This window comes from Euwallacea fornicatus, chromosome 9 (assembly GCF_040115645.1).
Source record: "Euwallacea fornicatus isolate EFF26 chromosome 9, ASM4011564v1, whole genome shotgun sequence".
NCBI lineage: Eukaryota > Metazoa > Arthropoda > Insecta > Coleoptera > Curculionidae > Euwallacea > Euwallacea fornicatus.
In genome coordinates this window covers 4,573,505-5,489,778 of record NC_089549.1, presented here as the reverse complement: position 1 = coordinate 5,489,778, position 916,274 = coordinate 4,573,505, and the positions used below count along the sequence as shown (strand labels likewise).

Here is a 916,274-nt window from a genome sequence, read left to right as displayed (position 1 = left end):
TTCATCTTCAAAATCTCGTCGAGCTGATTAATTTGATACTTTGTTTAAGAAATTTGATCCACATTTGCCGAAGTTATCGAGCTTCAAAGTTTGAAAAGTCACAAAAGTTGTGTGTTTGAGCACAGAAAGTACTAGTTTTCTTGGAAGTTCAACAAGATGCAATCATGATTTATGAGTCATCTTCAAAATCTCGTCGAGCTGATTAATTTGATACTTTGTTTAAGAAATTTGATCCACATTTGCCGAAGTTATCGAGCTTCAAAGTTTGAAAAGTCACAAAAGTTGTGTGTTTGAGCACAGAAAGTACTAGTTTTCTTGGAAGTTCAACAAGATGCAATCATGATTTATTGTGTCATCTTCAAAATCTCGTCGAGCTGATTAATTTGATACTTTGTTTAAGAAATTTGATCCACATTTGCCGAAGTTATCGAGCTTCAAAGTTTGAAAAGTCACAAAAGTTGTGTGTTTGAGCACAGAAAGTACTAGTTTTCTTGGAAGTTCAACAAGATGCAATCATGATTTATTGTGTCATCTTCAAAATCTCGTCGAGCTGATTAATTTGATACTTTGTTTAAGAAATTTGATCCACATTTGCCGAAGTTATCGAGCTTCAAAGTTTGAAAAGTCACAAAAGTTGTGTGTTTGAGCACAGAAAGTACTAGTTTTCTTGGAAGTTCAACAAGATGCAATCATGATTTATTGTGTCATCTTCAAAATCTCGTCGAGCTGATTAATTTGATACTTTGTTTAAGAAATTTGATCCACATTTGCCGAAGTTATCGAGCTTCAAAGTTTGAAAAGTCACAAAAGTTGTGTGTTTGAGCACAGAAAGTACTAGTTTTCTTGGAAGTTCAACAAGATGCAATCATGATTTATTGTGTCATCTTCAAAATCTCGTCGAGCTGATTAATTTGATACTTTGTTTAAGAAATTTGATCCACATTTGCCGAAGTTATCGAGCTTCAAAGTTTGAAAAGTCACAAAAGTTGTGTGTTTGAGCACAGAAAGTACTAGTTTTCTTGGAAGTTCAACAAGATGCAATCATGATTTATTGTGTCATCTTCAAAATCTCGTCGAGCTGATTAATTTGATACTTTGTTTAAGAAATTTGGTCCACATTTGCCGAAGTTATCGAGCTTCAAAGTTTGAAAAGTCACAAAAGTTGTGTGTTTGAGCACAGAAAGTACTAGTTTTCTTGGAAGTTCAACAAGATGCAATCATGATTTATTGTGTCATCTTCAAAATCTCGTCGAGCTGATTAATTTGATACTTTGTTTAAGAAATTTGAGTCCACATTTGCCGAAGTTATCGAGCTTCAAAGTTTGAAAAGTCACAAAAGTTGTGTGTTTGAGCACAGAAAGTACTAGTTTTCTTGGAAGTTCAACAAGATGCAATCATGATTTATTGTGTCATCTTCAAAATCTCGTCGAGCTGATTAATTTGATACTTTGTTTAAGAAATTTGATCCACATTTGCCGGAAGTTATCGAGCTTCAAAGTTTGAAAAGTCACAAAAGTTGTGTGTTTGAGCACAGAAAGTACTAGTTTTCTTGGAAGTTCAACAAGATGCAATCATGATTTATTGTGTCATCTTCAAAATCTCCGTCGAGCTGATTAATTTGATACTTTGTTTAAGAAATTTGATCCACATTTGCCGAAGTTATCGAGCTTCAAAGTTTGTAAAGTCACAAAAGTTGTGTGTTTGAGCACAGAAAGTACTAGTTTTCTTGGAAGTTCAACAAGATGCAATCATGATTTATTGTGTCATCTTCAAAATCTCGTCGAGCTGATTAATTTGATACTTTGTTTAAGAAATTTGGTCCACATTTGCCGAAGTTATCGAGCTTCAAAGTTTGAAAAGTCACAAAAGTTGTGTGTTTGAGCACAGAAAGTACTAGTTTTCTTGGAAGTTCAACAAGATGCAATCATGATTTATTGTGTCATCTTCAAAATCTCGTCGAGCTGATTAATTTGATACTTTGTTTAAGAAATTTGATCCACATTTGCCGAAGTTATCGAGCTTCAAAGTTTGAAAAGTCACAAAAGTTGTGTGTTTGAGCACAGAAAGTACTAGTTTTCTTGGAAGTTCAACAAGATGCAATCATGATTTATTGTGTCATCTTCAAAATCTCGTCGAGCTGATTAATTTGATACTTTGTTTAAGAAATTTGATCCACATTTGCCGAAGTTATCGAGCTTCAAAGTTTGAAAAGTCACAAAAGTTGTGTGTTTGAGCACAGAAAGTACTAGTTTTCTTGGAAGTTCAACAAGATGCAATCATGATTTATTGTGTCATCTTCAAAATCTCGTCGAGCTGATTAATTTGATACTTTGTTTAAGAAATTTGATCCACATTTGCCGGAAGTTATCGAGCTTCAAAGTTTGAAAAGTCACAAAAGTTGTGTGTTTGAGCACAGAAAGTACTAGTTTTCTTGGAAGTTCAACAAGATGCAATCATGATTTATTGTGTCATCTTCAAAATCTCGTCGAGCTGATTAATTTGATACTTTGTTTAAGAAATTTGATCCACATTTGCCGAAGTTATCGAGCTTCAAAGTTTGTAAAGTCACAAAAGTTGTGTGTTTGAGCACAGAAAGTACTAGTTTTCTTGGAAGTTCAACAAGATGCAATCATGATTTATTGTGTCATCTTCAAAATCTCGTCGAGCTGATTAATTTGATACTTTGTTTAAGAAATTTGATCCACATTTGCCGAAGTTATCGAGCTTCAAAGTTTGAAAAGTCACAAAAGTTGTGTGTTTGAGCACAGAAAGTACTAGTTTTCTTGGAAGTTCAACAAGATGCAATCATGATTTATTGTGTCATCTTCAAAATCTCGTCGAGCTGATTAATTTGATACTTTGTTTAAGAAATTTGATCCACATTTGCCGAAGTTATCGAGCTTCAAAGTTTGAAAAGTCACAAAAGTTGTGTGTTTGAGCACAGAAAGTACTAGTTTTCTTGGAAGTTCAACAAGATGCAATCATGATTTATTGTGTCATCTTCAAAATCTCGTCGAGCTGATTAATTTGATACTTTGTTTAAGAAATTTGATCCACATTTGCCGAAGTTATCGAGCTTCAAAGTTTGTAAAGTCACAAAAGTTGTGTGTTTGAGCACAGAAAGTACTAGTTTTCTTGGAAGTTCAACAAGATGCAATCATGATTTATTGTGTCATCTTCAAAATCTCGTCGAGCTGATTAATTTGATACTTTGTTTAAGAAATTTGATCCACATTTGCCGAAGTTATCGAGCTTCAAAGTTTGAAAAGTCACAAAAGTTGTGTGTTTGAGCACAGAAAGTACTAGTTTTCTTGGAAGTTCAACAAGATGCAATCATGATTTATTGTGACGTCCTACACATCTCGTCGAAACAACTCTCGTTGGAAACAAGACATTTGCGGACATATGTTTATTAGACATTTTTGACTCAAAATCAATCGAGGATTACGCCTTTAAATTTTTTTCACGTAGTTAGGAAACATCCTGTATATAATACATTATGTTCAAATTTTCTGTACGTTTTTGCCAATAATATTTAATGTAATATTACATGGATTATTATACTCACAAATCATTCAGCATGTTGTTCGCTGAGACCTTGATTTTAATCAAACATCTTTGAGCTTTTACAAGCTTCACATACAGGATGTTCCAAATCCGATGAACTATCGTTACTATTTATTAAATGGTAAGAATTAAAGGGCCGGTCAAATTGGCAAAAATGTGCCAAATTTCATACTCTTCTAAGAACTGTAAACAATGTTGCCAAATGATTTTTAATTTGTGAGTTATTATGAAAAAAATAAAATTCGATCAAATTTAATTTCCTAAATAAATCGCAAACTAAAAGTTTTTCTGCAAAACATTTGATACAAAAACTTTATTATTTTCTTATATCTACAAACCAGTAAATTTCAAAATTTTAAATATTGCTTAGTTTTAGAGATAATGACAACAACTTGAGTTGTTTGAACACGGATCTGTACATTATTTGGCCATTTTTAAAAGTTCTTAGTAACCCCTGTACAATGATGTACTACAATATAAACATTTTTATTTTTTTTTATTAAAAAAAAAAAATATTTTTATCTCAATAGGCTAGGCCAATCCTGGAGTTTTAAATACCCTAAACCTTTGTCATTCAGTTCAATATAAAGCTATTGAAGTATTCAACCCACACGACTTTGTGACTTCTTAAAATTAAAAGGTTTGGTTCTTGTCGGGTATAGTCAAAGAACCTCGAAAGGGTCTTCGTTAAATCTTAAAAAAGGGCTGCCGTTGAGGGTGCAAAGCCAAATGGTGAATAATTGAATGAAAAACTTTAATTTGCATTATGGCGGCAAAGAAATTCCTTTTTTTACGACACTACGAAGAAAATATCTTTGGATTTTCAGGTTACATGATAAGTCTATTAATGAGGCTCTACAGTTTGCTATGCAATTTTTTTTTTTTGTGGTGACTTAAGTATGTTTTCATACGTACGTATGTAGTAATGGTCAAACCTAGATAGGCAAATATAATTTTTCAATTAAATCATACATAAAGTATGACCCACATAAGAGCGGGACACCCCTGTAAAATTTTTATTTGTGGTCCGATTTTGATTATTTTTTTTATATGTTGTAAAGTATCAAAAACTCTAGTTTGTGAGAAGTTCTTGTTGTGCTCTCTTAAAATCCGAGGACCACTTTACTTTCTTTTCATGCCGAAAGTTCGAGAAAAGACGTTAAAGATTTTTTTATTTTAAACTTAACTATAATACCTTTAGAATATTCCAAAATGGTTGTATTTCAAATTTCGTTGAAAAATATTGATTAATAAAAAAATTATTGAACGATTAAATTTGATCCACTTTAGAGCAGGAGACCCCTGTAAAATATTCAATCATTTAATGTGGAAAAAATTATAACAAAAAGATATTTACTTGATTTTAAAAAGGGTTTGCTTCGATTAAGCCACCGTTCAACTGGACACATTTCTCGCATCTTCTTCTAGTATTCCGCATTACTTTCCTAAGAGATGGGGGAGTTATCTATTCACAGGAGTGTCTCACCCTCATGCAAGTTATATCACAACTATTTGCTTAATTATGAAATAATGAGAAACTGCGTAGTGTTTACTACCATCTAGAACTTGCGATTAGAAAAACGTATTACCCTTAATTGCGACTTAATATTAAGTTCAAAATGTTCTGGAAGCCTTATGCATGGTAAGCATATATTTTAATATAAATAGGTAAAAACGTAGATTTAGGGATCATTATTATTGTAACCGTTATTGTTAATTACGTTTGTGTTGTTTCCTGTAAAATTAAAAATAATTTTAAAAAAATAGTTTGCCTGAACCTCAAACTTAACTTGCACAGTTCTTCTCTATTTCTGGGGCGGTTTTTATATACTTTTTGCCCAAGAGTACCCCACAAAAAAAAATCTAATGGAGTCAGATCGGGCGAACTGGGTGGCTATTGTATTAATGGACTGTTCCGTCCGATCCATTGGTTAGGAAAATTTGTATTTAACCATTCCCGAACAATTCTCGCGTTATGAATAGGACTTCCATCAAGTTGAAAATACATGTTATGTGCGTGTAATATTGGAAGATCATCAATCGCATCGGTTAATTCATTTTTTAATAGTTCTAAAAAACTTGTAGAAATCATATTGCCTTTAAGAAAAAATGGACCGATAATTTTGTCGTGGATTATTCCGCACCAAATATTTCCTTTTTGGAAATATTGACTTTCACAATTAATAATCCAGCGTGGATTTTCGCGAGACCAAAATCTACAATTCTGTAAGAAAACTATCCCGTTAGTAGTAAATGTAGCTTCGTCACTAAAAAGAATACGTTTTAGGAAATTGGTATCTTGATACTCCCCTTGCGTCCACAAACTAAATTCCAACCTTCTGTTCTGGTCTCCTTCTTTTAAAGTATGCAGAAATTTTGGTTTATATGGCTTAATTTTATTCTTTTTAAGGCATCTTCGAATATTTTTCCTGGGTATATTTAAATCCAAACTTGCTGTTCTTAATGTAGCATATGGGTTGTCAGTAAAATTATTTAAAATTGCGATTTCTGTTTCATTTTGATTTCTATTTTCCGGCCGTTTAGTTTTTAGTACATATCTGTCAACGGCTCCAGTTTCATTAAATGTACGATTTATTCGATTCACTGTACTTTTAGTAATAGAACGTCGATTAGGATATTTTATGATGAATATTCTAGTTACTTTCCGCATACTTCGGTCATTATCACTAGAAAGACGCACTAATTAAATTTTTTTCCTTAAAGTTAATTGATTGTTCATATTTGAACTATTTTTCCAATCAAAAAGAGGGGAGATTTCTCAGCCAACTTTACCAAAAATCTTTATTAATAAAGATGTGAACGATTCAGTAAATTTAAAATTTTATTGTTCAATAACTTTTTTATTAATCAATATTTTTCAACGAAATTTGAGATACAACCATTTTGAAATATTTTAAAGATATTATTATAGTTAAGTGTAATGTACCCTTACGCTACGCCTATGAATTTCCACTACCTTAGTGGTATGTCCAGGATGGCCATATGTCGGGAACCCATTATCTTCCAATAAGGGTTACCCTTTATAAAAACTTTCACTCCTCTTCCTCGTCAAGACAAAAGTCTAAAGTATTCACATTTTGCTAAAATCAGACTACAGCTGCAACACTCTCGTAAATTATCCTTTCTTACCATTGTGTTGACTTTACGGGTTAAGAATTTGGAAAGTTACCATCTGTGGGTTATCTTGCTTATTGCCTAAAACCGGAGCACGCCTATGGGTACTGACCCCCATTTTTTTTAGTACTTATGATACCCCGAAGCTTGTAACAAGCCCCATTTTTTAATTATGACGATACGAATGATATAACTCGACGCTCCCGGAATCTTGTAAAATCCCACATTCTTAGCTCTTGACTCTCTCCATTGAAGTGCCAGTTAAAGCCCAAGATCTTTAGTTTTGAAACGATTCAGGGTTGTGTGTGTCATAACGAGTGGAATAAAATCTATTAAAGTGTTCCAGAGATTTGTTTCGCGAGTTCCATTACATAAGTTTAAAATAAAAAAATCCCTAATGTTTTTTCTTGAATTTTCGGCATGAAAAAGAAGCAAAGTAGGATTTGGATTTTAAGTTAGCACAACAAAAACTTCTCATAAACTAGAGTTTTTGATGCTTCACAACATATAAAAGAATAATCAAAATCGGACCACAAATAAAAATTTTACTGGATGCATGTTCGTAGAAACTAAGACCAAACTGGAACAGACACCAGCGTATAGAGATTGGCAGTATATTAGCAAACATGGTCACATGATTAACAACGCCAGAGGAGGTGCTGCAGTCTTGTTAAAACCGATAGTAAAGCTCGGCAAGGCGAACCCCCCCTCCCTAAATAACCCCCTAAATGACTGCATTCACTTTACCATCCCATACCTGGACGTCAAAATACACGTTTTCCTGGTATACATACACCAATTTTCGGACATTGAACAAAACATACTAACTAGGGCGTGCCTCTACAAATACGCCATCATTATTAGCGACCTAAACCTCAACAGGCCCAAAACAAAACAATTAAATACATTCTTGGAAAACTCGGACTTTATAAGACAACCCACCCCACCGACATTCCTAATGACAGAAAACCAAGACACAACACCGGACGTATTACTGCACACTACAAACCTAACTGCTAGCATAACCAATGTTGGGCTGACCAATGAACTGGGATCTGACCACCTGGCAATTACCTTTGACCTTAACCCAGGACAAACACAACAGCTCTCTAACAAAAACAACCAAGAGAAATTAAACCTGGAAAAAACTGACACGGACAAAGTAAGACAGTACGTTCACAATTACATTCACACCCGGTCACAATCCACTTCTATAGAAGCACTACAACAAAAAATATCATCAGCTGTCGAATTATTCACACCTCGACTTAAAAACTCATTCTTCCAACACACTCTACCAAAATTTATTTTAAGGCTGATTAAACGAAAGCGAGAACTATACAGACAATACTCACAAACACAAAACAGCGAATTAAAAAGAACACTTAATAACCTCAACCGAAACGTAAAGACATTAATATACGAATACCGACAGGACAAATGGCTAGAGGCATGCCAAGAAATCGAAAAGGACAGCGGGAAATCGTATTGGAAAAAAATTGAAAAACTAACTCGTTACAAAAAAAACAACGATATTGGTACGATTTGCGAAAACGGAACGGAACATTACACAGACAAAGACAAAGCAGACGCATTTGCCAGACACTTTCAAAGAGCCTTCAGCGCATCGACCAACCCAAATTTTGACAACAACAACTGGAATGACGTAAACCACTGGTACGACAACTACTTTAGCGACCCCTCAAACCATACGTTCGAACCGATCACGGTCACGGAATACGACGAAGCCCTTACAAGTTTAAAAAACACAGCACCGGGAAAAGACAAAATTAAATGCAAAATTTTGAAAAATTTAACCCCCGAAACACACGAACACATACGCAACCAACTAAATAATTGCATAACTCACAACACCATACCTACGACATGGAAAAATGGAATAATAATTCCCATTGCAAAAAACGGACTAGACAACTCACAAACTAAAAACTATCGACCAATCACATTACTACCGGTGTTGTGTAAATTATTCGAACACATAATTAAGAGCAGACTTGAAAAACTTATTGGGAACAACATACCGAATTACCAGTTTGGCTTTAAATCCAAACATTCGACCATTCACCCACTTTTTGTCCTGACAAACAACACACCTAAACGGCAGGAAAACCGCAAGTCTGTTTATGGACATCAACAAGGCTTTCGACAGTGTCTGGCACAACGGGCTTCTTTACAAACTGTACAAACTTCACACACCAAAATACCTACTAAACATTCTTAGAAACCTACTGGAGAACAGACGACTGGAAGTACGAATCGACAACACCCTTTCTTTTTCCTTCTCCCCGGAGCAAGGACTTCCCCAGGGTTCGCCACTTTCCCCTTTTCTATACAATGTGTACTGCCATGACATATACAACCACAACTTGCAAGACAAACACGCAATAAACGAAACAGCTTACATATTACAATACGCCGACGACACGGCACTCATTGCACATGACAAAACAACAAAAAAAGCCGTGGAGAGACTACAGATTCTAATGGACAACACAATGACATGGTTCTACAAATGGAGACTGACACCTAACGCTGCGAAGAACCAACTGCTACTCTCTAACCATAAAATTAAACTCAACTCCCCAACATTACAGGCAGATAGACACACAGTAGAACCAACTGACGAAATTAAATACTTAGGGGTTACAATAGACAAAAAACTGAAATTCACCAAACACCTACAAAACATGAGGACAGAAATCACTCGACGAACAAAACATTTTCGAACACTGACATACAAATACAGAGCCATAAGTACCAAAACGGCAACAAAAATATACAAAGCGATATGCAGACCTCTATTAGACTACGGTCACGTACTGATGGCGAATGCAACAGACAAAACAAAAAAATACATACAAACAACTGAACAAATTGCCTTAAGACTGATCACAAAAATAAGACATGCCGACAACCCCTTACATAACCCACCCACCCAAATGCTATACGAACGCACAAATATGACGAAAATAACGGAAAGACTACTGCAACTTCGGAAAAAATGGAAAGACAACCCTCATAACTGGACAATACTCAACCTCCTCTGCTTGACACGGCAAACTAGACATTCCCGATTCCTTTATCCCTCCGAAACCCTCCTCGAACACTACCAACAACCATGAACGGACCGCGGACGGACGACAATAGCGAACAGTCACTCCTCTCTAATCCTCATCACACTTATGGTTGCCTCGTGGTTTTTTTTTTTTTTCTCGTTTTGTAGATTATACATGTCAATTGGGCAGAAAGGCCAAGGGGCCGATAGCCCATTCACCGGGTGAATGAAGATGGTTATTATTATTTAAAAATTTTACAGGGGTGTCCCGCTCTTATGTGGGTCATACTGTATTTTAATTAATTTGTTTCCTATGCATGTATGTTATTTGTCGCAAAACACATTATACAAATTTGTAAACAAATGTTGATAAAGTTACTTTACGGTCAATAAAAAAATAAGTTTTTTGGAATTTACCTGACACAAAAATAGACAGACAATTAAAAATGGAAATAAGGACATAACAAATTCCTTCAAATAATTTTAAAAATCAATTGACATCTTTGCCAAAGCACTAATATTTGATAATGTAATCATTATTATCAATAACTGCCTGACATCGACGCAGCATTGAATAAATTAATAATTTTTTTTCAATAAATAAATTAATTTTTTTTAATGTTGCTGGATTAATATTTTGCAATTTTTTTTTGTATTTCAATAAACAATTTATCGTAATGTGAATAATTTTTATCTCTCAATTCTTAATAAACAATTTGCCACAGATTTTCTATGGAATTCAGATTGGGCGACTGGGAAGACCACATTAAAATCAGCACTTTTCCTTCTTCAAAAAATCGTTTAACTCACTTTTATGAATGTTTAAAATCGTTCTCATGTTGAAAATGGAATTTTAACGATAAATTGTCTTCAACATAAGATAACATAACATTCTGAACTATATCCTTGTCCACAAATCTCTTCATGTTTCTATTTATTCTATTTAGTGGGCCAATACCAAAACCGCTGAAACATTCCTATATCATTACGGATCCTCCTCCATGCTTAACCATGAATCTGGCGTATTTAGAAGTTAATCACTGACTAGTGGGACGTCTAACGCATTGATTGACATAGAAATTGAATTAATTAAATTTTGATTCATCGTTACCCCCGCCCCAACCCCAATTGAAGGAGTTGGGAAGTGATGGTTAGTGTTATATCGTGGATCCATTCGAGACAAAATACTTTCATTTGAAACTTTTTTCAATCTGATGCGTAATTTTCGAGATATCCCGATTTGTCAAGTTAAATGGACCACCTGGTATAACAATAAACTTAACACGGGCCTTCAGATTTTTCTTACTGAGAAGTGTTTTTTTGCTGGCCTACGTGCAAATAACTTCTCTTCAACCAATATTCGTCTTACAAACCTTGAAGACATAGAAACTCCGATAATTTCTAGCACGAATCGGATTTTTCCAAACGACGTCAATGGATTTTTCCAACTAATAGTCGTAATCTTCCGGACATCTTTTTTGTTTAACTTGCTTGGTTGTCCACTTTTTAGTTTCGGGTTAATTGATCCAATTCGTTGATATCTTTTTGCTATTGCCCAAATAGCGCCCTTTTCGACATGTATTTTTTTATAGACCATAAAGTAACTTTATTAACATTTGCTTATTATTTCGTATAATGTGTTTTGCGACAAATAACGTACATGCATAGGAAACAGATCAATTAACATATGCATGATTTAATTGAAAATGTCAGTTTGTCTATCTACTTTTAGCTACTACTGTATGTTTCAAAAATTAAGACGTAAGATTAAAATATAAATAACATGTTCGAATTGTGACCAAAAAACGACTTTTTTTCTTTATTTTCTGAACTTTATGTAAAATAACGTTTCTTAATAATTTATCATCCTATAGCTTAGAAATTAAGAGTATATTAATAATTAATATAATAGTAATTAAAATCTAGTTATTTAAATGATAAAATCAAACTTCACCCTTCTCGCCGCCTCTTAATTCTTGATAGATCATGCAGTTTCTTAAAAATATGATTGGACGAGTTTTTATTGTGATATTATATACAAAACTGTTATTTATAATATAGATAAATGCTTTTCACTGTATAAATAATCCATTACTTATTCTTATCGTATTCTCCATTTCCGCAACTGGTCCCAAAAACATTTCATTTTTAATAGAATTCTTTTACATAATATCAGTTGTCCATCTTGAAGGTAAATTTTGAGAATATTTTCAAACCTCATTGGTTACCCACAAATTTGTTGTGATAAAACCCATTAAAATAAATACCTTGAACAAACCCAAAATCGCCATTAGAGTATTAGTCGTAGTACTTATTTCAGTGTTGAATCGTCCTTTACTGCGTGCGTACTTCTGTTGAAAATCTTTGTGGAAGTGTAAATATTTTTGCTTCGTGTGCGAAGGTAACTCCAGCATGCATCAAGAGCACGATAAATTTGAAAACCCAATTGTGGTCTCAGAGATACTCACTAATCTCATGAGCTCAAATGAGTCTTTCTCGTCATTTGAGTTTTACGGCAATTATAAAGGTTGCAACGTTATATTTACAGAGAAGTTGTGTTTCCAGTTAAAGTACAACAAGATCTTTGTATTTCGCATTATAATCAGAGTATGATGATAAGTATGATATAAAATTAGCAAACAGTATACAACACATCTATTCGTACACTTTAATTTAAATACACCAATAAACAATAGTTTTCATTTGAATAAATAAATTAATATTTTGTGGAATAGCCATTCGCTTTAATTGCCGCTTGACACTGATTTTCATTAACGATGCTAATTTTTTACATATATTTGGACTTATTCTTTCCCATCCTTGAAGAATAATTTGTCTCAGTTCTGATTTTGAGGAAATTTGATTTTTTCTAATGTTTCTTTTGAAAATGGCCCATAAATGCTCAATGGGATTTAAGTCTGCCGATTGTGGAGGTGTTTGAAGCAATTTTGGAACGTTCCAAATTAACCATTCTTTATTGAACAGAGCCGTGTGTTTCGGGTCGTTGTCGTGTTGGAATCTATAGACCTTGGACATACCTAATTTTTCGGCACTTTGCTTGACGTTTCTTTTCAAAATTTTCTTTGTAACCGTGTTTGTCCATAGTATTTTCAATAAAGTCAACAGATCCAATTCCTCTTGATGACATACACCCCCAAATCATTAAAGATCCACCACCATATTTAATAGTTGGAAGCGTATTGCGTGGATTATTGTCTTCATTGGCATTTCTCCATACTCTATGAATTCCATCGAACCCAAAAAGATTGATTTTGGTTCCATCGGACCAAATGACACTATCCCAAAACCCTTCGTCTTTTTCTACATGCTCTTTAGCGAATAGAAGGTGTTTACTGCGGTTTACCTTATTGACATAGGATCTTTTCCTGGGTACTCTACCATAATATCCGTTTTTCCACAGTACTCGACGAATTGTTTGAAGACATACAAGCTTTCTTGTTATATCTTGAAGGATCAGACGAATTGTTGGTGTGGCGACCGGTGTGTGAATCATCTCAGGACAAAGGCGAGCGGTGGGAAGGAGATAAGAGCGTTCAGGGTCAAACAGTAAACTAGTATAGGAAGGATTGAGAGGATATAGTTTCTAAGTAGTTAATGATTAAGGATTAAGGGATATTTAGTAGAATATAGGGGATAAATCAAAATAAATGTGTTTGGGGGAAGTTAGAGGTGTTTGAATACCGAGAAGGGTACTACAATTGGCGACGAGATAAAACAAATAAATTCTTTTATTAAAAGGAGGAATGAAAAAGGGGACGTACATTCAATTGTGCATTGGGTCGTCAAGTGGAAATATTAAACAGGAAACTGAACTTAATTTATTGCAACGATGGAATTCAATAACATTAGACCATTTTTATGCGATACTCTGGATAAAGCCATCTTTAGGAAAGAATGGGGGAAGTGGCGGCGATCGGTGATATTATATCTAGACGCAGAAGAAATTGAGAGTCCATTGAAACGCAGGAATAAGTTACTGTGCCTAGGAGGAACCCAACTTCAAGAGGTAGCCTGTAATCTTCACGATGCTATCGAGGAGTACGATCCGCAGGAAAAGAATGACGTGTTTGCAATATTAATCGAGAAGCTTGATGAGTACTTTTCTCCGGAACAAAATTCAACATTTGAACGTCACCTATTTAGGCAGGTTGAACAGGTTCCCGATGAAACATTCAACAAATTCCTAATCCGTGTGTGAGAACAATCAAATAAATGCTAATTTGGGACTAATGCCGAAGAAACAATGGAAATAAATATAAAGGATAAACTCATTGATTGCTGGGCTTCTAGTGACCTCAAAAAGAAGCTATTGGCGAAAGAACATTCGTTAGAAGAAATAATCAGTATGTGCCGCGTGCAGGAACAAATAGACAGTCAGTCCGCCGCTATGACAGCTAGTGGAAGGCATATTGCTGACCCCAAACCATCGACTGCCGATATTATGAAAATTTCTTTATTCGGTAAGACGAATGAATGTCTGCGGTGCGGTAAGCGTGGGCATTACGCAAACGATCTCAGTTGCCCTGGTCGGATGGTCACTTGTAACAAATGTGGTCTTTTGGGACATTTTGCAATTAAGTGTCGAACAAAGAGGAAATTAAACAAATCAGATAACACACTGTCCAATGCTTCAAAGCGTCGAAAAGTAGCTGTCAATTATCTAGAAACCATGGATTCTCAATCGAACGGAACTCAAAATGGAAGCCAGATAACGGAGTTTGACTGTTTGAGAATGTTAATTTAAACACCAGTCGATCCGAAAAGAGTTTATTATATTTTAAGTTCTCGTTAAATGAAGCAGTAAAAATGGACTAACTAACGCTAACATCTTATGATTAAAAGAGCAATCGGCGATACTGACTCTGACTATTATTCGTCGTCTAAGAGAATCGACTCTAAGCAGAATCAGCGTGGAATAAATCACGCCAAATAGCGATTAGATATGAGTTTAATAAATAAAGGCTCAAATATTTTCCTAATCTAATTCCATTTTAACAGAGAATATACCAAGCACAAGGTAAAAACCAGGAAAATGATGAGTTGATTAGATGTGTCATTGGGGGCGTTGGGGTTCTTATACTTATCGATTCAGGATCAAAAGTTAATGTGATAATTGGAACAGTATGGAAATTTCTTCAAGAAAAGAAAGCGGTTATGTGGAATATAGAGGTGGATCCGGAAAACAAATTGAAGCCGTATGCTACAAGTAGCATCACAGTAGAACGGATATTTGAATCAACTATTAAGGTCGACCAGCGGCCAGAAACAATAGCAACCTTCTATATGGTTAAAAATGGGGATATTTCTATTATTGGCAGAGAGTTGGCAAAAAAAATAGGAATTTTAAAATTGGGACTAAGCATCATGAGGGTGAACATCAGTGCTTTTCCTAAAGTAAAAGGCGTTAAAGTTAAGTTATCTATAAACTACTCAGTCAAACCAAGTTAGCAACCTCTACGACGAATCCCGGTATCTATGGAGTCCAAAGTAGAACAAAAACTGGAAGAAGAGTTGGAAAAGGATATAATCGAACGGGTTCAGGGTCCTAGTGAATGGGTATCCCCAATGGTAATCATTTTCAAATCAGAGGGGGACATCAGGATCTGCATTGACATGCGAAGAGCGAATGAAGCTATCCTTCGTGAAAATTATATATCCCATACCGACATTCGAATCGTTCATGACAGAGCTTTGAAACTCGATATTTTTCACGGCTAGACCTCAAAAATGCATATTATCAGTTTGAACTGGACGTGGATAGCAGGCCTATAACGACAGTTATTACCCACAAAAGCTTGTTTAGGTATAAGCGTTTACTGTTCAAGGTAAATTCGGCACCAGAAATATTCCAACGGATATTTGAAAGTATTTTGGCCCCATGTTTAAATTGCTTAAACTATTTAGATGATATTATTGTGTTCGGGGAAACTCTGGAACTTCACAACGCTAACCTGGAGAAAGTAATGTCAACGCTAAAATACTATGATATTTTGTTAAATCAAGATAAATGTATATTTGGCGTTCAGGAGTTAAAATTCTTTGGGCATCGCTTATCTTCTCTCTCGGTATTGATGCCAATGAAGAAAAAGTTAAAACAATAGCTAATTTCCGAGCTCCAATATCCAAGGAAGAGGTCAGGAGTTTCTTAGGCCTCGTGACATATGTGGAGAAATTTATTTCGGATCTTGGTACCTTAAAACAACTACTCAGGGAACTAATAAAACACGACGTACCCTTTTCCTGGACCACTGCTCACGAAGACAGTTTTAATCGATTGAAGAAGAGATTAGCCAAACTTCCCACATTGTCCTATTTTGACCCCCAGAAGAGTACACGCCTGATTGCTGATGCAAGTCCTGTGGCTTTGGGAGCTGTTTTAGTGCAGTTTGACAACCAGAATAGTGCATCAATAATTTCTTTTGCTAACAAAAGCTTATCGGCAGTAGAACAACGGTATTCACAAACAGAGAAAGAGAGCCTGGCTTTGGTTTGGGCGGTAGAAAGATTTAATTACTATCTAGCTGGGATGGAGTTTGAATTGGAAACAGATCATAAACCACTCGAGGCCATTTTCAAGCCAAGTTCAAAACCTCCGGCAAGAATCCAACGATGGGTTCTTAGACTGCAATCATTTCGCTACAAAGTAGTCTATCAACCGGGGAAATCAAACATCGCCGACTCTTTGTCTAGGCTGTGTAAACTGGAATCATGTGAATCATTCGACCGGGACGAAGAGCTCCATGTTAGAAGCCTTATTGAACATGTTACTCCTAAAGCGATATCAACTTCAGAAATATTTCAAGAGAGTCGTAATGATACAACGTTACAACAATTAATAAACAAAATAAGAAAGGAATCGTGGAATCCTAAAGACGTAAGTGAATATTTTCCTTTTAGACTGGAACTATCAACGCTAGGACCCGTGATTCTGCGAGGAAATCGAATCGTCATTCCGACCTCGTTAAGAAATCAGGTGTTGAAGTTAGCTCACGAAGGCCACCCGGGGAAGACGGTGATGAAGCGGCGACTTCGGGCCAAGGTTTGGTGGCCAAAAATTGACCGAGAAGCAAAGCGATTTATAAAACATTGTCAGCAATGTATATTGGTATCACATCCGAATCCCACAACACCTATGGTGAGACATCCTTTTCCCGACGGGCCGTGGCAATGTATTTCGTTAGACCTTATGAAAGCAGGCCCGATTTCTGGAGAAATATTAGCAGTTATTGATTATTTCTCTAGATATCAAGAAAAAAAATTTTTAAAAAGGGCAACATCTGTCGATATTATCCATGTCTTGGAAGAAATGTTTTCTAGACTTGGTATTCCTAAGTCTTTGCGGAGTGATAATGGCAGGCAGTTCACGAATACAGAGTTTAAGAAATATTGCGAACATAATAATATCAGGTTAATCCATACAACCCCATATTGGCCCCAGGCAAACGGGGAAATAGAAAATTTAAATAAATCAATCTTAAAACGATTACAAATAGCATATTCGATTAATCGGAATTACGAGACTGAATTGCGGGAATTTACGATGATGTATAATTCCACTCCTCACGGAACAACTGGAACATCGCCATCTGAACTTCTGTATGGTCGGAATATAAGAGATAAACTGCCCTCGCTTATAGACATTGTGAATTATCCAATTGGCGGAGAAGCTCGAGATACTGACTTAATCAACAAGGAAAAAGGGAAGAGAAGAGAAGATGCGGTTCGGAATAGCAGGCAAGACGACATTGGAACAGGAGACACAGTCTATGTCAAGAATGTGGTGTTCCCTCACAAATTAACCACAACATATAGCAACACCCCATATCAAGTGATTCATCGAGATGGAAATGAAGTTGTATTAGAGTCAGGGGGGAAAATCATTAGGCGTCAAGCCAGTCATCTGAAAAAGGTTCCAACAAACCTTGAGGGGGATTCACAACGAAAAATTATCACGAATGAGCCTTCGACTTCGCGACCAGATGTTCATGTAAGGAGTCAGCCCGAAGCCATAGGGAAATCAATCAAAGACACTAGGAACGACCCCGCTGAGGAACCGAGATGTAATCAGGGAGCGGTGGTAGAGCCAATCAAGCTCCGAAGAAGAGGAGGGATGTGGCGATCAGTGTGTGAATCATCTCAAGACAAAGGCGAGCGGTGGGAAGGAGATAAGAACGTTCAGGGTCCAGCAGTAGACTAGTATAGGGAGGATTGAGAGGATATAGTTTCTAAATAGGTAATGATTAAGGATTAAGGGATATTTGGTAGAATATAGTGGATAAATCAAAATAAATGTGTTTGGGAGAAGTTAGAGGTGTTTGAATACCGAGAAGGGTACTATAGTTGGTACACTAATTTTAGGATTTTTCTTAATTTCTTTAATAATTATCCTTTCTTCTCTTTCGCTTAATTTCTTTTGTTTCGGTTTTTTGGGTAAATTTTTAATGGATCGTTGAGTTTTAAATTTATTAACAATATATTGAATTGTTGAGTGCGATTTGTTGGTCATTTTACCAATTTTTTTCAAACTATAGCCTCTTAAAGCTATATTTATGATAGAATTTTTTAAATCTGTACTTAACTGCACTCGATTCAACATTTTCCAAATGACTAATAAAAGAAACATCAAATATGTAAGTGCATTTTTATTCATCGTGAATATATCCAAAGGAAGTCTCAAAAAAAACTGTTTACTAACATTTAGCTCCTTTTCTAATCAACTATACTAACAGAAGTGTTGCACGTAGTAAATACATTTTTGTAAATTTAATTAATTATCTATGGTAGATTAGAAGATAAAAATTTATGAACATTATATAATTGTTCACAACATATTTATTGATCACAATAATGAAATAAATATTGCTAAAAATAAATTTTAAAGCATTTAGAATCTTTTACATTAAAAATGCAGGTGTACGAATAGAATTGTTGTATACTGTATATGAGCATGTACTCAGTAGACGCTCCATGTTATTACATTCGTCTGCAAGATAACGGACTTGAAATTTACTTAACTTAAATTTCCTATATTAAATTGTTAATGAATTGATATATTAAATTATTAAAAATTGCTTTAACTTTGCAATAAACTTTAATGTACATAATTATCGTCTTAAGATCTATTTTCGAAATTATGAGTAATTACCTTCTGATAGATTTACTCTGCAAATAGCCAAACGACAACTGTTAGTATGCCTTTATCCCTTAAAAACTACGGCTTAGAAAAGCTGTATAAACTAGTTAACACAATGATTTAAAACAAAATAATCTCATTAGACCCTAAATTTTGGGAATACAGGTGGTTCAGTTTTCCGAGCAGCTATGTCTCACCTACTTATCATTAGGCTTGCTGACGAAAGCTCTTTACTTTTCTTTTGTGATTTATTCGTAAATGTTCATTTTGAAATTTCAATTTGTGTTCCAGAGAAATAATGACCTCAATTGAAATCCATCGATTTCTTCCTACTCATCCGAAGACAAGTGGTATCAAAGTGTTTTAAATCAGTTCGTAGATATAACCCCAGTAAATGGTTGCCCGAACGAAGCAGCACAGAAAAATAAAATTCAAACAACAGTAGTAAAACGATCAAGAACCCAATACATGTCCTTTCAATTAATGGCTCTGGAGAAAAAGTTGCAGATGGAAAAGTACCTATGCAGAGCCAAAAGGATCCAGTTGTCTCAAGAGTTAAACTTAACAAAAACAAATTAAGCTTTGGTTTCAAAATCATAGAATGAAGTTTAAGGACAGCAAGATCAAAACGCCTCAAGGATCGAATTTGTATCAGCTAACTTCCTCGAAAAACGTGACTCAGAATCGGAGTTTAGACGTTGCGACGAAATTGTCTAATATTTCTCTGATTCAGAAAGATCTTTCGATTCTATTCCAAAAGTTGGCAAATAACTCCTTGCTCATCCAAAATTTTCATTCACTTAAATTCCCGACAACCTCGGGATCAACATTTCATGCTCCCCATAAGCAATGGGATGTTCCATCAGTTGCTACCACACCCCAAAGGTATCATCGTCAGTTTGGTATGTACGGTAACAATTATAACCAGGTGTGCCTATCGATTTCGTATTCTCTCCCTGTAAAGTCTAAATTAGTCCAACCATATGAACAATGGCGGGATTCAGGCCAACTTTCATTACGACACGCTGAATAAGTACAACCTTTATGCGAGAGATAATAACACTAATCATACCTCAACATACGGGATGTTATCGCAAAACTTACAATGCGTTATTTGGAACGCGAATGAATATCGATCTGATTGCTCAGCAGACCAGAGCACTGGATTAACAGAGGTGTAGATAGAGTAATTGATATTGCTCTAGCCTTGGTGTGTATGTGTACAATATTTGATGAGCAAACATTTTATTTCTACTCTTTAGAGACAATTAGAAGTATTTTTATTCTACTGCTTCAAATAAACATGCATTTTCCAAATACATACAGTTGCGTGCAAAAGTTTCGGGCCAAAAATGATTTTATAAATAAATAACATACAGGGTGTCTGTAAAAGGTCTTTACAACGCTCTACCACAGATTCTTCAGATCAAAACAAGACGATTTAGCCATATTTAGTCTAGTCCAAAAGTTGATAATAACAGCGCTAGAGGGCGTCAAAGTTGAAAATTAAAAATCAATTTTTTAACATATTTTCCATACTGTACAACATAAAAACGTGAAAGTTGGTGTAGGGGAGTTTTTCAAGACGCCGAATTCATATCTGCTAATAAATTGCACTTACCTTGTAGAGGGCGCCACTTACGGCCCACCGCATGTATTAAATTGATTGAAACTTTTTTGCCTCCTGGTATAAATGATTTTCGAATACAGTAGTGTATTTGGTCATCGTTTATAAATAAAAAAGGTATACCTTGTTGATGTTGCTACGAGGAGCCGTTTACGAGATAAATGCATTTTAGTAATTCAGGTGTAAGATTTTAGATTAAACAACTTATTTACTACAAAAAGGTACTCTTGATAAGACCTTTAATAATTCGCAGTAGTTTTACAAGAAAACTTAATTACCAAATCATGAATACAAAGAAATAAGAATATCACAAAAACTGTTCAAAGAGTCCACCATTTGCACGTATACAAAGGTTTATACGCCGAAGAAAATTAAAATGTACTCTTTGCATAACTTCTTCGTCGTTTCTAATATTATTTATTGCATCTTGAATACGTTGTCACAGTTGTTCTTCGTTATCGACAGTTGTCATGTAAACCATGGACTTAAGGTGTCCCCATAAAAAATAATCCATTGGATTTAAGTCCGGAGAACGTGGTGGCCATTTTACAGGGGCGTCATTACCTCTGCCTATCCATTTATTTGGGTACTGTTGATTTAAATGATTTATAACATTTAGTGCAAAATGTGGTGGAGCTCCGTCACGCATAAACCACATATCTCTCCGAAGTTGTAAAGGTAAATCCTCTAACAAATTTGGCAACGAATTTTGTAGATGTTGCAAATTTTCTTCGGCGTATAAACCTTTGTATACGTGCAAATGGTGGACTCTTTGAACAGTTTTTGTGATATTCTTATTTCTTTGTATTCATGATTTGGTAATTAAGTTTTCTTGTAAAACTACTGCGAATTATTAAAGGTCTTATCAAGAGTACCTTTTTGTAGTAAATAAGTTGTTTAATCTAAAATCTTACACCTGAATTACTAAAATGCATTTATCTCGTAAACGGCTCCTCGTAGCAACATCAACAAGGTATACCTTTTTTATTTATAAACGATGACCAAATACACTACTGTATTCGAAAATCATTTATACCAGGAGGCAAAAAAGTTTCAATCAATTTAATACATGCGGTGGGCCGTAAGTGGCGCCCTCTACAAGGTAAGTGCAATTTATTAGCAGATATGAATTCGGCGTCTTGAAAAACTCCCCTACACCAACTTTCACGTTTTTATGTTGTACAGTATGGAAAATATGTTAAAAAATTGATTTTTAATTTTCAACTTTGACGCCCTCTAGCGCTGTTATTATCAACTTTTGGACTAGACTAAATATGGCTAAATCGTCTTGTTTTGATCTGAAGAATCTGTGGTGGAGCGTTGTAAAGACCTTTTACAGACACCCTGTATAACACGAAAATCAGAAAAATGATATGTAGTAACATGAAGCCCATTAAATGTACTTCCAAAATAAACAGCTTGGAAATTTATTAAAAATAATCACAACAAATTATAACAAAAATAAATATTTTGTCCTATTCAAAGGTATCGGGCTACATTCTTAGAATAATTTTATTTTTATTTTTGAGAAAATATTGAAGCAAATATTAATAGTTCAGTGGCTGGTAAGTAGTGGAGTGTATTCTATTTTGTTAAAATGACGAAACATACTCAATTAGAAACACGTTAATGTTTCATAAAGTTACACGAAGAAGGAAAAAATTGACGTGATATTGCTGCATTGCTATCGATCGGAAGGACAACTGTTAACAATATTATTAAAAAATGGAAAACTACAAATAGTAAAAGACAAGCTTGCTCCAGGAAGACCGAGAAAAACTACCAGTCGTGTAGATCAGCTGATAAAAAGAAAAGCAATCGTGGATCCGAAAAAGAATGCTGCGGTAATGGTTCGAGAATCACAGGATGAAAATCTTGCAAAGATCAGTCTCAGTACTGTTTCTCGTTGATTAAAGGAAGTGGGACTTGTTGGACGAATGGGTACTAGAAAACCGCTGATTAGTGCAAAAAATAGGAAGGCAAGATTTGAGTTTGCAAAAGAACATCAGCACTGGGAAATAGAGGATAAGAAAAAAATACTTTGGTCCGATGAAACAAAAATAGATTTATTCGGAAATGATGGAAGACGTTATGTACGACGAACAAAAGGTGCTAGATATGATTCTAAATATCAAATACCGAGTGTTAAACACGGCGGCGGTAATAGTAAGCTTTGGGGTGCGTTTTCGTGACAAGGTGTCGGTCCTATTGTTAAAATGGATGGCAATATGAACGCTGCCATGTACAAAAATATTTTAACAACACACATGCTTCCTTTTGCCCGTCAAAATATGTAACGAGGATGGAATTTTCAGCAGGATAACGATCCTAAACATCGGTCTGGGCTAGTATAAAACTGGTTTAATACTAAGAAACTGCGTGTGTTACAATGGCCCAGTCAGAGTCCCGACTTAAACCCAATTGAACATTTGTGGCGTGAACTAAAAATGAATGTAGGAACTGCAAATTGCTCTAGCAAGAACGATCTTTGGGAAGAAGTTCAAAAAGCATGGCACAACATTAAAGAAGAAAGAATACAAAAGTTAGTTGAGTCTATGCCACATCGGTGTGCCGCAATAATTACAATAGTTCAAAGGGAATGGCTGCAAAGTACTGAATAAATAAGACATTTGCAGATTGTTAAATTCGTTATATTAGGTGTATACCTATGACTCCGCGTTTTTTTACGCATTTTCAACTGCTTGAAACTGTATAAATTTAGTAACAATGTTTATTAAAAATAATTTCTATCGTTAATGACAACATTTTCCCAGAGATTAGGCAGTTTATGGATTCCATCGTAAAAAAAATTCGTCGGTTTTGAAGCGATCCATTCATCAAGCCATTCTTGGACTTCTTGGCGATTCTGGAAGCGCTGCTCTGCCAAACCATGAGCCATTGAACGGAAAAGGTGATAATCCGACGGGGCCATATCTGGCGAGTATGGCGGGTGCGATAAGACTTCCCATTTGAAATCCTTCAAGGTGTTCTTGACTGGTTGAGCGACATGAGGCCTTGCGTTGTCATGAAGCAGTATGACTTTGTCGTGTTGATCCGCCCATTCTGACCTCTTTACTGCGAGTTGATTACGCAACTGCACTAGTTGTTGGACGTAACGATTGACAGTGACTGTTTCGCCAGGTTGGAGAAGCTCGTAATACAGTATGCTGCGCTGGTCCCACCAAATGCAGAGCAATACCTTCTTCCCGTGGATATTTGGCTTTGCGGTTGAAGTTGTTGGCTCACCCGAGCTCACCCATAATTTTTTCCTCTTTGGATTGTCGAAGTAAAGCCATTTTTCATCTCCGGTCACGATACGATGTAGAAAAGACTTTCTTTGAAAACGTTCAAGCAAGATCTCACACGTCGTTTTTCGTTGCTCTTTGTTCCTTTCCGTCAATTCATAAGGCATCAATTTTCCTTCCTCTTGAATTTTTCCCATAGCGTGAAGACGAACCGAAAGCGTTTTCTACGTGACGTCAAGGGAAGATGCGAGCTGTTCTTGCGTTTGCGCAGCGTCTTCGTCCAACAAAGCCTGCAGTTCTTCGTCTTCAAATTTCTTCGATGGCTTACCATGCTCCTTGTTGTTGAGGTCGAAATCACCTAATTTGAAGCGCTGAAACCATTGTTAGCAAGTTCTTATAGATGCAGCATCATTGCCATAAGCCTCAACGATCATTTGATAAGCGGCAGTGGCGTTTTTCTTAAGATGAAAAAGGAAGAGCAAAGCTTCCCGCAAATGATGTTTATTCGGCACAAAATTGGACATATTTAAACCTTAATTGAAAAGTTTTAAAAGGTCATATAGCAATTATCATATATACAGTCGCTCAAAAAAGTATTCGTACAGCGGGAAAAAAATTCTGTGACCCATAATTTTCGACTGATTTTGTTCAAAATTTGTATAATGAAAAATCAATCCTAAACTCAGTTTAGGTGTTCGAGCAAGTTTTGAAAATTTAATTTTTAGAGTGCTTTTCATGGTCTTAAAAAAAATTCCATTTCGAAAACTTCTTGGGCGGTGGAAATTTTTCAGTAGGATTTTAATGATCCTGTAGAGGGGATTTTTCTACGTATATCCTGAAAATTTGATCAAAGTCAGACCACAACTAAGGGAGTTGCAGCTTTTTAAATTCGCCAAAAAGTGACGATTCTCACGCAAAATAATAAAATTTAAACATTTTTGGCGAATTTAAAAAGCTGCAACTCCCTTAGTTGTGGTCTGACTTTGATCAAATTTTCAAGATATACGTAGAAAAATCCCCTCTACAGGATCATTAAAATCCTATTGAAAAATTTCCACCGCACAAGAAGTTTTCGAAATGGAGTTTTTTTTAAGACCATGAAAAGCACTCTAAAAATTTAATTTTCAAAACTTGCTCGAACACCTAAACTGAGTTTAGGATTGATTTTTCATTATACGAATTTTGAACAAAATCAGTCGAAAATTATGGGTCACAGAATTTTTTTCCCCCTGTACGAATACTTTTTTGAGCGACTGTAAATAGAAAGCTGGTAATACGGAGCAAAAAATGAAATAAAATTCCTTAAATAAAAAAATATTTTTTCAGAGAAAATAGAACTAGAAATAAAAACGCGGAGTCATAGGTATACACCTAATAGTAACATCGAGGCATTTTTAATTTTTCAGCTGAACGATGCAAATTATTTTTAAAATTTCCAGGTATCTCTCCTTTTTCATAATGCCGTCGATGAATTCCAAAGTCCCAGTTCCTTCAGTTCCCATACAACCCCACAATAGTACACTACCACCTCCGTGTTTTACAGTAGGAACAGTGTGCTCTGTTTTGAAGGCAGTATTTGGCTTTCTCCAAACAATTTGATGACCATCAGAGCCAAATAAATTGATTTTGGTCTCATCGGAAAATATTACATTGTTCTAAAACGATACATCACAATTAACATATTTTTTGGATAATTCCAATCTTTTAAGACGATATCGTTTGGAAATTAAGGGTTTCTTAAGTGCAATTCTACCATGAAAATTATTGTTCCGAAGTACTCTTCGTATTGTTTCATTGGATGTCGTCCGATGTATTCTTTCCTCGACCTCCTGACGTAGTTGCGCAACACTCCTTTTAGGATTTCCTTTAATTTTTCGCAATATAAAACGCTCATCTTGAGAACTCAGGATCCTTTTCCTTCCTCTTCCAGGTTTATTTTCGATTGTTCCTTCATATCTGTACCAATTAATAATCTTCTGTATTGTGGAATAGTTTTTGTCAATCAATTTTCCTATTTCACGAAACGATTTTCCTTGGCAATACCACTTTACAATTTGCTTTCTCATATCAATTGATATTGCGCTTCGAACACGTGCCATTTTTGTTTAAGATGATTTACTAATGCAAGTAACTACAGAAAACAACTGACATATAAAACCAAGAATTCCTAAGTGCGTAAACAACTTTTTCTTCTAAATTCCGTAGATATTTTATAGATTATTTGTAGGCGTATCTTCAATTTTGTATCATCGTAATTCGCTTTGATTTCTTAAAATATTCAAAATCCGTTGTAAAAGTACTTGTTTGAAATTTCTTTTTTTAATATAATTGTAGGCTTTTTTCCTTCTTTGTTGTCTAGGTGTAATGTACCCTTAGGCTACGCCTATGGATTTCCACTGCCTTAGTGGTATGTCCAGGATGGCCATATGTCGGGAACCCATTATCTTCCAATAAGGATTACCCTTCATAAAAACTTTCACTCCTCTTCCTCGTCAAGACAAAAGACTAAAGTATCCTCATTCTTGCCAAAATCAGATTTCAGCTGCAACACCCTTGTAAATTATCCTTTCTTACCATTGTCTTGACTTTACAGGTTAAGAATTTGGAAAGTTACCATCTGTGGGTTATGTTGCCTATTGTCTAAAACCGGAGTACGCCTATGGGTACTGACCCCCATGTTTAGTACTTAAGATACCCCGAACCTTGTACTACTCTCTATTCTATACTATTCTATTTTCCTAATAAGAACGATACGACTGATATAACTCGACGCTCCCGAAATCTTGAAAATCCTGCATCCTTAACTCTTGACTCTCTCCATTTTAAATGCCAATTAAAGCCTAAGATCTTTAGTTTTGTAACGATTCAGTGTTGTGTGTGTCATAACGAGTGGAATAAAATCTATTAAAGTGTTCCCGAGTCTTGTTTCGCGAGTTCCATTACATAGGGAAATTTTGGGGTTCTTGAATGAGAATCACGTTAACTTAGCGATACGTGTATTGACTAATTAGATATCCTAGAGTTTATTAGTAGAGGAAACACGGGCGCACCTTTTAGTCTTGGGTCACCGGCCGAAAGCCAAAAAGAGAGAGAGTTTTCCTTCTTCCAACCCTTAAGTAGACCCATCCATGGCTGTAAACCATGGGGGTACACCGGCTAGTGCTCAAAAAGAGGCCTGTAAGCCGCCCTCCCTGGCGGACCGTTACGCTCACATCTGGCCAGAACCCAGGGTAATGGCCAACAACAGCCATGGATGTGTCATCACCGTGAATCGCCTAAGGATACTTTCTACTTCTTAACTTACAATCTATACTATACAGGGATGCGATATTCAAATCACATCTCGGCCTGGACCCCAAATCCCACATAATGTTGTTGACATTGGAAGTGTCAGGGCCAAAGGTAATTGCTCATAAGTCTACATATTGGTGGACTTGGCCAATTTCCACCTGTTCTATGTTATATGTGTGGGTTATCAACTTTTATCTAGTTTATGAGACTTGAGGGCTGTATGGACGCCACCGCGAAGGCCTGTAGGCAGATTTCGCACATGGCCCGGGGCGTGAGAAATCTTTGCAACATTGGCCAGGCCTCACGAAAATCACTAATTCTGGATGATGATTGCAAAAACCTTTTAAGGTTTTGTATTTCCATCATTTTGTATAAAACAGATACACCGGACCGTGGGAATCGGTCTAAGACAGTTTTGATTGGCGAGTAAGTAGGCGGAGGGAGGCTGAAAATTATGAACTTGGTCGCCACCACCGCCGAAACCAAAAGCCTCAAGAATTTTTACCATCAGTTTTTTCCGAATTCTCTTTGTCAACCATACGCAGATAACCTCACTCCATTTTTCCGTTATATTCTTCAGTTTTTATAAGCCAGTGCGGTTCTAAGCAATATCCAGCTAACAAAATAAAGTGTATATATTATCGAATTACTAGGCCTTTGTTTTGTGAACCTTTGCTTCAGGGTATAAACGGGTAGTTGTATTCTGGGGCAAAACAGTAAGACTTATTTAGATGCAGAATTAGCATTCAAAAAATCGGTTAAAATTTGAAAATTAGAACCATATTTGATAAATTCAGAGGTGTATACTCAATTATGTGAGTAACTGTATGTCTGTAAAAGTATGTACAAAATTATATGTAACCTGTGAGGAGTGTTATATAGAGCTGCCACAGACGGACTTTCTCTGCTGTATGTTTCAAAACGTTATCGTATCGAAAATGATAACGACCCTCAAAAGGCAATCTTTCCGCCCTAGTTGTTAAGTTTTGTTTTAAAATATTGAGATAGACGTGTTTGTCCATAATTTTCTCTATGAAAACTAAATTTCCCGCTCCATTTGTTGCCATACACTGCCATATTATTACAAGACGTCCATCGTACTTGACAGTGAGCCTTAGATTTTCTTTATTTAACGCTGTTCCTAGTTTCCGTCACATTAGTTTCCTTCCATCGGAACCCCAAACGCTCTATTTACTTTTACCAGACAAAATAACGTTTTTCCAGAAATCTTAAGGCTTATTAATATATTAATTTGCAAACTGGAGTCTTTTCTTTCTATTTACTTTATCAATGTAAGACTTTCTTCTGACTCTGTGAGCCGTGAATCCTGCTTTTTTCAAGGGAATTTCTAACGATTTTTGGTATAACACTCTTTCCAGATCTATCTTCCAAGGCCGACGCTATGTTAGATGAACGTTCAAATGGATTTCTTCTCAACAATTTCAGAGACCTTACATTTTTTACGATATATTGAATTGTAGCATGACTTTCCTACAACCTGACCAATCTTCCTTAATAAATTACCTTTTCTAAAAAACCTTATCACTAGCTCTTTCTCTTCAATTCTTGTTTCAATACGTTTTGAACTCATTTTATACAAAGCAATACCAAACAACCACAAATTTCTGAACATACGATTCAAATACTTGCATAAACTTGTTTAAAAAATTATTATGTCATTTCTAATGTTCGGTTGTTCGGCGCTTTCCGTAATTTAAACTCGTATAAATACAGTGAATCCCAAAAATATTCGGACGCGCCCTTTTTACAGATTTCACGAGTCCTAATTAAACATATTAGTTATTTTTTCTTTTTTTTTACATTAGAAATGTCTTTATCAACCATCTATTTCGGGGTCTGCATAAAAAAGGAATGCGAAATCATAATAGTTTATATTGAAAGTTCAAAAAATAATCTAGAGAACCTTTAAACGGGTCACAAAAATATTCGGACGGTAATAACTAACATATAACTACTATATCTAAATAATTGATTTAAAGATATATAATTAACCTAATTAATTAATTTAGTATTTTGTATGGCCAACTTTCGCTTCAACTACACTTTTCAAACGTTTAGGCATAGAAGATACAATTTTTCTTAAATAATTTAAATTAATTTTATTCCATTCTTCTCGCAACCTGGTTTTTAATATTGTTTTTGATGTAATTTCATGTTTTCTAAGTTGTTTTTCTAAATAATGCCATACATTTTTTATCGGATTTAAGTCTGGAGATTGGGGAGGGGTTTTAAGGACTTTAGAACAATTGTACAACAGCCATTCACGAACAATATGAGCGGTATGTTTTGGATCATCGTCTTGGTATAGCTTGAACGAATTTAATATGCCCATGTTTTCCGTACTTTTCCGTAAATTTTGTCTGAGAATATTTAAATGTGCATTTTTGTCCATAATACCATCAATGAAAACTAATTCACCAACTCCTAGTGATGATATACACCCCCAAACCAAAACTGAACCTCCTTCATGTTTTACTGTAGGACAAAGATGTTGTCTCTGTAGTTCTGCATTTGCTTTCCTCCATACCATTTGACGTCCGTCTGAGCCAAAAATATTAAATTTTGATTCATCACAAAAAATTACTTCATTCCAATAAGTGACTGGTTTGGAAATGAATTCTTTAGCAAAATTGATTCGTACATTTTACATTTTTACTGCTAAGCCATGGTTTTTTTCTGCATACCCTTCCATGTTATCCATGGCTTCTGATAGACCGACGAATGGTTTCAGTACTAACTATTTTATTGGAACGATTTTCCAATAGGGTCTTCAATTTTGGAGCACTAACTTTAGGGTTTTTCTTAATGGTTCTCATTATGAAGCGGTTGTCCCTATCATTTAACAATTTTGGTCGACCCGTTTGTTTTTTTGGAAGCATTCTATCTTCATTTTTATAACGTTTTACAATGTCTCCAACTGTGCTCTTACTTAATTGGAGCGTTTCCCCAATATTTTTATAGGAATTACCTTTTTCGTAATGAAATATTACTAATTGCCTTTTATCAAAACTAACATTACTTTTGTTTGGTACCCGACCCATGATGGATATTATTTCTAATTTTACTCTGCGATATCTGTATTTAGCAAGCAACAAATGCATGCAAATGCGTAAGAATTCTTTTTTTGCTATGAATCATTTTGTTGTGTGTGTCGTCCGAATATTTTTGTGACCCGTTTGATGGTTCTCTAGATTATTTCTTGAAATTTCAATATAAACTATTATGATTTCGCATTCTTTTTTATGCAGACCGCTACATAAATGGTTGATAAAGACATTTCTAACGTAAAAAAAAATAAAAAAATAACTAATATGTTTAATTAGGGCTCGTGAAATCTGTAAAAAGAACGCGTCCGAATATTTTTGGGATTCACTGTACTTTTTTCCCTACAGTGAGTAACTTTAATATTCGAACACCACGATATTGCATATTAAACCGTTCCTAAATTTAATTAGATAAGAAATAAAACAATATTATTAACTTTAGTTTATTGAAATATGGCTCCTTTTTATAATCCAGTCAATGTTAACTCAAAAAATGAAACATACAACAACTGCGAGTAAATACTAAATTAAGATTATTAAATTTCACGTTAGTTTAATATTCAGACACCATATCTACAATAAACAAGAAATAAATTTTATTAACAAAATACTAAACTTTTTTAACTTTTAATATTTGGTTGGATAGCCTTTGCTATTTATAACCGCCTGTAAACGTTTGGGCATATTAGTTATAATTTTTTTTAATATTCTTCATTAATTTGCTCCCATTCTTCCTTTAACCGCTGTTTTAATGTTACTTTTGATAATATCTCTATTTTTCTTATTCTTCGATTCAACTCGTCCCACAGGTGTTCAATGGGATTGAGGTTCGGCGATTTGGAAGGGGGATGTAACACCTTAGAGCAATTATACAGAAGATATTCTTGTACTGTCCGCGATGTATGTTTTGGATCATTATCCTGGTAAAATTTAAATGTTCCCAATATGCACATTTTTCAGCACTTTGGCATAAATGATCTTTTTAAATAATTAAATATAATGTTTTATTCATTATACTCTCTATAAAGACGAGTTCACCTACGCCACATGACGAAATACAGCCCCATACTAAAACGCTTCCATTTCCGTGTTTGACGGTCGGTTTAATATTTTTTATATTATGTTCTTCGTTTTTCTTTCTCTACACCATTCTTCGACCATCAGATCTAAAAACATTGCATTTTACTCTCATCACAAAAGAGAACATCATTCCAGCAACAATAAGGTTTTAAAACAAATTCTTTTGCAAAGTTTATTCTCCGTCTTCAGTTAACTTCACTAACATACGGTTTTTTCCTGGCAACCCTTCCATTAAATCCTTCTTCTCTCAGTGCTCGCCGAACGGTTTGGGAATGAAGCTGCTTTCCTGTTTCCCGATATAGTTCTTCAGTTAATTTTGGAGCGCTTAAGGCCGGATTTCTCTTGATTTTTCTAATAATGGTTCTCTTTTCACGTTCTTCCAATTTCTTTGGTCACCCTTTTCGAGGTATAGAGTCAATCCGATCTTCTTGTTTAAACCTTCGAATGATGTCTGCTGCTGTACTTTTGCTAATCTTACACAATTTCGTAATTTCTCTATAAGATTTTCCTTTGGCATTATGGAAAATTACAAGCTGTCTGATATCGAAACTAGTATTTTTGCTTCGAGGCATTATAGCATTTATTGCGACTAACAGAAACGAAATGAAATGAAGCAAATAATTTTTCATCATCCGCTGAGTCATCATGTGAGAATGCATGAACGTCCAACGAAATTCCAAAAAAAAAAAATTTTATTGTTAGATAGTGTCCGAATATTAAAGTAACGTAAAATTATCACCTAAATTTTATTTATTATTTACTATTTGTTAACATATCAATATTTTCGAGTTACAATTTCTTGAATTGAAAATGGATCCTGCATTACAGTAAACGATATTTAGTCATTTGATTTTAATTGTCATCTAATTAACATTAGGAATATTTTAGCATTTTATTTCATGGTGTCCGAATATTAAAGTTACCCACTGTATATTATTTGAACATTTTTCGAAATATGTAATATTTCTTTTGTTAAGTGATAACATAAATGCAGGTTTTGCTAGTATTAAGGAGCTTATATAATCTACTGAGTATAGATTAATAAAAATATATACAGTTAGTCACAAAAGTCTACAACAGCGCCATAATTGGTTATAACTAATAAATGATTAAGTATAACTTCTTTGTTTAATTATGGACGAAAAGTACTTTACAACAATGTATTATCATAACAAAAAAAAGTATTGTTCCAACATTCCAATTCGAGATAATAATTAAATTAAAGAATGTTTACTCCACTAAAGTCTACATACGCTTGAAATTATTGTTTGTTTTCCCCTTTCTTATGCACCTTTATCAGTTAGCCGGAACTAAAATAAACATAAAGTGGGCATTTTGTGTCAGAAATAAATCCAAATAAAGCCATATTGTATTGAACGTGCCAACATCTTAACACTAAAATCATGGGGAGACGAGAAATTTCAGCATCCATCCGAAGTTTAGTGGTTAAATTGCGAAATGGAAAAAAATCCTTCGGAGAAATAGCTACTGTCGTAAGTTTACCTCGAAGTACTGTCCAAACCATAGTTAAGAACTATGAAAATCGGGGAACTATTCTTAATAAAGCAAGATCAGGACGCCCAAAGAAACTAAGTAAAAGAGATATTCGAGTGCTCATACGAAAAAGTAGTTCAGAACCCCAACCAAGTGCCTCAAAGCTCGCAGCAGCTATCGAAAGTACCAACGGGAAAATCGTGCATAGTGAAACGGTGAGACGAGTATTACATTCACATGGCTATCATGGAAGAATTCCGAGAAAAAACCATTCATATCCGAGGCAAATAGGAAGAAAAGACTGGAGTTCGCCAATGAACATTTAAACAAAGATTTAGACTTTTAGGAAACAGTTTTATTTACGGATGAGAGTAAGTTCAATATTTTCAGATGTGATAGTAAGGGCAAAGTGTGGCGAAAAGTGAGTCAAGAACTGAACCCTAAAAATTTGGTGCCAACGATAAAACATCGAGGGGGCAGCGTAATGGTTTGAGGCTCAATGGCGGCTGCAGGGGTAGGAACATTGATTTTTATTGAAGGCACAATGAACAACAGACATTATCTGAATATACTTCAAGGCAATTTGATTCCGTCAGTAAGACAACTGGGGCTTGGCGATCGATGGATTTTCCAACAGGATAATGATCCCAAGTATACAGCTATAGTTGTGCGAGAATGGATTTTATATAATGTCCCAAAACAACTGAATTCACCACCTCAATCGCCAGACTTGAACCCTATCGAGCATCTGTGGGATGAGTTGGAGAGAAGAATAAGAAAATTCAATATTAGCAATAGAGAATCGTTAAAGACAGCGTTAGAAACATCCTGGTCAGAAATACCGCCAGAAGTAACGCAAAACCTGGTCTTTTGAATGCCAAGACGTCTTAAAGCAGTCCTTGATGTTAATGGTAGACCCACGAAATATTAGCCAAAAAATATTAATTATTATTGATAATAAATACAAATGTATGTAGACTTTTGTGGAGTATATATTTTTAGTTTTTAATTATATTTCGAACAATGAGGGTTGTATATTTATTTAATTGTTATAATATTGTATTGAGAATTAAATGCTATAAGTACATAATTAAACGAAGAATATAAACTTTTTCATTTACGAGTTATAGTAAAATTTATAGGTGTATGTAGACTTTTGTGACTGACTGTATATGCAAGATGTTCTTTTATAAACTGTATTATAAAGTAATTTTCTATAATGTATGAATAGTTGTTTTCGCGACTGTACCTACAGTAGCCAGCAAAAGATTCATATACCTGTAACGCTGTTAAAGAAATTTACATGGCAATATGACCAGAATATTCTAACATTATCTAATTATTTTTGTTCTAAACGGCAACATGTATGCAACTAATCTATAATATATTTTTTTACTGAATTATACAGGGTGTTTCCTAACTACGCGTAAAAAATTTAAAGGCGTAATCATCGTCTGATTTTGAGTCAAAAATGTCTAATAAACATATGTCCGCAAATGCATTGTTTCCAAGATACAGGGTGTTGAAATGTGACAAGAAAAAGAGATTTTATTTCCAAAATGACTCAATTTGGGTGTTTGAATTTTAGAAAAGACAATTTTTTGGGGGAATGCTTTAATGATTAATTATAAGAATTGCTGAAAATGATCACCATTACTCATAATGGACGCTTCCATCCTTCTTGTTAATGATTGTCTCACTGTCTCGAAAACTCCTGGTGTGTTGCGTATCGTTTCACATCCGGTAATTATACGTTCCTGAAGTTGATCTAGAGTGTATATTGGGACAGCATAGACAAATCTCTTCAGATCACCCCAAAAGTAGAAGTCCAGAGGATTACAAACCGGGGACCTTGCTGGCCACGACTGATTAGGCTCTGGGACACTTCTGCCTATCCATTTATTTGGAAAAGTTGCATTTAAGTGCTCGCGCACCGTCATGCATAAACCACATTTGAAGCCTCTGTGCAATAGGTACTTCTTCCAGTAAAACTGATAAAGTATTTTTCAAAAAATTTAAATATGTTTCTCCATTAAGATGATGCGGCAAAACGTAGGGTCCAATTAAATAATCTCCAACTATACCGGCCCACACATTTAGAGAAAATTGATGTTGGAACTGCTCGTCCACAATTGAATGAAGATTTTCTTCAGCCCAAATGTGATTATTGTGGAAGTTGATAATTGCACTTCTGGAAAACGTCGCTTCATCTGTGAACAATACACGAGAAAGGAATTGTGGATCTAATGCAACTTTTTGTAGGATCAATTGACTAAACTGAATACGTGGAGGATAATCTTGAAGTAACAAGGCTTGCACTCTTTGTATGTGGTACGGGTAAAGTTGTTGCTCTTTTAAAACAATCCACACTACTTTGTGACTAATATTTACAACGGCAGCTATTTTACGAGTACTTGTTCCGGGGTTTTCTTCAATACGTCTTAAGATTTCTTCCTCCACTTCTGGTGTTCGACATGTTATTGGCTTTCCTCCTCCTGGAGTTTTAATAAGAGATCCTGTATCACAAAGATGTTGAAAGTGGTTTTTAAAGGTTTGTTGTTTGTTTGCTTGGTGGTTTGGAAACCTTTCCATGTAAATGCGCCTCTCTGCCAAACACTTTCCATCAGCAAGGCCGTAAACAAAAACCATATTGGCCATTTCTTGATTAGTGTAATTAGGCATTTGAAAAATTTTCAAAATTGAGGTATAATCTGATTTTTGGGACACAGAACTAAATTCTTTCACTTTAGAGAGTAAAACACCAAAATAACACTGACTATCTTGTTTATAGTAGTGGAAGTAGCAAAAAAAACTAACAATAAACAAGTTAGTAAATACCACCAAACCTTTAGAAACCTTTAAAACCTTTTTCAACGTCTTTCACTCAACACCCTGTATCTTGGAAACGAGGCATTTGCGGACATATGTTTATTAGACATTTTTGACTCAAAATCAGTCGAGGATTACGCCTTTAAATTTTTTACACGTAGTTAGGAAACACCCTGTATATATATATAGGGTTATTCACGCTATACGGCACGGAATATTGTGGCTAAAATACGAGGCTTTCAAAAGGTTTCACTTTTGGGCTATATGGGGATCTATTATGGCTATTTTTTAAAATTATTTTTATATTATACAGGGTGTCCGAAAAGCTCTAAAAGTATCAAAATTGTGTTTTTTAAACGGAACCCTCTGTATATTATTGCATTTTTGGATTCTCCGATAAAAATAAATGTGTGTTTTAATAAGGTTTACTATACCTAAAACTTAAGGTTTTTTAAATAATTTGAATTTTATCAAAATTTGACCTAATTTTCATGTTTTAAACACTTAAGAAGTATTTAAGTTATGCAAGTGTAATTTACAGTGCAGTGTAACAATAGATCATATTTTATATCCCAATCATGATAAACTTGCCATTTTATACAGGGTGTGCAAAAATTAAAACTAATGAAATAAGAACTTTAAGTGACTATAACTTGATTAATTTGATTACAATGCTATATTTTTTAACTTACCAGAGTATGTAATTTTTAATTACCTATTGAATGGTATTAGGGTGTTCATCACTAAGTCTTCGCGTTTTTACAGAATACGCTAAATCATTGTTCTTTGCGCCATTTGGTGTTATTTAGTTAAAAATTCCAATTCTTCCAAACTTTCATTACTATTCTGATTTGAATCATCATGAATACAGAGTCATGAGAAATCAGAATAGATGGTCCGTTAATGTGTGGGGTGGAATACTGGGCCCATATTTAATTGGACCGTATTTTTTTGAAGGACCTTTAAATGGGATGATGTTTCTAAATTTCCTTTTACACCAATTTCCAGTATTATTAGAAAAAGTCCCTTTATCTATTAGAACCACTATGTGGTTTCAATTGGATGGAGCTCCGCCTCATTATCATCGCGAGGTTCGACAATTTTTAAATGCCAACTTTAGAAAAAGGTGGATTGGAATAAATGGATATCAAAATTGGCCCCCCAGATCACCGGACTTAACTCCACTAGATTTCTTTTTGTGGGAATACATAAAAGGAATTGTCTACAATACGCCTCCGACAACTTCACAGGATATGAAAACAGGTATAACAGATGCGTTTGAAACTGTTACTCCGCCAATGCTTTCCAGAGTTAGTAGTTTTAAAAACAGAATTTTTAAATGCCTAGAAATGGACGGTAGACATTTCGAACATTTATTATGAATATTTTTTTTCTGTTTTATGTTATAGTTGATATGTGATTTAGAACTTTGAACTAAATAACACCAAATGGCGCAAAGAACAATGATTTAGCGTATTCTGTAAAAACGCGAAGACTTAGTGATGAACACCCTAATACCATTCAATAGGTAATTAAAAATTACATACTCTGGTAAGTTAAAAAATATAGCATTGTAATCAAATTAATCAAGTTATAGTCACTTAAAGTTCTTATTTCATTAGTTTTAATTTTTGCACACCCTGTATAAAATGGCAAATTTATCATGATTGGGATATAAAATATGATCTATTGTTACACTGCACTGTAAATTACACTTGCATAACTTAAATACTTCTTAAGTGTTTAAAACATGAAAATTAGGTCAAATTTTGATAAAATTCAAATTATTTAAAAAACCTTAAGTTTTAGGTATAGTAAACCTTATTAAAATAGACATTTATTTTTATCGGAGAATCCAAAAATGCAATAATATACAGAGGGTTCCGTTTAAAAAAACACAACTTTGATACTTTTAGAGCTTTTCGGACACCCTGTATAATATTAAAATAATTTAAAAAAATAGCCATAATAGATCCCCATATAGCCCAAAAGTGAAACCTTTTGAAAGCCTCGTATTTTAGCCACAATATTTCGTGCCGTATAGCGTGAATAACCCTGTATATATATTATTTCTAATTAATTGCATTCTATATGAATATATTTGCGGCCTAATTTTATGATATATTGACAAACATTTTGCAGTAGTTTTTGGAGAAATTCCAACATAAAAACTTCGCTCTCACGCAATGCCCTAATATCTGGGCAATAAATAGAAATGGAAAGACACCAAAACTTAAACCTCAATCTACCATTAGGTGCCCAACCATGGTACCGTGTTAAGTATCACTTATCTGATTTACTTCCCTCCTGATTTATGAACTAGGAATCGTAAAACAGATAAAGGGCCGCAGTAAATTAAGATGGGATGTCTCTTACGAACCCGCGCAAGTGACCCAAGATCCAGAGGATGTTAGCGATAAGGCAACGGCGTCGAAGCAGCAAGATGGTGATTTTTCCACGAAATCGTGGAAAACAACCAGACACTGGGACCTGCATTTTTCGGGAAAGAGCACCACCCCTCTTAGAGCAAAATCAGAACTGTTTCTTATCTCGTCGCGTAAAACAGCAACTTCTCTCCTCTCCCGATTTTACGGTTAGAATAAATTATTTTACCAACTTCTAACGCATCTCGTCGCAATAGAAATCTGTACACGAGCGTTATAATTAATAGTTTAATCCCCAATCAATCCTGTATTTCAACTAGTCTGTGATAAAATTTAGTGTCGTACGTGTAACAGAGTTTCTGTACCCTCTTGAACCTTCGGATCCCTATTATCTCATGACAATAGCCCGTCTGATCCTTCGATCAAATAAGAAACCCTGCTAGCGTATTTGGATTTCTCCATGGGTGCCAAGTGAGGCATTCACTACTGTTAGGCAGGAACTCAGGAAGCCCTGTCATGACAGTATCACTTATAAACAATATTATTTAGTATAAAAAATTATTATTACTTGATACTTATTGCCGTTTATACCAAAATTAATTAGATAAAGTTACAATATACTGAGCATAATGTTCTTTCATTTTGTTTAACAACTTTTAAGGTGTATCAATACTTTTGCTAGCTATTGCATGTATACTGCGTAACACTCCATAAAAACGGATGTATTTAAATAATTTTTGATATGTATGTTGCTTACGCTAAAACGAATACTTCATTAAAAAATTGAACAAATTTAATTGTTAAAAATAAAACAGAAATGGATCATTTCTCCACCGCCGTGTCTTATACACTCCAATACACGTCTATGTATGACTTTAATGAAGTGACTGACATCCTCTAGGGGAAGTTCATTCCCAGCTAACTAGACAGCATGACATAGCGCCGCTAGGGTTTGTGAGAGATGAACTGAATTATACAATATTCTATCTACAATATCTCATATATCTTCAATCGGTGAGAGATCTAGAGATCGAGGTGACCAAGGTAGCAAATTGATTGTATTTTGTTAAAAGAAATCCATTGTCACTCTAACCACACGTGGTCGTGCATTGTTTTGCTGGAAAACTAGATTAACAAGAGTTTCTAGATAAGACACGAAATGAAGTTCCAGAACTTCTTGGATGTGTAGTGTGACAGGGTGGAAACTAAACGCGAATTCAGTAAAACACCTTTATTTAACAAACTCGAAGGTACAAGATTACGAACACAGATTGTAAATTTCTGTTAGCACGAACAAAGTCGATTTTCGTTTCTTAGTTGCTTCTTTCTTAACTGCTTTTCTCGAATTCTTTTTTGAACTCTTGCGTTTGGGTTCTTATATATTATTTCGTATCTCTAGATATCGTTAAGGGTCCCCCCCGCGGTGTCTCCACCTTGTCGTGGTGGGGGGGCTTCACGTCTCCTTCTCCTCGGTCTCCTCGGCAAGATTCTTGCTGGGGGGACGGGGGAGGGGGAGACCGACTAAGAGAGACACAAAAATGAGGTACAATGAGTGTGTTGAAAAACAAAGTACCCCAGGCGGGTGATAGTCCCGCCGCCGGTTCCGACCGGGTGCAAGCCCCGGTGGCCGGCGCAGGCCCCATGGATTCTGGGGGGGGGCAGACCCACTTAACGTGTTTAGAGGAAGGAATGGGGGAGAGGAGGCACTCCATCGATCTGGTCTGGGATGAGACAGAGGGAAAATCGGTGAGAGCGAAAAGAGGGAGGTTAGAAACTGTAGTGGATAGGGTTAAAAGAAGGATACAGGAAGGAAGTAGGAGAACCAGGAGTGAGGATGATAGGAAAAGGAAAAGGGAGGAGGAAGAAGGTAGGGACACGCTGTATAAAAGGAGGGAAAGCCCCGAAGTTTTTATTCTGACGGAGGCCATTAGAGCGATTACAGGAATGGTTGGAAATTTGAGAAAACACATAGAAAACAACACAAAAAAGGAAATTAAGGAATTAACCGGTAAACTAGAAAGACAAGTAAGTAACATAAATCAAAATATCATTAAGGAATTTCTAAATGAAAACAGATTTGAAAAAGTAGAAAAAATATTCATTGACACAGAAACACAAACGGACAAACAAAAAAGTAAAGGAAAAGAAATAGCTATTCAAACAGGGGAAATAAGAATGGAAAGGGCTAAAAACTTTGAGGAGTACTTGGAACTGGTAGACAAAAAATGGAGCGAGGAAAGTTATGAAAAGACATGTTTTAAAGTAGGGAATCCGGTGGTCTCAGAGGAGGAAGGGACGAAGATAGTGATAGTGGGGCCTAAAGATATTAAAATGGATGGTGGAATTCAAGGGGAGTATTGTGGACGATTTCCGGTATTGAGTAAGATAAAAGAAAAGTTTGGGGTGGTTGAACAGACACAAAAAATCAAAACAAAAGATGAGGTGAAGCCAGAAAATAATCAGAAAATAATAAAATTACAATTTGACGGAAGAGAGGAAGATCTATTTGACAGAATGGTGGAACTACGAGCGGAGACTGAAAAAGAGAAGGACAAAAAGTTTATATTGCATGAAGTGGAAGGAATGGAGATAAGAAGATTTAGAATAATGGTTGAGGGAATTTTTTATGGGACAGAAACAGAAATTAAAATATACACAAGAAAAATGGTTAATATGGGGACTCAAAAGAAAAGAAGGGAGACATATGCACTGATAGTGGAGAAAGATGAAGGTGGGAAAGTAATAGATATGGTGAAGGGGGTCAAGAAGATGTTGGATGACTGCGAGGAATGTGGTGATATACAAGGTTTACGGACGACTAAAGACGGAGATCTATTAATGATGATGGGACAGGCGAAGGAGAGTGCAAAAATTCTCAAGTTGACGATGCAGGGGAGGACAAGTGCCAGAGTGAGACTGGTAGGACCAGGTACAGGGAGAATGGTGTTGCATGTGAGGGGTATGGATGCGGCGACAACAAGAGAAGAGGTGATGGAGGCGATAAATGACAGGATACCTGAGGCAAGTGAGGGAGAAATAACGGTGGGAAATATGAGGAAAAACTGGGGAGACACACAGGCGGTAACGGTTACGCTGGGAGAAGATTTGGGAAAAAAACTGTTGGAAGAGCCATATATCAGGATTGGAGTTTGTAGGTGTAGGATGGAAAAGAGGATAGAGATAGGAAGGTGCTTTAGGTGTTGGGGACTGGACCATTTGGCAAGAGACTGCACGGGAGTGGACAGGACGAAGTGTTGCTTCGCGTGCGGGGAGGAGGGACATGGAAGCCGTAATTGTAAGGCGGAGGAGAGGTGTATAAATTGTGGGAAGAAGGGACATAGAACAGGGTCAGGAAGGTGTGATGTGTTCAGGAGGGCCCTTTGGAAAGTCAAGGAGGAGGAAAGGAGGAGGAATTTGGCTGCCCCGCCTCTTGGAGGAGTGGGGTAGCTAATTGAAATACCCCCCCCCCTGAAGTAATGCCTAGCGGCGGTTCCGGGGGGGACCCAGGGTGAAGAGAGGAGGGTTTTAGTGGGTAGGCACCTCCCCTTGCGGGGGGTGAATCCCACATAACCCGGTCGACAGTCCAACAGACCGGGTACCTATGAAGGTTTCCCTCTATAAAAAAAAAAAAAAAAGATATCGTTAAGGGTAGATTTAGACCTTTAACCTATTTAATTACAGTGAAATGGATTTAGACCTTTGGCCTCGTTAATTATGAATTTGTTGTACTAACATAGTGACGTCCTAATTGTTCTGTAATTATGTCTGGTTGTTTCCATTCGATATGAGTGGGTACATTACAGATGAATCGTTGGGTTGTCATATTGCCTCTAATGAAAAGTAATGGTGACCTGCTACTATATGCAATAGCACCCCAAATTATTACCCCAATAGTCTAATGGACATGTTTCTGTATTGTAAACTGAGTATCGCTTCTGCTTCTTGTTTTTATCTGATCATCATGTATGCTCAAACAGAATATGGATTCGTTACTAAACACGATATTATCTCATTCCAGAATCTAGTGTATCCATTCTCTGTACCAACGTAATTAATTTTGACAATTATTTAAGGTAAGGGATAACATAAGATGGGGATGGTACGAAATCAATCCAAAACTTTTTAACCGACAATAAATGGTTCGAAACCCAATGATCCTTCCATACTCACCAAACCATTCATCCAGCAGCATCCTCGACAAGACAAACCTATCTCTTAGGGGCACAATTCGAAGGCGGCGATTTGGACGTTTTGTAGTTATTCGGGATCATCCAGTACCTTTTCTTCTGACTGTTTGCTCTTCTTGGAACCATGCCTGACTACATCTCACCATAGTGTTTACACTACAGTTCAATCTAGTGACGATTTCCCCAAATGACTGACCAGCCTTATGTACATCAACTATTCGACCTTTCTCAAACTCGCTCAGTTGTTGATAATTTCGTTGCATTCTGCGTCTAGACATATTTGATTAATCTAAAAGCACTTTTTATGCACGGTATACACCAATAAATGATATTTTGCAGTCATATTGTCGATTTTTTATTGAATTTTATATAGTAAAAGAGTAAAATTCCTGATAACTTATAAATACATTGATAAATATAGCTGAAAATTTAATCATTTTTTGTGTTCCCATATACAAATATGCATAGCAAAAATGATTTAAATAAAACCATTTTTACGGGGTGTTTTCTATATCACGTGGTATATTTTTTTAACGATTTGACTTCAGCACACGGCTTCACATTAAAACAAAAAATCACAGCCAATAGGAACGGTTGTCACGCTGCCTTCATTTTCTCCATTTTCCAAATCAAAGACCATAACCCTCGATAGTGATTATAGCACATCGCGGGATACGACACCAGAATAACAAAATTTCTTTACACAGCACAGGATCTGTAACTTTGAAACGTATTTCACAGACACCACACAGGATTTCAAACTACCCACTAGGGCACTGCCCGTAGGATCACTAGGTTATCCCGAATAACTGAACTAATTACATGTGAGTCACATTAGGCTGATTAACTTAGAGTATCACACAGTTGTCTTCAAAATTTGAAATTTTGTTTTACAGGTGGGAAATTTTATGTTTTTTTTTACGAAAGGTAACTTATGCACTTCTTTAATTTCCGTTGGTATTGAAAACATTAAATAATAATAATAAAGCATCTATTGAAGGTAAGTGGCAAAATCTCTGGAATCTATCCAACACGAAACCGTCACGAATTGAACCATCTCTGCTCCCCGTTAAACAACTTCAACTAAACAGAAAGTACACTGTGGCCATAAGAAGACTAAGGATAGGACATACAAGACTAACTCATGGTAATCTAATGGAAAGGACATCTCCGCCAAAATGTGATAGGTGCAATGTCTTGCTGACAGTCGACCATATCGTCACAAAGTGTCCAGTGTATAGTGCCAATAGGACCTCCTTCCAAATTAAAGATGCACTGCACAAGAACTTGCACTCCACAGTGGATCGGAGAACAACCATAGAATTTCTGAAGTCAATCGATCTTTTTAACTCCATCTAAATGTAATCTTTATGTTTACTTGAAATGTACTTGTACTAAAAACGTTTTGTAAATCGTATGTTGAGTGCCAATAACCTAAGTAGTTGAGGCACTATAATCTTAATTAAAAAAAATTATAATAAAATGGATTATTGATGCATACTTGAATAAATTCCTTCAAATAGTCATAAATAGCTGTGCAAACATCAGGAATAAGTTCCCAATATTGTTGATTTCTCAAGTCTAAACCAACCCTGGAGACACCGTAAGCTACTCCAATTTGCAAGAAAATACAACACATATTGCAGATTCGTCTTGGCTGTAATCGCGTCTTGAAGGTGAGTGTTTTTGTGTTGGATTTGATATTTTGTTTTATTCAACAAATAATTAAAAGAAATTTCCGACATTCTAAGTGCAATAAAGTATTCTGACGATACTTTTATATTTTTTTTAGTAAAAGTATTTCATTTATCATCTTCTCTTCAATTTTTTTCATATTAAAACCGATGTCCGATTTGTTAATTTTAACAAATTGTTTTTCGAAATGTTCGGCAACTGTTTTTTTTAATGTGTCGACCACACTTATCGACAGTCATCTTGAGAATATAATGTAGCATCGGGTGTTTTTGATACTACTTTAGATATATAATGTTGGTGATATCTTTGTAATGAAATCACAGGTCAGAGAGAAGGTATACAAGCTTACGTTTATTAATACGGAATATACAGAGAGTGTTGGAGTGACTAATGAATTTAATGAGCGCGGACACGACGACTGCGTTACAATGACCGACCGTATCCCAAAAACAAGGGTGAGAAAAAGAGCCCTCCTTTTATTTATTTATTTTTTATTTTCTTTTTTTTTTAGGGGCGCGACCCTGGGGCAAAAAATCTTGTTGGTAAGACGTTACTGGTACCCGTGTACCAGCCTGTATGGGGTTTTCACCCATTAAAAAATCCCCGTGTTTTTAGAGGTTTTCGAGCTCGTGCCCGAACAACCTCGATCGCGATTTTGGGTCGCTTGGTTTTTGTCCTGTTTTTAAAGAGAGACAAGCGGGACCGTCGCTTCTTACTCTGTCATCTCTTTAGGATCTTTTTTCCTCTTTTGAGAGGGGATGGTTTATGTCCCCCCCCCCCCCCCCCCCCCCGATCTTTAGCTAGAATTTTCCCGCCGACGGGGGATTTTCTTGCCTTTTTATTTAATTTTTTTGTGGTCCGTTTTTTGATTGTCGGCTCTTTTTTCCTTTGGTCTTATTTCACAAACGATGATGTCAAAGTACCCGAATTGCTTTCGGTCCTAGTTCATACATCGTTGTGGATGCCTTTTTTAAAAGTCCTGAAAAAATAATTTTTATTAGTGTCCTGTTAGTTGGCTCCCTATTGTCATCCATTGTCCAGAACTTGGTGTCGTGGCCTATTGTGTGGGATGGCATCCTCCAGATGATAGTCCGTTGCCCTCCTGATCAGTTCGTTGGTATAGTCTTCCGTGGTTTGGAACGTCTTGGTGGCATGGCTTCTAATGACTTCAGTCATCGACATGTAGTTGAGGTCCCTTCTGATTGTCTCGTTGCTGAGGTACCAAGGCGCGTTTAGAATCGTCCTCAGTGCAATGTTTTCCACTGCCTGCAGGCGTTTCAGGTGCGACTTGGCTGCATACCCCCATGCTGTTGATGCGTACGTCAGTTGTGGTTGGATTACTGTCTTGACTAACGTGATCTTCTTCCTGAGCGGTAGTTTGGACTTGCTGCTGATCATGGGGTAGAGCTTCGCCCTCGTCATCTTTGCCCTTAGTCTGGTCTTCTCGATGTGTTGCTTCCACGTGAGCTTCTCGTCCATGTGAACTCTAAGGTAGGTAACGTTGTTGCTCCATTGCACTGGCTTGTGTTAGATGATCACTTTGTCCTCCGTCTTGAGCTTCTTCCTTCGGGTGAAAACTATGGCCTGGGTTTTCTCGGCGTTGGCGTTAATCTTCCACTTGGCGAACCATTTTTCCAGCGCTGTGACTTCTTGTTGCAGGTACTTGACTAGCTGTTTTCCGTTGCCAGATCGTGCTAGTATTGCCGTGTCATCCGCGTATAGTGCCAGTTCCGTCCTTTCCGTCCTGGGGGGATCCGACACGTAGACGTTGTATAGGAACGGCGACAGTACCGCTCCCTGGGGTGCTCCTGCTTCTATGGTCCTGTGGGTTGAGTAGCATCCGTCCAGCTTGACGCGGAATTCCCTGTCAGCGAGGAAGGATCGCACTAGCTTAACCAGTGGTACCGGGAGTCCTGAATCCAACAGTCTCACTAGTAGTCCTCTGTGCCATACGCTGTCAAAGGCCTTCGCGACATCCAGCAGTATTGCACCCGTGGCTTGTCTTTTGTTGAAGCTCTCGGTCACGTGCTCCACCATTCACAGCACTTGCAGTTCGGTCGAGTGCTGCTTCCTGAATCCAAATTGTTCGGCCGGGATGATTTTGAGTTCTTCCTCGCAGTCTGTCAGTCTCTTCAGTATCACCCTCTCCACGACTTTCCCCATTAGCGGTAGCAGAGAGCCCTCTATGCCTTGGCCATCCTTAAGTACCAACACCCATGGTGATAAACCATGGGCGTACCTTGACCAGGGTGCCATCTGCACCATTTGCCGCATCAAACCGTGGCGTCTTAACCGAGAATTGGAACTGCAGCTGTAGGACCGACAAGGTCTATTGCGGGCAATTCCAGCGCCGACAAAACTCACTATATGCAGCTTCAATGCCGACCGGGTTTATTGCGGGGATTTCCAACATCGACAGCGCATGGCATGGGAAATTCTCATGCTCTAGCCAATGCCTACCAATGCCGTGCCTCAAGGGGTATTTCTATCTTAAAAGTAATTCCTACTGTCTAACCCTTATCGAACTTAAACTTAACGCATATTTACAAAATGACTAGATACGAAACTAAAACGCAGGGTTAGTTACGTACCCCTACATCCATATCATCCACAAAGTGTGCATGCACTGGTCCCTGATGATTACCCGAAGCGAATTAGTTTTTGCCATTGGTACATTCGGCGCATTGCAAAAAATCAAAATTTTGCCAAATTGATACTATTTAGCGATGAAGCGCAATTTACTAAGGACAGATATTTCAACATCTACAATAGCCACGTTTGGAACAAAGAAAATCATCATTTGACGCACCACCAGCACCGCTTTTCAGTCAATATTTGGGCTGGAATAATAGGTAACCATTTACTAGGTCCTATTGTACTACCACATCATTTGAATTCAAACATATATTTGCAAATATTATGTGATAACTTTTGGAAGCATATGTCACTAGTAATACGTAGCAAAATGTGGTATCAGCATGATGGTGCTCCAGTTCATTCTTCCAGAGCAGTAAGAGATCATCTTAATGAAGTTTATGGAAGACGCTGGATAGGTAGGTTTGGTCCAATGGCATGGCCTCCTCGTTCCCCTGATTTGACCCCCTGGAATATTTTCTTTCGGGTAATGTGAAGGGTTTAGTATACACGAAACCAGTAATAAATGTTGAAGAATTAAGTGAAAAAATTTTCAATGCTTTTGATGTGATTCGAAATACCCCAGGAATTTTCCAAAGGGTACAACAAAACTTGTTACGACGATGCAATTCATGTGTTGACCAACGTAGTCATTACTTTGAACATTTATTATAATATTAATGTTTATTTCATTGTAATTAGATAGTATTAAAAGAAATTATAGAAAAACCTCAGACTTTTTTTTTTTACGCTTAAAGTTGATATGACAATAATTGTCATTTTTCTGGACAACAATATTAACTATATAATAAAATGCTCTAACTTGAGGCGGAACTTTCGAAGATTTACGACCCATTTTTGGAACTAACTTGCTTTCTATTCACAAGAATACTACTTAAATATCAGAAATACAATGTTCAGTTTATCTACAGAGTGAGTCGGGAGGATCGTGCCAAACTTCAGGAGCGTGTTGTACATGAAAAATAAATGTAAAAAAACTCAAATGTTGTTATCCGATTTTCGTTTGTTTATAAGTTATAGCGTAAATAAAATTAAAACCTAAAATTTAAAAAAGTTATAAATTTCATAAGAAATTCCATAAATTAACGTTTGGATATCATAGTAAATGTTCAAAAATATTGCCATATTGCCAACATTTTCGGCTTCGTCTATGAAGAGCATTCGTTGGGCTCCTGATTGTTTCATATCTTTCTTTAATAGCAGCTGCAGCATTTCTCATGCGTTGAATTAGTGCATCTTGAGTGTTCACTTTTAAATGTTTAGAAGTTAATGACAATATTTTTGAACATTTACTATGATATCCAAACGTTAATTTATGGAATTTCTTATGAAATTTATAATTTTTTAAAATTTTATGTTTTAATTTTATTTACGCTATAACTTGTAAACAAACGAAAATCGGATAACAACATTTGAGTTTTTTTACATTTATTTTTCATGTACAATACGCTCCTGAAGTTTGGCACGATCCTCCCGACTCACCCTGTATAAGGCATTTACAAAAAAAAAAATAAACAACAAATATTTTGGGTTTGATTTTATGTAGATGAATAATTTCGCTCCGCATTAAAAATATTTTAGGTATTATTATTGTCCAAGAAATTTTAATAAATATTAATATTTACTGTTAATTAGCTAATAACATAATAATTCAATAGAAGATAGATTTAATTTATTTAAACGTAGCATTTGGCTTTGTTATCTTCAATTCTTTTAAAATTACCTAGTGGACGAATAATTAATCTCGCAACTGTATGTCTTAATTATTATGATCATTTCATTTACATCCATTCAACCATAAAGATAATTCGATAAATTGCTATCAAGTAAGATATTTAATTAGCTTAACATAGGTTGATTTTCTGCACGTAATCCTACTGTTTGTAGCTGACTTAAAAGTATTTTGAAAATTTGTTTCAATAGGAAATGGATTTTTGTAATTTTGAACCTCAGGACAAATTTGATGCTGCGCTTCCATCTTTTCTTGCCAGTTGTTTGCAGCTATCTCTTGATGAAAACTCAGGAATGAGAGCTCAGAACATCCTACAAGTTTTTACTTTAATGTATTTGGGCTTTACTATGAGGATCAAGGTTTTCTTGCGATTTTTGCAGGAAAACTATATTATTAACCATAGGTCGAATGGCTCGCCAACCATTTAATCCTTCGACAATGTTTTTCTCACAAGGGGATCATCATACTTGGGACAAAGGGATTTTTGTCTAATTAATAAGGGATTACTAGGTTTATAAAGTGAATAGCTGTAACGAAAGGGTGGAGGCGCCAGACACCGATATAGGCAGACTCAAATACATGTGATATAATTAATCAGTCATCAAGTTGGTCACCTTGCCGACTGTTTTCTCCAGATGGCAACACTGTTTTCAATTACGCGAGCGAATTAAATAGTTATTTGACAATATTTTTATTTTATTACTATGATAGATGTTTAGGTTGATTTATTCAAGGACGGTCAGGAGATAAATATACCTCTTCGCACTTCTGTATTCCTAATACAAAATATTAAATATCGAATGTGAACTCAATAAATTGATAAAGGACCGTCAGGAGTTAAATGTACCTTCTCACACTCCTGTGTTCCTAATACCAAATGTTAAATTTCGTATACGAATGCAGCAAATTGATCAAGAATCATCAGGAGCCAAATATACCTCCTCGGACTTCTATGTTCCTGATACCAAATCCCTTCCAAGGAAATTCATTAAACGACAAGTGCTGGAATCCGTTGTAGAAGAAAACTGCGGGGATAATAAATAAGTTTATCGATATTGAAGTCCCAGAAATGGCGGATATAACAGGAGCCATCACAGACAAGTCTCGAAGTGACGATGATGATTTATTCCAGCTAGAAACTGAAGAAAGTATCTAAAACTAAGCTCGCACTCCGGGTGGCTAGTGCTTACAGGACGGTACCGACCGATGCGGTGTTGGCATTGGCCAAAATACCTCCGGTGAGAATTAGGGTGACAGAGAGAAGTATGATGTAGGAAGGGAGAAGTGGGGTGAAGGAATGGGTAGTGAACGAGTGGGAGCAGGACTGGAAGAAGTATGAAGGTTGGGCAAAGACCTTCATACCCCGGATCCGTGAGTTGTATGAGTGCGAATAGACGAAAAGTGGGTATATGTTGGCTCAGGTGTTCACCGGACACGACATGTTTGGAAAATACCTGAAGCGGATACGAGTGAAAAGGAGTGCGGAATGCTGATTTTGTGGCGAAAGAGAGGACACACCGGAGCACAGGCTGTGGATGTGTCCAGAATGGGAGGACTATCGTGCGGTGGCAAGGGGGAGGGGACTCGACCTGAACCGAAGCGCGATAAGGAATGAGCTAGTGGATAGAAAGAGGAAATGGATGACATTCGAGGGCCTGATAGAGAAGATCTTGAGGGCCAAAATTGCAAGAGAAAATGAGAGAAAGAAGAATGGGGTGCGAGATAGTGTCCGTACCTAGTCACGAGGAAAAGGAGTCCTGAAGTAATACCGCGAGGTAGTCCCGGGGCAGAAGAGGGGAGGTGGGTTTAGTGGGTAGGCGGCCGACGTAATGGTCGGTCGAATCCCACACTACCCGGCTGACGACCAGGCCGGGTGTCTTAAGAAGATTCCCCCTCCTCGGAAAAAAAAAGCTAGAAACTGAAGAAAGTATCTAAAACTTGTTTATTTATAAAACTTTCCAACAACGAATTGAGCGATGCATCAAACGAATCTACTTCCTATTTGATAAAGCGGTTTTTGATCAAGGTTCCAAACAAACCTTCAATAAGGACACTCTGACTTACTTGAAAGCCAAACGAATAGTGAGACATAAGATGACGGAAGATCCAGGCCCCAAGAAATCTAAAGTAGAAGATTAAGCTTATTAATTTACTTTATTTTTTATGTTTATTTGAATCACAGACTGTGGTAAATAATTTTGGATATATTATTGTTAAAGGAACTACCGCCTATATTGCATTGTTACCGGTGACTGTTCTATTAAATCATTAATGTCTGGATGAAAGTGAATATTGAGTTTGATCGAGTATTACATAATAAATAACTTCCCATCATAGAAATGAAATGAAAATGTTGTCAAAGAACTATTCAATTCACCTGTGTATTTGAAAACAGTGTGGCCCCCTAGAGAAAATAGTCGGAGGGTCGCCAACATGATGACGCAGTCAATTGTATCACATGTATTTAAAGTTGCCTACATCGGCGTCTCACGCCACCCTTTCGTCACAGATATCCACTTTATGAACATAATAGTACTTTAACTAATATCATGGTAATAAAGGTGAAATGTAAGTGGGGGTCGGTTTTTTTTTTAATTCTATTTGCACTAATGATTTACACTGAACCACAGCTATTCTGTGAAACTCACAAATTGTCGAGTATGTAAAATGTCTAAAACAATTTTACACACGTTTTTCTTGTCATCTAAAAGTCATCTGGTCAAATCGTTGCACATCTTAATAAGAGGGGGTTAACTGTATAAAATAAGGGGGGGTTGAGTACAAAAATGACTCACCTCACACTTTTACTACGTTGAATTATGATTATAAAACAACACCGAACATTTGGTATTAAACATGTCAAATTGATGGTGATGCCAATATCGATTAAAAAGAAGCAAAACACTGTTTAAATAATAAGTAACAACGAGGTCGTGTCAAAAGTGTTAAAACATAAAAATTTAAAAATTATTTTTTTTATAAGTAAAATTTTAGATTGGGCCACTGTTGCGCTCAATGCCTTATACATATATTAATTACACAAAAATCCCTTTGTAACAACACTGATAGTCCCCTTGTCAGATATCAAAGCTTAAACGCCCTAAGCAACATAATGAGTTTCCTGTCGTATAAAGTTATTATGTGAAAGCAACTTTTCGCTGTGAGCTCTCATCACCCTAAATTAGGATTTCTGGGTAAATAACTGATACACTAAAAAATAAAATTCCAAGCACATTATATTGCTGATTAGATTATATAATTTGAATATATCCCTTAAATCGTTTAACGACACCATAAATCAATGATTTGTTCAATGGTGTCATTAAGGGTAATAAGAGCTCTAAGGTATCTTATCAAGTTCCGATGAAATGGCAACGCAGTGATCTTTTTTTGTTTCTTAATATTGTAGTTGTCAGATTTTGAAGGATTAATAATTTTCTCGGCCCAGGTTGTCACTAAAGTCGACATCATATGGATCAACGACCGTTTGCATGAGATGAATGATTACCATAGAATTGGTGCTGATGAAAATCAAGTCCCTATTACGAATATCACTATAACCACAGCAAGGACTGTGATTCCAACCCTAACTACCACAACTATCTTAGTACCCGGTACTACCACCACAGTCACAACTGCCACCCCAACCACTATTACCTCCCCCATCTCAATTCCACCTTGTGATATCCTCGAAGGAGACTACACTACCATTCAACTTCCGACTACTTCAGGTGGTGCTATTCTTTGGTGACGATAGTCCACTCTGTCTTCCCCATTTCTAATGATATCATAAATGACGCAATTTTGTGTAACTGGGAATTAACAATGGTAAATAAAGAAACATTTATATCAGATAATATTTTCATTCATCTGGCAACCTCGCCTCCATCTTTTGTCTTAGTAATAACTAGCGTTTGCATATAGCATGATGTTCCTTCTGCCAACCTTGTAGTTGGTGCAATGTTGCCACACCGAATTTTCCATCATATGTCTTAGGGAATAGTGAAATCTGCGGATAATTAAAATATTTCTCATTTCAAATATATTTATACCTATAGATGTCTCATAAAGATGAATCAATATGTCAAAATCTTAACGTCAATGATTAGTAGGGTAATTAACTTGTTCCAAATAGCGGAGGAACAATAAAATGATTAGATAAATTTGCTTACACATTATAATAAGTACCGCAAGAATTTGTAACTGGTACTATTTGTTGAATAAAGTTTGTTGGCGATATAGTGAAAGAAAAGTAAGTATTACCCTGTGGTTATATGTACACCACTGTTGTTGATTAGTAAAAGTACATTTTTATTCGAATCTTTTGAAAGTTGATCTTTAGAAAGTTACTTACACAAAATTTGCTTGGTGCAGATCAATTTGAGCCGCTGGAGGGTTTTTGAATTTTTCAAGTGAGATCTTTCTAATTATTGTATGGATTCTAGGAAGCCGCTGTTTCTTAATTAATGAAGCTGTCAATTTTTGTGTATAGACTTTACATCTAGAGAATAGCTTATACTGAAATTCATTGGTGTAGAATGTTTATTTAAATTACTAGAACTTTCTAAAAATTGTCCCATTTTCGTATTAAGTGCGATGTTGCCTCTAATTACACGGAATTTGGTACATTACAGTCTGTAGATCATTTTGTGATTATGTAATACTCAATACATAGGAGACTATTACCCTTGAATTACATTAGCGTTTACTTTTTTAGTGTGCGCTACTCAGTGACAGAATGCCTCTCTACTACGCCTCTGTTTCTATATTAATTCAATTTCAACATTTTCCATGTATACCTGATACTTTAAAAAGAATTTTCTCAGAAATTAATTGACCGAAATTTTCTTCTTTGGTCATTAGAATTTCTCAAGTCTTCGTCTGTGTGGCTTTGTATCGTCACCGAACCCCTCTCCACTACTTTTCCGTTTCTTTACCAAACAAATTACGAATTTTACCATTCGCGAATAATATTTAAAAAAGTATTTTTTCATAAATTCATCGACGTGGAAAGTCGGATTGGTTTAAATATTCACTCTACGCCACTGTTTTTCAACCGTCTAATTTGTAGATGTTAGCATTTACATAGAGGATAATACTCCTAGAAATTCGTCAGTACAGTATGTCAAATTACGTATTTTTTCTTGAATTATTCTTTCATGTAAGGACTGATAGATATGGGTCTGAAATGGTATCAAATGAGGCTCTACCACGCCACTGATTATTTACTAATTAAATTGATTGAAAATTTTATTATTGCATATGGCATTTAGAGAAGTATTTCCTTGAACACTTATCAATGTAAAACGTTTATATCCATATTCAAAAATTTGAAATATTCTCTCTCTGCCTAGTTTTGTTATGCGAAAAAGTGAGTCTCCTCTGCGTCACTGTATTTCTATTAATTAATTTGTAGATTTTTCATCTACTGACAACATTTAAAGGTGAATTTTCTCAGAAATTTATCTGATCAGAATGCCTGATTGCGCTCTTTAATTTATTTCTATTAGGCCTTCACATAAGGACTGGTAGGTGTGGGTCTGTGGTCGCATTAAATGAAGTTCCACTATGCCACTGCCAATTCATTAATCAAATTCAAATTTTTATTATTTGCACATAGTACTAAGAGGAGAATTTTCTCAAAAATTCATTAGCGTGGGCTTGCATCGGTAGTAGAATTTTTTAAAATTTTTTCTTAACATGTAGGATTTGTGATGTGACAAAGTTAGCCTTTTCTACAGTTTTTTTTTAATCAATTAATTCGCCAATTTTGCCATTTGCGGGCAACATTTAGAGGGAAACTTTCATCAAATGAGGCTCCACTGCACCATCGATATTTTTACGAATTAAATCAAAAATGTTATTATTTACCCATAGAATTTAGAAGATAATTTTTTCAACGAAAATCATTGACATAGAAGGTATGTGTCTGTAAATATAACTTTTCAAAGCTCTCTTCTCTTGTCGACGGGAGAGTAAGTATGCTTTGCTGTGCTATCAAATGCATCTCCACTGCGCTACTGTTTTGTGCCAATGCCACTGCAAATTTTACCACTTACCGACATTACCTGGAGGATTATCATACCAGAAATTCATAGGCGTACAACAACTATTTTGTTCAGTTCATCTTTAAACCTTTTCAACTGCCTTATGTTTTTATAGGCAACGTTCCTCTGCAGATTTCATAATCTCAGTTAACAAATTCTGAAACTAAGATATAATTAAAATCCTAATATCACACCAGAAATCTTACAGTTTGGTTGTAGTGATACCCCCAATTTGATCGTGTTTGATTAGCACAATCTGAATTTAAAAATTATAATTGCATTACCTACAATACTTTGTCTATGCAGCCATGCTATTATATATAGAAGGTTATCACCAGATTTGCATTATACCACTGCAAACTCATTAATGAGGCAAAAAATACTTTTAGTAGTAATGTGGCATATCTTAGATAAAGTTAAAGTTATGTTAACAACAGCCGAATACTGCTGTAAATTTATGTAAATACTAACTACTTAGTTCGAGGCAATTTTTGCTTAAGTTTGTCAAGAAAACGAGTGATTATTTGATTTTCTGTGAAGTTGAGATAACTTTATAAGTGGTAGATTAGCGAGACACCAACAACATTCTTTTTAATCCTCCGTTATTACAAGGGTTTTAAAGGGATTACGATTTTTACATAAAGTCAATTATCAATGGATGATACGGTTGATTTAGCCATCCAGGGAAAATGTCGGAATAGGTGAGTTACACACTTCAATAAGTCATAACGTTATATTCGAAAATAACCAATCCTGCTACAACAACCATAATGGAAAGGCATCTAGCTCAAGACCGCAATGTGATCTATTAACATATCAATCACACTAATTAATATTTACAATATTCAGAGTATTTTGTGATATTCTGTCGAAAATTTAGGAGATGAATTCGTGGTAGATTTTCAGAAGGAAAGTACATATAAATATGAGATCGTTCTCGCTTCTTGTTTGAAATACAGGATGATGATTTTTTGACTTTTTTTCTTGTAAATTCGTTCCAGCATTAAATATTTTTATAAAAATTCGGGGGCGCAAACTAAGTGTAGGGACATATGTTTTAAGGGGATTTTTTTAAATTTCACCAGTGGAGTCCTCATTGATGAAATAATAGAAGATTTAAACTGAAAATGTGGGGCGCCACTGGTTTTTTTATGAAAAGAATTTTCTGAATACTCCACGTAATTCATTCGTCTGACACAGAAAAATACACCTAGGGATCTTCAAGGGCTGCGCGATTATATGTGAAATAGGGTCGAGGCAGGCATCCTTGTAAGTGGAGGGCATTTTCAACACCTTATTTAATTGTGCTTTTATAAGTCACGTGATGGCCCTAATTTAAGCTTACTGTTTTTATATTAGTTGAAAAATAAAGGGTTCTTTTTAATAGTTTTTCTCATGAAAACGGTTAACATCATCAAAAATATCTAAAAGACCTTTTTTTTACAAAAGTGTGGAACGTTCAGAAACTCAGTTACATATATACACTGACTTACAAAAAAACCGCAACACCAAGAAGAACACATCGTACACGTTTGAAATTCTGGCATTACGTTGGGTCGGGTAATAGATAAAAACGATCAAAATATCAAAAGAAAATTATTGTGAATGAGTGAAAAAATTTAATAATAATTTAATAATGGGTGGTATCTCCTCTTAAATTAATACATTCCCGTAAGCGACGTGGCATGCTTAAAATTAAATTGTCACTATCTTCCTGTGGTATTGTATCCCAGGCAATCTGCACCTGCTCGCGGAGTTGATCTATGGTCTTTGGAGGGCGAGCTAAACGTTGAAGTCTCCGACCCCTTATATCCCATACATGCTCTATTGGGGACAAATCTGGAGACCGAGCTGGCCAAGGCAAAGTATCCAAATTTTCAGCTTCCAAATACCTCAAAGTATCGTTGGCTACATGTGGTCTCTCATTATCCTGTTGAAATGTGCTTCCAGGATGGTCATGCATGTATGGTACAAGAATCGGTTCTAAGACACTATTAATGTATCTCTGAGCATTTAATCTATCATAAATGAAAATAAGAGGAGACCGACTACCATACTGGATGGTACCCCAAACCATGACACCTGGTGTTAAACCAGAATGACGCCTTTCCAAAAAGTCCAAATTTAATCGCTCTCCTCTGCGCCTTCCAACTCGTAACCGTCCATCAGATCGCCATAAACAAAATCGGCTCTCATCACTGAACATGATTCTTCTCCACTCATCCACCCATTGTACTCTCAGACGACACCACTCCAGTCGGGCCACCCTGTGGTTTCGTGATAATGGAAGCCGACGCATAGGACGATATGAATTTAGTCCAAAACTTCGTATTCTGCGATACATCGTACTAAGGGAAGCCCTTCGATTTAGGGTGGCTACCCAGTTAGCACCAAGAGACGGAATTGTTTCAAACGGGGCGCCTGTCGCTGAATGACGAAGTCGCGGGTCTTCGCGTTGGTTCGTCATTCTTGGACGGCCACTACCACGATGACGATTTACTGACCCTTCGTTAGACCAATCTCTCCAAGCTCTTAGCACTGTTGATGCGTTTCGATCCAATATACGTGCAATTTCGGGGAAAGGTAAACCTGCCTCATGTATACCAACAATTCTTCCCCTTTCAAAGGGAGTTAACTGCCGATAAACTGCATTTTGGCGTACACGAGACATTTTGCACTACCACACATTTAATGTGGTACTAACAATGGTACCTTTATCGCTATCCGCCTGTAAAAAAAATTGCAAAAAGAACGATCGTCACAGATAAAAAAGTAAAGAAAAACTTCATATCGCATTAAAATACGAACTTGAAATTTTTATCATTTTTTTCTCTTTACAAGTCTAAAATCATACCAAAATTTCACATACATACAATGCGTTCTTCTTGGTGTTGCGGTTTTTTTAAAAGTCAGTGTATTTTTTAAACCAGCGACGTATCATATTTCTCGTTTAAAATTATCGAGGTCACATGAACGGGGTTGCAATTGGTGAAATTGAAAACTTTTCCTTTAAAGTTTTGCCTTTGCCCCCATTTTACGTCCCCCACTTTTCATCAAAATATTTAATACCAGAATGAACTTATTAGAAAATAAAAATTTACCACCTAGTAGTTCACACAAAAAGTGAAAACATACCTATAATCAAATGAACTTTTCTACTTAAAATCATTCTCAGATTCGCCTCCTGAATGTTTAAAAAACGATCATGAGACACCCTCTATACATATTTCCAAGTATTAATGAAACCTGTTGTTAATGTACACATATACAGGGTCTTGCAATGGTGCGTCAGGGTATCTTAACTTTTATACCAATAAAGTTAACAATTTTTTCCCACAGGATTATACAGCACATCAAAGCATATTTTCAGAAACTATTTTTTAATATACAGGGTCATTCAAACTCAATGCCCCACTAATTTTTTTATTCATTTCAAAGAATTTTTTCACCCTATTTAAATGAGAGGATGTAAGATGAAATGTTAAAAATATTAAAATATGGAAAGTCACTTTGTTTTTTTTTTCCAACAAAGATAATTTTTTTGAAAAATGTTGTTCATATTTCAGTATAATCGAAATAAATTTTGTATAAAAAGTTCATTGAAATTTCTATTCATTTAAAAGCTAGAGGCGAAATCTACAGTCATTAATAATAATATTAACACAAGATTATCTAATATGGTAATATTTGTTTTTAGCGTCGATTTCCATATTTTAATATTTTTAGTATTTATTTTAGCTTATGTTTTCTAATTAAATGTGGTGAAAAAAAATTGTTTTGCTAAGTCCATCTGTTTTTGTATAAAATGGATGGGGCGCCAGGTAGAATGGCCCTATACGGGGTTACTCAGTAAAGTGTGACAATACACAACTGCGCTATTTTAAACGGTACTCCCCAATTTTTTTGGTTATTTTCACATTTCTCGTTAAATTTTAAGATCAGTTATATAAGATGGATATTTACCGTTTCCCCGTTATTCGAAATAAATCGAAAATGACGTTCTTTTCACATTCTCTGTACTGATCTCTCACTTATTTCAACTTCTTCTGCTACCCGTGCCTGATTAATATTTGGATGTTCAGTCACATTCAATGACACCGCTAAGATCTTCATGTCACATGTGGCAATTTTTGTTCTTTTCTGTGTTTCATAGGTGACACATTGAATTTGCAAAAATCGTTCAAGTAATCTACTAAAGATGATGGTTTCTGGGTGGCGTCTCTCAGGAAACCAAGCAGTATAAATTCCACTGGCCAGAAAACAATATTCATTACTCTCAACCAACTCTTCTTTCAAATAATTCATTATTTTGAATAAGAATATCCACAATTTTTCAAAGCAAATATGAATAAAAGTCTAAAACCTCAGAAACTATTATTGTCCCGTATCCGTAAACTGCAAATTGTGAAGAGTGTGCTTCATCAGTTAGAGAAGCTAGAAGCCGTGAAAAATGTCATTTTAACATTTTTAGATGTTTTGACATATTTAATTAATTTGGTTTCTAAATGTTTTGATAGTCATGAAAAATGTCATTTTGACACTTTTCATGACTACCAATACATTTCGAAACCGAATAGGGGCAATTGTTCATTTTCGGGGACTCAAAAATGGCAGGATTTAGGAATAGGGTAATGTTAACAAAACTTGGAGATTTTTCAATTCTGAACACAATTCGAGAAAATTGGGGCGCTCCATTTGAAATAAACAATTTGTTGAGATTTAAATTCGTGCAAGTTCGAAGGATTATTTCAGCGGTTGTGGAGGATTTTTCTATATTTAAAACACTTTAAAATGTGGCTTATTTGGTCTTTTTGAGTCCCAGAAGACTGATTTCTAAATCTACAACGGTTAACGCACTATTCCGTGGAACCGTCCAGCTGTCACATTTTTCCGAATTACTCGGAAACGGTAAATTTTAAAAATAGGGCGCTTTACATGAACTAACCTTCAAACTAACGAGAAATCCGGAAAAAAAAATTGGGGTTTCATTTGAAATAACGAAATTGCAAATGGTCACACTTTTTGGAGTCACCCTGTACATTAGAAAATAATTTATGGAAAACGCCTTTATACCCTGTGTAAACTCGCGGGAGAAAAAAATTGTTAACTTTATTGGTATAGAAGCTAAGGAAGTCTGCCGCGCTATTGCAGAATCCTGTAGAAACCCGCTTTAATCTGTGGTACTATCAGTAATCATCTAACCATTACCATTTTAGAATGGGAAGAACTACAGTAATATTCATCCTCCTGCTGCATCTTCTCGGCTCCACTTTCTGCTACAGATTGCCCACCATCTACAGTCCCAGTAACTACGTTGTGCATCTGCAGATCCCTTCTGAAGTCTTCACTACTGCCAACGCAACCAACTACAATGGGACTGTCTCCATTACCTTTACCACTTCTGAAAACGTTTCAGAAGTAGTTTTACATGCCAATCCAGAGTTTATCAATGTGACAACCACAAGTTTGACTTCAGAAAATGGTACTGAGTACATAATTACTAATACCACCGTTAACAGTACTACAGAAATCTTTAATGTGGTTTTGGAAAGTACTCTGAATGCGAATGAAACTTATATCCTTAAATTTATATTTGGTAAGTTCATTTAAGTGTTTTTCTATAGTTTTTCATTAGTTCTTGCTTGATTTTCTTATTAGATGGTACCTTGAGTACCGCAAATATGTACGGGTTTTACAAGAGCAGCTATGAGGACAGCACCACCAATCGTACAGTTTACTTGGTAACAACACAAATGGAGCCTACCTATGCCAGAAGTGCCTTTCCTTGTTTTGATGAGCCCAAATACAAAGCTACGTTCAATATATCTTTGAGTTATCCGAATGGACTAGGGTTGAAGGCATTGGGGAACATGGCTTCGCTTAACGAAACTACTAAGTAAGTGTTTCTAAACTATTTTTTTAATTATTAAATTACATTAAATTAAATTTGTTTTTACAAAACTAAATTACATACCCTCTGGAACATCGTGAGAAACTAGTAGTGTCCCGAAAACTGAAAGAGATATTTCCCGGTTTATAGAGGCTTATAGTGCTCATCGAGAATATAAATTTGAGCTATTTCTTAACGGAATTGCTTGGGGGGGTTCCTGAGATATAGCCGGTCAACATTTTTGTGGCAAAAATTACGTGTCTCATTCTTAGAAATTTTTCACCTCTAGAAAGTTTCACTATTTTTGAATTGCTGTACTTAAGTGAGGTCTTCTAGACGTGAAAAACTAGTCTGTGGCGTCTATTTTAAATCACTTTTAAACTTTGAAAATATAGGCATCATAGGGACTCAATATCTCAGAAGTTAACTAGCTTGAAAGTTAGAAAAGATGCGATAACCAGGTTGGCATAGGTTAATGAGACTCATTGTATTGGGCTATTTTTTGGAGGAAATGCCTCCACTGGTTCCCGAGATAATGACACTCAAACATTTAAAAGAGGCAACATCCTCTGAAATCCCTTCATATCGGTTCCACTAGTTGTTCGAATTACACGAGTATGCCCTATTCTCCTCACCACTGGCATTAAGCGTACCTAAATCCTATGTCTAAACTTTGACGAAATGGCGAATGCACTCAATTCTAAAATTTTAAAATCGAAATAAACTGGGCCGGGGTTGTCATGCAATTTTCAGTTGTCCATAGATGACGTCACCAGAAAATATTTTAGCCTTAAAGGACCCTGTAGACTTTAATTCCTTATGACTGCGACTGCATTTCTTGGTAAAATTTGCAATTAGATTGTGACTGAAAATAAAAATTTTGAATAAATCTATTTTAGTACGTTCGCCGTTCTAACGCGTTTGACTATAAAGGTCGAAAGTTGGGTCAAACGCTTTCGCTGTTTTGTCACAGTTTAGGTTGTGATTGTATGAATTGAGGAACAATAATTTCCAGTTCGAACGATGTAATCACCCAAGAATTTGAGCAATCACCGGTGATGTCGACCTATTTAGTGGCCTTTATTATCTCCAAGTTCACTTCCTCAGAAGGCGAGCTTATCGAGGGAACTTTGAAGAATTTAGTAAGATTACTACTATGGTAATTCCCTATCTGAAGACCTGAAAATATTGCAAACATATAGGTATGGTCTCAAGAGGACACAAATGGAACTAGACAATTGGCCCTTGAGGTAGCTCATCGATCGATCGAGGTCCTTAATGCCTATTTAGGGCTTAATTACAGCACAAAAATGACCAAACTGGATCAAGTGGCCATTCCGGACTTCTCTGCTGGAGCTATGGAGAACTGGGGGCTCGTCACTTATAGGCAAGAAAGTAGCATTTTCTCCTGTTATACCTCCAAATCAGTGCAATTCTAATAATACAGAGAAAGAGCTTTGCTTTACGATGAAAACGAGACTTCAAACGCATACTGGGCCTATATCATCAAGGTGGTCACCCACGAATTGACCCATCAATGGTTCGGCGACTTGGTAACTTGTAGCTGGTGGTCTGAGATTTTCCTCAACGAAGGATTCGCGACCTTTTTCGAATATATAGCAACACACGAGGTAAAGTGCCTCTTAATCCGTTATGATTCAATTTGTAGAAAAACGTCTTTCCTTATTAGGGTTATCCAGAACTGGAACTGGATAAGCAGTTCGTCACTAAGACAGTACACTACGCACTGGATGCTGATACAGACACAACAGAAGCTCTGCACACGAATGCCAACACTCAAAGCGAGATTTCCGCAAGATTCGGCACTGTCTCGTATGACAAAGGGGGCAGTGTATTGAGGATGGTAGAGCATATTTTGGGAGAGGATATCTGGAAAGCGGCTCTGAATGTTTACCTCACTGAATAGTATGTCCAGACTAATGTGCAAATTTGTTTACCATATTAAAAAATTTAGTGCCGACTCCTCCACTGAACCTAACGATCTTTGGGAAGTCTTGGGCAGGAACGCCACTAATCTTCCAGGAACCTTAATAGACGTCATGAATAGCTGGACCAACTCTCCAGGATTTCCAGTAGTGAACGTCTCCCTCCAGAACTTGCAACTGACTTTTTCCCAAGTATTCTGAAAGGTTGACTAATCAATTCTCCGCTCTAAACTTCTCTCAATTCCAGCAACGTTTTGTCTTAAGTAACTCTACAGCCACCAACATCACCTGGTACATTCCCATCACCTATACCACTGACGGGAACATTACCCTCTTTCAGAACACTTCCCCCTTAGGGTGGATCACTCCAACCTCCTCATTCCAGCTTAATTTAACCAGCGACATTTCCTGGATTGTGGTCAATAACTTTGAGACTGGTAAATATAGTTTTATAATTGAAAGTTGAAGCTCCAGTTAAATCTTTTCAGGCTACTACAGAGTGAACTATGATACCAACCTTTGGACTAAACTAGCAGTGGCGTTGCAGCAGACCAACTTCTCTAATATTCCTGATATCAATAGAGCTCAAATTACCAATGATGCCTTTACATTAGCCAGAGGCGGATACATCAGCTACAGCCAACTATTTTCCATTATAGAGTTTTTAAGCCGGGAAGTTTCGTATCATGTGTGGTACTCCGCCCTTAATGGGTTCGACTATCTGCTAAGTAGAATTGGACACAGCACTTCTTTAGGCCTGGCTATAGGGGTATTAAGTTTAACTTACCACAACCCCTCTTTAGTGATCTTTTTCACAGGAACACGTACTGAATTTGACTGCAACAGTCCTTTCCAGCGTTCCCATCAACACGACGAATTCCTCTCACCACATTTACACTCTAAATCAAGTGCTGCTGCAAACTTGGTCTTGCAGACTCAACAATTCTGAGTGCACTTCTGAGGCTGTGCGCCTCTTTGCACAGTACAAAAACACCTCAGTCAAGTATAATTTCAAAATTCTACAAAGATCTTGAGGTTACTTCATCTTCATATCTTCTCTAGACCCGATAAGAACCTGCGCTCCATCGTATATTGCTACGGTTTGAAGCACAGTAGCAGCATTGAGTCCGATTTCAACTTCCTCTGGAGCGCTTTTCTCAGCACCAAACTTTCCACTGAACAAGTGACCATTTTATCTGCTTTGGGGTGTCCCAACGATGAAGCTGTTTTAACTTCGTAAGTCACAGTTATCTCTTAGACAACGCTAAAACTGCCCTATTTTTCTACGTAGAAGTTTAAGGGAGCCTATAAGAGAGCTTTGATACATTTCATTTAGAGATGGAAGGTTAATGGTCTCCTAAATATTGTGCTCATGCGATATCGATTCTCCTCGAAGTAGGCAACCAAGCGTGCGACTTCTATTATTGCGTGTGCATCCTTACGTATATATTGGGTTGCAATCGCAACTCAATATAAGGCAATGTATTCGTAGCGATTGGTTGCATCAATAAGAACCTTCATTTCGACATTTAAATAAGTGAGGTGAATATGTGAAATATGATGCAAATATATTCGTTGACTGTTTTGCCAAAAATCGCATGGTCTGGTGTCGAAGAAATTGTTGAGTCAGTTTTCAACGTCCTCTTCGCAGTCCAAGATAATGTCCCTCATTTAATTGGACGGGGAACGAAAAGATAGTAATCGATTGGCACTAGATCCGGAGAGTGCAGCAGATATTGAAAAACCTCCCAATAGCGGTCTTGGAGGGCGGCTCTATCGACTTGTGTAACGTAGGGCCTTACAATGTCCTGAAGCAGCAAGACTCGGCCAGATCGGGTCTCTTCAGCCGAATTGACTAATTCATGCAATGAAGCCGAGCAATGCAGAATGCATTATTGACCATATTTTTCTCCTCTTAGCCCTTGAGCCCCCCCCGAAAACCATTGTCTTCCATAGGCGGAGGTCTTTATCTTTACTCTCGGCTTCGGCGTATCTCTACTCAGTCCTATCTTTGCTTGATATTGACATATAGCCACTAATTCTTATTTCCCGCGAGAGCTCGAGAGAGAAAGCGTTATTTGTGTCCATATATTGCTCTGGAATGAAAAATCTCCTGAAGACGTCCAGTGTAGTAATCTGTCGACCAGATAATGTATGGGCTTCGTCTGGGCGTTAAAAACCCGTTAAAAACCTCGAGTTTTTTTCTACACCTTGCATGAACCGGAAACGTCGCTGGAGAATAAATCGTCAGCCTCGAGGATCTCAAGGGTCCTCGAGGGCCAATTGCTTTGGACTTCTTTCGTGAATGAAGAAGTTGGAGCTGGTCATCCACTTCTTCCTCGCACCTGAGTAGTCATCTCAAGACCCGGGGTTATCGCCCCTCTTGCATGGCACATTCCAGGAGATCATTTTTCTTACCGATCATAAGAAGGGCATTGTTACAGTGATTCCACTTCGTCTTGCGGTCCACCATTCTGTTGACGAGGGATGTTGGAGGTGGTTGTGCACGCATTGGCAAATGCAGTGTCCTCCAGTATCGACGACCGTGTAGTGACCCCAGTCCATGCCCACTTTCCTTCTTCTGTAGTGGCAGCTCTTGCAGGTGCTGCGTTCACTGAGCACCTAAGGTAGATAGAAGTTTAGACGCCCATTTTTGGGCGACGTCCATAAGTCTAAGTCAGGCATCCGTCGTTTGGTCGACTGCCCCTGGTCCGCGAGTCATTTATCTCGTTTTTCCACTTCTGGATGGCGTCACCTTCTCCGTACATGTCGCAAACATCCCGATTAGGTGCAGGAGTTTTTTGACTTCGACAAAAAACTATGAAAACGTGTCTGAAGAAAAAAATCTCTGCTTTAAAGTGGTATTTTACTCCATGCAACAACGCTGCGGATTTAAACAAAAACATTTTACTCGAAATTTAACATTCAGCTCTCAAAAAAGCGCAAAACGCCACGTTGCCATTTTCCCGCAATACCAAATATCCCTGTCCAATTTAACATTTTCATGGTATCCAAAGATATTTGAGCAAAACCTTGAGCGATACCAGCGGAGTGAGGGCTCAGGACTACGCAGCAGTGTTCTCGGCTGTGTACTCGAGCAGCAGTATTGGTGTGGACGTGGCACTAGACTTCTTCATAGCTAATTATTCTAGCATAGCGGCCAGGTGCGTATTAAAATTTTTTACGGCATCGTTAGCGATGATTATTGTGACCCAGATACACCAGCTTGAATTCAGTGCGTACGATCCTGAAGGGAATCGCTGCCAAAATCACGACAGATGCTCAGCTAGTGAAAGTGAGTTTCGTGCTCGTTTATTGAGCCTTTGATCATTAAATAGAATTTCAGCTTGAACATTTGGTAAGCAGTGGCGTGCTTAATGCCACCATCGAGGAAGCAGCCAATGAAGCCTTGAACGCTGTGCGTAGCAACTTCGAGTGGGTCAGCACTCACAAAAGCAGTTTGTCTAAATACTACAACATCACGGAGGGAACCACCACTGAGGGTCCAAATGTTACCACCCCTGCCGTTACTCCAGACTCCAACGTGACTTCGCCCGGGACGGGATCATCATCAGAGGGCACCAGCACTACCCCTAAAGATTCCGGATCCGCCCGCTTTGGTTTATCACTGGTGGAGTTGCTGATGGGGCTGTTTCTGTTGATGGTTTAAGTGAATATGATGTGACGAAATTTTACTTGAACCAATGTGATGTTTGTGCTTAATTAAGTTTGTTTTAGTTAACTTTGTACTTAAGTTCATCCCTGTTTGTCATTGCGTTATATTGTACCGTTATTAATTCGTAATAAATTATCTTTGTTTTATTAATGCTGATTTTATATTACACAAATCATTTCAGAGTTTAATCATTACTTAATAGGAGGATTTTGGAATATTGTCGGTGTAAAAACCAATTAATCAATTTCCCCATCATTTATTACGTCGCTTAAACGCTTATAAATAACTAATATTGTGTTGCTATACTTTGAATTCCTTGTTGTTTATTTGAGACAAATTCATGATTTTTATTAAGGAATTTTTCAGCATAATTTTAGATCGATCACATGTAAAATAGAAAACATTTTGGATAACTGATTGCAATTTAAAATTTTTAGCATATATATAGATTTCTTGCAGTTTCTGAGATTCCCATTACGTTTTACATCGATATTATGAGCCTGTTTATGTAGATCTAAGTCAGGTTAGTTTAGGTTAATTCGGGTTTTTGAAAGACAACCAGGGAGTTCCCAACCTGCATAGATACACAAATAATAACAACAATGAATTGCGTAACCAAGTATTCCCACATAGAAAAGTAAATATAAATAGTAATTCAAGGGATAAATATACATATAACAAATATAAGTAAATAAAACTAAGAAATAGCGATAACGTAAGTAATACAAATAATGGCAACAGGGAGTGTCCCAAGTAAGAAATTTTCAACATTTATAAAAACGAAAACACAAACAATTGTAATATGGGATTCCCTAACCAGGAACATCTTAATCCACATAGATATACAATTATAAATCAAAACGCAACAACAATAATAATAATAATAATAGATTAAAACAGTATCAATAAAGGGGAAACATTTATGCGCATAACTAAGAATGAAATAAATAATTAATAAAAATAACAACACTAATACAAATATCAAAGAATGCCCCAACCAAGAAATTTTCTTCTTATTTTTAGACTCCCAAACAACAAAAACTAGAAACCCCCCAACTAGAGAATCCCCAGTCTGCGTGAAAAAAAAAAACAATTAAAATCATGGCATAATCAAAGAGAATAAAACTTTGAACAATGGGTATTATTCATATAATGATGCTATTAATATTAGAAAAATATGATAACAACAGAAATAATATCAGAACACACAATAATCCAGGGACTCCTGATGCCAACGGAAATAGAGAGAACTGGTACAAGGGTTCTGAAAAAAAAGGGGGGGAAGACAGAATAAGAAAAAAAAATTAAGGGAAAGAGAAAATAAAGGGAAAAGGGAAAAAATATATACAAAATAGAAACATAAGACATCTCAAATGTCAGTACTTCATCTGAAGTAGAGAGTAAATAAAAGAAAATAGAGAGAGGAAAGAGGGTTTATTCGGTCAGTGATTCTCTAACGGGAACGCCATCCTCGCCTAAAGAGGGCAACGATGAACGCTATATGTCATATCTTTAAAGTCTGGAAAAAGGTTCTCCTCAACGTCTATAAAAAAAAAATCTGGAGAAACTCAGACACAAACGGAATGAAGCAATCCTGAACAAAGCAAACTGATCACTGATGATCAAAATGACGTATGAGTACTGGACAGCGGTAGGAGATGCGGTACTGATGCTGGCTAAGATTTCACTAATTAGTGTAAGGGTGGAATACAGGAGGCAAACATGAGAAAACGAACTGAGAGGGAGGAGAGAGGCTAGGGAGAGAATGATGTGTGAATAGGAAAAGATATGGAAAAAATACGATGGATCGACAAAAATTTTCATCCCGAAACTAAGGGAATGGCATGATGTAGGGTGAAGACGAACCAATTACTAAATAACACAGATGCTCACAGCACATGAAGTTTTCGAAATATATCTAAATAGGATAAGAGCTGAGGAAGACCTCTGCTGTCTCTGTTACCAAGGGAGTGAGGAAACATCACAACACACCGTGTAGAAGCGTTCAAAGTGGGAGGTGGAGACACTGAAAGCGAAGAGGGAGGAACTAAAATTGGAGCGGAACACAATTAGAATGATGCTAACTTATAGTGCGAAATAGTGCCGAGATTTGTGGAGGAGATCATGAAAAGGAAGGCTATGAAAGAAAAAGAGAAAGAAATAGAGAGAGGGAGAGAGTGGGAGAGAGAGGAAGAGAATGGGAGAGAAGGGAAGAGAGGGGAGAGAGTGAGAGAGAGGGAGGGAGAGAGAGGAGGACCTAATCCACACTGACAAAAATAAATAAAAGAAAAAGGAGGGGAGTCATGGGAATAGAAGAAGATAGAGTGAAGTCGAAGAGTCCATGTATGTGGCACATGAGGGCAGGATAAACAATGGAAGATGGTATATACCATAACCCTCCCCCCACTCCAGTAATGTCTTGTGTCGATTGCGTGGGAGTCCAGAATGAAGTGAAGAGGTTTTTATTGGGCAGGTGTCCCCTTCAGGGACGAATCCCACATAACAATATGAATGAATACTAAAAAACACACTTAAGTGGTATTTTGAAACGAAAAGTTTAGAAAAATTGTGGCGTCATCAATAATTTTTCTACGTCAATAAATTTATGAAAAAATTCACAAATTATTATCTTGAATCGTTAAAAAAAACAGAGACGTAAGGAGGGAGCATCTACTAAAAGGGTAAAGCATATCTCAGCAGCTTCATAAAAAAAGGGATATTTTAAGAAATTGTGGTATACCAAACAGACTTTCCACACATAATTCTTTGGGAGAATAACATCTTAAATATGATTTATCGAGAAAATTACTGCAACTTTTAACATCTTAAAAGACAGTGAAACCACATTTGAAAGCACGGCAAAATACTTAAAAATATTTGAGTGTAATAAGTTTGTAAAAATCTACGCCACTGAATCCACGTTGATGGTAAGACCAATGCCGGAGTAAAAATCACAAAAACCCTAATTAATCTTCGCTAACCAAAAATATGTCTAACTCAAAGTTTCCAAAAAAATAAAAAATATCTGGAAAAAACTTGTTATTGTTCCTCCACGGGGTGTTTTAATCTGCGCGGTCCTCATCACTAATTAATTGAGGAGATGAGACAGATTTGAGGCGTCTAAAACTAAAGGATTTCACCGAAGATTAACGAATAGTAAAAGTTTAATGTGATACTTCGATAAATTAATTAATTGGTTTAATTTAGATTAGATAGATATGAAAACACTTCTTCTATAAGATCAAAAGAACCCTACCGATACGGTATTGCAGTGGTTGCTTTGGTTGAGGTGAGTATAGCGTGATCTTCACTATAGTGCTTTCATATCCGAACATGCCATGTGTACCGTTCCATTCCTCGATTTTTGTCACTGTCACCAGGTCATTTATATGGAATAAAATCATATTAAACCGAAGAAACGCGTAATGTAGTGATTCGAATCATAATCTTCATCATCGATCATTATTTACCAGTTTCCCTAAACCAACAAATATTTTAATTTCCATATACATTTGAAAAAAGAGACTTCTGCAACTTCGATCGAAGATGTGAATGTTAGGAACTGAATCTTGGACACCCTGTATAAAATTTACTAAGCTATATAAATAGCAAAATTAAATGTAAACTTGAGGCTATGTATTGACATTTTGAAAATATGAAGATTAGGTCTTTAATAACTGCGGAGATATGCAATTTTAGGATTGGTCACTATGGGGGCACGTCTTTAATGCGAGGTCAAATATCTCAAAAACGGTAAGGGTTAAGGATAGGAGATTATACTAAAAATGTGTCTCAGATATTACGCAGCATCTAAAATTAAAATAATATACTGGAGGTCTCATTTGAATTAAGCAAGTTGACAGCTATTTCCGGTTAAACTGGATGTGATGGAAAGTTTAAAAAATATATTTTTTTATGTTTCAAGCTGAAGTTAACTCCAAATTTTCAAGTTCACATCACTTCTAAGTAAATAGTAAACTTTTAATGAACGAGTCAGGTGAATAACTCTGTATAGCCTCAAGTTCAAGCCGAGATTTTTTTGTTCTTGCAGAAAGACTGCTTAGCCATGCAAACCCTAGTGGCCCTAATCTTAGGGCTCTTTTGCGGAGCTCTAGCCCAAGATGACCCATATCGGCTTCCCCCTAATTACATCTTAGATCACTATGATTTAAACATAGTCTTTCCCGCTGAAGCTTTAAGCGGAGAATCCACTAAATATTCTGGATATGTCGAAATTACCTTCCAGGTAAGGGACATTCTGTGTGTGTTTTTGGGGACTATATGCGATTTTAGATGACGGTGAAAACTTCTGAAGTGAAACTTCACGCATCAGCCAGCTACATTGACCTTTTGGTGATACAATTGAATAATGAGGACGCTTTGAGTAATGAGGATTTCTCAGTGAATTCTACTACCAATATTTTAACTCTTCAATTCGCTCAGGATCTTGAAGTGGGAGTGGATTATGTCTTGAAAATCACGTTTGATGCCAGGCTGATGACCAATTCTCGAAGTGCGCCCTTGACCGTTTTTTAAAGATGATTTTGCCAAATTTACCTTTTTTCAGATGGGATTTTCAGAGCTTCGTACATCGAGGATGAAACCACTCAGTACTTAATTGCGACCCAATTCGAAAGTACCTACGCAAGATTCGGTTTTCCGTGCTTCGATGAGCCCACTTATAAGGCCACTTTTGCTTACAATTTGACCTACCCTCCTGAGTTTCTTGCTCTTACCAACACTCCTGAGGTCGCTTCTACAATAAATGAGTAACTGATGTTTTCAGGTTTTAAAAATTGAAGGATAAATTGTTTTTTATAGAATAACGAAGTTGAAGACCTCGGTGTTTGATACCAGCCCTAAAATGTCCTCTTATCTGGTGGCTTTCACTATTGCCAATTACACTTGCAGCGAAGGTCCTCTTGAAGGTAATAAAGTCCCTTAAATAAGCGAAAAATGCTTTTGCCCTTTCCAGACACTAAATTTTACCCATTTAAATTTTCTCGATATATGGTGTTCCATAAGAGTGCAACAAAAATTCGGGTGGTGAATCTGTGGACTATTTTAACAAAAGGGGTGATATGAACATGGGGCCGTTCTCGCTTCCCGACTGAAATAAAGGGTGATAATTTTTTTTTAATGGTTTTTTCCTAATAAGTCCGTACTGACACCAAATATTTTTATGAAAATTAAGAATCGTGAAATAGGTATAGTGACACTCCTCTTTAGGAGAAAAAAATGTTTTTAATTTCACCAGTGGCGTCCCCATTCATGTGACTGCTCGAACATGACCGTTAAAAACATAAAATCTAATACACCCCTGTTTTTTAAATAAAAATAATTTCCTGAGTGCTCCATATATCTGTGGAAAAAAGATCTCTTGAATATTTTTCATGACGTTAACCTTTTTCATGAAAAAAAACATTATTTTTTAACTAATGTTAAAACTAGAAGAGTAAATTAGGTGCATTGCGTTACTTATAACAGAACAATGACATAAGTTGTAGACAATGCCCTTCACCTGCAAACATGCCTTCCTCGGCCCTTTTTCGCTTCTTATCTCGCAGTCCTTGACAAACCTCTGGTGCATATTTATTGTATTAAACGAATGAACTACGCGAATTTTCAATTGCAGATTGTTGTGTTTTATATTTTTCCATAAAAACGAATAACCTTCTGCAAAATATTTAAAAGACCTTTTTTTCGCAGAAATATGGATCATTCAAAAAATAATTATAATATTTTTTTCCAGTGGTGTATCAAATTTATCGTTTAAAATAATCAGAGTCACATCAATAGGCACGCCACTGCAGGAAATTAAAAACAATTTTTCCATTAAAGAAATGTTTCACTATACCTATTTTACGGTCCCTAATTTTTATAAACATATTTAATGCCGGAACAGAGTTATTAGGAAAAAAAATTTAAATTTTTTCATCGCACAGTGTTTCAGGCAGGAAATGAGAACGATCCCATGTTTATACATACTTTTTTCTTAAAATCATCCACGTATCTACTCTGAATTTTTGAGATGTCATTATACAGGGTGTCCTCGAATTACGTGGCCAAAATAATACCGCAGATTGTTTGAGTGAAAATAAGTCGATTTAACTAAACTTCCTTCAGTCGAAAAGTTGATAATTATGGAGCTACAGGGTGTTAAAGTTGAAAAAAAAAATCACATTTTCTTTAATATCTTTCGATTTCTTTGAGTTAATTTCACGAAATTTCATATTTGAGGGTGTTTTAGGATACGAAATTCAAATTTATTAACGATTTAGTTATTTCTTCTAGGGGGCGCCACAAGCGACCATTAGGACACATTTAAATCTCTGTAACTTTTTCGTGCCACGGTGTATATTATTTTGGTATTTAAAAACCTTTTTCCCTACCTTTTATACTTAGAAAAGGTATACTTTATTGACGTCGCTAGAAGCAACGGTTTTGGAGAAAAATGCATCTAAGCCTGACGATGCATGCAAATTACCTTAAAATTATTTTCCGTTAAAAAAAATTAAGTTTTTCAAAAATAATTATAAGTAAAGGTATAACAATAAGTTTTCAAAATCAGATATTATTAAATAGAAAACAAAAATAATAATTAACAAAGAAACAACAGCAAGCGAGAATAACACTTACTAATTAATTAAATTAACTTATGTAAATTGTTGGTTTAATTTTTTTTCATTTAATCTGCTATCATAACAAATGTTCAAAGTGTTTACCATTTTCCTGTATGCATAAGTTCATCCTTTTTAAGAAATTACATTGTACTCTAAAAAATATTTCAGGGGTATTCTTCGATAATTCCACTTCATGAATTATTCTTGCCTCCAATTCTTGTCGCGTATGAACTGGAGATGCATAAACTTTTGATTTCAAGGCACCCCATAAAAAAAATCACAGGGTGTCAAGTCTGGTGATCGAGCCGGCCAATTCACAGGTGCATCACCTCCTCTTCCAATCCAACGTTGTGGGTATTCCTCATTTAAATGTTGCCTTACATTTAAAGTAAAATGAGGAGGTGCGCCATCATGCATAAACCAAAGATCACGACGAAGGAGTAAAGGCAAATCTTCTAATAAGATAGGTAGAGTTTGTACTAAAAAGTTCAAGTAGTTATCACCATTCAGCGTATCTGGCATTACAAAGGGACCAACAATAAAATGATCTACTATTCCAGCCCAGACATTTATTTTAAATCGATGCTGATAATGAGTCACTGTTGTCTCGTGAGGATTTTCATAAGCATAAACATGTTCATTATGCATATTAAAAATACCGTATCTAGTAAAAACAGCTTCATCTGCGAACAAAATTTTCTTACTAAAATTTGGATTTTCGATTCTTTTATGGATTATAAACCGACAAAAATTTAAACGTTGAGCAGAATCCACGGGCAATTGTAGGTCTTGAACTTTTTGAATATGATAGGGGTGCAACAATTGTTCTTGAAAAACTTTATGAACTAGTGATTTCGAAACTCCCAACTGCAGTCCTACACTTCGTGTACTGGCCTTTGGATTTCTTTGAACAGCATCCAAAACCTCTTCTTCCATTTCTACTGTACTTATTGTTCGTCCGCGTCCAGAATCTGCATGTCCAGGTTCAAACTTGCCATTTTCGCGGAGACGCCTTTCAATATTAACAAAAGTTTTCCGATTTGGAATTCTACGGAAAGGATATTTTTCCTTGTAAACTCGTACACTTTTTTGACTATTACAACGGCAAAGTCCATAAACTAACAGCATATCCACCATTTCAGAATAAGTGAATTTATTGGCCATACTTCTGGATATTTACAGGAACAAGAAGCGAAACTGACAAGAAAAACTGAGGGCTAAATAAAAAAACTGACATTTGAGAAACAAATTCAAGTGTTAAAATGTCAATTAAAAACATAGCCAACTGAGTTATTTACTTAAAAGCGCCAACGCAAATATGCAGCGCATTAGAATTATGCGTTTTTCTCCAAAACCGTTGCTTCTAGCGACGTCAATAAAGTATACCTTTTCTAAGTATAAAAGGTAGGGAAAAAGGTTTTTAAATACCAAAATAATATACACCGTGCACGAAAAAGTTACAGAGATTTTGCGGTATTATTTTGGCCACGTAATTCGAGGACACCCTGTATAATGCCTCTATAGGGGGTGAATTCTAAGTATGGAATTTATTTTTAAAACGGCATAGACCTTGAAGATTAAGCAAACATTTTAAATAATATGTTTTCGAAATCGCAAATATAACCGAAATATGGCCGTGTGAAAGTTTTAATAAATAACAAAACCTTTATTTATTATTTGCTTCCACACTGGCTACGAAAGATGTTCGAAAGTTTCGCCATTGGTTTCATTTAGACAAATTGTCGCTTGTATGGCCAGAGAGAAGGGGGGGGGGTGAAGAGAGAGAGAGAGAGAGAGAAATAATATATAAATATATTTTAATATACATATTATCTCTCTTCTTAATTCTGTGGTGTTTCCTATTTCGTCACGCTTTTCATATAACCTGACATATCAAAATCACATGTATTCAAGTCAGGTATTCTCACAGGCCATTTCACTGGTCCATTGCAACCTATCCAAAAGTTGTTGAAAAAGTTCAGAACTTCTTTGCAAACGGACTTATTTCGGTTTTTTTAATATTCCGAAAAAATTTTACATACAAATTTTAGTTTTTTGAGGCCTATGTCGTATTCAATGAAAACCCCATACTTAAGATTCGCCCTGCAGAATTTACTCTATTAGACACGCTTGGTTTGGTACTTTCGTTAACTCTTTCCTAATCTCAACAATTTGCTACATAGAATCTGACGACTACATCCATCGAGTCTGCTCCAGACGAGATAAAGAGCACCTAAGAGACTACGCGATGATGGTCACTCCTCTTATAATCGACAACTTAAACTCATATACTGGATGGAACTACACTGAAAGCTTGTCAAAACTGGACCAAGTGGCTGTATCTGAAAAATCCGGTGCCATGGAAAATTGGGGTTTGGTCTTATACAGTGAATCAGGGTTATTGTTTGACCATACTGTACAAACCAATGCCAACAAACAAAGCATTTTAGCGGTGATCACTCATGAACTATCCCATCAATGGTTCGGAAACTTGGTCACCTGCAAATGGTGGTCCGAAATCTTCCTCAACGAGGGTTTTGCCACTTTATTTGAATATTACATCTCAGATATTGTACGTAAAATATCTTCTATAGACTTGAACTCTTCATCCTATCTTGTCCCGGTCAAATTAGGGTTGTTTTGCTCGGTGTTGGGTTCGTTGTTTAAATCTTATTGTCTGTATCAATCACCAACAACTCAGTTGAAGTTGAGATTTTCAGACTCAACCAACATTTGAAATGGAGAAAATGCTGTTGGTAAAGATTATCCAGTACATCATGACGCTCCAGGCCACCCTCGCAGCCCCAGCTTTAAGGACCAATGCGTCAACCCCCACTCAAATTTCCAGTACTTTTGGGGCTTACTCCTACTACAAGGGGGCAGCAGTTCTGAGGATGGCTGAGCATATTGTGGGGAGAGAAATGTTTAAGAAAGGAATCAACAAATATTTAACCGACAAGTGCGTGGTTTTCCCATACTTCAAATCCCAATTTGAAAGGGTTTTTCAGTGCCTACAAGTCAGTGGAGCCCCAGGACCTATGGAACGCCCTTGAAGCTGTAAGTCAGGAACAACCTCCCCCCTACCCTTCCGGGGCTACCCTCTCCGATGTAATGCATGAATGGATTGAGGCTGGAGGTTTTCCAGTGGTGACGGTCTCTTTGAATGGTTCCAGTATCGTCATGACACAGGCAAATGGCCAGTTCCGATAAGTTTTCTTTCTCATATTTATGCAAATTTCCAGGCAAGATTCCTTAGCACTGAAACCGATGATGACAGCATCAAGTGGTATATCCCAATAAGCTACTCGACTGCTAATGAGGATAGTTCCAACGAAGTGACCGCGCCCAAGGGCTGGATCACTCCTACTGAAGGCTTTGTCATTGAAGAGTTTCCCGAGGCCGGTGCCTGGATCGTGGTGAACAATCAGCAGACTGGCAAGTACATTTTTTCCCAAAGGGACTTCTTAAATTAGGAATAACTGTGTTTGCATCTAAACGGTAAGACTCTCGTGAGCCTCATCTGAAAGATACATTTTGGGACCTATTACTATGAAAGTGACATTGTGTGGGGGGCTGGAGTAGTGGCGTATGAAATCACCCAATAAAATTCTCTATAGTCAATGCCTGATCTTCAGAAGTTCAGTCTTGAAGTTGTTGAATTGGATGATTTTTTCTCTTAAATCTCCTAGATCGTTGCCCGTAATTTAAATGGACGTACCCTTATAGGATTTTACCGGGTAAACTACGATACTACTCTATGGAACAACCTCGCAGACGCCCTCCTCCAGGACAACTTTTCCGGCATCCATGTCCTGAACAGGGCCCAAGTAGTGCAAGATTCGGACTTCTTAGCCAGGGCCGGGCTTATAACTTTTGGCCAGGCATTGAGAAACACGGAATTCCTCGAAAATGACGAGTCGTACTTCTCATGGTATCCGGGCATCACTTTGTTCGACAATTTGCTGAGCAAAACCGGAAGTACATCTCTATTGGGAAAAGTACTCACAGTGAGTAAAAAATCACATATTAGTGAACTTTTTGGGGAAAAAAGTTATAAATCTTAGACTCATGTAGGAATAGAGGGGTAGTACATTAAAAACCAAATTTTGAATGTGAATTGAGACGTGTTTACCAGAGAGACTCCTTGAATACCACTTTTTTTTCACGTTCCCCAATGGCGTAGAATTTGTGTTATAAAAAATTTTTCAAAAAATGTTCTAAGCGCGAAAATATCAATGTATGGGTGGCTTTACCAGGAAGATTATGCGCATAGTTACCAAAACTCTTAGGTTCCAAGTTATCCTCCAGATAAACTTGCCAGGAACTTCTTCTCCCGAGTCTAACAACCAAGTGTATTTTACAGAACCATTTCAATCGTCTTCTGGATACTGCTGCCAGATCAGTATCCCTCACCAAAGTAGACGAGGACGCCCATGTCTTCACCATCAACCAAGTTTTAATCAACGAGTATGCTTGCAAATACGGCAACGAATTTTGCATTGCTGGAGCGAAAGAGCTGTTTGCGACCTACAAAAGCACTCATGAACGGTCGGGTTTCGATTGTAGGAAATCAAATGGTTTGTTATGGTTGCAATGGTTTTAGACCCAACATCAACACCCGCTCATTGGTATACTGCAACGCGATTCGATATAGCGAAGATCCTCTTGAAGATTGGGAGTTCTTGTTCGAGCAATACAGCAACGCATCAGTGTCTCAGGACTCTTCCAGCATATGGTCAGCCTTGGGGTGCTCCACCAATATCACCGTACTAAGAGCGTACGAAGTTTTTATATGAGAATTATATCAAAGACTAAACGGTTTTCTTAAAGTTTCTTGGGTAAGATCTTCACCACTGACAGCATACTAACCTCCTCCCTGTACAACTCCATTTTCTCGACGATCTACCTCGGAAACGAAGCGGGAGTTGACCTGGTCCTGGACTATTTCATCGAGAACTACCAGGCCATTATTGACGCGTAAGTCTGCACTAAAACTCTTGAACTATGATCTTTTCGTAGTTCTTACAGAAATTTTAGTTTCATTCGTGAAAACAAAATGATTTCAGCTACAACGCAGCTGGACTGACCGACGTCGAAAATATCATTACAGGTCTTGGCTCAGTTCTCACTAGGGAGGATCAAATTCTGAAGGTCTCTAAACAGCCTTCAATATGTGTTTTTTTTTTGGAGAAAATTAATTTCAGCTGAAAAATTTCGTTGCTGAAACCCCAGATTTGCCTACAACGATAGCGACAGCGGCCACTAGTGCTGAGAACACGTACAGAAGCAATCAACAGCTGATTGATGATCACAAGACATCAATTCTCGCCTATTTTGGTTTGAAGGAGGACGATTCTGCTGATGACCCCTACAGATTACCTACTAATTACTACATTGTGCATCAGGATGTTGACCTTGTGGTGTCTTCTGAAGCCTTTACGGCGAATTATAACAATTATTCCGGTACTGTAGCTATTCAATTCCAGGTGAATATTATGGAATTATACCCGATATGGTAGGAATATTGTGCATTTAAGGTTACCGTGGAAACCAATGTAGTGAAACTCCATTCGAGTTACAAGTACATAGAGATTTTGTCCCTTCATCTCGACCATCAAAAGCCATTATCCAGAGCCCTTTACTGGGGGAACAGCACTACTGATTTACTAACTATAACTTTTCCTGAAAATCTTTTGGTTAATCAGAAATATACGTTGACAATAACCTTCAATGCTCAGCTTTTAGGAGGCGGTAAGAAGTTCAAAAGTTGAGAAAACGAGGTTTTACAGAGATTTTCAGGTGGTTTTTATAAGGTGTCTTACGTAGACCACAATGGAGAGACCCAATATGCCGCTACCACCCAATTTCAGGCCACCAATGCCAGGAATGCATTCCCCTGCTTTGATGAGCCCTCTTTCAAGTCCACTTTCGCCTTCACCTTAACATATCCAGGGGAACTCAGTGCCTGGACCAACACCCCTTCGGTTGCCAATTATACTATTGAGTAAGCTTGCCTTTATATTTAAGTAATACTAACTGGCCATAAATCTATCCCGATTAAACCTAAATCCAGCATCGCTTGTTTGAAAATGGCAACGTCATTCTGTTGTTTTGCGAATCCAAAATAGCAGCTCCATTTAACAATCAGATGAGTGCAATAAAGACGAAGATATTTTGGTGTCGTCCACGAATGCCACCAGTGATGCGAAGTTATCAAATAAAAAATATAATCTTTTCAGAGGAACTGATTTGGTGAAAACGGTCTTTGACATCTCCCCTCGCATGTCTTCCTACTTGGTGGCGTTCACCATTTCCAGGTACACGTGCACTGAAGGAGACCTCGGGGGAACGGACGGTAAGGCCCACATACGTCCTAAAATGCTCATTATAAAGAAACAAGTTTAACCTGCAGAAATTTCTGGAATTAAGCATCGCGTATGCTCAAGAATGGATGAAGAGAAAAATAGAGCGCTAGCGATGAATGTCACGCCCACAATAATAGAGCATCTCAGTGACTATACTGGAGTGAACTATAGCTATTCCTTGTCTAAGCTGGATCAGATGGCTGTGCCTGGAAAGTCTGGAGCTATGGAGAATTGGGGATTGGTTATCTATGGGTAATTTTTGCAATTTATCAAAATTACCCATTTATTAATGATTTTATGGGTAAATAGAGAAACTGCTCTCCTGTTCAACGCTGACATCCAAACTAGTCTGACAAAACAAAGCATCACTGCGATTATTTCTCATGAACTCTCCCATCAATGGTTCGGCAATTTGCTAACATGCAATTGGTGGTCTGAAACGTACCTCAACGAGGGCTTCGCCACTATTTTCCAATACTACACAACTCACTATGTAACACCAAAAAACCTTCTACCATTAATTTCCATTAATGCTAAAACTCGTGTTCCAGGTCTACCCTCAAATGGAGATGGAAAAGCAATTTGTAATAAAAATCTTGCAGCCAATTTTGGTCACTGAGGGTAACTTAAATGTGCCAGCGTTAACCTCTAATGCTTCAACCTCCAGTGAGGCCAGCGCTAAATTCGACAGTTACTCCTACCGTAAGGGAGGAAGTGTTTTGAGAATGATAGAGCACATTATAGGCCGCGAAACGTTCAAACTAGGAATACAGAAATACGTGCGAGACAAGTTAGTTATTTTACGTCATAAATTTATTTATTTACTTGTTTTATAATTTAATAATTGCAGTCAATACAAAGCAGTGGTGTCCCAAGACTTGTGGGATGCCTTGGAGGCTGTCTTGGAGAATGAAATATCTCATTTGCCCTTGGGAATTACTTTGAGTGAAGTAGTAGAAAATTGGATCAATAAAGGCGGATACCCAGTGGTGAATGTCACGTTGTCAGAGAGTGATTTGGTGATTTCACAGGTAAACCTTTGAATAAGTCCACAATATGTCTGTCAAAAAATGTTTTATCTTTCGCCATTTTGCCAAGAATTACCAAGACATTATCTTTTATTGCAATTTTTTTCACTTAATCAAAATTAAATCGCTTTAACACGAAACAATTGTCATTTGACCTGAATTAAGCTCATATTGCACCCCACGTCAGACAGCTTTTATGTAATTCCAGCAACGCTTTTTGTACAATGAAACGGACACCGAAGACTCCTCCTGGTATATTCCAATAAGCTACACCATATCTAGCTCCAATGACTTCAATGAGGACACATTCCCTAAGAACTGGGTCACTCCCACCCAACCTCTCATAATTCCCGACTTCGCTAATACCAACGATTGGATTGTGGTCAACAACCAAGAGACTGGTAAGTGAACACTTGGGAACAAAATCAGAGGAAAATATCCCCGGGAATTCTTCTAAGGTTTCTACCGAGTGTTCTACGACCAAATCCTCACCGAAAGGCTGTCAAATGCTCTCAGACAATCCAACTTTTCGGGTATTCACGTGGTTAACCGAGCTCAAATAATCGATGACTACTACATGTTTGCCAGGGCCGGATTTGTGACCTTCGGGAATGTTTTGAAAGTTGTAGAGTTCTTAGCAAATGACTTGGACTATATTAGTTGGTATCCTGCTACAAACCTCTTTTGGTATTTGCTGCAAAGGACTGGAAGCACCACCACTTTAGGAAAAGCGTTGACTGTATGTTTCTGGTACCATCAGATGTGATTTTTGACTTGTTTGATTTTAGAACCACTTTTTACGCCTCATGGCGAATGCGGGGAGCGAAGTCCCTCTTCAAGTGATAGATCCAGATAATCACCTGTATACTCTCCAGCAAAATTTAATAGGCACTTATTCATGTAAGTTCGGCAATAACACGTGCGTTGCGGCTGCCAAGCAGCACTTTGAGATCTACAAAACCACCTACACTAGGTAATATTCTATTCTATCGGTATTCTAATTTCAACGTACCCCATGTGTGTTTCAGGCCGAATATCAATATACGGTCGATTGTTTACTGCAATTCCATGAGGTACAGTGATGACCCATTGACCGACTGGAATTTCCTCTACCAGCAGTACCAGAACGAGTCTGTTTCCACGGACACCACCATTATTTGGACCGCCCTGGGCTGCGCTACAAATACCACAGTTCTACGGTCGTAAGTGCACTGAAACTGGGTGATTAGGGTGTTTTTTTACCACGAATTTACTAGGTTTTTGTCCAAAATTATCACTCCTGACGGAGTGATTCCAGCCTCATCTTACTTGAGTATTTTCTCGGCTATTTATGTGGCAACTGAAGTTGGAGTGGATACAGCCCTGGATTTTTTCATTGAAAATTACCAGGCAATCCTGGACACGTAATTATTGTGTGTTAACGTTCATTTACAAACTTACATTTAACAATGTTACAGCTTTGAAACCAACAACTTAAACGCCAGCTTGATCTTCACAGGTTTAGCCCCATATATCACTAAAACAGCACAAATTAAACAGGTAATATACATAATTAGTCCTTAACCAGAATGTTAACTTATCCTCCAATTATCTTAGCTGGAAGATTTCTTAACTGCCGATGGTCTCAACCAGACTCTAATCAATGCCATTCAATCGGCTCTGACTATCGCGAAAACCAACCAAGAAATTATTGCAAACCATGCGAAGTCGCTGTATGAATATCTGGGTATTGAAGAGGACACTACGATAGCCACAACCACAACGCCAAACGCAGTTATTACCACTAAAACCACCACTTCAACCTTACCACCCACCACCACAGAGCCGAAAGATGATGGCGCTGCCAGCATCGGAGGGGTGGGCATGTTAGGGGTGGTTTTGATTGCTTTGTTGAGTAGTTGGCATGAATATTTATCAATTTTTTAAATAAATTTTAATGGAATTGTGATATAATAAAAACGCCAAATCAATTTTGTTTCATTGCAAAATGATGAGAACGGGCGGTATCAAGATGATCTTCGTATCCCAGAAAGTAGAAAAGATGTTTCAATGCAATTTGTGTGATAACCTTATGTAGCTGATCCAGACCATTATTTTAAGGTGTCCTTCGAGGCAATTTGAACCTAAAATTCAGAGATGTCGAGGGTCAAAATTCGGGGAAAACAGCAATTAGATGGACATCTCAACGTCCCATTTGCGTCACAGCGGCCACCTTACGCTGCTCCCTTATGACCACCCCATTTAATAAGTTGATTAGCGCGTCACACAATAATACGACAATTATTCCTGGATGGTACCAATGACAGTAAAAAAGGGCCCTTGGCTTGCTCCAGTTGAGGTTCTGCAAAACAGTTTGAGATATCTTTTATTTTAAATATAATTTTAAAACCAAACAAATCATTAGAAAAGTGACGTTGTATCTCAGAAACTAAAAAAGATTTCCCGAGCTAAGTTGCTCAGGTAGATGGAGAAGGGCAGAATAATTTTTGGAAATTTGCCGACTCAACTCCACCGATTTACGTTCTAGATCAGTTTCTTAAATTTAAATTTAAACTTAATGTTGAATTCAAAGGTGGTACCAAAAGTGAAATTTCTATCGCAGCTGTTGAAAACAATTGACACGTTGTATATGTCGACAACGAAAAAATTTCACCAACTATGTTCTAGAATCCCTTTTTTGGTAATTCCTTGTAGGAGATGCTAGTTACCTTTCATTCCAACCCTACTCCCACCCCAAGCGTCTTTCTGCTCGTTTAATTTCAGAATTATTCCAGACTGCAAAAATCGATTCAAAATCTCAACATTACATATCAAGTGAAAATATTAACTAATTCGGGATGTCTGTTCTTCATGATAAACCTGCATCAAAATTAAATCACTTCAGAACCGAAAATCATAGGTTTCAAATTGATTAGATAAACGAGATCACATGCAATTTGACTATAAAATTCTTAACATTCTGTAAGACTATCGATTCTGTGACCGTTGCCAATGCTAAAATGCTAGGAATTCTAGTGATTCTGAGCCTATTAGGCATTGTAGCAACACAAGAGGACCCCTATCGTTTACCCCCAAATTACAATGTCATACATCAAGATATTGATTTGGTAGTGCCAGCAGAATCTTTCACCGAGAATTCTAGTGATTATTCTGGATCTGTGGCTATTCAATTCCAGGTATAGTAACAAAAATAGTTTTGAGGATTTTATGACGATTTCTTCTATTAGCTCACAGTAGAAACCAACGAAGTGAAGCTGCACGCTAGCAGCAACATTGAGCTGTTGACGATTCAGTTGGACGATAATGATGAGTTACCAAAAGAGCAGTACTTCGTGAACACCACCACAGATATTTTGACTTTGACCTTCTTTGATAATTTACTGGTAGAGGAAAACTACACCCTGCATATAACCTTTAATGCGCAGCTTCTGGAGGGTGGTAAGTGATGAATTTGGTTTAAGAATAATGAATAATCCTGTTGTTCTGAATCACAAATCATAAATCTTATCATCGACTCGACTTTGGGATAAATCCTTATTAAGCTGCAAAATTAAATATATCCAGCAAATCCCCAATCACATGTCGGTTTCGTAATAGAAAATATTTTAGGTGGTTTCTACAAGGTTTCCTATAAAGACCATAATGGAGAAACCCAGTATATAGCTACCACCCAATTCCAGTCCACTAATGCCAGAAACGCGTTTCCATGCTTCGATGAACCTACCTATAAATCGACATTCGCTTACAGATTAACCTATCCAGAAGGTTTAAATGCCTGGACCAACACTCCTTCTACTTTAAATTCCACTCTCGAGAAGTGAGAACCTTAATTTAGAACCTCGACTCCACACTAACCACAAAACCCTTTTAGCGGGCTTGTGAGGACTGAATTCGATGTTACCCCCAGAATGTCGGCTTACCTGGTCGCATTCACCATTTCCACATACACCTGCACTGAGGGGGATCTAGAAGGGTCCTCTGAGTATAAACTTCGAGTGTGCTCTAGAGTGGACGCAGAAGAGAAGAGGCGTTGGGCATTGAGCCTCACTGCTGATGTGGTCAACTTCCACAACCAATATACTGGAATCAACTACACTCAGTCGCTCTCCAAGCTGGATCAGATGGCTGTTCCTGGAAAATCTGGAGCGATGGAGAATTGGGGGTTGGTGATCTATGGGTGAGGATGTAGCTGATTAATTTGAAGGAGGATTTTATATGTGTAAGGGGCGATTTAGTGAGTCGGTTCTGCTCTATGACAACGCAGTGCAAACTGTAGCTCAGAAACAAAGCATTGCCGAAATTATTGCCCATGAGCTAACCCATCAATGGTTTGGAAATTTGATCACTTGCAAATGGTGGTCCGAGACTTTTTTGAATGAAGGATTTGCTAGGTTGTTCCAGTATTACATTGTGGATGATGTAAGTTCAGGAGACATATTTTTTCAATTCAGTTGTGTTACACCACTGCTTATTGTATGAGAGTTTAAGCTCAGGTTCGTTAAGGTCAGTACTTCCATCATGGAAATTGGGTTCTTATTTTTGAGAATTATTTTGCTGAAGCAGTCATTTGAAATCCAGAGGAGTATTAGCCAAGTTTTTTTCTTTTAGATTCTCCCCAGCTATGAAATGGAGATGCAATTCGTAGTGAAAATTGTGCAAACCATGCTGGTAACCGATGGATACTTGAACGTGCCAGCATTGAGAACCAACGCCTCAACTCAATCAGAGGCCAGTGATACTTTTGGTAGTTACTCCTACAGCAAGGGCGCAAGCGTACTGAGGATGATCGAGCATATAGTGGGCAGAGATACTTTCAAGCTGGGAATTCGGAAATATATAGCTAATAAGTGGGTCATATAAGACTAATTCTAACATGTTCATTCTAACATGCTTTCACAGCTCTTATGAGCCAGTAGAGCCTCAGGATTTATGGGATGCCTTGGAGGCTGTTTTGGAAAACGAGGATCTATCCCTACCTAAAAATGTAACTTTGAGTGAAGTTGTTGATAGCTGGATTAACAAGGGAGGATACCCAGTGTTGAATGTCTCATTAACTAATGGTGATCTGATTATTTCCCAGGTTGTTGCATGCTTTTCTCTGAGTTCTTAAAGTTCATATGCTGTTTTGCAGCAAAGGTTTTTGTACGAAGGAGCTGAAACTGAAGAAACCAAATGGTACGTTCCAGTCAGCTACACCATATCCAGCTCCAATGACAACAACCAGGACACCACTCCCAGAGGTTGGGTAACCCCCATTAAGGACCTAGTTATATCAAATTTTACTGAGGATAATGACTGGATTGTGGTTAATAACCAACAGACTGGTAAGTAACTGAATTATAAACCGTACAACTGCAATCAGTGGACTACCAAATAAGGCTTCTACCACGTCAACTATGACCAAACTTTATGGCAAAACCTGGCATCTGCCTTGAAACAGTCCAACTTTTCTGGAATTCACGAGGTCAACAGAGCTCAAATGGTCGATGACGCGCATATGCTGGCCAGAGCTGGATTACTTACCTTTGGAGAGGTCTTGCAGATCGTAGAATTCCTAGAACACGATGTCAGTTACATTAGCTGGTACCCTGCGGTCACCCTCTTCAACTATTTACTCCAAAAAACTGGGAGCACTACAACCCTTGGAGCAGCCCTCGCAGTAAGCTCAATAAAAAAAAATACTTCAAAGGTTCAGTTCAGAGTTTTAGAGCCATTTTCTGAGATTGATAAAAGCGGTAGCCGCCTCAGTGCCTTTGGACGAGATAGATGAGGACAATCACGTGTATACCCTAAAGCAAGTCCTCATTGATAACTATGCGTGTAAATATGGAAATGAGGCCTGTATCTCACAAGCCAAAGATGCATTTGCTGCATATAAAACTACGTTTAAAAGGTACAGTAAACCATGAGGCGTAAAGTTGTCCTGAAACTGGTTGTTTTAGGCCCAACCTCAACGTGCGGTCGATAGTTTACTGCAACGCCCTCAGATACAGTGATGATGCCCTCACTGATTGGGAATTTCTCTACTCTCAATACCAGAATCTGTCTGTTTCTAGTGATTCTTCGTATATTTGGAGTGCATTGGGGTGCACTAAGGATGCAGAGATTTTGAGGCTGTAAGAGAAGGCTCTAGTGAGGTTCTAGTTTTACGTTTATTTCTTGAATTCACAGATTTCTGGGGAAGATCTTGGAGTCTGATGATGTGCTTCTACCCGAGAGTTTCATATCGATTTTCTCGACGATTTTTTCAGGAAACGAAGAGGGAGTTAATACCGCCCTGGATTATTTCCTGGAGAACTATGAAGCAATTCTGAAAATGTGAGTGAAAATCATCTAGTAATTTCGGCAATAAAACAACTTAAATTGAAGATTTTCGGAGAATGGCCTAGATGCTGGCAACATCTTCTCAGAAGTGGCTTCATATCTCACTCAAGGATCTCAACTCGAGAAAGTGGAGGCCTTTCTGGCAACTGAAGGTCTCAATGAGAAGCTCGTAACTTCAATTAAGAGCGCTTTAGAAACCGCTAACGCCAATCAGGAACTTGTAAACCTGTACAAAGAGTCAATACTGGAATATTTGGGCGTTCATGAGGATGAGGATAATAGCAGTGTTCCTCAAGGGCATGGAGCGTCCACGATAGGAGCTGTTGTCACGAGTCTAATAATGGTTTTATTACATATTTGTTAAGGTTGTTGCAAGTTTTAATTAATGCTGCGTCACGTTGCTTTGAAAGACCATGGAAGCCCAATTTATAGCAGCATGATTCTGGCAAGTCACGTTTCCTCTTTCTAATCCTCTTTATCTCGTATTTAGGCGTCTAGATTCACATATAAATAAATTCATAAATTATTACGAAAGTATCTATACCTGGCGAGTTTTATTACCGCATTAATATGTAAGATTTGATTGATGAAGCTGATAAATTCATATGAGTTTTATTGGGGAATTAAATCATTGTATTTTCCGCCTGGTTCTAGAATTTTCAACAGATAATTGGTACGAGGGAAATGTGGAATCTATGAGGCAAAATTCTAGTAATAATAAGCATCAATTCACTTACAAGTGAGTTAAAAATGTAGGCCAATAATTTACAGATTATGAATCTAAACGTTAATTCTAACATAATCCTATTCATTGCAGATTTACGTATTCTTTTAGAGCTTAAAGAGTAAGGTTTATATTAAAGATTTAAAGAAAAACGTAAATTAAAGAACTCTGACAGTGTTTACTAAATATATGGAGACTATTAAAAAACACACCCGCCAGCGCTAAAGTTTTAGAGGCATAGTTTAAATAAATTCATCAATTGTTATTTAATTGCCATATGTTTCACGGTAAATGCAAATGGCTTAATCGACACCCTATATTTACGGTTCTCCCCCTACCGAGAAGGTTTTCTTGATGTAGAGCTAGCGCCATCTGGTAAAGGGTTGTACAAAGCAATTTAGTTTCTTGACAATTTGGAGAGGAAGATTTTTTATAAGAAATTATGTATTCATTACGTAGAATCCGATAGTCAGTATATCTTTATTGACTACATATATATTAAGGTTATAAAACCGAAGTAAAAAACTAAAAAATCAATCAAGTTTCAAATCTTATTGCATGAAATTTCAGATTGAAAATAAATCATATACTCGCATTACATAAGTACAAACATGTTTATTTAGGTCCCAAATAACCAAGAAGTCCAGTGCAATTTCAACTGTGTTACTCAATAACTTATACGCTTTTAGCTGACACACACGATGTCACACTTCTGCTATCTGACAAGGGGCTGTACGAACTAAATCAATTTCTTGATAATGTGGCGTAGATCAACTAGGCATAAGTCATTAAGTATTAAATGCGTGAAATTTGAGAATGCATACATTTCTACTGGCTACATATCAGGATTATAAACCTGAAATAAAAGAGTCTCTCGCAAATCTCATTGCTAGAAATTTCAGCTGTAAAATAATAAATCAGATATATGCCTTATGGATAAGTAAAAAGACTTATATACTTCCTAAATATCTAGGAATTTCCGAGTAATCTCAATCCAATAACTTATACCCTATAATGCATTGCTTTAACCTCTGAGAACCACTCTAAAATTAGGCAATATGCTTATAAAAGACCTTTATGATGCCTTATTTGCGCCATTACGCTAATCTTATCAAAATTTAAACTTAAAACTGAAGGCCCTTATTACAATCATTGCAGAAGAATTACGCGGAATTAAATAAGAGAGATTTTTATGGTATCATGTCCAGATAAGATAAATATAGACCAAGTTATAAATTAATTCGCTAACTGTATGCTTACATCTTATATTGAGTGGTACCTACCTACCATTATAAACATGGGGGTATCTCGGCACTTGCTGCTGATTTTTATTAGTGTCTCTTTAGCATATTCCCAAGATTATAGACTACCAAAGACAGTTTCACCCTCTAGATATGTGGTGAATTTGTTCATCCCTCATGAGGTATTCACGGGGGACAACACCACATTTGAAGGTAATCATTTAAAGACTTAACGAAAAGTTATCAAGATTTGTTAATTTATTTCAAGGGGAGGTTACTATGACCTTTACAGTGACTGAGACCACTTCGCAGATCAAACTGCATCACAGGGTCAACGTCACTAACTACACTTTAGTCGGTGAAGATGGAGATATACCAGTCACTGGCGATTACAATTTAGTTACAGAATTTTTTACGCTAAACACATCCACCAATTTAACCCCTGGATTCTCCTATAATTTAAACATCATGTTAGTAGTTCTAAAGGTTGATGAGAGATACATCTTAACAACCGTTTAATATAGCTATCACGCCACTTTTGAGTCTACAGCCATGAGGGGCTTCTACACCAGTACCTACAAGCGAAAAAATGGTACCACCGCTTATTTAGTGACCACCCAATTTCAGCCCACCTCGGCCAGGCATGCGTTTCCATGTCTGGACGAACCGCAGTATAAAGCCATTTTCGTCATCAGCCTCACCTACCCTGAGGGATTAACAGCTTTAAGCAACACTAACACTAAATCTATGATTACAGTTGACGGGTATGCAATTTTTTTCAAAACTATAGAGGATAACAATAGGGCGGTTTTAGGGGCTACATTAAGTCTACCTATAAAGAAACCACTACTATGTCCACATACCTTATAGCTTTTATTATATCAGAGTTTACCTGTACTGAAGGGGATAGCATTGCGAGTGGGGTGCCTCACAGAGTATGCTCGAGGGTTGAAGAGGTGGAAGAGAGGAAATTTGCAGTGGAAATCGGGCCTCCGTTGCTGCGCAGCTTGGAGAGTATGACCGGAATTAAGTTTGGTAATACAAATATTTCATGCTTCGTGTTACCTTCTTGAACTAAACTTGGTGCAGGGGAATATATGCCTAAAATGGACCAGGTAGCAATTCCTGACTTCTCAGCTGGTGCTATGGAGAATTGGGGATTGGTCACATATAGGGAAAGAGGCATCCTCTACAATGAAGAAGACACATCAGCAATCTATAAGAAAAACTTGGCTTTGGTGGTGGCCCATGAGTTCACCCATATGTGGTTCGGGAATTTGGTCACCTGCAAATGGTGGGATTATACATTTTTAAACGAGGGCTTCGCGCGATTTTACCAGTACTTTGCTTCTGCTGTGACGCAACAATTCGTTGACTGGCAGCTGGAGAAACACTTCGTAGTAGAACAAGTTCACACAGCTTTGCTCGCTGACTCTACTGCGAACGCTCAACAATTAACTTCAAAGTGTGCAAATTCAACGGAAGTTTCTGCTAAATTTGGCACCATCAGCTATAACAAGGGAGCCTCCATTTTTAGGATGATTGAGACCAACATTATGGGCTCTAGCAACTTCGTCTATGGCCTCAGAGATTATTTGTCCCTCAAGTAAATTACAAGATACAAATCTTCGGATTACATATATTAATACCCCTTAAAATAGCCAACTGACAGGAACTGAACCCCAAGATCTCTGGACCTCCTTAGCAAAATTTGTCCCTATTTCCAACCTACCAGCCGCAACCACTTTGGAAACAGTTCTAGAGAACTGGGTGGAATATAACGGACATCCAGTAGTTAAAGTTAGCGTTGATAGGAATGACATAGTCTTAACTCAGGTGTTTAATGGCGCAAATGCCTTTATCTGGTATTAATAGACAGTTTCAGGAGAGATTCCTATTTTCATCTGAACAAAATTCAGAGAGGACATACTACGTCCCTATAACCTACACTTTATCCAACGATACCAGCAAGTTCTCCAATACCACAGTTAAAACGTGGTTAACCCCCAAGGAAGAAAGTGTGATATTAAAGGAAGGTTTAAACAACAGCAGTTGGATTATTTTAAATAACAGACAGTCAGGTATAAAAAAAGAACATTTTAAGACCCATCAAACCTCCTTGAAAGGTTATTACAGGGTGGACTATGACGATACCCTCAGGAACAACATCATCTCTCAATTGCATTCCAACCACCTCGTCATAGATGTCCTCAATAGAGCCCAAATTATCAGTGACGCTTATAATTTTGCTAAGGCTGGACGCACTGGAGGGTACGCTCCTGAGAAATGGAATTTCCGGAAGGTTTTCAAAGTCTTGACCTATCTCCATCACGAGGTGGATTATTTTCCTTGGTATGCTACAATTATTGGGAACAATGATCTGTTGACGCATATTGGGTAAATCATTCTTGCATTACCAATAGATAATAAGCATCTATGAAATTTATCATATACATAGATATGACTCTGATGAGGGGAAATTATTCACATCGTTCATGCTAAATTTAATGAAAGAAGTGTATAGTACTGTGCCCTTTGAGACTTTAGACCCCAACAACCAAGTTTATAGCATGAAACAAGCTTTGATTCTCTCAAAAGTTTGCCAATATGGCGAGAAAACTTGTATCAACAATGCCAAGAAGATTTTTGCAGAATATCGTGAAAAAGGCACCAAGTAAGAAATATAACACTCCTTCACCCTACAAAATTGCATTAAATTTGTTCCGCAGAGTCCCGAAAGATTTGAAAACCACAGTATACTGCAACGCCCTGCGCTATAGTGACGATATAAATGGAGATTATCAGTTTTTGTGGAAAAAATACACTGAAACTGACCTGTCAACTGAAATACTCACCATTTATCTGGGTTTAGGGTGCACTCAGGATATTACCCTGCTAAAGCAGTTGCTGGGACAGACTATTGATGAAGCTGCAGGAATAAGAGTTCAGGACTTCACCACTGTTTGGTCGTATGTTTATACCAGCAGTAAGAACGGTACTAATGCAGCGTTGGAGTATATTACTGAGAATTATGCCAAGCTCAATGATACGTAAGCTATTGGTACTATCTGAGACTTTGGTTGCACCAAAGGTTTTTTTTTAGGTATGCCAGTGTTGGATCTTTGATCTCAACTATTGCCAGCTACATATACGATGAGGATCAGCTCGAGAAGGTATTTTTTCTATACTTGCAACTTTATCCACACTGCTGATTTTCTTATTGTAGTTGGATGACTTGGCCAACATCGAAATAATATCAGACGCTCATAAGACTATAGTAGAGGACGCTAAAAATTCAGCTATTACTAACATTAAAAAAGCGAAAACTCTGAAGGAGGATGTGAGAACATTTTTAGAAGAGTATGAACGCGAAAATGGAGGCACAAAAATTTCCAAATCGTCCTTTGCCATTGTTGCAGCATTTTTGCTTGTGCAAAAATGGTTATTTTAGTTCAATGTTGATAATGTAAATAGATTTTGCTGTTTGTTATGAAAGTTTGTTAGAATTTTTATGGTTTACACTCACATATACTGGCAATTGAAACTTCAATACGTTTTGTTAGGCAAATTACATAAAAAAAACTGATTTTCAAATTGCGCGACTCTGTGCTAAATGGCGTTCGCTCAAACATAATGATGGTAGCTAGCTAAATTTGTGAAAAAGTTCGTAAACCATTTTCAATGTTTCTTCGTTTGAGGGAATTTTGAATTGTTTTAATAGTTAATTATTAAGACAAAAGGATATAATGCTGAAAAATAAAAAAAAAACCATAAATAAAGCTATCGAACAGACTTTTAAATGGATAAATCTTAATTAGATTAATATTTAGGTTTATAATCTATCAATAATTACAGCAAATAAAGTTTAATGCATTCTTCCCATTCAATTATATTTGCTATTTTTGCTAATATAAAAAGTTAAATAAAAACGAAAATTCTAAAAAAACAGGTACAATGTATATAGATTTTCTTTAATAGTACTACTGGTCTAGAAACACATAATTATTATGATACCATTTTGTAAACAAGGACGCTACTGACGAATAGAAAAATTCTGGCCAATTTGGTGAAAGAAACAATGTTGATTTGCGCTTTCCTGCTCAGATCACTTTTATTTAAAATTCAAACTGAAAGCGTCATATAAAACCAATATAGAAAATAATTAATTAATCATTGCAAACAAATTTTCTACGTATTTTCCACACTTTTTATTTTTACTGATCAACTTCAGATTTGCTCTTATTTTTGACGGCGGATTTCCTCTATCCAAATTTTTGGTCTTCGGACTCCCACATTATTGATATTAGTATTGAAATGAGTCATAAAACGTCCCGTCCCCCGCTGGCACGTTAATTGAATTGTATCTCCCGGTCTGGACCCTATCTAGTGCGCCAAATCTGCGAGATCAGCCCCACCGGCCTTCAGGGGGCGGTTTTGCGAGGGTGGAAAACTTGTGGCGGGGATTTGGAGTCGCGTCTCTCTCTACACGGCGCGCGTCACAAGAACGTTTCAGTTTATAGAATCTGTGATATAGACACGAAACATTCAATCAAACGTAACTTGCGGTTTCGTATCTAAGGCCTTTATAGGCTTTTTTTATCGATGAACGGCTTCTGTGCGATTGATCGAAGTGCCTGGTTGGATTACGTAGGTATTAATTCGGAGTTTTTAACCTTGTCGCTTTCTAACTCAACAAACGCCTGCACTTTTATCCCACACAGAGGAAAACAAACCTCAACGTAGGAATATATGTATACAAACTACGCACATTTGCAGGAATACCCCATAAAATACGAACACTTAAATGCTGATTGTGCCAGTTCGCGACTGGAATGGTGTCAGTGATGTTTCAGAAAAAGAGGAGTAGAAGGAGGAATTTTGCAGGAAGAGACTTGAGATGATCCGACCCTTGTTCGTAGCATTGATCATATACATGCACCATACCTTTGCAGGATATATTGGTGAGTATTGTGACCGCCTAATAGCTTGTAATGTCTTCCTGCTGATGTTGCCAAGAAGTTTAAATATAGGCCGCATCTATCAAGTTAAGAAAACAGTAAAAATGTGGACCACAAATGTTTCTTTTATCTGGCAAAGTGTCTTATAAATCACTTGGCAGTATGGCTGTATATTTAGACTATCAGTGAGAACCAAGATCTTAGCTGTAATAAATTTTGTTCAATAAGACCATTTGGGTAAACAATAATATGTCACTAGATAAAAATAATGGGGTTTTATCTGCGGGCAATTGCATTGTAAGAATACAACAGTTTTATAATTCCCCATTGATCTACTTCCTCTGATATCAATAGGCCAGGAAGTAGTTGCCTGGGGCTTCACTAATTCCTTTACAACCAAGAAAGTTCCCTTCGAATTATTTCTCCCATTGTCAGGGAATTTGTATTGTTAACCCAACCCCGACATTATGTTTGTTTTAAGAATAACCTCACGTCTTTACCTCTCTCTATAGAAAAGGTGATAGTGAGAGGCTGTGAGTCTTGTCAATTGATGCTGACCTGTCGCGAATTGGACTCCGTTATCGCCATCCTGGATGTGGATTTTCAGGCTAAAAGCTCAGTATACGACACTGGGCTTATGAGAAATCGAACGATGAGGCCTTTCCCCCCTGATCATCCCCGAGACTCTCTGAACAAGAGGTAATGTGAGAAGCTTAGTTGAAGCCCAATAAGAAAAGTGTTTCTTTTCTGTATTGATTAGATTGAAGGCGAAAAACACTTCGCAGCTTTAACCCTGTTTTATCTTCAAAAGAACCACAGCCACATGGCCTTTTAATTACAACTAGGAGCAGACGCTTGTTTTTCTATTTATTCATTCTTATCTGGGCTCAAATCTGAAGCCTGAAAACACCCACCAAAAAAGGTGCATTTTAATTAGCTTGGGCAGTTTTGTATTAAGTTGCACCCCTCGCTATAACCCAACAAACAAAAAAGCCAATTCATCTTTGTACAATTCCCAACTTGGTATCCGAAACTTTTCAATGAAATGTGTATAGAAGCTGGAATTCCCAAATCGTGTCAATGTGCTAACTGAGTGACAACAATAGGTCAGGGTGAAAGAGCTTGCGGGGGTGACGCTTAATCTGCATTTTCGGGGTAGAAAGTGCACGCGTAGGCCCACAAAAGAGGGTGACACATTTTCCTTTCGGGATCCCTTGCGGATATAATCAGGGATTTTATGGGCCATTTCACAATTTTGGGATATAGATTTTCTGTCAAATTTGTTAAAATGCTTTATACATAGCTTCCTCCACCATAAAAACTTTAGTTCTAATCATTAGCCAGAAAGAAGCATCTTTCAAACGGTCGAAAACATAAATTTCAAGATCGGAAAAGCGCACTTTCACCTGACTTCTTCTATCTCACTTCAAAATCATATCAACAAAACAACAAAGCCATTTAAAGTATACACGTAGGACCATTTTGTAATACTCTGCTGAAATTTCTATCTCTCTAATACTCCGGTACTCTAAAAGTACTTGAGTTACAAGGCAACACATCTGGACTAACAGTTTTCCAGGTTTTTCCGAATTTTCTCGATGTATATGAAATATGATTCGGATTTCTTCACATCAAAATCTGGATCTGTAGAAATATCCTACATTTCACTAAATTACATATGCATTACAAAAATTTGCGTTTAGAAGCAGCAGCTGGAAAAACCAACATTTCGATATTTTTTAAAGAAAAGTCGATTTTTCTCGGAAAAATTATTAGATTATACAAAATCCAGATAAATCTAGATATTTCCATCGAAATATTCTAGATTATACATTTTTTTTTTAATTTCATTAAAATGCATTAAAAAACGGAATCACACCCTCTACATGCTTCATTTAGGGCTGAAAACCCTCCCAATTTTTTTCAATTTTCCGATATTTTCCTGATGCTACTTCACTTAAATTTGAATAACTCATAAATATTAGTAATTACAGATTTCAGCATAAAATTAACTGAAAGAGAAAAAATAACACTTTTCCATATACCTAATTTATTATCTTCGAATTAACAAGTTTCTGTTACTTCTTTCCTGCAGATGTTCCGGCCTAAGTCACTGCAGTTTTATTTTAACTGAGGACAGTCCTGGAAGCGAAGCATTTGGACCTGGAAATGTCACTATAAAATACGCCTGTGCAACCGGTAAATACCTAAAAAGAGGCGTAATAGACTCCTCAACGAGTTCACCTTCTGAAAGGACTAATTGCGTAGAGCCTCTTGTTTCACCTGAAACAATGATGTTGTTTGGGTGGTGTAATATTAATATAATAATTTTTAGAGGATAAAGTCCACCCTTATTGTAACACCGATATACACCTGAACAACTCCTCGTCCTCTGGATTTATTCACAATCCAGGTTATCCGCGACTATACGCCGGGCAGAAAAAATGCGTCTGGAAAATCACAGCTCCGCCTTACCAGAAAATCAGATTGAGAATCTTGGATGTTGCTCTTTTCGGTGGGTTTCAAGCCTCTACTAAGACTTATTTAAGTTATACGAGAATATTATTACAGACACTAAAGTGCTAGCTCAAGAGGAATGTAGAGATTTCTTGGAGGTTGTTGACAGCGACCAAGCAATTTATTCTACTTGCACTCAGGAGCATCCTCCAATTGAAGTGGTGTCTGCTAGTGAAGTTGTGAAGGTCCGAAGGATATTTTGAACTATTCCAGAGCGATTCTAAATTTTGTTTGCAGTTAGTACTTTCATCTAGACAATTGATTAATCCCAGAAGAGGAGTTCTTATTTATTATTCGACTGAAGGGTGTTCCTTGGTGTCTCCCCCCAAAAACGCCTACTTGGTGTCTTACAATGATACAATAGCTACATACTCCTGCAGGAGGGGCTATGTGTTTCCAGACACTCAGACCGAAGCACGGTCAATTAGTTGCTTTGCTGCTTCATGGAATGTATCTACTCCTTTGCGGGATTGTGAATGTATGTATTTATAATTAGCTCTTAGGATACTAAAACTGAACTTAAAAAGTCTTTTTTGTAGTATTTGTTCTATGTAGTTTAGATATTGCATCTACGATGTTCTCTTGAGATGACCAGATTTAAAGATGTATTGGAAAGTTAGTTCCACCTAATATAAAGATAATAATTCGAAGTTATTGATAATATGGTGAATGCAAATTAATGTAAATTCTAATGGTAACTTATAAAAGTCAGAATTATATTTTTGCTAATCTTTGTGGGCTACAAGGAAATATTACTGGTTCAATATTATAAGAAGAGTATTACGGGACTCATTTACAAAAACAGTATGTTGAAATTAAATTCCATCCAAATAAATGGTTATTGAATGAAAAATATGGACACTATGGTGAATGAAATTATTTTGTAAGTTTGTCTAATGACTCTCAGATAGGAATTAGTTGCTAAAGTACATTATTCGTAAATCTATGTTACGCTACAAGAGATATGACATATTGACCTTCGTGATTAATTACAAACTGCAAGAACCAGATTTAATTAAATCAGAAGCATATAAGAATAGGTAATTTAAATAAACGCTATTCATATGCAAGACCAAGGTCGAATTCACATCTGCCCAGATATTGTTCAATTGTCTATCACTTGTGTGTGAGCACAAAAGTGCTTAGATAGCAGTAGATCAACTACGTCATCAGTATTTACGTAAGTTATCGATCATTTTGAAACCCTACTTAAATGCGACCCTGTCTAAAACATCGGAAACGCCCTTAATAAGTAATCATAGGTACCAGCAACCATACATTGTTGCGATATCCTACATTTATGACAGGAATTCTTCAAGTTAAGTTTGTTGACCCTCGGCCAAATTCAATTCGGTCAATAAAATCATTTGAAAAGCAATTTGTTACGCTCTCTTAGTCATACTTTCGTACCCGGTGCTTGCCACACATTGTATTATTGAAAACACGCTAATTTACTGATATAAAGAGATATTTCATGCACTAAGCAGAAAATATTGATTATCTAGGTCCTCATCAGAAAACCCATAGGGTAAGTTTAGATCTGACACTATTTTATCACTTCTTCTACGTGGAACACGCGATGTAAAAATTTGATACAATCAGAGCCGAGAACTTAAAATAGCTCAAATACGAGAACATCTTCCAGTTAACTTTAATGGCATTTAAATATAAATAACTGTCGGCAATTGAACTGTGGCTTTGTTCGACCCACAACCAATTATAATCACTTATTTTTCGATAAGAGTTGAAGGAGAGAGCACTGTATATCTGCGCCATTCCTTATCAATTCTTAACTATAAAGGAAGTTGTGATTTAGCCAAATATAACTTAAAAAGCATAACATAGTGCGCCGATGTTTACGTAGGTGTGTAGTGTAAAATTAACTAAATCAGCATTTTTTTACGCAAAGTATGAAATGTGGATGCCTCTCTTATCTTAATTGTTGTTGTTTTTTCCATTAAGAAAGTAATGTTCAATATTTAATTAGTTTGTCGATTATTTCAAAAAACGCTGCAAAAGAACCATCACGTACTTGTGTAGTTTTCAGTGTTCGCATTTATTTTCAGGGCCCGGAAAAGTGTCTGAGGCTGTGATAAATCTCCAAAGCATAGTGCGAATATCGGAATCAATGGCTTCAGGTAAAAAACAATTTTCTTATTTCAAGATTATAACTTTTCAAATTTTCAGAATTAGTAGCTCCCATCCTTCTCATGTTGATCCTCTTCGCCCTAAACGGTGTTGTGGTTTTCTACATTTACAGAGCCAGAAAGAAGTAAGTATACCCATTTCAGCCCTAAAAAAATCATATTTTCATGCACAGTAAAGTATCAAGAATTATACACAAGATTGTACCTTCAAGGCTTTCCCATCTTATTTAGACGAAATTCTATTCGTAATAATCTGGTGGTTTTAATCCTTTAATGACAGTATTGTAGCACAGCTTATTCCCCAATGAGCATGCTTTAACGGAATTTTTGTTTTTCAGTTCGTTTAGGCATCAGAGACCTTCAAATTTTGGTAATCGTGAGTGGCAACAGGGTCGTCTTTATTACGGTTCCATGGAAACCCATAATAACTGTTCCTTGAGAGGTGCCCACTACAAAATGCAAATTGCTATCACCTCATAAATCCAGTTTTGGCAAAGATAATCAATTAAATTTAAATTGTTGCTGGTTATCTTTGTAAAGGCTGCTTAATTTAATTCATTAATTGCACCAACTAATTGCGATTAATTACACGTTTAGTGCATGTGAAGGGGCAAAACTATGATTAATAAATAATTGAAATATTAAAATTTTATTAACGATGTTTCCTTTGTTTCCAGGCAAGTCGTGGAAGTTGCAGACGAGGAACTGGGAACGTTCACTGGAAGTCAGCAATGAAGAATGGCCTTAATGTAAATTATTACTAAGTGTTTGAACGTTCTATTCTTATATTAAGAGAGTTTAAAAACATATACAAAAGTGTATTTTACTTACTTGTTAGGTTAAAGCTAAAGAGGAGTATCGTATTGAAGAAAGACAATAGTTTAATTTTATTAAAAATGGTACTGCTCGTAACGCAAATGACTGCTATGTGGAAAATATGTTTTTATTTATTGCAACTGACAGTTAATATATTTGAAGTGTAATAAACAATTATGTAGTTTGGTTGTTTCCAGACAATATTAGTCTCATTAAAAATAAAGAATCTCAGTACCAATATAAATAGAACCGTTAAACAATGTGAATGGAATATAGATACCCTGACACAGAAAACTTCCTACGACAAATATAGTGCAATTTAAACGAAATACTATAATTTTGAGCATCTTTAAAGCAGTAAATATTCAAGAGTGTTATTAGATTATGAATATTTAATTACAAGGCCCTGGAGGTTAAAAAATAAAACTCAATTTATTGATAATTTAAATATGTAGTTTACGCACCATAAACTTTACATAAAATTTGAATTAACGAGTTTTACGTTATTGTAGATTAGTGCCTACACATATGTCAAAGAAAAAAACTTTAACATAATCGTAAAACATATATTATGTAAAACTGCCACTAAATCTTTTTGAAGTCTAAATGGTTAAATTAAAACAAACATCCTTAAAAAAGTCATATTATTTCTGCTCAACTTCTCAGCTTGCAATAGTGTCCTCACACATTTTCTCGGCCCCTGAGTCACACTCCATCTTATCAGCCCCTAGTTCAGACTCGGATGGGGCGCCAGGTCCATCTGTCAACAATGGGGATTTGGCTATCTCCATCGAGTCTTTATCGGACAACGTTGAAACTGCATCAGTACCTATTTCTTCTACTACTTCCATAGCTATGTTATTTTCAGTTTTTAAGGGTTCTTCAGCGACTAAAAGTGCTTCGTCAATGTTTAATGATGTATGTTCTTCGTTTTTACAAGGCGCAGCCTCTTCATTTATTAATGCTTGCGATTCCTCAATATTCTCGTTAGTTATTAATGATTTGTTGTCTTTTTCATGGTCTGAAGTTGCAGCCAATTCTTCTTCAGTGGCCCTCAAAGTGGGTGTTTCCTCCTGTTCTTCATCGTTTTTGGGGACATCCTCATTTTCAGTATCCGCAAATGCAGTTTCAGGGCTTTTGATAGATTTCTCATTGGCCTCATCAACTTTTATATCCTCAGTTTCGTTACCCACAGCCACCTCAATTGGTTTCGTGTCCTCATCAATAAGCTCAATCACATCCTCACTTTTTTCCACATCTTTGAACTTTTTGGCCGCACTTTCCGGTTCTTGATCCTCTATGGGTAGCTTTTTGGATTTTTTGTCGCCCTCTTCGTGCTTGCGAACCAAACCGAGTACGTCCAACATGCTGTGGGTGACTGAAGCGTTTTTTGCCTCCTGTAAGGAGGAGTAAGCCGACTTTTTTTCGCACGTGGCCAAGTGTCTTGCCATTTGATTACCTGAAAATCCACCTAAAAATTTCGTCTTTATGAGAGCAACTTTACTTACCATCTTGACTGCTAAAGCCGCAAATGCAGAACATCTCATAAGGTAATTTCTCCTCTGGCAAAGTTAATGAAGCATTTTTGCTACATTTTGCGTTATGCTCTTGCATTGCACTCGAGCAGCATGTAGAGTACTGACAATTAGGATTCTGGCAGCTCTCAAATGATCTACAAAACGTTTTTAAGCTTTGAGCAATAAGTTGAGGTTTTCTCTTTACGGGAAATGCTTGGGATTGTCCATTAAACCATCACACTCCTTGCACTTAAGCCCTTTTCCCACGTTGTAGAACAAAGTGGCGAAATTGATGCCCTCTGCATCACACGGGTATTTATCCATCTTGGATTTGGGCACCATCACTCCGTTACGGGGCGCGACCCACGGTACCAACCCGGTTTTGCCACGTTGAGACGTATGCATCTTGATCAAATGATCCTTTAGCAGGTCCTTTTGGATAAACCAAGAATTGCATTTTCCGCATCTGTGCGGAAATTAAAATAGTATAAAACTAGCGACATGGCTATATAATCCTAACATTGAAATGTCCAACCTAGATTTTTTTTTACCTCTTGGCCAACTGTTTTCTCTGATGTTTCTGCAAATGTTGAATGAAAAAGTGCATGTTTTGCGCAATATTCCTCGACGACGAGAACACTGTGGTCGACTTGAGACAGAAAGGGCACTGAATTGTTGGGCCGTTGTTATGCTGCTTGTAAAAATGATCAATGGCTTGTTTGTGGTTCGAACACCTATAAAATTTTTACACTAAAACTACCCTAAAACCCGTGGAAAACTCATATACCTGTAGCCGCACGTGCCGCACTGATAAGGCAGCTCTGAAGGGCAGTGCTCCTTGGACATGTGCTTGCCCAAAACGAAGGGATTCATGTACTGAGCTTCGCAGATCAGGCAAATAAAGCCGTTCTCGTGTTTGGTCTCTGAAGGATGCGCTGAAGCTTAATAAGTCACTCAAATGAGTACAAAACCATTAATCAAGTCTTTAACTTATTACCAATGTGCTTCAAAAGGTCATTTGCAGTAGCTACGCTAGTCAGGCAATATTTGCACATTTGCAAATCCTTAGACACATTATGCGCATGCTTGAACAGGTGTCCCATTAAGACGATATTGTTGTTATAAATCTCTTTACATATTGGGCACTTTAAGTTGAGTTTTACGTTGGTTTTTGGAGGGTAATGATCTATGGTGCCGTAGTAGTAGCTTTCCAACGGCACCATCTGTTCGGGCACATCTGGAGATGTGGATTTAGGTGGTCTATTCATCTCTTGTTGAGATGGGGAGGTGATTTTGGTCGGGGCCTCATTTTCCTTCCTATTTATTATATTATCATTCTATTATGAAATAAACTCACACATACACACAGACCGTTTCCTTTTTTTTCCGTAAGTCTCCAGGGTTTTACTCTGTTGATTGATAGTCAATGAGACTCCGTTAGGAGGCGCAGGAGTACCTCCAGACGGAGTAATGGCCCAGTTTTTGAAGGGATTTAATGCCACCTTGTTCAAACGCACCACCAAATTCTGAGCCGATTCATGACGCGTTTGTTCGGCAAGATGCGAAATCAAATTATCGAACGCCTCCATTGATGTCGTGCCGAACCATTCACGCCACACTAATTCATCAAGAAATTGCTGGATAATTTGTCTAAAATGGAGATGGTTTTCATTAAACAAGAAATGAAGCATGAAAAAAACAGGAAGTATTTTATTTCCTATGCAATACAATCAAAACCTAGTCAGAAAAGAAGTTGTATATGGCGTTATAGCGAGTGCTCACAGCAGGTACCTGAACGAAAATAAAACTCAGGCTAGCCACATTTATTCTTAATGTAAAGTCCTAAATCTTGCGTAATGATGTTAAATGAAAATAATTTTTATTTTATTTTATTTTTTCGATTAAATCGGAAATCTGATTTGCTCTTCCTCCCTATAAATGGATATCAAAATTCTAAATTTACCTTGACAACAATGACAGCGTATTCTGGAACATTCTAGGTACAATTCTCCTTAAATATTCCATAATGGTGCGATTAGAATTGTTCACATCCACTGATGTTGTCTGAATAACATTGGCGAAACCCATTTGCATTAACGTAGCTTTATCCACCGTCAAATCTGTCACGATAGTACTGTCGGAGTGCACCCACCCTTCCAGAGGCTCCAGAATTTTTGAGAATCGTTTTTTATAGTTTCTTTCGCCCTCTGTTTGCGGTTCGATAGCCCTCAACCTGACCAGTTTCGAAGTCGTCTCCAACACGCCCAAAACTTCCACTTTAACTTGCCGGGAATTTCCGTCCTGTGACGTAGTTCCTAGAGAAATTACCCCCACCTCTACTTTAGTCTGTGGTCCTCCTAATTGCCGCAAATGCGTCTGCAGCGCCACGCTGCAGATCGACCGCAACCACGTATACATGCCCTTTACGTACAAATTGTCCACTTTCACCTTTAAACACAATTTTAAAACAAACTTAAGAATTAACATGTTTGTTTACCCATTGCGTGACGTTCTGAATGTTTGTCTGGCAAATCCAGTGGTAGAGCAGCTTGAGGATGACCAGAGGCTGATGTGGGGAGCCCTCAAAAAGAGAGCCACTAAACACAGACACGAATCTTTGGGGACAACACTCGGAAATCCAGACGTAGCCCCCGGAATAAGGGAATTTCGTGACGTCACTATACATACCCAGTTTCAGCTGATTGGAAAAGTGAACTGAACATTTTTGCTCGGATTTCACCAAGCCCTGCTGAATTAACCTGGAAAAGCATTAAATAATAGCAATTTATAGTACCAATCTTCACAATATGGGGTACATACCATTCAGTAAACTTCGTCGGTGGGTACATCAACACCCCCTTGACTTTGCTGTCCAGTTTCGTCCGGTCAGCATTAACGTTCACAACGCGCAAGTGCGGCCTGGCCACAACCACTAAAGAAGGAAATGTTTTTCCTTGTAATTTATTGAAGGAAACTTCGCGACTGTCTGGTAAAGGTCGGCCATCGTCCGAAGTTAAATCCACTATTGCTTTTGGTTTTAGGGTGGTTCCGGCCGATAAACCTCCTTCTACGTTGTTTTCAGTAGGACGAGCATTAGGAGATCCAGTGGCCTTAAAAATATAATTTTGTCAGAATTAAGAGGAGAACTCCTTAAATAGTAGAAATATGTATTTATAATTTACAGTTAGGATCTTTGCATGTGTATAGAATTAGATAGCACGCACGAATCTAGGGTGTATAGAGGAAGCGTAATATTCAAATAACAAAGACAGATATAATATTTTCTATAAACTGAACTAAAAGGTAACATTTGATAGTAAGAACGGATACGGGTTGAATCAAGATGGTGGTAAAACGTATGCCTTTAAATTGGTTATTACTTACAATTTTAACACGATCAAAAGTATGATAATATATGTTAATGGTTTCATTGTGTTCCATATAACTATAACCAGTTTTCGTGATTATGATTTTATTTTTCTGGTGTTTAGTTCATAAATTAATAATTCTTCATCTCTTCATACTTTGTCTACCTTTGATATACCACCTTTTTTTATTTCAATGCAAAAACATACATTTTTTAAGGCGCCACTCTGCGTCATATTTTATATTTACCTTCAATTAATTTGACATATACAATTCGTATATATGACGATCCAAACTACAAACTATATCTCACAACCACAAATTTATACACATGTATGTATAGAGCGCATTAAGAAAATTAACTTAACCTATGTTTTAATAGAATTGCTGGATTGATTCCCAAAATATCATCCCTTAAAGTTAGGAAAATTTCTTTATTTCTAAAATGCTGTTTTCCGTCTCAGATCTATGACAAAATACCAACGAAAGAAAAACTGGAAATTAAATAAATGAACAAAAATCTTAGATTAAAAATTATGATTCTTGACATTCTTGACAATATCAATTGAAACTAAGAAAAAAATCTTAACTCATAACCGAGATAAATTTATCTTACGTTTCCTCTTGATCGAGTTGCAGGAGGTCCTGTAATAACAGGCAAGGGTACTGCCCTCTTTAACACCTGTTTCGCCCCTTGACTAGCCAGAATTGATCTGGTAACCACAGGAGTGGTTGTAGGGGTCGCCGGTGGCGCCACCACAGTGAGTTTCTTCAATTTAGGTGGTCGGCCTCTGCCGGCAGGTGTAGGACTGCAGGCAGGACTGCTCTGAGCCTGTAAATTCGTCGCCACCTTTAAACAAACTTTTCAGCACTCCCAATCAAATTTAAGCTGATTTTTACCTGAATTTTCGGTTGTTTGCTAGCAGTTCCCAGCTGCCTGCAATCTACTACTAAATGATAGGCCGGAGTGGCAACACTGCTGTTTAACACTATTGGGGGCTGGTTTTGCGAGGCTTGAACGGCTGAAAAGCCATTTACTTACCCAGTTTACTGAATGAAATTCCTACTTTACCTTGAATCGTTTTTTGCACATGCTCTTCTACCTCAATAACAGTAGTCAAATCGCCTTTAAAAACAACCTCCCCCTTACACTCTTTTAGCAGTTCATCAAGTTTATCTTGCACAGCTTTTTGCTCATCCTGCAATCTCTGATTCCTCTCTTTCTGACATGGTTCCAACTCCTCTATCCAACACTCTAGCTCCAGATTATTCTCCACATTATGGTTGGTGATATTGGGGGTGGGAATTGTTTTTAAAACCAAAACTTCTCGATCTATATATGCAGTTGAAAACACTTCTTAAATCATAAATAGTTTTTCACATATATGAAGGGCACATTACTAAGGAAATTAACATAGACAGTATATAATAAATAGACAATGCAATTAGAAAAAAGTTTCATTAGCAATTTACCCTTCAGCCACCTACCATTACCATCAGCAGATTTGCGATGAGTCAATTTGTATTTCTTTTTAGGGGCGGGCGCCACTGCCTGTGCAAGCGGCTCATCCTCCTAAAGAACAAATTACTCTTAAATTCTACCGTAAACATAAAATATGGGAAATATTACCTCTTTAACATCCCCAGCATAGACATACTACAACACATATAAACAAAGATAACAAAATACTGCATAGTATACTTAAAAAACTAACTTACATCATCATCATCAGGTACCTCAGCAACATCATCATCATCTTCAAGCAACATTTGCATCTGTTTCAAGGCTTCTTTGCTGGCAGCCCTCCGAGCATGATGTCGGGGTTTAACATCAATTTTTTCCTTTTTCGGAACAATATTCGGCTGCAATTTAAAGATAAGCAACACAGCTTGACACTTCAAGCACAATTCTTACTGCAAAGACTGAAGGAATCACATCAGGGGACAAGATCACTTTCCCATTCTTATAAAGCAAATCTCCATCCTCAAAATGGTCACTACACAGTCTTGGAGTGGGCAATGCAGCATCCACAGTAAATTGAGCTAATTTATGCGGTTTTTAAGCTAAAGCTAAAGCTGTTAATATAAACTTACGATAAGCACATTCAATAGCTCTAAGCCATCGTCTCCTCATTTTCTCCTTTGAGGGGAGTTTGTGATAAGTGACATTGGGGCCTGCAGTCTTTTCCGAGGAATTGGGGCATTGTGGTATAGCACAGGAAGCCCTTTTAGTCATATTTGAGACTGTTTCTAAGCAGCTATGCCTTGGCTCTATTAAAAAGTATCTTCTAAAGGCTAAAATGGATTTCCCATGATGTTTAAGTGGTCAAAGACTGAAGTAGTATTTCGTCTGTTAGACGAAGCAAGTTCCTTTCAGTAATTATTGGTTTTAATCGCTAAAAAAATTATTAAAATGTAAATTAACTTAGCTTTTGGGCAGTTTAGGAATCTAATGAATCCATTTTGGATCTTTTGTTTTGACTTTGACAGTGACAGTAGTGACTAATTCAAATACTACAGAGTGATCAATTAAATTAATGCCTCGTAGCAGGTGGTGAAACGCGGACCGTTACAAGTTTGTAGGACAATTTACTATTTTACATCTAAAAGTAACAAAATAATTGACCCCAAAGCACATGCTTAAGGGTTTTTTTCAATGACCATAGTTTTATTTATAGTATAAACTAGTGAAAAATGTGACAATATCGAGAAGAGTAATTCTCTGCTGTTTTCATCTTAATTAAGATTTAGGTTTGATTTGACACTATGGATGTTAGATACTTAAGCAGGTATTTTTTTTTTTATCTAAGTACTAAGTACAAAATATAAAACAATGCAAACCCCAAATTTTAAAAAATATAAACAATGCGCTGTTGCCGTTCATTGTATGCAAAATAAGAGGTGATCATTAAAATAAATCTCTGTTTTACGGTGGTGACTCATAAAATTAGAGGCTAATTAAGCTATTTACTGTCAACCATATGACTCACAACTATTGCGAATCAGATCCAAGACGTACCTCCGATATTTCAATGCTTCCTTCAGGTTTAAGTAACATCCCTCCCATTATCCGTGTATTTTCTTATCGTCAATAAGTGCCCCGAGCAAACCCTAAACTACCCAGTCCCATAAAGACCAGGCTGGATGCTTCTGAACGATTTTGTGTAGGGAGAGATGGTACTAGTTTTCCCTTTGGGTCAGGATTTTCTTCCCGAGTACTAATAGCCAATCCCTGTATAAAAGTTTTCAGTTCATAAAATGTCACTACCTCCCTTGCGCAAGTCGTCAGCGATGTAACATCACATATTAAAGTTCAGTCTTATAGCTTGGCGGAAATATCAAAAATCCCATTTTTGGATATCCAGGCATGTTTTCTTAAATTTTACATTAAACTCAAAATGTTCATTCTTCTTATCTTGATCCTTAAACTTGTGATCTTCATTCGCCACTTCGTAGTGCCCCATAAATAATAATGTATTCGGAAAAAGCATTAGTGTGGGGGCCAACGTATGTATGCCTCCACTGTCTGAAATGGAACTAAAGTGGCAACATATGTATGTAGATGTTTTTCAAGATTACACACTGTCAAGATACGTCTCTACACATTTAATTATTTTGACATTTTTGCGATATGTGCCTCTGAAATATTTCCGTCATATCGCAGGCCTTTCGACCATCCAAAAAAATGTTCTGCAAACAATATTATAATATGTAGTACGCATTTGATTCATCATGGTCTTTTAAAAGTTTCCAATTTACCGCTCTATTAGTTTTTTTTTGTTGTACTCTCTCAAAATAGCGGGTGTATTCGACAAAAAGTGATAAATCACTTAAATTTCTGAAGAAATGCCACCAAGAGCAACTTACTAATACGTGGTCAAAACTCACTCACGACAAATTTAATTTTAAATATTAGTGTCAGTATCACAATGCTTTATATCACATATATCGCTCATTCTGCCAATATTGAAGTTGACGGTCCAGATAAAAAATATCCAGACCAATTATTTGACTTACCATAATTGACGGTCAATTATCATCCTACGCTACAATTTCCACTATTATCACAATCATAACATGTAGGAATTTAATCTCGTTTCAATGCGAGTATGCCTAAAATTCACATATCAGAAATTTAAATTAAAAGCTTTCTGAGTATAAAAATGTGTTGAAGTTTATTACACCAGGGTAAAACAAGGATAGGCTCTTTAGGAAAAACAAGGATAGGTTTTTCCATTAAGCAACTTTAAAGGCAACACCAAAACGTCCTTTTCTCATACGACACATAGTAATCAAACATATTATTAAATAACTTAAAAACTATGAGAACTAATCATAAGTAACGACAACTAAGCCCTTACATAACTTAAAAGCCTTGGCAGATTGAAGTATCTGCTGGAAACATGCTTCAAAAGGATACCTAGATGGTTACCAAAAATTGAATCCATCTGTACCCATGTCTAATTGGGAGAAATTTTAGTTTTTTTAAAAAAGTAAAGTAAAAAAAATGAAGAAAAGAAATTTATTTTCGAGATTTTTTGGATTTCTGTTTATCGCCGCTATCGCTGCGGCTCCTTTTCTTGCTTGAAGAGGATGAATGTCTGTCTTTGTCCCTCGAAGATGAAGAATTATGGGAACGTTTATCTTTTGAATGCCCTGATGACGAGGACTTATGTTTGGACCCCGACGCCGAATGCCGCACCTTGTCTCTACTCCGGTCTTCGTCAAGAAAACATTTCTAAGATTGCATTTTTATCCCTGATAAATCTTACCTTTATCTCGGCTGCTTCCACTGCTGTTGTGCTTGCTACTAGAACCGCTCTTGTGGTTGCTAGAACTGTGCTTAGAGCTGGAATGCTTACTGGAAGATTTATTCTTGTCCTTGGAGAAATTGTTCTTTCTGCCGCCTTTTCGATCTTCGAAGTCGTCGTAGACTCTCTCGCGATCTTCCTCTGCAGCTTCTCGCTCCAAATCAGACCAATCTTTTCCGGATTCTTCATCAGAACCCAATTCATCATCTCCAGATGCGCTGTCACTCTCTTCAGTGTCGCCTTCAGAGTATTCAGAATCCTCTTCACTCTCTTCAGAGAAAGTTTCAACATCTGAGGGTTGATACGTATCATCCTCTTCCTCACTTTCTTCTTCTACCTGTTATTTATCAATTTATATTCAACTTAAACATAATAGTAATTCCTACTAACCACTTGCTCATCATCTGACTCTGGATCCAAGAATGTCCATCCGCCGCTTTCAAAGAACCCTTCAGGATCATCCGTAATAGTCTTCATGATTTTCGCCCAATTCAACGACTGCACACCCTCAGAATACCTGCAGACAATCAAAGCTCAAATCAATTCAACAACTAAATCAAAACTAACCGAATATCACAAGAATTTAGCCACTCTTTCACATGATCCAGCATGTTCATAGGAATTGCAGTCACCATGGCGGTTTTCCTCTGGTAGTCCTTGAAAACAAAGACCATATCGAAGTTCTTTAGATGAAACTGGATGCGCTCAAAGTGCACTAATTCCACATCTTCTAACGTTATTACGAAAGGTGGCCATTCAGTTAAATGGACCAGACATCCAGAGGTTGGCTGCAGTAGTACAGTGGAACGAAAGGGGACTCCAGGGAAGCCTAATTCTCGGAATGGAGTGTCAAACTCTATTTCTTGTTTAGTCATTGTTTCCACCTAAAGTACATAAAATATTAATAACAAATTTTGATTAAATAATTCATAAAACAGACCTTTTCGCAAAAGCTTTTAAAGGCAGTTTTTAGTTTATGCCTTAGCTCTCTTTCAGCTTGTTCGGCAGCTAAATCGTCCCTATCATGCATATGTTGGTGTTTTCCCAAATCAGTGGTAATTTCTCCAACTTCAGTATAAAACTGCACGTCCACATGTTTCTTTTTGCCAAACATAATGGCGTGCTTCAAGTGGAAGTGCAACAAAATGATCATCTCGCCATCACATGGTTGGAAAAAGGCGTTTTTGATGTTATTGTACAGAATATCCACCTTATCTCCTCTAACTGAGGTATAGCGAAATCCGTTGGTGTGAGCCTCTAAAGTACCCGTCATCCTTTTGGAAACAATGTTGGGACGTATGAAGAGATCTTTCAGTTTGGGATTGCCTTTGTTTTGAGACAACACCAGGGTATCTTGTTTGACCAGATCCTCCTTTTCCTTCTCTTCGGCCTCGCGGGTTCTGAATTTCCTTTGTACTTCTTTGATGAGTCGAAAAGCGGTGTTTAAATTCGACGATGGAGGTGAGATTTCGCCCGGTTCCTTTGTGTTTGTACTGCGGTATGTTACTTCTTTAACAAAAGTAGCTTCTGGTTGTTGGAAGTTTCCTGTTGAGAAATTTATTGTGAATATTTGACCCATGAGATTTTCCCATAAATCAAGGATAAAGTAAATTATAGGGCAATTTCAATATTAAAAGAGATAATATTATCCCTTGATTAGCTTGCAAAAAAAAATATTTTTTATACTGATATGATTGTAAAAGCACTAAAACCTGTTGTTGTTAATTGTAAATTGCAATAAATGGTAAATATTAGTACCAAACACTTTTGAAGACAATGCCAACCTATGATCACTGACACACATGTGCAAATTAACTTACCATCTTTTCCTAAGCTAGAGCCTGGATGGAAGAAATTAATACGCAAATAGGTATAATCTCCTTCAACAGACTGGGAAATGTTTTTTATAGTAGAAATGTGGAAAGGAACTGGTATCCCGTAAACTGGTAAAATTACAGTTTCATATTTCTGATCAACAAAAATCTTCATCTGTTTGACTTCGGGTACTCGAGGCATTTGATTAATATTTTTATAAGACACGGTACTCTTCCGCACTTTCTCTGTACCTTTAGCCCCCCCTTGCTTTGCTAGTCTTTCCTTAGCTTTCTCATTAAGCTGCTGAGCCAATTCTCTTTGATGCTCTTTCCGTTTTTCCTCTGAAGTGTGCTCAGTACGTAACTTTGATTCTAATACAGCAGTCCTCCTTGCCCTACCTCCTAACACCTCCGGCTTTGGGGCATTTTCTTTCTCTTCATCATCCTCTTCTTCTTCTTCCGATTCTCCTTTCAGGAATATTCCTATGTTTTTGATTTTCTTTTTACTATTTGTCATAACTGACGCAGCCTGGCCTTCATTTACCATTACAGTATCTCCGATGAACAATGCATAAATTTTTCCTTCCTTATCTGAAGCTTCTTTATTGGTCAAATTGCTCAACCCTAAATTAAGATTAAAAATCATTCCCTTTTTCAAAACTGCAGTGCTTTTGGGGCTGATTATTAATGAGCTCTCTTTAAATTCTACTCCCATGGCAAAGCCAAAATTCTTTGTTAAATTATCAACTAAATTAGGCTTCTCTTTCTTTACATAACTGAGGCCAGCTTCATAAACCTCAGATAGCTTTACTCCAGCTTGTAATTTCTTTAACAGCTCCTCTTCAAATTGTAATAAGAAATTATAATTAGCCTGCATTTCATCTGTAGGGTTGACCAATAGGGTACGAACAATGTTGGAACAATAAAGCTTGTACCTGACTCCAAAGGAGCAAATTATTGACCCAAAGTGAAGGTTATTTTTATCACTTACTGCACTGAATTTAAGGCTGTAATTACCCCCTGACTGAACTATTGCTGGATAGCACAAATCTACATGATTAACATCAACACCAGACACATACTTCTTGTCTTGGATAGCTGACTCAACACCTTCTGCTAACTTGCTATGCTTAACTTTTTTATCTGAATCGATAATTTCCATTATTTGGTCCTTTAAAAACTTGGTAAAAACATCTACTGTGACTAGAGAGGCCTTTTTCATAGTGGTGATCTCAGAGTCCTCTTTTGGAGCCATGAGATAGGCGATAGGAGCATTAGCATCAACCAACTCAAAAGCTTCATTTTTTAGAGCTTCTCGCCAACTATCCATATAAAGGCCTTGATAGTTGTCCTTGGGGAAATGTCCTACGACTTTTCCATTCCGACTCTCTTTGATTGCTGTTATGAGAGTCTTAAAATTCTGTTTATCGTTGTCTTTATCCCTTACAAGCAAATTCAATTGAGTTTGAGTGTCATCTTTAGGTTCGCCTTGCTTGAGAAACTCAATCTTTTTTTTGCTGGCTAGGAAGTGGATCTTGTTCTCTGTTATCACTATTATAGTGTCCGTTAGCTCATAGCCCAAAAGCCAGGTTTGTAAGGCGCCGGATTTGCTATAGACGATATCGTCGTCTTTTCCCACGGCGGATACCAAAGCATCCATTTTGGAGAAGCTATTGTCGCCTGAAGAATCCTTCCAGGCGGTATATAAGCGCTTCAGACGCCTATGAAAGGTTTCTTTGTCTAAGTTTATACTTGCCATTGTGCACTAATTCACGGGGAACTCATTAAATTAAATGTTTTTTTGAATCGGTACGATCGGCATGCGAATTATTGGGGATACCTCGGCAGAAAGGCGCCATATAACAACCGTCAACCGTCAAATCACTTGTCTCAATTATTTTCAAGCCTTTGAAAAATCAATGTTTTTTTAAGGCGTCATATGGTATGCACGAATTTTTTTTTATTTTTAATTTTGTATTTAAATAATTTTAATTTGCATTTCCATAATTTTTAAAATGAAAGGAATATAAATTACATTTCTCGATACACCAAAATCTTATGTTTTAAAGAGCTAGAAAAAAATAGTTTTAACAATGAAAAATAATTTATTTCTTGATAATAGCCCATGAAAAATTGTTATATTTTTACACATTATATGTTTTAAGCCAAATATCTAAAAGTATAGTTAAAAATAAAATTTTATTGCTAATAGTATAGAAAACTTCGTAAATTTAGAACTAAACAAAAATTATTATTACATAGACGATAGGATAATTAATTTAGCTACATTTGTAAATTATATATATTTACTAATATTCAAGAATTGTTAATTGTTTAAAATTATATATAAATAAAAGTCTATATGCAAAAACAAATTCATAATAAATACGTTAAATCTGTGCTACGTCACTATGTAATTCCCCCATCTATCAAACATCAATAAAATTCAGTAATCGTTGAAAGTAATTGTAAGGTTATAGTATTTGTTTTCAAAACCATTTTACATTAAAATTACTCTACAGATTAATGGCATTTTGCATTATTAGAAGCTCATAGACCGCACATCCTATTAGTTTAGCGATCGGCTAAATCTTAATTAATTAAAAAATATTTTGAACTATGGCTCTTAATCATATAGGGCGATTTTGGTTATGGTAATCTATTTCAAATAAATTGCCCAATATTGTATGAATCATCTTATTGCAGCACAATAAAGTCGCCTTTCCCCCAAAATTCCTTTAACACATACAGAAAAAGTGTCAGACACTTTAGGAAAGGTCGCAATGACGTGCGAACTCAAGAAGCCTTCAAACTCACCTCAGGAAGTTTGGAGACTCCGTTCAGCAATGCACACATGGATTCTGCTAACTTGAGCGTAGGAAGGTTGTGGAAGCCATTTATTTTCACTATAGGAGTCAGTACAATTGAACATAGCCGTTGCTGATAGTTTCAATAAGCATTAATTTAGTTTTCAGGAGCAACATTTCTAAGTTGTTCTCTATGGGAATATGAAAATATGCGTTCTCATGTGGTGAAAATGTTAAAGAAACCTGTAAAATTTTTCAACAAACAGTCGGAATTTGGGGTTGATAAAACTGTAAGTTATGCTTCATTATATTCATTGGAGTTATTGATATTCTTGCCATTCAGAACAATCTCACAAAGGAAGTTAAGAAATGGTGGAATTCTCTCACTGCTGGGCAAAAAGTGTTTGTGCCCATTTGCATTTTAAATGTGCTGGTTTTTGCTACCTGGAGGATACCTCGATTGAATAAATTTATGTTGAATTTTTTTGCTTCAAATCCTGCTAGTCCACATCAATGTTTGCCCATGATTTTCTCCACTTTCAGTCATTATTCAGGGCTCCATTTGCTTGCCAATATGTATGTTTTACACAGCTTTAGCACAGGTAAATGGTATATGTTTTTAAGGAATAATTAATATTGAACATCTTTGGTATTTAGGTGCTGTGCACAGTTTAGGAAAAGAGCAGTTTATGACCCTATATTTGAGTGCAGGAGTGATTTCTAGTTTTACCAGCTATTTATACAAAATTCTCAGGAAACAACCAGGATTGTCATTAGGAGCAGTGAGTGTCATGCCAGTAGGCCATGTAACATAATAGGCAAACAATGTCAGTGTCATATCTTCTACTCTACTTCACTTAAAAGCCAATTTCTAAAGGCTTTGGAAATGCTACTGTATGTCTGGGATTAGACGTAGTCCAATTATTAAGCATTTGTTGAGCTGAGAAGTTTTCAAATTTCACCTTTTTCTTTATAGTCAGGATCAATAATGGCTATATTGGGATATGTGTGTATGCAGTTTCCTGAAACTCAGCTGGGGATTATCCTTGTACCACTTTTCACCTTTTCAGCAGGAACTGTATGTTAACCTTATTAAACTAATTTACAAAATTATATTTCTTTTTTACAAAAAGGCAATCAAGTTTATTGTGGGATTGGACACAGCAGGAGTCTTAATGGGCTGGAAGTTCTTTGACCATGCTGCCCATTTAGGTGGTGCCGCCACTGGAGTGTATGTATACATGTATCTGCTCACTTTAAACTTTTAAAATTGGCATTGTTGTAGTATTTGGGCGTTATGGGGTAACCAATACATTTGGCCTCAGAGGGAACCAATTCTGAGGTACTGGCACCAGCTGCGAGGATCAATTAAATGACCTTAGCATAATTTTCTTTATTTAACACTGTAAATTATCCATATGACATTATAAAACTGTTGGTTGTATTGAATAAAAATAACTAAGCCTTCAGGTATTCACAGTGATATTCAATATGCTCCCCAATAAATGAAGCAATGTAGAAATAGCTATGATTGTATCCCTCCCTTTTTTTTAGTATTGCTAACACCCCAGAAGCTTTGCAGGCCTCCACTAGATTATCAGGGTTTAATTGTGATAAGAACTGGTCTGCTGATCCCTAAAATCCAGATAAAATGAATCTGTGTAATTTTAAATTTCTTGACAATGATAAAAAAAAACTTTGTTTTTGAATCATAGTTTATGCTTGGTTCACCTAAACACGATTCTCGTAAATTTTGATGCAGATAAGAAATACATTCCTGTCATAATAACAGCAATCTGACAAACAAATTCCTGATGTATATTTATATATACAATATATAGGTTTACGAGAACCGAGATTAAGCTATGAGTAACGAACTCAACTTAAGATATAAATTTAAATATTCACTATTATCGCAAAATTTTCCTTCGCCATTGTCAAGAAGGACGAATAACCGAACTAAAAAAAAGGAGATATGAAATGTATTTGTTATTGGTTTAAAAAAACTCATTAGCAAGGATAATTTCTAGTATATTGAATTCTACACAGTAAAATAAAAATATTCTCGACAATGGCGAATGCGTCTCGTCCACCATTATAAAATCAAAAATTATTTCACTAACTTGGTCAATTAACAACTCTAAAGGGGGCCCATTGTATTTCTTAACAAGCTCAGTGGCATCCCACTGCTCCCAGTCCCCATTTTCCTGAGGCCCCAGATACCCAGTGAAAGCCTTGATTCCCCAAGGACATTGAATTGGATTGCAAATTGGAGCAAATGCAGAAGCTGACTTAAACAATCCTGGGTTCCTTAAGGTCAGTATGAACGCCCCATGACCCCCCATGCTGCAATTCACACTAATGGTTTTCACATTCCCATTAGTCTAATGAGTACTAACCTATGTCCCATTATTGACTGTTGACCAGCAACAACATCAAAGTTGCTATTAACAAGACTAATAAGTTCCTTGACGATATAGTCATGCATTCTATAATTCTTTTTCCATGGTTCTTGGGTGGCATTTAAATAGAAGCCAGCACCTACTCCAAAATCCCAGGACTCTGAATCCCCAGTTATGTTAAGGCCTCTTGGTGAAGTGTCCGGATTCACTATGATAACTCCATGTTTAGATGCATACCTTTAACATGAAGCTTAAGATATTTTTGGACACAAGAGCCTAGAATTTCCTACTTTTGTGCCCCTGCTTTTTCAATGAAATTAGCCTCAGAGCAAGTAAGCCCTGATAGCCAATAAATCACTGGGAGCTTCTCTTTTTCAGCTTGAGGAGGTAAGTAAACTCCAAATTTCATGGTGCAACCCAATTCTTTGGAGTCATGGCTGAAAACTTTTTGCCAGCCTCCAAAACTCTTGTTTGCTGAAAGCTCGGTTAAAACCATTTGGGAAGTTAAGCACACTAAAACGTTTCCTGTGTATTGAGTAAAATTATCATAATCTAAATAATTTAATAAAGGGTTAATGTAATTTTCAACTATCTTGTTGGTAATTTCAAAAAGTTGATATATAGAAAGGAGACTCACCTTAAAGAGAGTTTTGTAAAAAGGATATTGAAATTGATTATGCTAAATTAAGACTTTGAAACTACTAAAATTAAATTATAAACAACAATTAATCTTTTATTTATTAAACAATAGTGGATTCTAACCTATAATCTGTGTTTAATACTTGGTGCACGTCAGTGGTCACGTGATGAAAATTAGGGAATCTTCCTACTCACCTCGGTCAACTTCTGCTTTCCTGATATTTGGTTTCTGAAATTTTCCTCGAGAGAACTCCTCTGCTTGTGTTTTGGCAACGTAGACGTTGAAGCGTAGCACTGGCGACATCTCTGAGTCAGTATTTGAAGACGTATTTAGAATAAAAATTCGTAAAATAACGTATTAAGTAGGTTACTAGACACCAAAGTATTAAAAAATCTTGTAAAATTACTGGTTATTTTCAAAATCATAATTTGCTTATAACTATAAGAAATCTCAAAAAATCTTATTTTCCAATTCATGTTTAACAAAGAATACATTTCATGTTGAAAAAAATCAAACTGCCAATTGTTCCAATTCCTTGAGCAACTCAGCCTCTCCTTGGATTTTGGTCAACTGATTGGCTTCGAGCATCTTTCCACTTGCTTGCTCCACCTTCAGTTTCTCTATAGCGTCCAATTTCTATAATAAAAATACAATTATTAACTAAAACTTCAACACAACACCATTTAAAAACCTTCTTGATATTCTTCAACTTCTTATCAATTTCGGGATCTCCAGTCAAAGTAACTTGCACGTTGCTAACAATTGGAGATGAGACTTGTTTGTTCTCACTGTCCTCATTCAACTTCAATGCCTTTTTCGCTTCTCTTTTCTTCTTCTTTTTAAGTGCCGCCTTGGACGGAGTATTATTGGCACCTACATAAAAGTATTAAAATGACCTTCTTAAACTTTATAATGGCATAAAAGCATATTACCAACGTTATGGGGCTCTTCTTCGTTTTTATGCAACTGGAAACTGACAGCAGGTCGATTGCGAGCTGAAGGAGGCCTGTAAACATGTTTAGAGGCTTGGGGCTCACTGGGGACAATTCCTTCTACCTTCTTAGAGGAGATTTGAGGCTCTTTAAAGGTCAATTTTGGGTAAGGCTATATAAACAAAAATACAAATTTCCTCTGCTTTAATTCAAAGCTATTAGTTACTTACCTTCCAAGTAACTTCATACAATTCCTCTCCCTGTGGAAAGCAGTTTTCATACAACAAAGAGAAAGAATAGTGCCAAATTTTGAAACCATTGCCAGTCCTGAGTCTTGGAGCTGTGGTGGCTGTGAGAAAATGCTCACCGTCAGGGGCCCATTGGAGAAATGTAGTGTCCCTAGCCTCTCCACTACTTATCTTCTTTTTATTAATAGCATCCCATACTTCCACTTGCCCTGGGAGATTTCCAAATCCCCCCAAAAGTAAAATATTCCCTTGAGGGTTATAGTAAACAGCATTTCTTGCCCCAGTGCCCAGTTCAAAGCAAGGCTCACACTTTAAATTAAAAATCGTAGCCTTGGCAGGGGTGAAGCCATATACCACGCAAAATTCCTGGTTTTTAGGAGACCACTGTACACTGTAGATTGGCCCTTCCTTACCTAAATCAATCATTTATTTGCAACCTCCTTTAAAAAATACAAAAAAGCCCTCACTCATAGTCACCATAGAGGTTTGTCCATTTAAACCCATAAAATGCAACCCTTGTTTGCCATAGTAAGAACCACCTGTTTTATCCACTTCAGTAGATGTCAACAGCAAAGCATTGTTTCCTTTGGAGTTCCAAATAAAATCAACTTTGTCAGCTTGAAAAAAGCTTTTATTGGCAATTACCTGTTGATTGTCAAAATTTGGATACTTAAACAACCTAAAACCATGAAAATAAAACCAAAACTCTATTTCATTGCCACATATTACCTCCCAAAACTTGGTTGCCCTGGAGACCCTATTGTGTGGCACAAAACAAAATAACTTCCAATATTTGGAGACAATTCATATGATACTACTTTATGTCCATTAATTCTCTCTACAATTTTCTCAAAATTTAAATCCTTGTAAAACACAACATCAGTGTTTACAAGCCTTGAAAAGAGCTTCTCATCAAGACTCCAATGAGGCTCCCTACAAATTAACAATAAACTCAAATATCTAATTAGAATTACTTAATAGTACCAATTCATTTGCTTCTTTTGTGTGAAGCTGTTGACAAGCTCTCCACCTTCAGTTTTATAAATTTTCAAATTTGGACTTCCTTGAGGATTGGCATTGCTAACAGTGAAAGGCTCCCAACTCAATAGAAACGTACTTTTAGGTGAAAAAGCCAAATGATATACTTTTGTATTCTCAATAAATGCCACTTTTTTCCAAGTTTCAGTATTAAGAACTGTAATTCTAAACCAAAAAAATTCTACAAAATGAGAATTTATGTAAAATTAGGTAACTTACGTTGGCCAGTTAACATACGCCAGATACAACCCTTCAGGGCTGAACAGTATAGTGCGGCAAGATTTGCTTTCAATTGGGGGAAACTGATCATAGGGCTTCACGCTAGGAGGGCCCAGAATAGCCGTTATACCCGTGGAACTTCGAGCTTAACGAGTTAATAAAACTTGGTTAATTTTACGTGAATTAAATGGAGGAATACTTACTAAAAATGGGGATTTGTGCACTCATGGCACCTTCAAAATTTTCACCAATTTCTCTATATATAAAAGAATGATATTCAGACGTTTTAGTTTCTCAAGAGAGAAGTCACTCTTTACTACCACTTGTAAATGCAAATAGGCTCAAAATCCATGTTTTTAGAAGGGAAATTGGGGTTGATTAATAGGAAGTTCATTTTTCTTCCTTTTTATCCTGCATGTAAAAAATGTGAGGTTACGTTGATGATTAAGACATGAAATGAAAGTGACGCAAAAAGTGTCAATTATGAAAGAACCAAAGGGTGATTATTAGGTAAAAGTAATTAAGAAAGAAAACAATAGAGTGGGAATCGTTTTTAATGACTTAAAACATTTAACTTATTTCCTGATAATTCAGTTTTTCAGCATAATAAATGGGAAATCTACATTTCTACATCCATGATAACATACAAAGGAATTGCACCAGTATCGTGTTTGATCGTTCAAACGGAAATGTTAAAACTTCAAACGAAATAACGCTGCAGCACACTAAGAAGATATGAAAAAAAATCACCTCGGCAAAGGGCAAGACCACTTATGCGGACACAGTAAATCGAATCATAACGTTTGTGGCAACAAAATTTCCAATCATAAAATAATTTTGTAAATATTAAAAGAGCATTGGGAGTCACTCCATTGATTCCGGATTTTGATTCCTAACTTTTACCTGTCATTCTTGCCTTGTCACTCGTGGAAAAAAAAATGGCCGAAACTGTTGTTGTCAAACAATATTTATTTTCCCTTTAAATAATTAATATTTCTCTTGTTTCTCACTTATTTACCGCTTTAAAATGTGCCACAAAACAAATGTTCTAAACCCACCACATCATATTCAACCACTAGTGCCTGGCTTAAGTTAATTTTTTCACCAGGGGTGTAGTTTTCAGTTATATATTCATCTTCACTATTGATGCTTATACCAGGCAAAATGGACCACACTTTTCTAAATTGTTTATTATTGGTGCTATGCCTCGTTACGAGTAATATTTTGGGGCAGGATTATGTCTGTTCAAAGAAGTGCACCTGTAAACTCAATTCGCAAAGAGACGGGGGAAACTACTTGAAAATGACTTGTGGGGAAACTGAGAAGGTTTCCCATTTGGATGAATTGGAGTTGCTCAATATTGCTGCTGATTTAGTTCAGTTGTAAGTAATTAAACTGTTACATAGAGTGTTTTCTAAATATAGCAAAGACATTCATCCACAACCAAATTTTAGACTTGTATAGCCAAGTAACAAAAAAAATTCTATTTTGTATCATTACCCAGTGCTTATATTAAAGTTTTGTTTAAATATTTCATATAGAATTTGCATTATTTTTCTTTCCAGGAATTTGTCAAATAATAACTTAAAATCATTCACTCCCAAGGTAGAACTAATTGTATTGCAAAAGCTGTAAGTAGTTTATATTTTTTAAGTTTTTCCTGCTTTTATTTGTCATCCTTGGATACATTTTAGAAACTTGAGTGTAAATCAAATCACAGATTTAGAGCCATATCAATTTAAAGAGACTCCCAAATTGAAAAGACTTGATTTGTCTGCAAATGGTCTCAAACATATAGATTTAAAAGCATTTGAAGGGTTGGGAGATTTAGAAAGGCTGAAACTAAATCATAATGAGCTTTTAACTGTGACTTTTGGAACATTTGATTCTCTAGTGAGTCTCAGGCAACTGTAAGTAAATCCAACACAACACTTTAATCTTTCAATAAAACTAAACTTTTTCAGTGATATATCATATAATCCTCTGCATTGTGACTGCAGTCTTCTCTGGATTTTAGACTATTCAGTGAAACAATCAGTAAAACTAATGTCAAATCCAAAATGTAGCAGCATATTCAAGGGCACCCCTATGCGTAAACTTAAAGTAGGGGTCGATATTCATTGCAAATCTGCATCTCATGACAATCTTTTGCCTTTGTTGGACTTGAAACCTGAAAACAATCAGGTGGTTTTTGAGGGGGATTCCTTGAAGTTGCAGTGCAAAGCACCTGCCATTAATGATGCCACTAATGATTCAAAGTATGTTGTTTTTAAGTGTGCAAATTTAAAATAGTTTTGAATGGATTTTTAGATTGGAATGGTTGTGGCTTGATTCCCACCCCAATTTTCCCGATGTTTCAATGGTTAATGATTTTCTTCCCAATCCCGGAATAATTGTGAGTGTTCTCTATATTAAGAGGTTGACCAGATCTCACACAGGAATTTGGACATGCTTGTACACATCAGTACAGGGAAACCATTCAAAGAGCACTACAATTTTAGTTATTTCTGAGGACACAAGGTTCATTCCAAATAAATAATATTTTTCATTAACTGTAATAATTCTTATTAAGGTACTGCCCTATCATCACCACAAAAGACAACAAGGGCACTTATGTTTGGCCCAAAACTGTGGTAAATCACACAGTAACTCTGCCTTGCAACTTTAAAAATGACTATTACAATACCACCTATCAAACTGCCTCTTATTACTGCTCAGAAAACACTACCTGGCAACTTCTGGACACCTCACATTGTTCCTACATCTCAGACACCACCCGCATCTTGGAAGGCTTTTCCAAAGTCAATTCTAGTGTACTAGAAAGCGCACGCCATCTCAAAGAATTTACCTCAAACTACAGCATTTATCAAGATGTAATGGATTTAGTTTACACAGTAGAGGCAGTGGAGAATTACAGCATATTGCAGCCCAGTGAATTGTTAGGCAATATTTTAATTGACGTTCTTAACAATCTAATGCTACTGCCTTGGACATATTTGATGATGAGTGATGCGCGATTCGGAAGTTGTAGAAAGATGGTGGGATTATTGGAGAGTATCGCTGTTACTCATCCGGGTACCTCATTTCAGAGGGTAAGTTTACCAGTGTATGTTATAGTCATTTAAATGTTCGTTTTACATCACATTCCAAAAGCTTAAACATAACTTACAACCAATGTAACTTGCACTTATGTAATTTTTAACAATATGTAGATAGATGAGAACTTTTATTCAAAGAAAATAATTATAAGTAACTGTTACGTTGACACGCATCAAGAAGAGTAATATTTAAGCATTTTGAACATTTTGTAAATATTTATTGAAATTATACGGCTCTGAGATTTTTTTTAGAGAATATATATATAAGTAACCAAAAATTGCTCTAAAGAGGGACAATATATTTTCTCCTATTTTAGGAAAATTTTGTCGTCGAAGCTTTTCCGAGCGTCAAAGAGAGTTTCCCTGGCATAAAGTGTACTTGGTTCCGCAACGATTTGAATCCTCTGGATTCACTTTTCTCTTGCAGCACTAACAACAATATGCCGGATTCAACGGTTTTGCAAGACAAAAATGTTGAAACTTCAGTTATTCTGCCCGACAGCGTCTTTGTACAGACGAAAAATGAGGTAAAATGGCAACATAAATCAAGAACGGTGCTTACTGAGTGCGCTTTTGTTAATTTTTGTAGGTGGCTGGGGATATTAAAAGTTCATATAACGTCGTAGTCTCAATGTATTCATCAAGCAAATTTTTCCCTATCGATCAAGAGAAAGTGGGCAAGGAAGGGGTTACTTCTGCAATTGTGGGAGTGAAAATTGGTACCAAAAACCTCTTTAAAACTTTATCAATTTTAATTAATTTTTCCACTCAGTTGGACCTGCTCATGCAGAGCCTTCGCACCCTATTATAGTGACAATACGTGCTCCTCATTCCACCTCATATGAAGTAACCCCGTTTACCCCGGTGTATTGGGACCAAGTTTCGATGCGGTGGTCCAATCAAGGCTGTCATTTTGGTCAACATTGGCAGGATCACGTGGTGTTTTCGTGCAATAAATTGGGCTATTACGGGCTGATGCAGGACGTCACGTATTCGAACATTACTGTAAGAACTTTTTTACTACATGTTATGTCAATTTCACTATTTCTTTTAGGGCACATATCGAGGTCTCTTCAGATTCTCGCATCCGGCAATTTATGTAGGTAACGTGATTTTATTCACTTCCTTGTTCGTTGCCATTTTAACCTACATTCTGGGATTCGTGGCGATTCAAATGCCCAAAAAAGCGAAGCACTGTCTGGTTAACACGTGGACTTCTATAGCCCTCTTGAGTTTCATTTACACATTCGGTATTTACCAAACTGAGGACCAGAGATTGTGTCAAGTTGTAGGATTAATTTTACATTATTTAACCTTGTGCGTTTTACTTTGGATCTGCGTTGCCCTCAATTCGATGTATAAGCGATTGAGCAAGAATTCCGACTCAATCCTGCAGGTAATCATTTTTGGATAAATCATATTTGATGATGTTTCATTTGAGTGTTTTTAGGACGATGATTTACCCAGCGAGCAACCAATAAAAAAACCCTTAATGGGACTCTATTTGGTGGGGTGGGGGGTGGGTTTGATAGTTTGCGGTTTATCTGCGGCGATAAATGTGCGCGAGTATGGCTCTTATTCTCATTGTTTCCTGCGTACAGGGCCCGCATTGAGCGCTGTCTACGTCCCCTTCGCCATCCTCTTCATTTTCATGGTTGTGCTTTTTTTATTGGTCCGATGTTCCATTAGTAGTTTGGACTTATCACATGGAGGCCATTTGAGTGAAGGTGAGACATTTTTGCATTGAAGCCCAGTCGTATACCTTCGTTTTATAACCCATGAAATTGGACGTTTCTAACGTCTCAATCCATTGTACAAAATTAGGGTATACAACCCAGCTCGCTTTACTTTTTTTTTACTGCATCGCTTTAATCCAAATTTTAACCGTTACACCCCTAAGACTCGATTTTAGGCACTCAGGCCACTGAACACGTGGACCTCGATTTACTTGAGCCAAGTTTCCCACAGCAGGACGGCCAGAGCGTGCGCAGTTATTCGTCGAAAACGGCTTCTAGTGAAACTGAGGATATTGAGAGGTCGCCGTTGGCCCAATTGAAAGCGCACGTCATATTCCTGTTTTTGTTTTTATTCACATGGTTGAGTTGCGCTTTTGCCACGGTACCGCCTCTCGGATTAGTGTCGTACGAGGCGGATTTGTTTAGCGGGGCCTACATTATTTGCGCCACCACTTTGAGCGCGTTTACGTTGTTCTTTTACTGCGTGGCCAGGAACGATGTGAGAACTTTGTGGATGTCCATGTTTCGGTAAGTTTTCGTCTAGGTATAAAGTAACCCGAATTGAAATAAATTATTAGGTGGATGCGTCGCAAACGACTTCTGCGTCCGCGCACAGTCTCGGATACTCCCCCGAGAGTGCAAATACAACCCTTACCACTACCTCCTATCTCTAATAGTGATGCCCAGGCCATGTCTCGGTCCTCCAGCAGGAGTTCCGGGCCTGCCAAGACTAATTCCCTAAAAGGTGCAGCTGCAGTCGATTTAAATGGGTCTTTAAGTGACCGACCGTCCGCGGAGGGCGGAGCAAAGATTAATAATGTAAATTTGGTGAGTTATGTAATTATTATTGCTTGTTAATAACAAATTTAGTAAATTTCATTAGAGACCGGTATAGAGCGTGTTTAAAAGTAACAGTCTAACATGGGTTTAGATTGCGCTGCATCGAGCTCATTATCGCTCCAACGTGGTCCCCCATATAATCGAAAATCCAACCAATGCAGCGGAGGTATTCTATAACCCACATCAAAGCACTGTCGCGCGGAAATTTTTCCGAAGGCAGAGGAGAGACATGATGAAGAGGAATAACTTGCAGACTAAACCTCCCAGGGATGTGAATAGCGACGCCACGTCGGTATTTTCCGAACCCAGACCGGTGAAAAATAAAAATGCTGAACAAAATATGTTTGGCACCAATTCGAAGGTGAGAATGGAGGTTTCACGTGTTGCCATCCGTTGTTAAACTTAATTTTTTTGTCCTTGTTTCAGGTTAACAACACCAATATTCACGTAGAGCACATTCGAAAATCACAAAGAAAAAACCCAAACATTTTTTCAGATAGTGGTGACGAGTTCGAGCATCTTAGCGACGTCCGTATGGAAAAAATAGTGATTAACGCTGAACGATTGAGGAAAAAAGGTAAAAATCGTGTTCTTTGAATAAGATCCTAATTTTCAAAGCGTGAATTTCACAGAAATTTCCCGGAATAAAACTAGGAAAAAGTCAAATTTAGCAGAGGAAAGTGGACCTGCTGCTCAAATGCGGACAGTCTCGCAGCAGTGCACTCTGGAATACAGTTCGGAAAACCCTCTTTCCGACTCTATTTTAGATAAGAGCGACCTGCTGTCGCCTCTATCTCCCATTAAGCCACTTCCTGCAGCGTTAATGCACATGCAGAAAGTGCTGGGAGCAGAGAATCGTAGCACTCCCATGGAGACTTCTGGTACTACCGACAATACTGCCCATTTAAGCACCAGGTGAATTGTTTTTTTTTTCATATTTTTTTAGTGAATTTGAAAAGTGAATTTAATGCCATTAGAAGGGAAAATAGCCCCGTGGAGGAGGCTCATCATTATGCGGAAATTGAGGAGTTACGAAGTAGTGAGTCGACGATTAGAGGTGGCAGATTCGGTTTGGGAGAGAAGAACAGTCCGTTGGCTCGGTAAAAATTCGTTTTGAAATTTTTTATTTTTAAAGTTTAAAATTTGTTAGCCTTCACTGACCTTATATATTTTTCCTTTCAGGTTGCGTTCCCCTTCAAATTTCTCCCGCACCAGCAGCGCCTCCGCCACTGACATAGACGAGCTTTATCAACAAATACGTCGCGGGCCCTTACCCCTTAAAATACGACAGGGTTGCCACTTCAATTCCGAGCTTTCGCAGCCACAACGGGCCTATTCCAGTCCCTTTTTGTCTGACTCGGAGATTATGGGCTTCGCTGATGGGGGTGACAGACCGCAGACGTATTTTGAGGAAGACGTAAGTTCTGTCGACGTTGAAACAACCGTGTAATAGATATCAGATGTAGTGAGGATGCAATTCTCATTAGAAATACATGCTTCAACGTTGCAATGACATTAGAACTCTTCGAGTTCTTTATATAGTGGCCATCTTGTTAAGAACAATTGAATAACGCAACGTTGAAGCTAGAACGCACTCTCAAGGTTGTTAGGACAATTTGAAGTTTAAGATTTTATTTTCTTATTACGGTATAATCGCAGCGGTGTTGTGACGCTTCAGTGGCGTGTCGAAGCGGCTGTTGTTGCTCTCTATAAGACCGTAAACGTGTTAAAACTTGTTTGACAATGCTCAACCGTATTTTTTTGTTTTGTGATTTAGTTTTTAGTAATTTGACCATTTTTCAGAAAAAAAAACAACGCTCTGATGGTTTCTATTTCAGTTGCAAAGTACTTAAGCCGCGTTATAGTATATTTTAAGAATTATTCTTTGATATTTTCGATTTTAAACTTAAGTATTTATACGAGAATCTGTGATATGAACGATACTATTAGGGATAATTTTTTCACCGGGTGCAAGTTCCGATGAAATGAAGTTAATATATTAAATGATCTCTTCCGATAGGATATTTGACCCGTATTACTCGAGCAGTTTTGTCTAAACTACATGATTCGACACTTATACGATATAGTCCTGTAGGTGCAATATTTAGCGATAAAAGAAAAATTATTTCAAATCCTCCCAGTATAGGTGTACCCTCCTGCATCTTGCTAGAAGTTCGTTGATCATTCGGCATTTGTTACGTCTTATTGTATTTCTTTTTAATCTATCACCCTAAATTAATACTCTTAAATAGAGCTCGAGTAAATGCATCTAAGCATCCTTTTTTTGTTCATTCTCCATCTCCATAATAATTTCTCTCTTCTGTAAGGATTAATTAAGTTGAAATTTTTCGTCTTTTCATTCAAATTTGGACATTTAGCCACTTCGTGAACACTATGATGATGGACTCTGAAACCGAATTTGAACCATGGAACAGAAAATATTTTGATATTATGGCCCACCAAGCGCACAGCAGTGAAAGCGAATCTCTTACGAAAAATTCTCATTCCATTTTCTCTTCGTTTAATCGTATTCATTGAAGAAATTCAAATTCGTTGTTTGGAGTGCGATGATCGTTGGCGTTCGTTCGCCCACTGACGAAGTCAGAATACGGACCCGAAGAAGGTGCCAGTTCTAAAATGTTTGGTCAGGGAGAGCAACGTCTACGAGAGGACATGTTCATTTCGACGTACGAATCAGTCGCCGAATGGGGAGCCGGAACTTTTGAGGAAAAAGTGAAAAAGGATGGATAAAGACTTTGTTGAACAGAATACGCCTCGGCCAAATTGCACATTTTGATGGATTCTTAAACCAACAACAGGGCATAAATTATTTTAAAATATGGAAGTTTTCGACTTAATGAAAATTCAAATTTAATTATTTTTTAAATTAATCGGTGCAAAGAGCCATTACCCTGATTCAGGTTAGTCTCTATAGTAAAAATAACTCCAGCGATCCATCCACTAATCAAACGAACGTATTGCCTTCATTGTTAGTGGATCGTCAATAGCATACTCATATACGTCGTTTTTACTGGCGTCATTTAGATAAGTACTTTTATATATTATTTTATATAATGCACAATATCATAGTTTTGTCGGGAGATCGCTAGGAATTAGTGAGACTAGCAGGTATATTCATATAGGATATCTCCTTTAACGTTTTTAGTTTTATTCATTCACATTCTATCATTTTGTACCGTCGCGGCAAAATTACGGAGGCAAAGTTTCTGGGAGGATTTGGAATTGTTTTTTTTTCATCTGAAATGTCACACAGTTCCATCAAACAAGACAAAGATCTAAGTATGCAATACAAGGACAAAACCGCGAATTATGTTTCAAAGGGTCAGTTAAGTTTAATGGAAAGTCCCCATATAAACGCACTAGGTAGAATCTCTCAATTCGGATTCAAAGTTTCATGTAAATCGAATAGTTCTAAGTGACGTGAGACCACCTTGAATACTCCAATCAGATTTGACTGTAGGCGACAAACTAACCTGAGTTTGCGCTTTAGGAATCAAAACGGCGGCCCCTTTAAATAATGTATCGATGTGCCAAATAGATTTCATCGGTATTTGCCTTATTTATTAATGCATAAGCAATGGACTTAATTGCGTATACCACATTTTGATACCGTTGTTTTATTAGGATAATTTGAAGCTTTGCCTTAAATGTAAACGTGTCTATTGGCGAAAAAATAAGACTTATCCGCATGAGTGTTCATAGTAGCAAAACCTCTATATAGAAGTTTTATGCAGCCCTACATTATTGTATATCCCCTAATGTACAACTCGATGTAAAGACTGTTGAATTAAGAGTATTACCGATCTATTTAATATGGAATTTATTTGTGAAAATATATAAGAATAAATACACGAAGTGTGTCTGTAGTTTGAGTCAGTTTATCATTAATGTTTATAAATGTTTCGACCTTTGAAAACAAACATTATGCACTTGTATTACACTTAAAATATGCAGATTTTATCATGCGGAAATACCATTCACAGTGTTAACGATAATATCAAGAGACTGGTTCAGTTCTTGCTCGGATATGATCAGTGGCGGCGCAAATCTGATTATGTCATCGTGCGTTTGTTTGGCTAGAAGCCCGTTTTCTTTCAGCTTCAAACAAATGTCCCATGCATTGGCATAATCTGTAATAAATTTCTCTTGAAAACAAGCTCGAAAGTTCTCTCACAAGACATTTACTGCTATTAATAACGATGGCGTTTAATAGGCCTTTCCCCCTAATTTCACTGACGATTTTCCTGTTAATCCGGCTATCCAGTTCCTTTCTGAACAGCACTCCTCGTTTATATGCGTTTTCGGATACGTTTTCACTTTCGAACACATCCAGTGCCGCAATGGCTACTTTAGATCCTAAAGGATTGCCTCCGAAGGTTGAACCGTGCGTCCCTTAAATTATTTAACTGCAACTAGTTAAATTACAAGCTCTATTATTTACCTGGCTCTATGACTAGCATTACTGGGTCATTGGCAAGGGCCGCTGACACTGGGTAAACCCCCCCACCAAGGGCTTTGCCTAATACCAATATATCTGGCATGACATTTTCGTAGTCTATCGCCAGTCTTTTACCGGTACGACCCAACCCTAACAATGCAATAATTACAACCCCTCATGGTAATTCCTCACAACACTCTTAAACCTGTTTGAATTTCATCAGCAATCCAAAGAACGTTATACTTGGTACAAAGCTCCCGAACTCCCTTGAGGTATCCCTCATCAGGTACTTTAATGCCCGCTTCTCCTTGAATGGGTTCCACCATAAACCCACACACTAAAGGGTCTGAAAGGGCTTTCTGTAGAGCGAAGGTAAAGATTAGAATTAGAGATTTCAGGTTTGCAAAATGCGAACTTCAAGGGCCTTTAAGTCGTTGTAGGGCACGCAAGAAAACCCGGGCATGAAAGGGCCGTAATCCTCGAAGCTGGTTGGGTCTGTGGAAGCAGACACTGCAGCCAATGAGCGGCCCCAAAAGTTGTCGCTGCAGAATATCAGTTTGGCCTCATTCTTAGGGATGCCCTTCTTGCGGTAGCCCCATTTTCGAGCTAATTTGCAGGCGGTGTCGTCCGCTTCAACGCCTAGAGACTCACTTAACATCAATATGTATTTTAACTTTTAAAGCTCTAGGGGGTCTCAAATTTTAATTTACAAATTAAGAAAATTGGGAGTAGTTTATATGAGCAATTCACCGTAAAATGCTCTTTTTTAACCACTTCTGAAATCCTGATCGTAAATCTGGGAAATGTTGTATATCCGTATTATACATATAAAGTGTGAGATAGCGTCATGGAGATATTTCAAGGAGCGATAGTACTCTGCAAAATAATTTAAAAAATGCTAATGGACATATGATCAAAAGCACATAATGTTTGATATTCGAGGAGGCAAAGATTCACATTTTTCTCAAATTTTTCGTTTTTCTTGCGTATATTTAGGCAACATTTTTCAAATTTCTTTATTTTCAATTTTTTTTATGATTACAATAAAATGTCATAATCATCAGGAACTAAAATATATACAATGTTTTTTAGATCATTTACTATTTTATGCATTTTATCTTTTTTTGAAACACCCTCTATCAATTCTGATACCAAATTTGAGGTCCTTATTCAGTTCTTTAGCTTTTTGATCTTTTGCAGCATTTTCGTAAAATTTGTAAAATTTTCTATCGATGGAAGTTAAGAAAATTCATTCTACATACGTATTCTGGTTTGTAGTCCAGGATGCCATAACTAAGTTTCGACCATTTTATAATATAATGTTGTTTTCGTTAACTATATTTTTATTTCTATAAATGATCCAAAAAAAGATAACTCCCTGTAATGACTACCGATGATTTTGACCTTTTATTTTAGAGAGATTTAAGGAAAATAAGTGTACGAAATTTCAAAAATTTAACTCAACAAATAAACGCAAAATGTGAGAATCAATGTGAAACTCGGTCATACTGTATATCGAAAATGTCGTATCTTCGATCGTAGCTCTATTACCACTTTTTTAAATTATTTTACAGAGAATCTCCATGATGATGTTATACCCTGAATACAAACATTTTTTTAAAATCCTTTACCTGTATTCATGGGTAGTACTTTATCATACCCGAAGAGTTTGGTCACTTTTTCGGCATACTCCCCAAAGACGTCGTTGAAAAAGGCCCTGGAAGTGTGATGGAGGATCCCGCATTGGGTCCTTAGGGCTTCTATTATCTTGGGGTGGCAATGTCCGAAGTTATTGGCGGAGTAACCGCTGAGATAGTCAAAGTACTGTTTGCCCTCGACGTCCCACACAAACACCCCTAGATAAGTACAAAGAAGTTGTAAGAGATGCAGGTTTTTTGAGGGAAGCAGGAGCTTTTTGTAAAGGAAGAGAGATAAAAGTTTTTTGCTTCTACTCTTTGACCTTTTTCACCTTAAGTGTTGAGTGTTTGAAATCATAAACATCAAGAGGTTGTTTACGCCATCTAAAATTAGGCATATATGTCTCAATCAGTAGATTAGTTTACTTTTCGCTTGTGTGTGGAAATAAATATTATCTAAGGAGGTAGATAAGGGATATAAATTCAATGTAACCAAGAGGAAGATTATTGCTTATCAAACATCTACTTCATACGTTAATGTTTGTATATCTATTACGCAACGATCGTTTCATGTATTTGTGGAGGTCTGACGTAGTATATTACAATAAATTGTACATTACCTTTCCCTTTACATAGAACTGCCGGTAGGGGATGGTAGTTATGAGCGGCGTATTTCTCCTCCCTGTCAATCACTTGTCTACTGCCAATTAACCTCCGGGATTCCCTCTGCAATTGCCTAGCTACCAACGTAGCTGTATTGTATTTTGAAAACATCGTCATTCAACGTTCCTGCAGACCAGAACCACTTGGTAAGAACATGGAAAAAAGTCATTCGTGCGGCAAGATTTGCTCAATTATTATTTTCGCGCGACGGGGGTTATCAGGTGGCAATAAACGCAGCACTAATAAACGCGCAATTTCGTTTTTGTTGTATCTGCGAGGTTCAACATTCTCACTTACCTTGAATCGCATTACGAGTTTAGTTGTTAAAAGTATTAATAATCAACAAGCGTTACATAGGTCCATATCTAAATCTGAGTTTAAACAAAAACAAGGTGCAAATCCTGCGAATACCTGAAATGCACTAACGAAATTATTGAAATTATCACTGACTAAATGTGACTGGTTCTACGGAATTGTTAATGATTTTATAAATAGCTTCCATTGTTGTTATTTTTCTGAATATGTGCTAATACCCATTGGTAAACGTCTGGTAGAAAGGTCAGCTGGACTGTTATCACATTATATTTACACTTATGACGAAAGCTGCAGTGAAGATATGAATAGCTTCATTAATTACCTTGCCTATTACTGCTGGTTAATTTCCAATATTTACTATTTTTTATTATTACCCTTGGGGAACCATAAAAATGCCAAAATGTGGACACAGCCACCATTTAGCACACCAACCTCTGTTTAAGGGATTAGTTTAAGCTTTTAAAATACACGGCAGAACAAACAATAAGAACAACACATCACAAGGAACATCCGAATCTGCCCTAACAACATACCACGATTATCGCCTACATTTTACATGCATAACATAGACGCACGGAAATAGAAGCGAACACTACCAGGAGAAACTTAAAGATTTCTCCCTGCTACCATCCACCGTTGTAAGGCTCCTGCAAGACGACGTGGAAGAAATGCTCTTTAGAAGACAACACACCCACTGGTGATTCGAACCTATACATTCGGCAAATGTGCATGGGGGGTAAACCACATCCTGCTTATGATTTCATGCTTATGAAGGACCTCAGAGTGGAAGTCGACATATAAACCATAAATTCGGAACGTTTGGATCAGATTTTCATGAAAGCTTTAAGATTCGTGGATTCGGCCGGTAAGCAGGCGTTCGATGGTAAAATAGTAAATGCCTTTATCAGCGCTCTATAATCATCCGTTACTATGAAGTGAAGAACCACTAGAGGACAAAAACAAAAACAAGAAGACAAAGTAGAAGCTGTTTAGAATAATATTGCAAGAAAGATCTATCGGTTCTAACCAAATTAGAAAATACAGTTATAATTGATAAGACTGTTTCGACATTGGGAGCAGATATAAAGGCAGCTCTAGAAACCGATATAGAGAAAATAAGGAAGCCAACGATGGTAGACTGAAAAGCGATAATCCTGTTTGATTCTGTTATCTGAGGCCATTGTTTCAACCGAGGATATTGATGCGGGCAATTCAGCTCGATCAAGCAAATTTATTCGGTTATAAAAACTCCATTAAAAGTAATCTTTCTGATATGTCCAAGAAAATTGACCGCTACACTATACCATATGTGGAAACCTACTAATGGAACTAAACATGGATTTAAAGCGACATGGAAACGCTGTAAATTAAAATCTCGTGACTGGTCAACCTGATAGTCGCTTCAATTGACCAACATCTAGTAATATAAACCACATATTGATACAGTTTTTTTTCTGTTTAACTTGTGTCAGACTGTGTTAGAAGAGACTATAATTTAATAATCAAGTGGATACAACTCCACATGTCAAAATGGCTGTTTTTTCAGTTAATTGTAAGTTTAAATATTAAATTGTTTACTAAATTAAATCCAAAATTTACGGCTTATTTTAAGTTTAATGGTCAATGAAATATATCTCCGTAATGGTATAGATTTTAATGGTATTTTATTGAGGTTTTAGTGCGTGTCATTCAATTGAAAATGGAAAAAAATTCTGGTTAGCGGAGGTTCACAATCAACTTGTGCTTATACCTAGAAAAAAATTATGTTTTTGATATAACAAAGAAGATCTCCCATCACTAAAGCGGATAATTATCATCAAAAAAATTATTATTTATTGTTTTATTCCAATTTGCTATTTTAAAGAAAATAAAGGACAAAAATCACCTGCTTCAATTCTCTATCTTTGTCTAATGCTCTGCAGAATACCACAAAAAAAACACAGGGATATATATAAAAAGGGGGCCATTTTTGTTCCTTGTCTTTTGACACGTGAGAGCAAATTTTTCACTCGGAAGAAACAATTTGAATGTCCCGCCGCAAATGGAGGCTTCTGATTGCTGCAACGGTTGACGCATTTGTTGATCACTGCTAGCTTGTTGCTCAATGCTCACTCTTGATTACCATATGATATCTCCTGAATTTCTGTCATTTTTTTATTTAATTTGAATTTCGAATTTCTTTTTCTTCGTTCGATCGTTAGCTTTTAAATAGTAGTGATGGTATTATTTTAATATTTAAGAAACCCTAAAATGGTTTTCCGCGGCTTTACTATAATCTGAATCGTTAAGTGGGACCAGAAAGCACAGCAGTAAGTCAATAGAACTTACCACCTGAATTACTTAAACTACCGAAAAATATAAATTAAATTATATCGATCCTAATGAAATACTCATTTGCCGAGAAAAGTAGCAATAAATTAAATTGAAATATTGTGTTTATAGTTAGAAATCAATAAATCTAATGTTACAAAAAAAATAATTCCTTGACAATTTGGTGAATCACGAAGTACAGCAAAATACATTTTTATCAATTAAGGCCGCTTAGAATTTTATGGTGCTGCAATAATTTCCTTGTATAACTACTCTTCCTACCTCTCTATCATTTTCAGTACTGGCACTCGATAAATACAATTATTGCTGGTATAATTACCTACTGAACTCAACTGTATTCGGATGCCGGCTGCTGTAAAGTGTTTCACACTGATTACAAACATGTATTCAGGATTTTATCGTGTCCAATCCAGCTAGTGTATTTTTCTGCTTTATCTCGCCACAGCGGTCAGGGACGTACTTATTATTTATCGATAGATCTCTACATCGTTTTATTTATGCATTAACAGAGTTTAAACTACCCGACGTATGTTTTTGCCGCAAACTGTGTATTTAAACTCATTCATGTTGGGGTTTTTAGTATAATGGTAAGTCAGCTTTATCTTGAAATCCCTGTCCATATAGGAGCCCTCCTCGGAGCCGTTTATAACCACAAACTTCATATCTGGATATTGTCTTTGCAAGTCCGCGTGCAGCTGCTCATGGACTTTGTCCAGCGACTCGGCTTCTAACATGGTGTTTGCAAGAGACTTTAAAGTGGCCTCGAGCATTTCTCCACCTGTAGATTCCTGCGGTTCCACATCAACAAGGATCTGAAATTCCAAGAATAAACTATAGCAAAGGTAAGTATTGATAATGTGTTATACATACAAAATGTTCAGGATGCACCGTGCTCTTGGACTTGATCAATTTCCCCTCCTTATCAAAAGCCAAATAGCTGCTAAAAGACGCATTAAAACCACCAGTTTTCTTTATGAAGTCCTTAATAGCCTCTTCAATCGTATTTACCGTTATTGCAGTTTGATTTACCACTGTGAAATTTTGCTCAGTTATGGCCTAAAAAATAATTTTCCTTAAAATATGTGTTGAATATTGAAGATGTACGGGCTCACAATTAAATTTCCAGTTATATAAATTTGACTTAAAACCCTGTCAGCGTCAATCAGTCTCTGGGATACCATATCTAGCTCTCCTATACCCAAAGCTGAGACCATTTGAATGTACTGTTGCTGATCAAATGCGTCTTGAACTGCCTGGCTAAATGAGGCTGAATGTTCATTTCTCAGGTGCGTGAAATTCTGAGGGAGGAAGAGCTCAAGTGTCCTCACCTCCTTGAGATCACCGTTCTCACTGTAAACATTCTCAGAGCCCACTAGAGTAAAATTGCTACCGAAGCTTCGAATTTCCTCGATAAAGTTCAAAATCCCTTCGAATTTATCATCCAAATATTGTCCTTTAATCTGAAGATTTTTAGGTATTTCCTGAGATTTTGTAATAAATGTGAACTCTTACCATTTCCTTCAGGTCCAGCACAATTCTTTTGAATTGGTCAAGCTCGAAACTATCTTCTTCATTTGATGAAGTTTTGTTCACTTGATTATTCACATCTGAGTCTGCTACTGCAATTGCCAGTAGGGCTATAAGTCCCGTTACTAAAGGATTTTTAGTATAAAGCTTCATCATATGGCAAAAGTTTGCAATGAACTATGCACTTCCTAATGCAATTCTCTTATCCCAAGATTTCATAGGTCGATGTGATAAAGTCACAATTTATTCATTTGGAGCTAATAGTTTGTTGCTTAGGAGATCGATTAGTTTTTGAGAGAGTTTTACATGTCGTAAAAAAACGTAATACAAACCATTTAATAATACGTAAACAATGAATAAACTTGTTTGTCCATAGAAAATTATTTTGTTGTCGATTTTGTGCTCACAAACAGTTTTTGTTTATTTTTCTTTCATTTTTTTAACCAAAGACTGCTTGGAAGCACAGAAAATTGATAGATTTTGGTTCCCCATTACAACACTGAATGTAGTTTTGAAAGACCTTGAATTTGAGGTGTTACATGACCCCTCGTGCCATTTAAAATTTTGCAAAGGGTTGTTGTTTTGCGCGCAAAGGTAAAATTTAGGGGTTCGTTTTTATATGAAAATTCGTCCCCTTGAAAAACTGTTTTAAGGCACATTGTCAAAAATAGAAGCTAAAAAAACTATATCGTTGACGATGAATCATTCCTCCTTTGATGAAGGAAGTAACATCAATAGTTTTCAGCACAAAAATATTCTGCAATATGGTGGCTTTTTAGGCAGATTCGTGCCTTAACTACTATGCGAAGTTAAGCACCCTATAACAATAGTAATAGCCTGCTCATATTAGGTTATTATGGAACTTATTGGATTCGAAAAATTGAGGGTTTGAAATATATATTCTTCACCGTTGTCAAGAATTTTCTGATTACTTTCTTGACAATGGTGAAGAACATATATGCCGCGAATTAAAATAAACCAGTACAATAATTCAAACTTTTATTAAATTATGTATTATGGGACTGTAATAAACTTCTCTTAAACATATTATAAAAAACATTACGTTTATCTGCTATAATAAAATCATTAAGTAAGTAGTTAACAATAACCTCGCTGGAATCAGTGAAAACCTCAACATCTTACCTTCAAATTTTCAATCCACCTTTGCTGGTTTTGGGACGCATATCAGTCACAGAGGTAAGATAATAAGTGCTTTATATTTTTGCTGCTAATATCTAGCAAGCAAAAGCTCTATTCAACTGTATAAGACTTATCAAGAGGCAATGCTGAACTATAATCAAACAATTTGCGCTAAAGTAACTAAGAAGCAGACGTAATTAAGTTTTCCAATGAATAAATTAAGTAGTTTTTGCTTTACTGTAACATGCAGAACTGTTTGGATTCGTTTAGTAAAGACAAATTTTGAGTATTTAAACGAATTAAATAATCCGAAGTCTTGACATACGACCCTTTCTATAGGAACAAAAGGCATGGAGGCGAAAATGTCCTTAAAACGAACATGTTGTCGTTTCCAATAATTTCCCTAGACACGAAACGTGGTAATAAAATTATCGCATCGGCTATCTTTTGCTGGTTTTGCAGTATGTACAAATAGAGTCTATTTCTATTCATGTGGCCAGCATCTTTTTCTTTTGACGAGCTGCCACAGCTGCCACTAGAGCGGCTCCCCTTCCTGATCCGTCTTCGGACAACATCAGGTCAAACTGTAAAAATGAAAATATGAAAAATATATTGTAAATAAAGAAGGGGAAGTGGCATCTTTCTATTTCCCCATTAGATGTGCTTTTGATTTGGTTTTAGCGCCCATTAACAAAGTTAAAATGAGCATTGAAGTGTATTATTTGAAGAGAAAAAGATGTTTTTAACTTTATTATTCCCTACTTGGTAGGTCTTTGAAGATTATTTTCAAAGATAAGAAAAACTAAAAAAAAACACGTATCACAATAGCGTTTTTCGTATCATAGGACATTCACCATTTTATCAGCATTTCCAAAAATGAAATTCATAAAATACATTGCGACATTTTTTAGTTTCCTGCTCTAGTGCAATCTAAGATAAAATGGTCAAATTTTATTAAATTCAATTAATCAATGCATAATATTAGGGGTACAAATAAGTTTCCGCCGTTTTCTATAAAAAAAATGGAATTAATTGTGAAAGAACGGGATATTACGTTTTATTCAAAGTATTGCCCATCAACGGCCACTACTTTTTCCCATCTTTCTGGCAGCATTCGGATACCACGGCGAAAAAACTCTTCATCTTTTGAAGCTATCCATGAATCGACCCAATTTTTGGTATCTTCATATGATGTAAAGCGCTGCTCAGACAGACCGTGTGCCATTGATCGAAACAAGTGGTAGTCGGATGGGGTAAGGTCTGGTGAATATGGCGGGTGGGGTAGGACTTCCCAATTAAGTGTTTCCAAATAGGTTTTAACCGGTGCCGCAACATGCGGACGAGCATTATCATGTAGGAGAATAATCTTGTCATGTCTAGAGTAGTAATGAGCGCGTTTTTCCTTGAGTGCTCGGCTCAATCTCATTAATTGTGTTCGGTAGAGAGTTCCAGTAATAGTTTCGTTCGATTTGAGCAACTCATAATATACAACACCAAGTTGATCCCACCAAATACACAACATGAGTTTTTTTCCATGAATATTTGATTTGACTACTGATGTTGAAACATGGCCAGGTGGACCCCATGATTTCTTCTTCTTTGGGTTATCATAATGGATCCATTTTTCATCCCCAGTGACTACACGATGCAAAAAACCCTTTGTTTTATGCCTGGCAAGCAGCATTTCACTCATGCAAAATCGGCGTTCGACGTCTCTGGGTTTCAGTTCATAAGGAACCCAATTCCCTTGTTTTTGAATCATTCCCAACATTTTTAAACGATGTGAAATTGCTTGTTGCGTCACTTCTAATGTAAGTGCAAGTTCTTTTTGTGTTTGAGACGAATCTTCCTCCAATAACACTTCCAATTCCGTATCTTCGTACGTTTTCGGCCTTCCACTGCGTCCTTTGTCTTCCACGTTAAACTCACCGTTTTTAAACTTGTGAAACCACTCACGACAACTTCTCTCACTCAAAGCAGCCTCACCATATGCTTCTACAAGCAATCGATGCGCCTCAGCTGCAGATTTCTTCAAATTAAAGAAGTAAATCAAAAGTTCCCGCAAATGACGCTTATTCGGCACAAAACTTGACATTTTTGCAAGAAAAAAAAATGTGATGCTGATACGAAACCACTAATACTTCTAGGTTATGTTGTTACTAGTTGATCAAACTTGCGATAGTAAGATTTACATCTAGCAATTTCAGCATAACCTTCTGGTGGGACCATGCTTTGTTAAACGGCGGAAACTTATTTGTACCCCTAATAATTAATCTCTTCTGTACCTTCACAACGAATACATTCACCATTTTATGACAAACACTTTGAATTTACCTCAATGCTGGGATCGCACAATTCTTTAATTTTCTCCATCATCAAATTGCGGAAATGCGGATGGTAGCGGTATACCGACCCGTCCACGCCCACTGTCACTCGTTTCTCGTTCATTTTGTGCAACAGTGTTGTAATAGTCGCCGATGCTAAATGGGCCGCTCGCCTGCTTATACACTCGCAAATAAATCTCACATTGACATAATCTTGTTCAGTGGCGTGTTTCAATCCTACAAGAGAAATGCCGAAATTGGCTTGAAGTGAATGGATTGTCAGTGTGTTGTAAATAGTACCTAATTCCTCTAAAATCTCCTTTTGATTGGTGAACATTCCAGGCTCATCGCTCTCAATTTCAGAAACGTACTTAGTGTAAAAACGGCCCCGTTCGAAGAGTAAATCCGAGCCTTTTCCACCGAAAAGCAAGCCCTCTTTGGTAAATCTCTCTAAAGCTAATCTGACTAGTTCCCCCATGTACATGCCAGATATCATTTTTTCCAACCTAAATTGAATTCAACAATTGCCTGAAGAGGCCTAAAAACCAAATTTTACATACAATTGACTGCCGGGGTTGATGGAGTGCCTGTCGACCTCATTATCGTATTCCGAGCGTACGAAATCTATGCAACCATCGTCGCCAAAAGCCCCCATTTCAAGGTTAATGATAACTTTTCCGGAGCCGGCGTCGGCGTCGTCAAAGAGTTCTGCGTTTTCTTGCTTTTCCACATAGCACCCGTTGTTTCCGGTACCTAATTGAACAAATTTTCCTTAGAAAATTAAATAAAAAATGGTTCTCAAAACGTGCAAGCAAGTGTTAAATTTTACTACTAAAGGATCAAACTAATTCGATCCTCAACTAGGTTAATAAAGAGAATCACACAAGTACTACTTTTACTATAAACTAACCACCTACCAATGATTAGGCCGATTCTACAGTCGCGGTTTTTCCATGCACAAGACATCAGCGTTCCCGTGGTATCGTTCAAGATGGCGCACACCTCGATCTTAACATCCTAGAATCAAGAACGAGGCCATGCAATAAAGCTTTATGTATAAAACGTGCCAGCCATAGGAAAAGCTCGAAATTAAAATGAAAACAGGGTGAAGATGAGAGACGATGCAATGTTCCGGCTTACAAGCGAATATTGATTCTTATAAAGCCAAAAAATTTTTATGATTTCCTGATAATGTGACGAAGGAAATCTTTAAAATCGATCCACAAAAATCTTATTCCTTCATAGTTAGTAAACTTAATAGGTTCAGTTGTATGCTTCCCATTCACGTTTATAGTGGTTTTTCTTATTTTTTAAAATTATAACTTCCTTACAATCGATCCATTCAATTCCACCCTGCATAGAGTTAGTAAGAAAAAAACTGAAAACCACAATTCCCCCTAATGTATATACTATATCAGACAACCTCTACATTTCTAATGTCATGCGAACTGTTTACCGTATATAGAGTATCTAAGACAAATACAGCGATGTACGAGAATCTCAGAAACTATAAGAGATGTTATTTCAATAAATAAGGAAAAACTTGAGCAATAAGGATATGCACCTTCTACTAAAGTAAGATTTCTCTTATTTCTTAAAAATAATCTGCTGTCAGTTCGTTGTAAAATGGTTTTTATTCCGGAAAACCTGGTTTTGTCAACATCTTCTAAACATATCGCTCTGTAGTAAAATCACTGGTACTCCCAATCGAATCGTGCTACTTGGTGTCTTGATGAAGTGATTCGTCCGTGAGAGCTTTTACGCAAGAGCGGTTGACACTTTTACATTGACAATTATTAACAGTTTCTTTTGGATGCTATATGGTATCTCTTATCGTTTCCGAGATCCAAGCCGAGATCCTCGACATCACCATCCATATCTTGGACACGCTGTAGATTTTAATAAATCTCATGCATATAATGTGACATGCGCTAATGCCTCGAATATAATTCCTCCCTCCCCTTTTTTTTGTTAGGGAACTCACCCACAATGATGCCAACTCTGCAATTTTTGTTTAACCAAGCGCATGACATTAGCGTACCCGTGGAATCGTTTAATACCGCCATGACGTCAATGTGTACGTCCTGGAACAATGACAAGTTGCCCACATGATGTAGATCCGCAATTCCATAACATTGAGAATAGTAATTCATTTAACAGTTGCTAAAACCCTTTTGAATAAACTGACAAACAAGTCAACTTCCTCAAGCAACTTTGATTCCTAAGTGGCACTTCTTTGCCGAAATATCAAATTGACAGTATTTAGTTTAACAATTAAAACCCTTGAATGAATTGGCATGCACCGCAAAAGGTGATTTTTTCTGACTGGTGATTTTCTGACTCACCCACGATTAAACTAATTCTGGTATTAGGATATCGCCAGGCACATGACATTAAGGTACCAATGCTGTCATTTAAAATTGCTGTTAAATTAATTTTAAAGTCCTAGAAAATCGATCGAGAAAACTTGGAACATATCTAGAATAACTGATTTTTTTTTAAATAATAAAAAAACGTCTTACCCCTCTCCTATCAATAGCTTCATTCAGCATTTGCACCACATCGTTGCCCACCACGTTGGAACAATTGAAGCCTTTGGTCCAGCGCTCCAAAATGCCCACTGTGAGTCCTTTTTGAGCTAACGGAAAACTGAAGGTGAAGCCTAGAGGTAGGGTTTCGTGCTGGACCTAAATACGTCGTAATTAGAAGAATATCGTGGAATTGCATCAATTCTTCGGACCTGTTCTTCTTTAACGAAAATGGCCAAACACTCGGCAATGTGATCGAAGAGTTGTTCACCTGAGCCGAGCATGATGTGTTGCGGAATGGCAAAGATTTTCGACTTCATCTCGAAGTGCTCGCCACTAAGTTCGATGAGCAGGACGCGGAAATTTGTGCCGCCCAAGTCGAGGGCCAGAAATTTTCCGGTTTCTACGAAAGAAAATTTAGATTTAAATACCCATAAAAAGAGTAGTTAAACACTTGAAAACATTCGAAATCCGCAAAGAAACACACAGATTTTTGAGTCACTGATCACCGACATGCGCAAATTTTATGGAGATATGGCAAACTTGTCGGAATATGGCACCGCTATATGATGTATAACAATAACCTGGACAATATGGCGAATGACAAAATAGTTGGAATAATGTTACGATTTCAAGTAAAAATGCTAATGTTTCAATTAAATGTATCTGCAACCTAATACGCGATTGTTACGTATACACATTAATAAACAACAATAGATGAATTTCCGGCAACAACAAAGCTTTATATTTTCACCAAAAATTACTAAACAATTTAAAAAACTGAAGGTCAGACAATAGCATTATGTAATGCTAGTTATCTGAAGATTTCTGATTTTTCACATATTAAACATACCAGTGCCATCGGGTAAGTCCTGCACATAGGTAGGAAAGCACTTGACCGTTGCTTTTTTGTGAGTGCCTTTGGCCAACCCCCTCTGGATGTTATCTAGGAAAATTTCCTGGATTTTCTTTAGCGTGTCATTGTCATAAACCAACTCTCTGCATTTTTCTCTGATCTGTAATAGAAATCTAGTCAAAATCATTTTCTTTTAGCAAAACATAACTGATACTCGACAATTCCTTACACAAATACAGACGATATATTGAACCCAACTTGTGGTACTTTCGCCATTATTTAGTACGTTTATTGACACATTGTTAATCATTATATTGTGTTGTATGTAAATGAATATGTGTTAGATGCAGTGGATGTTGTGGGCAGTGTTGGTCCACTTCACGAGTATTCTTTAGGGCGAGGAAATATGCACAAGTTTCTGAACCTTTATGCAATGCAACAAAAATTCAACTATTATAACACGCGTTTATCCAATAGAGAGCCAAAAAAATTGAAGCTGTTACGTCAAAATATGACCTCTGAATAAACTTTGTAAAACTGGTTCCTTGCTAAGTATTTTGCCAAATAGTGAAATTTGCATATAAGCATGACTACATAATGGGAAAGTTATGGATCGCGTGATGATCTTGTGTATGGGTTAGTCCGGCTAGACCGTGAACGGATCTACCAGAAATATAGGAAATAACCCCAAGTGGTGATTATAAAATAATAATTATTAAATCATAATGAGAATTATTGTCGTTTATGCCGGTTGCCTTGGGTGTTACTTCTCGCTGGCCTTTGTGCCAATGACTGGATTGAAAGTGAAAGAAATTAATAAAAACACGAAAGAATGTTCAAGGCATTATGAATATGCTTTTAAAAGTTGCCAATTTTGAGTTCGATGTATTAACTAGCGTCTTGATGATTTTCATCGCAATATAGCGGAATTAGAATGCGCTGCTGTACAGTTACAGCTACATACATTGAAGTTGTTCTTTATTTACTTTAACCGCCAAGACATTAGGTATTTCATTTCTAACTTATCGCAAAATCATACTAATGACGAATTGATTTATAACGGTTAAGAGACGTGTGGAATCCAGCATTAATTGCAATTTGTCTTGTTGCACTCTTGGTAAATGCCAATTTCATTTGCTCATGGATGAAAAAAATATATAAAGACGCCTTTCCTTGTTGATGCGATTTGAAATGCTTTAAAAACAGTATTTCTATGCTAACTGCTGATATTACATGAAATTGTTTTTAACGCGTTTTCAAAAGCATCTCAACTGATTTTTCCTCGATTACCATTTTAATCGAAGACAAGCGACATATTGAGTTAACATTTCTCATCTATTTGGTTGTTTTTTGCTTCACACTCATGTCGTAGATGAGTTTTGAAAACGATTTAAAAAGCTCACAATGAACCGTAAACGTAGAGCGGTGATTGAGCCGTTTTACCATCAAAGATCTGACTGATAACAGATAAATTTATCCAGGACATGCCTTAGACATTTTAACGCCTAGTTGAGGTTTTTTTAATGATCATCCTTCATTTCAACGCGTAGTAGCAAAAAAACAACTTTAAGATGTGATATAAGACAGAAACAGATATTAATATCCAACTTGTGTGCGACCGAGTATTCTTCTGATGATAAATTAATAAATCTCTGGCTTGGCATAAATTAGGAATTTATGCAAAAATTACGGTTTGGTTTAGTTTATATACAATTCGGATTTGTAATGCTCTGGGGTTGTTTTTTTATGATATTGTACGGATCGACTATATCGCACAATAGAAAAAATGGATGGGTTTATGTACTTGGACATTTAAAAAAATAAATTAGATCCATATTTATGCTATATAATGTCTTTAAAACACAAGTTTCAACATGATAACGACCCAAAACATACGTCAAAATTATTGCAAAAATATTTACCTGAAGAAAAAATTGATGTTTTGAAGTTGCCGTCACAGAGTTCCGATCTCAATCGCACCGAGAACTTATGGAACATACTTGATAGGAAAGTGAGATCAACCCAAATTAAAAACCAGCAAGAACTTTTTTAAAAAATAATTCAGTCTATGCCAAAGCGATGTCGCGATGTGATCCGAGCAATGAAGCGCCACACTAAATATTAATTAAAAAAAAAAAAAATATTTTTAGTTTTTGTAATTTATTAAATAAAAAAGTTCCAACCATTTCGTCCAGCCTTAAAACAAGATTTGTCTGTAGAGTTATCTGTTTACATATTTCAAAGCCAATGATATTCGGAATATATTACCAATTGTATACTGATTATAATGTAGTAATCTATATTTCGCCTATTAAGTATTAACAAAATATTTTAAATTAAAAAAAAGCTCCAACCTTTTTGTTACAATACTGTATATATATAGTCCACAATAGTCCTTGAGAGTCCGTATTTTGCTGCAAAAACATTAACATTAAATCCACCAGTGTCGTACTGACAGACACCACTTGGGATATTTTTTAAGAAAAAAATGGTACGCCAATAATACAATAATACGCTATGAAATAACGAAGTGTGATTATAAATTTTTTCATTGTTTACGTACTATTTAGCTGAGTTTGTATTACATTTTTTACCAAATTTATATCTATTTTTCTCAAGAACTAATTGAAAGATTTTGAATCGCAATACGCCATTTTATGTAGTTTTGAAACCCTGAACTTTAATTGTCAGTACATGACCCTTGTTACAATTTTTTTTAAATTTCATTATATTTTAGCGGTGACGTGAGCAACATTTAAAAAATATGAACAAACGTTAAAAGATAGTTTTTTCTACTTAATGCTGCTTTTGCATTTTTTTTTAATAATGATTTGTTACAAAGTTACAAAAAAGGGGGAGGCGACACAATTTAGATCCGCACGATATAATGCAAATTTGCCTAAGAAAACTGCTTATATATTTCTTTTTTACATAGCTACTTACAAAAGGCACATTTGCTGTTCAAGGAGTAAAACATTCAGTTGACATTCACTGTGTTTCCTAGATCTATATTAGCGTGTCAGAGATGTAGAGGGACAAAAGAACATTATAAAGACCTTTAAGTATTTTTTGTATGTAAAATAACACCAAAACTATAATATCAAATAGCGAAAAATCTTAATAAAATGCCGTACAAACATTTTGAATTTCCAACATAGCGAAATTTCACAAATGTCAAAAATGGCAAACATTGGCTAGTGAACAAATGCGTCACCTATTCCGCTAATCAGAAATTTTAATTTCCAACGGGACCATAAATGGCCGATCTTTTTATCCGTCCTTGTTTGCTTGTATCATTGCGCAATGTGTCTGACAAAGACAAAGGTCTGTAGGAGATCATTTTCATGCCTTCGTCAATTTAAAATCGAAAAATACTGTGATTGTTTAGTACGAATTTATTTCAGATGCAGAAGCATTTCTCTTTTAAAAATATTATCGTCGCGTATACACGCTGTGCCGAGATAATTCTCAAAGTGGCGAATACTAAAGATGTCTGCTACGTGTCTGCTTAATCATTGATACTCGTACTCATTAATAAATAATGTGCATAGGAATTGATCTGCTGATAACAAACATATTTTGCTGATTATATTCATATGTTTCTCCACAATTTGTAACAACTTAAAACGTTTTGAAAAGTTGATATTGAATAACCGAATTTACGGAATTCTAGGATCTAAGATCCAAACCCGTTCCAAAGAATTGTTCCCGAGAAATGCATATCGAAATACGCTTTCAAATTAATTAAAAAAATGCCTGTCACTCTTTTAACAGAGCGACCTTTACCTTTAAATTTTCCTCTCAAGGGCAAGTCGACTATTACCGGTCGCGATGTTTTGTACATACAAACAAGTTAATTATTCGAGAATATTTCCAACTAGTCCTGATTAATGCTGAATACTTCGTACAGAAGAGTACAGAAGTGTGATTATTTCTAAACAATTGGAGTAGCTATGGAAATAAAGATAAAAAACGCTTAAGGTGCCGGAGGCGCGTCATTTGGATATTGCGTCAATCTCGCGAGGTCAAATACTATAGGTATATCGCAAATAGATGGGTAATGTTTTCACAAATTTCATTTTTTCGCCACGCTTCAGGCAATTATCCTAAAGGGGACAGGTAAATGCAAAAAACCAACTGCTCTGCGATTTTTATTAATCTACGAATAGAGTGCGAAATACAACTAAAGAAGTAGAGAACTGAAATTAGCGGGTAATACACGTTCACTTTAATACATTAAAAGTTATTCACAAAGCGCGCTTTTGAAACTCAACGATGTAGCTACGAAGTGCCTCATGCACGGAGGTGTCGTAAATTTCACTTTTCGGTGGGTTGTATTCAGATATTACACCCCCGGTGTGAGTGCACGCAAAAAAAATTTGCATATACTAAAACGCCATCATTTCTAAGTGGCCCGATACTGCGATTCCGGCCGGAGTGCCCCTAGTATTGCGCGGTATAATGTAATTTTTTCAACATAAATAATTATTAATTTGAACGTATCTTAATAACATTGAACATTTTTTTCGAAGAAAAGAACCATGTATTTGTGCTGACATATTCCTTTTAAGTGTTGATTTTATAATAGCTGAAATATTGCGGAAAATTTCATCATTCTCATTTAGAACGAGGACGTGGTGGTACTGTAGACGCTTAACACTATAAGTCACACACAAGAATCGATTATTTTGCCGGTATTTTCCCAACAACCGCACTATAAAATAGATCAACAAAATTCTAAACATACCAGGGGATGTGCCTGAATATCTCGCCTGTAACCCATGATAGTCGACGTAAAATCACAATTTAAAATCGAGTAACCAGGATAAAGCCTACACTGATAAGTAGGTACCTACTAACCGAACCGTTCATTCAAAAACACACAGTACAAGTCAACTTGACTACTGACTGAAACTTGAAACAGTGAAACCCAAACACCAATTCGCTGAACCTGACTGCTTCAGGCGCGACGTTGCCAGCTGATTGTAACGGAAATACTGTCAGGCATTTTTTCTTCATAGTATCATCCGTGCTATATTTAAGTATTTAGTTCCGCGTCATAGTTCTGACGATTACACGTGACTTAGAAAATGTGTATTAAACAACGAATTTCGCAAATGCTCTACGCTTTCATTAAATAAACGGCAACATCGCGTTAAAGTGAAAACCATTCAATATTAGCAGTAGGTGCGGGGTAGGGGCAGAGCACCGGGCCCCTACGTCCCGCAATGTCATTGGTCCACGAAAGAGGTGTGGCGCGTTTGCCCCTGGACCTTCAAGAATTTTCCAGGCCGTCGTGCCCGCAGGGTACGTGCAAAGGTCACGCAATTGTTATCTTTAATTTTCTTTACAATGCGTGACCGAAGATGTGGCGGCCAATTTCGGTATAGTCTATACTTGAAAAAACCGTAAATAAATAAACAAAACATTTTTTTGCATCTCAACAGATGGCGCTAGCTGACCCACATTTTCTTTATAATTATTGTCTACGACTAGGTTTACCTTGGAGATGGTTTACCGTCAGGCAAAAATCTAAATAGACTTACCAAGGGGAATATCAAAGCTACCATAGTTAGCACTTGTTTTGAGGTACTGATATTTGAAGTCAAGTATATCAGTGCGGTCTAGAATGATTCAAGAGCGCGTCACTAACTAAATTGGAAAATTCAGTGATATAGGTTTTTTTTAAACCACTGAAGCACCACTTATATGATGGGACTTCCCATAACAAGTAATCATGTGAACAAATATTTATTTGCAAGTATTGTGGAATACTATAGGGATTATTGCGTACTATAAATTGGATTGGTGTGCTGATTGATCGTGCTGGTATAGCACGGGGTGGTTAGAATGAAACAAATTGCCAAAAAGGGAAGAGACTAAGAGTGAGAAACAAACGAATAAAAACTAACCACCCTGTAGATTTTATTTGGATGCAAATGACATTTTGTCGAGTTCCGGCTGATAAATCTGAACCATAAATCAATAAAGATCTGACTATTGGCAAATACATTTCTTATTGTGATTGTCACTTGCTGACACTTAAAGTTTCAGTCTTATCAGCAGAAAAATCTCATTTTCGATCACCGTTGACACATTCAATGGACTTATTCTAAATTCCAACTTTATAGAATTTTTTGCAACTTATTCTGGATATTTTTTTTATTCAAGCATTTTTTAATTATTTTGTTTTTGGCTATTGTAAATAGAACCATAAGCGTTGATACAATAACTGCAAATTATATGAGACATGTACAAAATTGATTGAAATTACAAAAAAATTTTGAGGTGAAATTTTTTCATTAAAAGTGCTAGAAATTCATGCTTGTTGGATGCAGCTGCAGAACGTGATAATCGGCATGTCTTCGGTGTTCATACCCGTAAGCTTATATAACACGAAAAGGCCGGAGCAAACTCATTCATTGCATTCGATTTAGACTCGTTGTGCAATGTTAGAATATTTCAAAGAATTGCACCACACCTACGTGTGGAATTCGCTGGTGTCATTTAGAATTTAACACACGCCAACTCTTCCTTCAATGTATAGGGTGATTGGGAATAATGTGCACATCTTTTAGGAGGGCATTCCTAAGATCGAAATAACAAAAAAGTTTCTTTTAACATTTCCCCACAAATAAATTCCAAGAGAACCAGATCTTTTTGAAGATGCTTTTGATAAAGGTCATTTCTAAATATCTTGACTGCCATTGAGGTTAGACGGATGAAAGATAAGAAAAGTTTTAAACCTCTGATAAATTGTGATACAAAAATCACATATCTCATCCACGCCGATTTTGCTTTCTAAAAAAATCGGTACAAGGTGCAGATTTCCTTGACATAAAATTGTGATTTTTTTGCAAACGGGGCATTAGTGTTTTCAGCATGAGAATAGTTTCTACGCAAAAATATCCAAAGAATCGTTTTGGCCTGTCAAAACGTACAGTGCTCTTAAAAATAGAAATAAATCGAACACGTTTAACAGAGCAGCCCCAGATTCTACGCCGCTGACGACGATTGGAATTCTCTAATACCGACAAAGGACTTGTAATAAAAAATAATCCCCTGGAGTAACATGTAGGTGTCGGAAAAAATTTCAAAGGACTTTAGCTACCTTTGACCTCATTTCTAGATTCATGTTCATTAGACTATTTGATCTTATTTTCACTTAAGGAATCGTCTTCTAAAAGATATCCCTGCTTTTTCCGGACACTCCATACAAGTTTCGGGTTTATTTGAATAAATAATTTTATTCAATTTTGATATTATGTTGGTAGTAAATAAGAAGATCGACAAAAAATTAAGATATATCAGATATATCTAAACCTTATAAAATTACATGTAGAAAACTTCACCAAAGTCAAATAAACCGTTCTATGGGTAAACCTTTAAATTTCTCACGATCTCGCAAAAGCCGCTCACAGCCATATTCAACCAGGACAATTAATTGGGGCATTATGGACGAAATTTAGCTTTTTCCAGTTTATATTATCTATCTATTACTTAATTATTCGTTGAATTGTTAAGTGTTTATGTTAAAAATTAAAGGAGTTCAAAAGGTGACGTTCCAATTAAAACAGTGTTAATGTTGGCGATATGTCGCAAATACCCTTGAGCAGCACTATTGTGCTTAGAACTGTAACACACATAAGGGATTGAATAGTAATCGTATATGACTTAAGATTTTCTAGTCAATATTCAACATGCTTCACAAATCTGCAGGGAATCTCATAATGTAAATGTGTATAGGTATTTTAATTTGTTTTACAACGCAGCGTGACAATTCTTTATCGAACCACAATGTTATTATTAACTTCTAATTGCCCTAAATAATTCTTTTTTTTCGTGATTATAGTACGTCATTAAGGACCTTCAAACTAACATTTTCCATTTTAAGGAATAAAACTGGGCCTGCGTATTATTTAACGCGGAGCAACGATAACATTTTATCCAGTGGTCACCTAGGAAAATTTAATTCACTGATACCACTGACCGCATGTCATACATTTCTCAGAATCAAATATAGAAAATTCATTTTTTTTACAACAATATGTTAAAAATTGAATAAACGTTGGTTACATTACCCCCAATCGTTCCTCTCGTGAATAAACAGTGGTATTAATACTATCAAAATCGTAACAATGTGCTCGTCATATCTACGTCAAAGCCAGATCATCACATTTAATAATGTTTGTCACGTAAGAAACTGATATTTACTTAACAATACTCAGAAATTAACTTTATTAATGTTGTATTGAATGATTAAAAACAATTTCAATAGCATTTCAGCAAAACTTTTTTAATCGTCCCCAATGATCAGAACAAGTGCTTGTGGCATTGTTTTTTACAGTATTGTCGGGCCATTTTGCCAAATTCTACTAATCCATGAAGGCGAAATCGGAAGAAGTGACATCACTATAATAGCTTACGTTGAGCGCCGACGCATGACGCATCTCTGACAAACAAATGACGTCATAAGGGTACTAACAAGTAGCAATCTTCCTCATCTAGCAGATGTCTAGTCCTTCTAGATCATGCCCCAAATCTACTACAGTATAAGTAGTTACTTACTTCTGGGGTAACGAAGGAGCTTAAATCCACCTTTTTGCACTTCATTTCGACCGAGATTTTGGTTAACGTAACGACTAATAAATCATTATCGTTTCGCTAGCAGTATTTATCAGTCGCAAATTCTAGGCTGTATGCCGATTTGCACGCCGGCTTGTGCAATAATCCACGCCTATCGAGTAATTAAAAAAATTAAATAAATACTACAATCAGCTGTTTCAACTAATTATCCCGAAACAATTGAGTTGGTAATTGCCGCGGTATGCTCGATTAGACACGGGTGTAAGCAGTGCAATATCTGTCGGAGGTCACCTTCACTTGTTTATTACTCCAGAATTTTCTTCAAAATCCAGACATCGGGCAATTCCGCTTTTCCACCAATCCCGAAAGGGAAAACCGGCGCCTGACTCGGGTCTAGATTATTAGGAACGGTCGATATACGATTCGGCAGAACTGGACTCTTTGGTATTTTTGTCGCATAGAGGCAGAGCAAGTCCAGTATACACGAATGAGTACGGGCCTGTGAATCAGCATGTAGATTACAAAGGGCCACACCTCCATTTTCCTGAATATTCGATGGGAAATCCCTGGATAAGGTAATGACGTCATTGGGGGGGCGTGGATGACTTTCCTCAATGTCACGATCACGTGGCGGGGGGACACACACGTTGGCAATGTAACTTAACCAGATTTTAAATAACTTGAAGTTTAATTCTGTGTTTACGTAAATTTACCCATATTTCCTCGCATTTTATCGGGAAATTGCACTCATCCTTAGAATCGTTAGCTTTTCAGCCAACAATATCAATTCACTACTGAATGAGTATTCTTGGCGTCGATAAAAATGTTTTTTAACGCGATCTAACATTAAATTTTTACCAGTGGACATTAATATGACCAAGTTCGATTGTTTTTCAACTTCAGTTTTAACTTGACAATCTCTTAATTGTAGTATAAATATTAAGCATTTTCTCTAAAAAAAAACATTCTAGTATCGAATTAATGGTGAATATGGCAAGACAATGAAAACGTACACATTTTCTGGCTTATTATACTGGCAAAAAGCTTCCGACCACACAGTGGTACCTTTTAGCAGATTTAAGGAATTATGCCTATGTCGAAAGAACGACAACATTTATCTAACGCACAATAACTTGAACTCGTGTTTGATGTGATAACTTTTGTTTCTATGCTAACTTAATCATTAGTTCCTTAAGTAAAAGCACTCAACACAAATAATTTTCTTGTTTTGTTGACGTACCATGTTTTATTTTTAATTAACGACGATTTCATAATCATAGAGAAAATTTATTTAATAAAGCTTGTTAGTTAGGGTGGCCCAACGGAAACTTTGCACCTCAATTTTCAGGAGTTAAAATGAAAATGGATAAAAATGCTTGAGTTCCTCGGTTTTTTATTCCAGGGATATAATTTTACTGAACTTTACTGAATTAACCTCTAAAGAAGGGCTAACAGCTATCCTCAAAATTTTTAATGAGAAGGGGTGCCAAGTAGTTTTACCCTGGTTGTATTTTCAAAGTTTCAAGTAACAGGCATTATCCTCATTGATATGATAATTTGTGAATATCTATGAGAAATTTATTACAATAAGAGCTGCTAACTTCAAAATGAAGGTAGGAAAACCTTAAAAAGTCAAACAATAGTGAATCATTTTAACGGAGGCGAGGTTTCATAAAAGCTAGCAAATTACACTCTAAATGTTACGTAACGTAAAATAATGCTTCGAACAAAATGTATTGTATTGTAGAGAGGTAAATGGTAAGCAGTTTCAATATTTAGTAAATTGATTAGAAAGGTAATGCGAACACATTTTTTTCATTTAACTACTTTTTTCGGAAAAAGACTACAAATCAAAAAACGTGCCCTTTTTAGATTTGAGGAATAAAATACACCCCCGTCAAAATGATTCAGTAATATCTTACTTTCAAAGACCTTTCTGCTCTCATTTTGAAATGTTGCGGCTCTTGTGATAAATTTCCTACAGATTTTGACAAGCTGTTGCATCAACGAGGATAATGGCAGTGACTTCAAACTTGAAGATTATAATCTGGATACAATTACTTTTAAAATGAAGTATCAATCGCCACCCTTTTCCATTAAATATTTTGGTACTAACTGTGACCCGTGTTCACGGATTGAAAATGAAGGGTTGAACATACGATGAAAAATTGTCCCCCTCTTATGAACCTTTTTGAGATATTTCCATTTTAAATTCTGAAATTCGAGGTGCAATGTTGGGCAACACTGTATTACATGCCATAATACTAAATACAACGCTTATTTCAATGTAGATTCCTTAAGAGTAACGACTTTAAAAGGTTTATTCTCACTTACTCATACCTCAATCCCCAAGTCTCTAGTAATTTTCTGGTCAATGGACCGGGAATTCAGTAATTTCATTCTTGAACCGAAACAAACCGCACTTATAACCGAAAATTTCACATATTCTGAACAGGATCATTAAAAATTTCAAACTACGACCGCCATATTGACAAAAGAAAATCATAAACGATAACTAACGTCAGTTGTTTGACATTTAGATGTCAAGCTATTAAAAAAAAGGCTACACAATGATGCGTCACCAGATGTAGGCATGTTTTGGCATAAGTCAGTTATTATTAATGAACGATATCGTGGGTGTTCAATTAATAGAAAAAATTATGTCTAGTGCCGCTACACTTCTCCTCAAGTGGAATAATAGTTAATCAAAATAAAAAGTGTGCTGTTTAATAATAGCTCCCCCAGACGAATTATTTTGGTAGCACGATGGCGTCACGTATTCTTGGATTTATTTCTACAGATTTAGTCTTGCCCTTGAATTCCTTATTCACACTCAAATATTTCTAACTAAAATTACGCAAGAAACCTACCTCATTCGATACGTGATTTCTCACAGAATGCTCGTATTCCTCCTCGTGTTGATGGCCGTGGTCGCGCTCCACCCTCCCCAAATCATTAAGAATGCTGATCACCCTTTTAACGCGCATTTTATCACTTTTTAAAGGCCGAAAAAAAATCACTATGGGAGCGTGTTCCGCACTCGCCTGATCTCAATTTATTGATGGGTATTTACTACGCAATTGGTAATTGGTCGTTTAATTGAGCGCTATTAAACCGTTAACGAGAAGAATACATTTGAGAAGTGGTGTCTTAATTACACTTTGCCTGGGTTTAGTGTCAGAGAGACAATGAAGTCGAGAGGGCCTACTTATATATGTGTAATAAGTAAAATTTTAAATGTTCACACGCTATTTCTACTATCCTCAGAAATTTAATAGCTCCTATTTCCCATCGATGTAAGACATATGGCTTTGAGATAACACCCTGCAGGCCCTTATTGCCCGCTTTTCGGAAATAATGGGTTTTTTGATAGGGATAATCAAACTGTGTTAGGTTATAGCGGCCGTGTTATTATAGCAACATCTGTCGAATTTGTCATAAATTGATTAGTAATCCTTTATAAGTCTCCATGGACGGTTGTAGCGTTGAACAACGCGTACGAATCATAAAACTTAATTTTCAAAATCAGCACTCGATTCGACAAACTTTACGTGCTGTACGGGATCTTTATCCTCAGCACAATGGGCGAGTCGACTATTCGACGTTTAGTGGTCAAATTCGGGTCAATCGGCTCGATAAACGATCAGTTTACACCGATACGGTACCGAAACGCAAGATCTGTTGAAAACATCGCTGCTGTGCGTGAGAGTCCAAGGGAAATCCGAAGCAGTCAATTTTTTGTCATTTACAAAAAGTTGACCGTTCGGCCACTTCAATTTGGCGAATGTACAGTTACTCATAAAATAGACCATATATAGAGTGATTTCCAAAAATATTCGGACACTAACACTTACAATTTTCTTTTGGCGTATAGTAATAATAAAAATAAGCAATTAGAAAATGGGACCTTGGTATATGTTTGGTATTAGTTTTTGTTTACTAACAATGCAAAAATATATTTAACATTAACTAACAATATCAAAAAATCAAAAAAAGTATGAAAAACAACATCATGTATCCAAATAATTTGTCGACCAGTGGATCCAAATATGTTGAATTTTGGATCATGGGCAAAAATTACGTGCCTCCAATGGTTTTCTGGTTTTAAATTAATCTCTGATGCAAAATATTTTATGAAGTTATTATTTTTTATATTAAGCGCGGGCTTTTTCCTGGGTACCCGATCGTTGAAACCATTTGCTCTTATGCATCTTCGTATAGTTTTTTGAGATACTTTTTCACTAATTTAATTTTCCAGAGGTACTTTCAGTTTAAGGGCACTAATTCTGGAATTTTCCTTAATAGTTTTTATGATGTATCGCTCTTTTCGAACTTTATTAATTTGGGACGGCCAGTTTGTTTGATGGAAATAATTCTGCCTTCAACTTTGTACCGGTGAATAATATCTGCAAGTCATTTCAAAACATTACTGCGGAAATGGTTTCTAATATCAGAAGATCTTTTTTTCTTAAGAGTTGCAGCATGTTAGGAAAATGACGGAAAACATTTTGAATAACTGTTGCCCCAATTATACCTAAGATATTTTACACTAATGCTTGGGTTTTCTACTACTGATAATGACGTCCAGTTAATTTTTTCTTCTAAGACTCTCTTCTTTCGACTTTTCTTTTCATAATTAACATTTCCTGTCCGTTCAAAACGCTCCTTTAGACTTTCTAGGCTCCCTATATCAGGATGTCTTCTATAAGGAAATCGTTGCGCGTAAACCCGAGATGCTAATAGACAATTTTCATTATATGAACCAATTACATAAATCATACTAATAAGTTCTTGTTGAGTATACTTCATTTTGATTGCCAGTTTTAAAAGAAACAGATTTCAAAGAAATAAGACACCCAAACTATGGTAGCGCATGCTAAACACTCAGGCACTTAGCCATGAATGCGAGTTTTCCTGGAATAATTAATAATTTCCTTAACCCTTCAGATAAATATGACATTATTTTATACCAAAGTGAAGGAAATTGAATGTTGTTTCGTCCTACGTTATAAAAAAACATACCATCCCATTTGATTAAATCAAGAAAATTGAAGTTGAAAAAATGAAAATTAAAGTTGTTATTGTGGACACCCTGTATGCATTTTTTACTAAATGAGTATTAGTGGCTGCTAAGGGGATCTTACGTGAGAATTCATCCTGAAATTATCTAAATCTAACTTAAGCTAATTGTGATTTTCATTTTCTTATGAGGCACTGCAATTGCAAAAAAAAAATCTAGAAACTAACACAGTTTCAAGAGAGAATTCTATCGTGTGAATAAAATGTGGGTGATCCCATTTAAAAAAAATGATACTTTATGACGTCACGTTTTTTTGAGACACCTTGTAAGGTTGTCACTAATTTTAAAATGTACCTTCATTAGCCTTATATACATCCCTATAATTGAATTTTTTACGAAAGCACACATAAAGTCACAGGAGTCCGAGGAGTTGTTAAATGAACATCCTGTATTATCGTCTGTAAAAGAAAAAAGCTTAGAAATATTGGCTTATGACCATTTTATTCATTTTTGCCCTATGTACGGTCAATTTGGCGTATAACTGTAGTTTCGATCTGGGTCTATACCTGTATAAAGTCCAACTGACTCAGGAACTTACGGTAAACGATCAAACTCAATGCCGAACGTTCGCTGATTGAGCTCTCAAACTATTGAAAATTCATCCAAAATTCCCCAAAAAGTTATCTTTAGCGACGAAACCCATATTTGAATAAATAGATTTGTGAATACAGAGTGAGTCGGGAGGATCGTGCCAAACTTCAGGAGCGTGTTGTACATGAAAAATAAATGTAAAAAAACTTAAATGTTGTTATCCGATTTTCGTTTGTTTACAAGTTATAGCGTAAATATAATTAAAACATAAAATTAAAAAAAATTATAAATTTCATAAGAAATTCCATAAATTAACGTTTGGATATCATAGTAAATGTTCAAAAATATTGCCATTATCTTCTAAACATTTTCGGTTTCGTCTATGAAGAGCATTCGTTGCGCTCCTGATTGTTTCATGTCTTTCTTTAATAGCAGCTGCAGCATTTCTAATGCGTTGAATTAGTGCATCTTGAGTGTCCACTGTTACTGTTGTACACTTCAGTTTTAAACCAACCCCACCAACAATAGTCTAGTGGTGTGAGGTCTGGAGACCTTGAGAGGCCAACTAATAGGGCCACCACGACCAATCCAACGTCCAGGAAAGGTATGTTTATGGTAAATAGAATCCTAGTTAAAAAAAATTATTTACGCTATAACTTGTAAACAAACGAAAATCGGATAACAACATTTGAGTTTTTTTACATTTATTTTTCATGTACAACACGCTCCTGAAGTTTGGCACGATTCTCCCGACTCACCCTGTATATAAACTTCCAGATTTGGTTTGATATTAATCCACACGAGGTTCACCAGCATCAAATGCCTCTTAAAGTCACCCCTTGGATCGGATTTTGATCTGACAAAATTAACAGTCCGTACTTTTTCCAAAATGAAATTGGAATTGTCATAACTGTCAATAGCGAGGGTTACAGATCAACGATTAGAATCTTCTCGTGGTGTAAACTGAATGATATGGACACAGGCAACACGTGGTTCCAACAGGATTGTGCTGTGTGCCACCCAGCGTAGGCCATGATGAACGCTCTGCACGAGAGATTCCAACGCCTTTAGACTACTTCTTTTCGGGCTATCGTAAGTTACAGGTCTATACGAATAAATCGCAAATAATTAATGTCTTTAAAGTCAACATCAGAAACGTCATTCAGCAAATTCGACCAGATTTATGTGATAGTCATTGAAAATCGGACTTCCTGAAGACGTCCCACCAAGCAAAGCCGTGGCGGACATTTGAGTAACGTTATCTGCCATACTTAGTACCATAAAACGTTTTTTCAAATAAAAATAAGATATTGACTAAATATATCACCCACAACTTGTTTTATTTACATTTAAAAATCGCTCGTTCCTATTGAAAAACCCTATATATTCCTACCCTTGGGCGTTCTTAGTGATCCATTACTTTAACATTTAGTTCACGTTAAATCCTGTCCATTTATGATACTATTAATCAGGAAAGCACCTCTTAATACTGGTTCTTTTTAATTACATCCTGGCTGAAAATGTGTTTTCATCTGTTCAAACACTAATGCCGGAATTACATGCTTATCAATATAAGTATTATCTTAATTTATTACCGACTAAAATTTCCGAATTATGTTCAACCTTGTGTTGAGATAACGTATAATAACTATAAGTAATTGAAACGTCTCATACGGATTGTAACAACGGATTAAACACGAATTAAAGGTAAATTTTTAATTACCTACACAAAATTATAAATGATAATTTGTTTCGACATGCAACATTAAAACATTCAGTGTCTCAGCAGACAATAGTCTGTTTAATATTTAATTCTTAAAGCCACTGATATTTTGCTATGTATGTATATCTGGCATAAAGGACCCAATTGTAAGTGTAAAACTCGTTGTGATGTCTGTCGTGGCTTAATCAACTACTTATGTCGCCTTGTACCTGGGTTGGGCGAAAATGATTGAACTATTCTTATGGTGTCTGCCACGTCCCCGTATTTTACTAACTTTATTTCTGTCATCTACATGAGAGAACTAGATCAGATATTCCACTGAAAAAGTCAAAGAAATCTCAACTATGAGGATTTCAGGATCATAAACTTGACTCTGCCATTGCTAATTCAACCTATCGTGTACGGTTGCAAAATGTGGTTGATCTGAAATTCTACCATAGTATACAGCAGATATCGGTGCTTGTAAGTCATTTGTTAAGCGATCTCTTGATAGAACTGTCAATATAGTGTCTGCCACTAAATGTGACAATAATGAGCTAACAATACGTTGAAGTCGAAACAGAACCAGGATAAAATTCTTTGCGTCTATGAAAACTACCGTAATGTTAAATTCAATCGTAAATGCTTGAGGTAGTATAGCAATGCTATTTAATAGCTGATTAAAATTTCCGGAAAAGTAATAAGAATTGCAAAGTAAAGGTTATTAATACAGCGTCAAAGAGAAGAAAACATATTTGTGGACAATATGGCGAATACAAAATATACCTACTTAAATTCTCTTTTATGGCAATCAACGAATAATAAATTTACCAATGATAGTTACAAATTGTCATTGAAATTCGCATATTGTGTATCTAAAAAACCTACTGGAACAGTTGCACTAAAAACTAAAGTGGTTTGAACTACCCACAGATGAACTTAATTTCTTGAATTATTAGAATCCGTACGTGCATAACTTTTAACGACTATGGCGATAATTACGCATGTATTTATAATTTAACAATTTTGGCCTCACACTAATATACTCATGTTTTATGCACATCAATTCATTCGTTATAATTTATTAAGTAGGAGAAATAGGGGAAACAAGGATAAAATCAGATAAAACACAAAGTTGCTATTAATATTGATTTACACATACAGAAGTCTCACTTACATTGGGTTCGGTTTTGCCTGCCATGGTATCCTAATGCACTAACAATTATCACAGAACAATCCGCAACACACGAAAATCGCGTTTATGTAAGCAATCACAACCGAACCAATGTCCGCTCGACACAAAAATCACTCTCAGCCGCTTATATTTATAGTTTTCGGGTCAAGATTTCACCTTTAGCCTATAGAATCGCGGACTTATCATCAAAAATACTCTTAACATGTCACAATAACTGGGAGATTTATATGAAAATAATTCCATAAAGGATTGGTTTACAATCGCGTTTGTAAAATCATATCCATCTTGGTTATCAACTGATAGTAATAAACCTATAAACCTGCATTACTTCTCTGTATTAGCGGCTAAAATAATACCGTTATCATTATCTGAAGGTGTGCAATTTAAAGGTTTATCTCTTAACACCTTGGAAAAACCATAATAGTATTTGTTTTGCATAGTCAAATGTATAAACTTTCTATCCAGGAATAGATTTTTAAACCCTGGAAAGATCAAGGCAACCAGTCATACAATAAATTTAAACCTTTTCTAAATAAAGGAGGGAAAAACTTACCAGTGGGTAGTGGGTTTTTAGTTAGTACTCTTCTCAAGAAAAACCTCTTTTGAGGTTTTCAATGGCCTTGAACAACTTAACAAGGAGAAAATATCATTTAATTTCAACATACATTATTCATAAAAAGATGAATAGAATACAAAACTTACAGTTAAAATGCACAGGCAGGTTAAGTGTTAATGAAATTACTGCAGGAAAAGAATGCTAAAGGCCATCCCTAGACAGGCTAGTCCTATCCATGGAGACTTTCTTTCGCCTATTCTGGCGCATTTCCAGCAGGTTTTTAGTATGCTGAAAGACAAGTTATAAGTTGAACACCACAAATCAAGTCATGTAACCAATATGAGTTAATGCGAGAGGTGGGTTTGGGAAGATTCAAAACCTTACCCCGTGCGGCTTTTATCCAAAATCTTGGGGAAAAAGGACTTTAAGTAGGCACAAGTGCAAATAAACAGCAGGACCACAGTCAGCAAGCTTTGGAGATTGAAAACTGCCGTCTATAAATTGTGATAGACACATTAACATGGAGATTAGAAGCTTAAAATTTCTTTAATACGAACCATTACGTATCGATCTTGTGTTTCCGTACTTTAGTACATTTATTTAAAGGGTTTATGGAATTAAAAATGTAATTTTTTAAAGAAACAACAAGAAAAACAAAGGTGACGTTAACAAACCAAGAATATGAGGTTAGGAGTCAGAAATCTATCTCATAGAATGTCTGAAATTTATAGTCTCGCATACGACTCTGGATCAACAGTCTATCTCACTTTCACTTGTACCTAAGCGAAATAAAAGGCAATTCGGTGTATTTAATTTAATTCTACAATTTTTTCATAAGCATGAGTCAAATTTAAATTATGTTTTTTAATTAGGTTACTGTCCAAAAGACAACAATCCAATTTTCTTCAAATTAAATAACTATTTATTAGACATTAATATAAAACATTATCAATACAATATTGATAATTTTAGTTAATACACAATGTTCATAACGAGAATTTTATTCAAGAAAGTTAAAGCTAAGTAAGAGTAAACAGCCAAGCAAGAGACATAATTCAATTTTCTGCATTTGCAGGGACATAATGGTCCAAATGGAAAGCCTTGTAAGTGGTCATACTTTCAACATCATTAGACCAAGGCTGGCAGATAAGCTGGAACTCATTCGATTTGATCCCTACAGTAAGTGTACCCAATAGATTCTAAACTTATTTATTTGTATTTTTTAATAATTACCAATTGCCCTATTTAGAGCAGTATTCATAGTCCACACATACATATAAACTTTATTAACTATGTGAACTTTAGCCAAAAATGTGTTGAATCAAAACCAAATTTATTGTTTTCAATAAATATCTAATTCAATAATCAATTCCATACTCCGCGAAAACCTAGTATTTGTACTGTTTAATTTTCAGTACAGAAAGAGAGCGTCTACAAGGAAAAAAAGAAAATTCGCAGCATGTAAATTAGCATAAAAGTCTGTCAGTTGTAGTTAGGATTGTAAATAAATTCTCTGTAATAACATAATTTAGTCATTTTTATTATATCCACAAGACCAGCATATGCATCTGTCCTTTCAAAAGGATTATTTAAAAAACCCAAGTAAACAAAATTTAGATCTTATTTTAGGGTTGATCATCCACTATGACTGGTCCAACTACCCTTTGAGATGTCACTACTATTATCATCATTTTCTATGTATCATAGGACCTTCCTATGATACTCGGGCGTAACGTTGCAATAGTCTTGAAGACTAAACAGCTGAGCCGTATTTTTTATCAAATATTTAAGGAAATCCTGGATATTCTGCAGCAGGATTTGCACGCTGCGTTCGTCCAATGGAGTGTAGGCTAGCATTGATCCTAACCTGTATAATAATAATTAATAAAATAGAAATTGTTTGTGTTTCAAATAATTACCGCACAAAGAGCCTCAACAGGTGGATGGCACCATAGATTTCCGACATTGTTTTACCATTATGTTCCTGCAATATTTCTGCGTACTGGGGACGTTCAAATTTGTACAGCAATTGTGTGCCCAAAGTGACGTTAAAATACTCTTTTATACCTGTTTCAATTTTGTTTTAATTTACTTTTCAGCATCAAGACAGTCATCAATAAGTGTACCTCTGACAGTTTCCATGCTAGCACTCTCCTTGCTACTATTATTGGACTTAATCGACTTTTTGTAGTTTAAATAATTATCTAAGATCTGATCCACAGTGATTTTTGCAGGGAGATTCACCAACTTTCTCTGCCGATTAATCAGATCCCAGTCATCAACCAACCAGGGTTTAAGCTCATCTGGCAATTTTATTCGAATTTCAACTTTGCTCTGAAACTGCTCCTCAGACTCTATAGATGGGTCAAGTTTGGCTGAAATAAACCCTCAAGTCCTATACTTTTAGACAAAGACTTCTCCAATTATAACTGATTTGTGTTGAAAAACATAACTAAGCTAAGAACCCTTATCAAAATAAAGAGAAAGAGACTGTAAACAGCTCTGAACAGAGGCCTTTTGATACCTTGTATTTTGACACATATTTCTTGCTTACTAATTTTATTTATTCACTATTTTTACTGATGATTACCTATTAAATAGTATTTTGAGTAAATTATTTAAGTATCCATGACAAACACTATGAAACGGCCATTTTATATGATACAAAAATATGACTATTAAAGTATCTGATTACTAATAGTTTGATTGTGTGTGATAGTGATCATAAAAGCAAAACTTTAATTACCTCGTTTTTTACGTGGGGCGTCAGAACTGGACTCTTGCCCACTGGAAAGGGCAGCAGTTTCTTTTTCCCTTTTAATTCCTTTTCCTCCTTTTGCAATATCTGATATAGGAGTACTGGCTCTTGAATCAGAATCTTTTACTGACTCAGTTTTAGTGGTGGTGGCTGCCTTTTTGGTGGTCCTCTTTTGTTTGCTTTGTGCAGAATGGTTTTTTTGTACCTCTTTTTGACGGGCTACATTCGCCTCATTATACTTTAATACTCTGCTTTCAGGGACCCATTCATCCCAGCTATGAGATAAGTATAACAAATCTTTATAAACCATGTTTTTGCTTTACTTTTGTTAAAAATATCTTGTTACATTTTCCAGTATATTTAGCCATAAAAAAGTGCCATACTTACTTCTTATTCCAACCCGCATAATGAATGAAATATTTAACCTGTTTTTCCTTTGTAAGAGTGCACTTAAGGCATTTAGCTTCATAGATTAGAGGTCCATGAAAACATAGAACTTTTTCACCTGCAACATCAATAGAGCACTATTTTGGGGCTGAAGGGAGTAGCAATTATGCAGAGACAGTTTAGCCCTCTTAAGGAAATAGGTAGAAGTATCTTTACATACCTTCATGGAACTTAAACTTGGGAGGCATCCTACAGTCTGTAGGAGCAAAAACGCAATTTTTACCTCCTAGAAAAACCTTTTCTGAAAAAGTTCACTCCTCAATTATTGAGACAAACTTTGGAGACGGATACTGACAACGCAAACAAGTTGGAAATTCAGTTCGAATAATCCTCTTATTTACTATTTAACAACTAAATTAAATAATAAATTTACAAATGAAAATTTAAATAAATTTTGTTTGTTTAGAAGTTCATTCAGAAGTCAAATTGACAAGCGACTGTCAAAAACATCAAATAAAGACAGCTGCAAAGCCAAACCCTACACCAAGTTCTCCGACAATAGTGCCGCTGCGAGCTTACTATACAGGGTGTGCCAGATTTTATATGACAGTAATTACTGGAGGCCTCGTAGAGATGGAAAACGCTTTAAATACCAAAGGTATGAGATCAAAGCAAGGGTATGGGTGGACGGGACCTTAATCATACGGAGTGGCTTAAGAAAGGAGATGATAATTCCATTTTTTTATTTTAAACGAAACCCAAGGGCTCCTTTTCTCATTTTTGGGTTTGTTTTTTAAATTCTAATAGCGTTTCAACTGTTGTCCAAATAATAACCTTTTGCATCTTTCAAACGATTTTGGTTATGGGAAAATTATTTTTACATTTCTATTTCAATTTTTCAAAGCAAATCGAAATTCCAATATTGACATTTTATGACTGTAAAATTTTGCTATAACTCAAATAAAAATCTGAGACACCCAATATAGAGTGGCCCAAAAAAACGCTTATAACGGGTACCAGTTCGAATTTTTAGAAAAGTATAATTATTTCTCAATTTTTCATTCTCTTAAGATTGTTTTTAAAAAATCGTTTATCTTAAATAATTAAGGATTTTAAATCAATTTTTCGTCATCGCAGTACCTTCCCTGAATAAGCTTACTTACTGAATCATGCATGAACTAAAAAAGCACAGTATAAAACGATCGTCCACCCGAGCTTATTACAATATGGTCGCTGGCGTCTAATTTTGGACGTCAGACGCCGAAATAACATTAACGGGGCGTCGCGAGCAAAACATACACACTTTATAGTTACTACACACTTCGATTAAATTCGCTTCCAGTTCCAGTGGGAGAAAACGGTTCGCGGGCGGGATAGATCGTTTGTGGGCGCGGTACTTTCTTTTCCAGGGATCGAAATGTTGTGAGTTCTCGAGGATCTCTCGAGGAATCAGAGCTTATTTCTAAGCAAACGGAATTTCAGTTATCAAATTACAAAGGTAAAACACCATTCTTATTTTTTATTAGAATTTTTTTCAAAAGTTTTATAAATATAAATAAGAAAAACGCAGGGATCCCTGGATCATTATTCTGTTTGGCCCTTATTGCAAAGTCGAATTACAGCAGCTAAAAATAATAATTCAGGTCTTCTGGAAAAATCGCGCCAAATGCCCGGACCTAGACAGATTTAGTTAAAAGATGCATCTTTTTCTTTTTTTTTGAATAAATCGTGGCGGACGGAGCCAAAAGTTTCGTAATAAGTCTTGATATAAACAGGACGCTTTGTGTATACATGTGAATCAAAGTTTAAGTGTATTTATATGTCTGAAACTTATTAGAAAATAAATATATCCTGATGATGAATCTGAAACGTATGAATCGCACCGAATTTATTTGCATAGCTTTAGTACGTATATGGTGCGTTTTTTGCATACAAATAATATTTATTACCTCCCGATTGATCTTATATGAGGATACAAAGGTCTGATGATCATACAGGATGTCTAAATTTACACTTATGCATTTTCGCGTATAACAATGTTATTTATTATTACATGACGTTAAGGACATTTTTCATTCAAATTCGTTGCAGTCCCCTAAAACGGCTATGTATTTAATATGCTACAATGTTGGATATCAATACGCTTTATCCCTGGAACCAGTTGGTTCGATAACATTATTAAAGCATAAACAAAAGTGCACGTTTCACTCATAAAAGTTAATATTAGAATCAGCAAAAGTGACAATTCATAACAAATTATCTGCCAAATGTTCAGTTTTTTGTGCTTAAACTCATCTCACGGATTCGGTTTATAATAAAGAGTGCGTTTCTCTTTCGTTTATTGCAAAACAATTTATATTTATTCAAAACGGGACTATCAATAAATTTTAACCGACTTCGTTTGGGTCGCCTTGTATAGTGCGGTATACGTTCGCTTTTCCTAAATGCTTTCAGGTCAGACGAAAATGGATCAATTCTGAAGCAGTCACCTTGGTGGACGTGGCACCAAATCGTCAGCATTCCAGAATTTAATAACTCAACACTTAAAACACTAGAAACGACCTTAAACTTGGGAATTCTGTATTTTTTTTCCTGAAACTTATAACACTATCTAATAATAAAGAAAAAGGGGATGTAGTATTGTTTTCCACGTTTTTATTCGTTGTTTCTTCAAATGTGACGTCACCATGACATCTTATGCGGCGATTGCGTCGGTTATGACGCATTTCTACCGACACAATGACGTCATAACGGTTCCGTTGAAATAGTAGAACCATTTTCGGTGAAATACTGCCAAAGGTTTGCACCACCAAGTCATTCCTAATTGTTGTTATTTTCAAACCACGTTGAAAATCAAATGTACTGTCCAGAGACTAATGGTGGCTTTCGTGGACATATTAGAGTATTGACATTCTTATTTAATTGATAGTGAGACAGAGATATGACTAGTCGAGTATTCGTTTGAATACTAAGCTAGTCATAGTAACTTTTTCGAGACAGCACCTACTGGCTACAGAAAGACATAATGTATTATGTAATCAAACGTTGGCATGTAGGCCACGTTATTGCAATAAAACTAACAATTATTTTATGCATTGAATTTCTTCAAAGGTGGTATTTCTCCAAAATAAAAAAATAACAGTTTGACTCGACTGTATATATGTAGATAACATGAGAAAAAGCTTTTAACTAGTTTTCAGATATCAGATATGACATCAGACCATTAGGGGCGATGGAAATTTGGAATTCAGCATATCCCTGTTTATCTTATTTACGTACAAAACGATTTTAGATTCTAACAGTGCATTCATTTTATTACATCTGCGAATAGCAATGAGGTAGGAAAAAGCTTTGCAATAATGCTTTCTTTTGCAGACTCTCTCGAGATGATTAAAGTGGATGAAAACGATCCTGTGGGAGGTAAGTCTTAGCAGTAATTCCTTACTATTACAAATCTGATATAATATGTGTATTGCAATCACTAAAATTGTGTATCTGCGAGCCACTTATTAATAGCCAAAATATCAAACCAATGTGCCATTAATATTTGCTGAGCTATGATAACGTGTTGCTTGTTGATAGATTTACTGTTTACAGGCGATTTTCGGGTGAATTAATTACTGGCAACATTAATTAATACGACCTCAGCAGCCGTTCATCATAGATGGGTACGAACGCAATGAATACTAATAAGGGAGAATGTGCTTTTGATTGGGATAAATCTGAATGCGACTTCACTGCTGTAAACAAAATAATTACTTAACTTTTTCTACTCTCGATAAGTACAGAGCATATCAATGATTGTGATAAAAACTTCTCGACACTCGAATTTATTTCGAGAATCTCCACGTCGTAACACGAAAATATCTCCGTTCACCCTTGCATTCCTTAGACGCTCAAGGAAACACGAGAGAGCAAATAATAAATTCCTCCAAACCAAGCGAAAAAAATCCCAATTAAGTCTAAAGGCAATTGAAATAATTAATTTGGCCGGAATAGTTGGGCGAGGGGCCAAAAATGCCCGGGAATCCGAAATTGCACAATGTTTTGGCTTCTGCATTTAAATTGTCTGTACTACACAGGTTTCTGGGTTAAGTGTGAGTGAGTGAGGATTACGTGTATCTAGAACCCGTGTTTATGTGGTAAAAACTACCTAGAAAATATTACACATGAAGGAAATTAATGATTAAGAGAACTCTCTTAATAGAAAAATTAGTTCGCGAAAAAATAAAAAAAAATTTTTTGCTGATGACTTAATTGCTTTACTAACTAATTCCATTGCCATGATTCACTATTGTTATCTTCCAAACCCTTAATTACTATTCGGAAACGTTGCCAAATGTCATTTGGTTTGCGAATTATTGAGGAAAAATCAAAATTCGTCAAAACGGATTTTCCTCTAGAAAAAAAGGTGAGGCGTACACACTCACATTAATAAATCTGTTTTCATTTTCAATGTGTAATTTCTGAGATACTGGCTCTGTCGTTAATTGTTTTTTAATGCGAACTTGAATATTTTTAACCGCATTTTGGAAATACCTCTTCTCCCCAATTTAATGACGTGTCACACGATTACATGTTCTCACGTTTCGTTTGAAAAAAAAAAAAAAACAGATTGTTTAATGAAAATTTTAATCCGAATAAGCACAACATTTCTCTTTTTCGTTTTTACTTACGTTAGTTCGAGCACATTATATTATTCAAAAAAATAATACGTCAAACTTAAATTTGAAAGGTAGGAATAAAGAAAAACATCAAAAACTTACAATTCTTTACTACTCCTTATTGACTATGTTAAGTATTAGGTCTACACAATATGTAGCAACTTTAGTCTCATTTAATCGACTCTCCGATTCTAACGGTTTAGCATACAGCAATAGTGGACTATAGCAATTGAACCACCCTGTATAAGTATACTTAGATAGTTCGCAATTTAATTATCTATACGGGGTGTTTTATAAACATCTCGACAAACTTTTAGGGGATGCACAGCTCATAAAAATAAGTATTTAAAATGAATAAAGTTAGGACCGAAATCGCTTCGTTTTTAAAATACATACAGACCAATTCGTGATCGAGGAAAACTTCTTGCAACAGTAATGTCAACGTTTGCATACATAGAAACTATTCCTGGAATCTTCCATAGGGTGCGTGAATCCATAAATCGATGGTGTAACGCTTGCATTGAAGGAAATAGCCGAAATTTTGAAAATTTGTTATAAAAAATTAATCACATGTTTCCTATCTATTTTACATTAATTTATGTACATTTAAATAAAACTTTAGATTATAGTACGTTTTGTTATTAAATGAGTCTTTTATTTCTTCTAGTCAAAATCTTTAATTTGCGTATAATTTATTAGACAAAAAATGTTTGTTCTGATGTCCTCCATCTCTGCTGAAATAAAATAAAATAAATTTCTCCTAAATAATTAAAAAAAAAATCGCACTTGGAAACCTATACCGGTTTTTTGGTAGGCACATGAATGAGAAACAGTTTTTTTTTATCTCTACGGTTACTTAAGCAACAAAACCCTAAGCAGCCTTTTTTATTAAGAATTAATGGAATATTGTGAACTTTATCAAAAACATCCCATTGAATGGCCGTACATACGCTACTTGTGTGAATGTAAATATTAGGCCTATCCCGGAACGTGAACATATATCGCGCCATAGAGAGTTCCGAATTTTATATCCGTATCCTAAACCGTTTTTGAAATATTGAAAAAGAAATAATAAAAATAATGAAAAATTAAATATCTTGAAATTTGGAAACGAAGCGATTTTGAACGTTACTTTATTCATTCTAAATATTTGTTTTTATGAGCTCTACGTCCCCTGAAAGTTTGTCGGTATGTTTATGGAAGACCCTGTGTAGTAAGTACGAAATGACACATCAAAATTTCAACACAGACTCCCTCCTCATGTAAATAAATCGTATTCACCCACGCAGATCCGAAGTTCATTAATAAAAATCTGCAATCACTGGACTTTATTTTTCAATCAGGCGGTCACAAGTGACGCGAATGAATTTTTCAATTTTTACGTCATTAGTTACTCCGTAAACAATCTTTTGTTTGGCTTGAAACTCAGTGATGATAAAAATAGACTGTTTATTTTTTTTGCGACTCTGTTTTTCGGACTAAAATTCTTTCTGGACAAAGCTCTTGTAAGTAGGCCAAAGCACAAATGATCCACACCCTCCACCCTTCCTTAGGAGAAGACATACACCTCGTCTGTTCAACTCACATATTTGCCAGATCTTTTTATTTATTATGAGTTGTTATTTACGATGTTCGTTGAAAAATAAGAGTTTTGGCACTGAGAAAATTGATACTGCAGCCAAATTCTTTATGTGTTGTTTATCTATTTGTTTAACACAATTTCTATTTCTAGAAATCGAACTTAGTTTCCCGTACAGAGACGTACAAATCCGAAGAGAAATAGATCCCAAAGAAGAATACGCGTTAGAGGAAGAAATCGGAAGGTAAAGCTTCAATAGTAACGAATATTTCCATAACTCCAATTAAATTTTTTCCAGGGGAAAATTCGGAATCGTCTACAAATGCACGGAAAAATCTTCAGGTCTCGCTTTGGCAGCGAAATATGTTTCATGTCCAAAAAAGGAGGACAGACGCAATGTGGAAAGAGAAATAGACATAATGAGAATGCTGCAACATCCCAGACTGATTCAAATATACGACGCCTTTGAAAATGGAAAAGTCATGTGTGTTATATTGGAACTGTGAGTACAAATCAGGATCATATCCGCGAAAAAATCTATCTGTCTACATAGCATTCAAGGAGGAGAATTATTTGAAAGAGTCATAGACGACGACTTTATCCTCACAGAGAAAGCCTGCACGGTCTTCATGAGGCAAATATGCGAAGGCATAGACTTCATCCATAAGCAAAGGATATTGCACCTGGATATGAAGGTATAAATAATAATTTTGATCGAATTCGACTAAACCTGGGGATTTTAGCCTGAAAACATCCTCTGTCTGACCAAAACCGGAAACCGGATAAAAATAATAGATTTTGGTCTTGCTAGGAAGTTCGATCCAGACAAGAAACTCCAAGTCTTATTTGGAACCCCAGAATTTGTCGCCCCTGAAGTTGTAAACTTCGACGCCATTGGATTTGGCACTGATATGTGGTCAATAGGGGTGATTTGCTATGTTTTGTAAGTTAATTTAAATGACGATTCATATATTGACCAACGTGTCAGTATCATTGTCATTCATGTCACGATTTCCAATTAGGTTAAACTTTGTAATATTCATTTTGTATTGTTTATCCGCATTAGCGCGTACGTTCAAAAAATACAATACAATATTTGATCTGATGATGAGCTGACCGAGAATATCAATCGTTTTTAAGTCCAAATTAAGTCACATTCAATCAATTATTCACGATTAGGTTGTCTGGATTGTCTCCTTTTATGGGCAGCACGGACGTGGAAACCATGGCCAATGTCACCATATCAAAGTACGACTTCGACGATGAAGCCTTCCAGAATATTTCGGAGAACGCCAAACACTTTATTAGGAGACTTTTAATTAAAGACATGAGGTAAGATCATCATACATGGGATTTAAGTGAATCTCATTACATATTACACTTTATCATTCGACTTATGAATCATCGTAAAAATGCAAGACAAAGACCCAAATTAGTGCATTTCATGAATATACACAGACTAACATATTTTATATAGACATCCCTCGAAAGTACTAGTTCGTAACATGCCCATTTAATCTGGATTTAAAGAAGCCATTCTCTGCAATGGCTCAAATCTAACTAAGCAGATTAGATTCGAGTCACATGTATTTGTAAGGGACAATAGCTTTTAGTTCCGACAAGTTTACCAAGAGAATAATATCTATGGACACTTCAAAATTGCTTTTCCATTGGCTTAGTGGCTCTAAAAGGATTAGTAAAGTAAAATCCCAGACCCTTTCTTTGATTAATTGCAAACAAGCACGCCTTTAAATGGTATACTACCAAACATATGTAAGTTCGAATGGTAGGCTCGTGGATGGCAGTTACCAATTGGTTGAAAGCATATGAAACACAAGACAACAATGCGCTGAGAAGTAGTTGGGAACAACTAAGCTGCTGTAACTTTAAATAATTTCAAAAAATAATTTAAATTTGAACAGAAGTTCCGAGTGTCAGTCCATCTCACTTTTACTCGTTGTAGATGATAGCGAAAAATGAAACACGTTTATTTATGCCGCATACACCAAGACAAAATTCCCTTCACCATTGTCAAGAAAATTTACAGATACTCAGAATTTTATCCTTAAAAAAAAATTTTTTTTTTGCCTCTAAAAAATCTCCAGGTCAAATTGAGTGCTTTCCAAAGATCACCTCCCTGTTTTATAGAATCCCCAATGACATGTGCTAATTTGGGTTGCTTTCGCGCATGTATTGCCCATTTTAACAAGACTAACAATGGGTCTTTGTCTTTCGCCAGCCAAAGAATGACCGCTGAGGAGTGCTTGCAGCACGAGTGGCTGAAAAAGTTGCGCCAACCTGTCCAGAGGCTAAATTCCATGGATGTGACCAAGGACAATTTGCGACAGTTCGTGGAGAGGTGGAACGAACACCCAAACTCGCCTTATGTCTTCGAAGTCACCCCCCATAGTTTCGATTTGAGCTTCAGCTCATCGAGCTCCGGTTCTTTGGTGTGCGAGTCACCTTCGCCTTGTGAAAGCTTGGCTTCAAGCCCTGAGGCCGACAGTGTTTTTTCTAGTAACAACAACATTGACAGCAGCAATAATCAATTATTCATGCCCCCAAAGAATTTGTTGGTGCCCTCGGATCACTTACGAAGGTCCTCTGACTCGTCGTGTTTCGTCAAGAACCAGGACATTACTGAACGTATAAATTTAGCTCAGGAGATCAGGCAACTTTCAGATAAGCTCTTCAGACTCTCAAATATCGATACAGGGTTTACCACCAGTGAATCAGAGACACATTCTAAGACTGAACCTTTGCCCATAGATCACCCTCAAAACCCTGCTTGCAGTATACCTTGGCGCAGGAGCTCAAAGAATAAGGTCAACATTAACACTAGCAGAGATGTGCCTATGAGCTGTCGGAGCATTTACAAAAAAAGTGATGATGAATTCTTGCAATACTGTGATCGACGGAAGTCCTCGGAGGCCAATGGAACCAAAGATCTTTTGTTACAGCTCTTGCAGAACTGGGACGAGACTAAAACTAGGAATTTTAGCAGACCCTCCACGAGACACGGGTCTGTTTCTGAGTGGACTGAAGATGATTCTTTGGGGCAGAGAACTATTAGTTCATTGAATAATTTCTTTCAAAGCAGGGCTGCAAACAAAAAAATCACCCCTTTTCACTTCAACAAATCTTAGCGATGTTGCTGAAAGGCCCGGAACTTTTCATGACGCTGATACTATCAGCACGTGATTGCTCACAAGTCAGAATCAGTTTTGCTTATCGGCTAAACAGAATGTCAACCGGGTGTGTTGTAGGTTGTCAATCGCGATTATGCTCTAAAACTTGATGAGTCTAGTTATTGTCTTTCTTGTGTCGTATGTAAAGTTCTCTATTATAATAGGTACTAATTTATTTTTGTTACTTACTTTGTCCTCGTATACCTATAGACCAACAATAAGAGGGACCATACGCATTTTTCAATCACAGTAGTGTGTTTAAACCAATAAACTCTCAAAAAAACCCTTTAGTTTCGTTTCATTTCTCATTCGTCAATGATTTCAAATTCTTTCAATTTTTCCGAATTTTCCAGCACTCGCATGACCTCAAAGGAAGCCTTGGCGCACCCTTGGTTGAAGCCCTCAGCAGTGTTTTCAGATTTGGCCCTCAGTACCTCAAAACTTAAGAGATACGTCATCAAGAGGCGATGGATCAAGGCTGTTAACACCATCATCGCGTTGAAACGCATGGGAGCCAAAATCGATGCAGAAATGATTCATATGGGTATTGTGTAGTAAATATTTGAGTTACATAATATACCTCCAAAAATTCTTATGGCTTTACATGAAGCTTTGAGAGGGCTGTTGTACAATATTTGTACTTCTTTCCTAATATTAGTTCTATAACTGATAATATAAGTAACTCATTCTAGTCACAGTATTTCCTTTGTTTGTTACTAACTTTAGAGACATTTGGTAAGTATACAAAGTGAGTTTTCTGCATAAACGTATAATAAGACAGCCACTCTATATTAATATAACTTATAGTCTGTTAGTTCTCACGTATATATATTTTTCTAAAATAAACTTGACAGTTATTAAGAACACAGTGTTTATTTATTCTGGATATACGGGGTGGTTCCTAAATATATGCCGTAAATTTAAAAAGACATTCCTTCGGACAAAACTAGAAAAAAATTATTCTAATTATTTGAAAAAATGACTTAATTAGAATTTTCGCCATTTAATAATAATATGCTATATCAGAGCTCATCCAGGAATTTTTTTTGCAGGCAGATCCAGACTCTACTCTTGTATTTATATAACCTTTTCTTCTTATACCGATTCACGAAATATGCCCTTAAATCTGCGTTGTACCTTAAGAAATCACCTTGTATAGATCAGAGTGAGTCATCGCATACTCTCCGCTGTAAAAAATTTATTTAAAACCACAAGTCTTAAAGGCAAAATTGACAACATCGAGGTAACTTTAGCAGAAACCTAAATTTTGATCTTCTTTTACTTACACTCAACAAATAAGAAACTAACGGTTCACCTTTATCACCCCTAACTATGAGAATTTCAACAGGGGTTGAAAACAATACCGCGACCGTTTCAGTCTTGAATGCTCAAAATCACAGCCAATGAACGCGGCTTCTTCATATCAATGGGCCCCCCTACCACAGCATTATGGGATGGATGGGTGGGAATTGTACCTCGGTTCTATACCGGAGTCGTTGATGAGCTGCTTTAATCATTACTCTGGTGGAATAATCGAATATTTTTTTAGAAGTGTGATTATTTGATATTATTTTAGTTCTTAGTTATAATTTTTTTTTGCATATGCCAGTGTGATTTGTGTGACTATAAGGACTATAAAATCGAAGGTGAGTCAAGATTATTACGCTAAAATTTTTAATATGCGCATCCACCATTTTGAGTAGACAATGTTGTCAATTCCACTTTTATATAAAAACTACTTCTCTGACACAGGGTTTTTAGTACAAAACAGACCCGAAAGTTCCCACCGTACACACAGTTGGTTAAATATAAGTGTTTTCAGTGTAAAAACGAGTAATGGTCAATTGTACGATAAGAGTGTTGTTAATGATAATTACTGACACTAATTATACTCTTCATCATGCAACCTTTAAGCTCAGTTGAGCAATCGTCAAATTAAGTATGGTTTTAAGATGTCTGGATGTTAAAAATGCGGTGAAATATGACGAATTTCATATTACGACTGTATCTAAAAGCAAAAAAAAGAATCAGAATAGTGCCCATTGAATGAATAGTCTTAACTCACCAGATCTAATTGAAGACAAATTCATTTTAACGTGTTTTATAAGACCAAAAATGAAACACTACAAAAGGTTTATTATGAAAACCATTTGGCTTGAACAGGAAAATCTACTTGAAAGGTTACAGCACTTGATTTGCATTTAAAGTGTGATATCAAAATAAGGCCGCTTGAATGGTTTTTAAATCTCAAATAGCATCTTAAAATACATCAAGAAAGGCTATTTTCATAACACTTATTTAAGTGGAGAGAAATATGATCTAAAGAGATGAATACTGTACAGGATTTTGATCTTAGGAAAGTAGTTTTTTCAGCCACTAGTCACATGTGAGAAAATTTACAGATTTTTTTAAAAACAAAACAACAGAAATTTTCTACCTTTCCGCTAATAAAAAACAAATATTTTCGCTTCCACTAAAACCTTCAACTGAGCCTTTTTGTTGTATGTAAAGGGCTGCTGTAGAAGCTTTTTTGGACTCATAGAATCCATTGGCGTCAGTTTTTTCAATCAAAATATACAGAATTCTTTGAATTCACAAAAATTAGAAAACATTCTAAGCTGAAACTTTTAATAAAAGTAATTTGCATCTCCGGTATGAGACCTTTTTTGAGCATGTACATCTAGAGCTGCAATAGTCGCTCTATTCATACTCAACAAATCCAGTGCTATCCTTATTGTTAATAACAAATTTTCGAATGTTTTGGGGTTCAGAAAAATGCGGAGTCTAGAAAATAACATATTTTTATGTCAATTGGCTTTAACAAAAATAATTTGCTCCGCCACTGAAACTGTTAATTGGCAGTTTTCCTGCTCCATGGAATCGAGTTTTTAAATTCTATTTTACTAAGGACACTTTTCTTAATTTAGTTTCCCTGTACACATTAATAGCTTGAAAAGCGATAGAGACTGATATAGGTCATTAAATTGAAAATATTTTTCTTAAGAATAATTGAATCTGAGGATAAAATTTGAAAAAATTCTAGCTTTCGGTATCAGAATATTTATAAAACAAACCCATAAAATTCCCATATTTTGCAACCACATTGTAACAAAACAATTCGGTAGAACCGAAATGCATATGGGACATCTTTAACAGCTGCGATTCACTCATTCTGCTTCAGCAAATACGGGTGCATATGGGTGAAAATAGGGGTGTCCCCCATTGGCGTGCAAATAGCCTTTCGTTCCCATAGTGGGGTAATCCAAAAATATTAATTTCGGTAGCCACCCACGCCACTGGAGATCCGTTAGGGTTGGTAGAATAGTCGATTGTAGGGACGTGTGCCAAGCACGTGCACACCTGGTGGTCGGTAAATCCTTAACAACCATAAACCAGAACCAACGTCCATCTGTACATAAACACCATTGAAGAGGCAAAATATTACAAAGCCAAGCGTATTATTTGCCCATTAAACTGAAACTTTACTGAAAAGCAAATCATAAAAAGATTTCTAGAAATAATTACAAATAATCTTATTATGATCAGCCGTAATTGCATCACTTCCTACAATAAAATAGTAGAAAAATTATGACTAAACAATGTCTGAATGAGTACTGTAGTAGTACTACTATTATCAACATATTTGCATGGTTAGTCTTTGAAACTGGTTTTAAGCTTATTCACGGCGCTTTTGCTTTTAATCGAAATTCCCAGCAAGTAAGTCATTACCAATGCCAGGTGGTAGTCATTGTTATTCGTCAGAAAGTCTGTGTCATCAAATTGAGAAAGAATGGTATTAGTGATAGAAGAAACAGGAAGAGTACCAAATCATGGGAAAAAACATGTAACATGATAAGATGCGAGCCATCAAAACAAGCCACTTTATCTTGAGTATGAAGATCTCCGTTAATGCAATTTGCAAGCTTGATGTTCCCATTGAATCAGCATTTCCTTATAATAAAAGTGGCCATAATGGGAAGTCTGTTGCTTTAACAAGATGCTTAAAAGTACATAAGTAGCAGCAAATTTTCCCAGACCATAAAATATTATATTATTATTATTAGATACCTGCTGGGTCTAATGATTAAAAGTAATCGATAACATTATATGTATTTATATTTATAATTTTTTTAAGTATTAAAAAGTTTTTGTGAAGATTATTGATAAGGTTGTTCATGAGTAATATATAAGTTTTAATTATTTATATATCCTAAAACCATGTACCCTTATCAAGCTTAGTCAATACTATAATAATTGAACAAGAAATTGCTTTTTAAAGAATTTATATAATTGGGCTTTCCTTGGTCTCATTTTAACCAATTTTTACCCATTTTTGCTTAAAAACCAGAATAAAAAAGATAAGGAATACCTAAAGCTCACATAAAACGCAGATAATCGACATTAAATAGTTCATGAAATCCACACTTTTAATAAATAAAATCATATAAAAGTGAGCTAAAAATTCTGTGCATAAGACAGGCTATTTTACATCTACAAAATGAAATAGTTTGGCTAATGGTACTGAGAATGGATGTCCCATAATTGAATCATTAAGTAGGTATGCATAGAACAACCAATTCAAAAAATGGTAATCATGGGTACCTATACCTGCCTAGTTAGGTGCGCCCTATCAGTTGTCATAATACCTTTTCAAGTACCTATTTAATATCTTAGATAATCTCAAACGTAATTTACAGTCAACAATCAAATAAAAGAGCTTAAAGGAATGTCATGGTATAGTGACTTTAGATCACATTTGCAGCCTAAATCTTTCAACTTTTATCTACTTTTACATGCATTCAGGTAAACACTATTTGTTCCACATGAATAGGACTTATCTAATTCTCAATGAAACGTGATGACTTTAATTAACGATTAAATGAGTTTTCAGTACTAAAATGCATGAAGTTGTTACTATCCTGAAGCAGGCAGGCGACTTATTTTAAGTTGCTAATACGCGATAATGTAAATCCGTAAAAATTAAGTACCAATATAGAATTTCTTTACTTATTAATCCGCATTACCGACCAAAAAAGTTAGGCGTTTTATCTGAAGTTGATTGAGATTAAAGTAGCACTTACATGGGCGATCCCGTGAATGTTTCTAGGGGTCAACTTTAAAACAACTTTTCTGGATTATAAACCTCCAAATGGATACTTCTTCAATAATTTGCTAATGAATAGTGACCTGGATTTTGATAAACACGCATTTAAAATGCGGAAATATGTATTAAAGCAGAAATTTTCCGGGTTTCTTCCCGAAATAACACTACTTTTAAAACATACCGGTCATTTTACCCTTAACAGGATAACAAAGAAATGACAATTGACAAATAAAATCGCATATTTTATTGGCGAGGCAGACCAGCGAAGAGAATATAGCCATTCTATTTCTTGTCTATATGATAAAGAATGATAGACATACATAAGTGTTCAGAAGATTTGAGCGGTGCTTGAAGGTATTTAAAAAAAGGCGGGGATTAATTCAAATTAATGCGTGCGTCTCCTGGAATATATTTTAATTACAGTTTTAATTATTACGTTCTAATTAATATGAGTTTTAACGTTCTAATTCATCTATTAACTAAATATTTGGTAGACGTGAAAGTCTAATTAATAAACAATTAAATTCTTCTAAACCTACAGGTTTTGTCAAAGCTTAATAGAATAATTGTTAGAATAAAAGAAAACACTTGAGACGAAAATAAGACCTTGGCAATACGGGATAAACCCCATACTTAACCAGCACTGTAGCGAAATAAGGCAAGATAAGGTTTCTGCTATATTATTAACGATTTCCTGTAAGACGACACGAAATAACGAACGTTCTTTAGAAGCTCTACGAGGGACTCAAAACGATATGGTTCGTTTAGAGTTTGTAACGACAAAGTTTGTGCTTTATGATTATGATCATTATCTCCCCCTTTGTAAACTCCGTGGAGCACGCGTTTGTATGATTTTACCGTTAACCAAAAGCAAGTCAATATTTATAACTTCATATCGTCAAAATATAAAAATTTGATGCATTTTCGTTGATTCATCAGGTTCATGCACTTTTACCTAGGAATCTAACGCACTTTTTGTCCTCTTTTCGGAGTTTTACACTTGCATAGCAAATTATAAAAGGTGATCGTTAACAAAACTTAAGTAAGAAAGAGCCAAAATATCAGAGGCAGGCTTTAGATACCTTCATGTGTTAATCTATAAGCAGTGAGATGTACGATCAAATATAGCAATTGGTGTGATCATCAACTTACGCGTACAGTTCACCGCTTACTGTAAGTTTTACGTTCTTAATTTACATTGATAAATATTTTTGCGAAAACGGTGGGAGATATGAAAATACTGGAAGAGATAAAAAAAGCTAAAAAATCAAAGAAGAAATAAAAAATTTGTACCAGAGTTCATACAGGCTGTTCCAAAAAATATATATATATACAGTATATACAGGGTGTCCAAGCGAACATTGAATATAGGAGATTAACACGGGAAATTGGTTTTTATTTTTTTGCGCCTGTACGGATTATCCAATTGAAAAATTTTTATATGGAGGTCATAGTATGCAAGACCGGCTATCTTTCAGTATTTTTTTCAGTCTTCTAGTTACAGCTGTTTTGGCTCAAAACGCCTCCAAAATTCAAAAATTTGAATGTCCCGCGTAACCGTTCGGCGCCATGATTGGTCAGAATTAATGTCAAAACACAATGTCGCCAACAACGTAAGCGTAAACACCCCATTTCAAATTAATTTTCCCTTTTTGCTGATTTCTAACTTATTTAAGAATTAATTCAGGGAAAAATCAATGGAAAACCTGAGGATAATTATTATGTGGTCTGCTTTGATGTCCCTACGGTAAATACGCAAGTTTCTTATTACCCCATAATGATAACACAAAGAAATAACCTAACCTTTTATCTCACTTACTAGACAGAATCTTCGCGGGCAATTTTAAATTTAATTCAAAACAAAACTTGCGTATTTACCGTAGGGACATCAAAGCAGACCACATAATAATTATCCTCAGGTTTTCCATTGATTTTTCCCTGAATTAATTCTTAAATAAGTTAGAAATCAGCAAAAAGGGAAAATTAATTTGAAATGGGGTGTTTACGCTTACGTTGTTGGCGACATTGTGTTTTGACATTAATTCTGACCAATCATGGCGCCGAACGGTTACGCGGGACATTCAAATTTTTGAATTTTGGAGGCGTTTTGAGCCAAAACGGCTGTAACTAGAAGACTGAAAAAAATACTGAAAGATAGCCGGTCTTGCATACTATGACCTCCATATAAAAATTTTTCAATTGGATAATCCGTACAGGCGCAAAAAAATAAAAACCAATTTCCCATGTTAATCTCCTATATTCAATGTTCGCTTGGACACCCTGTATATACAGGGTTATTCACGCTATACGGCGCGGAATATTGTGGCTAAAATACGAGGCTTTCAAAAGGTTTCACTTTTGGGCTATATGGGGATCTATTATGGCTACTTTTTAAAATTATTTTCATATTATACAGGGTGTCCTTAAAGCCCTAAAAGTATCAAAGTTGTGTTTTTTTAAATGAAACCCCCTGTATATTATTGCATTTTTGGATTCTCCGATCAAAATAAGCGTCTGTTTTAATAAGGTTTACTGTACCTAAAACTTAAGGTTTTTTAAATAATTTGAATTTTATCAAAATTTGACGTAATTTTCACGTTTTAAACATTTAAGAAGTATTTAAGTTATGCAAGTGTAATTTACAGTGCAGTGTTACAATAGATCATATTTTATATCCCAATCATATATATATATAATATAGCGTGAATAACCCTGTATATATATATATATATATATATATATATATAACATTGACACATTGATCCAATAAAACATTATTACCCTGCATATAATTAATGACGATTTTGGTATTTTGATTTAGAGGGTCTTAAAGAAAATAGTAGGTGTACGAAATTAAAAAAAATTAACTCAAAGCATAAATGCGAAAAATTTAAAGAATAAAGAAAAGTATGAAACTTTGTCTCCTTGTGTGTCGAAAATGGTGCGTTTTTGACCATGATTGTATTAACATTTTTTTATTATTTTGCAGAGTATTATCCGTTCCAGTTCCCTTAAATATCTCCATGATGATATGTTACACCCGGTATATCTCTTTGTACTTTGTTAGATTGTTTTGACCAACCTATCACAAAATGAACTAAAAATGTGGAAAACGACGATTTTGCTCTGAAGTAATAAAATCGGCGCGAAGTATCCATGAATCGCTTCGCGTTCATGCGTCGAAGATTTATCAAAAGTCATGTAGAGTGCAAATTTCAATTAATTCGGCCAACTCTCACAGGGAGCTTTGTATAAATAGCTTTTAATAACCATAAACTATGAAAAACATGCAGGCAGAACCGGCCTTATGGGGAGCAAGGTTGGGCGACGGCCCAGCGCGGCTCCTCAGGAAGAGCGATGGATTTTCTTGCCGATAAGGAGACGTGAATTAAAGATTTCGTCCAGGGTGCCAAACTCGCCAAGGCCGGCCCTGCATGCAGAACATCATATGCCCCCACAACGTTACTCAAATGAGAAAATGTGCGGAAAATAACTTTTTCCAAATTAGCCGCTTCAATTCAGTGCAAACCTCGTTTGACTACCTCTTCACGGCTTAAAATTAGAATAAAAATTAGCGTTGTGCCGTTAATTTGGCGAGCAGTTTAGAATTATTAATGACAAAAAAAACAAATGAACGTTGTTAAACCGCATAGAACGGTGTTAAAATCATCCATCAAATTGCGCTTACCATTAAGTTAAACCTTGTTCAGTTTGACCACTCTTTGGAACGTCTCCATTCATAATGGAGCGTTTTAGCAATAGCCACGGAAGCTCCATTAACTCGGAGCTCGGAAATATAACTACAAAACATCTTTAAACAATTTTAAGTGTTGCCCACGCCACTAATGATCGCCAGTAGCTAAATTAACACCGGTGAATATGGGTTGTACCAGCACCGCAGATACCATCGTGGTATTGCCTGAAATTCATATACAACCATAAACCACGGCAGTTAAATTAAATAGTGAAATGTACGGGAATACTAAATAATATTCGGGCCAATGTATTTTAATTTATCTATAACTCAGTTCAATAAGGAATTTAACGACCCATTGAAGTATAGAGGGTATGTATCAGTAACAAATTAGTGGTATCAGACCGTAAAAAACGCGATGTTCTGGGCATGAATCACAAGATCTGCCATAAACGTTGTAAACACTTCACTAACAATAACAATTATAATTAAACAATTTTTGCGGTTAATTACTCACTGCCGGAGAAGTTGTTTGTTGTATTGTCCTAATGAATCATAACAACAGGAGCATTGTTTGACTAATCTTAATGCTCATGCCATTTCTATTTCGCCATATCAACTGCATTAAATGTGCTTGAATCTATCGATTTCTATGTAAACGTGTCGTGCATGAAATTGCCACTTTAAACCCCTATATTGCCTTAAAACTACTGACGCGCTATAGAGAGTGTAACACATTATCATAGAGATATTTCAGAGGGCGATAGTACTCTGCAAAATAATTAAAAAGTGCTAATAGGCCCATGGCCAAAAAGGCACCATTTTCGATATATAGGGAGTTCCAAAAAAATATAAAGCATGAAATAGTACATGACTCAGTACATGAAAAAAAAACATAGCACGATGTACATATATGTCTATCGACGAATCAAACATTTTGTTGCAGAAACTCTTAAAGAAAATATATGCAAAAAATTTAATTCAAGGCATAACTGAGAAAAATGTGAAATATGGAAAAAAGTGAAATTTTTTCACGCGTACTTTTATTAGCATTTTTAAAATTATTTTGAAGAGTACTATCGCCCCCTGAAATATCTCTACGAATATATGCTACACCGTGTATAAGCAATTTTCACGCGAGAATATGAAACTGAATCTTTTAAATGTGACACTCGACATGTTATTATATCCATTTCTGAGACTTTTATGAGGTAAATACAGAATTTCTGTTCCATAAAAACCATGTGCTACCTCATAAGTTTGTCGGAACTACGGCACTGATGACGCAGCTCTGGCCAATTATCATGCTCTATAAGATTTATAAAAGCGAATTATCTATTATGGCATCATAAGATATTTAATATGATGATCCTTGGGCATATATCTACAAGCTGCATCCATTTTATTTGCTATTAAATAGGATATGCTCGAATGTGCCCCACCCTCCCTTACTTTCACAAAAATGGCAAAATCTTGAAAACGGTAAGAGGTGCTGACGTGGATTTTGAATTAATCGAGAGGCCATCAAATTGTACATCTTTTCACTCTGTTTAGAATGTCTCACTGATACGAAAAATGCAATATTTTCGAAATTTTAATCACCTGTTACTTAACTCTTTATCGCCCAAAACAAACATAGTATCAACACCAGGTTACTCACCCATAATTGCCACATAGGAGGTCTAGTGTAAACATTGTGCAGAATAAGTAAAACAAGTCACATATGTTTAGTAAATATTTCCAACGATAAATGAGACTTGTTAGAAAAATTTAATTAAGGCTTAAGGTGGATTCCGAGCCGCTGTATGTGTTGCTGCTAGTTTTGTATATTTTTAAATGCCCCCTAAAACCCCGCATTGAACTTCTAATGCATTAACCTGATTTTCTCCAATTGCAGGAAGCTCTAAAAATGAGTTTCAAACGCAGTCCTAGTAAGGTGTGGTGGGGTAGTGAAACTTTGGAGTTTAGGGAGGTGTCTTCTAGCCCTGGGAGCCAGGATTCTGGGTTTTCCGATACGGAAGGAAGCCCCCGGAATTCCAAAAAGGATAACCTTCCTGAGGTGAACAACAATCACGACACACCAAAGGGCATTGCACCAACCAGCAGGACTCAAATTGCCAAAAATATTTATAAAGGTAAATTCAGCGAGAGTGAGGAGGTTAATAGAGTTTCAACGAGGATTTTTACAGATACTTCAAATGCATTCACAAACGAGAATTTGTCCTGCAATTACAAGGAAAAATCAACTCCAGTGAAGCAAAATATTGAGCAGAGGTTGGTAAAAACTGAGAGGAGAGGCTCTCCGCACTTCCTCAAAAAGTTCGAAAGTCTCACTGAGCCTGCCAAAAGGCAGAGATACGTGAAGCATTCGCCGAAAGTGAGCAGGAATCTCTTTACAAGCAAATACACCAAAGAATGCGCCCCTAATCAGTATTCAAAGCTCACACTCAAGACAACCGAAGAACCAAACGAAGAAGACGAAGAAAACAGTCACGATTACAGCACAAGCAGTGAGATATCGGGAACCAAATCTCTGCCATTGACTAAAAATAGCCCTAGGGCGGCGCCCCGATTAGGTTTATCAGCGCCGGACGTTCTTCAGACCTCGATTGCTTCAAAACATGAGTTAAATTCGTCTAGTGAAAGTGAGTTGGAGCATATATTTGAAGATTTGGATGGGGAGCATACTTCCACTCCTAAATGCTTGGATTTGGAAATGAGGCACAGGAGGAGAAATAGAGGGAGGCTACAGCACAGGTATCGAGAAATTCCAAGGTTAGCTAAAAAGACCTTAAATCACTATAAAATTTAAAGCAATGTATTGGATAAATCAGAAACTGCAATTGTAACAGTTTTTATCAAGAATTGTTAAACACCTTCTGGGTGACTGGGCTCTTTGCCTTAAGATCTGTTTATATAGGGCTATATTTCGTGTTTATAAAGCTGCAAAACATGAGAACAAAATTACACATGAAAGAAAGTTTTATTCGCCACTTGTCAAGAACATTTTCTTAAATTCTTGACAACTGGCAAATGTAATTTTTACCTTATGAACGCTTATCAACATGATGATTTTAGAGTGCCTCCAATTCCCACTGACGGTACTAATATAAATAATAGCGCTGTTCTTCGTTGGTTAGAAGAGGCTAGAGAATCTTTGGAGCAGGAATGTACCACCACTCTTCAGTGCAAGTCCATCGCTGCTGAGTTGGCTCAGAAAGTCAGCCATTTGGCAGCATGTTCTACCACCATATTGCGAGGACTTTTGTCCCACTGCAGATGTATTGAAATGGACTATAAACATTTAAATAGGTAAATTATTTTTATAATAAACCACAAATTCAAATTTAATGTTTGTTTTTCTTATAGTGAAACAAACCAAAGACAATTTCTGATCCAAAGCCTGGCGGGCAGTATAATGGACTTCCTGAGAATTCATTGTTCAGAAGTAAATTCGAAATCTTTGAAACTCTACGACCGAATCAAAGATGCTAAAGCAGCAGAGGCTCGCAATCCTTTAACAGAGCTTTTTAATGAATGGCAGGTACTTCAAAATCAAGTTCTTGTTGATGAAATTAAGAAGCTTGTGGGCAAACTCGAAGATCCAATATCAGATTTGGATCTCAGAGCTACGCTCACGGGGATCACTTCTGTTTCTTTGAGAAATGTGGATTTGATTGCCTACTTTGTCAAGGCTGAGATCATTCCAATTTTGTTGATACTTTGTGAGCGGTGTGAGGGATCTTCCCTGAGAACTTTAATCTTGAGAGCTTTGAGTACTATGTGCACCAACGCGTCGGCTATAAGGAGCTTTGAAAAATTCTCGGGAATTCAAATTATCTCCGATACCCTTGAAGAGGAATCCAAGCCAGAACCTGAAAGAAGTGAGGCTGTAGGTCTCTTGGCCCAAGTAACTGCTCCTTGGATCGACGATAATCATTCAGTAAAGCGCTCAATACTTCCATAAAACAGTAAAAATGTAGTATTAATTTCATTTTTAGATTAACAGCCTCCAAGAGTACTCAAAACGTCTGATATCCTCACTAACCAAATTCTCTGCATCTACCAAATGCTGCCAGAACCTTCTGCTGTGCGCAGCTGCTCTTGCCAATTTAAGCTCTTTAGACAACAAATGCATAAAACTTTTAGTGGAATCTGGATCAGCCCCTATTCTCCTGGCTTCAATTAAATCCAGAGGCCCCTTTGTAAGTGTTTACTTATTGGAACAAGTAGCAACTTTGATGGCAAACATGGCTGTATTGGATATTGCAAGGAAGCAATTAATTTTGTGCGAAGTAAGATTCTGAATTTTCTCCCTTAAAAGTTTTAATGATGTGTTTCTAGGCTCCAAATGCTCTGATTCACTTCCTTCGTTCCCCCAAACGGCTACAGCACGAAGATGCGGAACGCAGATTACTGCAAAAGAGTGTAATTGCTCTATCTCGACTTTGTTCTGTAACAGAGGCTTCCAGGCAAGTAGTGGATTGTGGAGGCTTGAGGAGACTGGTGGAGCTTTGTAGAGAAAAGCACAAGAGGTTCAGTAGCGACGCTGTTTTGGTTGCAGCTTTGGTGAGGACAAAAGCCAGTTTTAATACAGATCTGTAGCACGTATTTTACAGGCTACTTTAAGGAAAATAGTGGAAGCCTGTGGAAAAGATGTTTTGGATGTTCAGGACTGCCAAGAATTGGTGGAGCCCAAGCTCCTGGATTCGTTTCTGGCGTACTCCACGCAAAACGAGAGCTATGTGTAAGAACATTGTGCTATATTACATTTTGTTACCTTTCTTATCCTTAGTGAATACTCATGTGTTTAAGTTATTGTTATAATATGAATATATGTAGTTTAAATCATCATTTATACAGCAAGAAACTGAGTTAAATCAGTTTTTTTAGCATTCCAATGCCCATATTATTTCTTTTATTACTTTATTTACTTGTGTTTGTTGTCATTGTTTTGTTTTTAGATACTTTATTATAAAACCTATAAAAGTAAACTTACAGATTTTGTTTGTCTCATTCAAACTCCAAATTTACTTATAAAGACTCATGTTTATTTAATATAAGCTTCCAAACAACATGACAAGCAATTCATAGCAGTCTCCCAAAGAAATAGCTTCTTTAGGAGACTGCTACAATCAGAAAAGCAATACCATTAACGGTATGATTTTTGGAAGCGAGCACGCGCACCTGGTCCACCAAATTTCTTGGGCTCACAGCGTCGAGGATCGGCAACCAACAAGGTACGGTCATACTGAATTAGGATGTCTTTCAGCTCCTTTTTGGAAGCTTCATCCACATCTGCATAATAAATATTGAGCAAACAAATTGAGAAAATAAAACAAAAAAACTCACATTTTTGGTAATAGGCTACCAATGCTTTGGAAATAGCCTGTCGTATGGCATATATTTGAGACACATGACCACCACCATTTACTCTTACTCTCATATCCACAGCAGAAAATTTGTCCTGGAAGGTTAAAACTAAGTATAAAGTCACAATACAAGTTAAAATTCTGGCAATTTGGCCATGATTACTGACTCAGATTTAATAGTTATTTCATTGAAATAATCATATTCGGGATAAAAACAATCATCACTGAAGATTTTCTAATTTAAACCCGACTTCAAACAAAGATATAATGAAGAGTTACCTTTCCAAGCAACAAGATCGGCTCCTGTAGCTTGTCTTGGAGCATCTTAGGCTCCACCTGGCTCAAAGGACGACCATTTACCCTTAATACTCCCTTCCCCCTTTTACAGTAGGCGACAGCAGTGGCAGATTTCTGCAAATTAGAAGAAAATAAATAAATGCTAGCCCTCTAAAAGCAAACCACATGTCCACATCGACTTTATTTGGAGGTTAACTTGTTCTAACTCACTTTTCGGCCAAAAACTTGGACTGCGTGGATGGGCTCTCTTTTAGGCTGTAAATAAGGGTTGCTAATTGTTAATAAGAATGAAAAATGTAATTTAAATGTTTTTTTATTAACAAAATTGAAGAAATTTACCTTTGGGGTAGACATTTTCTCAGAATTTTTCATCGAAAAGAACAAGACATCAAATGGCGATCAAACAAGTGACATTTGAATTAGACATGGATGGCATTGAAGAAAGGTTGTTTTCAGAATTATCGGAGTGCAATTAGAACCATTATGGTCATTTGAAAATTTAGTTATTGAGGATTAGGGGTTGGGAAGAAGTGAATTCTTTTTCTTTTATTTCTTTTTGCAGATGAAGTTTAAAATAGTAAGGGGTAGAATTATACCAAAATAGGAATATAAAAAGCACAAATCCATGTTTCATCCTGTATATTTTGGAGTGATTATTGAATGGTCTAAAACTATTAAACTTATCCCCTACTCTGAATGATATGATGTGATGTAATTCAGTCAGAAGTTGCCCGAAAAAAAGTAAACAAAACGTAAAACGTCAAACGGTTGTCAAAATAAAGTAGAAAGGGAAAACTGGGGAATAGTTCGATTTTTCCTTACTTTTCATTTAAAAACCGCTACAAAGCCCCAAAATTGGGTCACGGCTTGTTTCCCCACCAATAATGAGTTCAATAAACAGCCCAGTACTTTTCAGTTTCTGTTCAGTGTTCATTTCAATTTCTCCCCTATTGTTTCATTCTAGGGCACACTGAAAAGCAGAAATTGCGGAGCTAAATGCCGCCGAGGGGGCGGCATTCTCAAGAGGGTTAGTTCCTAAAAGGGTAACCCCACACGCTATGCTTATTTGATGCTAAAATTACAGACCCGTGCCATGCTCAATTTGAATCAAGAAGTTGGGTCGTGGGATACAGTATTACTGGATCCTCTTACCGAAGATAGCTTCATAACAAACCTGCAACATCGTTTCAAACGGGATCACATTTACACTTACATTGGAAATGTTTTAGTCTCAGTAAATCCATATAAAAAACTCGCTTTGTATTCTGCTGATTTGGTTGAAACTTATCTGAAAAGACCTCCATTTCAATTGCCTCCACACATGTAAGTATTAACTTAAAAAATCACTTTTCCCTCTAACTTCTAATGTACTTATTCCTATTAGCTATGGAGTTGCCGAATCAGCCTATAGATGGCTGAATGATAAAAGTGAAAATCAGTGCATAATTGTAACAGGTATTTGATCACTGAGATTTTGAAAATCTCCTTCATTAAAGGATATTATAATTCAGGTGAAAGTGGGTCTGGCAAGACTGAATCTGCCAGGGTGGTCTTACAGTTTTTGGTCTTAGTTTCGGGAAATACTGAGGAAGTACAGATAATTAAAGACCGTTTAGTGCAGGCCAACACACTGCTTGAGGCCTTTGGCAATGCAAAAACCATGAGAAATGATAATGCATCCCGATTTGTAAGTCTAGAAAATTTTGTTTTGGAATTTTTATAGATGGTTTTCTTTAGGGCAAATTCTTAGATATTGAATTTGACTTTAAAGGGGATCCCATTGGAGGACATTTAACCAATTGTAAGTGAGTTTTATAGTAATTTTGCATATTAATATTTGGTTTGTGTTTATTTTAAATGCTCTCAGATTTTTTGGACAAGGTAAATTAAAGCCAAGTTGAGGAATAGATTGCTGATAGAATTTTAATAGCCCCAAAACCTGTTCAAAATAAAGCGAACATACTTTGAAATATTTATCTCAGAAATACTTTGAGGCTGCATTTCAAAGTAAATCAGAAATGTTCCCTTTGTATTGATATCTGAAAATAATCTAATTACTTTCCCCTCTAATTAAATGTTTACTTTATCTTAGGCCCGAGTCACAAAATTAGGATCACATGACAGGAATTTTCACATATTTTATCAACTGTTATCGGGAGCCGACATCCACCTTCTTAGTAAGTCCATTAATAATTATTTAAATTTTAGTAATAAATTTTTCCGAAGAGTCTTTGAAACTTCAACGTAATGTTGAGCAATATGCAGTGCTCCAAACAGACTCCCGGCACCCTACAGCCACTGAAGAAGATGACAAGAAGCTGTTTGTATACACTAAAGGAGCTCTCGAAGTGCTAAATTTTTCTCCCGGCGATATTGTAGATATTTTTAGAGTTTTAGCTGTTATTTTGAAACTAGGTTTGACTTCCCAAAATCACTCAGTGTAGTACTCATGCAACTTTTGCAGGTAACATACAATTTGTGCCTTGCAGTAACATAGATGGTACAGATGGATGTTCTATTAGTAATGATTATGGTAGATTTCTGGTTTTGTCCTTATTTGGAGGTTTAAATGTTTAGTTTTAGAGTTGTTTGAGGTATGTGAGTTGTTGTGTGTAGATCACAGACGGATTCAAAGGATTTTGACCAGTAAGCAAGTGGAGGAAGGAGCTTTGACAGATTTGAATGCCTTGGAGGCTACTAAAATACGAGATATTTTATGCAGGACCCTGTATAGTAGGCTTTTTACCTGGTTAATAAGCAGAATAAATGATTCTATAAAAGTAACTGCTTATTTAAGTTGAATGAGGGAGTTTAGATTATTTCAGTCAAATTTTTAGGCAAAAACATTAGGGAAGAGGAAGGTCTTAGGGGTACTAGATCTCTATGGCTTTGAATGCTTCAGTCATAACTCCTTTGAGCAATTAATCATTAATTACTGCAATGAAAAATTGCATCAATTTATGACTAACATTTGCCTTAAAGAGGAGCAAGAGGAGATTGTTAAGGAAGGCTTAGAATGGACCAAAATAGATTTTTTTAATAACATGTAAGATTTATTTATTTTTTAACAGTTGAGGCTGCATCATCGGCATATTTCAGAGCTATATGTCAATTGTTAGAGCATGAAAATCATGGCATTTTGACTCTATTGGAAGAACCGCATATTCACTCTGATGATGCGTATTTGGGTCGCCTAGAACAGTGTTGTTCTGGACATACGCATTGTTTGATTGATGTTCCCAATAGCTTCCAGTAAGTTGATAATTCATTTTCTATTATATTTTGAAATGGTTGTTTAAGAATTAGGCACTTCGCCGGACCTGTGAGCTACAAAATTGCCAGCTTTATCGAGAAAAACCGGGACAATCTTCCCAAGGAACATTCGAAGGCAATGTTTAAGTGCGAATTGAATATTATGCAGGAGTTGTTTCCTGAGGGCAACCCCAAAAGGTTTTGTTTAAAGTTAAAGTGGATATACTTTAAAAGTTTTAAATTAAGCTAAATTTTAGGTGTAGTTTGAAAAGACGAGTTAGTATTGCAACACAGATTCAGGTCTCCCTTAACGCCTTATTGAACAATTTAGAGAATAGACAGAGTCATTATATTAGGTACGACTCGTTCTTTGAAGAAACTTAAATCTGAGGCGTTTTTTGCAGGTGTGTCAAGCCGAACGATTTAAAGCAGCCCAGAATATTTGAGGTTGGCTTAGTTCAACATCAAGTAAGTTTAATCACCTAGGTAAATTCAAGAATATTAAGAATTAAAATAATTTGAAACATCACAAAACGTTAAACATTAAAGCACTTTAAGCGCCGTTTGATTCTATAACATCATTTTTATGGGAACCACGAAACAGAAAGTACGTGTTGATTGATTGAATAAATCCAGCGAAATCACAGGTGATCATTTTCAGTAATAAAAGAAAAGAGATAAAACCGGAGATCGCTCTTTCTGATATCGTATTTGATTATTATCGGACGGTAAATTACGTGGGAGTCTTCTTGGAATATGTTGTGGCTTGAACTAAACTCGGGTGAAATCAGGAAGGCTACGTGTGCATCATGGCCTACCTGCAGTTTTGCAAAAGATGTAAAAAGACCTTCGGCTGTCCCTGGGGTATCAGCCAAATTCGGATTTTGTACTCAAGTGATGGACTATCGTGTGGTGGCTTAGTGTGGAAAGAAGGTACCATACACATGTGCTGCTCGTTGCTGAATAATGTTCAGAGGTTCGCGTTTTATGGAGTAACTGGGGTCATTAAAACGGCTCGTACTAGAGGACTTGAACCTAGTAGTTAAGTTAAGGACAGAAAAAGATAAAATCAACTTACACGTCAATAGTAGGATGGTCATATTATTTACAGGTATCCCAAGTTCAAGTGGAAATATAGGAATTGTATAAGTAGAAAAAGGACCGCACAAGTTTTAATATGCCCCTGATGAAGACCAACAAAGTGCCGTAAAGGGAGCGAAATCGATACCAATCTAAATATTGAAGTGAACAAACTGGCCCATTTTGTTGTTGGTCTTTATCTGAGGCATATTAAACTTTGAGTGATCCTTTTTCCACTTGCACAACGCCTGTATCCACTTGAATTCGAAATCCCTGTATAAAATTTCAATTGACTACATTTTTACCATTTATTTAAATTCTTAGATCAGATATATGTGCCTCCTGTCAACAGTTCAAATATGGAGGGCTGGTTTTTGCCAGAAGATGCCTTTTATCCAATTTTTATACCGATACAAAATGATCTGTGGTCATACCTGGCCCAAATGGCGCGGATCCCCTGTAGAAGGAGTTTCAATGCTTGTGCGAAGCTTACCTATACCGGCGGCGGAATTCACTTTTGGTATTTAATCAAACTTTCAATTTGAATTTAAATTTCATTTTTAATTTTACATTTTTTTAAATTTATAATTGAACTTAAATTACCTAACATATGAAAGTTTCTGCTGTTTCAGGAAGGTCCAAGGTGTTCATTAGGAGTCCCAGAACAGTGTTTGAATTGGAGGATTTTAGGAGAAATCGATTACAAGATTTGGCGTTATTAATTCAGAAAATGTGGCGCGGATATAGTCGCAGAAAAAAGTATCGGAAAATGAGGCAGAGCCAGATGATCATTGCCTCTGCATGGAGGAGTTGGAGGGTAAGTACTCCAATACTTGATTTTCTAGTTATATATCTTTTAATCACAGGAATTAAAATACGGAATTCCCTTCCATGGGCGCAGACACTTGTGGTGTTTGTACAACGTGGTATGACATGTCATTTTAAGCTTTATAATGTAGATTTTTCGAGCTAGAAAGCTGCAATTCAGCCACTATATAATTTCCTGTAATATTTCCTTTTCAGGCTAGAGAAGAGTATCGAATACTGAAGCATAGAAAACAGGTGGAATGGGCTGCCAGAGTCATACAACGGCACTATATTCAATGGAAAGTGAGGGCATTGCAGCTTTTAATTTAACGTAGTTTTAAATTATAATTTGCAGCGAAGACAATATTTTTTAACTTTAATACGAAAACTGCCAGATGACAGTGATTCTCCATTGTGTCAAGACTGGCCCTGTTGCATGCCTAGATTGATGGAAACTGGTAATTTATTGAAAAAGATACATCATAAATGGCGTTGCCACAAATACAGGCAAGTAGAGACTTGGCGAAAGAATATTTCTGAAGTATGATTTTCTCTCAACTAGATTTAGGTAAGAAATAATTGTTTACAGATCATCCTTCGACCAGACAGCGAGAAATCGGATGAGGGAAAAGGTTACTGCCAGTTTCATCTTTAAAGACAGAAAGTGTTCATATCCCCGAAGGTAAAATTGATGGGTATTTCTCTAAATTTCGTTATACATACAGATCTTGTATAAGTTTTATTCCTGTCTTGCATTCTTTGAATGCAGTAAAATTAACTTTTTTCAGCGTTTCTCACCCGTTTTTGGGTGACTACGTTCGGCTAAGACAGAACGTGCAATGGAAGAAAATGAGCCTGGAAAATAACGACCAATACGTAGTTTTCGCTGATATTATTAATAAGATTACTAGATCCAGCGGAAAAGTAAGTTTTCTACCTTTCCCAACACTGAAATCATTTTTTTTCCTAGTAAATTCATAATTTTTTTCTGCTTAATTGCAGTTCGTCCCCATTCTATTAGTGATATCGACGAGGTCGATGCTTATTCTGGACCAAAGAACGTTGCAAATTAAGTACCGCGTACCCGCAACGGACATATATCGAATTTCCCTGTCTCCTTTTTTGGATGACGTTGCAGTAGTTCACGTGAAAGCTGTGAGTTCTTAGAACATACGAGTTTTTTCCGGCTTAATTTAGCTGGGCCTAGAGGCTAGAGTAGGCTTAGCTAACTTAGCCCTTTTGCTAGTCTTCGGTAGTGAACCCGGAAACCTCGAGCGTGGCCTCTGATACACCCGGCTGCCTTTTTCAGAGCGACTTGAGCAAGAAAAAGGGCGATTTCGTCTTTCAAACGGGCCACGTTATTGAAATCGTTACTAAATTGTTTTTGGTGGTGCAAAATGCCACTGGAAAGCCACCGGAAGTTAATATCACCACTGAGTAAGTGCCACCAACCCATATGGTTTATTTATGATCAATTGAGTAGGTATTACTCAAAACAATTTTTATGTTTCACATAAAGGTTTGAAGCAAATTTTGGTTCTCAAACCGTGACTTTCACGTTCAAATGCGGCCTGCCGGAAGTGCAGCCTGGCCAAATAAGAGTGTTTCGCAAGGGGGCCAAAATGGAGGTCCTCGTTTGACGAAAAGTGTCCAAGAAACATATCGCAGGAACCAGCAACTTAGTGATCACTGCCATTTGGATGTTCGGGGGGTCTGGCGTTGCACAAGACTTGGTTTGGCTAATAAAGCGTTGTAGCCTTAGAGTTGGGACTACCTTTTAGGGGTGAAGAAACATTTCATAATCTGATACTTAATCGTAAATAAGATATTTCTTTGAAATCTCTTCAAGAGCAACCTCGTTACTTTCTAATACTGTTAAGTATAAATAGTATTTACAGTTCACTATTTCAGTAAGGCACGTATTACGTACCCAATAAAGAAATTTAGTTGACAAGTATCTACAGGGTGATTCATAACTGTAGGATCAAACTTTTAAAGATTATTCAGTGCAACACTAAACGATATTTGAGTATAAGAACCTGTGCCCAGAAATGTTTTTCTAAGGCGTTACAGTCTTATGATGCTTAAGCGTAAAATGCATTTTATTTGGTTATTTTATTCACTTTCAAGTCAGAATATCTTGAAAACGCTCTATTAATGTTTCAAAAGCAAATGTGGTTACAACATTATGATGCGCCTGCACATTTTTCTAATCGAACTCGTCAATATTTGAATGGGTAGAGGTTCCGTAGCCCCCTGAGTTACCCAATGTAATACTTTTAGATTTGTTTCTGTGGAAACACGCAAAATTTTCGGTTTATGGAACGACAATGAAAACAAACCTAAACCTGATTGCACGAATTACTCCGACATTTAAAGTTGTTTAAAACGATTATCAAAAAATTTTAACCAAGTCCTGAGAAACCATGGACGTCGTTTAAACAGGTGCATTCAAGTTTAAGGGCGACATTTTGAACAATTACTGTAGTGTTATGCTGTACAAATATCATTAAAATAAACCGAAATAAAACTTGATAAAATACATTTTCGCACATAGTTGAGTTAAATTACCATAGAGCCGTGATATTTTAAGAACATATTTTCAGATATGGGTTTTAATACTCAAATGTATGCTATCGTTACACTGAATAGTCCCTAGAAGTTTGATCCTATAGTGCTGAAACGACCTGTATAATAGCAATATGTTTCCGCAAGTAATAAAGGTAATGTTATGTTTTTTAATAGTGATTTTTACTCACTTCTTCATTCCTTATTAAATCCTTGCATGTGCCTCACTATCGACAACCAACATCGCACAAAAAACATTCTCAATAAGCACTATTTTTGTATATCTGGGTCTCTAAAAATAAATTTGGAAGCGAAGTAACTGCTCTGGAAATAGACTTATTTCTCTTACGTTTCAAAACGCGAACGTGATTTCCACAAAGTTTTAGATCGCAGTTTGTTGTTTGTTTCTAAAACAAAATATGGCAGAGGTAAGTAGCCCTAAAAACATATTTAAGTATAATAATGGTTTATATACATGTGCAGGCAAGCGAGCCATTACCATCCACCCCACAGGAGTTTTCCAAAGCTCTAAAGGTGGGTTAAATTTAAACAAAACTGCAGAGCTTTTAAAGTGAAATTAATTATAGTTAAAGGACCTCGAAATTGAAAACTTGAAAGGGAAAATGGCACTAATGGAAATGGAGTTGGCTGAAGCTCAAAAACTAAAGACGCAGAAAAATAAGCAAGCGGAGGAAGTGCAGGTGCTCAAAACTCAATCTGAAAACATCCTCACAAAGGCCAAAGCTATGATATTTGAAAACACTAAAATTATTAAAAACCAGGAGCTGCAAATTGAGGCATTGGGGCAGCAAAATGAGAGCCTGAGGGATGTGGTTAGGATCACGAAAGACTTACTTGAGATCAGAAATATGGAAGTAAAGCAATTGGAGGAGAAAATCGATGTCATGGACAAAAAGGTGATGGCTGAGAAGGAGAGGCAGGATTTGCTGCATAAGAAACTGGAGACTATGATCAGGCATAATGGGGAATTGAAAAGGGAATATGAGACTCAACTGTGCCTCTTCAGCTCTTTGAGGGAAAAGTACAATCAGAAGAATTTGGCTGAAGGAATTGTAACTGATTTGCGTCAGGAGGTTCTAACTGCTAGAGCTGAGCAAGAAAAAACGTTGGAGGAGACTGCTTCAAGCCAAGAAGATCCTCCTAAAACTGATGAAAATTCAGGCGAAAAGGAGTAGGAAGATTAAAGAGCAAACAATTCAACCAAATAAACTAATGCAAATACGAATAATTATTAAAGAAGACTTCGTTATAAAATTATTAAATATCTGAATTTATTTAGGTTTTTTTTGCACTCCTTAGTTAAATTATATTTCGCGTTTGTATATAAAAACATTTTTATTTAATTTATAAGTTGGTTAAGTAAATAGTAAGACTTTATTGACATTATCCACGCTTTGTATTATATGAATTGTTGAGTTTGGTTAGGCATTACTATGTACACTGTGATGTGGAAAATAAATATATGTACAAATAACTTTGGAATATAAGATCGCTTAATTATTTCTTAACTTTAATGAGCATAACAGTGTTATTTACGGAGAAAAGCGGACATCGTTTTTTTTCATTATTTATCGAAATATTCAGAAACAAGGGTTCTTGTATTTGTGTCATTCACAAATAACTCTATAATATCTAAACGTAAATTAGTAATATAAGGAGTTGATAATGTTCACCATTTTGTCAAAAAATAATTATCCTTGTTAATAACTGATGATTTCCCGTGAACTAAAATACCAATTGCAAGCTGCTATTGATACGAAATATTCTTTTTAGAATTCGCTTAAGTGTTTTCTTTTATCAAGGTGTATTATAGCATACGGTTGAAATTAAATTTCATAATGTAAAATAGAAATTTCAAAAATATTAAATGTTTTTTTTATCTTGAATTCGAAATTGTGCTCACTGTACCGGACAAATTTCCTTCCATTCTATTGGCTCGGCAGTGACAGTTGTAACCATAACCATAATTTAATCATTTAAAATGTTCGAAAGTGATGTTATTACTAAAAAACTTTGCAAATTGGAAATTTACTCAAGTGCGACGCTTGAAAACCTCAGTAGTAATGGCGAAAAGTAAATTTGAGTATGTGAGGACATTCGAAACTGAAGAATACCTGCTCCCTAATTGCTGGATCGTGGTTAGAATCGATGGGAAATCCTTCCATAAGTTTTCTAGCAAGCACAATTTCCACAAGCCAAATGATCTTAGAGCGCTCAATTTGATGAACCGGGCAGCCGCTGCAGTTCTAGGGGAATATAAAGACATCCTAATTGCCTATGGGCAGAGTGATGAGTATTCTTTTATATTCAGGAAAGACAGCACCTTATACAATCGAAGGAAATCAAAAATCATGACCTATGTGAACAGTTTATTTTCATCATCCTATGTATACTTCTGGAAGGACTATTTCAAAGATGCAAAGCTGAAATACCCCCCTTCATTTGACTCCCGTGTGATCTTGTATCCAACTGATGAAAATTTAAGGGATTATTTAAGTTGGCGCCAGGCAGATTGTCATATAAATAACCTCTATAACACTACCTTTTGGGCGCTTGTGCAAAGAGGAGGTCTTAGTAATTCTGAAGCTGAGCAAAGGCTAAGTGGCACTTTGTCATGTGACAAAAATGAGATTTTATTCAGCGAGTTTAATACCAATTACAATAATGAACCCATGATGTATAGGAAAGGTACTATTTTATTGAGGAAGAAAGTTAAACATCCAGTGACAGGGAAGAACAATATTGTAGTGCTACCATTGCATCAGGATTTAATTCGAGATGAATTTTGGACTAGTAATTGTGAAGTATTAGAAATTAAGTCGTGCGGAGTGTATGAATTTGATGGTAAGGTAAACATTCCAGAATTAGTTCTTAGGCAGATACATTTACATGATAAGCAAGAATTGGGTGATGAATCAAGTTAATAAGGAATTTATGTGGTTCAATAAAGTCAAATATTCAATATAATTTATTAACTTATATGGAATTTATACTTAACCTGAAATGAGATTAAAACAGGTACACTATCATCTAAAATAAAAGGGTATTTTTTCACCATGAATGTTTCTTAAATAATAAATTCAAAAAACAAGAACCTGCTCCATGGTATCTCAACATTTATTTACAGTACTCTGCGCTATTGATAGGAGAAACCAGGAGGGGGTTGATTTTGTCCCAGTTGTGAAGGATCTTCCATTGGAGGCAGTTGTGGCTGAAATTGCTCAGCACTAAGCCTGGTAAATAGAATTCCTACGCCTTCAATTAAAGCCAAAAGCACGCCTCCTATACAAGAGAAAAAATATTTTTACAGATTAGACAATAGAATAGATGATTTATTTTCTACATAAACTTATGTAAGCTTGGAATTTTCTTCATTTTTATGTGAGCAGGTATAATGAATACACAATTCATGTTCATTCAACCTACTTCTATGTAAATAGAAAAAATTACCAGCTTATTTTAAACAAGCCTTCAAACTAACCAATAAAAGCACTTCCAGCCATGGCTGGCAATCCATTTCTAGCAGCTAAAATGCCCCCAGTGGCTGCTCCACTGATAATCGAGTTCCAGGGGTCCTCTTTCTTACGTATATGAATCAAGGTACAATCTATAGTTGAAAACATACCACCCCAAACTGCAAAGTTCCCTGCAATTATTGGAGACCTTTGTTTTATAGCTGTGAGTGACCCAATCTAAAATAGAATTATTTGTTTTCACATATACATTATTTTTTTAAGCAAATTTACCAATCGCCTGTTAATGCCTGAAGGGGCGTTTCTGAAGCCTTTTATACTCTGAAAAACACCGCCACCAATAAGTCCCATAGTGAAGGCACCCCCACAATCATCAACAATTCTCCAGGGGCAGGGCTCTCTTGTATATTCTTCCATGGCTTTTCACTATGTTACAATGTCTCTCAAATATCCAAATTAATCAGAATTAGGGCTAATAGTTCCTGAATTTTGGAGATAAGTTGCGAAATTCTCTTGATGGTAGAAAATAAAGGATGACACTGGCATCAACAGAAACGCCACGCGGGGAGTACCATTGTCTTGTACACAGTTTAATAATTGGTTCTTACACTAAATTATTAAAATTTTCCTTATATAAAGCAGAATATTTTCAACTTTTCACCCCCGGTTCACAGGACATTATGACATTGACAATTGGGCAGCACATTTTAGGGGTTTTTAAGGTTAGGAAGCAATGTTGCATTTTTAATTGTCCATAATCAAATATAATAAAATAATTAATAGCAAAAAAGAACCGAAAATTTCCAAGAATTTGAAAAGTGGTTCTTTTTTGATCGCCAGGTTGTTGAGACATGGAAATATGTTAATAATTATTAGTAATACCGTTAATATTGAATAATACGCGTATTTAATCGCACTACTATTTGACGTTTGCTACTAATACATAGTTGCCAGTTTTGATTTAATATTTTTCACAATTTTGTTATGGTTATGTTAATTTATAATTTCCTTGCCTTTTCAAAACGTTTTACAAATTACAAAAATTCATCATTAGTAAAGTTAGTAACAATCAACATTTTACATTTTATTTCCCATTAGTTCCTATCCGTCAACCAGTATAAGAAAAATGTTTGTTATATAACGAAAACTTCAAGAAATTGCTCTAAAAGGATCTCTCGGATTACTCATGGCGAGTTTTTTTAATAGAAAGTTCGTCCGATTTGGCCTCCCTTTTTTGACGCTAATGGTTGGAGGCTCTTTCGGCTTAAAAGAGTTTACTCAACTTCGGTAAGAAATATTTATCTTACTAATTACAGCAATATGACTTTATTCCTTGTAGTTACCAGTTCAGAACTGTGTCCCCAGTAACTCCAGAGTATGCAAAAAAATTTGGTATTGAAATGAAGAAGCCAGGAGAAGTTACACTTGAGAAAGAATATGAAAAGATAAAAAAACTAGATATAGATAATTGGGAGCAAGTGAGAGGACCCAGACCTTGGGAAGAAAAAGTTCAGTCTTAGAGATACAGGAGCATAGAAGACAGAGAAGAGAGAAGCTGTGAGAGGACCTTGGAAGATGTGATATTGCTGAATGAATAATTCAGTTTAAATATGAATTTATTTGTTAAAATTATGATGAAAATAAAAAATTTTGAATTTGTTATCAAATAATTTTTTTGTCATTGGCAAGAAAACATGCTTACCAATGGATATGGAAAATCATCAAATAAAAGATCTCTGAAGGATAATTTTTATTACAATTAATAAGTACATAAAAATGAATAATAAAAAAACCAAAATATACAGCTGCAGGCCCCTATTTACACACTTTAAATCTATATAAAAATACTTAAATTATTATTACAATATCTATACAGCCCCTTGGCACTTTACATTCTAATGGCAGTTCTATGTGCTAGACCTTGTGTGCAATTTAAATATACATAACACTAAATATGCATAACTATTTTTCCATAATTATCATGGCTTAAAAAAACAATTCAACTGATGACATCAAATTTCAAATCTGTACAAGTAAATTATGCTTTACTTGAATTTGAATGGGAGTATTTAAGGTTGTTTGATTCAATGAGTATTGAAGCATCGCTCATCATCCTTGCGTTACTTCTGACTAGGAAAAGTAAATGACACTCCTCATATACAGTGAGTTGTACTCTGGTGCATACCAATCCATGTAACACTGTTGCACGTTGAAGATCTAACCACCTGAAAGTAAAAAAATTACATAACATAGCTTTTGCATTATTATAATAGCTCACCTTTGCAATGTAAGTTCTCGCTCTCTCACTGAGCTTCCCAGAGAGACATCATTAGGACCCCAAAGGCTAAATTCAAGCACAGCTTTGACTTGTGTGAGAGACACTGATCTCTCGTTGTTCAAAAGTGACTGAATCAATGTAGTAGTTTTTGAGTTGGGTTGCAGGAGAGATATGGCTTTGGCCGCACACATGCAGAGGCTGCCATATTTTTCTTCAGGGGCAGTAAATATGGTCAGCTCCGACGGAACGGAACCTTGAATAATGCTTAGCCGATGATAAGAGTCTCTATCCATTTCCTTTGAAATAGCGAAACTGTTGAGACTCAATGGTAACTCTTCAATACCCTGTGCTTGCAGCATCTTGAGTGCATTCACCAGCTGAAGCATTACGAAGAAACCATCTTTCCAAGAATCTTCTTGAGTCGATTTGCTTTTCAGGAATTCGCTATATGATTGGACGCTGTGGATTTGCAGCCAAGGTAATACGGATATTGTTGCTGAAATAAATTATTAAGACTCTCACGTTTGGAAACAATTAAATACATACCTTGAATTTGTTTCTTGTTGCTGGAATAATACTCGCCAGGGACCAAATCACTAAAATCTGTTACAGAGTTGAAGTTAAAAGGACCCAAGTTTAATGTCCTTGAGGTGCTGATGTCAGCATTGAACATTAATGTGACGTGTTGAGCTCCCCATAAGGCTTGATGGAACGTCTTGGAACCTATGGTAACAGGGGGCGTGCCGGTCTTCAAGGAAAAGTCTATTAGCCGCAAGTTCGAGCACATCTTCAAGCCACGTAAAGCAGGTTGGATGTATATTGTTTGCTGAATCTGTATAAAATCTGATTATTAACAACTCAAGAATTTAGTAAGAGGCGAGGAAATGTCTTACATTTTCTAACACTTGAGCCAACGCTTCATGGTTGGCTACTATAACAGCCCCATAATTGTCTTCGAGGTTTTTGTGGACGATGCTTCTTCCCTTTCTAGAACGCAATTTATGTGTACGCCCATTTTGTATCCAATCGTGGTCATCTTCAGTCACCTACAAGTTAATAATTTCAAGTTTTCTTATTATAAAAGAGAGTGCGAATGAAATACCTCAGTCTCGCTTCCATAAAAACTGTAAGGAGCATAAATTTCTGACTCAGTCTCACTTCCACAGTACGTAAGAGACATGCTTCTAGGGATATTACCGTATTTGAAATATTCGCCGGATACGTCGATGGAGCTTTCAGATCTAAAACGAAATCGATGTTGTGTAGATATTTCCCAGGACGCAGGATTAAAAAGTTTCTTCATAACATTTTCTTTCGTCATTGTCAAGATCATTACCATTCACCATTGTCAAGAAAGTAACCTTAATAATGAAAATAAGTACTACATTTTGGTCTTATTTTCGGCCAATTAGGAAACCGCATGATCTCCCTTAATTTACTCTAATTTTCCCAGTTACCCAAAACGTCCTAAATTTTTTTAAGCTTCCCTTAGACAATGCCAGCAGTTGAAATATAATTCACTTCAACCCTAGCAACTTTATTTACCCCTAAAAATTCTTGACAATGAAGAATATTAATTTCATAAAATTTTACCTTTTGTTCAGCCTTGCATTCTTCGACTTCGGACTATTTTTACCACTTGAATCGCTGCTGGGACTACTTGACCTATTGCCCGACCCATTAATGTAATCGTAAACATTCTCTGAGGTTTTTCTTCCATTACCAATGGGCTCATAATGGTTCTTCTTGGTCTGCTGCATTTTTTGCTGCTGGGCTTCTCTTTCCCGCATACTCGCCGTGCGTACAGGCTTATTGGGAACTATAGAAGACCTAAAAAAAACAGAATTATACTTAAAAAACTCACTTTTAGTTATTTCTTTTAACTGACCTCACTTCTCCAATATTGGCATAAACAGTTTCCGGCTTCGCTTTGCTATTGCTGGAATTGGAACTGCTCCTCGATAAGGCTTTTTGTTTGTTCAGGACTTCTGTGCTCTTGGGAGGAGGAGCTGAGCTGAGAGGAGGTTTCCAGTTGTCATAGTTGCGTGGCGGAGGAGGAGGCTTGTTGGCTTTGATACTAGGTCTAATATAAGATTAATAAAATAAAAAATCTGGGGCTAAAATTGGCACGTTACAACCAATTTTATTATTTAATTCGTACTCGTGACGAACGTAAAAAATGCCAAACGTGAGATTAATGATGCAGATGCATTACGTGATTTTTCATAAAAGATTTTTACCGTTCAGCGACACTGTCTGTTTGATCAGATTTGGCAACAACCTCCACTTTGGAACCATTTAATTCACTGGGGTGTACAATAACCAACCGGGGCTTGAGTTTGGGGGTGTCTTGCGGTTCCTCAAATATGCCAGAATCGTTAGAGAGGCGTGGTAAATCTTTGCTGGACCCCATTCTCAGGAACTTACGCAACGAAAAACGTCCTTTAGGCTTACGTTTCTCGTCTGTGTGTACCTGCACAGAGGCATTTTATTTATTAATAAAAAAAAATGGTAAATAAAAGGTTATTTACCAAGTTGTCACTGGATATCGACAAACATTTCCTGGGGGTTGGCGCCGGCACGGAATAGTCACTTTCATTCTTCTCTTGTCCGTTAACAACGTACATTTTGGGTGTGCAAGAACTGGCTCTCTCGCTTCTATCACGTTTCTCTTTTTCACGAACTACTGGAGAATCTCCATTAGTCGTGATCACGTGGTTCCTGGTAAATAGAGGCGGACTTGGGTTCTTGCTCTCAACGGGAGGAGTCGTTTCTTCAGGCGGCTGAGGCGCTCTCCTTTTCCCGGCTCTATAAATTAACAAATAATACACATTCATGGCCAAAATTCCTGAAAGCACCTACTTAGCATCAGCATCACTATTAGAATCATGGGAGTCTCTATTAGTGAAAGTGGTCATGGGTTGGTTGCTACTATTTGGGAGGTTAATGATATTCTGAACTAGAATAGGTTTTCGAATTAGCACTGTAGCGGGCTTTGACGGAATCTTGGGCTTCTCATAGAGGGGTGGATGATAGTTGGGAGTCGTCACAATTGGATGAAGGAACGATGTCTGATTTTCCATGGATGGGGGAGGGGTGAGGGGCAAAGCAGGCAATTCCAGGGCTGCTTTAGGATCTTCACGACCATCGGGCTTCCCTGCTTGCTCCCGGCTTTGATTTAAAATTTCCGAGGGATTCTCGCAACTCTGCCTCTCGTTTTTGATGAAATTTGACGAAGACATGATATTTTTCGCCAATTTTTGATCACTCTCAGATAAACTCATCTCATTATTATTGTTCTTATCATTAGATTTGTCGCTTGTTGCCCCGTTCTTCTTAATGTTTTTCGAATTGAGCAGTTCAATTCTGGCTGTGGAAGTCTGGTGATAAAGTGCGGGTTTCTCAGCCTTCAAAGCTGGAGTCCTAGTTAAACTAACTTTACGGTCCCCTTTACTGTTAGATAATTCCAGGTCTTTCTTGTCACTATTGTTTACATTTTCCTTGTTGCTGCCATTGAGGTTACTGAGTTCCGTTTCTCTTAACGGAGTTTTTCTTCGGCCTAGAATGGAATTATTGCTTTTCTCCAAAGTTTCTGATATTTCATCCAGCAAAGATTTCTCGGTGGTATCGTCATCATTTACGGCTGTACCTGTCTTGGCACTTCCTCTCTTATTGGAGTAGGTAGTGTTGAATTTTCTGGGAGTGCTATCTTCCCCAAACGGAGTTACTGTGACCAAAAGAGTTTGTTTCTTTCCCTCGGAGTTAACAACCGGCTTGCCCAACATCAAATGGGCGTAGCTCTTCTTTTCTTCAATCACATCTCCGAGTGAAACAGTGTTAAAATTCGTGTTTTCTTTAGTCAACTTCTGGATTTCCTTTATTTGCTCCTCATCATCGGTATCAGTCAACAAGTCGTCACTGCTGATATCTCCAGGTTCATTTGCCACGTCCTCATAATTTTCCTCGTCGGACAGCCAGTCTTCACCTCCATAACCTTTTATACATAATTATAAGGAAGATTATGTCTTGAAACAGAGGCGGGATACTTACCTATGCATTGTGTTAACTGCTGAGTGAATTCAACGTTTAACTTGGGCTTTAATTTCTTGGGATCTCGGATAATGCCGGTTATAGTACTGCAAGAGACTAACGCAACAGTCTTGGGTTTTGCAGGGGCAGAATGTTCATCTTTGGACTTGAAGCAGTTGGAGCAAAGTTCTTTTTTCCAGGCGTTCTGAACGAAATTGTGGCAAATAGCTGATGAGGACATGATGAAGGAAATCAGGAAACTGAAACCGAAAATTGCGGCATCATGGCTTTGTTCAGGGTGCTGTGTTGGAGCGGGGAGTGCGGCGGAGCAACCAGTTCAATAGCTCAAATTTTCATCATTATCTCGTTTTCATTTTTTTAAACTATAGGCAACGATGCTGTGCTATTTTGTTAATTTATAACGAACTGCGAAGCTGAGACTTTTCCTAATTACAAACAGCTTTCGTCTTCCCCCTTTAAACATTTTTGACAATGGTGATCGAGCAATAAAAAATGGTGAACTTTTCGATCCCTCAAAAAGTTCATTTTTCAGAAAATTACATTCACCACCCGTTTGAAGGCTGAAATTCAGACATTCCAATGTTGACCCTACCCGGCCGAAATTTAGGAAAAACGGGGAGTGAAACTCCCTTCAATGAAGTAATTTAAAGGGCTCAAAACACCAGTATCAACACAGGCAAATGTGCATCGGCCCTCTGGGCATTTAGTTAGGGGCATGTGGCGTCGAAGTAATACCGAACAACAAAGTATTAATTCGTTTGTTTCTATTCAATGTGAAATTTCTTAAAACGTTTCAAATTTGGAGCACAACGGAAATGTACATTTCAACCAAATAACCTTCAGGATTTCTATACATTCAGATGGGAGAGCGGTGACATGGAAATATGGGTTTGTACGCGTGTTAACACAATCGGGGAGAATGATACTTATGCCGAGTCCCATGCATTTGGTCCGAGGAACGATCCCAGAAATAATGAAGATGATGAAGACGAGTGGAAACGGCCCAAACGACATTAAAAAAAAAAATTATAATATATGCCTATCATACTTTCGGGAGAGAAAGTTGTGAATTTAATTATATCAGAACCACTTGAGATGGGTAATTTCCGGAGAGAAACTAAATTAAAACCTCTTTTCTAAACACATAAATGGAAACATGCAGCTATGCCATAACATCACCAAGATTCACCATGTCGATGGCCTTTGCCTGCTTTAACGTTACAATGCGGCCAATCTGAAGATTTCCCTGTCAATTAGATCCCATAAACATGCAGGCAAGAATCGAACCCTCGAAGAGCATAACACGAAGCCGCAAATAATCTGCCATATGTGGGAACCCACCGCGTTGGGTCTGGGAACTGGTAAAAGGTACCTTGCGGGCAATGTGTCAGTGGTGTTAAAAGAGAAACGGTAAAACTTGTATATCTCCTCTTCATGGAATGAAGGCTCGTAATCGTGCTCGTCCACGCCAAAGAGACCGGCTTAAGCCATGATTTGTAGCGCCATTTAAAAGGACTTAACGCAACTTTTAGTTAGTTGTGTGGTTTTCGTTTATCATCCAACTGCTCCAGACAGGAGAGATCATTTGCGTTATTCAGAATTTGGGGATTGTCAAAGTTAGGACGGCATAGGCAGGGCCGGCCTTAGCCAATCTTGCGCTCTGGGCGAAATTTTCAATCACTGCCCCCCTGTCCCCCATGGAAAACCGCCGACCGTGAAAGACGGCCGCCCTTCCTGGACTGCCGTCCCGGGTAGCCGCCCACCCATATCTTCGTTGTTGGGTGTAGGCAACACCCAATGCACAGACATTTAACTTATATCTAATGCGGACGATTGCCGGGACAATCGGTTGTAGTGGTGTTCGCTGCGTTTTTATGGGGTATTCACGTCGATCTGAATTCAATGAATGAAGCTTTTACGGCTTTATTGCTGTATGCGGTAAAAGTAGAATGAAAACGAAGAAAGCGGATTCCATGGCGTGAAATGGAAACAACATAATAATAATTATAATAAAGCGTTCTCATCATTAATTAGCACAGTATAGGGTGATCGTTGGAAAAAAACCAAGTCACCAAAAGCCATGGCGGGGATCGAAGCACCTGTTGGACAAATCTTTGATGGTAAATCGCGAATTGTTTGATCAACGCCCTGTGTTTACCGATCACCCCCTGCCGTTGGTCTTTTTTCGCTGATCACCTGTTATGGTCATTGTCACTATGAGATCAATTCGCAATCCGTCATTGAAACTTTTACTTTCGCATGCTTCGAACAATAGTTTGATTCAATGTCGATTGGTATTCTGAGCTTGCTTTGAGAGAATTTCAAAGAATACATGTGAGCGAAGTGCGGACTTACAGGCGTAAAAAATTTTAAACAAGCGCTCGGGAAAGCAGGGAATTTTCGCGAAATATACTCGTGAAATAAAATTAAAATTAAAGAGACCAAAGAAAATAATAAATGTTAACATCCATGCAATTTATTCATGTCCTTGCGCAAAAATTCATTAATATTAAGTTATTAATTACAAACACTTTTATGTTTAGGTTCATCTACGAACCACGCTTCTCGCGCTCAACAGGAAAACTTCTACAGAAAATCCTCTTTTCTATAGCTAAGTACGTTCTTAAAATGAGAGAAGGCCCTTTCGACGCCCATCCTGGCCATTTGAGTATACAGGGTGTTTCAGAGAAGTGCCGCCAAACTCCAAGGAGTTATAGAGGGCATTGTGGTAGAAAATGTTTGCTTATAAACCCTCAGTAGAGCCGTTTTGGCTCTAGAGCAATTTTTATCAAAAAATGTAATGTTTTCTCCTTGACACTAACAGTCATCGATATTTAGGTAATTTCCATTAAAAACAACGCAAAAATAATAATTGTTGAAAATGCCGACCCTTCACTTTGTCACATAAATTTGTCCGTCGAATCGTGGAATCGTGCACCCTTTGCAGCATGGGCGGATGTTGCTGTACGAAAAGACACTGTCCCCAACAGTTCGTTGTGGGTGGCTACAGGAGTTTTGCAGACCACGAACTTGATAAAACCCTAGAGGAAAAAATCCAACGAAGTTAAATCGGGACTTCGGGCAGGACAATTGACAGATCTTCATCTTCCGATCTCTTACACAATAAATCGTAGGTTTGGTGATCTTCGACATGTGGAGCTAAATGTGCTTGTGCACCGTCATGTTGGAACCATAGGCATCTCCATAGGAACGTTTCAATAAATGTCTTTAATGAAAATTATTTAAACATTGATGTCTTTTAGCGTCAACGAGAAGACGTCACATTTTTAGACAAAAATCGTTCCTGAGCTAAAACGTCTTATTTTCAAATAGGGGTTTACATGCAAGAATTTTTTGACACAATGTCGTCTATCAACTCATCAAGTTCGACACGAATTTTTTACTTTTCCCTGTATTTAAACGTAGAAATATGAAAGTCGCATCTTGAGGGGGACTCTGAACGGCCGGAATTCCTTTGACTACGTCTGATATTTGATGATGGTTTGAATTCTGTAAATTTGTTCAAAAATTCAGTGAGTTTAATAAGCATCATTTGTCCCGGAGGGCCGTCCAATTTTGTAACAGTCTTTTTTAATTTGGGAGATTTTTCTCGTTAAGTTGGGTGGCAGCCATCGTAAATATATCACGATATCTACCCTCGAGTATTGTTGTACCCCCAGTTTCGTCCACACCGAACCAAATACAATTATTCCCCAATTTTCCTTTCTCAGTAGGTTCGACTTGATCGGAACACCTCTTTAGGTATATTTTTTAGGAAACAAACCAGACTACTGCTATTTTTGTTTTGTAAGTGGAATATTGCGAGATTGTTACATTACACATTGGTTTAAAGTAAATTATGATTACAAAATCAAATCCCTTTTGTTCAATTTGTGTATGTGAGCCAGTTATTGATTCGCACAAAGTTCATTGTTCGTCTGTTTCGCTCTTTTAATTGTCTTAAGAAACTCGTGCAAAAAGACAAAACTTATGATGGTTGCCGAAAATCGAAACGTCGGATTTCAAATGTATCATCGCCACGTTGTAGAAGCAATTTCGATGATGACGTGCCGGTAATTTTGAATTACCTCGTCAAATAAGCCGAGGAAAAAATACAGAAATTTCAGTTTTTCCTCATGTCTCGGAGAGTTATCGGAATGTTCCAAATTTTAAACTTCATATTTTTTTACTGCAATTAGCGCAACTCTACCCCAATTCAACCAACCTTGTATCTCTTAGGACTACCAACATCTCCGAGGTTGAATTCCAGGAACGAACACTCTGTATATCGGCGCTTTACTTATAAGTACATCGATCTTGGTGAAATAAGCATTCGTAAAAACTCCCCTATGCACACACGCACACAATAATTAAGTGGCCACGCAATCATCGAACTACCCTTATATCGACAGGAGGGCTAATTATGATTAACTGCAACAGGATAAGAGCGAACGGGGGGTGATTCATAGATTCCCTCAACTTTTTATGGGCAAAAAAATGAGAGGAGCGAAGGTATGTATGGTACACATCGCCCCTTGACCTGTACCGAAAGCCACAGATGTTCGGATTCAAAGTACCATCATACACCTCGATAAAGTTCAAACATCTCGGGTTCAGGGTACGGTAACCCTCAGTTAAGGCCGGTTCCGAGAAATACATTCAACGTCCGCTGGGTCATTACGACCGTCTGGTTGCTTAGTTTAGTAGATGCTGCATGGTCTGAAAAATGTTCAGTCACCTTTCCTTATTCAGAAGAAAGTGGAAATCAGCCTTATCAAACCCGAACTAACCCAAAATTCCTGATCAAGTTAGCTAGCTAACCTGACTCATTAATATTCTCTCACACTAATTATACGAAAAATTAAGGTCTAATAAAAAAATATCAGAAGTTACTGACCTTAACCGCAGATGTAATCCATTATTTAGGCACTTCGTGTATTACTCTGAGGCCCAACCACTTCCAATAATTAATCAACCAACACTTTAAACAGCCGGTGTTATCATGGTTTAATATTTGCTAAGATATTGAGACTTCAATGCCCGGAATCGACCATAAATGGCAGTTACTTGCTTCAAATAAAAGTGATTAAGTATTGTAGAGATTTGAAATATAACGTGGAAAGTGCAAATCGAGGATTTATGACCGGGTTTAACCGAGGAATGTGCGTCTGATTAAGTTCGGGTCGGAGATTATGGATTTAATTGGGATTCTGCGAAAATACTTTTTCGACTTGTTGAAATAAAATTTAACTCCCGAAGTCATCTAAAAAAGAGACAAATCGGGTTATTTTCGCGGGACGGACTGAGAGTGGGGTAAACGCGGTCAACATAAAGGTAAGCAAATCGAAGTCCATTTTAGAATAAATTTATAACAACTCATGACAAATATATGGTTCTTTGCTTGCTCAGCAGAAACAGTTATTCCGAGAAAACCGGTAGAATCATCCAATATCACTTCCTATTGCATAAAATTGATATTTTTAATGCCAAGTTTTGATAAGACGAAATACCTTCCCATTTGCATGGCTGTTAAAATTGACTAACGCGAAACGTTGACCATTTTCCAGTTCTTGTTACAAATCAGTTTCTGGTCTGATGACGACAAAATCAAAATTACTCCGAAGGTACACCCAGCGAGCCATCGATTTAATGCCTCTCACAACCTACCTATTACTGCTTTTGACCAACTAAACAGAGATCAGTTCTCAATAAAGTCTTAGAATCAGTGCAAGACGCTGACTTTGATAGGTTTTTAACATACAAAATTAGAGCCTGAAAACGCAGAACTTCTAACCAGCTCCCACCAAAGTGCAGTGCCGTACTGAAAGTCTTAAAAAGTCGAAAAAACTGCCGGAATGGACGGACGACGTTCTCTTAGCAAGTTTTTCATATTTCAATTTGGAATTTCAAAATAGAGAATTTAAAGTTAATATTTTCGTTATAACAGTGAGGCACAGAATGATTTCGAAAGGGGTAAAACAGAGGCTGCCTTGCAACGACTAAAAAGCCGATTTCCTTGCTGCTCTCGTTGAAAATAAGTTTCTGGTATGATCACGATAAAATCAAAGTGATTCTAACATACCCGGTGAAGCATTGATTTAGTATCTACCATAACTCACCTATTATTACTTTTAGATAATCTTTAGTTTTGGGTCATGGTTGAGATAATCTGGAACAAGAAAAATTACTTAATTAGTAGTGATATAACAAAAACTCCGCCAAAATGTACAATAATATCGGTCATTACGTAACTTATGGATTTTATAAACAGAGCAGAAGAAGAGTACCTCAACCGATAAATTAAAATTTCACATAACGCATAGAATTATTTTTTTAAATAATTATGTATGTTAAATTGCTATTCGACGAGCAATATTATTGTATACAGGATGTTTCATAAGAGTCTGTCAAATATTCTGGCGGTAAACCTGTTGACGACTTTGAGAAAAATATCATCGTCATATGAACATGGCTCCGTTATCTCTTTCTATCTACAATACAGGGTGATATATATGTATATATATAGGGTTGTCCTATTGAAAGCTGTGATTAAAGATTACTCAAAAACGGCACGTTGTATGAAAAAAGTTTCAAATAAAAGTTGTGCGGTGGAGAGGGGGACATGTCATGAAGATAGTGACTTTTAGTCAAAACGTCACTTTAAGGTCATTTTAAGGAGATTTTTTTTTCTCAAATAGTAACCGGGTATTTTTTGCAGATCTTTGTAGACCTTCAAAGATGCATATCTTTTATTTGAACAAAATTTTTATTAAACGTTTTGCTGCAGAGTATTTTTGATTATTGCCAAATTTTTTAAATAATAGAAATTACAACAATTTTGTTTCTAAATTTTTTAAAATCTATATATATATACAGGGTGATTCATTGGGAATGGGACATGGCGACACCCGAGATAGGGGACACCAAAATATGACGATTGAACGCAACATGCCTTATATCGATGTTGCGCGTTTCAGAGTTACAGGGTGTTAAAAGTTAAAATTTTATTTTAAAATTCCTTAATAACTTTTTGTGTTTTCATAGCATCAACACCAAAATCGGTGTACTTAGGTTTTGTAAGATGTCAAATAAGGATTTTGATCTAATTTTTACTAAATTTCTAGAGGGCGCTAGTTACAACCCACCGCTTAGATATATTTGGTCATATTTTTTTATGAGTGCAACTAAGGCCAAATTTTATTCAATGCATTGAAGAAGCGTCTATTTTTACGCAAAAAAGGTATTCTTGTTCAATCCCGATATCTCTCTTCGTTTACGGGATTTTTACCTATATATAAATATAAATAATAAATATAAAATTTCATATTATGGGAAAACGGTAAAAGATAGATATAGAACGCTGTAGTATCAATTGAAAGGGAATTAATTAGTGATTCTAAGTAACACATAAAAATGTATATATTCCATTTGAAATAAGAAAGTTATGCTAAATTATAAAAGAGTAAAATTTGACCACTCTTTTTGCTTACCCTGTATATCAGTTTAGTAAATAATTCATTCTAGTTTGAAGATTAGTTTGTACTTAAGAAATAATAGTAAAAAAATAATAGCCAAGTAACTCATTTCACCTAACAAAAGAAATTTTTCTCAACTCTTGCATTTTTATATTTTCTAAAATTTCTCGAGAAGCAATTGTTTTAGACCCAATGTGTTTTATAATAATTGGCACTATTTTCTTCTTATAATTCCAAATATGTAATAAAATATAGGGTGTCCCATTAAAAAAAAACATATGTTTGAGATGTATCTTTTTTTATATACACCCTGTATAAATGAAAATATTTTTAAAATGTACCTTGTGAGGTCCTACATACACTTCTAAAAAAAATTTTCAATAAAATTATTAATAAGGACGTAATACCCCGAGGCGCTCTTGGTGCCCCACCCTGTATATACACATGTCCAAAATGATTGCATATCGATGAAAAGACTATTTCTGGTTTTTTGAAATTAAATATGTGGTAGGTATGTATTGTTTACATCTTTTGCACCAACTTTAACAAAAAATTAAGCAAGATAAGAAATGTTTATTTATATTTTATCAGAATTTATAAATTCTTGCCCTCCGGATTAGTGTTATTTGAGGTGTTCTACCATTCTGACCACGCTAATATCGTATAGAAATGCCAAGAAGTGTCATTTCGTACTTTAACAGATGTCGAATAGTAACTTTGTTACAACAGGGTCTATCACAAAATGAAGTGAAAAAAAAAAAACAGAAATATCTTTTCCATGTGGTCGAAAGTAAGTCCTGATTAACTTTAGAAATAAATATTACTTGGAAAGTCTTTTGATTTTACCAAACATTCATATGCAATAATTTTGGACATACAGTGCGCGACAATAAAATAGCACACAGTGAAATTTATGTCAAAAGTCATTTGTAATGCATTTTATTTAATAATTTTTTGTTAACTTATGTAATACATAACAAAGGAGAATGATTGCTTTACAATTTTTATGGAAAAGAGGTGTTAATAAATAATACAATCAAAATCGTGAAAAGTTGACGCGACAAAATAATAGCACATTTTGGTTTGATTTATCTCTGCGGTGATTCAGCGAATAGTAATTTGAAGTATTTATGCTTAATCTTTTTTTATGAAGGATGAAACCCATACGCAATATAAATAAACACAAATACCATTCAATTTTCGAAGTCATGGGGCGAGGTACAAAGTTAAATGAGAGTGAAATCGCTAAGATTCTATGCCTATGGAAAGAAAAATATTCCATATTAAGAATTGCCAAAATTGTGGGTAGAAGCCGCAAAGTAATATATAATTTAATTAAAAATCCCAGTAATTATGGCAAAAAAAAAGGTAAGGGCAGACCACCAGCTTTAACAGACCGTGAGAAACGTGCTATTTTGAGAGCAGCATCAAACTCTTTTGCTACGGCCAGAGAAATAGCTGATTCAGTGGGCATAAATACTAATATCAGAAACGTACAACGTGTACTTCAACATTCCTCAATCATACAACATCAAAAACTGAAAAAGAAGCCACCCCTATCTTCAAGGCACAAAGAGGCTCGTTTGCAGTTTGCGACAAAACAACTGAAATCTATAAAAAAATTAAAATAAGTTATATTTAGTGATGAAAGAAAGTTTAATCTTGATGGACTAGATGGGTGGAATCATTACTATCATGATTTGAGAAAGGAGGAAGTTTATTTAAGTCGTCGGCAAATGGGTGGAGGCAGCCTTATGATTTGGGCTGGTATCGGGTATAGAGGAAAGACTGAATTGAATTTTATTAAAGGACGGTTAAATAGTCGTGAGTACATAAAATTAATTGATACACAACTTAAAAAGTACGCTACACAAATATCAGGAGAAAATTTTATTTTCCAACAAGACAGCGCAGCTGTACACACCGCAAAGTGCGTTAAAGAGTATTTTGAAACGAATAATATTACTATTTTGGAATGGCCAGCAAGATCACCCAATTTGAGTATAATCGAAAATTGTTGGGGTAAACTTGCAAGAGCTGTGTACAAAAATGGCAGACAATTTAATAATGCAGAAGATTTAAAAAATTGTATTATTTATGAATGGAATAAGATTCCTAGAAAATATATTAAAAAATTATTCAAATCAATACCAGATCGTCTTATAGAGATGATAAAAAATAAAGGTGGTAGTACAAAGTACTAGCTTAAAAATGTATTAAGTTTTGTTAATTAAATAATTGTAATATTAGTTATTTTTGAAGAATGTGCTATTATTTTGTCGCGTCAACTTTTCACGATTTTGATTGTATTATTTATTAACACCTCTTTTCCATAAAAATTGTAAAGCAATCATTCTCCTTTGTTATGTATTACATAAGTTAACAAAAAATTATTAAATAAAATGCATTACAAATGACTTTTGACATAAATTTCACTGTGTGCTATTTTATTGTCGCGCACTGTATGTGTATGTATAGAATGTGTGTGTATTTTTTTGAGTAAGTCCGATCCGATATTAAATGTTTTATTCAAAATTGGGAAGGGTAAAATAGATGTAGAGACACATCTTGTAAAGGAAAAACAATGTTTTTAATTTGACCAGTGGCGCTTCCGTTGATGTGACCCTGAATATATTAAACGGAAAATACAACACCCCACAGATTAAAAAACAAAAATAATTTTCTAAAAGCTCCATATATTTCGTTTTATAAAAAGCGTAATTTTTTAACTCGTATTAAAACTACAATACTTAAATTAAGTATATTACGTCACTCATAAAAATACGATTAAGTACGGTGTTCAGAACACCCTTGCAATAACGCATGCCCCGCTTTTTCTCATATTATCTCCCACTCTGAAAAATCACCGGTGAACTTTTTTTATTGTGTTAAACAAATGTATTATGCGATTTCTTAGCAGCAGATTGCTAATTTTTATTTTTGTCCACGAAAACGGCAAACGTTACGAAAAATATTTAAGAAATTGTTTTTTCACAGATCTACACAGCATTCAGAAAATTATTTTTATTGAAGCAATCAGTGAAGTGTCACACTTTTCGTTTAATTGTTCACGGTCACATTAATGGGGACGCTACTGGCGAAATGAAAAACGTCGACTTTCCTTAAAAAGCTGTGCTTCTACACCTATTTTGTACTCCCCAATTTTTATAAAAATATTCAATGCCAGAATGATCTTATTAGGGAAAAACTTAAAAAAAAATCCCATCCTGTATTTCACACAGGAAGCGCAAACAGACCTATGTTCAAATGAACTTTTCTTCTTAAACCATTCACAGTTTAATGTCCTAAATATTTTTAATGCTATCATGAGGCACCCTGTATACAGGGTTCGCCATTACTCCGGCCTTGGTTCCTGGTGTCCTTGTATAAATATCAATTTGAAATGTTTAGTACAGTACTCATTTTTATTGGAAAGCTGCTTGATTTAATAATATTTTTGTTTATACAGAGTGTTCCGTTTTCGCTGGGCAGCATAAAGTTATAATTTTTTAAATAGCAACCCATAATTTTTTTTATGCCGTTTGATGAAACCTTAATTTAGAAGGAAAATACATTAAACATTTTTTAAACTGGTTGCGGCGTTGCCATATTAAAAGGTAGTGACAGGTAATATGACAACTAAATGAAATAAGTAATTTGTGCTTTTGTTAAATAGAAGCAAAGCCTACTAGAATAAATCTGTTGGATTATAATAATGCCTGTTGCAATTTGATTGAAATTTTGTAAATATCTCCATAACTGTAAATGTTAGATGAAAAGATGTTATTGCAAATTAATCGAGAATTAAAAACTACATTAGGACTTGAAAAAAATCATGGGTACCATTAATAAAAACGAGTTTCAGCAATTTGTTTAATTTGCAAATTAGCGCTCTTATATAAAAAAGTATGGTGCATTAAAAAAATGTTTTAAAGTTTTTAAGTACCTCTGACTTTCATTTACAACTTTACAAAAATAAATTTCAAAATTTCAAAAAACACTAGTTTTGTGATAATTGTTTTCTGATGCTGCATTTTTAAAGAAATTTCTTTAATATGGCAACGCCGCAACCAATTTAAAAAATGTTTAATGTATTTTCCTTCTAATAAATGAGCACTGTACTAAACATTTCATATTGATATTTATAAAAAGACACCAGGAACCGAGGCCGGAGTAATGGCGAACCCTGTATACAGGTTTATTCACGCTATACGGCGCGGAATATTGTGGCTAAAATACGAGGCTTTCAAAAGGTTTCACTTTTGGGCTATATGGGGATCTATTATGGCTATTTTTTTAAATTATTTTTATATTATTCAGGGTGTCCGAAAAGCTCTAAAAGTATCAAAGTTGTGTTTTTTTAAATGGAACCCTCTGTATATTATTGCATTTTTGGATTCTCCGATCAAAATAAATGTCTGTTTTAATAAGGTTTACTATACCTAAACCTTAAGGTTTTTTAAATAATTTTAATTTTATTAAAATTTGACGTAATTTTCACGTTTTAAACACTTAAGAAGTATTTAAGTTATGCAAGTGTAATTTACAGTGCAGTGTAACAATAGATCATATTTTATATCCCAATCATGATAAACTTGCCATTTTATACAGGGTGTGCAAAAATTAAAACTAATAAAATAAGAACTTTAAGTGACTATAACTTGATTAATTTGAATACAATGCTATATTTTTTAACTTACCAGAGTATGTAATTTTTAATTACCTATTGAATGGTATTAGGGTGTTCATCACTAAGTCTTCGCGTTTTTACAGAATACGCTAAATCATTGTTCTTTGCGCCATTTGGTGTTATTTAGTTAAAAATTCCAATTCTTCCAAACTTTCATTACTATTCTGATTGGAATCATCATGAATACAGAGTCATGAGAAATCAGAATAGATGGTCCGTTAATGTGTGGGGTGGAATACTGGGCCCATATTTAATTGGACCGTATTTTTTTGAAGGACCTTTAAATGGTATGATGTTTCTAAATTTCCTTTTACACCAATTTCCAGTATTATTAGAAAAAGTCCCTTTATCTATTAGGACCACTATGTGGTTTCAATTGGATGGAGCTCCGCCTCATTATCATCGCGAGGTTCGACAATTTTTAAATGCCAACTTTAAAAAAAGGTGGATTGGAATAAATGAATATCAAAATTGGCCCTCCAGATCGCCGGACTTAACTCCACTAGATTTCTTTTTGTGGGGATACATAAAAGGAATTGTCTACAATACGCCTCCGACAACTTCACAGGATATGAAAACAGGTATAACAGATGCGTTTGAAACTGTTACTCCGCCAATGCTTTCCAGAGTTAGTAGTTTTAAAAACAGAATTTGTAAATGCGTAGAAATGGACGGTAGACATTTCGAACATCTATTATGAATATTTTTTTTCTGTTTTATGTTATAGTTGATATGTGATTTAGAACTTTGAACTAAATAACACCAAATGGCGCAAAGAACAATGATTTAGCGTATTCTGTAAAAACGCGAAGACTTAGTGATGAACACCCTAATACCATTCAATAGGTAATTAAAAATTACATACTCTGGTAAGTTAAAAAATATAGCATTGTATTCAAATTAATCAAGTTATAGTCACTTAAAGTTCTTATTTCATTAGTTTTAATTTTTGCACACCCTGTATAAAATGGCAAGTTTATCATGATTGGGATATAAAATATGATCTATTGTTACACTGCACTGTAAATTACACTTGCATAACTTAAATACTTCTTAAGTGTTTAAAACATGAAAATTAGGTCAAATTTTGATAAAATTCAAATTATTTAAAAAACCTTAAGTTTTAGGTATAGTAAACCTTATTAAAACACACATTTATTTTTATCGGAGAATCCAAAAATGCAATAATATACAGAGGGTTCCGTTTAAAAAAACACAACTTTGATACTTTTAGAGCTTTTCGGACACCCTGTATAATATAAAAATAATTTAAAAAAATAGCCATAATAGATCCCCATATAGCTCAAAAGTGAAACCTTTTGAAAGCCTCGTATTTTAGCCACAATATTCCGTGCCGTATAGCGTGAATAACCCTGTATATTTTTTTTAATAATAGAAAAAGCTTCTTTTTTTTTATTTCGTGATCGTTGTATAATGCACTAATTATTGTGACTCAATCGCGCTCATGATTCCTGAGAAAAGTAGGAAATTGCCGGAATCAGGAATGCGTTCTTTGCAGGAAGCCGTCCGTGCAATATGTGTTAATAAACACATTGCAGATTTCGACACGTCAAAACGAACATGAATCTCGATTTCCTTTTAGACGATCGATTAATAATATCCTTCCTTTTACACGGATTTCACAGACCGGTTAGACGAAAATAAAGCGAGAAAGTAGAAAGAAAATGGCGAAACTCGTTTTGGTCAGGTGAATTTAAGTAGCACCAGTTGCCCCTCTGGCACCAACTTTCAAACCAAATAAACAATAATATATGTACTTATATCCTTGACCTCAGTTTTTTATAGCATATACTTAAGTATGGCTAAACGGGGTGATTATTATTATCTATATTTTTATTAGTTTTGCATCTGTTGTCTTTGACAGGCAAACCAGAAGGTGCGTCGCCACATTTATGGTGTTCTGGTGGAATCAACAGTAATTTCGAATAATGCGATATGCGATTGGCTTTATAGTTGATGGATCGTGAAGAAAACAGACTCGAAATGTTGTTTTAAGAATACACTTTGATTAAAATGCTTCTACTGGTTACATTAGAATTCTGCTCTGACGAGCACGAAACTGTAAAATTTCGTCCTGTTTGACTGCTTTACATGTGTATGTATACAGGGTGGTCAAAAAAGACGCGGAAATATTTAAGGGAGTGATTACTCACGTCATTTTATGGGAAAAAATTCCGATAAACATAGGTCCGGAAATGTATTGTTTCCAGGACACAGGGTGGTCAATTCTTTTTTAGTAGCGGTTTTTGAAAATGGCTGAATTGGCTCGAACCAGATAAAAATTATTAAGTCCAACGGCGTCAGGGGGGGGGGGCTTAAAGTGGATTTATTGACAAACTAATTCATTTAAAAATATTTTTTTATTTATAATAAATGGACATCCAATAAAATGGTTTTTATATATTTTTTTGGTGAACGAAGCAAGATACGACGAAAATTTAAGAAACAAAAAAATTGGCTTTTTGGTTGGCTCACCTAAAAAAATATCGAAACTTAATTCAAGTCAGTTGCGTACATTCTTTTGTCAATAAATTTGGTTAAGGTGTCCTCCCCTGACGCCACCGGACTTAATAATTTTAATCTAGTTGGAGTCAAATCAGCCCATCATCACTGCAAAGAACACTACCAAACTTAAAAATAATCGGTCAAAAGATATTTGAATTATTTTTCAAAAACCGTTATTAATAAAATAAATTAACACCCTGTGTCTTGGAAGCAATACAGCTACGGACCTACGTTTATAGCAACTTTTGTCATAAAATGACCTGAGGAATCACCTCTGTAAATACTGCCGCGTCTTTTTTAAACACCCTGTACACCGAGTGAATTCTTAAAAACTTGCCTTCTACCAAATTTCTAGAAATACAAACTAAAAATAAAATGCTGAGACGTGACTTTAGAATGGATGGGAAAAGGGAAAAATGAAAAAAGCTCTCACCTCCGATCGACAATATCGCAGGGGTGGCCACCCCCTCGTTTTTTTTTTAATAAGGAAAATTAGTCGAGCGACACATCATTTTAAAGATCTTTAAATGTCATAACCAACTGTGCTAACATTTTGTTTTGTTTATTCAAATTTAGTCGAAAAAATTCATCATACCGTAAAATTATCAAAAGAAGAACGAATAAGAATGGACATCAATGTTACATGGAGATTTATTACATTTCCAACAAGATGGTGCTTCTCCATATTAAGCTTTACCGGTTCGACAGTTTCTTGACAATAATTTTCCTGATAGATGGATTGGCAGAAGATGTACGTACCATCGAGTGGCTAAGTCTTCGGATCTTGCACCTCTCGACTTCTTCCTTCGGGGATACCTTAAAAGCGTGGTTTGCGTGACTCTTGTACAGGATCTTCAAGTACTACATTGAAGATTTGTAGAAGCTTGTCGAAACATTCCGCAACAGATGGTTGAAGAACTGCGACGAGAGCTTGAAGATCGTTTACATTATTGGATGAAGATCAACGGAATGTATTACGAACATCTCTTGAAAAATTAAGATTTACGGAAAAACGTGAATAAAAAAAAACAAAATTTCGGCACGGTTATTTAGAGAATTTGAAGGCTTTTAAATTGATGTGTCACTTGACCTATGTTCTCTATTAAAGAAAAGCACAGAGGTTGCCTCTCTTGCGATACTGTCCATCGGGGGTAATAACTCTTTTCACTCTCCCACTTCCCCCTTCATTTTAGATCATATTTTAATTTATTTTATTTATTTGTATTTAAGGCCAACGCGTATCAGCATTTTTATCTTTAGTTTGCACTACTAGAATCTTGAAAGTTGCAAGTTTTTAAAAATACACCTGGCATGTATGAAATTCTATTATTTTCCATGCATGGTACCCTCTCGCTCATATTTGAATAGGTAACCACGTTCTATGTATATGGTTTATGGTGTCAACCAACCATCAGTTAACCACCAGTACGCTGTGCACCAGGCACTGATGGTTGAATCACCTAAAGCATTCGCGTTCCGGCCTAGTTCAAATGAACCAAACCGATCACCGCTTATAAACTAAATGACAAATTTATCAACCATGTGTCTGACAGGTTCTCAATCCTATTTCTACTAAAACTTTTGTTAATAAACTACAATGTTTCGAAATAATTGTTAATAAAGCTCTCGATAAGGCAGTTGGTTCGTTATTAAGGCAATACGGCTCTCTTAGGTGGGGGCAGGCTTTTTCACCACAATAACAATTTACAGCAAAATAATAAACGTTTTCCACGCATATACATTATAATAAACATTATTGTGTCATTACGATTTCTTCCATTGCTTGCCATATTTGGGTTACACGAATACCATTTGAGTCATGCAATTGATGAGTAGACCGGAGTCTTGCATAAATTTAATTAATCACCAAGAATGTTTAAAGATCTATATACAGGGTGTTCCTGAATAGATGATAAAACATTTTTATGGGTGAATTTTAAGCCAAATTTGAGACGAACTGTTCATATGAACACATGTTCAAAAATACTTTGACTTCAATCTACAGGGTGTTAAAAAATATTTTTGTGTTTTTACCGACGCTGCCAAAAAAACAATGGTTTTTTGGCAGTTTCAGGAAACTGCAGTTGTCAAACTTGACAGCAAACAAATGCAAAAAAAAATTCATGGCCAACTTCGCTGAGTGATACTTTATCGTTTAAATTGATCGAAGTGAATACGAAATGAAAATTTTGCAAGAGACTGGAAAGTGAGAAAACTCAATGCGAATTTCAGAAATTTGTCTAAAAAATTCAACATATTAACAGAAAAAAATGCGATAAATGAGAGCTTAAGATCCATCAATCCGCATCATTCCGTATATGGCATCTAAGTCCAAAAATTTCTGTTTGAGGAAAACACTCGGCGTATGATATGTACAAATTTTCAACAAGTTTCGATAAAAAATATACCAGCAATAAAAAAAAAACGAAAAGGAGTGTTTTTTAACACCCTGTAGATAGAAGCCAAAGCATTTCTAAACAGGTCTTTATATGAACTTTTCGTCTCAAATTTGGCTTAGGATTTGTCCGTTCAATTTTCTACCACCTATTCGGCAACACCCCGTACAGAGTGTTCGGATTTGGAGTGTTTTGACAGGAAAACCCCATTTCCCGGCTAGATAGGGAAAACCTAACATAAATGTCAAGAGCTGGATTATTGAGAGAACATTAATGGCGAAAACCGTATTTCAATATATTTACAGTCCACGGCGTTAGAGGGCGTTTTTCAAATTTCGACCATTTTCAAAATTTTTCAAAACTTTACTGTTTGGGACAATATTGAAGTAAAGGAAAAACATTCTTCAGGCACTTGTTCGATTTGATCGCAGGGTCGTGCTTAGTTTTTTGCTGCAGCGTACCGATTTGGCTAAAAGTCACTATGTTCATGACATGTCGCCCTCTTTACCCGACAACCTTTATTTGAAACTTTTCTTCATACAACGTACCGATTTTGAGTAATCTTCCATCACAGATTTAAATGGCACACTCTGTATATTTAGGTATTTATGTGTCGTTTACAGTAACTTTAAGTATGGCTTATGAATAAACTTTACGAGCGGGCAAATGCTGCGGGGTGTAAATTGCTTTTCCACTAATCATCAACTCTTGGAAACTTATGATTGCCATCGAATTTACAGCGTAACTGCGTAATGAAATTATTTGCATGGTATTGACACAGTTTTGACCAGAATAAATTTGGTCGGACCAAGAACATGCTGCGGTCATTTCAGTCGATTGGTTGCGTGTTGTTGCCCAACCTGTTATTTGCATGGTCTCTATCACCTGTATAGAAATTGTTGCGACTGCGGCAGTTAAATATTTTCTTGCCTTATAAACATCTATCTAGGAACAATAATGTGTCACCACGTCGATGAATTTCTCACTGAAATCACGATTTCTATTTTACTTTATAGATGGTAAGCAGTGGCGATGGCTCACACGAGAGAGAAGAAAACAAGTCATTAAATTTTTTTTTCATTCACAATGAGGCTTTGAAAGCTGAAAATTTTAGGCCAAAGCCAGAGTCGCGCTGGGCAAATTTCTATTAGGGTTGAAACCAATTACCTGACTTAGGTAAGGTTTTAATATTTTAAATCTATCAAGCGACTGCAATAGCAGTCGCTTGATAGAAAATGATTATATTCTCAGCATCGACGGACGAGACTGACCCTATCTGGTTCTCAGAATCCAAAATCAGCCTCTGAACGCGAGTCATTTCGGGTCCATTTTGTCAAAAAACAGTGTCATTCTCAGCGAATTTTTGTCATAGGCAAAAACCAATAGATCGACTTCAAATTATCGTAAACGCCCGCAGAATCGATGTACGGTTCAGATCGCGGTCCGCTTGTTAAATCCAAAAATGAATCTCTAAAAATGAAAATTTTTAAATTTATTTTATATTTAATCATTTTATTCTCAAAATCGAGACGTCACTGACCTTAATCAGGGTCTAATATCCAAATTTATCCATGAAGCAACTCAAAAGTATTTTATGGTCATGATGATATCGAAAAAGGCAAGGTCACAGTCTTGCAGCGAACAACAGTATAATGGCACACAATGTGTACCACTTCTGCCTATCTAGATGGAATAGATTGAGAAGTAACTGTTAGCGAATTCCATCACAAAAAGCTGTTTATGTATTCTTGGAGAGTAAACATAACCAGGTAACTTAAGTATAACGCACATGCAGTCGCCTTTTTGTCAGCGATTTAGTAATTAATGTGTCTTCTCAAACCCTCAATTTACGTGCTCTAAAATATCCCACAACATGGGGTTGTAAATCCCTGGTACAGACTCGCAAATTTCTTGTTACACAATCCTATCATCGTGAAAAAAACATTATAAGAGGTATTTATCAGTGTTAAGCAATTAATTTTTTACAGGGAATATAAGCATTATTGTTAGAGTTAAATTGGATGGAACCGTGCTGGAGGACGTTGCTTTATTGTTGAATGAGAGATTTATTTCCTGTGATAAAGAGTTTAAGTTTGAAATTTTTACTGTTTATGCAGAAGTAGGTCTGATAGATATGAAGCCAAAACCGACGCTGCCGAAGCAGTTCCTTCCACCCAGCAAAAATTCATGGGAGGCTTCGAAGGTGTAGTCATTGAAGTCGTCAGCACTCCTCATTTTTCTCATTACCATGCACAAAAGCACGAATTAAATCTTTATTTTTCTAGTGTAAAATCACTTATTAGAAAATCTTACTGTGAATTTTACTGAATGCTGAGTGACGAATTTTAAAAGTTCATTATAGATGTTAGTTCTAGAAATTTTTCTCAATTTCAGTGTCGACATACAGAATGTCTCAGAAAGAAAGTCAATAAAAAATAGGAGGCCCAAAAGCGTAAGCGGTAGCAAATTAGATTCTTATTTCCAACGTGTTAAAGTTGAATTTAAATTATTTCTCTCTTAATAGTAACTACAGTTTTTGAGATATAAATTGATATTTGTAAAATGTATAGACTTCTTAATTTTCCTCTTAAATCTACAGGGTGATATTTCTTTCTCATATTAGACCTTCTTTTTCCATACCAAACTTCTTTCGTATTAGATCATTGGCCATTTATTTGTCAATGTTTGCATCTACTGAAAAATATAAGTGAAAGGAAATTTTAACATCCCGTATACCTTTAAGCTTAGACAAAAAACAGTCCATATTGATATTTTTTTACGCTCAAAGATTAAGTAGTTAGCAGATTAGCCCTTGTTTTTCGCGACATCCTGTATATGTCCACCACTGAGCCACCCTGCATGATTTCGTACATTATGCTCAATATCAACATTAATAATTACAACGAAACATTTTTTAGTATGCGAAGTAGTTAAGGATCAATATAAATTGGGTCTATAACGGTTGTAACACTTTTGAGCAAGCAAAACATGTGATATTCGAAGACGAATATTTAAGTTATATGTATACAGGATGCCCCAGATGTTATATGACAAGAATTATCTCAAAACCTCGTAGAAATAGGAGAACGGTTTATATCAAAAGTTATAAGATAGAGGTAGCGGTGTAGGGTGGATATAATTTGAAAAATACGGGGTGTCTCACAAATCTGCATCGGGATTTAAATTTTAATTTGAACGGGACTCCAGGTATGCCTCCACACTTTCGGATTTGGCTTTAAACCCTAATAATACGTCATACAACATCATACTTTATTCTAGAAATATGGGTATGATGACGAAATATCGAATATATTCCGAAACTTTATTGAAAATATGGACATTTTAAATATGGAAATTTTTGCTCCTTCGTAGGTTGGAACTTTCGAACGGCTTGAGTTACAGCATGATCATCTTTATGTTCCCATATTTTCATATTTTTTCAAAGGGAATGGAATTGCCTGTTTTCAATATACAGAGTGTTTCATTAAGAAAACGCACTTTAGGCCAGTTTAGTGTCTGCCTAACAATAAAAGTCTTAATTTTGACCCACTCCATCTTTTTCTACATAGGACAAATTCGTGGACCTTCCAGAAACACTTTCCAAAATTTCTGCAAATTCTGAATTTGAATAGGGTTTAAACGAAAATTTTATATATTTTTTAAATTTTATATAGGGCCTTTGTTTTTATAAAAATATATGAATATTAATTAATATTTTGAAAGTCACTAGAGATAAGAACAGGAATTATTACGAAAAAAATGCCAAAAAGAAATGCGAACCTAAAAAGAAGGAATGCGCAGGGTATCCCATTTAATATATCGGAGCTGTTACCACTTACTTTCTTATTCACAGTTACATTGCTGAAAATATTTCACGTAGCTAGAACAAGACCGATGCCCATGTTTGCAAGGTTTCAGAAAAATCATGTGTTCCATACTTCGTAAACATCTATTCTAATGTCGACCGTGAATCACCCAGTATAGGCTTGCAAAGTACCTATTTATGAGTAAAAGGAAAAAATGCCAAACTTAAACTATTTCCTACAAAAAAATAATATTTTATTTAATTAACGTGTGTGTGATACTTTAGTTATTTTCGATGCTGGTTGGAGTATTTGCCGTACAAAGAAGTGAGTGCACTGATCTAAAGACAAACTCGTCTCTATAAGGGGCCATGTCTTATATAAACCCTTTTTATGTACCATATGATGTAAATTAAGTGGATTATTGGAATTTACAATAACTGTTACGCAATCATCAATTAAAAAAAACTGGCCTAATCAATTTAAATTCACTTGTCTCTCAACTTCGCAACCTTGACGGTTATTACCATTCTTTTCCTCGTACATTATACATATAAAGGTCAAAATACAACATTTGTGCATATATTAAGCATTTTTAGACTTGCTGAAACATGTCGAAGTTGCGTAACAAAATTGCCACAAATATTTTAGCTTAATCTGGTCGCTTTATAAACAGGATTACATGCTTGTTTTTGTCAGCATTAAGTATACAAGATCGAACAGGATTTCTAGGATTTGTAATCAGATACTGAAGATAAAAAGGGTACATAATGCATTCACATCCTGGAGCAACGTTAAACAATTTTTTATGGTTTCTTGGAATCGGGTTGATTCCCACCCCTGAAAAGATAATAAATCCTCCAATTTGTCTCGGAGGGTTTAAGGCTAAGAAACGCTGGTTGATTAGTTAAGGACAGCGATTTTCTTTAAATTAGTCCTGACATTGACTCCTTTAATTATTGCATCAAAAAAACACTTTCCTCGCAAATTTAAAGCTCATTATTATCGGTCGTAAATTAACCGTTCCGCCTAGATTAACATTGCAATTAACGCTTGCTTTCAATATTAATAACTCTAAATCAACAAAATGGGAAGTTATTGCCTATTACCGAAACGTGGCCTGCTTTTTAAACTTAAAGTTTTAATTAATTAAAAAAAACATTGCCCTAGATATATGTTAAACCTGGTGCAATTAAGAATTTCTCTTCTTCATAGCAAGCAAACCCAGGAATTTCATTCGTTAAAACCTATTACACAGGTGGAACATATCATCATGGAGATACTTCAGGGTACGACAGTACTTCGCAGAACAAAAAAGAATGCTGATGGATGTATAGTCAAAAACGCACCATTTTCGATATACAAGGTGGCAAAGTTTCACATTTTTTCTTATATTTTCCGTTTTTCGCTCGTGTGCCCTGAGTTAAATTTTTGAAAATGCAAAATTTCAAAAATTCAAACAAAAGTATTAAAATTGAAAGCCGATCCGAGATTAGACAATGGGATATCTACGTCGGACTTTTTTAATTTGCATCGATAGATAGTTTTAAAAAATCTACGAAAACTGCGAAAGATACGAAAATACTGCGAAAGACCAAACAGTCAAAGGATCGAAGAAGGAATTTACATTTCGTGTCAGAATTTATACAGGGTATTCCAAATAAAGATACAAAACATAAAATAGTACATGACCCACAAAAAATTAACACCCTGTATTTGGCTACCCACGAATTTAACTTTTTGTTATAGAGGGTCTTAATGAAAATATTTAAATTAATGAAATTTGACAAGTTTAACTCAAGGCATACAGGGTGTCCGGTGAGGTACTGTTATAAGTTCTAGGAGTTATAGAGAAGGCTTAAATAACGACAATTTTTCATATAAAAAGAAATCCTACCGGCCTTCGTTACCAAGTTATTCGCTCTCAAATTAAGAAGTTAAAAAAATATATTTTTGCTGTAACTTTTAAACAGTTATCATGGCGACAATGAAAGTTAGGTGGTACCAATAACTCATAGTCGTGTTTATTTTCATATGTAGATAGATGTTTTATATGACTTCCTTATACAGGGGAAGTCGAAACTTCTCGTCTAAACTCAATCATTTTTTTAATGAATGAGTTTTCACGTCCACATTCATTATAATCAACACGAGTTATTTTAATAATATTTTGGAGTTTAGCAACGAGAAGTATCCAGATATGCATCGAATGTTTGGACTTGCGGAAGATAATGCTGTCGAAGCTGCAAAAATGTTTTTTTTAACTTCTTACTGTGAAAGCGAATAACTTGGTAACGAAGATAACTAGAAATTTTACTTATATGAAGTACTAGCATTCTATTAGCTCTCTCTATAACCTTTAGAATTGATGACATGGCCTTTCCGGACACCCTGTATATAAAAAATAACAGAATGCGAGAAAAAAATGTGTATCAAAAATGGCGCGTTTTTGACCACGAGTCTATAAACGTTTTTTTAAATATTTTGCAGTGTATTATCGCTCCCTGAAACATTTCCATGACGATATGTTACACCCTGTACATTTATCATATTAATGGATAAATATGCCATCAGGGGCAGCATTAACATACATTATACATTAATCACCATTCAGGATCCATACAACATTGTGTTGAATCCCACATTGGCGCCTCACAACCAGCTAATCCCACGTGAACAGGATCAGGAAAGAAAAGAATCAATGAACATGAATGAGTAATGGCTATATGTATGTGGCTATATCCATCAAGGAATTTTTCTTCAGTCTTGAAGATAGTCGAACTTTTTTTATTCCCAGCCTTATTGCTGGTTAAGCCAATTTTTCCCGAGTATTAATTCTAAAATAAACAGGCAATAAACTGGGTATTTCAATGGACCTTATGGGTGAACGAACCACTACAAAGCAACTTGACCAGTGGTGGAGAAACACAATACTCTTACCTACATATATGAAGTCGCCTTAATTTATTTGCCAACTTGTTCCATATAGTGCTGTGCTTAATAAAGGAAGAATTTCTTAAGATGCTGAATAATGAGAATTCCTATGTTAGATTGAAAACACGTACATTCCCCGCCTATGCACCTTACAGTGCTATTTGCATTTAGCCGTGATATTTTGAGAACTACTATCGACTGCCTGAGCCTGATGGCTGTCTGCATGGTCTCTTAAGTTTAAAATTAGGCACAGGAAGTGACTTTTCTTTCTTTCCCACTTTAAAATTCGTCTTGAATCATTAGATTTAGTAGATCTTATTTTTAAACTGAAACGGGAGGAATTATATGCAAAGGAACGCCTAGAAGTCAGCACGTTCCGTAACGTTTCCTATCTCACTGTGACTGAAAATATGCATCCCCTAAAATCTTATAAGAAGAACATGAAAACACGTAAAAAAAGCGTTAAAACTGTAACCAAAATGGCCTCCTAATTAATCAAATGAATATTCATTTAATAATTTATCGTCTTAAGTTTTCGCACGGGAAATTTGAACTGGCGCTCACACAACTGTTGAGTTTGAGTTCCTACTCTTCCACCTTGCAGTGAAGTACTGTTGGAAGAGTAGGTGCAATTAGCTAGGTACAGTTTTTAGCCATCTCGTAGTGAAAACTAACGTCTACTTGCTGAGCTCTGAAGCCATATGAAGTTGCACAGATATATGATATACAGGGTGTCCGGCAAGTCGATACAATAATTTTAGGGGGTGATAGATTACGTGATTCTGAATCGATTTAACCAAACATACCTATATACCGAGTGTTACAGTTTTCCTGATAATTCAGTTTTTAATATTTTTTAATTTAACCGTGCTCTTTCATAATTGTTGGAGGGTAGAAGAACACCAAGCCTTTTAATCACAAAAATGTACTAAACTTTTTTATTGTCTATAGATAATTGTTTAAATTATTTAAAGGGTAAAATCTAAAATGGCTTCGTTACCTACTTAGAACTACATAAACATGATCTTCCGAGCTTGTAATAAAGCGAAGAGTCAAATTCAAACATGGATTTAATTTAAACGTTTAGGTGTAGGTTTATTCGAATTTCTTAAAAACTCCCTTAGGCAATAGTCTTTCAGTCATGCTGAAAAGATTCTTAAGAAACATTTTAAAATTGAGAGAAATTAACTTTTTATGTACCCGAGCAGCGCATTCACCAAAACGTTATCTACTAAAAATGATATTAAAAATGAAGATATTTGTCAAAAACGCAAATGTGCTGGATAGCCATCATTTTGGAAGAATTTGTATTTGATGACATCATCAAGTATTCAGGTAAAACAATTCACACCGAGTAAAAGAACATCAGAATTCGAAATATATCTAGAAAAACTCAAGAGCAAGGTGAACGAAAACAAAAAGAAAGTGGTAGTTGCGGGAGACTTCAATGCTAAAAATTTAATGTGGAACTCAGTTAAAACAGGGGAAAGAGGGAGAATGATGGAAGAATTTATGGAGGAGACGGATATGGTAGTATGCAACTAAGGAAACAAACCGACATTTGAAACAGCTAGAGCAAGATCAATAATAAATATAACTATGCAACCAAATAGTGGAAAATGTAAAGTGAAAAACTGAAGGGTGGGGAAGGATGAAAATCTGATCGACCACAATAATATACAGGGTGTCCGGCAAGTCGATACAATAATTTTGGGGGATGATAAAAACAATTGTTTTACCCGAATACTTGATGATGTCATCAAATACAAATTCTTCCAAAATGATGGCTATCCAGCACATTTGCGTTTTTGACAAATATCTTCATTTTTAATATCATTTTTAGTAGATAACGTTTTGGTGAATGCGCTGCTGGGGTACATAAAAAGTTAATTTCTCTCAATTTTAAAATGTTTCTTAAGAATCTTTTCAGCATGACTGAAAGACTATTGCCTAAGGGAGTTTTTAAGAAATTCGAATAAACCTACACCTAAACGTTTAAATTAAATCCATGTTTGAATTTGACTCTTCGCCTTATTACAAGCTCGGAAGATCATGTTTATGTAGTTCTAAGTAGGTAACGAAGCCATTTTAGATTTTACCCTTTAAATAATTTAAACAATTATCTATAGGCAATAAAAAAGATTAGTACATTTTTATGATCAAAAGGCTTGGTGTTCTTCTACCCTCCAACAATTATGAAAGAGCACGGTTAAATTAAAAAATATTAAAAACTGAATTATCAGGAAATCTGTAACACTCGGTATATAGGTATGTTTGGTTAAATCGATTCAGAATCACGTAATCTATCACCCCCTAAAATTATTGTATCGACTTGCCGGACACCTTGTATATCAACAAATTACTACTTACCCCAGACTCATACCAAAACAAATTGAATTTCGTTTTAAATTAATCAAGAAATTTCTATTGATTTCTTAATCTCCAGTTCATTGCTGAAGCTCTTTTTACCGCACACATCGGTGGGAGATTTTGTTGTTACTGCTTGTCAAGAAGACTTTAGAAACAAAACAATAACGATTCGGTTGTCAGTATAAATGACGTCTCCGAGTTTCCGCTCGTTTCGCTCGCGAAAAATATCAAATTTAATGTGAAAATTTGAAAAAATTTGTGCAGAGTTGAGGGTTAATTTCATAGAAATCCAATGAGTGTTCGTAGGAGATTGGGCCCAGCTGAAAACAGGTAAAAATCATTCTTTTAAAATTCGATTTGGTTTGATAATATCGGAGGGAATATCGCATCGTTTTCTTTCGGATCTCCGAAGTCGTTCGATGACCGAGCAGCAAACCTAAATGGAGCTCAAAGCGAATTTAAGTTAAACATTCTGTTATAATGCCGCAGAAGATACTAAGGGGTGTCAATGTTAATGTCGGTTGATTCAGGTTAGTTCAGGTTTTTCATTTTTCATTCAGATTGATTTAGATTAATCCAAATTCGTATAATGACTAAGGATCCAGATTTATGGCTAAAGGGTTATTAAATTTCTAGGCAAATTGGTAAAACTCAGATATTTGCTACTAACGAAAATACCGAAACATTAATCAACAGGTTTGTTTGGATTATAGAGCATTACTAAGTTGATAAAATACACGTTAACGTGACAATTTGGGCAAAAGGGAGCTTACAAGTTTCGCTAAGTTCTTAAGTACTACTAAAATCAAGGGCTAACACATAGGCGCACTACGGCTAAGGGACAATTGTCAGCTAATTTACTATCGATATCTTTAATGCGTAAAATTAACACGAACAACACGATTCATCTTTTAAGAAAATGCTGTGAAATTTCATCGCTATCACAACAACCCGGTATTATAATAGTGTTAACGTATAGGGTGTTTCAGTTTTAACCCGTATAACTTTAATAGCATATCAAAAATTAAGAAATAATGTCAGTTTGCTTTATAAATCAACGTTCAATTAGTTTTCCTTTAGCAGATACGGGGAGTTCAAAATTAATTTAAAGAGTGGAAAATATTAAACTTTTTCGAAAAGGGATAGGGATTCGTTAACAAAACTTTGGAGGTTTTGACAATTATGAACGACGCATACGTTTTATTGGAAAATTTTTGTTTAGCCTCTCCAGTAGCATGCCTACCTCCAAGTTAGGGGATATTTTTTTCAGAAAGTGGTACGCTACTGGCTTTTCTGAAAATAAAAAATATTCTTGATTCCCTCTCACTTCTTGAGAAATCATTTCTCTTCAGATTTTTTCGTCCGACTTATCATTTCGAAGTTAAAAATTTAAAATAATTTTAATGCCTAACTTAAGAATTAGCACGTAATGATCCAAACACTAATGGAAATTTTTAAAGAAAAGGTAAACGAATTAAAACATTTTTTTATGGTAAAGATAAATTTTGAATATTTTTACGTCAAAAATTATTATATAAGTATGTATCAATTTACGTAGGTGACAAATTAATATTAATATATAACATGTAAGCAAACTGAGCATGTATTAAATTTATATCATTTCTTTTACTTGAAAATGGTTTGCCGAAAGAAAAAATTTTAAGAGAGACTATTTCTCTATTATTGAACTTGGATTTGAAGAATAATTTTTATTTTCACAAATTTTTTTTTCACAGTTTTGTTCTGAAAAAATATGCCCTAACGTGGAGGTAGATATGTCACTGGAAAAACTAAAAGAAAACTTCCCAGTAAAACATCGTCATTTATAATCGTTAAGAGCTCCAAATTGTTAAACAATCTCTAGCCCTCTTTGAATAAATTTAATATTTTCCATTTTTTAAATTAAATTTGAACTCCCTATATCTATTAAAGGAAACCACATTGGACATTGGTTTATATAGTAAACTGACATTATTTTTGGATGTTCAATACGTTGTTAAAGTTATCTGGGCTAAAATCGAAACACCTTGTATAGTGTTAGAGGGCTATTCCCAAAAAAAAGGACTTGGCAATCAGTCTCAGACGTACAGAACACATTTAATCTTCACTGGTAGCTTTAAAGCAAGTTGTTCTAATACTTTTTATTGCTTGTCTATCGTCGCACTTGAAACAACATACACAAACAAGGTGTAACATTTCACGGATATTATACGTGCTTCCATAGAATAAACATTACATTCTCACGCTTATATTAAGGGAAATAACTTCAAATATTTCGAGAACAATTTGCTGTTTTAGATTTTGAAGAAAACATTATTTATTCAAAATAATAGTTCTTGCTATTGCTATTATGAATAAAAGAACAATCAAAGGCACTTTAGCTGCTTTATCTTCCCTAAAAGGCTTTCATTATGCAACAACTTTCTTATAAACGATCTCTGTACTGATTTCGGGTTCACTTACATTGCCCAGCCCATGTAATTAATTGGGTAATTTCTGTATGTAAACGGAAGTTTTAAATCGTCTTTGTCAATATATAGTCGTTATCGGCCTTAGAAGAACGATTGAGGTGGGTTGAAATTATCTCTGGTATGGGATCTTTTATTGCATCAAGGCTTTAAGAACCTGATGGGTAAATCGGTGAGTAAGGTGTGGGCAAAAGATATGTCCCTTTTGTTTATTCATTTCCCATAATAATTAAGCTATCAAGAAGCTATCTCTACTTTTGTGAGCTTCTATAGGGATAATTATGGCATATACACGAAATTTTATCTCTGGCAAAAGCAGTAAAAAAGGCTATAAAAATTAGGCATCCAATAAAATTCTTATATGTTGCTCCATACGGGTAACTCTTGACGTGTCATGGGAGCACCATTAAGTGAAAAAGGGTCACAAAAACTATCGATAGTTCCTTTAAATTAATGAAATATTTCATATAGACGCAAAAGAGGAAAGCATGAAATTAATCACTTCCTAATAGTGATTTTTATTGCTGTAACTTAAGAAAAATATTTTGGTCAACCACGCCTTGTTTATGTTAATTAACCTTTACACCTGAACATTTCTAATTAACAACGTCAGTAGCTTTATCATTATTATTCATGAGCTATCCTCCTTTCATTATGATCAGATTTGATCAAAAACTATCAGTATGCAAGAAAGCAGGATTTTCTCACTCAGATGAATTGCATTAACAATCATCTTGTAGATATTACCAACACCTTGTTACCACAATACTGATTACATTTAACTAGTTATCATATTTGTTAATAACCATCAGTTATAGCACCGGCATAATTTTGATTACAAAACGGAGGTTGCATGCAAAGGAAGCACCATATTTCCTTACATCCGAGAGATTTCTATAGTGCGAAATAATGTAGAATTACTAGAGGGGTGTTGTTTCTATAAAACAGTGTATATATATATCTCTTACGCAACCCCTTTAAAAGTTTCCTTTGTCGCAAATAATTTTATTGTTACCAATAACTGACTTATTTATTATTGAAAGAAAAACCTAGCAACGCTTACATAACGACCTACAAATACGCTATTTGTGTCATTATTTAAATGACTATAAATTTCCGATAAGAATGTCTTTAGCGCGGTGATATACAGGGTGATTTTTGAAAAAGTAGTAAAGAAATTAATAGTATAATGCCCGAGGTCTTCATTTAAATTGGTTAAAGTGGTGCTCTAGAGAGCAAGTAAGTAAAAGTTATAGTTTGCAATAAATAAAGTGTTATAGTATACATAATATTGAGCTTAAATGGAAACGGTATGTGGTTTTGCAGCGCAGCATATTTGTGCTGCTAAATGTGGTACCATGGTGGCCTTGCTTTCTCGTTTTGTTGTTAATAAAGGTATTCGCGTTTCAGTTTAATCTATTCCCTTATAAATCAATTATTTTATTGTTGTTTTTATAAGCGTAATTCCGAACTATAAATCAGGAATATTTATGAATTATAAGAAATATATGTAGGTGCCAGAAAGATTCAAAAAAGGTCGTATTCTAGTTTAACTCGGTTATGGGAGTTCCGAAAAAAATTTACAATTTTTTTTTAAGTTTCTGAAGAGTATCTGACTTTTAATTAAAAGTACTACCTACAGAAAATATATTATAGGTAAACACTTTAAGAAGATTGGCATCCCAAATTCACTACCATGTATCACGAATTAAACTTCGACTTAACTTTCCAATTTACACACAACTTCATAGAACTCTCGTCTATGCCCTATCTCATAGAGCGGAAAAATTTAAAACCTTTTTACTTGATTGAATAGCACTTACCTCTTGTTTCTTCTGATTTATTTGATGTACTATTAACTTCAAATTAATCCCAAAACCACTTTCTTGCTTCCGATTTAATGCAACTCGACCACGAGAAAACGACACAATCTGTATCTCTGCAACCGTATACCGAGCGAAGTTTATTTCGTCTGCACGAATATGACCGTCGAAAATGCCTGCGGCCTTTTCCTACCTAAATCGGCCCTCCTCCTTCCACTCGAAAGCTACATGTCACAGTCTTTTTTTCTCTCGTTGGCGGTACCGTACCCCTTTGTTGGGTGAGCGGTACCACGCCGTATGGCCATCGATTGAGCGGAAAACCGAGGACAAAGGGCGAAGGAATAAAGATACTTATGAGAACCGTTGAGGTGTGACAAAGACAAATACCAAAACTCATTTATCATAAACAATGACTATATTAATATTAATAATTAGTTTCTTCTTTCGTGCCTGCCTCTCTATGCTGTTTCCGCAATAGTTGGAGCTTAAAAAAACTCTGATAATCATGCTTTTGAAGGGCTGAAGCAGCTAAATAATGTCCCCCTGGATGTCTCACTACCTTTGGATTTTCAAAACATTGAGACAAGGCCTCACTCATTTCTGAACAAAAATAAAAAAATAATTTAAAGTGATGTAAATATTGCTCAAAATCACCTGTAGGAATGACTTTATCAGTTTCCCCAAATATGTGCAAACTTGGCAAATCAATCTCATCCATGTAATACTTCAAATGGGGGAAACTTTGGGATTTAAAACCTCCAGCCATTATTGCAAAATTGAAGTTTATATGTTGAGTTACTAGAGAAATTGACAAAATTAGTTCAAATTAGTAAATTACATCATTTTCACTGTAAAGTTTGCATACATCCTCTTTGCTGCAAATCACACAAAAGCCCTAGGAAGCACGCACCCTGAGAAAATGCCAAAACACCATCAAAAGGACCTTCTTTTTCAAAAATTTGTTCTATAAACTGCACAGATTCTTCAAATCCAATTGCAGGGCCTCCCTGCCTGATACCTCTATATGTTCTATCATCTCGATTAAAAAACCATCCATATTGTTCTATAAAGAAAATCCAAAGAGTGAGAAAACTGAAATTTTTCAATTTCAGTGCATAAATGCTTAACTATTATCTATCAAGATGTAGCTGAGAAGTTGCTTTTAGTAAAAAAAAGTAGTAATAGATTGAGACCAGACAGTAAACCAGAAGGAGGAGAGTATTAACAGTAATTAAAATTCAAAACTTAATGTATACCCTCATCTTTGGATTGTCCAATATTAGGGTCTTCAAGTGCATGGATGTCATCTACTAGAACTACCTTGTGAGGGGCTGTCACATAGTTAAATTTCGCCCATTTGTGTACAATTTTGCGAAACGAACCAGTTTTTTCCTTGAACACTTCGGCATTTTGCCTGTACCCGTGCAAACACAAAATATTCAATTTTTCCATTCAAAAAACTCAAAAATTCGTGAAAGTGCAACAAACTTTTTTAGATTTTTAGGACTTTTCTTGATTCATATTATGTGAGAGTTGTCGCTAAGGGGAAGTGTTTATTGGGGATGTGGGGGCAGTAAGGTAAAACAGTTTTAAAAAGGGAAATAGTAGGTAATTAAAAAAATAATAATAAAAAAACTTTGACTTTTGGGAATATTTGGTTATATGGGAATTGATTCCGTACGGCGGGAGGCTAAATTTTACGATTTTGGCAATTCTAATATTTATTGTTCCGCCGCAGAAGTACGTCATCCCCTTTGATTGGTTGAAAAATAATTTTATCACGCAACGAAATTTGTTTATGTCAATCTCTGTCAATGTAATGATGATGTGTCCTTTGCCCTAACCATACTTTTCTTGCGAAGAAAAGGAAAATGTCTCAAGTCTGAAAACTTTTCGTCCAAAATACGCTTTTTAACTTCCTATTTCTTACTGAAAATGGTTAAATTGTTATTAAAATTCGGCCTTCTCTGTCTCTTCGTTAGTGTCAATTCACAGAGAGGAGCTCCTCCAGGGGTTAATCCTCAACATTATCAACCACAGGCACAGCCACAGGTAACAACTAATTCTAGCATATGTTAAGGCCTATTCTTGCATATTCATTTTATTATGAATGAAACTCCATTTTAAATATATTTTCGATTTAATATCAGATGTGCCTTAAAACATATCTCCTCAATATATAGGATATCTCTGAAATTACTGTTCAACACTTGATTTAAAATTTCTTAACCAAAAATATGGCGTTCTAAGAAAACTTACCTACAGTACCCATAGTAAGGGCCAAAATATTTGGACGATTTTCGAACAATTACAAAACATGATATTTCAGGCTTAAGAGTGTTATATTGATGTATAAAATCAATTAAGATAAAAGTGTACATTTGATATTTAAAAGTAAATGAAATGGCAGAAAAATTCCTTAAATAATAAATAAAATGGTTACAATATAAGAAGCCAGAAATTATCAGAGAGTCTTATTATTATATTTTTATTTATGAATAAAATTGTATGAACATTTTATTGTTGCCTTGAGCAACTGCTTTTAACTCTCATTTCCTGTTACAATATAAATTAAGCTCTTGTTTAGTATGCGCAACAGCCCCAATATCAACAGCAATTGCCCCAGCAGCAACAGTACCAACAACAAAATGTACCTCCACAACAGGCTCCTGTTCAAAGACAAGCTCCAGCTCAACCTCAGTATCAACAGCAACAGGTTAGGAAAATATATTTTGTACTGTTAAATCTATTTCTGGCCATTTTTATGTTTAAAAATGGAAAATATTTGCTATTACTGGAAACCTCCTTTTGGTTTCATGTTAGGTTCTAGCACAACAGTACCAACATGTAAATGCTCCACAACAGCAAGTTCCTGTAGCTGCACAACAAGCCCATCACCAAGTAAATCAATTTTCTTAATTTCAAATGCATCATGTTGCATGTTTATATTTTGAGTTTAGTTGTGTATTTATAAATTTCTTCACTTCACTCTGCAGAAAAATCAATTTTTGCATAATGTTGGGAGGGGAAACTTAAGGACTATATGCTCTTGATTATTATTAAAAGCATATAGTCTTCAAAGATTCATGGCTGCCAAATATAATTATAATTTAGGTAAAAATATAGCATAATCATTAAAAAAAAAACCAGTAAGCATTGAAGTATGAGATGTATATATTTGATAAATTTATCTGTTAACTTGTTATCAGTCAGTGTTTAATGGCAAATAACAAATTACTTAATCAATTTTTAATGTTTACCACCTATTGCCAAATTTTAATTTACTGCCTTCTGTAAAATATTTTTTTAATGTTCACTCGTATCATACTCAATGTTTGTTGTAGCCATCAGGACATGACCATGGGCATGGTCAGCGTCAGATTTTTAACTCAGGAAATATTGCACATGAAAAAGAGTAAGTAGTAAATTCGTGGTCTTTTCAGTTATTATAAACAATATCCTACTTTAAAGACACATTCAAGAGCACATGGAAGTACCAATAGATACCAGCAAAATGACTGAGCAAGAGCTACAATTCCACTACTTTAAAATGCATGATGCAGATAATAACAACAAACTGGATGGATGTGAGTTAATCAAGTCTTTGATTCATTGGCATGGTAAGTTAATATACACCTCAACTCTCTAAACAAACATCACTTACACCTCACATACATATTTTCTTACACTTGCAGCCATGCGCTTTAATTATGTATTGTCTTTCGCTTTGTGTGTTTGTGGTGTTTTTCCAAATAGAGCAGGGCAGCAAAGAGAAGCAGGGACAAATCGAGGAGAAAATCTTCAAGGATGAAGAATTGATCAACCTGATTGACCCGATTTTGAATGTGGATGATGGAAACAAAGATGGATATATTGATTATCCTGAATTTATAAGAGCGCAGCAGAAAGCGGCGGCTGCAGGGCAAAAGCAATCTCAACCTTAATTAGGTAATATTGTGATTAGGGGGGGGTTTTGACAAGTAATTTTGTAGGAGGCTTCTGGGTTATTTTGGGCTAATTTCACTGAAATTTTTCATCGATTATTAATATCTATTATGTGTGTTTTTGTGGAGACATTTTTTTGGGCTAAACGCTACATTGAAAATTACACAAGGAAATACCTTTTAGAACTCATAAAAGTGGGATATTTTAACCTATTTTAGCTGAGCAAGAAAAAAAAGATGTTGTAAAAATATGGTTAGACGAAGATCTTCTGGCCACTATTGATAGTCTTTTACTTTTCTATGATAAAAATACTGACGGTCAAATTACATGGGTGGAATATGCCAGGCAGAACAAAGTTCAGAGAGAGTAATGAATCCGCAAATCTTGGGGAATTATGTTAATCATTACCCTCGAAAAAATAGTTTTTAAGCGATTTAGCTCACAGTTTGAACCGGTTTTGGACGTTTTATGGTTATTAATTCTTAATTCTTATAGTACGTTTTCCTGTCATTAAACATTCCATGATTTATGGCTGGGACAATTTCAAGAAAACTGGTTAGAAAGCAAACTCATTTATAGTCGTATTAATTACAGTTAAGTTATGTATGTATGAAGGGTTGTGAACTACCGTCTAAGCAGATATTGGCTTTGTAAATAAACAATTTTTAGTTTGTTTACTGCAAGTTTGTTTTATTGCATATTACCCTGCTTAATTATGTAATTTTTTGGTAATGTTTGCACACGTGCTTTCAAATTTTGCTTTCTAATAGTCATTCATGTTTATCATTTTTTGATTGTACGAAATATTCATTGACTCTTGTTAAAAATAATTTTTGAATATCCGAGTTTTGTGTAAGATTTAAATGGAAAATTTATAAGAAATTTGGACTTTAAAGAACGTGAAGAATCGTTCCCTAGGACCATCAGATTTGAATAATTTAATAAAGGATATATCGAATACAGAACACTAAAGCAATAGTTTTTCTAATCAGTCGTGAGGCTCCCGTTTTTTAGGCAAATAAACGGATATGTAAACTAAAAATATGTTTATTTTAATTCCGTTTTAGTGGAAGATCCCAAAACTGATAGGGAAAAGGTAGTGGGCACAATATATGAAGACCAAGGCCTTGCAGATCTAGTGGACGAGTTTCTCAAAACTACAGATGCTAACAATGATGGATTAGTTGAGTGGTTTGAATACTCTTCTACAATCTAAGGTAATGTTGATCCTTTTTTTATAGTCAAATGAAACATTTAATTTCTTAAAAATATACAAACTTTTATATAATAAGTTTAACAATTCTTTTTTACTTAAACCTATCTAATACATTATAAGCACTCTTCTTTTTTTGTTTAACTTTCACTTCACTCATTCTTTTGGATTTAATGAATTTCTGCAATTTTATATAAATAATAATTACATATTAACATAAAAGTAATAAGTACCTTTTTAGCTTCTTCCTGCAGAACCTTCTTGGTAATTATAGCAGCCTTACCTCCTCTCCCTTTTGCCTTGTTTCTTGGTTCATATTTAATTTTTGGCGGTTTCAAATGCTTAACAAATTTTTAATTTGCAAAAAATGATAACTTGTGTAATACTCTTACCAGCAGCTTCTTTTTGGCTTCTACTTTATCCCTTAGCGTCGGCACATCCACCTTAGATATCACAGTGGGATCCAACGAAATGAGATCTGGTTGAATCTAAAGAGAAATTTATTTATGGATAACTGTAGGTTAGAAGCATTGTATTAACCTTTTCTAAAAGAGCCTTAACTTCGGATTCTTGTCTCTGCTTCTTTGACTGGAATGGATTAGCTTCATATGTGTCGAAGTGGGGTTCCCCTGATCCTGGCACTAAGATACTAGTGAAACCTCGAGCTGTAGAGACTCCCAGTACATCTTCATATGGGCAAAAGTTAAAATTCCCTTGAAGTGATAAAAAGGCGAAAAATTACAAGAAATATTAATATTGTAAGAAGGTTTTACCTATTGAATTATTAAATCTGTGCCTCAAATAAGGCCTTTTTATGCACTGAGTACAACAATCCCTGGAAATCAACAATTTAAATACATGATTTTAATTATTACAACTTCCTTACTTATAAACTTCCACTATATTGCCAGACCCTACAGCAAGCATTTTCTTCTGCGAAAACGCTAAATTCGTAGCAGCATTAATCAATTTATACTCCTGCAAAGGCCCCTCCAATTTCCTAATATCCCATATTTTTAATTCTCTATTTGTGGCTGCTGTTGCCATATACCTATAGGGAAATTAGTCACCTCCATTAAAATTATAATTACTTATCTAATTAAAAAAAATATATGCAGGATTTACAAGATCCATCGAGTTTCAATATTTGTTGCAATTCACCTAACTGATTCCACATCATTGCACCTTGATGTATTGCAACATTAATTTAAAACTTACATGCCACTGGGATCTACATGAACAGATGAAATTGGGGCTTTATGACAAAGCATTTTAGCCAATGGCTCCCTATGATTAGGACTCCACATAGATACAACTCCTTTGGCATGGCCCAAACACAAACATGCATTCCATGGGTTTTGTGTCAACATGGTCAATCTGCCTAAATTTGTATTAAATTGGGACACCAATTGGCCTATTGAAACATCTAGCCAACTTAAGTAGCCCTCATCACTCTGAAATCATTATAGATCTAATCAAATATTCCACAAAAACAATTTTGTTAACATACACAACTTGCCAGCAAGAAATGATACGGTAGAAATTCAAGTCGAGTGACTTTATTCAGTCTCTTCACACAATGAATCTCAATCCCTTGATTGTCATAAATGTAAACCCAGTTCTTTTGGGCAACAGCAAACATTGTTTCAAGATGCAAAAAGCTTACATCATGAACACTTTCCATCACATTAATTTCACAGTGCAACTTCTTTGTGAGCCAGTCAAATGCAGCTACATGGCCTTTTCTTCCTCCTATAACTAGATGACGGCCATTTTTCGTATACCTTGCTCTAAATGTAAAATTATGAGGAAATGAAAATGGCAAATTGAAGAATGAGATTATACCTGTAGGGGCCAAATTCTAGATTCAATTCAAAGGATTTTGCTGCTGCTGTTATATCTACATTGTCAGCAATGTGTTTTTGTGTAAATTGGGTTGTGGTTTCTCCACGATCTGCCTCCAAAAAGCCAGCATCTTCAATCAATAGTACTTCAGTTGCTGCTGCAGATTCTGTAGCAAATTGAATATCCTTCTTTTTCTCTTCAATTTTTTTCAAAAGACTCTTTCGTGAAGAGAAAGCCAGCTTCATTTTTTCTAATTGATAACCCATGAGGGTACGGCGGAGCTGGTAGCGGAGCAACTGTCACCTGTCAGGCTTGACAATGTGACGTACCGTGAGTGAAGGTGATCCTTCGGTTCCCTAAGTACTCCAGAACCTGGTGAAAAAATCTTCCCCTAGCACTTCCGGTAGGTCATTCTAGAACAACTGCCGGAAGAAAAAAAAAGGGCCTGGGTTAACTTGCACCTGCGCGGCCCCCTTTTTTTCTGGGTTTTTATAGCAGGGGATCTGGGAAGACTATAAAAAGGCAACGTTGTAATTCTCAAGGACAAACACGGCGAGATAGGTTTTAAGTATCGTGCGAGATTTATTGTCTTCTTTCTTTACAATCATATTTGCGAGCTAATTTGAACAATATTTACATATTTACACAAGTGCTTAGTCTATTCCTACAACCTCCGTAAACGCAAGTCGGGTAGTGAAAGTGCCTAACTAGCAAACCTCCGACAAGGGAGACAGCTGGGAAATAAAAAAGTATCGAGGAAAATAGAATAACACTGAGAAAACTTCTTGTGAGCGGGTCACTTCGATCCAGTAACTGCCACCGATATGTACTGAGGTATGCGAATGATTGAGGTGAGAGTACAATACGCGGTGGAAAGTGAAATAAAGTTTTACTAGCTGTACAAATTACGTATGGTTTAAAACGAATAATCCGTAAGCATTTTACTTAAGTCCGAAAGTTGACGAGTCTCTTAACTCTCATTTCTTAAGGATTAAACATGATTCACTTTATAAGTCTTTATCCTTAGTCTCGTGTATAAACCGACCATTTGAGATTATAACAGCATGGATATAAATATAAATTTATATTTCCGCAACAGTCAACACTAACAACCGATCAAACTCGTACTATTCGCGATGAAATTCTCAATGCATCTTGTAGCCTTCAATGTCGCCAGTGTTGCCATTTTGTGAAAATAGCGGTAATAAGCACGGAAATTATATACTTATGACTCTTTTTATTTTTAAATGAACAGTTTTTATTATAATACTAAGAAAAGCATCTGGAGTTGTAAGTCAAAATTACCAAAAAAATATAAATATTCAATAACGAGACAATAAACCGTAAACTATTAACCTGACGAGAATAAAATTCCAATTTAACCAATATTTTCAAGTTTAATTCAATAATTATTTGCTATGTGTACGCTAATGATAAACTAAGATGAAAAATTTCATAGCTTTTTATTAGCGCATCAAACTTTAATATTTTAGCCTAAATTTTATTCTGTCATGTTTGCAGTGTTGTACATTTCTTGCTGGGTAATTTGTGAAGTATAAATTTGTACATATATAGCGAACTCAATTATTTTCAAGGCTGATGTCTCCAACTGCTATAATTGGATTCGTGTTCAGTTTTCTGTAACACTACTTTATTTTTTAGAGATTTACAGTTTATTATCACAAACGTTATTATAAAAATTTGAATGGCTTGAAAATAGACATTGCTTACGCATGCGTATTGTAACTATTAGGAATTGTTATGCAGACGGCTTCACAAAGATTACAATCCTTTGAAACGGCATGGTTTACGCATGCGCATTAAAATTTTCACGAATTTTCAAGAACTGACCGCAAATTGTTTACGAACAAACCACCAATACGTGATAAACCTCATTTCGATGTAATTAAACTGTGTATATTATTTTTATTTGTTATTATTTACATTGTATTAAACTTTAAAAATCATGTTTGAGATGTGATATTTGTGTGCAAATTAATGTGTTGATTGTCTGTTAAAAGTAATTCACCACCAACAATTTTGGTTAGAAATGAATTTGCTTAAGAATATAATCTAGACCTCAATTTTCAGCACAGTTGAAATATGGCATCAAAAACCACTAGTTCCTTAACAGCGCTTTTATTAAGAGCTTGGAGAGAACGTTGGACAGACTTGCAGTGGGGTATTAATGTCAAGACAGTTTTGCCCCGAGGAGTTAGTGGAGATGTTTATAATTTAGCAGATTGTATTATTGATCAGGTTGTTGTTGGTGCGGGTGCAAATCAATTAGCCTTAAGTTATTTGAGGCACTCCCTTAGTGCCCAGCTAATATCTCATGCAGCTGTACTCCGAAGGCTGAGCAAATATGAACAGTACAATAATACACATTGCTTTGCCTCTCTACTGGAATTTTTAGAAGGTAAGACAAAGCTATAGATATTACTCTGTTACTATTAGTTAAATAGATAACCTCTATATTCTTTATAGATTCACATATAAAGCATTATTTAATAATTCTATCTTAAACAAGCAAAGCTCAATTTAAGCCATGTAAGTTGGTTTGTAGCCTTACAGGGATTTTAAGAGTTCATCAATGGTCCTGGAAGGCCTCATTTAATTTGTGCAATTGTTATTAGATTTTAAGATTTATGTCCTTCTAAATGGTAATAAGTACCTTTTAAAGGAAATCATTTTATTTTTAGATATGCTACCAGGAGTGACATGCTTTGGAAAATCAGAAGAAATAGAACTAGCAAGAAGCATTGTCGTGATAACTACATGGTTACTAAATATCCTGTATCACTGTAGAGATGTTAAGACATTAACCCAGAAGATAAATCAACTCCTAAAAAGAATATTGTCAGATGACTTCTATGTATCAATGATGTGCTTAGCCAAACATAGTGAAGATTCAATTAGAAAATCAGGTGAAGCATTTAAATGAAGGAATGAATGAATAATTGATGCCTTGTCCCCCAGAAATAAGTACAGGATAATAACCTCTTTATCTCAAACTAATATTTGCATTGAGTGTTTTGAGTTAAGAAATGCTTTAAATAATTATCACTTTATTATAGAGATCGATAAGTCTGATGCTTCCCAGCTGTCAGAATTTCAAAAAATGCAACGAATATGCACAGAAGTAATTTCGGTTCTGTCTGAAAATGACACTAGCATTCACCATATTGTCAAGTTGGAAAATATCGACATGCATATGTTGTCTCTTTCCGTACATAGCGAAAGGTTGCCTGGGTTTCTAATACAAAGTTGGCTTCAGGTTCAACTTGTTGGTCACCCAGGTGCTGACACTTCTGCTATAATCTATAAGCTGCATATCCTTCAGAGACTAAAAGGTAGATATTTTTTTATTTTGTGTCAATTATTAATTATGCCACATTAATGACAAATCTTGAGTTATTGTCATAAGTATTGGTACACTCTGTTTTATTTTCAAATTCTTTATCTACTTTCTTCCTGCCTCAGATTATTTTTTCTTAATTTTTAGGATTTTCTGATTCCAGACTATTTGCTGAATTAATAAGAGGTAGTTTAATTTCGTTATTCGATGTGTCTGAAACGCGATGTCCCCATGCTAGTCATATAGGGGCCTTTATATTTATGAATATACCTCATATATTTCAAGAATTTTCGGAAAAATCCGACACGTCAAGTGTAACTGAAGCCCTCGACTTGCTATTGCAGGTATGAAATAACAGAAGTATTGTTTTTTCTTGCACTTACAATATTTAACGAAAGATATATCGCATATGTTTATATGAAACAATGAAAATATTGATCTTGTATGTTGCTCTTGACATCGGGCGAATGCATTATTTTTCCGGATTATCGTCAATATTAATTTTAGCACAGTCAGTTGTTAGACGCTATTGATGTAAACGGATCATGTTCTATATTGACCAACATATTGGAGGAATTGGCGAAAGTAAGATTGATTAATGAAGAACAAGCCAAACGTTTTTTGGAGAAAAGAAACTTACCGCCGTCTGTTAAATCGGACAAACCACCTCCTCCTAGCAGCATGCAGAGTATAATTAGGTGCGCTCAATCATCTTTATCTGGAATTCTGAAAACTTTGTCATCAGATTATCATAAAATATTGGTAGGTACAAGGGGTTATCAAGTTGGACTACCCTTTAGAGTTCTAGAATCTTACCATTACTAACTTGACATTTTTCAATAATTAAGTACTGTTGCACTAAAATAAGTTGGAAAATTTATGTTTGTTGTTTATTTAGTTATATTCATATTTAATGCCTATTTTTATTGCAGGATGTGACTTTAGGTATGCTACATAAAGTATTCATGGGAATAAGTTTTGAGGTGATTTTGGCCGTGGCGTGCAGTTCAGGTCAACTAAAAGCCCTCGTGAGCCGGTTGATTCCATTTAGTGAGTGCTATAATAATCGAGATAGCCTAGGTCAAGATGACTCCAGAATGCAGCTTTTTGATTTGATTTTCGTAATGCTGATTGCGATTGTACAAAATTACGGTAAGTTAAGGTGCTGTTTCTGGACTTTTCAGGCATGTCTGCCCGCCTTTTTTGCATTTTTTATGCCATATATGTATTTGCTAGCACTGGGCCATATGCGAAATTAAAAAAAAAGTATTTTACTGTTGGACGAATCGTACCGTCTTGACGTATATAAAGCATTTCGCAATTTTCTTCTATCTTAATAATAAATTACAATGATCGATATTTTTTTAGGAGCCTCGACAGTTTTAGAGCTCGATGGCGATTCTCTTATTGAGCAGTGGATTAGTTCGTGTCTAGTTGACAGCTACAACCCAAAGTCACCAACGCAACTGTTGGCCATGAGCAACCCGGCTATAGTAGAGGCATTAATTCAGCAGTTTAATTCTGGCGACAGTGACTTTAAACCTAATATGCAACTGCGGGATATTATTTTTAATATGCCCGCTGTAATGCATGAAGTCTTGGTCGCTTGGGAGCAAGGTGAACGAACTTATTCGATTAATTAAAGTGATACAAAGTGATCCAACCATACTTTATCATTGCTAGCTCATGAATCGTTAGAGATAAAAGGTCAGTTAAGGGCCAAATTATTAGCGTATTCTTAACTTTAAACGCAAGACAGTTTCCCTAGAAATTTAGAAATTTAATTTTAGCTCGGTATTACACTGACAATTTACAGTTAAATGTTTTAGGTGCTTTAATTGCTTCCGATGTGAAGCGTATTTTGGACGCAGTGAAGGAGAAAACCTGTTGTTTGCCCATAGCTGGCGCTACGTACTTGTGTTCGTATTTGAGAAGTGCTTCTCCCGATTCGGTTCTCAAACCAATGAACATGATTCAACAGCTTTTAGCATGCCCTGCTGCTCTCGAGGAAGAAAACGAGGAAGACCAAGAAGAAGACGAAGGAGATGAGTCACAAATTGCACAGAAAAATGTGCGAAAGAAAAGTTTAAGGTGATCCTTTTTTTTCCATATTATTTACTTCAAGCAAAAGGCGATTATTAAAAAAAATGAGAGTTCCTTCCCGTTATTATTTTAAGCTTTTGAATTACTTCTAGGCAGATGGTTTTTCAGCATGGGTAGCGTTTCTTAGATGTTTATAATAATATTAATAATAAAATTATTAGACAATGGTCTAATGTTCTTGTCTCTATTTTAACGCAAAAGATGACATGATGAGTTCTTGAAAATTAGGTGACAATGTATAATATATTTAGTAGACATCAGATATTAATTCAGGTTGTCACTAGGTGCTATGTACGACGTTATAGTCTTTGTTTACCTCTTAGACTACATCTATTTATAGAGGTCGCTGGCAACTGACGTGTGATATAATACGGAAGATGCAAAAGGACATTCAAGCCCCTAGTACGAAAAGTTGTGAAAATCTCGTGTCACGGTCTCCAGCAACAGAGTGGTTTCACAACGCATGGGGTCGTGCTATTAGTAGAGGTTGGTTGGACTATAATTCAACCAAAATTTTGCACTGCCTTTTAAGTACAGCCGGGCCTAGATGGCTCGTGAACGCAACTATACAAGAACTATTAAAGTTGAGGCGAGTACTGTTCAAGACAATTTTAAATTTATAAGAAAAACTATTGTAAGGTGCCGAAATATGAATCGCGGGTGACGAACTGATGCGTGATGGACTCGATAGATTAATTTTAATCTAGTTTATCATTGACAGAACAATTTTTTACAGGTTCAGAGATCAGTTGCAAAGAGGTGTAGATTTGGCATTAGCTATATTGCACGTGAACATTGTAGCGTGCACGACCGAATTGTTGTCCCATATATTGCCGCAGCTGTTATACGTAGATGTGCAATCGTATACTCTTATGGAGCCACAGTTATCATCGTTAGCTTATTTAACAACATATTGTTTATATACATCTTGGGACATGTTGTCCGAGGTAAGCAATTAGTTTTTATAGATCGTTATTTTTAGTGTTATTATATAAATTGATATATTATCGGCGCCAATTTGATTAAATCAATATAGTGGAGATATGCAGGATATCTCTGAAATGACTGTACAACGTTTGAGTAAAAATTCCGGAACCAATAATAAGGCGTTCTAAGCAAACTTACTTATATTTAATATTGCCTCATTTTGCCTCTATAGGGTGTCAAGATTTTCAAATTATATAGAATAATATATAAAGAAAGATTTTGCACGTGTTTTACATGATACGCATGGAGTAACTTCTCTAGTAAAGTATTATTAATGGTATTTTCGAAAACCGCCAATTCAAACCCCAAGTATTTACAGCTGGGGATCTTGATTCGGGATCATCTTCAGTTCTATTTACAACTGCCTATTCGAACTCTACAGTTCTAATTGTAAATTGGCGTCTTCATTTAACATTATTTGGATTAAAACTACCCGTTTCCCTAAGTCACCTTTCAATATACACGAAAGTTTAATGGTTCAGAATTCTGCTATTTGGATATTTAGTAAGATACACTTTGACACATATGTATATTTCCCGCATAAAATCTACATGCTAAAAACATGTCAACGATTTTAGCGATAGAACGATGTTTTATTCTAAAGGACCAAAAAAGGTTCAACTTACCATAAATTCATTTTGAATCAACAAAAACACGGTAAACTCCGAATTACGGACCAGGAGTCATTTTTAATATTTTGATGCATTAAAAAAGATCCCGTTCACGTCAAAACACACCAATTTATGTAGTAACATTTATTTCCAAAATTAGTAAACATCGATAACACTGTTTTGCAATGATTTCGAAAAAACGATATTGGTTTGAGAACTTTAGCGCCCTATAGCGACAAAAATAATATTAGACGTAGATAAGTTTGCCCAGAACGCCTTATTTTGGGTTCAGGAATTTTTGGTGAAGCGTTGCACAATCATTTCAGGGACACTCTGTATTTAGTTACTCATTCAGTCTTTTAGTTGGTTACAATTTGTAATTAAAAGTTCCTTTTCAGGAAAAAGACGACGAACCTCCCATGAAGAGACCTAGGTTTGATAATTCAGAACCACAGGATTCTGAAACGCCATCCAGGAAATTAATAGATTCTTTACTTCAGCTCCTCGCCATGTATGAAAAAATGCAAGAAGGCGGTGTTACGCCTCAGACACACTTCATTTTTGAGCTGATTAAAACGTTAGTTGAAGTTAAAATACCGTCTGCTAACGGGATCTTGTCACATATTCCTGCCTCATTAATATCGGATTTATTGAAAACTGTACCAGAAATATTTAGTTATCGCATGTTGTTGCATTTTCATGACGTACAAATAGCAGCTGGCAGAACCAATATGGGGAAAGATTTGTGTATTTTGAGGAATTACCATTTAAGAAATGCCTGTATTGCGGGTTCTGGAACCAAAGCCAAAGTAATCGAATAATGCATTGGGGAATTTAATGTATTGATTATTGACAAAGTAACATTTAAAATTTTTCCATTAATAAATTCCTGAAAGTTATTATAATAAAATCTAGGTACATACGAACGTTGTTTTAATAATAATTTTTCGACCCTTAGTACCTAGTACCGCGAATAGTGTTTGTAATAACACGAGGAAGTCAAATATTGCGATTAGACCTTAAGCTCTTTTTCACAAACGAGGGACCAGAGGCTTGAACCATTCGTTCCACTGAAGGTCTTGTTGAAAAAGGGTACTTAAAGTAAGACAGTTATTAAAAAAAAAAAGTTTAATTTTTTAGAATAATTTGTGGAAAAATTGAAATGAATATATTAATTTCTAAAAGTTACTTTAATTAATACAATTATAGTTGTGAAGTCAATTGTAGATGCGAAATCTTGATTTTTCGGTGAATGATCATTAAACGTTATCGTTACGCAGTATCGGAAAAAAAATATTTTTAGGGAAAAATTCAAGGACAAAAATTTAAAAAAATTGGTAAGTGAATTTTGGTGGCACACCGAACAAAAATCTTGAAGCAGTAAACGAGGCCTCCGAGTACCTTTCCAAAAGATCTCTAAAAATATCATGTTTTTTGCAATGTTGCATCATTTAGGGAAATTCTTACCGCTTTCTGAAAGGATACGGATTAAAATTAATTACAGTGATTATAAGATGATAAATTACTTGAAGCTTAAAACTTTGGATAGGGGGTGCAAATCGCACACATCTCATGTTTGAAACTCATTAGGAAATGCTATTTTATATAACTCGTGCCATATTGGTGATCTCGTTTCGCTCGACCCGGACCCCCGTAGCAAGATAACCGCACGCTATATACAAATTCTTGTCAAATATTTCTTTCTCATAGGCCTAGGACTTCAGGTGAAAGTTTAATATGGTCTATTTCATCCGTGGGCCTTCGTACTATGACTTAATATTTTCTAAATGAAAAATGTTCCGTGAGAAATTATCTAAACAACTTCGCAGCAATAGGACTGGGGGGATATTATTACGGCTTACGACTCACTGATTTCTTGTAATTACGCCATTTAAAAATATTCAGGTTCTATATTGCTCTTATTAAAAAACAGCTTTATACTCGCTTTAGGTTTAATGCGGGGACCATCTCTGCATGGGACCTCTCAGAGCATTAAAATTCACAATATTGTCATTAACCAGGTAGGCAGACATTTCTTCATTTGCAGCAAGACCATCTCCTTTTCCGCGCCGAAGAATTTTTCTTTCGTGGTATATACCGGGTGATCCATTAACAATGGGACAGCTGAAAGCTGGAGATATTACACGGCAAATGGTAACGGTTGGAGAAACTATGCTTTATCTGAAAGTTGGTAGTTTCAGATATATACAGGGCGTTAAACTTAAAATTTTAATTCATTGTTTTTTTCAGTTTTCTAAAAATCTCTAGATTAAACGTTTGGAAGTTTGTAAACATATATTTTTAATATCTTCTAGAAAATAAAAACAGGTAATTAATTAAAAAAATGATTGCTATTTCAGATTTTGAATGAAATTTCATGTTAGACATATAGAATATAAAGTTATGAATTGTAATTCTGTAAAATTGACCACAAGTGACGCTCTCTATCAGCAACGCGCAAATTGCAAAACATTTCTTATTTTTCGCCTAAAAAAATATTATTTTCAAATTTTAAAGCGTCTAACCTACATATTTTCAGAATAATGCCAAAAAAAGAAATAAAATTTTAACTTTCAATACCTAGTATATCCGAAACTATGAACTTCCGGATAAGGCATATTTTCTCCCATCGTTACCATTTGAAGTCTAGCATCTTCCATCGCCCGTTATTCTATTGTTAATGTATCACCCTGTATATATACATGGTGTGTTTATTGTTGAAGCTCAACCAAGGAGATCTTTCGAAGGTATTGGGAAAAAACTGATTTTTTGAAATGTCATTTTAATTTTTTCCTCGGCTATTCGGTGAGCTAATTCAACGTGAATAATACTTCGTTATTGCAACTCTTCCTCTTCCACAGCGTGAGGCTATCATATTCGAAATCCCACGTTTCTATTTTCGACAACCATCATCAGTATTGCTTTTTTCATACCGCCGCCATTTTGGATTTTCAGATTTTTTAATTCACCTTTTACTTTTGATTGTGATGGTTCATTGCATGTTAAGGTCAGTTAAATCAGACCCTTCATAGTTCCCCATCAATAATCTAACGGATATAGATTTGGCGAAGAAGCGAACTAATATGTTAGAAATTATAAAATCCACTAGGTTTAGTTAAATTTTTATGAAGGAATAGAAATTAAGTTTGAGCTGGTCATATGGCCTTTCTAGATGTCCTGCCAGAAGATGAACTCAAAAATGTGAACATTTCAGGTAGAGTTCAAGGAAAAGTAAGGTTGATGATGGTTGTCGAAAAACGAAACGTCGAAGTTCAAATATGCCATTGCGACGTTGTAGAAAAGGAAAATCTGCAATGACGAAGTGTCAATAATTTTGAATCACCTTGTCAAATAAGCTTAAAAAACTTGTGAGAAATTATCTCAACAACTTCGCAGCAATAGGCCTGTGGGGATATTGTTAGCGCTTGCGACTCACTGATTTCTCACAATTACGCCATTAAAAAAAAAAAAAAAACAAAAGTTTTTCTTACATTGCTCTTATTGAAGAGCAGCTTGATGCTGACTTTTGGTTCAATGCAGGGAACATCTCTGCCTCGTTCCTCTCGGAGCATTAAAATTCACAATATTGTCATTAACCAGGTAGGCAGGCATTTCTTCATTTGCAGCAAGACAATCTCCTTCGCCGTGCCGAAGAATTCTTCTTTCTTGGTAACTGCGCCGGATCTGTGGGTTCTTTCTTCAGTCGTCACCGTGCGCCGGTACCAGCCGTACTCGTATTGCTGAAGGCGTCTTTTGCTTCCAAGGTCAACGCAACCTGGTGCCCTCACAATCTTGGTTCTACGGCTCGATTTTGTTGAATTACGTCGTGTTCGTGTACATTTTAACGAAATATCGGTGCTATTACTCAGGATATTTTGCGACAGTTCTTTGTTCAGTGTTTCTGTGAACATTTGGATGATTCGATTTGGTCGCAGATTATGAAACTATGGTCATGTGAAGTGACATATTCTTTGTCTCGTTCAGCACCGGTACTGTTTGTCTTTCGGTTTCAAGCAGGTATTTCGTTGCTCCCATTGTTGCTCTCAAGGATAATATGTTCGACAATGTACGAAAATTTTGAAATGCTTAAAGGTAATTTTTTTTAATAGGTTTTTGATGTGGGTGGATAGGTGCCTCAAAGTTGTTTTTTTCAATTTCCCTATGGGGCTGTTTCGAGTTCATGCGCCTCTTTAACGAACCATTAGCGGAGACCGAAAGGCAATTTTAAAAGAAGTTTCTCTGAAACGGCTCAAATTACTTTTTTAAAGCGAAGCAAATTCAGTTACTTAATGTCCATCCTTTGGACTACCTGCCTTTCAAGGATAGTCGAAGTCCAATATATTGCATAAGGAAATTGAAATTACCGCGGGGCGGACAAAAACACCGTGTTTTTGGTCGAAATTCCTTCAATGCGTCATTCCAAGGAAATGCTACCGAATCACTCGACTTGGGACGATTTTTCATGTCATCCCGGTCCGGGACGGGGTGTTCCATTTAAAATAAGAAAGTTGACATTTACCTCCGATGTATGGCCCTCATCGGCTTTCATGCAGTGTGTCCCAATTTCATTGAGATTTCAGTTATTAGCGAAGGAGAAAGATGATTGTGGGGTTTTGGAGAATCTTGCGTGCACCTAAAATAACCTTTCAAAAATTGAATTGTCCAATTTGGGAGATCGATTGGAAATCGTCAAATAGGTTAAAAAGCGCACACCAAATTGTTGAAATTAGGCTTCGCACAAGTTAAAGCAGTGCCATAACACTTATCGTTTTTCGCGTCCGCCCTCCACTTTCTGTACTAGAGCTCATGCCCGTTCTTAAGTTCTGGATCGATTAAAGGCGTCCTTTCATTTTGGTCCTTAAAGCTGCGACGATCCTCCTTCGCAGCTCATTAATATCAGTGGGTACAGATTTGTAAATGCCGTCTTGCATACTTCCCCATAAATAATAATCTGATGGGGCTAGGTCTGGCGAACGTGTCTGCCAACGTATTAGAAATTAGGAAATGCACGGAACTCAGCCGAATTTCGATGAACTAATGGATCGCTTTAGAAAAGGAAAAGTTGCAATGACGAAGTATCAATCAATTCGACTTACCTCGCCAACTGCGCTGAGGAAAAATGAGCGGCAAAAAAATTTTTGTTTTTTTTAATAATTATTTAACTGAATTTTAATCGAGTTTAAAAATATTGGAACGGATTATTCTTGAAATGCAAATTGCACAACTCCGCCTCAATTTAACCGATCTTCCATCTTTCACGGTTAACGAAATCCATACGCTGGAGCCCTAGAAACGGCCACCCTGTGTAATCGTGATTTGATTCTTTGTTCTCGATAATCGACCCCTTTCCATTTTGTCACAAAAATTCGTACGATTCTAGTTTATACCTCTGATAGATTACGAATACAAACCGCGGTTTAGGTAATACATGCAAACTTCGTAAGGCCATATAAGGAACGGCATCATTGGATTGAAAATGCGAGATAAGGCCAAACTAACTATTTAATAAGTAGGTACCTACATACACTAACGCTTATGGTATTTTATTGTTATGAACTTAATCATTCATTAAATAGGAATTAGATTGCTATTTTTAAGTCCCACTGACCAGTGGTCCCTGCCTACGTGTTATCGACAATAGAACGAAATGGGAAGGCAACACGAAAAAGTAATTATTTAGGTATTTAGCTTAGGAGAAACTTGCCCGTATTAATTTTTTTCCCATGACACGAGATTGCATTGTACCTACATGTAAAATTTTGTGAACTGGTCGAATGTACCGAATGTTAAAAAAATAATTTAACTTTAATGTGCCGTGCTCACATTTTGTTCATGCAGGTAGTTGTCTGTTACCTCTCATTGTGGCCGCACATAACGACCAAACATTCATTTATTAGCGAGCACCGCAATAAAAAAAGCATTTCGACGTAAAGGTTCCCGGGTAATTTTATTTTTTAATTACGCTCCATGCAATTCATGGAAACTATATAGGTACTAAGTAACGGGTACGGAAATTTAAAAAAAAAAGCGAAGCTCTAGAGTGCCTCGGAACTCGTTTAATGTATTTTGAGTAAACACAAGCTTTTGTTTCAACAGCACTGTGTGGAAATCGTTTTCTTTTAACGCATGCTAAAGTCAGATTAATGCACACGCGAATCGCGAACGCTTCTCCTATTGGTCGGTTGCGAATGAAATTATCAACTTAATTAGTTCAGGTTAGGACGATGTTAATTTCAATTAAATTGTGTCGCTTTGCACATATCCGATGTTAAAAACGATAAATGGTACCGGTAGAGATGGGTGTCAAAAACACTTTTTAAAGTTTTACGACCAATCGTAAAACAGGTACCTGGATAAGGCAGGTGCTCAATTCGTGACGTCACGAAGAAGTGAAAACAAAAAAAAAACTGACAACTGGGTACTTTTTTATTTTTCTCTTGTAGGCAGATAGTCTTGCAGTGTGTGACCTTACCGCCACCTAAAAGAAACAATGGGCCATAAAGATTGGGTGACGATTTTTAATGGAAAGGTCGGTTAAAATTTCGTTCCATTGCCACATCGCGATTTACGGGGATCTCCAACGGTTCGACAGGCTTTAACCAATTGATTTGAATAAAAATCAAAATCAATGCTGTTACGCGGACGTTGAGTGCAACCCTGAAGAAGTTCGCAGAATCAAGAAAGAATTTTCAATCCACGACGTATCGGGAATAAACTGAAAATCGACGGATGAATTACATATTTCAATGTTCGAAACCATCGAGCGAAGATGACAACACACGGCCAGTGTTTTCTAGCAGTTATTGTCGTTACGCGTGTGCGAGGCCCGCTTGCACTGCAGATTTAGCATGTGTGATTTCGGCTTTCTAAAGTCGCATGACGCTCCGCAAGTGTGTGGTTTCGCTGAAGGTGAAAAAGAAGGTTCAGCATTGTCTCTCCCTGCTGGGCAATTCACCAGAATCAGAAAATTTTTATTTTTAATTAGCGCTAATAAATTAATCATGTGAAAAAGAATAATTTACCAAACGATCTATGATTTTTTTAAATAAGTTTTAATACCAATGCTCACCTCGCTGACCGAAGTTCTTTAGGTGGAACGAGCAATTTCTTAATTTATTAAAATAAATACCTAGAAAGTGATCAGGCCAATGCACAACAATTAGGATGGTCACGGTGATTGGTTTTTTTACTTTATACCCGAAAGATCGTTCACCTTATGTTACTATAATTACGATACATTTCATATTAAAATGTTATCGGTGGGTACACAGTGGCGGCGTCGATGGGAGGTTTCGCAGTGGACCAACAACAGCGGCGGACTGTGCGAAAGTTTCGCCAGGGCAGGTCGCTGCAGAGGCCGAAAGCCCCATTAGGCGCGCCACAGGGTGTTTGACGAATCTGCCCGTATTCCGATTTTAAATGAACCACCCTGTATGCGGACACAACAGACGGCGATCCTGCAAACATAAAAGAAAAAATCAAGGACAAATTTAATTTGTATTTTTGACCGCTTTTTCCATTTGACCACGTTCGTTCTACCTCCGATGACACCAAAAATCGCTACAGCGTGGGCACAAGAAAAATGATTTCAATTACAATGAGCCCTACCGGGATGACAAATTATCGTCTTTGTCTCATGAGACTGAGCCAAGCACTTACTTTTAACATTAAATATCTTCTTAATTACAAGATGCCTAGAACCCGAGCTAGAATCCATTGTTTTACATCTGCCGTCCTAGTTAAGAGCAGCACAATTTCCTTATTTGTCTCGATGTTACAATATCCTTTTGGCTTTCGAAGGCCCAGATAATGCGAAACAATAAAATTGGCATTTATTGAATAATCGCCATCAATTGCAGGAGTTATGGTTTTTCGGACACCGGAAACTGAATTTTAATTCCCTCAAATCAGCTGGTGAACCTCGCTATTTTAGACCTATTAACAAAACATCTGCTCCCAGTGGATGATAATCTCTGAGAGCTTGGAAAAATGTTTGCACAATTTCAATAGGTCCTTAAGTGGTTAATAACGGTAAGGCTTCTTGCTTTAGGAGCGCGCATATTGTTACTGTATTGCGAGGTATACATTACTGCTAATTATGGTGTATGTTAGAAGAAGGAAAGGCTTGCCAGGTTTTTATTTGTTTAACATTTCATATTCATATCGCTTTTTCTTATCATTAAGAGTGCAGTGCTCGTGGCATAGACCGGTATGTCCCGCAAAAGTCACTAGGGAGAAAAAATTATTGGACGGCAGACGCTCGATAACGTAAACAGGCGATAATGGGAATATTGCGTTGACGTAAACACAAAATTCGCACTTTTTTTTTAAATCGAGACCCGCCCGTCTCAATTCCAAATCGAATTTTCTCCGCAATTTAAGACCGAACTTCGTTCCCTGCTCATTTAGTGTTCAACCTGCTCAGTTTCCTAATTATTCCTGGTCAGTGTTCTCCATCTTTGAGCGAATATTTTTTTATCGAACTTTCCAATTTGCCCCCGCAAAACACGTTAGAAATACCACCGATGCTCGGTAACGTAAACACGCGATGGTGGAAATATTGCGTTAATGTGAACACAAAATTCGCACTTTTTTTTTTTATTTCTAATGGAAACCCCACGCGTCTCAGTTCCAAGTTAAAATTTTTCCACGATTCGAAGCCAAATTTCGTTTTCTGCTTCATTGACTGTCTAATCCGCCCAATTTCGTCGCTATTCATGGTCAATGTTCTCTACTTTTATGTGGTTGTTTTTTTTCTCGATCTTTTTAATTTGCTTCCGCTGAACACGTTGGAAATACGGCAGATGCTAAACACGCGATAATGAAAATATTGCGTTAATGTAAACTCAAAATTCATGCCATAGAACCAAGCGGAACGCGCGATAACGTGAGGAATGTGTACGTTCGATGATGTAAACAGTCGTTGGCGATACACAAAATAAGGCGAATGATAATAGAAAAAGGAAAAAGTCCCCGCTCATTTAAGAATTTTATTATCCCTGTTGGTTACGACCGTCGATGAAGTTATACAAGTTCTTAAGCGACCCTTAGATCGACCTGAAAGAAAAAAAGCGTCATACGCCGCATATTTTAGTTCTTCGTAAATTACGGGCGCGGGCATTGAGAGAATGGTAAATGCCCATTTACGCACACTAAAATTGCGAATCATTTGGTACTTGTTGATTTTGTCATATACAGGGTGTCCCAGAACATGTGGGCAAACTCTCGAATCCAAATAGTACACGTAAAAATAAGTAAACCAGTTCATGTACACTTTCTTGGAAAAGTCGACATTGAAAAAGTTACAGAGTGCCCAACTTCCATTTCAAAATTCGCTTTTTTTTTAAGTATGTCGAAAAGTAATCGATGGATTTCATAGAAATTCTTTACATCTCGATAATTCAAATCTCGTGTAAATTCAACGCTCCTTTAACGAATCGCTTGTTATTTAAATCGCGTTTGCTAATGTAAACATATCGATAATCCGCACCACACTTGGTCCGAATTAGTTTACACGATCGTGCGGTTGCCGTGTTCACATACGTCACGAGTTTGTCGTTTACGCACGGGCCGAACCTGAGGTGGCAGTTGAAAAAGTCGGTAATGTCATCATTACACGTACCTGATAATGGAAAAGGGATCTGCTGCTTTCGAACTTAAAAAAATTCGAAATATTCGCCACCGAAATTACCGCTCGACGTTTGCTTAATTCGTCCTGTTGCCATGGATACTGAGATGAAGCCGCAGGAAATAAGCTCATTCCTTCATCGCTACGCACGCAACCCGTAGAAAATGAAAGTATTATACAAAGGTCCTCGTCCATGTAATTTTTTAAATCGGTGACCGGCAACAAAAATTGTTATTTACCGAACGAGTGCGGAAAAGTGTACTTTATGGTGATTGTAGTTGACCGAACGACAAGAGGCGGAGTTAAATCAGTAACCGAGTGCAACAGCGTATAAATGAACTTTGTTGTTCATTTTTCCTATTCGGTTAAATATTAGCGCGAGATAGAAAGTGTACAGCACGCGTGCCGTAAAAGATTTATCTGCCCAGTAATGCAGCTTCGCCGCTCGATTTTAGGAAGAATTAATTTTCTATTCAGGACATTGCTCTAAGTAGAGTGACCATAAAGTATCCGTTATCGGCTAATATAGCGTAATTTCCAGCGCTACAAGAGATGAATATTAAATACTAATTGTAATAAACGATATACCTAACAATCTCCGATTTATATGGTCGTCACGGTTACATAATTAACCAATAAGATTAAACTGCTGTTTGCTTCACGATCAAACCTATTGCTTTTCTACTAATTATTCGTAAGCGTTGTGGGATGACGTCATATTGCCCAATTTTGTGGGCGAGCTTGTACTGGGACTGGGATTTGATTCGAATTATTCGAATATTCGATCAAACCATGCCCTAAAATTCGATTTTCTATTTGCATGGCCTCATATTTCGTATCATATTTCGTGCTATCGGAATGGTTGGCCCGTTCGACTATTCTTCAAGGAATTTTCTATTCCGTAACTTAAACGTGTAGTTTGACGAATAACTCATGTTTTTCCGTATTTTCTCTAATGCTTTTAGGGTCCATGATAGATAAAACCACGTTCGTAGTGGATTCTTAAGAAACATTATATCACGCAATTTTCTCCTGATGTGAGCGAGTTTGTATAACCGTCATCTTGCGGGAATGTCTGGGGTGGGTTTTACAAGGTGGGCATTGTTATAACGATCACCGTGTAAACCGGCAATTGCAAATACTACTTCGCCTTACCTATAAACATAAATATTGCGACTTTTGCGAAATTTTCATAAAATATGGAAAATTATATTTTTAATTTACACAATCGTGCGAATACGAAGAATGCAAATGTAACTGTTGCGCATTACACTCTTTATATTTAATTTCGCATGGCATTGATTTATTTTTCAATGTAAATCAGTTTACGTTACTGATCCTACAAGCAAATCAACTGGCTCTCAGACACAATTTACTCTGTTTAATTGTGGCCCTCCCAAATTAAACACAAAAGCCAGAAAATTTTTGAAAATGCCCTATACATCATTGAAGATTTCCATCGCGTCAAACATTTAACGGCCGAAGAATCCATGATGGGTTGCGTACTTTTTGCCATAGCCCCCTTTCTTCCCCACCACTTCGATATCAATGGTTCCGTTCCTATTGAAACTGTACACTAATCAATGTTGTTGCAGGTTAAAGGGCGACCATGCGAAAAAGCAAATGGCCCTTTTAAGCATTACGCGCTTCGAGGAGGTTCTTCATACCATCGTCCTCTATAAATTCGTTTCGGAATTATGTCATCTGGGTCTGCACCGAATTTGGATCAGACTAGCAGCCAACAAAGTTATTCAGCAGTGTTTCTGAGCCCGCTCTCCAGAAGGACAGTATCGTCTACTAACGGGGATAGAGATGCCAATTCGTCGCCTCCAGAACCTCCAGTTAGAGATTCATCAAGTCTCAAGGTAATGCCTCAGAAATGTAAAATGTATATCTAAAAATGATAAATGGCCATGTTGCCAATGGGGCGACCAGACGGCTGTTGACCGAAATTCCAGCTAATTTCAGCAATTCAAAGCCACTTACCGGTGCGCGAAAACTTGGAGCTCTTCGTTAAAAGACTTGAGGCCATTGCCGGCGGCCAGCCGATACCGCGCTACATGCTTACTTCCGCCATGAAATTGGGTTAATAAGTAAAGTATTTTAACACGAATTAAAAAATATGAACAGAGATGTTCCATTTATTTAGTAACAAAAAGAAATAGCGTTGCCTGCTTAATTTTTCAAATATTTTTGGGGGATCCACCATTGCTTAGTTTCGGAAAAAGCAACCGGTTGTTTCTGGTATGGATATTTGGTCACAACAGAAGCTTGGAGCGTAACGGAGCCGCCGATTTTCTTGTTGAAAAGGCGTGGGCGATCGCCTTTACTTGACCAGACACAGTGTCCGGAGGTCCAAAAAGCTTACGGTACATTTACGGTAAACTGAACTACTATATGGCAATTGGCATTCACCACTGTGTTCGTTGAAGACGCATTCCGGTAGATGGCGCTGTCGTCCCATCTGCCACTCCATAGGTGGAGCCATAAACGAATTTTCATGAAACCGAATTTTTATATTACAATTGGCATTCACCATTGTCAAGAATTTCTTTTCCAACGTTACGTTAAAAATGTTTTTAAACCATTTTATATCGGTCTATTGTTTCAGTACATCAAGTACGGACCCGGACACGAGAAGTTCCCCTCCTGGCCTGTACCTGCAGCTAGTGAGACCTCCCCGCGCCCCACCACCGGAGGATATTCCACCAGATCCAAATCTTGGACAGATAATACCAGTTACCCGAAGGAAAAGGTGGTTACATACACTCGACCGTATATGAAAAGGCAACACTCACAATATACTCAACAGGTAAACAAAACAAACATTTTTCGAGAGAAAGAACCCACAAAGGGACCAAACGTCAGATTCAAAGTCGTTCGAGACCTACTAAATCTTTTTGAGATCTTCTAAAGATCTCTGATATCTTCAATTTACTCATGGCCCCCTTTCAGATAATTTACAATTTTGACAAGTTTTTTCTCATTATTCGTGTTCTGAAAAATCGAACTAACATCTTAACGGTCGCTTTGCTTCTAGAAACTAAAAACTGTGATGGAACGCTGTGAAAAAATCCCCGCAGAGACATTTGAGGCACATCACAACGAAAATATTCCCAATCGCCTCTACATTGCGAATGTTGAACATGATGCTCAATTAACAGGAAGCATTGACTACAACTTACCATCACCGCCTGAAAGAGACTATTCGAAGCGCTCGCCTGCCCATAAAGAGATGGAAGATTACACAAACGCTTATCATGAGGATTTGCGGTTTCGATTTGAACATTCTGCAAACAGATTAACGGAAAAGGGACTAGAAGAGCTTATGGAGTATAACAAAACTCAGGAAGAATCGGCATACAGTTCAATGTATGATAACAATGAAGACGGAATGATCACGCATATTCACCATCAAAAGCAAGTTTCGTATGCTCAAAGCGAGGGATATCACAGTTATGTTTCAAGCACTGACTCGACTTCAACGCCATTTCTGGATAGACTGAGGCGTGATAGTCATGCTTTAGTTTCTCAACAACCTTCCTCTGCAACGTGGGGGGAAGAATCGTCTTCCAGGCGGGAGGGCCGGGACAGTGTCGTAACTACGAGTTCTGGAAGTGCATCTTCGAGCGACACCCTTAAATGGCACGGTAAGTCTTACTTGAAGCGTGTCCGTAAAAGTTATGAAAACGCTCAACGAAATAATAATACAGAACTAAAAGAAAATTAAAACAAAATAAAAATAAATAATAATAAAACAAAAATAAAAATTAAGCAATAAAAAAATTTAGGTTATTGAGTTAATCAAATCGGAGATGAAAATATTTTTGGGCTTTCAGGTTCGATGAGTGACGTGTCAGTTGCAAATAGTTCCTGCACATATCTTGCTGATCAATCAAATGCGTCATCCCAGCAATTGATTGTCCATAGTGCCCGGGTTCAGACTCCGCAGAGGCATCGTTCGGAAAGTGTCCTGTACATGAGCGGCTTTGTCCAGAACTCACACGAGGACAAAAAGGCCAAACATAGAAAGGAAGGCCCCAGGAGTTCTGTGAACAAATTGAAATTGTTCCCTGTGGAAACGTCTCTGGACCAAGATGCTGTAGGAGAGCATGAATCTAATATTAGCAATAATAGAATAAATAATAGTTCGAAAAATAGGTGAGTAGACTTTCGTTCATTAAAGCTCAGTTAAATATCTTAGTATTAAGCTCTACCTAAAGTTGTATATCATGAATATTATATAGGGAGATTTGTGAACCCACCATAAAACTGTCACAGATGAAAGATAAGTTTCGGTGGAGAAATTTTTTTAAATTCAAATGAGTGCGGTAAAACTTTACCACACGTGTGGAAGTAAAGAATTTACCGTACCCTAATATTTAATCAAACTTACATTCCATAGTTTAGCGAACTTCATAGTGGAGATCACTACGGTTAAATTTGAAAAGCAGTCTCCCTGTAAACCTATCCTAATAAGAATTTCTTCTAATCACTATGCAAAATTGTCTTTTTTCAGATTGTCGCTCTCGTTGCAAACTCCGATTTCCGTGGCAAGTCGGGCGATCGAGTTTGAAAAACAAAAATACTCATATTTAGATCCTCACAAGAAGCACCGAGTTCCTGACCCTACGCTTAAGGCAATACAAAAGAAGGCCCTTTTATCGTTTTATGAAAGGCACCAGCAGAACGGCGATTATAGTAAAGTACAGTATGGCTCGGAACCGCAGCTTCCGAGCCAGCAGACTAGCTCAAAGGGGGCTCCTCTCAAGATTAAAGTGGCGCACTCTTTAAGAAGAGCTTCATCTATCAACAGCTATTCTGCAAGAAACTCTAGGAGGAACAGTTTGGTCTCATCCGCTGATTTACACATTGCTGAGTATAAAGGTGCGTATCAATGTGAAAAACTTAAATCTCTCCGTATACATCCAATAGACTTATGCAGGGTGAGTCTTAATTATTGGCATACAGAGGAATTTGACCTCTAGCTCCAACAGTTTTTGAGATAGTTTCTCATGTATTTATTTATTTATTTTTTCTTAATTTTTTGTCCTGCACATTGATTATCGATCGGCTTTTCTTCATCCAGAAAACGGAAGATCCTCGCTGGGGTACCAGCACAGTAGTAACTCTTGCAGCAGCCTCAAGTCAGCGGACTTACTTGGCCCAGTTATCATCGGATCATCAATATCAATCGATGACTACGCCTCGAGGAAACCTCCCGACCGTCCACCCAAAAATCCGAATTTAAGGACCGTATTTCCTGATTTGTTCAATGATCAGAGAGTGCCTAGTCCAGATCTGCCTCCCCCGTCGCCTCCTGCTGTGCTGGAGGATGAGGTATTCGATAATGACGATCCATTGCCACCACCTCCACCGGAATGTGGCTCCGGGTTCCAAGGAGATATTACAGAAAGGTGAGTTGTATTGGAGTGGTGCTTGGAAGCGGTAATCATTAATAAATTAAGCCGAATAGTAACAGTGTAATGAGCATTAACAGCATGGGATTCTGGAAGAATGTAGGGATGTACGAAGTCGATTAAATTACAGAAAATTTGCGCAATTTGACGCTAAACAATGAGTGATTTAATGATATATTGCATAATAAGGGAAGAAAGTAGCTCTTAATGCACGAGCGTGAAATGTTGCGCACGAGGGCGCCAATCACGCGCGTGTATTAAGAGACTTTTTAGTGAGTTGTGTACAGTATTTTTCCCACGACCAATGAAAAAAAAAACAAAAACAATTGTTCAGATGTTAAAGGAATTTGGTGACGTCACATCGGAAGCCCAACGCTTAAGCAATCAAGCAATGAATCAATCAAAACCTTTACTGAGATGTTAACGCTACAAAACGAGTGCCATATCGTCATATTCCTAAAGCGGCGGTTGGAAATCACCATCGAGCAAACGGTGCGGTGGGCCGAGTACGACTCTGTACTAAGCATTAAACTTAATTTGAGATTGATCCCCGGCAAAGCTAGATCTGCGAGGATCATTTCTCTGAAAGCATCAGATGTAAGATCGATATTTGGAGTGATCCGTTCAGGTTGAGTGTAGTCCTACCAATCCTGAATTCTGATATGAAGGTTGACCGATAATACGCCCCTCAGGAAGCGATTCTGGAAAATCTGGGTCATGCCCGACTTTAGTGCAGCGTCTGCCAGAGACCGTTGAACGACAGATCAAAGCAAAAGAAGTTTGCTGCTGGAGAAAAATTTGATTTGTTAGAGGGTGTAATTTCTGCTGAGAGGGTTCGCTTCGGCACATGCCGGTTGTGGGAGGTAAAAGGTATACGTTGGCTTAGTAACACCCTGTAATTCAGAAAAAAATGCAGGTGACTGCAAGGGGCACATTAGGGATGATGGCCAATTTGTAAGTTACGCCAGCGTGCTTTGCCATATCGAAAGCCTCCGTCAAGTCAAGGAATAACAGTGACGTTTTCGTCCTGTGTTTAGGTCTAAATCCAAATTGTTCATCGAGTGCAATAGAAACTTATTTGGTAGTTTTACGCAGACTGGAAACACAAGGACCTTCAACAACTCCAAATGGAGTATCCAATAAGTTTGGGGGGGGGGGGGGGAGGGGGGATTGCGAGGAACCCAAAGTTGACCCCTTTTTCGAACGCACTGAGGATTGTAAAAAATATATGATCGCTGTTATTTTGGCGGTGTCCTCGACTGTTCTCCAAAGGTGAAGTTGTTCTTGCTCACAGCTCCAAAGCCAGCGCCAGTCTGTTCTTCGTCGGGGATGGGTACCTCAACATTAAAGTAAAAGTGAATAATCAATTGCTGACATTAATCACCTGTTGGAATTGCCAATTTCAATACGCACTTAATTCTACAAACAACTCAGTCGTTCGAGCTTCTGCTAACTACTGAGTGGAAGCTTGGTCGTGATGATGTACTGGATGTTATAGAGCCGACATCCGATTCTAGTCGCTCTGCTTTAGATCACATTTGTACGTTAGAGAGCTCATTAGCTCAGATTCTTGTTTGTGCATTGGAGCTCATGCTCGTTTCTCACTGTCGTAATTGTTGACTTGGTAATGCTGGTAGGGAGACATTTTGCCTAATTGAGAAAAACATGTCAGCGGATATTATGGATATTTTCGCAGCTGGTCGTGGGAAGAAACAATTAGCTATTTATAATGACCTCAATTTAGGCCTTCTTAAATGAAGTCCACTGAAACCTGCATCAAATGCAATGAGTTTCAAATGTCTATCATTCCAGTCGCCAACACTTCGCGTTTTGTGTGAAATGGACGATTAAACTTTCTGATGGCAGTCCCATGGGAAAAAGTCCAGCGAAGTCAGATCTGGGGATCAGGCAGGCCAACGTGTATCACTATAAGTCCCAATACATTTATCTCAATACTTGTGATCCATAAAGCTCTTGAACATACAGTAATATGCGCTTTTCCGCTTACCTTAGTTCATCGACTATTTAATCATTTTTGTTTCAGTAATCAAAAAGACTCGATTATTTCAACAAGGAAGCAAATACCAGAACCTCAAGTCCAAAAGTCATCTAATTCATTTAAAAATGTTATTCTTAATCAAAATATTGGTATTCCCGAGAGGTCAATTCCTTACTCATTAATTAAAACGAAACCATCAGAACATATTATACAGCAAGTCAGAATTAAGCCAAATCCGCTACTATTGCAAGAAATGCAAAGGAAGAAAAGCCAATCGCTGGGTATTCCTAGAGAATATAGTGGATTCTCGTCTAATATAGGGTAAGAAACCGAAACAAATCTATAGCTGTCGGAAATATAATTAAAAAAAGGGTTGATGTACAGGGTGACCCACATCCGACTTCTAGCATGCAGTGCTTTCTTATGCATTTTCCACGAGCTTTCTTGTAGAGTTGGAGAACAATTTCATTTAATAAATTGAATTTTCATATGTATCACCACCAAAGTGGTCCGGATTTTGAGGTAATAATAATCTTAGACGTCGATTTTTTGTTCCAGATTAGTTCAGGTTAACCAGATTAGTTCAGGTTAATCAGGTTAATTCAGGTTGGCTCAGGCTCTTGCAAAAGCGGCATGTACAAGTTCTTGCTGTAAGAAAATCGCCATGGCGTCTTCAATCATCAGACATACTGCGTGACATAAAAAAGAAAACATTCCGTGAAAATGGTTTTACTTAAATGATTTTTGGTATGCATGTTTGTTTATGGGAACGCAAAGAAAAATGAAATTTTCAGTCATATTTATTAATTATTAAAATATAAACAAAATGACTGCAAAATATAAATTATTGTTGTACAGTGACTTCCTAAAATATTCGGACGCTAACACTTACAATCTTCTTTTGTGTATAGTAATAAAAAAATAAACAATCAGAAAACCGGACTTTGATATATGTTTGGTATTAGTTTTTGCTTACTGACACAGCACGACCACATGTGGCTAGAGTGATTATGGATTTGTTTCAACGAAATGCAATAAATTTGCTTGCTTGGCCACCTCGTCCTCCAGACTTGTCACCGATTGAACGTGTGTAGGACATTGTGGTTAGAAGGGTGCATAATTTACCCCATCCCCCACAAACCTTAGAAGCGCAACGTCATGCTGTCCAGATAGCCTGCAATGAGATCCCCCAAGAAGACCTTAACCACCTCATTAGATCCATGCCTAGACGTGTACAAGAACGTATGAGACACCGCGGAGGACTGACAAATTATTTAGTTTTTTTTTTGGTTTTTAACAATTAAATTTGTTAAATTTTGTAATAAAGTATTCGTTTTAGCGTAATCAATATACATACCAAAAATCATTTAAATAAAAACACTTTTACGGCGTGTTGTCTTTTCTGTGTCACGCAGTGTATTTATGGTAAATTTGCTTTTTCTTTAATATTTTTGAGAGCACGAATGCAAATCGAATGCCGGATTTGGGACATTCAGTACGAGACCCTCAAGCAGAGAGATGAATTTTAGGAAACGCAAGAAATTCCTAAATTTCTCGAATTAAAATAAATAATATTTAATGGATATTTGAGCGAATATATCTACACGTTGCGTCTCACACACATTCTGCATATAGCGAGTCGATTTAACGCGTGTTTGTGTATGTTACGCTCTGTTCTTGTTCAATAGAATGAAGGTGTTATCCGGCAAAACTTCAAAAGATGATTTGCCTCCGCCACTGCAACCGAGGCAGCTCCGTATCTATCGAAGTATGAGGGGAGAGATGACCCATGAGCACCGCACTAGATTATCGCCTCCAAAGGAGGTTGTGGGAGAGGGCCGTCTTCCCTTACAGTGAGTAATCAGAGATTTAGTCATTAAGTACCGAGGTAGAAACATTCTTTGACCATTAAATTTTAAGTCCGATTTCGGCGTCCAAATGTTTTAATTCATTAAAATTTTAGATGCTTTTACTGGACCGGCTGTCCAAAAGGAGCAAAAAAATTTTTTTTGGGTGAGGGGGGTGAAAAGAAAATTGGCATTTGCAGCCTTTATCCTCTGGAAATTGATAACTTTTACTTTTAATCTATTTCACCAATAGATATTTCCTATATACAGAGTGTTTTCTGTAGAAAATTTAATGACGCAATCCTGGATGCATTTCAAGTAAAAAATGTTTAGTAAATAAATAACCGCAAATGCCTTGTTTTCAAAAAAAAACAGGGTGCATAGAAAAAAAACGTTTTGTTTCAATATTTCCAGTAAAAACTCAAATTGGGCTTTTGAATTTTAACACGCGGAGAGGTAGTGAAAGGCCCCTTATTTGCATATATTCAGATTTCCGATACAACAGTGGCGTACACTTGGGATATCTCCATTATTTTATTTACACGTGAAGTGTACGACGTTTCCCAATGTTTATGATGACCGATTTTTATAGTTTTTGTTCCAAAGAGAACCGAAACAAATTACACAAACGCTTTATTAATATTTGATCAGTGCAAGGTTTATTTACTTCAAATCAATTCAAAATCAAGAAAAAAAACTTAATTGAGTATTTTAAGAGCTGTTGAAATTGAATTTGAATTTGAAAAGAGAGAAAACAAATCTTGCACTGACTACAAATTAACTGCCACATTAAAAATCACTAAAAAATGAAATTTGTTCATAGAAAATTGATCTGTTTACGATTTTGTGCTTACAAACTGTCTTTGCTTGAAAAAATGAAAAATAATAAAAAATAATACATAAATAAATGAAAATAACCAAATATTGCAGGCCCAAAATCGAAAACAAATCAAAACGCTATTAACAGGCAAGTTTTGCATATTGTTTAGGTACTAATTAACTGAGTTTGTATTAACTTTTAATGAAATTTTTAGCTACTTTTTTCAAAAACTAATTCATGGATTTTGAGTCGCATTGCACCACTGAATATGTATTTGAATTTGAATTTGAGTTGTCACATGCCCCTCGTGTCACTAAAATGTTTTGAAAGGATCGCTGTAACGCGCATAAGGGCGAAGTTCGGGGGTTGAATTTTACATAATAATTCGTCCCTCCTCTCAAAAACTGTTCACAAAAGTCATTATTTTTCGAGATTAAGAGTGTCAAGTTTTCGTTGGACGACTCTGTATATATTGACAGTCGTGGCGTACGCACGCGACCAACGCGCCCCAAATGGGCTATTTTGGTCTTTTAGAACTGCCCACCATTCAATAATTATTTTTTAAATACGTTTTCAACCATTTTTCTAAAACAGGTAAATATCAGGTTGGGAGGGGGTATCGTTACAGGTCATTACTTATCTGGTGACGTAGTAGAGAATTTGGTCACGTGGTCACCACCTCCGTTGTGGTTTTATTCATGGTTGTCCCAAACGCAAATGGAACGTCACCGTTGACGTCATCATTCAAGACGCGCTTTTTTTTTATGTTTCGGATTTAATTTTCGTTCAATTTAGGCAAGTTTATTGCAACTTTACGTTTATTGCATCCGCAGAATCTGCGTTAAATTGCGTCAAAGCTGCGCAATTTGGGGCTTTCAAGTGTGTTTTTTCAAAATCAAAACGCGCTCTTCCAATTTCCAATAATCAAATATCTCAAAAACTTGAACAGCTGGAAAAAAAGCCAAAAAGAAAAATCAGGAAACTTTGACACTCTGCATTAAAAAAAAAAATGTGTTTTTTCAAATATTTCGAAATTATCGGAAATTTTTTACTGTCCCTTTGAAAGGACGCCGTTCGGACCGAAACATCCTGTATAAATTTGTTATAGTTGCCTTATATTTGCGTTTGTCGTTCGATGGAAAGTGTGAACACAAGATGCTGTGTACGAAACAAGTGATCCATTTGGCTGTGATGAGATTCCAATATGAAATATCAAGATCATCGTTCAGTTTTACACGTAATTCAACTATGAATAGTCGCACTATAGTCGCGGATTTGGCGGAGTCTTATAAATAACTTGTAGACACATGAAAGTTTATGTCGGTTTATTATAGGTGTGCGAGTATTTGAATATTTCTCATGATTCAGTCTGCCCCAAAATATCGGTACGCTGGTTATAACCAGAGAGTGTCGTTATACGTTAGTCATGCATAGGAACAATAATTCAAACAGTCATATTGAAATTTTTTGTCTCAAGTTCAAAATTAAGTAAGTGCTAATTACTAAGTGCAATGAGCAATAAATGCAACAAGTAACAAGTGCAATAAATAAGTGCGCTCTTGCCGGAAATACAGGGTGTAGTTTTTACTGCAAGGAAAACAATCAAAAAATAAAAATTCGTTTGTTAGAACTATTCATTATTCATAGGCTTCGATGGAGAAGAAAATTATATTTAATGATAATAATGAGATTTTTTCTGTCTTCTTCTAGATGCTGTTTGATCTGGTTCGCATTTAACTTCTCGTATCTAAACCTTAAATCAATTTTTTTCGCAAGCGAATTGAGATATCAAGACGACACGATATTTCAAGTTTTGAATCAAATTTTACGTTAGAACTATTGATAAGAAAGTCATTAGTAACGGTAGATGGCGGTAAGTCGGTCACACATGGCGCCCTCTATGTACAACCGGAAATTGCAGCTTTTCCGAAGCAATCTGCAAGAATGTTTTGAACTCTCGATATTTTCAAAATAATGGAAAAAGAGCCTTCATTTCCATCCGTAATTCCGTACTCCATTCAATACTTTGGATATCTGAAATTATTAATATCCGGATAATGCACGATCGCGCCAGCGGTCACCAATTGACATGAGGTATCTTCGGTGGTCACATTTGCCATTGTTAACGAATCACCCTGTACGAAAATGTGTGTTAATATGGCAAACGGTCAAAGTCGGTATTTTTTACTGCTTTCAAGATCCCTACGCACGTCACTTTTACTTGGGACATCATGTATGCAACGTCACCTCTTATTCTTGCTAGTATCCAGGCGTCATTTAATGGAAAAATAACGTTGCAAAAAGAGTCGTAAAATTATGTGATATTAACGTCATTTTTTCGTCATACGTGGGAGCTCGTACGTCGGAAATAGAGTCGGTTTTCGAAAAGTCAAATGTGACATCATGTTTACGTGCTGAAGACTTGAGACAATCAGTCTGTCATGTTCCGACGAACCTAATTTTCACGTTATTTCTGCTTAAAAATGACAAAAAAGTGACGTAATTTGCACGATTACGACCGCTCGTGCTCTATAGTCTGGACAAAAAGCATGGATCAGGACGTGACTCACTATTTCCCCCCTCACGTCCCTTTAATTAAATGATATTTCTCTGGCGGGTTTTATTTAATGTTTTTATTTATTTCAGAAATCGTTCGAAAGGCTCGTATTTGACGACTAGAACTGAAAAGGACGGAATCTCTTCCGAAACAGGAACTTACAAACGTGCACTCTCTCCCAGCGACCACTTCGATCCCTCTCAAGTATTGAACGATGGTGGGAACGCTAAGAGTAGAGAGACGATATGGCCCCAAAGGCGCCAAATTAAAGATGGGTGGAAAATGAATAATAATGCAGTTTTAAACAACAGTTCGAAGAGAACCTCTCCTAAGGACCTCGTAAATTGTAATGATAGCAACTGTGATAGTGATGTTGTAAATAATTGGGTGTTGCGCCCTACGGTGCTTCCTGACGTGTTACCCGCTAATGCGAAGATGAAGCCGAGGTCTTCATTAAGTCCGCACGAGCTCCCTGTGAAATTAAAACTTTCGTCTTTCGAGGAGAATAAATTCAATTCTAAATTTAAGTCACCTCCGCCCCCCCTAAAAATTAATTCATCTCAGTCTTCCTTAAAAAGTGCAATCCAAAGATCGAGTCCTGCGCGCACGATGGACTTATCTTTGACTACGTCCCTGCAGAGCTCTATTAGTACTACCTCCTCTCTTGCCAGTCTGAGGAATACTTCGTCGATTTCAGAATCTCAGAATAAGGCTTTTAATGGTCAGCAATGTCGTAGTGTTAATACTGTAACTTCCATGAAGTCTCCCGTAATGGAAACGAATCCGTCTCCAATCAAAGAGTCCACTCATAAATTTACCTCGACAACGTTGTGTTCGTCTCCATTAACCAAAAGTTATCTATCGTCGCCTGCTAATCAAATCTCTACTCCAGTTCCTTTAGAAAGTGATAATGATATTTCAGGATCAGTATCTTCTTCTGGGTCAAAAATGGCTGTTAACGGTTCCTCAGATATCGAAGGACTTTTAGTCCAAAAAACTGAAGTAGTTTTAAGGATTAATTCTGCTACTAACGATGCGTCCTCTCAAACGGAGAAGGATGAACTTCCGACAGCTCCTTCGCCTTCAAGGAAGGATGTTGATGAGGAGGTTGACTACGAAAAGCTTTCTCAGGATTTCGTTAGCCAATTACCTACAACCAGTATACTGAAAACACTTTTAGGTGAGTCGATTCGGTTGATACAATTAACTACATTTTCCTTAGGGCAAGGTTCTCAATGTCCTGCTAAACTTTATGTCAAGTAACCCTCGGTCCAGCCTGACAAAGAGTGTCTGTCAATTACTGAGGTGTTTCGTATATCTGTGTTTCAACTGATTAACTTTAACCCTTGATTAACTAACCGGTGAAAGAGCCGTAGGAAACTTATAAAGTAAATTTTAGTCAGTGGCGGAACTACAGATCGCTGTCGCGCACTAACCCCTTGATCGACCGCCGATTTCATTATCTTTCCGGACACGATAAGACCTTAATTAATTTTAAATGATTGTGGTGTCTCTTTTCGTTTCAGTTCCTAAACCTGACCACAAGAAACCTCGTGAATATGTCCAGGATTTATTCAAAGTAGACGCCTCCCTAAGGCCGCGAGCAATATTTTCAACCTCCGATAACACACCCAAAAAGGATGATGGTGGATCCTCCGCTACTGGACCTTCAGCGGACGTAGATATATTGGACAACAAATTAAGGTACATGTCACGATGAGAGGACCATTTTCAGTTCTCTCTAAAGATAGTGATGTTTGTATGTGTGCTTGGCAGTTCGATGCTCCGTCCCAAGGTTCATTTATTCAAAGATCCGCCACTGGTTTTCTAAGTCGGGACAGTTCGCAATTTTATTCGAGCCAATATTGAACATTTTTGCATAAAAAATCGTCAAATTGCAGGTACCACCCGGTAGTGAGCGAGCAAGCTACGCGAATCACTGTGTATAATGATTTGTCAATAATGCTAATAAAGATAATTGTTTCTAGTTTACCACCGACCACATCTGCCCATGACGCAGGCAATCCGTTACCATGCTCGTCAATGTATTTTACCACGTCGGAACCGAAAGCCAAATTCCTGACAATGTTCAATCAGGATATGAATCAAACCAATGGAGTTAAAGATACCAAAGATTTGCATCGGCAGAAGGTAAGGAAAAAATGGACAGAAGTAGGAAAAAAGAACCGAAAAAACTATATTGGACCTAAAAAATGTGGTGGTAGGAAATTAAAAAAAAAACGAACATTCTTGAAAATTAAAACCTGTGTAATGGAGGGTCCATTTCGAAGTCCCTTATAGGCTTTTGCGATCCTTTATAACTCAAATGCATCGAAAAGTACCTACCAGAAACGTTCACTTTGTGTCACAGTCTCCATTAGCTATGACTTGATTACAGCTTTTATCTTATTAAATTTTCTCTTCCAGGAGGAATTGGTAAAGCGTCTGGGCCGAAAGCTTGATGTGCTTCGAGGCGAAGCCCTGATCGTTTCAGAAGAGTGTAAAGTTAATGATGAATTAGGAGTGACCGTAGGAAACTCCATCAATCAGGTGGCCAGTCCACAAGAAGTGTACAAATTTCGGCTGCACGTTGAAGAAGTCGGCAAAATTACTAGTCTACTACTGGGATTGAGCGGGAGACTCGCTAGAGCTGAAAATGCCCTTATGAATATAGAAGATGACCATCCAGAAAAGGTAAAGCACGAATATTTAACAATAGTCAACGAAGATAGCGGTTAGAAATGACGTTGCTTCCCGTTTGAAGTAGCAAATTTCTAACAGTTGCACAACTGTTGATTATGGCTTATGAATTAAAACATAACCCAAGTAGAAAGCTCAAAGGACGTTACTCGTCACAAACGGTGCAATCGGTGAGGATTACATCACACGTCCCACCTTCACCTCCATCCTTCACAGGATTCACACCCTTTAAAGTCTTCCGCCAGTTGAATCTTACTTTTTTCCATCCGTCCTGATTAATACTATCAAGATCTCCTTGTTTGGACTGGTGCGTTAAGGCCGCCACGAACGCCACCTGGGTGCATCACTTCGTCCTTCCGATGACCAATTCTTTCTCACGTGACTAATGTGACCGACTTTGCCACATGCGCATTCACTTTCAAGGCTATCTGTTTCTTCCTATATGTAGGGGGTTCGCGAGCATTCACCAGTCGGCGTATAAGCATGTGGCGAACTGAGCGCCGGTGCTGGCGTCGTTTTTTAACGAATACTTCTTAGTGCTGGGAGTACATACATCTGATAATAAACTTTTTTTTTCAGAGCATCCTAGAATCTAAGTGGAACAAACTTCAGGATCAGCTCGAAGAAGCAAAGAACCTGAAGGAATCCATTGACAAACGCAGCGTTAATGTATCAAATATACTATATAAGTATCTTTCCACGGAGGAATACGCAGATTACGATCACTTCATTAATATGAAAGCAAAACTCATAATGGATTCAAAAGAGATTCAGGACAAGATTAAACTCGGAGAGGAACAGCTGGCAGCTCTACGAGACACTTTGATAGTAACTGATTGATCTTCGTGTGAGGATACTTTATCTTCGTTACTCGCATTCAAGGAGCCATTTTTACGTTATATCCGAAGGCCCTTCTGGATGTACTGGCTTGTCAACTTTGACATTTTACATGGAACAGACTATACCTATGTTATAAACCCTTATATATATACATATGACTCGTTTTTTAAACATATCACAATGATAGAAAATTTGGCTAAAAGTTGAGACCCATTGGTGGCCATCGTAACCAAGGAAAAAATCACCACAACAAGCAGGTCGCCACCTCAATCGGATAAATGCTCGCTGAGCATTGCCTCAGGCCAAAATTTTTACACAAAATTGAAAAGTGGCAAGTCCAGCGCTCTTCCTGTAAGAAAAAAAGTTCGCAGAGAGACAAAACTATTCAATAATGGACATAGGAACTCTGAGGCCTGCTTACGCTCCTCCGTATCGCTATAACTTGGTGCTAGGTGGATACTACTCATGGGTGAAAGCGATTAATTGAAAAAAAAAACGATTTTTTCAACTTTAAACACTCTACATCTCAGAAACGAAACCTTTACGGACCTACTTTCATATACATAAATCCCTCAAAAGTCTCTTTGATGGTACTTACTCATATACAACCTACAGATGTATAGGATGTTCCATACGAAATAAGTAAGTTGAAGATCAATCGCCGGTACAAGGTGCTCCGTTTTTTCTTGGAATTCGATCTTCGACTTTTCTATTTTAAGAAGTCGAAGATCAATCTTCAGTACCATCAGTGCCGCGGAAGTGCGCAATCGCAAGTGCGCCTAACTTATTTGAAAATATTCTAGATGAATTACCCTTATCGACTTTAGTATGAATTTAAAAACAGTTTTGCCGCGTCAAACATGAATTAAATTTTAGATGAACGAATTTACATTATTTCTGAAGTATGAGCTTCCTGATGAGTCATACACGCCCAAAACACGGAATAACCTCATACTGTTTTTGTCAAACGGATATGACGGTGTCAATTTAAAAGTAATACTGATTGGGGTTGCTTCGACCACCCTCTCGTAATCCTGTTCGATTTTCTTTTCACTGGGGAAGAAATTATTCAGGATTTCGGAACGTGTTCGCTATCCTGGATATTCAGGGATTTTTGACAACACCACCGTCAGTAAAAGTCGAAGTCAGAAACTTTGTTCTTACATAGCTCTGACAAGACTCCCCAATCCCGACAACGGAGGATAACAAACACGTCATAGGCGTGCATTCGTGGCTGGTCCCTATGGGCGCACTTGTGATAACGTAACTGTCATGTCAACTGAAAGTTTTCCATTGATTTGGAAAACATTGTAATTGTCAAATTTACGTTTTCTGTTAATGGAGCTCGTCACGTTTGTCATTTATACCATGCTCCCATGACGACCCACTAACGGTCATTTCTCTGTTTTTGACTGTCAATCATTTGAAGTCGTTGTCACTGTGGTCCATCTCGAGACTAAGACAAGTTAGATGCAATAAATCACGAACTCATAAAATCATCTACAGATTCGTTATTGCAGTTGTTGGAGTTGCAATAGGGTGCAACGCATAATATATTTTGAGATTATAATGGAAACTTCTTTTGTAATTAATTGTTGCTAAGGAAAACGCTACTAAGGTGCTACATGTTCATGAAAGCTATTTCTAAGGTTCTCTATTGTGATTTTTTTAATATAAGTAGCTATTTGACCTACATACGTGCATATAGCTTTTACCTATTTTTTATTTATAATAAATTATGATAATTATTATTACATATTTTAACTGTGTCATTTTTTAAATATTTGCAAATATAATAAAATGCTTTTTTTAATACGAATTACTGGACTATTACTGGCTAGTACGTGTACAAATTAAAATTGAACACCCTGTATCTCCACACTTTTGACCTTACATGAGACGGTCGAGGATCGAACGTGAGCGTTGTTAAGTGTTGTCAATAATTGTAAAAACCATGATTGAAGCCTCTTACATCTTTATCTATTACATCACTGTCTAAATATTTTGCGATCACTCGAAAGCATTCAAAATTAGATTTCCGAGCAGTTTTTCTTGATAATTAAAAACAGCGCAACTTGAACTGCGAGAGATTGAGCTTTTAAAGGTATCAGGCAATACAAGATTGCTCAATGGCAGTCGAAAACTACATATTCACGTGTCAAGATCGACGTCGGATTAAAGACAAATACAGGGGAAAAATTACAAAAAAAAAAATGATGAATTTTTTAATATAAATGTTTAATATAAATTATTTTACTACATCTGCACAATTTGAGTAATGGAAAGATGATAATTATAAAACGAATATAGCGCGTTTAATAAAAAACGAATTATCTGGATTGGAAGTAAATGCACCGGCGAATTGTCACTTCGGCAGAACGTGGAACAACCTCCTGCCTTAATGATAAGTTATTCGCAGAACTCTCGTATTATCACATAACAAAAAAAATGTGTCCCAAAGCAACATTTCTTTAGACTTGAGCCAGTATAGACCACGGGTCAATGCTAAAGCGATCTCGTTCCCGGTCTCTTGCATACATGCGCACTGGACAAAATTGAACTTGATTTAACAAGTTTTCAAAAGTAGACATAAACGTGCGTGTATAGTTTGTTAATATTTATTCGGCACAGGGTCGCCATCTATCGAGCATATGGAAATTCACCAAACACTGTTGTGAAAAATTCGGTTTAATTTGGACACACATTTGTAATTCCTCATTTTGTCCTTATTTAAAACGGTTGTACGGAGTGTTATAAAAAATGATCTAATTGACTCACCATAAATTATAAGGGAATTTCTTGTTTTGAAGTCTCGCGTATTATACAGGGTGCAATAGGTCATCACGGAGATATTTCAGGGAATGATAGTACTCCGCAAAATAATTTAAAAAATGTTTATACACCTGTGGCCAAAAAATCACCATTTTCAATATACAAAGTTTCACATTAAAATTTTTTTTAATTGTATTAAATTATATTTTTATTAAGAAATTTGATTAAAGGTTACAAATTATTTCAGATAGTTCATAACTGAGCCGCATGATTGTTTTTTACATTATTTCCTTTACATTCTTAATTTGCATCGGTAGGTATTATTGTAAATGCTACACAAACGGTGAAAGGTACAAAAATAAAGCAAGATACCAAAAAGCTAAAGAATTGAAGAAATAATTTAGATTTCCTTTTCGAAGTTATACAGGGCATTCCAAAAAAACCCAAAAATTCTAGTTGTAGAGGGTCTTAGAAAAAAATATATATGAAATTGCAAAAATTTACATCATAATAGATATAAGAAAAACGCAAAATATGAGGAAAAATGTGCTCCCCTGCACCCTGTGTCTTGTTTTTGACCACGGCGCTATTGACATTCTTTTATTATTAGGCATAGTACTATCACTCACTGAAATATCTCCATGATCATAGATCAAACCCTGCATACAGAATGTCAAAGTTCTATGTTCCAAAGTAGTTTTTATTGCGTCATTAATTTTTTTTCTCTGTAACTGCAAAACATAAGGTCTTTAGTTTCGTAAGGTATTTGTTTGATTTCTTCGCTATCACATAGCTACAACTGTGAAAGATGCGGCAACCAGGACAAAAGAAGAAGGGCACGTGGGAAGATTTTGTGGGTTTTCAAAAAAACTTATAAAAAAATAGGTCCGCTACTGGAAACTTCCAATTTTGACGCCCTGTATATCGAAGGAAGGGCTTTATTGTTTAAGGGATCTAAGGACAAAATAACGTCCCTATTTTTGTAGCGCCCTACATATTTCCTATGAAATAACCTAGAAATTTAATTTTCAAAAATTGCAAGAAAACTTCTCAGATTTAATAATTCATTCTAACCCTCTATTCTTCGTTAGACGAGGTAATTTCCTTTCATATTTAGTGAAAAAATGACAATATGAACCGCACGTTTAAACTTTAATAAAAGAATATTTTTTTTATTTACTACGCCAACTGCTTTTGCTCGATTTTAATCGATTTTTGTCTGTTCCTTAGCAGCAACCAGGAGTATGTTTTAATGTAATTAATTTAAAAATAATTATTCCAATAGCTCCTCAGAGGTTTCTCTGGCACTGATTAATATTTATCATAATAAAAAGATAATAAAATAAAGATATTTATCATAAAACGTCAATATCACCTCCTAAAATTAAAATCATCGCTAAACCCTGTATGCGAACCTATGAAGAACGTATTGCAACTTTCTCTTTTTCTGAGACACTGGAAAGCGTTACACGCGAAAATCTCCATAAAATGCTGAAATCACACGTAAGGGGTAGTATTTAAAAATAATTCTCCTCTTTCAAGAAAGCAATCAGCGTGGCAGGCAAACACAACTCTTCAATATCATTAACGTTAATATGTTGCCTAATAACGAATCTAGAGAGATTTTGCAAAGATCTAACTTCGTCATATCGAGATATTGGTTTCAGCAATCTAACTGGATAATTAGGTTCTAGGCCTAAGCTCCTGGTATAGCAGAATATCGACTCCTTTGCAGAGATCTTGATAGCTTCATCTATTAAATCTTTAACAGTTTCAAAACCTTTGTGGTCAAATACCTTGTACCCACTCTCTGTGGATTCTATTCGCGTGTGGAGTGTTTTTCCAACACTTCTAAAGCTAATGCTGAATATGTGTCTGAAACAGAATGAATGAAATTGTACTTCTAAGCACAACATACAATCAAATATGGTTTATGCTATCTTTACTAGAGATTGTCAACATTTGGAATAAACGTCTCTACCTGTCAGAAGCGGAATCTCTAACTAAAAATGATCCGTCCGGGGCTCCTTCAAGTTTAGCTTCTACCAGCTGTTTTGAAACTGGGCCCCAATACCATACTTGATGTGCAAGGCTGGATATCTCGTTTTTTGGGGCATTTTCTGATAAATGAGAATTAGTTGGTGAAATATGCTGGTCATCAGGATCTACAGCTAATCTTGAGGAACTTGGAGTGAGGGATATGTTGACAGTATCCATACAGTTATGTTGCTCTGAGGTTGGCACCTGAAATGAGAATATGATATGTATGCACAGAGGTCAAATTCTTTATTGATCTGTATTGTCTTCCATTAATTCGGTTTCTTGTGTCCTAAATACACACCCACAAGCCCCAAATTTTAAGAGTGTTACTGTTACTCACCATCTGTGTACTGATGGTTTGTCCTAATTCTGAATTAATATTTGTAGTGCCTTTAGGTCCCAAACAATGTTTCCTCTTTGAAAAACAATTTTTCATCCGCTTGTGCCACTTCCTAATGCTCCTTCTGATAGTTGTCTCACTTTTCAAATCTGATATTTCACTAGTTAAATTTGGAGACATACTATGATGAAACTCGATATGTTCACAATGATGTCCATAATCTATAATGTTGGTATTTTGGACAATGGGGGACTGCTTAGCAAAATTACTATTGGTGCTCTTGAACACTTTTAGATATCTGATGCGATGGAACCAACACTTTGTTCTATCAGAATGGGAATTCATATCACAAAACTTTGGATTTACCAGTTTCAACTAGGCAAACTGTCCAGTGTCTAGTCTGATAATGACCATTGCAATGTTGCACAGGAAAATTGTTTATTGCATTTTGGGTACTGTGTTTTTGAAAATGAGTAATCTGCTAATCTACCGCAACACTCAGTTAATTAATTGCTAATTAGTCATATACTCTGACACTGTCCAACACTAATTCACTACGCAACAATCTATAACACAATTATTTTTTTGTTGTCTTAACATTAAAATACAAATTAAATTTTTAAAAATAAATAATAAACAGCTGATAAAATTATCAAAATTGTCACTTGGACTGTGACAGAACCTGTTTATACAAGTTACGAGTCAAATATATATGGCAATAGCGTACTGATCTATAAGATCGATGTATATAAATCCTCTACTTCCACTGAAAATGGATAATTTTAAAAATTATAGTTATTTTTTTAATGAATTTTTTAAGTAGTTAATTCTTAGAGTGTTTTGTTCGCGGGCATTGCAGAATTACTTAGATTGTATCTAAAGAATTTATTCATAGGCTATACCTGTTTGTGTTTTTTTTTTTCGCATGACATTTGTATGCACAGAGGTCTACCGTTTGGTATTCCGGATATTTAACGTATTCGACTACTCCATTTCCCTGAAATAATGCCTGGCGGCGATTGCGGGGGGAATCCAGGGTGAAGGAGGAAGGGTTTTAGTGGGTAGGCGTCCCACTCAGGGATGAATCCCACATAACCCGGTCGCTACATCAGACAGGGTACCTTTCGAAGGAAACCTTTCTCTATAAAAAAAAAAAGAAAGGTATACGTAGTGAACGGGAAGCTAATTGAATATATTTCCACAGTAGACTTATTCTCAATTTTTCTTTCAGTTAATGATGTAATGTGGCTTCTTAGTGCTCTCGACATTGCCACATTTCCAATTTGTTGTTAATCAAAAAATAATTAGAGAATTCAAACAACAGATGTCACCGTCATTTTGTCAAATCATGTTATGCTAAGAAAATATGAATTTGAATATTTTATTATAAAAAAAGGGATGAATTTGGGCAAAACTACGAAAGTAGCAATTGGTTGGTAAGTATGAATGAAGCACATGAATAATTCACCCACGTAATGTACCATAAAAGCTATGCCTCCCCCACCCACTGACTTCATAATGCACTCACATGGTTTTACCTAACCTCAATTCTTCTCATTTTAGGGTCCTCTGCACTGTTGGTGGAATCTACTCTTTCTATTTGGCAAAAAGAAGTATCGAACAGCAGCGCTATGAGAATATGAAAGCGAGGCAGCGTATGAAGGCATCTAACGTAGGCCAGTACGAACCAAGTTCACGGAAGTTCACATCTCAGTACGAGCCCTCACAATAGAATCTTGAACGTGTCTTAAAATCGCAAAGATGACTCAGAAAGAGCAACAAAACATGCAGTTAATCCAGGAATTAGAGATTGAAATGATGGCAGATATGTATAATCGAATGACTGCAGCATGTCATAAAAAGTGCATTCCACCAGTTTATCATGATTCTGAGATAGCAAAAGGCGAGGCAGTTTGTATCGACAGATGTGTTGCTAAGTTTTTGGATATTCATGAAAGAATCGGCAAAAAACTGGGACAGTTATCAATGCAAGATGAATCATTACTTAAAAAGTGATAGTTAATCAGGTTTCATATAGTGTATGGTAGTAAAAAGGTTAATTTAAGTAGGTGACCTGTTTGTGTTCCTTTTATGATAATGTTACAATATAAATTCAGAGACAGTAAGTATGAGGTTAATATCAAGATTAATTATGTAGAATTTGACCATCATTACAAATTTGGCTAATGTTGTTATAAAAGTCATTATAGCCATGCTGTTACTGAATTATGTTTGAAATTTTAAGGAGGCCTGAAACACAACCTCTTATAACCTGATGATAGCTTATTGAAACTATGAAAAGTAGTTTTTGGCATTATGAAATTATCTGGAGGATATGTTGACCATACTAGGCAAGCTACATATTGTTACAGTGTCACAAAGAAATTCAGTTTAACCAGCCATTTTTTGAAATTTACTGCGAGTATATGGTAGAATAATCAACAAAAAAATACGTATAATCAAGAATAATCTATATGTTCCTAACATTTTGGTGAATGAATTATTTATCCCTAGATTTTTATACTCTATCAGAAAACTAAATTTTCTAAAGACCCTCATGTTTGTTAACATGCTTCATCTTTAGAATGTAAATAATAGCCAGGGTGACAAGGAAACAAGAAGACCTGGGAATAAACAACAGCTGGACATTGTACTATTTCAGTGCTCTGATAAGAAGGTATCTTAATGAAACAATATTTTTTTCAACTAATATCCCTTAAATAGGGTATTTATATATTTTATCTTTTGCATTTGGTTAAAAGGTGACTAAGACTATAACAGACAGACTAGTTTAGATTATATTTCACAGCTCATTTAACTGTCTCACACATAAACCTATGTAACAATGTGTGTTACTGAGAATAATCAGGTCGGAAATAAATAAATTGAACAACACGAATAAATATAAACAGCGATTGCGGCTTTATGAAATTTTATTTAATATTATCAGCAGGGCAAAAACTGGGATATTGAGGGTAGTGCAAGAAGTATAAGCCGTAGATCGAATTTTATTATGTAACCACTGTACTTGCATATATATTCTTTTTTCTTGCTACCCTGTAGGCTGTTAAGATTCTGCTGGATTCTAGTATTCTTGCGAAAGTAGAGAAATTACTGTGTCAGAAGCTTCAGTGAGGCAAGGTCTACTCAATTCACTTAGTTTGTTACCTATTAAGATAAAACTTTTCGATCTAAAATATCGCAGATTTGCATAACACTAAGTAAGTAGGAATACTTACATAATTACAGTAGTTGCGTAATTCAACATAAACTTGCCAACATGACAAATACCACAGGAAAGCAGCTACATACACAAATCATTATATATGTATATATAAAGCTTGATAAATCCTAGAAGCAACTAATGCTATGTCACAATATAAATTTATAATATTGTAAAGCCGGACCACTCTTACTTATATACACTTAAAAGTTCAAACCATCTTGAACTTCACCCATCAGAGACGCCGATTTCAGCAACGCCTCATTCTCGTGTGGGCTTAAACTCTGCTTTACAATGTAAGATATTCCGTTTTCGCCCAGCACAGCAGGGACCGAAAGAAATACGTCTTGCTCCACACTATGGAGGCCCTGAAAGTAAAAAAAAAATGTACAGAAAAGTCGATTAATAAATGGGTAATTACCTACCATTTTTTTATATTCAATATGGACAAAATAAACGTTAATGTGTGTTACCAATATGAAGAGCCGTTGTATCAAAAGTATTAAAACTGCGCTTTCATTTTCTGATTCGATATACATATATTCAAAATGTCCTGTATTTTTATAGTTTTTGGGATTAGTATTCCAGTTGTTTAAAGCCAGATATTACTTCTTGCGATTTTCAACGTTCTAGTAGTAAAATTCGGGTTTGCGACAAACCCTGCAGAAAATATACACTTCATATTCCGCTTTGATATGGTAAAAATTTGGGAAATGTCGGAATAAATAAAATCTCATGGGCGTTTCGTTATTTAATAAGTAATATATTGAGTTTCAAAAACTTATCTAATCTCTATCTCTTTTTTAAATAAATATACTGACACAGATTTACATGAAAATAAATAAATGCATTTTAATTAAGATGTATGAGTAAGCAAATCTTAAATCCCTAGATTGGAGTTAAAAGTAGATATGTACTGATAAAGGCATAGAAAGTGGTAGCGAGGTAGAAAAGGAATTTTTTTTAAAACTTTAAGCTTTTTTGCACGTCCTCCATTAATTTAGCCGAGCCCTGAAGGTGCAAGCGTTCATCCTTGCTTAGATTTTGAGTTACTGCATGCGAAACTCCGTTTGCGCCTAATACTGCTGGCACTGAGAGAAATACTCCGTTATCGATGTCGTGGAGGCCCTAAAGACGAAAACTCCGGCTTTATTCAGGCGGGAAAATTTTCCTGATTCACACCTTTATTGTATAGTAAATTTCATACTTAACGAATTTCATTCCTGGCACTGTGTCAGCACTTTAACATGGTCGACAGAAATACCACCACTTTATTCTTTAGGACCGCGATATATAATCGTGTCGTAAACATCATGAATGTATCTACACAGTTCATTTATATTGGATTCATTCATCAATTTACACCGATCGTTCTACCATTTTTCGAGTGAAAGGTATGTAATTTAAGAACATAGCTTTAACTTTTTTCTGACAAAATGGCGAACTCCCACTTCTGTTTTCTGTCATTCTGCTTTGTTCCTCGTAGCTGATCGACGCAGGCAGGAAGAATTCACAGAGGTTACGCTTATAGTACATAAATATACATACACAAACCAAAACCCATTCGTATACCTAAACGCAAAGGCAATCTTAATACACAAGTGCAACGTAATAAATAACGTTAACGTTAGAATAATTATTTTTCCTCTTGGGCGGTATCAACAGAGAATTAACTCTTCGCTCGTTTTATGAAGCCAATAATTTATATCCCGGTAATGATTAACTCGATAGATAATTCAGATATGTTAAACAGTTACCCAGTCGTTGACCAGCAGGCACCACTCTATTTCCCTTCTTTCTTATAAATAGTTTTTAAAATGCACTTAATCGATGAGAATATTAATACCCAATAATGTATTGATTGTCACGCCGTGTGATATTAATTTTATCTGTAATATGAAGCTACGAATAGAACCCATGCGTTAAACGATCAAACAGCATAGCGAATAAACCCCAAAAAGGATTACGTTAAATATGTATGTAATACATATTATACGCTAACACTCTGTCAATATATACAGGGTGTTTGAAGTTAGAGACAAAACCCTCTTTTTTAAATGCCTCTGAATTTATGTAAAAACGTTCAAAATAATCATATTGTTGGATGTTAAGCGCAAACTTGAACGTTAAAATATTCTCAGACCGCTGTCTATATGTCACTAAGATAAAATAGGCCTTTTCTGCGAAAAGATATCGTTAATTCTTTTTTGCGGTGTCATATAGGCACAAGCAGCCAAATTGAGAATTGTGCGACAAAATGAAAACGTCTATATGTAGTTGTGAATAGTCTTTCGACTTGTCAGAATGATATGGGTCCTCTATTGATCGTGATGACCCCAACTGATATCTTGGAACCTTCGAAAAGAATTTTTGGAGTTCCTTCACATTTTACAACAGCACTTTCAAAATCGCAGAAATAGGTATTAACTTTACACCGAAACCAAAAGAGATATTACAACACTGCTTGTGTAGGATTAGAGTTATTTTTATTTTTTTATTAACTAATCTATTCCTCATCTGCAAGAAGATTATGAAAATTAGAAATGAATGTCGTTTTACTGAAATCAGGTATTTTGGCAAAGAACAAATGTTTTATAAGAATTAAAAAGATACATTCTTGACTGAAGGAGAACAAAATTTTCAACTTTTAGTAATAAAGGAGATGCCAAAGATATTGATGCTCCATAATCCTTATGGCCCATCCTACATTTTTAAATCGACATTAAAGAAATCCGCTTAATAAAAAAACAATATACAATGCGTTCATTTAGGAAACACGTAAATTTTGCATCATAATTTTCTTTTTTGAGAAAGAATTAGTGTTTTAACGCTACATGTAAATTGTACATCTAAAAATATAACAAATGATTATTTTATATTTTTTAAATGAAAATATAGAGGCTTTTACAAAAGATGGTGCTGCATCTACCTTGTAACACCACGTATTTGTTAGTTAGCAAAACAATACCCTGTCTTGAGATGGTAAAAATAGGCACTGAAAAAACTTTCATATAAGAGCTTTGTGGTTATAGACATGCTGATTCTTGCTGCTACTTTGAATTATACAGACTAACTTAAATTAAGGCAACCCAGTCCAAAATTTTTGAGATCATGCACATTATAATGCAAAGCAAGATATGGAATTGACTTAAAAAGTAAAAAATTAGTTCGTTTAAAGCCACAGAATTTTTATATTAAATTTTTTTCTCAGTGTCTGCTTACTCATGATCTGAAGGGCGGCTGGCGTTTCGCTAATTAACCGCGTATAAAAAGCAACCACACAGCAAAACCGAGTTATATTGTAATAGTGATCACAGTGCACAGGAATGGTATGTTTGAAATTAAATTCATGGCAATTGAAACAATAGAAACCCCAAGCAATGTGTTATAAGATGGAAACTTTTGTGATGGCTACAACTTGAACCGAACTAATATTGCGTTGATTGACTATTTAAACATGTTATACAGGGTGTTTCGCTAAAAACTATAAGTGGTAAAAATTCGATGTATCTAAAGTACATACGCAGTGTTGTATATACATATGTGGTAATATTTAACCATTTTGAAGTATCAACTAACTAAAGATATGTAAACTGAGCATTGTTACCATCACAAAATATCCACAAAATATGTACATTGTTCGTCCCAAAAATAAATAGGAAATATGTTTAAGGGAAAACCGATATTTTTCGCTTGTAGAGGTGCAAATAACCCTCAGCATTTGAACGAGGTGAACAAATTCTTCAATTTAATTTGGGGACGGACAAAACAGTTAAACACCTCATTCACAAGACCAAATTATACAAAGAAATGTATTCATCTTACCTTAACGTAGGTGGAAACAGCATGAACGTTGTTAGAATTCCTGAGAATACTGGAAGCTAGCGAAGCTACACTTAAACCGATTGCCCAGGAAGTGTAACCCTTTAATTTGATAACATCATATGCAGACATGATCACTTGCCGATGAATATCTTTCCAGTTTTCAGGGTCATTATCAGTTCCAATAGATGGATTGATTTCTCGCAGACGAACGCCCGCTACATTTACTCCTGACCAGATGGCGACTGAAACGTTTTATCATAAAATATAACTCGATAAGGGTGAGCCGACATATTGTGATAAATATTGCCAAATTGATGTTTTTTCAGAACAGCAGTGTTAAAAGTATATTTGAATTACCACTGGAGTCTCCGTGTTCGCCAATAATCCAACCGTGAACGCTGCTGGGCGCAACTCCCAATTTTTGAGAAATCAAGAACCTAAATCTGGACGTATCCAGATTCGTTCCGGATCCGATAACTCGATGTTTAGGCAAACCACTTAGTTTCCAGGCGACGTATGTCAAGATATCTACGGGATTGCTGACGACCAAAATAATTGTATCTGGTGAGTATTGGACCAGCTTAGGGACGATGTGTTTCAATACGTCTGTATTGCGTTGTACCAGATCCAAACGAGATTCGCCCTCTTTTTGCCTCACGCCTAAAATTACTCAGATATTGAGTTACATGGTAAAGATGAATTATAAGGAATATCACCAGCAGTAATGATGCAGAGTTTTGAACCAGCAGTGACAGCGTAGTCAGTATCAGCAATAATTTTTGCATTTTTCAAGAACAGAGCCCCGTGTTGTAAATCCAGCATCTCTCCTTTTAGCTTATCAGCCATAACGTCAACCAATACAACTTCGCTAGAAACTCCCTGAAAATCAAGAATCGAATATAAGGAAATAGGAAAAGAGGGAAACAGATGACTATTTTTGGTGTTGTTCGTCAATGTGAGAATTCAATAACTAATATACATTGAATTCAATAGTATTTTCTTTTATTCGACTCGAATTCAAGTTACGCCGGGTCAACTCGAATATATAGAATTAATTCAGATAGGGTGAATATTCGGCTCAAAATTGGTTAAGCTACTGAGAAAAAAATCCTAATTCAAGTTAACTCCGTTATGTAACCAACCTGAATATGGCTTGTGTTAAATCAACTCGAATTCAACAGATTAAATATTGTTCCTTTTTACAGTTTTAAGGGACGAAATTTATGATATTTGATTTGGCAGTAGTTTACTACTATCAAGACCAGAGGGGTATTAAAAGAAAGTTCGTCTGGATACGTGCGATATGCACAACAGTGCGAAAAAACTCCCATTTTATTCTGAAACTAGAGATGATTACCTGCGATAATATGCTAAATGCGCAGGCCATCCCAACTTGTCCAACTCCGACAACTGTTACTTTGTTGCCGGATTCTTCTGCTTGATGAGAGATCATGGAAAGGAGGGTTTCTTTTGTACTTGCCATGGCGACTTCTATATTTTATACCTGGAAAAAAGTATTAGTAGGTAATAGTTAACGATGTTAATTTTAATCAATTATTTATCAATTATTGGAAAAACAAATAACATTTATTTAGCCAGACTTCTGTCCATCTCGGATATTTCTGGAAAATCCAGCGTCGGGTTTAAGGCGTTTAAAAGCCGCGCGGGCTTTCCAGTTTGAACATGAACGATGCTGACTATCTACCCTTTGGAAGCAGATTTTGTGTGGTGAAACCGCGTGCAACAATTCTATAGTAGAACTTCTTTTGCTTACTGATTTCCACTTAAGGAAAGTTGTCACTTTTCCATACTGTGCAAGAACGTCTAAAAATTTTCATTTTTAATTATGGATGCACATCATGCATTGATCATTCGAGGTCGAATAGAGGACGGCGCATTGCCGAATTCAAGGCAGATAAATTGGGATCACCTCATCGCCTCAAAGATGTTATATAGCTTTTTTATTTTATAAATCGTCCAGCGCCAGCGGTCGAATAAAGGTCAACACATTGTTCAATAAAATGATACTATAACAGTATGGGACACGACAATGATGGCATGTAAGAAAATTTATGGGGTACGGGCGCCTACCATATAAAACCCAATGTACGATGGTTGGTATATTTATTATTTCATACATGTGTATAATATATAGTTATATTACTAATTAGATGGTACTTACTATTATTAGTACATCAAAAGATAGACTGTTACTTCCAAGGCTCACAGCCCATTATCAGGCCATGGACCTCAACATTACAAACTCTTGATGCATTAGCAACAGTGGCTCTAACCTATTAGTACCTCCATGAGAATTTTAATTTATATTACTGAAATGTTTTAGATAGGTACTACACTTAGCAATCTACCATTTCCACATGGAATACCTAGGTAGGCCCGTATGTATTTCGTATGTATTCACTCAGTTAGGTATTTATAAATGTTGCCGAAATGCACAACCATTACAAAATAGGGGGAATGGATATCGCAGGTAGGCAGGTGGGTAAGTAAGGACACCTTCTAAAGTTGGGTAGGTAAGTATTTGATTTTTTTTTTTTTAGATAGGAAATATCTGGTGAGATAAATGTAAAAACTTTCAGTTAACGTTAGAACTTATTTGAATGCTGGGACATATTTGGAAGCAATGGGATACCCTGGGGTCGGGAATACCCCTAACGACTTTAAGAACGTCGAAATTAAGCAGATTCGTCGGTTGTTCCAGACTTACTTTTTGTATGACTGACACTCAATTAGTAATGGTGAAAAACGCCGACTTTTCACACCTTCGACGTACCGGCAAACACGACAATAAACACAATTTTCGACACCCGGCACCTGGCCGAACCCCAACGATAACAAAACACTAACTGAACCAAGGTGACCTTAGCCAGCTAATATGACACAGAAGTGGTGAAAAGGCGCATGCTTCAGCTTTCATTAATTCATAGGTTGAAATCGCTGGATATTACGGGAATTCACGTATTTCGTCATTTTACAAGAAGTTACCGCATGTTTTGGGATTAACGCATTCGACATTTGAGGAGCATTTCGCACGGTTTCGTTATTGTATTTGCGGATTGTACGTTTGCTGTACGTATTAACATTTGCCCATTTGAAGTATGCCGATTTTTGCGTGCAAAGCGGTCGGTGGGCCAGTCGCACCATGGACATTCCGTTTTTTTTCTCTGCGTTTAAATGTTGAGGCGAAATTTTCATGATATTCGTGATGAAAAAGAATAATATAAAAAAAACCGCACATACAAAAAAAGGAAAGCTGGAAAAAAGATTTTTCCAGAAAAAAAAAGTTTTGTGTGGGCTTCGCACATCGGATAATTTTTGCATTTTTGCTAAAGATGGCTCTGAATAACCGTCATGGCTGAAAAGAATTCAATCGTTCAAGCAATCGTGAATCTTCGTTTGCAGTCGTGTCGAAGGTCTTTGGGCCACGCTAAAAACCATCGAACGGCAATTTCTGAATTGAACATAAAAAGTGCATTCGCTCGAAATTGCGCCGACAGCTCAGGAATGCGATATTCAACATTGTTGTGCAAAAATTTACTTTTTTCCTTTTATTTTATTTGAGAATAAAACTGCCCTCACAAGTAAGTGTGAAAAACTAACCGAGAATGACGTTCATTCTTCTCTAAAAGCACAAACGAGCGCCAATTAAAATGAACACCCCGTACACGATGTTTTTTTCGCCACTAAATTGCATAAAATCGCAATATATTTACCAAAATGAAGTACAAATTATATTTGGAAAAGTCTTGAATCATAACATCAACACTGACGCTTCGTTTGACGTTATTTGCCATAGAAACCATAACAAAACAACAATAGGGATGATGATATCGTGACCGATTAGCGGTATTTACAGGGTGCAACATATGGTCGTGGAGATATTTGACGAAATCATAAGACCCCCCATGGTCGAAAACGCATCCTTTCTTGATATACAGGATAGTACAGTTTTGCATTTTTCGTCTTCCTCACGTATGCTTCAGTTTTTAAAATTTAAAATAACACATTTTCTTTAAGACCCTCTACAACAAAATGTCAAACTCGTCGGTAGCCATATACGGAGTATTATGTTTGTTTTTTGCCACACACTATTGTGTGTTTTGCATTTGTTTGGAACGCCCTGTATAAATTCTTATACATAATTTAATGTGCCTCCTCGATTTTTTAGCGTTTATTTATAGTATACTATTGCTATAAATCAAAATCATAGCCGGCTTTCCAAAAAATATTTTAATGGATATAACTTATAGCGTTTCCGAGAAAATACCACATGTGGTACAGGGCCGAAAGACGAATTTAATGACGATTTTAAAAATACAAATATTCGATGCTGCGTCTATATGAAAATCAAAAGTTTAACAATTCATCTCCGAAAGTAAGGACTTAACGAGACAACCGGCAACACTGCTACAAAGTTCTCAAAAAAGGGTTTTAATAAAGTAAAACTTTCATAACTCTAACTGTAACGTTATAAGAGTTATTTGCAAAATACGAAAACCAATATCGTTTTTTTCCGAATATCTTCGGAATCATTCGGAACTTGATCGACATAAAAACAGATTAGTAATTTGCTTTAAGTTGTGCAACATTTTTCTAATTTAAGCAATTTTGTATCTACTACCCTTTCCGGGATCCCCGTGCTGTTCATTCTTTCCTGGTACAGACTATATTTGGGGCCCCCAATAATGGGACGTTTTAAAACCACAAGTGGAAAAAAATTGTTTTATTTATATGAATTGGAAGATACGAATTATATAAAGTACTCATTTCTTAATGACGCAATATTACGATATCGATAGTTAGTTTTGTGCAATACCACTCGAAGGTGAATATTCCGCGGTGACTAATGGGTAAATTATGAGTATACAGTATGAGTTGGAGATGTAGTATATTGAACTGGGTTATAACTAACTGGTCGTGCCTCGCAGCATGCACGCCACTCGTATAGGCCAAGTGATGTTAATGTAAACTGGTTCATACTGGCAGCGGTTTTACTGAGTTTTACTTACTGAAGGGAAGAATTCGGAATTTGTCACATTGACAGTACGGTTAAATGGTTTAGTGATCTGAACGGTTTGCAATGTGAAAAAAATAAAAAGCATACCTAAAAAAAATTTATAATATATATAAAGAATATAAAGTTTTATACGATCTTTTATCGTTTTACGAGTCCTAACTACTATATGTTGGGATAGGCTGCATTTTTTTAAATAATGTACATTTCCTGTGAAAAAATTTATTCAGTTAAGTTTAGATTTAAGGTACTTACAGGTGTGGACAAAAGTATGGAATGCTATGTAGTGTTGTTGTTTATAGGGACATCATCAGTTATTCAGTCCGATTGTGTGGTGAATTTTATACAAAATATGCCAAAGAAAAGGTATTTTTCGGAAGATTTTCAAAATTCAATAGTCTAAATGTCACGTGATGGCTATAACCAAAAAGACCTTGCAATGATGTTAAAAATCAGCCAAGGGACCATATCAGAAAATTTTTTTTTACACTTATAGGGATGTAAATGATGGTTCAAAATCTGGATGTCCAAGAAACGCGAATGCCACTACCGATCAATGGATTAAAACAAAAAAATTATCTGCAGATCCTGGCAAGTCACCCACGATTGTAAAGCAAGAAATCACTAACAAAAGCGACATCAATATAAACGATCGCATTGTACGTCGTCGGTTATGGGAAATGGGATTAGTAGGAAGGATTGAAGTGAAGAAACCCCTAATTTCTAAGAAGAACAGAAGAGCCAGAACTAAACTTGATCAGGAACATTTGTTTTGGCCACCTTCAAAGTGGAGTACCGTTCTTTTCAGTGATGAAATTAAATTTAATATTATTAATTCCAATGGGAAAAGTTACATTCGTCGACCTATGGGGATCAGGTTTGATTCTAACTATCAAAAACCAACAGTGAAGCGTGGTGGTGACAACATAACTGTATGGAGATGTTTTTCTCGATCCGGCGTTAGACCATCGGTCAAAATTGAGGAAATTATGGATCGGTTTCAATACAAAGCCATCCTTGAGATACATATGTTGGTATTTGCTGATGAAGAAGTGCCTTTACTTTGCCGTCTCCAGCAGTGCAACGACCCTAAACTCATCCCTTCAACTTTCTAATTTTAAAAACAAAAAAGTTATAAGGGCGACCGACCTTCTTGAATCACCCGGTATAGTAGTTAGGGTTCGTATTTGTAATATTAACCCATTAACCTATTGGATTTTTTTTACATAAACTTTATTTTCTCTTTGTCTTCTTCTTTAACGTTTTTATTACCCAAGAGAGAGAGAGAAAGAGAGAAGAGAATGTAAGTCCAAAAATTGTAGAAAATAATATACATTTTTACAGGATTTTAATAGAAAAACAACAGAATCCGCTTGTCTTTGACATGACTCTTAGATACCTCAACCCTCGTATCAATTGCGAAGTACCCGGTTATCCTCGGGTGAAAAAACCTCACAGTAGACGGTTAAGGGCACACGTAGTGCGTTGGCGTCAGTAACGCTCTACGTTTACGTACAGAAACGTAACCCATTTGCTATTTATTATCAAACGTCTACTTAACATATTCATTGATCCCAAACATGCCTCCGACATTTCAATGTTTGTGTGGGATATACATAAATCTTTCTATGTGTAAAAATAAATAATGTATCTTTTTAATTTGACACATATTAATTAGTAATTAAACAATGTTTATCATTCTGTCGCCTTTATGAGGCAATTATAATTAATTGTTTACACTACGTATCTAAGAATAAAAAACATATTTCAATATCTCTATTTTTCAATTTAAATAAACATATCAGTGTTATCGCGGGATTATTCCGCCAACGAAACTATTTGTTCCATTATCGTCTTATCTGCCTTAAGAGAAGTTGACATAACACCGCATACTTTTGTTACACATTAAAATGATTATTTTTTAAAAAATAATCTAACGGTAAAGAACTAAAAACGTTATACAGGACGTCTCTAAAAATTCTATAGAAAATTATACCATAGATTTCTGAGGCGAAAACATGTCGATTTATACCAATTTGCCTGAATTCGAACAGACGTAAACGTGAAGAAGAACGGACGTAAATGTGAAGATTCAAAAAAAAAAAGGAAAAAATCAATTATTTGGTTTGTAATGGTACTATCTAAACAACATGTCGTATCGGGGGGTTTTTAGGGGCGAGAAGTCAGAATTAGTTTACATTTCCCACGCACGTTGTAGAGGGCGTTGTCAGAGCTAGGTGAACTGTAGTTAAAGGGTCATAACTTAATTTATCACTTGGTATAAAATTTGTTTTTGACTAAATTTGTGATTTCCTACATGTTTTAAAAGTGTTTTGAAAACCGTTCAATTTTGGACTAAGGTAAGTTGGTTTAAATCGTCATGTTTTCGCCTTTGAGATCTATGGTAGCGGTTTGTACAGACCCTTCAGAGACACCCTGTATAACAATGAAAATAATTGCTTTTATGAAAGAAAATAACAACACAAATTAATGACCTTCTTGCATTAGTATAAATGTACTATTTTATTCGCATGCGTTATTTAATATTTCATGTGCCATTTTATGCTCATTTTATCTTATTTAATTGCAAATTTCACAAAAGTTTTTCGGGAAATATGTGCTAACATCGAACCCTTCTTTCTTTAGGTCGCGGCTGTGGACACAACGAGGTACCACCGTGACCGTTAAAACCGCATTGAACCCAACTTTTGAATGTAAGTAAACTGGAACCGTATATTGAACCAACCTCATGGTGCCGGTGCTAAACATTTAGACCCTAGTCCTATATGTGACGTCATTATTTTCAACTAAATGCAATTGGTCCTAGTTTATGTTCAAATTTATTATCATTGGTCCTGGTTTTTGTTAAATAAAAAATGCTTTAAAGTGCTGAATGGTCTATATAGGGCGTTGATTACGATATTTACTATCCACTATTTACTTTTTAACATCAGTTGTTCTATTCTACAGAAACATGTAAGAGTGAGACTGAAATTTTTGGCGATTTTGATTGGTCGAAACGTTTCAATAGCTAATTTCATTGGGCACAACCTTCATTCTCAGTCTTGCAAGTGTCTATAGAATCGGGCTCCTGATGTTGACAATAGATAAGACATGAACTTACCGAAAACGTGTTTCTGATTTTTCGACTCGAGATGGGAACATACTGGGTGTATTCGTTTTCACTGAGACACCGGTAATATGTGTCTTTATTGCATCGGGTTTCAAGGCACCCAGTACGATGAAGGTGTGTATTTATCGGAACTTCGGTCGTTCAGTTCGAAAATGAGTTCTGGCAGGAAGAAGGCATGGTTGTCTATATAGGGTGTCCGAAATTAATGAGGGCTACTATGGGGATCTTGGGAACGGTAAGAAATAGAGATTTGGTTAAACGAAAGAAAAGTTGTGTAATCAAAAACCTAAGAAAATAACGTTTAGAAATCTCCGTAATATATTTTGGTTTTTGAAATATTTTGGAAAAATTAAATTTTTTGATTTTACATATCATTTTGTTCTGGCGTTAATATTGGACCTATCCCAAAACCGATGGCACTTCGCCACAGCAACTTCTAATATCATTTAACGTGGCATTGTCGGTTTTTTAAACCGACGTTTCGTTTTTGCGGAACCATCATCAACTTCATTTTTTTAATGCAATCCGAATGTTCTGATGACACACTCTGCAAAACTCTTTTTATTTCGAATTCAACGATTTATTACTCTTTATGGATTAATTGCATTTTAGTCTTTTTTTCGGCCTCAATCAAAAACATTCTTATTACGGACCTGTACATAATTTTTTAATTTTTTAGAATAAGCAAATAGTCATATCAAAGGACAGTTCATGTCATTTAGGTGTTTATTTATTATCACTAAGTCTAAACCATGCTTTGCGCATGTGTTAATGGCTTTGTGAATGCGAAATGAATCTGATAATGGCGTAGTTAAATTTCCAGTAACATTGTTTTTTTAACACATTGGTTTGATGTTTAATGTGTTGTGTAATAATTAGTATTTTTTGTATTAAATACGTGTTTTATTGAAGAAAAGTTCAATATCGTGGCATGTTTCATTGGATTCAACCAAAGTTGTTCTGTTGCGGAGGGTATTTTTTCGCATAAATATACCGAAAGGAGACCGCCAAATTAAAGGATTTTGGATAAATTAGTGGCAAACCTTAAAGCATGCGGTTCTTTTATAAACTTGTAGTTTCTCGGCAAAACACCAGCAATGAGGAAACAAACATAATATTTTGTTTAGCTTTACATCGGACAAAACGTTGGTGCACCAAAATCAACGAAACATTGTATTATACAAAAATAAAAATTATATCCATTTACATATATACATAAGTATAGTATTTGTCAAGGAATTAGACCAAGTGATTTAAAACAACAGCGCTTCTTCTGTAAATGGTACATAAAAAAACGCCAGAAGAATATGAATTTATACAGGTGCAGGTGCGTAATAGGAAATTTTTTTAGTAAAACAGAAAAAAAGATTAAAATGCAATTAAACAGTAGTGTTATACATCGTTGAATTAGGAATAAAAAATGCTTTCAAAATCTAATATCACAACATCGAGCCTCTATTACAAAAAAAAATGAAGCTGATGAAGGTTTCGCAAAGACGAAACGTAGAATTAAAAAACTGACAATGCCACGTTAAAGCATAATAAAAGTTACTATGGAGAAGGTGCCATCGGTGTTTATACAGGGTGTTTCCTAACTACGTGTAAAAAATTTAAAGGCGTAATCCTCGACTGATTTTGAGTCAAAAATGTCTAATAAACATATGTCTGCAAATGTCTTGTTTCCAAGATACAGGGTGTTGAAATGTGACGAGAAAAAGAGATTTTATTTCCAAAATGACTCAATTTGGGTGTTTGAATTTTAGAAAAGACAATTACCATCAGCAAGGCCGTAAACAAAAACCATATTGGCCATTTCTTGATTAGTGTAATTAGGCATTTGAAAAATTTTCAAAACTGAGGTATAATCTGATTTTTGGGACACAGAACTAAATTCTTTCACTTTAGAGAGTAAAACACCAAAATAACACTGACTATCTTGTTTATAGTAGTGGAAGTAGCAAACAAAAACTAACAATAAACAAGTTAGTAAATACCACCAAACCTTTAGAAACCTTTAAAACCTTTTTCAACGTCTTTCAGTCAACACCCTGTATCTTGGAAACAAGGCATTTGCGGACATATGTTTATTAGACATTTTTGACTCAAAATCAGTCGAGGATTACGCCTTTAAATTTTTTACACGTAGTTAGGAAACACCCTGTATACAGTAGTCAACAAAAGTATTCATACACCTGTAACGCTGTTAAACAAAATGTAATAGCAATGTGACTAGTATATTCTAACATGATCTAAATACTTTTGTTCTAAACGTCAACATGTAAGCAACTAAACTATAATATTTTTTTAACTAAACCATATTGTTTACAAGTATTATTGCAAATTGTTTACAAACATGTCAAAATTAGCCAGCAAAAGTATTCATACATTTCCATCGGCACACAAAAACATGTCTGAGCCTGCCAGGGAGGCGATCGTACAGTGGATCACAAAAATATTCAGACACCTACTAGAATTCATTTATTATAGGATTTAATAGACTGTGTACTAAACGAGGAAGAAAAATTTAATTGCCAATAAATAGATTCAATCTTACATACTAATATTTAATAAATTCATAAACAAAAAAACATACAGTCACTCAAAAAAGTATCCGTACAGCCGAAAAAAATTCTGTAAACCGTAACTTTTGACTGATTTTGTTCAAATTTTGTATAATGAAAATTCAAACCGAAACTCAATTTGCGTAATTGAGCAACTTTTGAAAATTTAACTTTTAGAGTGCTTTCCAGCGTTTAAAAAAAACTCTGTTTTGAAAACTTCTTGTGCGGTGGAAATTTTTCAATGCGGTTTTAACATTCTTGTAGAGGGGATTTTTCTTCATATATCCTGAAAATTTGATCAAAATCGAACAACAAATAAGGGAGTTGCAGCCTTTCAAAAACGCCAAAGAGTAACGATTTTCGCGCAAAATGACGAAATTTTGACATTTTTGACGACTTTAAAAAGCTGCAACTCCCTTATTTGTGCTTCAACGGCATAATTCGATCTTCATTTTTATACTTCGATATTATGTCTCCTACCGAGCTTTTATTTAGATTTACCATAGCACCTATTTTTTGGTATGAATAACCTTTTTCATAATTTTTTTTTTTTTTTTTTTTTTTTTGCGAGGAGGTGGAAATCTTCTTAAGACACCTGACCTAGGGTTTCGTTGGGGCCAGGTAGTGTGGGATTCGAGCTTCCGGAATGGCCGAAGGCACCCGCCTACCCACTAAAACCACCTCCCCTCTTCCGCCCCGGAACCGCCGTTAAGCATTACTTCAGGGCAAACCTTTTTCATAATTGAAAATCCCTAACTGTCTAATTTCGAAACTAATGTCCTTATTTGCGATACGACCCATTTTTCAGATGATAATAAATTGCACTTCGATAGCATACTATATGGATGTGTACGAAAGTGATTCATGATATAAAAATGTATTAGATAATAGTAGAAAAACTATTGTCTTGCAAGCAGGTAAACAGCGTCCGAATATTTTTTTGATATTAAAAATATGCGATAATTTTCTAATTTCATAATTTTTTTTCGACTTCGATGGCTTTATTTGAAAATTAAGGTCATTTTGTGGTAGGAAAAATATCTTAGAAATTCATTATTGAATATTTTTTGTCTAATTCTTTCAAATATCCATTTAAAACGGTAAGTATAATTAATTAGATTTGCTGTCCGAATATTTTTGTGATCCACTGTATATACGGATATTTATTGCTAAATTATACAAGTAGGTAATAGCAACTAAATGTGCGTATTAGATCAGGAATCAAACTAAAAAATATTTTTTTTCAAAACTTAATGGGTCGAAAATTGGAAGAAACGACAATTGTTAGAAGAGAAATAATAATCAGGTTACATAAACAAAATAAATCATATCGAAAAATAGGACAAATAGTTAATTGGAGTTTTGCAACTGTTCAAAGCATTGTCAACAAGTTTAAAAATGAAAACTCCGTTGTTAAATGAATATGACGACCAATAAAAATGACTGTTAGAGAAGAGAGGAAAATTGTACGAAAAGTCCAAACAGAATTCAAGAATAAGTGCTACACATTTAGCTTCAAAGGTTAAAGAAATGCTTTCAAAAAAAGTAAGTGCCGATACTGTACGAAGGATAATAAAAAAAGGTAAATATTGTTCAAGAGTGACTAGAAAGAAACCTTTTATTAACGAAAAAAATAAACAGAAACGTCTACAGTGCGCAAAACAATATGTAAATATCGCACCAGATTTTTGGAATATTGTCTTATTTTGTGACGAAAACAAATTTAATATTCAGTAGTACAAAAAAATCTTCGAACAACTAGTTATCACAGAAATTTATGGAGTTTTAGAAGCAACATGAGCAAATTGTTATCGAAATATGCAACAACTTATAATAAGAAACATTTCTTACCCCATTAACAGCGATAATGAAGAAAATCGTCATAGAAATACCAATTTTAGGTAAACTTCTTAAAATTGTACATATTTTTACTCAAAAAATGTTTTTGTACCATTCAAAGATGCATTCAATAAACTTTTTTGTTGTGAAAAAATGGCGATAAAAAATTGAAATATCTATGAGGTCAACTTCGCAATAATATCAGTTACTAGGAAAACTTTAAATAGGACATCATGAGTCCGAAAAATCGTGAAATTCATGTCGATTTAAAGTAATCATACAGTTGTATTACGAGGGCTATTCAATCACTGAAGTAGCAAGCGTGGTGAAGAGAAGTAAGTCAACAATGTAATAACACAATCGAGTGCTATGGAAAACATGGTACGATAAAAACAAGATCAAGAACTGGACGCCTAAAAGGCTGTGAAAGCACAAGAGGAACGGTATATTGTACCTAAGATTAAGAAAAATTCAAAAGTAACCGCCATGCAAATCAATGAAAATAAGACGTAATTGATATAAAGTCAAATTCACCCGCAAAAAGTCCTTTATTTCAAAAACGAATAAAAAACGGTTTAAATATACTAAAAAGGATTTAAATAAAGAACAGTACTTTTGGAACATCATTTTTACTAATGAGAGTAATAATATACAATATTCAGGGGTCAGACAGCAAAGAGAAAGTATGGAAAAAACCTGAGCTTCAAATTAAAAACTTATTTTTAAGGGTCAAACATGGAGGCGGAAGCCTTATTTTGGTTTGGGGTTGTATATCGGCAAGAGGGGTGGAAACTCTGTGTTTTGTAAATAAAATAGTGGACAGCAAAGCGTATGCGAATATTTTAAAAACAAATCTTAAATTTAGTGCGGAAAAGTTGGGCCTTGGTAGGTCTTTTACTTTTATGCAAGACAATGATACAATACATTTCTCGAGTCTAACAAAAAAATGGCTGTTATATAACCTTAAGAGCACTATAGAGCCACCCCAATCGCCGGATCTAAATCCAATCGAGAATCTGTGGGAACGCTTAGAGCGAAAAATAAAATCACATATAATTAGTAATAAAAAAGACTTCAAAGAAGTATCATTAGAGGAATGGAATAAAACACTGTGTATGTTAACAATGAATTTAGTTAATTCTATGAATCGACGATTACATGCAGTGTTAAAGTCGAAAGGAAACCCAACGAAATGTTAAACGTTTATTGTTCGAATAATTTAGTTAATATCAGTTTGGTTATATGAAATCGTATAGAGACTTTTTGGAGTGAAAATTTGAACATAGCAAAGAAAAATTCGCTTAAAATTAAAATTTCTTTCACTAATTTCTTGATAATCGTTGTCGATGGACCAAGAAATATTCCTTTTGTTAAATTTTTCCATATTTTGCTAATAAAGTGGCTTTCTTGTCGCTAAACCTCTGTGTATTCCTATGATAAGTAACTGTACGGAAATTTTTTTGTACCAATGTATTTGGTTCAGATGGTCGACAGTTAATGTGACGAAAAAAAGAAGCTTTAAATCCCAAGAATCTGCGAGCAACACTAAAGGATGGAAGAAGTTCTTGCATGGTTTAGAGCTGAATGTCAGCCAATGGAGAGGGAAACTGAGTAATCATTCTAGGGATCATGAATAAAATGGTATATTGGTATGTTTTAAAAGACAATTTGAAACAAAGTGTTGAAAACTAAACATGCCTCGAATTTATTCTTTTTACCAAGACAATGACCCCAAACACTCGACCAAAATCGTTCAGGAACGGTTAGTACACAACATACCAAAAATTGTTAAGACTCCATCTCAATCGCCAAGCGTCAATCCCATAGAAAATTTATGGTATAAATAAGATAAATAAATTAGGAAACGTGAAATAAGCAACAAAAATTACTTAAAAAGAATTTTGCAAGAAGAATGGTAAAGATTGATGTTTCTTCAACACGAAACTTGGTCGAATCCATTCCTCGGCGCTTAACAGCTATCATTAAAGCTAAAGGCCATGCCACAAACTATTAATAATATATATTATATTTTTCTACTTAATTACATTATGTATGAGTACTTTTGCGGTCTAATTTTATGATATATTGGCAAACATTTTGCGGTAGTGCTTATAAACAATATGATTCAGTAAAGAAAATGGTAATTATACCGTAAACGGTTTTTGCTCCGATCGTTCTGATTTTTTAATATGTTATTCTAAAGGTCATTTTGAACAACTTTTCTAAAGGGACAAGGGCGCGCAAATGCCTCTTTCACACTTTTTTTTAGGTTGAACATTTTTCCAAATCCAACTGTCTCACGGGATCGTGGAGCGAATAGGGGTGCTGGGTGGGGTAAGGTAAGGTAAGATAAGGTAAGGTGAGGTAAGGTAAGGTAAGGTAAGGTAACACATTTCTATTTTTCATCCAAATAATCATTTTTAAATTTATCAATTAGACAACATTGCTTGATTCTCCCAGCATTCCCAGATATGGAAGAAAAAAGCCCCATTTTGTTGGATATCTAGCAGAATTTTTGTTTAAACGGTCATTTCCTTTATTAAGCGATATTCATTATTTCTCTATTAAAATTGCAAAGTTACATCCACCTCAGTAAGGAAATTTATTTCATTTAGTTCAGGTTAGTTCGGATCACCTCAGTAAAGGAAATTTATTTCATTTAGTTTCAATTCTTATCTAGCAATATGTTTTTCATTTACTTATTTTGATCAGAATTTATATTTTTTTTCAATTGCGATTGCAATTAAAATAAAATTGTAAAATATTTGTGTATCTTTCTTGCGCAGGGGCCACGCTAGTATTTTAGTCGATTAAGTGAAGTGTCTTTCGGGATTCATGGGGAGTGAATTGGAGTGCTGAGTGAGGTAATTATCAACAACGTTTCAGATCTTTAAATCAACAACAAAATATTACATACCCATAGTGAAGCAGTTTACCCCACCCAGCACCCCTATTCGCTCCACGATCCCGTAAGACAGTTGGATTTGGAAAAATGTTCAACTTAAAAAAAAGTGTGAAAGAGGCATTTGCGCGCCCTTGTCCCTTTAGAAAAGTTGTTCAAAATGACCTTTAGAATAACATATTAAAAAATCAGAACGATCGGAGCGAAAACCGTTTACGGTACTGTTACCAAGAAAATTATTATAGATTAATTGTTACATGTTGCCGTTTATAACAAAATTAATTAGATGTTACAGTATACTGATCATACTGTTATTTCATTTTATTTAACGAGCATGAAGGTGTATGAATACTTTTCCTGACCATTGTAGGACCATTATTAACGCCAGAAAAAATAATACGTTAAATCGAAAAATTCAATTTTTTCAAATTATTTCAACAACCAAAATATGTATGTATATTTTGGAGATTTCTAAACGCCACTTTCTTAGGCAACTTTTTTCCCATTTAATCAAATCTGTGTCTCTCACCGTTTCCAAGATCCCCATAGTGGCCTTCCTTATCTCGGACACCTTGTGAACGTCCCAATTGGAACCCCAGAAGTCCACGTCCGACTAGTGGACTGTCTAGATTCAAGCGGTGAATTTCCATCATCTAAGTCTGACCGGGGATTCCCGGCCGCCCAGGTCCGAAAAAGGGAACGGCCGACCAGATGAGCAAAGGGGAACAAGAGCGTTAAGTCGAACAGCAGGAACACTTAATACGTACTTCTTCCACTTCCAACTGACGGCGGCCATATAAAAACTGACAATTGATTGAGGGGGCTCTTCTATTCTCTAATAACAATTCAAAGTTGACAACACTCAGCCCGCCAAATTAATATTTTTGAGGTTATGGTTATTTGTTTTCGAAACGTAGAAGATCGTTGGTAAACAGTGCGAACTCGTAAACCAGAATTTTTTTAAACTTACGCCCCATTAATGCATTATTTTAATGTACAACCGGGTATAAAAGTAAATTGGCGATCTATAAACGTATAGAAAATTTTAAATGCTTTCTGTCAAAACGAATTCGTAGCTGGAAGTTTAGAGTATTATCATGGGGTCCAGCGAGCTGGAAAAATTATCTGCGATTCTAGTCTCACTCCAATCCAAAGTACAGTGCCCCATATGGTAAGTTTCAATTTAAGCTCTATTCACAATTTCCATTAATAAGGCACTAGACAAAACTAAGTGCCAATCTTATAATATCGAGAGTGGAATTATCCTAGGGAGTACCGTCAAAATGCTTAATCAAACATGACTCACATATTCAAGATTAACAAATACAAGGTCATTTTGATGTTATTCCCAGAGACCACTTTACATACAGAAACCAGAATTTGGCTCTTAGTGGCGTTGAATGAGTGTTCAATCATAAGGGTTTATGAACTGCTGGCAATTCAAGACAAAAGTTAATAGAATACACTGCAGGTGTGATAACTAAGTTTTTAGAATTCAGCCCATACTATTGGGGTTTACTAAGACAGGATGTCCTAAAAGTAATGGTTAAACATGATACTTCCTATGGGGGTATCAAAGCAGGGCCAGCAGTTCATATTACTAATCTGGTTTGTAGTTATATTTTTGACTCTAGATTATTTTGGCACATGAAAACTATTCCTCAATTTTTTACACCCTGTATATACGTGTATTTTGAAGAGTTGGTGTGTTGAAGAGAACTCTTTAGATATAGTCTTTCAAATAAAGTGAATCAATTAACAAATGAAATTCAACATCTTTCATTTGGATAACTAATATAGATAATTCAACTTGTTTGATTATATTTCAGTTTGAAGAATATAGAGCAGACAGTCGAACTAAATTGCCAGCATAGGTTTTGTGAAGATTGTGTTTTACAGCTAAAAAAAAAAAAAGAACTAGTTTGCCCCATTTGCAAAACTCAGATGAAGAAAAGGACCCCTATTTTTAAAGATTGCTTTGCTGATGAATTTGGCAAGTTTGTTAACAACGTTTCAATAATTATAAATGAAAAATATGGCCACAGTGGTGAGTTCACCTAAAAGGTTCACTGATTTTTTTTTTGGATCAATGACCATGATTTTAGATTAAGAGCTTTTCTTGAAATCAGGCGTCATCTGCACTTTTTGCACTGTAAAAGTTGACGCCAGCATGGTCACCCTGTGTGGAATACTAATGGCTATTTCAATTTCTTTTAGCTAATGAAGTAAATTCTGGAAACCTTAATCTAATGAAAATTGCGAGTCCTAATTGCGAAAATGTCGCCTTAATTTCCAAAGATAATTTTTCTTTGCCAAATAGAATGCGTTTTCACAAGGAAAATGAAGCAAATCCGTCGAACATGGAATTGTCAGATATCACACGAAATAAAGTTATCAGTTGGTTAAAGAAGGTACCCAGTAAATCAGATGTCCTTACGCCAAGCCCCCCTTGCGAGGAAGACTTTCAAATGCCTTCTATTTCTCAAGGTAACTGCATTCCCTGTTTTCAGAAAGTGCCACTTGACCACAGCAAAAATGAAATGAATATTCTTTCCACAGTGCCTCGAAGGACAAACAAAACACTTTAAAATGGGACCAAACTAAATTGTTCACCATATAGCCATGTTTGATATACATATTTAATTTCCTTCCAGTGAAAATTTAGTCTTTCTTCATCACTTTATTTAAAGAAGTTCAGCAAGAATCTTCTCTATGTGAGGTTTTATCAGGAGATTTTTAACATATTTTTTCATAGTAAATTGCACAAATACGTCATTTTTTTCATAATAAAATTAGTGGAATGCCCCTTAGCATTGCTTTTAGAGTTGAAAATAATTTTAAGTGATTTCTTTTAACCACATTTACTAAAAAATGTTTATTTTCCCAAAGTTCTAGGATGAATAATTTTGAAAATTTAGGTCTTCTGTTCGCTTAGTTTCTTACCCTAAACAGAAAATAGTGTAGAATAATTTTCCTCCATTAACTTGTAAAAAATTACTGGTCTTTATTTATACTGTTTTATAATTTTTTCTTTTTTCCTTCTTTTTCCTAAAATTACTATCTATTTTAGTTGCTCCTGTTAGTACCAAAGCATACAAAGACAGTCGACAGCGATCACAATCTTTGACTATACACAATAATCTACCTACATCACTATTGAAAAGGTACCAAAGCCTAGCTGAAGGGCTGAATGACGATTACAATATCGAAGAAATTCAGTCTGAAACTTTGGTTAAACAGGTGTGTAATTTTTGTGTTTTTTCAGCAAATACTGTACTGGGTATTGTATCCCCACACCGACTATAGAAAAACCCATGTAAATTTCAATATCATCTAATATTATATTTCCTATTCCTTTAAGGGCCAAGATAATTTTATAATTATTAAAAAAAGCTTTTTTACAGTTATAAAGAGATTAAATTAGGTTTGTTAAATGATATATAATAAAATTAAATTCCCTATTGACATTTACTTCTTGGCGTTGTTAGTCTGAGTTTTAGTAAATTTTTACCTCTGCAGGTGGAAAGGAAAGTAATACAAGACATTTTGGAAGATGAATGCCTCGCAAATTTCGAGCAAGCAGCCGAATCACTTAATAGGGGCGCAAAAATCACTCCCTTGAAAAGGAAACAATCCGATAAAATTGCCTCGTCCGAGAATATGTCTAATGCCTGTTCATACAGCGGGTGGGAGAGAATTGAGAATGTAAAAATGTGCATGAAAAAAGGCAATAAACAGCCGAAACCTTTAAAAATCAATTTGCAGAATAACACTAGCAATATTGCTCCCCGACAGATAAAAAAGAGGCGAAAAATATCTCCCAAGAAAGGTAAGCGTGTTCTCGATTACATTCATGAAGGGTGTTTCGAGTTGCAAAGGTAGAAACTTAACAACAAATTCTATGTCAAAAAAATAGTGCTAGTTTGCTATACAAAATGTCTTAGGATGCTTGTAGACCTCATTAAAGAAAAGCATAATTTTTGTGCCATTGCAAGGATAAAGGAGAGTTAGGAAATCGACAATACGCCAAAGAAATTTAATTTTTGCGAGAGATTTCCGACATGCGTGAACAGAACCGTTTCTCGTTTCGATTATTTGCTACTTATTGTATAGAGCTTTAGAATATTCTACTTTTGTTAGACTTATGAGCAAACTACTTTTTGATGCTGACTATCAATGTTCTGTTTTTGCAATTCGCAACATCCTGTATACATTATTTTATTTGCTTTTAATTAAGGTGAATCATCAGGTGGATTACAACACCCAGCAAAAGCAGAAGTAAGTTTGTGTTTAAATGAGATCTGTTATTTTCTTAAATGACATATTTAGAGTTTTCAAGTGCCAAAAGAGACCTGTCAAAATGAAAGAAACCCAACACCTCCACGTATCATAAACCAAAACGAGACCGTGATTTGTCACATTCCACCAATCTCCACAGAGCTCGACGACTTGAATTTGGTAGCAATTCAGCTTCATAACAATTTAAAGTCGTGCTTATCAGAGATTCGAGTAGAGCGAGAAGAACTGGACCTGACTTTTTCAATGGATAACTTTACAAATTTGCTGTCATATGCGGAAAAATTAGTGCACTTATTGCCCAAAGAAACTAATAGTAGCAATAGCAAGCCTGCAGTTAATCAGGAGAATGCTGCCACGCAAACCCTTCTGCCAACAGTCCGTTCAATTGCGAATCAAGTTGATTTTCAAGAAGACCGCAAATCAGTTTTGAATAAGCGTGTGCAAACTTTAACAATAGATTCTCACAGTGTTGAAATACAAGCTGATGACTTGCCCAATATTTCTAATTCGGTGCAATGGGAGCGGCATGTTCAAAGTATGGGGATCAAGTCAGAAAATGGTGAAGAACTTAGAGAAGGCAAAATGAAAGGTATTATACCGAAATGAAAGGTTTCTATATAGCATGTATAGCAGATGTCAATATACATAAGACAGACCTCAGATTTTTCTTTTATAAAGATAACCACACATAAGAAGATTCACTATAAGTTTTTTTTAAGATTCCAATGACCAGAGTCTCATGCGAAGAGTTCATGTCAAACCAAGTCAAGCAAAAATAAGCTCAAATACTTCTCTAGGGTCAAATGGCTCGCTTATCTCATCGAAGAAATCCAAAAAAAATAAGTCAAGTGAACCTATACATAACACATCTCAGGAATCGGCCATGATAAGCTCTTTGTCATCTATAAATAAATCTGGCCACAAAATTAGCAGAAAACTGACATATCCCCACACAGATCAGGTCAAGTAAGTCAATATAGTGTGTATGTAAGACATGGAATGATTTAACGTAGCTAAAGAATACTGCATGTTTGAAAGATGGTGAATATGGGAAAGTGATTTTTTTGTTAGGAAATTTAAGCGCATCAGAGAGCCCACTTCAGATAGTGAAGTGGAGGAAGAGGAACAACCAAATAAAAGAAGACTTATTAGGGACGATTTAACTGTAGAATTCGCAGATTCTGAAAACATTGAAGCAAACTCTGGCAATAAAGATCCTCCCGTTACTTCTAGTAGTGAGAAAATGGATTATGACGTAAGTATCTATTGTTGTCTTGTCAATTAACTCTAATTTTTTGAGAATATTTCTGTTAGCAATACCTTCTTGATGCAATGTTAAAGTATGACCCTGGTCCCATCACAAAAAGTGTCGTCATAGAAAACAAAATTTCTCCAAAAACGCATATTGATGAAAACAAACAACTTAAGTCTGGGGAAGCTCAAATTGACACTCTAAAGAGAACTTTCAAACCTACTAGAAAAACGCAAAAAAGTGGTAGTACTGTTGCCACTAGCTCATTCACTCCATGTGACGCTTTAGATAACTATTTTGATAAGTTTGATAAGGGAATTATGGAATATCAACAGACGTCGCCTTTTAATACTGAGTTCGAAATGGTGGAAAATACGCCGTATCCTGAAGTAACTAGGTAAGTAGTATTGATGGAAGAATTTGTTGTCTTCCGTAAAATTTCGGGATTATTAGTGGGGCATCCTGTATTTTCCGAAATTTTGCTTCGTTGTGCCTGTTACAATAACACGAAATAACAGGATTCAAGAGAGTTTGAACGTTTTTTACTACATATCTTAGGTATGTATGTACTATCTTCTTTTTAGATTCCCATCCAAAAAGAGTGTTATTCCCATTCCCCTTAATGGCCGTTCCCAAATTATAAGCAAAGGTTCGGCAAGCACCAGTAGCAGTAAGAAAAAACACGAGATGTTGCCAGACGAAAATATATTAAATGTTTCGAATAAATCCCTTTGTTCTTTGAACCGCAATATAAATATACAGTCTTACTATAAAATAGTCACAGATGATGTGCAGGACCTTCTGAAAGATCTGCACAATAACGATGATTTTTTCGGAGGTATTACTGAATCCGGGTCTGTCGGTGAAGAAGTGGCGAAAACTGGGAGTCATAAAACACGAAGTTGTTTTTCAAATAATATTGGAAATGTGAGTTAGGTATACTAATGGTTTATTAATAATTTGTACAAATTATCAAAAAAGTCTGGAAATATCCGAATATTTATTTTGTGTTTCACGTATGTTGCGAATTTTGAGCTTAACCGAGTTCATCAAATTGTCAACGTTTGTTGAATGTTAAAACACCATTTACTGGAACTTTCTTACGATTCAGGTTGATCATTAGCCATAACTTTGATACAAGTAAATAAAAATAAACGTCAGTATTATGAAAATGTATCATGTAGAGTAAATCGCTTGACTAGTTTATGGATTTTGATAAGGACGTATTATGTAATAGAATATTTTGATGGTTCCAGACTCTTTTGTGTTCGTTCATATTTCTCATTGTCAAATTTATTAAGGTTATGGAGAATATTAAAGATTTTGAGAATGATGAAGATATTGAGAATCAGCTTAAGAATATTAGTTTTCCGGATGAACAGTTAAAGCAAGATCAACTAAACGTTGCACAAACTATGACTTCAAATAAAATGAACAAGAGTAAAACTATTCTTGAAGAAGTTATTGAGAGTAGCGATGTTAGCGATGATGAAATTATTGAAACTACGCCTCAAAAGAACAAAGTGAGCTCATCACAACAACGGTAAGTGGCTTGGTTAAGTCGCTGTAGCTATAATATACAGGGTTTTAATATTATTTCTAGTTTTTAAATTTTTCTGTTTATTACATCTTATAACTAACACTTACTATTGTGTGTTTACTATATTCGATAAAATTTAGATTAATTCTGAGAAATCTGAACGATGCGGATAATTTTGAAGTTATAAATAAAGAGTTGGATTTCTGCTTGCCTCCTCCACCCGGATTTGACGATGACAATTCGACTTTTCCAGGCGATGATTTGGGAGCAAATCAAGAAAATACAAAAGAAAATTGCCCTATACCAGCATTGTGCGATCCATCTCTAACACCAGATAGGTGAGTTTTCGACTAAAATGAAAAATAGCTATATTTTTCTCATCAACTGTGACACTCTTGATATGAATAGATTATGAACCTTTCCATCGAATCAAGAATTTTAAAATAAAGCAGCATTTAACCAAATGCAAATTGTTGCAAAGACTTGTTTATTTTTGTTTAACTTCGTAAAAATGATTGAAACTTCATACTATTTCTTTTCTTTTAAGATTATCTGATTTGATCGTGAACTCCGAAGATATGCGGATTGGACTTGGCAAAATGTCTACACAGGAAAGCTTTATATTCGGTGCTTCGGTTTTCTCACAAAAACGTAAATGCGACACATTTACCCCAAAACGTACTCGAAAGATCTTAGAAGAATCTCAGAGCAGGTATGCTCCAATCGCTAAAAGTAGCATTCGACAGTCTCAGACCAAATATTCTCCTCTGGTTTCTACATCCAAGTAAGTCTAAAAAACTGTCTAAATCAGAGGTGATATTGAATTATGAATGTTTAAGACCGGCAAAAAAACCCAGTTTGATGACATCTACCCCAAATCAAAAGAGCATATTGAATTTCGTAGTATCTCAGCAAAGCGCATCACCCTCACAGAAAACACGACCCTGTATAATGTGGTCTAGGATACTAGATCGAGATTTAAACGTCTTTACGCAGTTGGAGTGCAGAAAGTTATTGACCACCTCTAAGGTGTTTACACCTCAAGTTACCCATGTAGTTGTTCTTGTTGACGAAAGCGGCAGAATCGTATCGCATACTGCGAAAATTTTACAAGCTATAGCTGCCGGTATTTGGGTGGTTCGATACGAATGGGCAGAAAAATGTTTATTGATGAAACAAATAGTTCCAGAGGTAAGGAACTGTGTGTCGTTTTTCCTCCACATTTATAAGTATCCAATCTCCTCAGTACAAACGTTGAAAGTTAATTTGGGACACGCTATATAGTAGAACCGTATGCTGGATATTTTACTAAAAATACCACCCACCTAATATGGGAAAATTATTGTTTTTTAGGAACCGTACGAAGCGTTAGACACAACAGGAGAACCTGGTCCTCGAACGTCGCGTTTGATCAGTAAATCACAGCCTCTTTTTGTTGGTTACAGATTTTATTTGGCTCCTCCATTGAGGGGTGTTTCGAAGCAGGACCTCGAGGTGAGTAATTAATGCTTTTGCATTAACGCTGTTTAAAATACATTATTATTTATGTTATTAATATTTGTAAAATTCTCCATTGCCGCTGTACATTGTTACAGGAGAAAAACATTGATTTCTGTAGTTTCTAAGAGAATTTTGGCAAATTGGGATATATTATGCATGGTATAATTTATTTATAAATCAATCAAAACTATAAATTTCTTCTGTAAAAATTTTAAGGGTTAACGTAGTTTATTTTCTCCGAAAGTTGATTACAAGTGAAATAAACACTCTTTGCCTACTTTTATTTGTAAATTTATAGTATGCGATCCGCCTAGCTGGAGGGGAAATCGTCGCCGAAATAAATGCGTTTTTAAAGAATCGCGACAAAATTGATGTAATCGTAACTGAAATTTCTGCTACTGAAGACATTGACAGATTTGAAGGTAAATCTTTAACATTCCAGAAAATTTTCACAATAAGATTTTCATTCAAAAACGTGAATTTGTTTTAGGATGGTTAGAAAACTTCAAAATCGTAACGGTGGACGTGGAATGGCTGTCGTCTTGCATTGGTCAATATAAGATTGTTAGCTGCCGTCCGTTCCTTGCAGCAGGAGACGAGTCTGTGATTTGTAATTTGGGATACCCCGACGCCTTAATGGAGTCTGTGCCATTTACCCTTACCGAAGCCGATTAACAAGATTTATTTAGGTATATACAGGGTAGACGCTTTTCGACCCCCCACGACTGGACTCTCGTTTATGTTAAGATATTCATTAAATTAGAACAAGTCTGTACAATATAATGCTTAGAAGGAATACGCATTCAAATTGAGGTTCAAGCGATTGGCGTTGCCAATATTTTCCTAGATGTTTTTGAAAAGTTTTTTTTTGGTTTATAGAAAATCTCGATATGCTACAAATCACAGTTTGTGTTTGCATGTTGGGAGAATGTAATGGAGTAGGAACATGGACAAATGTTCTTCTACCTGTTTTTTAACAATTTGGTGACAGCTTTCTGTTTCTAAAATTTAATTAAACTTACAAAGCAGTTAGATAATTTTTCTGCGAAGTGTAATAAACATCACCGATTTCGTGAATAAAGAAGATCGGTTTTTCAAAAAATGCAATATCTGTAACTACACTTTCAAAAATTAGGTAGTAAAGCAGTTGCCAATGGTGTTGCTTCGTGACACTTTTACAAAAAAAAAAAGAACCTGCACCTCGAAACGAGCTTTAAGAATGCTTAGGTAATTTTTTTTTAATTAAAATAGCTCGTTAGAGCCATTTATGATCTATACACAAAAAAGTTTTAAAAAATAAAGAATTCCCCATTTTAGAGCTATATTTATGAAAAAATTGGAACCAACGGAGCTTTCACGTTGAATCTCTTAAAATAATCGAAATTCTAATCAGGGGCGAGGTCGAAAAAGAGCCATCCTGCATTACTTAAGTATTAAGTTCCGGAGAACTTAATTCGGCAATAAACCAGTTATATTACCTCATAAATAAGGTATTAATCGAAACCGTCTGTTATGCATGTTAATCCATGCTTTGTATTTTATGTTGATTTTGTTGATTTTTAAAAACTATAATTATGAGTTCGTCGTTGCTTTTAAGGCTATAATCATACTTTGTTCGCACTTATGAAATATATTACTTTGGTTATTGGAGTATATGTTCATTGGTATTTCGCTAGTTTACTAGTAAAAATGAAACAGCCACGGCCCTCCAAAGAGAGACAACATTCAAAAGATGTCGCGGTATGCTCGTATGCCGACATTACCAGGCCTGTGGCAGACTGCAAGTTTAGGTTGGTAGAAGCGATTATTTTGAGACCATTTTTAAGGTTTTAATATTTTTTTAATTACCCCATGGATTGTGAAGATATCGGCGAACACAACTTAAAAAATATTGGTCCACGTGTATAAACTCCGCATGAACATACCATCGCTAACACTTTGTTTCCTAAATTAAGGGGGTCGCATTTTCAAAACAGTTTCATTTTTTTCCTTATATAGTTTTTGATATATTTAACTCAAATGCGGCATATGGGAAACGTCGCACGAGCGACATTCCAAAATAGTTATGGAACTTTACGGGGTGGTATTTTTCCTAGAGGCACGGTCCTAAGTAATCGCCCAATATTCGGGGTGCTCTACGTGAGGATATAGAATACCCTGCATACGCGTTGAAGTGCAAAACACTGCTTTCCCGGGGCTTAATTCACGAATAATCCTTAAAACAATTAATACACCTTTTATGGGAACCCGAAACATCGTTTTCAACGCTTCGACAGTGGGTTCGATTGTTTATGAGCTAACTGTTAATGGTACCACATTCTAATAATCTACATTTTTGGCTGCGAAGAATTTTCAATAAAATTTCTATGCCATTAATATGTAACAGGCGATCCGTCCTTACCACACATAGGTATACTCGTTCTCTGGTACATGTTACATGTATACAACAAAGCAATTCAGAAGGTATTCCCCACTAAGCACGACTGCCTAGCACACCTGAACTGCTGATGGCGATTGTTAATTTCTGTTTCAGCCGATTTAGTACCAGCCGATTACTTGTCGATGTAACAACAGTTGTTCAAATGACCTCGAAGCGCATTTTTTACGGTGAATGTGCGGAAGCGAAATTGTGAAGTAGGTTAGTGCAATAGTGAAATTGACGGGGCTGTAAAATAGTTTCGTTTATTCAATTCAAATAACATGACTGTGTCTTATGGCGGGTTGGTACCGAACGGAAGTACATTCGGGTGTTTTTGGAAAGTACTGGGAATGTAAGTTTTTGTGCTTAAGCCTCCGCCACAGTCACAAAAAGGATTGCCGTCTATAGTTTTATGTGCATTATGCAACTTCTGCTGTAAGAAGCGCTGTGCACTGTAGAATAGAAAATATGGCTATGCCAGTGGCCACCTTGTATATGTGCCTACATATGCACGTTCAATATGTTAGGGTTGAAGTCCACCGTTTAAACCCTGCCGATGCCGTTGGCACCAAGGTGGTTTAACAGCGAAAAGTGAGAATTTATTAATACGTTTATTAAATATAGAATGTTGTGTTTTGGTCTGACAACCTTCAAGCTCTGTACGTACCTTAATGTGACACCAAGAACAATGGTTTTAACATAACAATCCGCGCAAGCATGTACTCCCCATGAGGTACCATTCCTTCTTCCTTCGATTTAAACACCCACTGATTATCGTCATAACGTACAGGGTGCGTCTAAGCCTCCCCCTTGTTCAACTCTTAAACGATTCGTGGCGTTGAAATACGAAGGTAACTGCATTATAAGGTTTAAAATGCCGAGTTTGGACCTAGACTCTAGAGTTTAAACCGACAGTTTTAACGACTTTGGGGCATTTTTTTTTAATGGGAGGCCAGATCTTTGAATCGGTATATTAACTTAGACGGCCAATAACTCTTCATAGCTTTCCAAAGTTTCACGGTACCTGCCCTTTAGGTATGGATTTTTTAAATCGCTGCGTGTTAAAATTGAGGCAACGGGCAACTGATTGATGAAACCAGGGTCGGCCTCAAAAACCGGCATCTGCATTCATGTTTCCCAAATAAAAATTAAATTGCCCGCTATATCAATTTTGACCGACATTTTACGTAATTTAAAAAATCTGTACTTAGAACCATGAACCAGAAATAAACTGCAATTAACGTAAGAATAACCTATAACGGAAAATTGGTGATTGTAAGTAAGTGTGCATAATAAAGCTTCATGCCGTGTGTAATATTATTACGTAATATTGACCAGTTGTGGCAGGTTGATGGATTGGCATTTCCATGGTAACCACGCCACTATGGGCGTGTTGCTTCAGGATTTCAATATGCTGAAGGGTTTCACGGCTTTAGATTCATATCCTGCATAGGAAATACCAAAAAGACCCTACGCCAATGGCGTATAGAATAAAAATGAGGCGAAGAGGCGTCTTTTTAGAGCCCTTTCTCCTCTTTCATCTGGTAGTTTTAATACACGATTGGACACACACTGTACATATCTTACACACTGCATATGTAAGTTCTACTTGCGTCCCCTTTAATCAGAAAATCTGCCCATGTCGATTGAAATGGACGGATTCATTTTGATGAGTGGACGTCAATAGGTACCCAACATTAACAAAAGTTAATAATTGTTAATAACAATGCGCATCACTTTATTGACGATCTGTTGTTCCCGGATGTTTCTGTTTCGCTCAAAAGTGCAATTATCATCAGATGGTATACCGTGAAGAATTTGAATACCAAATAATTAGTGATTCGTATAAGATATTAAGAGATGGTAGTTTTAATTCCATTGTTTACCATTTTTCTCATAATTACTTCTCATGAGTAATTATTGTTATAAGTGAGAAACGATAATAGGAGGGCATAAAAAATCTTGGATAGTGTAGAAATGTTAACTTATCTTTATCATTTTGAAAACAATGTAAATATAACGTAACTACTATTATATGGATGTACGGACTGTCCCAATTTTGAGGGTGACTATTCGAATCGTGCAAACTGTAAGAGATAGGGGGTCGGTTAACTTGCAGCAAAATTCCCACTTATTTTTTGTAATTTTTTAAAAATATTTTATTATATTTTAATTTTTAGCTACGACTAACTTGAAAGTCGCATTACCTGAACTAAAAATTCGGATTTTTTAAAAAAGAGGAAAGTCTGATAAATCGGGGGATTACTCGTTTATTCCTCATAAGAAATACAAATTTCTACTCAAAATATTCTCAATGAGTCGCAGAATTAAACTCTCAAACAATATACGAGGTGTTTTTCTTTGAACAAATTCAGTTCTGAGCCCTTAAGCACGAGTTAAAGTTCAAAACTAACTGAAAACATGAACTTTCGTAAATTCTCGGATTATTCGCGTATTCTCTATAAACAAAAACAAAATATTCGAGGTAAATCGCAGAATGCAACTCTCAAGCAATAACCGAGTTGCTTCATTTGAAAAAAATGAGTTATGAGCCCTCGAACGCAGGTTAGACTTCAAAACTGCCTCAAAATATGTAGTTTCATCAATCCTCAGGTTACTCGCTTATTCCTGATAAAAAAACGTAATAAATTTCTGTTTAAAATATTCGCAACAAATCGCAGAATCCAACTTTAAAAAGATATACGAGGTGCCTCATTTAAAAAAAATGAGTTATGAGCCCTTGAACACGAACTAGACCTCAAAACTAGCTAAAAACAACAAAAAGTTTCATAAAACCTCCGATTACTCGCTAATTCTCTATAAAAAAATGTTCATAATGAATCGCAGAATTCAATCATTACACAGTATACCGAGTGTGTCATTTGATGTACACATGAAAATGCATTAATTTTGAAAATTGCTCGACCTTAAAAGGTCATTATAAAACATTGTGATATCTATGCGAATGCATATCGACAAAAAGCAAATTCAGACCCACAAAAAAAATGCGTTGCACTGACGCCCACTTTCCCTTGGATCCGCCACTGTTTTTCGCCAAAATAGATACTTTGAGGACTAAGCAGGTGAAGCGCTAAAGCAGTTAAGTAAACCAAAGATATCATAATTTTCGCCTACATGCTCCAGTACACATATTACTTCAAGATGAAACAGTTAAGAAGACCTCTTTAACGTGATGTAGCCGACCCGACGGAGAGATAATAAAACTAATCCACTCTTAAGTTTTTTGCATATTACTTAACAGTAGAACCAGTTCTTGTTGAGGTTCTAAGGAGATCAAAAATCATAATCAATATGTAGAGGCTTAGAAATGTATGTTGGAATATCGTTTTTGCTTGATATCAGGATGATCAAAGCGCGAAAATTGCGAATTACCATATCTATAATGTATGTATTCATAAAAAATTTACCGGTCATATTTAGTTTTAAATGATGTTATTACTATTAAAAAAAAATTGCCAGAGGCGATCTTTTAGCAAAAAAATACAATTCATAGAACGTACTTTGCTGGAATTCCCGAGGAAAATTGGGAGGGAAGTGGGGAGCTTCAGATGTTATTGAAATTAATCGCAATCGGTTCGCTATTTCATGAACTCAGGAATATTTTCAAAAATCATACAAATCTCTGGGGAGCTCACGGCTCGAAACGAATTTGGAAATTCTGCTTTGAAGCATCCACAAAACTGTTCGTCACGTATAAATTCTACGCATATGAAGACAGCACTGATCGATCAACAGTTTTTGCATTTTCAGATCCGACATAGAAATTTCCTAAAATCAATAAAAAAATTTTTAACTTTAGAAAATATTGCGTGCAAGCGACCAATTCACTTTAAATTCAATTTTATAGCGCCGCGCCTAAGCCTTATTAACAATAATTAATATTCCTGGCAAGTTAAATACGAGAATAAATTGTCTTTTCACTGAATGTTAATTTTTACCCAGAATTAGTATTTGCCAATTTTGTAACCTTCAGATTTTTTTGATTGGTGAGAAAGGTCAGCAATCAGCGAGTCATTTCAAATCCACTAAATTGTAGGAGTTTGCGTTACTGAGCGTGGCAGCGAATGTGTCAACGGCTTAAAACACTCTGTATATATAAAAAAAAATTATACAGGGCGTTTTTTTAACATGAGCCATAGGTATTGGTGGTGGAAGAGGGTTTGTGGCCGACATTATTTACGGAGAAGCGACAGAAATGTTCAGTAACAAAAATGTAGGCTTTAATGGACAAGGAATTGATGTTTCCTGCAGCATCCCTCAGAATCAACTAGCAGGCACAAGTGCAACATGGTTTTAACGGAATTTCAATTTCAATTGGAAACATCGGCTGAACCTTTCAAGAATAATGATCAGCTCGAAAATTTTTGCTCATTCGAAGAAAAGAAAAACACCGAAATTCATTTTGTTAACGTAAAAAGAAATTATATACCGGGTGAATTTTAAGTAGGGATTTTCCTTTTAACATGCCATGGAGCCCGAGAAACTAAGCAAAATCTTTATGTAACATTTTTTCGAAATCTCAAAAACAATCGAAATACGCGTGTGTGAAAGTTTTAATAAAAAAACAAACCTTTAATTATTATTCACAGATTGGCAACCAAAGGTGGTCGAAATTTGTCATTATGTTAGTTTCAGTCGTAAACGCCAAAAATGTTCATATAACCCCACAGATAAAAATGACATGTATTTAGGTCTGGCGTTCTCGCGGGCCATCTTACTGGTTCATTGCGACCCGTCTACCTGCTAGAAAATTGATAATTCACAAAAACTCCTTTCTTTTTTTTAAATATTCATCTTTTTGGCTGTTTTTGAGAATCGGAAAAATGTTATATACAGATTTTGTTTAGTTATTTGAGGTGTATGTCGCGTTAAAACGAAACTCTCTACTTCAGATACACTCCAAATTTAATAATAAAATCAATAAAGGAATTTCTAACTTAAAAATAAAGTATAAAGGCCACAAAATGGATACATATTCGAACATTTCTTCAATTTAATGCGTATTTAGAGTTGTTTCCTTTGTTTCAGATGGCGAGGAAGTGTGTATAAATTGGTCTGGAGGGAACTCGTAGCATATTTAGGTGTATATTACTCAATAAATTTACTTTATCGTTTTGGTTTGAACGAGTCGCAACAAAGGTAAGATATGTTCCTTGTTATTCTTTGTTAGATATCAAAATTGCCGAAGTTTTGCCGGATAACTCGCTTATTAACGAACGTACATGCTATTGCCATTAGATATTTTGGGTCGTCTCGTTAAGAACTTTCGAAAAAACCCTATTTATATATTTATTGAATTACGGAATGAAGAGAATAGCCTTCATTTTACTCAGGTATCAGTTATTATTGTCAAAAACGCCATTCTATTTGCCAAAATTAGAACAATCACTATTTATGTAACTCGTCAAAAAACGCAATTTAATGTAACGAGTGGGATTTTACAGGGTGAATGAAGCCAAGTCTCCGAACATTTTTTGCTAATTAAGTTATGAAATTAAGCTACTTATTTCGTTAAGTAACTAGTTGCGAAATGAGGCCCATTTAACCACCAAACTGTCACTTTACTCGTCAAAATTAGAAAAAATAATGATTTATTTCAGAGTCTTCGAAAGAATACGAATGTATTTTGGTCAACAAAGTGAAACTATACCGATGTCTTTCGTCCTAGGATTTTATGTATCTCTTGTTGTTAAGAGATGGTGGGAGCAGTATAAACTTTTGCCATGGCCAGACACTTTGGCACTATTTCTAAATGCGGGTATTCCTGGAGGTGTAAGTAAATATCCCTTACTAAGGTGGATAGGTGGTGGTATGACTTAACTCAGAGAACTCGCATCCAGGAGGGAATGTTCCTTCTCTGCCTTCAGAGTGAAATAGAGAACAGACGCACTTAGCGCTGGAGTTCGCGATTGCTCGAGGCGGAGAAGTTTCCACCATGGGTCGCATACGTACTATTTTATGACAAATTAACGGAAAAAGAAGAAAAACGTGAACTTAATAGAATAATATATAAGGAACTTAATGTTTTTCTATAGGCGGCAGAGTTTAATAAGGAATTACTTATGCAGACAAAAAAAGTTATTTAGTCATCCCTCACTGAACTTCTTTTTTTCAGGGAGAGAAACAAAGACTGATGAGAAGGAACATAGTTAGATATGCGATATTAGCTTATGTTGTTACATTAATGAGAGTATCATTAAGAGTTAAGAAACGATTTCCTACGTGGCAACATCTAGTCGATAGTGGTATGTTAACTTATAATTTTTACCCGAGCTAACCTGAATTAACCCGAGTCAGCCAGAAAATTGAAGTGCATTTGGGAGGAATATTGCGCATATTTTAAAATTTCCAGGCATAATGATGGATAGCGAAAAAAAAATTTTCGAGCTTATGGATCAAAAGACTCCAATGTCGAAGTATTGGATGCCCTTAGTGTGGGCAGCAAATCTGATAAACCGAGCGAGGAAAGAAGAGCTGACAACTAGCGATCATATAGTTCAAACCATACTCACAGAACTGTCGGATATTCGACGCAGATTAGGAGCTCTAATTGGATATGACACTGTTTCTGTGCCTTTAGTTTATACCCAGGTCAGTCTCTACGGTATACAGGGCTATTCAAAAAATTCTGAAACTGCCTGACAACCCACAAGTAGTGATGTCATGGACATCAATTTGTTTGCCCCTGTATAAATAGCTGTCACCGACAGCAGCTCTGTATAACATATGACTGAGGTCAGAAGTCTAATAGATGTCGAATCTCTGTACACATGGGCGATCTCTGTAAATTTTATTTTCCAGGTAGTATCTCTTGCCCTCTACGTGTACTTCGTAGCAGCGTTGTTAGGTAGACAATTTGTACCGTATGCACCACCAGAAATGAGAGGTAAAATTGAGGATCCAGATATATTCTTTCCATTTTTTACGGCTTTACAGGTACGTGATTATATTGACATCTAGTATACAGTGTTTCCAACATAAGGATGCCCAGCATGGGGATCTCGTAAATGGTAAGAGATGCAGCTAAAAATTTCCTTATTTAGAGGTTTACGTACCACTTTCACCTTATCCTGGACAGAGTGTATACCAATATGCCCAGGCTAAGGGACATCCTTATCTTGGACACTCTGTAGCTATAATAAAACTAAAGTTTATGATGGATGAATATTTAAATTGTGAGAAACACTCTGAAATTCCTTTTCTTAATCGCTGACGAATGGCAGTTTTGTTTTATACAGAAAAGAAGAAGAAAAGATAAAGAAAGAAAAAAGAAAAGAAAGACGCAGAAAAAAAAAAGAAACAAATGGAAGAGAAAGGAGAAAAGAAGGAAGAAACAAGAAAAAGAAAGAAAAAATAAGACAGAAAAAATAAATAAAAAAGAAAAGGAAGATGAAGGAAAAAAGAAAGGGAAAAACTGCCATCGTTCAACAATTAAAAACAGGAATTTCAAAACATTTCACATAATATAAATATCCATCTATCGTGAAGCCGTTAGCCTAGGGTGAATGTTATTAGACGTTATTTCCAAAAATGAAAAAAAAAATCAAATATGATTTGCACGATATCTATAGAGGATAACATATTATGAAGCAATTCCTAAAAGCGATATTGTTACAGTTCTGTTTTTACATCGGATGGCTAAAAGTGGCGGAAGTCCTTATCAATCCATTTGGCGAGGACGACGATGACATTGAACTTAATTGGCTCATTGACAGGCATATCAAGGTAAGCAAAGACGGTTTTGACTAGGACGCGCCATTCGAACTGAGTGACTGTTGCGTTTTCAAATCAATTCAATTTTCACAAAACTGAACGAAAAGTGAAATCACAAATATCGATATTTTTGTCAAAACTTTTTCATTTTTCCAACCCGCCGTACACCAGAGTTCGGAAGCTTTGAGTACGAGTACGTACCACTACGTTCAGGTACGAAACTTCCACGTAGACGTCGAGTACGCACGGGTACGTCCGAGTGCAAAATGAGTACGCTCAAGGCAGAAAAGTGCAAGTTAAGGTGTGAAACTTCGAGTTCCACTATGTACGATCATTCGTCATCGTATCATGAATGCTCAGTTCAAATAATGTTGCTTGTTGAATGTTTTGTGCACACGATTCGATTACTATGGATGGTCACTTCTGTAGATTTCTTGTCTTTATTATTTTAACATAAACAATATCAGTTTAGAATAGGAATATTAAAACGTGCTTAGGCCGCCCGTTTCTGTGTTATCACATACGCCACAATTTGGTACCGTTTTACACGACAATACCATGTTTGTTGATTTTGAATATAATTGGTTGCCTACAATAAAATTGTGCATTAAAGTAAAACAATTGAACAACTGAGCGTTAAACGATCAATTTTGCATACATTAAACAAACGTGTTATGGCAATCGACGGGAAAATATTTTTCAAAGTAGTAGTGATTGATGTATTAAAAAAAAACAGTACATAGCACTGCACATGCAGTGCCTATTTCCTGATTTGGCTGTAAATGATTAAATTTTATAATATTGAATTTTTTTCGATTTAGAGAGTTGAGTTGAGGAATCGATAAAACTACGCCTCCGATCTCTGTTACTTAGTTTTCTGAGCAAAACTAAAATACTTGTTCGTGATCTCGTTTTCATGTAAAGCATAAAAAATACATTATTCATAAAAATCGGTTGTAAAAAATATTGTGCTTTGCACGACCGACAAATATGTTTTGCGTGGCTAATCAGCACGCTCGATAATACACTACTTTACGGTCTTGCATCTAAACATTTCATAGTCTTTTAGGAGCTTCAAAAACATAATTTTTCCCCATTTCAGGCGGCCTACATTATAGTCGACGAAATGCATGAAGAACATCCAGAACTACTGAAAGACCAATACTGGGACGAAGTGGTTCCGAAAGAAATACCTTACACCATAGGGTCTGAACATTATCGACGGGAAGAACCGAAAGGCTCAGCAGAAATGTATAAATTAAAGCCAGTTGATAGCTTATACGCTAATTTGCTTCCCAGTGGTAATCCCAAGAAGTCCATCATAGATGACATGTATGCTGACTATGTAAGTATTGTACAGGGTGTTTCTAAAAGTGAGGGCAAGGCCCCGGAAATGAAAAGGTCTTTTCAAAAGATTATACTTCTGCTTATAAATTTTTTTCCAAAAACTTACCATTTCGGAAATACAGCTCTTCAAAATGTGATAGCAAAAATGGTATATTCTAAATAACTTTTCTGATACTTGATGAAACTTAATGAATTTGTTTCAAAGCAATAAATCTATCTTTAATAATTTTAACTCAAAAATGTTGTTTATTTTAGTATCTAGGCGATGGAGTAAAAAATACACGCAAAATCTCATTGTTTTTGTAAAATACGTTTTCTGACAAAATGGTATATTTCTGGAAAACGGTTTGGTTCATGTACATCAATCAAGAGTATCCCCTTTTTCTTAAGTAGATCGGAAACCTAATAAAGCACGTAATGGTTTTAAAAAACCGAAAACTTTGAAAGCTTATGGATATAGAAGTTGAAGGTAGTCTCCCCGAAGACGTGGAAAGATGTATTAGGCGCAATCCTATTAACTTTGGTATGATACACGAGTAATCCAAAATTCATGCAATTATATTAACGGAGAGAGAAGTTATTTAGGATATCCCATTTTCGTTATTAAATTTTGAAGAGTTGTATTTCCGCGAGAGTAAGATTTTGGGAAGCAATTTATAAGCATAAGTACAATCTTTTGAAAAAAATCGTTCAATTACGGGATATTATCTACATTTTTGAAAACACTCTGTATACTTACAATTACTTACGAATGTATTGTTAAGTCACGCCTTTCTTAACAGCGGGCGTAAAGCTGCTTTAATGCAAGCACGTGCAGTATGCATAAAACATCGATCCTGAGCATGCGTACTAAAAAAATGTTTTGCTGCACGCAAATCAAAATAGCATGTATCAGTGTTAAAGCTTTTTGTCGATATTTAACATTGACATGCCTGTGGCAAATCGTTTTACGACACGGCTGCCTGTTAAATTTTTACCGCACGCTGATATTATGGAGTTAATGCATAAGTGCTCGCAGCAAAAGTAATCTAGATACATCCGTGAAAGTTCCTTTGCCGCACTCAATTGCTGACAACTGCAATCAGCGTACTGTAAGGTATGACTTCGGAATTGTTAGACAAGTGACTATTACTGCACTTTGCTGATCGAACTCGGTCGCGTCATTCAGTCAACAGCAATCAGCCTGAAATATATAAGTTTACCTTTCTGCATCATTGTAGGAAAGCGTCGATACTCCCATAGTTGAACGGCGAAAAAGTCAGAACTGGTTTTCCAGGCAAATATCCAGAACTGGAATGGGGTCAGTGCGGTCAGCGTCAACAGCATATTCTTCAGGAGGCCTCTTTGCGCGACCAAGAGGAAATTCGGTTTATGCTAACCCGGAAAACGGACAAATACACGTTCCTCAAAAGATATCATTATATGATAGGCTAGTTGGACGCAGATCAGGAAGAAATCAGAAGTTCAAGTCTGGTAAGAAAAATAAACTTTTTAACTAATTTTAATTGAAATAATTTAATTTAATTAACTTTACATAAAATTAATGAAAAAAGAAAACATATCACCCTTAAATCTCCAGGTAATCTACGAAAGGTCCACCTTTTTTAATGTGAAGTCTATTTTCAAATTTATTAGTTAATAAGTATGAAGAGGGGTTGCTAATTAGGGCCTTTAACTTAAAAAACGTGTGTGGTTTTCAGGTCAAAAGTTTGCTGGTGCGTCCTCCATGCAAATAAAAAACAGACCTCGAATTCCGACCCCTGATGTCACGAAAGAAGTGTCCGAACGTGAAAACCAAAACCGATATGTACTTACGTCCGGTAGCAACGCCGCCCTGCCAGGCTCAAGCTTAAACATGATGTCGCAACTGCCAAGTTATCCAGGATATGCATCCAACGATGTTCCAGTGGTACAGGTAAGCGAGATAATAAACGAAACAATATGGGATGTTCACACATAGCTTTAGCTGTTTTCCATGCAAGTCTGTGTATATTCAACTGTGTATATTGAGCTTATTACAAAGTTTATCTCCACCAGTTTTCATTGCAGGTAGTGCTATCACCCATCCAAGAGTTAGATGGTTCGGGTTCAGTAAATAACACGCTTCACGCTCACTCGCCTGGTACTGCCGCACTGGCACAAGCAGTTTTATCGCCCACTTTGGGGCCACTGTTAGCAAACCCTGTTAGCGTACCAATGACCGTTTCACAATTAGCTCAACTAGGATTCGACTCCGCACGAAATAGTCCCTTATTTAAAAGAGCGTTTGAAAGCAAAGATATTAAAAATCCTACTTTTACACAGGCATTCGACACAGAACATACAGTTAGCCCAGTAACACCGCTAACCTTGACTGAAATATTTGACGAATTTCACGAGAAAACGAGAAGTGGTTTTGGAGGTGATGAGAAAGATGGTGGCAACGCTGAAGAGCGGGAAATTCCGCCACACCCACTGGATACGAGAGCTGCAGAATCGCCTCGAGCGAGAAAAGCTACTGAAGGAAAACATTTCTATCTTAGGCAAAGTACGTCTTTGTCCCATGAGGGCGGATCTCATCCCAAGCGCTCGTTGAGTCCCTCAAGATCAAGCACTCTAGAACCTTCCGAAAAATCGTCTACGATCAGCAGCAGTGCGTCAGCTCCTAATTCACTAGCATCATTGGGCGGTTCAGAAAACGTTTCTGAGTCACCAAAATTACGGAAAATATCGAATGTGTCGCAATCGGCAGCTGTGCCGAAACGCGGGGAAGTATATGTGTGATATAGCTACTAGAATATTAAACTTATTTTATGACAAATTGTTTTTTCATATGTCTACCCTTTCCCATTTGAAGAACCAAAGTAGTAATATCAGTGAATTGACCATTACCATCAAAACCCTGAATCCTTAAGATATATTGTCAATATGGCAACTATGTGAAAGAACTGTTGGTACTGTACTGAATTGGGTGCACTAACAATGTGTCTAATAATGAGCAACAATTAAGACCATAGTAATATATAATACCAAATAACTGTAACATCCATAACGAGCACATGTCAGATTTCATCCTCATTTAAAAGCATGTTGGGTATTCCATTACTAATTGGAAATTTCCTACCAGTCTCTGGGCAAACTAGATCTCCTTGAATGACATCAATTTCCAGTAAAGCATGATGAGCCTTTTTTAAAAAATCTTCATTGTTCTCATAATTGTCTGGTGCTTCTTTGGGTAAATCTTTGGAGTGGCCCAAACTATCAACTGCTTCATACAACACAGACCAATCTATTTTTGGGATTAGCTTGGACATGAACTCCATATTGAAACTGATATCTACTAATTTTATGTCTATTGCCTGAAATAAAGCAATCTTAGTGTATATAGTGTCAAGGCAAACACTAGATAATGAAATGAAAAATCATTGAGGAACATGTAAAGCTTCCTTCACTGTTATGAATAATGACTGAAATGTATGCCATGGTCAAGGCACTGAGGTATAATAACTCCGAAGTGATTTGGCACAAAACACTCAATTTAACATAAGACATAAAACTTGGACATGTCTCACATTATACTATGTCAAACTTGTGAACATATTTGGCCCATATATTTCGCATTTTGAAAGTTTTTTATGGTATATTTAAGTGTTGTGGTGCCAATTTATTAATGTAGGTTGAGGAAAGTTTGAACTTGACTTGTGTGCAATAGGGCATTAAAACTATATTGATTTATCATCAAAATTGGATCATAAGAACAGAAATGGCTTTAATGATAATGAATTAGTACAATATACTTGATTTTGTACTATAACTTACTTTAATTATTAAAGGATACCCAACGTTCACGTTTCGAATGCTCTTCGACGTCAGCATATTATGCGTAATCAGCTTCATTTTTTATATCATTTATAACATTCTAACGAAATATTTACGTATAAAGTAATAATTATTATTTTGTATTTATAAATGTTATGTGTATGTAACTATATTTTTAATTCTCTTGGATGTTCACGTCGCCATTGCATTCAAATTCAAAAACTTAACCTAACCTTACTTAACAGCATTGTCAAAATGCCAATTTTGCGTCGAATTAGATTCACCATATCACATGTCTAGATGACAAATGACAGATTAGTATGACAAGTAAACAAACTGTGAAGAAAATAAGTGCAAATGATTAGTGGCAGTAACACCAAAATCAAGGATATTTTCCAAAAATTATAAGTTATTTAATTGAAATTAAGAATAAAATCGTAAATTATCCCAATCTCTTCCCGCCGAAGATCTTAATTATTTTAAACCTGCAGAACTTTAGATTACGTGAAGTCACTAAGCCACGAAGCAACTGAAGTTCAGCAGTGAACCGGTTCTCTTATGAAATTTTAAATTTTCTAATCGTGATTTTCTCAAGAAGTAAGTTCTACTGAAAAATAGACTCTATTTGAATCTCCTCTGTCGTTTCAGGTATTTTCTGATATAGAACATGAATAAATTTTCTCCCCCTACATAGTCCCTATATGAAATTGAAAGACCTCCAGTCTTTTTATGAAATACATGCTCATTGCATGGCTTGCCAATGAAGCACCTAAAATCTGGACTACATTTCAACTTCTGGGGCTCTATCCAGTTGAAAATGACTATTTTGTAGTTGCCCTCAACAATATCCATTTACACAGTAATAGAGAAAGTAGGTCATAAGTATTGGACAACTGAAAGTAAAAATTGAAAGTGATGAGTAGAAGATGCTTAAACAGTGACATGGATTCTGGTCTCGGAAGTGATGAAGAGCGACGAAGTTCTCGTACAAAAGAGGAAAAGCAATTGCACAATCAACAACTTTTGAGTGGATGTTTCATTGATGCAGCCTCTCTCTCCGATGAAGTTGAGGCTGACCAGAGAAGAAATGATGAAAGACGGCAAGGCGCGCTTATTTTTCAGTCTTCAATACCACAGTTCTCTATGATGCAGATGTCAGGCTCTATAGAGGGAGATCGATTGAACTCAGCTTGTAACTTTAATGACACAAGCACTCCATACAACTCTATAGTTCAGTTAGATTCTACAAACCCCACAGAGCAAATTTCAACAAACAAATCTCCTCTAGGTTTTTATGTGGATTTGAGTCAAGTACCTGATACCCCCAAAGCACTCCCTTCTACTTCCACAAAGAAAAACATCTTTTCCATGGTTATTGATTTTGAAGGTCCTAAGAAGGATAAGCCTGTCAAGTTGAGTTCATCTTATATGTCTTACAAAAAACCAAAGCCAAAACTCAATCTTTTATCAAAGTGCAATGGAAGCGATAGTCTTTCTTCCAGTTTGGGCTCTGTGAATTCATTGAATTCAGGAGGTATGGCTGGTTCAAGTCTCCAAAGTGAACATCAAGCTACTAGAACAAATTTCAGTCATAATGACATATCCAACATTGCTGTTTTAAGTGCTTCTCTAGTGAAGAATCTTTCTATATCTTCAAAATCATCCAGTGATGAATTCAGTGAAAGAAACATTGTGGAGAAAAGTGAAGATGAGCCTTTAGGGGAGCCTTCTGTCTTAGAAAGTTGTGACGATGAAGGGTTGGATAAGTCTGTGATTTTTTCAAAAATTAATTTAATTGAACGGGAAAATATTCATCAAAACAATGAATGTTCCAGTATTCAGGATAGCAAAATGAGTGAAGCAAATATTTCCTCTCCTGGAGTCTCTAAAAGTTTTCTTAACAATGATGGTCATCAGGATTGTGTGGAAGTAAGCAAGATGAAAGAAAATGACCAAGAAATGGTAAGTTTGGCACGAACAAGGAGTTGAATAGTTATTAGGGATATTAGTAAATATATTTATGCTTTTGGTAATCTGCAGTTTTATAGGTATTTTTTTTTAGACTGCTCCTCAATTTGTGAAATTATCAGATCTAGAATGTCAAAAACCTAGGGTTGATGTTAACTTTACCCCTCGAATGAGCAGGTCAATTCCTGAAAGTCACTGGGTGGAAAGTCCATTTTTGATGTCACATTCAGCATGTTACAGAAGTGCTCCACATCCCATAGAGCCAGAGCCAGTAACTACTGATATTAATTATGATTCCGACAGTGCCATTTCTAGTTCTAGGTAAGTTAATTATTGATTATCAATAATAATTTTTATTCGCACAATCAATGAATTGGTCTTGAAGAAAATCTTCAATTACTCGTTTTTTCACAGCATTTCTCAACCAAAGAAAGCAGTACGCCGTTTAGGAACGGACCTACTGCGAATGTTCCTTGAAGAAATCAGCCCGGATGTGGTTGTAGAAGTGGATGGGCATAAACTCAAAGCTCATAAGTGCATTTTAGCTTCACGTTGCCAGTATTTTGCCGCATTACTTAGCGGTAATTGGTTGGAAAAGTCGGGAAATATAATTTCACTGCAGGTAAGGCAATGCAGTTTATCTCTACATAATTACAGGACAATCATAAAAATACAAAGAAAATGTGCGTTTAAGTGTCCTGGACAACAATATTGCTTCGTTTATAATTTTTTACTTCTTTTAGGGTTTTTCGTATGAAGCAGTGTATTTCGCGCTATGCCATATTTACAGTGGTGCTGCCCATGTACCTGATTCCATAAGTCTAGTGGAGTTGGCTTCCTTGGCGGACATGTTGGGTCTAGAAGGATTAAAAGAAGTTGTCGAACATGCGTTGAAACTGAGGCATTGCCACAGTTTTCATAAGCCTTGTGCAGGTATGTAGGTTAACCCTTAAGCAAGTTACACCACAAGGACTTATGATGTTATTTGTTTAAAAAGTAGGGATTTATGCATGTTAACTACTTTTAAAAAAATATGTGATACGATCCTGTAACTAATTGTATTTTTCTTGCAGCGACAAAAAGTTATGTTTTTTTACGTGACAAAATTTTTTTCGCATTAAACTGAGTTACAACGCGTAGGATTTCATTTAGTAGTAATTTTAAACCAACATATTCTTTTTTTAAAATACAGGTTGCTGCACTGGTGTACTAGAAGTTCTTCCTTTATCGGCCGCTTACGGACTTGATGACTTGTATCAAAGATGTCTTCAATGGGTAACCGAACACTTCGTAAGGGTGTGGCCCAGTAGAGCGTTTGCCAGTTTACCTCGTGAATTAAGGGAGAAATGCTACCAGCAGCACGTGGTTCATATGAGTCCGGAGAAGGTACTTTCGATAACCCCATATATCCATTTTTATTACTATGCAATTTTCATTTAAATCAATAAAATGATCTTGAAAGAACAATTCAAACAAGGGTGTCACTTGCATAAATATTATTTTACGATTTCTGATGTTAAATTGGTTGGATGAACATTTTAAAGCACTAATGGCGGAGAAATATCATAATTTTCAACTAAGGGGTCTAATTTTTACATATCCACTTTTTGGACAGGTTTTAGATATAATGACTGCCTGTGATAAAGTATTGGCGACTCTTCCCCAGATGCGTTGGGCGGAACCAATTAATCAGTTAGTATTCCAATTGTCGGATGCCTGTCACTTATATATTAGGTAAGAAATATTGAATAAAACAGTTCACAAAGCGTTCATATGAACGTTTCACTCTGTTTGACATTATTTGGCAAACAGGTGAAATAAATATTGATTAAAGTCAAATTAACACCAAGCAAATAAGCACATAAGTAAAATATAATTTTAAATTTTCATCTTTTTTCATGGTAGACAGCATTACGCTGGCGTGCTCGGATCTTCTTCCTTTGCCGCTTTAGACGTGGGTCTGGGTTTCGGGGTGTGCGAAATCGAGGACAAAATGTTAAATGCTGCTAAAAATTTAGGGGTCGACCAGGCTTGCAGAAGTTATCCGCGGTGCTGCAAAATGCTGGAGGCACATTGGAGTCGCCCTTTTGCGGATTTATTGAACAAAATAAAGGTTCAGTTAGAACAGTGTCTGGTAAATCAGGCGGACCGACTAATTCGAAGCAATGCGTGGTTACGCTTGGACACTGTGTTAAGGTGAGCTGCGCCTATGTATAGCATATCGTTTAGAGATTGGGGTGCCCTGTGCAGTTGAGTTGATTAATTTGATTTTTAATATAATTGCTTTTACAGTTTCTCAAAAATTAAAATCAGTCAACAGCTCCGTCTGGTCTTTTTATTCATATTGATTTCTGCACAAGAAGACGCTAGAGGCAAATTCGTACAATTCAACAAAACCTTACTGTAATCGTAATTTTTAGAACGAGGATAAAGGAACTTACACCTTCCATGGAACCTCAAAGTCGGTTGCCACGAGCCACTCCATTAAGGAACAAAAAGTCTCCGGTAAAAGTAAAAACTTCCACCCAGAGCTCTTTGGTTTCCTCCTCGGACTCGTCTAGGAATTCAAGTCCGGGCCTGAACCAAGTACGAATGCCTGGTGGCAGCCCGTCTTTGAGGAGAAGTTTGTTGTTAGCCGCTAAGGCACCTCAGGTAGGTGTGGGTAACGAATATAAAAAAGTGTGCGTATACGTACATTGTTACATTCTAGACAATTGCAACGACAACGTTATTGCTATTGTAAAAAAAACGTTCAACAAATTAAAATATACTCCCAGTTAGGAAATTTTTCTCTAACCCTTCGGCCTATTGCAGTCGTTTCACATAGGACTGATGATATTTAAGAATCGTTCTTTAAGACTTGCGCTAATTTTACTATATATAAAATTTGTTTTAGGTACCACCAAGTCCAAGTACTAACCGACGAAGTACGTTAACTCAGCCAACTGCGGCCAGTCAAGCGCGGGCTATTGCTTCTGCCCCCAAGTACATAAAACCATTTGTCCCTCTATCAACTCGTCCACCGCCAAAAACGGCAGCCAATGCTCATATAAGGTAATTCATTATCTCTGCCTCAAAGCAAGATATTACGATAGTCGGTATGAAAGCTGTGTATAGTTAATTAATTAAAATATAATTTATATATTGTTATATAGCATTGGCACTATCAATAGCAACGTGTATGCATTAAAAGGAAATATGATGTTACGTTATAGGTTTGTTATTTACTGAGACTATATTTAAATCTATTTTCAGACCATCATCAGGAGGAAGTATTCGATCAGCAACATCGGTCCCTAATAATTCAAGACCGAGTTCGTCTAACGTTTACACCAGCAGCAGCAACAATACTCGTAGAACAACCGGCGATTTAAAAAAGAAATCAACTGCTGTATCGAGAAATTCTAGTTTGGGCAAGAAAGACGTCGCCAGTAGCTATTCGCAGAGGTAGAATAAGCATTATTTGTTTTAAAATATCTATTTTTATACCTACTCTCAGTTTGGAAAAACTGTATGCGAGCATACGTAAAAAAATCTAGAGGTGCGGGCGATATTGGAACTGTTAAGTTGCTGGGAAACTAATAGTTTAAAAGATAAAAGAAATAATATTCAATCTGTATTTGGAAAAGTCGTTCAGCACATATACTATATTCATTATCATGCAGTTCTAGCAAAAATGCTGTGACGTGAAATATAATTATATTTTCGGTCCATTTTCATTGATAAGTCACTGGTTTTACAGGAAAACCGATAGCCGTAGTAATTCGCCTTTGAAAACTGATAGTCGGACGAGTTCTCCGAGAAAATTCGATAGCAAGGTAACTTCGCCAGTAAAAGCTACCATTCGCAGTCCGTCACCATTAAAAACTGGACCTAAACCTCAATCACCAAAGACAGTAAGAAATCAGGAAGGTAAGCTCTTAATAGGAAAGTCAATTTAGTGCGTTTAGACGTAAAAAGCCTATAAGTTACACTTTCCTTGAACATTGATTTTATTGATGAAAAAGCGGTTTAAATGCAAAGGTTGCCAAGTAGATGTAACGTCATGTGACATGTACATATTTAATACATTATACCTCCTTTTATTTTAATTTAAACATTGGTGTATGTATTATTTAATATTTGGGTGTTCATTTCTAGTCAAACAGACTGTACCTCCAACACCACAACCCACAATGCAACGATCCAGTACTTTCCTCAAAGATGAACCTACGGTGCTAGGGAAGGTAATTTAAATATAAACAACACATTCCACTTTACCATCCTAGTCCTTGAACATTCCTGAACAGTTATAATTTTAATGTATTGTTAATATTGTGTAACTAGTTGTTTTGATTTTTTAATGTAAGTGATTTTTTGTTGTTGATCTCGCTTTAAAACTCATCAAGCTCTCTTAAAAATTAAATTATGGATTCAGATAAAAACACAGTGTCCAAAGTTAACTGCAGTATTTACTACCGTTTATGATATTTCTATGCTAAAAATTAATATCTTGGACCACCTGTATTAATGTAGTTATACAGAGTGTTTTGAGAAAATGTCGGTACGCTGGGGACGAGGTCATTATTTCACTTGCATATCTGTGGCTTGAAGAATAAAGGCTTTTTCGAAATATTCGTAAGCTGCAAACCGCAATTCTGAACTCATTTCTCTCGGAAAGTAGCTCTTTTCGGCACTAGCGTAGGAACAAGAATCAATGGCCATCTTCTCGCATGAGTAGCATTCACTTTCTCTCATTGCTCACCTTAAAGTGATTGACATCGGTTTATTATATAAAGCCACGATATGTTCATAGAAAAGATATTTTTCCTAATTGTTGCAGAATGCGTTTTTCTGCTCTCGTTAGGAAAATAACCATTTCGCTAAAATAAAAAACGGAATATATACCATGCTAGTACCATTTCTGTAAGACACCCTGTATACTCTTTTTTTAGTTCTTAAAGTAGCTGCAAAGATCATAAGAACTAATAAGTTTGATCACAATCACTTGACTTAAGGGTCAGAAGTGGGAGCTTTCAGTTTTGTTTTTATTGATATAGAGCACAGGCATGTGATCATTAGAGCACTTTAAGATTATCAATTTTTATCGGAAATGTTGATTGAACCCCAAAGGAACTGAATTTAATTTTCTAGAAGTCCTCGACTGAAAATTGAATATCTCTGTTCTCATAAATGTACAATCACTGGTTATTTTTCCTACTTTTTCTGGCCAGTTAGTTTAGTAAGTATTAAAAAAAGCGATATAGCCATTCGTTTCAGATCGATATTCTTATGATGCAATGTAAATAATGTTACATGCCCTAGCCCTATAATGCGTTTATTTATAACTTGGTTATCTCTGGTCTGTTTTAAACTGTTTTGTTATGAACTAATTTTTCTCCTAATGACTTAAGTAATATTAAGTATACCGTTGATAAGTACTAATAACTACGCGAGTTTTGTGATTTATAAGAACAAACTTTTTAATGGTGTATAGGTAATAGAAGATTTATTTTCTATGAAAAATAGCTTAGGTTTGGGATTTTTAGTGTTTACGCAGAAGTAGGGAAGGAAGATGAAATAGGTAATAAAAGAAGTTGAGAAGGCGCCAGGCGGAAACAACCTCTTACTCATCAGAATAAGTATTTGTGTTGGCCTTCTTGTCAATATTCCTTCTTTATTGCAATTGATGGAGTGGCTACAAAGCAAATTTGCTCGCATTCATTGCAATGATTGCGTGCATTGATTCATTGTCCCTATTTTCACGTAAACGCTAAAAAATCCAAGCTAGAAGCATATAGCTATGTGTATATTTTAACCTAGTCATGCTTTATGTTTTGATCTCTTCCTAAAATCATCAGACATAGATATAATTCTTATTTATTTATGTAGCAGTAATTAGTATGTGATACTCGTTTAAAAAATGTATTTATTATTTTATCTTGCAGTTGCATATTGAGACAGGTAATCATGTTTCAAATGAGTTTATCTTCACGGGATCCTAAAGAAAATCCCTAAAGAATACGCATTCATGTTTACTTATTAAGATCTGTCGCATTCAAATGTGTTTCGAGGTACCTATGAATATTGCTACTGTAAGATAAAACCTGATGTAATATCACAAGTGAATAAAATTGCTATTGTACACTTAGGAGGGCATACAGCTCAGTTGTGAATAATGGCTGGTTTTATTCAATTATAATAGTACTATTCATTGTTGCCAGTTACGTGGATAACATGGAGTAAAAGATTTAAAATGTCACGGCAGTGACGTGTTATTTTCATTTTGGACTTACCTCAGTTGTAGAACACGAATACACAAGATAAATATTCATCAGGTGACTTCGTCTGACAGTCCAGAAGATAAAAAAATAATCAAGACTGATGTGCCCAAAAGAAACTAATTACTCAAGTTTTCTACTATTTCGGGTAAATATTGCAAAAAATATATATTTTTTTTATTGGGCATTAATGTCCATTTCTGTGCAGATGCGAGTATTAATTTCATGGAGTAATGTTCAATAGTTCGTTAAACTGCGTAAGTGCGTTTGCAGTGACGCAAAAAAAGGAATCTAACGTGACCGTGGTGAATTTGCAATATGGAGACCCCCATTGACCGTTAAATTCACGTACAAATGCAAATTTTTGAGACGCAAAATTTTTCTATTTATATAAATGGCTCTGGCGAATTCTAATAATAAAAAAATCTACATAAAATTTTTTGTGGTCTTATACAGGGTGACCTTTTTTCGATGGTTGGCGACTATGACTGAGAATTAAACATTTATAAATTTGCATTTTTCGTTAAATGACGTTTTCTGGCGAATTGGCGGTTTCATTTGAAGAAAAATTGGATATGTTAAGGTGCTACATTTACCTGTAAACTCCGGAAAAAATCAGAACACCCTTTTTTAATTTAAACCACAAAATCGTCTTACTGATTTTCTACCCCCACCGCGTTTCAATGGTGTCTTTCTAATTACATCGTTTTCATTGATCTGCCAAAACTTACCTGTAAGTAACAAAAAGAAACAATTAGAATCTCCCCTTTTGATTTAAGGCACAAAGTCATCTTACCCCGATCTTCTACTTCTATCACCCCATCCTCTGAGTAGAAACGTAATTACAGAAGGAAAAAAGTTTTTGGCCACACTCACTTTTATTCACTAAATCAAAGTAACACACCACCCACTGTCACTTATGAAATGTTAGTGATGCAACACGCCTTCTCAGGTATTAAATATCAGTTAAATGACACTCAAGTTCGGTTGCTAAATGTCAGCTACACTAGTGACCAATGCTACACGCCTTTAAAATCTAATTATTCTGATTATTAGTTCATTGAGTATTACGACCATCCTATTCGTCGACACGGTGACACTAGAATGAATCATTTAAGAAGTAATATCGCTTCAAAACACGTAAAAAATGTACAACTCGCTTATCGCCAAGGTACAGCTCATAGGTCGTACCGTAAAGACCGATCGATATGCGACATGAAATAGTTTATGTATTTGAATATCAGTAATTCTAATTCCTGGAAATATGATAATTAAGGCGGTATATAATTGTCTTGGACATACTGTATATTTAAGACAAGCCGTGTATCATACAATGTGGAGCAATTACCTTAAAAATAGCTCAAATGAATAATTTCGAGATGCTTTATGACCCTATCCAAACAGAGTTGCAACATTTCATTTAGTTTCTGAGATACAGAATCATATTAGTATCTATTTTGGCGTTTTGCAATGCTCTGCAAAATGTAGCGGTATAACATACAGTGTATCCAAAATCAGTATGTCCTATACGGGGGTCTCATAAAAGGTAATAGATACAAGGCTGGTTAAATGGCAGAAGAATTGTGCATTAAAGGCACTAGTTTCACCATGTAAATAGATTTATAAAATAATTTATTTTCTAAAAAAAAATCAATTGGAACATGAAATTTATTTTTTTTAGTAATTTAAAAACCAAAAGTGATTTTCTGTTTGTTCCTGCCATGAAACTGCTTTCTTGAATATGCAGATTTTTCCCCATTTAACCAAATTTGCATTTATTATGACACAGTAGCGTGTTCAGTTTATTGAATCCTAGTCCTGAAGGAATTGGCTTTGCAAAGATCCGTAATATTGAGATGAATTTAATATTCCAGATTTTATAAAGACTTTATATGATTATTAATCTACGATTAATAACGATTAAAAATGCTGCATGTTGTGGTTTAAGACGAACGCGGTAATTTTTATTTCTTAAATGCCAAAAAATTTATCTTCATTGCTTTGAGTGAGCGTTGTGTATATTTATGCTATATTGTTAAGCTTCAAAGCTGGGAATCAATGTTCAATATTGAAATTATCAGTAAAAAACCGCTTTATGAAAATAATTTAATTGATTATATATTGTATATTAAAATATATATTACAAATGCTTAATTAAAAGTAAACTTGATATTTCTCCTCCTAGCTCAAAATCAATTCAACAAATGGGGGCACTTCCAAAAATACCAGTTTACATCATATTTCCTAACCTTTTGTAATCAATTTTTTCTAATTGAACTAATGGCCTTAATTGTTCAGCGAAAATTCTCATGTCTTCAGCGATAGCATCTTGCCCAGAAGGAGCTTGAACAGATAACTCTACTAAATAACTTTGAGAAATGGCTTCAATGCCTTCTGGTTTATTGGACATGGGGTTCATTTTAAATATCTTTGACACAGTCACCTTCATTCGGCCTTTTCTAAACATGTATCCCCTAGCAATATATTCAAAATCTAGTCGACAACCTAAAAAATAATAACAAAAAATATACAGTTTGTAACAAAAATTTGGAAAACTTTCTTATATCTCATGAACCCTTAACCATAATTTATTAGCAATATGTATATTTAAGGGTGAGTTCATATGATACATTTAAGCTATATGGTGGTCTTTACCTAATTCTGTTAGGAAATCAATAATTGTAGCACTGCAAGCCATATCAATACATGATCTCACTACAGTTGGTCGGTTCTTGTCTCCCAGTTCTTGTTGCCCCACATATCTCAGTTGAAAAGGGGCGTCTGCCTTTTCTAAAGATCGTCTAACTCTTAATGGTAATACCATGGGCGTGTTGGCATTATTGGCTCGAAGAGAGTAACAGAGTTCATGGTCATGGAAACTCTCAGGACCACTATCCACATTGTCACATAAGCCGCGTAAGCGGTGTAGCAATACTTCTACATACTGATCCAAGACAGACCCTTGGAGGAGATATTCCTGGTTGGGTATAATGTTGCACTTTAATGCAGCAGTAAGTGACTCAATTGCTGACCCCAGAGTGGACATGCTTGACCTAGAAAATATTTCATGTTTGCCTTATTGTTCTATCAATCTGATAAAGTTCTTTGTATTTATTTACCTTTAAATGTTTTTAAAAAAATAAATTAACCAAACTGGCTAAATTACAAAATAATAACAAAAATGCAACATAACCAAGCATTTGGTCGGTTTGGTTTGTCCACCTCAAGTTATACCAAAATAGACGTTAAGAATTGGCAACAAGGGATGATAGAGCGGTTTGCCTAGAGATCAGCCATCTTTAGAATATTATGCGATGCGTGAAATAAACACCGCTGAAATTTGATTTAATTCTAAACTACATTCCATGGCAATGAACGTACACTATCTCTCGGAATTCGGTGATGAAAGTGAAACACTGAAATCTTCCAATTGCCAAACGTACTTACTTTTAAAAACACACATTTTTCGCATTTACTTCAATTACCAATTTCCAATAAAAACATAATTTTACTTTGTATTATTAGCGAATGCAGCAGGATTAATCATATTTCCAATGAAAACTTGTTGGTCCATTATAGTAGTACTGGAAATCCAGTAAAACTAACTAAAAGGGAGAACCACGGAGAATAGTTAATTATCCGCTATACAGGGTGTTTCGCAAACATACGTCCCAAATTTAAGGGAATATACCTTCGATGAAAATAAGCAAACACGTATCCGGAATCATTTTATTGCTGAAATATTTAGCAGTTGAAACAAAATTCTAAGTAAACTTTGATAATTTGTGTCCAATCTAATATATAGGGTAAGCGAGAATAGTCTGGGATTTCCCTTTTTTGCATATATGACCTTATTTTTAAATAGAATTTGATATGGCCACCTTCGACAAAAATGCCCAAATAATTCAACGTGTAAAGACCACTTGCAAAACTGCATTTATGGTTTACGCATGGGAACACGATACATCATTTTAAAGGCTTTAATTGCCTTTCGGCGCACTTACTAATATACAGAGTGTTTTCTTAAAAAACCTCACTCTGGGCTGATTTAGAGTGTAATCACAACTAACGATCGCGACTCACGCTGTATATCGTGAAGAAGTAATACGGCCTTAAGGGCCAATAGATCGGAGTTTTAACAAATTTATCCAACGGGCAATATTAATGGAAATATTGACAGAGCATTGGTCAGTTTCGCGGTATCGATGGCCATTCCCTTTAAAGTAAAGTTGCCAGTACATTATTGCGTAGATGCATCAACATCCCTCACATTGTAATTGATATATAAGATGTCTCTAAATATGGCGCTTAAATTCAACGACGCAACCCAAGTCCCAAAATATGACGGAAACTTCGCTTAAACATACAGGGTGAACATAAGCTATGGAATAAATTCATTTTCTCAGCATAGAATTAAAATAATAAAAATGCTGAGATACGTCGACTTTAGTTTACAATTCCACATATTTTTTTGGTTGAATAATGTCGGCATCCATTAAATGGGATGCCAGGGTTAAATTTTTTTATTGGCGCTTCGTTCTCGATATAAAGGGTGCAAAAGTTGGTTCCCTGAAGGTGATTTTTTGTTTATATTTTCGAAACGTTCCGAAATAAATCCATCAAGTTTTGTACTTCGTTATAACTTTTTGTGCTCTTTCTAAATCTCTACAAAGGAATTGCCAAATTTTTCCAGAGGCGGGTAATATAGGGGCCTAGTGCCTAAAAAAATACCTAAAGTTTTTTGTACTAAATTTTATTGATGAATCGGTGGATACTATATTTTATTAAATAAATATCAGATTAAATTTGTTTTTAATTCGTTTTTAATAATAATTGTAACCACACATTGTTCCGGTAACGACGAAAAATCACCAGACTCTATTAATAACTGCTGTCAAATACGGAAATGTCATTTTTTTTTGTTTCATTTCAAGGCCACCTAGATTTTAAATCTAATTTTTATGTAATAAAACACACAATAATATCTACCGATTTGTTAAATCTCAATTCTCTTGAAAACTGTTGGAGATTTTTACTTTCTGCAAGGGATCCTTTTTCATGTAAACATCTTCGAATTTAATATTTTTCTTGTAAAATAATCAATAAAGGAAAGAACAAATCGGTTTAACTACCTCGTAAAGTACTGCAACTCTCTATCACCCCATCTGAAACAATGTGGCAATTTCTGTATAGATATTCAGAAAAAGCGCAAAAAGTTATAATAATGTGCGAGATACCATTAATTTATCTTGAAACGGTTCGAAAATATTACTTGAAAACAGTCCTCATGAATCAATCTTTCACACCCCGTATATCAAAAACGAAGCGCTTTTCCATATATGTTTATATGAAATTTTCGTGATATTTAGGGACCTAGAATACGTACAATAAAACCTTATTGTGGAGATTCAGTTAGCGCGATCCGTACTCCCTTCCCCTACTGATAGATATGAAACTGAATTAATTGGCTTCGGGAAATCAATAAAAAGGGCTTTAGGAAATGCTGGAAAACTGCGCATGCCTTGCAGATGGCAACATATGTTTTCCTAATTTTATACGACAATATACCAAGCGATATCTATTTCACCTGTTTCCATCTTCAACAATTTTGCAAAATTTAGGGACAAGACTCTTTTAAAATGAAGTTAGAGATCGAGATATTTTTAAAATGTGAGTGTTAACTCGGTTTAGCTCGTGACTGGGGATTTTGATGGTATTGTGCCGAAGGCTGGAAGTTACGAAAATTATATGGTGGATTGTTAGAGGTTTTCAGCAGCTGAAGCCCGTTGTTCACTCAAGGTAGATACGTTAGAAGAAAACTTACAAACACAACTCTAATCTACCAGATCCAATAATAATTTAATAATTAACAGGATTGGTCTTTAAGGCCCCTTTTCATACATCCATCACCCAACAATACGATTCTTTTTGAAGTTGTCGCACTAAATTAAAGAAACATAAAACAATGGAAAATCACACTTCATTGTTTATTAGTATTATTCATCGTGCGCATGTCAGTTTCAAATAACTATAAAAAAGTTTGACACTCACACATGCCACTTTGACTTGCGTGCGGTAAACTTTTCCACGCCCATGCGCGTAAAATGCCACTTTGAGAGTGCAAGCTCACTCGGTGAGCACATTTTAAATGGAATGGTATTCTTACTAACGCGCGGGTTTTGACTTTATTGTGTGCTGAGAGTTTAATTAAATATGCGGCAAGATTTTTGCACACACGGGCTAATTTTTATAAAATTTAATGTACAGGGTGTCGAAATTCTTAAGGTACATTTTTGGCTGAGTAGTTGGCCCTGTTAAATCAGTGTTGAATAATTTAATTTTTTTTTATGATTACTCCTGTGCGGAATCCTGCTTTCTATTATCCCTCTCCTTTTTTTCCTAGTTTGGCTTGACTTACAGAGCTTTTGTTATCAGATGGCCATTAAAACTGCTACATATTCGGGGATGAACTTGAAAGGGGAAATTCGAGAAAGCATATCACTGGACGACGATGATATCAGCGACGTGGAAGATGAAGTGTTCATACGTGATGGAAAAAATGGATATAAAGTAAGATAAAAAATATATTTAAAAAAATATAATAAAAATTAATGATACCTGCCGGCTGCTCATTCCTGTCAATTTAAGGAGTTACACGCTACTTCATCCTGGTTGTTAAATACAAGGCAATTGAAGTAGTAGAACTTTTACAATTTTTTTATGATCATCCTGTATAATGAGAGCCTTCACATTCAATCGTACATTTGTAGCTGGCTGAGGAACTCAACGTTAAGAGGCCTTTAATGGCGCCAAGAAGAAGGCCCTGTAAATATGATGGTGGAAGGAGAATGAATAAAAAGGGCAATTACAAGGCGTGGTGTAAACCTTGCTGTTACGTCCTGGCCTCGTTTAGTATTTTATTAGGTGAGAACGACACAAAGCCATCAGTTATCCAAATAAGCTCATCGGTTGCCGCAGTTCCTCCTCGGTCCAAGATGTTGCGAGCTCGGAAAGAATGAATTTTTTAAACATTTTTGCCATGCGTATTACCTAAAATTTTATTTTTCGCGTTTATTACTCGTATATATTGGGAAGACAAACAAATAAAAAAAAAAACAGATAAAGCAAAAACAAATAAAGACACATATTAAAAAATAAGGAAAATTGTTTACATAATGGTTAGAACTTCGCGAATGTATGAAAATTTCCGGAAATGTGCAATCCGCAATTTTCAGCATCTTTTTTCTGTGCAAATTCTATGATGATTGCATTACTGCAGGTCTAATTGTCCTGGTAGTTATCCTGGTTTCCATATACCCGCTACCATTAGACCAGTTGAGAGAGTGGATAACTTCCAAATCTAAACCTTCGAGACATTCCGACGATCGACTGCCTTGCACAAGCTTAAACGTTACTGAAGTCTGGGCGGTCAATTTTCCAGGACTCGTCACAGAGTCGCCCACGAGGGTTCTGGACATTGACGGCGATGGAGTAAAGGACATAATATTCGGTTTCGGAACAGGTTGGTTACATAAAAAATATATCATGCGAATTTATATGAAAAACCTCTAAAATGATGGAATTTATTGTTTTATACCTTTTTTCCGTATCTAGACACGGAGGAAACGTGGACATGCATATTGTGTGCGTTATAAGAGTTACCACGAGCTCCATTTCCGAAAGAAAATTTCCCTAGTCGGAACGAAAATTTTTCATAACTTTCTGTGAAATATCCCAGATATGATTTCATAGAAAACTAATTTTATGAAATATTTTTGATGTTTTATTTACGCGCTGATGTTTCAGGAGGAAATGATAATTTAGTGGCTCCAAAAATCTTTTGTCCAATATTCCTCGGAATTCCTCCTCCATGCGACGGAGGCCTAATAGCACTAAATGGAAAAAATGGAAATGTAATATGGAAACAGTGGATAAATGACACAGTATTCGGTTTGCATTGCTCCGCAGATGTAAATGCAGACGGTGTTAACGACTGCCTATATGTAGGCATCGATGGGGTAAGCGTTATGAAATTAATATTTCTTCTAAACAATCTTTTCTACCACCGCTTTCTTTGTAAAGGTGGTAAAGGTACTTTTTCTCCGTTATTATTTCTCTCGCCGTTTCTGAGATCTTCTTGCTTTACCATCATTATTTTGGATACGCTACCGAATTAATATATTTTCCGTCGATTGACTACTCAGTGCGGAAATATAACTTTCCCACTCTCAGTGCATCAATGTACTTTCTCCCACCCTCAAGTGAGTGCAGTAAAGTAACTTACCGTACAGCCCAGTATTATTATCATTTGTTTTTTGCCCTGTTGGTGTTGAACTTTAATTTCAGCTGAACAATCTATTTTTAGACCATAGCAATAGTAGATTCAAAACAAGGAAAACATATCTGGAAGTTGAACCCAGGAAAAATGAATGTTTTCTTAGCCGATTTTATTTCAGACCAAAATGGTGACAATGTTTCTGATGTCATTGCATCATGTTCGTCATTAGAAGGTGGGTAACTAAGTCATCAAAAATTTCAAGTCGAAAACTTAGGTAATTATGTTGATCCACAAACCATGTAAAGCGTAAGGAGCGCTAAAAATTTGACGTAATAACTTTTATTAGCTACTTCTTGTACAGGGTGTTCGTTTTTGGACCGAAAATAGTATAAGATATGAGATCGCTTAAAATAGGACACAATTGCGCATTCAATCCTCGGTAACAAAAATCAAATTCCTTTTTTGTGGGTGCCATGTTGGATTTTTGCACATTTTTGTAATAACTGCTATTGTTTGATTACCATGTTGTTTTACATATTAAGACCAGTTCAATGAGGTGTCGCATAGTTCCCCTATAAATAATAATCTGATGGAGTCAGATCTGTTGGACGTGCAGGCCAACGTATGTCATCATTGTTTAAATGACTTTGCCGGGAAATCTCGTGGATCAAACATCTTATTGGCACCGAAGGTTATTTAAAGCGCACTCAAGATGTGTTAATCATTTCACAATGATTCGCCAAATAAGCTGAGAAAGAAATTAACACTTTTTTAAAATTTAAGTTGTTTTCAAATACCTCCGAAAGTCATTGGAGTTTTAAAATTTTAAGACGGCAAATTCTAGAACCCGAAATCGCATAACTTTGCCGAGAAATGGACACTCTGTATACGAGTTTCCCTTTCCCCAAAACTAAGGAAAACGACTGACGTTGTTCGTTTCAGAAAATGCAAGCGGTCGTATCGTTGTGTTTTCTGGCAAAACTGGTGAAACAATTAAGAAAACTCGGACCCCTAACGGGACCAAGACTTTTTATATGCCTCAAGTGTTACATCAAAATACATCATCAATTCTTCTCTTTGGAACTGGAACTCCGGGAACTCCAGGGAATCTGAGTATAATCCCGATAAAGGAGATGGAACAGCTGGTGAGTAAAATTTACTGATGTTCAGTGTACCTACTTCAAGAATATTCATTCCTCATTGTGATTTTCTTTCAGGAAAACAAATCACGGACTTTATATGAGGATAAGTTCAATGGCATGCTGACCCAGTCAATATTAGTGGATATCACTGGCGACAAAATTCAAGATATCGTAACATCCACGTATAATTCATCAATTGTTGCGATAGACGGAAAATCGTTTAAACAAATATGGAAATTCAATGTATCCGGTGCTGTAACTGATATGAGTCCGACCCCCGCGTTCTTCAATGAGGATAACGTAACTGATTTTATGGTAATTTATCAGAAATATGATGACATTTTGAAGTATAATTACACACAGGTAAGTGGAATCTAGTTAATTAATATTTGTAGGCTTTCTCTTAAGTTGTCTAGGGTTTTATTTCTGGATTTATACAATTAGGGGCTTACTTACTAACTTAACTAAGAGGATGCTTGCGTTCCTTCGCGACACTCCCGACACCTCGCCGAATCGTCACCTCGAGAAAAGAGAGCGTCCCCGTTTTCTCCAATACCTTAAATGCTATCTTCGGGGGCAATAAACCAGCGGCGTACCCTAACCAGAGTCCGATTCCCGATCCGCCATGTGGCTAGTCACATCTGGACATCATAAACCATTCTTTGTCAGAACCCTGGTCGACTGTCCTTCGACCCTCTTTCCTGGTTCTAACAAAGAGATGCTCGACTTTCTCTTACTTCATATGGCTCTCGACCGAGGGTAATTACAGGGAAAATTCCAGTAATGCTGCGAACCACATGAACTCAGTGACCATACACATGGGCGTATCATCAGGGTACCTCACTCCTTATTTCCCCAACATATCCTAAATTATAGCTACTTTACAATATACATCTTCCTATTTGCATCTCGATTTGGTCAGACGGCAACAATTATACTTATTAATTAATATATACAGAATATTGCAGCGATCTGACAAACGGATCCTACATATTGTATCTGTATAGTGAGTCGTATATACAGGGTGTCCGCTGCTGCGCACTGCATGTCTTTCGCTCGACTTTCCTCGTTGTTTCTTTTTGTGGCCACGTTTAAAATATTGTTCGAATACTCTATTTGCAGACACTAATAATTGATGGGTTCACTGGACAACCCATCTATAAGCCGGTAAGCGGGGGCATAATCACTCAAATGAATGCCTTAACCTTGAGTATGGACGGCAAAGGACACGATATTTTCATATTTTGGACGTCTGAGTGTTCCGAAACCGACAGACAGATTACTGGAGACAAGGCAAAGACATCTGGTAAGTTAAGTATGTAGACGGGTACCACCACCAGTTCATGTCGGAACAATGGAATTGCGCAAGTGCGAGAAGGATCGCATCAGTTTTAATGTGCCTCCGACGAGGATCAACGAAGTGGGTTGAGAGAAAAGCGGATGAAATGGGCGTAGTCAGTCCAGTGTGTTGCCAGATGTCTCACCATTTCAGAATTTTTACTGATATAAGTTCTAGTGATGGATTAATCTTTTTTTTCTTCATTTATTTACATTGCTGCTTTTTACTTTGATAATTTTATAAAACTCCATCACAGCGAAAGCAGCGAAATCGATACTAATCTAAATATCGAAGTAGTGACTGCATCACCCCCCCCCACTTCATTGCTGGTCTTTGTTGGAGGCATATTAAAACTAATGAAGTTCTCTCCCTCGCGGAATTCCTATGTTCCGACTTGAACTGATCATATCTGTAAAATAACTTGTCCAGTAATTCTGGATGAATTTGTGAATGAAACATAGAATTATTCCCAAAATCCTTCTCAGCATTACCCGCGAAACGTATCAGCTCATAGTTATCATAACTGGGGAGACTCGAGATATTTTTAAGGGGAAACGAGTCCTAAAATTGAGTAAAGGGGAATTGAATGAGAATTTTGGGGCAACCTGAAGTAACCAAGGAGGTTAATAGTGGGTAAAAATCTCATCTCCAGTACCATCTTATTGAGAAGATTTGTGCTCTCCCACCACTAAAAATAATTCAAACAGCAACTATAGATACGTAAAAAAAAAATATACGGACACGTAGCGGAAAAGTCTGGACGCCACATCAAAAAATACGGACACGTAATGCCGAAAGTAGCGCAAATAAGTATGAAAACAGTGTATTTTAATAGAACATTGAGGGAACAAGACCATTCCGCAATAAAATGAGCTTAAAGGATGGAAAACAGTGTTGCAGACTTGGGTAGAGAAGTGGAAGGTTGGTAATTATGAGCTCTTGAGGGATGGAAGATCAACTCCCAGGAAGGAAAAGGAAGTTTGGATAACTCTCCGGTTACGATCAGATCAGATCTCTGGGATGGATTTCTTTTATATATTAACTTACTTAACAGTTTATTATTCGATAGGTACTCCAATTATGCTATTTTTTCTTTCTTTTAGATCATCAAAAATCGTTTGACCAATGCAGGAAACAGTTCAATGCCTCGACAATCCTCAAGCTTAATGCACTAAATGCGTATCACCAACCTCCGGGGATCACAATTTACAGTTCGGGTTAGTGAGGATAAAATTATTTCTATAAGATTAAACGAAACCTTTTTTTGCAGCTCTTCACACTGATTTTGAATTTAATAACACAAAAAGTCCCATGAAGATGCTTAGAGAATATTTTAATAATTATTCAACGAGAAGTCCCGTATACAATCCGTCTTCTGCACTAAATGGTGAAATTCAGTCTAATAGTCCAAAGGGCCTTGATGGTGATTCGATGGGAACCAATACAAGACAATTTGGAAAATCCAGTTTTAGGCACAAGGATAGACCAGGTGGGATAATAAAGGACTACGGGACACTGAATAAGGATTCAGATGGCAATGGAATTAATGTAGCAGCTGGTCAAATGGATGCGTTGGAAGTAAGTCACAAGTTGCGTAAAGGTCGCGCCATATTCCTTCTTTTTTTATCACGGACCTTTTCTGTAGGAACCAAAAATACCCAATTCCCCGGGCGCAAACTATATCTGGATGCCCAATCAAGTTGATGAAGATCAGGAGTTTTCCAATTATAACATGGACGATGATAACATACCCTACAATCAAAAGCAATTGCTCATGGAGGAAGTAGCTCCAAATTTGTCCATAAATGACCGAAATTTAAGAAGCAACAAAAAAGTAAAAACCGCATCGGAAAATTATGAGGGTGATTCCTCGAAAAAAGCCGGTTCGACTAAAAAGAACTTGTCGGACAAGATTTATGGTTACCACAACGTGCGCATGTCAAAAGAGAGATTGCTGCACGATGAAGAAACACTCCCTACGGATATTTTGCAGGAGAATTACTTCAAAAATGAGGAAAATAGGTAAGAACGTTTAGTTCTTTCTTTCGCAATTTTTTGGGACGAGTAAGTAAAACAAATAATTCGCACCAACATCACTGAATATGCGATATTAAATATGATCAAAAATTCATCAAATCGATGAATAATAGTTAAATCACAGAACATATATTTGCAACAGAAAGTTTATTCAGCTGCGGCACTTTGATCCAGTAAGATCAGAGCTGATACAATACGAGAAATTCGGGCGTATTTAGATTTCCGTCGCTTATTTTGACTTCGTCTCATTATCCGGTGCACGCTAAGATCCGGTTTTTCAACTATCTAGTAACTTTGACAGTATGGTACTTTCCATAAAAATATATTTCATCAGGCTGAAAAAAATGAAATTGGAGCAAAGAGATGTAAATTCCCACGTGGTTGGAGAAATGGATCTACTCGACATAAACAATATTATAAAGGCACAGAAGAACTACGCGTTGCAAAACCGTTCGACCACTTTATGGGATATTGAGAGTGAAAACGAGTTGGGTGAACGAGAAGACAAAGGATATTTACGTAGGAAAAGGGGTATTAAGCCTAAGATTATATGGGAAAGTGGTTCAGTGGTAACTTCTGTTGGTAAGTAGTAAGTAAGTAATGTGTAAGGTGAGCCTTTTTTACATAAGTGCAATTCATTATTTTACAAGATTCAATAAAATACATTCAACATGATCCTAAACATAACGTGTGTGAGTCAAAGAAATTAATTTGATTAGGAATATTAGATGGCTTTATGAAACTTGTTGATTTTTTTCACATTTTTAAATGTTTTTTTTTAATTAAAAATATATTTTTTTATATTTTCACATATGTTCAAACGAACCGCGCGAACTATTTTACATGCAATCCATATTTGCAGTATTATCGATCTTTTTTCTTTGTTCTGTTTATTCAAAAATTGTATTTTTTTCTATTATAGGAGCCGTTCTAACTCCATTCAATACGATAACCGAACAATCTAATATTATCGACCTATTTTACATAAAATACTGGAAGCCCCTTGAAGTCTCCTTAGGTTCCCTGAAGGCTACAGATATTGAAGAATGTATATTAGAAAAGCAGTTACTTATGTTAGGTCAGTGTCAAAAATCCGTATTAAATTAGCACGATATCCATTGTAGTAATAGTAAATAGTAAGTAACCAAACAGTAGTTACTTATTAATGGGCAGATGGCGTTGGTAATATATCCTTCTACAGGACTAACATACTTGTCGCTAAGTAGTCAATTTCTGCTTGCGTTTCATTGGTCCAATGTGAACCGAACTGACGAGTTCCAAACAAAAGAATTTTACGATGCTTCCAAGGGAGCTTTGTGTTATATTTTCCAGCTAACGTTTGTTTCTATTTTAGGCAGAGAACCGAGTGAACAGGAACAAGAAAACTATAAAACCGAATGTGAGAGAGATCAAGAAATTTTAAAGAGAAATTTTCCATTTTTCGATAAAATCTCCCAACTCAAAATAGGGCAACTTACCGCTTACAGGATAAGAATCCAGTGCAAATGCGACAGCAGTTTCAATAAACAGATAGAGCAACAATGTGCAAATTTTCTTCCAGAAGATTTGCAGGGATGGCCTCAATATCTAGGGGCAAAGGGAGACGGAGTTTTTTACAGTTGACTAAATAATTGATTTAAATTTGACATCATTAACTTTGTAAATTAAAAATTATATGTATACATAACAGATATTTAATAATGTTACCAATATTTTAGAATATATCAGTAGACTTTTTATGGTGCCGTGTATTTATTGCTTATCCCAAGTGATATTTAATCAGTTAAGTAAGAAACGGATCGATAAAACCAACATTCGACAATCGCTCGAAGCACTACGTTGCCACAATTCCTACTTCGTAACTAATAGAATTTACTTAACTACAACTACTTACCCAAAAGACAAAACCGACCCCTGGTGAGCCAAATTCAAACACAGAGAACAATCACAAGTAATTCAGTTATTAAATTTGACGTAAAATATAATTTGAGGTTAGGAACTATTACGTGGTTTCTTCACGTTTCGCAACGCCCTCATCGGTAGCTCAATTACCTAATAGAACTATTGAACGGAAAAACATACGTGAGTTTTTGATTGATTGAAACAAATGTGAGGAATTAGAATAAACCCTCTAATGCATGTTTTACAAAAATCGTAAAAATGTTCCTGAAAGTTGTAATCATCTAATGGTCATTGTAATACATAGTGAGAACTTCGTTGTACTGCCATCTGTGGATATCTGTCACGTGTCCACATATCTTGATTCTCTAATCAATCACCCTGTATAACGACCCCCGAAGTTGGTGGACGAAAGAAAAATGGTTTTAATATAAAATTTTGTTTCTTAATGTTGAACTTTTATTATTTGCCCTTGGAATTGAATTTGAGGCTTTTCGGCACTTTAGCAGGTTTTCTTTGAATTAGACTTCGCAAGTCCTTGACAGTGGTTATTTAGTGCTGTGAGAAATTTTCCTACATCTGGCATATGCGCTTCTTTGAAAGCCTTCTAAGTTCTAGTTCTTAACTTCGTAAGTCTTTAACAAACGATTTTTTCAGTAAAAAACTTAATAATTCACGGTAAACTTACCTCGAAGTTCTTCGTACAGGCGCTTCAAAACAGGCGCCGTCCATTTAGACTCCCGAATGCACAATTGGGACTTACGAGATATCGATGTGCCTCCGGTTCCTTTCAGGGTAGTCGCTCGATCGAGCCAGCGAGGTAAAGTGCTAAATCGTTCTACATCTAAAACATTCATAAATTTATCAGCAATATTCCATATAAAGTATGTAAATACAGTTGGTGTAAAAATATGGAAAATTCAGGTTGAAAAAAATTAGATTTAAAACATTTTTCTGACCCAAGATAGGTGGCGATCACGTGACAACCGAAGTTTTTATGAAATAAGAATTGTGCGCATGTCTAAAATAAGAGCACTAAAATTAGTCCTATTTACCAGTGCTGTCATCTGCCGTCAAATTTAATGTCTTGTCTAAGCTTGACACACTGAAATTTTCATAGTATTTCTTGGGTAACTTCGAATTCTTGTCATGTGATGGTCAAGTCACGTGGGTCAGGTACCAAGTAGCCAATTACCGATGAACTGAGCATTATGTTTATACATTTTTTCGTCAATAATCCGGTGCCAACGTCTCGTATGTTCTCCGTTCCTTATAACTGGTCCATACAGGTCCGAATCTTTACATATGTACTCTTCAATTATGTCTGGTTGTCGATATTTTCGTTTAATTCCCTTTTCCCCCAGTTCCAACTTTCTGAGTTCTACGAATAATATTGAACGATAATATAATGTTTTCGTCAGATTTACGTGGCCCCTGGAAAGGGACTGGGCAAGTATCACTTTTCGCACTTGCACGGAGAAAATTATGGACTTGTCGTGACATCAGATATTCTGTTTATTGACAGATATGACTGTCAATTTCAACTAATCAGTGCGGAAAAGTAACTGTCAATGTCACGTTTCCGGAAAAATGGCTCCTGATACTTCTCGCGAACGCGCGCGTCGTGAAGGAAATTAAAAAATTAATATACCGCGTGCGTCATAATTGAAATACCTCTTGCAGCGTCTTTCCGAATTCTAGCCAATTTCGGCAATTTCTGGGCCTCTTTCGCCATTACAATTCTTTTCAATTTTTCACGGGCTCTGTTATGAGACGTTTCATGGATTTCTTCCAACATTTTTTCTAATAGATGCAGGCGCAATTGTTGAATTTCCTGTATTTCCTAAAAATGTAAGAACGCTGTTATTTACCATAACAATCAAATGGAAATAGCTTCACATTTTCTCTAAATGTCCATTCGTCTCTTTCTAAAGCTCCTATGTAGCTTCTGAACCGTTGCAGAGAATGCTCATCGTTCATATCCGGTTTGACAACATTTTCCCATGATCTTTTCATTCTTGCCCTTTCTATTAGATGTATTTCATGTGCACCTGCTGATACACCCCCGACTAGACAAAAATATTGCAAAATGAAGGACAAAAAGTATTTTTATCTGATAAATTTCATGGTCAAAGGTCGGGATTTCAGGTATCATAAAAAAAGGTGTTTAAGGTGTGAATCTATAAACAAATTTATACTATAGTTTTTAAGGTTCCAAATCGAATAAAAAAATTAATAAAATTTTATTTTCATTGACTGCAGAGTAAATCCAATTTTTTTTTAATTGAGTGTTTTGTAATAAGTTATTTAAGTAACTTTATCATCCTTTAAGCTACTTTGTAACTTTGTTAGTCTTTTAGATTCTTTCACTAATAATCGAAAAAGAAAAGGAGCCTAAGCCTAACTTTTTTCGAAAGATTTAAACACAAGGGGGGGGGGGGGAGGCGGGCTTTGATATTGTTGCTGTTAGTCGATCCCCTAGTGTGGGATTAGCCTTGGGGGAATCCAGGGAATACCCATCAACTACTATTTTCGCTCTTCAAATCCGTTTCCGATCCGGGAGCGCCATCAAGTATTACTTACGCCCAAGTCCAACCTGAACTAACTTTTTTTTTTTTATAGAGGAGGGAAATCTTCCAAAGGTACCTGGTCTGATGTTATAGCGACCGGGTTATGTGGGATTCGCCCCAGAGTGGGACGCCTACTCACTGAAACCCTCCTTTCTTCACCCTGAATCCCCCCCGGAACCGCCGTTAGGCATTACTTCATGGGGGGAGGAGGGGGTTAACCTGAACTAACTTGAAGTAAATTGAACTGACCTATTATGCGGGTATAAAGTTATTTGGATTTTCACACAGACACCATTCGACTTGCGCAATTGTTAAGTTTAATAAGAGTAGAGAAATGTCTGTCTTTTCTTCTTGAAAATTTCATCGTTAATTAAAACACACAAAAATTACTAATAAAATAACTATACGTTACCCCAATTTAGGAAGTCTAATTTTAAGATCTCTGGCTCTCCATCGCCAATAATTTTGTAAGGAGGCTCCCATGGAATGGTCTGAGTAGCCGATTCTCTATATAAAGTTTGAATTTGTTTGTTTTTTGTTTTCCCATCTAAAATGCCCAGGCATATATTAAGCTATGTACCATACCAATTCATGCTAATCTTCTATTCTCTAACGGAACGTTTTTCAATAAATTTCAGGTAAAAAAAAATACTAATAATAATCTCCAAAAAATATGAGACACCCTGTAGAGGCGTGGAAATTTTGAATTTTTAGCCATTACGCAGAAGTCGATACAATTGCCATTATTTCCTAAGTAATTATTCATTAATAATTTTTAAATGCGTAATTCTTCATTACATATCTATTCGTTAAGAAATTATTCATTAAGGAAGTGTGGTGATGACGAACGATATGACGAATAACTCCTTTTTGATTGTTTTGTTTGAGAATCACTATTTTTTTGTATCCGGTATAATAATGCGACTGCAATCTTACTCTCAAGCAAACTTTGTTCATCCTCTTCTTCACATTTTTTATGAACCTTCTCAATGGTGAATCTGGGCATACTATGTGTTAACCCAATAAAATCTTTTGAAGGCAAATTTGCAACTTGACTGAAGAATTTTGCTCTATCTGCGCCTCCAACATCAACTGACTTTGACCCTGCCGGGTCTCTGTTTTTGGTTGGCTCTACTTTCCATTGGAGAGTGGAAATTGCACATTTTCGCCGTTGGATCAGCTGGACTTGTGGATGGCTCGGTAGGTCCGAGAACATATTTGGAAATATTGGACATAATTGCTGAAAACGCAATAGAATGGAAGAGAGAAGCAAATGATGAGACGAGAAATAATTCAAAAAGAGAAGGGAAAAGATAAGTGATGATTTTGCTCATCATTTGACTGTCCTTAATTTATTTACTCTCAAAACATTCCCTCGTTCATTACCTTACAGGTAACGATGGTTTTCCGTTAAAAAAATTCCACATTCGAGAAAACTGAATTATTTACTCAATATTGAGGTATGAACGTTTGATTCCAACCCAATTTTATTTAATTTAATACTCACAAAATTCTTTGAACACATTTGGACTCTATAATCAGCGAATATCAGATTTAAAATATAGTTTTCAACCACTTTAGAGCAGTTATCAAGGTATAAACATTATCTAACGCACTTCTTGAGGTTTACTTGGCCTTATTTTCTGTATTCAATATGATCAAACTGCCTCTTTGGTGCGTCACAACGTAATAAATCGACTTGTTCCACGTCACTAACAACTTTGTTAAATCAATACCTTTCCTGATGTAATTACTTTTCCGTCTAAGTAGAGAGGGAACCAAAGTTTTAATTGCTTTGATGCTGCTTTAAATGGACGAGATTAATGAAAGTTGAACTCACTTCCTTAAAGCACTTTTACCGAAATACAATATGGAAGAAATATGTACAGGGTGGTGAAATATTTTGAAATTTTTCGCGGAAAAAATTTCCCAAGATGCGACGTTTCGATTTTTGAATACATACAGGGTGGTGAAGCAGAGTAATATTTCGAAAGTTTTCGCGAATAAAAATTGTTCAAGACATGACGTTTGGGTTTTTGAACAAATAGAGTGCGGTCAAATGGAGGAATATTTCGAAATTTTCCGTGTGCCGATTCTCGGTTTAATGGAATGATCCCAGATACTTAGACTAACACCCTGGTGTCTTGGAAAAGGATGTTTAGAGACTTTCATCTTATAGCACCTAAAAATGGGGTTCTCCAAGAATGTTAATTCGCAAATTTCGATATTTTCCAACCTTCTTCCCATTTAGCAACATTCGTACGTGTTATGATTTACGAGAGCGTCATAATGGACGCGATATATGATTCAAATAAATCAGTTATTTAAGTAATAAAATCATCAAATAGGCATTTGTAACACAAAGTGCGCAATAAATGTTTCTATTTCGTGTTATAAATCGAGTGTAATTTATTACTCACTTCAGCGTTAACGCTAAAAATTACGAACTCAACGGAATGGTGTAACTTTTCTCTAATTTAATCGATGTTGAATTTTTCGTAGTCTGTGAAATGCCGATGTAAAATACATTGGAAACTCCTCTCATTTGACTTCTACTCAAGGGTGTTAAATAAGCAATTAGGCGTATAATATGTTAACATTGTCAGCACTGCTTCTGCGCTTGGCCATTATTGAGTATTCCTGCTGGCAGTGCAGGAAAACATACCGCATCAACAAGTTTTCCTGCGGCAGCAGGACGAACTGGATCCAGGAATATCTGGATCAGCGCGAAATCATGTCGTTATCCGTTAAATTAAAGCAGTTTCAAATTCCTAATTGCAGAGGACCGAAAGTAGCAAAAATTCAGTTTAGAGGTGAGATTTTTTATCGAAAATTTTAATCCGCCGTTAATTTTAATCTCGTTATATCTCCGATGGGAACCAAACAATTAAAACAAATCATATTAATTTTAACATTAATTTTCTGGTCTTCAAAGGAATTTTATTTGACATCTATTAGTCTCAGTATCAACAATCCTCAATATATAGGGTGCGTACACCGTGTGGTTCTGGATGGGAATAGTGCAACTCGTGAGATTTGATAATTGTCCTCGCCCCACTCGTGTGGAAAGTGAGCTTCGCGCGTGTCACATACTCATACATTTTTTTTTTTACGAAAAAAAAAAACCACCGAACATAGCTTCATGGCAGAAAGTACAGTTCCCTTCGGAACTTTGATTTAGTTAGATTGAAGCAATGCCGGATAGGCCCGACGGGGCATTCCTCAGAGTGTCTCTAAAAATTCTGCCACAGGTTTCTGAGGCGAAAACTTGTTGATTTAACCCAATTTATTTCAGTTTAAAAATGGACGCTTTTCAAAATGCAGCATGCCAAAGTGAAGATCGAAAAGAGGAAAAAAATTTATTTCTTCGTTTGCAATGCTAGCATGTGAACAATATTTCGCATTTAAAGGGGTTTTTAGGGGCGAGAAATCATAATTACTTCACATATCCCATGCAAATTGTAGAAGGCGTCGTCAGATGAACTCTAGTTAAAGGGGCTTAAGTTTTTTCATCACCCGGTATAAAATTTATTTACGATTAAATTTGGGTTTTTTTTCTACAGGTTCTATAAAAAAAAGGTGTCTTGGTACAAGTCCCTGTAAGCATTTTTCCTTGAAATATTTGAAGTTTACAGTTCGCTGCATGTCTTGAAACATAACTTTAAAGTTGATATTTTTTCATTCAGTTGAAACAAAAAAAAATATTAAAAAAATGTTTACTTAACTATATCAAGTTTTTTGTTTTTTGTTTTTTTGTATTTTACGAATAAATGTGTATTTTAAAATTATTTTAAGTATCAAATACCTTAAGAAGGAATGTCCGCAGAGACTTGCATCACGACACCTTTTTTCATAAAACTTGTGGGAAAACATAAATTTAGACATAAATAAATTTTAAATTGAGTGATAAACAAGTTGTTTTTTAAAGGGGGGTTACTTAACGCTAACAGCACGCTCTTCAATGTGCACCAAAAACGTAAACGAGTTCTGATTTATTGTCCCTAGAAACCCCCTGATGCAGCATTTTGTTCAGATAATAGAATTACAACCGGAGTAATCAATTTTTCTCTTTTTTTAATTTACTCTTTATTATTCTCTATCTGGAAAGCGTCCACTTTTAGAATAAGGTAAATCTAAGATTTTCTACATATTTTTTAGAGACACCCTGTACATTTGAAAGCATACTGTAGTAAATATAGTCGTGCCAAGTGATGTTTGTGTGATGAATTTTCGACGATTGCAAAATTGTCATGGAAAAGCATTAACATGATAAAGTGCACTTTGCGCGCGCATGAGAGTGCGCCAATTAAGTGTTAATCCTATTTTATTCCGGACTTAGTCGGACAACTTCTTCTAACCGCATACAAAATACAGAGTGTTTCGACAACAACTTGGCCTCTTTACTAACAATAATTTTTCGACAAACTGACAAAACGAAACGGCGACGAAAATCGTGGGGAGTCCAGTTTTTGTTGAAAAATCCTGTGTAAATGTGTCTTGTAAACCCCTCAAAAAATTATAAAATTGGATTTGACTCGACTAATTAAATTGTTATTTTTTTAGGCGTCTCATACACATCAAAAATATTTGATGACACGGGAAATGAATGCGTGGTCGTAGATCAGGTAAGGGTATTTTACAGGGTGTCCGCAAAAGCCCATTAAATATAGAGTAGAGTTGTGTAGGGGTCGTGCTCAAAAATTAATTTTTTTGGCAGTAGCTCCTTCAGTTATTGCGATATTGATATCACGAAATCGTCAAAAAATGCTGGAACGCAAATTTTAATTTTTTTTTTAGCGGTTATTTAGGATTACTGAGATTACGACCTTCTTGCCGATCTGTTAAGAATTTCTTGATAGATTTACGATATGAAAAATCTATATTGCCCACCTATAGAAAAATTCATTAATGTGTAAATTTATTCACCCTCACTAGCACGCGCAGTAAATATTAACGCTTAAAGCACAAAAAACACATTTTATATTGACCTACTTACTTCACGAACATGGGTTTATCGCAGGAAATTGTTTAATATTTACATTACATGCTCAAGATGATTGAATTTTATTTCGAGCACTTCAAAATGTGCACATTTTCAACTTGTCTTGGGGCCCTCTGGATTTCATTCGAATCACGGACGCAGGTGGTTACACGTTGGAGCAATTTCTCTTTATATTTTACTAGTGTGACGTAAACTTTTTCTTTTATTTATACCCTTGAGTAAAAATCCAGAGGCGTAAAATCTGGAAATCTAGGAGGTCAATTTCACGGCTCGACCGGCTAAATCAGCGATCATCAACCGTTTCACAGACCTCGTGGCTGTAACGAGCCGGAGTTCCGTTTATTTGGTATCAATAGACGCGGTGCTCTTCTCTATGAAGAAAAAAAAGTAACAAATGGACAAATCTTCTCGATGTGGCATGACTTTTGTTTCAAATCAGTTTTTATAATACTTAAGGCACTAGAGACGTCTGTGATGAGGGCGGGCCACCCTGTACGCAAAAATTACTAAAATCCCTTTATACTACCACGGTTTTGCGATTTTCCAGAGATTTGAGTGGCCAATTGCCAGACCTGTTGAAGATGACGAGTTTATTTCGATTGAGATCTACTTGAGGAATAAGCTTATAGTTATTGCGGACAAACTTTTAGGAATTTACAAAATGGGACTGCAAAAAGTGGCGCTGGAAGGAAGAATCAATGTGTACGATAACATGGTGGATATCAATAACAGGGCTCTTGGGGTAAGTAATAGAATTGACTTATGCGCAGCAGTTAAGTCTTAGTTGCGTAAAATGACAAAGCGATAAGGATTAGGGCAATTCGTAGTTCATTGGGCGTAGAACATGGTGCGTGTGGAGAACCTCAAATCAATTTTTCGATTAAATGTATTTGAAGTCCTCGCGAGGAAAAAATCCATTAGCTTAAATCTGGTGGTCGTGGTGGCCAGGGTATCGATTTGGAAACTATTTGTTTAACTAAATCCTTAACGGCTGTCACATCAACCACTACTTCCCTGAGAGTCATTCAGATCTACGGATTCGTCTATCATTTCTAGGCCACTATAGAGTTTTGCGTTTTATACTCTCTGCCAGATGACTCCATGTCTTCATTTACTGGCAATTCAGGAATTGATCACGTAGAAGATGAGGAGCTTATGCTCATTAATATTGGTAGAAATATAGCTAACATAGAAAAAAGTTTACTGTCTGACAATCAGGCAATCAGGTACTCTCCGGACGTATCTGAGAGTAAAATTAGGGGCACGCGTTTTGATTCTCCCTCAGAAAAGACTGTCAGTGACAGGAAGAGGACAACTTTTACGAAAATGAGGGTGAGTGTGTCCGATGCAGAGGTCCAACAAAGGAATCAAAATCAAATTTGCTGTTGTAGAGCTTAATAAAGTTTGGAAAGTCACGACAATCGAAAGATAGCGATACAGACGATGAGACAGCGCTTCTTCCTCCGAGTGATAATTTGAGGAAAATTTCCGATAAACCCTGCGAATTTGTACCGATGTCAAGGACCGAAAGTTGCTCTTCAATTGACTCAGACAAACACAATCTAGGTCTAGATGATAGGCGCCTTTTAAGGTACGTTTATAGAGCTGTGCCAAGTTCGCATGAGTAGCCAGATATCTAGGAAACTCCACTAAAACTTACACAATCTTGTTGAACAACATTGCGTCAGTAGATGTCGAATCCCAAGCCCTACTGTTCCTGATTTCGAGCTTGACGGCACTCATCAGACCACCGTAGACAAATAGCCTCGCGGAAGGTGCCGGTGACAGGGGGGAAAAGAAAAACGGCTAATTCTTCATTGGGCCCCCTCTGTAGTTATTTCTGTTTTTAGTTTCTTTTCAGGAATAATCAGGTTATGCTGAATTGACACGGTTAGAGTTATGGCGTGCAAATCGAAGAAATTTGGGATGAAGCAGGGTTAGGCGTGCGCTGTTAATGTGATCGTTTGCGGTTTTTCCTAAAATGATTATTTTGGAAATAGTGTGTCGCGTTAATAAAAATCGGTTCCAGGTTCAGGGAATTGAAAAACCGACAAGCACCAACTGAACAAGGCCTCAAAGCGCAAGATTTTCAAGTCTGCATAACCATAATTGAAGTCCGTCAACTAGCTGGCATTAACATGGATCCTGTCGTCTGCATTCAAATTGGTGACGAGAAGAAATTCACCAGTGTGAAAGAGAGCACAAACTGCCCTTATTATAACGAGGTTCGGCAACACTCTTATTTTATCTTACATTAATCAAAATCAACAAAGGGAGATTATTTATCTGAGATTTTTACGACCGTATTCATCATACTCTTGCGCAGCCAATAACGTAGTTTTCGCTCTAAAGAGAGAATATCCAGACGAATTCCACGCAATTGTGCTTCGGTTTCCATCAGCGTCGCTTTGATCTAATTGAATCAAAGTGCCGCGAATGACTGAACTTTCTATGATGAATATGTTCCGTACTGACACCCATGTAAAATCTTGTATGATTTTTTAATTGAGTTTTTATCTGCAATTGCGCTCTCGGACTTCCAATTAAAAACTTTTTTTTTCAGTACTTCGTGTTTGACTTCCATATGCCCCCGATAATGCTCTTTGACAAAATCATCAATTTATCGGTAAGTTTTGGGCTAAACGAGGAGTAGCTACATATTCGACTAAGGTAGAACTTGTGCTATTATACCGTGCGGCTCTAAATTAACCCTTTCTCCTCCATTAACTTTTTAACAAATTATTATACAATTATTTTATTTATTATATCTAATATTAATTATTACAATTATTTTAACAATAATTTGTCAAAAAGTTAACGTTAAGACGAACAATATGTCGATTTAATTATTTTAATTGTCTTTGTTGGTCACCGGTGGTTGATTTTAAGAGAGGTTCTATGCGCTGTATTTATTTCTCAAATATCCGGAATCCAAAATGTGTTTATTTCACAGGTGCTGCAATCCCGCAATTTCCTCAGAGGTCACAAGTTGCTAGGGAGTTTTAAATTAGATGTCGCCACCGTATGGTCACAACCAGGTATACATGTATTTACAACCTTTATTTTTGGATTTTTTTCATGACATACCCTGTACACAATCGCGCTCCTTTCATGCAATGCCTCAACTGCATCCGGGTCGAAAAATGTGAGTGAGTGATTTAGGTTATTTTTCTTTTAAAATTTGCATTAGATGAATTTGTAACCTCATTCATGTGTCAAATTCGGCAACTGTCACGGTCAATTTCAAATCAGACAGTGGAAAACGTCAGCTTTCAATTGTGAACCGGGACTTTTAATACGTTGGGAAAACGTCTACAAACGTTTTGAACTGTTGTTACCAGCGGAAAGTTGAATTGTTGATCGTTATTAAGAAATCTCATGAAGGGTTGAGAACGGCGTATTTCAACTTAAGCGCGACTTTACTTCGGGTATGAGGCGACATGGTGCCAAATTACAGTGGTGCATTCTACGGATCGAAGAATTCTACGAAAATCTTGTGATTCGTAATTACGTCGCTAACTGAGGATTCTCAAAGGAGTCAAATTTTCCGAACGGTTTCATTGTTAGTGCATTCCGGGCAGACTAGGTCAAACGAACAATCGAATGTTATTCGAGTAATTAGATTTCAAATTGGAAAAAACCACGGATGATGATATCACAACAATTATGATAATTTTATTTGTTTTGATTTTCGTTGTGCGGGTCCAGTGTTTATCTATTTGCATAACGAAGTTCAGGAAGATTTATCTTCTATCGAACAATGCACAATAAAAAAATCGGCATTGGCGATTGTTGCAACCATGGGCGTAGGCCCTCACAAAAAAAATGGAATTGCTTAAAGCAGCTTTGTGACTCAACGTCAATTTTTATTTATTAATATATTTTTATATATGTTTTTTATATATTAAAAAACTTTAAAAAACACCACTATAAGTAAGAGTTCCTGTCTTAAATCTTCCTAATATTCTCTGCCACTGACCCGATTTTCTGCTATATCTACCTAAGTCCCCCATTGAGAAGCTTCAATTGGGTAATTAGACCATTATTGCAACTTCTACTACAGTTAATGATCTACGCGACGCATCAGATATGTGAGTCACATTCAAAAACACCATCTTTGGTTATTTTTTTCTCATATGTCATTTAGAATGCACACGACAATAACAGTGATAATTTCCATAACCCTCTTCACCTCAAGTGGATCTTCAAGTCCTCCGCATCCATGCCAATGTTGGCCGGATTGGAAACCATCACGCGATGATCAGGGCTGGCATTGCGTGGGGCCCAATTCGCAAAAAACGTTCCATTGCAATGTGAAAATTCCCCCAATTTGCCAGTGCGAGGTAATTATTAATTAATTTGCTTTTTTAAGTTAGTCTCTTATATCCAGGGTGTCTCCGATGCAATAAGTAATTTTTTAAAACTCGCGGAATAGAGATTTTTCAGTTGCCTTTGCTCCGCGAGTCCAGACCTGCCGCAATTAGTCAAAAATTGTGATATAACTCTAATTAAACAGCAACTTTCTATAAATTCAATTACCATTTAGACTAATTCCAAGTTTGAAATTTATCTTCAATTAGATACCTACTTAACTGAAATAATCACAAAATTGTTTATGAAAATTTTCTAGATTGATGCAAAAATTTTAGGCATTCTAGGGCCGAAAGTAAATACACGATTTTTTTTCAGGATGCAGCTGGCAACATCGTGAGGCTCCCTCTAGGGGAAGTAAATTGTGTTGGCACAGATGCCAAATTCCTCAACATAAATTGTCAATCTACGCCTGCGTGGGAGGCGTGGTTTACCGAAAATCCACAGTACAGACTGTACTACTAATAAGTTAATAATTAAAAATTGTAGAACATACAAATTTTATATTTAAATAATTTTTAATAATCATAAATATACGAATCTAATTTTATAGATGGGTTTTATTTAGAGGACCCCATGTTCCTTTAAAAAGGTAAGAGAGACGAGGACACAAAGAGATAAATGCGCATTATAAGCATTGAAGAACTGGCAAAATAAAATTGTTATAAGCTTCTTTTCCTAAATTCAATTAGGATTAAGTAATATTCGAACCACTGGGGGAACATTTTGTACTTTAGATGGACCGTAATTTTTATTACCCACTTTAAGTTAAATTTCAGCCAATGGTGCAAATGGTCACTAAACGAGCATTTTCGTTTCAGATCATCAATTTTACCATAAATGGGCATTGATCACCGACCCTGACGACATGGTTGGAGGCACGAAAGGTTACTTAAAGTGTGATATTTGCGTCATTGGAAAAGGGGATACCATGAAAGTGCCTTCTAAAAGTGATAAGGATGAAGATGACATTGAGGCGTATGTACCTATTTCATTCCGATGGGTAGACAAAACTACTTCCTCAAAAAAAAATAATAACAGGCCATGCACTATCATTTATACAGAAAAAAAGCATATGCGTTTCATGGCGAACTGAGATTTGCAATAAGTTGGAACAACATATATATGGGTTTGTCTTCATTTCAGCAACCTTCTACTACCAGATGGGGTACCGACTGATAGACAAATGGCGCGGTACATCATTAAAATTTATCGAGCTGATGGACTTCCCAAAATGAATTCCACCTTAATGGCAAATGTGCGGAAAGCTCTCATGGGAGAAGTAAATGATTTGGTGGATCCTTATGTTCAAGTGTCCTTTGCTGGTTTAACGGTAACTCTTCTATAAGTTCATATCGCTCAATGTTAAAAACTTCTTTAAAAATTGAGTCTCCTGTTCTTCTTGGGTACAAGGACCCCGTTTAGCATTAAGTCAGCCGGCTGACTGAACAGAGCCAGAACTCGACATTTATTTTTTCTATTTTTATTTTCAATTTTTAAATTCTCTGCATTTGTATTTTTTTTGTTTTTCCTCTAGTTTTATTTCTCTTTTTAAATTATATTTTCTTCAGTAATATATCGTTAATCGGTCAGCTTTGGCCCGACCAGGTAAGACCAGATTTGGCTTAATTCATTTTAAACTTTTGATAAATTTAATAGTTATTGACTGCTAATTATATAAAATTGACTGCTAAAAAGAATCTACTCAGAATTGAATAAGTAAGAGGAAGGCCAAATACAGGTACCATCAGTTCAAGTTGGACTATAGGAATAGCGGGTGTGGGGCAAGGTTGCATATATTTTAATGTGCCTTCGAGGAGGACCATCAACGAAATGGGCGGAGTCAGTATGGCTGGCATTTCTTCTTCAGTATCTCGATTACTACCGATCCACCAGCTTCACGGCGGTGGAAATTTTTTACATTATCAAAGCAAAAAGTGTCAATGTATATAATAAATTTAAAAAAATTATTAATCAATCACTAGAATTTATATCGGTAAATATTTTAAAACAGATAGAGATCTGGATACTGCTGACTTCGCCCACTTTAACCGCTACTCTTGCGACCCACTCCGTGGGTCTTTCTCGGAGGTATATTAAATCTTGCACGATCCTTCTCCCATATGAGCGCTTCCTACTTGCTTGAATTGGTGATATTTGTATATGATCGAAATAAAATAAAAGTTTGTTTGCAAATTATCTTATACTATGCCGTCAATCATCATCATTATCGACTTTTTCTTTCATCTGTTATAGGGCAAAACAAGCGTTATGAAGCATAACTACACTCCGGTTTGGAACGAACAATTGGTGTTCACGGAAATGTTTCCACCTTTGTGTCAAAGAATAAAAATTCAGTTGAAAGGCGATGACCCCATTAAACCGAGGGTCATTGGAACATATTTCATAGACCTTGCAGCTATTTCAAATGACGGCGAAAAAGGTGAGTTGAATGTATTAGAAAATATTCAGATTTTTTATCGCTTAATAATAGACGTAAAATGATTAACAAAGTAATATGACAAGAGCTTGGAAAAAAGTGACGTTATCGAATGCACTGGTAGTTGAAATTGGTATTTTGCCACATACGTGCGGTAATAAGTTTTAGCGCACGCAGCGTAGCATGTGTCATTGTCAACATTTTTCTAAGCATTTGACAATGACATGCGCGTGATAAAACTTTTTACCGCAAAGGTGCGTGCACAAGTTTTACCGCACGGCAATATGTAATTGCACTTATAATAAAGCATTTGCTGCGCTAGATACGTGCCAAAGTATCTTTGCCGCACTTGTTCGCTGACCAGCGATCAATGTTCGGTATGTTCCATTGTCGTCAACATCCAGTATGTGGCACGAATTTGAAAAACCCTTTGAAGTACCTGAAATAAGATACCTCGTTAATAGTAATGATTCCAGGTTTCACGCCAACCTTTGGACCCAGTTTCGTCCATATGTATGGGTCAACGAGGGATTACTGCATTCTAGATGAGCATTCCAGTTTAAATACCGGTTTAGGAGAGGGTAAGATGCTGTTTTTTAAATATATTCATGACTTTATTACACTTTGGTCGAAATATTGAAGTTCTACTCATTCAACTTGATACACCACGTATAAATTTTCCGATTGGCAAAAATAAAATTTTGAGAAAAATTACGTTTGAAAATGAAGTGTGGTCCACAATTGATCATCATGTGGGACAAAAGCTCTCGATATCTGGTGAAACCAGAATGATTACTAACGAAATGGTGACCTAAACATCAAAGGCGCAACCAACAAGACATTTTTTTCAAAGGTGTCGATAATTGATTTTTGTGCCGTAAATTAAGATGTACTATATTTGATTGCTTAATAACCCTCGTTCTTATGAATAAGATCCTGTGTCTTTTTTGTACCTGAAGCTAATTTATTTTGTGACGTCACAAAGCGGACAAAGCCGAACTATCACCGGCAAGAGCAACACTCGATAATTAGGAAATTAGGAGAGAAATTTGGTTTTTACGGAACATACCTAGCGATGTACGCCTTAAATACTTATTTAAATAAATTCTGGGTACTTGAAAGATAAAATTGAAAAGAGTACCCTGCACCTTGGCAACAAAGCGTTTGCCGATCTTCGTTTATATGAACTTTTTGCTTTAACTATAAAAGTTCTATTAACGGCTAGAACCAACAGATATGTATAAAATAAAGTAAAAATAAAAAATAAATAAATAAACAGGAATTTAAAATTAATTTTCAGGTGTTTCATATCGTGCCAGGCTTCTCATGTCAATCAAAACCGAAATAACCGAAAATATTGATCTCTTGCCATCGGGTGTCTGCCTGGAACCCACTCTTCCATTAAACGAAGCAGCTTTTACCAGAAATGAGGAATTTTTCCTTTTCGCCACTATCTTGGACGCTTCCATGATTGATAAAAAGTTGGGAGACAAACCGGTTTATTTCGAGATTAGTATGGCAAATGCTGGAAATGCTATAGACGGCCAGAATATGTCGGCTAAGGAGTATTACGACGGAGATAGTGACGAATTAGGTAATTAAGTAATTAAATTTAATTTTAAAAAATTATTACATATACATGGTGTTTCATAATGCAAATTAAAAATTTAAGGAGTGAATCTATGAATTACTTTGAGAAAAAATGTTTATATGAACATGGATCGGTTTTCGTGTCCTGTATGAAATACAGGGCGATCATTTTTTTCAGTTTCTTCCTAATGAGTCCATTTCAGCATAAAATATTGAGTTGCTCGATAATTAGTCGTTTTATTCTCATAGATGGCTTAACTTATACATATCGAGTAATAGTGATCTCGTCGCTTATATTATTATATGCCATTTTAAAGGTTATGTTTTAGACTTTTTCCGATCGAAAATTGAACGTGATTAGTAAACAAGAAGTTGTTTAAAATTTAAGTTGAAGATGGACAATCAAAGTGAGCATTATCGACACATTTCATTATTTTACTTTCGAAAGGGCAAAAATGCAGTACAAGCTCAGAAGAAATTGTGTGAAGTTTATGGCGAGAACTGCGTTACCGAACGCCAGTGCCAGCGTTGGTTCTCGCTTTCGTTCCGGAAATTTTAATGTCCAAGATGTACCACACACTGGACGCCCAATCACCATTGATGACGATAAAATAAAGACCTTAATCGAAGCTAATCGCTGTATGACAACTCGAGAAATAGCAGAAAAGTTGAACTTACCGATTTCAACCGTTTCTCTGCATTAAAAAAAGCTTGGGTACGTTAGCAAATTGGATGTTTGGGTTCCTCACGAATTGAAGGAAATTCACCTCACCCAACGCATTAACATATGCGATTCTTTGCCGAATCGTAACTAAAACGACCCACTTCTAAAAACAGTCATAACGGGTGATGAAAAATGGATTGTCTACGATAACGTAGTCCGAAAACGATCATGGACCAAACAAGATAAACCTGCGCAATCGACGTCCAAAACCAATATTCATTAAAAGAAGATTTTGCTATCTGTGTGGTGGGACTACTAGGGTATTCTTTATTTTGAACTGCTTCAGAGAAACCAAACTATTGATTCGAATGTTTATTGTCGTCAGCTATCGAAATTGAACGAAGAAATCAAAAGAAAACGTCCTGAACTCGCCAATCGCAAAGGGGTACTGTTCCATCATGATAACGCTAGACCCCATCCGTCTTGCATAACACGTCAAAAATTATTGGAACTAAATTGGGAATTGATACCTCATCCACCACATAGCCCTGACTTGGCGCCATCAGATTATTATTTGTTTCGTTCCCTTCAAAATCATTTGAATGGTAAAAATTTCGATTCTGATCAAGCCGTTAAAAATGAGTTAAATCGATTTTTTACTTCTAAAAATCGAGGCTTTTTCGAACGCGGAATTTTCCAACTTGCCGAAAGATGGCAAAAGGTCATCCACCAAGATGGTCACTACGTCATCGATTAATATTTATTATTAATACATTGACTTTCAAAAAAACCGCAACACCAAGAAGAACGCATTGTATGTATGTGAAATTTTGGTATGATTTTAGACTTGTAAAGAGAAAAAAATGATAAAAATTTTAAGTTCGTATTTTAATGCGATATGAAGTTTTTCTTTACTTTTTCATCTGTGACGATCGTTCTTTTTGCAAATTTTCTTACAGGCGGATAGCGATAAAGGTACCATTGTTAGTACCATATTAAATGTGTGGTAGTGCAAAATGCCTCGTGTACGCCAAAATGCAGTTTATCGGCAGTTAACTCCCTTCGAAAGGGGAAGAATTGTTGGTATGCATGAGGCAGGTTGACCTTTCCGCGAAATTGCACGTAGATTGGATCGAAACGCATCAACAGTGCTAAGAGCTTGGAGAGATTGGTCTAACGAAGGGTCAGTAAATCGTCATCGTGGTAGTGGCCGTCCAAGAATGACGAACCAACGCGCAGACCCGCGACTTCGTCATTCAGCGACAGGCGCCCCGTTTGAAACAATTCCGTCTCTTGGTGCTGACTGGGTAGCCACCCTAAATCGAAGGGTCTCCCTTAGTACGATATATCGCAGAATTCGAAGTTTTAGACTAAATTCATATCGTCCTATGCGTCGGCTTCCATTATCACGAAACCACAGGGTGGCCCGACTGGAGTGGTGTTGTCTGAGAGTACAATGGGTGGATGAGTGGAGAAGAATCATGTTCAGTGATGAGAGCCGATTTTGTTTATGGCGATCTGATGGACGGTTACGAGTTGGAAGGCGCAGAGGAGAGCGATTAAATTTGGACTTTTCGGAAAGGCGTCATTCTGGTTTAACACCAGGTGTCATGGTTTGGGATGCCATCCAGTATGGTAGTCGGTCTCCTCTTGTTTTCATTTATGATAGATTAAATGCTCAGAGGTACTTTAATAGTGCCTTAGAACCGGTTCTTGTACCATACATGCACGACCATCCTGGAAGCACATTTCAACAGGATAATGCGCGACCACATGTAGCCAACGATACTTTGAGGTATTTGGAAGCTGAAAATTTGGATACTTTGCTTTGGCTAGTTCGGTCTCCAGATTGTCCCCAATAGAGCATGTTTGGGATATAATGGGTCGGAGACTTCAACGTTTAACTCGCCCTCCAGAGACCATAGATGAACTCCGCGAGCAGGTGCAGATTGCCTGGGATACAATACCACCGGAAGATATTGACAATTTAATTTTAAGCATGCCACGTCGCTTACAGTAATGTATTAATTTACGAGAAGATACCACTCATTATTAAATTATTATTAAATTTTTTCACTTATTTACAATAATTTTCTTTTGATATTTTGATCGTTTTTATCTATTACCAAACCCAACGTAATACCAGAATTTCAAACGTGTACGATGCGTTCTTCTTGGTGTTGCGGTTTTTTTGAAAGTGAGTGTATAAGTTTATACACTTTGAAAAAACATAAAAAATACGACATTAATCATCGAACAACCCAATATTATTGTGAAAACTGAGCGTAAAATAGGTGGAAAGACACACCTTTTAAAGAGAAAACGATGTTTTTTATTTTATCGGTGGAGTCTCCATTGGTGTGACCCTAAACTTTTTTAAACGAAAAATGTGACACACCACTGGTTTTTATAAATAAAATTAATTTTCCGAATGTTCCATACTTCTGCGAAAAAAAAGGTTTCTTGAATATTTTTCATAACGTTAACTTTATTCATGGGAAGAAAAATAAAAAAATAAAACATTATTTTTTAACTAATATTAACACTACAGGACTAAATTAGATACACTGCGTTATTTATGTGAAACAACAATTAAATACGGCGTTGAAAATGTCCTCCACCTGCAAGAATGCGTGCTACGGCCCTTTTTCGCACGTTAACCCCTTCAAAAATCCCAGGTGTATTTTTTATTGTGTTAAACGAATGAATTAGCGATTTTTCAATTGCAGTTTGTCGCGTTTTGTTTTTTCCCATGAAAAGATTAATATTATAAAAAATATTCAAGAGACTTTTTTCACAGGAATGTGGAGCACTTAAAAAAGTATCTCTATTAACAAAACAGTGCGGTATCATACTTTTCGTTTAAAATGTTCAAGTTCACATCAATGGTGGCATCGCTGGTAAAATTTAATAAATTTTTTTCCCCTTAAAAGATGTGCATCTATACCTATTTCACATTCACTCATTTTCATGAAAATATTTAATGTTTGAACGGACTTATTAGGGAAAAAATTTTTAAAAAATTACCCCCCGTGTTTCAGACGGGAAGTGATACCGGCCCTATGTCAATACGAACCTTTTTTTCTTAAAATTATCCAAGGATTGCCCCCTGATTTTTGACATACTGTTACGAAACGTCCTGTTTAATAACGGTGAAAAAATCTATGAGGTCTCATTGGACGTATTTATCAGCTGCGCTTAAGTTTGCGAGGTAATATTACCTGGTCTGTGACAATAAATCAAGCAAATGATTTTAGAAACAGTGACTTCGGATTCATCATTTTGGCAAAGTACAACGAGCCCCACCAAACCCATGACCCACGACAAAATTTATTACTTTTTGCCATATTGGGACAACAAACCTTGCCTTCATATTCGGTCGTCTTGGCCAGATTACAGACGGAGAATGTACAATTCAAATATCATTGGAAAAATTGCCGACAAACTCGTAAGTGTCGTATACAGGGTACTTCGAAAAGTTGGTACATAACTTATGGTTGTAAAAATTAGGCCAAGAATGCTTAAAAAGCTTTTATAAATATTGGTCCTACGGGATACCGTTACTGAGAAGTGGCCCTCCAAATGGGTCCCATAATTTAAATATTTAAAAAAATAACTTTCTCTGATTTAGATTATGGATTGAAAATTGTAGGTAATAATCAAATTATAAGGGCCATTATAACCATTATAAGTTTAATCAAAATCGATTGTAAATGAGTGTAGTTTGGTAACTAATTTTAACAGAAAGTTTTCGAACGTTTCTTTTCATTTGAATTATCAAGCAAATAAAATTTTTTAATAGACAAAATTTTTTTAAAGTAAAAATTGATCTACGTCTATTTCGAATTCTGTGTATCTCAATAAAAAATATTTTTTGATTTTTAAATTAATTTATGACTAAAAACAGTAATATTTTTTCCTAGCAGGCAGCTTTTGTAGTAATAGTTTCATTGTAGTGATTGTCACTTTCTACAATTGAAATAATCTGCACGCCGAAAGAGACCTACAGACGTACCTACAAAGGTGCTAATTAACATAAGAAAGCAAATGAGTAAAAAAAATGGATTTTTATATTAAATTTTAAGTTCTAACTTTAAATCCTAAAATGCGTAAAAAACATATGACAATAACCACAATGAAATTGTCACCATGCAAGATGCCTAGTAGGTGAAAATGTAAAAAAAAGGGTTCTAAGCTATTTAGTATTTAAAAAATTATTATTTTTGGCTAAACTATGCAAAATTCAGAAAAAAACTAAATCTTTTTATATTACTATGTAAATATAATACAGGGTTTTTTTCCAAAAATGCGAGCCGTAACCCGGAAATGGAAAGTTCTTGTTAAAAGATTGAACTCATGTTTATAAATTGTTTTCCAAAAACTTATCCTTTGGAAATTACAGCTCTACAAAATTTGATAACGAACATGGTATTTTCAAGGTAACTTTTCTTCCAGTTAATGAAATTTAATGAAGTGATTTCAAATTAATCAATTTATGTTAAATAATTTTACCACAAAAATTTTGTTTATTTGGGTTTTTAAGTGCTGAAGTAAAAAAGTAAAAAACGCAAAATTCCTTTACTTTTGTAAAATACACCTTTTAATAAAAGGGAGTTTTCTTCGGATAGCAACTAAGTTTACGTACATCAACTAGAAATATATATTTTTTAGATACATCAGAAATCTAGTAAACCACATAACGGTTAAACAATTTTAAACATTTAGGAATAAAGAAGTTGCGGATAGCCCCCTCCGCGTCCCTGAGGATGTAGAAATCAGTGTTATAGGTCCTATCTTATTAACTTTGGTATGATACACGGTGACCTGAAATTATTTAAATTTGATCAATTGGAAGAAAAGTTATTTACAAATACCATTTTTTCTATCAAATTTTGAAGAGCTCCATTTCGGTAAGAGTAAGTTTTTGAATAACAATTTATGGTAAGAGTACCGTAAACGGTTTTCGCTCCGATCGTTCTGATTTTTTAGTATGTTATTCTAAAGGTCATTTTGAACAACTTTTCTAAAGGGACAAGGGCGCGCAAATGCCTCTTTCACACTTTTTTTTAGGTTGAACATTTTTCCAAATCCAACTGTCTTACGGGATCCTGGAGCGAATAGGGGTGCTGGGTGGGGTAAGGTAAGGTAAGATAAGGTAAGGTGAGGTAAGGTAAGGTAAGGTAAAGTAACACATTTCTATTTTTCATCCAAATAATCATTTTTAAATTTATCAATTAGACAACATTGCTTGATTCTCCCAGCATTCCCAGATATGGAAGAAAAAAGCCCCATTTTGTTGGATATCTAGCAGAATTTTTGTTTAAACGGTCATTTCCTTTATTAAGCGATATTCATTATTTCTCTATTAAAATTGCAAAGTTACATCCACCTCAGTAAGGAAATTTATTTCATTTAGTTCAGGTTAGTTCGGATCACCTCAGTAAAGGAAATTTATTTCATTTAGTTTCAATTCTTATCTAGCAATATGTTTTTCATTTACTTATTTTGATCAGAATGTATATTTTTTTTCAATTGCGATTGCAATTAAAATAAAATTGTAAAATATTTGTGTATCTTTCTTGCGCAGGGGCCACGCTAGTATTTTAGTCGATTAAGTGAAGTGTCTTTCGGGATTCATGGGGAGTGAATTGGAGTGCTGAGTGAGGTAATTATCAACAACGTTTCAGATCTTTAAATCAACAACAAAATATTACATACCCATAGTGAAGCAGTTTACCCCACCCAGCACCCCTATTCGCTCCACGATCCCGTAAGACAGTTGGATTTGGAAAAATGTTCAACTTAAAAAAAAGTGTGAAAGAGGCATTTGCGCGCCCTTGTCCCTTTAGAAAAGTTGTTCAAAATGACCTTTAGAATAACATATTAAAAAATCAGAACGATCGGAGCGAAAACCGTTTACGGTATAATTACCCAATTTATAAGCAAAAGTGTAACCCTTTAACAAGAACTTTCCATTTTTCGGATGTTACCCCATATTTTTGAAAACACCCTGTATAGTACAACTCGGGTTATATTTACATCATCCCCTCAAAATCCCATTCGTTACATAAAATTACGCATTGTCCATGCATGTTTAAGTATTTGCTGATTTTTACGTAGGAAGACGCTCTGGAAGAAATAATTTCTGCATCGGATCGAGAAGACCGGGACACGGAGTATAAATTGAAAGTTATTCTAGAGGAATTGTCCATTGCATGTGGAAAATATGTAACTGTATCTAAAGCATCTATGTCTGGCCCTGGAAGCGGAAAAACTAAGCTGGATAAGGAGAGATTGAAATTATGCCAGAGAGAAATTGTAAGAAGGATTTTAAATTATATTGTGTGGGGAGAATAATGGGAATTTTTGTGTGTTTTTCTTGGCCACATTCCTCAATAAGATTTCTTAAAATCTTCTACCCTGTGTATAGTGTTCGGAATAGTCCTCAGCGGGCCACTATGGAATAGTTTAGTCCTGGTTGTTTGAAGGGGTTTAGATCGGCAGTAACCTGAGGTTACCAAGAAATGTATACATTTTTCCATTTACTAATTATTACCACGATTCTTTAATGCATACAAAATCATTCATTCATGACACTCATTAACGCACCACACAAATGCTATGGAGGAACCACACGGACGCTCAACATCGAATACTGCGTATACTAACAGCTTTTTCATTTTAGGAGCATATCGGCAATGCAGCCAAGAACCTCAGGGCGATAGTGACCAAAAACTCATTCAAGGATCGACTTAAAACGGCCCAAACGTATTTGTCAAAATTAAAGTTTTTAACCGAAGACGTAAGTTGGTAATTAAAAACTGCTGAAAATAGAGGAAAATCGGCCCTAAAATTTGTATAAAAATTTTTTTTTCAACACTTTTAATTTTTTTTTAATTTTGTACCATCCTATCCGGTATCCGCCATTTTCTACCTTTCCATCAGCTCATGCGACTCAAACTTAAATTCTCATCCCGCTCACTCTGATCTGAAATACGAAGCTCGATAGCTGAATATCGCAAATCTAGAGATACTCTAGGGAAAATCACTGCGCATGCGTTACGCATCTGATCGTCGAATTAAAACGGCACTCGTTAAAAAAAAAGAAAATGTGGTGCGCAGTAACCATCAAACATTACAACGGTCAGATGGGTCGTTCGATGGAATTACTTTGAACCATGAATATCACTTTTTCAGCCACAACATGCCCTCCCGGATGTATTTTTGTGGATGATATGTGGCGGAAAACGCCAGGCGTACCACCGTGTATCAGCAAGAGATATAATTTATTCGATAGTGGAAGAGGAAAAGGGCAGAAACTGTGGAACCATCGAGACAATATTTTTAAAGGTATGGCGTATTTCGTGGGAATATGTCCGAATCCCCTATAATCGAGTCTTCCGATTGTAAGGATTAAAATCGATTCTAAAACGATATCGAAAGAATTTCGATTTTAGAACGTTTTTGATTTTCTGCGGGTTGTGCGCCTAACTATCAGGGAACAAGCTCGTTTCCCACGGGTCCTATCGGTATCCATAGCAACGAGGCCAAACATTTTGGTGACGGCTTTCGTCAACCATCCACTTCTCGTGTTTTAAACAGAAAAATTATTACATTTAAATTCTGCTCGTTAATCAACCTCAAGAAGTTAGAGCCAACCTCTATCTAGTACTCCCCCGAAAAATGTCAAGACTCCAATTTAAATTTGCTTTTTGCAGTGGCCTGGTAAACGAAACACCGGGCCCAGCGGGTGGAGCGTTCCAGCCAAACTCCAAATCTACTTTTGGCTTGGTCTGTTAAAGCACAAGAAGAACTTCGTATCTGGAATCCCCAAAGGATATGAGATTTCTCAAGAGATCAAAAATGCAGATAGGGCTCGAGCGTTGCCCCCCTCGACATTGCATTACGTCGAAAAGCATGTAAGTATTGAGACCTACTCAGTAAATTAATTGTTTTCAATCAGGGGGGGTCGTTTTGGCTATCTTTTTTCCCCAGATTTTGCTGCATGGTTCTCTTCCCTATTACTGTGCAAATTGCAAAATGTTGCAGATCGAACTCTCCCCTATCGAACTGTCCTCGAATTGAATATTTTCGAAAAATAAATTATAGAGTTTACTCTAAATATTTGTTTGGTCATTCGTCATATTAATAAACAAATCGGTATGTATTGTGGTTACTCCAGAGAGCAAGCAAATATTTGAAAATGCATATTCCTCTTGGAATATCCCATTCACATTTCGGTTATATGAAGGATGTTCGATATTTGCACATTCCTGTGGAATAAGTCCGTAATATGAATTGCATATTTGATTTTTTTTTATTTGATTGTTCTAATACCATTTATATCGTGTTTTTTTATTTCTATTTAATGAATAAATAGATTTTATTATTTCTTTTATGACGGCCATTTTAACTCTACATATGTAGCTCTCTACAGCTATGCAGAGTGAATCGGGAGGATCACGTCAAACTTCTGGAGTATATTGTATATGAAAAATAAATATAAAAAAACACAAAAATATCTTTTTATTTCTCTACAAGTTCTACAAACAACAAGTTTTTTCAATGTCCACGTATTATTTACCTGAGTTTGTATTGCATTTTTTTATGAAATTAATAGCTGTTTTGCTCAGAAACTGATCAATAGGTTTTGAATAGAATTACTATATGAAACGTAATCTTGAAACACCTTGAATCTCAGATGTCTCATGATCCTTCGTGTCATTTAAAATGTTACGAGGGTTGCTGTAACATGCATAAGAATGATGCTTGGGGGTTGAATTTTATATAAAAATTGGTCCCCCTTTAAAAATTATTTTGACATATTTTGTGAATTTTCTAAAAAAATTTAAATATTAACAGGAGGTAGATCACCCTGTATACTTATAGTTCCTAACATTGAGGGGGCTAGCGCTACCTCATAGATGGTGCCACTGGCACCAAACTGCTGCATGGCTAATCAGTCATAACCCATATATGCTTAATTGAAGGATTAATATTATTGGGGGATACAGAGTGAAGTGCTCTACAAAGCGCTGAAACGTTGATCAAAACAGAAAACAACCAATCTGAAAGCTTTTGCGTCCGTTATACTTAAAAATTTTTCCAGATTTTTCAACTTCGTGCATACATTTATCAAGCCAGATCGTTAATCGGTAGTGACGCTTCAGGTTTGTCAGATCCATTTGCCAGGATTATTGCCGGAGAGTTTTGCAAAACAACCCAAGTTATCGAAGAAACTCTTAGCCCGACTTGGGATGAACTGTTAATTTTTGAAGAAATATTGATTTTTGGTAAGCAATTAGAATTTTTAAAATTATAACGAAAAATACAGGGTTACCCAAGAAAAGTTGTGAACTATTCTATTTTCGCACTAAGAATTCTTAGTGCGCGGGTCTCTTATTCAGCTTTTAAAGATCTGTTACTAACAAAATATCCCTTTGCAAATTTGTTTAAATGACATTACCATGGATTTTAATGAACCCTCTATAAAAATTACAAATGAATATTTCAGGTACAGCAAATGAAATAAAGGAAGACCCGCCATCCATCGTTGTAGAGATATTCGACCAGGATAAGGTAGGAAAATCCGAGTTTATTGGCAGAGCCTTGGCCAAACCTCACGTGAAGCTAAACGAACAGAAACACCAAAAATCTCTATTTTCACCACCTCTTGAGTGGTTCACCATCAGGCGTGGCATAGACCATGCTGGAGAGCTCCTAGCGGCGTTTGAATTGTTAGAAATACCCGGAGTGTCTGACGATCCACTACCAGGGCTACCAAATCCAAAGAATATTCCAATTTTCAAGGTAGGAAAAGTTTCAAATGTATATCAGTAACTGACAATGAATTCCATTAGGACACTGACCCGAAGAACATTGAGATCTTACTGCCGATTCCCAAAGATATTCGACCGACATTGGCACGTTATAGAATAGATGTGCTGTTTTGGGGCCTGAGGGATTTAAAACGAATCCACTTGTTGAATGTTGATAAACCAAGAGTGGACATTGAGTGCGCTGGAAATATTCTACATTCTAGTATTATAACAAATTTCAGGTGAATAGGTCGTGTTAAATAATATTTCTAAGACTTAACGCATTGTGCCGCACAAACAGAACAAAGATGCCCATATTTTCCAGAAAAAATCTCAATTTCTCTACTCCAGTAAAGTTTCTAGAATTGGATTTACCTGAACAGGAATTGTACCGACCTCCGCTTACTATAAGAGTGGTGGACTGCCGCAGCTTTGGCAGGTAATATTAAGGTTATATCGATTATTTGTTTTAAGGTGGGGTCCAGAGTACAAGCGCAAGTCTGTACCCATGGTGGGGTACAGACTTGTAGAGACCGGATGGAGGTTTGATGCGGCCTGGTTCTATCCAGCCTGTAGAAGAGCTTTTTATATCCGCCATTTTGTCCGGAACGCTCTGGGGTGGTTTCTAATTTCACCTTCATAATTGATGAACGTTTCGCAAACATAAGCAAGGCTCAGGACAACTCAGTAGTTTTCCGGCGTAATTAATTAATATCGATTGCTTGAAGGCGGCAAGAAGCTGCTGGGTATTTCGACTCAGAAAAAACGGAAATAACTTGAATTAATCTGAACTAGCTTCGCGTTCTTGACGCCTGTATGAATTATTCTGGAACGTACATTTCAATAAAGTGTTTGTGCCCCAAAGCGGAGTGTTGCATGAAACATCTCTCAAACACGCTAAAAACGATGATCAAGTCGAAATTTCGTGATTAAGCTTGAAGAGTCCAGTGGCGCGCGCGGTCATTAACAAAGGTAACAAACCAAGTTTCATAGCGGTGTTGCAAATCAAGTGTATTATCCGAAATTGCTATGCAACAATTTGCTTGTCTTAAGTTATGCTATTTCAGAATAGGGCCGTCCTCACAACAGGGTCGATGTGCACACTATTCTCAGTAAAATTTAACTGAAAATAATATTCGCCTTTTGTAAAATTAGTGATTTAGAGGGCCGACTTTTTTAAAATTTACTAGTTCAACTATTACTGGAAATGCATTGAATGAATTACTTGGAAATATCTCGAAAAGTGTTAGAGATACGATTTTTTCCAAACAATACCCCTTCCAAAGTGTCAGCATCCACAACCATCCACCAACATTTTCTGATACACCCTGTAGATAGACTAACAGGCGAAATATCTTCTTTCCATCACAAACTCAGATGTTTAAGCGCAAATAATTTGTTACTAGGTATACTTTAGTGGGCAGTCATACCATTAATTCGATTCACAAATACATAATCGCGTCATCACCAAGGCGAAGAGAGGCAAATGAAGAAGAGAAACCATTTTTCCATCCACTAAATTCTTATGGGGAAACTGTGCGGGAAATTGACTACTTGCAACTCCCGATTCGCGGCTCTGAAATTTGTGAGAAGGAAAACAGCCCCTTGCTTTTAAAAGGGATACCTTTTCCAGTAGGTGAGTAGGTGTTTTGATTAGAGAAAGGAGAAATTCATCATTTTAACAAAAATGTTAAAATAATTATATAGAAAATAAGCGTTCCGCCGACTGCTTATTAGCATGCTCTAATTTTCTTCAAAATCGTCGATTAATAACTCCCATTAATGCGTAATTTCTTATTAATACATGATTTTGAGAACATCATGGTTTTTCTCGGTTTTCGAGGCCGCCCCGTTCGGAGTTACTCTGACTCTAATAGAATCGGGCTCTCGCCTTCATGAAGGGGAGCGAATGCGTTAAAATATTTCGGCAATTTATTATCGATTATCGTATTTGTTTATTAAATAATAACAAAAGTATACGGGTATCACCAGTTCAAGTTGAAACATAAGAATTGTGCAAATGGGAGCTGTATCGCACAAGGTTTAATATGCCTCAGACAATTATTGACGATGTAGGTTTCAAGACTAGTGTTAGAAGTGGGCGGAGTCAGTCCAGTGTCCATATCTCTCACCCTTCTACACATTTCACTGATAAAAGTTCCAGTGACGAATTAATTTTTTTTTTCATTTATTTGCTATGCTGCATTTTGCTCTGATATAAAAAAAAATTCATCAACACACAAACAACGAAATCGACATTAATCTAAACATCAAAGCGAAGATACTGGCTGTACTGACTCCGCCCAATTCAACCGCTGGTCTTGCAACGCATGTCATTGGTCTTTGTCGGAGGCACATCAAACCTTATGTGGTCTATCTCCTACTTGCGCCATTGGTATATTTTGATTAAAAATGAGAATTTCGGCTTTATTTAATCTTGACTGATTACAACTTACCTTCACTGACACATCTACCTGCAGGTTACGGCACGCAAGACCTTAAAAAAAAATCTAAAACTAGGAGATCGAAGAAGAGAAAATTTAGCGTTGATGAGTTTGATGATGAAGATGATGACACGGATTGGTGGGCCAAGTACTTCGCTTCAGTAGATCGAATGATAACTGAATCGACAGGTTCAAAATATGCCAATACGTAAGTAATTTATGCATTTTAGAATACCTACTTATACAGGGTCGTATATATTCAGTAATGCCTTTACATACAGAGTCCCCCTGGTTTAACCTAATGTTTACCTATGGACCTACGTTTACATTGATACTTTGAATGCCAACTAAATGGCAAATTTAGACATTTTTCCCCACTTTATATTGCAAATTGCGGGTCCGCTTCATTTGGAGGAAGATATAGCCTAAAATGCGCCTCTTTAGTGCTGCACATGAACGATCGAGAAGATAATTTAATGAATTTGTGCCACTAAAGTTTTGCGAATGCTTCAAGTCTTATCGCGATTGGTCGATATCTGTGACGCGCATCACAGCAGAACAGAACACAATAAAATTTTTGCTCTTAGTTGAAATTGAGTTAACTACAACAATTTGACGGTGACGAAAGTATTGAAACAAGCTGAGGAAGGAGCTTCGAAAAGGTTTAAATAATGAGTAAAAATATATAGAATTTAATTTAAATTCAACATATTTTTTCAATTGGGGTGAATTCAATCCGAACTGAAAGTATCGACGTAAACGTACTCATCGATCATTTGTGGCAAATGCACAATTATAAATAATTTTGAGTTAATTAAATTCTTTCCGATTTATCATTTCCAAATTCATTCCATATATGAGTTCCATTCCAATGAATTCCCAATTAATTTGCACTTTCGGCTCATTTTCTTCTGAGCAATTCTAGAAAATTCATCTTTCTTGCGATTTTAAAGCATTTGGGGTCTGTTTTGTTGTACGGCAGTTTCCCAGGAGTATTAAGTTGCCATACACTCTCTATTCAAAATGGCGGTCAAAAAAATTGCGACACATCATTGAGAAACATCCTGTAGACTCGATGAAGATAGTTAATACAAAGAATTATTTCTTTTTGCAGTGCAAGTTCTATTAAGCAACGTTTTGAAGAAAATGTGCAGTAAATGCGTTGAAATATAAAATGCAACCAGTCAACCTATACACCATTCACGAAATACTTGATCGAGGGCCGACTTTTTTCTTATAGATGTTGCGAGCTGCGTTTGCAGAAGCGTAGAAGTACTTAAATATCTGTAATAGAAAGGTCCAATTAGAGATTCTAATTTACATAAATATTGTTAAGTAGATAACCGTCAAGTGATAAAAATAAGTGGTGCAAGACCTGAATTAAGTCTCGATTCCGAAGCCCGATTTTCGAATCTAAGGAGATTCTCTCCCGAGAATAACGTCAAGACCACGTCATTCCCAGGAAAGACGTCACGTGATTTGACGTAAACGCCAAAAGGCTTTTACGTCAAACCTCGCTATTTAAATTCTCCGCAAACATACGTCGTCTTGACGTCACTGCTGAGAAACGTTCTAGTACCTATCTAGGTTCGAGAGTCAGCTAAAGTCTATATTTTTTGGGAAGTTTTTTTAAAGTGAATTCATAATTGCCATTTTTTTTTATTGAGTTACACGGTTAGATAAAATTTTTCATTTGTGGAGGTAATTTAGGAAACTTAAGAATGTTGCTGCATGTTGAGTGGTTTCTGGGAAATTTGGGAAAATGATTTATCGCTACCATTGTCAGCAGTTTTTTGACAGTAAATATGAAACATTTTAAAGGGTTGTCATAAAAAGATTCTATCAACTTTAGTCATTTAAAAGACATAGACTATGACATAACTAATAGAGCAATGTTTCAACAAGTTGGTGATTCTCCGTTGCGTAAGCATTTAGTGACACAAATCAACTCTTATATACCTATCAATGCAGGATTCAATAGTGTGCGTGCGCACATTAGTTGCGCTTACAGACCGGCACTCTCAACAACAGTGTATATTGTGTAAACACTATCAACTTGCGAGTAATGCATGGAACGGACATGGAATGGAAACGAAGTTTATTCTTAAAACCCACTTTGGGTGGTAAGATATGAAGTGTTTTACCTATTTTTTTTGCGAAAATAATATGGAATTTAAGAGGCTAAAACGTACCTGTACTAGCAAATTATAATTTACGGAGATATTATTTATTATTCTTATCTTCGTAGTTCTAGAAGATCCCATCAATATTAAAAGATAAATCTTCCTATTGTCGACAGTCCAAATATACCATGGTAGTTTGCAGATTTCCCTGTAGTAATTCTTCCACTAAAATAGAGATTTTTTAGTGCATTATTGATGATTCTTAATATAACCTAATGTCAACTGAAAACATTTTTTCGATTGTTAAGCAACTGCTGATAATTTTTCTTGACCTTAGCTTATAGCAATCCTCCTACCTCATCCTCATAAGTTTGCCCACAATATAACGTATGCACACTAAAAACCACCACAAACAAGGCGTTCATTCCACACATTAGCAGATTAATGTTATTCTGAAAATGTTATATTTATCATAACCATGCATTAATGACCAACATTAATGCAAAGTTACGACGATGAACGTATGGTTAAGTAATTATATCGATGCTGCCATCACTTACTAAAGCTAACTTGTTAAACATCATGCATTAATGACCACCATTAATACAGAACGTGTCGCGAATCTGCTTTAGTCACTGAGGGAGTGTCGATAAAATTGCTCTCTAAATGCGATAAAAAGACAGTAAAGTAGTAGGTCTGAATGAAATTTAAGGAAACATGGATAGTATAGGACAAAGTGTGAAGCTCACCTGAACATATTCGAATGCGTTACATGTAAAAGAGAATATTCCTGGAATAATGTACTTTAAACCAACAGACGTAATAAGTGCTTTGTTGTCGGTGTAGAATCTGCAATTGACGTGCAGTGTGTTCAATTTATAGCTTACATGTGTTGAGATCGCAGCAACTGCAAGAGTCTTAGCTAAACGGAGGCCGTTACTCTCCCAGTTTTCGAAAATTTGAATTTCAGTTTTCTGGAACCATTATCAACTTTGTCAACCACCTTAAGTTTTTTGGATTTTTTGAATTGGAGCAAAAATTATGTTTCCTATCTAACCGAATTCCTAAGTTTTATACAGCGTGTCTACTTAAGCTGGAATCATATGGGAAACTTTTTCATTATTTTTTTTACGAAAAAATGTTATTCTTTATATAAAGATCTGAATGACTTTAAACCTAAAATGAAATAATTAAACATCACATTTTTTGAGTTGTATACTAGCTTTCTTAAAGATATAAATTTTGCCTAATAAAGTTTTCAGTAGTTTCAATAATGCCCATTTATGTGTTGTTCATGGGGAACATGATACTTTTTCGTCTCTTAATATGTTTACATAACAATTGCCCAATTTAAATAGGTAATTAACGAATACCAATCATTTATTTTTCTAATAGAAACAGACAAAGAGTTAGTAATTTTTATTCAACTATGTAGGATTATTTACTTTAGTTTTAAGCTATTCCACGAATGAGTTGACATAACCACTCCCTTTTTCAAAACATAAAATTCATTTAATACATTCATTATGATATTTTTACTGGTTTTCTAACATAGTTCCAAAGTGATCCTCTCCAAATGATTAATACCTTGCAACGGCCAATGTTGGTCTGTTTTAAGTAACCTTACAGAAGTAATCCATTATAGTTAAATTGGGAAACCTAGCAGGCCAAAACACATTTGAATGTCTGTAAGTTACTTTTCCATTGAAAATATTTTGAAGGTATTCTACAACAGCTAATGCACTGTGACATAAGGCCACTCTCTTGTTGGCACCAATTTGCTGGTATTCTTGCAAGGGTTAAATATTTTAACGCATTTTAACGTTTAACGCTTCACTGTCAAACTATTACAGTTTCCGAGATCCCAATCCCACTTTCTGCTCTAGTTAGATAAACAACTTTTCAACGTATTTTCCAAAATCTATACCTTTTTAGCTCCAAATGTCGACTATGAATGATTGCTAAATGCAAATAAACTTTGCGGTGATATAATGATTGATCTTGTTCCATAGAACTTGAATTATACTTATGGGTCAGCCTGCTGACATAGGCTGAAAGCAATCTCGTCTGGACTTCCGCCTCTGTAGCAAAGTAAATGCATAACTGAGGAACTATTGCTGCAAAAAAAACGCAGAACGCGAAGTTTAAATACTCGAAAAAATATAAAAAATCCTCTAAAAATGGCTGGTGGAGGCGTTTAACTGCCGATATAAAAAAAGTATGTCTTAGTTCTTTTGCCGAAACGGTAATGTATAACATCAATAGAAGTAAGCAGAATTCACTGATGAGAGATAGAATTAGGCCCCTTTTTCCAATGGCAGCCTTGACTTTCGGATCTATACAGTGTAAAGACCACTGCAAAGCCTTGAGCTTCCTGTTTTCGGCAATTATTCTCTGTCTATTAGTCATCAGAATAGCTGCACTAATTACACCCTAGAAATGAAGTGGACACATTGAGGAATCTTCCCCGGAAGTTTACTCTACAGTACTTTACTTACATACAGAAATAAATATCGAAACATTATATAGTGGATTTTCAACTGTGTACTTATTCCTAAGGACAGTGACCAGATCTGTTCCGTTATAATGTACACACTATTAAAATATATCATTGACCAATAAATTTTACGTAAAACTGAGTACTGAAAGGGGAGCTTTATGGCAAAGAAATGTATGTGAGGGGATAAATGGTAACTGGTACCTGCAACAAAAACAACATTCGATTAAGCAATTTACGGCAAATTAAATACCTAAATAAGATGCCGCATTTGGCATTCGATAACAAAAAGAGAGAAAAAAAGTAAATCCAAAGGTATCGAAGCGGTTTCTCTAACTAACCTGAACTAGCCTGAATTGACCTTTTTAATTCTTTCGGAATTCAAATACGTACCATGCAAATGTGGCCCAAATAAATTTTTTAGACAAAACGTTTCTTTGATGTCCTTTAAGAGGATCCCCAGTTCCTCTCGAGTGCTTTTGCCCTCCATTTTTGTGAAACTAAAATAAGACGATTTTAGTTTTTAATTGCGTACCTGCACTTCTGAACTATTAGCGTGTAATGTCCTGATAAGTTCTCCAGTATTGTTCGAAAGAGTAATTTAATGCCTGTAAAACTGCAGTTATGATTATTTTGTTTTTATTCGTTTTTTTACGTGTGTTCTGCTATTTGTTTATTCTTAAATTTTTTTTGTTGGTGTATTGATTCATTGATGAGCTGCATTGATGGGATTGAGAAAAGTTCCTTACAACTTATTGGTTTATTTTTAATTAGTTAATTACTTTTTTTTATCGCAGACGATGATCAGGGGGCTGGGGCCTGATCACGCAGTAAACGTTCTGGAACGCAAGTCGTGCGTACTTTAGAGACACAAAGGTGCAATATTTTTTTGGAATTTTTTTCCACTTTTAGGCAAAACGGCACATTGCCATTTGATGACGACGCGAATCATCGTCAACCCGGACACCTCCTTGAGAAAAATACAGGGTTTGAGAATAAATTGAGATTCGGATTTAAACAGGCCGCCACTGCAGCCCACGTCTCGGCCAAGTTAAGTCCTAAATGCGAGAGAAAAAGGACTAAACGAAAACTCGTATTATTTAAGGTAGCTGGCCTTATTAAGGTCGCATTTGGTGAATATTTTATGTTTGCAGATATATCCCACGGAGTTAGAAGCCATACCGGAATTCCATCAGTTTAAAGATTGGCTGAAAACGTTCGAACTATACAGGGGTAAGAAGACAGGAAATGAAAGCGAGGATGACACTAGAGTAGTAGGGCACTTCAAGGTTCGGACCTCATATAAGTAATTCATTTGGTTAACTTTTTTCAAAAAAATTATTTTAATTTAATTTCGCTAGGACTACAACAATTAAATTAATGCTATTTGATGAACAATTAATTATAAGTAATTAATAAAATTTAAAAAGATAATAAAAAACCAATAATCGAATTTCGTTTCCATGATACGATCTGCGACAAACTTTTAGGGAGCACTGAAAGTTTATAAGCTTCCATTATCTAAAGACAACGCTGTTAACGATATCATGGAATTTGACCCACATTACGGTTTGTTGCATGGGATACCTTCCAATGAGCCCATTCGCGTTCTCGTACGAATATACGTTGTGAAGGCCATTGACCTGCACCCGATGGATCTGAATGGGAAGGCAGACCCTTATGTGGTTTTGCAATTGGGGTCGAAAAGAATAAGCGACAAAGATAATTACATTTCCAAGCAATTGAATCCAGTATTCGGCAGGTAAGTGGTTGCCGTGGCAACGTGCGTGACTTAAATTGCCTGTTATGTCCCGCCGATCCCTCATTATGCCCTCCAGACCGGTACGACCCCTATTTTAACTATTTCGCAAACTTATCTTCAGCTGAGGGCGCGGGGGAATGTAAAAAATATGTAAGAAAACGCCCATTTTTAACGTGGTTCGGTTAACCGTTTAGCCGAGGAACGCTTCAACTCACAGTTTTATCACTAAAGGGCGGTTGGATTTTTTAAATCATCACGACGTGAGTGCGCGTTGCGCCACATTTGCGCGGATTTACTGCCCCCTGTGAGCGACCCTGGCGAAGGTCCTACGAGTCGGAGGAACTCGCAATTTTGGTCGAATTTAAAATTTTACTTTAATTCTCTAATATTTCTGGCAATAATTGAGCTTTATCGTTCTTTGTGAGAATAGTTTGAACGTGCTTTTGTTCATATCCGTAGATGTTTCGAAATGAACGCCACGTTTCCCCAAGATTCCGTATTATGTATACAGATCAACGACTGGGACTTAGTTGGGACAGACGATATCATCGGAGAAACAAAAATTGATTTGGAAAATAGATTTTTTAGCAAACATAGAGCGACCTGTGGTCTTCCAGAAGAATACAATGAGTAAGCTTTTTCTTTTAAATTATTGTCGATCTAACAGGATGTTCCTGAAAGCAGCACATTAATGATTTATCGCCTCCTTCAGGTTAAGCTGCAATGCTTGGCGGGATCCTATGAAACCTACCCAAATTTTAGCGAAACTGTGCAAAGAAGCTAAATTGGAAGCACCAGTATATGGCGACTATCAGGTTAAAGTGGGCAAACAAGTTTTTACTTCTCTCACAGACAATTGTGTATCGTCTACAAACAAATTATGTGAAGAAAATATGGCTTTAGCAGTGCTTCATAGGTAAATCGAAGCACTTATGTCAAACCTCTTTAATAACACATTGAGAAGAGTTAGATTTTTCAGTAGTACCACTGCGCATGCACTGCATGCATGCGCAGTAGCAAAGTGCAATTTAAATACCAATTTATAATAAATAAATGAGTACCTCATTTGAGTTAACTTGGTAAGTAATTCTTTATTAATGGGAGTTGCAATAACTGACTTTGAAAATCATAGTTTGCTAATGGTGCATAGTTCAACTACTGAAAACGACTCTCTGTCGTCTTTCTAGAAAATGAAAATATATACAGAGTGTCTACTGGTTAATTTCATAGGTGGCACGAGGTTTCCAAAACACGAGGCCCTCTGGTACCGGAACATATTGAAACGAGGTCGCTCTATAACCCAGATAAGCCTGGAATTGAACAAGGTAACATGGGCATTTTTTGCATTTCGCATCTATCAAAAAGTTGTCAAATATAAAAATATGACTTTGACGTGTATTTTAAATGTGTCAAATTCTTGACAACTTTTTGGCAGATATTTCGGTATCGTAAAAACGACGACACAAATGAAGTTATGGTTGTCGAAAGCCTAAAAAATGGCATATGTCAAACGTCCAATCAAAAAATTCAAGACAATACAGGGTGTTAATCGGTAATACTATGGAAACTTTTTTTTTAGGAAAATTGGAAATGTGGATTGACATGTTTCCAATGGATATGCCACTGCCTGGACCGCCTATAGATATATCCCCTAGAAAACCGAAAGGTTATGAGTTGCGAGTCATTATATGGAATACAGAAGATGTAGTTTTAGAAGATGATGCGTTCTTTACAGGAGAGAAAATGTCAGACATCTACATTAAAGGGTTTGCAATTTAATTTTATTTACAACCATATCGCCACAGCTGAAAAACCGTGGAAAATAAGCTTGTTTCGTTATCATGGAAATCAAGGATCTTTCGATATTATTTTTGTCAAATATTTTTTTGGATAAAATTAAACGGTTAAGAAAAAAACGTTTCCGAATTCATACTAAAAAATATATATTTTAAGCGCATACAAAAAAATGCCATTTATGCACTAATTCTACCAAAATTATATGTACCATTCCTTAAAATATTTTTCAATTTGATATATTTCCGTAGATGGCTTAAAGGCCCAGAAGACTGTCAATCTACCGATATTCACTACAGGTCCTTGACTGGTGAGGGAAATTTCAACTGGAGATTTATTTTCCCTTTTGATTATTTGGTGGCAGAACAAAAAATTGTGATATCAAGAAAAGAATCGATATTTTCTTGGGACGAAACTGAATGTAAAATTCCTGCGAGACTTGAACTGCAGGTTTGGGATGCAGACCATTTTTCTGCAGACGACTTTTTAGGTAAGTTATAAAGTATGTTGTTCGTTACATATTATACATAAATGAGTGCAGAAAAATCCTAACTGGCATCCTAAAATCTTTAATAAGTTGAAACAACGCATTCGAAGTTCTTTCCAGAATTTCCAAATAACCTAATAGAGTGGAAGTTGTTAAATTTGACAAATGAGTGAGGTTAGAAATGAACTAGAACTCAAGTTTTATTAAGAATATGTTAGAGTTTAAATTTTCCCAACTTTTAACGTCACTTGAATGACAAAAGACGTGTCAGCTGAATTAATAGTGTCACGTCATTTATCAAGTTTGGCCATTCCATTGTCCACTGTCTTAAACAAGGGAAAACGTCTACTTTCCATGAGAACCAGGACTAATAATAATCTCTTTGTCGCACTTGTGGCAATAAACGAGATAAAATTTCTTTTAGGAGCAATTACTCTTGATCTCAATCGCTTTCCGCGGGGTGCAAAATCCTCAAAATTATGTTCTTTGAGTATGTTATCGTCCGATGAATCTGTTCCAACAGCTAACATCTTCAAACAAAAGAGAGTTAAAGGTAAGACAACTTAAACAAATAATAAAGTGACTTTTTTGACAACTCTGAATGCACAATTTTACTCCCGCTCATTCACGCCTGCATCTATTCGTTTTCCGAGATCTTCATGCTGGGACAAATATTGATCGAAGAACAATTCTAGGTTGGTGGCCATTTTATGTGAAGAAGGACAACGAGGAAATGGAGCTAACCGGAAAAGTTGAGGCAGAAATTCATCTTTTATCTAAAGAAGAGGCAGAGAAGGCGCCCTCAGGTCTAGGAAGAGGTGAACCTGACCCTTTAGAAAAACCTAGGTGCGTCAAGTTTGTACTTGCGTGTCGTACAGTCAACAATTTCAATTAAACTTAACGCTCAGCAAAGTCTTAACGCGCACACACTCGGAAAATTTTTTTCGCGCGCATAAGGTTTACCGCATGCTTGCCAATGGCCCAAGCTCGCGTTTTACACATGCCACTTAGTTTTGCGTGCGGAGAAAATTTTTCTACACACGGGCGGTAAAGTGCTTTACTATTATTTACTTTTTATTTCAGGAGGCCCGACTCCTCATTCATGTGGTTCATGAATCCAATAAAGTCTATAAGATATATTTTATGGAACAATTACAAATGGACTATCCTGAAGTCATTCATATTTCTTGTTGTTGTGACAATCATATTGCTATTTTTTTATTCTATTCCTGGATACACTGTGAAAAAGATGCTAGGGGCTTGATTAGCTCAAAGAAAATACTCAATACTGTTTAAATAATTAAAAGATTTTAAACTCAATAAACTCACAGATTAAATCTAAGAAATTTCTTTTTTTAAATAAAGTTTTATCTTAACCAGCGATGATATTTATATGTAATTCCCTAATTGTCAAGGAGATTGACTTCGAGCTTAAGTTTAGTTGAAAGAGACAAGCTGTCCATCCTTCTTGATCTGCGAGATAGAGGGCGCATCGCATTGCGCTGGCATATAACGAGCGTCATTCCCTTAGAAAAAATGCGTAACTCGCTTTGCTCAACCAACGCTCAACAAAGGCTGTGGAGTGAATATATGAAAAAATTAATGCCGAATTGATTCTTCACTCTCTCTTGCGGAGATGGCAGCTTTCATCACATGCTTGTCCTATTAACAATTTTATCATCTAAATACTTACTTGAGGGTGTTATTATCAGTTAAAATATAAGAACTGTGGAAATATTAGCTTCATTCGAATTTACGATTCACAGGTTTACTTCATTTCGGTAATTTCATACTGATACTCAAGCAGGCACAATAACCGTGATTTTTGACAATCAAAATTGCAGAGTAAATGAAGTATTAATTTATTACTTAGCCGAAAATATAAAAAATATCATAATAAAATTACATTAATAATTGGTTTTTCATTACCTCTATTATATTCATATTACTGCTATAAAGAGGGGAACCTCTATTAATATATTCATAAAGGTACAATATTCAAGCCGAACACGTGAAGTCGTGTAAGCCCAGGAAAAGCATTTTGGATGTGTAATGAGCTCGGTCCAAGTGATAATTTCATCGCTCTGAATGAAACATTAAAAACGTTTTGGACATTTTTGTATGTCCCTATTACACAGAGCTGACCGTGTTCCTATAGACTTCCAAATGTTCGAGTTTTAACTCTCGACGACCGTTTCGACGAACACTCAAATCCCAGTGTCCTTTTTGAGAAGGACCTGGCAGTCGTACTTAAGTCGCTGCCGGCTAGGCTGTGTTCCCACGTACATCTCGTGGCTGTTCACTATTCGAAGCTGAAACTCACCTCGGCAAAACTATATCTGCATTCATCATTTGGTTTTGTGGTTCTTTGTAATGCTATGACTCACTCGATTCAACTCCATGTGGGGATTTGCGAAATTTTTTCACAAGGCAAAGACCATGTATTTATGTCGAAATTAACATAATGTGCACATAAAGAAAGATTTTGTACGTAGTATAAATGAAAATCTAATTAAACGTGTAATAACTTTAACAGAAATTCTTCTTTAACGGAAAACGACGTCAACTTCAAAGCTTACAGAAAAGCGAATATCAGATCCTCCGTGCGGTTGATAAAAACGGATTTGAGAAGCTCCTGTGCAAATATTTACTAAAATCGTTGATATGTCGGTGAAAATATGTTTTTTGGATTAAAATATGATTTATATAAATTCGAGTTTAAACCGCTTCCTACAAGCGGATGCAATCGATCATAATTAGGTTAAGCGTTTGCTTTATACTGAAATCATAAAAAAAATTGTTTGGCCAATTTTATGTAGGCGTCAATGTTTGGAAACATGACTTTTTAATTATAAATCTTTTATAATTAATTAAATTATTTAAGTCAATTAGCGAAATTAATCATTTTGCAATTTGAGATTTAGTAATTTTGGAAATTGGCAAAAGTGCAAAAACGTTCTCTATTTTAGTAGTGGAAGAAGTGGACTTGCACCATATGGTGATATCAGGGGCGTATTAGGTTTCTCAAAGTATTCCAAAATTCTGGGAACTTCGAAGGATAAACGACAACTATCTCTCTCTCTCTCTCTTTCTACGTCCGTCCCTGATTTTCAAAAATTTATTCACAAAACGCAATGTTTTGAGTTTTAAATATTTGTTTAAGAAACGGACTCACTTAGTTTTTCAGAATTTGAACAAACTTCCCAAATTAGTTAAGATAAAATTGACTTAATAAGGAATAATACTAAAAAAAAATGATTTTATTCTGTTATCCTGATGACCCTAATTTTGCTGCTTAAGTTATGCTAAATCAGGATTTATGAGCTGCCCGTATCCCTGACAGTCAGTGCCGTACCTCGCCATTCATAGCTTGTACAAATTTTGAACGGCAATCTACTGATTTGATTCCATGTGTATCCACCATTGGCCAGCACCGTTCCTAGTACGACTTTGATTTTTTCATATGAAACTAAGAGGTTTTTTTTATGAAAAAGGCAGAATTTCTAAGAAGTTTTTTATTTTCTATTAACTTTTTCTTTTTAAATTGTTTATCTCATTTGGAGAATTTTTTTACTAATTTCAATTTAATTATGAAACTCGCTTTTAATTTAAGCTGCAAATTTTATAATTTGCTTTGTTTTTCGACTTCATGCTGGAATACCAATTAAACTCATTCCGGTCCTTAACCAAAAATTCCGCACCAAAATGCCCTGGATTCGTGAATACGAGCCTAGAATGAATGATTAGCACTTTAACTGAAAGTGTAACTGCAAGTTCATGTTAAAAACTTGAGATTAAGGACAACTAACGCAATTACCGACAGGAACTGATCCATCGATTAAGTATTATCTGATATTTCATAATATAAAATTTGGAAAACTCCATGAATAGCAGGCAGTGTGTGTGAACATCTGCAAACTATTGCCCCAAAAATGTAAGTACTTTATTCAAGGAAGGCGTTTCAGAGAGTTTTGACCTTTTCTTGAAATCTTGCTCGGTTACCGTGAGTTTTGCAAATCAACTTCGAGCGAAGCGCATTTCAAATCACGTTTAAATCCACGAAAAGTTGCCCATTGTTTGTGCCAGTCAAGTCTGATATTCAGTTAAAATAGTAAACAGCAGAAGTAATCACGTTTTCAATGAAGAGGCCCAATAATCTTAGAAAAAAAATAAGATGAGAAAAATACGAATAAATATAGAGAAGAATAAAAAAATGAAAAATAAAAAGGGATAATTTAAAAGAGAAAAGCTCTCCGATGTAGCTTCAAGAACACATATACGAAGAGCATTGTGAGCAGAAAACAATTCAACATATCATCTTCTTTCAGATGAAGAAGTTGGTGGTTGTAATTTTGGCAGCGGCTTTGAGCCAGGTCATGGCAGAAAAGCTTCGCTTTGATAATCATACTTTGTACCGTATTACACCCACCACGAAGGAGCTGGTGGAGGTTCTTCGACAGATCGAGAAAGAAGCTTACATCACAGGTTACAATTTCTTCTCGTAAGTTGGCCGATAGTATTTCATACTAAGGTATATACATAACTAGACTAGTAAAAAACAAGAGATACGAAAGTTTACGAGCGAAACGCAGGCGAGTAGGATAACATGTGTTACCTTGGTGAAAGGGTGGAAAGGTACAACGCTTTTACTACAACCTACTGTTTTTTAAAATTCTGAAAAAAAAACATATGAAACACACATGATTGCTATGGAAAAGCTAATGCATCATCGCGTCTCCGCTGGACCCTGTTGCGTAATGATGTTACATAACAGAGCGAAGGTCCTCCTTTTTAAATTTCATGAAACTTTCTCACTCTATCCTAAATACAACAATTTTTAGTGAATTGGGCATAGAAAACACCCCAGTAGACATTTTAGTGCCTCCGAAGCACGCTCAGAAATTCAAAGATGATATTTTGGAACACCCTGACGTAAAGACTGAGTTGCTCAATGAGAACATCCAAGGGGCGATCGACGCCGAGGGTGTCAGACCAGCTTCCAGAGCTAACACTTTTGGATGGACCAACTATTATACTCTGGATGAGGTTCCCATTCATTTAACCGGTCCTAGACCTTCAATTTACATTCGTTTATGTAGATTAATAGGTTCCTTCAAGACACTGCTGCCGCTAATTACTCCAGTGTGACTCTTCTCAAAGGTGGAGAGACATATCTAGGGAGAGACATTCTAGGATTAAAGCTGCAAATCGGTTCCCAGACTGGAAGGCAATCTGTCTTCATTGAAGCGAACATTCATGCCAGAGAATGGTAAGATGTGTCCTCGATAGTAACTAGTGCGAAGTGGCATTTTTCCGCATTTGCCACTGAGAGACTGAATTGTTGAAGGCAGGAAAAGCATTTTCTTTACTTTGATAGGCATAATGTTCCTCAAAGAGTGATTTTACATCATGTTACAAAAATAGGATTTTAACAAATCGAAAGTCCCTATTCGAAGCCCTCTAGCATTCTCTTCGATTTCTCCTTAAGTAGTCCCCTAAATATTCTTTCCTAGGGGGGCTTACCCTCCTTCTTATATCCCTTCGAATATGGGCTCACGTTCCACTGAATTATATTTAAAGAAATATGTACATTGTTCAACGAGTGATGAAAACGGTATTTTTACCACACTCTCTCTAACGGAATAAGAATGGTTATTCCATTTAGAAAGAAAAAAAACACATCTGAATTCGATGTGACAGTCTACGGAATAGTTGCGCAAAGTCGTCCTTTTTCGCCCGAGCTTAATGCTGTCTAAAAGGAGACATGTGAAGGTTCTCGGGTTCACTCGGGTGGGAAAGAAATCTCTCACACACCCAAATGAGCAAGTGGCAGCTAGAAAATGCATTTTTTCTCGTATAAAAATATTTTTATTTCTTAATTTTGATCAGGATCACCTCAGCTGTAGCCACTTACCTCATCAACGAGTTGGTTCACAGCACCGACCCAGAAATCCGTGAACTCGCCGAAAGTTACATTTGGTATATTTTCCCCGTTACCAACCCCGATGGTTTCGCTCATTCGCATACCAATGTAGGTATGACCCCACAGGGTTAATTATAGTTCTGATGATTGAGTCACAAGCTGGGGTGTATTGCAGAACCGCCTCTGGAGGAAAACACGTACACCTTACAGCTTTCTCTGTTTCGGAGTTGATCCCAACCGCAACTGGCCCTACCAATGGATGACCGGCGGTGCCTCCGACTCGCCTTGCTCCGACATTTATGCTGGACCTTTTCCTCTCTCTGAAAAGTCTACCCGCACTTTGTCCGAGTTCATCGACAGCGTTGGCGAAGAACTAGTTGCCTACATCAGCTTCCATTCTTACTCTCAAATGCTGCTGCTTCCTTATGGACATACCACTGCCCATTTGGACAACTACGATGAAATGGTATTTCAATCAAAACTGCAGTTAACTAGTCGGTTTTCAAATCCTCAATTTTACTTCTAATTTGGCCAACTTCAATTAGTGTGAATAACGATCTGTATACTTATCAGTTAAGATCCGTTTTAGCTAGGGGTAAAATGCACTCCAAGTATGTTTGTGCTCTAATCGATTGCGTCTTTTAGATGGAAATTGGCAGGCAGGCTATTATAGACTTGTCTAAAAAGTATGGAACTCAGTACGTGGTCGGAAACATCGCTGAGATCATCTGTAAGACCTTATACTAGTGTGTGTGCAGGATTCTAAAGATAACTTTGTAGACGTGGCCACCGGTGGTAGCATGGATACTGTAAAGAACAAGTTTCAAACTCCAATTGCGTACACTTACGAGCTTCGTGACAGGGGTCAGAACGGCTTTATCTTGCCGGCTTCCGAGATTATACCTACTAGTATCGAGACTATCGATTCTTTAGTTTCAATTTTCAAATCTTACAGAGCTCGTCACAGTTAGAGCTTAAGTTGGCCAGTGTTATTTGTGATAAACCCACGATAATCATTAATAAAGAAAAGAGATAATATAATTTATGTATTATCCTAATCAGTTTGTTTTTACCTTTTCTTCTGTAGCGGTATCTTATGGTTGAATGCACCTAAAGACTTTTGTGACGTCAGAGAACACCCACCCAGGTCAGGAACAGCCCTCTGAAACATGCTTCTGCAGTGGATCTTATGGTTGATACTATCAAAAGCCTTTGTTAAGTTACAGAAAACAGCTGCCAGAATTGGCAAGACTTTGCAGGAGACTCCAGAAGGTGGAACAAAGCTTAACCTCTTCTTTTTAAATGGAAATGTTTTGTTAAACGAAAAGTGAGGAAATAATGAAAATAAACTGGTTGTATGAAAATTATTTATTTGCAAACAATAGCTCTATCTTGTACTAGACTGTCAAAAATATCACATCTTATGCTTCTATCCATAATGCTTTAAAATTGTGTAAATTAACATTATTATAAATGCACTTTTTATTTTTAAATCTAAGTAAGTTGTCCATTGTGGTGTGTTTACATATACATACAATACCTGCAACTTAGAATATAGCATTACTATCCTGGAGTAAACAAATTGTTATTTACGGCACTAGTTTAGTAAATAACTTGTTACAGAATGAGTTTTTTACTCGAAAATACTGCAACGAACAAAATGCCAACGAGTAATGTAACAACACCTAATGAACGTGTATTATATATTATTGTATTTCACATTCTGACTTAATTTACAAAGAATTTGTTTCAAGCAATAAATAAAAACGAAATTTCTTGAAAGCATGGCGAACGCAAAATTATGTTCCTTCATCTCTCTTATAAAAACTAATGATTAATAATTAAATCTACAGTAACGAATACAATACAAATAGCAGCCCATATAACAACAAATAGCAACCATCCATGATGTTTAAAGGGACTAGCGTATTTTTGCGAGTAAAACCCAAAGTGTCTCTTGCAATGCTGCCTGGCCTTCCACACTAAAAATACTGGTATTAGGTACTGAACAACAACTCCTATGTAAGATCCCGTAATTTCCACCAGTCCCTTAAGGTTGTGCGTGGAGAGAGCGGTTATAATCGGGGGGAAGATTGCTAAACTGGGAAAAAGTAATTGCTTAACGACAAACTCGCGTCTTTCCAGCGTAAGCGGCTCAAAGACGAGATGTTTCAAATTGCCTTGCATGGTAATAGCTATTATAGGAAAGCTTGTGGCCATTGGGAATAAAGGGAAAACTGCTAAGAACATCCCAATGATTTTCATAAAGAAACCTGCGTTTTCAGCAGGCATAAAATTTAAGGAATATAACACATCAATTGTTTCAAAGGCAAATGATCCTGTAAGACACACCACTAAATAGAAGGTACAAATTATCAGAAAATCAACGCTAATTTTCCTGCTCAGTTGAAGTTTACTGCTAAACGGGGCTATGAGCCCCGGTAAGGAATGGTGACACATGAAACTATACACACTAGAACCAGCTAAAGCAGGCACTTCAGCCAAATTAACTGCGCTGGGATGACCCTGTTGACCGTACTCCATTAATCTTAAACTTGCCAAAGTAAGCATTATACTAAACGCGATCCATCTTATGCTGATTGTAAACATTTGTAAATATTTTGTCTTCTGAAGGTTGAAGTATGCAAAGGGCCCTACAAGGATCCCAAAGAGAGCTACATAAATACGATACATGCCCATCTTAGTTATCTCCGATTCTTCCCAGCAAGACTCAGTAAAGTTTTCGGTATTATTTGACAATTTACAGCTGAGGTTTACGATCGTCTTTCCGAAGGCTGCCACATAAATTGAAAGGTCGCCAAAAAGATAAATGCATAAGAAAATGAAGAATAACATATGGCCTGTTTTTGGCAAATACAATGAAGCAATTTCACCTAATTCTACCTTTTTGTTTAAGGTGTAATAATGGCGAGTGCGGTTTATCAAGATGGCAGTTTCTTCAGTGCTGTCTTCAGGGTCTGAGTCTGTATGAAGAGGATCTTCGCTTTCCTGGGAATGACAACTAAAGTCAGTTTCTACAGGAGGGAAATTGCAGTGTGATCATTGTTAATGTTCACCTCTTTTTATTGGCTTTTATCAATATTTTTCTTACATATATTTTTACAGATTCTACTTCACTTTTTCACATTCTACTTACATCAACTTTGTGTTCTTGAATTTTTCGCCATTGAATTGTGGCATTTGCACATGCCATACTTTCAATGACAAAAGTTGCTGTGATGAAGCTGACGAAACACAGGATGGCAATGGCAATAGTGCTGAAAAGCCAGCCTGCTGCTTGGAAAGCAGCAGGAAGAGTCAGGGCCCCTGTGCCAACAATCAAGTTGAACACATAAATTAAGCCTACCTAAAATGTTTTGCAGTAAGTTAAGAAATATACCTATATACTGCACATTCATATAGATGTTTTACCAATGGAGAATATTGGTCTGCTTGTTCCATTATTACTTGGCAGGAATATGAAACATCTGCAGCAAGAGGAAATGTTTTCTTCTTTGCGGTTCTACCGCATTATCTTGCAACATATGGAAGTAATTCCAGTGGGTATTCATAAATTGACCGTTATCACTGACTTTATCCTGTTAATCTTGATAATTAGCATGCATGAAGCATTGTCGGAGGGAAAAATATATGAACTAACGGGAGCTTTAATAAACATAAACAAAAAATGATAAAAATCGGAAATGAAACAATAACAAATATGAAGTTGGGTGTTAATGAACTTTTACACACAGGAGGGCATTGGAAAGGCATCATTTTAACGAAGTTTGGAATAATAAATGGCAACATTGCAAAATGTTCCAAACTACCAAGTGTGTTGCGATGATTGTGAGGTGTTTTTCATCCACATTTTTCTAAAACAGTTAAATAGCAGAGTAATTAAAAAAATTAATACAGCTTTAAAAAAATACGAGCCCTTTCCTGAAAATTTTCTTACTATAAATGGTCACCTTCAAGTACTTTCCTGCTTGCTTTAGGGGAAACACTTTTCCGTGCTACTGTACAAGTAAATTCCTTATAAGTCGTCTAGTTCAAAAATCGATAAACGTAATTTTGTTATCAACCTTCACGTTTAAAATCCGAAAAATTTTCAACGGAAAATTAATCTCTAAGTAAATTATAACTATGTGGACATATTGAAAATAGTAGTTGGGCTTAAGGGTAACTTACCCGTTAATGTTTAGTAGAATGTTTAAGCCTAACGTGAACGTAAATCATAGAAATGTTAACAACAATGTAGGTAACAGAACGCGATGTTGCCAAATTTGAGGTATGTTGTGCGCTATGCCATCTCCGTTCCGCCATTTTATTTTGTTGTGGCGGTTGTGTTTATTTAAATATTGTATAATTTTTCGCCGTATTCTATCAAAATTCCTGTTTTACTAATTATTTATTTACTATAAACTGTGCTTTTAAGAACCCAGGCTAATGTTAATATACTTTATGTTTACTATTAGTGTTTATCGATATGCTAAAGCAGTTAAATAGCCGGTGTAAAGAGCTTGTTGCTTCCTTAACAGAGTGTTTTCAACAGGTAAGGAATAACGACCGTTTTTTGCCATGGAATTCCGTGAGTGAAGTATGTTTATCATTTTTAATAAATTTTAAAGATTTTATATATGTTTTGTTATTTGTAGCTAGTAGTTGCAACAGGCAACGTCATTGAATTCCAGCATTAGGAAGTGCGTCGGTTTTTGTACTGGACAACTTACGAATCCTCTGTTCTTTAAGCGCGGGTAAGTTGCATTTCTTATACTGTAGTTTCTCTAAAACCCCGTCCATCAAAAAGCACTATCTCGGTAATAAGCAACTACCCTCGGTATAACCACCCTTACTGGTTTGCCTGTGGTAGTCGCGAACGTGAACTTTGTGAACCCGACACCTCAAATTAGCTACCAATAGAGTGAGTTTGATGGGGATTCGCCGGAATGCCTACCCACTAAAAATCTCGCAATTCTTTTCCAACCTACGGTGACCCCACCCTATTCGTTGGTTGTCTGTGGACACGATAGGATAAAACTAATATGCAAACTGAATGTGACCATAAGCCGTTGCGACAAATAGTTGACCGACCATTCGCTTAAAATAGTCCCGGAGCAGATTCAAGGGGTCGCCCTAATCGAGAAAGTGGAAACGAAAGAAATATTTTTTCCAGCAAGCGACATTCAAATAAAGCCCAAAAAAATAATCCTATATTTAGGTAGCCAGTTTGGAGCAAACTTGCCCTACGCCCAATACCTGAAAGACAGCTGCAAGAAAAGCTTATAATAATATGTATATAATAAAATAATAAGTAAACTAAGGCAACTCCAAAGGATTGTGCCTACTATGAGCTGCCTATCCGCCCAAAAATGGTATCTGCTTTATGGGGTGAGACAGCCGTAGCAAGAAAGTACGTGCATTTAATGCTGAGGGTGCAAAGAAAAGCATTGTTACGTGTCTTAGGCGCATATCATATTGTGTTCTTTGAAACAGTACAAGTATTAGCGGATCTTATCGTATATATTCCTAGAAGAGAGAACGCAAGTTAGCGCTCTTCCAAGAGTAATGGGGTTGATTGGAGACCATTTCGGAAATGGCAGGAGCGATGTATATGTCTAGAGGACAAGCGCCCGCGGACTAAGAATTTAGTTCCAGTTCTCGAAATTTCCGTGTCGTAAAAACACAGATGTTTAGTGTCACAGAGGCTTTAGGGCTTTTACGCACCAAATCGAGAAAATGGGCAGAAAATGCAGGACTTGCGATGTCGTCGATTCCATACAATACTGCATAATCCAGTCCCTACATTTCAAAATTTAAAGAAACTAGTTGAACGAGAAACAAATTAAAATGGGATCGATGCTGCAATGCTGTTTCTGCAATGGTCACAGAGAAGAAAAGAATGGAACTTAGCTTCCAAAATGCATAATCTGAGAAAGCTAAAAAAAAAACAATAATTGATAATAATGGATTTGAAAAAGAATGAAAAAGATAAGCATAAAATGGTGATAACACAACAAGATGATGAAAATAACAAACCACCATTGTTTCCCCGATTCCGGTGTTTTTACCCTCATGGATAATTGCGGGTGTTTCGAGTTATAAAGCATGTACAGACTTGTGCTTAATCAGTGGGAACATTGTTGACCGACTGTATCTTTTCTTGTGTTGTAAATTAGACACTTCCATTTTAAAATACATGTTTATTATGAACTAAAATCATAGTTACAATGTATACTGCGCATAATCATTGAGTGTATTCAGCAAAATGTTTTCGGTGCTCGATGGTCCATCTTGAGAAGAAAAATTATTACGTTTTTGTGACTGGAAAAAGTCTAAAGGACTAACAGAAAAAAACTTTACATACCTATTGGGAACCAAGGAAAAGCAGTTTTCGATGCATCCTGTCTGGCAGAAGCCAAAGCATTTCGAATAGCCAATGGAAAGGCCGTACTTAAACAGCATGGTGGCTCAGCAATAGCTACAAAACATCTTTATTACGCAGCGCCTGTAACTCGAAATACTCAAACAAAAACCTTTAGAATTGAGCACTCCTAGCGGGTTTAAGCTATTGTTCTTGAACCTCACATTAAAAATTTGAGGAATGTCTTTGGCTCCCGGAACTTTGTAAGTCCAAGTGCGGTTATTGGTTAACTTTCCTGAAGCATCCAGTATTAATTCTTCAGATGAATGGGCACCCAAGCCCATGATAAAAGCTCCTTCTAGCTGACCTAAATTATTTACATTTAAATTCATATATTTTTTTGAAAATTCCCAAACAAATCCAGAATTTCTCAAGAAACCATGACAATCCTCGGAACATTTAACAGTTTTTTTTTTCGAAAATGTCTGAAATTTTGTGGAAAATCTAGCAGAAAAAGGAAAGCCACTTTACCTATATCGATCAGAGGGCTCATGCTTTGGCCAACATCTTCCACAATGTCAGCTCGTAAAATTTCATGTTTCCCTGTTAAAATATCCAGTTCCACTTCCAAAGCACATGCCCCATAAATGGAGTAGGGGCCAATACCCGGAAGTTTGGGCCAAAAACTGTTTGGATACAGTTTCAGTAGTTATTGTGTGAAGTTTATGCCAAACGTACTCACAATCCAGGTGAACTCAAACAAATATTTGCATCATAACATTTCTGTATTAAAGCCTCCCAAGAGAGGGAAGAATATTTGTTTCGAAGTGGTTTGATACGATCCAACAGAACATCGCAAGCACTGAGTACTGACTAAAATACACTATAAGTGAGATGAAACGAAAAATCATTTGTAATGAGCGTTGAAAATGCACATTACAAATTGAAAGAATTTGAAAAATGTTCAATGATTAGGACGTCGGAAAAGAAAAAAATTAAAAATAAAAATAAAATGAATAAATAAATAGAAACAAAGATTTAACATAGAAGTATACAATACAATTATCTTAGTAGATATATTCTATATATCTGAGGAAGATTGTTCGTTGTTTTTTCTTTTTTATATATATATATATATCTATTTTTTCTCTTTTTCTTTTCGGTTTTTCCTATGTATATTTTTATTTTTTTCTTACACCGACTACACTTTCCGATGTAATACTGCCTCCCGTGACTGCGGAATTGGGGGAGGCCACGTTATAGCTTGGTTTGATTGAGATTTTCTCCAAAGGAACTCCCAATTTGTACGCGCATGCTTGTGCTACCTAATTGGCATCTGCGTGATAAAATTATTAGACTCCTAAAGTGCATCTACCTTGGTGTTGATCCCTTGTCCCATTTCAATACCCGCGTGACTAATGGCTACCCCGCCATCCAGATGGTAGATGGAGACTAGGGTGGTAAAATTTCCTTGAAAATTAATGTAGAATCGCATGGGGACTACGGAAATACCTCTTTTTTTCCACCTGTTAGCCTAAGGAAGAAAACTGTATACGTGTATTTATTTACATTCACTCAATTTAGTATTAATTTCAAAGTGATGGGTCATGGTGTCCTCATTTTTTTAATGCATGTTATGTAAATAATTATTATCTAACGAATGCAAAAAATGCTACTTTATCGCATAGTCATTGCAACTGACTGAACCATCTGAAGCCCAGTTTTTCCAGCATGGTAATGTGGTAAAGATCCTTTCACACGTGTTTTGTATGATAATTTTCATTTTTACTTCATTTCTTTTTCTCACTCACACGTTAGCGGGCGATAAAATCTTTACACGTACGCCTGTCAAGCAGGTTTGACACTGGCGCATGACAACTTTTTACCGCATATGGTTGGCAACGCGCCTCTTTTAACCCACGAATACCTGCGATAAAGGTACCTTATTATACACTGTGCGCCAAAAAAAAAATCACCAACAAGATTCAAGGGAAAAAGGATTTTTTCTAGGATTGTTATGGTTAGCTGGGCAGGAACAAACCTTATTGTAGTTTTCGATATCAGCTTTCCTTTTGGTTATCTCATCATTTTTTTCAATGTCGTCTAATATATCCTTTAGCTGTGAATGCTCCGACGTATTCAAGTTCACTCTTCTAATGGTCAGTGGGTCTTTATTTAAACTGTATGCTATGTGATCCATTATGTTTTCGATAGTAGCTAAACCTTCAAAGCTACCTGAACACAAGAAGAGTTAGACATAATGATAAATAAAATAGAGTAGTGGACATAATGGAAAGTATTATTCCATAATGGAGAGTTTTATTGCATATTTACTGCATAATGGCGAGTTGTATTCAATTCGTATGGCGTGAACTCAAAATCTCAATATAATCTCAATATCGCTTGTTACAATCAATTGACAATTATATTCGTTATCATTTTCATGGAATTTTCTTAAACGTGACTTACCTGGTGCTCTGGTATAGCAGTGAGCAGCATTATCAGTTTTGACTGTGTAGGTATTAAACGTAAAGTATTTGGTAATGTAGCCATTCGGAAATTGATCGACCAATAATTGGTTTATTGGATCGTTGCCTCCAATACCAAAATCGGAATACAGATCTACCTGAAAAAAATATCTTTTTTTAGGGTAATTGCGCAAGTTGAATAATATTGCCGGTAATTTTGCATAAAGCATATATTATCGATAATTTTGCATGAAGCATAAATTATCGATAATTTTACATGGAGCATATATTATCGATAATTTTACATGAAGCATATATTATCGCTAATTTTGCATGAAGCATAAATTATCGAAAATTTTACGTGGAGCATATATTATCGATCATTTTACATGAAGCATGTATTATCGATAATTTGGCATGAAGCATATATTATCGATAATTTTGCATGAGGCATATATTATCGATAATTTTACATGAAGCATATATTATCGAAAATTTTACATGGAGCATATATTATCGATAATTTTACATGGAGCATATATTATCGATAATTTTACATGAAGCATGTATTATCGATAATTTTACATGGAGCATATATTATCGCTAATTTTGCATGAAGCATAAATTATCGAAAATTTTACATGGAGCATATATTATCGATCATTTTACATGAAGCATGTATTATCGATAATTTGGCATGAAGCATATATTATCGATAATTTTGCATGAGGCATATATTATCGATAATTTTACATGAAGCATATATTATCGAAAATTTTACATGGAGCATATATTATCGATAATTTTACATGGAGCATATATTATCGATAATTTTACATGAAGCATGTATTATCGATAATTTTACATGGAGCATATATTATCGATAATTTTGCATGAGGTATATATTATCGATAATTTTACATGAAGCATATATTATCGAAAATTTTACATGGAGCATATATTATCGATAATTTTACATGAAGCATGTATTATCGATAATTTTACATGGAGCATATATTATCGATAATTTTGCATGAGGTATATATTATCGATAATTTTACATGAAGCATGTATTATCGATAATTTTACATGGAGCATATATTATCGATAATTTTGCATGAAGCATAAATTATCGATAATTTTTCATAAAGCATATATTATAGATAATTTTGCACGGAGGCTCCTCAAAATAATTAACAATGCATCCAAATTTCTTAATTCACGTTAAAGGATGAGGGACAAGAAAGAATTCTTAATTAGATTTAATTAGCATCGCAACTAACCTTCAGATATTGGATTAAACCGACAGAATTAACATCCACTTCGTAGTCCGCATAGAGGTAGTACCTTTTTCCAATTATATCCATATTATCGCTGAAGGACATCCACATGCTCACAGGTTTGCGAAGCTTGTAGGCTGCCAGAGCTACTGAGGACGTTACAAAGAGATTTCTGGATATTTTGGCTCCGAAGGCACCTCCTAAACGCCGTACAAATACGTTTATCCTAAAAATCCAGAAAGGTTTTAGTGACGGGACTCAGATCTTTTCTGTTACTGATATTTTCTTTGCGACATGCGCGAATGAGCTTGGACTATGGTTGCTGCTCTGAAGTGGAACCATACATAAGACCCAATACTAAGTACACAGAGGGCGCGCCGATAGTATGTATGTGATGGACAGTGCAGCAACGAAGAATATTCAACTGACAGTTTCGTCACTTGTTATGTCAACCTGGTAGTGACGTCACATATTGCCCCTATATTATGAAACTGACGCAGTGCATCGAAACCAGACTTGTGGCAATGACTATGCGCCTCATGCACCTTTTGGCCTGGTTTTGGTAATAAAAACCGTGATTTTCGAGTCGTTCGTGTAAGTCATCTCGTGCTACACAACAATCTAAAATACTAAAAAAAATGTTATAAGTTTCTTACTGTTGAGACGGTATCTTCAATGTTTGTGAAATTGCGCCCTGAGTGGCGTCCATCCATTGCGTTCCGGCAAAAACATTTAAACCGTCTTCAGTAGGTACCACGACACAGCTTTGGGTTTCCATGTGAAAATGGTACTGGCTATTGATGTAGCACTGTCCTTTTATTTTTTTTTTAACATCGTCGCCTAAAAGATGAATAAGAATATCCAATTGTAGCCGGTACAACAAAATAAAAATGATCAGAATTCGCAATTAATAGAAAATTCTCCAGTACACCTTCGCAACTATATCGCAACGCTATGTTACAGTCGTGCATGCGCACTCTCGTAGGTAAATAAGTTAACGGGGTTTCTACGGTAACATTATGTTATATCGATGTGTTGTATTTTGTTGCTGATTATGATACGATCGATATTACCGTATGGGGTTCTTAAAGTTGGGTACGTAAAAACTTACAGATACAGCTAACAGATACTGATAAGCAATAAAGTTTAACTGTGATATTGACGAAAATGCGGAAAAACCTAATCGAAAGATCAATGCACAACACATTTATTAGCGTTAATCTTCAGAGCATTGAATCGTATAAAGCATGCTAGACCTAAAATCTCACCCTTCTGATTTGTCCCATTTCGGGATTGGAACTTTATTCTGTCTTTTGCCCCCGCCTTCAGCACATCTCGAATAGTCAAAAGAGGTTCTTTCAAGGGAGGAGTGGTTTCAACGTTGACTAATGCTGCAGCTGCTATGGCTGCATCGTGAGTATTCGCTACGATTATACCAACCGGCTGATAGAAATACTCAACCTAAAACGTAATTTCATCTGTTACACCTCCACTCTTACTGCATTCCTAAATGCTCAATCCAATACTAACGGTATCCTCACAAAATAGCTTTTCATCCACTGTAAACAACGAAATATTACGGACGCGTATGTTGTTTATTCCAGGAATATCCTTAGCAGTGAATAACGCCACCACATCAGGGCGTCGAAGAGCAGCAGTGGCATCTATCCTCACAATAGTGGACCCAGCCTTAGCTCCAGCTTTAACAAGACATCCATGCAGTTGCCCGGGAAGCTCAGGTAAATCCAAAATATACTTCGCTTGCCCTTTGTGCAGTTTAGGTTAGCTGAGCTGAATTGTGGAAAATGCAGGGTCGGTACCTGAAGTTTGGGCCAGAGCTTCCAGCTTGAGAATAGGTTCCGTCAGAGGATATAACTTGTTGTTGGGGTATATTTGCTGCGTGCCACTAGAGACGGGCCTAATGAGCAGAGTGCCTCCGCTTTTGTTCCGATTGGTGAGCTTTGAAGGTGGAGCAATACTCAATATACCCTAAAAGGTTTATTCAATATTGCCTTATTTTAATCATTCTTCACTTGATCATGGTGATGAATAATTTGCAACCCATTAACTCTTAACAGGGAATGGTCCTCAATTATGAATCGATTTTTTCAGAATATCATTAAGCAGTATGGTTTTGCACCCTACATATCCCTAGTCCGTAATTCACGCATTAGGGGTAGTAAAAGTTATTTGAAAAAATCCCTACCTTGTAAAATAAGTTGATGGCCAACTGTTTCCTGAAAGCTGGCGTAGGGTCTGGTAAAACCCAGTCTGGCTGAAGTTCCCTGTCTAAAGACTTGAAGGCAGATTGAAGAGTGGTGTTATCAAACAGCTGCTTTCCCTTTAGTAAGGATTCAGTCTTTTCCGCGTGAATGAAATTCGGATTTATACCTCCGTAAACAATTTGGGCTGATTGAACTATACCGGAGTTGGTCAGTTGAAATAGGAATCCTGCGTTGACCATGGCGTGAGCGTTTTGGCTTCGCGGCATCACCTTTACAATGGGATTTCTATTATTTATACATGACTATTAACAGTTCGAAAATACGTTATATTATGATATGGGTTACACAAAAAAGCATTTTATAACTAGTTTGATGTAAATATATATTTTTTTAAATTTTGCTATACGGAGAAGAAATGAGAGGAAAGTGGCGGAAATTTTATGTCATTCAAGTATCTACGCGTTCATCGCGTTCGGACAAGTGCGGAAATGACACTTTGTCACATTTGTTAAAAACAACATTATTCTCAGGAGCGCATGTATGTCATTATTCTTGGTTCTTTAAAGGTGCCTAAGAATTTTGCTGCTTGAGTCTCAATGTCAGTTGCGTGACAAATACTGTTGAAATTAACACATGAGACTTTATTTTGCGCGTATAACTGTCAATTTTTGATATCATTTACGAGTAATATGTCATTCATTCTGTCAATATTATGACAAGTAACTAATTACGACTTACCTTGTAGCTGGTATAGCAATATGCATCTTTATATGGCGGAAAAATGATTTGTGTGATTACTTTCTTGTCCATATTAATTTTAAGGAATTCCGCAGGGCATTTGATAGTTTTGTTACCAGCGGTATCCACTACAAATGTGTTAAATTGCCACATTGTTTTTTAGACGAGTAACTTACCGATTACTAATGTGGCTTTAACAGTCTCAAGTATCAGAAATATATCTGAAGGAAATTCATTGTGTTGGTGTTTAATCATCAAATTTCCTGCTAAGGTTCCGATCTACAAGCAAATTTACAGAGTGTTCAATATATCGAGGGTCGGTAAGGAGGTCTCGCAAACGGGAGGAGGTGTATTGGCAGCAAAATCAAAAGAAAATAGAATAGAATCATAAAAAAATATTAATTCCTCAATCCTCTCAACCTTTGGTCGAAAATAAATCTTTTATACTTACATTTCTAACCGGGACATGCGCTACCAAGTCAATATGCCTCGCTAACCGGTCTAAATATACAAATTTCGAGTTCTTTTTTGAGGTATTACGAAATATCTCCATTGTGCTGGTAAGCGACACGTTTCCTCCCAATATCAAAGAGTCTTCCTGGGCCACAAACGTGGTCAATTCGAGCACGCCAGTCACGTCAATATATACTTCAGGAGTTGAAATTTTAGTCAACCAATAAACTCCTAAAAACATAATTGTTAACAAGAAATAAATATTTCTTTTCGAGAGTAAATAAATATAAATATACAGGGTGTTTGTTTCTGGAACTCAACCGTGTGTATTTCAGTAACAATTACAGTTCAAAAATATGCCGTGTCAAAATTTAGAAAATTTCAACAACTATTGGAGGTATTTGAAAAAACTGAAATTTTGGAAAAAGTATTTATGTTTTTCTGATGCTTTATTATTGAAAGTTATCCCCCTCTACAACGGGGCGATGTGATATTTAAACATTCTCTAATTGAAAATCATTTAAATATGCAGTGGCCGGCACATTCACCAGATGTATCCCCATTAGATTTTTATTTATTGGAAGCTATGAACGACTTTATTAAAGGGCCCATAACGTGTGATACATCATAGTAAACAGGAAAGGAAGATCAGTGCAAAAATGTGAAAATCCAAGATGACGCTCATGAAAAAAAAAGTTGAAATGGGTGTAAAAATCAGTATGTGAGATTTCAAATGACATTGCCATTTTGTTAAATGAAAAGTTTAAACGACATCGTATCTTTTATGATCATCCCATGGTTGAGTTTCAGAAGGGGTGGTTTAGGTATATTCAAAAACAACATGCCTCTAGCAGTATTCCCGGCTACCAGCATATAACGTTTATTCTGTATTGTTTTCAATGTGTTTAATAGATCAACGAGTTTGTAAACTTTGAACCACTGAGTATGTTTAAGGTCGAAGTAAATGGGTACTTTTTTGCATGGCTTAGGACATTTTGTCTGACATTTTATTGGGTTGCAACTCTCGAAGTCTTCTAGATCGTCAATGCTAATGATGTCGTCTATAATGTAAATTTAAGTGTATTAGCAGATAACATTCAATAGCCATAATACTGGAAGTTTCTTTACCGGAATCTGTAGCTAACTGTTTAAACGCAGTTAAAATGGGCCTATAGCCTGTGCAGCGACACAAGTTTCCCCCAAATGAGTTTTCTATTTCCTCACGTGTTTTCTCCCCGGATTTCAATAGGGCGTACATATTCATTACCATACCCGAAGAACAAAACCTGCCAAATTTGGTTTCAAGTCATGAGTCAGGTTAATTGTATCAGGGGTCTTACCCACACTGGGTACCATTATTCGATGCCAGCAATTTCTGAACTTTGTCGTATCCTTCCACGGGATTCCCGATCCCCTCATTGCTGAGGATTTTCCAGCCATGACATGAATATATCGATACCAGACACTATAAAAATTTCATTTTTTAATTTTTTACATGCAAAAAGTAATTAGAAGTTATATTTTACTAAAGCTTATTAAAAATCGGTTGGTAGCCTAGAAATAAATTATTTTGAATTGGACGTCATGGACTCTGAATCAAGAACATAGACAATGGAGGAGTCTGTAGATTACAGGGAATCCGCGAATGAATTATTCAAACTGTGAGCATCTCTTCCATCTGCTCGTTCAGAATGGATTTTCTATCAGATCCATGCTGAACGAGTTATAGCCAGTTATAGTCACAACCATAGCAAACCCAATATTGGTCCTCGGCTGCTGTCACTGTCATACTGACAATCAATTGATTTCTGTGGCATCACTCGATTTTTGATAAGTTGGAACAGCATATATGTATGTATTCTTACAGAGTTCACTGCGAATATGTTGATGTTGCCCTTGCTATCCATTTCTTGTACGGCCACTATGCAGGCTCCACAACCACCCTCAAGGCACATTTTTTTTGTAGCCGTTAGGTGCAATTTGTCCCTGAGGTAGGAATTCAAGGTAGTTTCCGGAGATACATCCTTGATGGACACTAAGAATTGCGACAAAACATTCTGTGACCAATCAATTAATCAAAATAACGTTGGTTGCTTGATTCTCCACAAACGTCTTTGTGGTAAATTGGTAAGTCCAGCTCATGTATGGTGCAGTAATATATCAATCGCATACGCGTAAATGAAAAATGTTACGTACCATAAAATAGTAACATTAAGGACTTACCCGTGTACTCTGTGTCGCTCACAGAAAATCGAATCTCTAATTCTCTGAAAGTAAGAGAAGCAAATAAATAAAAAATATACAGAAAGAGAGGAAATAAGAAAATATAAATTTACAAAAATAAAAAAAATATACATACTGTTGCATAATATTCCGGATCAAACGCACTTAACCGTTCAGAGTCCAGAATCACTATACCATATTAGTGAAGTACAACACGAATGGAATGATACTTAATCACTAATTTTTGCGCTTTAAGTACTATCGATAATTTGCAGAAATCATAACAAAACTGTTAAATAATTATTTTTATTTAAATTGTTGATAACGCGTTGCTAAGAAAACTTCAAAGAATTGATTCAATATATTAAATGCAACTCAACAGATAGCATCTCTTATCTTAGTTTTCTCTAAGTATGGTAGGTCTTTAGAGGGCTCCATAAATGTCAAAGATGTATGTGCTGATGGTGGTGACATAAAACCGAAACATTGAATAGAAATTTCACGAGGGCGTTGTATATATTAGCATGTTGAACATTATCGTTTCTTTTTTTAAAGATCTAGGAAATCATTCAAATTTTGGAATTTTCAAAAAATAAATTTGTTGAGTGACTTAGTACGCATATTTGCCACAATTTAACCGTTCTTGCATCTTTTACAGAGCTTTAATTTTAGCGCATGACCAACTTTGCAATTCTTATTGTTTTCGACTGTGCGCAGAACTGTTCGACGAGGGTGTGCAGCAGGACTGCGCACGGTGTCCGACATTCCTATGCGCGACACCCTGCGCAGTATACCTACTTGCTGAGGTTTGAATAAAACAACGCATTAATGACGATACAAACAGACAAATTATTTATTCGTCTATATAAACAAAAATAAATCCATATTTTCTTAAAGGGAACGCCTAAAGAAAAATCAAATATTTAATTAAGAAGGTAAAAGGAGTAGGGCATATGAAGGGATAGTTTTTGCAGCAATTTCTACGTATGTAAAGGTGTTATAAAGAAATATATCAGAATCCTTCACATAGACTATCACAAAATATTACAAAATAAATTCCAACTACTATATAGTCCTAAATACGAAATTGATGTCTTCTTATTTATATACGTATAAATATAAACATTTACTTATTGATTGAAAAACTAGACGGGTACCGGTAATGTGGAAGAGCCAAAAAGGGAGATACGCAGGAAGCATTAATAAAAGTACAAGTTCTTGATAAAATAAAACATTTTTTTAATGAAAATTCGATAGAATATTTAATTTTTTTATGAATTTGTATCTAATTTTTGGTGGTAGGACGCAAAAATGCAGGTCGAGAAGGTCAATTCTTGCCGTTCTTACCGTGCTATACCGCCTTAAACTTTAAGCGCAATTGCCGTAAATTGAATTAGATAATCGCAAACAATTTTAATAAATTCAATAAATAAATAATACAATGAAAATAATCTGTCAACTAAATCGATAAGGGTTTCTGATTTTTAGATAAAATCGTTGTTAACCCACTTTTTGCGAAATTGTAAGTGCGCCTGCTTGCTCAGTGCTTTTCTTCGAATTAAGTGAATTTTAAGAAATGATTGGTGTATGGTCCGTTCCAACTGTACCATTCAAACCTTCCTATAATCGCTTAGTAATCCCATTGAATCCATTTTGTGCGCATGCTCCAACACTGTTTTCTTATGTTCTCTAACTAATTATTGGTCAGAAACGATGGTTGTAACCGAAGTAAAAACCTTTGCAAAATTTATACCCGTCATTAAGTATTAAATGCAAACATACAAAACTCCCAAACAACTAACATAGAGTACTATCTTGGTACTACCAACCAATAACAATGCTAAAGCGAACTTTGAAGCAAGTATCGATGACGCTGTGCAGAAAACATTTCCAACAGATTCCATGCTGGAGTGGAATTGAACAGAATGGAATCGCAACTGGTTCCAGCCGGTTGGACCCACCTTAACGATTTTGCGCAAACTGCGAGACGGTTTTTGGACAGGTCTTGACGGGTTGGATCGAACCTGTTGGTCCACCTTTCAAAAATGTCCAGGACGAAAAATTGAAATCAAAAGTCATGAAAATTGTAGTTGTTGCATGCAGCATAGTTCAAAGGATACTGTAAAAGGTATTAAGTAACACATTTACTCGTCCCTACCATCAATCGTTCACTCCAAATCATCATAGGCAAATCTAAAATTGTCTTAATATCGGTCCTACGCTGCGTGTTTAAAATACGGCAAAGCACTATTCTATTATAATTTTATACAGTGTCCCAAATGAATCAGAAACGCATGTTAATACGGCATTAGATGTTGCTTAAATTAGAATAAACTAATTAATTAATTAACTAATAACTTTTAGTTAAATTTGAATAAACATTTCATTGTTAATAAGACTATCAGAAACTGCAGCTCTTTGCTTTGGTTAAGTCCAGAATCATCACCTATGATATACAGAGTCCTTATTCGAAAACTTTCTTTTGTTATAAAATTACGAGGGGTCTTTGAAAATAATGCTTTTATACGATTTTGAGGGGAAATAAAAGTGGCGAACTAACTTGAACCCACCCGAACTACCTGCTGGTACAAAGATAATATCAAATAGGTACTTATAACACTATCGGGACAAACTGCATAACGTGAGTAAATCTAGTAACGCCACCTGGACTGCGAAACAATTTAAGTGATTTTACTTAGTTCCTTCGTAAGAATCTTTGTTTTGGTACCCTGAGACGTACCCGGATGTGTCAGGAGTGTCTTTTCTTCCAGCAATTCCCTTGCCCTTTCCTGTCTCGTCGAATCTCTGCTTGTGGGTTCCTGTATATTTAGAAGTGTCGGTCAGCCGGTCTACTGTGCTCGTGGTCTTCACGTTCTGGAACGAATTGAGTTTTTTTAAATTTTATGGTCGGCATATGTGCCGTTGAAATGACCACCAAAGTTGAGCGGTTCTTTCATCGGGCGATTGAATTTTCAAGTATAATCTTAAAAAGATTATGCTCAAAGTATTTGTGTCTGTTTTGGACCCGTTTTTAGTAAATGCCTTTAGAGATTTTATGAATACAGAAAAAATTGCTCATCGATACGTGAATTAGTACTTTCATTTGAGAAGTCTTAATCGATCCAACATCAAAGCAGAGTTGGATTTCACTCTGGAGGAATCCGGTCCTTCGTTAACACCTGTAAATTATTGGGAAACAGAGCTTAAACGCGGTTGTAAGACCTGCCAAGACGAACTCCGCACTGGTCGGCCCAACGACACTCCAGATCTGACCACTCTAGAAAAGGTTGCCAAAAACCACAAAATTGTATTAGAAGATTGGAATTTCAAAAAGTGCTGTATGTCGCATTTTGACCTAACAGTTCGATATGAAAAAATTGCTCAGGATGGATGCCGCGATTACTCATAACTGAACAAAAACAGAGTTCTGATGATGTTTTAAAGGAGTGTTTGATCAAATTTGGCAACAAAAAAGGAGAGTTTTTGCGTCGATTCATAACCATGGATGGAGCGCGAATCTATGATTTCACACTTGAGACGAAAGAGCAGTCAAAACAAAGCACTCAAAGGGGAAAATCGACTCCAAAGAAAGCGAAAATCGTTCCATCTGTAGCAAAGGAGATGGTCTCATCTCAGGGAGGCACATGAGATAATTTTTACCGACTATATCCTTAAAGGCAAAAAAAAACGAAGACTTATACAAATATATTGCGACATTTGAGCTAAAAATTTCGAAAAAGTGACTGCGGCTGGCGAAAAAGAAAGTCTTGTTGTATCAAGACAACGCACCGATTTACAGTTCCGTCATCGCGATGGCCAAAATCAATCAACTTCGTTTCGAATTTCTTCTCGGCCACCCTATTGGCCAGATTTAGCCCCTTCATATTACTTTCGATTTTAAAATTTGAAAAAATGGCTCGATATAAAGAGGTTTGCCAATGATGAAGAAGTGGAGTCTGAAGTTGACGTCTATTTTGGAACATTGGAAGCTTCTTCATGAAATATCGCTGGGAGAAATGTGTCAATCTCAAAGGGGACTGTATTGAGAAATAATGTAACATTTTCCAAAAATGTTTTTTCTTTAAGTGTTGGATCGGGTACTTTTGGAAGTACCCTCATGATACGAATGTGGAATTCGTCAATTCCTTCTTTGATTCAGCGCCCGTTTTTGGTTTAGCGTTATTCCCAAGAATGGCGAAGACTCTGGAACTCGCTTAGATTTAAAATAGCATTACTCACCCCAAGCCCATGATGTCCAGGCTGCCCACACGTGGTCAGCTTATTTTTGATTTCGTCGAGTTCGATTTTTTTACTCTTGGCAAGGTCTTCCAAGAATTTTTTATAGTCCACGAGTCCGAGTTTGGTAGATTTATATTTCTTGAAGGCGATTCCCGTGTCTGTCGTGGTAATCTTCTTGCCATCGATGACTTTCGCCTGAGAAAACAATGGTTCAGGGATTGGTAACTTGAAATCTAATCGCACTACGCGTTTTTCTTAGCTACGTTTAAGTGGTGATTAAATTTTAGGGTATGTGGGGGGATCAGTGGCTCAATTTTAAATCGATTTAGTAACGAGGGCGTAATAAACGTCCTTGGGTGTTATAAATAACGTGAGAAATGTGGGTTGTTTAATATCAGATATCAAACGGATTACGGAGGAAGGCCCATCCTTCTTTACTTTTAGTTATTAGGTCATGCTGCGCCCAGATAAAGACAACATTATTGATGATTTACTCGTTTTTAATTACATTTTATCGTCTAAAATATGGGAAAAAAGTCCTTTTGATAATAACATAAATTAACGAAAATTGGCGTAATTAATAACAACATATTTATTAATCAAATACAGATAAGAAACCTCTAGTGATAAAACTCCGGTTTCAGTTCTCTCACCTGTTTCATCCATTTATCACTATTGGACAAAGTGATTTGACGTCCATCCGACTTTGGATCACCAAATTTGGCAAATGTTTTAAATTGTTCGGCGAATGAGGCCGAAGAAGGGGTTCCCGGTCTATCATTGTCAGATTTATCGCCATCGAGACTTAGATTCTTCACCTCGTTAGTTGGTGGCTGCGGTGAGTCAGTCATGTTTTATTTATCTGGAAAAGTAAGCAAGAAAACTCATAAAAACAGGTCAGAAATATCGTTCTGTTAGATATAGAGGGTCGCATTTTCTCAAGGGATTTAGGTATAGGGAAAAATGACTTTCCGGATGCCTTTCAGTGTTGGTTATGAGTGTGATGTTTCCTTAAAAAATGAAATTATTATATATTTAAATATATATGTATTAGATACAAAATAAAGTAGCTCATCATTATATGAAACAAAATTGAAATTGCTACAATAAATGCTTAAATTGGACTCCCGTAACAATCCGTCAATTATTCTGTCGTTCTCTCGAACTCTTTAATGCAATTATTCAGTTTTGTTTCTCCTATCAAATGTAATTTTGTTTGAATCCTAAGACGATAATCATCTAAGTTTTGTGGTCTAGTTTTTTTTGTAAACAGAACCTTTTGAAGGACCCCGCAAAAAAAATCAAGGGGCGTAAGATCTGGAAATCGTGGCGGCCATTCTAATGCGCCCGTGCTACCGATCCATATCTTGATGAAAATCTTTTCAAGATACACTTTCACAGCTGTAGCATAATGTGCGAGTCCAGCATCCTGTTGGAATCCAATATATGATTGGCGACTTGATCCTTATTTTCTTCAGGAAAAACTGCGGCATGTAATGAAACTACTTTATTTTGCAATAAGTGCAAGTATGATGCGTTGTTTAGTTCCTCTCAACATTTTTCTTTCTTTTTTTTTCAGGTAACTGTAGATCGAATTTCAGTTCAGAGTATACAGTTGTATCCCTTAGTGAAATATCTTTCATTTGATGAATTCCATTGGGTACTTTTCAGTACGACAAGGAAAAATTAGTAGGGGCAAGTCGATAGGGGTAAAAAAATTTTAACATCCAAAATAATGTATAAAATGTCTTTTTTAAAACAAAATTACACGTGTTTAACCATTTTTTTATAATATCGGGTTTATAAAAATTATAAACGTGTTGCAATACTTTTTACAAACACTGTATATTTTTAAAAATGTTCTGTCTTGTCCGGATTGAAAAAGTAGGGGAATTTGTAGTGTTCGCGGTCACCTCTTCGCGACTATAGAAATGAATCGGGATCGGGATTGGATTCCTTCGTGCAATGTTAGAAGCATCGCGGCCAATGGGATCGATAGCTAATTAATTTGAATCAGGCGGACATACGCAAACTCGACATTAGATTAGTAATTCGGGTTAGTTGGGACAGTTCCAGGTCGAGGCAAGTCACAAAATGAATCCCGAGGTTTTCACAGGTTAAACCTTAGGTTTAGCGCGCACTTGCGACTTTTTGTTGTGCATCTAAAAAAATAGTAATCGTAAGTACGCGTGTAGAAGCAGTGATAGTATGAATATTTCATTTTAACCTACGACATTGAAATTACAAGAAAAATAGAGCTAATCGCGACTTGTTAGTCGTTGCCATTTTTTAATTTCCAGTGCGCGCATCTATATTTAAAAATGTGTGTTTCATTTCTGCGACTAAACACCCGCACAAAAGTCGCAGCTGCGCACTAGGCCTTTACACGCTCTGTTCTAAAACGGTTGTTGGCTAGGGATTGTAATGATTTGTTGATTTAATAAATATTGATTGGCCTGACCATTAACCCCCAGAAAGTTGTAAAAAATAGTATCGAAACGCAAAAATTAATGTTAGTCTACAAATCCGATAGCATTTTATCGAATGGAACACTTGCATAATTAGTTCTTATCGTTCCCTTAATTTATAAAAGAAAAGTGAGATCATGTTCTTAGGTAAACATTTCCCAATAACTTTTAGGTTAATGTTACTCTGTGGTATGGTGATTATTTAACTTATCTCCTGATAAGTATTAATTATTATTTTCATAAGTTACGATGTGGTTACACTAACGTCCACAAATACCAGTAGATTAGCTAAACAGGTATAAATATGTGCTATTTAATTATCGAAAAGTAAAACTTTATAAATAGGTACATTATTTGCGCTTTAAATTCTTATCAGCATGTAGGGAAGTAGATACTGCATTTATTGTATTTGGGCATTTTTAATGTTAAAAATTTGAGATTTGTTTGCAATAATGTGAAATTGGTGATAACAGTTTTTATGTAATTTACAAACACTTTCCTTGCACATGTGTGTCAGTCTAACTTTACAAGTTCTCCAAAATTTTTCATCCAATTGGTCAAGTGCCTCCGTTATTTCCAAAGGTTCAAGTGCAAAAAATAAACCGAAATAGTTACGATGAAAAAAGAATTTCAGAAATTATTTCTAAATCAGAAATATTTTTCTAATTGCCGATAATTTGTTTTAATTCTAATTTTCCGGTATTTCAAAATAGCAAAATTACCCATGCAACAACACATAGGGGGTTATTCAACAAGGACTTGACGCTTTCTTCCTTCCCTTAATCCTTTAAAATAAGGACTTTTCGGAAAATTCCCAAAATATGTCAAAACATTTTCTCAAGGAGACGAATTTTTATAGAAAGTCCATTCCTCAACCTTCATCCTTATCCGCTTTCCAGTAAATCTCTAAAAAATTTTAAGTGGGATGAGGCGTCATGTGACGTCACAAATTAAAGATCCTTCAAAATTATATTTAATCGCATAATGGGATTCAAAATCAATCAATTGATTTGGAAAATGCAATACAAACTCTGTTAAGTAATATGTAAATAATGAAAAAACTTCTTTATCGACAGGAAATTGTTTTGTTTTCGATTTTGTGCTCACAAACCTTTTTGGTTATATTTATTTATTCATCTTTTTATTTTTTCCCTTGTTTATATTTTTAATCATACGCATAAGGGTGAAATTCACAGGCTGAATTTTACATAAAAATTCGTTCTTTCAAAAAATGTTTGACCTAAAAATTCCTTATTTTTCAAGATTAAGGAGGGTCAAGTTATCATTGGGTGACCCTGTATTTAGCTAGTAATGTATATAATGCTCAAGTAAACAATTAACTATTCCAATCATTTATTACACAAATATTTAAGCGTTTTCCTTTTATTATATACTCATACCTAATAAAACGTCAATTGTTGAAGGGCAAATTTAATATTCAAAATTTTATCGGCATTGAATTAAAATATGCTGTCCGCGTTTAATAGAATATACATTCGCAATATTTCTAAGTCTAAGTATAAACACGGAAAACTTCTAACAATAAATTATATTTAAAAAATGTAGGGTTTAAATCGGACCTCAAAACCTACAATAGCTTTTTTAAGAAGTTAATGTTTTCAGCACAAGTGATTCGAATTCAATGAAATGAAAATATTTTCACCAGTGAAAAGATACGTTGGCCGGCACGCTCACCAAATTTATCCCCGTTAGACTGTTATTTATGGGGAACTGTGAAAGACCTCATTTATAATTCTGTACGTAAGGAAGAATATAGGTTCTCCAAATACACAGAACGTCATTACCGTGCTATATCACTATACCTCTTGACGAGTCCGAAGCTAAAATTAGACGTGATAGCCCATAACGGGCAAAGATTTTCATTCAACAAATAGATTCTTCATGTCTCAGGTTTAACGCAGGTTCGGTAAAAGCAACGTTGTAAGGTTCAAGGATAACTTTGTTGTAACTAATACATACATATATGCTGTATGGTAGCTAGAACTAGTTTACATCTCCTTAGATAATAGTGGTTTTGTGAAAGAGTCTAGTTCTCCCGTTTAATGACAAAAGAGCAGACACCTATTTTTCTTTAGGTGTCAAGTAATGGTTGGACCAGAATAAATATTCTAATTCCGAATATCCATCATTATTCTGGTGGTTATTATGAAGAGAGAAGACAGGAGACCGCAAACCGTCAAAGTAGGGCGTCAATTGAGCCATTTATTACTTACCGCCAAACTAACATTTCCAACGAAGTGCAAGACGGTACCTTACCATGTGGCGCATCATTAGGGAAAAAAGCTAAATTAAAAAATGTGAAAATCCAAGATGGTGCCCGTGAGAAAAACAAAGGTAATGATGGTTGCCCAAAACCGAAACGTCAGACTTCAAATGTGACCTTTCCACGGTGTAGAAAGGGAAAAGTTACCATGATGAGATGTCAGTAATTTATGCGTTTTCGGTTAAATTAGCTACGCAAACGTTTCTCTTAAGTTTTGTTTTTTTTTTATTTCATCCGAAAGTCTTAAGGACTTTCCCAATTTTGAAAATTTTTAAATCATGTCCCAACACAATAAAATCCTTTATGGTTCCCGAGGTAACTTCACGGCTGAGCTCCAGAGATGGGCACTCGGTATAAACAAATTCTATCTATGGCCATGAGGAACACTGACGGCGGTCTTTTGAGCTCATTAAGAATTAGCAACTCTCATTCAGGAATAAGCCATGACCTCAACAGATGTGCATTCGTTTAAAACAACGCGTTTAGTTTAGCAGCAACATAGTCCCGGGCATTTAAACAAAACTGAAGGTGCCTGCATGTAGAAAGACAGGAAAGATAACACATTTCATGACTAACGCCCATCACGGGCGAAAATAACGAGCACGAAGTAAACTGCAACGCGATCATTCCTTAGAATAGATCCCACCCTACATTTCGCCCTGTTTCTTCCCGTATTCCCGTGGGACGCGGACGGGAATCCGGGGAAATCATGCGCAATGCCATCGATCTGAGGCCACCAGACACACAAAGGGCTGCACAAACAGCAAATGCGAATTTTCCCTTTCAAGTTGTATTATTTAAATCGCTCTTTTTTTTATTTACATGGGTATTGTTTATTGTCCGTTTGAAGCGTACAGGAGCGGTGCCACTGCGCCTATGCCAACAAACCTGCTGCATTTAACAGTTCAAGGGGTCCACACAAGTTTCTAAAACAGTGCGATGAATTTAGTTAATATTTGGGTTAAATAGCTGAATTGCAGTAATCTCTTTCGGCAAATATTTACCACTCACGAGAGCCGAAAATCACCTAAATTTGCAATAAACGGTAGCACAGACACACCGAAATATCCCAGTTGTTATACGCATTGTGAATATAGCGTATATTTACCTTTGAATTTAAAAATCCTACGAATTTTGACGCGAATTCTCGAATTCGGAACGACGTGGAGTAGATCGCACTGAAAGCAACGCGAGGAGGAACTGAGAGCGCGCTGGGAGTTTTTTGCGTAAACGCGCACGTTTACGCTATTCGGGTGTTTCCTGTTGAGTTAATTCCAACTTTGATTACCTCATCGCTCACTTCACACGATGCCGATGATGCCATCATCATTGAAAAGCACACAGTTGCTGTTTAGATATGTCATTGGCAAATAACAACTTATACAAGGCGCCCCAAACAAAAAAAAAATCTACTGACTTTGAAGGGGACGGGGGACGTTAGTAAAAGGTTTTTCCTTCAATAAACATATGCCCGCAAAAGCGCCCTTCGGAATGTAGAGCCGATAAAACAAATTGCTCCACAAAATTTAGGGATACGGTCAAGTTTCAATCAATAACAAATGGCATGCTGGTAAATACAGGGTGTTTCACAAATAAACAGATCAAACTTTTAAAGGTTGTTCAGTGCAACAACAGGAAGCGTTTGGGCATAAGAACCCATCTCCGGAAATGTTTCCCTAAGGCGTTACAGCCTTAACACGCCTTAAGGCGGTTACGTGCAAAAATGTGTTTTATCGACCTTTAGCACGTGTTATTTCAAATTGTTTCTACAAAATAATACTACAGTAATTATTTTAAATGTGTTAGGGTTTCATATTCAGTGTTGGCATTGTCAATTCGGAAACGTTGGAACGTTAGAGGTGGTCAGCTCGGCGGCCCCCTGGGTCACCCGATCTAACATCTTTGGATTGCTTTTTGTGGGGACATGTAAAGTCTCTGGTTTAGGCAACGCCAGTGGAAACAGAGCAAGGCTTGATTGCACGAATCACTGTGGCATTTGAAGTCGTTCAAAACGATTATCAAATTTTTAACCAAGTCCGCAGAACCATGTACAGTTGGTCACGAAAGTATTCGAACGAAGCAAACAAGAATGTAATGTTGCTATTTGCTTAACATATGGTAAATTAAGCTATATTATGAAGAAGAGAATCTATACAGATAAATAGCTACTAAAAATAAATAAATAACAAATACCATCCTATTTAAAAGGTATTTGAAATATTCTTTATGTTGCCCCACAAAAGAATTCGAATACTTCAAAAAGGAAAAAAAATACGTTCTGTAAATAATATTTTTACCAAAATGTAAAAACATTTGCCGGTTAACGTTGTAAAGTTAATAGCTAAATATCATTTGCCACCATAGATTATTGTTTATAAAAATGGCGAAGAAACGAAGTGAAACAACAATTCGCGAACGAAAATTAATACTAAAATGGCATAACGAAGGTAAAAAACATGTAGAAACTGCTCGTTTGTTAAATAGAAGTAAATCAACTGTCTCGTTTATCTCTAAAAAACAAATAGAACACAGGGAAATATCATCAATAAACTCTGATCAGGAATATCAAGGAAATTGACAAAACCTGAAGAGTCTATGATTTTATGGGAAAATGTAAAAAAAAAACTTTTAATTCTGCATCAAAATTAGCAGGATATATTTTAACCCAATTTGAAAAAGAAAAACATCCTAAATTATGTAGAAATTCGTTAACGAGTAACGACATGCATGGATAATTTCCTAGAAAGAAGTCTTGTATTTGCCAGAAAAATCGAAAAAAACGTCTGAACTTCACAAAAAAAAAATACAGAAATAAAAAATTGTTGAGGAAAAAGAAAATAGAACTGGATTCTAGAAATTTACGTCCAACTTTTGATCATGGAGTTTGCTCAGTGATGGTTTGGGAGTACATAGACGCAAGTGGGATTGGAAACCTTGTCCTCATGGACGAAATTATGGATAAATTAAAACATTTGCAAATATTAAAGAATAATTTAAAAGAAAATGTAAACAAATGGGATTTGCTAAGAGATTATTGGTTTCAACAGGGCAATGATCCAAAGCACAGGGCCTATGTAGTGAAAATTTGGTTGAATTATAATAACCTTTACTTATTACCACCTCCACCACAAAGCTCAGATATAAATTTAATAGAACATTTGTGAGATAAAGTAGAAAAAAGATTAAGAACCTATCCGATCACCTCTAAGGACAGTTTATCCTAATATATCTCAGAGTCCTGGAACTCCGTTGGTGTCCAAGTGACACAAAATATAGTACGTTTCATACTACGATGTCTATAAGCGGTAATCGAGGTAAAAAAGGGTCCAATCAAATATTAAAGCTCTGAAAATCTATTTATTTTTTTTATATTCAAGTACTTTTGTGAGTTACATTTTATGATATGCGTAGAAACATTATAATTTATATTGGTTGACTCTAATTACTTTTAATTTTATTTTTATCCAATATAATAAAAATTAATGTACTTTCTCAAAATATAGCATATCTTATGTTTTATTAAGTTTACTTCATAAACTTAATAAACTGTTCGAATATTTTCGTGACTGACTGTATGTTTAAATAAGTGGTTTAAGGACGACATTTTGAATAATTAGTGTACTGTTAATTTGTACAAATAAATGAACATGAAACATACTAAAACTCGATAAAAAAATTTGTGCATAACTGTCGTAAAGCATCACAAGACCGTAGCGCCTCAGGGAGGCATTTGCGGAGACGAGTTCTTATACTCTGATATCTTCCATTGTTGCATGAAATAATTCCTAGAAATTTGATCCCATAGTTCTGAAACACCCTGTATATTAATTTCGTTTCACTCTTAAAGCGATAACAAATAATATGGATAAAAAAATTTAGTTTATTATTATTTAATATTTTTTCTTCAAATATAATCAAAACATTGATATGGAATGCCATACCCTATGGGTGGTTCCATTTACTTTACTGGACGGTACAGTGGTATTGGAAGGTTTTTTTAATGATCTGGAGAAAGGTAAATTCAGGAGAAAAACAGGGCCTTAGGTACGCTGCAGGCTAGATCAAAACAGCAAGATGTTGTCCAATTGTTCCGTGTTTCTCAAAACGTAATATCCAGACTGTTAACAAGGTTTCAACAAATTGGAAATATGGCAGATAGACGGCGTACAGGTGACCGAAGAAAACTACTGCTGCGCAAGACCGACCTATTAGTTTCTGCGCGAAGGGACAGCGCTCTGTCGACATATAGACATTTAGCCAGTAGTCCAAGTTTCCATTGAAACAATTCGTAAGAGACTTAAAGCAATAACAGTCTAGAGACTCCTTTTAAGAAGAATTCTCCTTACCCAAGAAAATAAACTCGAAAGACTAAATTGGACAGAAAAACACATCAATTGGACGGAAGGGTGGCGTTCTGTGTTTTTCACAGACAACTCCTGATTTGGACGTTACTGTGATAGTTTGCGTGTTTCCTGCCTGGACAAACCCTGAATTACGCAAAAAGAAATGCATTCTGTTAAGATGGGCCTAATAACGGTCTCAGGCGGAATTGGCTATGGTGTGAAAAGTTAGTTCTACATATGCGAAAAAAACATGAATGCACAAATCAATGAAGAGGACATCATCAACAACATTCAGTCAAATTTTCAAGCTGCTATAGGAGAAAATTTCTGATTTTTGGACGAGAATGCCCCCATCACACCGTGCAGCAATTTTTATAAAAGCGATTGAAAATGTAGGCATCGAACATTTATCACTTCTGTCAAGATCGCCTGACCTTAACCCCGTTGAACATGCAGGGGACATGTTGCAAAGAAGTGTTAAAGGACAATGATCCTGTCCGCAAATAATGCCGCAACTTCGAGAACTTGTTCCACACTTATGGGAAAATTTACCACAAGACGAAATAAACAATCTTATTGACAATATGCCAAGACGATGTGAAACAGTTATACACATTAGGGAAGGCCATACAACATATTAAATTTTCCAAACGTAGTTATTGTGTTATTTTCGATCTTGCAAAAATTATTTTTTTTGTTTTCTTAAAGTAATTAAAAAATATTATCAACAATAATTTTTTACTTATTTTTTGGCAAAAATTCCAGAACAATCTTGTTGCTAGCTCTAAACGATATCCAAAATATCCTAATAGCCCTAACTTTTGTGGAGCGGTTTATTTTAAGTGATATCAACTAATTAAGTAAATTCGTGATTTCCTTGAACACCAATGTGTTTCGTTGAATATTTTTTGTTTCAACTATGTTTATTGTCGGGAGCACAAACATTTTTTTATCACAATTAGACATTGCAAAGATGTCAATTTAAGACCGTAATAGGTATTATTTATACATTATGGTTATTCAGTTGAAATTATGAAAAAATTAAATTTCCCAATATTCAGTTTTGTTAAACTTTCAACTAGTTAAAATGTAAATACTTTCTTAATGTTAGTTTCCTGAAAATATCTAAGTATCTGGTTAATTTTGAACTTCAGTGTATTTTCCAAATAAATGCCTCAGACGTTACCTTGACCACTTTTGCTGTCTTATGGCGCATTGTCTTGCCTTTTTTGATGTTCTGATCGTTTTTCACGTAAATCTGGATTTAAATGAATCATTTAATGTCCACAGCGTTCAGTATAATAGTTTCGCCAGGTTTGAACGACTAATAATAGATTACACACTTTTGTAATTCTTCTTCTTCGATGTCGAGGGTTTGTCTATGGTTACCCATGATTTTTAACGCTTAAAATTTTTAAAATAATGTATCCATTTTTCATCGCCAGTCACAATTCGATGGAGAAATGTCTCTCTTTTGTATCTGGCGAACAGAGTTTCAGAAATGGTTTTTTAGTTTTCCTCCTGTTTTTCTTTCAGCTCATATCGAATTCATTTTTCCATGGCTTTCATACGTATAGAAACGACTTCTCGTATCACATTTAATTGGATCTGCGAGTTGTTTTTGGTTTGAAAATCATCCCCATTAAACAATGTCTACAACTCTCTATCTTCAAACTTTTTTGGTGGTTTTCCACGTTTATTTTTCACTTCATTCATTTTGCTCCTACATTCAAAATCACTACTTTTTAATTTTTTAAACCATTCAAAGCACTGTAATTTACGAAGAGTAAATTCACCGTAAGCTTCGATCAACATTCTATGCAGTTCTGCAGCAGTTTTCTTCAAATGATAACAGAAAATCAATTTGCTATTCGGAATTCGTTGTTTTCAGGCATAAAATTCGATATGTCCAAAATTAGAAGAAAAGTGAACTAAAATGCTTTATTTTTTTTGCTGGCAACAGTTAAGACCGCTGTCCAAATCACGTTTAGCCCCTCCGGTGTGCACGATAAACCAACATTCACACGCATCCCCCCCTCCTTACTTTGGATATGGCGCGTATGTGTAAGAAAGAAAACGATTCCATACATTTCTAAAATAAATGTATTCCTATAACGCCGGCTAGCTTATTACAATTCTACCTACAGGTTGCTAAATTGTTTTAGTTATTGTATACAACTTATCTGCATAGATTTCAGTTATTTAAGTCAATATTACTTAGCAGAAATTACGCTTCTAACCCTCTGGAGTCAGTTTCAAATTAATACTTACTTTAACAGATACTAAATCGAAAAAAGAGCCAACATGTTTTCTCACAAGGAATGTTTTTAGATATTTTAGTATTCATTTCAAACCACTCTAAAGGGCACTTATCAAATATTATTATAGAAGAATATGACAGTTTTACCATGATTTTAAATCCATTTTTATTTTGGTAATGGAGACCAAAACTCTTTCGACAAAAAATTTTGGATCTAAGAAGTAAGAATACCACGCGTGGCCATACAGACTTCGAATACGGCTTTACTAACAAATTTCCTGCTTTAATCAACCTTCTCATATCTGTATCGCAATATAGACACATCGTCTTATAGTTTGATTTTATAGGAGCGCATTCGTTCGGTGTCACTAACTCTACGATGAACTGGTATTTCGCATACAGTAATTAAATCAATAAATAACAAATAGGTACGTAATTTAAATTTAACCATTAAAAATATCTATTTCACCATGCTGGAACTCGCCTAATGCAACCCAATATACAAAACACATTTTAAAAAATATCACTAATAAGAAACAGATATTTCTCATAAGGAAACGTGAAATTTAAACGAGTTTTCACTTGATTTTTTTGGTAATTAAGCTACCTGGTAAAGGAACGCCACCCTTGAGATCGGTACGACAAAACGTTATAGAAATTTGTAAGGACTAGTAAAGTTTAGCTGCTATATGCGGCCACCAGTTCGACTCTTTCCTAATTTTTGCGAATTAGCTCTTTGACTTAATTCTTAAAGCACTTAAGATACTAGTAGTTCAATCTACAAAGCTTGACCAGTTTAACAAATGTCTGACGTAGAAGTACGTATCAACACCTATTATTAGACGAATTTAGAAGTGGCCTTTTAAATCGAACAATAATAAACGCGCACTTCGCTAAAAGAAAGCTAGTTTTTCCATGAATATTCCTGTGCTTACAAAATTCCAGATCTACCAACAGAATGAGTAATACATAGTGTTACGGTCAAAAAGCCGCAAGAAACAATGCACGTAAGTTCTTCGTTGAACGTCTTCAGATCACGACTCTTAGTTAAAAAAAAACGTGAAAACTCTTAAAAGCCTCACTGTCCCTCTGTCCATTAATACCATAAAGCTTACTAAATTATTTACAATAAAATCCTTTGTTCTTTACATTGGCCCCTCAATAATGCTTACTTTCATGAAGTAATAATAAATGCTACGCAGTAGGAAAATGGTAGCCAGCAGGAAGGCTCCCACGTAAGCGACGTAGATGCCGCCGTGTTGCTTCGCGTAGGTATACGTACCTGCAGTTACTCCGACGCCTAGAGTCAAACAAATAACTGCTAGAATGAAGAAAATGTTGCCGCGACCTCGTGCGTAGTCGGGACCCACTGATGATACTTTGTGACAATTCGGGCAACGGGCCAAGGCATTGTTCAGCGTGTTGAACTAATAAGAAATTAATCAATGTGTAGATATAGTCGACTGAATGAGCCCTTATCAAAGAACAAAGATGAAAATACAGTAAAGAGCTTGTGACAAGATCAGTCTACATATGGAGCTTTTATGAATGAAATTACCAGAAACGTATCCTGACAATGTCCACATATTACCCGGCACATGCCAGGCATTGAAGGCACGGGTGGGGTCACTGGACTGGGCGCCAAATTGATAATCCTCTTACAGTTCGGTCGCGGACAGGCGATCCTCTGTGATGAATTCTTGCAAATTAACAAGCAGTTGCATGGACATCGAACATACTTTTTTCCTGGTGGGGCATTCCGGATTGGCTGAAATAATTATAACAATAAAGAGTATTACACAATGTACATATGTTTCAATTGACTGAAATTGAATGTGAGATGACTTACTGTTGCCTCATTGCAATGAGCACACTTGACAACATGCTGTTCCCTTTTCCCTGAAATGTCAATCATGGATTGGCAAACACGACAAGTGACCATAGGAACACCCCCTTCGGGTGCTTGATAGAATGGTGGAGGCAATTCATCGGGCCCGATGGGACTGACTGTAGCTTGTCCTCCTGCAATACATAATCGAGAAATAATAATATTGCATGAATATGTGATGTAAACGGTTGGTATAACTTAGGGTGGGCAAATTCACCTCTAGTACTTAGTTTAGTAAGTTAAGTACTTGGAAGGTAGTTTACAGTAAAGGTTATTTAGGGAGTTAAATAATAATAAATTTACCTTAAGTGCCAAAGATGTTAATAACATGTAATAAAATACTGTACTGAAATGTGTGCTGGAATCTTCTTAATAAAGAAAAGATAAAAACTATTTATGATTACTACATAATGAGTCAGTTCCCCTAAGGATTTTAAACGAATTGCAATAGTAATCCCTTTAAGAACTTACCTGATATAGTCCTCTTGTAAGAAGTGTTGTTCTCTTGGGCCAAAAGGGGCTGTCTTTCATTTTCACCCATCGTATAAGCGACTTATGGGCAAAAAAGACCACAGAAGGGGACTACTAAGGCGTTATCCGTATTTCCTAGTGCCGAATTACTTTAATTACGACGTAAACTCCCTGTACATAAAGATGTTTTTTATTTTTATTTACAAAAGACATAATAAATGTCAAAACAGAATTGATTGTGTCACCGTGAACCGTCAGATTGACAATGACAAGTGGTCAAGGTTCAGGATTTGTCTTTATCAGAGCGTTTACCGAACTGACCTTGGGAAGAATCCGTTCGAAATCCGAAATATTCCTGTTGAATTGGTCTTCAGTGCCAAACCGTCTATGAACACCTTTAGTTCTTCACATTCTTCAAGGCCCAAAACCTCGTAAAATTCTGTGACAACTGGTCTGTAGAACTTAGAATGGAAAAAGATTATTGTAATTCTTCTCAGTGATTAGCATGCCGAACGACGTCCCTATGTACCAGGTTACTTAACATAGATGAGTATGGTGTGTTCTGTCGTGACATCTGTCAAACATTGACAGATGACAGCCCTTTTGTTTCAACATAAACGGGATAATTTATTTGGATTTTGCGCCGTAACTTATTTTCAGTATACTATCGAATTCCTAAAATTAAAAATCAGAAGGATTTGGGATCCTGTTTGTGTTGTAAATTGTGTAGTTAAACGGATATTGATGGTTGTTTGTGTTAAAAAACTATGTGGTTCTATCGAGTTTCAATTCAATTGCTTCCTTTGAAGACCTTAAACTTTTAGTCAACTGCTAGTGCAAAGTGGAATTATTCTCCCTGCCCAAAAATCAACATTGAACTTAACTGTAGGTAAGTTGCAGACAACATCCATATGTCATGGAACAGTCGATATTTAAAAAGGACATTATGTCTAAACACAAATGATTACTGTATACCTGAATTTGTATTCCTTTCTTTGCCTTGACCTTAAAGACTAAAAAGTAGGAATCAAGACAAAACACTGGAAAGGAAGGAATAGACTGTGATTAATCAGAAACTAATCTATATGTACTCTCCAGCTACTGTTCAATTAGTCAAAGCCTACTCACGGAAACTAATCTGAATATGTATCTTCCAGAGTACTATGAGACTGCACTTATACTTTGACTACATTTAGTACCATAATAATTTGCAGTTTCAGCTTGAGTATTCCTAATCCACTTAACTCAAAGATGTAAAATATTTAAACAAAATTACATATCAACTAAAATATCATGTCCGTCTCAACTTGTGTTTTTAATTTTAAACCTTCAAAATTGGTAGCTTAGAGGACAGAGTAAATAATTCTTAGCTTTGTGTGCACCCTGACAACTTTCCTCTTTTCGAAGAAACAGAGCCAACTCAATTGACTCTTCAAGTCAGGTAATTAAAGGCCAATTTGAAAACATTGCATTCAAAAGTTTTCACAGCAGTGTTGGTCTGGTAATTGTGAATCTGTGTTAGTATTATGTTGGTGTTGAGTAGATGATTCACAGCTTGATATTCATGTTAGTACAATAATTTAGACTTGGTTCTGTTTATTAAGTGTTTTGGAAGGCAAGGTCAGGCGAGATGAGGCTGATTCAAGACATATTGCATAGAAGATCGTCACTTCAGAAACCTCATATTCAAGCACACATTCTTTATTTTTCAGATAGAGACAATGACATCAGATTCTGCAACCTCACCTGGAAGCACAGAAGCAAGCATTGCAGAAGCTTTCGTAGGAACCGTCAGTTCGGCGATTAAGCCTCTCGTAGTTTCTGGTGACAACGTGCAATCCGGACCTTCAGAACCCATTTTCTTACAAACCAAACTCGCGCAGGGCACTGCGGGTCTCTTTGTCGCAATCTCCTTGTTTCTGACGTGTTCTCAGGTAAGGATCACAATGTAAAAAAGCCTAGCGCACACACTTATGTTAAAGTTTTCCTCTTTTTTTTAAACTTCATTTACGTGACAACTTTTTTCGCCTGGAAAAGGTGGTGCTGCCGCTTTTTTTTTCAACGAAAAATTAAAAAAAATTCTTATTAAAATAATGTCTCATAATCATAAATCTCGACTAGAATTAGCATATTTTTGGATGAGTGTATAATAAATGCCATTATTTCCGGTGGAAAAATTTGCGTCATTGAAGAAACTAGTTTCTCTTTGGAGTAAGGTTATTGGTATATAAAAGGTTGAGTACTATTCATTTTTGGAGGATCAATTCTTATTGCGGTACCTGGGCAAAGTATTCTTCGCAGTGCTAAGCGGTCAATGGTCCGTAAAAGTGGCGTGGATTAGCTGTTTTCGCTTGTTATTTTTGTTGTACACGCAATCCGACTATTTTCACTATAGAAAGGTCAAGAATTCGCTAGTCGTTCTCTAGAAGCACCAAACTGGTACCTTGCGAGGTGGCAAAGTTGTAAATTCTCGCAAATATGCGCATGGGGAAGTACTTTGCAATGGTTTGTATCAGATAAAAAAATCGCAGTAGTTTTATTTAATTCCGTTTGCACAGGGTGTTGAGGATATTAGATTTCTTGGTATTACTGAGGTCGTCGTAAGGTCAGTGCGGGGGTTAATAAATCAAGGTATGATTGATGCTATCTTGGAGATATTTTCTGTTAGATCTAATTACCTTGGGCAATGGTTTTAGATGTTTCGTGGTTTCTAGAAAAATAATAACTTTTGGTGATCATTGTATCAAATTCAGACTGAATAATTATGCAGATTTTAGGTTTTAATATGGAAATCCATGTAATTAGAATATTGGTTTGGGAAAAATTTTAAATATCAGTAAATCCATTTCCAGAATGGACAATTTGCTATAATTAGGACGAGACCGATACGTCTAGCCCAGAATAATAAGACAGTTAACATCTTTAGTTAAAGTTTCCATGTGACATTGACTCGCTGATTCCATGCCTTCAGGGGCAGTTTGGATTTCACGCTTATGCGAGTGTAATATAAGAAGTTTGTGTAACAAATTGCCCACGTTTTTTTTTTTTTAAGCTCAGAGCACATATTTCACCTTTCGGCAGCCACATTCGGTTCAAGGTTGAGCACAAGTCTTTGTTGCAGCAGTAGAGAATGTTGCGAAGATCTGCCTCGGAATGCTACACTGCGGATTATTTGAATTTTGACCGTTTATTGCCCTATTTTGAATTTTATTTTTGATCTTTAATGTTTTGTATGAGTAAAATGTATAAGGCGAAATTTAACGCGCCGTTCCATTACATGTCCCAAATTCGGTTCTCAATATTCGGGATCTCGCGAACTGCTAGATATGCCAACGCGATTGAATGGAGACCTTCACCTAGAGTTATGCTGTGACGAAATCAGCATTCTACCGTTTTAACGTGAATGAACGAGTACATAGGCGTTTGGCGCCTAAGTACTAAGGCATTGGGTACTGTCATTCTGTTTTTTCTCACTCAAATTCACTAGGGAATTAAAGCGGAATTGCAGCACTGTTTGATCAATTAGGATATTTTTAAGCGACCTTGGAAAAAAAACAGCAATGTGGGACACCCTGTACATATGGTTAGACCACCAAGTGATGCCTGCTCGATTTCTGAATATATATGCGAGATTTGAAGGTCTTGTGCATTGAATATAAAGTTGTTAATGTTCTCTTAACCCAGATTAGATATTTTTGGAGCTTTTCGAGGATTATCGGGACTTCCAGGTTTTTTCTACGGTTTCCGCGCGTTGCTCTTTAATGTCCCGTGATGAGAACAAAAAATCGGTTCTAGATTAAAATTGCAATTTAAATTCAATAAACTCGTTTGCTCGCAGTATTTCGTTCTGGGAACCAATTCTGGTATCATCTACGCGATATAATTTAATATTTCCCCATGAAGCGGCCTTGCAAATGCCATTTTATTCACGTAATTATCCAAAGTACCTAATCTCCTGAATGAAAAGGAAAGTTGTTCGTTATTTACCTTTAGTTTATTGTTTGCGCTCATTTCAGATGACTCAGGACCAAGTTCTCCTTATGGTTACTTTTCAAATCTGTTATCTAATCTATAAACGTGTTCTTCTCATGCCAACGCGTCACAGCTGATTTCTACAGTTATATCTGATTTTCGGAAGATCATTCTTGTTTCTGAGAGGATTAGAGCAGATACAAATAAGGACGAGCACGTAAAGGAATCTTTGTGTTAAATAACTATGAAGATTTTCATGTATTTAACGCATTATTACACAGCAAAATTCGATCAAGCGGCAATAGCTAGGGCAAGAGCTTTCACATTGCAATTATCAGTTATGCCCCTATACAACTAATATCGATTACGCCGCGTTATGTTACGCTGGTGCACTATAACAGGTAAACACCGTAAACAGTTAGGAAATCAACCTTATCCGGGACGTAATAGTACATCTTCGAACGCACCCGTTTCTAATGTATTACTTTCTTGCATAGCTGATCAATATTAGTGTAGAACTGTTCTCAAATACTTCGTGAAGATAAAGAATACGCATTTACGCACCAAACTTGAATAAATTTGAGGTATCGACAGATTAGGGCGCAGTTAGTGGAACTCCTGGTGAAACTGCCATTAGGATAATTTCCACAGAAATGGAGAAGTTGACCGATACTCAACTTTAATTCTAGCGTTTCTATGGAAACTATCTTCCCGGTAAAGTTTCCGGGAGGTTGGAGAACCAGGCTTAAAGTGGCACGTACGTACGCCTCTCATCCAACAACGTACATGCCCTAAAACATATAATTATAATGAATTACAATTAGTTGCTTAATTAGTTGTTGTGTCATCCCGAGCTAAATGTTTGAGAAACTTTGCAACCTATGAAGTGATGCTCCGACGGTTACTGAGATGTCGAGTGAGACATTGAGTGCTTTTTTGAAATCTCCGTCAATTTTCAAAAGCATGAAGTGGGAGCGTCACGTTTTTTCTTGAAATAAGTGACTAATTTACGCACAGATTTATCACCACCTGCGATGGTACACCAACCCCGCCGAGCAGCGATGGATCGTCCGTATTCTCTTCATAGTCCCAATATATGCAACTTACTCCTGGATCAGTTTGCTTTTCTTCAATGCTGAGAGCTACTATGTATACTTCTTCACAGTTAGAGACTGTTACGAAGGTATCAATAAACACTAGATGTGCTTGGGAATGTTCACTGGATAGATCTGTACGAGCAGTTTTATTTCGTTTTGATTCCATGCCCGTACACGACCCGAATTGGGGCGACTCGGGAGCCAGCATTTTAAATAAATGTCTCGAAACAGAAGGGGTCCAGTGAAAATTGACAACAGCTGGGTTTGGGAGGGGGCCTCGCGCAATTCCAACATCGTGACAAAACGCGAAAGACATCATGACTAATCACGTGGTCGTCAGTTTTTAGAATAATTAAGGCCCAAAAAGTCTTGTTTCTGAATCCAGCTAATATCAGCTGGGACACGATCAAGCGACATGTTACATTTCAGCCTTTGTAATCTACAACTTCTTGTCCTTATGCTACGAGTACCTCGGAGGCGAGGGCAACATAATGTCCGAAATCAGAGGCAAGCCTATTAGGTCCAGTTGCATGTACGGCACTTGCTGTCTGCAAGGCAAAACCTACACCATTGGGTTTTTGAGGTTTTGCAAGCAGGCCACACTGCAGTTTTGCTTGGTCAAGCCGCTGATGGCCTTTATAATTATATTTCTTCAGGCGTTCGGCCATTATCACGATGGTGATTGGAGGTAAGTGAAATTTAATGTTTTTTTACTGGTAATAGATTTGTTCGCGATTCGCCCCATTACAGGGCATTATCTGATATTAGATTTTTTTCAAGCGAGTTTATTAATATGCACGGAGTACCATTTCAAGTTGCGATTGAAGATTACTCAAAAACGATACGTTGTATGGAAAAAAGTTTCAAATGAATATTGTCCGGTAAAAACGGGGAGATGTCGTGAAGATAGTGACTTTTAGCCAAAACGTAATTTTAAGGTCATTTCAAAGGCTCCTTTTTTTTTCAAATGGCAACCCTGTATTTTTTTTACATATCCTTGTAGACCTTCAAAAAACGAATATCTTGTATTTTAACAATTTTTTATTAGACGTTTTCCTGAGGAGTTATCCTTGATTTTTGTAAAATTTTCAAGATAGTCCAAATTATAGAATTTTTTTTTCTAGAAAAGTTGCAATGCGCATTCTATTTAAAATTCATAACATTCCTTCTATCTAATCAAAAAAAAAAAAAAAAAAATTATATGATTTTTTTTTAATTCGACAAATTAAGTTAAATTCTGATTTGAGAAATCTATTGAAGTAAAATGTTTAAATGAACGTCCTTCCTGATTCAAACACGTCTCAATCCTTATTCGAAAAGAGTTGTTTACGCAACATCACCCTGTTTATCAACTGAAACGCATTTTCAATTCTCTTTTTCATGTCGTCTGCAATTGTTGGTACTCGTGCGTAAACTTTGTCCTTTAAAAAAACTGGTAAGGTCAGATCAGGCGACCTAGGAGGCCAGTTCACAGGACCGCCCCGTCCAATCCATCGATTTGGATACATTTCATCCAGAACCTTACGAGGCATTCTAGAAAAATGGGCTGGACAGTCGTCATGCTAACATCACATCACCCGTCTAATCGCTGGAACGGTTCTGACAATTCCGGAAGATTATTACGCAAGATATTGCGGTATATTTTTTTCACTTCAGTTTCCTTCAATGAAGAAAGGTCTCATTAAATATTCCCCAATAATACCTCACCATACATTCACTGACCATGGTCTTTGATGTTCAACTTCTCTATGCCCGTGTGGGTTTACAGCACTACAAAAATACAGATTATGGCGATTCACTGCACGATGGTTTGTGAATGCGGATTCGTCCGGAAACAAAACGTTGATTTAATTGCTGCCTTGCCCAATTACAAAAATTGACTCGGTTTTCAAAATCGGTTCCATGGAGTTGTTGGTGTAAAGAAATGTGGTAATAATGGTATTTATTCACCGTCAAAATTCTCTGAATACTTGTTTTTGATATTCTCTATATCTTGATGATCTCTATGATCTTGATAGTCTCTATATTCTAAGTCAGCAACAATTTGATGGTAACTTACATGCGGATAGAAGGCAACAGATGCAAGAACTGCTATTTGATTTTCATCATGTGTTGTACTTCGGCAGTGATTGCGTTTTTTTGCCTTCAACATTTTCGTTTCTTTGAAACTTTTAATGATATTGTTGAAAATTGTTCAACAGGAAACTCTCATCCGGAAATCTTTCAGCATCAAGTTCTACTGCCCGACCAACATTTCCTCCAGCTTTTCCATAAATAAAAATCATTTTTAATTTTCCATTCAATGTGTAGCGATCCATTTCAATTATTGAATTTTGAAATGAAAAGAATAATTTTTAAATAATTTCACAAAAAACAATTATATTGATTGTTTGAAAAAAGTGTTGAAAAAGTTGAAAAAAGAATATCTATTTCCTGCAGACCTTGTTTTAAGGCAGACTAATAAGAGAAAATTTAAGCAAATGTTTTTTTTAATAGAAATAATGTTTTTTTGATTGGATGGAACGATTTTTATGAAATTTCAACAGAAAATGTACTGCAAAATTTTGAAAAAAAAATACAATAATTTTGACTGTCTCAACAATTGGACAAAAATCAAGGAGCATTCTGCAGCAAACGTCTAATAAAAAATTGTTAAAATACAAGTTATTCGTTTTTTGGCGGTCTACAAGGGTTTGAAACAAAAAACGGGGTTAGCATTTGAAAAAAAAGTTGCCCTTAAAGTGACCTTAAAATGACGGTTTGGTCAACATTCCCTATCTTCACGACATCTCCCCCTCTTTACCGAACAACTTTTATTTGAGTTTTTTTTTCATACAACGTACGGTTTTTGAGTAATCTTCAATCGCAGCTTTAAATGGGACATCTTGTATACACCAAATAATAACGCTGCAAATATTTGTGAAAACGTTCTTAGACACTTTTTCTTAATTTAAATAACCGGATGGCCAGCAGTATCTCCTGATTTTACACCGTTAGATTGTTTTATGTTTATATTGGGCTAAGTTAATCTGAGGAGATATGTCTGGTGCAATTTTTCGATCGTTACAATTGTTTATTTTTTTTGCGAGTTTAAAAATTGAGATTAAGACAGATTTATAGATAAATCCGTGTTAGATGTGAATTTTGTTATTGATTAATTACCCGCCGAACCTTGTACAATACAATTATTTAGATTCCTGATTTGAAAGAATGTGGGCAAATTATCCAAAAATTACTTTATTTGCACCTTTTATCTAAATGTACTGATAGTGATTTATCCGAGATAAAGAAACAATGAAGTCATGAATTTAGGTGGGTATCACGATTTTCAAAGAAACATTTTTATCTGCGAAAAGAAATTGCTTAAATGCGGGAAAAAATAATTAAAATGAAAAATAAAAGGCGATTTAAAAAACCCATATAGTGGAATTTTGACCAGTGGTCACATTCTTTCAATTGTTGTCAGATAATTGCACTTTTCTAGCCAGATTAAAACATTAAAGAGCTCAAGGAATAATGTGACGTGTGTTTTTCCGGTTATAGATTATAAGTATTGCACTCGTTAATTTAGATTTAAGTGTTAATTAGAAGTTTAATTAGTAACTTAACTCGAATTTGAAATTAACAAATTTTTGGTAATTATCTAAGAACTCGCTGTTTGTGCCTTAGTCCGTTTCTGACATCTGATTTATGTGTCGCTAGTTTAATTACGCATAATTAGCATAAACTTTACAGAATATTCGCAAATCGGTCTATTTTCAGCCCTGACGGCGGCTACATCTACATAACGATAATCTACAATATCTCCATTTCCCTTGCCTTATACGGCCTGTTCCTGTTCTACTTCGCCACTCGCGACCTTTTGACACCATTCGAGCCTGTACTTAAGTTTTGTACCGTCAAGTCTGTGATCTTCTTGTCGTTCTGGCAAGGTAAACGCGACTGTTAATACGTCAGCAAGCAGACTTACACCGATTTGTTCTGTAATAGGAGTGGGATTGGCAATACTTGAAAAGGCAGACGTGATATCACCAATAATCGACAGCAGCGGTACTAGAACTTCGGCGGGTACCGTGTCAGCCGGGTACCAGAACTTCTTGATCTGCATCGAAATGTTCTTTGCTGCCGTAGCTTTGCGCTACGCTTTTCCGCACAGGGTTTACGTACAGGGTTGCGTGACCGATTCGAGAGGACGGTCTGTTACCATGCAGAGCATTTCTAGCAGTTTAAAGGTACCAGAAAATTTTTTGTTTTGTAAGTTTTGACGCAAGTGAGGTCCGAGCCTTTTGATACCTGAGAAAAACAGAATTTATCACTCATTTTGCGCGTTGCGTAACTTTTATTATAATAAGCGTTGCCATCGTGACCATTAAATCGGTTTCGTTAGAAATCGAATGCGTTAAAGTAACTTTAACGTTAATCGTATGTGTTAAATAGAATGTTTTTCCTATCAGCGCATGCGTGTGGGCTTTTGTATGTAATTGGATGCTGAAAGTAAACGTTTACCGCACGTATGTGCTAATAGTTATTTGCGTGCAGAGGAGTGAAAGAAGGTTACACTGAGGGCCGAAAGCCGAAGTTTATTCGAACAAGGGGTATAGTATCACTTTACTGCATGGTTTTTGTTAGTTAACTTACTGTTGCCGCACGCACGCAAAATGTGCGGAATATTGCTACTGTCAGAGTGCAAAAGCGTGTGTTAAACGTATTGGTTTCTTACCTGAACAGGTACGGATGGTTTAAGTTTTTTTTCCAAAATGTCATAATTTCATAGGAAACGATGAACCCGAAGGATATTATGACGGATGCCATTCACAATTTCCATCCTCAGTACCAGCAATATACGCAGTATAGTTCTGGTAAGCATATTTGTCTGTTTTGTTTCGTTTAGATCTTAGGCTGGCTCGTTTTTTTCGTGTACTTTTTGCATTTTGGTTTAGAACTTTATCGACATTATCTGAATAATTCTGCAACAGTTGTGCAACTGTGCGAAGCTCCCAACAGAAAAGTTCCCATGCGAAGGTAAATCAAGGGTAGCGTGCAATTGCGCAACTGCTGACGCTGCTGAACGCAGTCGTTGTGAGCTAAGCCGTATATAACTTAATTTGGATGTGACATGTGACATGCATGAGTTGAACCCGCTTTTTGCAGATGTCATATCACACCAGCCGTATGAGAGACTGTGATTCCAGCTAGCGCATGCCTCCTGCATGATGGATATCGCTTCAGACGGCTAGTGTGCCTTACCATATTACATTATTATACGAATTGTTATTTTCCGTGGATTTTCTGACTACTCAGGGACTATTTTTTACATTTGGCATGTTCTTGAAGAAGCCTTCGACTCAGTATTTTCGCTTTAATTGTAATTTTTGTTTAAATGCTGTTATGACCATAAAAATTATATAAGAAAATTTGCCATCCTTTGCTCTGATTGAATTTGAGAAGTTCCTCAAATGATGGGAAAGGCCCCAAAATACGATTAAAAAAGGCTAATAGGAGCAAGCTGAGCTTGTTCGCTGTGGCCAAAAATGCAGAAAGAAAGCGGTTTCTGTTCTGTTTGGAGGCTTCTTGCGATTATATAAAGATGTGTAGTATACCCCTCAATGGGGAAGCCGATGAAGAAAACTTTCAAAATTTTGAGAAGAAAGTACTATTCCTGATCAACTTATCCTCTTGCAGATACAGGTAATGTGCTCAGTAGTTTTCAATAAATCCTTGCTGTTGCACCAGTGTTTTGAGTCTCGCACGTTCCACTATTCGGAAACTTGTACATCTCTGTAATTTTTTTTTGTATATACCCCCTAAAATCCCAAAAAAGTGATATTTTCCTTTCTGACTTATTTTTTGAACGATTCCACTGTATATTAAGTACCTGTTCTTTTAATGCCATTATTCACTCTCAAAACTCTTTAACTAGTTCATAAATAATCATTGTTGAATAGCTCTGATGTAGATGAGTGATACTTAATGCATATACGTAGAGTTTATGACTTCTATATATTTTTTGTTAGTTTGCTAGAAATAAATATAGATGAATAAACTATAAAAATGACCTCAATGAGTATTTTTGGTCTTGAGAGACCACGCATACAGTGATATTAGTCGAGTTGCAAACCTTAAAGGTGGCAGTTACACGGTAGAATTTGCTTATTCTGGAGTGTTATGATCACGCATGTCCGTTAGTGTCTTCATCGCTTGATGCGTCACCATTACTTAATGTATTGTATATAGTAAGTATATATTTTTTTAATTTTAAAATTATTAATTGGCCTATTATTTTTATTCTCTTTTAGTTATTGACGTTCTTTTTTAATAAACTGGCTTGGTGTATATAGACGACTATTTGGTTTCCTTTATGTGGTTGCATAATTACTATTATTTACCTCCCGACGTTTTAAGTATTTGTCGACCGTGGTTGCCCTGGACGATCTCCACCCAGTGGTCCAAACGTCATCCACGCATTCTTTCAGCAAAAGCGTTTCACTCTCAAATCGACATCAGCAAATTTCCTAATTTAACATCCTTTCCAACCCAGAAGCACCATCTTAGAGAACTAAACAATGTGCCAGATTTGACCGTTACCGAGTCCTAAGGGCATGCGCCGGAGTTTGTCAAGTGTCTCACAACATTAGGGTTACGTTGAACATCTACTATACATCTACAGGTATTACCTGTTTAAGTGGGAACATAGGGATTGCGCAGATGGAAGAAGGACTGTGTAAATTCAAATATCCCTCCGAAAAAGACCCACGAAGTGGGTTGGAAGCCTAGCAGGGGAAATGGGCGGAGTCAGTCCAGTGTTTTGCCAGATCTAGCATCGTTTCAGAATTTTCACTGATACAAGTTCTAATAATAGATCAATGTTTTTTTTTTTCATTTATTGGAATTGGTGCTTTTTGCTCTGATGTTGAAAAAAATCCATCGCCGCGTAATAGATTCTAAAGTAAACATTTGATTGGAGACTGACTCCACCCACTTCGTTGTTGGACTTTGTCGGAGGCGTATTAAAACTTGTAAGGCTCTTCTCCCATTCGTACAATTGCTATGTTTCGACTTGAGCTGTTGATACCTACCTACCTCTACATCGGAATCCTGCTCAAATGAAACGGCATATTGCACAATGAATACGAAATGCTACTCACGAACGCGACGTTTGCGCACGAGCCGTAGGCGAGCGCAGTAAACCATCTGAATAGTCATTTTGTACAAATTATATACGATACTCTTTTGTTGTCGTGAACTCCAGTATCAAAATGTGAAAAACAACTTTATTTCTTTATCGGCGCACATGCTACCATTAAGAAATGAAACCATGCGAAAATGGAGGGTTTTTGCGATGCGATTTGTGAGTCGGTAACAGTGCGATATTCTGACCCCCGTAGAAACAAATAATTTGAGCTACACGATTCTTAACGTAACGTAACTTTGTGCAATTGGGGCCGCCTTATGTAACTTCCCTCTTAATGCAGGGTGTCCTCAAAATCAAACGTACAGGGGGCCATTTTAGGGATTATACGTCCGAAAACTTCGTATAAGCACAGATCAGCAGATGGAGTCTAAGGCAGCACGACTGACTTCTACATTGCTAGATCTGGAGCTCTTCGCAGTACGGTGAAGTCGGTTGACCGGGGTGATTTCGTCGAGGGTGAGAATTGTCATTTTGAAATCAATTATTTCAGGTGGGAAAAACAGTAGAGGTATCCGACTGTCTCAATATGACCCAGACGATCCGATGAGTCCTAGTGGAGGGACGGTGCCGCACTCGTATAACAGCTTGGACAATCGATCCAAACCCCCAGTAAGTCTCGGCTCAAAAGTTTCAACCATTTCTCAAAATTATACCGAAAAAACCATGTTGCTGAGCTCGGACGAAGAGAATTAACTTTTACAATTTGTATCTTAGCGTAGGTAGCTACCTACGGATATTTAAGTCATTAACTTATTTTTGTTATAGCTATATATTATATTATAGATTGAAGAATATAAATTAATAAAAATTAATGTTGGAAAGGATTCGTATTTGATCACGCATTCCCGGACTCATTCGCAAATGTCTTAGCGTGACTTTAAACCGTTTAGGGGTATCCGTTAAGTTTCAGGGCGGCGAGGGCGGAGGGAGGCAAGACTTCTCTGGATGGATAAGAGATTTATGGTGAAATCCATATAATAAAACACCGTTTTGAAAACAAAGCTGTGTATTACTAGAGTAAGGGGTTATCAGTAATGACGACTACACATCAAAGAAAATATAAAATATCTTCGCATGCACGATGTCTTTATAAATGTTATATGTAGTTTTCAAACGTTAATTAATATAATTTGTTGAAAATACGATTGATGATTCGTCAAAAAACAACAACAATGGTCCTTCCTTAACGGCCTTCTCTCGCAAACTGCAAGTCGAAGCAACCGCTCTGAAGAGTAGGTACCCGTTATATTTTAGAATTACGAGTGCAAGGTTATAAGTGAATAGATTGCTTATTTGTGCATCGATATACGATTAATTTGCTCCCTCTATAATATTAGTTAGGTAATTATATATTGCTGAAGAGTAAAGTTCCGAAAAGAGATCAGAAGACTTATCACAGTGGTATCAAAAGTTAAGGTAGACGATACCTGCAAATAAATTACCGAGTCGAAAACCCGATATTCGAGACTATCGGGCCGCCTAGTGCCTCAGCCATTTTTCAAAATGTACTTTAAGACGTAACGACCCATCAAGGACTCTTCGTAATGTGAATTTTGAAAATTAACAAAATGTCTGAATGAGTATGAATTGTTCACAAAATGCACAAAGGAAATGAAGTGGTTTTGTGAACTTTCTCTCTTTCACTTATTAGTAAGCGCCTGGGGGATATCTAGAGTTACACAAGACCTATTGTGGATGATTGTGATTGCCTTCCTACGCGTGCTCCATTTTCGTGTTAACTATTGTCATGTTAACGTAAAAATTAACATCGCGGGCTAAAAATGTCTTTTGAGAAAAGGATGAGGACCAGCCATCAACCATCAGTGTTTGTGGAATTGATTTGATATATTGAAATTTTCGTTAAAAAAAATATCGAAATTTGGAAGGAAAACAGAGACAGAGCTTCGTCGTGTTACCAATATAGGACCGTTTTAAAGGAGCCTAACTTTTCGGCTACCATGTACATAACTGCCCCTTTTGCACGGTTCCATGATGACAACAACCTTTTTAAACAAATTCATGTGTTCTTAAATATCCCCCAAAATCTGCCGAGCTAAACCCTCTCAGCCTTATTAGGGCTAGTAGGTAGGTATCTACCTATGGGTACCCATTCCACTCGGGTGTATACCTTTCTGGGTAAGTACTCACCCCAACCCCTAGTTTAAACTTGACTGTTTGACTCTTCGTAAATACCCAGGAAAAATTGTTAAAGCCTATCTAACATAAAACCTCCAGTTAAAACTATCTAAGAGCTTAGGTCGAATATTCCAGAGTGAGACCTACGTCTATTTGGTTACGTTAAAAATTCAATAGGGCGCGGACAACACGTCGTTTATTCATTTGAAAATTAGAGATTTGATCCGTGAAAATGGATCATATTAATCCGATAGTTTGAGCTCTTTCTAGGTAAAAGTAACTATCCAGAAACGTATGGAACAGCGGGTCCTTTATGGATTAAAAAAAAAAATTCTTGAGAATGCATTTCTAGAGTTTTTTCCTTCAAATCCATTCTCAGAATCGATACAAATTGACACATTCGTAAGCTAATCCGGAAATAACAGAAGCCGTATGTTCGCGCCACATATCGCGTGTTCATTAAAAAAGATTACGATAGGCGGAGGACGTGTGGCGCTTATTGAGCCACTTTAACTTTGGGTGACAACGTCACCCTTCAAAAGTCATTAAAATTCCGTTTATCCAAGACATACCCCTAAGGTTCTAACGCCTATTGGGGCTTTTTTTAATGAACTCCCGCTAGTTGAGAAATAATAGCTCTTCCTACGCAAAAAGACATGTCGAATACTACGTTTTAGTTATAGTAGAAAATCAGTCTCATTTACAAGCCTTTATGAATATTCACCAAACCAGAGCAGTCCTATTCATTGCCCATTGGGGCAATTACTGTATTCCGCAGCTAAAGTCTGAGTATTGAACTTAAGCGGCTGCGTCACGGGTAAAATACCCATTAGCTTTTCCATATTCATCTTCGTAGCTACATGAAACATGAGGTGTACGAGCGCATTTCTGATAAGGGTAAAAGTAATTTTGCACAGGTGCTTAATTAATCGATTTTCTAATTAATTACTCTAGCCACTGGCTTCCGTTAAAATGGTCAAATTTGTTTGGGTGAGACTTGGTAAGAAGTGTCGGTGTCACCTATAAATTGGAAGATTTTTTCCCGGTTTTGGAAGTCTTAACAGAGTCCCTGGGGTATGGTTAAAACTATTTAAGGTAAAAAACGATGTAGGTCAGCTTCAGTTTTATCGAGAACGTAATAAAACAATTTTGTACTTAAAGGTAAGTGTTATGCAGTGCATGCTGCCATCTATGGGACACGTTTAATGACGCGATCTCGCAAGCTCTATGCTCAGACTTTATACGACATAGTATTTCCCATCCTCTCGATGTATAATATATTAATGTTCCTATGCTAAATGTACAATTGCGTTAATTATGAACAACGAAATTGGACGATTCACATTTAACATCACAAAACTGTCGTATTCGCAAAAGAAGAGTTTATGCAAGCTAAATTCGAATATGTAAATGGTTAATGATTGAGCGTTTAAAATCCTATTTCGTAACAATAAATATGTACATATCAAACCACTGAAAACCGTAAAACAAGTTTTTACACTCCTAAATAAAATATATCTGGGGAGAATCCCCGGATAGCCACTAACCACTACTCGGAATTACCATGTTTTTCCGAAACAGTCTCTTTAGGCCAAGTACGCTCCTGCAGCGAATCCCAATGTTTGTATTTAGTGCTTTTATTATTTTTTCCGTTTAGGCCCGCATTAGTCTGTAATTTCCCTATACTGTTACTCTTGCAGATCTCCACTTTAATTCTCGCCCCTTTTGATTGGTGTAACAATGGCGAGGTCACCATGGGTGAATCCTCTTCGCTGTCGAGACTGTCGGTGTCCGGACTGGCCGTCCGCTCGCGCCTTTTCAGGCTTTGTTCCAGTCTTCGTAGAAACCTATTAGACAGTTGGTTAGAGACGTTTGTCCACGACTGTTGTTATGAAAATATGGTCATGTGAAGCAGTGAAGCTTGGCGTTCACTCGTACAATGGTGAGTAATATTAAAGTAATGAAGTCGTGAATTATGAAACCTTCCGAGAAGAACTGCGCATGCCTAAATAGTCGAACGAAAATCTTTTAGACGGCTTTAAAGGTCGAAAATACATAGAGGTTGCCACTCACCTAATTTGATTGCTAATAGCTCGAAGCCTGCTGACTTTTTGGTACTTTGGCTGGTTCTTGCTAAAATCTAGCGATCGAGATAGCATTGGGCAGTTGGGGTTGGAGTCGTCCTGCGGGAAAAAAGCGTTTTTAACGTCAATGCTATAACAAGCAAGATTTATTTTTAAACATGGTACATGTAGACGAATCAGGCTTGTGCGTCTTTCTCTCTTATCGAGCTTCAGCAATGAGGAGGTAGAGGGCGGCACTGTATATATTTCCTGCTGGCCTTAACCCAGCGCTATTTATGTGGCCTTTCTCGCTTACAGGTTGTCCAGTACTAAAATTGATAAATGTTATAAACGACGCGATTCCATTGCCAACCTATACATTCAAAATACGAAAAATTTCAATTGGGAATGCGTCTCAAGGTACACAATAATTATGTGGATAAACTGCTGCTAGTACTTGGACCTAAGGGCAATCCCTTAACGTTTAGGAAAATATTTAAACTTGAAAAGTGTTGGCGACAGAGGGCGCGGTGTCCCCAAATTGTATAATGTATGTTTTATTTTAGTGATTCCACTGATAGTCGCTGTTGATAGCGACAGTGATGCGTTGAGCGATTGATATACATGAATGCAAATTTTTATTATAAATTTCGAGAGCCGCAAATAAACAAATAGTTTTTGTAAAAATTTTAACGCATTTGCATTATGCAAGATAAAAACATTAACATCCCGTATCTTCACAACCATTCATTTTTTTCATTTGATGTAGATTGGGCTAAATCATCTTCTGCTGTCGTCGATAATCTATGAGACAAGCTAGTACAGAGTTTTGAATGACACTCTCTTTAAATATATTTCGTTGATTACCGTAATTTGGATTTATTTTCTAATGTTGCTATATTTATTAAAGAATGATATTTAAGGTAATACGTCTAAGCTTTCAATATTACTTTATGCTCTCTTTGATATTTATTGTCGGTTCCGCACAAGTAGTACTCAACTAATCATTAAATCGGCAACGCCCCCTGAATTTTAGCGTTATGACGTGCATCGATTTTAGTACTGGACCAAGCTACGAAGATATTACCAGTTCAAGCAGAAACATAGGGATTGTCTAAGTGGGACAAGGACCGCATAAAGTTTAATACGTTTCCGACAAAGACCGACGACGAAGTGGGCGGAGCAAATCCGGCCAGCGCTTCTACTTCGACGTCTTAATTTTTATTGATTTTACTACTTTTGCGGCTATAGCAATTCTCAAAAATATCCGAACAAAAGGTGGCAATATAAATAAATGAGAAAAAAAACTTATTATTTCATCACTAATACTTATATTAATTAAGCCTGAAACGGTAAGAGACCTGGTGATAGTTGACTGACTCTGCCCACGTCAGTCGCTAGCCTCGCAGTCCACTTCGTTGGTCGTTGTCCGACGCATATTAACCCTTATACAGTCCTTCTCCCGCTTGCACTATCCCCATGTTTCTATTTGAACTGGCGATACCTGCATGTATGAATGGAATGGACATGAACCGAGTTGACTTGAGTTTCACACTCTGAACCTACTCCGACATAGGTAGGAACTTATTACGAAGTATAATAAGAGAAAAAAAGATGGAGCATGAACATGCTTTCTGTTGGCACTTGTTATAACACTAAAACTCTCACCTTGTCCTCTCCGGACGACCTGCTGTTTTTCTGATCGATCCAGCCAATGGGCGACGACCATCGAACAGTGTCGGGACTCGGGCTGGATGTGGAATGTTTGATTACCTCCCTCGCGGACACTACACTGTCCGAGCTAGAGGACGAGCTGACCACCTGCGTTCTGGCCAGTCTCCTCTTCGGGCTCAATTTTCTCGGCGGTGGCACTTTGTAGAACGCATCTTTGATATTGGGCACGTCTAGGTGATTCAGCCAGGTTGCGTTCTGATACTGTTTCGTTGGACTTGGGGTCTTGCAGGTACGTACCGTACGTTTCTCTCGCTTTCTCCCCACCTTCTTGTGTTGTGTTACAGTAATTACGTTTACCTTGTCTGAGCTAGGAAAGTCGTAGAGTCCATCGGAGTCGGTGAACGGCAGTAGATCCTTATTTTTGCTGTAAAAAAGTGGAGAGAAGCGACCCATTCCCGTCGTCCGGTCACTTAAGGGGCTTTCACTGCGCGAGCTCATAGGACTCAAGTACTTTTCTCCTGTAGTCGAGTCCAGTTGGACAATTATTGAAGGCAACTGTAATGAGTTCTTGCTAATTGTGAGCGGGGACAGCAACCGGTCAATGGAGCTCTCTACGCTTACGCACTTCGCTACGCGCGGAATGGTCAAAGCAGCGGGTACTGGTAAGTCTAGCAGCAGCATTTTAGTGTCGGAATCGCTCATAAACACTTCTAGCTCTTTAGCACTCTTAACGTCACCTTCGTCGATTTTCTCGTCTATGTGATCGGTGCCAATACCCTCATCGTTGGACTCCAGTAGTGGATCATCAGAAAGGGTTTCCGAGTCCGAACGTCCTCTTCGTTGGTTGTCTTGGCCGGTCTTCATGTCTCTTCCACCAGAATCAGTGTTGGATCGTAATACTGGAGTCAGCGACTGTCTCCTCAAGCACCCGTGTCCCGAACCAGGGGGTCCTTGATCCTCCATTTCGCTCGGACATAATGGATTACTAGATCCGCACCTGGAAGGACCAGGACTGGCCATGGAACTGTACCCAGAAGAGCTGAGATTGGACTCCGAAGTATGTTGCTCAGCTCTATGTGCCATCGAAAAAGGGCTCAAATAACTCATCCCCCCTGCTGGCCCTCCATGGTGACCGGGAATTTTAATGGCTGGTGAATTGGGCTCTATATCCGATTCGGCTTCACTCATATTGCACGTGATGGTGATCAAAGGTGGGGCGCTCGGCAGGTCTAAGGACGTTGGCTTCTCAAAGTCTTTGAACATCTTTCGCCCTGACTTGGCAGTAGGAGGAAATTGGAAGACTGTATCTTGGTGGTGGGGGAAAGAGCGGTGAGGAGGGGGTGAACCTGGAATCAAAATAGTAGGCGGTTTGTGAGTTGGGGAGGGTGTTTGGATCATGAGAGTGGGGATGATTAAGGGAGGAGGGATTGGATGTGGGTCCTTCTCGTTGATTTGACCAAGAGTGGATGAACGATTCTGGAAAATTGTATTAACGCATTACGACTGGAGGCTTCCACGGCCGATTACAATATAATTTGAAATCTATTTTCCGAAGTTACCTTTGTTTTGTACAAGGCACATTGTTGCATGGCTGCAGCTTCCTCCATAATGAGCCCGTCTTCGGCTTGAGGGTCGATGGCTATATCCGGACACCTGACTTCGTCATCGTCGCTGCCGCTCACAGATATATTGGGAATTTCGATTGAAATTCTGTCATCGCTGTTGTCCAGGTCGTCCAAGGAGGACGCGGACATTTGACAGACAGCCCGCCTGGCTATCGGCGATTGGCTTCTGCGCATGATCGGCGTGATCGCGGGTGAAGGCATCGGTGAGGGCAACGGAGTAGGCAATTCCCGAATGGGAGAAAGGCACTTGTTGATTGTGCTTGGTATTTCCAGCAATATCGTCGGAGGGTGCAACAAATTCATCCCGCTTCCTGAAGACCTGTGTGCGCTCAGCGGGTCCAAAACTGGCACTTCAATGGTGCTCTGAGTGTAGCTGTGGTGGTGGACAGGACTCTCTGGAGCTCCGCTGGAGAAAGATACTGGAGTGTGAATCGAGGAGGAAGATGATTCGTCATCGCCCACAATGTCCTCATGGGGGCTGGAGGCAGTAGGAGTGGTGGAAGGGGAAAGTTTAAGGGAACATGGAAGGTTAGCACTGGCAGAAGTAGAGGAGAAGTTGCGAAACATTGCAAGAATAGAGTCTGCACTGGCAGGCTTCTGCTTCCCTATGGGGCTTTTATTCTGGCGTCTATTGATTAAAAGATCCGAAATGCTGGAACTGAGGGCGGTAGGAATAGCCAAGTCTGAGCTGGTAAATGAGTCGCTGCCTAGGGCATAAAAGACACCATGAGGAAACGAATGTACGGTATTTCGCTAGTTTATACCCTGATTACTAGAAGTGCTATTCGGACTCCTAGCGATAACGCTTGGAGACGGCGGCGTGCTGGCTGGTCTCGGAAAAATACACCCCAACTTATTAGTCTGCATAATCCCCATCTCCATATCCGACCCAGAACTCATTTCCGCACTGACTTTATTCAGTAATCGTGCAAAAGTGACCTTCTTCTCCAATTTGGGGTCATTCAAGGCAGTCAAGGCGGGATCGGTGTCCGAAAGTCTGGTCTCTTTGATAATAACTGACGGCGCAGATTGAATACCGCTGTTTTTGCGATCGGTCATCTGGATGAGCTCGCCCAAGCTGACCCTTTTGGAGACATGCTTGTTCACTGGAGAGATAAGTTGTTGAAGGATCTGCTTCTTTTCAGCTACGTTCTTTTTTGTGGGTGTTGAGTTGTTACGCTTCTTTTTGGGTGATGGGCTACCTGGGAGCATAGGGCGTGTGTCAATGGTTGTAAATGGGATATAAGTTCGCATAAAACACGTCAATAGTCGTGAGCAGGTATGGATAGAATAAGATAAGTAATTTCCACGGATTGAATCATTTACCGGGATCTTCTTGGAGGTAACTAGCAAGGTGCTGTGATGTAAAAAAAACGAAGAAAGTAATCGGTTACTTTTACTCAAACCCGCTCATGTATATTGCCCGTATTATGTGCTTCTTGGGATCAAGTTGATACATCGTTATTCCGGTGGTTATTTACACTGAATAGGTGAATATTTCCCGTTTTGCAAACCCTCCGGAACTCCGAAATGCACCTGCATTATTATAATTTTACATAAATAGCCAAAAGCAAAAAACTAAAAATACCAAGATTCAGTTGCAGATTTGGCCTTAACAACTGTATTCATCGTTGACCCGCATTATCCATCGTGAGCTATACATTTTGGTGTATTTAAATTATTTTAATAAGTTGGCCTGCTCGCTCAACAGACCTATCTCCCTTAGACTTTGGTTAATTTGAAGCCATGGGAAGCTTTATTGAATTGACCTTAATGTGTGATGCATCATTGTAATTAGAAAAAGCTAAATTCATACATGTGAAAATATAAAATATATATAAAATAAAAATTGATGTTGGTTGCCGAAATTCGAAACTTTGTGTCTCTCATAGGTATCGAGATCCCCGTGTTGGAGCTCCAGCGACACACATTTTGAATTGCGTGTTATGAGAATATCAGATTGTTTCAACAAATATTCAGGTAACTTGTGATGAATTCAGTAGTCACACAGCTTGTCCAATCATGTATTAAATTCGTAAGTTTGCTCGTGTGAAATGAAGGTTTGCCTCCGAGAGCAACTGAGTTAAACCGGAGGTCGAGCTTACTTCAACTTAAGGTAAAACATGATTAAACCAGCTGGCCCCTTTTTGAACAAAACAAAATAAAACATTTATTTACAAGTAGTTCAGTGCAACCTACCAGCCACACGCAAAGTGAGAAGGAACAGAGTTATATCTACAAAAAGAGAAGTAAGTGGTTTCAGTATTGACAGTGGAAGGAAAGGATGTGCTTTCAGGATTGCCATAATCCAGGAACGGTTGTGAAGTACGTATGAGTTACATATTTGACATCCCTGCGAAAATTGGCAAGAAATATAAATAGAAGAACAAGACAGAGGTGTACGAGTGAACGGAAGTAGAACAAAACAAAAAGTGGACAGTACAGCGCAGGCTGGGCGCCTTACGTCTCGGGGGCGGCTTAAGTAAATCGTCCAAACTGAACGTGCGCGCCGTGGCGGGTGAATAACCGCCCGCGGCGCCGCAGCTCGCGTGTGGGCTGGTCAGGCTGAGGATGGACGGCTTGCGAATACCCAGACGACCGAAGATGGACCGGCCTTGAGCCGGTCCTGGAGACGGCGTCGCTGCGGCCAAGATGGCAGCAGTCGCTCCCGAAGCTGCAGCCAGCTGCTCTCTCACTGACGTGCTTCGCAGCGAGTGTACTGAAAACTCTTTACCAATAACGCTGGAATCATTCTTATTAGTGAATAAGTACTCCTATTCCGGTTGTCGTCCTCCGCCAAGAGCTTCTCGATTTTCTCTGGAAAATGTCGTTTGGCGCACCAGACTAGTCCGATAACCCCCATCACAACGAAAACGGTCATCAGGCCGAGCCAGAACGGCTCGTGAAGCATGCGCTCGCTTAAAGGCTTGTACGGTATGTGGAGCATGCGTTTCTCGCACCGAGGGCCTGCAAGGAATTTCTGACGCCCCATTTCTCAGAGAAAGTCTCATACGTACCTTCCCACCAGGCATGGCAGCGACATTGGAATCCATTCCCTTTTTCCATGCAAATGCCACGGCTCTCGCACGGGTTGCCCTCGCAAGGTTTGCGCTTTTGCTCGCAAGTTGGTCCTACGTATCCCGGCTTGCAAAGGCACCGGTAACTTGAATTGGTCAGTTGGCAGGTACCGAAGATGCAGGGCTCCAAATCACACTGGGTGATGGCGCAAAATAAGCCTGTTGGGAGTTTATACTATCGATAAAGGCGCTATGAAATGTAAACAAATCGGGGAAAGTGTAAGGTTTGTAAGTTAAATTTAATGACGTGGTTACTCGCTTTTTGTGATTCATATCTCAACAACCATTGGTTGGCCCAATAACTAATTTAGCGCAAATTGCAAGAAATTAAAAAAAAAGCGTAGCAGGAAAAATTGCGGGAAGAAAAGTGTAGGAAAAACGAACTGCCCTACAGCAAGAATTTTTGTCGGTCACAAAACGAGTAGGAACAAAAATTTGTTTAACTTTTCATACAAAACCGGCCGTTAACGAGGAGCATATTTAATCGCTTCAGGAATTTGTATAACAGACGGGAATAATTATCTTTAAATATTCCGCTTTTAGCTTCGTTCTTTGTTCAGGCTTTAACTAAAGCAAACATAAGGTGCGAAAGTGTGGCAGTTGACCTTAATTCCCGCATTGAAAACATCTTTCTACGACCGTGTAAAAATGACAACATTATGCTTTACCCTAACGGAAAATAACGTTTTTCAAAGACATCGTGCGAAAGGAAACATAACAATCGCGACTAATAGTCGCGAAGAGTGTTAGTATACGGATGTGTGACTTTCCTAACTGAAGTGTGCGTTAAGGAAAACAAACGAGGTATGGATACAAAACAAACGACTTAGCTATATTTTAAATCCTACCGTATCGTAAATGTTCCCGAGTTTTGCAAGGATGTGCTATAAAATTTACCTCACGCAAATCAAAATAATATGCGTCAATGTTAAAAGTTTGCCCGCAATCTGCTGACACATGACAAAAGTATTACATGATTGACAACTGACAATGACACTTTCGACATTGACATCTGATGTCAATCGACATTGACATATATCAAACTATCTTCTCAGTTGAGGAAAATGCACTTTGTGTCACTTGTTGAACAATATTTCCTTACTTCATAGCTAAATAATTTGAAACCCTCAATAAAACTCACCAGTAAAATGACCGATACATTGACAGATCTTCTTCGACGCTTTTTTAACACACTTTCCCCCATTCAGGCAGGGATTGGGCGCACAACTCTCTACTTGGTTGCGGCTGTAGTTGATGATCTTCTTCTTGAATTCTTCGTCAGGTTGCACACTCAATGTTCCATTCAACCGAGTGCCCAAAAGACCGCTTTTCTGCCTCAGCTGTAAAGAATTAAGAAACGACTTTATGTAGATCGTGGGATTAGCGAAGAGGACGTCGTCCTCGAGGGTTCGCTCGAAGGGAGAGGAATAGCAGAGCTTCCATAGGGTGCCATTGGTGTCTGAGTAGCTGTCGAACACCTCTACTTGACCGGTTTTTTCTTGACAGTTGATGTGGCTGAGTTTCATCGAGTGCAGGCCTATGGATATGACATGTCCTGGTGGGGCGACAAAGCGTTGGAGAAAGTCCAAATTCGGGGGAGATCGTTGCGGGAAGTTCACGTGAAATATCGGACCTAAGAGGGTAAATACGCCCTAATAGCTCCGTTTATTGGAAAAAGTGTCCTAATTGATTCTTCGACAAACTGACTTTTACCTGAAGAATTGTTCAGAAGGGTTACAGTTTTTTCCTCAATGGACGATTCGTCAGAAATTCGGTATAACGCCTTGAATCCTCGCCCTTTGGGCCGATTTCCCGTCTGTAATCTCAACTTCAGTACATCGCCAGTGGACATGAAATTTCCTGGAAAAAAATCTAAAATAGCCACATAAGGTCCTTGGGACATATAAAAATAGATTTGCAATTTTCACGCCAGTTTCTTCTGCGTTACTGGAAACTAACGCTATTAAATTGAATTAGATATTTCTTCACCGAGAACCCCAACGCATAAGATAACAAGAAATTAGATAAAATTAATCGAGCTAATTGGGTCGGCGCTTGAAAATCTGTCTACTAATATTTAGTTAATTTCCTTGGCTTATTAGTTCATTTATGTAATTAGCGAAGACTGTCTCGAGTTCAAGAAGATTAAACATGGAAAGGAGCTTTCCTGCCAAGGAAGACAAATATCACGATAAGTGAAGGTGTTTCAATCCTGCTCTTTTATTGCTGTCCGTGGAATAGAAATTTACTGCAAATACCATTAAAGCGAAATGGTTCATTAGGAAGATTAAGGTCCTTTTAACTTTAAAAAGCTATTGCTGGCCAGTATTTCTGGAAAAACTCAACAGCGCAAGCGCGCGTTGCGCGACTGAGTGGCACGGGCGCACACGCAGATATTAGGTACGAAAACGAAAAATATAAATGTCGGTTAGGCCGCATTGCAAACGCATGGCTTAATCTTGGTTAACCTAAGCCCGACCCTCGTAAGTCTTCACGCTATGTCAGTTTCATTAAATTTCGCGTATGTGATTGCGGAGTTATTCTCCTCACGCCCCAGTGCGGAAACGTATATCTTTCAAGGCAGCTTCATGCACGGAAAAGCCCACTTGCGCCGCCCACGAAAAGAAAAAACCGTTCTCATGCCGAGTAACATTTGAAAATTTCAGTGCCCGTGGGTAAAGTTATGTTTACTTGTTGGAAAACTCCGAAAGCAACGGAGGGGAACACATAAACTTTTTTCTTACCCTCAGTCAAAAGCTCGCTCATCTGAAAGGGCCTGAAAGTTTCCAATTTTTTGCCGAGCTGCATCTCGAAGGTGACGTCGCCGTTCTGGTTATTTATCGGTTCCCCAACTTTGTTCTGCCCGAGGTCGACGTCCGTGAATTCAAGCCAAATCCTTTTTCCTGGGGGAGCCTGGATAAAGATGGAGCAATCGAGATGGGCGAGCAAGAACTCTGGATAATTGGGACTCTCGATGACACCCTCGCGGGCCGTTAATGTCTGAGTGGGACATGCCGATATGTCCACGGCCCTCCAGGTTAGGGCAAAGCTGCAAGTTTCAGGTAAGTTTAGACGTGCATACATGCAGGGAAACAGGGATGCAGAGGTAGGGGGGAGAGAGAGAGAGAAAGAGGGAAAGGGGGGAGGGGGGAGAGAGAGAGAAAGAGGGAAAGGGGGGAGGGGGGGGAGAGAGAGAGAGAGAGATTGTTTTAAGAGTGTTGTTAAAAAGGCAAGTAGGAAAAAATCTGACTGCGATATAGACGGCACTGTCTTCCCTGGGGTGAAGGTGCTTTGCATGCTTGCCTGGAAACCCGACAAAAAAGTCGCCAGTCTCCGGACGTCCTCAAGTAGCAGAGCAATTTTCCCTGTCCGTCAATTTAATTGCACTTGTACGACTGTCTTCCTTCGCTCCTGCTGAGGTCCTTTATTTGAATTTTTTAATATCGTTTGCGTTCGAACTTCTAAGACTTTTCAAAGGGGATTTGGAATAATACAGGGTGTCCATTTAGCAGCCCCCCGAGCTCCTGCGATTTCAATTATGATTTCATAAAGGAATTTTTGATAGATGACGCAAGTGATTTTTAAAATTAGCGACAACCCTACAGGGGGTCGCAAAAAAGCGGGGCAGCATAAAGTGTAAGTTTTTTTTAATGGGACCATGTGCACTTTTCTCAATCCTCTTTTGAGCCTTTGTTGGTTCAGGTTGGATTTTTTTAACCTGAGTTACAGAGACTCGAAGCGATGATGTTTCTAAAAAAATGTTTAGACAGCTGCAGTGCCTCATAAAAAAATGAATATCGCCACCAGCTCAAGCGAGATTTTCATAATTTTACGTTGGATTTTCATGGAAGATCCTTTAGCAGGCACAAATACTCATTTAGCTAAAAATACATACAGGGTGTTTGCGATAACAACTTTAATTCTCAACATATCATTAAATTTTGTTGACGTTTTAAAATAGCATAGAGTGTTTTTTTACGACGTAGCACAAAAGAAAAATCGATTTTCTTCATTTTGGTGTGAAGTAATGTCGTATTTATCTTAAATGTTAAAGAAATTATTAATCAGTTTTTTCGATGTTGCTTACTTTAAGTTTTGATATTTTTTACAGTTTGCTGTGCTTTCTAAATCTGTTTACTTTAAAACTGGCCATCAAAAAGAAGTTCACATTCATTAGCCACATGTACGCATCCCCCTAATAGATTTTTATAAAATCGCAAATAAAATCATAGGAGTCCGAGCGGTTGTTCGATGGACACCCTGTATTTTACCGCTGGAGAAAAGGGATTAATCTAAGGTAAACATCCTTAAGAAAGCTCTAAGAAAGGGAAAAGTACTATTATCCCCATCCTCCGGGTAACGCCGCGGATGCTGCGAAATTCATTTAACTTGAAATAACTTGAACAAGGGATTTTGCAAACATCTTGTTAATCCCCAACAGAACATGAGGAAAAGCACTTAATTATGAAAGTCTCTTTGAGTGAATTAAAAGGATTCTTTAAAAAGTTCTAGAATTGCTAGGAGATCATTTACTTAGAAACAGAAGATAACAAAAACCAACGGGCATTGTTTTAGTTTTAATGCCCGTTGCTCACGGTAACGGGCCATAAATTTCCAATAATGAGCGTCGCTCTTGGCAACGGGGTGTAAACTAAAAATAAAAGCGCTGAAATATGATCGGAAGTCAGAAACGGTGACGTCATGGTGAAAAACGATTTGTGCTCTCATGGTCGAGGAATACGTGGGAACCCAGCTCAGCCGTCGAATTGGCCTAATTAAAAAGAAGGTTCTTCCTGTGGATTTGGGGCGTTCTAAATCGACCGGTGAAGACAAAAATTCTCATTTCATTTCAGAAAACCATGAACCGAATGAAATAGGACTAAAAACTGATAAAATGGCAAATTTGCAGTAATACCAAAAGGGCAATTAAGAAAATCCTCTTACCCGCTGCCTGTGCCCGAATAATCCGAGTGGAACTTCACTTCTGCCTCGTTGGTTTGCGAGACAAAATCAAACCGTTCCATTTGTGTGGAGTGGCTGCCACAGAACCTAGTGGCATCCATGAATTTCTTTTTGCTCCAAATGGAAGAGGATCTCAGCTCCACGTAGTCATAGAGACACTCTGTCTGTAGTTCGATGTCGATCCTGGAGAATCTGGAAATATGGGATTTTTTCCAACTTAATCTCCATCGTATCGACTAATTTCGATGCGAATTTCCTCTAAATTCGACGCCATTTTATAACTTTCAAACCTCTTCAAGAAAAAAGTTGTTTTGACTTGACATCACTCAGATGCGAATTTCCATTAAGGTTAAGATGAGCAATGTCTACGTGATGTAATTCAAATGCGCATCTGCAAATATGATATATGCAGTGTTTGTACGCTTCCGCGACAAATGATGGACGTTTAGGACATTTATTATACGTATTGTAATTATTAATGTTTAGTAATTTTAAAAGTTAATAATTTTATAAATTACAATATAAATTTGAAGCAATTATCAGTTCCATCACTTATTTCTGATTGAAAACTATTTAATTGTACCCCAGGTGTCTTACTCTGATATTTCATTTTAGGCATTATCGGACACATTTAGGGACGGAGTTCGAACAACTTTGGTCGCATTCAAAAGCTTGATGAAAATGCTTTCCGATGGTATGCCATAACCATTCCTGTGTTAGAAAAAAATGAATCGGGGTCACAGGAGTGTATCTGGTACAGGGGACTAAGTTCAACTCTTTCCCTATTATATTATGGTAGACGTGTTTTTCGATTTTCCCACTGCGAGCATAATTTTCAAGATATTGGCATTTGCGCTTTTAAGAATTCTAGCCTGTATTTAGAGACTGGCAAATTTCGAATTTGGGACACACTGTATAATTAACAGTGCTATCGAAAGTTGATTTAGCGTCAAATTATTATTTTCAGTGGGACCTAGCTGGTTGCTAAAATCAACAGCACATCAATATATTGGTCCTTAGGGTCAAAGACAAATCGGAAATTAGAACTTTAACGTTGGACGAATTCCTTGTTACTATGGACAGTAGCGTGAACCATACTACTTCACATTTTCAACCATTTATCATGCAAGGTTTCTAGAGCTTATGGCTGAAGTTCCCGTTAAATTATTCCGTCTCATTTAAATATTTGAATCGCATGTGTTCGCTCTATAACTAACCTTACCTTCCTGAGTAGAAAATCGCATAATTTTACGGAATTCTCCATGCCACGTCACTCAGATGTGAACGAGACTCACATGACGTCATCCAGAGGCGTATTTTTTAAATTTCAACGTAATTTTTTAAATTTAGATATCTCGCAAAATTTTCCATTTCTATGTGATGCCAACGTAGACAGGACTTTTCAAACTTTCGTCGATTTTCAGTTCTATAAAAAAGAATATGCAAAAAAACTCACCTGATTTTTAACCTTGTTCTCTCGGGTCCGATGATTTTAACTAAAAAATCCAGGTTGTTGTAGTAATTTTCTGGAAAGTTCGGAGTGGTCAGGTGTCCATCTAAGCTATTTAACGTCTGGTTGAAGTCTATCGTGGAGTCGAGAAGTTGCCGTTTCCGCTTGCAGACGTATCCACCCACTTGGCCACATCTGAAAAGATACAAAGTCGATTTACAAACGAGAATTTGTCGCACGCAATAATGTGTGAAAACTGGAATTTTTCTGTACTGAGTGCGGTAAAATTTTCGTGTATTTTTCCTAGATAGAAATTTTGTCGTCTTTTCTTATTTTCCGCATTTCTCAACTGTATTATTTTCTTCATACGAGCACAGATGAGTAAATGATTTCGAATATATGAAAATAAAATAATTTTTTTTATTTTCTGCAACTTTTTTCTTTTTCATTTTTAATTTCACTTTATTTTTTCCCTCTTTTCTTCTTTCTTTATTTTTTTTCTGCCTTTTTTTTTGCAATAAATCACCTTTGGGAGTTCCAATACAGTCCGCTAGGCAACGGAGGTGAGGGCGATGGCATCCACTGCATACCCAGACACCGTGGCTCCACCTTTGCATCTTGCAAATCGTTTTCAGTGGGCCGATTCCCTGGAAGCCAGCCCTGAAACTCCATCGGATTTCCGTCGATCCACTCAAAGTCTGCCTCAGGGCCTGCTTTCCCTCCTAACCTACGTCAAGGCAGAAAAACGTGATAAAGGACTGCGATCAATGCACCGGGGTAGGTTAATCCGGGTTTAGTTGGACTAAATGGAGCTTAAGGGTTTCAGCTTGCTCTAATTGTGTGGTTTGGTCTGCTCTTTGTTTTATTATTTGTGTTTGATTTGCGATTTTAGTTTTGTTAAATAAATTCAATCTGCACAAAATTTGGTCTATCAATTTCAATGACTAGGGCCGGACCTGAGGCTTTTAAGAAGGAGAAACTCTATGAAAAAAAAAACAGAATCAATGTTTCAAAATGTAGTAATATGGACAGTTTCAAAATCGAACAACGTTTGAATTCACAGAATTAGGGATAGGAACTAATTAGAGAGTTGATTTTAATACTACACGTTTTTTATGTTAAAAAAATTTAACGGGGTCATGTCGGGAGAACGGGACGGCCAAGAACATTTCGTGTGCATCCCTATTCATCCTCCACGAAATTTATATGACAGATACTGCTCCAATCTGCATCTAAGCTGTTGCACTATATGCGGTATAAATGCCAACGGGAGATTGGAGGAATGCATTCAAGTAAAATGGGAAATGCTTCCCAAATATTCAATTTCGCGACTCGGCGGTTAATTAATGCGGATTAATTAACAGATCAATTTTACTAAGTAGGTAGTACTGAATGCCTAGAGATCTGTTTTTGCACATCTGGAGAGACCGAAGCTCAAGGTTTAACCGGAAGTGGTGCTATTTTGACAAAAATTATGGTGATTGACGTTCTCCACTATGCCTGCAAATTTTCATAGATTTACTTACCAATAGAGGGCGTTCGTCCTATATTCCGCATTTTTCCTTATAATGGTGGTAATAAATCTCGCCTCTTCGGGAGTGGTAATGGAGGACAAAAGAGCCTTCATACCTCGACAAATTTCTTGAGCGGTTGGCCACGTGACTTCAGGATAATTTACAACCAAATAGCAAGCTCCGTTGAACATGTTTAACCGTTCGTCCTCGCATTGCATTGCTGAAAATGAAAAAAAGTTAAATATCGAATTTTTCCTTCAATTTTTCGTCTGAGAAAAATTAGTTTTCTCCTCACCGTTCTCCATTGACACTCGGGCTTTGTAACCCCCGAAATGGTGGCTATAGTCAGAGCTAAAGCGCAAAATGAGCCGTGACCCGTGGCCTACGTAACGAAGCAACTTCAGCTTTGCGCTCCAATCTCCGCAAAGTCTTCTACTTGAGGAATTTGTCGCTGTACCATTTGACGTTTGCTCTATGATCTCTAAGTAGTCGTAACTGCAACTGAATGATAAAAGCATTAAACGAATGAAAATTCAACTACTAAAAAAATAAACAAATAACAATTAAATTGTTGCAAAAAAATGTTCAATAAGTAAAAAATAAATTATAGAAAATATTTTTTAAGTAAAAAAAAATGATCAAAAACTGATTGAGAGAGGAATTAAAGCTACATGAGAATATGCTCCTCCGGTTTTCCATGGATGTTGCCCTTCCGGCATATGAACTATTTACCTTGGTTCATTTTCGATGACTAGCTCGTCAAAATCCAAAATAATACGATAGCCCGATGGGGCGATTATTGTAGTATCACAGTCAGCATTGTCAGGGTAATGTCTAGGAAATCCAGGGCTGGAAATAGACGCCCTGGGGGATTGTCTGGATAGCTTGAGGGTGCGGTTGCAATCCGCGGACCAATTTTCCTCCAGTGGTTCTAAAAGTACAGGGTTAGTCAAATTCGCTGATCACCATTAGGATCTCGGAAACCGTAAGAGATACGAAATCAATTAAATTGGATGAAACTAGCGCACTTTCACCTCCAATAGAGCTACGAAACCAAAATCCGATGGCTCTATCTTCTAGAGGACGTAAACGACCAGTGGCGACTGTTACTTTGAGTGACTCGATTTCAGGCGAAGTCTCTGTATAAATATGGAGCTTTACCTACCCTTCTCGTAAGGGTGAATAATATTCAAATCCGGTCTAGTGTTTTCTAAGAAAATGCTAGGTTCTTACACTAGACAAGATGATTTATAGCCCCGATGGTCATCATACAAGATAAAAAGCACTATTTATCATATGCGGTCCACTCCCTATTTACCATTCCCAGTCATGTCCCTAAATCGATTTATATATTTCTTTAGTGCATCGAATGAACGTGAATCCAATAATAATAAGTTTTATTTCCGTAAAGTGTTTCACGTTACTGATGAAAAGTTAGGAATTATGAATATTGCTCGTAAATTATCATTACTAAACAGCCAAGTCGACAGTTTCCAGTCGATCCAGTGAGCGTGTGTTGAGAAGCGCAAGAAAAAAATTGAGGCTCCGCATTTGCAGAGATCCGCGGAGTGGTTTGAGGAGCTCAAGGCAAAAAATTGAGCCCCCACATTTGCGCATGCAGTACCCGTGCTTCAAGGAGCGCAACAAAAAAAAATTGAAGCTCCTACGTTTGCACAGGCTTTGGGAGTGCTTTGAGGAGTCCGAGAAAAAAATTGGAAACTCCTTGTTTGCATGCGCACTGGCCGTGCTTTTAAGAGCGCAAGAAAAAAAAGAGTTCTCACGTCTTTCGGCGATTTACTTTGCTAAGACCTAGTTACTTTTCGTTCGTACTGTGTATATGTACTGAGTAAAATACTCACCGTCATTTTGTAGTTTTTCGCAGATGAAGAAGTTAAGAGTGGCGCAGTCGCGGTCGTTCCACATAAACTCTGGAGCGAGGCCTATGGATGTCGTGGGCAAAGTGAAAGTTCTTCGAACTTCCACACAGTCTTGGTCGCTTAAGCCATCGTCGTTAGGCTGCCGATTGTAGTACTGGTGCTGAGGCCACCCACCGAACCAATCTGAGAAGCAGTTTTCCGTATATTTCTACATGTGGTGAAAGGACAAAGGGTCCAATAAGGTCAGCATCGTCATAAAATTAATTAATCGAACAGTACACAGGCAAAGCGCCCCAAATTCGTCTCGCAGCATGGGATCCTCGATTTTGATAATAAAACTCTGCGATTGCTTCCGGAGATGACGGGGAAAAACCGAAAATCACTTTTTTTTTATTTGCGGGCCCGAAGAATCGAAAACGTGCTGCGAGAATAATTCTTTAGACGATTTTCTAGTGAGAACATGTTTAACTCTGGATGCTCATCACATTAGCGCCACACTTTCAAAGTGAACGCAAAGTGATCCGCCTAATCTGCTGGCATCTTCTAGCGCCGAAGTGCAAGTACAGCTGACGCCGCTAGATGGTGTCACGCACCTTATAGTGCGTTTCTTCATACAACGCATAGACATTTAAGTGTTAAAATGAAAATTCCAGCTTAAGACCCCTTTCGCTGTAGCAATCTACGTGAATATTTGAAGTGACTAAAGATGAAACTACGAGTTTTTGGAAAATTTATTGAAATAAAGAATTTTCGAACCTTTTTTTTTAGATTCCTACGGCATACAGAGTGTTGTTGGATTGTTCGAATATATATCAGTAATATTCGTTACGTGCGGAGGAATTTATGTACGGAAACTCCATATAAGGTTGAACTTTTTTCTTTACAAATGCAGATTAGATTTGGACCGACAAATATGTGAACTATTAAATATGTAATGTTCAGTTTGCAGTTGCACTGCGACATAATGCGGGGAGCTATTCATATCGTCCGTCCGAGTTACGACGAAAGTTATGGAAAGTCTAAAACTAGATTAAGCGGATTTTAGCCGCTTTTCTTTTTGTTTTCAGTGTGAAATACACATCTTAAAATAGTTTTTCTTCATCACGAGGTCTGGGCCCTGAAGGCGCTGAAATAAAAAGTGATAATCTTAGCTATTTTGATTTTTGAACTTTTGTGTGCTTTTCTTAAGTTCATATATTTATTTGTAAATTTCAGACAAGCTACAGTCAAATCTACCCCACTTCCTATTATCTTCACTTCAAAAATAGCACTGACAACATGATTGAAACATAATACGAATCTCTCTTCGACCTGCACAAAGGATATTCTGTAAATATGCTCTACATGTGGTCTGACATGATTGTTATATACATGTATATATATATATATATATATATATATATATATATATATATATATATACAGCCTGTCCGGTTTTCGTTGGACAGCGGCTGAATCTCGGTAAGTAGAGCAAATAGCAACTTTGGACAAAAACATTTATTACTAATGTGACTATGAGAAATCTTTGGAAAATATTTTCAGCTTCGTGAAATCGCCGTAAGGGGGCGTAGTAGGGACAATATTTCCTTAAAATCGACAAATCTATACTAAGTCACTATTTAAGTAGCACATTTTAATTTGCTATCAATAAGATTACATCATTCTGAAACTTTTTTGTTCGACACATAATTTCATAACTTACATAATAAAAGTGGGGGAAGCCGATGAATCATTTTAAGTTCAAACTATCATATCTCTGTTTCTAATTATCCGATTTCAGTGACTCTGTACTTCATTGTGAGTGAATTATAAGCCGATTTTGTATCCACATTGACCAAAAATCCATAGTCCAGAACAAAATCGCTAGAGGGCATTCTTTCAGGTAATAGCGGTTTTCTACATTTTTCTTTAATAAATCTAATGGAACTATACTATTTTCATAAGCCCATCTTGTAAAGCTTTATAAAACCTACACTTTTCCCGTGAGGCGCATGTCAATATTCTTTTTCGTTTTTGACTTATTGATAAATAACTGAATTTGTCGATTTTAAGGAACTACCGTCCCTACTACGCCTCCTTAAGGCGATTTCACGAAGCTGAAAATATTTTCCAGAGATTTCTCATAGTCACATTAGTAATAAATTTTTTTGTCCGCAGTTGCTACTTCCTCTACTTACCGAGATACAGCCGCTGTCTAACGGAAACCGGACAGCCTGTATATATACATATTAGTCTCATGTCTAGCTCAAAGTTTCAATTAAACCAAACTGGCCATAGTTTCGGTTTTAATTTCAATTTCAATTTTGAACCCTTCTCTCACTATACAGGCTGATTCATTAACAATACGACAACCGAAAGCTGGAAAGGATGAAGAGAACATGTCAAATGGTGATTGGATAAAATAAGCCTTATCCGAAAACTGATAGTTTCGGATGTACAGAGTGTCCAGACATAACGTTGAAATATTTTCGGAGGTAATTCTAGATAATAATGTAATAAAAAAAGTTATTATAAATATACCCAAAAAATTATTTTTAAAAGGGTTAGAACCCCCGTTAAAGGGGCAACCCTGAAAATGCTTTTTTCCCAATATTTTCAAAACGGGTCGCCCTAAAAATGGGAATTTCGGTATACTGTAACAATTTTTTTGTGTTAATAATTGCAGATTTTAATCAGGGGCGTCACACACAGGATGTCTCCTATGTAAGTTTCGCACGAAAATTTTTTTTGTGATACTTCTTAATTTTAGAAGTCAAATTATTGAATCGTAAATATTTTGAAGTGAAAAGGTCCTTTTATTTCATCCCGTTTGGATAGATCCCTTTCCAGCAAATGCGGTATTTATGAACGGATGCACGAATAGATGGACATCAAAATTGATAAAAAAAAAGAATTAGAGGAGTCATTGAGATGAACCAATTCCAACATTTTTTGTGAATAAGTGATAAATCCTTAATAATATTAGTTTTCTCATTGACGGCTAATAGAAAAATATTTCTACTGCAATGATATTTACTATGTTTATTAAGATGCATTTCGATGTCCGTGTAATCGTGTTTCTATTCACAAAAATCCATTTTTCTGGAAAATGCTCTATCCTAGCGAAACGAAATAAGAGGACTTTTTTGTCTTTTTATTTTTGTAATTTGGGATTCAGTAATTTCATTTCAGAAATTAAAAAATGTCAGAAACAAAACTTATGCAGGAGACGGTTTGTATATGACACTCCTGACTAAATCCTGCAATTGTGAATACAAAAGAACTTGTCTCATTTTAACTTATTACAGTATACCGAATTTGATAATTTTAGCGCAAACGGTTCCGAAAGTATTGCGAAAAACCCATTTTCAGAGTTCCCCTTTTATGAGGTTCTAGCCGCTTCAAGAAGAATTTTTTGGGGTATGTTTATAAGAACTTTTTTTATTTTTTTATTTAAAACCGCCCCCCAAAATATTTAATGTTATTTTGGGACATCTTGTATACAGGGTATTGAAAATTAAAATTAATTTTGTCGTTATTATTACGAAAATATCTATGTTAGATAATTGAAAATTTCTAAAGTTACGGTTTTTCAGATGACAAATAAGATACCTTTGAAAATTTTTATTTTGTTGCAGAGTTTACAGTTAATAACTTTTTGTCCTGTATTTTTAACATGAAATTTGATTCAAAATCTGAAAGAGCTATCGTTTTTCCATCAATTATGTATTTTTGTTTCAGTTTGGTATCTCGATCCGTTTTCAAGAAAAATCTATTTAACGAATACTGTGTTTGAATTTGATAACACGAGAAACTAAAAACTAAACAAACGATATACGTAATAATAATTTATAGTCTAACCTAGATATTTTCAGAATAGTTGGAAAAAAATTAAATAAAGTTTTAGCTTTCAATACCCTGTATATGTATATCAGAAACCATCAACTTACGGATAAGGCATATTTTTTCCAATGGTTACCATTTGACGTGCAGTATCTACTGCTTTCGGTTGGTCCATTGTTAACGAATCACCCTGTACATCTGACATTTTCATCTAGGTCTGCGAATTTCAATGTGCTGCAATTTCTGGTTGGTTTGCTTAGCGAACTTATTTAAAAGATTTGGAAAGCTAATTAGTAGTAATTGGCTACATGTTTAATATACAGCAATGTTGTGCATATTTGAGCATAATAAACGGCCCATGGTTTTACACACCGAATTTACTATTTTTAATATAGTTTTGGTTTTATGCCTTTTTCTGGTTTGAGGATCTTGATGTCTTACCAATGTAAAATATAAAATCCGTCAAAAAAGGAAAAAAAACAAAGGAAACAAAAAATTAACGAAGAAAAAGTTACTAATATTTAAGAAAAGTTGAATGGTGCTAAAGCATAAGGAAAAAACGAAGAGAACAAAAAAGGAACATGAAAAAGAGAAAGGCACTAATATTTCGAAAAGTGGATTAGTGTTAAGAACAAAAAAAAAACAAAAAACGAACAAGAAAAAGGAGAAAAAGAAAAGCTATTAATATTTCGAAAAGTTGAATAGTGCTAAAAATCAAAGAGAAAAATGAAGAAAACAAAAATGCACAAAGGAAAAAAGGAAAGAGAAGGTCACGAAAAGCGAAATGGCGATTAAAAGCAAAAGAAAAAAAAATAAAAAACGAACAAAAAAAAGTAGAAAAGGGTAAGTTACTGATAATTAGAAAAGTTAAATAGTGCTAAAAAGTAAAGAGAAAAACGAAGAAAAGAGAAAACGGGCAAAGAAAAAAAGAAAAGAGAAAGCGACGAAAATGGAAATGATGCTAAATAGCAAAGAAAAGACAAAAAAAATAAAAAACGAATGTAGAAAAATAAAAAAGAGAAAGCTTGAAATATTCCGAAAAGTTGAATGGTGCTATAACAATAAAGCTCTGGGTATGAATGAGTCGAGCTCGCACTAAGTTCATGTCCCAGTGGCACTAAAAAAGAGAAAAAGCCAAGTTCTAATATTTCGCTTTCCTCTCGAACTACGGTGTTTGTACCACAAATCCCAAAGGAGCGAGTTTATCCAGGCCCGTTACCATATAAGCTGTTCTGGTCTAAGAATAGCCTGGAGCAAATGGTGTAAATATTACAAAATTCCTAGTTCTTATTGCCAGAGGCTCATAATCTTTCCGGGCTATTTTGGGCCGGGCCGAAAATAAAACCAGTGACGTTCTGTTTTGTAAGTACGGTACGACTCCCGCATGGAAACTCTTCTTCCATTGCCTAAAAAGGCGACCTTGCTAAATTTAGACCTTTTTCTTGAAGTGGGTTTGGTCGACTTTGGTGGTATTTTGTGCGGTGCCCTAAATAGCTCTTCGGGATCCCGGGTGGTTCGTGCAACAAGAGAGCCGGTCGCGCCCTATTTTTAGGCGGATGCAGGTTGACGGGCGCAGTTAGAAAACCGAAAATTACTAACCCAAAAAATTGTTTATTAAAAAAATTACATAATATAACATAATAATAACATCAAAGTCGTTGGTAAAACCCTAAAATAGGAAATGAAAGGCAGGCGTATTACTGAGAGGTTTTATTGACCTGCCTCGTAATAAAGTAAATAATTACATAAAGTAAATAGTATTAACAAATAAGGTAAACATAGAGTCGAAAGATGTTAATTATATACAAGGTGTTCTTGCAAAAAATGTCTGTCTGGCAGTAGAACCACGGTCGCATTATCGTAACTGCAGATGGAATACAGCAGTAGAAACAACATGATAGAAATGCAATTAAGAAATTGCTTAGAAGCACTTGCGGTGGACAATTCCAGGGCCGGATTCGTCGTATTCTTGCTTCGAGATCCACATCTGTTGGAAGGTGGACAGGGAAGCCAAGATGGATCCACCGATCCATACGGAGTATTTCCTTTCAGGGGGAGCGATGATCTTGATCTTGATGGTGGATGGGGCCAAGGCGGTGATTTCCTTCTGCATGCGGTCAGCAATACCTGGGTACATGGTGGTACCTCCGGAGAGGACAGTGTTGGCGTACAAGTCCTTCCTGATATCAACGTCGCACTTCATGATGGAGTTGTAGACAGTTTCGTGGATACCGCAGGATTCCATACCCAAGAAGGAAGGCTGGAACAAGGCTTCAGGGCAACGGAATCTCTCGTTACCGATGGTGATGACCTGTCCATCAGGCAACTCGTAGCTCTTTTCCAATGAGGTGGAAGCGGCGGCGGTGGCCATTTCCTGTTCGAAGTCCAGGGCGACATAGCAAAGTTTCTCCTTGATGTCACGAACGATTTCCCTTTCAGCGGTGGTGGTGAATGAGTAACCTCTTTCGGTCAAGATCTTCATGAGGTAGTCGGTCAAGTCACGACCAGCCAAGTCCAAACGGAGGATGGCATGGGGAAGAGCGTAACCTTCATAGATTGGAACGGTGTGGGTGACACCATCTCCGGAGTCCAAGACGATACCGGTGGTACGACCGGAAGCGTACAGGGAGAGCACAGCTTGGATGGCGACATACATGGCGGGGGTGTTGAAGGTCTCAAACATGATTTGAGTCATCTTCTCCCTGTTGGCTTTGGGGTTCAAGGGGGCCTCAGTAAGGAGGACGGGGTGCTCTTCAGGAGCAACACGGAGTTCATTGTAGAAGGTGTGATGCCAGATCTTTTCCATGTCATCCCAGTTGGTGATGATACCGTGCTCAATGGGGTATTTCAGGGTGAGGATACCTCTTTTGCTCTGGGCTTCGTCTCCTACGTATGAGTCTTTTTGACCCATGCCGACCATCACTCCCTGATGCCTTGGGCGACCCACGATGGATGGGAAGACGGCACGGGGTGCGTCATCACCGGCGAAACCGGCTTTGCACATACCGGAACCGTTGTCAACGACAAGAGCCGCAACATCGTCGTCACACATGTTGTCTGATGTGGTTGATCACTACTGCTCACACAAGACAGAAAATACTCAGCTGAAAAGCTTGAATGCGACTAAGGAATAGTAAGATCCAGGTATGCTTTTATAGATGAGCGGGACAGTGGCGTCGTGCGTGCCCCTAAAAATATACACGTTTCTATTCCTACACACTCGCGGCTCAACATTACACTACAGGTTCGCAGACGGACCTCCCAAAATGGTAATTTTTTAGAATTGATCACTAGGGAATTCGGCAAGATTGCAAGAGACCGATGGTAATATTGAAAAGAAAATTCAAACGTGAGACGATTTGTGTTAATTTACATGTGTTTATTGTTGAGGCCGCAGTTCAGAGGTTGTGGTTGAATCGTTTTAGCCGGGGACCGCATGTTCCTCTAATGCACTTCTCTGCTTAAAAAGGAAAAAGTACGAATTTTGTTCTCTAAATCAGTAACGCCAGATATCGATTCACCCAGCATCTCCATATCCAGAACAAATTGCTTAAGGGGGCTGTTGCCAGCATCTAACCTCCTAAATTGGGAAAGCTCAAGAATCTTGCAATTATCCCAACTTCAGTCCTTGGAATTTTAAAAATAAATTTTTATCGAAAACTCCCCATCCATTGCCACGTAAAAGGAGCTCCTTCGTTCCGAAATTAATAAATTATTAGGAAATATGTTTTTAATTTGAGAGGAAACACTGGCGCGAATGACTCTGGAAACGAAATTTCACAAGTTCTCAATGACATTTAGATCAGGTGAATTGGCGGGCCATGTTAATTTCGCCAGCTTCAATTGTCCCCAACCGCTCCTCAATCTAGACGTGTCTCCAGGTTATCATCCGCAAACGTGAAATTTCGCAAAATTTCATTCTGGAAAGGATGAATAATGAACATAACGGCACTCTCGTCCATTCACTTCTGATAAGTGGAACAAAGAGGTGGGAATTTCACAAAACCTTAATTCGCCTTCGACTTAGGCGAGATGATACATATCTGGGAAATGGACTCTTAAAGCGGAAATTTAGATCGCTTTTTTTTGCAATTTTTTGACTCTAGACCATGAAAAAGCCATTTGCGCCCAAACATTGGGGCGTAATATTGCATTGCGAGCCCGCATGGGGAAACAAATCACATATACTGAGCGATAAAGAACGATTGATTTTTTATCTACTATTTAAAGAATTTAGTGAGTTTTGTTCAGTTTGCTCATCACGTTAGTGCCCAAACGTCGGCATTTTGAGGCTCTAAGTTCCCGGTCGTAAACCTAGTTAAGTAAATGGTAATGTTCTTTATGGAATTGCATGACGTATGGTCCCACCAAACACCCTTCAATTTCAACTTAATTGTGCGACAAACGTTCAGGTAATTCGTTATTTTTACGTCTATTGTTAAGACGAAAGGCCAACTAGTTGAACTTATGCGTGTTTATGAGAATTTACACACTGAAGCGATAGTGGCGAATAGTTAAGTTTAATGCATTTTTAAAGTGGGTGAAACTATTCACTTTCGACAATTGTAAGTGTTTTGTTACATATTGCATAAATTATATTCACTAGAAACGCTAGAAAGTGGTTGTTTTAACGGCTCTTGCTGCAGTTAATAAAACCCATAGATTTTTCCTTAAATTTCTGCATAAACGTCTGTGGTCTATGTGAGCCTATCGCACTAGGAAGCCTCTTGCATAGTGCGAATCGCGACTTTCTCCGGACCCCCTTTAGAGTTAACCTGAGTCATCCGACTTGAGACTGAAGTTGAAATTAGTTTTTTTCTTTGTTATTTGTCCGTTAACGAAACACTTCTAGTAGCTGCATGTTAAGCACGACAAGGTTGGGCGTTATGTATTTCATCGCTTTGCATGGAATGGCCAGCGAAATCACCATAGCTAAATCCCATTGAGCACTTACGGAATTTAACTGGCAAGACGATCGTGAATTGCAACATTGCACCGAGAATTTTGGATGAATTTGATGAAGTTTGATATAGCGAGTTGCTGATAAAATAATAGCGAAAATGAAAACTTCCAAGTGTAACTGGCTTACCCTCTTTTAATAACTAGAGGAGGGCTGACTGGCTGTTAATTGATCATTTTCTTAATTAATTAATTTTTTTTCATAACACCCTACACGTGATTTTAATAAATTGCATTTGAAAGCGAGTATTTTCGTTCAGATCTCTCGAGCACCGGCGGCGCGCAAGACTTTTGCACCTGTGCGTACTATGCAGTGCGTTTTTGGAAGTTATTTTTCAAGTCCATGTTGAGCTTGCAGAAGACTGTATTATTAACGAGATGAAAATAATGGTAATATCTGACGTCTACGTCAAACGGTGACATTTGACGTAGACGTGATGGTGACATTTGACGTAAATGTTCACCAACCTTCAATCAAAATTTCATTGCAACACGAGGAACCAAGCTATTTGGGCCGGTGTGATAATGGGCTTCTTGACGAAATTTATATCGTAATATAGTATATTTTGTTAACAATGGGCTAAGTCCGTTTATTGTTGGGTATTGTTGCCATTTGCTGCTATAGAGTACTCAAAGTAAAACATATATATTTTTACAGGCTTTTTTGACCTAGTTGGCAAACTAGAATGAACTTTGGACTTTCTATATTACTTGTGCCAAATTTCATAGCTATAACTCCAGCAGAATTTAACAAATAAAACACCGATGGCGTTATTCTAAAATGAAATTAGTAAATTTCGGAAAAGCAGTTTATGGTAATTTTTTGATGAGAGCACTTTCATGCAAAAATTATCGGCAATTTTGATGCATTCACGTTGATATCCCTAATGATTGCACTACAGCAAATTACCGTTATATTTCGCTAATGATTAGTTCAGCGCAACGACGAGAAACGAAGATCGCATTGTTAAGATCTCGAGTTGGACAAATCAACTAAAGTATCTTTTAAAATGTGTTTTTTTTTTTTGTTAGAGGAAATGCGGTAATCCTGAATAGGTACGTGAATTTCAGTTTAAATAAACCGTACATCAAAGCCCTTAAGCGAAGGAACTGCTGCAACCAAAAAAGGGCTGACGATCATCGTCTTTTTATTTCTGATCACAATGCGTGTTAATTTCTTAAAACTACTTTATTTTCTCCTCTAAAACCGATATTTGTATTTGTCCCATCTGAAATCGAAGAAATTGAACAAATTGAGAGAGAATTTATGATTAGAGAATAGATTCGACGATGCATTGAAGAGCTCACTCGCTGTAGTGCTGGATTATCAAAAGTTCGTTTTGGTTCAGTGGCGTGCTAAAGACCATATTCCCCGCTTCGGGTGATATTATGACAAAACGATGTTTAAAATTCTAACATGAAAGGCAATGAATTGCCCCTTCTTTCTGCGGTATTCCCAAAACTCATATGACGTAAGTGTTTTTTGTTTTTTATTTCTGTTAAAGTTGGTAACAGCAAAAGCAGTGTTTTTTCGTTGTGGTCAATTCTTTGGGTGTCATTATAAATTTGAGAAACATGTAGGAAAATCGTTAAAAAAAAATGTCTAAAATTTCTGAGACCCTTTATTCCTACGCCGATGCGCAGTGGTAGTTGCCCAAAATAACCGGTACCATCCATGTATGGCCTGGTCGATGGGGCGACGCAGTCGCAGGCGTCGCCCAAAATAAGACATGCTGACTGAGGATAGTGGGAGGCGCCGCGACGCGTCCTGTTGCCGCGATTTCACAAAGGCGACCGCTCCTAAAATAGTACCCGAAACCAAAAATGCATGCTTCTCCCGGATTATTCACATAGTTTTCTGAACTTTTAGATTTTGTTTTTGGACCGTTCCTCTTTTCAGCTTTTCCTCTACGTGTAAAAAGTTCAATTTGTGTTTTTGCTCTAACATTTGCATGCAGCTTTTATCTAATTCATTGATATAAAATTGGTCTAATCTGCTTTATTTGAAGCGTAAGTAGTCAGTTTTAATTGTGTTTTATGGGTTTTTGGTTCCAGCTACAGTCAGGACTAGCTAACGAGATTTCGATATTGCATAAAATCACCTAAAAACTAGAAATCGAACGAAAACAAATATTTAATAATTCAAGTTTTCCGAGACTCTTCCCCATGCGAGTGCCATTTTCGGGGAATTGCATACGCGTATTGTTTCAATAATGAAAAAATTAACAGGCCACGCCCTTGCTTTAATCCGCTATGCCATGAAACCATTCGCACCTCATTTGGCAACCCATCACAACCATTCACTTAACATATATCCATGGCACCTAACAAGTTTGCACTCGTGCAAATTGCACACGTACATAATTTGCACTGGTGCTTTTTCTCAACTCGAGTAACAATGGAACAGGTACGATCCAAAGGCTCTTTCCATGGTTATATTTTTTTATTACATACGATCACCCAATCAAAAACTTGACCCTCTCTTGATCTTGAAACGCAAGGACTTTTTGGAAAGTCCTCGAGAAACGTCAAGAAAGTTTTTGAAGGGGACGAATTCAATCTCCCGAAAAAAGAATAAAAAGATAAATAAAAACAATTAAAGACCGTTTGTGAGCACAAAATCGTAAAATATTTTATTTTCTATAAACAAACAAGTTTTTTGCATTGTTTACGTACTATTTAGATTAATTTATATTGCGCTTTTTTTCGAAATTTACAGCTTTTTTCCCCCAAAAATAATCGATCGATTTGGAATCGCATTACACCATTTAATGTAGTGTTAAAAGCCCCTCAATTTTAGGTACCTCCCGGCTCATCTTGCCATTTAAAGTTATTGAGGGGGTTGTGACGTGCAAAATGGTGAAGTTGGGGAGTTGAATTTGATATCAAAATTCGTCCCCATCAAAAATTTTTTTGACGACTTTTGAGAATTTTCCGAAAAGTCGTTATTTGTGAAGATTAAGGGGAGATCACGTTTTCATTGCATGGCCCTGTACATATTTTTTACATAGATTTTTTTGAGTTTCGCATTGTGTTGCCCACACGACATTTAAAAAATTCTATCAGTGAAAAGTATCAGCAGTAATCACTTGTTCAAATTATAGACAGACATTCACGCAAAATGATCGGGTATTTTGAGGGACTGCTGCATTATTCTCTATATTTCAATCCGAACTAAATTTGAATTGCTGCCATTAACGAAAGTACGAGGAAAAACTTCATAGCTAGACGATTTATAGGTGCAGTATTGATTTGCCTATGGAGGGATAATTGATGGTGGGGTAATTGAATTTTAAGCAAACTTTTCAATTAATAAACACGTATTTGGCTTAAGACGAGTAGAGGGAGGTACACAGCGGTCTGGAAGCGCACTAAATGTTATTTGCGCGCCGTACTAATTGTTTATGTGCACTAACAATTATTTACAGGCACATTATTCACGCACATTTACGCGCGCAGTAATCGACCCTTTCCGTGACTTCATGAAATTTAATTAATGCACTAACTTTTCTTCTTCATTGCCCTATAGATTTCCAGACGGATCCGATGCGCTCGAAAAAAAATATTTCGCCATATATTTTCCTGGAAATCATCGGAAACAATGAAGATCGGCGATTTTCCACTTAATGTGGTGGAACTGAAAGAGAGAGAGAGAGAGAGAAAGAGAAAGAGAGAGAGAGAGAGAAAGAGAGAGAGAGAGGGAGATAAAGAGATAGAGAGAGAGGGAGAGAGAGAGAGCAAGAGGAGAGTTTCAGATTTAATTGAAATTTTTTTTCCACATTCAATCCAAATAATCATATTTTATACTCAACGAGAATGGATTTAAAGGGAATTTCATGTTCACTTAAAAGCTTTTTGAAATGTAATAGTTGACTAGGGGAGAAGCGGAAGTTTTGGGGAAACACCATGACGGGTACCGTTAAATTTTTGATTGGAAATTATATTGACATCAGGATTAATACACATATATCGTGTTCTGTGTTATCTCTCAATGGAGCATAGATGTTAACGATGTTACCTTTACCTCTGACCGCTTACATTACCTAAATTACAAATCCAGCTATGTTCGCCTAATTAGCGGAAAAGTAAACCATTGCAGTCAGTATTTCATTAGGGCTGCACCCATTGAAAAGCACATGTTTAAGTCCGATAAGGCCCATATTTGCCTATCGATCTCAATTTTCTTCCTTATAAGTCCAATAACCCCCATTTATCCGTTTTTGCCGTATATAGTTCCCTCTGCACCTCGAGCCCTCCTTCCAATAAATAATTTGCCCTTAAGGGCACTTTATCAACGTCAACGCTCTCCACAATATATAACTTTTTTCTTATTAGATATCTCGATGGAATAAGAATCGAACAAAGTAGAGTCTCGCATTGCTATATTCGAACTGATCCGTCTATAAATAGAGCGCTGAGTGATCACAATAGAGGATAGAGGTTGACACTTTTGGCAAGGGTCACCGGGAATGTAAATACACACCTTAATTATGCAAATATCAGGGAATTTTTGGCAAAATCCAGTTTATTTACCCGGGTGATTCATTAATTTCGGTTACTCATATCGAGTGTTCCAGTCTGATTCAGCCAAAGTACTGAGGCATATTTTGCTTTCATAAAATCGGCGAAAAATGCAGCTTTGCGTAACACTTTACTCGGGCCTTTTCATACTGGTTGCATAGAAATTATTGAAAAAAAAATCTAAAAACGCGAAGCTTCATGCATTATTTGCATAAAAAATTTCGTGAACTTAAATCTTTCACGAAATCGACGAATATGCGGCTTTGCGCAAGTCATGCTCAACCATGCAGTTCGTTTACAAGATATTGAAAGAAATTGAAATACGTTAAATTTCATGTATTATTTGAATAGAACATTCAGAAATTTCAACCTTTAATGTAATCGACGAAAATGCGGCTTTGCGCAAGTCGTGCTTAATCGTGGAGTTCCTGCACAAAGTATTGGAAGAAATCGAAATGCAGTGAACTTCACGTCTTATTCGAGTTGCAAACTTCAGGCACTTAAAGCTTTCATGAAATCGAGGAAAAATACGGCTTTGCGCAAGTCGTGCTCAACCATGGAGTTCGTTCACAAGATATTGAAAGAAATTGAAATACTTCGAGTTTCATGTGTTATTTGATTAGGAAGTTTCGGGAGGTTTAATTTTCCAAAATTTGGAAAAAATTAAGCAGGTTTTTGGGATTTTTTTAATGCAGACAGATCGAACGGAATAAGGTAATTGGAATATCAAGATGCATGCCAGGCATTTTTAGAACGTGAATCTAAAATTAGCTGGCCGCCTCTACGTCCTTGAACGATATTTTTATTTAGCTTCAAAATGAGGCTAAATATGAAATAAGATGCCAATTTTCTGATTAAGAATTTGGGAGATTGGACACGACCTTACCAGTTTCTCTAGTCAGGTTAAGCGTGGTTTGTAGATTTACGTAATCGGCAGTTAAGAATTTAAACACACTACTTTAAACCGGTTTATAGTGGGTTGATGTAATTCACCATATCCGAGAACGAAAGATCAACATTTTGACACTTTTTAGAGTTATACAGGGTGTTCAAAGTAAGCAATTAAAGTAAAACGGCTCGTGTCACATACCAGTTTTATATAGGGTAAGTCAGTTTGTACTAACAGGACTCTAACTTTCGATATCTTACCTTAGTTTAAATTCAGCAAGTCACATGAACATGTGTCGACAAATGCTTCATTTCTGATATACAAGGTGTTCGACTTTTTTTGTACTTCCTACAAAACTCTTATAAGTTTTGAGACAATTTATTCGAATTTTTATCATTATTTACCAGCGATGGTCCGCAAGTTTCGACATGTCTGGACGATTTAAAGACCTTCAGGGTGATATTCTTTCGGCGGTCAGGCCCTCTTTCACCGTCGTTCAGAACTTTTTTGTGGTTCGCCACTGACTGCTTAGTCTGAAAATTTTGGTTTCCACGTTCAATTTAAAACCTTTTTGGTCTTTTGCAGTTTTATCGTGTCTGTAACCGTTTCCGAGTAACTCGAAAATCTCTGAAAGAGCGTATCATTAATAAACATCTTATTCATCGGCAATTTAACAATATATTATGCTACGCCTTGAGGCAACTATTAAAGTCACGACTAAAATGAAATATTATAGTTCCAGACTATTTGTTAAGTAATAAGGTTCTGGCTTATTATCATTATACGCTTTCAAGCAAACATTTTCGGTAATTTTAATGCACTTATACTATTACCGTTAACAACATTTTTTTTTTTAATAAAATGTTCTTTCAGATACTTTTTAAAATTACCCGGAAACGGTTAGAGATACGATGGAACTGCAACAGACTAAAAAAATTCTAAATTGAACGTCGAACTGAATGTTTGTGATTGAGCAGTCAGTGGCGCGCCACAAAAAAGTTCTGGACGATAAAAGAGCGCCTGACCGCCGAAGAAATATCACCCTATAGGTTTTTAAGCCATCTAGACATGTCAAAACTTGCGGAGCATCGTAGGTAATAAATGGTAAAAATTTGAATAAATGATACTAAAACCTATGGGGGCTGTATGGGAAATAGAAAAAGAAATCCAAAACTTTAACACACCGTATCATCTCAAAAACGAAGCTTTTGCCGACATATTTTTAAATAACTTACTGAACTTAAAATAAGTTTCTCTATCGAATGCCAGAGTGCTGCTAATATAAAATGACTCACCCTTTACGATTATCAAACGACAATAAGTTTGGATTTATATATTTTTAATGCCTGAATTTTCACGATTTTTGAAAATTAGCATTATTTGATAAATTTTATAAATAAAGTAAAAGTTTTTCTCCCAATCATCAGGTACTAAAAACCCATTAATTTTAAGTGATATTTTGCGTTCAAACACCACTCAGTTGGAATCGGCTCTTTTTAAGGGTTGATAATACGAATGTTTTTATATACATTTATGTTGAATAGCTAAGCCGTTATAGCGTCTCCACATCGACGGAAATTTGAAATTTCATGCATTAAGTTTTCCACGTCAACCACGGAAAATAAATTTGCCCACAGTGAAAGAGCAAAGTTTATCTTATAAAGTAGTTTTGTCGCTACTGCAAAGTTCAGAGTCACGAAAGGTATAAAGAGCTTAAAGTTTGGAAATGTCCTAGATTTCGTCTGGGGATTAATTGCTAGCGAAAAGATTGTTTTCACAGTTTTTCATCTTCAAATGGAATAATATCGCATGAAAATCCTGCTAAGTTTGCTGTTTGGTTTACTATTAGATTCTGGGAAAGGTGGTGAAAAGGTGGATAAATCCAATAAATAAATTAATTTAAAAAACTTTTAAAATAAAATTTGGTAGTCTTAATTGTAAGTTTATTTACTTCATTTAAGCTAGGAAAGGGAAATGCGCATGTCTATGTAGATTATGTTCAGCAGCGATAATTTTTTTGAGCAAAAATTTCCATACATTTATCCCGTCGGTACGTCGCTTTCATTGCATTTTCATTTTTATTGACAGTTCAATGATGCAAATCCGGAGTTCAGTGAGTGGGTTGTTGACAAACTACGAGTGCTCTTTAAAATGGGGAGAAATACCAAAAATAAGCAACAAAAAAGTGTCTAAAGAGCGCCAAAAACTGTCAATAAAAAAAGGGATTTGAGAGTTTTCAACACAAATTAAGGCGAAGAGATTGATATCGTTTCATTCTGAAGACGTTAATGCCTTGTTAACGTCTTAAGAACATAGAAACAAAATTTTAAAAAAATAAAATGGAAAAAAAAACAAAAAAAAACAGAAAAAGTGGTAAAAAAGGAGAGAAAAAAACAGCAATTTGCTCAGGAATCTGCTTGGTTCACCCTGCAAAACGCCACTTGCCGGTCCTGCAGTGTAAAGGTTGTGTATGAAGATGAAAACTGATGTCGAAGATTTGCAAAAAAAATTGCCTTAAAGTGAAAATGAAGCGCGACTGGCTCTGGAAACGCACTGAGTAGTTAAATTTTCTAATTATGCAAACAAAATGAAAATTAACTAAACTGACCACTAATCTATTAAATAAATTTTTCTGAGAAATTGACAGAACTAATATATTTTTTTGGCCACTGAAAAATTTCCAGAATGTGACACATCTCCTTGAAACACCCATTTCTACCTTCAAAAGAGCCGTTTTAAAATTGACCTGCTGTTACAAATTTTCTCGAACCGGGCAAATGATCACCTCAAGATTGAACAACCAGTTTAATCTAAAAAAATCTCGAAGCTCAGATACTTACTTGTGTAAGAAAAAGCGAGTCCATCCGACCATCGGAAATCACTTTCATGAGTTTTATCCGAGGCTCCAATCCAATAAGCGTTGTCATCACGATAACTGGGGCTGAAAAGAAAATCTCGGATTAATGGAAGCTTGGAAGTTGAACGTGAGACAGAAGCTCCTTCATGCTGTTAAAGTTTTAACGCTCAGAAAATGGAGTTAGTTACCAGGTTAACGGCATTTGCGGGTTTTACGTTAACAGACGTTCATTTGCCGTTTTGCCTGTGACCTCAAAATACGTTTTTGTATGTCTGAAGTTCTTCCATAGGGTTACAAACAAAATTTTTTACGCTTTGCGGAGACTTAAAGTTCTTGTTAAATTAGAACAAAATTGTATTGTTTCCACGAAAGCTTTCAACGAGAATTCAATAAATTTAACCTTTTTTGAAATTTGCTTTGCCGTGGTTTAAAGAATTTCTCTCCATAAAGTTTTTTTGCCATGTTTAAGGGCCGGAAAATCAATTAGTACGCAACACTATTAAGAAGTTAATTTCCATTGAAACGAGTAACACCCAATTAATCACTAGTTTCCTTATATCCGTAGAAATTATCCGTTAGATTATTTTGACATTAAATTGGCGTATAGACCCATAAAGCCAACCTATTGAAATTTCGAGGGGTTTAAAATTCCTGTTAAATTCTCTCATCGTTCTGTTTTTTTGATGAAAATTATATTCCTGGCAAAACTACGGGCGTTCAATAATTTGGCCCTAAAGTTTATAAGACAAATTGCCCACATAGCTAACCTTTAGCAGGGCACATCGGTGATAGATAAGATAATTTAGCAGTTTAACCTCATCGGAGCTTGAGGTTCTATTTTTGCTAGTATTTAGTGCCACCACATGTTCACGTAAGTGGGCTATTTATGTCTTGCTTCTATTTGTGATCTACACGAACGTTCCTGGAGAAAAACCAGTTTTCTTCGGAATTGTTAAGTACCTACGTACGATTAGGGCGTTTTTATTGTTACAAATAGGATTACTGCTAGGTATAACAGCTACCATCATCAGTACGTATTGCCGTAGTATTTTTTTAAAATTCAGGCTTACGTTGCAGAAATGAAAATTTCCCTTTGAGTTTTTCTCAAAATTGTGTTTATTGTCTATAATTCTGGCGGGGTGGTGTGGGTTATATACGGCCTTCAGTTCTCAAAATAGTTAACGAAAAGGTTATACGCCTAATATTACTGAATCTGAATCAGGTAGTAAAAGGATGTGGACAAATTGGTGAATGAAAAACTCTGCACAATGAATTTTTATGAAATCCCCGTAGAAATGATAATTTTTTAATGTATTCTAACGTTATAAAAATCATTATTCCAAAGAGATCTAGATGCGACGGATTTCGAGGCATTTTCATGTTAACCTGGGAAAAATTTTATTTATCGATATTTTCTCTACCTGTAACCGTTTTTTTTCTTACCAATAAAGTCGCTACTGTGTGTTTGATCCAATACTATTGTGCCGATTTACCTTTTTGAGTCTAAATTCGTTTTTCATATCATTTATCACTAATTTTCAATCTGGTAATCTAACAAACTTGCACGGTCAATAGACAGAGAAGTGTCTACAAAACTGGTCTATATATATAACAATTACCTGTATTCGTTATTTAGGCAACCAGAAATATATATACATACATTTGTATGTATATGTATATAATAAAGTCAATTAGTTGATAAAAAGATGTAAACAAAATGGTGAACGAATACTTACTGTGTATAGCATTTTTATAAAATAGCTCTATAAGTGACAATTTTCTAACGTAGTTTAGTACCGCAAAAGTCATTTTTCCGGTTAGATCCAGATATGGCTGTTTCCATATATGTATATACACGTAATACTCTTAAAATTGATATTGAATTTCAGAAGAAATATGTGCATCTCGTAGGCGACTCATATTGATACTTACCAGCATTAAAAAAAAAACAGCGTTTACTGGTAATTTTCTTTCACCTGAAACATTTACCCAACGAAACTTCCAGCGACGGTGGTACTGCAGTGGAATGGGTACGAACAGGCGGTTGACAATAAGAAATGAAATTGTTTGCATCCTGTTAAAAAAAGTTATGTTATTGTACAGTGTGTCTCAGATTCCATTTTACCGGAGACATCTGAGAAACTCTAGTATTGTTTAGGAAATAAGAATTGACTGTGATTATTAACTATATTTATTCTACAATATTTTTGTTGCTTCTAATATGTTCTTTTATAAGTAACATTAGCATAACTCCTTACGTAGCAGTCGTGGCCGAGCGGTTAAGGCGTCTGACTAGAAATCAGATTCCCTCTGGGAGCGTAGGTTCGAATCCTACCGACTGCGCAAATACTTTTTTTTATTATTATTATCATCTTTGTAATGATAATATGTAATGGCGTTGAGTAATAGATTAGCATAACTATCACAAATTCTGAATGAACAGAAATAGTTCCTCAATGTCACTAAAACCTTGATCCCGATCTACTTTCGTAACAATTAGTCTACAGATTTAAGTGAAACATGTATTTTGTAATATAGTTTTTTGAATTCAACCAAACCAAAGTTTTCTTTAAAAAATCTATTGCAAAAAATAACAATTTTTTATTCACGACTTTTTCGTGTTTTTTTTTAAACAAATCCGATATCCCATCGATCGATGTATGAGTGCATCATAGATGACCACAAATGTCTTAATATGCGAGAACGTGTATCTTTTGTGGTTTGGAAGTTCCCTTATAGATCTCTCCGAATTTGCAGCGCAGCGCATAATTATTGAGGAAAAATACCTCTATCTACCGCAAAAATTAAATACCATAGAACATAATCTAAATTTTAGATGATAAGTTTTATGGCATTTTAGAATTAATTTTCAAAATAGTATTATCATGTATTAACAAAAGTATAGCTAATTGCGTTAAGTATGAAAAAGTACCCCATTTATCGACCTGAAAACCTAATAAAGCATGGGATAATGCGTATTTAATAAACACTATGTAAAAAACATGATATGAGTTGACGTCAATTTTAAGCACTTCCCTTAAAATAATAAAAAGGCAAGTAGTGTGTGAACAAAGACATTAGAATCATTAGTGGTTAGTGGCAGATATCGGGTATTAATCATCTTATTGAGGAATATCAGTATTGTATTTCCGAAGAGTATTTACAACATGAAGATTCCACTAAAACACGGTTTTGTGCTGTTTTTGGGTACGTTTTGAAATTATTTATTTATTTATTTATTATACTTTTACCTATTGAAAAGAACTTGAATTATAAATAAAAAAATCAGGAAAAATATTTTTCAACATGGAGCAATTATTTGGGGGCAAACAAATAAATTAAATTTACGGCCAAACATCGAAAACGGTTTTTATTGATATGAATTTATTACTAAAAAAGTTGTCCAATTTCGCATCATCGACGTACGCTATTAGGTCCGCTTAACACATATTCATTAACGGCCCGCATTAATTTTCCTCGTCCATATGATAAATAGGGAAAGTTTTCTACCGCCTGACAGAATTGTTATTCGGGGTTTTGGAGAGCATATTCCATGCGAACTTCCATTGTTTTGCTGTAACTCCAAATCTGTTCATGTTTCCATTTCATCCCTCAGCATATTGTCATAATATACGTTTCACAGCAGAAGGCCCCAGGCAGATCTTTGTGGGATCGAGGAAAATTCACGTGCAGGAACAAAAACCACTGATCCCTTTCTTAAATCAAAGCCGTGTGTACAGGGTGGTCCAAATTCGAGGAGTATCATTGGGATATCGGAAACTATAAGAGGTACGTAGTTGCTTAAATTTGGGCAAAGCTGCACCATTAACTACCCAAGAAAAAATGCCATTTCGATCTGGAAAAAATTACGAATACTTCCGGGGATATCCAGAACAAATTGAAATTTTGCTATGAAATTTTCATTTTTTTTTCTGACATTTTTTGAAGAAATGCTTCGAAACAAATATTACTTCATTGTTACCACCTTTTCGTCCCTACAAAACAGCGTTGTGAAATTTTAAATTCGACGTTTCGCCTTTGAGCCTCCCTCATTTAGTTCAATTTTTTAAATGCGGATCTGGATTTTTAAAATCTTAATTTCTCTTATCTTTTGGCCCTTCTAAGAACAATGACGTGTAACGATCACCAAGAGAGTAGTAAATATGCTAAAAATATCCTTTTGAAACGTGCATATATCTATCTCCATTCTAAGTATCGTTTTTAGCATAGATTTGTCCCCATTGCAGTTTCTTCTGCTCGCACAATAGGTTTTTTCAAACAATTTTAATATTTGAAATGAACAATATAAATAATTTTTTCTGAAATGTAATAAATACATAGAACTTATTAGTATTAAAAAAAAAGTTCATATTTAGACAGATAAATAGCTATGGATTGAGTTTGTTCTATTTTTTTTTAAATAAGTAAATAATTATCAAATTGTCGTTCTATATAAAATTTATTCAGTAAATTATAAAATTGATAGTAATTATTAGTAAAGTAAAATAAAATGTTCTTATCATGTAAAAAATGCGATGTGATAAAAATCTATTACGTATACAACAGAAGTGTTCAATTATCCTTAATGCGCTATTTTCAAAAATAAAAAACTTGAGTGTTATGAAAAATGATTCAAATTATGGATTTGCGTAAATTATTTAAAGTGGGGTGATAATAATTAAAATGTTTCCATTTTTGGTAAATAAATGCAAATTAATGTGCTAAGGCGCCTTAAAAAAATAATGATAATGAACAGACATTTGTTTCAAAATATCTCTTCAAATAAAGTCAGGAAAAATAAAAACAACAGAGCAAAATTGTTTTTTTTTCGGGATATCTTCGAAAGTCCTCGAAATTTTCCTGGTTCATACTGGCAATTTCTTCGGCATTAAATTGTGCAACTTTACCCAAATTTAAGCGATTTCGTATCATTGATAGTTTCCGAGATCCCGATGATACACCTCAAATTTGGACCACTGCGTACTGGAGTTAACAGAAACATGCGCCTCATCAGTTATACTTATGTTCCTGCATCGCTGGGACGCACGTAGCAAACTTCAATGCCGTGAGAACGGGACACCTGCTGAGGCTCGGACGGGACGACGGTGGCTGCCCTACCGATGGACGACTTTCGTCTAAGCTCATCTGAGCATTGATTGTTCTTTTGTGAACGAGTTTTGGAAGATGACGAGATGTCTGGACCATTCTTACTAACTGTTCTCCGGCAACTATTCATTCATCCAGAGATTTTAGGGATATTTTCATCGGCTTTGTAGTCAATACAATTCCTACAGTTCCTTGACGATTTGACGTAACGGGTCTCACTATAAGTACTGAGGGACTGTGCGTACTCTTACTGGCTACTCTGAGTCCTGCAAGTAGTAAGAACTCTAAGTACTGCGGATTCTCGCTAATTACCAATAAATGAATTAGTTTACTATGTCCTGAATTGTGCAAAAGGGATGTTTGAACTGATTTGGCACTCTTTTTTTTTGTCCATTGAATTGTTGTACATATTTTATTTTTTCAAGTTTATTATTACCTCTATTATCGATACAATCTCTCTGTCATCGCTAGCAAATATTGCCCATAATGGTAAGTACTCTATCAGCTCCTTGAGATAATTTCTTGACAAATAGGTCATACAATATTATTGTTTAATAATTTGATCAATAAGAGACAAGTATGATAAATAAAAGTCTATTATTCTGGCAAGATTCCAATCTTATCTTCGAGATATATAAGGAGTAAGAACATGTTCTTCATCATTCGTTCCGCACCCCACGGTACTCAAATCCAAATCAACATGTTCGCCAGGGTGGTTTTTTGTATTGCTCTTGTAGGTGAGTCTAGTGTTTTAATCTCTACACAGACTTTTTAAAATAAGGAGGCGACGCCCTCCTCGTAGGGTTTCTTGGGTAGATTGACTCAAGATATTGTTAATAAGGATCCATAAACATTACAGGATTTTTTGGAAACTCAGAGTCACCTAAATGAATAATTTATTAGTTTTAGCTTTAGCCGTCAGTGTTTCTGAGGCAAAAGTGTATGGCCAATGTGAAGTGGCCCAAGCTTTGAGGAAATGGGGAGTACCGGAATCCCAAGTGGCCACTTGGGTCTGCATTGCTCATGCTGAATCCAACTTCGACACCAACGCAGTTAACACTAACACTTGGGACTATGGTATCTTCCAGATCAGTTCAATTTATTGGTGCGAGTCTGGAGACTCTCCTGGTATGTTCCAAACAATTTTAAAAATCAAAATTTTCGATTTTACGCATATTTTTCATTTCTCAAGGGTTCATTGTCTTTAGTCGTATCTTTCGAAATGTTTAATATATAGTGTCTTCATTGAAATATCTGACCCGCCCTATCAATTATAGCTGATAAGTCTTGACACATTGGTGGATGCATTCCTTACACCAATGATTTTTTGTTCTCTCGTCCCATTTACTATCTAACCAGAACTTTTTTTGTCCAGGAAAGGGTTGTGGAATAAGTTGTAACAGCTTGCTCCAAGACGACATCACTGAGGATATCACCTGCATTGAACACGTGTACGAAGAAACTGAGAAAATAGGCCAAATTCCCGGATTCAAAGCCTGGACCACTTACGCAGGAAAATGCGACGGTGACAACAGTGCCTGGATCGCCGGTTGTTAAAGTTTATCTACTTGTTATGTTAGTTTCTATATGTTTACCGAAATTCTCTGACATTAAAGGTTTGTGAATAATTACGGGTGAGTTTGATGTTTGACCTCCGTGCGTGGGGCTCGCCCTGGGGGTTCCAGCTAAACATAGAAATATGTAGTGGGAATACCGCCCTGCCCTTCAACTCCAAATTCACCAAGTGATCGTTACACATTATTTTTGGTGAGGCATTCTCAGACAAAAACTCATCTTGTTTTTAGCTTATCTACTTTAATCAATCCTCTTTCAAGCTTTTATAATGCAACAGTCAGTGTTCTAAATTTTCTGGTTACCTATCTGTTCATATAGTTGAGAACTCGTACTCGTTGCGCGTACTAGTGCTAGCAATCCTTGTTATTGCCTGTGTAGATACCTTTCTACATTTCTATTTTTAACGTATTTGAGGGTAAGGCCAGGAACCCACACAATACTGCCGGTAACACAGAAAGATATTTTTTTAAATCTAATTTTCCCTAAAAACTTCAGTAGTTTTTGGAGAACGATCTTATTCGTGTATTATTCACCTCTCACTTGGGAATCCGCAATAGTATTGATTCTCGGTCACCAGTTAATCCAGATTTTTGCTAAATATTCCAAATCGATTAGTACGAAACATGTTTCTGCGCATTGATGCGATGATGATTATGGTATTTTTCCCGAAGGTGACTGTGGAACGCCATGTGGGTTGAAAACAATTGTGCGATTGAGCGACTTCAAAAGGTAATATGACGCACCAAACACCTCAGCGTCAAGGGAGGAATGATGGTCGAGGTGCTATTTCCCTGTTGAGAAGTTCAGGCTCGAATCGAAGTCAGTAGCGCACGCAACAAATGAACTTTTATGACGAAGTAGTAAATCAAATTTCTTGTTCAATATTGTCATGCAACGATCTGCTTTTTTAAAATTTATTCTGTTTGGGTTTTGCACACAAGCAGAACTGCACATTATTCTCAGTTTTCCTGCAAATGCGATGGAAGAAAATTAATTTTCTTTAACAGTATTTCTCCGAAAGGCGTCAAAAGATACGTTTTGAAAGTTAAACTCGACATTATTTTCTTAGTTTAATCATTTTTTTTTCAGTAAATAGTTCGACTTTTCGTATAAAAATTCATTTAGCGATGTCATTTTCTTTCAGTTCATCCTGGAACCACGCACATGGTATACCGATCCCTACCACGAGATGGAGCTTAACGATGTTAAAATTTAAAATTATTTTACACTTAACATCAAAACCATATCAATTCTAATTAAAATTAGGATATTCCCTTTTCAGTTGTAATAGAAAATAGGGAAATCCCCGGTATAATTTTTATATTCGGCTATTTTTTGCAATGTTGCATTTTACAGTAGATCATTGAAGTGATTAGTTCTAAAAATAATTGTACCATATAGTTTTGGATCTCCGTTATCTGCTTCGCAGAAGCTGCAATTCAAATATACATTAATGTGAAGTTTGTGGAAATTGCCACTTCAGGTGGGTATGAGAATAACAACAGTGTTTATAATATTGACAATTATTTTTATTTTTGAGGTATTTATTGCAATAAATATCTAATTTTAAGAATCTCCAGCAATTCAAGAACTAAGGAAGTGTTACGACAAACAAAAAAATAAAAAGTACACATGAAAATTGTGATAAATTCAATCAGATTGATGAAGGCTCGCAATCTTATAACGAAAACTATATTCTTACGCACGGTGTTGTTGAGTACGTGGCCGAACGTTTGAGTGATTCTCAGACGAAAAATTTACATAAACATATGTCCTGTAATGTTTTTTTCAAGATACAGGGTGTTAAAGTTTTCTTAAAATATCTTAATAATCCTTTAGACGATGTTGTTGAAATTTGACAGTGTCATTTATAGTTATTATTGTTATTTATGCGCCGCTGATTTTAGTACAACCTTTAAATTTTTTTCCCATAGAGGATACTCAAGTGACCGGATTTAAACCCGTTAGATTCTTTCTCCGGTTAAGTAATCAGATAAGATATAAATCGGGAATATTTCAACGAGTTCGACAATCAATGTTAAGAGGAGTTAATGCTTGAATTGCAGTTGAATGACAACATTTTCAGCAACTATTGCAAGTTCCGTGTTATTGTTAAATATTTTCATTCTAATAATAATTAGGTATCATTTGTTTATGTGAAGCTTTAATTGAGCGGTTTTCTTGCTTTAATTTTGTTAAATTTCCGACGTTACCCCCATGCACGCCACTAGCAAGGGGAGAAAAGCAATTATTAGTTGAAAAAACTGTTTTGTACTACGTTAAAAACTGTCAACAAAATTCACGTCATATTAGTTCGAGTCTTCATGGCATTCAAATTTTTTTAAAAATATGAAATGATTTTTTTTTAAGTGTGACACCCTGTATTTTGAAGACCAAGACTTACCGAGCCTGTGTTTGCATAAACTTTTCGACTTAGAATATTCTAAGAATCACCCTTCGATGTTTGGCCACGTATTTAAATAACACCCTGTACACGAAGAATGAAAGTTTGTTAAGGTAAAGAAATTACAATGTTTAATATTAGGGGTACAAATAAGTTTCCGCCGTTTTCTATAAAAAAATTGGAATTAATTGTGAAAGAACGGGATATTACGTTTTATTCAAAGTATTGCCCATCAACGGCCACTACTTTTTCCCATCTTTCTGGCAGCATTCGGATACCACGGCGAAAAAACTCTTCATCTTTTGAAGCTATCCATGAATCGACCCAATTTTTGGTATCTTCATATGATGTAAAGCGCTGCTCAGACAGACCGTGTGCCATTGATCGAAACAAGTGGTAGTCGGATGGGGTAAGGTCTGGTGAATATGGCGGGTGGGGTAGGACTTCCCAATTAAGTGTTTCCAAATAGGTTTTAACCGGTGCCGCAACATGCGGACGAGCATTATCATGTAGGAGAATAATCTTGTCATGTCTAGAGTAGTAATGAGCGCGTTTTTCCTTGAGTGCTCGGCTCAATCTCATTAATTGTGTTCGGTAGAGAGTTCCAGTAATAGTTTCGTTCGATTTGAGCAACTCATAATATACAACACCAAGTTGATCCCACCAAATACACAACATGAGTTTTTTTCCATGAATATTTGATTTGGCTACTGATGTTGAAACATGGCCAGGTGGACCCCATGATTTCTTCTTCTTTGGGTTATCATAATGGATCCATTTTTCATCCCCAGTGACTACACGATGCAAAAAACCCTTTGTTTTATGCCTGGCAAGCAGCATTTCACTCATGCAAAATCGGCGTTCGACGTCTCTGGGTTTCAGTTCATAAGGAACCCAATTCCCTTGTTTTTGAATCATTCCCAACATTTTTAAACGATGTGAAATTGCTTGTTGCGTCACTTCTAATGTAAGTGCAAGTTCTTTTTGTGTTTGAGACGAATCTTCCTCCAATAACACTTCCAATTCCGTATCTTCGTACGTTTTCGGCCTTCCACTGCGTCCTTTGTCTTCCACGTTAAACTCACCGTTTTTAAACTTGTGAAACCACTCACGACAACTTCTCTCACTCAAAGCAGCCTCACCATATGCTTCTACAAGCAATCGATGCGCCTCAGCTGCAGATTTCTTCAAATTAAAGAAGTAAATCAAAAGTTCCCGCAAATGACGCTTATTCGGCACAAAACTTGACATTTTTGCAAGAAAAAAAAATGTGATGCTGATACGAAACCACTAATACTTCTAGGTTATGTTGTTACTAGTTGATCAAACTTGCGATAGTAAGATTTACATCTAGCAATTTCAGCATAACCTTCTGGTGGGACCATGCTTTGTTAAACGGCGGAAACTTATTTGTACCCCTAATATTTTCTTATTTATTTTGTAAATAAAATATGAAAAAATAAAAAGGAGATTGTAAAACAATTAAACTTTAACCGCCTTCCTTTTAGGAAGCCAAAACATATGCTAAATTTCCCTAATAGTTCTTTTACTGTGGTACCCACGATGGTGAACCCTGTGCGGGATGAAGGGCAGTCCCGACACGAGCTAAAGAAAGCACTCCCGAGACGGGTGGTAGCACATGAAAGTATTGTATTGTCCTGTGACAACCGTGTAAACCCTGAATTATTGAAGGGTTCTTGATCGACTTCTACTAAGAAGTCCTGTGTGTGAGAACAGTGGCTAGCAGGAGCAGGTCTGTGGTTCGCCTAAGCTCACTGTTTACCAATGATAACATACATTTTGTGTATGTGTTGATGGCCATAATATGATATTATTGAAACCCTCTGCACTTGCCTGTTGATCAGGGTGTGAGCGCCTTTTCTTCGGATGTCGTGTCTTGTAACTTAGAGGTGTTACATGCGGCCTGAATGACACGGATAGGTTGGGGATGACCAGAAAGGTAATCCACTACTGTTTCTGTTGGGATTCTATATGTTGGGTACAGGTTAGGGGAGCACTAGCTAGTTGTCGAAGACATTTTTACTTCTATACGTAAACGCTTGGAATTGTTGCGAGGTATTAGGGCAAGGACATCTAACATACCTAAGCAAGGTAGCCAAGGTTAGAGTAGGGGGCCACCTAACCCCCGGTGGGTACATCTTAATTCGTTCTGCCTTGCAGTGCAATTATTGTGAATTATACTTTTCATGTGTTACACATACCTGACGGGATGCCATGCTGCCGTGAATGAAAATGCATTGTGATGTCCCATAGTAAGACTAATTTCTACAAGGTAATCAAACCTGACTAGGTATCAAAAATTGCGAACAAGAATCGAATTTTACAGGATATTTTTTAATCATTATTTCCACAGTTATTTGCATTCAAACGTAAAGCTGTCAAAAGAAGCTTCTTGGACGGTATTGGCATACACAAAATCGTGGCAGAAACAGTGTTAAATAATGTATCACGTTCGTACGAGGTGTCTCCCAAAAGTAACGAGAATACATTTTTTACGACCAATGTGGCAACACTGCACTGTGTTGGATATGACTGTAAGTGCCCGGAAGGGGTGGAAACGGAAGCAGAAATAGGTGCGGACCAGTAACTATACTAGAGTGCGGGCAACAATGATTGAAATGTCCGCTTCATCGAAATAGTGGACACTACCGCTGGACGATTATGAAAACTTCTTTGATACATTGTCGAACAACAGTCATGAATCGGATACTCGTATTTAATTGGACGTCTAAAATATTTTAATAGCAAATTTTATGACGATACAGTGATTGGTAAAAATATATGGCCTGCAAGTTATCCGGATCTGACGACTTTGGATTATTTTTTGTTTCATTACTTAAAGAATATTTGGTACCAAAAATTGTTTACGTACTCTCGAACAATTACGAAAAACCGTTACATAATCAGTTAATAAAATAACTCATACAACGCTGATTGCAGTCTTTCAAAACATGAGAACACGTGTCGGGATGTGTTTTCAGCAGAATGACCAGCAGTTTCAGCGTTTATTATAAATTATAATTATAATTTGTGTTTGCAAATGCCGCAAAACTAACTTGATGTAGGCTTGTTTGAACAACTTCAATTTCTATTTAATTTTCACGAGCATCAAATGAAATTTTATTTCTCTACAAATAAATTCTTTTTTTTTTTAAGTAAAAATTGACAAATCTCTCACAGAAGGTCGAAAATGCAGCAAGTACGGCACTGGAGTCCAGTTGATTGAACATTTTACTTCTCGACAATTAGGGGAAGAAAGTATTGAAGTCGCGTTTCAGTACACAGCGGCGCCCTTCAATCATTGTTGTTCGTACTTTATCATCGGTGTGATTGTTATTCGTTTATATTTAAAGGGTCTAGAGAAAGAAGAGGGAAGGTCGAAAACTTTAAATTTCAGGAAATATATTCTTCAGACTTGAAACCCCATTACTTTTTACTCTATTACTTTGCATCAAATCTTTTGATGGATATACGGTATGTCTCCGAATCGGGTCACCAAAAGAGGAAAGTTCCTCATTTTTCATTTTACAATAGAAATGTGTTCTTCATGAAAGTTTTTCCTCGTTACAAAATGGTCGAATCACTTTTCCCCGTTTTAATGTTTCTTTTAGCAATGGAAAAATATCTAAAATCACGTCTAAAAATTTGCTTTCGTTTATCTAGCAATCATAATCAAGACTTAGATGACCGAACAATCACTTGATTTGTATTTTTTCTCTTGGCCCTTCAGGTGAATCTTCAAAATTCTTGGGATAGTTGCAAACTCCTTTAGATTCTCCCTCTTCACCTGGTATTCTCTTCTGTATAAATTGGGCTCATAAATACGGCTACTTCAGGTTGCCACGACGCAGGTAACTGGCTGCGTCACTGAGCAGACATAATTTGCTTCAGCTAATTCTTTAGGAGTGACTAAATGCACATGCGCATTATAAACCGCGACAGCTGAGAATTAAAAAAATTAATATTGATGTGTATGGACGTCTAAAACTTCAATCGAGATAGCGTATCACAGGGTGTTTTATATCTTCTTTGTTCCAGAGTCCGTGAGGTCGCTCTTACAAATTCTCTGAATATTTGGGACCTTTAAACAATAACCTTTGTTCGCAACTGCATTTTGCGGTATTGCTGACACGCTATGCCGCATTATGGTCTTTATGGCCGAATAACTCCACCTTTCGCCAGAAATTCGCTGCAGGGTAAAATTTCGATATTTCTAGGTCCAAGTTAACTTTAGTGAACCTCGTGGGGTACTTTACCTGATAATGTACCAAAATTCTGGCGACTTATCTTGGCCTCTCGTTAAACTTTGATTTTTAGCTTTATGAACGTCGAAGGGGCTGTCGTCATCCTTTTCTTTTTAAACTGCCTTGAGCTGTAGAGACCGAGATGCAAAAGATGGAAGTCTAAACAAGGGGAACTTCGAGTGTTTTAACTCCCGGTACTTTCAAGTATTTCTCCAGGGTGAATGCTTTAATCAACGTAAAAGGGAATAGAGAGGAGAGGTAAAAGAGAAAGAAATTATATTTCAAACGCGGAATGAAATTTCTTTGCAATTCAATTTAAGTCTTACTATGCAGTAAGGAATTACGACCGTCTGGGGTTGTTGTACATGCTTTGTGCCACTTTTAACGAGCGAGTTGTGTTAACATGTGGATCTTTATGGAGAGTGACACAGATTTTTGAAACTAAATTTCCAATTTACTAATTAGCTAATTTGTCACAGTGTATTTACTAAAGGAGCTTACGCATAGTCGATGACGTCCTTGTTGGTCCTCCTGTCAGCTGTCAAATTGACTGCTGCGGCTGTCCAAATTGACTTCTAAAGATTTACTCTCAAATTAACAGTTTCAGCTGTCAATTTCACAGTTGAAGCTATCAAATTGACACCTGGCTGTCATTTTGACACATATTTGACATTCTTTTCGTTTTTTGACTTCACGAACGTTTCAAAAGAAACCTCATTAATTCTCGAAACATTTTTCTTTCATCTAGTGTCAAGTTCCGACTTGTCAAGGACTCTCTACATCCAAGCGTCTCACTTTAACGGGCACACTCTATAAGTAATTCTCACGTAAGCAACTTGCAACTGCCGATGGGGAAATTGCGGCACCCATAATTACTTTCAGTAAAATCAAAAAAGGTTCTCGCGAGAGGCAGCTGTATCATCGCCATTATTACCAAGTCGAGAACTTATTTAAAAAGAAATATGTTTGCGGATAAGGGACTTGAATTTAAAGTGCTTCATTAAAATTGGAGCTGGATAAATGCGTGGAGCAGCGACCAACATTCCTGAAGATAAATCAACTTACCTGTTCGAAAGGAAATTGTTTAATGTTCGTTGGTCCCGTTCACTTCTCACGCTCACCAAATGGCCCCCGCGTACCACACACTCCGCCTCTGCTTTGGCCCAGGGTAGTTTCTGGGAATCCAGGACCGTAACGCAGAATTGCCGCATCGCCACCCAGCCAAACTCACACACGCGCACCACGTCTTCGATGGGCTCTGCTCGGTAGGACATGCGTAGACGAATCACACTTTGCGACGACGTTTCGGATGTCCGAGTCACCATCAGCACCGCCTTGTTTTCCTTGGTCACCACTTCGATCTGTTTTTGGTCTTCGCCATTTTGAGAGCAATAGGACCAATTAGAGCTGCCGTCGTAGAGCTGGGCGAGCAGGCCTGGGCAGCCTGAGTTGGGGAGTTTTCGCGACTGGGTGGTTTGGATTTTTTCTGTGAAGAAACACTGAGGATGAATATTTCCTTTGGGTCATTTCCGAGCAGTATTTTGAGCGAAGGGACAGCGGTGTAAATAAATAATGACTCTCTCTGCCGAGTTTAATATTCAACATAAAAACACTTTTCCATTAAGGTGGATATAAACATGCCTCATTGGAGAAGCGACTTTCCTTTCAGGCCGATAATGCCAAAGGTTGATAATCGAATAATATTGTTCAGAGCCTTATGCATCGGTCTTGAAATGGTCAAAAGATTAGCAGCTCGTTGTCGTGGGGGCTTAAAATTGAATTTGAGCTGCATAATGCCAGTTTTTGTCGTTTTGAATGTTTAACGCTATGAACTTTCGTACAGGAGAGGAAAGAAGTTTAAGGAAATTCCGAAGAAACAAATTAATAAACTTTACCTCCTCAGTTTCGTGTAATTCGTGTTATGTGCTACAATTCCCAAAAACCCCGAGCCATTTCTCACAATTTGAATTTACATTTAAAGCGTATTAGGACCAAATAAAACCAATTAATCTGTATTTTCCCCCCATAAAGTTTTATAATTGCCATAAAGCCATTCAGGAAATAATTTTAATTTATTTTGGAGTAAGACATATAAACGTGAAATATCGAGTTGCGGAACCGAGGGTGGAAATGGCTTTCGGCTTTATGGATTTAAGGTGGTGAGATTTATCACCTGACACAAAAAGCGAAAGCGCCGCGAGGAAAAATCAACATTCTATTGAGAAGCATTTGTAGATTCTATAAAAACGGTTTTTTTCCGGTGAGTTTGTCCAAATTCAGTGCCAAAGACGTGCTTAAAATAGTAACAGTTTAAATGGAACTGATATCTCCCTTATACATTCAACACCCTGTACTAAATTAAATATTAATCCCCAAAAGCTTACAGTGCTATAAAATGATAATATCGTTCGATAATCGACTGTTATATGCCAGTGTGGATAAGCTCATTATTATGACCGGAAGGTCACGCTTCAATATCCAATCGCGTAACCCTCAGTGAGCGAATATGTGAAGATCATAAATATCTCATAATCGCTGTGTATGTGCGATTTATTTAATCGCTAAATTTTGTTACAGTGAACAGAAAAGTGAAATCATGTAAATTGACCGTAAACTAACTGCAAAGAACAGCCCAAAAAAGACAGAACACATGGAAATTTACGAGTCACAAACAACAAAATAACAAACAAGACGAGAACCGCAGAAATTCAATTTAATATTTCCCAGCTGTAAACCTATCAAAACCTAAAATAAGTTTACCTTCAAGCCCATTGATTCGATAAAACCGAAACTAGTGGATATACAGGGTCCTGCAATGGTGTGTGAAACCTCCTCAGCTCCTATAGCAATAAAGTAAATAAATATTTTCTTTCTCAAGATTGCCCAGCACATAAAGGCGTATTTCCAGAAATTATTTTTTAGTATACAGGATGATCCCAAAAAGTATGATGAAATACAACTTCGTTATTTTAAACGGAACCCCCCAGTTTTGTTTTGTTATTTACGGATCTATCGGTCAATTTTAAGGTCAGTTTATGTGACGTGTCCTCTCTTTGATATTTACCGTTTCCGAATTATTCGGAAAACTATGATAGCTGGAAGGTTCCACGGAAATCGGTATTGTGCGCTAACCATTGCGCATTTCGGAATCAATTTTTTCGGGCTCAAAGAGGAGTCGAACCTGTCCGCGTCGGCCTTTAACAGTTTTGGAGATAAATCAACCTCGCATGATAGCCGACCATACTTTGCTGCGAATCGAAATCAACTACTTGACTCACACAAAATCATTGACTTTTTAGTGAGCCCTAACAGAAGATATCTCGTTTGCTGATTGTAAAATGCTCTTTACTACGCCTCTGTTTTTTGAAAGACCTAAATCTAAAGGATGTATATCATTGGCTGCGAACACGTAGCGTGGAATACGTAGAAATTTTCTTTGCAAATGAAATAATTTTTTTCAAATTAAATATATTCAAAGTCAAGTTTTAATTTCTGTAAAATAAAAATTTCAATTATTTAAATTTTGAAATTAACCTTTTTTTTTAATTTAAATTTTTTAAAAATCTTTCACGACCAATAATCCTTAGAACGCCATTATTAAGCGTTTAATTAGATTTAATTAAATTAGTTTTAATTTAATTAAATTACGCCTCAATACGGCTGTGGGGATCCTCAATTGAAGTTGTCGCCACAACTCTTTGACGTCCTGAGGAAATGGCCAATTTCCCAATTCAGTACTAATCGGGTTTGCCTCATATTCACCGTAAAGTCCACTAAATTAATGAAACTTCGCCATAGAGCAATCAAATTAACTGCGGGCTAACTATTAACCTTTTGCTTGTCCGTCTCCAATCAGCAATTTGAGTGCAATCCGGTACCCGTAGGGCATGTAAATTCTGAACGTGCACTGTAACATTCCTGTAGGCTTCAATTCCACTGTCCCCTCTCTGTTAACGAAAGTGATGTTGTAACAGAAATCCACTAGACGATACGCTAACGTGAAAATGGGACTCCCATGGATGTGGATGGAAGGCTGGGACTTGTTGGTCTCCGGAAAATAGATTTTGCGGTCCGTTTCCGGCAGTTCTTCGAGTTTACCTGGAAAAGTTATTAATGTAAGGTAAATAACAACAAAAACCCACGTTTCTTAAATATCGAGGGGAGCAAAAGTTTCGGGAATACGAGTGGGTAGGTATAGTCGGTTCGTTTGTTGTTTGCAGCTTGGCCGGCCATCAGAACTTCTCTACATAACATAGGTGGCGAATTTCTAGTTTCAGTTGAATTGAAGGGATCAAAAAATAAAGGCAACAAAATAAGTTGTATTTTTATTAATTTTAAAATATCTTTTTCATCGTGTTTGTTTCTAACTATTTTTTCCACGTACGTTTAATAGTACTCCCGCACTTTCTGGAGGAAACTAGGAGTGTTTCCGCATTTATTAAAAATCACTTCAGATTTCCTCGAAAGCCCTTCGAGGACCCTTGAAGCTGAAGAACCCTTTTATCTGGCTTTGTGCCGGTTTTCCGGTTCATGGTGGAAATTTGTTTTTTTTTAGCGTGTACGCAGAACAAAACCCGGAACAATGGACAATTTTGACGTGAGTAATACTATTGCGAAACAATGGAAATTTATTGCTTCATTGGTTACAATAGACTACTATAGATGTAGAGAGAACGAAATTGAGCTTGAACAGTTGAGAAAATTAATGCGGATAATTGGAGAGAGTGAGTAGAAATGAGATTTGGTTAGAAAGATAACGTGGGGAACTAAGCGAGCGTCTCAAAAGGTCCGATGACACATTTTCCCTCTTTCCATTTTCATGAAAATGGGATAAACATAAGCGCAACGTGTGTTTTTACGTAGATATCGAATAATGTTTCACTATGCAAATTGGTTAAACCCAAACACAAACAGCATTATTTAGAAGCGTATTTTGTGCCGAAAAATACGATTTTGATTTAATGCAGGCAAAGAGCAAATTGATTTTAAATTTGAACTACAAAACTGGATTAATTTCACATTTGTTGCACCCGATTTGCAATGACGCAAACCAATTATTAATAGTAGAATACGGTGTTGGTGGACAGTGTTATATTTATATTGTTGACAGCAAGAAATTAATAGCGACGTTGGCCATCGATCGCAACAAATACAGGGGACTTTTCGTATTTCAGTGCATTTCAGTTACATTTATAGTTCTTGCGGGTTCGGTGCCAATATGAAAAATCTCACGGAGATAGATCTGGCGATCGCGACGGCCAACGCATGTATCGATTTAAATACCAAAAATCCTGTTTTCGCAACGAGTTCAATGGAAATATTTCACGAATCCGTGGAGCAAGCGCCACAATGAGCCGCTTCATGAAACTCGCATCTTAACGCATTATCATTTAGTATCACTGGATAATCTGGTACTTGCCATCTCGCTGGCATGAAACTGCTGTCCAAAAAGGGGTAACAACGGAACCTTGCATGACTAAAAACAGCAATTTGTTTTAAAATGGCGGAAACTGTTACGGAATACCTGCGAAGCGAAAAGTGGTTTTATCAGTCAGATTGCCAACGTTATGCTAAACCAGCTGGTATATTATTCAAATTGAGAATGTCGGCAAAAGTTGGAAGCTGATACGCTTCGTGCTTTTGCCAAACAGGACTGCAGTTTTAGAGTATGCTGCTTCGTATGAAATTTATTGACTGCTGTAAGTTTATTCATAAAAGAGAACAAAAGTCTAACAAACGTAAACTCCGCCAGCCTGTATTTCGATATGAAATATATTTTAAGCGCAAACGATGACCAAATACAAAAAGAAAAAAAAATGATCCAAACATTTGTGAACTCAAACGACCCTTTTTAGCTTTCTTTGAGGACCGATTCTTTGTGATAACGAAAGCGGGTCAGGTACGAAACAAAAAACTATAAGGAGAGCATTCGACCTTATTACATTTTTACAGGAAGGCAATAAATATACTTTTCCACCACTAGCTTGAAAGACGCCATTATTATATGTTGTTTCGCCTTTTTGTTTAAACAGCTAAATAACAGGTTAAAAATGATACCCCATTATTTATCTAGGGAGGTCGTGAGCCGCAATGTCGTATTTAGATTTAACGCGTATGCAATGTCAGGATTTGCATACAGCGTCAGTATATAGCGTGAACTCAGTATTATGGTTGACATTGGCATTATTGTTTGACATTGACATTAGTCATTGACATTGACATTACTGGTTGACATTGACAATGTGACATTATTGATTGATCAACTTATGTTACGCTCATGCGTCGTGTTAGTATAAAATAACTCACCCTGTATACTGCGCTGAACTCTTTTCAAAAAATGAAGAATTAGCTTCAAACTCACCGCATAACTTTTGGAGCAATCGACCATCATGTATGTGTTGCGTGCGATTAAGTCCAGCAAAATGAAGAAATCCTTTACTGCAAGGGATGTTAAGGCGAGTAAGTTCGACAACTAATCCATGACCGTCATTCGGGGATGGGAACCATATTTGGCATTCGGACGTTTTGGGCAAGTCACTATTGCTTAAAGTGGCCGAATCTGGTCGTAGGTTCAGGTGACAGTCTGAAAAAAAAATTCATGGTGAAATTTTTAATTTATGAAAAAAAAACAAATGAACTACCTTATGAATAATATATTACTCATAAGGTAGTTCGTTGTGGTAGGAACGTCACACCCTTGAAACCGATGTATGAAGTAGTTTGGACCTCTTTGCTCTGGACGCATCAGGTGGGATGCGCTTAATTCAGACCTATCATTTTCTCTCTATGATTTCCAGAAAAAATATATTGTTTATGCTGCGCTGGAATAGCATTATACACATTTTGAATGTTTGAGAAATGTCAATAAATTATCAAAATAGAGAAAGACAGGCTAACGACCTTATTACTACTCCACCGCATTTCTGCCTTTCTGCGCCTCGACTGACTCTTTCTGCCTTTGCCCCTGCCTCCTCAGTCCTGGGAGATATCCCATTCCAAACTGGGATTCCCCGATACTAGGCCATCTAGTAGCAGCTGTAGTAGTAACTTCGTTCGACATTGCTGTTTTGTATTTAATATAATATAGACAGTTCGTTTTAAGTTTTAGTTACAAGAGGGTCAAGGGTGGGACGTACCCTTATGGTATGCCTATCGCCATTTTTCTTCGGCGGCATCTTCAAAAAAAGAACTTTCGTTCGTGGGTTAATTCGGCGAGTGGTTTAGACGTGGTTAATTTCACCCCAGCTATGGTGCGCCCATGGTTATCACCGAGGTATTTTAATATTTAAGGTTGGCAGAACATACAGCCTGTCCGGTTTTTGTCGGATAGCGGCTGTATCTCGGGAAGTAGAGCAAGTAGCAACTTCGGACAAAAAAAATGTATTACTAATGTGACTATGAGAAATCTTTGGAAAATATTTTCAGCTTCGTGAAATCGCCGTAAGGGGGCGTAGTAGGGACGGTAGTTTCCTGAAATCGACAAATCTATACTAAGTCACTATTTAAGTAGCACATTTTAATTTGCTATCAATAAGATTACATCATTCTGAAACTTTTTTGTTCGACACATAATTTCATAACTTACATAATAAAAGTGGGGGAAGCCGATGAATTATTTTAAGTTCAAACTATCATATCTCTGTTTCTAATTATCCGATTTCAGTGATTCAGTACTTCATTGTGAGGGAATTATAAGCCGATTTAATGTCCACATTGACCAAAAATCCATAGTCTAGAACAAAATCGCTAGAGGGCATTCTTTCAGGTAATAGCGGTTTTCTTCATTTTTCGTTAATAAATCAAATGGAACTATACCATTTTCATAAGCCCATCTTGTAAAGCTTTAAAAAACCTACACTTTTCCCGAGAGGCGCATTTCATTTCAGTTATTTATCAATAAGTCAAAAACGAAAAAGAATATTGAAATGCGCCTTTCGGGAAAAGTGTAGGTTTTTTAAAGCTTTACAAGATGGGTTTATGAAAATAGTATAGTTCCATTTGATTTATTAACGAAAAATGAAGAAAACCGCTATTACTTGAAAGAATGCTCTCTAGCGATTTTGTTCTGGACTATGGATTTTTGGTCAATGTGGATATTAAATCGGCTTATAATTCCCTCACAATGAAGTACAGAATCACTGAAATCGGATAATTAGAAACAGAGACATGACAGTTTGAACTTAAAATAATTCATCGGCTTCCCCCACTTTTATTATGTAAGTTATGAAATTATGTGTCGAACAAAAAAGTTTCAAAATGATGTAATCTTATTAATAGCAAATTAAAATGTGCTACTTAACTAGTGACTTAGTATAGATTTGTCGATTTTAAGGAAATATTGTCCCTACTACGCCCCCTTACGGCGATTTCACGAAGCTGAAAATATTTCCAGAGATTTCTCATAGTTACATTAGTAATAAATTTTTTTGTCCAAAATTGCTACTTGCTCTACTTACCGAGATACAGCCGCTATCCGACGAAAACCGGACAGGCTGTATATCGGATTCTTTTCAATATCTCGCTGGTGAAACTCGGCGGATCCTTTTTCCGAAACAGGACATTTCGAATCAAGCTGGAGAGATCACATTCAACGTGCAGGGAAATAGCAGTGATAGTACCTCATATAGCGATACTATCCCCGTTCTTATACAATATCTACGTGTCCGATCCCTTTAGAACCGGAAAAACGAAACTGGCACTATACTCCAACGATATGGCGATATTGGCTAGATCCTGGAATGGGACAATGCTACTTAGGTATCTGAAAGAAGGAACCAGACTCTTGGAAAAATGGTTCTCGAAGTGGCTGATAGAAATAAATGCAGGCCATCGTCTGCAGACAAAAAGGGACAATTAGAACCGAAAACCAACTGGTGATCAAAAAATGAACAAATACCGTGGAGCAACAACATCATGTACCTGAGCGTGAATGTGGACGAAAGGCTTACGTGGTAGCAACACGCAACGAAGACCAGCAAAAAGGCGAAAACAGCGAGGGCAACATTCTACCCGATGATAAAGAGGAAGTCCTAACTGCCCCTTAGGAACAGGATCACACTCATCAGAACAGTCATGCAACCACAGCTTACGTTTGCATCAACAGCAGGGAGTTATGCCGCCAGGATGCATCTGAGGAATCTTCAGGCAGTGGTTAACATTGCTCTGGGAACGGCTCTGTGTACGCTTTGGTACGTTAGTAATGAAACGATAAAGACAGATCTCAATTACAGATCAATGACGGATGTCATCAAAGACCGTGCAATCAAGACTTCCCAAGCAACGGAAGAACATATCCAAACGAGCTGATCAGGAGAGCAACGGAGTACAGGCTGGAAACTGCCATACGGCACAAGAGACTAAGACGTCAGTTGCTGGACAACGGATGATAAAGGGGATCTACTCAGACAGGACCAAACAAATCAAAAAACTTAAGAAATAAAAGAAAAAATGCGAAAAGGCATTCCCTGCAGTGATGGAAGAAAGAAGGCCGGATAGCCATTCTGGAAGTTCGGACTCGTTATTGTAAACTACCAACTATCAAGGGGATAGCTGATAAAGAAAGAAGATTCCAGAAGGACAGAAGAGGGCGGAGGAATCCCCTGTCGGTGGGATAATTTAAGCCAAAGATTGGGGAGGCGACATCGATCAGCCCCCCAGAGCGGCACACAAACAAAGCCCTAGAGCGATGGCAGAGTAGAAAGCGATAATCCCGCTTGACTCTGTTATCGGCTGCCAAAACCAAAATGCAGCCCAAAAGCGCGATAGAGGATTCGGGCGCGGGATCGAATTCCTCTGCAAACACGGGGTTTTTAGTGGGTGAACCACCCACAGGCTGGTAGTACGAACTCCAGTAGCGTCTTATCGACAAGATTTTTTATCCCCAGGGTCGCATCCCTCCCCCGCCAAAAAAAATTTACTCTCTTTTTTTTTTTTAATCTCGCAACGCAGAAGCTGTAACGGCATGTGTATTTTTGTATGATAATTTAATACATAATAAATTCTCACCGAAAAGTAAGAAAATTACTCAATTAACTCCAAAAAATTACCACAATTGTTATTTTTTACAATCGCTTCTTCCCTAGACAGCTTTGTCACAGTTCTTCCATTTTTATCTTATTTTTATGTTTATTATTTTAGTACTAAAACTCACGAATTACCGCACTTCCGAGGCACATAGAGGACCAAAAGTCGCGCGTAAATTCGTTAAAAATTGAAGGAAATATTTTTAATGAAAATGTTGGTCCACATCAAAATTTGTTTTTAGCGGTGCATTTTCTGACGTCATAGACATCTATACAGGGTTACCCATGTAGTAAATAATTTTACTTTTTCATTTTTTCTTATGAAACCCCACGTACAAATTAAACAGGATTAAAAAAATACAAAAAAAAAAAAGAAATAATGGTAGAATTATTAATACTTAAAAAATAACCATACAAACTATTATAATTTAATGTATTAAATGTTCCAAATGTGCCGCGTTGACTTCCTGTCAGAGGGCAAGCCGCAATACAAATTCCTCAAGTACTTTGCTTATCATTTGAGGGGGCATTTGTTGAGCTTCTTGAGTAATTTTATATTTTAACCCTTCTATGTATATTGTAGGGCTTATTTAAATACACCGTTTGTTGAAGATACCCAAAAAAAAGTCCACTGGCGCGAGGTTAGGTGATCTTGGAGGCCACTCTAACTGCCATATGGCTCAAATGTTTCAATTACTGTTGTATTTAGACGTGGACATGTTACATGAAACATGTGCAGAATTTCTCGAAAATCTCAACGTCGCATTATACAGGGTGTTCCTTATTGATATGCGGATATCTTAAGGTGGGACTCTAAATGAAAAAATAATGATAATTTGTTGTATAAGCTACGTTCCAAAATCTCCTTTACGAAAATACAGGGCTGTAAAGTTTTAGAAAAAAAAATTAAAATTAAATAATGTTTCTGCAATTGCTTGAGATATTGCAGTGAAATTTGGTATGTAAAGGGCAGTTCATACAAAGACATTAATTGCAATGAAAATATGCGGTTTTATGCGAACTAATTCAAAACTATTTTAATACGGCAAATAAAACAATAGAAAATTTAACATATTACGAGTGGACATCGTATTGAAATATGGATTACAATTAACAAGAACCAAAGAAAAAACAATTTTTAAGACAAGTGTTGAAAATTACGTAGCAAAAGATAAAACTGAGCGAACAAATTTCAATAACAACAACAACTTTCATTTCTTAACTATTTTCATTTTGACGAAAATCAGTGGCGCATCTTCTTTTTCTTTTAAAATACTGAAGTAAGCTGTAATTCATTTTTCATTACGATGTCGACCCATAATGTGTTAAATTTTCCATTGTTTTATTTGTTCGTGTTGAAAAAGTTTTGATAAAGTTTGCATTGAACGGAAACATATTTCTATTGCAATTAATATTTGTTTACAAACTCTCTTTATATGTTAAACTTCGTTGAAATATCTCAAGCAGTTTCGGAGATATTCATTAATTTCCATTTCTTTTTCTAAAATTTGCAGTCCTGTATTTTCGTACCGGAGCATTTTGGAACATGGTTTATGTAACAAACTGTCATTAATATTTCATGTAGAATCCCACCTTAAAATATCCGTACATAATTGAGGAAGACCCTGTATATGGGGTTCCACAACGAAGAAATGAAAAAGTGAATTTATCTACTACTTATGGATGTATGTTACGACAAAAACGCTAGCATTTTCATGGAAAATGTTTCCTTCAATTTTTAAGGAATTTATGCGGGATTTTCGAACCTCTATGTATCCCATCACAATATAACCTTCGTATTAGTTTTATTACTTTACCCTAACAGCTAAATGACATATATGGCCCTGTGCCAAGCTAAATGGCCATCTTAAGCTGCCACCCATTATACTGCAGGGCGGTTCAACAAGTTCGTACAATGAAAATGCATAAGGTTTGATTGACAATTTGGCCAGAACACACATGATATTGCATAGCAGATTAACGTTACTTTATTAAGGTTTTACCATTACGACTTATAAAATCAGATAAGCTTGCTAATGCGGTTTATCTCGCTTTGCATCTAGCCAATCGTTGTACGAGCATCGGTCAGCCTCCGTGTGATAAAATCGAATTACTTTGACGTCATTCATTAGGCACCGCAATATCGTGGATGGCCCGCCTTAATATTTTTTATTTTTCAAATTAATTTATTTATATTTCTTATTTATTTTTATTTTACTTTACGTTTTCCGTGGAGATAAAGACTCAAGGCACATTCGAGCCTTATGTAACTCGAAAATTGAATTTCAGGTCTCTTTGAATGAAATCGGAGTGTTTTTCTGAATTAAGACTTACCTGCAGAAACCGCGTACATAAATATTGCTTTATTGATTGTCGGATTGCCTTCTTCTTTACAGTTAATTCTGAAATAGAAAGAAATATCGTTTAAATTTTCCCCATGAATGCGGTCAGATTGCGACTAATAACTAATGACATTTTGAGCTTAGACACATCTCTCATATTGCTAACGCTTATTGGGGCTCTCTTCATCATCCACCTTATATAACAAAATTTATAATCCCCTTGGGACAGTCACACGAGTATTGCCTCTTATTTACGTAACCCTCCAAAAATTTAAGCTAAGATGGGCCTTACACGCAACAGACATACAACGTTATAATTTATATGGGGAATTTTAAGATTTATTTTGGTGCTGAAGGTAGTTAGCGGCCCTAAGGTTACCCAGCTCTAATATATTTGAAGTAAAGGAATGTTAGTTCAAGTTAGTCGGATTAACTCGATGTTGCTAATTGGACGCACTGTATAGGTCAGTTAAAGTTAGTTCTCAGTTTTTCGCAGGACAAATGTTGGGAGGACCCGTATAATAACCACTTAGTCTAGGAAACATTTTTCGGTGGTTAATAAGGGGAAAATTTGCTTTAACTTGATCAAGTCAAACTTCTGATGTCGACTGAACGTTCTGTGATAACATATGTTCTGTGACGGTATCACGCGCTGGTCCCGATATTTGCCGAAAAAGCAGAACGAGCCGGACCTGCATCGTGGCTGGAACCAATCGTATGAGCACCGAGCATGCTCGCCGCGCCTGTCACCGGTGTTCCGGTACCTCACCTACGTCCCAAGCTGTGAATTGAATCACAAGTGATGAAAAATGTGAAGTCTCTTTTATAAATTTCTGTAACTCGCGTAATTTTGTCATGATTCCCCGTGGATGGGTCTGGTGGTGAGAGTACAGAACCGGGCTTCAGAGAGACTACAATTAGTGTACCACGACAGAGAGGGAGCAGACCTTTCCGGATAGTATGAAATAAAATATGTCTGTTAGTAGAGCTGAGTCAGTGAAAAACATTACCCAATCACCTGGTTTTAATGAGAATTGTTTAATACCCGATGGAAATAACCGGAAATCCATGAATAGTTGGTGATAGTGCTCATTATCAGACAACCAATGGAATATCAATTACTCGTGTCCACCATCAGAGAAAATAAACATTTCAGCTGAGCAACGGGAACCACTTTTTGTTATTTCTTATGTGGTAGCTCGAATACGGTACTGCATTTTTTCGCCTGGGTCAACGCAAGAGTGACCTTGATAGGAACACAAGATGATACTCGATTGAACTGCGTACGACCACAGTACTACATCTTATGCTAACTCCAATAGTAGTAAATTGCAGAAATCGCTTGTAAAAACTAATGAATGGAGAGATAAATAAATCGCAAATTTATTGGTGAATGGTGAAATGGTCAGCTGCTAAATTATTGTCAAAATAATGTTTTTTTGCGAAGACTAGTGATTCGAATTTAGTGTTTTGAGTGTCTTTGAGATGTCAGAGGGAAAGTGTACGCAGCTGGAGGTAGAGGAACCTCTACAGGATGCAGGTCAGTTAATGAAGTGGCAAGTGCATTAATTTGGCTTATGATCAATATGGGAACATTGCAGTCAGTCGCTTGGTTGCTTAATGCAGTTATCAGTTGTTAATTATAATGCATAAAAAAAATCAAACTGCATATCTTCTTCAATATTCGGTTATACGTAGCTGGAAATGTCTCAGTGCTAAGAAAAAACAGCTCGTCGTTAATCCACATATTTCATCATAACGTAATATTTGTAAGAAATTAAAAAATAACTATAAAATTTGCACTAAATACTGTACAGGGTGTCCCACCTGAAACCCATTACACGTTTTGACAAAAACTGCGATCAGCAAAGCTACGAAAACTTAGTGGTTTGGTAAGAACCTTTGCGCGACCTCATCTAAAATACTCTCAATGACGTAACATATCCGGTTGCACTGGAAGCCGATGCTTGCTTATTTTAAACTGAAACCCCCTATATATTATTGCATTTTTTAATTCTACGTTCGATTTCAATACAAGTTTGTTCATACGTCGATTTCTTTACAACTATTAGCTTTCGAGTCTATTAATTCTACTATTACCTATAGAAACTGTTAGTTCTAAGAAAAGTTGTACTGATTTTGCACATAGAATCCAAAAAGGTAATAATATACAGCGTGCCTCATTTAAAGTAAGCACCGGTGTCACCGGAAGTGTGACGTCATTGAAAATATTTTAGATGAAGTCGCCTCCGCCTCTTACCAAACAACTAAATTTTCCTGACTTTGCTATTCATAGTTTTCCCAAAACGTCTGACGGTGGTTCCTGGTGGGACACCCTGTATTTTATACTAGTTATTATTTTATAGATGTCGTCACAAAAGCTTGCTACGAAGTTTTCTTCCTTTCACTTATCTTTTTTCAATGGAAAAGCTCGGAAAAGCGACAGGTGGTGTAAAAAGCGGTTTTCGGAAACGCTCCACCACGGTTTTCTGTGGAGAAAAACTGTCTGTCACAAAACGGTAATTTGATTTTGTTTTATTATTTACTGAAGTTTTACCGGGCCCCCTGATGAAAAGACGAAACCGGCAGCGGAAGGGGATTCAAGCAATTTCACATCTTAGTGGTTGTCTGCGACCATTTTGGGGGTTTCAATAACAGTTTCGCAATAAATTCAATCGTGTTTTAGTATTATGTTAGTTACTAGTCAGCAGTCGAGTCGAAACGTTTCCCGATTTATTTATTTCGAACAATGGAGGCATAGGTTAGCCGGCACGCTCACCAGATCTATTCCCATTAGATTATTATTTATGAAAAAGTACGAATAACGTTATTTATCTACACCCATCGACGTTAATAAGCTACAAAGGAAGATCATAGCCATTCTAAGGAGCAAAATAAAGAGAAGAGACTTTTTAAGATCACTGCAATTAAAAGTGAACCCTTCAAACATTTCTTATTCCAACGATAATCTGATGTGCTCATGGAGCTCTTTATTCCAGGCTCAGGATGGATCAAAATCCGTTACATTCAAATCGTTCTCCTGTTCTTCCTGCTGGTAATCACCCTCAACATGAGACTTTGCCTCTCGGTTGGTATCGTCGCCATGACCACGAACGGTACTTCCAGCAACCCTGACGTGCCAGTAAGTCAATGCCAGGAAAATCTGCTATATCAGTACTATTAAAATTGTTTTCTAGTACTACGAGTGGGACAACTCAAATATAATTTTGTCTTCGTTCTACTGGAGTTATGCAGTTTTGCAGTTCGTAGCAGGAAACTTCATTCATAAATTTGGAACTAAGAAGATCTTATTTATTGCGACATTTATGAACGCTTTATCATCGGCAATGGTAAGAAATATTGCGATCATGTCGCCATCATATTGTGATCGTATTGTGAGATTAATGGACCACATCTAAATCTTCTTTTCGTTGTAGATACCAATGATGGCGAAGCACGCTGGAGCGAACGGAGTAATGGCTCTGAGAGTTATACAGGGTCTCTTCCAAGGATTTCTGTTACCCTGTATGAATGGAGTCCTAGGGAGGTGGCTTCCACCCCACGAATTATCATCCTGCAGCTCCGTTGTATTCGCAGGTTCATTGCGCAGTCTTCGACCATTACCCTAGCTAACTTTCATCCCTCTATAGGCTTCCAAGTAGGGGCGATACTATCTTCAGTAATAACCGGGTATCTATCGGCCTCCTCGTGGGGCTGGCCTGCGGCTTTCTATTTATTTGCCCTATTGGGCTTCGTATGGTGCATATTCTGGATGGTTTTCAGCGCCGAAACCCCGGCGGCCCATTCCAGCATAAGTATCGAGGAGCGAAAGTATATTGAGCATTCTCTCGGTCAGCAAAATGACCACTTGGTATGGCCGCAGTTGAATCCTCTGATGGAGTATAGAGGGTGATTAATTAACAATGGGACAACCGAAAGCTGAAGATGCTACACGGCACAAGATTGGTGAAAATCTGTCTTTACCGAGAGTTAATAGTTTTGGATATACAGAGAGTGCAGGAAGTCAAACATTCTATTTAATTTTTTTTCCATTATTCTGAAAATATCTGGATTAGACCATTATTATTTTAAATAATTACTACGCATATCATTTGTTTAACTTTTATTTGTTCTAGAAAATGAAAATACATTTGGTTTGATTCGCTTTTAATTTTTCAGATTATCCTAGTTTGTTAAATCGATTTTCCTCGAAAATGGAGCAAGATATCGAAATGAAACAAGAATACCTATTTAATGGAAAAATAATGACTCTTTAAAGTTATTAATGAAATTTCATGTTACACATGTAGGATAAAAATTTATTAACTGTCAATTCTATAAAATTGACCGTAAGTGGTCTCAATTAACAACGCAAAAATTATAAAACGCATCTTATACGTTACCTAAAAAAACATAACGTTGCAAATTTTCAAGTGTCTAACCTAGATAGTTTCAGAATAATAGCAAAAAAAACATATTAAAATTTAAACTTAGAACACCCTGTATGCAGAATGTCCGGAAATAAAGTTGAAACATTAAGGAGGTGATTCTAGGGATTAAAATTATAAAAAAGTTCTTATAAACATACCCGAAACATTGTCTTTTAAAAAGGCTAAACCCCCTTAAGAAGGGAACTCTGAGGATGGGGTTTTCGCAACATTTTCGAAACGGTTTGCGTTGAAATTATGAAATTCGATATATTGTAAAAATATAAATTTACAAATTTTCGAGTGTCTAACCTAGATATTTTCGGAATAGGTCCATAAAAAATTAATTACAATTTTAATTTTTACCACCCTGTGTATATCCGAAACTATCAACTTACGAATGAAGTATTTAATCGTCATCATGCGACATGTACTATCTTCAGTTTTCGGTTGCTCATTGTTCATGAATTACCCCGTATATGAACTTGTTATTAGTTAGATGAGAAGTCAATTCCTTGGCGGAACATTATGAGGTCCGTACCCTATTGGGCAATAATCATTGCGGCCATCGGAGAGTCTTGGACTACCACGTTCTTGACTGCTGAATTGCCAAGTTATTTGAGCTATGTTGTTGGGTTGAATATTAAAGATGTAAGTGCACATGGACAGCTTGCCTGACAGTCATATTGACGTATCATTTGTTGACACTGACAGCTCGCGTTACTTAAGTTGTAAAGTTGAGTCTTTATTACTTTAATAAGAATTTTTCAAATCGAGGAATTACTAAATGTGCATAAGTTTTTGAAATGAATTTCGCAATCATGGAAAAGCAGAATATTGTTTAGTATTTTTTTTCTATGGGAAGCGGTGAAAAACGAAGGTTGCAGCAGAACCGAATGAATCAAAAGAATCTTTGAAAGAAGCGATTGAGGAATTGCTTGAGGAAAAGCTTTCGATATTATCGATTCAGTTGGAAGAGCTACAATTTCAGTGTTGAAGCGATGTACCACATATGTAAATCACAATGGAGGGCTTTTTGAACATCTGTGATGTTAATAATTAATTAGGCAATTAACAAATAATTGTTAATAAATAGATATTAGATTTTTTGTAAGTAAAAAAATTATTAAAGTTATTCAAAAACGCAAATTTATAGGTGACTTAACTGATGCGAGCTGTCAATGTCAAACAAACAATAAATCAATATGAACGATTTCTATCTTAAAATTGCAATATTGAATTTTAAAATGGCTGCATGTCCGCCATTTTGAAATGTCTACCTATTGGTATCATTTTGAATCTTGAAAAAAAAACCTTTTCGAATAAATTATAACCTACTATGCTTTTCATAAAAAAAATACATTTATGTCATATTTATAAAATAACGGTTGACAGAAAATATCCAGTTAGTCTATTCTTTTTAAGGTAAAATTATCTACAATATTCGATTTTACACGATTTCTCTAGAAGCAAATTACAAAGCTATAACGATAAAAAAATTGATAAAATTTGGTTTTTGCTAAATATCGGGCACGCCCTGAACTTTTTGAGAAACCAAAAGTGGCCTTAAACTTATCCGTCTACCCGACTTCGTAATTCTACTAGTTTCCGAGATCTACTCACTAATAAAAAAAAAAAGAAAAAACTATATGAGATACTCTGTATCTAATGTGAGTAGGTTTCGATAAATACCTAATTGCGTCCTCCGATTGTGTCGAACTAACGAAGATTGACGAAAATTGTGTTCGCCATTTTTTCAAGAAAACTCGATTTGTTTACTTAAAGCACAAATCCTCTTTAAACGACAATATGAAATAATGTAAAATGCACGAACACGAGGTGTTGCTTCAGGACTCGTTGGCATGGTCCAGCGATGACTCCTGACGTTGCCTCTTCCTTAGAGAACTGGTAGTAAAATTCACCTACTGGACGTAAATAGCTATTAACAGTTCTGCGCAACAATTAATTTGAAAGCACACCGGTTAAAAAACTAACAACTGAATTCTAACTTTTAGAGCAGCTTATTTACTGCAGCACCAACTGTGGGAGCCCTTATCGGATCCCTTTTCTACAGCCCCATCGCCGGATATACCATAAAGAAAGGGTGGATAACTACCCGCTCTTCCAGAAGAATTTTTCAAGGGTTTAGTGAGTTTCTGTTGCAGTTAAACATCGACGTCTTTACCAACTGGACCTCTCTCATTCTAGGCATGTTTTCGGTGTCGATAGGTTTCCTGTTCCTCACGTACCTCGAGGATCGAGTGTTCATAGCAATACTGCTAATTTCATCCTATACTGCATCGTCTGCAGTGACTTCCGGTCACTTAGTGAATCTTGTAGACCTATCACCGAGGTACGCAGCGATTTTGTCAGGAATTTCCAACGGAATTGGGCAGCTGATTGCCATCTTTGCCCCAATATTGGTACACTTTATTGTGGTTGATGAGGTCAGTATTAGAGAGCTTTAATAGGAAATAATTACTTTCCTGTGAGCGCGTGACAAAGTGGCTTTACGGCTAAAAAAACACTTTACCGCACTGGATTGCCGATTAGCCCACGCTTCGCGTTGCGCTTTACGTCAAACGCGATCAGCGTGTGGTAAAGTCCCACTTTCAGCGGTTGTTAGGTGAATGACTATTACACAACACGGGAGGAAAGTGCTGCTTTCAATCCGACGAAAATGCGATGAACTTTGAAAAGCACGTTTTTTCCACTGTTTAGTATTACGTGAATTTTCGTTCCAATAACATTGAAAGGAAGAACAGCAGTAAATCGCGCAGGGCATCAAACAGTTTATGGGGGAAACAGTGACTTTTCTTCCTTGCAATAGTTTTCTGGCATATTTATGACGCATTGGGCGGCCGGTAATTTCGCTTTATAGAGATGGGGAGCTCCCTCCCGCACGGGAGGGAGGAAAATTTTTCCATGCTGGCGTGGCAAAGTCTTTATGAACATTTTTTTAGGGTGACCGGTTCTCATGGAGATACACATTCTTGCTATCGGCGATTATCGGATCGGTTACAGCACTTGTGTTCATTATGTTTTGCTCTGCCGAAAGGCAATGGTGGGATGATGTGGATAAAATCAAGATGGAGCGCAAAACTAAAGAAGCCAAATCAAAGGAAGGCCAAAGCAATCCGGGATTTGAAGAGAGTGAGGTCGCATGTTAATGCCGTTTATTTAGTATTATTCAGTTTAAGACTTTGTTGTTTTTCTGCGTTAATGCCAAAAAATAAATAAATTTTAGTTAGCTTTATCAAATTTTATTTCAATTTTCTCACCCCACACCATCTGCGCTTCAAAGTTGCTGTAGTGGACACTCTCCGGCTAAACCGGCATTATTAACTCATTAATTCTTCTATGAATTTCATTAAAACTTTATACGAGGCATTAATAATTTATAAAACATCCCCTGTGTTAAACTTTGTGTCCGGATAGTTTATAAAATGCAGGGACGTCGTAAGTCTGTAAGCAGTAGGAAAAATGATGGATTAGCTCCTTTGCCCAATTCATTTTAATCTTTTACATAAATTATGGAGATTCTACAGAGTGTTTTTAACGCGGCACATGGATTTCTCATAGTAAAATTTTAATCCCGTGCCTTCGTCTGTTCTAACATACCAATACGGATGAAATCAATTAAGAGAAGAAAACGCACATAAAATCATTAAATATGCATTTATTGCCTCTAAGTCATTTTTATCCTTCTTAATAAGTTATTTAACGAATAAGCGTATTAATAATTTCGATTAATAATCGAGGTTATTTAACAGAGATAATAAGGTTGGGATTGACAGTGGTTCATTAATACGGGTCCGTCATATACAGTGTGTCCGGGTTAAGGATTTAACACTTTCGTAAAACCTTTATTTCTTAATCGATTTTGACGTTTTTTTTTTGTTAATTAGATATTCAAAATGCGCATTCGTCTAATGGATACGACCCCTCTTTACTTATAATCATAACCAATTGCGTGCATTTTTATGGGATCAAATTTCGGAAAATACTATTAGGGCTTTTTTGGGATAAAAACGAAAACAGATTCTTAATTAGAATGACCTAAAACTTACCTGTTCCGATTTTCATTTTTCTACTGTACAGAATTTTCGAGACAATCAATAAAACATGTTTTTTACGTAAACAAATTTTAAAATTGGCAAAAAAATTTATTTTAACAATAATTAACTAAATTTTGATATTTTCTGCAATGTATGCAATATTAGTCATGAACAGTCGCAAATATCAACAGACGTTTTGATCGTTATGGGACAATTGTAAAACTACCGGACCAGCAACGTAATCGCAAACCTCAAGCAAACCAACAACAAATTTTAGATTACTTTAATATCAATCCGCATTCAAGTCTGAGGGATGCTAGCAGAAATTTAAACATTTCTAAAACTCATATCTGGGAATGTTTAAAAAGAAGTGGTAAGAAACCTTTTAGACCAAAATTTCTTCATTCACTTGAAGCTGGAGACCAAAATCTAAGAATGAAGTTCTGTTTATGGCTCCAGAGTATGTATCAAGATGATCCTAACTTTTTAAAAAACTTACTATACATCGATGAAGCTACGTTTACGACAAATGGTGTAGTATCGACACAAAATTGTAGAATATGGAGTGATCAGAACCCGAATTGGATAATCGAATGTAAACGACAATACTTCTCAAAAGTAAACGTTTTCTGTGGTATCTTAAATCAAAAGATTATTGGACCATATTTTTTCAACGAAAATTTGAATGCTGCTCGTTTCCTGAGGTTCTTACAAAATGAGTTTAGTGACGCACTTGATGAGCTTCCCCTGAGTTATCACTACAATTTGCATTTACAACTTGATGAGCTTCCCCTGAGTTATCACTACAATTTGCATTTACAACTTGATGAGCTTCCCCTGAGTTATCACTACAATTTGCATTTATAACTTGATGGAGCGCCCATTCATAATGCGGTTAATGTGAGAAATTGGTTAAATGATAATTTTCCCAATCGCTGGATCGGACGAAATAGTCCTCTTATTCGTTGGCCACCACGATCTTCGGATATCACACCCATGGATTTTTTCGTTTGGGGAACAATAAAAAATAAAGTTTATCCCACAAGATCCTGGACCCGAGAAGAGCTTTATGCGCGCATTAGAGAGACTTGTCAGAACATAATTCCACAACAACTAAGTAAAGTACTGAGAAATAATCGTCGACGTATTGAAAAATGTATACGAGAATTTGGGGAGTTGATTGAAAATATCAAAATTTAGTTAATTATTGTTAAAATAATTGTTTTTGCCAATTTTAAGACTTGTTTACGTAAAAAACATGCTTTATTGATTTTCTCGAAAATCCTGTACAGTAAAAAAATGAAAATCGGAACAGGTAAGTTTTAGATAATTCTAATTAAAAATCTGTTTTCGTTTTTATCCCAAAAAAAGCCCTAATAGTATTTTCCGAAATTTGATCCCATAAAAATGCACGCAATTGGTTATGATTATAAGTAAAGAGGGGTCGTATCCATTAGACGAATGCGCATTTTGAATATCTAATTAACAAAAAAAAAAACGTCAAAATCAATTAAGAAATAAAGGTTTTACGAAAGTGTTAAATTCTTAACTCGGACACACTGTATATGGAACAATGGTAATCAATTTTTAAGTAATTCTTCTGCCAAAAATGTATCAAGTAAAAGTTACAAGGGTAATTCGTTGTCGCTCTTTGGTGACCTTTAACTTTTTTTTCTGGCCCCATAACAGTCCAATGAAATCGAACTTTTGCGTCCTCATACCAACCAACCGTAACCTCACATCCAATTTTTTGGGGATTAGATAAGTAAAATTTCGAGAAAGAAATTATTCTCCTCGTTTTAAAAGAATTAAATTCAATCAGAAAAGCAAAAGAACAAATTACCGTCTCTAAGAATTAATTCTTAATTAATGTACAAACCATTTGCCGAAAAAGTCTTCCGTCGTTATCCAAACACATTTCTATTTTTCACCTGAACATAAGTGTCTTGCCTGATCGATACACCTACGATACGAGCCCTCAAGTTATCTACGTTATTTGGCCGATCCATATTAACTTGATTTTTTAAATATTCCCAAAGGAAAAAGTCGCAGGGGTTTAAATCAGGCGATCGGGCTGGCCACTCTATTTGGACAAGCAAAAAATTGGTAGTTTTCTTTAAATTAAAAATTGGAATTTTTGATATTCTATTTACTTGATATTTTAAAAAGACACATGTATTGCTGTTACTTTGCTTTTCTGACTGAATTAAATTTTTTTAATAAAATAAAGAAAATAATTTTTTTCTCGAAACTTTTCGATCTAACTCCAATAAAAGTTGATATGTTTGCATGGGGAAATAAGTGTAGTTCCCATAAAACCAGTCGGAAATAGAGAGTCACTTTTGAAAAACAAAAGTTGGATTTCATTGCATTACTATGGAGCAAGAAAAAAGTTCAAAGTTGTCGAAAAGTGACAACAAATTATCCTTTTAACTTTTATTTGAAACATTTTTTGATAGAAAAATTATTTAAAAAGTTATTACCGTTATTCGATATATGTGACGAACCCTGTAAACGTGTCACTCATAACCTATTTTCGTCGACTACATCTCAAAAAATTCTAACACTTCTACGGGTCACTCTACTTGCTCTAAGTGAATTTATACTTTATTCAGCGATCGAAAACTCATATCAAAAATAGAACTGCCAGAAAATGATCACGTGTTAGGAATAGGTGTCTTGATTGGTCAACAGCAGGCACAACACGTTCGAAATTTTGCATTAGCGAAAAATCATACATTAATGGAGTTCATTGACGAGCGATTTCGTACTTGTTAAACAAACTTGCTGATAGTTGCAGGAAGTGCTTAGGAATATGAAATAGCTTAACGTAAGATTTGACTTTCGGAGCTGATGTAATCCGTATACGGAAATTTACAAGTTTAATGTATTTTTGATTTTTGTGTTTTTGTTTTGTGGAAAAAACTTGATATTATAAAAATATTCTCAACTTGATATGACTTCCGGTTAAACCGGAAACTGGCATTTCATTCACGTTTTTTAAATAAAACGTGGCAGTTTTTCTTAATGAAAATGGTTTTTTTTGCCGAAAACGAATATAAGTTTCGTGATGCAACGCAGCATTGACTCAACCGTTTTCGGTACATTTTACTTTTTACAACTTTTTTTACACTTGTAATACTTTATTAAAACTCAGTTATCGACAGATAATTTTGATAAATTTTAAATCACTGTGAAACTAATAAATTTAAAAAAATTAAAAATTAAAGAAAAATGTTTGAAAAAGTTTTTGAAAGTATTTATTGAAATTTTGGATTTGTAAAATTAAAAAAGTCCTTTTTCCCAAATAGCACTCTAGAATTGTCCTTGCACCATTAGATTCGTGGAGAAAATGAACAAATATACATCACAACTATGAAAAATTATTAGTTTTTCAGTAAATCGAAAAAAAAAAACTGTAAATTACTGTCATGCTTATCTTGATTGGTTGTTTCGTTCCTTCTTTTGTATGGTTTTTGTCAAAGTAAAGATAAACAATTTAAAAACACATTAAACTCGTAATCGTCCATATACCGATCGTGTCCGCTCCCAAAGGCGAACCCAGTATGTAGGGGCCCAAGCGAGTCAGCGGAAATATTTCTCCAACTGAATATACGGGGTGTCCACCAAACTTTGCGGTTAACTGCGTCGTATTTCCTGGTGGGGGAAGCAGTGACCGGTCATTTGGCTGGCAAAATGGAGTCCTTCCAAAAAAAACCGCATTAGCCGAAATTTTCAAAGGTATTGACCGGCTGGACGCTATTTTGGCACCGATGCTCACGCAGCTTGTGATGGCGGTAAACGTTTTTTTTTTGTTTTTTCTTTTAATAATTTATTCTGTGGAAAGAATTTCAATTGTGCCCGGTTCGCTGACTGATCCAGCTGAGTGCTAGAAAAAGGTATTTATAGTGCCCGGAACTCTGACTTCTTTCGAACGGTTTCGCTCGGTACAAAGGCAATGGCGGGACGGTGTGGTCGGAGGGAGGGTGTTAGCAGGGAATTACGCAACAAATGAGAGCACTAAACGAAAAAAAAAAAGACGAAAGAGCGAAATTAAAAGAAGGTAAAACTCGCTTACAAGCGGCTCTTTTTGTTAGCCTCACTGAAATCCATTGGCCTGTTTTAAGCGTACCGCAAGTTCTTTAAAAATAGATATATAATTATAGTATATTTCCCATCCACCGCATACATTTCTGATAACAACTAGCCACGTGTTTTGCGCATACTAACACACACATTCACTACAGCGACAGCCTGCTTTTACTCCAGTAATACATTAAAATCTATTGTTATGAGTAACAAATCATGAACATAAGAGAGATCTAAATTGAAACGAAATCTCCTCTAGTGCTCGGAAATCAAAAATAATTACTGGAATAAATATTTCTGAATCTTATCAGCGGCCATAAATACGAATATCAATTTTAATTAAAAACAAATAAATTTCGTCGACCTTGTATGTGTCTACTTAACGAAGCAGATAAATCTCACGAAGTTGAACTTGTTTGGTGATATCTGCTTTATTGTCGCGTCTGTAGTGACTTGCCATTAGGATTGTTTGATACATGTGATGACTGGTGTTACAGAAAATGCCAATTACAGCTACGGTGAGACTGTAAGGCATATTTTGGTTCGAGAATGGATGGCGGTATTGGTGAGGTCAAGGGGCCTGAAGGTAAGCTGATTTCATAGCTGTAAGCACTCGCATGTCTGCAATACTAGAGTTGCACAAGAATTTCTAAAAAATGTGATATTTAGTGTTGCAACCTTCTCCTATGCAGTAACAAGAGGTTAAACGTTTATACAGGGTGTTCGTTTCGCAAACCAACCAAAATATCTCTTGATTGGGAGGAGAATTTACGTCGTCTATTTAGATATTTAGGGGGCAGTTTAACTTGACATAAGCGAGAATTGTATCATCACCCCCCCGCCACCCCCAATTTGATATTTCAAACGGCGCCCCCCATCGAGGGACACATCGTTGCAAGTGGAATTCAATGGGCTATGTAGCTGTACTTAGAAAGCTGAAATCGGTGAACGTAGTCGGGAGATAGAAAGGAAATGTGTGCTAGTGCAAATGGCTTATTGAGGTCAAAAGGTGAGCCGCCATTAGCGAGGGAACACTTAAGTCTGTTTTGAAATTCTTCGCGGATATTAGCCAAAGTTTCTCCAGTAGCACTTCCACATTCGAGGAAAATTCTATCTTTCAGTCTTTGAATACTTTTTCAAGTGAAGTTCTAGACGGTTTACTTTCTAAATAGCCTTGTGGGGAAAAATCTAGTGGACCGAGATCTGGAGACCGTGCTGGCCATTCTAATTCGCCTCTTCTACCACTCAATTTTTCCGGAAATTGTTCATTCGAGCTGTTCTCGAAACAGGCTTTATTAGTGCCTCGCTATTAACAGCTCACATTTTGAGCCGTTAATAAAATGAATTATTTGATCTGAATAAGCTATTTTCGCTAAAACACGTTTTTCCTTCCAACTCCAGACTTCATTAACCGGTTTCAGTTTTCTTGGTACAGTTGCAAATTGATTTCCGCTTGCAATGATGTGCCACTTGGCGGGGAGTGCCGTCTGAAATATCAAAGTGAGTGTAGCTGGGGATGGGGTTACGGATACAGTTTTCGTTAATGCCAAATTAAACTTCTCCCTAGATATTTACACAAACATTTTTTATTATTTTATTTGGTTCGTTTTAAAGTGACCATCCTGTAGTATAAATTCATAATATGCCATATGAGCCACTTGTGACCGTTTCCGATATTTCGAGTTTTAAATTTCGCCCCAAAACGCGCTTGGCATGTATCGTTTGGCCAGCAACAGATATAGATATAGCAGTAGATATAAATTTGTTATTCCTATGAACTCTTGTAGTGTCATGCATTAGAGTCCGCTACGTTCAAACGGCCCTCCTCTTTTACCTAATGGGAACTTCCTACGCCATAAGATCAATACTGTCCGTAGCCGTAGTGGCCATGGTTGACACCAACAGCACCAACACCAACAATATTCCTGTAAGTACCAACAGATAACCTCACCACTGGTGGTACCAGCCTCGTTGTTATAGACGTTTGAATGGAAAAGCACTGGGGTGTTACTCTCATCGTTTTATTGGAGCTACGCAGTACTGCAGTTCTTCGCAGGGCCAATAGCGCATATGTTTTCGCCTAAGTTGATTCTAATTATTGCTATGTTGGTCAATTCAGGTGGGTACTTATTGCTCGTAAAATTAAGATGAAACTTGGCAACGTTACCTGAGGAATGTATCCTATAGGCACACAAAGAGTGCGCAATGCGCAGGCTCTACTTTAGCGTTGCTATGGAAACTATTCTCCTGGTAAAATTGCTGAAGTTTTAATTTTTTAGTACTGAGAACCAATACGTCAACCTCTTGGTAGCTTTACTCGTGAAAATGGCTTCCTGGGGCTTCATCACTAGAAATTATCTATCGCTATGGAGGTTTGCCTTGTTCATACATTTTCATTATCTTTGTAGGAACGTGCTTACTTCTACCCACCCTGAGCATTCATCTGGGCTTAGGAGGGGCGATCTTATGCAGACTGTTTCAAGGCTTTTCGCAAGGCTTTATTATTCCTTTGATCCACACCCTGCTGGGAAGATGGGCTCCAACCAACGAAAGGTCATGGATAAGTACTACGGTATATTCCGGTACATCTTGGCCTTATTCTTGGGACCAAACTGATCGTATTCTCTGGAACTTCTGTAAAATAGCGAAACTTTCCTTTTTAGGTTGTAGTTTCGGCACCATAATCTCAATGCAAATCACCGGTTATCTTTCTTCATCTCGCTTCGGGTGGCCTGCGTCTTTTTACCTTTTTGGGGGTCTTGGAGTGGGTTGGTGCGTTCTATGGTTGCAGTGGGGAGCTGATAGACCAGCGACTCATAGAAGCATTAGCGCGAAAGAGAGGAGGTATATAGAGGAATCTTTGGGACAAGAACATGATGAAAACCTCAAGGTAATTGCGATATTTTCCGAACTAACAAAGAAGTGAAGGTCAATGAAGAATTTGTTTCAAGGGTACCTTGTTTGCTAACAATGAATGTGGAAACTGAGCAGTTTCAAGATTTGCTTCATATTCATTGAGTAGTCAAGTATTCATCATACATTCAGTGGTGTTGAAATATTTGCTGATATTTTAGGGCATCAGGGTGCCGTGGAGAGCGATCCTAACATCACTGCCCTATTGGGCCATCATTGTTGCGGCCATCGGCGAGTCTTGGGGCAGCACCTTCTTAATCACAGAGATCCCGACGTATCTCAGCAAAATAACCGATATCGATATCGAAAAGGTCTGTGTGAGTGTAAGAACGATTTTAAATACAAAAAGATATTGCCGTTTGTTAGAATGGACTGTACTCTTCAGCACCATACGTCGTGGCTGCGTTTTTTACAGTCCTCTATGGCCCAATAGCGGATTACATGATAAGTAAGGGGGTAACTTCTAGGAAAACGGCCAGAAGGCTTTTTCACGGAATAGGTTTGTACTTATTACGTAAATTAATGGTCGCTGGTTAGGTTGACCTAGATCGACCTGAACCTTCGACGTCTTAAAAAAAAATCAGGTCGCTTGGTGTCTTGCCCGATAGTAACAACTGTATGGTGTGGGAGTTGGGGTAATCTCATCTACCTACTAAAATCATCCCCTTCCTTCCAATAGTCTCCTTCACCATCTTTTCCCATGTCATACTTCGAGAGTTCTTTCCCAGTTTTTCATGTTTCAGCGTGAATCCATTCGTTCCCGCTCTCTCTCGCTTCATTTCCTATTAAGAATACACCAGCAGGGTATGCCTCAGAGTGTCACCATCTAGGCCTAATGTGGACTAACCAGAACTAACCTTAAGTTTTCCGCAGAGATTTTACGAAATGCATTTATGTACATTAGGCGTTGATGGTGCGATGCTTGTCAGCCTAATAGTGCGGGACCCACGGTTTCATCTCCCCCCGGGACCGTTGCAAAGCATTACTTTTTGGCCTTCCTTCTGGTGTCCTTTTTTGTTAGTACCTTTATCTTCAGCTTTATTTTTGGTTCCTGTATTTCTCTTCCTACTTATCATTTTATTTCAAATTCATCATTTCCGCCATCTACTTCTTAATTGTTTTCCACTTTCTGTTCTCCACCATCGTCCTCACAACTTTGGTAGCCGTTATCGTTGTTTCTATCCCTCTCTCTCTCTCTCTCTTTTTCCGTTTTTCTTCCTTGATCTCCTCAGATTTTATACTGGAAGAATGTGTGGTCGGCGTCAGCTCTTGGTTCGCAGTACCAGGAGGCGTCTGCACCTCGGAACCAGAACATGCGCAGATATCGGCAGAGGCATTCGTCTCCCGTGAGGAACTATGGCGTGTAGTAATAATTGATCTCTCCATGTTCTCTTTCCGAACCACTCTGCTCTTCTCGGAATTAGGTTCCTCGCCTACCTCCTCTTCGGGATTTCCCTCCATTTTTTCTGTTACTGATTCATTGTTTCCTCTGTCGCGTCTTCGTCCTCCGTTTCCACGTGGCCCAACTTCCTCTATCTCTTAGCTGTTGTGCTATGGATGGGATTGTTCAATGATGGCGTCTTCAGCACGGCTGTGCTCACCACCTGGTAGGCACGCTCTAACTAACCTGAACTAACCTGAACGAACCTGCACGAACCTGAACTAATTAGGACTAACGTGGACGGCGATGAATTAACCAGCAATAACCTGAACTAACCTTTTTTCCCAAATTGAGGAAAATCTGTTAGGAGACTTTGATGGATTGGCACGATGCCATCTTATTTGTCCTTTTTGTGCCGGGCTAGCGCTCTCATCCTGAAATTATCGACTAAACCCTGCTTTGCCCGAACTAACCGAACTAACCTGAACATTGAAGATTAACACCAGTAAATATCCGAATTCGTATTAGTCATTTGACCGATATAATAGCAGTTTGGTAGAATTGTCGCTTTAGATAAATTAGTTTGCAATTATGGAACGGCCAACGATACGGGGGCCTCGGAACTGATTACATGTTTGAATATCGCGACAATGTACTAATAATTCATAATTTGCGAGACGCAATTTGCAACAATGGGGCTAAATAATTGCTAAAACCGATTACCGATTAATGTGAGCCATTGTAATTCCTAAACAATTGCTATTTATTATATCAAATGCGCATTTATTTGTGCCTAAATCGCTATTAATGAATTTTGGAAAACCTTTGTATAACTAAGTTAATTAAACGGGCGCTACGAGTTCCTATTTGAAGCGAAGCTATTGGAGATTTTTTTTTTCATAACTCAGGAAAATCCGAAAATTCTGAATTTGTGCTTTACGTTTTTCAGAAAATTTTTCGTTGAACTTGTCGCGAAAAAATAATCTTTTAACACTTCAGGGGCCTTCATACCTGCAGGAGCTTTGATATGGTTGGGCTACGAGGAAAGCCCATGGGGAATAGCAGCGCTCCTCATAGTGGCAATAAGCCTTAATGGAGCCATGTTCTGTGGGTATAATGTAAACCACATCGACATATCTCCCAGATTCTCAGGGACACTTTTCGGGATTTCCAATGGGGTCGGACAATCCCTGGCCACTCTGGCGCCAATGCTCGTGGAGTTTATTACCGAAGAGGTAAGAATGTGCATTTCCAATAGCGCTTCTCCTAATTTATGCCGCGAGGCCTCGCCTCACTCAAATCGCTATTAATTTGCTATCGATCCTTCCTAGATTTAGGCAACTCCACGCGAATCCATAAACCCGACTTTAAACGATCTCCATCAACCAAATGCTTCCAACACACTTAACGGAAATAAATTCCAAGTTGCTCTCAATTGAAATTCCAATTAGCACCTCCAGTTTAGGGGATATTTGCTCAACAATAAATAGCGCCTCCCGTTCAACTGAGGAGCTCCCATCTGTTTAATGAAAATCTCGGAAACTGGGATATTTATTATCCCGCGCCTAGCCGGCCGACAGCAAGCTAAAATGCCTTTGTATTAGCTCAAAAATTTACAAGTTTAAGTCGCATTTGGAGGGTTCCACTTGGGGTTTTTAATTAATTGAACTATTCAAATTAATTAATTATAATTGGCCTTAATTAATTAATCGCCTAATTGAATTTGCTAATTGATTATAATTAATTAATTAAGTAATTGAAACGCAGGCGGATAAGGCTGTATGGAGGACCATGTTCATCATTGCTGCTATAATCTATGCTGGAACTGCTGCCTTCTTTATCACGTTCTTGTCAGTCGAGAGGCAATTGTGGGACTCGGTTATTTGCCCGGGGAAAAACTGCCTTCGGGGCAAGGAAGAAGGGGAAATGCTCTGATTAAAAAGCGTAAAGCAATTAACTTTGTAATTGCCCTAATTAAAACCGTCCTATAAGCAGATAATTTTATTTCGCACCTCATAAAACCCTGAAGGGATAATAAAAATAAAGCTGGTGAGGTTTATATAGGTTTAATATCCATCGAAGGTGGAGATACCGATCGTGAATTCCTGGCAGGCCAAACAACTTCCCCAACGTTTGATTTACTGAATTTCTCACGAAAAAAGACATAAGACGAAAAATTGATTCTTCACTTACCTAATGCTAATATTGGGAACATTCACGGGATCAAGATCTGCTTTGAATGTCCAATTCACCATCACTTCAAACGTTTTTGGTTGAATTTTGAGGGTGTTTGCGCCACATTTATTGCTGTCCGTTCCAGCAAGTTGGTAAGACCACTTGCTAGGCACTGATGCTCGAAGGACCAGCTCTTGTAGTGGCTCCTTGATGTTGATATGAACTGAAAAGAAGTGAATGATTTTTAGAGCGATATTATGATGTGTTTCAAGTATGGACGAGCTTTGTTTCATCTCTGGTTATTCAACAAGCTTTTACAGCTCCCGCCGATCTTTACCAACGTTTAAATTAGGGCGGCAGGCATACTGAAAATTACGTTTAGGATGGTCCACGTAAGATGGTCCACTGCCTTATCTCAAAAACGGTGAGGGACAAAAAAAGGTTCGTATAGAAGTTATTTGGTTTTTCATGAACTTTTATTTTCTTAATATTTTTGAAATTAAGGTGTGGTCCAGGAAACCGTGAAAATCGTGGAAAATCAATATTTTTGAATGGAATATTCCATATTTTGTTATCGATAGTAATTCTGCTTGTAACTGTACTTATTTTTTCAGTATTGCAAAATATAATTTTTTTAGCACTTTTTGAGTTTATTCCATTAAAAGTAAACATTCAAGTAAAAACAAGCTTTTTAAAATAAATAAATAAATTTATACAGTATTAATCGATCGTTTGAACACTTGTTTAGTTAAAAGCAAAAAGTCGTTCTATTAAAGTATATTTTTAATTTCTGATTTTTTTAAATGGATTTTTCTTTTAACTCACTTTCAAATGGTACATACAGGAAATGTTTTAAAACTATGAGAATAAACTTCTAGGTATAGTTGAGTGCAACAATAGAAAACATCTGAGTATGAGAACTCGTGTTCGCTTGTGGTCCCTATGGTGCTACGGCCTTATGATGCTTTAAGATAGTTATATGCAAAAATATGTTTATCGACTCTTAGTACGTTTCATTATACTTTATTCGTACAAAATAACACTACACAAATTGTTCTAAGTTCCATTCTTAAACTTCATTTCACCTGTTTAAAAGAGGTACATGGTTTCTGTGAATTTTTCTAAAAATTTGATAATCGTTTTGAACGACTTCGAATGCCACAGTAATTCATAAAATCAGGTCTTGTTCTATTTCCAGTGGTGTTTCATGCACCAGAGACTTTACGTGTCCCCAAAGAAATAAATCTAAAGATGTTTGATCAGGTGATCTAGGGGGCCATCGGACTGCGCCAACTCTTCAGATCTAATATTACGCGAACTGACGATCCAAATGTTGAATATGTAATCCAGATACATTGTAAACAATTACTGTAGTATTATTTTGGACAAACAAGTTAACATAAAACGTACCAAAACTCAATAAAACATTTTTTTGCCCAGAACTGCCTTAAAACGTCATAAGGCTGTAGTGCCTTAGGGAGACATTTCCGCATATGGGTTCTTAAGCTCAAATGTCTTCTATTGTTGTACTTAATAATCCTTAGAAATTTGATCTCATAGTTCTGAAACACACTGTATATGTATGTTATATGTTTAAACTGCAAAGATCATTAAACCAAAGAGAGATTAACAGAAATCGAGGTCGGCGCACTTGAAATGGGGAAAGTTTCGTTTTTTTTTCACACTCTGTATACAATTTTTTGAAAATTAACAATATTCCCTAAAAAACACCATTTATTGTGAACTGGGCAAGCTTTCAAAACATTTAATTAATACTATGTTAATTTATTGAGAATTTTAAGCAGCTTATTTTTCCTTTGATATTTACGTTAAATTGAATATTCAGTCAAAAACTGTTAAAAAAAATGATATTTTGTACTAGTCAGAAAAAGTGACAGTTATAAGCAGAATTAGTATCTCTAACAAAATATAGCCAATTTCAGTTAAAAAATGTATTTTTGGCACGTCACAGTTTTCTGGACCACCCTGTAACTGCAAAAGTATTGAAAAATAAAAATTCAAGAAAAACTGAATAACCTTTATATTAAACTTTTTGCTAAACCTTACGATCTTTGAGATAAGGCAGTGCACTATTTTAGGTGGATCACCCTGTACATGTAACAATATACTCGTACTTTGAATAAATTTGATACAAAGCATTTTCATTACCACGTGCCGTAATAGTTCCAAGTTGGAAAAAAATCTTTCCAGCACCATTCATCAAGCCTAGAAAAATACCATTAATACCCTGGAAATCTTTCAAATAAAGTGTTTCTTCCCGTTTGAATTCGCTATCGAACTAACTTACTGAGATGTTGGGAAAACACTTAAAAATGATGGTTGAAAATGGATTTTTTGGCAAATGGGTTGGAAAAAGGCAGTGCTGCATGACCAATCTTTTTCCTCGAAGTTAGCTTACTTTTCATGTATGTGGTGAGCATGTAGGCACCAACATCTCGGAAATATATAAGGTACGTTAAAGTATCACCATTTTTTTTTAGTATATAATTAATGTACCTGGAAGTAAATAAGTTGAACCCAACGGGTACTTAAAAGTTTAGGTTTCCCGTTCTTCGATTTTCAACACCCTCGCCGCTTATCAACCACATTGGGTTCGATGTGCTCGATAGAATTCTGAAGACGCAGGCTTCGAGGACCGATTGTTGTCCTTATAAGGGGGTAATTCTTTAACTTCATTAATGACTAAAAATTCATACGAATGTAGATTCTCAAACGCTTCATCACCTAGCAACAGTGTTTTCAAATATCAAAAAAATTTCAATATATTCCTTATGACTCCTGCAGTTTTTGAGATATGTAGTTAAAACTTCGAATATATTTTGCGTTCTAGAAATCAAATCACTGGGTATGTCAAATCGTCTTCATGACCTACAGGGCGTTATTTTTTCAGGGATTACGCCCGTACCGATATTTAGGAAAACCTAGTCTGTTTAAAAAACCACATTTACATTTCTTATTTGTAATAGAATTTTTTTTGCTTTATTGTTTATTTCGTTAAACAAAACCTGCTTAGCAGTAGCTGCGCACAGGGTGGGGCGTCGGAAATAAATCATTAAAATTTTTAAAAAAATCACACTAAAGTCTTATTGAATCGTTACATTCCGGCAACATTTCGTCCGGAAAACGTTTATTGGTCCAAACTTTGGATAAACTTTAAGTAGGAGAACGATGGAAAGGGAGTAAGTACATAATGGATTTCACGGTTAGTTTAATTGAGATTGTTATTTAGAAGTTCGTGTGAGAGATGTTTGTTTGTTTCAGACAACTTCCATACTTACTCGTTTCAACTGGGCAGACTGACTCGCGGACGCCCTAAGTTACAAGACGTTTGTCTCTTCTTCTCGCAGATATTTATTATCAGTTCCCTTCCATTTTTGTATGGATTTTAAATTGCAAAGCAAATAAAAATCACCTGCTTAGGCCCAGCCTTTCAACCTCCTGGCAACTTCACCAGCGGGGTAATTTCCAAACAATTCTGTGCGAAGCATCGCCACGAAAACGATCTTGCTGGCAAAGTTACCAGGTGGTCGGAATGCTGGGCCTCATAAGTAGCGTTCATCTGGAATTGCGTTAATCCAGACGTTTTTACGCCCGTGAAAGTACATTCTCAGATAACAGAACCATAGATGGTATGGAGGTAATGGTAAACTCTAAAATTACCAAAGGCGCAAAAGCATAAATTAAAATGCGGTTGGGGTGAAGCGCGAATATCCAGATTTTGTCGCCTTTGCCGGGTATCGTGCTAATGAAATAATGTACAGAGTGGTCCAAGAATATTGCTGCAACAAGAGTATGTTGAGTAAGCAACTGGGACGATCAATTCAGATTTCAATTACCACCTAAGTTCGCGCATCTAACTCAACGAAAAACCCCGGAAACGACCTTTTCCAGCAAATCCAGCGGAAAAACAAAACTCATTATGCAGACTCATCTGCTAGGACTAACGTATCTCTTTTCCATTATTCCATTAGAGGTGAAATGATTAATTGCGTTTCTTCGTTAATGGGGGCTGTGCAAATGGATATAGCACCTTCCGAAGGGATAACTCACCTTAAACGAGTTCTACTTTTTTTGTTCAGGTTAGTGCATTAGTGTGAGCAATTTCTCCTTTAAAATCTCCTTTTCAGTTCAAAATGAGTTTTTTCGCATTTGTAGCTGATGAATCGTGTTTTTAGCCGAACGGACACCGTTTAGGAAACTGGAGCATTGGGTCAGGGAATATTCTATCCCTTGCACCCATCTGACTCTCCTCACGGTCCATTTAACTTACGTACGATGACTTTAAGCTTTCTGTTACGACCCTAAACGAGAAGGAAGTTAGATATATCCAGATTATTTGGGGACTTTGTTTCGACATCAGTAGCGCACAGTTTCCCTCCCAGGGTGAAAGAATTTTGACTTTTGGTCTGGCAAAATACCAGGAGCCTCATCCAGAATAATTATTTTCTTCAAGAAATTCGCGGAATTTTTGTTAGGGACGTTACGGATCTGAGCTGCTCCATCTCAAGAACTTTCTAGTTAATTTGGCGCCGCTCCTGGCAGCATCCAAAAGGCAAATCCAGTTTGGCCCCAATTGATAGCGCAACACATTCCCAAAGGCCGGATTTATTGAATAAGTTAGCAGTTTCGCTTTGTTCACGAAGGACAAATTGTTTTGGGTTTTGCTTTGAAAAAAGGTCAATAAATTGCGGTGGAGGTACTTAATTTGACTGTTTTCGCTTATTTAGGGCTCCCCTCGAAGGAGGGGATATTACAGGAAAACACGAGGGCGACAGATTGAGTTTTGCTCCGCTCTTCTTTGATATATCCAGACAATTTCGCATTCTTCTATTGACCATAAAAAATTTTATGAAATTTATTGGAACCCAAGGGGGGATTTCCCTGCAAGTTTTTCTTGTGCCGCATTACACCTCCAACGCTGAAAACACGTTTAAACTGGCTTTAAGTGACTAATGGTGTTTACCTCACGGAATGAAAGTGAATTATTCCTTTTGAATCGGTGGCGCTCCAATTCTGTCACAAGTGAACTGGCGCAATTGATATGCGATGTTCCAGTTGCCTCAAAAAGAGCCACTTTAATCCATAAGTTACCTATTAAGGGTATTAATAGGTGTTGTTGAGGGAGTTTGAGTGGAGCTGTTTAAGTTTTGCAACGAGTGCAAGTTCGAGGCAGAGATTCTGGGGTAGTTAAACAGCTTATGAAATTTTCACTTTATTATCGACGGAAGAGCTTGATTTTGCCATATTCCTTAGTTTCCATGGTTTGAATGAAGGGAAGTACAGGGTAGTTCACGGAAAATGGCCCACTACCTTATGGCCGAAATCGCAAGGTTTAGAACGAAGAGTTTAATTAAAAGTTAATCAGCTTTTCATGAATTTTTACTTTTTTATATTTTCAAAGTTGGAGGGTGGTTCCGATAGTCGCGGCGCGACAAAAATACTTTCTTTTTTATCGGATATCCTATATTTTCTTTTAGAAACTAATTTTGCTTGTAATTATAAGTTTTCTTTCTTATTACAAAGTAGGAAAAATTTCCAGCGGGTTTTGAGTTAATTTAATTTAAAATAAAGGTCGAAGGAAATATAAACTTCTGAAAATTCAGAATAAATTCACAAAGTGTTATTTGAACCATTTGAAAACTAGTCCTAGTTGATGGTACGAGTATATTTATAATAATTGATGAATTTTATACAGGATATGAAAAAAATGTATCAGAACTTTTCACATTTCATGTTCATTAAACTTGATTTTTTAATGACAATTTTTTTTTATTCCTTTATATGTTATATATATATATTTTTTTTTTTTTTTTGAAGCTTTTATTTTTATGTAACAAATAGGTAATTCGTGTATCTAAACCGAAGAGGCCTTACATAGTTAACTGTTACATAATATTAATCACCATTTTTTCCATTTAAAGTCATATTTATACAGGGTGAGTCGGGAGGATCGTGCCAAACTTCAGGAGCGTGTTGTACATGAAAAATAAATGTAAAAAAACTCAAATGTTGTTATCCGATTTTCGTTTGTTTACAAGTTATAGCGTAAATAAAATTAAAACATAAAATTAAAAAAATTTATAAATTTCATAAAAAATTCCATAAATTAACGTTTGGATATCATAGTAAATGTTCAAAAATATTGCTATTAACTTCTAAACGTTTTCGGCTTCGTCTATGAAGAGCATTCGTTACGCTCCTGATTGTTTCATGTCTTTCTTTAATAGCAGCTGCATCATTAGAAATGCTGCAGCTGCAGTGCATCTTGAGTGTCCACTTTTACTCTGTACACTTCAGTTTTAAACCAACCCTACAAACAATAGTCTAGTGGTGTGAGGTCTGGAGACCTTGGAGGCCAACTAATAGGGCCACCACGACCCATCCAACGTCCAGGAAAGGTACGTTTATGGTAAATAGAATCCTAGTTAAAAAAATTTATTTACGCTATAACTTGTAAACAAACGAAAATCGGATAACAACATTTGAGTTTTTTTACATTTATTTTTCATGTACAACACGCTCCTGAAGTTTGGCACGATCCTCCCGACTCACCCTGTATATTTATCTCGTAGCTTACCAGTAATGAATCAATCTAAAATGTAGTTAAATAATAGAATTTTATAATTGTATGTTAATTTAATGATATGAACACGATATAGCGTATTGCACGTAAAAAGAAAAAAAAATTGACACGTCACGGTTTTCTGGCTCACCCTGTAACAAAATTATAAAAAAATAAAAATTCGTGAAAAGCTCAATAACCTCTATAATAAACTTTTTTTCTAAGCTTTACGGTTTTTGAGATATGGTAGCGGACCATCTTACGTGGACCATCCTGCATATATGAGTCAATGGAAACCAGAGCGAGCACTTCACAGGAGATTTTTCAAAAACTAAGTTCTTTGCCAGAATTCTAGAATAGACCGATGAGAGCATGAGTAACGAATTATTAGCCCTTAAAATAAAAAAAGGAGACAGACAGAGAACATAAAGTTAAAGAAAGATGAGGAGAATACAACTCTAAGTCTTCATTGCGCCATTTGGGGACGTAGCTTATTGTTAGTCTTCAGAGACGTTAGGGCCAAGGGCCAGTTCTTCAGGGGGTTGGGAAACGACTGCTGTCAGTTAACTGAAGGAATGTTCATATTGCACAACGACTTAACCCCTAGAGATATATATTGCACCATAGCAACTGGGGGAGGCATTTTAATCGATTGTTCGTTTTAATTGCAACTTTCTTCACCTGCAGCTCGGGGGGGCTTTGTAGAACACATACCAAATAAAAGAAAGGTTCATTGAATATTCCCAGCAATACTATGATTTGACCCTTAATTGGCTCAATTTTCCGGCACTCTAACATCGCAACTTTAATCTCATATTGAACAGAACTGTTCTCCTTTTTTTCTCAAGTTTCACAAAGATTTAAATCGACTCACATTTAACTCCTAAACATTATAATTTAAATTGTAAGCTAAAGCAGCAAACTTTACCCCCTTGAAGGAACTTGAACTACTGGCGTAATCTTAGATGTGAGCAGAGGTCCCAATTAAAATCTTCACTTAAGATGCCCTTAACGGTTAAAACCTTTCAGTGTTTACCTAATTTCAATTCCGGAACTTCTCAGCCAAGATAAACCGAATCCCATTTTACCCGCAAATACTTGAAAACTGTTAACACATATTTTGATTCAAGGCTAAAAGGTTTTCGAGTCTTAAGGCTCCGTCGTAAAACCGCGAGCGTTGTATTGTCTCCAGCAAGATTCTGCATATTAACATAACGTTTTATAAATTCAAGGATTTCCTGGGAAACGTTTGTTATTGAAATTGAATCCTTGAAAATTGATGGATATGCACTGAAGACCTAAAAAATCAATAGCCATTATCCTTTCCAGAGAGCTCCAGTTTCAGGACAGGGTCTGTGTAAATGGACCTTTCAATTAATGGACACGGAACGTGACCTTCAGTTACCCTAAAAGTGTTAAGTATTTCGGTTGAATCAATTTTTTTCGAACCAATAAGTCCCAACAAAACTAACTTCCTTCCGAGCCTTGATCTACAGCGGCGGACAAAAGTTTAGAACTTTTTTTTAAGTCAGCCGAAATTAAAGACACATTAACGTCTGGATAATTTGTCTTTAAGTTTAACTGACTTAAAAAAAGGCTTCTAAACTTTTGTCGGCCACTGCATATCAAGGCTTGGAAGGAAGTTAGTTTTATGGGGCATAACGTACGGTTGTTATGTAATTGTGGTCTTTTATTAGATTGACTATTAAAACGCGTGGTTAACGAAATTAATACTGCAAAAATTGCTTTTAAATAGAACATATTTTTGAGTCGGAAAAAAGTTTAGAAACTTTAATCTACAAAAGAATTAATATAAAAAAAAGGAACTTAAAATTTGATAGAACATTCTTTCGTGTTAATCCCCACCTAACATCTTCTAGGCAATGAATCAACAATATTCACACACATTTCTTTCTTTTCCATTCGTCGTATATTACTGCTCAAAGTTCAGCCTTGTCACGAATGTGTCTCAAACAGACGCGGCTATCTACCGGATTTCTCGTAAAAGTTCAATTGGATTTAAATCGGGAGAGTGCGTCGGCCATCCAATTACATCCACCCATTTGGATGAAAACCAATTTTCTATTAACTTGAATGCATGTTTCGGATCCTTATCTTGTTGGAATCTCTAACGAAGAGGCATTTCGTACTCCGCATACGGCAACATATTATTCTGCAATATATCCCGGCATTGAAGTGTATCCATTCTTCCTTGTACTTCCACAATGCGTCCAGAACCTGACCTACTAAAACGACCTCAGATCATAACACTGCCACCTTCATGCTTAATCGTTGGTACTTGATCTTACTTGAAACTTCTGGATCAATTTCCCAATTTGTCTTCCGAGGATTTTTTTGTCAAAATATTTTTGTCACTGTATCAATTGCAGAGTTAGTTTTTTGTGGACGCCCTGTACTTTTGGGTCTTACAAGGCTTCTGCCACCACTACGTGAAGCAGCCATAATTTCCGATATGGCATGTTTACTCATTTTCAGATTTTTGGCAATAAATACTTGTTTTAGACCACTTTCATGCGGTTAATTGAAATCCATTAAGTTTTACCCATGACTTAAGATATTCATACTGACAACTCACCTCAAACTTGTTTATGCGTTGAAAGGGGCAACATGCATGAAAACTGTCTAAACTTGTGTTAGCAAAAAAAAACTTGCGAATATATTAAACGAACTTACACAAGAACGGTACGATTAGTGAATCAGAAATTTATGCATACGAAGGATCTCCGAAAAAGCATATTTTAACAGGAAATTAAAAATAAAAAGTTTCTAAACTTTGGCCCGCCACTGTACATAACAAATAAATTAATATGAGCCTTAATGGAATATTAATTAATTAAATCGAGCCTTGATTTAACACTAATAAATTAAACTAACGCTTGGTACATCCCCAATAAATTAAAGCGAGCCTTGATGTAACGTCAGTTAATTAAAATATCCATTGATACATCACTAATAAATTGAAACGAGCCTTGACGTAACATTAATTAATGAAAATTGCCATTGATGTATCAGTAATAAATTGAAACGGGCCTTGATATGTCACTAATAAATTACTATTGTTCATTGCCTTCAGGGGAACGGGGAAGGACACAAATAAATTTGGACAGACTAATCAGCGCTTATCCATTCATGAAATTTACATAAAGTGCTTTGGAAATGGCGGCTGCTGGCCAGAATGCGTGCTTAACGTTAATAATGTGGTTAAGATGGATTAACCTCATATGTAGATTCAGAAACGTAGGAAGGACATATCATAATGTGATTGCGATGCAAATCCAAACAAGGAAAAATAGAAACACCTATATCCCCCCCCCCCATATGTGTGACCTAGGGTGCTTAAAGTTGCTATGGAATAAATTAATTAATATTAAATTTTTATAATTTGGAAAACATTCTAAGACGCGTCAACATAGTTAAAAAAAAACAATTTATTTATATAATAATATTAGTCGTCTTGATGAGGTCATCGCTGTCCGAGATATGACGTCATCGGCCATTTTTTTTCGTGACGACTCCCGTTCTTTTTCCATTCAAAATATTGAAGAGCATATTTTTTGAAACAAAATATTATATATTAATTATATAATTTTTTAAAAATAATGTGGAGGCTACATAAGAAATTTTTCGAGGTAAATAGAATCGAAGTACGTGAACTAACGATGTTTGTTATTAAGTAAAAATCATTTTGCGTTTTGTGTGCATAAATGTTCGTGGGGCACTTGCCGCTTGAAATTGTTTAAAAATTGACAAGGTAACCGAAAAAGACAGAACTGGAGTCCTCTGCATGATCGGATTTGGAGTTCAGGTGCGGACCCCAAATGAAGCTGCAGAATTATTTAATACATCTCGGTTGGCAACCAATTAACTACAGCACAGTTGCGAAAATCGAAAACAAGTTTAGAGACTTTGGGCATGTCAGAGATCTATCTAAAAACGGTCGATCCTCGATATAGGAAGACGAAAAAATTTACATTTTCATAGCAGCACGGGAAAGTCCACATTCCACAGTAAACAACGTTTCATGTCTGGTCAATGGGTTCGCTTCGACTGTGCAAAAAACATTGAAAACGAATAAGCACCGTCCGTATAAAGTGCACTTAGTTAATCAGCTCTCTGAAGATGATTTCAGTTGTCGAAACCAGTTTTGCGAGCGAACGCAACGAGGATGAAACCTTTACAAAAAAAAAAAAAAATCTAATGAAGCCATATTTACTTCAACGGCCACGTTAACCGGCGAAACTGTCGTTATTGGGCTTCTGATAGTCCCTATTGGGTAATGGATATTTACAGCAGACACCCTCAAAAAGTGAATGTTTGGTGTGCCATAATACGCGATGGAATTCTGGGTCCTTATTTTTTCATCGGTGCTTTAACTGGAGAACGATATTTAAATTTTCTTCAAGAAGACTTAGTCGTCCTGGCACTAGTTAATTCATACCCCGATTCCGAAAAAAATCGATCTGCAAAGTGCAAATTTACTATTTGAGTAAGATGGAGAGGCTTCCATTATGCAGCATTTATGCGAGTATATTTAGACGAATGTTTGCGAAATCGTCGGATAGAACGAAGACGAGCTATAGAGTGGCCAGCCCGTTCACCCGACTTGACACCTCTCGACTATTTTTTGTGGGGACATTTAAAAACCAAAGTGTATTCCATTTAGCTCTTAAATTTGAACGATTTAAGAAGGCGGATTCATGAAGGAATTTAACTTATAACTCCAGACACCAACAATAATGTTGAAAAGGAATTTGTTTGTCGTTTTTTTTTTTATTTCGAACAAAAAAACCGGGATTGTTATTAAAAAAAAAATGGCCGATGACATCATATCCTGGACAGCGGTTACGTTATCAACACGAGTAATATTTAAAAATTAAATTGCCTTTCAAGAACCAAATCGATGCGTACGAGGATTTTTTCCCAAACATCTTACATTAATGAACTTGTGCCATATTTTCGGAAGCACTGCAAACCTGAGAGTTCCGTAAGAGCCCTTTTATTGTACTCTTGCGACGAGATTAATATTAATAGCCTTTCATGTAACCAGTTAGGAAATGCATAATTTCCTGCAGCGCGTGGAATTCTGTGGGACAACCGAAGAAGGGTCCTGCAGTATGGCACGAGCCGGACGAAAGAACAGTTACGAATGAGTTTCATACATAATAAAATATCAGGAAACCGAAATTCTGTGTACAGTTCCGTGTCCTCAAAATAACAGGGAGTGAAATAAGAACTTTTAAAGAAAAGTCAATGACTTTTTGAGATGAATGAATATTTCAGTGCCTTAATCCCAAAGACTGAAACGAAAATTATATGTTTTAGCTCAATTATCTGACAAAATTTCCATCCTGTCCGGGCGAAACACCGCAGGGCTTATTTGGCGGAGAAATATTTGGATTTTTCCCACGATACCCCTGCGAAACCTTTTCGGGGATGAAACCCTCAATTTTCTACCCTATTCGGGGACGTTACAAAAGAGCCTTATTTGTTTATTGTGTCCCTTATTCACATTACTTACCTGCTGAAGGGGGAGTTGCTTTAGTTATTTCTGTTGTTTGTTTAAATTCATTTTTCATTAACAACACAACAAGAAAAAAGAAAAATAAGAGAAAAGAACTGAAATAGAGGAACCATGAGAATGCCAAGCTAATGAAAATGAAATGATTTCTTTCTTGCGGTTCTTTTAATTTATTTTTATTTTTTCCTCGCTTTTTTTAAATGCATTTGTAATCATTTTAATTTTTTTTTAAATTACTCAATACAATATATACTCCGTTTTAGATGAAACCCGTGGCGAATTCGCTCTTACCTATGACCTATGGCAGGTATATGGGAAGTTCCTAGGTAAAAGCTGTAAATAAGATATTAAGACGAAGTTACCAAAAAGATTTCTGCAGAAACTTCAAGATTAAGTCCCTCAATTTAAGTTCGGGCGCCAATAAAAGGCGAACAACATTTTACCATTTAATCCCATTTAACGGAGCTTTCGAAAGGTGAAAGTTCATAATATGAAGGCTTTAATAATAGGTGCGTGGTTTTTTCGCCCTTTGTTTTATTTTCCAGGTATTTTCAGTTTGATGAGGTTTATCGATTAGCGTTTTAGTGAAAAGAGAAAAGTGGTCTACTTCTGATTAGCAATCTGAAAGTGAGGCTGAGAAAGGAGAGTATTGTTGCGCTTTTGTTATCGAGCAGATACCGGTACGCGATTAATGAAATTAATACTATCTATTAAGGCGGACTTATTAAATAAAAAAAAACTAGGTTAACTGACCAATAGTTTCTCTTATATCAAGAACTACTTCGATTCTTGCAAATTCCCATTCTCGTCGACCGCTTTATTTTCTCAGCTGCAAATCATTGCGACCATAAACACAGCGGTCTTACTGTGCGCACGCAGAGCCCTCTCATGGCGAATTTTAGCTGTTCGTAACAATGCCCTCTCTGGATAGATCCCGGTAACTGTAAATTTATCTTATTTAATCGGCCTCTCTCAATTTTTAATGGACGTGGTGAAATGATTCGAGTCACGGTTGCGTTGAAACAAGTGGTCCCCCGAAACATGAAACTCTATATCGTTCGCATTTCCCAAAGCAATTTGTCTGGCAAAGCTCCCTAAGGCCACTGCAGAAGGAAGCAAATATTCGCAGCAATACAAACTGGTAAATCACGATCGAAATTACATGCCGGACCTCCGGTAACGGTCCTCAGAGTGTGGCACTTTGTCTGATTTATACTGAAGAGGCTAAGAGAAATTTTGCCAAAAGACGATTGAAAACATATACATATATATATCTATAGTTTCTTGGCATCCATTTCGGCATTCTTGCTGTTGATGAAAAAGTTTAATGGAGCGACACAGTTCTATATTTTTTTGCTAAAAATAATCCAAATTTGACTACTGACGGACTTAGTCATCGATCACTGTCAGGAAAGATGTTTCAAAGAATTATTGATTAAGGGTGCCTGATGTGTTCCGGCTCAAAATCGATTTACATAATCCATATTAGCGATTAGCAATGACAATCCTACTGTGCCTTCATGAAAAATGAGGTTGCAAATCCCTGATCTATTCGTCACGTTTGACGTTTACATTAAATGTCAGATGTGACATGTGTCATATGTAACATGTATCGCATGTGTCACATGTAACATGTGACATGTGTTTTCCTCTATTCTCTACCTGCACACTACCGGACTACCGAATATATTTACTGTAAATGCGGTTATGTCATTGAATTATTAATGCCGTTATTGCCTAAGCAAATGCTGAAACTGCCTCAGCTAAGTTCTTCAATAATTCTATATCAAAGACGAGCCTGAGGGAAACCAGTGTCTAAGTCATATCGGTTATGTATTATTAGATACTCCAACAATTCTCTATAATATCATTAACCCGCCCTTGTTATTATATGTAGTTAATAGATAATCCTTCGTCTTTGTGTGAGTATGCAGAGTTAACCAAGATAAGGAAAGAGGAGACTAGCAGAAGATGCAGTTTACCGAATTTAGGAATTTTCTTCACAACGTGACAGATTCTTCAGTTTTGATTCACACGTAATTATAGGTGAAAAAAAAACAGACGATGGTCGGAATGCGATATGATACGTTAAAGTTTCTACAAATTTTAGGAGAAATCCAAAAATTAACTTATATACCAGACGTCCCATTAAAAAAAACTTATTTTTTCCTCTTTCCTTTGTCCTAATTTTCTCTATTCTCTTCTTTTTTCACATATTTTTTATATTTTATTTTTCGTGTTTCTTAATTTTTTTCAGTTGTTTTCTACCGGATCCGAACTTCTCGTGCACTTCAAATTTTAAGTTTTTTATAGCGTGGTCCTCGTATATCACTTTCTTAGTGATATTTATGTACCACCAATCATAAAAGCATTAAGGGAAATTTGAAGGGTTCAATTTAATCAATCACACAATCGCCATTCTAAACAAATTCGACTGGGGCGTCGAAACTTTGCAAACCAAAAACAAGATCAAGTTATTACATTACTAACGTTAAAGTATACAGAGTGTTCGATAAACATACAGATAAACTTTCAGGGGACGAAGAGATGAATAAAAGCGGATATTTAAATCGAATGAAGTTGTCAAAATACGGAGTACTCGTTTTTGTCATTCAAATATTTCTTTTTATATTTCGCGAACGGTTTGGAATAAGAACATAAAATTAGGGACACGTCATGGAGGGCAAAATGTGCACGTTCTGGAGCAGTCACAACATTTCCACCTGCACCAGTGGCATCCGTGCTGCCATCCAACATTTATCGTACATGTGTAAATGACTCAAAATATAATAGAATCAAACTTTGGAAGAGCAGTGTGATTTTGCGATGGAACATGTTTCATACATGTTTGCTTCATGTCTTTCACCACTACTAACAAGAAATTAGGTTAATTTCTTCTAAAAATAAAAAAAAATCGCACTTGAAACTCTATACTGGTTCTTTAGTAGACACAGGAAAGAGATACTTTTTTTATATCTTAAAAGCTGCTTCTTGAACAACAAATTATTAAGAGGTATTTTTTATTTAGAAATTATGGGACATTAAAAAAAAATATATATATACAGGGTTCGCCATTACTCCGGCTTTGGTTCCTGGTGTCTTTTTATAAATATTAATATGAAATGTTTATTACAGTACCCATTTATATTGGAAAGCTGCATGATTTAATAATATTTTTGTTTATACAGAGTGTTCCGTTTTCGCTGGGCAGCATAAAGTTATAATTTTTTAAATAGCAACCCATAATTTTTTTTATGCCATTTGATGAAACCTTAATTTAGAAGGACAATACATTAAACGTTTTTTAAATTGGTTGCGACGTTGCCATATTAGAGAAATTTCTTTAAAAATGCAGCATCAGAAAAAAATTATCACAAAACTGGAGTTTTTTGAAATTTTGAAATTTGTTTTTGTAAAGTAGTAAATGAAAGTCAGAGGTACTTAAAAACTTTAAAACATTTTTTTAATGCACCATACGTTTTTTGTAGAAAAGCGCTAATTTGCAAATTAAATAAATTGCTGGACCTCGTTTTTTTTTAAATGGCACTCATGATTTTTTTCAAGTCCTTTTAATGTAATTTTTAATTCTCGATTAATTTACAATAACATATTTTCATCTAACATTTACAGTTATGGAGATATTTACAAAATTTCAATCAAATTGCAACAGGCATTATTATAATCCAACAGATTTATTCTAGTGGCTTTGCTTCTATTTAACAAAAGCACAAATTACTTATTTCATTTAGTTGTCGTATTACCTGTCACTACCTTTTAATATGGCAACGTCGCAACCAGTTTAAAAAATATTTAATGTATTTTCCTTCTAAACTAAGGTTTCATCAAACGGCATAAAAAAAAATATGGGTTGCTATTTAAAAAATTATAACTTTATGCTGCCCAGCGAAAACGGAACACTCTATATAAACAAAAATATTATTAAATCATGCAGCTTTCCAATATAAATCAGTACTCTACTAATCATTTCATATTGATATTTATAAAAAGACACCAGGAACCAAGGCCGAAGTAATGGCGAACCCTGTATATATATATTCGTATTAAAAAGGCAGTGACTTGCCATTTTCTCATTCAAAACGTCTCACTGAATGACCGCATGGACGCCACTGGCGTAAGGGCAAATATCCTGCCTTCTCTAGAACAGGCACTTTTATCTCGCCATAGCATGTCCCTTATTTCGTGTCATTATAATAAACCATTTTCGGAATATAAAAAAAAATTAAATTAAAACTCTGTATCTTGGGAACGAAACGATTTCGGATGAAGTTTGGTTAGATCTAAATGTTTATTTTCATGAGCTCTGCGTTACCTGAACATTTGACGGTATGTTTATAAAACACCCTGTATATTCGCCTTTATGTAAGAGGGGAAGATCTAACAATTCTCCCTCTTTCAGTCTTTCAAAACTTCAAAAAAAGGAAACGAGTCAACACCCGACAAAGCCAAAGTAAACAGATAGGACACACAGTCATGATGATGTATATAAACGGTTGCGTGTTTCAGGGCAAATTGAAACTCAAATGGAAAACATGACGATAAAATAAAGAGGCGTCGCTAAACATGGGTTGTGACCTATTTTTTGGAGGCTCCCGTATTATATTTCACTTAAATTGGGGCCGTGAAACCTAAAAATTCAAACAGGGATTTTTATTTGGGTTAGAAAAATAACCTTTACGAGCCAAATAGTCAGATTTGCCCCGGGATTATGTTTCGTGAAAAACGAACTATTCAGAATCACGTCATAAAGTTATGGGTTCATGTGTCGTAAACTGGGATGCTCTCAATGCTTACCACTAATTAACTTTGCTGTTCTCTCAGGAAGATAGAGAAAACATGTTTCACTGCCATAAAGTCGTAAAAGCTAATGAAAAGCTGCAAGAGGCTTTACGAGCAGGAACTCCATGCAATTTTCTCATAAAATAACTGAATTATACAGGGTGTTTGTACGGAAAAAAATTATCATAGAAACGGAAATATGTTGTCGCATTTTATTGCTAAGTTACAATAAAATGCCAGTTTAAAGAAGACTTGTACAAAACTGTTGCTTCGACATGGAAAGCACTTGGCACGCTTTTAGAAATATGGTCTTTTTAACTGCAATTATGATCATAACCTCTCGGTGTGTGACCTACATATTAATGGGTGCGGGTTAATGTAAATGCTGCAATCGATGTTGAAACATAAAAAAATTTATTTACATGAAATTTGCAACATGGTTAAGTGGTAAGCAATTTACCGCAATCGAACATTTTTAAAAGGGACAATTAAGGAAAATTCTATTATAGTAAATTTCGGGTTACGTCATCCATTATTTCCCTATTTCTATTTTCCTCTAGGCTTTCCTATGTAACCGACGACCAACTATTGATTGGTTTAAGTTAATTAAATATTAAGCTTATCCCGAGCTCGTCTTACGAAAACGCCAGTTATTATTTTAGTATATTCACTTTAATGCCCCTACGCCTGAATTATTCGGGAAATTCTTTGAGGGACCCTTAGAAAATCAGAGAAGATTTTCCTAAAAAATTTACTTTCGGATTGAAACTTTGGGATTTAGTTCGGGCATAGGCAGCTTTCCACTGAAAACCTAAACATTTTTTAGATTTGGCTTTATGAGCATTAAATAAACGATATTTGATTGTCATCTTTTCTAACGTGAAATATTCCCATATTCGCATTTTTCTTAGAGTTAAAAATTGTAAAAAATTCTGTAAATTTCGTTGGTTATCATGGCTCAAGCATAGACATCAAGGATTTTTCTTCCTGTGGCAATGGCTCTGAGATGGAAACTAGTAATAGGGACGTCAAGCTTAAGAGATGCATGTTTCGGATCATGATGTTTTAGACACTAAAGGGTTTTGTAAAATGTCAGAGCTGATATCTGCCTTGTGATATCTATACTCTTTTCCTTTCCACTGTTTTGAGACTGTATGTACGCATGGGCGGATGTCTACAGACATGCGCAGCATAAAATGTGGATACCCTCTTTATAAAGAACACTTGTCGCCAGAATGCCTAACATCCTCTTTATTGAATACAGGTATCACCAGTTCAAGTCAGAACATAGAAATTGTGCAAGAGGGAGAAGTATGCAAGGTTTAGTATGCCTCCGACGGAGATCAACAACAAAGTGGGCGGAGTCAATCCGTTCAAACGAATCGTTTCATTAATTAAGTGACTTGTAGTGTGCCGTCAGTGTCGTCGACACGGTCTCAGAATCATTAAAATATCATAAACGAATTTCAGCAAATTCGAATCATCATATTCGTCAATGACGTACCTAACCGGTGCTGTAATGGGGAAAGATACAATAATTCATTAATAAGTATAAATTCGAAATTATTTTAATCCGTCCCTTGGACTTAATTAGTAAAAATTCTCAAGCGGGGAGAGATGTGAACTGACTCCGCCGACGTTGTCCGTGATCTCTGTCGGAGGCATTTTAAACCTTATGTGGTCCTTTTCCCTCTCGCACAATTCGAATGCTCCTACTAAAGTTGATTACAGTTGTAGATAAAGCAGGAAGTGTCATGACAAAAATTTACATAAAATTATAAATTTGCAACAGAAGTAGCTAATCTGGTGTGGTAGCTGGATTTAAACCCCATGCACAAGTCTCATTTCTTTTTTTCCATAATACGAAAAAAGACTCTTAACTCACACTCTATAATATGTAATTTAGAACAAAGGTATTTTGTGCTGCTACGCAGGAATTTAACATTCACTTTTTTTATGTTAAGCACCCATTACTAGGTGCATGTCGTGGTAGTTATTACCACCTTATTTGCATCTGAGTCCACATGCAAGCGCATAGAATTTGACCCCTTAACTAGCACAACCCAACAAAAAGACCCTGGATTCAGCATAATCCAGGATGATCGAACTATTGCTTGCTTACCAATTACTTACCCAATCCAGCACAAGTAACACCGATTGACGTCACTAATCGTGATTTTATTATGCAGGTCCGTTCCCCTCATATCGATCCATCATTAGATCTAGTTTTCCAGGTGTCGGGTGTTTGAACTTCTCATCGAGGAAATCGGGTAAGGAAAATGGGAAAAATATTATTGATCGTTTGACGTCAGTTTTTCAGAGATGTTTGGAGAAGCCATAATTTTCCATGAAGCGACATTTATCTTTTAGGGCTGAATGCAAGTTTTGTTGTTACATGATGGGCAGGTTAGTTTAGGTTTGCGACATGAACTTTCCTGGATAGACACACAGAGAACGTGGGCAAAGTAGTCAGGGCGCAATCTGAAATGGTGCCAAGGGTGAGTAAACCCATATATGGTAAGAGAAGAACTTGTGCTGGTGACTGCTTCTAACCTGAACGCGGTTCCCGATGGTGAACCCCGAGGTATTTCCTGGCTAGACGTCTTGAGTTACTCATATGATGTGGGATGGTACATATAACTAATGAACGACTGGAAAAATGTCTATGTAATCGTGAAACCCATAGAAACGCATTTTTCTGGAAAATAGTCTACCTTAACGAAATGTAATAAGAAAACCTTTTTTACTTAAAAATATTTGCGATTTAGTAATTTGATTTTAAAAATTGCGAAATGTCAGAAGCAAAAAAGTTAGGGCAACATTTACTTAGGAGATCCCTACTATATGCCTCTCCTGACTAAAGCCTGCCATCGTGAGTAGAAAAAAGGTCTTCCATTCCACCTTAGTAGAATATGTCGAGTTTTATAATTTTAGCCCAAATCGTTTCGAAAATGTTACAAGAAAAACACCTTCAGATTTTTCCTTTTAAGTGGCTCTATCTCCTTTAAAAGGCAATTTTCGGGGTATTTTTATAAGATCTTTTCTTTTATCATTTTAACATCTAGAATCACCTACCAAAATATTTCGACTTTATTTTCGGACACTCTGTATATGGATTACCTCCAGGGGTATGTCAGGAATATATCTGATCTCTCCAATGGGAATTGTCAGCTATCTCTCGGGAATTGAATGCAATTTTGTAGCTCTGGATCTCTGCTGTATAAAATATTCAACAATTGTGGCCCTTTTCCGCATGTGAAAGTTGGCAAAGCCTTTGACCCAAGGGCCGTAGGTATATCAGTGCCGCAGGTATAATCTCCTGTATTATGTAGCTTAATTATAAAGAGGGCCCGATTTTTTTTTTGCTTGTAATTGAGAAATTAATTTTAATTATAATTAATAATTTTCCTTCGATTATAAGTTTAATTATTTATACTTATAATTTAGCAATTAGTTAATTTTAAAATTAGCTCAGATAAGTTTCATTGCGGAGAATGTTTTAAATTCTCTTAGTTTTCTAGAGCTCACAATATATATATTTTTTACTAGTTGGACAAATGAGATTATTTTACATTCTCTCTAACTTTCTGGCGCATTTCTGAAATTCCAGTGAAATACCTCTTTTCTTCGCAGCGTTTCTCATACATTTCTGAGCAAATTACGTCATTAAGAAGAATTTTTACAGGAAACAAAAAAAGAAACAACAATCAATTCCAATTGCACGTCGTCACTTCGAAGCGGCTTCCTTAATGCAAACCATTTTAAATTTCTATTTAAACAAAAAGCAGAGCCAAGGCGTTGCTATCTCCAGCAGCACAGAGGAATAGAATTTCAATTTTCTTAAGGAAATATTTCGAAATGTTCCAGATCCTTTGATAAAGGCCAACTTTTCTAATGCACAGCGCAGGAAAGTTTGTCAATTAAATCTGGACTCTCCATTACTCGGCCCGCATAATTTCAGCTTTACATCGATGAAAAGTTGGGGAGAATCTCCCTGAGTTTTCAACCGATACTGGATAGCATTCAAAAGCAATCAGACAGTTGTTATGCAATAAAAACAATTTTCAAACGGCGAAACTAGATTTTATTATGAGATTCGTTCTCCCAAACTTCATTCCTTTCGACACATGATATTTCAAATGTTTACCAATACATTTTAAACATGTTGCCGGGCAGAAAGACTCATCCATCTGGAATAAGGTATGCAAAACCTAAAACAAAGAATGGAAAACCATTTTCCTGATTTCCATACATCGCTGTGCATAGATTTCCTATACGCTCCGTGTTGCGGGAAAAAGATTTATTCGAGTATCGTTTTCATTTATCGAGTGGTTTGAGTTAGAATGAAAAACGATTTTTCTTTCGTTGCTGAGGAATTGCTAACTCACACGTGACGGGAACGCACGCACATGCGTCGTTTTACTGTACATATTTCAATGTCAAACGCCCGAAGCAGTTTCGACAGTGACTTATGTCAGTTTGACATAAATCAAGTTATAATCACGTTGCACAAGAGGTTTCATTAGAGATTAGAACGACAAAATAATAACATTATTAACTTATTATATAATTTAATTAATTTATTTGTTACTGTAAAATTCGTTAATATTCCGAAAACCGCTGGAAATATTGAGCAGAAATAAAATTGGTTGACAGTCAAGTCAGTTGCGGGAAAACGCCTGACAAGAAAACAAATCGGAAATAATTAAGATAAATAAAAAGTTTTGATTATATTCGTTTTTGGATTTATACAAATACTTAGTTAAGCAGAGTAACTTTACCGCACGTTATTCAGTTTGGTTAATTATTTAAAACCACTTTTTTCATATTTCTTTTTTTTTAATACATACTATACAAGGGTCTCAAAAAAGTGTGTACAAAATTCTTCCACAGATTTCCGACGAAAAAACATGACGCTTTAACCCAATTGGCCTTAGTTTAAAAGTGGAGGGTTTCAAAAATACAGGACGATAAAGTGAAAATCGAAAAAAGGAAAACATTAATTGCCCCGTTTGTAATAATACTATCTAAACAAAATGGCGCATCGGGAGGATTTTAGGGGCGAGAAACGAGGATCCATTTAAATTTTCGATACACATTTTGAAGAGCGCCCTCAGCGTTAGGTGGCCTCTGTTTAAAGGGCTTTAACTTTTTCAACATCCTGTATAAAATTTGTGTTTGACTAAATTGTGTTTTCCTGCATGTGTTATGAAAAAGAAGCATCTCGCTACAAGCCCCTACGGGCATTCCACCTTGAGATATTTAAAGTTTCAAGTTTGCTGCATCTCATGAAAAATAATGTTAAAAGTACATTCGTATAATACGGAAAAATAAATAATAAAAAATTGGTAAAGTCAAATAAAAACAATAATAATTAAAGAAGTAATGAAAATTAAAAACTAATTTCAAATTTGAATTTTGTTTGTTTGAACCGTACGAAGAAATATACAGTGTCGTCGAAGAAGCTGTTGAACCTCTTCAGGACAATGACGTAACTTAATGGTATCTGCTTCCGCGGCTGGTTCAATTTTAATTTACACCAAAGGATCACTCTTAATTTTTTCTTTTTCATACGGAGAAAAACTGGATTTAAGCACTCGTGTTCGGTTGTTTTAATGCATTATTGTGTCACTAGTAGTTCTATGCAATACAGGTTGTAGGAGACGGTACTTAGTTAATGGTTTAAAAATAACTAGCCGTTGGTGGTTCCAAAAGCAACTCGTTTTGTAGGTTTGCAAGAGGTAGTAATTGAGTCCCTTGAATCATGAACCCACACCCTGCTTGTATATGTACTGTTAACGATGATGGTACACTGTACGTGCCCTGAGCGATGCACGGGTTGGTTGCAGCTGATTCTTCTGAGAAAGCACTGGTGGGACTGAACCTTTCTTCCATTTTCTCGTTTCCCTTTGTCGCCAGATCTCGGTCACCCCTGCAGGAGGGGGTTGAACCGTGGTCCAACAAAGTGGTTGGAAAATTCCATCGTCGGTCAGTCCAATATATGTCCTTCCATTTATTTGAGGGACCATAAATTTGGGTTACATGGGAATCGGGAACCAGCTCATTGTTAGTCTCCGATTTACAGTTAGTAGTTCTTGCAACCCCAGATGTTGGACCTTGGACAATGGCCCATGTGCGTCCGATATTGTACGAGTTTAAGACTTCTAGGGAAATTCCAAATACTTTTATTATCTAGTAGTAAACTGTACGCCACTACCCTTTGAATGTTAGGCCTTGATAATACCGCGAGAATTTTGGTTCCCAGCGTATTAGCCCTCAAAATCCTTTATCGCAGAACTCCGGAACTCCCGGAGAGTCTGAACTGTTTTAGACATGCAGTTTAAAGTTATTTTTCAAGATATGTAACGAACTTTAAAATTTAAATATCTCAAAAATGAGGGCCCGTAGGGACTTGAACCAACATATTTTTTTTAATAGAACGTATCGAAAAACACAAATTTAGTGCTAAATAAATTTTATACCGAGTGGTATCAAAGTTATGCTTCTTTTAAGAAAGTTCTCCTTGCGCTGACAGCACCCTCCACAATGGGCATAGAAAGTGTACCATTACGAAGTAGTAATTTTTTTTTAATTTTCATTGTAACTTTCTGCATTTTGAAAACCGTCCATTTTTGGCCCGAAATAAATTGGATTAAATCGTCACGTGTTCGTCTCAGAAATCTGTGGTAGAATTTTGTAGAGACCTTTTAGAGACACCTTGTATGTTTATGCAAATAAGGTTACAAATTAGAACTTTACGGAAAATTCGCAAAATACGTCTAAACAGTTTTCGAGGAAGACGAATTTTTATATAAAATTTATCTCCCAAACTTTACCCCTATGCGCATGATAGCAACCATTTGAAATAATTTCAATGACACGAGGCCTTATGGGATATCTCATATTAAATATATTTCAAAACCAAATTAAATGGTGTAATGCGACTCAAAATCGATCAATTAGTTTTTGAAGGAAAACAGCTACGAATTTCGTAGAAAATGCAATACAAACTCATTTAAATGATACGTAAATCATGAAAAAAACTTATTTGTTGACAGGAAGTTGGTTTGTTTTTGATTTTGTGCTCGCAAACAGTCTTTGGTTAAAAAAAATATATAGAAAAATAATAAGACAATTAGTGCCCCGAAAAAATGCTTTCAGAAGTGTTTAAAATGTTTTATCCGACACTCTAACCACTACTTTTTTTTTTAATTTATTTTCTTTGGAAATAAGGCATCACACACCAGTGGGGGCACGCTTGCCCATTGTCCTCAATTAAAACTAACTGAGAATAATATCCGTCTTTAATACACTTTAATTGAATCGCTCAATTTTTCCATCCCTGAGGGCCCGATTGCACCACCCTTCCCAGGACACTCCTGCATAGTTACCATGCTGTCATAATGACATGTTTCATGACTATCAACACATTTAGAAGCCAAAAACGGGACCCTTTAGGGGACTCGGAAATGGTTGGGGTTAGCGATAGAGTGATGTTAAAAAAAGTTGCAAATTTTTGAATTCTGAACGCGATGCCGTCGAGAAAATTGGACGCATTCAATCTGAAACAAGCAAGTTACTGAGGTTTGAATTCATTCAGCTTCGGAGGCCCATTTCGGCGGTTGAGGTAATTAAAACACGTCAAAACGTAGCTTATTAAGCCCTCTTTGAGCCCCAGGAGCCTGATTCCGAAATTCACCGCGGTTAGCGGACAATACCGACTTCCGTGGAACCTTACAGCTGACAAATTTGTTCGAATAACTCGGACACGGTTAATTTCAAAGGTAGGACACCTTGCATAAAATTTACATAAAATTTAACGAGAAATCTAAAAATTGCAAAAAAAACTGGGGATTTCTATTTAAAATAACAAAGTTTTATATCGTAGGAATTTTTGGGGGCATCCTGCTCGTTAAAAAGTAATTTCCAGAAATACGCCTTGTATGTGCTGTGCAATCTCGCAGAAGAAAAAAATTGTTATTTTTATTGGTGTAGAAGCTAGGGGAGGCTGACGCACTATACCAGGACCCTGTATAAACATGTAAAATTTTAGCCGATGCCTGAACAAAATATGTTGTTCGTTTGACACAAATATGCAGAAATTTGCCCATACATTGTACCTGCCTCACGTTCAGGCCCCAATAGAATACGTAATTCCCCAGCGAACAGAATAGTTACGTCGCGACGACGAAAACGGTACAATATAACGAAGCCCTTAATGTACCTACATTTTTATCCTGATTCGATGCCCCAGTTTCTAAAACCTTTGAGAGGAATTTTTAGTGCCTAAATGTATGTGAAATTATGGCCTTCATCCCCATTTGGCACATGATATTTGAGCCAAAATTAATAACTTACTGCTTCAGGATATTACTTTCGAATACAAATCTAACATTTCCATTCTGAGCATGGAGAAGTTCCCAACTTTTGACATTACAAGAGGTTCAGTTGGCAAACTTCACCAGTAACGTAATCTTATCGATAATCTACACGAAAAGAATTTACCTAATTTTGCATAAGAGATTTTGGGCGGTGTGATTTTTCACTTTCCAGCATCACTTGTACCATTGCTTCAGGGACAGCCTGTATATTATTTGATCTCATCGTTCACATTTTACTTCTGCTTGACAATTCTTGGCGTCCTTCGGAATATGAATAAATAAATAAATGAATAAAATAATAAATTATTGAAGTTCTTATTTTCTCGTTCCAATCCCTGATGAAATCTCTGGTGCAACGCGGTTGGAATTTTGAGTCATTTGATTTATTACCGAACTATTATGCATATGAGTTTACGCTCACACCAATTTACCGTAGCAAATATTGGGAAACAATACAGTTAACGGTCAACAAGCATAACACGGAATAATACTTTGCTGATTATGACAGTGAAAACTCCCTATTGACTTCCCTAATAAAGGGCCCTACCGGAAAACAGATGTCAACAAGAATGCAAAATTGCTTTCATTGGTTGATCTGTGTTCGTGAGCAAAAAAAATTTAACGGATTCGGCCCTATCGCCCTGTTCTCTATGGTTGTAGCACGTAACAATGCAAATATCGTTTTAATTTGCTGTTCAATACTGGTCATAAATTTTCATTGTAACGTCAAACCTAATAAGAATGTCTCGTCATTTACGAATATCGGTATATTACTGGTCGAGGTTGAAATGAAGATCCGACCGTGGGACCCCGGGCGCCCGGTCCCAACGGGACACATTCGACAGCCGATGTCCGATCGGGAATCTCCGGCGCCATCCATGTCCGACCGGGAATCCCCCAGGTCCTTGTTGCGCCCAGTTCGGTTCGGAGTTGATTTAATTATTGGTTCGTTTATCATGATACTCCTCGGCGGGGGACTAAACGTAGTGTCAAGAACTAACTCGCGAATGCTGAGCCCTTTAATATAGCTGAGAAAATATGTGAGCAATTCTTTGTTATGTCTTTTTTGCCTAACTCCCAGAGCTTTATTGTCCGCGTTGACAAATGTGTGAACCGGAAAATACTCCAACTCACACTTTTTTTGGTAAATTTATGATTTATCTATCACCCCAGTCTGCGGGCCCATTAAGCGTGACATTATGTATAATTTACCAGGCCGCTAAACCCTTTTTTTCCGGGGAATAATTCATTTCGAATGTTTTATTGTTCTTTTTGCAGTCCGGTCTGGCTTAATACCTTTCAATTTCCGTCGAATGCACGGCAATCTCTCAAATAATGCTTATAAAATACAGGGTCGCCTATTTAAACGATATGAATTTTAGTCCAGGAAACGCCTTTACCACTTTCAGGTCAAGATTAGACGGTATTTTGTTCACAGCTAAAGCAGTGTTTCGTGCCCTTCTCAATGAGAGAGTTTAATTATGAGCATGAGCTATAATTAGAAATATGCGACTCTTCTCATTCTCCTTTTGGGGCTGTGAGCACTCCAACAAAGTCTTTACACACTCTCCATAAAAAGCATCTTCGTAAATAGGTCAAATCTAAATAAGCAAAATCTGAACTCTATTGTTGTTGGTCGTCATATACTTCTTACGAATATATGAGTACGCATACATAATGGCCAAGGGATAAAATATGGTTGATTCTCCATCAGGGAAACCAATGGAAAATAAAATATTTCGTGTCGTGTTATACAGCATGTTTCATCAACGCTCCGAAGAACTTTCAGGGAATGTAGAGCTCATAAAAACAAATATCTACATCGAATGAAGTTACGTTCGAGATCGTTTCGTTTTCAAGATGAACAGTGTTTAATTTATATTTTTATATGTATTTTTTAGACATTTCACAAGAAAGACACGCCATGGTGGGATAAATATATAGACATGTTTATCATTTATTTTCTATGTATTTTACATTGATTTATCTGCATTGTCATGAAATACTAGATATAGTACATTTTATTATCACATGACCCTTTACTTCTATTAATTAAAGTCGTTAATTTGCGGATAAATTTTGTTAGAGAAAAATGCTTTCTTCGCTGTCCCCTACCTCTACTAAAAAAATTATACTAATTTCTCCTAAAAATTGCTTTCAATCACACTTGGAAACGTATATCGATTCTTTGGTGGGCCCAGGGAGGAGGAATAATTTTTTTATCTTGAAAGTTGCTGCGTGTTGAGCAACAAATTACTACGAGGTCTCTTTTGTTGAGAATTGATGGAACATTAAAAAAATATATTCGTATTAAAAGAAGTCAGTGTCGTACCATTTTTTCACGAAGAACATCCCATTGAGAGATCGCACGGACGCCACTGGTCTAGAAAATATTCTACCAACTCCAGAACATGAACATTTATCTCACTGTACCGTGTCGTTAAATTCATTCAGTTCTGATTCCAAACCGTTTTTGACATACAGTCACTTAAAAAAGTATCCGTACAGCCGAAAAAAATTCTGTAAACCGTAACTTTTGACTGATTTTGTTCAAATTTTATATAATGAAAATTCAAACCGAAACTCAATTTGTGTAATTGAGCAACTTTTGAAAATTTAACTTTTAGTGCTTTCCAGCGTTAAAAAAAAACTCCGTTTTGAAAACTTCTTGTGCGGTGTAAATTTTTCAATGTGGTTTTAACATTCTTGTAGAGGGGATTTTTCTTCATATATTCTGAAAATTTGATCAAAATCGAACAACAAATAAGGGAGTTGCAGCCTTTCAAAAACGCCAAAGAGTGACGATTTTCTCGCAAAATGACGAAACTTTGACATTTTTGACGACTTGAAAAAGTTGCAACTCCCTTATTTGTTGTTCGATTTCGTTCAAATTTTCAGGATATATGAAGAAAAATCCCCTCTACAAGAATGTTAAAACCACATTGTTAAATTTCCACGGCACAAGAAGTTTTCAAAACGGAGTTTTTTTTAAACGCTGGAAAGCACTCTAAAACTTAAATTTTCAAAAGTTGCTCAATTACGCAAATTGAGTTTCGGTTTGAATTTTCATTATACAAAATTTCAACAAAATCAGTCAAAACTTACGATTTACAGAATTTTTTTTCGGCTGTACGGATACTTGTTTGAGTGACTCTATGTAAAAACTATTAAAAAAAAATAGATATTAAAACTCTGTATCTTGGGAACAAAGCCATTTCGGATCAAATTCTGTTGGACTTAAATACATGTTTTATGAGCTCTACGACCACCGAAAGCTTGTCAGTATGTTTATCAAACACCCTGTATATTTATTAGTGAACTTTCCTACGATGCTTTCGGAATGGGCACTGAAAATTGCTTGCAGGAAATGATTTATCGTAAACTTGGTCTAAGCAATGTCTTTTATAAATATTAATGAGTCACGTTTAATTCATGCAAAACATATACACTGTGTTCAATTTAAGCAGGGTCATTATGGGGATTCCGGAAATCTTGTATGGAACTTTACTAGGCTGCTTCATTAAATGGTTCGTCGGACGTTTCGAAGCCAATCGTCCATCATCAACATAATTTTTTAACGATTTTTTTACCGAATGTAGGAAAATGTTTTCAACTTCACTTATCTTTTTCCTATCAATGCTCAACGATTGTATTGTGAAGTCTCATGTTCTTACTTTATATCAAAAGCAGCATGTGTTTTTCATTCTCATATCGCTGATATTTTGGTCTAAATTGTCTTCATCTACATCAGTGTGTTTTCTGTATTGATGAATGAAAATGTGAAAAAAAATATTGTAATATATTGCGTTTCTCTCGATAGCAATCGCCCTTTCTGCACTTATTGCCATTGTTATGTGAAATGCATCAATAATGCATGTTTTATTGCTCGAAGGGTGTGGAATTTCTCATCGAAAATCACATACAAAAATTAATGTGACTTCCAAGCTATCAAGCAGATTTATAGTGTTTTTATTATTCATTTCGAGGGTACTAAAATCTTTAATTTTATGTCTTGCGCGTCCTACATTGCTGTTTAAGATTCGGGAGGGTTCACAGTAACTCACAAAAATATCCAAAATTGAAACGAAACAGAATGGCAAAAGGCGACATAAAAAGCGATAAAAAAGGGGAAAAATGAAATAGAATATTTCCGTTTTGGTCTAAACTCTCCTGTCCTAAAACATATTTGGGTTTTTATTTTTTTTTTCGGATTCCTACACTGGAAGCCAAATTTTTTCCGAAACTTTCAGAACAACAACGCGAATTAAAAAACTCACAAGCAATAACTTGAATTTATTAGAATTGGAGTAATGAGGCCAACGAGTTTTCCAATTTGCAAATTGCCAACAGCCAATTTACTCGATTAAATTTCCCGTAAGTAACTGAAAATTCGCTAAACTTTTGTTGAGATCTAATTAAGGTTAATGGGCCACAAGTTTTCAATAGACAGGTCTAAATGCCCTGTTCTGGAAAACTTTCTGCATCAGATAATTTGCGTTTAACCAAAGTTTACTTGTCGGAAACTGCATCTCCTATTTATCTGGACACACTAATTGTCTGGAAAAAGCTTTAATTAATGGTTCCGAGTCTTCAACCTTGACTGGGTAGCATAGACCAGTGACCACAGTAGGTACCTAAATTAATGCTGTTTGGTGTCCACATAGAAACAATCTTGTTTCTGGATTTAATGTTTCCATTAAGCTTGTCATGTAATGGACGGAAAGCAGTTCTTGTTTAGTGCGGTCAAGCTATCAAATCAGTGGTCAGCTCAAATTTCGTGGGATTGAATAAATAAAGCTCGAAACCCCTTGTACGACATTTCAGGTAGATTTTTGCATAAAAAAGGCTGAGTCTTTGGTGTTACGTATGTCGATATGAAATGAGTAAAAGAGGCCTTTTAATCACTATTACAATTAAACTCATATCGAAAAATTTAATAGATTTCATGAAGCCATTCTGAAGTGTTATTTATAAAACTATTAAATGGAAAATGATTGATCATTATTAGCAGTATTAAGGCAATAATTGTAGAATGCATATAGGAAGCAGGTCGAAGGGTGAAGGTTTCCAAACGGTGTCTAAAAAAGGTCGTTAAATATAAGCGTTATTATTACGTATTTTTGGGGAGATCGATATGTGTGTCTTGCAAATTGGGGGCTTTAAAATAGAAAGTGCCGCGAAGATTCTGAGTTCGATTCAATAAAGCAGTTTTGAGAAACGGAACTGACTCTATTGCACAAACAACACACAAATTGGACACTTTTAAAGACCAATTTGGACACTTCGCTTGGAGAAAGTTCCAATTGTAAAGGTGATAGAAGAATACTGATACTGGCAATGGAGGTATAATTTTTACGGCAAACCTAATAACACCGCATTTTCATGTCGATTACCACTTAAGAGTTACAGGGTGTTTTTTTTGAAAACATGACTTTTTTAAAGTGTCTGTAAGTCTTGTCCTGCTCACAATTATTGCCTTCTATTAAAATACCTTCAAAGCACTTTTTTCCACAGATCTGAATGATGCATATTTAATTTCGTGGATACTAATATTTTTAGGGGGATTGAGAAAAGTCATAATTTTTTTCATAGTATACCCTGTATATTACTGGTTAATCCGAAAACTTTGTTCTAAGCGAATCCCATGATATTTTTTGTTTGTGTTTGTGCGTGTTTCGTAAGTTTTGATATATAAAGTGATGAAGGTGAGGAATTCTGCAATTAATAATGCTGCCAGAGGAATATGCTGTGCGTAATATTTAACCTGGGGTATTGAAATATCTTGAATCGTAAGCATTACTTTGAAGAAAAAAAATAATTGGTGCTGAAGTTAATTCCCCCCCCCCCTCCATTATTGGAGGGGTGGGGATTAAATATTTCGTTTCAAATTGCAACTTCTGTATTTCTTTACAGATTCGAATAATGCTGCAGAAAAAAAGGATTCCCCGAAACATTTTTTCTAATAAAATGTGACAAATAAACAATGACGTTAAGAAATAATACATCTACCTTTCAACATTCTATCGTTAATCCTGCTTAACGATGAAATATTTGACTGTAAAAGAGAAAATCGAAATGGTTTTAGTGCACGGCGACGCTATTAGGCAGTAGGACAATGCTCTCAATCCCTATGCTCACCGTTTTCCTGAAAAACTACGATTTCTGACTTATTTCTCTCGCGTGATGAAAAAAATTTATTAACTAAGGAACTGAAAATCAGAAGAAAAGAACTCGCCCAGGTGCTGCGTGTGGTAATTTGAATAGTGAAGTGTACCGAAATGTTTTGGAAAATGAACCGGCCATGCTACTCCGGAATTTAAACTTTGAAGTGCGTTAGAACATGTGGTTTCAACATGATGGTTTTCCAATTTACTACTCTGCGGTGGCACGGGAAGTTATTAACGGTAATTTCAACAGTCGATCGTTCGGCAGATCTGATCCGGTGAATTGGCCAGCTCGATCTCCAGATCTAACTGCGTCGGATTTCTTTTTATAAGGATTATTTAAAGATCAGGTTTATAAAAACATGCCAACGACACGAGAGCATGTCTTTCTGCGAATTACAAACGCTTTTACCAATGTTCCAGAAAAAACAGTTCGTAGATGCGAAGGGTCCTTACAAACACGGATAAATAAGTGCATTGATGTTCAGAGACGCCACTTTGAGCATTAACTTTAAATAAAAGCTATGCTAAAATTCTCGTTTTCATTAATTCTAAAGCAGATACCATCGAACTTTTCGATAAATCATTAGCGGAAGAGAAATTTATTTCGCGTTTTTTAGCATGAATTGAAAAAACACTCACACACACACACACACACACACACACACACACAAACACACACTCACACATACACGCACACACACACACACATACACATATACATACACAAACACACACTCGCACACACTCGCATACATTCACACACACTCACATATACTCACACACATATACATATTCACGAAGGTTGGAGGGAAATAAACTTAACACCAATACACTTCCCCCTCAGAGTAATTGAAGCTTCATAATAAATGTAACACATTGTATTTTAAGTTTGGAATTCTTATTGTTGAAGAAGAAGTAGCTGCTATACATACGAAGTAAGTGAAAAAATGACCAAATGTAAATTTCCAAGCAAACCTGCTTGACGATCATTCCACTGGTTGCATGGAATACGTTGACTACTTTCATAAGTCATAAAAAGCTCTAACTTGAAGTTGCGAACACCTTTGTGGCCAATAAATACCGGACCTGCTCCCGTTATTCACTTTACCTTGGTACTTCACTCCTGACACTAAAGTATTAGCAGTAAACACCTCGTGGTGCACTTGCAATCCAACCACCCTACCGCCAACATCTTCATTGAAAGTACCGTCAAAATCACACACGTCACTCACTGCATTAGCGTCCTGTCCTCCACTTCCAAACTCATTTGAACTATCAGTACTAAGATCTGGGGGGCCCGGGGAGCCCCCCTCTATATCGTACCCTGAGAAACTTATACTCAACGCGTCCAGCCATGCTGCAAGTCCCGGAATTAAGACGATAAAAAATACTCGTGCGGCGGGTTTCATTGTATCATGTTTTAGAATTGCGTTGTCACTATCACAATATATTTTTTTTTATACGTATAGTGTCTCTAAAGTAGTGAAGCGAACATCAAACAGCGTTCGAAACTGAAAACCGATGAAGCAGTCGCGGTGTTAGAAACTAAGGAGCACATAGCGCGAAAATTATTGAGTCAATATTTGACAACATTGAAGCTGATCGACAGTTTGTACACGTCGGGGGTGCGATTCGACCGGGGTAGCGACTCACAAACACACACACAAACTGAGGGTTGAAGAAATTTCGGCTCGGAGCTTAAGCGGGTGGCGCATTAGCGTGCGCGATCGATTTAAAGCTCGAAATTGTACAACACCTGAGTTTTACAACGATTTTGTTAAGTTTATCAGCAGCAAGACTGACTTTAAGTGACATTAAGTGCTTATGTTACGTCAGACTATTGAAAATGTGTTCGAATGACAGAAAATACGCGAAGGAATTTGACAGGTGAGAGAGGTTAGAATTTTAGCAACTGTCACCTATTAGTAGGAGAGTGCGAAAGTTCTAACTTCACTCATAAACTGCAATTCAGCTAATGTCAACCTGTAAAATTTGATCTTTACCAAGTTTTGCCTAACGCCTTTCACCTCATTTGACCGCGTTCACCGTGTTAGTGCTAAAAACGAAACACTTCTTTTTCTCTTTTTTTTTGTTTAAATTTTCCTGCCAAACGCCTTCAATGGTTTTTAATTGACCTTTATTTAGTGTCGAAGTATAAGTTTTTCTCAGGTCCGCTTTCCACAAGCCTCACAATCTACGCCGTCGAGGTAATCAGCCCTCCTGGATTTAGAAGCAAGAATCAATTTTACTCCTTGTATAAAACCAGCAAAATTACTGGCATATATACGTTGTATTCCATGGAAAGTGCGAATTGAGCTTTCTCTCCATGAAACTCCGAACAAAATTACAATAATTTACCCACATATCCAAACACATAATAGAACTTTCCTTACACTATCTCTCCATTTCGCTGTTAGATAACTCTAATTTACGATCAAAAACAGTGAGTCTTTTATTTTCTGCCATGAAATATTGATCTGCAGTAATTGTACCATTCTCGAACGTTGGTAATAAAGTTTTATATCTCGAATATAAACATACTCGTATACCTACAACGGAATTGCGATTACAATAGTCCAATAATAGCCAATTCTGCAGGTTAAAATTATGATAAGTTCAGTTTCTGTCGTTGTTGACTTCGCAACGAAAAAAACACCTTGAAATTTACGGGAAAATTCCGTTTTGAGTTAGAGTTAGGCGGGATGTCTTTCTTAGTACCTGTAACGGGAATCGGCGAGACATCAAAAAGTATAAAGTCTAAATAAAACAAAAACCACCTCAGGCATGAACAGAATATTAATACTCACCTTAATTGTGGAGAAGTGCTCGTATATGGCAATTATTGTCCATTAGAAACAAATTTGTCCCCAGTTAGCTCTTTTCATGCCACAAAACCGCTCCTCAAGTAAGAATTTATTCACATAAAGTCACGTTCTCATGAATAAATATTGGAAAACTTTTTAACATTTTCGTTCGATTAATGAAAAACAGGTTTTTAGTTCAAAAGTGCATGGAAAGTTCACTGAAATATTAATAATTCGAAATGGGAAATTAGGGTCGTCGCTTGGCAACTTATTACCTACATACGCTAACGCAGTAACAGGAGTTGTGAGGGTCAAGAAACTTCATGATAATGAAAGAAACTTCTTTGTTTATAGGCAATTGATTTGTTTTTGATTTTGTGCTCAAAAACAGTCTTTGGTTATTATTATTTTTTTTTTCTTGTCATAACTATTTTTTAACCAAACACGTTGGTCAACACAAAATCGAAATCAAATCACTTTCCTATCGACAAACGACTTTTCTCATTGTTTACGCACTATTTAAGTAAGTTTATATTGCATTTTTTACCAAATTTAAACCTTGAGCCTTGTTTGAATTAAAAAAATTCAGCCATTTTGCTCAACTCGTGACGTACACAACATTTGAAAAAATTAACAAATTTTAAAGAATATTTTTTCGTCGTATTTAATGCTGCTTTTGAATTAAAAAAAAGTTTGTTAGTACCCTAACAAGGGGAGGGAAGAGGGGGGTGACAATTTAGAGCTGCGCGGTATGTAAAAACCTGGACAGCCCTGGGGTTCCTCTGTCTCAATGCAACGAAGTACTTGTGGTGCCATCCGGCCCACACGGTGCAAAACGTAATAACTAACAGTACCTGGTTAACATATGTATAGTAGCACTGGGACTGATTGTACCATTTCAAAAAATTTATCCAGGGGGCAAATTAACAATGTAGTTAACTAAAAACCAGATGCGTAGCAGTTTTAATATGGCTTAATAGAAAATAAATGTTTCCCTACAAACCCTGTTCCGCCACTGATTTTGAATAAATATTATTTGTCATTTTTATTTTATTTTAAACATGCTCGGTCGCCTTGCCAGTTGCTGCAGCCCTAAGCAGGGACGGAACATATTCATTTTTAGCGATTCATGTATAGCGAAACTCAAATTTTATTAATAGAAAATCAACGTTTATTTCATCCACCCTATTACGCTAATTATTTTGAGAGACTCAGTGAATGTCTCAAATTCTACAGAGACCTGTAGCAGTTCACGTTATCTGATGAAAATCTGTTATTTGGGAAAATTGATAATTTTAATTATTAAAACTTAGAGCCACAGTAAAGTACAGATGTAATTCTAATTTATTTTTATTATATTTTTTTAATATTAATTTATATAAATAATGTTAATTTTACTTTATTTTTAATGTTTCACGCTTTTCCTATAGCATACCTTAATCCTCACCAGGGCTTAGCTGCCTGAAGGTCTGCATCTCTAACTACTTGATCATGATGGAAAAATCTCAACGAGCTAAAGAGTTAGGAAAATATCTGACGCTTCTTACACTATAAGATACTACTTGACGGTTCTCGCCACCTCACCACCTCTTTGTCCCGCTCCTGTTTAATGAACTCCTCAACAATATCAAATTCCTCATCAATTTGCTCCTGCTTAATCACTCCAGTCTTCATTGTTTTCGGAATAGCACCGTGCAACCTCTCAAAACCGTCCTCTTCCTTAGGCTTCATGTTCGTGAAATTTTCACAGTTATCTTCGAGGATCAACCCCGGTTTAGGTGGCGTCGCCATAGAAGCATATGAGAAGGAGAGAATGTCAGGGTAGTCGCCACCAGATGCTTCCAGGGCTCTAATGGTGGTCTTTCGATTTTTTTTTTTGGACGGAGTAGGTTTCTTGAACTGAATCTCAGGCCATTCATACAAACCTTCTGCTCCAGCCTGAAGAGGAAAGTCGGGGCTATTGATTGATTCACTGAGAGTGGAAGGAAGGGGGCTCGACCACAAGGACATGACATTACTCCAAATGTCTCTGCACCTCCAAAGCTCTTGGATGTCTGTTAGCGAATCCGTCTGGGTGGATCTCGAGGATGTAGATCTCTTCATAGGACGTTGATCCACCTGGGCCAAAGGGGCTGGAATGATGATATGCCTGGAATACTGGTAAGTAGGCAAGTTGACTTGCTGCAGGATTAATGTGAAATGGGGCATTTGATCGAAGACCACAGTATATAGGCTTGAAGACGCTGACTTTTTGTGGTCTACATGAGGCCCTCTTGCCCTCAGGAGACATGGGAAGATGGTGCCGTAGGTTGTGTATGTGAAGGGACTGGGCTGGAAACACACAGTGTGCATAGCTGGGTAGTACTCTTTTTGCAAATTAAATCTAAGGGCATTAAAGAGATGATATATCTTAACAAGTATGTACCTGGAAATACCTACATGCTGCAAATTATGACTTGAAAAAGCTGACCTCCATCGGCAACATTAAAATTCTCATCTTTCCTTTGTCTCGTCCTGCCCCTTTGAATTTTTCTGTATTGGAAAGTAAATTTTATGTTTAATTTATAACCCAATGTTCCTGCTGTTATCGGTGTGAGCTCGATCAAAGAATCCTGCGGAAAAATATAACTTAAGTACATACATGTATCAGTTTTCTGGTCGCCGCAAAGGGATGATGGAATAATTTGAGCTGATGTTTTTTTGGGGAGTTGGGGGGGTACTTGCCATTACAATAAGATTTCCCAGTTTACTGGAAAACAAAGTGCTGCTGTCGTTGGAAATGTTATCCAAATCGATCCAATGAGATTCGTGTTTTGAGTGGCGACAGTCTATACCGTATCGACCGCAAACGCATATACACTGTCTCTTCCGGGAGTTGAAAAATGGCCAGTAACCCGTGTTGAGAACGAATCCGGTGGGTATTATTTGCAGAAAGACGTCAAAAATCTGAAAATGTATATGGAAACTTACTAAGCAACCACTCAGAAATTGGCGAGTAATCGGAAACTCGTTATAAGCATCTCGGAAAATGTAATAAATACAGGGATCGACAGGAAATTCAGCCCAGTTCGGTACATTTTCTAAGTCGAAAAGATGTGTTCATAGACTAAATGGAAACGAAATGAAATATTTATTGGTAGAAACTTTTCAAGGAATAGAGATATGCGCTGGCCGACACGCTCACCAGATTTTTCCTCATTACATTATTCTTTAGGGGAAACTCTAGACGTTTCATTTATAAATCTGTATCCGGCGATATGAATGAGCTGCAAAGAAAGATTAGAACAATTTTAAGGAATAAAAATGGCACGTCTTAAGATCAATATACTGAGAATCCGGATTTTTTATGGCAATTTAATCACATATTCCACGCATAAAAATAATATTTGTTTGCTATATAAACTATATATTAGAGAAATAATTTGTTAAAGAAATGCAGGCTGTCGAACTTTTATATTTTTTCAATTTTTCTTTTATAACTCTTAAAGTATTTAAGACATTTGCCTCAAATTTAGAGCACATTAATAGTATAATTGCAGGGAGGTCCTTCTCATAATGCCTTAGTGATGAAAAACTGTGTAAATACAAACTATCAACAGATATGGGTGAGTCGTGGAGGATCAATTACTTGGACTCCCCGATTGCCCGATCTAACACCTCTAGATTTTTATGTTTGAGCGTTTATAAAGGCAAATGTATACTCTACTCCTGTAGACTCTCAATAAGAATTTATAAAGCGAATAAAAAATTCTGCTCTTAAAATAACTGCTCACAAGTTGAAACATATTCGGCGATCTTTATGACGAAATAATAATTTATGTATAGAACGTAATACCGATCATTTCGACCAATTTCTGTAATAATAATAAATTGATATAAATTTAAATAATTTTGTTAACAACTAAATTATCACTCTTAAATGTTTTTCTGCATTCGAAGCTGCTGTCGTCCTCTTGTTTACTATGATTTTTTTATTTTTCTGCTCTGCTTTACTTTAAAATCGTCAATAAATTAATCCTTGTTCTGGTTTACATCGTAGCAGTAAGTTAGTAAATTTAATATCACGAGAATGTTAGATATGTTAGAAACCAACAAATATCACCCTATAGATGTTCACGATCATCTAGTATTATCTAATTTTATAGAACCTAGAAAGAGTAACGTATGCTTAAAATTTGAACTAAATATCTCAAATACTTTGGGAGCTATTAAAGATAAATTGAAAAAATTATAAAACTTCAACATCCTGTATTTCCTTAACAAATCATTTTTCAATATAGTTTATGTGGCAAACTAATATTATTTTCATGCGCATAGTACACAGCTAAAATTCCGCTACGAAAACCCGGACACTCTGTATAATAGAATTTTAAAACACGTATCGGGCTGTGCTTGGAATTGAAGAGTGAATCGTTCGAACACATTTTACACTTTTCTTTATTTACTTGCTATTTATTTTGTTATTTCCAAGGCACTTTTTGCAAAAACCGAGTTTTTTGACATTTGCTTGAAAAATGTATGTTAGCCGGCACATTCACCAGATTTATCCCCGTTAGATTCTTAATATTTGCACTAAATTGCAGTAACATGTGACACATCATTGTAATCGGAAAAAAAGCCCTATCAAAAAATGCGAAACTCCAATACGAGCGCATAAAAAAATACATATTCTTGAAAAAGTACTTACTTTAGCCAGAGTAAACTCACTCAATTCCCACTTACAAATAATGAGCGAGGCCTCCAAAGCCTCTTGAATAATTCTGTAGAGCTGATCGCGGTAGAACCACAAATTTTGGGTATTCATTGTCCAACCAACGACTGCTGACCACAGGATGGAAGAAAAGACGACAGCATTCATTTTTATATTCAAAATCAAATTACGTTTTCCAGATAATTGCAAAAAAGCAGTGGCGTCGCATAATGAAACTCAGTAATGGGTGATCTAATTAGTTATTGATGATTTATTTGAAAAACAATTTTTTGATACGTCTATGTGTTCAAGTTACCTGTACGTGCAACGAGCCATCGATGCATCAGTTCGAAGGAAGAAGCAATGAAACTGATAAAAAGGGCTATTAAAGTATCGGTTTTCAATGTACCTATTGTGCTTATTGTTATGGCGATGAACCCCTTAATTCGGCCATAATAACCTCAATAACCATTGAATTTATCTGATTTCAGATTCGTAGGATCGTGCTAATATGTTTTGCGAAATTTTAGTTTTATCAGCTAAATTGAGTTATTATCGAGCATTTAACGACTTTGAAACGAAAATCAATGATTAATCATCTAAAAATGAAATCAAACACATTTTTCTCGAACAGGCCTTTTTATCTTCAAAGAATATTCAGGGACTTCTAGGGGGATCTTGTTCATTTTTTTTCGACGTTTCTAGCGGTTATTTAGAGTTTAACGAGATCTTTAAGCATCCTTAAAAGGACAAATTTTCGGAGATTTTCTAAAAGCCTTTGGATATCTCATAAGATTTCGAAGAAATTCTTTACGATTTTTTTGAAACTTTTTCTGGGATCGAACTTACGAGGCAATCCTTTTGACAAATTTCAAAGAAAGTTTGTAAATTTCAATTGAGATATGATTTCCTCAAACATTTTTTAAGAACTGCTCTCAACTCGTCGACATTTCCAAGGGATTCTCAGAAATTATACAGGGAATCGCATACAGCGCACAAAATATCTAATAAAAAAGTCCTCTTCATCAACAACATTTATTTACTTTCATTTAATCAAAACGAAAAGAGCTTAAATCACAACCGAATTATTCAGCTACAAATATTCAACAATCTAATGTCAATAATTATTGTCTTTTAAAGTCGATCTTTGGTTAACTTAGTGGCGATTTACCGGTACGCAGGTAAACAACAGGCAATAGAAGCTTTATTCTAACAGGAAACTAAACCTAAAAGGGAAAGGGACACTTTCCCCCACGGATTCGCACTAGTGCAGCAATGCTCTAGGAACATACTGCACTTATGTATGCTGCATTGCACTAATGCGGGGTACCACCAATGCGGTATAGCACCAATCCGGCACAGCATTAATGCAGGATGGCGCTATTACGGTATTGGAGTAGGGAAGCATTACACTAGGGCGGGGTTGCCTCAATGCGGCATAGCACTAGGGCGGGATTATTATCAAGGGCTATTTTGTGGGTATAACTTTATAAAGTGACATGGTCTTTTCACCAAATAGAGAGTTTGATGTTACAATATGCTTATAGAAAAAATATGACTCTTGACTCTTGGAGAAAGTATTTTATTTCATATATTTCTGACGGTTCGGAATTGGTTTAGTTCTCATTAAGAACAAAACTTGCATATTGAACAATATTTTACGAAAATGGCAGGGATTTCCGTTAGGTACCTACTTGAGGTTATCTAGTTTGGGTTTGTTTATTTTTACAAGGATGAACCTTGACTCAGTATCAATAATAATTTCAATCTCAAAAATAATGAGCATGCTGTACCGTGCGACTCTAAATTGTACTACGATTATTTTTAATTATCTTTCTATTTTATTTTATTTATATATATTTTTTTTTACCAAAGACTGTCTGTGAGTATAAGATTGACAACAAACTAATTTCCTATCAACAAACAAGTTTTTTCTTCGTCTATGTAATATTTAACTGAGTTTGTATTGCATTTTTTACCAAATTTCAACGGGTTTTTCTCAAAAGTTAATCGACTGTTTATAATCTCGATACATTATTGATTGTAGTTTCGAAAAACCTTTTATTTGAGGTGTCACTTAACTCATATTTCAGTTTATATTTTAAGTAAATATACAGGGTGTTTCCTAACTACGTGTAAAAAATTTAAAGGCGTAATCCTCGACTGATTTTGAGTCAAAAATGTCTAATAAACATATGTCCGCAAATGCCTTGTTTCCAAGATACAGGGTGTTGACTGAAAGACGTTGAAATAGGTTTTAAAGGTTTCTAAAGGTTTGGTGGTATTTACTAACTTGTTTATTGTTAGTTTTTTTTGCTACTTCCACTACTATAAACAAGATAGTCAGTGTTATTTTGGTGTTTTACTCTCTAAAGTGGAAGAATTTAGTTCTGTGTCCCAAAAATCAGATTATACCTCATTTTGAAAATTTTTCAAATGCCTAATTACACTAATCAAGAAATGGCCAATATGGTTTTTGTTTATGGCCTTGCTGATGGTAATTGTCTTTTCTAAAATTCAAACACCCAAATTGAGTCATTTTGGAAATAAAATCTCTTTTTCTTGTCACATTTCAACACCCTGTATCTTGGAAACAAGGCATTTGCGGACATATGTTTATTAGACATTTTTGACTCAAAATCAGTCGAGGATTACGCCTTTAAACTTTTTACACGTAGTTAGGAAATACCCTGTATAAGCAATCGGCTATTTTGCGCTACTGATGACGTGAGCAACATTTAACAAAATTAAGAAACGTCGAAACCTAGAATTTTTTGTTTCATTAATGCTGCTTTTCAAATTTTGAAAAAATAAAAATTTTAATAAAAAGTTGAAAGGACAGGGGAGGGGAGCCTTGGAGAATTTAGAGTCGTACGGTATTTTCTCTTAAGCCGTTTCTGGAATATTTCACCGTTCTTCTACTTTCAAAGAAAACTGCATATTATTTAACGATCAGATTTCCACGTAACAGGTAAATAAAATTGAACGGTTCTGTGATACGAGAAATGTTATTTGAATCTAACCAGGTACTAAAAATTATCGTTAGATGATAAGGAATGTACCTTAGACAGAGTCCACAGCTCTACAATTTTATGTACACTTTTCTTCAGTAACGTGTAATAAAATTTCTTCGTTATTATTTTTTGTGTGCTTTCGCTGCTCAATTGGTATTAATTTATATCTACTTATGTACCTTCGGGGGGACTATTGGGGTTCAGTATTTTTTAAACTGGAGGGTTGTAGAATGTAAATATACATAGTTTCATAAGAACAAAAGTTTAACAAACATAAACAAATCAATACATTCATAAAAAACGTTATACAAAGTTATTGTCAATGGTTTTGTAACGCACATTTTTCCTTCTCTAATGCCCTACAATATCTAATATTTTTAATGTCGATAATATCGGCGTTTACCTGTAACCAATATTGTTAATACTGATCAAGTAAATACGTTTTTTTTTCCTTAAGAACATGCCATTTCCTTAATTGACTATATTTTTAAGGCTACTTTTATATTAACCTTGGTTAATCATGATGCAGGTAGGTATCTTATTCGAACCAATACATTTAGTAAAGTTTTCTTATTGTTTCTATAAGATAATAAATATTTACTAATCTTAACCATTGGATACATAGGATTTCGAACACTAATACAGAGCGTTCAAAAATCGGTTAATTTTCTCAACAAATTAATTAGTATTCAGAAAAAGAGTAGGGTCTAAGCTAATTTTTTTATTACCGTAAATATTTTATTTATTTTTAGTATAAATATAAATAAATACATTTATTTATATTTATTTTAATTTTTTAGTACTTTGTTATTTATTTTGAATATTGAAATAGTTGGAGTAAAACCGGTGCCAGTAAGCAATCCTTAAAATTCAATCGAAATTTTCCTCAGCCTAGTTCTTTCTTATAACACAAAAAAAAAGAAACAGTTTACTCTCTTGACCGTTAACGCTCTGTAATAAATACTGTTATTATTGCTAGTACCCACTTTAATTGAAGTAATTAAGGAATTATAACAACAGCAACGTTTGTGCTTCAATGCTGCATATCACAAAATTCTCGCGCTATAATTAATGATATTTCATTATAATACACATGTAATATACGAATTATACGGAACAATGCTAATGCAGCTTTAAAAGATTTTTCACTGATGAAACTGAAAGATTAAGACCTGTTTACTTCATTATGAATTCGATTAAGACAGTTCGGGTTAGCTGCAGCCTCAGCCCAGGAGATTGCGACCTTTGACAATGAATAGGTTGGATCCTACTCCGTGGCCTCCTCACTAACCCAATCTGACACTCTGCGATATTTATTTATGGAACCGTAAGAAGGATGTGGTATACACCGACAATACGTAATGTCGGCGGCATTTGTAATCGTTTTTGCAACAAGAATTCGAATACAGGGCCAAAGAATCACATACGCTAATCACGTGTGTTATAAGTTTCGAAAAAAAAAACGTGCAAACGGAGTTCCTAACACTCTCTAGAATCCGTCAGAAAAGCAGGAGTGAAGTTTGTTGGATGTAGAGGCCGATGATATCATGATGCCAATACATAGCGTCATGGTTGCTCGTGTAGACTTACCTAAACTTGTAGATATCTCAACAGATAAGAAGTTATTTTATATCATATTCACGCTAAAGCATTTCCGATAAATGTCGAAGTACGCTGCGACTAGGTTTAGTGAGACCCCGCTTTGTTCATAATGGAGCAAATCGGCCTAAAACCTAAACTGAAAGAAAATCGGGAAATTTATTTACACTTTCATAAGTAAACAGCAACTGGCAAAATAACCAAGATTCTCTCTATGTTAAAGTCTTTACTTTCTCAGTCCGTTAAATTGTGTTCTATATATTCTGCTTTGTCTTCTTTACTTTATTGTCATAGTCATGTTTTTAATGAATTTATCTGACAGTCTTTTTTTATTATTTGATGGTTTCTTACGCTCCCTATTTTCCTGAAAACTGGATGATCATAATTAAATACCAATCCTCCCCACTTTACCTACATGGAGGACCAAAAATCCCGTATAAATTCTCTAAAAATTGGAGTAAACATTTTTAATGGAAATGGTGGAACACGTCAAATGTTGTTTTTAGTTGTGAATATTTTGATATAACAGACGTGTATACAGAATTAATCGTGTAATACACATATGCACTTTCTAATTTTTTCCTTATGGACCCCAATGTATGTTAGGACGTTGTTGAGTTCTTTAAGAACTTGTGAACATATTTCATGACTAAATTTAACAGTTTTCGAAAAAAGTTACAACAAATAGAAATAACGATATAGTTATTGATACTAAAAAAATAACAATATAAATTACAATAATTTAATGTATTAAACATTCGAGCTGGATTCCGTTGAGTTCCTGACAGTGGGCAGGTCTCAACTCAAACTCCTCAAGAACTTTCCTAATCATTGAAAGAGGTAATTGTCTAGCTTCTTAAGCAATTTCATTATAGCTCTTCGATATTGTTGGGCTTATTTAAGTACACCCTTTGTTTCAAACAATCCCATAAAAACAGTCTATGAGGGTAAAGTCAGGCGATCTAGCAGGTCACTCTAACTGCTACATTGCGCTAATATTTCAAGAATTTTTGAAATTAGACACGAGTATTTTCAATTTATCTACTACACGGGTAATCCAGTAAACATGTTTTTTTTTATGTCAAAAAATGCACTATCAAAAACAATATTTAATATATGTTCCAGCATTTTCACGAAAAATATTTCCTTCAATTTTTAACGAATTTATGCGGCACTTTTCTTCCTCTATGTATAACTATCACGAATAATAAACAAATATATGTTATGATATTAACATTTACAGTGATTCATATTGTCATTACACTTATTATCATGCTTGCAACTCAGTTCTTATATTTTATAATTCATAATAATTAGCTCAAAAGTAGGTCTAAATTCCCACGGCAGTTATGAAATTAAACAGGTAGTTATGTTCACAGGGTGATTTTCCTTAAAACCGACTATAGCTTCCCACTTTACAGCCACATATAGGGAGTTTCGTTTAAGGACGTTTCCTTTGACGAGTGTACGTTGATCTATTTCTTTCTGAGCCATGAGAACATGCTCAGCAACCACCGTCCTACCTTAATAATCTTATTATTGTCCTAGTAACCGGCAGATATGCTACAATTTGCCCTAAAATCTATGTATAGACGGCAATATTAAAATATCATTAGGGCGGTCCACCTTTGAATTAACCCAAAGAATATTGATATATAGTTTCACAATAATATGTTGACGATATGTCTCATCATTCCAACGAGAGCTTAACAAGCTCACTTGTGCGTATACCACAAACCTAATCTAAAACAAGTCGAAAATCACATATTTACTCATCTTCAGTTACGTCATCATAAGAATGGTACGTGGGACAGCATAGGCCTTCACTGCCGTCCGGTCTGATGCAGAACAACAACGTTTCGGCCGTGGTGACCTCATGAGGCATTATACCATGGAAGTCTTTCAGGTCGCTGGCGGGGAACCATGCTTTTTCGTTGTCGTCTACCACGACATAACCAAAGAGCCTGTTTGGTACGTTGATGATAAAAAGAAACGGTCATTGATCCAGGAGCGTACCTGGCGACTGCAACTCCTGGTATCCACAGGACTGAAATGAGGATGAGCAAGCAGATGAGGAAGATGGCCCACATGGGCCAAGAATGTTTTTCTGTCTCCCCTTTTGGGGCCACCCAGGCGTCGTACCCAGACCCGTTTACGGCAATCTCCACAAAGCTCGCAGCTAATATGGATATCATGGCAAGGGGGGACAGATATTTCCAACATATTAACCAATAGAGACCGGGCCTCGAACCTGTCATCATTTCTATGTCGTCTGCAAATCTATAAATCTCACCGGTAATTCTTGTTTTTTTTTTATATTGCAATTATCTACATTTAAAGCCCAACTTGGCACAATAAAAAGTGAGAATTTCCCTACCTCTTGAGTCCATAGACATACGATACTGCAATACACTCGAAGAAAGCTATGATCAGTAATGGAAAGTTGCCGCTGAAGTTGTCGAACAAAACAAACACGTAGCTTCCAGCACCATTGGCGAAACTCATGGAAATAATACAGCAGATCAGGCACAGGGTACCGGTGAGAACTTCTTTGGGCAAGTTGGGGAACAGCTTCATGTCCACTATGGATGTGACTACGCCTTCGAGGGTTCCGAATTGAGAATCGATGCCCAAGGTAAACAGCATCAGAAAGAAGAGGATGGACCAGAATTGGGCTCCGGGAAACTGGTTTATGGCTTCTGTAAAAATAATGAAGGCCAGCCCTGTGCCAGACGCGGACTGAAAGGTGAAAATTTATTTTAAAATTTTATACTGCGTTAGGTACACGCCAAATGTTTTTAGTTGGGCATTTTTGGACGTAGCAGACATATATACAGGGTGCTGGTGAAATAAGTGCCATAAATTTAACCAATCATTAAACATATCATTTTAAACAAAAAAGCTCCTTACAACAGGGGTCGCAAACCTAATAGTTTTTACAAAAAAAAATGTTAAAATTGGTAACCGAAAAGCTATGATAAGCTTAAAATTTTAATAAAATGTTGAAAAAACCACTTAACAGATGTTAGTTGTGTGACGCGTAACAAAAGAAATTAAAATTACTCAGCATTAATATTACTAAAAGCAATTTAAAACTTAATTAAAACTAACAATGCGACTCAAACGGTAAAAGTGACCTTAAGCGGCAACGCCGCAGTGAACCGTGGCAACCTTACCCTTTAAATGGACGCCTAAGTTAACTTTCCAGTTAAAGCGATAAAGCATCAGATGTCCTGTAAACAGGTTAGTTCAGGTTATTTGCCGTGTCAATATCTGAGTTGCCCACCTACTCTGTGGTCATCTGTACTTTATCTCATCTTATCTGACATATCATCCGGTAGAAAGAGGCCTGCCACCATGGATAAGTGGTGAAGAGAGCCAGTGAGAAGAGCGAAGATGAAACCACCCTTAGTTTTCACATTTGTCATCTACTGCATGTTCTTCCATACTTTAAATATTTTAGTGTGATCCCGTTCTTCATTCGAATGCTTCCTCTGTCGTTACGCGCAACACCTCACTCTCAAAGTCAATTCGGGTCGGTCGTAATTGAATTTATTTCGAATTATTGAAAATACCCACATGAAAATGTATTCTTTATGTTCAGTTATCAAGCACTTAAATCATAATTATGAGGAAGGACGGGTAGGAAAAAATGTCTTTGGCCTGCCCGATCGCCGGGTCCGAATGCGTTGGATTTTTTCTTTTGGGGGTTTCGTGAAAAATTTGGTCTGCGTTGCTGAAATGAGGCATGAAAATCAGTTACAATAACGTATTTTCGCTGCCGCTGATCATATTAGGAATACGCCAGGAATTTTTGATCATTCACGGGAAAATTGGTTAAAACGCTGTTGTACATGCATGTACTCATATGGTGGGGATTTCGAACGTTTAATGTAATAAAAACAATAATCAATTTGTGGTTTTAATTGTGGTGCGAGTGGTGTAAAATGTGTAATATAACAAATTATGCTAATTAGAGATTACCTCAAAAATTTAAAGGTAAGCGGCTTTTCAAAATAATAAAATAAGAATCACGTAATATTTACATTGTAACCATAAAACCTATAGGACTAAAAAAACACGTGTAAATGGACCATCTCTCGTTTATGGGGCTACTGAGGGAGGTATCGAAATAGTATAAACGCGACGCGACGCGTCCAATTTTCCAAATATGTTCTTTTGGTTTTTCGGGGAAATAGTTTCATTTATAACCCCTGTTATAAGAAGCTTTTTTGTATAACATGATGTTGTTAGGTGTTAATCATTGGTTAAATTTGCGAAACTTATTTCACTAATGGCCTGTACAGGGTTACCCATGTAGCAGATAAATGTACTGTTCCATTTTTTTCTTACGAAACCCCATGTACAGTGAATAACTTTCATATTCGGACATTGAAATATTTTCATTTTATTTTGAGCAATTTTATTTAAGTCGCAATTAATACTATAGAAAATAACGAAATTTATAAAATATGTGTTCCGTTGACAGCTGACGCAATTTCCATTGTAATAAAGTGAAAATTTCCAACAAATAGTAAAATTGAAATAAACTTAGGTGTAAATTTTTGGTTAGCTTAATATTCACACACTGTATAAAATATTTTTTTGCGCTCTGGAATTCCAATGGAATGTTGTTTTGATACACCCGTATAAACTCGGGTGATGATTAAAAAATAATTTTGGTTAAATTCAAACCATGGTACTATTAATAGGTATAATGACCGACAAAAGGGATATCAGTTTTGATATACGACAACTTATGATTTTCCATAATGCCAACGGAAAATCTCTACAGAAAAACTGCTGAGTTACGTAATGTAAGCAAGATTACACTGACAGATATCATTAGACGCATTAAACAAAAGGAATGGATCAAGTCTATATCCAAAAGGGTCAACCAAGGAAATTGCATAAGAGTGATAAGGAAATCGCCGTTGGAAAACTAAAAAATGATCAAGCATTCAGCGCACCAAAATCAGCCGATGAACTTTTCAGAGACACTGAGAAACAAGTCCATCCTCAAGCAATACGCCGAGCGTTAAGCGAAAATGGATACAATGGAAGAGTTGTTAGGAAAAAAAAACAATTTGTTAGTAAAATCATTCGAAGACGAAGATTGAATTGTGCAAAAAAGTTTATTTTGAAGCATGATACTTGGTGGAATAACGTTATTTTCAATGATGAAGGCAAATGCGGCACTTTTAGGTCCGATGGTCGAAGAATGGTGTGGCGAAAAAAGAGTGAAGAATGAAAAATATTAGGTCGTGTAGTATGAAATGAACAGATTCTCGAAATGCCACATTCAACTGCAAATAACTTCACCCTAAATCTATATTTGGACTTGACTTTTTTATGTGGAAAAGGCACATTCTTCCTCTTTCGATCAGAGTTTAAAGTGTTAAAAATTATTGAAAACTTTTATTTTTATAAGCATTTTTGTGCAGCCCTGCAAAATAGTGAAATTCGTGTGTTAATGAAATATGAGTACCACCGTGGAACCACAACAGCTCAGGCGGCTCGCAATATTAATGATGTGTTTGGTACTGAAGTCACTTCACAGCAAACAGTATCTCGTTGGTTCATGAAATTTCGTTCTGGCAATTTTGACCTAACAAATGAACCGCGTGGACGACCTCAAACTCAAGTGGATAACGATCATCTGAGAGCCGTGGTGGAAGCGAATCCACGTCAAAGTGCGTTCGAATTTTCGTTAATATTCAGTGTAACCAAAAAACCAATATTCACTCATTTGGCTGAAATTGGTAAGGTGAAGAAGCTGGACAAGTGAGTACCGCATGAGTTGAGCGATATACAGAAAAAACGACGTCTCGAAGCTTGTGTTTCTTTGTTGTGCCGGTATAATAACGATCCATTTTTGAATCGGATTGTTACTTGTGATGAGAAATGGATCCTATATGACAATGCCAGACGTTCATCGCAGTGGTTGGATCAAGATGAACCACCAAAACATTGTGCGAAAAAAAATCTTCATCAAACGAAGCTTATGGTGTCCGTTTGGTGGTCCAACGCAGGTGTCATCCATCACAGCTTCATGAAACCTGGTGAATCGATTACGGCTGATGTCTACTGCCGACAACTGACCGAAATCATGAGGCAACTGACGGTTAAGCAGCCAAGATTAGTTAATCGAAGCGCACCGCTATTGTTGCACGACAACGATCAGGCCACACACCGCACAAGTCACCTTGGACAAGCTACAGGAGTTGGAATTGGAAACTCTTCGTCATCCACCGTATTCACCCGACTTAGCACCCACTGATTACCACTTCTTTCAAAATTTGGATAACTTCTTGGTAGGGAAAACATTCAACTCCGACGAGGCTGTCAAAGCTGCCTTCCACGAGTTTATCGACTCCCGGCCTGCAGGCTTTTACAGCAGGGAAATCAATGAACTTCCCGTTAAATGGCAGAAGTGTATTGATAATGGTGGTGCATATTTCGATTGACAATAAAAACATTTCATATGAAAAAAAAATGACTAAAGTTTCAATTCAATTCTACTCATTTCATACTACACGACCTAATAAATAATATTAAACCTACTGTTAAACGTGGAAATGGAAGCGTTCTTGCACGGGGGCTTATTTCCACGTTTTGAGTATGTGAACTCGTTTTTATAAATTCTATAATGGATAAACGTTTTTATTTGAATGTTAAAAAGAACAACTTACGTTAAAGTGCTGAAAAAATGGTAATTTCAGATACTTCCACATTCTACCAAGATAATGATCCCAAACACAGATCACGTTTAGTGCAAGAGTATTTACTTTGCAATTGCCCTAAAGTGTTACAACCACCGCCCCGATCACCGGACCTCAATCCCATCGAACACTTATCAGACGAATTGGACTGTTAAATGAGAAAAACTGAAATATATTCAGAGAAAATGTTAAAACAACGATTAAAACTAGAATGGGACCGTTTTCGAACAGATTATTCGAGAAAAATTGTCTGCAATATGCCTGAACGTTTACGGGTCGTTATAGATAACAATGGTTATCCCACAAAATAGTAAGGAAGAAAACCAGTAGCGTCCGAAGATCGAAGAAATCAAAAATATTCACCTAATTTAATTTTAATTTTGTTAGTTGTTGAAAATTGTATTTATTTTAATAAAAATTAAGTTACACGTTAATCGGACACATATTTTAATAAAATATGTTATTTCCCATAATTTTAATTGCGATTTGAATAACATTACGACAGCTGTAAAATGAAATATCGTGGTGTCCGAATATTAAAGTTACTCACTGTATATTCCAACTTTGTTGATTGCTTCGAGCGATTCTGAATCTACCTCATGTAACATGTGCCCATGTCCAAATTGAACAGTTATTGAAATATTTGCGCAATATGGCAATTAGAGTGGCCTGCCAGATCGCCTGACCTTACCCCTATGGACTTGTCTTATGGGCTTATCTGAAACATAGGGTGTTCTTAAATAAGAGCTACTTGTGGTGAATTTAACAGGATTTACTGTTAATAACTTTTTACACATTACAACATTAAGTTTGAGACAAAATTTAAAACAACAATTTTTCCATTAATTATATCTCCTAGTGTCATTTCGAAATCACGATTCGTTTTTGAAAAAAAAATTATTCAATGAAGAATACGTTTAAAATGGACAGGGCGAGTAATTAAAAGCGAAACGAACCAAACTATAGCAGGCTAAGTATATCTAGTAATACACAATAGCAGCTTCTCCGCCATAGAAAACGATAAATAATGAGGATATCTTCAGTTTTAAATGTAGTAAAACATGTTATTAATGATGAAATTTTGAAAGTGCCACGTCACAACGTTTATCGAACAACGAAACTAGAGATATAATCTGTGTTTTTACACCACAAAATTGCAACGGCGAAGCCTTAGCTCGGAGATATATGAATTGCATCCCGACCGAAGGCAACCAAAATCACAAACTATTTAAAAAGTTGTACAATCCCTTAGGGGAAACGTGATTTAAATTTAAATAGCTGATTGCATTTAAATTTTCTTCAACGAGATTTGGCCGAGTCGCTCGAAAAAGTTCGATTTTATTTAAGAAGAGACATGTGGCTCATGCAAAACGGGGCCCCGCCGCATGTTGCTCAGCCCGTGCGTCCATGTTTAGATACAGTTTTTGCACATCGTTGGATTGGCCGTGGCAGCATTTTTGTTTGGCCGTCCAGGTGTCCAGACTTTAATCCTCTCGACTTTTAAATTCGGTCTCGAATGAAAGATATAGTTTGTGAAGAACCCGTTGGTGCGCGTGAAGAGGTGTGGCGAAGAATACATATCGCTGCCAAAAGAATCGGAGGCAATCTCAAAGGTCGTTCTAAACTCGGTTGTTTTTGAGAAAATTCTGTGTAAAGTTAATAAATGTCAGTGGTGAACGTTTTGGGCAATTATTCTAAATAATTGTTACGTATGTCAATTTCTCTGTATTCTAGAAAATGAAAATGCCCTCGGTTTCGTCGATTTTCATTTCCCATCTTATCAAATTTGACTTGAGAATTTGTCAAAGGATTTTTTGCAAAAATGGTTTGAGATATCAAAATGAAACAATAATCCGTAATTAACGGGGAAACGGATCGCTCTTTTCAATTTTGAATAATTATATTTCATACAGGGTGAAAAGTTATGAACCGTAATCGATCGCAATTGGCGCGCCCTATTAGAAAGGCGGAATTCGCAAAACTTATATTATTCCTCACCTCAAAAAACATAACTATACAAATTTTCAAGTGTTCAACCTCGATATAGGCACAATAATTGGAAAGAAACTTAACTTTCGACACCCTGTATACATCCAAAGCTATCAACTTTCAGATGACGCACGGTTCCTCCAATCACAGCAATTTAGAGTGCATTACTCTAGCTTTCTATGATTCCATTGTTAACGAATCACCCTGTATACATGTGTGCCTTTGTCCTGTTAGAGGCGGCCGAGTGAAGGATCGGTCGACTAGAAGTCGCGACTTGAATGTATTTTGATTTTCTTGCGCCATAAAACATTCTCTGACAGCCTCCATTTGTCTTAATTTAAGTTAATTACGCAGATAACATCACAAAACCTAAGTAAGTCCCTTAATTCAACCCAACTCACGTTATCAAGCTCCTTTTCGAGATCGCACACCTGTAGAGCAGGCAGGATAATGCTCCTTAAAGTGCCGTTCGCGTCTGTGAAGTTGAAAATTGATCCCACTTCTGAGGGCAACTCCAGCGGAACAACGTGTTTGGGGCCAAACAATTCGGTTAAGGTCCGGTTTTTATCGTCCAGACATTTTTCGTAGGTCATCGTGGCTTTGAAACCGATCACCGAAAACACTACGATGCCGGCGAACATGGAGGTGAAGCAGTTGGTAAGGGATACCAGGATGGCGTCCCTGTAGCAGTTGTTGTTGACCTGTAATGGAAAAATGCGCCCATGAATTTGGGACAGAAAAGTTTGTTGGGATGGTGTTCTTCGGATCCGTGACTTGATAATCGGGTTGCTGAGTCTTAATCCTCGAACGCTCGTAAAAGTAAATTTGAGGTTATTGTGGCTTTAAAACCCGTTGCCCATGGCAACGGGTCGTAAAAACCATCAACAAACATTGTAAATTCAGAGTCCCCGCCATAGAAACTAAGTCGTAATCAATCAGTTTAGGACTATTTGAAATTAAAATGTTGTACCGATGACGTGCCGAAGCGTCTTTACCGCATTCGATTGCTACGTGGAATGCGGTAAAAAAAGTAGTTCCCACATTCCTGTTATGGAAGACAAACAGCTGCGTTATTATACTTACAGGGTTGTAGGACGAAAAGGCAATCAACCCTCCGAAGGCCAATCCTAGCGAAAAGAAAATCTGAGTGCCTGCCTCCAGCCAGACCACCGGATCCAGGATAATGTGCCATGTTGGCGTGAATAGATGTCGCAAACCATCGAAAGCTCCCTTTAGAGTGACGCCGCGAAAAAAGAAAATTATGAGGACGATGTAAGGAAAGGTGGCCGTCACGTAAACAACTTTTCCAGACGACGCTATTCCCTTTATCATGCACAGGTAGACAAGGATCCAGGCCACGACGAGGGCGACCCCGATTTTCCAGTTGAAGGCTTGCGGGGTGTTTATGTCTTCCGAGATGGTCAACGTTGTTCTGTACCAGAAGAATTGCGTTGGACTGCTTACCTGGAAGAAAAAATCGGGTACTATACAGTTGTATGAATTCTGTAGTTAGAATTACGCCCCCCAACCCCCCAAAAAATCTTATTGGATAAGGGTACTTACTACACATTCGGGTTCTGGCATGTAAGAACCATTACGAAAATATACGTTGGGGCATTCCGCCCAAGGCAGCTCAGACTGGAAACTTTGCATAAAATAGAAGAGGCACCAAGCTATGATCGTATTATAATATAGGGCGACGTTGAAGGAGACGACTGCGCTGCTTATGCCAATTCCTGTAACAAACAGAGCTTTCATGGGAAAAAGAAAAAATCTAGATGGTGTCTCCTTAAGGAACCCATTGAGGAGCTATTCTAGCAATTCTCGCGCTTTTTTCATCCACGAAGGAAAATTTGTGAGGCTCGTTAGAAAATAACATTCTCAGTCTTTGAGCGATTCGACTGCGACTCGCCCATTAATCTCGTCAACGGCCGAGAATTTCACTATTTCCTTCTACGTTTCCAATAATATCGTTCCTCGTCGGACTTCTTGAGCACTTCGCATAATAGATAAATTTCTACAAAGGAAACACCAAATATTTGACTTATGCAAATTAACCCCAAATAAAGCTTCCGCTGCTTTCTCCTGTCACCTGAACCGAATTTTAGCCCTCGAGAATCTCTAGCAAACAACTGGGGATCTAGAGTATTTATCAGTGTACTTAAGGGTGGCTTAGTTCGATTAAATTCCCGATTCCACCTAAATACTGCCTTACATTGGGAATTTGATTACTTACCAGCTAAATATGGCGACACCTGATTCCACACTCCGATAGCACCCTTCCTCAATCGTTGACCTATGGCCAGCTCCAAGTAGAATATAGGGATACCTTCGATAGCCAGCATGACAAAATAAGGTATCAGAAAGGCTCCACCGCCATTTTTTTGAGCTAAATATGGAAATCTCCAGACATTTCCAAGGCCTACGGCATATCCGACGGTGGCCAGAAGGAACGTGAGTTTGCTGTCCCAAGATTCGCGTTCTTCTTCTTCGCAATCGGGCTTAAAGATTGGTTTTCCATCCTGAAATTAGTGCAATGTACAGATGGTATCATTCTGTATGTGTCTCTAACACTTGCAAGAAAATTTTGAAACTATTAATTTGATAGTTTTTATCAGTTAAATGTTATTCTTCGTTCGCGCCGGTAAAAATCAAACGCACTTAAATCGGCACTGCTCGGTGGCCTCGGAACGAGGTCACCTCGACCTGTCAGCCCGTTTGGAAAATGCAGACTCAGGAAATTCTCACATTTAGTGTGAAACATGGAGGAGCTCCATGAAATTCATTCGATCGTTCTGCCTCGTCTTCGTTTTTGAACAAGTCCGAAAAACTTATCGTGCGTAAATTTACTTTTAGGGCTAATTGCGCAAGTAAATACTGTTGATCTTCTATTACATTACGCTACAACCAGGTAAATTTCTCCGTCCATAGGTTGAGAAAATGTGGATAATTCAATGTCTATTGAAAACACCATACCAAGCGTTTATAAAACATTTATACTGTAACCTTGATTGCCTTCTCATCCGTTATTTTGGGGTATCTGGTGTTAAAAAAAAATTCGTTTTCTATCAAGGCCGTCAAACACGTTTTCAATCAATCGAGATAAATTTCACAGACACGTTCGTCTATTGGATTCTACAATTAACTGTAAAAAAAGTAAAATCGTCCGATTTTTAGTTAATAGGTGCAGGCTAAACCAGTATCGTGGTGTAATCGAAGTGGAAACCGTTGGCTCGCCAATGATAGATCACATTATCACCCAAGTGACGCAAGGTAAAATATTATGCGCTTAATAACCTAACGCATCACCCTGTATAACACACTTTCTTTTCTTACTCCTCCTGCGAAATTCCACATTTTCGAAATTAAGCTCTTTTCACGTCACACTCAGGACAGATTGGTTCAGTTCTCAATTGTGGGTGTCGAACTGATGAAAAGTTTAGGTCTGGCACACAAATTACCAACTTAGAGGCTGAACCGGGACTAACTCAATTCTCCTCGGTATTAAATGAACAGAAGAGAGAAAATTAGCAGACGCTGCATACATTCGCATGCGGAACGATTCTCAGCTGGTCGTGATGTGAATTAATTAAAATTTCCATCGGCAAGTTTAGCAGAAAATTCAGGTGTAAACGAGGAGAAAGTAAACCTAGAAACCGAAACAGAACAGGATTTGAGTGCCTAGTTCTATAGGGTGTTCCAAAAATCATGGCGCTAAAGGGGAAGAAGTGAGAGATTTAGATAAACTTCATTTTCCAAAGGAAATCTAGCGGGTTTGTCGGGACTTCGTGGTGGCCACAGATATTGTGGATTCCAATTCGTTGATGTAAAACAATGTAGGTAGGTGCCAAAGTATAATAACATCTCGTACAATCCGACACCACCTGTTAATTGAAGGTTGGGGTTGAAAGTGCTGTTCTCTCATTCAATAAGGATTTTCTGTATTTCTGGAACGGCTGATTTTCCAGTTAAATATACTTCTTCTTGTAAATGTTGCCTCGTGGATAAATAATATTTTATTAAAGAACAAAGGATCACCACGTTGCGCTCGGAGGAATGCATTGCAGAAATCAATTTTGGGTTGAAAATCCTCTGGCAACAAATTTGGAGCAGGGGTAAAATAATATGGAAGCTGCGCTTTTTTTCATGGAAGTCTAGAAATTGATAATTTGCTGATACCGCCCCCCCTCCTTCCCCCTCCCTCATCGTTTCAGAAATAAATTTAGAGTCATCCTTCGAATCCACTGCTATTCGGACGAAGATTTCCTTTGCTTAATCCACGATAAGAATTTTTGACGAGAGAAAATGAACCGATCTAATCCATATCGTCGTCAAGATACTTCGATGATCACGTGATTTGCAGTTTTACTTTATAGAGGGTGTTTCATAACTATGGGATCACGTTTCTAGAAATTGTTCAGTGCAACAATAGAAGACATCCGAGTATAATAATCTCTGTCCGCAAATGTGGCCTTAAGGCGCTACGACCTTATGATGCTGAAAGACAGTTGATGTGCGAAAATATTTTTATCGAGTTATAGCACGTTTTATTTTAATATATTTGCACAACATAACACTACAGTAAATGATCTAAATGTCGTTCTTGAACTGCATTTTATACATGTAACGACGTACATGATTTCTGCGGATTTGGCTAAAAATTTGATAATCGTTTTGAACGACTTTAAATGTCGCAGAGATTAGTCCAATCAGGTTTTGTTCTGCTTTCACTGGTGTTTCATAAAACGGAGATTTTACCTGTTTGCACGGAAAGAAGTCTAAAGGTGTTAGATCGGGCGACTCAGGGGGCCACGGAACTGAACCACCACTGCCGATCCAATATTATCTGAACTGTCAAGGACGACATTTTGAACCATTACGTAGTGTTATTTTGTACAAAGAAAGTAAAATATAACGTAGTAATACTTGATGAGACACATTTTTACACAGAATTGACCTGAAGCACCATAAGGCCGTAACGCCTTAGGGAGACATTTGCAACCACGGGCTCCTATACTCAGATGTCTTTTATTGTGGCACTAAACAATCCCCAGAAATTTAATCCCATAGTTCTGAAACACTCTACGTAGCACTCATTTGACCGATTCTTTCTGGGACGCCCTGTATAAGAGTTGAATCTAGCTTACTTGAGATCCTCTTTTACTGCTACAAGCTGACTTAATTTTAGTGCCGGGACTGGAATCTTCGAAGGCAATGTTCGTTGCCCCGTAAGTACTGGAGCCTCCGTTCTCAATAGTGGGCATCAACCGCCCTTTCATCTCCTTCAGCTCCAACCTGTCCAGAGACCTCTGAGAATTTAAATCCCTAGAGCTCTGCCTACGCACCAAGTGGGCTGTGTTGGCCATTTTCGCCCCTTTTCGATATGGCAGGTGATATGCTTCGACTACGTAAAGAAGGTTTTGGGCTTAAGTAAACGCATCTTATCTGGAACGAAAAAATCACAATATTTGAAAAAGCTAAAAGAATACGTGACAATTTGCAGGCGTAATTGATAAGGGAGTTAATTTAAAAAGTACATGTAACACCGTTCCGAAGCCCTCCAAAGCTCCTTAAGCACATCCGATGCTCTTCTGATCAAAACTTATCGCTTCAGCAGTTTTGGATGTTTCACGGTGTTTAGGGCATCATAAAGTCAACTCCAATGCAGTATTTCGCAATTCGACCATTAGGACTGAGTGCCTGAATTGAAGCTGATCGATAAAGTACGCATTTCTGAGGGCGGTTTGAGCCCTGAAACAATTGTGCTCGGTGCATTAATTACCACGTGATTCGAACGAATGCTAACGCTGAACATGTTAAGCATTATTTATCCGTGTTGCTTTAGGGTGCAAGGGCTTTCAAACCAGCTGGATATATTTTTGTATCCTCGAATATCGCTGGAAAGCGGAAAGCTTCGATTTTCGTTCACGCGTCCGACAGCTTGTATGCCAATTCAAAATCTATCCGTAACGCAAGACGTATCGTTAAGGTTCTACATACAGGGCGTTATCTAAATATGTGACGAAAGTTCAAGGGGCGACTCTTTACAGGAGTCTAAGAGGAGGAGTTTATATAAATATCGGTAGGTTAATGCTCGATTTTCGAAATACAGGGTGGCAAACTTTTTTTTTAATCTGTGCATATTTAAACAAAATCCTAAATAACCAGAAAACGCAAACTCATATGATCGGGACACTTGGTGGCAGTTTTTAAATCAGTAAAATCAAATTTTTTAAGCTAAAAATTGCTTGTTTCCTTTTGCCAATGACGTAGGTGACGCCAGAAATTTAAGAAAAATCAAACAAGGGAACTACTTTATTGAAACTTTACTTAAACAGATGTTACGCAATTTTAACATTTATCAATAAGTAACATGAAACTTACAATAGTTGCTGCAAATGTTCTCCGTCAACTTCAATGCAAGCTTCAGTTCGCCTTAACATCGATTGCCCAACACGTCGAAATATACCGGGTGCATATCTTATGCGATTACATGAATCCCGCGCCAGTTGGATTAATTCCTTTCAAGTACTGTTCTATGAACAAAGGACTTTACATGCACCGAAATGAAAAAGTCTAATAGATTTAGATCCGGTGGTCTAGGTGGCCACGGCTGTGCCGAATGCGAAAAATATAAAAGTTTTTAAAAAGTCAGTGGCGAGTGAATCACAATAATCACCATAAAGAACGCAGCTAAATTTTTATAAAATCGCTTAAACGATTGTTAAGATTTTCACGAAATAACGATTTTTAACAAAATTTAGCACCCTCTAACGTGAAACCGAAAGATTTTTAGACCTACGTTTACATAACCTTGTCGTCCTAGAATCACTCAAAGAAGTTGAAGTTTGACCACGTACTTGACTAACACCTTGTATAGCATGTATTTCGCACCGCCAAGTGTCAGGTCTCACTGTAACTTCCTATGGACGATAAATGCGAACGAAATAAACGATACGCTTGTTTTCCTTACGTCTTAATTTTACGTCTTACTTCTTACCTTCAATTCCACTGGATTTTTCTTCAAATGGCAGAGCTTCTCGCTATATTCGACCAGTTTCAACCGACTCTGTAAGCCCGCGAGGCCTCTGGATTCACCGAAATTCGTCGCGATTAATCGAAATTACATACACGACCTGTATCGTTTGGTAACCAAGCGGAATTTGTAATGCCCCAGAGGTTGTACGCTACTGCTTCGACCCCCATCACTGGAGGGTCTCAAGCGGACATCGCCAGAAGGCCTGAATATTTGTCTTGCAAAACGAACCCTCACAGGATCTCACATCCAGGACAGAAAAGGAATTATGCCCCATCGGGCACTAAAAACGTGGACATTTTTGGTTGCCGTATGCGGTCGAGATCCAACACGGGAGAATCTTGACCGCATCTCGACCATTAGTCAGAAGGGAAATCTTGGAAGAAAGGTTACCGATCGCGTATATAATGCATTGTTTCACATATTTGGGAAAAAATTAGAAGCTCTGGGGATCGCGACTTTTCGTAATTTACACTACATAATTAAAATTTTACACTTGTAATAAGTAATTTTAATTTACTTTGTTTACGCTTAAACTTGATGCAAAAATTTGCTCTTAATGGTGAATTCGACAGATGACAAAGTTTCAGACTTCATGGTTGATGATGATTGATGGATCGCCAATTTGGCTCGCTTGCCAAACTAGATAGGCAGGAGCCCAAACGGGCTAAATGCTTTTGACACCAATTCGAGGCCATAAATCTGGGCTAAGTGATGGATCAAGTCAATTCAATTCCATTTGTCTTCGGTATTAAAGTTATACAGTTAAAAGTAAATTTAAAGGTACCGCAAAAATTCTTCAGGCAGCAACCGTGTTCCCGGTGATAGTTCAACTTATTAGGGATATGCAGACGTTTCCCTGCAAACTTGGACATGACTTTCCAGCATCAAATCTCCTCAAATTACCAGTTTAAGATCCAATTTGAAGATCGCCTTAGTAGTCACGTCGAAGATGTTTGCAAACTTATCGATTATCAATTTGATTTTTTTTTTATCGATTGAGTGATGTTCCCAAACTGGTGTTGATGAATGAACACTATCTCCCCACACTTTACATGCAAAAAAATCAACTTTTTCCAAACATTTCTCTGAAAGTAATTTAACAGTCGTGGTCCAAGGAGCGTTCTCCTTTCGCCTTAAATTCAGCACTCAGACTAAATTTATTTGACGCGCAACTCTTCTTATAGCAGGTATTTCATGTTATTATTAAATCGACTTTAATAACATTGTATTTCACGTACCTGTCGATTTAGGAAGGACGAGACGAGCGTCCCGACGTCACACCGCACTCACACCAACTCTCAGTCTAGGGTGAATCAATACCGACGCCGGCGCACCGTGACGGCGTTCTAGAGTCATTAATGGAGACTTTCGAAATGGCACATGTGAATAGATAGAATAGTCGGTCTATTTTCAGAAGTTGCCTTATGGATGGAAAATGTGGAGGATGGAAACTTTAAATAGAAAAGCTGATTTGTGCCCGATCGAAGTATAAAGGGCTCATTTTTTTGTTGGAAACGTGGAGCATTTTGGATGTAACTGAAGTGAGAGAAAAGCTTAAATTGAAGTAAAACTACGATTTTTAAATAGGACACCAGGTAAATTTGTAGAGATTTAAGTGTAAGTAAGTCTTTTTATTCGGTTACACGAACATTTGAGAAAGTAAGGCTTATTTCAACTATCTCCACTCGCAAAAAGTCGCAACAACGTAAACAAAAGAGATTCGTATGCGCTGGCCGGCGCATTCATCAGATCTACCTTCATTAGACTTTTAACATTGATTAGTGATATTTTCACCAAATTGCAAGACTGGACCTTGACGCGTGATACACTGTCGTAATCAAGAAAAAATCGAAATCCCGAAATGTAAAAAATCTAAGATGGCGCCCATAAGAAAAAATAAAGTTGATGATGGTTGCTCGAAATTGAAATGTGGAATTTAAAATGTGACATCGTCACGTTGTAGAGAGTGAAAACTTCCAATGCTGATGTGTCACTCATTTTAAATTAATTCCCTAATCGCGCTAAGTAAAAAATGAAAAAGTTTCTTTTCAAAATTTCGATTCTTTTCGAATATCGAATATATCGAAATTGATCGAAATTTTGAAATGGCATTTTATTGAATTCTAACTTTGCTCCGCTTGGTTCGTGTAATTGAGCTCTAGGAATGAATCTCGTGTACTTAAGTGATTATTGTCCCCTGTTCGTGGTGGTAATTTTACATACACGATTGTTGATACTGTTATTTTTATGATACTGTAATCAGCTGAATGACCGTTCTCATGGCTGTCAACATCAAATTTGCTTCACATCAGGTCTTAGAAATTCCCCAACAATCTAACTAAAAAAAAATTAATATATTAAGTGTTTTTTGCATTGTATGGAGTAATTTTATAAATAAATAAATAAATATTAAAACTAACAGGTTTTGGAAAATATCCTCGGACACGTCGATTTACTTTTTCTAAAACAATTTTTTAAATATATTTGTCGCATTGGTGAAGTCGTCGCTGGCAGATATATGACGTCATCGGCATTTTTTTTTTAATGAAAACCTCCGTTTTTTTTAAATTAAAAAATATGAAAGAGCATGTTTTTTGAATAAAAAAATATGCTCGCTAAAACAATAAACGGCGAAAACGAGGGGGTTACATAAAGTATTTATTAACAAAAATGGCATTGAAACGCGAGGACTAATTATGTTTGCTCTTAAGTCAAAATCGTTGATATTCATCACAATATATGTATTTGTACTTTTTTTTGTAAATTTCGTCAATTAAACCAATGCCGCATTTCTCAAAAATTGCTTTATGTAATCCCCTAACTTTTTTACGGTTTAAATTGCTTGAAGACAGGCAAAAGAAAAAGTTTTCAGTGGATAAAAATCTCAATTTAAACTGTTATATATCTTGGCTAGTAATTAGTTGCCTAATCGTTAGCAACGGACCACAAATGGCTAATGACTAAAGTCCAGCTCACACGAACTCAGTGTGCTACTAAATCACAAGCGCTACCTGTTGCCGAAACGCAGCACTATTTCAAACTGATCTATACCTAATATCTACTTGTTGCTCCTTCAGCACTAAAACAATAGCGTTATGCTAATTATGGGGGCCCGCCAGCAGGTACCGTTGTAATATAACGCAGTCTTTCGTAGCGCAAAAGTGAAATTATTGAACGCGACCAGCTTCGGCTTTCGCCGAGCTTTCATTATGCGGTGTTGCCAATTCGATTTGTTTGGCTTGCAAGTTAAGTGCCAAGAAATTTGCTTCGTATGTTGCTTGTGTATATATTTATAATGCACTTATATTTATATTTGTTATATACATTTATAATTTTTACTCAAATTTATTTAATTGTTTTTTTCACTTTGCTCGGAATGATTTGTTTTTGATTTATCGAGGTTCGATTTGAGGAGAACCGTTGTGGAAAGTAAATTGAAAAAGCGTTGAAAAAACACGGAACGAGCTTATTGATCCTCCCGCTGATAGAAAACTAAGGAAGATCGGTGTAGAAGTTTTCGTACGTAAATTATACCTAATAAAGACTTTATTGAAAAGTTGTGTGATACAATAGAGGAGTTCTATATGATAACGTAAAGTTTCGGCGCGTCAATCAACGTGAAATAATCTTATCGAAAATGTGAACTTACGGTCTCATGACGGTTCAAATTTCCCAAAAACAAGTAGAGATATCTGCGGGAAATCGCAGTTAGGGATCATTAGGCTTGTCCTTAACAGGTTTACTTATTTCCTCATCAACAGAGAGGCCAATGCGAGAAATTGAGCTTATGGGAATCATGGCAAAAACTCCTTCAACATTACCCGGAAAGTAATCGCGATGAACATAATTACTTCTGCAGCAAACCGAACCTTAATGGGTAAAAAATAAAAAAAAAACGATTATAAATAGAGTAATCAATTGTAAAAAGTAGAATTTCAGCATCCTGAATGCAGCGAAACTGCCCTAGATAGGCTTATGTTACCTCCCTAAACCCCAAAAGAACCAAGTTGATAACTCCCTAGAAAGACACGCTTAGGCTCCATTTTGACGTTTCCACCGATTTAACCTCCAGGTAAAATTGCCAGCACCATAACAATCCGGCCCTAGGGCGCGCACAATCCCTCCCATCAAAAGTATCCCCAGGATTTTCATCAGCCCGGTACTGGCAACCGCGCCATACCAGGTGTGCCACATTCGTGACGCTGATTCACCCAAAACAGAAAACGGATTTCATTCATACACATACCGTACGACCGCTTCATCCGGGTGTTTACAGTGCGATTGGGCTGATGTGCATTTGTTTCGGAAAGCCTGCATCTCTGAAAAAGTGAAAGAACATGAGTGCCAAATTGGCGGTCGGCATTTCGCAAATCGATTGCGACGACACCGAGCCTTTGATTAATCCCTTCGTTCACCACCTGGAATTGAACAGTACTTATGAGAAAATTAAGGTAAAAGGGAGAGGATCTGAAGGGGTTTCGGTTAATATCAGCGAAATTGAATAGAATTTGAAAAGGGGGCGGGAGGAGGTGATGCGGTCCACTGAAGGAAGATATGTCGGCTTCCAGTGACATGCATATGGGAAGCTCCCTCTGGTACTGCCAGATAGTTCATTTTTCCAAAGCTGATAAATTATTAATTTATCGCAAATTTATTAACTTGCGAATGGATTAATTAAAGTTAAAAATTCCGAAGGAATGTTCCTAATAGTCTGTTCATGTCTACTTCATGCAAGGTCAGTGATGATAGTATGGAGAATTGAGCATAACATTAATACTGACATACTTACTTAATGTTAGTCGGATAAGGACTATACTTAACGGCTTAAATCATGCTTTATTCGCAAATAAAAAAAAAAAAGTTCGTCGATTTCCATAATTATTTTGCGCATTTAATTGTTATTAATTAACATTGGGGCCGAATTGAACTGATGCGTCCATATTTGTGTTCAAGCCGTTATTTTCACAACAGTTCCGATAACATTGTGTTCAGAATTTTCAGAAAATCCTACACGCACATCCAGCGTTTGTTTACCTTAAAAATAACTGATGGGTATATGGGACTATTTTTAGGCGCACATTGAAGTCAGAGTTAGTGCGAAGACCTCAGAATGCACGAACACATCCGAGAACGAAATCAAACATTTGTATGCATGTTTTGATTTCAAATTAATTTCTGCTGAATGTAGGGTTTTAGAAAGTGCAATTACCTAACGGAAAAGGTATTTACGAGAAAAAGTAGCAACGAGTTGAAATGCAACTGAAACTAAGCACAATTCAAATCATTAAAACATGTTTTGCCTTGATTCCATCCATCCGCGACATTGGTAAAGAGTGACTTTTTAGTAGGGCAAAATACACTGCAAAACGTCAATTCCTAGGCTGCGAAGTAGCGCCTTTATTGCCGCTCATCTGTCACACTGAAAATATTCGCGCACAAAGCAAAACATATTCAAACTGCTTAGATGAATGAAGGCCGTACGAGTTGCAAACGTTCGATAATAACTTCTTCAGGTTCATCAACACCAAAACAGGCGTTTGTGTAACCAGTTGGACACAGTACTGTTTTGTGTAACGGGCAGACTCCTGCTTAAATGGCGAACTGAGATCCGCAAAAAGGTGCGAATTTCTCAACGCACTGATATCCCAACGCGTTTCAGCCGAAGTTTTTTCAAATTTCGTCTTCGACGAGCGTGTAATATAATCACACAGCAGAAAATTCGCCTTATTTGAATACAGGATGTTCAAAATTAAATGAACGGTCAATTAGATGTACACATAACTACAGGACAAATTACTTTTAATTTGAAGTATTTAGTAATTTTAACATCGTTAAACGTTGGTTTACAGCACTGTGTAAATTTGACGTTTGCGTGTTACCAACCGGTACTACTCTTCCGCCGTCGGTACCAATTTCATCCTCGCAACACCACATAGGCTAACTAATTTCTGTTCGAAGATCAATGACCTGTCTGAAAACCATTACGTTAATGCATACATCACTGTAAATTTTTTTTCTCAAGTAATGTTTTTAGAAATAGAATCAATTTCGACTTTCTCTTACTTACTTACATAGTGGATGGTTTTGTAATACATTATATCCCTTAATAGAAGATTCAGGTGGTGCTATATAGAAATTCATAAAATCAATTTTAATACCCAAGAAGAAATAGTTCATTGCTGTTGAATTACCTTTGCTGGTGTTTTTTTTTAATACTTTTACGAGTTAGTTGCATTAAATATCTACGGAGTCATGCAATTTACATACCAAACGGGTAAGGAACGGTAAACTGATAGAAACGACCTCATTGTTAAAGATTTTCTTGACATAGGCGATTAGGTCAGTTAAAGTTAATTTTCAAGTCAGATTGATTATGATGGAATTTTTATTCCACAAGACATGAAAAGGGCAAAAATTAATGTCGTCATTGACGTTTAACTTAATTTCACGATGGTTTTAATGTTATCGTTGACTTTTAACTTAATTTCACGATGGTTTTAATGTTATCGTTGACTTTTAACTTAATTTCACGATGGTTTTAATGTCGTCGTTGACGTTTAACTTAATTTCACGACGGTTTTAATGTCGTCGTTGACGTTTAACTTAATTTCACGATGGTTTTAATGTCATCGTTGACATTTAACTTAATTTCACGATGATTTTAATGTCATCGTTGACGGTTGACTTAATTTCACAACTGATTTAGTGTAACCCTTGATCGGTGAAATTAGTTTTTTTTCTTTGTATTTGGAAATCCTGAAACATCGCACGTGGAAGTCGTGCAAATGCTAAGACATGAACTCTAATCAGCGCGTAGCTGTGCATAGTAATATCTCATCATGCGAAAACCTTCGTACAAAAGCTTTTGAAACATAATGAATAGTAAGATTTTCACTTAAAATATTTACTTAGTTTATCTTAAAAAAATTGTCTCACTGTCCTAAGACTTCTAACTCGGTCTCGGTGCTAAAAAGTTTCCTTCGTTTCCTCAATTTCCTTAATATACGACGGTAATTATTTGAAAGCTAATAGATAAGTACTTAAATAACGACGTTGCTTTTTTGCGTAAAAGAAAGCTGATTTCCCATTATTTGATTCATGGTACATCGAAGCAAAAGTGGGTATCAAACCGATTAGACGATAACCAGGCCATTCTTATAAATAGTCCGCTGATATTTATTCAAGCTGGCCATCAGCCAGCTTTAATAAATGTATACCGATTTATACATTAACAAGTACCATTTATTATGCTCGGCAAATATGAATAGCGTCTAAAACCACTATTATCGACCATTTCTTTAAACAGAATTGTTAGATAGACAATACGAATGTTAAATATTGAGTGAATTCTTGACTTCATATGACACATTAGAGAGTCAGAAATTCAGCCTATCACATCGCAGGCAACCTGCTATTTTCAGGTCAACAAAAGTATTGAAATCTGCCCGAGAAATACTTTCCCAGTCATGGAATCGTGCGATTGCGCAGGAAGTTCGCACCCAAGAAATTTGTGCGCAAATAATTAAAGAAATATTAAGGGTGTTTTTTTAATTAAATTAAACTCTAATTCTTTTCAATTATTATCCAGGAACATTTTTCAGTTGGGACGTTCTGAGGCAGTTAACAGATCACAATAATCGGTCAGTTATTCCAAAGAAACTTCAAGGTGCAGGCTCGCATTCTTCCATATTTGCTTAAACGCGGCATCCTGTATATTTTGTGCGCGGAATGGCCGAAATTAGTGCTTTTGAAACAGCTCGTCCAATATTAGGACACCTTGTGGGGCATCCCACTTAAACAAGATTTTTTTGTACAACTTGTATATTTAAAGTCAGCCGCTCTTAAATATTTCGACAAAATCCCACTAGTTTTGCATAAAACACAAAGAGAGGGGGGCGCTCATTCCGTAACACCCTGTATCGATTCAGTAACTAATTATTATTTTTTCAGACAATAGTGCTCACATTAATCCTCGTACCAGTCCGAGTAGGTCTGATATGCTTCTTCGTCGTCACCGGATGGATTCTGGCCACAATAGGCCTCTTCGGCGTACCCGAGCAGGAGTTGCATGAAAAACCCCTGGAGGGATGGAGAAAGTACGAACTTTACTGATACGTTTTGGATTTCAAGATGGCATCACTCCTCTCATCTCCCTGTACTTTGCGAAATAAAAATTGCTCTGATGACGTACATCAGGGTGTTCGGTTACAGTATCCATTGTGGTTTTTGCGAAGTGCTGCCATTTTTCATCCAAATCAGCCACAACTTTGGGCTTTTATTGCTTAAAATGGGAATGGAACGAATGGAGTGTTCCACTCTAAACGAAACCGCTTGAAGGTTGCAGCCTTCAAGCGGTTCAACCTCCTTAACACTCTAAACCTCTAGTTTAAACAAGCTTCCCTTTACCTTCTTCTCTGTTCACCGTTCCGCAGATCACTAAAACCGATAATCGCCAAACTAATTTTCTGCATATACACCATCGGTGGGGTGCGCTTGAAGGTGATTGGTCGCCCCTCCACTCGGTCTGAAGCGCCATTGGTGGCGCTAGCTCCCCATTCCTCTTTCATGGACAGCATTGCCATGGTTTACCTCGGAGGGCCCTCTATCGTTGCCAAAGGCGAAACTGCCTCCATACCTTTCTTTGGGAGTAGGTCTACTTTATGATATATGTCGCTCGTTATGCTAAATTTTAAGCTTTTGCACAGTTGTTTCGTGCCTGTTAATGTTGAATGCTGTTAGAAATAAGTGAAACTCTCAAACCCCAAGAGGAAACTACTTAGATATGCCCCATCCTTTAACAGTAACTACTAACTTTCCCGCTCTGAATTGAATCTCTGCACCAGTCTAGTTTGCTTTTTGTGTGTATGTGAAGTAGTAGATTTGGGTTTAAAATTAGGCCTTAGATTTCAATGCCGGGGCATTCTGTGAATATTATCTGCTGTTGGGATTGAGTAAAGGTTACCACAAGCGAACCTATGTAATCGGTTATTCCAAACAGGAAACTAAAAAACATCATAAGCCTCTTGGGGCAGAGCAGCCTGAGGGCGGGAGGCATGCATTTTACCATTAAGGGCAGGCAGGCTTCCAGGGACGAAGCCCCTATTTTAGTGGCCGCTCCCCACTCCACCTTTCTGGACGCAGGGCTCGTCTACGTTACCGGATTTCCATCCACCATAGTTCGTACTGAGAGCGTGAGCTTTCACATAGGAAGTAGGTCTAGAATTTCTTATTTTATTTGTTCTTTGGGTTTTGGTCCAGGTTGGTACCTGCTAGTTTGCATGAACAACAATTTTACTGCAAATCCGTACGCTCTGAAACGAAGTTCTTTTGCAGAGCTAATAAACTATACACAACCGATTTACGTCTGGAGAGACGACCCCGATTCCCGACAAAAGTCGGTGAAAGAAATAATAAAACGGGCCACGTCGGACATGGATTGGCCTCAGATTTTGATATTTCCCGAGGGAACGTGCACGAACAGGTCGTGTCTGATCAGCTTTAAGAATGGAGCCTTTTACCCTGGGGTCCCCATTCAGCCCGTTTGCATTCGGTATCCCAACAAGTTGGACACAGTGACGTGGACTTGGGAGGGGCCGAGCGCGTAAGTAATCCAGACATGGTTGAGGCACGTAAGCACTCAAATTAGATCTAACAGGTTCCCTGTCAAATAATCTAATTATGGAACTGACCGCCAAGCGGTAATGTCCTGCACTTAGAAGGTCCCGTTATGCTATATATGGTTTCAATTTTTATATAACACTTATTCACGAATTGTCGATAAATGTCCGAGCTCGGACATGCAAAACTTGTTTTATTAAGGTTTGCTCTTCGGGGTGCACATAACAAAAATCAATGTCAAAAATCTGATGGGGATAGATCTGGTAAACAAGCCGGCCAACGTATATATTTGTGGCTCTACGGTCAATTTTTATAAACTTTGCGGAAATTCTTGAGAATACATTCTTCAACTGGAAATTGTGCAAGTTTGCCTCAACTTAATCCATATCGTATCTTTTACGGTTACCGAGAAACCATGTGGCATACTAGCAACTGGCAAATACTAGATGCTATTAAAAATATTTTTTTAGATTAAAACTGCTTTGGCTCACGTTGACGCAACCATCCAGCAACTGTGAAGTAGAGTTCCTTCCTATATATTATCCAAGTGAAGAGGAGAAGCGAGACGCGAAACTGTTTGCCAACAATGTTCGAGCTGTAATGGCAAAGTAAGCACTTCACGATCATTCTCGCTTACATATTTCACTGTCTTTCAAAAGGCTCTGAAGTGTGGAATTTGCTAAGGTCCTTTTAAATTACCAAATTCTCACACGGAAGACGAGCCTAGTTTAGTGATGATAACAGCAATTTCGGGTTCACGTGCGTTTTTACTGGCCAAAACGGCAATATTAACGCAAATACTGTTTCGGATACTCCATTATTTCAAGATTTGAAAGATTACGATTTCGTATCTGGGTGTTAATTTGGGCACCCTCACTACGGTGTTGTCAAGATTTGCAACTTTTCTTAAACTTAGGGAAATCTCAAACTGGCCTTGGCGTCTATATTTAAATTTAAGCACGTAACGAAAGTTTTTTTTGTTTTTAATTTTAGTTCTCAATTATTTATCTCAAATGTTTCAATGTTCCATCACCTGCAACCTTCTTTATGGTGTATTTCGAACTTCCAGGGCCTTGGGCGTGCCTGTAGTCGACTATTCTTACAGCGACTGTAAAATGATGACCAAAGCCAAAGAAATGAATTTGCCCTTCGCCAATTCGTTGGTAGAAGTCCGCAAATTGAGGAAGAAGTTGGGGTGAGACATAATCCAGCAATTTATATTTCTCTGGAAAATTATTATTAACAATTGTTCAAAGATTCAAAGGAACGGATAGAGAGGAAGCTGTAGTCAAATCCAACAGTTATACTTGCAGAGATTACAGCAAGGTCACCTTCATTGAGTTCGTAGACACCATGAGACTGCATTCCAATGAGCAGGCCGCTTTGCAGCTCTTCAGAATTTACGACAAAGTAAACGACAACTCCCTCAAACAAACATAAATTTAATTTTACTCTTCTGCATAGAACAATACAGGTTTGATGGATATTAGAGATTACCTGCTAGGTGTCTTAGCCACAGAAGAAGAAAAAACTACCGAGGAGGTTGTGGTCTTGGCATTCATGGTATGTTTAATCCAATCTATGTCCTTCGTTCCTTTACGGACAACTTTTTTTTATAGATATATGATGTGAAAAGAAACGGTAAATTAACAGCCGATAATTTCTGTAAAGCAGTTTGCCAAACACTAGGAATAAGTCAAGAGTATGGGCTGCAGATCTTCGACCAAGTGGATCGGAAACAACTAGGATTCGTTCGCCTTGGTAAGTTAAGCAGCACCATTGTACCATACAGATCAATACTACAGATCCTTGTAGAGGACTTCCTGACGTGGGTATCCAAATATGTTCCCCATTTGATCTACCTGGGACCCAATGATAAGCCCAACTGGCAGAACTTGAGCGTCTACCAGAACCACGAGAAGAAAGTTGACTGATCCCCGTGTGTTGTCCATATGTAAATTGGAACTACAGTGGGCAACATACTGCTAGTGTACAGTATGTGTGGATTTCCTGGTTAAGCAAGTAGTCGGGGAAATGTACCTTTTTCATTACCATACAGTTATACATAAACTATGTAGTTGTTGTTTCGTTACCATTACCATTTTAAAATTTTTATACCGTGCAAATGTTATCGCAGTTTAGTTGAAGAAAACAATATTTGTTTATAGTGGCTGTTTATATAAGGAGTATTAAGTAAAGGAGGTTTTTACTCTAACCCCACTTGGAAGTTTCTTGCATTATATAGGGTCCTGCACTAGACTTCCTTAGCCTTTATACAAATAAAGTTAACCATTTTTATCTTTTGCAGGATTGGACAGCGCACAAAGGCGTATTTCCAGAAATTATTTTCTAATATACAGGGTGACCTCAAAAAGTGTAACGATACATAACTTCGATACTTTAAATAGAACCCTCTATTTTTTTGTTATTTTCGGATTTCTTGTTAGATTCTATGATTAATTTATATAAGGTGTCCTACTTTTAAAACGTACTGTTTCCGAGTTATTCAGGAAACTTTGAAAAATTTGACCACTGCAAAGTTCCACGAAAATTGATATTTGGCGCTAACTGCTGTGAATTTCAGAATCAACTTTCTAGGGTTCATAAAAGACCTATATAAGTTACGTTTTGCCTTTTTTTTGTTAAAAAAAATCTCCGCAGTCGCTAAATAGGCCTCCGAAGTTGCACAACTTCAAACATCAATCACTTGCTTATTTCAAACAGAACGCCCTGATTTTTCCAACGATATTATCAGAATTAAAAAATTTACAGCTTTTGTTAAGGGTGCCTTATCCCTAAATCCAGCCATTTTTGAATTCTCGCAAATTGTTGCTTTTTAGCTATTCAATGTTTATAACGTCACGATAATCGTCGTGTTTGTGAAAGGCTTTCTTTTTAATTAAAACACGTCAAAATGAAACTTGTTAAGCCTTTTTTGAGCCCCAGAAGACTGATTCTAAAATGCACAATGGTTAACGCACAATTCCGATTTCCCTTGGACCTTGTCAAAATTTTCCGAATAACTGGGAAACGGTAAATTTGCACCTCACATTAACTCATCTTAAAATTTAACGGGAAATCCGAAAATAAAAAAAATTTTGGGGGGCTCAATTTAAAATAACAAAATTGTTAGTCGTCACACTGTTTGGGGCCACCCTGTATATTAAAGAATAATTTCTGGAAATATGTCTTTATGTGCTGTGTAATTCTGCAGAAGAAAAAAATTGTTGACTTTATTGGTATCTCACATACTATTGTAGGACCCTGTATGCAAAATCAAAGCAGCCCCAGTTGGGCACTTTTAATCCAAAAGTCTCCAGCTCCAGTTAAGATAGGCCTCGGTATGAAAAACAGTGATTTGAATGCGCAGTACTTGTCTAAATCTAATTTTCGTTATTTAGAAAAAAAAATTAAAAATTTTCATTTGAACGTACTGTACATATTTGTGTATTAATTAGGGTCACAGATCAATCATTAAGTGTGACCAAATGTGTGAGAAGATATTTAGGAGGAGAGGGTTTTTGGTTCAATTGTACCAGTACTACTCAATCTCTTTGTTAATCGTGCTACCCGTTTTCTTAAGTATCGATAGTTTACTTATTTTTGATAATTTGTCATAAAGGACTATTTGTTCTTAACGTCAAAAAACCACAAAACTTTACCGTACATTTTGTCAAATTGAATGAGTCGAGCAAGAGAAACGGCAAGACTGTTAGAAAAATTTATTTTAGGGAAATTTCTGCCCTTTATATTCATACAAAATTTGAATACCAAATTTTTTCTTTCTGCTTCCTTCCTCCACTTCCTTTCCGTTCCTCTTCATTCTTTCCTTTCTACCTTTTTGTCCTTCTTTTCCGTTCCTTCCTGCCAAATTTCCTGCTCTCTCTTTCTTCCTACGTCCAAAAAAGCCATTTCGACATTGTAATTTCTCTGTATACCTAGAACTATTTCCAAGTTCTACCTTCGTAAAACAACGGATCATATATATCCTAAATATTCTTAGTCACTAGCAAAGCTTCGAAATATAAAAAAAGTTAAACAGGTTGCCAAAGTGTCAGGAATATCGAAAATAAGCCGAAAATTGTTATTCAGATTGCTGCAAATTAATAAGAATGCATGAGCACCATAAGATGGGTCAATTAAATTCGGACAAAGTTCATTTTTGCACTAACGATGGTATTGGTAAAAAGCTAATTTTTGTAAAATGGATTTTAGTTCTTCTTGGTTTTAATTGAAGCCAAATGGCCGAAACATGGCTCAAATCTTCCACTTTTTTTTCTGACGGTACGCGCTTTTTTTCATATTCGAAAATCTTTACTCCGTAAGTTCAGCAAAATCTGCAGTCGGACAAGAACTAAAGAAAATTTAACGCGTTTTTAACATTCATTTCCCATATGTTCCCGCCAATTTGCAGCACCCTGTATACATGTATCTAAAATGTTTTATATCATTGTAGTTAATAAGAGCGCAGATCGAGCATTTGATAAGGGTAAAACTGTTACTGTTGTTATACACGACGAAGACCACAAAGAATACAATTTTTAAAATTTTAAACTCGACAATTCAATAGATTGCTCGGATTTTGAAAGTAGTTCATCTGATCCGTAAAGGTTTTTAATTATACGAGCACCGAACATATATTTAGCGTAGAAAGTTCACTAAGCCGCGGCACTTTGTATATAAAGGAAGCTACTTCGATTAGAATAAGGAAATCGGATTTCTTTATGGCTCACTCTGTATACTTACAAAACATTTTTGTTGTTATGAGATACGCTCATATTAGCCTCAATAATACAGGGTGGTGCATGACGTACTATTCAAATAAGAAATAATCTCAGTGACCATGACGAATTGGACATGCGTTTATGATATCTTTACTTGGAGTGATCTCGGGAATACGTCACTTCAGTTTGTAAAGCAAGTACGTAGTTCACCACCCTGTATATTATAGAGCAGTTGTTGAAAACTTAGCTATATTTTATACTTTTTCGACACGCCGATGTATAAGTATTTACATGTCATATTGTTGTGCTGTTCCTAATTTCAAAGAAGATATAATATATAATTGTTATGTAAAGCCTTAAAAATATTATTTTTGTGTATGTCAAGTCAACTTACTAAAAATCTCGATTTGCCGGGAAATGTAAATGTTTGACCGGTGTATCGATTAAATATCATGTTAATTATGGATAGTGACAATTACCGGTTTTAATGTGCAATTAATGAGGTAAGAATTTAAGAGAAATCCATTAAATTTTGACGTAGCCAAATTTCTAACCACGCTCATTTGTCAAACTTGGCAAGTGTCACTTTCTTTGACAATTTATACAGGGGAAAATGATCTGCATTTCGTTGCAAGTCGATATTTTTAATAACCCGTCTAAAATCCGTCTCTCCCCCCTCTGCAAACTCGAAATGAAATTGTCAAATCGAAATCGAAATCGAATTGCCGTATCTGTTAGAAATTTGGAGTTTCATTTTATGACATTCGTTTGCGATATGCAATTGACAGATTTAATTTAAAAAATATATATTCCAAGATGGCGCACAGTTGCCATTTTGAAACCGTAGATATGACAGCTTGATGTCAAAATCTCGTATTTTATAGCCTTCAGTATAACCCCAATTTTTTCTTTTAATTTAGAGAACGGATCTTAGATGAGCACTATATTTATGTTATGTTAACGTTTAACACTGTGTTGTTATGTTATTAGAGGCCATTTGTACCCCTTCCAATTAAAGTCCAGCTAAGACAGATTTTAAAATTCCCTATAAAAATATATTATTGTCAAACTAACCACGTGACTGTCTGCTTATTTGACAGCTGTACGTAGTTTAAAGAGTTAGTTTGAACGGACGACTAAACTTTTTCTCGGGGGCAGATGCCACTTAATCTTTTATCTATTATTGCCGTGTTAAGTATTTATTGTATAGATTTTATTGCACATTTGGGAAAATATAAATAGTTTTGTATAGACAGGGAACCTTTCAATACACCAACTGGTTCTGCAATGTGGTTCACTGCCCCAAGTTTTGCTCAGATTCCGAAATAAAAATGTACGATTATAATGTAAATAAGATAGTCCTAGGACTTGCAAAAATATTTCTCTTACTCTTTGATTCTTTTCTACCTTCTCTGCCGCTGCTCTCATTAATCATACCATTGCTCGGTACTTTTTATTAATTTTCTATTTTCATCCTTTTTTTTTCTTAAATGTTTTCTTCTTCTTTGTCTCTCTCTTTCTTTGATTTCGTCTTCTTTCCCTCGTTTCTCATCTTCAGCCGTGAGGTCTTTTCTAGTATTTAGATCGTCTAATCAACAATCAGAAAATATGGGGGATGTTATGTAATACGGAGCTTGTAAGCCTGATTCCCGAAAGCGCTCAACGTCATCCTCTCAATCCAGCCACGCCCTTACCCTAAATTATATGTTATTTTCATCGTAATATTCCCTAAACTAAAATATAGCAATTACCTCCCGATATATGTAATGATTGGTTAAATTCCTCGTAGAACTGGTTTATTTGATCAAATTCATTATTCATCAGGTATTATTACGAGTTCATCAGGGGGCCTAAATGAAAATACAAAAAGGGTTAAGAAGGCAAAAGATCAAAGATGAAACAAAAAATTCCCAAAAATTGTGACGAATTCATAAAAATTCCAAAATTCTTTCTCATAACGGCGGGGTTTTGGCCCTTTCCCATCACTGACAGCCCTTTAAAAACCAAACTCTACAGATTCTACGGAAAATTTCAAATCAGTTTATATGTTTGCTTCGTCTCTTCTTCGGTTCTTAATCTCATCATCTTGGTTTTCATGAAGGCAAACGGGACTCGCATATTCAGTAGCATTAACGTATTCATAGTGGTCTTCGAGACTTGTGTGAAACTAATAATATTCCAGGTTGGTACGCTTCAGCCATAATCCTTAGTATGAGCTTCAATCTTGTAGGCATGCAAAATTCCAAACATGTTTCAACACGTTCTCCAAAATGAGTTGCTAGTTTACCAATCCAAGGACCAAGAAGTGAAGATTTGCTACAAGGAGCAAGCACGTTACTGCAGAATAGTCAATATTACCCAGTTCATGTTCACGCTCTTCTCTACGATACCATTCACGATAATTGCTCTATTAGAGGTCTATCGCTGTGATGATTTCGCACACTACAAGAACCAGCCCTTCATGCATGATCTGTGGTATCCCTTTCGAAGGGAGACCCACATGCCCTGGGTGATTCTACTGAATATTATTATGGTCCTTCAGGGCACCTGGTTCAACACCGTAACTCAGTCGACTTTCATTAATCTCATGATATACGCTAGCAGCAGGTTAAAGATTTTAATAATTAAGATTAGGAAATTTGATGAAATTGCTATTGAAGAGAATTGTGGGGATATGATGACCACTGTTAAAATTCTTATTAAGGAACACCAAGATCTACTTCAGTAGGTATAAAGAACTAGACAGTAACGGGGTATTTAAAGTTTTTTGTAGTTTCATCAAGTCCTTTAATGAACAAACGAAATATGTGATGTTGATGGAATTTTTACTCAATTCTGTTAGCTTGGCATCAGTAACCATTCAACTATTGGTGGTAATTTCAATTTTCATGCAGTTTATACGGGGCTCCGCTTTTTGACCATTTTTCTGCGTATACAGGGCGGCCGTGCCTGCGTGCCTGAGGATATCGATAACCTTAGGAGGTTGATTAAATTGGGTCAAAGTTGCGAAATTTGGAATTCAGAAGTGTGTCGTTTTAAAACTTGGAAAATTCCAACGACGTTTGAAAGTCATTCGAAAACCCGAAATTTTGAAAAAAACTTTTAACTTTTTCATCAGCTAATTGACGACATAATTCAAAATGATTGACACTGCATCATTGCACTTTTTCTTCTTTCACTACGTGGCTATCTCAGTTCAAAATTCGACGTTTCAATTTTCGCAGTCATCATCATATTTGTTTTCTCTTATAGACGCCATCACGGATTTTCACATTTTTTGAATTTTGCTTTTTTTCTGATTGCGACAACGCATCACATGTCAAGGTTCGGCCTCACCGTTTGGTGCACATATCAAAAATTGAAGTAAAAAATCTAGTGGGGCCAAATCTGAAGAATGGGTCGGCCAACGTATGCCTCTCTGATTGCCGAAAATGAAATTTGAATTTGAAAATTTCGGTGCAAGTTTTTCAATGGAGTATTCAGGAACTGCAACTTTGCCCCAATTTAACCGACCCCATATCTTTTATGATTACTAAAATCTTTAAGGTTGAGCTCCAGAAATGGATTTTTCACGAAATCGTCGGTGATACAATAGGAAGGCCCACAGAAAATTCAACTCTTTTTATACAATTTCTAATTATTTTAAAAAACCCGAAAGGGAAATTGAAATTGTAATGGATACACGATATGCTCTTGGAGCGACGTGTCACCATGAAGTACTACCAATCACTCTTATCAGGCAACGCAATGTACTAGAAATTTAAGGAGAAATTGGTTTTTTATCTGTACTTTCTTGGAGGTATACTAGAAAACTCTCTGTTGGTCAATATCCCTTTTAGGTAGCTACTCTGTCACGTTTAATCATAGCCTTCTCCATCACTATACTACAACTATCTCAAATATTCATATTGGCATGGAATGCCAACGAAATATCTGAAGAGGTTTGTTATTCTATCTCTTACCTCAGATGAGTTTGCTACAGTACTTTTTAGGGTTTACTTATCGCTGACGCCATAGGTTCCAGTAACTGGTACAAACAGAACGCCATAGTAAGGAAGTTGTTCCTGTTAATGATCATGAGAGCGCAAATTCCTATAGGGCTTACAGCTGGTCCCTTTTTCCGAATGTCTACGAATACTGCTGTAACGGTGAGGAAATTTTTTAAGAGCCAAATTTGGCACGTGCTGTTAACCTTAACAACTAGTTAGTTTCCATGCAAATTAAAAAAAAGGAAGTGCGGGTGTTGGTCCGAAAATTGGTTTCTCTTGGAACTAATTTTTACTTTTAACGTTAACAGCGTGTTAATAATTTAGGTTGCACAGAAATGGATTGATTCGCTGATTATACTAAATTATGATTTTCAGACGATAAAAGCTGCTTACACATATTTGTCACTTATGATGCAAAATTATGATATGTAAAGAGTTTAGCATAATAATTTTTCTGCATAGTGATAGATTATAGAAATTGCTTATAATAAAATGAATTATCTATGTTATTTAAGAGCGTTTTTTCTCTATATTTGACGCATTCACCAGACGAATCCAAGAGTATCACAACTGTTGGGAAACTATTTTATTTGCATAAAAATGACATTGGTTCCCCATTAAATATACAGGGTGCCCTTTTAATACCCCTTCAGACTCCTATGGATTTCTTTATGGTTTCACGAGAAAATCGATTATGGGCTATGAGGTTAATGAAAATTAGTTTTAAAATTAGTGACAACCCTGCAGAGTGTTGCGAAAAATCAGGCCTATATAAAGTGCAATTTATTTCAATGGGACCACCTGGGTCAAGGTACTTGTTGAGGAGAAAAAGAAAACTCATAAAAATAGGACGATGAAAGGGATAAGTCTGTCTCCAGAGTGTGAAAATTTGAAATGAAGCATAATTAAGCTGCCTCGGGTCAAGATGCCACAAATGAGAATGAGCGATTCAATTCACCCACAATAAAAAAAATTAATTATTTCTGGGGTAATTTTTCGGAATTTGAGGAGAAATTGGAGTTAAAGTACTTACTGTGAAACGACACTGGTGCAAGTTATATATATTGAAATAATTAAAGAGAAGGAAGAAATGTAAAAATATAGAGAAACTAAGGAATAAAACGTTAATAAATGATAAAAAAATAAGTAAAGAAAAGTCATTAAGTTAGGTATTTTAGAAAATAAGGTAAAGATTCGTACTTACACTGCAACCGTGCACGTAAAGACAAAAATAATGATTGAGATATAAATTTTAATTATTTAGCCCCCTTACCTTGCATTCCTCCAATATTCATGAGTCAAGAATATTTGTAAGACGACAAATTCAGCTTAATTAAGGGGTACTTGTACATTCCGTAAAAATCTGGTTTACGCCCAGATTTTTATGAAAAAAAAAGGTAAAAAAATCATATTTTCTTGTGACTTGAATTATGGAATCCCAACGGAGTTTAGTCGCAATCAGTACTGAAACGATGTCACCATCTTACGATAAATTCATCAAAATCGCGAAACTCTTTTTAATAGCTGGGGGATTTTGGCCTTTTAAGATAACTGACAACTCAATTCGGTCCAAATTATACGCGATATACTGCAAATTCCAAACTTCTACGTATGTCACCTACATATCTTCTTTATTGCTGAACATCATTGTCCTGGTAATAAATAACGGAGACCGAACACGAATCTTCGCCGCAATAAACGTCTGCGTAATGCTCTTCGAAAGTTGCGTGAAAATAATTTTATTTCAAGTATGTCTTAGTCTCGATTGCCCAATCATGACTTCATCTTGACTGAACTCAGGAAACGCCAATTCTTATAGAGCCATGCATGCCGCAATTCGAGACTTTACAATCGTGTTCTGAGCCTTTCTGCACTTAGATTCGAACAGGTTTTTTTGCAGGTGAAAAAAATTCCGGACATGTTCGAACATGTCATGCGGAACGAGCGTCGTGTCGATGAATCGAATGATCAAGAAATCTCGCTCTGTTATAGAAACCAAGTCAACTATGCTAGGAAAGTGAACAAAACTCAGTTTATGGTGACAGTTTGCAGCGCTATACCATTCACAGCATTTCCATTACTAGAAGTTTTCCACTCCGAGGACTTCTCCGAGTACAAGGACAAGCCGTTCATGCACGACCTGTGGTACCCGTTTCGAAGGGAAAACCACATGTATTGGGTGATTTTCATCAATGTTTTCATGATCATCCAGGGTACGTGTTTCAACACGGCGACCCAATCGACATTCATCAATCTTATGATCTACGCTAACAGCAGATTCAAGATATTAAACATAAAACTGCGCAAGTTTGATCACATCGCTAGGGAAGAGAAGGATGGAGATGTACTTGGTACTGTAAAAAAGCTGATTGTAGAGCATCAAGAGTTGATCAGGTAACACGTTTGTCGAAGGAAAATGATCTTGGTTTTATTGCATCTTCAAAAATAGAGACGAGAAAAAAAAACATAGATGTTAACATAGTAATTCAATTAAATTTAACATACTAATCCAATATAATTCCCGTTTTCCGCCTTTACAGGTTCGTGAACTCCCTAAACGATAGAACAAAATATGTAATGCTCATGGAATTTGTACTGAATGCTGTAAGTCTGGCCTCGGGACTACTTCAGTTGGTCGTAGTAAGTTGATTTGAGTGGCCAAAATGTACTGTTATTGTAAGCCGGACAAACGGTCCTTTTACCATTTATATGTGCTGTTTTAATCCTATGCGACAAAAGAAAACAAAGAAAACCTAATTATGGCAGTGCGGTAATATGGTTTAAAATCAAACTGGTAGCAGTACGGTTATGGAGGCATGACTGTTACGAACTAGAAAAAATAATGCATCGTAGACAGTTTTTATTGTAAGCTCTTTGAATTGCAGATTAGAAATGTACCGCAGCTCTGTGTGATTTTCACCATAATTATTATGCAAATTTCTCAAATATTCATCTTGGCTTGGAGCGCCAACGAAATAACTGTAGAGGTTTGTATCCGTTATTTATACAGGTTGCACCAGTTCAAAACAGGACTTGTACAAGTGGGAGAAGGATCGCATAAGGTTTAACATGCCTCCGACGAAAATAAACGAAGTGGGTGGAGTCAGTCCGGGCGACATCTCAATTTCAATGCTTAGATTAGTATCGATTTCGCCGTCTGCGCAGCGAGGGATTTTTTTTTGTCAGAGCAAAGAAGAGCATATAAATAAACGAAAAAAGATGAATGGAACTTATATTAACAAAAATTCTGAAACAGTGAGAGATCTCTTAGCACCGAACTGACTCCGCCCACTTCGCTGGTCTTCGTCGGACTCATATTAAATCTTATGCGGTCCTTGTTCCACTTGTACAATCCCTATGTTTTCACTTGAACTGGTGATACCCGTATAACTAATCCACAGTTTTGTGTAACGAGCGGATTCTGCGGGAGGCGAGATCCAGCAGTATGACACCAGTAAAATAAAAGAGCATTTCCTAAAGAGATTTTCTCTAAATTTACTAGACAATGAAGAAATCAACAGAACTTGACATAAATTTGAGCATGTCAAATCTATTCGAAATTAACCGCTTTGCAAAATGGAGGTGCCTATTTTTATTACGTAACTAATTACGATATAAAACCCATTTAATGGCCAAGCTTCGTCACAAAACTGTCACTTTTTAAACCAAAATTAAGAAAAAAACTTTATCGGTTTTTTGGGACATTTAAATCTTCGGTTTGCAGGCTCTCAAAGTGGCCAATGCTGCAAGCGCAAGCAACTGGCAGGACCAATCGCTTGAGGCGGAGCGACTCTTCCTTGTGATGATGATGAGAGCTCAGGTTCCCATAGCCCTGACCGCGGGTGACTTCTTTGAGATGTCCGCAGACACAGCGGTCACTGTAATAATCTGCATTTCTGAATGATTTTTTTCGTAACAGCAGCAACATTTTTAGACCGTGAAGGCTGCATATACGTATTTGTCGGTTATGCTCAATAATATGGAGGGCTAATGACGAAATTTCGGAAAATCTCTTACAGTTCTTAAATCATAGTATACGCCATCACTAGGGATCTTAAAAGATCCGCGTAGTCAGTGGAACGATGATGTTAGGTGCACGCTAAATGGAGAAAAAAGAAAAATGTAGTTGATAAAGCGACTAATAAAGTTTTTAAAGCGTTATATATATATAAAGAAGCGTATTATATATGTAATAAAGTTAAATGTCCTTTAGCCAGAAACGCAACCTTACCCGGAAATTGAATTTTACCCGGGAACTGAACCTTACCCGGGAATTAAACTTCCGCGAGAACCGGGCCTCACCCGAAAACCGCTAACGTCGCAACTCAATACATAAAGAATTTTACTACAAAACCTGACTGGGGAATTATATACAGAGAGTTCTATGGATAAAAAATTAATAATTAAAGGCTGGCATGGAAGATCGCGTTACATTACACCGTTTCCACGTGCCTATAAGGAAGATGGTGCCGCACTATTGCGTCACCCTGTATATCAGGACATATTCCATTATATTAAAACCCAAACTTTCAATAAAGATTTATTTCTACATTAATTTCCCTTATTTAGAAACTTGGCTAGGATTACAACCTCAGTTTTAAAAATACAAATTTCTCGATTGTTGACATTCAGTTTTTATCTTACAAGTTACGTAAAAAGCTATATAAAAAGTAATTTGAAAAGTCACCTATTACGTTAGCTTTAGCTAGCGAAATACGTTGGAGCTAACGATAGAGATAAAGGTTTAAGGTCTGATTATCGTCCTCTTGTTAAGGACAGGAACCACAGAACCTTGATAAGACCATAACGGCGAAAGCAAACCCTTCCAAGTTATACAGAGTTGATGATTGATATTTGGCCACTTAGTATCTTTTAATTTGAAGGTATATACACAGCTGCCTCGAAATGCTGCCTGGCGCTAGATTCCTAACTACAGAGGATTTTTTTTTACTTTACATAATATTGTCTACATCTTTGTTACCATATGGAATCTACTGTAGAATATTTACACATTGCAATATATAAAAATATACCTGAGAACTTAAAGTGAGAATATAGTCATGTGTTTGTTATTTGGTATGATGTGCGTCTATAAGTGGTAACTATGAGAAACAGAAGAGGACTGGTAGTAATACTGATGCGAAGACTGGCTGTATGTCCTTGGTATGCTGAGTAATCCGGCTGCAATTGGCTGTTTGTATGAATTCAACAACGTGTGCTCATTCAGTATCTCGTCTTCGTTGTTTTTAATAAATCATTTATTAAGCCTAATTTTCTATCCCTTGAACCACGAAAATCTACAGGGGGCGATCCGTCAAAAGTTGCATTGATCAACACGCTGCTGAGCACGATCTCATGTTCTAAGGTTACTGATGCATCTGGTCAAATCCGACGCAGGGTGCGATTTCTTACCAATTTCCCTATTTTAAGTCGCCTCATTGCAGGTTTTTCGCATAAATGCAAGAGGATCGCCCTGTAAGCTCATGGTGAAAAAAATACAAGGGCTTTTGATATTAAATCTGAACTCTTTTGATATATCGATAATTGACACAATACTAACTTCATGTGGTTAATAACCTCCCTACAGCAAACAAATAGTCGAAATCTATCTATAATTAATTTAAAAATGCATTTTGATTTCGGAACCTTCCAATTATTGTTGTTAGTGGTGATCATAACACTATCAGATTATTAGTAATTCGGGTCTTAACAGCTGAGCCTGTGATATTCCTTTACGCGGTCAGTCCTAGCCGATGTATTTTGGCAGAGAGGAAGTTGTGTAGAATGAACACAATGGGCTTAGGACATCCTTCGATGTCTAGTTCCTGAAAAACATAAAGGAAAAGGAAACTTTAGGATGTTCACCTACTAAAAAAAAATTAATATGCTCATAAGAGAATATTTAAAGTAAATATCAAAAATCTAATGGGGGTAGATCTGGTGAACGTGCCGGCCAACCTATGTCCCCATGTAAAAACTCGGTTTTTGTAAAGAGTGCCTGGTAAATAGAAAAATAAAAACTAAAGTAGCGATGTTATATTTGGAATTCCACGTTTAGATTTTCCTCAACCATCATGAACTTTGTTTAGATGACGATGTTGGGTTTATTCCGCATCATTAAGATCTATAGATACTTCAGGTAATAAACTAAGGTGATGCTGAGACTGATCAGTTTACCCACCACATCGCCTTCCTCCGTATTTCCAAAATCCAACCAAAGGTACCTCTTGCCGTCGTCTGAGGAATTTCTCAACTTATCGAAAGGGTACCTCCAAAGGGTCCTGGAACCCGTTCCTGCTTCCAGTAACGTAAACCCATTTTCGTAGTGTATCACTAATTGTGCGGGTCTTCCTTTCCACAGACATCCTAAAAAAACATACATTCTATGTTGAAACTTGAACTTCATCTCATGTGTACAGGGTGTCCGTTTCTGGAACTGACCTGATTTATTGGCTGAACGTAGATACTTACTACAAACTAGTTCTTTTTGCGTAACAGCACTCGCATGACTACCATTGACCAGAGATTTTGCCCACACTGCTAAATCTCGATGCGTTTCCGCCCTAAGACTATGCGTAACCACGCCCTCGACTGTGGCACATCTACAAACCCACGAGTGTAAGTTATTTACTCAACAACCATTGCGCAGAGCAAATTAAGTGTTATGTCAATGCACAGTATGAACAATCGCGCATTAGCGATAGAGGTGATAGAGTCTGAGGACGGTTCATTATATATTGCGAATGGAGATGATAGTGAATTCTGCCTCAAGGAGGATTGAGATTGATTTTGATGATTTCAATGTACAAACCTAATGCTGAATTCCGGAAATTCGTCCCTTTTGCCAGAACCAACCAGTCTGGTTGCTATCAAGGAATAGGCCTCTGCAGGGGCTCTCCAAGCTTCTCCAGACCAAGGAGCGCTTTCGTAGAATCGTAGTTCGCTGTCAGTAACTGCTGCGAATATTGACTGCCATCTGTCCATATCTTCGGAACTTTCTGAACTAGACATATTCTGAGAAAAGAACCGTTCATTCAATGAAAGGGCATTAGATATTGCCTAAATAATGTTCGACCTCGTCAACCAATTATTTGACAATTATCGTTAACGTTATCAAATTTAGCGTTAATAGGCACGTTCGGCACAGTTAACTGTTGTGTAACTGTCACCTCTCCGTATGCCGGTCCCTTCACATCATATCCGATCTTTCTGCTTCATCTAGAATAGTTCCGAAGCCTTTTCTAACAGTCTATACTTACTTCAGTTCGAGGTTTCCTAAGCAACCACCCTATGTGTCTGAGATCCGGAATGGCCCTTGAAGCTTCATGTAAAGCTGCAGTTGTAAGCATTGACAACGCTGAGTGCAGGGTGTTGAACCAAGCGACAGCTTCAGCTGCATCAGCCGCACGCAAGACGCAGCTGTGGACAGCGTCCGGTGAGTGTAGCTCCAGGGTGCGGCCCTCTAAAAATAAAGAACGAAATATTAAGGAGTTTTCTCACCAAGGAGCAAACTTAGAACCGCCCTAAGGTAATATCAAACATGAGCAGTTAATCGTTGGTCTAGAACTGCCTTAAGGTAACATGAAATATGCGCAAATGATTCAACGATATTAGGTCAGATGTTATTTAGAAAATTTTTGAAGTTGCACGTTTTGAAATGAAAATTCATGAAAGTGCGCATGTTTGAGTCATTAAAAGATCTACGTACCGTACATAGAATGGAAACATAACTGAAATTTTTTAAGTTTAACTGTTTTATTGAACAAAAGAATGGGGCAATGGAGGAAATGGAAACGACAAATAATGGAAAAAAACAAAATGGACTGCGGTTACCACATTTAATTGCGTTAGTGCGTTACTTAAGTGCGGTAGTGGGCGTGCGCAGATGTTGATTAGTGTTATGTTAATGCTCCGAGGCTACGCTCGAAAATTCTCTACAGACAACTGCAGCGTTCCTAAATTTTCCTAACGACCCTGGAAAATGTGAGTCGACAGAAGAAACGGTCGTTTAAGCGTGCCCTAATGTGCGGCAGTAGACATAAATCAAAAAATAAAAAAGGGCCTAAATGTCCTAGTGCTCGGAGAAAATTAAATAAAATAGCGGGAACTACATAGAACGGGAAACTAACAAATGACTCTTGAGGTTTATGGTAGCAAAACCTGATTACTATTGATCGTTTACTCCTTAATAACGGCAAATTTGACGAAATTTTTAGTATGCAGAACAGGCCTTTCAAATACATCAAAAGCAATTCTAAATAGGCATTCGGCATTCAATGCACGGTTGTTGGGTTTTGATACCCTAAAAGCGCTCTTGTCCCTTTTTTGAATGCCCAATATTTGAGCATAAATAAAATATGCTGGGCAAAAGGGCCAATAAATTGGGCAGATGGCATTTTCAGGAATAAAAGATCAGGTATAAGGGTGATCAAAAAACGCTCTGGAAAGGTTTTTATTATATGGTCCAAATCCTGGAAATTTCCCACAATAATGCTGCTGAAAAAGAAGAATGGGAACAAGGGGGATGGACCCCCCCCCCTCTTCCAAAAATGTTTTTGAAGTCAGAGCCTTGGGGATCCCAAAGTGAACAAAAACAACCGATTTTTTTTCGTAAAGCATCTTTGCCGCTCGCTTGGGGCAAAAATGCTACCGAGGGAGTGTAAAACCTAATTTTATAAAATCTATGGAATATATAAAATTTCTAGATAACTGTCTTTCAAGATGATTGTCACTTGATTAGCCACAGGGTGTCGCATGCAAGCGGGCCACTAATGAGTTTTAATAAATAACAAAATATATTTCTAGGTTCGTTTTTCTACGAGCTGTTTGAATATATTAATTTTTTCAAATTAGGAATTGAATTAACAATAAAAAACGAACAACAAATTTCGGAGACGTAACTTTTTTAATTTTGTTGGCTCATTATCAACACGGCACGAGAAATTCATGTTTTTTACATCCACCAGAAGTGCGAAGTTCTCCATGAAATTTTGTAATTTTTTTCACGATATTCACAACTGCAGAAAAGACTCCCCGGGGGTGTCATTATTCCCCGTTTAGAGGAATTTAAAAAGTTGAAATGAAATGTGCACCAGCAATTACTTACCGGCACATTTCCGGTTTCGGTGTGAACGGAAGAGAGACGACAGTTTAATGCATTGTGGGAGTCGTAACTTCATTGATTACGGGCTGGGGGCGTAAATAGAGTTGGATGTTTAGGGAGAAATATCGTCCCTAAGATGGGTCATAAACACTTTTATTGCCATGGAACAGGGACATTTCACCATGACTTAGTCATATTCCTCCGGGTACCTTGTGCAGGGACCTGATGGTACATTATAGAACGAGCACCAGATGCGAGTGTGATCTTTCCTCACGAGTTACGAGCGAGTGCGGTAAGCCATGTGAGTAGGAACTAGTCACTTTCGAAACGTTCTATGCGGTGCCCTTCCTACAGTTAGAACAGTTTAAAAAGAGTAAAAGGTATTTTTACGTAAAATTACAAAACTCAACACAGCTGACACCACAATGCCATAAGCTTCTTCTTGAACGTAGCTCGTAAACCGTCGGAAATCGTTCTTGTATTACATAATTTTTCAGCCGGGAACAATGCAGGAATCCTTGCAATAAATCCTGACAGTGCTAGAAAAAGGGTATTTCGTGACACTAAGCATGTGAACATAGAGTTAAGGGCCATATGCATAGAGTGATTTCTGAAAATATTCGGACGGGCCCTTTTTAAAGTTTTTACGAGTCCTAATTAAATGTGTATAGTTATTATATTATATATTTTGTTTTCTTTATATCAAAAATGTTGTCATCAGTCGTTTATTTAGGGGCGTGCATCAAGTCCAGATAACAACTGAACCCGACGCAAAAAACATATTGTCAAAAAAGCAATATGCATAGATTATGCTAAAACTCTCTCGGTGCCTAACACCAGCACAAAAGGTGTTTATTATAGAAAATAATTGTCTGTATTCTGTTTTAACATTCATGTTTTGTGGACTAACCAAAGTATTTTTTATTTCTATCCTGACACAAACAGACAAAAAGGTTCTGGTGAAATACGTTCGATGTTGCACCATTTCGACAACTTCTGTCCAGCGCTGATTGGGTCAACAACATGAATTTCGCGACTCATGTGGGAGCTAGAACAAAAACCATACGGTCATTCTTTACCTCCACCATTCGGTATTTCAGTTGGAACCTTCGATCGTTCTTAATTTTCAGAGAGGGAAGGAAATCCCTCGGGCTTAGGTAGGGACCGCACGGAGGACTGTCTGACAATTCGACATTTTCTTGCGCTAAAAATCCCCATCGTCCTTGCGAGATGGATACGAATTTGTTCCAACTTACCAATCTTACATACCAATCGGTAGTAACAATTTACTGATCTTGGAGGATAATTGTTGCCGCCTGGGCTGCTTTTGGGATAAATGGCGCCCACATTTTTTGGACACACTTCGAAAACGGATGATTTTTGTTGGTTTTTCTTTGCCTTGGGTATATATGGATAAAGCCAGGAGTCATCACCACTGACGATACTGACCACGTTCTTAAATGTTTCTACGTTAAATCGGTCTAGAATTTTTTGACCTCAGTTTACCCTAGCTTCTTCCTGTTCGACGGTCAACATCTGCCGTATCCGACGAAACATTATACTTTTTACAGCCAATTTTTCTTGCAATTTTTTTTTTTTAATTGAGGTCGTCGAAATTCCCAATAATGTTTCAATCTCGCGACACGTCACGTGCCAATCTTCTTTGATGCGTTTATGCAGAGAATCGACGTTTTCCTGGATGACTTCATTTTTGGTGCACCTGCCCTTGGATCGTCGCTAAGACCCATTCGTCCCCCTTTGAATGCCCTATACCAACGAAATATTGTCGACTGATGTGGCGCTTTATTGTCCAAAACAGAAACCGAATCGCTGAGGCTTTTTTGTTGAGATAACTGTCCTCAAAAGTTGTAAAAAATTATTGCGCGAAAATGTTATTAGTTTTCTTCAAACAACTTCGTCGACTTTGAAAATTAACTGTATCTGCAAAATTACACGCATCGCCCTGTGACTTAAGATTTGGGTTAACTAAAAATTGAAGCTACATTTGAGTAGCACTACCATCTATGTTCCTGTATGCAAAACATAAGACAGCACACGTATAGGGACAATCGCTGATTGAGGCAATGGAATATATCAATGATTTACCGAACAATGAATTCACATTACCAGGCGCATTACATAAGGGCCATTAGGTCATTTATGTAAAGGTAACTACCTATGAACATAATGTTATTTTTACAGGAATTTCTCGGTATATTGACCTTAATTAGATTTAGATTAGCACAAAGTGAAACTTATATTTTAAAATTCAACTTTTCGATTTTATGTTATTGATTTTCTTCAGAAATTTAATTTATATGCAGGGCAGGTGTCTGAATCACATGAAAGAGTCACTGATCGACAATGTTTGAAGAAATTGTTGTCACGAGTCAATCGCTCACGAATACGTTTCAACATTACCACATACCGAAAATGTCAAAGACGAGGCTCGTTTTCCTGGATGTACGAGAGACCTAAGAAAATATTTCCTGTAGGTTAAAAAAAACCTTAAATTTAATAATATCAAATTCACTTTGATATTTTGTATGTGACGTAAATTTTGTAAAAAAAATAAATGCTAAAAAATCGCTCTGGAAATCTATGCCACCCCCCTCTTCCTACTCAGTACAATCTGTGGAACCTCCATTTTCCTGGCTTTTTACACAAACTCTAAAAAATTGTCTAAAATAGTTGCTCTACTTAAACCCCAAATGTATACAACAAAGTATATCCATCAAGAAATTTAATCCAAAGCAATAAAGTAAAAAGTAATAGCAATTTATACCTTAAGAATTGATTCCGTGGAAACTAACGTTTTTAACATTATTTATCGAATAATTCATATTATTGCTTGTACCCTTCAGTGGTTATCGAGGGCGATTTTGAAGGAAATAGTCCAAGTTTGTATCGTACGCTAAATGGTACTCGACCTTCTATTACCATTTACTTATTGAATTTTTCACCTCTAACCAATTGCACTTTCACACTGAAAGTTTTGTCAAAGCACGCGTGAAGCACATATTACACAATAAATTCCATTTGTGTGTCCGAAGTACGTGGCCTGACATATAGATGGCGATTTTTTATTGAATATTTGCGTATATTACAAAGACTTACCCTCAAAAAGCTCATGTCTAAAGTTTGAGGGTGCTACGTTGATTTGTGTTCGTCTTAGAGCCGTTTTTAGAGATTTGATGAACACAGGAAAATCGATTATCGAAGAAGACGAAAACCGTTCCATCTACAATAGAGGTGACGTCTTTTTGGGGTGCACACGGGATCATTTTTATTGACTCGCTCCTTAAACGAAAAACAATAAACGGAGAATATTATGCAAATTTATTGCAGCGTTTGAGCGAAAAAATTAGGAAAAGCGACCGAATTTGGCGAAAAAGAAAGTTTTATTTCATCAAGACGACGCACCAGTTCGCAGTTTCGTCATCGCGATGGCCCAAATCAATCAACTCAGTTCCGAACTTTTTCCCTACCCTCCCTATCCGCCAGATTTAGCCCCTTCAGATTATTTTCTATTTTCAAAGTTGAAAAACTGACCCGATGGCAAGAGATCTGCCAACAATCAAGAGGTGAAATCCGAGGTTCAAGCCTATTTCGAAACATTCGAAGATTTTTGCTACATATAAACGTAAAATGAACATCGCTGGGAAAGGTGCGTCAAACTCAGAGACTACGTTGAGAAATAATGTAGTTATTTTTTCACTTTTTTTTCCTTTAAGTGTTAGGTACCGGATAGTTCTGGGACTATCGTCCTACTCGGACTGGTACTACTCCTCACTTTGGCTACTGATGGTGAGTGCCGCCTGCATTTCTTTTTGGGTAGTGTAATAGCGGACGAGAAAACAAGCAAACTAAAATTAGGGATGTATTACTGGCTCCGCCGTCTTTCGATAAAGAGGGTGGAGGATTAACTTATCCTTTAACCCCGAGTTACAAGTTACGAACTCTGAATGCTAACACCGGGATAATCCCATTTAAAAAATGCCATTTATAAAAGGTGTCATCTGTCTTCGGGAAGCCACTTAATGCATGCAACGTCAAGGTGGAAGTGATGAATTATAATCGTCGCGTCTCCAACAGTATTTTTGCTTAGAATTTCTATTTTTAATCCATAGAGCCACCCAAAGCCTTTTGCTTAATACGAGACATGGAGCCCTTCAATTACCGTAAATTGAAATGCCACATCGCTCTAATGGCTTCTAACATCTGTATATTTTATGCAAATCATAATCCATTAAGTTATCGCTCCATGCCGATCATTACAAACTAATAGCGGCATTTAATGTTACAATACTACACGCAATAAACCAAAACCTCAAGCTCATTTCGTTGCCACGTTGTGTCTTTACAAATTTCTACGAAACACCTTCGCAACTCACTTTTATTATGTTTGGACACGCCACTCGTCCAGGTCTTTTTTCAACCATAATGGACTGTTTACAGATTATTGCACAACTTCTTAAGAAGGCCATTTTAACGTTTTCACAATGAGTCATTAAGCTACCTCAGCTGACACTACCGTACATGCGTGCGTTAGCGGAATCTAACGCATGCCGGATTTTTCAGTGGCTGTCCAAGATTAGATTGCATTTATTGTTTTTCGTGAATCCCAAGAGTTCTTAAGTGGAATGGATTGTTCGGGTAAGCACTATGGGATATGGGAAATGGAAGCTCCTATAAGAGTGAGTGAGAAACGAGAACGGTTCACGCCCAGTGCCAATGTTTTTTAAAAAAATTACTGCCAAGTCTTCGCTCGCATCGCGAGTAGCAACCGAGTGAGTGTCCCAGTACATATTAAGTTCGCTTATAGAAATAGGAGAGATGATCAAAATGACAGGACAACCTGAGTACCGCGGAGACGCCAATTGAAACTTGAAACAGCAATTAAAATTGCCAATACAGGGTGATTCCTAAGTTGATGCTTTTTTTAACCGTGTGTAGAAGTCGTAAAAACAGACGAATTTTTTAAATAACTTTGATGAATGAAAATGTGAATTATGAGAATATGTCGTGTACTTTGCTTAGTGAATGAAAAGCATTTAAATCTAATAGTTCTTGCATGTTTTCTGAAACGACTGAAATAATACTAAAATAGTTTTAGTTTGATTATCGTCGAAACGAATATATTTTGCCGCAATTTCCAAAAATGTGCAACTTTCGATTTTACTAGAACTGACCCCATATTTAAAAATCTAATCGAACAGCATTTTTGGGTTTTCGGAAAAAGAGCAAAAATTATTAAGTCCTGCATAAATTCGTTAAACCACGTCTGAATCCACCAGTTTTCGAAAAAATGTACAAAGAACAGAAATAAGGGTAGAATTATTTATACTTAAAAAATAACAATATAAACTACTATAATCTAATGTATTAAAAGTTCGAACGGTGCCCCGTTGACTTCCTGACAGGGGGCAAGCCGCGATTCAAGTTCCCCAAGAACTTTTCTTATCGTCTCAGGAGGTATTTGAGCTTTTTGAGTAATTCCAGTTCTTAAGTCTTCTATATTGTTGGGCTCATTTAAATGCACCCCATGTTTCATATAACCGCGTAAAAAAGTCCGCAGGGGCGAGATCGGGCCATCTAGCAGGCCACTCTAATTGCCTCCTTCGTCCAATTTTATAAATGTTATTGCATGGGTATGTTAAGTGAAATATGTTGAGAATTTCTCAAAGAACTGACAAGCGACATTACATCAATTGGATTCCACAAAGAAAAAAAAAATTAATCCATTTATGTACTAAATGAGTAACCCTGTATAAATGTCTTTTACATAAAAAAAATGCATAACTAAAAACTATGTTTTACATGTTCCACAATTTTCAAGTACAACATTTCTTTCACTTTTTAACGAATTATTGCAGGACTTTTACTCCTCTATGTATATAATGTCGACATTTCTTATTCAGTTTGCCACTGATGGCGAAGTATTTTTTGAATAATCAAAATGGCGTCATATCAAAAAACAATTGCGGCAGAGTATAAACCACTGCGACTGATTTGTGTTAATTTCGAGTTTGCTGCAATTGTTTCTAAAACCTTAAACCATTTAGATTTTTTTTCAAAAACTGCTCCGCCATTTTCAACATTTTTCAGTTTGAACATGTTCACAAGGCGTGCAAAATCCTTTTGGAGTAGGGCATCATCGTCTGCAGCAACGATTTAAAATGGCGACGCAGGACTAATTTTTGTAACGATCAAAACGGCGTTACATTGTTCGGCTCTAAATTGTGTTATTTTTTTAACAACTTATTATTTTCTCAAAATTACAAAGCAGTATTAAACAGGACCAAAAATACAATCTTTCCACTTTTTAAATTTTTCTAAAACATTGCTTACGTCACCTGCAAGACAAAATGGTTGATTTTTTCAAATTTAAACATGAGTCAAGTGGGGCCTCAAATTAAAGGTGTTTCAAAACTACACTTAATGGCGCCTTGCGACTTAAAATCCATCGATTAATTTTGAGAAAAATGGGTATAAATTTGGTAAAAAATGCAATACAAAGTCAGTTCAGTAGTGGGTAAATAGTGAAAAACCTTCTTTGTCAACAGGAAATTTTGTAAATTTAAAGCCGCGCGGTATTTTCAAGACAAATGCGGTAAAGTCAATTTCACTGTTATCGTTGATTAATATTAGTTGCTCCCAAACTGCAACAATTAATGCGTTGATACTAGTCTACGATGGCCACGATTTCGACTTTGTTGATAAAAATTCTCATATTTTTTAATATCAACGACGTCTTCCAAAAGGTTGTTCGTTTAGCAAAACAGCTCGCTACAGGGTTTAAGTTTTTTAGGCGAAATTCGGGACGTCATGAGGGCGCCTCTGAAGACTTACTAAAAGGGTGGATGAGTTGGAAGAAAACGCTTAAAAGGATTAAAAGCTTACTTTCATTTTAAATTCGATTGAGAACAAAATTTACTTTAAATAAACCTTCAAAAGTCAAACAATATAATCACGGATGCAGGAAGGTAGAAATTAACCCGTCACCACAGTAAAGCTCCTGATTTTCATGGCCTTTCTAAAGTCCATGGAAATATCGTACTTAAGAGTACGTTATTTTTATAAATTACCCTTGAGGGTAATAACGTACCCTTAAGACCTGCTGTTAGTAGCACAAGCTTCCCGAGACGTCCATTGATGGATGTTCTCAAATTTGAGTTTCAAAATTTAAGGAATAAATTCGGTTTTTGCTTCGTCTCTAAGTTAGATTATTTTGAAATTTTTGCCGTATATTCGTCCGCGTTTTCCGAATTGGACGCAAAAATTACAGTGGCTCACCGGGTCAGTGGTGTAGTGAAAAAAAATTTTTAATCAAGATGTTCTAAAATGCGCTCAATTCTTTTCGTGAAGAAAATAATATTAAAATCCTTCTCGTAGATGAATGTAACACTGCGACTACAGTGGACGGGGTGACCTATTTAAACATGTAAATTAAGATGTCGATCCATTCATCCATAATCAGGGTCGTCTCAGCTGGGTTCGCTGTGCTACCAAGCGAACTCAAATAATTGAAAGTGGGACTTTCTAATAAAAGACATCAAGGGTGAGTTCTTTGTACCTTTTTTTTTAATGCAAACCCGGTTGTTTCCACTTTAATATTCAATAGTCTTGAGAGGTCCCTCACATGCCGGTTTTCAGCAAATCCGCGGCGGACCTATAGAATTATATTAACTAAATTTGCATGTTTTGTTTCTTTCCCCAAATCGCGGTAGAAGTGAATTCTATAATTACCACTGAGCACTTCCTTATTACAACATTTAAGCGACAATAATGGAGCATAAAAACTTTAAATGCTCCCCCATAAGGCTCCAAATCCGAGCATTTCAGCCCGGCAACATAAAACTACACGAAACTGGGGATGTTTCGAGCATAAAGGGGAGTTTTTTGCCCTTTTTATTCTATATGCAATATAAATTAGGGAGGCGCACTATTAGAACAATAGGACGTTTCCTCGTGCTGTGTCAACGGGCGGAATACGGCACAATGGCGGGAAGTTCCTAAGGGCATTTTTTGCCCTCTTCCCCAACATTAATCATCCCTTGTCTGCCATCGTTTCCATACTGGATGAGCGCTCGTTCCAGTGCAACGTGTACAAAGTACGGGAAAAAATTTATTGTCAGCTTTTTATTCGATCGTAATCGTTTCCTGATGATGGGAACTTTCATTCTTGAACAGGTAAACAGTGGTGAGCTCATTTACGTGTCGCATCAAAATTGAAAGGATTTCGATTGATGCCGAAAAAACTAATGGAACGGAAAAGAGAAGCGAATAGAGACAGATGCAAATAGAGCTTTGTCAAGGGAAAACTCGGCAGATTGAATTGTATAAAAAGGAGAGTGGCTCTCCATAGACTGTTCAATCAATCTTGTCTATTATTGGAGGAGGAGGAAATGGGGGTGGTGAGGGGGTGAGAAAAACAAAGCATAATATGTGGACGCTAAATTTTTCCCATTTTTGTAAGCGTTCGGACGATGATGGATTTATCAAATCCCTGAGATTTCTAAATTAACATCCTGAAACGGAAATTTAATCGGAAACTTTCTGGATACAAAATAGACAAAAACTCGAAGTTTTTCGGCTTAACGAACTGGATTAATTCCTTTCTGTTGGGAAACTATTTTAAAACGTCGCTTATTCATCGTGAAATTAAGTTCTTAGCGCCTCTTTTTGCTCCACGATGGTAATTGCACACAAGAAACGAGGAGAATGCATTTAGAGTGATTTTGAATTTTAGAAAGAATGCTCGTTAAAACCATATCTCCCCTTGAGGGGATAATTGAACTGCTTCCTGAGTGGTTCGGCAACATCCCGATGGGGAATTTCTAGAGTTCTAGATCAAATTCCAACTGGTACATGTTTGAATTCCTCGATTTTTCCAGTTTGAACAGTTAGATAGCTTCTTTGTATTTCGCAAATAACAATTACTCTATTTTTAAGAGCAATTGCATTAAAAATCAGATCAATTGCCTCGACGGGCCTCCCAGTCTACACGGGACGGGCTGATGTGCGTCGCTCTCGAGAGGCTCCCAACTCATCAACTTTTTAATTCGTTATTTTTCTTACAGTATTTCATGAGCGAAAGGCTACATCTATGTCTGAATAGATGTAGTCCTTTCCAGTTCATAGGAAAAATTCACAAACGCAACAAAGCACATGTGGGGAGGAAAATGACACGAGTAGATTATCACGTTTTTTAATTGCACATGTATACAGGGTGTCCCAAATAAAGTGAGTTCCATGGGGATTATGGAAGCGGTAAGAGATACAAGGTGAGTCAAATGAGAAAAAAGAAGCGCATTTTTGTGCCCATTCAGAAAATGTTCTAAATTTAAAAATGTGCACAGCGGTTGTCAAAATATGAGCAAAAAACTGAAAACTGCGATTTTCGAAAATCATAAATTATGAGTACACTGCTTGAGTAAATTGTACCAAATTTGGCAGTTCTTTATTATAGACAACTGCCAATTGAATGGCGTTTTCAGAATTTCAAGGCCATCTATATTTCGAGAAATTATATTCAACTTTGTTATTTCTTATGGCCGCCATATTGGATTTTGGTGCCATCGAATAGACAATAAAAAAGGTTTTTAACCATGTATGACAAAGGTGTCCTCGGACCTATCAAAGTAAGAAAAATAAATAAAAACATTTTTCACCTTAGTAGGCTTAGAAACAAGTACTTTAGTGTTAAGCAATATCTAAACGATACGTATGGAAATAATTGGGTTGAAATTCGAGGCCTTGTCAGTTGGCCAGCACGCTCCCCAGACTTAACACCTCTCGATTTTTTTTTGGGGATATGTAAAAAATAAGGTTTACTACAGATCCTACGATACAGTAGCAGAGTTGGAGGCTGGAGTTGTGCGAACTATTCAAGAAATACCTCTAGATATGGTAAAAAATGCTTGTATGTCGGTTGTTAAGCGCTGTAGAGTTTGTGTTAATCATAACGGAGAAATATTTGAAAAGTTTTTATAGGGATTAGGATTTTTTTATTAGGATTAGTAATTCCTACTCAGTGAGTAAAGGTACCAATTCCTTCGCTGTGTTTCTTTGTTATTTTTGATAAAACCTATGAAATTGTAATTACGTTAATACTAAAAAAAACGTATTAAGTTTTTATTATTCCATTAAACAAAATACATCGTACATTACTGCTCTTTGATTAGCAACACTAAAGTACTTGTTTCTAAGCCAACTAAGGTGAAAAATGTTTTTATTTATTTTTCTTACTTTGATAGGTCCGAGGGCACCTTTGTGATACATGGTTAAAGAACTTTTTTTTATTGTCTATTCGATGGCACCAAAATCCAATATGGCGGCCATAAGAAATAACAAAGTTGAATATAATTTTTCGAAATATAGAAGGCCCGGAAAAATTCTGAAAACGCCATTCAACTGGCAGTTGTCGATAATAAAGAACTGCCAAATTTGGTACAATTTACTCAAACAGTGTACTCATAATTTATGATTTTCGAAAATCGCAGTTTTCAGTTTTTTGCTCATATTTTGACAACCGCTGTGCACATTTTTAAATTTAGAACATTTTCTGAATGGGCACAAAAATGCGCTTCTTTTTTCTCATTTGAGTCACCTCGTACCTCTTACCGCTTCCATAATACCCATGGAACTCACTTTATTTGGGACACCCTGTATACGTTCCTCCCTTTCCTATATTTATCAGATTTTAATTTTGAATTGAATTATGTCTTTATTATGTATTCAATACATATTTATTTATATGTTTAATATAAATTTGTGTTCACATGTTTATTAAATTTTTCGATAATCTAAATTTGAACGAACTTCGAATAAAATGCACATTGAAACGCCTATGCAGGGCGAGATTTTTAAACGTATCAATTCCAACGTCTTGACAATTATGCCGGAAATGGACATAGTCAAAAACACGTCCGCCATAATATGATGGGGGAAGATGATCGAGGGCACGACGGCCTCACTGCCCTCTACCCTAAATGCACCCCAGCCACCCCAAGTAATTTTTTTTTAGTAGCGCGGGCATGGTTGCGACATATTGTCGGAAAGCATTTTCAATAAGCATTTCAATGATATCAAATTTTCTGGAATTTCGCCCTTAAATGTGTCCGATAATGCCTAAAATGCGGAATCCATGAGTAAGACACGTGGGAGTGGAATTAAATGGCTTTCAATCAGGCATAAGTAATAGAATTGATGATTAATTAGCAAGTTTTATTGTAACTGTATCAAAGCGTAAGATTTGCAGCTCAATATTAATAATTTTTTATAATAGGTGTTCATTATATTCATGCACATTATCATTCAAATAATTAATAATGAAGTTAAATGTAAAAAATTAGGAACTTTTCTTTCATCGGTACTTATGAATGTTTTTCTACCCAGTGAATCGTCGAATCGTTTATTATCTGAGTTTCACTTCGTGCTTCTTCTCGCAAATTTTCAATCGAAACATGGTTTATTCAATTGCGAAACGGGTTCAAGTCGTTTCTTTTATGGTACCGAGGAACGTTGTCTTTTACGAACCAAAGAAATACTTCGCCAGGCGCATCCTGGAACGAACATTAATCTTTCCTATGTTAGCAGATTATTGCAGAAATTTCAACAAGCCGGTTCTGTGGACAATAAAAACAGGAATCAACCTAGAATATTAGATGAGCTTACTCAAATCAAAGTTCTCGGACAATTTGCCCAAAAATCCATCACTGTCTCTCCGTCATGCACCTAATTTAACTGGACTATCAGCAGCATCACTGTAAAAAGTTCTAAAATTACACGAATTTCGTCCGTACAAAATTCGACCTCATCAGGATTTGGATGAAGACGATCCAGGCGGATGAACAGAATATTCCGAGGTGGTGCAAGTTTCGATCCAGCAGTACCACCACAAGCGCAAATTTTACTTGGACGGTACTGTCAGTCGGCGCAGACGCAGAATCTGCAGTGATTCAAACCCTCATGTTGCAATACAAGAAGGCCCTCGACATCCACAAAAACTGAATGATGGTGCCCGGATTCTTGGAGATGCTATCAAAGGACTTCTGTTGCTTGACGGTAATTTGAGTGGCGAAATCTACCATGATCTTTTAGAAAATGCTATTGAATCGTTGATAATCTATGAGCTAGAAGAAGGGCAAGACGAAAATAGGGAATTATAAGTGGACGAAAATGAAGTATTCAACGGGATGGGGTGCCGCCACATTTTGCTCTATCCGTTAGGCAGTGGTAAGACAAATATTACCCCGCAGGATGGGTTGGGAGGGGCGGAGTGATATAATGGCCCCCTAGGTTTCCCGATCTAACGCCCTTGAGTGCGGGGATCTGATGCCATTTCTTTTTGTGGGAAACTTGAAATTTTCAATGTTCAGAACCCAAACAGAAACAACTGATGAGTTGAGACAGCAAATTATTACTGAGTATCGTGCAATTTCTAAGACAACTTTCGTCAATTTACTTCAGGAATGTGAATAATCGTTTGTTCCCTTGCGTGGAAAAATAACAAACGATTATTATAAAAAAATCATTAATTTTAATTGGCAAGTTTTACGCTCTGAAGGAATTAGAATAAAACTTTTAATTAACTATCTGCTCTATTAATTATTCTCGATTGAAAACCATTTAGTTCTATGCCGAGGTGTCTTGCTCATGGATTTTGCATTTTAGGCATTATCGGATTCATCTGAGGGCGGAATTTCTGAAACTTCGGCACTATTGAAAATGCTTTCCGACGATATGTCGCACCCATGCCCCGGCTATAACAGGAACGACTTGGGGTAGTTAGGGCGCATTTGGTAGAGGGTAGTGAGATAATCACACCCTCGATCATCTTCCCCCGACATGTTATGACAGACGTGTTTTTGGATTTTTCCGTTACCGGCACAATTTTCAAAATAGCGACGTTTATGCTTTGAAAAATTTTACCCTGTATGTTCACATGAGGTCCCAGCATAGTGAAACCACTAACGTCCGTGACTCGGTCTGATACACTTCCATCCCTTTCTTCGATTAGTGCGTATAAGATAAATTACTCATTTTTCGTCACATGTTATCGTCCTTTTTTCGCTGCCGAATAGGAAATATTTAGAGATAGAAATGCGCAGTGCCTTGCACAAATCCCAACATACTCCATGCTTTAACAGGCATTTACATGCCGAGTCACGTACAAATCAATCACTATTTTTCTATTAAATATATTTAGAAATTCCATTATTGATCATTTCGCAGAAAAAGGGCCGGCATTTAAACCTCCCTTTATTAAATTCTTCCATAAATTTACAAGAAAACGCGACGAGGATTTTATTCTAGGCATCGAACCCCATTGCATGTAAGAAATCTCCTTTCGGACCGCTCTCATTTAATTTCTCTATACCGATTCTCAGAAATAATAGGCCCAACAGGTCAACAATTCCTGCTCCAAAAAGAGAAATTAATGTTGGTCTAAACAACTCTGAAAACTTCAAACACAATTAAAGGGCATAAGGGAAGGGGCGAACTCTATTTACACAAACCAGTTAATGTGGGCTCTCGCCAACTTCCCCCGAAAAGACACGTGGGAATAAGTTTAATCAGAGGTTTCAGTAGCTGCTAATTTAGGTGCAGCTCATTCGAAGTTGCATTTCTGGTTTGCTTTTACCTTTTAACAGACAGTTTGAACTGAATTTGTCTGTGGCTGGTTCGGCTGTGTCTGAAGTGTGTAGCTTTCTTGTGAGCTCGGTGCAATGAACAATAATCGCTCTCTGAAGCAATACGTAATTCTGCACAATAATAAACAGGATTAATTTACCCATCTAGCTTACCGTATTACATTATGGAGCTGTCTCGTCTAATATGTTTGTCCTCAAAGTTAATAATACTGAATTCAATGGTTCTTATTGTTAATGAATCCCTAAATCAATTTGAAGCGGCAGTGCCACACCATAATGAAACCGTAACGATTCATAAAAGTGAATATGTTAATTTTGATGGTGCTGATGATGAACATGCGAAAAGGAGAGGGAAATATTTCACGGGCGATCAATGGAAGAATTTAAGAAGAAGTGAATTGCGCCTGCATGCACTCTCCATTTTCTGAGCACTGCTTTATGCGGATGACCCGAATCGATATTTTTCATTTTACTGCTCACTGATTTGCAAATTTGAGTGAGCGCGGCGTACAAATTTAGCTTGCACCGAATGTCCGGAAAAACAGCGATATACGGGGTGATATTTAAGTACGTGCGCAAACTTCAAGGAGTGATTCTTTGAGCGATTTTACGACGAAGAGTTTACATAAACATAGGTCCGGCAACGTTTCGTTTTCAAGATGCAGGGTGTCCAACTTTTCTAAAAAAAAAATCGTTTTTTCTTCAAAATCTTAATAGTCCTCTAGCCGATTTTGTCGAATTTTGGCAGTGTTATTTACGGTTATTATTGTGATTTATGCGCCGCTGAGTTTCCTTAAACATTTATATTTTTTCGCACGAACCACAGTCGTGGCCACCCAGTTCACCGGATTTAAATCCGTTTGATTTTTTCTTTCGGGGGCACGTAAAATTCTTCGTTTCTAGAATTCGGGTCAACACTGAAGAATAATTAATCCAACAGACACGGGATACGTGTAATCAGATAACATATACGCCGGGAATATTTCAACGTGTTCGACAATCAATGTTAAGACGAGCTAATGCTTGCATTGAAGTTGAAGGAGGATATCTTCAGTAGCTATTGTAAGTTTCGTGTTGCTCATTGTTAAATATCTTTTTGCTAAAAAAATTGCGCACCCTTTGTTTAAGTGTAATTTTAGGAGTTTTTGTAATTAAATTTTTCTCAAATTTGCGGCGTTACCCCTGTGAATACCAATAGGAAGAGCAGATAAGTCATTTCTAGCTTTTTTTGCGAAGAAGTGAAAACCTTCTTAAGACAGCCAGCTTCGATGTAGAGCTAGGTACTGTGGGATTCGATCAACCATTACGTTGCCCACGTCCCCCTAAAACCACCTCCCCTCTTCGTCCCCAGTATCGTCTTTCGACATTCTTTCAAGGAAGTCATTTTTAGTTTAAAAGATTTCTTTGTACTATATTACAAACTATCAGTTTCAACGTCATATTAAGTTAGTTAAGTTCGTTCAGTAGTTATTTACGAGTTTTCATTTATATACAGGATGTCCCAAAATAAGGGGGTCAACGCTCAACCACATATTCCTTAGTCAAAAATATATCGATTCATGGTGATACACTTATATACGAAATTGTCTCCTTCTGGAGATACAAGCTTAGTCTCACTTTTTTTTTCATTTTTGCAGATAAATCGAAAACAACTAAATGGATTGCTACGGAATTTAGTATATAATCTTTCTGCTTCTCGGGGCACATTCGACGGGACTTATTATGGTAAAACCACCAGGGGTAGTGGTCAGTTGCTACAAGGTCGAATGTTAAATACACCAGAACTTTTTTATTCGTTCATGCAGACGGTTGTTTTTTTTTCATGAAATTCCCGATCAGTTACGCAACTTTTTTTTATCGCTTATTGAATTTTGATTTGGAGTCTCCATTAGACGAAAAAAAATTAATGGAGAAAATAATGCCCCTCTTCAGTGGCCACCTAGATCTCCAGATTTAACTCCCTGCGACTTTTCCATTTACGGTACGCTAAACTCTCGTGTATATGCTGTTTCTATTCAAATTGAAGACCACCTAAGAAATAGAGTTTTGCAAACAGCTGATGGACTGCGCGATGATTCAATGATGTTGAAAAGATTAAAATTTAATTTTCTTCGACGCGTGAATCTCTGTATTCGACAACGGGGTGGTCACATTGAGCACTTTTTTTTTTCGTTTAATAGAGGCTCCAAATCAAAATTTAATAAGAGATAAAAAAAAGTTGCGTAACTGCCTAGGAATTTCATTTAAAAAAAGAATCAACCGTCTGCATGAACGAATAAAACTGTTCTGGTGTATTTAACATTCGACTTTGTAGCAATTGACCACTACCCCTGGTGGTTTTACCATAATAAGCCCCGTCGAATGTGCCCCGAGAAGCAGAAAGATTATATACTAAATTCCGTAGTAATCCATCTAGCCGTTTTCGATTTATCTGCAAAAATAAAAAAAAGTGAGACTCTAAGAGCTTGTGTCTCTAGAAGGAAACATTTTCGTATATAAGTGTATCACTATGAATCGATATATTTTTGACAAAGGAATATGTCGTTAAGCGTTGACCCCCTTGTTTTGGGACATCCTGTATAACGACTTCTAAAAATTGTTTGACGTTCTGTATCTTGAAAACGAAGCATTAGCGGACACATGCTTATATAAACTTGTCGTCTTAGGATCACTCAAAGGATCACCTCTTGAAGTTTGACGACCTACTTAAATAACATCTTGTGTACAAGGTGCTTCTCAGCCTATACGCATAAACTTGGAATATTATAGATGAGTGCAAACAACGATTAATAGTGAACAAAAATGTAGGAAAACATTTTTAATTTCGGTGATACCAATTTATTTTCGATAAAATGGTATCTCCAATCCATAAAAAAAATAAAATAAAATAACCTAAATTTCACAAAATTGGAAGCGCTATTAATTTATCACACTAATTGTTCGAGTTCACCTGATAAATTTTTTGTGACTCACATTAACTGTGGATTGAAAATCACGAATATAACTACGAACAGTTCAATTTGAACTGACACGAGAAAATCGCATTCGCAAAAAGCAACCATTTACTAAAAACGAATTTTCCCTCAAATTCGTTTATCTCACCGTTTTTCAGAAAAATGGGTTTTAAAAAATCATGTCCAAAATTTTACATTACAAAAAAAAACTATCAAAATATACGCCTGCGTACCCCCCCCCCCCTTCCGTTCCCTCTAAAATACACGTCACTGCACTAATAAATTTAACAAAATTCATTTTGTAAAGATATCCCAGATCAGAGCATCAAGTTGGGTAAAAAAAAACCGTTTATCGGCCCCACCATTAAATCGTCATCAATTCCTTACGAAACGATTTAGAAAAAAAAAAGATTAAAAAAATTATAATAAAGTGTAAATTATGTCCCTGGAGTGGAAAACCGTACTTTCAAATCATCCTGTATATATATATATATATATAGGACTTTATCCATTTTGATTTCCTTTTCAGAAGTGGTTATATCACACGTAACTTCAATAGATAAAAGGGAAGAATGTTAATTTAATCGTAGTATTTAATGTCTATTTCTTGATTCATAAAACATTATTATTTACCAAAATCCATGATTTTAGCATAAAATTTGGTTCATCAAGAAATAATCGATTTACTCATCAGCTGCTGCTTCAAAGTAAGAAATTTTTGTATCGCCATGAAGACATTAAAAAAGTCTTGAATTTGAAGTATCACTTGATCCCACTTTCCATTTTAAATTTTAGGGGTGAATCGTTCCCTGCTCATGGGGGGAAGGCAATCCGTTAATATCTAATAAACAACCGAGCATTTTTGCATAACTCTTTCATAAACCGAAAAAACAGCTTTGCTTCGTTTCAGTTGGCGCACCCTGTATATAAACATGGTAGAGCCGTGGAAAGTTTTCCATGGAAGTTGGTTGCGGTAATTTTGAATCTATATGATCATATTTATCCTTTTACGAAGTCTCATCGTTCTTGAAATATCGCGCTTCTTTCCAAACACCCTTCATATACAGGGTTTCCCATTAACAATTTTCCCCCCATCTAACTTTTTATTTGTGACATTAGAAAAAAGGCCCAAACGGGCACCGCCTGTGTTTAGAGTAGGGATTGCTGATATCAGAAATAGCAAAACTATTAAAAATCATTAAAAGAAACATTAACATGACTGTTTCAGACCCGTGTAAGGACAGGTGCGATAGGTATGCTATCTGCAAGCATCAACCTCATTTGTATAGTGTAGGATGACGAGTGCACTAGATAATGGTGACGAGGACACTGACTATGATGGTGATAATCATAGTGGCGATGACGATGATTATAGTGATAATGACAATGATTAAAGTGATGATAACGACAATCGCGATAATGGTGGTGATGATCCTCGACAATCAAATGACAAAAATAATCGTCGAAAGTGTCGATATGTGCAGAAGTTACAAGCTAGTAGTGCAGTCAAAATCCTTTTAAGCCGAGCATCCATTCAGAATACAATTGCACACATTTACCCAACCGGTTGTGCATTGATTGATTTGGCTCGAGGAAAAGCAAACATAAACAGGACAAGACAGAACATGGACATTTTGCCGCACAGCTCAAATGGTATTTGTGTAACTAATACCAGGGGATATTGTTAGCAAATACACCTCTCTCTGGTAAAGAGTCACTGGCATGTTTTTAACCTGAACTTACAACATCTAAAATTCATAATTTCCTTGGCAAATTAGTCTTAACTTTAATAATATTAAAAGGAGAAGTAAAACTTTAGAGACCGTAATACCTAGCCTAACAAGTGCCGTATTATTCATAGAACAATGGAATCCCTGAAATGCTACTTAATTAAAAGTTTGTTCGCACTTCTGTGGAACGCTATTATTATGCATTTTCTGTTGTTAAAGTACGACAAGACTCACGATTTGTCATCCCCAGAAGAGTTAATTTAAAAAATAAATTTTACCTGGGTCAGGGTACCGGAAATTCCTAGCTAAGTGACAAAGTTGCAGGGGAAGATAACGAGTATCGGCTCTTTGAGGGAATCGCACCACTGGGGGCGCTCCAGAAAGGAACCCTCGCTGGAGCTCCCATCCCACCTCGGATATGATGCTGGCTTTCCTGAAGTACGGCGTTACTTCTCGGAGGTATTTCACTGAAAAGGAAAAAATAACATCAGCCTAAATTGAAATTTGTGTGCCACATGGGCAAATTTGATACTGCAGCCATGCAGCGTCAAATCTCGACTCATATCGTTCCCTGACCACCGTGTTCGCCTGATTTAGCACCATCGGACTTCTGGCTGTTCAACAAGGTGAAAAGACCGTTCCGGGGATGCCGTTTCGACCTCATTGAGGAGATAAAAGCCGAATCGAAGAAACTATTGAAGGCTATCCCGGAAAAGACTTCTCTGACTGTTTCGAGGGTCGGAAAAACGATTGCATAAGTGCAGTGTATCGGACGGGGAATAGTTCGAAGACGATGAAATTTATAAAAGATTTTATAGATAGAACATAAAGATTTTTCATTTGATCAAAAAATCCATCTTGTTTTCTTAATATAGCAGTGTTTTTCCGAGACCTGGTATCTTTTACAGTTAGCGAGATCCTCATGATTGAGCGCTAGAGACGGACGCCCTACATTTGCGTCTACAGTGCGGTAACTTTAACTGGAATAAATTCGGTATTTTACATGGAATTTGATTTTTATCAAAATTGCTTAAACACGTCAATTTTTATTTTACCCGATACACACTTTTTGGTAGTACTCTGATGCAGCAAATGTCCACCCCTTAACTAGGGCGACAGTTACCCTTAAAAGTTTGATTAGAAAGGGGGATCAAGTGACACATCATTTTAAAGATCTTTTCAACCTGACTATTTCTAACATATTACTTTTCATAATAGAGTAAGATAATACTAAAAATTAACAAAATTTGAATCAAGCAAATTATTATTTCCTTTAACTTAGCAAATGTCCGAAGTATTGACTGTTGACTTCTTGGCACGGCCCTAGACGGTGATAAAACTGATATCTCACATTTTACAAAATATTTGAAGTGATTTGGCTAATTTCTTGTCTCATACTTTCTTGGAATTGGTGGAAATCATGCGATTTTGTATCGTAAACCTTCGATTTCAGGTGTCCCCAAGCAAAGAAATCGAGGGGGGTGGGATCGGGAGATCTCGGCGGCCATTCTATTGAGCCTCTTCGACCTGTCCATCGATTTAGAAAAATGTCATCTAGGCATAAGCGAATATTCCGAGCAAAATATGGCGGTGCTTCATTTTGTTGCAACCAAATCCGTTCGTCCGACATATCCAGATTAACTTCATTAGGAAAGAAATTAGGTAATGTGGGAACTAGGTCGTCTTCATCAAAACTCTAAACATCGTTAGCCATTTAAATTTTCATCGAAAAATATTGGTTCTAGTAGTGGGTTCCCTGTGATACCCGCTCAAACATTTATTTTCGCCGGGTATTGCGTGTGACCTCGCATCCAATGAGTATTCACTGTAGACCAATATCCACAATTTTGTGTACTTAACGTTTCCATTTAATACAAAAGTTGCCTCATCAGTAAACAAAATCCATTTCACAAATATTTCTAATTGCTGAACAGCATTCATAATCCTTTCGCACAATTCAGTTCGTCGATCTCCATCATCATCAAGCAATTCTTGATGTATCTGCATTTTACAACGCCGAATATTTCCAATTTTCAATAATTTCAAAACGGATTTGTTACTAATTCAATTTTCACGAGCTACCTGTCGAACTGGTCTAATCGGGTTTTCTTCTAATGCCAAAGGTGTGTTAGTTTTTGGATCGTGATCAATATTTGGCGACCTGTTCCTTGGGGTGTTTCTCACATGACCATGATCCCTAATTTTTTTCATTTTATTAATGGCCTTTAGCAATGGGTGGCAGATCAGGATACTTCTGTCGAATTAATTAAACACCCTCATTTTGCGTTCGTGCCCAGTCGTCATGTCTGATCATCATTAAAGTTTCGATTTTATGAAGTTCAGTCAAGTACGGCATTATTGGAAATTTTATAACTTACGTGAAGTACTTCTTTTTCTATATTAAACGAATCGAACTGCATCCTGTATCGAAGGAATACTCAGGTAATTGCGGTGTTTCAGAAATATTTCATTGAGAAAATTACAAGTAAATCAAGAACATTTAAGTACAACAACAATTTATTTTTAGCGTTATTTTGCTCTATCATTAAAAGTAATGTGTCAGATAAAATCAGGTTGAAAAGATCTTTAAAATGATGTATCACTTGAACCCTTGACCTTCTGAAACTTTTAATCTGGGTATCCGTCACCCTCGCTATGGGGTTAACGTATGTAGCATCAGAACACTACCAAAAAGTGTGTATCGAGTAAAAAAAAATTAACGTGTTTAAGCAATTTTGCTAAAAATCGAATTCCATACGGATATGGAATTTGTTCTAGTTAAAGTCGCCACACTATACAGGGTGGGGCACCAAGAGCGCCTCGGGGTATTACATCCTTATTAATAATTTGATCGAAAATTGTTTTTAGAGGTGTATGTAGGACCTTGCAAGGTACATTTTAAAAATATTTTCATTTATACAAGGTGTATATAAAAAAGATACATCTCAAACATATGTTTTTTTTTTCATGGGACACCCTATATTTTATTACATATTTGGAATTATAAGAAAATAGTACAAGTTTTTATAACACACATTGGGTCTAAAACAATTGCTTCTCGAGAAATTTTAGAAAATATAAAAATGCAAGAGTTAAGAAAAATTGTTTTTCTAGGTGAAATGAGTTACTTTGCTATTATTTTTTTACTATTACTTCTTAAGCACAAACTAATCTTCAAACTAGAATGAATTATTTGCTAAATTGATGTACAGGGTAAGCAAAAAGATTGATAAAATTTTACTCCCTTATAATTTAGCATAACTTTCTTATTTAAAATGAAATATATACATTTTTATGTATTACTTAGAATCACTAATTAATTCCCTTTCAATTGATACTATAGTGTTCCATGCCTATGTTTTACCGTTTTCCCTAATATGAAATTTGATTTAATTTTCAATAATAACATTAAATAATACAGCTGGGTTTAAGTAGAAGGACAGGAGGAAAGATTGCAAAAAGTTTCAAATTTCATCCTTATCATATACAGTTACATCAAGAATTATATGAAACTGATTATCAAGCACGAATTGACTTTTTTCATTTTGTTTTGGAAAAGTGTACACAAAATGACAGTTTTTTTGGATTGCCTTCTATTTTCGGATGAGTCGACTTTTCATAACAATGACTTAGTAAATAGGCATAATTTCCATTATTATGCTGATGAAAAGCCATTAGTTTTCCGCACAGTCGATCGACTGCATAGATGGTCCCTTAATCTGTGGGGTGGAATTTTAAATACTTCCGTTATAGAACCTTACTTTTTTGAAGACAATTTAACTGGACAAGTGGTCAAAGACTTTATTGAAAATAGACTTGTAGAATTATTGGAAGAAATACATATAATATGTAAATATATTTAATGTTATTATTGAAAATTAAATCAAATTTCATATTAGGGAAAACGGTAAAACATAGGCATAGAACACTATAGTATCAATTGAAAGGGAATTAATTAGTGATTCTAAGTAATACATAAAAATGTATATATTTCATTTTAAATAAGAAAGTTATGCTAAATTATAAGGGAGTAAAATTTTATCAATCTTTTTGCTTACCCTGTACATCAATTTAGCAAATAATTCATTCTAGTTTGAAGATTAGTTTGTGCTTAAGAACTAATAGTAAAAAAATAATAGCAAAGTAACTCATTTCACCTAGAAAAACAATTTTTCTTAACTCTTGCATTTTTATATTTTCTAAAATTTCTCGAGAAGCAATTGTTTTAGACCCAATGTGTGTTATAAAAACTTGTACTATTTTCTTCTTATAATTCCAAATATGTAATAAAATATAGGGTGTCCCATTAAAAAAAAAACATATGTTTGAGATGTATCTTTTTTATATACACCCTGTATAAATGAAAATATTTTTAAAATGTACCTTGTAAGGTCCTACATACACCTCTAAAAACAATTTTCGATCAAATTATTAATAAGGACGTAATACCCCGAGGCGCTCTTGGTGCCCCACCCTGTATAGCTGCTCCAATAGAATAGTTGAGAGAAGTCCGATTAACTATTGCTTTTCCAATTTGCCTCAATTTGCAATAGTCCTTTACTTATTCTAGTCATGTGTGCGAGTGAGTACAGTAATGGATTGGATGGATTGTATAGCGGATTGTTGGGGTGCCTTATCTTTATAATCAGTTTTAGTGCAATCCCTTCCTTTGCCAGTATATACCATTTCGTTTTTTTTCCCATCGCATTTGCTCACAGTATGTTCGATCATATCAAAAATATAAAAAACTCAATTTTGACTTTGACGATGGTTAGTTCATGTTGATATTGACACCAGAAGATTACGTCATATTTATAAAAGCACAATTGATATTGCCTCAGAGCCTCGGAGAGTTATAACCTGTTTATAACCTTGTCAAAACCCTTTATTTCTTGTTTACGATTTAACGTGAACTGTGAGGTTTTTTTAATGATCTCTCGCCGTTTGTCTCTGTCTCCCGTCATAAACGGGCTGTAAGCGTATGAAGGTTTAAATCCTTAACGAAAATGACATTAAAAATTAAACGGCACGTGTACTAGACACGTCTGAAGACACTAAAGTTTTTGTATAGCTTTCCGTTTCTGCATCGCTGCCTCCGAGCCCTTTTAAAAGCCCTTTCGAGCAACTCGACCTGCTCTTAACGCGAACAGGTGAAGAGTCTCATACGTTTGCAGATTATGTGCCCCTGCTGTACTTTCACACTTAACATGATTTTACGACGTCAGACAATGTCACAACACCTGTTCCCCTCTATTCTATTGTGAGTTCGTTTTAAGGGCGCCTTTGAGGAGTTTTTTCCAATTAAATCAATGTCCATTAAAATGGCATTCATCCCTAAAAACTGCGCAGGGAATAACTATGTGAAACACTCGAAACGTATTTCTACTTTACGGAAACGGTGATTTTGACGACCCTCGCAGAGATTAGGACCACTGTGGATGATCGTGATGAATTAAAAGTGTTGAGACCAGTGGTATTGGTGAAGGCGGGGGCATAGTACTTATTCGGAGGAGATAGTTATCATTTTACAGGGTATCCCCGGGAAAACCGTCCAACTTGAATATCCTTGCTGTTGTTTGTCAAAAAGGAAAAACGTTAAAAAACGTCAATTTTCATAGGGAGGGAAACACGATTTGACAAAAAGTTTATTCCGAAATAGCATCCCTCTGTTGCTGGAAACCGCCTCATTGAAATTTTTCAAATTGAAAGAGCGTTTGTGTTATACCGCGATTGAAAGATAATTTTATTCTCTACACGGTGAAGCTTATATTTTTTATTTTTGTATGTCGGTCTTGTGGAAATTAAACAAAACCCGATTTTAGCCATTTTTATTTATATCATTTATTTTATTTTGAGACACGTTGGACGTGACGTCCATTACCTTCCATGGACATGTACAGCTGGTTCTCAAAACGTCGTCGCACATTATCTAACATTTCTAGTGTTATTGACCTGCAGTCTTTGACGGGTCGGGCACGTAACTTCTCGAGAGAATCTAATTGTGTGTGATAGATTTCGGTCCTCAAATGTCCCCTAAACAAAATCCAGGGGATTAAGGCCAGGGGATCTCGTGGGCCACTCCACTGGACCCCTTCTGCCCGTCCAACTTCCAGGAAATTATTCAGCTAGAAATTGTCGGATAGCAACAGTGTAGTATGGAGTCGGGGTTTCGTTCAAGTATTTTAGTTATCTTAGGAAATGTGGCATCTTGGAGAAGTCGTAGATAGTTTTCTTAACTTAAGTTTCCAGGAATGGAGAAGGGCTCGACAACGAGATCACTCAAAATTCCTGCGCAAATGTAAAATTTTTGAGTATGGGTATCTCGGAATAAATGAGGATTGACGTCACTCCGGTAACGGCATATATCTTTTTAATTTCTGCAATACCGACGTACAAAAATAAAAAATAAAACCTTGGCCATGTAGGAAATAAAGTTATCTTTCAAACGAGGTGTGCTACAACTCTTAATCCAATTTGAAAATTTCAAAGGGATGGTTTCCAGGCGTAGAGGGATAACTTTTTCGAAAAAAACTTTCACCAAATGACGTCTCCCTCTATATTAAAGTCGACGTATTTTAGCGTTACTTTCATACAAACACAAGAAGAGATACTCAGTATGGGCACTTTTTCCTGGGACACCCCGAAGGTTGGTCAAATACTATTTTCACGACTTACCAGTACTGCGAAAGCTGGAGGAAGGCGAAAAAATTGAAATCAAAACCCTGTACAAAAATGGAAACCCAAAACGTCGGAAATTTGCTCAAAAACATTTGTCTGCAGCGAATAATTTCATTGTACGCAGTATCTATCAGCGCAGGAATATTCGCAAATTAAGCAATTTATCCAGATTCTTAATAATGAATAACAATCGATTACGGAAGTTGGGCTGATAAACATTTGTCCGACGAACGTGAATTTATATTTATCGAATTTTAGATTTAGTGCATCCAGGAGTTTAAAGCATTTCAGTAAACACCGAAATTGATAATCAGAAATAACTTTATGTCTGTTTGATTATAAAGGGTTCTTTATGATTTTGCTTGCGGCCAGGAACTGATTCATTATGGCCCTAGTACAATAAAGCAATAAATCGTAGAATAAAGCTGGAAACATATTTGTTTACTCTAAAACTGACAGTGACTTGATATTCACAGATGGATATAATTTTCCACGTAATAATAACTATAATAAATTTCAAGAATTTAATTCTGGGATACTCGGAAATTTTATAACCCATTTGCATATTATTATTCCCGCTCGAAAACATTTTTGTCTATCTAGAGTGAATGATCGGTCCAATTATGTGTTTGCGAACTGATATATGATGATCATATTTCCATTTCGGTACTAACACATAATAATGTAATATTTTAGAAGAAAGTTCATGATTTCACTGAGTTTTATAATTCCTTGGTGGAAATGGTGAGAAATTCCGTCTCCGCATAGACGCTCGAAGTGACGCTCTTAGTGTCACCCGGCCTTCGAGACCTGAATAAAAGGAAAATTATTAAGACATTCGCATCTGGTAGGAGTAATCTGTGCCTTGACTATGCTTTGGTTTACAATTTTCAAGCCGGTACGTTATTTACCCATTATCGGCTTTGGAGCTTACTGAGAAAAATTTTAATTTTTCCATCCACAGTTACTGCCAGAGGGAAACATCAATACGAGGGAGACAAAATGATAATGCAGAATAAATTAAATCACTTCGAGCCGCCTTAAAAATCACATTGTTAGAAGAGCACAATACCTTAACTTCTTTTAATACAATGCGAGCAAGGGCCATAATTTATGAAGATTCTTGCTTCAGCTAAGCTCCTATTGTATGGCCCATTGTATGGAACAATGGCAACAGGATCCACTCTGTGACGTAATCCACTCCACGCTCCTTCCTCCTCATCCTCCTCCTCCTTAAAAACTTGCCCTGTAAAGGAAATTCTGAGGCGCGTTTTTAACTCGCCCTCGTAAATCTCGGAAGGGAGAAGAAGAGGACAGAAAGACCTTTTGCTTGACACGGCCTTTTTGTGTCCTGTGAATGAGGCCATTAGCAAGCGTCATTTATAATTCTAAGGCTTCCGTTTTTAATTGGGCCACTGGAAAATTACCGAAATGTTTGCCTTTGTTCTCTTGCCATTGTCTTGCCATTATTCGGCTTTGGTGCTGCATTTAAACACTGCTAAGTGTCGGGAAATAGTTCTTTTTCGCAGGAGAGTGTCTGAAAGTCCTCTTTGGTAAAGAAAGCAATGGAAAGGAGATAAGAAAATCTTGTTTACTAAAGAACACGTGAAAATCATGCTCAACTTCGATGATGAGGTCAAACTATAGTTAATTGATTTGGAATAGACACGACTCGGTAATCGTGTTGTCAAGTTGTCAGGTTTTCTACATGCTTACACATTTGTAATAATCACAAATTTAAACAACGTAAAATTTCGTACGGGCATTTTCCACGTTTAGCAAAATCAACAGTTGCGCAACTGATGAATCTTCTCCTGAATGTGGCCCATCAAGGACTCGGTTTGGCACAGCCGGCTATTTATCTTCAGGGGTTCTTTTTTCACATATTTCATTTTAACGTTATTAAGGATAGTTTTTTATGTCTTGTGTAGCGTATTTGATATGTGCGATAGAGCTACTACTAATGGGTCCGGATTAAAAATTGAGTATTCCGATATATTTCGAAATAAAATATCGGAGAGTTCCCAGAAAAGAAAACAGTGGATTCGTAATCAACGCGACTAGAGCCTCTAATAGTTACAGGAAAGTAAATATATTTAGAAATAAATTCTCTCTAGTAACAGCGAAATTAACTTTTTACAACGCACCGAGGATCTCTAATTCTCTACTGCGGGATTAGTTATAGGGCAACTTTCCCGTTTCACCGAGAAAGGGAGACCAGGTTGGGTGGTTAAAGTTGTTTTTATTTATTCTGCCATCCGGACGATAAATTCGAGATAAAAGGCTGCTAATTTTTGGTTAGAGTGCTAGCGTTTTTCATTAAATATTTCTAAGGCATTAGGAAACTCCTCGCCTAGATCAGCTAGCAAAGTGAGTCAGTTTTGATTAATAAAACCACTTCCCCAACCAAAAGTTCCACATTTTCTGACATAGATTATACCTCCCCAGATGATCCTCGGACATTCCACACTTTTTTCAAAATAAAATGTAAAATGTCAACGTTTAAAAGGAAAAGCATGCACTGTCGATCGACGCAGAAGTCATTGGCGCACTGAAATTTCCAGGGCAGTCACGGTTCGTTTCTTAAGTGTCTTATTTTATTTTATGATATAGATTCCAGTAACGCTGTATAACCAAACGGAACCGTATCTCTTTCCTCTTTTAATTCCTTATTAAACTTTCGTTCCAAGATATTTCAAAACTCTTAGCCTAAATCAGCTTTAAACGAGAGAGCAGCCCTCCTCGTTCAGCCTAACAAATGGGTGCAACTTTTTTTAATTCCCGTTAAAAGTGACTTAAAGAAAGTGGTCTCATTTAACCTCCCCCATTCAGGTTGCTAAAGCCCTTTAAGGTAATGACCCATAAGATGCCAACGTAATGGATGCGATCGATCAGATGCAAACGAGCCATGCAGGTATGAGAAATTTCTTGTTGTTGGTGCTGGAAAGCGAAGCCGTCGATCACAGAAAATTCGTGGGAAATTCGGAAGTTTCCTAGCACTTGGATATCAGGAGAATAATTATTCAAATAATCCCTTTAGGAAACTCGTAAACCATATTTAATTTCACGATTACACTTCCTCGGGTTTCGTAATCCTTATTGATCCCGCTTAATTTATTGTAATCATTAAATGGACTCTGTTTTCGGCGGTTTCGCTGTAATCTCTTTGGGGGATAGGAATTGATTCTTGTTTAAGGAGCTTTTTCAGGCTCTACTCGCACAGCTTTCACTAAATAATTAAATTTCGCATTTCGCAAGTCAAATATTTTAGTCTGGAGCTGCCGAAGAGAAAACAGAAGATAATTTTATAACTCCGTCCTTCGACCAATTTTCAAAATGGCTTTGTTTCACTCGACAACCTAGAAGAAGTGGACGAAGCAAACAGTTGTCGGCATCTCCCTAAAATTGTCCCAGTAAAGTGATGTTGTAGTCAAAGACGCGTCATGACGCGCCATTTGTTTCGATCTTGCCGCCATCGATTAGTGTCCCATTTGCTGAAAACGAGAGACAAATGATGGTTTCACTATAGTCAATTTCTGCGTTAATCCACTTCCATTAACCAGCGATACTTGCTCTCTCCTGTACCCTTTAAGATTTTAGGCAATTATGGGTGAACGAATCTCGTGAGCTAAATCCATCGACGCAGATTACCGAAACCCAACCGGTGAGGCCCCTTCATCCTCCGGAAAAACCTCCCTTTTATTAAACCGATCGCACGGGACGAGAAATCTAAGTTGGAATTTATGGGCACTAAAAGTCGTAAGTTGGGAAATTGTGCAGCAGAAGAGCCGCTGCTGTGCATGACGGGATATCGGCTAGTTTGCAAAGCTGTCAATAAATTACGAAATCATATCGCCAAAGCTTCCAGAAGTTGGAATTATCCTGCACGAGTTAAATCTACTATGCCGTTTTTAAGTGCTACCTCTGATTTGCTTTGTGGGGGATTTTTGGGGAAATCGTCGAGTCGACGCGGGATTTACCCCATAACATATCTAACATTAGTTTTGAGGCAAACGTGAACGATAAATCACATCAATTTATTTGCTTAAATGTGACACAAAGGCGCTACTGCTATATCCTAACGAAACGTAATACTGACAAAGGGCCCTGATCCTCGAGTTCTGGCAGTTTTCTTCTAACCTCTACCGATTTTCCTCCGGGTCGATCAACATCTGTTATGACCAAACTGCGTATTTTTTTTAATATGATTCGCCATGGAAACTTCCCTGTATAATATGAAAGATGATTCAAAAGTGCAGTATAACGCGTCTTTTAGTATTGTTTTAAGGCAAAAAGTCCATATAAGCAAAGGTGCGTGGCAGCGGAGGAAACCCTTCCATCTGCAGAAAAGATAATAATGTCAATTTTTCCGGATGCACATGAGATGTTTTTATTTACCTTCTCTCTAAAAGAAAATCAATAAACGGAAAATATTATACAAATTTATTGCGGCAGAAGACATTAGGAAAAACCAACAGCATTTGCTGAAAAAGAAAGTCTTGTTTCATCAAAGCAACGGACCAGAACACAGTTCCGTCATCGCATTGCCCAAAATCAATCAATTTGGTTTCGAACATTTCCTCGCCCACTCTATTCGCCAGATTTAGCCCCCCCAGATTATTTCTTTTTATCTCCAAACTGGAAATGACTCGGTGGATGGCGATTTACCAACAATTAGAAAGTGGAGTTCGAGGGTGGTGCCCATTTTGAAACGTTCGAGATTTCAAAGCAGACTATGTTGAGAAATACTGAAATATTTTCCGATATCTTCTTAATTTAATTATTAGATCGGGTACTTTTAGGACTACCCTCGTACAACTCCTCATTCGACACCGGGTACGGTGAAATAATGCTTTCAACATTTACTTACAAGTAATCCCTTGACCTCTATCCAGTAATAATTCGAATTAAGCACATAGCGATCCATATGACCGCTGTGGTTCTGTCCGAATCTGTTTCAAGCGGTCCAATAAACCGCTATGACGCTTAACATACTAAGTACCCCATTTCTGGGGTGTTAATTCGATAATGGCAAAAAATAGCTTAGTCACGTTCAAGAATAGTCATACAGAGTGTTTCATTTAAAGTGAAATAATTCATTATCTCCAACACCAAATTTTAAATTTATATATGTTTCAGACAAACATTGCTTGTTATGGAAGCAGACATCCAAAGCACCTTTTTGGCTCAAGGTCATGTAAAGGACATTTGAAGGTCAATTCTGCTTTTCGACACGGAACATCAATTTTTTTGGTAGATTTTCAAAAAACGTAATAAATTAAGTATCTTTTGCTGGATAATTTTTCTTCTAAAACTGCTCGTTTTCCGGATATCAACAAAATTCCATGTAGCACATTTAACATAACACATGACTTAAACATCGAAGGAAATTCTATTAATGGAAAATAAAAATACAGAGTTTTTAAAAATTATTCCAAAATCGTAGTAAAAATTATTGTTAAACCGAAAAATGAGTGTTTCATTAACGAAAACAAAATTAGCCTTGAAATGTCCTTTAAACGACCTCGGGAAAAAATCTGCTTCTGCGCATTGGACGTCCCCTTTCATAACAAGCAATTTTTTTAAAACTTTTTATTTGTTTTAAATTTCGTTTCGAAGATAATTCCTTATGTCGCTTTGTGTGTGACCGTGTATCATTTGCCCCTAAATGAATCGCTCCGTATTAGTGCGCAAACATGAAATGTAGGACTGAGAAGGCACGAGCGTTTTTAAATTTAAACGTTCTCAAATTATCCGGAAAAGCGTTACACTGATCTTATACGTTCAGAGCCAGACGAAATTCCATCTTCCCTTGGCAAGCCGCAATTTTTCGTTCAAGAACGCCCGCGAAAATATTCCGGGCTAGCAGGCCGAGAACATATTTTCCCGGGCTGCTAGCTGTTAATATTAGTTGTCAATGACATAACAACGTGACGTTGCCACGCAGTGGCGTTCATGCTTGTGGCGAGACGGCGTGGGGGAACTAGCGTGGATGGGCCGCTTTATGCAAATATTCGTTGTTCGTGGTATAAATTCGCAATTCCCGCTTGAAAATATATCGAACCGAACAGACCAACAGAGGTATTGCTGTCTATTCGGGGCTCGTCGAATCCTGTATATACGTCTTAGCCTGAATACGGGCAGATACACTGCTCGGAAATTGCGTTTCAATGCTCAATCATGTTCCTAAAATCACATTAAGTTGCTACATTGTGTTGTGCCTCATTTGAAGAAGACACATGCATTGGACTGAGAATTTTTATTAAAGTTTCTAAAGCCTAAACTCCACCAGCTTTATATCAGCATCAAATCCAGGGTGCTTTAATTTAAACTTTAAAACTTTGCCCTCATAACGTAATGCCCATGTAATCCTTTTCAATGCTTTAGCCCGCATGTAGTTTTAGTTAATATTTTGCCTAATTAGCGTGCGTTTTAAAGCAGAAATTTCGATTTAGTTTCATTAAGCGTATAAACAATAAAGCCTTAAATCTTTTAAGCTCAGTTAATTATTTGATTATCTCAACTTTGGAGCCTGCAAGTCTTCTAGAAAAAAGTCAAAGTCAGAGAAGTTTAAGGCTAATGGGGCAGTTGACATTTAAACGTTATAATTGCCGAGTTGCGTAGCCCTTTGTATTAAAATCCTTTGAACAAAATCTTGGAAACCGGCTCAAAATTACCTTTAAAAATCTGACTGTGTGTTTAGCTAAAAGCTGGGACTTAACGAACGAGCCTTTGACGCTGGGGCTGTTTACGTTTTGAGCATAAATATATTAATAATTCAGACACCTTAGCAAACTTCAAAAAGGGTGTAAGACGTTGTCTCTAAGACAACAAAACCTGCAAACCAGAGTCTTTGTGGACTAAAAAGCCCCGAAAAGAAAACATCTGACAACAGGGAGAAAATTAATAGCAAGCAGGGAGGCTGAACCTTAAGCCAATGATTGATGGTTTTATTCCTTTTTAATTTACTTTTTCGCTCTCGAAGATTCTAGTTAATTTAATGCCTCGAATTGCTTTTAATTTATTTTCTCGTGGACTTCGCTTCTTTATTAACAATTCCACCGTTCCTGAACAGAACTAAATCTCTTCAGATCGCAGCGAGCCATTAAAGGCTCCTTAAATAATTAAGAGATAATCCCGCCGGTAATTTAGAACTTCGTTCCTCAGGAATAGTGATATGATAACGATAAATGTTGCCCATTGAAAATGTCGGTCACGCACCGAGAAAAGAAGGGAAATACGCGGAAGGACCCAAGTTTTTCTAATTAAATTAAGCGCTAGAGAGTAAGTTCTCTCCAATAAATTGCCTAACTCGGAATTTCTTATCTAGAAACTCTTTGATGCCCGAAGGTTCCGCCTTCGGAATACAAATGCTGGCTCTAACTGCAAGTAAAATACACTGAGAGTGTGAATCTAACTCATCGGACAGCCAAACAAACTTACAAGGTAATTTTGTCTACAAATTTGGTTGTGTCGGTTTTGGACGATGAATGATTAACGATAGATCTTACGTGCTTGCGCTGAGGTGGGATTTCTACCATCTCCAGATCAGCATCGGTCAGGGAACCGACAGGCTCTACCACTCTACACGCGTTCGTTAGCAAATACAAGGCCTCGTGATCGATAAAGCAAATTCTAATCCAAGGAATTAATACACGGGGTGTTTGTTAAGTACTGCAGGTTACTGAATAGGGTGTTACAGGAGGTCACTCTGAATTGGTTTAAACAAGCGTACATATACGTCGAGCGTCACAGTTTTCCCGACAATCGAGTTTTCAATATTTTGTAATTTGGCCTTGTTCTTCTGCAATTTTATGAATTACTGCAGAAGAGCCCTGTTGTCGCGGAAATATACTAAACTTTTTTCTTACGTACGAATAGATCGTTTAAATTATTTAAGCCATAAAGCCCAAAATGGCTTTGCTGCCTACCTCGAACTTCATAAGCGTGATGTTCCCTATTTGTAGTGCAACAAAGAGTCAGATTCGAACGTGGATTTTAGTTAGACGTTTGGATGATTGTTTATTAAAACTTCTTAAAAACTTCCTTAGGCACTGGTCTTTCAGTTCTAATGGAAAGTTTCTTAAGAAACATGTTAAAAATTAGAACAATTAATCTTAGTACTTTTAAGTATCCACCAAGCGCATTCCCCAAAACTGAGGCCAGCCATTTATTATCTTAAGATAGTTTTCCAGATATTCCAGGATTTTCGTTTTTTATCATTTTTAATAGGGTCCGCACATTCGCAGTAAATAACGCTTAATGCTATAAAATAATAATTAATTTTCCAACGAAAATAGAGGAAGTACCCGGAGATTCCTTAATTGACTTAGAAAAAACGAAAAAGGATTACAAAAATACGGTAAAGAAACCATTAATCATTTATTTATCATGTTCAAAATGAGAGTCGCCATCCTGAACGCATCCGCGTGCTCTATTCGAGAGTGCCGTAGTGATAGTATCGAGTCGCATTTCTCGTTAAAGTTCTTGGGCAGCTCAATTAATTCTAATGATTAAATAATCTCTATTTGGAATCTCCTGTCCATGCACCGGCGATTTCATGCGACGCCATGGAAAAAAAAATCAACGGGTGTAAGGTCAGACGACCCGGCAAGCCGCAGAATGGGTCCATTTCGCCCTATCCAGCGATTAGGGAACACTTGATTTAAATATTCACGTACCCTTCGTTGGTAAAGGGCAGGAGAGTCATCGTGTCGAAAGATCAAATCTCTTCCCAGAGTCGAGGCTAAATCCTCCAGTAGAACAGGCAGGTTTTCTTGCGGAAAAGCCAAATAGTTCTCCCCGTTTAAATTCTTCGGTAATATGTGCACTACAACGGTAAGCGATAAATGTGCTTTTTTTTATCGAATCTTATGTGTGCTTTAGCAGTTTTGAGTTCTTTAAGAAATTCTGACCGTCAAGTAGTAAAAGAAGAACAATAGCAGCTACAATAAATTCAATAATTTTATACGGGGCACCAATATGGAAGGAAGCTTTGAAGTTCGAGAATAACAGAAAACAGTTTAGAGGGGTTCACAGAAGGGCAATTTTGAGGGTGATTTCAGGATGCCGTACCATATCGCACGAGGCAGCAGCGGTGATAGGGGGGATGATACCAATAGTACTTTTAGCGAAGGAAAGAAAAAACACTTATAAGAAATCGGGACTAGATATTAAAAAGGAAAAAAACACTACAGTAAAGATCGAGAGACAATCGGAATGGGATGCGCTAAAAGATAAAGGAACGTGGACTAAAGTATCGATACCAAACATAGAAATGTGGATAATCAGAAAACATGGTGAAGTGAACTATTACCTAACACAAATATTATCGGGACACGGATGCTTTAAACATTATTTAAAAAGAATAGGTAAGGTAGAGAGTACACAATGTGAATACTGCCCAGACGAAGACACAGCACGGCACACATTTTTTGAATGTCCTAGATGGAGAACGGAACGGTGTATAGTAGAGGAGAGAGTAGGGGAAAAATTAAAACCGGAAAACATGACGACAATAATGATTGAGAAGATAGAAAACTGGAAATTGATAAGTGAGTTGGCAACGAGAATAGTGATAGAGAAGGAGCATGATGAGAAAAAGAGAAAAAGATAATAATAACAATAATAAATAAATGAATAAATAGACAAATAAAATAATACAAGAACAAACGAAACAATAAGACGTTAGAAGAGAAGTTTCCACCCCCTCCCTGAAGTAATGCCTGGAGGCAATTCTGGGGGGGATCTAGAGTGATGAGGGGAGGGTTTTAGTGGGTAGGCGTCCCACTCAGGGACGAATCCCACATAACCCGGTCGCTGCAACATCAGACCGGGTACCTTTCAAAGGTTTACCCTTCTACAAAAAAAAAAAAAAAAAAAAAAAAAAAAAAAAAAAAAAAAAAAGAAATTCTGAACACATTTCATGTAACATACCCATATAATAATAATAATAATAATAATAAGATCGACGGATCAAATAAAACAGCCAATTATACTGGCTCGCTAGAATTCCGGATCTCACTCATGTGGACTTTTTTTATGGGACTATGTGAAACGTAGGGTGTATTTAAATAAGCCCAACAACATAGACGAGTTAAAAAATAAAACTGCTCAACAAACTCAACAAATACCTCTTCTGACGATAAGAAAAGTTCTTGAGAAATTTCAATTGCGGCTGGTCCACTGTCAGGAAGTCGGCGAGGCACAGTTTGAAAATTCAATACATTAGATTGTAGTAGTTTCTATTGTTATTTTTTAAGTGTTAATAGTCCTGTCGTTATTTCAATTTGTTGCAATTTAAAAAAAAAAAACTGTTGAACTTAGACATGAGTATGTTACATAGAACACTTTCGGAATTTGTCAAAGAACTCAAAACGTTATACATAGCTTTCCATAAGAGGAAAAAATCAAAAAGTACATTAATTTACCGCAAGGATAAACCAGTAAACGTGTTTACTACGTAAAATAATGCACAACTAACAACAATATTGGACAATACCCGAGCATTTTCATGAACAATATTTCCTTCAATTTTTAACGAATTTATACGGGACTTTTGGTCTGTTATATTTAATTCAGTTATTATGTATATAAAAATATATACAGATATAAAAACTGGAAAAAATGAATTTGTACGTGCATTAAACGATAAAATAATGACTGAAGTTAACTACAGGCGATGCACCATCAGAGGGGATAATGAAAGATCTGGCGGAACATAAAGTTTTCATTCCCGCTGTCATGGCAACCCGTTCGTCGGTTCTAGTCAGTCGGCGCTAACTCGATTGCGCAGCTGCTGCTCGTCGAATTGGAAGTTGGCATTTGAATAACGTTTATAATGGACACTAACCGTGGGAAAAGTGCAGCATTACAGACTATCGAATGCCATATTTCACTTAATAAAGTCAGTTATCATGGGCGACCGCAAATAAAATCGTGGCGCTAGATAACAACACTGTGCAAAATAAGTTCAAATTATCTCAAAAAATCGCATTCCAAACGTTTCGCTCGCCACTGATTCTATCACTGGCAACCGTACACATATCAGTTTATCCGAATTATTCCGTGCATTTGGCCGAAACCATCCCATTTGCCTCATACGATCAAACAGATGCCAATTTCGGATAAATTGAGATAACTAACAATTTATGTTCTCCGTGAATTCCCATCAAATGCGACGTTGAAAGTATTTATTTATCTGCGAGAAGGACCCTCTTGGCTTGATGACAGGGCATTAAAGTTAAGCCATTCAAGAGAGCAGGAATCTGAGCAAAAACCAAGAAAATCCGAGGGCTAACCGCGTGCATAAATTACGTCTTTCGTGGACTAACCATGTTTTAATCTCCGCCCTTCGTTTTCTGAAAAAGTCCGCAGCCATTTCGCACCTCCATAACGAGAATTTGATGAAGAAACCGGCCTCGCAGGGGATTTAATTTACGGAAACAATTTTCGTTGTCTTTCGCGCATTAAGCTTGATTGCGTATACCTGCTATGCCGAAATTGCTCTTAAGCGAATCACCCAAAGGAAATGGCTCCTCTAATTACAGCGTAAATTTCGTTTGTCGGTCCGATAATTATACCGGTTAAAATTGGCAAAATTTTACGTCTAAATCACGCGCATTGCCAAGTGTAGACAAGATAAATCGTAAATTTATCTTGAAACATAAATTGGATTTCGGTTCAGATCCGAGAAAAGGCTTATATTTGTCTTTAATAAGATTCCCAAACTATTGAACGATCAAATGATTAAATCCCGAACTGCAGTCGGTGAACCGGTTTAATTTTGCCGTTCGGAGTTTGGCTTCGTAGAGGAAACTTTGACAATTAGAGATAAGTTAAATGCGATTTTCAGTTTACTTTAATATTAAGGACGAGATATTGCAGAAGTTTGCCAAGGCAGGACCTGCTTACTCTGGCTGTGAATGTGCAAGATCCTTGAAAAGCCTTTCCGGTTAATTCATGAAACTTTAAATTAAGAAACTCGCGACCTTCGTCAGTCTGGTAGTTCATGTATTATTAGTAGGAAATATGGTCCTGGACAGGAGGAGGGCTGGAAAAATATTTTCCCGGGACGGAACCTGGGTGCAAATTTTGCTCGCTTCGTATTAATCTTGAATTGGAGAAAAACTAGTGTGGGCCTGTTGTGGGAGAATCATACTTTCGAGCTCTGATGGGCGCTAGGCCAGGCGCAGCCGAGGCTATTAATTTACACCGTCGGCAGACAAAAAGTTACTTTTCCTACCACGTATCAATGTACTTACAAAACATTTTTTGAAAGCGTTTAAAAAGATTAATGTTACCGCGGGCTACTTTCGCGCACACATAGCAAACGCCTTTGGCTCTATTATTCCTATTCCAATTTCGAACATGCTGCATCTGAAGCCGACGCAAAGCGAGCAGGACATGCACCAGTTTCTGCAACTTTTTAATAAAACTTTTATTCACGAGCAAATAGTCCTCACGAGGCATGCTGGCATAATTCCTTAGATTCTTATTTTCCAAGCAAGCAAATGTTCTAAGAAATATACGGCATTCTTTGGACAACAAAAAGAGGAATGGCATAACGAGAAAACTTGGCCACATACCATGTTCGTCACAACGAACTTTTTAATTTCGAAAATATCTCTTAGCTTTATTACAAGTCTTTCCAAATCCGCAGGGCCCAAATCCGCGTATTCGAGATAATTAAATCCAATTAAAACTGCTTAAAGTCCCTTTCCGGAATGATAGACATTACTGCGAAATAGCAACTTGCGTAATGAGTCAACTAATCGGCCCTATCCTGGCTCCAATGTGCTGTAAGAATGGCTTGATTTAAAGTGCTGGGGACCAAAACCTGGAAGTAAAGCTAAATCAACTATAATAAGTGAGGGATTTAATTTGATTAAAGTCGATAAAAGTGCCGAGGATTAGTTTTGACATCCTATCGGGCCTGAAATCTAATATTTTCCTGGCCGAGGATGATGTAACGACAGGATTTATGTATTATGAATGCTGGTCACGCAGGGAGCGGAAATGAAAAGATACGAAAGGGGATCGAATCCTGTCTAATTTAATTATCTCTTGGTTATCCGACGGGCTTCTGGTTAATTTTTCAGGTTAAATCCCTTATGGGCAAATAATGTGCAGATCACTGGAATTTTTAAGTCAAGAGTTTGCACTTTTTAAAGAGAAATTTCGTCCAAAGTTTATCCCCCGGGTTTTCGTTAAGCATTAATTAATAATCTGCGAGTCTCGTTTTTATGCGTTTAAGCTGCAAATTTATTCAAAAAGGGGAAAATTTCGAATACAAAAATTTTACGTTGAAACTTAAATTTTTCCGTAAGATATTTGCAAAATTTGATATTGGCCTCTCCTGAACTGAACCCCGTCATAAGTGCCCGAGCGCTGTATATTTTCAATAAATTTTTAGGAAGATAATTTCACATATTAATAGCTCTTTACGTCGCTAGTTGAGAAATGCATAATTTTACGTAGCGTCTAGGAAAAATAGCATTCCCCAACGAGTTCCGCAATATTTGCCAAATTTCCCTATACGTTGAAGCCCTGTATTCGAATTGGTACGCACATCTTGCCATATTTTAATGAATGCAAGAAAAGTGTTTTGTAGCACAGAAACCCAACTACAAACTACACACAACGGAAAAGTTTATGGATATTTTAAAATATAGACTGAAGTTCTTCTGAAATTAATTAGGAAACGAATTTATGCATTTAGAGTATTAGAAAATGTTTAATATACTACGAAACTAAGCTTTTGTTGATAGCTTTCTAAATTATACTGATTTATTCATAAGTTCTAAAGACAGCCAAAAACACCCTTCTTTTAACGTAACAAAGCATTATCAGGAATCAAGCAATATTAAGTTCAATGCAAAGTACGGATTCCGCAGATATAAACTACAGCCCCACTTTTGTTGTCTAAACTCAAAATAATATTGTTGATTTCTGTTCGTGATGTCCCTGCACATTCTTCTGGCAGTATCTCCCAGAATCGAAAGACACCGTGAATGTTGGCCATACGTGGTAGAACTTTTCCCTAAAGCGTGTCCCACATATGCTCAATTAGATTCAGATCTGGCGATTGTGCTGGCCACGGCAGTGAGACGATCCCTTCATTGGTCAACCGGTCCATAATAACATCGGCGACATGTGAACGACCATTATCATGCATAAGGGTTTTGGCCAACAGCGAGTGGTTCGACTGTAGGGTCAAGTATGGCATCAATGTATTGTCGAGCTGTCAGGAATCGATTTAGAAAAACGAGGTCAGTTCTGCCGTCATCCATTTTTCCGGTCCATACCATTATTGTACCACCTCTATATGATCGAATTCCTGGACATGCCGTAAACGTTCAACATTTCCAAACCATCTCCAAACTCTTATTCGATGGGAATCTGGGCGAAGTCCAAATTTGAATTAGTTAATGAATAAAATTGTAGCCCGATAATTTTCATTCTAATATCGATATTCCTGTCCACTCTAATCTTGCAACGTGATTCTGGAAAGAGGTGGACACTTCAGTGGTCTTCGACCATGAAGGTTGGCTTCATGTAGACGATTTCTAACAGTAAAAATCTGCAAACAAGTCGGGTGCCGTAATTGTAAGTTATCTTCCAACTGTTAAAACGAAAAATCGATCTTGAGCTGTAGTTGTAATGCGTCCACGTCCTGAATGTTGTCCGGCCAGAATCCATTTTCCCCAAAAGCGTCGCCCTAATGGACACTTTGGGAAACACCCATGCGCTCAGCTACCTCAAATTGTCCCAAATTAGCTTGAAGAAGACCCATCGCTCAATTCATCCCATCACGGGTTAAGTGTTGTCGTTCGATGGTAAAACGCAGTATTTTCAAAGCAGCCGCAAAATACACCAGCTAATATCGAAGGAATAAAATGGAAATCGACCTGATTATTTAGCAGAGTACAATATTTTAACTTTTTCATATCCGCAAGAAAATTATTTATTACTAATGGAAATATGTATACGGAGGACTTGCGGTAATATTGTACAGTATAAAGTACAATTGAAATAACTTGTTGCCGGCTTTATGATTTAAAAAAAATATATTCCCAGGCTTTTCCGATATGTGCAATTATTTACGTTACAAGACCAAAAAGTAGTTTTCCGAGCTTACAGAAGAGTAAGATCTCCAAGCTTCCAGGCATCGCCTACAGCTCGCCTTGGAATATACTTATCTGTCCCTGCAAAGCCCATTTCACGTAACGTACAATGTTATTTTACGACCGACTTTAGCTGATACTTTATTCCTTCTAAGTACGGGAAAATGCATTCCAAACTTAGAATAAACGATTATTTTCATCACTAGACGATGAGCAATATCTTGAGTCGAGTGCGTCTCCATGAACTTGTTTTTTTGTTCGGTAACAATTTGCAAAAAAATCGTGCTGTTTTGATACATGATGTTGCTATATTTATATTTATAGCACAAATCGTCTAACGCAGAAATGTTTATTGAATTGTCCTCTCAAGTGAATAAACAGGGATATCGTCGATTCAATCTTATACCTCCTTTAGTTTTTGTCATTTCTTGGTTTACACTCTTTGGGCCCAAAATAAAATCTGGTGCCTGCGTCTCGGGACGGTAAAGACCGATATTTTTCATTGCCCAATTCAAAACAAGAGATTCATTAAAAGTCCAGAAAATATTATTTTTCCGTGCTCATTGTTTCGCGTTGTTCCGACTAACTTCCTGGTTGGAACAACGTCGTTGTTCCATTGAAACAACGTTAGCCTGAACTAACTAAACTGAAATCAAACGAATTAACGAACATCACGATTGATGTATTGATGTTCCATTAATTAGGGTGGATTGGAGGAAAAACCTGTGGGCGCACGAAATTACCACACATAAACATAACGAGATAATACACGCTTTCAAAATTCGTGCTGCACGATACAAATTAGTCCAATTGTATTTCCATGTGGAAAGGTAACTTATTTTGCAAGAAGATGCGATATCTGAATGCCTGGTGAATCTGATGATGAAAGCCTTTCCGATAAACAAACAACAAGACCACAGGAAAAGGGGGCTAAGTACTGGGACCACGTTTATGAAACGCCATTTCTGACGAACTATTGAGACTAATTTTACCGTATGGGGTGCGGGGGTAGTTGTTTATGCTCAAAATCTTGCAGTAATTACAATAGCGAAAAACGAAATAGAACTAAAAGAAAACACGGAAATAGCTTTGCAGCTTATAAAAAGATGGATGACTGAAAATAAATTAGAGTTAGAACCACGAAAGCGGAAGCGATATTATTGATTAAGAAGAAAAAATTAAAAATTTTAACATAACACACGAAGGACACACACAATGGAACTTAAGCAGAAGCTAAAGCATTTAGGAGTAATCTTGGATCAGAAATTGACGTTTAATTCGCACCTATGTACCAGGTCTACCGGTATGAAATGAGCGCTATTTTGTGAAAATAAAACACCAATTTTAACAAGGAAGGAAAAAAAAATGATTCAAAATATTGACCATTGCTTTCTACACATTTTGACCACCTTTCTGGCAATTTATGGATACCACGCCAAGAGAAATGTGCCTCTTTGGCATCAAACCAATTAGATACCCAATTTTCTACTTCTTCATAGGAATCCAAGTGCTGCTCAGCCAATTCGTGTCCCATCGATGAAAACAAATGGTAGTCCGAGGGAGCCAAGTCTGGTGAATACGGCGGAAGGGGTAGCAACTCCCAGCCAAGTGTTTTGATGGTATCCTGAACCGGTGTTGCTGTGTGTGCAGGTGCGTTGTCATGGAGCAAAATTACCTTCCCGTGTCTTCTGGCCCATTCTGATCGTTTTTCGATCAATGCATTGTTTAAATCAATCAGTTGTTGTCGGTAGCGAACAGTATTAACGGTTTCACCAGGTTTTAAAAGCTCGTGGTGCACCACACCTTTCTGATCCCACCAAACACACAGCATTGCCTTCTTGCCGAATCGATCAGGTTTTGCAGTCGATGTTGATGGTTGTCCCGAATCAACCCATGATTTTTTCCTTTTAGGATTTTGAATATAAATCACTTTTTCATCTCCAGTAACGATTCGATGCAAAACTGATTTTCTTTCGTGCCTTTGGAGCAAAATTTCACAGGTGTTTTTTCGGTTCTCCATCTGTCTTTCATTCATTTCATGCGGCACCCATTTTCCACACTTTTGGATCTTTCCCATAGCTTTTAAACGATCAGAAATTGTTGTGCAATATTTAACATTTCTGCCATTTGCTTTTGACTTAAAGCGTCATCTTCATCCAATATCGATTGCAGTTCGGCGTCTTCAAACTTTTTTAGTGGTCTGCCACGTTCTTCATTTCGCACATCAAAATTGTTATTTCTGAATCGTGGAAACCATCTTTTGCATGTTGCTTCTGTTGAAGCATAATCACCATATGCCTCGATAAGCATTCGATGCGACTCTGCAGCACTTTTCTTCAAATGAAAGCAAAAAAATAATGCTTCCCGAAATAATCATTTTGTGGTGCAAAATTCGACATTTTTGGTACAATGAAATACTCACTTTCACATGAAATACACCACCCAGTAACTCTAATAATTAAGTCTTGTAAATTTGGCAAAATAATGCTTCATAATGAAGTATCAAATGATCAGACTTTCAGTAAAAAGATACAACACTTGTTAATTAAAAAATTAATAATGAGTGACATCGCCTCGTACGGCAATGCAAGCACGTACTCTTCGCGGCATGCTTTGCGACAAATGATCAATACCCTCCTGAGGTATTTCATTCCATGCTACCTCAAGATGATGTCGTAGGTTATCCACATTGTTTGGAGGCCTCGGTAAATTTCGAAGACGGCGACTCATCATGTTCCAAAGATGTTCGATGGGTGATAGGTCCGGTGACCGTGCAGGTCAAGGCAGTATTTCCAATTGTGCTTCTTCCAGGTATTGTCGAGTAATGTTCGCACTATGTGGTCTTGCTTTATCCTGTTGGAAAATGCCATTTGGTAAAGTTTGCCTGAAGGGTACTGATACTGGCCTCAGAACATTGTTAATGTAGCGACGTGCGTTTAGGGTGCTTGGAATGAACACAAGAGAAGATCTTCGACCAACACATATCGCACCCCAGACCATGACACCAGGTGTTAAGGCTGTGTGGCGCTTTTCACAAAATTACAAATTTCTTCTTTCACCTCGGTTTCGTCTGACTCTTCTACAACCATCATTGATCCATAAACAAAATCGCGACTCGTCACTGAAGACGATATTGTTCCACTCATGACTCCAATCAACTCGTTCTTGACACCAGGCCAATCTGGAAGCTTGGTGTTGGGCGGTTAGTGGCAGTCGTAGATTTGGGCGATGTGAGTGCAGGCCAAAAGACGAAATTCTTCCGTAAACTGTTGCCATCGACACCCGACGATTTGGAGCTCACATCCAATCTACTGCAACAGACGTTGTTGTTCGAAAGCGATCACCAATGTCCTTCCGTCTAAAAAGGCGATCTTCACGTGCATTGCTGCTACGGGGAAGACGTCCAGCTGAACGATGTTGTTGAACCCTTTCTTCAGACCATGAAGACCATATTCTCGCGATCGTGGTGTGGTTCCGAATCATTCTTCGGGCAATCTCACGAAAAGAAAGTCCACCCTCCTTCATGCCTATAATTCGTCCTCTATCAAAATCCAAAACGTGGGAAAAATTTCGACGCTGTCTCACTGGGGGCATTTTCATATGTCTTGTTCACAGTCCAACAACAAAATAAACTGATATTTCCATGTGAATATTATTTTATTTATTTACAAGTGAATGAAAAATCTAAAAGGTCAATGACAAAAAAACCACCAGCATTCTTCCTTTTTTACTGAAAGTCTGATCATTTGATACTCCATTATGAAGCATTATTTTGCCAAAATTGCAAGACTTAATTATTAGTATTTGTTTAGGCCAGGGGCTTCCTGAGTTCCTGCCTAACAGTAGTGACTGCCTCACTAGGTACCCACAGAGGAATCCAAATACGCTGGCGAGGTTTCGTAGTTGAGTCGAAGGACCAGACGGGCTACCGTCATAAAATAATGGGGTTCCAAAGGTTCGAGAAACTATATAAACTCGGTTACACAAATTGCATTAAATTTAATCACAGACTAGTTCAATTACAGGGTGAGTTGTGATTAACTTATTAACAATAATGCCCGTGTATGGGGTTCTATGGCAACGAAAGCAAGAGAAGTTTGCTGTTTACGCGATGGGGTGAAAAACGGTTCTCGTCTTTGCTCCAAGAGGAGTGAGTGCCCCTTCCCGAAACACGCAGGTTCCCCAGTTTGGTTTCCCACGATTTCATGAGAAAGTCACCACCTTGATGCTTTCACACCATTACCTTATCGCTAACACCCTCTGGTTCATGTCCACCTGCGCGTTTGTTGCCACATTTCATCCTAATTTACTGCTGCCCTTAATGTGTTTGGGCAATTTGCACTTCATAAATCAGGGTGGATGTGCACCAGATGAGAGGTGATTAGCGCGGTACCCATGGTTTGGCACCCAGTGGTATGTCGAGCTTTTGTTTCTGGTTTCTCTCTTTACCAGATTTATTATCCAGATGTTAGGGCAATGCGTGAGAGCGATCTTTATGTTGGAGTTTTTCCAACAGTATTACTGGGTGGTGCATTTCATGTGAAAGTGAGTGTAATATATTGTTATTTGTTTAAGGACTTGATCTGTACTAAATATGTTTGTCAGTTTGCATACCAACCAAGCAAACAAAAAAAAAGGTTTGTTTACAGCAAATGCCCTATATCGAGACATTTATATCCTGACGCTCACTTCATACCGGTATACCTGATATAGTGATGGGGAAGGCAGAGAGATCGTTTGCAGCTTTGAGAGAATAATGCCAAATTTTGAGGGAGGAAATAACATAAAAAGGCAAATTTGGCTGTAATAGCGAAATCGATTGTGTTATACGCCGCTCCAATCTGAAAAAATGTTCTAAAACACGAAAGGGCAAGGAAAAAATTGTTGTCGCTGCAACACAAAATAGCCCTTGCAATCAGCAAAGGTTATAGGGCGGCTTCAACGTCGTCGATATATGCGGTGAGTGGGAATATACCTTTAGATCTAATGGTTATGGAGAGATGTGAAACATGGCAAAAGGGTAAAGAGGAAGAACAGAGGGAACGAGAGAAAACGATAAAGAAATGGCAACGAAGGTGAACAGGAACGGGAAACCAGTGGACGGACATTTTAATATCTGTAATACGGACATGGACAGAAAGGAAATGTGGGACAAATATTTTTCATTTGACACAGTTCCTAACGGGACGTAGGTGCTATCGGACGTATCTGAGAAGAATTGGAAAAATAAAGAACCAAAAATGTAAATATTGCAACAAGGAAAAAGATAATGTAGAACATGTCTTTTTTGATGCACAAACTGGCAAAATAAAAGAGAAACATTAAAAGTAAAAATAGGACAAGAACTGATACCTGTAAATATTGTAAAAAAGATTATTGAAAGAAAAAACAAAATTTTGAGTCAATTGCAAATTATATAGCTGAAAGAGCGATAAAAAAATTTAACACAGATAGAAGATAAATGGGACGTGAGGAAAATTATTATTAGCCCGAACTGTTCCAGAAATATTAAAGAAAATTTGATTTCATTTTTCAACTTTGGCACCCTGTATCTCAGTTATTTTCAACATTTGGTATAACATAAATTTAGCTATATTGCATTATTTTTATGTCATAAATCCATCGTTGCTCTGTGTCCCATTACTTAAGACTCACCCTGTAGAAGAATGAAATACCGCCCGCCCCCTGAAATAATGCCGAACAGCAGTTGCAGTGGGAATCCAAGGTGAAAAGGGGAGGTTCTTTTACTGAATAGGCGTCTGCCTCAGAGACAAATACCACATAACTCGCCCTCCCGACCATCAGAGGTACCTACGAAAGTTTCCCTCCTCATTCTGGAGTATTCGTGAAATACCTGCGGAGGATAGGTACGGAAGAGCACCATCGTTGCTGGTTCTGCAGAGATGGAAGGGAGGACTTCCCTGTGCACAACCTGTGGGAGCGTTCAGAATTGGAGGAGAAACGGGAGGAAGCGAGAGGAAAAAGACTGAATTGGCATAGGAATGTCATAGAGAGAGAGCTGACGCAGAATTGCGAGAAGTGGAAGGCATTCCAGTGAAGAGTTGGGAGAATAATGCGGAAGAAAAGTGCTGAAAAGGTGAGAAGAAGAAGAAACTTGCGGGATGAGCAGTAGCTCGAGCGACTGAGCGCCCTGTAGAAATGCTGACGAGGCGATTCCGTGGCCAGGGTGAAGAGAGGATGGGCTGCTTTTAGTGGGTAGGTGGGTGAAAAGTCAAATCCCACACCACCCGACTCTCACCAACGGGCCAATAAAGGTCCCCGGTCGGGTGTCCTTGGGAAAATTTCCACCTTTTCGCGACGCAAAAAAAAACTTAACTCACTTAACATACGGCTTTCCCAGAATTTGCCGCTTTATTTGCAATTAATCTTTTTTCTTTATAAAGATACCTCTAATCTCTAGTATCTAAGGTGACTCATTCTTATCATTCCCCCGACAATTAAATACAGAATTATTATCCACATTTCTAGTTCGTGAGCCACAAACTGTCGACATGCACATAATGTAAATAATAATGATGAGTTTCATTTCTATTGTGGTCTTGATCCTTTCTTTAAATACTGCACCGACCCTGACGCAAGTAAATAAATTTACCGGAATATTTCAACACATTTCAATGTCGAAATATTTTAGAACACATCGATCACCTCAGAAGAATTATTCGCTCATTGGGAAGCGGTTAAGGAAAGCATCAGGCAAACGCGCAATGAGATCCTGGTTAGACAGGATCACGAGGTGATTGAACTGATATACGGGGCCCAACAAATTAAAATGAAGATATCGGAGAGGTTTGAAGTATACAACACTATTTATAGGAGAGCAATAACAAAAATATTAAAAGAATCTAATGATGAAGGTAAGAAAATAAGTATTTCGACTTTCGGTTGATATTATATGAAGCTTCGTTGGCAGAGGTTGTTAGGTGCGTAATGAACTTGAATGCGGAGCTTATACAGTTTGATGAGGAAGCCCTTGACCTGATAGATAACCGGGTCATCGAAGGCGAGTTGTTAATCTATAATTTTATAGATTTTTTAAACGTTCTTCTCGAAAGCATAAGCGACCTTAGAAGCAATGTGGAATCGTGCAATAGAAGTTATTGCACCAACGAGATAAGCACTCTGCTTTCTAGAGCTCACGAAATGGTTTCGCAAGATATCGCCACCTTCGAAGAAGACCTCTCCGATACCATCAAATATTTAAGTTTAAATGACGAGATGTATGCACATAAAATCCTAAACCTCTTGCGAAAACTCAAATTCTGTGTCTACGTTAACGTTTAAGGTGATAGCGATTAGATCAATATCTATATATGTATGCATAATCTGATGTTTCAGGCCACTCCTTAATATTAATACGTAATTAAAAAAATAATAAATAAAGCAATTATAGCTATACTGAGTGGCCCAAAATTAATGTGTAATAAACGCGGAATTTACATCTAAAAATATAGCAAGAAGTTCGTATAAACATTTTCATGGCAAAGTGGTCGCTCGTCGCTTTACCATCCGAAATTTTTTATTGTGGGCCACTGCTACCCTTCGTTTTTGACAGATCGCTTTCCACCGAGCCATTTTTCAAGTTTGATTATAAAAAATAATCTGAGGGGGCTAAATCTGGCGAATGGGGAGGTTGAGGAAAAAGGACGAATTCAAGTGAATTGACTTTGGCCTCTGCGATTACGGTAAAAGTGGATAGATGCGTTTTCTTGATGAAGCAAGACCTTAAATACCAAAAAGCTATCGTTCTTCTTGCAGATGGAACAGTTTTTGCCTTGGATGGAGCCGATTCTCCCCTTTGAGTCCATTGGTGTGCCTGCTCTTTCGTCTCTGATGTGAACTGATGGGCTCATGCTTCGTCCATGGTTAGGAATCGACGCAAAAACTCGGCTTTATTGCTGCGAAACTTTGCCAAACCCTTCCTTGAAACAACCTCACCGCGCTGTTTTTGCTCATCCTGCACACAACATCGTCATATCCAATTATTCGGTCAAAATACGATGTACAATACTTTCTGGAATGTTCATCATGTTTGCTAACTCACGTCATTTTAGCCGCCGGTTTTCCAGTAAAATTTTGTGGATTTTCACCGCAATTTCTGGACTGGTCCGATCTGGAACGTCAGCTGGTAGACCACTGCTGAGTTCGTCTTGACAACTCGTACCACCCCGTTTAAACTCTGCTACTCAATATTTTACAGTTGTTAACGAAGGACCAGATAACACCCGAGTGGAATCTATCTCTGCTTTAATTGGATGGACTAAGACCTTTCATACGAAAGTATCGAATGACGTATTGATGACCTGTTTTTTCTATGTTCATCAAATCTCTAAAAACGACTTCAAAACAATGTGCCACGCTCGGACTTTAGATATAAGTTTTTTAAGTTTTGGTCTTTGTACTACAAGCAATTTTTAATAAAAATTGACATCTATACGTCAGATAGGGTACTTCTGGTACTATCCTCGTCAACTATTAGAACAACGCAAGTGATGCTTTGCCCCGCAAAACCACACAAAAATTACATTAAAATCCGTTGTGGAAATATATTTCGAGCGTAGGAGCATCGCATCGGCAGTGCCAACATGAGCGAGGTCTTAGAGTACCGCCCAACTACCTCTTTTGCGACCCACCCACTGGGTGGGCTCAAGATTTTCAATAAAAACCCCACGGGGCAATTTGGAGTACGAACCTGGAGCTGTATTGTGACGTAACCGAGCCTTGAAAAACTGATAATATTTTTAATCATTTAAAGACGCGTGTGAAAGACGGTTGAAAAATATCTGGAAAAGAGCCGAAAGAACCTCCGTTGCTCCAACATTTTTAGCAAGCGAATGAAACCCTTCAGAGGGCTGTAGCAGCCTTCGGAGTACCGGAAACATCTTGCCAAAGTACTCGAATTCAATCAGTAATCGTGGAAAATAAATTAGAAATTTGCCACTAAATTGTCTCTCTCACTTCCACTCTCTCTTGCACCGATCACCTTTCGATTGCTCGTCCGCAAGTCCTTTCCTCGTAGAAAGGGTATGAATTTAACGCTTTCTTACTTCTGAGACCATCCTCAGAGCACACGATTAATATCCCTCCCGGCTCCACAAAGCCAAATATTTTCCTAATTTTCCAAAAGCTAAAAAAACTTAATTGGATTTCTCAGAAGTAAAGATTGTTTGCTAAAGTTTATTAAAACTGATGAATTCCCTGGGAAGCGGGACCTGAATGTCCCGGAAATTGATTTTATCCCGGAAACTTGGCGAAATTATGTTTCCTGAAAAGCCGATAACGAAAATTTGAATATCAGTTAATGCCGTTGTTTCAGACGTTTTTAGATAAGCGCAGCAAACTCCCCGATGGATTTTCTAAGAAAGGGATTAAATGCAGTGCGGCCATCCCTCGAGCGACCCTCAAGGCAGGATCTGATCTTTTCCTTTTGTGTCCCGCAATATCGCATACAAATTGGATCAAAATAGTTCCTATTTGCCTAACCTCAATTCTCCAGGGCCGCATTGTTTCGGCATTACGTGCAACCGCCCTAAGTGTGCCAGATTCCGTTCGAATTGTTCGCAACAATGCAGATGCGATATCCTAATTCTGGATTGTTTGCCAAGACGATCCGGAGGAATAGAAATTACGGAATATGAAAGGAAGCGCCTCTGCATATCGTGTGTGCATACATTGGAAATTGGCCGCATGGATTTAGATGCCCCAAAAGTGCATAGTACGTGCCAATGTGGGCTGCCTGGTTGGAATTTATTAGTGCAGTGGTTCGACCATACAATTATTGCCCGCGAAAGTTTAGGAGGTTTCCATGCTAGTAGATTTCCCACGAAGAGAGCTCACCTCTCTGCGGCGCATTAAAGTGGCAATTTAATAGCGGGGAAAATGGACGAACGCTTCGAGTAAATCAATCAAATTAAACTTTATCTTTACCGAATTAGATTAAAATCTTATCAATTTAGATTTACTACTTTAAAAATGTACAAGAAAGCCCGATTTCGTGCTGTACCTTTTAGGGGCCGATACCGATTTTTTAAATTCACCGTTCATTAATCACGTTTCATTATTCACCTCGACAGGAGACGCTGTTAGTGCCTTAGCATTGAAATAATTAACAGGTGCCAGCCTGCTTGACCCCATCAATTCCTGTTCGCCAGTATTAGGACTCATTGACATTTCACCTCGCAGACAACTAAGTCTGATGAGAAACGCGTCATTATCCATGTCGCAGTGAGTTGCCCCTTTAGGAATGTTTAAAATTAGAAGAGAGTTTCGTCGAGGGAGGAACGTATATCTGGCAAAAGTTAGTCGCAAGTGCGCAACAGAAATGGAGCGAGAATGTCGGGCAACACATATCGCTAACACATGGGGCCCTCCCCTCCAAGAAATAGGGCCAATTTTAGGGGGATGTCGGCAATTATTTACCACACCCGCTTCCTCTAGATCATTGATTTAAACATCCAAAAAAAAAATGTTAGTAGTTTGTTAAGCGCTCTCAGGTATCTATCGGATCCATCTTAAAACTTCTTTCTTACTTTAGTCCTTGATGACATGATGAACTTGCTTCGCAGCTGATTAGCATCGATAGGTGCAGATTTGTAAATGAGGTCAATCAGAATTCCCCATAAGTAAAAGTCTGATAGTGATAGGTCTGGTGAGCGTGCGGGCCAACGTATGTCTCCAGCGTTTGAAAACATTTTACCTCCACTAATTCAATATTGAAACTCGTTTCGCGAGTTTTTACAAAAATGTTGAAAGCAATATGCATAACACAATTTCCCGCGGGAGCGTCGAAGCAATTTGCAGCTTTCTTATTTGCGAAGGGTACAAACATGGGATTTTAATTGGAACCGTGCAATGGAATAGTTCTTAAAAAGAAAGAACGCCCATGTTCCGACTCCTTCAAGTTATGTAGAGGAGATTCTCACGTGAACTCAGATGCGTTTGAGGCTGTAAATCGCTCCGTAACTCGACCCATTGTGGAAATATAATTAAATTTTCCAAATTATCATTTAAACTATTAGAAAATTAAATTCAATTAATAGACCCTCGGAGGTCAGCAACAGCGAAGCCCTGAGCAAAGGAAATTCATAACAGGCATTGTTATTGGGACGTGTAATTCGTGATGCAGCCGCGGAAACTCAGCTAAGTGTGCGAACTTCAGGCAAATTTCTAGCTTCCCCTTGAATCCAGCGTTTCCTAGATATTCATGTTTTGTCTTGATATACGGAGAAGTGCTTTGTGCACTTGACAACTTCTCTTCCGTCGAATATTTTCCTCGAATTTAATACGCCCTAGCAAATACCTACTTATGATTGTTGTCTTGAACTTACAGACAAAGTTCTATATAATCAAGCTTAAAAGTCATTCAACGAATATCAGTTACCTCGCCAATGCATTATTTTAATTTGAAAAAGCCAGCAAGGGAACAATAATGAAGCTTTTAGCGAGTTGAGAAAAATAGTGCGAGCATAACTTGTTCCCCTTTTTTTAGCAAATGATCCAAAAAAAAACAAAAAAGTTATCTCACGATATCGGACATTAAGAACAGCTTTGGGCGTCTAAAAAATATTGAAAAAAATCATCCAGTGTTTTTCGCCGCTATTCCCGTATTCACTGGGGATCCCCTAAAACGCTCTCCGAAGGTATTCCGCCATTTAGGTGATATCGTGTACAGCCACAATGAGGAAATGGCATTTTTGTCTCCACTTTTTCCTCCAAATTGCGCTCCTTCATCTAATTTTGTGTAATATCTCTTTCCCTCGTTTCTTAGGCCCATTTTCGTTTCATCCTCATGGAAGATGGGAAGTTTTCTCGCTATGAAACTTAATTGGTAATTTCGGGAACGCTTTCCTTAATTTCTGACAATACTCTTTTCAGTGGGCAATGTTCTGTATTAGCAGTTACTTGGCAAGGAAAATCATATATTTTTCTGTATATGTTCTTTTAATAATGCTGGATGGGGATATCGGAGAAAGAGAATATATAAAGTCAGTTAAGCAGGGGTCTTCCAGCTGAACAAAACTTTCCTTCGAAATTGGCCAGCAATACAGTCTGGTGACTCTATTTCGGGACGTGTAATGAACAATATTTTCATTATTAAGCTCTGAATTTCATTAGGAGCCCGGATATTGGCATATTTCGGCGCGCTTACGAGGAAGGTCAATTTTCCCTTGCCCCTACGAAAACCGTGTATTTTTAGTATAGTTAACTTACTGTGACACTTTGGTTTTCAAAACTTTATGATGAATATTATAATTTTTTCGCGAAACACCCTGTATATTATTAAACATTACGGGCCTACCAATTACGAGGATTTTTTACAATTTTTTAAAAATATATTTTCGTTTTGTGTGATTATTAACTTTAATTTTGCACAATTAACTTTAATTAATTAAAAAGTCATTAAACAAATTATTTTTAAAATGTGATATACTAATATTTAAGTTTAACATTTACATTCGGCTATGTGGGTGCTTTAACAAACTCTCGATTTTTCTTTCAATATTTTCTTTGATACTGATCGTTCATGTCGATTTTTCATATTGAAACCTGATTTAATTTCGCGAATATATACGAATCGTCGAAAATTAATTTCGGGCTCCCATAACGCAATCCAAACATCAAACCCGTATTGACTCAGTCTGATAATGAATGGCCGGATTATTCGCGAATCGCGAATATCAATTCAATTGCAGACAGATTTGTAGCATTTTTATTTACTTTCGGCAATTTTGCTCTACCGCCATCCTCCTCTTTGGATGGACAAAGGAGAGAAAAATTCATTTTCATCTCTCCACTTGTGTCTGCTCTGCGGAATTCTCATTTTGTTCCGGACGTAATGAGAACTGTTCGTTAAAGCGAGATACATAAATAAAAGACTGAACGATTTTTTTTCTACCCGATCCTTCTGCTAGTGTAGGAATTCGATTTTACTGTATAGACATCGTGTTCCATGGCTACAAACTATGTACCGAATATCCGCTTTTGGACCCTGACCGTGACGACCTCGGTAATTGTATGAGATACGTTAGTCGGCACGCTCACCAGATTTGGCCCCGCTAGATTATTTTTTTGTGGAGAACTGTGAAAGACCCCGTTCATAAGTAGATATTAGTGAGACACGAAGAAAGATTTGACGCATAGAGTTGTACTTGGAAGTGCAGGGTGAACACTTCTGATCTCCAGAGTTGAACTTGATGCTGGAGCCATACAAAATTTCCTTATTCTACTTTGGGCACTTTTTGAAAGTAATTCGATGTTGGTCACAGCCCAAAAACATAAATTATGTATATAACCATTTACCCACTAATTCACTCTACTTCATCCAATATAACACAATTTTTTCTTAACTTCTAGGAATGCCCCAATACTCACCAATATAACAATTTGATGCCACTTTCACATTAGGGGCCAGTACGTACCTGAAAAAATAAAAATAAATAATAATTTTTGTCCATATCTCGCCACAAACTTAATAATTTTTCACTTTTTTTATTTTTTATTTTTCATTTCCTAGGGATTTTAAACCGATTTTTTGACGAAATGGATCTCATTTTTTAGCTAAATTTGCGGATGCATCAACTTCCAGCTAAGAAATTCCCTGTAGGTATAGAATAGATTTGAATAAGACGGTCCAATCCCAAACATTTGCTTCCGAGATCAATCATTTGCCTCGTGCAGGGCAGAAAGGGCTCGAATAAAAGATTTGCCTACGTTTTGTGTAAAAGGGCTTTGAGTGCCCATCAGTCTAAAAGGATGGATAGAGCTGATTTGATCTTTAATCTTTGATTGGTTAGTTGAGAATTTGTTCAGGATTAAGTGCAAATGAATTAGAAAATATCGTCGCTCTGATTCGCACAGCTCACTCAACCAAATATTCCGGTGAAAGATTTTTTGGAAAAACAGGAAAAACAAAGAATAAATTTCCCCGAGAAAAAGAAAATGAGAAAAAAAAGTGGTGAAAACTACATTGGATCGGCAAAAGGACAAGACGAATATTCTCGCACTCGCTGGCAAGTTCCGGAATAATCTCGACGTTCAGAAGGAAATAACCGACAAATATAGCATCGGTTTCAGATTTTTGGTTTCCATCGTGAACGAGTGCAGCTAATTTGGCAATTATGTGGAAAATTATTTCCTGCATTAGATAAATAATAAATGAGAATTTGTGGTTGATTTAAATTGTAAATTACACCACACAATATGTATTATTTTAGTCTGTTAATGGCTTCATTTGCTGATTTTCAGGCCCTACAACAAACAACACAAACGCATCTCTGTCGTTCTTCTGATTCATTTTGTTTTTACACAGTTTACGATGAATAAAATGAATTCCACGGAACTTGCGTAGAAAGACTCAGAACAGAAAGAAATGCTAAAGCGTTGAAGTCATGTAAATTAGGCGACAACTGACACCAGGCTCCCGTCCTTTCCCTTAAACAACTTGTACAGTGAGAAGCCGCCTACTAAACTTGGTGACGTAAATGACTATTGCTGCACGTGTGCGTGTAAAGATTTTATCGCACCGTAATATTCAATACAATTTATTGTAAATCGCATGTTAACACATACAAACCTGCGAAAAATATTGCATTTAATACCTGCGTATGTTTCATTACAGAACTCCATTGCTGATGGAACTCCGGATCAGATCGCTCGATTCCCTGAAAACGAAGTACCGTAAAGTGTAACTTTCCGCGATTGTTAAGCGAATAAATACGTCACACGAACGGATGTCTGACAATTTTCTTGTTTAGATAATACACCGACTTTCAAAAAAACCGCAACACCAAGAAGAACACATCGTACACGTTTGAAATTCTGGCATTACGTTGGGTCGGGTAATAGATGAAAACGATCAAAATATCAAAAGAAAATTATTGTGAATAAGTGAAAACATTTAATAATAATTTAATAATGGGTGGTATCTCCTCTTAAATTAATACATTCCTCTAAGCGACGTGGCATGCTTAAAATTAAATTGTCAATATCTTCCTGTGGTATTGTATGCCAGGCAATCTGCGCCTGCTCGCGGAGTTCATCTGTGGTCTCTGGAGGGCGAGCTAAACGTTGAAGGCCCGACCCATTATATCCCATACATGCTCCATTGGGGACAAATCTGGAGACCGAGCTGGCCAAGGCAAAGTATCCAAATTTTCAGCTTCCAAATACCTCAAAGTATCGTTGGCTACATGTGGTCGCGCATTATCCTGTTGAAATGTGCTTCCAGGATGGTCGTGCATGTATGGTACAAGAACCGGTTCTATGAGACGCTATTAATGTACCTCTGAGCATTTAATCTTTCATAAATGAAACCAAGAGGAGACCGACTACCATACTGGATGGCACCCCAAACCATGACACCTGGTGTTAAACCAGAATGACGCCTTTCCGAAAAGTCCAAATTTAATCGCTCTCCCCTGCGCCTTCTAACACGTAACCGTCCATCAGATCGCCATAAACAAAATCGGCTCTCATCACTGAACACGATTCTTCTCCACTCATCCATCCATCGCACTCTCAGACGACACCACTCTAGTCGGACTACCCTGTGGTTTCGTGATAATGGAAGCCGACGCATAGGACGATATGAATTTAGTCTAAAACTTCGAATTCTGCGATATATCGTACTAAGGGAGACCCTTCGATTTAGGGTGGCTACCCAGTCAGCACCAAGAGACGGAATTGTTTCAAACGGGGCGCCTGTCACTGAACGACGAAGTCGCCGGTCTTCGCGTCGGTTCGTCATTCTTGGACGGCCACTACCACGATGACGATTTACTGACCCTTCGTTAGACCAATCTCTCCAAGCTCTTAGCACTGTTGATGCGTTTCGATCCAATCTACGTGCAATTTCGCGGAAAGGTCAACCTGCCTCATGCATACCAACAATTCTTCCCCTTTCAAAGGGAGTTAACTGCCGATAAACTGCATTTTGGCGTACACGAGGCATTTTGCACTACCACACATTTAATGTGGTACTAACAATGGTACCTTTATCGCTATCCGCCTGTAAAAAAAATGCAAAAAGAACGATCGTCACAGATAAAAAAGTAAAGAAAAACTTCATATCGCATTAAAATACGAACTTGAAATTTTTATCATTTTTTTCTCTTTACAAGTCTAAAATCATACCAAAATTTCACATACATACAATGCGTTCTTCTTGGTGTTGCGGTTTTTTTTAAGTTAGTGTATATTGGCATAATTTAATATTAATTCCCGTCGAGGAAGACCGAAGTATTCCTAGGTATAAAATTGTCCCAAAAAGTCAACGGCAAGACGATATTCTCCTGCAAGTGAAAAACGATCCCGGATAAGAAGTTACGGAAGGAAACTCGTCACAGTTTTTCCGCCTTTCTTATTTACTTTACCGTCAAAGTGACCTCTTATTTTTCTTCTGTTATTTATTTGATTTACCCTACATTCGCCAAACCGTATCGCGCTATAGTAAACTATGTCCCAGTGATTGTTTATTTTTCCCTTATTTATTTATCCCAGCAATTTATTTTCTTCTTTTCTGCACGAAACATCCTTCGTATAAACTAATGAAGAACTTTGCATAAGACAAAAACTTAACTTTAGGAGATAAGTCGTTCTGCATAACGAGGAATATTGTTTAATTTTACGTACAGTTACGTAACTCAAGATGTAAGTTTTACATTCGAGGATCACTCATTGCTCTCGCTTATTTTTATTTTTGGTGTCTCTCAGACGTCAGTTTTATGTTTGAGTGTCTCTCATTACACTCGTTTATTTTTATTTTTGGTCTTTGACATTTAATTTAATACTAAAACGTGGCACTAAAACTACACATTCCGGTAAAACTCAGGCAGAACTAAGGCTGCAGTAAATTACAAATTACTGCGACGTTTTTATTCTAAACCCGAAGTATATAAAATTATGCTCCTGTTCTGGGAAATATTGCACCCATTGCAGGCTGCTTTATTCCTTATTACACCCCAGCTCCAGGGAAATTGCTTCTGCAGTAGACACTAGAAAATGTCATGTTTCAACTAGGTATTTACCTAAATCACACTCGATCTTAAATTTCTTTACATTGTACCATTCTTTATGTGGAATATTTTCAGCTGTCGGATGAACTCTATCGCACAGTTTTCGATAATATATAAATATTTCAGGTATTCGCATCAATAATTTATCACGATCAACCATCAGATTGTCGGTAACTATAAAAGATATGAGATTACGGAATCATCGGCCGGCACGGCCATCAGATCTATCCCCATTAGATTTTGGGGAAATGTGAAAGACCTTTGTTTATCAATCCGGGCCCAGCAAATATTAATGAGGGGCGATGTCCGACAATCGCCGCTCCACAATTGCGCTGAACTTGGATATGGAGGGTGAACCCTTCGACCACCTCTTACATATTGCATCTTTTACTTCTTTCTTATTTTGTTTTTTCCACTGTTATCGCTAAGGGAATGAGAGTGGGGCACTTAACTTAGTGCCTCTTTATCCTCGATTTGATCGGAAATTAGCCTGTTTTCTCTAATAAAAGAGCCAAGATGTACTAGTTAGCAGGGGTAGTTTGATCTTGGTCGCCGCCCCATGACTTAAATTTTGCAGCCCTTTCTAATGATTGATTTAGCACCGCCTCCGTTGTCTGCATTATAAATAACCGATTGCTCAGTCCCGGTAGCCATAAAATAAACAGGACGTCCATCCACGAAATAAATTACGACATCATTCAGAGTGTCACGTACAGAATTCTTTTACAATGGAGTTTCTTCCAGGACAAAAGTTTTAATTTACAGGCACTCGAAGTTCACGTCCTTTTGCTCTTAGGCACGACAAAACAAGTTTGAACAACATCAAAGGGAGAGATGGAACGGATGTAACTTATGTGTGAGGATGGACAAGTGAGTGTCGAGTAGAAATGGAAAAACATGGAAAGTTTTTGGGCAAATTTATTGGAGTTTCCAGGGAACGTTGCTATGAGGACGCTAACTGAGTAGATTGGCTATCTGCAGCAAAACATGGGCATAACAGGCACTTTCCCTCGGTCAATTTTCAATTAATCCGATGACGACGATGTTCCCTTATTTATTACGGCCTAGTGCCCTCGAAATTGATTAAATGCTCAGATCAAAACAGGAACAAAGTCTGATTTTCAATTAATTGTAAATGTGATTAAGGTTTTAGTGCACCAGTTGCCTCGTAGAGGGCCCGAGGTTATTAATTTTCAATGAGATTTCCTCGGTCCTTCGTAATCGACTTAACCATTAGTATCCTCTAGGAATGCTTAGAATTCTGCATTGGGGATTCAAATAATGGTGTCATTGAAAAAACAGATATTTTTGAATTCGCTTCGCACCATTGAGGTCTCGAAAACCATAAAAGATACGAAGTCGGTTAAATCGTGGCAAACTTGTGCAATTTTATTCCCGACAAAATTGCGTTTTGAAATTTAGGAAATTCCAACTGGTTCCGGAAATATTTGAGAAACTTTTATTTTTAACAGCCTGGAGAGATAATTAAAAATAAATATAATTTACATGTTTCTTATTTTTTGGTACTGAAATATTCAAAACGCTTTTTTTTTATACCGAAGTTACGTAGAAACGTGATTAATAACAAACATCACTTCTAAGCTTCGCATTTATGTGTCCTAAAAGACAGAAAAATGCGATTTTTGATAGTATCTCTCGGTAAAATGTTAGCACCAGATCGGCACGTGATTTTGAATGAACTTATTAGTTTATTTTTAAAAATCAGTTAGAACGGTTTCTTAATAGAAATTCAATAAAATAACGCCAAGCATTATAATTAATCTTTAATGTTTTTATTTTTAATTGGTTAATAAATTAGTTGGCGAATACTGCATCTGAGAATTTCGTTGCTGTTAACTATTTAGTTTAATTACAGATTTACTAATTAACTAATTAATCGATTAATTTCCTGTTATCTGGTATTTTTATTTCGAAATTGGGTCTAATGGGCCTAATGTCGCATCCTACCATTTTCTATTCACTTCGCAATATTTTTTGTCAACATTTTTTGGGTCAAATATTCTAACAACCATTTATGCTTACACAATCACAGAGGTCAAACATTTCGAGGCAACAAATAGCACTGAAACCATAATAATACGCTTTTAAGATTCGGACCTTCCTGTTTCCAACTTTCCTAGGCATCAAATTGCGGTATATCGTGCGATTTGTAAGAAAAATGCAGGCTTCGCTAAAAATAGGTTCACGAAAGTCGATTTAAATTGCAAATTATCTGGATTTATGGGGGAAAATGCACAGATTTAGAAAGCATTCGATTCAAATATTAGTTTTGGGGTTAATGCCGCTTCAATCCCGTTTTCATGGCAAGTCAGCGCTTAATTTAAATTGCACACATTAAAAAAAGAAAAAGGAGAATTAATTCTGAACAATAAATATTGCTGTATATGTAAGACATAAAGTATTGAGCGCAATTGTTAATGTAAGAATTGCGCAAAATCGCATTCACCATATTGTCGAAATCCGCACTAAATACAAAATTTGGGCACGTCAAAGCGGATATCCGCAAAAACTGGTGAGTCATATGCTATGAAGTTATAATTAAAATTTTAAAAATCGTTTATGTTATATTCGCTTTTTAGATAGCTCTTCAACCACGTCATCTGATGCTTTATAAAGTGTATTTTTCATTATTAGTAAATTTACACAGAATTACCAATTGCGCTCGTAGCCTACATTGTCCAATTATCGATATCACCATTCAATTGATACTTCTACCACATATCTACTTTTTTCACCTAACTTTATGCTATTTGCCAAATTTATTACACCATTTTTTCAAGTCTCCCGTGACGTAGGCTATAACGTGATAAATTTGGGGTGACTAATAACACCCATGGCAATTTTTAGTTAACTTTATTAACTCCAAGCATGCACAGAAAAGGAAAAAAAATTACGAACTATAGCCACCGTCTACAGGTGTCTGCTGACATACTACCGCCATTAAAAAGCTACAAAACCCTCATACCAAATTAAATTGGTTTATTGCTACATTCGACAATTAGCTAAAACTTCATTTTCCAAAACCCATTAAAAAATTCGTTTTTAATAAGATTCAAATTTTTTTAGAACAAATTTGCAAAGTAATTTTATTTTAAAGCTCACTATTCCTCACTGGTTCTGCTTGAATTGATGCTTGACTGTTTGATTGATGAGGGTTGATCGAAGACGAAACGTTTGAGAAAAAATTGAGGGTCCCCTATGAATTCCCGTCATTTTTCAGACAACCGCCGCACTTTCCAATTCTAAAGTCAGTCAAGAACTCAGGAAAATAAAACTCTTCACTCCTAAATTTAAATTATTTAAGTAATATTTTATTGAACGCAGTTTCTGGCAGGAAAGGCACATCTCGAACGAAATTTTATACGATAAACTATACGAATATCGATTAAATTTCCTGCTTTTCGTTGGCCACGAAATACTGAAAAAAGGCCCTTCAGGTATAAATTGAAATGTTCCAATCACATTTCATTCAAACCAATTTCCTTGCATGATTTACCCCAATGTTGTACCACACTCCAGGGCCATGTTACACTACAAGTTGTTGAAATTTCCTGCGCCAGAACCACTCAAGAAGCTTTGAAAAGAAGACCCTTCATGCTTAAATTTAAATGGTTTAAATCATATTTCGTACAACTGCTCCTTTGCGCGATTTGCTCCAACATTATACAACTCTCCGGAGTATTTTCATTCAGTCGGGAAAAACCACCCTTAACGCATAAATTTAGATGCTTTAAATCAGATCCCATACAACTCGATCTTTTTACAAGATTTAATGCAAAGTTGTACTACTATCCCGGGCAAATTTCTTTTGGAAATTGTACAAATTTTGTTTGAATTTCCTGCTCTGAAAGTATCCGGAATTAACCTTAAAGGAAAAAACTGCATAAATTTAGCTGCTTTAAATCAGATTCGACGCAATTTGTTTCGTCATAGTTACAACTCCCTAGGTCAATTTTAACCGCAAACTGTACAGAGTTCGTTGAAGATTCTCGAATTTCGATTTAAATTCAATCCTGGACCCATGACTGTTCATGCTCAAATTTAAATGTCTTAAATCAGGTTTCGATCGATTCAGATTATTGAAGGATTTACCTTAAAGTCACGGAAATTTCCTGCTTTTAAAGTCAGCCATGAAATCCTTAAAAAACCGCTATTTATGGAACTAGTTAGGAAATATGTTGTTCACAAAACAGCATTTCCTGGTGAGTTGGTGCATGATTTCCTTTTGGATTTCGCTGTTCAATGAAGAAATCACCGCCTTTTGCAGACCTCAATAACGATTTCAAAAACCTTTCCGTTGGCAAACTTGTGAAAAGAACTCTTTCATGGTAATAGAGATCTAGACCTCTCTGACACAATACAAACTCGGTCCTGTACTCATTTTGCTCCCTTCGGCTCGTATAAATCTTGGAAACTCCAACTTCGCATGATCCAGATAACACATTTCAGACTAGAAAAGGAGAAGCAGGAATATAGGACAGACGACTCGGATGTAAGATGGCTTCGTAAATGGCGTGTAAAGATTATATTTTATGTGGCTCAGAGTCATATCTCTAAAATATGAACGTAATACCGCTGCAGCATCGTCAGCAAAATTTTAAGGCGAAAATGGAAAAAATAGAAACATCGGGTAATGGGACGTTCCTTTTAAGTTATTTCAAGCTGGTTTCGGTTAGTTCAAGTTCAGGAAATCAGAGAGGCTCTAGAGGACAAGAAGTTGTTCGCAGTGTCAACGATCGTGCAGAAGTTGGAAACTATGAGTCTGCAGATGGCAATAAATCAAACCGTTATCATCACGAAATGTAGAAATTCTATGTCCAAACGAGCGAAAGTATCTGGAAATATTTGGGAGCAGGGGACTCCGTATGACGCGTTACGTCTCAAAGAACGTGAAGAAATCCTTGCAAACCATGAGCAAGTAGTGGCAGCAGCAACTAAAAGGAAGTAACAATGTACAGTGGTTATCTCTACCATGCTGTGCGCGATCCAATGTAGAGTTAAGCTCTGAAATATAAAAAGTGCCAGCAACTCTGGCACATTAGATCGTGGACACGAGCCCTGAGGACATGCACATTACACCGCTGCAAGTACAGCAATACAGGACGTTGCCGGGATATGTCCGATATCCTTACGAGTCAAGAAGAGATAAAAAATCTACAAGAAGAAGAAAGAGAAGAAACACGTGTCACGGCATCAACTGTTCGAGGAATGGCAGTAGACGTGGATTCTGTACAAGAGGGAGGGGGGAGGGCGAGGGGATAAAAACTTTATACTATGTATAAAGCATGAGGGGATGGCACGATCCAGAGGGCAAAAAGACAAATTACTTCGTCATACAAGCGATGACCGAACACAGAGTTTTCGGAACTTACCTACAAAGGATCGGAAAGGATTCCAGGGGTACTATGCATCGGACGTCGATCCAGAATACACAATCTTCCATTGTGGAAAGTTTCAGGAAGCCAGGACTAAAGCAGTCCTGAAGTGCGAAATCACCGCCGGTGCCGACAACGGGTCGTCGTTGTTGTTAAATGGCGAAAAAGAGTGCAACGCGGTGATGGAAATGTTGGAACAAATTATGAGGGAAAAGGACGAGGAAGAAAGAATGCAAAATATGCAAATAAATTAAATAATAAACAAACAAAACGAAACTTGAGCGCCAATGGAAATGAGGGGAAAAAATAGAAGCAACCACCCCCGCAAGAAGTAATGCCGGAGGGCGATCCCTACATAAGGGTTTTCAAACGGACAATGCCCGGTACCTATAAAAGTTGCCTTATGTATATATCGTGTGGCTTTAAATTATTGTCGCCCCCCCCCCCTCTCCTTCATGATAACTTTTATCAAACTATTAGTATTTAAAATTCAAAGCAGCATCAAATACGACAAGAAATACCATCTTTTGACGTTTGTTTATTGTTTTAAATGTTGCTTACGTCGCCGGTTGCTCAAAATTGCCTATATTTTAAATTAAAAAAACCAGTCAAGCAACACCTCAAATTTAAGATCTTTCACTACTACATTGCATGGTATATTGCGATTCAAAATGTATTGATTAGTTTTTGAGAAAACTAGGTATAAATTTTCTTAAAACATGCAATACAAATTCGGTAAAATAATGCATAAGCGATGAAAAATCTTATGTGTTGATAGGAAGTTGGTTCGTTTTCGATTTCGAGTTCACAAACAGTCCTTGGTTCAAAAAAATTTAAAAATATATTATAAAAAAATAAATAAAAATAACCAAAGACTGTTTGTGAGCACCAAATCGAAATCAAATCAATTTGCTATAGACAAACGAGTTTTTTCATTATTTTCGTGCTATTTAACTGCGTTTGTATTTCGTTTTTTTACCGACTTTGTATTTTGTTTTCTCAAAAAATAAGCGATAGATTTTGAATCGCAATACACCACACCACAATACAAAAGATAAACAAACGCCAGAAGATAGTAATTTTTTGTCCTATTTAATGCTGCATTTGATTTTTTTTTTAAGTTAATAGGGAGGGGGTAGAATTTAGAGCCGCCCCGTAAAAAAAAAGACACTTCAGATTAGGTTTACGAAGGCATGCCTGCAAAAAAAAACTTCGAAAGTTATTAACTCACTGGACACTAACTGGACGGAGGAGAATGCATTTGAGGAACTAATTGGGTCATATTAGTTCGCCGGCATTTGAAGCTAACTCCTGATCCACGGCCTCCCGTGGAAATAACAATTTTCCTGGAATAATATGGCACAAATTATGTTATTTCATTTAAGTGCAACGGGAATGTTCCGAAGAAAATTACTTTAATATTACCCAACGCTGAGAAAGGGCAGAATTTAAACTGTCAGACCTAAATATTACTACATTAATTACACCATCCATTTGTGAAATTGCCTCGCACACAAATTCTTTGAGGGTTTCGTTTGCCGATAAAAAAGAGAAGAACTATCAAAACAAATTAATTAAAAAACCATCGGACAACAGTCGGGACGAAGCAAAAAGCGGAAGTTTCACAGGGACATAAGGTATTAAAGCGAAACTCATCATCGAAGTTCTAATGAGTTGTGAATAGTAAATTTCCTCTCAAACGACTCTATGCAAACTTGCAGTTTCTTATGATAACGTCAGAATATCAACCGAAGTCAACACAGCCGAATTTATTTAGTTCGAATTAGTTATCCAGAATTCTGCGAATAGCTGAAAACCTAACGAGAGGTAAATCACAATTGGACTTTTTCTATATTGACTGTACAATTCACAAAATCTTCCATACATGCTGCCGCCTGGCAGAGGTTCCTGAATTTTTTCTGGACCATTTCGATTTTAATGCATATTTGAGAGTCCGGTTTCGAATCCTAAGCCTAAATACCCAAAATTAAAAAAATTACAGAAAATTCAAAATTGAATCAAGTTAAATTTAAAAAACTAAATTACCTATTAAAACTTTCATGTTTCCTACACTGACCGGCTACATCCGTTGGGGCCCACCGTTATATTTCGATTTAAGCCCCACTAAATGCAGGTCTTACAACTCCAAAGACGAGGTTTAGGGAAAATCGCTGTAGCGCCATATGAGCTATCATGCTGAACTTTATATCCGGGTTTTAGTAAGACTTTAGCCAAGTCGACTTTAAATTTTTTCTTTAGAAGTGTTACGTTGTCAGAGCTCAGTTTTTGAATCATAACTAGGTTTCAGTCAGCTACTCGTGCCCCGTGCGGTAAAGGGGCTTTACCGCGCGCTCATAGGACGTAGTTTTCACGCAAAACTCCTCTTCGCAACGAACAATTCTTGAGTTGAAGTTCATAGGCAGAGAACTTTTGGGCCACCCTGTGGACGTTGCTCCTGCACCTGCACCTTTTCCCGCTAATATTCCCGATTTATCCACTATCTACTTTGGTAAAAGCTTATTTTAACGTCAAGAACAATATTACAACTAAAAGTTTCAGCATTTCCATGAGAAAAACTTTAATAATTTTCTGAATCTTCTGAAGTCTCGTAGATCACAATGCGCGACGAATTCCAGTGAGATCGGTATACAAATACGAAACAAATTGCCTTTTTATTTATTGACGAGGTGCACTTTCGTATCGGAAGATTCATTTTCCCAACTCCAGATGGAAATTTGTTGACAAAGTAGCTACTGTAGTTTTCCAATTTGTTTGGATGGCTCCGATATTAGTTTTCCAGTAACGCTGTATGTCGTATATGCGTCATATATCGGTCTCATTTTCTTCCCCTTACTTCTCTTTTCCACGCGATGGACGGAGGGTGTGAGTTTGGATAATGGAAAAACGTGTCGTAGGATCTTCCCTTCCATAGGGATAAATTATTAATTTCAAATTAGCTTAACTTGAAGCTAGTTTTCGTAGAAACAGAAACTCTCACCAACAACGAGGCACTATTTCCTCGTTGCTATGAAAATTAGCTGGCAGTTAGAGTTAACAGGGCATCAATAATTTGACCCTCAGAGCCGACCATAAGAGATGTTACGAAAATACAGATCATCAATTCAAATCATGTGCTACCGCTTTGATGTCGATATTTCATATTTGTAGTTATCGATGAGGTCAACTGTGGTCATTCGCTAACTTTTCCTGTTGGAAAATAGTCATATTTTGTAGGTTATGCAGGCTGTTCATTTAACACCATTAGAGCTCTCATGAGTTGATTCGTAATTTCATTAAAAAATCAGTTATAGGGACGCATGCGAAGCTAATAAAGGTGGATCAGTGGAAACCCTACAGGGTGTCCCAAAAAGGAGGGGCATCGTAAAGTGAAATTTTTCTCCACTTGAGCCTGAGTTTATTCCTATATTTTTGCCTCGGGATGCAGTGATTCCAAACTACGACATGTTAAAAAAAATTTTGGACATTTATAGCGCCTCATAAAAAAAGAATGTCGCAATAAGCTTAAGTTAGATTTTGATAATTTTATGAGAGATTTTCATATAAAATTACCCCAGAGGTGCAGACATACTCATTTAGCCAACGATACATACAGGTGCTCACAATAACGACTTTAATTTTCACATTTTCAACTTCAATTTTCTTGATATTTTCAAATAGAATATTGTACTTTTCCGTGACGTAGGACGAAAGAAAATTCTATTTCCTGCAATTTGGTTCAAAATACTATTATATTTAGCTTAAATGTTAACGGAATTATTAATCATTTCAGGAGAAGCTGCACTCATGACTAAGTGCCTAAGGGTTTAGCAGCCGTTGTCATGGTTTCAATGTTACTTGTTTTCAGTTTTTGGGGCCTCATTGACCCCCTGAATAAATTCTATTATATAAATTATATTATGCACGGGTTTTCTATTATTGATTAAGTAATGTCCAGATGATTTCCTTTCCTTAAAACCCTTTTTTTTCACAATTAAAGCTTTCCGTCCATTCAAAACGCTCCTTTGATCTTTTCAAGCCCTTTACATAAGCATATTCTCGATTAGGGAATTGTCGTGCGTGAAGGAACGAGATACCAATAAACAATTTTTATCATAGGAACCCATAATATAAATTATATTAATAAGTTTTGTAAAGAATACTTCAATGGACAGTTTTAAAATAAACAAACCGCAAAGGCACAGAAAATCGCAAATGTGCTGTCAAAATTTGATACAAACAACATTGAAAAAATTAATTTTTAATAATTCCATTAACATTTGAGATTAATTATTTTACACCAAAATGAAGAAAATTGAATTTTCCTTCGTGCTACGTTATAAAAAACACATTGTCCCATATGAAAAAATAAAAGAAATTCAAAAGATGCAAATTAAAATCGCTATTGTGAACGCCCTGTATAGATTTTTCGCTAAATGAGTAGTCGTGTCTGATAAAATTATCTTACATGAGAATCGATTCTAAAATTATCAAAATTCAACTTAAGCTAACTGCGATATTAATTTTTTTATGGGACACTGCGAATGTCTAGAATATCTTTTGAAAAGTCATAGCTTCGAGTCACTACACCTTAAGGTAAAAAAATATACGAACTAACCCAGGTTAAGACGGGGATTCTACAACTGAAAAGAATTTAGGTGAATTCGTTAAAAAATTACACTTTAAAAAACCACCTTTTTGGAACACCCTATAGAGTTGTCACTAATTTTAAAACCCACATTCATCAACGTCATATACATCTCCATAACTGATTTTTTTAAGAAATCACAAACTCATATGAGTCCAAAGGACAGTGAAATGGACATCTCGTATCTGTGACATTAAGATGATAAACTTCCTTTCTATTGCTTTCTTGGATTATTTAATTTTATATAATAAATTTTCAGTAAATTTGATTTTCTTAAATATTCTCCGCTGACCGTACAATATTTTAGCTCGATGCAATATTTCTCAATTCCTAATTAATAGACTTTAACCCGAAACGGCTTCAAGCATGAGCACGAAGTCTTCAACATCAATGAGTGAAGCTGACTCCAGTAAATCTCCTGAAAACTTTTAAAGATTGATTCGGCACTATATCCATTTTCCTTGAACGGATATAAGCGAATCCTCTTCCGGTCGCCATAAACTAGACAGAACGTTCGTCCAGGACATAAATAATGTTATCTATCTAGATGGCAGACTTCTGGACGCAATACCACTTCATTTTCAGCAAAGGTAAAAACAATGGAATTTTAGGTCCTTTTGAAATTTTAAATCTTCCAACCAGACCTACAGGGTCCGTCATATATCGGATGACTCAAGAAGGTGGCTCACCGTTATAGCTTTTTTATTTTTTAAACTTAGAATGTTGAAATTAAGGGAAGCTATATAAAAATGGAGCCGATTGATTGATATTAATGATATTTATCTAGCACTTCCGATTTAACTGGAAATGACCTCAACTTTCGATTTTTAAATGTAATGCCTAATAAATTTTCCATTTTTTGGAATCTAGAGGTCTTTTTTAGTCCAAAAATGTGTTATTAAAAAAAAAATTTTAACTGAAAAAATTGATATGCTGTTAGCATTTGGACACTGTCGTCAACGGCCTTTCGATACTGAGTAACTTTACGCAGAAAGCTTTCCACTTAGATATCATCCAGGCCACCACTATTTTCAAAAATTAGGGAATAAAATGAAAATGAGAAATGCTAATGAAGAAAAAAAATCAAATTTCTACAAGTAGAAATATTTCGTTCTTTCGTTTTGTCATTTGTATTTTTTTTATTTGCATGTTTTAGTGGATTAATGGTTCATTTCTAAATAAACACACATGTGTTTGATATCTAAAAATTCAGGAAAAAATAGTTTTGTAGAAAATTGCAATGAGCCACCATGTTGCCATTTGAAAACCGGAAGATAAATGGGAAAAACTATTTTTCGGTATTTAAATTAGTTATAAATGAAAAAATACTGGATAAAATGACAAATTAGTATTTTTTCCCATAATTCTGACCTAAAATTGCGCCAAATGCGCATGTCTCAGTGGCATAGGTCGCCATGAAAACACCACAAAAAATATATTTTCTTAAATGACATATTTTTAGATTAAAAATGACCTCTAGATTCCAAAAAAGTAAAAATTTATAGGACATCACATTTAAAAATCGAAAATTGAGGTAATTTCCAGTTAAACGAGAAGCGCTAGATAAGCGCTATTAATGTCAATCAATCGGCTTAATCCTCATATAGATTCCCTCCAAATTTCAACTTTCTATGTTTAAAAACCAAAAAGTTATAAAGGCGAGCCATCTTCTTAAATCACCCTGCATATGGAATATTAGCGATAACTTTTTAAATAATTTTTCTCTCAAAAAATTTTTGAACTAAAAGTTACAAGGTTAAATTGTGGTCACTTTTTGATGACCTTTAACTTTCTTTCTTGCTCTATATCAGTCCAACAGAGTCCAACTTTTGTTTTTCAAATGTGACCCTCTATTTCTGACTTATTTTATGAAATCTACACTTATTTGCGCATGCAAACGTATTAAATTTTAGCGGGGGTAGATTAGACAAATTTCGAGAAAAAAATTATTTCCCTTATTTTATAAAAAAAATTAAATTCAATCAGGAAAACAAAATAACCAATTACCGCTCACAAGAATTCATTGTTACTTAATGCTCAAAGCATTCGCTCAAAATGTCTGCCGTAGTTATCCAAACACAGGGCTTTTCTTTGCATAAATGATCTCACCTGAATATACATAGGTGTCTTGCCTGATCGATTGCATTACACCGACGATACGAGTCCTCAGACCATCTACGATATTTGGCCAATCCTTATAAACTTGATCTTTTAAATGGCCTCAAAAGAAAAACTCGCAGGTATTTAAATCTGGTGATCGGGCTGGCCACTCTATATGGGCGACCGATTCAGATACAATTCATTAAAGAGTGCCACAACTTTGTGTTGAGTTCTTTTTTGAGCTCCATATCCAATCAACATCAACAAATCAATTCTTTATTTTTTAGTCAGATGCACCATTTCTAACAATACAAATATATGTTTTTTTTAAAGGAAATATACAAGATTGTCCACTAGGCGCGCGTCGGACGATTGCGGTCTCATTTGTACTGTTTTTCGAAAATTCTATGACCTTACAAGGTACATTTTAAAGATATCTTCATTTATACAGGGTCTGTCAAAAAAAACTCAAAAACTATGCAACTTTAGTATAAGTTTATTAAATGTGAACATAGGTTATTTTTCGATGTAATTTTATAATATATCAAAATAATAGTAAGGGTCCAATTGAGGTTGTTAAGTTTTGACCATTTTTTCATGTTTTATTTTTGAGGACAACCTGTAGGGTGTCGAGCGAAGCTTGATACTATACTGAAATACGGACCTTCTATTGTATTGTGACAATAAAGACCCCAAATACCTTTTCGTTTGTTAACAATTTGCAATTTCGCAAACATATGTAACTTTCACTTTCAACATTCAATTGCAAATATCTTGAAAACTATTAATTATAAAATTGCCAACGCGTTAATAAACTTGTATTAAAATTGAACGTAGAATCCAAAGGTGCAACAATATATACGACATGTTCGATTAAAAAAAAACAACATTTTTCGTTGTTCGGCAGACTCTCTATAAATGAAGATATTTTTAAAATAAACCTTATAAGGTCGTAGAATTAAAAAAAAATTATAAATGAGACCGTAATTGTGTAACGCGCGCTTCGCGAACAACCCTGTATAGATTGCACATTTAGAATAAATTTATTTTCTCGGTTTGGAATTAAAATAATAAAAAATAATTAGACACGCCCACTTTAGTTTAAAGTTATACATATTTTGGTTAAAATAGTATTAGCAGTGACGTCATTGTTAATTTTTTTGTAACGGTTTTTGATAATTTCATGTAAAATGGCGCGATTTTTTACGATGAGACGTCAACTTTTATACTGAGTAACGTAAAAAAATTATTTGATAAACTCTCAAAAACATATTTTTCGTTCCGATAACGGTAAAATAGATTTTAACCAAAAGTGATGTTTAATAAACAGGAAAAATAAGTATTTACAAAATTAAATTTTCAAAAAAACATTTTTCTGAGTTGGAATATTTCGAACGGTGAATAAATTCATGTTAAATCATATTTATTGTTTCACAACTAGAGGTTTCTTTTTTGATTCTCACGAATATGTTTTTGAACATTTATCAAAAAATTTATTATGTAACGTATGAAAATGTTTATGTCCTGAAGGCGAAAAAATGCACCCTTTCACACAAAATTATGAAAACAGGAGTTACCATTAAAAAAAAACTGACACTAACATTATATCTGGACCAATGATAGTGTCACAGCTAATGTTAACCAACCAAAATCTGTGGAATTTTAAACGAAAGCCGAAGTGACTAGCCATTTTTTATTATTTAAATTCCAGACCGAAAGAATGAATTTTCTCCACACTAAGCACACGCTGTGTATAAAACGACTGAGGAGACAAACCAGAGAGGTAAGCAAAAATTTGGTACTACTTTTTTTTAAATAAAAAACTGGAATTTCCAGAGTGCCATTTATTCGAGGTTTAAAATATACACAGGGTGTTTTTTTTTCATTTTTGATTGAATTTTTTAAAAATAAAGTAACGAAAAAAACTGCTTTCTCGAAATTTTTCTTATGTAACCCGAATAAAATTTTTATGAGGTCGGAAAAAAAGTTCCAGCCCGTCAAAAATTAAGAATGAATTGGCCTGGCACTTTTTCCTTGGAACATTTTTTGATGGAAAAATTGTTTAAAAAATTATTGCCACTATTTCGCACACATGACGTTCCATGTATAAACGTAAGAAGCAAAGTCGTAAGAATAATAATTTTCATTTTATCATTTTAACAACACATATTTCCACTGACAAAAGGCATGACCATCCAGCATTGGACTTGCAACTGGCATTCTATTTATTTCCAACAGGAGGAGTGTCAATTTTCAATGCGCAAAAGGAAATCGAATGCACCGCAGCAGCCTTGAAAGATGCTTTTGTGATTTTAAAACTCCAGTGAAAGCAAATATTTCAGAATTGCTTGGAAGCAATGGAGCCCCACTATTGGTGCATTTTGTTGAAATCAATTCGAGTGCAATAAAAAATAATGAACGTGAATAGCAATAAGGGCATTTCCTAAATCTGTGCTGTTTCCTTAATAAATTACAATCTAAATTGACTTTTACCAAACGTGTTTAGACAGGCCTGCACTTTCCTTTAACTTGCACGATATGCAGCAATTTAATTCTTAGGAAAAGTGTGAATGGAACGTCGAACAATTTTTATTCGCAGTTAAAATGCATGGAGGGTACAGAGAGTACATTTTTCTATTTCGGATTATTCATCTTTTAACTTTCTATTACCGACTTTTCCGACTTTTTTTTTTTTTTTTTTTATCAGGCGCGCAGGCGCAGTAAAAAATTTCACCGCACGCACATCAATGTCAAATACGGACAAAAAGTTTCGACACACGGTATTGGTGTGCAGTGAAATTTTACTTTACCGCTTCACATTTCATTTCTGAAGTCCATGTGGCGACTGTAATAACGTCACTGATTCAATGAGTTCACGAAATTCATACGGTTGCACATAAATTATTGCATATGCAGGGTGTCGTGGTTCGTTATTACCGCTTTCGCGTGTCTGCAAACCACGTCTCATCGGCCCGGGCGGCAAATTGCGCGCCCGTGCGGTAATACTTACTTACCACACTAGCATTATGCTTGGTTATCACAGCGCTCACGTGATTGTGCATAAACTACCTTCCACATATATTATTCATTTAAAAGTGCAAAAATCCTGCACTCTAAAATTCTACTGAAATATGGCCACATATAACTTTTTTATTCTTTAGGATTTTTCCAGCAGGTAGGAGGAGAATCGTTCCAAATTAAATCAGGTTTATCCAGATTTCAAAATAAAGCTGGATTTATACGCAAAACATCGAGATAAACAAAATTATATTTCCTTCATCTTGATTAAAAACACTCTGTGAAGGAATTCAGTCTTACAGTATTACGCAAAACGGGTCCGCACTAGGGCGAGTAAATACACCAATTTCACCATCAGTGACACAGGACTGTGACTCATTATGGAGTATTTACTTTTCTTCAAATATTCAAGTAGAAAATGTTGATGGTCGAATGTAATTTACACCAGTACCCATTAAAAAGTAATTAGCCGAGCTGGCTTACAGCACAACGTTGCAATAGTAAACGAAAAATGGTCGTTAAAGCGTGAAATGAGATATAAATAATAAATATTCCGCCGTAAAGGGTGTACTGACTTTTGCTACTCCCATGGATTCTTCACGTGTTACTTTTCATTTGCATTCCATCAGAGCCATTAAATTTTGGCTGTTTCTACAGATTACCGAACTTACAGATGTGCGAAGAGAGTCCCAGAAGTACCCGACCTAATACTCAAAGAAAAAGAAATGAAAAATATCACATTATTTCGTAACGTAGTCTCCTTTGAAATTCACACGTTTTTCCCAACGATGTTTTATGGCTCCTATTCCCTGTGCATACTACAAAGCTTCGAATGTTTCAAAATAAGCATCAACGTGGGATTCCATTTCTTCGTTCTTGGCAAATCTCTTTCCACCGAGCCATTTTTCCAAGTTTGGAAATAGAAAATAATCTGAAGGGTCTAAATCTGACGAATAAGGTGGATAAGGGAAAAGTTCGAAACCGAGTTGATTGATTTTCGCCATCGCGATGACGAGAATGTGGACTGGTGCGTTGTCTTGATGAAACAAGATTTTCTTCTTTGCTAAATACGGTCGCTTTTTCCTAATTTCTTCGCTCAAGCGCTGCAATAAATTTACACAATATTCTCCGTTTATTGTTTTTCCTTTAAGGAGATGGTCAGTAAAAATTGTCGCACGTGCATTCCAAAAAAAAACTGACGCCATTATTTTTCCTAAAGATGAAACGGTTTTCGCCTTCTTCGGAGTCGACTCTCCCCGTGCGTCCATTGCTTTGACTGCTCTTTCGTCTCAGGTGTGAAATTATGGACCCATGTTTCATCCATGGTTATGAATCGACGCGAAAACTCGACTTTATTGCTGTGAAACTTTGCCAAGCACTCCCTTGAAACATCCTCATGGAGCTGTTTTTGTTCACCTTGCGCACAGCTTTCTCATATCAATTTCTTTGGCCAAAATGCGATGTAGAGTACTTTTTGAAATTCACGTCATGTCTGCTAACTCGCGCAATTTTAGCCAACGGTCTTCCAGAGCAATTTTATGGATTGTCACCACAACTTCTGGAGTTGGCGGATCTGGAACGTCAGCGGGTCGACCGTTGCAGAGTTCCTATTGGCGGTGTTAGGGAAATACCCAACACCACTTATTGAGTCTAGACACCTAAATTATTGTCCAGCTGATTGAAACCCAACACCCTCAATAGCACAGACAAATCACTGGGCATAATTTATGTCTTAGACTAAACAAAAACTATCTTTATTTTTTATCCCGTTGACGGGGTGCTACTCAAAGGCGACCAGTCAGCTACTCAAAGGCAACCAGTCAGCTTTGAGCGCTTGCGATATCAACAACTCTTTTCACTCTCACTTTCGCCTTTGGTTTTGGTCTTTACCGCCCTTGTAAGGTACCTTTGACTCGCTCATTAATCACTAATATCTAACTGTTAACACTAAACCCTTGATAAGTACAAACTTGGTGGTACCAAGAATCGTTGGTCCCTTGTTCTCTCGTATTATTTTGGTACCTGTTTTTTAGATTTTAATTCAGTTGTTCAGTCTTGCTTGTTTTGTTTTGAATAAAACTTGATGTGTGATCCTGCATCAGGTGTGTGTTTAAAATCGGTTCAGCGTCCTATAAACTGTGGTCCTCAGATAACTCACCTTTTGGCACTATAAATAATAACTGCTCCCCTTTGTGTTGAGGTAAAATGCCGAGTGCCAGATTACTCCAGCAGGCGACTCGTACGACCGAGTTTAAGCTCTGCCATCAAATATTTTAAAGTTGTTAACGAAGAACCAGATCCCCTTTGAGCAGAATCTAACTCCGCTCTAATGTGGGATGGGCCGAAATCTCTCAAATGAAAATACTGAATCACGTATCGATGAGCATTTTTTCCATGTTCGAAAAAAAATATATCCAAAATCGCTAAAAACGGATCCAAACGCACACACCAATCAAGGTAGCACCCCCAAACTTTGGACCTACAGTATCGCAGAAAATTTGAACAACTTCCGAAATTACCAGTTAAAGAAATATTTTGGTAAAAATGAAATCTATTTTTATGAATATTATTTCTGAGGTTATTTACAATTTAATCATGAATTAGGAAAGTTAAATAATTATTCTGAACAATCAAAATTAAAACGGCTTTTTAGTTTTCTTAGTAAAAATAAAAAAACACGGACAAAATTGATTATTTAAATAAATTAGTACTTGGTCCAACACCCCTTATTTGCAATCACTTGCTCACATCTACCTGGCATGGAAGAAGTTAAGTTAAGTTAATTAACAAGTTAAGTAAGGTAATTATTCGGGGATCCATGGAGGTCCACGCGTTTTCAACCTCATCAAATAGCATGTCCTGATTAACGATACGTTTTGAGTTGATTTTTTCCCCCGCGATCTCCCAAAGGTTCTTTACAGAGCTTAAGGCCGAAGACTGCGCTGGCCATTTCTATACTCTAATTGTTTTTTCCACGAACCACCTTTTGATCATATTGACTTTGTGCTTTGTATCATCGCCATGCTGAAAAAATACACTTAAAGGGCATTTCCCAGTCAGCACATGGTAGTATGACGTGATCCAGTATGTTTTGATACATAAATCCACCCATTTGGCCTCTTATTCTATATATTGGACCCATTCCAATAGCCGAGGAACAACGGCATGCCACAATATTCTCTACTCCTTGTTTTATGGTGGTATTAATACATTTTGGGTTGAGCCTTTGACCTTAGGGATGACGTATCCATTAAGTGCCATCACTTTCATAAATACAAAATTTGGTTTCGTCTGAGAATAAGACCCTTCTCTATTGGTGGGGAGTCCAACCTCGATGATAGTTGGCAAACGGCATTCTAGCATCTCTATTTTTTTAAAGAGGACAGATTTTTTGGCTGTTCTTCCTTTTAATGCACCCTCTGCTAATCGACATTATATTGTCGTTGAAGAAACATTTCTTTCCACAACAGATGCAAATAGCTGGTGGGCTGACATTCTTGGAATATTTTTACTCAATCTCTACGGACGTCTATCTAACTTTTCAGTGGTTTTTCTACAGTAGGTCAAAAAAGTATTCATACACCCAGGCGAATGACGTTTATTTACATTTTTTTCTTAACTTAAAAACAATTGAGATAAAGAAATAATTAATCCACACAAATAAGGCACTATTACACTGATTTCTAAAAAAAATGATCAAAAAACTGTTCCTTTGTACAAGAAAATCAAAGGAAAATGTCTTCAGGTATGCCCAAAAAAGTATTCATACACTACCGAAAATGAACATTTGTAACTTTAAACACCAATACAATGAAATCATTAATATTTGGTGGAATAACCCTTAACATCAATCACAGCTTGCAAACGACGATTCATTGATTCCACCAAATTACAAGTAATACTTTCAGGTATTTTGGACCATTCGTTTAAAATAATATTTTTTAGTTGTTCTTTACTTGAAATTTCCATTTTCCTAATCTGCCTTTCCAAATGTTCCCATAAATGCTCAATAGGATTGAGATCGGGAGATTGGGGAGGTGTTTTTAATAAATGAGGAGTGTTATATAGCAACCATTCCTGAACTAATTTCGATGAATGCTTCGGATCATTGTCTTGCTGGAAGTAGAATCCTTCAGCTAATCCAAGCTTTTCAGCACTGTTTTTTAAACTGGCCTCCAAGATATCTTTAAATATGAATCTATCCATGTTTCCTTTAATAAAAGCCAAATTACCCACACCATTTGCTGCCATACATCCCCAGATCATTATGTTTCCACCGCCATATTTAACTGTCGCTTTCAAATTGCACTTCTTCAATCTTTCACCAGGTTTTCTCCATACCATCTTGGCACCATCTGATTCGAATATGTTGAATTTACTCTCATCAGAGAATATCACTTGTTTCCAAAACTCCATTGGCTTATTAATAAGTTCTAAAGCGAACGCAACTCTTTTCTTTCCATTCACTTTATTTGTCCACGTCTTTTTGGCTGCTCTTCTCCCATGGAATCCCATTCTCCTTATGTGATACCTAATAGTTTCAGGATGGATTTGTTGTCCAATGGTCTCTTCTGGTTGTGAAGCGAGGTATGGTGCGCTTACACTGGGATTCTTTTTAATTTGATGGAGAATGTAGTTCTCATTTCGTTGAGTTATTTTTTTTGGCCTTCCACAACGTCTTAAATTTGCCACCGACCCAGTTGATTTATATTTTTGTATTATGTACTGAATAGTAGGATAGCTTATTCCAACAGATTTTCCTATTTTTCTATAAGATTTTCCTTCCTGATGATATTTGATTATTAACTTTTTGATATCTTCACTAATTTCTTTTCCTCTTCGGCCCATAGTTATTATTTTTAAATCCACTTTGCCCTAACTTGGTTTAAAATGAACTAGTAAATACTTATCGCAAATAAATGGAATTTATGCAGGGTGTCCTCGAATTACGTGGCCAAAATAATACCGCAGATTGTTTGAGTGAAAATAAGTCGATTTAACTAAACTTCCCTCAGTCCAAAAGTTGATAATTATGGAGCTACAGGGTGTTAAAGTTGAAAAAAAAATCACATTTTCTTTAATATCTTCCGATTTCTTTGAGTTAATTTCACGAAATTTCATATTTGAGGGTGTTTTAGGATACGAAATTCAAATTTATTAACGATTTAGTTGTTTCTTCTAGGGGGCGCCACAAGCGACCATTAGGACACATTTAAATCTCTGTAACTTTTTCGTGCCACGGTGTATATTATTTTGGTATTTAAAAACCTTTTTCCCTGCCTTTTATACTTAGAAAAGGTATACTTTATTGACGTCGCTAGAAGCAACGGTTTTGGAGAAAAACGCATAATTCTAATGCGCTGCATATTTGCGTTGGCGCTTTTAAGTAAATAACTCAGTTGGCTATGTTTTTAATTGACATTTTAACACTTGAATTTGTTTCTCAAATGTCAGTTTTTCTTGTCAGTTTCGCTTCTTGTTCCTGTAAATATCCATAAGTATGGCCAATAAATTCACTTATTCTGAAATGGTGGATATGCTGTTAGTTTATGGACTTTGCCGTTGTAATAGTCAAAATAATATCTGATTTTGAAAACTTATTGTTATAACTTTACTAATAATTATTTTTGAAAAACTTAATTTTTTTTAACGGAAAATAATTTTAAGGTAATTTGCATGCATCATCAGGCTTAGATGCATTTTTCTCCAAAACCGTTGCTTCTAGCGACGTCAATAAAGTATACCTTTTCTAAGTATAAAAGGTAGGGAAAAAGGTTTTTAAATACCAAAATAATATACACCGTGGCACGAAAAAGTTACAGAGATTTAAATGTGTCCTAATGGTCGCTTGTGGCGCCCCCTAGAAGAAACAACTAAATCGTTAATAAATTTGAATTTCGTATCCTAAAACACCCTCAAATATGAAATTTCGTGAAATTAACTTAAAGAAATCGAAAGATAGTAAAGAAAATGTGATTTTTTTTTCCACTTTAACACCCTGTAGCTCCATAATTATCAACTTTTGGACTGAGGGAAGTTTAGTTAAATCGACTTATTTTCACTCAAACAATCTGCGGTATTATTTTGGCCACGTAATTCGAGGACACCCTGTATACAAGAAACGTAATAAGAAAAGGACCAGAATGTTTGTGTATGAATACTTTTTTGGGCATACCTGAAGACATTTTCCTTTGATTTTCTTGTACAAAGGAACAGTTTTTTGATAAATTTTTTTTAGAAATCAGTGTAATAGTGCCTTATTTGTGTGGATTGATTATTTTTTTATCTCAATTGTTTTTAAGTTAAGAAAAAAATGTAAATAAACGTCATTCGCCTGGGTGTATGAATACTTTTTTGACCTGCTGTAGGTCGACCACTACGCTTTAGGTTAGTGACAACCCTACATTCTCGAAATTTTTTAATTGTGTTGGAAACCACCTATTAATATCAAAACGTTTCAGAAATAAACTTTTGTGATTTGCCACTATCAGAGGCACTAATTATTCGTCTTTTAAGATCAACTGAATAATGAATCTCTCGAGGAACGACTGCGAATGTTGCTTCAATAAAGGATCAGGCTAATATGAGAAATATAGCACTTTTAAAAATAAGTTGCCCTTATTTTGTCACAAATATTTTCACTGCAAAAATACTTTTTGTTGACTTGACGTCCTTGAAACAAATTAAACTTTCTTAGTCTACAAATAAATTGTAAACAACTTCAAACATACTATTGCTAGTGAAAACTGTTATTTTCAGCAAAATATTCTTTATTTAATACACATTTTTAAAGTTGCTATAATTTTGTCCAATGCTGTAAGCTTTTTAATGTTCGGTCTTGGTAGTGTAAGCACATTTTTAGCAAAAAGATCACCATATACCAGGTATACCGGTATGAAGTGAGCGTCAGGATATAAATGTCTCGATATAGGGCATTTGCTGTAAACAAACCTTTTTTTTTTGTTTGCTTGGTTGGTATGCAAACTGACAAACATATTTAGTACAGATCAAGTCCTTGAACAAATAACAATATATTATTTCATTGTGCCAAAAATGTCGAATTTTGCACCACGAAATGATTATTTCGGGAAGCATTATTTTTTTGCTTTCATTTGAAGAAAAGTGCTGCAGAGTCGCATCGAATGCTTATCGAGGCATATGGTGATTATGCTTCAACAGAAGCAACATGCAAAAGATGGTTTCCACGATTCAGAAATAACAATTTTGATGTGCGAAATGAAGAACGTGGCAGACCATCAAAAAAGTTTAAAGACGCCGAACTGCAATCGATATTGGATGAAGATGACGCTTTAAGTCAAAAGCAAATGGCAGAAATGTTAAATATTGCACAACAATTTCTGATCGTTTAAAAGCTATGGGAAAGATCCAAAAGTGTGGAAAATGGGTGCCGCATGAAATGAATGAAAGACAGATGGAGAACCGAAAAAACACCTGTGAAATTTTGCTCCAAAGGCACGAAAGAAAATCAGTTTTGCATCGAATTGTTACTGGAGATGAAAAATTGATTTATTTTCAAAATCCTAAACGGAAAAAATCGTGGGTTGATTCGGGACAACCGTCAACATCGACTGCAAAACCTGCTCGATTCGGCAAGAAGGCAATGCTGTGTGTTTGGTGGGATTAGAAAGGTGTGGTGCACCACGAGCTTTTAAAACCTGGTGAAACCGTTAATATTGTTCGCTACCGACAACAACTGATTGATTTAAACAATGCATTGATCGAAAAACGATCAGAATGGGCCAGAAGACACGGGAAGGTAATTTTGCTCCATGACAACGCACCTGCACACAAAGCAACACCGGTTCAGGATGCCATCAAAACACTTGGCTGGGAGTTGCTACCCCATCCGCCGTATTCACCAGACTTGGCTCCTTCGGACTACCATTTGTTTTCATCGATGGGACACGAATTGGCTGAGCAGCACTTCGATTCCTACGAAGAAGTAGAAAATTGGGTGTCTAATTGGTTTGATGCCAAAGAGGCACATTTCTATTGGCGTGGTATCCATAAATTACCAGAAAGGTGGTCAAAATGAGTAGGAAGCAATGATCAATATTTTGAATAATTTTTTTTTTCTTTCCTTGTTAAAATTGGTGTTTTATTCTCACAAAATAGCGCTCATTTCATACCGGTAGACCTGGTATATTTCAAACGCGTACTTCTGGAACGATCCTCGTGAGAACGGTGCCAAAAAGCGCTTCATTTCGGCACTGTTTTGACGTGAGGATAATGCGAATAAATTGTGAACCAACGCCATTTATTCGCAAAAAAAACAGACATACTATCAAGCGCATGTGAGATAATTAATCATCATTAAAATGATTACAATGCAGCTAAACCTATGTTTTCAATAAGCAGTGCAAATGGCTCAATTCGCTTGAAATTTAGGTCCGCTCAAACAATAGAATAACAAGTGTAATTGACGTAATAGTTGATTTTTTATTTCGTTTTTCGTTTTAGAAAGACCGGAAAGGGGGCGGAAAAGAAAATGGCCGTAACATAACTCTCAATATTATCTAAAAACTTTTCTTTGCTAGCGATGTCTATGCGAAGGAAAAACTACCAAGGGGGCCAGTGTTTTCCACTCGATTCCTTTAAAATGTGAAATTTAGCTAAACGAAACGGAACGACCTGAATCCGACACTATATGCAGAGCTTGTGGGGTAACATGTATGTATAGACATAGCTAATTCCTGCGCCATACGCCTAACCCCAGAGCCTAATAAATCAGCTTTATTAGGGAGAGTCTTATTAGTAAATATTTCAGCGTTTACAGGGGGTGCAGCGCAAACGATGGCTTCCACTACGTTATTTGGATCTATGGTGAGAATGAACTTCAAGATTACCTGGGGCAACTGAGTAAACTTAAAAATCCAATTCCCTAGAAAATTGAGAAGGAGGGCTTCATTTTTAGATGCTTTGGTAACTGAAATCAATAATGGAAAACTGGCTCATATTGTATACATATATATAAAAGACAAAAAGGACTCCCAATTCCGAAGAAAATTCAATTTTTTCTTGTTTTCGTCAATTCCCTGCTTTATGTTGTGGCTATTTGCACTGAATTCTACTCTAACTCAAACAAGTCATTACAATCAACGCAATAACGACAAAGCAGTTCTCCTTGCATATTTCCATTTTGCAATTTCTACATCCATCGTATCATAAATTGCGTTATAATTCCTTCTTTTTATATATATATTTTTTTGACTGATGCTAAGTGGCCCGCTTCTTTTGCCAAACCCTGTATGAGTCAGTGCCAAAACCGACTACCTATCATGGACCCAAATTTCTCTACCTAATATCTCTGTGGAAGTCCTGAAAGTATAATTTAGCATCCCGGAAAAACGCTCCTGAGGGGCACTTTCTTAGTTTGCTTTATATCGAATCCAAACAAGATCCTAATTGAAATTCCAGGGCGGTTATTCTTTATCCGGGTTTATAGACCCTTGAATTAGGCAAATCCATTTTTATACAAACATCTGACAGCTACAGGAGAATAAAAAGGACAACAGAGTGCAGGATAATGACAATTTTCTTGAATTTTAATGTTAAGGCATAAAACATTGTGGATTACTTGCTATGAATGTGTAACACGTTGTTTTACGGATAATAAAAATAAAAGTAAATTCGTCGCTTATAAATTGTAAAAGCTCACTTTCTCCAATTTTCATAAACCGTCTCGTATTATGTATTGTGTATGTGGGTGTACAGCGAGTCCCAAAAACAATGGTACAAAGGTGTCGGGGTCGGTCGGGATAATAAGGCCTGTGGCCCCCGCGAAGTCCTGACTTAAACCCGTTAGGTTTTTTTGCAAGTCTTTGATATGCACATCTATACCTAACAGCAGAAGAGAGTTATGGAACGATATTCAAGAACATGTAAATAGAATCAAAAACAATAACCAAATTCTGTTCAAGGCGCGACGAAAGGTTGGGTTTTTGACTTGAAAAATATATTAGTGAATCACTTAATTCAAAATATCTCTAATATCCTGACATTTATTCCCAATTCATGGAACTGGCACAAAATGTTTTGCCACCCTGTAGAACAAAAAAAAGCAATTTTTCTTTAGAGAAAGTTTAGATTAGTTGAATTTTTTCTATTCATTTGTCCGCTAGCTTGCTATAATCGATCGTAGCAATGTTCCGGGGACACCCTGTATAGTCATTAAAGATTCAGTTTTTCAATTATACTAATATGCATTTCATTGAACTTAACTATCGGAATATTTCAAGAAGTTGTCTAGTAATTATCGTGTGGAATGAAAAAATCTATTTCAGATTCAGTTATAATTGAGTTCAATTTGATGGATCCCGTGTGGGTGCTGATTACGCAAACGGTGAAATCACGGTTATTGATTCCTGTTTGTGATATTTATGTGCGTGTTAGATACTTCTTTTTAATTGAATTAGGAATCTTCCATTACATAAGAGAGATATATTTATATATAAATCATTTTTAGTGGTGAATGTTTAAATATACGATTAACAATTATGTATTTTTGTTGCAGAAATATGTGATACATGGTACGTACGTGATATCTGACGGAGGCCAATTTTGCGCAATACACGCTACATTCTAAAAGATGAAATAGCAAAAACCTGAATAGGGGATTAACATCTTAATTTACGCTTTTGAATAGATAATACAGACCCTCACGACTATCGCGTTACGTGGAAAGATTTTAATACTCTAACATTATGTTTGCGCAACTGAACTACGCCACTGACCTGGCGAACCACTGTACTTTTCAGAGCCATGTAACAAGCAATTGTTTACAAACAAAATAGCGGTCCATGTCCATTTTGTCCATTTTCGGCAAAAACGCCAAATTTTTCATGTGTGTAGAAACCAGACCTAAAACCGCATTTACTTGTTAAACATGACCATTTTGGTACAGAAACTGGTATTTTAAAGAGATTTTAATTGTCTTTCAGTGCATTTGCTAATATACAAGGCTTTTGTTTATAAAAACAAATCCACTTTAGTCACGTTTAGTGTCTAACTTTGGTTAAAACTCTGGTACGAAGGTACTTTCAGACGCACCCTGCCTGATACTCAAAGAAAAAAAAATGGAAAATATTAAATTATTTCTCAACATAGTTTTTTTGTGATTGATACACTTTGCTCAGCGATGTTCTATGATTTCCGTACCCCGTTTACAGTCAGAGGCATAGATTGCTTCAAAATAGACATCCACCAAATGGGGAAAAATCTGAGGAGACTAAATCTGGCGAATACGGTGGGACGGCAAAAATTCAGAACCAAGTTGATCAATTTTGATCATCGCAATGACGGAAATGTGGACTGGTGCGTTGACTTGATGAAACAAAACTTTTTTTTCGCCAAATGCGGTCGCTTTTTCTAATTTCTTCACTCAAATGCTGCAATAAAATAGTGTAACACTTTTCCTTTAACGTATTTCCTTTAGGGAAATAGTTAATAAAAATGATCCAACGTCCATCCCAAAAAACGGACGTCATCAACTTTTTTACAGGTGGAATAGTTTTCGCCCTCTTTGAAGCCGACTCTCCCCTTGGAGTCCGTTGATTTGACTGCTCTTTCGTCTCAGGCGTGAAATGATTGACTCATGTTTCATCCATGGTTGTGAATCGACGCAAAAACTCGACTTTATTACTGTGAATCTTTACCAGTCTTGAAACATCCTCACGGCACAGTTTTTGTTCACTTGTGAATAATCGGAACATCCATCTGATAGCTTTCTCATATTCCGTTGTACGGTTAAAATACGATCAACAATACTGTATCAAATATTTATCATATGTGATAATTGGCGCAATTTTAGCCGGCGGTCTTTCAGTGCAGTTTTGCAGATTTTCAACACAATTTCTGGAGTGGTCAGATCTGGAGTGTCATCGAACTGACCAATGCGGCGTTCGTCTTGGCAGGTGGTACGATCGCATTTAATCTCTGCCACCAAACATTTTACAGTTGTTAGAAAAACCAGATTCTCCCAGAGTAGAATCTAACTCCACTTTAATTAAACGGACTCAAACCTTTCATATGAAAGTATGGAATCACGGATCGATGACCAATTCTTTTCAAGTTACCAAATTCCTAAAACAAACCCAAAACAACGTAACAGCTATTTAAAGTTAGGTACTTTGTAATATTTAATAAAAAATCGGAATCAATATGTCAGATTCTAGGTACTTCTGGGGGACTATTCGCGTATTTTAGAACGGATGTGAATTTAAATCGCAGCGAGATGTCTGGCTAAAAAATTAATTCTCGAATTCAAAACCTGATTTAAGTACAGGGTGTACCGATGAAAACTGCACTCGGCTCATTTTAAACCACGTTCGAAATTTTAGAAATTTGCGCGGTTTTGCTTGAAGGCATTTTAGCGTGAATTGCAGATCACTCCTTCGCGGAGGTGCATCCAACTTTAGAATCCCAAATGGTGCTATAGGTCGAGTAACACCTCATTTGAAAGGGTTTTTAATTCTGATTGTCAGCACGTTTTTTTTTTTCTTTTTTTTTTAGATACAGTGGAATTCATTCAAATAGGATGAATATACATTGAAAATATGTAATTGAATTATATTTGGAAATTTGCATTCAAATTGAATTACTGCTAAATAAACCTGAAAAAATGGATGGCCGTGAATGCGAATTTGATAAATTGAAAGTGGGAGGGTTTCACCCATGATCACCTCAAACCTCATTGTAATTTACCCAGCCTGTACCTACTTTCAAATTTGTGGATCACATTGGTTTATTATTTCACAGGTGAACTAAAATTTAAAAAAAAATGTCATGGTAACAATCAGAATGAAAAACCCTTTCAAATGAGGTGTTGCTCCAACTGTAGTGCCATTTGAGATTCTAAAGTTGAATGAACCCCGCGCTCAGGGGGTTGTTTTGGTGAAAAATTTGCATTTGGCGCCAAAGAGTGTCCCCTTCGAAAACAAAATTGACGTATCGGGACAATTTCTAATATTATGATCATAATTCATAATAAACCGGGTGCAAAGTTTCCAAATGGTTCACTCTGTATAATGAAGATATGTATGTATATACAAAAGCCGTTTTTGTTCTACAGATATTTTTTCTGGTTAGTCCAATGAGTGGTTAAGTCAAAGAGAAGGTAAAAAACGTTTACACCCTTGAGAGTAAATCTACTTTAGTCCTTCTCCGGAAGGAGTAAAGTTGTCCACTGTAGTTTTCGAACTACAAGTCTCTGACACGTATGAACGTTACAAGGATTTCACAACTTTTAGCGGGCGTAAAGGTTGAATTTCGCACCCTTGGAGTAAAAGTATAAAGCTATGTCGCTACGTTCATTTGTATCAAAACAGAATCAGGCAATTGCTAATCACTCAATTTAACTACCATTTTCATTTAATGTAATTACAAGTCAAAGATCATGGCACTTAACTAATTGTTCTGTGAGCATGCCACAAATACGAACATGCCCGTAAACCTTATAACTCTACCACAAGAAAACCCTATTTTCCATTACCGACTCATTTTAGAATAAAACCAAAAGTTGTTACATAAAACCCCAAACTGAAACTTATTTGAAGTCCCAAGTTCTAGATAAGTGCTTTGAAACTGCAATTTGCAGCAGCTTGTGCTCTAGTTGTTCTTGACCGCAGCCGAAGTTTACTACTAGTCATGATACTTCTCGGATAAACATGAAAGAGATATCATATACTCATAGTACCTATGGATGCTTTGGTATTATTGAGGACGAACATAGATTTGATTAACTTACAAAACAGTTTAAATTACGGCAAATTAGTTTAACATGCGGCATACAGATTGAGTGCCTCAACAGCTCAACACCCGCTCTATTTGATTGCCCATGGGAACATATACAATGAATTATCTCGTCCATCAAAATTTAAAACAATTAAAGTATTTGAGTATACAAGATGTTTTAGAATGAAAGGGTCGTAAGTTGAGGGTGAAGAGACCATCTAAAATGTAATTAACTGCAACCAGAATGAGGCCCTTAGCCTGACCCTTGTTCGAGATATAGGAACGTTGGTATGTTTCATTAAAATAGGAATAAAATTACTGTTTTTTTTTGTTAAAGGTGTCTTTTTGCATTAACACTTTCGTTTTCACCTTACACCAACTTCTCTTACTCCTTTGAGCTACCTTATACAATTTCAGACTACCACGATTTTCTCTAGTAGCTGATCTCTAGTAGCGATTGGAACACTATATACTCTTTCTTTCAAAGTGCCCCATACATAGAAATCAATTATGGATAAATCCGGAATTCGCGCTGGGCACCATTATCATCTGTACTTATCGATTCCTCACTCTAAAAACTGCTCATTGAGCCATTCACCTTCGATCCTACTATTTTGGGCTAGATACCTATCCATTTGGTACCGCGGTTGCCCTCACATTTTTTCCGGGAGGCCCTGTAAGGACCTCTCCTCTGAACCTTTCACAAAACGAACTTACATTGCATCTCTGACAAAGAATCGCGAGGTTCAAAAGACGATTTCTCAGCAGGCACACCACACATTCGCATTGAATTTATGTTGGTAGTGTGCAAACCTTCCTACACGGGGATTTTCGTTAGCCCAGTGTGGGTATTCCGGGGTTTAAACATCCATCTATGGGGAAATATCTATCTCGACCATATGTGTCCAGATACCGCCTGCAGAAATTGACTCTAGTTTCGTAGTCGGAAATTGGCATAGGTGTGGAGTGTCTCTATGAAAAACTCATCATTTGACCGTTGTACGAGATTTATCTATGTCTAGCTCTCGAAGGAGATAATCTGCTCTCATTAGATCCAAACTAGAGTCTGCACCAAGAAGATATGGTAGGGCGGACAACTTCATTACCGCCATACATGGGCGTGCAACCCTTCACCCTAATGAAATTGTAGAAGTGGTCAAAAACTCGTCTGTCCGATACTCGTAGACCGATATTCGTCCGCCGTAGACGAAATCATATCAATGAACTCAGTAAGTGAGAGTTGGGAGGGCATTATTTCACTGAGATGTTTCCGAAGAAACGGAAGAATTCAATAATCGGGCAATTATCGAACCAACAAATTCGAAGTAAATAAAGGACCTGCATTGACTATATATTTTTTTATTTTTAGCTAACTCATGACAACTTTGATGAGACCAAATTTGTTTTTAATTGTTTGGAGCGGTACTTCCAACTGAAACATTTTTGAATGTCAGAAATGGGTATAGCAATTAAAAGTATATTAAAGACGACAATTTTGATGAAATCGCTAAAATGGTAGGTGAAACATTCATTGGGTAAGCTACCATTGAGTAATATTAAAAAATACGGCATGTCATGTTTTCCTGTCCTTTAGATGCTATGTTGGATTAGAAAAGGCACAAATACCAACAAAACTTTTAAAAAAATGGAAAATTTTATGTAGACTTTAAAAATGTAGTCGTTTTTGCGTTTATAGTGGTAGCAATTGAAAAATATCAGGTTTGAATTTAAAAAAAGTTAGGTCTTCGATTAAATTTACTAAAGGAATGATAAGACTAAGACCCTTATTCTGGCAGCATGTAATTACATTTTAGATGGCCTATGCACCCCCAACCTGTGACCTTTTCTTTCTCAAACACCCTGTAGAAGCAATAAAGTGCAGGAAATATTCTGTTTCTGTTATGCTCGAATCAACATTGTTCTTCACCAAAATGTAAAGAAGCCACAAGTGTTACATTTTCCTGTGTGAAAATGAGCATATGTTGAACTTTGTCCTTCACCAAAATGTAAAGAAATCGCAAGCGTTCTATTTTTCTATGTGAAAGTGGACATATGCTGCCACATCATCGATTGAGATTTGGGATTTTTAACGATTTTTAAGTTGCAGAGAATCGCTCTGACTCTGATCGAATGAACTTCTTTTCCAACAAACCTCATTTAAAAAAAGTACTATGGTAATGCCGTATTAGCACACAAAGGACAAAAGGCACATTGGCAGCCGCTCTTATTATCTTTGAAGCATGTGCATTGGAAGCCCAATTATTATGTGAACCACGTGCAGACGTACGCAAGTTTACTGCCCCCATGAGAACCACAACTTAGCTGAGTATTTAAGCTATTTATTTGTTTATTTCATTGTTCTTGTTCGTTATATTCATATTTCCATTGAGTTATGTAGCTTCAAGCACTTTTTTGCTGCTCGTACAAAAACGCAATTATTTTGTTCTATCGCTTACAAGCAGTGTGCACACATAAATTTAACATCTGTAATGAATTCCTGCATACAAAGCCCTTTCTCCCTTAAAAATGCCGAAATGTCTTCACGAGTGGAATTTACATAAGCACCACTCGAAAAGCGAGACGAGACGGCAAAAAGGTTTTCGGCATTTTAAATTAAATGCAGATTGAATGAATGACAACGAAAAAAAGAACACAGCTACAAGTTGGAATTGAGTTACTTAACTTCCCTTGTTGAAGGGAATGAAGGACTTCCTCTGGAAGATTTGGTAATTTTGAGATTTCATGACATTTAACCCGAAAACGTCGCTTTACAGCGGAAAGTTGCATATTATCCCTCGTTCTCAGAACGACCAGGGGATCACTTATCCAGGAAAATCTATCTGTCCTGATACGGGATCGAGCTGTGATCTCATGAATTAATTGCTTATTACAATGATAATAAATCACCAAGTAGGTCAATCTCGATTAAGAATATAATTAAAATAATAAATTATTCATTCAAAACGAATGCAAGCCTGCCATTTAAGAACCACTCGCGTTCTCATTTGCAAATGATCATTTACTTATATTTCCTCATGTACTTCGCAATTCCAACAAATAAACATTTCTCGTTCATAATGCAACAGCTTTTGCTGAAGATGTAACTGGGTCTAGATCAGATTGGTCCCTATCAAGTAACTTTCAGCTAATCAAGTTAATCTTCGATCGTCATCAACCAATCCGAGCTAGATCATCGTTCCCGCCCCCCGATCTACATCGTCTACCTCTAACGAATATGGCAAGTTAACTAATTAGCTGGTAATATGACAGGTCAACTGCTAACTTTGAATGCAGAATAACATCCGTGAACTTGACCAAATTGAAAAGCCCGATGATCTAGGTCAGATTGGTCCCTGTTAGAGCTCATTTTCAATCAATCGGATTAATCCCTGATAATAGTCAGCCTCTGATAGGAATCAGTCTAGTTATCATTTCCGAAAAGTTCTCATGAAAACGGCAACTAATTAGCTAGTGATATGGCAGGCCTGGTAAACCAACGACGGGACACAATACAATTTACTGCATTTACAGCTGTAATCGTGAAAGTGCTTCTACACAATTTCATTAATGGCCAAATTGTTAAGGTGTCGTCAGAATTAACTGAAGGCTGATTTCTTTATCATAATTGACTTAGTAATTCACCAAAATTATAATTACTTTAGTAATTTACTGAAATTATAATTACTTTGATAATTTAATTAAATTACAGTTGCTCTAGAGATTTACCAAAAACACAAAAAATGTTCACCTTTACGACATTTCATTCCATGGAGGTCTATTAAATAACTGTCCCGTTGTGGCTAAAGAACCAGTACGCGCGTGAAGAATATGCAGCTAAATAACTCAGTTCTTTCTGCAAAACAATTCTGTGAAATTCTCGGTACTGAAAAGAAGCATTTCCTCCATCGACACGCCTCGAAGAATACGAAGCATTGGCAATAGTAATTAAAGTAATGACACTTAATGACGCTCAGGAGAACGCACTCCATTTATAATGCATTTGCTACATGACTCATTATCGATGTCCTCGACGGCGTGATTGATGAGATGTCTGTTTGGAAAAAGAGCTCTTAAGGTTGTAATTACTTACCGTTACGACTGACGCCCTTAAGTGTTCTTCCTTAAGTGCCTTGGATTAATCGTCTCGTATCCGAAATATGGCCTGATAGTGAGTTAGTGATGAATGGCGAGTTAATTAATTGTAATACGTTGGGAAAGGAACGATTAATAAATGTATGTGGGACGAAAGAAGATTTAAAGTGTTTTAGATGCTGACTGAATATCGCTTAAGTAATCTAAATTACTGATATCTCAACATGGTTGGTCACTATTAAGGAGACAAATTAAAAGTGCGCTTAAAGAAAGTGGTGGACGTAATATTATCAAAGCGAATTCTTTAGTACGCATATAGAGAAAGTCAAAGGGCAAAACGACCAAAACATTTTTCCACATGTCAAACTGGAAAAAATATTTCGTCAGATCAACGTACCACATAATTGTCGGTATTCTACTGAGATCATTGCTCCGATCTTCTGAACAGAAGGCCGCCATCTATTAGTACCCCTGCGAATCGCTGAGTCGCCAGGGATGTGTCACGTGCCGACGCAGTCAACGTATATAAGGCATAAGAGGTCATTAGTTTCTACAATTCTACAGCTTCAAAGCACCTAAAATTAATTATTGAGAATTTATATTCGCGAATATGAAGGACACTGTATAAATTTGACTTCCAGTTCAACTCTCGCTTTCAACAATCGTGTCCCTGCTTCAGTGGTAGTCCATAAAGAGTATTCATATCGCACATACAGGAATATCGTATATAAGTTTGTTTATACAAGATTAACCATTAGCTGCTGGAAAAATCTTGTTTATGGCCGTTGTGAGAAGCTAATCTTATGTACAAATAGATAAAGGCGGGTACTTTCTTAAACATTATGTATTTAGTTTATATTCATGTTATTTATAGACTTTCGATTTCTACGGGCAGATAAGACTGGAGTGATGTTTCCTTCATTAATTCGAAACGAAACAGCGAAAGCCTGCATATGGGCATACAGATCAATTTAAAGGAGAAAACTCCCAAGCAAAGTACCCTGCCGAACCACAGACGATAAATCATAATAAGACAGAGACATCCTTCTAGATAAGAGACAACGTTATTTCCTTCATTTCAAATCAGAATTGCGCAGGTGCAGCTAGCATTATAAGAACAACTTATCATATTGCTTGCTGATGAGGAGTTAAAAAACCTGTTCCTTTGAGTGTTAAAAGTGCAACGTGAGGCGTTTGATGCGGGTGATTTGAAGGGGAACATGAAATGCAATTGGGGCATGGGCTTGCTCCTAAAAGAATTTTTAGGCTGTTGAGAGCCATATTAGGGCTGAACTGCAGGGACGATGTTTGGAAACTGATACTTGGTCTGATGCGTCCCATAGGCTAATAATTTCGGCTCAAACTCCGATTGAGTCATTACATGTATTCCATGAAGCAACAACACATTTAACGACCATCACGGCGTAACTGATGCCCTAAGTATTGAAATGATTGATTAACTTGATAGTCATCTTCATTCACAGCACTTCCACTCCGTCACTCAATCATCCAAGATGTCACAATTCACACTCCAATGTAAAAGGTTACACACATGCAGAGCACATGCTCTCATTGCTATATTAATACCCAGTAAAACTGATTTAAATTATTACTTCCTCAGCTATCGACAACGTAGACACGTAAACAACTACCTGTTGTTCACTGCCCCAACAATCAACAATAATTATTATACCTTCAAGCTCCACAATTTTGCCGGCTTTTTTCAAAGCTTTCACGGCCTCATCGTGCGTGGCTTCACGTAGATCTTCCCCATTCACCGACAAAATCGCATCCCCCACGTAAAGCTGTTCGGTCTGATCAGCGGCCATCCCCTTGAAGATTTTACTGATAAGAATGGGCATCTTGTTCTCTCTACCTCCCTTGATCGAAATCCCCAAGCCATTATTCTCCGACTTGATCACCCGCACCGATCGTTTCTGATTGGCTACCGAGTCCGGTACGTCGGGGGTTTCACACAATCCGCTCGGAGTTTCGATGTTATTGTTCAAAGTACCGTTTAGAGTCGTCGTGTTCTCGTACGACTCATCCAAGGTGATGCATAGAAAATCGTCCTCGAGAGTGACAAACACTCGGTACCACTGGCCTCGCACGTGCGTCTCGAGTACGCCGCTACGGCCGAAATAACCAGGTGAGGTTAGGCCATCCACCATACTGTCCAACCCGCTCATTTTCACATCATCGAGGTGCGGAGATCAAAGAAACCGACGTTAATGAGTGGCGCACCTTTCGCGTGGTGCTGGTACTGACTGACGGCACGTATGCGACGGGTACGCTTCACCAGGTAGTTCGAGGGGCATCGTCAGACTGACAGACGTCGACATGGTCTCCCACGTGGGTTCGTTTATAGCGTGAGAGCTTTTACTGAATCAAATCGTAATCGCAGGCCCTAAGCTCGCATCTGCTGATACTTCGGCGCGTGAGGGCCCTGCGTTGCTATGACAACGGGCGTCCCTTGAGGCCGGAGACGAGGGCGATAAAAGGTTCGATCGACGCTACTGGCGGCGCCACCTACGGGAGAGATAATTCAGGTAGTTTAAATGACAATTATAGTTTCCGTGATATACCTCCTCTGCAATTTATATAGCCGAAATCTGTTTATAGAAATAACAGCAGAGGGAGCTGATGGAAACTTATGGCTTATAGCGTAACAATATCGATTGTTAAATAATAAATTAGCGCACCGATGCTTTAAATTTTCAACCTATTGGGTATATTTTTTGTCACATTGTGGAGACCTCGAGAAGATTTAGAGATGCAGGGTAGTAAGGTTATTACAACGTAACGCAATTATTCGCTGAATTAAATTCCTTTCGTTGTTTCGGAAGTCACCGGAAAAAAGTAGTGCAAAACCGAACTATTTTTTTCAAGCGTTATTTACCAGCAAAAAATAATCCGGGAGCACGTAAAAACTTTATTCATCACGCACCCGTAATTTATTTTTTATGTGCTCGTAGTTTGAGTATGACAAGGTCATAGAATATATTTTTATTTAAAAATTAAATACGTATCAATGATAAGAAAATTGCGAGTTTTACCTGTAACAACCAGTGATATAGGAAAATAAACCTCAATACATTGAGGTAGGTATGATGTTGTACAGGATCAATCAAACTCCATTCCCCATCCATTTTAAGCGAAATCGGTTGGATACAACGAAAACAGTTTTTGCCACATTGAATAAAAGCGCATAAGATAAAATAAATGATCTATAAATTAAAATATATGAAGCGACGTTCGGCGGCGCGAAGCCGAATAAATCTTTTTTACCAAAAAGAAACTTTTTCGAAACTTTGGAGCTCTATAAATTCTGATCAGTTTTGCATTAAAAAAATTAATATTTTTACTACGTAAAGAAAAACAGAAAAGTGAAATTTCTCTTATAAAATAGGCATTATCTAAAATAGTGCGTCAATGTAGGATTTCGGGCAAAAAAGTTAATTTAGTATAATATGCCCAACAATCACTTTGCGAGCTAGCTACAGGATGTTAAAAAAAGTTTCTGCATTTACTCTATTGCTTCAGTATTTTTTTAAGACATTTGCCATTATTTCGTATGTCAATACTTACAGAAATGTACAGAATAGTATTTTTTCAGACTCCGCCAACGAACCTTTTTTTATGACGCCATTGTCCTATTTCATAAATAAAATTGACTTTTTTCCATCTTTTTACAAAAATGTGAAACAAATTTGTTACTTTCAATATCACCTAACTAATATATAATTTGAATTACATTTCTTTAATAAATAATTATTTAGATTTATCGTGAAGTTAAAATGAGAGATTGAAATACGTAACGTACTATTCAAAAATTAAAAAATTTGGAAAAGCAATGAGCTATAATGAGTCACAAATGGGGAATCGAAGCCACCACTTTTGAGTTGAAACACTTCAGACTGCTCCAATGCGGTCGTTGAAAGGGTTGTGGATGAAAAACAAAGATGCACCTCGAATGGACAACTTGTCCGATTTTCAAGTTTAAAATTAAATAAATGTCTCCTAAATAATTTTAAAAAATCGCACTTGGAAACCAATACCGGTATTTTAGTAGACAAATGAATCAGAAATAATTTTTTTTTATCTCGAAAACGGCTACTTAAACAACTAAACATTAAGAAGTCTTTTTTATTAAGAATTAATGGATTATAGAAAAAATATTCGTGATAAAAAAGATCAGTTGCATACCATTTTTTCCATCAAAAACTTCCCATTGAATGGTCGCAAACACGCAATTGGTGTAAACGGAAATATTCTGCCTATTCAAGAAGGTGCACATTTATCCCGCCATGGCATGTCCCGAATTTTATGTCCATATCCAAACTGTTTTTGAAATACAGTAGAACTCGGCTATAACGAACCTTCTAAGGGACTTGGCCTCTCGTTCATTATATGCGGAGGTTTGGTATAAATGACGGAAGAAAAAAAGTTGTTGATTCAAAATTTCTGTTTGAACTAAATTTCAAATTATACAATTTTTGGTTCTAGTAAATAGGTATATTATATTAAATGAGGAAAAAAACAAAAATGTTGAATAAAATCGAAATTTAGGTAGAAAAAAAGTGCGTAACTTAACTCTGTACGTTTCGGGTTTTCAATACATCTTCAGTTATTTTGTTTTGCAAAAGATCTGTCACATTTAAAAGGTTTTAATTTTTTGGATAAGTCATTTGTACACAATATGCTACGACCTTCAAAGCAGAAAGGACCTATTGAGATGTTAAGATTAAAACTTCTTCATTCCTATCAACTTCCCCGTCATCACTCATATCGTTTTCATATTGATCATTGGCCGTTATTTGAACAATGTCAGTATCATCAGAAAATTCAGCATCTTCCACGTATTCGTCAATCATGTCACAGTCACTTAAGTAAATTTCTTCAAAATTAGAAATGTATTGGTTTTTGGCTCATTAACTTAAATCTTCAGCAACTCACTCACAGAAGCATCTACCAACGGTTCGTTATAACAGGGCTCAAAGCTTCAGAAAATGATAAATATGGTTTGTTAAAACAGAATGTTTGTTATAATCGAATAAAAATATATTAGCTTTATGGAAACTTGGCCGAGATTTTTTCTTCATTTGTTGTAACCGAGTGTTCATTACAGCCGACATCTACTTAATTAAAAAAAAATGAAAAATTAAACACCCTGTATCTTGGAATCGTAACGATTTGAGACCTAACTTTATTCATTTTAAATACTTGTTTCTATTAGTTTTACATCCCCTGAAAGTTGGTCAAGTCGTATGGATTTCCTTGACTTTTTCAGCATCAATTTTCTTTAAAAATTCTTCTCATTAATAAACAATGAAATTTATTATTGAATGTTTATTGGCCAACCCAATCAAAACATTTTTGAACAGTCTCAGCGATCGTTATAAAGAGAATAGGTTCCGAGAATGGTCAGCTCGGCCCACCAGTCAAAACCAATTACTGAAAATTATACCACTTGTTTGTACATCCAGTAAATGCACCATGCTGCCCTTCTCATAATCTTCCCACAATGCCATAAATGTTCAAAAGTCATAAACCAAATTCCTTGAAAACAAAGCAAGTCAATCAAAACACTTACTGATGTAAGCTCAAGCAAACCAGAATAACAAGCTGGAGATTTCCACACTTCACGGCACATTAAGTATCTGTAATTGTTGTTTTACATACTTTTGTAAATCAAACCGCAATAAGAAAATGATAACCGAGAACAAAATTTTCTTCATAATCATGAGCAGTGTTTACCGTCGTTCAAACAGATTAAAGGGACCCCCCAGAGGGTGATGCAAGACTTTCATAAGAATAATGTTGCTGATAGTGATGGAGTTTTGTTATAAATATACACGTTTCGTTATGGCCACTATTGATCAATGCAGCCAAAATGTTTATGATACGTTTCGTAATTGGGACAGTGGCGTAACGATTTGAGAGTTGCAGAACATCAAATATTTGAAGGATATGTTAACTGGACAGAGTGATGACAGTCGCAACGCGATTCCATGACCATGGTGAGTTTTGGAGACGCTTTTCATCGTTCATTTTTTCAGTTTGTTCCGTTCTGTTGCTCTGTTGTTCTGTCTGTTGTAATGTGAATTTTCTCTTTTTCCGACAGACACACAAGCATAATTTATGCAACATAATTTTCGTTGCAGTTACTAGATCACCCTTGACCTTAATATCGAATTGTTGCGAATAAAAAACTAACTCCAGTTAGCTCTGGAAAGGCAGCGACATTTTGTAGATAAGTTAAATTTAAAAGTTCCTCTTATCGGCAAGTCATAACAAAAATACAGATTAACTTCCCTTCCGCAGTGTCCCATGTGTCCTCTTCGCGAGTGCAGAGACTGATGAATGTTTCGTTATCAGTAAACACGTTGCCCTGGGCCCTGACACAATATGCACAGTCGAATCTTAGACCCGAATAGATGTTAAGACTAAGAAATGAAATATTAACGATCCGGCTGAGCACTAACAAGTTGTTTTGACATATACGAAATCATTCATTAATAATTCCCATTAATGAACGATTTTGATCCCGTTGCGATTGCTTAGGTGCGGTGGGTTGCGGCCGAGACTGCATGCCTCTCCCAAACCTCCACATCTATTCTTAACGTATTTTCTGAGAAAATGGGGAGGGGAACTTGGAAAGTCGACTGTGTCACTACTTGCGCTAAAACAAATGACAATTCAAAAACATGTGAATGCACCATTGAAATTTTCTTAGAAAAAAAGGGAGAGAAACTTGAAAAGTCTACTGTGTCGTCACTGGCGCTGAAACAATTAACAATCTGAAAAAACCTGACTGCGCCAATTAAATTTTTTTAAAAAGAGGAGAGACTAACAAGTTGCACAGTCGACTTCATTTCCACCACCACGGATACCGTATATGGACTACAAATTTGGGACAGCCTGTATAATAAACATGACGCTCAATATGCGAAATGAAAATATAACAATTAAAACTATTACTATTATTATTATTATTATTATTAGACGCTTCTAAGTTCATGAACTTAGATGAACTCTTCAGATTTGATAATTATTTCCTTGATACATCGCTGGTGGGTTTTTGAAAATTAAGTGTTAAGCAACATGATATTTTTTAAATTTTATGTTTTAAGATTACTCGCTTATTTTGCTGCGTTTTAACATCAGAGACGTTCGTTAATTACCTTTCAAAGATATTTATTTTTTAATCTCTTTACGTAACACGCCTAGTAGGAAAACATACTACAATGCAGAAGTTATAGTTGCGGCTGTTGAATAATTCAGCTAAAGAATGGAGGCTTGGCATATCAGATGCCAAAGCAAAAAAAAAATTCCAGCAAAAAATAAATATTTCTATCGAGAAAAACTAATGCAAATCTTGATATGTTTGCGTTTGATAAACCAAGATTTTCCACCTTTATTATTAATCATTTATATTTCTCTTAGAAGTGAGGATAAGCAGGTTGATAATGCATGAATTTACAGCTTCAAATATGATTAAGATAAACTCTAGATGATAATGGTCGTTATGTAACGGAACCTTTGATGTATTCAAAAACAAATATACCATTAACGTACCGATATTTCGGTATTTCTAGCCTCTCACAAAGCTGACATACGCCCCTGACTTATCGCTGGTTTATTTTTATGCAACATACTGTATAGAATAATTGGCAACGCATAAACTATAAAAGCAAAGATTGCTACCCAATCGAGTACAGTTATCAGCTGATTCAATTTCCAACATTGCTTAGTGGTTTTTAATATTTTCGTCTCCTGTGATGTCCACCAAAAAGAATGGGTTCGATTCTACCAAGGTGACGAATGGTTTGAATGGAGCTAATAATGGAAGTACCAATGGACACGCTGCACATAAGAGTCATAAGAATCCAGAGGTTGGGGATAGGTAGGGGTATTTGTTTTGTTTTATTTTTTTAATTAAAATATTCACTTTCAAATTATGTTTTTTTGTATTATCTAGATCTTACGCAGATCTTTTGTATGTTTGTTTAATTTTCTTTGATAATAGAAATTGTTATTTAAAGAAATTTGGTCTGTGAAAGTGATTTTCGACAATTCTTCAACTTTTAACAGACAATAACTTTTCTCTTCACATTCATTTTACAACTTTTTGAATTGCGCTTGTACTTAATTCCAAATCGTATACTTTGAAAAATTCAGATTTGATGAAGAATTCTGCAACAAAGCGTCCGTGGACAAATTTTTATTTGAATATATGGTATTTCATATTTGTTATTCACTAACTTTATATTAAGCAATTTTAACCCTACATCCTGACGTATCCCTTATGTGGATTTTAATCTGAACATTAAAACCTCAGATTTTATGTTTTACGTTATCATAAAATCTTTTGAATTCTCATGCAACTAATCCCTATTAAAAATCATTGTTAGTAAGCAAGTTAGTATAGGTTAGGCTATTCAAAAGTGACGATTTACCGATGGTTCCAAAATGTCACAGGAGATTAGGGTAGACTAAATTTTCTCAGCAAACTCTAATAGATGTTTAGAGATAATGGCACTAGGGACCTGGATTTGGAATACTGGATCTGTAAGGCACATCTGCAAAGAACAATCCTAATCTAAGAGCTCGTAGGAAATATACCTAGAATCTAAGCATGTTTGTCGTTAAAAAAAACGAATTCGACTCCAAAATGTTTTTCTGCACTATCTCTTATCAACGTGTTTGAGCAATATTAAAATAAACCCGTGAATTTAAAGTTGTTGACATTAAATATTTTTAAATCCGAAAGAAAAACGTAAATTCCAGTTTAATTTCGCAATCCACACATTGCGATTACAATAATACGTAATTATCCCCAGTTAAATAAATTCATCACTGTCCATTACGACCGTAAACATTTTTATTTAAATAGCATCAAATGTGAGATTTGTCACCCCTCAAACTTAGCTCTAATTCGGACAATACGAGAAAACCCCTCTAAGGGCACAACTCATTCGATAAATATTGTAGGATCCCGACACACGTCCTGGTGATGCAATTAGGTTTATTACCACACAGGCAATTTAATGAATCATGTAATCATTTTTTCTAGCCATTTTTTCAAATGGAAGCATGTAAAGCAATGTACAAAGCCATTTTCTCTGATTGATTCATTACTGGGCCACATTGGTCTAACTCGCTAACGCGCCTGGTTGGGCCATCCCTACACAAAACAATCGGGATCGGGGCCAATCTTAGTTTAGTTAACTATGTTGATTTGATGTTTAGCACATATTAAAATTTTAAATTAAAAATTCAGCAAATAAACATTGGTACTGCCTTAGGACCATGCACAAAGACGGACACCAAGCCGGGGTAGGCCCGACTTATGCCTCGAGAAATCATTGTAAAATTAAGCATTTTTTTTAAATTCAAAAGCATAATTAAATAGAACTAAAAAATATCATCTTTTGATATGTGTTTATTTTTTTAATATTGTTTACATCATCGGGAGTGGAAATGGCAGATTTTTTATTTAAAAAATAAGTCAAATGACACCTCAAATTAAAGATCTTTCAATACTACAGTGGACGGTGTATTATGATTCAAAATCTATCGATTTGTTTTTGAGAAAAACGAGTACACATTTCGTAAAAAATTCAATGCAAACTCAGTTAAATAATGCATAAACAATGAACAAACTTTTTTTTGATAGAAGATTTGTTTGTTTTCAATATCGTCCTCACAAACAGTATTGAATTAAGAAAAAAAATATAATAAAAATAAAAATAAACACTGTTTGTAAGCGCAAAATCGAAAACAAACCATTTTCCTATCAAAAAACAAGTTTTTTCATTGTTTATGTATCATTTAAATGATTTTGTATTAGAATTTTTTCCTACATTTATACCTATTGTTCTGAAAAACTACTCGATAGATTTTGAATCATAATACACCATCGAATGTAGTTTTAAAGGACATTTAATTTGAGGTGCCACTTGACTCAATTTTCAATTTTTTAAAATCGGCTATTTTGCGCTACCGACGACGTAAGCAACATTTAAAAAATAAACAAACATCAATAGATAGTATTTTTGTCCCTTTTAATTCTGCTTTTAAATAAAAAATAATAAATTGTTGAAAAGTTAACAAGAGGAAAGGGAACAATTTAGAGCCGCATAGGCAGGGACAGTTTATAGCTGCTTTATCGCACTACAGATATACAGGGTGTCCTCGAATTACGTGGCCAAAATAATACCGCAGATTGTTTGAGTGAAAATAAGTCGATTTAACTAAACTTCCCTCAGTCCAAAAGTTGATAATTATGGAGCTACAGGGTGTTAAAGTTGAAAAAAAAATCACATTTTCTTTAATATCTTTCGATTTCTTTGAGTTAATTTCACGAAATTTCATATTTGAGGGTGTTTTAGGATACGAAATTCAAATTTATTAACGATTTAGTTGTTTCTTCTAGAGGGCGCCACAAGCGACCATTAGGACACATTTAAATCTCTGTAACTTTTTCGTGCCACGGTGTATATTATTTTGGTATTTAAAAACCTTTTTCCCTGCCTTTTATACTTAGAAAAGGTATACTTTATTGACGTCGCTAGAAGCAACGGTTTTGGAGAAAAACGCATAATTCTAATGCGCTGCATATTTGCGTTGGCGCTTTTAAGTAAATAACTCAGTTGGCTATGTTTTTAATTGACATTTTAACACTTGAATTTGTTTCTCAAATGTCAGTTTTTTTATTTAGCCCTCAGTTTTTCTTGTCAGTTTCGCTTCTTGTTCCTGTAAATATCCATAAGTATGGCCAATAAATTCACTTATTCTGAAATGGTGGATATGCTGTTAGTTTATGGACTTTGCCGTTGTAATAGTCAAAATAATATCTGATTTTGAAAACTTATTGTTATACCTTTACTAATAATTATTTTTGAAAAACTTAATTTTTTTTAACGGAAAATAATTTTAAGGTAATTTGCATGCATCATCAGGCTTAGATGCATTTTTCTCCAAAACCGTTGCTTCTAGCGACGTCAATAAAGTATACCTTTTCTAAGTATAAAAGGTAGGGAAAAAGGTTTTTAAATACCAAAATAATATACACCGTGGCACGAAAAAGTTACAGAGATTTAAATGTGTCCTAATGGTCGCTTGTGGCGCCCCCTAGAAGAAACAACTAAATCGTTAATAAATTTGAATTTCGTATCCTAAAACACCCTCAAATATGAAATTTCGTGAAATTAACTCAAAGAAATCGAAAGATATTAAAGAAAATGTGATTTTTTTTTCAACTTTAACACCCTGTAGCTCCATAATTATCAACTTTTGGACTGAGGGAAGTTTAGTTAAATCGACTTATTTTCACTCAAACAATCTGCGGTATTATTTTGGCCACGTAATTCGAGGACACCCTGTATAAATTATCACCTATATTATGGAACTAAAAATTTATATATCTTTTATTTCCTATAAATTTCATAACATCCTTTAAGTCTTACCTTCAATTTATATTTAAGTAATTAATTTTGATTTTTTTAATATTTATAATTTCTATAAAAATTTAAATTTATAAACATAAAAGAAATCAATTTAAACCTTAAAGTGAACAGAAAAATAATAATAACAGTAATTTCCTGTACTTGCAAATCTTCAGAACTGGTTGGTCAACGCGAGTTTCCCTTTAAGGTTCAATTGGTATTTTGATCATGAACTGCAAAAATCTCACCGCTCAATATAATCTTCCATTCAATATAATCAATTCAATAACGGTTTAAATTTGATTAAAAATGTAAAAAAAGACCACACCCGGAGTTACATTAAGAAATTTCCTGGTTTAGCAATATATTGCGTAAAATATCATTTAAAATAGCAAAAAGTTGTTTAATTCGGTGCTAGTAATTAAATTTCCAGTTAGATGGCAATAAAGAATGGTACTAATTTCCAAGAATTGTTTTTGTTTACTTCCTTCTTCTGACGCTAAACAAACAGCCATTCTCTGTACCAATATTGCATAACAAACCACTAAAAGCACTAGAGGTCACCTATTATAGTACCAAGAATGAAACAAACAATATCGATAGTACCTTGACATTGTATTGTTTCCCTCATTCACATGGTTTTTTTTCAAGGCTCATTAATATGGAAAACCCGTGTACTACACGAATGTGTCAATTGAACTGTCTTTTCAGGTACACATATGAGGCCTTACAAGAGAGTGTTACCTATTTGAGAAGTAAAGTGCCTTTTGAACCTGAAGTGGGAATTATTTGCGGTTCCGGATTAGGTAAGTACCAGTCAAAGAAAGTATTTACTAAATTATTTCTTGCTGTCCGATTCGAATAAAAGAAGAAGAGTTACAGTGCCACGTCCTATTGATTTCCTACCCTACATGTCTCTAAGAGAGAAAATTTACCTTCATACAAGAACACAAGAATGTGCACATTGCTAAAGTAACTTAGTGACGCGAGTAATGCTATATGTGCACTAACCGCAATTTCCCAAATTGTACAGGGTTGGTCCGTATATTTAAAGAGCGCCTACTACTTTCATCTTAAAGAAAAAGAGATAATTTAAATACAAAAGTTATAGGGTTTATCCTAAATCGCCAGAAAATGTTCCATAGCGCACCAGATCACTATTGCAAAGACATAAAGCCGGTAAATTTACAATAGAATACCCTGTATATTTTATAACAAGTAAACAGACCTTTATTTTCTAATATCAAAAATATATAACGTGTTGACACTTGGTTTAGTCGTTTTCGCCACATTTACATTTAAAAATAGGGATTATATTGTTTCCCCAAATTGCCAAATGAACAAACAAATGGACTGAACTTCATTAGTAATTATTGTTTATTCGGCCATCACATTTTCTTCATTCTACCTGTAAAATACGTTATACAAAAAAAAAGTTAGAAATAACGAAGTCTCTAAAGAAAGAACTCAAAATTTGGAGAATTTAAAAGGATCGAAACAAATATCGATTAATTCAATGAACATCCTGAATTTATTTCCAATTCTTTGTTAAAGTTAGATGAATATTACGGAAAATATGTTGAAAATAACAGCGAGCACGTTCAGCATTCGTGAATTTTTAATTTTCGTAAATTATTTATTAAAAAAAAATGCCTTGGTTTTATGGTATTAAATTGCAATTTGTTTATGTTAATAAAAAATTAATATATTATTTCCGCGACAAAGATAATTAATTAATATATAATGATGATTACTCATAGGATATGGTCCAATTGTTTATTCATGATAGCTACGATTTGGAAAAGCAATACAATCCCAATTTCTAAATGAAAGTATTGCAAAAAAATGATAAAACCAAAATGTCAGCACGTTATATATTTCTGAAATCGCAAAATAAAAGTCTATTCAATTTTTATAAAATACACAGAGTGTTCCATTATCAATTTGCCGGCATTGTGTCCTTTTTTTAACTTTGCAATATTCATCTGTTGTGTTACGTAATATTTTGAGGCCATAAACGTAACTTTTGTATTTGAAGTTTTTCTGTCTTTTTATAATAAAAATGGTAGACGATGACTAAATATATAGAGCAAATCTTTACAGATCACTTTGTCGCTAATAAAGTCTTCAAGGATCCAGACTTAGACCCTAATTCCACGACTTACATTTTTTCAGAAATTGACCCTTTTACAGGTTCTTTGGCAGAATGTCTAGTTGATGCAATAGAAATTCCCTACTCCACCATACCTCACTTCCCTCAAAGTACTGTTAAGGGACACGTGGGCTCTTTAGTTTTCGGACACCTATCCGGACTGCCCACCGTGTGTATGAAAGGACGGTTTCATTACTACGAGGGATATCCTTTATGGAAGTGCTGCATGCCCATTCGGGTCATGAAATTGCTCGGTAAGAATTTATCTAATTCGTGACTAATTAATTAATTCACTGAGTAGATCAAAACAATACTGAGAATTTTGCCTGGTAAAGAGTTCACACGGAAACGAAAAAATTTACCAATTTCCGGGTTTCACATTATCGTTACCATGCAAATCACCCTCCTGACAAAGTCATCTCCGTTTTCGGCATTTACTGTCACTAAACATAACTAAGAGGTCGCTTTCCAGGTGTCACCCATCTTTTCGTGACTAATGCTGCAGGAGGCCTGAACTCAAAATACAAAGTGGGAGACGTGATGTTCGTGAGGGACCACATTAACATCATGGGCTTCGCCGGGAACAACCCACTGCAAGGGCCCAACGACGAACGCTTCGGCCCTAGATTTCCTCCCATGAATCAGGCCTACAACAGGGACATTATCGCCCTGGCCAAAAAAGTGGCCCACGAAATTGGCCTCGGGGATAAAATCCATGAAGGCGTGTACACTTGCATTGGGGGTCCGAATTTTGAGACGGTCGCTGAACTGAACATGCTCAAGATGTTAGGTATGGTACCTTCTGAGAATGCGGGGTTCTGAGGCATGACGATCTCGGTAAAACGGAGAAAAATTGGGTAATGTGAAGTTAAGAATACGCCGTTTCAAAGTTCTGATGGCTTCCCGAACACAAGAGTGACGGAAATTGGCACATTTCATTCGAGATAAATTATTGACGTTTGAAATTGTGCAAACTCGGAGGCGTATTTCGAGAGTTGTGGAAGATTTTTTCTCAAATTAAAATACCTCAAAAAGTAGCTTGTTGAGGCCCCCTTAAAAGGCCAATTCCGAGATTCGCAGCGGTTAGGGAACACTATCGATTTCCGTGGGATCTTGCAGCTGTCAAATTTTCCGGAATAACTCGAAAACGATAAATTTTAAACATGAGACACCTTACAAAAAATAACTTTAAAATTTAACGAGAAATCCAAAAAAAAACGAAAAAATTGGGAGGTTTCATTTAAAAAAAGTAGTAAACACGGAAACGAATACTCAACTGTTTTCAATCAATATGGCGTCTTAGAGCCACCTTGGGGAAAAGAGCCAATTAATCCATTGCGCAGAAACTGGCGCACTGGATTTCTAGTCAGTGTCGTATGGGGGAAATTATGCGTCAGTTCCGAAGTTTCAAATATTTCCGGACACTTCCGAACAACCCCGAAACGCATCGGACCTGCAAATTGCACCATTTCGTCCCAATTTAATCGACCTCTTGGAGTTACCGAAATCCTCATGCTCAGCTCCAAAAACGGACACCCAGCACGCTTCCCCTGAATCTCCTAAAAGTAATTAGCGTTTCTTCAGGTGCTGACGCAGTTGGCATGTCAACAGTGCACGAAGTGATCACTGCCACCCATTGCGACATGACAGTATTCGCCTTCAGTTTGATCACAAACGAGTGCGTGGTTCACTATGAGACCCAAGATGAGCCCAGTCATGAAGAGGTGATCGATGTGGGAAAGCAGAGAGAGGGATTGTTGAAACAACTGGTGACTGAGCTCCTCAAAGAGGTGTTTCGCGAAGGGATCACCAGCACTGGTCGAAATGGTCAATAAAGGTTGCTATGTTCGTAGAACTTGCGGTCACATTTCGGTCATCCGTTTGGCAGTACGGCATACATACAAAGAAATGCGCTTTATAAAACATACCTAGAAGGGTTTAGTGGCTGTAGAATGGTTGCACGTGCTTTAGTCCTATTTAGAAATATCTAGCTAAACAAAGTACACTCCGTACTTAGTAGTTTAAACGAGTTCATTGATCAGCACCGTTTGAGTATATTTTTGTTTTATTATTTATTGATTTATTCTGTAAATAAATGATATATGTTTGACTAGAAAATGTACGTTTGGGTTCTTTCATAAAGTGCCAACACCGGATCCGACATAAAAAAAAACAAGTCATACTTGGTCTCAATCGTCTTAGGTAATTGGAGGTAAAGAAAGGAGTCAAAAAATAGAGTTAAAAATTTCAGGGCGCAAACCGATTTCATTCCGCTATTAGTTACGAACTAAATCCATCTGTCACCCACATACTCTTTCAATATGGGTCGCAACAATTAACAAATTGGGACCAGAAAGAGAAAGAGCAGTAGATTAAGTCCAGTTAGATTGAGGACTCGGGGTTCTCGAAACCCTTTCGCATTGGTTAATATTGGCATCGCTTGAGCGAAGCTCCACAGCCCGATATGTGACAATTATTACAATTCCTCCATTTTTATTTACACTTCACAGCGTCTTCACCGGTAGTTAAAATTGCAAATAACTGCTGACAAAACCACATGATTTAGACTCGCGGTGCGCGAGCTATGAAACTTATTAAACTGGCATTCATCGCATTCAGTTCAATGGCACCGAAAACTCGAGAGAACGCTTTAGAAATTTATTTTCCTGAAGGAATTCCCTCCTATTCTACAAAGATCCATTAATTCCATAAGTCCTCCTCAGTATTAATAGGTGCGGAAAATACAGATTCTTTTAAACTCAAACGCAGCGTACAAAGTCACAATTGTTCAAATCTGGTTTTAGCCGAGGCCAACGTTGCGGGTATCGAATACATGGAAATTGATGAGTCTATGGATGGTAAAATCCAAAGTAATGGTTTGAAAAAGACACAACAAATAACAGTTCCCAAATTTTTGCAGCATAAAACTGTTTTTTACTTGGTATCTGGCATACCTGGTAGCAAAAAAAGCGCGTCTCATTAGTAGGTGTATTCAAACCGCCTAGAAAATTAAAAACATTCTTCAACCATGACTCATTAAACGCAGCGTTCCGTACTACATAGATCCGAGCAATTGTTATTATCACCACCAGCATTATGCTTGATGCCACTGGTCGAAGAAACGCTCCTTTAAGTCGTAATATGTCACTAGAAAAGTATTTAACAAGTCTATTTTTTATGTTAACTTTGTTAACGATGGTGCCCACGAAAGGCGAAGGCCTTGCAAACATTTGTTTAAATATCAACGACATTCTGTCGCTAAATTTTATGCCTGGAACACTTCTTGAAAGAATCGGGACTGACTTCATTGAGTCAAATGAAACAACCCTTACTAACGATATTAACAAACCAGGTATGGTACTTGATGGGAGCTTCAAAAATGCTCTGCAGACCATGAATTTTCACAGGTGAGTTTCAAATCGAACATGAGACCTACTACGAGCAATTGCCTCTGTAGATCAATGATGAACCAGTATCTCTGCAGAAATTACATGGCTAATCAAATAGTGTCAGACATCACAAACAGGACCACTTTTAAACGCAGGATGAGTAATGTAGATGGCGAAACAATGAATCAAGCGTCAGTTGAAACCGAGAATCTACAGAAGAACTTTTTGTTAGATCAAGGATCTTTAACTTATCAGGAATGGCTCCGCAAGTGAGTAAGGAATGTTGATTTTGCTTTATCTAATTAGAACAAAGGAGCGCCACACTTGAGGACATATTCAGGCACTATAGTCAAATGGATGAAGAACCAATCAAGAAAAGTGATGAAGACGCAGATGTAACGAAGACCCTAAACACTAATCAGGCTGATAGGGATTTTCATGGAATTTCATATGATCCTGCAGGTAAGCAAAACATTCCCTTATAAGTGTTGTTTTACAGGCATAAAACTGTAGATTATATTATAAACCACGAAGGAGTACTACCGCATTTTTCTTACCCGCCTCAACATTCAATCATCGACAAAAAGTTTTCAAAGGACGAAAAACTGGCGGACGTTTTTGAAGTAGCTCTTACCGCCTTGGCTTACCTCTCGTTCGGCATCTTCATTGTACATTTGATCATGAGTATATCTGCAGTGGTAAGTCATTTTAGGTTATATTATAGCTGCTTGTCTTCACAAAATTGATACTTACAAAGAGAAACCCTCAAATGACCACTTTAAACTCCAGAATAGTGGTTGTATATCCTAGATCTCCAGCTTTATATCGTAAGTATGTCCGATATTTGGAATTCCTGATAATTTTGTGTATTCTAAAACTTTTCAGATTCGTATGAATCCGACGAATCGTCCCCTGGTTCCTCCTTTACTACTGAGGAATACATTAACAGGTTAGAAATCAAAATATTCCAAATTGCAGCACATAGACGTTTACATAAATTTATTTAAAAAATGTCATATTTTCACTATATTCTTAACGGCTTTTCTCACGTCAGATTACGACCACACTACCACAGATATAACACGATTAACAATTATTGTTCCTTAAAATTGAATATTTCAATTAAGTTATGAGGAAGATCCACAACCAAGAACCTCCTCTGATTCTTCAGTGGCAAACGAACTCGCCAAACGATTACTCACCATATTAGATTCGGCTTTAATAGCTGCAAGAGACAAAGGCCGGTGTTTTAAAAGAGCCATCTGCAGCGCAGCTAAATATTCCAGAGATTTGCATGGAAATAGCAAATTATTTATGGGATTTTTGAGGTGAAAATACACAGGGTCGGAATATTTTCGTTTTTCATCGAGTGATCGTAATCGATTTTAGCTTTGGGGCCAGTTGGCTGTCAGACAAAATTTCAGAGAAAGCTTTGGCTAAAAGTGAAGGATTACAGGCAGCTATTCTTGGACTAGGGGATGCCAGTTGTGACATGATTTATGTTTGCGGAGGTTTTTAGTTAGAAATATAAGCGGTTTAATTTACGATACATTTGTTTTAGTTTAAAACAAGTAATGTTTCTTGAAGATGTGGTGAATATAAACTGACTGATGAAACTTAGATTGCATGATTCAGTAACTTTCACAATGCAAAGCATTTCGCAATTATGAAATAAACTCTAGAACTGGGGCTTTCTAGAAACGCTGTGCCGTAATATTACGGCTGCTAAATTACTGCACCGCTTTCCTACCTATACTTCCTATGCTTTCATCGACTTTCTGGATCGACGAACATGAAACGGTGAGATCATAAGTTTACGGAACTCGCCACTTTTTATTTTATCATTTTAATTAATCTTATGAGAAAAAAATCAATAACAACCCTTCACAGAACTCAGCTTTTCTGGTAATGTGACATTTCATTACAATATATTTTGTTTTGAACGAAATTCCTAACTGCACTCAACTGTCTTTCCCAATCGCAATGGAACCACCAATCGAAACTTTCTACGTTACTAAACATCAAACCATTCTGCCACAAATTACCGCTGCAATGCTGAAAATACTTTTGGTACTCTTGGTGATAAGACGCCGTGTCCTTGGGAACTACCGCGTATGAACTATTAAAAATTGGTTGCTCCTCAACGGTTATTTTGGAAACCATCTCTTTTTTTGCATAGAATTTGGACTTTTTCGGTTTTTTGGTTAGCACCTCTTGACCAGGCTCCACGGGTATCCACTCCATGAAGCCGTAGGTTTTTGCAGGAGCAGGGGCGACAGTTGCAGTATCATAAGTCACTTCAATTTCCTTCTCTACTTCAAAGTCATAGTCCTCATCATACTCGCAGTCATCAGCTTCTTGATAATCTTCGTCATCGCAAAAATTATCATCACTTATATCTTTTTGATAATTTTCGGAAAGTTTAGGTTTTTCTGAATCAGGAAGCAACTCTTGCCATGGGGTCGCCGTAGAATCAATTTGTGATCGATAAGCTATAGCAAATATATTTTCTAATAGTTCTGGGAAATCTGACTTGCAGTCTTTTGAATACTCCGTGTTAACAGTTTCCTGTGACTTGAAGCAATGCGACATATTGAGGTCACTCACTTCGTCACCGCTTAGAATTCTAGCAATGTCAATTAGAACCTTATTCTTATTAACAACTTGTTCTGCACTTCTGGGCTTCTGAGGTGACTTGCAGCTGGGGACATTAATGAATTGTTCCAACAGCTCTACCGCATTTAACTCACCAATTTCACTTTTTTCAGAAGTCTGATTATTAAGAATTAAAGACATATCTTCATTTAAACTCTCTTCAACAAGTTGATTTGAATCTTCTTTCTCTTTGGCCAGCTTTTTGGATTGTTTTTTGCTCGATTCTTTCTTGGGACGACTATCGGTTAACGATTTGCGAATTTCCTGGATTTCCTTGTCATAATTACTCGAATCTTGCCATTTTCCGTATAGATGAGTAACCTCCTTTTCAAATTGATATTTCTCGTCCACAACTGGGATTGATAAGCTTTCACCTCCAATATAACCAAGAATATTTTGCAACAATTCAGCCTCTTTGCCATTAAAAGTGATGTTAATGCAGTTACCAATTGATCCGAATCGACCAGCACGTCCCATTCGGTGCAAATACGTGCAGGCGTCTAAAGGAATATCGTAGTTGATTACTAAATTCACGTCAGGCACGTCAATTCCGCGTGCTATTAAGTCGGTAGTTACTAATATCTTCAATTTAAAATCTTTCAAATCGCTCATGTATTTGAGGCGTTCAGACTGTTTTTGCGCCGAAGATATAAACACCGATTTCCACCCATTCCGGTTCAGGAAGTTGCTTATACTCTCTGCTCTCGATTGATAGTTAGAAAATACTATACACTGCACAAATGGCACAGAAGACATTAACTTCAATAATTCATCGTTCTTTGCTTTAATCTGTTGCACTACATTCGAGGGCAGTTCCAAAAGTCTAACAAACTGCTTAAGCCCTAATAACAGAGGAGTGTCTTCTTCCGCGGAAATAACCACCGGACAACGCAAATAGAGCTCAAGGAACGTCTTTACTGCCTCCGGGTACGTGGCGCTGCACATTATAATTTGCTTTTTATCAGGCAGAGTATTATAAATCTTAGTTATATCATTCTGGAAGCTTTCTTCAATTAGCTTATCAGCCTCATCTAGAACAAACAGTTTAATTGAGTCTATTTTGAGACTGCCTTGTTCAATTAACTGCCGCACTCGACCAGGAGTACCTACGGCAATATGGCAGGACTTGCATTTTTCCTTGTCAAGTTCCAATGAAAGACCTCCAATAAAGCAGTTGACTGATAGACCTAAAGAATGAAAATACAGACATAATAATAAAAAGAATAATGAAAACAAATATCACTAAAAGAAAACTAATTTCAAGTTTAAGCATTGAAAGTGAAAAACCAACAAGATAATTCTAAGCTTTAAAGCTAAAGTTTTAAATTCAGTAAATAAAAGGCAAAATTGAAAAATTATGAAACGGAACGTGAATCTCTGGTGGATATTTCATGTGGTACAATAAATTTACATTTATAATGAAACTAAATTACCTTCAAAAAATGTTCCAATGCTTTGTATGACTTCTTGTACTTGTACTGCTATTTCACGAGTAGGTGCTAAAATAAGAACTTGAGGTGCCTGCTTTTCCAGTTTAATGGATTCCAGAGTGATAACAGAAAAGACTAAGGTCTTTCCTGTACCTGACTTGGATTTGACTATTAGGTCTGAAAATGTAAAATTAATTTTGTTTTGATTGGATAAAATAGATACCTTGATTTTAAATTTCATCCTATTATTGCGTGCTCCTAATTGTCTTTTTAATGAGCTGAAACTTGTCCAAAAACATTTTTTATTTATTTGATATAATACGAAAAATTAAAAGGAATGTCAAATTGTATACTTTATAGTACCTGTAACAGGGTTGTGTACAAATGTAATACATTGTAACTTTTAACAGATAAATGCAAAGTCAGACCAATAGCACTACTATAGGTATTCAAAAATAAGCAATAATGGAACAGCTTTTCCTTGCTGGTGATCAAAGTACTCATTCCATTGAGGCATTTGAATCAAGTACCACATCTCTAAATTTAACCACAAAAAGTTTTGAAACATAAAATAAACAGTGCACATTAAATCATTTTAAGGTATGTCATTTTCTAGCAATTAGAGATCTTAAAAAAAATATGGGGCACTGACTGGGCAAGTAAAATATCCCTGTCAGATCCCTCCCACACACTAGAAGAAAGGGGGTCAAAATTTAATGTGAAATGCTGTGCTCTATGGAGACCGCAATTTAGCCGCATTTTATCATAAGTGAAAATTAAATTCTTGATCCAACTAATGAAAAAACATTCACTTACCAAATCCACATCTTCCTACTGGCAAAGCCTTCAGTTGGATGGGAGAGGCGCGTTCAAACCCCGAAGCTCCTAGGCCTCTTAGGATATTTGGAGGTAAGAGCATTGATGAAAATGGCAACTTTTCAGTTAGAAGAACGTCTTTGGTGCGTTCTTTTGACGTGAACGATTGGCCCAAAGCTTTAGGTTCGTTCATTTTTAGTTTCACTTCAAATAACAAAAAGTTTCAACTGTATTCTCTGATTTTATAGTTTCGTATTTGGGAATAAAATTAATACAAAACGCTTAGCGGTTATGACTTAAAAGTATATGGGTTAAGGTGAATATGTTATTGGGTCAAACGTCAGCTTGTCAATGTCATAAAAACTATACAAATAAAATATTCTCTTATTATCGCTAGAGGGCGCTATAATGCTGTTTTGGTCGCAACGTTGTCACACTTACAATGCAGTTTTCAATTCGGCGACCAAGTTAAGTCGATTTATTTAGAAAACGTTATAAACAAGAAAAGACAGTTGAAAGTCGGGAGAGTTTCCATATGGTACAGATGCCGGCATTCGCCAACTGTCAAAAGAATTGAATTGAAATATCGACTTGACGAAGGAAGTTGCGATATATTTAAATATTAATCATGATTTTGTTAAGAAGGAATTAAATTAATAATTGGGTTTAGTATGGAGAAAATAATCATGTTAATAAAGACATTATAGTAAGTACTGGTACCCCCCATTTTCCTTTGACTACCAGACTTTTACGAATTCAGTCCAGGGAATACTCAGACCTAGGCCTCCAGGTACACTAATAACAATTTTGTAGCGTAAGACTCAAAACGAATATTTTGACGCGTTAAGAGCGAATGAATCAAATTCCACCACTCATAAAATCAGAAAAAAAAATTCCATAAAGATAATATCCATGGAAGACAGAGTATTGGCCAGTTTTGTGTTTACATGGAAATTATCATCCAGGTAAGATTTCCATTACTCTAGTAACCCTTCTAAGTTGTCTAACCTCATTATAGATATTAGAAAACACATTAGTAATAATTATTTACATTACAAATATCTTGTTACAGTATGAGAATTTGCTTCATGAATGAGAAAATATCAATGAATATTGTCACAACACACTGTTTACTATTGCTGAAAATTGTCATATTGAAAGCAGAACTTAGGATGTCTTATGTATGCTTTAGTAGGAAACATATTTGTTTAAGGTATTGACAATAATGGGGACAAAATGGCATCTGGAGCAAATAGAAACTGGCACTATCATTGATATAGACATGTCAGAGAATATGGTAGGCCGAAATGCCAATGCTAAAGTATGTTTGCCTAATAACAAAGTCTCAAGACTGCATGCAAACTTTGTGGTGAACTTTGAAGGCAGCTTGTGTATTCAGGATCTGAAGGTAAGTTAATTTTTCTAAGGAACCAGTTTTAATTTTAAGGGTTTATAAGTATTTACCTGCTTTGAATGTTAAGTACCTTTCTAGAGTTTATTTTCCCCCTTTTTTTAGTTATTATTTCTATTTCTAGTCCATTGAAGCTAGTATAAAGCTTAAACTTGGGGTTTCTTAACCATTTACAGGGTGATATTAATATGGTGAAGACGTTTTTTTTAATTCATGGTGTGTTTTCAGTTTATTCTCCATAACATTATTAGAAATTAATATAGATATACAAAAATATCAATGTCAGTAAACTGCTTAACTCAACATTCAGGAGACGCTATTTTTAAATCAATTTTAAGATATTAGGGGTATATTTTAAATAGTTTATTTTTTCTACAATTTGAGTCTATAAACTTCATATTTTTTAGAGTGTCAATGGTACTTTTGTCAATGGAACACAAATTGCTGTGTATTTGTTGCACCAAATCAATGCAGGAGACATTGTTAGCTTTGGTTTAGATTCTCTCAGCACAGTTGAGTGCAGTAAGGACAAGGTGTGTTTCTTTAAAGTTGTGCAGGTATGCTTTCAAAATCCACCATTCATAATGTTGTACCAACAAATTGGTAATTATTTCAGAAGCTTCCTACCCAGACACCTCTGACTGATCCAATATCAGACATTCAAGATAAAATCAATGAAGGCCTCCCTCAACCAGTTATTGCAAGAGGACCACAAAGCAGTAGTGTTATCGATTTATCCTCTGACACAAGCAGCACCAAGTCTGTGGAAATTATTGACATCTCTAATATTTGTCCGAAAGAGCTAGAAATTTCTGAAGCTTCTTTTGTGACCGAACCCCCAAGGAGCCCTGTAGCTGCCTCTGTACCAAGTAATTGCAAACAACCTCAAGTTTCAGATGCTCATGGACGTCCACTGAAGTTGAGAAGTTTAAATCGAAGGCCAACCATACATTGTGATAATTTAAAGCAAGTTGACTTAGTGGTCTCAAAACCGTCAAAAGAACGTCAAGAATCGTCAAATGACTTTGAATCATTGCTATTTAGCTTAGACAAAGAAGTATCTAATGTATCTGCTTCACCACCTAAGTTACCAATTATACCCAGTTCAAAGCAAAATAGAACGAGAGGAGACGCGATTTCAGTAGATAACCAAGGAGGTTTTTCAAAGCTTAGGGACAACTCCGTAATTATTGACATAACTGCAGATGATGAAGATGAAGATATAGACTTTTCCTGCAGCCAAATATTCCATCTATCTCAAATGGTCAAGCCTGAAGTTCCTGATGAAGCCTATCAAAGAATCAAGAACGAATTGGCAGAAATGGACTACTTTAATGAACCGGTGGTAGTGAATTTGGAGGAGCTGGATAATTCAGGGTTTGAAAATACTCAAGAAATTTTTGAGTGTTTAGAAGACAGAGTCAAAATCATTGAAGAACCACCTTCAAGCACTGATGGTCTAGTAAAAACCTTAGACACTGCGTCGTTCAATGCGGAGTTTGAAGTTTCTGCAAATAGCCAGAAAAAATATTGTAAACTGCCGATGGTGGAGCCGAACAGAATAACAAAGACTGAACATTCTCCAAAAAAAAAATCTCTAAAGGTATGTGAGAAAGTAGGTCCAATTAAGAGAAAATCTTCAATGGAAACTCCAGTGGAGAAGAAGCGGTCCAAAAGCACTAAAATCAATCCTCTCAGCTACACTCCAAAGGATATTTTGGCCGAATTGAAACGGAGGCATAGTGCCTCTTTGGATGTTGGCAAAACGGAGAAAGAAACTATAAAGGAGAAAAGGCGTAAAAAACTTCAAGAATTATCCTCCAGTGGCAAATTGCCAGATATAGGGGGTGCTGAAATAGAGAAGATTCCACAAGAATTGGAGGTTAACAGGGAAAAAGGAAAAAGGCGCATTTCTGGGCAGCCTACCGTAAAAGCGGTTTTAGGGATGGAGTTAGATGCGAGGAAGTCTGCGCAATCAATACAAAGATCTACGCTGAACAAAACTAGAACGCGGAGTTCCAGTAAAAGCGAAGCTACCGTACAAACTGCAAAAAAATGTGTGGATAAAGCGTCGCCGACAGAGCCGGAATCCAAATATTTAACAAAATCCAGGAGAAAAGGTTGCAGACAAGACAATTTAAGTCACCAAAATTCTTCCTCAAAACTCGAACAAACACGAAAAGAACAAAATCTGAATGCGGAAACAGAAAGTGGCGAAGTCATTGGAAGAAGCAAAAGAACTGGTGGAAAAATTTCGTGTAATTTTAAGCAGTCCTCAGATCTGACTCGGGTGGAACCTGTTAATAATATTAATGCATATGACAAGGACACACTAGGAAAAGGACACAAAAAAATTCAACTTAATAGAAAAAGTATTGGTGAAACGAGAAAGAGTTCTGCAGAACTCAAGTCATCTGAAAACTTGGAAATTTCTACTCTATCTAGAAAAAAAAGTGATAGTTTGGATAGAGACAGTTCAACAACCAGCACGAAAACAAGGCGCTCGTCAACTCATCTTGCTTCATCTTTGTCACATTCTGAAAACGGTTCTTCAACAGATGCAGAGAGAAAAAAGATAATTCTTAAAGAAGGCACAGTTGGGTCTTCTGGGTCTCTTAAGAAACTCCGCGGATGTAGTGAAAAGCCAATTGTAACGCTGGAAGATGATGCGTTGGAAAATCTTTTAGACGGAGAACATCGTATTTCTACACCTTCTAAAAATATTTCTTCTACAAATATAAGTACAATTAAAGGAAAGAGCACACTTGATAAGTCGGCAATTGAGCATTCTTTTTTTTCTTCTGGTAGAAAGCAAAGTGTGGCAATGAAAACTGATCCACGAGAAAAACCGTTGGCTGGAGTCGCTTCTCGAAGTAAAAGTGTTGAGATGAGAGTTCCAAGTCAGGCCACTTTAGAAATAAAAAATGTTGATTGCCAGCAGAACTCTTCTGGAAATAGTGCTTGCCAAGGTATTAGTTATGAATGTACTAAAATTTTTTCGAAACCAGCTTCTGAACGTCCTCCTAAAGTGAAAAGTATTTGTACAGACGCGTTGCCCAACAATAAATATCATGAAGGAAAATCGGGCGGAATTGGCACCCAAACTGCATTTGCTGGAAATTTAGACCTGGGTAGTGAACCAATACCGAGTTTCCAACAGAACAGTTACAATTTGCGAAGGACGAAGTCTTCAGACGCTATAGAGGTTTGTTTCTTTATGTGGATTTTTCTGAGAAACTGAAATCGGGGAATCTATTAGATTTTTAATGCAAGGTTTCCCGTCACTCTAGTGGAAAATCTAAATATGTTAAAAGCCACATAAAAAATTTTACTTAATCAAACGTTTAATGACATACTTTTCTCAGCTTTCTGGAAATCAATGCAAAGATCAATCAAAGATGCAATCTTCGAAGCAGAGAGGCACTGCAATACATAACTCTTGTGCCTCGAATGTTCCTTCTGTTCATAACTTAAACGTAGATCCTAGAGTACGTAGACATCATCGCCGTTCTGGTTATCCTAATAGCGTAATCGATCGAAGAGAAGAAGCGAATAGACGTCTCATGTGGACTAATGGCGGACCATCTCGGAAGCCCGCTTCAAGGTACAATGTTTATTATTTTCAGGATGTCTTTGCTTTGTATATTTCTTCACGTGGTTGTTAGAGTTCGCTTAGAGTAAGGAGCTTATTGATTTTTATGCATTTCTTCGGTTGATAAAAATTTCTAATAAAACATTCTATATATTTTCTATCTGCAGACTACCATTGATTAGCGTAGATGATGTAACCAAAAAAATGGTTCATTGGTGGCCAAATTGGTTATTAGAGCAAGTAAACAACGACCATAGTCCTCCGATAAATAGTTCTCCAGCCAAAAAAATTCCATTGAAGTTTCACGATCCCAATCAATATTACGATATGTTTTCCAAGCTGGTTTTATTGGAGACTTGGCAATATTGTTTTAAAGGGTTTCGGGAGTCTGTGGAGTAAGTTTTCTATAAATATTTACATGTGTGACTGCGGTCTTTGTACGATAAAGAGTAATTATTTTAGGGAACCTACCAAAGTTAAAATAGAACACGCCAGGGTGGTTAATGGTTGTCTTTTGTTGGATTGCGGATGTAAGGAATTTGATATTCGAATATTTGATTTTTGTCGAGCAATTTAAAATTTATGTTTCAGACTACATTTCACGTGAGCAAGTAAAACATGGAAGCTATTACAAGACCGATGATTTTGTAATGTTAGAAATGGTGGTCACGGACCGAAAAAACTCTTATGCCTCCTTAAATTTTGCACTGGTTCAGAAAAGCAGGAGAATATTGCTGAAGAACGACACAATGATTTATATAAAACGTAAGGATACAGCACTCTTTGTCTGCCTTGAATTTAGATGGTGCGTTTTGATCAATGTGGAAAACTTATACTGCATTACTGGAAAATTATAGTCCTGTTATTTGAATAAATTTGAAAATTTGAAAAAAAATCACTATGGTTGGAACAACGGTTCCGGAACAATGAAAATATCTCGTTTAGAGTCTAAAAGTAACCAAATTTTCATAAATAATCTAAGAGTAGACGCAGCATTGTTTTTACAATTTTATCCTCAATTTTTGGCGAATTATGCACTAATCTATAGCAGGGAGATCCAAGGATGTGATTTCATTACATTTTACATCTCATGTGTAACGTACTCTGCATTTCGGTTTTTGTCTGAGACTCAACGCTGATATCGTTTTTGAGTCACTCCTTATATATGAAATGATCACCAGGAATTACTCCTACATTCAGTTTATAACTTTGTATTTAAACGTTTGTTCTGTCATTACAGAGTTCTGAGAACGGAAGAGAAACGGAACAAATTTTCTGTAGAAGTTGTGAATCTTCTCAAAATTTTAGACACATGGTTCTATAATTTCATGGTATATTCTGGTACCACTCTCGTAAACTTCTTAAAATATAATTTTTACAGAACCAGTAATTAAACAAATTGTTTATATTTGACTCTGTTCAATGAGATGCTTTTTCGTTACTGTTTCAGTAGGCGATCTGTGCCGAGGAGAACCTCATGCGAAGGTGGAATTTACAATGATGACCCGTTACCAACCTGACAAGCAAATCAACGTGAAAAAGGTGCCCATCATTAAGCTTGTAGGCAATGTCCGATCCTATCTGATGTTTATTCGTGCAATCAAAGACATCATTCAGTCCCCTCTGTGTTCCATGATCCTATGTCCACAGGCTGCGGACTATAAAATGGCTGTTAGTCAAAATCGTGTTCCGGATTATGGGGTACGATATATAGAACCCGCTAATTTCCCAAATCCTTTCAACGATCAAAAAAAACTTGCTCTCTGTGTTTTTAATACTTCTTGGAACGTTATGAATGCCTAAATGTCTCCATTGCAATGTACTGAATCTTTTTTAGCTTACCTTGAACGCACAACAAAAGTCCATCGTACTAGAAGCAGCCACTTTATGCACGGGAGCGAACCCCGGTATCTACTGTTTTAAAGGACCTCCGGGAACGGGCAAATCCACTGTGATTATAAGTATTATTTTCCAAATACTGTCTTCTTATTACCTCGAGGGAAAAAGCACAGATCCCCCATTAATATTATTGGCCGCTCCGTCCAACACCGCCGTCGACAATTTGATCTCAAAATTGTCGATAATGAAGTTGGCAATACCTTCAGGTAATACCAAAAATAATGCAAAATGTTCGGTTTTATGGAATTTAAATTGTTTGATTTTCCTACTCTCCCGGGTATTCATTTATCAATATCCACATTCTTATGTTGTTAGATTAATATTTCTATGAAACAAGTAGTATAATCCCATCCCCACAATAAAAAATACATTTTAGCGCTGAGATATAAAATAAAACTGGTGCGGATTGGGCCAGAAACGAGTATAAGTGACGATGTAAGGGGCTACTCCTTACCAAAGTTAGCCGAGAAACATCTCCATGTGAAAAATCAGGATCACCCACAGTTTAAAGTAAGGTCAACAATCATGACTTCTATGTGTTTCCTCGTAAATTAATTTAAATCGAATTTTTAGGCTGCAAAAAACAAAAATGAGAATTTAGTGGGGTTTGCCAAGAATTTTTTCGGGGATCGATATATGAACGAACTAAAACAATGCGAAAACCTTATAATCGAGAAGAGTAACATAATCTGTACTACTTTAAATAGCTGCATTAATGGCCGTCTCACCGGGGCTGTGAATGAGTAAGGTTTCAATTATAACGTTTAACTGCTGTTTTTTCACATTTTATGACCCTAAGAGCTAAACTCTGCTACGTTTTCCTCCTTAGGGGTTTGATCAAGTTCACATGCTGTATAATAGATGAAGCTACACAATGTCACGAGATTGAATCGCTTTTGCCCTCTCTTATAAGAATTAATAAGTTTGTTTTGGTTGGCGATCCACAACAGTTAAATGCAACAATAATGAATAGGGTATGTAGATAAATGCGGCTTACTTGTGGAGATATTATTCACTAATTATTCCTATAACGGGTGTGTTTTTAAGCGATACAAGTATGATTAAATGAGACAAAAGTTGTAATTTTTTTAGAACCATTTAATTATATATTTAGCAAGTTATCGCTGGTTTTATAACTTAATATACGATGAAAAATGAAATTATCCAAATTTGAACGAAATATCCGAAGACTTCTCAAGAAAATAAAAAATATCTAAAACTAGACTCACCCTGTATTGTGGCCATTAAATTCTATTACTATTGCGTCATTATCAAGTTTCAGTTTTAACTTTCCGAAATTTAACCGAAAACTCGCTAAATTATTCATCTGGCGCCTGCACTTTACCCGAAATGAAACCACTTAACAAACTACATGACTAAAATAGACCAATAAATTTTTGTTTTCCAGGACGCAGTGAAGTTGGGCTTCGAACAAAGTTTGTTCACTAGATTAGCGAACAATTTTGGAACCGATCCCAGGTCGCCGATTAAGATGCTCACCGATCAATACAGGATGCATCCGGAAATATGCTCCTTTCCCAATAAGAAATTTTATAATGGCCTACTTAGGTAAGTTAACGTAGTTATTTTAGAGCAAAATGTCCACATTACGATCGCTAATTTTGGTTTTGCCTTGCAGAACTGTAGCCAAACCGTCGAATAAATTACCGGAAGAAATTCAACCGTATTTGGTTTTTAATTGTGAAAAAATAAGTCAGGGTGATGACTACACTAACATGGATGAAGTTGTGTTGATAAAAAAATTACTGTCCACAATATTCGATATGGTTAATTCTAGCGTAAAGTACTCAGTGGGAATTATCACGCCTTATAATGCTCAGAAGGATTTGATTTATAATAATATTGAGGATCTAATGTAAGTAGCTGCAGACTCCTTCAGTTCAGTTTAAATATGATTTTTTGGGTTGCCAATATGAAAAGCTGTCTTTGTTGATTAAGTTGCAGTGAAGGCTTTCTCGTTCGATGAAAACAAGTATAATTGCAAATGTGTTTCGAGCATCCAAACCGTGGTGCAATGGAGTTACTTTCTTGAAGTCTCCGCCATATCTGTTGTTACTCATGTCATTTTTACACGTTGATATTTACCATTATTTAGAGTATACAGGGTATTATTATTCAGAAGCTTGCGAGCGTTTCAATCAGTTGATCAGTATCTCCAGCGTTTTCCCTAAATTGTTTGATTATTGTGCTGCTGCGCAACGCAGCACGTTTTCATCCCCAATTAAGTCCAGTGATTTCTTGTTTTTTAGTAATTTTCTTGCTTTAAGGTCTCAGTGGCCTCTCTGAGAAGACATTTCCATTAAACTGCGGCTTAGATGTACGAAAAACATTTCCAAACTCACATATAAAAAGTTCATATTTTTTACGTGTTCCAGAAATCAAAATCGGACCTGTAAAATCACCGCTAACACCGTAGATAGTTTTCAGGGATCGGAAAATGATATAATAATAATTTCGTGCGTGCGTGATTCCTCAAACTCTTTCTTACAAAACGAAAATAGGCTGAATGTCGCCCTTACTAGGGCGAAACAAGCGTTGTATATTATAGGAAATTATACATTGTTTAAGGTAAGTAAAAGCTACTTTGAATGTAATTATTTTCAGTTGTTTTTATTTATATCATAAAACGGGAAATGTGTTTTATTGTGTTCAGGAATGCAGGCCTCTTTATGACCTGCGAGAAGATGCCAAAAAGCGAAAATTGTTATTGGACATCAAACAAAACCCCCATACTATTGATAATTTCAAACAGTACCTTATCAGGAAGTGTAACAATAAAACTGGATTCTAACCGTTATTGTATAATTTATAGTTTCTTTGTTGCTCTAACTATCCTGATTATTATGAAGTTGTATAGCGTAAATATTAAGTGTTACATAATTTCAAGGCAAGCATTATTAAATCGATTGTTTTATAGATAATAAACAAGTATTGTTTTTTTTTTCAAATGAAGGGGGGCAGGTTTAGATCTGCGGGTCCTAGAGGTAAATGGGCCCCCTGGCACGGCAGTCTGCACTGCTGATCCTTTCCATTGACAAAACGTGACCTTAGAAACTTTTTAAATCTCTTACTAGTAAAGTCTCTGCTATCCAGATTTTTTATACCAATATTCCAGCTTCCTAGAAGAACCTGCATAGTGTAGCTCAGCTCATTAACTTATAAAACTAAGTGAATAGTCGATTTATCGGCTATTGGAATTTGAACGTATGCTCGATTTCGATTCGATGGCGCAAAAATAGGAGGGAACCATCCCCGATCCTGAAGATGTCGCTACCCCCAACGGCGAGCGCCGCGATGGTGACCTACATCCACAATTCCACAAACCCACAGTGTGCGACAACGACGTCCCGACGCTCGACGTCCCCCCAACTGACGACCACGTTCAAATCGCGCCTCTCATCGATCCGCGAAACACACTTTCCGACTGTGCACTTTACGTTTTCTAGAAGTTTTCAGTGGGAATTAATTCGCCCATTTCATCTCGATTGTGATCCAAACAAGTGTCTGTTATGGACGCACCTAGACCGGATTAAACCTCATTGATTTTGCTCTATGGACACATCAATCCCGTTGCGAATTATTTATCCAGAACACAACGGTAGTTTACATCAGGTCAGTAATTTAGGGGTGGTTCTGGCAATTGTTCCTTACGATTTGTTGTCGCGTTTGGTCATAAGAAAGGGTGTAGCTGACCGAACAATGGGAATCAAAAGCACGTCGCGTTACACGAAAGACCGTTCAAGGCCTTTTGTTCATGAGAAAAATTGTTTTTGCACGAAACCTGGAGTTTATGAAAATAATCCATAACTGCTTCATTTGAGCAAACATAAACAAGTATTTATTTTTGTCATCCCTCCCAATTCGAAGGTCTTTATTTTTAGCTTTGACTTCAATAAAAAAAAGGTACCTACCCACTTGCTTCTAATTTTTTTATTGCAAACGGTTGACTACCACGTTTTGTCTGAGACGTTTTTATGCGTATCACTCACGGTTTATTTCAACCGCTAAAATTGACAATTCTAAAATACAGAGTGGACAACAAAAACAATGCGCAATCTTACAAGTGTGTCTGCGACGCCTTTGCTTTGAAGACGGACCTTCTCTCTGTGTTTTAAAAGAATGTTTCGAGATTTTTGAGAGAAAGTTATAATTTTCCAGAAATTCCGCACAATCGCATTTCATCACCCTGTAGGCACTTTGAGCAGCGATTAGTCAAAACGCGAGTCAGTCAGAAAATTGTACCATTTTTCTTGGTTTAAGGAAGGTATCGTGCAGGATGAGCAAATTCTCTTAGAACTCTGGTGAAAAATGTTGCCTGCATGTCAAATGCACCTCCTCTCACTATAAATTAGATAGTTGCGCATCCCTAGTAAAGCACATTAAAAAGTGGGAAAATCCAAAAAAACTAACCAGGTGCGTGCCTAGGAAAAAAGTTGGCGAGAATTGAAACAAACATGAAGCTTGCTAGGAAGTGCAATGGAAGTGGTTGACGTTCTGATTTAATGTTTACTGCAAATCACGAAAAAAAAAACAGAAAATTCAGAAATTCCATTTTTTCGAAATAACAAAAAAAAAGTTGTAGGTCTGTCTACACCGTGAAGCGATTATACCCCTGGAATTCGCAATTTTTCCCCCATTCAACCAAGTTTTCCTCTAGTACCGTTCAAGAGCTCCCCATATTGACCCTCATTATATTGGACACAGTGCACAATACGAGGAAATATTGGGGGAGAGGACGAAGGCAAATAAGCCCTATTAACTGATTTATGGACCGATTCGCGCTTATTGCAATGACAGATTTCTATAGTGTGATACATTATAGAAACATGATGAATGAAACGTTAATTTTTCTTTTGTTCCGCGAGCTAACTAAATAAATTTCGCAAAATTAAGTGGCACGAAGGGCATTAAAATGACTATCCCGAGATTAATATCGCAGTAGTGGGCCAAAACCAATTACAAGCTTGTATGTGAATGTAATAATAAGAGTTTACGTCCACTGAGAAACAATAAATTGGGTCACACACGTCAAGTAGGCAGACTGAGGGCCATCATTCACCATTTATCACACATTCGTTTTATTATGGTATCGTATAATTTTATTAACTTCCTAGTCCGATGATTTGCGGTTCTGTAGATCTACGTATCCGAGCGGATATTATGGGTTTTTTTTCATTACGTCTTGATTTCCTTCAGGAGTTTCGATCATCCTGTTCTCCCTCTCATATATATGTTGCTTTGCAACGAAAATAATTTCAATTTAATTTCACCGAAGTGGGAATAGTCAGTGGCGCAGAGCCACTCACGCTAATGAACCCGGAACGTGGGTAATTGATTTTACAATGTTATAATGCGTGTTTAAAAAACCGCGCCATAGGCGGTGATCCATGAACGTACCTACATCGGTAGTAGGTACCAAATGAATTTATCTGCCACCGATGATTGAAAGTCTAAGAGATTTTTTTATCGTCGTCCTTCATTGCTTTTCTTTTCATTCCAATGGATGAATATTTAACTGTTTATGGCACCATACGGGTGTCCCAAATAAAGCGAGTTCCGCGGGGAATACGAAAACGATAAGAGATACAACTCAAATTTAAAAAAAGATGCGCCTTTTTGTGCCCGTTCAGAATATGATCTAAAATTAAAATACACACGACCAAGTCCACATGCAATCAACAAGTATTTATGGGAAAAATTTTCATTTTATAAAAACCTAACGAGCGAATAAAAATCGAATGTGTTTACCACTAAAAACAGTTGAATTCATAAAAACATGATCAGGTTTGTTCCTGTAAGGTTGATTTTAGTGCTCCGATGCAGTCTCGGCAAAGTCATAAGTTTTCTCCTTCCGCAAATTTTATTAAAAATTCCTTACGCGGGATTATCCGACGTTCAGAGGGGGAGAATTATTGCTTTTTTGAAACGGGGCATGCCCCAAAGGAAACGGCACGAACGATGGGGTTTGCACGAGGGGTTGTTTTAAAAACTTATTCAAGATTTCTGGAGTTGGGAACCCTAAAAAATAGACCTAGGATAAGTCGTAGAAAAGTCACCACCGAAGGTCAGGACCGCTTTTTAGCATGAACAACGAGAAGAAGTCCCACAATATCGCACCCCGTGCTTCAAAAGCGACTTTTGCCAGCTACAGGTGTTACCATTTCGGTCGAAACTATCAGGAAATCACTTCGAGCTCGAGGCCTTTTCAGCAGAAAATAGCTAGAGGTTCCAGCCCTATCAGTGCAAAATAAAGTTGACCGTTTAAATTGGTATTTGGACCACCGAAACTGGACAGTTGAATACTGGCGAAATGTCTCGTTTTCAGATGAAACCAGAGTTGGCCTACAATCAGACCACTGGCGAATTCGTGTTTTAAGAAGTCGCGGCAGACAGGCTATTTGTTTCCTAGTGCAAAGGAGGAACTGTAATGTTTTGGGGTGGCATTGTCAGTGGCGCAAAAACTCCTTTAACTTCCATTAGACAAACGCTAACAGGTCCAAGGTATGTGGATCTAGGGCTGCAACTCGTAGTAAGGCTCGGGAGAGGTGCTTTTGATGATTCTCTCTTATTCATGTACAATGATGCACCTCCGCGTACTACTAGCGGAGCTAGTAAAACTTTTACAAATGGAAGATGTGACGGTTTTAGATTGGCCTTCTTGTTCGCCAGAACTTAATCCAATTGAGCACTTGTGGGATAAGATTAAAAGAAGGATTAGAGCATGTTAAAATAACCTTGACCACACCGAACAATTAATACAAGCGGTTTTAGAAAAACAGAGAAAGGCTTTCCTAGGAACTATTAATAATTTAATACTGAGCGTGTCCCGTCGAATTCTTTCTTGTATTAACGCTAGAGAAGACAATACTGATAATTAAATTAAAAAAACAAAAACCTGTTATTTTTTCTGAAAATGTTCTTTTACCTTACATTTAATTTTCAGAAAAAATTACATTTTTTGTTATATATATTTATATATGTATACCGAAGGATTTAAGAAGATGGCTCGCCCTTATAACTTTTTGGTTTTTAAACTTAGAATGTTGAAATTAAGGGAAGCTATATGACGATAGAGCCGATTGATTGCTATTAATTACATTTATCTAGCACTTCCAATTTGACAGGAAATGACCTCAACTTTCGATTTTTCAATGTAATGCCCAAAAAATTGTTCCTTTTTTAGACTCTAGACGTTATTTTTAATAAAAAAATATGTCATTTAAAACAATATATTTTTTTGTAGTGTTTTCATGTGAAGCTACGCCACTGAGACATACGTTTTAGGCACAATTTTAGGTTAGAATTATGGGTAAAAATGTTAATTTGTCATTTATGCTTTTTTTTAAAGCAATTTAAATACCGAAAAAAAAAATTTTACCATTTATCTTCCGTTTTTCAATTGGCAATATGGTGGCTTATTGCGATTTCTACAAACACGACGTATGCTCATTTTAGAAGTTAACCGTCAATTCTTTAAAAAAATTTCAATTTAGAAAAAAATTAAAATAACAAAACAAAAGAATAAAATATTTCTATTTGTAGAAATTGTCTTTTTTTTTCGTTTTTATTAGCATTTCCTGTTTTCAGTTTATTCACTAATTTTTGAAAATAGTGGTGGCCTGGATGATTTCTAAGTGGAAAGCTTTCTGCATAAAGTTACTCAGCATGGGAAGGCCGTTGACATTCTCCAAATACTAACAAAATATCATTTTTTTAAAATGATCATTTTTGGACTAAAAATTCCCTCTAGATTTCAAAAAAGTAAAAATTTATAGGGCATTAAATTTAAAAATAGAAAGTTTATGTAATTTCCGGTTAAACCGGAAGTGCTAGATAAACGTCATTAATGTCAATCAATCGACTCTATTCTCATAGCTTTCCTCCAAATTTCAACTTTCTAAGTTCAAAAACAAAATCGAATGTGGCGGCCGTATAAAATAACAAAATTAGATATTGTTGCTCGAAATCTAAAAGGCCTGAAAAAATATCGTACACGCCATTCGATTGGCAGTTGTTGGTAATAGAGAACTGTTAAATTTCGTGGAATTTGCTCAAAGAGTTTACTCATAATTTATAATTTTCAAATATGGCAGTTTACAATTTTTTGACCATATTTTGTCAGCCCCTGTGCGTATTTTTAAATTTACAATCTATTCTGAACGGGCACAAAAATGCGTATCTTTTTTCTAATTCGAGTCACCTTGTGCCTCTGATTGTTTCCACAATCTTCGTGGAATTAACCTTACTTGGGACACTGGGTATACGGGGCGACTAGAGAGTCCTTTAAAGATAAAATTTTCAGAACTTTTATGTCTTGTATTTTTTCAATTGAGCACCGTCAGAACTGCTCTTTGTTATTCATATTTCAGGTTTTAGGTAAATTTCTAATTTAACACAATTATGGATGTCATCGAATATAGATTCTCATAAAAATGCAAAAAATTAGAGTAAAGCTGCTCGCACTGTCGCGTTATTTTTTGAAGATACGCCAGTGGCATCAATTTGGAATTTTTGAGAATACCTAAATTGACCGAACAAACTGCGTTCGACACTTTTTAGGACGGTCAACAAGTTTCAGATTCGGAATGTCAGAAAAATGTAACATTTCATGCACCTGCGTTTGATCATTTCTGAGATATTCAACCGGCATCGGTCAACTCTCAAGTGGTCGCCTGAATTTTAGGTCTCGGTGCTCTGAAGTTTCTGCGACAAACACCGGTAAAATCATGTTTATTTAATCGTTTATTGCCCTATTTAAACGGTCAGAAAACGTGACAATCAAATCCTTCTAGGAATAATAAATACCGACTCTAAATGAACGAATACTCACTAAAACTGCTGGAATGTTTATTATTAGATACTGAAACGAAACAATTGGAAATAGATTTATTTACAGTTTGATGTCAATAAAACAGTGTTTAAAAACATTTCATTTAATCTTTAGATTGGAAACCCGTGTTTTCCCAATTTCCACATTTAAACTTGTTTTAAATATGTTCTATATGTCTGAGACACACGATTTATTCCCTTTTTTTACTATTTAAAGTAGTTTTTTTGCACTGCAGCCGTAGTTAGAGGACAAAAATCGATACGAAGAATCTAACTTGACTCACATTTACATTGTTTCATGTAAATAACCTTTCGGGCTAATTATGGGGGGTTTTTCGCCGAATTTCACTAGCACCGACGTGTTTGAATTCCACCATTTTTTGAAAACCAACGATTAACGCTTTCAATTGAATGGTCACTGCCTGCTTTCGGCGAATATTAATTTACTGATTTTGATTGAGTGGCTCCATGGGCGCTATCGACACTCATCAAATCTGCGACCTAAAGCTGCCTTGAACGATGATTTTTGCGGACTTCAATTTTGGGCGAGTCGACTTCGTCCGCGAAGGTTGGGGAAAATCTTGGGTCTGTTGGTCACATTTTCATTTGAGACACACCAAAATACACGCGAGCACGTGTGAATCACCACGCGGCAGTAGGTCAAGACATATTGGATAAAAATAAACGAAACCTTAAACAAAATTTTATTAGCTAGTACCTTTATGAATAAATATCAATATTTATGGCAAACCTGATCCCTATTTTAAGAATTCAATTACAACGTAGCACAAAAGGTGACGTTATTTCCCACTTCGAACTAATAACGTTATGTATATTCAGCTGGCCATTTGGCTATAGGAACACGTGTTTTCCTCAAACTTGTCATCTCGTATTTCCTCAGTTTGAAGCAACATCATTTATATTTCTGGTTGTCGTGTTTTAGAAGTTTTCACAACGTTTCAACGAATTTTCTGCAATTTCGCGAGACCGCCATTAAATACCCCTTATTACCCTGGACTACGTGTTAATCAAGATAAACAGAAATTTCAGTTTCAAGCCTCAAAATAGACTATTTTCCCGAAAGGCCGAAGTTCAGTTTTCAATTAAGTTTAAAATTACTTAATACCCAAGTGAGGAGTGTTTTTCTTTGGATCTTCGTGCTTTGGAGAAATTTTGCTTTTTCCTTTATTACCGCAATCTATATGTATACACCAGCCGAGCGATATTGATGGATTAAATTGAAGTTTCACAGTAAAGGGACGACGATAAGTCGAGCTCTAAAAGCAAGAAGCATGTGCCTGACGAAAATATCGTGAATATTACAAGTAAACAAAGATTTGGCAGTTACTCAGACCTTTTGTAATTTATGACCAGGTTGTGCCAGAGAAGTCAAGTTGTAAAAGAAAATTGGGGAATGGGCATTGAAGAATCTTAATTAGAGAAATGGTGAACATGTCTCTTCTCCCCTTGGAGTTATGCTAACACAATCCCAGTAGGGATCTAAGCCGAAAACCCCAAGTATTTTACTGGGTGAACGTACCGGAATAACCACGCCTGTACCCAGTATAAGGCCAGATGAGTTGGGAGGAGCGTTGCAACAGAAGTTACAAGTAAGTCGAACCCCAATATTGAATTCCGTTTATTACCAGTAAGAGTCACATGTAAATCAACCATCTATACGGGGTGACCCATTACCATAGAGATAGCTCAGAGGGCGATAGTACTCTGCGAAATAACAAAAAAATGCTAATAGGCCCAAAGTCAAAAACGCACCATTTTCGACATGCAAGGTGGCAGAGTTTCACTTTTTTTCTCGTTATTTGCAAGAAATTTTTAACAGTTTTTATAATTTTATTTTCGTTTACGTTTATTTTCATTTTAAGAAATTTAGTGAAATGCTACGATTTGCTTCAGATACTTAATAACTGAGCCGCATGATTATTTTTTCCACAGTTTCTTTCCATTATTAATTTGCGGGGACAAATATTTACGCAAACTCTACAAAAAGGGTGAAGGATACGAAAATACTGTAAGCGATCAGAAAGCTAAAGAATCGCAGGAGTGTTAATTTGGTATCAGAATTTTGATATAACGCAGAGCATAAAATAGATTATCCAAAAAAAACCTTACACGCTGCACAGGGTGTTCACTAATTGCTTTGTTTTCGTGATACAGGGTGTCAAAGTTTTAATTTTTTTCGGTTTTTCTTAAATATTTCGGATGTGAAAGCAACATCTCGATGAAATTCAGTATTCAGGGGTTTTCCGAGACGAGAAAATTGAATATGATATCGGTTTTACCACAATATGTAAGGGGAACCACTTGTAGTAATGTTCTTATGTTAAATTTGCCCAAATGTTTTTAGAATCCTGTATTTGCACTTCTAATTACCTCTTGTTTTCTCGTCAATTCTAAACAAAAAAGGTATACTTATTCGAAAACTCTCATAGCAATGATCTTCGAGTTATCCACGATTGAAAAAAAATTGTTTGCACATCGTTTCATCAAAACATCAATTTATTAATAAACATTTAATAATAGCCCCCTACATATGCGGTAAAACCGATATCATATTTGGATTTCTCGTCTCGAAAAACCCCTAAACGAGATATTGCCCTTATGTCCGAAAATATTCATGAGGAACCAAAAAAAAAAACAAAACATTGACACCCTGTATCACGGAAACGAATCGAGATAATACGTACGTTTATTAGGACTTTTTTAAATAAAATATGACGAGGAATCACCCCCTTAAAATTAATGCCACCATTTAGTAGATATCCTGTATATGGCTACTGACGATTTTGGCATTTTGCTCTACAGAGTCTTAAAGAAAATAAGGCTACGAAATGTCAAAAATTTAACTGAAGGTGCACGTAAGAAAACGGCTAAATATAAGAAAAAATGTGAAACTACCATCGAAAATAGTGCGTTCTTGACCATAGGTCTATCAACAGTTTTTTTGTTATTTTTGAGACCACTATCGCCCCCTGAAATATGTCCGCGATGACATGTTACACCCTGTATAGAATTCTGCTGATAGCCTTGCAGAACTTACACGTGAATGAACCACCAAGATAGAATTCTGTTACTTGCCAGTGGACATTTTTATTTTCGTCACAGCCGAACCTAGTTGCTAAGCGTTTTAGCTTAGTAAAGTCACATACCAAACCAACCCTACCTCCACTTATTGCCTTTTCGACACCGAAACGACTTGAACGGAAACTTTGTACACCCAAATGAGCACTTAAACCAATTTTTCCGGATTAATTCAATATTTAGAATTTTTGCTCCCAATAACCATAACACGATGCAATAATTATCCCTCGTAATTTACATCCCTGGCATGATTCGTAATCTGAAAAGTCATTAAAATGAAAAATTAAAAGGTAATTATGATAAAAAGCCAGATAAAAAGTTATAATAAGAATAAAACGGTTCCCTGGATAATAATTGACCAAGCACAGTTTGGGTATGTATATTATACAAGAAAACTCATGCAGAAATCGATCCAAACGTCGAGGATATAGTCAGGCAATATTTCCTAACCACAACAAGTGTTCCGAAATATGCTTGAAAAGGTCAATGTTACGGAAAGGCTTTTTATAAGTCCCAGTGAAGAAGGTCGGCAGGTGGTGGGTGACCTTGCATAGCAGAAATTCCTTTGCAAATGCTCATTTACAACAATATTATTTTCGCTCTTACAGTACAAAGTTTCTCTAAAAATGAGTTTTCGTAGCTGCCCATAGGATTTTGAATGAAAGCCAATTTCATTTCTTAACAGTTTGATGCGATAGTGACGATCTAAATTTACATAGATCTTTAATGCCACAGGAATGTTGTTACCTGTCGGAAAGGGTATTTTTCAGTGTTTTATCCAAATTTCTCCTTCATTAAGCCAGATCATTTTCAGGGAGATATGAGAGTCCTCTAAATCACTCTTCGGGCGCGGCATTGCTCACGTGCGCTAATCGTTTTATTTTTATTGGAATGAGAAAAGCTGCCAGGTTTTCTGCATTAACAATTAACGATCGTTTCATCCAAAGGTTTAATATAATATATATTTAGTACATTGAATTTCCTTGCCAATAGATCTTGTATACACGATTTTGAATGACATGCAAACAACATATAAATCTACCCGTTGCACCTTTTATCGTGGAAATTTAGAAATTTCAACTGATTCAGCTCTAAAATATTTCTATGGGCTCCTTGCGACGCACATGTCTCCATGATACAGCGCATTGAAGTCTCAGTCATTTTTCCCAATAAATACCGCGATACCCAGATGGGGCTCAAAGCAATAGGCGGAGAGTAAGTAAGTAGTTGACCCCCCTAGACGATGCAACAGCAAAACTTCTGGTTTTATTTTGGTTCGGGTTAGTTTTTTTCACTTTCTATTTATCTTTTTTCTACTTCTTTGGCTGCTAATTATTATTATTCAATTAATATTTTCTCAATTCGTCGTTTGGTCCGCTCTCGGTGTTTCGGCTCGGTTCGGGGCGCCATCTTACAGAACTGCCAGGTCTCGATCTGCCACCTGTTCAATTCTCATAACTGGTTGTTCAAGACGTTTCTCGTTCCTCTTCGAAAACCCACTAAAAAAATGTTTCAAAAAATATTGAACTTGACCCACAGATGAAAAGTTTCTGAAGCATTGAGGTCGTTATAAAACTTGAACGGGCAGAAGTTCATGCCCTAGAGGTTCTAATCCGCAATAAATTCGGGAATGTTAGCTAGCAGCAGAAAATCCATAAATTAGTCATGGAACTAGCAATAAAAGAGTTTCTGCAACTAAAACCCAAACAGTAGTTAATTACTAGGAAGTATAAGAACAAAAGGTCGAATTTCAAGGAACAGCGGCGGTTGCGATATAAATTTCCAACGGGGACAATAGCTGAATGGAATAGATTTTGCTTGAGGTTCCAAACAAACGATCCTCTAAGGGGCGAATAAAATTCGCTTCCTATTTGCTTATTTTAGCCTGTTTAATTCAGTTTGTATAGGCATCTTTGCAGTTATCTTGCATATGGATTGCCTGTTTAAAATGAAAAGTTTCGCAACGTGATGTAAATGTGATGGATCGGTTTATTTCTGGTTAACGAGCCCCTTGAAGTTGTTTTGAAAAATGCAACTTTTCAATAAGTTTTCGATAAACTTATGGTTAACATTTCTCGTAAACGGCAATGGAACGTACATCTGTCTCGCGCCGAGATCCTTTTTATGTGACAACTTTTTGTCACACTTTACACCATATCAAAAAACTTTCTTTTTCGTTTTCCCATTTTCTTTGGACGAAGCGAAGTCTTCCTGAAACACCTGGCGGGGGCGATGGGGAAACGGGGGATTCGCCCCCATTACGATGCCTTTTGGTCACGTTCAAGTTTTTGCATTGGTCGCTTGATTGATCGATTCAAATTTCCCTAAATTAATCGACGGAAAACGGCTAATTCGTATTCTAAACACATCCACTGATATCTGACACTCCCAAAAATTTCTAAAAATAATCCCTCATAATCCTTGGCATTATACAATTGTAACAAAAATGCCTCTGCAATTTATTCAACTTTGCATTCATGTTGTGTGAACTTCCAAACGACTGATGTCCTCAATAAATCTCCGGAAAAGCTTCAAATTCGGCGTAAGCGAATCCGAACTAACCAACGTCCCGGGCATGTGCCATTATCAAAAGTACTCCAAAACAGCAAAAAAATTTTCACATAATTTTTAATATTTGCACCAAACTACAACCCCAAATCGTCAGAAATTAACCAGAAAAAAATGTCATTTCCAAGCGATTGTTTGCGAAAACAGGATTTTTGCATGGAGTCGCACGTTGACCAGTGCGTGCATCAGATCTATCTATATTGGATATTTGCTGGTCGGGAGCTACGAAAGGCCTGATTTAATTCACCTCAACATGCGGTACAACATTATGATCACGAAAAAAACTAAATTCAGAAATTGCGAATATCCAAAACGGCATCAGAAATGCTTGATGATGCTTGCTAGAAATCGAAATGTCAGATTTCAAATGCGACCAAGTTTCGGGAGGGGGAAAGTTGCACTGATCACATATCGATGGTTTGAATTTTCGTGCTAAATAAGCTGAGGAACAAAACGAAAGAGTTCTTCGAAAATAAAGTTTTTTTCTAATAATTTCGAAAGTCGTGGGGATTTTTAAAATTTTGAAAAGGCATGTTCTGGATCCTCAAACAGCGCAACTTTGCCCCAACTTAATCGCCCTCGCGTCTCCCAAGATCCTCTAGGTTGAGCCCCAGAAACGGACGTCGTGTAGACCATTTTATCGACAGATTTCTACATTTTAGTCGGAGCTTTTTACTTTAATTATACAAATTTGTTTTTAATTTTAATTATGTTATTATATTATATTTGTATTTACTTAAACCGACGACGTTATGGTGTCTTGGTGAAATTGGATGTGTGAGAAAGGCGGTGAATCATATCGATGACCTCCGAATATCGCCTTCACCATGTCGCATGGCTATTAATAAAATAATCTGGTATGCATGCTAGAAAATCATAAATTAATGAAAATGTTAGAAACACAATTACTGTGTGTACACCCGAATGCAAATGGTAATATAGGAAAGATTTTTCGGAAATAGCATCTTGACAGTGGCTCGGTTGGCAATTTTCCATGGCGTGCTCGCGTCGAATCTAAATAACTTGGTGGCGTCATCACGGTCATAAATACAATGACATCACACTGAATATCTTGTTATTTTCAATTCAGCTTTTTGGCGGTCAACGACGCGGTCTTGTCCGCCACTTCGAAGCAACTGTCCATTTGTTCCTTCTTAGTGTTAGTTTTTGACTCGCGACCAGTTCGACACTGCTCTGGAGATTCCTGATTACCACTATTGATTGTGCGTATACAGGGTGGCCTTCTTAAAATAGGTCACCTGAAATATCTCGAATTGAATTTTTTTTCTTTGGAAAACCCCGAGACACGTCGATTTTACTTTTGAAGGGGGACATTTTCAGATCCTAAGTTCGTAGGTGGAGAGTCATCCTCTTAAACGGGATGGCAACCTCTTTAAGAATCTTAAGTGGCACATCAGATGAAAGGTATTTGAATTCTCTTTATACAGACATTTTTCTGCTTCGCCTTTAAACACTGTAAAAAAACCGTTTTAAGACGTCGGTGAAATAATCGAAAACAATAAATTTTTAAATAATGTCTGATCTAATTAAATGTTCAAATTGCGACGCATTTACTTCTATGCAATGATAAATGCTTTATTCAACCAACATTTTCTAGTAACTCGGCAGTTATTTCACCACGTGCTATCACTATTCGATGGCGACGATCTTCCAAAGAGATAGATTTCGTTTTATAAGTACCAGCATTTAAATGACCCCATAAGAAAAAGTCCCGTGGTGTTAAATCGAGCGATTTTGGGGGCCATTCAGTGAAATCTCTTCTACCAGTACAGCGTTCGGGAAAATGTTGATCCAAAAAGTTATGTACAGGAAGTGCATAGTGTGGCTCACTGCCATCCTGTGGAAAAACACATCATTCTCTGGGATCAGATCGTCGTTTCCAAGGATATCAACAATATGGGGGTACATGAGATTTTGAAGCGAATTGAGGTGAGATTCGCCGATCAGATAGAAAAAAGGTCCAACAACAGGATTTCCCAAAATCTCAGCCCGTACATTAAATTTTCCTGGATACTACGATAATTTCAGAACTCACATCATTCCAACATCTGCTATGATGTCTGTTGACGAAACCATTCAGAAAAAACGTGTATTCGCCAGAAGAGCATGTAGAATATAAAATTTGGGATTAATCAAAATGTTTTCACTCATCACCTCACAAAGTTGCATACGGCGATCTGGATCATCTCCATTGAGCTCATGAATGAGATGCATCTTATAGAGATTGAAATTGTGCTTTTTCAAGATCCTCTGGTTACCACTACGTGGAATACCTGAAGTTGCTTCAGATTCTCGGGTGTTTGAAAGAAACTTTTTTTTTCTTTATATGATCCAGTTTAACATGTCTCAAAGATACAATCTGTACAGCTTTGTTAGTAACGATGTCTCGTCTTTTATGTTTTTTTTCGTTAACAACGCATCCAGTCTCCATGAATTCAGGTATTATACTCGTCACCTATGGATGACTCAGATTCTGGCCGGGATACTTTCCATTAAATATTCTTGCAGTTTCTCTGACTGATTGTTTTTCAAATAGATCATGACAATTCCAATTTTTTCTGCAGTGATTCAAACCATGATTCTTCGAATTCGTCGGATGGATCGACAACTTTCCCGGTATAATTCTGATCAATGTAAAATCGGAATCAAACTACCCGTTCAATGCTGACAAAACCCTTCTCCTTATCTTAAGAATTCGAAGATAAACATAATTTTTTTTTGTAATATTAGGAAGTTTATTATTATTAGTTTAGGTAATTTTTTTCGATTTATTTCACCAATGTTCTAAAACAGTTTTTTTACAATATGTAAAGACAGAACAAACAAATTTCAACATACCTGCAAAAAGAATTGAATTATCTTCGATTTAATGTGCCACTTGACCCCCCAGTGCCATTTAAGATTCTTGAAGGAGTTGCCACCCCGTTTAGGGGTTTGACTCTACACCTACGAATTTATGATCTAAAAATGTCCCCCTTAAAATTGAAATCAATGTGTCTCGGGATTTTCCGAAGAAAAAAATTCCATTTGAGATATTTCAAGTGGCCTATTTTAAGTAAGCCACCCTGTATGTATTAACCATGAGAGTAAGCTTCAACGTGTGTGTTCCACGATTACATCGACGGACCAACTTAGATTTACGCATTCACCCATAGTCATTTTGGTAATGATATGAACCAGGGCGCGCATTGGCCGAGGGGTAGTAAAAAATGCGGTTATTTCTTCACAAGTTGTAGAATAATTTGAATAAGTCTGCAATTCTCGAAGTTGCTTCTACGTGTATGGGAGTCTGTAGGGTAAAAGGGGTACTTTTACAAGATCCTCATTCTTGTTCGTTAGGTTTTACCGTTTTCTAGAAAAGTGGAAAGAAGTGTCTTCGGAACGAGTTGGTTCAGGTGAATGCCCCAGCGAAACGGTTTATTTTTCACTTTAAGCAGATACATGTTCGCTGGAACTCATTTGACTCTGGCTAGCCTTGCCCCCCCTTCTTGAAGTAATGTTGAATGGCGATTCTGGCGGGGATAAAAGGTGAAGAGGGGAGTTTTTTTAACGGGTAGGCGTCCTTCAAAGATGAATCCCTCATGACCCGGTCCAACCCGACCATCAGTCCGGGTGTCTATGGTTTTCCCTCCTTTAAAAAAAAAAACCTGACTTACCTGTTTACGGGGAAGGGCATGCATCGGTGAATCCCACACTAGCACCCCACCGAGTGACCATGAGCTCGGAAGGTTAGTAATACTTTAGAAACCTCGTAAAAAAAAATTCTGGTTAATTCGGGTTACTTCAGGGTAGTTGAAAAAATGGAAAATGTAAAGGTCAAACATTCAGTCCATTCCATATGCTCTATCCTTAGGGACCGCCCCAGGAGTGAGGGTGAGGAGGACCAGGAGCGTTTTTGGCGCTTAAGCTTCTTGTGGTCCTCCCCATGGTTGACCCTGTCACCTTCGGCGTTGCGGGGGCGGGGTGAGGGGGCGCGAAGGTGGATCTCCCGTTGCTGAACGAACCGACTGGTCGTCGGATCGGGAGTCTGTAATATTTTTGCAAAAAGAAACTTCAGGTTAATTTAGGTTAGTTCAGGTAAGTTCAAGTTATTTGGTGAAATTAAAAGAAAGTTTATTTAGAAAATTTCTTTGTAATATATCGCGAGATCTTACGGTTGAACACATTAGAGAATTAACACGGAGCAGTCCTTCTATCAGTACAATGTCAATATCTACTCAATATAGGTAGTTTAAGCTTACCTTAAGTGCCTGCGGAAATAGTCGATGTCGCAAAAAGCATACGGTAGCGTGTATGTGGAAACGGGTTTATTGTGTGCTCTAAATTTTGAACTATGCACTTCGGTATGTCGCCGGCATAGATAAGGAAACACGCAAAACTTTCGGAATTAAGTTTAAAGGTCGTCGGGTTATGGGAAATGGTAAATAAAATCAGAGGGCAAAGTTTTGCAATTTAATTTGAAAGTTTAGCCGAGCCCAATAAACTCCTCTTTCTAAGATCGTTCTCAGCTATCGGTTTAATGTTAATTTTTATTGAATTATCTTATTGGATTTTCATAATAACTGAATTTTCACACATCTTAACCGATTCGCAAAATCCGTAGGAAGGTTCGTACTCTCATTTCCAGGTAGATAAAGTGCCGTTTTCTTCCCCCGAAAAAAAATATTTATCTCTTTAAAAATTTTGATACTGTTTCAGAGGGGCAAATTGCGAATTCTACAGTATCGGAAAATTCCTCAGCAAGGAGACGGCAATTATTAAGTTCTGTGCATACAACAAGATCCTCATCATTGCATGGGAAATATTCATTTGCACATCAATGGAAGAAAACTCGGCTTTTACTTCCACGAATAGTTCGAGAGTAGAAACAAAGCGGAGGGCATGAACATTTGAGGAAATAAGAGGCGCTTTCCTCCAAAGAAGTGCACATAATTATTATAAAAAGAAGCAAGCGGATGCTATTTGAATTAATGGAATGCAACCAGTAAAAGCAAAGACCAGCGGGAGTAAAAGTAGCACTTTGTTCCTTTGTTGTCCAAAGAAAACGAATAAAGAAAAGGGTACTTTCATCACCAGACGGGAAAAGTGTAGTTTCCCGCCCTCAAATGAGGGAAAAAGTTCTGTCCCCACTGAAAGTCGTAGAAAAACTACCTTGTACTGTCGTGCTTAAAGAGCACTTTCCTATATACAGGGTGTTTCCTAACTACGTGTAAAAAATTTAAAGGCGTAATTCTAGACTGATTTTGAGTCAAAAATGTCTAATAAACAGATGTCCGCAAATGCCTTGTTTCCAAGATACAGGGTGTTGAAATGTGACAAGAAAAAGAGATTTTATTTCCAAAATGACTCAATTTGGGTGTTTGAATTTTAGAAAAGACAATTACCATCAGCAAGGCCGTAAACAAAAACCATATTGGCCATTTCTTGATTAGTGTAATTAGGCATTTCAAAAATTTTCAAAATGAGGTATAATCTGATTTTTGGGACACAGAACTAAATTCTTTCACTTTAGAGACTGAAACACCAAAATAACACTGACTATCTTGTTTATAGTAGTGGAAGTAGCAAAAAAAACTAACAATAAACAAGTTAGTAAATACCACCAAACCTTTAGAAACCTTTAAAACCTATTTCAACGTCTTTCAGTCAACACCCTGTATCTTGGAAACAAGGCATTTGCGGACATATGTTTATTAGACATTTTTGACTCAAAATCAGTCGAGGATTACGCCTTTAAATTTTTTACACGTAGTTAGGAAACACCCTGTATATTTACTTGAGGAGCATTTTGTAGGTATAATTTTTGCCTTGTTTTCTTAGTTCTTTATTTTTACCTTTATATGTTCTCAGCCCTTTATTGATATATAAATGAAAAAACATTAATGAAAAATAAAAATGTCTTTTTATTGTCCTTCTCTTCCCGATTCCCGAAGACTTTTCTGCAGTGGCGAGGAAAATAACTATTTACGTAGTGTGCCTCTCCACACACAAAATCGGTTTTGAAAGTTTCACTTTCCAGCTCTAGCGTTAATACGAGGCTAATTATTCTCACAACGAGGACGTAAAGTGGTGCTTTCTCGAACGATGGAGCGAAATTCGGACGAGCACCATCAGATAAGGGTGTTTTGGACAAAGAGGAAAAACAAAAACAAATATTTGTTTGTTTGATTCGGATAATCTACGATTAAGATATTTGCACTTTAATCTAGGATTCTCCGTATTTTCGCTAGCACAAAAACCCGTAGCGATGTTCAGAATTTGCTCCGTCTCTTTCACTGTTTCTATAGACAAACTTATTATGGAAACTATTTATTTACTTATTATAGCACAATGCGTGCTGGTTATATTTATACTCCAGTCAATACGTCCTTGTCCTTCACCGGAATATGTCTTTGGAAGTAACACTAAATATTGAAGATTTCAGCACAAGACCAAAAAACCGTGAATCTTTGATCACCAGGTACAATTGCCTGCTAAATTAGGGACTATTTCTTTCTATGAGGTTCTTAGTTTCAAAGTAAGACATTTACGAGGAGAAAAAAGGAATAATAAAGTTGTATCTTATATTTGCTCACGAATGTAGTTATTATGTGGAATCCCCAAAAGGATTTCAGCATGGCAAATACACTCGTTATGCCTCCAGTCGGGAAATACATGCAAGTGAATAATTAAATTAAATTAAATTTTAAGAACTTAATATAATTAAACTAAATAAAAAAAAAAGTTAATTAAATTTTTTAAAACTTAAAAAAAATTGAATATGTAATGCAGTAAATCTACGTTTGTACGCTTTCTCTCTTTTTCTCTAAAGTAATTTAAAATATGCATAGAAATTTGTAAAAACTCGAACAGCTTAGTGTGGTTGAACATAAATTTAGAAAAAGTTAGCTGCAAGTCTGCAAAAGAATTAAAGCATTCAAGAATAAATGAAAAGGGAATGTTGGACAACGCGGTGACATGTTTTTGTGCCTATTGGCTTCCTCAGGCATTTATGGTTGAACACACACCAGGCTGCACGTGGTCAAAGAGATGCGCAGGTACGACTATACCCTGGACGGTATTTAAGGGAAACAGCGGGAATCGCGTGCATTGGGCATTGGGCAAGAAAGACTTACAGTTTCCCAAAAACATAGCGACATGCTTATGCTTCGCGAGAACACAGCTGGAAAGTGAATGTTGCGAAAGTTTTTATTGACTTTTGGTAAACAGATAAATGTAGGTGGAACATTGAAAATAATTTATGGTTGCAGATAAAAATGGTGTTACGACAAAGCCTGAGGAACCCGGTAGGAATGCGAAACCTAGCGTGTAGCAGCAGCAACAGGGAACCATGGTTACAGCACGGCTAGCCTGGGGCATTTGTCCCCATCGATGATGGGCGACCGCGACGGCGGAAGCGGCGAAGGGGAGGGGGGGCCCGCCGCCATCGCCGCCGTGCGTTGGGATGAGCCGGCGGCGGCCCCCCTTCCCGGATCCCCACCATTGGACTGGACCGGAGAACCGGTCACACAACCCTCCTTCGACCCGCCACCATTGCCTTTGCACCTGCAACGGCAGTATTCCAAAAGCATGACTTCTTTACCGCCGGAACCTTTTATGATCATGCGCTCAAAGGTGCGTACCATTTCAGTCCACTTTCGCGCCACCCGACATGTAATTAATCACTCTTCTAGGCGCTCAACAGGCGAGTAGTACTGAATGTAGGCGGAGTTAAACACGAGGTGCTTTGGCGCACGCTCGACCGTCTACCGCACACTCGGCTGGGGCGTCTGCGCGATTGCAACACTCACGAGACGTTGAGCGAGTTATGTGACGATTACTCGCTTATCGACAACGAATATTTTTTCGATCGACATCCCAAGTCCTTCTCGTCCATCTTGAATTTCTATCGCACTGGCAAGTTGCATCTGGTTGATGAGATGTGCGTATTGGCCTTTAGTGACGATTTGGAGTATTGGGGGGTAAGCGATTTGCCTCTTGTAAGTAGAAAAATTCTGAACGTTTCAGCAGAGGCGACTGTACTCCCGTATTGAAAAGTGCTCTAGTGGTATTCGCGGATACAAAATATCAGATCAGATCGTTACCGGTTTCGTGCGTGTTGGCACTCATCAGACGACCGTAGGTAAATTGCCTCGTATAAGGCGCTGTTGGGAGGAGGGCCCGTGCTGGCATTGGACTGGATTGTTCTTTCCTTTAGGTTCTTGGGGGAATGTTTGAAATGAAAGATATTTGATGAATTTTTCTGCTAAAAAGTTTTTACTCTTTGGGATGTTAAGGTAGTTTCCATTTTGTCGAGCACATGAAATTTCAATATAGTCAGCGCGATCTAGTTCGACTAGGTGTTAAAGGAATAATATAAGGAGTCTTCCTGTGTTCACATCTAATGGAAGCCTCAGCTAGATTCGCTCACGATAGTGGGCTATAAAACAATTATTTCTTGGAAGACCTTTAACAATCCATCCAGCTATCCATTATTGTTGGCAGGCAAACAACGACCCATTGATTAACTTATATCCCAGTTTCTCGGCAAGGAAACGATTTTCTATAGTGCAAGTCTCTTAATTTGAACCGGCGCTCTTATGTCTATAGACGGGCCGTACATTAGGAAAACATTCAATGGAGCAGTTGGAAAGTGTGTGTATATTAAGCAGTCATTAATCTTCATCACACGCCATGCACACATTAATAAGTGCGAAATTTCGGACAAATATTGCATTGTTTGCAGAGCGGTTCCAGAAAGATTTCATTATTCAGGTTTTTATCATGCCACGGGATGATAAGCGCGCCATCCACCTTTTTGTCAACAAAATTATGACAAGAGAGATTACCGGTAATCGTTACTAGATTTGTTATGCTTCAGAAATTATTGTCGTATCTCTCAAACATGTGTCAATCACCGCCGAAATTAAATCTTTTGATTTCAGATCGACGAGCTTTACCTGGAGTCTTGTTGTCAGCACAAATATCATCAAAGGAAAGAGCACGTCCATGAAGAAATGCGGAAAGAGGCCGAATCACTCAGGCAGCGGGACGAAGAAGAATTCGGTAAGTCATTGCCCTTCTGTTTAGCAGCAAATTTATTTTATATTAAACAGTAGAAAATTAATTGAAAAGTGAAAAATACGCACTCCTGGACAAATTTAAAGGATCACTTTGATATGTTCAGTTTTTCCCTCTGTGATATCGGAAATCAAAAAAGGTAAATTGTTGTTTGCAACATGATTTGAAGAAATTATAAATAATTATTGAACATAATTTTCACTCTTTAAAATGAAATAAAAAAGGATATTTTAACACGAAAACTTACCGCTGTTTATTTGCATTTCGAAAAATGCAAATTATTTGTTAAAAAATATGAAATTGCCTCTCCCAGTATCTGGGTATTATGACAGTTCTTACAAACATTCTATTACTGTGTCATGGTTTAGAGAAGACAGTTAGGTGATGAAAAAGCAATTAGAGAGCAATTAAATAGCTCTGACGGAAAAGGGGTTAAGCCAAAGGAAAATTTCAAATAGACTGATAGTTATTCCCGCAGGAAAGGAAAAGGCGCCCGAGGACAACTTCTGCAAGAAAGGACCGTTTTTGCAGTTACATGCTGTTCGGAATCGAAACGGAACTGGTTTTAATTTCAATTTTCTTCTATAAAACTTCACAAACGTTCAAGTTTCTGAGCGGACAGTAAGAAATCAATTAACATCTCACCCCCTAGCTCTTGGACCGCTGCTCACCAGAGAACACCGTGTGAGAGATTAAGTTTTGCTCGAGAACATCTAAATGGGACTAACGCTGATTAGTCGCGTGCATTATTCTCGGATGAATCCAGATATCCCTAAAATCTCCAGATGAACGGGACAGGGTGCAGAAGAGGCCAGGCGAACAGTTTGTACCCCTGCAATTTTTCACCAAGATTAAATTTTGGTGGAAGTTCCGTGATGGTTTGGAGTGCGATCAATCTGAATGCCTCTAGCGGTGATCGCTCATGGTTCTTTAACTGCTACAAGGTGAACAGGCTTTGAAAAAAAAAGAGGGCAATTTAAAGAGTTCATAGTATAAACAAAACAGTCTACGTAAACATAGACCGGCAAAGTAACGATTTCGGAGATATGGAAAGTTATTCTTTTTTTTTAAATTATTATATGAAGTCGTTTATTACGTATTTATTATATACAAACAAAAGAAGCTTCTGACGCAAACAAAAAATTTAGTTTCATAAGATATGAAAAGTGCCCTCTTTCCATTTCCAATTAGGCACGAGGTCTTTGTCTGACGGATTTTCGAACTCTGTCTAAAGCTCTCGCATTGGCTCGGGTTTGTTGGAATTTTTTATTAATTCGTAGCTGAATTCTTCGAGGCTATTTACAGGAGTATCATAGACTAATATTCTCAAAACTCCTCAAAAATAAGAAATCTAGTGAATTTAAATCGGGCGATCTTGCAGGCCATAACAAAATTCCGCCCTTTCTTACTCATTTACATGGAAAAATTTGGTGTAAACGCTCTCTAACGGCAATCGGAAATGAGGAGGAGCATCGTCATGCTAAAATCACATTTGTTGCCTTTGATCTAGAGGAATGTCGTCTAAAAATCACCCATTGTGCTGTGCAGAAAGTTGACATGAGCAGTGCCTGTTAATCGATTTACTAAAACAACAGGACATAAAAACATGTCGCTTACAATGTTCATCCAAATTTTTAATGAAAAACGTATATGATGTCCAGAGTCTATTAGAGCATGTGGATTTTTGTCGGCCCAAACGTGCGTATTGTGAAAATTAATAACTTCATTTCGTGTGAACCCGGCTTCATCAGCATAAAGAATATTGACAAGAAACGGGGAGTTTTCAACATCATTGCTGAAAATTCAGCGATGAAAAACCAAAAGTGCCTGATGATCGAATGGATTTCAGGCTTGAATCGTTGTAGATGGTACGGAGAATTTTCCAAATAAAAGAACTGCTAATTCCTACTGCGGGCGATATTCTTTGAACACTCTTTTGATGCCTTTTGCTTCATTTGAGGCTCTCAGTTTTTATTTATCAACGACTCTGCACGACATCATGTCGCTGGAGTAGTTCAGGAGTATCTGCATGAAGTTGAAATTGAAATTATGGCAAAAAGTCCTAACATGAACTGGACAGAAAATAGGTATAGGACACGCTTGGAAGACTCGGAAGAGTACCGCAAAGGGAAACTATTGAGGAATTGTAAAATTATTTTTTGAAGAGTGAAAAACCGTTCTTCAAAAAGAAATGAGAAATTCATTAAGAGAAACGCGCCGGAGAATGGAAGCTGTCATAAATGCCATGAGAGGAAAGATCAGCTAGTAATCTTTAGATGAATCATCGAGTTTTGTTGCGAAAATGTGATTTTTGGCTTTCTCGCTTTATGTGCAATTCTTTGGTGGTTAATGAATATTTTCAATTTTTCCTGACAATCTACGAACGGTTCCGTCATAAGGGTCGCTTCGTAACATCACGAATCAAAAATAGTCGGAAATATTGAAGCGACCCTTTGATTTTGTCCAGTAAAGTATTTTATATTAAAAAAATTGAAATATTGCATATTAGCGACTGAATTAATCTGACCTGACCGCGATCGGGCCGCGACCCGACCATGCTACACCGTGACCTCACCGTGACTAAACCGCTATCTGACCGTGACTAGACCATGACCTAACCACGTCTAGGCCGTGACTCGGCCTATAATATAAATCGCCCTTTGCTAAGGACTTTTCCGATGTTCCCTCGGTATACGCACTTGTGGTGTGGACAAGGAACTTTTTCGGACACTCTGTATTGAGCCATTGTTTCAGGTTTATAACGGTTTAGGCAATGGTTAAGCATACGATCCGTGTAGATTTAATATTTTCTCGAAATTTCAGGTGAAGGTCAGTGTTCGCAATGGCAAAAGTGGCTATGGGACCTGCTGGAAAAACCCACCACCTCCATCGCAGCTAGGGTAAGATTTTTCAAATTTTCCTTGTTATTTTCTCTTAGCATGGCGCTATTAACAAGGAAGAACCCATATATGAGGCTATGTTCTGCTATTCAAATTAATCATAGCTTTAATAATACCACACCATAGAACGTAATGATTATACATATTTTGTAGATACTTGATTCTAGATTGATTCTAGATTTTGTAGATACTTGATTCTATAATAATCGCTTTGTAAATACATACGGTACTTTACAAAATCGCTTCTGTAAATTAACCGCCGAATAGCATCCAGAATAATTAAGACAACTCTGATTTATTCAAGTGAGTTTTAAGTGGCATTGAACCAGCTCCAGGTAACAAACAGGCCTTGTATGGATATCTTCTTTGTTGCAACTTTTTTGTGGAGTTTTAGGTGTATTTGCAAATGTTTTCTCCCAGTTATTATTGTATCTAAATGTAACTAATTAGGTAGGTAATTAAGTAATTTAACAGATTTACGTTGCTGTGACAGTGTATTTGAGGGTACGGTCGTCGCTTCAGGAGGTTCAGCTAGTCTCGTTTATGAGATTCTAAGACTTTCTCGCTCTGGATCTGTCCATCTCAGATGGGAAAAATTCAGTCAAAGTAGGATTGCCCATAAAACTTAATATTGCATCGAAATAAAGGGGTCAATATGCCGTTGCATTTGGAGGTGCTCCTTGTATTGTCCCTCGACGCATGGACGTGTGCTTCCTTGTCCCTTGTGTTTCCATAATGTATGCGAAAGCGCCGTTTTCCGCCAGATCTCCCGCTTGCTACGTATCAGGTATCGCAAGCAAATGGCTGACGATTAGAACTTTTTCGCCAGTTGCTTTTTTAACACGACATTTTCCATTATTCGTCGTAATAAAGAACTTAAAGTGACGTCCAGTTTGTCCGCAAATGACGTAAACTTTGAAATTTAAACTAGGACTCTCCGTATATTTTCCATTGATTCGATCTCGCATACAGTAGCAGTCAAAAGTAGAGGACAAACAAAATTTTTCAATTAAATCACGCACATGTCAAGTGATCTGTTTCCTATGCCGGTATGTTAGTTGTTGCAAAACACGCTATAAGAAGTAATAAACAAATGTTGGTAAAGTCAATTTATCATCAATAAAAAAATAAATCTTTGGAATTCGCCTGGTCGTTGATAGATGTGGTGAAAACAGTTGAATTTACTTTAAATTCTTAAGATATCGGAAAAATATTAACACAATTCGCATTCGGTTTGCAATCTACAACGTGCCTCGTGTCGTAAAAATTTCCATTGATTTAAAGGAGCGAATTGTTAAAGCTTTTAATGGGGGTAACAGCAAGAGTAAATTGCCCGTAGGTTAAACAAGACCCTATTTGGGTGTAATAAAGAAATTATATCAAAGAACTGGATTAATTAATGCCGGAAAAAAATTAACCCAAAACTAAAAACTAAACGACAAAAGAAGCTAAACAAAAGCGATAGGCGGAAGATAAAGATTATTAGTTTGAAAAATCCATTCGTGTCTTCTGAGAAAATTCGATCTGAGCTGGAAGTTTTTGGAGTTTCTGCGCCTTCAAAGACTGTAAGATGAATATCGGTCGAAGAAAAATTATTTGCATGTACAGCGGCAAAAAAACCACTTCTCAGTAAGAAAAATCGGAAAGCCCAAATGGAATTTGCTCTACTACATACTCATTAGCTCACACAGGATTGGGAACCAGTTTGCTGAAGCGATGATTTCAAGTTCAGTTTGTTTAATTCCGATGGCATTCAATACAATAGACGTCCCACCAGTCTGCGATTAAACCCTAAATACACCTGACCCATGGTAAAGTATGGGGGAGGATCGGTAACGATATGAGGACGTTTAAGCGGTTTTGGTATTGGCCTACTACATGGAATAAATGGAGTCATGGATAGATTCGCGCACAGAGATATAATTCACAATCTTATGTTGCCTTATGTTGAAGGCAATTTATCCTTAAGATTCCATTTTCAACACGACAACGACCCCAAACATTCTTTAGAGTTAGTTAAACGATTTATTGAAGAAGAAAAGGTGTCGATTTTGAAGTGGCCTTCCCGGTCGCCCGATCTGAATCCCATAGAAAACCTGTGGCAAATTGTTAATCAAGGATTGAGAGAAAAAAATTATTTAAATTGCGATGAAATGTTCACCGAAATACAAGAAAAGTGGCAAAACATTGATTCAGCAATATTAAACAAATTGATTGAATCGATGTCGCGTCGATGTCAGGCAGTTATTGAAAATAACGGGTATTTTACCAAATATTAGTGTCATGAGAGAGGTCCCAATTAATTTTTGAAATATTTTGAAGGAAGTTGTTATGTCTTTATTTTCATTTTTAAATCGTCTACTTTTGACCAGGTGAATTCCAAAAATTTATTTTTTTATTGACAATAAAGAAACCTTTTCAACGTTTGTTTATTATTTTTTTTAACGTGTTTTGCGACAACTAACATACTTGCATAAGAAATAGATCAATTAACATATACATGATTTAAATCAAAATTCTGTTTGTCTATCTACTTTTGCCCCCTACTGTAGATGTTCTTCCATATCTATTCAATTGTTACTTTTCCACGCAAGCGATTTTTATTTTTATTTTTTATTTAATTTGTACCACTTCCAGGGACCAATAAGGCCATGGGTGGTGTCAAACTTAAATTCGAAAATTGGTGCCAGTTATGGTCACTTCGGAAGTGGGATTGAGTTCCCTGTAGCAGTGAATAATGCAGTTTTAAATCGGGGACGTACCTTAAAAATTTCGTTTCAAAAACAAATTGCACAAAAGGTTATAGACGCGAGCCCCTTGGTTGGGACACCCGGTATATTATAGCTAAGACGAGTCACACGTGGGAAAGATATCAACATACATTTATTAAACTTATTTAACCAAATGAATCTATTTCTCTCCCTCTCTCGCACGCTGATTTATATGTCGGTCTCTCTTTGCCTAACTCATTACTTTCAGAAGTATTGAACAATTTTACATTTTTTTTTCAACGCAAATTAACGATTTTGATGAAGCTTAATCAAAAATATATGGGCATCTTTTGGACCTTCACATCCAGGGTGAACGTTCGGACCTAGATGACCGATGTCGCCTGTTCGGGTTTGGACGAGAGACAGTCTCAACCTAATTTGGACTATCCATAGCCAGAATTTTTTTTTTAATCTCCTCAAATACACTGAAAATATATGCGTAATGTTATTAAAGGATAATATTGTTGGCCATCCTAAACTGCATCGCAACTGGTAAGTTCTCCATGAGGTGTTTATGCAAATCTTCCATTAAGCCTCACTCAGACACGAAGAGGCACTTTATCTGCTTGGAGTAAGTCGAATAAAGTTGTTTCCTACTTCTGCTCTCCCAATTTATGAATCTCTGTACGAAGCGAGGAAAACTATTCACTTAATTTTACGGCCCATTCAAATCAAATAAAAATTTTAAAATCGATTAAAAATATTCCATATGCTAATCAATTTTAGTCAGGATCCACGATAATCATGGGGTTTCATACCCTGAGTTTGAGATATTATTAGGAAAGGAATTACGATTATTAGAAAATCTAAAAATATTTATGGTGGAAATTTCCAGATGGACAGCTCATTTATTATGGGTTATCTGCGAGTCAGTGGCCAACCGCTGCATTTCGCTTAACTTTGACTGAAATGCTTTTAAATTGGACTAACAAGTTTCGTGCAGCAAATCAAAACGTTCGTGTTGCTTTTCATAACGAATTGAAATTGGGGTGCAACATCAAAAGTTAATGCAAATAGAGCTTAGAGATATGTAAGAACAGTTTTGACAGTTGACAACGAAACGGTCAAAAACTATTTGAAAGATAAAACAAGATGACGTCAAACTTGTCACGTTTGATAGTATGACATATTTGACAGTATAAAACATTTGACAGCATGACACATTCTACTGGTGATAACGACTACCTAAAGTACAATTCCGATGTTAATTGGTTCATTAATTTAAAACTCCGAAGAAGCGAGTTGTCTAAGATTCTTGAGGGTTTTAACGAATGACCAACAAATGTTAATAGCCAAAAGTCCAGGCTGATAGACAAAAACGTCCCGATTGTTCGTGCCTGAGCAGGGCAAAGTTAACCTTAACTTCGTGTATATTCGTGTATATGAAAGTTGATCTCAATAATTACTTGAAGTTCCAACCAGTTTGAGGTTAGTTAGGAACGCCAAGCTAAACAGGCCCGTTATTTTTAACTAGTTTGTTGATTTTGCTGTTAAGCACTTCGACTGAGCTTCAACAGGTTGCAAATGAAGCCTTTAAGTCAAGTGGTTGACTGATCCTTAGGCTAATTAACGCTGCTTTTGATTATAGATTATAACAGCTTTTTGGCATTTAACGGGATAATTGGCCAACTATTCAGAAGTTGTTTAACTTTCTATATGTGTAGAACCAATGCATATTCGACTTCTCTAGAAAACTTTCCTTTAAAAGGCGTGTTTAGATTTTTTACACGACAAATAAAAAAAATTATTATTCAAGTAAGACAGTTAGGTCGATTTTTGACATTTAGCAACTTCTACATCCTATATATGAATTCAGTTGGTGCAAATGCATAATAATTACATAATTTTCGAAAATTCCTCGACAGGGCCTTTCCAACTGCTGAATAATATTTACGTTTAAAGGAAATCAAGATCGCGTCATATTTGTCACATTTGACAGCAGACAAATTTGACAGATTGTTTCGACTATCTACGGATACGAATTCGATATTAAGGAAGCTATTAACTGTCACATATGACAGATTATGAGGATTTTACATTTTCGAATTTAAATTACGTATTTTTGAAAACTACTTGTCAGAGCATATCCAAGGATAAAAATTGTTTTATCGATATGAGGAACGTTTTATTTGGTAGTAAATTGACATGATTATCGAAAGTCTAACGTTTCTGAATGCGGATGCATTTGCCTTTGAAATAATACAAAACTCCTACTTATTATTGATCTTTATTATTTTCAACGAAATTCAGATCTTTATCGTCCAAATTTTGCAAGTAAAATCTTCTCGACTTTTTATATTTCATTACAGGTTATATTCCTTTGTAATTTACTTACAGCTTTTTCTATTGGAAAAACTAGTTTGGAAGTCGATACTATAAAAAAATCAATTTATTTTGGAGCAATTTTTGGTAAAATTTAAAAACATCATGGAATTTATCAATTATGGTTTTCATCAACCCCGGCGCAAATCGTGAGAAATATGAATCAATTATTTTTACTTTGACAGTTAGCACGGACGTTTGACAATCGAGTATGACTAACATATCAATACTTTTTCCCCCTTGCAACAAAGGTGATTATATAGTCCATAAGCTCTGGTTAAAAATCTATCGAAGACACATAATTGAGCGCTCTATAGTGTCACGCAAAACAAAACTTGACAATTTTTGGATTTTCCGTTAACCGAAATTTTTTTACATTTTGACATTTACTCCAAAACTATCACATATGACACATGACAGTTTTGCTAATGACGTAATATACAAATTTCGATAGCGTTGCAACTCGCATTGCAACCCCATGAATGTGTTTAATGTATAAAGTGTCAGTCTGGGAATTAATGACATTTTAATGAATGGCCAATTTTCTAGGAAACCTGACTATATTTGACTATCTTAATCAGATGTAATAATTAGTATTAGTGTTTAGGTTAGTTCAGGTTTAGGTTAGTTGATTTTTAATTAAAAACAACGATTATTGTTTTAAAAAAATCCCAACTGTCCGGGGCTGTAAGTAAACTAAGATTAATTTTGTTTTCAACAGAAGTTTGTTACGACAAATTTGGGCAGCTAATTAATCAACTGCTGTTTAATTAAGACTTTAATGTCTATGATTGTAATCTGTTATTAAGGATATTGATGTTGTCTTGATCGTTGTGGTTTTCGACTTATAATCGGTGTATCGCTTAACTCGATTAATGTTTTCTTTTCAATTCTTATGATTATAGCGAATGGGTAAACGAAACGACCAGTGGCTTGCTTACCTGGAACTCATTAGTCGTTGTCAGTTACAAGTTAGCCTCTTCGAACTAGCTTAACTTGCTCTGCAGCTTGTGCAAATTAAGCTAAGGCTTTTTTGTGCAAATTGCACAATTTGCACAAGCATTGTGTAATTTTGCGGGAACATTGTGCAAATTAAGCCGAGCCTTGTTTCTGCAAAACTGCACAACTTTCAGAATCGTTGTGCAATTTTGCGGGGACGTGGTGCAAAGTAAGCTGAATCTTGTTTGTGCAAATTTTGCAAGTTTGCACAAACATTGCGCGTTGTGCAAATTAAGCTAAGTCTTTTAGGCTGCTTTTAACTAACAAGGGGTTCAGGCTAGATGTACATTGCTTCCTCTTTTTTTGGGTCATGATGCGTAAATGTATGCTTGATGGCTAATATAATGGACTAACCGTGGATCGAGGCCAAGACTTTTCGTTTAACGTGTCACGGTGATGTTTTGCTTCGCCTTAATATTTTCTTATTACTAGCTTTATCTTATAGTCATTTCGTCATCCTTTGTTGATCGCAATACGCTACATGAAGAACAGATAAAGATAGTAATAACGAGGCAAAAGCACTAACTTTGCATTTTGTACAAATTACGCACTGAAATTGGAATGCACCTCCCTGACTGTCGAAAATACCCAATAGATTATTGTGTAAAATTAATCGTTTGTGTCGGCATTCCACATACAGGGCATCTGGGCACTAACCATATGAATCTCGGTACCATAAAAGATGGGAGATCGGTTAAATTGAGGCAAAGTACCCGCTAAAGAACTGGTACAAAATCGAAAAATTGCGGTGCTTTCGCAGGTATTCGAAGAAAACGAGCTTTCGGAAATCTTTTTGTTTTCACAGCGTGGGGATGTCACAGTTAAAATCCGACGTTTCGATTATCTGCAACCATTATCAACTTTATTTTTATTTTTTCTTATGAGAGCCATCTTGGATTTTCACAGTTTTGAAACTTTCTTCCTCATTTTGGATTATTGTCGCGTGTAAGGGTTCACTTTTGCAGTTAGCTGCAAATATTAAAAATTCTGTATTTGCAACGAACGTCTTGGAAATATTTATTGGGAAAATGGTTTCAGGAGCACCCTGTACAGGACAAGCGATAACATATCCGATATATATTAAATGGAACACTGCGTAATTTTCCATTACCGGGTTTTTCTTTTCATAATCGCTGCTGAAAAATTTCTACAATTATGTATTTTTAGCGGTTTTTCTAATATTAACGAAATAAATTAATGAATGTTATTATTTGTTGTTGAAAATAAGGCCCTGATAGAACCGCTGCTTCAGCGCGATTTTAATTCGCAGAAATCAAAGATTCCGGAAATCATTTCGGGAAGATGCGCGAATCTGCCCCATTTAGATAAAGTGGATCAAAATTAGTACTTTTGGGATTAGACACTAAACCTGCTCAAAGTGAATTTCTTTTGTAGAATATTCTATAGATGAGCAGATGCCCTGAAAGGCAGTAAATATTCATTTAAAAAGACGTAGTGTGTCATTCCACAATAAAGTACAGTGGCTCGAATCGCGGTCAGTTAAATCCCTTTAAATTTGGTTTGGTTCCATTTCACCAAACCGTGATTTCGTCAAAAATGATAAGGTTTTCAACAAATTTTAAACAGGAATAAAAGTTTTAGAATTAAATTTGCTATTAAATGGTATTGTTCCTTTCTTAGTTACTTTACAGATTTAAAAAAAAATCCCAACTCATTTCGACCTCCCCTACCTCTAATGCAACCCTTATAGAGCATCTATCGATTTTACATTTCTTCCAATTAAAGATGTTGATAAGAATATAGCACGTTCAAAATTTGGTTGCGTTGTGATGACGCATTAGTGAAATATGCCATTGTTTTAGAAATTCATAAGACATCTTCAAAGATCACTATTTCCTCAGTTCTTAAGCTTGGAAGAAAAATCGACGAATCGTCATATTTCCAGGTCCTTTGTACGCACCTGCTCTGCATCGGTTACGTTGCGACTCACCCTGTATAACCACCATGTTTTAATTTTAGTCCCCATACATTTAGCATCATTATCTTAACAATAAGCAAAACGATTCTTCATTCCTCACTTGTGTTAACACTGCGTTTTACAGTTATTCGCAAGTTTTTGTATTTTAATGCTTCGTTGTAGGAGTTTGAATTTGACACACTCTATGTACGTAGTGAGGTCCGAAAATTTCCGTCCTAACATACTTTCAGAGTGGCAGAATAAAACAATTTTTTTCCATTAGAATCTCCTTTCGTCCCAATGCGCTTTTCCGAACGACTAATTAAAATTTCTGAGCCTTCGAAAAGCTAATCAGAAGTTTTGGTGTTAAAGAGTTTTAAAACCGCTAACTTGACCTCTTCAGCATTGGAAAAGTTTCTACTGTGCAGATCGGATTTGAATTTTGAGAAAAAAAATAATCACTGGGGGCCAGGTCGAGACTTTAGGGTAGCTGGTCCAGTTCTCGGAAGCAGCATTCGAGCATCGCAGCTTTTCCCACCCCGGACGTGTATCCGTAACGTTTAATCAGGACTTGGACTTCGAGAATTTTTAACCAAATAACTACTTCCTCGATGACGTTTTCGATGCCGGGCGTGCGTTAAAAACGATTTAATTCACGGCAATATGTGACGTATAATCTAATGGATGTTTTCGACAGGTTTGTGCCCGTTTTGGGAAATTCTAATTATCTGTATGTCGCTGTTCTATGTGGCATTCCGAACTCATTTGTCACTGCCACATTGTATTGCAGGTAATAGCCATCGTTTCCATATTGTTTATCGTACTGTCCACGATCGCGTTGACCCTAAATACCATCCCCAGCATGCAAGTGTATGATGAGAAGGGCAATCCCCAAGACAACCCCCAACTGGCCATGGTGGAGGCGGTGTGCATAACGTGGTTCTCGTTGGAGTACATATTCCGGTTCAGCGCGTCCCCCAACAAATGGAAATTTTTCAAGGGGGGCCTGAATATCATAGACTTATTAGCCATACTGCCTTATTTCGTGTCCCTGTTTTTACTCGAAACGAATAAGAACGCTACCGATCAGTTCCAAGATGTCAGACGGGTAGTGCAAGTGTTTAGGATAATGCGAATCTTAAGGATACTCAAACTAGCCCGGCACTCGACCGGCCTCCAGTCATTGGGGTTCACCCTGAGGAACTCTTACAAGGAGTTGGGGCTCCTCATGCTTTTTCTCGCCATGGGGGTGCTGATATTTTCAAGCCTCGCTTATTTCGCGGAAAAAGAAGAGCCCGGCACCAAGTTCATTTCGATACCGGAGACGTTTTGGTGGGCGGGCATCACGATGACCACGGTGGGTTATGGGGATATCTACCCCACGACGCCGCTGGGCAAAGTAATAGGGAGCGTGTGCTGTATTTGCGGGGTGCTGGTGATTGCGTTACCCATTCCTATAATCGTTAACAATTTCGCCGAGTTTTATAAGAACCAAATGAGAAGGGAGAAGGCCCTGAAGAGGAGGGAAGCGCTGGAGCGGGCCAAGCGGGAGGGCAGCATCGTGTCTTTCCATCATATCAACTTGAGGGACGCCTTCGCCAAGAGTATGGACCTTATTGATGTGATCGTCGACACAGGTGGGTACCACATTTAAACCAACGTTCTGCATCAATCTATTAAAGGAAAAATCGAACTTTCGCTTCAGAATTCTACCTGTAGAACATTTCCTTTAATACATTAGCGAGGCAGTTTAATCTGGTTGATTAAGTTGCATGGGAGTTCCTCAAGCGTAAAACGTGATACGTAGCCGTCTTGAACGACACAAATGGAACATTTATCATCCAAGTAATTTAATCCATGCATGGAACATGTTTTGCACTATTTGACAAATGTGTAAGAATCATCATCTAACTCAAACTAATTTAAACTAACATATTAAATATCTTTGAAACTGCCATGGTACCGCACTAAATTACAATGCTGCGTCTCTACCACACGTAAAATGAACAGGAAATAAACTGTTGGACTAACATATACAGAGTGTCCCATCATTTTCTAACTGGTCGATATCTGTTTTGTGGCAAGAATTAGAGCGAAAAGTGAAACCCGAATCCGGAAAAGACTGCTGCGCATATTTGGAAGTTAGATATAGAAAAATATACGGGGTGTCTCAAATAAAGTCGCTACTTCATAATTATTAAGGGCTTGTCTTCTATAGGACATTGCGCGCGATTCGTGTGAAGTATCGTAGATCTCTGTCTTGTTTTTTGTTATTTTTTCCTTTAGTTCTAATTCTTTTTCCATTTAATTAATTTCGTTAATTATTTATTTCCATAAATTTTTAAACACAGAAATTTTAAGCTTCCAAGAAAACGAATATTTTTGAACTTTCTTCAAACCCTGAAAAACGATTTTATATCCGATTTGTTCATTAAGGGCGATTTATGATATTCTTTTGCGGCCGTAAAATGATAAATTATGGTCCTAGTACAACAAAGCACTAAATCGTGGAATAAAACAAATTACATAATATGCGTTTATTGTGGAAGTGATGACTGATTATATTGGCGGACACCAATTTCTCATAGCAGATTATTATTAACGTATTTCGGATATATTTTAATTTTTATTTAAATGTTTCAATTTTAGCAGATTAATATGATTCCGGCCGCGAAACGTTGTATATAAAGCGTACATATTGAAATTTTATTGGGCTCATTCATTTATAAACTCGCTCGCAAGCCGGCATAAACGATAAAGAATAATTATAAAAACATAAAAAAAAATAATAGTAATGAAAAAATGATTTCTTAAAACTTTATATTACGTAGTTATTCCATAAATAACTCTTATTTCATATGATGATATTTCTTTGAAAACTGCTATAGAAAAGTAAACATTATTTGTTCCTGTTCTGTATAATTTGTAAATCATGTCTCTTTAAATTGTGAAAACCGTATAAATTGATATACAATGTGTTATTTAAATAGGTGACCAAACTTCAAGAGGTGATTTTTCAAATGATTATAAGACGAAAAATTTACATAAAAATAGGTCCGGAAACGCTTCATTTTCAAGATACAAGGTGTCACGCTTTAAAAAAATCGTTACAATTAAAAAGAAAACGCCTAAATGACAAGAAGATGCAAAGTAATACTGCATTTAAACTTTGATGGTTTTTAACGTAATACAAAGGAATATTTTGAGCAATAAATTTTTTTGTCTCTTGTTGCTAGTAGCGTGCACAGGAGTGACGTCGCAAATTTAAGATAATTCAAACAAGCAAAACGCTTTAATAAAACTGTATTTAAACAAATGGTACGCAATTCTTTTAGTAAAATATAATTAACAAAAATTAACCCGAAACTTACAATAATTGCTGAAAATGTCGTGCTTCAGCTTCAATGCAAGCATTAGCTCGTCTTAACATCAATCGCTGTGCATGTTGAAATATTCGCAGCGGTTATCTTATCTGATTACATGAATTTCATTATCCGCTGGATTAATTCTTCTTCGATGTTGACTGGAGTTCTACAAACAAAGGATCTTGCATGCACCGAAAGGAAAAAATCTAACGGACTTAAATCCGGTGACCTGTATGGTCATGACTGTGGTCAGTGCGAAAAGATTTTAAAATTCTTAAAAAGCCAGTTGCGCATAACAATAACAACCATAAACGGCACTGCGACAAAAAGCGATTTTTTAAGAAAATCTTGACACCCTGTATCTTGAAATTGAAGCATTACCGGACCTACATTTATATAAAATTTTTGGCTTAGAATACCTTAAAAAATCACTAGTTGAAGTTTGGCCACGTACCTGAATAACGTCCTGTATGCCATAGGAATTATGCAGAATCAGAAATGCAATATAAGAAAGTGATAATATCAATGATATCGCATGTAAAAATCATAATTTTGGAATGCAACACTTTTTTGACACCATGTATATTTTCCTCTCATTTTAAAATATTCGCATCAGTTAATTCTGTATCTCTCGTATTACTTATACAACAACTTGCTGCCTCTAATTCTAATGCGAAAAGAAATAACGAGCCATTTTACACACCAAGTGGGAAACCCTGTATTTTCAAATCTGTCCGTATAGAAAATGACATCACGCTATCGAATTTTTTTCCAAAAGAGCTCGCTATCTCCTTAACTGGCCCTGTAAAACACTAGTTTTGGGTCTTATAACACAAATAACTATTTTCTCCTACTGACGAAATGTGAATTTTTCATGAAGATACTGTAAAGTGCGATTTTACAGCCTGTCCCGGTTTTAACAGGCTATATGATTATATCAAAATTGTAACACCCTGTATTTCGAAAATTCAAGGAACTTCGACAACAAAAATGTATTAGAACTCTTTTTTAGTGTAGTTCTACGTATTGTATTTTCAATGTCATACTGTATGTTGATTTTTTTTTTGACTAATTAATATACATCACTCAATTTGGTGAATATTGACCGCAATGGACAAATGTCCACATTGGCCAACTCTTGATCTCTCAAAATAATTCCCACCATGGTTCATATCACATGTACGTGTGTGTGTGTATGCGTGTGTCTGTGTGTGAGCTTAGATTCTAACTGTTAACGTAGCTTGAATTAACAATTCTGGATAATAATAGAGATGGGCAAATGCGGCACATCTACTTAACTAAATGCTGAAAACTACAGTGCATGAAGGTACTGGTGACCATCACAAAGATGTTCTTCCACAGGTGACAAGTGTGCCCTTATTGCCGGTAACGAAGCGACAGAAAAGCACTGATGATTTCGACCTTCCTCCGACAGAAGCTTTTACCAGAAGCTGCGACTTATCGATACCTGAACTTACCTGAGTTATTGACAATAAAATTGCCAAGTGGTGAAATGTTATCCGGTGTGAATGCTAAACCATTAGTTTGTAAATAAAGTTTTTTTATGATCATTTGCTTATGTAACCGCCAGAGAAGAGAAGACTTGAAATTGTGGTCCAAGTTCTGCAATAATTTAACCATATCACGCCTTTCCTATATTACACAATTTAGTGGAAAGAGATTCTCCTCTAAGCCCTAGAGCGACGATGTCTTGACTGTTACGGTCTCCTTTGCACTAAGCACTTAAGCACAACATCGTTCTTGTTGAGAGGATAGAAATTCGCTAAGTGAGATAGAAACTATGATTTATTACAAGAGTTTCTAGAAAAACACGCGTCCTTAGCCACTGACGTACTAAAAATTGCCATATTGTGACGGTAGCAGGAAATAGTTATTTTCCGAACAACTGTTGAAAGTGATACGTTCCCGTTCGGGATTGCGGTTGAGCGGGACGCAAAGTGGCAAGTACGCGAAACACATTTTCCGCAATAGTTAGGAACAATATTCCTTCAAAGGGCATATCGTAATTTCAGATATGTTTTTTAAACAACAGATATCGTTACATGGTTGAACAGATCCTTTCTAGAATAAAAAGATTTCAAATAACTAATTGCAACTTTAATTTAAATTAGTTTGGGTGAACAAGCTGTAGAGGAACAATAGGTTATAGAACTCCTTGCAAGTGTTCAAAGTATGGCCTCCAAAGGTAGGTATATTCCACTATTGATTAGTAGACTGTTATTGGTAATCTCTGTTAATGTTGTGATTATTTACTGCAACTAATGCTGCAAAAATAATCTCCCACTCTCATGTATACCTAGGTCACAATCCGAGTATATCACATACAGACGGCAACAGCGAAGGCGACTCCCTGACGGGTCGCATCCCTACTCAACCCGGCTGCTACAAGAACTTCGACCATTTTCCCGGCAGAAATCGCAACAATTCTTCCATGACTCCTTGTCTTCCCACCAACGAGGTAGCTTCGCCACCTCCCTCCACACTACCAACACCTCACCAACACTTTCCACTTTTATAGGGTCCACCTCCTCCCTGCTCCCCCGCTTCTCATCGTCGCAAACTTCTGGACTTTAGTGCTTCTACCTCTTTGGATGAAGAGAGATCGATGATGGCGCCTTTAGCACAGGATGAAACCCAGCTTATTCCTGGGTCGCCAGTCGCTAGTTACATATCACCTTCTGTAAGCAAAGAAAAAATTAACCTAATTATTCACCTTTCTACATTATATTCATCACCTATAGCAAGCTGGTAGCAAAGCCTCAGACAGTCAAAAGAAAAACCAGGAAAAAATAGAGGAGTTTCCCAGCGAATTCGAGTGCTGCTTCTGCAACACTAAAGTAAGTTACATTAGAGATTTGACTTCACACTACTTTAATGGCTCCATCAGGATTATAAGGACTTTGTGGACGCGGAGAACTTAATGCCCTTCGGAACTAGCGACTTCAGGCAGCCAGTATGCATGGAGATGAGAGCCATAGAAATGGAAGCGTTGGCGAATAAAGAAGCTCAACTATATTTCGAACAGTATACGGAAGAAAGCGCCGTGGCAACCACTAGAACCAACGGTGGCGACTTAGCTAGCATGGACAGTTCGGATACCTTCGCCACCTGTACTACCTTCCCATCAAACTCCCAGGTACTTTCACGCCAAAGGTTACGTCCTGTAGCGGCATTTTCCCACGTTTTAGGCCGACCTCACCGCTGAAATCCTAGATTCAACCCTCTTAAACATGGACAGCAACCTCTACGTAAATCCGCTAGATAAGTCCCTAGAAAACAGCCCCGCTATTCCGCCCGTGCCCTCTCAAAACCAAAAAACCTCCGCAGTGAAAAAATCAACCAGCGGAGATACTGGCTTAAGAAGTTTGGGTAGCACTCCTCTCGAGGAGAAAGTGGGCTTTCGCCCGCTGCAAAATGTAGGGGACAGGGGGAGCAGAAGCAGTCTGGATGGGTCCCCGGCCCCCAGAAAGCCGAAAACTAGATTCCAGCTCCGAAAGAACTCTTCACGAGAAGGCGGTTTCTTCCAGCTACCAAGACCGCCGGCCCGGTCAGGGGAGACCCAGAGAAGCTCCCAAGACAGTCTGGAGAAGAAAAGCAGGCCTGGAAGGGGATTGGCTTCGGCCGCTAGGATACTCAACCATCACCTTTTTGGTGATAGTCCTGGGAGTCCAAGATCAGGTTTTGTTATTCGCGTATTATGGACAAATAGAGTAACATAAGCTTTAAAGGGAGGAATAGCACAAGCAAATCTTCGCTCTCAGTGGATTCAATTGACAGCAGGGAGACGGCGACGCCACAGTTGGAGGCCAATCGAAAGTCGAGGTCCATCTTGAAAAAGGCCGATAGTTCGGGCAATGGGCGCAGCAAGGAGTTCGATCCTGAAAGCGAACGTTTGATCTCGGACAATGGATCAGGTGAGGAGGTGTTAACGTTAAGAATTGTTACACGTGGGGCAATGCGTAGCATCATCAACTATCACAATCTTGTTTACACACTTAACTTAAAATTCAAGCGAGAGGGTGACGTCATGTAGCGGCAGCACAACGTTGCTCACACAGTGACTTGTTGCCAAAACGTCCGGAATGCTTGCTAGAAGCAAAATCTTGTTTAGATCCTAATTTGAAATTACAATGCCAAAGTGGCGCTATTCAGTGTCAGAACGATATTGATCACATAACAACTTGTCGCCAATGTGTCAGGAATGCTTACTGGAAGCAAAATCTTGTTTAGCTATTTAATTTGAAATTACAGAGACACAATGACGTTATTCAACGGCAATATAATGTTGCTTAAAGAGTTACTTATTGACAATATGTCAGAAATGCTTGCCAGAAGCAAAATCTTGTTTAGATCTTGATTTGAAATCGCAATTGCCAAAGTGATGCTATTTAGCGGCAGGACGATATTGCCCATATGACTATTTGTCGCCAATGTGTCAGGAATGCTTACTGAAAGCAAAATCTTTTTTATCTATCTAATTTGAAATTATACCGACAAGGTGACGTCATTCAACGACAGTACAATGTTTGCTCATATAGTAACTTGTTCACAATATGTCAGAAGTTTTTCCAGAAGCAAAACCTTGTTTAGATCTTAATTTGAAATTACAATTGCCAAAGTCACGCTATTCAGCGGCAAGACAGTGTTTCAAACATAGCCAGCTATCGCTAATATGTCAGGAATTCAAGACCTCGTTTAGATATTTAACTTAAAAGCAGGTTTGAAATATACCAAAAAAAATTTTAGGTGTGTTCGACTTATCCACGTACTCGCCAGTGCCGCACCAGGCCAATAGGCTGCAAGCCAAACGCTCAAAAATGCAATCCTCAGCATATCAACAGGAATTGGATAGGACTAGGAGTTTCAAGTCGCAGCTGCTGAAGCTCGAGAGCATCGTTAATAAGCCAGGCGATACTGCCCAAATTAATCAAGTTAGTTAAATTGAATCCTTTGAAGTTAAAGTCAGAAAGATAAAGGTTTTTCGCTAGGTACCACTGTATATTTGCCCCCCGCCCCCGCCGATTGACAGCGTTAATTTTTCGCCTACTGAAGAGACTCATCTTCTATCGGTTATTAGCACGATGGACACGATGACCACTTCTCAGGTGTCGTTTCAAAATAGAAGTGATAAGACGCATCCGACAACGTAGCATTCAAGAGTAAGTATTACAGATCAGCAGTTAAGTCTTGCTAATTTATCATTTTTATATCACTTATTTCAGTTTCCTGGCCTGGCCCAATGGACTGCACAGATGATCAAAAGAAATGTCAATTTTAGAACAATCTGTTATGTGGATAGTTTACTAATTTTTCGCTTGGCGGTGTAACTAAGAGATGTGAAAACACTGAAACGCCAAAAAGGCTTATTCTTATGTATTTAAGTATTATTCCTTCGAAGCTACGTAAAGCTTTCTTATGTTGCACCGCACATCATGACGGGCTAATGGTAAAGAAGAGTGTATGAAGTCGCAATACGGACAACGGAGAGTGAGAAAGAAAGAGATATAGAGAAATTAAGCAGATAATACAGAAAAAAAACGAGAGCAATAATGCTAAATAAAACCCGTGAAGAAAATTAATGATGAATAACAAGAAATTTTAATTACTTATGTAAGTCACACATGCCATATTGTTGATGATAAGTAATTAGTGCAAATAAAAAAAAATCGACTGGTAAATTTAAGATATGAACATAAACAATTAACAGAGCAACATACGTCATTTCAATACAATATGTACCGATTGTTGAAATGGGCATTTACGTTAGTTCTCTTCCAGAGGAGAGTACATGGTAAAAGAAATTAAATAACAACAATATGGTATGTTACCCAATTTTGGCACGCACTGTATATAAAACTAAGTTTTCGTAATCACTTTTATATTTGTTTTTGTTAGGAATTGTTGCGGTTGTGGTTCAAAGTATACAAAAAGTGTAGAAATATGTAACTAATTGGTTTGTGATAATTCTGGTTGTAGTTCGCTTATTACACAGTTTATCAAAACAAAAAGTTCTCTATTGCAAAAGAAACTTCTCATGACATTTTTTTAAAAAAGTTCTATTTTTCCAGATATGTTCGGAACTGATCGCAATTTACTAAATTTAAAAACTGTATTTTATCGTGCTCCAAATTACTGATGTTACGAAGTCGACTTCGTTATTTCTCAAATAATCGAAATTTCATGTTTATATTTAGTTTCAATTATAAATTGGCGACAATATGGCGAACAAAACTTTGCGGAAAGAAATAAGAAACTACAACCGAATAAAACCTAGAAAATAAACAATGTAAATTATTCTAAAGGGTGTTCCATAGAAATTTCGCAGTCAAGTGGTTATTTGCAATTACAGGCCTACGCGCTGCGTCTTGATGTAATCTGCATTTAATTATAAATGAAATCTACATATTTTCATACTTCATCAAAAAATAAAAAAATTTAATTTAAAAAATTAACAAGAGATCGCAATTTCGAGGTGGAAAAAATTGCTGTTCGCATAACTTCAGTTGGATCAAGAGCTGCGGTACCAATATATATAAAGTAAAATTATTACATATATAATATGTAAAAAAGTAAATTCATCTCTTTGACTATTATCCATAGAGGTTAATTGATTTTAAGCTGTGAAACAAATATATACGTCCAAATTTTACATCAAAAAACGACGTTTCAGATAGTATGTATTGACACGTTGACGTATCAAAGTAAATAAAAAAAAAATGAATATAAAAATTTGTTTTTTCCATTTTACATCTCAGCTATGTCCAGAAATGATGACTTTACAATTTCATTTAAAAACACAAGTTACTGATTTCATAGATTTTCAACGTGTTTTGTGTTTTTTAGGGATTACTAGACTTTCAAGCTATACATTTTCTTCTTGCTATGTCCGCCTCTGGTGCATTAGTGGTATCGTAAATAATACTACGTATTGTCCTTATTGCCACCAATATATTTGTATGGATATCGAAAAATACGGGAATCGGGGTTAACAAAGCTTTACTTATATTACAATGGCACAAATGGGCCTTATGTTCCAAAGCAAATTCTAGGGAACACCCTATTACATTTGCTTTACTTATAAACAACACTTGCAGCATGCTCTCAAAAATGACAATGCAATTATAAGATATGAATATCATAATATTTCGCAATTCTTAAAACTATTTGTTTTAGATAGAAAAGTTTAGTCCTTTAAGTATGGTTTACCTCGTCTTACCACAAAATATTAGAAGTAATGCTGTTTCTTTTTGTCCTACACATTTCTTAAACCAGATTTTTTTTAAGAAAAGGGTAGATATTAAGATGTCACCCTGTTTAAATGTTTCGACCAGATTATTATTTTATACTATATTTAGGGATCCCGCAGATTACAGATTAAATTGTCAAGCGATAATTTAGTCGACTAGGGGTGTATTATCTTATTCAAGCCTTTATCGATCGATTTTGAATTGGCGAATACGCTCACGTACATATATCTTTATGCCCTTTAAGTGAACTGACTAACATGTCGACTGAGCAAAAGTCTGACGCCTGCGATGGTTGTTATACTACAAGTAGGTACATTATTGGTTATAAACTTATCTGTATTGCAAACAAAGACCAGAACTGGTGCTTCAATAGTTGTAAGGTAAAACTTATCCTAATGGATTACATACGTTTTATACCTATTTCGCTAAAATATTTTTTTGTTATAATGGTATTAAATGAGTTCTTAGGCCTAAGTAAGTAGCGAGCATGCTGCATTTTACTGTTTGAACATTTTAAACGCACTATTTTACTTGACTGTTTTCTAATGTTGGTTTTTAGGCAGCGCTGATGGATGTTTGTTTCGTTTCAATCTAGTTCGCGTAGACTGTTTGATTAGTTACTGCCCCATTGTTATATAATAAATGAGAAAGTTGATTCTATGAATATTATGTTGAGGGTTTTCTTTATAAATTTGCTAACAAGTTTTGTGGATAATACAAATATTTCTTTACCTAATCTGCTACTTAGTTGAGAAGTAAATAAATACACAAAAAGATAGTTCTGTCCGGCAGTGTATTTAATAATAATTTTCTTTTATTAGATAAAAATACAATACATTATGATCGTCCCAAATCTATCATACCTACTTAAAACGCTAGTTTGACACTTGCAGTACATTTTTAAAATCATGCCAATTTAGAGTACTTATGCAGTGGATCAAAGTGTATCGGTCTAATTGAAGAGTTGGAACTTTCAAATATCATTTGGCATAGGGTCTATATTCCAATTACCGCAAGTACTCTAAAGGACCGAATGAGCTCTCATATACTAAAATATGAACACTATACTGTTGTGGAAAAAATCTCAGAAATCTCCACACGAGGGTGCACCATACAATCAGGATACACTTATCACTATCTACAGCAGATGTTAATTAAGCACTCAACATACATAAAATAAAATTTAAATGGTCGATCAGCTACTGCCAGATATACTCAATTCGGTTTTACATCACAAATTGGAACGAAGTTAAAACTATTATAGACCAGGATTAAATCTATCCAAGATATCTAATTGACAACTAACATTTAAAAATTCTTTGGTTAATTTATGGTGTCTATATATGTATCCAAATAGAGCAAATGATCTTCGAAAAAATTAGTTAATTTCTGCGACATAGTTTCACATTGCTCCATATGTATTCGTTTTTTTTAAAACAACTTTAGCCTGATATTTAGAGAATTTGCAAATTGCGAGCCCTCCTTAAACATTGAAGTATGGAGTCATTTTGATTGTATAGACACCTCAATAGAAGAGATCATAAGTCAGTTATATGATGACGTTGTCAATTAAAAGTCTTGAGGTTAAGTTAACTCAAGTTAGTAACAGATAAATTTCTCTCATTTCGTGCTTGTCTGTGTATATATATGTAATTAGAAAATGAAACTATCTAATCCATTATCTAAACATATTAAAACTATTTAATCTACAGTCCAAACAGCTTAAAGTTGTCTTATTCTATCGCCGACTTTTCCCTTTGCAATGTGTGGTTTATTGTGGCTTTATTCCTCTTGCTAGTCGTTTTGACCTCCTTTACTTTACTGGCAAACCTGAGGGAACTTATACTCTCCCCGAAGCATTCTTCAAGCGGAGATATGTTGACGATCATTAAAGTTTTGGAATTTCCACCCAAACAGGATTGAAGAAGATACGTTAATTTAGAATTTCTGAAAAAAGAAAATAAATATTATTATTATTTTCAATAAATAGTTTCAATGTAAATGCCAATCTTATGGCCGTTCCCTTAAGAAGAGTTATAGTTTTTTAAACTAATACTCTCTTCCTTTTATGTACCTGCCACATTGCATTTTGGACAATTTCGAAATCAATATCGATACTTACCGGTAAGGAACATGCTTTGCTTTGGAATGTAGGGCGAGAATTACATCTCCCAAAGTGGAAAGGCTCTTGTTTATATTCTTTGTCTCTGTGAGGCGTTCACCAGCCACGGCTTGTTTAGCATTTTCAGACCCGGCTAGATCGACCAAATTGATTGATCCATTGTAAGTTATATTGTGTTCTGTATTTATACCTAAAAAGTACAATTTCAGCATCCCAAAGAAAATCAGTTTACGATTGTACTATATGTTTAAGAAACATACTGAATATTATAATGCGAAACTGCGATCTTACCTCGTAGAAAGATCTTTGTAATAGCATGGGATCGGCTACTATGTTCATTAAAATCGGTGGCCGCTGTGGCTCGAAATTGCTGGGCTCTAGTCATGTAAATCTCCAATTCCCGCGCTGATTTAATAGTTTCCATTGTCATGTTGGTTACTGTCGTTTCTTTTCCTTCATTGAACTGAATGTTTAACTTCTTGCCGCCGTGCAAGTTCAGCAAATCTCTGACGTTTTCATTATATATTTCGAGAAAACTTACCTATGAAAAGCATAGAATGGAGAAATGCAAATAACATCTAGTGGACTGATGATGGAACCAAACCATTATGAAACTTAACAGCATAACGAAAGAATTTTTTTTTACTTACTTGGACATCGTATTTCCACCCACTCCTCTCCAATTTTTCAATACTGTCAAATACAAGTCGCACAGTTCGAGGAATCATGCCTTGATAGGCCGGACTTTCGGTTCCTTGCATGGTGAATGTCTTCCCTGATCCCGTTTGGCCATAGGCGAACACGCAAACGTGATACCCGTCCAATGCCGACTGGACTAATTGAGCGAGATCTTCAAATACCTGAAATGTTATATATTTGTTAATTACACATACATAATAAAATGTTTCCAAATAAGTCTGCTGTTTAATATAGGTTCTTATTCCTAAAATAAAATTCATATAAACATATGTCCAAATTCCCTCATATCAGTCATAGAAACGATTGTAATGACATTAAATAGTTGGCAAACATATTCTGAAACACCCTGTAGAAAAGTATATTACTGTGTTGTGCCAAAATAACACAGTTACCAGTTAGTTAAATTGGTGCCCCAACCCGCCAATTCAAAATTTTATCAAGAAAAATTATTCACCAAAATCATCCAAGAAACAGAGAAATTTCATTGAAACATGTCGTCATCAATGCGTTATTACATATAAACTAGCTACGACTACAACAAACAAAAAGAATGTTGTTTGCGAAAGAAAAAAACATGCTGTGCAAAAAAAATTAAAAACCGCAAAACCGATTCTAGGCATAAAATAAGTAATAAACAAAATGTATGTCAATATTTACTTATTGGCCTTCACAATTAGGTATAATGTGTTGTTTATATTTCACCGTATCGTATAAACCAACCCAAAAGCACATTTTATCAGTGAGATGATGATTAAAATATCTTTATAATTACTTTGTAGCCGTTGTTCAACAATTTTTAACAAAAATCTACATTTCAGGTTAGGTTTTGCTGTTAACAATATACGTTCAAGTCTAGCAGCAATGCCCAAATTCTGTGCCAATTTGTCGTTCCTCTTCAAAGAAAAACCTCTTTTAGAACGGTATGCTGCAGCTAAAAACGCAGGATTCCATTGTGTCGAGAGCGGTTTTCCTTTTGGTTTCACTAAAGAACAAGTGGTTGATGCCAAAAATTCTGCAGGAATCGAGCAACTACTTATCAATTCTTTAACAGGAGACGTGACCAAGGGAGAACTGGGTTTTGCTGCCATTCCAGGAAAAGAAAAGGAATTTCTTCATAGCATTAAAATTACTATTGACTACGCGAAAGCTTTAGGTGCTCAGAAAATCCATATTATGTCTGGAAAAATTACTGAAGGTGGAGTCACTAAAGCTCATGACACTGCTTACATCAGCAACCTGAGAAATGCTTCAAGTTTGCTGCAACAGGCAAACATTCTAGGAGTAATTGAACCAATAAACAGGTACTCTATCCCAAAGTACTATATGAACTCTTATGAGAAAGCCATTGAAGTTATCAAGACGATTAACAGTCCAAATATACGGCTGCAGTTAGATATTTTTCATTTACAACTGATCAAAGGAGACATTTCCCATACAATTGACGAAGTAAAACCATTTATAGGGCATGTACAAGTGGCTCAAGCACCTAATCGCGGGGAACCAGACAGTGCGGGTGAAATTAACTATAAGTATGTGTTTGAAGCCCTTGAGAAAAGTGGTTATAATGACTGGATAGGACTGGAGTATAATCCTATAAACGATACTGTAAATGGGCTTAAATGGGTCAAAGACTTTGGTTTTTCTTTGTGATTGGACATTAATAGTTTCATTAAAAAATATTTCCGTGGTCAAGACATAATTAGCCAGATGTTCTTCATTACTCTCAAAGTAAACGGAGTATAAACACTATAAACGACTCAACTCGCTCTTTATTTTGCAAACTTGAATTCGTGGATCTATGCGCTGCCTTATAATTTGTATTTTAATATATTATTAAGTTACTGGTGCAATTTTTTTTTAAATATATTCTCTATCTTTACCCTTCACCTTGCACATAGAATACTTTAAATAAAATAATTTACAACTTACTTCTTCCTGAGATGTGCATGGGGCAAACACTTTATCAAAAATAAAGTCAGACCTCATATCAAGAGTCTTGCCAGTAATCTGGTTCACGCTTTCTCTGCTTTTACGGATTGAAAAGGAAGTTTCATCCACATACTCAATTGATGTTTGCAATTTATTTTCTTCAGTATCCAAAACTGGACGTACTCTACAAAACACTCTAATATTTCCTGAAATATAAAATTATTTGTAAATGTAAAACTCTGTTATTATGACTAATATTTTAACTAGATTTTTCTTATACTTTATGCCTTTGTAATCTACAAATTTATAAAAGAAAATACCTTTTAAGTCTTGTATGGTGTTATGCAATGTTCGGCGCTCTAATTGACGCTGGGTTAGATCATTTTTAAGGGTGGACAGTTCACTTTCTAGAGCTGCAATTTGCTTTTCATAAAAACAATTCTTGTCTTCTGCAACATTGAATTTTTCTGAAAAAAATCTTTGCTAGGTTTTTTTCAATAAAAGGTGGCATACAATATCACTTACTGGTTAGAGCAAGGTTTTTATCTAAACACTCATTATATAAAGCCTGCTGACTTTGAATAATTTTTTCTAATTTAATTTTCTCTTCTTCTTCCTCCTGTAGTCTTCTTTCCAGTTTGTCCTGATAAATCCTTGTTTCCTGCAATTCCTTTTTCTGTTCTTCAAAAGTAATCAATTTTAATTCTAAGGACTGTTTTTCATTTTTTAGGATCAATACATGTTTTTTAGATTCCACTAATTCTTCTTTAACAGTAAATGTTTCTAAAAAATTTTGATTACCTTAAGTAATGCAATCCAAGCATATACTTTATTAGATTCTCAGGTTTAATAGTATTTTATAATACAGGGTGTCCTGAAAAAGAAAGCCAATTCCTGCTAATAACAGCAGGGATTGACAAAAAAAATAGCTGTCTTACCAGTCAATTCCTGTTTTAAATTGGCAATTAATGTTTCATTCTGTTGGATCCTCTCCTTTGCTTGCAAAAATCTTGCTTTATAATCCCAGTCAGGGATTTTTTTTACTTTGGGCTTTTGCACTCCTTCATCACTTTTATTGGTCAAAGGCCTTTTTGCTCCTACAGTCACTTTAGAGATTTCAGGTTTAACATTGGTGGATGGTTTTGAAATTGGATGTCTCATAGGTGCTGGACCTGGTATCTTTCTGGGTGCAGGCAGTTTTAAAGGCACCTTTAATGAATCCAAACTGATAGGTTTGCTGTTGACACATCTTAGATCAGTAAAGGATTTCGATCTTCTTCGAAGTTTATTTTTTGCAAGTGCATTGGACATCTCTGGGTTGATTAAGGCTGGCGCTTCATGTGCCTTTTTTGAAGTCTTGGATAGAATGAGTTCTGAATTCTCAGATAATGTCCCTAATGGCCTTATTAAAGTTCTGATCTGGGGAGGTCTTATACCTGATCTTATGTGTTTAGGTTGTTGCATTGTCACATAAAGTAGAAATCACAAACTAAATCTTACTTTTTCTAGAAGAAAGTTGAGATAAAGTATAAAATCCAGGAATTTAATGTTCAGATGTACCTGGGATGTCTTAATGCATGCAAATGCCTATAGAACTTTGAGATTATCACTCACATCAGAAAAGTTTTTGCCCAATAATTCTGATTCTTTTTAACTACACCATATAGAACAGACCTTATATAGCAAAACCGACAAAGGAAAGGTTCGAAGGAATCTGGCTGCAGGCCTAGGAGTTACAGGAGGAGGTGCTAGGGCTTGAAGCTGAAATTGCTAAACGTACTTTCATTAATGTTGTTTTTGTTGATCACGCTACTTGTATTAAACAGGCTGTAGTGACTAATGATAATTTAAATTAGATTAATTATTGTTAATGAATAATGGTAAAAGCATTAACAGAAAGCCCGATATAACTAACCAACGGAAAACGGATTTGATTTGAAAATTTTGAAATTTGAAAACAACTGCTAGCTTGAAGTTGACGTTTCATAAAATGAAGTAGGGAAACGCCCCAAGTATCGCCGAATCAAAATGGAACTCCGAGGTCAACACGAGGTACGTTCCGATATTGACAGTATGCGTATATGAGAAAATTAAAATCTATTGCGACTTCATAAAGATAAGTAATTATTGATTTTATTAATAATCATAAGCCCTAAATGTAATCCTCAGGTTCTGGAAAGCGCACTCAAACCACTAACATAATTCCTGAACTCGCTATCTCCATCAACTTCATTTACGTCGTACTCGCGTCATTCATTTGTTATGTCGTCGAAAACGTGAATGACGCGAATCAATGTCAAGAGTCAACGTGAAAAAATCGAAAATTGTGCTTTGTGCTCCGCTTTCCTAAGTTTTTCTATAGTTTGTAGTGTTGTGTGTCGAATTATGAATTGAAAAAGTGGAAGCTAAAAGTCTCGATGATGGTCTTGGGCCATTCCGCTTGTAGTTACTTCTCACAAACTGCTAAGACTCGGTCATTTTGGTGTCTGTGCTTACCGAAGAAAGCTTCAAAGAGATTTGAAGCTTTCGAGGCCGTGTTCATGGAACTATGAACCTTGATTCGTTGTCTCTTGCCTTGTCACAAATCGGTTATTTAGTTGTAACTTTAACGAAAAAGAACCACAAGCAAGTAGTTGAAGAACTCATTAAGGTTGGTGCCCCATCAGATTAGCATTTTTTGCTCCTTAAGTTCACTCCTGCCCTCTAGAGGCAGTTTTATAACAAACGTTGGCGGCCATTTTTTTGCAAGGGAAAGAAGTACCCTGGTGACCCTGGCCTGGGTGCTCTACTGACTTGCTACTGAAGAAAACAGATCCCCTTTTCTTTCATGTTCATGATTAACTTTTTCTTTTAATACCAAAAATAAGAGTGCTTATCCAGTAAGTAGCTTTATCCCGTTTTATCCCTTAGTAATTGTGAAATGAATAATTGCTAAGCTCTAGGCCATGAAATTAAATTTTTTACCCGCTTTTCACCAAGATCCACACTATAAAAATTGTCAAATATTTCATGATCTAGACTTTGCACAGAATCTTTTTCGGAAACTTAGTTCAATCACAAGTGAACTCTGGGATGTTCATTTATTTCAGATTTTAAGTGTATATAGCTTGGAGCTAACTAACCTGGGGTTATTGATAGTTATTTTGGGTAAGTGACCCAAGCAGTTTCCCAAAAAAGCTTTATAAAATGTGGATATTTTCTTATTATTTGGTAGTCAACTGGGTACAGGGTGGTCTGTTTAACCAACTCCAGAAAAAATGTAATGCAGTATGTCCCTTTATGAATGTCATACTTTTTAATAACATATATTTAGTTTTTAAAATTAAAAAAAAAGTTTTATATAGGTAAAAGAACAGTTCTAACAGAGAGAATAGTGGAGAAATATCTAGGTAATCCCAGAATCTCTAAATGTATCGATAGTAAACCCATTCTCTAAATTATTTCCCTTTTCAAACTTAAGTCCTTTTTTCACAACCTTATACTTGACTTCGAAATAGAACTTAAAGCTGATAATTACCTATGGAAAGCCATCATACATTTGTACTCTTATTAAGTAATAGCAAAACTCTCTATTTCAGATTGTAAACTTGCATGGTCTTGAGGCAGATCGATACCTATTCCAGTGCCTGTACGCCGCAGGTGATTTTAGTGAAACAGACACCAGGGCCCAAGTACTTCTAGACCAAAGTTGCCGGTTACTCAATACGCCTGCATTATTAACAATAATCTGCTACATTACTAGTCCTTCTTTAGTTAATGAAAAGGTAAATATTAGGTTATATATTAATATATCATGCAATTGAGATGAACAAAATATATGAAAAATAACACCAAATATAATTTTCATAAAGAATTAAACTTATAGTAAAAAACTTTTCAGAACGTCAAACTAGGACCTCAATTCTTCACGCAGTTTAGCAAGTGTCTTCATTTATCTACTGTGGGCGAAGTACTTTTCGCGCTAGCTTTAAAGCATTCATCTGTACGTGATATTTCTAGCGTTGCACACAGTCATCTTCGCACTGCAGTTCCTTTGTTAGTTCGCGCCTATATAGGTTAGTACTTGTTTTTTATAATTTGTCAGGTGCAAGAATTTTGGTAGGAAAATGTCCAGATTTAGGTAGATTCTCAATCAAAAATAAATATAGGATTGAGTCATCATAGTAATAAGAAGTAGAGTTAAATCATTTTAGTGTATTATATTTAATAAATAGATACAGGCAGCACCAGTCGACAATACGAAGGGGGTCTTCAAGAAACAACTACTGAATTACTGCATTTCATCCTATCCTCAGTGGTAGAAGCTCCAAAAGAGGTTGGAGTAACTAACGATATCCATACAACCTTTCTAAACACATTACAAAGAGATTTTCCAAGGGATCAAGTCCCTGTGGTGCTAGCTCCCTTAGTTTATCCTGAGCAAGAAGAGCTCTTTTCAGAAATGACTTCAGACGGTTCAGGGTATGTTTTAATGCCTTTGCATCATCACGAATGTACATGTATCATATTTATTTTAAAGGTATATTAAATTTCAGATTATCCGGCGCAACTTTGGACACTCCTTTAGCCGATTTAGTGAAAGAGCTAGGATATGGGTTTACGTCGTCGCTTGAAGAATGTCGTAATACAGTCCTGAAGCTCGGTGGCAGGGACATAGCTCCATCTACCGTTGCTCGGGTTTTGGCGGTAATGTGTCGGACGCACACAGGACTAGACGATTCTTTAGGTGCAAGTATACATAAACTAGTGGCATAGGGGTATTAAAAGCATTGATTACAGGGGGTTTTAAAAGTCAGGACGTTCGATGTTCGTGGAATATCGAGATATTCGTTCAGGCGCTCAAAGAAATTTCGCCATCCCTGCAATGGAACAACGTCGTGGCCGAACTCGATCATCCGGAGTTTGTCATCAAAGATCGTCAAGGCCTATGTATTTTGATCAGTGCCTTGAGGCAGGGTTTGCAGTCTTTAGGATTTCATCCAGGTATTTTGAGCCTTGTCAACAAGTAGAAAATATTGAATGGAAAAAGTCATGCCACGTAACATTTCTTAGACACTTTTCCAGTGGACCACTTTTATAAGCGATGGGCTAACGTGGAAGGACAGTTCAGCCTCACACAGCAAATTTTGAAGAACCCGGATGTTTTTTGCTTCGGCGACTATCCATGTATCTCGGTAGCTGTTGACATGTTGAAGACACCTCCCGAACATGACAGCAAAGAATTGTCGAACTGGCGTTCGCTCAATTTGATCGAATTATTGCTCAACGTGTCCGAATTCGGACTGTACAGTCCCGTTCAGGAGTTATTCAAGGCACCGTTGCACAGGTAAGTGTAAAATTGTTAGATACTTCGCCAATATTAAAATAATTCATTATTTGCAGTTGTCCAGATGTACTTTTATTAGCTCTACTTCAAATTTCCGGACCAGTCACGGTTTTACGCCAAGAATTGTTAACCAATTTAATTCCCATATTTCTCGGGAATCATCCTAATTCGGGAATATTGTTGCATCACGCGTGGCATACTCAAAGTCTGAACATCAAGCCTATCATCATGCATGCAATGTCCGAATGGTATACAAGAGGCGATTGCGATCAAACACGGTAATTTATTTTAATTGAAAATGTCAATTTAACTTTACTGTTTACTTCTAAAATATAGTAGATGACTTTCAATTTTTAAGCAAAAGTAGTTACAGCTGGAAAGATTATTTTATGTTTTATTTAGGAGTTTTGAACCAATTTTGAAAGAGATAAATTAATCTTACGGTAATTAAATTACTGTTTGTAGTTGTGAAAAATTCGACCCTAGGTGCCATCATTATAAAAGAGGTATTATTTTGTATGAAGCTTAGACGGGTCTTTTAGTTTTTACTTTAAAACGTAGCTTACGTTTTAACGCAGACTAATTTTAATGGGAAATTTGGCAAATGTTTTATTTTTCTTTTCAAACGATATTAACAATTTTTTTTTTTAGTTTGTCAAGAATTCTGGACGTGGCGCAAGACCTAAAAGCCCTTTCAATGTTGCTGAACGCACAATCGGCCCAATCTTATCCGTTTATAATAGATCTCGCTTGCTTGGCGTCGCGACGCGAATACTTAAAATTAGAAAAATGGCTTTCGGACAAGATAAATGAACACGGCGAGGCTTTCATATCCGCCTGCGTCAAGTTTTTGCATAGGAGATGTCCACAGATTGGAAAGGTAATACATTAAATTTCCTTCAGCATTTTATCCAGAGTAATGAAATGTGCATGTTAAAAATCATTATAACATGGCATATTTTTATAGAGTTTGTAGATTTAAACTTATTCCCTTTATTATGTATTATACCTTGTAAATGTGATTATTCTTAGAAGTCACATTTTACACAATATACCACTGTTTGATGAAGAATATGTTGCAAACAGTTTTAAAAAAATAAAAGAAGGGTTAAAAGTCAGTCACGTAATATGTACTTGACTAGTAAATTGACTATAGTCATAGAAATAAAAATTGACCGTAATGTGACTCATTGCAACTCATTTAACGTTGATTTGATTAAGCACATTAACAGAGATTAAAATGTGGAATGTCATGTTCAATAGATATTTCATAGATTTTAAACAAACCTCGAATCGAAAGTTTTTCTTCCAAAGGACGATCCATTGGCCAAACCTGTACCCCTCCCTGTTGAGACTTTGACGACGCTTATTTTGTGTCTTCAACGTTGCATCACGAGTATCAATATCAGTCCAGAGTGTCAGGAAGCTATCCTCAATGTTATCAATGCATGTTCCATGGTGCTGAAATCCAGGCAGCAGAGCAATGCCCTCATGCGTAACAGGGGATTGGACGCTAGTTTGAATCCATCCTTGTTTGCAACTGGACAGATTTACGGTCATGCAGGGGTCGAACAGCAAATGCAGGGTTTGGGAACGAATTTGTCTAATTTAACATTAGCTGGTAAGTAATTTTCCTCTGAGATTTGATTTTTTGCCATGAAACATCCGAGAATTTTAAAAAGCGTAATCTCTTCGTGTATCTTAACTTTCTTTTCAGGACCAAGTAATACAGCTTTCAACCTTCAAGGAGGATTAGGTCCATTAGTACAATCCCCTGGCTCTCCCTCAAGATTGCTAAGTGGTGGACCATCCAATAGTCCTTTCCCTATTATACCCATGCAACACCAGGGCCCTGTTGGCACTAGCTCTTCCTTGGTACTGGGAGTTAATCAAATTAGTAATCTTGGGAGAATTGGTAAATAATTTAACGATTATTTCACAGTATGTATTGGTTATCGAAACTTTGACAGTATATTACACAGTACATTATAAACACTAAACAAATTAATACATATTATATCCAGAAAAGTCTGGAAACACCCAAAAATTTCGTCAAGTAATACTCTTTTGTCAGAATCCCGAATCATTTCAGATTTACTTTAAATTTTATTGGTACATATTATAGTATATATGTATATATAGGCCCAGCTGCAAGTCTCGAAAAAACGCGCGTGCCTGACTATAACGCTTTCCCCGAGGGAACTTCACATGTTTCTAAGGAAATTGAAGATGAGGCCAACAACTACTTTCAAAGAATCTATAACCATCCACCACATCCTACCTTGTCTATTGACGAAGTCCTTAATATGTTGAAGCGTTTCCAAGACTCCCCTAATAAGAGAGAGAAAGAGGTACCTTTTTTGCAAAGTTATTTATGTGTTTCTTAGGTAGCAGTCAAATTTTCGAGACAAAATTTTCCATCAGAAATGTTTCAACAATTTTTAATCCTTTAATTCTAAATGTCTGTAAAATCTTATTACCCAATTTTATAGTAAATAAATAGGTCTACTCATCTTCATTTTTTGTATTCAGGTGTTCAACTGCATGCTGCGCAGCTTGTTCGAGGAATATAAGTTCTTTCCGCAGTATCCTGACAAAGAATTGCATATTACCGCACAACTGTTCGGAGGCATTATAGAACGAGGAATAGTCGCGTCATACGTAACTTTAGGACTGGCATTAAGATTTGTTCTGGAAGCGTTGAAGAAACCCGAAGGTTCAAAAATGTATTATTTCGGTATAGCCGCCTTGGATCGTTTTAAGGTCCGATTGAAAGAATATCATAAGTACTGCGAGCACGTCAGGGCGATAGCACATTTCGGGTGAGAAGGACTTTGAAATATTATTTTAATTAAATTTTGAGTCATAGATACTTTAAGAAAAACCTTTAGAGAGCAATCGTAGGTATTGCTGGTCTAATTTTTTTATTTTCCAAGTTAGAAAATGAAGGTATTTGTTCTCATTTGGCAACTAGTTGAGAAATGACACCCATTTAATCCGATTTCCGTTACTCCATTATTCCGAAACTGTCTATTTATTAAAATAGGAAAAAGTATATTTCAGCACCAGCGGTGAAACGTACTGTAGGGCTTATTTACGGCAAAAATATTTAAAAAAAACCAAAGCTTTCGGCAAAGGCGTTTTTTTTATAAATTCTCAGTAATATTTATCATGGATTGGAATTTTTTTGTTTATTTACTTTGTCGGCTGATAACATAAAAAACCTATTTCAGTGATTTCCCAGCTCATTTGCAAGAGTATGTGGAATACGGCCTACAGTCTTTGGAACCGCCGAGCAAACCGGAAGGTCCCGTGTTGCCGGCCAGTTTGGCAGCCATGCTCGCTCCTCCTAACACCACCGCAATTTCTCAAGTATACAAGAACACAAGTACCGTTGGCAGCACCATGTCCACTAAAGCTAGTACAACGCCTGCAAGTACATTGGGAAGTCGACCATCCATTGCTAACGCTACGAATATTGACACGTTACTCGTGGCCACTGAAAAAGAAGAACAGACCATAGCACCTTCAGAAGCTTTGCAAGATAAAATAGCTTTTATTTTTAACAACTTGAGTCAGTTAAATTTGAAAACAAAGTGCGATGAACTCAGGGATCTAATAACCGATGATTTTTACCCGTGGTTATCGCAATACTTAGTGATGAAGCGAGCTTCTATAGAGGTGAATTTCCACAATCTCTATAATAATTGCTTGGACACTCTGAGTATACATGAATTGTATAAAATGGTGGTAAAAGAAACATTCAGGTGGGTAATGCGGCTTTGCACTTCAACACATATAAAAACACCAACAACACAAATTATTAGATGTAAATAACATCAACTCTTTGTTTTCTGTTATTTATATCTGAAAATTTTTCCATGCAGTCTAATCAGGTTAAGAAATAATCATTTTTATTGAATGAAAAAAAAACAAGTAATTGTCACAAAAATAACACGCATTGTTGTTTGACACTTTACATGAAAGCACCATTTTTATTTTGTTTTTAGGAATATTCGAGTATTATTACGATCAGACAAAGCAGTAGCCAATTTTTCTGACAGATCGCTGCTAAAAAATCTTGGACATTGGTTAGGGATGCTGGCGCTTAGTCGTAACAAGCCGATTCTGCAGATCGAGTTAGATTTGAAATCTCTGCTTGTGGAGGCGTACCATAAGGGCCCGCAAGAACTACTCTATGTAGTGCCTTTCGTGGCCAAGGTTAGTCCTTATCATTATTCGAAAAATCTTTAGTTGTAGCGCGAAGAAATTTTCATTCTAAGTTTTTTTTTTCGTATTTATCTTATTTATATTGTTTTTTTTTGCATTTACTTGGATGATGATAATATCACACTCTCTGAAAAAATGAGATGATACTCCTGCAGTTCTGATTTAAACTATAATATAAAGAATCTCAATTATTAGAAAAATTGTTTAAAGAGACTTAAAGCACCTATTTATTTAGGTGTTGGAGTCTTGTGCCAAAAGTAAAGTGTTCAAGCCACCAAATCCTTGGACGATGGCACTGATGAATGTGCTAGCAGAGCTTCATTCTGAACCAGACTTAAAGTTGACTCTCAAGTTTGAAATTGAGGTACGTAATAGTACCATTTTTAGTATTAGTTTTCCACACATTGCAAAGGAAGTTCTCTTCTCAAGATAATATCTTGCAGGTACTTTGTAAAAATTTGGAAATTGATGTTTCACAATTGAAGCCGTCTGTATACCTGAAAGACCCAGATCGAATCAGGAAAATCGAGTATCAGCTATCTCCACCTATCAAGAAAGAGTCTACTTTGTCACAGAGTACCCAGAGTGGTATGATTTCCGAGCCGGAGTTGGTTAATATTTTACCGGGACAAACCAGCAGTTCCCCAGTAAGGGACAATATGAAGGGTGTTTCATTTACAATTTTAAAAATATGAGTGACATTATTAACGACTTATTTGTTATTTTGAACATTATCTATACAGATTTGGACGACTTTACAAAGAAACTCCTATTTTCAAAGGTGATAGAGGAAATTTGATTTACTTTTAAGTGTTATGCTCTAAAATTTTGAGACACTGATTTCTATCACAAGTGAGTTTGTGAGGTACATAGGTTGTCGCATTGCAAAAAATGAGAAACACCCATATTTTTAGAAATTGAAAATTTTTTAAAACTGATTTATGTGAAACAAGAAAATTTTAAAGTAACTAAGTAGGTTATAATAAACACTATGTAATTTTTGTTTTATCCCAATTCAGGCAATGCAAAATATAAGCACAACTCCTACGTCCTCCCTTCAAGTCCAACCAGAGCCGCGATTCAGCTTCAGCGACATCCAGTTAAATGGGATGCAAGCCTTACAAGCTCACACGATTATATCTACGAATGCGCTCTTATTCCAGACTCAGCCTCAATTGAAACCACTCGCGAAAACGGCCATTGAAAGGGCCATACAGGAATGGATTGCTCCCGTTTTAGATCGGTCCATTAAGATAGCCATTCAAACTTGCGAGCATATTATTAGAAAAGATTTCGCGTTGGAGCCAGACGAAGACCGCATGCGATTGGCCGCCCATTACATGGTGAGTAGTGTTAGTATAGATAATTTACAAAACTAATTTTGTTGGGTATCTAGGTTAGGAACCTCACTGCTGGTATGGCGATGATCACCTGCCGCGACCAGCTGATGACGTCAATCAACACTCACCTCAAACAGATTTTAAATGCCAACTTGGTGACCCCTAGTATTCAGCAGAAAGAGATGATTGACCAAGCGTCTAGCATTATAGCTACGGATAATATGGAACTGGCCTGTGCTGTCGTGCAGAAAACTGCCGTCGAGAAAGCCATCCCTGAGATCGACAAGCGGTTAACGAATGAATATGAGCTAAGGAGACTAGCAAGAAAAGACGGCAGGTGAGAAAATATTAATTTTCTTCATTTGATAGAATTAATTACTAGATAAATCATAAGAAAATATGACAAAATCGACAAATGTTCTAGCGGTAATTGCCAGTAATTCCTACTACAGAAGTTACGTATTTAGGTGCTACTGCGACACGTTAGCTCTAACGTACCAGTCTGAACGAATGCCCGAACCAATCCGCCTGAAGGTGGGTGGCCTCACTCCATCTCAAATGGCCGTCTATGAAGAATTCGGCCGCAACATTCCCGGATTCCTCCCCAACGAGCGCGACACCGCCCTCCTCATGCAAAATCCCGTTCTCAACGCTCTCGATCCTCAACCGCATCCGGCTACCCCTTTTCCCATTAACCAGCTTGCTGGTGATGAGATTAGTCTGACGTTCGAAAAATATATCGCCGAAGTGGAACAGTTTGTGCAATTAACCAGTGGCCAGACGCAATATGCTTTGATGAACAGCAACATGCTCCGCATCCGGGACTGTTTGTTGCACTTTCTGCGTACAAGGGATGTAGCCATGACGCCACCACAGGGTCTTGTACAGAAATGCGTCGAGTCGCTACAAGACTGCCTAGTACCATCACTAAGCGAAACTGATCCTGTCGTCTTGCGATTCAAGGATCTCAACGTGAAGATATTGAAAACTTTACAGGGTAAGTTTGTATTTTATTATGTTTTCATAATTATTGGTTTGGGTCCCGGTAATTTTGCTGGATAACACGCCGGCTAGCTTTACTTATAATTTTCTTGCTCTATTGAAAATTTCAATATAAATAAGAACTCAAATCCATTAAAAATTATTACGTTTTATTCTTATATTTTAGGGATATTCAGCCAACAATGGGTTATCAAACTTGTGACAAGATATTTGACAGAATGTCGCGACGAACAACAACGCTACAACATTGACGCAGTCGATACCTTAATCAAATCTGGTTTAGTGAATGTATCCCAGTATGACCTCAACCTCGCCCAGTGTTTAGAAAATGGCCTTAATTATATGGGAGTGAGCTTCGCTATGCAACTAGTCGAACATTACCTGATCAATGACAGATCAGGGCAATTTGTGGCGGAAAGCGACTTGACAAACACTGTTGAAGTATTGGCAAAGATTCAGACACATACCAGGCAACCACCTGAAGGGCTTGGCAGTATAATGGAGATATTGAGGCAGAGCAGTCACGAAACCGCTTTCTTCGGAGACAGAGCGCCGATGGGACCTACAGTCCATATTCATACCGGCATTTTGCAGGTGAGCAAGGTTCAATAATTGTGGTAAAAACATTTTATTAAATTCAATATTTTACACCCCGTTGGAGGTATATTTCTTCTTCAACTTAACAAACGTAAACTGACCTAAATATTGTGGCAATAACGTTTTGTTGCATTCTTCTAGGTGCGAGCACCGAATTACGAAGACCCCCCAGGTCTCGTCGAGAAAACCGACTACCTGCTTCGCGAATGGATCAACATCTACAATTCGCAGCACCAAGGTCGCGACTCTACAAAAGCATTTAGCATGTTTGTGCATCAGATGAACTTACACGGCATCCTGAAAACAGACGATCTTATAACCCGTTTCTTTCGCCTCTCCACACAGCTGTGCGTTGAGACGGTGTATAGGGCGTTGTTGGACAAGTCCAACCCGAACATGTCTGTGGTCAGACCGAAATGCTATCACACGCTAGATGCTTTTGTGCGCCTCGTCGCTCTGTTAGTGAAACATTCCGGAGATACGACAAACACCTCCACCAAAGTTCAATTGCTGAACAAAGTCTTGGGGATAGTTGCGGGATGCTTATTACAAGATCACGACACAAGAAACGTGGATTTCCATCAAATGCCTTATCAAAGAATTTTCACTATGCTGTTTTTGGAGCTAAACACACCAGAGCCGGTGTTAGAGGCGATTAATTTCCAAGTGATGACAGCTTATTGCCACACTTTCCACATTTTGCGGCCCACCAAAGCGGCCGGATTCTGCTACGCCTGGTTGGAATTGATCTCGCACCGAGTGTTTATAGGGCGCATGCTTGGAACCACTCCGCAACAAAAGTGTTGGCCGCTCTACGCTCAATTGCTTATTGATTTATTCAAGTACTTGGCACCATTCCTGCGGAACGCTGAGCTTGCCAAACCTGTCACCATGCTTTACAAAGGTACCCTGCGGGTGTTGTTGGTACTCTTACACGACTTCCCTGAGTTTTTGTGCGACTACTACTACGGTTTTTGCGATGTGATCCCTCCAAATTGTATCCAGATGCGGAACCTCATACTTTCGGCTTTTCCGCGTACCATGCGTTTGCCTGATCCCTTCATCCCCAACTTAAAAGTAGACATGCTTCCTGAGATTTCGTACGCTCCGAGGATTCTGACCAATATCTCGCAGATGATCACTCCCGCACAATTCAAGAAGGATTTGGACTCGTACTTAAAAGCGAGGGCGCCCGTAACGTTTTTGTCGGAGCTGAGAAGCAATTTGCAGGTGTCCAACGAACCGGGTATTCGGTACAACATCTCCTTGATGAACGCTCTCGTGCTGTACGTCGGAACACAGGCGATAGCGCATATAAGGAATAAGGTGAGTAATTTCATTTATCAGAAGTTTTCATACGTCGACTTTTACTGAGCAAATTTGGGCAATTTCTAAAGAAAAAACATTAATAATGCCTTTAATTTTTCAGGGTCACTCTCCGAGTATGTCCACTATAGCCCACAGTGCGCACATGGATATTTTCCAAAATTTGACGGTCGACCTGGACACTGAAGGTCGTTATTTGTTCTTTAACGCAATGGCCAATCAGTTGCGCTACCCCAACAGTCACACGCACTATTTCTCCTGCACATTCTTGTACTTATTCGCCGAAGCCAACACAGAAGTAATTCAGGAACAGATCACGCGGGTACTGTTGGAGCGGTTGATTGTAAATAGGCCACACCCGTGGGGGCTTTTAATCACTTTCATCGAGCTGATCAAGAACCCGACGTATAAGTTTTGGCAGCACCAGTTCGTGCATTGTGCGCCGGAGATTGAAAAGTGGGTTTTTCACGAATGAATCGTTGATGTGTATTTTCTCCTTACTCTTTTTTAGATTGTTCGAATCGGTCGCCCGCTCATGTTTTGTGAAGACATCGGTGCAACTACAACAAGAGGCAGAAATCCAGGAGTAGCGACTGCTCTACGACGCTGTAAATTTATACTGCGTCTAATTTGTGCAAAACGTTTATTTAATTTTTAGATTATAGGATAAATTGTTGTTTTGAAATAATGTACATAAGTAATTTAGTTTTAACGAACCGATCACTGTAATGATGTGTATTGATATAAAGTTGGGCCTTCAAAATAGATTTTTTTCCATGATGCTACCCGATCATCGTTAGGGAATAAACAAAAACACAATTAAACTGTTGAAGAGTGTGCAGATTTTCTGTAAGAAAGTTCTTACCTATTACACTTTTATGACTACACTTTGATTCACTACAGTACTAACTCGCACTCGAAAAATTAACTTTTTTTTAACCTAAATAGATATTTAAAACGCTTAGGTTGCTATGGGAGTTGAAATATACTACATAATTTATAGAATTTCTCGGGATTAAACCAATAACTTACCAATAACAATGTGCCAATCGTAAAATTCTATTTCATGTCATTACCCCTTCTGAAAAGCCTCGCGGAAAAAAATTGATCCTACCACCATATCCTCCGTAGGCTCGGAAGCTCAGCATGAGCCTAAGCATAGCTTAAATTGATAGTTCTGCACATGCAACTACATCATTTTACCACACTTAAACTGAACTCTGCTTATAAATATATGGAGTATATGGGGTTAGAATCCGACAAATAATTAAATTGGGTCTATTACGAATGCACGCCAAAGCTCCAGTTCATTGCTTCCAAACGAAGAGTAATAATTAAACAGAAAAATTAAAGGTTTGATGTGAAACTTCATAAGAAGCGGAGTCCAAGAATTTTTTACTTTCTCGAACATCATGTATACTGTCACCTGTTCTGATTTGTAAACGACAAATACCTGATACCCTTATCCTAGCCTAAAAGAACTGTAAAAACATTGGGGTGGCTCTAATAGGCCTCGCCCTCTTCGTAGTCCTCGTAATTTCGGGCTCCGTTCGAGGAATGGTCCTTTTCGGGTTGGTATTTTTGCTCTTCTTCTTCCTCATATTTCACGTTTGATTGGTCATATGGCTGAGTTAAATAACCATAATCATAATCTGAAAATATGCGTAAAATAAGTCTTTGCTTGTCCTCTAAACAAAATTTAAAAGAAAAGGGACATTAATGGCTGTTTTCTACGATCTTCAAGAAAGTAGAACTTTCTTCAATCATTTAAGCAAAAACAAACAGTACTTTTACTTTAAATCTAAAGTAATATCAAAGTCCAACTCACCATCTACCGGCTCTTCTTTGATTCGAACCTCCCCCCCATCGTCTGTTTTAATGAAGTCCAACTTTTCACCTTTCTCCCTTTCACGCCTCTCTCTTCTTTCCTTTTTACGTTGCTCCCTATCTTTATCACGAGACCTGGACCGTCTTCTTTTCCTATCCCTTTCGCGATCTCTAAAATAAAAAAACAAAAAACATGTTTGAGTAAGAATTAGCTTGGCGTGACATTGAAATTGCTCATACCTGTCTCTGTCTTTATCACGCGAACGCGGTTCAAACTCGTCGGGTTCATCTCTGACTTTATCCTTACTCCTACGTCTTTTCTCTCTTCTGGGTGATCGAGACCTACTTCGTCGCCTTCGCTCTCTAGAGCGCGATCGTCTTCTTTCGAATGCTCTGTCTCTATCGCGATTCCTACCACCTCCACCACCACCGCCTCCTCCTCCACCTCCTGCATTACCACCGCCGCCTTCTCCTGAAACTATACCTCTTTCTTCTCTTTCCCTTTCCAAGCGATACCTAATAAAAGAATACAGATAAGGACTGAAGTTTCTGGAGGTAGAACACATGGTACCTCTCGCGTTCGCGTTCATTATCCTCGCGTCCAGAATGTTTAATGTTGACATCGGCTCCACCTCTTCGGGTACCGCCTAGGCCGCCACCTTCAACAAACGAAGCTTCTTGTCATAACATGATACACAGATACCATAACTACTAATATCCAATAAATATTGTAATAAACTGAGGCTGGTGATGCTGATGCAAATATTAGTTAGATACCGTAAATCTATAATCAATGGGGCACACTTACCTAATCTTCGGGGTAACCATCCTTTGACCGTTCTAGCTCGTTCAACGTCCACTAACACCCGCTTTCCGTCGATTTTCTTACCGTCAGCATGTTTGTAAGCGGCTGAAAAAGCAATTTAACCATACAGCCAAAAAAGACATTTGGCGTTAAAGACGTAAACTGCTGTGACACCAAAAGATATGCTAGGCATGATCACAAAGATCGGCACAATAACATATTTTCCCGTGAGAACAGACTTCGAAATCACTCTATGAAATCTATTTTTAGTGCTCAGTAAAGTGCACTGTAATGTACTCTGCTTAACAAGATTTCATAGGCAAAATTTTTTCAAGTTTATGGAAAGAATTTTCACATCGTCTTATCTGAAAAAACATGTCTCGTAGTTAATTCCGAAAGACCCTAAATAGATGGTAATGTTTCTATGCTAACATTTTTGATGACGATCTTTCCGGAGAACAAAAACAAAAACGCTAAGGTAGTGAACACTTCCTTTCCCTTTAAAACATGCACGCAAAAATTTCTTTCCCGTGCTTCCAGTAAAAACTTCGATACAGAAATATATTCACTTCACTTTCGTATAGTTTTAGTGAAACAAACACATTTTCGAGATATTTGAGGCCATAACAAGGATCATAGTAACACTACCACTGATGTGTTTAATAGGTATAAGTGAAATATACCTACCGAAACTACTTACGTCGAACGAAACAACGTCATTATAAAAAGGAGAACAGCGATTTAAAGGAGAATTCAAGAAACGGAACTTCGGTGTGCTGAACAGGATGCTCCTGATTTTTGACAGTGATTTACCTGGTGCGCAATTACTTACTGAGCGCAAACCCATATGTTTAACCCGGTACAAACTTGCTCCATTCATATACGGTTTTCTTCTTTTACAAAAATTCATGAAAATAGTGACAAAAAACGTGGCTACGTACACAGCAGTAACCAACTACTGCATGGAACAAGTTTGAAGCTTAAATTAAATTGATAAATCAATAAATTTTGAACGAATAACAATCAATCTTTTCTATTTGTTCTTACCTCTGTTTTGAAGTATATTTGAAGCATGTTTGAAATGTGCTGACATTAGGCCTTTGTTTCCAAAATAAGATTAAGCAATGAATAAAATTTAAAATATTGCTTAATTATTTTTACAACAAAACCAAAACGAGAATACTTTTATTAATGCCTGTATTGCCACTTCCACAGGCATGTCAATCTTTTTGGCTATGCGTGATAAGTAATTGTATTTGGGATACCCAATACAATCATACAGAAACAATAAAGTTCGAGGTGATGGCGTAAAGCCTAAACGTCGAATATAAAATTTTAAGTGAAGAAAAGTGCCAAAAGTGTCATCATTTTAAAATTAGTTTCCGAAACAACTAAACTCAGGAATTAGCATAAACGATTCAGCAAATTTTCAGTATTTCCAGATATCAATAGAACCACTAGCAATTTGTCCACTTTTAAATAGCGATTTTAGTAACGAATTACGCAAATTGATAAAAGTTAACTGTCGCTGTTTCTCTTAGAGTTTCCTAGATTCCAAAGCGGAATGTAACATAGCCGGTTGTAATTGTGAACATTTTACCTGTAATATAACCCGCCTACACCTAGCCATGTTAGACAGTAATGATGCCTAAGAGATTTTGTAGTACGAACTAAATCCAATAATTGTAAAGCACACCTCTTTTCATTTATTAGTTGTATGCAGGGTTCTTACCACACATACAAACCTATATAGCCAGCAAAAAGCAGATCGGCAATTGGAACTAGCTGCTTGAAGCTTGAACTGTATAAAAAATAGAGAAAATTAAACTGTAGTGTTTTGGATTTACTTTTGTTAATTTTTAAGCTAGGATTGCTGGCTACATAAAGAGATGAATCGATTGAAAGTGCCTTGGAGATCAACTCCTCAGACTCCTAGTCTCCTACAACAATAATTAAGAGTGCAAGGTGCCCCTTAGTTTTAATTCATGCAAAGATTCTTTACACAGATACATTGCACTCTTAATAAATATCTTGAATTGAAACTAATACTCACAATGCATATCCCGCTCATGTTCATACTCTATAAAAGCATACCCCCTCGGTTTACCATTTACATTATTGTGGCTGAGGACAATCTAGAAATAAAAAAAAATCCATTATTTTGGCAAGAATAACCAAATGTGAAATGTTTAAGACTAGGAAAAAGATATAGTGCCATACATACTTTTCTAATTGGGCCATACACTTCAAATTCTCTCCTAAGTTTTGATTCAGACGTATCATAATTCTGAAAATGGAAAAATATAGTTAGAAAATAATTTTAATAGTCCATAAGCTGCAAATTATTAGTTAAATAGTTTTCTTAAAATTCCTTAAAAGAAACTCTCTCCATAAAATGTTAGAACAAGCACTTGAGTATATACTTACTATTCTGGCAACAAAAAGAGTTTTAAAAGGATCTCCTGTGATGTTTGGAGCTGCAGTTGGGTCCCACAGGGCAATCTGCTGTTCTAGTTTATATGCCACTTGTTCTGCTTTCTCACGCCTTCTTCTCTCTATCCTTTCTTCCCTGGTCTCTACCCTTGTTGGGGGTGGTGTGTCTTTGGGATCCTGTAATGAAATGGGTTTAATGTGATTTTTGAGTTATTTAAGGTGACAAAGGAAAAGATTTTAACCACACTTTCCTACGTCCCGAAAAATAATAAATACATTTAAACACTCGTAGTTTTGTAAATAACTTGGAAACTGAATTAACAAGAATACCAAAAAGAGACCAGATATAATTTTGAAGGTTCTAAATGTCACATTCAAAAACCTGATAATTTAGGACTCTTAAGAAAACATCTGTGTGATATTTATTTTAATAAATGTGTGCAAAGAAGCTGAAAAGGAAGTAAAAACTATTTCAGTTAATATTAGGTTTTTTTCAAATTTCCGACACTAGCTGTAACGGATATAAGTAGACACGTTGGAGTGGCGCAACCGATCAGGAACTTTGAGTAACCCCGTACATTTCTATCTCGTACATACAACTCACCTCAAATTCGCCAAGGAAAGCCCCAACTCCTAGATAGCCCCTATTTTTTTTCTCATGGGGCAACTTTGCTACGGGAGGTAAATATGGTATGGGATCCCTTGGCGCAAATAAGGCCAAAAGATTCGGAGGCAAGAACTGCGTCATATTTCAAACCGTGCTGATTAGCAGTTCAAAAACGTATCTACACAGGAAAATATTTTCCAGTTTACAAATCCATTAAATCGGCCAAAAAAGAGAGAAACACGTTGAGAGATACCGAGAATTCTCAGATTCAATATGGCGGCCATACGCAAACCGGACACGAAGACGCACGAAAACTGGGCAGCGCCTGCGCAACTTTGGCGCAACCGCAATTGCGAATTAATTATAAAGAAATACAGAGATTCTGTCCTTGTTTAAATCAAGTTTTTTTTTGTTTATAGCAAGTAGGCTTCGAATCGTTTTTGATGTTTAATGCGAGTCTTGTGACGGAATTAATTTTTTTATTTTATATTTTTTATTGAAATTAATATATATTAGGTGCAATGCAGTCCTTTATTCTCAATTTTGACAGGTTTTGATTAGAATTTTATTTTTTTTTTGTATTAACGAAAAGCAGCCATGTTGAAACAAAAACGCACTTGACAACATTTTCATCAAACGTCAAACGCAATCCAACGCCCTTCAATAAGTGAAAAAAAGATGTAAATCAGAAATAACTGATTTACTGTTATCCAGGTGTTCATAGTTCCTTCATTATCAGGTACAATTTATTGTTCATACATATATTTATAATGCGGTAGTACTTCCTTTTTAATTTAAATTTAATAAGTGTGTTCCCTTTTTGCATATCCTAGAGGTGACAAAAGTCACACGTTGTGGCTGAATGTGCCACTCTAATGGTTTTACTTTGCCTGCCGATGCTCACAAAACACGCATCCATCCTTCGTCACATCCATTTCGAGCCTATCTAGCCCGAAAAACAAATGATAGTCACGGGATGTACTCCCAAACAATGAAACATCGCGTGGTACTCGATGGCGGCAAAGGAAGTCCGGTCGACGGACTCTCTCTTGCAGTACTTCTTGCAGATGGGAGACCTCGCCAAAGAGTCACGTGAGCGCGCCAACCAACACAGTGGTCGGAAATTTGTTACCAATATGGACAAAATCCAACAGAAGTGACTTCATGAACTGAAGGAACATCGCTTAAAGCTATAAATTGTCCACAACATTGCTATCCATGTCAACTTGGAACCCAAAGCACATATGACCAGCCCAAAAAAAGGTATGTATAGTACTGTTCTACTACATTGCGTATATATCACGTAAAGGGTTGTGGTAGTTTTATTTATTAAAAACAGTCCTCAAAGTTATTAAAAAAATTGATGCTGTATACAGTATTTCTATGCCAGTGCGAGAAACAAATATGTAAATAGCAATAAAAATCGATTTTAATATAAAGGGATTTATTTTGCAAGAATAAATATTTAAATACACAGGAAAAAAGAGGAAAGATAGGGTGTATTGTAATTTGAATAGTAGCTGACTATATTAGACACTGTCAAATGCCTTGAGAAAGTCCACAAATAGATTTTCTGATTTTCTATCATTTAGATGTATTGTTTGAGATCAATTCTCTATAGGTAGATAATGTTCTTGAGGCTTAAAATCGAATGGATGGCGCATCATTCAACTTATAAAGTTATAATTCCTGAGGTTGATTCCAACATATTGTGCTTTTTGGGTTTTACAAAAAAAATGCCGTAGATTAACACGTTTACAAATTTTCGAATACGCTCAAACACCCTTATTTTTATTTTTGTCCAACATTTAACATGATTTATCCCAATGTTTGAACCGCCGCCTTTCTTCATTCCGCGGTGAACGGCGCTGCTGGAAGAGGTACGTACTGGTGGTTGACGGTTTTCCGATGGTACCCCGAGTAGTAAGAGTAGTACTGTTACTTCGTGAACCGCGGCGTTGTACTCGATCGTTTGTGCGCTAATTTTAAAAGGACCTGTGTCCCACAATCGGAAAATTTCCGATTTTCGGTGGTGTTTTGTGACTTTGGTGGTATGGAGGGCGCTTACTCTTTGGATATTTAGCGGATTGGATTTACATTTTCGCTAAGGTCAGTGGAACGTTACATGAATTTTGATCATACACAGATCTCAATAATTATTATAAAATTAAAAATCTCGGTGAAATAGTAGTATGTGTACTTACCTTAATTTCAAATATGTATTTATTTGTGTGGTAAAATAGTGAACGTGAGGCGTTGTAAGTAATTTTTAAGTACTTTCAGTAGTGAAAATGTGAGATTACACAATTTGAAACTTCAGAACAATATTATCAACATTTTTTAAAGCTACCTGATAACAACATATATTGAGGTACTTTTTCTACCCTTTAAGGAGGCAATTTAATTATCAAACTATGACAGGTTTTGTTTAATAAATATCTTCCCACCAAAACTTCAAATTTTATTTTTTAAGTCTCGACCTGAACTTTTTATTTGTTGTTTTAGAAGCGTGGAATTTCTCAAAACTACCAATTTTTTACGATTTCTTTAAAGTTTTTGTAAACATCGAAAAATAGGGCTTGACCAAATATTCCCAGCCGGGCATAACATTGGCGAACAACGCATAGCTTTGATGACAAATAACAATACTTAAATCAGAAAACTGTACCTTCTCAAAGTTAAGCTCACTTTGTCATCTTTATGTTCAGTTTCATTTCTGACAGGTAATTTTGTTGCTTTTTCAAAGACTATTCTGAGGTAAATTATGGTATCGTTTCCTCATTGCTTTGTATAGACTAACAAAACGCTCAACAAAGACTCGTTGCGCAACACATACATGAGCTATTTCCAAAAAAGGATGGCCCCAAAAAACGTACCCAACACGAACCATCAGACTCTGAAATGTCATCGCACCTACACGCATTTGATGTTCTCCTTTACGTGATGTGTACAAAGACAGAAGGATTAAGTTGACCCATTAACCTTTAACGTTTCCAAAAATGTTCAGCCTCGTATAGGTTCGAATTTATTATGTAACGTGTCGTAGCGGAACAATGGTGGAACCCCATAAAGGTTTTCGTTCGAGAGAATAAAGAATATAGACCATTTGGTTTTTTGGTTGATTATGCAAGTTTGAATTGTCAGAGCAGGCAGTATTAAATCAAATTCAGTTCATGAAAGACTCAAAGATCTAATGTATAACCACATAGTGTCGTTTGCCAGATTTGGTTTGATCATGAAAGGGTGATGATGGCTTGGCAAGAGATTAACATGGACCGGAGATGTACAGTGTGACATGGGTGCTCATACATGAGTGATGACAATACATTAAGTGTACACCAGGGTTAAGTCTAAAGGATGAGGTTGGTGTAAATGGGTATAATTGATACCAAATAAAGTTTTTCTATTCCATGCAAAATTATCTTTAAAAAGTGCGTTACCGCTAGAAAGGTGCCACCATATCTTAAAGCTAATCAAAACGCACCTAACACCATAAAGGCTTCAGATGGCTGCGAAACACACCCTTCATACACTACCATAAACAGGGTGATCAAAAGGTGGTTAATGCTGGTACTTAACATGTCGAGATACAACTTTACATCAAAAAAGGTATAATTTAATTTAGTGAAAGTGCACAGTTGGGTTAGAGTAGCGAGCGAGGCGTGGTACCTATAGAGATATTACCATCTCGCTGGCAAAAATCAGTGCCGCATTTTTTCCCTTGATGTGGACATTGTTATTAAATGCCAATGCAACAAAATACTTTCAGTTTTACATTATCTCGGTGCAGTTTTGCGGTACGGCTCATTTTGTAACCACTCAGGCGTAAAGTTATTAAAAAGAGAGTGTTTTCCACGTAACCTCCATTTTTGAGGCTATATTACGTACACATATGGTCTGATTATGCCTCCGTCAGTTGAGAAAACAAGTACTGATCATCACGTTAGAGTAATTCGTAAGGGGCTCGGATCTGGATCTGCACAATGAGGCGGATCCAGATCGGCAGGAGACTGAGTCGGCGCTTTCACAGTGTCTGGCTATATTCAGCTTGCGCAAGACCTTCCCACCATATCCGCCAGTGAGCGTTAAACCCTCTCGAGTGGTTTTTAACGAAATCTGTACATTTGCATGCTCAAATATACATCGCTAAGACTTGAATAAAAATGGCAGGCTAGTCCTAATCCGTCACATTTAATCGAATTAAATATTGCGGAATAAATTTAATCCTCTATATTTAACAAAGATAATTACTAGGTTGAATTTTGTTAACACAATGAGAGGACATCGGAAACCCGGAAAAAAGGGAGCGGCCATTTTAGGTATTGGTCCGGTATTCCTGTCCTGACGTCTGCAATGGAAATAGTGAGATCAAATTTAACCTTAACCTACATTTTTAATACGATTCAGGAATTTCATGCACTTTTCCTGAAAGTGATAATCGTCAGTTATATCCTCGGGATTTATTAGAACACAAGCAATAAATTAATATGCATTAATGGAACGAGCCGAGAGTTTCCATTTCTAATCAACGTTTACAAATAAAATACCAATCAATCATTTTCACTTCGACCGCATGGTTTCTATTTGAATTGGCGGTCGTTTTTTCTATATTGTCGCATTTCGTTCGATGCGGGTTTCTATTTGTCACTTTCATTGCAAACAATAATAAAATTGCACGTATCGCTTGTAGCTGAACAATTAGTTAAAATATTTGTCGACACCCGTTCAGATTGGCCTATTAATTGATGTTTCATCAAATCAAAGGCAATATTGCGTTTATAATGAAAGGTTTAGGGTTACACTCTCTCAGTAAATACGCCACACATAAAAAACTATTACTGAGGGAGTAATAAAAGTCGTATTCCTCATATTCGTTAATAAACAAATAATGGACAAATTTCGAAATATGTCAAAAGCCAAAATGTGTCAAATGTCACAATATGTCAAATGTCAAAGTCATAATCTCAAATAACATCACAGGAATCTGATAATTATGCGTTTCCTCCGCTTCGCGTATTATCCACAAGAAGTCGCATTTGTTTGTTGTGTTGGTGTTCGCACCCCTTGGGCATTCCCATATGATTTTGCAGACGTAGCAAAGAACTAAATGCAAGATGGCGCGTATAAAAAATGAAAGTTAGTGATACACATGCATGCACATACGACAAATATTTTCATTTAGTCACCCCGGAACTCAGTGCCAAGAAAAATTGCGTTATGCTTCAAATCACTTCAACAACAAGACCATGTCAGATATCAACATTTCCAATAATTCATATGTCTAACGGTTTGTGATGGAATAATGAATGCTCATTATCTATTACTTCACGAGAGTTTGACCTTTTTATGACATTTGCACCTAAGGAAAAAGTATAAATAACAACATTTATGGATTATGCAATAGATACTTTACATTCAGGAGTATTGGCACAGGGTATCAATTCGAGGCACGTATGTTATTCCACTATTACAAACTAATGTAGATAATCAATCTGATATGAAGGTAAGAGCCTTAATGTTGTTGATGATGCGTTAATGGACTAGGCCTGGGTCAATATATTTCTTGTAAATCATGTTATCAACAAAGTAATTTGGTAGTCTCTCATAACGATGCAATTATTATCTAATTTCCTTTATACCAGTGCGATTTTGATTAAAAATTAAGTATTAACGGCTAAAGCAAATAAGAGTACAATTGGTGGAGAGGTATGATGAGAATTTGTTTTTAACATATACAGGGTGGCCCACTGAAAATTTTCCATCCAAGGTTTCTGTCTTATGGTGCAAAAAACACGAAAAAGCTCAGGACCGCCACCTTTAATCTCAACGGGATCATATTTTTTTAGTATAATGATTATTTCAAGTTTAACCTCTAAGCGGGGGTGACTTTAACCCTTAAAATCTTAAATAGAAAAGGTTATTATTTTATACATCATTTTTAAGAGCATTCAATGGCCTTTTAAATGGCACTTCATTTTATACTTTTGAATGATCAGTTCTGGAGAAAGGTGGATGTTAAAAGGTGAGGTTCTAGGACAGATGAAGTTTAGAAGTGATGTTCTAAGAATGTAAGGAGACCAATACGGAACGTTTTAGTAAATAAGTCATTAAGTGTAATTCAAACCATTATTCACATTTAAACATTAAGAATTGTAGCTGCCCCTGTGCTTTATTTACTTCCATATACACTATCCTTTCGTTTTAAAATAGTTTACACTATTCAAGGAAAAATTAAAATTACGTCGTTCTTGTTTCAACACAATGATTGTGCCAGCGGAGCTGCAAATTTATTTGATGAGGAACATCCTGATAGACAAGTGTTTTACACTTTTGCGCACAGTTCAGATACTACAAAATTTCGATAAACTGGATCTGTGGAAAACAAAAAAAGGTTGTTTAAAATCCAATAATAATGAAAGTAGGTAAAATACCTTGTATTAGAACGCATTATGATCGCGTAATGGGCGTATAACCATCTAGAGGATATTAAAGTGACATAAATTTCACCCTTAAAAAATTAAGTAAGTCTTTGATCTAAACGAAGATTAGAACAATCGACGTTTGGAATAATTAGTCAATGAGTTATTAACAATTAAGGATATCGTTACATTTTTTTTCTGATGAGTGTTCTTTCCTCCGAAATGGCGAAGATAACCATCATGATTGCCCTTCTATGTCGTCCAACAATCAAAGACTTTTTCTGAAATTCATTCCTAACATCCAAAAAAACTAAACGTTGGGCTAGGATTTTTTTGGAGATCATATCGTTGTACTGTTCTTTTCACCTGTAAATCTAAGAGGCGAAATTTATTTGGATTTATTAGAAAATTCAATTGAGACTCAGCATTAGCGCGAATAATTGAGCGAAATAACCATTACCGTCCCGAAGACATTACTTTTAATAAAATGGGCTGTTCCGCAGTACGCGGCTCTTGTAAGGCAGTTTTTAGACCAAACATTTCCTCGTTGAAATTGTGGAAAAAGAAGACCCACTTAATGGCCTCCCCTTTTCCCAGATTTGTCTCCGCTGGATTTTTTTATGGGGCCATTAAAATTAAGAAATGTATACGCCGGAACCTGAATCACTTGCCGACTTGTGGCGACTTACAGTGCAAGAATGTAATCTTATAATTCCAGAAATGCTTGATAATGTCAAAAAGTACTTTAAACAATGTCTCTACTACTGTATTATGGTAATTTTCAACAGTTAAGAAATTGAAATTATTGGTATGGGAAATCAATAACATTAAACTTAAACTTTAATTTCTCCAGAATCGATCATAGACCATAAGGCATGAAACTTCGGTGAGCCACCCTATACATACTGCACCATTTCCAGTTTTAATTCAGGAAGCATCACTTGTAATTAAGTTAGGTAAAGGGTAGTTGACAATGATAATCATAATAATTCAAAAAATGTGATTAAGAAGGTGCAATTCAAAAGTGTGAATTGTGTTTAAGTTTAGTGAATTGTGATTCAGAGAATTTCTTGTGCAATCCAGAAAGTGGGAATTGCAATTCAGTACTGAGAATTGCCTTCCCTCTGGACTTAGAACTATGTCATACACAGAGTGTTTTATAAATAAACCGTCAAACTTTCAAGGGATTTAGAGCTTATAAAAGCAAATATTTAGAGCGAATAAAGTTAGGTACAATATCGCTTTGTTTCCAACATACAGGGCGTTTAATTTTTATAATTTATTGTTATATTTCAAAAACGGTTTGGAATGCGGACATAAAATTGTTTGTCTTCATGTTTTCCACCTCTACTCAAATAGAATAAAGTTCATTTCTCCTAAATAATTCTAAAAAATCGTACTTGTCAACCTATACCGGTTTTTTGGGAGGCACATGAATGAGAAATAGCTTTTTTTGATCTTGAAAACGGCTACTTGAGCAACAAAACATTAAGAGGCCTTTTTTTTTATTAATAATTAATGGAATATTGTGAAGAAAACCTTCGTTTTAAAAAAAGTCAATGGTGTACCTTTTTTTTATCAAAAACATCCCATTGAATGGAAGTACAGACGCCATTGGTGTAAATGGAAACGTTCTGCCTCCTCAGAAACGAGCACATTTATTCCATTCTAGGGTGTTCCGAATTTTATGTCCGTATCTCAAACCGGTTTTGAAATATAAAAATAAAAATTAATGAAAAATTTTACATCCAGGATCTTGGAAACGAAACGATTTCGGACCTGACTTTATGCGTTCCAAATATTTGCTTTTAAGAGCTCCGCGTCTTTTGAACGTTTTTTTGTATGTTTATGGAACACCCTGTAAACTGGCAGTTTATTATTACATTGTAAATGTAGACGTTCTAACGCAAGACATCGGAACATTGATTTGTAAATAAGAGAAGCTTCAGAGCCATATTCTGCTTTAATATAAGTGAAAATTGGAATGAGCACTTTCTACATCAAAGAGCACACAATAGGTAACACCTTGAGGTAAACTGCAGTTTCCGGTGCACCTTATTTGAGCAAAACTGCTTGTTTTCTTCTTGATAGCAGTATATTAACTGCAATTACAATATCCATCAGTCTATCAGTCATAAGTACTTTTTCAGTAAACACTTCAGAGACCCCATTCAAAGTACTTCGGGCAGACTTTAATGATTTCTTTGTTTGATGACATTGAACGTCGGGCTTATGAAAATTGAAAGTCGATTTTTAATCGAACTCACATTCATGACTACAACAATAATTAAAGTCTAATCCATCTGAGTTTCAAGAACCTGCTTGCTTGTGGTTGGATTTTCGTGAACGATATTTAAAGTCAAGGTTCCGGGTACCATGGCGCCTGTCTCGTTGCTGGCTTACCTCGAAAGAATTATTGAAAAATAATAGAAAAAATCCTTTAAACGTGTAGTTTGCCATTGAATTAATATGATGTATGTAATCGAGTTTGTAACGAAATTATGGGTGTCAGAGGGTGCACATGGGGCTTTTTGCTGCATGATGTTTATGTGGATTTTAGAGAATGAACCGGTAGTCAATTTGCTGGTTTCTGGCACTGATTTTGTGGCCCGAGGCATAAATTTTCCGGGAAAATTTCCATTCCAGGACCATTTTTTTTCATAGTTTTCAAACGCTGGCATAGATTTTTGCAGTTTTAAATTATAAAAAATTTAATTTTATCGGTTTGCATACAGTGCGCATTGATTTTATGCTTTCAAAGCAAAATCATCGTTTACGACAGTTTTGGTTCATTTAAACACAATTACCCGTGTTTCTGGCTTTCTTCGCGATTATCAAAAATTAGGAGCTTACCGACAAATCGTCGTAATAGGCACATTAAACATTTTTCACCGTTATTAAACAAACAAAAAGTTTAAGCAAACAACGTACGGAAATAATCAAGGATCATGATCTTTGCAGCGTGAAGAGAGAAATTTTTGTTTAGTATCGTAAATTTTGCTACTGTTAGCGTTAAATCACATCTTTAACGGTCGATGGTAATTAGTACTTCTCATGTCCGGTACTAACATTATTTTTAAGGTTGTCATCACAATGAAAGTTTTAAAGCAGCTGATTCTTTTTTGATTGGCGCCTGTGTGATTTTCTTTCAAAGATTTAAGCCCGTTTCCAACCTTTCACAATCAATTTCACTGTCTTAAAAATACGCCTGCAATACCAGTAAATTTTCCATGAATACTTATACAGAATTGGTTTCCAACACTGTTGAAATTGAACTTATGTGTAGTTCAGGAAATCGGTTATACATAAGCAGACTATACATAGCGTTGACCGTCGAATGTCACAATACCTACGTCTAAAGTAAAAGAAAAAAATAACTTTTTTGATAAGTCGTCTGTTGCCACCCTGTAACTTAGACACGAAAAAAGCAATAGATCCGCCATCTCTAGATGGTGACCCATGACCAGGAACGAGTTTTTGCTTTCATTCGTAGCTGCAGACAGGATCCTATTTCTAAATTTCTCAGGAGCGTTAGAAGTTGCTTTCCTGCTGTAAAAAGCAGTTACATTCTCAGTAGTATCTGAAACAAGTTAAGTACCTCCTTATTCAGGAGAAACGCCTTGACATTTCGTGGAATAGAAAAGTACCTACTGACTCTCGAAGAATGCATTACGTTGCTAAAAAAGCAAACGCTAATTATTGCTTTTAACGGAGAATCGTAATTTTTTTTTTGCAAAATTTCGTAAAAAGGCTTATTCATACGTCCTATTATATCGTGGTTAAGTGGCGTAATAAAACTGAGATTTTTCGAGCCGTTAGGATTTTTATGTACCAAGTAACCTCAGGCAAAGCAAATAAATATAGTGTTGCTCGCGGGAGCTCAACTTTGAGGATCTCGGTAATCATAATAGTTTCGCTCTTCAGCAACCATCATTCACTTTGTTTTTTCCCATGGACCGTACCTTGGATTTTCATATTTTTGAATTCATCTTCTTTGTCTGATTCAAATAAATAAAAATTTAACGGGGATAGATCTGGTGAGCGTGGCGGCCAACTTAGGTCTCCATGCGAATCTAAAAAATCCAGACTTTGAATTGGGCTTTTTTAGGTACAATATATATACATATATATATATATATATATGTAAACAAAATCCGTTAAAAACCCACATATAGTTCGTTTCCAATAATAAGTGTCACAAGGTTCGATAGCCTGACACAAAACAGGTGATTTCCCACCTGATGCAGGCCATAACTGCCGTTAAAAATGGCAGCTGATAGATTCTAGTAAACGCTACTACCCGTGCAATTTCCTTAATTATTTTCTAGATCAATAAGCATATCGGCTGTTTATTGAATCTTAAATCATTCTACTATTAAATAATTGTCGGTACTCGCTCGAACGCGGTAGTTTCAACACTGATTTATAATCAGAAAGAATTCAAGATTATCTATGCTCGTTTTATGTTTAGCTGTGGGTAAGGAAAAATGCGACGGTTAGTCCTAATTTAATTGCCGTGTTTTGAATTTCAATTCCTAGATAATTTTAATTAGGCAAACGGAGCGTGTTGCAAGTTTCACCTAAATGCATGCAAAATGTTTAATTTTAATAAGTTTAGGTATTATCATAAACAGGCGAGAAAAATGAACGGCATAAATATTTCTTGAATTTACTCCTTACGCTGTTACTTACTAAATGTTTCCATCTACAGTGGCTGCATTAAAAACCAATTACGTCTACTGCGCCCTTACAAAATACCAAAACTAGTACAGTTATTAATTATATTTAGCGTCAACGAACAGGCATGTTGGCCATTTCCTTCATAGAAAACTCGTTCTTCTGCACCTTATTAAACTTAATAATTCCGACATAAAAATATTAAAACACCTTTGATCGAGGACGAATATTGCCTGTTTTTGTTCCATTAGGAAGCTTTTATCCGCTAGCTCTATTAGGTGCATAAAATCACATAGATATGGATATCCAGGCGTAAACAAGGTCGTGCATGCTAAAAAATCCTAAGTGGGCGATTTTGCTGGGAACGAAATTAACTCCTCTCTCGGAACCATGGGAAAATGGTTTTCCCCTTTGGCCTTAATTTCTCTCTGAGTTTGATATCCAAATCGATAAAAGATGAAGTTTTCACTTTAACGAGAGTTAAATTTACACACGGAATTTTATAATCTCTGTAAACCGTGACGTGGCGTGATATCAAGGTTTTTAAACGCGCGATTTAATGGAAAGATTGTGGAAGTTTGGGCTTATTAAAGTTACTTGTCTGGTACGATTATCGGTCAAGGTCCGGTTGTTGAGTCGAGTTTGGGACCATACAAATGCATCCTGCCGTTTGCACATCCTCTCGGTCAAGGAAGTGATAATTTCCCCTCTTCCCTTTCATACTAACTATTTTAATAATCAATCATCATTACCACTCGAAGAAAGCTCATTCTAACCTACATAATATTAACAATCAAAGCGTAGCATAAGGCTGCATGAACTGCTGAGTTTAAGCATCAAAGCTTCGATTTGCAACGGTTCATACAGGATGTCTGCTTCTGGAACTGTATCATGGGGGTCTCGGCAACCACAAGAGGTCGGTGAAATTTGGCCAAAGTTGCGCAATTTGGAGTTCAAAAATGTATTAAAAAGGCAAATATAGGGAAAGTCACGAACAACGACAAGTCGCATATAACGACTGAAACTCGAAGGTTTGGTTGGATTTACATTCACCCCATTTCTCGTATAAAAAAAGTCGCTTCTAACGTCTGCAACAAAGACATTTTTGGCGGTTTTCTAGCCGGGTGTAGTATAGTAATTGTAGTATAAATCGACACTGCCGGCATCCTTTGAAAAGTCATTTAAAGAGTGACTGAATTATTTTTTTTTAAGAAGTATCTTTAGCCGCTTTTTAGACAAATTCCGTTTTTTGGTAATATACTTATTTGACATCTACAAAAGGTGTCTCATAAGTGTTTCATCATAGTTCGAGAGGTAATAGTACATTGAAAAATCATGTGGTTCCCCATATAAACCATATTCCAATAATGCCTCATTAGGAAGATAGAAGTGTTAAAGTTTTATTAAAAAATAAAATTTTTATTGGTTTATTCAAACCGTGTGATTTATATAGATGAAATTTGGCATATTTTGACAGTTAATGTGGACGCATCTGTTTATGCAAAAAGGTCATTTTTAATTTCATAAGTGGCATGCGGACGGGCACGTCTCCGCACATTTTTTAAGAAACAATTGGTGGGTTTTCTCAAAATAAAAGTTATTTTTGGAAGTTTAATTTCAAAGTTGTGGCCAAAAAAAAACTAAAATAATCCAATCAAGGGGATATTAATCAAGCATTATTTAAGTGGTTTAAGAAGGAAAATAGTAAAGGGTCAGCAACCAGTGGCCCAATACTAACAGGAAAGGCGGAACAGTGCCAAAATAGTGAACGAAGCCTCGGAATATAAATGCTCAAAAAGTCGGATTAAACGCTCCCGACTAAGACATAACATCGCGTGTAGAAAAATTAGTGGCGAAGCTGCCAATGTATTATACCAGTTGCAGTGGCAAAAATCTGGCTAAAAACTTTGTGGCTCGAAAGTTAAAAAAATGACCAGAATGAGATTTTTAACGCAGATGAAATAAATCTTTTCAAAAAAGCAACAAAACACTGAAATTTAAAGGAAAGAAGTGCACATGTGGAAAATTGTCTTGGGAAAAAATTACTCTTTTTGTTGCTACCGACATGATAGATGAATGATTTTTCCGATAGGATCAGAAAAAAGTAAGTTGATTGTTATTAGAAAATCAAAAAGTTCTCCCTATTTCAAGAATGTTAAGTCGCTACCTGTGTCCTACATGTTTAATAAAAAAAAGTCTGGATGACTTCAGGCCCGTTTATAAAAATTTTGCAAGACAGGGACACTGAATTAAAGAAAAAAATTCTTAGTAGACAATTGTTCCGTGTATTCAAAAACATCGAATTAAGAAAATATTAACGTTAATATCAACCATCAAATCCCACATCAGTTCGGCATCTGTTTGACCAGGGTATCATGAGATTAAAAAAGTTTATTTTAGAAAGCTCCAAGTAATGAATATTATTGAAAACAACAAGCAAAACACAGACGTTCTTTTGACCTTTTGGTTGTAATATTAATAATTTCTAAAGCATAGAATGGAGTATCTCTCCAAACTTGGAAATAAACGGTGTGTTTTCTGAGGAGCAAATTGAAAACGAAGCGTTCGTCATTAAAGAAATCCAAGATGAAAGTGATGAAGACTCTGAGGGAGGTAAAGATTTTAAGTCGCTTTGTTGTAGAAGTTCTACAATCTGTAAAAATCTTGAATAATTTTGCCCCACACAGTTATTCCAGCGATAAAAGATTCCTGAATGAAGTCAGTTTTATGAAATAAAAATTGAATTTATTTATTTTACCTTACGTTGCAAAAAACAAACAAAAATTGCAGAACATTCGAAAAAATGATGTGTTTTTACTATACCTACGTAAATATAAATAAGTTAGAAATTATATTAAATTATTAACATTTTATTATTAATTTTAATTTTTTGAATATATTTTTTCTGTTTTTTCCACGTTTCTTTAATAATAAAAAAAACAAGTCTTTATGTAACGATGACGCGATATAACAGCCCTTTTTACTCAATCCCTTCGCCGTCGTTATATTCGACTTTCACTATACATTTTTACAAAATTTTTATTCTTTTAAACAATTCCAAAAGTCAGTTTCCAAATTTTGAAAATCCTTGAACTCCAACTTTATTCCATTTTAACCGACTCTCGTTTTTACCTAGCTCCCGATGACCGAGCACTTAAAACGAACACCCTGTATATCTAATAAAAGCCATCTTCCACTAACCTAGATTGCATTAACAATCAAACGTTAACATCAATCTTTGGTGGTGAGCGGTCGGACGCTGAATGCAGACAAGCCAGATTGAAGTGAATAATGGCAAAAATGAAAAATGGGCATTGTCGCCGCCTATGCAATTAGTTACACTACAATTTAATTAAGACTAAACCTCGTTTAACCGCCAGTTGGGTGCAAATGAGGTTAAGACAATTGACATACATTAAAGACGCACGTATAAGCGCTAATAGTTCAGCAGATGACTTGTTGGGTTTTATTTACTTAGACGATGATTAAGAAGTCTTGCAGAGTCTAGGTAATCATGGTGTGTGCGGTATAAGAACCAGTGCACCAATTAGCAAACGTTCAAATTTTGATATGCGTTAAACTTGTTCTCAACAGCTCAATGCCAACTTGAAGCAGAAGGGATATATTGAAGGTTGGCTCATATCAATGTAATAATCTCACATCATTTGATTTTGCACAAGATAATTGCTTTTACATAGTCGCCCTCTACCGCTAACAAATTGGGAATTTCTTAGTGAAAGCCCTGATGACCGCAATAAAATAGTTTTTTTCTTGTGTTGTCTACGTTGCCTTTACAAATTGATAAAATATTTTTACTTCATAGTTGGTTCAGTTTGGCTCTTTCTTGTAGGGCGCCACTGACCTCTCAGTTGCGTAAACTCGATTCTTTGCTCAATTTTGAACGGTTTTTATCTTCAACTTTTTTTCAGTATGTTTAAGAGTTTTTGATATATATGAAAGCATTTTCCAGTTGTCTCCCATTAATTAGATCAAATTACATATGTTTTTCGTGTCAAAGGCCTTGTATCTACCTAGCGAAACGTGTGCGTTTAACAAGCCCGCATACACAATGACGCCAGCAACAAAGCCAAATGGCATTTGAGTAGGACAAACGTCTCGATAGGCATCGTAACTTGAAATTATAAAAATATTGCGTCATCTTGTGTACTATATAAGATGTCTGAATATAGTGTCATAAATTCAACCACGTGTTCTGGATCCCAAAATATGTCGAAAGCACCTACGTATCCAAAGTAAAATGGTAAGAAACTATAAATTGAATGTGATCAACCATAAGTCGCATTCACCAGAATTTCAAATTAGCGTTAAGATTTTTGACCAAAATAAAAATGCGGTTCAAAAAGTGTACCCTGCACAACGTGATTTCCCTAGTGAATTAATACTCGTATTATTCTCTGGCTCACAAAGGGTACTAAATTTCAGTGGCATTATTTCCCTAATATTAATTTCAGGATGTTTGCACAGGAATCTGCAATTACACACCAAAACACAATCAGGATACGAAAATAAAGCACTAATTAGTAGCGAAATATGCAAGCGCCCAATTAAAGACCGTAATTGCTGATATAATTCGAGAATTGCGTAAGTTTTTTTACGGTTTCTGAGGCAGACTCGAGCAATTACATTTAATGTATTTAAATATATTTCCCCCAAAACAGGTGTTTGTTGCATTGGTAATGAGCTTCATTTGACAGTTTTAAATTATTGACCGGCACATTTCGGAGATATTGTGCTGATTTATGGTATTAAGTTTAAGGGGTCATGCAGATTTGGTCAGAGGAGGAGTAAATCGTGGTCGAAACGGGAATTAAAGTGCGCAATGCTGCAACATCTACAATGTGAGAAAGGAAAGCCAAATATGACGAGTAAAACATGCGAAAAGTATGATTTTATGAAAGGTTTTTTTTTTTTAATACACGAGGAAATCGAAAATTGCGGATACAATGTTTTCACCATCTGTAAGAGCACGAAGAACTTTCTATCAGACTATATACGATACATAGCAAATACATGAAACATGAAGATTCGAAGATTTTGGAAGAGTCCGAAAAGAGCTTTCGACAAAAATTGTTTTTTCGCTGCCATTGGCGGAAACTTCCACCGACAACTTGTCTTGCAGACTCAAGTTCGTGCGTTGATGTGTCGCTTTATGACGCGTGTGTCTCAGCACAGGTTTTTCCATCTTTATTGTTACGATTTTTGGGCACTTTCCCTGGGTCTAATGTTTATAAATTACTTGTGTTTTGTCACCAATGAATGATAAATAATTTTAGCACGTATTTAATCCGTAGGATTTCCATTACTTCTCTATTGCCTAATTAGTGAAATAGGAACTTTTGGTTTTGCATCGCTTAGTCTTGTTATAAGTATTTCACAATTAGTTCTTTGTTTAGCAACCGAGATATTTTAACATTGATTAGGCAAGACCACTAATTTTACCTTCTAAAAGCCGAGGAAAAGTATTCCGGGTGTGGGTTGTGTACACACACATATGACCATGCAGACCCGCTTTTTCCGAAACCGTTTGTCCAGTTGTTTTAATTTTTAAATGACTTTATAATTATTTAATATTTTTTATATAATTGTTTCTAATTTGATTCGGCATTTTGGTTGCGTGCCTCTCATTAATTCTGAGGTCTAGAATGTAAGGAAATATTTCATCAAGACAAAAGCTAATTTATCCAATCATTAACCGCAAAAATCATAATATATTGTCTGTAGCATATAAATGCGAAAGTAAATATACGGTTTCAATTGAAACGTATAATTTCCGATATTGCCGAAAGTGGAACGTTAAATTAATTTATTGCTTTTTGTCATAGCTCATACAATGGCAACTGGACACTTCTTATTACTACTTTTAAATAACCTGTTATTAAGGCAGTTTTTATTACTGTCATAACCCGATTTTTTTATTATTGGTTCCTTATTATATCTAGGTTCCACCCAATTATCACGATAGTAAAATAAGGAAGTCGTATTTCAATCTGGGTTATAATAATTTTCATATCACATTTTCTATTTTATATAAACACTCTCTCTGTCAGATCCATATCTTGTGGGTTCAGGCTTATTTTCGTCCATCATAGGTATTCGCAATGCAATGTGCGCTTCCGGAGTACATACGTTATGATCTCGGTAACCGTAAGAGGTCGGCCAAATTGGGACAAAGTCGGAATTAGTGGAGACTAATCGGTGAAATAATCTGCTATTTTTAAATTCTGATGATTTTCTTCGCTGTTCTACCTGAAAGTAATAGATAAATGTCAAATTCTTGACCTCCAAATCACGCAACTGTGCCTCAATTTAACCGACCTCGTGCAGTTACCGAGATCCCCCTGGTTGAGCTCCAGGCGCCCTGTATATCATTCTATGTACCTCAGAGGACAGCCTATAAATAAGATGTTCACTAGTATGGCATGAAAATGATTAAAATTCACGTTACATCATAAGATATCTCATAAAAAAACAAATTGCCGACGAACGATTGTGTGTTTTCCACACGCCATCTTCATCAGCAATTCAGGTCTTTACTATGGTACGAGGATAGTCCTAGAAGTACCCGAACTAACATATAGCTGGCGATTTATTTGTTAAAAATTTCTCTATGTCACAAAGACCTGACCTCAAAAACTTTATGTTTAAAATTTGACGGTACTGCGTTGACTTGTGTTTGTGTAGGAGCCCTTTTTAAAGATTTGGTTAACATGGAAAAAATTGGTCATCGATACAGGTTTCAATACTTTTATTTGAAGTCTTAATCCATGTAACATCAAAGCGGACCTAGATTCTACTCTAGGGAATCTGTTCCTTCGTTAACAACTGTAAAATATTGGGTGGGAGAGTTTGAACACGGTCGTACGAGCTATCAAAAGGAACTTCGCAGTGGTTGACTCAATGACTTTCCAAATTTGACCATTCCGGAAATTACGATGAAACTTCATAAAATTGTACTGGAACATAGGAATTTAGAAAAATACTGCTCATCACATTTTGACCAAACAATTCGATATGAGAAAATTGTGCGCAAGACGAACTAAAGCTGCGCTGTGAGGGAGTTTCAAGGGAGTGAAGAAGTTTCGCAGCAATAAAACTAAGTTTTTGCATCGATTCACAACTATGGGCGAAACATGTGTTTATCATTTCCCATCTGAGATGAAAGAGCAGTCAAAACAATGAACCCAAAAGAGAGAATCTGCGCTAAAGAATGCGAAAGAAAAAAAGAAAGAAGGTGATGGCGTCAGTTTTTTGGGATGCACGTGGGATAATTGTTATTGACCATCTCCCTAAAGAAAAAACAATAAACAGAGAATAATATGGAAATTTATTGCAGCATTTGAGAGAAGAAATTACGAAAAAGCGACCGCATTTGGTAAAAAGGAAAGTTTTGTTTTTTCAACGCATCAGTCCACACATTTATCATCGCGATGGCCAAAATCAATCAATTTGGTTTCGAACTTATTCCTCACACCCCCTAATCGTCAAATTTGGTCCCTTAAGATTATGTTCAATTTCCAAACTTGAAAAAATCGCTCAGTAGAGTCCGAGATTGATGTCTATTTTAAAACATTCTTCCTTTAAATGAGGTATAGAACATTGCTGGGACCAGTGTGTCAATCTCAAAGGACTCTATGCTGAGAAGTAATATGATATTTACATTTTTTTTTTAAGTATTAGATTGGGTACTTCTGGAATTATCCTTCTACATTTCACCGGTTCAGCAATTGAATTTTTAATTGCATCGACTTCCTTTTCTTTTTCTTCTCGCTGTGAATATTGTTCCGACGGAATTTCTCGTCACTCAATAGGTGTCAACTTGATCAAAAAGCAATGTAGGTCATGTGTCGTAGTTGCTACTAAGGCCATTATCTCCAATTACCTTATTGTGAGGTAACTGTCTCGAAATTACTAATAATGATAATATCCCTTACAGGGAGTTGAGTAATGAATGATTACTCATTGTTTTTTTGCTTCTAGGTGAAGGTCAGTGAACTTGTTTTTCCAGTGTTAATTAACGTTTTTATAAGAACGAAATGTTCAGTTTGGTTCGCACGTTGTCAACGAGTAAATGTATTGAATAATCAAATTATATTATTGGAGCAAAGTTCAGGTTATTCAAGGGAAAACCTGATTGGGAAGGCATTTTGTTACACATAAAATGCATGTATTCATAAGGCATAACCTTCCGAAAGCAGACAGTTTGGTTTTGCACAAACTGCTTAAATCACCCTGACATGAAATGATAATAACAATATCTGTTTAATTTCACTAACAATGGTAATTTATGCAAATAAATTAGAATAGCATTACAATACCTCTTTCGGGTATTAACCTCATGCTTACTGCAAGAACTCGCTTATGTGATAAGAATTTTGCAATTAAAGACGGATAAGAGAAAAGAGATTCAAGTGAAACGTCTTCCATGTAAAAACAAGTTTGTGCCTCCATAGATTTTCCCATTCAAACAAAAATCGAAAACCAGTCAACTCCACTTTCGATCAATACTAATAAACAGTTAATTAATGATTTCGTTAATTAATAGCCGGGCTTCTTCATTTTCTTCGTTACATCAAACAAACTGCCGTCATTCACGGTAGGTAACCGATTTATTTTTAGCAGTGATCGGAGCCATAAAGAAACATCTTGAGCAAATTTATTCTTGTTAGAAGATCTAGAATTATTAACATTTCCAGTTGTTTGTTTAACCCGTTAATTAGTGGAATATTGGCGACTCGTTGGCTGGAAAATTTCCTGACAGAACGAATATTTATACAAGAATTCGCGACTGTATCTAAACGGAATGAATTCGGCCGATATTGCGTGCTAAAATCTAGTATAACCGGTTATGAATGTCAGTTCAGTCAACGATTATCGCACACTCCTCCCCGCAAGAGCTCTATCTTTCTTATTCAAAAAAGCGATATACATAAGGGGTATCTCTGAACATAACACCATATATTCAATCACGCATCCCAGGTTCCAAATAATGACGAAAACTTCATATAAATATATGTATATTGAAAGGCGTTTTGTTTTCGATATACAGGGTGTGAAACGTTTCGAAATAACTCAATGAACTTTTGAATTTTATTGTGCTATTTTTGAATGTCTATAAAGAAATTGCGACATTTTCCAAGGGCAAGTAATATAGAAGGATAGTGCTGAAAGTACCTAAAGTACCTAAACTTTATTAACGATTTTACAGGAAAAATAATAAATTTGAAGATTTTTAGATATAAGTTAAGTACAAAAAAGTTTCAATGCTTTTTAAGTACTACCCTCTGTACTATTCATCCTTGGAAAAATGTGCTTATTCCTTCACAGAGACTCAAAAAGAGCGCAAAAAATTTGGTTGAATTTATGGCGCTATATTCAGAGACACCTTGTATAATCACGTAACTTTTTATTCACCCTACAAAATATAATGATTGAGAGACCCCTTACGTAAAGTGACAAGTCATATAAAATTAATATGCTAAAAAAGGATAAGAAATATTTGTACGTCTAAACACAACCTTATTTTTGTTGACCTTTTCCAGTTGACATGACAGCTCATTTTTGAAAACGTCAATTTGATATTTGTTAATTTTTTACCAATAGATGATGATTATTATTATTATTACTTTTTTGTTCATCGGTATTATATCTTTGTGCTCTAAATCTAACAATATTGTTAAATGCTGCTAAATACTGAAAGCCCTGCACCAGCATCTAACAAATTCCCGTAACATGTTAATATTGAAAAGATGTGGCATCGGCGCTTATATAAAGACTGTGACGTGAATAAAAAGTTACATGATTTGTACTACTAGTATATCTCTCTTTGGGTGGCACTTATAGAGTGGCAGCCATCGAATATTTTACAAAAACCTTAACACAGATAACGAACGTGTACCCACAATAATATTTACCATAAATCTTCAGGCAATTTATATGACACGGGCACATAAAAATATATGGAGGTATCCACAAAAGGCCAAAACAAACAATCGAGGTGGAGATAATGTAGCTCTGGTACCACGGTACCAGCGCACATATTTGTTATGTTTATGACGTTTGTCTGCCTTAGTTTCCAAGCTTATGGGTCGTTTTAATGATAATGGTATTCTGTGTGGTAATGTTCTGTTGTAAATACTGTTTTTCTGGAAAACGGTTCGGTTTATGTACATTAACCAAGGGTACCTTTTTTCTTCAGTACGCCGAAAATCTAGTAAACCACATAATGATTAAAAAAAAACTCAAGACCTTAAAATTTTAGGGAAAAAGCAGTTGCGGGTAAACCCCCTCCGCCCTCCTGAAGATGGAGAGAGAAGTGTTGGGTCCTATTTTATTAATCTTGGCATGATTTACCGGCGATCCAAAATTCATTGAATTCCATTAAATGGAAGAAAAGTTATTTAGGAAATATAATTTTCGACACCAAATTTCGAAGCGCTATATTTTCGCAAAGAAAAGTTTTGCAATTATAACTATAAGTAAAACAATTTATAACTATAAGTACAATCTTTTGACACGCACTTTTTATTCCCGGAATGTTGCTGGCATTTTTGGACACACCCTGTATACGTATATAAAAATAAATAAAAATATTGTAAATAAATAAATATATAATTAGGATATTTTTGGAACTGACGATAGATAAGAAAATCTATAAAAATTGAAGCTTCGCTACTTAAGGTTCTGGGCAGAAAGAAACTTGTCTGAAAGTGAAAAATCTGGTGTGATTTTTTTTCTTACGTTAGGTTACCTCGGGTTTGTACTGCAGTTCTATTGGAGTGATTCAAACATGCATTTTTCTGTCATAGATTATGTGTCTCTTTTTTGAAACAAATCCCTGATAAACTTTTTGATCCCTTTTCATTGAGAATCTATCAGACTCTATCTATTATGACCGTTAAAACAACGGCGATACTTTGTTTTTAAAAAAATCATCAAATTTTAACAAATTGAAGCAGTTCTTTGAGATGAAGTCAAATTGCTATCCCTATATTGCTTGTTGGCAAAAGTTGCCATGTTAATTGATATTTCCAAATTGCAGTAAATATGCATGCAGATTCTTAATAAAGGCCATGCTATGAAGATCGCGGCGTGGGATAATCGTCGCCTAAGATGTATGCGTAATAAAAAAAATTATGCTGTGATAATGAAAATAAAGCTTAGAGAAAGTGAAGGATTCAGCCAACGGTTTTGGTTTCTCCGTCTTTGCCGATTTAAAGAAATTTAACATCGATAATAAATTTTGAATTTAGCTTGGTCTACGGCCCCATACGGAACATTAATAGCATGCAATGCCATATCGATTCTAAGTAATCAGAAAGCCTCATTAACTTGCTGGTTAAATTTCTTTACGAACGTTAAGATACAGCCTTGAAAATGTGAAACATAAATGAACAAGTGCGGCAATAATAAATTTATGTGTCAAATTACAGGTACTACCGCCTAGAAACTATGACTCATAAACATAGCTGTTTAGTAATTTGATTTGTTATTTTTACATTTATTCAATATACAGAACAACTTTTTTTATTTCTTCTAATAATCCTGGGCTACAGTGAGAATTCACTCGTTAAAGCATAGAAGTTGGATACAACTGGATAGATGTTTCCGCATTTGGGAAAACCTGCGGGGGATTCGCGGAATTGCGTATATCAGCATGACGCGTTAACACTCTTGGGCCAGTGGCCTGGCCACACAGATCACCAGATCTTAATCCGCTGGAGTTTTATGTTTGGGGAAAAGTAAAAGAGAAAGTCTAAGATACTTTAGTGTTAATAATGTATGTTATACGAGTAATTCGTTAAGGGTTCAGCAATTTTCCAATACGAAAGACATTTCGGTAAACTCTTACTTAGGGAAACAGTAAAAGTTCAGTGTTATGTTATTACTACATATTTTTTCCAAAAGCAAAAATTAATTTAGCTTGTAATCTCGAAAAAACGGTGGTTTACACCACACATTACTTGTGGTATTGTAATAAACCATAAAACAACTTGCCAAGCTTGAAAGACAGGCGCAACTTTTGGACCATAAATCGGAAAAAAATAGTTAAAGAATTGCATCATAACCAGTTTTTCTTTGGGATTTCGACCGGATTGGTTATTATGCTGCCATGCCACGCAAAAACATAATAACTTTATTACGCATGCATACTTCCTACCGAAACTTAAGCTCCTTTTTTATGAGACTCAGTTTCCTTGCGTGTACCCATCAAATAAACGAACAGAACACTTAATGTTGTGTCAGTAAAAACGATTTTTGCAGGAAAGTGTGTTAAACAGAACGGATTCGGATAATTTAATGCCTAGCCATGCAGTACCGATAAAACTAATTGTTTTAAGAAAATTCGTTGTAGACTTGAAAAAAAAATAGCTACGCATTGTTGGAAGTGAAATTTACGGTAATAAACTTTAGTCCTATGCACAACTTCCCAATATATGTATTAGGGAGTTAAGGCCAAAAAGTATAATGTCTTGGCAACAGAAAAGTCTAATCAAGGGAACGTAGATTTTCAAAAAAAGGTCCAAGCTATCGAAACCATTTAAATTTTATCGGAAAAATTGGCATTTTCTCTCTAAATCCTCAAATTTGTATAATGATGGTTGAATTTATGGCGTCGTAGTAGGATTTTACTGCTGAGCTTTTAATTGAAGAATTTAATAAGTTTACTCATGACCATAGCAATTTTTGAAAAACCCTAATTGCCAAACCACTCAAGATACTGAAGCCTTTTAAACTTCATTTGGAAAGAATAGAGCTTTCTCCATAAATTCTAAAATTTGCATATCGGTAGTTGAATTTATAGCGCCGTAGTAGGGTTTTACACTCGAACTTTCGAATAAAGAATTTAATCAACCAAATTATTACTTAGAATTCCCGCTGTACATAAATCTCGGCCAACATAATGACTTTAAAGACAGTCTTGCAGGTTGGCTGCCAAATAACCGTAAATTCGAACAATCAAATCTAATGAATTCTTAATTTACTTTAAGAACAGTTAATCCTATTTCGGATTATATAAGCCTTATGAAATCTAGACATGTTAATGGTACTTGTCCCAAGGAGTATTCCATTGTTTATCCTTTCTAATTGATGCCATTATAACGTACTGATTCAATTGTGCATTATTGGGTTAAAGTTTGATAACGGCTAACGGTTTAACTATTAACGAGTTGAACAATGGTAGAAGCGATGCTTAGTGATAAAAGTAAAACATGATGGTACCTGAAGCAACAACGTTTCGTGTTGGAATTCTTACCTAATGCTTTCGGCAAATATAACAGTAACTCACGAGATGGTAACGATTCATGTACCTAAAACATGTCTAACTTTTGTGAGTTTATTTCAGGTCAAAATGCGTGTTTACGTTTGATACAAATCAGTCCATATTCATTTTTCCGATGGCTCGCCAATAACACGTTTCTTTAATTTATATAAAAAAAACGTTATTAAGGAAAAAACTGTACAGTTTTAAAATTCCCTAAAATAGTTATTTGCCTAACAAGTCCGCAAAAGCGGTGTTTTAATGCACGCTGATTAAAATTCAGCAGTAGATTACGCAAAGAATACTTTCGCGTGTGTTAGGCACCAATACAGGGCGTCCCAAAAGTGATGGGACAAAGGGCAACGGTAGATTTGTAACGTCAAAGTATTAAAATCCAGGGCATTTGTTGTAGTTCGAAAGTTAATATTAAGAAAGATACAGAGTGTTAAAGTTTAAATTTTATTTTTGATTTGATTTCACATTTTCATAGTTTTTTGACACAAACGCTGAAATTTGGTATGGGAAGGTTTCTGGATGTGGGAAACACACTAGTGCTGTTGGTTTTATTGTAACTCATAAGCGGCGCCACTCGAAACTGTCTTGCCTAGTTAAAAGGCTCTATTTTTTTCCGACACATTTCCACTGGTCTTATTAATAATAAATATTTAATAATTATATTATATTATTATTATTATTATTTTATAATTCTGTTTCACATTTTCGATAAAAAAGATATACATGTTGGTAGCCTTAAAACTTCACCGTTTTCGAGATATTCGTCATTTTAGTAACGCAGATATGTTCATAATGTAATAACGTGCTATGACTTTCTGTAAATTAGAATTTTAAAAAAATTGCCCAAAATCAATCTGATAGTTCGTATAATATGAATAAGTCGGCAGACGTATATGACCATTTAGAGATGAATAGCAAATAATGCTTAAATAATTTATAGATAAGTTTTGTATTATAGGCAATTACTACAATTGATTATTAAAAATAAGAATATTAATAGTTGAAGTAATATCTTCTAGGTAACAACTTGCATCCAGGCGGTCATGAATACTTTTAAATAATTTGTGATTGAATTGCCTTCTATTTGCATAAATTTCAAAATAGCTGCGACAAGATTTTCGCCCATTTAAGTTCTTCTTGAGCGTAACAACACACCACATCTCGCATGTCTGCGCTTGAAAACACCCTATGTCTCGGCATAATGCACAATACGTATAACATAGAAAAATTTCAATTCCAACCAACTTTAAAGGAAAAATTGACAGTGACATTGACAAGTTAGTACTCTGTCACTGTCAAATAAGTATTGAATTTTAAAATGGCGTCCATGTGAATCAATAAACGCCTACTTACTTCGTTTGACTTCGCCAGCTTTTGTCTCTGTTCGAGAATATATACATACATACGAATAATTCATGTTTTAAGGCTACTAACAAGTGTACCTTTTTTATCAGGAATCTTAACCAGAATAAAATTTTTCATTAATGGGTCTATTGGAGATACGTAGAACCAAATTAGAGCTCTCTGAACTCGCCAAGACGGTTTCAAGTTGCGCTTCCTATTAGTTACAATAAGGCCGATGGTACCGCCGTGTTTGTCACGTCCGAAAACCCCTGTATAGCAACTTTCAGTACCATAGGTCAAAACACTGTGCAGATATCAAATAAAATAAAAAAATAAAATTTAAACTTTAACACTGTGTTAATATTAACTTTCGAAATATAACAGTTGAGCTGGATCTTAGTATTTTGATGGCACGAGTCTGCTGCTGCTCTTTGTCCCATTACTTTTGGGACACTTTATAATTTTCCTACGAGCGCATGCGTGTTCGCATAACCCACGCATCGAGGCGACGTTGTCATGGTTATGCTAATTAGGCTCTGCCATGTAATATTATTACGCACGGTTTGAACGTTCATTACACATTTATTTTTAATTACTGATTTTCCATTATAGGTTGCGTTATGTGCAATTTACTAGAAAGGAGTAAAGTATTATTTACTTTATCTGCCATTTTACTTGTCATTTTACTTATACGTGGACCAGAATGTATCATGTTCATTGAGGCATCAAGAAAGTAATAACGATACGTCCGTGGCTTCATGGTGTGATGTCCATCGCAAGTCCTCTTTTTAGCTGTGAAACACCATTAGATATGTTAAAAATTAATGAAAAATTTCCTAGACAAGAGCAGAGCCTATAGGCGTTCTCAATCGTTAATGAGGCGATTCTAGTACCATTCGCCTGCCAGATTCCGACCGATAGCAAATGAAGTATATTCACAGAGGTGACATGATGCACTCGGTACCCAATGTAGACGAAGTCAACCGTATTATTCGCTTATTCGCCTAACACATTAATAAAACCTTAAAACGACCGAAGTACAAGATGACCGCCATTAGACCAGACCTTTATCCAATTAATTTATGGCGCCTGATTAATCACTTCATGCTTCGATTATTATACATTAGAGTGCATTAGGGACGATCTGGAGAACTAACATTATTGTGGCGAATACATAATTTATTAAATTATAAGACTTGCGATCCGGGGCTTTAGCCATTTGCAATGAGAGGTCAAATGGAGATATCGTTTCGAATCAGTCAGGGAGTACTGTTAAATACGACCGGAAAACGGCCATTATTAATCTAAATTTTGTTGCGGAATAATAGGTAGGTTCCAATGAACTGCTAATTATTTAATTGTAGAGGATATTTTCGGTGTAAATTCTTACAATAAATGCGCTCAACATGTCACACATCAGTCCGTGCACGTGGCTCTAGTGTCCCAAAGCAACTCGCTTTTTCCAACTTGTCCAACAAATTCAGAACGGGCTAAATTCTGACTAGGACGCAGTCTTCATTTTTTGTGACTCATGAAGAGCTTTCGAAAATGTTAGAGGAAAATTGGTGGTTAAGGATCAGTAAAGTTTCTTCGAATAGCGCACAGAAGCGAAATCTCTACCACGTACCAGAATTAAGTGCTCTTTAGTGATCGGTGGTGTTCCCTCTTCTGCTACATGATTACTTCAATACTCTACATACAGTGAGTCCAAGATAAGGATGTCCCGCATCGGAATCTCGTTAACGGTAATAGATGCAGACTTAGTGCGGTCCAAGTTCGGCTTAATTAAACTGAAATTGGTACTTGAACCATCTCCGAAGAATATAATCGCTGCCAAATTAATTTAATTTATCTAATTAAAATTCTCTACGTGCATTTTATGACTTAATGTTATTAAAGAGCTTTTAATAAATTCCTATAAAATAGCATATCTGGCTTAATTTCGTGCTCGTAAATGACTCAGTAATGATTAGAAGTAAGCGTCAAATAAAAACACTGTAGCGAAAGACTTTTTTCGCCTTTTCTATTGGCTTGACTTAGCAACTAATCGAGTTAGTCTATTATTGATTAATTAAACAATAGTTAACGGAACATACAAAATGGTTTTTATAGCAGACACTTCCTGCTGTGAGGATAATCTCGGAAATACCTGACCTAACACTTGAAGAAAAAAAAGTTAGAAAAAATTACGCTATTTCTCAACGTAGTCTTCTTCGAGATCGACATACTTTTCTTTCTATACTTTGTTTATAGTAAGGAACTTCGAATATTTCACAGTAGGAATCAACTTCGGACTCCACCTCTTCATTATTGACAAATCTCTTTCCACCGAGGCATTTTCTCAAGTTTGGAAATTGAACATAATCTTAAGGGACCAAATTTGACGATTAGGGGGTGTGAGGAATAAGTTCGAAACCAAGTTGATTGATTTTGGCCATCGCAATGATAAAAGTGTAGACTGGTGCGTTGATGAAACAAAACTTTCCTTTTTGTCAAATGCAGTCGCTTTTTCCTAATTTCTTCGCTCAAACGCTGTAATAAATTTGCATATTATTCTCTGTTTATTATTTATATCTTAGGGAGATGATTAATGGCAATTATGTCACGTGTATCCTAAAAAATTGACGCCATCGCCTTTCTTCTTTCTTTTTTTATCTTCTTTGGAGCCGTTTCTCCTGTTTGAGTCCATTGTTTTGACTGCTTTTTCATCTCAGGTGTGAAGTCATGGACCCACGTTTTATCCATGGTTATGAATCGATGCGAAAATTTGGCTTTATCGCTGCGAAACTTCTTCACTTCCTTAAAACATCCTCACAGCGCTGCTTTTGTTGATCTTGCGCACAACTTCCTCATATCCAATCGTTCTGCCAAAATGCGATGAACAGTACTTTTTGAAATTCTCATCTTCCAGTACAGTTTTGTGGTTTTTCACCACAATTTCTGGAGTGGTCAGATCTGGAGGGTCATTGGGTCTACCATTGCGAAGTTCGTCATGACAGCTCGTATGACCGTGTTCAAATTCTCTCACCCAATATTTTACAGTTGTTAACGAAGGAACGGATATCCCTAGAGTAGGATGGATGGACCTTTCAAATTAAAGTATCGAGTCACGCATCGAAGAGCAATTTTTTCCGTGTTCACAAAATCTCTGAAATTGTTCATTAAAAACACCTTCAAAATAAACAAAAATCCACGTAGCATCCTCAAACTTTAGACATAAGCTTTTTAATGTTACGTTTTTGTAATATAAATGTCAAGTCAAGTGCTTCTGGGATTATCCCGTAGATTAACCTCAAAACTTTATGCAATCGATTCGCAAAACAATATATGTAAAAAAGCAACGATATGCCTTTTTGGTGTGGAACACGTTGCTCCAAAGAATGGAAATAAATAAAAATAAAATTAAAATAGAAAAGTAACAAAAAAAAACATTGTTAAGTTGCTGAATATAACCTGCAATAAAACGTCACTACAAAGATTTTAAGCCCCTAATTCTCTTTCGTTAGCGCACATTTTCCAATATTTTACGAGAGCTCTCCACAAATCTCCGCATTTCCGGACCGTGTCTCTTAAAAACAAGCAAATCCGCTTCAATTTGTAGCTGCTTTATTTTAAGTGGGAAATGTATCCGCCATTATGTCGGGGCATCTTCCTAGAAGAACCGTTTCTCGGTTCGCAAATGAGCCTTAAGACAAAAGGTCTTATGCGGGAGCAACGTTAGAGTTTGTCGACCTTTTCGAATGACTTGTGACCCAAACAGGAAAAATGTCTTCCTACTTCCTGCTCTTGTGCGTTTGCACTTTTATGGGTTTACACGTGTAAGAGGTTAAATGGGGTATGAACAGGAGAGACGTCAAAGGAGCATTTGCATACTCATCTGTTCTAAGGACAGAACGCAAGTTAGTTGAGTAAGTTTTGATTGAGGGATGCAACATCGTTGTAAAGCTTAATTTGTCAACTACGCTACTGAACCGCATTCGAGACACTGTAATTTTCACCCTCAATCCAGAAATTGCAGCTCACGTTTCCAATATGGCCGACAGATCTTCGACACGACGTAAGCGCGCAGACGAATATTCATTTGTTTTCAACTATCATGGAGGTACATGGCCATTTCTGGGAAAAAATGCACAAACGAAACCAATGCGCAGAGACAGTAGATAAAATCTCGATTTTTTTTTTAAATTACTCGAATATTTAATACCAGGCATGTCCACAAACTAATTTATAATAATTTAATAATAAGAAGAAAAAATGATTGAACCAAATCTGGTCAGAAAAGCTTCTTTTACGAATAAGGCTTTGGACAACAAATGACTAGCGTAACTTTGACAGTAATCTTGTTAGGTGCTGTCAACATGAACAGTTACATATAATCCTTTGAGTTGTGAAATACGGTCGGTGATTAAGCATCAAAATGCAGAAAAATGTTCGATTAGTGAAGATTTTTCGACAAACTTGTGATGTTTATGACGAAAATACAATAAGTGAAGATGTGGGAAGAATGTGACGCCGACAGTTCAACTAAAGTGGAATAAATTCGCACGATGAAAAACGAAATGGAAGTCGCCGAGAATTTGGCTCAATAAGAGAATGAGGAAATTCGCGAGACCAGTATGTTTTTGGAATTTATCATTCATTTTCCACAAATTTCGAGGACTCTTTTGCATGAAATCGTGACAGAAAAATTGCATTATCACAAATTGTACGTAAGATGGGTATCGAAACTGCTTATTGACACAAGTTAAGGCGATTGGCGGCAGCAATTACTTTTTTTTAGAAAGTTGCAATGATGCTGGTGACGAATTATTGAACCATATTGGGACCGGCGATGAAACCTGGATTGCTCATGTTACATCAGACAGCATGTAGCAACCGACACAATGGCGGCGTTGTGGATCGCCAAAACCAAGGAAATTCAAATAGGTATTGTCCAACCGGATGGTCATGTGTACAGTGTTTTTGGAAAAATAATAAAAGCAGCTGTTGACTGTGTTGCATTACAAAGTCTACGAAGGGCCATAAAAAATAAGTGGTCAGATCTTGTTACTTCCGTAATTGTTTTGTTACACAATAATACACAACTGTAGAGTGCCAGTTTCACATAATAACTTGTGAAGAAATTTAGATGGGAAATTTTTGTTCATACACCCTACAGCCCCTTATCTCGCGACCATTGATTATCATCTTTTCCTGCACTTAAATCGATTTTTGGCAGACTATAGATATGATACCTATAGTGAAGTAAAACCAATAGTTGCGGATTGGATGAATACGTTGGATACCAATTTCCTAGTTAGTGATAAACAAAAGCTCGTTGCACGCTATGATAATTGTCTGAATCTAAATTGCAATTATGTTAAGAAGTGGTTTAATACACATTTAAGCAAATTTCAGTAAAGAAATTAAAGTCAAAGATGTCTTGTAGTTGTTGCGATTCGGAACTTGGTTTGTGGACATGCATCGTATGAGAATTCGTTTTCCATAGATCTATTGAGGATATTTAGCAACGGTGCAACGTTCTTTCCCGAACTAATTCGAAGGCTGCGACGATGGCGATCCAGAGCTCCCTTCACTAAAAATGCTAACATAATCCAGCGCATAGAGACCATACAGGAAACTTCAGTTACTTGCCAAACGTGACTGCTTGAGAGCGGTAATTTTGCCGCACTTTACCCATAGTGCCGACCAAAAATGGAGAAACTTTTAAATCCTGTTAAAAATTATATATCAATGCATCATTTTTCTTTTGAGAAAAATATTCTCCATTAGCTATTGTTCAGACAGCATTTGAACAAAATTCTAACAGTATTGGAAAAAAATGCTTATAAATTTAGGCGGTCAAAAATAAAGAACCTCTCTTATTTATAACAGAGGAGTTTTGCTCGTTTAATAGCTTCGAATTTTGGTGGTGTGTTTAAGAAAGTCAAATGCCCGGTGGCAAGAATTTGCCTGATCAAACTAACCAAATTATAGTTGATAAATATTATTCCGAAATGAAACGAGTTGCTATCGTTAGGCAATTAAATTTGCATAAGAGCATCATTTGTAAACAAATTTATTTCATATAAAGTGAAGAGACCATCGCTAATTTTCCTAAGCCTAGAACACCCAGGAAAACGACTTTGGCTTCAGATAAATTAATAATTAGAAAATGCTCGCTAAAAAGTCCGTTTTAAACTGCTGAGAATATAGACAAGAAAACCCACCAATTTCAATTTTTGTTAGATCAATTCGAAGATGCTTGGGGCAAACAAAACTATATCTCAGGACACATCTCAAAAAATCATTTATTTCTTGAAAAAATAAAAAGGATAAACTTAAAGCTTACCGTACAACATTCGATCTGGACATACGACCAGTGGAAAAGTGTGCTTTGGTAGGATGAAGTGTGTTATACAATATATTTGGATGAGATAGTATTAACTGGATAAAGCATCCTGCCAATGAACGATTCGACTCTAAGTATGCTATACCCACAATAAAACACTGAAGAGAGAAGTCCTGGTTTGGACTTGTTTTTCCGGTCATGGAGTAGGATCACTGGTACAAATAAATGGGATTATGTATGAGTATATGTACTTCAATATAGTGTAGAATACAGTGTTACCATATGCTGAGGCAAACTTATCTTTAATTTGGAAATTTATGCACGCTAACGATCCCGAAAACACCGCCAAATCAATGAAGGGATTTCTGCAAAGAAAGCAAGGTGAAATGGCCAACACGAAGTCCCGACTTGAACCCATCGGAAAATTTATTGCACCAACTTGACGCTAATGTGAGACATAAAAATACGGAAAATTTTCAAAATAAAGAAGAATTATTCAATGCTTTATTACGAGCTTAGAATGAAATATTGAAAACGTTATTAAGAATTTAATAGAATTGATGCACGAAAGATGCCAAGCAGTTGTTAAAAGCAAAAGCTGTGCAATAAAATATTGAAAGAATGTATTGGTAATTTTCATTTTCATAAATTTTTCTTCATTTTTGCCCACATTAGGATCTCTTCTAGTTTTATTTTGTCATTATAAAGTTTTTTTTTTATTTACGTTTAATGATTGTTTTACTATGTTTATTACTACATTCGTACATATATGTTTTATTTGAATATTCCTATACTGTACAAATTTCTAGATCTATCCAAAGCAATCTCCAAAATTTTTGATTTCTGTAAATGAAAAATCATGTTTTAACTAAAATTCTCTTTAGGGCCTTATTTAAAAACAAAAAAAAATTAAATAGGTAAATTAATTAATTTTAAAACCGCTGGGGATATACATATCTCTAGCGGTATTTATATTATTGAGCAGATCTCCATACTGAGTCTGGTGACGTCAAATATTGTAGAATTAATTTTGTATTATTTCACCCTATCACGTTACCGTGACATATTCGCATGCGCTAACATATCTCATACTGTATATTTGAAATAAGGTGGTGCGTTCAGATATTTAGTTAAATCCCAAACTGTTTGTATGTATAAAATCTTATTTTCAAACAGCTTGTACTGATCTCGTTGCGTGAAAAAATTTTTTTTATCACGCAACAGACAAGTTGTTTATACGGATAGTTCCGTAAGTTTTTAATGACACCTCAGTATATCATATTCACCTTTACCATATTATTACAATTAACCACATAGGTCACGTCTCACCAAGTTTGAATAGCATGCAGATAATGGAGGTTCACGCATGGTATTATGTAAATTTTTCACGTTAGGAGCGAGTTTGTTAAAAAATTTTCCAAACAAGCTTTTTGACCTCACAATTTGGAAGTCAACATCGCATAACTGTTATGAAAACTACCATGAAAGCACTGTAATTTCATAGACAGTAGAATTGGATGATTGTCTTGAACTCATTTCGAAAATGTTTATGAGGAATATATTGGATAAGTTTAAAGTAGTGGGAAATTTAAGTGCGTGAATTAGCTGTCATGAAAGTTATCAGACATGAGAAGTTCCTTAAAACCATCAAATACAAAAAATTAACCATTGCGATTTTTACCTCACTGATTACCTTGTAGCCGCACCTAGTGGATAAAAGCACATAATAAGTAGATCACTTTCAATTTTTTTTAACCAATTTAATACACGCGAGGGAGCTAAAATTTCTTCTCAGAAACAATATGGCCAAAATAAGCGACTTTATGGTTATTCCTGGACAACTCGCAAATCATCACCTTCACTTTTAATCGAATTTAATAATTGCACTGCATGTAGTGAAAGCCTTACCTTTTGTGTTGTGGAATTTGACTGAAAGGACGACTACAAAAGTTGAATGGATTATGGGTGTGACATCGTTACTGGGGAAATCTTTGGGAATTGTTCTCGAGTTCAAAAGAATTCAGTAACGGTGAACATCCAAGCAACTGTATGTACAAGTGTTTTCATAGTAGATTATATCCATTACCTAATTAAGTTTGCACTATTAATTATTATTTCATCCGCGCAATCAACCGTACAGTCAGTACGAGTGTAGGCCCAGAAGTACCCGACATAACACTTAGAGAAATAAAAATGAAGAATGTAATATTATTTCTCAACATAGTCTTCTTTGAAATTGACATAGTTTTCTCATCGATGTACTCCGGCTCCTATACCCCGTTTATGGTAATAAGCTTGGAATATTTCAAAATAGGCATCAACCTCGGACTCCACCTCATCATTTTTGGCAAATATCTCTCCGCCGAGCCATTTTTGCAAGTTTGATATTAAAAAAATACTCCAGAGGGGCTAGATCTGGCGAATAGGGTGGATGAGGAATGTGTTTGAAATTGAAATTAAATTGATTGGTGGTGGCCATTGCGATGCCGGAAGTGATGTTGAATAGACCAAGACATTTGAAATGTAAGTATAGAATCATGCATCGATGACCATTTTTTTTCATGTTTACAAAATCTCTAAAAATGTCTCCAAAACCGACGCAAATCAACGTAGCACCCTCAAACTTTAGACATAATCTTTTTAAGATTAAGTCTTTGTAATATTGGCAAAGTTTGAACAAAAAAATTGGCATCTATATGTCAGGTGAAGTACTTCTTGGATCATCCTCGTACAATAAAGACCTAGAACAATACGCTACCCATTTCGCTAGTATCATTCCAAAAGCGATTACACCCATATGTGACTTTGCAGTATTCTAGTTATTACATTATTTATTCAGAGGCTTAGTGACATTACCACAAAAAGAATCGTGCCCTCAATATTGAATAATTGATTTGTGATTACCGGTTCGAGTCACTTACACAGTTTATTGCACAGTTTCTCCTGAAAATTTTATCGTTGGTCTCATCTGATTAATTATTTTTATATGGAAAAGAAAATGAAAAAGCCAGAAAAGCTAAAGGATATTTGAAAATTTCGGTAGAATTTTCAATCGTCCTCCAAAAATGTGCCCCTGTACGAGCTTCCGGTGTATTTGATGCAAATGTGCTAATGTGTGCTTTACCCACCAGCTCTTGTTTGAATATATAACGAAATCTTTATGATACTACTAGTAATGAACGTGACGTACCACGATCGTAAAGTTTATACAGGAATAAAGATTGTGGTCGGTTATGCACGACAGGGTACTTGGTAAGACGTTCAACAGGACCCAGCAATCGATGCTCGTTGATGTATGAGTCGACCAGCTAGTTATTTATATCTACCATGGTTCAGAGTTGAAGTTTTTGCCATGGTTGTCATGATAACGGACGTATCTTAGAATTTGTCAACCACAGTGCAACACCGAGCTCAGCATAACTTTTGGTTCGCCGGTGGTCGAGCATGGGAACCCCATCAAATATCTCCCATTGCCGGGAACGAATTGGTGACTGGGTCCTCAAAAAGATTTTGCCAGACTTATTTATAGGGTGTCTCGAAAATGTATGTCAAACATGATATCGTGGCACTATTTGGGTCAGTATATTAAGATTTGTTTAAAAAATTATTCGAAAAAAGTGTTATTTAGATGTAACTGACGGTCAAAGCTTTTGGAATAAAAACGAGTTTTTATAAAAGACTTGGACCATCCATAGCGTTTAAATGAGACACTTTTTTCAAATAATTTCTGGAACAAATCTTTAATGAATTGATGATGCCATTTTTGACGTGCCTTTCCGGGACACCCTGTATACCTAACTTTATCATTTCGTGTTATGCATATGCGCATTTAAAAACTTGATATATTTAACGTTTAAGCGCTTTAGTGCCAAGCTAGATGCGTTCGTAATCACACATCTATAATTCATACTGAATACATATTGATTTGTCCAAGAAAATGCTCTCGCAAAATTATCCGACATTTTCTCGAGAATTTTCATGTTCTACTCGGCTCAACGACCTCATAGTGCACGAACTTGGAAGAATGATAATCACACAAATAGCAACGAAGAAGGAGAAGAGCAGGAAAATAAGTTACATCACGCGACGCGTCGGCGATGCCCGTCATGGGTCAAACTGTCGAGGTCACTCTCTGGTCTCGTTCGCGTATCTTTCTATATAAAAATGGCGGTCACACTGACCGGTTACATACCGGACCGTCATAGATCTGTTTTCAGTACTATTCGGAGCAGGCAGTCTTTGGGAAACTGCGGATATAGTTGAGTTTCGAGGAAGAATTAAGATGTTCGATAGCAGCGACGTGCCGACCGAAGTAAAAACTGTATAAAAGTCGCACTCGTGCTTGATAAAAAACAGTACTAAAGTGGTACTTCTCAGAAAGCAATACTAAGGAGGTAAAACTAGAAGCAGGAGGCGGAAGCATTGGGAAGAAGGCGCAGTTGCGCGTTCGCAGAGTGATTTTGCAGCAACACACTCTAGAAAATTTTCATTCATTTGTTCCCTACGTCAACTTTAATTCACATTTCGAAACAAAATCTCATTTTTTTGCTCGTTTTCTTCAATTGTCTGCTTTTTCATTGCTGATTATTTAGTTCGTGCTATGCCTGACTGGTGTGTTTTTCAAATTTCGCCGATATTGGAGCAGCAACTAAAAGAAAAAGGCCGAACAATCACACAAAAGGACAATAAATTAATAGAAATGTAGAACGGCAAATCTATAGAGCGATAGTAGGCCGTAGTACATATAGTGCACTTTTATATAACCGAGTTGATATTGGGTTAATTGCACACCATACAATACGGACTATGTCAGATAGTAAAATTTATGGACAGTTACTGCCTGTAACAATAAAAACAGCGACCAATAAACGCATTTCGAACAGACTAATTCGAGGAAAAATGCACAGGCACGAACGATATGGAAAGCCGGACTGGCTACAGAAGAAAAAGTTGTTCATTTGACCTAAACAGACATTTTATCTGCTCTTAGACTGATTTTCTATAACTACATCCTACGACAATTTAAGATGGTCAATTAGGCATATATGCTTGTGTCTATTGGGCTTCAATCAGCTTAACCCAGTTTGGATAAACAGCGACTTTCCGCTACCTTTTATTTATTTGTTCACGCATGTGTGCCTTCCAGTTTAGTGATGTTTTATTATTATCAACTGTGTTTAAATATAAATGCATTGTTGTTAATGGTTTACTGCCAAATGGCACTTAATCGGCAACAACGGATGAAATGCATGACCAATATTATATTACCTTAAAATTTTTGAAAGATCTGACTCTGCCGGTACCTTGATGGCCCAATTGCACAATCATGCACATCGGTTCAGCTATCGCATCAGCTCAGTTAAACCAGCCTGGTACTTGGACCCGCCTATATGCAAAGGATTGCTATCATAAATGAAATTAATTTGATAGCAATGCTATTCTAATGGCATGACTTAAGCAGCAGTCGGCTTTAGTTGCGATCACTTTTGAACCATGAGTGTACAACTGGGCCTTAGTATTCCTGACGTGACATACGAGAAGGGTTTGTGGTATTTAGCAGAAACTTTGGTCATGTTTTCTTTGATTTAAATATTACTATTAAAAAATGTTGAATTATACAGTGAATCATGAGGAAGTATACACACTTCTATCATGGAACAAGATTACTGAAGGGAATTTTGAATGAGCATTAAAAAATTGGTTGCATTTTTTATTGTTATTATACAAGGAGAATAACACATTTTGCCGAAAAACGATTTTGTCTATAACTTTGTAATACAAGTTTGCTCTCTTCCATTTTATGGTGAAGGAATATACTCTTGTGTATGAGTAAGTGAATGTATTTAGAGTTAAAAAAATCCGGGACCTTTTTCAAAAATTTTTTAAGATTTTTTCTAGACCAAAAAAATCATTCTGTATCCGGATTTTCGAAAAAAACGCTATGCAAATTTGCTAAAAGTTAGATGGACTAATATACTAGCTATAACCAGATAAAAAAATTGCCATACTCTTCATTGCTTTGTAAAAAAACGAAGTTTATGAAAATGCTACAGTTTTGGACATTTCAATATACCTACCATCCTTATCTTGAATGCAACGTGTTTTAAATTCCAATATTATAATTGAATATTATGATTAATATGCAATACTTAATGGAATCATAACGGAAAATGTATTTGTGACATACATAACATTTTAAAAGTAAAATAACGAAAAAAAAGAAAAAAACATTTATTTTCATGATTGTCGGAAGTTGCCAAAAACTTACATAAGAAATGAAAAATTCACTGTTTATTATTACCAAAAATTTAATTACAGACATTAAAAAAATGGAAACCTCTAAATTCTATAGTAGGTACGTATACCTAAATTGGCAAAAATATACCATTTTCGTAAACTTCGTTTTTTTACAAAGTAATGAAGAGTGTGACTAATGTATTGACTGGGTATAACTATTAGTTTATTTAACCTTCAGTAAATGGTCATAAGGCTTTTTCGAAAATTCGTATACAGGGTCATTTTTTTGGTCTAGAAAAAACCTATTAAAGTTTTCGAAGACGGTCTTGGATTTTTGAAATTTGAATACATTAACTTTTAAGCCACATTGTACTCTTTCACAAGAAAATGAAAAAGAAGCAAGGTGGTGTTGCAAAGGCCTAGGCAAAACCATTTTTCCCAAAAGGTGTGAAACTCCCTGTATAAAAGCATTAAAAAATAAGAGCAACTTTTTAATGCTTATTCGATATCCCCCTTAGTAATCTTGTTCCATAGTAGAAGTATGTCAGTTCCTCATTACTCCGCCTGTATAGGTGTTAGAGATTAAATAGAGTGCACCGGTTATTTTGCAATGCTTGGTATGAAAATTATTTTTCACGTTCATTTAAGTTAATTTATTGATAATTGCGCACTGATAATTGCACATTGATAATTAGACCTTTATGAGCATCCAAAGAAGACCGATTGTTGATTCAACATTTTAGCGATTTCCCAGCAAACCCCTATTTCTAGCGAATCAAATCATAAAACAATTTGATCACTACCAATTAAAATTGCTTTGGCAAATGCTTCTACACATTCATTTACAATACAATCGGTGGGAACTAACATTAATGAACCACTGGTGCATTTACATCTACCTTATTAACATTCATTAACCAAACCGTTATTTCCTATCCTACCGATCATAATATTAATATGTTCAGTACATAAATAATCTTTCTGCATATTAAATTAATCGTGAGTATTAAGGTGTAATATCCTGTGCCGTAAGCGATTCCTCTGGGTCGCAAAACCATCTCAGGCTTCGAAGACCCCATCGATTGGCTTTTTCAACCCATATTTCCAATCGATGCCTTATCGAGTTTAATATCAAATTGACCATGACATCCCACATATCTATTCAAGTCAATGAACAAAGGATGTGAAAGACGCATGTAACAAATATCCAGAAATACCGCTACTTTTGACTTCGGCGGATGCAATTTCCCGGTATCAGTTTTCAAGAAAAGGATATATCGGCTTACTTTTGATGCTTCCTTATAGGTCAAATGTGTAGGTAGTTCGGGTTTCGTAAGTAGGTAAGTGCCGCGAATACCAAAAACAGCTGTGGGAAAAGTGATACTGTCGAATTTGCCATTAATGCCGATCTTGCCACGGCCCACGAGCATTAAGTTGCAATTCATCTTATTAATAAAAATTTTAGGTATTAGAAATTCAGCCACAGAAGTAAATTTTACAAATGTCATCTCGCCTTTTAGGAACTGAAAAATCCAGTTTTTGGAACGCCACACTGTATATTTCCATAACGCAAGTCATGAGGAGGGTTTGAAATATACGCGATATCTACGAGGATAGTCCCAAAAGTGCCTGATCTAACAAATAGGTGGCGATTTTTTTGTTAAAAACTTGCCTATATTACAAAGACTTAAAGTTAAAAAGGTTATGTCTTAAGTTTGAGGGTGCTACGTTGATCTGTGTTGATTTTGGAGTCGTTTTTAGAAATTTTGGTGAAGATGGAAAAAATTGCTCATCGATACTTTCGTCTGAAAGGTCTTGTCCATTCAACATCAAAGCGGAGTGAGATTCTACTTCGGGGAAATCGGCTCCTTCGTTAACAACTGGAAAATATTTGGTGGCCGAGTTTAAATGCGGTCCTACCAGCTACCAACATGCACTCCGCGGCGGTCGGCCCGATGACACTCCAGATCTGGCTACTCCAGACATTATGGTGAAATTCCACAAAACTGTCTTGGACGATAGGCATCTCGAAAAGTACTATACATGGCAATTTGACCGAAAAATTGAATATGAAAAAGCTGTGCGTAAAATGGATGCCGCGATTACTCAGCATTAAACAAAAACTGCCCCCTGGGAATGTTTCAAGGGAGTGTTTGGCAAAGTTTTGCGTCAATAAAGCCTAGTTTTTTTATGGATTCATAACCATGGACGAAACATGGGTTCATCAATTCACACCTCAAAAGAAACAGCAGTTAGAACAAGGGGCTCAAAGGCGAAAACTGTTTCATCTGCAGGAAAGCTGATGGCGTCAGTAGTTTGTGATGCACGTGGGATAATTTTTATTGATTATCTCCCTAAAGAAAAAACAATGAATTAAAAACATTATACACCTTTACTGCAACATTTGAGAGAAGAAATTAGGCAAAAGCGATCGCATTTGGCAAAAATAAAGTCTTATTTCATAAACGTACCAGTCTACACTTCCGTCATCGCGATGGTCAAAATCAGTCAACTTGGTTCTGAACTTTTACCATGACCACCCTGTTCACCAGATTTGGCCCTTTCAGATTATTTTGTATTCTCAAATTTAAGAAAATGTCTAGGTGAAAATAAATTTTTGAATAATTGAGGTGAGGTCCGTGGTCGATGCCTATTTTGAAAACAGTAGAAGTTTCTTTCTATAAACAGAATATAGAATACCGCTAGGCAAAGTATATCAATGACAAAGGAGGCCAATTTTTTTTTCTCTAAGTGTTAATCCCGGACTCTTCTGACACTATCCTCGTGTCTCTATGAATTTCGGAGAAATACAGCTTCAAAAGGGGTCAATAGTGTTGCTTCAATTAAAAATGCACGCATGTCACACAGAGCGCTCCCTAAAAAGCGTCACTTTCTTTCACCTCGTATTTTAGTCGCCAGAATGGTGATGCATTTCTTTAGATTTCAATTGCAATTATTGCTAAGAGGAAGACTGTAATGATTGCTAAAACTGAACTTCTGTTATATCTTAAATATGTCAAAAACCTACTTAAATCATAATATTTCCGCGACCAATTCTTTATGTTAAATCATTCCCAGGCGCAATGATTATAATTAACACTAAATCAATTAAAAAATCGTTCATTAGCGCGAATAAAATAGCAATTTTGAATACCATTTGATTGCCCAACTGTTTTTAACTTATCTCAGGGTCCTATTTCCCCAATTAAATGACCAATAAGCTGCACTGTTTAATAAAAGAAGGCTTACTGTGTTATTTTATTCGAAAAAAGTTGTAATTTATGGCTATGTGTAATAACAAAACATGAGATTTGTGCCAGGTGGCTACAGGTGAATGAGCATTAGAAAATTACTGTTATGTACCAGCGCCCACAAGGCTTTGGTCTTAAATGTTTCTTTCAAATGTTTGGATTTTTAGTACAGTTTAACTTAAACTTATGCTTTTATTTTATTCCAGAAAAGTCCAAGCAAGAGGTTCCACGAAGTCTAGGAAATCGTAAGTAGTGATTGCAGACGTTGCTAGTTCGATTCGGGTCCGAATGCACACAGATTACATCACATCGACCTTGTTACAATAATCCACTTTATTTCTTTAAATGCGTTATTTTGCAACATGTCTACACGGTACCGCCACAATGCTTAAGGCAATAAACAAAGCTGCCTTATGTGTCCATTTATGCGAACCTCGACCGAACGTAAAATAATCTTCATATTTGGTCACTACGAAAAAAATCATATGGTAGAAAATGGGCAAAAACGCGCAATTACATTTACAGCGGATTTATTACTGCTATTTCCATCGTTTTTATACATATTTGAATAGTGATGTGTTTTTACTACAAAATACCATTGAGTTGGTTGGCACCCAAGGCATGTCCGATGGTTGATGGTTACCTTATTTCGGGGTCTTCGCGGTATGGATCTGACATGCTTCCAGCAATACTCAATCAACAGCGATGCGAAACCAGATTACGCACGATTTTATTTATGTTAAATCCAAAATCAGATTTTGCCGAACTCGTGTAATAATGGGGGATTACTAATCTCAACTCTATTAACGCGTCCGTTTTGCTAACGCGTCAAATGTGCTTTGATTATTCATCCTCTTGACTTATTGGTTAAATAACTATAAGTTTGAATGTAGTGCACGATTCATTTAAACCTAAACTGATTAAAAGACTTCGAAAGTTTAAATTAATTTAATTAATTAAAAAAATTTAATTAATTTCTCTTTGGAGGCAGGATGCCGAAAATTTTCTGACGCAGAAATTTTAATGTAAAATTATTGAGTTTACGCAGGATATCGCTCGACGAAAGGGACTGACAAACTGGTCGATTTCCATTATTTTAGAAATTATTTATTTAAGGGAAAATTGATGGAAGAAAGGTTTGGTCAAACATGGAGCGAAGGTATTATTAAATTGAGGAAGACGTGTCTGCGGTAAACCTTACGCTTGACGTGATGTGGTATGTGATGGAGTATATTTAACGGGCTGAAATTAATTCTGACTTCTTCTATGGTAATGTAAAGTGTATTGAAAATCCAATTGAGGAAAATGCAACTTAAGAAGAAAAAGCACCAGTTTGCGTTAGGAATTACTGCGTTTTTCTAACTTAGATTGCGCGCACCGAAGCATAGAATAAGCATCATAAGGTATTGAAAAATATTACTCGAGAGCAATGAGAAAATCCAAAATCAAGAGAGCGAGTAATCAGAGTAATGGGGCTTTCCCCTATTTAATTCTACAATTTGCATTAGGGTCCCTAAATCTCGTTTATTCTTCCAACAGCAAGTCATTAAACTGTTAAAGACCTCTTCAGCGTATTGGGGAGGAAACATGCTAATTTAGTTTTAATGGGTAAAACTTTTTGATTCTCAACACCCTTTACACAAATTGAATTGGCAGTACCTAATATCCCTTTATAGAGCCCCTTTATTACACTTTTCTGAAAGAATGGTGTCCGATTTTATAAATGCGGATACATTTACCATCATGCCGCATGGTAGTTCGCCCGATAATGTTTCTCATCATGGACCTTCTAGATTTGTATTAGTAGCTGGTCGGCTTATATTTCATTTGGGTAAACTTTGGAGTAAAATATTTAAATAAAGTATAAATAAAAATAAAATAAAATAAAGCTAAAAATAAACAATTGAATAAACCAAGCCTTCTGACGAAATTGAATGCATAACAATTTTATTGGGTTTATCGCGAATTCTAAGCTCTGTGGTATCAATTAAAAAAATAGATAAAAACAGATAGTATATACTTCAGTCGGTTGGAGTCCTACCAGAGTCTTATTACGCAAATTTTGATATTTTAGGTGAAAATTTTAATGGTTATAACAGGCTTTTATTGCCTTTTGATAGAAACTCGTGGAACGGTCCGTACCATCTTCGTACAAAAATGACCAGAACTTTTCACTGAGGAGCTGCATCGTACCGATTGTTTTCTTATAATCTATTAGCTCCTTTCCCAACCTTTCTATATCTTAGAAAGTTTTCGTATCGCTAACATTTCACTCAGAAAAAAATTATTTTCTTGTCTCACACAGAACTTCAATTTGTCATCAGTTCGATAATGACCGATACTTGACGATGTGAACGCTGATAAAACTTTTGGAAAATAAAAAAAAAAAATTTAATACATTTTTGAAGTGTTTTGTTGAGATCAATAATGGCGTTCTCTAATGAAGAAATAACCGATATGCTTAAAATTATGGGTTTTGGTGAAGATAATAGGAAGAGTCGGGAAGTTCGCCGCATAAGTCGTCACCAAAATGTGAGATTATCTGCACCAAAAGTTACAATTTGACCTAATGGGTAATTTCTTCGTTAGAGAGCGCCATTATTGATCTAAAAAAAAAACAACCAAAAAGAACTTCGAAAAACGTTGACACATTTTTGCGATATTTTTGATAAGTGATATCAGTGATCACATCAACAAGTATTGATAATTATCGAAGTGATTGCAAATTGGTGCTTTGTATAAGAAAGGGAAATCATTTTTTTTCGTCTTGCAATGTTTACCGTACGAGAAATTTCCAACAGACAAAAAAGTTGAAAAAAGGGCTAATGTATCATCAGGAAAAAAAATCAATGCCATGGAGCAACTCAGTGAAAAGTACTGGTGATGTGTGTACGAATATTGCTAAGAACTTACCACTTGCACATTACGAATAAACATGAATGCTACATGAAAATAATTCCTATACTAATGAATAAATGCTCAATGAGTTTCGTTGAAATTCATTGACACATGCTCCAGATATAGCTAAAAACATGTTTTTTTCTTCAAGACCTTTGACCGTCAATAGTGTCTAGAAGAGACAATTTTTTCAAATAATTTATATTAATAATTTTATGTTTAAATAATTAATGTATAGACCCGAATAGTCTCATGATATAATTTGTGATATGCATTTCCGGGACGCTCTGCATGTAAATTATTCCCTGATGGTACCTAGAGGTATACAGAGTTTTTTTAAATTGGGTTAATTATATTATCCTTTAAGCACAGAATTGCTGGATCAATGTCACAGTCTTTAGGACAGGACATATTTATTTTGTCTATTTAGTCTTGTGCTATTTGAATTTTTGGAAATTTCCAAATCGACAAGTAAATACGAGCTTCCTTCATATATAACTTTTGTAAATAGAGTGTTTTCACATTTTGCTTAGTAGTTTCTGCAATGTTTAATTATAAGAAACAAATGCGCCCATTTTGAAACCTACTGGATACTGACTCAAGTTAGCAATTCCTATTAATAAAAATCACTCACAATAAACACATAACTATTTGTAAATAGTACTACTTGGTTTGGTACCGTAACAAAGTATTTTTCACTTTCGTCGGAGGTACTAGAGCGTGAAACTCGTCTATTTGCATATTTGTTTCCTGCTTTTTAGATGGGTTGTATATAGGAAGTTTTGCCGATTTGCGCTAAGTTGCCTTGTATGGTAATAGATCTGATAGCTCAGATACATTACTATATTGCAAAATGTTGCTATTAATCAGTTTTAGGAATCAGGTAGTGAAATTAAAATTCCGTTCGTTTATAAATTAGTATGCTAATTTTAAAGAGATAACTCTTTATTACTTAAATAATAAATTACTTTATTTATATGCAGGTGCTTATAAGGCAACGTCTAGATTCTATCGTACTCCACGGAGTAAGTACTACATTCAATATAGTAGAAAATTTTACCCACGAAAAGTTCAAAATTTCCGATGTAATTAGCCACGAAAATTATTTTAAACGACTCATTTAGTATTCCACTCATATTCCTTAAAACAATCTCGAAAAAGCCTGTGCGTGACAAAGGAATATGAAAGAATTTCTCACATAAACTACTCGAAGATAAAGCTCAAGCTACGTGTGACACATCTGATGTCCACGGGTGTATATATTTTCAAACTTGGTGTCAGAAAAATCAGTATTTTATATCTCAATCTTATCAAAGGTGTGGTATTTGTTCGGGTTCCGAGGTGTGATCAAATCCATGACTGAGGTAGCTGAACATACATAATGGATTTTTATCTGCATTGGGTGTAATAACGTGTGTTCAGGGTGTCCTACTTAAAGCTATGATTGAAGATTATCCGAAATCGGTACATTTTATAGAAACAAGTTTCAAACAAAAGTTGTCCGATAAAGAGGGGGACATGTCGTGAAGTTGATGCCTTTTAGCCAAAACGCCATTTTAAGGTGATTTCAAGGATAATTTTTTGTTTCAAGTGGCAACCCCGTATTTTTTTACAGAACCTTGTAGACCTTCAAAAGATTAATATCTTGCATTTTAACAATTTTTTATTAGACGTGTTGCCACAGAATTGTCCTCGATTATTGTCAAATTTTTAAAATTATTGCATTTTTTTCTAAAAAAGTTTTGCAATGCGTATTTTGTTTAAAACGCGTAACAATCCGATTTAATCCAAAGAAAAACAATGAAAAATGATATATTTCTAAATTTCCTCTTGTCACAGTCTACCTTATAACAAGATCTACAGGAAATCAATATTTTTTTCGACAATAAATCTAATTGTTTTGTGTGAAATTATTCAAAAATTATTCTTTTCATTTCAAAATTCAATAATTGAAATGGATCGCTACACTTTGGATGAAAAATTAGAAATTATTTTTATTTATGGAGAGGACGGAAGAAATGGTGGGCAGAAGAATTTTATGTTGAAAGATATACGAATGAACGAGTTCCCTGTTGGATGACTTTCAATAATGTCATTAAAGATTTTAAAGCAACTAAAACTTTGGAAGCAAAAAAACGCAATCATTCCCGCAGTGCAACACATGAAGGAGATCAAGTACCAGTTTCTGCAGCTGTTGCCTTCGATCCCCATGTAAGTTGTCGTCAAATTGCTGCTGACTCAGGAATACCAAAGACAAGTGTCCAAAGAATTTTGAAGGTCAGTAAATACCATCATTACCACATTCTTTTACATTAGAAACTCCATGGAACCGATTTTGAAAACAGACTCAATTTTTGTAATTGAGCAAGGCAGCAATTAAATCAAAATGCAAATTTCTTCTTCAACGTTTTGTTTTCGGACAAATCCACTTTCACAAACAGATGGTAGAGTGAATTGCCATAATCTGCATTTTTGGAGTGCTGTAAACCCGCACGGGCATAGAGAAGTTGAACATCAAAGACCATGGTCAGTGAATATATGGTGCGATATTATTGGGAAATACTTAATGGGACCTTTCTTCATTGAAGTAAATTTGAATGCACAAATGTACTGCAATTTATTACGTAATAATCTTTCGGAATTGTTAAAAAAAAGTTGTACTTGCGATTAGACATGTGAGGTGGTACGAGTATGACGGCTGTCCAACCCATTTTTCTAGAATGTCTCGTGAGGTTCTGGATAAGACGTATTCAGATTGATGGATTGGACGGGGCGGTCCAGCGAACTGGACTCCTAGGTCGCCTGATTTGACCTCACCAGATTTTTTCCTCTGGGGGTTTTTAGAGCAGAAAGTTTACGGAGAAGTACCAACAACTGCTGACGACATGAAAAGGAAAAGTGAAAATGCGTGTCAATTGATAAACGGGAAGATGTTGCGCAAAGTAAACAATTCTTTTCGAATAAGAACTGAGACGTATTTGAAGCAGGAAGGACATTATTTTGAACATTTGCTTCCATAAGTTTCTCACATCAGGATTGTAAATTTATTTGCAAAAATAAAAAAAAAACCATAGAAATAATTTCTTTTGATTATAGATTTGATAGAAGGATTGTTATGAGTTTCAAACAGAATGTGCGTTGCAAAGCTTTTCTAGAAAAAAAAATGCAACAATTTCGACTATCTCAAAAATTGGACAAAAGTCAAGGATAACTCTGCAGCAAAACGTTTATCAATGAAAACATTGTTGAAATAAAAGATATTCATGTTCTGAAGGTCTACAAGAACCTGTAAACAAAATACGGGGTTGCCAATTGAAAAAAAACAGTTCCCCTTGAAATTACCTTAAAATCGCCTCTTGGCTACAAGTCACTACCTTCGCGACATGTCCCCCTCCTTACCGGACAACTTTTATTTGGAAAGTTTTTTTCATACAACGTATTGTTTTTGAGTAATCTTCGATCGCAGCTCTAGATGGGACGCCCTGTGTAATACGTGTTGTACGGCAGCGCAAAAATGCTGCTTTGTAGAGCAAACTTTCTAATTTTACACTTTGTCGCAGATGTACGAAAACTTATAGGAGAATCTGTATCGGCGCCACCTCCCACAGTATCAACTTCTTTCTTTAAACAACTATAACGATTTTATTGATTTTAGCATCCCACTTGCGGGTACACCATAAAATTCTGCCAATTCTCGGTATACGACACCCACCGCTTGAGTAATTTATGCTCAAGTCGAGAATGCAGTCGGAGGTATTAAATTAATTAGGTAGCATGGATAATTCCTGTGGAAAATAATATCTTCTTACTGCATAAAATATCTTTTGTCAGCTAAAAGACATGGCTGGTTTAATGATATTTATTTATCACAGATTTGTGAAGAAGCAAATGCGCCAGGCGCGTTTCGTTTTTGTGATTAATTGGAAGTCCTACTGAGATTCTATGTGTGGTTTCCCACTTAGGGCTAGTTCTTAAATGTCCTGCTAAATTGCATGTGAAGGGATGAATTACGGTCAAGGGGAACCATCACGCAATATCTGCCGCGGAGGTGTCTCGCATATTTTCAGTTACTTTAACTGCTGCGGAAGCATTATTAGCAAAAAACGCCGTACCTCAAGCTCGATTTGAGAGTATTTGACATCTCGGGTGTCTCGAGGTAATCATGCCCCTGGACTACAGCGAACCGACCTTAGACGCCCATAAATATGGGCCAGTATTTTCACTAAGTTACACAGTCCATTGTGACTGTACCGTTGCCTCTATCTACTTAAAATAGTTTAATATTATGTTCTTTGCGCTAAATATTGACCGAGTATTTTCAACATCGTCATAAAATTTCATTTGTCGATTACTCCCCTTATCTCGTGAGCCACTGCACTTTTCACCCTCAGTTGGGAAAATCCAGTTTGCTGACAACATTAGCTTCGCTGACAGATCTTTGACGCGAGCTTAACTTATAAATGAATTTTCAGTTGTTACCATTTCCAGACGAGAAAATGCTTTTAATATGGCGTTTTTAGCACGACAATGATCCAAAACATTCATCTCGTCTAGTTAAAAAATTGTGTTGACGGCACGTCACATTACTGTCTTAGAGTGGCCGTCTCATTCGCCGGACTTGAGTCCAATTGAGCTTCTCTGGGAACACTAAAACAAAAAATTAAAGAGGAGAATGGTTTTAACCAACAGGAATTGTGGGAAACTTTGTACGAAGAATTTTCGAAGACTTCCATTTCCACCTGTAAAAATCTGCTCTACTCAATGCAACTGCGGGGTGAGGCCGCTGTAAATCCCCTAAGATATGCTACTTGATATTAATTTATTTAATTTTCTGATTTTCTTTTAGTAGAATCTGCAAAGTATTCCACCTTTTTGTCCAGGTTGGTTAATTATTTTTCGTTTTTTAATATGCACAGAAATTAATTCAACATTTTTTGTTCATAATACACTGCGTGACCTACAAAAAATAACACCTCGTAAAAATGTTTTTATTTAAATAATTTTTAGTATGCATGTTTGTACATAGGAACATAAAAAACGATCAAATTTTCAGCCATATTTATCAATGTAATTACGAGTTATCAGGAATTTTAGTTTTTTTTTACTACAAAAATTGCAATAAAATATAAACAGTATGATTGCAAAATACCATTTATTGCTGTATAGCGTGTTTAGAAAGTGCTTTTAGATTAGACAAATATGCCCTGAGGCGGAATGCAGCGAAATTTTCATGTATAAATTCGTTTCATAAATTGAATGTGTTTGAGAGAAGTCGAACAGTGCGTCTATGAGAAGCTGGTCGGTCATTTAGGGAGATTGCCACTAGATAACCTAACTAACCTGAACTAACCTGAACCGTAATGTAAACACTACAGTGAGATGTTGTCAAGCATGGTTCCAAGGAGTGCAAAGAGGCAAAAGGAGAAGTACTGGACTATTCTGAAGAACTACGGAACGCCAAGATCTCCGCCTTCGAATTATGGCCTAAGAGATGGGTTCGGCTCGTCAAGGACGCTGGATGATTAGTGATTTGCTAAGTATGGAAGGCTCATTGGGATCATTTATCGCCGGATAGAAAGTTCTCAACTGATTTCCTACCGTCCCCATCTTTTGTTACCCCTCATCTTAAATCATCGTCAAAACCGACTGCAGTAGAAAGTAAGAAGAAAGTGGGGTGAAAGACGGGATCCTCAGTTTACAATATAGAGATATGTCCATTAGACTGTTGGCGTAATGGTTTGGGGTGCTATTGCATATGGTAGCAAGTCACCTTTACTTTTCATTAAAAACAGTCCTACGATACATCCAAAGAGTCCTGGAACCTCATTTCGTGTCTTATGTGGACACTTTTTTAAATCTAGTTTTCCAGGAAGATAATGCACGACCACATGTGGCTAGAGTGGCTGTGGACTTCTTTCAACAAAATTCAATCAATTTCCTACTTCGGCCACCTCGATCTCTAGACCTCTCACCTATTGAACATGGATAGGATATTGTAGGTAGAACGTTGCATAATTTACCCAATCCTCCACAAACCCTAGAGGCGCCATATCATGCTGTCCAGTTAGCCTGAAATGAGATCCTTTAAGAGGGCATTAATAACCTCATTAAATCCATACATAGACGTGTACAGGAATATATAACGCACTGCGCAGGACCGACAAATTATTAATTTTTTTTTTGGTTTTCAACAATTAAATTTGTTCAGTTTTTCAATAAAGTATTTGTTTAGTAGGAAACATGCATACCAAAAATTATTTAAATAAAGCCATTTTTACGGGGTGTTCTCTTTTCTATTGTCACGCAGTATATCATTGAAGATATTGGATTGGGTTTTTGCATCACATGGTTATTTTTCAATAGTCAGTATTTTGATGAGAAATTATGATACGTTCGGAATATTCAATTCTTTTTGCCACCACTGTATGCCTGGGTGGGTTTATGCTGCTAACAGCAACGCACTAAATTATCTCCTTTTGCCTGCCTTCTGATCCAGAACATTCCTGCCGAGACCCCATATTTTACCATCGTAAATACCTCTCTCATTACGCGGATAAATCAAAATAGTCCTGCCACGGGTAATGTAATAAAATTCAAGTGTTGGCGTAAGCCGGAACACCTATATTTTATTGCAGAAGTCTATATTTATAGGTTCAATTATTCCTTCCTACTATGGACCAGAATGCGCATTTTATGACCCTGAGCGAGCGGTGATACATGATCCTGCCTACTACTGTGGTTGCAGCTTCATATTTATTAATCTCTGCTGGTACAGCTCTTGAAGCTATTCAGTGAAGATTGCGGAGTAATTTTGATGAAATTGGCAGTTGATTGTATAACGAGTCTGTGGCTTTCCTTGGTGCTGCTTCGAAACATCAGATCTGCTCTGCAGGTTTTATTTTGAAGAGAAGCCCTCATGCATGTCGTCCAGGATTGAATAATGGTTAATATTAGTTCAGCATCATTAACGGTGGGTTGAGTCGAGGCATCTTATGCACTTCTCATTAACTTCCTCCTTAGTTTAATTTGTTATTCATTTGATGCCTGTGTCCAGTACTGCATCCCTGTCAAGCAGTGCTAAAAGAGTATCCCCTCGCCTCGTCATTTTTCATCGCATTCGGGATTTTGTTTGACCTCAAGAATCGAAACTAAACGGAGAAACGTGGCAATTTTTTTCGTTTCGATTTTTAAATTAGGATTAAATTGTAAATTAATTAGAGGAAATTTAATCGAGCTCGAAATGGATTCCCTCTCTCATAAATTACTCCAATGGAAAGACAGCAGTCAACTTCCCATCAGATTCATGTATATACAAGTAGTTTGTGTAATTAATTTTCCATTTCAAGTCTTAATAACTCATGCCAACTGGCAGGAGCCAGTAACTACGAACTTAATCAACGAACTTCCAATTACTGGGGCTCTGTCCATCTCCATTAGAGTCCCGTGACACGAGTTGATTTACATGGTAATCAAAAACCCTTGAGAATCCATATAATAAAAAATGCCAGAATTCTGGCAAATTAATGCTCAATTAAACAACTCCTTGTTAACGAAGTACTTTAACTCGAAGTATTACCTTGATTTACACTCGGGTCGCTGCTAACGCAACTAATTAATGGAACTTCACGCTTTTATTGTTTTTATCACTCGCTTTATAGTTTCAATGCAAGTGTGGGCGGTTATGTAATTTCCGCGGTCATAATTTCCGCGCATTAGCTAATCAGTTTCCATTATTTCCTTCCGTGATTTTCTATTGTGCCCGGCTAATTAGGTATAAAGCGGCACTTTTCCGCGTCGCCTCGTAGCTGGCCATAACTCTTCCGACCTTAACCATGCGCTAGGTTAATCTAGCGCATAGACGAGTTCAGAGGAAGGCATCGCCGATGAGTTTTTTTCCGCAAAAACCACACTTAACTGCATTCCAGACGAAGGCATATGCATTCCGGTATTGCGTCATTATTTGCCTTTTTTCGTAATAAACCAGCTTAATTTAGATGACGCGATAAACTAGACGTAATAGCTTTCCACGAAAGGTAATGAACCCGAGACATGCCAGGCAATTAATTTTTAGTGCACCCGATGTGCGCTGATACAAAGATCTTGTTGTGTGTATAGGATGCGTTATCTTCCCTTGGTGTGTGCTTGGGATGTAACAGATATCCTCCTCTATGACTATACCCCCCAACCGGCGTGCAGTTACTTCGGCTAACTGCCCAGTTGCATCGTAAAGTCTTAAGCTTCATTTGTCTGAGCCTCATCCTGCTCGTGTGATTTGAAATTTAAAAGAAACGAACGGGGGCATCGTCAAGTAGTTTTGAAGAATTCCACGAATTTTTCTAGCGGTTTTATAAGAAGTTCTAGACTGCTCCTCGTACAAGTCACAACAAATTTGCTTCCCTTGTAACGAGCCCTTCGCGTGCAGGTCTCATTGCGATAGATTCGCCGGCCGTGTATTTTTATTGAAGATGATTTTTTTGAAAAACATCCTGAAGTATTGGCGCGACACAAACCCCCTGTAGATACGTGGGAATTGTCTGCTTTATCCAATTCTACATATCTTGACACCAGAATCGAACCTCGCGCTGACCATTGTTTTCTATTTTCTACTGTCCCGCGTATTTCATCTGGCTCCAATCGGTAAATCGAAATAGGCTTTTAGGGTCAGTCTGGTGTAGGTGAAATTACCACACCTTAGGTCAGGACTTTGTACGAGAATTTGTCCCAATAGAATGACGATGTAATTCCTAAGTCTTTTTGCTATATTTGTATTCACACCTGATGGTGGCTTTAATTGGAGTGCCTGTGATACACCGAAATATGAGGAGGGTCCCGGAAGTACCAGACCTACTACTTAAAGGGAAAAAAATGGAAAATTTTACGTTACAGTAGTGGTCAAAATTTAGCAACTTAGCAATAATAGCAACTTTTTAAAATTTCAAATAATTTAGACTTAACGGCCTAAATTCAAAATAGGTTTTGAAAATATGATTCTACGATGACTGTTGATGATAGAAGTATATAACAATAAAACAATAATAATTTGTATACAAAAATAAAAAAATATATTCATTTCGACCTGGACAAAAATATAGTAACTTTTTCAAAATAATTATAAAGAGTAATAAAACTTCAACAAATTACAAAAGAATTGTTCAATAATTAAAATTCGATATAATATCCTCGCTGCTGAATAGCTTCTACACATCTTCGTGACATTGAATTTATTAAATTGTTGATGTAATTGTTATCAGTACTCTTCCGGGCTTCTTGAAGTGCCTGAAATAAATCCTCTAAATTGGATTATGTATTATTCCGAATTTTATTATCCACATATTCCCACAAATTTTCTATGGGATTGAGATCGGGAGATTGCGACGGCCAAGCAAGAACTTCAATCCTTTCCTCTCTAAATCATTCTGAAACAAGTTTCGATTTATGTTTGGGGTCATTATCTTGTCGGAAAATGCTTCTTAGTGGCATGGTTTCTTCAAGATATGATTGTATATGATTCCTGAGGGTATCTCGGTACATGAACCGATCCACGCGACCTTCTATTTTGGGAAGCGGACCCATACCAAAACCAGAGAAACAACCCCAAACCATAATCGAACCTCCTCCATGTTTTACGGTTGGTAAAACAAACTTTTTTTACAACCTTGCGCCTTTGGGTCCTCTAACGTATGATGGGCCATCACTTTTAAATAAGTTCAATTTGGACTCATCGCTGCAAACTACCAATTTCCACTGTTCAGATGTCCAGTGTTGGTAATTCGGCGCAAACTGAAGTCGGGCTTTCACGTTCTTCTTGGGCGGCAATGGTTTTTTCGCTGGCCGCCTACCAAATAATCGATTTTCCACTAATCTCCTTCTTATGGTCTTGGAACTGATGCGAGCTAGGCCCGTTTCCTCTAAATGTGATTTTATATGAGTGGATGATAGAAATGGATTTTTTTGACACATTCGAATTATCCATTTATTAGTTATTTTTGTAGTTTTCCTTGTGCGTCCTGAATTTTTCACAGCTTCTTCACTTCCTGTTTGTCTGAATTTGTAAATAATTCGAGATACAATTGACTTATGCACACCCAAACTCTTTACAATTTCGCATTGTCGTTCGCCACTTTTACACCGCTCAATGATAATTTTCCTGATCTTTAATGAGATTGTTTTACCTCGACCCATAATGAAAATCGTCGATTTAATTTAGTATACAAGGTGAGTCGGGAGGATCATGCCACACTTCAGGAGCGTGTTGTACATGAAAAATAAATGTAAAAAAACTCAAATGTTGTTATCCGATTTTCGTTTGTTTACAAGTTATAGCGTAAATAAATTTTTTTAACTAGGATTCTATTTACCATAAACGTACCTTTCCTGGACGTTGGATGGGTCGTGGTGGCCCTATTAGTTGGCCTCCAAGGTCTCCAGACCTCACACCACTAGACTATTGTTTGTGGGGTTGGTTTAAAACTGAAGTGTACAGAGTAAAAGTGGACACTCAAGATGCACTGCAGCTGCAGCATTAGAAATGCTGCAGCTGCTATTAAAGAAAGACATGAAACAATCAGGAGCGCAACGAATGCTCTTCATAGACGAAGCCGAAAACGTTTAGAAGTTAATGGCAATATTTTTGAACATTTACTATGATATCCAAACGTTAATTTATGGAAATTCTTATGAAATTTATAAATTTTTTAAATTTTATGTTTTAATTTTATTTACGCTATAACTTGTAAACAAACGAAAATCGGATAACAACATTTGAGTTTTTTTACATTTATTTTTCATGTACAACACGCTCCTGAAGTTTGGCACGATCCTCCCGACTCACCCTGTATAAAACGTCTTTAAATACACAAGTCTGTAAATTAAGTGAAACTTTAAAATTCCAAGAGTTGCTAGATTTTTGTCCGGTATTGAAAAAATATGTTTTGACAGTTTCTTATAGGAATTGTTGATATTTTAGTTGGATGCATTTTAAACATCAACGGTTGTGGAAGATAAATAATATAAAAACGTATATTGGGTTTAGCCGAATAGATACATTTTATTTAAAATTTTTAAAAGTTGCTATATGGTAATTATGACCACTACTGTATTTCTCGGTGTAGTTTTGACGCACTCTTCCCTACGTAGTTCTATATCTCGTTTAAAGTAAGAATGTTTTAAAACGGGCATCGACCTCGTGACTCCACCTATTCTCTATCGACAAGTTTCTTTCCACCGATCTATTTTTTCAAATTTTGAAATAGAAAATAACCAGAGGGGGCTAAATCTGGCCAATAAGGTGGTTAAGGGAAAAGTTCGAAACCAAATTAATTGATTTTGACTGACGTGATGATGGAAGTGTGGACTACTGCGTTGTCCTCGTCAAACACGGCTTTCCTTTTCACCAAATGCGGTCGCTTTTTCCTAACTTGTTCGCTTTAACGCTGCAATAAATGTGCATAATATTCTTCGTTTATTGTTTTTCCTTTAGGGAGATGACCAATAAAAATTATCCCATGTGCATACCAAAAAACTGACGCCATCACCTTTCTTCTTTCTTTTTTTCACCTTCTTTGGAGCCGATTCTCACTGTTTCTTCTCAAGTGTGAATTGACGATCCCATGTTTCATCCATGGTTATGAATCGCTGTTAATACTCGACTTTACTGCTGCGAACCTTTGCCAAACACTCCTTTGAAACATCCTCACAGCGCCGCTGTTCATCTTGCGCACAACATTCTCATGTCCGGTTGTTCGGTCAAAATGCGATGAACAGTACTTTTTGAAATTCTTATCTATCAGTGATGTTTTGTTGATTTTCACACAAGTTCTGGAGTGGTCAAATCTGGAACGTCAGCGGTTGACCATTGTAGCAGAGTACGTCTTGGCGGCTGGTACGACCGCGTTTAAACTCTGTCACTCAATATTCTACAGTTGTTAATGAAGGACCATATTCCTCTAGACTAGAATCGAATTCCTCTTTGATGTTGGATGGACCAAGGCCTTTCAGATGAAAGTACCGAGTCACGTACGTTGACCAATTTTTTCCATGTTCATGAAATCCCCACAATCGTTCGTTAAAAACGTGTTTAAAACGAACACAACACAGCGTAGCACTTTTAAATTTTAGTCTTAGCTCTTTAAGGTTTTTAGCAAAGTTAAAGCAAATTTTTACTAAAAAATAGCCGTCTAAATGTCAGATTAAGTACTTCTGGGACCCTCGTAAATGTGTCTTGCTAATTTGAAAAATTGTAAATTCCTTGGTCTTCGAGGTAAATACGTTTTTTTCTTTGGTTAGCACATAATTAATCCAACATTTTCTCAGCTTAATTAGTCCGTTGTTTTAGTAATTTCGTTAACTCTTTAACTGATTAACGAGAGCTCTTGCCTATAATTAGAGACTCAAAAACTAGGGAAGCCATGAAAAAGAGAGCTCTTGCGCCATATAGGTCTTGTTGGTCGGTCACCTTTTTTGGGACACCCGGTATAAACCAATTCGACGTGACACCACTGTAATAAAAACGTTGCACCTCTCTCGATTTTTATCGAAAATAGCAGGTAAAAGTGTGTTAACAGTGAATTGGGCAACCGGATAGATGATATCAGTTAATGAATGCATCGCGATATCTATTGCAAAAATAAAATCGCATAACGATCTATGTCTGGCTAGACCTCGTTTCATAGAAGTGAACGTAAACTGCAGGAAAATGGCAAGGTTTCTGTTACTATTTTAACAAAAGTGGCTAAATGGTGGATGCTTTTGTCAAGGATCCTGCTGTCTATTAGCAGGCGAATTGCGACAGATAAATTAGGACTATTTACGGATTTGTTGTAAAATTTTAAAAACTTCCCCACATGATTTAATGAGGTTAATGGCTGAAACGAGTTATTGGCGTTTCCCTTGAAATGACAAATTGGGAGTGATATTACGGATTGATTATGGAATACAGCAAGTAAAAGCAAGAATTTATATTGCTGGATGCTACTGAAATATGCAAATACCCCAACGAAATGCCAAACGGTGCAAAATAATTGACTGAACGCATAAAACAGCTCTCTGAAGACTGAGAAAAGGAAATTTTCTCTTGACCTTTACATATCGGTTCTTGCTGGCTTCGGCTACAAACACAGTTACAAGAAGTCTAATCTGAATCCGTGGGCGTTTAAAGTCAAGGGCAATACTTCGATTGCCTGACACAATTCTTCTTACATCTAAGAATTAATTAGCTATATAAAAGTCGGGTGTTATTGATAAGTTAGGCGGGAGTGGCAGATTATTCACTATCAACGCTATCATGATGTGTATCATGTCTGCGTGAGTACGGTGGGCGAAGCCTTGTTGGTATTCCAGTAGAAAAAAAAATGAGGGTGTTTCTTTGTTATGCAGTAAATGAGAAGCAGGATGTTTGTTATGTGTGTGTATAGTCCGGGGACCAGTTATTTGTCTACTTAGAATAACTGCAAAAAATCGCGATAAAATCTAAACTACTTAAATTTATTTGAGTTTTATTACACGAGTAAAAACTATTCTTAATATATGAAATAGACGTTGTGCAAAAGCAATGAGTAAAAAGTTATTCGTCCGGTACCTTCTTCCTCTAAAATGCGTTCAAGCAGTACGAAACCAATAACGTGTGTGGCCTCCTTTTGCTGTTATATGTGCGTTTCAATTACTTTTCCAAGAGAATTTAGTTTACTCTTTACCATTCTTGTTGACGCTTTTCTCGAAATTCCTCTTTGTTCTAAATGTTCTGTTTTTGCACCCCTTCTTTTAGTTCCTACTAAAAATTCTCAATCGCATTACCGTCTGGGGATAAGGGAGGTATTTGCAGTACTGTTGATGCGAGGATACCTCCAGAAGTACCCGACCTGACACTTGAAGAAAAAAAATTGACGAATGTTGCATTATTTCTCAGCATAGTTTCCTTCGAGATTGACACACTTTTCCCAGTGATGTTCTGTAAAGGACCTTGGAATGGTTCAAAATACGCATCAACCTCGAACTGGACCTCTTTATTTTTCGCAAATCTCTTTTCACCGAGTAATTTTTTCAAGTCTAGGAAAAAATGGGGGGGGGGGGGGGGGCTAAAGCTCGAATCGTGCATTGATGAGCAATTTTTTTCATGCCCACCAAAATATCTAAAATCGGCTCCAAAACCGACACAAATTGACGTAGAATGCTCGAATTTAAGGCATAAGTTTTTTAAGGTTGCGAAGGCGTGATGTAGATAAATTTTTATTACAAAAAATCGGCATTTAGATATTAGGTCGGATACTTCTGGGACTATCCCCGTACATACAAAATACAAAATCTACTTTTTAACTATCTGAGCGGTATGCTTTTGATTGTTGTTTTGCTGGAATATGAAATAGATTTCAATCCCCATTTTCTCCCCACTTTGTTTTTGTTTAAGAGTCCATGTAGGCAAACCGATTCATGATTCCGTCAACAAAATGAAGTTGTCCCACGTTATGCCACGAAATACACCCCCAGATTAGAACGAAACAGGCACCATGCTCTACAGTAGGAATTTTTTTTTTGGATTATCATTTTCATTCAATTATGTAACATTTTCCTATTCTTACATAAGAACTTGATTGGGTTATTTCAGTTTTGGCCATATATACTTACGCACAAAAGAATGTTTCTAAACAATCCGAGGACATTTTGAACAATTATTAAAATAATTTGTTGACATGTAGTTAACGATATTGCAGCACGCAGCATCTAATTATGTTTTGGATGTACGTATATTTTTTTATTTTAAAATGTCAAACGCAAATAACTCATAAAAATTCTCATGTAAAAATAGGAAATATTACATGACTGATTGCCGAATGGACCGGCCTTTTGCTTCATATAATAAAATATCGGGAGTCTGTGGATGATTACCAAAATTGAAAATGAGAAGAATGAAGTGCAGCATTTTAACTTTTTACTGAAAAAAAACTGTTATTATGCCTTTGTTAGTGCTGCTATAACATTTTTCCCTAGGAAATTTTTGCCAATTTCGACATAAAATAATTTTTACCTCCGAAAGTTGGTATTTTAGGTGAGCAATTTGTCATATAAAGTTGGCCTGAAATCCAACATGGAATCATGAAAAAAATTAAAATTATATTCGTTTTCATTAAAACAACGAAGTTGCTAGAAATTTCGGATTCTTTTAAATACCTCTAATGGGCACTCAGCTAAAGACACCCTGTATATCGAAATACACGACACTTTGGGGCAGTGCTTTGTTGTTGGATATATTTACATAGAGAATGTTTCGTTTTTTCGCGTCGCAGTATACCGATACGTGAACCTTTTAACAGTCAAGATAGTAGGGCTTGCTTTGCATGAGGTAGGAGTTAGGTACGCACGTACTATGTATCTAAGTACCTGTGCTCAACACAGCCCACGGTCGAATAAACACGCTAATTAACTTGGCCCTGTTAATAAAGTATCGATATATTTTTAAGATTTAACATGAGAACCCACGCATATTTATAACTTAGGAAAAGCGCAATGGCGACCAATTAGGAGATCTTGCGGGTTATTCAATAAGGCCTCTCTTCGAATTCATCTGCCTTGGCCAAAAACAAACTGATAATAAGAGCAGCAGCTAATGTTTCAAAAAATCAAGCGAAATTTTAACTAAAGTTTACGTCACCCAACATATTATCATTTATTCGTTTACAAGGAAAAAACCCGAGTGGAAACTTTTCGTTGAGCCACTCTGTATATCTAAAATATTTAGATTACGGCGGATCGAAAACCTCTCCGCTTTCTGGCTTTTTCAACTCTTCAGATCTCCGAGACATCAATAAGCGGTACAAACAGAAATTCTTTATGGCCAAAACACTGACGCGCCGCTAACTTTAACCGCAAGCCAAATTGTTTAGAAGCGTTAACCTCCAGCCTTAGGGTTGGCTTATCTAGCTTGATGATAAAGTTGACAGCACGTTAATCGCTTGGCTCCTAGTACTCGAGCCCCTGATCTGTGCACATATTTTTTGAAATACCTCTTGAGACTGACCGTGGCTTGCAATCTGTAGATGTCAAGGAATTAGCGGAAGACGCGCAGGCTTCGCATACAATTAGGTGAACTATGCCACAACAATGAGAGATAAATTCCGCAATTTCTTGAAGCAAGTGCGCTATATTCCCATCTACACACGTGTAATCGATCGGAATTTGGTTTTTCAGTCGTCGGCCTCGGCGATGGAAAGGTAGAGGGCGACACGGTAGGTATTTGCTGCTGTCTCTAATTCGACTGCGTTTATGTACCATTTCTCGCTTACGCATGAAGTATGTTTCGGCAGCAGTTAGCGGTGACAATTAGCAGTTCCTGCGATTCAATTTTGATCTCACGTTTCAGAAACGCTTAAAGAACATGCGGAGGTAGAATTTAAAGTTTCGTCACGATCACACTGACGCTGATTACAAAGCGTGATGCATTCACTAATTAAACTGATAGATAAGGTTCACAGTTGGAAATCTAGACGTTGTGCAAAGAGTGCAGCGGTTTCCTTTCATTTAGGTTAATATGCAATGTCGTGTGTCTGCGTATGTATGTTATGCAGTGTCTGATGCTAGACGGTACTACCGCCAATGCTAACCTAGCTAGAGTACTAATTCGCCACAAATTCTTGAGCATAGGCCTGTTTTAATAAGCAGCAAGGATCGAAATTAATCGCTAGATTGTTCAAGGCCTAGTTCTGACAACAAGCAGTGAAAACTGCTCGTAAATTCATTGTAGCATTGTAGTTTAAAAAGGTAGTTAGCATTCAATGAACGTATTTGCTAAATTTAGAGTATTGGAACAGACATACTTCTGCATGTTGCATTCTACTAGATACCTGCAATAATAATGTGTAAGTTGTAATTGTTATGGTACTCACATCGAATACATAATGAGTGTTTGAGGGTGGAAACACCGAAAAAAATTATATAGGGTAATAATTGGTGTGTGCTCATAGTGCTCATCAAGGCTTAACGGTGCTTTAGCACAGAAAGTTAAGAGCACGTTGAAAGGAACCACAGCAATTTGGGTTAAATACGAGGAGGTATTTGTCTTTTTAAATTATAGGCCCCGAAACCAAGCCATTTGTCAGCAACATAGAAATTGGGGCACATTATTATCGGCTTCTGGTACGTGTCTTTGTCTTAATCGGAGTTTGATGAAATTTCAGCTTACAAACTTTACAATTTTTAAACTGACAAGTTAAAGTTTTCTATTTTAATTAGATATTTAATTGTTGAATAAATTTTTCAACACCAGCGACTTTATTGTCTTAATTCTCATTTTTATTCCAGGCCTTATCGCACTAGATCTAGGGGCAGGCCGAGCTGGTAAGGATCCTTATTGTAAGCCGAGAAGAAAAATTCTAAATTCATTTATATTGGGCCATTTTCGCCAGCTTGTGACATTAAACTCTATACAGGGTCCAACGAATTCGCTAGTCCCCATCGCGACCCCGTGAACCACAAGATGTCAGTTAAATCGCACGAAAATAGGAGAAAAATTGTTTTATGACTGCAAAAAAATTCGAGGAAAACTGACATTTGCTCGAGTTGTTTTTGCAATGTATTAAACCTATTTTAATATCCGGTCATTGTTCAATCTCTGCACACATAAGCGCGACATGGCACATACACTATCCGATAAAATAAAGAAACAATTATGGCAAATCGCGATTTTTAAAGCTTATTAAACCGATGGGTAGTAACGTAAATCAAAATGATTGCTGCTTGAAATTTTTTGAAAGGACGTGAAACTGCTTAATTTAATAATTTTGTAAAGGATGGACGTTATAACCCGGACAAAAAGTAGAGCAAAAATTTGAATGTGAAAACAGAAAAAGGGCACACAAATGAAATGAGTTTACCGAAGGAATTTTACATTTTAAATTAGATCGTAAGTCGTTTCTTTTACAGAAATAAACATGACAGAAGATACGCCAATCAGCATAGAGTTAAGAACAATGGTTGTGAATGCCCTTTTGGAAGGGAAAAGGGCGACTGTCATTTCCAGACAGTTCTCCTTGCCGAAATACAGCGTACGAGGATAGTCCCAGAAGTACTCGATCTAACACTTGAAGGAAAAAAATTCTGTAAAATTATTAAATTGTTACTCAACCTAATCTCCTGTGAGATTGAAATGTATTTCGCGGCGATATAGCTTGTTTATAGAAAGATACTTCGAAAGTTTCAAAATAGGCATCAATCTCGGACTCCACCTCAATTATTGGCAAATTTATTTCCATCGAGCCATTTTTTTAAGTTCGAAAGAAGGAAAAAATCTGAACGGGCTAAATCTGGCGAGTAGGATGGACGAGGAAAAAATTTAAAACCAAGTCGATTGATTTTGGCTATCGCGATGACAGAAGTATTGGCTGGTGCGCTGTCTTCATGAAACTAGATTCTTTTTTTCTTCAAATGCGGTCGTTTTTTTCTAATTTTTTTTGCTCACCCGCTGTAATAAATTTGCATAATATTCTCCATTTATTATTTTTCTTTTAGGGAGATGGTCAATAAAAATTATCCCACGTGCATTCTAAAAAACTGTCGCCATCACCTTTCCTGCAGATGGGACAGTCTCAAACAGAATACCTAAAGCTCTTTTACGACGACCAAATAAAGGGTGGGCCATTTATTGCTTCCTTTTTTAAGGTGCCATTAAAACTACATTGTTGAATATTTTAAAATAATTGTTGCTTTATTCAATTAAATACATTTCCGGAGCATTTACCGAATATGATTTCGGTTAAATGACCGCCGCAGCTGGCTTGACATCCTATATGAAGTTTCTCATACCAGGCGCTAACGGCCACTAGTTTGTTTCTTTTTAAAGCCGAATGTTGTTGTTAATGTTAACACCATTATCTAATTCAACATATTAGCACACAGTCCTGGTGCCATAAATGGCACACTTTATTTAATTAAGATAAAGCGATTGGTTTAGGAAAAAAATTAATAAATTTTATCTCGTAAATTACTTAATCGTAATATCGTTGAAAAAATCAAATTTATTTCATGATTCTAACATAACGTTATAGAACAAAAAATCGATTGTACTTCTAAATGAGGAGAAACAGATCAAAACGTGTCAACTTCATCGATGTAACTTTTGAGAAACGAGCAAAAATGTATTATTTTGTAAAAACAATGTAAACCAAAGCAGTTTTATGTAAAATCGTGCTCATTGCCAATCAAATAAGCGTGCAAAAAAATAATCGACATACGTTTTTGTGATAGACATAACAGAAAATATGTTTTTTTTTAAATTTAAACTACTTCGATCAATTCATTTGAAAGAAAATACCGTTTGATGTGGCACAAATGGATTTAGTACACTTTGGAACAATCAGTTAGTTATAGCTTTTAAGTTCAAGTTTCTTTGATTCATCTTGTTCTGCCAAGCCATCGTACAGTTGTTGCTCATATTCCACATTACTGATAGGAGGTGAATCATCTATAGTTTTTTTGTGATATTCTAGGTCTGTATTGCTTCGCAGCTCCTCTCCAAAACGTTTTTTGAGTAACATGTCTGCAACTTTTTTCTTCGCTTCTGTCAGTTTATAATTATTTTTATTAGTTACTGCTGGCTCTGGCACCTCTTCAATTTTAAACCCTCTTTTCATAATTGTTTCATAACCCCTTCCAGTATTAGCATTGCAAGAATTTTCCATTTTAACATCAATCCTTAGTTTATTTTTTTTCTTACTGTGTTTCTTATTATCGTCTTTTTTATATAGATTTTTTTAGCATCTCCGTTCCCGTCCATCTTTTTCATATATTCCGAAAAAAAGCGTTCGGATTTAACACACTTTGATGTGAAGACAAAACAACACGTTTTGATGCGATCGCGTCATTGAAATTAGTATTTTTTAGAGTGATAAGGAATTTTTGGCACTTTGTTGAATAGGAAAAAATACTATTTTAAAAAGCACATATTTGACGAACGTCTAGAACGTACAAATACGATTCAGATTCAGCTTCAATCAACATTTTTTTGTCATATGCAGGTAATGCATTTTGATCTGTTGCTCCTCAAACAGCACATTACGATAAAACTAATTGAAAAATCAAAACTCTTAGAATGCATTAATATTTCGTCGGATAGCCCTTATTTTTAATTATCACCCTTACCCTAGAAGGTATAGATTTCACAAGAGTTTGATAATACGTAATTGGTATAGAGGAGCAAGTTTCTTGAATATGCAGCATACAAATCTTCTAAGTTCGATAGATTTTTATTATGCGGATCTGATTTCATACGATTCCAGAGATTCTCTATAGGGTTCAGGTCGGGACTTTGCGCCGGCAAATTCGGAACATTAATCATGTTGTATGCTAAATATTTGTTCACAAGTTTTGAGGTGTGTTTCGGGTCGTTATCGTGAATAAAGTTATAAGTGACTGGAAGAAATTCGTCAGCATAAGGATCAGTTATATTCTGAAGGATGTTTTGGTAGAGAACCTGGCCCATTATATACTCAAGTCTAAAAATAAGCCCAATTCCCCTCCATGACATTGCACCCCAAACCATGAGAGACTTCCCACCGTGCTTAACAGTTTTTCGGGTATAACGCGGATCGAGGGTACTATGGGGGGGCACCAAACACAACTTTTTCCGTCGTTCCCAAATAAATTCATTTTGGCCTCGTCATTCGAAGGAACATTTTTCCAAAAATCAACGGATTTGTACAAAGTATCATGAGCAAACTTCAATCTTTTTTCTCTATTTTTTTTTATCAATGCTTTTCTCTCAGCAATGCAACCTCTTAGATTTGCTTCGTTTAATCTCCTCTTGATAGTTTTACTTACAGTCACAAATCATGGCGTTCCAAAATTTCATTCCTGATTCGGGAGAAAGCTGGAAAAGTATCGGCTTTACTAATTTTTTTAATATTCCGATAAATATGTTTTGATGATTTTCGCTTTTTCGAAGCTCTGATTTTATTTTCCTTTGACTCGGTTCGAATATACAGATTCAAACCATTGTAAACTTGTTCTCTGGGGTATTTTAGATATTTTGCAATTGTGGTTATATTCGATCTGTCATTTTTTAATTGCACAATGAGCGCTCGCTTTCAGGGACTGCAATGCTCATTGCTCCCCACTGAAATAAGGTAAGTAAAGGTTCGGTAATACGCATTTACTTTCCAATAAAATTCTTCGAAATCTTTGAGAACAGTGCCCAATTAAATGAATTGTTTTAAACCGTGCTATTTATACGTCCAAGGGCTAACAAGAACTTTAACACTAGATCAATGAATACAAACTACCTCACGAAATATGTTGATCAGTATGTTGTTACTAAAGAATTAAAATCATATCTATACAGGGCATCCCAGTTGTAAGGGTAGTAAATTCAACCACATATTCTACATTGGAAAATAAGTGTAGTTTGTTATATAAATTATATACGAAAAATGTTTCGTTACGAAGGTACAGGGTGTTCAAGTTATATTAAAAAACCACAAACTCTTGAATATGCCCGAAACCGCTTGAAGATATTTTAATGAAATTTTGTAGAGTTTGACAGTTAATATGACACCTCTAGATTTATTTGTTTGAGGTTACATGAAAACCGCAGTTTACGAAACTTACGTAAATTCTCGAGAAGGATTAATTCGGCGAATTAAAAGTGCTGCCGGGACCATTACACCAGTTTATCTCGCGGATGTAAGGCAGTCGATTATTCAAAGGACCCAAATGTGTTTTGAACACAGTGGCGGCCACTTTGAACAACTTTTGTGAAAATGTCACTCGTTGTTCTCTAGTTAAAACATTCAAATGGTACAAACATAGGCGGAAGTAAAAAAAGAAACATTGAAATGGCCTTTACTTTCTTGTTTTGAAAACGTCGAAAAAGAAAAAAAGAAAACTCCAGAGACCTTTTTTCTCTCTCATTGAACAAAAAATTCAAAATAATTTACAATTTAAGAGGTGGCGTACAATTTTTTTCTTGAAATATTATCAAGTGGTTTGCCCGTATGCACGTCACTGGTAGAACCAAATACAACATTTTTATCATAAAATACGCGTTGCTATTAAATGTCAAACTCTACAAAATTTCATTAAAATATCTCAAGCGATTTCGGACATATTCAAGCATTTCTGATTTTTTAATAAAACTTTAACACCCTGTCCTTTCGTAAAGAAGCATTTTTGATATATAATTTATACGACAAACTATACTTATTTTTCAATGTAGGATACATGGTTGAATTTACTATCTTTACAACTGGGACACCCTGTATATAATTTTGAGAACAAACGATTTTAACTAAAAAAAAAAAAAAAACGAAGTTTGTTATTTGTGTGACCAGAACTGTAGATGAATGACTATTTGGTGTGGGTTTTGGAGTGGGGGTATCATTGGGTCGTACTTCTTTTAAGATACGGTGAATGGAGTGCGCTACAAAAATATGATAACTGATTTTTTATGGCCGCAAACAGCCGATGTGGCCTTGAATGAGATTCGGTTCCAGCAAGATGGAGCAACGCGTCATGCAACCAGAGAAACAATCGATCTTTTGCATACCAAATTCAGTAACCGATCTATCAGTTGGTTTGGAGACATTAATTGGCCGTCGCGCAGCTGCGATTTGACCCCACTGAACTACTTTCCATGGGGATACGTTAAAGACCGTTGTTACACCGACAATTCCCAAATAATTAACGTACTTAAAGGAAATATTCATCGAGTTCCTCTTGAAATAGAACCGCAGAGTATCGAGAATGTACTGCGAAATTGAGTGGAAAGAATGGGCTACTGTTCATATGCGAGCCTCGGCGGTCATTTAACTGAAATCATTTTCCGTAAATAATCGGAAAGTATAGTTTGCCGAATAAAGCAACAATTAAATAATTGTTTGAAAATATTCAGTAATTCATATTAATGATATAAAAATATTCAACAATGTAGTTTTAATAGCGACTTCAAAAATAAACCAATAAATGGCCCGCCTTCTACACGATAATCCCTGGGGGCGAGGTCAGGCGAATGTGGAGGATGTGGTAGACATTCAAACTTCAAATCTTGGATAACTTTCGTCGTTGTGCGGACAGTTCGCGATCGCGCATTATTTTGTTACAAAAAGACGCCGTTACTCAGCGGTCCTATCTTTTTGGTTTTGATTGCAGGCTTGAGACGGTTCTTCAGAACTTCTGAGTATGTAGTACTAGTGACTTTACCCCCACAAGGAATGTAGTTTCATAAAATTACTTTGTTGCCATCTTAAAACAGGGTCAACAGAATCTTTCCTACCGAGAGGTGAGTGCGAAATTTTTTCGGCTTTGGTGAAAAAGTGTGTCGCCATTCGTCGCTTGTTTGTTTAAATTCACAAGTTGATGATAGTGCACCCAAGACTCATCTCCAGTGAAAAATCTTTCTCAGAAAGGCATCTTCTTCTTTTTCATGCCGACGCAAGAGTTCCTCACAAGCATCAACACGTTGTTGTCTAAATTCTGCGGTCAGTTGTTTAAAAAAAAAAAATTTTAATATTATTTTATAACGTATAATAATATGACATATAAATAATTTCGAGGGTGTTTTTCGAGCATCCGAGTAGGGTCATTGCATTTCACAAATAGGAACACTGATCGATTGGTATACAGGGTGTCCCATTTAAAGCTGCGATTGAAGATTACTCAGAAACAGTAAGTTGTTTGAAAAAAAAATTCAAATAAAAGTTGTCCGGTAAAGAGGGGGACATGTCATGAATTTTCATGACATGCCCCGCAGTAATCTTCAATCACAATTTTAAATGGGACACCCTGTATAGGAACATATTCCAAAACGTTATGTTGCCCTGTACTGAATGGGAGATGCATTTTTGAATTTTATGCGACAGGACTATGACCTAAAACACTCATTCCGCCTAGTTCAGGAGTGCTTTTATGACCACAATATGCATGTTCTGCAATGGCCTGCTCAATCACCAGATCATGATCCCATTGAGAACCTATGGGAAGAGGTAGAACGTCGGATTTGCGTTATAAGGTTCCAAAACAAACGGTCTTTGGTAGATAAAATAAACGTAGGATGGGCCGATTACTATCGATGAAATTAACTTCTTAAAATTGAATTTCATCGATGCCGCGTCCGTGTCAAAAAGTTAGGGACAATAATGGATACTCCATAAATTATTAAGTTCCATCATATTGTTGTTTTTCGATTGCTCTTGCGATTGTTAAATTAAATAATACGTTATTTTCGTGAAAGTTGCTTTACTTCTGTCGTCTATAGTTCGGCTCGATTTCAGTAAAGAAATTATTCAAAAACTTAAACTATAACAGATGCTAATGAAAATTATTTTTAAAATTTTAATTAGTATTTTAATTAGAATTTATAGAAAATAAACAGCAAATTTACTTGTTCCTATATTTGAAATAAATAAAAGATACATCAGGAGTTTTATATTTTTGGTGAATAGTTGCTTTAGTTTTTTCCGACAGTGTAAATAATGGTGTTGGGTCAGGTACGCAGAAAAACCTACAGTACGGTCCGCCTTATCGTACCGAGTTCTTCAAGATGCTGTAGTCGGCGACAATCTAGGTATTTCCTGTAGTTTCTAACCCAGCACCGTTTACCTGCAATTTCTCGGTTATACAGGGTGAGTCGGGAGGATCGTGCCAAACTTCAGGAGCGTGTTGTACATGAAAAATAAATGTAAAAAAAATCAAATGTTGTTATTCGATTTTCGTTTGTTTACAAGTTATAGCGTAAATAAAATTAAAACATAAAATTTAAAAAATTATAAATTTCATAAGAAATTCCATAAATTAACGTTTGGATATCATAGTAAATGTTCAAAAATATTGCCATTAACTTCTAAACGTTTTCGGCTTCGTCTATGAAGAGCATTCGTTGCGCTCCTGATTGTTTCATGTCTTTCTTTAATAGCAGCTGCAGCATTTCTAATGCTGCAGCTGCAGTGCATCTTGAGTGTCCACTTTTACTCTGTACACTTCAGTTTTAAACCAACCCCACAAACAATAGTCTAGTGGTGTGAGGTCTGGAGACCTTGGAGGCCAACTAATAGGGCCACCACGACCAATCCAACGTCCAGGAAACGTTTCGTCTAAATGTTGCTTAACCTTTACGTTTTAATTTTATTTACGCTATAACTTGTAAACAAACGAAAATCGGATAACAATATTTGAGTTTTTTTACATTTATTTTTCATGTACAACACGCTCCTGAAGTTTGGCACGATCCTCCCGACTCACCCTGTATACTACAGGATGCTCCAGAAAAAAGTGTCTATCCGGATTATCATTTCAGTTGTGTGTTAAAAAAAACACGTCAACTTTGATAAGCAGAGGAGGACATGATTTGGTGAAAATGTTGTTTTTGATATCACCCCTCTACTCCTGAGAAGCATCTCTCTGAAATTTTCAAAACGGAAGAGAGTGCTATATATCGACTGAAAGATAATTTTATCCCCCACATGATCGAATTTTTTTAGTATTTTTGTACCTCCGTCTCGTACAAATTAAACAAAAATCAAATAACACGATTTTAATCATTTTCATTGATGCTTATTTATTTTGCTGAAAGAAATGTTGAAAGTAATCTGTATTGGCTTCCATGTATATGTATAGTCCAAAACGTTCTCACATGATCAACCATTTATGATTTTATTGGGCTGCACTCTTCACTCAATTCGGGAACATCGCTCCTCCAGGGAACCAGATTACGCGTCATAGATTTGGTTTCTCAAATGTTCCCATAGGAAAATATCCAGACAATTACGGTCAGGGGATCTACCGGGCCACTCCACTGGACCTTTTCTGCCAATGCATCTTCAAGCGAAATCTTCATCTACAAATTATTGGACAGCAGCAGTGTGGTGTGGACACAACTCCATCTTGTTGAAAAATTAATTTTTATTATAAAAAGCGGGGATATTCCAGTATTATAGGTTATCCCAGGAAATATGGCGTCGAGTAGAAGTTGTAGATAGTTTTCTTCATTTAAGTTCCCTGAAATGAAGAATAGTCGAACAATGTGATCACCCAAAGTCCTTGCTCAAACGTTTAATTTTTCGGCTTGTTAAGTATGGATCTCTCGGAACGAATGAGGATTGTCATCATTGGTGTAACGACATTTATATCTGTTCAATTTTTGCAAGACCAACGTACAAGAATAAAAAATAAAAGTTTGACCATGTAGAGAATAAAATTTCCTCCGAGACACCCTGTATATTGTCGACTGGCGATAAATCAAACTGATGAGAGGTGAACACTCGAAACCGATCTTCAGGGTGCTCCGATCTACCATATGTGGATGGTACTCGTCCGTTAAGTGTAAGATATTACTCGATTGATAATAAAACACTTATGATTCGCTTGTTGATAAAAGATACTATTCACATGTGCCTAGTACAACAAAGTAAGTGAACAAGTGTTGTAGTTCAGAAAGCCATTTTATTGCTTTCTTACAACCTCTGTGGCTTTTTATTACATATTAAAGCTCATCCACATCAAGAGCCTTTTGTTCTGAGATTAAGGCGTAATAATTGGAGAGGCATGCTGTGAATAAGTACGTATACTAGCTCCATAGTGATTACAATCATAATGGAAACATCACTAACAAAAACCCATCAAGGTTTTCCAATAATACCAGTCGTATAAGATGTCCATCAGCTTCTTCAGTCCTTGTACCGTCTAAGCGAAACCTGGCATTACATCTCTTTGTTCGGGAAGTTGCAATTAAGAAATATAAGTTTTTAACTCTCATAATTGCACTAAATCATTTAGTATGATTTATGCTATTAATATAATGGATGTGTATTAAATAACATATGGATTGCAAATATGCTTTTTGTAAACAGCTGACGTTTATGTCGGTAATGTGAACGAAATTATAGAGAATTATAGAAGATGTCTTGCTATGCGACGGCAGAATGTGATCAATACAGTGATTAGGTGGCTTAAGTAGACTGTTATTAGCTGATTTTAATTGTTTGAGTGTAGCTATCGGCAAATAGCCGAGATTGCTGTTGAGAAATTCTAATTTTTAATGGCTTCAGTTTAACACGTCCTACGTCCAAGAAAATACCGATAGAATTCATTCAGTTGAATAAACCGATAGAGAAAGTCAAAGAAGTTATAAAAATAACAAATGTGAAAACAGAAATTATTCCTTTGGAAGTCTGCAGCGGTGGAGGGAAATTTTACCATGAGAGGGGTTTTCACGGGGCGTCCGACATTAACACGTCGAAACGCCAACGATGTCACATGGAAAACGAAGAGTAGTGAAAAATTTCAAAAACTCATTTATAGTGAGGAATTGAATTCTCGAATTATTTCGTTTCGAATTTAGACCTGTTTTCTATAAAAAGTGTCCGGAAATAATGTTGGAATATTTTGGGAGGCGATTCTAGAGATTAAAATAATAAAAAAGCTCTTATAAACATGCTCCAAAAATTGCTTTTTAAAGGGGTTATATAACTCCTTGAAGGGGAAATTCTGGAGCTGTTTTTTTCGCAACATTTTCGAAACGGTTTGCGCTAATATTATGAATTTCTGTACACTTTAATAAGTCGAAATGGGAAAACTTTTTTATGTTAATAATTGCAGATTTTACTCAGGAGTGCCACATGCAGGGGATTTCCGGCGTAAATGTTGCCGTAATTTTTTTGTTCGTGACGTTTTTTAGTTTTCGAAATCAAATTATTAATTCGCCAATATTTTTAAGAAAAAAAGGTCAACTTGTCTCATCGCGTTAGGATAGACCATTCTTCAGAAAAAAGTCCTTATAAACCAGTTCACGATTAAACGGGCGTCAAAACCTTTGAAAAAAAAAGAATTTTAAAGTGCATTGAGGTGAAGGGAGGCCATTTTTTAGCAATAATCCTCAATGGTATTAGTCATATTATTGCTGGTAAATAAAAAAATATTTCTATAGTAAGGATGTCCCCTATGTTTATTAAGGTGCATTTGGATGCCTATATAATTGTGCATCGGTTCGTGAAAACCCATTTTTCCGAAAAACTGTCTATCCTAACGAGATGAACTAAGAGAATCTTTTTTACTTAAAAATATTTGCATTGCAAAATTTGATTTCAAAAATAACTAGTGCAACATTTATGTAGGAAATCCTCTGTATGTGACGCCCCTGGCTAAAATTTGCAATTATTAAGACAAAAAAAGTTTTTCCATTCCAACTTTTTACACTTTACAGACTTTCATAATTACAGCGCAAACCCTTTCGGAAATATTGCGAAAAAAACAACGTCAGAGTTCTCCCTTTAAAAGGGCTTCAGCCCTGTTAAGAAGTAATTTTTGGAGTAGGTTTATAAGAAGTTTTTTATTGCTTTAATTTCTAGAATCACTTCCCAAAATATTTGAGTGCTCTTTCTGAAACCCCCCATATATTGAGGTTTGGACCCTTAATATTTTCTGCAATTGTAATTCTGTTTTTTTGTGTTGGTATTCTTCTAAATTTTTTTGCGATTTAATTTTTATGAGTTTTTCAATAAAATTAATGACGTCAAATTACGAAATTTAGGTTTGTTTGAAAAACGTAAAAAATATTTTTAAAATGTCCTCATTATTTATCATTAATTTAACGCAAAATTTCTCATATTTGACTAGTTATAACTTCCATATCTGTGCCGATGAAAGCCGCAGCTTACTTCACCGGGTGATGGAAAATTTTGATCTTAAAATTAAAAATTGCTTTGAAGTTCCAAGAAGGCATTTAAAAGATATGACTTGCAAAAATTAAATAGTTATTTAACTTAATAAATCTCATAGAATTAGCTGTATATTAGCTTTATAATTTTTTTTTTACTTTAATTAGAAAGTTTTTATTTAACCTTAAAAGTGCATGGTCTACATATGTGTGCATGGGGATATTTATGAAATGTGAGTGATGTTAGGAATTCTTTTTCGATCTTGGGTGGACTGATGGTTCGATACCTTATTCGTTGTGTGGACGTTTTTACAGGGGTTTAATACACGACGCTGCCATGGAAATGTTGCCGTTAACGCTCAAGAGACCTTGGAAAAATTCAGCTCTGAGACCAATTTCTGCATGTATTGGCAATACATCCTTGGGAAATCTACGGCAATTCTGTAACGATTTCCTGAAGCTTCTCTTCTTAAAATTAATAATGAACTCGCATCAGCGATCTTTATTAGAGAACCACTAAAACCTGATGCGTAAACCATTGAAACTGGTTTGGAAACGATCACTAACTCTAGATCAACGCTATTTATATCTCCATACTATGATATCTGCAGGGCAAATCGTGATGACCCCGTAAAAGACTTGTTAATCAAATAAGCCGTAGCTAAACAGCATTTAACAAGGGCATTCAAAGTCCAAACCTGGTGGTTTACGCATTATAATAGAACCGCAGAACACATAATACACTCAGTAAGATAAACATTTTATCGCAATCACCGAGTTTTAATTGGACGTCTTGAGATTAATGATATCATCACACCTCAAATGATTTCCAAGTCAGCAACTTTCCTAACTGTCGTTAATTAAAGTTCGACTCGATGAAGGGTTGAAACCTCGAATCCATCAGTCCTGATGTTTTTGATTTGAGATTAATCGCAGGGGTGAAGTTAGTTGGGGAGTGATCTTATGCGGCGTTGACTGAAATTGAAAAAAAAAAAAAACAGATTTTATCACTGGTGAGGCCATGAATACCATAATAAGTGGGCCATTCCGTCCTTTGTGCCTTCATAACGTTTAAAATGTTGCCGAAATATCCCGTATTCTTCTTCACGGCAGCGCATAATGTCGGAGGAAACGCCATTAAAATTTTACAGAAGATTTTATGGCCTCGATCTCTGCTCAACGCGAAAAACACAATGGACAATGCATAATACGGCTGTGCAGAAAACACGCCTTTTTCGCATTTCCAATTCAAATGAGCCCTATTTTTCGGCATATTCACAAGGGACTTTTTATTGGCAGGTGCACATGAAGGCACTTAATACCTCCTATTCATGGATTTAATACTTATCAGTGCTTTTGTTTCCGGAAAAATTGCAATCGAATTAGCTTAAATCAAACATTTATTAAAAACGAAATTCAAATAGCCGCACAATAACTGATAAATTCCGCACGGTTTGCTGATGGGAAATAGTTGAATGATTTCAATTTGTTATTAAAAACACCAACGCCGTCGTTTGGCAAAAATTTATTAATGTTTTTAAATCAGAAATTCACAGATCAATAGACATTGTTTTGCATTTCGTTAACCGCACTCAAATCGAGAATCGATTGTATTATAATTTTTTTTAAAAAGGTCCCGTTGGTTACCAAATTTATGGACCATTAGTTTGTTAAATGTACTTTCAATGGGCTTCCAAAGCTGTGCTCTAGTTGGTATTCTCGGCGGTTGAAATGTATTTTATGTTTGTCGGAATTAATGAATCGCAATTCATTAATTCCGACCGATTTGTTATTCGGGATTATTTTGATCCTCCTTTTATGTATTTTTATGTTTCGCGAGATCCATCATGAAAAACCCTCCAACATTGTGGAACAGCACGAGAGTCATTGTAAATAATTTCACATAAACGTTCCCGCATGATACCATTTTTATCCGACTCAATACCCGATTAACTTCATGATCATTACGTCATCATACCATACTTCCTACTTTTCGTTCGGGTGACCGTTGTGCACGAAAAAACTTGTTCGCCACTGGTTGGTGGCGGTGGAATTTTGCTACCTGTGTCTAATGTCAGCATATGAGAAAAAACGCATAACCGTGACAAGATTAAAAAAAAAATCTGGTGGCCATAACTGGACCTCGTTTGCCTTACGAGATAAACACGACAGTCTCGCTTTCTATGCGACGAAGTAACGCAAGTTTTCAGTTAGATCAGGTTAGTTCAGGTTAGCTCGGATTACTTTGTCAGGCCAGTGGAATGGCAAGTGTCCGGTGTCAAAAACGCCCCCGATAGGGCCGGATATTATAGATTTGCAGTTTTTTAAGTTCATTATAAAACACGTTCTAATGTGTATTTATTGTTTAAATTTATTCGACTCAATACTTTTGAACACGGCAAAATATAATTTTTTTCTATACCTTGTTTCGATTATTTTTCATAAATTGCTAAATTGTTCGTTTTGGTAGAACATTTAACGGGGTTCACGTTACTACATATCACATCTTAATTATTGTGTTAAACAGTTTGGCCAAATGTATTGAGCACCCCTATTGACAGCAAGCATCTGGTTTACTACGAGGTAAATTCAAATGGAACTATTTTTATTCGCGAAAGGTACAAGCTCTTATAAAAAAAAATATTAATATTTTGTGATACCACTCCTAGCTTTAATTACAGCAGCTATAGGGTCAGACATGGCGTTTCCAAGCTTTTTACGCTCATCTGAGGAAATCGCTCCCTGTCTTTGTTGCAGCACACTTTTTAAATGATTTTTAGAGGTTATTGTACGATTTCGTATTTTTCTCTTTAATAAACTTCACGAGTGTTCGATGGGGTTAAAATCGGGGGAATGTGCAGGCCATGCTAAAAGAGGAATGTAATTTTCCTCGAACCACTTTATTGTGTTTCGATTTGTAACATGGCGCGGTGCACTGTTGAAATTGTAGTCCCTCCGTGTTTGTGTCGTTAAAAAGGTTCGAAATTGATAGTGCAAGGGGTGATTCCAAAACATTTCTGTTTTTTTGCGGAATTCATGCGTTCTTCACAAATCACTAGTTTGCCCACTGTCGAAGTTACCATGCACCCCCACACCATCACGCTACCTTCACCGTATTTTCGAGTAGTCAGAAGACTCTCTTGGCTGTATTCCTCTCCTTTGCTTCGCCTAATGTGAGTAGCTCCGGGGATTATCAAATATTCATTTAAAGATGAAAATATCGATTATACCGGGTTAGCAATTTGAGGTATTGATGAAATGGTTACTTTCTAAACACGATACATTTCTATTGAATATGCTCAATTTTATTTGCCTGAAAGTTGCATTCATCTGACTAAATAATATTTGACCAATCTCCCTTTGTTAAATTCCCATATTTCAAGGCCCAGGTGTAGCGCGACTTCATATTGATTTCTGTGAGCAAAGGCTTTTTTCTAGCTTTGTAACCTTTCAAGCCAACATCGTTGCAACGTCTTCTCACCGTCCTAAGGGAAATTGTTTTTCCACTTTCCGTTGAAAAGTGAGCAGCAGGTTGGAAAGATGTTTTCTTTCGATCTTGCAATGAGGCCTTGATCAACTTTCGATCTTCGCGTTTCGAAGTCATGCGTTTTCGACCCGATTTAGGTCGACTGGGGTAGGACCCAGTTGCCTTAAATCAACCAAGAATATGCTGCATAGCTCTACGAGAAACTTTCAAGTCCTTGGCAATTTTAACTTGAGAATATGATTGTTCGGATATAACGTGGATTTGCACTCTTTCTTGCAGACTCAGTTCACTTACTTTGGGCATTATTCACAGGAAACGATGAAAATTTATCTGTTTCAATAAAAATGTCACCCTAATGCAAAAGATGCGTTTACAGTGAAATTCAGATTCACAATATTCAGAGCCCAACGATAAACCGAAAACAAATTTACTTGTTTACTGTCATTGTATTAATCCTCACAGCTACAAAATTTGAGGTATTTTTTTTGTTTATTTTGTTGATAAAATATGTATTTATTAACAATATTAGTTTATTACAATCTTTCTCTAATCATAAGACAGGTAGGGTGTTCAATACATTCGGCCAAGTCTGTATGTTATTTATTTATAAAACCATCTTTGGCCTGAAACTTTTGCACGCAGCTGTATCTCGATTGGTTCTCAAATCACTAAATTTTCTGGAAAAAAAGTTGCGCGTTGAAATCTGTCAAACATTTATTTTTGCCCACCAGAACGTCACGAAACACGTCATTACTGGAGATTAGACTTGGATCTATGCAAGCGACCGCTAGACAACTGACAAATCCAGCGAAAATCGTGCAAAATGTGCAAAAACGACCGGAAAACCGGGTCAAGGTCGCTCAAAAAACAAGGTCATGTTGACAGTTTTCTTCGATTATCACGGTGTTTTACATTATAAATTTCTGCCCCCAAGCCAAAATGTTGACAAGGAATACTATTTGAGCGTTGTGAGTCGTTCGCGCGAAGCTATTCGCCTCAAGGGGCCAGAATTGTGAGCAGACGATTCTTGGCTATCTGTTTTTGTTCCACACTAGTGCACCGTCCCACATTGCACTGGTGGTTCGAGAACAATTTCCCCAAAAAAGCGACCCATATCGCTTCACGACCACCGTATTCGCCTGATTTAGCATCGGTGGACTTGTGGTCATTCAACGAGCTTAAAAGACCGCTCCGGCGACACCGCTTCGACTCCGTTGAAGAAGAAAGAAGCCGAGTCAAAGGAAGTACTGAAGGCCCTCCCGGAAAAGACTTCTCGGACAGTTCTGGGGGTCGGAAAAACGATTGCATAAGTGCAGTGTATCGGACGGGGAGTACTTCGAAGGGAGCGAAATTTATTGAAAAGAATAAATAAAAAAAAGAATAAAATATTTCGTTTTATAAATCAGTTCACCTCATTTTGTTTTTTTAACTCGGAGAAGTACAACCTTCAAGCCAAAACTGCTGGAACAGAAATTTTCAACAATTTGCAAACGACTGTTGTTATCTTAAAAACAAACACGGAAACAATTATGGAAAAGTTTTAGGAACTTCATTAAGCGTAAAATATTGTAGGTTTTGCTGCCATGCAAATAATCTGAAATCAGCCCACTCAGTAATCGTAAACTGGAAATAGCTCGAATTAAACCCACATTTACCCGAGAGGTATCACTGACCCATCCAAAGAACCATGCAAATACGGCACCGTTAGCGAAGAAGACTCATAAGGAAAATCGTGTCTTTTCTGGTAATGAGATTGAAGTGCATGTGACCACGGGCACACGTTGCATCATTAAGACGGTTAAGTGGCCGGAAATGTCTTTGGAAAAAGTTGTTTCCACCGCGTTAGTGCGAAGGGAGAATATCTCAGGAACTCTGAATGGAATCTCAAAGGAGGAGGCCTAATCATAGATAAGCATTACGCAATGAAATGGAAGATCAAGGCTACTGTAGATCCGCGGCCTTTTGTACTGTCGCAGGAATGTCGTGTTAACTAGGAAGTTGTATTACGGACGGGAGCGGTCGTGCCTAACGAGGATTTAATTCAGTGGTTCGGGTTTTTGTATCACTTAACCAGCTCCTTCTGATTTCTGCAATTTTTGCCGCACCTGCTTCCCATGATGGAGGGTCTGATTAATTGATTTTGAAATCACCCTGATTGGTGTAGTGGCGCGTCTAGGCAGAGAACAAAGGCGCCTAACCTTAGATCATTCTCGATCAAGGATTAATCTGAGTGGGTTCGTTACAGTTACATTCACTCACTCCACCCATGCATCTTGATTGCAAATTTAAAATTAAAGTGTATACACAATTGGTCACGGCGTACATTCTTTTAAGTCATTCACAGCGCAATTGGAATGTGGTATGACGAAGTTCAATAGGTGGTTACGATCAACGAAATAAAACCCGTAAATCAATTTATGCCTCTTCTAGAACAACACGGAATGGTACCATAAAGTACCATTAGTCGGCGAGAATAAGTGGATTTGATCATTGGAATATCTCTGCTGTAACTGCACGACCACACCCGCGTCAAAATTACTTCCTTGTTTTTGTTGAAGTTGAAAATCTTTTAGATTTCAGAACTCTCCTTTGGCTTGATGCCAATTAGAGAACGAGCCTATCTCCAATGGACAATAAACTTCAATCTCGGCATTAAGCGCCTTCCTACGGTGCATATTTTACTGCAGAAAATGTTGGCCACCCACATTCTTTGCAAATGGTATCGGTACAAATTCAACTGTTTCTAATGTGTTTGCATGTTCGTGTAATTTGCTATTCCCTTGCGGTTTGCATAATAAAACGCTCTTTATTTAATCGTCTGGTCTACGCAAATTCCACAAGGAAAATGTCAGAGAACGTTCACTTGTTGGTAAAAGGCGGATGCTGGCATTTGCTCGTTTTTTAAGTGAGAATGCGCCTTGTTTCTGTTTCATCGAAACCAAAAGTTGATTATTCCATGAAATTATGCAAGAACGAATAGTTGATTGAGATATTTTGATTGTGGTTTACCTGACGAGTGCGGAAAGAGGTGCTTTCCCGCACGCTCAGTCCAGACAATCAGCCACCGGCGATACTCTGCCATCTAGGAACGGCTATTCACGTAGCAATCGAGGAAAGAACCTCTTAACGTGCTGCTTGGGCACGAGCCGCAAGCGAGGGTGTCAAGCACGCGAGTTTGTTAAAAAAAAAAGTGGTCCTGGCGGGAAGCGACCCCGGGTGATCAGAGAAAGAGCTGGTTACTTCATAGTTGCATATCTGTGCGTGATCAATGCGCAGGCGTCAAAACCCTAGCGCGGCTCCAAATCAAACGTGTCGCGCCGTCCTGAGCTGCGCCGCGCATTGAAGTACCACGCTGAACTACGCTGTCTGGAGCAGAATGGCGCTAAGTCGCGCAAAATATTTTAAAGGGAAAAACGCGTGCTATGGACCAGTTGGCACGACCGCACACTATTTTAATAAAAATCACCAATCGCTCAATTCAAAACCGTACAGCCAGCAAACCTATTTACCTCCCCGTCCAAAACAAACGCGCATGACCAAACGTTCTTCTTTGATGCGTCCACAATTACCGAATCGCGTTCGCTCTTTTTGGCGCGCTTTAGCGCAGATTACCGTTCAAAGCTAACGCAGCGCCTTGCGCAGCGCAGACTTTGACAACGCGGCGCGATCAGTCTGGCGCAGTCCTTTAAGGCCCGCCGCGTACGAGCAGCTTGAATTGCTGGTGACTAAACATTTACGCGTTTAAAAAACTCCTGGTGATGTCCGTCCGCATGCGAGCAACCGAGTACTCGCCCGTACCGGTCAGCTCGCCAAGAACTTTATGGAAATAGCATATGTTTGTGTTGTTATTGCTTCAAAACAACAAACAAAGACGAATTAAATTTTGAGTTCATCCGATTTTAAGCCAAAGACTAACTTAATTTATTTAATTAACAAATTATGGAAGGAAGAAATTAAGGAACTTGTGAGGATTGATATTCTGATTAAAAAATTTTAAATAAGTTTTTTTAAGGGGAGATGGGTTGGACGGAGTAGTCAATTGCTGTGGCTTGCGGGATCACCTGCTTTGAACCTTTTGGATTATTTTGTGTGGGGCTCGCACAAATTGCACCAATACAAAGAATAATGAAAGTAGGCGCACACTCAAAATAGACAAAAAATATGCATTTACATTATATCATTATTTGTTTAAGTTATTGATAACCACATAATATTCTTAGATAAAACGATAAAGCACACGTTATTCTTACTGGTAATATTACAAAATTCTAATTTACACAAAAAAGCATTTTTTGACGTTAAAATTAAACCGAATCCATAGAAATCTTATACCATTGAAGTCGGTGTGAACAGCCCCCGAAAACTGTGAGGTGATATACAAGGTATCCCATTAAAAAAAAAACAAAACATAATGTTTGCCACGTTTTCGTGGGATGCCTGCAGTTACCCAAATTACTATCATCCCTTAAAAGAATCCCTACAATTTTTGCATTTTGCATTTTAAACTAAAAGCAAAAGAAAAGAATTTTAAGGTGGGTGCGAAATGAAACGAATCATCCCCTGCTGGGTATATCGATTATACCGATTCAGCGACGCAGGGTTTTACTGAAATTCTAGGAAATCAGCAGCGGAAAGACCTCATTGAGTAGTGCTCAGCAGTGGCACTCTTCCTTGACATGAAAGGAGCATTAAATGAAGCAGGGTCTGTGATGGTTTGCGATTATGACTGGGGATGATGCTGAGGATTGGGTCAAAACGCAACGTCCTCACGTATCTGGAGGATCATTAGAGGGGGGAAATCAGGGCACAGGGTTGCTGTTCACTAGACCGCGGTGTCTCCTGACAGGCGCAGACGCAGCTGTCTCTCCTATAAGGTGTAATTCAGCGCGCAGGCGTATGCTGACGATGCGTTGTGGATGAAACCGGGCAATTTCCAATTACGCGATATTTGCGATTATGGTCTGAGGCACCCGATCACAGCCGATGGGATGGGTCAAACGGGTATTTCGGGGTTGTGACATCACGACATCTCTGGAAAATTACCAGGAGGATATATCATCCCTCCTAGCGGAAATATACTCCTCATGATCTCCCGGAGAGCTGGAGCTGGAGAAGAGTATATTTCCTCCTCTTCAGCAGCATTATAATATTTACCAACATTTTCGGCTTTCCCTCGTTCACAGCAGTCCTATCCAATTAAGTGACTAAATAAACCGCAAACCATTAAAAATGATGGTATTTATACGTCCAATTTTAATAAACGTCTACCCACAGTGATGACGTATTTCCATAACACGCACAAAACACTTTCTCTGGGTCAAGTTTACCTTCACACTCAGACTTTTGATTTTATTGCCTGTCTGATGGGGTGTGGCTGGTTTAAAAGCCTCAACATTTCACTTTGCCCGAGGATCGGCGCTAGCAATCTTTCGCAATCAGAGTACGTTCACCGTTTATCGGTTGCTCCAAAATTATATGCAAATACCTCAGAAGATATGAGCTTAGGCACTACTGCAAAGAAAATTTCTCAGGCGTTTCTTCGCTGAGATACGGAGATATTCAAAACACCTAACTTTCTTAAATTTTTATTTCACGGCGAGATATGAATTTTGTAGATAAATAACTACGCATGGCCAGAGGTGACAAGGCGGTGCGAGAATCTACAGGTGCGGCCGCAGTAGCAATGGTAAGGTCAAACTTGAACACCCTGTACTTAAGTACCGAAGCGTTCGCTCTACTTATTGAGGTTAACAACGGCTGAGCCGACCCCTTCGTAGGTTTTCGTGCGCTTCTGGGACACCCTGTACAGTTAATACAGTAGAAAAATGGAAAATCTAACTTCTTGCAAACTTGATGGGTCTAAAGAGCGTAGCACTAACGCAACACGTACCCAAACTAACTGAGCATGGAATGTTAATGACACTTATTCGCGTTATGCAAATAAAAGCTATAGCCACCTCGCTGTGTAAATTTTTTAATGAGCTTATTAGGGTAATTTAAAATAATTTTTAGCTTTTACACGTGAGTACAAATAATGAATATGAAGCAATAAAATTACGAAAAGGAATCTGCTTCTCACAGAAAATGAATCTCAAACGCCTTAAATTAGCCACTAAACGTTGCTACCCGCAGACGCCTACGAGCTAAGTCCACTTTGAAGCACACAAGCGGTAAGAGAACTGCGCAAGTCATTTTTTGCACCCAAATTCATCTTATCTTCCTGTTAAGAAGTTGTGCAGCTTCGATAGAAGCTAACTTCAACGGCGCTTCAAGTGCAACTTCAACGAAAGCTAACTCAAACTTTCAGTATCTGATATCTGATATATTTGAATATAAAAGATCAATTACCATTATGTGAGACTTCGATTAAATTGCTGGAAATATGCAAGATCGTGTAAACCGATAAAACTATTACCACGTAATAGGTAATTAATGTAACTGTTAAATACATAACAAAATGCGGGTTAAAAGTCCGCCTTTACTTAACCGTTACGCAAGGAATTACTAGAACTAACATAACAATTGTTCATAAATATTTGTAGAAAATGTATATAAATCTTTTTTGCTTTCTCGTGGTTTGACTCACTCGAAACGGGCCAATCAAAAGGGGATATATTTGCATTAGTTCTGCACTTTCTCATCATTAGCGCCGTTTAGATGGAGATTAGTGCTAAAAATAGCCGTTAATGCCGTTTGTTTCCTTTTTCAATGTTTTGAAATCAGAATTGTATAATGCCAATTGCATTTGTGAGCACGGCTGTTTGTTTCAATAACTAGCATTCTGCATATTTATTCAAAATTAAAAACATTCAATATTGCCTTGACCAGCAATATACAATACATATTATGAATGATTGATTATTCTGTCCAGGGTGTCCGGAAATAACGTCGAAATATTTTTGGAGACGATTCCAGAGATTAAAGTAATAAAAAGAAGCTCTTACAAACATACCCCAGGAATTGTTTCTTAAAGGAGCTATAACCCCTTGAGGGGGAAACTTTGAAGTTTTTTTGTGTTTTTTCGCAACGGTTTGCGCAAAAATTGTGAAATTTGGCAAACTTTAATAAGTTGAAAGAGGAACAAATTGTTTGCGTTAATAATTGCAGATTTTAGTCGGGGGTGCGCATGCAGGGGCTCTCTTACATAAATATTGCCCTAACTTTTGTTTGTGATTTTTAAAAAATTTTCGCAATCAAATTATGATACGCAAATATTTTTAAGTAAAAGAGTCCTGTTAGTTCTTCTCGTTAGGGTGAACCGTTTTCCAGAAAAATGAGTTTATACAAACCGACGCACGACTACATAGACATAGCAATGCGTTTTAATGCACGTAGTCGGCATTATTGGAATAGAAATATTTTTTTATTGGCCAGCAATTACAAGACTAATATTATTAAGGATTTGTCAGTTATTTACAAAAAAAAAAACGTTGAAAATGGCCTCCGGTCATCTCAGTGCCATCTCCCGTTCCTTTCCGAAATGTTGCGGAAAATCCATGTTCAGAGTTCCCCCTTTAAGGGGTTCTAACTCCATTGGAATGTTATAGTTGGGGGTACGTTTAAGAGAATTTTTTCTTTTTCACTCTTTTCGTTTTTACTACTCTGAACTTTCAAATACCTTCCAAAATATTTCAGAGTTATTTCCGGACACCTTACGTAGAGTGTATCGAAATTCTATGACCAAAAGACCACATAAAAAAAAGTTTTGTCTACATCATTTTCTTTTTTTTTTAACAGCAGGTGTGAAATAAAATTGAAGAAAAAATCTCGATTCTCTGTGTTTCAGAGCCAAGAATTTTCGGAATATCGTGTGTAGCGTGTCTCTCAGAGGTGGTTCACCTCTATCAACCTTTTTATTTTTTAAATAATTTTTTACAATTTCTAGTTTAACTGGAAATGATACAAATAATGATATTTAAAGTGAGCGTCCTACAGGAATCACTTCCCCCTTAAAATTTTGCTATTTTTGGCGAACTAATTTCGGGACATCCTATATAAATTTGCGACAAAAAATTTCAATAACTGTTCAATTGTTACAAATTTAATTCCTAATTTCTGTCATTTTATGTATTTCGGTGTTAGGTTGGCTGGGCACTCAGGTGTTTAAATTGAAATGTTAGAGAGAAGAGCTTTGGGTAGGCAGGTTGTTTGCATCATACCGACGACACGTGAAGAGTGGAAAAAAATCAACAATTCTTTCGTATGTGATTACCACGCCTTACCGCCAACAGCCGTGATGAAGAAAGGCGCATGACCCTTCGGTAATCAGTCATTCACTCTAGCAGTTTCGCCATAAAAACACTTTTCACTTTCTTACGCTTCATTATACCGGACGACCCACAAACGAAGAGATTGAAGCTGATAAAGGAGCTCTACTCTTCATTTCCTGTGAAAAACAATAAAAACGTCGTGGCATCCCATTGTCTTGAAGAATCCATTGTTGTTCGTCTACAGATCTAGCAGTAGCTCATATTACAATGTGGAATTTAATGAATAGTTATGCAGGAACAATGGCGCTACCTATGGGGAACTGTCTGTTTCATGGCTCCTTTGTCAATATTTGAGTTAGTTTTTGACACTTCTGACTTGGTGTGGGACGGAACAGTCCAATAAAACAAACAATTCTAAAGTCATTAAATTATTTCCATTAAATACGAATTTCTCCTTGGTGTTACCAAACAGTACCGGTCTCTTCCTAATTTGTCTTGAGCAATAGATGTTGTTCTGTGACATTGGCCATGATTCAAGCAATGGCTTTCACGAAGAAGCGGCGCACTTTCTTGGTGAGTCGAGAGAGCAGGAGAGTGATATTGAATTTCACGAATTCCTACTAACTCACCTCTTCAGACGAGATCACTGAAAGTGAATAATATCCACCATTCTCGAAGCCATGCAAATCAATTTTTTAAACGTCCATTGAAAGCGAGTGTGCCGACTTTAATTTATTTAATAACGCCATTATGTGCAGTTCTGCAGTCGGAATATGCTTAACGTTGTAAAGAAAAGTTGATTCAGTAGCGAGAAATGCGAAACGAGAGCAATAAACCTGATTTATTTATTGTCACAGCTGAATGATAATGATTATCCGAATTCCCCTTCAGCATTTTTCTAAGTAATGGTACTAAAGGCAAAACCTCTTGGATGTATTGGTGTAAACTTACCAACAAAGGTCTTATTCAAATTAGTGTCTGACGCCTGTTTTCCTTCATTCAGATTCTTAGTATACTGCAATCAATTGTAATTTCTATGCTAATTTAATAAAGCCCTAGTCCGCCGTTACGGCCGGGATTGCTGCAGCGAAGTGTCAGTATAAAACTAGATACACAGACAAATAATTGTGTAAAGGTACCTAAAAATTCAACTTACTGAGAAACCCTGAGCCATAGGGGCTCAACTTGGATGTACGAGGATGGTCCCAGAAGTACCTGACCTGACATATAGATGGCGACTTTTACGTTCAATATTACAAAGACCCAACCTCAAAAACTCAAGTCTAAAGTTTGAGGAAGCTACGTTGATTTGTGTGTGTTTTCAACTCGTTTTTAGAAGTTTTGGTGATGATGGAAAAAGTTGCTCCTCGACATTCTTGTCTGAAAGATCTTAGTCCATTCAACATCAAAGCGGAGTTAGATTCTCCTCTCGAGGAATCTGCTCCTTCGTTAACAACTGTAAAATATTGAGTAGGAGAGTTTAAGTGCAGTCGCACGAGCTGGCAAGACGAACTTCGCAATGGTCGGCCCGACAGCGCTCCAGATCTGACCATTTCAGATGTTGTGGTGAAAAGCCAGAAAACCATACTGGAAGATAGGAAGTTCAAAAAGTACTGTTCATCGCGTTTTAAACGAAGAATTGTATATGAAAAAGCTACATGCACGATGCGCTTGGCGATTGCTTAATATTGAACAGAAACAGCGCTGTGAGGGTGCTTCGAGCAAAATAGTTTCGCAGCAATAAAATCCGAGTTTTCGGGTCCATTTACAACCATGGATAATAGATGTATCCATGATTTCACACTTGAGATGAAAGAGCAGGCAACACGACAGATTCCCAGGAGAGAATCGGCTCCAAAGAAGGCGAAAAAGGACGATGGCGTTAGTTTTTCGTGATGCACGTGGGGATAATTTTTATTAACCATCTCCGAAAAGTAACAAAAACAAACGGAGAATATTTTATAAATTTATTGCAGCGTTTGAGCGAAGAAATTAGTAAAAAGCGACCGCATTTGGCGAAAAAGAAAGTCTTACTTCATCAAGTCAACGCACCAGTCCACCGTGATGGCCAAAATCAATCAAGTTGATTTCGAACTTTTTCCTCATCCACTCTAATCGCCGGATTTAGCCCCCTCGGATTATATTCTATTTTTAAATTTGAAAAAATGGCTCGGTGGTCTGAGATTCACCGGCAATGAAAAGGTCCAGTCTGAGGTCGAAGTGTATTTTGAAACGTTGGAAGCTTTTTTACAGAGCATCGCTGGAAAAAGTGTGTCAATCTCGAAGGAGACTGTATTGAGAAATAACGTAATATTTTCCATTTTTTTTCTTTAAGTGTTAGGTCCAGTGCTTCTGGGATATCTTGGGAACTGTAAGAGGACGAAAAATGATTAAACGCCAAAAGTTGGAGGGGCCTTAACAACCGGGTCAGCACCGGTTTCATAACGTTTTTACGATGTTTGTTTAAGGCGATATTAAGATTTTCCTGTTTTAAGCCGTTTAAAAGACAAAAAGAAGAATTTTCCGAAAAATTCTGTAATTTTGCGATTTAAAAATATTCTTCAAATCTGTAAGGAGGTACAGGTAACCAGTGACGGCTCCTCAATGAATAGCACCGAAGGTACCATGGCCATCAATCATTCTCTTTAGGCGGACGAGTTTGTGTTTCACAATGTACTTAGTACCACCCTGTCGAGCTTGGATCCGAAAGTGAAACGCTGATGTGCAGCATCAAAACAAATTTTATTTACGTATAATTACGTGACGATCTCTGGGAAAACAACTTCAATGAACCAAATGAAAGTGATTAAGCAGATTTCGCGTGTTTCACTTTTAATATTTTCAAAGGTCAATGGCAATGCTGACAATGGCGGCCATTGTCTTAGCACTTTATTATTAAAATTTATAACTAGCTTGAAGTTTACTCGAGCTTCGGCTACGTGCTTAATTATTAAGGGGAAATTAATTTGACGAAATAACTTCAAGTGAAACTTTCCAGTTTAAACATCTTATGTCTCCAAATATGCTTTTAATAGTTTTTACAGGTAGATTTAGTGCAGGATGTCCCGATTTCTTTAACTTCAATGAGCGACAGAGAAACGTGAAATAACATAAGTTTGCTTTGTTAAAATTGCACTTCTACAACGTATCGTTTCCAAGATACGGAGCCTGAAAGTTCTTGTAATATATTTTTTTCTCTGTTTCTTTAGGTCGTCCTCGAAATGGCTGTACATCGTGTCATCACAGATGTATCATAAAATATTTTAGGCTATAAAACGGGTCATGACCCGAAAACCATATCGCTCTGTAGATTTTCACGATCGTCTGGTATTATTTGATCCTGCAGAGCCTGAAAAGCAACGCATGCTCAACATTTACCTGGAATATATCAAGACCTTTTGGGAGCTATAAAAGATAATTGAAAAATGTATAAAACTTGAACACCCGGTATTTTCTTAACAAAGCATTTCTCGAATGTAGTTTATACAGTAAACTGATATTACTTTTGTGCGGGGAATACGCGGTTAAAGTCCTGCTACAAAAAACCCGACACTCTGTAGAAAAGTTCCTTTAGAATGCCTTATTTTTGGGCAAGAGGTGTAGAGTCATTTCAGCGACTCTCTGAAAACTGCTGTTTCTCTATGGGAAATATTTCTGTTCACCATCAGTCGCCCCAATTAAAGGGGGGAGCAGGGACAAAACGACCCTTTGTTTTATTAATCTTTTAAATAAATTAACTTGGCTCTGGATGAGGTGTTGTGTTTAAGAGCATACGAGCATGCAAAAGAGAGGGAACATGACGTGAAGTCACGTGGGGCAAATCGATGTTGGAGGTAGGAATAGGTAGGATTTTTCAACCCATTAGTCTGGTTAATTATTTCTGATTCACTTATGTTATTTTTTCCCTTTATTTATGCCACCATGTTTTTTTAATAGACCTACAGAGCCCCTTGCAATTTTCGTTCCTTCACTTGCCCCTAATTTCAAGCTTCGTAACTCGGTTCGTAAATCGTCCCATTAATTTTAACTAAGTTCCAGCTCCGCACGAAACATCCCCTCATCCCCCGCAACTTACATAAAAGCAAATTTTGATCAAATCGTATGCGATCACCGTACTCTCCCAGTAGTAACACACGAGCAAACATGTACACTTTAAGCGAAAACAAGCCCTTCTACTATACCCTAATATTACTCAACTTATTTTTGTGGTACCCCTTAAAGAGTGATCCCTTCTACATGAGAATGTTCGTCTCTCTCTCTTGTTTATTGCGGCTAATATCGTTTCTTACAGCTCTGGGAACATTGGCACACCTGGTAATAGTCATCATGGGTAATATCCTTCCATCGCCAATACGGTAGGCAGCTCTAACTGAAGCCTCTTGTAGATGAAACTGACGTCGACATCAGCGAAGACATAGGCGACCTTTCGGGCTTTGTAGGATGTATGGTCGTTTGTCTCTCTTTTTCGACCCAGCATTCACAATGGTGTAATTTCTTCAAGAGGCTGCTTAATTTTAAGCATTTCGGTACCCCTCCGAAGTACCAGGCAGTCGTCCGAAGAGGCAACTGGGGTGCTTTGATCTGCATCATTTATACCATTCCAGGAATGCTTTGGTACTGTTACCTGACCTTAAAGGACATTCCACTCTGCGAAGCAAAAAATAAGAGGTTGGGACTTAAGGAAGCATGCGGCATGGTGAATCCGACATGGGTGCCCCCCAGCCAAATGGAGGGGGCTACATTTTTCGTGTGGTATTCGCTGCAATCCTTCGGGATTTTCATGTATCTGCCTTCGTCCTTTGCAATCGCTTCTATCCCTTTAGAGGCGGTGGGTGTCATTATCGCTAGGATCGATCATTTGAGGGCGCAATTAAAGGACTTTTCCAAACTCCGGGATAGGAGAATCGTCAGAGAGCGACTCCAATATTGCGTGAGCTATCACCAAGACATTATCGAGTAACCCAAGAGTTTTACGTTATTTTTTAAACAATTCTAATGATATTCCTGCAGAGTCGGTAAGGAGCTAAGTGGACTCGTTAAATCGACTATGGGAAGTCTTCTGTTTACAGCGGCAGTAGTAATCGGTTCTTTGGGAAGCCAAGTCATTAAGGTAAACCCACAATTTCTTGCGAAGTGTATCGCGTTGTACGCATCTTCTTGAAATGGTAGATCAACTTGGTTTTATAGGCGTCAACTCCGAAGGCCATTAGTTTTATAATGGGGTATGTGGCAGCAATGTTCCTTGTCTGTCACGCTGGTCAACGCTTGATTGATGAGGTAATTTCTCAGCTATAATCCGCTTTTCCTGGCGTCAATCGAATTTAATTTACATCACTCTGTATGGCTGTAATGCGAAACAATTAATACCACTGATAGATCCTTTAGCGATTGTTTCAGATAAATCTCCACAGGGTGACCCTGAACTATCTGTCCAAACTTCAGGAGGTGGTTCCGCACATCAAATGCTACCAAAAATGTAAGGCACATCATTTCGGAAAACTACCAAATTTGAGGAAATTTCATTTCTCGATTTGTCATCTAAATTTCTATACAGGATGTCCATTAAATGATGGCACTAACTTCAAGGGTCGATTCGTTGTCGTATTTTATGAAAAAAAGTCCTAATGAACGTATGTCCCATCTTGCTTCGTTTTCATGATACAGGGTGTCAAAGTTTTCTTTTTCTGTTTTCTATAAATATTTTCACATGCAAGTACAACATCTCGATGAAATTGAGCATTCAGGAGTTTTTCGAGGAATGCAAATATGATATCGGTTTAACGCAATATTTAGGGTTCTATTATTACATGTTCATTAATAGATTAATGTTGTGATGAAATAACGTGCAAAGAAATTTTTAATCGTTGATGTCTCGAAAACCATTGCTCTGAGAGTTTTCGACCAAGTGTACCTTTTTTGTTTAGAATTGACGGGGGAACAACACGTAATCTCTTATAAGTCCAAATACAGGGTCTTAAAAATGTTAAGACAAATTTTACACAAGAACATTACTGTAGGTATCGATCCCTACATATCGCGGTGAAATCGATATCATATTTGATTTTCTTGTCTTGAAAAATCGCTGAATATTCAAATTCATCAAGATATTGCTCTCGCGTCCAAAAATGTTTATGAAAAACCGAAAAGAAAAATACAATTTTTTACTTTGTAGCACGAAAACGAACCAAGATAGGACATACGTTTATTAGGGCTTTTTTCATAAAATATAGGAAGGAATCACCCCTTAAAATTAATGCCATTATTTAGTAGACACCCTGTATAATTCTGATCTAATTGTCCCTGTGTCTTTTTTTGCTTTGCCGTTGCAAAAACTACAATAGTACCGTTGGAAAACCTTTTAAATTTCCCATTTTAAACAACCATTGCACTTTGCTCACTTTTCAGAGGCCTCAACGTAAAACTTCTTCAATTCTTTCATTTTGTTAAATTTTCAACTGTCCATTGCTCACCCACATCGCCCGCCACCTTCCACCATATCACATTTCATCAAAAATACCTACAACCAAGTACCTTCCCACCGTGGTACCGTTTCCTGAATTTACCTCACTTTTCAAAAAGTGAGGGCGGTGTCGGTTATTGAAAACCACTTGCGCAGAGAAAAACTGCATTTGTGTCTACAAAAATGATGTGGACACGATTGAAGAACTTGAACAAAGAATACGTACAGGTTGGGTCCAAATACGTGAGAGGAGAGGAGAGATCGGCCGCGCCATCCGGATCGTTCTTCGAAAACGTAGGTTGTGTTTGCCCCAACAAGGAGGACATTTTGAACTATATTTGTCACTTACAGTGGTTTGTTTAAATGTTTTTGAATTTTCGCAAATACAATTTTTTTCTGCGTAAGTGGTCCTCAATGATTGACATCTCCCTCACTTTTTAAAAAGTAAGGGAAAGCTTAAATGGTACCAAGGTAGAAGGGTACTTGGATGCGGATGTTTTTCATAAAGTGTGAAATGGTATTATAAGGTGGGGAATTTTTGTAGAAATGGACAATTGAAAACTTAGCAGAATGAACGAAATAGAATAGTGTAACGTTCAAGCCTCTGAAAAGTCAGCAAAGCGCAAATAAGGTGAACTCACAATGGCTGTCGCAAATAGGAAATTCAAGTAGCTTTCCAGTGGTACTATTCTTGAAGGCGCGGAGCAAAATAACGCACAGGAGCATTTAGGTTACAAAACATGATAAGTCTTCGAAAGTCAAAAAATGAAATTACTTCAAGGTGGATTGAATTTTTTGGAAATTTTCTACCTGACATTTTTGGTAGCATCTGATGTACACAACTGCTCTCTGAAGTTTGGCTACGTAGTCCTGGGACATCCTGTGTAATTTTTTTAATCGTATTTATAGAGTTTAAGCTTGACCGACGAAGTCTATAATACGCAGTGGTATCAAATAGACCCATCTTTCAGAAAGGAATTTGCATTTATCTTGGCAAGATGCCAGAAACCCTTAGTTATTCATGGACCTCCGTCCATGGGCGTCGCTAATTATGGACTGTTTTTCTTTGTGAGTGTCCGCTATTTGAACAATTGCCGTCTCTTAGGGACAATTTTTAGGTGATAAAAACATCATACTCCTACCTCACCCTTCTTAATGAAATGATATAATCAATTTAGCCTCAATTCCAATAAAACCAGCTTAACAATACTCGCTTTTACAAATTACAGTACATGCATTTTTGTTCGTAACTTGTTTGTTTATTTGTTGTATTGAGGTTAATTAATCCAATAACATTGCCTGTTTCATAACGTAACTACTGGAAAATAAATAAACCTTTTAGTTATATCGCGCTAATTTATCAAATAGCTTTATACCAAATTGGGAATTGCCATAAATGCACCAGCGATATGCTTTTAGTATGGAAGAGACAGGCATGAGTGGATTTTGTTTCAGACGGTTAATCCCAATGTGCAAAAACACGTAGAAACTGACGAATTTTCAACCATTTCGATAAATAGAGCTACTCTTGGTTTTGTTTGTCCTGTTAGCTTTTGATTTAGCGGGACAATGGATGAAAAACTGATCTCAAGTAGATAATCGAAACCTGAAAGTCCCTGGAAGTGGCACCTATTTTTTAGGATTTATTTGGTACCGAAAGTAAGGGGAGAGAAAACCGCTGTTCCAAAGGTGCAGGCCCTTGATTGGGGCATCCACAATCGCTAGAGGGCCATATCAGTCCATTGAACCGAAAAACGGCACATCGAAAGTAAAAATTTTTTTTTTCGAAAATTGTCCAAGGCAGAGATGCCCTTTGTGCCACTTTCAAACTTTGAAAGCCGATATCTCGGTAACCGGACGGGTAATTTCAAATGAATTATCTCCATGCGCTCTATAACCCTATGCAAACCTCTTTGAGAAATCTCTATCAGTTTCTGAGATCAGAGTCATTTTGATAAGAATTTTTGTAATTTTTTGCTGACTAAACTGGAGGATCGGAAAAGTCTCTCTCCAAAGCTGTAGGGCCTCAATAAACCTATTCCCACGGTGATTGTAACTCCCACGTTACTCCGTTAAACCGAAAAATGGTCACCTGAAAAATCGATTTTTACCCGAAAATTTTAAAGGGGGGGGAGGATTAACCCGTTTTCGAGACTTTTCATATTTCAAACGTGTATATGTTCGTAACGCATGCCGACGAATTCCTTTGCAAGAGCGGAGAATTTTCCTGCCGATTGTTATAAAACTATCTGTTTGCCGCAAGGCATCGCCAAGTTTAGTAAAACGAACCCCAAACGACGAATTGTCCTCAACCAACACAATGCAAGTTCGCATACAGACAAAATGCCAAATTGTTAAACCGTCCTCCGCACAGTCCCGATCTATGCCCCAGCGATTTCTTCACCTTGCCGAAAATCAAGTAGAAACTACCTACCAAGGTTTCAGTCACCAGATGCAGTCAAAAAGTCATTATGACTGTATAAATAAACGAGTGGAATAACTGTTCCCAGAAATGGTTCCAGTGCATGCAAAGGTGCATTGATCTTCGTGGAGAATTCTTCGAAATACAAAAAAGTCTTTAAAGGCTATTTATGGTTTTATTCCAGCTCTATATGCAAAATGTAAAAGACATAACTCATACAAGCAGTTAAATGTCTTTATCTTGCGTTGAGTACTTATTAGGTCCTCAACGTTGAGCAATGACATATCATTTTCTATGGTATTTTCTCTTTAACCACATTTCTAATCACCATCATCTTTTTTTTTCAGTGACATGTTAGCACAAAGTTTAGACTTCTATGGCAGCTTTGGTTAGCCATGCAATGCATCGATTTCCCACGTCACCTCTGGATGCTGTTCACTCTTCGTATGGTTTAAGGGTAAGTTACTTGAGGTTCATCTATCGTGGTCTTCTTACCTGTAGTGTTCCACAACTATACTGAATTCAATTTCAACGGGCATTCCCGAGGGACTCAACAATGAAAAATATCAATATTAAATTCATTAATTAATCAATTATCAAATTTTAAAGAGTGAAGGCAGCAACCGCGTCGGCGGTGCCGGTGGTGACGTCCCCGCTCGATCTTCGCCCACAACAGGAGCCCTATCGCGATCCATGAGGTACGCGGAGCCCTGGCTCTATGGCACCGTACGTGCTTCAGGTGGGTTGCTCCTAGCGCCGGCTTTGGTGCTCTGCCAGTGCCCTGACTATCTCACTGGCAGCAAGCGATCTTCTTCTAAGAAGTCACCTTACATGTGCAAGAAGTGTAAAGGTACCAGGCTGCCGCTCTCACCCGGAGACTCAAAGTTTGGAACTGTAAGTTTGTAGCCTTTGTGTCGCCACATCATTCGACTCAATGGTGATTTAGGTACGATGCTATTCCACCAGTCAGCAGATGGTACCCAGCACCCCTGTGCGTGCTGGAACTGTTCGCGCTACTTCATCGGTGAGGCCCTCGATATTGCCGACTGCGGATCCGTACGACTTGATGCGGAGATCCAGATTATCGGTACCAGAAACCACTTCCAGCGTGTCACCTTTTCGAGAAAAGACCAAATCTGCCAGCCATAAAAAATATTCAAATGGCAAAGTCACGTTCGGGCGAAAGTCGATTTTGGAATGCGACATCAATCCGTATGAACTAATGGCTAACGAGAAACAAGTGGAAGCCTCAAAGTCCAAAAACGTGGACAGCGATCAGCGCATCAAATTGCGGAAAGGTGCAGATGCTCAACTGGAGTATGAAGATGTGCAAGTTCCTAAAAATTGCAGCAGGCACACGACCAAAGTTTCAGCCAAACAGGCATCACAGACTAAACCTTCTAAGACTTCCAAGAAACATTCGCCAGTACGTTTGGTAAGTTTAATTCTGTTCTACCGATACTGCGCTTTATCACTATTTCCCTTCACTAGATATCAACGCCTACCACCCCAGACAAAGAGCCAGATTACTCTTACAACGCTTTGACTGCGAGCCGATTCAAGTCAATTTTGAAGAAAAGGGGCTCGAATTATAACGGGGATTCTTCGCCTTACTCTGATGTCGAAGAAGCTGTTAGCCCTTCATCTACTAGAAAGGCTGGGTCCAAGTTTTATATCCCAGTGCCTCTCCCGCTCACACCAAGGAAGAAGGTCCAATTTGTGGATCCAGGTCTCCAAAGCAACATCGAAGTCAGCCCTTACGTGCTATAATAATTCTAATTTCGCAGGTAAAAATGACAGCAGCGAAGAAGATGACAAAGCGCCAATTCTAAAGGTTGTTGATGTGGTTGATGTTGAGGAAGATCGTGCTGAAGTAGAACTACTTGGCAGCTTTACTAAAACCAATGAGGACAATGAAGATGAAGATGAAGTTTTCGAAGATGCTTTAGAAAACATTGAAACTAACAACAATACTAATAAAGAAGAGGATGAATTGCTGATAGAGCATCAGGAGAAAAGACCCACGGTATCATCGAACGGTGAAGATAAAAAGGCACCAAAAATCTATCGTAGTAACAGCGACTGCGTCAGCGACACTCTGCGAAACGTCAATTTCTACGACACCATGGCGTTGCGGTCTAGAAAGCGTAGCGACTCTAGAATAGTTTTCTCCGACAAAGACTTGGCAAAGTTGGACGGAATCGTCCCTAAAAAGCGCCAACCGAGCCCCGCGAAACAAAGACCGAACACTCCGCCTCCCTTACCGCCAACAGTAGCTCTAATGAAAACCGAAGACGAAAATCCCGTCGATGTACACAAACTGCCCACTGAAGTAGTAAATTCGCACAAAATTTCCATATCAGGTTCCGTTGAGGGCCCCTCTGACAATTTTGCAAAAATTGAGGCAAATATTGAATCATCAGTACCGCCATCGGCTCCTCCGAGAAAAAGGAGCAACAATAAGCAGCCTTCAATCAACATCGTCACCTTCTCAGAAGGTCCGCTAGCATCAGTCACTCTTGAATCTCCTACTGTCAACAAGACCATTGTGGAGATTAAACAGCCTACCCCCGTGCACAGGATCAAAATCAAGAATGAGTTCCCAGAGTACTCAGATATGAGCTGCTCAGAGAATATTTCCATCTTTGACAATCATCAGCGAAAAACTTCTATTTTGATTAGTGGGAATGATTGCTATTCTACGGTGATCAACGACAACGTCCCCTTGTACCAGTCATCCGTAGTAGTGAATGATGATTGCTTACCAGTTCAGATAAATACTACCAACAATAGTAGCCGAATTTATATCACAGGGACTTTCATCTCTGGAGTAGAGTCAAGTCAAAACACAACGAAGGAAGAGAAGTCTCAGCAGAATCTTGGACACATTTCCGAGACCAACAAACAATATCAATCAACCCCTGTAGACCTACATTCAGTATCTTCGTCCGAACTCCTCAAAGAACTTCTTCGAGACCCTGTCGAAGCTGTGCGGCACAATTTAGTCCCCCATGTCTGTGGCAAGTCAGATGTGGCTAGGCGACAACGAGACCTTAAGTTTCCCAAGCACACCTCTTCTCTTGGTAAGGCTGAGTCTCTTCTGGAGTACCCCCTCGAAGACACCAACATCCCTACCTCAGTGGAAGACTCATTTTTGAGACTAAGAAAGTATGAGTCTGTTGAGTACGATGCTGCATCAGAGGATGGCGGTTCCAGTCAGTATGAGCTCATGGATCAAAGTTCAGAGTGTTACACTGACCATAGTAACAGAAGCTCCGTCACTGAAGAAGAGCTGGTTAACAGAACCAAATTTTATGAGCTTCTGGCTGAAACTGGGAACATTGAGGTGTCTGAAGGGGACGATCATCACTATGAGAGTATTAAAGTTAGTAACGGCAACAGCGACCCTATTTATGAAGAGATCGAGATGCCTCCGCCACTGCCCACGAACCCTCCTCCGTCGCTGATTTTGGACGATTTGCATATAGACAAAGAGTATACCACCAGGTAATTTTGGTCATTCTAGGATGTGTTAAAGTGTATACTGGGTGTTCTTATCAGGTCAATCTTCGAGGGCGCGTCTAAGTACGATATTCTCAGCTACCTGGTGGACGCTAAGGAACGAGGTATTGAACAGGAGGAAGGCTATACGTACCATTACCCTTCGAATTCCAGCCCAGATGACGAAACCAAAGAGCCTTACAATAGGATGTCCCACATGAGCACAGTCAGTGATTCTAGTGAGGACAACTCCTTGATAATCTCAGGCAGGTCTTAAAATCTTCTTCATTGCGATGACTAACTACATGTTTTTATAGACGACAAAGCAACTTTCCAAAAAGCAGCCGAAGTGGAGCGCAACGACTCAGGGGTAGGCTCAGAGACCAGCAAATCGAGCCTCAGCAAATATCGCATCAAACCCGAAGTGTTCGCCTCATGTGAAGACTGTGATTCATCCTTAGATTCCAAAGCAGAAAACGAGCCACTGCTTTGCAGGAAATGCATCAAGAAGCGTTCAGAACGGAAAGAGATTATAACAGAAATAGTAGAGACTGAAGAGAAGTACAGCAGAGACCTGCAAATCATCTTAGAAGAGTTTTATCAGCCCATGTTGGTAGCTGGGTTACTGACCCCTGACCAATTGTCGGCCATTTTCTTAAACACCGAGGAGTTGCTGGAGAATAGTCAGGCTTTAGCTGAGAGACTCAGAGATGCTGTGGAGATTGCTCTAGAGCAAGGGGACGATGACCTTCTTACTGTAAATATTGGTAAACTGTTCCTAGAAGCTGCACCTATGCTGCATGCATTTGAAACCTACTGTATCAGGCAAGGTATGGAAAATTTGCTCAGTTTTGTACTTGTTTGATATTACTCAGACCTTCTAGGTAACGCCAGTCTTCTATTGGCCAGCTTAGAGAAAGACAAAGAGCTGCTGAGAATCTTCCTCAGGGTGTCTCAGATGGAGAACACAATGCTGCGCAGGATGAACCTGAACTCCTTCTTGATGGTACCAGTCCAGCGAGTGACCAAGTACCCGCTTCTACTGGCCAGGCTATACAAGGTCACTCCAACTCATCACGATACCCGGGAACAACTGCGGGAGTCTCAGCACAAGATCGAGTTGCATCTGAACCACATGAATTCTGAGACTAAAGACGTACCAAGTAAGCTCTGGAGAAGGATTGGCAGCAACCCCGCTCGTAGATCTAGTGCGGAAATGGACTTGGTGAACATCAAACTCAGGAAGATTGCAGTCGACGTGCTAGAGTGGAACCACGAGGAAGCCCGGTTTGTTTTGGAGGGGAAGCTCTTGTTCACGCAGCCTACGGATAACAACTGGAGGAAGGGCAGAACCATCAAGCTCACTCCTGTGAATGCCTTGTTGGTGATTAATGGCAAAGTAATCTTGTTGATTGTGGATGGAAATCAGTTACAGGGTTAATCTTACTTTCAGACGCAAGCAAAAGCACCATCTGAGAAAACTGAAGAGAACAGTCTGGTTTTCTCGGCGAGAAACTCGGGAGTAAGGGAGGCAGCGCTGCTTCTGGTGAGAGACAAGAACGGTAGATATTCATTGCTCAGAGACCCTCTCTATCTTGACCGGTGCGTTATTGCTGCTGACCCCGCTTGGCAAAGCTACTTTGAGGTACAGGAACTGCTGAATAAGGACACCTTCATATTCAAGGTGAGTCGCGTAGTGCAACGAATGATTAGGCTTAATTGATGAGCGTTTTTAAGGCCGAGGATGAAGATCAAACCCATTTGTGGTACCGCAAGCTTCAATATCACGCCCAGGGAATGGGAACCTGGAGGAAACGACGAAACGCCCTTGCCAATATTATGATAAATGGGATGGGGCTTCGTTCATAGCGGTTATAGATCTGTGTATTAGGTACACCAGTTCCTTACAGGGTAGTCCAAATCCAGCAGGAAATTTCAAATATATCGATCAGTTATCAGTAAAATTAGCTATTTGTTTCGTATACGTATAATGTAATTTTATCAAAGTCTTCTTTACCTAAGAGTATTTTGGAATGTAGGTACTCAATCAATTACGTTATGTATTTTAATTTTTTGTATATAATTTATATAGGACTCGTTGAAAATCAGTCCGTATAAAAATAGTAATTGTTAGCTGTGATATTTCGGTTTGGGTAAAGGCTCTATATTACAGATTTTTTCTTATAATTATTATGTACCTAAATTAACATCGAACTACTCGTAATAGCGTTTTTTAGCTGTAATCCCTTACAATAAGATTTTGACTTACATAGGTACTTAGATTATTTAACTTACTGATGCTATTTTATTATTGTGTCTAATCGATGTATTAAATTGCAATAAAATTTTAAATTCAGAGGTAAGAGATCCCACTTAATTCCAATTCGTCTTGCTCATTTATGAAAGTAGTGGGTGAACGAGAAACGAAGAATTACTTAGTAGTTTATAATTCTCAAGTGAAATTAATTAATTGAATAATTATACTTGATTATAATTACTTATAATTAAATATAATTAATTGTAATTAATTGCAATTTGTGCAATTAATTGTAATTAATTACAAACCAACTTCCCACTTCACCTTCCGACAAACCTGTATGATAATATAACAGTCTGGAATTACAAAACTAACTGTCTGGCAATCGTAATCGTATCATCGTTCAGATCGCGCCTCGATAACGGCCCAGTCCAGATCCAATATTGCAACATTGAACATTCATTTTGTGTTATTGAGATCGTAACTTGAGTTGTCCGGACCGCGGTCTGATCGATAATACAAATTGTTCGTTAAGGTGATATTAAAAAAAGAAAAAAATGTTTTTAACTCGTTGCGTCCCTGATGGTATTTTGTCGCACAGCAGTCGTAAACGGATCGTGAATGGAAATCTGTCGGGCCCAAAACAGATTAATAGAAAACGAACGGATTCTTTCATAACGATGTTGGAAAACGCATTTGTTCCACAACTTCGGTACAAAACTTATTTTTTTATCTCCCCCGCTGGGTTTTGATTCGAGTCACTGTACTTTTCACGGTCGATTCCGAAATAATTCGCTATTTAGAGACGATACACAAAGCATAATTTATTACTGAAAAATAACTGTTTAAGTGTTGGAACATGATGCTTCATTTTAAAAAATATTGAATTGTCTTTCAGCGCATTTGCTGATATACAGGATGTCCTATTTAAATAAAGGCACTTAGGTGTGTTGGGTGTAATGGATCTTCGAACAACACACTCACGAACAACTTAGGAAGTAATTTATGTTGCCGTTAAATGGTACATCTTAAAGAAGTTTACAAAACTGAAGGACTCGGTCAACGAAGGTCAAGACGACGATTCGGTCAAGAGACCCTTTGCAAGTTTTGCAAGCTTATAGTTGATCTGTAAAATTTCCGACCCCAACACCAATTAAATTTATTTATTTTAGACAAACACACAATTGTTTTTTTCATGTTTTATTGGGCAAAAAAACTAATATGCAACAATAAGACTTGCGCATAACTGCTCACAAAACAATGTGAGGAAAAGGGGTGTGTTTCCAAAGGTTAAAGCGCGAAAAATTGGTTTCTCTCAATTCACTTGGAATCCATCCGGTATTTTCCAAATTTGCAAACATGATTTTGCGGAACTCAGTAAGACCCAACTTTTCTCTGATTTAATCATCTTTCTGTCTCATATGGTTTACGAGATTTCTGTAGAGTGCATTCGTATCCGGGGCAACTTATATGTTTGATAAGACAAATCATGCAGTGAAAATCAAATGACCATACGATAACGTAAATGACCCCAGGACCAAAGAAATGGTTACATGACTCATAAAAGAAAATATGCTTTTTTTTTATTCAAGAATTTTTTTCTGTCTTTTTTAGATTGAACAATCTCCAAAACGACTGTTTTTTTGTGAAAACTTGCGATTTATTTCACGATATGGGGGGCACATATTCTGACTTTGCCCAGGGGAGGCCGACACTCTTTTTGACATTGATTTTTCTCTCTACTTGCATTTGCATTAATTAAATAAATTGCATATGTTGCACCAGTTTTTTGAAATTTATATCGAGGCAGTTTAGTTGAATAATTTCCGAAAGCTTAATATAATATGCCAACTTTCGCATGTCGTGTAGATACGTATGTACTTTGGTTATTTTATTAAGTTCGGTCTATAAAATATTAGCAAAATCCATATTCGCGAGTCATATTGGAACTTAAACCGTTACATTGCAATTTTAATAGAATTTTTAAACGGTAAATTGCATAATTGGAAAGCCACTACATTAGTTTAACCTTCGAGTGTCCTGTACAGATACCGGTGTTCCCCAGAACAACGTTTCTTCACAGTAATTGCTCTTGTAAGAAATTGGACAGCAATTTGATCTATTTACTATGAACAGTTAAACTAATACAACTTTACCCATTTTCATGTTTAAATTTGAAAAAACGAGTTTGTTCAAATCCGGTGATCAAACTCGTCAAGTTCCTTAATAAATTTCGTAGGACTTGCAGTTACATATCTAAAAAATACCTGCTTAAGGTAGAAGTTATTTTTTTTATTTACTACAAAATTTTATTTATAAGCTCAAAAAGTCCCAAAAAATACCATAAAACTATCAGGCCCGTATTAAAAAAATAACACACACGAAGTGACCATGATCGACGAAAATGTAAAATTTGTGTTCACCAAGTTGGGTACTCAAATGTACACAGGGTAATTGAAATTCTCTGCTCGCCATTGAGATCTCGAAAGCTGTGAGAGCTACGAGGTCGCCTAATTGGGGCAAAGTTGCGCATTTTCGAAGTTTGTTAAATGTCGCTTCTAAATTTGAAAAAATCCGGTTATTTTCGAAAGTAATGGAAAAAACCGAAATTTGTCCAAATAGCAGTTCTTTTTTTTGAGTTATTTAAAAAGGTTTTCTAAGGCATATTTCACTTCCTCATGGGCACTTTTACTCCTTTATAAAATGGGTCGTTGGGTATTAAATATAACGTTTTCGAATTTGGGGTATCATCGTCAACTTAATTTGTTTAAATACGGACCTGAATTTTTTCGCGTTATTTGGCTAGCCCTTGGTTTTATGAATTAAATGATGTATCACATTTGTATTAAAAGCAATTGTAATACTGCAAAAGAGTTTTTTTTAACAATAAAATTATGAAACACTATTCGGACGTAACTGTTATGATATTATCACCATTAAAACGACAAACTAATTTCCCATAAGATGTCGTTTTGAGATTTCAAAACCTATTGAATAGTGTTGTAATATTCTGTTGCCATATCGTTTGATTCAGAAAATTAATGGTTTTCTAAAAACGCAATATAAAAATTAGGTCTGTATTAAGGAAAAAGAAGTTAATGGTATTTCCTAAATTCCAAAACGTTGTGTTTAAAATCTAAAGACGCCATCTGTAAAGAAGCAAAAATGCCCATGAAGAAGTGAAATTAATATTATAAAATTTCTTTAAATAACTAAAACAGAAAAAAAGCCGTTTGAGTTAATTTAGTTTTTTTTTAATTGTATAGGGAAGTAATGCAAACTTTTCCAATTTTAAAACGGCATTTTAGAAAGCTCGAAAATAGTTAAATTTTCCCGAATTTAACCAACCTTCTGTTTGTTACGGTTTCCGAGATATCAATGGTGAGCAGCGAGTGTGAATTACCCTGTATAAACTTTTTTTTTCCAAGCACCGCTATATAAACCAGTCACAACTAATTATAAGAATTTTTTTTCGCTGAACATGTCGGTTGATCATTGAAAAATGTGTTTTTAACTTCACTGCGACCACCAGTGGAAAAGGACGCAAAAATATAAACAAAACTCGCCAAAAACGTAGTCCGCTTGATGGAAACAAAAGTTATGGGTTTGTGTCAGTTTTGTTTTAAATGTTTTTCAGGTTGTAGAAAACAGAAACTCGACTGTCCAACTAATATGGGTCGCCTCATGAATTGTTTAGTCCGATATTTCTGCCAATCCAGAATTAAATTTCGCGGAGACGTAACAGCCTGAGCCTTCTGATAAAGTGGGGGGAAACGCTCTCAAAAATATCACTTCCACTTCACATACGAACTCAGAGACTCAGTACGTGGGCACATTGTCACATCACTAAACTGAATTTATCGAATTTACTACTGTATAATAGAGTGATTTTCCAAAATGCTCTTTCCTATTCGGAAAGATTTGCCATTCTATAGCAGTATGAAAATGTTGAGGATGTTTAGGTATTTTCCGTATGAAAATCAAAATATGTTTCAGTTCTTTGTCATTTTATGTATTTGGACTTTGACGTTGCATCTTTCGGTTGTTGTGGGAATAACAGTAATATGTATTACCAGCATGATGAGTAAGTAAAATGTCGCAAATAAAGTTTATATTTATCTTTTACGCACCTACTAAGAGATTGATTGTCAAGAGTGATGAATTACTCAAAACGAAGAAGAAGCATAACACTATAACGAAAATGAACGATAGTTTTGATGAGTTTACACCAGTGCAAGCACGGTGTAATAGCGCCGCATGCAATGCACGGGAGCCTATTCAGTTGCACTAATGCAAAGTTGCTGTTAAAAACTCACTTTGATTGCACGTATTGCGTTCAGCAACTGTTGAATCAAATATTTGAACAGTACAGCCGCAAGATTGAAATAATATGAACTAACGAAAATTCGTGCTTAATTCAAAATTCAAATACGACAGATTTTTTTTTTCTTTTAGAACAAGATTATTATTTGGCCACCATTGCGTTACCTTTAGGCCTAGGAGGATATGTGGCCATACTCACTAACATACTTTTTGCAATAAAATACGAAATGTGGTCCGAGCTTTTGAAACAGACGATCTCGACGGAATTTGGAAAATCCTTAAACTTCGATAAAATAAAGCAGCAAGGAGATATGATGGGGAAAATATTTTATATATGTTCGTTTATCAGTGTACTTGTTACTGCAATTTTTAAGTTACTTACTGAAAAGACGTGTCTGCGCAGTGTAAGTAAAAGTAGCAACAAAAAACGTTTCTCTCAATAATGATTAAGTTTAGAATTTCGGAAGGAATGAAATTTGCGGCGTGTTGCTGGTGGCTTGGATACCTTCAGGACTCGCTGATTCCGTTGTGTATAAACGTTGTGTTTTCCTACACCAATTACTGAGTTTCTGGACAATAATCGCGTTTACTGAAATCCTTAATATACAATATCAAATTTGTAACTTAATCGACGACAAAATTAAACATACGGCTTGGATGTTTAATAAAATTAATACAGCTGGGACTCCAACATTGCAATACCAACAATTTTCATTCTGTATAAAATATCATCAATACATACTCAAGTAAGTCGTGGGTGTATCCTCATCGCCTTCAGTTAATTTAAGACTTAGTTTTAGACTCAATTTAATATTTACTGCCATCGTTAGTGCACTCAGCGTTACCGCACGAAGTAATTTAGTAAACACTGGCATCCCTTGAAAATTCACAAATGGAACTAAAACATCGATTTAAAAATTAAATTATGAGCATATTAACATTAAAATCGGGAATAAAGCGTTGCGTGAAGTGTATATGGCGTTTTATTGGACTCATTTATTGGTGGACTCGGTCGCAGTCTCGCTTGGCCATAAACTGACTGGCCTGATAAAACTTCATATTACGAGCTCATTATATATAGAGGACCAAAAGTCCCGTATAAAGTCATTAAAAATTGAAAAAAATATTTTTCGTGAAAATGCTGGAACACGTTAAATATTGTTATTTGTTGCAGATTTTTTAACGTAACAGGAGTGTATACAGGGTTCCCCATGTAGTAGACAAATATACTGTTTCGTTTTTTTCTTGTGTCATATAATAATATTAGTAATAAAATCCATGGATTGGATGAAGAGTCAACGCAGAGTGGCCTGCTAGATCTCCTGACTTCACCCCTATGGACTTTTTTTTATGGAGTCATTTAAAGTACAAGGTGTATTTAAACAAGACCAACACTTTAAAAGAGGTATAAAATAATATTTTCCAAGAAGCTCAACGAACACCTTATCAAATGATAAAAAAAATTGTTGAGGAATTTTAATTGCGACTTGCCCTCCGTCAGGAAGTCAACGGGACACAGTCCGAACATTTAAAACATTGGATTGTAGTAGTTTGTATTGTTATTTTTTTAGGTATTAATGTTCCATCGTTATTTCTACTTTTTTGTATCTTTTTTTCGAAACCTGTTGAATTTAGACATAGAATATGTCAGATGAAATATGTTTAGAAATTTTTGAAAGAACTTCAAAGGGAAGAAAATACATTTACCTGCCTCACGAGTTACCTCGTATACGTGTTTGTTATCTCAAAAAATGCACAACTAAAAACAATTTTGACGTGTTCCACAATTTTCATGAAAGATGAATCCTTTAATTTTTAACTAATTTTTGCGTGACTTTTGGTCGTCTATGTATAAATATTGTTATTTGCTCGCGTTAAAAATTTTTTTTTTGAATATTTCGTAAACCTGCGGAACAAATTTGCATATTTCATAATTTTTTAAATAAATTGTCATACATTAAATAAATAAAAGAAAAAAATATATTACCTATGAAATGCTTCAGTGAATTTAATATATTCTGCATATTAATAATTTTATGAGATCATCCTTATGTGCATATGAAGTTTTATATAGAAATTCCCCTCGGAATTTCAATATAAAGAGAGGAGGGCTCATGGCGCATTTTGACCAAAAATTGGCGCGCAAATAATAACGCAAAGCAGTTAATTGACATATACATACTTTTTTCGAATAAAATAAGCGAAGAGAAAAATTAAAAAATATTAAAATATTCTTTTTGCTCTTGTTTTTGTTGCATCTCCCATCATTTTTCAAATAGAAATAGTTCATATTGTGCTCTTTTTTGTGTCTCTGAGTGTGCTACGTACTTATGGGTGCTGCATTTTTATCACTATTCCCTAATTGAAGCTCTCAGATAATTTTGGAACCCTCGTTTATTTCTAGGTTATGTGAGTATTTCGATAACACATCCAGAAAGACTATGGGACATGTAACTTTGTCAACGTCTGTAGTGATGTCCTTTCTTTTATACAATGGAATGAAAGTAACAATTATAATATCGACCTATTGTTATAAATGTAAATTAAAAAAAAAAACACTAATTTTAGGGAAACTACTCATTATTGTGTTACGGCGGAAATTACCTTCTGAACCTCGCGTTTATGTGTCACACAGGACAAAAATTGGAAGATGCGGTAGACGTTATTATCAACATTTGTGTTAAATTTAAAAATTACGTTTTTCAGATGTCCAAACTGGGAGCCTTTATTTATTTGAGCAGATGGTACGAGTGTTGCAGCGAAATCCGGAAAGCAGTCCCCTTAGTGATCTTGAGGTCACAACGTCTTGTTGGACTACAAGCAGTTCCAATTGGAAGGTTGAACTATATTCTATTTTTTATGGTAAAAATGAGAACACGCGAAAATACGTGCAGAAATTGATCTTTTTTTAGGTCATGAAAACTACATATACATATTTGAACCTAATGAAAAACACCGAATAACCGTAATTGCGATTTTTAAATTGATTATGGCCTTTTAGTTGCAAGTCATGCCAATGTTAAATTATCTAGTCCTTAGAATCACTAACTCCTGTAAAATGTTGTAAAATTTGTTGATGCAAGAATCTAATATAGCATGTTGTCTAATTCATTCCTTCTTATTATTGTTTTATATTATTCAAAGTTAACAACAATTTTTAGGCGATCACAAAGGGTAGATTTTGCTCCCTGTATAAATAATTGACAACTACAGTGGCCAAATTTGACAAATTGGCGAGATTAGAATTTCCGTTAATGTCCAATTTTATCAAAAATAAGCCTAATATCTTAGTGTCTAATACTTTTTAATTTTTGATTTTTTAATAGGACACTCTATATATCATTATAAGCTTTTATCCATTTTCCCTTTATCTTATCTGCTATTTTGTGACGAAATTGAGCTGATATGCAAAGTATTTTATTTGAAATGTGGCAGCGGAGACTGTGAAACTGGAAATAAAAGTTAGACAAAGAGAAACCCTTTGAAATCTTTGACGTCCCTTAGCACTTGTGGCTGCATCAACAAGTTCGCCCTGCTCTTGGGCTCCCGGGCTATAAAATTATATAAATAACCACGTCCATAATTTTCTTTTATGTTATATAAATTATGTCGATATAATGATGGTGCAATTACGTAATTTCCTAGTTAAAGATTCCATTAAAATTGCAAAAACAGCCAGGTAATATACATCCCGAATTCTAATGAGTTTTATCAATATTTCATAATGACTAACTCTAATAAAATACTCAAATTACGCACATACTCTTCATTAAGGCATCCTCGTAGTTAAGAGGTTAAATCAGAAAGAGTGAGAAAAATTGCAAAAACGTTCAAAGCTTAATGAAAATAATAATGTAAAAAATATAACGCATTAAGAAAATTATTGGTATTTCATTCATTTTTCTAATTTTAACTACCATGGTAACAGATTCAAGTCCCGGTGGTTGAGAGAATTTACGCGTTCGCCCGGTGGTTAGATTACTCGTGTCCTTCATCACTCTAATAATGTATTTAACATATGTATTTTTTCTTAGTCGGAATTCAGCGCTAATGTGCATTTTCGTGAACATCCCATTGATATTTTTATGACTTCACGAAAGAATTCGAATAAACCACTTGGCAGGTGATGGGTTTTGGGTTCTGCGAACTTGACGGGAGACAATTATTCGCAGCCTTAGATTGGTCGAGGCAACATGAAGAATGATAGGTCCGTACCCCGAAGATAGAAAACTTATACCAAGTAGTTAGAGATAATCAGAAGTACTGAAACGAGTATTGAGTACTAAGCTTGCTGTTCCTCTGGCCTTCTGGACATTCCGAATTTGGTTCCAGTAAGTAATTTGCTTCAAATTTAAAACTATCGGCACATAACAATACCCAAGTAACAACTGAAAAAAACACTTTTAAAATAATGACTGTAGAATATTTTAATTAAGAACTATACAGGCAAAGGGTGTGGGTATAATAACACTGACTACTATAAAATGCTCTTTGTATACACCTTACAAATGCGATTTACTCTACATTTTTAATTACTGCTGCTCAGTAAGGAAGTTGAATACAAACAAGTACATTTATTATTTATTTAAAACATACTATGTATCTCGTACAGAAGAATTTACTATATTTCTTAACTCTTCTAATTCTAAGGATCCTGAAAGAAAATACTAAGGAAATTTAGTTTTGTGTCACGTTATTCATTTGGTCATTACTAGTATTATGAGTAAGTAGAAGCATTTTTAAATTAATCGGATTAATAAAACACGTAAAATTTAAAATTAAATAAAAAATAGGAATTTCAATGAAAAATTAAATCAGAGATTTCAACTTCGCAGTAAGGTAAATACCTTAGGAGAAAATTATTTTATGGCTATTGTTGCGTTTCCTTCTTCCATTGGCATGTTTGTACTGGCAGGGAAACCGTTATTTTAGCTTATTTGTCTGTGGCTAGTTATCAGAGATTCGAAAAATCTCCAAGATCTAACGGAATTTTGGAAATTGGGAGCTTAATTCGGCTTTCGTGCTTCGGCAGTATTGTGGGAGCTGTTGTTTCATTCCGAACCTATAAAGCATGACAAGAGGAACGATGCTTACTAGCCAGCAAAATTCTCTTTGATAGTCAATTAAACTAGAGCTCCTTCGTAGTATCTTCAAAGACAAAATGTTGCTGAGTTGGCTTTCCAGCATAGTGCCCGCCATTATTAAATGAAACACTTTTAAAAAAGGATCTTCACAAGATCCTGCAAGTACTGACCCGCATGATTTTGGCAATATTCAACTTAGTCCCCACTATCCTCCACAAGTTTGCGTACACATTTAAACGAAAATCAATTACTTGACCATTTCATTTAAGCAGATAGGGGCAATTGAAGATCTTGAAGAACAGAAGGCGCAGCTTATGGACTCGGCTGAGTACCATCAACACATCTTAGAGTATGTCTATTGAATCGTAGGAATATAGTTCTATCATGTAGTTATTCTACAGGTTGGGCACTAAATATTTGGGGCACGCGACCCTTACGACTGCAATGGTAGTGGCTTGCCTCAGGCACCATGCAATGAGTGTAAGTAATTAAAAAAAAATGAACAAAATTCAAAGAAATTCTAGTGGACAAGCGGTCACTTCACAAAGCGATCGAAAGTCCAAATGAAAAGTTGTTGCTAATTGAGTCAATTATTGTAGGATTCATCCCAATAAACAATCTACTGTTTGTTGCCCCACCCAAATCACCTATCGGCCGCACGACCAATAATGCATTAATTGTGATTTACTATAAATATACGATCTTCAAGATCATTTTTCCCACTGATTTGACCTGTAAACCGCGTCGGATTCATCCAGGAAGAATGGATTAAAAAATCAACTATCCAGGAGTTATAGTTGCTAAATTCTTTTCAGTTCTATGCTATAATGTCTTGGTATATATCTTCCTTTTTCCACACCAGGGCAATTGTATATGCATTACTTACATAGTAAAATTTCTACATATTGAAAACTGTCACAATAGATTATGAAAATCTTTGGGACATTGATGCCAATTAGTGGGTTCTGCTTCCGCGGCTGGTTCCTGGGGTTTTGAAGTATTCGAAGGACCACTTTCGGTTTTTGTCAGACCGATAGGAACTGAAGTCAAAAGGTTTGAGAAGGAACCTTTAATCAATTTATTTACAACTGAAGTCTTGAATTAATTTAGTTGTGTAATCGGTGCAAGTATGATCACCATTTTGTGAGTACCTCACTTCTGGGGGTTGCAGCACCAAATTTTTGTTTTCACAAGTTGCGGTGAATTTGAAATGTATGAAAGTTTTTAAGTGGGTTATCTTGCGAAATGCTACGTTTGGTTGGTCTTGGGGACCTGATCGGTCTCTCCTTTTTCTTCCCAAAAAATCGTTTTTTTCCGTTCCATCCTCAGTCGGGGCTTGGAGTTCCCCGTCCTAAAGTCGGGCGTAACGCAAAGATAACCCAAGTTTTATGGCTTAATGGTCCTTGCTCTTGTAGACCCTTCATTGCTGATATTTGGTCATTTATTTTAATTGATTGCAACCACAAGATTTTGGCTCTCACTTATAACCCATTGGAGTCGAGTATTTGGGAAAATTCTGAGTTCCTTAAGTGTGGGCAATAAACCATACAGCCCGGGTCCTTGAATCAAGTCGAGAACTCTACCCGATTTTATGATACGCCTTTCAGCCATTGTTGTTAAAGAAATTAGGAATTTTCCCAAAAGTCTGAATTGAGTTCAGACAAAAACTCTGTTAAGAAAAACTACAAAATATTTCCATTTCATTATAATTCCTAGATGGGACCTACTGCAATCTTTCTGTACTTCTTGGTACGACTATAGCTATGAAATCAGACGTCACTCACAGTTAATAATTTTTAGGACTCTAATATTCAGTGGTTTATGCAGGATGTTTTAGAACTATGGCATAACAGTTTCCTTTCTGCAGATTTGCCTAAAAGTTTAATGATCGGTTTGAACGACTTCAAATGCCGCAGTGCTTCGTGCAATCAAGTTTTGCTCTGTTTCTATTGGCATTTCATAAACCAAAGAGTTGATATGTCACCACAAAAAAAATTCTGAAGATGTTAAATCGGGTGATCTAGGGGGCCACGAAACAGGACCACCTCTGCCGATCCAATGTTGTCCGAACTGACGATGCAAATTCTTAACAGCTGCGTTCAAACTCAAGGAAGACATTATGAACAATTACTGTAGTCCAACTTTGGACAAACAAATTAAAATCAAACGTATTAAAACTAGATAAAACTCATGATTGCACATAAATGTCTTAAGCATCATAAGGCCCTAGCGCCTTAAGAAGAGATTTCTGAACATGCGTTCTTATACTCAAATGTCTTCTAAAGTCGCACTGAACAATCCCTACAAGGCTCATCCCACAATTGTGAAATACCCCGTATGCATTTCCAATAGGAAGACTTAACTACACGCTTTTCACAATGGTGTTCATCTTGAAAATAAAAAGAGGAGATGTCTTGTTCAATAACAGCGGTGTTTCAGGTGGTAAAAACGAGTTTCTCATTCACAAACCTTCTCCAGTAGACTTACCCCAGGAGCCCCAATAATATGATTCGAAATCGAAACTCCCTGTACAGGTTTATTAGCTTCCGACTATCGTGCGGTAAGATCGCTTAGCCGCACGAGTGTATTGCATTTACGAACTGAGAGCGGAACTTTATCGTTAAAAATTTGTCAAACGCGAAACAAAGTCACGTGTGTCAGTGCTCAAAAATTTTTATGGGCAGTCAAGTACCTGAAGGTGGCACGAGGGAAACAAAAATTAAGTAAACAAAATTACCTCACTCGTTCGGTAACTGAACGCCTATTTCCTTCGTTTGTTCACTTTAAGTAGTTATTTTTCACCTCCTTTGATTAATTTACACACAGATGTAATGTATTTTTACCGCATGTTAAATATAAATTTGCAAGATATAGAGCTCTTTATTCGTTCGGCAAACTACCCCTCCCTCTCTGTTGGTATCAAAACGGCGGACTAAGTATTAGGTATCAGAACTGCTGAAATTCCCTTGTGACGGTTGTATTTACTCACTGAAAATGAAGCGATTAGACGGGCTTACGAGGGTGCAGTTAAATCCTAATTATATGCATCCTTGTTGAAGGGAATGACACGGTAATTCATAAAATCGTAATCTGATGATCCTTCATCAGAATAAAAATTGCACAAATTATTACTTCTGCAACTGGACCGAACCCACCCTTAACCAACTTTGAGGTCACAACTTGTGCAAACTAATTATGCCCATAGTTTCGTGGGCGGGGAATGAATCATCAAATAATTAATTGTTATTATCCCTCGGGGTTGCGTTATCACGAGGTTGCCTTAAATACCTGATTAAGAAATATTTCGTAATCATCAGGGCAATAAATTCAAATTATCGATCGAGAGTGAGTTTTAGCAGTTCTTGCAGCTCAGCCGGGGCAAACTCGTCAACAAGTCGCACCTAGAAAGACTTATTGTTCCTGCTCCCTGATGTCTCGAATTAATTTCCGTGTCCTCTGTTAACACATTTTGGTAATTACTTTAGCAAGTAAATTCTATTGAACTAAAATATTCCGAAGACATTCCGCGAGTCCTCCGTTCAAAAATCGGCTTCAACATGCGATACGTGCTCTTGAGCCGAACATTACATGGATGTGTGCCAACTTTAGGTATGTGCGTTTGAACATGTCATTTCGACGACCACGTAAGAGCTGCTCAATTGCAGTAAATCGCAGAATTGCTATTCATAAACTGTCCAGACAATGCCGCATTAATGCTAATTCCAGACAGGCCTGCCCATATTCTCAAAATATTTGGCATGAATTTTCATGAGGTTTCATTCCATGCGCTTACGTGTATATGAGTGCTCAATGGCTTTAACGGCGTAATTATTACAATACCTCGCGAGCGATCTTTGTGCAGCTTTACGGACAAGTTGTGTCAGCCTAAAGTTGGTACGAGGATAGTCCCAAAAGTACCCCGGACTGACCTATATATGGCGATTTTTTGTTGAAAATTTGCATGTATTACAAAGACCTAACCTTAAAAAGTTCATGGTCTTAAGGCTGGAGGTCGTATATTGATTTGTTTTTAATTCGGGGCCGTTTTTAGTGAGCGCTTTTGGAGATTTTGTCCACATGGTAAATTTTGATCTCGATCCATCCAACATCAAAGCGGAGTTGGATTCTGCTTTAGGATAATCTTGTCTTACGTTAATGGCCGTAAAATATTGGGAGAGTTTAAGCGCCACCGTACGAGCTGCCAAGACGAACTCCGCAGTGATCGGCCCGATGACACTACGGATCTGACTGCTTCAGAAATTGTGATAAAATTTCAAAAAGTACTGTCCATCGCATTTTGACCGGACAGTTGGATACGAGAAAGATGTGCATAAGATGAATGTCGCAATTACTCACAACTGAAGCGTGGAAATTCAAAAGGGTTCGAGTGCCAAAAATACGAAGCTAAAATATTACTCAGTGTACAGTGGTGGAAAAAAGTATGGAAATTTTTGAATTTTGCATTTAAATTAGACATTAAGGAATGTAGGCAGGAACCATTACTTGAAATATAAACTAGATATATTGCTCATTTATTTAAACAATAAAATTAAAATTTTCATTCGCAGGTACGCCCTGTAGAAAATAAATTCAAAATTTACATGGAAAAAAGTATGGAAACTTTTACGTTTTAAGAACACATTTACAACAAAAAAGTTATTAATATTTTGTAGAGTAACCATTGGCATCTAGAACTGCTTGGCATCGTTTGGGCATGAAATCTATTAATTTTGAAGCGTCTCGTTTGGTATTTTAGACCATTCCAATTTAATTATTTCGAAGAGTTCTTTCAAATTTTTTATATTTAAATGGGTTCGAATCCGTTGATTCAAAATATTCTACAAATGTTCAATTGGGTTCAGATCTGGAGACTGAGATGGCCATTCAAGTTTGGTAATATTTTTCTGCAAAAACCATTCTTTTACTATCTTTGTAGAATGCTTGGGATCATTGTCTTGCTGAAAAACCCATCTAATCGGCATTTCTTCTTCTGCAAACGGTAACATTTTGTTCTCTAGAATGTTTTTTTTATTGAAATCGATCCAAACACCCTTCAATTAGAACGATCGGCCCAACGCCAGATCTCGAAAAACAACCCCAAACTTGGACATTACCACCTCCATGCTTCACGGTGGGAATTTCATATTTTGCTTTATATCAAGCACCTGTGGGACGCCTTACATATTGTTTTCCATCAGATCCGAATAAGCAGAGCTTGCTCTCATCGCCCCAAAGGACCGTATTCCATTGTTGTTTGCTCCAATGCAGATGACTACTCTCAAACAGCCTTCGAGCCTTTCGATTCTTGTTGGATAATAATGTTTTTTTTACTGCAACACGTCCATGAAGTCCTCCACTAATTAATCTATTTTGTATCGTCCTGCTGGTTACTTGAATATCAAACTGTTCCGAAATTTCAGCAGTAATTTGTCAAGCGGATTTTCTTGGATCTTGTTTTGAAATCCTTAATACCGCTTTATCAATTTCTGGGATGGTTTTACGGGGACGACCAGTCTTGGTCAAGTTTTCTACATCGCCCTGCTTCTTAAGTTTGGCTATTATCTTCGTCACAGCACTTTTACTAATCAGAGGAGATCTTGCAATTTCACTTTTCTTCTTTTTCATTTGATATAATTCTACAACTTTTTGTTTCAAGTCAAACGAGAAATATGCTCTTTTGGGCATTGTTGAAACAAGATTCAATTGAAATAAACCGTACTTTTGGAAGATCGTACACAATTAAGAGAAAAATAAACCTGTTTATGAATTGTTTCCATACTTTTTTCCAGCACATTTTTGTTTTTGTTAAAAATATTGACAATAATAAAATTATCTTTAGAATGGAATTTCATATTTGTTTATGTAGAGACTTATTTATCTTTTAGATATTAAAGGCTTCAATTTCAATTAAATATATTATAGAAAAATGTTAATATATTAAAATTTCCATACTTTTTTCCACCACTGTATGTATAAGACTTAAAATAGACCACAAGATTTTTCCAAAATAGTTTTTATCGGACAGTTAAGTTAGAATTAAGTGAAACAAGTGCATTCTACACACTACAAAAACGAAATTAGGCGAAAGATTGTAGACTTTACAAGGTTCTAAATGCTATATATCAGAATCCTTAAAAAGAGTCTACGTTCGCACAGACCTTTCACTTTTGTTGAGTTCTCTCTAGGAGATCCTCATAAAAAGGTGGAGATTTTAAAGGAATATACTCTATCATGTCTTTCAGTTTTTTTTAGCTTTTCGGCTGAAACACGATTAACGCAATCGAGTTCGGGTGTCTGCTCTTGTAAAAGGTCAGTTAACCTCTTTCGCTTCTCCAGCAAATTGCTAGTGGTCCATTCCTCTGAATCAGAAAAGGTCTTTTTAGTTTTTACCTAATTTGCTTGTCCTTGCCCAATTTTTGTCCAAGCCACTTGGGAAATTTATAATTTAGTAAAATTAAGATATTCCTCTACCATGGCTTGAAAATTTAAAAAATCGTTTTTCAACATATACAGGGTGTCTCTAAAAGGTCTGTACAAAATTCTACCACAGATTTCTGAGGTCAAAACATGACGATTTAACCCAATTTATCTTAGTCCAAAAATGGACGGTTTTCGAAATACAGGGCGTCAAAGTGAAAACAAAAAAAAGCAAAAAAATTAATTTCTTGGTTGGTAATGCTGCTATCTACAGAAAATGTCGTATCGGGCGGTTTTTGGGGATAAGAAATCAGAATCCGTTTACATTTTCGATGCACAATGTAGAGGGCGTTGTCAGTGCTCGATAAACCCTCTTTAAAAGGGCATAACTTTTTCATCACCCGGTATAAAATTTATTTATGACTAAACTTGTGTTTTCCTACATTTTTTAAGGAAAAAAGGTCTCTTGTTAAAAATCTCTACGAGGCTTCCTTCTTGAGATATTTGAAGCTTAAAGTTCGCTGCATGTCTATTCTTACAGTTGGATCGAAAAAAATCAAAACTTAAAAATAGGTTACAAATTACTTGAAAACATTGATACCAAACATAAACACGAAAAAATGATACTTTTAGTAGATGTTCGAAATGACCACCATTGACTTGCACACAAAGATTAATCCGACGCAAGAAATTAAAATGTACTCTATTCATCAATTCTTCGTCGTTTTTTAAAATGTTTACTGCATTTTGAATTCGTCCCCATAGTTCCTTTTCACTATTTATGGCCGTGAAGTATACCATGGACTTTAGAGTCCCCCATAAAAAATAATCCATCGGAGTTAAATCCGGTGAGCGCGGTGGCCATGGTACCGGAGCATCATTTCCTCTACCTATCCATCTTCGTGGGTACTGTTGATTTAAATAGCTGCGCACATTTATAGTAAAATGAGGCGGAACACCGTCGTGCATAAACCACATATCTTGCCGAAGTTGTAAAGGAAGATCTTCCAATAATTCTGGCATTGTATTTTGAATATGTTCCAAATAACTTTCACCACTTAATCGGGGCGGCAAAATGACAGGACCAATAATAAAATTGTCAATTATTCCTGCCCACACATTAATCTTAAATTCATCTTGATAATGTACCACCAACTGTAAAAATAGATATGTAGTACATTAAAATTATTGTTCAAGACATGCAGCGAACTTTAAGCTTCAAATATCTCAAGAAGAAAGCCTCGTAGAGATTTTTAACAAGAGACCTTTTTTCCTTAAAAAATGTAGGAAAACACAAATTTAGTCATAAATAAATTTTATACCTGGTGATGAAAAAGTTATGCCCTTTTAAAGAGGGTTCATCAAGCGCTGACAACGCCCTCTACATGGTGCATCGAAAATGTAAACGGATTCTGATTTCTTATCCCCAAAAACCGCCCGATACGACATTTTGTGTAGATAGCAGCATTACCAACAAAGAAATTAATTTTTTTGCTTTTTTTTGTTTTCACTTTGACGCCCTGTATTTCGAAAACCGTCCATTTTTGGACTAAAGTAAATTGGGTTAAATCGTCATGTTTTGAGCTCAGAAATCTGTGGTAGAATTTTGTACAGACCTTTTAGAGACACCCTGTAGATTACGTTGAAAGGTCTTTTCTAACGCTCTCCATAAACTTCTCTGTTTTTTTTTGTTTTCACGGTTCCTACCAAAACTTTTTAATTATATTATTAATATATGGTTAATAAATTATCACCTGCATCGGTTCTGAATACTGTTCACAACGTAATCAAGTTAGCACTTAGATCCTTTCAACAAGTAAGACTCACATGAGCTTGGACCCCCACCCAAGTTTGACCACACGATTTGATGGCTGCGTAAAGTGTAAGGTAGATAAGCCATTTCTTATAGTATTAGCCTTGTCATATACACCCTTTTGCAAACGTTGCATGGAATTTGATCCACATGGCACTAAGACCCTTTTGAATTTCCCCGCTTCCTTTGAACAAAAACACCGCCATGACGATATTTCAAGGGAGTGTTTGGCAAAGGCTCGCAGCCATAAAGCCGAGTTTTCACGTACGATTCATAACCATGGATGAAACATAAGTCCATAATTTCACACTTGAGATGAAAGCGGTCAAAACAAAGGATTCGAAGAGAAGAATCGGCGTCAAAGAAGGCGAAAATCGTTCCATCTGCGGAAAAGGTATTGGCGTCGGTTTTTTTGGGATGCACGTGGGATCATTTTTATTGATTATCTACCTAAAAGAAAAGCAATAGACGGAGAATATTACACAAATTTACTGCAGTGTTGTATATAGAAAATAGGCGACCGCACCTGGCAAAAAAAAGTCTCGTTTCATCAAGACAACGCACCAGTCATCGCAATGACCAAAATCAATCAACTTGATTTCGAACGTTTTGCTCATCCATCCTATTCGCCAGATTTGGACCCCTCAGACTATCTTCTATTCTCAAATTTGAAAAAATGGCTCGTTGAAAGGAAATTTGCCGGTAATGAAGAGGTGGAGTACGAGACTGATGCCTATTTTGCAACGTTCGAAGCTTCTTACCGCAATTGGGGTAAAGAAGATGTCATTGAGAAGAGTATGTTGATCGCAAAGGATGATTGTTGAATGTAATGTTGAAAAATAATTTAATTTTTTTTTCTCTAAGTTTTAGGCTGAACACTTCTGAGACTATCCCCTCGTACGTCTTAAAAATACTTCACGGAGGGTGTTCTTTGAGCTGTCCCTGTTGTCGGAGCAGTCGAAATTAAAACAAATCCGAAAATTCAATTTCGCTTATCTCGGTCCTAAATTCAACTTAGAGCTATATTAACTTTTAATTTATTTGGTAATAAAAGTGAGCCGCAGGGCAAGACGGGCAGTAGCTCGGCCACCATAAAGATCGCAAAGTTCTGCAGATTAACTTGAACAAATATATATTTTAAAGTTCTGGGTAAATTGCCATAATAACTTATAGGATGATCGGAGGCATATCGCCAAGGTTTATGGTTTTAGTTCTATGAAGATAGTCGTGTTGTGACCTTTAGAAGTTGAAGTTGCACGAGAATTGCTGACCGATTAACTGCCGTTCACGTTGGTTCTTTCGTACTTTTATCTTCTATACGGTAAAAGGAAATTCGTTTTGCAGGCCATCGTAAGTAAATCCTGTGGAAAAACCTGCATAATGGACAAAAGCCTTGGAAGTAATTAAAATCCTGAATAGTTCCTCTTTAATAAAATAGGGGGTCAATACGCTCGGCGGCCGGTATAAGGAAGTACTAGCAACTCCGATATATTAAATGGAACACCCTGTATATTAGTTCATTTTTAGGTTAATTTCGTGCTAAAAAGTGGAACAAAATTCATTCTTATGCTGTTAGATATACCTGGTGAAACTGCTTTTTTTTTTTAATATGTCACTCTGTATGTTAGCAAGTACTCTCGAAGTCAATTCGATTTCATTTAAAACGATGTGACACGTCCTTACCTAAATCGTCGTATTTCACTGATAAATACACTTTTGTTTATTGATTATTTCGCCATTTTGAACCGCCATGTTATTTATAAACAATTGCGGATCTATACAGCTTCAAAGCAGTATCAAGACATCCGAGGTTCAAGCGAAAAATGAAGATCGAAGGGCGATTTCTGCATTCGAGAAGAAACCTACAGCGGCTCGATTCGCGGTCAGTGCCGGAGGTAACAAATGAATTTTTATGGCGAGGTAAAATAGATGCGGTAGCACTATTGTTTTGAAAAAATCAGATTTTTTCCCTAACACTATTTGAGATTAAAGAATCATACACAAAAAGGAATGGAATTGCGGATTATTTTAAGTTGACACTAACAAAAATATATATATTCGTCCCTTTTAAAATGATTAGATGGGGCTCATAGTTCAATGAAAGATATTATTCATTTCGTTAAATAAAGTATACCTTAACTACACATATCTGGATTGTTTTCTAATATATTATCAACTCTGTTGCATTAAATAATGGTGCGCTTTAATTTTTTAATCAACTGAGCCGCACTGGTGGATAAAGCGATGCTGTAAAAGAATAATAATAATTGAAAATAATTATAATAAAAATAATAATAAACAAATAATGATGAAATAATTTTTTTTTTAAGTTGGGCACTCTGATAATGGAATTCGTAGTGCAAATAGAACACCTACTGTTTGACTGGACTTATTTTTCGATGACCTACCACCCGTTTCATTTTAGAACCCAAATCCCCTAACACCCAGTAAAATTAATCCAACCTTTAAATCTGGTCGTGTAATCGATTCGTCACGTCACTGATTTGTCCCGTTTACACCGCTTTCCATGCTGGAATTACTTTAACTCTCACATACAATGCGTTCCTCAATATGTGAAAAACTGTACAAGGTGTTTTAGTTTTAAACCTACACAACTTTGATGCCGCATTGATCGTGCAGAGCTAACGTTCGTTTGCTATGTAAACCAACGCCCAACAAGACTTTCTTTCGCAAATACTGGAGGTTCGTATTTAATTTGAAAAATGGAAAGAATAAAATTTCCTCGAAAAGGGCAAGGGATTCGTTAATGAAAGTTTCGATGTGTTAAAGGCTATTAACGACGCATGTTTTGCCACAAAAAAAATATTTTTTAGTTTTTCCAGTGGTGCCCTTATCTTCACGCAAGGCGATATTTTTTTAGAAAAAGTGATACGCTACTGGCTTATTTAAAAATGAAAATAGTTCTTGAATTTTTCGTTTAATTCTGGGGAAATATAGTAGCCTCCATTGAGATTTTTTCAAAGGCCCACGACTTCCAACTAAAAGAGTTAAAATCATGTTACAGCACTTTTAGTTTGCTTACATATTAATGTTAATTTAATAGCTATAAAAATTGATAAATGATAACTTTTGACGTAAAATATCCAAGATTTATCTCTGCTCTTAAAAAAAGTGGTGGATCGTTTCCCGTTTCTCTTAAAAGTTCCCGTGAACTGTTGGTAAAATTAAGTTCTAGTTGTTAATTTAGGATGTGCAACAAAATTATTAAAACTTTTTTACTTGGAAACGGTGGGTCGGGCGGAAAAACCTCAAGAGAGACTGTTTCCTCAGAACTGACCGACGAATTCATGAATCATTTCTATTTTCAGGAATTAATGCCGCATATCTCCTAACATGGAGGCAGGCACACCACTGGAAAGGCTGAAAAATATTTTTCCCAGTCGAACATGCGCGTCGTTAATAGTCGTGAACACCTCTAAAATTTCGTTAAGGCCTCTTTAAAGCATTTTATACTTTTCATTTTTCAAGTTAAATTTGACCCCCCTGTCCTCTGCCAACGAAAGCTTTCTTGGACGTATGTTTACACAGCAAACAGACATTAGTTTCGGACGTTCAGTACGCAATTAAAGTTATGCGAAAGTTAAACCGAAACACCCTGTATATGTCTGGATTTAAATTTACCT

The 916,274-nt window shown here is 36.5% G+C and overlaps 72 protein-coding genes, 8 long non-coding RNA genes and 1 other non-coding gene across 174 annotated transcripts; 47 read left to right on the top strand and 34 right to left on the bottom strand.

Moving 5' to 3' along the window:
- Nucleotides 1–52,357: 52,357 nt before the first annotated feature.
- On the top strand, nucleotides 52,358–65,925 carry LOC136341194 (membrane alanyl aminopeptidase-like). Of its 3 annotated transcripts, none has more exons than XM_066285890.1 (15): nucleotides 52,358–52,468; nucleotides 59,480–59,859; nucleotides 59,922–60,159; nucleotides 61,169–61,295; nucleotides 61,356–61,540; nucleotides 61,601–61,784; nucleotides 61,844–62,079; nucleotides 62,129–62,291; nucleotides 62,347–62,536; nucleotides 62,588–62,868; nucleotides 62,918–63,102; nucleotides 63,162–63,335; nucleotides 65,117–65,263; nucleotides 65,316–65,394; nucleotides 65,446–65,925. In XM_066285890.1, exons 2-15 carry the CDS (start codon nucleotides 59,481–59,483, stop codon nucleotides 65,767–65,769), a joined length of 2,892 nt encoding a protein of 963 aa, XP_066141987.1. In that variant the 5' UTR covers nucleotides 52,358–52,468; nucleotide 59,480; the 3' UTR covers nucleotides 65,770–65,925. The 3 variants fall into 3 exon arrangements, with proteins under 3 accessions (XP_066141987.1, XP_066141986.1, XP_066141985.1); XM_066285889.1 differs by lacking the exon at nucleotides 52,358–52,468 and adding an exon at nucleotides 54,755–54,964 and having other exon boundaries at nucleotides 61,356–61,548; nucleotides 61,609–61,784; XM_066285888.1 differs by lacking the exon at nucleotides 52,358–52,468 and adding an exon at nucleotides 54,756–54,964.
- A 3,074-nt stretch (nucleotides 65,926–68,999) lies between these two features.
- On the top strand, nucleotides 69,000–81,766 carry LOC136341187 (putative aminopeptidase-2). The gene is made up of 29 exons (XM_066285873.1): nucleotides 69,000–69,064; nucleotides 69,827–70,021; nucleotides 70,069–70,288; nucleotides 70,343–70,544; nucleotides 70,597–70,703; nucleotides 74,582–74,970; nucleotides 75,119–75,357; nucleotides 75,407–75,587; nucleotides 75,641–75,833; nucleotides 76,125–76,405; nucleotides 76,762–76,946; nucleotides 77,002–77,175; nucleotides 77,229–77,375; nucleotides 77,465–77,549; nucleotides 77,603–77,884; nucleotides 77,936–78,149; nucleotides 78,198–78,402; nucleotides 78,638–78,753; nucleotides 78,811–79,015; nucleotides 79,073–79,256; nucleotides 79,315–79,553; nucleotides 79,614–79,794; nucleotides 80,000–80,192; nucleotides 80,250–80,530; nucleotides 80,580–80,764; nucleotides 80,820–80,993; nucleotides 81,048–81,194; nucleotides 81,249–81,330; nucleotides 81,388–81,766. Exons 2-29 carry the CDS (start codon nucleotides 69,842–69,844, stop codon nucleotides 81,715–81,717), a joined length of 5,601 nt encoding a protein of 1,866 aa, XP_066141970.1. The 5' UTR covers nucleotides 69,000–69,064; nucleotides 69,827–69,841; the 3' UTR covers nucleotides 81,718–81,766.
- Nucleotides 81,767–82,772: 1,006 nt separating this feature from the next.
- On the top strand, nucleotides 82,773–87,299 carry LOC136341197 (aminopeptidase N-like). The gene is made up of 13 exons (XM_066285901.1): nucleotides 82,773–82,967; nucleotides 83,019–83,229; nucleotides 83,401–83,608; nucleotides 83,663–83,968; nucleotides 84,027–84,210; nucleotides 84,400–84,638; nucleotides 84,691–84,871; nucleotides 84,923–85,115; nucleotides 85,170–85,450; nucleotides 85,500–85,684; nucleotides 85,734–85,907; nucleotides 85,963–86,109; nucleotides 86,161–87,299. Exons 1-13 carry the CDS (start codon nucleotides 82,791–82,793, stop codon nucleotides 86,477–86,479), a joined length of 2,805 nt encoding a protein of 934 aa, XP_066141998.1. The 5' UTR covers nucleotides 82,773–82,790; the 3' UTR covers nucleotides 86,480–87,299.
- A 114-nt stretch (nucleotides 87,300–87,413) lies between these two features.
- On the top strand, nucleotides 87,414–114,306 carry rho-7 (rhomboid family intramembrane serine protease rho-7). 2 transcript variants are annotated; one of them, XM_066285933.1, is made up of 9 exons: nucleotides 87,414–87,426; nucleotides 112,548–112,680; nucleotides 112,733–112,940; nucleotides 112,995–113,123; nucleotides 113,177–113,435; nucleotides 113,491–113,615; nucleotides 113,810–113,911; nucleotides 113,967–114,064; nucleotides 114,119–114,306. In XM_066285933.1, exons 2-9 carry the CDS (start codon nucleotides 112,646–112,648, stop codon nucleotides 114,207–114,209), a joined length of 1,047 nt encoding a protein of 348 aa, XP_066142030.1. In that variant the 5' UTR covers nucleotides 87,414–87,426; nucleotides 112,548–112,645; the 3' UTR covers nucleotides 114,210–114,306. The 2 variants fall into 2 exon arrangements, with proteins under 2 accessions (XP_066142030.1, XP_066142029.1); XM_066285932.1 differs by lacking the exon at nucleotides 87,414–87,426 and having other exon boundaries at nucleotides 112,493–112,680.
- Nucleotides 88,101–91,967, top strand: LOC136341196 (membrane alanyl aminopeptidase-like). Its single transcript, XM_066285900.1, has 12 exons — nucleotides 88,101–88,293; nucleotides 88,349–88,550; nucleotides 88,605–88,844; nucleotides 88,895–89,115; nucleotides 89,170–89,686; nucleotides 89,742–89,916; nucleotides 89,966–90,161; nucleotides 90,207–90,477; nucleotides 90,539–90,754; nucleotides 90,810–91,130; nucleotides 91,184–91,253; nucleotides 91,307–91,967. The coding sequence occupies exons 1-12, from the start codon at nucleotides 88,137–88,139 to the stop codon at nucleotides 91,529–91,531; spliced, it is 2,811 nt and encodes a 936-aa protein (XP_066141997.1). The 5' UTR covers nucleotides 88,101–88,136; the 3' UTR covers nucleotides 91,532–91,967.
- LOC136341204 (uncharacterized) lies at nucleotides 92,414–98,692 on the top strand. Of its 3 annotated transcripts, none has more exons than XM_066285928.1 (11): nucleotides 92,414–92,727; nucleotides 92,857–93,041; nucleotides 93,551–93,737; nucleotides 95,134–95,237; nucleotides 95,374–95,553; nucleotides 95,610–95,740; nucleotides 95,793–96,033; nucleotides 97,622–97,693; nucleotides 97,743–97,827; nucleotides 98,041–98,144; nucleotides 98,380–98,692. In XM_066285928.1, exons 2-11 carry the CDS (start codon nucleotides 92,978–92,980, stop codon nucleotides 98,448–98,450), a joined length of 1,239 nt encoding a protein of 412 aa, XP_066142025.1. In that variant the 5' UTR covers nucleotides 92,414–92,727; nucleotides 92,857–92,977; the 3' UTR covers nucleotides 98,451–98,692. The 3 variants fall into 3 exon arrangements, with proteins under 3 accessions (XP_066142025.1, XP_066142026.1, XP_066142027.1); XM_066285929.1 differs by having other exon boundaries at nucleotides 92,414–92,731; nucleotides 92,802–93,041; XM_066285930.1 differs by lacking the exon at nucleotides 98,041–98,144 and having other exon boundaries at nucleotides 92,518–92,727.
- On the bottom strand, nucleotides 97,283–98,145 carry LOC136341220 (uncharacterized). The gene is made up of 2 exons (XR_010732459.1): nucleotides 97,908–98,145; nucleotides 97,283–97,848 (listed from the first exon to the last, which is right to left on the bottom strand). It is a non-coding gene; the product is annotated as an uncharacterized lncRNA (long non-coding RNA).
- Nucleotides 98,932–105,889, bottom strand: row (relative of woc). 5 transcript variants are annotated; one of them, XM_066285877.1, is made up of 18 exons: nucleotides 105,496–105,889; nucleotides 105,317–105,444; nucleotides 105,121–105,264; nucleotides 105,032–105,058; nucleotides 104,890–104,974; nucleotides 104,474–104,734; nucleotides 104,302–104,423; nucleotides 104,018–104,251; nucleotides 102,856–103,145; nucleotides 102,533–102,794; nucleotides 101,999–102,483; nucleotides 101,407–101,685; nucleotides 101,033–101,352; nucleotides 100,823–100,976; nucleotides 100,587–100,769; nucleotides 100,241–100,501; nucleotides 100,027–100,190; nucleotides 98,932–99,977 (listed from the first exon to the last, which is right to left on the bottom strand). In XM_066285877.1, exons 1-18 carry the CDS (start codon nucleotides 105,635–105,637, stop codon nucleotides 99,181–99,183), a joined length of 4,338 nt encoding a protein of 1,445 aa, XP_066141974.1. In that variant the 5' UTR covers nucleotides 105,638–105,889; the 3' UTR covers nucleotides 98,932–99,180. The 5 variants fall into 5 exon arrangements, with proteins under 5 accessions (XP_066141974.1, XP_066141976.1, XP_066141975.1 ...); XM_066285879.1 differs by having other exon boundaries at nucleotides 104,018–104,233; XM_066285878.1 differs by having other exon boundaries at nucleotides 104,896–104,974.
- On the bottom strand, nucleotides 107,550–111,896 carry dre4 (SPT16 homolog, facilitates chromatin remodeling subunit dre4). Its single transcript, XM_066285530.1, has 6 exons — nucleotides 110,033–111,896; nucleotides 109,153–109,757; nucleotides 108,780–109,096; nucleotides 108,603–108,729; nucleotides 108,174–108,549; nucleotides 107,550–108,120 (listed from the first exon to the last, which is right to left on the bottom strand). Exons 1-6 carry the CDS (start codon nucleotides 111,783–111,785, stop codon nucleotides 107,924–107,926), a joined length of 3,375 nt encoding a protein of 1,124 aa, XP_066141627.1. The 5' UTR covers nucleotides 111,786–111,896; the 3' UTR covers nucleotides 107,550–107,923.
- On the bottom strand, nucleotides 114,212–116,161 carry LOC136341208 (S-formylglutathione hydrolase). Of its 3 annotated transcripts, none has more exons than XM_066285936.1 (5): nucleotides 116,070–116,161; nucleotides 115,526–115,748; nucleotides 115,233–115,472; nucleotides 114,957–115,179; nucleotides 114,212–114,468 (listed from the first exon to the last, which is right to left on the bottom strand). In XM_066285936.1, exons 2-5 carry the CDS (start codon nucleotides 115,729–115,731, stop codon nucleotides 114,292–114,294), a joined length of 846 nt encoding a protein of 281 aa, XP_066142033.1. In that variant the 5' UTR covers nucleotides 115,732–115,748; nucleotides 116,070–116,161; the 3' UTR covers nucleotides 114,212–114,291. The 3 variants fall into 3 exon arrangements, with proteins under 3 accessions (XP_066142033.1, XP_066142034.1, XP_066142035.1); XM_066285937.1 differs by lacking the exon at nucleotides 116,070–116,161 and adding an exon at nucleotides 115,873–116,026; XM_066285938.1 differs by lacking the exon at nucleotides 116,070–116,161 and adding an exon at nucleotides 115,873–116,013 and having other exon boundaries at nucleotides 115,526–115,760.
- Nucleotides 116,162–116,333: 172 nt separating this feature from the next.
- Nucleotides 116,334–118,759, bottom strand: eIF2A (eukaryotic translation initiation factor 2A). Its single transcript, XM_066285909.1, has 9 exons — nucleotides 118,516–118,759; nucleotides 118,313–118,457; nucleotides 118,040–118,258; nucleotides 117,785–117,988; nucleotides 117,523–117,734; nucleotides 117,038–117,468; nucleotides 116,808–116,979; nucleotides 116,567–116,748; nucleotides 116,334–116,511 (listed from the first exon to the last, which is right to left on the bottom strand). The coding sequence occupies exons 1-9, from the start codon at nucleotides 118,538–118,540 to the stop codon at nucleotides 116,386–116,388; spliced, it is 1,716 nt and encodes a 571-aa protein (XP_066142006.1). The 5' UTR covers nucleotides 118,541–118,759; the 3' UTR covers nucleotides 116,334–116,385.
- Nucleotides 118,760–118,844: 85 nt separating this feature from the next.
- Remo (Remoulade) lies at nucleotides 118,845–127,879 on the top strand. 3 transcript variants are annotated; one of them, XM_066285875.1, is made up of 18 exons: nucleotides 118,845–119,694; nucleotides 119,878–119,943; nucleotides 120,007–120,222; nucleotides 120,277–120,570; nucleotides 120,623–120,832; nucleotides 120,885–121,404; nucleotides 121,728–121,937; nucleotides 122,000–122,129; nucleotides 122,183–122,415; nucleotides 122,465–122,806; nucleotides 122,861–123,137; nucleotides 123,311–123,674; nucleotides 123,725–123,974; nucleotides 124,078–124,347; nucleotides 124,413–124,563; nucleotides 124,619–124,867; nucleotides 124,933–125,086; nucleotides 125,169–127,879. In XM_066285875.1, the coding sequence occupies exons 1-18, from the start codon at nucleotides 119,459–119,461 to the stop codon at nucleotides 125,434–125,436; spliced, it is 4,440 nt and encodes a 1,479-aa protein (XP_066141972.1). In that variant the 5' UTR covers nucleotides 118,845–119,458; the 3' UTR covers nucleotides 125,437–127,879. The 3 variants fall into 3 exon arrangements, with proteins under 3 accessions (XP_066141972.1, XP_066141973.1, XP_066141971.1); XM_066285876.1 differs by having other exon boundaries at nucleotides 118,846–119,694; nucleotides 123,323–123,674; nucleotides 124,619–124,901; nucleotides 124,964–125,086; XM_066285874.1 differs by having other exon boundaries at nucleotides 118,846–119,694; nucleotides 124,619–124,901; nucleotides 124,964–125,086.
- On the bottom strand, nucleotides 127,811–133,840 carry Oat (Ornithine aminotransferase precursor). 7 transcript variants are annotated; one of them, XM_066285920.1, is made up of 9 exons: nucleotides 131,043–131,275; nucleotides 130,868–130,984; nucleotides 130,703–130,818; nucleotides 130,077–130,301; nucleotides 128,861–129,084; nucleotides 128,651–128,804; nucleotides 128,449–128,595; nucleotides 128,193–128,399; nucleotides 127,811–128,137 (listed from the first exon to the last, which is right to left on the bottom strand). In XM_066285920.1, exons 2-9 carry the CDS (start codon nucleotides 130,912–130,914, stop codon nucleotides 127,968–127,970), a joined length of 1,290 nt encoding a protein of 429 aa, XP_066142017.1. In that variant the 5' UTR covers nucleotides 130,915–130,984; nucleotides 131,043–131,275; the 3' UTR covers nucleotides 127,811–127,967. The 7 variants fall into 7 exon arrangements, with proteins under 7 accessions (XP_066142017.1, XP_066142022.1, XP_066142020.1 ...); XM_066285925.1 differs by lacking the exon at nucleotides 131,043–131,275 and adding an exon at nucleotides 133,725–133,840 and having other exon boundaries at nucleotides 130,703–130,871; XM_066285923.1 differs by lacking the exon at nucleotides 131,043–131,275 and adding an exon at nucleotides 133,711–133,821 and having other exon boundaries at nucleotides 130,703–130,871.
- A 27-nt stretch (nucleotides 133,841–133,867) lies between these two features.
- LOC136341206 (uncharacterized) lies at nucleotides 133,868–135,112 on the bottom strand. Its single transcript, XM_066285934.1, has 4 exons — nucleotides 134,904–135,112; nucleotides 134,504–134,851; nucleotides 134,262–134,447; nucleotides 133,868–134,203 (listed from the first exon to the last, which is right to left on the bottom strand). Exons 1-4 carry the CDS (start codon nucleotides 135,072–135,074, stop codon nucleotides 133,904–133,906), a joined length of 1,005 nt encoding a protein of 334 aa, XP_066142031.1. The 5' UTR covers nucleotides 135,075–135,112; the 3' UTR covers nucleotides 133,868–133,903.
- Nucleotides 134,144–157,286, top strand: LOC136341218 (uncharacterized). 2 transcript variants are annotated; one of them, XR_010732456.1, is made up of 3 exons: nucleotides 134,144–134,233; nucleotides 156,741–157,055; nucleotides 157,107–157,286. It is a non-coding gene; the product is annotated as an uncharacterized lncRNA (long non-coding RNA). The 2 variants fall into 2 exon arrangements; XR_010732457.1 differs by lacking the exon at nucleotides 134,144–134,233 and adding an exon at nucleotides 156,431–156,567.
- Nucleotides 135,901–159,258, bottom strand: LOC136341202 (hexokinase type 2-like). Of its 8 annotated transcripts, none has more exons than XM_066285918.1 (9): nucleotides 158,843–159,258; nucleotides 141,764–141,926; nucleotides 141,123–141,313; nucleotides 140,905–141,069; nucleotides 139,300–139,399; nucleotides 138,943–139,135; nucleotides 138,683–138,888; nucleotides 138,393–138,619; nucleotides 135,901–136,642 (listed from the first exon to the last, which is right to left on the bottom strand). In XM_066285918.1, the coding sequence occupies exons 1-9, from the start codon at nucleotides 158,864–158,866 to the stop codon at nucleotides 136,547–136,549; spliced, it is 1,365 nt and encodes a 454-aa protein (XP_066142015.1). In that variant the 5' UTR covers nucleotides 158,867–159,258; the 3' UTR covers nucleotides 135,901–136,546. The 8 variants fall into 8 exon arrangements, with proteins under 8 accessions (XP_066142015.1, XP_066142010.1, XP_066142009.1 ...); XM_066285913.1 differs by lacking the exons at nucleotides 139,300–139,399; nucleotides 158,843–159,258 and adding exons at nucleotides 140,728–140,827; nucleotides 153,223–153,382; XM_066285912.1 differs by lacking the exon at nucleotides 158,843–159,258 and adding an exon at nucleotides 153,223–153,380.
- Nucleotides 141,804–160,126, bottom strand: ksh (transmembrane protein 167A-like protein ksh). 2 transcript variants are annotated; one of them, XR_010732455.1, is made up of 5 exons: nucleotides 159,974–160,126; nucleotides 159,801–159,910; nucleotides 159,563–159,704; nucleotides 159,414–159,488; nucleotides 141,804–141,926 (listed from the first exon to the last, which is right to left on the bottom strand). XR_010732455.1 is itself a non-coding variant. In XM_066285953.1 (3 exons), the coding sequence occupies exons 1-3, from the start codon at nucleotides 159,974–159,976 to the stop codon at nucleotides 159,599–159,601; spliced, it is 219 nt and encodes a 72-aa protein (XP_066142050.1). In that variant the 5' UTR covers nucleotides 159,977–160,126; the 3' UTR covers nucleotides 159,494–159,598. The 2 variants fall into 2 exon arrangements, 1 of the variants encoding a protein (XP_066142050.1); XM_066285953.1 differs by lacking the exons at nucleotides 141,804–141,926; nucleotides 159,414–159,488 and having other exon boundaries at nucleotides 159,494–159,704.
- A 119-nt stretch (nucleotides 160,127–160,245) lies between these two features.
- mRpL33 (mitochondrial ribosomal protein L33) lies at nucleotides 160,246–160,943 on the top strand. Its single transcript, XM_066285954.1, has 3 exons — nucleotides 160,246–160,439; nucleotides 160,492–160,595; nucleotides 160,832–160,943. Exons 1-3 carry the CDS (start codon nucleotides 160,399–160,401, stop codon nucleotides 160,879–160,881), a joined length of 195 nt encoding a protein of 64 aa, XP_066142051.1. The 5' UTR covers nucleotides 160,246–160,398; the 3' UTR covers nucleotides 160,882–160,943.
- MRG15 (MORF-related gene 15) lies at nucleotides 160,936–163,856 on the bottom strand. The gene is made up of 7 exons (XM_066285935.1): nucleotides 163,725–163,856; nucleotides 162,782–162,862; nucleotides 162,562–162,679; nucleotides 162,163–162,449; nucleotides 161,543–161,791; nucleotides 161,336–161,483; nucleotides 160,936–161,283 (listed from the first exon to the last, which is right to left on the bottom strand). Exons 2-7 carry the CDS (start codon nucleotides 162,807–162,809, stop codon nucleotides 161,118–161,120), a joined length of 996 nt encoding a protein of 331 aa, XP_066142032.1. The 5' UTR covers nucleotides 162,810–162,862; nucleotides 163,725–163,856; the 3' UTR covers nucleotides 160,936–161,117.
- A 3-nt stretch (nucleotides 163,857–163,859) lies between these two features.
- LOC136341199 (myosin light chain kinase, smooth muscle-like) lies at nucleotides 163,860–172,282 on the top strand. Of its 2 annotated transcripts, XM_066285907.1 has the most exons (8): nucleotides 163,861–164,059; nucleotides 165,937–165,981; nucleotides 168,958–169,048; nucleotides 169,103–169,306; nucleotides 169,358–169,499; nucleotides 169,548–169,747; nucleotides 169,984–170,136; nucleotides 171,044–172,282. In XM_066285907.1, exons 2-8 carry the CDS (start codon nucleotides 165,948–165,950, stop codon nucleotides 171,948–171,950), a joined length of 1,731 nt encoding a protein of 576 aa, XP_066142004.1. In that variant the 5' UTR covers nucleotides 163,861–164,059; nucleotides 165,937–165,947; the 3' UTR covers nucleotides 171,951–172,282. The 2 variants fall into 2 exon arrangements, with proteins under 2 accessions (XP_066142005.1, XP_066142004.1); XM_066285908.1 differs by lacking the exon at nucleotides 165,937–165,981 and having other exon boundaries at nucleotides 163,860–164,059.
- LOC136341221 (uncharacterized) lies at nucleotides 165,988–167,871 on the top strand. The gene is made up of 2 exons (XR_010732460.1): nucleotides 165,988–166,229; nucleotides 167,543–167,871. It is a non-coding gene; the product is annotated as an uncharacterized lncRNA (long non-coding RNA).
- A 463-nt stretch (nucleotides 172,283–172,745) lies between the features above and the next one.
- LOC136341219 (uncharacterized) lies at nucleotides 172,746–173,472 on the bottom strand. The gene is made up of 2 exons (XR_010732458.1): nucleotides 173,279–173,472; nucleotides 172,746–173,179 (listed from the first exon to the last, which is right to left on the bottom strand). It is a non-coding gene; the product is annotated as an uncharacterized lncRNA (long non-coding RNA).
- A 30-nt stretch (nucleotides 173,473–173,502) lies between these two features.
- insc (inscuteable) lies at nucleotides 173,503–185,790 on the top strand. 4 transcript variants are annotated; one of them, XM_066285906.1, is made up of 8 exons: nucleotides 173,503–173,638; nucleotides 182,688–182,925; nucleotides 182,980–183,547; nucleotides 183,869–184,102; nucleotides 184,160–184,733; nucleotides 184,792–185,085; nucleotides 185,135–185,359; nucleotides 185,410–185,790. In XM_066285906.1, exons 2-8 carry the CDS (start codon nucleotides 182,700–182,702, stop codon nucleotides 185,539–185,541), a joined length of 2,253 nt encoding a protein of 750 aa, XP_066142003.1. In that variant the 5' UTR covers nucleotides 173,503–173,638; nucleotides 182,688–182,699; the 3' UTR covers nucleotides 185,542–185,790. The 4 variants fall into 4 exon arrangements, with proteins under 4 accessions (XP_066142003.1, XP_066142000.1, XP_066142001.1 ...); XM_066285903.1 differs by having other exon boundaries at nucleotides 182,980–183,565; XM_066285904.1 differs by lacking the exon at nucleotides 173,503–173,638 and adding an exon at nucleotides 180,975–181,162 and having other exon boundaries at nucleotides 182,980–183,565.
- A 29-nt stretch (nucleotides 185,791–185,819) lies between these two features.
- RpS16 (ribosomal protein S16) lies at nucleotides 185,820–186,902 on the bottom strand. The gene is made up of 5 exons (XM_066285951.1): nucleotides 186,799–186,902; nucleotides 186,670–186,714; nucleotides 186,442–186,573; nucleotides 186,143–186,257; nucleotides 185,820–186,088 (listed from the first exon to the last, which is right to left on the bottom strand). Exons 1-5 carry the CDS (start codon nucleotides 186,829–186,831, stop codon nucleotides 185,943–185,945), a joined length of 471 nt encoding a protein of 156 aa, XP_066142048.1. The 5' UTR covers nucleotides 186,832–186,902; the 3' UTR covers nucleotides 185,820–185,942.
- A 133-nt stretch (nucleotides 186,903–187,035) lies between these two features.
- Nucleotides 187,036–194,340, top strand: LOC136341192 (unconventional myosin-Ib). Of its 3 annotated transcripts, XM_066285885.1 has the most exons (24): nucleotides 187,036–187,486; nucleotides 187,544–187,782; nucleotides 187,844–187,914; nucleotides 187,971–188,146; nucleotides 188,197–188,260; nucleotides 188,327–188,340; nucleotides 188,552–188,636; nucleotides 188,686–188,874; nucleotides 188,924–188,992; nucleotides 189,043–189,239; nucleotides 189,297–189,505; nucleotides 189,559–189,711; nucleotides 189,760–189,909; nucleotides 189,969–190,067; nucleotides 190,116–190,179; nucleotides 191,116–191,311; nucleotides 191,424–191,608; nucleotides 191,815–191,901; nucleotides 191,954–192,105; nucleotides 192,188–192,280; nucleotides 192,387–192,522; nucleotides 192,601–192,753; nucleotides 192,845–193,035; nucleotides 193,118–194,340. In XM_066285885.1, exons 2-24 carry the CDS (start codon nucleotides 187,553–187,555, stop codon nucleotides 193,236–193,238), a joined length of 3,084 nt encoding a protein of 1,027 aa, XP_066141982.1. In that variant the 5' UTR covers nucleotides 187,036–187,486; nucleotides 187,544–187,552; the 3' UTR covers nucleotides 193,239–194,340. The 3 variants fall into 3 exon arrangements, with proteins under 3 accessions (XP_066141982.1, XP_066141983.1, XP_066141984.1); XM_066285887.1 differs by lacking the exons at nucleotides 187,036–187,486; nucleotides 187,544–187,782; nucleotides 187,844–187,914 and having other exon boundaries at nucleotides 188,119–188,146; nucleotides 188,688–188,874; XM_066285886.1 differs by lacking the exons at nucleotides 187,036–187,486; nucleotides 187,544–187,782; nucleotides 187,844–187,914; nucleotides 188,327–188,340 and having other exon boundaries at nucleotides 188,078–188,146; nucleotides 188,688–188,874.
- Nucleotides 194,341–194,462: 122 nt separating this feature from the next.
- LOC136341212 (hyaluronan mediated motility receptor) lies at nucleotides 194,463–195,674 on the top strand. Its single transcript, XM_066285948.1, has 3 exons — nucleotides 194,463–194,594; nucleotides 194,650–194,700; nucleotides 194,754–195,674. Exons 1-3 carry the CDS (start codon nucleotides 194,586–194,588, stop codon nucleotides 195,360–195,362), a joined length of 669 nt encoding a protein of 222 aa, XP_066142045.1. The 5' UTR covers nucleotides 194,463–194,585; the 3' UTR covers nucleotides 195,363–195,674.
- Nucleotides 195,675–196,072: 398 nt separating this feature from the next.
- THG (tRNA-histidine guanylyltransferase) lies at nucleotides 196,073–197,154 on the top strand. Its single transcript, XM_066285939.1, has one exon. The coding sequence runs from the start codon at nucleotides 196,182–196,184 to the stop codon at nucleotides 197,109–197,111; it is 930 nt and encodes a 309-aa protein (XP_066142036.1). The 5' UTR covers nucleotides 196,073–196,181; the 3' UTR covers nucleotides 197,112–197,154.
- On the bottom strand, nucleotides 197,138–198,369 carry LOC136341213 (mitochondrial import inner membrane translocase subunit Tim17-B). Its single transcript, XM_066285950.1, has 3 exons — nucleotides 197,934–198,369; nucleotides 197,669–197,879; nucleotides 197,138–197,469 (listed from the first exon to the last, which is right to left on the bottom strand). The coding sequence occupies exons 1-3, from the start codon at nucleotides 198,075–198,077 to the stop codon at nucleotides 197,324–197,326; spliced, it is 501 nt and encodes a 166-aa protein (XP_066142047.1). The 5' UTR covers nucleotides 198,078–198,369; the 3' UTR covers nucleotides 197,138–197,323.
- Nucleotides 198,370–198,649: 280 nt separating this feature from the next.
- Nucleotides 198,650–199,330, top strand: l(3)neo43 (cytochrome c oxidase assembly protein COX16 homolog l(3)neo43). The gene is made up of 2 exons (XM_066285952.1): nucleotides 198,650–198,947; nucleotides 199,000–199,330. The coding sequence occupies exons 1-2, from the start codon at nucleotides 198,847–198,849 to the stop codon at nucleotides 199,178–199,180; spliced, it is 282 nt and encodes a 93-aa protein (XP_066142049.1). The 5' UTR covers nucleotides 198,650–198,846; the 3' UTR covers nucleotides 199,181–199,330.
- Nucleotides 199,331–199,395: 65 nt separating this feature from the next.
- On the bottom strand, nucleotides 199,396–234,717 carry LOC136341191 (uncharacterized). Of its 3 annotated transcripts, XM_066285882.1 has the most exons (13): nucleotides 234,474–234,716; nucleotides 210,108–210,157; nucleotides 203,989–204,227; nucleotides 202,801–203,932; nucleotides 202,470–202,746; nucleotides 202,179–202,411; nucleotides 201,827–202,021; nucleotides 201,532–201,768; nucleotides 201,041–201,179; nucleotides 200,832–200,984; nucleotides 200,485–200,770; nucleotides 199,939–200,434; nucleotides 199,396–199,885 (listed from the first exon to the last, which is right to left on the bottom strand). In XM_066285882.1, the coding sequence occupies exons 3-13, from the start codon at nucleotides 204,206–204,208 to the stop codon at nucleotides 199,699–199,701; spliced, it is 3,555 nt and encodes a 1,184-aa protein (XP_066141979.1). In that variant the 5' UTR covers nucleotides 204,209–204,227; nucleotides 210,108–210,157; nucleotides 234,474–234,716; the 3' UTR covers nucleotides 199,396–199,698. The 3 variants fall into 3 exon arrangements, with proteins under 3 accessions (XP_066141979.1, XP_066141980.1, XP_066141981.1); XM_066285883.1 differs by lacking the exon at nucleotides 210,108–210,157 and having other exon boundaries at nucleotides 234,474–234,717; XM_066285884.1 differs by lacking the exons at nucleotides 210,108–210,157; nucleotides 234,474–234,716 and adding an exon at nucleotides 208,886–209,044.
- Nucleotides 234,718–234,869: 152 nt separating this feature from the next.
- On the bottom strand, nucleotides 234,870–236,149 carry LOC136341211 (esterase AGAP003155). Its single transcript, XM_066285947.1, has 4 exons — nucleotides 235,730–236,149; nucleotides 235,339–235,536; nucleotides 235,128–235,271; nucleotides 234,870–235,073 (listed from the first exon to the last, which is right to left on the bottom strand). The coding sequence occupies exons 1-4, from the start codon at nucleotides 235,923–235,925 to the stop codon at nucleotides 234,898–234,900; spliced, it is 714 nt and encodes a 237-aa protein (XP_066142044.1). The 5' UTR covers nucleotides 235,926–236,149; the 3' UTR covers nucleotides 234,870–234,897.
- Nucleotides 236,150–236,293: 144 nt separating this feature from the next.
- LOC136341210 (multiple coagulation factor deficiency protein 2 homolog) lies at nucleotides 236,294–239,709 on the top strand. Of its 6 annotated transcripts, none has more exons than XM_066285942.1 (7): nucleotides 236,299–236,525; nucleotides 237,061–237,189; nucleotides 237,297–237,374; nucleotides 237,818–237,888; nucleotides 237,945–238,093; nucleotides 238,230–238,421; nucleotides 239,486–239,709. In XM_066285942.1, the coding sequence occupies exons 1-6, from the start codon at nucleotides 236,409–236,411 to the stop codon at nucleotides 238,415–238,417; spliced, it is 732 nt and encodes a 243-aa protein (XP_066142039.1). In that variant the 5' UTR covers nucleotides 236,299–236,408; the 3' UTR covers nucleotides 238,418–238,421; nucleotides 239,486–239,709. The 6 variants fall into 6 exon arrangements, with proteins under 6 accessions (XP_066142042.1, XP_066142041.1, XP_066142039.1 ...); XM_066285943.1 differs by lacking the exon at nucleotides 239,486–239,709 and adding an exon at nucleotides 238,637–238,770; XM_066285945.1 differs by lacking the exon at nucleotides 238,230–238,421 and having other exon boundaries at nucleotides 236,294–236,525.
- Nucleotides 239,450–241,780, bottom strand: LOC136341201 (WD repeat-containing protein 46). Its single transcript, XM_066285910.1, has 9 exons — nucleotides 241,477–241,780; nucleotides 241,142–241,421; nucleotides 240,850–241,085; nucleotides 240,518–240,682; nucleotides 240,405–240,466; nucleotides 240,172–240,344; nucleotides 240,024–240,119; nucleotides 239,865–239,972; nucleotides 239,450–239,812 (listed from the first exon to the last, which is right to left on the bottom strand). Exons 1-9 carry the CDS (start codon nucleotides 241,740–241,742, stop codon nucleotides 239,726–239,728), a joined length of 1,473 nt encoding a protein of 490 aa, XP_066142007.1. The 5' UTR covers nucleotides 241,743–241,780; the 3' UTR covers nucleotides 239,450–239,725.
- Nucleotides 241,781–242,022: 242 nt separating this feature from the next.
- MED24 (mediator complex subunit 24) lies at nucleotides 242,023–249,457 on the top strand. 8 transcript variants are annotated; one of them, XM_066285899.1, is made up of 12 exons: nucleotides 242,023–242,310; nucleotides 243,573–243,895; nucleotides 244,179–244,403; nucleotides 244,554–244,829; nucleotides 244,982–245,178; nucleotides 245,342–245,596; nucleotides 245,767–245,986; nucleotides 246,203–246,451; nucleotides 246,664–246,925; nucleotides 247,278–247,526; nucleotides 247,674–247,884; nucleotides 248,934–249,457. In XM_066285899.1, exons 2-12 carry the CDS (start codon nucleotides 243,580–243,582, stop codon nucleotides 249,354–249,356), a joined length of 2,883 nt encoding a protein of 960 aa, XP_066141996.1. In that variant the 5' UTR covers nucleotides 242,023–242,310; nucleotides 243,573–243,579; the 3' UTR covers nucleotides 249,357–249,457. The 8 variants fall into 8 exon arrangements, with proteins under 8 accessions (XP_066141996.1, XP_066141993.1, XP_066141992.1 ...); XM_066285896.1 differs by having other exon boundaries at nucleotides 243,568–243,895; XM_066285895.1 differs by having other exon boundaries at nucleotides 242,023–242,327; nucleotides 243,568–243,895.
- A 2,823-nt stretch (nucleotides 249,458–252,280) lies between these two features.
- Nucleotides 252,281–276,165, top strand: Shrm (Shroom). 2 transcript variants are annotated; one of them, XM_066285872.1, is made up of 14 exons: nucleotides 252,281–252,601; nucleotides 259,759–260,028; nucleotides 260,775–260,975; nucleotides 261,204–261,813; nucleotides 262,003–262,324; nucleotides 262,683–263,050; nucleotides 263,253–263,580; nucleotides 265,628–265,903; nucleotides 267,271–267,435; nucleotides 270,896–271,986; nucleotides 272,333–272,510; nucleotides 272,795–272,957; nucleotides 273,234–273,500; nucleotides 274,086–276,165. In XM_066285872.1, the coding sequence occupies exons 2-14, from the start codon at nucleotides 259,861–259,863 to the stop codon at nucleotides 274,344–274,346; spliced, it is 4,398 nt and encodes a 1,465-aa protein (XP_066141969.1). In that variant the 5' UTR covers nucleotides 252,281–252,601; nucleotides 259,759–259,860; the 3' UTR covers nucleotides 274,347–276,165. The 2 variants fall into 2 exon arrangements, with proteins under 2 accessions (XP_066141969.1, XP_066141968.1); XM_066285871.1 differs by having other exon boundaries at nucleotides 252,281–252,627.
- A 2,088-nt stretch (nucleotides 276,166–278,253) lies between these two features.
- On the bottom strand, nucleotides 278,254–280,135 carry Socs44A (Suppressor of Cytokine Signaling at 44A). The gene is made up of 3 exons (XM_066285601.1): nucleotides 279,499–280,135; nucleotides 279,100–279,362; nucleotides 278,254–278,993 (listed from the first exon to the last, which is right to left on the bottom strand). Exons 1-3 carry the CDS (start codon nucleotides 279,841–279,843, stop codon nucleotides 278,636–278,638), a joined length of 966 nt encoding a protein of 321 aa, XP_066141698.1. The 5' UTR covers nucleotides 279,844–280,135; the 3' UTR covers nucleotides 278,254–278,635.
- A 676-nt stretch (nucleotides 280,136–280,811) lies between these two features.
- Nucleotides 280,812–281,230, top strand: LOC136341229 (uncharacterized). Its single transcript, XM_066285973.1, has 2 exons — nucleotides 280,812–280,934; nucleotides 281,062–281,230. The coding sequence occupies exons 1-2, from the start codon at nucleotides 280,852–280,854 to the stop codon at nucleotides 281,228–281,230; spliced, it is 252 nt and encodes an 83-aa protein (XP_066142070.1). The 5' UTR covers nucleotides 280,812–280,851.
- A 29-nt stretch (nucleotides 281,231–281,259) lies between these two features.
- Nucleotides 281,260–281,724, top strand: Tim10 (translocase of inner membrane 10). The gene has a single exon (XM_066285972.1). The coding sequence runs from the start codon at nucleotides 281,260–281,262 to the stop codon at nucleotides 281,512–281,514; it is 255 nt and encodes an 84-aa protein (XP_066142069.1). The 3' UTR covers nucleotides 281,515–281,724.
- Nucleotides 281,725–282,486: 762 nt separating this feature from the next.
- Ldh (Lactate dehydrogenase) lies at nucleotides 282,487–334,948 on the bottom strand. Of its 4 annotated transcripts, none has more exons than XM_066285968.1 (6): nucleotides 289,275–289,427; nucleotides 287,904–288,050; nucleotides 287,263–287,425; nucleotides 286,904–287,206; nucleotides 286,547–286,788; nucleotides 282,487–283,089 (listed from the first exon to the last, which is right to left on the bottom strand). In XM_066285968.1, exons 2-6 carry the CDS (start codon nucleotides 288,027–288,029, stop codon nucleotides 282,925–282,927), a joined length of 999 nt encoding a protein of 332 aa, XP_066142065.1. In that variant the 5' UTR covers nucleotides 288,030–288,050; nucleotides 289,275–289,427; the 3' UTR covers nucleotides 282,487–282,924. The 4 variants fall into 4 exon arrangements, with proteins under 4 accessions (XP_066142065.1, XP_066142067.1, XP_066142064.1 ...); XM_066285970.1 differs by lacking the exons at nucleotides 282,487–283,089; nucleotides 289,275–289,427 and adding exons at nucleotides 283,464–283,849; nucleotides 334,930–334,948; XM_066285967.1 differs by lacking the exon at nucleotides 282,487–283,089 and adding an exon at nucleotides 283,464–283,849 and having other exon boundaries at nucleotides 289,275–289,426.
- Nucleotides 302,511–312,262, top strand: LOC136341222 (breast cancer type 1 susceptibility protein homolog). Of its 6 annotated transcripts, none has more exons than XM_066285961.1 (19): nucleotides 302,523–303,187; nucleotides 303,846–304,063; nucleotides 304,234–304,503; nucleotides 305,087–305,256; nucleotides 305,536–305,721; nucleotides 305,782–305,845; nucleotides 306,266–306,294; nucleotides 306,346–306,904; nucleotides 307,035–307,281; nucleotides 307,387–307,570; nucleotides 307,630–307,964; nucleotides 308,152–308,494; nucleotides 308,869–309,110; nucleotides 309,248–309,445; nucleotides 309,655–309,891; nucleotides 309,947–310,298; nucleotides 310,461–310,601; nucleotides 310,906–311,029; nucleotides 311,098–312,262. In XM_066285961.1, the coding sequence occupies exons 1-19, from the start codon at nucleotides 303,114–303,116 to the stop codon at nucleotides 311,280–311,282; spliced, it is 4,158 nt and encodes a 1,385-aa protein (XP_066142058.1). In that variant the 5' UTR covers nucleotides 302,523–303,113; the 3' UTR covers nucleotides 311,283–312,262. The 6 variants fall into 6 exon arrangements, with proteins under 6 accessions (XP_066142054.1, XP_066142056.1, XP_066142053.1 ...); XM_066285960.1 differs by having other exon boundaries at nucleotides 302,524–303,187; nucleotides 306,254–306,294; XM_066285957.1 differs by having other exon boundaries at nucleotides 302,511–303,187; nucleotides 305,536–305,845; nucleotides 306,254–306,294; nucleotides 308,878–309,110.
- On the top strand, nucleotides 313,092–324,907 carry Best2 (bestrophin 2). 2 transcript variants are annotated; one of them, XM_066285965.1, is made up of 11 exons: nucleotides 313,092–313,378; nucleotides 318,076–318,186; nucleotides 318,648–318,819; nucleotides 319,163–319,292; nucleotides 319,400–319,638; nucleotides 319,849–319,983; nucleotides 320,665–320,772; nucleotides 321,863–322,105; nucleotides 323,328–323,580; nucleotides 323,808–324,022; nucleotides 324,157–324,907. In XM_066285965.1, the coding sequence occupies exons 1-11, from the start codon at nucleotides 313,308–313,310 to the stop codon at nucleotides 324,868–324,870; spliced, it is 2,391 nt and encodes a 796-aa protein (XP_066142062.1). In that variant the 5' UTR covers nucleotides 313,092–313,307; the 3' UTR covers nucleotides 324,871–324,907. The 2 variants fall into 2 exon arrangements, with proteins under 2 accessions (XP_066142062.1, XP_066142063.1); XM_066285966.1 differs by lacking the exon at nucleotides 313,092–313,378 and adding an exon at nucleotides 313,431–313,617.
- On the bottom strand, nucleotides 325,092–326,146 carry Trmt112 (tRNA methyltransferase subunit 11-2). Its single transcript, XM_066285971.1, has 2 exons — nucleotides 325,906–326,146; nucleotides 325,092–325,445 (listed from the first exon to the last, which is right to left on the bottom strand). The coding sequence occupies exons 1-2, from the start codon at nucleotides 325,981–325,983 to the stop codon at nucleotides 325,149–325,151; spliced, it is 375 nt and encodes a 124-aa protein (XP_066142068.1). The 5' UTR covers nucleotides 325,984–326,146; the 3' UTR covers nucleotides 325,092–325,148.
- Nucleotides 326,231–334,114, top strand: LOC136341223 (uncharacterized). The gene is made up of 13 exons (XM_066285963.1): nucleotides 326,231–326,502; nucleotides 326,554–327,867; nucleotides 327,968–328,194; nucleotides 328,288–328,495; nucleotides 328,617–328,806; nucleotides 329,066–329,259; nucleotides 329,489–329,607; nucleotides 329,779–330,069; nucleotides 330,294–330,525; nucleotides 330,770–330,927; nucleotides 331,129–331,320; nucleotides 331,616–331,785; nucleotides 332,014–334,114. Exons 2-13 carry the CDS (start codon nucleotides 326,821–326,823, stop codon nucleotides 332,106–332,108), a joined length of 3,123 nt encoding a protein of 1,040 aa, XP_066142060.1. The 5' UTR covers nucleotides 326,231–326,502; nucleotides 326,554–326,820; the 3' UTR covers nucleotides 332,109–334,114.
- Nucleotides 334,949–336,225: 1,277 nt separating the features above from the next.
- MED18 (mediator complex subunit 18) lies at nucleotides 336,226–337,363 on the bottom strand. The gene is made up of 3 exons (XM_066285414.1): nucleotides 337,253–337,363; nucleotides 336,789–337,186; nucleotides 336,226–336,638 (listed from the first exon to the last, which is right to left on the bottom strand). The coding sequence occupies exons 2-3, from the start codon at nucleotides 337,177–337,179 to the stop codon at nucleotides 336,364–336,366; spliced, it is 666 nt and encodes a 221-aa protein (XP_066141511.1). The 5' UTR covers nucleotides 337,180–337,186; nucleotides 337,253–337,363; the 3' UTR covers nucleotides 336,226–336,363.
- A 2,297-nt stretch (nucleotides 337,364–339,660) lies between these two features.
- LOC136341009 (uncharacterized) lies at nucleotides 339,661–348,666 on the top strand. Of its 3 annotated transcripts, none has more exons than XM_066285568.1 (15): nucleotides 339,661–339,932; nucleotides 340,569–340,703; nucleotides 340,904–341,057; nucleotides 341,413–341,655; nucleotides 341,940–342,151; nucleotides 342,499–342,643; nucleotides 343,354–343,556; nucleotides 343,629–343,916; nucleotides 344,676–344,859; nucleotides 345,996–346,109; nucleotides 346,163–346,470; nucleotides 346,538–346,914; nucleotides 347,264–347,511; nucleotides 347,852–348,007; nucleotides 348,284–348,666. In XM_066285568.1, the coding sequence occupies exons 2-15, from the start codon at nucleotides 340,569–340,571 to the stop codon at nucleotides 348,550–348,552; spliced, it is 3,036 nt and encodes a 1,011-aa protein (XP_066141665.1). In that variant the 5' UTR covers nucleotides 339,661–339,932; the 3' UTR covers nucleotides 348,553–348,666. The 3 variants fall into 3 exon arrangements, with proteins under 3 accessions (XP_066141665.1, XP_066141666.1, XP_066141667.1); XM_066285569.1 differs by having other exon boundaries at nucleotides 340,537–340,703; XM_066285570.1 differs by lacking the exon at nucleotides 348,284–348,666 and having other exon boundaries at nucleotides 347,264–347,522; nucleotides 347,852–347,978.
- On the bottom strand, nucleotides 348,662–353,068 carry LOC136341010 (cilia- and flagella-associated protein 91-like). 2 transcript variants are annotated; one of them, XM_066285571.1, is made up of 8 exons: nucleotides 352,906–353,068; nucleotides 352,335–352,638; nucleotides 351,811–351,945; nucleotides 350,728–350,897; nucleotides 350,503–350,671; nucleotides 350,024–350,209; nucleotides 349,517–349,672; nucleotides 348,662–349,463 (listed from the first exon to the last, which is right to left on the bottom strand). In XM_066285571.1, the coding sequence occupies exons 1-8, from the start codon at nucleotides 352,921–352,923 to the stop codon at nucleotides 349,450–349,452; spliced, it is 1,152 nt and encodes a 383-aa protein (XP_066141668.1). In that variant the 5' UTR covers nucleotides 352,924–353,068; the 3' UTR covers nucleotides 348,662–349,449. The 2 variants fall into 2 exon arrangements, with proteins under 2 accessions (XP_066141668.1, XP_066141670.1); XM_066285573.1 differs by lacking the exon at nucleotides 348,662–349,463 and having other exon boundaries at nucleotides 349,531–349,672; nucleotides 350,050–350,209.
- A 990-nt stretch (nucleotides 353,069–354,058) lies between these two features.
- Nucleotides 354,059–387,771, top strand: LOC136340971 (otoferlin-like). Of its 2 annotated transcripts, none has more exons than XM_066285506.1 (35): nucleotides 354,059–354,211; nucleotides 355,962–356,023; nucleotides 356,948–357,142; nucleotides 357,457–357,732; nucleotides 357,792–357,991; nucleotides 358,430–358,625; nucleotides 358,964–359,026; nucleotides 359,354–359,438; nucleotides 361,593–361,749; nucleotides 361,918–362,104; nucleotides 363,028–363,214; nucleotides 363,688–363,792; nucleotides 364,512–364,805; nucleotides 368,723–368,913; nucleotides 371,586–371,783; nucleotides 372,151–372,267; nucleotides 372,663–372,815; nucleotides 373,184–373,384; nucleotides 374,575–374,758; nucleotides 374,980–375,275; nucleotides 375,326–375,525; nucleotides 375,609–375,722; nucleotides 376,690–376,919; nucleotides 377,764–377,935; nucleotides 383,260–383,452; nucleotides 383,502–383,636; nucleotides 383,838–384,109; nucleotides 384,569–384,739; nucleotides 384,822–385,025; nucleotides 385,340–385,434; nucleotides 385,689–385,875; nucleotides 386,155–386,393; nucleotides 386,815–386,943; nucleotides 387,086–387,236; nucleotides 387,474–387,771. In XM_066285506.1, the coding sequence occupies exons 1-35, from the start codon at nucleotides 354,133–354,135 to the stop codon at nucleotides 387,652–387,654; spliced, it is 6,099 nt and encodes a 2,032-aa protein (XP_066141603.1). In that variant the 5' UTR covers nucleotides 354,059–354,132; the 3' UTR covers nucleotides 387,655–387,771. The 2 variants fall into 2 exon arrangements, with proteins under 2 accessions (XP_066141603.1, XP_066141602.1); XM_066285505.1 differs by having other exon boundaries at nucleotides 375,585–375,722.
- LOC136340972 (uncharacterized) lies at nucleotides 378,830–383,040 on the bottom strand. Its single transcript, XM_066285508.1, has 7 exons — nucleotides 382,741–383,040; nucleotides 382,349–382,551; nucleotides 381,778–382,283; nucleotides 380,600–380,699; nucleotides 380,207–380,302; nucleotides 379,920–380,075; nucleotides 378,830–379,011 (listed from the first exon to the last, which is right to left on the bottom strand). Exons 1-7 carry the CDS (start codon nucleotides 382,835–382,837, stop codon nucleotides 378,928–378,930), a joined length of 1,242 nt encoding a protein of 413 aa, XP_066141605.1. The 5' UTR covers nucleotides 382,838–383,040; the 3' UTR covers nucleotides 378,830–378,927.
- A 2,417-nt stretch (nucleotides 387,772–390,188) lies between the features above and the next one.
- LOC136340985 (zinc carboxypeptidase-like) lies at nucleotides 390,189–393,371 on the top strand. Its single transcript, XM_066285541.1, has 8 exons — nucleotides 390,189–390,324; nucleotides 390,719–390,891; nucleotides 391,232–391,436; nucleotides 391,490–391,659; nucleotides 392,280–392,421; nucleotides 392,489–392,779; nucleotides 392,959–393,043; nucleotides 393,094–393,371. Exons 2-8 carry the CDS (start codon nucleotides 390,719–390,721, stop codon nucleotides 393,282–393,284), a joined length of 1,257 nt encoding a protein of 418 aa, XP_066141638.1. The 5' UTR covers nucleotides 390,189–390,324; the 3' UTR covers nucleotides 393,285–393,371.
- Nucleotides 393,372–393,666: 295 nt separating this feature from the next.
- LOC136340984 (transmembrane protein 104 homolog) lies at nucleotides 393,667–396,045 on the bottom strand. Its single transcript, XM_066285540.1, has 3 exons — nucleotides 395,746–396,045; nucleotides 395,471–395,680; nucleotides 393,667–395,322 (listed from the first exon to the last, which is right to left on the bottom strand). The coding sequence occupies exons 1-3, from the start codon at nucleotides 395,773–395,775 to the stop codon at nucleotides 394,141–394,143; spliced, it is 1,422 nt and encodes a 473-aa protein (XP_066141637.1). The 5' UTR covers nucleotides 395,776–396,045; the 3' UTR covers nucleotides 393,667–394,140.
- A 561-nt stretch (nucleotides 396,046–396,606) lies between these two features.
- LOC136341007 (uncharacterized) lies at nucleotides 396,607–423,430 on the top strand. 2 transcript variants are annotated; one of them, XR_010732421.1, is made up of 5 exons: nucleotides 396,607–396,913; nucleotides 396,972–397,070; nucleotides 404,030–404,164; nucleotides 404,237–404,379; nucleotides 423,362–423,430. It is a non-coding gene; the product is annotated as an uncharacterized lncRNA (long non-coding RNA). The 2 variants fall into 2 exon arrangements; XR_010732420.1 differs by lacking the exon at nucleotides 423,362–423,430 and having other exon boundaries at nucleotides 396,630–396,868; nucleotides 404,237–404,363.
- Nucleotides 398,502–408,328, bottom strand: LOC136340998 (uncharacterized). Its single transcript, XM_066285551.1, has 24 exons — nucleotides 408,201–408,328; nucleotides 408,065–408,108; nucleotides 407,707–407,876; nucleotides 407,182–407,306; nucleotides 406,970–407,127; nucleotides 406,687–406,902; nucleotides 405,840–406,072; nucleotides 405,565–405,667; nucleotides 405,389–405,516; nucleotides 404,632–404,919; nucleotides 404,246–404,414; nucleotides 403,956–404,191; nucleotides 403,694–403,886; nucleotides 403,082–403,265; nucleotides 402,429–402,651; nucleotides 401,147–401,303; nucleotides 400,719–400,912; nucleotides 400,053–400,211; nucleotides 399,874–400,002; nucleotides 399,420–399,550; nucleotides 399,209–399,363; nucleotides 398,850–399,044; nucleotides 398,681–398,794; nucleotides 398,502–398,606 (listed from the first exon to the last, which is right to left on the bottom strand). Exons 1-24 carry the CDS (start codon nucleotides 408,206–408,208, stop codon nucleotides 398,539–398,541), a joined length of 3,780 nt encoding a protein of 1,259 aa, XP_066141648.1. The 5' UTR covers nucleotides 408,209–408,328; the 3' UTR covers nucleotides 398,502–398,538.
- On the bottom strand, nucleotides 408,890–418,316 carry LOC136341005 (tubulin polymerization-promoting protein homolog). The gene is made up of 4 exons (XM_066285562.1): nucleotides 418,164–418,316; nucleotides 412,957–413,165; nucleotides 412,304–412,498; nucleotides 408,890–410,938 (listed from the first exon to the last, which is right to left on the bottom strand). Exons 2-4 carry the CDS (start codon nucleotides 413,152–413,154, stop codon nucleotides 410,756–410,758), a joined length of 576 nt encoding a protein of 191 aa, XP_066141659.1. The 5' UTR covers nucleotides 413,155–413,165; nucleotides 418,164–418,316; the 3' UTR covers nucleotides 408,890–410,755.
- Nucleotides 423,431–423,483: 53 nt separating the features above from the next.
- On the bottom strand, nucleotides 423,484–426,244 carry LOC136341004 (type 2 phosphatidylinositol 4,5-bisphosphate 4-phosphatase). The gene is made up of 4 exons (XM_066285561.1): nucleotides 426,018–426,244; nucleotides 425,508–425,680; nucleotides 425,217–425,426; nucleotides 423,484–425,085 (listed from the first exon to the last, which is right to left on the bottom strand). Exons 1-4 carry the CDS (start codon nucleotides 426,085–426,087, stop codon nucleotides 424,804–424,806), a joined length of 735 nt encoding a protein of 244 aa, XP_066141658.1. The 5' UTR covers nucleotides 426,088–426,244; the 3' UTR covers nucleotides 423,484–424,803.
- Nucleotides 426,245–426,635: 391 nt separating this feature from the next.
- Tmep (Transmembrane endosomal protein) lies at nucleotides 426,636–439,099 on the top strand. Of its 3 annotated transcripts, none has more exons than XM_066285557.1 (8): nucleotides 426,636–426,902; nucleotides 427,730–427,951; nucleotides 431,007–431,172; nucleotides 431,516–431,774; nucleotides 434,849–435,018; nucleotides 435,077–435,318; nucleotides 435,861–435,945; nucleotides 438,769–439,099. In XM_066285557.1, the coding sequence occupies exons 2-8, from the start codon at nucleotides 427,739–427,741 to the stop codon at nucleotides 438,969–438,971; spliced, it is 1,338 nt and encodes a 445-aa protein (XP_066141654.1). In that variant the 5' UTR covers nucleotides 426,636–426,902; nucleotides 427,730–427,738; the 3' UTR covers nucleotides 438,972–439,099. The 3 variants fall into 3 exon arrangements, with proteins under 3 accessions (XP_066141654.1, XP_066141653.1, XP_066141655.1); XM_066285556.1 differs by having other exon boundaries at nucleotides 426,637–426,906; XM_066285558.1 differs by lacking the exon at nucleotides 438,769–439,099 and adding an exon at nucleotides 436,238–437,428 and having other exon boundaries at nucleotides 426,643–426,906.
- A 167-nt stretch (nucleotides 439,100–439,266) lies between these two features.
- Nucleotides 439,267–553,578, bottom strand: LOC136340997 (uncharacterized). Of its 2 annotated transcripts, none has more exons than XM_066285549.1 (25): nucleotides 553,037–553,578; nucleotides 520,480–520,684; nucleotides 501,411–501,478; nucleotides 495,416–495,637; nucleotides 492,886–493,152; nucleotides 490,120–490,540; nucleotides 475,688–475,788; nucleotides 458,639–458,839; nucleotides 457,512–457,710; nucleotides 457,075–457,280; nucleotides 456,792–456,999; nucleotides 455,792–455,992; nucleotides 455,272–455,460; nucleotides 453,798–454,007; nucleotides 451,598–451,902; nucleotides 450,567–450,713; nucleotides 449,995–450,486; nucleotides 448,794–449,012; nucleotides 448,549–448,743; nucleotides 448,241–448,504; nucleotides 446,541–446,978; nucleotides 445,711–446,483; nucleotides 444,146–445,627; nucleotides 442,488–442,597; nucleotides 439,267–442,261 (listed from the first exon to the last, which is right to left on the bottom strand). In XM_066285549.1, the coding sequence occupies exons 1-25, from the start codon at nucleotides 553,335–553,337 to the stop codon at nucleotides 441,964–441,966; spliced, it is 7,722 nt and encodes a 2,573-aa protein (XP_066141646.1). In that variant the 5' UTR covers nucleotides 553,338–553,578; the 3' UTR covers nucleotides 439,267–441,963. The 2 variants fall into 2 exon arrangements, with proteins under 2 accessions (XP_066141646.1, XP_066141647.1); XM_066285550.1 differs by having other exon boundaries at nucleotides 448,367–448,504.
- LOC136341003 (actin, muscle) lies at nucleotides 464,070–465,615 on the bottom strand. Its single transcript, XM_066285559.1, has one exon. The coding sequence runs from the start codon at nucleotides 465,528–465,530 to the stop codon at nucleotides 464,400–464,402; it is 1,131 nt and encodes a 376-aa protein (XP_066141656.1). The 5' UTR covers nucleotides 465,531–465,615; the 3' UTR covers nucleotides 464,070–464,399.
- On the top strand, nucleotides 477,966–478,047 carry TRNAS-AGA (transfer RNA serine (anticodon AGA)). Its single transcript has one exon. It is a non-coding gene; the product is annotated as a tRNA-Ser (tRNA).
- Nucleotides 478,762–482,441, top strand: LOC136341006 (lysozyme C-like). Of its 5 annotated transcripts, none has more exons than XM_066285566.1 (3): nucleotides 478,762–478,911; nucleotides 481,714–481,938; nucleotides 482,186–482,441. In XM_066285566.1, the coding sequence occupies exons 1-3, from the start codon at nucleotides 478,872–478,874 to the stop codon at nucleotides 482,365–482,367; spliced, it is 447 nt and encodes a 148-aa protein (XP_066141663.1). In that variant the 5' UTR covers nucleotides 478,762–478,871; the 3' UTR covers nucleotides 482,368–482,441. The 5 variants fall into 5 exon arrangements, with proteins under 5 accessions (XP_066141663.1, XP_066141664.1, XP_066141660.1 ...); XM_066285567.1 differs by having other exon boundaries at nucleotides 478,772–478,911; nucleotides 481,720–481,938; XM_066285563.1 differs by lacking the exon at nucleotides 478,762–478,911 and adding an exon at nucleotides 481,421–481,547.
- Nucleotides 502,650–509,106, top strand: LOC136341000 (putative inorganic phosphate cotransporter). 2 transcript variants are annotated; one of them, XM_066285554.1, is made up of 9 exons: nucleotides 502,650–502,958; nucleotides 504,418–504,560; nucleotides 504,616–504,768; nucleotides 504,856–505,015; nucleotides 505,069–505,289; nucleotides 506,341–506,496; nucleotides 507,861–507,993; nucleotides 508,054–508,292; nucleotides 508,809–509,106. In XM_066285554.1, the coding sequence occupies exons 1-9, from the start codon at nucleotides 502,904–502,906 to the stop codon at nucleotides 509,013–509,015; spliced, it is 1,467 nt and encodes a 488-aa protein (XP_066141651.1). In that variant the 5' UTR covers nucleotides 502,650–502,903; the 3' UTR covers nucleotides 509,016–509,106. The 2 variants fall into 2 exon arrangements, with proteins under 2 accessions (XP_066141651.1, XP_066141652.1); XM_066285555.1 differs by lacking the exon at nucleotides 502,650–502,958 and adding an exon at nucleotides 503,796–503,937.
- Nucleotides 513,965–520,277, top strand: LOC136340999 (putative inorganic phosphate cotransporter). Of its 2 annotated transcripts, XM_066285553.1 has the most exons (9): nucleotides 513,968–514,578; nucleotides 515,780–515,919; nucleotides 515,973–516,111; nucleotides 516,401–516,574; nucleotides 516,656–516,882; nucleotides 517,067–517,216; nucleotides 517,272–517,404; nucleotides 519,286–519,521; nucleotides 520,054–520,277. In XM_066285553.1, exons 1-9 carry the CDS (start codon nucleotides 514,542–514,544, stop codon nucleotides 520,219–520,221), a joined length of 1,404 nt encoding a protein of 467 aa, XP_066141650.1. In that variant the 5' UTR covers nucleotides 513,968–514,541; the 3' UTR covers nucleotides 520,222–520,277. The 2 variants fall into 2 exon arrangements, with proteins under 2 accessions (XP_066141649.1, XP_066141650.1); XM_066285552.1 differs by having other exon boundaries at nucleotides 513,965–514,578; nucleotides 516,401–516,882.
- A 2,488-nt stretch (nucleotides 553,579–556,066) lies between the features above and the next one.
- LOC136340964 (uncharacterized) lies at nucleotides 556,067–559,914 on the bottom strand. The gene is made up of 4 exons (XM_066285489.1): nucleotides 559,420–559,914; nucleotides 557,457–557,678; nucleotides 557,172–557,344; nucleotides 556,067–557,115 (listed from the first exon to the last, which is right to left on the bottom strand). Exons 1-4 carry the CDS (start codon nucleotides 559,588–559,590, stop codon nucleotides 556,281–556,283), a joined length of 1,401 nt encoding a protein of 466 aa, XP_066141586.1. The 5' UTR covers nucleotides 559,591–559,914; the 3' UTR covers nucleotides 556,067–556,280.
- Nucleotides 559,915–560,443: 529 nt separating this feature from the next.
- Nucleotides 560,444–581,279, bottom strand: LOC136340977 (sodium-dependent neutral amino acid transporter B(0)AT3). Of its 4 annotated transcripts, none has more exons than XM_066285523.1 (9): nucleotides 581,024–581,279; nucleotides 577,894–578,191; nucleotides 574,983–575,268; nucleotides 574,310–574,482; nucleotides 573,830–574,210; nucleotides 573,148–573,447; nucleotides 566,413–566,774; nucleotides 566,052–566,315; nucleotides 560,444–565,999 (listed from the first exon to the last, which is right to left on the bottom strand). In XM_066285523.1, the coding sequence occupies exons 2-9, from the start codon at nucleotides 578,110–578,112 to the stop codon at nucleotides 565,804–565,806; spliced, it is 2,181 nt and encodes a 726-aa protein (XP_066141620.1). In that variant the 5' UTR covers nucleotides 578,113–578,191; nucleotides 581,024–581,279; the 3' UTR covers nucleotides 560,444–565,803. The 4 variants fall into 4 exon arrangements, with proteins under 4 accessions (XP_066141620.1, XP_066141621.1, XP_066141624.1 ...); XM_066285524.1 differs by lacking the exon at nucleotides 581,024–581,279 and adding an exon at nucleotides 580,570–580,989; XM_066285527.1 differs by lacking the exon at nucleotides 581,024–581,279 and adding an exon at nucleotides 580,689–580,989.
- Nucleotides 581,280–583,962: 2,683 nt separating this feature from the next.
- On the top strand, nucleotides 583,963–594,480 carry LPCAT (lysophosphatidylcholine acyltransferase). 2 transcript variants are annotated; one of them, XM_066285498.1, is made up of 10 exons: nucleotides 583,963–584,236; nucleotides 587,736–587,881; nucleotides 588,784–588,995; nucleotides 589,119–589,386; nucleotides 589,874–590,011; nucleotides 590,473–590,598; nucleotides 590,660–590,813; nucleotides 590,868–590,966; nucleotides 591,023–591,164; nucleotides 591,219–594,480. In XM_066285498.1, the coding sequence occupies exons 1-10, from the start codon at nucleotides 584,123–584,125 to the stop codon at nucleotides 591,335–591,337; spliced, it is 1,518 nt and encodes a 505-aa protein (XP_066141595.1). In that variant the 5' UTR covers nucleotides 583,963–584,122; the 3' UTR covers nucleotides 591,338–594,480. The 2 variants fall into 2 exon arrangements, with proteins under 2 accessions (XP_066141595.1, XP_066141594.1); XM_066285497.1 differs by lacking the exon at nucleotides 588,784–588,995 and adding an exon at nucleotides 588,218–588,432.
- Nucleotides 594,481–595,980: 1,500 nt separating this feature from the next.
- LOC136341268 (uncharacterized) lies at nucleotides 595,981–602,172 on the top strand. The gene is given in 12 exon segments (XM_066286052.1): nucleotides 595,981–596,309; nucleotides 596,358–596,851; nucleotides 596,901–597,000; nucleotides 597,967–598,068; nucleotides 598,120–598,275; nucleotides 598,492–598,544; nucleotides 599,579–599,864; nucleotides 600,017–600,510; nucleotides 600,657–600,770; nucleotides 601,007–601,103; nucleotides 601,841–601,996; nucleotides 602,051–602,172. Coding segments are annotated over 12 exon segments (2,397 nt in total). The 5' UTR covers nucleotides 595,981–596,021; the 3' UTR covers nucleotides 602,108–602,172.
- A 471-nt stretch (nucleotides 602,173–602,643) lies between these two features.
- On the bottom strand, nucleotides 602,644–699,586 carry Syn1 (Syntrophin-like 1). Its single transcript, XM_066286083.1, has 7 exons — nucleotides 699,091–699,586; nucleotides 625,840–626,028; nucleotides 605,376–605,578; nucleotides 604,928–605,130; nucleotides 604,588–604,718; nucleotides 604,298–604,482; nucleotides 602,644–603,941 (listed from the first exon to the last, which is right to left on the bottom strand). The coding sequence occupies exons 1-7, from the start codon at nucleotides 699,584–699,586 to the stop codon at nucleotides 603,849–603,851; spliced, it is 1,500 nt and encodes a 499-aa protein (XP_066142180.1). The 3' UTR covers nucleotides 602,644–603,848.
- Nucleotides 653,829–655,762, top strand: LOC136341294 (uncharacterized). Of its 2 annotated transcripts, XR_010732481.1 has the most exons (5): nucleotides 653,829–653,963; nucleotides 654,017–654,239; nucleotides 654,296–655,067; nucleotides 655,141–655,384; nucleotides 655,437–655,762. It is a non-coding gene; the product is annotated as an uncharacterized lncRNA (long non-coding RNA). The 2 variants fall into 2 exon arrangements; XR_010732480.1 differs by having other exon boundaries at nucleotides 654,296–655,384.
- A 5,518-nt stretch (nucleotides 699,587–705,104) lies between the features above and the next one.
- Nucleotides 705,105–713,117, top strand: LOC136341285 (purine nucleoside phosphorylase). 2 transcript variants are annotated; one of them, XM_066286092.1, is made up of 5 exons: nucleotides 705,105–705,303; nucleotides 709,559–709,653; nucleotides 711,023–711,253; nucleotides 711,472–711,789; nucleotides 712,584–713,117. In XM_066286092.1, exons 1-5 carry the CDS (start codon nucleotides 705,179–705,181, stop codon nucleotides 712,832–712,834), a joined length of 1,020 nt encoding a protein of 339 aa, XP_066142189.1. In that variant the 5' UTR covers nucleotides 705,105–705,178; the 3' UTR covers nucleotides 712,835–713,117. The 2 variants fall into 2 exon arrangements, with proteins under 2 accessions (XP_066142189.1, XP_066142190.1); XM_066286093.1 differs by having other exon boundaries at nucleotides 705,106–705,303; nucleotides 711,041–711,253.
- A 125-nt stretch (nucleotides 713,118–713,242) lies between these two features.
- LOC136341282 (uncharacterized) lies at nucleotides 713,243–716,004 on the top strand. 3 transcript variants are annotated; one of them, XM_066286086.1, is made up of 8 exons: nucleotides 713,243–714,406; nucleotides 714,457–714,657; nucleotides 714,729–714,850; nucleotides 714,902–715,086; nucleotides 715,146–715,215; nucleotides 715,274–715,337; nucleotides 715,516–715,716; nucleotides 715,778–716,004. In XM_066286086.1, exons 1-8 carry the CDS (start codon nucleotides 714,096–714,098, stop codon nucleotides 715,905–715,907), a joined length of 1,284 nt encoding a protein of 427 aa, XP_066142183.1. In that variant the 5' UTR covers nucleotides 713,243–714,095; the 3' UTR covers nucleotides 715,908–716,004. The 3 variants fall into 3 exon arrangements, with proteins under 3 accessions (XP_066142183.1, XP_066142182.1, XP_066142184.1); XM_066286085.1 differs by having other exon boundaries at nucleotides 714,702–714,850; XM_066286087.1 differs by lacking the exon at nucleotides 715,778–716,004 and having other exon boundaries at nucleotides 714,702–714,850; nucleotides 715,443–715,647.
- A 214-nt stretch (nucleotides 716,005–716,218) lies between these two features.
- Nucleotides 716,219–727,604, bottom strand: LOC136341277 (probable ATP-dependent RNA helicase DDX20). Its single transcript, XM_066286079.1, has 4 exons — nucleotides 727,421–727,604; nucleotides 719,290–719,493; nucleotides 718,477–718,650; nucleotides 716,219–718,230 (listed from the first exon to the last, which is right to left on the bottom strand). Exons 1-4 carry the CDS (start codon nucleotides 727,434–727,436, stop codon nucleotides 716,282–716,284), a joined length of 2,343 nt encoding a protein of 780 aa, XP_066142176.1. The 5' UTR covers nucleotides 727,437–727,604; the 3' UTR covers nucleotides 716,219–716,281.
- Nucleotides 719,787–729,009, top strand: LOC136341271 (probable helicase senataxin). 6 transcript variants are annotated; one of them, XM_066286056.1, is made up of 18 exons: nucleotides 719,787–719,995; nucleotides 720,103–720,254; nucleotides 720,503–720,697; nucleotides 721,108–721,257; nucleotides 721,317–723,905; nucleotides 724,066–724,304; nucleotides 724,460–724,687; nucleotides 724,743–724,822; nucleotides 724,884–725,057; nucleotides 725,743–725,993; nucleotides 726,130–726,397; nucleotides 726,568–726,701; nucleotides 726,765–726,934; nucleotides 727,021–727,165; nucleotides 727,600–727,760; nucleotides 727,831–728,067; nucleotides 728,588–728,780; nucleotides 728,866–729,009. In XM_066286056.1, exons 2-18 carry the CDS (start codon nucleotides 720,237–720,239, stop codon nucleotides 729,001–729,003), a joined length of 5,370 nt encoding a protein of 1,789 aa, XP_066142153.1. In that variant the 5' UTR covers nucleotides 719,787–719,995; nucleotides 720,103–720,236; the 3' UTR covers nucleotides 729,004–729,009. The 6 variants fall into 6 exon arrangements, with proteins under 6 accessions (XP_066142153.1, XP_066142154.1, XP_066142152.1 ...); XM_066286057.1 differs by having other exon boundaries at nucleotides 720,050–720,254; XM_066286055.1 differs by having other exon boundaries at nucleotides 719,787–720,254.
- Nucleotides 729,010–729,430: 421 nt separating this feature from the next.
- Shab (Shaker cognate b) lies at nucleotides 729,431–772,001 on the top strand. 4 transcript variants are annotated; one of them, XM_066286072.1, is made up of 16 exons: nucleotides 729,431–729,824; nucleotides 736,416–736,651; nucleotides 747,980–748,343; nucleotides 748,403–748,690; nucleotides 749,654–749,774; nucleotides 752,613–752,689; nucleotides 761,490–762,336; nucleotides 766,386–766,543; nucleotides 766,604–766,765; nucleotides 766,827–766,922; nucleotides 766,973–767,221; nucleotides 767,274–767,763; nucleotides 767,814–767,999; nucleotides 768,832–769,016; nucleotides 769,074–769,244; nucleotides 769,308–772,001. In XM_066286072.1, the coding sequence occupies exons 3-15, from the start codon at nucleotides 748,101–748,103 to the stop codon at nucleotides 769,233–769,235; spliced, it is 3,264 nt and encodes a 1,087-aa protein (XP_066142169.1). In that variant the 5' UTR covers nucleotides 729,431–729,824; nucleotides 736,416–736,651; nucleotides 747,980–748,100; the 3' UTR covers nucleotides 769,236–769,244; nucleotides 769,308–772,001. The 4 variants fall into 4 exon arrangements, with proteins under 4 accessions (XP_066142169.1, XP_066142168.1, XP_066142172.1 ...); XM_066286071.1 differs by lacking the exon at nucleotides 736,416–736,651; XM_066286073.1 differs by lacking the exons at nucleotides 729,431–729,824; nucleotides 736,416–736,651 and adding an exon at nucleotides 741,813–741,931.
- On the top strand, nucleotides 741,939–746,861 carry LOC136341296 (uncharacterized). Its single transcript, XR_010732485.1, has 3 exons — nucleotides 741,939–744,457; nucleotides 744,517–744,806; nucleotides 745,428–746,861. It is a non-coding gene; the product is annotated as an uncharacterized lncRNA (long non-coding RNA).
- LOC136341297 (uncharacterized) lies at nucleotides 762,343–765,635 on the top strand. The gene is made up of 2 exons (XR_010732486.1): nucleotides 762,343–762,544; nucleotides 765,427–765,635. It is a non-coding gene; the product is annotated as an uncharacterized lncRNA (long non-coding RNA).
- A 595-nt stretch (nucleotides 772,002–772,596) lies between the features above and the next one.
- On the bottom strand, nucleotides 772,597–795,875 carry snRNP-U1-70K (small ribonucleoprotein particle U1 subunit 70K). Of its 3 annotated transcripts, XR_010732474.1 has the most exons (10): nucleotides 795,573–795,875; nucleotides 794,963–795,145; nucleotides 794,760–794,822; nucleotides 794,589–794,670; nucleotides 792,539–792,640; nucleotides 792,302–792,389; nucleotides 791,971–792,246; nucleotides 791,732–791,901; nucleotides 790,925–791,555; nucleotides 772,597–772,609 (listed from the first exon to the last, which is right to left on the bottom strand). XR_010732474.1 is itself a non-coding variant. In XM_066286088.1 (9 exons), exons 1-9 carry the CDS (start codon nucleotides 795,714–795,716, stop codon nucleotides 791,407–791,409), a joined length of 1,257 nt encoding a protein of 418 aa, XP_066142185.1. In that variant the 5' UTR covers nucleotides 795,717–795,875; the 3' UTR covers nucleotides 790,723–791,406. The 3 variants fall into 3 exon arrangements, 2 of the variants coding, with proteins under 2 accessions (XP_066142185.1, XP_066142186.1); XM_066286088.1 differs by lacking the exon at nucleotides 772,597–772,609 and having other exon boundaries at nucleotides 790,723–791,555; XM_066286089.1 differs by lacking the exons at nucleotides 772,597–772,609; nucleotides 794,589–794,670; nucleotides 794,760–794,822; nucleotides 794,963–795,145; nucleotides 795,573–795,875 and adding an exon at nucleotides 793,223–794,319 and having other exon boundaries at nucleotides 790,723–791,555.
- On the bottom strand, nucleotides 773,009–778,047 carry ncd (non-claret disjunctional). The gene is made up of 9 exons (XM_066286081.1): nucleotides 777,643–778,047; nucleotides 777,021–777,587; nucleotides 776,608–776,865; nucleotides 776,403–776,549; nucleotides 776,083–776,288; nucleotides 774,105–774,314; nucleotides 773,746–773,995; nucleotides 773,455–773,644; nucleotides 773,009–773,279 (listed from the first exon to the last, which is right to left on the bottom strand). The coding sequence occupies exons 2-9, from the start codon at nucleotides 777,544–777,546 to the stop codon at nucleotides 773,066–773,068; spliced, it is 2,001 nt and encodes a 666-aa protein (XP_066142178.1). The 5' UTR covers nucleotides 777,547–777,587; nucleotides 777,643–778,047; the 3' UTR covers nucleotides 773,009–773,065.
- Gip (hydroxypyruvate isomerase-like protein Gip) lies at nucleotides 774,643–776,003 on the top strand. Of its 2 annotated transcripts, none has more exons than XM_066286100.1 (2): nucleotides 774,643–774,830; nucleotides 774,972–776,003. In XM_066286100.1, exons 1-2 carry the CDS (start codon nucleotides 774,793–774,795, stop codon nucleotides 775,801–775,803), a joined length of 870 nt encoding a protein of 289 aa, XP_066142197.1. In that variant the 5' UTR covers nucleotides 774,643–774,792; the 3' UTR covers nucleotides 775,804–776,003. The 2 variants fall into 2 exon arrangements, with proteins under 2 accessions (XP_066142197.1, XP_066142198.1); XM_066286101.1 differs by having other exon boundaries at nucleotides 774,666–774,794.
- On the top strand, nucleotides 778,370–790,666 carry Not1 (CCR4-NOT transcription complex subunit 1). Of its 2 annotated transcripts, none has more exons than XM_066286054.1 (24): nucleotides 778,370–778,732; nucleotides 779,661–779,846; nucleotides 779,963–780,137; nucleotides 780,297–780,543; nucleotides 780,618–780,808; nucleotides 780,862–781,065; nucleotides 781,147–781,408; nucleotides 781,465–781,686; nucleotides 782,060–782,288; nucleotides 782,723–783,029; nucleotides 783,126–783,323; nucleotides 783,551–783,759; nucleotides 783,941–784,230; nucleotides 784,642–785,175; nucleotides 785,419–785,629; nucleotides 785,874–786,002; nucleotides 786,082–786,285; nucleotides 786,658–786,981; nucleotides 787,035–787,315; nucleotides 787,446–787,975; nucleotides 788,147–788,574; nucleotides 788,719–789,903; nucleotides 790,007–790,359; nucleotides 790,415–790,666. In XM_066286054.1, exons 1-24 carry the CDS (start codon nucleotides 778,631–778,633, stop codon nucleotides 790,491–790,493), a joined length of 7,080 nt encoding a protein of 2,359 aa, XP_066142151.1. In that variant the 5' UTR covers nucleotides 778,370–778,630; the 3' UTR covers nucleotides 790,494–790,666. The 2 variants fall into 2 exon arrangements, with proteins under 2 accessions (XP_066142151.1, XP_066142150.1); XM_066286053.1 differs by having other exon boundaries at nucleotides 781,135–781,408.
- A 1,569-nt stretch (nucleotides 795,876–797,444) lies between the features above and the next one.
- Nucleotides 797,445–895,163, top strand: RhoGEF64C (Rho guanine nucleotide exchange factor at 64C). The gene is made up of 12 exons (XM_066286062.1): nucleotides 797,445–797,684; nucleotides 837,338–837,376; nucleotides 889,583–889,692; nucleotides 889,845–890,129; nucleotides 890,182–890,670; nucleotides 890,727–890,964; nucleotides 891,023–892,742; nucleotides 892,797–893,002; nucleotides 893,054–893,566; nucleotides 893,621–894,135; nucleotides 894,190–894,420; nucleotides 894,474–895,163. Exons 3-12 carry the CDS (start codon nucleotides 889,612–889,614, stop codon nucleotides 894,603–894,605), a joined length of 4,410 nt encoding a protein of 1,469 aa, XP_066142159.1. The 5' UTR covers nucleotides 797,445–797,684; nucleotides 837,338–837,376; nucleotides 889,583–889,611; the 3' UTR covers nucleotides 894,606–895,163.
- LOC136341288 (uncharacterized) lies at nucleotides 883,795–885,630 on the top strand. 2 transcript variants are annotated; one of them, XM_066286098.1, is made up of 4 exons: nucleotides 883,795–884,683; nucleotides 884,739–885,309; nucleotides 885,364–885,463; nucleotides 885,523–885,630. In XM_066286098.1, the coding sequence occupies exons 1-4, from the start codon at nucleotides 884,455–884,457 to the stop codon at nucleotides 885,538–885,540; spliced, it is 918 nt and encodes a 305-aa protein (XP_066142195.1). In that variant the 5' UTR covers nucleotides 883,795–884,454; the 3' UTR covers nucleotides 885,541–885,630. The 2 variants fall into 2 exon arrangements, with proteins under 2 accessions (XP_066142195.1, XP_066142194.1); XM_066286097.1 differs by having other exon boundaries at nucleotides 885,364–885,601.
- A 3,887-nt stretch (nucleotides 895,164–899,050) lies between the features above and the next one.
- On the top strand, nucleotides 899,051–902,401 carry LOC136341287 (uncharacterized). Its single transcript, XM_066286096.1, has 7 exons — nucleotides 899,051–899,077; nucleotides 899,449–899,720; nucleotides 899,773–900,062; nucleotides 901,721–901,820; nucleotides 901,885–901,971; nucleotides 902,023–902,178; nucleotides 902,229–902,401. The coding sequence occupies exons 1-7, from the start codon at nucleotides 899,071–899,073 to the stop codon at nucleotides 902,277–902,279; spliced, it is 963 nt and encodes a 320-aa protein (XP_066142193.1). The 5' UTR covers nucleotides 899,051–899,070; the 3' UTR covers nucleotides 902,280–902,401.
- The last annotated feature ends 13,873 nt before the right edge of the window (nucleotides 902,402–916,274 follow it).

Bases quoted from the DNA above. Each gene is read 5' to 3' on its own strand.
- LOC136340977 (XM_066285523.1), bottom strand. From the start codon at position 578,112: ATGGCCAACACAGCCCACTTGGTGCGTAGGCAGAGCTCTAGGGATTTA. The intron at 574,211-574,309 runs GTAAGTACCCTT...TTTTTCTTCCAG, and splicing joins TGCCAGAACCCGAATGTGTA to GTAAGCAGTCCAACGCAATT. The intron at 573,448-573,829 runs GTAAGTATAATA...TTTCCATTACAG, and splicing joins CCTTTTCGTCCTACAACCCT to GTCAACAACAACTGCTACAG.
- LOC136341192 (XM_066285885.1), top strand. From the start codon at position 187,553: ATGCTCAATTTGAATCAAGAAGTTGGGTCGTGGGATACAGTATTACTG. The intron at 192,281-192,386 runs GTAAAATTGATG...AACTTTTTTCAG, and splicing joins AAGTGTTCATATCCCCGAAG to CGTTTCTCACCCGTTTTTGG. The intron at 193,036-193,117 runs GTAAGTGCCACC...TTTCACATAAAG, and splicing joins GAAGTTAATATCACCACTGA to GTTTGAAGCAAATTTTGGTT.
- snRNP-U1-70K (XM_066286088.1), bottom strand. From the start codon at position 795,716: ATGACGCAGTTCTTGCCTCCGAATCTTTTGGCCTTATTTGCGCCAAGG. The intron at 794,823-794,962 runs GTAAGTATATAC...TTCCATTTTCAG, and splicing joins CTCTTTTTGTTGCCAGAATA to AATTATGATACGTCTGAATC. The intron at 792,390-792,538 runs GTAAGTGTGCCC...CGTTTGTTGAAG, and splicing joins ATGGTTACCCCGAAGATTAG to GTGGCGGCCTAGGCGGTACC.
- LOC136341222 (XM_066285956.1), top strand. From the start codon at position 303,114: ATGGGGTCCAGCGAGCTGGAAAAATTATCTGCGATTCTAGTCTCACTC. The intron at 308,495-308,868 runs GTGAGTTAGGTA...AAATTTATTAAG, and splicing joins TTTCAAATAATATTGGAAAT to GTTATGGAGAATATTAAAGA. The intron at 310,602-310,905 runs GTGAGTAATTAA...GTAAATTTATAG, and splicing joins TTTCGAAGCAGGACCTCGAG to TATGCGATCCGCCTAGCTGG.
- LOC136341212 (XM_066285948.1), top strand. The intron at 194,701-194,753 runs GTGGGTTAAATT...AATTAATTATAG, and splicing joins AGTTTTCCAAAGCTCTAAAG to TTAAAGGACCTCGAAATTGA.
- LOC136341287 (XM_066286096.1), top strand. The intron at 899,721-899,772 runs GTAAGTAAAAGT...GATTAAGTTTAG, and splicing joins AAAAGACGTGTCTGCGCAGT to AATTTCGGAAGGAATGAAAT. The intron at 901,821-901,884 runs GTAACAATTATA...CACTAATTTTAG, and splicing joins TTTTATACAATGGAATGAAA to GGAAACTACTCATTATTGTG.
- LOC136341288 (XM_066286097.1), top strand. From the start codon at position 884,455: ATGCGATCACCGTACTCTCCCAGTAGTAACACACGAGCAAACATGTAC. The intron at 884,684-884,738 runs GTAATATCCTTC...AGCCTCTTGTAG, and splicing joins CCTGGTAATAGTCATCATGG to ATGAAACTGACGTCGACATC. The intron at 885,310-885,363 runs GTAACCCAAGAG...ATATTCCTGCAG, and splicing joins TATCACCAAGACATTATCGA to AGTCGGTAAGGAGCTAAGTG.
- Gip (XM_066286100.1), top strand. From the start codon at position 774,793: ATGTATGTCAATATTTACTTATTGGCCTTCACAATTAG. The intron at 774,831-774,971 runs GTATAATGTGTT...TCTACATTTCAG, and splicing joins TTATTGGCCTTCACAATTAG to GTTAGGTTTTGCTGTTAACA.
- LOC136341191 (XM_066285883.1), bottom strand. From the start codon at position 204,208: ATGTCCTCATCAGCTATTTGCCACAATTTCGTTCAGAACGCCTGGAAA. The intron at 200,985-201,040 runs GTATTTCATTCG...ATTAACTTGTAG, and splicing joins TTTATGGAAGCGAGACTGAG to GTGACTGAAGATGACCACGA. The intron at 199,886-199,938 runs GTGAGCTATTAT...TTTTACTTTCAG, and splicing joins CGAGAACTTACATTGCAAAG to GTGGTTAGATCTTCAACGTG.
- ksh (XM_066285953.1), bottom strand. The intron at 159,705-159,800 runs GTAAGGTTTTGA...CTTGTCTTTCAG, and splicing joins TTGGATAAAAGCCGCACGGG to CATACTAAAAACCTGCTGGA.
- Tim10 (XM_066285972.1), top strand. From the start codon at position 281,260: ATGACTCAGAAAGAGCAACAAAACATGCAGTTAATCCAGGAATTAGAG.
- LOC136341285 (XM_066286092.1), top strand. From the start codon at position 705,179: ATGTCCACCAAAAAGAATGGGTTCGATTCTACCAAGGTGACGAATGGT. The intron at 705,304-709,558 runs GTAGGGGTATTT...CTGTCTTTTCAG, and splicing joins AATCCAGAGGTTGGGGATAG to GTACACATATGAGGCCTTAC. The intron at 711,254-711,471 runs GTAAGAATTTAT...GTCGCTTTCCAG, and splicing joins TCGGGTCATGAAATTGCTCG to GTGTCACCCATCTTTTCGTG.
- LOC136340999 (XM_066285552.1), top strand. From the start codon at position 514,542: ATGGATGGCGGTATTGGTGAGGTCAAGGGGCCTGAAG. The intron at 516,883-517,066 runs GTAATTGCGATA...CTGATATTTTAG, and splicing joins AACATGATGAAAACCTCAAG to GGCATCAGGGTGCCGTGGAG. The intron at 517,217-517,271 runs GTCTGTGTGAGT...GCCGTTTGTTAG, and splicing joins CCGATATCGATATCGAAAAG to AATGGACTGTACTCTTCAGC.
- LPCAT (XM_066285497.1), top strand. From the start codon at position 584,123: ATGAGTGCCAAATTGGCGGTCGGCATTTCGCAAATCGATTGCGACGAC. The intron at 584,237-587,735 runs GTAAAAGGGAGA...TTATTTTTTCAG, and splicing joins GTACTTATGAGAAAATTAAG to ACAATAGTGCTCACATTAAT. The intron at 590,599-590,659 runs GTGAGACATAAT...AATTGTTCAAAG, and splicing joins AAATTGAGGAAGAAGTTGGG to ATTCAAAGGAACGGATAGAG.
- Socs44A (XM_066285601.1), bottom strand. From the start codon at position 279,843: ATGAATTCCCATTCTGATAGAACAAAGTGTTGGTTCCATCGCATCAGA. The intron at 279,363-279,498 runs GTGAGTAACAGT...TTCTCATTTCAG, and splicing joins AAACCATCAGTACACAGATG to GTGCCAACCTCAGAGCAACA. The intron at 278,994-279,099 runs GTAGAGACGTTT...ATTCTGTTTCAG, and splicing joins AGAGATTCCGCTTCTGACAG to ACACATATTCAGCATTAGCT.
- mRpL33 (XM_066285954.1), top strand. From the start codon at position 160,399: ATGTTCATAACGAGAATTTTATTCAAGAAAGTTAAAGCTAA. The intron at 160,440-160,491 runs GTAAGAGTAAAC...CTGCATTTGCAG, and splicing joins TTCAAGAAAGTTAAAGCTAA to GGACATAATGGTCCAAATGG. The intron at 160,596-160,831 runs GTAAGTGTACCC...TTTAATTTTCAG, and splicing joins CATTCGATTTGATCCCTACA to TACAGAAAGAGAGCGTCTAC.
- LOC136340972 (XM_066285508.1), bottom strand. From the start codon at position 382,837: ATGGAGGGCAAAAGCACTCGAGAGGAACTGGGGATCCTCTTAAAGGAC. The intron at 382,284-382,348 runs GTAAGTAAAGTA...CTTCATTTCTAG, and splicing joins TTCGATATTTATTTCTGTAT to GGTGTAATTAGTGCAGCTAT. The intron at 380,700-381,777 runs GTATAGATTTTG...CGTCAATTGCAG, and splicing joins CGACATTTGGAGCTAAAAAG to ATTCTACACCGACAACAAAG.
- dre4 (XM_066285530.1), bottom strand. From the start codon at position 111,785: ATGGCAAGTATAAACTTAGACAAAGAAACCTTTCATAGGCGTCTGAAG. The intron at 109,758-110,032 runs GTAAGTTAATTT...ATTTCTCAACAG, and splicing joins CTCTAGCTTAGGAAAAGATG to GAAACTTCCAACAACCAGAA. The intron at 109,097-109,152 runs GTCTGTTTTATG...TATGTACTTTAG, and splicing joins TTAAAAGCTTTTGCGAAAAG to GTGGAAACAATGACTAAACA.
- ncd (XM_066286081.1), bottom strand. From the start codon at position 777,546: ATGCAACAACCTAAACACATAAGATCAGGTATAAGACCTCCCCAGATC. The intron at 776,866-777,020 runs GTAAGACAGCTA...AAAATTTTTTAG, and splicing joins TTTAAAACAGGAATTGACTG to AAACATTTACTGTTAAAGAA. The intron at 773,645-773,745 runs GTAAGATCGCAG...TGTACTTTTTAG, and splicing joins TACAAAGATCTTTCTACGAG to GTATAAATACAGAACACAAT.
- LOC136340984 (XM_066285540.1), bottom strand. From the start codon at position 395,775: ATGGAACAAGCAGACCAATATTCTCCATTG. The intron at 395,681-395,745 runs GTAAAACATCTA...AAAACATTTTAG, and splicing joins CAGACCAATATTCTCCATTG to GTAGGCTTAATTTATGTGTT. The intron at 395,323-395,470 runs GTAAGTAGAATG...TGTCATTCCCAG, and splicing joins TTCAAGAACACAAAGTTGAT to GAAAGCGAAGATCCTCTTCA.
- Syn1 (XM_066286083.1), bottom strand. From the start codon at position 699,586: ATGAGCGGGTTGGACAGTATGGTGGATGGCCTAACCTCACCTGGTTAT. The intron at 604,719-604,927 runs GTTTGTACATTG...GTGGGTTTGTAG, and splicing joins TTTCCGGAATTCAGCATTAG to ATGTGCCACAGTCGAGGGCG. The intron at 603,942-604,297 runs GTGGGTAAACTG...TATGTTTTTCAG, and splicing joins ATACGGAGGAAGGCGATGTG to GAACTAGACATCGAAGGATG.
- LOC136341201 (XM_066285910.1), bottom strand. From the start codon at position 241,742: ATGGGTTATCAATTAGAAAAAATGAAGCTGGCTTTCTCTTCACGAAAG. The intron at 240,467-240,517 runs GTAAGGAAGTTG...GTTGATTTCCAG, and splicing joins AATATAGTGGAAGTTTATAA to GGATTGTTGTACTCAGTGCA. The intron at 240,120-240,171 runs GTTAATACAATG...ATTTCTCTTTAG, and splicing joins TTAAGGCTCTTTTAGAAAAG to ATTCAACCAGATCTCATTTC.
- LOC136341204 (XM_066285928.1), top strand. From the start codon at position 92,978: ATGATCCGACCCTTGTTCGTAGCATTGATCATATACATGCACCATACC. The intron at 93,042-93,550 runs GTGAGTATTGTG...CTCTCTCTATAG, and splicing joins TACCTTTGCAGGATATATTG to AAAAGGTGATAGTGAGAGGC. The intron at 95,554-95,609 runs GTGGGTTTCAAG...ATATTATTACAG, and splicing joins CTTGGATGTTGCTCTTTTCG to ACACTAAAGTGCTAGCTCAA.
- LOC136340971 (XM_066285505.1), top strand. From the start codon at position 354,133: ATGTCGTTATCCGTTAAATTAAAGCAGTTTCAAATTCCTAATTGCAGA. The intron at 359,439-361,592 runs GTATACATGTAT...TTTTCGTTTCAG, and splicing joins CACCGTATGGTCACAACCAG to ATCATCAATTTTACCATAAA. The intron at 377,936-383,259 runs GTAAGTAATTTA...TTCCACTTTTAG, and splicing joins GGTTCAAAATATGCCAATAC to GCAAAACGGCACATTGCCAT.
- LOC136340997 (XM_066285549.1), bottom strand. From the start codon at position 553,337: ATGAAACCCGCCGCACGAGTATTTTTTATCGTCTTAATTCCGGGACTT. The intron at 450,714-451,597 runs GTAAGAAAAAAG...ATTTTTTTCCAG, and splicing joins GAGCGAGCTTTTGACTGAGG to GAAATTTCATGTCCACTGGC. The intron at 446,484-446,540 runs GTATAAACTAGC...TTTATGCCCTAG, and splicing joins TAGCACTTCTAGTAATCAGG to GCAGCGACTCATTTACCAGC.
- MED18 (XM_066285414.1), bottom strand. From the start codon at position 337,179: ATGTCCACTCTGGGGTCAGCAATTGAGTCACTTACTGCTGCATTAAAG. The intron at 336,639-336,788 runs GTAAAGACCACC...ATTATTTTTTAG, and splicing joins TGATTTCCTAACAGAATTAG to GTTGTCGACTAGATTTTGAA.
- LOC136341010 (XM_066285571.1), bottom strand. The intron at 350,898-351,810 runs GTAACGTATAGT...ATTTTTGTCTAG, and splicing joins ATTAGACTTCCTAAATTGGG to TCGGGGGTGTATCAGCAGGT. The intron at 350,210-350,502 runs GTATTTCAATTA...TATTATTCGTAG, and splicing joins TCGGAAAGACGCTGCAAGAG to AACTCAGAAAGTTGGAACTG.
- LOC136341005 (XM_066285562.1), bottom strand. From the start codon at position 413,154: ATGACTGACTCACCGCAGCCACCAACTAACGAGGTGAAGAATCTAAGT. The intron at 412,499-412,956 runs GTGAGAGAACTG...TTGTTTTCTCAG, and splicing joins GTGATAAATGGATGAAACAG to GCGAAAGTCATCGATGGCAA. The intron at 410,939-412,303 runs GTGAGTAATGCT...AATTCGTTCCAG, and splicing joins CTGGACATCATGGGCTTGGG to AACGTGAAGACCACGAGCAC.
- LOC136341000 (XM_066285554.1), top strand. From the start codon at position 502,904: ATGTCAGAGGGAAAGTGTACGCAGCTGGAGGTAGAGGAACCTCTACAG. The intron at 504,769-504,855 runs GTAAGAAATATT...TTTTCGTTGTAG, and splicing joins ACGCTTTATCATCGGCAATG to ATACCAATGATGGCGAAGCA. The intron at 505,016-505,068 runs GTTCATTGCGCA...ATCCCTCTATAG, and splicing joins CAGCTCCGTTGTATTCGCAG to GCTTCCAAGTAGGGGCGATA.
- insc (XM_066285903.1), top strand. From the start codon at position 182,700: ATGAGTTTCAAACGCAGTCCTAGTAAGGTGTGGTGGGGTAGTGAAACT. The intron at 183,566-183,868 runs GTTAGCTAAAAA...TGATGATTTTAG, and splicing joins AGGTATCGAGAAATTCCAAG to AGTGCCTCCAATTCCCACTG. The intron at 185,086-185,134 runs GTAAGATTCTGA...ATGTGTTTCTAG, and splicing joins AGCAATTAATTTTGTGCGAA to GCTCCAAATGCTCTGATTCA.
- LOC136341282 (XM_066286085.1), top strand. From the start codon at position 714,096: ATGCTTGATGCCACTGGTCGAAGAAACGCTCCTTTAAGTCGTAATATG. The intron at 715,087-715,145 runs GTAAGTCATTTT...ATACTTACAAAG, and splicing joins TCATGAGTATATCTGCAGTG to AGAAACCCTCAAATGACCAC. The intron at 715,717-715,777 runs GTGAAAATACAC...AATCGATTTTAG, and splicing joins TTATTTATGGGATTTTTGAG to CTTTGGGGCCAGTTGGCTGT.
- Oat (XM_066285920.1), bottom strand. From the start codon at position 130,914: ATGACTTTTTTCCATGTTCTTACCAAGTGGTTCTGGTCTGCAGGAAC. The intron at 128,805-128,860 runs GTTCGCATTTTG...TTCGCTCTACAG, and splicing joins ACGACTTAAAGGCCCTTGAA to AAAGCCCTTTCAGACCCTTT. The intron at 128,596-128,650 runs GTTTAAGAGTGT...TTGCATTGTTAG, and splicing joins TGCTGATGAAATTCAAACAG to GGTTGGGTCGTACCGGTAAA.
- RhoGEF64C (XM_066286062.1), top strand. From the start codon at position 889,612: ATGGCAGCTTTGGTTAGCCATGCAATGCATCGATTTCCCACGTCACCT. The intron at 890,965-891,022 runs GTCTCCAAAGCA...CTAATTTCGCAG, and splicing joins GGTCCAATTTGTGGATCCAG to GTAAAAATGACAGCAGCGAA. The intron at 893,567-893,620 runs GTATGGAAAATT...CAGACCTTCTAG, and splicing joins AACCTACTGTATCAGGCAAG to GTAACGCCAGTCTTCTATTG.
- MED24 (XM_066285899.1), top strand. From the start codon at position 243,580: ATGGCATCAAAAACCACTAGTTCCTTAACAGCGCTTTTATTAAGAGCT. The intron at 245,597-245,766 runs GTAGGTACAAGG...TTTTTATTGCAG, and splicing joins CAGATTATCATAAAATATTG to GATGTGACTTTAGGTATGCT. The intron at 246,926-247,277 runs GTGATCCTTTTT...ATCTATTTATAG, and splicing joins GTGCGAAAGAAAAGTTTAAG to AGGTCGCTGGCAACTGACGT.
- LOC136341229 (XM_066285973.1), top strand. From the start codon at position 280,852: ATGCTAAGAAAATATGAATTTGAATATTTTATTATAAAAAAAGGGATG. The intron at 280,935-281,061 runs GTAAGTATGAAT...TTCTCATTTTAG, and splicing joins ACGAAAGTAGCAATTGGTTG to GGTCCTCTGCACTGTTGGTG.
- row (XM_066285877.1), bottom strand. From the start codon at position 105,637: ATGACTAAAAGGGCTTCCTGTGCTATACCACAATGCCCCAATTCCTCG. The intron at 102,484-102,532 runs GTAAACAAACAT...TTGTGTTTAAAG, and splicing joins TTCAGAACGTCACGCAATGG to GTGAAAGTGGACAATTTGTA. The intron at 101,686-101,998 runs GTAAATTTAGAA...TCTCCATTTTAG, and splicing joins ACGCTGTCATTGTTGTCAAG to ACAAATTATCCAGCAATTTC.
- Best2 (XM_066285965.1), top strand. From the start codon at position 313,308: ATGACTGTGTCTTATGGCGGGTTGGTACCGAACGGAAGTACATTCGGG. The intron at 319,639-319,848 runs GTCAGTCTCTAC...TTTATTTTCCAG, and splicing joins TGCCTTTAGTTTATACCCAG to GTAGTATCTCTTGCCCTCTA. The intron at 324,023-324,156 runs GTAAGCGAGATA...TTTTCATTGCAG, and splicing joins ACGATGTTCCAGTGGTACAG to GTAGTGCTATCACCCATCCA.
- MRG15 (XM_066285935.1), bottom strand. From the start codon at position 162,809: ATGCCTCCCAAGTTTAAGTTCCATGAAG. The intron at 162,450-162,561 runs GTAAGTATGGCA...CTTATCTCATAG, and splicing joins TATGCGGGTTGGAATAAGAA to CTGGGATGAATGGGTCCCTG. The intron at 161,284-161,335 runs GTAATTATTTGA...ATTATTATACAG, and splicing joins CTGTTGAGGCTCTTTGTGCG to GTTAGGATCAATGCTAGCCT.
- LOC136341208 (XM_066285936.1), bottom strand. From the start codon at position 115,731: ATGGTTTTAACCGAGCTTTCAGCAAACAAGAGTTTTGGAGGCTGGCAA. The intron at 115,473-115,525 runs GTAGGAAATTCT...TTCATGTTAAAG, and splicing joins GAAAAAGCAGGGGCACAAAA to GTATGCATCTAAACATGGAG. The intron at 115,180-115,232 runs GTTAGTACTCAT...TGTGAATTGCAG, and splicing joins CAGTCAATAATGGGACATAG to CATGGGGGGTCATGGGGCGT.
- LOC136341202 (XM_066285913.1), bottom strand. From the start codon at position 153,339: ATGCGCGTTAAAAGGGTGATCAGCATTCTTAATGATTTGGGGAGGGTG. The intron at 141,927-153,222 runs GTAGGTTTCTTG...TTTCTATTACAG, and splicing joins GAAATCACGTATCGAATGAG to ATCAGAGAAAAATGCAGAGA. The intron at 140,828-140,904 runs GTAAGACGTTTT...TCGATTTTCTAG, and splicing joins AAGCTATTGATAGGAGAGGG to GACTTTAAAATTAATTTAAC.
- LOC136341211 (XM_066285947.1), bottom strand. From the start codon at position 235,925: ATGGAAAAATTGAATATTTTGTGTTTGCACGGGTACAGGCAAAATGCC. The intron at 235,537-235,729 runs GTATACATTAAG...TTTTCTTTATAG, and splicing joins TGGACAATCCAAAGATGAGG to AACAATATGGATGGTTTTTT. The intron at 235,074-235,127 runs GTGATTTTGAGC...ATTTTTGTTCAG, and splicing joins TGATAAAGTCATTCCTACAG to AAATGAGTGAGGCCTTGTCT.
- LOC136341199 (XM_066285907.1), top strand. From the start codon at position 165,948: ATGATTAAAGTGGATGAAAACGATCCTGTGGGAG. The intron at 169,049-169,102 runs GTAAAGCTTCAA...AATTTTTTCCAG, and splicing joins TTAGAGGAAGAAATCGGAAG to GGGAAAATTCGGAATCGTCT. The intron at 169,500-169,547 runs GTATAAATAATA...TGGGGATTTTAG, and splicing joins TATTGCACCTGGATATGAAG to CCTGAAAACATCCTCTGTCT.
- Ldh (XM_066285970.1), bottom strand. From the start codon at position 288,029: ATGGCAAGTACAAAAGAAACCCTCCTTTCCATGATCTCTCATCAAGCA. The intron at 286,789-286,903 runs GTAATTCAAATA...AAAACGTTTCAG, and splicing joins CGAACACGGAGACTCCAGTG to TCGCCATCTGGTCAGGAGTA. The intron at 283,850-286,546 runs GTAAGATGAATA...TTTCGTCTTTAG, and splicing joins CTGTTTCCACCTACGTTAAG to GGCCTCCACGACATCGATAA.
- LOC136341003 (XM_066285559.1), bottom strand. From the start codon at position 465,530: ATGTGTGACGACGATGTTGCGGCTCTTGTCGTTGACAACGGTTCCGGT.
- LOC136341187 (XM_066285873.1), top strand. From the start codon at position 69,842: ATGCAAACCCTAGTGGCCCTAATCTTAGGGCTCTTTTGCGGAGCTCTA. The intron at 80,193-80,249 runs GTAAGTGAACAC...AATTCTTCTAAG, and splicing joins GGTCAACAACCAAGAGACTG to GTTTCTACCGAGTGTTCTAC. The intron at 80,994-81,047 runs GTAAGTGCACTG...CGAATTTACTAG, and splicing joins AATACCACAGTTCTACGGTC to GTTTTTGTCCAAAATTATCA.
- Tmep (XM_066285557.1), top strand. From the start codon at position 427,739: ATGACATCAGATTCTGCAACCTCACCTGGAAGCACAGAAGCAAGCATT. The intron at 431,173-431,515 runs GTATCAATAAAC...GTTACATTTCAG, and splicing joins AGTTAGAGACTGTTACGAAG to CCTTTGTAATCTACAACTTC. The intron at 431,775-434,848 runs GTAAGTGAAATT...GTCTATTTTCAG, and splicing joins TATCACGATGGTGATTGGAG to CCCTGACGGCGGCTACATCT.
- THG (XM_066285939.1), top strand. From the start codon at position 196,182: ATGTTATTACTAAAAAACTTTGCAAATTGGAAATTTACTCAAGTGCGA.
- LOC136341004 (XM_066285561.1), bottom strand. From the start codon at position 426,087: ATGGGTGAAAATGAAAGACAGCCCCTTTTGGCCCAAGAGAACAACACT. The intron at 425,681-426,017 runs GTAAGTTCTTAA...TATGTATTGCAG, and splicing joins TTACAAGAGGACTATATCAG to GAGGACAAGCTACAGTCAGT. The intron at 425,086-425,216 runs GTAATTTCATTC...ATTTCTTATTAG, and splicing joins ATTGTCAGGATACGTTTCTG to TTCAACACGCTGAACAATGC.
- rho-7 (XM_066285933.1), top strand. From the start codon at position 112,646: ATGGCTCTTAATCATATAGGGCGATTTTGGTTATG. The intron at 113,436-113,490 runs GTAAATGGTATA...TTTGGTATTTAG, and splicing joins TTTACACAGCTTTAGCACAG to GTGCTGTGCACAGTTTAGGA. The intron at 114,065-114,118 runs GTATGTATACAT...GCATTGTTGTAG, and splicing joins GGTGGTGCCGCCACTGGAGT to TATTTGGGCGTTATGGGGTA.
- LOC136340998 (XM_066285551.1), bottom strand. The intron at 399,551-399,873 runs GTAAGAAAAAAA...AGTGTATTTTAG, and splicing joins CATCGGAAAGTGTAGTCGGT to TCAGTACTCAGTGCTTGCGA. The intron at 398,795-398,849 runs GTTTTTGTTTGA...GATGTTTTGTAG, and splicing joins AGGAGTGCTCAATTCTAAAG to CTATTGCTGAGCCACCATGC.
- Trmt112 (XM_066285971.1), bottom strand. From the start codon at position 325,983: ATGAAGCTGATTACGCATAATATGCTGACGTCGAAGAGCATTCGAAAC. The intron at 325,446-325,905 runs GTAAGTTATAGT...GCTTTATTTCAG, and splicing joins GGTATCCTTTAATAATTAAA to GCAATAGACATAAAATTAGT.
- LOC136341194 (XM_066285889.1), top strand. From the start codon at position 54,918: ATGGATGATACGGTTGATTTAGCCATCCAGGGAAAATGTCGGAATAG. The intron at 60,160-61,168 runs GTAAGTGTTTCT...AATAATTTCCAG, and splicing joins TCGCTTAACGAAACTACTAA to TTCGAACGATGTAATCACCC. The intron at 61,785-61,843 runs GTAAAGTGCCTC...TTTCCTTATTAG, and splicing joins AATATATAGCAACACACGAG to GGTTATCCAGAACTGGAACT.
- LOC136340985 (XM_066285541.1), top strand. From the start codon at position 390,719: ATGAAGAAGTTGGTGGTTGTAATTTTGGCAGCGGCTTTGAGCCAGGTC. The intron at 392,422-392,488 runs GTAGGTATGACC...GGTGTATTGCAG, and splicing joins TCGCTCATTCGCATACCAAT to AACCGCCTCTGGAGGAAAAC. The intron at 393,044-393,093 runs GTAAGACCTTAT...ATAACTTTGTAG, and splicing joins AAACATCGCTGAGATCATCT to ACGTGGCCACCGGTGGTAGC.
- LOC136341196 (XM_066285900.1), top strand. From the start codon at position 88,137: ATGGGGGTATCTCGGCACTTGCTGCTGATTTTTATTAGTGTCTCTTTA. The intron at 90,162-90,206 runs GTATAAAAAAAG...CCTCCTTGAAAG, and splicing joins TTTAAATAACAGACAGTCAG to GTTATTACAGGGTGGACTAT. The intron at 91,131-91,183 runs GTAAGCTATTGG...GTTTTTTTTTAG, and splicing joins TATGCCAAGCTCAATGATAC to GTATGCCAGTGTTGGATCTT.
- Shrm (XM_066285872.1), top strand. From the start codon at position 259,861: ATGTCATCTGGGTCTGCACCGAATTTGGATCAGACTAGCAGCCAACAA. The intron at 261,814-262,002 runs GTAAGTCTTACT...TTGGGCTTTCAG, and splicing joins CGACACCCTTAAATGGCACG to GTTCGATGAGTGACGTGTCA. The intron at 267,436-270,895 runs GTGAGTAATCAG...TATTTATTTCAG, and splicing joins GAGGGCCGTCTTCCCTTACA to AAATCGTTCGAAAGGCTCGT.
- eIF2A (XM_066285909.1), bottom strand. From the start codon at position 118,540: ATGAGTGCACAAATCCCCATTTTTA. The intron at 116,980-117,037 runs GTAAGTAACTAA...TTGTTTATATAG, and splicing joins TGTATGAAGTTACTTGGAAG to CCTTACCCAAAATTGACCTT. The intron at 116,749-116,807 runs GTAATATGCTTT...ACTTTTATGTAG, and splicing joins AGAAGAGCCCCATAACGTTG to GTGCCAATAATACTCCGTCC.
- Remo (XM_066285874.1), top strand. From the start codon at position 119,459: ATGCTTATACCAGGCAAAATGGACCACACTTTTCTAAATTGTTTATTA. The intron at 121,405-121,727 runs GTAAGTTTACCA...CTCCTATTTTAG, and splicing joins CGGGTACCTCATTTCAGAGG to GAAAATTTTGTCGTCGAAGC. The intron at 124,348-124,412 runs GTGAGAATGGAG...TCCTTGTTTCAG, and splicing joins TGTTTGGCACCAATTCGAAG to GTTAACAACACCAATATTCA.
- LOC136341009 (XM_066285568.1), top strand. From the start codon at position 340,569: ATGGCCATTAAAACTGCTACATATTCGGGGATGAACTTGAAAGGGGAA. The intron at 340,704-340,903 runs GTAAGATAAAAA...GTACATTTGTAG, and splicing joins ATGGAAAAAATGGATATAAA to CTGGCTGAGGAACTCAACGT. The intron at 346,915-347,263 runs GTAAGAACGTTT...ATATTTCATCAG, and splicing joins TTCAAAAATGAGGAAAATAG to GCTGAAAAAAATGAAATTGG.
- LOC136341223 (XM_066285963.1), top strand. From the start codon at position 326,821: ATGAGTAGAAGATGCTTAAACAGTGACATGGATTCTGGTCTCGGAAGT. The intron at 330,526-330,769 runs GTAGGTGTGGGT...AATTTGTTTTAG, and splicing joins TAGCCGCTAAGGCACCTCAG to GTACCACCAAGTCCAAGTAC. The intron at 330,928-331,128 runs GTAATTCATTAT...ATCTATTTTCAG, and splicing joins GCAGCCAATGCTCATATAAG to ACCATCATCAGGAGGAAGTA.
- LOC136341271 (XM_066286056.1), top strand. The intron at 721,258-721,316 runs GTATGCTTTCAA...TAATTATTTCAG, and splicing joins GTTTCTTTAAAGTTGTGCAG to AAGCTTCCTACCCAGACACC. The intron at 728,781-728,865 runs GTAAGTAAAAGC...TATTGTGTTCAG, and splicing joins GAAATTATACATTGTTTAAG to GAATGCAGGCCTCTTTATGA.
- LOC136340964 (XM_066285489.1), bottom strand. From the start codon at position 559,590: ATGAATGCTGTCGTCTTTTCTTCCATCCTGTGGTCAGCAGTCGTTGGT. The intron at 557,679-559,419 runs GTAAGTACTTTT...ATACATTTTCAG, and splicing joins GTGAGTTTACTCTGGCTAAA to ATTTTTGACGTCTTTCTGCA. The intron at 557,345-557,456 runs GCAAGTACCCCC...ATTTTTCCGCAG, and splicing joins TGGGAAATCTTATTGTAATG to GATTCTTTGATCGAGCTCAC.
- LOC136341213 (XM_066285950.1), bottom strand. From the start codon at position 198,077: ATGGAAGAATATACAAGAGAGCCCTGCCCCTGGAGAATTGTTGATGAT. The intron at 197,880-197,933 runs GTAAATTTGCTT...ATTCTATTTTAG, and splicing joins CAGGCATTAACAGGCGATTG to ATTGGGTCACTCACAGCTAT. The intron at 197,470-197,668 runs GTTAGTTTGAAG...TCTCTTGTATAG, and splicing joins GGCTGGAAGTGCTTTTATTG to GAGGCGTGCTTTTGGCTTTA.
- Not1 (XM_066286053.1), top strand. From the start codon at position 778,631: ATGAACCTTGATTCGTTGTCTCTTGCCTTGTCACAAATCGGTTATTTA. The intron at 780,544-780,617 runs GTATGTTTTAAT...ATTAAATTTCAG, and splicing joins ATGACTTCAGACGGTTCAGG to ATTATCCGGCGCAACTTTGG. The intron at 781,066-781,134 runs GTATTTTGAGCC...AACATTTCTTAG, and splicing joins GTCTTTAGGATTTCATCCAG to ACACTTTTCCAGTGGACCAC.
- LOC136341210 (XM_066285942.1), top strand. From the start codon at position 236,409: ATGGTTAAATTGTTATTAAAATTCGGCCTTCTCTGTCTCTTCGTTAGT. The intron at 236,526-237,060 runs GTAACAACTAAT...GCTCTTGTTTAG, and splicing joins AACCACAGGCACAGCCACAG to TATGCGCAACAGCCCCAATA. The intron at 237,375-237,817 runs GTAAATCAATTT...TGTTTGTTGTAG, and splicing joins CACAACAAGCCCATCACCAA to CCATCAGGACATGACCATGG.
- LOC136341277 (XM_066286079.1), bottom strand. The intron at 718,651-719,289 runs GTAAGTGAATGT...TTACATTTTCAG, and splicing joins AGTAGGAAGATGTGGATTTG to ACCTAATAGTCAAATCCAAG. The intron at 718,231-718,476 runs GTAATTTAGTTT...TTCATTCTTTAG, and splicing joins CATTGGAACATTTTTTGAAG to GTCTATCAGTCAACTGCTTT.
- LOC136341197 (XM_066285901.1), top strand. From the start codon at position 82,791: ATGCTAGGAATTCTAGTGATTCTGAGCCTATTAGGCATTGTAGCAACA. The intron at 83,609-83,662 runs GTGAGAACCTTA...AAACCCTTTTAG, and splicing joins TTAAATTCCACTCTCGAGAA to CGGGCTTGTGAGGACTGAAT. The intron at 84,211-84,399 runs GTAAGTTCAGGA...TTTTTCTTTTAG, and splicing joins AGTATTACATTGTGGATGAT to ATTCTCCCCAGCTATGAAAT.
- RpS16 (XM_066285951.1), bottom strand. From the start codon at position 186,831: ATGAAAAATTCTGAGAAAATGTCTACCCCAAAG. The intron at 186,574-186,669 runs GTGAGTTAGAAC...TCTAATTTGCAG, and splicing joins TCCAAGTTTTTGGCCGAAAA to AAATCTGCCACTGCTGTCGC. The intron at 186,258-186,441 runs GTAACTCTTCAT...TTAACCTTCCAG, and splicing joins CGATCTTGTTGCTTGGAAAG to GACAAATTTTCTGCTGTGGA.
- LOC136341006 (XM_066285563.1), top strand. From the start codon at position 481,460: ATGTTCTTCATCATTCGTTCCGCACCCCACGGTACTCAAATCCAAATC. The intron at 481,548-481,713 runs GTGAGTCTAGTG...ATAATTTATTAG, and splicing joins TTTTTGTATTGCTCTTGTAG to TTTTAGCTTTAGCCGTCAGT. The intron at 481,939-482,185 runs GTATGTTCCAAA...TTTTTTGTCCAG, and splicing joins CGAGTCTGGAGACTCTCCTG to GAAAGGGTTGTGGAATAAGT.
- LOC136341206 (XM_066285934.1), bottom strand. From the start codon at position 135,074: ATGATGAAGCTTTATACTAAAAATCCTTTAGTAACGGGACTTATAGCC. The intron at 134,448-134,503 runs GTGAGCCCGTAC...ATTATTTTTTAG, and splicing joins ATATAACTGGAAATTTAATT to GCCATAACTGAGCAAAATTT. The intron at 134,204-134,261 runs GTATGTATAACA...TTGGAATTTCAG, and splicing joins CGGTGCATCCTGAACATTTT to ATCCTTGTTGATGTGGAACC.
- Shab (XM_066286071.1), top strand. From the start codon at position 748,101: ATGATGGGCGACCGCGACGGCGGAAGCGGCGAAGGGGAGGGGGGGCCC. The intron at 767,222-767,273 runs GTACTTTCACGC...CCCACGTTTTAG, and splicing joins CCTTCCCATCAAACTCCCAG to GCCGACCTCACCGCTGAAAT. The intron at 768,000-768,831 runs GTGAGGAGGTGT...AAAAAATTTTAG, and splicing joins GATCTCGGACAATGGATCAG to GTGTGTTCGACTTATCCACG.